This window comes from Acomys russatus, chromosome X, assembly GCF_903995435.1.
Source record: "Acomys russatus chromosome X, mAcoRus1.1, whole genome shotgun sequence".
In the NCBI taxonomy this organism is placed as follows: domain Eukaryota; kingdom Metazoa; phylum Chordata; class Mammalia; order Rodentia; family Muridae; genus Acomys; species Acomys russatus.
Genome location: NC_067169.1, coordinates 70914809 through 72068241, shown reverse-complemented (window position 1 = coordinate 72068241; position 1153433 = coordinate 70914809). Strand labels below are relative to the sequence as shown.

The 1153433-nt window shown below is 36.1% G+C and overlaps 2 protein-coding genes and 2 pseudogenes across 2 annotated transcripts; 1 reads left to right on the top strand and 3 right to left on the bottom strand.

Annotated features, from left to right (window-relative positions):
- The first annotated feature begins 296416 nt into the window (after positions 1 to 296416).
- Positions 296417 to 297812, top strand: LOC127185945 (non-POU domain-containing octamer-binding protein-like; annotated as a pseudogene).
- A 465801-nt stretch (positions 297813 to 763613) lies between these two features.
- Positions 763614 to 765278, bottom strand: LOC127185944 (CUGBP Elav-like family member 1-A). The gene has a single exon (XM_051142592.1). The coding sequence runs from the start codon at positions 765276 to 765278 to the stop codon at positions 763614 to 763616; it is 1665 nt and encodes a 554-aa protein (XP_050998549.1).
- A 160607-nt stretch (positions 765279 to 925885) lies between these two features.
- LOC127185337 (zinc finger protein 431-like) lies at positions 925886 to 927926 on the bottom strand. The gene is made up of 2 exons (XM_051141834.1): positions 927873 to 927926; positions 925886 to 927115 (listed from the first exon to the last, which is right to left on the bottom strand). The coding sequence occupies exons 1-2, from the start codon at positions 927924 to 927926 to the stop codon at positions 925886 to 925888; spliced, it is 1284 nt and encodes a 427-aa protein (XP_050997791.1).
- Positions 927927 to 1060068: 132142 nt separating this feature from the next.
- LOC127185946 (dynamin-1-like protein) lies at positions 1060069 to 1060906 on the bottom strand (annotated as a pseudogene).
- Between the last annotated feature and the right edge of the window lie 92527 nt (positions 1060907 to 1153433).

Here is a 1153433-nt window from a genome sequence, read left to right as displayed (position 1 = left end):
AATATAAATGTATACGTAAAAAGAAAAAATATATAAAAAATAAAATTCTGAATGTAAATTTTAAAAGTTGTGCATTATCACACCTCGTCCTGAGCTTTTCTTTAATTCCTTTTCACAAGTTGGAGGTTTGACTGAGTGGAATCATTCCCTAAAGTCACCAATCCCTTTGTTCCAACCATTTCTTTAATCTGTTTATCTCCTTGAATACAGGATTTAGCTCCATTCCACTTCCTCCTCCCCCATTTCTTCTCAATTTGTACATTTTCTATTTTTTATTGTTAGCTTGCTCCTTTTCATTATACATCTGCATAAGAGTAAACACTAATGACCACAAGACAAAGTCTATATAAGACTGTTTCGAGATTTCTTCTGCCAATGGAATAAATCCAAAATTATTGACTGTAGACTCAGACCAAGTTTTCAGAGAAGAGCAAGAAGCACCCACATTCTTTACCAAAATATCACAATAGTCTCTCAGCCACATACTAATATCCTTCTCTGACACCTCTTAAGCTGGGCCCCCAAAGTTCAAATCACCTTCAGCACCACTGTCTTTTATGCTCCTTCTTGGATGACACATTAAGCCCCACTTAAAGCATCCAACTCCTTTTCTAATCCAAAGTCCCAAAGTCCATATTTCTCTAAACCAAAGCATGGTCAAGCTTGTCACAGCAAAACCTTAGTCCTTGGTACCAAATTCAGTCTTAGAGTTTCTATTTCTGTGAAAAGACGCCATCATCATGGCACTCCTATAAAGAAAAATGTTTAATTAGGGCTGTCTTACAGTTTCAGAGATTTAGTCCATTTTTATCATGACAGTAAATAATGCAGTGTGCAGGCAGACATAGTGCTAGAGGAGGAGTTGAGAGTTCTACAACTGAAATGCACTGGCCTGACTTGAGCTTATAAGATCTCAGTGCCAGCCTCTAATGACACACTTTTGTCCAACAAGGCTACACCTAGTCTAATAAGGCCACAACTCCTAATAGTGCCATTTCCTATAGGCTAAGCATTCACATACAATGACTTGATAAGGCCCATTCCTACTCAAATCACCACATGGACCAAACAGGTTATATTTAGGAATGAATATGCATATACAAATACATATATCCATGCAATAATAATTAGTGAAAAAGAGGCTGTGAACTTAAATGAGAATGAGGAGCGGGATTTGAGAGGCGTTGGAGGGCAGAAAGGCCCTCCAAATCTCATTAAATTATAGTTTCAAAAACATCTTATGTGTGCAGTGTCACACTTATGTGAAACATATGTGCCATTCCCTTATGACTGAGAACTGCTCTTAGGAACCAAGGGAGTACCCTCTCCTTTCAGTCTTTGGATTCAGTGTTACATATTCCTTTTAACTTTTCCTTTCCCTCATGCTTTAGTGTTTTGCAATTACACACATCCAGAAGCTTTTAATGATGGACTCATTTTTCCAAATCCAGTGCATACATCATGCTATGCTTCATAGATGCAGACCTCCAAATTACACTGAAGCACACTGCAGAGATAATTGTATTAGGTTATTTCTTCTGATATTTGTTCTATGTATAAATAGCATTTTTTCAATTCTAGTGTAGTCACTGCAAGTCCCTTGACATGTCATATACTTGTACAAAGCATGAAAAGTGTATGCTCACATGTGCTGGGGATCAAGCCCACGGATGATAGCATGCTAAGTAAGTACTCTTAGCACTATATGCCATGACACTTTCATCCCACAAATTATGTTCTAAGGTCTTATTTGTATTTCAAAATTTCAGTTGCTTTTGCAGTTGTAAATTCTCTGATTCTCTGATTAAAATCCAACTTTTTGCTAAAGGTAAAGAATCATTTCCTCTTCTCAAAGGAGAAACTGAGTCACCTAGAAATGGAGTAGAGTGTACAATGTCTTTGCTTACTTTCAATTGCTTCTCTAGAAGGTGAGACTATGGCAGTATAACTTTCCATAATTTCTCTTCTTGATAGGATTCATAAAATAATATGAATTTTAAAACTTTATATTCTCACTAAAGCATACTCCTTGCAGCAAATTTTGAGCCTTGATTACTTTTTGTTTGTGGAAAGTTGCTTTTTATTCTTGAAGTGGAAACTCTTTCTTTTTTTTTCTTTCTTTTTTTATGTCTGTGAGTAGATTTGACATGTGCAAACTGTGAATTTTTTTCAAATGTTATTCAGAAGGCTCTGAGGAATTTTCCTTATTTTTAAGGAAAAAATAAAAATAATTTATAATTATCTTTGTTGAAATGAAATAAACAATCTGTAAAGCAAACACACAGACTGCTTTTTTCAAGTGAAGGAGCACTATCAAATATATGCCATCCTTGCCACCACCCACAGGAAACCATGAAGATGTCACTGCCTTCAAGTGTCTGTGTGGTCCAAACTCATCATGGCTCAAACGTGGGCTTTCTCTGGGTGCAGTTTCCATCCAATTGTGCCTATGGACAAATGAGTAATAGGCAGAACACCTGGAAAAATATTCTACAGAAAAGAGATAAATAGTGAAAAAATAGCATGTGCCCACATCGTCCTATTTAAGCCCGCATCCACATTCAACAATCATGGAAAAGCAAGAAATAGTGGAAAATTGTTATTCTTCCTTTCCATGTGACTCTCAGAGCTCCAGGAGTGGAAGCTGAAAATTTCCTTTGTAGCTGGTAGATAAAGGAGTGCAGTGATTGCGTTCTGTGATTTTATTTGGTAGTATTTAATAGTTCAGGTAGACTCATACTGATGAAAATTGGAGTAACTAGCTTGTATTTCTCTATTCTAAAAGATACACCATTTCCTCAATCTTTCTTGGGAAAAAGTATAACTTCTGTGTCATTGCCATTAGATACTTTGCTGCAGCAATAAAATGTACATGTTAGAGCCGTGTACATTTTGGGGCATTAGTGAGGTATACAGGTGTATATCATGTCGATATTCCCCTTTGGCAGATTTCAGAAGCCAGAGAGCTCTTTTCATTTTTAAACATCTCATAAATGCCCTGTTGTTGACAAAGCTCCTCTTAGCCCTTTTCCTGTAAGTCTAGAGATTTATGGTGACAATCTCATTTTGAGGACAAAGGGAAAAAATTCTTACCAACTAGAGCCTCTTTTGATCTTTCTAAACTTACAGACAAAATTATTGGTTTTCTACATATAGAACAACTGGTAAAATTGGAATTTTTTCCTCTGGTGGTGTCCTATAAAATATAGTGCTTTTTAAACATAATAACATTAAGTCTTGACTACGGGAAAACAAGCAAAGGGAAAGCTAGGAGCCTTCCAGCTCTGCAGTGCCTTAGTATGTTAGTGTGAAGAGATTGTAAGATGAAAGAGCTGTCTTTCTATGTTATGGTTCATGGGCTGTCTGCCAAGAAATCAGAATTCCCTTTCTTAGAAGTATTTCATTGGTGTTTCATGGCTCACAGGATAAGAACAAGTAGGAGTTAGCTTATGTATATATGCATATATTATCATTGTATATATTATTTCCACTTTCTTATTTTCCTTTGTCTCCTCTGTTACTCTCTACTACCATTCTTATTGTTTGGTTTACTCCATGCCACCTCCACCAGTGTTCACATGGGAATGGCTGGCTCATAAATTTAAATTAACAGTGCTAGGTGAATAAGCAAGTAGATTCTCTGTCATGAAGTCTCCACTCCAAGTAATAATATTTTCAGTGCTTATCCATAGATTTTTTTTGTAACATATCTCAACTTCTTTGGCCTGTCCAAATCTATCAGACTAGAAATCCCTGAAAACCAGCCTATTCTGTGAGATTTACGATTCTTGTAGGTTTTAGTCAAGTATAGACTACATCTATCTTCTGGCAGATAAGCATTTTCAATTCCACTGTTGTCTGAAACGAGGTAGGTGGGTAGTGTATTTTTTAACAGACAATATAGTATATAGGAAAGGGCATTGCCCTGTGAGCCACAGACATGGTTTAAATTGTTAAATCCACTAACTAGAAATTTGATCATAGTAATCTTGGATCACTTACTTATTGTCTGAGGTCTAAGTTTTCATGTGTTAGCAGAAATATCTATATTTATATGTGTTATTTTAGGCATATAGTCAACAAATAATTTACAATCTCAGCATGTTTTCTTTCTTTTCGACAGACTAAATGTGTATCATTAAAATAAGTGCACATTATATATAATATTATATATATCGGACAAGAAGTATTATAGTTTTAAGCAAAAAATATGTGCCTATGTTTGTATGTATGCAAAAGTATACATGTAATATAGTGTCTTTAAGATAATATTGTTTTCCTATTATATGAAATATACATGCTCTAGTTATAATTTCTTATTATTTTCAAAATACACTATGATAGTTTATATTTGTCATTGGTTTTTGGGTGACAGTCTCTACTAAATGGTCTTCTACTTCTGCTTCAATAATCTTGGCAGAGTCTTCAGGAAGAATTTGAATAGGCTGTACACTTCAAAATGGCAGAAAGATTGTAAGAGCCAGAGGACTGGAGATTTTTCTCTGAGAATCCATCTATTACTAATATCATGAAGTCTCACCAACATAATTGCACAAACATGAGCAGAACTATAATGAAACTGATAGACATGTGAAGGTGGACAAGGAAATGCTGATGAGCCATTAATTTTATATAAACATCTTCCAGCAACTGAGAGAAGGAGAAATAGTCCTCAGCAAGGAAGAAAGAGCACACCAACTAATTATCCAATACCCAATACAAACCCTGAAAACATGTCTAAGTAGTATTATAGAGACTGAACAGGTAGTATTTACATATTTCAGTGTGTGTGTGTCTGTATACAACAACAATTAATGAGAAAAAGGGCCATGAATTTGAAAGAAGGAAGGGAAGAGGGAAGTGATTATAAATAATCTCAAAAATCAGAATAGAGAAAAAAGTCAAGCCTTTCTTCTCTCTGCTATTCTAAAGCGTCTCTTTCCAAATGTCTTCTTCACTTAGCTTCTCCTTGAGATTAGCTGGACTTCCTCATCAGATGGTTCGGGCTTCTAAAAGCACAAAACTAGAAGGTTAGACACCATTTTATTTCTATTTCAATCCATTTGTCCACAAATCTTGGTAATTCCTTGTTTTTAATAGCTGAGTAGTATTCCATAGTGTAAATGTACCACAGTTTCTTTATCCATTCTTCTACTGAGGGACACTTCAGCTGTTTACAGGTTCTGGTTATTATGAATAAGGCTGCTATGAACATGGTTGAACAAATTTTCTTGTTGTGTGCTGGAGCACCTTCTTGGTATATCCCAGGAGTGGAATAGCTGGATCTTGAGGAAGCCCTATTCCCAGTTTTCTGAGATAGCACCAGATAGATTTCCAAAGTGGCTGTACTAGTTTGCATTCCCACCAGCAATGAAGGAGTGTTCCTCTCTCTCCACATCCTCGCCAGCATGTAGTGTCACTTGAATTTTTGATCTTGGCAATTCTGATGGGTGTAAGATGGAATCTCAGAGTTGTTTTGATTTGCATTTCCCTGATGACTAAGGAGGTTGAGCATTTCTTTAAGTGTTTCTCAGCCATTTGATATTCCTCTGTTGAGAATTCTCTGTTTAGTTCCAAGCCCCATTTCTCAATTGGGTTATTTGGTTTGGTGGTGTTTAATTTCTTGAGTTCTTTATATATTTTGGATATTAGACCTTTGTTGGTGAAGAGCTTTCCCCAGTCTGTAGGCTGTTGCTTTGTTCTCTTGACAGTGTCTCCTGCCTTACAGAAGCTTCTCAGCCTCATGAGGTCTTATTTATTAATTGTTGACCTTAAGACCTGGGCTGTTGGTGTACTGTTCAGGATATGTGCCATTTATACCTTAGACATTGGCTCTCACAGTGTCACTTCTGGCTCTTTCTTCGGTTAAAAAGAATCAGTGAGAAAGTTAGCATTCATATAGATTGTTTACTGATCATTGCTTTGGAATATAAACTAAACTAATTTGTACTCATTTGAGCGAGATATATATATATATATATATATATATATATATATATATATATATATATATATTGAGAGAGAGAGAGAGAGAGAGAGAGAGAGAGAGAGAGAGAGAGAGAGAGAGAGAGAGAGAGAGAGAGAGAGAGAATAGAGGGTATTTTACATAAGAAAATAAGGCAAAGACCATTAAGATTTTATGGCTTATTATGTATTAACATGTATTTTATAGTACCATTTTCTTTCAAAAGTGGTATGTATGTATGCATGTACACATGCATGTTTGAGTACACATGCCAAAAAAACTTGCCAAGATAAATAGCAAAATATTTAAAATAGTTACATTTGTTTTATGTAATCACAAAATATTAATTATAATTTATTCATGTCTTGTTAACACTTTGTGTATACACATACTTTGTTAAAAATATTGAATCAGTTTAAATTCCACAATCCAATATTAACAATTACTGATATTTAGAAGAATTATTCCTAGGCATAAATTTGCTTAAAACAGATTTACTCACTTTATTTAATTCTATAATATACTCATGCTACTATTCATTTAATAATCTTCCTAGGGCTATTTTTTATAGTAGTTTTAACAATAAGATAAACATTTAATTTGTGTTGATACATCAATTATGATTTATTTCTTTTTTATATTTCTATTTTTACATATATATTTATATTATTACACATAAATAAAATAAGCTACATACAGCAAGAAGAGCCATGAAACAATCAGGTATTATATTAATGTTACATTGATAGTGTTTTGGCTATTTATATTTGGCCATCTTGAAGAAAACATCTTTCATATGTTGGTGAGTCTAAAATTCTGAATAAAAGTCAATATCTCATCTCTATCAACTTAAAACATCTATCTAGACCTAAAAACATCTTAACTCCTAAACAAATAAGCTTAATTGTAAAACTAAACTATCTGGTCCTCAACCTCATCAGAGACTAGAGAGGGAATAAAATGTTATTATCTGAGTAAACTGAAAGTGCAAGTAAGCAGCTTCCAAAATGGGGGGGGGGGGGAAGAATCATTTCTGTCCAAACAGTCACCCAATAATCCCTACAACACTGGAGCATCACCTTCAGCCTTCTGACCCTGTATATCTGACAGACATATTTGTAAGGCAGGAAGTATTGAGGACTTGGCAGTGTTTGGCTGTCAAGTCTGCCTGCATCCAAGATTGCCCATTTTTCGGCAGACTTCTGTCTGGCCAAAACAAGGGTGTTTTGCCCAGTGGCTTGTTTGCCTCATTTGAAGCCATCTCCATAAGGAGGTTCTTTGATGCTCATCATCTTCTTTGAGGTAGGCTGGGTGTCACCAGGAGTTAACCTGTCTTGTTGTCAAAGAATCTTTAAAATAATAAAAACGTCTTTACATGCCATATCCTTTAGGTTTCTGAGGTTTTTGAAGGCCTTATTTAACTATTTTACCTTATCTATCTATAGCATCATATCTATTTTTTAAACCTAGGATGTATATTCTTGTGATAAAAATAGACTAGTAATTGACATGACCATGATTTGATCAACTAACAATTAGCTTGTATCACTTAATTATCACCAAAATTCTACAATAACACTTTCAAGATATTGGAAGTAAACTTTGTATTATAACTGAGTTGTATGGGTACAATAACTTATGTTAGAGTAGAAATATATATAATGTGTATGAAGAATAATCTTAAATTTGAATTCTATACCAATCCATCAAAATTAATCTTTTTGCATCAATATACAAAATTTTATACTAATAAATTAAAAATAACTTTATTTGTGAGTAACAATTAAGGCCTTAAGTTGAGGAGTAGATTCAACAATCTACTTTTTGTCCTATCATTCCTATATATTTCTATATCCCCTTCTTTCTTTTCAAGCCCATCTCCATACCTATGAAAGAAAGGTAAAGGAAAAGAGAGACTTCCCTGAGACCAACATTGTTTTCTCTCTGAATAAGACCAATAATAACCTACAACCAACTTCCAATGAAAATAAGCATCTGTAGCCCAAGAGAGCAACAAAAATCCTTCCAAACTCCCCTTAGGGGAAATAGGGCATTGTTCTCTTAAGGTTTCTTTCAGCTGTTATAGGGTTAATTATACCCTTGTAGGGGCACAAATAAAATTGGGGGAAATTGTTAAACAAATTAGGAATAGCATCTGTGGTCCAGTATCTTTCTTTTAGTATAATCTTTCAGTTTTGTTTTTGTTTGGCTCTGTGCTGATATGTGCTTAAAAACCAACTATCTGAACTTGTTTATTTTGTTTCATGATTCCCCTGGTGGTGGTTAGTATGCCATTGGTGGGATAATGTTAAGCATAACTTCCTTCTGTGATTCCCATGGTATAACTCCTCTCACTGATATGGTTCCTGGTGGATAATCTTGGTTGTCAACACTATTTGGTCTGGAGTTACCCAAGAGACTGGCTTCTGATAGGTCTGTGAGGGCATTTCCCAGGAAGGTATACTGAAGAGGGCAAAATCTTTAAGCAGGGATGCTCAGATATACAGAGGTCTGAGGAAAGATCTTGCTGCCTTTTACTTCCTGCTGGTGAGTTTATCACCATTCACTTATATCAGAAGCCAATTTCTTGGCCTTCTAACATGGACTGAAGGCTAGTGACTTTTCAGGAGTCTTCCAGCTCTTCCTGGCCAGGTATGACTACTGAAGAGGTCTTAAATAATATTTCAATTGTAAATAAAGAATTTCAACTATACATATAGAATTGATTTATTTGTTTTGGGACAGGGCCTCACTATGTAGCCATGGCTGGCCTAGAACTCAGAATGTTAAGCACAATGATTTTTAACTCACAGAAATCTGTCTCCCTCTACATTCTGAATGCTAGGATTAAAGGTTTATGCAATTATTCCTAGACATAGAGTATATTTAAATAATCAGGATAGCATGAATAAATTATAACATATGACAAAATAAGAATTGATGAGTCTGGTATTTAATAGGTTGATTTCAATATAATTTATTTCATTTTTATATCACCAAATTAGTAACAATGCAGTATTTAATAACAGTTTTATGAATTCTACAGATTTCTGCAATCTTCCTTAACGTGAACATTTATGGGTTTACAAGAATGACATTTTGACCCAGTGTTTTTGGTTGTTAGCACTTCTATTTAGCTAACAGTGCTAATGAGTCTCTTGGCCTCTTTATATTATATAAATTCATTTAATACATATAAATATTCTATACATATATGTTATATAATATATAATGAATATATTATATACCTTCATTTCTTCTCTTATGTTATGTACCATTGAAGTATTTACTAAGTCAAATAGTGTGAAAGCCAGAAAAGTACTCATTGAATAACTCACTCAATAAATTTTTTCTCAAACTGTGTTCCAGGCTCTGCTTCCCTTGCTTTATTGATGTGTGCATCTTAGGGAATTGTTGTAATGTTAACAGAATTCCTGCTAGAGATGATCTTTCCCTTCTTATTTCTGTGAACTCCACTCAAAATTGTTTCTGGACAGTTTAAATCTGACAATATTAATAGATGTATACAAGTAAAGAATCTCATAGTGTAGTTACTAGAAGCTGCAATCTTATTAGAAAGGTAAACAAGGCTTCAGGTGTTATTTGTAAAACTTTAAAATTTCCTCTGAGACTCAAGGTGTCCAAACCACCCAAGGCAATCTATGAGGTTAGTGACTGTTCTTTTGTTTTAAGTAATTGTTGCTGGAAATGCCATTTCCTTCCTGCTCTCTGGAAAATGGCTTTGTCCTTAACTTCTTTAAAGCAGGCTTTTGAAATGTCAGTACTTTTAGAACAATACTCTTTGCATCTCTACTAGCCACTTTCATGAGTCATTTCTTCCTCTTCCTCTTCCTCTTCTTCTTCTTTTTCCTCCTCCTCATACTTTTCCTCTTTTTTCTCTTTCCTCCTTTTCTTCCTCTCTCCCTCTCTCCCTCCCTGCATTTCCCTCTCTCTCTCTCTCTCTCTGTCATCTAATATTTTTAGGTTAAAAAAGTACTTTTGAATTTAGTGAAGCAGAACTTTGAAGGTCATTAATATGATGTAGAAATGTTGATTTTAATAAGGATTCTTCACTGTTTGTCTTTATCAGGGTTATTTTTAAAACTCACTTCATTCTTGAAATCAATCAGTACCTTCCAATAAGCTCAGTAAACCCAAATGTTTTATACTTTGATTTTCCCACATGCAACTGCTAATGCCAGACACATGCTGTTGATTCTATCTGTTAAACTTTCTCCTATCAGTCATTGGAATTTGTGTGTGTGTGTGTGTGTGTGTGTACATCCAAGTGCATGCAATCACACATGTACATGGGTGTAGATATATGTGTATATGTTAGTTCCAAACATGAGAGGAGAAAGAGTACTGACTCAAATCATCATGGCCAAATTAATTAAAGCAGGCAAGTAATTAAAACATATTTTTATTCCTGTACATGGGCTACATCCCCATTAGGCAGGCTTTGAGAGGTCAGCATTGGATATGAAGAAGACAAGGTTTTTTTTATGGAGTTTAAGCCTACACCAAGCCCAAAAGAAGGCTTGGTGTGGAAATAGGTGTGGTTAACCTAAGCCTAACATGTTAATCTTAATAAACTGCTGAAATAAGGACACTGTTGCAAGGTGGGCATAACAAGGTAGTTATCATAGGCTTTGAAATTTTACAAGCCTACTTTATTTGGGGTCTTTTAATGCTTATACCTCCCTTCAAACCTACATACCCTAGATAGAAGAAAAAAGAGGTTAATTGGAAGAAGAGAAGTAGAACTTTTTGGACTCAGATCCTTGGAGGGAGCCCACTCTTTGTTGTGAGGATTCCAGCAGCTCCGTTAAACAGCAAACCAGAAACTCAGCAAAAGTGACTGCAACTGCAGCATCTGGAACCTAGGACCTTGAAGTGTTCTCTCAAAGCGGACCAATGAGTGGCCAAAGGGTAAGAAGTGATGCCAAATCTAAAAAAACATGCCTCTGATTTGGTGTATATATCTTCTCAGAGTCTGTACTAGGATGTTTATTATCTGGTAAAGACCATGTCCCCCTAAAAGGCAGTTCCACTTTTAGTGGACAAACACCATGTGTCCTTTCCGAAGACTGTTTTCAGGGGACAAACACCACACATCCTCGCACAAATCTGTTTCACATCCCACATTTCACATCAAAACAAAAACATGCATGCATCCAATACATATTCCCCTTTCTATTAGATATGTCATTGTTTCTATTATTAATACATTATATATATAAGAAGAATGATTATGAGAATTATCAGATAAAAGTTACACTTGTATCTGACAATCTTGGAGAAAGTATTCTACTATCTATCCTATACTAGTGAGTCCTATCCTGGTGTCCAAATTTTTCTAAATAACTTTCTTATCATAAATTATAGTTATCAACCTAAAAACGTGTTTTTAGATCTCATTCACTGGCAGGTGGTCCTGAGTTGTAGACATAAGGAGGCTGAGTAAGCCATGAGAAACAAGCCAGTAATCAACATTCCTTCATGGCCTTTACCTACCTAGATTTCCTGTCCTGACTTCTCCCACTGATGGATTGTGAGACGGAAGTATAAGGGAATTAAATTCTTTCCTTCCCAAGTTTCTTTTGGTCATGGTGTCTTATCATAGCAATAAAAACTAAGTCATGGGGTGACATTTAGCAGTACCTCATACCCATGCTACTACATGCTGATCTGTCACTTACAGTTAGGGCTTTTTCTGCTGTTGGAGAGCATTTAACAACATCAACACTATATAATGGGACACTGAGACAGTGAGAAAAAACAAAGGTTACTTTATAACTCAAGAATCTCTAGTCATGACCTTCTGTGTCAAATAAATTGAATTGCTTGCCAGTTAAATCTTTAGCCTCATTTGCTCTCTTATAGACACATTGCAATAAGATACTTAATCACAGAGTTGCCTCCACTTTCCCATAATATCAAATCTTAAGGGAACCTCTGTTCCTTTAGATTTTCCATCAATCCAAAAGCCATGAATGGGTCTTTCCAAATATTCTGTCTCTGAGATGCATGATTACCTAGATGTATCTTATATCTCACTGCAACAAGCAACAGATCCAGCTTATTTGACTACAGGTACATACTTGTTGAACAGAATTAATATAAGATTTGTGTAATAAGATCCATTTTGCTATTTTGCAGCTTCCATGTTACTCAGAATATCTCATAAGTAGTCAGTCCAGAGAACTCTTTCTCCTTGGGTCAGAGCTGTATGAGATAGAATCTCTAGCTTCTTGATGTACTTTCAGTCCTAGTTTAAATTTCTGGGCACGAGTAGTTCATTTTCTACACTTGAGACTCTCTAGACAGAAAGGACTCTCGGAGAGAGGGTGAGATTAATGCAAATAATACATTGTTAGGAAATTTGGCTTCCAGTTTTATCTCTTGTGAGCAAATGTGTTTATATCTGTGGTCAAATTGTTTGATCCCTGTAGGCCTTGAAGTTTTAGCTGTAAAATGAGAGAGTTGGATAATAAAGGTTTCTGGGTTTATTTCTAACTCCAATACGGTGGTTCTAATCCAATCTTTGAGAATCACACAAGGAATATCATCTGCTCTTTTTATATACACTTCCATATATTTTTTGAAGATATTTGTGATGTGAATCATATCAAATACTTAACTTTTAAAAGATACCCAAAGTACATAAAGGTAAAGTTTGTAATTTTCTTCACAAATATTTGCAAACAGATGGCTAACATAATTGTTTCTGGTGTAAAACCAGACAATGTTAAAATATAATAAGAAGCAGATAAATCTACTGAAACTCTCTTAGCTCTTTCTCTAGAGGATCAGTGCTAATAAGTCAAATTAGTCATTTTTATTTAGGAGATATAAAAAGGCATATGGTTTCATGTTGTACCAGCTGTCATAAAATTTTGGAGAAATGTGTTGCTTACAAGGCTTCTTGGGGGAATGTTTCATGGAATCATTTTAACCTTCATAGCATAGAAAACCAGTTGGCTTCCTCTTTTCATAAACGATCTTTTTGGCCTTAATTCTCTGTAACAATAAAGGTTCAGCAGAAAGGAATACCATATATCTAGGAGAAAAATAACTGGCATACTGTCTAGAGGAGTACCTGTTATAGATAGCTTTTTTATGGAAGTAGATGTTTTTCATATAAATCTAAAATCTGTAATAATGAAATGTATTACAAATTTGTTTTCAAATGAAAGGATAAATTCTATAAAACTGACATCTATTGTTTAACCCTAATGCATATGCATACTATGGATTATGATAAATGCAAATTTTAAATTCATATGTTAAATATCCTTACTTATATGCAAGATGCTTTCAGGTTTTGGCTACCTTGTCTTTTCATATTGAGATGTGGTTGAATAGTTAAAAGCTTTTTTCATATCTGAAATTTATTCTTCTGATAGATTCTCTATTCTTTTGTACTCTCTTCTACTTCTTTAAAATAATTTTGTTTATTCACTTTGATTGTCCACTTAATTAGATTAGGTAAAGCCTGGGTCATTAATGAAGCACATCTCTGGATGTGTCTGTGGGAGCTCTGAATATGGGTGGCACTATCCTGTAGACTGCAACATTAGCCTGAATGGAGGCTTCCTCAAGAAGCTTATGGGAATACATGTAGAGACCCACATCCAAACATTAGGCTGAGCTCAGGGAACCGTACAGAAGAAGTGGGGAAAGATTCTAGTATCCAAAGAGGGTTCAGGGACACCAGGAGGATATGGTCCACAGATAACCTAAACAGGGCTTACAGGGACTCACAAAGACTAAAGTGGCAACCACAGAGCAGGTATGTGTCTGTGCTATATCATCTGCATATGGACTCCTAACAGTAAGAGAGGGGTTGTCTCTGACTCTCTTTTCTACTCTTGGGACCCTTTACATCCTACTGACTTGCCTCATCCAGCCTTGACAGGAGGGTTTGTGCCTAGTCTTATTGCATTTTGTATGCCATTTTCAGTTGATATCCCTGCAAGGCCTGTGCTTTTCTGAAGGGAAAAAGAGGATCTCAGTGAGAGGAAATAAGGGAGTGAGAATCTGGAAGGAGAGGACAAAAAGGAAGCTGTTGTCAATCTATCCTATGAGAGAAGAATAAATAAAAGAAAGGAAGGAAAGAAGGAAGGAAGGAAGAGGGTAAGGGAAAGCTGGATGGGATTTAGCATTCTCTTTCTCTTTGCTTTCTGACATATTAAGGTATAATCAAGCAACCTGCTGACACCACAGACAGGAGCTAGAGTCATTGCCATGTCTTACCTGTTATGATGGATTCTGTCCCATGAACTGGGAAGCAAAACACCTCTCCTTTAACTTGCTTATGGCAGGTATTTTAAGTAGTGAAAAAGACACTGTTACACAAAGCCACAATGACTACTCAGAGAGGGAGAATTACATTTTCATAAGGGATGAGTAACCTGGGCTATTGAATATACTTATACTTACATACATTTTTGAGGCTGACCACTTGATATTAGATATCTAAACAGTGTGCTCATCCTTGGCAGAAAATTAATTATACGTATGTACATATATGACACTAAAAAGGATGAAAATATTTTGTTTATTTTTCTTTTTAAAAGATATATATACATTCATACATACACTTTTCTATTTGTTTTCATATATGTGAACTGTGTGCATGACTGGTGCTTACAGAAGCCAGAAATTGTGGGGTTACTTGGAACTGAAGCTAGTTATAGTCACAAGACCCCATGTGGATGCTGGTTACCAAACTCAGGTCCTCTGCAAGAGCAGAAATTACTCTTAACTAATAAGGCATCTTTTCAACCTTTAATTTTGTTTTAAAAAGTAATTGGTGAATTTACCTTTAGACTATGGATATTTTCTTTTACATTACATTAAAACAAAGTAGACAAATAAAAAAGAAAGCAGTTTCAAGAAGAAATCTACTTTCAGACAATTACATATTTCTTTATGAGAACCTGTGACTTCACTCCAAGGAAGAAATGTATACAAAAAATTCATAAGCTATGTGGTGGTGCCTTTAATCCTACCACTCTGGAGGCAGAGGCAGGTGGATCCCTGAGTCTGAGCTAGCCAGGTCTGCAGAGTGATTTCCAGGATAGCCAGATCTATACAAAAAAACACTCTCTTGAAAACATTGAAAAAAAATTAAAGAGACTAGATTAATGAGTATGTTTTGGGAAATAAGAAGAAGGTAATAGAGTTCTCAGAAGCTAAGAGAAATTGAGTAATTCTATATGAATAATGTTTATAGGAATACATAATATTTGGAAGGTATTAATTAGAAAATTTATTGAGTTTGATTGCCTGATTTGCTATCTTAGCATGTGTGTTGTCATAGTAAATTGAATACATTTGTTCCTTGAAGTGATTTTTGATTATGTAACTGTAGAAATTTTCAGAAATTTTATTATATAGCATGTAGATGTGCTATGTCCTCTAGTTTCTTGAAAATAAGATTATATTTCACTTATTAACTTTTCAATACATGAAGAAATACATTATATTACATTCTGCAAAGTATAATATCTACATATATGTCAGATAATACATTTGTTAAATAGTTAATAGTTGGCCCTTACCATCTTGTCAACAAATTAAAGTAACTGATCTTGATTTTCAAGAATGGAGATTTCTTGCGAATACAAAAATACTTGTGATTACTCCCTTTATATTGTTGTCAGCAAGAAAAGAGTTATTCATTGTAGTGTTTCTTTTGCAACTGCAATGCATGTATATTTATTTGGCAACCATGAAAAAAAGGCTCAGTGGCAGGACACACTTCATGTAAGTGTGGATCTGGGTTCAATCATTAGTACCTGTGCTAGTTGTTTTTTATGTCAATGTGATACAACCTAGAGTCATTTGAAAGACGGAACTTCAATGGAAAAAATGCCTCCACCAGATTGGCTTGTGAGCAAGCATCAACTACATTTTTTTTTAAATTGATGATTGATGTGAAAGGGTGCAGCTTACTAGGAGCAGTGATAACCAGGTGGCAGGTGGATGCTATAAGAAAGCAATCTAAAGAAGTCATGGGGAGCATTCTAGTAAGTAACATTTCTCCATTGTCTCTGCCTCAGTTCTCATCTTTCAGGTTCCCTTCCATGACTTCTCTTCATGATGGACTATAAGCTGTAAGCTGAAATAAACCATTTTGTTTTGGTCATGATATTTCATCACAGCAATAGAAACACTAACTGAGACAGTATCACACAAAAGGAAAGTAAAATACCTATACAACAACAGCAAAGAGAAAATTAAACACATGAAGGAGGAAGGAAGTTGGGAATCTACATGGTAATAAGATACACTTAAGTACAGGTATCTAGAGAAGCAACAGATAGAAATGATAGAGTGAGTTTTTATCGAAGGACACAACAAACATGAATTAAAAAGGAATAATGTAATCCTTTACTTTATAGAGTGCATGTGCACTAATAATTAAAGGAGCTTTTTATAAAGTTATCATGAACCCAGTAAAATTCACTCAGATATAAATAAAAATATAGACATGATTAAAATTAATAGCACAAATTATTTAGTTACACAGTTATAGGCAGATGCACAAGCTTTTTTTTTTTTTTTTTTTTTTTTTTTTTTTTTTTTTGAAAATGAATTCCTTAGGCATTCATGATACTCAAGTTAGGAACTCCTATTATACACAATAATGTCATTAGAAGAAGGCTTGAGTGTATTTGCTGATTTAATTACTAAAGTGATTTTCAGTCCTCCCTTATCCAAATCTGACCCAATGGTTTTAGGTGTTTTATTATCAAAATGGGCCACCCTCGTTTTGGTTCTCCTTTGACGTATGTTTTGGGAGATGGAGATGGAATGGCTGATGTAGATACCAAGATGGAGGTAGACATGGCAAGGGTTAGGTACTGTGTGCCTTTTGAACCAAAGAAGGACATTTATTGCCCAAAAGAAAAGTGTTTTAAAGGAGCAGGGTTGGATAACCTAGTAAAATTTGACAGAGAATAAATTGAGTTAATATATTTAGAAAAGCACAAACAAGTACAGGAGGAACATACACAAATAGAAACTTAAATGCTCCGATGCGTGTAAGTTTTTGAGCACCAAGATGATTCAAGAAAAGATTGAACATTTGAACTTCCATTTATGCACAAAACTGTTAAGAATATTGTATAATATTACCTCCTAAGTGTGGCTACAACATATACATGAAGAATAAATGAACTGTGTGTGGTTGAGTATGATCCTCATGGCAGCCCACATATATATGTAAATACTCCAAAATTAAAACAAAAACTGTGAAGGGTGTGGTTTTCTTAATTTCTTCCTCTGCAAGCTTGTCATTTGTGTATAGGAAGGCTACAGACTTTTTTGAGTTAATTTTGTATCCAGCTAATTTGCTGAAGGTGTTTACCAGCTTTAGGAGTTCTCTGGTGGAATTTTGAGGGTCACTTATGTACACTATCATATCATCTGCAAAGAGGGATAATTTGACTTCCTCCTTTCCCATTTGGATACCCTTGATCTCCTTTTGTTGTCTTATTGCTCTGGCTAGAACTTCGAGTACTATATTGAAGAGATATGGAGAGAGTGGGCAGCCTTGCCTTGTTCCCGATTTTAGAGGAATTTCTTTGAGTATCTCACCCTTTACTTTGATTTTGGCTATTGGCTTGCTGTATATAGCCTTTATTATGTTGAGGAAAGTGCCTTGTATCCCCGATCTCTCTAAAACTTTAAACATGAATGGGTGTTGAATTTTATCAAATGCTTTCTCTGCATCCAAGGAGATGATCATGTGGTTTTTTGTTTTCAGTTTGTTTATATGGTGGATTACATTGATGGATTTCCGTATATGATACCATCCCTGCATGCCTGGAATGAAGCCTGCTTGGTCATGGTGAAGGATATCTTTGATGTGTTCCTGTATTCGTTTTGCAAGTATTTTATTTAGTATTTTTGCATCTATGTTCATAAGAGAAATTGGTCTGAAATTCTCTTTCTTTGTCAAGTGACATCACATGCTGGCGAGGATGTGGGGAGAGAGGAACACTCCTTCATTGCTGGTGGAAATGCAAACTAGTACAGCCACTTTGGAAATATATCTGGTGCTATCTCAGAAAACTGGGAATAGGGCTTCCTCAAGACCCAGCTATTCCACTCCTTGGAATACACCCGGAAGATGCTCCAGCACACAACAAGAAAATTTGCTCAACCATGTTCATAGCAGCATTATTCATAATAGCCAGAACATGGAAACAGCCTAAGTGTCCCTCAGTAGAAGAATGGATAAAGAAACTGTGGTACATATACGCTATGGAATACTACTCAGCTATTAAAAACAAGGAATTCCCGAAATTTGTGGATAAATGGATTGAGCTAGAAATGATCATAATGAGTGAGTTAACCCAGAAACAGAAAGAATCAAATGGTATATACTCACTTATATCTGCATCCTAGCCCAAGGGGCATGTCCCACGAAAGCTTTCACTTACCAGGAAACTGGGACAGAGGGGAGGACATCCTATTGGGACTCTAAATGAGAGAAGCATGGGAGAATAGCAAAGTAGAAGGATCCAGAGGGTCCTAGAAACCTGCAAGTAGAACATCATGATAGGCAGATTTGGGCCCAGGGGTCCCACTCAAACTAAGGCACCAGCCAAGGACAATACAGGTAGTAAACTTTAAACCCCTACCCAGATCTAGCCAATGGTAAGAACATTCTCCACAGTTGAGTAGAGCGTGGGATATAACTTTCTCACGTACTCTGGTGCCTCACATTTGACCATATCTCCTGGAGGGGGAGACCTGGTGGCACTCAGAGGAAGGATAGCAGGTTGCCAAGAAAAGACTTGATACCCTATAAGCATATACAGGGGGAGGTAATCCCCCTCAGGAACAGTCATAGGGGAGGGGAATTATGGCAAAATGGGAGGGAGGGAAGAATGGGGGGATACAAGGGATGGGATAACCATTGAGATGTAACAAGAATAAATTAAAAAAAAAAAAAACCTGATCTCTGAAGCATTTCTGGTACTGAGTCTTTCAAATAAAGGAGATACAACGTCTATAAAATTCAAAGGTAGCGTCATTGTCTGGATTGTTGAGCCAAATATTCAAGAGTTGACTTTGGAAAATTACTCAGTAATAATAGGAGACCCATGATACTGCTTTCTTTATATGCTTTTGAGATTAGTCCAGACTTGACTGTTTATACTCAATGATCGAGGACTGATTAGCTTACCATGCAAAGTTTTCCATTTGGTCTTCCAAAATATACTTCTCAGCTCTAGTTAGAAACTGGGAAGTTATTATCACTTAAAACATCTATTTATACCTAAAATTTACATTCAGAATTTTAGACTCACCAAGATAGGAAAGATATTTTCTTCAATGCTGTCAAATACAAATAGCCAAATCACTAAGAATGTAACATTTATATAATTCCTGATTATGTCATGGTTCTTCTTGCTATAGGTGATCTATTGTATATATGTGTAATAATATAAATTTATATGTAAAAATAATAATGTTTAATTAATAAAAAAAGAAAACAGTGGCAGGAGGACATTCTTCAGTTCTAGCACAGCCTGGGCTACAGAATGAAACTCACTAATAAAATAAATTAAGCTGTACAAAAAGAAAGAAAGAAAAAAGAAAGAAACTGGGAAACTGGGAAGCTACTTTTTCGCCCCTGCTCCTTTTTTTTTTTTTATAACTGAAAGCCACAGCATTGATGTGGTTACATCCTACTAAGCAGGATAATGGGTGTTTGAACTATAAAATCTATCTCCTGATCACCCTTAATTATCAAAGCTAAAGTTTGATGTAGCTTTCTAACACAAATTAAACTGTTTACCTTTTCTTAAAGTCTTCCCGATGGGATTTCCTTCCCACAGAGAAACGATCTGTTTTCTGATCTGTTTTCTGTCTACAGGCTGTTCAAGCAACTGTATCCAGCTGTTATGTGGATAAGTGAAGCCAGGCATAGGCATATTTAATGTAAATGAATGATCGTTCCTGTGATCCTTCTCTCTTGTTATATAAACTGAAGAAGGCTTAGGTGAGCTCCGTAGGACTGCAGGAAGACTTACAAGCCTTTCTATACTGCAGTGTTTACACACTATGCCAAGGGTTGAACACAAAACCATTCAAATTCCAAGGAGTAAACTCAAAGAAGTGAAATGAGACTTCTGAGTCAGGCCTGTGTTAAAAGAAGCTAAACAGATTAGTTTACTTTTTAAGTTCTTGTAGTGTTTCTCCTTAGTTTGAAAAGTGACTTTCCTAAATTGGATAGAATATTTTTCTTTCCAAAACTTACTTGTGGTATTAGTCTTTTTATTATCAGAACAAAGTGAAGCTGGTAACATTATAAACCAAAAAGGTTTAATTATCTCTGATTTCTAGGTATCCAAAAACTCACAGCTGGTGACAGGTTTCTTGATGTCAGAGTCTTTAAGTAAAATAGCATAACATAGTAAGATAAAGGGAGAATATATGTGCATGTACTTTGGTCACTGTCTATATCACATTAGGAAGCCATCATTATGCAATTACATGGGCTCCAATTACATTAATTACTCTGAATCACTATTTGAAGGTTCTGAATCTATATATCATAGACTAATTATTCAGCCTTATGTTACCTCACAGATGTAAAACTTAGAGGATGCAATTAAACCATATCCAAACCATAGTTCCTTGACCACTTGGAAGGCTTCTAGGCATGTGTGGCAGAATAGCTTTCTAGTGAAAATATTTTCATATTGATATGAGGCATTTTAAAGATTCTAAAATATAAAATGTAACTTTGGTTAGCTGTGCATTCATATTATTTTTAAATAATTTATTCATAATACACCTCAATTGTTATCCCCTTACTTGTATCTTCCTGTTCTCTCCTCCCTCCCTCTTTCACCCTATTCCCCTCCCCTAGGTCTGTGACAGAAGGGGACCTCCTCCCACACAATATGATCACAGCCTATCCTGTTAGGTGGTTACCATTTCCTCTGAATGCCATAGGGCCTCTCCATGATATTATTTTTGACTGTTGAAAAATGAATGTGTTATAGAATTAGTAGAGCATAAAAAGGTCTGAGAGGTGGAAAAGTATAGCAATGAGATATGTTAAAATCAAGATGCTTAAATTTCTACCATTCTGGTAAATTTCAGGTATTGGACACTGTGAGAGTGGTCAGAATATACAGGGCATCCTTTGGTTACCTTGGCCACCATGGTATGCTATCAGTGTTAACAGGAACCCAAATCAAATTTCAAAGGACATCTAAGTAATAGCAGTTTCCACTCAATTCACTTTCAAATTCAAATAAATTCATTTCCTTACACAAGTGTAACACATTATTTTTCATTCTAGAATGTTCTTTTTTTCACTTCATTCTCACTCACTGATAGCATTTTCCAACACAAAGAAAATTCCATGTGTATATTAAAACACACTATTTAAAGTCTCATTTATATCACTCTTACCAAGGCCTGGAGGGAGCTTTTTCTTGTGAGAATTTACAGATGTCACAGTCCTCTTTATATCCCTCTATTCACCTTTCAAGGGCAAAATTCCTCTTAAGTGAGAGTTTAACCTGTGAGGTAGTATGTTTCAGTTGTCTCAATTAATGTCAATGTGCCATAGTATGCCAAGACATCTGTTTGGAACATGGGTCACCCTCTCATTCAGATAATTTATAGTGGTAGACATAGCTTCCACTTTCCTAACGAGGTCATATTTGTCTGGAGGCAATCCTACCACTTGAAAATATATATTCATTATGCCTGTCTCCACATTGCTTCCTTAGTATTTTGCAGGTTAGAAGAGTGATCAAGTACAACTAGCTCAAGGTTAATGAACTTCCTTGAGAAACTACTATGTCTTCTGGTCCATTGTCTGCCCTCTAAGATTTACTAGCAACTCACTTATGCTGGAAGTGTACTGTCATCATTGCATGGCATTGTAACTGCACTAGTATTGTTGGATAATTTATTGTTTCAGATTTCATGATTTAAGTATTTGAAAGATTGTTTCTAAAATGCAAATAACCTAAGGATGTGGCTCAAAATGTCCTTATGTCATCTGGTAATTTAGCTCATTTGAGTTTGACATCTTGCAACTAGGCACGTGTCTCTGTATTGTAAGCCCTGAAGCATATATCTTAGAGAAGAACTTTTAGGGAAAATAATATTTACCACTGGAAATTTAAGTAAAGGCGTTTGGGAGGAATCTGATAAATTATAGGTCCTAAAACTTTATAATTCTCATAACCAGTCCACCTCTAGACTGTTACAGTGGTTATCGAGCTTTAGAAGGAATACATTAGAAATATGTGATTAATTTATTAAATGTAGGTTCTCTACATCCAACCTATGAGATTTCATTTCAACAGATCTGCATTGGAGTCCTGGGCCCTCAGAGCTCAGGTGAATCTGAGGTACACTTAGATTTCATGTTCTGAAACACTCCAGGAGAAAACGACATAGGATGGATATCTGATTTTTTTTTAAGCAGGACGCTTCCTTTCAATGCATAGTCAAAGAACATGAAGTTTCAGTTGTAGATTCTAAGGTCTGGAAGCCCACCATGCATCATGATGCCTATAGTTGATAACATTGTATGATGTATTTAAAATTTGCTAAGACTATATAGGTCTATTAAGTGTTTTATAACACAAAGAAGACCCCTCTCCAAAAACAAATAAGGAAAACCCCACTATCAGTTATCAGAGACACTCAGAACATGACATTTTAAAATGTTTTTATTATTTTAAAGATTCACTGACAATGAGACAAGATAACTCCTGGCAACACCCAGCCTACCTCAAAGAGAATGATAAGCATCAAAGAACCTCCTTATGGAGATGGCTCCAAATGCCCTCATTTCTACCACAGACAGAATGCTGCCTTAAAAAGGGGGCAAGATTAGATGCAGGCAGAGTAGATGACCAAACTCTGCCAAGACAGGGTAAGCAAATCCTCCACAGTTCCTGCCTCACAAATATGTCTGTCAGATATATTGGGCCAGAAGGCTAAAGAAGATGCTCCAATGTTATAGACAGGTTTAGGTTACTATTCAGGTAGCAAACAGTCTCTGTCATTTTTTCATTTGGAAGGCTACTGACCTGTACTCCCTGCATACTCAGACGATCAAGTTTACTCCTTCTCAAGTCTCTGAGGGTGTTGAAGACCCTTAGCTTAGTTTTGCAATGAAGATTAGTTGTTTAGGAGTTAAGATGTTTTTAGATCTAGATAGATGTTTTAAGTTGATAATGACAATATGTGATGGAGATTCATTTACATTCAGAATTTTAGACTCACCAAGATAGAAAAGATGTTTTCTTCAATGCTGTCAAATACAAATAGCCAAAACACTAAGACTGTCACACTTGTATAATTCAAGATGGTGTCGTAGTTCTTTTTGCTATAGGTAGTTTATTGTATTTATGTGTAATAATATAAATGTATATATAAAAATTAAAAAAGGATAAGAAGAACTTTGGGAAAGTGATGGAGCATTTATAGCTTTGACGGTTTTGATGGCTTCATGAATATGTACTTATCCACAAATGCATTGAGATGTGGACAAGACATATAACAATTACAGTTCAATAATAGTATTTAAATGTAGGTAGTCTAAGGCACTCTTATCACAAATCCTTCCTTCTTTCCTTCCCTCCTTCCCCTCTTCCTTCTTTCTTATTGTTTTGGCACCATCTCACTATGCAGTCCAGGATGGCCTGAACCTATGGCAATCCTCCAACCTCAGCCTCCCAATTGTTGATATAAAAAGTATATTCCACTATGAAATTCCAAAGGTAACTTCAATATTTTTTAAAAATTGAGAATCTCATATATATATATATATATATATATATATATATATATATATATATATATATATATACACACATATATATATCTATAATGAAATATGATCACTTCCATCCCCATTTCCCTTTCAAATCCTCCACACCATATTTTCCCTCAAATAACCCTTCCCAACGTTATGTGTTTGTTTTTCTTTTTAAATAGCCCACATTGGCCAGTTAGTGCTAGGTGTACATACATGGGTTTACGTTCATCATCTGGAGCACAGGAAATCAAGTGACTTCCTCAAAAAGTAATGTCCCTCTCTCTCTCTCAGCAGCTACCCATTGCCAGTAGCTCCCAGGTGAGAAATGGGACTGACATGAATTGCAAAATGATACTTTTTTGACCAAGAATAAAAGCAGCCCAGGTCTGTAGATATAAACAAAAATGCTTAGAAGTCAGTTTGATAACATGACCATCTGGCAAACTAATAATATCAGGTTATACCCTGTGGTCTATGAACTTTCAGCCATGGGATTTTAATAGCATTATAGCACCAGGAATGAAGTTTTTCTTTTGGAAAAAGATGTGCCACAGGGGGACTCTTAAACACTGCTAGTTGGGGAACAAAATAGGACAATCACTTTTGGTTTCTCATAAAACTAGAAATATAACAACCCTATGACCTAGTCATAAAATTCTTGAGCATGTACACAAGGGAATTTTATCCTACTTGTACATCTATTTTCATTGTCATATTCATAATAGCTAGGAAATGGAACCGAAATGTCCATAAACTGATGAAGGGATAAAAAAAAGTGATACATATATACATAATTGAATATTACTCAGCTGTAAGGAAAAATGAAGCAGAATTTTTAGGTAAATTAGTGGAACAAAAATTATATTGAATGAGATAACTATCTTAGGTTTCTATTGCTGTAGTAAAATGCTGTAATCAAAAGAGTCTTGAGAAAACAGTTTATTTGACTGACATGGTCATCTGATCATAGTCCATAACTGAGGGAAGTCAAACAGGAACCCAAGCAGGAACCTGGAGTCATAAATTGAAGCAGAGAGCTCATAAGCTTATGAGCTTGCTTTGAATGATTTGCTCACCCTGTTTTGTTGGCCTACATGTTGTGATAATATCTTTGTATACTGTGTAAAGAATGTCTTTGTATTATTCAAATGCTGATTTATGTGCCAGCAAAGATCTGATGCAGGCCAGAATTTGGCATGATCATTTTTATGAAGCAATTCTGGTCTCAGTGTTTTGCAATCATGGTTCTTTATCACCTTCTGATTCGTCAGTTAAAGAGATGAACAGATTATAGCTGGGCAGAAGAGTTAAAGCAGGACTCATGGGCTCAGAAAGGGGGTGTCCCAGGTGGAGACCAGAGGAAGACAGAGTGGCCTTTGGAACACAGATGAAGAAACAGGTGAGAGAGAGAGAGAGAGAGAGAGAGAGAGAGAGAGACAGAGACAGAGACAGAGACAGAGACAGAGAGAGACAGAGAGAGAAATGACAGGCAATGTGCCTCATGGTGGGAAGTAGCTCAGGCCATTGTTAGAATAGCTGAGTATTTGCCCAGCTATAGTACCTAAAATTTTAATAAATATAAAGTTCTCTGTGTCATTATTTGGGAGCTAAGGCAGACATAGAAAACTGTACTTTTATATCTACCAGCCAACCTGATAAAGGCATTTTCTTAATTGAGGTTCCCTTTTCCCAAATGACTCTAGCTTGTGTCAGATTGATATGAAAACTAACAAGCAGCCTGATGTGGGGGCACATGCCTTTAATCCAAACATTCAGGGAGGCAGAGGCAAGCAGATTTCTGTGAGTCTGAGGCCAGCCTCATCTACGAAGTACATACAGAACATCAAGGCTATAGAACAAAACCCTGTCTCAGAAAACAAAATAAAATCTAACAAGGACAGCAATCTAGGTTTATATAAATGCTACATGTTCTCTCCTATATGTGGACACTAGCTTCAAACCTTTTATTTTGTGTGTTCACATTGACTGAAGACAGACAAATAGAAAGGGCCCTTGGGGGACATGATAAAGGAGTGAGCAGTATATTATAGAGAAAAGCAGCATTATGAGGTGGAGTACTGGGGATGGAAAAGCTAAAACAGGGAATGGCATGGAGGTGTCAGGGAAATAAAAGGATGAAGGGGAGGGCCAAGCCAAAGGAAGGGATATAAAATGACATATGAAAACCTATTATCTCACAATCCAACTTAAAAAAGTAATTGTCAGAATAGTAGAACACATGTGAAATGAAAGAATATGGGTTAAATACTGAAGGTTAAAGTATTAAGCGGGAGTAGAGGTTGGGGAGAGGAAGAAGGTAGTCAATGAGTTATCCAAAACTTTGGCCCTCTAAAAAAGCCATAGGAAGACCAGTAGTTAGTAAGCTAATTTCCAAGCACACCTAAAAACTCAAATGTAATTACCTTGTATGGGCTGGCAAAATCCCTTCTAAAAGACAGGGATTATTAAGTGAAACTCAAAATGCCAGGCATGGGATTCCTCCATATCAATTATTTGTCAGGGAGGTTCCAGAGGTCTACAAAATAATGCAATCTATTACTATTGCTCTTGGCTACTCACTGTGACTACCCAGTAAGACCCTGGTGATAGATACTATACCCTTTGGATGCAGGACCCAGAAAAATCAATTTCAAATTGACCAGGAAACTTCCTTTGTATTTGCTTGCTTTTGCCTAGCACTGCATAATATAATGTCTACCTGCCAGGCAATATGTTCTTACTAAGGCAATAGTGGCATGAGTGCTATAGGGTAACTATATGTTTTCCAAAGGATAACTTTTAAATAAGGCAATAAGGCAAAGGATGATTCAGTGTGAGATAACACCTACTGCCAACCTAATGACCTGAGTTCAATTCTTGAGACTCACATAGTAGAAGGAAAGATAAGATGTCTTTGGAACTCCCCATGTGTGCTATGGCACACATAAACACCCAATAAACAAATAAAATGTAATAAAAGTGGAAAATATATCCTCTAAATAAGGCAATGATTCTGATGGTTTTGCGACTTTAGAGTCACATCTACAATCTCTATGGCTATTTATGTTTTTTGTACATATTTCCACAAAATGAATGTGATAAACAAAATGCCTAACACACTTAATTTACCTATTGCTTGCATTTGTTTTGTGCACCCAGAAGAAAGCAAAGTTTTTTTTCATAAGAAACATTTTTAAGGGAAGGAGAGATGGATCAGTGATTAAGAGCACTTACCATTCTTGGAGGAAATCTGGGTTCAGCTCCTAACACCTTCAAGGTGGCCTACAAGTGCATGTTTCTTCTCTTCCAATAGATATGACACTCTATTCTGACATCTGAGTGTTTCTGCATACATGTGGTGGACATAAATCCACACATCACACACAGACACACACATATACATTTAAAAATTCTTTTAAAATAATAAGTTTTATTATTTTAAAGAGGATCTATGTGCTGATGTGTACTACCCACTTTTCTTATAGAATTGTGAGAAGGATGAGCAAAATCTCTAACATGCTCTACACAGGTAGTCACTTGTTTGAATATAAGCAAAAATAAATGAGCAGTAAGATGGATTAAAAAAAAGCAATATGGTTGACTTACGGCTCAAGTTATAATCTCCCACTCTTAGAAAATGAAGATCAGTGGGATGATTAGGAAGCCTTTCCTAGCACTTGGGGCTAGTGAGAACAATATAAGACATAACTGACAGGCTGTGGTGATGTACACTTGTAGCTACAATGCTTAGAATACTGAGACAGGAGGATCACAATTATGCTGCCAGCCATGGCTCCATTAAGAGAGTCATTTATTTATGTATTTATGTATTTATTTAACTTTGGTTTCTGGAAGTAGGGTTTCTTTGTGTAGCCTTGGTTGTCCTGGACTCACTTTGTAGACCAGGCTGGTCTCAAACTCACAGAGCTCTGCCTGCCTCTGCCTCACTGAGTGCTGGGGTGACAGGCATGTGCCACCATCCTTGGACATTGAGAGATCTTTATAGAATGCAGAAGCATGGTCAATTTACAATATAGAATGTCATTAAAGTACTAAACTTTTTTTTGTATTAAACTTTTGATAGACATTATTTATGCAATGTAGAAGTCAATAGTTTCCTAGTATATATATAGAAATTACATCTTGGATAAATTTGCCTAAATGTACACTGCTAATAAACAGTTGAATAGTAATGTGAAAACAGATTCTCTGACTCTCCAAATTCATTATATGTGAAAGGTGTTAACACCTAATAGTCATTTATATACCCCTAGGGACTGATTAATGAAGCTACAAATACTTCATTAAAGAAGTATTTTTGTTTACATGATATCTCAGAAAGAGATACATAAGATACAAAATATAGACTTGTTTATTCACTGTATTATTCATAGTTCTATACACAAATTTGAACTGTGTCCTTCATTCCCAAAGTAAAAGTAGTAGCCAATGCTTCTCAGGGCTTTAGAAATAATAGAATGTACATGTATCTAGAAAGGAATGTTTTATAAAAAGTTGGATTAAGTGATTGTGTAAATGGTGAGTTCAAAATTTAGACTGTGGCTGGCTTTAGACCTAGGAAAGCCCAAAATTCCTGTTCTAGCTGAAAGGACAGACACTTGGAGAGTTTGAAGGAGCTGGAGAGTCAAAGATAAGGAAACCTTTAGTTTTATTCAGCCTGCTACCAAGCCCACCCACATTATGGAAGATAGCCTACAATACTCAAAAATGTTTTCTATTCAAATGTTAGACTGATCCAGAAATGTTCTGCAGGATGCATGGGTGGTCTAGCTGGAACATCTATCACCCCATTGGTCACCAGGGATAATTTAACTGATCTGGCTACATAGGAAGCTGTCCTACTTGACCCTCTTTGCTCCTAGTATCCCTCCGGAAGCCATATTCTCTCTGGAGCAGGAAGATCTTACCCAATAGAGGTGTACTTTCTTTGGTCAAAAGTATGCAAGTAGCTGGATACCCAAACAAACTCTGATAAGTATCCTTCAAGTGATACTTATAAATTGTAGCTTTCTCTTTTCCACTGTAAAAGATCAACTTTATGAGAGACAGTGGGCCTCCTGTCATATTCATTGTCTCTAAGTACCTGGCATATAGAAGTTTTCTATAGTTTACAACTGTCAACTTCTGTTCTGGGTATTTGAAGCTACTCAGCCAAAGAAAATCCTATACTCCAGTGATTACTCTGTGAGATCTCTCCAATAAGTCTGCTAGGCTTCCGGCTAGTCAAAGTACTGATGCTCTTGCAAGAATGTTCACAAGTCCTGCTTCTTCTTCCATCCAGTTATGATTTATCCTTCCTATCAATATAATATCACTTTATGTTCACATTTTCTGTGACGTACTTTATTATAATATATGCTTTCATATAGGTACTTCAGATGATGTTTTATTCACCTGTCTCTACTACTCTTTACTTCTAATTTATGAGCCATTTAAGAGCAGGGGTTGTGTCATTTATACCTGTGTCTCTCACTGCATCTTGTTCATAGTAGGTGCTCCAATGGTATTGGTTGAAACTAACCAAAATGTGTTTGTGGAGCTCGGAAGCGATGCTGCACAGGCCTCCCTGAAGCAAATCAGAAGATAAACTGCTTATGAGCCTTAGCTTGGCAGGTCTTGTTCCGGCAGTTTAAATCTTGAACCTTGTGTTCCTGCAGCGCCGCCTAGTGGAAAGGTAGCAAAATGTCGTGGCTACAGGTTTATTTGCACTCCAAGACGTCCTGCCAAACTGAATACCAGTTCTTCTTAATTTACTTATTTCACAAGCAGGATTTGCCATGTAGCACAGGCTGGCCTGGAATTCACAATCCTCTTGCTTCTACCTCTTGAATGCTGAGGTTAGAGATGCTGTCACCATGCCCTCATTATCTGTCTATTTGTCTGTCTGTCTATCTATTATCTATCTATCTTTACCCGTTTGCCTTTTAAAGCATTGCGGCCGATCTCAGGTTTCTAAAAGCTCTCTCCAGACTGAATATTGGATAATTTTCAGAGGATATTGAATCTGAGTGCATTCCTTGGGAGATTGGACACAGATAGGACCAAAAAGAGAACCAATTGGCTGTTCCTTAGAATTTAGCTGTGTGAAAAGTGGGCATGGTCCCTGATCTCTCTGACTTCTACCCTGCAATTGCAGCCCAGTAGTATGACAATGAAATTGTTGTGGCACGCTGCAACCCCTGCATGTCTCCTCACCCTATGTGTCCCTCATAGACCTCAGCAGTATCTCCTGCTTTGGTCCTGACCAATAGGTCAGATGTCTTCATTCAGCTTGTCTGGTTTATGCTGTTTTAGAATCCCTTAAGCTCATGCTTCAGGTAGCCTTTACATCTGATAAAAGACAGTGTTTTGACTTTTACATTTCTCTGTAGAAATCATGGCCTCTTCTCTTTAATACCAATGTTTTGAGGGGATGTCTGAATATTATGTATGCATGTTTAATGATTTGTGCTCCTAGGGTTTTCAATGTATTCTTAAACTGTATTCGTTCACTTACAGATTTTTGGAATTATTAAAGCCAATGCAATAAACCTGTACCTTGCCTGTTTTTTAAAAGGTGCATTGCAATATATATTTGTAAATCGACTGATGGACTGTACCACACATTGTCTGAATCCCCTGTACACAGCATACAAATCTTCTGTCTTTCCTATGGGGGAAATTAACTGTTTAGTCACTGATCTATACCAGTGAATGTGATGCCCCTTAGCCTTTCTGCGGTTATGCATAACTCTTGCATATCCAGCTTCATAAACTGTGGAATAGGCTTTCTGGAGACAAAAATCTGAGAGTGAATGCTCTAACATGAATCAACTCTACCTACAAATTTGATGTAGTGTTTTCTGGAATTGACAGCAAAAGGCAACATTAATACATATAGTAGTGCAGCAGTGCTTTCATTTCATCCTTTTGCAACTACGTGACTTGGAATACATTTGTGTTTTCATTTTATTTCAGTGCCTTTGAGCAGACACTGTGGCACCTTTTTGAGATACAACATACATTTGAATCAATGCAATTTACACCCGTGTAGTGCCACTCATTAGAGAATCACTTGCAGGTTAGGATTAATCAGTTTCCTACGTGGGAAAAATCTATAGTAAGGATAAAGATGACTTGTGTTCAGGTGGCCTAGCTGCTGGCAACTTCTGCTTCCCCTATCCTAGATATACTTCACTTTGTCAGAATGTATTTTGTGATCTTGGACATGAAGCATGATTTCATTTTCTATTCTCAGATTAATTATGTGGGATTTGATTTTATATTACTAAATTTACTTTGGAGTTAAGTACATAGTCTCTTCTTCATTTAATCTATTGATTTACATTTGATTACCACAAGATAATTACAGATGAAAATTCTGTGGTTGGTCAGGAACACAATCAACAACTTACTTTTTTTGAGTGTTATATGTACACACAGACACAGACACACACAGACACAGACACACACACACACACACACACACAGAGGGGGGGATAATATGAATTAGAGATTTTTTTCTCCAGGGCAACCAACAAGCACATTTTCTTACACTTCATTAGACTTCTTTTTTTAAAATTTATTTTTTGGAGTTAGTGGAGGAATAAAGGATATTTATAAACCATGTATATATTCCAGAAAAGTATTTTTCCTCAATAACTACATGTGATTGATACTGAACATTATTATTTTAGCAAAGACTGTGTGCATACAGGCACATGCTATTATTAGTTGCTGTTAAATTAAGTAGGTGACATGGCCCAGCAGGTAAAAGAGGTTTCCATGCAAATGCCATTATCTAAGTTTGATTCCCGAAACCTATTGTAGAAGGAGAGAACTGACTCCCATAAGTTGCTCTCTGACCTACACATATGTGTGATATCAGGCTTGTGCTCACACTCACTTATTCATCACATATGTACATGTACATACAGCATCATCATCTTCTAGTATAACATTAATTTTATATGAGTTAATGAAAGGTATTATGCTTTGAAATTAAAATAAGTTGTGTAACATGTACAACATGTACAAATGATTTTTTAAAAATCAAAAAATTTAAACATTGTTCTTTTATATTCAAAATTATTTAGGCATATGTAATAACCATTCTGTCTCCTTCTGCCATGGCCTAGCTATTCCTTTACAGTCTCACTTTTGTATCAGTTTACAATGTGTAAAAAAATAGTTTAAAAACACTTTGCTGCCAAGCTGTTTGGCATCCCTGCTGATATACTATAACATTTTTCTTTATTGTTAAATGATTAAAGCTCTTTCCCTCTACTAGAAAACAGTTCTATTTAATTTTAGGGTTTTTTTTCAGTCATTAAAGAAAGTAGGGTGTTTCTTAAATGACCTCCATTTTAATGAAAAAGTACCAAAATATTTCGGCACAAATTTGGAAAAGAAAAAAGATTTTAGAATCTGGAATCACCACCATCCTTGGTGTTGCCTCCTTCTTTTTTGGACCTCTTTTTCTTATACATCCATTAATTCCTTCCTTCAATAGCTTGTTTTATTAAATGTGCAGGTTTGCTTTCAAGGAACAAGAATGAGAATCAAAGGCAAAAATCCCTGATCATGTGGAATTTTCATTCTAGTGGGGAATACAGACAATAAAGCCCAACACAAGCAGGTAAGAAGGATACATGCATATTAGTTTCTACATAACGATAACTGCTAAGTAGAGAAAATAAAGCAGCAAAAGAGAACATTATAAAATCTGGGGAAGAGGCGAATTCAAAATTTCAATGAAATTTGCATACAGATTCATTGTGAAGGGGACACATGAACAAACACCTCAGAAACTTGAGAACAAATTAAAGAAGCTGTTTACAAAGAGCTTTCGAGAGATCCAAGATGGCAGCCAGCAGTGTGGACTGTGTTTAAAAACTCCAGTAAATGATTCAGTGAATTGCACGGAATTCTGAACCAGGAACACCAAGCTCCCTACCCCACTATAGAGGGAATACTCCACAGTTCGAAAGGACCAAAATACAAAAAACATGTGTACCCCTGCACATGGGAGGAGTGTGGATTTTTTTGGACTAGAGCTGCAGAGGTGATGGTTGAAGTTTGCAGCTGGGAACCCTCCAGAAGAGGTGATATGTGTGTTAACCAGTGGGAATTGCTGTGAGAGAGGGGACTCAGTACAAGATTTGGGCCCCGTGACCCTAGCTGAACTCAGCACGTGGTTTGGGCTCAGCTCAGCTTGAGGCTCATGCCCTGAGACCCAAACTGGACTCGGCGCAAGGTTTGGCCCCAGAGACCCTAGCTGAGCTCGGTGCATGTTTTGGGCTTAGAGTCCGTAGCTGAGCTCAGCATGTGGCTTGGGCTCAGAGTCCCTAGCTGGACTTGGCGGACAGTTTGGGCCCAGAGACTCTAGCTGAGTTTGGCTCTCTCCCGGTCCTGAGATTTTGGCTGGTCTCAGCATGGAGTCTGGGCCCCAGAGTCCCTGGCTAAATTCAGCACACCGTTTGGTCCCAGAGTCCCTGGCTGAGCTTGGTGGGCAGTTTGGGTCCAGAGAACCTAGCTGAACTTGGCATGCTGTTTGGCTGGACTCTGATTGCGGATTGGGCCCAGAGTCCCTAACTGAATTTGGTGCACAGTTTGGGTACAGAGTCCCTAGCTAAACTTAGAGGGCAGTTTGGGCCCAGAGACTCTAGCTGAGTTTGGCATGTGGTCCAGGCCCCAAGACTTTGGTTGAACTCAGCAAGCTCAGTGTGCGGTTTGGGCCTGAGACCCTGGTTGGATTGAGTGCTAACTGGACTAAGTGCATGGATTAGGCCCAGAGACCCATTTGGGTCCAGAGACCCATTTGAGTCCAGAGACACGACCTGGACTCAGTGCGTGTGTTGTTTGGGTCCCATGACACTAATGTGGACTCTGTGAGTGGTCTAGGTCCCGAAACGCTTCCAGGAACCACAGACCAGACGGAGCATAAAAGCACCAGGACTAAGCAAATCTTAGGGAGACAGGAAGTAGAGTGGCCATTAGACACCCTCCACCCAACCTGCTTCAGTCCCTGGAGAGCTCCAGTGATACAAGGGGACCCAGAAGGCTGTGGACACTTTGACCTGACGGAGAAAACAAAATGTTTATTGATAGTTTTGCTGGGTAAAGTAGTCTGGCCTGGAATCTGTGGTCTCTTAGGGTTTGCAGGATCTCTGTCCAGGCCCTTCTGTCTTTTATGGTCTCTGCTGAGAAGTCGGGTGTAATTCTGATAGGTTTGCCATTAAATGTGATTTGGCCCTTTTCCCTTGCAGCTTTAAATTTTTTTCTTTGTTCTGTATATTTTGTCTTTTGGTTATTATGTGATGGGAAGTTTTTCTCTTCTAGTGTATTCTATTTGGTGTTCTGTAGGCCTCTTGTATGTTTATAGGCATCTCTTTCTTTAGATTGGGGAAGTTTTCTTCTATGATTTTGTTGAGAATATTTTCTGGGCATTGGAGTCTAATATTTTCTCTTTCCTCAATGCCTATTATCCTCAGATTACTTCTTTTCATGGTGTCCTTTATTTCTTGGATGTTTTGAGTCAGGATTTTCCCAGATTTAGCATTTTCTTTCATGGTTGCTTCAAGATCTATTATTGTCATGTTCCATGACAAAAACAAATTTAAACACTACCTATTCACAAATCCAGCTTTACAGAAGGTACTAGAAGAAAAATTCCACCACAAAGGGACAGGCTACAATGAAAACTACACAGGAAATAGATAACAACACCATTGCAAAAACATAACCACACAAATGCTCTACTGGAACTAACATCAAAATTAAGACTCTTAACAGTCACTGGTCATTAATATCTCTCAACGTCAATGGTCTCAATTCTCCAATAAAAAGACACAGACTAACTGAATGGATGCATAAACAAGTTCCACCAACGTTCTACATTCAAGAAACACATCTCACCCATAAAGGCAGACATTACCTCAAAGTAAAAGGCTGGAAAAAAATATTCCAAGCAAATGGTCACAATAAGCAAGCAGGCGTAGCCATTTTAATATCTAACAAAATAGACTTTCAACCAAAATTAATCAAAAGGGATAAGTAAGGACACTTCATACTCATCAAAGGTAATGTCAACCAAGATGACATCACAATTCTGAACATCTATACTCGCAATACAGGGCAACCACATTTGTAAAAGATCTATTAACAAAGCTTAAACCACACATCGATCCCCACACAATAATAGTGGGAGACTTCAACACCCCACTCTCACTGAAGGATAGGTATTGAAACAGAAACTAAACTGAGAAATTACATCATTAACCAATGCCATGAACCAAATGGCCCTAACAGATATCTACAGAACCTTTCACCCAAGCAAAAAGGAATATACTTTCTTCTCTGCACCCCTTGGAACCTTCTACAAAACTGACCACATAGTAGGTCACAAAGCAAGCCTCAACATATACAAGAGGATTGAAGTAATACCTTGTATCCTATCAGATCACCATGGTCTTAGGCTGCACTTCAAAAACAACAGAAATAACAAAAAGCCTACACATACATGGAAACTAAACAACTCCCTACTTAATGACACCTTGGTCAGGAAAGAAATAAAGAAAGAAATTAAGGACCTCCTGAAATTCAGTGAAAATAAAGAAACAACATACCCAAATTTGTGGGATACATTGAAAGCAGTGCTAAGAGGAAAATTCATTGCACTAAGTGCTTTTCAAAAGAAATTGGAAACATCTCACATAAGCAACTTAACGACACATCTGGCAGCCCTAGAAAAAAAAAGAAGCAGAAACAACCAAGAGGAGTAGACATCTGGAAATAATCAAACTCAGGGCTGAAATTAAGAAATTAGAAACTAAGAAAACAGTCCAAAGAATCAACAAAACCAAAAGCTGGTTCTTTGAGAAAATCAACAAGATAGACAGACCATTAGCCAAACTAACTAAAAGGCAGAGAGACAGTATTGAAATCAACAAAATCAGAAATGAAAAGGGAGACATAACAACAGACACTGAAGAAATTCAAAGAATCATAAGATCCTACTTTGAAGGCATATACCCCACAAAATTTGAAAATCTAAGGGAAATGGATGATTTTCTTGATCAATTCTACTTGCCAAATTTGAGTGAAGAACAGATAAACAAGCTACATAGTCCCATCTCCCCTATAGAAATATAAGCAATCATTGATAGTCTTCCAACCAGAAAAAAAAAAAAAAGCCCAACACCAGATGGTTTCAGTGCAGAATTCTACCAGACCTTCAAGGATGTACTAATACTGATACTCTACAAGCTACTCCAAAAGGGAGAAATGGATGGAACATTACCAAATTTATTCTATGAGGCCATAGTAACATTGATACCTAAACCTCACAAAGACCCAACAAAGAAAGAGAATTTCAGACCAATTTCTCTTATGAACATTGATGCAAAAATGCTCAATAAAATAATTGCAAAACAAATACAAGAACACACCAAAGATATCATTCACCATGACCAGGGAAGCTTCATTGCAAGCATGCAGGGCTGTTTTAATATATGGAAATCCATCAATGTAATCCACCATATAAACAAACTGAAAATAAAAAACCACATGATCATCACCTTAGATGCAGAGAAAGCATTTGACAAAATCCAACACCCATTCATGTTTAAAGTTTTGGAGAGAACAGGGATACAAGGTACATACTTCAACATAATAAAGGCTATATACAGCAAGCCAATAGCCAAAATCAAATTAAATATTGAGATACTTAAGAAAATTTCTCTAAAATCTGGAACAAGGCAAGGCTGCCCACTCTCTCCATATCTCTTCAATATAGTATTGGAAGTTCTAGCCAGAGCAATAAGACAACAAAAGGAGAAAAAGGGGATCCAAATGGGAAAGAAGAAAGTCAAAATATCCCTATTTGCAGATAATATGATATTGTACATCAGTGACCACCAAAATTCCACCAGAACTCCTACAGCTGATAAACACCTTCAGAAAATTGGCTGGACACAAAATCAACTCAAAAAAGTCAGTAGCCTTCCTATATACAAATGACAAGCATGCAGAGGAACAAATTAGGAAAGCTATAATCTTCACATTAGCCACAAAAAATGGTGGGGGGAGGAATGGGAGGATACAAGGGATGGGATAAACATTGAGATGTAACAAGAATAAATTAATAAAAAAAAAAAAAGAAGAAAAAAAAATATTTAGGAGTTACTTTAACCAAGCAAGTGAAGGACTTGTTTGAAAAAAATTTCAAAACTTAGAGGAAAGAGATTGAAGATGGCATGAGAAGATGGAATGATCTTCCTTGCTCATGGAGCAGGAGAATTAACATAGTATAAATGGCCATCTTACCAAAAGCAATTTACAGATTCAATGCAATCCCTATCAAAATACTTACACAATTTTTAAAAGACATTGTAAGATCAATTCTAAATTTCATATGAAAAAATAAAAAAAACCAAAATAGCAAAAACAATCTTGTACAATAAAAGATCCTCTGGAGGAATCTCCATACCTGATTTGAAGCTGTACTATAAAGCAACAACTTCCTGAACAGAACACCAACGGCCCAGGCCTTAAGGTCAACAATTAATAAATGGGACCTCATGAGGCTGAGAAGCTTTTGTAAGGCAGGAGACACTGTCAACAGAACAAAGCAACAGCCTACAGATTGGGAAAAGATCTTCACCAACCCTACACCTAACAAAGGTCTAATATCCAAAATATATAAAGAACTCAAGAAATTAGACACCACAAAACCAAATAACCAAATTGAGAAATGGGCCTTGAAACTAAACAGAATTCTCAACAGAGAAATTTCAAACAGCTGAGAAACACTTAAAGAAATGCTCAGCCTCCTTAGTCATCAGGGAAATGCAAATCAAAACAACTCTGAGATTCCATCTTATGCCCATCAGAATGGCTAAGATCAAAAATTCAAGCGACACCACATGCTGGCGAGGATGTGGAGAGAGAGGAACACTCCTTCATTGTTGGTGGGAATGCAAACTAGTACAGCCACTTGGGAAATCTATCTGGTGCTATCTCAGAAAAATGGGAATAGGGCTTCCTCAAGACCCAGCTATTCCACTCCTTGGAATATACCCAGAAGATGCTCCAGCACACAAGCACACAACAAGAACATTTGCTCAACCATGTTCATAGCAGCCTTATTCATAATAGCCAGAACATGAAAACAGCCTAAGTGTCCCTCAGTAGAAGAATGGATCGAGAAACTGTGGTACATTTACACCATGAAATACTACTCAGCTATTAAAAAGAAGGAATTCCCGAAATTTGTGGACAAATGGATTGAGCTAGAAATGATTATAATGAGTGAGTTAACCCAGAGGCAGAACGAGTCAAATGGTATGTACTCAATTATATCTGGACACTAGCCCAAGGGATATGCCACATGAAAGTCTTTACTTACCAGGAAAATGGGACAGAGGACATCCTATTGGGACTCTAGGTGAGAAAATCATGGGAGAATGGGGAAATAGAAGGATCCAGAGGGTCCTAGAAACCTACAAGAAGAACATTATGATGGACAGATCTGGGCCCAGGGGTCCTGCTCAAACTATGGCACCAGCCAAGGACAATAAATGCAGTAAAGTTCAAACCCCTACCCAGATCTAGCCAATGGACAGGACATTCTCCACAGTTGAGTGTAGAGTGGCATCTAATTTTCACACAAACTCTGGTTCCCCATATTTGACCATGTCCCCCGGATGGGGAGGCCTGGTGACACTCAGAAGAAGGATAACAGGCTACCAAGAAGAGACTTGATACTCTATGAGCATATACAGGGGGAGGAGGTCCCCCTCAGTCACAGTTATAAGGGAGGGGAGTAAGGGGAAAATGGGAGGGAGGGAGGAATGGGAGGGTACTAGGGATGGGATAACAATTGAGATGTAATATCAATAAATTAATAAAATATATTTTAAAAAAGAAAGAGCTTTCTACTGATGTAGGGCATGAGAATCACCTGAAAAACAGAAGGCGGGAGTGGAGATCAGGAAGATACATGTAAGGAGATAGCAATTGAGATGTAATCTGAAGAAATTACTTAATAAATGAAAAAGAAACAAATGAGAGAGAGAGAGAGAGAGAGAGAGAGAGAGAGAGAGAGAGAGAGAGAGAGAAGAGAGAAGAGGGTGGAGAGCGAGAGAGGAGAGAGAGAGAGAGAGAGAGAGAGAGAGAGAGAGAGAGAGAGAGAAAGCTTTCTACAAAGAGAAAGACCAGCTATTGACACCGGTTTTATTTATTATTTTTTTATTTCCCTACAGATCAGTTCCCTTACTGTCCTAAAATTGGAGAAGAATGATTTAAATAAATAGAAGTTGCCATCTAACAAATAGTGTAATAACACACTAAACTGAAAGTGACACGGGCTTGTCCTAATTCCTCCTAGAGTAGTGGTAACCTTTCAGCATCTGCAGCATTCTTGCCATCCACCCCAACTCCCAGTGCTGCTAAGGCACATGCACACACAGAAGAAGGCCACTTATCTGCCTTTCCATTGGGTTTCTAGTATTTTTCAGCCTACAGTTTCATCTGTTATTTGTAGTCGTAGGCAATTGTTAGTCAAGGAAAAACTCTTAACTTACCACTTGCTCAAAGATGGAATAAGCATCCAGACCAAAAGCTTAGCATTGCCTTACAAATCTTAATTGAGTTGGTCTGGGAAGCTTCTCCATGGTAGGAGAACCCAGCTCTCTCTGAAATGCTCAACTGTGTGGTTAGAATTTATCTTTCCTTTTTAAAGATTTGTTTGTTTGTTTTTTACTTATATGTGAGGGTATGTGGCTATTTGTGTATATGAACCTATGTGTGTAGGTACCCATGGAGGTCATCAGAGGAAATATCAGATCTCTTGTACCTGGAGTTAGAGTTGTTTGTGAAATACCTGATAATACTAAGAATTCAGAAGCCTGGCTCTGGGCCTGTGTTGTAGCTGGGGTTGGTTAGCCCTCCAGCTCTCCCACACCCACACCCCTAAAGTGAGTTCTCCAGAACTGCCCAGGCTAGCTCATCCAATGCTAAAGCTAGCAAGGGGACAGACAGGGTCAATTCTCTCATTTTCATGCCCTCTGGCCTGGCTCACCCAAGCCCAATCCATCAGGGCCAGTTCTACTGTGCTTCCCAGAAGAGGTGCAGTACCCACTCTCCTGAGTGCTGTAACCAATGAGGGTCTGGGCCAGCTCTCCTACTCTCAAGTCCTCAGCCACATCTACTCCATTATGAACTGCTGGAACACATGAAAGGGCCTGTCTTGCAGATCCAAAGCTACAGGAACTCCATGACAAAGGGTAACAACAGTATATCTGAGAGGAGACCTAGTGAGTATCCAGTATTGACAGTGTACCAAAAGCCAGAGGCCTTGGTCCAGACTAACGACTCTAATTTTCCTAATCAAACAATAAGGTCTTCTTAATGGTAGGTACCTAGACAGATTTTAGCAGGCTTAGAGGCCTTGAGGATAGAACTTTCCCTCAGAATCAGTTTTGTTGTCCTCCCCTTAAGTCAACGGATCTCAATCTTGCTAATACTAAAACCCTTTGATACACTTCCTCATGTTGTGATGACCCTCCAACCTCAAAATTACTTTCATTGCTACTTCATGACTGTAATTTTGTGACTGTTATGAGCCATAATGTAAATATCTGTGTTTTCCAGTGGTATTAGGCAACCCCTGTGAAAGGGACATTCAACTTCCAAAGGGGTCATGACTCAGAGGTTGAGAACCACTGCCTTAAGATTTAAAGTATTATATGAAAAAGTGGAAGCACCAGAGCTTTGTTGAGGCCCCTTCAGGGTAAACTACTTTGTCCTTGTCAAAAGGAAGCTCCTTTCACCTCCAGGTCATTCTATCCATCCCTCTACTTTTCTACAAGACTCCCTATATTTCTCCCAATGTTTGGCTGTGAATCACAGCATCTATTTGGATCCATTGCTCAGTGTAGCCCCACAGAGGACATCCATGCTAAGTTCGTGTCTGCTAGCATAGCAGAGTACCATTAATAGTATCAGGAGTTGGCTCTCTCCCATGTGGTGGGTCTAAGGTTGGAGTAGACATTGGTTGGACACTCATTCAATATGTGCTCTGTCGTTATTTCTGCACATCTTGTATGAAGGGAAATTTTTGGGTTGAAGTTTTTGTGAGTGGGTTGGTATTCCCCTCCTTCCAATAGGAGTCCTGTCTAGTTAGAGGGAGACTTCTTCAGTCTCCATGACCACTGCTACTAGAAGTCTCAAATAGAGTCACCTCTGTATCCTCCCAGAAGCCTACCTTGTCATAGGTCTCCAGCTTGTCACAGAGATGCCTCTGCCCAAGGTTTCTCTTCTCTCTGAAGGCTCTTTATCCCTCTGCCCCACTTTCCCCAGGTCAGATCCCCACCTTCATTCCTCTCTCTGTCCCCTCTCCTATTTGTACCTTTCTTCAACCGCTTCAACTGCCCATTCTATTTACCCTTCTGAATGAGATTTATTTATTCTCCCTTGAGCCCTCCTTCTTATCTTCTTTGGGTCTGTGAATTGTAGTATGTTTATTCTGTATTATATGACTATAATTCACTTATAAGTAAGTACATGCCATGTGTGTCTTTATGGGTCTGAGTTACCTCATTCATGATGATCTTTTCTAGTTCCATCCATTTGCCTGCAAATTGTATGACGTCCTTGTTTTTAATAGCTGAGTAGTATTGCATTGTGTATATGTACTACAATTTCTTTATCCATTTTCAGTTGAGGGGCATCTAGTTCATTTCCAGATTCTATTATGAATAAAGCTTCCATGAACATAATTAAACAAGTTTCCTTATCTTGAGGTAGAGCTATTTCAAATTATCTGAGAAAGCTACAGAATTATTACCAAAATGGTTGCACAAGTTTGTGCTCTCACCAGCAATGGAGGAGTGTTCCTCTTTACATGCTTCCCAAGAGCTCCACAAGAAGACCCACAGAGACAACTAACCAGGGCCTAGAGGGGCTTTCAGAGACTGAAGCACCAACCATGGACCATGCATAGACTAGGCCTAGGCCGCCTACAAAGATGTAGTGATGGGCAGCTCAGGCTTCATGTGGGTCCCCTAGTAAGGGAAGCAGGAGCTGTCTCTAGCATGGACTCAGTTGCCTGCTTTTTCATCAGTCCTCTCTGGCAGGGATGTCTCACCAGGCCACAGAGGAAGATGAAGTGCTAGGTCCTGATGTAACTTGATGAGCTGGGGTGCATGGGTATGGAGGTCGCTCCTTTTCTGAAGGGAGGCAGGATGGGGGAAGAGGGAGGGAGGGTGAGGCCAGGAAGAGGGAGGGACTATGATCACAATATAAAATGAATGAATGATTAAATAAATAAGTTTTAAAAAGAAATGGTGGTGAAAATTAAAAACAAAACAAAACAAAACAAAGAATTTGAGTTCTACTCCTGGCTTTTGGCAGAAACATAACATTGTATAGACTGCTCAAAATATTGCATACTATTATGCCTTCTTAATTAGATAATGTGCTTATATACCCAGAAGTCCTACTCCTGATAGAGACATTTATAGATTTTTACTGCTTAGTCTGCCCACTTTCCTTAGTTCAAATTAAGAAGAAAAAATGTCTTCCCCCTTCTATTCCTTCTTCAGATATCATTCAAAATTCTAAACATGTTTTCTTGAACACAATGGATGGTCTCACTCTTTTTCTGGACAGAACACCTTTCCCCAAGCAGCTATTTTGCTGACATCCATTGGTGAACCTGATTGCCTTCTTGGACCCTGACTCAAAAGCCATAACTATCTTCTTTCTTCTTATCTTTTTCCATCCTGCCAGCAACTACCAAGACTGATAGATTGCCTGCTCTGTTGTTATTTTTCTCTCAAAATCTAATAAAATGGCCCTCAAGCTTCCTTCAGAGTCCACTTTTAAATTCCTTTATCTGTGAGAATAAGAACCTACAAAAGAGAACTCTAATTCCTTGATAACATATTTGATGCCAAACTTTGGTTGCCACTTTTTGAAAAATCACCCAGATATTCTACTACATAAACCAAAATGGTAAGCCAGTGCATTCCAAACTTTTTAAAACTACATGCAATTTTTAAACACTAAATGAAAGCCTATTATTCAGGGTGATAAAGAAAATTAGTGTTATAGCTTCAGTTACCAAATTGGCATACTTGGGAAGAGGGAACCACAGTTGAGGAATTGCTTTTACTAGAATGGCCTATGGATATGTCAAAGGGCATTTACTTGGTTGGTTTCTAGTTAATACAGGCGGGCACAGGCACGTTGACAAGGCCGTACCTAGGCAGGTGGGCCTGGGCTCTATGAGAAAAGTAGCTGAGCAAGTCAAAAGAAGGAATCCAGAGATTAGTGTTCCTCCGTCATCTCTGCTTCAGTTCCTGGTGTCAGGCTCCTGACTGAGTTCTTGCCTTGGTTTCCTCAGATCATGGACTATATCATGGAAGCCAAATAAACATTCTTCTCTCCAGGTTGCTTTTGTTGAGAATGTTCTATGGAAAAACAAAAACAAAATTAGAGCACTTAGTAATGCAATTACAGTTTTTTTCTATCATTTACAACATATTTTTCATGATAAAGCAGGTTAGAATTAAATGTAATAGTTTTATTAGAATAGGTTTATTAAGATTTTCTGCCTGGAAGAGATTTTTGTAAAAAATTTAAATGAGTGTTTTTGGAAGGCTTATGATTTATTGTGAAATGACTATGGAGGGGTCTGGTTTTTTTTTTTTTCCAGAAGAAATTGCCATGTAACAAATAATTTCTTGCCTACTGTGATGCTTTCAAATAAGCAAGTTAGGTTGGCCTGCCATCTCATCACCACTAGGCAATTTACTCTTCTGCTGGTGAGACCTTTGTATGAATTGAAATCTTCATCCTTTGATTCTCTTCCACATTTTTATTTAAAAAACAAAACAAAACCTTAAAGGTTTGGATTGGGTGCAGTTAAAGATATATGCGTTGAGCTTATTCTCAAAGAAAAGGAAAGAAAAGAAGAAAAAGTCTTTTCAGTCTTGCATAAGTAAGTCCACATGATGACATTTAGTGGTAGGTTACAACTGTAAGAAAAATATAATAATAATGAATAATTGTTAATTAAAATTAATTAATTATAACCATAAACAATCATAGCTTGAGTACAATAATGCAATACTTCTTTTTGATAACAAATATTCTGTATGGGTGTAAGTGTGTGGGTATATTTGCTTGTGCATGCACATGCAGAGGCCAGAAGATGGTGTTAGGTATCTTCCTGTGTCACTCTCCACTTTATTGCCTTGAGACAAGGTGTTTCAATGAACCAGAAGCTTTCTATTTTTACCAGGCTGGCTGACATGTGAACTCTTTGAATTTGCCTTTCTGTACCCTACAAAGCTAAGGCAAAAGGCATGTGCAGCACCATGTATTGTTAATTTGAACTAAGGTATTATTTATATATTCATGTATGTATTTATTTATTGTATAAGCAATCTTACCTCAGTATGCCATCATTCCACTTCTCAACAATTTATACATTTATTAAGTTGCTTTAAAATATTGTTAACCAGTAAAATAAAACAATAAAGCCAGTCCCATTACTGAGTCTATAGTCTTTTAACCCTTCCATATATCTTTTATATTCCTCATTCTTTTAACGGTTAATAAATGTCAACCTTACATTACAATGATACCATAGTGGTGAAGTCTGTCTTATATTGCCTAAACGGGACATAGGAGATTGGGGTTCTTTTGGGAACAGATTGAGACAAATGCTGCTAAATTTCAACAAAAAGTATGTACTATTTACACTCTGTCATCAGCATCTAGCACAGTCACTGGCATATAGTAGACAGCCATTATTTGATTAACCCACTAGTTAGTATGTTGTTAGCTTAAGATGGTATAAACTAATGTGGGAATGGTAGATTGATCACTGCTGTAATTTGAGAACAAGAAGTAGTAACTTTATTGTAAGAATCTTCTTTACTTGCAGCTGGATTAAAAATGAGATAATCCAGTGTGCTTCATTCAGAAAGTCAGTAAAGGTCCCCAAGGATCTCCTTGTTTTTACCTTTCGGTATGTGAAGTGGCTTCTAAACTACTTGTTATTACTGGCTCATCCAACATGCGCTCCCCTCACTCTCTTTTCTGTATAATGGAATCCAGCTTTTATCCCTGTGTCCATGCCCTCTGGTAAGCATGAACCCATTAAAGTCCATAGGAAGTAGTCCTGATTGATCTTAGGTATTACTGTCAGTCTCGCTCTTTTTGCAAGGATAGATTGCATTAACACCAGTGCATGATCTTATTCTGAAAAGGCTTCCAGGGAATGTTTTTCATTTGCCTCTGGGATCTATTGTCACAACTCATCCACAGGCCTGATGTGGATGACCATCCACCAAGAAGAGTAGAAACCATGGAACTACAGAGAAACAGACAGTACTTTGTCATACATACCAGTAACTGTCCTATCTGCAGACATCTTGGTATATGAGATATAATGCATACTATTTTTAAGATCTTGAAGTGTAGGATTTTCTGTTCCTTATGGCCATAAACAGTGCAGTTGATACAGTTCCTGGGTTTCTTGAATGGAACTGCAGTACTCCCTGCCCCTTCTCTGAAGGATAACACTTGCAACGGTGATAAGGATAAAGAACAGTGACAAGAAGGGCACACTGTCCATTGTGTTTGTTGGTAGCTTCATATTGCAAGTGACAACAGTAATATCACTTACTCCCAGGCACCGTGGCTGTTATAATGATATCTCAAAAAGTAAGGAAGCAAAAGAAGTCATTTCAGTCCTCAGCCAAAAAGATTGTGAGATACTATTGGCCTTGAGTGCTCCAACCCCAGTTCTAGACAAATAATTCTCTTTATTTAAGTTGAACCTTCTGCTTTCACTTATATTTTACAAAAATTCTGTTTATTTCTCTATTCCTATTGCTGCTGAATGATCTTAGTGCTCAACATCACAGTTGTCCATTGCCTTGCATATTGTGCACATAGCCTTTTCTTCATGGGTCTGTCGACTTTTGTTTCTGATCTTTATCTTTCAACCTTTTCCATGGTGCTTAGGTGTTCAAGTTCCCATGCAAGGCAATGACTTTGCTTCACCCACGAACCACAGAAGCACTTAAGATGGGGCTATCATCTCAAAGGATACTCTCTCAATAGGTCAGACTCTCTTGGCTCAATGCTCTAAAGCTGCTTGTATGTCATCACATGTATGTACCTGCTTTTTCATTGCATCCATATCTTCATCGGTATTTAAGGTTACGGTATAGTATCACATACCACAAAACATGGAGAACCGGTCATAAGAAACCCCTTTGGGATGCTTTGCTCAGAAGCTATCTATATGAACAGAACTTTCAGAGTGTCATGGCTTACTTAGAAATGAAAACAAATTGGAGTCCCCCCACTCCCAGAACTAGTGACTTTTCTTAAAAGTAAACTCATCTTCAATATATATAATACCTTTTCCCACTACAACTTCTTTTTTCTTATTTCCTTTTTTTTTTTTGTTCACTCAATTTACCCCCATATGTCTAGCAGATGGCTCACTCAGATCCCCCTTGCTATCTAGAGACCACACCATACTTTCCTCCATTTTTCTGTCTGGATCTTGCTTAACTCTACTTCCTTCAAAAAGTGGCAAAGGTACAATTACGGTTAACCATGGAAAGAAATTAGTGGTGCATTAGTATATGAAAGGTCTGACACTCAGTAAGTGTTGAAGTCTAGGTACTATACCAGTTACTTTATGTGGTAGAAGAGTGACTCCATTAAAAACAGCTATCATTCCTAAGTAGTTTTCTGTAAAAAATAAACAGCAATATGATCATTTAGATATTATTCTTGGTGATTATGATGATGAAGGATTTTATTTTCTTCTTGAAATTTGTATATCTAGTGCTAAATTACAAATAAAATACATTTTCTGTAAGAACAGCGAAAAAATATTCAAAGTGGTATTTGTAACATTATACTGCTTTTAGCCCCTTTCTTAGAACACTGAATTTTCCATTTCTGCTTTTTAAAAAAAGGGAACAAAAGAAATCAAGGGAAGTAGCTTAGCTTAGTTCTTTCCTTGCTAGTGTCTATGATTTTTTAGTTTCTGTTAAACATCCTGAATGTACCATGTGCTGAAATGAACATATACTTTCTAAAGGAGTATGTATTTTAAGTTAACTAAAGCATCAAATCTTGTAATTAAAAAATGTTTACAATGCTAAAGGGATTATTCTCAGATATACAAATTGGTTAGACAAAATCTATGTTTAAGAAAAAAAAGCTTCAAACTCATGAACCATATATGTATACTTGTGATAATTTGTAAGACAATGAAAAGGATGCAGCCAGGACCAATTATAAGTAAAACGATATGACTCCCAAGGCTTTTCTTAAATAAATATACAGTTCATTTACAAGCTCATTTCTTTCTGTTTCTTCTTTCACCTGCATTCTGATGTCTTTCACTGAGACAGATGTAAGTCTCAAATTGCATTATTGAAGTTTATTTTTCAATTGCCTCTCTAAGGTAACTACTTTTGTATGAATAAGTTTTTAAAAATCAATAGTGAGCTCTTGGCAAGATTTGGTAAATGATAATTAATAATACAAATCATGTTAACTGTTGTCCCTGGCAAAAGTAACTATACTTTTAATTTCTTTCAAGAAAATAATTTTGAATATAGCATATCATATCTCTTGACCAATTTTTAGCATTTAGAAGAACTTCTCATTATTGGCAGAGTTAAGAGCCAATTCCACATACACTTTCAGTGACTTCAACTGACAGCATCAATGAAGTTGTTATTGATTAACTTAGTATCAGAGTGTCTTTAAGTACTCTCACACATCTTTAGCCTGTGTAAAGGCTTGACTGCTTTATCTTGTCTGTCACCAGATTCTTGTAGCACCAAGAATGCTATCAAGTAGTACTTAGTAGATTCCAAGCAAAGACAGATTTGGGCATTATGGGTTGATCTCCAGTGGTTTGATTTGCAGTCATTGACTAATGATTTTTCAAGTTCGAAGTGGTGTGATAGTGATACAAATTCAGGAGAAACCACGTTTTTGGTTTTGAATTTTGATCTTTTCCCAGGTTAGTGATATGTAGTATGATATTCTTGTAATGCTGGGCAGTAACAATGATCTGTAGTTCCCAGTTAGTTGCAGAACATAAGGGTAAACAATCCAAAATGCTACAGTGTGCTGTGCTGCCAGCATTTGGGAGTCATTTATCTTTGTATCCCATCATGTCTATAAAATACTATAAGTGAATGAATGTGAGGTAGTCACCAATTAGTTGTAAAGTTGACTTTCCGTTAAATTTTCCTAAACAAGCTAATGTAGATATTCTGAGCATGTTCAGAATAAGATGGATTAAGCTATAGTGTTTGAGGATTATTTAATACACTCTCAGTTTACTAATACTTTCATTCTCAAGTTATCAAACCATAGCTTTCTTATGAGTTACTGTTTTCTAAGTTGGAAAACCACATCTTGGGTTCAGCTGCACCCCTTGCAAAAATATTATTCCATCTTGACTTGCTGTCTATTTACATACCTTCATGGAGGGGTGGGGGATAGGGTCTGGGGATCCTCACATGAGTATCTAGCTGCTGTTTACCACCTTTTGTATATAACTGCTTAATTGCACTCAGCCTCGGGGAACGGCTAGAGTATATATTCTGAGGGAGACAAGGAAAGGGCTGTTCATCTATGCAGCTGTAAGTATAAGGGGATCTCTTATACTTGTTGGGTAAAGGTTTCCACAGGCAGCCTGCTTGTGGAGGGTAGAGGTAACTCTGCACCCATGCTCTGTATGGAAGCTTCATTTCTTCTCCCAGAGTAAACTGTGCAAGAATCATGCTTTAATTTGTCACTGTAATCTTTGGAGAAAGGGTAGATGTTGCTTATGTTTCCCCTTGAGAAGGAATTTTGGCAACAAGAACTGTAGTAAGGCAAGGTAAGATGGTATACTAACTGTAATGATATTACTTCCATCACTTCTCATTCCTATCCACACTTGTTAATGATTATCTGTTAATAAATGAGAAAATGACTCTAGTTATCTCTAACTAGTCTTTAGTATTTATGTTTTGTTTGTTTTTGAGCCAGGGTGTTACTAGGTAATGCTGGCTGGCCTAAAACTGACTATGTAGAGCAGACTGACTGAACTCAAAGATATGCACTTGCCACTGCTTCCTGAGTGCTACAATTAAAGGCACATGTGACCATTCTGGGTTGTCTTAAGTTTTTCAGCCATAGAATGAAGAGAATTATTAAAGTCCTAATTGAATTGATTTGTGGTGTAATGAATACAAATTAATTGCTACAAGGTTTGCAAATATGAAAATTCTATAACTGATATTAATAAGCAGATTAGTCAGACACTTGTAATTGTAACTTTGGGTGATTATTTCCCGGGTTGTTTCCTTCTTTACGTTTAAATTTGTTCAGATCTTTTGAAAACAGTTCCGTGTTCACTGACATCTTTAATTCTATTTGACAGAAAGAGTCAAAACCTTCCTTTCAACAGACTATTCAGTAACTTTCACTAAATAACCATTAATTAAGCAATTAAAGTAAATTTAAGAGAAAAAGAATTTTGAAAGGAGAGTAGAATTAACTCAAAAGATAGTTTAAAAATAGTTTTATAGCACTACAGTCATTATTGACCAAAAACTTCCTAGGGGATATTAACAATGCATTTGATAGTTGCCAAGGAAACCTTAACCTTTCTTGAGAATGTGTCTGCCCTTCTGCATTGTACCTGATTGTCAGAATAACTTCAGCAACTGATTATAACTCAACATCAGGCTTGTCAATTCATTTTTACAGTCTAAGCTGTAGTAGTCATGGTATCTTGTTTTGCATGTGTATTTATATTTACAAGGACATATGCTTCATATATGGACATTCTTTATAAGATTTTTTTTCCAATAAGTCCTTACCACTATTAAAGACAAATCAACACTAATTTACTGACAAGAAAATGTGGAGCACCAAAATGTATTTATTGTGTGAAAATGGTTCTGCCATAAATCTTGCTGGCTTTCTTTGTTCTGAGTGCAATTAAACAGATAGCAAACACTACTTTCAAAGTCTATGCTTACATGTATATTCAGGAGCAGAGACAATGAGTCTTTTTATAAAAAGCACCATAAAGGAGTCAGGATGTTTGTCCAAGTTCATTACCTCAGGCAAACTAGTTGATCTATGTTTTGAAGTCAATTTATGGTGATGATACTACCATCTTATAACTGGCACTAGGAGTCAGGGCTCCTCAATGAAATTCCATGCTGGAAATGTTAGTGACTCATCTAAAGAAGCCAGAGACTTAACTTCCAAGGGAAAAGACTGCCTCCTATCTATTACTGAGGCCTAATATCCATATGTATATATTCTTGCTTTTGTTTCATTTCTTTGCCATAACTTGTAATGGTGTTACACGTTAGGCAGGGTAGAGACAGTTTCTCCCACATTTTTATCCAGACTATACAAACTTGCGTGTGTGTGTATGTGTGTGTGTGTGTGTGTGTGTGTGTGCGTGCGTGTTCATTCACACACATACAGCATGGTGTGGGATTAGAGGTCAGAGGATAACTTTCAGAGTAGGTTCTTTCCTTCCACTGTGGGTTCTGAGGACTGAACTCAGATCATTAGTCTTATACAAGAAGTGCTCTGATTTGCTAAAAGATTTCACCAGCCCTAAGATTAAAGTCATTATTCAGTCTAGCTTTGTGAAACAAACCAGAGAGGATATCTCTGATTGACCATGCCATTTTGGTAGTGTGCAGCATTGGCACATCTCAGCTATTCTGTCCTTGGTATCCTTCCTTCCTGTAAGAACTATTTCATCAGTTCAGTGGTCTCTTTCTTTCTAGGGGCAATAATGATGAAATAGCGATGCTTCATCAACATTATAGATTTTCTCTAATGTTTAATTTTCATTACTGATGACCTTGGCAAACCCACCAATGGATTTCTTTGCTTCTTTGTGATCAGCAAATGTTTTATCACCACAAATCTTTAAAAATGTGATGTCATGTCTTCTCTTAAATTTCTGTAACCATCTTGTTATTTTAAATTTTCATTTCATCCTGAGAGATCTTTGCTTGTTTTGTGATTAGCATACCATTAAGTGTTCACTGTTACTCAGACAGATGTCCTCTGCAAATACATGATCAGTTCTCCATTTGCAACATTACTCAATGTTTTTTTTTTCCTTTTTATTAACCATTTCTAACAGATAACCCTGTAGTTTATCATTTTTTGTTTCTTTGGGTCACATGTATGATGTCTGTCCAACTCCGTAGTTTTGTTCAAGATGTTTCACTTATACTTAAATCCAGTTTCCCTGACAACTTGATTTTCTGTGCAATAGATAAATATAAATACAAACTTTCAAAATGATTTAGGGTGTATACCTTGAAATATATGCAGGGTTTTATGATATTTTCAAGAGTATCTTTTTACTATAGAGCAGAGAATAACAAAAAACCCACAGAATGCACATAGGTCTTGGCCCTATGTAAAGAATTAATACGAATCTGCCATTGTCATGTCCAACCTACAAATGTTCTATTTTATTATTTATTCATGTTTGTTTATGTATATAATTGGGCCATGGTATGCAAATCAAGGTCAGAAGACAAATTGTAGGAATTCTTACCTTCCACCATGTGTGTTCCAAGAATTGTAGTTAACCAATCAGACTTGGTAGCAGATTCCTCTATTTGATGAACTATCTTTCCAGAAAAATGTGCCTTTTGGTTGCTTTCTGTGGGTGGGCTTGATTGGGACAATGTGAGCTTGTATGAAAAGGCATATTGGAGATAAAAGAGGACGTATTGATTAGAGGGTCTTTTCACCCTGGAGAATACTGTGAATTACGTGTGTGTGTGCCTTGACTAAGATCTCTTAATTGAGACAAGGCATAGAACTTTCCATTTGTGGTATCAAAACAGAGCCTAAAACATTTTAAATTTTAGATCATTTCAGATTTTCAATTTTCAGATGATTATGAACTTGTATTTTCCTTTTTTCCATCAATAAACCTATTAGGTATCTATATACAAGAACTGCTAAAGGAAACTAAAGAAAAGTAGTTTATGTTTCTGAATGTTTATTTGAGTTAGGATGCTGTCCATCTGTATGTGGATGCCCTCTTGATGAGGAAGCTATAGACCTATAGCTGAGGTTATTGAAATGCATGTTTTTTCTTATCTGTGATAGGGCTTTAAATATGAAGGTGATTAGACAGAAATTGCCTGAGCTAGAAAGATATGCAGTGATGATTAAAAGAAGATTGATGCAGGTAGATTATGATAAGGACAAGAGGCTACACAATATGAAATAATATCAGATGATTTAACTTAACCAAATCAAATAAAGCTGATGTTTATACATGTATGTTTGTGTAAAAATGTGGAAGTAAGAATGCTCAGCACAAATAAGTACTTAAGGTATACTGTCATGTGTATTTGCTAACATTTCTGATGTATGTTAAACTAGCCCTATATGTATAAAACTGCTTGTATCGTACTGAATTTAAACTGTAGGTTCTAGTGTGATCAAATGTCTTTAAATAAATAAAACTTAGAGTGACAAATGAAATGCATTGAACTAAGATGGGTGGTCATGTACTGTCTGCTTTTTCTTTAAAAATTAAAAAAATACGTTTATATATTTTATGTCATGTGTATGCGTGTTTTGTCTGCCTGTATGGCAGTGTATGGTGTGTTTACAGAGGTGAGAAGTCACTAGATGCCCTAGAACTAGAGATAGAGTTTGAGCTTTCATGTGGATGCTGGAAACTGAAACTGGGTTCTCTGCAGTAGCAAAAAGTGGTTTTAGCCACTGAGCCGTCTCTCCATTCTCTTCCATTCTTTATTCTTTAGGTTAATGCTTGACTTATAGACTAGCTGTCTAGTTATCTAATAATATAAAATGTCCAGTCACCCTTTGTTTCTTAGTACAGTATTTCATTTTGTTTGTTAAACTATTCTTGAACTCATGGCTCTTCTCTCTCAGTTTACTAGCTTACGAATTTACAAGATTACAGATGTTTATCACAGTTCTTGGAGAAAGATTCCTTTCTGTGGACTAATGGAGTTAAGGTTGTTTGGAGGAATTATTTTCCCATTTCAACTCTTCAGAATTAAAAATCAATCAAACAAACAAACAAACAAAACCAGATAATTCATTGTTTACAGATCCAGTGCTTCACATTAACTGGCTATAATGCCAGCACTTATGGATAAAAGCGAGTCTATCTATATTTGTATCTATATCGTGTACAACAATATTTGTTTGCTTTCCTTCAAGTATCTATGTGGATCCTGAGTAATTAATTCCTAATTGTTCTGACAAAACAGGTGATATGAAAACACTCGTTTTTTTCTAAATCCATGTTAAACTCAAAAGAAGTTTCCTGATATGATTTTTTAAAATGTTACTGAATAGATATTCTCCCTAAAGATTTAAAGTAGAAATGAATGATTTTTTTTTTACGTGTAAAAGTTCAAGTTTGTGATTCTTTTAAGATTTTGTTAAGGTTACTGTTTAAGATGAACAATAAATTGTCACCACAAATTGGAGGCTCCAAGTAAAATGAAACCGGCTAAGAAAATTACCTTGCTTACACTTTGTTAATTCATAACAAGTTGCTGAGTTATAAATTTATGAGGTTCTTGGGAATAATTTGCTTTTCACATTTGATTTTCACCCATAATACATAAAGCATTTGAACATGTGAGACTATTGGGGAACATGCTTTTCTACATATACTCAATAGAAATATTCACTTAAAAAAGTGGAATGTAACCACATTGTGATTTTTATACTGGTTGAAAGATTTTGCTGGAATATATATGCTGTAGAAGAAGAATAAAATTGTTACAGCTTGAAAAAAAAGGAGCAAATATCAAGAAAAGGTACAATGTGTTTGGGAGAAGAAAAAAAGATCCTTTATAGAATGAAAAATGAAGGATAAACTAAGTGCCATTTTACATAAAATGTTAATTTATTCTTTGACTTCTTCAGGCTAAGTACCTAGGAACTCCTTTAAAAAGAAATTAAAGGGACTAGAGGCATGGCTCCACAGAAGAGTGTTGATGCACTGGCAGAGGACCTGAATTTGGCTTGCAGATCTGCCATGGCAACATACAGCCACATGTAACTCCAGTTCCAGGGAATTTGACTCCCCACTTCTGGCCTCTGCTGACGCCTGCACAGATGGTGCACATATATGCACGTATGCTCATGTTCATATGTACAAATAAATAGATCTTCAAAGAGAGGAAATTCTGTTTTGTGTATTTAAACAGAATTTATGTTTATATACTGTTGTCTATAAATGTATAGTTGTGATCCAATAAAAATGAGATATTATTTAAGCATATATTATAAACAAATCAATTATACAATTTAGTATTCTCATAAATATTTATGGTGTATCAAACATTTTCTTATCTATTTTTACCAAAGCTGTGTATTGACCCTATGTGATACTCATGTTGAATAGAAGGCTTATAGAGTTACATGAGGTAAAAGGAAGAGAACTTAACAGGTAGGTCTTAACAGTCCTTAACAGACTTAACAGTTACATAAGGTAAAAGGAAGAGAACTTAACAGGTAGGACTGAACCTAAGTGTGATATTTGTAAATAATAGCTTTTTGTCTGCTATACTATATTTTATTCTATAGCTTGATTTTAAAGTGAAAGGCTAGGTGTGGTGGTACAGGCCTTTAATCCCAATATGTGGAAGGCAGAAGTAGGTGGGTCTCTATGAGTTCATGGCCACTTTCATCTGTATAATATATTCTATGCCATTCAGCACTTTATAGAGTAAGACTTTCAGAATAAAAGCTATAAAGAACTAATCAACCAACTAAACAAACAAAATCCAAAATAATTGAGGAAATCTGTAAGTTTCCCTAAAAACATGGTTGTAAAATACAAATGTAAAGAGAAGTGAATATCTACTTATTTACTATTTTTCAATTGTATGAAAGAACCATTTTTAACCAGCACATTGTCAATGGACAAGCCTGGTGACATTTTAACATTAGAAGCCATATTTTTATAAGATCAAATTAAATTGAATTCTGTTTTCTGTAAAAATAGTTTTTGTCCATATCTTGACCCATTTTCTGGAATGTGACATGTTCTGCACACTATACTCTGACCATCTCCTGATCTCCACTTGAGTAATCTGTTCTGCCTCATAATTTTGATATGCTCCGCCAAATTCTTATGTAACCAAAAAAAAAAAAAAAAAAAAAAAAAAAAAAAAATCCTCCAATCCTTGGAAACCCCTTAGTCTTGCAGTTTTTAAGGTAAATAAACTCTGGTGTTTTCTATATTCACGGTTGTTGTCTCTAACTCTGCTTTAGTGAGACAGCCCTGACTGACTGAAAATAAAGCTTGCTTAGTTCTAGCAAAAATGTAGGTTATGGTCTTTACTCTTGCTCAGTAGAACTAACAATTATAATGGTGACAAAAGAAGAATATTATAGATATAACCTAGACTTTTATCTCCTTTGTATAGCCCTTCTAGTGCTCATATCCTTCATTATAGTGTGAGAATTACAATTGAAACTTCTTAGTAGAATTTGTTCATTTAAATATCTTCTGGTAAAGACAGCTGTAACCAGTACCATATAAAATCAAAATAATACATATCAAATAGGTAAGGATGTTCATCTAAAATCCTGAAGAGATGTCTCAGCTGTTAAGAGCGCTTTATGCTCTTTCAGAGGACTTGGGTTTGAATTCCAGCTCCCACATTGCAGCTACAACCATTTGTGACTCCAGTTTTAGGGGATATAATGTCCTCTTCTGACCTCCACAAGCACTACATGTACATGGCATACATACACTCATGCACATAAAATGTTAAATTTTTAAAAAGAATATTATCTGAGAAACAACCTTTTTCCTTGACTCTTGATTATTACTAATATACATTATATTATCGCATGACTGTGACAGTTGTTATGCAATAGCATTTTCTGATTCAGAAAAAAAGTCTAGAACAAAGAAATGAGGAATATTTTATTAACAAATAGAGCTAAGATTAGATATGGTGGGGCATGTCTGTATTCCCAATTCCCAAGAAGTTGTGGCAAGACAAATATGAGGCAGTATGGACTTGTCTATAAAACATTGTATGTATATCTTAAACATGATATATGTATATATGATAATTATCTATAATATAAATATATTCATATATTGATAATTCTGTGTTTTTTGAAGTTAGGCATATTTTTTTAGAAAATATTAGCAAGATTTTGACAGAAGGAATTCAATATTTTATTTTAGAAAACCACCTTGAGGTAGTGATATTTGGTTCAAAATATTGGTGGAACCCTATTTTTATACATTTGCTCAGCTTGATACAAATTCAATATTTTCTTTAACAGTTTATGAAAGAACATTCTTAAGAACTTTGAGAAGCACTGCATATTCAGGTTACTCGACATTCTTCCTATTATAGCCACACATTGCTTTCCTTTTCTATTATAATATAACATATTATTAGAACATGTTATTATGTGTACAATTATAGATACATCCTAAGTTCTTTACACATATTCATTGCCTTATGAAATTATAAATCCAAGGAAACACTATTATTTTCTCTTTATAGCTAAGAAATGCATGCTCAGAAGAGTTGAGTAAATTACCTATGGTTATAGATCCAGTGAAGGTGAAACAGATCCTTAGACTCTGTATATACAAGTCTTGAACCTGTATTTTTATTTCTTTGCTATGTTTCAAAGTAAATAATTTTTCTTACATGGTTTCTTTCAGTAGGTCTTCATAGATGGTGATGGGAGTGGATTCTTCAAAGTCTTTTCGACCATCTCTTTTTTTTATCATAGCCAAGGATTTTACTATTTTATAACTTCTTTGCATTTGCATCAATAGAAAATGTAGATTATAGTGCTGGTAACATTATGAGACCACAGGAAAAATGTAGACATTATATGTAAAACACATGCAACAATGCATTGCAGATATTCAGATATTCCTCTTCATTTTCTGGCCTTCTTCCTGTTAATATCATCATTTTTTGCACGTCTCCTTCTTAAAACTCCTGTTGTCTCTTTACTGTAAAATGTTGTTCATCATTTCAGCTAAAGATATTTTTTAGCTAAAGATTCTCTAGTATTCCCTATTAATGATTAAGTGCTAACAAAATAGCATTAATGAGACACTATCTTATACTTTTTGTGATTTCTCTATAAATATTGTTCTATAAAAAAACTATTCTGGGTAATCATATATTGCCAATTAGAATTTATACAAGAAGGCAGAAAAGAAGCTGTGAAATTTTTAAACAAAGCTGCTGTATTTTAACTTCAAAGTCCAGCAAATTGGAATCTATCCTCAGGAAATGGAAATAGAATAGATTCTTAAGGATGAATGAAAGTGGGTCTGGAAAGGAAGGATCAAGAATGGAGGGGAAGGGGAGAGGAAGATGAGAGGAGGAATCCCGGGACACTTGGACACACAAACTCTCTCTCTCTCTCTCTCTCTCTCTCTCTCTCTCTCTCTCTCTCTCTGTGTGTGTGTGTGTGTGTGTGTGTGTGTGTGTCTCTCTCTGTCTCTCTGTCTCTCTCTCTCTCTGTCTCTCTCTCTCTCTGTCTCTCTCTCTCTCTCTCTCTCTCTCTCTCTCTCAATTAAATTGCCAAATAATGGGGGAGACAGAGTCTTAACTAGATATCTTTTCTCACCAAATGAAATGTACTGTACTGGGCCTGGGTTACATCTAATTGAGTTGTTGCTTAAATAGGTCCCATGAAAATCCCCCAAACAACCCAGGATTTTGTGAAGCAAATAGTTTCCTCTACCCAAACTGACAGCAGAGGCCCAACACTGAAGATGAAACCTATTCAACTCCTTGAACATGGAGAAGTCAAGCTGGTGCCTATGTGCAAGCATCTTTAGTACAGGAAAGTATGCTTCATGGTATCAAAAGAGAAACATCAAAATATCTCATATTATATAATCAGAGAGTGAATAAGATTCTTCTAAGCTTTACAAAGACAAATACCATATAGGGATTGAGTGAAGTCCTGACTGGATTTGTGTTGTTGATGTGCCCATGGGAAACTGGTCTGTCTCTTTATCCCCCTTGGAGGCCCAGAGGGATGGCAAAACTTTCTTCTGGTCTGTGTGTATAAATTGAAAATGTCTACTGTAGATGTTTTGGCATGAATGTTTACCTGTATGTAATACTCACCCCTCCTTCAGTTTTATGAAACTTCCAGGTTCCTGTTTCTTCACCATGAGAGATCTTAGTCTGACTGATTCTAGCTTTCCTGTGTGTCTAGTTGCCTGTCTTTTCTCATTTCCTCACCATCCCACTCAGGTCAATCCTGGAACCATGCAGAATGTAGAAATCACTGGTATATTTGACTATAACACAAATTAAACAATATGTAACTGACAGCTGCCTACAAGATTAAATGTAAGTTATACAGTTTATTAACATTTCAGTTTGAATGATACCGAATATTAAGCCAGGAAATCCCTATATGTCAACATTTTGTGTATTTTGTTCTCTTTCTCTCTTCTCTACCTCTCCACTATACAGTAGCTCATTATACATTCATCCTGAGAACATGATAAGAATGATCTGAAGATATGATCCATCATTATCTTGAATATTTGAGGGTATAATTCATAAGAAAAATAATTCCCTTATAATAGGGCTTATCAATACAAATGTTTTGACCTTGACATAATACTATAATTATCTAGTCTGAAGATCTTATTGACTTTTGAAAAAAGTCTTGTCTTGTCAGGTTGAAATAGATTTCTTGAAACTTTGGTTTATTTCACAGCATAGGTGTTTTTGAAGCACACGAGCTTGTAACTAGGGCTTGTCTGATGTTACTTGTGATAACTTTCCCATTAAGTCTGTTTGGTGGGAATACTATAGAAGTAATTCTGAATTCTTAGTGAAATGTCTCAAGAGGATGCCACTATTGGTACTGTTCAGTGTCTGCAAGAATTTTCCACTATGAAGTAGGCTGTGAGGATAGACTTGGATACTGTGGTTATATCCTATTTAGAAATAAATATTTGTGAATGTTCCACTATCGGAGGTTACTTGATAAACTATCTTGTAAGCAATGATAAATATGATATAGGTGTTCTAAGTAATGTTGTGGGAGACAGTTTAGACTGTGGAAAGGTAGTGAAATGGTATGCACTGTGAAACTCAGCAGAATGGTACATTGGGTACATTCTCCAGACAGAACATACCCTCAATATGAGCATAAAGGATGTTTATTGGGGTATATTCTTTCTTTTTTTTAAGTTTATGGCTCACACGGTAGTGCAAAATATATCTATATGCAATTAAATGTCAAGTTCAAATCCTGTTTGTCAAAGAAAAATACATGATTGGGCAAAAGGAGATGTTAGTCCTCTAGAGTTAAGATTAGAGGGAAGGGTGGCCTCTCCATTTCTCCCCTCCCCTTTCTGTCTTTCTCCTTCTACCTCTTCCCTTTCCCACTCTATCTCTTTCTTAATTTGTTCCAATGTCCTTTTACTTAAGATCTTCCCAACAGTTTCCAAAGTGCTTGGAATATAGAGGTATACCTCTAAGGCCAGATGTAAGGGAAATCCTTATAACTGCATAGCAATTTGTACCTGAAGCTTGCCTCTAGGAACAGGTTATGACTTCATGTTAGCTGTCTTACTTTAGCTAGGGAACTCTCCATATTGCTAGAGATTGAAAGTGGACAAATGCAACCTTGCCATGGTCTTGGAGAGGAAACCCCTGATGAAGATTTAGCAGTGCTGTACAGTACTTATGACATGAGACATCCTACGGCTGACATTATGATTATTTTTGTTGCCTATTTACAAATGTTCTTCCAAAACATGTATACTGTTTATAATTAGGAATAAACAAATTGCTGTACATGCTTTGGAAAATGCAGACTATTTATGCTTATTCTTCCTTACATCTTTAGAAGTAGCATGGAATAATGAGCTTTGGCACTGTGTGAAACTATATTCAAATTGAGTCTGCTTTATAGCCTTAGGCTTTTAATATCTTATTATTGAAGTTTCAAACTCCTCATTTGTAGAGGGGTTGGGGGATTGAGTGTGAAAAGCTTGGAAGTTGGGTGACAGTTGATACCTAGCTGGAAGGAATGTTGTGAACATGACAATAAGAAAAATATTAAGGAAGTACCTATTACATAGTGATAAGTCAATAAATTATAGTCATTTTGCTTATTTATTTAGATTATAATTTTTATTAAACCTTTAGATTTTGCCATTTGTTTAAAAAATACTATCTATACCCTTGGCATCTTCCCAAAAATTATTTTTCCCTTAAGGCTAGAACAACTAAAAATGAAAACACTGTTCAAGAATATTCAATTTTTCAGTTCTCAGGAGCAGAAATAAAGCATTGTCTAAATATTTACTTAACCCTTTATTTTGAACTAAATGTTCATAGATCAAACAAATGAACTGAGAGCAAGGAAATAGCAATAGATTGTATTCTGTCATGTCTAGAACAGCTTTTTAGATTTAAAGGCATATAATTTTTTCTTGTTTTTGTTCAATATTATATTTTGCTTAAAAATGTCCCTTTAATACCCTGTTTTGGGCATTATAGAATAATCAACCATCTGCACAAAATTTAAATCTCATGATTGCTTCTTGAAAAATTTGTAAGAAAGCACAGAGTGTTCAATTAAAAGAAAATAATTTGACTGCAGCTTTGGTACTCTTGGCAATATTAATTGCAATTAAAAGTTAGAGATTTTCATTGTAATTTTTAGGTCACACATTCCTCACCACTCTCATAACCTCTAAAGGTTCTAAATTACTTTACATAGCATAAATTGCCTTTTTTCTTGTCTTCAATGCATTTCTTTCTTATTCTAAATCTTTGGATAAAGCCATTAAAAAGTGAACATCCAATTTTATAGTGGTTACAATTTTAAAGCACTATTTGTTTGATATATTCTGCAGTGTTCTTTGATCCAATACTAAGATTAATGATGGCAACAATTTCATAGGATTTTAAATAGTTGTATATCATTATGACCTTTTTTATTTGGGATCTTTGCCCATTTTTATAAAATTTGCAAGATATAAACAGCATACCCTATTTATCTATTGCCCAATCTAATACTTAGAAAGGACAGGGCAACCAATTTAGTCAAACAACTGATCATATTGTTAAAAAAAATCACCCAACAAGATAAACTATATTTCCCCACAAAATCTGCACTCAAGTCAGTTGCTTGATATTACAAAGAAATATAAAACACTTGAATGTCTTTTGTAGTTTAATAAACTATGGTATTATCACATAGAGGCAACATGACATTTTGCTAATATTTATTTTTAACAGTTAACTTTGCATGTCAAATTTCCTGGATCATAATATATTCTGAACCATGATATAGGGTGAAACATTTTTCTGGGTATTTTTGTGACTGTGTTTTAAATTAAAATTAACATTTGATTTGGTTGAGTGGGCAAAGTAGTTTACTCTCTGTGATGTAGGTGAGTCTTGTATAATCAATTGCAGGTGGGAATGGATCAAAAAAGGGAAGATGTTTCCTTGAGTAGGAAGACTGAGGCACCAACTTTTTTTTTTCTGTCTTTAGAGTCGAAAATAAATATATTGATTTTTGTGGATCTTAAGCATATTGGTGTTTAGAATGAAACATTGACTCTCTTGGATCCATAGATCTTTGTACTTGGACTAGAACCTAGCTCTTGTCTCTTTTGTGACTACTAGATTAGTGATTCACTCCAGATCTTGAGACTCCATTTGTCTATTCTACGGATTTTTTTCCTTTGGATAAGTAAATGTTACTGTTGCTGCTTACCTAGAAACCTCTGACTAATACATCACTGTAGTTACAGATAATCTTGATTGTCAACTTAATGGGAGTGAATTTCTGGACACATCTATATATATTTTTAAATTAGGTTAATCAAAGTGAGAAGACATACCACGGAGGTGGATGGTGCCATCCCAGAGTCTAGGGTCTGGATGAAAAGCAAAAGTGACTGAGAGAGAGAATTTTTAATTAGCTCTCTATCTCATAAGCCCAAATAGTTGAGATGCAGGTCAACAGGTTTGCTAGCCCAAGGCCCAGATGATAAGTCACAAAGAAAGCAGAGCTAGGAAATTAAGACCTATTGAGGGTTCCAGGGACCTGCTGGCCATAAAAGGTAGGAAGGATACACAAGGACAAATTCCTGAGAGAAACAGGTACCGGACATGATTGAGTGAGTAATGAGTCAAAACCCCTCATCCAATCTTATGGTGTTTGCTTAATCCCCATTTGAGGCCCGCACACAATGTTCCAGGTTTGAGTTTAACCAGATGTGTCATTAGCTCAGATAAACATCTACCCTCGGGTTCCTAGGAAAACAGGAACCAAGGACTGTTCCCGTGTGACTAAGTCTGACCTTACCCCAGATCTGCCTACGCAATTTGCTGATGTTCAAATGTTTGAAACAACCAATCGTGTGTGGCCGCTCCAAAACTTCCCGCTCCCCCTGACCCTTGTCCATATAAACCCTAAGCTCTTGGGCTTCTGGGTCAACTCCTCTGTCTCTAGTGTGAGATACGTGTTGAACCGGAGCTCAGCCAATAAACTACCTCTTGCGTTTACAGCAAGATGGTTGTTTGTGTGTCTTTGGGTGCGCGCCATCCCGAGGCTTGAGTGAGGGTCTCCTTTCGGGGGTCTTTCATGACCAAAACACAATCATTTATCTCTCTTGGTTTCCTGATTACAAATATAGTGTATGTGACAAATTGCCTCAAATTTCCACTGTCATGCATTCCCTGTGAAAATGAACTATACTTTCAAATTGTAAGCTAAAACAAACCTTTCCTTCTTTATGTTTCTTTTGTCTGATTTTTATTTATTACAGCAGTGAGCCCATATTGTAGTTAGTCACTTGCTTGTCTTTCTATTTTGCCACCCAATGTTATATATTAACACAATTAATAAATTCAATCTTCATGGTGCTTTAGAGATGGCTCAGTAGTTATGAGCACTGGTTACTCTTACAAAGGATCTGGGTTCAATTCTCAGCACCTGTATGGCAGTTCATGACTGCCTGTAATTCCATTTCTAAGAGATCTGGAACCCTCACACAGACGTATATGGAAGCAAAACACTAATGTACAAAACATAAAAAGTTAGTCTTCATAACAACTATATGAATAAAATAACCATATGAATAAAATATATTTTGTGATCATGTCTAGATCCTGGAAAAAGGTAAATATCATAAAAGTGTATAATATACTTAAGTATGGAAGCAGACATTCAAACCCAGGCTGCCCTGCTTGGGAAGTATTGCAAAAGCAGTATGCTACACTGCATCTACATTTCTCTAATAAATTACAACATGTAAGCTTTGGAGCAAGTGACACAAGTGACACCCTGATATTTGTCACATATCTTCTTGAGTCTCCCTTTAGTGGCTATTTGATACTGAACTGGCAGGTTTGTATTTACTTCTGAGTTGAATTTATGTTGCACTTACTGGCCAAAAGTTTAAAACAATCCCCTGATTCAACCATCTTTACAACATCCCTGTGAGGAAAACATGTACATCTGTTGTTCTCCTGTAAGAAAAGAAACACAAATCAATCAAAGTCTAAACATCAATGCACCCAAATTCTTTGGAGAATTATCTGTTTTGAGTACTTTGTCCATTTTGATTCAGATTGTTTGTTGCTTCTATGGAATTGTTCCCCTGTTCTGTACATTTTCTTTCACCCAACCCTTGTTTTTTTTTTTTTTTTTTTTGTTTGTTTTGTTTTTATTTTTGTTTTTTTTGCTGTGTAGAATCTTTATAGCTCGATGTTATCGTACTTGTTCGTTTCTGCTCATATTTAATATATTTTCAGTGTTATTGTGAGGAAATTTCCAACAGTAACCTAATGTTTTTTAAGGGATTTTTATAGTTCTGTGTCTTATTTTTAAGCCATTAATCCTCCTGGAATTGATTTTTATGTATGATATAAGTTCAGAGGATCTAATTTTACTCTTTTATAAGTGTATCTTCACATTTTGTCCAACAACATATGGTAAACAGACTATTTGATGCGTATTTTGGCATCCTTTTCACATATGTAACCATAGAGATGCTTGGTATCATCAATGCAAACCAAAGAAATGCCAATCAAAACCACAATGAGCTATCATTTTATCCCTGTAGAAATGGTTACTAGTAAACTAAAAAACCTTGTGTACTATTTACTCTTCTATTGCAATGATAAAACAGCATGACTAAGACAACTTATAGAACGAAGAATTTAGTTTTGATTACATCTAAGGATTAAGAGTCTATAATCCTGGGGACAGCATGACAACAAGGTACATACATAGCAGTTGAGATATAAAATCTGTGAGTCCATATCTGGAAGTGAAAGTAAGAAGCAGAGAGAGGAGCTGGTTTAAATTTACAAAAGAGAAGCCATACCATGCACCTATTCCATATGTAAATCTGAATACTACTATGCTACACGTATTAAGCCAAAGAGGGAAAAATATTTTAAGATCATTTTGGCTCTGTTTCTTAACAATTAGACTTTGTTATACAACCCAACTACCCTATACAGGAGGGAAACAAGAATAAACCTTCCAGGTATCAGATCCACAGGGTGGATCTCTAGGTGTCTCTGGGATTGCATTCTGATCCTCTCCTTGATCTGCATCCTCTTGGTCCAAACCTGCAGTGTCCTCTTCTCCTCTCAGCCTGCTTCTCTCTCTAGGGGCTGATTGGCTGGTCTCTCCTTGGACTCCCTCCTCCTGTGGATGTTTGATTAGAAACACAATAGCCTGGCTGGAGTCCGTGGTCTGTTTCCTGAACTCCAGACCCAGGAAGGCTCCTATCAGTCTATCCCAATGTCAGTCTCAGTGGGGCACCTGTGGTGTTTGTAAGGGGCAAACCTGGGGAAAACCCTCCATCTTTCCACAAGATTACATATTTCTCTGTGTTGCTTAAAGTAGTCTAACTGAAGCACAAAATAAAACAGTGGTGTTTTAGTGGTTGTTAGGTATGGGGTATGGAAAATGGAGAGCTGCCATTAAATGATCATTACATTTTAGTCATGCAAAATGAAGTATGAAGGATCCATCACACAACATGTTTCTTATAGTAAATACTGTAATATTCACTTATAAGTTTAGATAGTAGAGCTTACATTAAATACCCTGACCATAATAAAAGTTCTTCATAATTTGATAACACCACTTTTTTTCAATGTACATCCCTAATTCAAACAAATGTGAGCACTACATAATTAAGGGCTAAATCTAGAACTTGAAGCCAGATATGTTGTTTAATATTGGACTTGTTGTACTTCTAATTGTTCCTCAGTGATTTTTTCAAGTAAATCAGCCATAATACATTTTAATATTTCATGAAATATTGATTTTATTTGTATAAAAGTAGCTAATCAGATTAGAGTATCAACAAATGTTCACACTTCATATTACACACATTCCTAATCAATTTTTGTTGCTGTTACTGTGATTTGGCAAGAGTATCAAGTTCTGGATAGTTTTCAGTGTGATAAGGGTAAGGCTACTTGCATTTCAGCTTCGAGTAGTTATAACTTTATGAATAATTTAGTGCATGCTATAATTTGGACTCAGTAGATACATAAAATAATATTGACTTCTTCCTATACAAAGATGACACTTATCCTTAATTCAAAAATGTATCAGAATATTTACAGTTAACATATAAATATTTTCATATTGTCTACTGAATATGCTGCATTTCTGGATTATAGAGGAGCAAGAAAAAACCTTTGCTTTTCTTAAAACCATCCCTGGGTAGACTGCCACAAATGTGTTTTATGACAACCAATCAGTTTATTTTAGATATGCATGCCAATTTCCTGCTTCTAAATTGCACAGTAAGTTCTTGATGTCAGTGCTTGCCTGAACAGACTGAAAATATAGGAGCAATTTAGAAAATACAACCATCTTAGACACATTTTCTGTAAACCTTGTAGATTCTAATTTCTCTCAGGTTAAATAAGTGTTGGATACCTTATCAATCAGAGCAGATAAAATTAGTTTCACAGGCAACTGGTTAGCTTGATCTTAGACTGTACCAAATACAATGAAAATATAAAATACCTCAAATTTAGCCATTATATATTAAAATCTCTCCACAAAAGCTTTCAATGTTAATTGAGACACAAATACCTCTTGTTATATATAAAAAATTAAAGATAAGGCAGATGTTAGGATATAAGGTACCGGGAAGATATTATGTTATACAGAGTTTATTAGATGAGCATTGGGGGAGAAGGAAAGTGGGGAAGGGGTACCCCAGAGAGAGAAAAAGTAGAGATAGAGATTGAGAGTAGAAAGAGAGAGAGAAAGGTAGAGAGGTAGCAAGATAGATAGATAGAGATAGAGAGAGAAGTAGAGAAAGGTAGAGAGGTAAAGAGGTAGGGGAGGTAGAGACAGAGCCATGTGGAGAGTCTGTTCTTTTATATGGCCCTGGGCAGGGCCACACCCCAGTGGCAGGTAAGCAGTGACATCACAGAAAGGCGGACTGTAGCAGAATCCTAACATACCTACCTTTTCCTATATTTAAAAATGAGGAACAATGGATTGTTTTTATATAAGGTAAGTTAAAGTATATAAATGTAGGTAGTGGAGAAAAGAGATAAAGAAAAGCAATAGCAACAAAATGTCCAAATTACATAGTGAAGAGGAAGGAAAAATTCTGTCCTGAAAATTTAAGGTAGAGGGCAGGCTATTTTAGCCCTGTCCTGTAGCAGATAAGGACCGAGGAGTGTTGAGGAAATCTGGAGTACACCATTTCTGCCTTTTGTAAATGGATAAGGGGTGAAGTAATCATCTTAACTACTTCCTGCTGACAGTAGGGCGGTGATAGGAGATTGCAAAGGCTGAAATGTTAGCCAGGTTCTGGAAGAACAGCCTGTTGTATTTGTTGTCCAGGGTCTGAGAACATCTGTAGCTGGGAAGTGCAATGCAGGCCCAGCTAGGAGCAACAATGCAGGTCCAAGTGGCATGATTTCTGAGCTTGGACAGGAGTACTTGTGGGTAGCTGTTTTGATGATGTCCCAGATGTAGGAGGTCTGGCAGGATATTGGAACATATATGTGCGCAGAAGACAAAGTTAGTAGGTCAGGGAAAACATTTTTTTTTTTTAAGTGTACATTTGAAACTCTTGGAAGAGCAAAGAGAAAAGGCTTAAGACAATTTTGACACTTTGTGAGAATTTTGGGAGAGCGAAGAAAAAGTCTAGATATGGCTGTTTTCATTTACCCAAGGAAAGGCTTGAACATGGGACAGCAAAGAAAAGGTCTGGATATGAGAGCTTCCTTCCATTTACCCCATTGCTGGCAATAACTAAAACAGTTTAGTTTTGGAACTGTCTAAGTTTCGTTGCAGAGGCATGTAAGATTTAAGGCAGGTGTTTTTAAAGGCATGTCAGGAAGAACGGAAGACTGGACGTTTCCCATGGGGAGGTGCAGTCAGTAAGCCATCAGGGCATCCCCCAAAATGGTTAGTGACCAAGGGACTGGTGCAGATCAATTAGTAGCTCATCAGCACTAACTAGCAACCAACAGCCTAGCTTAACAGGTGAGATAGCCAAGGCCTAACTCAACAGATGATTTAGTGACGGGTGTAACTATGAGTGAACTCGAATTTTTCAGTGCCTGTCACAGAATAGCAGAGAAAGCTACATCAGAAAACTCACCCAATGGGGATGAGCCTACTTGAAGGTCAGCAAAGTGGTTGAGTACCTCTGCTCCTAATCAACCAGAGAGGTGTCAACAGTCTCTCAGATAAAGGGAAGCATTTTCGAGAATAGGAAAAGAGAATTTAGCTGGTGTTGAGTGTAGAAAGTTAGCAATGAGGTAGTTAGGTAAAAAGGGAGTCTGAAATCCAGGGAAAAGGAGAAGGAATCCCACCCAGAGAGATAGGTGAGAAACTTAGGCTATAGATTACAGTACTTATCTGAAGTTAATTTGATCTGAGAAATGGATTTCTTGTAGCTTACAAGAATCCTTCTAAGTTCATAAAGGGAGATAAATTTAGCATCATCACCGTTTGAAATCTGCAGTGAAATGTACATTGTTAGACATGAATACACTGTAGGAAAAGGGTAGTAGACATATATAGCATAGTACAGGCTTGGGAGAAGAACTTTGTGTTAAGAGCACAAATACTCGGAGATGAGCTTAGGGAAGGCAGACAGGATCGTATAGTGGAATGTTTTATACCACAATTAGATTAATAAATCAGAGCTCCATTGATCAGTCTCAATACTTTGAACAGTTAATAAAATAGCATAGTAACAGGAAGAAATAAAGCATTTTTTTTAGACATGTTGACCTTTATAATTTACATTTACCAACTTAAAACAAGTTTTAAAAACACCTTTTTGGACGCGTTAAGCAATAGGTGAAATTGACAGTTAAAGTTTGGTCTCCTGTATATGAAGAGGCTGGGAAGGTACCTGAAGTCTCCCATGATAGAAGCTGGCTATATAACATGAGTATGAATTTAACACAGACCTGTAGCATTATCCTGGGTGGCTAGGCTGTTGAATTTAATAGCCATCTATACTCCACCAGGTCAAAGAGCTTGAAGGCTGGACATGTCCACATGTCCACAGCTCTTGTGCTGGTTGAACCTCCAGTGACTAGGCACAGAGAACAAGCCTGCATGTGAGCAGTGACATCCATAGGCCAAATTTGTCAACAGGCTAGGCAGTGGGGACCAGCGTCCCATTCTGGTTGTAATAGCTGTGAGACTGGTGTCTCCTTTTGGCTGTATCTGAAACAGGGCCCTGGTAGAGCTGGCTCAGGCTGGAGTCCAGTGGGAAGGGATGTTGCTGACCTCTATTTTTTTTCCATGGTAGTGGCTAAGGCCTGGAGTATTATTTTTTATAACAGAGCCTGTTGAGAAGGCGCCTTTTCAGTTTTAAAGATTTACCAGTCCTTATATGGGGCTCAGGACACATACTCAGCCTTTTAATTAAAATGGCAATGAAACCACAGTCTTGTCTTTCTTAACAATATTTAAATAGACAACTTTGTTTATAGTTTATATCTCAAGTTGGAATGTTACAAACACAAGTACAGCTCAAAACACAGTCCATAAAAGACAACAGAACAGTTTTTGTATGACCAATAATATGACATTTAGAATTTTAGGCTAAACATGGTTTAAGGCAATAAATGAAAATCTAATATTGTAAACAAGTGAATGTTAATACAGTAGAACATTATAGAATAACTTAAAAAACTGTATCAAACTCATTAGCCAGGAAGTCTGTAGGTGAATTCAGGTTAGCTGGTAGAAGAAGAAACAGCATTTATTTACTTGTCTAGGAATTAGGAAAAGCATAAAATAAAATATAGCTAATAAACAATTGTATACCACCCCCCAAAAAAAATCACCATTTTTTTCTGTCAAAAGGCAGGTGTAATAAACAGCAAAGTTGGGTTGATTGGCTGAGCATAGCTACTGAACTGCCCACATACTTGGAATGGGAAGGGAGTGGGGCCAGAGCCTGCCGGTTGCCCTTAACAAAGATGGCAGCTAATTGCAGTCGTCCTTAGAGAGTAGCCATGTTGTTGCCCATAACAAAGATGACAACTAGCCACGTGGCCTGCGTAGAGAACAGTGGGCAAATTTTACGGTGTTATCAGGCTGAGAGCGATGGGGCAAGGTTTCCTAGAAGGCTGTGCATTGGCTCTGTCTCCCGGGAAGCATAGCTGAGGAGGTGGCTGGGGGCTCCCAGCTGACCCATTTTGGCCCCATCCTGGCCAGGGCGGGAGACAGTGACAGCAGCTGCAGTGGATTGCAGCTGGTGGGAAAGACCGCAGCAGGTGGGGTATGGAGCCACAAGGGTATCAGCAGGGATCATCCCTCCCTAGAATGATGGGCAGTGGCTCTGTCACCAGGGAAGCACAGCTGAAGCTGAGGTGGCAGTTGCAGGCTTCCTGCTAACCTGTTCTGTCCCATCATGGCTAGAGTGGGGGACATCAGAGGCAGCGGTGCTGCCACTGCGGAAAATGGCAGAATGAACGAATGTAGCTGGTGGCACGGAGCCAGAAAGGGCCCAGCAGGTTCAGACCTCCGGGCCTCTCTTGGAGTCAAAATAGACTATCAAAGGCTATAGGCACACATTCTGGGGTACTTGAAATTAGTCAGAGGAAAGACGCAGTAACCCAAAAGTCTAGGGCTGATGGAGGAGATGGGCGGGGGTGAGTGTTGAGAGCCAAAGGTACTTTACCAAGAATCCGGCGTGGGGGGCGGGGGGAGGCCAGCCATGCGAACAGCAGCGGAGAGATAACCTGATTTTCCAGTCCCCGGAAGAGAGCAAAGTAGCAGAACTTGTAGGTGGAATGGTAGTATAGAGTGCACAAAGTATAAGAGTAGGTAGGAAGGTCCTATGAAGTTCATACCCAGTTTTGGCACCAATGTTATATATAAAAATTAAAGATAAATGCTAGAATACAAGGTATCAGGCAAATATTATGTTATACAGAGTTTATTAGATGAGCATGAGGGGGAGAAGGAAAGGGGAGAAGGAGTACCCCAGAGAGAGAAAAAGTAGAGAGAGAGAGGGAGAGGAGGGGGGAGAGAGGGAGAGGGAGAGAGGTGGGGGGAGAGGGGGTTAAAGAGGTAGGGGAGGTAGAGAGAGAGAGAGCCATGTGGAGGGTCTCTTCTTTTATATGGCCCTGGGCTGGGCCACGCCCCTGTGGCAGGTAAGCAGTGATGTCACAGGTATGCAGACTGTAGCAAAATCCTAACACCTCTGAACAGATATGAATTCACCAACACGTTTGGTACATAGTTGCAGAAGTGAGCTTTTATATTGTTCACTTCACAGATATTTGAGTATATCTTTTATTTTGCTGTTTGAGATATTCATACATCTATACAATAATTTTCATCAACTTTAAGTCACAGCATAACTCACATGCCTCCCTCAAGCACCTCTCATATGCCTCTACTACTTCTCTCATCCAATTCTATATAGTCTTTTTTTTTTTTTTTTAACTTAGTGAGTCCATTTAACGCTGCCAGTATATGCTGGAATATATGCATCTTGTCAGGGTCTGCATCTCTGAAGAGAATTGACTCTTCCTCTCCTAGGACCTGGCAACACCTCCAAGGCTGTGGGAGTGACTTAGAAAACCCCCATTTATACTGGAAATTTAACTGTCTTGATCTTGTGTAGATCCTGTAAATGCAGCTACAGCTAATGTGCTCTTATGTTGTGATATATAGAAAACACTATTTTGCAGTAGTCCTCTGAAACTCCTGGTTCTTACATTGTTTCATGCTCCTCTTCAACGATGATCTCTCAGCCTTGGCATGAAACAGTGTGATATAGATGTCTCATTAATGGATGAGTACATCACAGTTCCTTCTGCTCTGCATTTAAACCAGCTGTGAGTGTCTGTATTATCATCTATTACAAGAAGAATCGTTTTTGATAAGAGTTGTGAATAGCACTAATTAAGCTTCATATAGGATATTCAACTAAAGAAAGGGGAAAGCAAGTATTATTGCATACATAATATATTCCATGTGCTTCTCCAAGCATTTAAGTATATGACCAATGCATTGTAGTTACATAGCAACTATGCAGTTAAAATTCCTTACATAAGAGAGTCTGTGTATCTCCCAACATCCTATTTAGAACTTCTCAAGGAACATCATCCAGATAGTTCTCTTTCTTCTTTTAAAAAAATTGATTTATATATTCACTTTACATTTCAAATCATAACCTCCCCCTCCCTCCTCTCCTTTGGGACTCTCCCTCCCTCCCTTCCACCCACTTCTCCTTATCTCCCCTTCCTTTGTCCTCAGAAAAGAGATCCCACCATCACCAACCCACCCCAGCACATCAAGTAGCATCAGGACTGAGATCATCCTCATCCACTGAGGCCAGGCAAGGCAGCCCCATTAGGCCTAAGTGATCAAAATCAGGCAACAGAGTCCATGTCATAGGCAAAACCCACTTGACTTACTAGGGGACCTGCATGAAGATCAAACTGCCCATCAGTTAGATGTGTAGGTGGCTAGATCTGTCCACACATGCCTTTTGCTTGGTGCTTCCGTCTCTGTAAGCCCCCATGGATCTATGTTAGTTGACTCTGTTGGTCTTCTTGCAACATTTTTGTCCCCTCCAGACCTTTCTATTCTTCTCCAACACCTCATACCCCATACACACTCTTCCTCAGGACTCCCTGAGCTCCATCTAATGCTTGGCTGTGAGTCTTAGCATCTGATTTTATTAGCTGCTTGGTGGAGCCTCTCAGAGGTCAGTTATGTTAGTCTCCTGTCTCTAAACATAGCAGAGTGTCAGGGGTGGGCTCATTACCATTGGTTGGGTTTCAGGTTGGGCCAGGGATTGGTTGGACATTCCCTTAGTCTCTACTTTCTTGAAGCAAAGAGGTAGAATACTTTCTACTTAAGAAAACTGGTGTCAGGTTTAAAGCATATGAGTTAAACTTTAACAAGACTAGATTCATACAAAACATATGGCATGAGATTGTCTGAGAAAACAAAGAGCAGCTAAAGGAAGAAAGAAGGAAAATCTGATGAAACAATGAATTTTTGAAGACTGGAATGATAAAGTTATATTTAAGGACATACATAAAAGGATCTTGAAGGACAAGATAATAAAACAGAAACAAGAATTAATGAACAGAAAAAGACAAAGCAAGTCAATAAGATTGAAAGCTAATTCTTTGAAAATTTTGATAAGAAACATCCCAGGGATGAAAAAAATACACAAATAATGTTGGAAATGGAAAGGGAACATAAGATTTACGGAAGATATCCTAAAAAGACTACATGATTTGAAAGCTAACAGGAAGTGGTGTATTTATTTCAACATGACAGCATATCACATTTTTTTTGATACCAGGCACTGATGTGTACATAACAATTATAGTCACTTAATTATATTTTCCATGGTATAGAAACCTATAGAGCTCAATATATTATGTATTATCAATATTGAGACCAATACATTATATATACATATTTCTATATATGTGCAAATGTATCTGTAGTATGGAAGTAGAAAATCTGGCTACCTTGAGTACCATTAACATAGTTATAATAAAAGGTTAAAAAACCCAACATTGTATTCATTCTTATCACATTGTTAAGGTATCAGACCCAAGCAGATATAATTCTTGCCAGTCAACCACACAATTTCTACTGTGCTAGCTAGGTTTTGTCAACTTGACACCATTTACTGTCATCTGGGAAGAGGGAACCCCAACTGAGGAATTGTGTTCATCAGATTGTCCTGTCTGTAGGGCATTTTCTTCGTTGCTGGTTGATGTTAGAGGGCCCAGCTCACTGTGGGCAGTGCCAGCCATAGGTAAGTGGTTCTATACTCTGTACAAAAGCAGGTTGAGCAAGCCATGAGGCAAAACAAGGCATTAAGTAGCACTCCTTCATGACCTGTGCTTCAGTTCCTGCCTCCAGGTTCCGGTCCTGCTTTAGTTGCTGTCCTGACTTTCCTGGATAATGCAGTGTGGCCTGAAAGTTGGATTATAAAGTAGGTCTTTTCCTCTCCATGTTGCTTTTGTCACTGTGTTTTATCACATGAATAGAGACTCTGACTATGACATGAACACATGTGCAAGGTTGGTTGCTATATCAGATAATATAATAGCCCCAAACTGAAAACACATCAAATATCACAGTTAATTAATGAATAGTACAGTTTTTATTAATTGGAATATTATGTAATACTCAAATAAGCGAACTAGATCTTTATGTAATGAGCATTAATGAAATTATTTAAATTAATGGGCTGAGTATATATCAATATGGATAGAGCTCAAAAGCTTAGTGTATAGAAAACAAAAGTTGAAGAATTATGTGTAACTTTTAAAATCAGTCTAAACAACATCATAAAATATTTTATGATTAAGTACTTTTCTTGTACTTTAAAACATGATGAGAAGGACACACACAAAATTCATGATCATTGATGGTTCTGAGTAGGAATGTGTGGGGGATTATCTGTCATATTCAATTTTTAGGAACAGAAGAACTGTCACAAAATTATGACAGCATTGTCTAATTATTTTGAAAGAGTGATAATAACATTCATGTTTTACTGTTCCTTGTATTTCATGCATATTTAAATAATTTTCATTATAAAATTGCATCTGCTATTGGCAAAAGAAATTTTCTATTTATTGATGCTTTGTTTCTTGAGAGAAGGTCTCACTATGTAGCCAGGGTAGCATTAAACTCATGATACTCCTGCCTCATCCTCCAGACTGTTAGGAGTAGAAGCAGGTGCTACCATGCCTAGAACATTTTAAAATGGCTAGAATCAATCATTATTTGTAGTTCATTATGAGGAGCATGCTTTAGCCAATAAAATTAAACAAAGTTTAAGAAGAAATATAAGTATCAGAAGAAGTAATTACTAGTCATACAAAATTATAATTTACCAGGTATTAAGAAACAGTAATTAGAGTAATAACTGGATCGTACTGGCTTATTATGATCCATTGAACTATGTTTGTTTGCGTATGCAAATGTATATCTAATTGTGTATTTCTGTTAGTCTGCTCATCTACCCACCAAGCTGTCTATCCATCTAATCACTATCACTCCAATACAGTGTTAGTGAGGGAGATACATACACTGCCCCTGATAGTATAAAACATTTCTTGAAAGATATTTATTAGGAATTTCAAATGAACATACCATTTTCCTAATTACTCTTCTAGTAGATTACATTGTAAAAGATGAAGAACATGTTACAGAATATTTGTGTTTATTATAGTTACACAAATGGAAAATTGAAAACAAGTTAAATGGTGTATAATTACACCATTGGTTGAAAATTTTCTCCTCTTTTTATACATTGTGATCCATTGTAAGCATTTAAGATGACAACTATATCTTCTAGTAAGAGAATTTACATAGTATTCTTATGTACACATATGTTATATGTCTTAGTTTCTTTTGTTGTTACTGCAACTTAAAGCAGAAAGGTTTTATTTTGCCTCACAGTTCATTATAGCACATGATGGTAGGGTAGTCACAGCAGCAGGAGGTAGAAGGAGCTGCTCACATTACACACACAGTTAAGAATTAGGAAGTTGGGAATGTATGTGCTCTTTCAGCTTTCTCCTTTTTGTATAGGCCCAATTCCAAGGAGTGGTATTGCTCAGTTTTAGTGTGAGTCTTTCCACCTCAATTAATCTAATCAATGTGATCTCTCAGAGGCTTGCCCAATGGCCAAATAAGCCCTAATAACTATTCTTTGACTTTGTCGCCTGGTTGAGTCCAGATTCTGTTAACAATTAACACCATAAACATTTATATGTGTGCATGTGTGTGTGTGTGTGTGTACATATATATATATATATGGACATGAAGTTAAAGTATATACCATATAAAGTATAAAAATGTGCATGATATATACAGGAAGGAAAAACAAGATATTGGCATTTGTAATTTCTGAATCCTAGAATAATGAATGCTCTTAAGTATTATTTGTTCTTTTCTCATATTAAGCATTTCTATATTATTTATGTTTTTTTTTAAGCAGAGAGAGAAGCTTATTCCTAGAATGTTATCAGAATCCATTTCTAGTAAATCTGTTGTGGGCTCTACTGCATATCCTGCAATGCACAATGTCATCTACTTTTACTTTTAGTTGGCTATCAACAAAAATACAAAAGACCATATGGACTATTATACAATTCTACACCATCTAAAGCATACCTAAATCAAGCCCATTTTCTTATTGTGCATTTTTATTCAGACAATGCTTAAATACTACTGCTAGCTCATTAACACTCTAAGTAGTGGTAAAATTCTCCCTTTTACAAACACTGTACCTTTTAATTATCTACAGCGAAGGAAATTAAGTGCACTTGGTATTCAGCTAGTATTCCAGTCATTTTCAAAGGAAATAAGATAATAGCAAAGCAAATGGCTGAATCTCAAATTCAGAATAAAGTTATTCCAAAAGGCTGTGTGAATATTCCAATAATCATCTAGTACTCTTACCATATCTCTCAGATACTGAGGTAAAAGGGGAAAAAGTATTAATAAGTCAGTAACACTTTATTATTAACTTTTCTTTATTTCTTAGAGGTTTATTGGCTTATAGAAGTTTTTTTATTTTGAAAATCATTTTCCAATATTACATATACTGAGTTAGGATCAGGGAATGGGGATATCAACAAGACACAATCTTTTATAGTTTTTTATTATAATTTCTGGCTTTATTCCCTGAAGGAAATTTTGTGTCCTATTATTTTCAGCATGTTGCATGCTTGTTAAAATGTAATAGGCATTTAATAAATGTTTAATGAATAAAAATGTCACTTTTATATTCTAATGCCTTTCTTTCCTGTCAGCTGTAATATCTTATGGTAGACTGTATTTATCCTTCTAATCTGATTTATTTTCAATCATTTATACATCTGTGCCTATTATGTACAGTATTCCACTTCAAAGCTTTGAGAGTTGCAAAGATGGGCAACATGCAGAAAATTTCCCCAAGGAACCTATAAAGCTGCTCTTTTAGCTGATGCAGTTGGGAATATAAAAAATACCTACAATGAAAGTATGTCGTAAATGTTAGGCAATAGTGAAAACCTGCCCAAATCAAATAGCCTTTTCCTCATTACCTTGACCTTTCTGTAACCTTTACAGTGCTTCAAAGGAAGAGGAAAAAGTTCTTTCTAGAACACAAATGAAGAAACTGGCATTGTCTAGATTAAGACAAATTGGACTGGATCTGTCAGCAAATATCTTCCAGGGTGGTGGCAAAGCCAACACATTTACATAAAAAACTGGAATAATAAGGAATAATTGTAATATGCTATGAGAAAAGTATAGATAATAAGCAAGGAGAAGTCAGGGGGAGGAGAGATTGAGTTCATTTATATTACTGCTCATACAGAGGACCGAAGTCTGCTTCCCAGAACTCACATGGTGGCTCACAACATATCAACTCCAATTCTAGGGAATTTGACCCCTCTTCTGACCTCCTCAGGCTTCTGCACACACACAGTACACATATGTACACTCAGCCCCACACCCATACACATTAAATAAATAAATATTTTAGAAACCCAGATTTTTAATAATATTTTTTTTCATTTTTTTCCTGAATTAAAGGTATTTGTAATTTTTTCCAGAAAAAACTGCCCTTCTTTTATTGTTTGAATTTTATTCTCACTGGGCTCTTTATATTAAATATTATGATTATAGTTATTATGTAATTAAAGGTAGACTTCATAAGACAAATGTCTTAATGAAGAACAGTCTTGGCTAGTAAAGATAATGTCATTATTATTTGGACTGTGAACATCAAATCTTTTTGGTAAAATAGTTATTCACAAATTGACTGAAAGGAGGTTGCTTCACTTGCTTGTCAGAAATTATTCCCTGAACATAGAAAGCACTTTTCTGAGGGAGGGTGATTCTTTGAGTGGAAGAATTGGTCAGCTGGGCTATTATCTGTGCAGAAGGATTGCTCTTTGCAAAAACAACATCTGGCACGATTAAACTTGACTGCCAAGGTAGAGCCAACAGTGAAGGATAAGAGTGTAATAAAATTTTACTCATGTAGGCAGAACCATTGTACCAGAAATAGCATAGTGAACTAGAAGAAAGGTATTGTGAATGTAATTCAGTCCAAAAAGTCAGTGGACTGACACACTATATTATTTTGGGAAATTTCTAAAAGGAATTTGACATAGCTTTTCCCTCAACATATCCCCATTAAGATTCAGGGCATTGTTGGAAGGAACCATAATACTAGATAATAATGCATTAGGAGCTGTGTTTATGAAATAAAGCTCATTTGTATTGAAACCCTTTAGGGTATGTTAAAAATGGCCATGAGCTGGGAATTGTATATTTCTATGCACTGAAGTGTCTCCATTGTCTGTTCTCTGCACTGAACGTAGAAACATTCAGTTACTGCTATTAAAGTGTTTGCTCATTTACAGGTGCCAGCAATGATCTCTAAAATAAGGTGATGTTGGCTGGGAAGAAGGCTCAGTAGATAAAGCTTTTCCCATATAAGTTGTGGGGACAGGGGAAACATTTAGATCCCTGGCGGCCCTGGTCTTCCTTCAAAGCCAGTTGGAAAATTGGAAGTGCACCTGAAATCACAGTGCTTGAGAGGAGATAAGGGGACCCCAGGGGAAGCTGACTATTGAGGCAGCTGGATTAGAGAGCTCTAGGTTCAATTGAAAGACCTTTTTTCAAGTAATAAGATGGAGAGCAATTGAGGAAGACATCCAACATCAGTGACTGATTTCTACATATGTCCACACATGTACATACTTGCAACTATGCATAGACACATATATACAAGATACAGACATAGAAAAGCTAATGATTTTATTTTACATGGTGGATAATAATAGTTTATCACACAGTATTAAAACTATGTCATTTCATGGAAAAATTATAAAATGAAAGAATTAATACAGATGTCCTCTTTTTGCTAAAATAGCAACCATAAATTAAAAGAAAATAAGTTCATGTACTTAATTGCCTGAAATTCTTTATATAAGTATTGGCATGTATAATTATTTATGTTTTGACTGGACACTTTGAAAACTAAAAGACTAATGGAAAATTCTACCATTTCATACTAAATACAGTTCCCTCTTCTAAAAACACTCTGAGATAGCTTGGAAATAGTATTTATGGTATTAAGAAAAATTTAGGCTTTGCCGTTTCCAATTTTATTTTTTTCTGTAAAATCTCATAGCCACTGTAGATTTCAGTCTCTTAATCTACCAAAGGAGAAAATTAGAACAAAACCCTCTAGTGCCTTTAAAGCTCTACCAGTCTAGTACCCTATGCTCATACAAAGAATACAGTTTCTCTTCATAAGTATTTCATTTGTGAGATTCAACAGATTTTAATTTTATTTTTTAAATTTAATTTTATTAATTTATTCATATTACATCTCAATGGTTATCCCCTCCCTTGTATCCTCCCATTCCTCCCTCCCTCCCATTTTTCCCTTACTCCCCTCCCCTATGACTGTGACTGAGGGAGACTTCCTCCCCCTGTATATACAACAGTAAAAAAGAAAAGAGAAACCCAGCCTTTTCTTCAGGACTATGCAGATGACGCATTTATTTCACCTTGTTGTACCTCTGTGGTTGCCACAATTTCTAAAGCAATCTGAAAGCCTTATAGACAAAGATATCCCATTTCAACTACCAGTGACTGGAACACCATAATATTTCCATGAATGTTAAGTGGCTGGAAAAAGGCATGGTTTACATAATTGTGACTTAATTATTTTAGTTTGTGTCTGTTTGTTGACATGGCAGATCAGCTTACTCTTCTCTTTCTTTCATATGTATGTTGAATCATGAGAGTGGAATGACTGATATGAAGGAGCTCTTGAAGCCTTAATCATGATCCATAAGACTAAGGTGTTTATTATTTCCACACTTAAATAAGAAACTTGAATTGCTCAACAGTTTTGAATTTTGTTTCTCCTTTATCCAATTCTTATTTCCTAATAAATTACTAAGTGTTAGTTAATATTATGCTTGATTGTAACAAATTCTTTTCTCACACATTTTCAGTTAAAATATACTTAAGTAAAAATACCAGAGAGTTTTAAGAAGGCTGACATTTAAAGCTCTTTGAATAGAAGTCTTGTTTGGAAAATTAGAGGAAGCACCTTAATTGTTTTTCTCTTCCTAGTAGTAGAATTTTTAATAGAAAGTCATCCAGTCTACTCTTCTTGTCAGTATGCTTCCTTTATCTTTCCCTGAAATAAAACTGATGAGATTTTTGAGAACCCTCCAAGTGCATGAATTATCAATTTTAAATGGCTATACATATACCATAGAAATGGAAGAATCAGTGACTATATTGAGCTTCAGATGTCTTGTATTAATCTTCTGAGTAAAAAGAACAGGCATGCAAAAACATCAACTTTTTCAAATTTTAATATTATAATATTTCATTTAGAATATGAAAATGATAGCAAATAAAGAGCCCTATTAGTGATATATGAATGCATTTTGCAGTTAACAATTCAAATTCTGGAGGTAGTAGTATTGGTAGAACAACAGTGAATCTCTAGAGGAGATGACATTTCATATTTCTTATAATCATCTTTTTAGTTACTGAAAATAATGTCAGAATTGTATCATTACTCCAAGTGGACAGTTTTTAAAGATATCAAATTATCATCGTGAACACAAAATGTCTACTTGATCAATTGAGTACATCATTTTCAGACATTTTTGATGCATGCAGACACAATCTTATCTTTCAATACGTGACACAGTACTTCACTAATAAAGCTTTTCTTAATTACTAGAATTGTTCTTTTTATCTTAGAAGCTCTTCCAAATTGCCATTCCTGGGAGAAATCACATACCATGAAGTCGTTTTTTTTATACAGTTTACATTGGATCCTATTAATCTTTTTAGTAGATTTAGATTAATCACCAGCTAATTGAGTATAGAATCTCTGTTTATCTTGGATAGCTTTTAGTTCATAATACATGCCATATATATGAGTTCTTCATTCAGTGTAACATGAGATGTCCGCTGATGAGGACGTCACTGCAAGTAAAAGAAATAATTCAAATGAGCCTCAGAATAAATGAGAATTTACATTCTCAATTTTAAATTTTAATTATTTATTTGTTTATGGACATGTATGTACCATGACACGTGTGTGGTGGTTAGAGGGCAACTTGAAGATTGTTTTTTTCTGCCACCACCACTTGGTTCTGAGGATCTTAGGCTTATTGTTTCAGTTTCCAGTGCAGCTGGGATATAGCTCTGGAGTAAAAGGTGTAACTAAATGGGTCTTGAGACTTAAACAATCACACACACATGTGTGTGCATGTACACACACACACACACACACACACACACACACACACACGGGGGAAAGGGCTTAATCGACTCATTACACGTTGAGAATTCTTTGGAGATGACAGAGCTACTTTTAAAATACTCATGTTTAGAATGAAAATTAAGGTAAGTCTCTAAGAAGTATTGCTAAGAGTGTCCCATTAAGAGTTTAAATAACCCTGTTCAGACAGGCCATGTGGGATATAGATCTAATCACTTTGCCCAAGTTGAGTTAGCAGAACACCATAGTATACAACCAGAAGAAAGGAAGACAAATAGGCAGGATCTCATTAAAAAGTCTAATTGCCTGCACATAACACATTTTAAAGATGACTGGCGGTTATTAATTTATGAAGTCTCTGTGAACCTATATGCATTCTGAAAGTATAAGTTTAGGTGTTTAAAATGTTTGTTAGCTATGTGTAAATGCAATATTGTGAAAATTCCAGACACAATCACTGTATGTTTTGGGAAACTTTTGATGTCCTTATAAAGATAGTGAATGTATAAAATAAATATTATTATGTTATTCTGATGTCTACAATTTTTATTCCTCTTCTTCAATATTCAGAGAGAAAAAGATGAAGGATCTGTGATGTGTGTTTATCAACTGGGCCTGGGCTCTCTATGATCCATTGTTCCCTGCATGTGTCAAGTTACGGTTTTCTGCCGTCCTCTTCATTTACTGTAAACAGAAGTTTCTTTGATGAGGGGTGGTAGCTGACCTATAAGAATAAGGAATAATGCTGATCATGTTTACACAAATAACAAGAGTGGACTCAACACATGATTTTTATATATTTATACATAAAATAATGAAAATAAGAAAGTTATCAATTTGAGAGTGGGTAAGCATGGGAGGGGCTGTAGGAAAAAAAAAGGAAGGGGCAAAGTGATGTCATTCTATTTTAATTAAAAATGCATGAAAATAAAATTTTTCTATGAACACATATATGTTTGTTTTGACACCATCAAGAAAGCAGTACCACAAGTTTGGGAAAAATCAATGCTTATCATTTGTAATGTCTCTAGGAAGAATTCTGAGGACTACAGATAAAAATCCAAATAAGAATCTTGATGTTTCCAATTATGAAGAAATGCCTAAGTCATCCTACTACGTGCCCTTGTAAGTCACATTTATAGAACTTACACATCTCATATTCTCTATAAGACTTGGCAGGGCAAGTTGCCCAGCAACCGTAAAAAGCCCAGTGGCTATAGTTCTGGACCAAATGCCTACTGTCTTTCTCCTCAGCTTTTTTATCTCTTAGAGTGACTTACTTCATCTAGTTTCCTTGACCTGCTGTTTTTAGAGCTGCCTGGCAGGCAATTGTGAAACAAAGAGAATAATTTTAAATTGTAGACTCTTTAGTGGAGAAATGTGCTCCTAATTTTGTATGTTAACACTCTTGTGCAATTTTTCATATTTAATATACTAAAATTCTGACATGTAGTTTTTTATTATTTTGTATACATGAGATATTTATGTCATAAATACTTTAAACTTTTCATGTCTAGTATGAAGTGAATTTTCAGTGATGAATTTTAGTGTATATGTATGAAGTGTATATGCATATGATGGTATATACTTGTCATGCTACAAATTGGGTGGCAGAGTCAGGAGGATTACTGTAAGAGCAAAGAAAGACTGGTCTATATAACAAATTCCAGGTTAGCTATTTTTACATATAAAGATTGTGTATTTTTCTTCTTCCTCCACCCCCCCCCAAAATAAAACACCCTGCAAAGCTAAACAAAAAGTGTGAAATTAGTGTGGATGTTTCTCAACAAATTAAAAATAGAACAGCCATATATAACACAACTGTAGCACTCTTGGACACAGCCAGAGAAATCTATCTCCTACCACAGAGATACCTGCACACTTGTTTGTATTGTGTAATTACTTATAATAGCAAAGAAATTGAACCAGCCTAGAAGTTAATCATCAGAAGTATGAATCATGAAAATGTGGTATATTTACAAAACTACACTTTATTTACCTGTTAAGAAAACTGAGATTAGACAATTTGCAGAAAGCAAATGGCATTAGTAAGTATAATATGCACTCAGATGACCTAGTCTCAGAAATACACATAACTCATGTACTTTCTCATATATGGATCTTAACTGTCAGTGTTTATGTCTATGCAAATAATGACTTGTGAGAATGGATATAGACTATGATGCAAAATTGGAGACCACAAGAGGCAAGCAAAAGATGTTGAGAAGGCAGAGACATAAGTTACATGTGACATGAGCATAGAAAGGAAACTAGGTTAGTGGTGGAGAAAAAGGAAAACAACAACAAAAAGTTTTGTTTAAAATAGTGTCACAATGAAAACTACAAAATGGCTGCTATAAATTTCTGATAAATAGTATTATGGGTTTATCTTTTTAAATGATTATTTTTGTGATTCTTTTACCTGTCGTTTTTCTTCCTTCTTATGTACTTGTGGGTGTGTGTGTGTGAAATGTAATCTTTAATACAACATGATGGAGAAGTTGGTCTAATGGAAGTTAATTAGGACACAAGGGAAAGTCAAATGGCTTAATGTCATTATTGTATAAGTGAATGTGATAAAAAGCTGGAGTGGGGTGGGGAGGTGCCTTTTGTTCTCTCTCTCTCTCTCTCTCTCTCTCTCTCTCTCTCTCTCTCTCTCTCTCTCTCTCACTCTTGCTCTCATCTTTTCTATGTATTTTCATAAGAGGATAGCACAGCATGAAGGCTCTCATGAGGTACCAGCCACTATATATTTGACTTTCCTTCCTCTAGCACCATAACCTGACACATTTCTGTTTGTTAGAACTTTATCAGACTGAACCTGTGCAAATCTATAATATAACTCTACTAGGCAGTCAGACATAGGCAGATTGTGAGTTCCAGGATAGCTTAGGTTGTTTATTGAGACACTGTCAAAAATTTTTTAAAAAAATCTCAAAACTTAATTATGCAGTCTGTTATATTCTTCTACTGAAGAACAAGAATAGCATAATGTCCTATATATTTTATTATCTCTTTATTTTCTCCTTATTTTCTGCTTCTTTCCCAATATCAATATATCTCTTGGACTCGCTTGGCTTCTTTCCCATAGCAGTAGATTATCTCTTCTGTACTTCTCTATGTCTGTTTTATATCATTTTAATGAAATAGTACACAATGCATAATGTGTAAGGAAAACAAATTTTTGTTTGGGAGTCAAGCCTTTAATGGTGGAGCTATTTCTTCAGTCAAGGGCACCAGAGAACAACACACAGAGTCAACTAATCAGAGATCATAGGGTCTCACAGTAAATGAATCTAAAATTAGGAAGCCTGTATGTGTCTAAGCTCAGTCCACTTATATGTCATGATTGTGTAGCTTGGTGATTTTGTGGAACTCCCAGTGAATGGTCAGTATTTCTGACTCTTTTGCTTGTATTTGTGAGTCTTTTCTTCCTATTGGCTTGTCTCACTCATCCTTGATATGAGAGTATGTGCCTAGTCTTATTGTAACTTTCTATGCCATGTTCAGTTGATATACTTGGGAGACCTGTTTTTTTGTTTTTGTTTTTTGTTTTTTGTTTTTGTTTTTGTTTTTGTTTTTTTTTTTTTTTTTTTTTTTTTTTTTTTTTTTTTTTGCTGAAGGGAAAGAGAAGAGGATTAGTTCCAGGGAGGTAGGAGGTGTGTGTGGTGGGCCTGGAAGCAGTGGATACTGTGGTCAGAATGTTTTGTTTGAGAGAAGAATACATAGAAAGACAGAAAGAAAAAGAAAGGAAAGAAAGACAGACGGAAGGAAGGATATAAGGAGAAAACAAATTTATTTGTCATGGTTCTTGAGACTACAAAGTCCATTGTTAAGGTACTGATTATTCTTTGAGGTCTTATTTCCTAGGTCATAACGTGGTAGAGAGCATGATATGGTAAGAATTAATGTGAGAGAACAAGTATGTAAGAACAAAAGAGCAGAGCAGAGAGAGAGAGAGAGAGAGAGAGAGAGAGACAGAGACAGAGAGAGACAGAGACAGACAGACAGACAGAGACAGAGACAGAGACAGACAGACAGAGAGAGAGAGACAGAGACAGAGAGAGAGACAGAGACAGAGAGACAGAGACAGAGAGTCTGAGACATGGAAACAGAGACACAGAAAGACACAGAGAGGCAGAGACAGATACATAGAAAGACAGCTAGAGACAGTGGCAGAGACACAAAGAGACAGAAAGACACACACACATTGAAACAGAGAATGCACCTGCCTTTATAACAAAACCATTTGAAATTTAACTAATTTGTTTACAGTTTAGAGATATTAATCCGTCCAGTGCTCCCATGGGTTCAGTGCCTCTTAAAAGCTCAACATCCCAGGAAAGTGGGACAGAATGGAGGACATCCTACTGGGACTCTAGGTGAGAGAAGCATGGGAGAATGGGGAAACAGAAGGATCCAGAGGGTCCTAGAAACCTACAAGAAGAACATTATGATGGGCAGATTTGGGCCCAGGCGTCCTGCTCAAACTATGGCACCAGCCAAGGACAATACATGCAGTAAACTTCAAACCCCTACTTAGATCTAGCCAATGAACAGGATGCTTTCCACAGTTGAGTGGAGAGTGGGGACTGACTTTCATATGAACTCTGGTGCTCCATATCTGACCACATCCCCCAGATGGGGAAGCCTGGTGGCACTCAGAGGAAGGATAGCAGGCTACCAAGTAGAGACTCGATATCCTATGAGCATATACAGGGGCAGGAAGTCCTCCTCAGTCACAGTTATAGGGGAGAGGAGTAGGGGGAAAGCGGGAGGGAAGGAGGAATGGGAGGATACAAGGGATGGGATAACTATTGAGATGTAATATGAATAAATTAGTAAAATATAAAAAAAGCTCAACATCCCAAAATCATAACAATGACAATTCTTTTCAACCTCATTTGAGGAGGAAATATTCAAGCTATAACCTTCCAAAACCCCTCATCTACCCTTCTTTTTTTGTTTTACTTCTACATATCTCCTGTAGTATACGCACATACCATGTCCTTACAAGGCCCTTTTCCCTCTTCTCCCACTGCCTTTCAGCTCCTGCTGACATATTTCCTTCTCTTGACACTTCTGCACAGTTTCTGTCAGCACCTTACTCCCTCCCTCTGTGTGTGTATGTGTCTGGGTATTTCTATCTTTGTTGTTTCTCTGCTCCTATGGGCTACATGCTGTATTCCTCTGCTTATTGAGTCTGTTTATTTGCTCAGTCCTCTTCCCTTTTCATCTAATGTGTTTCTTTCTCTACAGGGCATGTCTCTGTACAGCCTACCATGATATCCCCTTTGTGTTTTTAGTGCTCATTCATAGCTCTAACAAGCACATTTGTCACTTTTTTTCTGACTGGTAGGGATAGTGATTGCTGCTGAGGCATAGGGCTGTGAAGAGCCACAAAAGCAAACCTGTATTTGAATCAGCCCCATGTCAATTGAATATGTTCCTTAGCCTCATTCAGCCTGTTTGTCTATGTGATAATTTAATGTGACTAGTGTAATTTATTCTAAATGGGGGCACTTTCATGAGATTAAAAGTCTGTTTTTCTCAGTCCTGCTACCTCTCTCTACCATACCTATTATTACTTGGTCTATAAGATGCCCTCAAAGCGAATCGCAAGCAGATAAAAAGAGGAATAACTTTCTGTCCTGGCTGAGAGAGTTTTCTAGGAATGGAGAATGCTGAGTACTTCTGAAACATGACTATTTTTTCAAATATTCTTAGTGTTGCATCCTCCAGCCCCAATGTGGCTTGATCGATAGTCACCATTTCCTAAGTAAGCCCTTGGAAAAATTTTTTGAGTCAAACAGGCTATATTATTTGTTTCTTTGCTACCAGTTTATAGTGTCCTTTCCTGGGAAACACTGCATCATTTCACATTTCTTAAATATATTGTAGTTTCTAATTTCTGTCATTGTTTTCTCCTCTATTATTCTCATGAGCCTATGTCTTTAAAGATAATCAGCCTTTAAAAAAACTTTTCTCTTTAATATTTATTTTTCTAAAAAACTTAATTTTGTAGAGCAGTTTAGATTTTTTTTAAAAGTAAAACTTATCAGACAGTCCAGGGTTTCCATACGTCTGTGATTTTTTTTTGTTATTTGTTTTGTTTTTGCTTTTTTCATATTTTATTTTATTTATTTTTATTTATTATTATTTACACTTATTATATTATACATGTATAAAAAAAAACTACATACAGCAGGGAGAACCATGTGGCAATCATGAGTTCGTGATTTTTTTTTAACATTACACATTCAACTGAGAGGATGCCTCCATCAGATTGGCATATAGGCAAGTTTGTGGGACATTTTATTAATTAATGATTCATGTGGGAGAGTCCGGCTTATTGTGACTGGGGATGACAATGGGAAGGTGGCACTTGATGCTATAAGAAAGCTGAAGGAACAAGCCTTGGAGAGCAAACCAGTAAGGATCATTCTTCCATGACTTTTGCATCAATTTCTGCCTCCAGGTTCCTACCTTGAGTTCTTGCCTTGACTTCCCTGCATGACTTGACTACAAGATATAAGATAAAATAAACCCCTTCCTTTCCAAGTTACTTTTGGTTATGATTTTTTATCATAGCAATAGAAGCCCTAACTAAAACAGAAAACAAACTAATGCATAGCCCTTTCATCCCACCATAGCTTCATAGGCAGTTTTCCCTATCACCGCCATACTACAATAGTCTGGTACATTTATTACAAATGATGACTAAGTATTAATATCCTATTACTAAACATTTTCTTAGTATTGTTCAGGTTAGAAAAATGCATATTGTATATCCATTGTTAGAGTATCACACAGAATAATTACATTGCCACAAGCATGCCATGTGCTGCACATGTTATTCCTTACTGCCCACTCTAGGTCCTCTGGCAACCACTGACCCCTTTACTATCTTAAAAGTTTGTCTTTCCCATTATGCGAACTCCATGGAATTAGACAGTACTGAGTTTTTTCTGGCTGGATAATTTCACTTAACAATGTGAATTTACATATTCTTAGCTTTGAGAGAGCATTTTTTCTTTTTTTTTTTTTGTCACTGAAAATCATCACATGTGTAGAAATACTATAGTTTGCTTAGTCCATTGAGGGACATTTGGGTTGCTTCCAAGTTTGAGTAATTGTGAATAATGTGGCTATAAATATTTGTGTACAAGTTTTTGTAAAGACATAATTTTCAACTCATTGATTATATACCAAGGAGTACGTTTGTTGGCTAATATGATAAGATTTTTTTTTTTAGTATCTTTAGAAACTTTCATGATGTCTTTCAGTGGTGATGCCCTTTTCTATTTTTTCTTTTCAATAGCAGTAAGTGATAGTTATTGCGGTCTACATCTCCACTAAATGTCAGTGTTGTTAACACATTCAAGATTAGACATTATCCTAGGGTACTGGTATCTCATTGTTGTTTTAATTAGCAATTCTCTAGGAGCCTATAGCAGTGATATCTTTTATATGTTTACCTGAAACCTATGTATCTTCAGTCATGATTTTCCTCTTTTGATTTTTTTTTTTTTTTGGTTTTGTTTTTTTGTTTGTTTGTTTGGTTGGGTTTTTTGTTGTTGTTGTTGTTGTTTTTAGAGACAGACTTTTTCTGTGTATCCTTGGCTGTTCTGGACTCACTTTGTAGACCAAGCTGGCCTCCAACTCACAGCGATCCACCTGCCTCTACCTCCTGAGTGCTGGGATTAAAGGCATGCGCCACCGCCGCCTGGCTATTTTGATCTTTTGCTCATTCTTGTTTTCAACATTTATCTTTGCACTGTTTATTACTTTTTAAAAGTAATTATTTGTATCATGCTGGTTTCTGAAGAGCCTTGCTAAGAGAGTGAAGGCTAATGGATGAAATATGAAAGTTTTGCCATTTAAAATTTGTAACTTAAAACATTCACTGAGGGTCAGTGAAATGGCTCGGCAGGTAAGGATGCTAACTGACAACCTGAGTTTGATACCTGGGTCCCATAGACTGGAAGGAGCCCACAGACTCTTAGAGGTTGCTCTCTAACTTGACATGTCTGACACCTTCTAAATAAATGTAGTTTTGAAAGCAGCATAGGTTATTGGTCTTATTTAGAGAGAAAACAAGGTTGGACACAGGGACGTCTCTCTTTTCTTTTATCTTCAATTCTTACGTTTGGAGATAGGAGAGGAAAAGAAAGAATAGTGAATGTAGAAATAAATAAGGAAGAAAGAACAAAAATTAGATTAGTGAATGTACTCCTTAACTTAATGCCTCAATTTTCACTCACAGGGTTATTTTTAATTCACTGATATAGAATTTTGTATATAGATGTAAAATAAGTTTAATTTTAGAGACAATGTTATAGAATTCAAATATAGGATTATTCTTCACACATTATATATATATATATATATATATATATATATATATATATATATATTCTAATATAAGGTATTGTAGTTATATAATTCAATTATAATATAAGGTTTACTTCCAATACATTGAAAGTGCTATTGCAGGCTGTTTAGAATAAATAAATTACACAAGTTAATTGTTAGTTGATCAAACCATGGTCATATCAATTACTAATCTTTTTTATCACAATAATATACATCAGGTGTAAAAGGTAGATTTGATTCTGTAGAAAGATAAGGTAAAATAGATAAGGTCATCAAAAACTCAGAGACATATAGAATTTGGCATTTTAAATATTTTTATTATTTTAAAGATAAACTGACAATGAGACAGGTTAACTCCTGGCAAAACCCAGCCTAAGTCACAGTGAATAATGAGCATAAAAAAAAAAAAAAAACCTCCTTATGGAGACGACTTCAAGCCATCTTGGCAAAATGTCCTACCACAGACAGAATTCTGCCTAAAAAAAGGGAAACTTGGATGTAGGCAGAGTTGACTGTCAAAGTCTGCCAAGACAGGGTAAGCAAGTCCTCAATGGTTCCTGCCTCACAAATATATCTGTCAGATATATAGGGCAAGAAGGCTGAAGATGATGCTCCGCCATTATGGAGAGTTTTGGTTGATTATTCAGGTAGCAAACTGTCTATATTACCTTCTCGTTTGGAAAGCTACTAACCTGCACTCCCTGTATACTCAAGTAATCAATTTTATTCCTTCTCAGGTCTCTGATGGGTTTAAAGACCAGGTAGTTTAGTTTTACAATTAAGCTTAGTTGTTTAGAGGTTAAGATATTCTTTTAGGTCTAGATAGATGTTTTAAGTTGATAATGCTGAGATATGATAGATATTGATTTATATTCAGAATTTTAGAAGCACCAAGATAACTAAAACACTAAGAATATGACATTTATATAATTCCTGATTGTTTTATAGTTTTTCTTGCTGTAGATAGTTTATTTTATATATGCATAATAACATAAATGCATGTGTAAAAATATTTAATAAAAATAAAAGCAAACAAAAAACCATCATAGGTATGATTATGTGAATTAAATAAACTATCATAAAGTAGTAAAAAAAGACAAATTAAAAAAAAAAACCAAATGAACAGTTCCACACAAAGTCACCCTATAACACCATCAGCTTGAGGACAAAACTTTTTTCTAAGGATGAGGACTCAAAAGCCTCAAATTTAGCATATGCTTTCCCCCAACCCACATCCCCACCCCCTTAACTACATTCCCTAACCAGCTTGGACACTGTGAGTCCAATCTTCAGATTGCAAGAATCATCCACAGTGAATCATAAGACCATGAGGTTGACAATAGTAGTATTGTCTAGCCAAAGCTTTTCATTACTGATTTCTCACAGAGTTTTGTTTCTTTAGGCTACCAATGCATTATCATATGTGCTTCACAAGTACTTTCTCTCCTCATCTGTGCCTTGCTTTTTGACATCCTAACATTGATTTTCAGAGAGGCATTTTAAAGTTTAGTGAGTTCATGACGGCAATGGCCATGCCCGAAAGTGGCCTTTTCATGCTTCTTGTTCCCTCTTCCATAATGTTCCTTGAGCTTTGTAGAATGTCATATAGATGCTTCATTTAGGGTCAAGAACTCTCCAATCCCCAATTCTAGGTAGGTCTAGATAGATGTTTTAAGTTGATAAAGATGAGATATGGTAGATATTGATCTATATTCAGAATTTTAGCCTTACCAAGATAGGAAATATGTTTTCTTCAAGGTTTCCAAATGCAAATAACCAAAACATTATGAATTTAACTGTAATATAATCCCTGTTTGTTTTGTGGTTCTTCTTGCTGTAGGTAGTTTATTGTATATATGTGTAATAATATAAATGCATACATAAAAAAGAAAAATAAAAAAAAATTTGAAGAGACTGTATTAACTGCCACCTGCTTAACAAGACATTTTCTCTGGGCATACTGGCTCACACCTGTAATCCCAGCATCTTGCACTCAGGGAGGCAAAGGCAAGCAGATCTCTGTGAGTTCAAGGTCATTATGGTCTACAAAGTAAGTCCAAGACAGCCATAATTACCAAGGGAAATACTGTCTCAAAAACAAAACAAAAGTATATGTGTAATAATATAAATGCATGTGTAAAAATATTTAATAAAAAACAAACAAACATATAGCAAAACAATTATAGTGGGTTCCTCTTGCACTAGTGTTTATGATCTATTCATTCACAAACTCTTTATCAGGCTTAAAGAACCATGCCAGATATGAGTTTGCTTCTGTGGAACAGGCCTCAAATGCAATCAGAAAGCAGCCAGTTATCTGCATGATATTCATGTCACCATTGGATCTAGTGGGCACACCTTATAGGCTTGTCATTATTGTAGCTCTCTGGGTTCACAGATGAATGAGACTATCTGTGACTTTTCTCTCCCAACAACAGGATAGTGGTATCTTCTAGCACTGTGAAAATTAGTCAACAGTGAAAATTTTTCTCTGTGTCTTGCAAGTAAAACCTGTGATGTCTTTGACAGTAGAATCTTATCACCATGTTCTGCTAAAAAACAAAACACCCCAAAAACCAAAAACCAAAAGAACTCCCGTTCTCCCCAAAACAGGCATAATGGTAATAGTTGTATTATTTTGTTTATCTCTGGAGCATCCCTGATCAACAATTGTCACTCAAATTTTTGTTTAATAGTCTGGCTTCTGGGAGGATCTCCCTTTTCTTACCTCATGTAGAGTATCTTTGTTAAGACTTCTTTTTTAACTTTTAATTTTCGAATATGTTTGTGTTGGTTATTCTTCCCCTCACCCTCGCATTGTCTCCATCTTTCCATTATCTTCTTTTAAGTAATTCTACCTCCAGTATTCCTTTTTCTCTTTAATATCACCTGTATTCTATTATCTTTTCTCACATTAGGCCTTTGTTCCACCCTAACACATAGTGGCCCCATTCTATATTCCTTGTTTTAAATGCACTCCCTGATAAATATACTATTATAGCTGTGCATGGTGGAATACACCTTTAATACTAATACTCAGGAAGCAGAGATCAGGGCCAACCTGGTCTACATATTGAGCTCCAAGATAGCCAGGACTATATATGAAGAATGCTGTTGGTATTTTCTATTTATTATAATTTATTCACATTAGATCCCAAGTATTATCCCCTCATTTGTATTTTTCCTTTCTCATATTTCCTTCCTCTTCTGCCCTCCTTCCATTCCCTAGACCTCTGACACTGGGTGTGGGGCTCTCCTCCCCTGTCATCTTACTGCAGCCTATCAGGTCTCATCACAATAGCCTGCATCCTCTTCCTCGGTGTGCCCTCAGAGCCTGCCCCACAAGGGGAAGTGATGAAATGGTGGGCACCAGACTTCATGTCAGAGGCAGTACCTTCTTCCCTCACCTAACTGTGGAGAATGAACTGTCCATTGGCTAGATCTGAACAGGGGGGTCTAGATTCTCTGCACACGTTGTCTTTGACTGGTGGATCAGTTTCTGTAGGCCCCCCTGGGAGCAGATCTGCTGGATTTGATGGTCTTTCTGTGGAGCTCCTGACCCCACTCTTCCTTCCACCCCCCTCAGCCTCACTCTTCCAAACAACTTTTAGCATTCCTCCCAGAGTCTAGCTGAGAGTACCAGCATCAGTCCAGATCCCCTGCTTGGTGTTGTTTCTCAAAGAACTTCTATGTTAGGCTAATATCCTCTTGTAAGTGATATACACAATGCCTGTCGTTCTGGTTCTGGCTTACCTCAGGATGATCTTTTCTTGTTCCATCCAATTGCCTGCAAATTTCAAGACTTCCTTGATTTTAAGAGATAAATAGTATTCCATTATGTAAATGTACCACAGTTTCTTTTTCCATTCTTTGGTTGAGGGACATTTAGGGTGTTTCCAGATTCTGAAGTGTTCTTGGATTGGGTCTGTCAGCATTTTACTGAGTAATTTTGTGTTATGGTGGAGCATCTTTTAGGTATATGCCCAGGAATGATATAGCTGAGTCTTGATGTAGCACTAATCCCAATTTTCTGAGAAAGCACCAGATTGATTTCAAAGTGGTTGTACAAGTTTACACTTTACTGAGTAATTTTGTATCAATGTTCCTGAGAGAAATTGGTCTGAAATATTCTTTCTTTGTTGCATCTTTGTGTGGTTTAGGTATCACTGTGACTGTGCCCTAATAGAATAAATTCAATAATGTTCCTTCCATTTCTATTTTGTGGAATAGTTTGAAGAGTATTGTTATTAGCTCTTTTTTGAAGGTCTGGCAGAATTATTTTGTGAAACCATCTGGCCCTGTGCTTTTTGTTTGTTTGCTTGGGAGACTTTTGATGACTGCTTCTATTTTCACAGGAGATAGAGGACTATTTAATTTGTTTACCTGATCTTGATTCAACTTTGGTAAGTGGAATCTATCAAGAAAATTGTCCATCTCATTTAGATTTTCAAATTTTGTGGCTTTTGAAGTAAGACCTAACGATTCTTTGGATTTCCTCCATGACTGTTGTTATGTCTCCTCATTTCTGATTTTGTTTGTTTTTCTCTTTGCCTTTTATTAAGTTTGGATAAGGGTTGTCTATCTTGTCAACTTTATCAAAGAACCAATTCTTTGAATTGTTATCTATGTTTCTAATATATTGATTTTAGCCCTGAGTTTGATTTTTTTTTCTACCTATCTATTCTTTGGGTGTGTCTGCTTCTTTTTTCCTATGGCTTCCAAATGTGCTGTTAAGTTGTCTATATGAGATATTTCCAATCTCTTTATGAAGGTGATTAGTGGTTTGAACTTTGCTCTAATCTCTGCTTTCATTGTGTCCTATAGGTTTGTGTATGTTGTACCTTCAATTTCATCGAATTTTAGGAAGTCCCTAATTTCTTTCTTAATTTCTTCCCTGACCCAAATGTCATAGAGCACAGAGTTGTTCAATTTCCATGTGTGTGTATGCTTTGTGTTATTTCTGTTGTTGTTGCAGTCTAGCTATAGCCCATGGTGGTCTGATAGGATTTAAGTTATGGTTTCAATCTTCTTGTATCACTTGAGTCTTACTTTGTGACTTACTATATAGTCAATTTTGGAGAAGGTTTTGTGAGGTGTTGAGAAGAACGTATAATCATTTGTGTTTGTGTGAAAAGTTCTGTAGATTTCTGTTAGGCCTGTTTGATTCATGACACCTTTTAGTGTCATTATTTCTTGGTTTAGCTTCTGTTTTTTTGACCTTTCCTTTTGTGAGAGGAGGATGTTGAAGTCTCCCACTAATAATATGTTGAGATTAATGTGTAGTTTAAGCTAAGTAATGTTTTTTTTACAAATGTGGGTGCCCTTGTATTTGGGGCATGGATGTTCAGGATTGTGGTATCATGTTGGTTTAATTTTCCTTTGATGAGTATGAAGTGTCCTTTATCATCTCTTTTGATTAACTTTGGTTGAGTGTCTATTGTATTATATATTAAAATGGCTTGTTTCTTATGTCTTGTTGCTTGGAAATCCTTCTTCCAGCCCTTTATTATCAGGTATTGCCTCATTGTGTTTGAAGTGTGTTTCTTATATGCAGAAGAATATTGGGTCTTGTTTATGCATTCATTCTGCTAATCTGTGTCTTTTTATTGGAAAGTTGAGATAATTGATATTGAGGTAGATTATCGACAGATGACTGTTAGGTCCTTTTATATTTATGTTGATTGTGCTAGTGTGTTTGTGTGCTTGTATAATTTTGTTTTGTTAAGATGAAGTTACTTATTTCCTGGGTGTAGTTAGCCTCCTTGGGTTGGAGTTTTCATTCTAGTATCTTCTATAGGGCTGGATTTGTGGATAGGTACTCTTTAACTTTGTTTTTGTCCTATAATATCTTGTTATCTCCATCTATGGTTATTGAAATTTTTATTGGGAATAGAGTTCTGGACTGGCATCTGTGGTCTCTTAGAGTTTGCAAGACAACTGCCCAGGCCCTTCTGGCTTTTATGATCTCTGCTGAAAATTCAGGTGTGATTCTGATAGGTTTGCCATTGTATGTTACTTGACCTTTTTCCCTTGTGGCTTTTAATATCTTTCTTGTTCTGTACATTTATTGTTTTTATTATTATGTGGCAGAATTTTCTTTTTTTTGTCTACTCTTCTTGGTGTTCCATAGATCTCTTGTATGTTTATAGGCATCTCTTTCTTTAAAGAAAGGGGAATTTTCTTCTATGATTTTAATGAAATTATTTTCTGGGTCTAGGAGCCGTGCATCTTCTCTTTCCTCAATTCTTATAATTCTTAGGTTTCGTCTTTTGCTGGTGTCCTTGATTTATTGGATGGTTTGTGCCAGGAATATTTTAGATTTAACATTTTCTTTTATGGTTACATCAAATTCTTCCATTGTTTCTTCTACACGTGAGATTCATTCCTCCATCTCTTATACTCGGTTGGTGATGCTTACTTCTATAGCTCCTGTTTTCTTCTCTAACTTCTCTCTTTCCAGGATTTCCTCAGTTTTGTACTTTTGTTATTATTTCCATTTTTATGCACAGATCTTTCATTGATTTCCTTCACCTGTTTGCTTACATTTTCCTGAATTTTATCCAATGATTTATTAATTTCCTCTCTATAGGCCTCTGTCATGACCTCTCTAAGGGCCTCAATCTGACAGTATCTTCCTGTATTTCTTTACAGATTTTATTCATTTCCTCCATTATCATCTTCATTAGGAAAGATCTGTGGTCATCTTCCTGTGTTTCACTTGTGTTATATTGTCCAGGGCTTATTATCTTGGGATAACTGGGCTTTGGAGATGCCATATCATTTTGGCTTTTATTATTTGTATTTTTATGCTGGCCTTTAGCCATCTGACTCTCAGTGGCATTGTGTGGTAGTTCTGATGTCCTTCACTAGCTGTTAGGAGCACCTCATAGGTGAGTGGCTATAGGTTGAGAGCCCTCACCTGTGGGGATATTGCAACCCTCCCATGGATCAGTAGGGTGACTTGAGGTCAGATGGCAGAACTTTCCATGGACTGCCTGGATGACCTGATGTCAAATATACCTTTTTTTTCTCACCGTGGTGTCTCCTCTCAGCAGGGAGTCTCAGACACTAGTGTTTTGGGTCCACAGTTCAGTCTGAGACACAGAGTGTAAGTGCTATACAGGAAGACATGTTACTTGACTTTGAAGCCTGTATGCACCTGGGAACTTTCTGTGCATTGGCTGGGTGACGTTAGGTCAAATTCACTTGTGTTCCAGACATGTGGTCTCCTCTGTGCTAGAAGTCCCAAGCACTGGTGTTTTGTGCCCTACAGTTCAGTCTGAGACACAGAATGAATGCATGCAGGCAGCTTGCTTGACTTTGGAGACTGTGCACAGGCCTACAGGGACCCAGGTGCATTCCTGTAGATTACATAGGTGGCTGGAGGCCAGACTCATTTGTGTGGGGTCAGAAGCTCCACAGGGTGACCATCAAATCCAGTGTGTCTAGACCCAGGAGGGCCTGCAAATACTGATGCACCAACCAATGACAATGCATGCAGAGAACCTAGAACTCCTGTTCAGATATAGGCAATGGACAGTTCATTCTCCACAGTTGGGAGAGGAGAGCAGGGACTGCCTCTGGCATGAACTCTAGTGCCAGCCATTTGATCACTTCCCCTTGTGGGGAAGGCCCTGGGGACTGCTGGATTCCTGGTTGTTGGCATTCTTATGATGACAATTAGACTTGCCCCAAGGAATTCAATGCCCCCAAAATAGTCTTGAGGTCTATGCCACTTTTCCTATCTAATCTTCTTTCTCACCTACCCCTAGTTTTGTGAGGTTGGAAGGGATTAGAGTAGAGAAGGGTGATATATATAGGAACTCAAATAAGTAGGCAAAAAGACAGTTACAATATTACACATTTCCAATTTCAATTTTCATTGTTGGTTGTGGCAACACAGGCACTTGACTCCAAAGTTTACTGAGGATAGAACTCTTATTCATTCTTGACAAATACTATGAAACTATATCTCCACTTAATTATTTAGCTTGTTATTGTGATCAATTTTGTTAATTAATTTTAAAATGTTGAACCATTTTATGCACCTGATATGAATCAGACTTTGTGATGTATAATTAATATTATATATTGAAATGTTCAGTTAATGTTTATTGTTGAAGTTTGTCACCTATTTTCATAAAAAAACCTGATGTATATTTTTCAAGGCTTGTATGTGTTTGATTATTATAGTTTTTCCTCATAAAATATATTACAATATATTGCATTCTGTTTTTATGAAAAAAGATTGCAGAGAATTAGTGCCATTTCCTCCCTAGTAAAGTTGTGGCACCTGCGCCACCACGGTACCAAGTCAAGGGTGAGGGAGTGCAGGTTTAACTCATACACACACACACACACACACACACACACACACACACACACACACACAATAACACAGCGGGTCCTTCGAGCTAAGAGAGCAGCAGCCACAGCAGCAGCCGCGGCAGCAGTTTATTACTCTCCTTCGTCCCCCTCCAGAGTTTCAAAGACCCTTCTTATAGGCAGCAAAACAGGAATCCTCCTCCAAGGTGAAATCCCTCAAGAGGTGATTGCACACAGGAGGAAAAGTCTCGAGGAAGGGAGGGGTGCGTTCTCAGAGCAGTAAACATTACTAGCTAACCAAGATAAACACAGACATGGAAGCTGCTAGAAAGGACATGACAGCAAGACAGGCAGGCAGCTCCGTCCGGCCTGGTTGCTACATAAAGTGATCTGATCCAGGTAATTTCTGTTTTAAAAGGACTATCAATTAAATGTTTTTGGAAATAAAGTCTCACTATGTCATGCACACAGGCTTGCAACTTGAGATCTTCATTTTTCAACCTCCTCAAAAAGTAGAAGAGTAGGTACAGACAACAATACCTGGCTCTAATTTCTTTAATTATTATAGACATACTTAAGCTATCTAGCTTTATACATTTTATTGTGTGAGTTTAAATAATGTGGTTCTTTCAGAAAATAGCTTTATTGTATCTATGTTTCACTTACCTGAACACAGTTGGTTTAAAAAAAAATTTAAATACTTTTTAAGGTCAGAAGCTCAATTTTAATCCTTTATTTTTGAATAAAAATAACCATTCTTTCACTGATTCTTCTCATACTTAGTAATTTGCTCTTTATTTTCCTTTGTAATTTTATTATGTTTTCTTTTTGGTGTGTGTTTGTGTGTGTGTGTGTGTGTGTGTGTATGTGTGTGTGTATGCACACGTGCTAATAATCTCCTTTCAATGTCACTGAATCTATTCTAATTTTTATTTTTTAATAATTTTATTTTCAGCTTATATTTCAATTGATATTCCTTTTTTAATTTCTTAAGGTGAAAGCTTAGATTATTGATGTGACTAATTTCTTCTTTTCTAATATTTATAATGAATTCTATAGAATTTCCTCTATTTTTTGCATCTTGAAAATTTTTTATATTTTTAATTTTCGTGTTGATTTTTTATGTTAGAGTTCAAAGAGCCTGTAAATATAGTGTAATTTTGCCATGTTTAAAAACTTAATGTAAAAGGAAAGGCTTTCTCTAGATTTACCTTATCCCCATCAAATGATATTAGACCAGAAAGCATGATTACTTCCCAAACTTCCATTCAACTATGTTTTTTTCTGAAATCCCATTATCAAAACAAAAACCAAACAAACAAAGTGATTGAAAGAAATAAAGAAAAGCAAAAAGCAAAACAAAACAAAAAGGACTGAGAAATGATACCATGATTAGATGAACCTCACAATTTTTGTAATTCAAGTAAAACCATTGCAAGCAGTGGCAAATTCCCCTTTGACTTTGCCATTAAAAATACTTCTATATTTCTCTTAAGCTGTTCCCTTTAATAAATGTGCTATTAAGAAAGAGATTGTTTAATCTACTAGTCTTTTGGGACTTTTCCATTTATCTTTCTGCTATTAATTTCTTACCAACTTTTTCTAAAACACTGTACTTTTTATTCCTATCATTTTATCTAGAATGTTGGAAATTTGTTTATTCTCATGTTGCATATCTGTTTTTGCATTCTGTCATTTAGTTTTTATGGTTTATGTCAGAAATATTCTCCAAAGATTCATGTATTAAAAGACTTGCATATTGATGAGCTATAGGAAGGGCATTAACAACTTTTCTTACTATTGTGAAAAAGTGGATTAAGGAAGGATGTACTTTGCCTCCAAGGCTTAACAATATAATGCTTATAGTTTTGTTGTAGTAGTAGAGTGTGTTCATCCAGGTTGAGTCATTAGAGGGTACATAAAAATTCATCATTCCACAACTTGAAGCAGAAGCTGGAGACCCAGACAGGGTACCAGAGCTAAACTTAATGAAGCCTGTGAAGTCCCACAATTCACAGCAGAACCTGTAGACAGAGGAAGGGGGCTTGAGCTGTTCTAAGACAAGGCAGAAGGAAGAGGTGGACCCAAGGAAGAGACCAAAGCAGACCCATCATAAGGCACACACACACAGATAACATAACACATGGAAGAAGCTACAGAAAGTGGAAGAAGGCCTGAAACAATGTAGGGTAAGGTGTTCAGGTACTGGAATAATCAGTGAACATGAGAAGCTGTAGAAGTAAGCATTGGGCCACAGCTCACTCAGGGTTGAGAGTCACAGTAGATAGCAGCAGAAGCAGAGGCCACTTACAGTATATTGATCCTTGGATAGTGACTGTTATTTCAGATAATAGTTGAATATCAGAAGATGATGGATAAAGGGTGTGGCACTGAAAAAAGAAGAAAAGGATATCTAGACTGCACCACAATGTAGTTCTCTCCCAAATATTGTAAGTGCTGCACTGAAAGAAAAAAGATAACTTGAATATAAAAGAGTTAAAAAACAAAAATGAGAAAAGAAAACTAACTCCAGATGCAGAAGTTCCAACATAGAAACAAAACAAGACAAAATATCATTTCCAAAAACTACTAATCCCATAATTATGCCCCTCCAATGAAATTGACATAGAACTTCCACACAAAAAATTTAAAAGAATGATTATATTTATGTTTAAGTGACGCAAAGAAGACATAAATATACTCAGAACAAAAGAAAGCTAAATATAATAAGGAATTCAGTTTAAGATATGAAATAGAATTCAATAAAGAGATAGAATTACTGAAGAAAACCCAAGCTGAAATGATGCTGGGAATGAGAAACTAAATGAGCCAAATAAAAGTTTCCGTGGAAAGCCCCAACAGTAGCATTGATCATGTGGAAAACATTATCAATACTTAAAGATAACATGGAAGAAGAATTTGGTAAAGAATAATATATATATATATATATATATATATATATATATATACATATATATACTTAAAAACAGTATCAATACTTAAAAGTAAGATAGAGGAATTCAGCAAAAAATGTATATATATATATAACACATATATGAATTCATATATATATTCACAAACACACACACACTAGTGTGTGTTTGTGTGTGTATGAATGAATGAAACATGGGAGAACTTGGGACACTATGAAAAGACCAAAAAGTAAAGCCTTTGACATAATGTAACATCTTTCATTATAAGAGTCACGGAGAGCTTAGGGATAGAGTAAGTGCACTTCAAAATAATGAAAGCTATGCAACAGACCTATATCCCCCCATATCATGTTAATGGAGAAAAAAAACCCTCAAAACATTTGCAATAAGATAAAGAATAATGCAAGTATGTCTACTCTCTCCACCCCTCCTATTTAATAGTTTTTGAAGTCTTAGGTAGTATAATCAGACAAGAGAAGAAAATGAAAAGGATAGAAGTAGGAAAATAAGTCAATGTGTTTCTGTTCATAGTTGATGCGATTCTCTATATAAGGCTCTAACAACTACATCTGAAAACTCTTAGATCTGACAAATGCTTTCAGCAAACAGCAGGATACAAAATTTATACAGAAAAATCAGTAGTCTTTCTACATATGAAAGACATTCATATTGAAAAAGAAATCAGGGAAACAGCCATCCAAGTCACCAACAAACCACCACAAGTACACAGGGCATAAGGACAAATCTAGTGAAGGCAACAAAAGACTTCTGTGTTGATAACTTTAAGACAATGAGGAAATCAATTGAGGATGATATTCGAAGATGGAAAGATCTCTCATGCACTTAGATCAGAAGAATTACTACTCTGAAAATGACCACCCTACCAAAATCAATAGATAAATTCAACAAAATTCCAACAAAAATTCCAGGACCATTCATCACAGATATACAAAAAAATCTTAAAATTTATACATAAACATGAGAGGTATAAAGAGCCCAAAACATTGAATAAGAAGAATATTATAGGAAGCATCACCATACCTCATTTTAAGTTACAAGAAAGAGCCATAGTAAAGAAAACAGAAAAACAGACAAATTGGACAATGGAGCAGAATTGAGGACCCTTATAAATGTACACGAACCTATAACCACTTGATTTTTTTTTTACAAAGACATTAAACGTACACATTAGGTCTAGATACATGTTTTGAGTTGATAAAAATGAGATATGATAGACATGGATTTACATTCAGAATTTTAGATTCACCAAGATAGGCAAGATGATTTCTTTTTTTTTTTTAAATAATACTTTTATTTTATTACACATGTATAAAACAAACTACATACAGCAAGGAGAACCATGTGACAGTTATTAGAATAATGAGTTCTATATATGTTACATTCATAGTGACTAGGCCATCTGTATTCATCTTGTTTGAAGTAAGTCTTGTTTTTCCTGTCTTGTTGGGTCTAGATTTCCAAATGAGATTCAATATATATCTTATCTCAACTCTAATAGCTTAACTTCTTTAGCAAGATGATTTCTTCAAGGTTGCCAAATACAAATAGCCCTGGTGGCACTCAGAGGAAGGGAAAGCAGGATAGCAGGATGAGACCTGATAGGCTATGATCATATGGTGGGGGAAGAGATCCCCTTCTGTCACAGGCCTAGGGGAGGGGAATAGGGTGAAAGAAGGTAGGAGGGGGAAATGGGAAGATACAAGTGAGGGGATAACAATTGAGATATAATCTGAATAAATACATATATCTATGTATATGTGTGTGTAATAATATGAATATATATGGAAAAATAATAAAATTAGTAAACCAAGGACACACTGGAGAAAGGCAACATCTTTAAGAGTTGGTGTTCTGAAACCTAGACTTCAACATTCAGGAATTGTAGCAAGATTCTCATCACTTGCTCTACATAAAACAACTCCAAACAAATCAAGGACTTCAACATAAGACCTGGTACCCTGAAACTGATATAGAAAAAGTAAAGCTAATGCTTGAATTCATAGGCATGTGTAAAAATTTTCTGAACAGGACTACAACATGGGAAGACCAATAAGTGGCAGACAGGTCTTATGAAATAAAAATATAATGGCAGAAAATCTTTGCCAGCTGTGCATTTGACAGAGTTATTATCTACAATATAAGAGAAGTCAAAGATTTAAACATTTAGATCCAAATCTATCCATCACTAAATGTCATAATGGGCTGAACAGATAATTTTAAAGGAAAAGACACAAATAGCCAATAAAATATCTGAAAAGGTGTTCAACATCCCTTGAATAAGGAAGATGCAAATTAAAACTACTTTGAGGTTCCTTCTCACTTCAGTCAGAGTGACTAACATTAAGGAAACAAGTGACAAGTAGTGACTTAACCCAGACCCAGAATTCAATCACATCTTCTTCTCTGTCATATGTAGATCATAGCTTCACATGTTTAAAATAAATGCTCATAAATAGAGAATGCCTATAGATATGGGCTGCAAAAAAAAGTGTTGGTGGGGAGAGAAGCTGAAAGTACAATGCATATGGTATGAAAATAGGAGGCAATACTAGGGGTACCAAGGTTTCAATAAGAATGGGCTGTAGGAAATGGCATATAGGGGGACCTAAACTATTTATCTAAACTAAGACTTTAAATAGATGTCATATGGAAGCAAACTATAAACTAATCTTAAAATATAGTTTTAAAAATACTTTTTAAGTGTGATTTTAAAGTTTTTGTCTGAAGCATTTTATGTTCAGCTTCACAACTTTAAACTTGAAATGTTTTATTTTGTTTGAATTAAAGATTATATCTATAACGATACATAGAAGCTGAGAAGTATACTTTGGAGTAAATGTATAAAATAAGTTCTAAATATCTGCTTAAAAGGACCAAAACTATTTAGCAAGTACATTATGAATGCTTTCAGACATACGTGTAGTTTTAAAGTCTCCCCTATGAAGTAGTGTTATTACTCATAACTCTCTTCCTAGAATATACTTTCATATCTGCCCAAAGATATTGTCCTAATGTGTTTGTGAAGATGGCTTCATTGATTTGATTCTTTTTTATTTTCTTCAGAGCAAGGGGATTACTGTAGAGATGCAATGCAAACGAATTATAATAAAAAAAATTTTAAAAAACTTTTAATGGTGGTACCATGCATTAGTGGATCATACCAATATCTGAACTAGGTTATTGAATGAAAAATTTGTGTCAAGTTTGGGACATCTCCCAGGAATTATTGAACAGAATGTTCCTAGAGATCCTTAAAACATTACAAATATGGCCATTGTTATTGTTTGTCTACTAAAACTTGATGGTTAGTCCCTCCTGCAGAATACAAATAAACTTTACTTCAGATGAGCTGGAAACTTTCTCCGTGTTAGTCTTCATGCTGCTGGAAGTTGTTATGCAATAAGCTGGGGTAAGAAAAAACAACAATGATATTTTCCAGCTTTGGACCTTCCGAGTTATAATAACACCTTGCTAGACAAGAGATGTTTACTGATACAATACTGAAAGGACTATTGGGGTGGAGCACTACCAGTTTGGTTCCTTATTGCATCTGAAGTCTGCTCAGTAGAATAGGAGTTCATGCCTGGTACTATGAACCTTGGCTAAAGGCCATAGTATCAGGTCAAAATCTCTAGGGGTAGAATTATTATTATTTTTGTTCCTAAATGGATATGTTGTCAATCTTTCTCCTAAAATTTGTTTATACCCACAGATAAGTCTTGTCCTTGTCCTTTATTAAAGAAATTTCTTCTTTTTACAGTGAACTGTGGTTCATGTAGAGACTAATGGCTGGTTAAGATATTGAAAGCAAGTGACTGTTAAGTGTTCAGCCTTAAAGTGGACACCAAAAACTCAAGAAACATTGAAAAACAGAGTCATAAATAATGTAGGATTTTGATGATAGCAAAAAGTGTCAGGAAATTGTGTCTTTTTAAATTTATATTTTAAATAATTTATTCAGATTATATCCCAATTTTTATCTCCTCACTTGTATCTTCCCATTACTCCCTCCCTCTCTCTTTCACCCTATTCCCCTCCCCTACACCTGAAACAGAAGGGTCTCATCCAGATAGCCCAATTCCCCTTCTTCTGAGTGTCACCAGGCCTCCCCACCAAGGAGGAGTGGTCAAAGATGGGGCACCAGAGTTCATGTCAGAATCAGTCCCCGCCGTCCGTACAACTGTGGACAATGCACTGTCCCTTGGGTAGGCTAGAACTAAACAGAGCATTCTCAACAGAGGAATATCGAATGGCTGAGAAACACTTAAAGACATGTTCAACGTCCTTAGTCATCAGGGAAATGCAAATCAAATGACTCTGAGATTCCATCTTACACCCATCAAAATAGCTAAGATCAAAAACTCAAGTGACAGCACATGCTGGCAAGGATGTAGAGAAAGCGGAACACTCTGTCATTGCTGGTGGGAGTGTAAACTTGGACAACCACTTTGGAAATCTATATGACGCTTTCTCAGAAAATTAGGAGTAGTACTACCTCAAGACCCAGCTATTCCACTCCTTGGAATGTACCCAAAAGATGCTCCACCACAGAACAAAAAAATGATGTCTTAATGGACACAATATTGCTGTGGTACTTGTAAACTCTCAACAGCTGTCGTTGTCTACATAAAGCCTCTGTAAAAATGTGATAATATACATTTAGTCATAAATGCAGAGTGGTTCGTGGTATCCTATCCAGAGGAGTTAATGACAGTAATAGGGGTGCTGTAGCAGACAGAGTTGTTTTCAATGAGGTAGTCACTGGTGAGTTACTCATGTTCTGATGAGTACATGGAAAGTCTTTTACTCATGCTTATTGAAAGAGCCCTGATTAAACTACATGCATCACAAGAAACAACAACAAAGCACAATGATGTGAAAGTGGAATGAGGATTAGAACAGATGATGATGGGAGCTGGTGGAGACTGTAGGAGAATAAGAGAGGGTGTAAGGATGAGTGTGACCACAATACAGCACTTATATGTATGTGATTATTAAAGAAAAAATAATTAAAATTAAGACTGTCTAAAAGGACACAAGGAATCATACTATTAACTATGTACCTAAAAATAAAAGCCTATAATACATATATACATACCTACATATAAAATGATATATGTATGCTTTTAATAAACTTTTCTTTTTTTTAAGATTTATTTCTTTATTATTATGTATACAGTGTTCTTCCTGCATGTGCACCTGCAGGCCAGAAGAGGGCATCAGATCACATCATAGATGGTTGTGAGCCACCATGTGGTTGCTGGGAATTGAACTCAGGACCTCTGGAAGAGCAGACAGTGCTCTTAACTGCTGAGCAATCTCTCCAGCCCTAATGAACTTTTCTTATCTGGGCTGATAGTACTCCCTGAAAAGCCAAAGACCACTTAATAAAACCACCATCAAACATGAGAAGCGTTCTTTTGTGTTGTTGACCAGAGCTGTTCAAGTGATGCCCAAAACATACAGCCTATTGCTGTTGTCCTTGACTGCTCCCCTACCCAGAGGTAGAACAAAAGTACCTATTGGTAAGGACACACTATGTATGTCAGACACAGGTCACAGGACCATGGGATGAAACTGACCTAAATGACTTCTCTCTAAGAACTATCTTTTAATAACACCGGAAGGTGCCATGCAAGCTTCCAAAGGAGGGAGGCAACCAGTAATCCTACTCAGTTGTGATACCTAAAAATGACATCAATGACCAGAATAAAATGATAACCTTATGGATGCAGTAATGTTACATGTATTTTGGTGGCAACCAACAGCATTCTCATTGGATTTAAGACCAGCTGAAGAAGAAAACAAGCGTGTCTGATATTGGAAGCCTAGCTAGCTACTCAGTGCTGAGGTCTTAGGGGAGAACCTGCAACCATCATTTTACTACAGTAGCATAACACTTAATTACAATCTAAATATTTTTGTAGTACCAACAGAAAGGTAGTCCTCACCCTCAGCTCAATGCCAGTGGATACATCTACGAAATACTCTCATACCTGAGGCTCAAGAAACATTGAAAAGAAATGAGAAGGTTGAAAAAAGGAATTTTCTGTGATACCATGTCTCCTAGCAATGTCAGAAGATATACTGATAAAATATCACCAACCTACTGCACAAATGTGAGCTGAACATAGATCACAGTGCACATGCCAAAGTAGGTGGGGAAAAGCCCACATAAAGGCAACTGAGTCAAGTTAGGAGCAGGAGGAGTAATCTTTCCCAGGGAAGAGCACACTGACCAGTGACATATTATCAGCCCTGAAATCAGACATACAAGCAGCACTATATGGACTGAGTAGGTTGTATTTAGGAACACATGTGTATAGATATGTGAATGCAATAACTATGGGAAAATCCATGAATTTCTTTAATTATTTTTATTTCAGTAATTTATTCAGATTATGTTTAAATTGTTATCCCCTCACTTGTATCTTCTGGTTTCCCCCTCCCTCCCTCTTTCAAGCAATACCCTTCCCCTAGGTCTGTGACAGAAGGGGACTTCCTCCTCCACCATATGAGCATAGCCTATTAGATCTCATCCTGGGAGCATGCTTACCCTTCCTCTGAATGACACCAGGCCACCCCACAAAGGGGAAGTGGTCAAATAGGGGGCGCAAGAGTTCATGTCAGAGTCAGTCCCTACTCTCCACACAATTTGGAAAATGTGCTGCCCATTGGATAGATCTGAATAGGAGTTCTAGATTTACTGTATGCATTGTCCTTGTTTGGTACAGTAGTTTGAGAAGAACCCCGTAGGTCCATCAGTAGACTAATGGGTAAAAAAAAAAAAAAACTGTGGTACATTTACATTATGGAATACTACTCAGCTATTAAAAACAAGGAAATCTTGAAATTTTCAGACAAATGGATGGAACTAGAAATGATCATCCTGAGTGAGTTAACCCAGACCCAGAAAGATACACATGGTATATACTCATAATTGGACACTAGCCCAACAAAGATGTTCCCTGAATGTCTTCCCTTAGCAGGAGATTGGGATAGATACTGGGACTTCCTATTGGGACTCCAGGTGAGAGAGGTATGAGAGAATGGGGAAATAGAAGGATCAAGAGGGTCCTAGAAACCTACAAAAAGACCATCAAAATCCATGAATTGCAAACAGAACTAGTAAGGGTATATAGGAGAGTTTGGAGGGAGGAAATGGAAGGGAGAAACGCTAAAATTAAAATATAACATAAAAAACTAAAAAGGAAGAAGAATAGCAAAAACATAACACACACATACATACACACACCCAAAAACCCTTCTGCCTTGTTTTTGTTGCTTTTTCAGAATTTACTTAAACAAGGAGATTTTTATCCAGCATCTTGCATATTAAATCTCATTTTACAAATAAATATCTATACAGTTATGGCAAATTTGTATCTGTACAATAAATCAAATCTTCTGAGGTCCTTAATTAGACTTGGTTTTTATTTGGCTTAATTACTGACACTTAAAAAGCAATTTAAATAACATTTTAGAGATGATCTCTACTTTTCAGTGACTTAGTTTAGTTTTCTAGGTTGTCCAATTAGTAAAGCTGAATTAGAATAATTGCTCTTTGTTAAAACTATGGATAAGCAGCGACTAAAGCCAGACTACCTGGACAGAATTCCTGCTTTGCCACGTGAAAGTTTTAGGATCTATTGGTAAGGCGACAACACCTTTGTGCTTCAAAATCCATGTGCATGAAATTATGGAATACTACTCAGCTATTAAAAACAAGGAATTCCTGAAATTTGTGGACAAATGGATTGAACTAGAAATGATCATAATGAGTGAGTTCATCCAGAAGCAGAAAGAGTCAAATGGTATAGACTCACTTATATCTCGACACTAGCCCAAGGGGCATGTCCCATGAAAGTCTTCACTTACCAGGAAAGTAGGTCAGAGGGGAGGATATCCTACTGGGATTCTAGGTGAGAGAAGCATGGGAGAATGGGGAAATAGAAGGATTCAGAGGGTACTAGAAACCTATAAGAAGAACATTATGATGGGCAGATCTGGGCCCAGGGGTCCTGCTCAATCTATGGCACCAGCCAAGAACAATATGGACAGTAAACTTCGAAACCCTACCCAGATCTAGCCCATGGACAGGAGATTCTCCACTGTTGAGTGGAGAGTAGGGACTGACTTTCACACGAACTCTGATGCCCCATATTTGACCATGTCCCCTGGCTGAGGAGTCCTGGTGGCCCTCAGAGGAAAGATAGCAGGCTACCAAGAAGAGACTTGATACTCTATGAGCATATACAGGGAGAGGAGGTCACCCTCAGTCACAGACATTGGGGAGGGGAACAAGGGGAAAGCAGGAGGGAGGGATGAATGGGAGAATACAGAGATGTAATATGAATAAATTAATAAAATATTTTTAAAAGAAAGAAATTAGAGCAAAGGCAATTGCCCTAGAGAGTTTCCAACAATAAATGAGGTAACTTTGGATCTTTTAAAGTATCTGTCACACAGTAGTAACTATGTATACTTTTTGAACTTCAAAATTTAAAAATAAAAATTCATCAAAAAATTAAAAGGAGTCTTGCCATATCACCCATCTCACCTAGCAATCAAACGTTTTATACATACATATATATATATATATATATATATATATATATATATATATATATTGAAATAGAGACCTTATAAATTAACTGTACCCCATCTTTACTATAGCATTATATATATATATATATATATATATATATATATATATATATATATATATATAGTAACTAACATCTAATCAACCCAAGTGATCATCAGTGGCTGATTGTATTTTATAAGGGTTTCCATACACATAAGCATGCAAACAAATGATGGAATTCTATTCATCTTCACAGTGAAAAGAAATAATGTCATCACAATAGTTAAAAACTAGAAGACAGCATATGAAGTGAAATAGGCCAGGCACACAAAGACAAATGCTACACAAAATCATCTGTGTATGAGATCTAAAAGAGTAGAACTTTCAATAGTTTTCAAGGAGTAGAGGTGAGGGAGCAATTGGAAATGGAGAGATTTTGGTCAAAATGTCCATTTGTATGTTCAGTGAGACAGGATAAGCAGTTGAACACTGTTACAAAGAAAGACAGTAAACAATAGTGCACTATAGTTGTGTACTGTGTACCTGAAAATTCCTAATTGAGTAGATATTAAGGGCTGCTACCATAAAAATGCCAAGGATCTTGAATAACGTATTTTCTATATAGACTATATAAATCGCTTCACAGTATACTTATCAAAATACTTTATATACCATAAATATATGTTTTATTATTTATACTTTAACAAATCTTCAAAACTTTAATATTTCAAGAAATTCCTCATGTAATGACACAAAATGTTTATTGTTTATTTACTTTGAAGTTCAATAGTCATACAAAGTGCATATAAGGGTTAAGACGGAATAACTGTTTGGTGTCTACGGCCTCTCAATGAGGCCAAACACCAACCTTTCTTAGTTTTCCTACTAATTTAATAATCAACTATCTCTTAAGACTCTAAGAAATTCCACTGTCTTCTACCAATGACAAAAGACGAAGTACTTTTGTTTCTTTTTTTTTTTTTCAAGTAGACGAAAGCCAGAAATTATGCCTGCTAGCCAAAAAGTAACAAAATATTCCCTCACAGTTCATTGTCCACAGTAATTCAAACTAAAGAGTCCAAGAAATGCAGACATACTATGCACAAAATATGACACTACGAAATCCCACCACTGACTACCACTTGAAGGCATCTAAACATGTATGATTTCAAAGACTGTATATTTTCTTCCATGAAGTCTTTCTTTTATTTTGTGTGCAATCATCTTAAATACCATATATAATAGAAATCTTTACATCTATGCATCTGTAATTGAATAAATATTATGATAGTCATTAAAATCAAAACCACTGATGAACTTCATCTCTTTTATGAAACTAAGATATGCAACTGGATATTTGTTTACCCATAAGTCAACAATAAGCTTATAAAATAAATCATGATGGTACTCACTGTTACAAAGGAACAAATAATATTAATAGGAACAGAAAAGAACAAAATTGATCACAAATGCAGTTTATTAATAATGCTAAATGTTGCTACTTTGAAAAACTAATAAAAATTCGTGTAGCACAATTGTCCAATAAAATAAAAACAGGGACAAGTATACTGTAATAGGAATAAAATTCGTATCATAATTGCAGCTACTATGAATATTCAGAGGCATGCAGTACTGAAATTTATATTAAAATTTACAAAGTAAGTGTAATAAATGGTAGTAGAAAATTTATAACAATTTAATATTTCCTACTTCTTTTTGATTCAGCTGAAAAGTTCATTGCTTATACAGAGAAAACAGTAGGTACAGATGGTTGTACTGATCAACTTTTGTTAGGCAGGATTTTAGGCCTAGGATCTTGCCCTTGATATTATAACTATAAATGTGCTATGTTGAATGTCAAAGAACTTGCAGTTGTAATTAAAGTTACTAATTAGCTTATTCAAGAAAAAAGAAAACTCCTTCCTGCAGCTGCATGTTACAAAGTTCTGCCCATGACTTCATGACCCTCAAACTGGCTTCTTCTCCTAGAGGATTTTGAAGGGAGAAGTTTTGCTGAGGAGCCTTTCTGTCTGACAATCAAAGGGCAAAAATTTGCCCTGCCCACTTCATCCCTCATTACAAGATTGTGGTAAAAATAGATGGCTACTATTTTCAGCAGCAATGGAAAGAGTTTTGCAGTGAAAGAGTATCTTGGCAATCGGGGAGCCAAGGAGTGCCACAAAAATCACACTAAACAACAGAACTCACAGAGGTCTTTTTGCAATTAGTTGTGCCCACAGAGGGAGAAAGGTAAGGATGAAGGGGGGAGGGAGGGAGGGAGGGAGAGAGAGAGAAAGAGACAGAGAGAGAGAGAAAGAGAGAGAGAGAAAGAGAGAGAGAGAGAAGAGAAAGAGAAACAGAGACAGACAGAGAGACAGAGAGAGCTAATACATATATTTCTCCTAAGAAGAAGAATCAGTCATAAGAAACTATTTTAGGAGAGAAAAATAAAGATAGCATTACTCCCAAACTTATTTTATGAGTCTGGCATGACTTTAATACAAAACCTGGGCAAAGAAGGTGATAGTTCCTTTCAAATTGGAAAATTTAAAGAATACTCTGTTAGCTATTACCCTATTCACATGCTCTTTCAGTTGTTTTTCTATTTTGGTATGAGGTCTCATGCCTGGAAAGAACAAAAGTGGAGAACCACTAAGAGTAAGCCACAAGAAAGTATTTAGGCACACTCTGGCACACAGGGCCACACATAGAACAAGCACAAGCAAAAGCACATACTGATAGGCAAACAGTTGTAAGACAAACACAGGCAGGCTCTTGAATGTAGAGGCTCAGGAAAAGGCCTCAATCTTCAAAGTCCTATGTATACAGAGCCCTCACAGCATGGTATTCTGGCAGAACTGGTTTTAAAACAGATGAAATTACAGTTTACTGTGGAGTCTCTTGTTTACTATAGTCACCTGTGCCTACTCAAATCCCCACACTCCTGTTGTACAGTGTCAGCTGCGTTTTAGCTGACTCATGCTGGACATCTATATTAACCATTTCAGCCTCTTGTTTCCAACATTCAGGTTCCTATAGGCAATAATTTCATGTTATGTGTAGAACCTGAATTGAGGTGGCAGTCTAAATTCATAATCTCACAGCCTTACATACATGCATATCTCTATTTTTGTTCTTGTCTCATTTAACCCTAACACTTCTGTTGGTTCAGGGAAGTCAGACTAGCTATCTTCCTAGTTATGGAAAAAGTACTTGTAAGTTTCTTTTTCTTGATGTCACTGTTATTTTCTGCTTACTCTAGATATGGGTGGATAGCTAAATCCAGACTGTTGGCATTCCTAGAAACAAGACTCTGGATGGAGGTATCCTAGTAAAAAGACAACTATGAAGAAGTTAGAAAACACTGGCCATTTTCAATTAGGAAATCAGAGATAGAGTGGAAGAAAAGTAGTAGTAAACTAAATCCACTTGTGGTTTTAAAGAGTAATCCATCATGATAATGTTTTTTCTGTATGAAGAATGTAAGCTCACTTTACCTCTACTGTTAGGAAGCCAATAATGCAATTTACCGTACTTATAGAATTGAAGGGTTAAAAGAATTATTGTGTAAGCTAGAAAAAAAATGACTTTTAACAAAATTAACCATTGTGATGAAAACATCATCATCATCATCATCATCATTATCATCATCATCATCATCATCATCATCATCATCATCACAATATCTCATCAAATCAGGATTAGGATACTTGTCCTAAATAGGACAGATTGGGATGTCTACCTCTGTACAATGATTCAATATTTGTTAACAGTTCATGAAAACAATATTGATTATAAATTATGTCTCAACAAAACAATGGACTATTATGTAGCAAATGAGAAGATATGAATTAATAGAAAAAAACTTATGCTAACTGAAGGAGACAAAAGCAATCCACACAGTCAGAAACTTTAGACTCTTAGGAGCAATGCCTCTTCTGTTTTCTGCTGTCTCTTCCTTCCTGATGCTTATCAGCCATGCACATTAGAATTTTTCCCACAGGTTGGTTCATGAAGACCATGCTCTGTATATAGGTATAAACAAGGCTGCACCGAGAAGCTAAGAAGGATATAAACAGAGAGGCCTTGCTGGTTTCCCCAATCAGACATTTAAGCAATAAATCTCACTCTTGCTGTCCAATCAAAACTTCCAGGGTGTGCTTAACCTTTTAAAATTATTTTCCTTTTTTATTGTTTTAAAATTTCATAATCCTATACAATATATTTTGATTAATTCCTTCCCCATTCCCTTGCTACTAATTCTTCCACTACTATTTGTTTCTCCCAGTTTTCTATGTTCTTTCCACCTCTCTAATAAAACCCACTGAATATACTTAGATCTGACTGTGCCTGGGTGTAGGGGTAGCTACTGGAGTGTGGATAGCCTTTGAGAGGCCATATCCTTAAAGAAAACTTATTTTGCCCTCAAACGTTCAGTTGCAAATATATTTTCAGGTGCCTCTGATGGTATTTTGGCTGAAATGATCTTGTACATGTCTTGCGCATGCAGCCTTAGCCACTAAGAGTACATGTATGCAATGGCCCTGTTATGCCAAGCAAATAACGTTTTGATACTGTCTTACACTAACTATTTCTCTTATCTCTTAAAGTGTTCTGCTCTTCTTCTGAATGATCTCTTAGCCTGGGGGCAAGGTAGTGTGAGACAGGTGCCTCATTTAAAGACAAACACTCCATAGACTTGTATTCTTTGCCTCTTGTTCAGTTCTCTGCATCAGTCACCATTTAGTGCAAAAAGAAATGTCTCTGATGAAAGCTGAGAGATGCACCAATTTATAGGTATAAAAATAACATATGGACAGTTTATTCTTACATCCATGTAGTAGAATGCTAGTATTAAGTTCACCCCTATGGCTTTTAAGACCTAACCAGTTATATATTTTTGGCTCAGTTAATAGTACCAGACATGAATTATGTTTTATGGAGTAGGCTTTAAATAAAATCAGAGAGAGTTTGATTACTCCTATGACATTCTTGTCACTATAGCACCTGGGATTATTTTAACAGGGCAGTTGTTATTATACTTCACAAGGTTCACAGCTAGAGATCACTCTTGTTTACTTTCTACCCTGGTATACAAATACCTACCATCACTGTAGTGAGATTTTTGATGTCTTTAAAAACCCAGTTATGGTATGTAAACATGTTTTTGTTTTAATACCAAGTGTGGGATATGGGACTGCTTCTGGTTGCCCACAGCAGCATATTATTTGCCTCATTCATGCTCTGGCAGGGCCTTGATTCTGCTAGCTGAAGAAAGTTTAATTCTGAGAACTGTAAAGAGGGATAAAAAGATCAGACCCCTAAGAGAAAAGATGCATCTGATCCTTTTGCAGGATCCTGACCTTGCTGTTGCTGTTGCTGGTTTGTCCAGTAGTTGAAAGAAAAGAGACAAGAAGAAGTTGGGGGTATCCTGATGAGACAAAGATTAGATTTGACCCAAGGAACTCAACACTTATAATCAGCATGAAGTAGTATAAAAAGATCTCAATGCTCCATCTTCCCACTAACTTTATGTCTCTCCTACCTGGTGTGAATTTGTTGGAAGGGATTGTGTTGGAGAAGGGTGATAGTTATAAAAAATAAAAAAAAAAAAAAAAGATTAAAAAATACATCAACACGTCACTATGAAAACTAGCCATTAAATAGTACTGGTAACAGCTTGTTTTTTGTTTTGTTTTTGTTTTTATAATTCCATGTTCTATGACTCAAGTATGTGGTATCCTTAACAATATGGTTTACTCTAGAATGGTGGAGGGTAACCAAGCAAATGGTGCTGGTAAAACTGGATTTCTACATGTGGAACAATGAAAGCTGAACCAGGTCTCTCAATGGAAATGAAATTAATCTTGCAATGAATGAAGAACCTCAATTTAATACCTGATATCTTGAATATGATAGAGGAGAAAGTAAGACAAACATTCTACACTAGAGGTACAAGAAAGTCTTTATGAACAAGATTCTGGTAATACAAATCTTAAGACCAACAATTGACAAATCTTATTCCATAAAACTAACAATATGTATACCAAATGATACCAACATTCTAGTGAAGAGGTAGCCTACAGAATGAGAAAGATATCTTTACCAGCTATATATGTGACAAAAGGTTGGTGTTAAGAATATACAAAGACTTAAATGAATAAATACCAAGAAAACAAATAATCAATTTAAGAAATGGGCAATTATTTTGAGTAGAGAATTCTCAAAAGAATAAAATTGAATGACAGAAAAAATTAAAAGCATTTATAACTCTAAACTAGTGGTTCTCGACCTGTGGATCATGACCCATTTGATAAACCTCTGTCTCCCAAAATATTTTAATTATGATTCATAATAGTAGCAAAATTACAGTTATGAATTAGCAACAAAAATGATTTTATGGTTTGGGGTCATGAGAAACTATATTAAGGAGTTGCAGCATTGAGAAGGTTGAGAACCATTGTTTTAAGCTACAAGGGTAGCACAAATTAAAAATACTTTGAGATTCTTTTTCTCACTATTATGTATTCATTCACAAAACTAAATGGTAACAAATGGAAGTGTGGATGTAAAGAAAGGGGAACACTTATTTATTGTTGTTGGGACAACTGACAAAACAACTATGTAAAATAGTGTGGAAATTCCTCAAACTGCTTGAAATATATGTACCATATGATACGTGTACCACGTTGACATATTTTCTATGGACTCTATTTCTAACCACTGAGATACTGACTTATACATTTTCACTGCTGCTCTATTCACAAAAGCCACAAAATGGAAACAGCCTAGATGCCTTCATGTATCAATGCATAATGAAAATGCCATTCATGTACACACAATTGAATATTATTCAGCTATTAAAACAAATGGAATTATAAAATTTATAGGTAAATAGATGGAGCTGTGAATAATCATTCTAACTGAGGTTACTCAGAACCAGAGGCATACATGCCATATGACCTCTGTCTTAGTTAAGGTTTTTATTTGTGGAAAGAGACAACTTGACCAAGATAACTCTTATAAGGAAAACATTTAATTGGTGCTGGCTTACAGTTCATTATCATCATGTTTAGTCCATTATCATGATGGGAAACATGGTAGCACACAGACATGTGGTGCTAGAGAAAGTGACAAAATTTCTACATCTGGATTATCAGGCAGCAGGAAGACAAAGTGAATACCTTTGGAAACCTCGAAGCCTACCCCCAGCGACACACTTTTTCTAACGTGACCACACCTGCTCTAACAAGGCCACATCTCTTAATAGTGCTACCCATTATGAGCCAATGGATCTATTTTCATTCAGACTACCACAGTCTCTCTTATATGTATACGCTAAACTGAAACTTTAGATGTGCTTGTTTAAATTGAAGTACCAGTTGAAGTCAGGAAACCAACAAGGGTCTGTATGGTGGTGAGAAATTTAAAGGGAAGGAGTAGAGAACTCAGGTGGTATGAAAGTGGAAATGGGTAATAATGGAATAGGAAGCTTTAAATGAGGTGTAGGAGGAGATGGCAGTGTGAAGAAGGAACTATGGGGAGGAATAATTAATATTAAAGACATTTGAAAATGCTATATGGAAGTTTACTACCATAGAAGTTTCCTCAGATGAATGCATAAAGTGGGTTTGAATGGAATTACACTATAAAGGAGGAGGAGGAGCAATATGTCTCCCAGATACCATAAACTATAAACTAAAATATCCAGTGTGAGATATGACATCCCTCTTTAAAAGGTGTTGGTCAGTGGAGTCTCTTAAAGCCCTGCTAAGACTTACAGTTATTGCTCTGATATCCTAATATTTTGACATTGTTACTTGATATTGTCATCTCCAAAGTTCATGCTTGAGAATCATGTAATCAAGTTGCAAAATTAAAATCTCAATATAATCTTCATGTTTTAGGTAAGTTCAAGATTTTTCTGTTGGGATGCATTCATACCTATTCTAGGGTGTATGCATGTAGCTGGATACTTCAAGTCACAAAAATAGATTAGTCATTGATCTTAGGTCATCAGAATGAAGATCCACATATGAATAAGATTTTGCTAAATGAAGTTGTTCTCCTTTTCTTCTTGCTAATCTGCCTGTTGAACATAACACATTGAGTTGGGTAAAAAATAGGTCACCCATCTTATCTCCCTGTTGTGTAGTTTTCTTCCTGTGGAAATATGAACAATCATCTATTCATCCCAGATAGGGTACTGATGCCAGAAATAAAAGTGATGACCCTCAAGTCTAGCATAGTGAACCAGCTAATATGGGTGAGGGGATTCTTATAGGAGCAGGTATGAATTAAAAGCAGTTTCATTGTCCAAAAGACCACTCAAACACATGATACTACTCATAAAAGCTGAATTACTGTAGCTTCCTGTGTGAATTTAAATAAAAATAGCACAAGTTTAAGTCTTTCTCCCTAGACATGCTTACTGGGAAGAGGTATTATGAATCTTATTACTTTCAGGAGCTTCCTGTGACTTGTGAGTGGTTTATCTTTTGAGCTTTGTAAATTGTGTCTCCCTTTTGAATCTTGATGATCCCCTTTTAAAGATGGCGTTATCAAATCAGAGGAAGTTGCTGCACAATTTTCTCTTATGTTATGTATAGAACACACAAACCTATGCACGTATCCATACACAGGCACATGCACATGCACACATGCACATGCACACATGCACACTCACACACAGAAACGCAAATGGATGTACAGTGCATGTTCAGTTTTGGAAATAACATCTGTGCTTTGAGGCATCTACATAGGTTCTTGAAATACATTCCCCATAGATGAAGGAAAATGCTCTAATTTAATTTATTTAAGCTCAGTTCAGCTACTTTAATTTAATGTCTATTCATCTTCTTTAGAGAAATAGCCCTTTAAATTCACTGCCAATTTTTAAATTTCATTGTCTCTTTGTTGAACTATAAATGCTATTTAGGTATTTTGGATATTAGATCTTTATGAAATTTAGAGTTTATAATTATTTTCTCTTATTCTGTAAGCTTTTTAAATTTTCTTGATAATGTCTTCTAGAGCAAGAAATTATTAAATCTTTAAGAAATTAAATTTACAAACATATTTTATTTTCTTATTTGTGCTTTAAGTGTCAAGTAATAGAATTGTACATGTAATGTCATGAAATTTATACCTATATATTTGAGTAATTTTATAAATTTTGCTATCATATTTAGAATGTGAATCCATGATGAGATAAGCTTTATATAAAGGGAAAGGCAAGGGGTCTACTTTTATTGGTTTAGAAGTGGATTTTGAAAAGAGTGTTGGGGCTGGCGAGATGTCTCAGAGGTTAAGAACACTGCCAGTTTTCCAAAGGTCCTGAGTTCAATTCCCAGAAACCACATGGTGGTTCACAACCATCTATACTGAGATATGATGCTCTATTCTGGAGTGCTGGCTCACATGCAGGCAAAACACTGTACACTTAATAAATAAATCTTTAAAAAATAACGAAAAAGTGTGTTTTTCACTGAATAGCTATACATTCATAAAAATTCAAAAGGCCATAGATATTTGAGATTATTTGTGCAGAAACCTCCTACATTTTCTGTTTATCAGTAATATTTAGTCTTTTGTGTTTTGTCTCTACTTTTTGTTGCTGTTGTTCTTTTTTTCAAGACATGATTTCTCTGTATAACAGCTCTGGCGGCCCTTGTACTTGCTTTGTAGACTAGGCTGGCCTCAAACTTAGAGATATTCAGCTGCCTATGCATTCCAAGTACAGAGATTAATTATGTATGCCCCCATGGTCAGCTCAAGCCCTATTCAAAACTCATTTTCCTATGAAGTTGAACATTGAATTCTTTGGTAACTTACAAAGGTTATTAAAATTTTTACAGAGATTACATTTATTCATAGATCATTTTGGGTTGTGTTGCTATGATAAAATACAAAAAAAATTGGATATTCTCTCCAAAACACATTAAATTTTTGTTATCATTATTATGATATTTAAAACTAGGGCTTTTAAGAATTGATTCTGTCATGAGGAGTACACTGCTATGAATGGAGCCTGGTAAGTTAGATTACTAATTATGTATGTGGCTTTCTTATAAAGGTACATTCATATTTTCTTTTCTTTCTCTCTCTCTTTATCCTTACTTTTTTCTCATTCCTATTATCTTTCTCTTTATCCATGTGATACTTTCAAAACTTTAATGTTGTGGAAAGATCTTCACTATATGTTAATTACTTGATATTTGACGTTGGTATCTCCAGAGATATGAAAACTTTACCTTTTATTTTGTTATTTTTTTTCTATATAATAGCAATATAAACTGTGCCAAGATAAGTCATTTGATTTCTGGAACTTTTATTCTTCTAGACACAATTTTAATGCATTATTTCTTAAATTTTTAAATGTATTTTTACTGGCATGTGCCATCTTCATTACTTTTATATGTTTATCTCATACTCTTCATTTTTGCACAATCCACTATAATTTTATGTATGAAGTGGGTAAGTATTGTAAGATATCACACATTATATGTATGTATATATGTATGTATACATGCATACATATGTATGTCCCCATATCATTGCATGTAGAAATAATTTTGTTTCTAGGTTTTAATGTTTACAATCCTTTGTTTCTTCCTTAGTTACTCTGGCTATGACTGATAGAATGTTAAACAAGAGCAGTGAAAGTAGGCATACTTTCTCACTCCCTATCTTAAGGAAAATACTTTCAGTCTTTTACAGTTTGCATTAAGGTTGTGCAATGCATCCTCCAATAGGAAAAAAAACCCACAACAATCCTAAGTGGAGAAAATCAATTTCCAGAGTTTTTAAAGTGACGATTTCAAAATAGTGGTTAACAACATCAACAAAAATTGTTAGAGAACATAAAGAAATAAAAAATAGAGTATATTTACTGGGAAGAGGATATATTATTTATATAAGAGAATATACTATATATATTTACTGGAAAGAGAAATTATTCAGCAATATAATCATGCATTGAAAATGTTGTATAACATTGTATAACTAAAAAAAATGATGGGTAAAAACTCTCAATTCAATATATGTATATAAGCAGTAGATGCCAATAAAGTGACAGAAAGTATAAAAATGAATCCTATACAAATTGTTCAGCTAAGTATAAAATATCTGCAATAAAAACTCACTGGATGGGGATAAACAATAGGTTTGAGCACCCAAAGGAAACAATTAACATACTTTTAAAAAGGCTACTGAAATGTCTAATAGGAGGAATGGACAGAAAAACAGGGTAAAAAAAGAGATGAGTGTAACACCCAAAAAACACTAACATATGCATTAAAAAATGGGCACACAGAGGTTTCAAAAGTATGTTGGCAAATTTCCCAAATTGAAAGAAATGGATATACACACACATCCAAGAAAAACTAAGCTATATTATAGAGCATGTTAGAAGAATAAGACTTATGAACACAGAAGTGTGTCATTTCAAATCAATATTGTAAGATTGGGGAAATGAAGGAGGCAGCATATTCTAAAACGTGTGGCTGTGGTGTGAAATTAATATTATAAGATTGGAGAAATGAAGGAGGCAGCATATTCTAAAGTATGTGGCTGTGGTGTGAATACTAAACTAGAATGGAAGTAAAGATGATAAAGAAGACATACTAGAGCAAATGAGAGGTTTGAAGGTAAAGACATCCATCCTCAATCTTCTAGGGTCCCTGCTTTGAAATATATACTGACATAATAGAACAGACTATTCTATAATCATGTTGCTGATACAGCCACTGACAAGATGACTTGAATATACATTAAATTGAGACAAATAATCTTCTCTGCAAGAAAGATATATTTGTTTTTTCCATATTCCTTCTTATTGTGGGAGTGCAAACTTGTATAACCAGTTTGGTAATAAATCTGTTGTTTTCTCAGGAAATTGGGAATAATTCTACCTCAAGATAGAACAAAAAGTAGATTAGTGAATCTACTCCTCAACTTAATACCTTGATTGTCACTCACAAGGTTATTTTTAATTCACTTGTGTAGAATTTTATATATAGATGCAAAATAAGTTTAATTTTAGATACAGTGGTACAGAATTCAAAGGTAAAATATTCCTCACACATTATATATATTTCTAACCTAATATGAGGCATTATATCCACATAACTCAATTGTAATACAAGGTTTACTTCCAGTTCTTTTAAAATGCTTTTGCAAGATATTTAGAATAAGTAAGTTATACAAGTTAATTGTAAGTTGATCAATATCAAATGGCTGAGAAACACTTAAAGAAATGCTCAATCTCCTTAGTCATCAGGGAAATGCAAATCAAAACAACTCTGAGATTCCATCTTATACCCATCAGAATGGCTAAGATAAAAAATTCAAGCGACACCACATGCTGGCGAGGACGTGGGGAGAGAGGAACACACCTTCATTGCTGGTGGGAATGCAAACTAGTACAGCCACTTTGGAAATCTATCTGGTGCTATCTCAGAAAACTGGGAATAGGGCTTCCTCAAGACCCAGCTATTTCACTCCTTGGAATATACCCAGAAGATGCTCCAGCACACAACAAGAAAATTTGCTCAACCGTGTTCAGAGCAGCCTTATTCATAATAGCCAGAACATGGAAACAGCCTAAGTGTCCCTCAGTAGAAGAATGGATTAAGAAACTGTGGTACATATACACTATGGAATACTACTCAGCTATTAAAAACAAGGAATTCCCGAAATTTGTGGACAAATGGATTGAGCTACAAATGACCATAATGAGTGAGTTAACCCAGAAGCAGAAAGAATCAAATGGTATATACGCACTTATATCTGCATACTAGCCCAAGGGGCATGTCCCACGAAAGCCTTCACTTACCAGGAAACTGGGACAGAGTGGAGGACATCCTATTGGGACTCTAGATGAGATAAGCATGGGAGAATAGCAAAGTAGAAGGATCCAGAGGGTCCTAGAAACCTACAAGTAGAACATTATGATAGGCAGATTTGGGCCCAGGGGTCCCGCTTAAACTAAGGCACCAGCCAAGGACAATACAGGCGGTAAACTTTAAACCTTTACCCAGATCTAGCCAATGGGTAGAACATTCTCCACAGTTGGGTGGAGAGAGGGATATGACTTTCTCACATACTCTGGTGCCTCACATTTGATGATCATGTCCCCTGGAGAGGGAGACCTGGTGGCACTCAGAGGAAGGACAGCAGGTTGCCAAGAAGAGACTTGATACCCTATGAGCATATACAGGGAGAGGTAATCCCCCTCAGGAACAGTCATAGGGGAGGGGAATAAGGGGAAAATGGGAAGGAGGAAAGAATGGGAGGATACAAGGGATGGGATAACCATTGAGATGTAACAAGAATAAATTAATTTTAAAAAATAAAATAAAATAAAATAAAAAATATTAGACCTTTGTCAAATGTAGGGTTGGTGAAGATCTTTTCCCAGTCTGTAGCCTGTCGCTTTGTTCTCTTGACAGTGTCTCCTGCCTTACAGAAACTTCTCAGCCTCATGAGGTCCCATTTATTAATTGTTGACCCCAAGGCCTGGGCTGTTGGTGTTCTGTTCAGGAAGTTGTGTCCTGTGCCAGTGTGTTCATGGCTCTTCCCCACTTTTTCTTCTAAGTGGCTTAGTGTCTCTGGTTTTATGTTAAGGTCTTTGATCCACTTGGATGTAAGTTTTGTGCAAGGTGAAAAATATGGGTCCAGTTGCATTTTTTTACACATAGACATCCAGTTAGATCAGCACCATTTGTTGAAGATGCTATCCTTTGGACCCCTACCCCGCTCTAACCAATGGACAGGACATTCTCCACAATTAAGTGGAGAGTGGGGTCTGACTTCGCAGATCTCTGGTGCCCATATTTGACCACATCCCCTGGGTGGGGAGGCCTTGTAGCACTCAGAGGAAGAATAACAGGCTATCAAGAAGAGACTTGATAACTTATGAGTATATACAGGGGGAGGAGGTGCCCCTCAGTCACAGTCATAGGGGAGGGGAGTAAGGGGAAAATAGGAGGGAAGAATCGGAGGATACAGGAGAGGGAATAACCATTGAGATGTAATATGAATAAATTAATAAAATTAAAAAAGAAAAAATAGAAAAAAATAAAATATGGAGACTGGAAAAAATAAAAAATATTTAATAAAAATTTGTGGTGTGTTTTCCTTATTCTGTGTGCTTTGTCTTATTGTTGCATTTAAATATACAATTGTATCTGTAGTCATAACTAGAGATGAATGTTTCCAAAAAGCTATATCTTTACTGATGGACCTAAAGTTGTGTGAGTGATTATTTCAGTATTGAAATCAAGTTTAAAATTTAAACAACAGGTGTGGAAGATAAAAAACAAAGTAGAGGGCTGACATAATATATGAAAAATAGTGAAAATATGAGTAGCTTTTAGCTTTATCTCAAATAATTTTCTATATTTAGAGAATGACAAAGTTATATTCTTGAATTATAAAGCATTTATAAAATCATTTTAGAGGCCTTTGAAGAAAAACGATCAATGGTCAAGATTTAGTCTCAATTAAGAATTATGAAGTTTTGAAAACATTTGTAAAGTTTCACTAATTATTATTATTAATTATTTTGGACTTAGAGTTTAGTTTTCCCAAAGACAATCTTCTGTGCATAATACCTACTGAAATTGTAACTGGCAACTTTGAAAGTCTTTTTAAATAATGGAAATCCTGTCATAAAGAGTGTTAATTTTAATTTATTCTGATAATTTATTTCAAATCTCTTTACCTATATCAAGACAATATTATATGTCTTGGCAGCATTTTTCCAACTTTTAAGTCAACACATATACAGGTGCTTCATAAAAATTTTTTATATGGGACAAACATTAATTTGTGCATTGGCTGTGTAATATATTAAAAAATGAGTATAGTTGCATATATTTTATAATACTGTGTTCATTTTTTCTAGGCTAACAGAGACAAACATTTCACAGAAGGAACATATTTCTTCACCATCATAAATCCAAACCATTTCTGTGCCCTGCCCCAACATTTGAGGGGATGTTGCATAATAAAGAACTATTGTACTTAGAAGTTCTTATGTAAATTTTGCAGAAGTCTAATCACACTTATGTTTTAGTTACAGTACTCAGCTTATAGTTTGCATAAGTTATAAATGTTCTGATGGAATTACAAGGTTATATGTATCAGCATATGGTTATAGCATATAGACTAACTAGAAAATATACTGGATTATAATGAGATGAAAGGTTGCATGCCATGAATATGAATTTGGCCTGACTGGATACTTAATGTAAATATCTACATATTTCATATATTCATTATAGATTCTGTGTCAGAAGTTACTAATATTCTCATATACAATAAGAATTCATCATCATTTGTAGAAATATATTCTCTTGTGCCTGTTAATCCTGATTAAAACAGATGTTTACTTTGTTTTAGAGTTCAAGGCTTAATCAGATTTTGATTTATAAAACCATTAAGGCAGAAACTAAGCTTTTCTAGAATGACTTCTTTTAGTATAAAAGATTAAAAGATTTAGAGTATTTCTATTACTTAATTATGCTTTCTAGTTCTGAAGATGTGATGAGAAAATCAAAACTGTTAGATAACTCAAGAATTCAGTTTTAGCAATATATAATAGGTATTGAATCATCAGAAATTAAATTAAGTCTTGTATCATGTCTATGTGATTAAAAGGAATTATAGGCAGTTAGACATATATACAAAAATAATTTGTCTAAGGTACTCTTCTTTTATTTTACTAAAAATAGATTTTTTTTCATAAAATATATTCTAATTATGGTTTTTCCTCCCTCAGCCCATCTTAGTTTCTCTCCGTCTCTCTCCTATTCTGTCTTTCATTAGAAAATAAATAGGAATCTAAAGGATAAGGATAAAATAAGAAGATAAATTAAGAACAAACAAACACAATATGATAAATCATCAAAAGAAGATAGAAATATCACAAGAAATGCATAGACAAACGGAGACACCTGTTTGCACACATAGAATTCCCGTAAAAACTACAAACTGGAATCCATAATATATATGTGAAGGACCTGTAAGGTTAAAAATGCCCTGAGACAGAGAATCTTCATAGATGCTATTGAGTTTATTTTATGTTGGCCATGTACTGCTGAGCATGGAGTCTACACTTAAGAGTAGTTTCTTTTACCAGTGAAGCACCTTTGGTCAAATGATTTTAGTGCAGAATTCTCCAGATGGTCAAAGAAGAGTTAATTCCTATACTTATCAAAGTATTTTACAAAGTAGAAATAGAAGGAACATTGTCAATTCCTTTTACAAAACCAAAGTTATTCTGGTACTTAAACCACATGAAGAATCAATAAAGAAAGAGAATTATGGAACAATTTCACTTATGAACATAGATGCAAAATTTCTCAATAAGATATTTTCAATATGAATCCAAGAACACATAAAAGATGACCTATCATACATAATCAAGTAGCCTTCATCCCAAAGATGCCCAGATGATTCATCTTACATAAACTGATAAATATGAAACAGCATATACATAGGCTGAAAGACAAAAACACACATGATAATTTCATTACATGCAGAAAAACACTGACAAAATCCAACACCCACTCATGATACAAATCCTGGAGATATTAGGGATAAAAAGACATACTCACATGATGAATGTATTGTACAGAAATTCCATAGTGAATATCAACTTAAATGCAGAGAAACTCAAAGAAATTATACTAAAATGTGGAATAAGACATGGAACATGAAAAGGTTGTCTACTCTCTCCAAAGCTATTTAATATAGTGCTTGAAATCTTGGCTAGAGCTATTAGACAACTGAAAAAGATGAAGAGGATACAAATAGGAAGAGAAGAAGTTGAACTGTCTCTATTTGTAGATGATATTATAGTATACATAAATGACCCTAAATATCCCACAGGGAAGTTCTTACAGTTGATAAACACTTTCAGCAAAGTAGCAGGATACAAAAGTAACACAAAAGAATCAGTAGTCCTTCCTAATACAAATGGATTGAGGAAGAAACAAGGGAAATAAGACCTTTCAAAATAGCTTCAAAATATATACTATATTAGGGTAACTCTAACCAAGCAAGTAAAAGACTTATATTTTACAAACTTTAAGACATTGTGAAAAGAAATTGAAGGGCATACCAGAAAGTGGAAAGATGTGCCATGTTTATGGATCAGTAGAGTAAATATAGTAAGAATGGCCATCCTACCAAAAGCAATCTAGAACATAATTTGACATAGAACTTGAAAGGACAATTTTTAGCTTTTTAAAGAAACACAAAATACCCAGAATTGCTAAAACACATACCAGAACTCCAATTATACTACAGCTGTATAGTAATGAGAATAGCATGGTACTGGCACAAAAACAGACAGATCCATGCTTATTTCCCTGCACAACTTCAACTCAAGTGGATCAAAGAACTTAACATAAAATCAGATATTCATAATTTGATATAAAAATAAGTGAGAGAATAGACTTGAAATCATTGGCATGGGAGATTCTCTGAACAAGACACTGATAGCATAGGCACTAAGGTAAAAAATTTAAAAATGGGACCTCATTGATTGAAAAGCTTCTATACAGCAAAGGATATCATTATTTTGACAAAGAGGTAGCTTACAGAATGGGCTGGTATACATGTGACCTTTCAGAAGTTGTGGCAACATGCACAGGGGCTACACATGTCTGCACCAGATGGGGTCTTGGACTAAATATTACCAAATTAAGGTAGTTATTGATGACTAAGACTCAGAGCAAGAATTCACCATCTGACCAACCAAAACTTTATTTTTTATGTTATAAACTAGGCTACTTTAGGTTTTTGGGTGGAAAGAGAAAAGCTTTTTTGTAATGTGTTAGTCTCTTCTTTTCATGAATCAGTTCAGCTACTCCTTGCTCATTTTCTCATTAATGAGGTCTTAGGCAGAGGGACACTAAAATGATAATGTATGGAGAAAGTATCAGATGCTTCTATATTTCAGTTTCCTTACCTTATAAAATATTCATAGTAATATATTACTTGTCTAAAGACAAGTAGCTTTTAGGGTCCTTTTGTTTTTATGATCTTTGGTTCTATAATTGATAAAATGGTAAGAGATATGACCATTTTCTGAGACCAAAAATATTACTGCATCAAATTTTTAGGACAGATTATAATACAAGTCTATTTAACGTCATTTTCTAACATATCTACGTTTAATGAGTACTTAATTGAAAATTGAAAACATGAATTATATATAAAATTTTATGTCTCTCCCATGAACTCATGCTTTGAATAGTGAGAATACAAAATTTTAAATTCTAAAAAATAAAACAATATCATTGATTCTTTTTATTGGCAGTATTCATTTCCATAATCAATAGTTTTGTACCACTTTAAAAAAAGTTCTTGTTCCTTTTTAGTTACTAATCACAGAAAAAGCAAGCATTTGTGTACAGTAAGAGTTTTTGAGATTACTCTCTTCAGCCCATGAGTTTATTTACCTGTTCTGAGTAAGTCTCTATGATATGTAGCAGTAGGGAGTGAGTGAATAGTTTTCCCATGTCTTTTAGTGCCAGGACAGAATAGTGGTGTACTACCATGGTGATACCTACAGTGTAAGTGATGCTTCTAGGTCTTGGGTTCATCCTACTGCTAGATTAATCATGCTGTCTAAATGAAGTTTACAGTGTATTAGAAACCTTTTTTTTATGATTGTACTTAAAGCACTGGCATTGCTGTGGTGCCCTGGCAAATTCAATCAATTATTTCATCAATATACATCTGATTCAGTGAGAAATAATCAATGTATAAACTCAGCCTTCACTTTAACAAAATTTTATTTTCTTCACTAGTTGTTTTGAATCTATTAAGTCATTAGTGTAATGAAATTGTATTGAACATGTCACTATTGACATGTTCTGTTACACATTAACAACTAAAACCAAGAAACATTTTTTTTTTTTTTTGGAATTCAGAGTAATTCTTAATTTATTAGACACTAAGAAAAGAATTCCATTTTATTGATGGTTAGAGTGCAGTTTTTACACAATTTTTAAGAACTTCTGCCTGACATTTTTTGGCTCACTTAGATTTCATATAGGATAATATTGTATTTTTATTATATGGTTAGAATTCAGTTAACATGAATTTCAGTGTGAAATATGCATTCCTTGTTTTCTAAATCTTTGTCAGTTTTTATACAATGTATTATATTTGATTAGTATTTTCAAGAGTCTGAAAAAAGAAATAGGGCTTCCAACCTTGTGTCAAGTTCTGCTAAAATTATATTTTAGAAAGATAGCTACAAAAATGCTTTATTTAAACAGAAACAGAATGGCCTTACATTTGAAACTTTCTAAGACATTTTAAAAGTTAGTGAACATTTCTTTAGTTTTTGTCACTGGGTCAACAACTTTTGTTCTGAAGTAAAATAATATTATCAGATTATGATATTGCTGGGAAACCACAGCAGAATACTACTTGGTATTTCATCTAGATTGCTGAAGTCAAGTGTTGGTTCACTTGGAAGATTTAAATATGGTATATACTCACTTATATTTGCATACTAGCCCAAGGGGCGTGTCCCATGAAAGCCTTCACTTACCAGGAAACTGGGACAGAGGGGAGGACATCCTATTGGGACTCTAGATGAGAGAATCATGGGAGAATAGCAAAGTAGAAGGATCCAGAAGGTCCTAGAAACCTACAAGAAGAACATTATGATAGGCAGATTTGGGCCCAGGGGTCCCACTCAAACTGAAGCAAATTTTTGTATCTTGTTTTCTGATACAAATTGTGCTTTTCTGTACAAGCATATTTCCAAGACAATATGGTGCTGCCTTAAAAATAGAAATATAACTTGGTATGATGGCTTGTTGGGTTAAGCTTGACAACCTAAGATCAGTTCCCACAACCCACATGATGAAAGCAAAGAACCAATTCCCACAGATTGACCTCTGACCACCACATATGTGTCGTGGTGCACACAAACAAACAAACAAACAAATAATAGACATAATAAAATGTACACACTTTCCAAAAGATAGAATATATAGATTAACAGAACAGAATTTAGACTCCGAAACATCAGTCAGTCCAACTATTTATAGTTAATTAAATCTCACTGGGGTGTTAGAAAATGTCAATGGTAAGTGAAGGCTTTCGTGGGACCAGGAAACTGGGACAGAGGGGAGGACATCCTATTGGGACTCTAGATGAGAGAAGCATGGGAGAATAGCAAAGTAGAAGGATCCAGAGGGTCCTAGAAACCTACAAGTAAAACATTATGATAGGCAGATTTGGGCCCAGGGGTCCCGCTCAAACTAAGGCACCAATACAGGTGGTAAACTTTAAACCCCTACCCAGATCTAGTCAATGGGCAGAACATTCTCCACAGTTTCACACGAACTCTGGTGCCTCATATTTGACCATGTCCCCTGGAGGGGGAGACCTGGTGGCACTCAGAGGAAGGACAGCAGGTTACCAAGAAGAGACTTGATCCCCTATGAGCATATACAGGGGGAGGAAATCCCCCTCAGGAACATTCATAGGGGAGGGGCATAATGGGAAAATGTGAGGGAGGGAAGAATGGGAGAACATAAGGGATGGGATAACCATTGAGATGTAACAAAAATAAATTAATAAAAAATAAAAAATATTGTTTCTGACTTGGCATAAGTCTTACTCCCAGATGTAATAGTTGCATATAACAGTGCCAAACCACACAGTTGTAAAACTAAGAAATATGATCAGAGTTAACAAATACAATTACAGGTATATTTTTCACCTATAGAGTTTCCATCTAGAAGTGAAAGAAGTAGTTTTAGCCAAAGATTTCCTCTGCCTAGGCTCCTCTTTATCTAATAATTTTCTCTGCTTTCATGTGTGCTTAAAACTTTCTATTTAAACATACCTTTTTGAATTAGTTTGGTCTTTTAAAATTATGCCTTTTGTTCATTTTTTCTTTCCAAGAATATATTATTCTATAAATGAGGTATTAGTTCCAACATTTACATAAATGAACATAGAATTGACATACCTGCTTTCCTTAAATGAAATGACTGGCTAGTCATCTCTGCCCAGTTTACAAATTACACAATCCTAAGTGGACAGTCAGAGCTGCCTCTTCTGAGCTATCTTCTGAAATATTGTTTTCCATATACTTACTAATCAAGTTCACCTGTTTTAGAGACAAATATTTAATAAACCAGGGAAAATAATTTCAAACATATCATAATCAGGTTTCACGTTAGTAGTTTTACTGTTCTTGGCTAATGATAAATATAATTTGTTTCAATGTACAATATGATGAGAATAATTAAGGGATCAAAGTTTCTTTGAACTATGTATTTCAACCTTAGGGCTGACAAAGTCTCTAGATGTTTAATATTAGCCAAATAAATTTTATATATAAATTGAGCTATCATCATATTACATTGGAAATGATTAAGTTTTGATATAATTAATTTCATATTCATTATTCTGTTCTTAAAAGATGCTTTTGGCAGCTTTCAAGTTGGAAGGAAAAGAAATTCTTAAGATGAAAAAAGTATGTACATGTCAAAAGCTTTGTAGATTACACAATCCTTCAACTTTCTGATCATTCTACTGGAACAATTAGTGATTGAAGTCACTGAATTAAGATTAGAATGTAATGTCTAGCTTATTAAAATTACAAGTTAATGAAATCACAATGCCTCAATGCACATCTCAATGTAGCTCAGAGAAACACTCAACCTGCTCAGAGAAGCACTGAATCACTCTGCTAATAACTCATGCTTTAGCCATGGTAGAGAACCTTGTGCTTGCTGTTACCTGCTTTTAAGAGGGCCATCTCCACAGACATATCATCTCTTAAGATTTTAGTAGTCAAATGTTTTAATCTAACCTATTGTTGCTCTTAACTGCATCTATAATTATGTTAACACAAGAAACAGAGATACACTTACATGGGCATGTGCTTACAAACACACACACACACACACACACAGAGAGAGAGAGAGAGAGAGAGAGAGAGAGAGAGAGAGAGAGAGAGAGAGAGAGAGAGATCTTTGATATTTATCCAGTAGAAGCACCAGAAGGATACTTGATACTTGGTACCTTTCATTTCTGTTATGGAATGAACTGTATATACTCTATAGTCCCTATTTCTTATTGTGAAGCCCTAGCTTCCAAGGTTTGAAGTATGAAGATACAACTCCTTTAGAGTAGGTTAGGTTATACTATGTTGAGTTAAGCTAATAAGTGTGGGCCTTTATCATGGGATTAGTCTTCTTAGAAGAGGCAGTGTTTTGTCTTTTTTTCATGAGTATTCACTGAAGAAAGACCAATGGCATACACATCAAGAAAATGGCCATTTATTAGACCATGCTGAAATTCCAATCTCAAAATTCTTATCTTTATAGCTGTGAGAGAAAAAATTTCCATTAAGATTTAATATCTACACTATTTTGTTATATCAACCAACTCTCTATAAGTTTGTATGCTAAAAACTGCAATAATACACACACACACACACACACACACACACACACACACACAGACAGACACAGACACACACATATATATTTCCTTTGGGTACATATTGCAAGACTTTTCATATGCAGCCAGAAATTTAATGCTACGGCAGAAGTAAGAGATGTTTTTCAGAAATGAGAGGGATGACAATGCTTGAAACAGTGGCAACAAACAATTGTTCATCTGAATTATGGTTTAATGTTTTACAGAAAGTAGACATTTTGAGAAACAAAATAGGCCAAAATTAGTGGAAGTAATTTTGTAACAGTCTTAAAGTAATAGCTGGGATCCCTCTGCTTGCCTGGAGTGAAATGTAAGAGATAAAGATGAAATGAAGAAAAAAATGTCTAGAAGCAAAATGGACCAGAGCTTGAAGAGACGGAAAATTCTCAGCCTACTCAAAAACATGGGAAGCCTTGCTTAAGAGAACACTAGAAAGGTGGCCAAGGAAATGTTTGCTAATACACAGAAATCATGCCAGTTTGGACTAAAATAAATGAAGATGGAATGCAATGAAGGAAGGGTGTTGCATTTCTTGGACTCTTTAGGATACAGTATTAGGGCCACAGGCTACAGACAGAGTTTCTTCTTCAAGAAGATGGAAAAGTGACCCCCAAACAAGATTTGTCACTGATCATAAAGGCAATTCCCTTGGATTTCAAATAGTTAGATGTTCTTTTTTTTTTTTTTTAAACAACTTTTTATTGTTTCTTTGTGAGTTTCACATCATGGGGCCCAGTCCCACTTTCATTCCCTCCCTTTACTCTCACAATCTCTCACACAAAATGAAACAAATACATACACACACACACACACACACACACCATGGAAAAACATCTCATAATGGAAGCTTTAGTATGTCACAGTGTGCCTCACAGTATATTCTTCCAAACAGATGTCCTTAGTCTAAAACCTTGGGAGAAAGACTACCTTATAGAGCCATGGGAATGGGGCCACCTGGAATCTTAGGAGGGATGTTCCTAACACAGTGGGTATGGGATTGGTTAAGAGGACATCATGACAGTCTGACTTAATGATAGAAATAGTAAAAATACAAAGACAATGTTTCCATCCCTATATTGTGTATATGTAAGTATTGCTGTCTGTCTCTGTCTTTGTCTCTACCTATCATATCATATTATATCTATCTATCTATCTATCTACGATCTGTCTGTCTGCCTATCATCTATCTATCTATCTATCTACCTATCTATCTATCTATCTATATCATCTATTATCTACCTACCTATCTATCATATCTCTCTCTGAAGGATAGATAAACCTGTTTTTGTTATGATCCCAAGTGTGGGATCAGAATAATCTTGTGAGAACAGGTGAGGTTAATCCACTAGAAGACAAACCACCTTGTGGGGAAGATTGATTGTTTCCAGCTGAAAAGATCCCTGAACAGACTCTGGGAGGAGATACATAAATAAGCCCAAAACTGGAGGTGGGAATTTTGGAGACTTGGGATAGTTTTGACTGTTCATCGCTCCACTTCAAGATGCTCCTAGAGAGAACCACTTGAAGGAAGGCTTTGGGCTCCGGCCTTCTGCTGAGGTTCTAGGTTCTGGTTACTCCAGATCCCAGCAGAAGAAATCCTGCTGGCAATGCCAGGAGAATCATTCCTCGGAACTGATATCCTTATGGTTTTGTTTTCTTTAATCTTCTTTTTCTACTGTTTCAGGTAGTCGGGTTAGAAGGGACGTATGCTCAGTTAATAAGTTTGTAATAAAATATGTTGGTTAAGAAAACTGAAGCAACATCTCTCTCTCTCTCTCTCTCTCTCTCTCTCTCTCTCTCTCTCTCTCTGTCTCTCTCTCTCCCACTTGAAGACAAAATGAGATGATGGATTCTGCAAACCCAAGTCTCACAATGTTTGATGCCTATGTTCAAAATTTCAAATTCTAGAATCAGAAAAAAATTAAATTTTTATTGTTTAAGCCACCTAGTTTGTGGTGCTATGTTATAGTTGCCCAAGCTAACATATTTTTTTCACAATAAGTACAAATCATTTTTATCTCAGAATAGCAAAATACAATGGAATGTGATTTGGGTAATAGATGTTTTAAGTTGATAATAACAAGATATGATGGAGATTGATTTACATTCAGAATTTTAGACACACCAAGATGGGAAAGACATTTTTCTCAAGGCTGTTAAATACAAATAGCAAAACACTAAGAATGTATCATTTATATAATTCCTGATTTTGTCATGGCTATTCTTGCTATAAGTAGTTTATTGTATATATGTGTAATAATATAAATGTACATGTAAAAAATAAAAATATTTAATTAATAAAAAATGTTTCCTTTAAGTCACATGTTTCCCTAAGATTATAAACTGTGTTTTAGGATTCTCCAGAGGAACAGAAGTTATAATATATTTATATTTATATATCATATATATTTATATGTATATATTTGTGTAAATATGTACATACATATTCATATTTATAAAATGGCTTACAGGCTATGGTCCACCTAATCCAATAATGGTTACTTACCAATATAAAGTCCAATAATCCAGCAGCTGTTTCAGTCCACATGGCTAGATGTCTCAGCTAGTCTCAAGAAGTAGACTCTAATGCCAGTGAAGGATTGAACTTGATAGTGATAGCAAAGGAAAGCAGACAAAGAATAAAAACATCTTTCTTTTATGTCTTTTATTTAGACTGTCAAGTGAAGATGTGGCCTAGATTTAGGGTATGTCTTCTTACCTCAAATGATCCAATTATCTCAAAATCCCTCACACGTATGCCCAAATGACTTGAATATTTTAGTTAATTCTAGATGTAGTCAAGTTCACAAGTGAGACTAGTCATCATCACAGACTGTATAACCTTAAATTGTTATATAAAATAAAATAAAAAATACCTTACCACACTTGATTTTGTCAGACATGTTGTCACAACAAAAGAGTAACTAATATAGAAAATTAGTACTGAATAGTGCATATGCCCTTATAATAACCTATGTGATTCTTAGGTCTTTGGAGTTGGTGTGGGAGGTATATGAATGTGTTCGGAACTATGAGCTAGAAAAGCACATATTAAGAGGTCATTCTGGCTGGCAAGTATTAGAGGGAAAAAAGGCAGAAAGACATATGGACAGTACAGGTCCCAGAGCTCATGAAGTTTCAGAGGGGAAAGAGGCCTTTATTGGGCCTGGGCTAGAGACCATTCATGCATGCCATATTCTGACAAGGTAGAGCAGCATTTTCCTTATGTCCTGAGAACTCTAAGGAAACTGAACTCAGAGTAATGGACTTACTAGTTAGGCATGGCAATTTCAAAACAAGGTAGCATCAGGCTTTCGTTCTTCATCATTGACCCCCCCTCCAGTCCTACAGTAAGAAAGAGTAACAGGTAGAACAAAAGATATGTAATCTGGTGGGGAAACCAGGAATTTTAAAATTGTTGATGAGGTAGATACAGAAGAGCAGCTTAATTATTAAAGAGATTAACACCATTAGATAGAAACCTTTTGGTCTACTCTAGAACAATAAGGAAGGAGCTCAGAAGGCTGATTTTAAACGTCCACTTGCTACAACTTAGCATCACCTGACCACTGAGTGACTATCTAAATCAGGTTGGCCTGTGGACTGTAGATAGTGAATTATCTTAGTTAATACGGAAAAACTCACCCCAAATGTGGGTGGCATCTTCTGATAGTGGCCCAGATAAAAGAGGATGCAGAGAAAGGATTAATATTCACTTTTTTGCTAACTTGGCCTTCCTTCTTACAGCCAAGTTAATTTACCTTGTTGCTATTGTTGAGTTCTTAAATGATATTAGAACCAGATTTTCCAGGCTTCCAACACTGATTCAGGAACTACCCGGGGCCTTAGCTGCAATTGGCAGATTGAGACTGTTGAGGTACCCATTTGGTTCTGTTCCTCTAGGTCAGTGGTTCTCCACTTTCCTAATGCTGATACCCTTTAATTTAGTTCCTTGTGCTGTGGTGACCCCAACTATAAAATCATTTTCACTGATACTTCATAAGTACAATTTTGCTACTTTTATGAATAATAATGTGTTGGGTTTGGGCTACATGGCCAATGTTCAGCCATCTTGTCAGAAACCTAGGTTCCTATTTCTCCAGAAGTCTGGCATTCACCAGAAACTAGCTGACCTTGTCGTAGGTCGGCAGTTAGACACCTGTTGTGGTTTATTGTGGGGGCTGGTCATTCTAGACCCCCGAGCTACTCCTTTTCCGGTGAGACTACTGATAAGATCAGATTAAGGGCCAGCTGCCTGCGAGCAGAAGTTCCGGGAGCTTTTTCCTGACTAACCAGATCCTTCATGACTTTCCTGGAATTTCTCTCCTGCAATTAAAGCAGCTATAAAGGTAGATACCTACATGCTGGAGCATTCCAGAGTTAGGTATCCATAGCAACCCTTGCTTACGTAAATACCCATGCCTCTGTGCCTATATAAACTCTGTAAAAATTCTCAATAAGCGGGGTTTGATCAGAATGAAGACTTGCCGCCTTCTTCGTGTCTAGTGTTCTGTCTCCATACAGGAAAATTCTCCTCCCGAGCGTTAGTCGAACCCCGGCGGGCCGGGGCAATAGTGTACATATTTTTAAGTAGTGGTTTTTAAAGGAGTTGTGACCCACCAATTGAGAGCTCCTGCTCTCTTCATTGACACCTCCACCTTAGGAATATGTAAATTTATTTGAAAGGAATAGTTCAGAGCTGAGAATGATGATGAAGGGGTTCGTTTTCCTGGATGTACAGAGACGACTTCAGCTTTGGCCTAAGGAGGTAAGAATAAATCTTGATCTGATAATGGTACTTGACAACATTGTCCATGTGGCACTGGTTTTGCAAACATATGGAAAATCTATGAATGGAGGTAGGACATAGAGGATATTGCCAAGTTTCTAGAGAACCAGTGAAGCCAGACAATGCATGGTAGTGTCAGATTCTTATTAAAAAATGCCCTGATAGGCAACTGAAAGTAGTTGTGAAAGCTAAGCCTAGGCTGCAGTGCAGACTCAAGGATATTAGAGATGCCATGGGTGTAGAATATCTGCCAACGGAAGCTGTAGGCATGAAATGGAGCTAAGATGGGATAAAGATTGTGTTGTAGAAAACAGGAGCAGGGCTGGGGCTACACAAAACTGTTGGATTCCAGATAATTCCACCATGATCCAAAGATTCTAGGTTTGGGTAGCAGATTTGGTGTTTGTCCCGTTAAATTTTGATCTTGTCTTGTTCTTATCATTCCACGATATTGCCCCATTTCTCCCTTATGAAACAAAAGAAATGTTCTTCTAAGTTGCTTTTGATCATGGTGTTGTATCACAGCAGCATAAATATAACTAAAACATAGTCTCAGGATTTCCATTGGTGTGAAGAGACACTATGATCAAGGCTACTCTTGTAAAGGAAACCATTTAATTGGGGGTGGTTTACAGTTTCAGAGGTTTAGTCCATTATAATCATGGTGGCAAGCATGGTAGCTTATAGGCAGGCATGATTCCTGAGGAGGAGCTAAAGTTTCTACATCTTGATCCACAGGCAGCAGAAGGGGAATGTGGTCCACACTGAGTATAGCCTGAGTAATAGGAGACCTCTAAGCCGGTCTCCACAGTGACACACTTTCTCCAACAAGACCACACCTCCTAATAGTGCCACTTGCTGTGAACTATGAATTCCAACCCATGTATCTATGGAGGCCTCAAACAGGAACTTTTTGGTTAGCATTGCAAGTACTGAGATCACAGGGATATGTCAAAAGGCCAGATCTGACACTTCCTGTTCCATTAATGTGATAAAATATTTATTTGCTGTTTTCCCTATGTATCATTCAATTATGCCTCTGTGCTTCTGCTCTCTACAAGGCTGAATGGTCCATCCTACTTTTACAAGTGAGGGAAATAATAATCATACTTCAAAGCTCAGTACCAATGTCTGATCAAAGCCTTAATAAAGTCCTCTCTGATCTTTCTATAACATTGATGCTTAAAAAAAAAAAAACAGGTAGTTTTACAGCCCTGTACAAACTAATGAAGAACTTGGGATTCCTTAAGCATCAGTTCCAGGACACATTCTCTTTATTCTGTATTCTCTCTGGAGACAGCCATAGTCACACTTTAGGTTTCAATTATGCTAAAGACTCCCAAAATAACACTTCTTACAGAAACATTTCAGGTGACCTACAGAAAGCAAGGTCCAGCTGGCTTCTCTTCTAGTCCATTTGGATGTTTCCTAAACACCTCCATCTCAAATATATATTTATGTATCACTATTCATACATTTGTTGAATTTAAGATGAAAATATATCTAAATGTCCATTGAAGATTTTTGTTTCTTTCCTACTGCACCATAATTTGCAATCACCACTCAACTGTGCACAAATAGGCTATCTTCATATTACCATGCTGCAAAATGTAGATTTGCCTACACTCTTACAAGGGGATGCTTAGTTCTGCTTCACTCAGTGAGCTCTTTGGCAATCATGAAGAATTCTTCCACACCTGATGTGATACACTGCAGTAAGTCCAAGCTTTGGAATAAAGTGTTTTGGTTATAGTGCGACTCTACCAGTTTTAAGCTCCATGACCTTGAACAAGTAGTCACTTGTCCTTTATGACCCTCATATGTCTCATCAACAAAATAAGCCCACATCTATGGTTTGTTTTGTGTAAGGAATAAGCAGATATAACAGAGGGCCTCATGGATTTAAATTTTTATTTTATTTTCCTTTCTACTATTAAATGATTGATAGTTAATAAACACCTGTTGATTGGTTGTTTGTTTTCAGACATGGTTTTATGTAGCTCAGGATTACCTCAATCTCAGTATGTATTAGAGGATGACCTTGAGTGGATTCTTCTGTTTCTGCTTCCCAAGTGCTGGGATTACAAGCATATGCCACCACACTCAACTTACACTTTTATTTTTAGCATTTCTTCTATTTCTCTGCAATGTAGTTGCTTATATTCTCTCTCTCTCTGAGTAAATTTCAAGTTTCTTGATGCTATGTAGTCTATGTTTTAAACAAAGAAGGCCGTATATTTATCTGTATGTACTTTCAAATGAATGAACAATTGTATAAACTATAAAAGAGTAGACAGATTCATAATTATTTTATCTTTTGGTACAGTTTGCTTTTGTCAAATTTCTGCTCTATCAGGTAAGTAATTTGACACAAAAATCATTTATTTACCATATTGATTTAAGAACTTATACTGATAATATTTTATATACAAAGTTTGGAATTCACACATTTTAAGACTTTGCTATTCAAACTCACAGAAATCCTGGCTGATTAACATGGATCTTCAGGGAATTTTCATAATTCTCAGTTTTGTATCAAGTTTTTAATTTGTTTGTGGTCTAAAGATTTGTACTACAGCTTTTTTGATAATCCAAGCCCTTCTGACTATTGATTTAAAAGTTAATGAACATGAGTTACAAATCATATGTCAATTCTTTACATAGGCCATTACTTATTTTTTTTTAAGTATGACAATAACTAAGCTTGAAAGTTTCCTTGGCCTTTACTAATGTAAAAGTCAACTTGTCTTACATTGACATGAGTCTCAGAAATGAAGGAAACTAATTATGTGGTTCTTTTGAGCATGCTACCCTCATTAAGTGTAATGTAGAAAATGAATGTCACACTATACATAACTCCAGGCTCTTGGCCGCATGATTTACTCCAATGTTTTCTCAGAAACTCTGATAGATTGTAAAAAGGAGAAGACTCTCCCTGAAATTTATTGAGCCAGAAAGAGACTGTTCTGTGAGCTGCAAACAAAAGCAAATGTTAAGCTATTGAATAGCACTTTTGTTTTCTGTGGCCTGCTACAAAGGGGCTTTATTTGAGCTACAGCATTTTAAGTTTGCTCCTTCATAGATTGAAAGAGTTGTGCTAGGGAAGGTATGAAAATTTGTGCTTAGCAGTGATTACCAATGTGAAGCCTCAGGGTGGCCATGTTTTTTTCTTCTTAACAAAATGTTCCCAGAGGCTTTCTGTATCTTTGGAGTTCCTCATTCCCCATCTCCTAATACTGGCTGCAGGGCATAAAGGAGGCAGCAATTTTTGGAGTTCAAAATGAAGAAAAGATTGTGGAGAATTCAATCTGGTTAGTCAGGCATGTTTTAGAAGGAGATATTTGTGTTCACATTTTCTTTAAGGAATTTAGAGAAATGTTCTTTTCTAACATATTCTTCCTACCAGATTCTTACAAGGCTTTCCTGGGTTGGTGAGCCTCATCTAACTAATGCAAATCTGAATGGGCTCCCTGCTCTGAACATTCCCAACATATGATGCCTTTCATTCATTCTACCCTGTAACAATTGGTATCAAAATATTCTATTATTCACATCTCTGATGACTTTATAAAATCCTTGTTTTCCAGTACTGTATCTTACACAACCTTATTATATCTATCATGTTGTTTATTAACTGTACATTGTTCTCTCTCCATCATTGTGAAATAACAGGATTGATGCAGACTAAGCAGCAAGTGTGATTTTACTATTTTAAGTAATAACGTATATTATTTGAGCAGATCCATAATGTTTGCTCTTCACAATGTATTTTCTAAACAACCATTCCAATTCTGGGTAAACGTAAATGCTCTAAGACATTAAATTAGGAAAGCAATATATTACTAGTACCCTAAAAAAATAAACAGTATTCACCCCCCCCTCCTTCCCTCATTCCCTTCCCCCACCTTGGATGGATGACCTTGAATTCTATACATCTGAGGAATACCTTGAATTTCTGATTGTCTTGTTATGATCTCAGTTTGGATGCAGAGATTATAGATGAGGGGACTCTGGCCAGCTCAAGCATAGTGAAAATATCTCTGACAGACTTTGACCTTGTCCCCCATTCCTTCTGCCTTGCTAAAACCCATTAGATTACATTCCTAAAGGTAACCACTAAGGTCCATTCCCTTATTTGGTCACTTCTTTTGCCTGAAGCTGAAAATGGACCAGGGTCCATCTATAAAATATTGAAGTCAACTATCAAAAACTTTGACTCACTTAATTAACATGCACAATTAAAATTAAACACCTCATTCTAGCTCAGGGTTTTTATCTTATTCATTTTAAACCTCCATTTTCCTATGGGCCAAATTGTCCATCTCCTCTTTATCTAGAGGCAGTCATTCCCCTCTCTACCCCAAGACAAATATCTCTTCTTCTTCTCTCTTGTCCCTTTTCCCTTCTCCCTTGTCTTTTAATTTCTTTCTTTATTTCTTATTCCCTGTCCTCTGTCCCTCTAGGACAAATAAGTTCCCTTTGTGCTGAGAACTTAGTCTTGGAGGTCTTGAGTCAATACTTTATGATGTATATCCTGATGTCATTCTGACTTCAGAGAGATTAGATAATTGGGGGAGATTTTCTTCCATTATGTAGGTGAATTCTTTCCTCAGTTGAGTTTTCTTTGTTATAAAAAAGCTTTTTAACTTATGAAACAGCATTTGGTTATTGTTGCTGTTATATTCTGTGTTATAACATTCCTATTCAGAAAGTTCTTACCTACACTTGTATGTTGAAGGAGACACCCTAACTTTTCCTCTGGTAGCACCATAGTATTAGATATTATATTGATGTTCTTGGTATATTCAGATTTGAGTTTTGTACAGGGTGGGAGATAAAGCTCTAACTTCTTTTTTCTATATCTTGAAATTCAGATCTTGCAGTACCATTTGTTGAGGGTGTTTTCCTCTGATGCCTATTTTCATCATCTTTTGAAAAATCAGGAAGCAGAATGTGTCTGAGCTTGTATCTTAGTCCTATATTTTATTCTGTTACATTGTCTTTTTTTTAAATGCCAATTCTATTTTGTTTTTATTGTTATTATTCTGCAGTATACTTTAAAATTAGGTATGGTGAAACCTCCCACGATATTGTTTATGGTCATTATTGCTTTGGCTTATCCTTGTCCTTTTGTGCCTCTCCATAAATTTTGTAATTTTTAGTTTTATTTCTATGAAGAATAGTCCTGGAGTTTGTACTGGAATTGAATAGAATATGTAGTTTATTTTGATATGATCAAAACATTAACTCCTTCAATCTGTGACCAAGGAATGTCTTTTCATAGTATTTTGTCTTCCTCAATTTTTTTCTTTAGTGCCTTAAAATTTCAAAGTAGAAGTCTTTCATAACCTTGGCTATGCTTATTCCAAGGTATCTTATTTTATGTCTACTGAATGAGACTGTTCTCAGTTTTCTTTTTAAGGATGGATGTCATTGGTATGTTGGAAAGCTACTAAGATTTTTGTGTATGGAACAATTTTAATAGAATTGGTATTGGTTTTCTTTTGAAGTTTTTATAGTTTGAAGAATGTTTATTTTTGTTTCATTTTACTTGCTTGTTATGGGTCTGTTGAAATTATTTATTTTATATAACTTTAGTTTGTTCTGTCATATACATCTAGAAATTCATCTTTTCCTTTTATTTTTTCTAGTTCCATGAAGAATAGATTTTTAGGGTATGTCCTTATGATTATCTGAATTGCAGGTTACCTATTACAATGTCTCTCTTTTCATCTCTAGTTTTACCTATGTAGAGTCTTCAAGTAAAGCTTTGCAAATCTTGTTTATTTCAATTGAGTCAATAAAAATAACATTTTAAAAATTCTTAAAGATGTATTTATTTATTATGTATACAGTGTTCTGTCTTCAGGCCAGAAGAGGGAACCAGATCTTATTATAGATAGTTGTGGGCCACCCTGTGTTTGCTGGAAATTGAACTCAGGAACTTTGGAAAAGCGGCCAGTGCTCTTAACCTCTGAGCCATCTCTCCAATCCCTAAAAATTCTTTGTAACTGAACTTTTCTTTTCTTTTACCAGTTTCTGCCCAACTATTGATAATTTTCTCCTCTACTGTTTTCTGGTTTGATTTGTTCTAGTCTTTCTAGACTTTTAGAGATATCACTAAGTTAATTATCTGAGTTCCCTCTGATTGTTTTGTTGATAATTTGTTATTTGACTGCTTCACACATGCACATAATGAATTGTTTTTGTACATTTTGTTTTTTTTATCTTTGAGGATACCAATTTAATTACAACATTTCTTCATTCTCTTCACTCCGTCCAAACCATCCTTGGCTGGCTGGATAGTTTTGTCAACTTGACACAAACTAGAGTTATCTGAATGTAGGGAAAATCAATTGAGAAAATGCTTCCATAAGGTCCATCAGTAAGGCATTTTCTTAATTAGTGATTGATGAGGGAGGCCCCAACCCATTGTAGGTGTCTTCCCAACCCGGTAAGCAGCTTCTACAACAGCTTCTGCCTCAAAGGTCTGGCCTTATTTGAGTTCCCATCCTGCCTTCCTTCAGTGATGAAGAGTGTTGTAGAAGTGTAAGCCAAACAAACCCTTTTCTTACTATGTTTCTTTGGTCGTGGTATTTCATCACAGCAACAGGAACTCTAAGACACCTACCAAATACCTATTACCACTCTCCTTCAAATTCATGGTTCCTTCTTTCACTAATTGTTATTGAATGTATGTAAGTATTTGCATGTACATACACATTCCTAAATATAACTTTTTTAGAGCATATAATGCTACCTGTACGCACGTTTTCAGGGATGACTGTTTAGAATTGGACAATCAATTGTTGTACTCTTCCCTGAGAAGGACCACTTCTCCCATTTCTAGCTTTCCTCAGTTACCTATAGTTCTCTCTGTAGGGTTGAGGCCCTACAGTGGGCTTTGCTCTGTTCAGTTTTACATGTTCATTGGTGCCATCTTTGTTCAGCTCACATTTGGGCTGTCTTGTTGGTAAGACTTTATGTAATATATTCTTCTTACTCCTCATCACCCCGCTATCCCTTAAAATACCTCCATTTCTATGGATCTTATTCCAAGATTCATGAATTTTAGTTTTATTTTGTTACTCTTTTTGTTTAACCACATCACCTGTGAGACAATTATCAATGGCTACATAATTGAAGACAATGATTTCCTATTTTCTTAAATCTATTAGCAAATAGTTGAGCAGTGAATGTAGGTTTTGTGATCTCTTTATCCTGAAAAATCTTGAGACTCAGCTGACCTGTATCAATTGTCCTACCATTGAAAAGGTTACATTTTAGAGGTTCTTAATTTAAAATATCATGCAAATAGACTTGATAGAATCTTTAAGGAACTCTCAAAACTTCCCTCTGAAATTTCACAAACCAGGCCTCCATCATCTATTCTGCTCTCAGCAGTGTCTTCTAAGTCTCCACAATAGCTCATTAAAATCTGAATACTCAATAGGTTTTCTAGCTCCAAATTCCAAAATCCTTCCACAGTTCATCCAAAAATGTATGGTCAGGATTGTCACATCAATTCCCCATGCTATTTTTGTCTTAGTTACAGTTTCTATTATGTGTGATAAAAAAACATAAACAAAAATAACTTGAGAGGGAACAGGTTTATTTCACTTTTACTTCCTGAAGGCAAGGACTGAAGCAGAGACCATGGAGGAAAGCTGGTCACAGGATTACTATTCATGGCTTGTTTAGCCAGGTTTCTTATAGCATACAAGACCACTAGATCAGGATTGGTACCATCCATGTGGGATGGGCTCTAATACATCAATCACCAATCAAGAAAATATACTACAGGCTTGCTCATAAGATAAGCTTATAGGAGAATTTTCTCAATTGAGACTGTCTCTTCTCAGATAACTCTTGATGTATCAGGTTAACAAAAACTAACCAGGACATCTCCCAAAGACCTCTTATCTAGCTTGTGGGTACTATAATTAGAAGACAGAAAGTTAGATATTCAAAGCCAGGATCCACATATGAATGAGAGCATGCAGATTTCTGGATTATCTCAAACAATATTATTTTTTCTTGTTCCATTTACATGAAAATTTCATAGCTTATCATTTTTTATTTACAGTTGAATACAATTCCATTGTGTATATGTACCCCATTTTCATTATCCATTCTTCAATTGATGGACATGTACTCTACTATCCATTTCCATCTAGTTCTTAGCTATTGTGAATATAATAGCAATGAACAAGAAATAAGCAAACATTTTTATAGTAGGATGCAGTTTGTTTTTTAGTATATGCCTAGGAATAGTATAATTGTGTCACATAGTTCTCAAAATAGCTTTAGAGAACTCTCCATATGGATTTGCATAGCAACTACACCAGTTTCACAATGGCTTTGGTTTTTGAGTTCTTTGTCTATTCTAGAGATTTGTCCATTTTCAGATGTATACCTGACCAAAACTTCTCCAATTTGGCAGGTTTATTCTTTATTCAATTGACTATTTCTTTTCTTGCAAAGAAGCTTTTTAATTTCATTAAGTTCCCATTTGGTAATTGTTGGCATTATTTCCTGAACTACTTTAGAAGGTAGTTCTCTCTCTGTCTCTGTCTCTGTCTCTGTCTCTCTCTCTCCTTTTTTAAGTTTTAGGTTTTAGATTAAACAATTTGACCTAATTTTGTGTAATGCAAGAAGGAGAGATTGATTTAAAATTTTATGCCCATGATTAGTTTTCTGAGAATCATTTGTTGAAGATGCTGTCTTTCCTCCACTATGAATTTTTGGAATTCTCAAAAATTAACTAGCTATAGCTGTGTAGATTTAAATCGATAGTTGAAGGCTTCAATTCTGTCCCATTGATCTATGTATGAATTCCCTCTCTCTCTCTCTCTCTCTCTCTCTCTCTCTCTCTCTCTCTGTGTGTGTGTGTGTGTGTGTGTGTGTGTGTGTGTGTGTGTGTGTACTATGCTATTATTTTTTACTATTGTTTTATACTACAATTTGAAATTAGGTATGGTAATATCCTCATCATTATCATTTTTTTCTCAGAATTACCTTAGTTATGCAGGATCTTTTGAGTTTGTATAAGAATTTCAACATTGTTTTATATTTTTCTGTTAAGATGAGTAACATAGGAATTTTGATTGATATTTGTACTGGCTAGTTTAATTTAAACATCATACAAACTAGAGTCATCACAGAGGAGAGAACCTAAATTGAGAAAATGCCTTTGTAATATTGGGCTGTATTCTCTGGGGCATTTTCTACTTTAGTTATCCACAGGCAAACAATAGACTGAGTTCTTGTGGGGCTGATGGGGTGAAGGATAGAGGGACTTGGAAGAGACAAGATCTCCACAGGAAGACTAACAAAGTCAACTAACAGAGGACCATGAAAGCTCAAAGTTTGAACCACCAACCAAAGAGCATACATGGACTGAACCTAGGACCCCTACACATATGTAGCTGATGGACACCTCAGTTATCACAAGGGTCCCCTAGCAATTAGAGTGAGGGCTGTGTTTGACATGGACCTCTACCTTACTTTTTGATCACTTTTGCCCAACTGGGATACCTTGTTTGGCCTCAGGGGATAGGATGAGCATAGTCCTGACTTAATGTGCTGGGCTGGGTTGGTAGGGAGGGGCTCCCATTTTTTAAGGAGAATGGAAGGGGGAAAAGAGGAGGGTGGGAGTATGGAACCAGGAGGAAAGGAGAGAGGGAGCTGCTATAGAAATGTAACACGAATAAATAATTTTTAAAAGTCATACCACTCAATTATAATGTATATATTTGTTTAGATCCTAATTTAAACTAAGTATAAATTAACATTTATGAGGCAACTTATAAATTCCATTGCAAAATGGATACTTAATCAACAATGCTGAAATTATTGTGATAACTATTGCCACCTTTTCGGTATATGCTTGATGGCATTATAAATGACATAGTTTTGAAAGATATCTATAAGTGAAATGATATCTGAAATTCTGAAATTTCATTGAAAGTTCAGTCATGAGGACCTTAACTTGATAAATGTTAAAGATGCCTGGTGGGTTTATCAGAAATAATTGTCTTAGTATTGCTGTTCTTTTCATTCTATATAACAAATAGCTTAGTAAAACAGAAACATACCTTCCCATTTTGTTGTCTATTATCAAATCCCAGCCTCATAACTCTTTTTCATGTATCAGAATCATTTTAAATTATTTAAGCCATGTCTTTGTGCCCATTTATCACAATCCTATGATCATTACTCATCTCTTTCTATGAGTAAACAAGGTTCACCTTTAAACTAATCTCCCAAATGTGGTTTAAACATTCTAGAAGGACTACTATTTCTCATAATAAAAACACTATAATTCTATTTAATTCCAAAGTTGTATTACTTGGTTTGCCATTGAAGTCATAACTATGACTCCATTTTATGCAATTGATTTTAATTTTAACTAGTAATTTCCATCATGATGCTCAGCTTATGATTGTGGCCCGTTCAAATAGTTATGGCTATATGAGGAGCAGTAAAAAAAGAAAAAAAAAATAGAAACTTTTATTTTGAGACAGAGTTTCTCTGGGTAGCCCTGGCTGTACTAGAAGTCATTTTGTATACCAGGCTGGATTCAAGCTCAGAGACTCACCTGTCTCTTTCTCATGAGTGGTGGGATTAAAGTCATGCACTACCCACACCTGGTAAATAGAAACTTATACTATTTCTTGGGTCATCACTTTTTCTTTATGCATCAAAGAAAAGTGAACTTTACCCAGATCACACAACTAGAAAGCAAAATATTTGACTGAAACCTTCAATCTTTCTAACTCCAAAACCGACATTTTTACTTCTCTCTTCTAGAGAGCCTTCTACAGTATTAATTGTTCTGGTTAATGTCATATGCACACTTCATCGGCTGCTTTTTTCCAATTCTTTGATTATAAAAATGTTTTGGAATGAGCAAGAACTGAACACAACATATTGCTTAACAATTTAAGATTTAACAGTCATTGTGCTTCAGATATGCTTAGTGGAACAAAGAGAAAACTCATTTACCTTGACTTCCACTTGATTACATTCTCCTATTAATTACATGTTAAAGATTGTTAAATATTTGCCAAAAAATACAAAAATCTGAAGCCAATTTTTGTCTAACAGATGAGGAAAACACTCAGATTATTTTCACAATACTTATTGCTAGAAGAAACCACCTGTTTCTTGGCAACTACCATTTCCTTTTCTTAGTGTGCATAAAACATCTATGTATCAATGTAGCTTAGATTCTTGCCAGAAAACACACGTATATTATAGGTTTCTACTATCAAGTAACTGGGTGAAGGAGGGGGTGGGAAGTGGGGTGAGGGCGGGTATCAGGTGGGGAAAGAACAATCCTGGGCAGTGAGAAGGCTAGACGACAGGAGGGAAACTGATGGAGGACATTTTTGTGACAAGCTGGAGACCATGATAGGGTAGAATGGCATGACTTTTATTCTCACTTATGCATATAGATCTGCCTTTCATCTCTTTTTTTGTTTATCATATACTTATCATTTTTCCTTGTGGATTTTTATGGCCTAAATTTTATGGATTGCATTCTTACGGCACAATATTTTCTCTTTAACTTTGTACTTAGTAATACTTAGTATTGGCTTGGCCTTGTTTAATTTTATTTCTTTCAAAACTATGCTTTACAAGTAGTATTCATTTCTTCCAGCGAGAAGCAATGCATTCCTTCTTAGTTCTTTTTTAATTTTAGAAACAATCAGTTTTTAAAATCAATTTATTAATTTATTCATTTTACATTCCAATATTAGCTCCCTCCATCCTCTCCTCCAGGTCTTACCCTCCATCCTTCTTCCCCTTATCCCTCCTCCCCTACCCATCAGAAAAGGGGAGCTCCCACTACCACTTACTCATCCCAGCATGTCAAATTGAAGGAGGACTAAGTACATCCTCTACCATGATGTCCTGGCAAGGGAGCCTGGACAGGAGAAATTGCTCAAAAAGCATGAAAAAAAGTCCTTGTCAGCAATAGATCCCGATCCCCTTACTTGAGGACCCACATGAAGACCAAGCTGACCATTGGTATATATGAGTACGAGAGCCTAGGTCTTGTCCATACATGGTCCTTAGGTGGTGTTTCAGTCTCTGCAAGTCTTCCTGTGCCCAGGTTAGTTAGGTCTGTTGGTCTTCTTTTGGATTTATTATTCCTCTGGTTCCCTCTATCCTTCTTTCCACTCTTCCACAAGACTCCCGGCACTCTGCCCAATGTATGACAATGAGTATCAGCATCTCTTTTGATCCTTTGCTGGGTGGAGCTTCTCAGAAGACAGCTTTTCTAGGCTCCTGACTACAGGTATAGCAGGGTATCAATAATAGTGTCAGGGTTTGTTTCTCTTGCATGGTTTGGTCAGAAATTAGCTGGATATCCCCTCAATCTCTGCATTCTTTATCTCAGCGCATATTTCATGCAAGTTAATTGTAGGGGAGGGTTTTGTGCATGTTTTGGTGTTCCCATCCATCTACTAGTCGTCCTCTCTGATTAGAGAGTGAGCTCTTCAATCTCCACCTTTGCCACTAGTAGAGGTCTCAGACAGAGTCACTCCATATCCTTCCAGAAGTCTACCCTGTCGTAGGTCTCCAGTCTGTCTTAGAGATGCCACAGGCCATATTTTTTCTTCTTTCCCCAAGCCCATTGTCCTCCTCCCCAGCTGCCCCCCTGCTCTCTCCACATCAGATCCATACCACCATTTCTCTCAGCACTCTCTCTCCTATCCTGTTCCTTCTCTTTAAGCACTTCCTCTATTTTATTTCCCTTTCTCCCTTGGCTCCTTGTTACTTAGCTTCTTTGGGTCTGTGAATTGGCCTATTTAAAAAAAGATTTATTTTTTAACTATATTTAAATGTGTGTATGTGCCCATATGTGGAAATTAGCATGTGAGTGCAGGACAGAAGAGGACATCAGATCTCTTGAGTGGGAGATACAGGTGGGTATGAAATTCTTGGAATGGTTGCAGGGAATCCAACTTTGGATGAGTAGTATATACTCTTAATTACTGAGCCATCTTTCCAATTCCCATTCACATTTCATAATAGGTGTTGAAGGAGTAGTTATATTCAATACTTCCTTTATTAAGTATCTGAGATATTCTTAAAATAGAAGTTACATTATTTACTTTTTCATTGTTGGAAGTTTTTCTCAAGAATGTTTTTTGGATGCAACTGGATGGAAATTGAGAATATAATGCTGAGTTTGTGTTAGCTCCTTAAGTGAACCTTCCTAATAAAAGTAATAGGAGTTAACATATATTTTCAAATAAGTATATCAAAATAAACATTATATATACTTGGCATATAAAGAATGACTTAAAATTCCTATGCATTGTCCAATAGCTCAACAAGCTGAACAATATATTCATTTTCTCATGTTCTTGCATGTTTTGTGAAGAGAACATATAGCAATTTTATTTTCAAAATATATTTCATTGTTATTAATCTGTGTGCACATGCATATGTGTAGTTGTGAGAGTCAGCTCTTTTCCTCTCCCCTGTGGATTCTAGAGATTGAAATCAGATCATCAAGCTTAGTGAAAGAAAATGTTACTCACTGAGCAATTATGCCAGGATTCTCCTAAAGATTTCCAATTGAAATTTTGGTTAACATTCTCTAGGATAGAAATATTTGTACCTGTGAACGCAGCACTACAAAGGCTATGACAGGGGAATTGCAAGTTAAAAAGGCCACGATGGTTGCACAGCAAAACCCTGCCAAGAAAAGAGATTCACTCCACTCATTCTGTTATGCTCTGGAGTGTAATGATAAGGCTGGTTGTCAGAATTAGGAGAGGGATGAGGATGTCCATTTACTATAAAGAAATCCTATAAATGTTTACAGTGTCCCCAAATAGAAAGAATCCTTCACAGAGCTGATAGCTTACTGTTTCTAGTTTGTACACAAAAGAGATGCTATTTCAAAGAAATAGTAAATTATCTGCTGGGCAGATATTTTAATCATTTTATCTCTCAGTTTTCATAATGTTGAGATCTTCCTTAGGAAACAGAATTAAGGAAGAATGCAGGACCTCCTCCAGGTAGTAGCTATTTAAGTTATTCATTTTGAATATTTATAATGGAAGTTTCTGGTTCAAGCAGCATATTCTATAACTAGTTTAAAAATATCTGTGGTAGTCTCTTCAAATTGGTTTGCTTGTCAACACCTTATAACTTCTGACCTTTGTCTACATAGAAGGTATAATGATCCTTTTGTTAACAACTCAAAATTCAGTCCCAATTGAGTATTTACCTCAACAAATAACAACCACCGCTCAGAATTAACAGATACCACTATTCCTGTCAAATCCCAAGACCATGTATTTTATACTGGTGAAGGATTTTTATGGTGTTATACATTTCTTTTAGCTTTTTTTTCAGGACAAATTTCCAAGAGGTGTTAGTTAGTGACTCTTTAGTCACTGTATATTATGAAAAAAAAAACAGACTAAAATAATAGAAAAACTTTGATAGCTAGTCAAGTTTCTACTGAGAAAATGAGTAAATGTTTATTGATCTATGAATCTATCTATCTATCTATCTATGTGTCTATCTATCTATCTATGTATCTATCTATTTATCTATCTGTCCATCCATTTATTTTTCATCTATTTTTCAATTGATTACATTGATTGATACACATATACGAGGGCCTTACTATGGGAATTACCCTGCATGGTTTTAGAGACCAAGAAGAACCAAATTATGCCATCTGTGAATTGGAGGATCAGGAAGGCTGCTGAGTAATTCAGTTCAAGACTGAAGACCTGGAAAACACAAAAGCCAGTTTCTTAAATTACATTGGGAAATCCCAAAAGGGTGTAGTTCTAACTATTTTGAAAATGAAGGCTCAAGAAACCATTTACCCAAAGGTCTGAAAGCAGGCAGGAATGGGTGCCTCCTCTCAAAGTGAAAGATAAAAAAATTGCCATTCCTTTATCTTTTTCTATCTGGGCAGTAATCAGATTGGATGGCACTTGTCCACATTGTTGGGGGTGAACCTTTTTTTATTCATTTTGATGAATGACATTGATTCTGTCTACTGACACTTTCACAAGTACTTTCATAGACAGAGATAATGTTTGACTAATCTGGATGTACTTAATATAGTCATATGTTCTTTTAAGTTAATCACAAGTCTACCCCTTGTCAAATTAGTTCCTATACACATCTATAATACCTAAACTGTAATTAGATAGAAAATAAAAGCAATAAGTCAAAGTTCCATGTAACTTACATTAAACAGAAAAAAAGAAAAGACTCATAATTCCACAGAGGAGTAGAAAAAGTATGTGAGTGATGTTTATTTTGTATATCATGCAGTTTGAATCGTACTGTGAAAGTACCCATATTTAAACATGAAAATAAAGTCAGTTCGTACATTACACAATAGAAGAATATGACAGGAAATAATTATATTTGCTTAATAAGTATATAAATAAACAATAAAATGAGAAGGAAACACATATTACAACTAAAATCTTTAATTCTAAAACCTATAGCGGCTGGTAGTTCTAATTATGTTCTTCGATTATCAGTCTATATTTTCTCAGTATTCACTAAATACTCTATTAGGCTCTGGTTCTTTACCTGGTAGAATGATGCAGAATTCCATTTCTGGAGTATCTTATCCACTTATTATCCTGATTGGATTGGACTATTTTATTTTTCATTTTATTTTAATCACAGAGCACGGCAATTCCAAATTTGCCCCAAGGAGTATTCCAGATATAGTCATCCTTGTCTCCATTGTGAAGTAGCCTGTTTCCTCTTTCTCATAAAAATAAAATAACTTTAGCCGTTAGAGAAGTCCGTTCTTAGCTTGGTAACTCAGATATGAGGAACCCTTACATATCTTAGCATTCAATTCTCCAGGTGCAACATTTCACTTCTAACACAAAGACCTTTAGGTAAGCAGATCAGGAAACAAATATTGTAGGTAAGAGTGAGTGGTGCTACTCCCATTTCCTCTCCTTAATTCATTTACATGTGAACCTTGACTTTGGATGCAACAGTTGAATATACTATGTATAAATTTAGAGAACATAGCCTCCTAGAATGGCTTGTTCCAGCCTCATTGTGACTAACATCTCAAAGGACCATTTTACTGTTCTATGAATTCAGTGGTGTAAGGATGGTGGGAAACATGAGAATGCTGGTGAAATCAATTAACATAAGCCTAAGACAATGTTATCTTTGCTGAGAAGTGAGTTGTTTGGTCAAAAATCAACATTAATTGGAACAAGATCCTGGTGGCTTATTCATTCTGGAGCCATGGATACTGTTTTGGTATTTAGTATTTGTATTGTTTATAGTAGAAGCAGTTTCATTTTTCAGTGTTAAATGTCTATTCTAGCAAAACAAACTCTCACCTTTTCATGATGGAAACAGTCTAGTGTATTCTATTTATTTCCCATAATCAGATGCATACATCTATTTCTAATAAGTATCGAGAAATTACTAATGTTCTGTGATCTAGTAAGCATCATATCATTTATATGGTGAGACAGTGTGATATTTTATGAGTGAGAAGGATAGTCATGATCTCTGTAAAATAAGGACAGTATGCCTTACATGTCCTTATATTTCACATCCATTAATTCAACCAACCTTTGTTTGAAAACTTATATTGCATATACAATGCCTTTTATTTCCTTGTCATATCCTTTAAGGCATTATAAAATCTACATCATATTTACATTGTATTAGGTTTCTAAAGTTACAATTTAAGTTGTACATGAAGATGTCTGCTTATTTGTAGATGTTATCCTATTTTATCTTCTGAAATTGATACTCATGGGGTATCAGGGGCGAGAGGTCTTTTAATGAATCCCTTTTTGGTCCCAAGGGGAAACATAATGACTTAACAGCTGGGAAGTTCATGTCTTCCTGAGATAAGATAGCATAAGGATACTGTTTGCCTTGTCTGCACAAACAGACCTGGTGCTGACTTCAGCAACTGGTGACCAATTCAATTGAACTTGAACTCTGCTACACTGGGACCCAATTACTTCTGATGTACTTAAAAGTTTTCATTAAATCACTGTAAGGATCACTGTAAAGCTTGGCTTGAAGAGAAGAATGATCACTGAGGCTTTGGGAGGTACTGGAGATCCCCCCTTAAACGGATTTCTCAACATATAGGTTAAAGATTTATTGTATAGATCCTCCCAAGATATGTGATTAAGTCTTAAATTACTAGTCTACTCCAATAACCCAGTTTTCTTAAACCTCTGATTTTCTTTCTGTTTGCCAGTGAATCCAAAGGAGATTTCTCCTTTTTATTTTCCTCACACTGAGATTTCCTTGGATCCATACATCAGCCAACCGACCAAATATATAGAACCTTTTCCAGTTTCCTTAGCTGTAACATTACATCAGAAATCTCTGCTTAATAGGCCCATATCATTAAATTCAGCCTGGTCCAACTTTATTATTTTCCTCCAATTATTTCTTTCTTTTAGTATGCATTGTACACATACATGTTTCCTAGATTTTTGTATATGCAAATTTGAAACTCAAATAGTTCTTTTGGATTGTAGCACATATCTTCATAGTGCAACAGGCTTGTCAGAAATGAAGACAGTCTAAAAAGACTCCTATATTTCTCAATCTGACTTGCAGATCATTGAAACAATGTACCCTAAAGAAATGGGAATTTCTCCAGGTATCTCATAGTGGAAGAAGTAAAAGATCCTACTCAGAGGGTGAACTTGTCTCCCAGAAAGAGATTTTACACAGTTAAATAGCTTATGGGATGAGACTGAAGCTCAGATGATGATGGGTCAGTTGTGGACAGGACTATATCTTGATAAATTTTATACTTACTTCAGAACCCCAAATATGGACTTTCAGGATAGGGGATGGTGCTCTCTGGATCTCTTTGTTCTTCTTTCCAAGGTGAAAACTTTGAATAAGTCTCCCATTTCTGTTTTCATATTTTATTTTTATTTTATTTTTATCTTGGGTTATAGAGATGGATGGCTGACCTTGCCTTAGGTATATATAGTCTGTGACACACAACTTCAATAGCAACAGAACACACCCTGTACATCAGTATTTGTGGCTCGAGCTTGAGACTAGCAATAGAACTAGAAGCAGAAAAGGATGGTTCAATTAAGTCTAAAAGAGGAGAAGTAGCATCACTAGCAGCTATTCCAGCAGAGGTCATTAACATTTCCTCAGGATTCATTCCCTAAGCAGGAAATGGAAAAACTGATGCCACTGTGGGTATGAAGCCACCACTGTTGTGCCTGTGGATATTATTGTTACGGTTAGGCATATAGTCGTAATAAAACCTAGAATATATTATTTCTTTTCCTAATCTTAAAAACTAATAAGCAAATTTAATGTATCTACCATCAAAATGTGTCCTGAATACTAAGTAATTTGCTTCTCATTACTCTAAATGTAGCCACTATCCTAGAGTGTTTTCTTTGTATTTCATGTCACCCAGGTAGCCTGATATCTATCACTCTCCTACTTTTGGAACCATAATCTTCTCAGTAAATATAATACTGAAACACTTCCATATATATATATATATATATATATATATATATATATATGGATTATATATATATATATGGAATAAATATATTCTCCTTTTCCATATTGCTTATTTCTAACATGTTATTTGACTTTCCTATTTGTCTAATTATTGTCTCCCTCTTAACACTAGAGGGTAAATTCAGTGAAGTGAATGTCTAGTCTTCTTTCTTGTGTATAGAAGTGTGTCAGAGATAGTACAAGGTAAATTAATATTTTTGGAATAAATGGAAGGGATAGAATGAGAGAATATGTGCCTCATACTATATTGTAAGGATGGCTGACTTTGTAGTTAGCCAGACTGGTGTTCTTTTCCTATTTTGTCACTTATTTGAAAAAGGATCTTCAGCAAGCTACTTAACTCCTCTGCACCTATTTAAAAAGATAACAATGATACATACCCATTTGGCTTATTTTAGTTCTTTAGCAGTGTGTTCAATTATATATGCTAAGAACCAAGGCAATAGTCAATGATAAAAAGATGTTTAAACTATCTATTATACACCCAGCCCAGTTCATAGTATAATGTTTACTGTAATTTCTACAAAATTAATACAATGTAACATATTAATCATTATTATTTCTCTTCTTCACAACCCTTTATTTATGGTTGTGAGCTTCCACAGGTCTATGATCTGCAGCATGTAGAAAGTTTGGTCAAAGTGAGATCTGTGAATATGGAAAAGATTTTTTCTTTTTATGTAAATCATCTAGGTCTTGATAAAATAAATGATACCAAGTATCATCTGATCATTTACACAAAGAACAGCCTCAGGTCCATAGTTATTTCCTAGGAGAATAAGAAACAATAGCGTCAGAGAGAATGAAAACCAAATAGATACCGTGTTACCTATGAACTCTTCCTTTGGTAAAACATGCAAAGGCTCATTTTGAGTTATACCAGATGATCATCATCATTACTTTATAGTCACACTCCAATTTTTATCCAAACATGTTAGTGATTTAATCATTCATTTTGTTCATAAGAACTGCCTCTGAATGTCTTTTACCTGTTTTTAAAACTCAAGTCTTTCCCAGAGGACCAGGCCTTGCCATCAGTGAGGATACTCACTATATTTCAAGGCCCTGCACCTAAGCCATGGCATCACTGTTAAAGTGTGTGACCACTGTGAGGAACAATACTAGCTTGGCTGCTTCAATTATGCTGTTTACGAAAAATGAAGTGGGGACATCTCTGAAAAAGGTCACAGTAATGTCTCAAATATATTGCTATAATTTTGTCCAATTTATCGTTTTTCCTTGAGTCCTCTCAGAGTTTTATGTACTTACTAGTTCTAGAATGAAAAGCAAGGAATAGTGTTTTAGCTGTCTCAATGGATTAGTACAATTATTTCAATTGTTATAATTATAATTCTCAAAATAAAGATGGTGTTTGATTTTAATTTTTATGATTATAATTTTCAAACCTAAAGACTTATCAGGGGATGAGTCTAACAAATTAGAAATCTGCTGAAACACATATCAAATAATGTTTGAATTGATTGGTATGTAGAATGAAGAGCAGTTGATACCACTGCATAGAAATAAGAAAATACCATCTTTATATAATTACAATTTCTCCCGAAATATACTAATAATTGCCTTAATATATTGCATGCTTATTACCTCATTTCTAAAATTGTTGTAACTCATCCATTTCTCTTCTTTTCATTTTGTATTAAACTTCAATTCCATAATTGTATATGTTTTCTTATGGTGATCATAGGATGAAAGTCAATTGCAGATCTCTACTCCTGAGGAATAGTGACTGGCAACAGAAAAGATGTGACCCTTTAGCTCATTGTATTCATCCCTTCTATTTTACCAGGCTTAATTTCTTGCTAATTCTAGTATCTCTAATCCTATCTCTGCCTTCATAATGTTACTACAGTTATTTAAGCTCAGACCATGGGCTGTATTAGACCCCTCAAAAACCAGGTTTAGTCAACAAACCTCAATAAACCAACCAATCAAGTAATAGTGAAAAATGGAAAAAAGGAGAGTTATTTGTTGCATCTGTATTGGTGAGAAAAAAAATAGATTCAGTAAAGTCCATCTTCTATTTTCTAAAGTTATATATATATATATCGAGAGAGAGAGAGAGAGTACAAAATGTATATGTAATTAAGTAGTCCTGTTCAAGATGTGGTCCTGCCCATCACTGACTAGATATCCCTAGAAGTGGTCAGAATCTTTGTAAAATCTCTTTCTGGGAGACAAACTACTTTTCTGGCTGTCATCAAGATTCAGGCCTTTTATTCTGCCAGGATAATATTACTTGAGGGAAAATTTAATTTCTTGGAGGGTCATTGTTTTAAAAATCTACTGGTTAAAGAGAGATATAAGTATCTCTTTAAAATATTTTCCTTCTTTCCAGGATGGCCACACTAACTTCTTTTTCTCCCAATTTCTCTTTGTTGTATCTGATAACAGAAAGAACTTTCCTTTGCAGAGAGGGTTAATCTAAAGAATTTGTTATTTATACTGGCATTTCCAAACCAATATACTTGATTTTGCTCTTATAATTTTGTATTATTTTCCCTAAAGTATTAGCTGAATTTGTATGTCTTTTCCATTTCTTCTATTCACTACTGAAGAGTAGGTCTATTATAATGCTTTTGTAACCATTCACTTTGCCTTGACCCATGTCTAGGACAAGAGGGAGGCCAACCCTCAATTGACATCTGGATTCTCCAAATGTTTTCTTTTATTCTGTCCAGAATAAATGAATCCTATTGAACAGAAGAAGTTTTCAAGATGCAATTATTGTTGTGGTCCTAAAAGTAAACAAATAAATAAATAATAGAGAGGGTCTGGTAAATTGGAAACCTACTAAGATATATAACAGTTTGGCATTAATTAACATTTACAATCCTTAACTTCCTCATTTGTAAAATGGAAATGATAATAATTATTTTGTAGTTGTGTTCTGAGGATCAATACAGAAGCTGGAGGTGAAAGCATCTTATCGAGTACTATAATAATTGTTTTATGTTGGTGCTTATAAATTCATCTTTTGTCCATTTCCCTTACCTGCCATAGCAGGATACAGCGGAGAAAACTGGCTCCTGCAGAGAAACATTTTTCTATCTGCATTTTTGATACCCTTTCCTGATCTAAAAAAGCTACCGAAATGTACCATTAGCCTAAAGCAATAAATTGTTCCTCAAGCAGGTCCAGAGGGATGGAGCTGCAACATGGTTTGAGAGGGTGGCTGCAGATTGGGTGACAGTGACACCTAAGTCAGTCATCATCTCCAAACTCTAGAAGGTGTTTTAGCTCAACCTTTGTTCATATCCCATATGTAAAAAGCTACTTTTATCTGCTTTTCTTCTGTGTTTCTTATGTTTGAGAATGAACAGATGGTCTGAAAATGGATGTCTTTGATGGGGAGGGAGGTGTAGCATAAAATTTCATTTATGAAATGAACAAAGGCAGATATGCTCCCTTGTGCTTGTTCTTACAATACTTGGGAGGCTGAAGAAGGAGCACAGACAAGAGGCTGTAGAGTCAATTCGGATTCCTTAAATAATATTTCAAAAAAGTCAGAAGAAACCTAAGCCTGCCACAAGAAGATCCTAAGTGTGGTAAGTGATTTCTTCCTGTTTTTGTTTTTTCCTTAGTATTTTCTTTCTGAGGGTTTGCCCATTCTGAAAACCATCAAGCTCATTTAAAAGCATACTTTGAATTTAAGGCTTGTGGGTTTGCCTGAGAATGGCCTGTATAGGATTCTGAATTTAAATGAGTGCTTCCCAGTTGATGGAACTGTTTGAGAAAGATTAGGAGGTGTGGCCTTGTTAGAGGAGGTATGCCATTTGGACTCAACTTGGCAGACTCAAAAGCCCACACCCATCTCTGTCTATCTTTTGAGCTTTCTCTGCCTGCAACTTGTAGATAAAATGAAATCTCTCAACTACTGCCCCAGTACCCTACATGCCTGCCCGTCACCATGCTTCCCTTTCATAATTACGAACAAACCTTCTGAAACTGAAAACAAGCTTACAATTAGATGGTTTCTTTTATAAATAACCTTGGTCCTGTTTTATTTTTCCTACAACAGTAGAACAGTAATTAAGACAGGGCTCTTAAAAGAGTTTATTATTTACAGCCTTTAAAGTTAAGAAAATTAGCTAGGCATGAAGGATGCTCCTTATTCCATTACAAAAATTATGATCATCTTGCCTTTTGTGATTCCATCCTACCACTTGGCCCTGCTAGTTTGGGGTCCAATTAAAGAACTGCATTTAACTCATCCAACTGAGCAGCATTGTCTTCAACCCTAAAATCTGTCACAAGAAAAATTGCAACACAGTTATTTATATGTGCTGGTGCCCCTCTCATCATTTTGCTTCTTATAGGATTAGTGAAGGGTACGTATTCTAGGCCTTCCCAATGTGAAGGATTAAGCCAACCCACTGTAGATTGTAATTTTCGTGAGCCTTAACATTCCTTTATCAACACTAAGGCAATGGCTTTCAGGCATTTCCAACTCATTTTCAGTAAGCCAAATTTTGATAAATGCTTTAGCCAACCATTCAAATAAATTTTTGAAAGTTTTATTTTACTTGTTCAACATTCCATATTAAACCTATAATTGGATATATGTTACTATTTGTCTGTTGCACATTTTATCCCAGTAGAAATATGGACATATGATCAGACTGGAAGTCAGGTAATCTTATATTTTAATCCAAAACCTGTGTCAATGAGCTGTATAGCTTCAGTGTTTTTCATTTACTTTACAAAGATGCCCTAGAGATCATGCATCTTTAAAGAATAGTGCTGACTTCCCATGGCTGGGTTATGTTAATCATGGAAGTTTTATGGAATATAGACTTATTTATTGAGCAAACATTGATATATAGAATAATAACAGTTATCTATATAATAACAATATAATAGCAAGGTAATAGTAGTAGTAGTAGTAGTAGTAGTAGTAGTAGTAGTAGTAGTAGTAGTAGTAGCTTTTTATATTTGCACTGTGATTAAAGATGAAGAAAAATCCTTGATATTTGAGAGAAAAAGAAAATGTACATAAACTACTCTATAGTATGAACATGAAATTCTGAGTCAAGTAAAGTAATTTTTGTGAACTCTATTAATACAGATTTTCATCACAATAACTATGCCACATTTTAAATGACAATTATACCAGTTTCTGTTGAATATCTATTTAAGTCAGTGGGAAATTCTTCTGTGAGAACATTGTCTCTTAGTTTCAATGTTTCTTAAGTAAAAGACAAATGCTCTTAATAATTTAGTTTTAGGCTAAAGAAAACACATTTTATCCATATTAATTTACATTTTAATCAAATATTAAATTATTAAATGCTGCATAATTGAAACAATTTCCAGTTTTATCTTGACAATCAGGGAATATGAAGTTGAATGTAATGATAAGGTTTAGTAACTGTTCTCAGCTTGGCAGTAACATAATGTTATCCTCTCTGAACCTCAGTCTCTCTCTCTCTCTCTCTCTCTCTCTCTCTCTCTCTCTCTCTCTCTCTCTCTCTCTCTCCTCACCAAGGGGAAGCAGTCAAATATGGGGCACCAGAGTTCATGTCAGAGTCAGTCCCGGCTCTCCATACAACTGTTGAGTATGTCCTGTCCATTGGCTAGATCTGAATAGAGGTTCAATGCTTACTGGATGTATTGTCCTTGGTTGCTGCAATAGTGTGAGCAGACCCCCTCGGTCCAGATCCACCCATCATGACGTTCTTCTTATAGGTTTCTAGGACTCTCTAGATCCTTCTATTTCCCTTTCTCTCATACTTCTCTCACCTAGAGTCCCAATAAGAATTGCCCATATCTATCTCAATCTCCTGGTAAATGAAGACTTCCATGGGACATGGCCTAGTGTCTTAACAAAAGGTAAAACTAAGAGAAGAAATTCAGATATCAGAAATGAGTGAGGAACTTGAAGTGTCAATACAATTAAGTTAATGATGGAGTTTATTTTTAATGTTTATACTGTAAGTTAAGTTCCATGAGAAAGAGAAGTGATATAGAAAATCAATCTTTGTAGAATTCATAATTTTATTCAGGATATAAGATAAATATGAACATTCATAAAATCACCAATTCATTTGTGAGTGTATTTATTAAAGGAGCAGGTTGAACAATGCCTTGAGTATTCCATTAGCCAAAGGGAATTTAGACCAAGAACAATTAGGAGGAATAGGAATTGCTTCACAAGAAAGGATCCTTGGAATAAAATCCATTATCTTATGTAATATTTTCTTTCTTTCTTTTTTTTTTTTTTTTTTTTTTTTAGTTTTCTTTCTTTTTTTAAATTTTTTATTTTTTTTATTAATTTATTCATGTTACATCTCAATGTTTTTCCCATCCCTTGTATCCTCCCATTCTTCCCTCCCCCCCCATTTTCCCATTATTCCCCTCCCCTATGACTGTTCCTGAGGGGGATTACCTCCCCCTGTATGTGCTCATAGGGTATCAAGTCTCTTCTTGGCAACCTGCTGTCCTTCCTCTGAGTGCCACCAGGTCTCCCCCTCCAGGGGACATGGTCAAATGTGAGGGACCAGAGTACGTGAGAAAGTCATATCCCACTCTCCACTCAACTGTGGAGAATGTTCTGACCATTGGCTAGATCTGGGTAGGGGCTTAAAGTTTACCACCTGTATTGTCCTTGGCTGGTGCCTTAGTTTGAGCGGGACCCCTGGGCCCAAATCTGCCTATCATAATGTTCTACTTGTACGTTTCTAGGACCCTCTGGATCCTTCTACTTTGCTATTCTCCCATGCTTCTCTCATTTAGAGTCCCAATAGGATGTCCTCCCCTCTGTCCCAGTTTCCTGGTAAGTGAAGGCTTTCGTGGGACATGCCCCTTGGGCTAATATGCAGACATAAGTGAGTATATTTTCTATCTTTATTTTCAAATACATCTTGTTTTAAACTTTGCTCAATAGTTTCTGTATGTGTAATCTTCAACATGTTACAAAATTCATTTGAAAATCATTTTGAAAATGACTATAATCATACTTTCTGCATTGCATTGCTGTGAGACTTTAATAAGTTAATGCATGCTAAACATGAAGCACAGTGGCTGGCCCATTCCACACACCCTTTAAATGAAAGTGTTAAAGGGCAGGAAGGCAATGAGGAAAAATTCTCGAAAGTATTTGGTGAGTGAAAAGAAAGAAGGCACCCCATGTGGAGATAAGTGGTGTCATTAAATAGGAATGGAAGTTTTAGTGGCAATGATGGCCTTGACAGAACTAGAACATTTTATTTACCAAAGACTTTTTTTAAAATTTTACACACAGACACAGACACACAGACACAGACACAGACACACAGACACAGACACACACACACACACACACACACACACACACACACACACACACACAGACACACACACAAATGTAAATTTGGGGTGAGGCCAAGGCATCAGATCACCACTGGAATTAGATGAACTTATCAGACATAGGTACTGGGAACTGATCTCTGATCCTCTGAAAGAACAATCAATGCTTCTAACCACTGAATCATCTCTCTAGCCCCCTAAAATATTTTTGAGAAGATTTTCATTTTAAAAAGATAGCGGGAGAGTTATTATCACAAACACTCAGACATTAAGGGGATGCCGGAGAAGTCAGGAAAAACTTGTTATAGTAATATCAGAATAGTTCTATTCAGTACATATTGATATGATTATTTATAGACTTGATGTACAGGTAGCATGCGTTGCTAAAGAGTCCTAGGAAATGCATTAGTCTAATTAGCTGCTCTCCACTTCCTCTTGGACTAATCATGGTGATCAAGATATACCTTTAGATTGAATTTGTAACTAAAGAAACCTGCACCCTAAGTAACTGTATTGTTTTCTCACTGAAGGAAAAGATTTGCATGGGATATCTCATGCAAAAAGAGCAGCACTAAGAACAAGACTCCAGGGAATTACTGGGAACAGGAAGCATACAATAGCTAGATAACATTTTGAAAGCTCAGTTATATGTACTGGGAAGGATGTGCTGGGCAGTTAAATATTAAAACTAGAGAGAAAAATTAGGCGACAATAGTTCTTCAGAATTTCGAATAGATTTTGACATTTTATTTGTTCTAAAAATATCATGGTTGATAAAATGAACGATGAATTGAAGATGTTAGTGATTCCATGAATATAAGTCTAAGTAATTTATAAAATGTACCTGTTTTTCTGGCTAAGGTATACAAACTTGATGATGGTGACGGGAGTGGTGATAATGTGAAACTAGGTCTTCCTATGCAGCCCAGATTGGCTTTGAATTTGTAATACTCCTTTCTCAACCTCTGGGGTTGCAGGTGTTATGGGCATGAGCAAACACATTAGGCTACCATAAATCTAATTTTGAGGTGTGTGTGTATGTGTGTGTGTGTGTGAGAGTGTGTATTTGTGTATGTGTACGAATGTGTGTAATAAAGTACACATATTTAATTAAAATATTACAAGTGATACTCATGTACACACTACTGGTGCAAAACTTCTTTTCTAAAACTTGGAAACCCTTGTCTGCCCTATTTCAGCCATAGCTATCTCTGAGTGGCAAGAATTATAATGGCTAATATAATTGTCTTGCTTGTTATTATTACTTATGTATCCACAAAATGAGGATATTTTATTGTTTGGTACTTTGTAGAAATGGACTCTTGGTCCTATGATAACTTCTTTAATAGCTCATCTTTATAATTTGTAGATTTGTTAGTCTTAGTATGTACAGTTAGAGATTACTCTCTTTTTATAGCTGTGCACCATTTATTATCTGATAACTCTCTGAATTATTTAGCTAGTATCATATGGCTAGACATGTACTTATTTCATGTATCTTTTCCTTATGATGCTAGTAATTATGAGTCTGTTTCAGTTTATATGCATTTTTCAGGTTTGTTAGTCTCTCCTTACCCAATTTTTCCCCACATCCATGGTTCCCTGGTCATTGGTCACAGTATTTGTATAGTCATAAAGCCTGACACTTATTACAGGGTAAGGGGGCACACATGTGATGTTGACGGGCAAACAGAGACTATGGTGCCATGTATCAATCAGACTATGAAAGTTTTTTTCTTTTAGGCTGAGTACTTGAAAGAATCATGTTACATTGCATATAGACAAGAAGGAATTCCCTGTAGAGCAGTTTTGATGGAAGTGAGAAAGGAGGCAACAAATACATTTATTTCTTTGTTCTTCTCTCCTCTGACACAATGTTTAAAAATGAAGGCATTCTGTGTGGCCTCTTTAAAGATATTGCATACAACTGAGCAATCTGTTGCTGAAAGCCTGTGAATACATTTAGTTTAGGAATGTATTTCATCTCCCATATTTTCTATTTCATACCATTTATGGCATATTTTATATATTTCACATCACTTATTTTCGCACTTATGTTTCCTTGTGATTACATGCTTTTACTCCCACACCTCAATAAACCCTGAGCACATCAGTTTTTGCTTCAGGCTGTATTTACGTGCAATCTGGTCTGGAACAGTTGCAGTGGGCATTCTTAAACTTCCGATTTTGAGGGTATCCATGTATGAAGAATGTCCTGAGAATATGTGCCTAAGAATAGAATTGCTGAGTTGGAAATGTACATGCACCAGTTTATTAAGCAAGGCCTCACTGTGTTCCAGTGTTCCAGGATGATTTTTTTTATTATATATTTTTTTCTTTTTAAACATTTTATTAATTTATTCAGATTACAACTCAATTGTTATCCCATCACTTGTATCCTCCCATTCCTCCCTGTCTCCTGCTTTCTCTCTATTCCTCTCCCTTAGGTCTAAGCCTGAAAGGAATCTCTTCCCATACTATATGGTCATAGGCTATCAAGTCTTACCTTGGCAGTCTGCTTATTCTTTCTTTGAGTACCATCAGGCCTCCCCAACAAGGGAAAGTGGTCAAATATGAAGCACCAGAGTTCATGGTCAGAGTCGGTCCCCGCTCTCCACAGAACTGTGGAGAATGTCCTGTCCATTGGGTAGATCAGAGTAGGGGTTCAATGTTTACTTCTGTATTGTCCTTTGTTAGTATAATAGTTTGAATAGACCTCCCTGGACGCCGATCCACCCATCACGATGTTTTTCTTGCAGGTTTCTAGGACCCTCTGGGTCCTTTTTTTTCCCATCTCCTATATTTCTCTTACCTAGAGCTTCAGTAGGATGTCTTCACATCTATCCCAATCTCCTAGTAAGTGAAGACATTTGTGGGATGTACCTTTTGGGCTAGTGCCCAATTATAAGTGAGTACATACCATTTGAGTCTTTATGTTTCTGGGTTAACTCACTCATTATGATCATTTCTAGTCTCATCCATTTGTCCACAAATTTTGGGATTTCCTTGTTTTTAATAGCTGAGTAGTACTCCATAGTGTAAATGTACCACAGTTTCTTTATCCATTATTCAACTGAGGAACATTTAGGCTGTTTTCAGGTTCAGGCTATTATGAATAAGGCTGCTATGAACATGGTTGAGCATATGTCCTTGTTGTGTGATGGAGCATCTTCTGGGTATATTCCAAGGAGTGGAATAGCTAGGTCTTGAGGAAGCCCTATTCCCAGTTTTCTGAGATAGTGCCAGATAGATTTCCAAAGTGGCTGTACTAGTTTGCATTCCCATCAGCAACGAAGGAGTGTTCCTCTCTCTCCACATCCTTGCCAGCATGTGGTGTCACCTCCCCTTGGTGGGGAGACCTGATGGCACTCAAAGAAAGAATAAGCAGGCTACCAAGATGAGACTTGATAGCCTATGACCATATAGTTGGGGAGGAGGTCACCCTCAGTCTTAGACCTAGGGAAGGGGAATAGTGTGAAAGCAGGAGGGGGTGAGGAATGGGAGGATACAAGTGATGGCACAACAATTGAATTGTAATCTAAATAAAGTAATTTTTAAAAAAAGGACTGGGGGACCAGTGGAAAAAAAAAGATACATTTTGATTTCTTCTTTGATATATTAGTGTTCACATATGTGAATTTTCCAATTTTCCTTTTATTATTTATTTTTAGTTTATAGCACTATAGTTGTAAAATATATATTTGAAATGACTTCAGTCTTTGAAATTTCTGAGATTTATTTGCATGAATCAAAATATAGTCTGTTATGTAGAATACTCCTTATGCAGTTGAAAAGAGTATATTGTCTGATGTTATTGGATGACACACTCTTTACATGTCTTTTAGATCTATTTGGCCTACCATGATTGAAGTTTTCAAAATTAATTTTTAGTACTTTATTATTGTCTGTTTTACATTGGGTTCTGTTAAAAATTGCTTTAGGAGTTGGGTGTACATACAAATACAGGATAAATTGGCATGTTATCATTATATATCATGGCTTTCTTTTGACAGCTTTTCACTGTTATTTGTGTAGTTACTCTCCTGTCCTTGGTTACAGGTTTCATGGAACTCTTTGTGAATTTCTTAGTTTTGAGCCAGTGTCTTTAGTGTTAAATTATGCAACTTCTTGGAAGGCATATTACTGGAATTATTTTAGACAATTTATTTATATTGTATCTTTTAATTAAAATTATCATTCTATTTACATTTAAAGTGAATGATAGCTAGGTATTTTCACATCATTTTTGTCGATCCCTTGTTTCTCTTTCTTCTTGGTATGCTTTTATTTCTTGTTGGTGTCTATGTACTAAGTAGTGGATACTTTTTTTTTGATTATTTTGAAGTTGAATTAAAGAATATTAGTTACCACAGTTTTTTAAATACAACTTTCATCGTATAAATACATTTTACACTTTGACTTCTTCCTCTTATTTTATGCTATTGATTTCATATTTTTAATTTTTTCTTGTATTGTGTATTCATTATAAAATTTTTTATAGTGAGCCAGGTGTGGTGGTGCATGCCTGTAATCCTTGCACTCGGGGAGGCAGATGCAGGTGGATCTCTGTGAATTCACAAAGCCAGTCTGGTCTACAAAATGAGTTCAGGATAGCCAGGGATACACAGAGAAACCCTGATATGAAAAAAAAATATATTGATATTTAGAAAAATCATTTTTTCTCTTAAATTCTTTCTACACTAGAAGTATAACTATTTTATTTCCCAGAACTAGAGAGATGGCTCACAGGTTAAGAGGGTTTTCTTTTTTTGCAGAGGACCACAGTTAGGTTCCAGGACCCCATGTCACACAGCTCCCAATCTCCTATAACTCAAGATCTAGGAAACCTAAATTCTCTTCTTGCCTCGAAAGGCGTGCGCGCGTGCACACACACACACACACACACACACACACACACACACACACACACACACACACACACACACACACACATTAGCAAAATAAAAATTTAAGAAGTGTTTCATATCACATCATGGCAGCAATATTTTATCTCAAGTTTCACTGAATATGTACTGTTTTATTTGTTAGCCTTTTGTTGCTCTCCATAGATGCAATACATGTCTGTAAAAGAAAATTTAAATTGCATATCAAGCTTGGAAGTAATAGGTGATTTTTTACTTTTGAGAATATTTTTTAAAATTTTATTTTATTAATTTATTCATATTACATCTCAATGGTTATCCCCTCCCTTGTATCCCTCCATTCCTCCCTCCCTCCCATTTCCCTCTTACTCCCCCCCATGACTGTGACTGAAGGGGACTTCCTCCCCCTGTATATGCTCATAGGGTATCAAGTCTTTTTCCGTTATTTTTATAGTCTTATAGACTATTTTGTTTTGTATGCATGACACAGATTATATATTTAATGCACTCTAAATATTTGGTTATATGTAATGTTTAGAATCTCAAATAATCCTGCTATAGCTATTCTCATATATTTTTCTTGTAAACATGCAAGATTTTCTCAAAATTGTTAATCTATAAAGTCTGTATAAACTAATCATTTTTTAACAAATTCACATTATTGTATAATCATCACATTACCTACTTTTTTTCATTTTATTATTTTATTCATATTACATCTCGATTGTTAGCCCTTCCCCTGTTTCCTCCCATTCTTCCCTCCCTCCCACTTCTCCCCTTCTCCCCTCCCCTATGTCTGTGACTGAGGGAGACCTCCTCCCCCTATATATGCTCTTAGCATATCAAGTCTCTTCTTGGTAACTTGCTACCCTTCCTCTGAGTGCCGCCAGGCCTCCCCATCCAGGGGACGTGGTCAGAAAAGGGGCACCAGAGTTCCTGTGAGAGTCAGATCTCATTCTCCACTCAACGGTGGAGAATATCATGTTCGTCGGCTAGGTCTTGGTAAGGGTTCGAAGTTTAATGCCTATATTCTCCTTGGCTGGTGCCTTAATTTTAGGAGGACCCCAGGACCCAGATCTGCCTGTCATAAAGTTCTTCTTGTAGGTTTCCAGGACCCTGTGGGTCCTACTATTTCCTTATTCTTCCATGCTACTCTCGCCTAAAGTCTCAATAGGATGTCCTCTCCTCTGACCTATTTTCTTGGTAAGTTGTGATACATAAACTTATCTTTAATAGATTATAGTAAATTGCTTATATAAGTTTGTGAACTCATTTTCACTCCCCGTGGGTGTCAAATTACACTGCTAACAGTAGTGTGAGAGAGATCTATAGCTTTATACATGACTTTAGTTTTAAATTCCTTCAGTCTAAATATATTGTGTATACAATTTATTTTAGTATGAGCATCACCTAATTACTACTATCATTGAGCTTTTTTTGTATTCTTTTCTAATATGATCATTGAAACCTATAAATTTGTGTATAAACAATGGTCCCATTTTCATATCTTATATTTAAATCTACACAAATTTATTTTCCTAAGCTCTAAATATATTTAATATACCTTCTTCTTCTTTCTGAGTATTACATTGAAATTGTTTGTTGAATTTCTATATTTATCTAATCAACTTTCCAACATTCTACCTGTATATTGAATTCCAGTATTTCCAAGGATTGGAAGTTTCTTGAGGAAATTTTTACCTCCAAAAGTAATGACATTTATAATTATTTAATAAAAGCTAATATTACAGAGAGAAAAAATACCTTGAAGCAGATGGTAAATGAGCCATTGCGTTTTTTAAAAAACTTCTTATGAATTATCTACTTTTTATAAAAATTATTTTTTAATTTACTGATTTTACATCCTGACCAAGCCCTCTCCCTTGTCACCTCCCTATCCCACACTCCTTCCCTCATATCCTTTCCCTCCCTTCTCTAGTCCTCAGAAAGGGGAGCACTCCTTCACTGACCTCTGACCTCAGCCTATCTAATCACATCTGCACTACCTGTATCCTCTTCCTCTTTGGACTGGTAAGGCCAAGCTGTCAAGGGGAAGTAATCAATGTGGAGAGGTAGAGTCTATGTCATAAGTAGCCCTTACTCCCATATTGTGGGACCAACAAAGAAACTGTGCTGCCTATCTTCTACATCTGAGCCAAGGGTATAGGTCCACATCATACATGGTGCTTGGTTAGTGCATCAGTCTCTGTATTGAAGTTTGGTTATCCTGCATTATGTGGCTAATACCTGTTTATGAGTGAGTATATATCATGCATGTCTATCTGAATGTTGGTTACCTCACTCAGGATGATCTTCACCCTAATGCTAACCTTAATCCTAACTTCCCAATGATGCTTCTTTTACATTTGACCTTAGCCAGAAAGCCAAGTGCCAATGTCTTCTGTCTTTCAAGTTTTTAACTCAATCACAATTGTTTTCTTGTTTTATTTGTTCATATTCTCTCTCTCTCTCTCTCTCTCTCTCTCTCTTAGATAAATTCATTGTATAGACTGGCTTCAAACCTATGAAGCTATTCTACTCTGTCCTCTTTATTATTGAGATTGTAGAAATGAGTCACAATGTCCAGCTAGATGGCTTTCTATTAAACACTGTATTAAAAATTATGAATATATCAAAATGTAACTTGACATCTATGACTGTTTTGACATTTACCTTATAAGCTGTAATTATCATTCACATATATCACATAATTTGACCCAAAAGTACTCCTACAAGGTATAGATATGATGGCCTTACAGATGGTACAATATAGATTTAAGTGACTGAACTGAGAGGTAATAGTAGTGGAAATTTGTGTATGGATGTATAAAAAGTGCAGAAGGCTTTCACAGTTCTTATCAACTTGACACACATGTGGACATCCTTGAGAAGAAAGAACTTCAAGTCAGGGATTGCTTCCACCAAATTAACCTACAGACATGTCTTTGGGGACAGTTTCTTGATGTCTGATTGATGTGGGAGGGGGCAGTCCTCTGAGAGTGGTACCACACCTGGACTGTATAAAAAATGGGAGCTGAACAAAATCCCGAGAGCCGAATTTCTGAATGGTTACTGTTTCAAGCTCTTGTTTTGGCTTCCGTCTATGATGGTCTGATACCTATAAGCCAAATAAAACATTTCCTCCTCAAGTTGCTTTTGGTCAGTGTTTTATCACAGTGATAGAAAAATTAATTTGAGCAGAAATAAAATTAATATTAACTTTCGTATCACAAAAAGAGGTGTGGAATTTAAGTGAGAGTAAAGTAGTTTGTGTAGTGCTAAAACTATATGTTGACATAGCAATGTGCAATGAATATGTAGACATAAAACACAGAAGACTGCTTGTGTTAATTTGTAGAGAGATAATGGTAGGAGCCATGTGTAAGTCTTAGACTATCTAAAGGAAAAGAAATAGACCATGAGGAAATTCATAACTTTGGGGTTTGTCTACATCCAAAAGTGTACTAGAAAAATAATATAGAACTGAAAACAACTAGAGTGCATGCAAACATTTATATGAGGAAAGCAAAAATAATGTTGTTTCTTGGTCATCAAGGACAGAGAACATTCCAAAGAGAAAGAATGCGGATGCCCTGTGTCAGTAGCTGCAAGAAGGCTGAATATTAAGAGAGCTGTGTGGAAGCTATAGAATTTGATAATTAAGAAATTATTGGTAAAATCATTAAGAGAAACTTTGGGAAATTGGTGACAGAAACTAGATTGTAAAAGATTTAAGAATGATTGAGTGGTGAAAACCAATAGATTTTTTTCATATAGTTTTGTAATGTAGGGAAGAGAAAGAAAGGGAGATTTTATTTTAAAAGAAAAGAAGGTAGAGAGTGGAGAATGTTATGTTGTTGTTAATTTTGCTTTTGTATGAATAGTATTTGAACATGTTTTTATATTGGAGAAGAAGTTACTAATGCCACATAAAGATTGGATATAAAAGAATAGGAGAGGTGATTGTGATTTTAAAAATGTTTTGTTGAATTGCTGAATTAAGTGCCAAGGACCAGTGTTTAAATGCTGGCTTAAGTAGAACAATATGATAGGCAGATTTGGGCCCAGGGGACCCGCTCAAACTAAGGCACCAGCCAAGGACAATACAGGAGGTAAACTTTAAACCCCTTCCCAGATCTAGCCAATGGTCAGAATATTCTCCACAGTTGAGTGGAGAGTGTGATATGACTTTCTCACGTACTCTGGTGCCTCACATTTGACCATGTCCCCTGGAGGGGGAGACCTGGTGGCACTCAGAGGAAGGACAGCAAGTAGCCAAGAAGAGACTTGATACCCTATGAGAATATATAGGGGGACGTAATCCCCCTCAAGAACAGTCATAGGGGAGGGGAATAATGGGAAAATGGGGGGGGGGAATGGGAGGATACAAGGGATGGGATAAACATTGAGATGTAACAAGAATAAATTAATAAAAAAAAAGGAAGGAAAAAAAAACAAATATGTGTTTATATATACACAGTTCATAATTTTGTGGCTCAAATTTCCATTCTCCATTAAATAAGAGTAATAATATTTAAGAAATACTCATTGGAAATAGTCGTAAAATCAAATCAAATAGCCGGGCATGGTGGGCACACCTGTAATCCCAGTATTCTGTGAGGCAGAGGCAGGGAGATCTCTGTGAGTTTGGGGTCAGCTTGGTCTACAAAGTGAACCTAGGACAGCAAAGCATACACATAGAAGTGCTGTCTTGAGGGCAGATCTAGGCCCAGGGGTCCTGCTCAAACTATGGCACCAGCCAAGGATAATACGTGCAGTAAACTTCTAACCCCTACCCAGATATAGCCAATGGACAGGACATTCTCCACAGTTGAGTGGAGAGTGGGGACTGACTTTCACATGAACTCTGGTGCCCCATATTTGACCACATCCCCTGGATGGGGAGGCCTGGTGGCACTCAGAGTAAAGATAGCAGGGTACCAAGAAGAGACTTGTTACCCTATGAGCATATACAGGGGGAGGAGATCCTCCTCAGTCACAGTCATAGGGGAGGGGAATAAGGGGAAAGTGGGAGGGAGGAATGGGAGGATACAAGGGATGGGATAACAATTGAGATGTAATATGAATAAATTAATAAAATATATATTTTTTTAAAAAAGAGAGGTTTCTCAAATTAAGGCTACTTTTCTCATTTGTCTGTGGGATTAAGAATAGGAATTTAGAAGGCAATTTGTTGCTATATCAGTTTAGTTAAACATGAAAAATATGTTTACTGCCTGGGTCTACTGCCTCTCTAGACCTATGTTGTTAGCTAGGCCTGACCACGAGAATAAAACGGAGGTCCTCATTTTGGTAAGTACATTATTAAGCATATTATGTCCCCAACTCAAATTCATGAGACTATTTCATGAAGATCCCATAGTTTTATTTTCCTGCAGGCTTTCTCAACTGTGACAAGTCCTTTCCAACTCTAGTCCTTACCTATTCCTAGATTTAATTTCTACAGGACAAATATTTGAATGACAAAAATCTCTGTGTATTTTTTCTTTGGCATAATAGAGCAGCAGAATGTAGAGTGGCTTGTAGAAAATACAGACTAGATAGTAGTGAGATGATTAATTAAGGGGGTGGGGAGCTGTTGTAGGAAATCATTCCTGGACTGATCAGTGTTTGACAAAGGATCGTAACAGAAATGAAAAAGATGTAATGAATGCCAAAACCTTAACCAAAAATTAATGGAATTTAATAACTTAGTAATTGGTCAGTTAAGTGTCCCTTAAAGTCTTGAGGCTAGATGAATTAAATAGGCAGACTATAAAGAACATTTTGTTTGGGAAGGAAAAGGATACCTTATTTTTATATATATAGTCATTTTTCAGATACTGGGTTATAATTTCAGTGAAAAACTCCATTAGAGATTACTAATGAGATAAGCACATGGTCTAAACATTAACTCTTTGAGAGCCTTAAAAACTAGCAGTATGCAAAGTCTGTTATTGCTCAGAAAGGAAATATATAACAAAGAATGGAAGAAAGAAATAAAGGAAGGAAGGAAAGAAAAAAGGAAGGAAGGAGGGAAAGAAGGGAAGAAGACAGACAGATTAACGTTGTCTCTTGCTTTCCATAGAGAGGAGGCAAATGTGAAGTACTGTTAAGGGAGACAGAAAGGGACTGGCACAGATAGGTCAGGAATGTTACATTTGTTCCAGTTTGGAATTGGTAGGAAACTCGTGACAATCACAAATGCATATTCAACACTCTATCCCTCTATCAACTAGGTATCATATGAGTAAACTATACAATGTCAAGATGTTGAAGTATCTCCAATCATCTACAGGGACATATAGACACAACCTTTGCCATTGCTTGTTACAGTAAAGCTTCCTTTCAGAGACTGCAAAGAGGAAAACCCCTCCTATAGGAGGTGATTTGCTACATAAAAGAAAAATGATAAGTGTTCTGGGAGTGCATAGTATAAAAGTTACCTTTGTCATCATTGTGACAAAGTAGTAGACAAGAAGCACCATAAGAGACTAAGAGTTTATTTTGGCTTATTTTAGAGGATCCTGTCCATCATGGCAGAAACTATGCCAATGAAAGAGGCTCTCTGTTGTGGTGGTAGGTACAGATGTGTGGCTGCTTGCTCATATTTGAGAACATCAGGAAGGAAGAAGATGTGTTTTTCTATGGGATATTTGATTTGGAACTGCTGTTATATGTTAGTAGTTGGAATTCACATAATTTGTGCCTAGTGATTCTGATGAAGTAAGTTTTTAAAGGAGGGATCATTGATACCAATGACATTTTGCATTTTAGCTGGAAAACACTGGTCAAGACAGAAAATCAGACCCAAAACTAAAATAACAAGTTTTCATATATAATTTGAGCTACATCTATTGCATGGAGAAGCAAGTAAATTATATGAACAGCTTTCTGTGATAAGAACAGATCAAGTGCTTTAATAATACTTTGCAAATCATAAAAAGAGCTCCTGACAATAATGCATCAGCTTTGGAAGGTATATGAAGCAAAAAAAATTAATGCCTGCCAAAGCATTGCCAGTCTTTTATCCCAAAGCTAAAATTAACAAACATCATTGAGCTCCCTTGCATGTCCAAAAGAAGAAAGCCCCAATGTATGTTTTAATTAATGCTTGGTGAGTGTTATTAGCACAACAGATTATGATGCGCCAATTACCTCTAGAAATAAAGAAAACTCCTTTCTTCATTAGCTTCTTTCTAAAGTGTCTAGCTTTTTTATTCTCTGTGAAAGCTGACTCTCAGTGTAAGAAAATCTAACACACTGAAATATGAGGAATAGATTCTTTATCTAAGGAACAAAAGCCCTTTGAGAATTTATAGCAACTTTGAAAAAGCTACTGGGCATTGAACAAGAAAAGGTCTCAATTATTTTTAAGTCACCCGAGAGAATGTATTGTTAGGTTGTAAGCAAACCTGTCGGCAGTCTCTTGAGCCCTCAACACAATGGGCATCCACTTGAATTAATATTTTAATTTTCCTTGTGCTTATTAGAGGACATATGGCAGGCTTCCTTCTTAGCTGAGAAATGCTCTGATTTTAATTTTGGTAAAAAACTTAGCAGTCATCTCATGCTGTATTTAAATGGGAGGCTAATTTCCAACACTCAGTTACAAGGTCTCTTCAATGAGTATGAGATTTTAAAATGAAATTTGCATATCTACTGTGCAGTGATTCAGTATTCAATCTCATTGCTTCTTTGTTACCATGAAACATGATGCAGATTAGTACAAGCATTTGGTTTCACACCTTTCCGTTTCCTCACTGATAGATATGTTTGGATAAATCTGTTATTATGCTAATTTCCTTGTGTTATCTTTGGTTGCCTGGGACCATGGAACAGGAGAATGTCCAAATTTTGGGAAATAATAAAATGATTCTCAGCAAGGCAATCACAGGAACACAATCAGCTGTGAAACTCATCTTGAATTATAAAAATACTTTCATATTTGTCCAGCAGCAGAATCACCGAGAGGAAGGTGAAAGCAAGATGTCCATTTAATAGCAGAAGATACATTTTGTTATTTGTGAAATCTGTGTCATCTTTACATAAGTAGAACAGTCTAAGGAAGAAGCACTGGAAGAAAGAAGAAAGCTTTAATTTCTTTGAGGGAGATGGATTAGGCTTTAGATTAGAACCATGTCTGTGAAAATACAGACAAGTGGTAGGTCCAGAAAACTAACACAAGTAAATGACCTTCATGCAACTAGCCAGGGTCAGTATTAATGCCGACAGTTACTAGGAATTTGAGGATGTTGGAGAATTTGACTAGAGAACTTACTTTTCCATAATAGAAGATGATTGAAGTGAAATGTCCTCATGGATAATAAGAAACAAAGGAATAAAAGTAAATGAGATTGATTAGATGAAGATTTCCTGGGCTCAGGTGGAACCAAGAAGATGAAAACACATAGATTTATAGTCCACTTAAAGTAATGTAAAAAAACTATGTCAATCCCACCTGTTCTTGAGGAGCTTAAAGAAAAAGCAGGGTATTTGCAAGGGACCATTCCTAGAAGCCTCTGGGTATGCCTCTTTTGAGCTTCTTAGAGTGCTGTCACATAGAATTTCATACTGTGGTAACTTGTTTTGATTACTGTACTTTATTGCTATGTAGTGAAATAAATAAAATAGTAGAGTGCTTTCATTCACCAAATTCTAGGATGAAAGTGTCTTATATTATAAAAACTTGAATGTACTCTGAAGTCCCTGGCCACTTAGGCAGTTAATTGAAGCAACATTGAATCTGCTTTTGCTAAATCATCACTCTCTCTGACCAAAAAGTCATTGGCATGAGAAGTCTTTCTTTCCAGATAATGAAAGTAACTGGGAAGATTTTGCAATGGTTCCCATAATACCAGTAGACCACAAGATTTAGGATGTCTTTTCAAAGTGACTAAGAAGGAGCTGAATTAGTGGAATAAGTATGGTTTATATTAATATAAATCTCCTAAATCAATCCCTTTGTACACTAAAACACACACACAATTATTATATGATAATATATTTTAGAAAAACATGATTTATTATTTTTTCATTGTTGGAAGAGTCTCATGTTGACCTTGAACTTACTATATTGCTGATACAGGCCTTGGATTCCTGATTTTTCTACCTATACCTCCTAAGTGGTGGGATTGCAGATATGTGCTGCCACAGTGACTGGCTATCAGTTCCTTTAGGGACAAAATGTGTAGGTGAACAAATTTGTGTTTTAAATAAATACATTTTTGATAATTCAATTTGTCTTCTGTTTCATGGTGCTCCTGCAAAAATTTCTTGCTTCTTCACACTGAGGCATCTAAGCTATAAAAACAAGAGACTGTCCCTTTTACTTCCTCTGAGAAAAGTTCATTGTTGCTAAGTGTCCAGTTGATTCCTTTGTCCCAAGCGGGAAAAATGACCACAGCTTAAACAAGGTAAGGTCATAATATATGCTGGAGACACCTAAATGTCTGTTACTCTTAGATATATTTACATTCTAGAAGATTAAAATGAGGTTCATTATCATTCCTTTACAGAAAACAAAGCTTTTCTTTTTTTGACTTTTTATTCTTTCAGAATTTCATACGCATCTATACTATGTCTTGATCATATTCACCATTACTTCCCTTTCCTACTTACTCTGGCCTCCATTGTGCTTAGCTGGTGGGTTTTCTAAAAAGAAAATTTCTGGTTTTGTTATTTCATTTTGAAGGTTGGTATATTTCCCCCCTCACTAGTGGAAACATTTGACTGCTGCCAATCATTTAGCCATTATACTAGAGTAAGAAATTCAGCTTTGGTTTCCAAGATTCATACTGCAAATATGAGGTTGTGGTAACTGCAAAGAAGAACTTATTGACAGGTAAGTAAAAAGAAAATTGTTTTTGTTCCAGAGCACATCATAAGAGGCCTAGCAAAAAAATTATCAAACTCAATGATTTATTGGACACATGAGAGCAGATAGACTTGTGAAAGTAAAGCTATCATAGTAGCTTTTGAAACATGATAGATTCAATATGAGGGTATTATTTCACCCCCTTCAATTGTGAGGTTTGTGTTTTCCACTTATGTACACACACACACACATACACACACACATACACACACACACACACTATGTATACACATATACAATAAAATAACGTAATTTGAATCCAAGAACACATCAAAAATATCATCCACTATGACCAAGGAGGCTTCATTCCAGGCATGCAGGGGTGGTTCAATATATAGAAATCTATCAGTGTAATCCAGCATATAAACAAACTAAAAGAAAAAACTCACATAATCATCTCCTTAGATGATGAAAAAGAATTTGACAAAATCCACCATCCACTCATGCTAAAAGTCTTGGAGAGTTTGGAATACAAGGCATGTACCTAAACATAGTAAATGCAATATAAAGCAAGTCTATAGCCAGCATCAAACTAAACGGAGAGAAACAAACCAATCGCATTGAAATCACAGACAAGACAAGGCTGTCCACTCTCTCCATACCACCTCAATATAGTACCTGAAGTCCTAGCTAGAGCAATGAAACAATTAAAGGAGATTAAAGATATACATATTGGAAAGGAAGAAGTCACAGTATCATTATTCATGGATGATATGATATATACATAAGCAACCCAAAAAAATTTATCAAGGAACTCTTACAGCTGACAAACACCTTCAGCAAGGTGGCTGGATACAAAAATCAACTCAAAATAGTCAGTAGCACTTTTATATATAAATGACAAACAAGCTGAGAAAGAAATTAGGGAAACTATTACCTTTAAATTAGCCACAAATAATAAAGTATCTTGGTGTAGCTCTAACCAATCAACTGAAAGACTTATATGAAAAAAAAAAAAAACTTCAAGTCTCTAAAGAAGGAAATTGAAGATGATATCATAAGATGGAAAGGTCTCCCATGCTGGTGAATCGGGAGAATCAATATAGTGAAAATGGCCATCTTACCAAAAGCAATCTACAGATTCAATGCAATCCATATCAAAATGCCTACACAATTTTGTACAGACCTTTAAAAATCAATTCTCAACTTCCTATGGAGAAACATAAAACACATAATAGCTAAAATAATCCTGTACAATAAAAGATCTTCTGGAGGAATCCCCATCCATGATCTCAAGATGTACTATATAGCATCAGTAATAAAAAAAAAAAAAAAACTGCATGGCATTGGCATAGAAATAGGCTGATAAAGCAATGGAATGTAATCAAAGTCCCAGAAATAAACTCACACTCTTCCAGACACTTGATTTTTGATAAAGAAGCCAAAACCATACAATGGAAAATAAGACAGCATCTTCAACAAATGGTTCTAGTCTAACTGGATGTCTACATGTAGAAAATGCAAATAGATTCGTATTTATCACCCTGAACAAAACTCAAGTCCAAGTGGATTAAAGAACTCAACATAAAACCAGATACACTAAATCTGTAAGAAGAAAAAGGGAGGAAGAGCCGTGAACTCATTGGCACAGGAGACAACTTCCTGAACAGAACACCAACAGCTCAGGCTCCAAGATCAACAAATAATTAAAGGGACCTCATGAAACTGAAAAGTTCTGTAAGGCAAAGGACACAGTCAACAGAACAAAAAGACAGTCTGTAGACTGGAAATTATCTTCACTAACTCTACATCAAAGAAAGGGACAATATATATATCTTGTGAAATTAAACACCACTAAACCAAACAATCCAATTAAAAATGAGCAACAGAACTAAACATAGAATTCTCAACAGAGGAATATTGAATGGCCAAGAAACACTTAAAAAAAAAAAAAAAACAAAAAACATTCAACTTCCTCAGCCATTGGGGAATTCCAAATCAAAATGGCTCTGAGATTCCATCTTATACCTATTGGAATGGCTAAGAACAAAAACTCAAGTGACAGCACATGCTGGTCAGGATGTGGAGAAAGGAAAATGCTCCTCCTCCTTCATTGCTGGTGGGAGTCTAAACTTGTAAAACCACTTTTGAAATCAACCTAGTGCTTTCTCAAAAAATTGGGAATAGTGCTATCTCAAGATACAGCTATACGACTCCTGGGCATATACATGAAAGATGTTCCACTATACAATAAGCACATTTGCTCAACTATGTTCATATCAGCTTTATTCATAACAGTCAGAAACTGGAAACAACCTAGGTGTCCCTCAACCAAAGAATGGATAAAGAAACTGCAGTACATATACACAATGGAATACTATTCAGGTATTAAAAACAAGGAAATCTTTTTTTTTTTCATGTTTTACTATTTATTTTGAGTCTTAAATTCCATGCATTTATATATGACATGTATGTCCATGTACATATGTGTATATATATTTGCTTAACTATTGAAATAAATGGGAGACCCTGAAAACAATTCATCACAGCAGTCGGCATATCCCGGCAGGTTATGAAGCTGGCTTACACTGGTGATTGCTTTCCTCCTCTGCTCATGTGGAAATCTTGAAATGTGCAGGCAAATGTAGAAAAGATCATCCTTAGTGAGGTGACTGAAACCCAGAAAGAAAGCATGATATATACTCACTTATAAGTGGATATTAGCCTAACATAGATGTCCTCTGAGAGACTCCACCCAGCAGGGGATCTGGACAGATACTAGGCCTCAAAGCCAGCCTCTCGGTGGAAAGCTGAGAATTGTATGGAAGAGTGGAAAAATGGAAGGACCCTGAGGGGTCAGGATCTCTGCAGGGAGACCATCAAGGCAGGCAGATTTGGACACAGGGGCCCTTGCACAAACTGATGCACCAACCATGGACAATGCATGGCATAGAAGCTAGAATCACTGTTGAGATATAGTTGAAAGACAGCTAATTCTCCATGTGGAGATTGTAGGGACATGGGGTTCTGTGGCTGAACCTCTGACATGAACTCTGTTGCCCATGATCTGATCACTTCCCCTTGGTGGAGCAACCTTCTGGGCACACGGAGGAAGGAGATACATAGTATCCTGATGAGACCTGACAGGCAGCAATCAGACATGGGGTAGGATAAGCCCCTTGTGAGAAGTCCAGGTGTAGAAAATGGGGCATAAGAGGGAGGGAGGAGGGAAGGGAAGATAAGAGTGAGGAGATAGCAATTGGGATGTAATGTTTTGTAGATGTATCCATTGAGATTGGGCTTCAGAACTCTGAATTTTTATTGGTTGTAATTTTGTGTAATGGTCTCTATATGTTGAAAAAGGAAGTTTCCTCAATGAATGGTGAAAACCACATGTACATGGCTAGACTTTGAGAAGAATATATAGAATAAAACTTAATGGAGAGGCTGAGTGTGTTATGAAAGGGATAGGAAGATAGGGTTTATTTTGAAGTGATAAATTTAAACATCTATTGGTTGATCAGATTGGAAGATTAATCCAGAAATTTTAGATCCCAGTTTTTCTCCCATAACAGGAAAAATACTGCAGCTTGTTCTTTAAACTTTTTAACTACTTTTATATTCACATACTCAAGCTCATAACTTTGCAAATTACTTTAACTTCTAAAATGGAGTAAGTCACTGACTAGCTTCTATTTGCTTATATTGTGTAGGTTCTGTTTGTCAACCTGTAATTCACATTGCATCCTTAGGACATGTGAATTTCCATTTCTAAGATGAAGGTTGATTCTAAGATGATCACACCTGACCACAGTAACCAAGCTTGAGAGCTTGGCCTGAATTCAAGATTTCGACCTCCAACTCTGCATGTCTTTCATTTACCAGATGTCCAAATATCATCCTGTATCTCATCATTTTCAGATGAATTTCAAGGGAAGGTCTGAAATTACTGTTGCAGTTTAGAAATTGTTTCTGAAGTGTTTATACATGAAACGCAGAAAGCATTATGGAACTTAAGATTAAGATGAAAATGGTACTATTAAAAATGTCGAAGTGTTCTTTCATGCCTTGAGAAAGGTTATGTTCAAAATGCATATTCCAGTAAGCACCATGCTAGACCTAAATTAAAATCTGGTATTAATAAGATCAAGAAGAAAATGTCTGGAGGTTGTGAGATACTCCATTTTGTTGGGTGGATAATTTTCAATAAGACACCCTTGGCTCTTCTTGATGAGGAGCAACTCTCAGAGAAGAGGAAGATAAAGGTTAGTGATTTTAGTATAAGGGTATATACTTTATCTAGTTTGTAAGTCCTCTTCAGTAGTTTCCATAGCACTAAAGTAAGTAGGTTTATTAGGGTATATACTGATTAATTGGATGTTGCTTGCCTTCCTTATATCTTTATTTCTGAAGGAACATTTTGATTAAGTTTCCATTTACGACATATGTAGTCAATCTTAGTGGACTTAGTAGATGAAATAGTGCTATCCTTTCAGTATAGTGGCACTAGCTTGCAATTCCAACACTTAGAACTCTGAGAAAAGAGGGGAAAAAGTAGGCCCAGTCTAGATTAAAAAGAAAACAAAAAAGATAAATGTATCATATTTTCAAGTGACAAGTTTAGAATCTGATTATGACCATTGGGATATGAGAAGTTCTGGTTAAGGCTTCATTCACCTTTAGAAGAACATGAGAAATTATTGCCTCTCTTATTAGGTGTTACACTCTTCAGATCTCCTGTTGAGGTAAATATTAGGGAATCATCTGCCATGTGTCTTGGCCAACAACTTCACATTCACTAAGACTGATGCCTGAACACAGCCTTCAGAAATCCATCACAAGGATCAAAACCTGGATATAATTGGACAACAATTGAATATTCATTCTAATACTTTCTTTTTCTTTCCCCTCTTAGAAATGTTGTAGCTTGATTATGTTCTGTCAAAAATTCACATATCAAACATAATGGCCAATGTAATAATATCAAAAAATGAGGCTTGGAGCTGTAGAGATGGCCAAGTTGTCAGCTCATGCTATGCTGACAGCTGACCTGAGTTAGATACTTATACCTAAGTTGGGTGGCACCCAACCACCAGTAAATTCCAGTTCCAAGGAATCTGATAGCTTCTGTGTAACCAGATGCGTGTTACAGACACAAGATAAAAAATAAAGCAAGGTATATATTTTAAAAGGTATGACCTTTTAAAGGGTGAGTAGGCTATGAAAGCTTCCCCTTCCAGGAATGGGATCAAGGCATATTGCTGTGTAATAAAAAAGTGGAATGGGAAAGCGTCTATGAAGCTTCTTTTACAAATAGTCCCATCCCATTTATAACAGCTTTGCTCAAATGACCTAATCTTGGAAGAGATGTTTTCAGCACTAGAATTTTGGGGTTACATGGATACTCCCTTGTGGTCAGTAATGACTAAATTAATAATGGTAAATTTGCCTTGTTTCTAATCTATTATGTGGCTACACTAATTTCCTTATTTGTTAAGTGACATTAAGTAGAACAGTCATTATCCTTTTTTATTTTAATTCCTGTAAGTAATTGAGTAGAAACTTTATATAGTAAATAGAACAGTGTCTAAACATATTGAAGAAATTTAGTATATTGCTAAAGGAATGGTCTTTTTCTAAAGCAAACTGCTTTGATTCAAATTTCTCACCCACCACTTACTATATCTCTTGTTTGGAGAAAATAATTTAACATTACTGTCCTTATTTTTTTTAATTGAGCTACTCATATTACCATCATAAAGTCATTAGGATGAATTATATATAAAATATACTCTGAAGTACATAAAACATTATATATATATAATATTATATTTAAAGTAGTAGTAACTGCTCGCTCAATGTTAATAGTAGTTGTTATATTTGTATCACCATTACAATTATTATTCTGAATGCAAATGACTAAAGTTGTGCTCGAAATTATATTTGATAGAAAGTATAATTAGGATTGTGATTTCATCAGCAAAAATAATATTGGGATGTTTCCTGCATAATTAAAATAAATATTTGTGTATACTTATTCACTACTATAATAGGTATTTTGTGAACAAAATTGCAAGTTTTCAGGATTAACATAGTAAATTCTTCTCAAGATGACAGATCTTTCCATTTCAGCTCAGGCAGACACTTTTAGTCACAACAGTTCTAATATTTTGTTCTGATGAGATGATTTTCTTCAAGAAATAGCAGATACATCTGAACCAGATTTTCTCTAATCCAGATCTCAGTCAAATTTTCATTACAACAATATGAAAAAGAGTAAATGTGAAAATAAATAATAACAAGCCTTGATTTAAATACATTATCAGTTGTAGCTACCGATAATTCTAAAATTATATTCTTTTATTTACTGTTCACCAAACGAAAAACAAAGCATTATGACCCTACATACGAAAAGGTATCTACTCCGATTGTTACTGAAACATATAATTCACTACAGATAGATGAAATTATATTTATATGAAACTCTTGGCTTAGATACTTCAGTGGATTTCTTTATAGACTACAAATTTTCATCTTTGCTCAGGGAATAATTTTTCCTTCATTATTGAATATTTTTCATAAATGGTGCAAAGATACAAGCTTATGATTGAGAAGGTTACATGTTGACATATATGAAAATGTATTGTGGTTGTACACATTTTTTTAATCCCAGGTGTGGGATATATAGTGGACATAAACACGTTTTTGTTTTGATTCCAAGTGTGGAATGGGGAACAGACTTGTGAGAGAACAGGTGATTTTTTTTCCACTGGAAGATGAACTGCCTCATGCGGGGCCTTGGTTTTTGCCAGCTGAAACACATCTTGGTACGGACTCTGAGAAGAGATTCATATATATATATATATTCATATATATAATGTGTCTATTATGTGTGTGTATGTGTATATATATATGTATGTATGTATGTATGCATGTATGTATAGCCAAAACAGGACTTTTTTGGGTCTTTGTTTTGTTTGGCTATTCATAACTCCACTTTGAGTTGCTCCTAGAGAGAACAGCTCCAGAGAATGTTCCGGAGCTCTGGGTTCCAGCTGCTATTCCAGGTTCCAGTAGCAACTTTGGTTGAATTGCTGCTCTGCTGAAATCCTGCTCACTGAGCCAAAGAAATCTCTCTTAGGAACTGAGTCCAAATAGGTCTACTTGTCCTGTTCCCATTAACTTCTTTTCTCTCCTATCTAGGGTAGGTAGTTGGAAGGGAGGTGTAAGAATTAAAGAAGCCCAAATAAATTAGGTTTAGAAAAGGATGAAGCTTACAAAAATATAATATTAAGAAGTCTGATGTAGTTAAATCAGTGATACAGTAAATACATACTAATTTATTAATTAACTTATATATTAATTTTAATGTTATTTTTTATTTAGAGGAAAATAAAAGGGGTACTGAACCCTCAACATTTTTTATTTTAGTTATAAAAAATTAAAGAAAAACATAGGACTCCTATTATCCTTTGTACATATTTCTAATTAACACTTGCCACACATCCTTTATCCAGAGAATGGGTAAATAGAAGGACCCAGAGGGTCCTAGAAACCTACAAGGAGAACATCATGACTGGCAGATCTGGACCCAGGGGCGTCTACTTAAACTAGTGCACCAACCAAGGACAATAACATGCAGTAAGTTTTGAACCTCTACTCTGATCTAGCCAGTGAACAGGACATTCTCCACAGTTGTGTAGAAAATGGGGACTGAACTTCACATGAACTATGGTGCCCCATATTTGACCACGTCACCTAGGTGGGGAGGCCTGGTGACACTCAGAGAAAGGATAAACAGGCTACCAAGATGAGACCTGCTAGGCTGTGACCTTATGGTGGGGGAGAATGTCCCCTTCTGTCACAGACCTATGGGAGGGTAATAAGGAGAAAGAAGGAGGGAGGGAGGAACAGGAGGATATAAGTGAAGGGATAACAATTGAGATGCAACCTGAATAAATGAATAAAAATAAAAAAAATTTAAAAAGACAGTGCATTTTCCAGTATACTGACTATATTCACATTTTTCCAATTGCCCCAATAATATCCTTTAAAATGGTTCAGGATCACAGATTCCATTCAGTTATCAGGTGACTTCACTGCTCTTAGACAATTACCTGAATTAAAAAAAATAATGTATTTTTCTCTCTTTCTACTCCCACTCTGTGTCTCTACTTTCTCTCTCTTTCTTCCTTTCTCTCTCTGGGATGCCCCTTTCCCCATTTCCCTTTCCCCCCGTGCTCATTTAATAAACTCCACATAACATAAAAAATAATTTATTTTGAATCTATGTGTATAAGTGTTTTGACTTCATATATGTTTGTCCACTGAGAGCATGCCTAGTGGTGAAGGAGGCCATTAAAGGATATTGAATCCCTTGGAACTGGAGGTACAGATGATTGTAAGCTGCCATGTGGGTGTTGCGAACTGAACCCAGGTATTCTCCAAGGGCAGCAGGTGCCCTTAATGACTGAGATATAACTCTATCCCACCTTAGTTAATTTTTACCTTTTATTATATTTATAGATCGTATGTTGTGTATTTTGTAGAGTTCCCCTCAATCTGATGTAGGTCTATCATGGAATATATGCACCATAAAAGTTCCCTGTCTTCAGTGACATTAATTTTGATCTCTTTAAGTTGATGTATGCCAACTTTTTCCATTAGAAAGAAAATTATTGTTCAGCCCTAAGTTAAAGCACAATTTTAGGGGAATATTTTAATGCTGTAGAAGTATACTATATCCAACCATCATGTAGCACCAAGCTCTCTTGATTGTTAGAATAAATTACTACTGTCATTGTTTCAAAATGGTTATTTTTAAATTATTTTCTTTTAACATCACCAATTTATGTAGAAGGCTGTATTCAACAAGTTAGAAAAGAGGATGTTCAGAAAGGAAGACACAGTGACAACATAATGGACAGGTTGCAGAGGAAAATATAGTAATAAGTATCTAATAACTTAAAAAGCTAGCAGAATATATTTGTGTACGGTAAGGTTTTTCTAACATTAGCCAATTTATAATGCAATAGCTTCACAGCAACTGCAAATGACTGACTGAGGAAATCACTGTAGCCTCAGTTTCTAACCCTCTGTGTTATATGTTTACTCCATAGTTTCTATAGTTTTATTTCAGGCCCAGGATTTCTCCCTTTGTTTGGATTTGAAGGGTTTGTGGGACATATTCATGAAGATTATTACAAAGATGATAATTTGGAAATTCACAGTGTGCTCCAGGAACTGTAGCCCTTCAGTAGAGCAGGTGTTCTCCATTGACTATGGGATTGCATTGCAAGATATCTGCCCCAAGGTGAAAATAAAGTAACGTGAACGCACTTAATACACCTAGTGCCTGAAACAACATAATTTAGCTCTGTGCCCTGCAGTGTATTGGCTGTTGCCTTTGTGATTGTGTGGGACATTTAGACTATGACTCTCTGTTACTGCCTGGAATCACAGAAAAGGAGAGGATTGTACAGCTATCTTCATGTCAGAGGAAGATCCATATTCAAATCTTCAAGTGTAATTTCTAATGGATGCATAGTGCTTTTGTCCCACTACACATTTGGATAATCATCAACTCAAGCTATCATAAAGTACGCAGTGTCTGTATGGCCAGTTTCTGGGCCTGGACTACTATATGTCTATGAAAAAATACCTAATTATTAATTCAATATCAATTAGTGTATGATCACCTATTTATAATATAAAATGGAAGGCATTGAGAAAATGGCAATATATAAATGCACATGCACATCATTCATTTAATGAAAAAGGAAGCAGGGTTATATACATATATCATTTGTGTACATATGTAGCACAGATATTTCTATACTTATGTGATTGAATATATAATTAATATATTTTATTTCTTTAATAGTCTTCATAGTACTCATCAGATAAATATTTATTTGGCTAATTGTAAATGCTTTCTAATTTTTCATAATTGTAAGTAACATTGGAAAGAACTCTTTTTAAAGGAATATAAATATTACTTGAAACTCATAAAGGAGAAATTTTCATCATATTCACATCCTATTATATTTTCTTTTTTATTTACTTCATATTTTTAAAATTTATTCATTTATTATAATTTATTCACATTGTTATCCCCTCCCTCTTATCTTCCAGTTCCCACCTTCCCTCTCTCTTCTACCCTATTCCCCTCCTGTGTTCTACTCACACATTACCTAATTCCCTTCTTGTTTCCAGTTAGATCCCCTTCGACTTTCACATCATTTGTCAGTAACAAAATGCTTAATTAAAGTTGTTTACAGAAACATGGGCAACATAGCAGGGACTATAGCATTGAAGAAATTGTTTCTACCTCCTCCAGCTTTCATTAACTGCCTATATGTCTTCAAGGAGGGGGTGGAGTTGCATGAACACCATATCCCTTACAATAACAGTTTATGAATCCTCAGAAGGGTGTATCTCTCTGAGCCTCTCCCACTTCTCTGATGAAATGTTGACAGGACTAATCTTGTGCAAGTAATCACAACAACTTTTAGTTAATGAGTGCAAGGCTGTGGTGCCTGTTTGGGAGACAATATTCTATGATGCTTGACCCCTTCCTGACTTACATTATTTACGGTATCTTTTATGTGATATTCCCAAAGTCTTGGAGGAAGTGATAGAGGTATTCTATTTAGGGCTGAGCATTGATCAGTCACTTATTCTCATTACTCTGTCTCTTTGTACTGCAAGAAGAAATTTCTCTGATCAAAGCTGACTATAGTGCTACTCCAAGAGTATAAACAAAGATCCAATTTGATGGGCACATATCCATTTTACAAAACAGTAGAAGCTTCCTAACAATAGTCACACTACAATTACACCAATAGGCACATAGTATTTGACAGATCAGTAGTATAGTACACAGAGACCTCAGCTGGGTAAGATTGTTGAGAACTTTTCTTTCCTTGCATTGGCCCTCCTAGCATTGTAAAAGCCAGCAAACAGGGAAAGAAGCTGTTCCAGCTTAAATTCTCTGTCTTGCAATCAAAGTATATGATGTTTTCAGCAATAGGGTTTTCTCATTGATTTCCAGAAGCAAACAAGTACAGTGGCAATACCTTGTAATGATTTGGGGATCCCACAACTTATTAGCAGGTAGCTCAACCTTGTCAGTGAAAATTTCATTAATAATCTATGGCTCCTTGGGGCAACTTTGTGCATCTATGCCAGATACATGGAAATGGGGAATTTTAAGATTTTTGCTTTACCATGCCAAAGTATCCTCCTAAAAAGTGCAATCATTTATAGTAACACGAACTGTATGTGTACCTTTACCATGCTGGACATAAGTAAATATGATACTATATTTATAAATTAATGAGAACAACTAATTGCAATCATAATGGGACAATTTTGAAATAGTTTTTATTAATTTTTTAATTTTTTACATATACATTTATATTATTACACATATATACAATAAACTACCTACAGCAAGAAAAACCATGAAACAGGAATTACATAAAAGTTACATTCTTTTTGTTTTGGCAATTTGTATTTGGCAGCCTTGAAGAAAACATCTTTCCTATCTTGGTGAGTCTAAAATTCTGACCGTAAATCAATATCTATCATATTTCATCATTATCAACTTAAAACATCTATCTAGACCTTAAAAAACATTGTAACCTTTAAACAACTAAGCTTAATTGTAAAACTAAACTATCTGGTCTTCAACACCTTCAGAGACTTGAGAAGGAATAAACTTGGTTACCTGAGTATGCCGGGAGTGCAGGTAAGGAGCTTTCCAAATGAGAAGATGACAGAGACAGTTTGCTACCTGAATAGTCACCCAAAACTCTCTATAACATTGAAACATCATCTTCAGCCTTCTGGCACAATATATCTGACAGACATATTTGTGAGGCAGGAAATATTGAGGACTTGCCTACCCTGTCTTGGCAGAGTTTGGCTGTCAACTCTGCTTGCATCTAAACTTGCCCTATTTTAGGCAGAATTCTGTCTGTGGTAGAAACAAGGACATTTTGCCAGTGGCTTTTTTGCCACATTTGAAGCCATCTCCATAAGGAGGTTTTTTGATACTCATCATCCTCTTTGAGATAGGCTATGTGTTGCCAGAATTTAACCTGTCTCATTGTCAGTAAATCTTTAAAATAATAAAAACATTTTTAAATGCCATATTCTATAATACACTACACTACAATACAAAGACTGATACAACAACCAAGGACCATGTATGATGTTGACCTAGACCCTGTACTTAGATGTAGTAACATAGTCTCCTTGTAGGTCTCACACTATGGAGAATAGGAGCTACTTCGGACATGGCCTCTGGCCACAGAAATCTGACCGCTTCCCCCTGGCAAGGCATCCTTGCCAGGCCACAGAGGAAAAGGTTACAGGTAGTACATATGAGACTTGATAGTCTGAGGTCAGATGTTAGGGGAGGAGGGCTCCCTTTTCTGAGGACTAGGAGAGGGGGTGTGAGGGTATGAGGGAGGGAGGGTAAGATCAGGAGGCAATGAGGGAGGGGCTACATTGAGATATGAAGAATTCAAACAGTTTTTGCTATTTAAACGTCTCTCACTCTCTTTTTTTTAACCTTCCCATTTAAATACTTCTCCAGTTAAGAACTCTAGTCATTTTTTCCTTATTGGCTTATGAGAATCCCTTAAATATTAAGGAAATGGGTATATCTTGAAGCACTTTTCATATTCTTTCATACTGAAATTTTTATCTGAGAATTTCAGTATTAAGTAGGATCCATGCTCAAATTTTTACATGTTTTTCTGACCCTGTTTAAATATGCTATTTTGTTCCTTTATGCTTTTATTCAACATATACATATATTATAATTTGAAATTTATATATTATGTATAACATAAATGTAGAATGTGTATATAAAATCTAAAATTAATCTTTGTGAACTCTTGTATTTATCTTAACAGCTTCTTCTAATTAATTCTCATGTATTTTCTCATCAGACAAACAACTTTCTTTGTGTAATCGTAGTCTTACATTATCTTTCTATATTTTATTTTTCTTTTTTCCTGTTTTTAACCTTCAAAATAATATTAACTCATAGTACTAATAATGTTTACCATTTTCATATATTTTACATTTAAATGGGTTGAAATTTAACAATTTCTTTTAATATTTAACATTTGGTGACAAAATTTTGTTATAAGGAAATTTTAATTATAATTCCCAATTCATTGAAATAATGTGTTTTTTATAGGTGACTGAACTAAGTGAGCCATCGTTAGATTTGCAAAGAAACATACAAAAATGATTTTATAGAAGAGTTCCAAACTATTTATGATCTATTTCTTTAAATTAAAAATAGAAACTTAAATAATATATTTTCAATCTTATAATTATTGACCTCTTTTAAGGAATCATATGCCTTGTTGATTTGTTTACTGTTTTTCTTTGAAAAGGTAGCTCAAAATTTTTGTAAATTTTAGAAATCTGTAGCCACTTACACTTGCTAAACCACCAAATGATTTGAGTAAATACAGTCCAAAAATGAATCAAAATAAAAATGTGTTGAATTTAATGAACTGATTTTGTATTATATATAATTCTAAATGCCCATTTAGCTTAATTAGGATCCAGGTCATTGGTACAGTTTAGTTTTATTCAATAGCAGGGTTGTAGAAGCAACTGAAGACTGTGTGTGTGTGTGTGTGTGTGTGTGTGTGTGTGTGTGTGTATGTGTGATAAACACATGTGTACACCTGTCTGTCTGGGGGGGTGTACATGCCTACATAGAGTACAGAAGAAGACACTTGGTATCTGTTTCATTTTCTTAAGACAGGATCTCTTACTGAATGGTAGAGCTTACAAGTTTTTCCAAATAGGCTGGGAGGCAGGCAGCAAACTCCAGCAATCCTCCTGTCTTTAACTCCACCCTAGTGCTGGCATTATAGTCACTTCCAGTTAAGCCTTGCTTCAAAAAAACTCTGTCTCTCCCTCTCTCCCTGTCCACCCAATCCCTTTCTGCATATACCTGTGCCCAGAGGCCTGAAGAATGTTGAATTTCCAGATGCTGGAGTTATAGACAGTTGTAAGCTGCCTGACATGAATAATGGAAATCAATTTCTCCTTTTTGGTAAGCTCATCAAGTGCCTTTTTTTTTTTTTTTTTTGAGACAGGGATTTGCTGTGTAACAGCCCCCTGGCTGTCTTCGATTCATTTTGTAGACCAGATTGGTCTCAAACTCAAAAGATCCACTGGCTCAGAATGTGCTCTTAGCCTGCTTACTGTCTATCTTTCCAGTCCCTGTGTATGGTTTAATCACATAGGTACTGGGGATTCAAATTTAGGCCTTCAAGCTTTCTCAGGAAGAGTGCTCATTTACTGATCAGTTAATTCCCCAGGACCTGTTTAATTTGTTTTTCAACAACCTTTGCCCTCCTCCTGTATAAAATATTGGCATTAATTAGCTTGCTTTAGTCATTGACTCATTCACTCACTCATTCATTTATTCATTCAGCATTTATGGAATGGTAGTATATGTAAGGAATTGAGATGAACAAAGTGACTGATTTGTCAAGTCGCTGAGTCTCTAAAACACTGTGACTGTACATGTGTCTTTATAGTTACAGATATTAGAAAGGAATTGCTAAATAATTTCCTGAATTTTACTTTATAATTTTCCATTATATTTTATTCTAGATAAAAAAAATTACAGGTGATATTTATATTAGTGACTTAGAGTGCTGCCTTTATTTATTTTTTAATGAGGAAAAAATTAATTAACACTTTTTAGCTTTCTCTTTGGCAAAAACTAAGTCCTCATTGTAGTGCATGTTAGCTTGGCAGTTGGATTTATTAGATTATGCTTTTAAAATATCTAGTTGTGCTAAACTCGCATGTAGGAGCATGCTGTTATAAGCAGAGATTTTAATACCACAGCGTATTTTTTGCAGCTTTTTTTTCTCACCTCAGGGTAGAAAAGAAATCCTGACATTTCCTAAAATGTTCTCCTCTTACTGACTCTGAGTACATAAATGGTTATAATTTCTCATATTTTTGTGGCACTAAAGGGGGAGGTGTCCCTTGGTTTCTTGAATGTACAAGTAGCTTCTGCATGTCTTTCAATGAGGATGGCAAAACCTGGCTCTGACCAGCTCTGACTCTTTCTTTATACTTGAATGGCTATACCTCATTGTTTTTATTTGCTGTCATTGCATATGTTCTTATTTACCTTTTTGGCTTCAGCAATGCATGAACTTGTAAATTCAAATTGAGCCACTATGTCTTACAACGTCGCATCACAGGATGGACTTACACTAGTTGCAGCTGCTGATTCCTTTCTGTTTTCGGCAACATAATGTAGTTTGAGTTTGAATATCAAAGAGTTCTGGTGTTTGTCCTATTGCTAGGGAAAACCAAATATTAAGCCATACTTGATAAGATTGGATTCCATCTGTTTTAAGTAGTTTATGTTTTTGAATTCTGACTTGATTTTGTTTACTGACATCTTGATTTATGAGTAGATAAAGAGACAATGTACACAGATGACTTGCGGTTACATCTTGAAGAACCCATCAAGAGTAGATAATATCATAAGTCAAAATGGATCTAATATATGTACCTAGTATCAGAGACTAGCCTGACTTACCTTAGAATGCTCTCAGTGCACTTTCATTAGCCTTCTGCTAGGCAAAAGCAGTAAACATAAAGCCTATGTTATAATCATAAAGTATTGGAAATCTGAGGTACAAACACAGATGGCCATTTTACAACTATACTGAAATGCAAAACCACAAATACAAATATAATATCAAAGTCAAAATAAAGTTGACCACTCAGTGCACTGTAGAGGGTAAAGGGCTGTTTACCATCATAGCTGTGTGGCATAGTGAGAGCCTGTTAGTGGCCTTGCCTAGTGTCACAAGAGAAGATATTCTATAGTTCACTTGGGTAAAAGATGGACATGCAAAACTTGAAGTTTGGCTTCCACTTTATGCCTATCATTGTTGCACCATCTTAAAGTTGAAATTCTCTTAGTGTAGCCATTATAAATTGAAGATAATTTGTGTATTCTTTGGTGTTTTTGACTTAGAGATATACTTAGGACACCAAAAGACTGTGACTAAGATAGATTTTTACCAGTTTGACACAAGTTAGAGTTATATGGAAAGATAAACTTCAGTTGAGAAAATGCCTCCATAATATGGGTCTGCAGTTAAGTCTGTAGGGCATTTTCTTGATTAATGATGAATGTGTGAGGGCATAGGCCACAGAGAGCAGTGCCATCCCTAAGCAGGCAACCTTGGGTTCTGCAAGAAGACAAATGAGCAAGGCTTTGAGAGCAAGCCAATAAGCAGTGTTCCTCCATGGTCTCTGCTTCAGAACCATGCTGGTTCCTTCATTAACTAGTAACCAATTTTAGTGACATTTGGGGTCCAGAACTATTTTTGCAGTGCCAAAGATTTTTAACTAAGCTCCAGATTTGAAAACTGGTTATTATTGAAGACAAACCCCTTATATAATAAACTATAGATTTTCAAAACTGAAGAAGAAATATAAGAAGACGAGATCTGTGCCAGTTCACAAGATGCTGAGAAGATGAAGCCAGAAGCTCAAGTAAAGGGGGTATCCTGAAGAGGCAAGGAGCTCATGAATTTTGTGTTGGACTCTGGATATTTCTTAATCATTTTATGATTTCCTCCTTAAAATAATATTTCAGGACTTTAACATTGGAAATGGTCTGGGTGTCTTTCAAACTTGAGATTTCAGAGTTGAACCCAATTTTCCTTCATGGTCTTCTGTTCAAGTTTCATACATTTCTACCTACCATCTTTCTCTCATTTCTTTATTTTCCCCGGAATTTATGATTGATTCGATCACTGAAACCAGATTTTCTGTTAATTTGTTTCCATTTGTTAATTTATAGTGCTGCGTGCCCACAAACCTCTTCCTTGGCATTACGTTGTACTGCTTCAGTAATGCTCTCATCTACCTCCTCTAGCGCATGCCGTACTCTGATCCACTTATGAATTTATCACCACAATTATGTTTCTGAAACGAAAGTCTGACTATTTCTGAAAAAGGTATCATCTTGCTGAAAATTCTTCTATGACTTTCTCTATTTGTTGCTGAAGGGACTAAAACGTAATTTTAAGACATGCAAAGCCTTTCCAAGGTCTGCATCCAGCCCTTCTCTCTCACTCCATGTTTTCTAAAGAGAAAATTAAATTTATGGTTTCCTTTCTATGACACATCAGTGTCTCTGTTTTTTCCTGTACCTTCATATCTTTCTCCATCTCCAGTTACATGTTTAAACTATTTTTCCTTTTTGGTATTTGCAACTAGACTCTGTTGCCCAGGCTGAACTTGGACTTGTCATCCTCCTCCCTTGATCTGTAGGTTGCAGGAATACCTCAGTACTTATATCTGAGCTACTCATTGAGTAATAGACATATCTGGTTCGGTTGTTATTTCCAATACAATGACATTTTTTTTCACCAATCTGGATTGTTCTCTCTGGTTTGTATCACTTCTCAATTTTGTATGTTAGTATATAAAGTCCTTAGAGATAACTGAGTGGAAAATAGGCTACCTACATTCATCTTTGTATCCCTATATCATACAAATAAACCTACCATTGGTAGATACTCAAGAACTATTTATTATATTAAAGGTGTGGATTTTAGTAACATTAATGATGATAGAATTAGGAAAGAGTCTCAGTAACAAATTCAGGAAAGAGAGAAAATCAAAGATGACTTATATTTTACATCTGAGTTGTAAAACAGATAGGCATGAGTACTGGAAATATGGAATGCATGGAGAGCAAAGTTTGAGACAGTAGATGAAACTGACCTTGGACATATGGTGCTTGTTAAATAGTGGCATGAACAAAAATAAATGGGCTAAAATGTCTGCAAGTACTATTCTACTCCTTGAGCAATTAAAAGATCATTTGTATAATATTATCAATGGATAGCATAGAATGCAAATGATCAAATTATGCTAGTAGGAAACAAGGGCTTCTACAATATTCACAGGTTTAAAAGTATAAGACAGGATTCAGTCAGTGACCAGTAAAATATCACTGGGATTAGACAATCTGGTTTAATTCAACTGTAGGTTCTCTGCCATCATACCAATTTCACATGAATAGCCACTATGTTTCAGATCCCTATCAACATCCAAAGAAGCCGTTAGACTTTTGAAAAGTTGGTCATTAAAGAAAATTGAAAACTAACCTCTGAGAGTTTATGTCAATAGCATTAATATAAAAGATTTGTTAAAAGTGTGTGTATACTAATATGAATAAATCTATTCATAAAAATATCATAGAAATTAGGTATGGTGGCATACACCTGTATTCCTAGTATTTAGGAGACTCAGGCAGAAGGATAATGACTCATAAGACACCCTGGGCTCCATAGTGAGGTTCAGATCAACCTGGGCTATATGAAAAGCTACCTCAAAATAAAAGAGAAAGATAATAGTGAGAAGGTATTGCAATGCAGTCATATATTGGGAACTGTTAGTAAGGAAAAAGATGTTCCATTTTGTAGAAAATTAGCCTCTGATAAAAAAAATTTAAAACACATTAAGAAAGAAGTTTAATGACATTGTCATTACAATTTGAGAGAAAAACAACAGTACAAAAAAGCGGAATGTTTCAGCAGCCTCAAAAAGGAGGCAGAGAGAAGAGAAAAAGTAGCCCTGGAGGTCAGAGAAACAGTGAGAAAGCTCTCAGTGTCAGGGAGCATCTTTAAGAGTGCTGAGCCATGCATCTTAGTTTGGAGGGCACCTCATCATCACAGGTTCTGGCATCTCAAGGCAAAGCATTACACCAGAGAGCCATGGTCAGAAGTTGAAATGGGGACGGGAAAAAAAAGAATGAATGTGGGCTAATGGGCTGAGGAAAGAGCCCTAGGAACCTCCATCCACATAAGCTATCAAGTTCTCTGCAGAAAAACTTATTTCAGATTCATCTTGATGTCTCAGTTCCTTTCCTATTCTGCCACAGAACCAGGAATATTGAGAAATCACACATAGCTGAGTAAGGCTTAATTTATATCATTTTCTGCTCAAAATGCTAGCATAAGAAAATGTAGAAACAACATAGAGATCCTCATAGTAGGTGTATTTTTCACTTTATTTTATGAAAGAGGCAAGAAAACAAAGATGCATACAATATCAGGAATTGCTCATCAAGAGGCTATTGCAGTAGCCTGCCAGGAAGATCCGTTTTCCGAATTATTGTCAATGTTTGATGAGAATATCTGAAAAAGAAGTCTCTAAGTTGCAATGGAATCCAATAAATAAATTTAATGAATGACACATTTACTGAGCATGCTAAATCCCGGGAATAAAAATAAAAGGAAATACTCTTTCCTGCCCTCAGGGATCTCACAGTTTAGTGGAGATTGCCTGCTTAGAAATGCTTTCAAAGCATGTCTTATCTTAAGAAGACAGTTGCAGTAGAATATGTAAACAAAATTGTGCAAATCCTGTGTAAAGCTCAGTCATCACGGAGGACTAATCATACCAAACAATGTGAAAACTCTTTGATTCTTCAGTGGCCATCTTTTTGGAAGGCAATAGATCCAAGAAGATATAAAATTGTCCCTGTATTCAAGTCACAGTCTTGCTAGAGCTTTAGCTAGAGTAACAGTTTCAGATAATGTTTTTATTAAATTAATCTATAGTACATCTAAGCTTAGATTACCAAACGACACAGAGTAGGGTAGAGTTTGGGCAAAACATTAAACAAAGCTATAATGTTCCTGGAAGTGGTTGTTTCTGAAATTTTATCCAGAATTCTTTAAGGTATTTGAAGTTCACTGAAGATTAGCTGTTTATCTTGGATTAGTTAGGTAATGACCCTATAAGTCAGAGACACATTTGGAAATGACCATATTTTATTATGAACTATTGTGCTAGAAAGCTTATTTCTTAGCTTTATCACTGTCAGCCAAGCAGATTCAGGGTGGAGTTCAAAATGAGAACCATTAAAGTGAAGCATTAAGCCCTGGTAGTTGCTAGGTGTCAGTCAATAAGCTGGAGATGAACACTGAGGAAACAACAGCTGCCATTCACAGAAGCTTTTTCCCAAACAACCGAGCATAATCTGCCATTTATTTTCATGCTGTCTAATTTTTTTTGTTTTACACCCTGACAAAAATTTTATTAAAGAGGCTAAATAATTTCCCAAAATCCCAAAGGTAATAATTGTTGACAGTGACTTTCAAACCTAAATCTGACCACCACTGCCATTGCTCTTCAGGTATTTTCAGCTGTCAAAATGTTGAATATATGTTTTTGAGCACAGTAGAAAAGAAGTAGGCTGATGAGCCAATTTAAGGGACTGAGGAGAAAGAGAAGCACCATGCACACTTTACTCCTAGGGCTTGGAGGCTGATCCAGAGAGAGCCGACAAATCACTAACAACCTGCAGAGATTCTAGGATGTTAAACACCTCTTCATCCTGACCTGCAGGTTTACATGCGCTAAGGCATTCTCTTTTTATAGCTATAGTTTGAATAATTAATGTGATTCTGATACTATGATTGGGAGCTGTGAAAAACAGAATTCTTAAGCACAGTGACAAAAACAATTTTAGCCTGAATGAAAAATATCAAGGACCCTCCTCTCTATACCAGCTAGCTTTTTCTCTGTGTGTGAGGTGGCTGTAACTAGTAATGGTATTATGGTTTCTGTTTCTTACAAAAGAATTGCTGTAGTCATCAATCACCCACACAGGAGTTCACTTACACAATGCATTGCATTCTGTGTGTTCTAATTTTTTTTAGACATAGCTCTCATTCTCCACTTTCTATGAAGTAGTTGATGGCACACTATTCATGTTATCATATAGATCTGCACCAGTATCATTAGATATATGTGCCAGTGGTAATATCTAAAGATTATTTTACTGATTTCACATTTTCTTGAATATTTTAACATGTGTAATTTGATAGAGTTAGAGGATGTATAGATGTTTTTCATGATGGGATCATTATTCTTTATTCTTTACCCTTCAATTGCATCAGTCCTGGGGAAGTGTCATGTATTGTTTAAATATTACAGAAAAGCTTTTTAATTGTTACTAGATTTTTTTGCTTTTGCATTTCTTTGTTATTTAAAGGAATTTGAATTTTTTTATATTTCTTACCTTCCTGGGAATACTATCTGGATTATAGCTATAGACTTCCCTGGGTTTCTCAGAGAAGATAATTCTGTGGGGACTTTATCAAACTTACACATGTACTTGGAAGTAGATTATAACATTTCCAGGACATTGTCAATTCCTACATTCTAAGCACTTGCTTAATAACAGTGGTAAGCAAATTAATGACTCTGTGCAGAACACATCTATCATATTCTTTATCTTTGTTGGATCTAAAATTTATATTTCCTAAACTCTGGCTAAACATAATCCATTTTACATACATAAAGGCAGAGTTTGTTGCAGAAACTATTTGTCAAAAGGATTAGTCAAGGTATCTCAAAGGATGAATTATCTATGGTATCTATATTAGAATTCTATGGGATGCTTAATAAAATGTCATTTATCTTGTTTGAATTTACATGGTCCCAGGATAATGCTTGAAATTCTGCACATTAACAAGCTCTCCAGAGGATTTCAATGCACCTCAGTAACTAGGATCTCAGCAACATTACCAAGTACTATCAGGCATTATCCTAAACATCATAAATATCTCACTTAATTCTTATAAAAGTCCTATTACATGAGGTCATTTTATTGATATCAGAAGAGGAAACTAATGCACAGGGAAGGTTAGGAAACATTTACAACCATTATGTGACTTTATTCTTTTCAACACATGCACTTGTTTCCAAATTATTAAGATAGCCCATTAAAAAATCAGCCAAGTAAGTACATCAGGATGAAAACATTCATTAAAATTGACCCATATGTGTCTCACCTTTACTCAATATTTAGATTGCTATTATGTTGTTTCTTCCTTATGAGAAGCTGGGTATCAAGACAGCCTTGTCTGTGTTAAGTCTATGGTATCATTTGAAGACTTGCATTTGAATGCTGCTCTTTTCTCCCTTTACTAAACATTCTGTAAGGAGGAAGATGAAAAAAGTACCATGACATTTAACTGCATGTAGGGTTTGTGTTTATTTCTGCCTTTTTTTACTGTCTTTTAGGAGCATGTGAGACTGAGAATCTTAAACTACTGATAGTAAAATGAAATATAATATGGTACATGTATATCTTGCCCTAAATATATATCACGAAAATAACCAAGCCAAAATATGTAACTGGAAAAACTGGTTACTAGATTTTAATTAATTGTTGATTGTAGTAGATAATATATCCTACATTACCTAGATTCTGGTCATTTAACATTGTAAGGGATGTTGACAAGACAAGGGAAGTGATCTTGAATGACAGAGATTAGACAAACCTTTACAGTTTAGCCCAGTTTTTGGTTTCTCTTGGATACTACACTCAAAACAAAGAGAATTGTTCTGAGCTTTTCCACTCAAATACATGAAAGGCTAGCACATCTCAATGTATCTTGTTAACATAAATCACCTGTTAATTAGAAGCAGGTTTGATGAAAGCATAGAAAGAAAAAAGGAAATATCGTAACTAGTAATATGGCTCATTAAGTATAGAATACATTGGAATACCTGAAAATAGTTTTAAGAACATATAAGAACACTTGATCTTGCTCTCTTCATTTGCAAATAAATGGTCTAATTGCTTAATTTGATTAAGAGTAGCCATAAATTAGGTACCTGCAAGATAAGGTATGAAGTGCTAAATTGTTCATTATTTATTCTTGCTCGTAGCATCTTCATAAAATAATTCCTTATATATGCTCATGAGAGCCAGGATTGCCTTGGAGATATTTTAGATTGTACTATACAGATAATTGTTGAATTGTGATTCAATAAAAAAAGAATAATCCCTAAGGAATAAAAATAATTTTAAATAAGCATGACAAAAGGCAATGATATCAGTTTTAACATAAAAATATAGTATGATACATAAAAATAAAATCTATTTATATTCTTTAAAAAATAGTATTCATATTTTAGTTGAATAATTAGACATGATCTGTTTTTGAATGAATAAAGAATTTTAAAAGATACTATACCCTTTTCATTTAACTAGATTATTAGGTAGATTTATATTATGTATGTGTAAATATATTCATCTACTCAGTTCTGCTCATTTGTACAGCTTCCAGGACATCCGATATTTGGCGTTCAAGAAAATTTAAAAGGAAATCATTGGACCTTACACTTTGCTTCCATAGATCAAGATAAAGAAAAGTAGAACTCCCAGAAAAGACTTTACACAAATAAAGCATAAAAAACATCAAAATGTAACTTGAAGCAGGTTCATTTTTATATTTTAAACATTTAAAGGACAAATTATTATATTAATTATATGTAATATTGAAAAGACATTGCTTGACATTAAAAAGTAGCCTTCAGCAAATTGTCATATAAAACAGAGACATAAAATATTCCTAACTACATGAAATCTTTAAAAATATTGAATCCTCACAGTAGCTACTTATAGATGATATATAAGGTAAATGAGCATTCCTAATATATACTATTGCATATTTAAAATTTTTAGTGACTAATATAGCTATGTCCTAGAGAAGAACTGGCAAGAAGTAAATGAATTATATAAAGAACCCAAAAGCAGACTAAATGAACACATGAACATTAGTATTTATTTAGACTGTTGAAGTATATTATAACTTTATAACAACTAGAATGTAAAATTCAAAGCCCATATGTTTGATTACATTAAAATTAAAATACAAAACACTTAGCAAACAGCTGATGTACCAGTCAGCAAAAAGCTTGTTGATACAATAACAAATTTGCAAACTATCTAAAAATATCTGCTCACAGAATAGGAAAATAAGGTTAGAAAACTCTTGTGAAATTATAGAGCATGATGGCTTTTCTTGAATCATAAATGTCTCAGTCAAACACTTAACAAGAGAAAAGCATAACAAATTTAGTTACTCAAAGTTTTTTTCTGACAGGAGATCTTTCTAAAGTAAGAGACAAGTTCAAAAGGCCAGAAGAAGCTGCCTGTCTTTAGGTTAGCCTCCTGGAAGAATGGCCAGCTGTGTAGTAATATGATTAGGCAAAAACGCATGAGCTGAGGATATTGGTCAAAGGAAGAAAGAGAAAGAAATAAAAGAGAGTGGGATGTCCTCTCCTCTGTCCCAGTTTCCTGGTAAGTGAAGACTTTCATCGGACATGCTCCTTGGGCTAGTGTGCAGATATAAGTGAGTACATACCATTTGACTCTTTCTGCTTCTGGGTTAACTCACTCGTTATGATCATTTCTAGTTCAATCCGTTTGTCCACAAATTTCGGGAATTCCTTGTTTTTAATAGCTGAGTAGTATTCCATAGTGTAAATGTACCACAATTTCCTTATCCATTCTTCTACTGAGGGACACTTAGGCTGTTTCCATGTTCAGGTTATTATGAATAAGGCCACTATGAACATGGTTGAGCAAATCTTGTTGTGTGCTGGAGCATCTTCTGGGTATATTTGAAGGAGTGGAATAGCTGGGTCTTGCAGAAGCCCTATTCCCAGTTTTCTGAGATAGCACCAGATAGATTTCCAAAATGGCTGTACTAGTTTGCATTCCCACCAGCAATGAAGGAGTGTTCCTCTCTCTCCACATCCTCGCCAGCATGTGGTGTCACTTGAATTTTTTATCTTAGCCATTCTGATGGGTGTAAGATGGAATCTCAGAGTTGTTTTGATTTGCATTTCCTTGATGACTAAGGAGGTTGAGCATTTCTTTAAGTCTTTCTCAGCCATTTGATATTCCTCTGTTGAGAATTCTCTGTTTAGTTCCGAGGCCCATTTCTCAATTGGGTTGATGAGAGAAGCATGGGAGAATGGCAAAATAGAAGGATCCAGAGGGTCCTAGAAACCTACAAGAAGAACATTATGATAAGCAGATTTGGGCCCAGGGGTCCTGCTCAAACCATGGCACCAGCCAAGCACAATATGTGCAGTAAACTTCAAACCTGTACCCAGATCTAGCCAATGGACAGGACATTCTCCACAGCTGAGTGGAGAGTGGGGTCTGACTGTCACACGAACTCTAGTGCTCTATATTTGACCACGTTCCCTGGATAGGGAGACCTAGTGGCACTCAGAGGAAGGATAACAGGTTACCAAGAAGAGACTTGATACCCTATGAGCATATACAGGGGCAGGTAATCCCCCTCAGTCACAGTCATAGGGGAGAGGTGTAAGGGGAAAATGAGAGGGAGGGAGGAATGGGAGGATACAAGGGATGGGATAACCGTTGAGATGTAATATGAATAAATTAATAAAATAAAAAATAAATAAAAGAGAGTGGCTTTTCTTAGTTCTGAGGCTGCATTTGAAAGAGGAAGAGTTTGTTTTCTATGATGCACCTCAGAGAAAAGAATTCTAGTTCCCATGAGTTCCTCTGGAAAAGAGAAGAGTAGGAGAGCAGAGAAGATCAGGAAATGCTACTTCTAAGGCCTACTTCAGGATATCAGTACAACACTTTTGGCTATCATCCCCCAATAGAATGCAGCTCAATCCTGTTAATAATTAAATAAATATAAAATAAAGTGGAAAAATGTCTCCTTCCTCCTGCTATTTTTTTTCTTTAAAGTCATCTTATACAGCCATGGTTACCCTGAAAAATCACTGTATGGCTCAGGCTTGTCTGAAATTTACCATCCTTTTTCATATTTTCTAAGAGAGTTGGCATACATGTCCATTGGTGGGGTTTTGTTTTCTGTGTGTTTGTGTGTGTGTGTGTGTGTGTGTGTGTGTGTGTGTGTGTATACGTGTGTGTGTGTTTGTGTGTGTGTGTAAGCTCAACTCTCATTGTATGCTCATTTCATTAGAACTGAGTTTTTGATTTTTAAAATATAATTTTAATTTCTTTTTTACAACTGTCATTTTTAATAATATTTTTTTATTTTTTAAATATCCATTTATATTATTATACATATATAAAATAAACTACATAGAGCAAGAATTACCACAAAACAATCAGGAATATATTAATTTTACATTCATAGTGTTTTGGTAATTTGTATTTGGCAACCTTGCAGAAAACATTTTCTTATCTTGGTGAGTCTAAAATTCTGAATTTAAATCAATATCTATCATATCTCATCTCTATAAACTTAAAATATCTATCTAGACCTAAAAACATCTTAACCCCTAAACAACTAAGCTTAATTGTGAAACTAAACTATTTGGTATTCAACCCCATTACAGACTTGAGAAGGAATAAAATTAATTACCTGAATAAACAGGAAGTGCAGGCGGGTTAGCAGCTTCCAAATTGAAAAAAATGACAGAGACAGTTTGCTGCCTGAATAGTCACCCATAACTCCCTACAATGTTGGAGCATCATGTTTAGCGTTCTGGCACAATATATCTCACAGATATATTTATGAGGCAGGAACTATTGAGGCCTTGCTTATCCTGTCTTGGCAGAGTTTGACCATCGACTCTACCTGCATCCAAGTTGCCTATTTTTAGCAGAATTCTGTCAGTGGTCAAAATGAAGCCATTTTTCTCATGGGCTGGTTTGGCACATTTGAAGCCATCTCCATAAGGAGGGTCTTTGATGTTCATCATTTTCTTTGAGATAGATTGGGTGTTGCCAGGAGTTAACCTGTCTTATTGTTAAAGAATCTTGAATCTTTAAAACAAAACAAAACAAAAAAATCTTTAAATGCCATATTCTGTAGGACTCTGAGGCTTTTGATGACCTTATCTAACATTTTACCTTATGTGTCTATAGAATCATACCTATCTGTTACACCTATGTATATTCTTATCATATAAATAGACTAGAAATTGACATTACCATGATTTGATCAATTGACAATTAACTTACTTATCCTAAACAGTCTGTAATAGCACTTTCAAGGTATTGGAGGTAAACCTTGTATATTCTACTCGAGTGGTATGGGTACAATAACTCATTATTAGAGTAGAAATATATACATTGTGTGTGGAGAATAATCTTAAATTTGAATTCTATACCAATATCTCAAAATTAAACTTATTTTTGCATCAATATACAAATTTCTATTCCAGTCAATTAAAAATAGCCTTGTGAGCATAATTAAGGCCTTAAGTTGAAGAGTATTAGACATACAAGATACTGTATGTCCAGTTTATGAAGAATAAAAATCAATAATTAGTATCCTCATATCTGATCTTACTTTCTACTTTAAGTGATATGTTAAGAATTTGACAAGCAGTGGAGGTCTAGGCCTTTAATCTCAGCACCCCTGAGGTAGAGACAGAGATAACCAGATCTCTTTGAGTTTGAGGCCAGCCTAGTCTACAGACAGAGTCCAGGAAAGCCACAGACATTACACAGAGAAACACTGTTTTGAAAAAGGAAAGAACCTTTCTCCTGCCTGTTACGGGGAGGGGGAACACCTAGCCAACAGAAATCTGTACCCTTAGCCCTGGAGGAGACCACCAACCCCAGCAAGAGCCAGGTTAGAGTCCGTGCAGCCTTTCTCTTGCCTGCCTGCCTGGGAACACAGCAAGCAGAGCTTCATAGTCTCCCCTATGGAGGAGGCCTGCTAGTCACAGGATCATCCAGGCCTTTGGGTCCCCAGACACAGACAGCTCCATAATCTTCCTTCTGGAGGAGATCTACAGGCCCTAGAAGGATTCAGGTAAGAGCTCACCCAGCTTTTCTCCTGCCAGCCATGTGATACAGCCTGCAGAGCTCCATATCCTCCCATTTGGAGGAGGTCTGCAAGCCTCAGGAAGAGCCAAACCTGCAGGACCCCAAGAACACCTAGGTTAGAGCCTGCTAAGCCTTTTTTCTGCCCACTTGGGACACAGTTAGCAGAGGACCATGCAGGTCTAAAGATCCCCAGGAATGTCCAGCCAGTGCAAGTCTGCTAATCCCTTAGCTCCACTATCAAATACAAGGATCTACCTGCTCCTGGAGGAGGCCTCTCAGCATCAAGAACAACAAGCCAACGCCAGGGACAACCAGATGGCTAAAAGCCATCATAAGAGCACAATCAAACAGAGCCATAGCACTACAGAAACACCAGAACCCAGCTATCCTACTACAGCAAGCCCTGAACACACTGACACAGCTGAAACAAAAGAAGACGACTTGAAACCCAACTTTATAAAGACGACAAAGACCTTCAAAGAGGTTATGATTAAATACCTCAAAGAAATACAATACTGTTCAATAAAACAGGTGAAAGAGATGAGTAAATCCCTTACTGAAATACAGAAAAATACAATTAAACAAGTGAAGGAAATGAATAAAACTGTCCAAGACCTGAAGATGTAAATAAAAGCAATAAAGAAGCCACAAACTGAGAAAATCCTAGAGATAGAAAACCTAAGGAAGAGAACTGGAACTACAGATACAAGCATCATCAATATAATACAAGAGATGGAAAACTTTTAGGTGTAGAAGATAATATTGAAGGAATCGATCCATCTCAAAGGAAATGTGAATTCTTAAATGTTCCAGTCACAAAATATCTAAGAAATCAGGGACAGACCAAAGCAAAGAATAGTATGAATAGAAGAAGAAGATTCAGGATCTAAGGCCCAGAAAATATTTTCAACAAAAATCATGGGAGAAAGTTTTCAAACCTAAAGAAAAAGATGCCTATAAACATACAAGAAGCTTATAGAACTCCAAATAGATTGAATAGAACCTTCTCCAAAATTGACAATATACTTGGTCACAAAGCAAGCCTCAACAGATATAAGAAAATTGGAATAACCCCTTCTATCTTATCAGACGACTATGGATTAAAGCTATATTTCAACAACAGAAACTAGAGAAAATGTACAAACTCATCGAAACTGAACAACTACTCAATGACCACTGGGTCCGGAAAGAAATAGAGAAATTAAAGATTTTATAGAATTCAATGAAATGATGGTATGGCATATCCAAACTTATGGGACAAAATAAAGCTGTGCTAAAGGCAAAGTTCATAGCACTAAGTACCTTCATAAAGAAACCAGAGTTCTCATACTAGCAGTTAAAAATCGCACCTGAAAGCTCTAGAACTAAAAGAAGCAAACACAACAAAGAGGAGTTGATGGTAAGAAATGATCAAACTCAGGGCTGAAATTAATAACATAAAAACAAACAACAATATAAAGAATCAAGAACAAAGACCTAGTTCTCTGAGAAAATAAATAAGATAAACAAAGCCCTAGCCAGAATAACTAAAAGGCAGAGAAAGGGTATTGAAATGAACAAAAGCAGGAATGAAAACGGGACATAACAACAGACACTGAGGAAATCCAATGAATCATTACATCTTACTTCAAAACCTGCATTCCACAAATTTAAAAAATCTAAAGGAAATGGATAGTTTTCTTGATAGATTTCATTACCAGAGTTAAATCAAGGTCAGAAAAGACATTTAAATAGTCCTATATCTGCTAAGGAAATAGAAACAATCATCAAAAGTCCCACAACCCAAAAAGCCCATGGCCACATGGCTTTAGTTGAGAATTCTACCAGACTTTCAAAGAAGAGATAATATTAATACTTATCAAACTATTCCCCAAAATAGAAACAGTAGGAGTACTGCTAAACTCATTCTATGTATCCATAGTCACTGTGATGCCTAAACTGCACAATAACTCAAAAAGAGAATTTCATACTGATATCCCTCATAATTTTGATGTGAAGATAGTCAATAAAATATTCACAAACCAAATCCAAGAACTCATCACATACATCATTCACTATGATCAAATAGTCTTTATTCTATGGATGCAGGGATGGTTCAACAAATCAAAATCCATCAATGTAACCTACAATATAGTTAAACTTGTGAGGCACTTCTGGAGAGGGCAAAGTCTGGTGTATCCAGATAGTGAACTGAGTTCAGTCTATTACAATGAACTCCCTTACTCAAAGGAATTTTATCTTGTCATCTTGCCCTAATCTGGGACCCCCTTTCCATAGATCCTCACATATCCTTCAAGTAACATTATAGTCCTGATTGTTTCCTGATAAGAAACCTGTCCTGCAAGCACCTGGGATTCCTGGAATACCAGCCTGCTAAGGAGATCCTACTTGCCTTAAGCAAATGACCTTTAATCTTACCTAGAAGTTCCTCCCCCACCTATAGAATAATTAAGTACCATGTTTTCCTTCTTGTGATAAGACCCCATACTACTGCATGTAAATGAGGTACTGTACCACTGCATTTAGATTAAGTATCCAGGCATACCTAAGCCCGGAATATGAGACACATCCACACACAAATACCTCCCCACTGCCCAAGGCTTATACATAAAGACTGACTGGTGTGCTATCTCAAGGCCTTGCACCATTCTTCCACAATAACCATTGCAGATTTTATTCATTCCAGGGAAGAACTGCCTCTGGATGTCCAGCTCAGTGCTGAGTCCAATGAAGTACAACAGGGCCTGTGTCTCACCAAACCTGCCGGCCAGCCAGTTTCAGACATCTGCCTGCTTCCTCTGCCATGCTTAGCACAACAGTTTAACAAAGGGCTGTAACATTTTTGTTTTCATTTTTGGTATAATCAAAGTCTCCACTGCCATGTGACACTAGCAATTTCATGCTAAAAGAGCTAAACTGTAACATCCAGTGGAAAATCATTTCCAACTTACCTGGTGACACCTGGATCTTCTTATAGAGCAGAGACCTCACCTTCAAGCTCTCTAGCTGTTCCTGAGAGAAACAGGACCTTTGATATCAAGGTCCATCCTTTCTCACCTGTAAGCAAGCAGTACCTGGACCAGCCCACCAGACAAGGAAACCATGCCACCACTCCATGTACACTGAATGACAAAACATCACATACTAATCTCATTTAAAGCAGAAAAAGCCTTTGAAAGAAATACAAACCATGATAAAATTCTTGGAGAGATCAGGGATACAAGGCCCATACCTAAGCATAAAAAAGGTCAGACAGCAAGCAAATAGCCAACATCAAATTAAATGGAGAGAAACTCAAAGCAATTCCACTAAAACCAAGAACTAGACAAGGAGATCAAGAGGATACAAATTGGAAATGAAGAAATCAAAATATCCCTATTCTCAGATGTTATGATAGTATATATGAGTGACCCATAAAATTCTATCAGTAACTCCTACAGCTGATAAACACCTTCAGCAAAGTGGTTGGATACAAAATTAACTAAAATAATAATAATAATCTGTCTTCCTGTTGTATAAAAACAACAAATAGGCTGAGAAAGAAATTAAGGGAATAACACCCTTCACAAGAGCCACAAATAATATAAAGTATATTGGTGTGACTCTAACCAAGCAAGTGAAATACCTGTATTAAAAGAGCTTCAAGACTCTGAAAAAAGAAATTGAAGAAGATATCAATGTGCATTTGTAGGATTAACATAGTAAAAATGGCCATTTTACCAAAAGCAATCTATACATTCAATGTAATTACCATAATAATTCAAACACAATTCTTCACAAACTTTGAAAGAACAATTCTCAACTTCATATTTAAAAAAAAGCAGAATACCCAAACAATCCTATACAATAAAGACATTTCTGGAACTATCTCCATTTCTGATTTCAAGGTGTTGTACAGAGCAACAGTAATAAAAATTGCATGGTATCATCATAGAAACAGACTGGTTGACCAATGAAATTGAATCAAAACCTCACACACCTATGGACACCTGGTTTTTGACACAAAAGCCAAAACCATGAAATGTAAAAAAGGAAGCATCTTAAACAAATGGTGCTGTTGTCCTTGGATGTCTACATGTAAAAAAATGCAAATAGATCCATATCTATCAACCTTCACAAAGCTCAAACCCAAGTGGATCAAACACCTCAACATAAAACCATAAACACTAAACCTATTAGTAATGAAAGTGTGGAAGAGCCTTGAACTCATTAGCATAGGAGACAACTTCAGAACAGAGCACCAACAGCTCAGGCTCTAAGATCAGCCATTATTAAATGTGATCTCTTGAAACTGAAATGTAGACTTTGAACTTTTTCAAATTTACTTTTTTTGGGGTAATTTAATGCTTATCCCTCCCTTGTAATGTACCTACTCTAGAAAGGAGAGAAAAGTGATTAATGGAAATAGGAAAAGTAGACCATTTTAGATTCAGTTTCTTGGAGCGATTGTAGTCAGGATTTTAGAAGACCCATTGAACAGCAAACCAGCAACTCAGTAAAGGTGACTGTAATTACAGGAGTCAGAACCTGGGACCTTCAAGTGTTCTTTGGAATGTTTCTCTCTGGACACATATTGAAGCTGGATGATGAACAGCAAAACGATGGGATAGGATTCCAAGACCAAAGAACCAAGCCTCTTCTTTGGGACTATATACATCCCTTCTCAGAGTCTGTAATAGAATGTTTTTCAGTTGGCAAAGATTATGCCCCAGCAAGAGGCAGTTCCCTTTGTAGTAGATAAACAGCAAGTATCCTCTCACAATTCTGTTTCCAGCAGACAAACACCACACACACTCACAGAGTCTGTTTCACATCCCACACTTGGGATCAAAACAAAAACATGTTTACATCCACTACACTGAAGAGCTTCTGTAAGGCAAAGGATGTTGATAATAGAACAAAACAGCAGATTACAGATTGATAAAAGATCTTCAAAAACTCTATATATGACAAGGGGCTAATATCTAATCCAGCAAAGGATTGGATCAAAACAGATGCTAAGACTCACAGGCAAAATTAGGTGATGCTTTTTGAAAGAGTAGAGGAGGGATAGAAGGACCTAGAAGGCACAGGAACTTTACAAGAAGACCAACAGAGCCAAGTAACCTGGGCCCAGTGGGGCTTGTAGAGATCGAAACATTAACCAGTAACCATGTGTGGATGGGAACTAGGCCTCCTACACATATGTACCAGATGGACATTTTGGTCTTCATGTGAGTCCCTTAGGAGAATGTAGGCTTTCTCTGACAAAGCCTCTGTTGCATGCTATTAGATCACTTTCCTTTGATGAGGCTGCCTTACAAGGCCACAGAGGAAGAGAATGCACTCAGTCCTGATGTTACATGATGTGGAGGGTTTGTTGGTGGGGGAAGGTCTCCCCTTTTCTGAGGTTTACGGTATAGGGGGAAGAGGGAAGGAAGGTGGGTCAGAGAGGAGAGGAGCGGATTATGATTAGTATATAAAGTGAACAAATTAGTAATGAATTAATTAATAAGTAAATAAATATAAAAAAGAAAACTTTTGTCAAGAAATACTAGAACTTGAAAGGCTGAAGTGAATTGAGAGCTCCTCATTTAGACAAAGCCCTATTTCTGTGTATAATTATTCATCATTCTCTGCAAAATCTTATATATACATATGAAAATTTTCTCTGATTTTTCTTACTTGAAAATGATTTTAACATTTTATGTATTTCAAAATTTAGTAATTTTACTTTTAAACCTTATATAGACATACAAAAATTATTTTTTCATAGCTTCATAATTTTTCATAATATAACAATGCTGATATAAAGTAACACTTTTAATGGAAATGTAGCATCATTTTAGTGTGAGGCAAATACACTTAACATTTACCAGAAACACAGATTTCAGTTGCCTAGGTCCTTCAATGCATTTACAAATTACATTCATGGAAGTATCAGGTAAGTAGGCTACTGAAAAATAGGAAAATCTCTTCAATAAGTTGGAGTTATCTTACAATGCTTTTAACTTTAGAGTTGATGGAAGCTGGGGAGTTTACTGATCTATCAGGAGATTGTTTATCCACATAATATATAGTGTATATTTAGTTCCACCAGAAATTTTATAACCACAGATAATGTATAATGTATGTTGCATTTTTTGTTTTTTAATATGGTTTATTAATTTATTCATATTACATCTCAATTGTTATCCCATCCCTTGTATCTTCCCATTCCTCCTTCCCTCCCATTTTCCCCTACTCCCCTCCCCTATGACTGTGACTGAGGGGGACCTCCTCCCCCTGTATATGCTCATAGGGTATCAAGTCTCTTCTTGGTAACCTGCTATCCTTCCTCTGAGTGCCACCAGGCCTCCCCATCCAGGGGACGTGGTCAAATATGGGGCACCAGAGATCTGCGAAGTCAGACACTATTCTCCACTCAACCTTGGAGAATGTCCTATCCATTGGTTAGAGCTGGTAGGGGTTCAAAGGATAGCATCTTCAACAAATGGTGCTGGTCTACCTGGATGTCTATGTGTAAAAAAATGCAGTTGGACCCATATTTGTCACCATGCACAAAACTCAAGTCCAAGTGGATCAAGGACTTCAACATAAAACCAGAGACACTAAGTCAGTTAGAAGAAAAAATGGGGAAGAGCCTGGAACACATTGGCACAGGAGACAACTTCCTGAACAGAGTACCAGAGCATTTCTTTAAGTGTTTCTCAGCCATTTGATACTCCTCTGTTGAGAATTCTCTGTTTAGTTCCAAGCCCCATTTCTCAATTGGGTTATTTGGTTTGGTGGTGTTTAATTTCTTGAGTTCTTTATATATTTTGGATATTAGACCTTTGTCAGATGTAGGGTTGGTGAAGATTTTTTCCCAGTCTGTAGGCTGTCGCTTTGTTCTCTTGACACTGTCTCCTGCCTTACAGAAGCTTCTCAGCCTCATGAGGTCTCATTTATTAATGGTTGACATTAAGGCCTGGGCCCTTGGTGTTCTGTTCAGGAAGTTGTCTCCTGTGCCAATATGTTCCAGGCTCTTTCCCACTTTTTCCTCTAAGTGGCTTAGTATCTCTGGTTTTATGTTGGGGTTTTTAATCCACTTGGTTTTGAGTTTTGTGCAAGGTGACAAATATGGGTCCAGTTTCATTTTTTTACACATAGACCTCCAGTTAGACCAGCACCATTTGTTGAAGATGCTATCCTTTTTCCATTGAATGGATTTGGCTTCTTTGTCAAAAATCAAGTGACCATATGTGTGTGGATTCATAGCTGGGACTTCGATTCGATTCCACTGATCAACCAGCCTGTTGCTGTGCCAGTACCATGCTGTTTTAATTACTATTGCTTTATAGTACAGTTTGAGATCAGGTATGGAGATTCCTACGGAGCACCTTTTATTGTACAAGATTGTTTTAGCTATTCTGGTTTTTTTGTTTTTCCATATGAAGTTCAGAATTGAACTTTCAATGTCTTTAAAAAATTGTGTAGGTATTTTGATAGGGATTGCATTGAATCTGTAGATTGCTTTTGGTAGGATGGCCATTTTTACTATGTTAATTCTCCCGATCCATGAGCAAGGAAGATCCTGTCATCTTCTCAGGTCATCTTCAATCTCTTCTTCAGAGTTTTGAAATTTCTTTTCATACAAGTCCTTCACTTGCTTAGTTAGGGTAACTCCTAGATATTTTATATTGCTTGTGGCTAATGTGAAGGGTGTGGTTTTCCTAATTTCTTCCTTTGCAAGCTTGTCATTTGTGTATAGGAAGGCTACAGACTTTTTTGAGTTAATTTTGTATCCAGCCAATTTGCTGAAGGTGTTTATCAGCTTTAGGAGTTCTCTGGTGGAGTTTTGAGGGTCACTTATGTACACTATCATATCATCTGCAAATAGAGATAATCTGACTTCCTCCTTTCCCATTTGGATACCCTTGATCTCCTTTTGTTGTCTTATTGCTCTGGCTAGAACTTCGAGTACTATATTGAAGAGATATGGAGAGAGTGGGCAGACTTGCCTTGTTCCCGATTTTAGAGGAATTTTCTTGAGTATCTCACCATTTACTTTGATTTTGGCTATTGGCTTGCTGTATATAGCCTTTATTATGTTGAGGAAAGTGCCTTGTATCCCCGATCTCTCTAAAACTTTAAACATGAATGGGTGTTGGATTTTATCAAATGCTTTCTCTGCATCCAAGGAGATGATCATGTGGTTTTTTATTTTCAGTTTGTTTACATGGTGGATTACATTGATGCATTTCCGTATATTAAACCATTCCTGCATGCCTGGAATGAAGCCTACTTGGTCATGATGAATGATATCCTTGAATTGTTCCTGTATTCCTTTTGCAAGTATTTTATTTAGTATTTTTGCATCTATGTTCATAAGAGAAATTGGTCTGAAATTCTCTTTCTTTTTGAGTCTTTGTGAGGTTTAGGTATCAATGAGACTATGGCCTCATAGAATGAATTTGGTAATTTTCTGTCCATTTCTATCTTTGGAGTAGCTTGAAGAGTATCGGTATTAGCTCGCCCTTGAAGGTCTGGTAGAATTCTGCACTGAAACCATCTGGCCCTGGGCTTTTATTGGTTGGGAGACCATCGATGATTGCTTCTATTTCTGTAGGGGAAATGGGACTATTTAGCTTGTTTATCTGTTCTTCATTCAACTTTGGCAAGTGAAATTGATCAAGAAAATCGTCCATTTCCCTTAGATTTTCAAATTTTGTGGCGTATATGCCTTCAAAGTAGGATCTTATGATTCTTTAAATTTCTTCAGTGTCTGTTGTTATGTCTCTCTTTTCATTTCTGATTTTGTTAATTTCAATACTGTCTCTCTGCCTTTTAGTTAGTTTGGTTAACACTCTGTCTATCTTGTTGATTTTCTCAAAGAACCAGCTTTTGGTTTTGTTGATTCTTTGGACTGTTTTCTTAGTTTCTAATTTGTTAATTTCAGCCCTGAGTTTGATTATTTCCAGGCGTCTACTCCTCTTGGGTGTTTCTACTTCTTTTTTTCTGGGGCTTCCAGTTGTGTCGTTAAGATGTTTATGTGAGATGTTTCCAATTTCTTTTTAAAGGCACTTAGTGCTATGAATTTTCCTCTTAGCACTGCTTTCAATGTATCCCACAAATTTGGGTATGTTGTTTCTTCATTTTCATTGAATTTCAGAAACTCCTTGATTTCTTCCTTTATTTCTTCCCTGACCCAGGTGTCATTTAGCAGAGAGTTGTTTAGTTTCCATGTACGTGTAGGCTTTTTGTTATTTCTGTTGTTGTTTAATTGCAGCCTAAGAGCATGGTGATCTGATAGGACACAAGGTATTATTTCAATCCTCTTGTATCTATTGAGGCTTGCTTTGTGACGTACGATGTGATCAATTTTGGAGAAGGTTCCATGGGGTGCAGAGAAGAAGGTGTATTCTTTCTTGTTTGGGTAAAAGGTTCTATAGATATCTGTTAGATCCATTTGACCCATGGCATTGGTTAATGATGTTATTTCTCGGCTTAGTTTCTGTTTCAATGACTTATCCTTCAGTGAGAGTGGGGTGTTGAAGTCTCCCACTATTATTGTGTGGGGATCGTGTGTGGTTTAAGCATTTTTAGGAGATCTTTAACAAATGTGGGTGCCCTTGTATTGGGAGCATAGATGTTCAGAATTGTGATGTCATCTTGGTTGACTTTACCTTTGATGAGTATGAAGTGTCCTTCCTCATCCCTTTTGATTAATTTTGGTTTAAAGTCTATTTTGTTCGATATTAAAATGGCTATGCCTGCTTGCTTCTTGTGACCATTTGCTTGGAATACTTTTTTCCAAACTTTTCCCTGAGGCAATGCCTTTCATTATGGGTGAGATGTGTTTCTTGAATGCAGAGGAATGTTGGATCTGGTTTATGTACCCATTCAGTTAGTCTGTGTCTTTTTATTGGAGAATTGAGGCCATTGATGTTGAGAGATATTAACGACCAGTGACTGTTAAGAGTCTTAATTTTGATGTTGTTTCCAGTCAAGCGTTTGTGTAGTTGTGTTTTTGCCATGGGATAGTTATCTATTTCCTAGGTAGTTTTGGTTGTAGCTTGACCCTTTGGGATGGAGTTTTCCTTCTAGTACCTTTTGTAAAGCTGGATTTGTGGATAGGCACTGTTTGAATTTGTTTTTGTCATGGAATATTTTGTTTTTTCCATCAATGGTTATTGATACTTTTGCTGGGTAAAGTAGTGTGGCCTGGGATCTGTGGTCTCTTAGGGTTTGCAGGATCTCTGTCCAGGCCCTTCTGGCTTTTATGGTCTCTGCTGAGAAGTCGGGTGTAATTCTGATAGGTTTACCATTAAATGTTATTTGGCCCTTTCCCTTGCAGCTTTTAATATTTTTCTTTGTTCTGCATGTTTTGTGTTTCGATTATTATGTGGTGGGCAGTTTTTCTTTTCTAGTCAATTCTATTTGGTGTTCTGTAGGCCTCTTGTATGTTTATAGGCATTTCTTTCTTTAGATTGGGGAAATTTTCTTCTATGATTTTGTTGAGAATAGTTTCTGGGCCCTGGAGTCTGATGTCTTCTCTTTCTTCAATGCCTATTATCCGCAAATTTCTTCTTTTCATGGTGTCCTTAATTTCTTGGATGTTTTGTGTCAGGAGTTTTCCAGATTTGGCATTTTCTTTAATGGTTGATTCAATATCTGTGATTGTATCTTCTAGCCCTGAGATTCGTTCTTCCATCTCTTGGATTCTGTTAGAAAAGCTCACCTCTGTGTTGCTCGCCTTGTTCTCTGAGGTCTCACCTTCTCGTTTTTCTTCTGTCTGTGTGTTTATCATTGAATCCATTTTCATTTTCAGATCTTGAACTGATTTTTTGATTTCTTTCATCTGATTTTTTTTGTATATTCCTGAGTTGCTTCCATTGCCTCTTTATAGGTCTTCAGAGCTTGAACCGTTTTATTTATTTCTTTCATCTGGTTGTTTGCATTTTCCTGCAATTTTTTCAGTTCCACTCTATGTGCTTCTTTTATGTCTCTCACCTTTTTGTCTGCGTCTTCCTGCATTTGATTACGAATTTTATTTGTTTCCTCCATTATCATCCTCATTACTAAGGATTTGAGGTCATTTTCTTGTATTTCCGTTGTATTTGAGTTCTCTGGGTTGTTTTCTTTGGGATAGCTGGAAACTGGAGACGCCATGTTGTTTTGGGGTTTTTTTGCATATGCTTTTTCGTTGTCCTTTAGACATCTTGCCGTCTTTGTTTTTGTTGGGTAGCTTCCAGAGTTGGATGGAGGGTGTCTGATGATAGATTCACTTTTTTTCTCATGATTTCCCTAAGCTGCGAGCTCAAAGCTTCACTGGTGTGGATGTTAGGAGGTTTGCCCTGTTGTTCTGGTCTCTCACAGCCAGTGATCTTCAGCCCCCCTGTGCTGTGGATCCTGCAATTCTTCTGGGTCTCTGAATGAGTGTTGGATCAGGCCAAGGTATCCACAGCCTTCTGCATTCCCTGCCAATTCCAGCCAGGAAACTGGGCCCGAACCACAGGCTGAACTCAGCTAGATTCTCAGGGCCTGGACCATCTGCCGAGGTCAGCTAGGGATTCTGAGCCCAAAATGCACACAGGGTCAAGCCAGAATTTTTGGGCTGGGACTACGCACCAAGCTCTGGTAGGGCCTTTTGGCCCGAAGTGTGTGCTGTGGTCAGTTATTGACTCAGGGCCCGAACTGACCACCAATCTCAGCCAGGAATTCTGGATTCAAACTGCACACTGTGTCCAACCAGAGTCTTAGAGCTGGTGGAACCTAGTGCTCTGTCCAGCCTGCGCCACAGCAGGAGAGCTGCGGCTGCTCTGAGTTAGTGCCGGTGGTGGAACCAAGTGCTCCGCCCAGACTGTGTCACTGCAGGGGAGCTGCCGCTGAGCTGAGATGCTGCCTAGTGTGGAGCTGCGCTCCACTAAGCCTGTGCCACATCAGGGGAGCTGTGGCCGAAGCTGAGTTAGTGCCTTGGGCAGAATTGCTTGCTGGGCTGGGCCAGTACCCGGGACTCTGGGACCGAACTGTCCGCTGAGTCCAGTCTGGGTCCGAAGGCTCCACGTGACCCAAATCCTGTCCCGAGTCCCCTCTCCCGCAGCAACTCCCACCAGCCACCACACCAATCGCCTCCACCGGAAGGCTATGAGCTGCAAACCTCAGCCACCACTGCTGGTGCCGCTGGCGCTGCTGCTCCGATCAAAGAAAATCCACTTTCCTCCCGTGTGCAGAGGCACACACGTCCTCCGCACCCTGGTCCCTCCGAACTGTGGAGCACTCTTGCTGCCGTGATGTTCGGACCTCGGTGTTCCTGGCTCAGAAATCTGTGCAATTCTCTGAATTGTTCACTGGAGCCTCCAAACGCGGTCCACACTGCTCGCCGCCATCTTGGATCCGCCACATTCTGAATTTTTGACTTATCATGATAGGAAAGATATTTTCTTCCAGGTTGCCAAATACAAATAGCCAAAACACTATAAATGTAACATATATTTAATTCCTGATTGTTTTGTGATTCTTCTTGCTATAGGTAGTTTATTGTACATATATGTGCAATATATTAATGTATATGTAAAAATATTTAATAAATATTTATAAAGAAAAATGATCATGCTTAAGCCCTACCTGAACTTTGGATGAATTTGATTTGGAGGATAGCATGGGATTTACAATTTCTGGTAAAGTACAAACTAGTGTTACCCATTTGTATGATACCCAATTTGTCAATGACATACTAGTAAATTAAAACAACCTTTTCTCTAAAGTAGTATTTTACCATAACTCAGTCGAGTTTCTTCTAAGGATAGAAAGATAGTTCACTATTAGGAAATATATCAACATAATTCAGGACTTTTGAGAGCGTAAGGACAGAAGCCATGGAGTTACTAATACATGTATGATGTATGGATAATAGTCAAACATCATTTCTAGGAAATTTCTGAGGTTGTTTGAATGAGAAATGCATCTCCATGATAAAACTACTATTATAAACCATAGAAACATAATTGTAAAGTGAAATATCTTAAAGTTATAAAATTTACACTAAAGTCAGTATGATCCCAAGAATGTACATCTGAAGATCTGGTTAATCCTCTAGGGCAATGAATAAGTGTTACACATTTTATGATTAAAGTGATATATATTCTAATTATCCAATTATATAATACCTAGAAAATCCAAACATGTTTTAAGATATTTATAAAAAAATTAATGGATTATAACTCTAGGAAACCAATCTTTAATATATGTGATATAAATAATTATAAGACAAATGAGAAAAGTATGTACAGTAGGTGCAAAAATCACACTGCATATTACATTTGATAAAGAAAATTTGAGAAAAGATTTAGTATTTTTGACTCTTCCAAATGGGCTTATCCATGCCCTCAATTTATTTATTTATTTATTTACTTACTTACTTATTTGTGTTGGAGCCCAGGACATTGCTTATGGTAAGCAGGTATTGTATAATTAAGCTATATTTCCATCACTTATATAACCTTGTATGAAAAATATGATGAGAAATCAATTAATTCCAATTCCTTTACAAATAAAATACAAACAAACAAGAAAGCAGAAAACCAATACAATATCTTTAACATCTCTTTTCTTGAAACTAAATAAGATTGTTGAAGCTTGAGTAGAAAATTAAAGCCCAAAAATATCCTTAAACATTTGAAAATTAGAGCATGTCAGAAAGATTAATTTTTTCAGATAATAAAAATTCCCTTTGCAGTGGTCAAAAACACTTACTGTTCTGGCAGAGAAACCAAATAATAAAATTTCCCTTCACGATGGTCCAGAACACATATGCTCTGGCAGAGGAACGAGGTTTCGTTCTGAGCACCACATGACATTGCTGTCTCCAACTTTATTTCCAGGTGATCTGATATTCTGTTTGTTCTTGGCTGGCTTCTGAACACATATGGTAAACATAAATTACAATGGTAAACAGATACACACAATAAATATTTTAAAATTCTATTCATCAGTTCATCAGAATAAATGGATAAACAATATCCCAGTAGCACAATTGCTTAGCACTGTATTTAAAAGAATAAATGGATAAATATGTACACAATCAAATCCAAAACAGATGTGCATGTATGCCTTTGTGTATGTGTGTGGGTGTGTACGTACAAAGTGTTGAAGCTAAGCTATGTCTTCGTGTAAGTTATTTTATATTATATAAAATATTTTTTGTTTTTGTTTTTGCCTTGTTTTGCTTAGTTTTTAGGCTGTGCTTTGCCCTAAGATCTAAGATACTCCATTTTATAAGTAGCTTTTGACTCCATTTTAAGCAAGAAAGATAAGTCTAGGCTTGGGTTGAATACTGAAACTGAAAAATCTGTTAGGTTCCATCCACCCAAGTCTCAGGTGAGTTACTCAAACCAATTTGGATCTAAGATGACTTTCAAAATGATTACCTGATATCCTGTAACTTTATAATAATCTTATCCACATGGACTAGAAGAGTTGAAAATTGACTAGAAAACACACACACACACACACACACACACACACACACACACACACACACAGTCAAAATCAAGAGTGTGTAACCTTCCCAGAAAAAGTGTTCCCTGCTCTAAGAAGAGACAACAATACTTCTACTGTTCATTAATTTTACGCTGTTTCTGTAACCTCTCAAAGTACCAAGATTGAGATTTTGATGTGTGAGTTTACTTTGTCCTCTCATTCTTAGCTATGAATAATCTTCCTTTGAATAGATTTCCTTTCCTGTTCAGTTGGTGCTCAGTTATGTCATTGATTCCACAAGTCTGGGAGAACAATGGTAGAGGTGGCAAAATGTATGAGAAGAGAAAACATAATATATATGCATGTATGTGTACATATACGTGTATATCTATCTGTTTTAATGAGTTCCCTAGTGAGGGTTTTATTATTGTATAGTCTGGCAAAATGATGTACACTCCATTAACATATGAAGGAATGCAATACAAGGAAGTTAATCTTTAACAATATAATTATTGATGCTTTATAGATGGCTCAGTTGTTAAGAGCTCTTTTCCAAAGTGCTGCTTTTCCAAAGGTCCTGAGGTCAATTTCCAGCAACCACATGGTGGCTCACAACCATCTATAATGAAATCTGGTGCTCTCTTTTGGCATGCATGTGTACATGCAGACAAAACACTGAAGGCATAATAAATACATTTTTTAAATATAATGTAATTATTATGTGTACTGACTTATTCTTACATCCCAGTAAGTAATTTGGCTGACTATAGATAGCAATAATGACCTGCACAATGGGGAGAAAGCTAGGCACAGTTTCAAGGTTTCATCATTCAGAAATGTTTATGGTGAATATATGTATAACATGATTTATGTATTATATAATGTACATGTGTATTGCAGGATCACCTTACCCCATTGATATATATATATATATGTGTGTATATATATAAATTTTATGAGTTTGTGTTTCAGTTAAGATGACATTTAATAGGATAGAAAGATGTAAATAAGTGAAACATGCTGGCAAAATTTGCTATCCATATGGAGAAAATGCGTACATATTCCTATTTCACTTCATGTACAAAAATAAATTCAAAATGTTATATTATAAATGTCAATACCCAAATGCATTATTATTAGAAGGAGATTTGTATATCCGTCTTTAATTTTAAGCAAGAAAGTAACTACAAATGTCGTAAGTGATATGTTCACAGATTTTCCAGGTAAACATTTGAAATTCATATCCTTCTAAAATAAATTAAAAGTCATATATAGCATTGAAATAAAACAGACCGAGAAATGATTTGCAATGCACTAAGTAAATTGCTATCCCTCACCAACAGAGACCTCAATAAAAACGGACAAACAAATTAAATGAAGTCACAGCTTCTAGTGGAGCAAACTATATAGCTCTCAAGTTGTGAAGCTGGAAATGTACACTGCTGATATGAAAATCCTGATATGATGCTTGTGTTCTAAGGTCAAATCACAAGAAAACATTTCATTTCAGATACTGTGGCTTGTACAAAGATTTCTCTGTCACAGTTTGCTTTTCATCTAGGAACAGGATGCTGATTTAGCAAGTCTTATAGTTTTGATTTTGGTCTTAAAATCAAGTGGGCAATATGTTTTCTTTGAGATATTCTTTGAGATATTTAGACATTCACATTTAAAAAATATATTATTCCAACTGTTATTGAATACTTCCTATACATATAGTTCCTATGTCATATTGTTTCATTTAATTGACAGAGTGTCTTTTAAGATAGGTACAGTATGTGCATATCAAACACAGTCACAGTTGTGTAAATTTATGTTACTTGCCCATTATCATAATGGTAAAGTAAAAACCTTGATACTAGGTCTTTCTGACTCTCTAGCTCATGTTATGAACTTATTAATTGCATATGCTATGACAATAAAATATGAACTAAAACATTTTGCAAGGCTGTAACTCTGATTCCTAATCTAACAATGGCCCCTAATCTTTTCTCCCCACATGTACCTAGTTAGACATTTTAAAAATGAGATCACTTCAACACATACATGTACATACACATGCATATATGAACACATAAACATGTACTCATAATATTCCATATGGTTTCCAGAAAATTGAGGAATCTCTGAGGCCCATCCTGGATATTTTCATCAATAGGTTGTGTCTGTCTGTTCTACACATGGGTGATCATAAGACCTGGAGATGATGGTTAAATTGTTCACATAACAGCCCTGTAACTTGGGGTTGAAATAAATGGCTCAGAGGTTAAGAGCACTGGCTGATCTTCCATAGAATCTGAGGTTAGTTCCCAGTACCCACACAGTAATTCACAATATTCTATAAATACAGTTCAAAAGGCTCTACTACCTTCTTCTGGTTTTGCTGGACACAAGTTATGCATGTGCTGTACAGATACACACATAGGTACAATACCCATATACACAGAATTAAAAAAATACATTATAATTCCAGGAGATCTGTGTTTCCTGCTTTTAAAATTTATTTTTATTTTAAAATTTGTTTTACTTAATGTGAATATATATGAAATGGAAGTGTAGCACTAATGATTAAAGAAATGAGGGGAAGAGCTTCTAGGCAAGGCATAAAAATAGTTCCTATATTTCTAGATCTCTATCTACACAGAATAACATCTTATAATGACATCAGGAACACAGAATACTTTTTTTCATGATCATAGCAGCTTTTTTGTTTCTTAACTTATATTTTACATATACATTTATTTTTTTATACATAAATACAATAAACTACATACTGCAAAAAGAACCATGAAATAATCAGGAATAATAAAAAAGTTACATTCATAATATTTTGGCTATTTGAATTTGGCAACTTTGAAGATAACCTATCTCAGGGAGTTTAAAAATTAAATGTAAATCAGTATTTATCATATTTCATCTCTATCAACTTAAAACATCTATCTAGACCTAAAAACATCTTAAAACCTAAACAACTAAGCTTAATTGTAAAACTAAACTATCTGGTCTTCAACCCCATCAGAGATTTAGAAGGAATAAAATTAATTAACTGAGTATACCAGGAGTTCAGGTTAGCAGCTTTCCAAATGAGAAGATGCAGACACAGTTTGCTGTCTGAGCAATTACCCAAAACTCTCTATAATGTTGGAGCATCATCTTCAGCCTTCTGTCTCAGGATATATGAAATTGTGTTTGTGAGGCAGGAACTATTGAGGACTCACTTACCCTGTCTTGGCAACATTTAGCTGTCAAGTCTGCCTGCATCCAAGCTTGCTCTTTTTTTTAGACAGAATTCTGTCTGTGTCTGAACCAAGGTCATTTTGCCAAGTGGCTTGTTTGCCACATTTGAAACCATCTCCATAAGGAGATTCTTTGATGCTCATCATATTCTTTTAGGTAGGCTGGGTGTTGTCAGGAGTTAACCTGTCTTGTCAAAGATCTTAAAAGCAATTAAAACATTTTTAAATACTATATTCCATAGGTTTCTGAGGTTTTTGAAGACTTTATCTATTTTACCTTGTCTATCTAGAGAAGCATATCTATCTGTAAAACCTAGGATATATATTCTTGTGATAAAAATAGCTTAGTAATTGATATGACCGTGATTTGATCAACTAACAATTAACATGTATAACTTAACTATGCTAAACTGTCTGCAATAGCACTTTCAAGGTATTGGAAGTAAACCTTGTGTTATAATTGAGTTATATGGGTACAATACCACATATTAGAGTAGAAATATATATATATATATATATTTATGTGAAGAATTATCTTAAATTTGAATTTTATATCAATGTATCAAAATTAAACTTATTTTGCATCAATATATAAAATTCTGTACCAATGATTTCAAAATATCCTCGTTTGTGAGTAACAATTAAGGCCTTAAATTGAGGAGCAGATTCAATAATCTACTTTTTGTCCTAACAACCCTATATATTTCTATATTCTCCCTTCTTTCTTTTCAACCGATATCTCCATACATACAAAAGACAGATAAAGGAAAAGAGAGACATCCTTGAGTCCAACCTCATTTTCTCTCTGAATAAGACCAATAATAAGTAACAACCAACTCTCAATGACAATAAACCTCTGTAGCCCAAGTGAGCAAACAAAAACCTACCTAACCCCACTTAAGAGAAATGAGACATCCTTTTCCAAGGCTTTCTTCTGGCTGATTTCAGGTGAATAATACCTTTGTAGGGGCCCAAATAAAATTGGAGAAAGTGGTTAAATACACTAGGGATAGCATTTGTGGTCCAGTTTCTAAATGTTGAGAAAATCTGGGCTTAATAGAAGTCCTGTGTGGGACAGTCTGAAATGTTGGACCAATTGGGATTGTAAGCTTTCTTCAAAACTGGCCTGGGAGCTGCCCTGTTCTGATGAGTAATAGCAACTGAAGTGCTTGGGGCTGGAACATGAAGAATGCAGGATGTCAGCATCCAGAATGCTGAAAGGAATGAATCCTGTCAGATCTGATCCAGCATCGGTGTCCATTTCTTTTGTCCTGAAAACACATAATTTCTCACAAGCCTGATATAGTCCTAAAATTATAAACATATGAGGTGTGTGGAATGCACAGAACAATTAAGGCTGGTTCTCTGCTTTTTGTATGAGCAGAAAAAAAGCATAATTTTCATGCCATATGAAGAATGGCATCTAATAATAAGTCACAGGTATTTTGGGACCAACAAGGAACATTGTCTATGCATAGACATTCATGTCTAAGCCAGTCTCAGATCTATTCTCATGTAGTGGGATTAGCAAAATAAGCCACCTGTTGTTATGCAGTTTGAGTTCTTTTCATCCAGATTGTAACTCCTCCCTCATTGCCTCTTTATCTTACCCTCCCTCCCTCCCTCATTCCCTCTCCTTCTCTCCCCTAATCCTCAGAAAGGAGAGCAGTCTCCCCCTAACATCTAACCTCAGCCTATCAAGACTCATATGTACCACCTGTATCTTCTTCCTCTGTGGGCTGGCAAGGCCACCTTTCCAGAGGGAAGTGATCAATGTTGGGGGTCTAGATTCCATGTCAAAGGAAGTCCCTACTCCTCATACTGGGGGATCCATAAGGAGACTCCTCTGCCTATCTGCTACAGCTGAGCAGAAGGTCTATGTCTACATCATACATGGTCCTTGGTTGGTGCAACAGTCTTCATATTGTACTGAGGTTATCCTGTATTATGTGGCTAATATCCGCATATGGGTGAGTATATACCATGTGTATCTTTCTGGATGACCTTTTCTAGTTTTATTTATTTGCCTGCAAATTTCAAGATTTTCTTGTTTTTAATAGCTGAGTAGTATTCCATTGTGTAAATGTACCCCAGTTTCTTTACCCATTCTTTGGTTGAGGGAAATCTTGGTTGTTTCCAGATTATGGCTATTATGAATAAAGTTACTATGAACATAGTTGAGCAAGTGTCCTTGTTGTATGATGGAGCATCTTTCGGATATATGCCCAGGAGTGGTATGACTGGGTCTTGAGGTAAAATTATTCATAATTTCTTGAGAAAGTTCTTACAGATTTATTTCCAAAATAGTTGGACAAGTTTGCACTACCACCAGCAACAGAGAAGTGTTCCCCTTTCTCTGCATCTTGATCAGCATACACTAAATCTGTTAGAAAAAAAGAGGGGAAGAGCCTTGAACTCATTGGCACAGGAGACAACTTCTTGAACAGAACACCAACAGCCCAGGCCTTGAGGTCAACAATTAATAAATGGGACCTGAAGAAACTCACAAGCTTCTGTAAGGCAAAGACACTGTCAACAGAACAAAACCATAGCCTATAGACTGGGAGAAGATCTTTACCAACCCTACATCTGACAAAGGGCTACTATACACAATATGTAAAGAACTCTAGTAATTAAACACCACAAAGCCAAGTATCCCAATTAACAAATGGGGTACAGACCTTAAACAGAAAATTCTCAATGGGGGAATATTTAACACTTAAAGAAATGCTCAGTGTCCTTAGACATCAAAGAAATGCAAATCAAAATGACCATGAGATTCCACTTTATATCTATCCGAATTGCTAAGATCAAAAATTCAAGTGACCAAACACAGAATACTTTAATGGTGACTCTGTAACTTCCCACACAGTTCTATACCTAAGAATCCTTATTAAAGAGCATGGCATTACCTATCATTGTGTCCGAATTACCCAGCTTATAAAATCTTTAAGAGGTTCCTGTACCAACCCAATACTAAAATATTGTATTTTCTGAGTTAACCACATTTTTGGTAGCTACTTTGAAAATCAGTTTATCAGCCTGTCAGTGGTAGTTCACACCTTAATCCTAGGACTTGGGAGGCAGAGGCGGGTGTATCTCTGAGTTCAAGGCCAGCATGATTTACAGAATGAGTTCCAGGGCAACCAGGGCTACATGGAGAAACCCTGCCTTGAAAAACAAACAAAACAAAACAAGAAGGAAATGGAGGAGGGAGGAACGGAAAAGACAGGACAGGACAGGACAGAAAGAAAAAGAAGGAAAGGAAGCAAAACAGAAAATCAGTTTCTATTGTTTAAGAAAAATCACACCTCTTATCCTCATTGGTTATGACATATCCATTTCTAAGAGGTGAAATGTATAGCTAGTAAACATGTGAAATATACTAGGAACTTGATTAGCCAAACTGTCTTTCAAAGAAAACTGTAATGTCTAGTTTGTGTCTAGTCATATAACAGATAGGAAACTGTAGTGCCACTGATATTCTTGTTGAGAGTGAATAATGGTAAAAGCTCCTTAAAGTGCTGACAGAATGTGAGTTATTGGCAGTGATAAGGTTTTAAAGAGTGTGTAGGTAGTAATGGGTCCATTTCAGATAACTGATGAAAATTCATGCTTGATGAATAACTATCAATTCTTTCCATAAGATTGCTTTGGCTTTATTTTTTTATTCTTTAACATCTATATATTGTCAACAAACAGCCAAAACTTTTTTTCGATAATCATCTCTCTCTGTCAGTGAATTACCTTTGGCATCATGAGTGAAAAGTGTTATTAAAACAATAAAACCGTGAACTACCTATAATGAAGTAGTCAAAGTAAAACAATTATTTGTTTCGTATGCAGCCTTTTCTCTGTGTGTTTCATCTGGATCTAGGTTGGGATTGTTTGTGACAGGCTATGTGAAGGTTGAAGATGAAAGTGCCTTACTCCTACATACTTACAGTGGCTGAAAATTGATATGCACCTGCGGTGTGACTCTTTCTTGCAAAATAAATAAATAAATAAATAAATAAATAAATAAATAAATAAATAAATAAACAAACCAAATATTTATTCACCCCAGTTAAGGTAAGATGACAGAACAAAGAAATGATTCCACCTAAGTCTGATTTGGTGAATCAGTGAGCATATTTGGGATTGCTTCTAGGAGTGTAGGTGAGGGGTTACTTATTCCACAGCTACTGCAACAAAGAAAGTGCACCCCCACATGGGGCATGATCCATTATATAGAAGCTGTATCCCTGGATTTCATTTCAGTATCTACAGAAAATTTAGTGGTCAGTCTCCTTCCTCAACAATTTGTAGTGCTTGTATCATTTTGTGTAGGGGCTTTGTGAATCCTGTGTATCAGACCTGAGACTTTGTTTGCTTTCTGAGGTTTAGGGAGTCTCCTCTCAAGGAGATGTTTCAATTCAGAAAAAACTAGCTACAAACAGCACCAGAGTGCTTTATTTCTGTTTGTCAAATTATGTCATTTTTTATTTTACTTTACCTTGTGTCCTCTAAATAATTTTCACTGGGGAAACACATTTTTAATTTCTAATTTAATTTTATATTTATTTTTTATATGTAGGGGAAACATAATATTGAAGAAATATCCATATGAAAACTTACTTTCTTTGCAGTGACGTGTTACTTAAAATCATAAAAACTTCTCTTGGATTCTCCAGGATGATGTCACTTTAAGGACAGACTGGTTAGTGTATTTCTCCTGTTTAGGGTACATGAAAACAACTGTGTTAAATAGAAAAAATTAATATTTCAGTACGTTTTTATTATTTTTCAATAGTTGACACAATATTCCATTTTTGAAAATTAAAGCTTAACTTCATCTTTATATTGGAAGATAGGCGCAATATTATTTAACTTTGAAACAAGTTGACATTTTTCCTTTTGCTCATTTATTTTCTACATTAAGTTTATTATTTTTGGCTGAATTTACTTCATTTTCACCCTTTCCTTCCCCTACAACTTTGCCAATCTATCTGCTAGTACCTCTCAAATTTGTGACCTTTTATTTTTTTAAATATTTTTGTTACATATATATTCTAAAAGCCTTAAATTCTAGCACTCTCTTTTTTGGAAGAAAAGAATACATTTGAATTGCTTCTCCTTTTTCATGTGACTGATAAGAAAGGATTATTAGACATTCTGTGGCTTCTGGTTTCTTCAGTGAGCTTTCTCCAATCAAAATCTTCAGTATGTTCTAACATGCACATAAATGGCTCATTTCATCTCAGGCAAAGCAACAGAGGCTTTACACTGAGGTAAAATTATAATAGACCCTTTGCCTTTTAAAACTTATGATCAGAAAATATGACTGCAGTGAAGCTTCTTCTTGAACTCTGATTAGACATTTTACGGTATAATAATTTTTCTTTGCATAATGCACTCACTCTACTAAAAACTGGGTATAAAATAGCTCCCTAATAGTGTAACTACATAGATCTATCTTCTTAATCATTATGAACAGAAAGTCAGAAAGCTGATATAAAAACCGCATATGTGTGTATATGTTTATGTGAGTGTATGTATGTATGTATGTATGTATGTATGTATGTATGTATGTGTCTGAATTTTTCTGTCTATCTGTCTGTCTCTCTCTCTCTCTGTCTCTCTGTGTTTCTCTCTGGTTCTCTGACTCTCTCTTGTTTCTGTCTCTTTGTCTGACTCTGTGTGTATGTGTTTCTTTGAGAAGAATAAATGATTCTTTACATCCTCAAAGATGACTTGCTGCAATAGGAAACCAGCAATTAGGTAACACAATAACTCATGGTTTATATTTGTAAAGGTATGAAATGAGTCAAAATTTCCACTCGGCACCCAGAATAGAGATAGACCACCAATGTAGATTGATAAAATCACTTAACTCACATGATAGTCAGAACAAATTTAGGTTGTCTTATGTGCATTTCATGGAAGAATTTTCATTAAAAATATAGTGCCTAGTGGAAAATTTAAATCATTTCAGACCTTTGCAAATGTAATCCATGGATCTTTTTGTTAACTAATTGCTGGTTTCCTATAACAGCAAGTTTACCTTGAGCCCATAAAGAGACTTTTGCCCCACAAGGAGACCATCAAGGCTGGCTGATTTGGACCCAGGGGGCCCTGCACAAACTGTTGCACCAACCGAAGACAATGTATGCAGTGAACCTAGACTCCTTGTTCAGATCTAGCTAATGGACAGCACATTCTTAATGGATGTGGGGGCAGAGAGGACAGACTCTGACATGAACTCTGGTGCCTCTGATTTGATCACTTCCCTTAGGCGAAGAAGCACAGAGAGAAACACAAAGGAAGGGGAAACAGGTTATCCAGATGGTACCTGTTAGGCTGTAGTCATGTGGTGAGGGAGAAGGTCTCCTTCTGTCTGAGGTCTCCCATGCACTTAATGGCCATATGTACATACTCATTGAAGAAATATCAATTCGTGTCTTTTTTCTCTTCTTCAATTTAACTTTATTATAGTTGAGTTATAGATGGTATTACATTTTTATTTTCTACATGTTAATCCCTTAGAAGATGCAATATTTTGAAATATTTCTATTTTGGGGGATCCTCTTTTATATTGTTGATGGTGTTCTTTGCTGCATAAGATAGTTCAGTTTTGATGTAGTTCAATTTATTTATTTATTTAAATGCCTTTTCTGTATCAATTAATATAATCATGAAAATCTTTTCATTAATTCTGTTAATATGTTTTGAAGCTGTTTTTTTTTTTTTTTTTTTTCCTGTCTGTCATTTAAGTTTTACTAGTACGGCACATTTTACTTTCATTTTTAAATTTATTATCCTAATTCTTTGAGACCAAGAGAGTACTTTTGCTTCAAGACAAATTTCATATCTCCTGACATTTTATTCATGATGTTTATTTCCTTTTCAAATTTTACCTTTAAACCTCTTGGAATTTATTTGATGTATTATATGTGCTAAGCATGTAACTTGATTTCTTTATATATAGTTATCAAGAATTCATAAAACTTTGTTTCAACTTAATTTTTCCCACTTGTATTGATTGTTTCTAACCATAAATTTAATTGTTAGTCCAGTGTCTTATTCTTGTTTGTCAATTCTGTTTTAATTATATGCATATCAATTCCTTTACCTATAAAATTGGGATTATATATGTGGTGGACTAAATTATACAAAATATTCACTTTTACCAGTAATAATATTATGTTTAGGGATGGTAGATGGTTCAGTCAGTGACTGGCTTGCCATACACTTATGTGGTTCTGAGTTCAGATTCATGGCATCCATACAAAGGACTTGGGGGAAGCTTGGCATGCTAGCATGCCCTTGTAATGTGAATCTTGGCACAGTAGAAGAAGGATGAACCTTAGAACTCATCTGTCACCTGATCTTATGAAATTGATGATCCTCTGGCTTAGTAAGAGACTCTATCTGCAAAATAAGGTAGAGTGCAATAGTGGACCTCTGGCTTCCATAAGCAAGCTGTTTTTCAGCTAGACTGAGTCTGAGGTTGCTAATTTGGAATCAACCTGCAGACATTAAAGAAGTACCATTCAATATCTATAAAGCTGGAAACAATAAACTATTCTTAGTAAAGCCTTGAGTCTCAGTGAACAAAAGAAATACTATTGAAACTTATTATTGATTTTTATGTGGGCGTGACTATCCAATAGCAATAATACCTTTTAGCATATGTCAAGATTACAAACCACTCTTCTCTTTTAAAATACATTTATTAGCACCTATTAATTATATAAAATGATGGACTTCATTGAGATATTTCATATATGTACTTAATATACTGTTATCATATTCAGTCCCAGTTATTTTCTTGTCTCCCCTTTCATTTCCCCTAATCCATTTTTTCTTCTCTACCGACCACTCACTATTCTACTTTCATATCCGTTTGTGACTCATGACATGTCATTAGGATTGTTTGCAGAGGCAGTTGCAACTTGCACACACTTCCTCTAACATTCCTTGACATTCTTTCCTCCCTTTCTTCCATGTTGTTCACAGAGACTTACAGACAATGATATAGATGTGCCCATTAAGCTTGTCATTCAATAATCATTATTCTTAGTATTTTGACCAATTATGACTCTCTGAAATAAATGCCAACTGAAAAACAGAAGTGTTTATGAGAAAGGTGATAGAGCACTATTTTGCAGGCATAGACCCAGGTATTTAGAAGGAGATTTCACAGACATATCATGTACATTTAGCAAAACAGCATTAGTCGCATCCTGTGACTTCTAGAGCCACAGAGTTTTGACTAGAATCATGTTGCCAGATGAGAATTCTATCCCTGTGAAACAAGCATCAGAATTAGTCTAAGAAGTTGGTTATTCCCAAGCACAATTTTCACTACTGCACCAGTGTATTTATCTTATCTGGGCTATTGGTACTGTTGCACTCAGGGGCCTCAGCTTCTAAGACCACTGATAACAATCCTCTACAGCCTGCACAGCACTTTATAAGCATTGTGAGGGATACCCTGCAGCGAGGAAGCTTCCAGCCCAGCTTGATTTCTCTATGTCCTACAACTAAAGCATATGGTGACTTTAACAATAGTCAGCTCGATTTTTAATGTTTATTATTTGCAGCTATTCTTGGCTGTTTATCTTGATTGATTAAATAATGTGTGATTTTTGTATGTGTCTTATTTTTTTTTTTTTTTTACCATGGCCAAACTTAACTCTGTGAGATTTTTGAAAGCACACAATAATTCGTTCACCTTGAGTAGAATTCCTCTCAATATCTAGCATGGTGTTTGTTCATGGTGCTACCTACTAGCCTAGTCACTACTGAATTTATTTGAATAACTGCAACATATCTTCTGGAACAAAATACTGAATTTTTATTATCACATTTACTTCTTTATCAATAATGTAATATAGAATGTTCATTGTCATTCCATAAGATGCAACCAATATTTAGATGTTTTATTTTACAGTCTCTTCTCTACTGTAACTATGGTTATTACAATTTGTATCAGTTGTTATAACCTACTTTGTGTTATGACAGAATGCATAACATAGGAAATATGTAGTTGCTTTTCATATAACTTCACTTTTCAGTTTTACTTTAGCTCACTGTCTCCTCAACTTATTCAGGAATTTTTCTTACTTATACTTTCTATAAGAAACAAAGTAGTATTTAGATATATGTGAAAGTTATTTAATCAGGGATCTAGTACTGATTTATTCAAGTAAAATGTTATCAATTTTTATTCTCTCTCTCTCTCTCTCTCTCTCTCTCTCTCTCTCTCTCTGTGTGTGTGTGTGTGTGTGTTTTTATTCAACACTTTTAAGTAACCACAGAGTAGATTTTTTGACATAACTTATGAAAAGAAGTCAAATTTTGAGAAGTTTTAATTTAACATAAGAAACAAAAGGTGTGAGAAAGGATATCAGGCCTGAGTGAATTTGTCACCAATAAAATACTCATTAATTTCCTTAAGCAATACAACACTTTAGACTTTCCAATCAGAATTTGCCAGAACAACCTTCCCATCACTGTTTACATCACTTGAGATCTTATTAACAACATTTTATCTTTTTGCTGCACCTTTCCCTGTTTCCATCTATTTGTGGAGCATTTTAATAGTCTCTCCAGATCTCTGCAACAAATAAATGTTTTCCAAGGCAGCTCATAATAGATGGTTCATCTATTGTGTTTAATCATTTCCATTAAATATTATGTTAAAGCTGCATTATGATGAAATTAAGTGAGAGAATAATATATTACATTAGTTTTCATTTAGAAAACCTCATTAATTTATGTTTGCATTTAATAAAACCAACCTCCTTAATCATTTGTCCAAAGTTTCAAAATATGCTTCATCTGAAGAATAGGAGCTAAGAAATGGTTACTAAATTACAGAGTATGATAACATATTTTTACAATGACAGTCAAATGTTAGGATGTGTATCAAGAAGGTAACTTCCCTAATTCTCATTCAGCCAAGCACTTCTTAAGACCTTGTGCAGGTCATATAACTTTTTACCAGTTACATAATGTCTATGAACATCTGCTTTTTATTTTTTACAACTTTGTACATGGTTAGAAGAGATAGTTATACTACTTTCATAATTTTTCTCCAGGGATACTTACAGTACAAGGTCTGTACCGGTGTATATTAAGATATACAATATGCCACTTTTCTATTGTTTCCTAAGCTATCAAGTATAGTTGCTTATTTAAAATTAATGTAAATGGTCTTTTGATTTATTATACATCTTATTAGCATATGTGGTGAAGCAACAGTTTGTCAGACCATGCCTGTTATGAGAATACTCAATAAATTCTTATCATATCATATTGTCACTTTATTAAAAAATAATACTTTCACCATATATATATACATTAAAATTAATATTCTAATAAATTGATGAAGTGGGATCCAAGATGGCGGCGAGCAGTGTGGACCGCGTTTGGAGGCTCCAGTGAACAATTCAGGGAATTGCACAGATTTCTGAGCCAGGAACACCGAGGTCTGAACATCACGGCAGCGGGAGTGCTCCACTGTTTGGAGGGACCAGGGTGCGGAGGACCTGCGTGCCCCTGCACACGGGAGGAGCGTGGTTTTTCTCTGATCGGAGCGGCAGCAGCAGAGGCAGCAGCACCAGCAGCACCAGCAGTGGCGGCTGAGGTTTGCAGCTCATAGCCTTCCGGTGGAGGTGATTGGTGTGGTGGCTGGTGGGAATTGCTGCCGGAGAGGGGACTCGGGGCAGGATTTGGGTCGCGTGGAGCCTTTGGACCCAGACTGGACTCGGCGGACAGTTCGGCCCCAGAGTCCCGGGTACTGGCCCAGCCCAGCAAGCAATTCTGCCCGAGGCACTAACTCAGCCTGGCCACAGCTCCCCTGCTGTGGCGCAGGCTTAGTTGAGCTCGTAGCTACACACTAGGCACCACCTCAGCTCAGTGGCAGCTCCCCTGCGGTGACACAGTCTGGGCGGAGCACTTGGTTTCACCACAGGCGCTAACTCAGAGCAGCTGCAGTTCTGCTGTGGCGCAGGCTTGGTGAAGCGCTCAGTTCCATCCTAGGCACCACCTCAGCTCAGCGGCAGCTCCCCTGCGGTGACAGATCACCATGCCCTTAGGCTGCAATTCAACAACAACAGAAATAACAAAAAGCCTACACGTACGTGGAAACTAAACAACTCTCTGCTAAATGACACCTGGGTCAGGAAAGAAATAAAGAAAGAAATCAAGGAGTTTCTGAATTTCAATGAAAATGAAGAAACAACATACCCAAATTTGTGGGATACATTGAAAGCAGTGCTAAGAGGAAAATTCATAGCACTATGTGCCTTTAAAAAGAAATTGGAAACATCGCACATAAGCATCTTAACAACACAACTGGAAGCCCTAGAAAAAAAAGAAGCAGAAACACCCAAGAGGAGTAGACGCCTGGAAATAATCAAACTCAGGGCTGAAATTAACAAATTAGAAACTAAGAAAACAGTCCAAAGAATCAACAAAACCAAAAGCTGGTTCTTTGAGAAAATCAACAAGATAGACAGACCATTAGCCAAACTAACTAAAAGGCAGAGAGACAGTATTGAAATCAACAAAATCAGAAATGAAAAAGGAGACATAACAACAGACACTGATGAAATTCAAAGAATCATAAGATCCTACTTTGAAGGCATATACGCCACAAAATTTGAAAATCTAAGGGAGATGGATGATTTTCTTGAACAATTTCACTTGCCAAAGTTGAATGAAGAACAGATAAACAAGCTAAATAGTCCCATTTCCCCTACAGAAATAGAAGCAATCATCGATGGTCTCCCAACCAAAAAAAGCCCAGGGCCAGATGGTTTCAGTGCAGAATTCTACCAGACCTTTAAGGGCGAGCTAATACCGATACTCTTCAAGCTACTCCAAAAGATAGAAATGGATGGAAAATTACCAAATTCATTCTATGAGGCCATAGTCTCATTGACACCTAAACCTCACAAAGACTCAAAAAGAAAGAGAATTTCAGACCAATTTCTCTTATGAACATAGATGCAAAAATACTAAATAAAATACTTGCACAAGGAATACAGGAGCACATCAAAGATATCATTCATCATGACTAAGTAGGCTTCATTCCAGGCATGCAGGGATGGTTTAATATACGGAAATGCATCAATGTAATCCACCATGTAAACAAACTGAAAATAAAAAACCACATGATCATCTCCTTGGATGCAGAGAAAGCATTTGATAAAATCCAACACCCATTCATGTTTAAAGTTTTAGAGAGATCGGGGATACAAGGCACTTTCCTCAACATAATAAAGGCTATATACAGCAAGCCAATAGCCAAAATCAAAGTAAATGGTGAGATACTCAAGGAAATTCCTCTAAAATCGGGAACAAGGCAAGGCTGCCCACTCTCTCCATATCTCTTCAATATAGTACTCGAAGTTCTAGCCAGAGCAATAAGACAACAAAAGGAGATCAAGGGTATCCAAATGGGAAAGGAGGAAGTCAAAATATCCCTCTTTGCAGATGATATGATAGTGTACATAAGTGACCCTCAAAACTCCACCAGAGAACTCCTAAAGCTGATAAACACCTTCAGCAAATTGGCTGGATACAAAATTAACTCAAAAAAGTCTGTAGCCTTCCTATACACAAATGACAAGCTTGCAGAGGAAGAATTTAGGAAAACCACACCCTTCACATTAGCCACAAGCAATATAAAATATCTAGGAGTTACCCTAACTAAGCAAGTGAAGGACTTGTATGAAAACAATTTCAAAACTCTGAAGAAAGAGATTGAAGATGACCTGAGAAGATGGCAGGATCTTCCTTGCTCATGGATCGGGAGAATTAACATAGTAAAAATGGCCATCCTACCAAAAGCAATCTACAGATTCAATGCAATCCCTATCAAAATACCTACACAATTTTTTAAAGACATTGAAAGTTCAATTCTGAACTTCATATGGAAAAACAAAAAAACCAGAATAGCTAAAACAATCTTGTACAATAAAAGGTGCTCCGGAGGAATCTCCATACCTGATCTCAAACTGTACTATAAAGCAATAGTAATTAAAACAGCATGGTACTGGCACAGCAACAGGCTGGTTGATCAGTGGAATCGAATCGAAGTCCCAGCTATGAATCCACACACATATGGTCACTTGATTTTTGACAAAGAAGCCAAATCCATTCAATGGAAAAAGGATAGCATCTTCAACAAATGGTGCTGGTCTAACTGGAGGTCTATGTGTAAAAAAATGAAACTGGACCCATATTTGTCACCTTGCACAAAACTCAAAACCAAGTGGATTAAAAACCCCAACATAAAACCAGAGATACTAAGCCACTTAGAGGAAAAAGTGGGAAAGAGCCTGGAACATATTGGCACAGGAGACAACTTCCTGAACAGAACACCAAGGGCCCAGGCCTTAATGTCAACCATTAATAAATGGGACCTCATGAGGCTGAGAAGCTTCTGTAAGGGAAGAGACACTGTCAAGAGAACAAAGCGACAGCCTACAGACTGGGAAAAAATCTTCACCAACCCTACATCTGACAAAGGTCTAATATCCAAAATATATAAAGAACTCAAGAAATTAAACACCACCAAACCGAATAACCCAATTGAGAAATGGGGCTTGGAACTAAACAGAGAATTCTCAACAGAGGAGTATCAAATGGCTGAGAAACACTTAAAGAAATGCTCAACCTCCTTAGTCATCAGGGAAATGCAAATCAAAACAACTCTGAGATTCCATCTTACACCCATCAGAATGGCTAAGATCAAAAATTCAAGCGACACCACATGCTGACGAGGATGTGGGGAGAGAGGAACACTCCTTCATTGCTGGTAGGAATGCAAACTAGTACAGCCACTTTGGAAATCTATCTGGTGCTATCTCAGAAAACTGGGAATAGGGCTTCCTCAAGACCCAGCTATTCCACTCCTTGGAATATACCCAGAAGATGCTCCAGCACACAACAAGAAAATTTGCTCAACCATGTTCATAGCAGCCTTATTCATAATAGCCAGAACATGGAAACAGCCTAAGTGTCCCTCAGTAGAAGAGTGGATAAAGAAACTGTGGTACATATACAATATGGAATACTACTCAGCTATTAAAAACAAGGAATTCCCGAAATTTGTGGATAAATGGATTGAGCTAGAAACGATTATAATGAGTGAGTTAACCCAGAAGCAGAAAGAATCAAATGGTATATACTCACTTATATCTGCATACTAGCCCAAGGGGCATGTCCCACAAAAGCCTTCACTTACCAGGAAACTGGGACAGAGGGGAAGGCATCCTATTGGGACTCTAAATGAGAGACGCATGGGAGAATAGCAAAATAAAAGGATACAGAGGGTCCTAGAAACCTACAAGTAGAACAATATGATAGGCAGATTTGGGCCCAGGGGTCCCGCTCAAACTAAGGCACCAGCCAAGGACAATACAGGAGGTAAACTTTAAACCCCTTCCCAGATCTAGCCAATGGTCAGAATATTCTCCACAATTGAGTGGAGAGTGTGATACGACTTTCTCACGTACTCTGGTGCCTCACATTTGACCATGTCCCCTGGAGGGGGAGACCTGGTGGCACTCAGAGAAAAGACGGCAAGTAGCCAAGAAGAGACTTGATACCCTATGAGAATATATAGGGGGATGTAATCCCCCTCAGGAACAGTCATAGGGGAGGGGAATAATGGGAAAATGGGGGGGGGATGGGAGGATACAAGGGATGGGATAAACATTGAGATGTAACAAGAATAAATTAATAAAAAAAATTAAAAAAAATAAATTGATGAAGTGAGAAAATATTTTTACAAAGTTACTTATAGTTTTAATATGACATTGATTGACAAAACAAGTGGAGTTTGTATACATTTCTTAGAATAGCTTTCGATTTTTGAAAGCACAATTTCAATTTCCTTTTGCCTACATAACTGCTTTATTCTCTTTATCTTTTTAGTGTATGCAAATATATGATATTTTTACTTTTAGATATACTACAGGAAGAGTGAAAAATGCTCACACCTTACTACCTGCAGCAAGTGGGAGTGCAGGCCGCTGGGTAATGAAATTAGGAGAGCTAGTCTTATTCATTATCAATTGCAACACTCAGGAGAGTAGGCCCTGCACCTCACCTGAGTAACACACTAAGCTGACCCTGGTGGCAGAAGAGTGGGTAAGCTGGCCCCAAGGGCATAAGCATGGGAGAGCTGTCCCTGTAATTGGTCTGTTATGTGGTGGTATGGATGAAGGAGTGATGCCTTCCCTCATCCTTACCCTCAACACTTATGGCAAGCATGAAAGCTGGCCCAGGGTCATGAGAGAGAGAAAGCTGTCCCTGTCTCTCACTGGTTGCAACATTCAGGAGAGCAGGTTCTGTACCTCACCTGGGCAGTAAAGTAGAGTTGGCCCTACCTTCATGAGCATAAGTGAGCTGGCCCTAAGGGCATGAAAGCAGGTGATCTGGCTTTGCCCTTTGTCTACTACAGCATTGACTGTGCTAGCTGGGGAAATACTGGAGTGCTCACCTTGGTGATGTAGGTGCCAGAGAACTGGTGGGCTGATCAGCTCAGTTACCACATAGGCTCACATCTAGGACTCTGTGTTAGCCCACCCCAACTTGTACCCCATGTATGAACTGCTGGAGCACATGAAGGGTCTCGTCCTATAGATCCAAAGCTGTATGATCTGCATAACAAATGGCAGCAACAGGATATCTGAGAGTAGTCATGGTAAGAATCCAGTATTAATATTGTAGCAGAAGCTAAAGCCCTAGAACCAGAACAATGACTCACTGCAATGAACATTTGCAAGTAAAGAAGTGGGACATGATGTTACATATGATAGGTTATGTAATGAGATTTTTTTTCCATTTCAAGAGAAGTTTTAAAGGTGGAAGGCAGGTAAAAGGGATGAGGACCTGAGTGTGATTCGAGTACATGATGTAAAATTCACTAATAATCAAAAATGATAAATAAAACATTTATTACAAAAGGAGAAATAATCTGACATACAGGCAAGGTTCTGATGATATGTTAAAAAAAGAGTCAAAAGCATGCAAATAAGAGACATTATCCAGAATCTCAGGAGCAAAGAATGAGGATATAGAATTTTACTCCACAAAGAAAAATAAACAGTTCATTCAAGAGACAAAATAAGGAATGCACATTGTGTGTACAGATTATGGATAAACTATATCGGATGGGTATATTCCTGATATCTTCATACTCTTCTGAGTTAGTGGTTCCATAAAAAGTAAATGTGGTGTTAACTGTCTATAATAAATATTTGTCTCTGTATTAGGTGACATTCTGGGCACTTTGAGGTAAATCTAGAGAGACCAACACTAAGAGGATCTATTTTAATTGTATGGCTTCCCTGTTACTTCTCTGTTTTTAATTAAACACATATTTGAGGAATAGTGAGTCACACGCAAGTTTTTAAAGGTATATTAGCTTTAGATTGCTTTAGTACATTTGAACATGTAGTGTACATATGGACTGTTCCATAAAAACATGACCAGAATCCAACTTTCTAAAAAATTATGCCAGATTTATTTTTAAATAATGTGTGTGTGGATCTGTTAATATATGAGTGCATGTGTCACAGAGTTCAGTAGAAGGCATCAAATTCTTTGAAGTGGAGTTATAAGCAGTTGTGAGATATTCAGTGAGGGTGCTATCAACAGAACTATGATTTTCTTCAAGGGCAGCATATAATCTTAAATGCCTTGCCATCTTTCCAGCCCCAAATAGATTTCCTTGTCATTTAAAATTATTATTATCATTTTATCATTATTATTTGTATATGTGCATTTGGCACACATATGAAGTCATAAAACAACTCATAATAGATTCTCTCAGTCTATCATGGAGGACATAGAGACTGAACTCAAGTTGTCAAGGTTGATATCAACACCTTTACCAGTTAGGAATCATGCTGATTCAAAATGACATTTATTTAGTCATAAAGACAATGCTGCTGTGTAGTTTTCTTACTCTTTTCATTGCTCTGATAAACTATATAAGAAGGTATTTAATGAAGGAAATGTTTATCCTGGCTTACATTTTAGAGGGTACAGTCTATTATGGCAGGAAAGACATGGAGGCTAAAATAGGAGGTTGATTGACTACATTGTATCTACAGTCAGGAGTAGTTTGTGAAAGGGTAGTAGGACTGACATATAAAATCCCCAAAGCCCACTCTAGAGCAAACCATTTTCTCCAATGAGGCTCTACCTCTTAAATGTCCCATAAGTTTTCCAAACAGTACCATGATTTGAAGCTGAAAGGATCAAATATGAGAGTCTTTACAGCACGTTTTAACATTCGGAACAAAATAGTGGTCCTTACCAGAGTGAATGAATTAGTAATCACAAACACATGAACTTTTATCCAGGTTTCCTGGGAAAATGCTATTAAAACAGATAACAACACCTTCTGAGAATAATTGTTAAAATCAGTGTGGCAAAATAAAAGATTCTAGGAAAGATGGAGCTACAACGAATACTTAGTTTCATTCTTATTTATTTATTTATTTATGTGTCTATTTACTTACTTGCTTGCTTATAATTTATTCACTTTACATGCCAATAATAGCCCTTTCCATCCTCTCTTCCTGGTCTCATCCTCCCTCCCTTTTCTGCCAATCCCCCTTTTCCTACTTTTCAGAAAAGAAGTAACCCCCAACCCACCTTGGCACATCAAGTCTCAGGACTGATTGCATCCTCTTTCACTGAGGCCAGACAAGATAGCCAAACTAGAGGAAGTGATTGAAAAGCAGGCAACAATCCCCCCATAAGAGACTTGAGAAAGTATATAAATTAGTTTTACAAGTAATCTTAGTTGTATAGGGATTAAGATATTTTTAGGTCTTGTAGATGTTTTAAATTGATAATGCTGAGATATTATAGATAGTGATTTAAACTCAGAATTTTAGACTCACCAAGATAGGAAAGATTTATATAATTCCTGATTATTTCATGGTTCTTGCTGTAGGTAGTTAACTGTATATATATATATGTGTGTGTGTGTGTGTGTGTGTGTGTGTGTGTGTATAGTAATATAAATGTATATGTAAAAATATTTAAGTAAAATATCAGGCAACAGTGTCCAGACACAGATCCTGCTCCTCTTACTAAGGGACCCACATGAATACAAACCTGCCCATCAACTACTTATGTTTAGATGGCCTCAGTACAGTACATGCATAGTCCTTGATTGGTGCTTCAGCATCTGTATGCCCCCTGAGCCTTTTTTAGTTGACAATGTTGGTCTCCTTGTGAAGTTATCATCACCTCCAGTTCCTTTACTCCTTCCCCCAACTCTTCAATAAGACTCATCACACTGCCTTATGATTAGCTATGAGTCTCAGCATCTGTTTCAATCCACTGATGGGTGGAGCTTCACAGAGGACAACTATGATGGGTTCTTATATGTAAACATAATAGAGTATTCTTACTAGTTTAAGGGGTGGCTCTCTCCTATGAAGTGGGTCTCAGATTGGGTGAGGTATTGATTGGATATTCTCTCAATCTCTGATCTTTATCCCTGAACATCTTGTAGGCAGGATAAATTTTGGGTTGAGGTTTTTGTGAATGGGTTGATAATACCCTCCCTCCACTAGGAGACTTGTCTGACTAGAAGGTGTCCTCTTCAGTCTCCATGACCCACACTACTAGCATTCTTACCTACAGTCACCCTCAAATCCTCCAAGGAGCCCCCTGTTGTAGGTCTCCAACTTTTCTTAGCAATGTCCCCTACATCAGTTTCTCTTCTCTCTCTAAGCCCTCTGACCTCCTGCCTACAGGCTCTACACACCTGAACCCCACCCTAATTTCCTTCCACACTCCTGCTCCTACCCTGTTCCCTCTCTTCATCCACTTCTGCTGTCTAATCTATTTCCTCTTCCGAGTTAGATTCAAGCATCCTCCTTTGAGCCCTCCTTGTTACTTAGCTTTCTAGGGTCTGTGAATTATAATATGGTTATCTTATACTATATTGCTAATATCCAATTATAAGTGAGTATACATCATTTGTGTCTTTATGGTCTGGGTTAGTTCACTCAGGATGATCTTTTCCAGTTTCATCCATTTGCCTGCAGATTTCATGATTCCCTTCTTTTTAATAGCTAAGTAGTATTTCATTGTGATAATGTTTCATAGTCTCTCTATTCACCCTTCAGTTGAGGGATATCTGGGTTGTTTCTAGTCTCTGGCTATTATACATAAAGCTGTTATGAACTTGGTTGGGCAAGTTAAATTGTTATGTGGTGGAACATCTTTTCGGTATATGCCCAGGAGTGGTATAGCTGGATCTTGAGGTACAGTTATTCCCAATATTCTGAGAGAGCTCTAGATTGATTCCAAAATGGTTGTACAAGTTTGTACTTCCAACAGCAATGGAAGAGTGTTCCCCTTGATCTCCCTTGATCTATATTTTTGTCAGTATGGGCTGTCACTTGAGTTTTTCTTCCAAGCCATACTGAATGGTATAAGATTGAATCTCAGAGTCATTTCCATTTGCATGTCTTCTGATGACTAAGGATATTGAGCATTTCTTTAAGTGATTCCCTGCCCCTGACCTTTAGAGAATCACCAGTTGAGAATGTTCTGTTTAGCTCTGTACCCCATTTTTAATTGGATTAATTACTTTCTTGAGTTATTTATCTATTTTGTACGCTAGATTTTTTTTCAGATGTAGGGTTGGTGAAGATCCTTTCCCAGTCTGTGGGCTGCCATTTTGTACTACCAACAATGCTCTTTGTTTTACAAAAGCTTTTCAGTTTCATGAGGTCCCATTTATTAATTGTTGCTCTTAGAGCCTGAGGAGTTGATGTTCTGTTCAGGAAGTTGTCTCCTGTGTCAAAGGCTCTTTCCCATTTTCTCTTCTAATATGTTTAGTGTTTCTGGTTTTATGTTGAGGTCTTTGATCCATTTGAATTTTAGTTTTGTGTAGGGCAGTAAATTTGAATCTATTTAGATTCTCAAGTAGGTTTCATCGCAGGAATGCCATGATAGCTCAATATATAAAAATCTATCAGTGAAATCCACCATATAAACTAAAAGGGACAAAAACCACATAATCATCTCCTTAGATGCTGAAATAGCCTTTGACAAAATCCAACAACCCTTCAGGAGAAAAGTCTTGGAGAGCTTACCAATATAAGGTCCATACTACAATTAATAAAAGCAATATATAGCAAGCCATTAACCAATGTCAAATTAAATAGAGAGAATCTTAAAATGATTCCACCAAAATCAGGGACTAGACAAGGCTGTCCCTTCTCTCCATACCTATTCAACATAGTATTTGATGTCCTATATAGTGCAATAAGACAAGTAAAGGAGATCAAGGAGGTACAAATCGGGAAGGGAAAAGTCAAAGTATCACTATCTACAGGTGATATAATGTACATAAATCACCTCAAAAATTCTACCAGAAAACTCTTAGAGCTGATAAACCCTTTAAGAAAAGTGTCTGAATACAAAGTTAACTAAAAAATTCAATATCCCTCCTTTAAGGAATTTAATTTTTATTCCTTCTCAACTCTATGAGGGGCAATGAAGACAAGATAGTATAGTTTTACAACCAAGTTTAGTTGCTTAGGGGACAAAATCATTTTAGATCAAGATAAAGAAGTTAAGCTATTAGAGTTGAGATAGAATAAATATTGAATCTCATTCAGAAATTTAGACCCAACAAGACAGGAAAAACACTTACTTCAAATAAGATGAATGTAGATGGCCAAGTCACTATGAATGTAATATGTATAGAACTCATTATTCTCACGATTGTCACATGGTTCTCCCTGGTGTATGTAGTTTGTTTTATACATGTGTAAAAAAATAAAAGTATAAAATAAATAAATAAATAAAAATCTGAATGTAAGTCAAAAACTGATAAACAGGCTCAGAAAGAAATTAGGAAAACAATACCCTTCACAATAGCCACAGATAATGTAAAATATATTAGTGTTATTCTAACTAAGCAAGTGAAAGAAATGTATGACAAAAATTTCAAGTCTCTGAAGAAAAAAACTGAAGATGATATCACAAGATGGAAAGATCTCCCAGGGACATCAATCAGTAGGATTAACACAATAAAGATGGCCATCTTACCAAAATGAATCTACAGATTCAGTGCAATTCCCAAAAAATTCCAACACAATTCTTTACATATTTTCAAAGAGCAATTCTAAACTTCATTGGAAAATAGAAATCCCAGGATAATGAAAAAAATCTCATACAATAAAAGAATTTCTGGAGTTATCACCATCCTTGATTTCAAGTTGTACTACAAAGCAATAGTAATAAAAACTTCGTGGTACTGCCATAAAAACTGTCAAGTTGATCAATGCAATGAAAGTCAAAGGCCCATAAATAAACATACAAACCTACAGATACTTGATTTTTGACAAAGAAGTCAAAATGGAAACATGGAAGCATCTTCAACAAGTGGTGCTGGTGTAACTGGATGTCTGCATGTAGAGCAATGCTTAGTTTCTTTGTAACCAGTGATATAGATATAGCTATGTTTTTATTTATTCATTATCATGTAAAATGTTGGATGCTACCTTTCACTTTCAACAATGAACATTTTTTTCTTTGTACATAGGCTTGTCTCTTTTAGTAGACAAGGTAAAATTTTAACACATTAACCAGAGTGTTTGTTGCTTACTTAACAGTGTATCTATTTATTTGATGATGACACGGACATGTTCCACTGTCTTCCACACTAAGTTTCTCCTGGCTTCTGAGGTTACTTGACCATTGGTGTATCCATTGTCTGTTGGAAGCACTTCACATCTCTATCTTACTTTAAAAAGTAATGAGTTATTGAAGCTGCTTGCAACAATTTTCACCTTCATCATTTGTGATTCTTCAAAGTACTTGATAATTTACATGGAGAGATTAAAAAAAGAAAAGTATGTCCTTCATTGTGTTATCAATAAATCCAACTAGTCAATTATGTGGCTACTTTATATGAAAAAGGACATTTGAGAATGATGGGTACATCTAGAAAGATGGAACTAACTACAGTAGGGAGGTCATATAGTGGCAAACAATACATTTATGTCAGTAATATCATTAGACAGTGGCAGATCATTCCATATTTTATTCTGGGTTCTCTTTTACTTCTTGCATGGTCTTGCACAATATTTTGGCTGTTTTGCCTCTCATCAGAATAAATTAAGGCCAATTTTTTGTAACTTCCATGTTGCTATAAGAAAAAAATGGGAAGTAGTGTGTAGTGCACATTAATAAATTGCCTTCAGCTTAGCTGTGAACATAGTGTCTATAGGGTATGATGCGCCTGTGTGAGTCAGCTGTCATCTAAAAAGGTCATAGTGTGTCTCAACAGACTAAATTGAATAAGTGTCTGAGAACGGAGGTTGTGAAGGTTGAAGGAGCAATAGAAACAAAGGAATAATCATGCATTGAAAATGAGCTGTTCAGACCAGTTAAAATATAGCATTACATCCTCTGTCTCATCTAGACAAGGCCCAAAGAAGAGAAAATCAGATTTCAGACATCACTTTTTATTTTTACCAGTCCTATTGCCAGAAGCCTGATTAAGTTGGAAGTACTATCAGTTTTCTCAGGAAATAGTATGAGTGTTAATTAGACTAGTGTGAAGCTAGCAGGTCTTCTGTGTCAGTGGGGTCAATGGAAATTCTAGTCACTGCAACTTTGAAAGCATTCCTTAAACCATGAAGTTGGTGAACTTTTTCACATATCCTAAATAAAGAAACCTATTAGCTACAGAAGCAGCTATTAACAAGATTACTGTTAACAACACTTTCTGATGAGGGGGAGTAGTTGGAGAATAGAAGCACTTTAAAGACTACCACTGCTCACCCCCAAAGGAGTTAGATCAAGAACATATGGCATATTTCACTGTTTGAATATACCTGTGAGTGTTAGTTACTCTGGTGCATGATGCATGTTTAATGTTGGAAAAACAACTTGGAATGTATATTAATGTACATGAATGTAGATGGGGAGAACTCAATATGATGTTCTTTCCAGTAACAAAATTACATCTTCAAAAGTCTCTCTACTGATGTTTGTAATAATTATTAATAACTCCTTACCTTGAGAATTTGATAGTAACCTCTAAGCTATTAACATCTTTGAAAGAATTAATGTATTAATCTATAAAGTGTTGTTAATTCTTAAGTGAGCATTAATTGATCAGATCCTTTCCAGAAAACAAGCAAATATACTGGAGACAGATTTTTTCCTTCAAGGAACAGTACAGAAAATTCTTAGAAACAGAAATATGAATGGCAGTGAATAATAGAAATAGGCATGGACATCCAACATAAAGTTGCTGCGAGAATAACTAGATCATGGTACAAAAGTATCTGTGATTTAAGAAAAGATGTTGAAAGACAAGATTATGGGTTACATTTTAGTAAACAATCATTATGCCACATATATTGAGTAAGGTAACATTTACATTTATTTTGTTATTATGTTAAAGATAAGGTTTACTGGCTTCAGATTTTTGCTGAGGGTCAGCTATATCTGTACCTCCAGCTACTATTTTTGGATTTGTTGAAGACTGAAGAGACAGTTCAGTGCTTAAGAGTATTTAGTTGTCTTGTAGAAGGCCAGAGTTCATTTCTAGCACCCATGTTGGGTTGCCTACAACTGGATGTAACTCCAGCTTTAGCTGGTCGGATGCTTTCTTTGGAACTCTGGAGACATCTCCATTCAAATATACATTACCGCCACCAAACACACACACACACACACACACACACACACACACACACACACACACACACACACACACGCTATAGCTCCATAATTAAAAATAAAACATTTTAAATATAGAATTTGGTTATTTGTATGAATATATTTTGACTTGGTTCCTATTTGCTGTGCTTTTCTTTGAATATTCAAGCATAAGGTTAAGTTTAAAAAAAAAAAGATAAAATTCCTAACCAATGCTAATAGCTGTCTTTGGGAAAATAAATTTAACATTTTTATTAGTTATATCCTGATGAAAGGGAAGCAATGAACTGTTACTTTTTCTGGCTACTTTAAAAGTGTTTTTTTAAACCAATACTTTTTCAAACCCTTGAAATCTTCCTGCCCTATCTATAAAAGAAAGAATCATTATGGATGTTACAGTCCAGCTAGGCATACAATATAGTGAAAAATTCAGGCTCTATAATGAGTACTTATAGCAAAAACACTCATCCTACTTTTTCAATTCTGGTGTGTGTATTTTTTGTCAGGCAAATGAATAATATTTCGGTTTGTAAAATGGATGAAAGTCATATTTTATTGTGGGTAAAGATTTATTTTAATGTTTGTGCTATAACAATCAACACTACACTCAGAACAAGTGATTTTAATTTTTTATCCTGGAACATAAACTCCAGTAAATAACAATAAATGAAGATGATTATTTGGGTTTATATGCATGCAAGCAGGACTCCAGCCAAGGAATTTCAGCCTTCAGGGATATTTTTCATTTGTGTCTGTTCTGTAATATGATGTCATGTGTAAAATACTTTAAAGCCACATATTTACAAGTATTTAGATTACCTAGGACCTACAAATATAATCTAGAGAAAAATATAGAGAGAATACATAGGGACTGTGAATATACACAAAGCCAATTAGTTGTTTATTTGCATGTCTCAGACAGTTATAGCAAAAGAATACTCTCATTCAGTGAATACTAATTTAGGCCAAGTAAGTTCACTAGTTCTGAAAAGTTGATGATGACAACTGTGTTTGGCATGCTTAGATCATTTTGGAATGATTTTAATAATTTTTTTCAAGTCAATAGACTTAATCATGTGTAGTTTGAAATTCATAATTTAAATCTGAATATACAGATGAAGTTGTATTTTTGTACAATTAAAATCTCTATTAACTTAACAAATAGATCATTGTAGTCATGCAGATTGTAAAGTAAAAAGAAAGAGGAATTCAGGAAGTACATAAACATGTAAGCTTCCCATATTTTGATAAAAGAACAAGGAATCTCCAAAAATTACAAATGTGTGTGCAGTGGTTTGAATAAGAATGACCCCTGACCACCACCACCATAGGTTTATATATTTGAGAGCTTAGTCACCAGGGAATGAAACTTTTGGTAGGATTAGAAGATATGGCCTTGTTGGAAGAAGTGTGTCACTGGGGATGGGCTTTGAAGTTTCAGAAGCCCATGTCAGGCCCAGTTCTTTTTTGCTCTGCCTTTGGATCAGGATGTAGCACCAAGCTACTTCTTCAGCACCATGCTTGCCATGCCTGCTATCATGTTCCCTGCCATAATAATGGACCAAGCCTCTGAAACTGTAAGCTAGGCCCAATTAAATGTTTTCTCTTATAAGAACTGCCTTGGTCATGATGTCCCTTCACAGCAAGAGAACGGTTAATGAGACAGTGTTATTCTGACAATAATAGTTTTCAAGTACTTTATGCATGAGTAATCATATACCATCATGCCAAAGTTTACTAGAATTGTGAAAAATAATGTTTTGTGTCCAAAATGTATAGGACACCAATAATCATCAGGAGAGAATGTTGATCTTAAACTTATAAAAAATGTTCAACACCATCCTTATTTTTATCCTGAAAACTTGACAGGGAGACAGCAATCTAAGAATTTGAGACACATTTCGATTGTGGAGCCAGAAAAGAGAGTGAATAACCATGTATTATTTCTAGTACATTGGATCTCTGGGGGACATTGTGAGTTAAGAATTTAAACATAGGATTCCTGACAGTGACTTCACTCACATGATGCTCAACTATGGTGGTAATCAAAATGAAATGAACATACTTCCTTTTAATTAGATAAAAATCAGTTTGTATTTAAAAATGTTTTAAACAATTTTTAGACGAGAAAGATGACAATTTGAGGTGAATGCACTTTACTTAATTTTTCAGGAAGTATGTTTAGATATAATTCTTTGTAATTTGAAGGTTAACAGAAATTCTGTGCTAATTCTTAATGTTATAATTTATAAGTTCCTTTCTTTTTCAAAACCATAATATTATTTGTAATGTATTTTAAATATGTTTTTGGGCCTATGGTGGTTTGAATAGAAATGGTTCCCATAGACTCATGCATTTGAATGTTTGGCAAACAGGGAGTGGCACTTTTAGAAGGCATGGCCTTGTTGGAAGAAGTTTGTCACTGTGGAGATAAGCTTTGAGGTCTCATATGCTCAAGCTAGGCCCAGTATGGCAGTCTCTTTCTGTTGCCTGCAGATCAATACATAGAATTCTTAGCTCCTTATCTAGCACCATGTGTACCTGCATGTTGCCATGCTTTCTGCCATGATGATAATGGACTGAACCTCTGAAACTGTAAGCCATCCCTATTTAAATGCTTTCCTTTTTAAGAATTGCTGTGGTCATGGTGTCTCTTCCCCTTAACTATGAGAAAACTAATGACATTGTTTAATAATGAGTTAAACTGAGCAGTTTGTACTTCACTCTAAAATATATTGAACTTGCTTGAAGTTTTTACCTTGAGGAAAAATAATTTTTGTTTATGTGTAAAAAAATCAGAATTTACATAATGTAAAAGATACATTCTTTTCATCATATGTCCACATAGTATTATAGAAAAGTCCAGTAGGACTATGCAACTAATTGCTGCCATAAATATTAGCAAATATTTATAGTTAAATTGCAATTGGATTATTTATTTGAGAATATGTCTTTGAGTGATCTATATATAGTAAGATAGGCATCCAGAATGAACTCCAATGATCAGTGTCTTGAGAAACACTGACTGTTGTGGTGGATGTTTTTACCCTGAACCATGGAGGCAAAAGCAAGTGGATATATGAGTTTAGGACCAGACTGGTCTAGAAGTTCTAGGCTAGTCAAGGCTGCACAGTGAGACTCTATCTCAAAAATGATATAAAACAAAACAAATAAAATGAAATGTAATGACTATTATTATATGAATATTATACACATATAAAATTCTATGGTATGCACAATTATTTTGTATATACCCAAGAATGCTTTTTTAATACTAATGGAAATATTTATATCACCCATGTTTGATATACCCAAATATATACAAATAGTCCCACTTCAGACACTTCTAAATTCCCTGAAAAAGAACTAAGATATTGACTATATCAAATAATATATTTTAGTATTAATTTAGATGAAACACTTTCTGACAAGTTATAGTATACACACACACACATATATATGTATGTATATATATATATATAATGGTTATTAAATCTGTATTTTTTGCCTAGACTTCTTCACATAATTTCTGTTTTTGTTTATTTTTTTATCTAAGCTTCCTTTTTTTGCTTGTAGAAATATAAGCTTTTACATTCAATTTGAAACCACTTATTGATGTCTTGAGCTCTTCTGCAGTTTTGATATTTACCTTCACCACATCAACCTTAGTTTAGTCTCTACTCATCACAGTCAGCTGTTCATTGGTCTCTAGTATTATTATCCTCAAAATTATTTTGTTCTCACTGTCCTTGAGGTATATGCTATTAAACACATATGTAATCAGCTTATCACAATGAAAATACTTCCAGAAACTTTTAGATAAGCACATGCTTATCTGAGGTCTTCCTTGAAGCCCACAAACTAGTTTTTAAAAATCAAAAAGTATAAAACCACTAGGACAGATAAAACAGCGGAGGAAAACCCAGAAAAACATATATACAAACATTTTTGGAGGCTATAAAATAAATAAACATATAGTAATTTACGTACTGAAGGGGAGAAGATTAAAGCATATACTTACAGAAAGAGAAGTAAAGTTTAGTAAAGGGAAACAGAGCTATTAGTTGAAAGTTTGGAGAAATAGAATTGAAGTTTGAAAATGAAATGTCCCCCACAGATTCCTGAATTTCTTCCGCAGAGAGTTCAGAGATTTGGAAGGTTGTGGAACCTTGAACATGTAAAGCCCTATAGATATAAGTAAATTTGGCCACTGGAGTTGGGCCTTGAAATTTTATAGCCCAACCTACTTCCTGTCTGCATTTTCCTTCTTGGCTATATAAATACTGTAACTAGCTATGTCACACTTCCCACCATAATACTTTTTTTTTTTTTTTTTTTTTTTTGCCATAGTGGATTGTATCTCCTTTAACGGTAATCCCAAAGAGACTCTCCTTGTTTATGTTTGATCCTAGAAATAAAAATGAATGTAGTTAATAAGGTTCCTGATCCTTTCAAGGCATCCCTTTGTCCTCTTTTAGGGAGAATCAGAGACTGGTTGAAAATCTATATAGTAAAGAGACTCAAGGTCACAAACTTACTGCCTAGTCTTTAAGCAATAACCAGGGATTAGAATGTATAGAACTTTTCATGGTTTTTTTGTATCTCAAAATGCAAGTGGCATACATGCAAATGTTTATTTCTACATATCTACAATATGCGTCATTGATGGCATGAGCAGTTTGGTTGCCTAACATTCACTGGTGTTCTCTTTAAAGATACATACGCATTCCTTTCAGATAAGCAGTGGACAGAAAGTGGGATTCCAATAAATCCATGATGGATGGTCAGTGAAAATGTGCATTGGTTTTCTTACTGAAGCAGTTTTGGGCATATAAGATCTCTATGACCTGCAATTTCCGGATATCTTTTAACTTTATTTATGAAGTAACTGAGGACATTCCAAACCATGTAACTTGATTGTAAGAAAGAGCAACAGAAAGAAACCACCCAAAAGGGCGATAATGTAGACTCCTAGAGAGGTGCCAAATTATGTAGGAGGCAACTCTATTGCAAAATTTATTAGTAAATTTACAAGATGCTTTGTACTTTTGGTAGGTAGTAGACAACCACTAGGGCAGTGTGAACAGAGGATGCAGAAAAATCCTGTATTTGGGGGAGTGGAAAGGCTTGGAGAAAAGGTAGGTAGGTTATAAAATATGATAAAGTTGTAGGAGCACAAAATATATTTTGATTTTGAATCTTTTTCAATTTCATCTCTCTAGTGCCATAGATTATCTAGTGTCATAGCTTATCATAAGGTATCATTCTACAGAGTAGAAGTGGGAAATTGTAGTATTTTTATTTCCTGTTTTTTAAAAAAATGAAGCACCCCAGGAAATTAACCTTGGAATACAACTGAGGAATAGGCACTCATGTCATTTTTATGCATCAGTAAGCTGATAAAATATGGCTATGCAATGGAAATAGACACAAGATGTCCAAGAAGATAGTCATTGAGCAGAAAATCAATTTGTGCCTTGCTTCTCAACTCTTGATTTAGCCAGAGACACTTCTCCCTGAGATGAGGGCTTCTCTCTGGACACATCAAGTAATTAGGAAGTAACATCTGATGTACATCTTTCCTGAAATATTATATCTGTCATTCCCATGGCCCTTGTCTTGAGATAGTGGCAGATTAAGATACTTAATTTATATTTTCTTAGGAGCATTTCATGGTCTGTTGCCATGTCAATGACAATATAGGCAGAAGCACAGGTTATTTTAAAGAATAAACTGCTTGGTGACTCAAACTCTAAATAGGTAGAAATATTCATATGAAGATTTTACTGTTTCTGAGAATGATTACTGCTTTCTTAAATAATCTTCTTTCCTAGAACAACTATTATTGGTGCACATTGAAATCATTAATGCCTTAGCATTTAAATTTCTGTTATAGACATCAAAATGTCAAGATGACCCCCAAAGAAAAACATGATCGTGGATGAAAGTGAAATGTTCTAAAAATTTAAAACCCTGTTTCTATTTCTCTTTTCAAAAAACTATAACTATAAGTGATGAACAGTTTACTGAGTACGACTGTAGTCATAAGAACATAACATGTTGTGCTTGTCTATCCTTGTCTTTGCATTTAATTTTCACGTATATCCATGGCTGCACAATGACTTTGAAGGTGTCTCCTGCAGGCAGATTCCCATGTGTATTTAATGTAGTAAAATCAGTAGGGGGAACATTGATGAACAAGAGACTATAAATCAGGCAATGTGGACAGGACTTGAATACAGTAAATAAGTAGAAACCAGAGTCCTGATATCAAATGTATCCAGATATCTGCTTTTGTTTACTGATAATCTACATATAAGGAACTATATAATTCAATTCCCTATCCTGGTACCCTCTTTTGTTTTCCTTTCCCTCTCTCTGATGCTGGTACACTTCCTTTCCTAACCACCTAACATTGGTGGTGACTCAATGACTTTATTTAGGGTTACATACAGGGGCAAGGTGATGGGTCATTTACAGGAGCATAAACAACTTACTAGTTGCTACTGCAAGAAAGAAAAGGTCTCTCTATTCCTCACCAACATAATTAGACTGGGAAGGATAGGTTCTTTTGAGATGCTCAGATGTTCCTGAATCCTTAACAGACTCCTGTCAGGCCTTTTATTTTTAAGTATTATAAAGGTAATTATGACTGGTATGAATTTTTAATACAAAACACCATTTCCTTTCTTTCTTTCTTTCTTTTTTTGTTGGAGGTTGGTCTGATGCATTTTGATGCTAATTACTGCTTGCTGTTTCTATGATCCACTTTCACCTTACCTAAGAGCCTAACCTGTTGGACCAATCAAGGGCCAACACACCTGTGCAGGGCAAATGGGACAGGCATGGCTAAGGTTCCAGGGCTTGAGGAGACAGAGGGAATCTTGGGAGGAAGAGAGACCAGAAAGAATGAAGAGAAGGAGGCTCAATATCATGGGTTAGGTGGAGGAGAAACACATGGCTTGTGTGAATGGAGGATTTGGTCTAGATGAAAACATTAGCAAGTATTTGGGATTATGGATGGGATGTAGTTTGATAGAAAATATTAGAAGTAGCTATTATGAATAAGGCTGCTATGAACATGGTTGAGCATATATCCTTGTGTGCTGGAGCATCTTCTGGGTATATTCCAAGGAGTGGAATAGCTGGGTCTTGAGGAAGCCCTATTCCCATTTTTCTGAGAAAGCGCCAGATAGATTTCCAAAGTGGTTGTACTAGTTAGCATTCCCACCAGCAATGAAAGAGTGTTCTTCTTTCTCCACATCCTCGCCAGCATGTGGTGTCAGTTGAGTTTTTTATCTTAGCCAATCTGATCGGTATAAATAATATATATATATATATAAGAAAATATAAGAAGTAGATGGCATGGGATTTGGGTAGTTATTCCATACCTACCCCACTATGGGAAGTAGTTTATGGAATTAATATCTGCCCTTCCCCAGGTTAACTAAGGCTATTTTAAAATATAACAGGTGTCTGTGTCTTGATTGATTGTTAGCAGGTTAGAAAATACTTTTGTAATAATTATAGGCCTAATAATAAACATTATTAAGCCATACTGGTAAATTTACTGCAACACTTTTCCCCCTACATCTATAGTTATAATATGTGGTATGTGGGACTTTTTCTTTGTTTTAGAGATACAATCTTTCCATATAAACTGGACATAAATTTGTTAACTAGCCTAGACGGCCTTTAATGTCCCAGTCCTCCTACCTCAGCTGTCTATATGCTGGAATCATTGGCATGCACCAGCATATCTGGATATAGAATGTGTTTTCAAATTGACTCATATAAGGGCTTTTCATTGTAGTTTTAATAATGCTAAAGTATTATCTTTTATAATTATTGAAAATGAACTAGCTGGGAAAATGTCACCCGGTTATATCTGCTAAGCTCTAGGGACCTAGGTGTCAGGGGAAGGACTGATATAAATATGATGCTGGAGACACACAAATTCTCTGTTACTATTCTTTTCTCTCAGCAAGGGGGCTATAAGGAGTTATATTCCATTAAATTAATTGGATATATATATATGTATATATATATGTGTGTGTGTGTGTATGCATGAGTTGAATCAATAATTAAATACAGATGTTTCAAATAGATACATTAGTTGGTAATTATCACAACAGCAATTCTATTAATGTCTCTAAAGCACATGTTCCAGACACTGATAAAAATATTTTGTGTGTCAAGTCATTTCACAATCAAGCAGCCCTTTATGATATGTGCTAATATTGTCCTCATTTTATAAAAGAAATAGATTAGATGGTATGGCTTTAGGGGCCCCAATTATTATTATGGTACTAGAGGACGTTTAACCTGGCTTTAAGATAAGACCACAGTTTAGGTGCATCTGTGGCTTAGTTCAGTTTTCCTTGACTCCAACATTTCTTGCCCTTTTAAATTGTACCTCTCTCCATCATTCTATTCCTTGACCCATGGACCCTGACCTTAATTGTCTGAGATTTTCCTGATTTCCTGAGTTATTGACCTAATAAAATCCATTTCCTCAATTATGCAATGTTACCCTTCTGATAAATATATCAAGTGTATAACTATTAACCCAGAAATATTTGCATTTTCAAATAAGATATCTAGAGATGAGATTGGGAAATATTATTGAGTAAGCTATATTTCTCAAAAGTTTCTCTGATCACAAAAACCTACATAATTACATACTTCTCTACATTTATAGACAGCCCAGCTTATGGCACTATCAGCTCTTACTTATGAGCTGCAAAGGTCATAAGAATTTGGATAGTTCTTATATCATTTGAGAAGCACCTACTTCCTCTACTCACTTTGAATTCATTACTGCTGTCTGGATTTCTGTAGAAAAGACAGAGTTTTAACATTTGTGGTATGATACATATCAATTTCTGGCTTTCTGAATTGCCAGACTTAGCAGATATAATTCAAATATAAGCTTGAATTTCAGGTACAGAATAATTTTTTTACAAGTACAACCCAATGCAATGTTGAAAACATGAACAAATATCACTTGTGTTTTGAGTTTCAAATATAATACCTTGGAAATTGTCAGATAACCACATATATAACAGCTTCTCATTATTTCCCTAAGAGAAAAATTCTAGTTATGATTATACTATAATAATTTAAGTAAATGATGATAAGACATGAAATAAATTGTTGGTTACTGAGGAAAGCAAAACAAAGCCATGAACTTTACAACCTGTGAAGAGGATGATGAAGGGCCATAAGAGAAATCTTAGTTGAATTTGTGGTTGCTATTGTTTTGTATAGAATTACAAATTGCAAAGCAAATGTCATTACAAAAGACTAAGGGCAAAAATGTATATTTCAGTTTGGAGGAGTAAACTACTCATAAAAATTCATTATATTTGAGAGTAAATTTAATTTATATAGTCAAATTATGTGTAGAGATTTAAACAACTTAAGTATCAGAAATTGGTACTTCACTGTTTACTGTTAAAGAACTACAGATATTAAACTAATGTGAAAGTCTTTTCAAATCATATAATCATACTTCTAAACGAATTTAAATATTCTTTGCACTTAACAATTTACTTAAGTTGCACTATCAAATATGATCATTCATAATCAAAAGGAAGATTAAAATACCACACACATCCTGTGTTCCAGAAAAGGAAAAAAGTTCAGAACACAGAACTATTTTCTGATGCCATAAAATAGTTCAAACATAAAAAATGATCCAGTTTCATTGAATTATGGGTTTGCTTCCCACTCAGGAGATGATTCCTCAAGAAGGGATGACAACTAGTGGCTCAATGGAGAAATACACATTAGACTACAAAATATACTATGAAATGTGAATCTTAGTTTTATTTGAGCAACAATGCCTATTAACTTCTTTGATGTATTTAATTTTCATTAGACTTAAAAATAAATACATCATTGTTCATAAGGTAAGGTGAATCTTTCAAAGATGTTGATGCTGAAAGTTTGGATGTGGTGTAGGAAAAGCACTTTAAATATAAAGGCAGTGTTGTAAGGCACATGCTGTAGAAAAGGAGTGGGGTTATCATGGGAACTATAATCCTGAATTTTATGACTTGTCTTGTGTGGTTACAAATTTAATGCTGTAGGAGGACTGTGTGAGTTTCTTCCTTATTTGGAGGATGGTTTATTTGTGAATAATCAGGATAGGATCAAGCTTAGTAGTGACCTAAATTTTGCCAAACAGAGCATCCTTTAGGAAGTTAAAAGGAAAGAAAAATATGATGAGAGGTCAATCTTTTCAAAAGTACACGAGTTCAGCACAATGTGAATTTTCAGTGTAAAAAAAAGGAACAATTTTGCACTTTGACTTCATTTGCTGCTGAAGATTTCCAAAATGCCTTGAATAAGTGCTGATTCTTTGTTTTTCATGAACTCCACTGAGGCAATCACGACAGTGAATGAATTCCACGTGAAAATATTGTGCAACTTGAAGCAGAAAGCAAGAGAAGCCAGAGGAACAAAATTTTGCATGGATTTGCTGAGGTACAACTTAAATATTGAAGTATTAGTATAACTGTCTCAAAAATAATAGCAACAGACTGGCACTGTGTTAGATGTCCATACATATATTTAAAGATCTGAATTCAAATATGAATATGAAATTGCTTACATACCAAGAAGTGTATGAAGCTGATCATATATGTCATTTATTTTGGTAGACAGAGAATGGAACAGGCAATTACTGAGGTGTTTATACTATGGATTTAAAATATGGATACCTCCAAAGTTTTGAGTATTTGATACAATAAAAAATATTAGAAGTTGTAGAGATGGCTCAGTGATTCAGAGCATGTCTTGTTCTTGCAAAGACTCCGGGTTTAATTCCCAGCACCCACATGGAAGCTCACAACCATTTCTAACTCTAGATCCAGAGGATCCAACACTCTCTTTCAGATTCCATGGTCACTGAACGCACATGATATATTTACATGTATATAACTCACACACACATACAATAAGAAATGTTGGAATTTGGACAGATGACTCATAATACACACAGGCACACCATTCATATACAAATAAAAGCTTTTTAAATTTTATTTTATTAATTTATTCATATTACATCTCAATGGTTATCCCATCTTTTGTATCCTCCCATTCCTCCCTCTCTCCCATTTCCCACTTACTCCCCTCCCCTATGACTGTTCCTGAGGGGGATTACCTCCCCCTGTATATGCTTATAGGGTATCAAGTCTCTTCTTGGTAGCCTGCTATCCTTACTCTGAGTGCCACCAGGTCTCCCTATTCAGGGGACATGGTCAAATATGAGGCACCAGAGTACGTGTGAAAGTCATACCCCACTCTCCACTCAACTGTGGAGATTGTCCTGTCCATTGGCTGGATCAGGGTAGAAATTTGAAGTTTACGGCTTGTATTGTCCTTGGCTTGTGCCATAGTTTGAGCAGGACCCCAGGGCCCAAATCTGCCTATCATAATGTTCTTCTTATAGGTTTCTAGGATCTTTTGGATCCTTCAACTTTGCCATTCTTCCATGCTTCTCTTATCTAGAGTCCCAAGAGGATGTCCTAGCTTATGTCCCAGTTTCCTGGTTAGTGAAGACTTTCATGGGACATGCCCCTTATGCTAGTATCAGATATAAGTGAGTATATAGCATTTGACACTTTCTGCTTCTGGGTTAACTCACTCATTATGATCATTTCTAGCTCAATCCATTTATCCACAAATTTCGGGAATTCCTTGTTTTTAATAGCTGAGTAGTATCCCATAGTATAAATGTACCACAGGTTCTTTATCCATTTTCTACTGAGGGACACTTAGGCTGTTTCCATGTTCTGGCTGTTATGAATAAAGCTGCTATGAACACGGTTGAGCAAATTTTCTTGTTGTGTGCTGGAGCATCTTCTGGGTATATTTGAAGGAGTGGAATAGCTGGGTCTTGCAGAAGCCCTATTCCCAGTTTTCTGAGATAGCACCAGATAGATTTCCAAAGTGGCTGTACTAGTTTGCATTCCCACCAGCAATGAAGGAGTGTTCCTCTCTCCCCACATCCTCGCCAGCATGTGGTGTCGCTTGAATTTTTTATCTTAGCCATTCTGATGGGTGTAAGATGGAATCTCAGAGTTGTTTTGATTTGCATTTCCCTGATGACTAAGGAGGATGAGCATTTCTTTAAGTTTTTCTCAGCCATATTCCTCTGTTGAGAATTCTCTATTTAGTTCCAAGCCCCATTTCTCAATTGGGTTATTTGATTTGGTGGTGTCTAATTTCTTGCATTCTTTATATATTTTGGATACTAGACCTTTGTCAGATGTAGGGTGGGTGAAGATCTTTTCTCAGTCTGTAGGCTGTGGCTTTGTTCTCTTGACAGTGTCTCCTGCCTTACAGAAGCTCCTCAGCCTCATGAGGTCCCATTTATTAATTGTTGACCTCCAGGCCTGGGCTGTTAGTGTTCTGTTCAGGAAGTTGTCTCAAGCGCCAATGTGTTCCAGGCTTTTCCCCACTTTTTCTTCTATCTGACTTAGTGTCTCTGGTTTTATGTTGAGGTCTTTGATCCACTTGGATTTAAGTTTTGTGCAAGATCACAAATACGGGTCCCATTGATTTTTTTATACATATAAATCCTGTAGGAACAGCACCATTTGTTGAAGATGCTATCCTTTTTCCATTGAATGGATTTGGCTTCTTGGTCAAAAATCCAGTGACCATATGTGTGTGGATTCATATCTGGGTCTTCGATCCGATTCCCTGATCAACCAGCCTGTTGCTATGCCAGTAACATGCTGTTTTAATTACTGTTGCTTTATAGTACAGTTTGAAATCAGGTTGGAGATTCCTCCGGAGCATCTTTTATTGTACAAGATTGTTTCAGCTATTTTGGGTTTTTTTGTTTTTCCATATGAAGTTCAGAATTGAACTTTCAGTGTCTTTAAAAAATTGTGTAGGTATTTTGATAGGGATTGTATTGAATCTGTAAGTTGCTTTTGCTAAGATGGCCATTTTACTATGTTAATTCTCCCGATCCATGAGCAAGGAAGATCATTCCATTTTCTCATGTCATCTTCAATCTCTTTCTTCAGAGTTTTGAAATTTTTTTCAAACAAGTCCTTCACTTGCTTAGTTAGGGTAACTCCTAGATATTTTATATTGCTTGTGGCTAATGTGAAGGATGTGGTTTTCCTAATTTCTTCCTCTGCAAGCTTGACATTTCTGTGTGGAAGGCTACAGACTTTTTTGAGTTAATTTTGTATCCAGCCAATTTGCTGAAGGTGTTTATCAGCTGTAGGAGTTCTCTGGTGGAATTTTGAGGATCACTTATGTACACTGTCATATCATTTGCAAATAGGAATAATTTGACTTTCTCCTTTCCCATTTGGATACCCTTTATCTCCTTTTGTTGTCTTATTGCTCTGGCTAGAATTTCAAGTACTATATTGAAGAGATATAGGGAGAGTGGGCAGCCTTGCCTTGTTCCCGATTTTAGAGGAATTTCCTTGAGTATCTCACCATTTACTTTGATTTTGGCTATTGGCTTGCTGTATATAACCTTTATTATGTTGAGGTATGTGCCTTGTATCCCTGATCTCTCCAAAACTTTAAACATGAATGGGTGTTGGATTTTATAAAATGTTTTCTCTACATCTAAAGAGATGATCATGTGGTTTTTTATTTTCAGTTTGTTTATATGGTGGATTACATTGATGGATTTCTGTATATTAAACCATCCCTGCATGCCTGGAATGAAGCCTACCTGGTCATGGTGAATCATATCTTTGATGTGTTCTTGTACTCGTTTTGTAAGCATTTTATTGAGTATTTTTGCATCAATGTTCACAAGAAAAATTGGTCTGAAAATCTCTTTCTCTGTTGGGCCTTTGTGAGGTTTAGGTATCAATGAGACTATGGCCTCATAGAATGAATTTGGTAATGTTCCATCCATTTCTATCTTTTGCAGTAGCTTGGAGAGTATTGGTATTAGCACATCCTTGAATGTCTGGTAGAATTCTGCACTGAAATCATCTGGCCCTGGACTTTTTTTGCTTGGAAGAATATCAATAATTGCTTCTATTTCTGTAGCAGAAATGGGATTACTTAACTTGTTTATCTGTTCTTCACTCAATTTTGGCAAGTGAAATTGATCAAGAAAATTATCCATTTACCTTAGATTTTCAAATTTTGTAGCATATATGCCTTCGAAGTAGGATCTTTTGATTCTTTGTATTTCTTCAGTGTCTGTTGTTCTATCTCCCTTTTCATTTCTGATTTTGCTGATTTCAATACTGTCTCTCTGCCTTTTAGTTAGTTTGGCTAACACTCTGTCTATCTTGTTGATTTTCTCAAAGAACCAGCTTTTGGTTTTGTTGATTCTTTGGACTGTTTTCTTAGTTTCTAATTTGTTAATTTCAGCCCTGAGTTTGATCATTTCCAGGAGTCTACTCCCCTTGGGTGTTTCTGCTTCTTTTTTTTCTAGGGCTTCCAGTTGTGTTGTTAAGATGCTTATGTGCGATGTTTCCAATTTCTTTTTAAAGGCACTTAGTGCTATGAATTTTCCTCTTAGCACTGTTTTCAGTGTATCCCTCAAATTTTGGTATGTTGTTCCTTCATTTTCAATGAATTTCAGGAAGTCCTTGATTTCTTTCTTTCTTTCTTCCCTGACCGAGGCGTCATTTAGCAGCGAGTTGTTTAGTTTCCACGTACGTGTTAGGCTTTTGTTTATTTCTGTTGTTGAATTGCAGCCTAAGAGCATTGTGATCTGATAGGATACAAGGTATTATTTCAATCATCTTGTAACTGTTGAGGATTACTTTGTGACCTACAATGTGATCAATTTTGGAGAAGGTTCCTTGGGGTGCAGAGAAGATGGTATATTCTTTCTTGTTTGGGTGAAAGGTTCTATAGATATCTGTTATATACATTTGATTCATGGCATTGGTTAATGATGTTATTTCTCGGCTTAGTTTCTGTTTCAATGACCTATCCTTCAGTGAGATTGTAGTGTTGAAGACTCCGACTATGATTGTGTGGGGATCGATGTGTGGTTTAAACTTTTTTAGGAGATCTTTTACAAATGTGGGTGCCCTTGTATTGAGAGCATAGATGTTCAGAATTGTGATGTCATCTTGGTTGACTTTACCTTTGATGAGTATGAAGTGTCCTTCCTCATCCCTTTTGATTACTTTTGGTTGAAAGTTTATTTTGTTCGATATTAAAATGGCTATGCCTGCTTGCTTCCTGTGACCATTTGCTTGGAATAATTTTTTTCCAACCTTTTACCCTGAGGTAATGCCTATCGTTATGGGTGAGATGTGTTTCTTGAATGCAGAAAAATATTGGATCTTGTTTATGCACCCATTCAGTTAGTCTGTGTCTTTTTATTGGAGAATTGAGACCATTGACATTGAGAGACATTAATGACCAGTGACTGTTAAGAGTCTTAATTTTGATGTTGGTTCCAGTCGAGCGTTTGTGTAGTTGTGGTTTTGCCATGGTATAGTTATCTATTTCCTGAGTATTTTTGGTTGTAGCTTGTCCCTTTGGGATGGAGTTTCCCTTCTAGTACTTTCTGTAAATCTGGATTTGTGGATAGATACTGTTTGTATTTGTTTTTGTCATGGAATATTTTTTTCTCCATCAATGTTTATTTATAGTTTTGCTGCATAAAGTAGTCTGGCCTTGCACATGTAGTCTCTTAAGGTTTGCAGGATCTCTGTCCAGGCCCTTCTGGCTTTTATTGTCTCTGCTGATAATCAGGTGTAATTCTGATAGGTTTGCCTTTAAATGTTATTTGGCCCTTTTCCCTTGCAGCTTTTAATATTTTTTTCTTTGTTCTATATGTTTTGAGTTTTGATTATTATGTGACAGGCAGTTTTTCTTTTCTGGTTAATTCTGTTTGGTGTTCTGTAGGCCTCTTTTTTGTTTATAGCCATCTCTTTCTTTAGATTGTGGAAATTTTCTTCTATGATTTTGTTGAGAATAGTTTCTGGGCCTTGGAGTCTGATATCTTCTCTTTCTTCAATGCCTATTCTCCTCAAATTTCTTCTTTTCATGGTGTCTTTAATTTCTTGGATGTTTTGTGTCAGGAGTTTTCCAGATTTGGCATTTTCTTTAATGGTTGCTTCAAGATCTGTGATTGTATCCTCTAGACCTGAGATTCATTCTTCCATCTCTTGGATTCTGTTAGAAAAGCTCACCTGTGTTGCTTGCCTTGTTCTCTGAGTTCTCATGTCCTTGTTTTTCTTCTGTCTGTGTGTTTATCGTTGAATCCATTTTCATCTTCAGATCTTGAACTGCTTTTTTGATTTATTTCATCTGATTGTTTGTATATTCCTGAGTTGCTTCCATTGCCTCTTTATAGGTCTTCAGAGCTGGAACCGTTTTATTTATTTCTTTCATCTGGTTGTTTGCATTTTCCTGCAATTTTTCCAGTTTCACTCTATGTGCTTCTTTTATGTCTCTCACCTGTTTGTCTGCGTCTTCCTGTATTTGATTACTAATTGTATTTGTTTCCTCCATTATTATCCTCATTACTAAGGATTTGAGGTCATTTTCTTGTGTTTCCATTGAATTTGAGTTCTCTCGGTTGTTTTCTTTGGGATAGCTGGAAACTGGAGACACCATATTGCTTTGTTTTGTTTTGCGTATACTTTTTCGCTGTCCTTTAGGCATCTTGATGTCTCTGATTTTGTTGGGTAGCTTCCAGAGTTGGGTGGAGGGAGTCTGATGATAGATTCACCTGTTTTCTCACCAATTCCTTGGGCCAGAAACTTTGATGCTTCACTGGTGTGGATTGCATTAGGCTATCCCTGTCCTTTTGGACTCTCACAGGAAGTGATCCTCAGCTCCCCTGTACTGTGGGTCCTACAATCGTTCTGAGTCTCTGAATGCGTGTTATGACAGGTCAAACTGTCCACAGCATTCTGGGTCCCCTGCCAAGACCCTCCAGGGACACTGGGCCCAACCCACACGCCAAGCTCCCCTAGATTCTCAGGGGCCAAACCGTCTGCCGAACTCAGTTAGGGACTCTGGGCCCAATCTGCGCACCCAGCTCAGCTAGGGACTCTGGGCCTGAAATACACGCAGACTTCAGCCAGAGTTTCCAGGCTGGGACTTCGCGCCAAGCTCAGCTAGGCTCTTTGGGTCCAAAGCGCGTGCTGTGCTCAATTATAATCTCAGCCCGAACCGCCTGCCAAGCTCAGCCCAGAATTTTGGACCTATCCTGCACATAGGGTCCAACCAGGGTCTCAGGGCTGGGGTTGCACAAAAAGCTCAGCTAGAGTCTCTGGACCCAACCTGCCTGCCAAGCACAGTTAGGGCCTCTGGCTCCAAACCACATGCCAAGCTCAGCCACAGTCTAGGGTAGAATTACACACTGAGATCAGCCAAGGACTCTGGACCCAAACTGCGTGCTGAATTCAGCCCGGGATTCTGGGCCTAAACTGCGCAGAGAGTCCAGCCAGAGTCTCAGGGCCGTGATTGCTTGCAAAGTTCAGCTAGAGTCTCTGGGCCCAACATGACAGCCAAGTCAAGCTAGGGACTCTGGGCCGAATCTGGTCACTGAGCTCAGCCTGTGTCACAGCAGCAGAACTGAGCACTAAGCTGAGCTTGGGTCTAAGGGGCCAAAATGCACGCTGAGCTCAGCTAGTGTCTCAGCAGTGGATCTGCGCGCTGAGCTGAGCTAGCATCTCTGGCGGAACTGCGCACTGCGCTGAGCTAGAGTCTCCAACAGAACTGTGTGCTGAGCTGAGCTAGCGTCTCCGGCGGAGCTGCTTGCTGAGCTCAGCTAGTGTCTCCATGACAGAAGTGCGTTCTGAGCTGAGCTTGGATCATAGGGGCTGAATTGTGCTCCGAGTCCAGTTTGGGTCTCAGGTCACAAGCCGTGAGCCAAGTTGAGCTTGAGTCATGAAGCCCACACCGTGTGGTATGGCCCAAATCCTGCCCAGAGTCCCCTCTCTTGCAGGAACTCCCACTGGCCACCATACCAATCACCTCCGCTGGAAGATTCCGAGCTGCAAAACTCAGCAGCTGCTGCCGCTGCCACTGCCGCTCTGGTCCGAGAAAATACACGCTTCTCCCGTGTGCAGTGGTATGCAGATCCTCTGCACCCTGGTCCCTTCAAACCATGGAGCACTCCTGCTACAGTGGTGTGGGGACCTCGTTGTTCCTGGTCCAGAATTCTGTGTAATTATCTGAATTGTTTACTGGAGCTTCTAAACACGGTCCACACTGCTCGCCGCCATCTTGGATTCCTCAAATCCTGGTTTTTTTTATTTGTCTTTTTATCAGTCTCTCTCTCTCTCTCTCTCTCTCTCTCTCTCTCTCTCTCTGTGTGGGGTGTGTGTGTGCGTGTGTGCGCGCACGTGTATATGTGTGTATGTGTGTGTGCATGCATATGTGTATGTGTTCGTGCTTGTATGTATGTGTGGGTAGGGGGGTGTTCTGGTTAGATTTTTGTCAAGCTGACCTAGATAGAGTTATCTGAAAAGAGAAACTTTAAATAAGAAAATTCCTCCTTCAGACTGTCCTGTAAGCAAGTTTGTAGGTCATTCTCTTCTTTAATGATTGATGTGAGCGGGTGGGTGGGAGCTGATTATAGTGATACTGCTGGGCAGATAGTCCTGAATGATATAAGAAAACATGCTGAAAAACCCTTGGGGAGCAAGTAAGCTCTGGTTCAGTTTCTGCCTCTAGGTTCTTGCCCGTATTTCCTGTCTTGGATTCCATGGTTTATTCAAAAATACTGATACATGCTGTTTGCTAAGCATTTTTCATTTATAGTATTTATTTTAATTAGATACTACTTTATTGAAGTATGATTTACATACAACATGTATTTAACATAAACAGTTAGGTGAGTTTGTATTTATATATGTGTGTAATTATTACCACAAAAGTTTATTCCACTGTCATCAGTACTGTTATTGCATTATTATACTGTAATATATGTTAAGAATACATGATTTTTTCTGCAAATTTAAAGTATGAAGAATAGTTTTGCTAAGTATAAGCACTCCATTGAGAATTAGATCTACTTAACTGTTTTTCATTTGTAACTAAATTTTGTATACTTTGAACTTCTTTTCCTTATTTCCTCTCCCTCAGAGGAAGTGGCAAATATCTGCTAGTGGATAATAAATTCTTTGGGTAGAAAATTGTGACATAGATGTTCTGAGATTATATTGTGGTGATGATATGAATATCTTCCTAATACCCAAAATTGCATAGACTAGTATAACCTGTATTATACTTAATGAATTCTTTTTAAATGGGCTTGTAGTGATTTTAAGAAGCTTATCAAAAATGAAGTCAAACTTATTAACTTTAATTTTCAATTGAAAATAATAACTTAAAAATTATGCTGTGTACTACCATCTTTGTCTCAAAAAACACTGTGGATGGAAAAGTAGAAAATTTGTAAGACTGGATAAAAAAGCTAAAAATCTCAATAAAATATTCACAAACCGAATCCAAATAAAATTAAAAAAAGAAAGAAAAAGAAAGAAAAGAAATAAGCCAGAGTCAGAAAGACAAATATCACACACACAAAAAAGAACACATTAAAAATATTGTCCACCATGACATAGTAGGCTTCATCCAGGAATGCAGAGGTGGTGTAATATGAAGTAATACATCAATGTAATCTATCATATAAACAAACTGAAAGAAAAGAACTGCATGATAATCTTCTTAGATGCTGGAAAAACATTTGACACATCCAACACTCATTCATGTTAAAAGTCTTAGAGAGATCAGGGACACAAGGCATGTACCTAAACATAGTAAAGTTTATAGCCAACATAAACCTAGATGGAGGGAAACTTAAATCAATTCCACTGAAATCAGAGACACAAAAAGGATGTGTACTCTCTCTATATTTCTTCAACATCGTACTTGAAATCCTATCTAGAACAATAAGACAACTAAAGGAGATCAGAGGGAAACACATTGAAAAGAAATAATTCAAATTATCACTGCTCACAGATGATATAATAGTATACATAAGTGATGCCAGGAATTCTACCAAGGTGCTCCTACAGTTGATAAACACCTTCAACAAAGTGGATGATTCAATATCAATTCAAAAATATCGGTAGCTCTCCTTTACACAAAATACAAACAGGCTGAGAAAGAAATTAGGGAAACAACACCCTTCACAATAGCCACAAAAATCATAAAATAGCTTCGTGTAACTCTGATGAAGCGAGTGAAAGACCTGTTTAGATAAAAAAGACTCTGAAGAAAGAAATTGAAGAAGATATCAGAAGATGGAAATATCTACCATGATCATGGATTGGTAAGATTAACATAGTAAAAATGGCTATCTTACCAAAAGCACTCTACAGATTCAATGAAATTCCAATCAAAATGTCAACACAATTCTTTACAGATCTTGAAAGAACAATTCTCAACTTCATTTGGAACAAAACCTCAAAGAGCTAAGGCAATCCTGTACAACAAAAGATCTTCTAGAGGTGTATCTCCATCTGATCTCAAGCTGTACTATAGAGCAACAGTAACAAAAATAGCATGATACTGGCATAGAAATAGGCTGATCAATCACTGGAATCGAATTGAAGATGCAGAAATAAACCTACATACCTATGGACACTAGATTTTTGACAAAGAAGCCAAAACCATACAATAGAAAATAAGATAGCATCTTCAACAAATGGTGCTGGTCTAAATGGCTATCTACTTGTAGGTAAATGCAAATCAACCCTTCTTTATCACCCTGGACAAAACTCAAGTCAAAGTGGATTAAAGACCTCAACATAAAACCAGACACATTAAATCTGTTAGAAGGAAAAATGGGGAGGAGCCTTGACCTCACTGGTGCAGTAGACAACTTTCTGAACAGAATGCCATTAGCTCAGGCTCTAAGATCAACAATTAGTAAATGGACCTCATGAACCTAAAAAGCTATTGTAAATCAAAGAACAATGTCAACAGAACAAAGAGACAGCCTACAGAGTAGGAAAAGATCTTTACCAACCCTACGTCTGATTGGGGGCTAATATCCAAAATATATAAAGAACTCAAGAAACTAAACACCAACAAATCAAATAACCCAATTAAAAATGGGGTACAGAACTAAAAGGAAAATTTTCAGCAGAAGAATATCAAGTAGCTGAGAGACAATTAAAGAAATGCTCAACATTCCTAGTCACCAGGGAAATTGAAATCAAAGTGACTATGAGATTCCATCTTACACCTGTCAGAATGGCTAAAATCAAATATTCAACTGACAGCACATGCTAGTGAGGAAAAGGAACCACTCCTCCATTGCTGGTGGGAGTAAAAACTTATACAACCATTTTGGAAATCAATATGGTGCTTCCTCAGAAAAATTAGAAATAGTGCCAACTCAAAACCCAGCTAAACCACTCCTGGGAATATACCTGAAAGATGCCCCACCATACAAGGACATTTGCTCAACAATGTTCATAGCAGCTTTATTGGTAAAAGCCAGAATCTGGAAACAATCTATATGTCACTCAAACAAAGAATGGATAAAGAAACTGGTACATTTACACAATGGAATACTACTCAGCTATTAAAAACAAGGAACTCTTGAAATTTTCAGTCAAATGGATGGGACTTAAAAAGATCATCCTGAATGAGGTAACCCAGGTCCCAAAAGACATGCATGGTATATTCTCACTCATAAGCAGATATTAGCCATATAATACAGGATAATTACACTACAATAGAAAGACTGATGCACTAACCAAGGACCACGTATGAGGTAGACCTAGACCCTCTGCTCAGATGTAGTAGATATGCAGTGGTCTCCTTGCAGGTCCAACAATATGGGGAATAGGGATCACTTCTGACATGGACTCTGTGCCCCTCTCCCCAAGGCTAATCATTTCCCCCTGATGGGGTGGCCTTACCAGGTTGCAGAGAAAGTAGATACAGGTAGTACAGATGAGACTTGATAGGCTGAGATCAAAAGTTAGGGGAGGAGGGCTCCCCTTTCTGAGGACTAGGGGAGGGAGGGAGAGGGTTGAGAGAAGGAGGGTGGGATCAGGAGGTGATGAGGGAGGTGGATATAATTGGGATATAATGTGAACAAATTAAAAATAAAAAAAATTAGTAACAAAAAAATCGTATTCTTAAAAAAAATCAGTATGCTGAATATGGCACAGCTATTGTAATCATGATCTCATGGCCATGAGAGTGAGTGCCTGTTCAAGATGGGAGCTGTCATCACTCAAGCACAGATCAAAGAGAGACTCATGAGATCATACCCCACCCTGCTGACCCACTGTCTGTTATTGAATTCTGTAGAAGAGGTTGTCATTATCTTCACTTGTTTACCAACAGGTTAATCTTCCAGGGTTCATAAGGTAGCTCAAAGCCATGGTCATATAGTTACCAGTGGTTAAACTCAGTGAGTCACAAGAGAAAATCCAAAGGCATGATTTAGAGAAAGGAAACTGTAAAGAGAAGAAGGTTGACAGTGGTCTGTGGGATGGGATAGTAGAGGGTAGAGATGAGAGTAATTGCCATGCATTATATTGCATAAGAAATTCTCAAAGAAGATGATTAGTAAGTATTATATAAAAGACATGTGAGGAAATTGCTCTGTTAATTAACTTGGTCATAATATGCACTTCATATATATATAAGGATTGGACAACATCAAGTTGCACATTGTTCATATATACAAAATGTCAATTTCACCTTAATAAACCTTGAAAATAATGTGACTAGCACAAAACCCACAAAGCTGCATTGTACATTAATAGATACTTTTATTGTGTAAATGCATTTGTTTCTAAAAATTCTGTATCTATATGTAGTTTACTAATAGTAATACCTGTAAAAATAGAAAATTTACAGTCTGAAAAATCCTTATAAAAATAGACCGTAGTCTACTATTTCTAGTACATGTTACTAAGACAGTTAATAAGTACTTATGGGATGTGAAAATCTATAGCAAAATCAATATTGCATACACATGAATATGTGATGTATGCTCGTGCATTGTCCACATAGTCAGATGGACATATAAGGCCTATTTGAACAACTGTTCTTTGTAATATCTTCTTAGTTTAGGATACTTTCAGTAAAATGCTGTAAGATGCTAAAACATCTTCTTGTATTCATGCACTTATGTTCTTCTAAAATATGTGCTATGAGAATTGAAATTCTTAGGCCCAACGCAATGCTGCATTCTTCTATATGTAGTATGTGAATACTGTCTCCATCCTCTTTGTGCCACTTGTTATAAATTAGAGCTTTCAATTCTCACCCATACTTGGAGTTTTAGTAGTCCCTCCTTATACACATGGAGTATGTTCTAAAACACCAATGAATACTTGAAATGACAAGTAATATCAAACTTCATTTATACAGTCTGATTTTCTTGTTTATCCATACCCACGATTACATTTAATTTATGAGTCGGCATAGTTAGAGTTTGGTAGACATGATTTCTAATAAAATAAGGCATCTATGTAAACACAGTAATAAAAGTTGTCAAAAGTTATGAAGGATATATTTCTGGATCTTTCTATCTTTGTGTGTATATGTGTGTGATGTGTATCTTCATGTGGTATGTGAAGGTTTGTGTATGTGAGTGCAGGGGCAAGGGGGCCACATGTGTGTGGAAAATCTCAGGTGTTGATCCTCACCTATACCTTGTTTGAGATAGAGTGTCATTGTTCACTGCTCTCTACCCAGTGACAGTCACTCCCTAAACTTTTAGGCATATTCTTGTACCCATCTCCCCACCTTACATAGGAGCACTGGCCCTACAGAGCTGGGCTAACACTTTTGGATTTTGACTTGGAATCTAGAGATCTAAACTCATATCTACACATTTGCAGACCAAGTGCTTTACCACTGGCACCATCTCCCTAGATCTGAATTCTTTCATTTTCATGTTTTTGGACCATGACTGACAGCAGGTAACTGAAAGCTTCATAGTAAAATCTCATATTGTGGAACTTGTACTATTTCAGGTTTCAGGGGATCAGTGATGCCCAGCACCTGTATAGTTAGCCAGCATTTTAAAAGTACTTTTGCATAAATTGTCTCAGACTTTTCAAACCAGCCTGAGATTGGAAGTTTTGCTATACCATATTCATAACTAAAGACAAAAGTATGTTTAGTAAGCTTAATTGTACATCTAAGTGCACAAGAGACAAAAGAACCAACAAACAAAAAACAACTTGGAAAAAATGAGAGTTGAGTATTAGATGCACTTTCCATACTTTGTAAGCCTTGTCAAAAGTTTATGCACCTGAAACCTCCATAAAAAATGATACTGTGACATGGGAAAGAGAAAAGATGTGTAACAACATAACATCACTACTAGAAAACTGTAGAAAGAATTGCCTTCTCCTACCCACTGTCTTACAGGAAAGAGCAAAAACTTGAGTTATGGAAGTCTCATGAGTGATGCTGCAGAGCTTAAGATCAAATTCAGGTAATAGAATGCACATTGACTCTGGATACAAAAAAACATAGGAAATAAAACCAGTGCTAGAATACTTGCCTGTTATGTACAAAGTCCTCAATTTGATCCATAGCATCACTAAAATAAGTAGAAAAAAAAAGAAAATAACATTTTAATTAGAATCAGACATTTTATTTATCCTATCTTGATTTGTTTCAGGTACTTAAGTGAACTCTAGCTATAAATAAATGCATTAGGAAGTTGGAATCCTTGCATGTGAATAATAGGTACATGTGCTACTCACAGAAGTACTCTAGCCTATGTGTTGCATTGAGAACACCAGAGTGGCTGGAGGATTTATAGGTGCTCTCTTCTTAGGTAAAACTCTAAATTTCTTTGTTGTATTCACAGCATGAGCAACCTGGTGTTTGTTTCAGAATTTCTTTTGATAAAATATTGCTTTTTTATTGTGCTTTTTTTCTCCTTTATCCAACTAAGTTGGAAATGTGGTTCTCTCATTTTCTTTATTCATTTCTACAAATGAAATTAGTTCACTATAATTCTCACATTAATAAATCAAATATAATTATTTAATTATGAATTGTGAATCTTTCTTCTCTCAACTCCATACCAAGGACATTGTTAAGAATATGTTTCTTTTGCTCATTTTCTTCTTAATGTGTTTTCTTTTTATATATAATATATTCTTCAATATGCTTCTGCTTATCTCAACTCATTTTCTTCTCTTTGGAGATAGATGTTAGAAAACAGTCTGATATATTTTTCACAGTTATAGATAAACTAACCCTGATTTTCACTGTGTCGCATGTTGTCATTTATTCTCTTCTGGAAAGACGAATTTTCCTTGTCTGGTTAAAAAGATCAAAGATCATTCTGTGACCAAATTCTGATTCTAATTTCTTTTTCAACTTCCTTATGTTATTTCTGTGAAATAATACAGTATGAATTGCTGTTTTGTTGTTTATGACATTTCTTGTTTCTCAACTTGGAAAAAAAGTAGAGAAATGTTACTATATGGCATATCAAGGAGTATTTGAAAATAGGATCATAATTATTAACTGATACATCTAAATTTTCATAAGTGCTGGAGGAAATGTCTATTGTTTACACAATCATGCATTAATTAGTGACCACAATTTAAGAAATAATGCAATTAAGAAATGGGGTTAAGAAATAAACATAGAATTCTCAACAGAGGAATATTGAATGGCCTACAAACACTTAAAGAAATATTCAGCATCAGAGAAATGCAAATCAAAATGACTCTGAGATTTCATTTTACACCCATCAGAATGGCTAAGATCAAAAACTCAAGTGACAGTATGTACTAACAAGGATGTAGAGAAAGGGGAACACTCCTTTATTGCTGGTGGGAGTGCAAACTTGTACAACCACTTTGGAAATCAATCTGGCACTTTTTCAGAAAATTGGCAATAGTGCTACATCAAGACCCAGCTATTCCACTTTTTGGTATATACCTGAAAGGTGCTCTACCACACAACAAGGACATTTTTTCACTATGTTCATAGTAGCTCTATTAGTAATAGCCAGACTCTGGAAACAACCTAGCTGTCCCTCAGTGGAAGAACGGATAAGGAAACTGTGACACATTTACACTATGGAATACTACTCAGCTATTAAAAACAAGGAAATCTTGAAATTTGCAGGCAAATGGGTACAACTAGAAATGACCATCATGAGTGCTCCCAGACCACTAGACACAGAAAGACACACATGGTATATACTCACTTATAATTGGATACTAGTCGAACATAGTTGTCCTCTGAGAGTCTTCATTTGTGGGGTATCAGAACAGGTGCTGGGACTCACTATTAGAGTCCAGGTGAGAGCAGTATGGAAGAATGGGGAAATAGAAGGACCCAGAGGGTCCAGAAACCACATAAGAAAAACATCAAGGCTAGTGCATCAGGACCCAGGTAGGTCTGCACAAACTGCTCTACCAACCAAGGACAATGCATGTAGTAAACCTAGACCCCATTCAGATCTAGCCAATGGACAGCTCAGCTTGTTCTCCACAGTTGTGTGGAGAGTGGGGACTGACTCTTACATGAACTCTGGTGCCTTCTATTTGACCACTTCCCCTTGGTGGGGAGGCCTGGAGAAAACTCAGAAGAAGGAGAAGCAGGCTATCTGGAGGAGACCTGATAGACTGATCATGTTGTTGGGAGGGGGTTCCCTTCTGTCAGAGGTCTAGCAGAAGGGAATAGAGCAAAAGAAGGAGGGAGAGGGGAGTGGGAAGATACAAATGAAGGGATAATATTAAGGTTGTAATCTCAGTAAATTATTTAAGAAAAATTGCCAGCCAACTTCATTATTGTGTGAACATGACAGAGTATACTTATATAAACTTGTATGGTATTCCGTAGTTTATTCCACACTAAGGTTATAAAATGTCAACACACACATACATACACACACACAGAGGGGGCAGATGGAGAGAGGGGGAAGAGACAGAGAAAGAGGGAGAGACAGAGATGAGACACAAAGAGATATACAGAGAGACAGAGACAGAGGAGACAGAGAGACAGTGACAGTGACAGATACAGACAAATGCAGATAGAGAGAGAGAGAGAGAGAGAGAGAGAGAGAGAGAGAGAGAGAGAGAGAGAGAGAGAGAGGAGATGGGTAGCCTGTATTTTCCTTGGTCAGGGTAAAACACAGAGAATATGATACAATCAAAAGATAAATTAATGTAAGGCAAGTGACATGCTTGCTGGCATGCAGCAAACATTTTTTCTAAGCAGGATTATTTTCTCAAATACAAATAAAAGATGAAAGATATTATAGTACACATTTAAACATACTTGTCAGCATTATACAGTATTATAAAGTGTATATAATTTTACATACTACATTTTAAACTTTTTCATTAATTAATTAATTTACTTAACATCCCTATAGGAAGTTCTCTTACCTCTTCTCCTCCCTGTCCCTCTCTCTTACCTACCGTACATTTTTATACTGTTGGTAGTACATTGGGTTTGTTTATAGAGGCATCACTCACTGTAAGCATGTCAATAATGTACTTTGTTATGACATTATGACAATTTTTAGTTCCATTAGTTTTATGTTAGCATCATCATACATGTACCTCAACATTGAGAAAAAGACTGTCATGAGGTATGTGGCTATACAAGAAATCATTAAAATCTAGATGCAGTGGCACATACCTATAATCCCAGCAGTTAGGGAAGCAGAGGCAGGCAGATTTCTGTGAGTTTAAGGCAAGCCTGTTCTACAAAGCAAGTCCAGGATAGCCAAGGCTACACAGAGAAACCCTGTTTCGAAAAACCAAAGAAACAAAGAAAAACACCAACCCCCCCCAAAAAAAAAAAAAACATTAAAGTTAAAAGTTTCTGTGACTAAATGTGGAAAATCAAATGAAAATCACAATTTATAAAATTTAACATAACACTGTAATTAAGAAGTACAATTAATTTGTATCTTAAAATTAAGAGAGTGAAATTTCTCTTTAATCATTACAGATGCTCTGTCAACCTTACCCTCCTTGTATGCTATTTTAATCTTGCTTATACAACTTTGCTTAATAAATTTTACATTCTTCATATCTTTGTCTAACTTCTCATGGTGGTTTCTGAAGAACATTGAATAGTAGTTGCAACACAGCCTCACCACTATATTGTCTTAAAATTTCCTTTGGACTCATTTTCTTCATGCTCACAAGATGAAAATGACAATGCTCATGGGAAAAAATACTTTTTCTTTTTTTATGATTATTTTTATGAAAAGTATTTCATTATCATAAGTATTTTTATATTTTTAATTATGTCACATTGGCCAAAAATGAATCACATGCCCATATTGAAAACAAACATTTACCATGATCAGATAATGGGATGAAATCAAACTATTCAGTGATGAAGCTTTTCCCAATCTATGATGTGTTTTCATTTTTCAACCAGAACTGTAAATAACTAATGTTAAGCTACAAGACATGGAGGGATAAAGATGGACCAGAGATGGAGGTAAAATCTGCCTAAATCATAGAATGATTAAAGAATTATCCACCTACTTACTGTAAAGAAGTTTGAGGGGCCAGATTACAAAGATCTTACAAGGCTGTAAAAATAGAGAATAATAGTATTCCATTAACACATGTCATTTTTGTTTTATGTGTAAGTAAAAATGAATTTTATGTAATAAAATCAAATAGAATACTTCTTTAAAAAATAATAGGACCCTAGGTGAGAGAAGCATGGGAGAATGGGGAAATAGAAGGATCCAGAGGGTCCTAGAAACCTACAAGAAGAACATCATGATGGGCGGATCTGGGCCTAGGGGTCCTGCTCAAACTATGGCACCAGCCAAGGACAATATGTGCAGTAAACTTCGAACCCCTAACCAGATCTAGCTGATGGACGGGACATTCTCCACAGTTAAGTGGAGAGTGGAGTTTGACTTTCACACGAACTCTGGTGCCCCATATTTGACCATGTCCCCTGGATGGGGAGACCTGGTGGCACTCAGAGGAAGGATAGCAGGCTACCAAGAAGAAACTTGATACCCTGTGAGCATATACAGGGGGAAGAGGTCCCACTCAGTCACAGTCATAGGAGAGGGGAGTAAGAGGAAAATGGGACGGAGGGAGGAATGGGAGGATACAAGGGATGGGATGACAATTGAGATATAATATGACTAAATTAATAAAATATATTAAAAATAATAGGACATGGCTGATGAGATGATTCAGCAGGTAATGGCATTTGTTAAGCCTGACAACCTAAGTTCAATCTCTGGTAAACCAACATTTATAGAAGAAAAGAACTGATTACCACAACTTGTTCTCATGCCTCCATACTTGTCTACTCAATGGCAGTGCATACACATACACAAAACCATACACATATAACACACACATACACAAACAATATAAATAAATGTAAAAAACAGAATTAGAACAAAGTAACTTGAAATTAGACATCTCTATGTTTTAAGTTTGTATATATATTACAAAGTGATTTTGCTTTTTTTCATTATTTATTTTTTCTTTTCTTTTTTATTAATTTATTCTTGTTACATCTCAATGTTTATCCCATCCCTTGTATCCTCCCATTCTTCCCTCCCTCCCATTTTCCCATTATTCCCCTCCCCTATGACTGTTCCTGAGGGGGATTACCTCCCCCTGTATATTCTCATAGGGTATCAAGTCTCTTCTTGGCTACCTGCTGTCCTTCCTCTGAGTGCCACCAGGTCTCCCCCTCCAGGGGACATGGTCAAATGTGAGGCACCAGAGTACGTGAGAAAGTCATATCACACTCTCCATTTTTAAGAATTTGCTTTAGAGGCATTTAAGTTTTCAGTATCTTGATCACTTTCAAACTTTACCAGAAATAGCTATAGCATAGACTTTACTCTGTTTCTAACAGCCTTTTTTTTTTCTCATTGAATGTGGCTTTATCTTGTTCCCTCTTAAGTTCCCTAATTATTTACTTAATATTATCCCATCTGGAGACACCAAACCAACTATAAAACCTTTGACCTACAATTTTTCCCACCAGCACGATAGCTGAGGTAGAAGTGGCACAAAAATTGAGGGAGTGAATAATCAATGACTGGTCCAGCTTGAGACCCATATCATGAAAGGGAACTCACCTCTGACATTGCCTGGAGAACCAAAAACCTGAGACCAGATGGCCCAGGGAACTAGGATAAAACCAAACACCACCGGCAAAAAAAAAAAAAAAAAAAAAAAAAAAAAAAAAAAAAAAAAAAAAAAAAAAAAAAAAATGTGTCAATGAAATGATGCTTAATTCTATTCTGCTATACTCATGCCATACTCATAGATTGGTGCTAACCATGTCATCAGAAAGGCTTCATCCAGCAACTGATGGAAACAGGTGCAGTTGACCACAGCCAAACAATAGGCATAATATAGGGAAAACTGCTGAAGAGGAGGAGGGAGGATTATAGGAGCCAGAGGGGTCAAGGACCTCTGTTTGTTTGTTTGTTTGTTTGTTTTTCTCTGCACATACCTTTGTTTATATAGTACCCTCTGGGTCAGAGCAAATATGGTCATGGGTATCATTTATTTGTTTGCTTGTCTTTTGGATCTTAGTCTCTGTGACCGTTTGATCTGTTTCTTAAACTTATGATTGAATATTTTGATCATTTTCATAGTTTTTTTTTCAGGAGATTAATTATAGTTTCATTTAATCTATCATGACTTAAGGCAGATTTTTGTTGTTTTTGGCTTGTATTATAGCTTCTTGATATGACTGAAAACATCATCTTTCAAAGAAGAAGCTTAGGCATCTGTATTAAGATTTCATTTCATAACTATTCATGAGGCAGGCCACCTGGAAGTGAAAACTGTCTATAAAGAATATAGGTCTTATAAATGTAGTCAACAATGATAGTGAATAAGAAAGTATTTTTGAGGAGTGAATAAAAAAGTGAAAAGTAAGATTTATAGTCAATTTCAAACTAAAATATCACAGTCTAGAATAGAGGGTGAAATTTTATTTGATCATATAAGATGTAGAATTTAAATGAATAATATTTCTGTTTTGTGAATATTTAAGAAAGTAACTGTTTAGGTTTTTATCTTTTTATCTTTGTTAGTGTCATAATTGTATTCTTTAAATTATATAATAATTCATGACAGTATCTGGTTCTAATATGATATAAACATATGAATGTTTTAATATGTTATATTTGAGATTGTGATCTAAATGATTTATGACATGAAAGTAAAAATATTGTCATAATTGTATTCTTTAAATTATATAATAACCCATGACAGTATCTGGTTCTAATATTATATAAACATATGAAATGTTTTAATATGTTATATTTGAGGTTGTGGCCTAAATAATTTATGACAAGAAAGTAAAAACATTAAATCTATGCCTTTTGTTTGAATATAATTTAGTATGGAAAATAAAAGGAACACATAAATACAAGCAAGTACACTTATGAAAAGAGGTAGATACTATAAGTGATTAAGACAGGAACAATAGAAGAAACATACAATTGTATACAGATGAAGGGTTAGAGAGATGGCTCAGCACATTAAAGAAGGTCACCACAAGAATTGCCAAAATACAAAAATCCCTTTATCTCAGCCAACATTAGTGACTACTTCCTTTTGTCCCTGAAAGCTCTAGTCTGTAACTCTTCCTCCTGGAGGTGACAAAGGACTGAACATATAGCTCAGCAATTAAGAGGACTTTCTATTCTTTGGTTTTCAACACCCACATGGTGGCAAACAACCATATGTGAATCCAGTTCCAGGGAACCTTAAACCCTCTTCTGATTTCTGTATTTAACACACACACACACATACACACACACACACACACACACACACACACACACACGGTATACACTCACATATACAGGTAGAGTACCTTTAAACATAGAATAAAAATTAATAAATAAGTATTTTAAAATATACACAAATGAGGGTTTGTGCAGCACTATGGGGAAACTTCAAGCAAAATTTGGTGTTGTTTTCTATGTCCACAACCTGGATAACTAATATTAGATGGATGTGAATAAAAAGACATTTCAGAAAAACTTTGTCATAACTTTTGACGATGCAGTATTTTGTTCATATATTGCAAAGCTGATGTCTGTGTCTTGAGATGAGATATTGAAAAAAATCACATGAACTTATAGGTAAAACTGAAGTTCTAAAATGTTTCCCAAGGAATCTATGATTAAAGATGTTTGAGCAGAGCAAATGCAGTGCCCTTTGATTTTGTCCTTTTCTCCATCCTCTTTACACTCATTAAACTCTATCTGGAAGTCTTTCCATAGAAAATTATCTCCATAACAGGAAATTTTCTTTTTGAAATAAAATGATGTTAATTTAATGCATCATAATGAAGGGTTTTCCTCTTGCAACATATGCTGCTTGTAAATTCCTTCATTAAAAAAAAAAAGCTAGATTGAAGTATTTGGGGATGGCAGTCACTGAACTACTTCATCAGTATCAGAGAAAGAGAAGTATAAATATTGAATGACATGTTTTTATCATTATTTCCCATCTTGTAGGAAGTTTAGTTGCATCAGACTCCTGCTGATTGAGTCATGATATAATTATTATGAGAATAACTCTGTGTAAAACTTTAAGTTCAGTAAAAAATAAAGGTCACTCAGAGAAATAATCATAACATTTTATCATAATGTTATAATGTCAGAACTATTATTAATAATTACATTCATTAAAGGCAATAAATATAGTACCCTGATATTTACATCTGTGGTTCGATTAGTAGATTTCTCTTTATAAATAAATATTTTGCATAAACTTTACACACACACACACACCCCAAACTCAGCTACAATTATTCTGGTAATCCCCAGGAATCATAGACTCTAATTTGTAGAATATGCTAAAAATGTAATTTCCTTAGATTGTCATGTCAATTATATACAACATTGGTAGTTAAATTTATTTCAGATGTAAATTGATCTAGTATTTGCAGAACATTATGAGAATTTTGTGTAAAAGGAAAATTACCAGATGTAAATGTACTTCGAAGACTTAGAGACTCAGAAGAATGTGAGCAGTTTTGAGTTTCTTGCATGAAATAATTTTTATTTGGGCTTATTTGATCATATAAGATGATTTTGAAAAATTAATAGTTATTTTTATTTTACAGGATCATTTAATTTATTTTCACCTTTGATAAATTTTACCATTAGACACAAAACTCTCAAATATATACCATCCTTGATAACAAAAGTAAATTTTATGCATATTAATTAAAATATAAGTAGGAATTTAAGTAAACCTTGAATGGACAATACTTAGCACATGGGTATGATCAATATTTCAATTTGAATAAATTATATGGCATAACACACAGACAAAATTAAAGTTTATCTATACTAAAAGAACAACATACTAATAAACTTCAGAATAACCTTTTAATTCATTTTTATAACCCAAAATTCAAAAGATAATAAGATAAACACATATTAAAACTTAGTAAAGTGTAAAAGTTTACCTTCAAATTTAATTTAACAAATGAAATGCTGAATTGTCTAATGCCTGCTCTATGCTTCTTACATGATGAAAATCATTGCTGTTTTTAAATAATCAGAAGACTATGTAAAAGTTTTACATTCTCAGGTGCCTTCCTTTTTCATTAATATCTGTATGAAAAACAAGTTACCCCCTCTTCACAGCCACAGTTTATGCAAAGATCATGAAAAAATAAATTTCATAGCTTTAGAATACCTAAGATTCCCTGTGTTCAGAGTTTTAGAACAAAAGAGTTTTCATGAAAAAGGGAGGGCACAGGAAGAAAAACATGGAAAGAATTAATACAAAATTTGCATTTATGCTGAGTATACTTTAGAGCCAAGCAGTGCTATAGAATTATAATTTATGATCAATCTGCTTTTTTATACTTTATATAGCAAGACATTTTAATTCTTATTGATGAGATGTTTAAGATAAGCCTTTGTAAAATTAAGAGATTAAAGCAACAGCAAAAATGAAATATTTTTCTATTTTAGAATAACTTTATTTTACCTCAAATATGTCACTTGGTCCACAGGTACTATTACTATGACTGGCATGTAGTCAAATTCACAGAAGTTGTCAATGCATCACAGTAAATCTTCTTAATGCCTTCATATCAATATATTATGGCAGATTCTCTCCTCTCAATAATTTGATTTGGCATGTTTGATGAATGAATATTGTTTTATTCAGCACAGTTTATACCTTTATTCTGAAGACAAATATATAGATTGAATATTGAATTTAAGATAAAATGTTAGATGCAGCATTAGCTTATTCGATAGTATTGTTTGTAAAAACACCTTTTAAATGATTTTTACACATATTTTTAATTATACTTTATTTATAGTACAACTCAATTGTAATCCTCTTGCTCTTATCTTCCTATTCCCACTCTCCTTCTCTCTTCCATTATTTGCCAGATTCAATTGTCATCTTGGAGGCTTATTGCCTCCATGTGTTAACCTGAGTCTAGTTTTAGAAGCTTCTACCCTCCATACAATCTTATCTAGGCCAAGAATGTTTACAGCCCTGAGACTTACTGCTGAATAAGCTGATCCTTTTTGGTTCTTTCTGATCTCTGGCTGGCTGCTGGCTGGTTCAACTCAAATGTTTTGGCTCAATCTCCTCACTAATCCCCTGATTCAATTTGGCTTCCCCCAGATCCTCACTGAGGCGCAGCTTGGCCTCAAATTACCTCTATTCTAATCTTACTACTTCTCATTCTAAGGCTCATTCTGTCTTCACAGGTATCTGTCTGGCTTATTGTCTTCAACCTGTCTCTGTAAATCTTTCCAAGCAAAACTGCCTCCTCTCTCTCTCCTTGTGCACTGCTCCCTACTCCCCATAGTATGGGACCCACAAGGAGACTGCTGCCTATCTAGTACATCTAATAGAGGGTCTAGATCCACACCATGCATGGTCCTTGGTTTGTGCATCAGTCTATGTTAAAAATGTGGTTGTTTTCTCCTTTGTCCTAAAAATTTATGTATAATTGAATTTAAAACATACTGGAGCAATTTCTTTGATGGAGGAAATTTCTAAACAGTATAACATTAACTTCATGGAATTGTTATTATGATAGGTTTTATGCAAGGCTACAGTGAAAAAGAATAAATCATGCAGAGAGAAATAGAAAATACAAAGGTTGGAGAGAAAAGTTTAGAAAGCTTAATCTTATTGTGAGGATTTAGCAGTGGAAGCATACTTCACTGGATCATTGCCAAGGAATACAGCAGAGGTCACACAACCCCATATACTTCACACATGAGATTTATTTGTGGGGAGAGGAAAAGGCCATCTCAGAGTGAAGACAAGAGAGACCAAGAGACCAAAGAGACAAAGAGAGATAGAGAGACAGGGAGACAAAGAATATGAGGAACAGAGGGATAGAGAGAGGCAGAGAGCTGGCCATGATGGCAGGGACTTTTTAAATGGTACCAGTGTAACACTTGGTAGCTTTTGGTGATATAGCTCCTGGCAAAGAGTTCCAAAAGGTGGGCTGCTGGTGGTAGTAGGGCATCTAGTTCTCAGCACTAACAGTCAAACAAGTGCTAAAAGAGAGGCTATTCTAATTAGCTTTCTGTTCTTTGAGAAAACACTGACCAAAACCAACTAGAAGAAAATAATTTATTTGAGCTTATAGGTTATATATTTCCTCATTGACGGAAGCCAAGGCAGGAACCTGGAGGCCAAGAGCTGAAACAGAGACCATAGATGAGTGTCACTTACCAGGTTGCTCCCCATGCTCAGCCTCCATTGTTCTATAATTCCAGGAGTAGCACTACCTATCGTGGAAAGTACCCTCCTATACCAAACATTATTCAAGAAAATGTCCCACAGACATGCTCATAGTCCAATTTGACATATGTAGTTTCTCAATTGAAGTTTCCTCTGTCTAGTTGACTCTAGCTTGTGTTGAGACAAGACTAAGCAGCCCAGTGACTATCATTGTTAGGATTAGTGCCATTAAGAAGAAGCCCCTTGCTCTGTACTAGAACCATTGGAAGGCTGCTCTTGTGTCATGGACCACTAGCTCAGTCGAGGATAGGTCCTTGGGATCAGAGGTTTTTGGAGTGTTGGTGAACAGAGATAAGGCGAAGTGACAAACAGACAAAAATCAAGATCTAGTCTATCTGAGTGCATTTTTCAGCCAAGCTGTCTAGTATCATACATTTCTTGAAAGCAGGGGGGTTTTCTGGTTACATTTTTCCACAACATTTTCCCACAGAACAGATTTGTGGAAGACAGTGAGCAATCAAGCATACATGGTACAGGAACGGACAATTTTTTCATAATTTGAATTACGACTTTGAGTTGAAACAATATAAGGTACAGAGTACATAGAGAAAAGATGTCATCACTTCTAAGTTATTGGCTTAGTATCAATATGTGTGTGCTCTCTTTGTCCGGGGCCAACGTCCTCTCCCTAACGAAACTTTCTCTCTAATGAAACGTGTGCCCAGCACCTGTGTACCAGGGCATTTTTCCCCTATTTCTTATTTTATTTTTCTTGTTCCCGCTACCTAGAATCTTTTGAAATACTCCATTTTTTTGTAAGCCATAGTATAACTTATTAACTAATGATTAATTTCTAGTCATGTCTCTTATAATAAGTGGAAGTGAAGCAGAACTACTTCGGCCACGGACAGTCCCTGGCTGGAGTCCCAGGGCAGGGTCTCATAGCAACCATTGCTATGCTTGAGGAGTTCCACCTTGGGAATGAAATGCCGTTAGAAATAGAGAGAATCAGCGGATAGCTCACAGCAAAGAGAGTTTTGAAACTGCAATTTCTCTGCTGGCGGGAACATTGACCCCAGTCCAGGAGACTTTCCCGTCTTCAGGGTTCTTAGCCTTAACGAGGGTCTTAGTCTCAGGCCTGTGTTATTTTTGTCACACAGATTCTACTGGAGATGGGTGACGCTCTTAGGGTTATATTCTACCAAACTAAGCTTTTTACTTGAAAAGGGACAATACCTGAAGGGTTGCAAGCTCTTGCAAAACAGTTGCTTCAATATATAAGTGCTGGTGCTCATGAGGTCCATAGGGTGTTGATTTCAGGGGTACAAGATGTGATGAGTCTGGGACTGGTGGAATCTTCCTCCAACATTTCAGAGAACCACGGAGGCCAGGCAGCATGTGATAGGACTGGAGTTGCTCAGTGAATTCCCTGGGAGATCATCAGGGGCATCTGGGAGATCATTGCCTTATGATATAAAAATGATGTCATGATTTCAAAGAATATTCCAACATGTTGGAATACCAGAGGCATGAAGCATTTACCGAGAAGAGCTGCATGCAGGGTTTGAAACCAGGCAAGAGAAAGATGTATGCTTAGGCAAGAAAGGTAGAGAGGTAGAGCCATTTAATTACTTTACAACTAAAGCTGCAGATAGGAGACATGGAGCTACAAGATTCTGTGTTTGCTCTGCTGGGTTTTATGTCTTGCTTAATCTTTGATCTAATGTTTCCTCACTTTCTCCCATTCCTACCTCTCTGAATGGGAATGCATATTCTGGGTGATTTTACATTAGAAGTGTGTAATTTGTTTCTTATTTTATATAGGTTACAGTTTAGACATTGCCTTGAATCTCAGAATAGACCTTTGGCATTTGAACAGTGTTAAGATTGATAAAGATTATAGGGTTTTTTGAAGTTGGAAAAAATGTATTTTGCATGAGATGACCATGAGCCTATGGGGAAGGGGCAGGGAGCAGAGTGTAGTACTTTTTCCAAAAATCTATTTAGATTTATTTATTTCATGTGTGTATGCAAATCACACATGTTCCTGGTGTCTGTGGAGATTAGTAGACTATGTTAGGTGTAAGATCCCCTGGAATTGGAGTTACATACAGTTTTGAGCACCATGTGGTTGCTAGGAAATGATTCTGGATTGTTTGTAAGAAAAGTAAGTGTTCTCAAACACCGAGGCATTTCTCCAGCCTCAGAATGTGGTAGATTGAATGAAAATTGTTGCACATAGGCTCAGGTATTTTTATATTTTGTTTCCTATTAGTGGCACCATTTGGCAAAGCTATGACAAGTTTAAGACGTGCAGACTTGCTAGAGGAACTATGTCACTGAAGTCAGACTTTGAGAATTTGTAGCCTGATCCCATTTCCTTTTTCCGCATTTTGACTTCCTCTGTAAAGAAAGGTGATCAGCTAGATTCCTGCTCCAGCCATGTGCTGTCATGCCTTATTTGCCATTATGAATTCTCCCTTTGGAGATTTCAAATAAACTCTTCTTCAAGCTGCTTTTGCAGAGTACCTCACAGTTCATTATACTCTGCATGTTGATCAGTTGTAGGTCTTTATATTAATCATTGACTATTTCAAAACAAACATCATTGATGAAGGAGGACAATTCACTAATCTGTGTGTACAATGATTAGTTATTAAGAGACCTGGTGGCACTCAGAGGAAGGACAGCAGATTATCAAGAAGAGACTTGATACCCTATGAGCATATACAGGGGGAGGTAATCCCTCCTCAGTCACAGTCATAGGGGAGGGGAGTAATGGGAAAATGGTGGGAGGGAAGGAAGAATGGGAGGATACAAGGGATGGGATAAACATTGAGATGTAACAAGAATAAATTAATATAAAAAAAGAGTCAGTTTAATACTATATCTGTTTAACAAAGTAATAGTAATAGGTTCTTCTCTATGGCCTACTAACTACCTAGTAAAAGGGTTTATGGCTGCTTTAATGATGCTAGGCATGGGCTTTACCATGTAGAATATGTTTATTAGCTATAGTATTCTGCTGGGGTTTCACAGTTTCATATGTAAAAAACAAAACAAAACACAACAAAAACAAAAACAAAAAACATATCATCTGCAGATAAGGATTATTTGGCTTTTACTTCCACATTATAGTCCATCACTCAAGGAAGCCAGGATGGGAACAGGAACTGATGTTCCTGTCAAACAGGGCAGGAACCTGGAGGCAGGAACTGCTTCAGAGGCCATGGAGGCTTGCTGTTTAGCTTGCTCCGTGTGGCTTGCTCAGTCTGCTTCTTTATAGAACCCAGGACCACCACCAGCCCAGACATGGCATCACATACAATGGACTAGGATCTCTCCTTGCAATCACAAATTAAGAAAATGCTTTATGGCCAAATCTCCACTATCTGTCATCTATCTATCTATCTATCTATCTATCTATCTATCTATCTATCTATTTATCTATTATACATATTCATTTTAAGTGGCCTATGACCAACAGGACATGGCACATATCTGTAATCTCATTACTTACAAGGCAAGAGAATCAATAGTCTGAGATCAGGCTAGACAACATGAGATCTGTCTTTTAAATTTTTTAAAATTGTATTAGAAAGGTAATTTTATGACATGTAAATTATATAACAACTTTAAAAAATAAAGCAAATGATGTATTACATGTCTTCATATATTACATTTTAAAATAGTTGTGGTCACTTTTTGTTAGTTTTACAAAACAAAAAATACAAAGAATTTATGGTTTATTGTAGACAAGTGCTTAAGGATATTTATAAATAACATATATTTATAACAATTCTTAACTGTCCTTTGAATAAAAAAAGGTGATTTCAGTGTCTTGAACATAAAAGAAAGTTAAGGAATATTTGTCTTCTATTTTCAAATGTTTAGAATGAGTTTCAGAAAATAGTTGTTTGAAGAATATATATTAGTGTTTAAAGACATAAAATCAAGCTGGATAACCATGTTGTATTCCTGGCTAGGTTACTTCTTCTAGTAAGCTTCTTTTACATATGCCAGTTACTTAATTAGGTATTTATTTTTGCTTCAATAACATAAGGAAAATAACTTGTTAAAATTGTTGTAGTAATTCAACAGTAATCCATGCAAAGTGTTCAAAGGTGTCTATGACACTAAGTAAATATTTACTCAGTACTAGTTAAACATTGTTATCTATCCATATGTACAATAAAGTCAAACTATATAAAATAATCAATAAAATAAAATAATTTTGTAGGAACCAGGCTCGACTGGGCTGCCTACATGTCTTGCTGTTTCATGTCCTGTTTCTAGCAGCTTCCATGTCTGTGTTTATCTTGGTTAGCTAGTCATGTTTACTGCTCTGAGAACGCGCCCCTCCCATCCTCGAGACTTGTCCTCCTCTGTGCAGTCACCTCTTGAGGGATTTCACCTGGGAGAAGGATTCCTGTTTTGCTGCCTATAAGAAGGCTCTTTCGAACTCTGGGAGAGAGAAGAATGAACTGCTGCTGCGGCTTCTGCTGCGGCTGCTGCGCTCTTAGCACGAAGGACCTGCTGTGTTATTGTGTGTGTGCGTGTGCGTGTGTGTGTGTGTGTGTGTGTGTGTGTGTGTGTGTGTATGAGTTAAATCCGCAGTCCCTCGCCCTCGACTCGGTACCGAGGTGGCGCAGGCACCACAAATTTTTCATACAATTGTTCTTTAAGAGTGTATATAATCATTCTTTCTGCTTCTGGGTTAACTCATTCATTATGATCATTTCTAGCTCAATCCATTTATCCACAAATTTCGGGAATTCCTTGTTTTTAATAGCTGAGTAGTATTCCATAGTGTATATGTACCACAGTTTCTTTATCCACTCTTCTACTGAGGGACACTTAGGCTGTTTCCATGTTCTGGCTATTATGAATAAGGCTGCTATGAACATGGTTGAGCAAATTTTCTTGTTGTGTGCTGGAGCATCTTCTGGGTATATTCCAAGGAGTGGAATAGCTGGGTCTTGAGGAAGCCCTATTCCCATTTTTCTGAGATAGCACCAGATAGATTTCCAAAGTGGCTGTACTAGTTTGCATTCCCACCAGCAATGAAGGAGTGTTCCTCTCTCCCCACATCCTCGCCAGTATGTGGTGTCGCTTGAGTTTTTGATCTTAGCCATTCTGATGGGTGTAAGATGGAATCTCAGAGTTGTTTTGATTTGCATTTCCCTGATGACTAAGGAGGTTGAGCATTTCTTTAAGTGTTTCTCAGCCATTTGATACTCCTCTGTTGAGAATTCTCTGTTTAGTTCCAAGCCCCATTTCTCTATTGGGTTATTCGGTATGGTGGTGTTTAATTTCTTGAGTTCTTTATATATTTTGGATATTAGACCTTTGTCAGATGTAGGGTTGGTGAAGATTTTTTCCCAGTCTGTAGGCTGTCGCTTTGTTCTCTTGACAGTGTCTCCTGCCTTACAGAAGCTTCAAATGGTATATACTCACTTATATCTGCATACTAGCCCAAGGGGCATGTCCCACAAAAGCCTTCACTTACCAGGAAACTGGGACAGAGGGGAAGGCATCCTATTGGGACTCTAAATGAGAGACGCATGGGAGAACAGCAAAATAAAAGGATACAGAGGGTTCTAGAAATGTACAAGTAGAACAATATGATAGGCAGATTTGGGCCCAGGGGTCCCGCTCAAACTAAGGCACCAGCCAAGGACAATACAGGAGGTAAACTTTAAACCCCTTCCCAGATCTAGCCAATGGTCAGAATATTCTCCACAGTTGAGTGGAGAGTGTGATACGACTTTCTCACGTACTCTGGTGCCTCACATTTGACCATGTCCCCTGGAGGGGGAGACCTGGTGGCACTCAGAGGAAGGACAGCAAGTAGCCAAGAAGAGACTTGATACACTATGAGAATATATAAGGGGACATAATGTCCTTCAGGAACAGTCATAGGGGAGGGGAATAATGGGAAATGGGGGAGGGGGAGGAATGGGAGGATACAAGGGATGGGATAAACATCGAGATGTAACAAGAATAAATTAATAAAAAAAAAAGAAAAAAAAACAAATAGAAAAAAAAAAGAATTTGGTGTATTCCAATAATTCATTAAACTATCCACTGAATTAAAAAAAAAAGAGTGTATATAATCATAATGATGCTGTGTTCTGTTTTTATGTGTATTTGTAAGTATATTTTATGGAAAGATATGTCTTTTAGTGTGGTGAATGCATAAGGACGTGTGTCATGGACATAAATGCTGCTTGTTTTTAGTTTGACTTATTTTTCTGGTCCTTGATACTCTTGACTCAGATTTATTTGATAATTTATTTATAGAAATATAGTTACATGCCTTCTTTTGCCGTTATAATAAGATGATTTGTACATTTAAAACATCATGTTTTATAGTATTATATCTAGTTTTTAATACAGTATTTTTTAGAAACAATGTATTTATATATTTGGTTTTAAGAAAGTATTGAGATGTATATAGCACAAAGCAATTTGCTTTATAATTAGCTAAATGGATTCCTGCACTAGTGTTTAATTTAAATTTCTTAGTTTTTCAAAGACCAAATCTAATCTCAAGATGTTACAAAAAAGGCATTTACTTTTCAAGAGAAATCTATAATGCTTAATTTATGTGAATTTAACCATAGAACAAATAGAACTTTCTCTTTCATAAAGAAAAATGACAAAGTTGATATATACACTAAAATTTCTGGACATATATCCTAAAATAATGCTGCTTTTAAAAGAGGACTGTGGTTAAAAAATCAATTTAATAATGCATTAATCTCTTGAAATTCTTCAATTGTACATGTTTCAATTCTGCATGTAGAAGAGTTAAAGATCAGTGAAAGCTACCATGTTATGTTCTTCTTTTTAAAACTAAATATTGACAGTGGACAAGAGGAATAATAAAATAATTCAAACAGTAAAGTTAGAAGAGCAAGGTGGTTCATGCCTGTAACCCCAGTACTCTGGGGATTTAGAGAGGTAGGTATGATCTTAAGGTCAATCTGGGGTACATAGTGAGTTCAAGGCCAGCATGGCCCTACAAACTCTAGTGGAAAACAAACCAAACAAAAAGACTCACCTAAGTTGTATCAAAAAGTCTATTAAATTTTATACATCCTAAGAATATTTTTATTGTTGTTTATATAGAAAAAATATGTCAACAGTATATCTTAAACACTTAGTCAATTCATTACCAAAAGGTTAGTGGTTGTTGTTAAGAAACTACCTATGGAACTGGTTTTCTTTAAAGGCTGGGCACTGGGAGTTTGACCATGCATCAGTGAGTACATGGGCAACACAAACTGGACTTAGTGTACTTTTATTTTTTTTTTGAGGGTTGGAGGAGTACAAGGATGTAAGGGTGGACCTTGGAGGAATGGAAATTGATTGTGATTGGTGTGCATTATATGAAATTCCCAAATAATTATGTTGGGGAAAAAGTAATCTATTTTATTGTCTCTGAGTATAATTTCTTTGTAAACTTTGAATGACTAATACAGTTATTTGAATTTTCTGTTTTTTTTATTCAAAATTTTAAAAATATATTTATTTAAAAAGGGAAGTATGTAATGGCTCTATTATAGTTTTCATTCACTAAGCAAGGGACAATATAAGAATATAATACAAATTAAAATCATGGCTAAGCCATGTCAGATCAAGATTTATCAAGGCAATAAAAAAATAAGAAATCTTTTTTTTAAAAAGAAGATTGAGGACCCTTAGCCACCTTTGTTTTTTACCTGTGTATTCACATTAACTAAATGTATTCATCTCGTATCATTATATTGCTTTTAAAAGTATAAGTTTGTTTATAAATAAAATGAGGTTGGGCCAAGTTAATAACTTCAGTTCACATGAATAGGCATATGCCTATAAGTCAATTTGGTACTAACTGCATAATATAAAAAAGCAAGTCACAATCACATACAGACAGACTATGTATATATATATATATATATATATATATATATATATATATATATATATATATATAAAGATTTTATGAGACATTGTTTACTTTTCATAGCCCTTACTAATGATATCAGAAAGAAGACAAATGTCATGTAACTTCTCCATCTTCTTGGTTAGTATAACCACAGGGCATAAGCTAAGATGAGGACATTTATATAATTTCCCAGTTTCGCTGAACCCTGTGAATGGGAAATTTAACACAGAGCTCTATAGTAAACATATTGTTAGACTGGGCAAAAACAACAGAAGACATGTGTGAAACAAATGGTTGTAAAATGAAAGAGCATTTTGTCTCAGAGGAAAATGGGTCTAGAGATACCAGGCAGAAATAGCAGGCATTGAGATTCTGCAAAGTTTACCATAGCATAGCATGCATGAGAAGCTTGTCTTGCACTTGGCAATTTATCCTTTGAGTCTCTGTTGGGATCTATGAATATAAGAGGGTTAGCTCCCCTTGTTATTATGCCAGTGTTGGAGGCTCATACCCAGGAAAACGTTTTAGGTCATCTATAGAAGCCAGTACTATACCATATAAAAATTGTGTCAGGATTAAGGTAAAACAAAACATTAAAATTACAAAATAAAACTCTGACGTCTGTTGGTTTCTCCTTGGTGTAATATAAAAGGGGTGCAGTGGTCCCTTGAAGACTCAGTGAGACTGGAAAATGTCATGAATTTTTATTTATGCCCTGTAATTATATGAACCAAGATGATGGAGAACTTACATGACATTTCTCTTTATTCCTTAGTAAATATGGTGACCAAGTCACATAGTTCCTTCCATTTTAATGAGGTCACCAGCCAAGATAGCAACAAACCACATGGTTTCTTTCTGCTCAAGATGAGTTCATCTCCACACTAAAGTGAGTGCATCCTCCATTAAGGCATAAATCCCTTGATATCTTCTACCTTATAGATCAAATGTGAATCTGTATACTTCTTATTAAAAAAAAAAAAACAGCTCTAGATTAGTATGTATATTGAATAAAATGGTGCCTATGGGCCAGGCAGGTAGGCCCAAAGTAGCAAAATAGAGAAATTTAAGAAAAAAAATTCCGTGAATTCATCTCAAAGAAGCAGAGTTCATAAGCTAGGATGAAAGCATAAGGTGCATAGATGAGAGCTAAAGATGCTTCCGACAGTAATTTCTTTAAGGAAAGTAACCAATCCAGTTCAACCTATGTTGGAAATAGTTTATATAGTACCTGTCCTTAAAGACACACTGTCTTTCCTTGCTCTAATTTGTTTTCCTTTTTCCTGTCACAGACTCAGGGTGACAGCCTGACCCAGGACAGGGGTATGGAAGGCATTTTGAGACAATCATGTTTGAGTCCCAAGTGAGATGACTAAATCCAATCTCCAGAGCCATTTTTTCAGTGAGCTTATACAACGCAGGACAATTTGTCAGCAGGGTTTGCTCTGCTTTAATATGGGGGAAGCTCCTCAGAGAGATTAGCATCTGAGAGAGAGTTTAAGGAGTTAGGCTTAGAAGTTTGATCTAGTGAAACCTGCTACACAAAAATGAGGAAATAAAGGCAAGATTATAAGAGTGAACAGAAAAATGAGACTTGAAGGTCTCATTTAGACTATTTGCCACTCTCCTTTATGGTTTATCTGTGTCAGTGAGATTTTGACAGTCAAAAATGTCCAATTTGACAGGTAAACTGACTTCTTGAAATTTCTCTTAAGACAAGCAAAGGTATGTAAAAATAGAGATCTTCTTGGACCCCATTTGGTGCAAGGTAAAGCTGAAGCTCATTTCTGGTGTTAAGTTGTCACCTATAACCAGAAGGTGGCCAGAAATGAGTGACCAGGGGCTGAAATGAACATCTCCAACTCTAGTGACCTGGCAGGCAAAGCCAAAGTAGGAAAGCTGGAAGAAATTACAGGATTTAAAATTTTAGCAAAGCAAAAGCAGGGCACCAGAGAGTGTTAGTCTAGCTTGCATGTCTATAAATTGAAGCCAGGCCTTACTTTGGAAAGTGGATTTTGTATGTGGTGGCATGGCAAACGGTGTAAAGCCTGTATGTATTTCAGAGGTCAGGAGAGAGCTAAGGGGTGGGGGGAGGCAGAGAAGGAGAGAGAGAGAGAGGCAAAGGTAGAAGGAGAGGGAGAGAATAGTTTACCTGGTAGAAAAAAACAAACAATAGAATGGGGCATGACAGCTTAGGCAGACAAAAGCCCTAAACTTCTAAATCTGTGAGTCTTTAAGCACCTTAGGGAGGTCAGAGAGTAGGAGTAGGCATGCTCTAAATAAATGTGATTGGTTTCAAGAAAGGGGGGAGGGGAGGCAGACAGGTAAGGAAAGCTAGGATGGTCATGCAGAAAGGGTAGCTGGGGTGTGATACCATAAAACCAATCCTGGGATTTAACAATATGTTAGATTGATCAAAACAACAGAAAAATAAAAGAAAGGGGAGGTTAATCTTTACAGAAGCAGATTGTCCTTTAATCAGAACTGTGAAAGGCACAGTGCTTTTGTGGAGGTGGAGACTGTGTGCAAGAGCAGGGACTTAAAGCCTTATAGGGCTGAAGAGAGAAGTTTGAGATGGGAAAGTACCATCCAAAGATCTAGTCTCTGCAGTTTCAAAGCTGATCTGTTGATTTTTTTTAGAAGTTTCTCAGACCCTAATGTTCTCTAGAAACTGTTGTCCACTTGTCAGGTTTCCTGACAGAAGAATTTTCTCAGCCCATCAGAGGTTTGAGGGGTTATTAGCCCTTCATACCAGGCCTGTGCTACATATCTTTACTTTCAGCTCTTAAGACAAATGAAGGACAGTTTTGTGAGTTCAATGCCAGCCAGGTCTAAGTACTGAGAGCCTATGTCAAGAAAATAAACCAAAGTTAAATAATCTGAAATACAGTATCACTAAACAAAAAAATCAATTCTTCAAGAGCATAAGAGGTTGTGAAAATGTGAATAAACCAACATTTCTCTAGGAAGGGTACTCATTGTACAATAGCATGAGAACAGTAACTAAAAATGAATGACTACAGCACAATTTATATCTATTGGTACAATTCTATTAAAATAAAACCATACTATGTAAAATACATGTTCATCATAATAATAATGATGGTGGTGATATTTTAAAAGACAAAGCTTTCACAACTTTTCAATATAAATTGGATGCAGTTGATAGGAGAGTAAGATACATCAATTAAAGATAAATTGATAATCTGAACATGGGAAGGAAAAACACAGGATAGTATTTGGAGCATAAAATTAGTAAATAATTTAAAGTACATTATTTAGTATGTTTGGGATGCAATGAAAGAAAAGTAGGTACTAAGAAGAGAAAAACAAAATGATTTTGGATATAGATATAATAAAAAAGGTCAATGTAATAATAAACATATTTAGAATTTAGGAATACATATATCAACATAGAAATTATTCTTCACAGGCTTGTGTGAAATTCATAAACTTGAAAACTTCAATAAAATAACTTCAAAATCTGATATCTAATGTTTCTTGGAAACTGGCACATTCAATATTATTCCTTGCTTCTGGAGGCTTATCATTTATTTAATAATGAATTAAGTTTTATTGTAGAGTTTCTTTATTATATTTCTTTCTCTGCATTTTTATTAATTTTTTTGCATATACATTTATATTATTACACATAAATACAATAAACTACCTATAGCAAGAAGAACCATGAAACAATCAGAAATTATATAAATGTTACATTCATAGTGTTTTGGCTATTTGTATTTGGGAGCCTTGAAGAAAACATTTTCCTATCTTGGTGAGTCTAATCTACTGAATGTAAATCAGTATCTATCATATCTCTTCATTATCAATTTAAAACATCTATCTAGACCTAAAAATATCTTAACCGATAAACAACTAAACTTAATTGCAAACTAAACTATCTTGTCTTCAACTCCATCAGAGACTTGAGAAGGAATAAAATTAATTACCTGAGTATGCCAGGAGTACAGGTTAGTAGCTTTCCAAATGAGAAGATGACAGAGACAATTTACTGCCTGAACACTCACTCAAAACTCTCTATAACATTGGAGCATCATCTTCAGCCTTCAGGCCCAAGGCTTAGATGCAGGCAGAGTTGACAGCCAAACTCTGCCAAGACAAGGTAAGCAAGTCCTCAATAGTTCCTGGCTCACAAATATGTCTTTCTGTCTTGATTATATTTCTAATAACACTAGTATCTGATGGGTTATGATGACTATACCATATTTTCTGGGATCTTTTCTAGATGACTATCATAACAGTTGTTATTTCAACTGAAAATCTGCTCTACCAATACATGAAAATCTAACTTGGAGATAAGGACTTCCATATTTAGTATTTCAAACAGTAGATTTAACATCCTTGCTGCTAACGTTTATTCAAAGCCTCCAATTGTTAATGTAAATTTGGAACACTGAATACATGAAATTGGTAACTATTTAATATAACATTGTCTAGTATCTGTCATATGTAACCTTTTTAGGTATCCCCAGCAGTTTGATGTTTATTGTTTTCTTAGAAGTTTGTGTTGTTTTATTTTGGGTTGATTGTGCTGTTGGCTTGTAGAATTTTGATATATACCCTATCATTAGTGATTCCAGTCTTTTCTTTCTATATATTACATTTGTAGCAAAGTAGATTCTAGTAGAACACTTCAATTAACATTAATAGACTTTGCTCTTTGATTCTCTTTCACTTAACATTTTTGGAAAGAATTATCTGTAATAAGGATATACTTCAGGTCTCTCAGCTAAGAATTTCATATAAACCATGTGTTGAAAATTCAGAAATTCTAATTAAGCTGCATTACAATGACAAAGTCAAATATATTACACCCAATATTTTAGATCCTTTTAATTAAAGATATTATAATGCTATATCACTATATTATAAAAAGAAAGACTGTCTTTATTATTTAAGTTTGGATGAAAACCACAGTGGAATTAGGATTATAATTTAAAGTTGACGTCAATATAGTTGGAAAGTGCTAAAACAATATAGAATAAACCTTAAAAGTATTAACTATTTTATTTTTATAAAATAATGTCTGCATCTTATTTAAATATTCAATCCATATCAAAAAAGTACAAGGGAGAAAATGAAAATATTTTATGAAAAACTCAATTGTCTAGAAATGACTACCATTAATAATTGAGAAATATCCCACAAATGCCTTTCATATATGTAAATAAAAACATAAAAGCAAGCAAAAAGTCAAGTATATAAAATGCCAAATATGGTAGCATGAAAGAGTACATTATTTCCATAAATAAATGAGCAAATGGAGACATACAACTATTTTTAAATATAATTTATGTGGGAGTTGGGTGGAGGTGTGTATATAATTCAAATAGAGTTGCTTCACACAGAGTCATAATTCTTTCCAAAGAATCATAGATTATATATCAAAATCCCCAGATTCAGGCAAGAGATACCTCCTTTCCAGTTGTTTGTCAGAGAATACTGAGACCCCACACAAAACAATAACTGATGAAAATGCACAGAATAAATTACTTGGGGTTCCTGGCTGCCTTTAGTACTTTTACAACATAACCCCTACACATAAAGCTCAAGAAATATCATTAAAGAAGGAATAGAAAGATTTTAAGAGCCTGAGGACTAGGAGGTCTGGTGTGATATTATGTTTCCTAGACATGACAGGGAAAATGTACCCATGAAATCTCATCAATATAGTTGGCTAAACAAGATGAGTTTAATTATCACACTGGTTGACATGTCAATGTGGATGTAGGTCCATAAAGCCCGGTAAGAGATGAAAGTTACCCTAACCCAAGAGGTCAGCCCAAAAACATATACATAGGAACAACAGTATACGGAATTAATATACATTTATATATTCAAAATTAAACGGGGAGACATGGGAGGAGTTGAAGAGTGCAGAGGGAGATGTGGGAATTCTGTAAATACAGTGTATTTATATGTGAAATTGTCAAAAAATGAAAGCTTTGATCCAGGAATATGGTCAGCTATGAAGTGCTTGTCTAGCATGTATGATAGCCTAAATTCAATGTCCAATGCCAAATACTATAAGCTTCTCTTGCTTGGGTTAAACAAAGAAAAGAAAAGCAACTAAAAGAATTGATTTTGTTGAGATAAAGATCTCTGAGAATCTCTCTTTTAAAAATATATTTTATTAATTTATTCATATTACAACTCAATTGTTATCCCATGCCTTGTATCCTCCCATTCCTCCCTCCCTCCCATATTCCCCTTACTCCTCTCCCCTATGACTATGACTGAGGGGGACCTCCTCCGCCTGTGTATGCTTATAGGGTATCAAGTCTCTTTTTGGTAGCCTGCTATCCTTCCTTTGAGTGCCACCAGGCCTCCCCATCCAGGGGACGTGGTCAAATATGATAGGCAAATCTGGGCTCAGGGGTCATGCTCAAACTATAGCACCAGCCATGGACAATACGTGCAGTAAATTTCGAACCACTACACAGATCTAGCCAATGGACAGGACATTCTCCACAGTAGAGTGGAGAGTGGGGTCTGATTTTCACACGAACTCTGATGCCCCCATATTTGAGAACCTCTCTTAAAGTTAGCAAAAATGATTTGGAAAACCTGTACATTTGACTTTTCCCTTAAAAAAAAAAAAAGGATTAGTTTCATTTTTAAGGCAGTTTTTTTTTTTTTTAATTCTCCTGAAATTGTCAGGGAAAGCAAGACAAGCATCTATGCCTTCATCTATTTCCTTTATATAGGGTGTCAGCAGAAGGTGTGATCCAGAATAAAAGTGGATCTTTCCATTTCAAGAGATCCATATTAAAAGTGGGTCTTCACGTTTTTGTGTTATTAAAAAAAAACTCACTCGGAGCAAAGAACTGTGGGCAGAGGAAGTCGAGGTTAGAGAGGACTGAGAGACAGACACTTTTCTGTGTTCAAATCAAAGTGAGGGGTGCAGAAATGTAGAGCAATAAGGCCTTTAACCTGGAGAAGCAGAACCACACTCCCAGGAAGCACCAGCTGCATCACCACCAGCAGCACCAGCAACAGCCACAGCAACAGCAGCCACCCCCTCCAATACCTGCCAAGGGTCAGCAGGCTAGCAGCCAGAATGAAGGCTTGACTATTGACCTACAGAGTTTTAGGAAACCAGGAGAGAAGGCCTTCACCCAACATAGCCGTCTCTTTGTGGTCAATCTTCCCCCTGTCATCGCTGAGAAGGAAATGAGGAAACTTTTTGAGAAGAATGGGAAATCAGGAGAAGTTTTCATTAATAAGGATGAAGGCTTTGGCTTTATTCACTTGGAAAATTGCCAAAGTGGAGCTGGCAAATATGCCACTCCGTGGAAAGCAGCTATGCATGTGCTTTGCTTGTTATAGTGCATCCCTTATAGTTCACAACCTTTCTCAGTATGTGTCCAATGAAGTGCTGGAAGAAGCCTTTTCTGTGTTTGGCCAGGTGGAGAGGGCTGTGGTCATTGTGGGTGACCAAGGAAGGCTCTTTGGGAAAGGGATTGTTGAGTTCTCAGGGAAGCCAGCTGCTCGGAAAGGTCTGGACAGTTACAGTAAAGGGTTCTTCTTGCTAACCACATTTCCTAGGCCTGCAACTGTGGAGCCTATGAACCAGTTAGATGATGAAGAGGGACTTCCAGAGAAGCTGGTTATAAAAAACCAGCAATTTCACAGGGAGTGAGAACAGCCACCCAGATTTGCACAGCCTGGGTGCTTTGAATATTAGTATGCCATGCGCTGGAAGGCACTCATTGAGATGGAGAAGGGACAGCAAGATCAAGTGGACCTTAACATCAAGAAGGCTCATGAGAAGCTGGAAATGGAGATAGAGGAGACACGCCATGAGCACCAGGTTATGGTAATTAGGCAGGATTTAATGAGGCGTCAAGAAGAGCTCTGGAGAATGGAGGAGTTGCATAACCAAGAGGTTCAGAAATGAAAACAGCTGGAGCTCAGGCAGAAAGAGGATCGCAGGTGCCATGAGGAAGAAATGTGGTGACAGCAAGAAGACATGATGTGATGACAGCAGAAAGGAGTCAAGGGAACTTGCCCTGATGAGACAGAACAAGAGATACAGATGGGCCAAATGGCCATGAGAGGTGCTGTGGGCATGAACAATAGAGGTGCCATGCCTCCTGCTCCTGTGCCAACTGGTACTCCAGTTCCTCCAGGACTTGCCACTATGATGCCAGATGGAACTCTGGGATTGACCCTACCAATAACTGAACATTTCAGCCAAGCAGCTACAATGGAAGGAATTAGAGTAATTGGTGGAAGTCCTCCTGCATTCAACCGTGCAGCTTCAGGAGCTAAGTTTGCTCCAAATAAACGCTGCCATTATTAAATAAAGTTGCAGTGTTTAGTTTCTTGCAACTCTTAAAAGATTTGGACTAGCCATAATTCTACCCTGGAAAGTGTTAGGGATTTTTCCCCATAAATAAGACTTCCCTGCCTGTACCATTCTAGGGAGTATGTTTGGAGGCAGAGGGCAAGGGAGGGGGTGGTATTTTTAACAAATCAAAGTCTGTTATATTGTTTTATCAAGTCTGTCTGGTACATTCTTTAAGTATACTGATTGTTCAGATTCTGGAGAACCAGAGGAAAATGGACTCAGAATTCTATTAATTATGATCATTCCTATATCCTTCCTTCCTTCGTTCCTTCGTTCCTTCCTTCCTTCCTTCCTTCCTTCCTTCCTCCATCATGTTTTAGTTACATTTTCAGTTTTATTTCCTTCAACCCCAGAGGCACTACCATATATACACCACAAAACCTAAATATCCTTCAATGACATAGCCCAGTTTCTTTCCATTCCCTCCAAGGTGAGAATTCAGACAAATGTCCACAGAGTTTACAACATACATACAGTTCTTTTATATCTCATATGTGACCCCTTCATGTCCTAAGGAAGACATTTTCTCTTAGAGGTTTTTATTTTAATATATGTTAAAAAGATCTTGTGTTACCTTGCTTCCATCATTTTCTTGGATAAGGACTACCCAAGAATGAATGACCTTTCATGCCTATGATGTTGGTGTTCATAGCTTTTCTTGATAGTCCTGGTGTAGTCTTAGGAACAGGGTTGCTGTGTTGAAGGTCTGAAAGTAGCTCTTATCCTTGCCTATCTTATGTAGTTATGCTGTGCATTTTTTATTGGAATACTATGATTTGTTCCTGATATGTTCAATTTTAAATTTTTCTGAGAAATGGAGCAGTAATGCAGCATCACATTATTAAAATACATTTGAAGCCTTTAAAATAGAAAAAAAGAGAAAAATCTCACAAGTTTTAGTTAATTCCAGAAGTAAACAAATTGACAAACAAGATGAACCATCACAATCAACAATATAATAATAACAATTAATAATAATAACAATAATAATAATGATAATAATAAAGATTTTTTGATATACACCATTACTTTCATGTCAGTTGTTGAGAATATTCAGTATTACTTCTAGTTAAGGTTTGGCTCTTCAGACAATAGAATTGTTAAAGGTACAGCAATCTAATGGTGGCTTCAAACAATTGTAGACCATATTTTTTCAGTATACATAATGAACATGCCTTCATAAACCTGTCCTGGTAAAATAAAATCAATTAAGTATATCAAAAAGCTTTATTTCTGATACTAAATAGCATTTTTCCAAAGTAAGTATCACTTGTACACTAAAATATGACAAAGTTTCTTCTGTCAGAAAATCAACTAATTTTTAATGAATTCTTATGTGTGTAGATACCTGAAACCTTGAGAAGAAATAATTATTATGTGATTTTTGTGAACATGAGTTGAATGAATCTATTTCTGAGCAATGTGTTTTATTTGGACATCATTTACTGGTTAAAATCTTAAGAGATATTAATTGTATATTACTCAGAATTCTTTTTGTGTGAGGACTTTAATTAAAGTACACTACAGAAACTGTTTACTTTCTAGAATTAGGTCATAACTTCTCAAAGAGCAGAGACAATGAAAATTGACTATGTTTGTTATATTTCACATTGGAATAAACTTCTCTAAGCAAGTGATTCTGACATAATACTCTGGAGGTTTTTATAACTCTGGAAAATAAATCCATTTGCAGTTCATTGACTGTTGTATTTTTAAAATATTTTCATATTTCAATAAAGAGTTGAGAATAGAGGATGGAAACCCACATTAATATTAGCATATTTTGTATATTTTATATATTTTAAGAGTTTTCATAAAAGCAGGATTGGATCGACAGTCATTAAATTTATTAACTAGGATAAAAATGAGAGTCATCCTGTCTTGGTATGGTTTTGACAACTATACAGATACTGATTAAAATTGGATAGGTTTTGGTGCATGATATTATAATTGTCTATAACATCTAGTAATTTTGTTTGAGTCAACTAAGACCTATAATTTTGTGTTTTGAACATACATAATGATTGACATCTTAGCAAAGTTTTCCTGAAAAAAACTGTTTATAAATATATTGTCTACTGTGTACATTTTCATAAGATTATTTTTAATTATCTTTCTTTAATCATAAGTCTATTAGTGATGGACAGTGCTATTATTTTGTTCAACATCATATTGTGCACAGATATTGAATCTCATTCTACTTGCAATATAAATATTCTTGTATTTGTCATTGAAAGTATTATGAATCTAAGTTGAGAGCGGTTATCTCTAGCAAACAGAACCTATTTTCCTAGCCATGATTATGCTTAATGGTTCATAAATGTCTGCATAATAATGCTCTTGTTTAATTATTCTACTTGTTTATTTTTATCCCAACAAGTTATTCTTTAAACCTCTTGTACAATTCAAAATAATAATTTTTATCCTTAAACCAATGTTGAATTTATGTTCGATTATCTTGCTTTCTATACTGAATTCATTTTTAGATCCTTTAAAATATGTGGGTCCAGTTATCAAATGGACTCTAATGTTATAAAAATAAATGAAGATTTTGATGCATATTGTATTAATAATATCATTAAGATCATGGGAAGTATATATGCTGTTCAGGTTTTTTAATGTGGTATTTTAAAAATGAAATAGTACAATTTTAAAAAAGAACTCACAAAATCTGCCCATATGGAATTACTAATGTAACTCATAGCAAATATAGCAAATATACTTATCCTATTCTTAGTAAAAGCATGATCACTACCAAATATTTAGCCAAATCAACTAAATGAAAAATAAGACACAAATTAGTAAAATGAATCTGTCAGTGTGATAGTTCAGGAAGGAAAGATTCTTAGGTGCAAGCTTTAAAAGCTGAGTTACAGTGCCAGAACCTGTATAGTAGTTAAGAAGAGAATCCTACAGGTTCACCTAACCTGAACAAGTATGCTATGGCATGCATGAACACACACACACACACACACACACACACACACACAAACACACACACACACACACATATACACTAAAATTATAAAATCAGAGATGAATAGTGAGACAAAAATTATCAAGAAATCAAAATATATAAAAGGGCACATTTTAAAACCTGTATTCTACTAATTTGAAAAACCTAAACGATATGGTTGATTTTCTAGACATATTTAACCTACTTAAGCTAAATCAAGATGAGATCAATAATAAAAATTAAACAAAACACAATGAATATTACTATCAACATCCTTAGCCATGGAGAAATGTAAATTAAAGTTATTTTGAGATTTCCTCTGATATGAGTCACAATGGCTAAGATCAATAAAAACAAGTGACCATAAATATTAGAGTGCAATATTGGAAAAAGGAAACAGTTATTCACTATAGGTGGAAATGAAAACTTTTATAGCCACTGTGAGAATCAGTTTGGAAGATTCTCAAAAAGCTAGAAATGGGTCTCCCATATGAAACAGAAATATCTTTCTTGAGAATATACTCTAAAGGCTCTATATTCTATCAAAGAGATACATATACATCCATATTTTCTTTTTTTATTATAATTTTTAATTTTTTTATTAATTTATTCATATTACATCTCGATTTTTAGCCCTTCCCCTGTTTCCTCCCATTCTTCCCTCCCTCCCATTTCTCCCCTTCTCCCCTCCCCTATGTCTGTGACTGAGGGAGACCTCCTCCCCCTATATATGCTCTCAGACTATCAAGTCTCTTCTTGGTAACTAGCTATCCTTCCTCTGAGTGCCACCAGGTCTCCCCATCCGGGGGACATGGTCAGAAAAGGGGCAACAGAGTTCGTGTGAGAGTCAGATCTCACTCTCCACTCAACGGTGGAGAATATCCTGTTCGTCGGCTAGGTCTTGGTAGGGGTTCGAAGCTTACTGCCTATATTCTCCTTGGCTGGTGCCTTAGTTTGAGGAGGACCCCAGGATCCAGATCTGACTGTCATAAAGTTCTTCTTGTAGGTTTCCAGGGCCCTGTGGGTCCTACTATTTCCTCTTTCTTCCGTGCTACTCTTGCCTAAAGTCTCAATTGGATATCCTCTCCTCTGACCCACTTTCTTGGTAAGTAAAGATTTTCATGGTACATATCCCTTGGACTAGTGTTTTGATATAAGTGAGTATATACCATTTGTCTCTTTTTGCTTCTGGGTGAACTCACTCATTATGATAATTTCTAGATCAATCCATTAGTGTACAAATTTCAGGAATTCCTCGTTTTTAATAGCTGAGTAGTATTCCATTGTGTAAATATACCACAGTTTCTTAGTCCATTCTTCTACTGAGGGACACTAGGCTGTTTCCATGTTCTGGCTATTATGTATAGAGCAGCTATGAACATGGTTGAGCATATGTCCCTGTTATGTGGTAGGGCATTTTCTGGGTATATTCCAAGGAGTGGGATGGCTGGGTCTTGAGGAAGCCCTATCCCAATTTTTCTGAGAAAGCGCCAGATAGCTTTCCAAAGTGGTTGTACTAGTTTGCATTCCCACCAGCAATGAAGGAGTGTTCCTCTCTCTCCACATCCTCACCAACATGTGGTGTCATTTGAGTTTTTTATCTTAGCCGTTCTGATGGGTGTAAGATGGAATCTCAGTGTCGTTTTGATTTGCATTTCTCTGATGACTAACGAGGGCGAGCATTTCTTTAAGTGTTTCTCAGCCATTTGATATTCCTCTGTTGCGAATTCTATGTTAAGTACCAAGCCCCATTTTGCAATTGGGTTGTTTGGTTTTGTGGTGTTTAATTTCTTGAGTTCTTTTTATATTTTGGATATTAAACCTTTGTCAGATGAAGGGTTTGTGAAGATCTTTTCCCAGTCTGTAGGCTGTCGCTTTGTTCTCTTGACAGTGTCTCCTGCCTTACAGAAGCTTCTCAGCCTCATGCGGTCCCATTTATTAATTGTTGACATTAAGGCCTGGGCTGTTGGTGTACTGTTCAGGAAGTTGTTTCCTGTGCCTATGTGTCCCAGGCTCTTCCCCAATTTTTCCTCTGACTGAATTAATGTCTCTGGTTTTAAGTTGAGGTCTTTAATCCACTTGGACTTGAGTTTTGTGCATGGTGACAAATAAGGGTCTATTTGCATTTTTCTACATGTAGACATCCAGTTAAACCAGCACCATTTGTTGAAGATGCTATCCTTTTTCCATTGAATAGATTTGGCTTCTTTGTCAAAACTCAAGTGAGCAAATGTGTGTGGATTCATCTCTGGGTCTTCGATTCGATTCCATTGATCCACCAGTCTATTGCTTTGCCAGTACCATGCTGTTTTAATTACTGTTGCTCTGTAGTACAGCTTGAGATCAGGTATGAAGATTCCTCTGGAGGATCTTTTGTTGTATAGGATTGTTTTTGCTATTCTGGGTTTTTTATTTCTCCATATGAATTTGAAAGTTGATCTTTCAATATCTTCAAAGTATTTTGTAGGTATTTTGATAGGGATTGCGTTGAATCTGTAATTGCTTTTGGTAAGATGGCCATTTTTACGATGTTGATTCTTCCGATCCACGACAAGGTAAATCCCTCCATCTTCTCATGTCATCTTCGATCTCTTTCTTCAGAGGTTTGAAGTTTTTTTTCTGAATAAGTCCTTCACTTGCTTGGTTAGAGTTACTCCTAGATATTTTCTATTGTTTGTGGCTATCGTGAAGGGAGTAGTTTTCCTAATTTCTTCCTCTGCCTGTTTGTCATTTGTATACAGGAAAGCTACTGACTTTTTTGAGTTTATTTTGTATCCTGCCTATTTGCTGAAGGTGTTTATCAGCTGTAGGAGTTCTCTGGTGGAATTTTGCTGGTCACTTATATACACTATCATATCATCTGCAAATAAGGATAATTTGACTTCTTCCTTTCCCATTTGGATCCCCTTGATCTCCTTTTGCTGTCTTATTGCTCTGGCTAGAACTTCAAGAACTATATTGAAGAGATAAGGGGACAGGGGGCAGCCTTGTCTGGTTCCCGATTTTAGAGGAATTTCCTTGAGTATCTCTCCATTTAATTTAATGTTGGCTGTTGGTTTGCTGTATATGGCCTTTATTATGTTTAGATAAGGGCCTTGTATTCCCGATCTCTCCAGAACTTTGAACATAAATGGGTGTTGGATTTTGTCAGATGCTTTTTCTGCATCTAAAGAGATGATCATTTGTTTTTTTCTTTCAGTTTGCTTATATGGTGGATTACATTGATGGATTTCCGTATGTTAAACCATCCCTGCATGCCTGGAATGAAGTCTACCTGGTCGTGGTGAATGATGTCTTTGATATGCTGTTGTATTCGCTTTGTGAGAGTTTTGTTGAGTATTTTTGCATCAATGTTCATAAGAGAAATTGGTCTGAAATTCTCTTTTTTTGTTGGATCTTTGTGAGGTTTAGGTATCAATGTGACTGTGGCCTCATAGAAGGAATTTGGTAATATTCCGTCCATTTCAATCTTTTGGAATAGCTTGAATAGTATCGGTATTAGCTCCTCTTTGAAGGACTGGTAGAATTCAGTGCTGAAGCCATCTGGCCCTGGGCTTCTTTTGGTTGGGAGACTATCAATGGTTGCTTCTATTTCTATAGGAGAAATAGGGCTATTTAATTTGTTTATCTGGTCTTGGTTCAATTTTGACAAATGGAATCGGTCGAGAAATTTGTCCATTTCCCTTAAATTTTCGAATTTTGTGGCATAAATGCCTTTAAAGTAGGTTCTTACCATTCTTTGTATTTCTTCGGTGTCTGTTGTTATGTCTCCCTTTTCATTTCTGATTTTGTTTATTTGGGTAGTGTTTCTCTGTCTTTTAGTTAGATTGGCTAACGGTTTGTCTATCTTGTTAATTTTCTTAAAGAACCAGCTCTTGGTTTTGTTGATTCTTTGGATTGTTCTCTTTGTTTCTAATTTATTGATTTCAGCCCTGAGTTTGATTATTTCTAGGCGTCTCCTCCTCTTGGGTGTTTCTGCTTCTTTTTTTTTTTTTTCTAGAGCTTCCAGATGTGTTGTTAGGTTGTTTATGTGGGATGATTCCTTTTTCTTTTTAAAGGCACTTAGTGCTATGAATTTTCCTCTTAGCACTGCTTTTAATGTGTCCTACAAATTTGGGTATGTTGTTCCATCATTTTCATTGAATTTCAGGAAGTCTTTTATTTCTTCCTTTATTTCTTCCATGACCCATGTGTCATTAAGTAGAAATTTGTTTAGTTCCCACGTTTTTGTATGCTTTTTGTTATTTCTGTTGCTGTTGAAGTCCAGCCTTAGACCATGGTGATCTGATAAGATACAAGGTATTATTTCAATCTTCTTGTGTCTGTTGAGGGTGGATTCGTGACCAACTATGTGATCAATTTTAGAGAACGTTCCATGGGGTGCTGGGAAAAAGGTATAATCCTTTGTGTTTTGGTTGAAAGTTCTGTAGATATCTGTTAGATCCATTTTATTCATGACATTGGTTAATGAGGTTCTTTCCCAGCTTATTTTATGATTCAAAGACCTATCCTTGAGTGAAAGTGGGGTGTTGAAGTCTCCCACTATTAATATGTGGGTATCAATGAGTAGGGCAAGCTTTGTTAATAACTCTTTTACAAATGTGGGAACCCTTGTATTCGGTGCATAGATGTTCAAAATTGTGATGTCTTCTTGGTTGACTTTACCTTTGATGAGTACGAAGTGACCATCCTCATCTCATTTGATTAATTTTGGTTGAAAGTCTATTTTATTAGATATTAGAATGGCTACCCCAGCTTGCTTCTTGTGACCATTTGCTTGGAAAATTTTTCTCCAACCATTTACTCTGATGCAATGTCTGTCCTTGTGGTTGAGGTGTGTTTCTTGAATGCAGAAGAATGTTGGGTCATGTTTATGCATCCATTCCGTTAGTCTGTGTCTTTTTATTGGAGAGTTGAGACCATTGAGGTTGAGAGATATTAATGGCCAGTGATTGGTAAGTCCCTTCATTTTTGGTATTTGTAAAGGTTGAGATTTTGTGAGGTTGTGATTTTGCAATGGTATGTTTACCTATTTCCTATGTAGTTTTGGTTGTAGTTTGACCAGTTGGGGTGGAGTTTTCCTTCTAATAGTTTTGGTAAAGCCGGATTTGTGGCTAGGTACTGTTTGAATTTGTTTTTGTCATGGAATATCTTGTCTTCTCCATCAATGGTTATTGATAATTTTGCTGGATATAGTAGTCTTGCCTGGTATCTGTGTTCCCTTTACGGTTTGCAGCACCTCTGTCCAGGCCCTTCTGGCTTTCATGGTCTCTGCTGAGAAGTCAGGAGTAATTCTGATAGGTTTGTCTTCATATGTTACTCGGCCTTTTTCTCTTGCCGCTTTCAATATTTTTTCCTTGTTCTGTATATTTTGTGTTGTTATTATTATGTGGCAGGAAGATTTTCTTTTCAGGTCTATTCTATTTGGTGTTCTGTAGGCCTCTTGTATGCTCGTATGCATCTCCTTCTTCAAATCGGAGAAATTTTCTTCCATTATCTGATTAAAGATATGATCTGGGCTGTGGAGTCGGCTATCATGCCTTTCCTCTATCCCAATTATTCTCAAGTTTCATCTTTTCATGTTGTCTTTTAATTGTTGCATGCTCTGTGTCAGGGACTTTTCAGATTTAGCATTTCCCTAAATGATTGTTTCCAGTTCTGCGATTGTATCTTCAAGTCCCGATATTCATTCTTCCATTTCTTGCAATCTGTTAGATAAGGCCCCCTCTGAGATGCTTGCTTTCTTCTTTGATGCCTCTTGATCACTTTTTTTTTTCTGTGTGTTCCTGCATCATATCTTCCATTTTTATCTTCATGTCTTGGACTGTTTTAATGATTTCCTTCATCTGGTTATTTATATTTTTCTGAAATTCTTCAAGTGCTTCTTTACATGACTCTTTTAACTCTTCAGCCCTATTGTTTGCCTCCTACTGCATTTGTGTATAGATTTTTTTTGTTTCTTCCATTATCATCTTCTTTACTAAGGACTTGAGGTCATTTTCTTGCCTATCCATTGCTGTTAGATTCTCTAGGTTGTTTTCATTGGGAATTTTGGGATCCGGAGATGCCAAACTGTTTTGGTTTTTGTTAGTGTTCTTTCGCTGTCCTCTTGTCATTTTGATGGCTCTGATGTTGGCAGGTATTTTGTAGTGACCTTCGCTGGTTGAGAGTGGTTAATTGATGACTGATTATAGGTCAGGTGCTCTTGCCTTTGGGGATCAAGGAGTATTTCCGTGGACTAGGTAGGTGATCTGGTTTCACTCCAGGGGATTTTCCTCTGCACCATTGGCTCCAGGCTGATTCAGCCAGAGTAGATATCTGTTTGGACTTTATTGCTGTAATTCAGATCAGCAGTTTTGGGACCTAGAATAAGGTCCACACACAAACGTTCTGGTTGTGTAAGTTGATCCCAGCTGCCTGTCCTTCCTGTGGCTTTGTAGTCAACAGCCCAGGTAGATCAGATCATCTGGGGTGAAGATATCTTTTATCTCTGTCTCTATACCCTGTACCGGTGTCCAACCTCTCCCAGAACTATATTCCTGGAGGGACCAAAGTTGCTCTTGGTCAGCAATTAGACACTGCAAGCAAAACACATGTTTTGTCTCCCTATAATGTGAGAATACCTGCCTTGTTGGGGCCAGTAGCCCCAGCTAGGCTTTCTCATTCGAGGAGTGCAGGGCCAGAGCCTTGCAGTTGGGAGGTTAGTGAGACTAGGGTTGCAGAGCTCTGGTGGTCGCCCACCTAACCAGATCTTCCCGCCAGGCTATGTTGCTCCACTAATGCTCTAGGTCAGCAATTAGAAAGGGCAAACATGACCCACCTATGTCTCCCATGTCTCATCTCCCGATAATGTGAGAGTGCCTGCCTTGCTCTGGGCCCGGAGCCTGAGCTAGGCTCTCATGTTCCGGAAGTGCAGGGCCAGAGCCTTGCAGTTGGGAGGTTAGTGAGACTAGGATTGCAGAGATCTGGTGGTTGCCCGCAGAACCAGATCTTCCCACCGGGCTATGTCGCTCCACTAATGCTCTAAGTCAACAATTAGACACTGCAAACACGACGCATCCAAGTCTCATCTCCTGATGATGTGGGAGTGCCTGCCTTGCTCGGGCCAGGAGCTCTCGGTAGGCTTTCTTGTTCGGGGAGTGCAGGGCCAGTGCCTTGCGGCTGGGTAGGAACAATAGGGTTGCGGAGCTCTGGTGGAAGCCCGCGGAACCAGGTCTTCCTGCAGGGCTATGATGTTCAGCTATCGCTCTAGGTAAGACCCACGTCTCCATCTCCTGATAGGTCTGTGGAAGCAGTCCAAGCTGATTTTTCACTGCCGCTGTTTGCAGGCTCAGTTCTCTGTGATCGGTGTTAGGTTGGGCCCCGGATGGCCAGCGAGCTGCAGTCCGGCTTTAGCTGTCTCTGTTGGGTCCCGCCGCCTGTGTTTCCACTCCACCTAGGCGGGTGACATCCGCAGTTTGGGGTGGCGTGGAAGGAGGACCTAGGGCAGATTCACCCTCTTCACTGAGACTCCTCTGGCTGGGGACTCCGGAAAGTCCACTCCCCAAACAGCGAGTCTGTGCTTTTATATACAGGCTGCAGTTTGCATGTGGATTCTGTTCCAGAGTTTGGGGAGTGCGTTTAGTACCTCCGGGATGTTGCTTGTCCCAGGGGGATAGGCCCCCTGTTTGGTCTGTGGCCTTTGGGGCCCCACTCACCTACATTTCTCAAAGTCCAGCAATTTGTTGCTCCACTTATGTCTCTGGTTTCCACGGAGTAGATAAGATATGTGGCTTATTGGTCGGGGCCATCTTGGAATCCCCGACTTCACAATTTTGAATATCTATGCTCCCAATAGAAGGACACCCACATTTGTAAAAGATCTATTAACGAAGCTTAAACCACACATCGATCTCCACACAATAATAGTGGGAGACTTCAACACCCCACTATCACTGAAGGTTAGGACATTGAAAGAGAAACTGAGCCGAGAATTAACATCATTAACCAATGTCATGAATCAAATGTATCTAACAGATATCTACATAAGCTTTCACCCAAACAAAAAGGATTATACCTTCTTCTCTGCACCTAATGGAACCGTCTCCAAATGATCACATAGTAGGTCACAAATCAAGTCTCAACAGATAAAAGAAGATTGAAATAACTTGTATCCTATCAGATCACCATGGTCGTAGGCAGCAGTTCAACAACAACAGAAATAGCAAAAAGCCTACCTATACATGGAAAATAAACAACTCTCTACTTAATGACACCTGGAAAGGGAAAGAAATAAAGAAATAAATTAAGGGCTTCCTGAAATTCAATGAAAATGAAGAAAAAACATACTTAAATTCGTGGAATACATTTAAAGCAATGCTAAGAGGAAAATTCATACCTCTAAGTGCCTTTAAAAAGAAATTGGGAACATCCCACTTAAGCAACTTAATGACACATCTGGCAGCCCTACAAAAAAAAATAAAGGGGAAATACCCAAGAGGAGTACACATCTGGGAATAATCAAAATCAAGGCTGAAATTAATAAATTAGAAACTAAGAAAATGGTCCAAAGAATCAACAAAACCAAGAGTTGGTTCTTTGAGAAAATCAACAAGATAGACAAACCATTAGTCAAACTAACTAAAAGGCAGGGAGAAAGTATCAAAATCAACAAAATCGGGGGATCCAAGATAGCGGCAAGCAGTGTGGACCGCGTTTGGAGGCTCCAGTGAACAATTTAGGGAATTGCACAGATTTCTGAGCCAGAAACACCGAGGTACGAACATCACGGCAGCGGGAGTGCTCCACGGTTTGGAGGGACCAGGGTGCGGAGGACCTGCGTGCCCCTGCACATGGGAGGAGCATGGATTTTCTCTGATCGGAGTGGCAGAGGCAGAGGCAGCAGCACCAGCGGCACCAGCAGCAGTGGCTGAGGTTTGTGGCTCAGAAGCTTCTGGTGGAGGCAATTGGTGTGGTGGCTGGTGGGAGTTGCTGTGGGAGAGGGGACTAGGGGCAGGATTTGGGTCACGTGGAGCCTTCGGACCCAGACTAGACTCGGTGGACAGTTCGGCGCCAGAGTCCCGGGTACTGGCCCAGCCCAGCAAGCAATTCTGCCCAAGGCACTAACTCAGTTTCGGCCACAGCTCCCCTGTTGTGGCAAAGGCTTAGTGGAGTGCGCAGCTCCACACTAGGCAGCACCTCAGCTCAGCGGCAGCTCCCCTGCGGTGACACAGTCTGGACGGAGCACTTGGTTCCACAACCGGCGCTAACTCAGAGCAGCCGCAGTTCTGCTGCTGTGGCACAGGCTTGGCCGAGCACTCAGTTTCACCCTAGGCGCCACCTCAGCTCAGCGGCAGCTCCCCTGCAGTGACACAGTCTGGGCAGAGCACTTGGTTCCACCGTTGACGCTAACTCAAAGCAGCTGCAGTTCTCCTGCTGTGGTGCAGGCTTGGTGGAGTGCTCAGTTCCATCCTAGGCACCACCTCAGCTCAGCGGCAGCTCCCCTGCGGTGACACAGTCTGGGTGGAGCACTTGGTTCCACCACTGGTGCTAACTCAGAGCAGCCGCAGTTCTCCTGCTGTGGCGCAGGCTGGACAGAGCGCTCCGTTCCACCAGCTCTAAGACTCTGGTTGGACACAGTGTGCATTTTGAATCCAGAATTCCTGGCTGAGATTGGTGGTCAGTTCGGGCCCTGAGTCAATAACTGACCACATCACGCACTTTGGGCCAAAAGGCCCTAGCGGAGCTTGGTGCGTAGTCCCAGCCCAAAAATTCTGGCTGGACCCTGTGTGCATTTTGGGCCCAGAATCCCTAGCTGAGGTCAGCAGACGGTTCAGGCCCTGAGAATCTAGCTGAGTTCAGCCCGTGGTTCGGTCCCAGTGCTCCTGGTTGGACTTGGCAGGGAACACAGAGGCTGTGGATACCTTGGCCTGACCCAACACTCATTCAGAGACCCAGAACAATTGCAGGATCCACAGCAGAGGGGGGCTGAGGATCACTGGCTGTGAGAGACCAGAACAACAGGGCTAACCTCCTAACATCAACACCAATGAAGCTTTGAGTTCGCAGCCTAGGGAAATCGTGAGAAAATAAGTGAATCTATCTTTGAGAAAATCAACAAGATAGACAGACCATTAGCCAAACTAACTAAAAGGCAGAGAGACAGTATTGAAATCAACAAAATCAGAAATGAAAAGGGAGACATAACAACAGACACTGAAGAAATTCAAAGAATCTTAAGATCCTACTTTGAGGGAATATACGCCACAAAATTTGAAAATCTAAGGGAAATGGATGATTTTCTTGATCCATTTCACTTGCCATAGTTGAATGAAGAACAGATAAACAAGCTAAATAGTCCCATTTCCCCTACAGAAATAGAAGCAATCATCGATGGTCTCCCAACCAAAAAAAGCCCAGGGCCAGATGGTTTCAGTGCAGTATTCTACCAGACCTTCAAGGGCGAGCTAATACCAATACTCTTCAAGCTACTCCAAAAGATAGAAATGGATGGAAAATTACCAAATTCATTCTATGAGGCCATAGTCTCATTGATACCTAAACCTCACAAAGACTCAACAAAGAAAGAGAATTTCAGGCTAATTTCTCTTATGAACATAAATGCAAAAATACTAAACAAAATACTTGCAAAACAAATACAGGAACACATCAAAGATATCATTGATCATGACCAAGTAGGCTTCATTCCAGGCATGCAGGGATGGTTTAATATACGGAAATCCATCAATGTAATCCACCATATAAACAAACTGAAAATAAAAAACCACATGATCATCTCCTTGGATGCAGAGAAAGCATTTGATAAAATTCAACACCCATTCATGTTTAAAGGTTTAATAAGATCGGGATACAAGGCACCTTCCTCAACATAATAAAGGCTATATACAGCAAGCCAATAGCCAAAATCAAAGTAAATGGTGAGATACTCAAGGAAATTCCTCTAAAATCGGGAACAAGGCAAGTCTGCCCACTCCCTCCATATCTCTTCAATATAGTACTCGAAGTTCTAACCAGAGCAATAAGACAACAAAAGGAGATCAAGAGTATCCAAATGGGAAAGGAGGAAGTCAGATTATCTCTATTTGCAGATGATATGATAGTGTACATAAGTGACCCTCAAAATTCCACCAGAGAACTCCTAAAGCTGATAAACACCTTCAGCAAATTGGCTGGATACAAAATTAACTCAAAAAAGTCTGTAGCCTTTCTATACACAAATGACAAGCTTGCAGAGGAAGAAATTAGGAAAACCACACTCTTCACATTAGCCACAAGCCTTTTAGTTAGTTTGGTTAACACTCTGTCTATCTTGTTGATTTTCTCAAAGAACCAGCTTTTGGTTTTGTTGATTCTTTGGACTGTTTTCTTAGTTTCTAATTTGTTAATTTCAGCCCTGAGTTTGATTACTTCCAGGCGTCTACTCCTCTTGGGTGTTTCTGCTTCTTTTTTTTCTAGGGCTTCCAGTTGTGTTGTTAAGATGCTTATGTGCGATATTTCCAATTTCTTTTTAAAGGCACTTAGTGCTATGAATTTTCCTCTTAGCACTGCCTTCAATGTATCCCACAAATTTGGGTATGTTGTTTCTTCATTTTCATTGTATTTCAGAAACTCCTTGATTTCTTTCTTTATTTCTTCCCTGACCCAGGTGTCATTTAGCAGAGAGTTGTTTAGTTTCCATGTACGTGTAGGCTTTTTGTTATTTCTGTTGTTGTTGAATTGCAGCCTAAGAGCATGGTGATCTGACAGGATACAAGGTATTATTTCAATCCTCTTGTATCTATTGAGGCTTGCTTTGGGACCTACGATGTGATCAATTTTGGAGAAGGTTCCATGGGGTGCAGAGAAGAAGGTGTATTCTTTCTTGTTTGGGTGAAAGGTTCTATAGATATCTGTTATATCCATTTGACCCATGGCATTGGTTAATGATGTTATTTCTCGGCTTAGTTTCTGTTTCAATGACTTATCTTTCAGTGAGAGTGGGGTGTTGAAGACTCCCACTATTATTGTGTGGGGATCGATGTGTGGTTTAAGCTTTTTTAGGAGATCTTTTACAAATGTGGGTGCCCTTGTATTGGGAGCATAGATGTTCAGAATTGTGATGTCATCTTGGTTGACTTTACCTTTGATGAGTATGAAGTGTCCTTCCTCATCCCTTTTGATTAATTTTGGTTGAAAGTCTATTTTGTTCGATACTAAAATGGCTACGCCTGCTTGCTTCTTGTGACCATTTGCTTGGAATATTTTTTTCCAACCTTTTACCCTGAGGTAATGCCTTTCATTATGGGTGAGATGTGTTTCTTGGATGCAGAAGAATGTTGGATCTTGTTTATGTACCCATTCAGTTAGTCTGTGTCTTTTTATTGGAGAATTGAGGCCATTGATGTTGAGAGATATTAATGACCAGTGACTGTTAAGAGTCTTAATTTTGATGTTGTTTCCAGTCGAGCGTTTGTGTAGTTGTGTTTTTGCCATGGGATAGTTATCTATTTCCTGGGTAGTTTTGGTTGTAGCTTTACCCTTTGGGATGGAGTTTTCCTTCTAGTACCTTCTGTAAAGCTGGATTTGTGGATAGGTACTGTTTGAATTTGTTTTTGTCATGGAATATTTTGTTTTCTCCATCAATGGTTATTGATAATTTTGCTGGGTAAAGTAGTCTGGCCTGGCATCTGTGGTCTCTTAGGGTTTGCACGATCTCTGTCCAGGCCCTTCTGGCTTTTATGGTCTCTGCTGAGAAGTCGGGTGTAATTCTGATAGGTTTACCATTAAATGTTATTTGGCCCTTTTCCCTTGCAGCTTTTAATATTTTTTCTTTGTTCTGCATGTTTTGTGTTTTGATTATTATGTGGCTGGCAGTTTTTCTTTTCTGGTCAATTCTATTTGGTGTTCTGTAGGCCTCTTGTATGTTTATAGGCATTTCTTTCTTTAGATTGGGGAAATTTTCTTCTATAATTTTGTTGAGAATAGTTTCTGGGCCCTGGAGTCTGATGTCTTCTCTTTCTTCAATGCCTATTATCCGCAGATTTCTTCTTTTCATGGTGTCCTTAATTTCTTGGATGTTTTGTGTCAGGAGTTTTCCAGATTTGGCATTTTCTTTAATTGTTGATTCAATATCTGTGATTGTATCTTCTAGACCTGAGATTCGTTCTTCCATCCCTTGGATTCTGTTAGAAAAGCTCACCTCTGTGTTGCTCGCCTTCTTCTCTGAGGTCTCACGTTCTCATTTTTCTTCTGTCTGTGTGTTTATCATTGACTCCATTTTCATTTTCAGATCTTGAACTGATTTTTTGATTTCTTTCATCTGATTTTTTTGTATATTCCTGAGTTTCTTCCATTGCCTCTTTAGAGGTCTTCAGAGCTTGAACCGTTTTATTTATTTCTTTCATCTGGTTGTTTGCATTTTCCTGCAATTTTTCCAGTTCCACTCTATGTGCTTCTTTTATGTCTCTCACCTGTTTGTCTGCGTCTTCCTCCCTTTGATTACGAATTTTATTTGTTTCCTCCATTATCATCCTCATTACTAAGGATTTGAGGTCATTTTCTTTTATTTCCGTTGTATTTGAGTTCTCTGGGTTGTTTTCTTTGGGATAGCTGGAAACTGGAGACACCATGTTGTTTTGGGTTTTTTTGCGTATGCTTTTTCGTTGTCCTTTAGTCATCTTGCCGTCTTTTTGTTGGGTAGCTTCCAGAGTTGAATGGAGGGTGTCTGATGATAGATTCACTTGTTTTCTCATGATTTCCCTAGGCTGCGAGCTCAAAGCTTCACTGGTGTGGATGTTAGGAGGTTAGCCCTGTTGTTCTGGTCTCTCACAGCCAGTGATCCTCAGCCCCCCTCTGCTGTGGATCCTGCAATTGTTCTGGGTCTCTGAATGAGTGTTGGGTCAGGCCAAGGTATCCACAGCCTCTGTGTTCCCTGCCAAGTCCAGCCAGGAGCACTGGGACCGAACCACGGGCAGAACTAAGCTAGATTCTCAGGGCCTGAACCGTCTGCCAAGCTCAGCTAGGGATTTTGGGACCAAAATGCACACAAAGTCCAGCCAGAATTTTTGGGCTAGGACTACGCACCAAGCTCCGCTAGGGCCTTTTGGCCCAAAGTGCGTGATGTGGTCAGTTATTGACTCAGGGCCCGAACTGACCACCAATCTCAGCCAGGAATTCTGGATTCAAACTGCACACTGTGTCCAACCAGAGTCTTAGAGCTGGTGGAACCGAGAGCTCTGTCCAGCCTGCGCCACAGCAGGAGAACTGCGGCTGCTCTGAGTTAGCGCCAGTGGTGGAACAAGTGCTCCGCCAAGACTGTGTCACCGCAGGGGAGCTGCTGCTGAGCTGAGGTGGTGCCTAGGATGGAACTGAGCACGTCACCAAGCCTGCGCCACAGCAGGAGAATTGCAGCTGCTCTGAGTTAGTGCCTGTGGTGAAACCAAGTGCTCCGCCCAGACTGTGTCACCGCAGGGGAGCTGCCGCTGAGCTGAGGTGGTGCCTAGGATGGAACTGAGCACGTCACCAAGCCTGCGCCACAGCCGGAGAACTGCGGCTCCTCTGAGTTAGCGCCAGTGGTGGAACAAGTGCTCCGCCCAGCCTGTGTCACCGCAGGGGAGCTGCCTCTGAGCTGAGGTAGTGCCTAGTGTGGAGCTGCGAGCTCAACTGAGCCTGCGCCACAGCAGGGGAGCTGTGGCCACGCTGAGTTAGTGCCTCAGGCAGAATTGCTTGCTGGGCCGGGCCAGTACCTGGGACTCTGGGGCCGAACTGTCTGCCGAGTCCAGTCTGGGTCCAAAGGCTCCACGCGACCCAAATCCTGCCCCAAGTCCCCTCTTCCGTAGCAATTCCCACCAGCCACCACACCAATCGCCTCCACCGGAAGGCTACGAGCTGCAAACCTCAGCCGCCGCTGCTGGTGCCGCTGGTGCTGCTGCCTCTGCCGCTGCTGCTCCGATCAGAGGAAAACCACGCTCCTCCCGTGTGCAGGGGCACGCAGGTCCTCCGCACCCTGGTCCCTCCGAACCGTAGAGCACTCCCGCTGCCGTGATGTTTGGACCTCGGTGTTCCTGGCTCAGAAATCTGTGCAATTCCCTGAATTGTTCACTGGAGCCTCCAAACGCGGTCCACACTGCTCGCCGCCATCTTGGATCCCCCTCATATATATGTTTAACTGACTTAAATCTCTGGAAAGAATTCCGTTTGTCCATAGTGAATAATATTTTTGAAATGTTCTTGAATTTGACTTTCAAGTATTTTACTGAGACTTTTTGTATCTAAGTTTAACATGGATGTTTCTCTATACATTTATTCTTTTGTGTCTATCAAGTTTTGGTTTAAGCATACTGTTGAGGCTTCATAAAAAGAACTTGTGAATGTTTTTCCTCTATTTGTTGGAGGAATCTCAGATGGTTGTTTTCTCCTCTTCCCAGTTACTTTCACCCATTCACATCTAGAGAAGAAGAACCTATATTTTTCTTAATGGTTTTTGGCATACTATAGAACAGTGATGGCCAATTTTTGATGTTTACTTTTGTTTTGACTTGGTTTTAATTGTATTTGACAGACATTATCATGTAAATTGGTAAACAAAGTGATGATCTGTTCTCATGGATCCAAGTGGCAAACATCCAATCTGTTGAGGATCTGAAGAGAATGAAATCACATCCTTTTTATGCTAGGACAATGTAATTTGCTTCAGTATCATAAATGAGTGGGTGAACAAAATGTGACTTAAAGCTATAGTGGGATACTATTTAATCTTTACAAAGAAGAAATGTAAAAGCACTGGCTATTCTTCCAATAGTCCTGAGTTCAGGTCCTGGCACACATGTCAGCTAAAAGCTATCTGTAACTCTAATTTCAATGGAACTGGATGCCTATTCTGTCCTCAGTGGGTACAATGAACACACATGGTGTATATGCATACATTCAGGCAAACAGGTGCATGCTCGCAAGTGCATGCACACACACAAACACACACACACAAAGTTAATACAAAACTTTAAACAATATTACAAAACTACATTAATTAAAACAATGTGATACTAATGTTAAACAAATAGGTCAATAGAATAGAAGAAAAAAACGTTGTTAATGTTGGCAAATATCCTTTGGCTAAGGTGCCAAGTTAATTCAATAGGACATAGGTATGCTGTACATCATATGGTTCTTGGAAAATGAATAGCCATATGTGAAAAAATAATATTGGATCTTTCTTTTCTATAATAAAAAGAAAAGTACAAAAGGAAATTATAATAAATATAGTAATGAAACTGTAAAACTTCTTCCTTAAAAGAATCTTGATGATATCAAAGTTTCATGCTTTTAAAGGGCTAATGCCAAAACATAGATAACAAAGATAAAAAATAAACTAGTAGGAGTATATTAAAGCAAAATATATACCTTTATAAAGGAAGATAATCAGTCACATAAAAGACAGTCCACACATGACAGAAAATATTTTCCAGTTTCATATTTAATAAAAGTTTTATATGCATCATACCTAAGAAACCTTCTAGAACTCAACAACAACAAAAATATGAAATAACTCATGTTTGTAATCCCCGCCCTCAGGTGGTACTGACAGGTAGATCAAGAGTTCAAGAGCATTGTTGGCTACATAAATGAGATAGAGGCCAGACTGGACTATATGAGACTTGTCTCAAACCATAATAAAAACAAGAAAAGTAAACAAATAAATGGAGAATGATTAGAATAGATACTTCTCCAAAGACTATATTCAAACAGCTGACAAGACCACACACACACACACACACACACAAAAAAAAAATCAACATCACTTTTTATAAAGAAAATTTAATCAAAATTATAATGAGGCCTAAGATTAGAGTTTAGATCTGCTTACCAATTGCAAGACCCTGGATATGATTAGCCAGTAGAGCAAAAGTAAACAAGCCACAAGTTATTACCATGTACCTATGAGAATAGCAAAAATCAAAAGACAAAATGCAACAAGTGCTATGAACTAGAGAAATCATTACCAGAATACACTGTTGAAAAATAGAAAGTGTATTAATAAATTATAAATTTGTTTCAAATACCCTACTACATATAGATCTATAAGAACTGAAGGATGTATCAAAGAGGTATATTCTACCAATTTCCATAGCAACACTATTTGCAATAGCCAAGATGTAGAAGCAAGCCACTCCTCCTTCATTTATGAATGGATTAACAAGCTATGATATATATTTATAGTGTGGTATTATAATTATTCATTACTTAAAAATCATTGCTAATGGGCAAGATTAGTTCATTTCTTTAAGTAATTCTAGCACTTGAAAGAAAATTCTATCACATTATATGACACAGATGAAACTTAAAAATATTAGAGTATTTAAAATAATTTATAAGCATAGATATAATCCCAATATTGTGCTATTCTACATGTTTCTTATATGAGCTGTTTTCAATAACCTATTTCATAGAAAATCAAATGGTGGATATTAGGGAATAAGAGGGGGACAATAAGAGAAGTGTTTCTTTAATGAATGTGGAACTTTATGTGTGTAAAATGAAATTTTATGGAGATCTATAAAATATACTCTACTCAACTGAAATTTGGAGTTAACCATAGTTAATGTATTAAATTTTGTTTTTGCTTTTAATACAATAAAAATGTATAAACTCATACATTAAATAAATTTATAACCTCTCTATAGCAAAATTTTTTTATATAGGGTAAGAAATTCATGAAATTTAGGAATAATAATATTTTTATTGTAAAATTTTATTGTAAAATTGTAATATTGTAAAAAAAATTTGTCAGATATGAATGAAAAGTACCTAGGAATTTATATTCTATAATTTACACTCTTTATTGTATATATACCATAATTATGTAAATATTTTTAAAAACTTTTAGTGTATATAAAGTATATTGCCCATATTTTCATAAATAATAAAACTGAGAAAATAGTTTAAAATTCAGGTCTGCCTAGTTCTAAATTTCTAAAGAAACCACTATTCTAAACTAACTGACATAGAAAAATTGACTTAAATTATTGGGGCACCTAAAAAAGCTGACTTGAGATAAGAGTAATTGATTATGCCCTGATCTATGTGGTTGATTTTGAGCTAAATGAACTTCTTTTTAGATATTGTCCATTTACAAACTAATTTCTTCTCAGTTTCCAGTTATAATTAAGGTGTTATCTTTTACATTTTAATTATAATTTATTCATATAACTTATTGATTGTTATCCCTCTCTTCAATTGTATCTTTCCTTTCCAGCCCTCTCTCCTTCGACCTGTTCCCCTCCTCTAGACCTCTGACAGAAGGGAACCACCTACCCCACCATATGACCACATCCTGCCAGGTCTCATCTTCATCTGTGAACTATGTCTATGATGTAGCTATCTATATGGCAGTCACCAAAAAGGTGACAACTTCTCTTACATTATTCATTATTTAAATCTAGATCCCTACTGCTGTGAAACATGACTGAAAATCAACACAAAATACCTTAGTTGAGTAATCTGATGACATAAGGACATGCCCAAAAATTGACAGTGAAAGTTATTCACTATTTTCTACACATTGCATAAGAAACTAATAGTAGCACAGCCACTGGGAAGAGCAGACTGTACAGTAAACTTTGGTTCAGATTGCCCTTACAATGTCTTAGAAGTCTCTACATATAGCAAGACATTTTCTCACCTGTAGTACTTATAATAAATAGTAGAATCAAGTTAAGTAATGTATACTCTGCTAAGTATATATTCAAATGAGTCAAATGTTAAGTTCTGTGTCCTCAGATTTCATATGAATATAATTCATTATTAAAATATCTGCTATACTTTCTTCCATACTTGAAATTCAACAGCCCTTTTACAGGAAATTTCTTGATTCAAGATAAAGAAATGAAATTAACCAGCTATGTATGTATGTATGTATGTATGTATGTATATACATATATATATATATATACATATATATTTTATATAACTTATTAAAATTCTTGAATGTAATATTGGGAGCGTCAGAAAACCTTGGAAACCTTTAATCTCAAATCAGTTTCAGTTTCCACTGATTAGCAAGTATGAGGGAATCCTGTACTGAGTTATACTATGTTTGAAGTTTTATTTAATGTTGAATTTATCTATAATAACAAATACATCAAGATATTTGACACTGTGAAACAGGTTGCTTCTCAGAGAGCATTAATTGAAGTTGGTGGTATATTTTTAAGTGCTACCAGTAAGAAAGTATAGTTACTTGATTTGATGAATTAATCTTGTTTAATGGCTTAGTTGCACTTGGAATCAATTAGCACACACCTCTGGCTGTCTCTCAAAGGGTGTTGTCTAGAAAGATTAACTAAAGGGTAGAACCTCTCACAGCATGGGTACAAATATTATCTCCCAGCAATCATCCAGATATAGGAAATCTGAGGGAGAAATGCTGTTTTTCACACCCCTGCCTTTTCTCCCTGATCAGAAATTTATCTACTCTGTTGCTACTACCCATGTTGCCATCTTTCACTGACATTTGGACCTACGTTTTTGGTCCTTTCAACATGGTCTGAAGAATGTCAGCACCCCAGCAATCCACTTCAATGCCAGATTGCGTCAGCTGGGCCAAACAGTCTGGAGAAATGAGTTTTCAGGCTCTCCAAATTCACACAGACATGGTTTGACTACTCAATCCAAATCATATAAGCCAATCTAATAAATTATCTTTGTAATATACATTAATGATATCAATTCTTTTTAAAGAACCCATATATGTATATGTGTACGTGTAAATGTGTATTGTGTACCTTGTGCTGCTATTTTTTTTGTCTGTGGTTATTGTGAAGAGCACTATAAGCCCAGGTGGCATGCTATATCTATCACATATTTGACGTGTGTGTGTGTGTGTGTGTGTGTGTGTGTGTGTGTGTGTATGCCTTTTCCAGGCAAATGAAAGCTATTTAGAATTACATTATTTACTTACTTTAAAATTCATTCGTATTCCCCACCCCATTTTAATATAACACTCTCAGACGATGGTAGAACAGATAGAATGAGCTCATTCCAGAAATCAGCTACTATCTGCAGCCTGACCTGCTTCTCTTCTGAGCTTCGCAATACTATTCTTTGACCTGGAGACCAGGGCCAATTGATAATCCACAAAACTCAAATTACAACACTGATTTCAGGGTATAGATATAATTATATTCTGGCCTTATAAAACACCCTGGTGTTGTAAAACAACTCAGGTGCTGGCAAAGAAGGCAGAGGTCAGAAGGAAGCCTGTAAGAGAACAAAAGCATTTACTGAAAAGCTATTGACTAAGAAGAGAGAGATCACTACAGGCATGCACATGTACAACACTCAATACCTTGTTTTTTAGAGTCTGCTCTTAAAATCTCACCCAATTATCCAAGTCCTGGCATCTGTAAAGTTTCCCACTGGCCTCTGGCAATAGATATTTGTTCCGACATGTTGCAGTCTGGAGAAAAATGTGTTCCCATGACATCAGTGTTGATTGCAGCTGTTTGATGATTATTGCAAGTTCAATCTCAATGTTCTCTCACAAATGTGTTTGATGCTGCCAGCTCTATGTCTCTGCTGTTCAGTCTACCAGGTTGGTGTTTATATGCTCCACCATCTGACAGTGCTGCTGATAAAAATCTGTTTGAGACAGTGAATATTCTGCCAAGTGTTTGTGAGATTTCTCTGAGAAACCTCCAGGAGGTCCATGTAGCCTCAACTGACACTCAACACAGTCCTGTCACCAGTATTTTCATCAAACTGAAGGGACACAGATTTCTGACAGCACCCTGATCCATAGATTTCTTTTAACTAGATATGCAGCCATTAAAAGAAAAATAATCAAGACTTTTTTTAAATTAGCAAAAACAAACAGAAAAAGAAAATAATCAAGGCCAAATAGAAAAGAAGTTAGAGATTCTTCCTGCTTCTCACACCTACTTATTCCAAATGAATGACACCTTGAAATCTGAAATCAAATGGAAAACAGGAAAAGAAAATGATTTTTTGGTTTTAAGAAATTATTAAAATAAAGGGGATTTTCATTCCTATTTCTACAAAACCTAATTCAGAGAAACTACTGTCATTTTATAAAGTATGGTTTTGTATACAGTGGTTCTCTGTCATGTTTGTATGCCTAGCTTTCAGGTATAATAAGCCCTTTCAAATAGATGTGGCTTTCTTTAAAAGAAAAAAAATTATAACTCTGGCAAAGCAGAACATTTTAAAATGTCACTATGAAAAGAAATCAGACCTTTAGACAATGGACAAAAGCTAGACAGAAATTAACCTTTTTTTCATTAAATGTTAAATCTGAAATGCTCAGAGTCCATTCACCTAAATAATAACCACTAGTGAAACGAGTGGCATCTCTTGTCTTTATTTCCTGGCTATAGTGAGCAAATCCCATATTTCTGAGTTTTTATTGACCATCAACATTCTGTTTCCAAATTTGATCTGTTTCTTGGCTGTATAATCAGCAAAATGTTTGTTCCTTTTCTTCTGGATACAGCTGCAATCAATTGGATGAACAAATGGTGTGGAGGATGCTGCAGGGAATTTCTTCCCCTCATGAAATGCAATAGATACTTGAATGATGATAGTTTTTACAGAATCAAAACAAAAATGTCAGAGCAAAAAAAAGATAATCAGGCCAATGCTTTTCAAGTATGCAGTGGAAAAAATGTGTATTTGCTTCTTAATTAACACTTTCAACAGCCCCAGATATTCAAAAATTCTCTTTAAGATTATGCCAAGCATACAGTCACAGATATACAATAACCACTGGTTAAAAGAATAGGAAGGAACCAATATACAGAGGGTTTTTTACTTTAATGTATACATTAAAAGTAGTCACACACACACACAAAGGGAGAGAGAGAAACTTTTTAAAAAATCTGCATATTTATTCTTCTGACAGTTACAGTCTTAAGTGCAATTAATAGTACTCGATTACTCAGCATTGGAATAAAATTTCCTCTTGTATAGACTTTAAAATATGTAAGTTCCTTTAACACAATTGCTTTTATTAAATTAAAAGAAATACTTTGCAGTTAGGAAATAAAAGAGATATTTATTTCAGAAGTCTTTGTCCAGCAAATAAAAATTGAGTGCAAATGACTAATATTAAATAATAAAACATTTCACTTAACCTGGCTGGCTAATTTAAAGAAATAGGAAAGCTAATTTTCAGACTGAATTTCTTATAATGGAGAAATGGTAAAAAGTGAGACAACAAGACAGTAGTAATACAAGAAAATCAGAAATAATTCCTCCTTGTAGCAATTTAAAGAATAAAGAATACTTCAAGGTTAAAGTTCATAACTGAGGTGAAGTTATAGCAGTGGGAGCTTTAGGAAAAAAGGCATATTTTATCTGTAGTCAAGAAGCAGAGATCAACCAACGTTGTGTTCAGCTCACACTCTTCTTTTTATACAGTCCAGGATTTCTGCCCCAAGGAATGTTGTGACCCTTTAGCAGACAGTTCCTCCCATCGCAATTAACTTAAATCTTTAGATAATCAACATGGGAATGCTCAGAGACCCAACTCTCAGGTGATCCTAGATTTTATAAAGTTGACAACTCAGATTTGACCATCCTACTCCTAAAGAGGTATTACATGGCTGGGGAGATGGCTAGTTGATATACTGCTTTCTTCAAAAGAACAAAGAACTAGACTTCATATCACCAGCAGCCACCCACCTAAGAAAAAAGGTAAGCTTGGTGGCGTGTTTGTAATACAAGCATTTGGGAGGCAAAGACAGAAGTTCCCTAGGGAAATCTGGCTAACTAAACTATCTAGAATTGGTGAGTTTGGGGTTCAGCAATAAACTCTGTCTCAATAATTCAAGTGGGGTGCAATAGAAGAAGACAACGTACATTAACTTTGGGATTACAAAAACACATGTGAACACATACACAGAGAGACACAAAAAAGTGTTTAGTATAAATATGAGGAAGAATTGAATAGCTATAAATACAAAAGAATAACAATCAGAATTTGTGAAATAAATGTATAGCTAAATAGGAGAAGTAAAGTAAGAAAGTTTGTAGATGGCAGATTAAGAAAGAAATATTTTTACAAATCATACAGCATTTACCATAATAGTAATGTAGGTAGATTATATTATAGTTTAACAGTCTTTCAATAAAGCATATCATTTATAAAGTAAAAAAGAAAATTAAGAGCATGAAATGATACTTACAACATTAATGGTTGACAATTGACTCATAGCTAAGGTATATCAAAACACTGAAAACAAGATAAATAAATACATCACTTCCAAAGAGGTAGGCTCCTGCAGAAAAGGACTATCAAAAGGCCAGTAAACACTAAAAAGTGTATTTAATTTTATCACTCATCAGGGAAATGTCAGCTTAAAACACTAATTCAAGCCATAGGAAACCCCCATGACTGGCAAAACCTACACGGACTCCAAATGTTTCTGTAGAATATTCATCAACTGATGAAGTATAAATATCAGTTTAGAATCTAGATTGGTATTACCTCTTAAGTTAACTGTATACATAAGCTACTATGAACCATAAAGTACAACCATGTAACCAGCAAATGTAAGATAAAGAGTAGCACTGATTGAAATAGCTAAGTATTGAAAATAATTGAAATATCCATCAACCATAATGAATAATATGTTGATTGTTATTTAGTTGAATGCTATTTAGCAAGGAAAATGAAGTAACCAAGGCTATTTGCAATAGCATGGGTAAATCTTATATACATAATGTTGAGCAAAATATGGGACAAACAAAAATTCATACACTGTGATTACATTCAGAGAAAATTTAATACATACAAATCCAAGCTATACAATTTTAGGAACATATATTCTAATGGTAAGTCTATAAATAATAGTCCAGAAATGATTTTCAGAAAACAATTTATTCTTAGATAGGAAAAAGTTATAATATAATAGTTTCCTGGTGAGCTTGCATTTTATTTCCTGACACTAGTGGTAGTCATACTGAGTTAACTTTAAAATTGTTTACCTAACTGAGAATGTATGTCTGTGATGTTTTAATAGGTCACTTAATTTTATATTTCAAAATACAATATTTCATGCAGATGGAAAATTTCATGAAGTTCCATCAATAGAAGAAGAAGTCATATCAAAAGAAAAAGACTTCTGAGGGAGTAATATTTATTCTCCAAAGACAAGTGCATTGAAAGGTGACTCAGTCTCAAGTGGTCAGTCCGGAAGATGTGTACATAAGTACAATACTAAATGAATCATAGATTGTGTGTATGTGACTGAATGTGTGTGAGAGAGGTGTGGGGGAGAAAGGGAGAGAGGAAGGGTGAGAGAATAGTGACAGAAGAGGTCATGAATTTGAGACAGAATGAAGGAACACAGTAGAAGTTGAAAAGGGGAGAAGGGGAAAAACATGTAACTACAGTACTCATATATAAAATTCTCAAAAAAAAAAAAAACTTAACCTAAATAAAGGAAATGGCAATTCAGTAAGTGAGAATATATGGAGATTATAAACTGCATATATTTTGGATTTTTTGAGTATTATTCAAATGAAATAGCTGGGTCTTGAGGAAGCCCTATTCCCAGTTTTCTGGGATAGCACCAGATAGATTTCCAAAGTGGCTGTACTAGTTTGCATTCCCACCAGCAATGAAGGAGTGTTCCTCTCTCTCCAAATGATATTTGTGGTTTAGAAAAACTGATAGCAACAAACTTAGTTTTATAAGGCAGTATGAAGGCAAACTGCTGTAACAAAAGAACACTGGAGAACTCATTAAATGACTCAAAAATTGACCATAATAATTGTAAAGAGTGATATCAAAAACATTTATAAAAATGCAATTACTTTACTAAATAGAAAGAAATATCTCTGTCCCTGTCTCTGATGCAAATCGATTTCACGGAGAAGGGAGCACCACCCTAAATCTACTTGGGACCAATAAATGGACTGATGTTGTGGACTGACTAAAAAAGAGCAATCTATCTCTCTCTGCTTCCTGACTTTACATGTTAAGTTGTATTCACAGGCTTTTTATCCTAGTAACAAGAAAATAACTCATATAATATCTAATATTAATGTCATGTCCCCAACTAGGTAGATTTTTTTCTGACTTTTGTGGGTATGTGTGCCCAATGGAAATAGTTTTCACTTAAATTACAGTTCAGAATGAGATCCTTTGAAAGTTTTTGTTGTTGTTGTTAAAACTATAGACCCCAAAATACAATAGATTTCTTTATTCTGAGTATTTAGAGTAGGGCTTAACTATTTATGTTTTTAAAACACTTCACTGGTGATTTTGACATGTAACTCAACTAGGAAATTTTACCATGATTTTTAATGTGTCAACAGAATGACCCATTGAATAAGAGACTCTAGATATATGTTTATTACTCATCTTCAAATAAAATTTAATCTTTGGAAGTTTGAATATTGCCAAATAGAGTTTCATAAAAGGATCGTACATCTCATTCTATAAAGGAGAAAACCACAGTTTGTATTAAATGTGATTTACTTTGTCCTGTACCACATATGAGCAAGACAGTATCATGAAACTATTAAAAAAAATTCCTAAACACAGTCAAGTACTCTTCCTCTTATATTAAAATCTCAAAGCAAGATTCCAGTAATAATTCTCAAAAATAATTTTAATTTATATGTAATATTTGCATGTGCTATCACTTATCAGGTGTATTAAATGTTTCTGTCTAGATTAGCTATCAAACATTTTTGATATAACTTCATGAGACTTGTTGTTAAGTATAACCATCACAAAATCCTTCTAAACTTGTTATAGAAGACCAGACACACATAAATTATCATTACTCAGAATGCTTCAATATTTAATACAGATTTCGTAAAAATTTAAGGAGCATTTTAAAAACATATTTCACACTTTAAACTTTTTGTTTATGATGAATGATATAAGATAATAATTGAACAGATAATTTTAATTTCCCTGTTCATTATTTCTAATTGCTCTGATATTTCTACAATCATGTTCTATTCCCTTTCCAAAACAGTCATTAGTGATATTAACTGGATATTTTGTTCTGACTACTCTTTAACTGAAGATCACAAGACAATAATGTTTATTTACATATTTCTGACTGGTAAATTCATCCCTCATGTTGTCATCAAATTCAATAAGCATGTTTACCTTATGCTTTATGATAACTACCAAGTCAGCCTTGCCTTTATATTGCCAAGAATGTTATGCCAGAATAACAGGTATAGGTCATAATTTCCTATTATGCTTGATTATTAATGAATTACTTAATCATCTGAGCCATCCCAATGAAAAGCTAATGATTTGTTGTTACTTAAAGTAGACAAATTATTCAATACATTTTCATCAACAAAAAACAATATAGACATTAAGATTCTGATTTTGAGGTGTTTAATTTTGTTAAACTTATCCATGTGCTGGGAAATTAAGAAACATCCATAATGTATTTCACAAGACTAGATTGGAATATTTGAATAAGTTATTCTCTCCAGAATGAACATAGCTTTCAATTCATTAAGCAGTACATGTTTTATGAATTTCATTCTCAAGTGAATTGATTTCATGTTAAGAAGAAGCAATAATAAAAAGTTGATTAATATATGCAAATGGGTAATCAAAAAAGATGCACAAGGTACTATGCTAAATACTATGAGAAGTTCATAGCCACTTGTCTCCATAAGGCTACATAATTAATGGAAGAATATACAATATGTAATGAAATACTGAAAAGGGACCTTTATGTACATATAGCTCACCTTAAGTTTAGATCACAATTTTTCAACCCAGGTCAGTTTTGGCTCGTTTTTCCCCTTTTCTTTATTATTTTTCATTTTTACATGTACCTTTATATATTACACATAAATACAATAAACTTCATAGAGTAAGAAGAACCATGAAACAATCAGGAATTATATAAATGTTACATTCATATTGTGTTTGCTATTTGTACTTGGCAACCTTGAAGAAAACATCTTTCCTAAATTGGTGCATCTAAAATTCTGAATGTAAATCAGTATCTATGATATCTCATATCTATCAACTTAAAACATCTATCTAGACCTAAAAATATCTTAACCCCTAAACAACTAAGCTTAATTGTAAGACTAAACTATCTGGTTTTCAAACTCATCAGAGACTTGAGAAAGAATAAAATTAATTACCTGAGTCAAGAGAAAGTACAAGTTAGCAGCTTCCAAAATGAAAAATGACTGAGACAGTTTTGATTCTTAAGAAAAAATTGACCTTTTGGTCACCACAATGGTGGGATGGACAACGGTGCTACTTAAAGCATATAAATAGAAGTAATAGAGAAAATAAATAATGTACAGGAAGGATCTATCCATTACCTTAAAAAATGAATATTTAGTTGAAAATTTCAATAGTAGGAAGGTTGAGAAACCCAAGTTTGAATAGAAAATTATGTAAGCTGAGTTCTTACTATAAAAAAAAAAAAAAAAACACTTGAACTACCACATTTAGGCCATAAATATTAGATTAGTTGGCATAGCATTATGTGAAATATACCATGATAATACATATGAAATTCTTTAGTACCTAATCATGACTAAAGACTGGTATACTTTGAGCCTATAAAGAAGCAAGTGAGAACTGAAAGAGTTGTTTGTTGAGTGTGAGATTATGGTACACAGTGTGAGGAAACAGATAACCGAAAAGGGCCATCATAGCAGTAATAAATATTCAATGGGTTGTACAAATTTATAATTTATAGACAAAAGCTAGTAAAATTTCCAGTTCTTGCTATGTATTTGTCTTATGGAAGCAGATTCATTTCATTAGTGTGTTTAATTTGTGGATTATTCAGGTAGAAAAAAGAGACCTCTAGAAAGAGGTAACTTTTTAAAATAATTTAATTAATTTATTCAGATTACAACTCAATTGTTTCCCATCACTTGTATCCTCCAGTTCCTCCCTCCCTCCTGCTTTCACCCTATTCCCCTCCCCTAGGACTATGACTGAGGGGGACCTCCTCCCCTACTATATAATCATAGGCTATCAAGTCTCATCTTGGTAGCCTGCTTTTTCTTTCTCTGAGTGCCTCCCCACCAAGGGAAGGTGGTCAAATATGGAGCACCAGAGTTCATGTCAGAGCCAGTTCCCGCTCTCCGCATAACTGTGGAGAATGTCCTGTCCATTGACTAGATCTGAGTAAGGGTTCGATGTTTTCTGTTTGTATTGCCCTTGGTTGGTGCAGTAGTTTGAGCAAACCCCCTGAACTCAGATCTACCCATCATGATGTTCTTCTTGTAGGTATCTAGGACCATCTGGATCATTCTCTTTCCCCATTCTCCTACATTTCTCTCACCTAGAGTCCCAGTAGGATGTCCGCACAACTATCCCAATCTCCTGGTAAGTAAAGATTTTCATGGGACATCCCTTATGTACTAGTGTCCAATTATAAGTGAGTATATACCATGTGAGTCTTTCACCTTCTGGTTAACTCACTTAGTATCGTCATTTCTAGTTCAATCCATTTGTCTACAAATTTCAGAAATTCCTTGTTTTTAATAAGCTGAGTAGTATTCCATAGTGTAAATGTATCACAGTTTCTTTATCCATTCTTCAACTGAGGGACATTTACGCTGTTTCCAGGTTCTGGCTATTACAGATAAGGCTGCGATGAACATCGTTGAGAACATGTCCTTGTTGTGTGGTGGAACATCTTCTGAGTATATTCAAAGGAATGGGATAGCTGGGTCTTGAGGAAGCCCTATTCTTAGTGTTCTGAGAAAGCATCAGGTAGATATCCAAAGTCGTTGTACAAGTTTACACTCCCACCAGCAACGAAGGAGTGTTCTCCTATCTGCACATCCTTGCCAGCATGTGGTGTCACTTGTGTTTTTGATCTTAGCCATTCTGATGGGTGTATGATGGAAACTCAGAGTCATTTGGATTGGCATTTTTCTGATGACTAAAGACATTGGGTATTTCTTTAAGTGTGTCACAGTCATTTGATATTCCTCTGTTGAGAATTCTCTGTTTAGTTCTGAGCCTGATTTCTTAATTTGGTTATTTGGTTTGGTGGTATTTAATTTCCTGAGTTCTTTATATATTTTGGATATTAGACCTTTGTCAGATATAAGATTGGTGAAGATATTTTCCCAGTCTGTAGGCTGTCGCTTTGTTCTGCTAACATTGTCCTCTGCCTTACAGAAGCTTCTCAGCCTCATGAGGTCCCATTTATTAATAGTTGACCTTAAGGCCTGTGCTGTTAGTGTTCTCTTCAGGAAGTTGTCTCCTGTGCCAATGTGTTCCAGACTCTTCCCCACTTTTTCTTCTAAAAAGTTTATTGTCTCAAGTTTTATGTTGAGGTCTTTCATCCACTTGGACTTGAGTTTTGTGCATGATGATAAATATGAGTGTAATTGCATTTTTCTACCTGTAGACATCCAGTTAGAACAGCACTATTTGTTGAAGATGCTATCTTTTTTCCATTGAATAGATTTGGTTTCTTTGTCAGAAATCAAGTGACCATATATATGTGGATTCAATTCTAGGTCTTCGATTCGATTCCTTTGAAAAACCAGCCTACTACTGGGAGGTAACTTTTTATAACTAAGGGCAGGAAGAAATTATATGTGAGTAATACACTATTGTTACTCCAAACTTGTGAGGCAGATTATACATTACTGAAGATGCTGTTTTATTTTTAATCAGATACTTGATCAGTGTATAAATTACCCAACACACACCATGACTGATCACTGTTCATAGCTCCTTCTAGTCTTAGGAAAACTGCATTTTGCTGACAGGAACTCTATCCCCACAACTCAGAGACTGACTTATATATAGGACAGCTCTCATAGGGAGGTTTGTAGTCTGAAACTTTCATCTTTCACTCTACCTGATCCCTAATGCCTTCTATGGAGGCCCAAGCTAAAGCTAGATTGTATCTAAGACTACATGTATGCTTAGTCTTTCCCCCTCTTTCTTATCCATCTTTCTTCAACTTTTATTACCTTGAGACCTTTTATTCTGAAAACTGTTATCTTGCCAAATTCCTGTTTGAGTCTACTTTTAGGAAACCCATTTTGCAATGCAGGTAAAATTAAAAAGAAAAGAAAATATACAGCATTGTAACTTTGCTAGGAAAAAAATCATGTTCTGTAATTTACATGGAAGCAAGAGACAAGACTTAAGATCAGTGCCAGACATGGAGTTAAAAGTGAAGTTAAAGTGAAAATTGATGCATCTCTAAAACGATGGCCTGTGGGTCACAACCCCTTTGGATGCGAAATGGCCCTTTCACAAGGGTTGCCTAAGACCACCAGAAAACAGAGATTTATATTATGAATCATAACATAGCAAAATTAGAGTTATAAAATAACAAAGAAAATAATTTCATGGTCTGAAGGTGGTCACTACAATATGAGGAACTGTATTAAAGGGACACAGCATTAGGAACATTGAGAACCACTGTTGTAAAAAATGTGCTCTCTGAGAGCAAATACACTAGAAAACCCTCTCCATCAGCATAGGGAAATAATAGGGAGTCCTTGTTCGAATAATAATAGTAGTTTATATATATTGAGTATTTCACTCTAGAAGGACTTGGAATCCTGATTTATCTCATTTGTACGGCCTGCAGACTCACTAGCTGAGATAACATTATAACCTAGTTCTGTGGAGCTACATGGAAGATAACAAAACATGGCAGCTACAAATGCATAAAGCTCTCTAAGGATTTTATCCTTTGTGCTCATATAGAAAAATATGAATCCAAACAATAATGTGTTTATAAGTAAATGATAAAGACTAAGAAGAATAGAAGAAAATATCTAGGCTTATAAATATATATAAATTTATAAACTTTATCGTTCACTGAGGAACAGAATAACAGAATGAGATATCATAATAATAAGTCAAGGAAAAGATTTTAATGTGGTTCCTAGCCCAAAATGCTGAGTGGTTTTTTGTTTGTTTGTTTTGTTTTTTGTTTTTCAGTCTTGGTTATAAAAAAATTACAGAGGCTTTACCTCTCCGTGCTAGAATTAATACACAGGTAGTTCACTGACCTCTCCAAAACGTTACAATCAGAGTTAAAGACCTTCTATCCCCTGGTGTTCATCTCACTTTTTATACTGTGCTCCTAGCCTGTGTGCTTCCATCTGGCAGCCTGTTCACTGGTGATTACAACAGAGGATTTCCACAACAGTTTCCTCTTGATAAGGAGACTAAAAGTGCCTTCACTCTACTCTGACTTAATATTCAAGACTTATTCACCTGAAGCTTTCTTCTTACTCTCCTGTAGGCTTATATATTTCAAAAACTACTTTATTTAGGGTGCTTAGGGGAGAAAGAAGGTTAATAGGAAAAGGGGGCTGTGGACCTGTTCAGATGTAATTCCTCAGGCCAATTCTACTCTGCATTGTCAGGACACAAACAGCCCAGTTCGTAGCCAACAGCAAACAGTAACACTAACCAGTAATGATGCTATGATCCAGCAAAAAGAGCAAGGGTCCTCCAAATCCACATGAGTCAGCAGAAGTTGCCAATGTTAGCCTGAATACCACAAAAAGTTCTCTGGCAAGTTTCTCTCTATGAAGTGAAGACCAGCAAAGACCAGCAAAACATTGCACAGCATAGCACTGCAGAGGAGTATCTCACTGTATGTAGAGTCCTATTTATATTCTTCTTAAAACATCGTGTACCCTCTCACTTGTCTGTTTTCAAGAAAACATCACCTGTCTTCCCACAAGACAGCTTCCAGAAAAACATAACGTGCCCTCTCACAAGACAGTTTCCAGGATAACATCACATGAGACAACTAAGTTTTTAAAGCAACCAGAAGCTTCCACTTTGTATTCCCTTTTTGGTTTAATAAAAATTGTTTTTTCTCTAACATTAATAATGCATGGGAGATTCCAAGATGGCGTCGACCAGTATGCACCGTATCTGATCTACTCCGAGGAGACCAGGGATGTGAATGGAGCCACAGACTGCTGGATCTTGAGAACTGTAGGTGAGTGGGGCCCCAAACTCCGCAAACCACCAGTGGGCCTACCCCCAGGACAAACAACATCCAGGAGATGCTAAACACACTCTTCAAGCTCTGGAATCCTCATGCAAACTGCAGCCGGCATATAAAACACAAACTCGCTGTTTGGCAAGGGGATTTTCTGGAGCCTCCAGCCAGAGGAGTCTCAGTGAATAGGGTGAATCTGCCCTTGAATCCCTCCATCCACACCACCCCAAACTGCGGAGGTCACCAGCCCAGGCCGAGTGGAAACTCAGGCGGCAGGACCCACCAAAAACAGCTAAAGTGGTCCTGAAGCTTGCAGGCCACCCCTGGGCCCTACCTAATGCCAGACACAACGGACAGCCTGCAAACAGGGGCAGTTAGAAACCAGCTTGGACTGCTTCCACAGGCCTATTGGGAGACCTGGGTCTTGCTTGCAGTGTCTAATTGCTGACCTAGAGCCTTAGCGGAGCCTCACAGCACTGCAGGAGGAGCAGGCACCTCAGGCGACCACCAGCGCTCTGAAACCCTATTGCCTCAGGCCGCCCAGCCACGGGGCGCTGACCTTGAATTCCCCAAGGAGAGATCCTAGCTGGGGCAACTGGCCCAGCCAAGGCAGGAACTCTCACGTTATCAGGAGACCTGGGTCGTGCTAACAGTGTGTAATTGCTGACCTAGAGCAATCTCGGACCCTCCAAGCTTATAGTTCAGTGACTGGCTGGACACTTCTACAGGGTATAGAAACAGAGCTAAAAGACAGCTACAGCCCAGAAGATCTGATCAACCTGGGGTCTTGGCTACAAAGCAAAAGGAAGGACAGGAAGCTGGAATCAACCTACACAACCAGAGCACTTGTGTGCTGACTTTATTCTAGGTCCCAAAACTGCTGATCTGAATTACAGCAGTAAGGTGAAAGGGTCCAAACAGAAACCTACTTTGGCTGACTCAGCCTGGAGCCTACGGTGTAGAGAAATATCTCCAGGAGTAGAAACTGGATCACCTGCCTGTTCCAGAGAAATACTCCCTGATCCCCACAGGTAAGAGCACCAGACCTATAATCAATCATCAACTATCCACTCTCAACCAGCGAAGGTCACTACAAACTACCTTCCAACATCAGAGTCACCAAAATGACAAGAGGACAGTGAAAGAAAGCTAACAAAAACCAAAACAGTTTGGCATCTCCAGATCCCAGCAATCCCAATATAAACAACCTGGAGAAACCTATCAGCAATTCATAGTCAAGAAAATGACGTCAAGTCTTTAGTAAAGAAGATGATAATGGAAGAAACAAATAAAATCTGTAAACAAATGCAGGAGGAGGCAAACAAGAGGGCTGAAGATTTAAAAGAGTCATATAAAGATGCATTTGAAGAATTTCAGAAAAAAAAATGAATAACCAGATGAAGGAAATCAATGAAACAGTCCAAGACCTGAAGACAAAAATGGAAGCTATGATAAAGGAACACACAGAAGTAAAACGTGATCGAGAGGCATCAGAGAATAAAGCAAGCATCTCAGAGGTGGCCTTATATAACAGATTGCAAGAAATGGAAGAATGAATATCAGGACTTGAAGATACAATCGCAGAACTGGAAACAACCATAAAGGAAAACGATAAATCTGAAAAGTTCCTGACAAAGAACATTCAAGAAATCAAAGACACCATGAAAAGATGGCACTTGAGAATAATAGGGATTGAGGAGAGAGAAGACAACCGACTCCACAGCATAGAAAATATATTTAATAGAATAATAGAAGAAAAATTCCCCAATTTGAAGAAGGAGATGCACATGAGCATACAAGCAGCCTAAAGAACACCAAATAGATTAGATCTGAAAAGAAAATCTTCCCGCCACATAATAATAACAACACAAAATATACAGAACAAAGAAAAAATTTTAAAAGCGGCAAAAGAAAAAGGACGAGTAACATATGATGGCAAACATATCAGAATTACTCCTGACTTCTCAGTGGAGACCATGTAAGCCAGAAGGGCCTGGACAGAGGTTTTGCAAACCCTAAGAGAACACAGATGCCAGGCAAGATTACTATATCCAGCAACACTATCAATAACCATTGACGGAGAAAACAAGATATTCCATGACAAAAACAAATTCAAGCAGTACCTAGCCACAAATCCAGCTTTACAGAAGTTACTAGAAGGAAAATTCCACCCCAAGGGGCCAAACTGCAACCAAAACTACATAGGAAATAGAATACTACACCATTGCAAAATCACAACCTCACAAAATCTCGACTGTTACAAATACCAAAAATGAAGGGACTTACCAAACACTGGTCATTAATATCTCTCAACGTTAATGTTCTCCAGTCTCCAATAAAAAGACACAGACTAACTTAGTGGGTGCATAACTATGACTCATGATTCTTCTGCATTCAAGAAACACATCTCAACCACAAGGATAGACATTGCTTCACAGTAAAAGGTTGGGGAAAAATATTCCAAGAAAATGGACACAAGAAACAAGCTGGGGTAGCCATTCTAATATCTAATAAAATAGACTTTCAACCAAAATTTTTCAAAAGGGATGGGGAAGGACATTTCGGACTCGTCAAAGGTAAACTCAACCAAGAAGACATCACAATTTTGAATATCTATGTTCCTAACACAAGGGCACCCACATTAGTAAAAGAGCTATTAATAAAGCTTGAACCACTCATTGATACCCACACATTAATAGTGGGAGACTTCAACACCCCATTTTCACTCAAGGATAGGTCTTTGATTAAAAAACTAAGCCGGGAAACAACTTCTTTAACCAATGTCATGAATCAAATGGATCTAACAGATATCTACAGAACTCTCCACCCAAATGCAAAGGATTATACCTTCTTCTCAGCACCCCATGGAACGTTCTCTAAAATTGATCACATAGTTGGTCACGAATCCACCCTCAACAGACACAAGAAGATTGAAATAATACCTTGTATCTTATCAGATCACCATGGTCTAAGGCTGGACTTCAACAGCAACAGAAATAACAAAAAGCATACTAACACGTGTAAACTAAAAAATTTTCTACTTAATGGCACGAGGGTCATGGAAGAAATAAGGGAAGAAATGAAGACTTCTAGAAATTCAATGAAAATGATGGAACAACATACCCAAATTTGTGGGACACATTGAAAGCAGAGCAAAGAGGAAAATTCATAGCACTAAGTGCCTTTAAAAAGAAAATGGAAAATCTCACATAAACAACGTAACAACACATCTGGAAGTTCTAGAAAAAAAAAAGAAGCAGAAACACCCACGGGGAATAGATGATTGGAAATAATCAAACTCAGGGCTGAAATCAATAAATTAGAAACAAAGAGAACAATCCAGAGAATCAACAAAACTAAGAGCTGGTTCTTTGAGAAAATTAACAAGATAGACAAACCGTTAGCCAATCTAACTAAAAGACAGAAAAACACTACCCACATAAACAAAATCAGAAATGAAAAGGGAGACATAACAACAGACACCGAAGAAATACAAAGAATTGTAAGAACCTAGTTTAAAGGCATTTATGCCACAACATTTGAACATCTAAGGGAAATGGACAATTTTCTCAACCAATTCCATTTGCCAAAATTGAATCAAGATCAGATAAACAAATTAAATAGCCCTATTTCACCTATAGAAATAGAAGCAACCATTAATGGTCTCCCAACCAAAAAAAGCCCAGGACCAGATGGCTTCAGCACTGAATTCTAACAGTCCTTCAAAGAGGAGCTAATACCAATACTATTCAAGCTATTCCAAAAGATAGAAATGGATGGAACATTACCAAATTCCTTCTATAAGCCCATAGTCACATTGATTCCTAAACCTCACAAAGACCCAATAAAAAAAGAGAATCTCAGGCTAATTTCTCTTATGAACATTGATGCAAAAATACTCAACAAAATACTCGCAAAGCGAATACAACAGTATATCAAAGACATCATTCAACCTGACCAGGTAGGATTCATTCCACGCATGCAGGGATGGCTTAACATCCATCAGTGTAATCCACCATATAAAGAAACTGAAAGAGAAAAACAACATGATCATCTCCTTAGACACAGAAAAAGCATTTGACAAAATCCAACACCCATTAATATTTGGAGTTCTGGAAAGATCAGGAATACAAGACACTTATCTAAACATAATAAAGGATATATACAGCAAACCAATAACCAACATTAAATTAAATAGTGAGATACTCAAGGAAATCCCTCTAAAATAGGGGAACAGACAAGGCTTCTCTCTGTCCCCATATCTCTTCAATATAGATCTTGAAGTTCTGGCCAAAGCAATAAGACATCAAAAGGAAATCAAGGGGATCCAAATGGGAAAGGAAGAAGTCAAATTATCCCTATTTGCAGATGATATGATAGTATATATAAGTGACCCCCCCAAATTCCAGCAGAGAACTCCTACAGCTGATAAACACCTTCAGCAAATTGGCAGGATACAAAATAAACTCAAAAAAGTCAGTAGCTTTCCTATATACAAATGACAAACAGGCAGAGGAAGAAATTAGGAAAACTACTCCTTTCACGATAGCCACAAGCAATATAAAATATCTAGGAGTAACTATAACCAACCAAGTGAAGGACTTTTGAAAAAAACTTTAAACATCTGAAGAAAGAAATTGAAGATGAAATCAGAAGACAGAAGGATTTACCTTGTTCATGGATTAGGAGAAATAACTTAGTAAAAATGGTCATCTTACCAAAAGCAATTTACAGATTCAACGCAATCCCTATCAAAATACCTACAAAATACTTTGAAGATATTGAAAGGTCAATTCTCAAATTCATATGGAGAAATAAAAAGCACAGAATAGCAAAAACAATCCTATACAATAAAACATCCTCTGGAAGACTCTCCATACCTGATATCAAGCTGTACTACAGAGCAACAGTAATTAAAACAGCATGGTACTGGCAAAGCAATAGACTGGTGGATCAATGGAATCGAAATGAAGACCCAGAGATGAATCCACACACTTTTGCTCACTTGATTTTTGACAAAGAAGCCAAATCTATTCAATGGAAAAAGGATAGCATCTTCAACAAATGGTGCTGGTCTAACTGGATGTCTACATGTAGAAAAATGCTATTAAAACCTTATTTGTCACCATGCACAAAACTCAAGTCCAAGTGGATTAAAGACCTCAACTTAAAACCAGAGACATTAATTCAGTTAGAGGAAAAATTGGGGAAGAGCCTGGGACACATAGGCACAGGAAACAACTTCCTGAACAGTACACCAACAGCCCAGGCCTTAAAGTCAACAATTAATAAATGGGACCGCATGAGGCTGAGAAGCTTGTGTAAGGCAGGAGACACTGTCAAGAGAACAAAGTGGCAGCCTACAGACTGGGAAAAAATCTTCACCAACCCTACATCTGATAAAGGTCTAATATCCAAAATATATAAAGAAATTAAACACCACAAAACCAAACAACCTAATTGTGAAATGGGGCTCAAAACTAAACAGAGAATTCTCAACAGAAGAATATCAAATGGCTTAGAAACACTTAATGAAATGCTTGTCCTTGTTAGTCATCTGAGAAATGCAAATCACAACAACACTGAGATTCCATCTTACACCCATCAGAATGGCTAAGATCAAAAACACAAGTGACACCACAAGTTAGCGAGGATGTGGAGAGAGAGGAACACTCCTTCATTGCTGGTGGGAATGCAAACTAGTACAACCACTTTGGAACGCTATCTGGCGCTTTCTCAGAAAAATGGGAATAGGGCTTCCTCAAGACCCAGCTATCCCACTCCTTGGAATATACCCAGAAAATGCCCTACCACACAACAGGGATATATGCTGAACCATGTTCATAGCTGCTGTATTCATAATTGCCAGAACCTGGAAACAGCCTACGTGTCCCTCAGTAGAAGAATAAACTAAGAAACTGTGGTACATTTACACTATGAAATACTGCTCAGCTTTTAAAAACAAGGAATTCTCAAAACTTGTGGACAAATGGATTGATCTAGAAATTATCATAATGAGTGAGTTCACCCAGAAGCAAAAAGAGACACTGATATCGAGACACTAGTCCAAGGGATACGTACCATGAAAAATTTTACTTACCAGGAAAGTGGGTCAGAGGAGAGGACATCATTTTGAGACTTTAGGTGAGAGTAGCATGGAAGAATGGGAAAATAGAAGGATCCACAGGGTCCTGGAAACGTACAGGAAGAACTTTACGAAAGGCAGATCTGGATCCTGGGGTCTTCCTCAAACTAAGGCACCAGCCAAGGAGAATATAGGCAGTAAACTTCGAACCCCTACCAAGACCTAGCCAACGAACAGGATATTCTCCCCCATTGAGTGGAGAATGAGATTTAACTCTCACACGAACTCTGGTGCCCCTTTTCTGACCACGTCCCCTGGATGGGGAGGCCTGGCGGCACCCAGAGGAAGGGTAGCAAGTTACCAAGAAGAGACTCGATATTCTAAGAGCATATATCGGAGTAGGTGGTCTCCCTCAATCACAGACATAGGGGAGGGGAGAAGGGGAGAAATGGGAGGGAAGGAAGAATAGGAAGATACAAGGGAAAGGCTAACAATTGAGATGTAATATGAATAAATTAATTTTAAAAATGAAAAATAAGAAAACAAACAAACAAAAAAAGAGCAATGTACACAATAGAAATAATTATAAGAACCATAAAACTAGAATTTTACGTGATATTTCAAATAAGCTGCCTATGTTTAATATATCCAACAATAGTCAAACAAAACAAGATGCAATAATTAAACAAAACAACCTTAAATTTCGATACCAAAGTAAAGTATTTAAGACTAGTAGATTCTGCTTTTTACAAGTTAATTGTTAGTTGATCAACTCATGGTCATATCAATTACTAGTCTTTTTATCACAAGAATATACATCTTCAATGCAACAGATATATATGATTCTACAGAAAGATAAGATGAAATAGTTAGACAAGGTCTTCAAAAACCTCAGAGACATAAAGAATATGACAGTTAAAATGTTTTTATTATTTTAAAGATTCATTGACAATGAGACAGGTTAATACCTGGCAAAACCCAGACTAGCTCAAAGAGGATGATGAGCATCAAAGAACATCCTTATGAAGATGGCATCAAATGTGGCAAAGAAGCCACTTGGCAAACATCCTTATTTATACCATAGACATAATTCTGCCTATAAAAGGGCAAGCTTGTTAGTTCAAGGCCAGCCTGGTCTATAAAGCGAGTCCAGGGCAGCCAAGGCTACATAGAGAAACCCTGTCTCGAAAAAAAGAAAAAAAAAAAAAAAGGGCAAGCTTGGATACAAGCAGATTCACCAACCAAATTCTGCCAAGACAGGGTAATCAAGTCCTCAATAGTTCCTGCCTCATGAATATGTCCATCAGATATATTGAGCCATAAGGCTGAAAATGATGCTCCAACATTAGAGAGAGTTTTGGGTGACTGCTCAGGAAGCAAACTATCTCTGTATTCTTCTTATTTGCAAAGCCACTAACATGTACTCCCAGTATACTCAGGTAATTAATTATATTCCTTCTTAAGTCTCTGATGGAGTTGAAGACCAGATAGGTTAGTTTTACAATGAAGCTTAGTTGTTTAGGGGTCAAGATGTTTTTAGGTCTAGATAGATGTTTTAAGTTGATAATGACAAGATATGATAGATACTGATTTACCTTTAGAATTTTAGACTCACCAAGATAGGAAAGATGTTTTCTTCAAGGCTGTCAAATATAAATTGCCAAAATGCTATTTTTTCTTCTTGCTATAGATAGTGTATTGTATATATATGCAATAATATAAATGAATATAAAAAGAATAAAAAACAAAGACTAGTAGATTCTACTTTTTATCTTAAAATTTTCAATGTATTATTATTTATTCATTTATTATTATCATCATCATTATTATTATTCTCATTCTCATTTTCCCCATCATAAGAGAGAAAGATTAGAAAAAAAGAAAAAGAGAGATCCCTAATTCAAACGTTTTTTTTGTTTCCTCCCTAACCATAACTAATAATAACCAACCACCCTAGATGAAAACAAACAACCACAACACATCAAACAACCAAAAACACCCACCCCACCTTTTGGGGAATTGTATTCTTAAAAGAACTTTTACGGAGGCAAAAATATCTTTTGAGTACTCTTTGAAAATTAAGATATTGGGCAAGTCTCAGGAAAGCTAGATGTATCTTTTTCTGTTGAGTCTCTTTGTTGTCAAGTCTCTGTGTGATCAGTCATTTGGACTAGCACTTCTACAGTTGACTTACATGCACATTTTGGAAAAATTAGTAACTAAAACAGTCTGTGAGAGTGAATCACATGGGCTATTTGCATTGAGAAACCATTCATGTCTCCACTAAGAGATTTTCCCTGGTCATGTCCAATGTTTGTATGTTTTGCTTATAACCATATTTTTAATTCCCTGTAGATACATAATGTCAATACATCATTATAGTATATTGGTTGGCCTAGTTCCTTAGTTTTTTCATAACCCAGTGTCTCTCCTGTGTTGATCTTTTTCACCAACATTAAGAAAACTTAGAGTTAATAAAGCATTATTTAGTCTATCATTGGGGTTTTTAAATTCTTTTTGTTTAATAAGCATCTTTTTAAATATAATTCATTAATTTATTCCTGTCACATCTCAATTGTTATCCCATCCCTTGTATCCTCTCATTCCTCCCTTCCTCCCGTTTTCCCCTTACTCCTCTCCCCTATGACTGTGATTGAGGGAGACCTCCTTCTCCTGTATATGCTCATAGGGTATCATAGTGGGAGGCTTTAACATTCCACTTTCACCAATGGGCAGTTCATTGAGATAGAAACTAAATGAAGAAATGAAACTTATAGAGGTGATGATACAAAGGGACCAATATTATTCTCAGTGCATGTTTTGGTTTTTCATGTGTATGTATTATGCTCTCTCCCAGGTTTATACATCTACCTTAAGGTAGTTTTATTAGATTTACTTTAAAATTATTTAATAATCATCTCGTATAAGGTAACATTGTCTCTTTCTACAATTGCTTGTCCTGTGGGATTGTGTGCTAAACCAATAATATGCTTTATATTGTAATATGCAAAGAATTGCTCCATCATATTGAACATATATGCAGGAGCACTATCAGTTTTAATTTGTTTAGGTAACCACATAATTACCATTATGTCTAATAAGTATATAATTATACAATCAGCCTTTTAGAAACTTAAAGCTCACTGTAACCCTGAGTATGTGTTCATAGTAAGGTGTATATCTTTGTTTTCCAAATTCTGCAAAAGGAAAAACATGCATCTGCAAGATGTCATTCTTTTGGTACCATTAGAGTGACTACCAGAAGGTAACAGAGTTTGGTCATATATATAACATGGAGGATCTCCTGGTGGCACTCAGAGGAAGGACAGCAAGTAGCCAAGAAGAGACTTGATACCCTATGAGAATATATAGGGGGACGTAATCCCCATCAAGAACAGTCATAGGGGAGGGGAATAATGGGAAAATGGGGGGGGGAGGAATGGGAGGATACAAGGGATGGGATAAACATTGAGATGTAACAAGAATAAATTAATAAAAAAAAAGAAAGAAAAATTAAAAAAAAAATAACATGGAGGATTTGTTTTTACATTATTATTTCTTTGGCTTGTTGCCAAGAAGCAGAAATATTTTCTTTAAACATTTTCTGTTTTTTGTTTTGTTTTGTTTTTTGTTTTATATTGTTTTTATTGTTTTTTATTTTTGCATTTTTTGGGTCGTTAAAACATCTTTATTTTTAAATTTTTATTTTTAATATATTTTATTGATTTATTTATATTACATCTCAATTGTTATCCCATCCTTTGTATCCTCCCATTCCTCCCTCCCTCCCTCCCATTTTCCCCTTACTCCCCTCCTCTATGACTGTGACTGAGGGGGACCTCCTCCCCCAACATTTTCTGTTAATGTAATGTTTCTCATGAAATTTTAAGGCTTCTAACATATTTCCCAATAGTAATTGGTCAATTCCCTCATTTGCTTGTGCCAATGAACACAACAAACCTGTATGAGACAGAATATGATAATATATAATGGATAGTTTCTACTTGTGATTGTCTATTGCAATTGCATAAATAATGAAGTTAAATCTGAGTTATCAGGAACAAATTCAGCACTACTGATATGCAAAACAACTCTTTCTGAATACAAACAATCAGTATTTATATTAAGAAGTTCAGAAAAATCTAATAATACCATAAATATTAAAAACAGTTCTGATTTTTGAACTGAGGTTCTTTTTAAAATATGTCAAAGAATCCAATTAGTTCTTTTTGTACACTATATACTTTTACTTTTCAAATATTTGTTATTAATTTCTCCCAAGTAGTTACTGGAAGCTCTTTGCCATTCTTCACTGATCAGCCATAATACCATGATAATGACATAATCACAGCACTAGTAAGGGGTACTATATTTTCAGCCAGATCTATTTGTGACAATTGAAATTGTCTTATTATACCTTTTGTAATTAATTCAGAAGTCTTTTCTATCTATGTCTTCGATATTTTACTTTGCTTATGAGATAAGAAAAAACATTTTATAATACTATCTCCCCCCTGCAGAGCATGAGTTGAAGCAAAATGACCAAAATATAATATAGTTTAGGATAAACTCAAACCATATATGCATCTTGCAGTCTTTGTTCTACAAAGCATGACTCTTTTCCTGCCTCAATTGTTAGACTTCTTGGACTGTTTAAATTTGAATCTCTTTGTAGTGTTTTAAACAAGTTACTTAACTCCTAAGTACTTAATCCAATTGTAGGCCTCCACTAGTTAATATCTCAGTTTAATTTTTGAAAATCATTAAGGGTTTGTAATTGGTCCCTACAGATCTATACCTTTTCTGGTTGAAATTTTTTTGTTTACTGATTTTATAGCCCAAATAACTAAGTGAATCTCCTCTTTGTATTTATTTCTGGAGCAATCTGTAACCCCCAGCATGGAAGAATTATTTGTGTTTCCTTAAATATTTTCTCAGTAGTATCTGCATCAGGTACACCTATGAAAATATCATCTATGTAATGGTAAATGATAGACTGAGGAAATCATCTATGAACTATTTAAACAGTTGTCACACAAAATATTGACATATAGTTGGACTATTTAATATTCCAGAAGTACTTTTCAATGATATCTCTTTATTGGATTACTGTTGTTCAGAACACATAATGAGAAAGCAAACCTTTCCCTATCTTGCTTATGCAAGGGTATTGTGAAAAGGCAATCTTTACCAAATTTTATTTTTTTATAATTTATCTACAGTGCATCCCAATTGTAATTCCCTCACTTTTCCTGTTCTCACCTTCGCTCCTTCTTCCACCCTATTCCCCTCTGCTAGACCTCTGAAAGGTGGGGTCCACATCCCGCCACCTGACACAGCCTATCAGGTCTCATGTGGAAGGCCTCATCTCCTACCTCTGTGTTCCCACAGGGCCTCCTGAACAAAATTATTGAGGACTCCAGGGATAATGTTTATATGAGCTATAACAATTAAGAGTTGTCATATGGAAATTTTAATTCTGAAATATGTACTTATGTGTCTTTCTTCTACAGTGAAAAAAAATGAGGTAGGGCAGAAAGAATGTTAATAGGAAAAGGGATTTGTGGACCTGTTTAGATGTAGTTCCTTGGGCTAGTTCCATTCTGCATCAATAGTCAACAGTGACACTAGCAAGCAATTGTGGCATGATCTAACAGAAACAGCAAGGCTCATCCAAATCTGCATTAGTCAATGGAAGTGTTCAGAATCAGCCAGAATACCATGAGAGAAGCTTTCTTGCAACCTTTTCTCCATGAAGTGAAGAACAGCAAAGTATTACATAGCAATGCTCTTCCTAAACATCACATGCCCTCTCGCATGCCTGTTTTCAGCAAAACATCAAATGCCATCTCATAAGACAGCTTCCAGAAAAACATAACATTCCTTCTCGAAAGAAAGCTTCCAGCAGAGCATTATGTACCTTCCCACAAGACAGTTTCCATAAAAATATCACATGATACAATTGACTTTTTAAAAGAACCAGACATTTTCACTTCACTCTCCTATAGTCCTTGAGTCTAGAAAGCACACTACATTTAAGAATCTTAATTATAGGACTTGACAATATCTGTGGTGCAAAAATTCAAACCTGGGTCATGGAGCCACTCTTGTGATATCACATAATGCATAATAGGAAAGATAGAGACTTAGTAATTTCTAGACAGTTGAATACAGATCAATACTATTATTTCACATGGTAGTAATGGAATATATCCTATAAATTTATATACCATAAGCATGAACCCCAATGTAATGATGATGTTGTAAAATGAGAACTTATCAGAAGTGATGGTTTCATTGGTTCCATATTGACAAAGCTTCTGTGGATGTAATATCATCGGCTTGGGGGTGATCTGGTTATTCAAAAAGCAGGCTGTTATAGAAAGAGCCTTGCCCATTCTAGCCATATTATGCTTGCCTTGACTCACTTCTACCATGACATGATGCAGCACCAAGGCCCTTTGCACATATCCAAATCAACTTCTCAGATTTCCTACCTCTAGAATAATGGATCAATAAGCTATTTTGTACATAGCAGTCTGTCTTAGTCTATTACAGATAAAGAAAACTAACCTAGACCACAAAATTAGCATACAGTAATTTAAGATGCAGTGTGGATTTCAATGGGAAAAATGCAACTGTAAAGTGTACAGATAATAGGCTAGATGACAAGAGAGTAAGCATGAAATTCATAGTAATACCTAAATACTTAAACATTTCCATGGTATTAAGACTCAATGATGATAGCCAAAATTTATTTCCACTTTCTAACTTGGAGTATTGTATACTACTTTAGAGAATCAACATAAAATTCTAGAATTAAAAGTAGTCTAACAATATGAGTGAAAAGAGATTCAGCTTTAACACACAGCTTAGTTTCACAGAACAGAAAAGTTCATGCTTCTTTTTTGAAGATAATTGTAATATGTCAAGAAAAACATCTCAGTATAAAACACTTATTGTTGATGAATTTCATTTAGCTTACATTTATTCCCTCAAGCTCCTTTCTTTTTATACTCTCAGGATGTAGAATCCATGCCCACTCTGCAATCAGCAAGTGTCTCTTAAATGTTAACGAATAGAGGAAATATGTAGAATAAACTGCCAATAAAAAGGAAGAATAAAAGAAAAAAAGACCCCAAACCTCAATTCATGTAACCAATGAAACAATAATGTTCAGGACAACGTGTTAATAATGTTGCAAGAATTATGTCAAAAAATTAGCAAGTTTTATACATTTAAAAGGAAATATTATTCACTAAACTTTATTATCACATTAGGTGTCTTTAATTAATCACTAAAGCAATATATGAGCTATGTTAATACTTATAAGCACCAATGATAATAAATGATAGACATAACCAAAGTAACTGATATATAATATATAATCTTTATGAGAAAAATAGCTCCAAACTTCCTCAGAAGGTTCCTTCTTCTGTTTTAGTTAACATAAGTAATTATACATTATTTAATTATACAATTATTACCACACATAAAGTATTTCATGGTGAGTCAGCTTCTAGTTTTGAGAGTCTGTTATTGAAAAAATGAAGAATTGGAATTGTTATGTAAGGAAGTGCAAAATTATAAATGTACTCCCAGTTTTAAATGCACACTATAATTTTGATTCTCCTTGATATTCACATCTCAGCTAAATAGAACAAAGCCATCAGTGAGAGAAAACTCAGGGTCCTAGTCCCTTCCATTTTGTTGGAAGAAGAAAATCACTGAAATAAAAAACTTTCTTTTACAGACACAGACTGAATGGATATCAGAAACAAGTGTTCATATTGAGTGTTCATCATTATGATTCACAAAGTTGTCTGAGAATAAACATCATCTAGGCTATTTTTTCAAATACACATTTCTGGGCCCCATAAAATAGATGCTGATTCAGAATAAAGTTAAGAAGTCCTCTGAAGTACACACCTTTCTCAGGTATTAGTCTGCTATAGCTCATCGTGCATAGACTCACATTTTGAAACCAATACTAGAGTTTCATTCACAATCTTTATTTTGAATATCTGAGTAATAGCTAGACATGTTCACACACTCATATGGACAAATAGGCACAAAAACAATATATGATGGAGGTTCCTGGTTTTCTTGTTTAAACTCAAAAGTACCTTTAATCTAATAAAGCTTATAGGTCAAAATCAGACCCAAAGATGAATATAAAAGCTTAATATATTCTATTTATTGTTTTCCAAGTGGATGTCTTGGGTATCCATCCTTTTAATCATTTAACTCCTACATATTATGTATTCAATTTATAAATAGTACATCTGCCCATTTTCTGACTCAATGTGTATAATACCCCAATTTAGGCTTCTTTTTAAGTCTTGTCTTGATTGCTGCAACAGCCTTTGTATGTATCTTCAAGGACCTGCATGGTATTGAGATTTACCAGACTGGAGCAGTGGGGGATGAAAAAAAAATACAAACATACATACAGGAAACCTGAGATCAGGTGGGCGTTACATGCTGATGGAGTTGTAACAATAGTATCCAGAGAAACCCAGTGTGTTTATTATATACAGCAGCAGAAGAAAAGGAGGTAGGTTAGCTAACTTTAGTAGAAGGTCTTTGTAGAAAAGCATTCTTAGGTTGCAGTCATTTGAGAGAAAGAACCTGCAGTTGATTCTTTCTGCACACAACATGAACATTCATATTCGGAACCTCCCATTCCTCTGAGCCTTACATAAGAAAGTTCTGGCCATTTCCATAGGTCTGGACATGAACACACTCATACCAATACTATACATTCACTCAATATTTCCTCCCCTTCTACATGTCTCCTTTTCACTGTTTGTTCCTCTCCAATATATTCTACAGTCTTTAGCCATGGTTCAGATACCTTATTTATTTTTGTAAGAGCTAGGCTTCCAAAATATACTGCTCTTTTCAACAGTCTCTTGAATTCCAAGTATGCTTAGATTCTTTCATTTTCTCTAATTCCCCATTACATGTCTATCCTCATTTATCTACTTATACGGCTTTATCAAAACTAATACTGCATGTTACACTTTCAAATGTATATTAATAACAATAAATTTTGTGCATCAAAACTGTTAAATGAAATATAAAACATTTAATCATTTTAAATGCATGACGTTTCCATAAATAAATAATTGAAAAAAAAGGGTGACTATTCAGAAACATCAAACTTACGGCCAAAGCCAAGTCATACATTTCCCAAAAGCTACATAAAAGGTTGGTTGCAATAATTCAGAAATCATATAAATGAGACTGTCCTCTTAAAAATGTAAAAAATTTCTTACCCTTTGTACCATAATTTATGAAGAAAACTTTGTGGGGGAAGATGTCTCAGCAAGTGACAGATGATCCTCAAATATCACAAAGTAGAAGGAGAATCCAAAACCTTCAAGTTGTCTTCTGACCTAAATAAATAACTAAATCTAATAACACTTGAAAAACACATTTCAGAGGAAAACATATTTTCAAAAATATTTTATGTTCACATATGCATATAGTGTCTGTTGTATTATATAGAGTTGTACATCAAATAGGTAAATGTCTATACCTAGAGTACATTAAAAAAAATCTCTCAAGAATTTTTCTTTTGGCAGATAAAATGCATGCTCTGTTTGCAAGTGATTTTCTCCCTTCATTGACTCAGAGGAAATCTATCTCAAATAGTCTAATATTTGAAGGAGTTAACTCTTCTACTCCATCTGTTCAAGTAGAAAAATTTAACAAAGCTATTTTTAAGTCAAAGAGCCTATAAGATGATGTATACTTATATTAAAGCAGAAAATTCTCAATATTCAATATGAATGTGGTGGTAGCACATAAACTACAATAGAAAGAAAATGTAAGCACCATGATTATCATTGTTGAAAATTAGTAAACCTATTGTTTGTTAGGTGATGACTTCTACTTGATTTTAATATATATTTTTATTATAATTTATTCATCTATTTATTGTTACCTCCCTCATTCTTATCTTCCTGTACCTACCCTCCCTCCTTCTTCATCCCTATTCTCATCCCCTAGTCCTCTGATGGGGGGCACCTCCTATCCCACTGTGTGGATACAGCCTATTATGTCTCAGTAGGATAGCCAGCATCCCCTTCCTCTGTGTGCCTACAAGGTTGTCTTGCCAAGGGGCAGTGGTCAAATTGTGGGCTCCAGAGTGCATGTCAGAGTTTCACAAGCAGTTCTCCCCTACCCCTTCCACATGGATAATCAGTTGTCTGTCTGCTACATCTGAACAAGGCATCTTGGTTCTCTACATTCATTGTCCTTGGGTGGTGCATCCGTTCGTGCAGGCTCTCCTGGGTCCAGATCCACAGGCCGTGGTGGTCTCCTATCCCTCCTGGACCTTCCAACCCTGCCACTCTTTCTACAACTCTCAGAACTCCACCCAGAATCCAGCTTCAAGTTCTAGTATGTGTCTTGATTCCCTGGTGGATTGAGTCTCTCAGAGGACATCTATATTGGACTAATATCCACTTGTTAGTATATACTATAATTGTCTTTATGGGCCTGGGTTACCTTACTCAGAATGGTCATTTCTAGTTTCATCCATTTACTTGCAAATTTCAAGATTTCCTTGTTTTTAATAGCTGAATAGTATTTCATTGTATAAATGTACCACAATTTATCTATTCTTCAGTTGAGGAACATCTAGGTTGTTTCCATATTATGGCTATTATGAATAAAGCTGTTATAAACATAGTTGAACAAATGTCATTTTTGTATGGTGGAGCATCTTTCAGGTATATGCCCAGGAGTGTTATAGCTGACTTTTGATTTAGCACTATTCCCAATTTTCGGAGGAAGCACCAGATTGATTTACAAAGTAGTTGGACAAGTATGCACTCCCACCAGCAATGAATGAGTATTCCCCTTTCTCCACATGCTCAACAACATGTGTTGTCCCTTGAGGTTTTGATTATAGTCATCCTAATGGATGTAAGTCGGAAATCTCAGAGTTGTTTTGATTTGCATTTCCCTCATGACTAAGGACTTTGAGCATTTCTCAGCCATTCTATATTCTTCTGTTGAGAATTCTCTGCTTAGTTCTGTACCCCACATACCTATATGGATTTAATTTTTGACAAAGAGGCCAAAACCACACAATGGAAAAAAGGATAGCATCTTCAACAAGTGGCACTGCTCTAACTGGATGCCTACATGTAGAAAAATGTAAATACACCACATCTACTAGAAGAAAAAGTGGAGAAGAGCCTAAAACTCATTGGCATAGGAGACAACTTCTTGAACAGAACACTGATAGCTCAGGTTCTAAGAGCAATACTTAATGAATGGGACATCATGAAACTGAAAAGTTTCTGAAAGGCAAAAGATACTGTCAATAGAACTAAATGACTGTCTACAGACTGGGAAAAGATCTTCACCAACCCTACATGTGACAAAGGGCTAATATCCAAAATATATAAAGAATTCAAGAAATTAAACACCACCAAACCAAATAATCCAATGAACCAAGCTTTTCTTTCTGTGATAAATCATAGAGCAAAGTCAATATTTTAAGGCCAACAAGAACCTGTAAGCCTTACTTGTACAAGGTCAGAAACTTACTGGAATTCTGGAAGCTATAGTTTATGAAATAAAACAAACAACATGTTTTAACTCCCCTAAACAAGTTTATTTGACTATATTCCACTATATATGTTTAGTCACATATAGGATGTACATGGGCAGGAACTATATCAAGATATATGTGTGTTCTTGATTGAACCTGATGGAAAATATGATGTCCTTGTGAGTTTTCCTTTTAAAGCTTCTGGATAATATGATTTGCTACCATTTCTGGGAACCCTAGAATGTTCCTGACCAGAGTCCTTCATCGTAGTAAGTAGATAATTAAAGCTTTCTTCAAATTTTGCTCAAAAATCGTGGAACTGGTCTTTTTCTCATAATTTTTGGGTTTAATAATTTGACCTATAATTCCATGCCACAGCCCATTTTTGAGGGAAGTTAGAGAAAAAAAATTGAGCACTAATTCAAGCAGCAGCCAGGAAAGAACCCTGCATACTGCCTTATTCTGCATGGCTTGTTCAGCTTGCTATTTTAGATAATATAACACCACTTGACTGGGAAGTGACACCACCCACATTAGAATGGGCCTTCCAACATCATTCCTTAACTTAGAAAATACCCCACAGGCTTACCTACAGGCCAATCTGATGAAGGAATTTTCTTAATTGTGTTCCCATTGTGCATCAAGTTGAAAAAAACTGACCAGCAGAGTTGCTAACTCCCAAAACAAACAAATGGCCTGAAAAGTGGAGGACTGCTTGCCTCTTAAAACACTTCCATTCCTGATGCTTAAAGTTAAACTTAAAGTTAAAAGAACCAATTATCAGTTCTATCACTAAGAGGTAAGTGTCTTCAGTAAGAAATTATGGTTACTGTATCAACAAAGAGCCATGAAAGCAGGTTGCTATGGTGGCAAAAGAACCTGACATACAGAGTAAAGGAAAGAAGATCTAAATTCTAACTAAGAATAGAAGAAACATTTTCTCAATCTTGATTTTTTTATTACTTTCACAGTGGGTAAATAATGCTTCAGTCCTCCTTCCTTTACTTTTATATGATCATTGCTTCATTTTTATTTTGAAACTTGGTCTTATCATTGTGCTTGGTGATTCAAGAACTGAGGAGCATGTTATTTTTCCAAAACTGAGATGATATTTTTATGTGGATTCTGGAGATTGAATTAAGGTCCTTGTATTTGTGTGATAGCCATCTCCCCAGTCTAGCCTTGGGCTTTTGTTGTTGTTCTTCTTTAGAATTTTTAAATTTACTTATCTTTTATGTAGTTTACTCTATATATCAAGATGACCTGGAACTTGTTTTATTATCTCAGGTTGTCCTCCAATTTGTGATAATCCCGCCTAAGTCGGCTTATACACATATTGATTACATGTTCCTAACATAATTTCCGAACTAATTTTAATTTTTAGTCCCATATTTTTGGGTTTTCTTAGCCACAAAAGAATTTAAAGGATACAAAATATTTTATGAAGAGATGATGAAATATTTTTTTATTTTAACCCATTTTCTTTCATAATTAATTAATTTATTGACTTAAAATCCCAATAATAACCGCTCCCTCCTCTCCTCCTGGTCCTACACTCCCTTCTTCTTCCCCATACCCCTTCTACTTCTTTTTTTAACAGTTTTTATTAATTTATTGTTACTACATCTCGATTGTTAGCCCTTCCCCTGTTTCCTCCCAATCTTCCCTCCCTCCCATTTCTCCCCTTCTCCCCTCCCCTATGTCTGTGACTGAGGGAGACCTCCTCCCCCTATATATGCTCTCAGACTATCAAGTCTCTTCTTGGTAACTAGCTATCCTTCCTCTGAGTGCCACCAGGTCTCCCCATCCGGGGGACATGGTCAGAAAAGGGGCAACAGAGTTCGTGTGAGAGTCAGATCTCACTCTCCACTCAACGGTGGAGAATATCCTGTTCGTCGGCTAGGTCTTGGTAGGGGTTCGAAGCTTACTGCCTATATTCTCCTTGGCTGGTGCCTTAGTTTGAGGAGGACCCCAGGATCCAGATCTGACTGTCATAAAGTTCTTCTTGTAGGTTTCCAGGGCCCTGTGGGTCCTACTATTTCCTCTTTCTTCCGTGCTACTCTTGCCTAAAGTCTCAATTGGATATCCTCTCCTCTGACCCACTTTCTTGGTAAGTAAAGATTTTCATGGTACATATCCCTTGGACTAGTGTTTTGATATAAGTGAGTATATACCATTTGTCTCTTTTTGCTTCTGGGTGAACTCACTCATTATGATAATTTCTAGATCAATCCATTAGTGTACAAATTTCAGGAATTCCTCGTTTTTAATAGCTGAGTAGTATTCCATTGTGTAAATATACCACAGTTTCTTAGTCCATTCTTCTACTGAGGGACACTAGGCTGTTTCCATGTTCTGGCTATTATGTATAGAGCAGCTATGAACATGGTTGAGCATATGTCCCTGTTATGTGGTAGGGCATTTTCTGGGTATATTCCAAGGAGTGGGATGGCTGGGTCTTGAGGAAGCCCTATCCCAATTTTTCTGAGAAAGCGCCAGATAGCTTTCCAAAGTGGTTGTACTAGTTTGCATTCCCACCAGCAATGAAGGAGTGTTCCTCTCTCTCCACATCCTCACCAACATGTGGTGTCATTTGAGTTTTTTATCTTAGCCGTTCTGATGGGTGTAAGATGGAATCTCAGTGTCGTTTTGATTTGCATTTCTCTGATGACTAACGAGGGCGAGCATTTCTTTAAGTGTTTCTCGGCCATTTGATATTCCTCTGTTGCGAATTCTATGTTAAGTACCAAGCCCCATTTTGCAATTGGGTTGTTTGGTTTTGTGGTGTTTAATTTCTTGAGTTCTTTTTATATTTTGGATATTAAACCTTTGTCAGATGAAGGGTTTGTGAAGATCTTTTCCCAGTCTGTAGGCTGTCGCTTTGTTCTCTTGACAGTGTCTCCTGCCTTACAGAAGCTTCTCAGCCTCATGCGGTCCCATTTATTAATTGTTGACATTAAGGCCTGGGCTGTTGGTGTACTGTTCAGGAAGTTGTTTCCTGTGCCTATGTGTCCCAGGCTCTTCCCCAATTTTTCCTCTGACTGAATTAATGTCTCTGGTTTTAAGTTGAGGTCTTTAATCCACTTGGACTTGAGTTTTGTGCATGGTGACAAATAAGGGTCTATTTGCATTTTTCTACATGTAGACATCCAGTTAAACCAGCACCATTTGTTGAAGATGCTATCCTTTTTCCATTGAATAGATTTGGCTTCTTTGTCAAAACTCAAGTGAGCAAATGTGTGTGGATTCATCTCTGGGTCTTCGATTCGATTCCATTGATCCACCAGTCTATTGCTTTGCCAGTACCATGCTGTTTTAATTACTGTTGCTCTGTAGTACAGCTTGAGATCAGGTATGAAGATTCCTCTGGAGGATCTTTTGTTGTATAGGATTGTTTTTGCTATTCTGGGTTTTTTATTTCTCCATATGAATTTGAAAGTTGATCTTTCAATATCTTCAAAGTATTTTGTAGGTATTTTGATAGGGATTGCGTTGAATCTGTAATTGCTTTTGGTAAGATGGCCATTTTTACGATGGTGATTCTTCCGATCCACGACAAGGTAAATCCCTCCATCTTCTCATGTCATCTTCGATCTCTTTCTTCAGAGGTTTGAAGTTTTTTTTCTGAATAAGTCCTTCACTTGCTTGGTTAGAGTTACTCCTAGATATTTTCTATTGTTTGTGGCTATCGTGAAGGGAGTAGTTTTCCTAATTTCTTCCTCTGCCTGTTTGTCATTTGTATACAGGAAAGCTACTGACTTTTTTGAGTTTATTTTGTATCCTGCCTATTTGCTGAAGGTGTTTATCAGCTGTAGGAGTTCTCTGGTGGAATTTTGCTGGTCACTTATATACACTATCATATCATCTGCAAATAAGGATAATTTGACTTCTTCCTTTCCCATTTGGATCCCCTTGATCTCCTTTTGCTGTCTTATTGCTCTGGCTAGAACTTCAAGAACTATATTGAAGAGATAAGGGGACAGGGGGCAGCCTTGTCTGGTTCCCGATTTTAGAGGAATTTCCTTGAGTATCTCTCCATTTAATTTAATGTTGGCTGTTGGTTTGCTGTATATGGCCTTTATTATGTTTAGATAAGGGCCTTGTATTCCCGATCTCTCCAGAACTTTGAACATAAATGGGTGTTGGATTTTGTCAGATGCTTTTTCTGCATCTAAAGAGATGATCATTTGTTTTTTCTTTCAGTTTGCTTATATGGTGGATTACATTGATGGATTTCCGTATGTTAAACCATCCCTGCATGCCTGGAATGAAGTCTACCTGGTCATGGTGAATGATGTCTTTGATATGCTGTTGTATTCGCTTTGTGAGAGTTTTGTTGAGTGTTTTTGCATCAATGTTCATAAGAGAAATTGGTCTGAAATTCTCTTTTTTTGTTGGATCTTTGTGAGGTTTAGGTATCAATGTGACTGTGGCCTCATAGAAGGAATTTGGTAATATTCCGTCCATTTCAATCTTTTGGAATAGCTTGAATAGTATCGGTATTAGCTCCTCTTTGAAGGACTGGTAGAATTCAGTGCTGAAGCCATCTGGCCCTGGGCTTCTTTTGGTTGGGAGACTATCAATGGTTGCTTCTATTTCTATAGGAGAAATAGGGCTATTTAATTTGTTTATCTGGTCTTGGTTCAATTTTGACAAATGGAATCGGTCGAGAAATTTGTCCATTTCCCTTAAATTTTCGAATTTTGTGGCATAAATGCCTTTAAAGTAGGTTCTTACCATTCTTTGTATTTCTTCGGTGTCTGTTGTTATGTCTCCCTTTTCATTTCTGATTTTGTTTATTTGGGTAGTGTTTCTCTGTCTTTTAGTTAGATTGGCTAACGGTTTGTCTATCTTGTTAATTTTCTTAAAGAACCAGCTCTTGGTTTTGTTGATTCTTTGGATTGTTCTCTTTGTTTCTAATTTATTGATTTCAGCCCTGAGTTTGATTATTTCTAGGCGTCTCCTCCTCTTGGGTGTTTCTGCTTCTTTTTTTTTTTTTTCTAGAGCTTCCAGATGTGTTGTTAGGTTGTTTATGTGGGATGATTCCTTTTTCTTTTTAAAGGCACTTAGTGCTATGAATTTTCCTCTTAGCACTGCTTTCAATGTGTCCCACAAATTTGGGTATGTTGTTCCATCATTTTCATTGAATTTCAGGAAGTCTTTTATTTCTTCCCTTATTTCTTCCATGACCCATGTGTCATTAAGTAGAAATTTGTTTAGTTTCCACGTGTTTGTATGCTTTTGTTATTTCTGTTGCTGTTGAAGTCCAGCTTTAGACCATGGTGATCTGATAAGATACTAGGTATTATTTCAATCTTCTTGTGTCTGTTGAGGGTGGATTCGTGACCAACTATGTGATCAATTTTAGAGAACGTTCCATGGGGTGCTGGGAAAAAGGTATAATCCTTTGTGTTTTGGTTGAAAGTTCTGTAGATATCTGTTAGATCCATTTTATTCATGACATTGGTTAATGAGGTTCTTTCCCAGCTTATTTTATGATTCAAAGACCTATCCTTGAGTGAAAGTGGGGTGTTGAAGTCTCCCACTATTAATGTGTGGGTATTGATGAGTGGGGAAAGTTTTGTTAATAACTCTTTTACAAATGTGATAGCCCTTGTATTCGGAGCATAGATGTTCAAAATCATGATGTCTCCTTGGTTGACTTTACCTTTGACGAGAACGAAGTGTCCCTCCTCATCCCTTTTGATTAATTTTGGTTGAAAGTCTATTTTATTAGATATTAGAATGGCTACCACAGCTTGTTTCTTGTGACCATTTACTTGAAATGTTTTTCCCCAACCTTTTACTCTGAGGCAATGTCTGTCCTTTTGATTGAGATGTGTTTCTTGAATGCAGAAGAGTGTTGGGTCATGTTTATGCATCCACTTCATTAGTCTGTGTCTTTTTATTGGAGAATTGAGACCATTGAGGTTGAGAGATATTAATGACCAGTGATTGGTAAGTCCCTTCATTTTTTATATTTGTAACAGTCGAGATTTTGTGAGGTTGTGATTTTGCAATGGTATAGTTACCTATTTCCTATCTAGTTTTGGTTGTATTTTGACCAGTTGGGGTGGAGTTTTCTTTCTAGTAACTTCTGTAAAGCCGGATTTGTGGCTAGGTACTGTTTGAATTTGTTTTTGTCATGAAATAACTTGCCTTCTCCGTCAATGGTTATTGATAATTTTGCTGGATATAGTAGTGTTGCCTGCTATCTGTGTTCTCTTAGGGTTTGCAATACCTCTCTCCAGGCCCTTCTGGCTTTCATGGTCTCTGCTGACAAGTCAGGAGTAATTCTCATAGGTTTGCCTTCGTATGTTACTCGGCCTTTTTCTCTTGCCGCTTTCAATATTTTTTCCTTGTTCTGTATATTTTGTGTTGTTATTATTATGTGGCAGGAAGATTTTCTTTTCAGGTCTATTCTATTTAGTGTTCTGTAGGCCTCTTGTATGCTCGTATGCATCTCTTTCTTCAAATTGGGAAAATTTTCCTCCATTATTTGATTAAAGATGTGTTCGGGGCTGTGGAGTCAGCTGTCCACTCTCTCCTGTATCCCTATTATTCTCAAGTTTCATCTTTTCATGTGGTCTTTTAGTCCTTGAATGGTCTGTGTTAGGAACTTTTCAGATTTAGCATTTCCCTTGATGGTTGTTTCCAGTTCTGCGATTGTATCTTCAAGTCCCGATATTCGTTCTTCCATTTCTTGCAATCTGTGTAGTTAAGGCCACCTCTGAGATGCTTGCTTTCCTCTTTGCACACTCTCGATCACGTTTTTCTTCTGTGTGTTCCTGCATCATAGCTTCCATTTTTATCTTCATGTCTTGGACTGTTTTAATCATTTCCTTCATCTGGTTATTTATATTTTTCTGAAGTTCTTCAAGTGCCTCTTTATATGACTCTTTTAACTCTTCAGCCCTCTTCTTTGCCTCCTCCTGCATTTGTTTACAGATTTTATTTGTTTCTTCCATTATCATCTCCTTTACTAAGCTCTTGAGGTCATTTTCTTGACTATCCATTGCTGTTAGGTTCTCCAGGTTGTGTTCATTAGGAAAGCTGGGATCCGCGGATGCCAAACTGTTTTGGTTTTTGTTAGCATTCTTTAGCTGTCCTCTTGTCATTTTGATGGCTTTGATGTTGGAAGGTATTTTGTAGTGCCCTTTGCTGGTTCAGAGTGGTTAATTGATGACTGATTATAGGTCATGTGCTCTTGCCTGTGGGAATCCGGGAGTATTTTCATGGAACAAGTAGGTGATCCGGTTTCACTCCTGGTGATTTTCCTCTGCACCGTGGGCTCCAGGCTGAGTCAGCCAAAGTAGATATCTGTTTGGACTTTACTGCTGTAATTCAGATCAGCCGTCTTGGGACCTAGAATAAGGTCCGCAGACAAACATTCTGGCTGAGTAGGTTGATCCCAGCTGCCTGTCTTTCCTGTGGCTTTGTAGTCAAGACCCCAGGTAGATCAGATCTTCTCGGAGTGTAGCTGTCTTTTAGCTCTGTCTCTATACCCTGTAGCGGTGCCTAACCTCTCCCAGTACTATATGCCTGGAGGGACCAAGGTCGCTCTTGGTCAGCAATTAGGCACTGCATGGAAGACCCTCTTTTCGTCTCCCGATAAAGTGAGAGGGCCTGCCTTGCTCAGGCCAGGATCTCCACTGATCTCTCTCATTCGGGGAGCAGGCACACAGGGCCAGGGCCTTTCAGCTGGGGGGTTAGTAAGACTGGCTCTGCAGAGCTCTGGCAGCCGCTCGCAGAACCAAATCTTCCCGCCGGGTTATGTTGGTCCCCTCACACTCTGGGTCAGCAATTAGACACTGCAAACATGACCCATCCAAGTCTCATCTCCCGATAACGTGAGAGTGCCTGCCTTGCTTATGCCAGTATCTCCCGCTGGGCTCTCTCGTTGGGTAGCAGGGAGCGCAGGGCCAGCTCAGCTGGTCTCTCTCGTTCGGGGAGCAGGGAGCACAGGGCCAGTGCCTTGGGGCTGTGCGGTTAGTAAGACTGGCTCTGCAGAGCTCTGGCGGCCACTCACGGAACGAAATCTTCCCGCCGGTGTATGCTGGTCTCTTCACACTCTAGGACAGCAATTAGACTTTGCAAACACGACCCATCCACTTCTCATCTCCTGATAATGTGAGAGTGCCTGCCTTGCTCAGGCCAGGATCTCCAGCTGGGCTCTCTCGTGTGGGGAGCGGGGAGCGGGGAGCAGGGAGCAAGGAGCTTAGGACCAGTGCCTTGCGACTGGGTCAGAACAATAGGGTTGCAGAGCTCTGGCGAAAGCCCTCGGAACCAGGTGTTCCTGCAGGGCCAATAAGTACAGCTATAGCTCTAGGCAAGACCCACGTCTCCCGATGGGTCTGATTTCTCACTGCCTCTGTTTGCAGGCTCAGTCCGCTGTGATTGGTGTTAAGTTTGGCCCCGGATGGCCAGCGAGCTGCAGTCCGGCTTTAGCTGTCTCTGTTGGGTCCCATTGCTGTGTTTCCACTTGGCCTAGGCGGGTGACCTCCACAGTTTGGGATGATGTGGAAAGAGGAATCCCAGGGAAGAATCACCCTCTTCACTGAGACTCCTCTGGCTGGGGACTCTGGAAAAAACCCTCCCCAAACAGGGAGTTTGTGCTTTATATACAGGCTGCAGTTTGCATGTGGATTCTGTTCCAGATTTTGGGGAGTGCGTTTAGCATCTCCAGGATGTTGCTTGTCCCAGAGGGGTAGGCCCCCTCTTTGGTCTGTGGCCTTTGGGGCCCCACTCACCTACAGTTCTCAAAGTCCAGCAATCTGTTGCTCCACTTATATCCCTGGTGTCCTCGGAGTAAATCAGATACGTGGCTTATTGGTCAGTGCCATCTTCCATACCCCTTCTTCTTTTCCTCAGATATGGGGAGACTGCTTCCCATCCACCCCAGCTCAAGTCGCATCAGTACTTATCCCAACCTCTGTCCCTTTGCCCTTGCCTGGCAGCTCCACCAGAGGTAAGTGATTGATGAAAAAAAATAAGTGATGTAAATGTGATATCTAAATAGGTTATAGTGATAGGTCCTTCAATAAGAAATATATATTAATAAACAATGTCTGACTCTGGTAATTTCACTAGCCTGATAAAAAGTAAATGATGCAAACTGCCAATCATTGATTAAGACATTTTTGGGAGTTAGAAGTGAGACAACTAGTGTTGAGAAGTCATGGGTCTTAGGGACAGAACTTACCACTATGGTTGTTTAGCAGATTGACATGGAACAAACTGCATTCTAAATATTTATATTAATGCTTACATACAAATGCCATTCTCACCCTTAATCAGAGATGTTACACTTTATAGTATGACACAGTGGCCTCAAAGTTAAAATGTGGGTTCTTAAAAAGTCCCTTTCATCCATTATAGATTTCTCAAGTCAGTCATATAATGAATAAACATAAATAATGTCTAATATACGTGTTCTCCCTCACTTTGGCTACATATTAATTAATATTATGATATTTTACATAGACTTCTTAGTGTCCAAGTTCTTAACTTGATAATATTATGAAAGCCCATCAATAATCTCCTTTGATACTGCACAAATAGCTGTGAAATCTTAAACCCTTTAAAATATTCCAAGAATAACGCATTGAGCATAATACTCTTTAATTCCCATTTAAGTTATTTTCAAATTATCAGGTAGGAAATGAAATGATATTGTAGCTTAAATTTCCTTTGTCTCACGCTACATTTCTACTTAATCATTTAATTAAATTAAGTTGATTTAATTAAGGTTCTCTGAGGTATAATTTATGGTCAGTAATAATTATGCCACACAACAAGCTAGAACAAATCTGTCTATGGGTTTGGGAATGTAGAAAAGTGGTAGAGCATTTTCCTGCAATGACCTGTCTCTGTACCTTTTTCTGAAACTTTAGATCCTTATTATGTTGAGGTTTTTACTGCTATTGAAGGATCAGTGCCTATTCACTGTATTTTTACTTCATTAAAAGTGAAAAATGCTATACCTTGCAAATAACATATACATAAAGTACAGTTCTGACACTTCCTCTGATTTTCCTTTTCACATCTCTATTTCAGAATAAATATAAATAATACCAGGCAAAGGATTTTTAAAGATCAATGCTGCTTTCAAGAAACTTAAAGTACTAAGTCTTTAGTTGTTTTTCCACTACACAATATGTTGAAATAAAAAAAAATAAAATAGGATGGTCATCTTTTGTTATTCTATCCATGCAAATTTGTCATTACCCATATCATCATAATACAAATCAATATGACACTTAGATTTTAATCACACATAGAAGAATTAAATAATCAGGACATTCAAATAATACTTTCCATGTACTTTCTGAGCCTTGGGTAAGAGACCTTGTATAAATGTCTCGTTCAGTATGAAAAACTCAGCCATCACTCTCAGTACTTTCAATTATCCATATGTCTCTGAATTCTCTGCAGTTCACTGCTTCTCTGCTTGAGGATGAGTGTAGGCTTAGAACTTTTTCAAACCTACTTTATTGGGGTGTTTTAATGCTTATACCTCTCTTCCAACCAACCTACCCTAGATAGGAGAGAGAATAGATTAAAAGGAACAGAAGAAATAGACCTTTTAAAGACTCAGTTCCTTGGAGCTATTCTACAGCATAGTCAGCAAGATTCCAATAGACCAGTTAGACAGCAAACCAGCAATTCACTGAAAGTGACTGCAACTGCAGCTACTGGAACCTGGAGAAGCACCGGGAACCTCAAGCTCTGCCTCTTGTTTGTGTATGTGTGTGTGTGTGTGTGTGTGTGTGTGTGTGTGTGTGTGTAATATATAATTACACATACACATACACACATATATACATATATATGTTCATGTATAGTAGGATGTTTATCAGTTAGCAAAGACCATGTCCCCATAAGAAGCCATTCTTCTTCCAGTGGACAAATATCACCTGTTCTCTCACAATTTAGTTTTCAGTGAAAAAACATTGCACACCCTTACAAAAGTCTGTTTTACATCCCACACCTGGGAGGAAAACAAAAACATGTTTACATCCACTACAGATGATCATGTCATTTAGCTGTGGGTATTAACATAAATATTTAGAATGCTGTTTTGTGTCATGACATTTACTAAACAACAGTAGTAAGTTTTATCCCTAAGGCCTATAAATTCCCAAGCAATGGGTTTTTGACCAGATTTACAGAACCAGACATGTAGTCTCTGCTGTGAAGCGGAACTCAAATAAAATCCAGGAGTGATTGGATAGCTCTATACCAGTCATACCACCTTTATATATGTAGGCCCATCTTGCCAGGGAGTTTGGCATTTATTTGGTATGATTAACTTCTGGTTAAGCCTGTTGCTGATTTAATCCCTGCTGTAGTCTGTGTAGTGGTTTGAATAAGAATGTCTCTCATAAATTCAGGTATTTGAACACTTATTAACAATTTGTGATTTCATTGTTTGTGTGGTACAGTCTAGCATGAATAAGTGTTTCATTACACACAGGGTTTGATTTTAAAAGTCATACCACTTCCAATTTGATCTCTCTTATTCATGTTTGCTTTTGAAGATGTAGGCTCTTAGCTTCCTGTTCCTTCTACAATGTTTACCACTTGCTGCTAAGCTTTTTTACATGATGAACTCTTATCCATCTAGAACTATAAGACCAAATACACTCTTTGTTCTGTAGGTTACCTTTATCGTGTTATTTTGCCACAGCAACAGAAAAATGGCTAATCCAACCTGCATAGTGCTTTCCAATGGAAAAAGATTCTATCCAGCATGGAGAAAGTCTCTAGCTTAATTTGTTATGGGGTCTGCTTAGATCCATCACAACACAGACACCAGGTCAATGCAGACGACAAAAATTTATTGTAATCAAGTTGCTACTGATCTATCAGGGTAGCATACACGACACGGAAGCTGAACTAAGACCTCCCCCAACCCCTAGCCAGAATGTTACAAGGATTTTAATCTTGAAAACCTCAAATATATATGCCAAGTTACAGTTTCATTTTTCTACCAATCAGGATTTAAGAATAAGGGATTTCCTTATGTGGTTGATCTATGTCAACTGCTACAGAATATAGGTTTTATAGTCCAATCAATCAAATCTACTTGTTCTTTTGTGGTTAGAAACAGCCATTATATTTTAGGGAATAAAAGATGAATAACCAAAGATGGTCAGGCATGGAGAAGTCCCCAGATCCCATAGGGTCTGAAAACTTCAACCTAGTTTCACTTTATGATTAAAATGGAGTCTGAAAATAAAATGCAGTACTTAGGACAAGTTTCTTTTGCTAGTTCTCAGCAAGTTCCAGCTTCATTTCTCTTTATTGTTAACTAATATGTATCATGTCTTCATAATTGATCCTTATAATCTAGTTTGGTGTGCAGCCTAGAAGAATAGCCAGAGCCTATGTTGTTTTAGGGAACTTCTTGGTCCTCCCTGGCCAAACATTATTTAAAAAGGTTCCCTCACCAATCATTGGGATTTTTGTTTGGTAAACAATGCCTTCCACAAGTAGTATTATCCAGCTTTTCATGGTAAAAATTGCCTTCCACAAGTAGTATTATCCAGCTTTTCATGCTTTCATCATAATTCCCTTTTTTTCAAACACTTTACTTCTATTATTTCATTTACTTTATCTCCACAGTTCTTTCCTGCTTAAACCCTACTCTGTAGGTCATTCATTCTACTTTAATTTTACCTGTATTCTACCACTCCCCTCTCTTAATGAATCTACCAAATTTCCCTTTTCTAGATTCATTGCTTCTTTGTGTACTCCAACTCAAATGCAAGAAAGACTTGTAGGTATAAGCTGCATTTAAGAGAGACTATGGAACATTAACGATTTGAATTACTTAACTTGATGATTTTGTTTTTATATTTCTTCAATTTACTTGAAAATTTACACTTTTGTTTCTCTTTACCATCAAACTAAATTCCATTGAGCATATGTATTTTATTTTCCTTATCGTTTTTAGTTGATGAACACCTTACTCCACTTAATTCTCCCTGTTCCATCATTTCTCCTTCCTACTTCTTATCAGCTATGGACTATGCCCCTTTCTTTGACTGCCCTTCTCCCCAATATATCCCCTATATGTACTCTTACTTGTCTCCTGCCTTCTACTGGTGCTCCAATTTAAACACACATATCTAAATCAAATCTAGTATTCATAAAAAGAAAGAACACACAGCATTTGTTTTTCTGGAACTGGGTTACCTCATTTTGAATATTTCCAGCTCCATCCATTTACATGTGAGTTTCATATTTATTTTTAAAGCTGGACAATCTTCTATGATTAAGAATCACATTTTCACTATTTATAATCAGCTGATGGATATCTAGATTTCTTCCATATCATGTTTATTGCAAACAGAGCAGTTGAAAATATGGATGTAGTGGGATTCCAAGATGGCGCCGACCATTAAGCCACGTATCTGATCTACTCCGTGGAGACCAGAGACATAAGAGGAGCAACACATTGCTGTACTTTGAGAACTGTAGGTGAGTGGGGCCCCAAAAGCCACAGACCAAACAGGGGGCCTAGCCCCCTGGGTCAAGCAACATCCCGGAGGTGCTAAACACACTCCCCAAACTCAAAAACGAAATCCACATGCAAACTGCAGCCTGTATATAAAGCACAAACTCCCTGTTTGGGGAGGGTTTTTTCCAGAGTCCCCAGCCAGAGGAGTCTCAGTGAAGAGGGTGATTCTTCCCTGGGATTCCTCTTTCCACATCATCCCAAACTGTGGAGGTCACCCGCCTAGGCCAAGTGGAAACACAGCAATGGGACCCAACAGAGACAGCTAAAGCCGGACTGCAGCTCGCTGGCCATCCGGGGCCAAACTTAACACCAATCACAGCGGACTGAGCCTGCAAACAGAGGCAGTGAGAAATCAGACCCATCGGGAGACGTGGGTCTTGCCTAGAGCTATAGCTGTACTTATTGGCCCTGCAGGAACACCTGGTTCCGAGGGCTTTCGCCAGAGCTCTGCAACCCTATTGTTCTGACCCAGTCGCAAGGCACTGGTCCTAAGCTCCTTGCTCCCTGCTCCCCGCTCCCCGCTCCCCACACGAGAGAGCCCAGCTGGAGATCCTGGCCTGAGCAAGGCAGGCACTCTCACATTATCAGGAGATGAGAAGTGGATGGGTCGTGTTTGCAAAGTCTAATTGCTGTCCTAGAGTGTGAAGAGACCAGCATACACCGGCGGGAAGATTTCGTTCCGTGAGTGGCCGCCAGAGCTCTGCAGAGCCAGTCTTACTAACCGCACAGCCCCAAGGCACTGGCCCTGTGCTCCCTGCTCCCCGAACGAGAGAGACCAGCTGAGCTGGCCCTGCGCTCCCTGCTACCCAACGAGAGAGCCCAGCGGGAGATACTGGCATAAGCAAGGCAGGCACTCTCACGTTATCGGGAGATGAGACTTGGATGGGTCATGTTTGCAGTGTCTAATTGCTGACCCAGAGTGTGAGGGGACCAACATAACCCGGCGGGAAGATTTGGTTCTGCGAGCGGCTGCCAGAGCTCTGCAGAGCCAGTCTTACTAACCCCCCAGCTGAAAGGCCCTGGCCCTGTGTGCCTGCTCCCCGAATGAGAGAGATCAGTGGAGATCCTGGCCTGAGCAAGGCAGGCCCTCTCACTTTATCGGGAGACGAAAAGAGGGTCTTCCATGCAGTGCCTAATTGCTGACCAAGAGCGACCTTGGTCCCTCCAGGCATATAGTACTGGGAGAGGTTAGGCACCGCTACAGGGTATAGAGACAGAGCTAAAAGACAGCTACACTCCGAGAAGATCTGATCTACCTGGGGTCTTGACTACAAAGCCACAGGAAAGACAGGCAGCTGGGATCAACCTACTCAGCCAGAATGTTTGTCTGCGGACCTTATTCTAGGTCCCAAGACGGCTGATCTGAATTACAGCAGTAAAGTCCAAACAGATATCTACTTTGGCTGACTCAGCCTGGAGCCCACGGTGCAGAGGAAAATCACCAGGAGTGAAACCGGATCACCTACTTGTTCCATGAAAATACTCCCGGATTCCCACAGGCAAGAGCACATGACCTATAATCAGTCATCAATTAACCACTCTGAACCAGCAAAGGGCACTACAAAATACCTTCCAACATCAAAGCCATCAAAATGACAAGAGGACAGCTAAAGAATGCTAACAAAAACCAAAACAGTTTGGCATCCGCGGATCCCAGCTTTCCTAATGAACACAACCTGGAGAACCTAACAGCAATGGATAGTCAAGAAAATGACCTCAAGAGCTTAGTAAAGGAGATGATAATGGAAGAAACAAATAAAATCTGTAAACAAATGCAGGAGGAGGCAAAGAAGAGGGCTGAAGAGTTAAAAGAGTCATATAAAGAGGCACTTGAAGAACTTCAGAAAAATATAAATAACCAGATGAAGGAAATGATTAAAACAGTCCAAGACATGAAGATAAAAATGGAAGCTATGATGCAGGAACACACAGAAGAAAAACGTGATCGAGAGTGTGCAAAGAGGAAAGCAAGCATCTCAGAGGTGGCCTTAACTACACAGATTGCAAGAAATGGAAGAACGAATATCGGGACTTGAAGATACAATCGCAGAACTGGAAACAACCATCAAGGGAAATGCTAAATCTGAAAAGTTCCTAACACAGACCATTCAAGGACTAAAAGACCACATGAAAAGATGAAACTTGAGAATAATAGGGATACAGGAGAGAGTGGACAGCTGACTCCACAGCCCCGAACACATCTTTAATCAAATAATGGAGGAAAATTTTCCCAATTTGAAGAAAGAGATGCATACGAGCATACAAGAGGCCTACAGAACACTAAATAGAATAGACCTGAAAAGAAAATCTTCCTGCCACATAATAATAACAACACAAAATATACAGAACAAGGAAAAAATATTGAAAGCGGCAAGAGAAAAAGGCCGAGTAACATACGAAGGCAAACCTATGAGAATTACTCCTGACTTGTCAGCAGAGACCATGAAAGCCAGAAGGGCCTGGAGAGAGGTATTGCAAACCCTAAGAGAACACAGATAGCAGGCAACACTACTATATCCAGCAAAATTATCAATAACCATTGACGGAGAAGGCAAGTTATTTCATGACAAAAACAAATTCAAACAGTACCTAGCCACAAATCCGGCTTTACAGAAGTTACTAGAAAGAAAACTCCACCCCAACTGGTCAAAATACAACCAAAACTAGATAGGAAATAGGTAACTATACCATTGCAAAATCACAACCTCACAAAATCTCGACTGTTACAAATATAAAAAATGAAGGGACTTACCAATCACTGGTCATTAATATCTCTCAACCTCAATGGTCTCAATTCTCCAATAAAAAGACACAGACTAATGAAGTGGATGCATAAACATGACCCAACACTCTTCTGCATTCAAGAAACACATCTCAATCAAAAGGACAGACATTGCCTCAGAGTAAAAGGTTGGGGAAAAACATTTCAAGTAAATGGTCACAAGAAACAAGCTGTGGTAGCCATTCTAATATCTAATAAAATAGACTTTCAACCAAAATTAATCAAAAGGGATGAGGAGGGACACTTCGTTCTCGTCAAAGGTAAAGTCAACCAAGGAGACATCATGATTTTGAACATCTATGCTCCGAATACAAGGGCTATCACATTTGTAAAAGAGTTATTAACAAAACTTTCCCCACTCATCAATACCCACACATTAATAGTGGGAGACTTCAACACCCCACTTTCACTCAAGGATAGGTCTTTGAATCATAAAATAAGCTGGGAAAGAACCTCATTAACCAATGTCATGAATAAAATGGATCTAACAGATATCTACAGAACTTTCAACCAAAACACAAAGGATTATACCTTTTTCCCAGCACCCCATGGAACGTTCTCTAAAATTGATCACATAGTTGGTCACGAATCCACCCTCAACAGACACAAGAAGATTGAAATAATACCTAGTATCTTATCAGATCACCATGGTCTAAAGCTGGACTTCAACAGCAACAGAAATAACAAAAGCATACAAACACGTGGAAACTAAACAAATTTCTACTTAATGACACATGGGTCATGGAAGAAATAAGGGAAGAAATAAAAGACTTCCTGAAATTCAATGAAAATGATGGAACAACATACCCAAATTTGTGGGACACATTGAAAGCAGTGCTAAGAGGAAAATTCATAGCACTAAGTGCCTTTAAAAAGAAAAAGGAATCATCCCACATAAACAACCTAACAACACATCTGGAAGCTCTAGAAAAAAAAAAAAAAAGAAGCAGAAACACCCAAGAGGAGGAGACGCCTAGAAATAATCAAACTCAGGGCTGAAATCAATAAATTAGAAACAAAGAGAACAATCCAAAGAATCAACAAAACCAAGAGCTGGTTCTTTAAGAAAATTAACAAGATAGACAAACCGTTAGCCAATCTAACTAAAAGACAGAGAAACACTACCCAAATAAACAAAATCAGAAATGAAAAGGGAGACATAACAACAGACACCGAAGAAATACAAAGAATGGTAAGAACCTACTTTAAAGGCATTTATGCCACAAAATTCGAAAATTTAAGGGAAATGGACAAATTTCTCGACCGATTCCATTTGTCAAAATTGAACCAAGACCAGATAAACAAATTAAATAGCCCTATTTCTCCTATAGAAATAGAAGCAACCATTGATAGTCTCCCAACCAAAAGAAGCCCAGGGCCAGATGGCTTCAGCACTGAATTCTACCAGTCCTTCAAAGAGGAGCTAATACCGATACTATTCAAGCTATTCCAAAAGATTGAAATGGACGGAATATTACCAAATTCCTTCTATGAGGCCACAGTCACATTGATACCTAAACCTCACAAAGATCCAACAAAAAAAGAGAATTTCAGACCAATTTCTCTTATGAACATTGATGCAAAAACACTCAACAAAACTCTCACAAAGCGAATACAACAGCATATCAAAGACATCATTCACCATGACCAGGTAGACTTCATTCCAGGCATGCAGGGATGGTTTAACATACGGAAATCCATCAATGTAATCCACCATATAAGCAAACTGAAAGAAAAAACAAATGATCATCTCTTTAGATGCAGAAAAAGCATCTGACAAAATCCAACACCCATTTATGTTCAAAGTTCTGGAGAGATCGGGAATACAAGGCCCTTATCTAAACATAATAAAGGCCATATACAGCAAACCAACAGCCAACATTAAATTAAATGGAGAGATACTCAAGGAAATTCCTCTAAAATCGGGAACCAGACAAGGCTGCCCCCTGTCCCCTTATCTCTTCAATATAGTTCTTGAAGTTCTAGCCAGAGCAATAAGACAGCAAAAGGAGATCAAGGGGATCCAAATGGGAAAGGAAGAAGTCAAATTATCCTTATTTGCAGATGATATGATAGTGTATATAAGTGACCAGCAAAATTCCACCAGAGAACTCCTACAGCTGATAAACACCTTCAGCAAATAGGCAGGATACAAAATAAACTCAAAAAAGTCAGTAGCTTTCCTGTATACAAATGACAAACAGGCAGAGGAAGAAATTAGGAAAACTACTCCCTTCACGATAGCCACAAACAATAGAAAATATCTAGGAGTAACTCTAACCAAGCAAGTGAAGGACTTATTCAGAAAAAAAACTTCAAACCTCTGAAGAAAGAGATCGAAGATGACATGAGAAGATGGAGGGATTTACCTTGTCGTGGATCGGAAGAATCACCATCGTAAAAATGGCCATCTTACCAAAAGCAATTACAGATTCAACGCAATCCCTATCAAAATACCTACAAAATACTTTGAAGATATTGAAAGATCAACTTTCAAATTCATATGGAGAAATAAAAAACCCAGAATAGCAAAAACAATCCTATACAACAAAAGATCCTCCAGAGGAATCTTCATACCTGATCTCAAGCTGTACTACAGAGCAACAGTAATTAAAACAGCATGGTACTGGCAAAGCAATAGACTGGTGGATCAATGGAATCGAATCGAAGACCCAGAGATGAATCCACACACATTTGCTCACTTGAGTTTTGACAAAGAAGCCAAATCTATTCAATGGAAAAAGGATAGCATCTTCAACAAATGGTGCTGGTTTAACTGGATGTCTACATGTAGAAAAATGCAAATACTCAAGTCCAAGTGGATTAAAGACCTCAACTTAAAACCAGAGACATTAATTCAGTCAGAGGAAAAATTGGGGAAGAGCCTGGGACACATAGGCACAGGAAACAACTTCCTGAACAGTACACCAACAGCCCAGGCCTTAATGTCAACAATTAATAAATGGGACCGCATGAGGCTGAGAAGCTTCTGTAAGGCAGGAGACACTGTCAAGAGAACAAAACGACAGCCTACAGACTGGGAAAAGATCTTCACAAACCCTTCATCTGACAAAGGTTTAATATCCAAAATATAAAAAGAACTCAAGAAATTAAACACCACAAAACCAAACAACCCAATTGCAAAATGGGGCTTGGTACTTAACATAGAATTCGCAACAGAGGAATATCAAATGGCCGAGAAACACTTAAAGAAATGCTCGCCCTCGTTAGTCATCAGAGAAATGCAAATCAAAACGACACTGAGATTCCATCTTACACCCATCAGAACGGCTAAGATAAAAAACTCAAATGACACCACATGTTGGCGAGGATGTGGAGAGAGAGGAACACTCCTTCATTGCTGGTGGGAATGCAAACTAGTACAACCACTTTGGAAAGCTATCTGGCGCTTTCTCAGAAAAATGGGAATAGGGCTTCCTCAAGACCCAGCCATCCCACTCCTTGGAATATACCCAGAAAATGCCCTACCACATAACAGGGACATATGCTCAACCATGTTCATAGCTGCTCTATACATAATAGCCAGAACATGGAAACAGCCTAGTGTCCCTCAGTAGAAGAATGGACTAAGAAACTGTGGTATATTTACACGATGGAATACTACTCAGCTATTAAAAATGAGGAATTCCCGAAATTTCTGGACAAATGGATTGATCTAGAAATTATCATAATGAGTGAGTTCACTCAGAAGCAAAAAGAGACAAACAGTATAAACTCACTTATATCAAAACACTAGTCCAAGGGATACGTACCATGAAAATCTTTACTTACCAAGAAAGTGGGTCAGAGGAGAGGACATCCTATTGAGACTTTAGTTGAGAGTAGCTTGGAAGAATGGGGAAATAGTAGGAACCACAGGGTCCTGGAAACCTTCAAGAAGAACTTTATGACAGTCAGATCTGGATCCTGGGGTCCTCCTCAAACTAAGGCACCAGCCAAGGAGAATATAGGCAGTAAGCTTTGAACCCCTACCAAGACCAAGCTATTGAACAGGATATTCTCCACCGTCGAGTGGAGAGTGAGATCTGACTCACACGAACTCTCGTGCCCCTTTTCTGACCATGTCCCCCAGATGGGGAGACCTGGTGGCACTCAGAGGAAGGATAGCTAGTTACCAAGAAGAGACTTGATATTCTGAGAGCATATATAGGGGGAGGGGGTCTCCCTCAGTCACAGACATAGGGGAGGGGAGAAGGGGAGAAATGGGAGGGAGGGAAGAATGGGAGGAAACAGGGGAAAAGCTAACAATCGAGATGTAATATGAATAAATTAATAAAAAATAGAATATTTTCCGGGCCTTGGAGTCTGGGATCTTCTCTCTTCTCAATACCTATTATCTTCAAATTTCTTCTCTTCATGGTGTCCTTGATTTGTTGGATGATTTGTGTCAGGATTTTTCCAGATGTAGCATTTTCTTTAATGGTTGCATCAAGATCTATGATTTTATCTTCTAGACCTAGGATTTGTTCCTCCATCTCTTAGATTCTGTTAGAAAGGCTCATCTCTGCGTTGTTCGCATTCCTCTCTGAGCTCTCTTGTTCCCGTTTTTCTTCTGTCTGTGTGTTTATCATTGAATCTACTTTCATCTTCAGATCTTGAACTGTTTTATTGATTTCTTTTATCCGATTGTTTGTATATCCCTGAGTTTCTTCCATTGCCTCTTTCTAGCCCTTCAGACCTTGAGCAGTTTTATTGATTTCCTTTTTCTGGCTGTTTGTATTTCCCTGAATTTTTTTTCCAGTGCCTCTCTATAGGCCTCTTTTATGTCTTCGACCTGTTTGGCTGTGTCTTCCTGCATTTGATTACGAATTTTATTTGTTTCCTCCATGATCATCCTCATAACTAAGGATTTGAGGTCATTTTCTTGTGTTTTCATTGTGTTTGATTTCTCTGGGTTGTTTTCTTTGGGATAGCTGGGATCTGGAGACATCATATTGATTTTTTTGTTTTTTGTTTTTTGTTTTGTGTGTGTGTATGATTTTATGCTATTCTTTAGGCATCTTGCCATCTCTTTTTTTTTTTTTTTTTTTTTGACAGGTAGTTTGGGAGTTGGATGGAAGGAGTCTGGGGATAGATTCACCCATTTTCGCATGATTTCCATAGGGCAGAAGCTCTGATGCTTCACTGGTCTGGATGACAGGAATCTAGCCCTACAGTTTGGGTCTCTCATAGCCAGTGATCCCCAGCTCCCCTGTACTGTGGGTCCTGTAATCGTCCTGGGTCTCTGAATGTGCATTGGTTCAGGCCAAAGTGTCCACAGCTTTCTGGGTCTTCTTGTAGGACTAGAGCTCTCCAGGGACTTAAGCAGGTCGGTTGGAGGGGGTCAAATGGCCACTCTACTATCTGTCTCCCTGAGATTTCCTTAATGCCGGAGCTTTGATGCTACGCTGGCCTGTGGTTCCCAGTAGCGTTTCAGGACCCAGACTGTTCACAGAGCCCAGGTTAGTGTCATGGGGCCCAAACCACATACACACTGAGTTCAGTTTGCGTCTCTGGACCCAAACCAGTCTGTGGACCCAAATTGGTCTCTGGGAATAATCCACACACTTAGTCTAGTTAGCCCTGAGTCCAACAAGGGTCTCAGGCCCAAACTGCACACTGAGGTCCCTGAGTTCATCTAGAGTCTCTGGGCCCAGACTGCATGCCGATCTCAGCTAGAGTCTCTGGGCCCATACTGCCTGCCAAGCTCAGCTAGGGACTCTGGACCCAAACCACCTGACGAGTTCAGCTAGGTTCACTGGACCCAAATTGCCTCCCAAGTTCAGCCAGGAATTCGGGGCCCAAACTGCACCTCAAACTCAGCTAGAGTCTCTGGGCCCAAACTGCATGCCAAGCTCAACTAGGGACTCTCAACCCAAACTGCGTGCTAAGTTCAGCCAGGGACTCTGGACCCAGTCTGCGCACCGAGTCCAGCCAGAGTCTCAGGGCTGGGACGACATGCCAAGCTCAGCTAGAGTCTCTGCCCAAACTGCCCACTAGGTTCTCTGGGCCCAAATCATGTGCTGAGCTCAGCCAGGGACTCTGGGCCCAAACTGCACATCAAGCTTTGCTAGAGTCTCAAGTGCCAAATCTCACTCTGAGTCCAGTTTGGGTCTCAGAACATGAGCCATACGTGAGTTGAGCTTGGGTCACGGGTGCCAAACCATGCGTTGAGTTCAGCTAGGATCTTGAGACCCAAATCTTGCACTGAGTCCCCTCTCCAACAGCAATTCACACTGTTTACCATGCCAGTCGCCACTGCTGGAGGGTTCCCAGCTGCAAACCTCAACCACCTCTGCTGCTGCCTGGTCCTAGAAAATCCGTGCTCCTTTTATGTGCAGGGGTACTCAGGTTTTCCTTAAAATGTTTCTGAAATTAAAATTCAAGAATAGGAAATTTACCGTGGTGGGACTGACATTCAGTACCTTAGCTAAGTGGTCAAAGTGATTATAACCAGTGATGAGAAACATATTACCATCATGGACCCCTTGATAAGCACTAAAGGCATATCATCCTAATGATAGTCTGCCAATGTATAGAACTTGATTGTAGTTATGAAGAAAAACTAGACAATCCTGAATTTTGGAACATTATTCCAAATGATTAACTTGTTTTCTTAAAATTGTGAAGGTCTACAAAGGCAAAGACAGACTGAGGAACTGTTCCAGGTTGAAGGATATATGGCAAGTGACTATAATGTTTGACCTTGACAAGATCCTAAACTAGCAAACATAGGAATAAATGAAAAATGTAAAAATATTTATGAATACAAAACTATCCATGGACTTGGATAAATGTTGAAATACCCTATCCTTATATAAGAAAAGTTTGTACATTCAGGGAATCTATGCTCAACAGGAAAGGATATATCCATAATGCCTCCAAAGATCTCTCAAACAGTTAAAAATATTGGATATGAGAACATAAAGCCTATATCCATCCTTCAATTATACTTTTGGATTGTTTATGTATAATTTTATGTGAAAATTATATACAAGATAAATGTATTTCTATTTATACCTGAAGACAGAAAAGTACTATTATTATAGAAATATTCCTAAAATGTGAAATTATATAAAAGTTAAATGTTATAACTGTAGTTGCATTTAGAAACAACCATTGTTTTGAAATTACCTTTACGTAGATAATTTGTTAAATGCAGAGAAATGTAGAAACTCTCCTCTGCTTGAAGATTCTGGGAGATATTTTGAAATATTCCTCCAGAGGCACACATCTAACACATAATTCTGTAATTCACATTAGAATTTGGTGCTATTCTAGATCTGTGGTTATAATATTCTTTTCACCCCTTAGACCATCTAGAATCCTAATTTATCTTCCATTAAGAATCTGAAATAATTTTAAATTGTGTTGCTTGGTTTTCCTATTGTTACTATTGAGTATCAAATCACTCCAGAGTAAATACATATCTTTGTCATGTTCAAGAAGCGTGTGACTGGGGCTTGAAAAGCAGCTTAGTGGTTAAGAGTGATTGCTGCTCTTGCAAAGATGGGAGTTCAGTTCCCAGCACTCTCAAACTCTACAGAATTTGATGCCATTCTCTGAAATGTACAGGCACCCATCCACACATACAGACAAACACACACACACACACACACACACACACACACACACACACACACACCACTAATAATGTATGCCAAATTAAGTTTGGCATCCCTCTTGTAAAATGGGGCATTCTTGAATCACCTTAGGCCTTGTTCTCATGTTGGTATCACACCAGCATCACTGTGTTGCCTGGTGATATTGCTAGGTTCACCCGTGTGCATATCTTTACTTTTTGGTGCCAGTCAATGGCACGATTTGTAGGTATTTGAAAATTTATGACATAGGATTTAATTTCTGGTAGTTAGGGCATTGGTGGTATGGTCTTGAAGGGTATATTTGGACACTATATCAATTCACTATGTTTCTGTTCTTTTTTTTTTTTTTACCCTAATGTAATAAGCACTATTTTTTCATTGTGTTTTCTTCGTCAAGATGGTCTTTTCACCATAGATACTTTAAAAAATGAAACCAAATGACCATAGATTCAAATGTCTAAAACTGTATGCCAAATGAGCATATCTTTCTTTTAAGTTCCTTAATTCTGGGGAACATAGAAATGCACATTCTGGGATGCTACACCAGACTCCCTGAATCAGGAGCTCTAGAGATGGAGCTTCCCAATCTGTGTTTTAGCCTTTTTGGTTATTTCGAAATGAACTAAGTCAGGAGACCAGCTGCAGCAATTAATATTTAAGTATTATACCTAAAAGTGGCTAACATTAGAATATTAACTTACCAGATGGTTTGGTGTTTATGTTAGAGGATTTCATGTGATTTTCCAGATTTTGTTAATTACTTTAGGAAAAGAATTATCAAAATATTTTTTTGAATCCAGTCATTACTTTTATTAGAGAACATACATATTTCAATATGTAGTCTTGTTTATATTTTAAAGTACACATTGTCATTATCCAATTCATGCTCTTATAATAAATAGAACAGAAGATTTTACATAACTCATTTCTACTGTGTCACTTTCCCATTACAGATGAATGACAATTATAGCTCTTTCAAATTATATGCAAATGACTGGTAGCCCACCTCTCCCATACCTGTTGTCTACCAACTGTTCAGCTGTCATGATCATAACAGCCTGTCTGACATACTGAATTGACACTGTGTTAATGAAAAAGAACACCTGGGCTGAACAGTATCAGACTCTTGCCCTGTCAGTTGAAACAGCTGTGGTCTATAGCCTGCCAAGAAAGGGTCAAGAAGGGCAAACAAGCTTTGCAGAGAGAAAAAGTAAAAACAGAACAAAACTTATGTTTCTATAAGTATGCTGACCTCAGTGAATGTGAGGGAATTGACTGTAAAAGAACCCAATAAATTTCTCTGGAGATTGCGTTTAGAAAGAAACACAGTACTCTGAAGAAATGAAATCTTTTCTTTGATGAGAAGAGGTTCCCACACTGTGCTTCTTTTGCTATTTAGCTGTGACTTCATGTAACACAGTGCTGTACCATTTTCTAGGTTTTATGAAATTCTATTCTTCATTAGTGCATACATAAACAGCTGCAAGTTTGCTTTGTTTAGTTATGTGCCTTATTATTACACAGCACTTAAAATTCTGAGTGATAAATATGTCTATGGAGAAATACATCATTTGAAGATTTGATAGACAGTTGAGTAGTCAGTTGTGTGAGGTAGTCTAAATATGGCTATTAAGTGAAAAGGGAATGAATAGTGATAAGATATTCATATCCTTGTTTGAAGATACACATATACATTGAAAAGAATAAATAGAAATCTGGATAGATGCTAATAATAGTTATAGCTTGGTGTTAAGATTGTATTTGTTTATTCCTTCTGCCTTTATGGCTTTTCATATTGCTGAGAAAACATATAAGTAACATTTAACTTTTACAATTTTAAAGATGACAGTTAATTTGATTGGAAAGCAGACTGAAATTGTAGGTATTTATTACTACATTAGGTGAAATGCTTTTGCTAAAACAGTTCATGTCAGAACACCAGAATGGAATCAGTTGGAATGTTTGAACCCCATCCAAGATCTACTGAGTTAGTATCTTCTGTTTTGAAAGAGCCACAGGTGGTATCTGTGCATAAAAATTTTGAAGAAGAATTCAGAGCATTAGTCTCAGGAAAAAGAATCATTAAGCTTAATATGTTAAATTTCTATATCAGGAATTGCATTCAAAGATTTTTATCACTAAGTTTTAATTTGGAATGGAAACAGAATCTTTAAGTAGGGCCAATCTATTTAATTTAAGTGTTACATACACATTGGGATACATAGGTAAGGGGAAAGAGTCTCTGCAAGAGAAATTTTATTGGGGAAAATAAGACTAACTGTGGTGTGTTTCTCATTCAGTTTCTTTCTCATTAACATCACTTTGGGTTGCAAAAGTGCAGCACCTGGAAATATAGTTTGCTTCCAAGCAAAAATCATGCTGAATGTATGGAAATGGCAGGGATGCTGAACTTATGGAAATGGCAGGAATTCCCATGGTATCATCCTTTCTGCAGTTACAGGGAAAATAGCTCTGCAAAAGCCTAGATTATAATTATTTTAGCTGGTGATTTTCTAAAGCAACAGTCACGCAAAAATTATTTGTAATTGCTAGTGCATTTATTACCAGCAAGCCCAGCCTTCTGTGTCTTTTGACATTACTCATCTCCACTCTTTCTTTTTATAATCTTCTATAAATTATTATAAAACATGGAGTTTCATTTAATCATTTAAGAATGCTAATAATATATTGGCTATTTTAAAGAGTCCAATTAACAGTTGAATTTAAAATTTGCATAAGTTGTTAAAGAAAAAATAGTGTTGACGTGTCTACTTTTGGTTTGTTCATTTGTTTGTTTGTTTGTTTGTTTGTTTTGAGACATGGTCTCCTGTAGCCTAGGATGGCATCTAACTTTCTATGTAACTGAGGCTATCCTTGAACTCCTAGTCTTACTGCCTTTGTATTCAAGATCTATATTTATAAGCATGTGCCAAGAAGTCTGGCTTAACTTTTTAAATATATAATAATTTGTGTGACTTTCTCTCTTCCATTCTCCAGTTCTCTCACCCTACCCTCTTCCCCCTGCCTCCTGTTTTCCCTCCTTCTCTCTCTCTCTCTCTCTCTCTCTCTCTCTCTCACACACACACACACACACACACACACACACACACACACACACCACGGCGGGGGGTGGGGGGATTGATTCACCCACCAGAAATTGAGAGAAACAGAAGGCAACCAGTGTGATATGTTGTTTCTCCAATTTAATGTTCATGAGAACCATCTGGGAATCTTGTCAAAATGCAAATTGTTAATATTTACTTAAATTCTGAGTAGAAAGAATTCTGTCAGTGGCAAAAAAAAAAATGTACTGAAGTTAGCCAATTGATCTTGAGTAACTTATTTAAATTTTGTGAGTACTTCAACACTTGGATTGTGTCTTCTGTAATGCAGAACTGAAAAGTGTGAGGCTTCAAAGAACAAAACATTTGTAAAACACCTGGTGCCTGAAGCAACTCAACATTTTTATTGTTTCTGTTATGTTAAAGACTTGACATGTAAAGTGTGTAGGAACAAAAGAAGTACTAAATAAAATGGATAGCATATGTCATGATGTGAAATGGCAAGTTTGCTTAGGAATGGCCTGTTTCCAGTCCTTTGACTATAGAAATTATCCTTGGGTCATTAACTGACAAAGAAAAACAAGGACATTAATACCATTTCAGCTTTCCCAATTTCAGTCAGGACCAACTTGCCTGCCTTATACAGTCAGTTTTCTTTTTCTCCTCATAGAAATGGATATTAGATATCCTTTTGGATTTCACTATCTTCTTTTATTGTTTTTAAACTCACATCTGTTAAAAAAAAATAAGCAAATGAACAAACTTCTAAAATTTACAGTTCTTCCTCCAGCTCCCCTACACAATGCTGTCTTGTATTTGCTATAATGCTCTACGCCTGATAAATCCAGTCCTTAGATAGAAACCAAGATAGTTAACAACACAAATACTGCAAGACATTTAATATTGTTCTCATTCAAATATCTCAGGCCTGGGTTACACTTCAAAGTTTCCCCACAATATTCTCTGCATGTACACTAAATAATTTCCTTATGAATGCCCTGTTTGTGTTATTATACTAGAATAACCCACTCAATACAAAGAAAGGATTGGACAGGGACTCTCAGCCTCTCTTGAATGAAGGCAGTTTGTTTCCCAGGAGTCCCATTCCTCTGAATAGATTTTTTTTAATAACATTAGCTTAGTTCATAAGAACTCTTCTCATACTGATGTGTTCTGATTTGACACAGTACTTATTTCTTAGATAAAATTGAATATATAAATTTTACACTGATGTTCTGACAGTTTACCCTCAGTGGGTCTTGCTGAAATCTCATCAGTTTGGTATTCATTATTTACAAACTGACTAGTTAGACTTGCTTTCATAGCTTTTAGAAAAACTATTCTTTTCTGTTAAAACTTTTCTTACACTGATTTTATTTACTAACAATGAATCACAATTTTTATTTTTCCATAGTCACATCTATAACTCTCCCTGACTTGTCATATTTTGGACTTATTGGCATGAAGTAATTAATTCAGTATATGATCTTTTTGGTATATATACTAAACACTAATAAAAATGAATCACTGTAAATATCACTAAAATTACCAATGCTAATACATCCAATGTTGCTTATTATTGCTACTCCTAAATCATTGTTAGTATACTAATATTAATAATTGTGTAATACTTTAATGTATGAAATATTCAGTGTTAATAAATTTCAATCACATTGCTAAGGCAATTGTACTTTTTCAAAACTGTCTTAAGATAGCTCCACAAGCAAAAAATACTGGCTATACGGCATAAAGACCTAAATTCAACTCCCCAGAACCTGTGTAAAAGCTAACTATGATCACATGTCTATAACATTAACACTAAAATGGCAGAAAATAAGCACATTGTCTCTTATTGAAAATTGCATAATCTTCTAAGAAAGATTTCTGTTTTATGTTAAAGTATCAGTACTATACCAATAGTAACCTCCAAGTACTGGGATTGATTCTATTTTTCTAGAGCATAATTGAATATTTTTACTTGTTTCCCATATAGAGGTATTAAGAATAGTCAAAGATATCCATATGATGTCTAACTGTCTCCAAGATAAACAGTTCTACGATACATCCTAGAAATACATCCTGGAAACAATTATGATTTTAATTATTTGATCTCATGGCAGTTAACCTTTTAAAATTTTATTTTTAATTTTGTGATTGTGCCTGTGTGTCTACAGGTATGTTCATGTGAATTCAGGTGACTGCAGAAACTTGAAAAGGTTGTGGTGTTGTGTCAGATTTCTTGGAGTTAGAGTTACAGGATGTGAGTTGAACAACTTAGGTGCTAGGGCCTCTGCAAAATCAGCAAATGCTTATAATTGATAAGCCATCTCTCCAGCCTCAATCATGGCATTTTAACCTGCACAAAATGTTAAATAACAATACCGTCTTGTACACATTAATTAATAAAGAAAATATCTTTTAGAATGGGCCAGGACAAAACAAAACAAAACAAAAAACCTACTAATTATTGTCTTTTCTAAGTGATTTAGCAAGGTACAATGTATGATTCATACATATACAAATTCTTATGTAAATAAAGAATAAAGGGCTCATGAGTTTCACTCTGTATGACTACTGCAGGAATTACACATTCAATTTTTTCCAACTGCATATCAAGTTCAGTCACTGAATTATTCTACTGAAATCTATTATAAGACAGTTGTACTATGTATAAGCTCTAGGGTTCATTTGTGTGGCTATAAAGAATGAGAATTCCACTTATGAAATTATGAGCTCTTTAAATGTGATTCCATGTAAAGTAGGGGGCATACGTATATGATATGATTTTTAATGTGTGTTTCCATTTCAAAATAGATCATGAAGATTTTAGGTATGTTCTTTATAAACAGTTCATTTTATTGTCATATGATTTGTCAGGCAGAGACCTTTTCTATCATAAAATGCTTCTAGAGCAGATCATGAATTTGCAAAACTATGCCACTTATATTTTAATGGGGCTTAGTGAATCTAATATTCACAACATTTCCTGTGAAACTCTACCTACTGTCCTTTAACCCCCAAGGTGAATGTAGATTAGGGGACTAGATTAATAAAGACACAGTCATGTACTTATGGGATGTAGATTGATATTTCTATTAAGTAATAAGTATGGACTTTACTTTCATAGAGGGTACTCAAAAGATAAAATGTGCTATATGTGACAGCCAAATATAATATGTAGATATAGTACACATTGCAAAGCCTGTGTGTTGGAAATGTGTGTGTGTGTGTGTGTGTGTGTGTGTATGTGTGCTTGTGTCTGGTGTGTGTTAGTACTTGGGTTAATTTTATCTGCTCAGATCAGAGAAGGGCTGCCTGTGTTCAGATATACAAGCTGAATGAAAATCCAAAAGGGACATTCTCAGAAGGGCAAAGTGGTAGATACTGAGATTGGAAGGAAGCCTCCTATAATAAATCTATCCCTTTAGCTAGAAAACATTCATTTCTTTATTTATTAATAATTAAATAATAACTGACCTATATTGTATAGAAACAGAGAGGTAAATAAAAACAGACAAGTATCTCTCTTTGAGGTCTTCGTTTAGACATGGAGCCTATTTAAATTAGCACATGCACAACTGTTGACAGAACTATTCCAAAGGAAAATATAAGGATGCTATGAGTGAATATCATGTCCTTTTATGTTTTTATGTATTATTATTTTTTGTTTACTTTTTTATTAATTTATTCATATTACATCTCGATTGTTAGTCCTTCCCCTGTTTCCTCCCATTCTTCCCTCCCTCCCACTTCTCCCCTTCTCCCCTCCCCTATGTCTGTGATTGAGGGAGACGTTTTTATGTATTATTTACTATACCCATAGCCACCAGCCAGTCACTGCTAAGGACCATGGCGTATCACCTTTAAGAAGCTGCTGATTCCTTTGGGGACTCAGAATGCTGAAGTCATACATAATTTATGATACTTTGTGAATGTCAGTGTGATTAGCAATTTGCACATCTGCCTCCTAAGTAGCATGTGCGCTTCTGGACAGTAGAAACTATTTTAATCTATGCTGTACCTTCAGACCAGAGCTCAGTTCACACAGAGGTGGCTCAGAAAACTCTAGATAAATTACTAAATAAATCCTACTGAAATCTAAGCTAAAATGATGTCTTGAGTCAACATTTTTCACCAGTAGTGCAGGATTAACAACAATACCTCTTCTTGACAATTCCTGCATATAAAATGGCAATATTTCACTATAGAATAAAACTTCATGTCTGCTATACTTTTAAAAACTGTAGGCTCATTTTTAGTAAATTTATTTTAAACTTAAATATGTATACGTGCATGGTAACTGCATACACATATGCACATTGTTTTTATCTTTTATTTAAAAGCATACTTTTTGTATGGCAATGCAAGGCACACATTAAAGAGCAATATAATAAGATTTGATATAATATTCAATAGTAGGAAAAAATTCAGATTATAGAACTTTTCAAACTGAGTTAATGAGGTATGTACAGATTTTTTTGTATATCTGTTTCTACTTGTACATATATATTATCTATATACACGCATAGATATTTTCTAGTTCCTTATCAATATTAAAATGATATGTCCTCTGCCTGTCTGTCTGAGAGATGATAATCCTTTGCAATTTGTGTGTGTGTGTGTGTGTGTGTGTGTGTGTGTGTGTGTGTGTGTGTGTAAATGTTCATTGTGTTTTCTTTAGTTGTGGTCCATGGACCTGATGCTACTATGGCCTCAGGAGCAGAAATAACTAGAAAAGTCATGAACATATGCATAGGTGTTTTTAACAGAAAGCATAATTTAAAACATACATTTAGTATTTTACAGTAAATTTCAATTAATTTTTGGTTGGGGAGAAAAATATTAATATATACTTTAAATTACAAAGTGTCTTCTATGAATGAGTGAAACAGATTATGATTTTGCCAAGTTCAAACTTGGTTGGCACTATGATGAGGGACTTGGAAATTGTTCATTAATGCTCTCATTTTGTGGATGGGGAGAGCTCAGTGCTTTTAATATGCTCCAACTCAATGCTTCTTCAGTCCTTTTACATCTCAGTTTTACCTTTAACACTTTTTTTTAAACCTCTTTTAGAGGCCTAAATATTTTTGCATACACTCAGCATATTTAACTTATATCCCAGAATTAGATGGGGATATTGCAGAAGCAGGAGTGTAAAAAGAATTTTAGAAAATTAATTTTTTCTGCTTGGCCTGCCATGATAAATATGGACAATTCTATAAATGATTATCATGCTGTAAGTAGGTTAAAAGATAACTCTGAGCCAGCCAGTGATTCAGTCTTTAAGACACTCCCATGCCTAAAGCAGGAAACCCTCAATTTATTAGCCATTTGAATTCTGGTCAAGGAAAGGAAGGATAACCACAAAAGTGAAATTGCTCTTAATAAGCTGTTAATTGTTTACATGCAGACAGAAGCCGTTTCATGCTATTTCTTCTAATTTTCCTAATGTATTCCTAGCCTTACTGCTACTATAGCCTCAGGCAAACAACCATAAAAATGCAGGTGTGCTTAGCAGGTATAATAGAAGTATAATAAAAGTGCAGATGCGCATAGCAGGTTTGTCAGTTGATCTGCTCAGATCAGCTTAAAAGAACTTCACATTTCTATAAATTAAGAAATGAATCTCTAGTGCCCTGATTCTCTGATTGCCCTGTCATTTTCATTTTCTCCCCAGGCCCAGACTGACGAGGCTATTTTACAGGAGTTGAAGATGACTCATTACCCCACATTACGTTGTCTCACAGATGGCATCATTTTATCTTATGCACAAAAAGACTGACAAGTGACATTGTTGCATTGATTTTATTGTATTAGGCTATGGAGAGCACTGACTGTGATGAATATATAATGTGGGACAGGCGTTTGCATTTGGGACTTTGGAAGGCTAGAGAGATAAAAAGGAGAATTTTCAAAGAACAGCATACTGAGGACAGAGAACAACGTGTCAAGAGACAATGTAAAATATTTTTTACATAACAGTTAATGATTCTTAGGTTAACGTGGTCATTTGGCACTGAAACATAGTTTCAAACTGCTAAAACTGTTGACTCAAGGCTTTTTAACTCTTGTCTGTAGGTATACTGCTACTGATAATTTTCATTATGCAATGAACCAAGGGAAGCAGTAGGCTGAATGAATAATGGGTTTCTTGCCAATGCTGAAATGATTAGGCAACACTACTCCCCTCCTATGAAACATAATGCCCTGCTGCCTTGTGTGCACATATGTACATGTGCAAGTGTGCATTTTGTGTATGCTTTCTGCTTTCCATTAGTAGCAGTCCCTGAGTGTAGCTATAGCGGGAGTTAGAAATGGTTGCAGAGATAGTAGGAAATACAGTTTTATTCTACCATGCAGTATGAGTCAGCAATACTTTTGTAGGCTTGGTTTTACTTTATTTTTGACATATCAGGAAGAAAACAAACCCTATCATCTGAATAGAATCCTGTGACAGTTTTTTTTTGTCAGAAAGCTACACATTTTATTATAGATAACAGCCATTGTTAGAATCGAATTTATCAAAGATTGTTGGAATAAACAGAAAGTACATTTCAGTGAGTGAAGTTTGCAAACACTTGTGTAGTATATCTAGAAAATAGTGCTTCTTTTTTTTTTATTAATTTATTCTTGTTACATCTCAATGTTTATCCCATCCCTTGTATCCTCCCATTCCTCCCTCCCTCCCCCCATTTTCCCATTATTCCCCTCCCCTATGACTGTTCCTGAGGGGGATTACCTCCCCCTGTATATTCTCATAGGGTATCAAGTCTCTTCTTGGCAACCTGCTGTCCTTCCTCTGAGTGCCACCAGGTCTCCACCTCCAAGGGACATGGTCAAATGTGAGGCACATGAGAAAGTCATATCACACTCTCCACACAACTGTGGAGAATATTCTGACCATTGGCTAGATCTGGGAAGGGGTTTAAAGTTTACCTCCTGTATTGTCCTTGGCTGGTGCCTTAGTTTGAGAGGGACCCCTTCTTAAGTCACTTGATGGCATCTGTTAAAACTCAGGTTTCCTAGAACTAAAGCCAGAAATACATTTTTGTTTGTGGAGCACAGATTAATTTTAAGTTGTCATCAATTATGAAAATAAAATATAGTGTTTTCTAAGCCAAATAAAATCTGATTTTGAGGTGTCTTTTATTGAGTATTATGAGAAAGATTTTGGGAAAGGTTTAATGCAAGCCACCATAGGTTCTGCCTTCATATATCTACAGGATGGGAGGGGAGGCCTGGGGGTTTACATAGCAACAATTTCAAATGATTGTATTAATATACTTATTACCTAAGCCTTGCAAGCTGTGGCTCATTTTGTGGCTAGGGCTAGCTTCTTGTGTACTCCCTGTGTGTCCCTAAGGTGCATATTATGTCTTTTCTCCCATGATTTTATAACAAATGTCTCAGCAATTTGGTGACCACAAAAGAGAATGGTCTTTCTAGTCCTGGGACTCTCTTCTGCCTATACATAGTTATCTTCACCATTTATATAGTAAACAACTTCTCTCCATCTAGTTTCTTCCTGAATGGTTTCTCATAATGCCTTCCCAGTGGATATTTGAACAATGGATTTACCAGTCATTCTTGTTGGAAAATTATGGAAGAACTGCTGAAATCAATTTGTTTTGCCAAACTACTTTATCCCATTAGCAGTAATCTTCATTAAAGAAAAAAAAATACAAGCTTCTGTAACTGCCCTGGCAAGAGAGAAATTATGCTAAAGAGCTATACTGCACCCCTCTCTTTAGATATTAGACTACTGAAACAATGGCACCAAAAGGACTGACATTCTCCCCGTAATTAGGCAGTGGAGAAAGGCAAACACTGAATCCCTAGAGGCAGACAGAGGTAGAACTTTCCTCAAGGAAGAAACATCACACAGTTCTGATAGCATATGCCTACTTCATGGCTCTTGTTTCATCTTTTCTGTAAAATTCTAAGTCTGCTTCAGAAAAGGCAGTGAGAAATGAGGGTTCTTTCCCCTGGTATGACTAACATTAAATAAATTCATTTTACTTTGTCAATTTTATATCTCAGATTTTGTGAAGACATGTTATTATAAATCTAAGTGCCTCCACCCTTGCAACATTTCTACTACTACAAAGTGAATCTAAAGCCCATGTAACCACAGTCTGGTATTGATTGACAAACCACGAAGACAGAGAAACAGACAACATTAGGCTTATAGCAATTCTAGATGAATTTTCCCCAGTAAAGTATGGCCCCACGGCCGGGCGTGGTGGCGCACGCCTTTAATCCCAGCACTGGGAAGGCAGAGGCAGGAGGATCGCTGTGAGTTCGATGCCAGCCTGGTCTACAAAGTGAGTCCAGGATGGCCAAGGCTACACAGAGAAACCCTGTCTCAAAAAAAAAAAAAAAAAAAGTATGGCCCCATGCTTTTACTTCCTTTAAAAAATGGCATCTTCTCATTATATAACAAACCAACCAAAACTTTTCTGATCCTTAAAACATGGCTTTGACTTCTCTTTTCTGTCCTATCTGTTATAAATAACCCACATCTGGACCAAACTGGATGGTGTTAAACAAACATTGTGGTGTGGGACCATACTCTGACCTGTCTTGGGTTCTGTAGTGCTCAGTGCCTCCTGCCTCGCACTCTGCATTCCTTTTTGATATCTGACTCAATTGAACTCACAAGCTCTTTCCTTCAGGAATTATTTTTATTCTTTTCATTTCAAAAAATTTTCCATTTCTCCTTTGGACCTCAAAACATTATTTCTATTTCTGCTTTTGATGTTCTCATAATCTGCCTTGGATTTTGGTTATTTATACACTTTCTTTAAATTTTCAACTGAATTGCAGATTCCTAAGAGTAGAGACTGACCAAGGGCTGAGAAGTCTAGCAAAGTACTGCAATACCTAGACAGTCAACATTACTTTTGAAATTAGTACATCAAATTCTAACTTATGTTTTAATCAGATACTATTTTCTTCTTCCTCATAGTGCCTCCAGTTGTTTGGGATAGATCTGTTTTTATACATGTGAATTTCTCTCTCCAACAATTCTCACACCTTGATTTCCTACAAAGTAAACACATACAGTTATTTGTTTTCAGTTGTTTAGTTTTAGTTTTTCTTATAGTTTATTGTCTGATTGGTAAATAACAGAGCATTTCTTTGTTTACTCTGCTCTTAAAGTTACATTAGACTATGTTGGAAAAGACATAGCTACTCCAGGTTTTACATTTGTACACAAGCATAACTCCAAGTGCACAAAATCGACTTTTAATTTTAAAAGTAGGTGAAGGAGGAACTATCTCAAATTGGAAGGACTCTATTCTGACCTTGACAAATAATGATTCCCACTTTTCCACTATTTTCTTCTAACTTGCTAACTTCTAGATACTCTTTGTGACCAAGCTGAAGTAGCCTTTTAGTGGAGATTATTCCACTTTGTCGGCACTGAGACTCTACTTTCATAACATATATCACATTACAATTGCCCTTACTATTAAAATGTCATAAATAATTAAATTCTGCCATCCTCACCAAATTGTGATTTCATAAGGCAAGTCACCTTCTGTCTTTCTTTCCTTCCTTCTTTCCTTCCCTCCTTTCCCTTCTTATATTTTATCCTTAAAATTCAGTGTTTAACATTTTGTACCTAGCCAACATAGTTTCTTATCTGTTGTTATGCATACATTTTTCCTTTTAGAGATAAGAAAGTATGGCTGGGGTAATAATCATACAACAGTCTCAGTCTGTTGGCTAATTTTGTATTCTGGTTAAATATTGCTACATACAAGGCACATGACTTTCATCTTATAAAGCTTTAAAACAAAATACAACAGAATGTATTCCTAATACCATGTCAAATACATTTTTAAGCTTGTTAATTTGTAAAGTTTTCTGAAACTGAAGCAGTTCTAAGTAATAATGGGATTGAATAATCACTCTGAAATTTGACTCTTAATCTACAGATCTAGAACAGCCACTTTTGCAAAGAGAAATTCATACTTATTTTGAAGTCAGAGCAATTAGGCTCCAAGCTCATTTAAAGTGAAAGGACTTTCTTCAGCAACTTTGCTTTGACATATTATCTAAAAGACGTATTACATAAACTAGTCTGTACTCTTGACTATCTGGTACTCTGATTGTGTAGATAGCTAAACATATCATTAATCACTATATATCAAAAAGGGAGACACAAGATAGTAGTTATGGAACCCTTCTGTATAAAAGGCATTGTCCATTTTTAATGTTCACAGCATGATAGACAAAGCTTCCAAAGCATATAAAAAATGTGCTCACATACCAAAATTAATACACTCTGCTCGCACCCAAGGAAGCATTTGTTGTACTGTTGCTAACCATGTTTATATAAAGCTATAAGCCATGTGTCACATGACAGGATAGTAGAAAATGCTAAACAGAATCATAATAAAAACAAACTTCATTGGATGATGAATGAACATGTATAATCACCGAGGAGGCCCCAGGTGAGTATAAGACAGTGCTAAATGCATAGTGAACAAATAATAGGCAAAGGATATTGGTTTAATATCACTTTAAAGTATATATCTGTGATGTTGAGACTTTAAAATCAATATGTGACTTCAGAAGCACATTCAAATTGCAAAATCTAAGGCTCAAGATTTAAATGAGGAAGAAAATAGTTTAACCTGGATAATATACTGATATTAATTACATTTCAAAGAAATATTAATCTCTCTGTGAATAAGGGTTCAGGATTAGAGAATTTATAAAGTCACATATTTCAAAAAAAACAAAAAACAAAAAACACTGAAATTTTGTTAGTCTCTAATCCAGTTGCTGGTTTCCCTTTTAATTTTAAAGTCCTTAGAAGTTTCGTATTGAAGTATACAATATGTACTATTTCTATACAAGATCATGTTTCTGTTGACCTTATAATAGGACTAGATGTGTGAATGCAGATATTTTCACTGAGGAGATTAAACATGCTTTCATTGTATTATTATAGTGAAATTAATCACTGAATCTTATCCTGACTTTGTCATAATGGTAGTGTCCAAATGTAATACAAATAAGCAACCTTATTGGAATTGTTATGTTTCTTATTATTAAAAGGGAAAATAATAATTTTTACAATAAGGTTTTTATCCTATAATTTTTTATTTTCAGTTTACATTTTACATTTGAAATACTATTTTAATGTAATATAAACAAGAAGCCTAGAGCTGTGCTCTTCTGCCATTGTTTAAAGGAGAAGAGGAACATTTTATACAAAAGGTAAAAGGTACCTACTTTATCTGACTGAAGATTGCCACCCCTGCCACCAAAGTCAAATAATAAGTTGTCTGTCACTATGCAGCCTCAGACATTCACAACACATGTCCATTTATAATATGGACCATCAAAATGTCTTATGCATAGGATTATAGAGTGCTCTTTGGGAGTTATGAAGAGGCTTTTATTGTTTTTTGTTGGGAATCCATACACAATACATAAGGACAGTTTTCCGATCTGGTGCAAAGACATATTTCTTCAAGATACTGTTAAGGGTTTCTCAGTGTCCCTGAGATAAAATTCTGCATACACACTATTTTTTCAATGCACTCCTTATCTGAAGCCATTTGGAAGACTAACACTCTGCATTGCAACCTAGAAACCCAAAGTGTAAAAATGCAAATGTGAGTTCTTTCTTGAAGATATTGTCCTGTTTATAATTTACCTGCTTTATAATATACCTGCTTTAAACTGTTCCAATTGCATTCATGCTACTTTGAAATAACAAATTTATTAATTAAACAATACTGCTTCTTGTGATTGCGATTAGACACAAATGCATTAATGAAATAGTAAATGTAACATTTAAATAACATTTCTATAATATGCTGATGAGCATAGTTTTTTTCTTTAAAGCTTCTTGAAGTAGTTTATTTGGTACAAGGAAAGCAAAGATGTGAGGAAGACAAATTGAGTTTCACAAATTCTTCACATTGTTTATTTTAGGATAAAAGTATGACAAGTATAATTACATCCTATCAGCCTAAAACTATTTATTACTTTCAATGTGGTCATGTGATATATACTTGGAGATTTTCATTTTATTGTTACACTTATTTAATGAATAAGATTAAATCCAATAAAAATAATTACAGAAAGAAAGGATTATTTCTGTGATTACCTTTGGGAAAAAGGACAAAAAGAAGGAAGTATAATCTCTCAGTTTTGTTTTGCTTTGTTTTGTTTTTTTTTTTTTTGTTTTTTTTTTTTTGTTTTTTTTTTATTAATTTATTCTTGTTACATCTCAATGTTTATCCCATCCCTTGTATCCTCCCATTCCTCCCCCCCCCCAATTTTCCCATTATTCCCCTCCCCTATGACTGTTCCTGAGGGGGATTATGTCCCCCTATATATTCTCATAGGGTATCAAGTCTCTTCTTGGCTACTTGCTGTCCTTCCTCTGAGTGCCACCAGGTCTCCCCCTCCAGGGGACATTGATTTTTGACAAAGAAGCCAAATCCATTCAATGGAAAAAGGATAGCATCTTCAACAAATGGTGCTGGTCTAACTGGAGGTCTATGTGTAAAAAAATGAAACTGGACCCATATTTGTCACCTTGCACAAAACTCAAATCCAAGTGGATTAAAGACCTCAACATAAAACCAGAGACACTAAGCCAATTAGAAGAAAAAGTAGAAAAGAGCCTGGAACATATTGGCACAGGAGACAACTTCCTGAACAGAACACCAACGGCCCAGGCCTTAATGTCAACCATTAATAAATGGGACCTCATGAGGCTGAGAAGCTTCTGTAAGGCAGGAGACACTGTCAAGAGAACAAAGCGACAGCCTACAGACTGGGAAAAAATCTTCACCAACCCTACATCTGACAAAGGTCTAATATCCAAAATATATAAAGAACTCAAGAAATTGTTTTGTTTTTTAATCTGGGATTCACTGGCTATCATGATAGAGTTGTCATGAGGATAAAACAAAAGTGGAATTGAAAGAGAGATGTTTCAAACAGAATAATGTATAATTATTTGAAAAACTATCATTGTGCTGACATTTAGTTACCTTGTCTAAAAATTTCATGATTTTTATAAATAATGAATATTCTAAGCAATATTTCATTAAAGGCCCTAAGTGATTGCTGGTGATAATCTTAGAGCAAATACCACTATTCTCTTTTGCTTTCTCTCTTGTAGAAGGTAAGGGAGAAAAGATGATCTACATAATAGGAAACATACTTTTTGACCATGAAAAGATATTAAAATCTCTCTGTTTATTAAATATTACCAGATGGCATTCAATGAAACCGAAATGTAACATTAATTCTTTTCAAGATCAGATGGTAGTCCAATTTACTTTCTAAAATTTAACACTGGCACAACTGAGACTTACTAATTAGGACTGATTCCTGACCATTATTCCATGTGTGTAACTCCCACTGAAATCAACAGGAATCTCTCAGAAACTCTATTATCTAATGTGGATTTCAGACTTTAAAGCTATTGATGACTGTAATTAGAATGAAAACTCTGCATTTTTAATGGGAAGTGGAAGAATTTGTATACTCCAAAATAATAACATATGGGCTTTTACAGATAGAAGTATGTCATGTTTTTAATATTTAATATAATCTTAAAAACTATAACAGGGAAGTTATTTTCATTTTTTTGAAAGGAAAGGGTCTTTGGTAAAGCTAAGTAGAGGAATGAAAGTTTTATGTTCATATCTCCAAGCTGAAAGAAAATATAAAAATGCATTTGTTATTTAAGAACTTATTCAGCTATTTAGAACAAAGCTAATACTTTTAATGGTAATAACTGTGCTACTCTGATAGCTGGAAGTAAATATATAAACTGAGCTTAAGCATAAAGCCAAAGCTGAGCATGCTTTTGCTGAGTTGGTTATATATGTTGTAGCATGTCTGTTTTTTCCAAGTCCCAGTTATAGTTTACATAAAGAATACAAGTTTTCTCGAAAAGTGCATGAAATTTTTCTTATTGGTGCTGTGATGGTTTGAATGAGGTGTTCTCCATAGTCTGATATGTTTCAAAAACCCATGCTTTTTAAATGAGAAGATGACAGAGACAGTTTGCTACCCGAATAGTCACCCAAAACTCACTACTATGTGAGGCTAGAACTATTGAGAACTTGCTTACTCTGACTTGGCAGAGTTTGTCATCCTTCGACTCTGCCTGCATCCAAACTTGCTCTTTCTTAGACAGAATTCTGTCTGTGGTAGAAACAAAGACATTTTGCCCAGTGGCTTCTCTGATACATTTGAAGCCATCTCCATAAGGAGGTTCTTTGATGCGTTTCATCTTCTTTGAGGTAGGCTGGGTATTATCAGGAATTAACCTGTCTCATTGTCAGTGAATCTTTAAAATAATAAAAAAACATTTTAAATGCCATATTCTTCATGTCTCTGAGGTTTTTGAAGACCTTATCTAACTATCCTACCTTATCTATCTATAAAATCATATCTACCTGCCTGACCTAAGATGTATATTCTTGTGATAAAAGTAGAACAACAATTGACATGACCATGATCTGATCAGCTAACAAGGAATATTATGATTTATTTATCCTAAACAGCCTACAATAGCACTTTTCAAAGTGTTGGAAGTAAACCTTGTATTATAATTGAGTTATATGGGTACAAATCTGTCATCTTCTCAGTTGGAAAGCTACTAACCTGCACTACAGGCATACTCAGGTAATCAAGTTCATTCCTTCTCAAGTTTCTGAAGGAGGTGAAGACCAGGTAGCTTAGTTTTACAATGAAGCTTAGTTGTTTAGGGGTTAAGATGATTTTAGGTCTAGGTAGATGTTTTAAATTGATAATGACAAGATGTGATGGAGACTGATTTACATTCAGAATTTTAGAAGCAGCAAGATAGGAAAGATGTTTTCTTCAAGGCTGTCAAATACAAATAGCCAAAACAGTAAGAATGTAACATCTATATAATACCTGATTGTGTCATGGTTCTTCTTGCTATAGGTAGTTTATTGTATTTATGTGTAAAAATATAAATGTATATGTAAAAGTTAAAAAAAGTGTTTTTAAAAGGAGTCATAACAGTGAAAAACACCACCACCAGCAACAACAACAACAGCAACAAAACCATACTATTCCCAGTAAACTCTCTCTGCTTATTGTTCATGGAACAAGAATTAAGCTCTCAGTTATTCTCAGAGCATCATACCATCCTCCTTGCTGCTCTGATCCCTACCGTGATGGTCCCTCAATATAAGCCTCTTAAACTGTAGGTCCCAAATATAGGTTGTTTTGGTTGTGGAATTTTATCACAACAATACAAAGGTAGGTAAGGCAGATCATTCTTTTAAAGTGGAAGATTATGTGGCTAGAGAGATGGGGCTACAGTTAACCCAGGACAGTTTACAGCAACCTTTAACTCCAGTTCTAAGGATATGATGTGTCTTTCTGGCTATAAAACATGGTCCCTATACTCTTAAACAGTTGGCTGCAAGAAATTAATTTTCTTCTTCTAAAGGAATTTAGTTGAATACTGACATCTTTTTGACTTAGAAATACTTTTTCTCAAGATAGAATCAAAGTATAGCATTTATTTGTTATCTTCTGCCCCCAAAATGATGTATTAATTTCCTAGGGTTGCTCTAAGAAAGCACCTCAAGTTGCCCTCAAACAAGAGAAACTTTTTACCTGATGGACAGTCCTGGGGCTAAAAAAAATTAAGATTTCAAAAGTTTGGGGGTTTTATTTGTTATTTCCTGATGACTGTTAAGGAGAATATGTTTCATGCCCCCTATTTTCATCTTCATATAACATTCTCTCTGTATCTTTGTCTCATTTCACCTTCTTCACCCTGGATACGGCAGCATTTGTATCCAAAATTATCCTTCCTTATAAAGATAGCCACATTGCATTGGTACTCATGCCAAAGAATCTCTCTTAACTTGATCATCTGTATGCACTTTATATTTTTAATTAATTTATTTACTTATTCACTTTATATCCCGATCATAGCCCCCTCCCTCCTTGTTTTATGGTTCCTTCCTCCTTCCCTCTTCCCCCTATGCCCCCTCACCTACTCCTCAGAAAAGAGGAGACCCCCCCACCAACCTACCACAGAAAAACAAGTCACATCAAGACTGAGCTCATTCTCTTCCTCTGTGGCTTGGTGAGGGGCCTGACTGTTCCACAGCCAAACACTGGACATAGCAAGTCTTGTGGAAAAATGAAGGTAAGGATAGAAGACCTGGAGGGAACAGGAGTTCCATAAGAAGACCAACAGAGTCTACTGACCAGGGCCCAGAGGGCCTTGCAGAAACCGAAGCACCAACCTAGGAACATCCATCGACTGGACCTAAGCCCCCTACACAGATGTAGCTGATGGGCTTCATGGGCTTCATGTGGGTCTGCTAGTAAGGAGAATAGGGACTATCTTTGACACAGACTCTGTTGCTTGCTTTTTAATTACTTCCTGATATAAGGAATTTATTTTAAGAAAGGCCATATTTATTAAAATTGGAGGATTTGAAACTTAGTATCTTATGAAAGTATCATAATCCATAAAATATACCCAGCTAAAATCTGAAACTAAGAGTATAAATAAAACCCAAAAAGAAGGACAGACATTTTGGTGGCATGACTATTACATTAGTGTACCAGTGACAGCACAATTTTCCAGGCAGGATTGTGAAGCCCGAGAATAATGAGGAAAAAACATCAAATAAAATCACTATTGTCCAGTTAAAGCAAGCTGTGTTTGGGGGTACACCTGGGACTGGCCAGCCATCTGCCTTATCCTCACAAAGAAAGAGAAAGAACAATGGTAAGAATATACAGCATGTGAATGGGGTTGCAAGTTTACTACAAGTTGAAAAACATGTTTTGCAATTTACATCAGATCTAAGAAACAGGAACATATTCTTAGTTAAAAATAGAAACCTTAATTTGTAAGCACTTAACATAGAAAAAGGGAAACATATTCTTTAATGACAAACAGAAACCTTAACCTGCACAGGGCAAATAGGAAATTATGGTTAAATGTCTAAATTTCAAGAAGAAAACTTACCCTATAAAGAATTTTGTTTCTCTTTTGGTCTCATAAGATATTTAACTACTCTGATAACTACTATTTGACATACCAACATGTTTAGATACAGCAGAGAGGAAGAGGTAGCTACTGAAGGCTTAGCTAAATGGACTAGTCCATAGTCTAAAAAGTTAAAGAATCAACACAACAGTAATAGACATGGCAATACAATGGTTCATGATATAGACTGTTCCTGTAATATTTTATTTTGATTGTTTTGAATATAGATGTTCATGATGAGTTAAAGGATTCCAATTTGTATACCAGGCTCTGCCAGCTATTGAGACTAGAATATAAAAGAATAGATGCTACATTACTGCATATATGCTGTCAAAAACAACTTCTTGGATTAAATATTCCAGGAAATGATAAACCAGCTAAATATCCGTCCATTGAATAGGATTACATTATAGAACATTGTATTAGTCTTGACTTCAGAGTATGCTATAATAAAGCTCTCTAATTAATATGTATACTATTATATTTAATGGCTATTTTCATTAATAATACTCTTCAGGTTATATGTTTTTAATTGCTCAATAGTAACTATTTATAAAAATATAATTGGCTATTTTTATTATTTTTAAATTCTGTTTTGTAGATAATCTTTAGGTTAATTTCTTTAATAATAATTTATTTTTTAATTAAAATATAAGATGGGCTGGAGAGATGCCTCAGTGTTTAAAAGCACTTGACTACTTTTACAGAGAATGGGTTCGGTTCTCAGCACCTACATGGAAGCATACAATACAGTTGCAGGTGATATGATTCCCTCCACAGGCATCAGGCACAAAAATTGTGCACAGATATATAGTGAGGAAAAATAACTATACACATAAAATGATATGTATAGTTAAATTATAGAAAAAATTAAATTATAGCATAAAAAAAAACCTTCATTGAAATTTAAATTTTTATTCCTTTTCCTTTTGTGCTTTTAACAAACTTCAACAGTGGCCTATATCCCTACTTGGTAGGGCTGTTTCTACATACTTGAGAGAGAAAAAATTGATTTGTAAAAAAATCATCTAAGAAATTGACAACAAAATGCAAACTCATCAAGTGACAGCAACATAATAGCATGCAAAAAATTGAATGCATTTTTTCATAAGCTTAGCTAACATAAGTACAACCATGTCTCATACTTCATGAAAATATATTGGTGGCCTTTGTGGGTATTAATAAGTACTTGCAATCATTTGCAAATCTCTATGTAGTTCAGGTTAAAAATTTTAATTATGTGTAATCAGCAGGAGATTTTGCACTTTTAATAATTAGTTCAAGTTCAAAGCAGTTTTCTTCCAAATTCAGCCTATCTTCAACTCCATATGTAGTTCCCCTGTGGAACAAGGCAGTCTTTGAAGTCAGAGATGCTCAGAAGAAATAATGAAAATATAGTCATTTGTATTTGACAACACAGACATTGTCAGTGACACCAGCCTTAAAAGCTTTATTTAAATCCTTAAGCATATTCCTTATCCCCGAGCACCTAAAGGAGTATCGTGCTGCCAAATTAACTAAACAATTGAGTATGTTGCTGTGAAATGGCAAAGAGCTGAAGAATCTTTAGTGAAAGGAAGTATAAATTTATTGCCTGAAATGCCTTAAGAACTCAACAAAATGAATCTAGAAATGTAGTACCACAGCAGCTACCATCACATTGTGTGACTTTAGGATATCTGTCTTCTTTGGTTCTCCGGGTACTCATTTGTGAAATGAAAACATTGGGCAAGTTAATAAAATTTCTTTCCATATCTAACATCGATTAACTTTGTGGTTCAGTGCTTCACTGCAATGTGCCACCTTTAAGTAATAATGATAATTGACTTCCATTCATTTTTTACTTTTGGGTGATAAAGCACAAACCTATGAAAACCATAAAAGTTTGGTTGGTTCAATGAAGTATCAACAGGCATGGGTGCTTATCATTAGAATTCTAGTTAAAATTTAAAACTTTATTAGTGATTCCTTAAGCCACACCATACCATCCCACTGCCAACCTCCCTTCTCCACTTCTTCATTTTTCAAGTAATTACTGTCTTCATTTTTTAAGACTTATTTTTGTTTCTATTTATGAGTACGTGTTTATTTCTGCATCTATCTGTGCTAATGTGCAGAGGATCTGTGGAGGTCAGAAAACTGTTTCAGATTCCCTAGAGCTGAAGTTACAGGTGCTTGTTAGCCAGCCATCATGGAGCTAGAAGCTGAACTCTGGTCCTCAGCCAGAGCATCAAGTGCTCTTAAGGCTTTCAGTCATCTCTCCAGTCCCATCTACGTTCAATTAAAATAATCAATCATTTCTCTGTAGTCCTTCAATTCAATTAATTTTTTCCTTATATGTTCACTTAGGTGGAATTCACATACTAAAATTTCTGTTACCATAGGTATTTGATTATATAGAGTTTTAACAAATATACACATTCATGAAATTAGCAGGCATTCAGAGATTTAAAATATGTAAAACAAATAAACAAACAAAACTCTTAATGCTTCTTTATATCTGTTTGTTGTCAATTATATTGCTGCTTCCTCTAGGCAACCTCTTGTTGGTAGTACCCTCTTGATTCCATACTGCATCACAGTTACTTCCAGGAATAAAATATTGAATAAATTCAGGCTTCTCTATACAGAAACTTCTAAGAGGGCTGTCATATATATTTTTTTCACTCATGTATTATCCAGTACCGATAACAGTGTATGGAAATAGTAAACACTATGAAGATATATGACATAAAATTTCAAGGAAAATAAGAACAAATAAATGTTAAAGATCTACAATACTATAAGAAAAGCGAACATTTCATTTTATAGAGGCTATGGCATATAATACAGGGGAGCGTTGGGGTATTTCAGCAGAGCTGTATTGACTGTAACAGTCACAGCTTTGTTTTAAGAGTTTGTGTTTAACAAAAATAAGATGAAAATAGCCCTCTCCATTTCATGTACTACTAGCTGCATGGCTCTTATCTGTTCATACTACCCTTTTTAAACAAACATAATAATACGAAGTTTAACAAACCAATTTTCTGTGGTAATTTCTCACAGAATTGTTAACCAATCTGGTAGAGTGCATTAGTTCAATCTGTTACATAAAATGTGTAAATAGAGTTGGTTAGCTTTCATTGTGGTATATATATACGGGTTTTGATGAATGGGTTATTTACAAGACTCTTTTGTCTATTTACATTTGTAATGTTCTCTTTAAGCCAAAAAAATATTGTGATTTATTGTAGAAAGTTATTGCTTGGGTTTATGCCATGTAAAGAAAATGAAAAACAAATAAAACCTCTACTTAGTAAAGTTAGTCAACTTATCAAGATAAATAAATTAGGAATGATGTCCCAAGTTAAGATGATTTCAGAACCAGAAAAGATAGACATTTGAGAGGAAATGGGGGGTTAGGGTTTAATAGGGACCTCTACCAATCCTTGACATCTACAGTCTTTGGCACTGGCAGACAATGCATGAAGCTGAAAAAGGTGAATGGAGCATACATGGCTCTACTCCATTCCACTTCTAAGAAGAACTTACACTTAGTGGCTCAAGCTGTGATGTCATGTACTATACTCTAACTGAAGAAATGATGTATTTGTCCTGTTTTGGTGGTCAGGTAACTTCTCTGCCTTTTCATCCATGAAGACATGCTATCTTTCATCATCTCCTCCCTGATGAGCTACTGTTCTCTTCTGCTCATCAAAAACAAGTTGCTGTGGATATGTTCCATTACTCTTTACAGCCACTGCTACATCTTGGTCTTGAGATCTGTACTGCCTCAATGCACTCTCTCCCAGAGAAATAGAGCCATTGTAACCTACAGTATTGTCTGATTTGATCTAGTTACTTGTATCTTGAAGAAAACCAAAGGGCAGAAAAAAAGAAAAGGAATATACCAAACACCCATTCTCCCTGATAGTCAGTTGGATCCCCTGAATTTGAATTGTTTGGGTATCTTACAAACAAACAAAACAGAAACTGAAACCTTACTTGATAAGTTTTGACAACTTCTCAAGTTTTAATAGAGGTAGAAAATCAGATCCACAAAACCAAGGATGTCCTATCACGCTTAGAATAAAGAGGTCCACTTCAAGACTTATTATAACCAAATCATGAGACAGAAACATTTGAAAAATAAATACATAATTTCATACAAGCCCAATTGAGATTTGGAAAAATCCCAAATTGACATATTTTTAAAAGTGAAGAATACATAAAAACGGCCAAAAAGTATATTGAAATGCATTCTACCTCATTAGTCATTAGGGAAATACAGATCAAATCCACAAAAGATGACACTTAAAGCTTGCTATGATAAACACTGTCAAAAAGATCTGGGCTATCATATTTGACCAATTCCCCTTGGTGGGGAGGCCTGGTAGCACTCAGAGAAAGGATAAGCAGGTTGCCAAGATGAGACTTGATAGGGTGTGACCATATGGTTGGGGAGGAGGTCCCTTTTTTCTCACAGACCTAAGGCAGGGGAATAGGGTGAAAGAGGGACAGAGGGAGGAATGGGAGGATACAAGTGACGGGATAACAATTGAGATTTAATCTGAATAAATTAATTTTAAAAAGCATTTTTAAATGCCAAAACAAAACAAAACAAAAGACCTGAGCAAACAAATGAATCCAAAGGAAGTAAGCAAAAAGTATCTATAATACAAATTAATAACATTATCAAAATGTAAACTTTGTGGCAAACATTATGGAAATTATTAAAGAAATAAAAATAAAATGATCCAGCAATATTTCTTTTGAATATATGCCCAATAGAAAGTAAATCACTAATAAACATATCTCACTTTCATATTTATTTCATGGTTACTCACAATAAAAAAGATAGGGAAGTGGGGGCTGGAGAGATGGCTTAGAGGTTAAGAACACTGCCTGCTCTTCCAAAGGTCCTGAGTTCAATTCCCAGCAACCACATAGTGGCTCATAACCATCTATAATAAAATCTGGTGCCCTCTTCTGGCTTGCAGGTGTACATTCAGGCAAATACATTGTATACATAATAAATAAATAAGTCTTTAAAAAAAAAGATAGGGAAGTAATTAAAAAAGTTTGATAAACTGCATTGCGTGCGTACACACGTGCGCGCTCACACACACACACATACACGTACACACTCTGAAATATTACTAGTTTTTACGTGATGAAGATCCTAAACCTAAAATTTGTCCTGCCATGGATGACTATGGAGAACATTATGCTAGGTAAATTAAGCCAGATTTAGAAATAAGTGTTTTACGATTTCACTAATATGCAGAATATAAAAATATAATAAAAACATAATGACAGAATAAGGCAGTTTATAAAGTAGTTAATAAAATGGGGAAATGTAGCTGAAAAGATACAAAGTAATAATTATACTATGTGAACAACTCTAAAGATCCGATATACTTTATGAGCTGTTTAATTCTGTATCATACTGACAACTTTTACTGAAAGTATAGATATTGTATGTTCTTGCCACAGAAAAGATAATTATATAAATATAGATATGTCTATTTACTTCACTATCATAACCATTACATTACATATGTGTGCTAAAACATTATATCAATAAATATATTTATTTACATGTTTAAAAAGAATATAAACCTTGATATTTTATAAATCAATATACAACTAATTGTGATGAATAGTTAGTAAATATTTTCAGCACCCACATGGTAACAAACAATCTTCTGTAATTCTAGTTCCTGGAAATTCAATGCCCTCTATGATCTCCCTGGGCACAAGGTATACATGTGGCACAAAATACCCACAAATATGAGATAAAGTAGTTTAAAAATATAATGGTGTGATTTGTTGTCAGATGAAAGTTGTCTAAGGGCATTAAAAGCCATGTGATATCAGGTTTGAATTTCACACTTTATCTAGTCTCCTTTCATGTTTTTTAATAGGGCAGCTTATTTTTATAACAGTAATTAAATGACAAAAATAAATGAAATACATGAATCAGTAACAAAGGAATCTAGGGCAAGATAAGAGTTTCCAAATAGTGAAGAGATGTAACTGATATCTCTCGAGGACACATTCCTAAGCATAGCTACTGGTCTAGTATTGGTGTTTCCTAGAGGATCTCAACTTCAAACTCAATGATTGCTCTCTGGTTTCTACCTATCTGTTGGAATTCTCTTTTTTTCTATGTGCATGCAGTTTTCTTCTTTTAATTTTAATTTTATTTTTATTTTAGCTACTTATTTTATTTATTTTTTTATTCACTTTACATCCCTCCTTTCCTCTTAATCCCACCTTCCCTCCTTCTACCCACTCTTCACTCCCCTATTCCCCACAAAATTCCTTTTACCCACCCATCCTTGCTCATCAAGTCACACTAGGACTGTATGTGTGTGCTCCCCTGAGGCTTGGCAAGGCAGTCCTACCCAGAGGAGCAATCAAAATGCTGGCATAAGAGTCCATATCAGAGACAGCCCAACTTCCCCTTACTACAGGACCCACATCAAGACTAAAATGCCTATTGACTACATCTGTTTATGAGGCCTAGTCCAGTCCATGCATGGTCCTTGGTTGGTGCTTCAGCCTTAGCAAGCCCCTTTGGGTCCTGGCTAGTTGGATCTGTTGGCCTTATTATGGGGCTCCTGTCACCTTCAGGTCCTTTTCTCCTTCCTCCAACTTTTCAATAAGACTCTATGCATGAGCAAATGTTTGGCTATGAGTCTTAGCATCTGTTTGAAACTGTTGCTGGGTGGAATCTCTCAGAGGACTCTGTTGGGGTTCTTTTTACAAACGTAGCAGAGTATCATTAATAGTGTCAGGGGTTGGGTCTCTCCCATCAGCTGGGTCTTGGGTTGGTCCAGGCATTGGTTGTTTATTCTCTCAATCTCTCCTCTTGCTGCTATAACTTTATCCTTGCACGTCTTGTAGACAGGGTAGATTATGAGTCAAAGATTTTGTGGTGGGTTGGTGTTCTTTTCCCTCTACTAGGAAATTTGTCTAGTTGGAAGGCGTCATCTTCAGTTTCTATTGACCCCTCTCTGCCAGAGTCCTCCTCATATTCTCTTTGGAGCCTACCCTGACTTAGATATTCAGCTTGTCACAGAGATGTGTCTGCCAAGAGATTTTCTTCTTATAGCCGGAATTTGTTATGCTTTTTCTACCCTTTCTAGAATATAATAAATAAACTTATTTAACTTGCAAAACTTTGTAAGATTAAAAAATAATTCATTTTGTTTTATAAATGTAATCATGCAGAATGTCAGTTATATATACTACAGGCTAAATATGCAAAATCTATGATCAACTTTAAATGCAACTTTATTTTTCCAAATGTTTATAAGAATTCCTTATGACTTTTCAATGGCAAAAAAGCAATGATTATTCTCTTAAGGAAAAATGCAACTATATATTCATATCAACTCCAGTGTATCTAAATGCCACAGTTAAAGTGTGGGGAACTAAGTCATACTTGAGTGAGTGAGCTCATTTTTAAATAATTTTATAAAATAGCTACTGGCTAGAAATGTTTGTTTTCCTTATTGTTGTCAATTGCTATATTAGTTCTAGATTTTGAACCCAAATTGCTCTGTGTTTGAAATTTCATTTAAAGTTGCAAGTATTTATCTTTTCTTGACCTGTGCTGTGATGTATTTGATTATTTTGATTCCTCTTGCTGATTATATTTTTTTTCTGAACCATTTTTTTCTGGTAATTTTAATATTACAATTCTTTGTCTGAGAGGAACAAACCATTGACTGACTTCAACCCTTTTCATTTTCTAGCTCAGTTTGGATCTAAGTCTCACAACAGTATCAAGGTCCATAGGTTTTACAGATACAAATTTCCCTCATTCCCCCTTTAGAGAAAATGTTATCAACTAAAAACTCCTTCTGCCCGAAGTACTTTTTCTTATGCCTGAAGAAAGCTAAAGTAACTATTGAATTTCTTTATGCAAAGGTGTTATTTCAGTAACTTGACTCAGGTGCCTTAGCTCTACTTAGGACTATTGAATCACTGTTAAAATATGATTTATCTTGAGCATTATTTAAATGATACCAACATATTTTGTAGGTAATAGTCCATAGTTAGAAGTAGACCCTCGTAAAGAAACTTCCAAATTTAAGGCTTAAGTTAACAAAAATATTATTATGAACTAATAAGTGAATTGTCCAAATTGAAAGCAAGAAGGCTCTGTGTACTGAGTGAGTTAGGAGATTGAAAGAACAATTCTCCTGGAATGCATCCCATCAGAAAAAAGAAACTATTTTTTAAAATGATATTATTCCCTTTTAAAAAAAGAAAGCATTTCTTTGCTTGAAATGAATTACCTTCCAGGTTATATCCAAATTGAGTGTCATGCAGAGTCTAAGAGACTACAGATGCCAACTCATCAAAATTTTCAAACACCATAGTTGGAGAAAATATGATATTCCAAGAGAAAACCAAGTTTCAACAATACCTAGCCACAAATCCAGCCCTACAGAAGATACTAGAAGGAAAACTCCATTCCAAAGAGGCTAAGTACACCAAGGAAACACAAGAAATAAGTAAGCTCACATCCTCAAAACCAAATTCTACTACCATGAACATAAAACAAACCCTGAAAGCCCTATAACAAAAAGAAGCAGATGAACCCAAGAGGAGTAGATAGCTGGAAATAATAAAATTCAGGGCTGAAATCAATAAGTTAGAAACAAAGAAAGCAATTCAAAGAATTAGTGAAACCAAGAGCTAGTTCTTTGAGAAAACCAACAAATCCTTAGCCAAATTAACTAAAATGCAGAGGGGTAGTATTCAAATCAACAAAATCAAAAATGAAAAGGGAGATGTAACAGCAGACACTAAGGAAATAAAAAAATATCAATTAGGTCTTAATTCAAAAGCCTATGTGCCACAAAATTTGAAAAACTAAATAAAATGGACAATTTCTTGATAGCTAACAATTACCAAAATTGAGTCAAGATAATGTAAACAAATTACATAGTCCTATCTTCTAAGGAAATAGAAGCATTCATCAAAAGTCTCCCATCCAAAAATAAACAATAAAAAATAAAATAAAGAACAAGAAAAAGAAGAAGAAGGCAGGATAGATTCAGCATAGAATTCAACTAGACCTTCAAAGAAGGGCTAATACCAATTCTCTTTGAACTATTCCACAAAGGAGAAACAAAAGGAACATTACCAAACTCATTCTTCAAGATACAGTCACTGTGAACACCTTACTACATATGGAAGAAAGAGAATTTCAGAACAATTTCTCTTATGAACATTGATGCAAAAATACTAAATAAAATGCTTGCAAACCGAGTCAAAAAACATTTCAAAAATATCATTCAACCTGAACAAGTGGGTGTCATCCCAGGCATGTAGAGGTGGTTCAGTATCTGGAAATCAATTAATGTAATCCAGCATATAAACAAACTGACAGAACCCAACCCCCAACACACACATGATTGTCTTTTTAGATGCAGAAAAAAATTTTGACAAAATCCAACACCCATTTATGTTTAAAAATCTTGGAGACATTGAAGATACAAGGCACATACCTAAACATAGTAAGGGCAATATGCAGCAAGCCTATAGCTAACAGCAAACTAAATGGAGAGAAACTTAAATCAATTCCACTGAAATCAGGAACAGGACAAAGCTGTCTACTCTCTCTGTATCTATTCAAAATAGTACTTGAAGTGCTATCTAGAACAATAAGACAACTAAAGGAGATCAAAGGGATACAAATTGGGAACGAAGATGTCAAAGTATCACTATTCAAAGATATGATAGTATACATAAGTGACCCTAAAAGTTCTACTAACGAATTCCTACAGATGATAAACACCTTCAGGAACGTGGCTGGATACAAAGTCAACGCAAAAAATCAGTAGCTCTTCTTTATTAAAACTACAGACTGAGAAAGAAATTACGGAAACAAGACCCTTCAAAATAGCCACAAAAAAAAATATCTTAGTGTAACACTAACCAAGCAAGTGAAAGATTTGTGTGGAACAAACTTCAAGTATCTGAAGAAAGAAACTGAAGAAGATATCAGAAGATGGAATGATCTCCCATGTTCATGGATTAGGAGGATTAACAATTTACCAAAAGTAATCTACAGATTCAATGCAATTCCCATCAAAATACCAACACAATTTTTTACACATTTTTAAAAGAACAATTCTCCACATCATATGGAAAAAACAACAAAAACCCCTAAAAGCTAAGACAATCCTATACAGTAAAATCTTCCAAAGATATCTCCATCCCTGATCTCAAGCTGTACTATAGAGCAACAGTAATAAAAACGACATGGTACTGGCATAAAACAGACAGGTGGATCAAATGTAATAAGATCAAAGTCCCAGAAATAAACTCATACATCTAGGGACGCTTGATTTTGAACAAAGAAGTCAAAACCATACAATGGGAAAAAAGATAGCATATTCAACAAATGGTGCTAGTCTATCTGGATATCTGTATGTAGACAAAAGCATATAGACCATTTTTATCACCCTGCACAAAACTAAAGTCCATGTGGACTGAAGACCTCAACATAAAAGAAGAAACACTAAATCTGAAAGAAGAAAAAGGAAACAGAACGTCAACAGCTCAGACTCTAAGATAACCTTCTTCCAACCTCCAGTGTGGAATACGAAGTGTCTTAAGGAAGAGCTGTGGCATAAAAGGACCTGGAGTGGACAGGAGTTTCACAAGGAGATCAATGGAGCCAAGAAATCTGGGTGGGGGATTGGTGCTGCAGGGATTGATGCACCAACCAAGGACCATGCATGGTGAGGACCTAGACCCTCTGTTCAGGTGCAGTCGATAGACAGAACAGTCCTCTTGTGGGTCCCATAATATGGGGAGTAGGGTCTACTTCTAACATGGACTCTTGTACCTACTTCTTGATCACTTCCTTCAGGTAGGGCAGCCTTGCCAGTCCACAGAGGAAGAGGGTACAGGCAGTCTAGATGAAACGATAGGCTGACATCAGATGATAAGGCAGGAGGGCTCCCCTTTCTGAAGATTAGGAGATTGGGGGAGAAGGGAGTGAGGGTGGGACCAGGATTAAAGAAGGAGGGGACTACAATCATGATATAACATGAACACATTTCTCAAAAAGTAAAAAGAAAAAATTTATTATTCTCCTTTAAAAGACAAAATATTTATTTGTTTGAAATGAATTGGCTTCCTGGTTATGTACAAGTTCATTTGTATCTAATTTCATTTGTATCTAATTTCAAGGGCATGTTGTCACTGGGCAATCAATTGGTGTGTTATTCCCAGAGAAGACCACGGCTCCTATTCTCAACTTTGCTCAGTACTTTTGGTACTGAGTAATTTTCCTCTTTCAATTTTTCATGTCCATAGGTGTTATCCCTGTTTAGCTCATATAGGGACAGTCATGTTGGTGAAATTTTATGGGTATAACTCTGGTATTAGTATTTGACACAATCTCACCACAAACTGTTTGATCCTCTGATTCTTACAATAGCTTTTTTGAAAGACAAAAAAAGTCTGCACATAAAGACATTACATTTTTTGAAAAGCAATATATTTTTCAAATTAAAATACTGCATTTGTTAATAATAAGGGAGAGAAAACAGCATGGAATGAGAACTTAAGAATTTGAGATTTAACATTGTGATGTACTCACTAAGAACAATCTTATTAAGCTAGAGACAAGCATGTACATGACAGTGTAGTAAGAGTGTAAATTAAGAAATAGCAGTAAGAAAATTACTATAAAACCAGGCAAATAAACTAATCTGGGATGTGATCAAGGATCTTATGGAAGGGAGAGGGATGAATTCTGGCAAACATCCTCATACTTCTACAAGGAAAAAGACAGATAAATGGCCATTGCATATGAGAGTATTAGTAGCTATAAAAGGATTGATTTATCTGGATTTTAAAATTCAACTGGGTTCAAGAAGGAATGTGATAAGACAAATCAGAATACAGATAAGTTTATTAGTGTTTTGTTTTGTTTTCTATAAAGGAAAAGAGTTAAATTGGAAGGAAATGGATAAGAAATTGCATGTGTAATGAGAAAATGAGCCATTTATATACTCAAGGAATTACTATGTAAAGGAAATTTTAATGATGAAAAATGAGAAGATATTAGGAATAATGTTTGTAGGTAGTGAATAGGATCATATTCAGGAGTTTGGCCTAAGGCTTTCCCAAAGGTATAGAATAGAAAGGTATACCCATAGAAACGGAAGAAAAGCAGACCATAAGGCTACATATATACATGCATAGGCACCTATAGTAATGGGGAAGTATGAGAGGACTGATTTCATGACTCTCATGAAGAGAATAGAAAGCAAAGTCATTATCTGGGAGTTTGGAAGAAAAGGTGTTTCAATATTCAAGAAAACAGGAGAAAATATCAAATTCTTGTTTAGATGTGTGGTTCAGTAATCATACTAGGAAAATGAGACAACAAACTAGTCATCATTAAAGGTCTACCTGTGCTATCTCAGAAAAGTTACTCAAGACCCAGTTATTCCACTTCTTGGAATATACCCAGAAGATGTACCAGCACACAACAAGAAAATTTGCTCAACGATGTTCATAGCAGCCTTTTCATAATAGCCAGAACATGGAAACAGCCTAAGTGTCCCTCAGTAGAAGAATGGATAAAGAAACTGTGGTACATTTACACTATGGAATACTACTCATCTATTAAAAACAAGGAATTCCCGAAATTTGTGGACAAATGGATTGAGCTAGAAATGATCATAATGAGTGAGTTAACCCAGAAGCAGAAAGACTCAAATGGTATATACTCTCTTATATCTGCATACTAGCCCAAAGGGCATGTCCCATGAAAATCTTCCCTTATCATGAAAGTGGGATAGAGGGGAGGACATCCTATTGGGACTCTTGGTGAGAGAAGTATGGAAGAATGGGGAAATAGACGGATCCAGAGGGTCCTAGAAACCTACAAGAAGAGCATCATGATGGGTGGATCAGGGCCCAGAGGTGTCTGCTCAAACTATGGCACTAACCAAGGATAACACAATAGTAAACATCGAACCCTTACTCTGATCTATGCAATGGACAGGATATTCTCCACAGTTATGTGGAGAGTGGGGACTGACTTTGACATGAACTCTGGTGCTCCATATTTGACCACCTCCCCTTGGTGGGGAGGCCTGGTAGCACTCAGAGAAAGAATAAGCAGGATACCAAAATGAAACTTGAGAGCCTGTGACCATATAGTGGAAGAGGAGGTCCCCCTTGGTCTTAGACCTAGGGAGGGGAATAGGGTGAAAGTGGGAGGGAGGGAGGAATTGGAGGATACAAGTTATGGGATGGCAATTGAGTTGTAATCTGAATGAATTTACACACACACACACACACACACACACACACACACACACACACACACATATATATATATATATATATATATATATTACATACAAAGAAGATGGGAAACTTGTTAGAAATGTTATGTGGGACAATTAAGGATACTTTCATTTTATGTAATAATCACCCACGAAAAAACACTGTGGTAGGCATAAAGAACTGGGCTAGCTAAAGGTTAACACTCAAACCATAAACTAGAAGGACAGTTTTCTCTGATGAAGCATTTACAATAATAAACCTGTAAAAAATAAAATAAAAGTTGGAAGGAGAGACATAAGAGACTGAAGATGACAAGAAGGAGAATTTGATCAAAGTGCTATACACATATAAGAAAACATAATGAGACAATGAATATATGCCAGTGGCTCTCAACCTCCCTAATGTTGCAACCCTTTGATACAGTTCCTCATGCTGTGATGACCCCAAGCATAAAATTATTTTGTTTCTACTTCATAACTGTAGTTTTGCTGCTGTTTTGAATTACGATGTAAATATCTGCTATGCAGGGTATCTGATATATGAACCCCAAAGGGTCAGCTCACTAGGCTGGGAAACTCTGATTATGGTTTTTGTTTTGTTTTGTTTTGTTTTTCAAGACAGGGTTTCTCTGTGTAGCCTTGGCTGTCCTGGACTCCCTTTTGTAGACCAGGCTGCCTTCGAACTCACAGAGATCCTCCTGCCTCTGCCTCCGAGTACTGGGATTAAAGGCATGCGCCACCACGCCCGACTGAAACTCTGATTATGTTGAGGAGAAACTGGAGGGTCTCAGCATGCCAAGCCTGGTTCCCATGTGGGAACTAGGGACCGAGGAGCAAATGAGCACTTGAGTGCGCAGCCTCTCATGAAGGGACGGCTCCCTTAAAGAGGCTGAAATGGGGCTTCTGTGAGGAAGGGACTGAGTACCCTGAATCAGAATGGTCACATATGTATCTCCTCAGGCACAGGTGTGAGCACTCAACACCATTTAAAAGCATGCTTGAGAACTGAGCACTGGTTTTACAGTTGGGACAGAAACCGACCCTAAGTTAACACCTGGGTCCTGAGAGGTCTGAAGTAGGATCTGTAAAGATGATTTGGATTTTAGTGTTACAAGCAAGTGATCTTGTCCATGAAATGTCTCTCAATTCATGACCTCCATCACCACCACTTGAATAAAAAGACGCAGAACTTCTGACAAAAAAAATTAAAGGTCTACCTGTGATAAATGTGTGTGAACATATAGAACTATTCAGAACAGTCATATATTTTCAAAGGCCATGCTAAGCACCACTGGAACAAGTGGAGATAACAACAGAATTTGATTTAAACAGTCTCATCTTGGTAGCCTGCTTATTCTTTATCTGAATACCACCAGGCCTCCCCACCAAGAGGAAGAACCGATTAGAAATGTAGCAAAGACAGTTGTATGTATAGTTCTGGAACATATAATTTATTAAAATAATTTACTATTAAATTAATATTTAGATTGTACCATTTGTAAATATTATGAACAATGCAGCTATAACTCTCTTTTATACATATTGTATATTCATTTTATAACTAAATTTACATTTTTCTGATTACAGATAAGATTAAGCATCTTCAACTGTTTCCTTTCATTCAATTTATTATTTATTTTCTTATTTGTTTGTTTTTAATACAATATAGCCTAAGATGGCATTAAGAATATTGTGTAGCTGTGCATGGTCTTGAATTGCCTTTATCTCTCAAGGACAGAGATTACAAGCATGTACTAGCATGCCTAGTTTTAGGCTTTATACAGTGGTAGGAATCAAACCAAGCCCTTTATGAATGGTGGGCTGAATTTTAATAAGTGAGCTATATCTCTAAGCTATCTTTTAATACATAGTGGGTTAAGCTATTTAACCATTGCATTGATTTTTAGTGTTACCATACCAAAGGCCAGTAATAATAGTAATTTGGATCTGAAGAAGGAAACTTGTTTTCTCATGGTTGCAGAGTCCAGAATTCTGTAAGTTGGGAGTCACAGTTTATCCAAATATATCAAGTTCAAACATACAAAAAGTATGAGAGAAAAGTTTATTTTGGCTACTTCCTCTTGGATCTCATTATTTTTCATACAGTTTATTGTAAATGTGTCATTTTATATAATCTGTGACTCCAGACAATATACATTGATGCTTCACTCATGGGCCATGCTGCTCTAACTGTTCAGATTTTTTAATTTGCTAAAATATTTGGTTATATTTTTTCTATTTAATATTTAGAGCATCTATTTCATCTTTTCTTTAAAATATTATCTTTAGAATAATTCCGTTCAGTTTCCTTATAATTATTCAATGCTAATTTTATTCTTAAACTGTTCTATTTCATTTTATAGTTGTTCTGAGACATCTCATAATTTTACTTGCCTTTGAAACATCATATTTTGTACACAAATCATTTCACATATTTATTAAGTACAAATATTATTGCATATTTGCTTTTTCCTTTATTTATTTTATTGAATTCTTGTATATTTCTAATGATTTGTAAAGTTATGCTTTTATATTTTAGGCATATGATGAACCACAATTAGTGGTAATTATATCCTTTTATACCTGTCATTATTATTTCTGTTCCATGTGCTTTTGAATCAGATAGACTATCAATACAAATATCCATTTCTAACGATGGTAACAAATGCATATTTTTCCATAAAACATTATTGTGATTTCTGCATATTTTCCCTACAACTTAAGCTGCCTTTACGGAGACATTTTGTAAATGTTCTCACCTGAAAATTATGTTTATTTACAATTTAAATAATTTGAACATAGATTACACCTGCATTTCCTTAAGTTACTTTTAGTATACGAAATGTTTTAAGTATATGAAAGAGACAGTAGTTTCTTTTCTTTTCCTTTTCTTTAGATCAGTCTTATTTGTTTCTGCCCTAGGTCCCTGGGCTATCTAGTCTTAGATTCCTGGTTAACCAAGCACTTTTGGGTATGGGTTCTATACCTATTTTTTTTTTTTTTTTTACTTTTTTTTATGGGTTCTATCTTGTGGAGTGTGCTTTCAGTCAAATCAGTTATCGATTTGTTACTCCAGCAAACATTGTACCAGCATTTCCCTAGCATATCTTGTAGTACTTATAAAAGATTTGTGGCTGCCTTGGAGTTATGTTTCTCTTTTGATAGTGTGTAGAGTACTTTCCTGTACCAAAGATGTTGGGACTTAGGGATGAAGGCTCGATGAAGGCACCAGCTTGACATCTCCAAGTTCAATTAGTTGTATAGGTGTGAGACCGTAGTTCATAATCCATGGTTGTCAACTATCTTCCAGTAATCATTTTAATATTAGAACTTATTTAAAATATTTAATAAACTTCAACAGATATTATTGAGTATCAGTAGCATAAAGAGTATCTGTTAGGAGATGAAGAAAGAGACAAATTATCTTTGACCTTAACCTCAACATTTATTTTTCTTTTTTTTTTATTATTAATTTATTCTTGTTACATCTCAATGTTTATCCCATCCCTTGTATCCTCCCATTCCTCCCTCCCCCCCCCCATTTTCCCCTTACTCCCCTCCCCTATGACTGTTCCTGAGGGGGATTACCTCCCCCTGTACATGCTCATAGGGTATCAAGTCTCTTCTTGGTAGCCTGCTATCCTTCCTCTGAGTGCCACCAGGTCTCCCCCTCCAGGGGACATGGTCAAATGTGAGGCACTAGAGTACGTGAGAAAGTCATATCACATTCTCCACTTTCTTACTGTGTAAGATAGACATACCAACCATTAAACAATAAAGTATGATTATTTCATGACCAAACAAAACACAACAGATGATGTAGTTATTTCTACCTTTGTTAGTGAGTGAAGCTTTTAATATGAAGATATAAAGGAAATAGGATACCATCTCATATTGAAATGAATCTTGCAGCTTGAGTGGGTGTTTGGCTACTCAGAAAGAACAGCAAGGCCATGGCAGGTAAAAAAAAATCAGTAAATGTATGTGTGAGTGTAATATCTATAAGCACATGTGGAACTTACTTAAAATTTAAAATTGCTCATCTTGACTTTTGCATCAAACAATCAGTACATGCAAAAGAAAATCTTATATTCTCTGTCAATTGTGATCATTTCTGATCTTCTCTTCTGTGACTCTATGTGTTAAGGGCTGGTAGTATTCCTCCAATTTCTATTCTTCCCTTCATGTATATGAATAGAATTTTTGTTGGGCTTCTGGCTACTTTGTCAAATACTACATTTCTCGTGATTTCTAGCAGGAATATAAGGGCAACCCTGTGACTGAATTTTGGCGATCTGAATGTGAACAGAAGTAATTTATCCAACCTTTGGCCCATTAATTTGAAGGGAAGTTGGAACATAAAAATGATGGCAGGAGCTAGTTAGTTGTTTTAGACAGGGAGATGGTAGCTGCATAGTGATGATATGTAGGGCAGTGATATGTTAGAAAGAAGTACGCTCCCCGCTGATCTTTTAGTTGCCTGCCCAGATTTTGATATGCAAGAAAAACTTCTCTTTAGTTGAAAACAGCTATTGTTTTGAATCTCAGAGTTACAGCAGCCAAGCCAGCATGTGGCCTAATACAGGCACTATTTCTATTAAAAAAGAGTCAGAAAAATTCTCAGTGGCTAATTGTGGGCTTGTCAATAAGAAGCCTAGCTTATCGATGTGAAACCTCATTTGTAATCACCTAATGATGAGAGTATCCAGATATACCAGTCTTCTTCATTTATAATGAGAATTATACAGTAATTTTTATTTCTACAGTTCAACATCTCAAAATGCATGGGGAATTTTTGATATGGTGACATATTATTATATTCATGATAAGAACATTTTCTTCATGTAACAGAAAAAATACATATAATTAAAATATACTCCAATTAAGCTAGTTGTTACTTATTATTCTTGCATCAAAAAAATCAATTAAATGACCGAAATCTCCAGGCCATCCTCAAAGATATCTTCTTACCTCCTAGGAGCTGAGTGACATTATGGTTGATAATTTTACCCTGAATGATCAGTTGGAGAAAACTGAGGTTGGCAATTTAACAGATGGTTCGAAATTACCATTTCTTTTGACAAGGAAAGCAGAGCAAGCTGAAAATACACTTAACAGAAATGTTGACACGCAAAGGTATTACAGCTGGTGCTCTACTATCAAATTAATCCATAATTAATGCACGTGCTGTATTTTTGTGTGGTATACAAAGCAATAAATTGCTGCTGTGATTAATTAATAATTTAATTGAAGCTATGGGATTTAATCAATTTTAAAAGTGGCTCAATATAAGCATACCACAATGAAACCCACATATCAAAACAGAGAAAAGTCTTTTATTCATTAGCAGGTTTGGAAACCCTCATACTTCCTTTCTGGGAAGCGTCCCAGGGAGATTCTGATTACTTAGGAAGAAATACTGATCAAAGGTAAAGTCAAAGAGTTTCTTAAAGTATCAGCTCAGAAGACTGAATTATGTTTGATAAGGGATTTGGAGTGAGTGATTATTTTAGAAATGATGTCATTTAGGTCTTTTTGTCTAATTGGAGATTTAAAATATCTATTGTAGCCAATTGAATCAAATTAGATTTCTTTGAAATATGCTGCTACAAATAAATCACTGGGCATGTGTATAGGTGGTATGAACCACACAAGAGTTGAGAAACCCAAGGTCTCATCCTACCACTGCTACTGAATTAATGCTGCCAAAGGTTTTTTCTAACTCTGAAATTCTTTGATTCCTGAAAGAAAATTCAGTCTTGCTAATTATGAAATTTTGTTATATATGCCTTTGTATATGAAATTTGAAAGGAGCATTCAAATTTTAATTTGCAACCCATTATAATCAGATCTTAGAACTCTCACCTCAGCATAATGAATGAACACTTTTTTTTATTAGGATTGATAAAAAGACAATTATAGGTTTATCTATCTGATTGGGACCATTCATAAATGCAAACAACTCCAGTCTTAGAGTGCAAAAGAGGTTATATCTGCCTATTGTATGCACAAATGACTTGTGTTCTTATTAAAAACTACAGCTTACTCATAAGTGTTATGAATAGCATAAATGGATTTGCTTTTCTTAGCTTTAAAGAGAAATGGTACTTATTATACTGGAATTGTGGAAAAGCATTTGATTTAGCAGAAAAGAATTTTTATGTCACAGGTTTTACAGGCCTTTGGTTTTTAAGAGAAGTTCATTAAATGGATTGTAACCATATATTTTCAACTCACAGCCCACATAATAAGCTATTCTATAAAGTCACCTTTCTTTATAGGATTGTAAGACATTACATAGAATGGCCTAATGTCATTACTATCATCTATTTGTATCTATTAAAAATCCCATTACAGAAATCTCAATTCACTAATCCACTATGGAACACTAAATGAGAAAGATAGGAGGAAATAAGGAATCACACCTTTTGTCACATAAAATGTTCAAATAATTTCCTTAAAATAAGACATTGGCTTGCAATTAAGTCCTAGTAGTAGAGTGACAACTTAGTGCATTCCTGCCATACTCTTTTGTCTGATAATGCTAAGTTCATTTCATTAGTAGAGGAGAATACACTGATGTTGGTTCCGGTATTTGGCAGCATTCAAAATAACTCTAATCAGCAGCAGATACTTCTGTCAATCTTTGGAATTAGTAATTTAATTAACATGAACTCCCTCTTAAATCTCATATTCCATGGCGTAGTGCTCTTTATTTGCCAAGATATTTTTTGACCAAGTTTGACAGATGGTTGTCTCTCTTTGAAAGACAAGGCAAACAGTGCAAATTAAAACAACTGCAACAACCTATGCCAAATAACATTTGCTTCCTAGACGTAGAAATTTGGCAATTTTATACATTTGACAGGTATTAGCTGTAGACCTAAGATATACTTTTTAGAGAAGAAGGTTGTGCATCCAAAATTGTCAAATGTGCACTCATTCCTTATTAAACGTGAGGTATCTACATAATATCAATATGCATACAAAATACCAGTAAAAACTATCTTTCAAATAAGACTGTGAACCTTCCAACAAATATACCAAAGTTTTAACCATACTTGTACTGTGCTGTCATTTGGAAGTAGCATTCATTTGGAAGTAGCATTCTTATAGATGTAATCCAATAAATATGAAAATTTGATGCCTTTATCAATCCCTGAGTCCAATCACTTATCCTTGTAAGTAGACTTTGAAGATGAACTAAAATACAATAAGAGAGGCAATATAAAGACAAAAGAGGAGGCTGAAGTGGTGTTATAATAGTTCATGAAATGTCCAGGATTACCCTTAGAAACTATAGGAGAAGCATGGGACAGATTCTTTCTCAGAGCTTCCAAAACGAATGGATTTTATTACCAATATGATTTTTGGTAGTCTCATCATCAGTAAGTCTTAGAACATCATCACCAAAAATGTATTTCTGTTGGTTAAAGTATCTTTTAAAACCTTATTGAAGTTATTGCTATCTGTCAGACTAAAACTGTAATTTTTCCCTAGTATTTCTGTTTGGACTTCTTTTCTTCTATAAGTTGTCCTGTTCTCAGTAGTTAGTGTGATCTTCTAAACATCATTTTTACAATGGTCATTCTCAATTCCAAGCCAATCTCCCTTATGAGAATTCCAAGGTTTTATGTGATGTAGCCTCCTATTTCTTTATGTTTATTTTCCTCCATCCTCTTTTTCATTATGCCCTATTCAGACACATTTCTGCTTGAATGAATTTTCCTCCAAGTTCCATTTTCTCCCCTTTCAAGTCACAATTCAGATACCATTTACTCAAAGGTGCAGCCGTCAATCACTCTAACTTATCCTCTTAGTACTGCCTCTTTCATTGGGATAAGCTTGTTATTATTTACCAACACTACAGACAGCACTTGTTTCTATTTTCTTGTCTGACTTTTCCAACAAATATAAGTTCTTTGAACTTTGAATTTTTATCATGTAAAAAGTATGTTTAACATACTAGGTATTTGCTGCATAGTCATTAGAACCCTCCATAGTGATACTCATACATTGATAGAAATTCAAAACTGTAATGACTATGGGGAATAACTAACTATATGGAATCATTAAAAATGAAATAAAACATGAAATATCTTATCTCAAATACAAATAACTCTACACTTGTAGGTTTCTAGGACCCTCTGGATCCTCAAACTAAGGCACCAGCCAAGGACAATACAGGCGGTAAACTTTAAACCCCTACCCAGATCTAGCCAATGGGCAGAACATTCTCCACAGTTGAGTGGAGAGTGAGGTATGACTTTCTCACGTACTCTGGTGCCTCACATTTGACCATGTCCCCTGGAGGGGGAGACTTGGTGGCACTCAGAGGAAGGACAGCAGGTTACCAAGAAGAGACTTGATACCCTATGAGCATATACAGGGGGAGGTAATCCCCCTCAGGAACAGTCATAGGGGAGGAGAATAAGGGGAAAAGGGGAGGGAGGGAAGAATGGGAGGACACAAGGGATGGAATAACCATTGAGATGTAACAAGAATAAATTAATAATAAAAAATTAAAAAAATAACTCTACACTGCAAATAAAAAATAAAAGACATATGTATTGTAAATACACCTTTTATTCTCTTAATGTAATTGTCATCTAGAAGGCTTACTATTGAGTAAGCTCATGCTTTCTTGCTACTTCTGAAGTCTCTATGGCTGGTTCATCTCAACTCCTCTGGCTCAAACTCCTCTCCAACCTGTTTGATTCAATATGACTTCTCTTACCTTCTCACAGAATTGCTTCACTTGGAAAAACTGTCTCTGAAATCCAGGAACTGAACAGCACTGACTGCATTATAGCACAAACTCAATTGGACTCAACTGAACTGAACAAAACTCAACTCCACTGCACTGACTTCCAACTGACTTAGCTCAACTGAACTGCCATGAACTCAACTGATGCTTCACTGCTTCTCAACGGACTCCTCACTGACTGCCAACTGACTGATCTCCACTGAAATCAACTCAACTCCACTGTGAACTGACTGGGTCCCAGCTGACTGACTGAATCTCTCCTTGCACTGCTTGTAAGTAGACTCACTTTCCTGTCTTTTCTAAGAGTTGGGTTTATCCTATTCTATCAAATCTTTCTCTGATTCACTGAAGATGTGCATGTATTACTGCCAGAGGGATTAAAGTTGTTTGGTGTGTCTACATTCCACCTGGATCTCACAGACCTAGAAGGGCTTTTGGATGTGATCAGAGTGGCCATGTTTCCTCTACAGTGTATGAATGATTTGTTAGCATGTATATTTGAACCATGTCCATGCCTGATGTCTGTGGCAGTTACAGTATGGGTACTGGAAACTAAATCCAGTTCTCCTTAAGAGCAGCAAATGCTCTTAAATTCTGAGCCATCTCTCAGGTCTAAGAAAACACTTCATTTATAATAACATTAAAGCAGTACAGTATAGTTGGTTTTCAGAATTGCTGTGTAGAGACAGATTTCTTGGTCCCAAACCTTGTGATTACCACTTTGTATTTTTGCTATTGATGTTGATGTGGCTCTGGAAAAATGCTTTCATATCCTCCTTTCTAAGATGAAAGTAAAAAAAAACTTATAAATTAACCATGAATAGTGAATATGTTATATCAGGTGAAGTACATACATTAGTTATTGACACATAGTGAGTGTACATTAAGCATCAGCTCTCGTTGCTGTTACTGCTAAAATTATTTCCTGACAGGTGTAGGTGTGTTGGTAAGACTGTTGATTAGAGGGTTGTCAGTTGACTAAATCCATATGTTGAGGAATAATGAAGATATGATCATAAAGACTTGTGAAAAATGGAGGGGAGAGTAGATATTTAATTGTTTTGTGAAAACATTTTTCTCACTAGGGATAATGTAGTTCATAACTGATTTGTTATAAAGAACAAATGAGATGATAGCCAGGAAATTGTTTAGAAAGCACTGTAAGAGCTTGGCATGGTGTTTACATACCTTTAATCCCAGAACAAAGAAAGCATATTCAGGTGGATTTCTCTGATTTTAAGGCCAGTCTGTTTTACATAGTGGGTTCCAGAACAGCCAAAGGTACACCAGCAAACAAATTAAAAACAAAGGTACTATATGAATGCTATTATTTTTGTAAATCAAACAAGTTAAAATTTTTCTTCCTACTACTGGCATTGAAGAATGGTAGAAAGATGTTATATAACTGGTTTGATTTGTTCTCTGAATCATAGGCTTATTTTTCTAATGTTTCTTAATATTGCTTTTATGTGAATGTTCTCTCTTATTTGTGCATATTAATAAGTTTGGGGTGAAAATTAATCTTATAAATTTAATATGAATTTATGTTGTAATCACTTACCATCTCAAAATATGAAATATACATCTTAGCCTTTAGGCTACTCTCAAACTCCAAATGTGATTATTTAACAGACTAAGTTTATTTTAAAATAAGGCTTAGGTATTCTTGTTTGTAGCAAATAAATGGCATGTAAAATCCTGGCAATCTTACCATTTTGACAACATGAAATTTTCCCATCCACCTGGTCATTAGGCCTTTCCAACTGTCAATGTCTCTTGCAATCTGCTTTAATAGTAGCATATAATTAGCTTTATACAGATCACAGACATTGGGGGGTAATATTCCAATGCAAATATCAAAATCCCAAGAAAGTTAAATCAAAGAGACATATGTCACCACTCCTTCATGACAATCTTTAGCTTTGAAGGCAGTAGCAGTTGATTTGTGTAAGATAATTTGAATCATAATATGGAAATATTGTAATTAAATACCTATTGGAGTTCTGGAAAATATAATCGGGAGAACGATATAAATAGCAACACGTCATTAAAGTACAATGTTTGTCTTCACATCCAGAGCTTAGTAATAACTTTAATAAGTGATGACAAATAGTTGAAGAAAAATTATTTCTAGATCTTGGTTGAAGTTTTCAGATTTCAATATTAGGGAAGGTTTAAATCAACACAATTTTATCTATAATTTAACACCCTGATTAATCTGTGTAATTTTAATTTAATATATCATACTAATCCACACACATAGATACAGAACTCACACATACACACACACACACACACACACACACATATTCACAGGATGGTTTTCTACTGGAAATCAATGCCCCTTTTAATGCTAAGTGAATTGTAAGAGTAGAATTTGGGGCACATTTTACTATTGAATAAAGGCATTCTACTTGGGATTGTAAAATTCCAACACCTTAACAGCATTATGTCTCCTGTATTGAGAATTCCTTTCTTTGTGGTGGTTCTGAATCACCATAGCAAAGTTTGTGTGAAGATGGCATACAGTATTAGAGGTGGTGAGGAGGTAATATGGGAGCTGCTCCCCAGACTATGTGAAACTACTCATAATAGTCCTTTATGAAAAACTGGCTTAATAAAACAATGAATAAGACAAAGCAGCATATATGATATGACATGATTTTTTCTAACAGAAAAAAGTGAATGAATACTATTATTGACACAGTTCTAAGAGGGTTTTTTATCCTTTTTGCAAGACATTGGAGGAGCACAAATAAGTAAATATTCCTAGTAAATAAAAAATGTAATATACTAGGTTTCAGATCTGCTAATAGGAGACTTACTATTTGGCAGAACAAGTCCAAGATGTCAAATATTTACCTCAACATCTAGCTTGCTTGGCTATTGATGCTAAATCGTTTGAGAGCATTGAATTTGCATCTCCCAAAGAGCTTAAAATTTGCTTTACTACAGCTAACACTGCTAAATTGGGTAGTAATCAAATACCTTGACTATTAAAAGGAAACTTCAGTTTGGAATTTATAGTGAAATTCCAAATTCAGAATTTTTGTGTATAAAGTTGGAACTAGATATCAGATGGATTTTCTTATTCATTTTAAGTTTCCATTAACCCATTGCCTGTTCTCCAGGGACTTGACAAAAACTTCTTGACTTGATATTTTAATTGTGCATTGGTTTTTGTCTTTTGAAAATTATGTTCTTGTCATAAAGTTCTACTTAATTTCTTGCTAGGGATAATTATTTATTTACTAATAAATTTGTATTTTTATATATACCACATATTTTAATTATTGTCACCTATTGAAGAGGACCAAGTAAAAGTGTGAAAGACATTCTTACTCATTTATAATTTCTCACCAACAGCTCATTAGTTAGTTATCCAACTTATTGAACTTTTAAATAAGTGGAGGAACTGAATAACAAATCAGAAATATTACACATATAGGTCTGTTTGATATTTTAAAAACTGGAAACCAGGGCTAGAGAGATGGCTCATCAGTAAAGACCACTTCCTGCTTTTGCAGAGGACCTGGGTTTGATTCCCATACTCTCATGACAGCTTACAACATTCTGTAGCTCCAGTTGTAGGGAATTGGGTGTTGTCTTCCTGCCTTTTTGGGTAATGGGCACCGATGTGGTAAACATACATATATCCAGGTAAAACACACATACACATAAAATAAAATAAATTCTAAAAATTCCTGGAAACCTAGAATATTTAAGTAATTTTTCTGAGATCATTCAACTGGTACAGCCAGACCTTTAGAAACATGCCATGGTAACACAAGCCTGAGACTGGAGAGGAGAACTAAGAGTTTGCAATAAGTTTTGACCACTTAATGAGATCTTGTCTCAAACTAAAACCCCAAACATTTGCTCCTTAATTTTTTTAACCCTTTGAACAAGATAACTATAAAGACCACTTGTGTCATATACACAGCTATTGTTATGACACTTAAATGGGACTTTCAGGCACTACTATTGCCCTTTTTTTCTTACTTCTCTTCTATGTCTTTTATTAATAATTTCCAGGAAACTATCAAAGAGAACTCTTAAAAGTATGATAGGGAAGCTGAAGTTAGCTGTGCACAATTGATGGCTTCTGGCAGGAACGTGGGAGGGGAACAACGAAGTTCTATTTAAGGGACAGGACACTGACAGTGCTCCAGTGAGTATATAGATAACACAAATTGGACTTGGCTTGTTTTTTTGTTTTTCTTTAATTATTTTTGAGGGGGGAAGAGGAGATCACAATGAGTGTGAATGGCTGCATGATGGGACGTGCCCAAAGAATCAATACATTATGCTAAAAAATAATTTCCAACATTAGCCAGGCAATGATGACACATGTTTTTAATCCCAGCACTCAGGAAACAGAGGCATGTGAATCTCTGAGTTATAGGACTGCCTGCCCTGCAGATTGTATTCCAGGACAGCCAGTATTTAAAAAAAAAATAGATACTTATTTTATTCAGAATTTTAGATGCACCAAGATAGAAAAGATGTTTTTTTCAAGGTTGTTAAATACAAATAGCCAAAACACTATGAATGTAACATTTATGTAAGTCCTTATTATTTTGTGGTTCTTCTTTCTAGAAGTAGTTTATTGTATATATGTGTAGTAATATAAATGTATATGTTAAAAAAAAAAAAAAGAATATCCCCTATTTGGCCATGTCCCCTTGATGGAGAGGATCGATGGCACTCAAGGGAAGGATAGCAGGCTACCAAGAAGAGACTTGATACCCTAGTATCATATTCAGGGAGAGGAGGTCCCCCTCAGTCACAGTCATAAGGAAAGGGAATGGGGTGAAAGTGGGAGAGAGGGAGGAATGGGAGGATGCATTTGATGGGATAGCAATTGAGATGTAATATGAATGATTTTATTTTTCAATAAAAAATTAAAAAAAAAGAAAAGCCATGTAATTGAGGAAAACTTTCTCAGATTGAAGCCTATTACTTCCAATTATTTTTCTTCAATACTCTTGAGAAATATAGACATAAAAACATATCATTTATAATAATTATGATTTTGTATCTTCACTTAGAATTATACCACTTATCACTGTTGCAAATATTGCTGAAGTGGTTGGAAAATGTTAGATAAAAATGATGGAAACCAAAAACAAATTAATAATGAATTTCCAACTTTGCTTTTGAAAAAAATTCTTCTCTCATATATTATATTCCCCTCTCTCCTCTCTTACCAGTTCCTTTACCCCACCTCTCCTCTCTCACAGCTCTACCACTCCTTGTTTTGTTTCAGAAAGGAGCAGGCCCCCCAGGATTATCAACCAAACATAGCATAATAAGTTACAGAAATTCTAGGCTCATATACTCATATCAAGGCAGGACAGGGCAACCCAGTAGAGGGAAAGGGATGCCAAAAGCAGGCAAAAGAGTCAGAGACAGATCCCACTACCACTGTTAGGAGCCTGACAAGAGCACTAAGCAATATAACTATAAAAAATATGCAGAGGACTTGGGACTCACCTATACAGGCTCCTAATTGTAGATTCAGTCTCTGTGAACCCGTATGACGCCAGAATAGTTGATTCTGTAGGTTTTCTTGTGGTGTCTCTGTCCCCTCTGACTCCTATAATTTTTCATCCCCTTTTTCTGTGGGATTCTCTGGAGCTGTGCCTAATGATTGCCTGTGGGTCTCTGTATGTGCTTTTATTCACTGCTGGATGGAGCCTCTCTGATGACTATTAGGCTAGGTTACTGTATACAAATATAGGGGAAAATTATTAGGAATTATATGTCTGTTTATTTGTTTACTTATTCACTTATGTTAGGTAGTTGTGTTTGGTTCATTCCTAGGTCTCTTGGTTACCCATCCTCAAGTTCCTGGCCCTCTAGGCAGTGTCAGGTAGCAGGCTACCTCTTATGGAATGGTTGTCAAGTTGGACCAGTCAATGACCAGTTGACCGTTTTCGCAAGTTATGAACCACCTTCTTGTGGGCAGGACAAATTGTAGGTCAAAGTGTTGGGTCTGTGTAGTTGTCTCAGTCCCAGCAGTGGAAACCTTTCCTGGTAACAGAAGAAAGCCAGTTCAGGCTCCATATTCCCCATTACTAGGAGTCTTTGCTATGGTCATCCTCTTAGATTCCAGGGAGTTTCCACTGCACTAGATTTCTACCTTATACCTGAAATGGCCTCTAATTCCAGTTGTCTCTCCCAGTACTCTCTCCTTCCATCTCTCTACCCATTTCTGCACTTGATCTCTCCTGTTCTCATCTCCATTTGCCTCCAAGTTTGTTTGGAATCTAGGTCCTGCTTCTTCTCCTCAGGGCATTCAGATATCAAAGCCTATAGGTGCTGGACCCAAAGGAACATGACTTAGACTGGCAAATGGGTTTGCATGATCTCACTTGAGAGGTGAATGCCCAAAGGGAGAAAGTTTTCTCTGATATAGCTCTTTTAGTGATACAGCCCTTTTGGTGACAAAGTTCTTCCAGTGATACAGCTCTTTTTAATGGGGGAAATAGGTGCTATATACACCTGGAAGTGGGTAAGGATTTTTGAGTGAACATCGTTGCCTGGGACTAAAGTGCTGAGAAGGCTTAATTTTTATGGAGAAGAATTCCATGTGCTAGGCTACATGACTACCTCAAGAACTGCGAAGGATACCAAAGAGGGAGTGATTGATTCTTATATTTGTTTTTGTTTGTTTGTTTGTTTGTTTTACTTCTGGATCATATCCCCCTCCTTCCTCATCTCTCAGCCCTCTCTGCCTTCCTGTTCCCCCTCCCTGCTGCTGTATGCCTCAGAAATGGGTATTCTTCCCCACTACCAACCCACCCCAGGATATCAAGGTAAGTTGCATCCTCTTCCCAATTCTTACTCTTGCTGGTCTCAAGATTGAGATTTTGGGCATTTGAGTATGTAGATTATAGCATGAAAATCTTTTACTTTGCAGCTACTATATGACAGTCTTTCTGAGTCTGAGTGACCTCACTCAGGATATTTTTTTCTAGTTCCATCATTTACCTGAAAATTTTATCATGGTATTTTATTTAAACAACTGAATAACTCCATTGTATAAATGTACCACATTTTCTTTCACCATTTTTCAGAAGAGGGACATTTATGTTGCTTCCAGTTCCTGGCGATTATAAATAAAGCCACTATAAACATAATTGAACAAATGTCTTTGCGGTGAGGTAGAGTATATTTGGGTACATGCCTGGGTGTAATATAGATGGGTCTTGAGGTAAATGGATTCCCAATTTCTGAGCTACCACTGCTTTGATTTCCATAGTGGCTATACAAGGTTATGCTCCCACCAGCAGTGGAGGAATGTTCTCCTTGTTCTACTGCCTTGCCAGCATGAGCTGTCACTTGTATTTTTTGATTTTTGATCTTGGATTTAAAATGAAAAAATCATTAAGAAAAGGCTGTTCCCACTTCCTAGTATTTTTCCTAATATTTTATATTCTCTATCTGATAGCAATATAAATACAGTTTATTTCCACCCCTGAGTTATCAGTTACAATTATATGTGGAAAAACGCATCCAACACTTTTTTTACTTAAAGGACATGATGACTTCCTCATTGAAAGTAAATGTTAACATAAAATCTACAAATGCTAAGCAATCAACCAAATGTTTATGTCCCTTCTACCCTCACTTCATGTGTTGAAATTCTAATTTCCGAAATAACAGTGTTAAGAAATCAGGCCTTTCTGAAGTAACTGGATTATGAGAGTAGAGTTCTCATGAAGGAGACAATGCCCTTATAAAAGAAGCCCTAGAGAAGCCCTATGTGTATTTCTGCCACTTAAGGTTACAGTGAAAAAGATGGATGTCTGGGAATCAGGCTTTGATTAGATGCCAATCCTGACAGTAGTTCAATCTTAGACTTTCCAGCCACTAAAAATGTAGAGAAATTGTTCTGTTGCTTATACACCAGGAAATTACTTTTTAATTGTTGCTCTTTGTTTCTTTTAGAAGTTTATGCATGCATACTTTACATTATTCACATTTTCCCCCACTCAACTCAAGGGAAATCATATTCTTTTGGAGTACCTGTTTCGTTATTAAAAGACTTTAAGAATGAAGCCTTAAAGATAAGGACAATTTTATTAGATTTTAAAAGAAAAGCCATGGGGCAAGAAAACTGCCTAGAGGCGGTGAACAGAAGAGAGAAGAGAAAGCCATGCCATTTAAACTGGCACAATGATCAAACCCATTGAGGACAAACAGAGATGGCAGGAAGGGAGGGATTAGAGCCAGTGAAGAAGACCAAAATGTTATGAAAAAGCCAGGAGTGTTAAGAAAATATGCTTAACGACAGCCTAAAGACTGGGAAAAGATTTTTACCAAGCCTACATCTGACAAAGGTCTAATATCCAAAATATATAAAAAACTCAAGAAATTAAACACCACCAAACCAAATAACCCAATTAAGAAATGGGGCTTAGAACTAAACAGAGAATTCTCAAAGGAGGAATATCAAATGGCTGAGAAACACTTAAAGAAATGCAAATCAAAACGACTCTGGGATTCCATCTTACACCCATCAGAATGGCTAAGATCAATAATTCAAGGGACACCACATGCTGGCGAGAATGTGGAGAGAGAGGAATACTCCTTCATTGCTGGTGGGAATGCAAACTAGTACAACCACTTTGGAAATCTATCGGGTGCTATCTCAGAAAACTGGTAATTGGGCTTCCTCAAGACCCAGCTATTCCACTCCTTGGAATATACCCAGAAGGATCCAGAGGGTCCTAGAAACCTACAAGTAGTAGCTCAGGGGTTCTGCATAAACTATGTCATCAAGCAATGACAATATGTGCAGTAAACATCAATCCCCTACCCAGATCTAGCCAATGGACAGGACATTCTCTACAGATGAGTGAAGAGTGGGGACTGACTCTTACACGAACTCTGGTGACCCATATTTGACCATGTCCCCTGGATGGGGAGGCCTTGTGGTACTCAGGGGAAGGATAGCAAGCTACCAAGAAGAGACTTGATACCCTATGAGCAAATACAGGGAGAGGAGTTCCCCCTCAGTCACAGTCATAGAGGAAAGGAATAGGGGGGAAACAGGAGGGAGGGAAGAATGGGAGGATACAAGAGATGGAATAACAATTGAAATGTAATATGAATAAATTAATAAATTTTTAAAAAGAAAAGAAAATATGCTTAGAAAACAGAAAGATAAAAAAGAAAATGTATGCCTTTCTGAAAAGTGAACATACTTACAACCCTTACCTGTTTGTGGCCCATAAACTTTTGTACAAGGAGAATGGATTCTTATAAGAAAAAATACATTAGTTCTCATTAAAGAACTAATTACTTAGTTCATCCTACTTTCCTATCCACTTTTCTATGGGTCCCTTAGCCAAGTGATTGAACTAGCCCAACTCAGAAAAGAGAGTCTATTCTCTCGACCAGGAGTTTTTCTCTAACATTCTGTCTCTGAAGTAACCCTAAATCATTTAGCTACCAAATAAAAATCATGCCTCTAAATACTTCCGGCATCTCTGGCCTCTGGCAAGAATGCGCCTACCAAGATACCCAAAGACATCATTTTCAGCTTTAAGATAAGAAAGAAACTGTTTATTTAAGGAGGAGGTCTTTTTACTATAAACTGCCTATCCAATTTCTTCCTCTGATCTCATCATATTCACCTAACTCTACTCTTTCTCAAATTTAAGGGTTTTTCTTCCTTAATTACTATTGTTTCATATATACATCACTGAGTTCATTCAGTATTGCTCATATGTACATGTGTTTAGAGCTGATCTCTTGGTAATGAATAACCTATTGGGGTGTTCAATGCAAGATAGACTAAGGAATACTGTAACAAAGAAACTATTATTGAATAATTTCCAAAGTGATTTTTGTGAGTATTCAGTGATTTGGCCATGACATTTATCAAGCAAGTGATGGGTCAGCTGCTATGGCTAAGCTGATTGTTCCTTGTGTCCATAAAATTTCCTACTAATGCTATAAACAATATTCAATGTTATTTATGTTGATTTGTTTAATATGCTTTGATCAAGTGTCAAACATGTATGAATATTGATAACATTAAGTGTCTTCCAGTCATATGATATTTATCTTCTTCTAGAGATCAAAGTAATTTAAGTGACTTCACTTTTTAAAGACATCCTTAACTGTAGTTTTGGAATTAAATGAATAAGGGTTTATGTCAAAAAGCAGAAACTGTATGAACTTGAGATAGCTATTTGGTCTCTCTTGATCTTTGGTTTCTCCTATAAATGGAGGAAATAATAATGACACTTACATAAAAACTCTGAGGATTTTGGTAGCAATTTAATTAATGTAACTGTGCAAAATGCTAAATGTACAGTAATCACTATGTCAAAACTAATGGCTATTGTTATTACTATTGCTATGGTTACTGTTTTTGAAGGATGTTTATAAATCTCACTGAAACAAACTCAGAAGGTTATATGGCAGGATAAGATTAAGGAATAACTGACATATCTTCTTCATGGGTAGTTTAAGAGTATGATGGATCATCAGACACTTCAAGATTTTCCTATAATTCTAAAGACATTGAAGTTTCCATTCTAGCTCATTAGTAACCTCTCTCTTTTGAAAAATACATGTTATTTAATTAAAAACTAAATAAGCTTCTGTAAGCAGTTTTGTTTTCTTATAAATCATATGCCAATGCTTTGAAGAAATTTATAAGGAGAAAGTGATAATTTTCACATTCCAAAACCATCATGAGTGATTTTGAAGATGCCTTCAGATATTAAAATCTTATTATTTTGATTGTAACAAAAAATGGCCCTGTGAAAAAATAAGTTGTCTAATTTCTTCAATAAATATGTTTAACATTAAAGATTTTCTTTGAAGCTACATTTACAGATTCTTAGGAAGAAACAGGAAGAGAAGGTGACACTTTTGACATTATAGAGCAAACATTCAAATCTGTAAGAAATTGTTCCAACAGAACAGATGTCTAAGGTTGAGAAAATCAGCATATCCATCTGAAAGAGGTTTTAAATAACATATAACATTGGGTTCACAGAAAAACATCTAAGGGAAAAAGAAATTGTTAATGGACAAGATTAATGTAGACATGTAAGATAGCACAATTACTAGGGTTTATGGTAAATACCTTGTGCTCAGGACCATATAATAAGCAAATCTTGATTTTTTTTTTTTTTTTTTTTTTTTTTTTTTGTCATGGACAATACAATAGGTTAAAGTGGTCTTTTGGTTCAAAAAAATCTTTTCATGGGCACAGAAAAACACTATTATCAGTGTATCAAGCAGTTTGGTGACTAAAAACACTACAGTTGTTAAAATATTTGAACTCTGACTTGCAGCATTATCCCTCTTTGTAGGCTCTTATATGGAACCAAAGTTAGTGAGAAAATTATTTGGTAAGAATGAAATTAAAACAACTGGTATTAGGTAGATTGAATTCTTAATGTTCTCAAGTAAATTTATGTAATCACTATACAATTTTGATAGTGATAAAATTCCAACTCTGTTGGGAATGACACCTTGCCACTATTTCAACATTAGAGATAACTGTACTCATTAAAATGCCCTATCATTTAAGGCCATTATCTCCTAGACAAATATTGTAAGGACTTAGCCAGGTTTACTATCTTCTCTCCTTTTCTTGTTTTAACAACTCATCATTTCTTATCAACTTCTGATATTTCTTTGATTTCAGAATAAACTCAAACAAAATAGAATCAATCCCCTGGACTGTGCAGTTGGATCAATCAGGATCTCAGTAGAAAATAATCCACTCCAGACTGTTCAAATCAAGTGACATTACTGGATAGATGCGAGTCACTCAGAAATGAGCAACAGCTAGAACTCTGTCTCAACACTAATCCTGAAGGGAGCACAACCGCTGAATGAAAACAGGAATTAAGGAGGAAGATTTTGTTAGTAACTATACTCAGTGAAGGGACTCAAATGTTTCTGGGGCAAAGTATTGAAATAAAAGACATTTGAGGAAGAATGAGCGAATAACTGTGTTCTTTAATCTAAAATTGTCAAAATCAAAAGTTTACCTAAGAAAGTTTTTGTAGCAAGAGAATATAGTTAAGAATTCTATAGAAGCAAGGAAGCAGGACAGGAAAGACAAATGGTAACTATGAGTAATGACATAGTAGGGGAGTGGATGGGGATATAAGAACCAGCACAATAGCTAATGTGTTTATCTCTCAAGATCCTTTACATCTTTATTCAAACTCATCTAGCCAATGGTCAGGACATTCTCCACAGTTATGTGAAGAGTGGGGACTGACTCTGACATGAACTCTGGTGCCCCATATTTGACCACCTCCTCTTGGTGGGGAGGCCTGGTGGCACTCAAAGAAAGAATAAGCAGGCTACCAAGATGAGACTTGATAGCCTATGACCATATAGTGGGGGAGGAGGTCCCCCTTGGTCTTAGACCTAGGGGAGGGGAATAGGGTGACAGGGGGATGGAGGGTGGAACAGGAGGATACAAGTGATGGGATAACAATTGAGTTGTGATCTGAATAAATTAATGAATTAAATAAAAATTTTTAAAAATTTAAAAAGAAGACCTCATATATCCTAAAGGACTAAAATGAAAGTCTTGTTTGGAAGGCTTTTGTTGTTGTTGTTGTTGTTTTGTTTTTTTGATTTTTGTTTTTGTTTTTGTTATAATCTCACTATGTAGACTTGGAAGTTGAAATCCGCCTGACACAGTTTCCAGGATGCTAATACCATGAGCATGAACTTCCATGCTCAACATGAACAATATTATGTATTTCATATCCAGAGTCTTAGTAAACTATTATTAACTATAAGTCCTCAAATGTTAAATCAAACCCTACAAAAACCAGTTCACATAAATCTACGATTAATACATCTTCTTTCACATGGAAAATAAAAGAACTTGATGTGAATATGGACTACTGTTTAACAGAAGTTTAAAAGTGAATAAATTTAAATACATCAGCTAAAGTTGAATTTAGTAAGTAAATGCTGTGTGTGAGTAAGGAAATAGCACATGGAAACCAATCACTATGTGCAATTGATATTTGTTAATCAAGACTTAAGAAAAAGACAACAACAGTAATCATGCTAATGTGGATGGGGGAAAGCTCACAAGATGTGAACCCTATACAAAGAACTACAGGCAATTAAGAATGTTTTATCTTTATTTGAGAAAGACCATATAGCCTCTCAATAAATAAAAAAAAAAATGATTTTTCAATGTGCCTAGCCCAGACCTGGGTTTCACAGAAGCAGAAATATTTGTCTTGCCTTAAGGAGGTTATGATTTGTCCTGGATGGTAGCATACACACTTATAGTATTAGATGTGATGCAAGAAAATATATAACTGTACTAGAATGTGTGTTTTACAGTTTAAGTGTTTAAACAGAACTGTGTACTAGAATACATAAAACATTATATGGATGAAGAGGAACTTGATTTGTAATCAAAAGTGAGTAAGATATACATAGATAAAAGAAAGAGGAAGATAATGACAGCACAAATCTTTTGTTTGTTTAAAATATTATAAATACGTTTTTAACTTGCCTTTTTTATTTCAAATTTGCTTACAGGAAATTTTAAGTGTTTGTTAATTTATATTTTTCAATTGTATGTTTTGCAATTTTTCTTTTTCTTTTAATTCCTCTACATGTTTCCTTCCTTAACTAGTCAAATGCTAACTTCAGTTTTCTGGTGAAATTTTTGTTTCTGTTTTAACCATTAACTATTTTTTTATTAATTTGCTTATAGACATTATATCCTGATCACAGTTACCCCTCTCTCCTCTCCAGCCAGTCCCTTTTTCCTCAGAGATGGGGAGACATCCCATAGATATCAATACTCCTTGGCATATCAAATTGAAGTACGGCTAGGAGCATCTTCTCCTTTTGAGGATAGAATAGGCAGACAGTTTAGGAGAAAGGGATCCAAAGACAGGCAACAGAGTCAGAGATAGGCCCTGCTCCTGTTATTAGCAGTCTCATGTGAAGACCAAGCTGCACTTCTGTTACATATGTGTTGGGGGCCTAGTGCTATCCCAAGCATGGCCTTTGCTTGGAGTTTGAGTCTTTGTGGGCCCACATTTTCATGGTTGAGCTTGAATTCTCTGGCTTCTTCAATCCGCCCTCCCTCTCTTCCATGGGATTTCCCAAGCTTCACATAATGTTTGACTATGGGCCTCTATATCATTTTTCCATTAGCTGCTATGTGCAGCCTCACAGAGGACAGTCATTCTCAGTTCCTGTCTGCAAGTATAGCAGTATGTTATTAATAGTGCAAGGGATGGGCTCCCTCTCATGGCATGGGTCTCAACTTGGTCCAGTCATCGGTTGTATCTTCCTTTAATTTATGTTCCATTCATATCCCAGTACATCTAGTAGCCAGGGCAAATTGTGGGTCAAAAGTTTTGTGGGTGGATTGATGTTCCCATGCCTCCATTGAAGGTCTTGTCTTGTTACAGATGGTGGCTATTTCAAGTTCTATATCCTCTATTGCTAGGAGTCTTTGCTAGAGTCACCCTAATTGATTCCTGGTAGTTTTCCTTGCCCCAGTTTTCTAGCTCATCTTAGAGACAGCCCTCCAATTGATTCAGTTCTCTCTCCCTTTGCCCTTCCTATACTTCTTCCCTCCTGTTTCTCCTCCCAACCTATTTTCTACCATGTTCCCTTCCTCCACTGCCCATGACTATTTTATTTTCCCTTCTTAGTGAGATTCAAATATCTTCACTTGGAACCTCCTAATTACTTAGCTTCTTTAGGTCTGTGGATTATAGCACAGATATCCTATACTTTATGGGTAATATCCACTTATAAATGAGTATATACCATGTATGTCTTTCTGGGTTTAGGTTACCTCACTCAGGATGATCTTTTCTAGTTTCATCCATTTGCCTGCAAATTTCAAGATTTCCTTGTTTTTAATAGCTGCTTAATATTCCATTCTGTAAATGTACCACAGTTTCTTATCCATGCTTTGACTAAGGGACATCTAGTTTTTTTTTCCAGTTTCTGGCTACTGTGAATAAAACTGCTATGGACATAGTTCAATAAGTGTCCTTATTGTGTGGTCTTTTGTGTCTATGCCCTTAAGTGGTATAGCTGGGTCTTGAGGAAGTACCATTCCCAATTTTCTGAGAAAGTGCCAGATTGATTTCCAAAGTGGATGTACAAGTTTGCACTCCCACCAGCAATGAAGGAGTTCTCCCTTTTCTCCACACCCTTGCCAGCATGTGCTGTCACTTAAGCTTTTGATCTTAGCCATTCTGATAGGTATAAGATGGAATCTCAGAGTTGCTTTGATTTGCATTTCCCTTATGACTAAGGATGTTGAACATTTTTTAAGTGCTTCTCAGCCATTCATGATTCTTCTGTTGAGAATTATGTTTAGCTTTTTACCACATTTTTTAAAATTTTTTTCTTAATTTATTTTGTTACATCTCAATGTTTATCCCATCCCTTGTATCCTCCCATTCTTCCCTCCCTCCCCAATTTCCCATTATTCCCCTCCCCTATGACTGTTCCTGAGGGGGATTACCTCCCACTGTATATGCTCATAGGGTATCAAGACTTGCACTTCTTACTTTCCAATTTGTATCTCCTAGATCTCCTTTAGTTATCATATTACTCTAGCTACAACTTCAAGTACTACATTGAATAGATACAGAGAGTAGACAGCCTTGTCTTGTCCCTGATTTTAGTGTAATGTGTGGAACTCTGCTGGATAAGGTTGAAGTCGTCTGTCTCTGGATAGTCATTTGCCCAGAATCTATGATGGTGGATTCCCTTTTCTCAGTGGGCTTCTCACTCTACCTCATCGGGTAACCCCAGATCTTGTAGGGAGTGTCACATAGCCCTCTGGCAAGATTAAAGACCCTTTCCTGATAAGAAAACAGGTTTAATAAACCCCACCCTATTCTAAGGAGATTCAAGCCTCCAGCAAATGGCCTTTAGTCATCCCTAGAACTTATTCTCTCACCCATAGGTTTATTCAGTACTGTATTTTCCTTCCTGTTATAAGACCCTGTGCTACTGCATGTAAATGAGGGGCTGAACCACTACATGTAGATCAAGTATCCTGGCACCCCTACCCCTAGTGAATCAGATGTATTCACCCTCAAATCCCTCCCCACTGCCCAAAGCTTATAAATAAAGGCTGGCTGGCTTGCTCTATCTAGTGCTCGCCATTCCTGCACCATGACCTTCTAAGACTCCATTTATTCTGTGGGAGAAAGATAACCCAGTAGTCAGGGAGATAATGGAACAACATTAGCATCTGCTGGGGCATCCTCCATCTCTGCTGCTAGCTCAGTGTTGACTACCAGTAAAGCACCCAGACGGGCCTGCCAGCCCATTTCAGACATCAACCTACTTCCTTTGCTGTGCTTATCACAGGAGCTTAAAAAGGGATATGACACTTTGGTATCTTCTCTGTCTTGTGGATCACCTGAATCTCCACTGCCTTCTGATACCAGCAATGATATTCTAAAATATCTAAAATATCTAAAATAACTAAACTGTAATATTCTGTGGAAAATTCATTTTCCACCTGTACCAAGGAGACTGAGAACCTGGCCTGGTACCTAGGCCTTGGACCATACCCTTTGTGTTTTAAGCTGCCCCTGAACAAGAAACAGGACCTTGGGACCTTTGATCTAGAGGTCCATCAATGCTAGTCCAGAAATAAACAGTGCCTGTACCATCCCAACAGACATGGGACACAGGCCACGTGCCAGATGCTGAAAGTTTCTCTCCATTTAATTTAATACTGGCTGTTGGCTTGCCATAGATTGCGTTTATTGTGTTTACTTGTGTACTTTGTATCCCTGATCTGTCCAAGACTTTTATCATGAAGGGGTATTGGATTTTGTCAGATATTTTTTCAGCATCTAATAAGATGGTCGTGTGGCTTCTTTTTCTTTCAGTTTGTTTATACGGTATATGACATTGATGAGTTTTCATATATTGAACCATCCCTGCATTCCTGGAATGAAACCTACTAGATCATTGCAGATGATGTTTTCCATATGTTCTTGATTTTGGTTTGCAAGAGTTTTATTAAGTATTTTGAACCAACATTCACAAAGGAGATTGGTCCAGAATTCTCTTTCTTGGTAGAGTCTTTTTGTGGTTTAGGGATCAGTGAGACTGTGGCTTCATAGAATGAATTTTGCAATATTTACTCTGTTTCTATTTTGTAGAATAGTTTGAAGAGTTTTGGTATTAGCTATTCTATGAATGTCTGGTAAGAATTCTGCATTAAACCCATCTGGCCCATGCTTTTCTTGTTTGGGAGACTTTTTAATCCCTGCTTCTATATCCTTAGGGGTTTTAGGTATATTTCAATAATTTTCTTGATCTTGATTTAGCTTATATATTTGATAAATGCTATCTATCAAGAAAGGCATGTTTTTGTTTAGATTTTTCAATTTAGTGGAATACGAGCTTTTGAAGTAAGGCTAAATGATTCTTTGTATTCTCTCAATGTCTGTTGTTATGTCTCCCTTTTAATTACTGATTTTGTTAATATGAATACTAACTCTTTGCCTTTTATTTAGTTTGACTAAGGGTTTGTCTATGTTGTTATTTTCTAAAGAACCAGTTCTTGGCTTCGTTTTTCCTTTTTATTGATTTCTTTGTTTCCATTTCATTGGTTTCAGCCTTGAGTTTGACTGTTTCCTGCCATATACTCTTTGTGGATATATTTGTTTCTTTCAGTTCTAGAGCTTTCATGTGTGCTTTTAAATTGCTTGAATAAAATCTCTCCAATGTCCTTATGAAGGCACTTAGTGCTATGAACTTTCCTCTTAGCTCTGCTTTCATTGTGATCCATAAGTTTGGATATATTGTGCTTTAATTTTCATTGAATTCTAGAAAATCTTTAATTTCTTTCTTTATTTCTTCCCTGACACAGTATTCATTGAGTAGGGAGTTGTCCAGTTTCCATGAGTTTGTAGGCGTTCTCTTATTTTTGTTACTGTTAAATTCCAGTTTTAATCCATGATGGCCTGGTAAGATACAGGTAATTATTTCAATTAACTTATATCTGTTGAGGGTTGCTTTGTGACTAACTGTATGATCAATTTTGGAGAAAGTTTCATTAGGTACTGAGAAGAAAGTATATTCTTTTGTATTTGGATGGAGTGTTCTATAGATATCTGTTGGATCTATTTGATTCATAATGTCAATTAGTTTCATTACTCTTTATTTAATTTTCAATGATGTGTTCATTGGTAAGAGAGGTGTGTTGAAGTCTCCCACTATTAATGTATGGGGTTCAACGTGTGAGTTAAAATTTAGTAATGTTTCTTTTGTGTATGTTGCTACCCTTGCATTTTGGCATAGATGTTTAGAATTGTGAAGTCGTGTTCGTGGATTTTTCCTTTGATGAGTATGAAAGATCTTTCTATATATCTTTTGATTAATTGTGGTTGAAAATCTATTTTGTTTGATAGTAGAATGGCTGCCCCAACTTACTTCTTGTATCCATTTACTTCAAAACCCGTTTCCATCCCTGTCCTCTGAGGTAGTGTCTATCTTTGTTGTTGAGATTTGTTTCCCATATGCAGCAAAATGATAGATCCTGTTTTCACATCTATTCTGTTAGCCTGTGTGTTTTGACTGGGGAATTGAGTCAATTGATTTGAAGGTGTTTATTTCCTGTGTTTTCTTAGAGGTAGCTAACCTCCTTGTGTTGTAGGTTTCTTTCTAGTATTTGATGTTTTGTGGAAAGATATTGTTTAAATTTGGATTTGTCTTAGAATACATTGTTTTCTCCATGATTGAAAGTATTGTTTGGTATAGTAGTCTAAGTTGACATCTGTGGTTTCCTAAAGGCTACAATATATACCCCAGGCCTTTCTGGCATTTAGATTCTCTATTTAGAATCCAAGTGTAATTCTGATAGGTCTGCCTTTAATTTATTTTGAATTTGTAGACAAATAATGGGATTGTTAGAGTTTTTGGGCAGGGCAGGGAGTTCAAAACAGGGTTTCTCCATATAGCCCTGAATGTCCTGGACTTCCTTTGCATATCAGGCTGGCCTTGAATTCACAGAAATCCTCCTACCTCTACTTCCCAAGTGCTGGGATTAAAGGCATGTGCCACTATTCCTGGCTTGACTGCTGGATTTTTTGGTGATTATTATTCACCATTGAGTTCATACCACTTTTAAAATTATTCTACATTTCTAATAAATGTTAGGGGTATTTTGTTTTGTTCTGTTTTGTTTTCAAATACTTGTATCTGATTTTCTTTGGGAAGCTTTAACTTTGAGCTGTCAATGAACAATATTCCATCTGATGATCCTTTACTTTTCAAGAGTGGCCATGCACACTTACTAAGCTTGAATTTTATTATGTCTTATTTTTGTGCCTTAATATATCTACTTATTATTTTTCCTTTTATATTTTTATAGGAATTCTACCTATCCTTCAAGCCTCATTGAATCCTTACCTCCTGAGCATCTTCTTGAGCAAACTATACCAGAATCTTTAGTTTTCTTATGCTACCTCACTGTTTGTATCATTTTTGTAGTTGACTATAGAATCTTTGAGAAGAGAAGTACTTTGAAACCATTTTTCTTTCCTCAGCCAGAATGAACAGAATTATTAAGATGCTCATACATATTAGTGACATTCAGTGCTACATAAAATACTTCACTAAGGATAGAAAAGCATCTGTTACAGAGAATAAACTAGTTATATTTATGCTGTTATTCTACACAGCTCTCCTTTTCTTTAACAACTTAAAACATGTTTATAAATATGAACTCATTTCAAACAAAAACAATGTTCATAAATTGTTTGTCTGCTCATAAAATAATGGATTTCATTTCCTTAATATTTTCACTAAAAGATTCAACAACTTAAAGGATGAAACATTTAGGCCCATATTTTCAGAAGGTTCAATCCATAGATTTATGGCTCTGCCAATTCTGGACCTTTGAGGTATAGGCTGAAGCAGAACTTCCTAGTGAAGAAGTCTGTCCTGGACCAGGAAGCATATTAGAGAAGTAACAAGAAAATTACAGAGTAAGACAAAGTCTATAAGGATAAATCTCTGTGACTTACTTGTTCTATCCAGGTGCCTCTTTTCAGGTACACTTCCTATCAATACTCTATTCAACTTTGGGTTCCATCAATGAATCATCTATTCATCTGTGGAATTACCCTCATAAACACACCCAGAATTATTCCTTACTATTCTTCTCAGCAATATCCTATGCAGTAAAGTTGATGATAAAGGTCAATCATCATACTATCAGCCTTCTTCAATATACCAAGCTTTGGACCACCTTAAATGCAAAAATTCTGGTAGGAATTTTGCTAATATGATTGCCAACCATAAATTATTATTTAAATGTTAGTAGAAAATATGAAACCTTCTAGGAATAATGATTTAAAATTTGAGTGAATATGGATGTTGCTGATATCAAAAGGATTTCCACAGTGTTTTATAGCTGATGTTAGTAGTTTAACTAATATAATTGGTACCCATTTAAAATGAACTTCCCATTCATCAACATTTTTAAGGAGTTCTCCTAAAGATCAGTAAAAAAATGAAAATTAGAGATTCTGTGATTTTCTAGTGTGGTACTAGGTATGAGCACCCTAGTAGATATTTTATTTTCAAGTTGCAAGAAGTAATATACATTTTAATTGGATCCTTGTTATCTATCTTAAAATTGCAAAGGAAATAATTACTTAACATTCTGCCTTTAAGATTTTATCCATTTTAATGACTAAATTCTCTCTTCACATTAAAAATTTTAGCACTTATCAGCAATTATGAGTATAAAAATAAAGTATAATATGATAAAATACAGTACATAAAATGATACAGAAATATAACTGTACCATAATATAGCTAATTAATAGATAATGCCCAAAGTATTGAATAGTTTAACACCAAGATAATTATCTTTTAGTGCAAATATTAAGGTGAAGAAAAGCCATTATTTTATGAGCAGACAAACAATTTATAGACAGTATATTTATTTGTAATTCATTTAGATTTATATGGATATTTCAAGTTGACAAAGAAGAGGAAGACTGTGTATAATAATAACACCATGTGGCTAGTTTACTCTCTGCAAGAGATGCCTTTCTGTCCTTAGATGAAACATTCCTCTTTAATATGAGTATCCTTATAAAAATGGACACACATATCTGCTGTAGTTACATCATGTAGTTCTGATTATTGCAAAAGTAAAAAGACAAAAAAAAAAAGTTAAACAATGTTATAAGGCTGGATAGATTGGCTCTGTGGGTAAGGATACTTACTGCCTAAGCATGAGGACTTGTTCTGATTTAAGTACATAAATAAAGGAAAGAGGGTTAGGGAAGAATATGAATGAATAAGACAAGACCTGGGTGTGGCCATATACCTGCCTATAACCTGAGATATGTGGGGGGAGGGCTGGAAACCAGGAAAATTGTTGTAGCTTTCTGGCTTACAGCCTTGCTGTAGACACAGTGGGTTCAGTGGAAGACTCATTCTCAAAGGAATAAGGTGCAGAGTGGTAGAACAGAATAACCTATGTCTTTCTTTGATTTCTGTGCACATGCACAGATGTTTGTATACACAGATACACACACACACACACACACACAGAGAGAGAGAGAGAGAGAGAGAGAGAGAGAGAGAGAGAGAGAGAGAGAGAGAGAGACAGACAGACAGACAGACAGAGCAGATATAAGCTATGCTAGCTAGAATTGGTTGTAAAAATTAATAACTATTTCAGTTAATTAGAAGACACATATGTTCCATATCACTCTCTCTTGACTATTCTAGAAATGTTCATAGATATTCTGTACTGGTTAGATTTTCGTCAACTTGACAAAAATTGGGCCATGTGGAAAAAGAAAATCACAATTGAAAAAAGATGCTTCTATCAGGTTGTCCTATAGGCAAGTCTGTGAAACATTTTCTTGATTAATGGTTTATGAAGGAGGCCTCAGAAAACTTGGTCTCTATGTTTGATCTGGATAGGTTGTGGTGGGCCACTTCAGAAAGCAAGCTGAACAGAAATATACATGACTTCTTTATAACAAATTGTGTCCGTAAGTACGTGGTTTTATTTCTGGGTCTTTGACAAAGAAGCCAAATCCATACAATGGGGTCAGGGTGGGGGAGGGGGGAGAGAATATATCATCTTCAATAAATGGTGCTACTCTAACTGGGTATCTACATGTAGAAAATGCAAGTCGATTCATGTTTATCACCATGCACAAAACTCAAGTCCAAGAGGATTAAAGACCTCAACATGAAACCAGATACACTAAATCGGTTAGAAGAAAAAGTGGGAAAGAGCCTTGAATTCATTGGCACAGGAGACAACTTCCTAAATAGAATAACAACCCACGCTATAAGGTCAACAATTAATAAATGGTACCTCATGAAACTGAAAAGCTTCTGTAAGGCAAAGGACACTGTCAATAGAACAAAGTGACAGCCTACAGACTGGGAAAAGATCTTCACCAACCCTACATCTGACAAAGGGCTAATATCCAAAATATATAAAGAACTCAAGAAATTAAACACCACCAAACCACATAACCCAATTAAGAAATGGGATTCAGAGCTAAACAGAATTCTCAACAGAGGAGTATTGAAAGGATGAGAAACATTTAAAGAAATGTTCAATGTCCTTAGTCATAAGAGAAATGCAAATCAAAACAAGTCTAAGATTCCATCTTATACGCATCAGAATGGCTAAGATAAAAAAACTCAAGTGACAACACATGCTGGTGAGGATGTAAAGAAAGGGGAACACTGCTTCATTGCTGGTGGGAGTGAAAACTTGTACAACTGCTTTGGAAATCAATCTGGCACTTTCTCAGAAAATTGGGAATAGTGCTACTTCAAGACCCAGCTGTTCGACTCCTAGGCATATACCCAAAAGATACTCCACCACACAATAAGGACATTTGCTCAACTATGTTCATAATAGCCAGAACCTGGAATCGACCTACATGTCCCTCAGTTGAAGAATGGGTAAAGAAACTGTGGTATGTTTACACTATGGGATACTACTCAGCTTTAAAAAGAAGGAAATTATGAAATTTGCAGGCAAATGGATGGAACTACAAAGGATCATCCTGAGTGAGATAACACAGACCCAGAATGACACATATGCTATGTACTCACTTTTAAGTGGATATTAGCCAAACATGGATGTCCTCAGAGAGTATTCACTCAGTGGGAGATTGGGACAGATGCTGGCATGCGCTATTGAACTCCAAGTGAGAAGGATATAAAAAAATGGGAAGTTAGAAGGACCCAGAGGATCCAGGAGCCTTGCAAGAAGACCAGCAAGGTTGGCTGATCTGGACCTAGGGGAGCCTGCACAAACTGTTGTACCAACAAAGAACAATGCCTGCAGGAAACCTAGACCCCCTGTTCAGATTTAGCCAATGGACAGCTCATTATCCACATTTGTGGGGAGAGTGGAAACTACTTCTGACATGAACTCTGTTGCTCCCTATTTGGCCACTTTCCTTTGTGGGCAAGCCAGAATAAGTGGTAGTAGCCTGTCCAGATGAGACCTGATAGGCTGTGGTCATATGGTGGGGCAGGAGGTCCACTTCTGTCAGAATTCTGGGAGAGAGGAATAGGGTAAAAGAGATAGGGAGGAGGAACAGGAAGATACAAATGAGGGGATAACAGTGAGGATGTAATCTGAGTAAATTATATATATATATATATATATATATATATATATATATATATATATATATATATCAAGAAAATAGTGTAAATAAGAGGCCATGAGCTGAAAAAAATTATATGCTGTTAATAATTTGTAAGGCACATTTCTTAGATCAGTATAGTATCAAAAGAGATGGTTCAGCAATTAAGAGCACTTGCTACACTTATAGAGGACAAGGGTTTGTTTCCTAGCTCACATATTTTGTGGCTTACAGTCAACCTGCAACTCCACTTCCAGAGTATGCAGTGTTCTCCTCTCCCATCTACTCTCTCTCGGTATACATATATACACTCATGTCCACACACAGAGGCATAAAATGAGTATTTAATAAAGCAATAATACAAATATCTAATTTTTAAAAAACAAGTTAGATAAAACACCTGAAATATATGTCCTTGTAATCACTGCTACTCAGGAAGATGAGGCAGAGAATCACAACTTGGGGCCATAATTTGCAACTTATTGAGGCTCTAGGTAGATAGATAGATAGATAGATAGATAGATAGATAGATAGATAGATAGAAAGACACACAGATAGACAACATCTGAGAATATCTAACACTCAAAATTCCCGATTTCAATCCGCAGTATTGTAAGAAAAAAATTTAAATAGTGTTTTAATATTTTGGGATTATAAATGATTACTTCATTCTCACTTTCACTTTCCATGGTTGCAACACCACTTCCTCTCTAAGAAACTCATGACTTCTTTTTCTTCATATGACGTGTGTGGGTAAGTACATGTATGTGTGTATTTCTAAATACATAAATGCAACCTGTTCAATGTGTACAATTTTACTTGTATAGGTTTCGTGATTCAGTGAATAAATGGGAGAGATCTCCACCATCACTTTCAGTTTTGCTTTTATATTATATTCATTCATTTATAATTAAAAGCATGCCTATACTTTCAAAATAAGTAATATCATGAGGTCAAATGGATTTATGGCTACTTTTTTGAATTTTTAGAAAAGTATTATGTATTATGTACTAATATGAGCTAACAGCTCAAATAGATTTAAATTTTCTGAACTTTGCTATAGTGTGTAAGATAGTATGTAGTAATAATTTCTACAAGGACTAACTTACAATACAAGGAAACTGTATGTAACTCTTGGCATTATTCTGCTCTGAGAGGTTATACTTTGTTAAATTCTTTTTGAGCTAATGGAGAACAGACTTGCTTAATTCAACAGCCCCTTAGAATACAAAGATGAAGTTAGAATCCTACCAATGGAAGTCATGCAGGCAAAATTGAGTGCTATTCTTCATGACAACTGGGTGAATATCAGAGTGCCTATACCAGAAGGCTGAAGAAAACTATATTCTCCATTATTGCTTAGAATGCTCCATGGTTCAATCTGATTCCAGCATCCCAAGACTTGACCACAAGATAGTGATATTTGTCCCTTGAAATGTTTTGTAGATTTACTGTACATACAGAGGTGGCACTGTCAAAGGAGAGTTGCTAGCAAGTAAAGAATTTGAAAAAATACAACTTAGGTTAATATGCACAAAATATTTGTCCATAAAATAGAGAATCTTAGTGGACTGAAAGCTTGAGACTGAATCCTCCCTCACCAAATTTTTATCATGAACTTGGCATGGCAATCTGCTCCACCAGTGAGTATCTGGTTGGGTCTTTGAAACTCTCATTTAATATGTTAGTCCATCTATATTCATATTATAAAATGTATTTATCCCTGTTAGACTCATCACTGAGCCATTTTTTTATGTCATTCTACTCAATAATTAAGTGGGTTGAAGATTAAAGAATGTTTACTAAAGAAAATTTCAGGGTCGTTTCTATGCTGTCCAAATAATCCTTATGAAAGACATTGATTAAAATATTTTAAACTGAAACAGTAATTTAGATTTTAAACTTAATGTGTAAAAAGTTATTGAGGCAATATAAAACCATTATTTATATCCATTTGGCCTTAATATTTGAGTGTGAGTTAATAATGCATATTTATCTTGTTCCCTATAAAGGGTTTTAATTACAAGCAATTATTATCTTAGAAATACTAAATTCAATTAAAGAACCAAATGTACTAATTTTTTTTTCATTAAGCGTCAAGGTAAATTTCAAGTTATAGATATATAATAAATGTTTTGAAATTGTGTCCAGCTAGTTTTATATTAAGAGCATAAGTTAAAATCAAGAAGCATGCAAAGACATTTATATTTTAATTTGAAAAAATGTCAATGGAAATAACTTTACAAAGATATATCAATTTGAAGCCACAAAAGCCAATTGCAATGTCAGGAAAATAAATTACCACGATAAGAATTTATTTGGGAAGTGGTGGCATCACCTTTAAAAGTTCAATCACATATTCCTTTCATAGAACCATTTGTTAAAACTTCAGTCTATCTGTACTAATTCATTTTCAATAAGCATGTAATAGTGCCCCTATCTTTCCTCTTCAAAATGCTATGTATTGGTTTTTTCTTTGTCCTACAACCTTGCCATTAATAAAGGATTTCAACTATGCAGAGAAAAGAATGGCTAAAATTCTATTGATTCTCTTTTAAGCAGAGAACACTGTAGAAACACTTGAAAGGTATGCTATATGGTAACAAATTAGAGTTCTAACAGAAAGGAAGGAAGAAAATAAATGTAAATATTAGTGAACTCATTGTCCTTATTCAAGTATTGATTTCATTCATCTTATATGATAGATAGGATGGGTAAGCAAAAAAATCAAAACTCAAAGAAACATTAACTAGGAAGCAAGTGTAGTGAATGGAGAAAATAATGAATGATAGATAGCTGGTGAAAAAAATAAAAATAACATATTCATGAAGGGTTCATCATTTTCCTGCTTATTCTTAAGACATCTTAATAAGGATTTCACAAGTGTCCATTTAATTACAATAATAAAATTGTATTTAAAATCATGGTTCATGGATTTTCTTTCAAATGTTTTATCTTAATGCTTAAAAATTTTATCAGATTTCCCATAAAATTGTTTAATTTTGTGGTTTAACTTTCTAATAGTCATCAAGAAACACTAAAAAAAAATCACCATGAGCCATAATAAATTTATGACAAAAGGGTTTATCATATATATATCTCTAGCAACACTGAGAAGAGTCCATTAAAATTTTTCACTGCAGATACTGGTCTCAGTGTTAGTACGTTTTCCAACTGCATCTATGCAGAGTTAAGATGAAGCTCTTCCCAGAGGAATTCCATGGTATTAAAATATGACGGCTTGTGGAAACTGTAAAAACTGTAGAATGGAGGTTGAGAATACAAATATTTACAACTGTTACTGTGCTTGCCAGCTGTCATACATATGCAATAGCAAGTCTCAAAAAGAATTGGAAAGGATAAACAAACAAACAAACACCATTTTTCTCTTCTTATATAGGATGCAAATCCTTTCCACTTATCTCCATTAAGTAGATAGTTTCTTCCAGAGAGTTTGCTAGAAGAATGCATTTGTCTAAAAAGTAGTGTTATATTTTAAATGGAAATGAAAGAGAAAACAAAGATTTATTGCAAATTTTATTGGGTAATCTAGGAAGATGAAATCCATTTGAAATATATATACTAAGATATAACATGTCTTCAAGGATATGTTAACAATTGTGCTAATACCATTTAATATTGCAGCAAATGGACAATCATACATATAACTTCATTAAGAAAAATGATTAGTATTTGATCTGACTACATCCCCGATGGGAGTAGAAATATAAGTAATAGAATGTATAATCTATTCATAAAATTTTTAGTGGGTAAACATGAAATTTGGATGATACTTCATATTTACTATTAAGAATGGATAAGTTTTTATTTTTATTTTTTATTTTTTATATACATTTATATCATTACACATATATACAATAAACTACCTACAGCAAGGAAAACTACCAAATAATCAGGAATTATATAAATGTTACATTCTTAGTGTTTTGGCTATTTGTATTTGGCAGCCATGAAAAAACATCTTTCCTATCTTGGTGCATCTAAAATTATGAATATAAATCAGAATCTATCATATCTCATCATTATCAATTTAAAACATCTATCTAGACCTAAAAACATCTTAACCCGGGATAAATTTTTAATTCATATAGTTCATATTCTGTTTCAAAAAGTTTGTTAAAGAAAACAATATGCATTGGTAAATGCTAAAAGCATGTTAAAGAAGACATTACTCAGAACTCCTGAGAAAGGTATTGTATTTTTCAATCAAGTTGACACAGACAGACTCATCTGAGATGAAGTAATTTCAATTAAGGAATTACTTCCATCACATTGGCTTGACTGTATGTCTGTGGGGCATTTTCTCGATGGGTGATTAATGTGGGAGTGTCTAGTGTCTGTTAGTGTGCCACTTTTTAGCAATTTGTCTTTTGTTGTAGAAAAAAGCAGGCTGAGAAAGTCATGGGGACCATGCTGGTAAACAGTACTCTTCCATAATCTCTACTTCAGTTCTTGCCTCCATATTCCTGTGATGACTTCTGTTCATGGCAGACTATTTGCTGTAAGATGAAATAGACCCTTTCCTCTCCAGATTGCTTTTGGTTATGGTCATTATCACAGCAATAGAAAGGAAACTAGAAGAGGAATAGAGAGCACTGCAAAGGGAGGAAAGAGACAAGGCTATGTTCTGAATGAATCATGGACAGGTAGGATTCTGTAGTCAAGGGCAGGGTGGAATTGAGATCAGTAGATGGAACATTATTTAAGAAAGATGATCAGAAAAATCCTGGCTAAACTATCTAGTAAGATTCTTGCTGAAGGCAGGCCAGAGAAATCTGTCATTATTTTGGAAATGATGGAGGATGTAAAACTCAATCAGATAGCCAGATACCAAGAATGAGGTGTCCTAGAATCAGTAGTTATACAAAGATTGGCCAGGGAGTAGTACAGAAGTCTGGCTAACTTAAGTGAAGAAACTTTGTCACTAGTCATCACAATATGCCCATGAAGTACATCTTATCACTCTTATATTTGCTAATTCTTTTTTCCTCTTGAGGCTCAGAGAACATGGTATCCACAAGGGATGTCTTCATAAGCATCCCAAGAAACAAAATTTCTCTGTGTTCTTCTCCTGCCTCTTGTCTCATTTAGTATTCCTCAGGCAGACCTTCAGTTTTAGAACCTGTTATTATTCAAATAAATTCAGAAAGCACAAAAGTTATTCTGATCTCACATAGTCTTTCTTCAAACAGGCTGTAGAGAAAAATGTCTGACCATCCTTGAAATAGGAACCCAACTCATCCCTCACATGGAAAAAATGAGGCTATATTCAGGTACCCAGAAGACCATGAACAGGTAAGTTGTGCCAGGTGTCCCTAGAATATTTTCACTAGATCACACAATTTCTTTCCATTCTTATCTTTGTAGTACTGGCTCTGCTTCATAGAACCTATACAGGACAATGGAGAGTTCACCCCAGTTTCTTTGCATCTTCAATCTGAAGACTACCTTGCCAAGTAAAATTTTGGTTAAATGAATATGCTATGCTTTCCTCTTATTAACCTGCCACTGGTTGGATATTGTCATCTATAACTTGGGATAGACAGAAAAGGAATCTCCCCCTTTTCTGATGTTGTGTTTCTTCTCTTATGGAAGTTCAAAAGGGTCAAGTGATTTATCCAACACAATCTGTAAGTATCTACTTAAGCTGCTAGTGAGAAAATAGGGCTAAGGGAGTAGGGATGAGCATAACAGGGAAAAAGCAAGATTATATTTCCTTGGATTTTCCCATTGTTTAAGGGAAAGAGGACGAAACTGACAGTGTTTTTTCTTGGGGCATGTTTAAAAGAAATGAAGCAAAACCACAAAAAAATTCCTGAACTCATCATTGCCATTCGCACAAACACAGATAAAAAAAATCCTCATTGGAATTACTAATAATCAAACAATCTTTTAACATGGTTTAAAAATGGCATGGCGGGGCATTTTGAAAACAGACTGAAATAGTCAAATGAGGATTTGCTAATTAGGGTATAGAGCCACCAATTATCTCTAGTAGATTAGCAGCTGGAGAGAGGTTGCGTGCTCTAGATATGACTATTTGTCAGGTCACGTTTTATTGCTGTGATGATCATTATTTACAAAGGCAATAATTTAACATTCAAAATGTGTTCTATGTGTTGCATCTCATTTAATAAAAGCAGTATTGTTTCCTTTGGGTTTCCTCAAAATTGCAAACACCAGATCTGGATATGCATCTGTTATGATACACACAGAATAATTTCTACCAGATAATATGGATATTTGAGCTCTATATAAAGTAAAATCGGATCTAGTAACCAATACTGTTATTGAAAATGGAAAAGAATCCATATGTAATGGAGGAAGATAGCTAAAGCATGAGGCTGATGCTCTGATTTCCTGTTCATGTTTTCTTTTGCTAATGCTAGAAAATTTCTTGAAATACTTTCATACAATAAAAAAATTCAGTGTGAGGAAAAATAACTTAAATAGTGAAAAAGTCAAACTGAATATGTACGGCTTTCTACTTCTTAAGGCATTATAGTTGAATTATAAAAATTCAGCATTCTTAGTTCTCAAATAAGTCCATGGAACATAATTAAACATAATTAGGTGGGGTGATTTAGAGTTACTTATGCCCTAATGCCTGCATACATTGGTAGAATTTATGAGTTGGTATACTAGAAAGAACCTTTATAGTGATTCCCTTGAGAGAAGGGAGTATGAGGTCTAGAAGAGCTAGTTGGCTAGAAATTCTTTACTGATCCACAGTGTCCTCTACTAGCTTGAACTACTTCATCAGCAAACATATGAAGTGTATTGATTTCTCTTTCCCTCTCTCACTTGCATTTAATAAACATAATAAACATGTTCTGAAATGTGGTTTACAAGAGAACTTACAGACATACTCAGAGAATATGTATCATTCATATTATATACTATTCTATTTAATTATTTTTAAAATATTTTATTAATTTATACATATTACATCTCAGTTGTTATCCCATCCCTTGTATCCTCCCATTCCTCCTTCCCTCCCACTTTCTCCCTACTCCCCTCCCCTATGGCTGTGACTGAAGGGGACCACCTCCCCGTATATGTTCATAGGGTATCAAGTCTCTTCTTGGTAGCCTGCTATCCTTCCTCTCAGTGCCACCAGACCTCCCCATCCAGGGGATGTGGAGCATTTTCAACAAATGGTGCTGGTCTAACTGGCTGTCTACACGTAGAAAAATGCAATTAGACCCCTATTTGTCACCATGCACAAAACTCAAGTCCAAGTGGATCAAAGACCTCAACATAAAACCAGAGACATTAAATCGGTTAGAGGAAAAAGTGGAGAAGAGCCTGGAACACATTGGCACAGGAGACAGCTTCCTGAATAGAACACCAACAGCCCAGGCCTTGGGGTCAACAATTAACAAATGAGACATCATGAGGCTGAGAGGAGACACTGTCAAGAGAACACAGTGACAGCCTACAGAACGGAAAAAGATCTTCACCAACCCTACATCTGACAAAGGTCTAATATCCAAATTATATGGAGAATGGGGAAATAGAAGGATCCAGAGGGTCCTAGAAACCTACAAGAAGAACATTATGATGGGCAGATCTGGGGCCAGGGGTCCTGCTCATCAAACTATGGCACCAGCCAAGGACAATACATGCAGTAAACATTGAACCCCTACCCAAATCTACCCAATGGACAGGACAGTCTTCACAGTTGAGTAGAGAGTGGGGTTTGACTTTCTCACAAACTCTGGTGCCCCATATTTGACCATGTCTCCTGGGTGGGGAGGCCTGGTAGCACTCAGAGGAAGGATAGCAGGCTACCAAGAAGAGACTTGATACCCTTTGAGCATATACAGGGGGAAGAGGTCCCCTCAGTCACAGTCATAGGGGAAGGGAGTAAGGGGAAAATGGGAGGGAGGGAGGAATGGGAGGATACAATGGTTGGGATAACAATTAAGATGTAATATGAATAAATTAATAAAATATAAAAAAACCCCAAAAAAAGAAATTTAATACCACCAAACCAAATATCCCAATTAAGAAATAGGGCTCAGAATGAAACAAAGACTTCTCAACAAAAGAATATCAAATGGCTGAGAAACACTTAAAAAATGTTCAACGTCGTTAGATATCAGAGAAATGCAAATCAAAACGACACTGAGATTCCATCTTACACCCATCAGAATGGCTAAAATCAAAAATTCAAGGGACGCCGCATGCTGGCAAGGATGTGGAGAAAGAAAAACTCCTTCATTGCTGGTGGGAATGCAAACTAGTACACCCACTTTGGAAATCTATCTGGCACTTTCTCAAAAAAATGGGAATAAGGCTTCTTCAAGACCCAGCTATTCCACTCCTTGGAACATACCCAGAAGATGCTCCACCACACAACAGGGACATATGCTCAACCATGTTCATAGCTGCCTTATTCATAATAGCCAGAACATGGAAACAGCTTAAGTGTACCTCAGTAGAATGGATAAAGAAACTGTGGTATGCTTACACTACGGAATACTACTCAGCTATTAAAAAGAAGGAATTCCTGAAATTTGTGGACAAATGGGTTGAACTAGAAATGATCATGAGTGAGTTCTCCCAGAAGCAGAAAAATTCAAATGGTATATACTCAGTTATGTCTAGACACTAACCCAAGGGATATGTTCCATGAAAGTCTTCACATACCAGGAAAATGGGTCAGAGGGGAGGACATCCTATTGGGACTATAGGTGAAAGAAGCCTGTGAGAATGGGGAAATAGAAGGATCCAGAGGGTCCTAGAAACCTACAAGAAGAATATTATGATGGGCAAATATGGGACCAGGAGTCCTGCTCAAACTATGGCACCAGCCAAGGACAATATGTACAGTAAACTTAGAACCCCTACCCAGTTCTAGCCAATAGACAGGACATTCTCCTCTATTGATTCTTATTACATTCTTATTACCATTCTTATTATAAGCATTTTCACTCAAATTCTCTTGTCCAGGGGGCACCATTTACTCACTTTTTTAAAATCAGCTTAAATTGAGGTACTCAATCCATAGGGAGGAAATGTTAGTTAAAGAGTTTTTGTTTGTTCATTTTGAACTCTGTGGAACAAAGAAATTATCATCAAAAAAGGTCTAGGCTACTTATAGAGCACAGTGTCCCTATTTGGAAGTGTTAAAGAACTATAAGAAAGGAAACAAACATTTTGTCTTCTGATTTTGAAAAGTATCAATAATAATTGTTTTGGTTAAACTATTGTGTCCTTATGATGATAGTATTTATCCTGTCATAATATGAGTCAGAACATCATTCTTATATGCATATTTCTTAATTGAATAAAAACAAATAATTTCATGAAGATGGATGATTGATATAGAAAATGGGCACATTAGAAGTTGACTTTGGAGGTTATATAGTATTATAAACATAAATATTTAAGTCTTGTCTTTTTAAAAGTTGTCTTGATTAAACATATCCTTTAAATACATTTTTATTTTCTCTTTTCCTTTTCTCATTTTACTTTCTCTGGTCTTCCATACATGTTGGGTTTATGTGTTTCCTTCCATCAATCCTGACTGAATTCCTTTACTTCCTTCAGCATCTCCTTATTGAAGATCCTAGATGCCATAGTGATTAAGAGCTTTGAATTCACAGGATAGCTAAATTAGATAGCAGTGAAGCTAGCCACACATTCATAGTGGCTCTGAAATATAAATACTTTCATAATTTGGTAATCAGACTTTCTTTAAAGCAGGTACCTTTAATTTTTTTCTTCCAATAAATGGAACATGATTTATTGATATGACTTAAATAATTTCAGTTCATGTTTCTGACAGGGAAGCCTCAGGTGTCTGGATTCCAAGGCGAGAATGGGAATTGACTGATAGAAGTGATTAAGATGCAAAAGGAAAAATTGACAGAGACAAAGAAGAAAGCCTCCTTTCAATCAAAATAGATCCCTGAACCAATTGGTAGACAAGAAAATAAAGGTTGGGAGAGAGGGAAGAATGGGAGGATACAAGGGATGGGATAACAATTGAGATATAATATGAATAAATTAATAAAATATATTTTAAAAGAAGAATCAAGCTTACACCACAAAACACAAAGATCCACTGTTATAAATGAAAATATATTATTTCAAGGTTTGGCTTATTCTAAAAAAAACAAAGTAAACAGAGGTTAGAGAAGTGTCAGCTAGGATAGCTATCTTTAATTGTCTAAAGAAAAGAAATCTTAATTTCATTATTATAAAAACTTCTGATATGTTGGACTTGTGTGTAAAGTCACTTAAATTAAAGGTTGATTGACCTGATCAATGAGAATGGAAGTAGAGGACTGGACAGATGTCTGGGGGGTGGGGTAGCTGGCTGTGAAAACATAAGAACATAAGAGCAGGCCTTTACCACTCACCTAAAAGGAAAAAAGCCTAACATAGTGACATGTGCTAGTAACTTCAATTCTGACAGTCATGAAAAAAGATGAGCAAATACCTGAGACTTGTTGGAAAGCTACTCTATTTATTCAGTGAGAGACACTGTCTCAAAGTATAAATACAAGAGAAATTGAAGAAGAAACACAAACTTGACCTCTAGCTTCTATTTGCACACATATGAACAAGTGTACACACACACACACAAACAGAAGAAACGACAGGCTTAAATAACTCTTCAGTAGGCATTCCATCTGAATCCTTTGTCTGCAGAAATGATTGCAGTTTACCAGATCACTGATGGACATTCTCTTGTAAGAAAAGTTATATTAGTACAATCTCAACAGGTGAAGGCATGTGCTACCAAACCTGACAACCTGAGCTTGACCCCTAGGACACACCTGGTAGAATGAAAATGGCAACTTCTGTAAGTTGTCTTCTGTTCTGCACACACACACACACATACACACACACACACACACACACACACACACACACACAGATATATACAATGTGGCACCTATTTACACACACACACACACACACACATATACAATGTGGCACCTATGCACACACACACACAGACATACACATATACAATGTGGCACCTATGTGCACACGCACCCAGACATACACATATACAATGTGGCACCTATGTGCACACGCACCCAGACACACATATATTCACTGTGACACATGTATATACACATATACATACATAAACATACACAAAATAACTAAACATAGTAAAAAGTTGAAGCCAGGGGTGGTGATGAATGCCTTTAATCCCAGCACTCAGGGGGGCAGAGGCAGGTTGATCTCTGAGTTCAAAGCTAGCATGGTCTACAAAGCCAATCTAGGACAGTCAAGGCTACACAGAAACCCTTTCTTGTCAAAAATCAGAAAAGTATAATAAAATAAAATAAATAGTAAAATGTTGGAAAAAGAAAAGAAATACAGAATTTAATTGTGCCTTTGTTTCTTCCATTAAGGCTAAAGTATCAGTGTAGGAATTTGCAAAAAAAAAAAAAAAAAAAAAAAAAAAAAAAAAAAAAAAAAAAAAAAGTTGTGCTGTTTGCCTTACAAAACATCCATGTCCTTACTATTTATTAAGAGAAGCCTTGTTTTTAGAAGTATTCCTATAAAAATTGTTGTGTTAATAAAGCAAATCATTGATGTAATCTGTGGAGAAAAGTTTGGAATTTTAAATATTCATACTGTACTGCATTGTGCCATTACTGAAGAACAAAAAAAGGGCTTGTGAAAAGTAATAGTAAAGTGATACTTGGCTTATTTTACCATGAGTCTCAAATGTAAACATACAGAGGATATTGAAGCTAAGATGCTCTTCTTCCTTTATGTTTAAAGAAATGGATTTTCTGTTTATTGTCTAGGCTTTCTGTATCATTTGCTAGGCAAATATATTCATAGCATACCATATTATATATAGAACTGACCATCATAAAGCACATTTTAATAAAATAATGACAACTTTCATGATCTATACGTATTTAATTGAAGCTATTTAGACTTCATTTTTTTTCAAATTGTCACAAATTTTATATATACATCATTCAAAGTATATTGTTACTGAATGGAAATGTAACACAGAAATGGCATTTACACTCTCAAATTACCATAATCAACTCTACTCTTTAACTGCTCATGATAGTTTGCAATTTCTCTTGGAATACTGCTTGCATTTATTACAAAAATAAAACTGAGAACCTTTTAAGTAAACAAATTTAGTGAATGAAATATGTCCTGTTACAACTTATTTGACATATTCCTAGGATGGCTTGTTCCTTCTATCTTTTTCTGATAACTTTTTGTATTGTTTTTCTCGTTGACAAATACATTGTTTATCATATAGCATTATAAATTTTTACATGCATGCCTTTCTAAACACATTGTGACACCTAGTTTGTTATTATATTCTGTTCCAATTAGTGATCCTGGCTTAGAAATTTTTTAAACTGAAATGTAGAATAGTTGCTTAAAATATTGCTAACACAATCATTACTATTAATGGTAGTGATGTTCGTGTTTTATGAATTTTTTTGGATTAGGAACTTGGCCAAGAGCTTGACTAGTGATCCACTGTAGAACTAGAATGTCTCTCTAAAGGCTGATGTGATGAAGGCCGAGTAGATGATTGGTGGTATAGGAGGTCTTTAAAAGAGCTTAGACCTACTGGGTGACATTAGCCTACTGGGGGCATGTCTGAAAAAGAATTGTGAGGTTCTAATATCTCCCATTTTCTTTTGTTTGCTCACCCCCATGTAAAGGGTTTTCTCTACTGTATACTCTTCACTGTGATATGCTGTTTAGACACAAGGGACAAAAAGCAATACAGCCAACTGATCATCAATGGCAACCTCCCAAACTGTGAACTCAAGTAGCATTCAAATTATTTGTCTCAGGTTTTCATTAAAATGGAAGCAAAATGGCTCAACTGGGTAATTCAATTCCGACATTCCTGGCATAAGTTTGTATGACCAATATTAGGGGGTCCACCAATGTACAAATCAATTGAGTTCTCAGATTCCTTTGCTTTTTTCTCTTTCTTATCCTTTTTTTAGATTTTGTTGTTTGTTTGTTGATGAGATAGGCCTCATCATGTAGGCCTTATTGACATGAAACTCAGTATGTATACCAGACTGGACTTGAAATCACAGAAATCTGCCTACTTGTCTCCGAGCTCTGAAATTCAAGGTGGGCCAAACTGTACTAGACTTTCTCTTTTTTAAAGCACTGTTTTCATTTTCAGGAATTTTCCCATGTGGCTTGAAAGTAATCAGACTTCTTACATGACAATTGGAATTCTCAGAATAAAGGTATTCACTGATCCACATGGATGAGACTGCAAGGCATTTTTATTAACAAGCCTTAGAACACATGAGCATCACTTTATCAAACTGAAAAGAGAAGGCATTAACCCAGATTTAATTCATCTCTTTCTTAATGAGGAAATTATATATACATATATATACTATATATAGACAGAATATATAGACAGAATATATATGTATATAAGATAGATAGATAGATAGATAGATAGATAGATAGATAGATAGATAGGGAATAAATGATAGCTGTCTTACAGACACTCTACTACTTGTCTCTATGTTTGTAAGGGCAATATTTTGAGTTTAGCTGGCCTTTGTTTCTTCTGTGTTCCTTTTGAGGTTTGTCATGTAAATAGACACAGTTATTGAATGCATAACTCTAGTTCTCACTTTGAAACAGAGGACACATTAGATACTGAATTTGCCATTACCTGGTGAGCATCTCTATATGGCATAATTTTGCTAGTATTTTAAGTTCTTCATGTCTAAGGTACAGCACATAAAAAGATATATTCACGTAGATGGTCTTTATCTCATCAGGTCATCCAATCCGGAAGGACAAACCACAATGATTCTTTGGTTTGATGATCATTATGTATTTCTGTTTTCATCAATCTCTGCTGATTTTTATTCTTTATTCATCTGTATTCTACTTTGAATTTCTGTACCTTTCATAGAATTCACACACTCCCTGTTCCTCTTCTTAAAGGTTATCACAATCTATATTTTTTTTAAATTTGTAGCCACTGACTTATTTATCTTACAAACAATGCTCACGAAATTTAGTTCTAATTTACTGGTGTGGTCCCCTCTCTCATTGATTTCTTACCTTTTTTGGTCACTCAGCTCTGTTCATAGTGAAAAATAAAATCTTCACCATTATGTATTTTTTACACTAACTGATTCTTTTGCAATCCCTTCACCCATAACAAACATGCTCTCTATGAGAAACAGTTCAGCTGAATTGAGGTCAGTCAGTTGTTAGTCAGTGGAGAGTCATTGCAGTGACAGATCAATTCCAGAATTGAGTTCATTCATGAGTTCAGGCAGGTCAGTGCAGGTCAGCAGAGGCATTTGAAGGTAGAGATTAAGAAGGAGCAAGAGATTAGAACAAATGACCAGAATTAGTATGAGGCAAAGCAGAGCAATTCATTGAGAAGCTGAGAGGAACTCAATAGAATCAGTTAGCTTGAAGGAGAGTTTTGAGCCAGAACAGCTGAATTAAGCCAGCCACCCTGAGTAAAAAAACAAAACAAAAAAACAAAACAAAAAACCTAGAAAGAGTGAGTGCCCCAGCAGTAAGCCTCTGAGACAACAATTACATCATATGAATAGATACTTTTACAATTTATTTACATGATCTATAATTTTCTCACTGTACCATAAAAGAGGAACTTTATGGTATGTCTTTATATCTACAGAACCTTAAAGAATGCCTCACACATGATAGGTGTTTAAAAATATGTGCTAGAATGATGAATAAAGTGAATGGGTGATCTCTCATTACTTTTACCAAGATGAATCTTTTATTAAGACTAGATATTCCAGAAACTAAACTATGAGGTAAGCTTTGGGCAACTCCCATTCTCATCTTTCAGCATCACACCTTCATGAATCTTTGGCTTCAGCCTCTGCAGTTCCTCATTATTATGTACCAACCATATTTGCTTTGCTTGATGATTCCTTACTCTTTTAACAGAAGGGCCAGTGATGAGATCTTATGTTTAGCCACAAGCTACTTTAATGCTATATTTTAAGCAGTGTGTGTGTGTGTGTGAGTGTGTGTGTGTGTGTGTGTGTGTGTGTGTGTATGTGTGTATATGTGGGATGTGTGTGGGAAACCATAGCCAAAATATGTAAAACATACTGCTCTGGATATATATTTCCTTTTTTAATAAAATTAACTAACCTTAGCTGTGTGTTATTGCATACATGATTTGTGTACATGATACAATCTTAGCTGTATGCTACTGTGTACATGATTTGTGAAGTCACTAGTTTGTTTATCTCTAGAGGTAATGTACATCATTTAATTAATTTTTCACTCATACCATATGTGAAGCACAATATAAAAGTACATATTTGTAGGAGTTGAGGAGATGGCACAGTGGGTACCAGTACTGGCTGCTCCTCCAGATGTTCTGAGTTCAGTTCTCAGCACTCACCTAATGGATTACGACTGTCTGTAGTCCCATGGGATCTGATGCCCTCTTCTGGTGTGCAAACATGCATATGGTGAAAACACCCAAATACATAAACAAATAAAAATGTTAAGTACATATTTGTATTGGTAACCATTTCTATTGTCTACCAACATGTAGTAGATGGGTAAGTTGGATTTTATACCTGGGTGACACATTTAAGCCTGAATATCCATTTCCTCAACTTAAAAATGGAGACAAAGATGTCATTAATATCTCTCAAAATCAATGGTCTCAGTCACTAGTAAAAAGATACAGGCTGACAGAATGAATGCATAAACAGGATCTATCATTCTGCTGCATACAAGAAACATACTTCAGCAATAAACATAAACATTACTTCAGAGTAGAGGATTGGAAAATGTTATTCCAAGCAAATGGACCCAAGAAGCAAGCTGGAATAGCCATTTTAGTATTTGATAAAATAGACTTCCAACCAAAACTAATCATAAGAGATAGGAAAGGTCACTACAGGCTCATCAAAGGACAAATATGCCACGATGGTGTCTCATTTCTGAACATCTATGCCCCAAATGCAGGACCACCAACATTTGTAAAAAAAAAAATTACTAAAACTTAAGCCATACATCGAACTCCACAAATTTATCATAGGAGACTTCAACACCCCTCTCTCCCCAATAGACAGATCATCAAGACAAAAACTAAATGGAGAAACAAGGAAACTAATAGATATCATGAAACAGATGGACCTAACTGATATCTACAGAACATTTCACCCAAACACAAAAGAATATACATTCTTATCCAAAATTGACCTCATACTTGGCCACAAAACAAACTTCAACAGATACAAGAAAATCAAAATAATCACTTCCATTTTATCAGGCTACCATGGATTAAAGATGGAACTCAACAACAAAATAAACAACCAAAAGCCTACAAACTCATGGAAACCGAGCAACTCCCTACTGAATGACATCTGGGTAAGGGACAAAATAAAAAGAGAAATTTAAAACTTCCTAGAATTTAATGAAACAGAAGGCACAACACACTGAAACCTATGGGACACAATGAAAGCAGTGCTAAGAGGAAAGTTCTTAGCACTAAGTGCCTTTATAAAAAAAAAACAAAAACAAACAAAAAAACAAAAAACTGGAGAGATCCCATACTAGCAACTTAACAATACACTTGAAAGTTCTAGAATAAAAAGAAGCAGACACACCCAAGAGGAGTAGACTGCTGGAAATCATCAAACTCAGGGCTGAAATCAATAAATAGGAAAAAAGACAACAATTCAAGGTATCAATGAAAACAAAAGCTGTTTCTTTGAGAAAATCAACAAGATTGACAAGCCTTTAGCCAAACTAACTAAAAGGCATTGGAATAATATTCAAATTGGCAAAATCAGAAATGAAAAGGGAGATATAACAACATACACTGAAGAAATCCAAAGAATCATTAGGTCTTACCTCAAAAGCTTATATGCCACAAAATTTGAAACCTTAAATGAAATGGACAATTTTCTTGATAGCTACCAACTACCAAAATTGAATCTAGATCAGGTAAATGAGTTGAATATTCCTATCACACCTAAGGAAATAATAGAGGCAGTCATCAAAAGTCTCCATCCCCCCCCCCCAAAAAAAAAGCCCAGGACCAGATAGATTCAGCACAAAATTCTACCAGACCTTCAGAGAAGACCTAATACGAATTCTCTTCAAACTATTCTGTTGGCTAGTAGATTCAATAATCTACTTTTTATTTGATAACCTATATCCTCCCTTCCTTCAACCTATATAATCTCTTCCTTCCCCTCCTCTTTCCTTAATATTAGATAAGATAGAAAGATAAGAAAGAAAGAAAGATAGGAGAAAGAAATCCCCCAATGAAAATTTTATTAATTGTAACTAATCCCTTTAGGCAGAAATGAGCATTGGTAACCCACCCCACCTACTGGGAACGGGGGCATCATGTTCTCAAAATTACTTTGTGCTGTTTAGGAGAAAAACTTTTTTTGGGTAGGCTAGAAAAATAATATATTGGCCAAGGGCTGGAAAAGCTAGCTGTATTTGTTTTTGTCCAGTCTTTTTGAGATTGATCCTTTTGGATGCCATTTTATTGTTAATACACATGCAATTTCTGGAGGAAACAGTAGAGCCAGAGACAGAAGTTCAATCTTCATCATTGTCCTGTTTTTTGCTCTGAAAATAAGCAAACTTTTGAAATCATTAGTATAGGTATGTTAGTACATATAATTTTTCAAGGAAACAACAGTTGAGGCACCTTGCTCAAGGTGCCAGAGGCATTCTTTTGATGTTAAATCACCCAAGCTGCCTGCATCATCTTCATCGTTGTCCTGTTTTTTGCTCTGAAAATAAACAAACTTTTGAAATCATTAGTATAGGTATATTAATACATATATAACATTTCAAGGAAACAACAGTTGTGGCACGTTGCTCGAAGTGCCAGAGGCATTCTTTTGGAGTTAAATCACCCAGGCTGCCTGCTTTTTCTTCGCTGTTGACCTGTTTTGTTTTTGTTTTTGTTTTTTTCAAATAATACAGGGCTCTGCCTGCATGTACACCAACAGGCCAGAAGAGGGTATTAGTTCTCCGATCTGTACGAAACAATGTCAATTTGTAACAACCAGGTAGCTCTTAAGATTCACTTTCTATACGGCCCGATTTAATCTTTATAAGTTTTGTTGGTAGCCATATTTTTTCACTACCTGTGGAAACATACACATACCCACAGCCCCATCTCAAAACTACAGCAGGTTTCCATTTCATACTTGACAAATCTTTGTAGAATATTGGTTGTGCCAGCTCCTCAGTCTTTTCTATCACCCAATGTCACTCCACAGCTGACGTCCCTTCATCATTAACATTAAGAAAAATTAGAGACAAAAAAGCATTATTTAATCAGTCCCTGCGTATCTTTACCCTTCCCTTTTGTTTAATAAGCATTTCTTTTAAGATACAATAAGCTTTTTTCACAACTGCTTGTCCTGTGGTGTTGTGAGGTATACCAGTACCATGTTTTATATTATAATACATAAAGAAGTTTTTCATATTAAGGGACACATATGCAGGAGCATTGTCAGTCTTAATTTGTGCAGGTATTCCCATAAATGCCATTATTTCCAGTAAATGAGGAATCACACAGTCAGCCCTTTCAGAACTTAAAGCAGTTGCCCATTGAAAACCTGAATATGGGATTCGCAAGATGGCGTCTACCAGTATGCACCATAGCTGATCTACTCCGAGGTGACCAGGGACGTGAATGGAGCCACAGACTGTGGGATTTTGAGAACTGTAGGTGAGTGGGGCCCCAAACTCTGCAGACCACCAGTGGGTCTATCCCCTGGACAAGCAGCAGCCCGGAGGTGCTAAACACACACCCCAAACTCTGAAATGGAATCTACAACCAAGCTGCAGCCGGCACATAAAACCCAAACTCGCCATTTGGGGAGGGGATTTTCTGGAGCCCCCAACCTGAGGAGTCTCAGTGAATAAGGTGAAACTACCATTGAACCTCTCCATCCATACCACGCCAAACTGCGGAGGTCACCTGCCTAGCCTGAGTGGAAACACAGGTGTTGGGACTCACCAAAAACAGCTAGAGCTGGCGTGTAGCTCGCGCTCCATGTCCTGGGCCCAATCTGAACCCAGACACAAAGGATTAACCCTGCAAACAGGGGCAGTTAGAAACCAGCGTGGACTGCTCCCACAGCCCAGTGGGACTGCCCATGTTATCGGGAGATGTGGGTCTTGCTTGCGGGGAGTGCACTGAACCGGCACTCCCCAAACAACAGAACCTAGCTAGGTCCATTCTTGCTGGCTCAACAGGACCTCTCACGATATAGGGAGCCATGGGTCATGCTTGCAGGGCCAAACTGCTGACCTACAGTGAGTGGGGAGTATACTGGCTGTCACTGGCAGAAAGAGAAGATACAGGGGATTCTCAACAGCGGTCTGAATCGCCATTGTCTGGGAGTGTCCTGGCTTACAGGGGCATGGAAATTGCTGCCTCCTTGGGTATTGCCAGTGGTCTGAAACCATATTGTCTCAGGCCCACCAGGCACTAATCCTGTAATCTCCAACAGGCAGATCCTAGATGGGTCAGCTCCTGCAGACCCAGCAAGAACTCCCAAATTCATCAGAGAGGCTGCATGTTCCTACAAAGTATAGAGGCAGAGCTAAAAGACAACTGCAGCCCAGAAGATCTGATCTACCTGGTGTCTTGGCTACAAAGCAACAGGAAGGACAGGCAGCTGGGATCAACCTACACAAGCAGAGAGCTTGTGTGCTGACCTTACTCTAGAGCCCAAAACTGCTGGTCTGAATTACAGCAGTAAGGTGAAAAGGCCCAAAAAGAAACCTACTTTGCAAGACTCATCCTGGAGCCTAAGGTGTTGACAAAAATCTTCAGGAGTAGAACCTGAATCACCTGCCTGGTCCAGGGAAATACTCCTTGATCCCCATAGGCAAGGGTACCCTACCTATAATCAGGCATCAACTATCCATTCTCAAACAGGGAAGGTCACTACAAACCACCTCCCAACACCAGAGTCACCAAAATGACAAGAGGACAGTGAAAGAACACGAACAAAAACCAAAACAGGTTGGCATCTCCAGATCCCAGCAATCCCAATGAAAACAACCTGGAGAACCCAACAACAATTGATATACAAGAAAAAGACCTCAAATCCTTAGTAAGTAAGATGATAAGGGAAGAAACAAATAAAACCTGTAAACAAATGCAGGAGGAGGGAAACAAGAGGGCTGAGGATTTAAACAAGTCATATAAAGAGGAATTTGAAAAATTTCAGAAAAATACAATAACCAGATGAAGGAAATCATTAAAACAGTTCAAGACCTGAAGATAAGGATGGAAGCTATCATAAAGGAAGACACAGAAGAAAAAAGTGATCGAGAAGCATCAGAAAAGAAAGCAAGCATCTCAGAGGTGGCCTTATCAAACAGATTGCAAGAAATGGAAGAACGAATATCGGGACTTGAAGATACAATTGCAGAACTGGAAACATCCATCAATGGAAATTCTAACTCTGAAAAGTGCCTGACAAGAGCATTCAAGAAATAAAGGACACCATGAAAAGACGAAACTTGAGAATAATAGGGATAGGGGAAAGAGAAGGCAACCGACTCCACAGCCTAGAAAATATCTTTAATAGAATAATAGAAGAAAAATTCTCCAATTTGAAGAAGGAGATGCATACGAGTATACAAGAGGCCTACAGAACACCAAATAGAATAGACCTGAAAAGAAAATCTTCCTGCCACATAATAATAACAACACAAAATATACAGAACAAGGAAATATTAAAAGCAGCAAGAGAAAAAGGCCGAGTAACATACAAAGGCAAACCTATCAGAATTACTCCAGACTTCTCAACAGAGACCATGAAAGCCAGAAGGGCCTGGACAGAGGTTCTGCAAACCCTAAGAGAACACAGATACCAGGCAAGATTACTATACCCAGCGAAATTATCAATAACCATTGATGGAGAGAACAAGATATTCCATGACAAAAACAAATTCAAACAGTACCTAGCCACAAATCTGGCTTTACAAAAGTTACTAGAAGGAAAACTCCACCCCAATGGGTCAAACTACAACCAAAATTACATAGGAAATAGGTAACTATACCATCGCAAAATCACAACCTCACAAAATCTCGACTATTTCAAATGCCAAAAATGAAAGGACTTAGCAATCACTGGTCATTAATATCTCTCAAAGTCAATGGTCTCAATTCTCCAATAAAGAGACACAAACTAACTGAGTGGATGCATAAACATGACCCAACATTCTTCTGCATTCAAGAAACAAATCTCAACCACAAGGACAGACATTGCCTCACAGTAAAAGGTTGGGGAAAAATATTCCAAGCAAATGGTCACAAGAAACAAGCTGAGGTAGCCATTCTAATATCTAATAATATAGACTTTCAACCAAAATTAATCAAATGGATGAGGATGGACACTTCGTACTCTTCAAAGGTAAAGTCAATCAAGAAAACATCATGATTTTGAACATCTATGCTCCGAATATAAGGGCTCCCACATTTGTAAAAGAGTTATTAAGAAAGCTTGAACCACTCATCGATACCCACACATTAATAGTGGGAGACTTTAAGAACCCACTTTCACTCAAGGATAGGTCTTTAAATAAAAAGCTAAGTTGGGAAATAACTTGATTAACCAATGTCATGAATCATATGGATCTAACAGATATCTACAGAACTTTCAACCCAAACACCAAGAAGTACACCTTTTTCTAAGCTCCCCATGGAACGTTCTCTAAAATTGATCACATAGTTGGTCAAAAAGCAAACCTCAACAGATACAAGAAGATTGAAATAATACCTTGTATCTTATGAGATCACCATGGTCTAAGGCTGGAATTCAACAGCAACAGAAATAACAAAAATTATACTAACACGTGGAAACTAAACAACTTTCTACTTAATGACACATGGGTCACGGAAGAAATAAGGGAAGAAATAAAGGGCTTCCTGAAATTCAATTAAAATGATGGAACAACATACCCAAATTTGTGGGACACATTGAAAGCATGCTAAAAAGAAAATTCATAGCACTAAGTAACTTTAAAAAGAAAATGGAAACATCCCACATAAACAACTTAACAACACATCTGGAAGCTTTAGGAAAAAAAGAAGCAGAAACACCCAAGAGGAGTAGATGCCTAGAAATAATCAATCTCAGGGTTGAAATCAATAAATTAGAAACAAAGAGAACAATCCAACGAATCAACAAAACCAAGAGCTGGTTCTTTGAGAAAATTAACAAGATAGACAAACCGTTAGCCAATCTAACTAAAAGACAGAGAAACACTACCCAAATAAACAAAATCAGAAATGAAAAAGGAGATATAACAACAGACACCGAAGAAATACAAAGAATTGTAAGAGGCTACTTTAAAGACATTTATGCCACAAAATTCGAAAATTTAAGGGAAATGGACAAATTTCTCGACCGATTCCATTTGCCAAAATTGAACCAAGACCAGATAAACAAAATAAATAGCCCCATTTCTCCTATAGAAATAGAAGCAACCATTGATAGTCTCCCAACCAAAAAAAGACCAGAGCCAGATGGCTTCAGCACAGAATTCTATCAGTCCTTCAAGAGGCACTAATACCGATACTGTTCAAGCTATTCCGAAAGATAGAACTGGGCAGAATATTACCAAATTCCTTCTATGAGGTCACAGTCACATTGATACCTAAATATCACAAAGATCCAACAAAAAAAAGAGAATTTCAGGCCAATTTCTCTTATGAACATTGATGCAAAAATACTCAACAAAATACTCGCAAAGCGAATACAACAGCATATCAAAGACATCATTCACCATGACCAGGTAGGCTTCATTCCAGGCATGCAGGGATGGTTTAACACATGGAAATCCATCAATGTAATCCATCATATAAACAAACTGAAAGAGAAAAACCACATGATCATTGCTTTAGATGCAGAAAAAGCATTTGACAAAATCCAACACCCATTTATGTTTAAAGTTCTGGAGAGATCGGGAATACAAAGCACTTATCTAAACATAATAAAGGCTATATAAAGCAAACCAATAGCCAACGTTAAATGAAATGGAGAGATACTCAAGGAAAACCCTCTAAAATCGGGGACCAGGCAAGGCTGCCCTCTGTCCCCATATCTCTTCAATATAGTTCTTGAAGTTCTAGCCAGAGCAATAAGACATCAAATGGAGGTCAAGGAGATCCAAATGGGAAAGGAAGAAGTCAAATTATCCCTATTTGCAGATGACATAATAGTGTATATAAGTGACCCTCAAAATTCCACCAGAGAACTCCTACAGCTGATAAACACCTTCAGCAAATTGGCAGGATACAAAATAAACTCAAAAAAGTCAGTAGCTTTCCTATATACAAATGAGAATCAGGCAGAAGAAGTAATTAGGAAAAGTATTCCCTTTACGATAGCCATAAGCAATATAAAATATCTAGGAATTACCCTATCCAAGCAAGTGAAACACCTATTTGAAAAAACTTTAAATCTCTGAAGAAAGAGATTGAAAATGACATCAGAAGATGGTGGGATCTACCTTGTTCGTGGATCGGGAGAATTAACATAGTAAAACTAGCCATCTTAACAAAACCAATTTACAGATTCAATGCAATACCTATCAGAATACCTACAAAATATTTTGAAGATACTGAAAGAACAATCCTCAACTTCATATGGAGAAACAAATAGCCCAGAATAGCAAAAACGATCCTATACAATAAAAGATCCTCGGGAGGAATCTCCATACCTGATCTCAAGCTGTACTATAGAGCAACAGTAATTAAAACAGCGTGGCACTGGCACAGCAATAGGCTAGTGGATCAATGGAATCTAATTGAAGACCCAGAGATGAATCCACACACATTTGGTCACTTGATTTTTGACAAAGAAGCCAAAACAATTCAATGGAAAAATGACAGCATATTCAACAAATGGTGCTGGTCTAACTGGATGTCTACATGTAGAAAAGTGCAATTAGTCCTCTATTTGTCACCATGCACAAAACTCAAGTCCAAGTGGATTAAAGACCTCAATCTAAAAACAGAGACATTAATCCAGTTAGAGGAAAAAGTTGGGAAGACTCTGAAACACATAGGCACAGGAGACAACTTCCTGAACAGAACACCAACAGCCCAGGCCTTAACGTTAACAATTAATAAATGGGACCTCATGAGGCTGAGAAGCTTCTGTAAGGCAGGTGACACTGTCAAGAGAACAAAGCGACAGCCTACAGACTGGGAAAAGATCTTCACCAACCCTTCATCTGACAAAGGTCTAATATCCAAAATATATAACAAACTAAATAAATTAAGCACCACCAAACCAAATAACCCAATAGAGAAATGGGGCTCAGAACTAAACAGAGAATTCTCAACAGAGGAATATCAAATGGCTGAGAAACACTTAAAGAAATGCTCGCCCTCGTTAGTCATCAGAGAAATGCAAATCAAAACGACACTGAGATTCCATCTTACACCCATCAGAATAGCTAAGATCAATAACTCAACTGATACCACATGCTGGCGAGGATTTGGAGAAAGAGGAACACTCATTCTTTGCTGGTGGGAATGCAAACTAGTACAACCACTTTGGAAATCTATCTGGCGCTTTCTCAGAAAAATGGAAATAGGACTTCCTCAAGAGTTAGCTATTCCACTCGTTGGAATATACCCAGAGGATGCACTACCACACAACAGGGACATATGCTCAATCATGTTCATAGCTGCCTTATTTTAATAGCCAGAACATGGAAACAGCCTAAGTGTCCCTCAGTAGAAGAATGGATAAAGAAACTCTGGTACATTTACACTATGGAATACTACTCAGCTATTAAAAACAAGGAATTTCCAAAATTTGTGGACAAATGGATTGAACTAGAAATTATCATAATGAGTGAGTTCACCCAGAAGCAAAAAGAGTTAAATGATATATACTCCCTTATATCAAGACACTAGTCCAAGGGGTACATCCCCATGGAAAACTTTACCTACCAGGAAAGTGGGTCAGAGGGGAGGACATCCTATTGATACTTTAGGTGTGAGAAGCCTGGGAGAATGTGGAAATAGAAGGATCCAGAGGGTCCTGGAAAACTACAGGCAGCTCTGGGCCCTGGGGTCCTCCTCAAACTATGGCACCAGCCAAGGCAAATATAGGCAGTAAACTTCGAACCCCTACCCAGACTAGCCGATGGACAGGACATTCTCCACCATTTAGTGGAGAAGGAGATCTCACTTTCACACAAACTCTGGTGCCCCATATTTGACCATGTCCTTTGGATGGAGACACCTGTTGGCACTCAGAGGAAGGATAATAGGTCATTAAGAAGAGACTCGATACCCTATGAGCATATACAGGGCGAGGAGGTCTCCCTCAGTCACAGACGTAGGGGAGGGGAATGGGGGGAACGGGAGGGAGGGAGGAATGGGAGAATACAAGGGATGGGCTAACAAATGAGATGTAATTTGAATAATTAATAAAAAAAATTTTAAAAAAAGAAAACCTAAATATGTATTGATGGTATGATGCACATACCTCATTTTTCCAAATTCTGCAAAATGAAACACATCCATCCAGAAAATTTCACTCTTTTTCTTACCTCTAGTGTTAATTCCAGCAGGTAATGGTATTTGACTATATAAGGAACATGTAGGACACTTATTAATTATTTCTCTGGCTTGTTGCCAAGTGATAGAGAATCTTTTATTCAACCCCTTACCATTGACATGATGTTTTTCATGAAATTTTGAGGCTTCGAATATATTATCTATCAATAATTTGTCGATCTCTTCATTTCCTTTGGCCAATGGACCTGGTAAACCTGTATGGTATAGAATATGAGTAATATACAAGGTATAATTTCTGCTTCTGATGACCTGTTGCAATTCTATAAATAATGTAGTTAATTCTGAGTTATCAGGAGTAAATTTGGCAGTTTCTATATGAAAAATAACTCTTTCAGCATAATGAGAGTCAGTAATTATATTAAGAGATTCTGGAAAATCTAACAGTACCATAAGGATTACATACAATTCTGATTTTTGAACTGATGTAAATGGGCTTTTAATCACCTTAGTCATTTTATTAGACTTATAACCAGCCATACCTTATTTATTTGCATCAGTGAAGAAGGTGGATGCCCCTGAGATTGGTGACCTCTTTACAATACTTGGAAGGATCTCATTAGTTCTTTTTATAAACTGTATACTTTTGCTTCTTGGGTATCTATTATTAATGTCTCCCAAATAGTTACTACAAGTCTTTGCCAATCTTCATTAATTACCCATAATGACATAATCTCAGAATCAGTAAGAGGCACTACAATTTCCACTGGGTCCATCCCTGACAGTTGGCATAACCTTATTCTTCCCCTTGGTAATCAACTCAGAAATTTTCTCTATGTACGTTTTCAAATTTTTGCTTTGTTTATTTGCCAGGAATGTGCATTCTATGATTCTGTCTTCCTTTTGCATAAGAAGCCCAGTAGGAGAATGTTTTGAAGGCAAAATAATCAGAATGCAACCAAGTTCAGGATCAATTCTATCCACATTTGCCTTTTGAAGTTTTTGCTCCACCAGAATTAACTCCTTTTCTGCTTCCACGGTTAGAGACCTTGGACTAGCGGTTCAATACCCAGGACTGTTTAAATCTGAATCCCCTTGTAATGTTTGAAATAAGTTACATAACTCATAGGTAGCTAACTCAATTGTAGGCCTTAAGCAGTTAATATCTCCCAATAATTTTTGAAAGTCATTAAGAGTTTGCAATTGATCTCTATGGATCTGTACCTTTTGTGGTCAAAATGTTTGTTCAGTTATTTTATAGACTAAATAGATAATAGAATCTCCTCCTTGTATTTTTTTCCACAGCAATCTGTAATCCCCAGGATGGCAGAATTCTTTGTGAGTCCTGAAACATTTTTTCTAAAACATTAGGATCAGAATCAGCTAGCAGAATATCATCCATGTAATGGTAAATGATAGACTGAGGAAACTGCCTACAAATTATTTTGAAAAGTTGTTGCACAAAATACTGGCATAAAGTTGGGCTATTCAACATTCCCTTTAGAAGTACCTTTCAATGATATCTCTTCATTGGAGAATTACTGTTCAGAGTAGGTACTGAGAAAGCAAACCTTTCCCTGTCCTTCTCATGCAGAGTTTGGTGAAAAAACAATCTTTTAAATCAATTGTAATTAAATGCCAAGACCTAGGTAACAAGGAAAGCAAAGGAATTCCATGTTGAAGTGAACCCATGGGTTGAATCACCTTGTTTATGGCCCTCAAATCCATTATCATTCTCCATCCACCTGATTTCTTTCTTACCACAAACACAGGGGAATTCCAGGGACTGGAAGATTCTTCTATGTGTTGAGCCTCCAGCTGCTCTTTCACTAAACAGTGAAACACCTGTAACTTTTCTTTTGTTAAGGGCCACTGCTCCTGCCATACAGGTCTGTTTGAAATCCATTTTAGGGGCAGGGATGTTTGTATCTCAGCAGTGGCCCCTCTTATGAATTTTGACACTCTAAACCTGAAGAGTTCTGAGGTTGGACAGTGGGCATAGCTTGTGGTTGCCCCTGATCACTTACATTAATCTCTTCCCCAGCAGCATGTAGCAATTCACCTTTAGTTTCAACATTGTTTATCTCTGTAATTGCAGGAATGTTAATCTGAGTACCCCATTCTTGTAAGAGATCTTTTTTCTATAGATTTATAGGAATGTTAGCCACATAGGGTTTAAGTCTCCCTGCCTGCCCTTTAGGTCCCACACAATCAAGCCACTGCACACTTTGTTTTATTTAAGATAACTTACCAATTTCTATATTTTTGTATAAACCTTCTGAAGAGGCCAATTTGGGTTCCAAGACTTCTGACACATGATTGAGACATCAGCTTCAGTGTCTACCAAGCCTTCTATTTTAACACCATTCATTTGTATAATTAATTTAGGTCTCTGATCATTCTACTGTTTTCCAGAACACACATGTCCCTCTGCTTCCAATCGCACCAGTCCTTTCCACTGGTGTGGCTTTGCCCTTAATATAAGGAAACAGTAGGAGTTGAGCAATTCCATCCCCAGCATTGATTTTCATCTCCTTCTTTACACATGCCATGATTTTTATTTCCTCCTTAGATCTCCACCTATAATACCAAGATGCACAATAAAACCATGAGAAGTCAGCCCACTTCTTCCCAGAACACATCCTACTGTGCCTGAAGGCAAAGGACCGAAAACACTCGTATTTAATTTGTAACATTCAATCTGTGGAGATAGGGTAAGAGATATTTGAAGCCAGATCAAAGGCTGAACTGCCTTCAGTAGCATGCATTAGATCACTAATACTAAGTTCCTGTTTTCCTGTGGGTTTGTCACTTCCAGACTGGCCAAGGAAATTCGGCTGGCATTGTTTATAGGGGACCGAGCTGATGGCCCCCTACTGCCGTTTCCCATCGGCAAGATATTTCCTTGCACATTTCTCTTAGAGTGACAATCCCAAGATCAATGTTTCCCTTTCCCACAGCGACTGCAGTACCCTGGAAGTCTTAACATCTCATTACCATCAAGGCCAGAACCTCCTTGTTCTCTCTTCTGGGTTATTGTGCTTTCTATCTCTACAGGTTTTTTTTTTTTTTTTTTTGCATATGACCAATTTTACCACAATTAAAGCACCAAGTATTATGATATTTGGGCTCTCTGGCTAAAGCTTGTCCCACAATATTATTTTGATATTCCTGAGAGTGAATATTAACTGTCTCCTTTACCCAGTCATCTAAAGGAGTACCTCTTTCCTTTAATGGTCTAAGTATCCTCTTACATTCAGTATTTGCATTCTCATAAGCCATGACAATTTTAATGCCTGTTTGGTGTCAGAATCTGGCAACACCCTATCCATAGCAGATCCTAATCTCTGAAAATATTCAGTGAAGTGTTCCAGAGGTCCTTGGAATACTTTAGTAAATGGAACAGTTGTTTTCCCAGGTTCCCCTACCAGCTCCCAAGCTCTCAAGGCTGCCATACAACATTGTTCAATCACTCTATCTTCAAATTGAATTTGTTCTCTTAAATAAGTATATTGTCCTGCACCAAGCAATTGATATCTATTAATATTTACTCTCCTTGTATTATCTTCTTGCTCTATTCTTATAGCCTCAGTTTTCCACCATTATAACCACTGTAACCATTGTGCTGTTTCTAATACCGCTGAAACTAAATTTTTCCAATCTTGGGGAACAAGTCTATTCTGTGTGGCCCAGCTGTTTAACATTTGTTTAACGAAGGTAGAGTGCATACCACATTTGATGACAAATTCCTTAAAATGTTTTAAATCCATCATGTCTACAGTAAGCCAGGCCATTTCATCACAACCCTCAGCACCATTTTGTGTGGGCACATGTCTTATAGTGACTGGAAAAGCTGAAGGTGTCTGTGCGATTCTGGAAGTGTCCTCCACCAGGACATTTTCCTCCAAAGACCTTTTGGTCTGTCTGCCTTCCTTTTCCTCTGGTTTCTGACCTTCTCTACCCTTTTTAACCAAAGGTGACTTCTGCTTTTCCATTTCTTTCATTTTTTTAATGCATTTTGCCCGTTTGTTAAGTCAAGCCAGTAATTCTTTCCAAAAGGGTAGAGCTTACTGACTCTTCTGGTTTTTCTGATTTTCCAGTCTATTTTCTGTCCTTTATCACTCCTTTTTAACAAAAATGTTATTTGCGTTCCCATCTTTTTATTTTCTTCCCTCAGTCTTGCCATCTGTCCAGTCAAATCTGCAATCTTTTTCAAAAGGATAGAATTTACTGATGCTTCTGGCTTTTCTATCTTGTTAACCTTTCTTCTAATCCTTCTAAGAATGAAATACAATAAAAGAACAATGAAAAAACATGGAATTCCCTCTAAGTATAAGGCAGGAAAGAGCTAATATCAAATCTCTTCAAACTGTTCCATAAAATAGAAACAGAAAGAACATTATCAAACTCCTTCTGTGAGGCCACAGTCACCTTTATACCTAAACCACAGAAAGACTAAACAAAGAAAGAGAACATCAGACCAAATTCCTCAATAAAAATATATGCAAACAAATTTCAAGGGCATATCAAAACTATCATTCACCATGACCAAGTAGACTTCATACAAGGCATGCAGAGGTGGTTCAATATACGAAAATACCTCAATGTCATTCATCATATCAAAAAACTGAAAGAATAAAAACTAAATGAGAGATGCATGGGAGAATAGCAAAATAAAAGGATCCAGAGGGTCCTAGAAATCTACAAGTAGAACAATATGATAGGCAGATTTGGGCACAGGGGTCCCGCTCAAACTAAGGCACCAGCCAAGGACAATACAGGAGGTAAACTTTAAACCCCTTCCCAGATCTAGCCAATGGTCAGAATATTCTCCACAGTTGAGTGGAGAGTGTGATACGACTTTCTCACGTACTCTGGTGCCTCACATTTGACCATGTCCCCTGGAGGGGGAGACCTGGTGGCACTCAGAGGAAGGACAGCAAGTAGCCAAGAAGAGACTTGATACCCTATGAGAATATATAGGGGGACGTAATCCCCCTCAGGAACAGTCATAGGGGAGGGCAATAATGGGAAAATGGGGGCGGGGAGGAATGGGAGGATACAAGGGCTGGGATAAACATTGAGATGTAACAAGAATAAATTAATAAAAAAAAAAAAGAGAAAAAAAAAACACATGATCATCTCCTTAGATGGCAAAAAAAGCATTCAAGACCCACTCATGTTAAAAGTTCTGGAGAGAGCAGGGATACAAGGCACATAACTAAACATAATAAAGGCAATATATAGCAAGCCTATAGCCAATATCAAAATAAATGGAGAGAAACTTAAATCAATTCCACTGAAATCAGGGACAAGACAGGCTGTTCACTCTCCGTGTATCTCTTCAAAATAGTATGCGAAGTCCTAGATAGAGTAATAAGACAACTAAAGGAGATCAAGGGGATACAAATCAGAAAAGAAGTCAAACTATCATTATTCACTCATGATATGATAGTATACATAAGTGACCCCAAAAATTCTTTCAAGGAATTCCTACAGCTGATAAACACCTTCAGCAAAGTGGCTGGATACAAAATCAACTAAAAAACTTAGTAACCCTCCTATATACAAGTGACAAAGAGGCTGAGAAAGAAGTTAGGGAAAGTACACTCTTCTTCTTTTCATTAGGAGGTGGTTATAAAGTTATTATTGGTCTTATATAGAGAGAAAACTAGGCTGAACTTAAGGATGTCTCTCTTTTCCTTTATCTTTCTTCTGTAGGTAAGGAGATAGGAGCTGAAAAGAAAGAGAGGGGGATATAGAAATAGAGAGGATACAACAAAAAGCAGATGATTGAACCTACTCCTTAACTTAAGGCCTGATTTACTACAAGAATATATATCCTAAGTCTAACATATATACATATATATGTATACATATATGTGTATATATGATTCTATAGATATATAAGGTAAAATAGTTAATTAAGGTCTTCAAAAACCTCAGAGACTCAGAGAATATGGCATTTAAATATGTTTTTATTATTCCAAAGACTCTTTGACAACAATACAAGTTAACTCCTGACAACACCCAGCCGACTTCAAAGATTATGAGCATAAAAGAACCTCCTTATGGAGATGGCTTCAAATGTGGCAAACTAGTCACTGGACAAAATGTCCTTGTTTCTGCCACAGATAGAATTCTACCTAAGAATGGGCAAGCTGAAGTCTGCCAAGACAGGGTAAGCAAGTCCTCAATAGTTCTTGCCTCGTAAATATTTCTGTCAGATACATTGGGCTAGAAGGCCGAAGATGAGGCTCCAATGTTGTAGAAAGTGTTGGGTGACTGTTCAGGCAGTAAACTGTATCAGTCATTTTTTCATTTTGGAAGCTGCTAGCCTGCACTAGTGGCTCAGTCAGGCATTTAAGTTTTTTTCCTGCTCAAGTCTCTGAGGGGGGTTGAAGACTAGATAGTTTAGTGTTTCAATCAAGTTTAGTTGCTTAGGGGATAACATCTTTTTAGATAAAGATAAATTATTTAAGTTAATAGAGATGAGATATGATAGATATTTAATTTCATTCACAAATGTAGACCCAAAAAGATAAGAAAGAGGTTTACGTCATGTTTGCCAAATACAAATAGACAAATCATTATGAATATAACATTTATATAACTCATGATAATCTCATGATTCTCCATGCTGTATGTAGCTTGTCTTATTCATGTGTAATAAAATAAATGTGTATGTTAAAAAAGAGAGAAAAATACTTTTTTATAAATTAAGAAAACAACTCTGGCCATTTTACAACAAAGACTTTGATTCTTACTAAAACTGAGCGTTTTCTAATGCTCCCCCCCCCTTGAAAAAAAGGTTGATTTCTATTTACATTTATCTTTATGAGAACAGGGAAGAAGAGTGGTAGAAATTATTGGAGGAGGAAAGGTGGGCAAGAGTCAGAATTTTCATGTCTTGCCATATTTCTAGGGATGTCTTCTGAAGTTACAAGTCTCCTAAAGTTACTAGTAAAATTGGCTCCATTCTGTTTTCTAGGCCCTTTGTTGGATTATACCCTACTGTTTGCATTCATCTGTTTTGTTTTGAAGTTTCCATGATGGTTAAAATGTTTCCATTGTGTTGGCTGTGGCTGTCTCTATTATCTATTTCTGCTCTTCTGAATGATACACTGAGTAATGCTTACTGGGGACAAAAAAAATATATACAGCCTATTATCATGGCACAAGAAGCTACATTACCATGGCAATGACACTCAAATCCTCTCATTTCTTTTGAAGTGATAAAATGAGTTGTATTTGCATTGCTCATAAAGTACCAAGGTAGCATTTTTTTCAAAAGTAATTCTGATTGTCAATTCATTTTTAGGTCGTTTTTCTTCCTGACAAAAGACTAGATGCCTGATGTACGATCCTCTCTTCACAAACCCGTATTTCTTTTTTTGAAAAAGATTTATTATTTATTATTATGTATACAAAGCTCTGCCTGCATGTACACCTGCAGGCCAGAGGAGGGCATCAGATCACATTATAGATGGCTGTGAGCCACCATGTGGTTGCTGGGAATTGAACTCATGACCTCTGGAAGAACAGTCAGTGCTCTTAACCACTGAGCCATCTCTCCAGCCCCTCCTCAGAAACTATAAAATAGTTCAACCTCATTCTAAGTACTATAAGAACACCTAATACCCCAAGGACTTAGAAATGCCATACTCCATAAGCCCCATAGGTATTAGCCAGCCAGCAATCTTTTTATTTATTTATTTATTTATTTAAATTTTATTAGTTTATTCATATTACATCTCGATTGTTAGCCCTTCCCCTGTTTCCTCCCATTCCTCCCTCCCTCCCACTTCCCCTTCTCCCCTCCCCTATGTCTGTGATTAAAGGAGACCTCCTCCCCCTATATATGCTCTTAGAATATTGAGTTTCTTCTTGGTAACTTGCTATCCTTCCTCTGAGTGCCGCCAGGCCTCCCCATCCAGGAAACATGGTCAGAAAAGGGGCACCAGAGTTCGTGTGAGAGTCAGATCTCACTCTCCACTCAACGGTGGAGAATATTCTGTTCTTTGGCTAGGTCTTGGTAGGAGTTCGAAGCTTACTGCCTATATTCTCCTTGGCTGGTGCCTTAGTTTGAGGAGGACCCCAGGACCCAGATCTGCCTGTCATAAAGTTCTTCTTGTAGGTTTCCAGGACCCTGTGGGTCCTAATATTTCCCCATTCTTCCATGCTACTCTCGCCTAAAGACTATTCTAGGCCCCTTATTTCTTTTTGAACCTTTCTGACTGACATTAGGTATATAAAAATTGATACAATTTGTTTCTATTCAGCTCAGTCCCAGTTCTCTACTAATACATAATTATCCACCTATTAATTAAATTCACACAAACTGGAAATAGGAGAGCACTTGATACAGACAAAACAAAAACAAATAACCACAAACAACTACAGAGGACATACAAGTTCTTTTTGTATTACTATGCAGTACTTGACTACCTATTAAACAAACTACTGGGATTGGAAAGATGGCTTAGCAGTTGAGAACAGTCTTCTTTAAGCTTAAGGATATAATTTTAAAATCTATTTAAAAAGATGAGTGGGCATGAACAGATGCACCCAATATAATCTTCTACAGTGACAATGGGAGGATTGTGAAGGATTGTTAGTAATCAGCCTACATTTAAGTCCAATGAGAAATCTTCTTTCAAGGGAAAGAGTAATAGTGTGTTTTCCTCAGGCACAAGCACATGTACACCGACAGGCACATGTACCACACATGTCCAAACACACTGATAGAAGAGCACATTTGAAAAAGACTTACTAAGTGGTAGTTGGGTATGTGAAATAGAGGAACAGATTTTGGAGACAGATCTCACTGTAACTACAGAACCTGTATTAGCTGTATGACTTGGAAAAGGTGATTTGATATTCCTAAACCTTAGTTTCCCAATCTGTTTTTCTTTATTATATGAGTGTATTGATATTAATCTTGTCTAATCTTTGTAAAAACAAATATGCAATTATACAAAAAACTGGAGAGCTTGGTATTTTATGTAATAATTTGTTGTTGTTACAAAAAATGAAGAACCTAAAAGGAAAAGGTGTGAAAAAAAGGTCAGTCCTTAAACAAAAGAAAAAGAAAAAGATGTATTTTGTTAAGAGCAGGGCTGGCTTGATGAACTTTTTAAATGACTACTGAAGTGGGAAAACAATTAAATCCTAACAGTATCCTATGGCTTAGGAAATTTATGAAAACCAGTGTCACAGGAAGACTTATTTATACTTCCAAGTTTGTCTATTGAAGCTGTAAAGGACTTCAGAATAAATCTGAGTAAGACTGTGTTTGGAATTAGATGTTCACAAGGAATAATTAATTAAAATGTGTCCACTGAGGCACTCCAGAATCCAATCTGAGCGGTATCATAAGCAAAACCAAACGGGGAACAGAAAACATAGGGAGTAGACAACATGAGAACACAGTGCAAGCCTCAGAATGAAACCAATCCCCTAATACCTTGAATTTTGACCTTCCAGTTTTGAAACTTGCTGGTAAAACTATTTTTCTTTAAGCTACCATGAGTGTAGTATTTATTGTGCTATTCCATGAAAACAAATCCAACAAAAGTATTTTTGAAAGGAGTTTCTGAGAGATGTTATAATAACACTAAGTTCATAAGACATGCTTCCAGCATACAAGGTGAAAGTGTTGACCAACAGTTCTAAGAGAAAAGCTCTCTAGTTTTATCAACAAGAGAGGTACATTATTTCCTGTTTGTGGTGCTAATTAGCCTAAGAACCCTTATTTTCCTGGGCCACATATTTTGTACCTATACAGAAGAATTTGGAGTGAATGAATTTTACTTTTGTGAGGAATTGAGGAATCTTTTCTTGTTGGAAAAAATTAGTGTCCTGCAGATATTACCCACAGAGATGTAAGAGGCTTTCTGGTTTTCAGATTTACAGAACACTGTGTTGTTTTCTTGTGGTAGTTTTTGTGTATCAGAGAAATAGTATAAAAAAGAGTCAGACCTGAGTTTCTCCTTTAGTTTGGTTTTTGCATTAAATATGTCCAATAATAGAAACTTACCATTGTTCTTGTCATGGAATGCATTAGATTTCATTAAAAGCAGTGTTAAATATTTGTCGGCTATGCTACATTAAAAACTGCCTTAAGGAGTACTAATTTAAATGAAATCAACAGGCAGAAGAACATGCCACATGCAAGCTTGCATTCTGATTAAGAAATTTATCTTCTGTAATTGCATAGTAGAAAATAAAGAAAGCAAAAGAAATGCTACTGCTATGGCTTATTTTTGGCTTGGTCAGAGGAAGAGTTTATATTTTGAATTGATGTTTTCTTGGTTATAAGGCCTCAAGGTTCAACCCATGTTCTGCTGCAAGATAAATTGGTGGCCATGTAAATTTGTCAAAGAGAAGGTAATATTTAGTTCAATTCTTCAATTTCATCATATGAAATAGGTTAGGGCTGTATAGAGTAATGGCAAAGATTTTATTAAATACAACTTAGACTAGAATATTTCCAATTTGCTTTTAAAGAAAAAGGTAACCACTATCAGTATAACACTGCAACCTGTCAACCTTTTTCTCAACTGGAAATGGACAATAATCATAGATAATTTTAAATTTTACCCTGCTTTATATGGGCTCCATTCAGTCTAAACTGGAACTATCAAGTACCAGACATCACTGAACTTTTTTTCTTTGATGTCCTAGCTTTTAAATATTACAGTAATAATTGATGACATTTATACAAAATGGTTAGTTCCACCTCAGTCTAAATTCTTCACCTTATAAAGTCATTAAACTGACACAATTCATTTGATTCTATTGGAAATTTATGACAGGGAAGTCATCATCGTTCCTATCTTGCAGATGAGAATTCTGAAGTACAAACAGGTGTGTACCTTGCTCAAAGGCAGAAAGATTGCCAGTGGCAGAATTGAGATGTAAAGGGTCTATGTGCCACATTCCTTAACAACCTGAGTCTCCTACAGGCAAATCTCCTAAATTTCTGACATTCTGCAGGCAGTACCTATGGGTCCAATTTCATTTTGTTCAAAGTTAATAATCTTTAGAAAAGGAGTGTGTTCAAATTCATCTTTGGAGAATAAGGTATGAGGTAAGAAAGAACAAGTATTGCTTGTAACATGAGAGGATGTTCCTATGAAGCTGATATATGGACAGGCAAATAAGAATTACCAGGACTTCCCATCAACTTGCTATAATGTACATATTAGGATCTTGTCATTTGGGTTTATAGAACAATACTGCTTCGAACTGCCAAAACAACTAAAAATAAATAAATATATATATAAATAAATTTTTATCAAATGATTATAGGACATTCTGTTATTCCAATTTTCTGACAAGGGACACTAAGGTTATTTTCACCTTTTAGCTACTGTGACTAATGCTAGGAACTTATATGTACAAATATCTTTCAGTCATGAAATAAAATAGCGTACAAAAGATGGGTTTGTTGATTAATTCAAGTTAAATCCATACCTGCCCTCTCTTGCTTACATGCTGTCTTATCCTTTGGCCTTTTATTGAGAGATGAAACAGCAAGGATTTGGTACTTTCTAGACTGCCTTTTTTATAAAATTTCATTTTTTATTTTTATTAATTATTCACTTTACATATTGGTCATGGCTCCCTCCTTGCTCTGTTGCTGGCCTCATCCTCCCTCCCTGTTTCCTCTATTTCCCCCATTCCCTATTCCTCAGAGAAAGAGAAGCCCCTCCCCCTCCACACTCAGCATATCAAATAGTATCAGGACTGAGGTCATCCTCTTCCCCTGTGGCCTGGTGAGGTAACCTGACCAGTGGAAAGTGTTTTAAAAACCAGGCAGCAGAGGCCATGTCAGAGTCAGCCCCTATTCTGTTTAAAAAGGGAGCATGTAGGGGGCTAGGGCCAGTCTCCACAGTCACCCCTGGGCCCTGGTTAGTATGCTTTGTTGGTCTTCTTGTTGGGATCCTGTCCCCTCTTAGTCTTTCTAATCCTTCCCCTCACCCTTCTATAAGACTCCCTGCGATCTACCCAATGTTTGGCTGTGGGTCTTTGCATCTGCTCCTACCAGCTGCCGGGTAGAGCCACTCAGGGGACAACTATGCATAACTCCTGTCTGTAAGCAGAGCAGAGCATCACTAATAGTGTCAGGGGTTGGCTTTTTCCCATGAGGTGGTTCCCAGGTTGGGCCAGACATTGTTTGTATAGTCCCTTAATCTCTGCTTTATTTTGTCCCTGCACAACTTTTAGGCAGGGTAAATTTTGCTAAATTTTTGTGGGTGTGTTAGTGTTCCCTTCCTTCCATTAGGAGTCCTATTTGGTTAAAGGGTGTTCTCTTCAGTCTCCATTGACCCCTGCTACTAGGAGTCTCAGCCTCTCTAGATTTTTGACCCAAACAATTCTTATTTGTTGTGTACATTGTCCCTAGTATTTTGTTATAGGAGAACAAGGTGGACTAAACTAACAGAGCTTATATTTATATTTACAAGAGAAAAAAAGCTAGACAGAATATTGGAAGTAGCTTAGATCTATAGATAATGCCATATTTCTTGACTGATTTGTAAAAAGGTATTGTACATAGTTTTTTTCTCTGTAAGTATATTATATTTCTGTAAATGAACAATTTAAGTAAAACTAAAAAAAACCCAGTAAGTTTCCCCTCAAGCTCTTCCTAGTTCAATTACTATGCAAATTCCTTAGCTCCTTTAAAAGCCACAATGTGCTTGCATTTGGACTCCAATATAATGATTAAAAAAACAGATGAGATATTTACATGACACTTTTTTTGTTCATTATTGTAATTGTTTAATTTAATTCACATTTCCACTAAAATTTTATTAAGTGGATAATTGTCAATATATTTATTTTCATGTAGCAGATGAATAACTAGCTCAAGGTCATTCAGATTCATAAGCTGATGTTCTTACCTACTCTGTCCCTCTCTAAATATTATATGAGAAAAAATCCAGAAAACTATAAACCAGTAGGCATGTGATTTAGATGTTCAGTAAATAATAAATTAAATCAAATGAAGGAGTTTTTAAAATCCTGAAATACTTAGTTCTTGTAAATAAAGTTCCTTCCCTGAATATCTTTTATAATATTAGTGAGGCCCTCCTCTTCCAGTGTGATCATTGGAAGATAACGAAATGAATTTTTTTGAATGAGGAGGGATTTTTTTCTCAGCTTTTCTGAATTACAATGCTCTGCTACTCTAGTTTCTCTTCAGATCATGCAAATTTTTTGTATTTTACCAAATTATATTGCTCTGGTAACAACTTAATTGGCCTTTAAACATTGTACCAGCTTAGATTGTCACCAAACTTTTCAGTTTGCATTAGTGGAATATCTCTTTCTATGGACTCATCTCAAATTTTATTATGGAAACAAACAGAAAATGAAAATCTGTTTTACATAAATTAGTTTTATAGCCACATTTTTGAAACACATCTGTTCTGTATAGAGGAAAAACACTGCTTATGATGACAGCTTGCTCTCTGCAGTGTGAATGACATTGCTTCTGTTACACTTAATGGACTTTTTCTTTATCCACTTGGCAATTGGACGTAGACATCACAGATTTAGAACCATAGCACCAAATCTGGTCTCATTCCTATACTGTGATATCCTTGGCTGCATCATATCACAGTGCAATCCATTCCAATTCCTGTCAGCAAGCGTAACCACAGAGCTATTTCAATCTTTGCTACTGTTAAATTTCCTTTGTGCAAGTTTGCATAAGCTGGCTGAAAGACACCTGTAGTGTATGTTTCTGGCTAACATCAAGTTTTTCATCTGCCAGCATTTAGCACTGCTCAGGTATAAAATCGTAAGCTAAATAGCTTGTGTCAAGTCAATGACTATTTATACAGGTAAAAATGATAAGAGAATCCAATCCATGTTTTAATTAAATAAGGAAAGTGTAAGAAATAAAAGAACCATACAATATGAAAGTAAATAAAGTGGAAGTATAAAAATATTTGTCTTTCTCATGTGAGATGTAACATCACTTTAACAGAAGCTTGAAATATGAAAGAAACTATTTTCTGGTCCTGGAATAAAGCCACCTGAGAAATTGGAGTGGTGGCATGGTAAAGCACCTCAATTACTACAGATTAACACATGAACCCTTAATGCACCTGTGTTGGAAGACCCTGCTATTAAGGTTGCAGTCCATGTGTCTGAATAGCTCTCTGTGCTTGGAGCAAAATGTAGGACTCCTTTCTTAGCAGGCCTTCCTCTTTTCTACCTGACCTTATCTGAAGAGTGGATTTACACACAGATGCTGACAACCATACCACTCCTTAGGTGGCTTCCTCCTTGTTTATTCTCTTAATCCCCTATCCCACTGGCCCTCATGGTTTTAAAGATGGGAGGGGGCAATAAAGAGCTGCCTACTCAATTCAAAGAAATCCATGCCATTTTTCAGGTCCTAACACACCTAAAAGAACCATTTAATCTATATTAAGACAGTATTTTTGCAGTCAACCTACTCCTCTGTCTAGCTGTTTCCCATGTCAAGCATGATGGTAACCCCATTCTTTACTTATTAATAAAATTATCAAAAATGCTTCAAACAAGAATATGTCCCATTTTAATAGCCATATATGGTCAAATTCATTTCTTCCTGGACCCCCCTCTGACACTAATGATTAAGCCAGTAAGATTGTCATATGGGGCCTTTACTATGTCACCCCTAACTGCTAAAGAACTCCTTAGCTAACCTATATCAACCTGAAAGAGCTACAATGTAAATTCCTCAATAACTCAACAAAATACCTTAAATACATTCTTGAAACTTGCTCCTGTTGTGCCTCCCTAGTCCATACCCAGTCCCAAAGGTTTAAAGGCAATGGCCTCTGGAAAACTGGTGTCACCCATATTCCTTAAGTAGACATAGTTTATATTTGTTACATCGACAGCTATTTCCATTTCATTTTGGCTATACAGTACAGACTAAGGAAAACTCTAAAATATTAATAAATCACATAATCTCCACTTTTGCTATTATGGGGGTTCTACTCCAAATCAAAACTAATAATGGACCTTGTTTCCAAAGCTACGAAGTCAATAACTTCTACAAGACTTGGGAAATTATCCACCACACTGACATCCTTCATAGTGCTAAAGGCCAAGCCATCATTAAAAGATAATATCAAATACTTAAAAACCAAATAATTAAACAAATACAAGAATCCCTACCACCAAACACTCAACTAAACCTGACTCAACATTTCAAGTATTTATGCTATCTAGATCAAACCTCCCATTCTGTCACTGGAGTCAGCCACTACTCTGGTCAGATGGAAGGACCTACTAGATGGGTGTTGGAGGGGACCTGGCCCCTGTCCTATTAACAGCAGGGGGAGATTTGTTTGTGTCTTTTCACAGGAACAACCTTGCCCTGCCTATGTACCAGCCTGCAATAACAACATGACTCCTTCAGTCAAAAAGATGGCATGCCTGGCAAACACAGAGAAGGCAAAACCAAAACAACATAAACAGTGAAGAACACAAAACCAAAATGCCTAAAGGGACTTCCATGCCCTCACTGACACAATCTGACATAGTCCCCCTCCCCACCCCATCAAACCTATTTCTGTGTCATTCTAATGGCAATTTTTACCCTGCTTAATACCAATGCCCTGATCTCCATATCCCTAAACAGCTCAGATCCACAGCTAAGCAGATGCTAACTCACCATACCTTTGTTTTTATAGGAAAACAAATGGAGAAACAAGTAAAACCAATAGCATCCTGAACTAAGTACATTCTATGTGTTGCTGATTTCCTCCCATTCACCACACACCCAAAAGCCTCCCACTGTTTCGAACACTCTTCTAGTACCTGCCAATTGCTTGCTGCAGTGCCCACAAATACTTCCATGATAACACCAATGGAGAAAACTGACAGCGGCCTGGATCTTCATGACATTCCCCCTTTCTATCAAATATCCTTTCCTTCCATTTGTCTTTCCTTTAGGCCCATACCAATGGATCACAGATGTGCTGCCGATCAAACTGTTACCAGCTAAGTTTGTGTGTTAACCCCTTTCTTCTTTTAGTGTAAGGGAAAGTTAACCTTTTCTTTACTAGGAATAGGACTTGACATCTTCCTCAGATCTGTTGCAACCATGACAGAGACCATTGTCTAGACATACAATCTGGCTGGAGATTTTCAGACCAAATTCGACCAGGTGCTGGCATCTACAACTGACAGCCTTGAATCCCTCTAACCCCAGGATTGTGCTCCAAAACACCTGCTTAACATAGGGGGACTTGCATGGTACTGACAGAAGACTGTTTCTTTTATGTAAATGAATCAAATATTTTAAGATTAATGTTAAAACTCTCAAAACACTTGGTAATGATTTGATCCCAAGATTTCAACCCACTGATCATTATGTTGGTTCAAAACCCCCTTTTTTTCCTGGTTCCTACCCTTTATTAGACCCTTAATTATACTAGGTTTTATTTTGATGCTTGTTTCCTGCCTTATACTATTTCTCCAATGACAGATTACCACCATTGCCAGAGTTACCACCAACCAGGTAGTGGTCTACTATCAGACCTTGCACTCCTCTAATATAGGTTATAATACTCTTGGAACCTGTGATGACAGGTCTCCATTATAAGATAAAACAGGGGGAGATGTTGGAGGATCCTTATATTAAGGTCACAGTCCACCATGTATGCATAGCTCTGAGCCCAGGACAAAATGGAGGACTCCCTTTCTCAGAGGGGCTTGCTCTTCTCTGAACAAATGCCTGACCTTGCTTGGAGGACCCTGAAAAGAGCTTCCTGAAAATGCTAGCAACTCACACTCTATCCTCCTGCCCATATGATAATTTGGTACTGTAATATGGCCAGCCAATCAGTCCTTCCTGTCTATAACCCTGAGAAACAATATATACTTCATCTCTGAAAAACTAAAATGAGCTTCTTCTCAGAAGCTGACCTCCAGAAGTATTGTCTGTCATACTTCAAAGCCATCTAAATACTATTCATCATTTCTTCTTCCTTTGCCATTGTGGGCCAGTGGACAATGATCACTGGGGGAAGGGCAAATGACTCATTTGACAGGAACACATTATCTTTTGCCTTTTTTTTTTTAAATAGCACTATAGTCCTTTTTAAAAATTTTTTTGTTTATTAATTTATTCTTGTTACATCTCAATGTTTATCCCATCCCTTGTATCCTCCCATTCTTCCCTCCCTCCCATTTTCCCCTTATTCCCCTCCCCTATGACTGTTCCTGAGGGGGATTACCTCCCCCTGTATATACTCATAGGGTATCAAATCTCTTCTTGGTAACCTGCTATCCTTCCTCTGAGTGCCACCAGGTCTCCCCGTCCATGGGACATGGTCAAATGTGAGGCACCAGAGTACGTGAGAAAGTCATATCCCACTCTCCACTCAACTGTGGAGAATGTTCTGTCCATTCGCTTGATCTGGATAGGGGTTTAAAATTTACTGCCTGTATTGTCTTTGGCTGGTGCCTTAGTTTGAGCGGGACCCCTGGGCCCAAATCTGCCTATCATAATGTTCTACTTGTAGGTTTCTAGGAACCTCTGGGTCCTTCTACTTTGCTATTCTCCCATGATTCTCTCATCTAGAAAAGAAATCTGGATGTTAGTACTTAGTAGAAGTGACAGCTATTGTTTTAGAAACTTAATAGTTATTATAATCTAGGGCAGTTCTCCTCACTCCATCTGTGTGTGTCTTCTTCTTCTTCTTCTTCTTCTTCTTCTTCTTCTTCTTCTTCTTCTTCTTCTTCTTCTTCTTCCTCCTCCTCCTCCTCCTCCTCCTCCTCCTTCTTCCTCTCTCTCTCTCTCTCTCTCTCTCTCTCTCTCTCTCTCTCTCTCTCCCCCCCCCCATTTTCTGTTGTTTCAAAACAGGATCTCACTATATAGCTCTGGTTGTCCTGGAACTTACTGTGTAGACAAGGCTAGCTTTGATCACATAGACCCTCCTGTTTCAATCTCCTGAATGCTGGGATTAAAGGTATATGTCACTATGTCTGCCTTAAGAACTGTTGTCTTCAAACTATGAGTTGAGGGATTCTAATCTCAGTTTAGTAGATCATGGGTAGGTAATATAAAAGTCTTCTAGTTATCTAGAAAATTTAAATTTATATAATATGTATAATTTAAATTTATAAAATTTAAAATTAATAGTAGGATAGAAAATTTAGCATGTTTCACATTTATTTAGGGTAAGAATGTGAAAGATGGCTTCAAGTTTATACATGTTTTCTAGGTCAAATTGCAAAAATACATTTCATTTAGAGATATATTAAAAACATTTTTTATCTTTTGAGTCTTATCAGAACAAATGATGACCTTTCATTCAGTTTCAGAGAGCTTTACCTTCACTAGTATTAAGATGAAACACTCATTTTTCCATTTTTCTTTTGGGGGTCCCAATGGTTGCTTTAAACCCATTACTTTTATATGAATTAATACGTTAAAGTTATACATCTATGTATATAAACTTACTTCAAGCAATCTTTCTAGTAAAGCTCTCCTTTTGGAAACAAATAATAATGAGGATCTAAAAAAATCTGAAGTTTAGATGACCTGATATTTTCCCAAATATACAATCCTGCCTAGAGAAGAAATATAGTCTTCTTCCTCTGTCAACACACACACACACACACACACACACACCTTTACAACATGAGCAGTCATAGTTATCTTAAAGGTCCCATTTAAACTCCCAGTTTCATTATGTTTTAAAGCTCTTTTTAGCATTCTATGTTATTCCTCTGCAGCCTCTTTAACATGATCCTGTGTCATTACACATAGTATGGTTCAGTCTATATTTGGTCTTCAGTTATTTTCATTTCAAGGAGAAAATTGAATAGTTGATTTGGAGATTCATTCATTTGCAACACCAATTGTATGGACCTAATCAGGTGTGCTGCATCTACAAACCCTGTGCTTGTGCCCATCTATCTATCAGCTATCTTTTCTCACATTCCATTTGAGTGTGTATACATATTCCCCGATTTCTAGAGACAGATAACTTCTGTAACCCCTAATTTTGACTGAATTTTAAAATGCTTTGATTTGGTCTGCATGATGTCAAAATAAAACATGAGTAATTTTTTTTCTTTTTATTTAGATATGCTATTTGATATAAAGTATCTAAAGTTTTTGATTATGGTTATACTTATATAGTAGCTAGACTGTCTTTGACAAAATAAAGTGGCATTTTGAATGGCTAAGCCATTTGTTTTCTAGCCTTGCTTATCCACAGGATCAGCAGCAGTATTATTCTGTCAATATGCACAAAATAAATGGTCTATGGAAATAACAATTCACTTTATATTGCTTCAGTGATCAATGATGATCACCACTTGAAGATCAAGTTGTGGTGATCAGAATTAACCAGAAAACTGTCTGAAATTAATGATCTGATTATGCTATGCTGAGAGTTAATTGCTACCTGAAACTTGTTATAGACATTCCATTCGAAAATCCTTCCATTTATTGTTGTTTGTCTTTATTGTGATGTTGGAGCAATTTTGTTGTTAAAATGAGCATATATTTGATAAACAACAATAAGCCTGTTACTGTGGAAAATGTAATGATATAAACATCTCTGATTACATTTGTAACAGCAATCAATTTTCTCCTCTAATTACAATAATTATAGCATTACATACCTTTGCAATTTGCACAAGATTGTACTCAATTAGGTTCATGTTGTATTTAAATAAACCACTTTTGCCACTGTCATAAATCTTTGGAACACTAAGCCTTGGAGATAGTGGCAACCAATGATTTCTCTGTACTGGTGGAATTCTTTGGAAAACCATGTCTTGTTATTGATTACTAAAGAGTCATTAATTAATTGAAGCTAGTAAGAGATTTTGGCAAATTTAAAAGTTATTTCCTCCTCACTCTCAATTGTAACCACATCTTTTCTCAGAGAGAAAAAGGGTGGAGGGTGTGTAGGCAGAGGGTGAGAGAGCATAAGTTATAATTTTAAAATTAAAAAATGATTCTACATTGTAGTTTATGAAACAGTCTAAAAAGTGTGTGTGTGGTGATATCAAGGTCAGTATCAACCTATGATCAGGCCACAGTCTTATTGAATAATTGGCTTCTGTCCATTTTCTTTAATATCTTGAAAATGTAACCAAGATAAAACACCTTTGTACTTAGTGTCACAAAAGATGGCTTGCCTTAAGCACTCCTGTTGCAAGTGAAAATAGTCTAGAGTAAGCTCTTTTTCTGCTTTCAAAAGGAAAATATTCTAAAAGTATGGCCTGCTTTTTAGACACTAGCTAAAATTGTATTACAACCAGAACCAGCCTACAAAAGGAAGCAGGGCTTCACCCCTTAGGCTCCTGCCATTTCCTCTGTGATTTATGATGTAGTGTTTTATTTGGGCTATGAGTGCCATAAAATGGGGGTTTATTTACCTCTAAGTTTCAAATGAGTGATTTGCTTATCCTATTTTCATTTATGGTTTTAAAGCATTTGTTACTAGTTATATAAGTTGGCAGATATAAATAACTCATTTTCTTCCCTGTCTCCATTTAAATTCTGAAAATGTTTGAATACTGTAAGTTATAGAATGACTAGGAGCTTCTGAGCCTTTACCCACAGGTGGAAGATTTGAACATTAGCATTGTAATATGTCTGATAGAAAGACTTAGTATTATTCCTGCCATTTCTATGGTAACCATGATGTCTCTGCTGCCTGCATTGCTTAAATCTCCTATCACTAATAACTTGAAATGATCTAGTAGGAGAGAAATATAAACTGTAAAAAAATCTAATTAGTAGAATGTAATCTCCAGATGCAATGATATAGATAATGTTTGGGGATGTGAAAGACTGTTTCTTAGTTAGAACTAAAAGAAAAATGTAGCACCCAGTTTGTTTTATTCAAAGAAAAACATAGATTTTTTTCTTTTTATTTAACATTTTTTAATTTTTTATTAATTCATTCTTGTAACATCTCAATGGTTATCCCATCCCTTGTATCTCCCTCCCTCCCATTTTCCCCTTATTCCCCTCCCCTATGACTGTTCCTGAGGGAGATTACCTCCCCCTGTATATGCTCATAGGGTATCAAGTCTCGTCTTGGTAACCTGTTATCCTTCCTCTGAGTGCCACCAGGTCTCCCCCTCCAGGGGAAATGGTCAAATATGAGGCACCAGAATATGTGTGAAAGTCATACCCCACTCTCCACTGAACTGTGGAGAATGTTCTGCCCATTGGCTAGATCTGGGTAGGGGTTTATAGTTTACTGCCTGTATTGTCCTTGGCTAGTGCCTTAGTTTGAGCGGGACCCCTGAGCCCAAACCTGCCTATTATAATGTTCTACTTGAAGGTTTCTAGGACCCTCTGGATCCTTCTACTTTGTTATTCTCCCATGCTTCCCTCATCTAGAGTCCCAATAGGATGTCCTCCCCTCTGTCCCAGTTTCCTGGTAAGTGAAGGCTTTCATGGGACATGCATCTTGGGCTAGTATGCAGATATAAGTGAGGATATACCATTTGAGTCTTTCTGCTTCTGGGTTAACTCACTCATTATGATCATTTCTAGCTCAATCCATTTGTCCACAAATTTTGGGAATTCCTTGTTTTTAATAGCTGAGTAGTATTCCATACTGTATGTGTACCACAGTTTCTTTATCCATTCTTCTACTGAGGGATACTTAGGCTGTTTCCATGTTCTGGCTATTATGAATAAGGTTGCTATGAACACGGTTGAGCAAATTTTCTTGTTGTGTGCTGGAGCATCTTCTGGATATATTCCAAGGAGTGGAATAGCTGGGTCTTGAGGAAGCCCTATTCCCATTTTTCTGAGATAGCACCAGATAGATTTCCAAAGTGGCTGTACTAGTTTGCATTCCCACCAGCAATGAAGGAGTGTTCCTCTCTCCCCACATCCTCGCCAGCATGTGGTGTCGCTTGAGTTTTTGATCTTAGCCATTCTGATGGGTTTAAGATGGAATCTCAGAGTGGTTTTGATTTGCATTTCCCTGATGACTAAGGAGGTTGAGCTTTTCTCTAAGTGTTTCTCAGCCATTTGATATTCCTCTGTTGAGAATTCTCTGTTTAGTTCCAAGCCCCATTTCTCAATTTGGTTATTTGGTTTGGTGGTGTTTATTTTCTTGAGTTCCTTATATATTTTAGATATTAGACCTTTGTCAAAAGTAGGGGTGGTGAAGATCTTTTCCCATTCTGTAGGCTGTTGCTTTGTTCTCTTGACAGTGTCTCCTACTTTACAGAAGCTTCTCAGCCTCATGAGGTCCCATTTATTAATTGTTCACATTAACGCCTGGGCTGTTGGTGTTCTGTTCAGGAAGTTGTCTCCTGTGCCAATATGTTCCAGGCTCTTCCTCACTTTTTCTTCTAACTGATTTAGTGCCCCTGGTTTTATGTTGAGGTCTTTGATCCACTTTTACTTGAGTTTTGTGCATGCTGACAAATATGGGTCCAGTTCCATTTTTTTACACATAGACCTCCAGTTAGAGCTGTACCATTTCTTGAAGATGCTATCTTTTTTCCATTGAATGGATTTGGCTTCTTTGTCAAAAATCAAGAGACCATATGTGTGTGGATTCATATCGGGGTCTTTGACTCAATTCCATTGATCAACCACCCTATTGCTGTGCCAGTACCATGCTGTTTTAATTACTATTGCTTTATAGTACAGTTTGAGATCAGGTATGGAAAATCCTCCAGAGGATCTTTTATGGTACAAGATTGTTTTAGCTATTCTGTGTTTTTTTGTTTTTCCATATAAAGTTCAGAATTGAACTTTCAATGTCTTTAAAAAATTGTGTGGGCATTTTGATATGGATTGCATTGAATCTGTAGATTGCTTTTTGTAGGATGGCCATTTTTACTATGTTAATTCTCCTGATCCATGAGCAGGGAAGATCATTCCATCTTCTCAGGTCATCTTCAATCTCTTTCTTCAGAGTTTTGAAATTTTTTTCAAACATGTCCTTCACTTGCTTAGTTAGGGTAACTCCTAGATATTTTATATTGCTTGTGGCTAATGTGAAGGGTGTGGTTTTCCTAATTTCTACCTCTGCAAGATTGTCATTTGTGTATAGGAAAGCTACAGACTTTTTTGAGTTAATTTTGTATCCAGCTAATTTGCTGAAGGTGTTTATCAGCTTTAGGAGTTCTCTGGTTGAATTTTGAGGGTCACTTATGTACACTATCATATCTATTGCAAATAGGGATAATTTGACTTCCTCCTTTCCCATTTGAATGCCCTTGGTCTCCTTTTGTCGTCTTATTGCTCTGGCTAGAACTTCGAGTACTATATTGAAGAGATATGGAGAGAGTGGGCAGCCTTGCCTTGTTCCTGATTTTAGAGGAATTTCCTTGAGTGTTTCACCATTTACTTTGATTTTGGCTATTGGCTTGCTGTATATAGCCTTTATTATGTTGAGGAAAGTGCCTTGTATCCCCGATCTCTCTAAAACATTAAACATGAATGGGTGTTGGATTTTATCAAATGATTTCTCTGCATCTAAAGAGATGATCATGTGGTTTTTTTATTTTCAGTTTGTTTATATGGTGGTTACATTGATGCATTTCCGTATATTAAACCATCCCTGCATGCCTAGAATGAAGCCTACTTGGTCATGATGAATGATATCTTTGATGTGTTCTTGTATTCGTTTTGCAAGTATTTTATTTAGTATTTTTGCATCCATGTTCATAAGAGAAAGTGGTCTGAAATTCTCTTTCTTTGTTGAGTCTTTGTGAGGTTTAGGTATCAATGAGACTATAGCCTCATAGAATGAATTTGGTAATGTTCTATCCATTTCTGTTTTTTGGAGTAGCTTGAAGAGTATCGGTATTAGTTCACCCTTGAAGGTCTGGTAGAATTCTGCACTGAAACCATCTGGCCCTGGGCTTTTTTGGGTTGGGAGACTATCAATGATTGCTTCTATTTCTGTAGGGGAAATGGGACTATTTAGCTTGTTTATCTGTTCTTCATTCAACTTTGGCAAGTGAAATTGATCAAGAAAATCATCCATTTCCCTTAGATTTTCAAATTTTCTGGCATATATGCCTTCAAAGTAGGATCTTATGATTCTTTGTATTTCTTCAGTGTCTGTTGTTATGTCTCCCTTTTCATTTCTCATATTGTTGATTTCAATACTGTCTCTCTGCCTTTTAGTTAGTTTGGCTAACACTCTGTCTATCTTGTTGATTTTCCCAAAGAACCATCTCTTGGTTTTGTTGATTCTTTGAACTGTTTTCTTAGTTTCTAATTTGTTAATTTCAGCCCTGAGATTGATTATTTCCAGATGTCTATTCCTTTTGGGTGTTTCTGCTTCTTTTTTTTCTAGGGCTTCCAGTTGTGTCATTAAGATGCTTATGTGCGATGTTTTTTATTTCTTTTTAAAGGCACTTAGTGCTATGAATTTTCCTCTTAGCATTGCTTTTAATGTATCTCACAAATTTGGGTATGTTGTTCTTTAATTTTTATTGAATTTCAGAAACTCCTTGATTTCTTTATTTCTTTCCTGACTTAGGTGTCATTTATCAGAGAGTTGTTTAGTTTCCACATACATGTAGCCTTTTTGTTATCTCTGTTGTTGTTGAATTGTAGTCTAAGAGCATCGTGATCTGATAGGACACAAGGTATTATTTCAATCCTCTTGTATCTATTGAGGCTTGCTTTATGACCTATGATGTGATCAATTTTGGAGAAGGTTCCATGGGGTGCAGAGAAGAAGGTATATTCTTTCTTGTTTGGGTGAAAGGTTCTATAGATATCTGTTAGAGCCATTTGACCCATGACATTGGTTAATGATGTTGATTCTCGGCTAAGTTTCTGTTTCAATGACTTATGCTTCAGTGAGAGTGAGGTGTTGAAGTCTCCCACTATTATTGTGTGGGGATCGATGTGTGGTTTAAGCTTTTTGAGCAGATCTTTTACAAATGTGGGTGCCCTTGTATTGGGAGCATAGATGTTCAGAATTGTGATGTCATCTTGGTTGACTTTACCTTTGATGAGTATGAAGTGTCCTTCCTCATCCCTTCTGATTAATTTTGGTTGAAAGTCTATTTTGTTCGATACTAAAATGGCTACGCCTGCTTGCTTCTTGTGACCATTTGCTTGGAATATTTTTTTCCAACCTTTTACCCTGAGGTAATGCCTTTCATTATGGGTGAGATGTGTTTCTTGGATGCAGAAGAATGTTGGATCTTGTTTATGTACCCATTCAGTTAGTCTGTGTCTTTTTCTTGGGGAATTGAGGCCATTGATGTTGAGAGGTATTAATGACCAGTGACTGTTAAGAGTCTTAATTTTGATGTTGTTTCCAGTCGAGCGTTTGTATAGTTGTGTTTTTGCCATGGGATAGTTATCTATTTCCTGGGTAGTTTTGGTTGTAGCTTGACCCTTTGGGATGGAGTTTTCCTTCTAGTACCTTCTGTAAAGCTGGGTTTGTGGATAGGTACTGTTTGAATTTGTTTTTGTCATGGAATATTTTGTTTTCTCCATCAATGGTTATTGATACTTTTGCTGGGTAAAGTAGTCTGGCCTGGCATCTGTGGTCTCTTAGGGTTTGCAGGATCTCTGTCCAGGCCCTTCTGCCTTTTATGGTCTCTGCTGAGAAGTCGGGTGTAATTCTGATAGGTTTACCATTAAATGTTATTTGGCCCTTTTCCCTTGCAGCTTTTAATATTTTTTCTTTGTTCTGCATGTTTTGTGTTTTGATTATTATGTGGCGGGCAGTTTTTCTTTTCTGGTCAATTCTATTTGGTGTTCTGTAGGCCTCTTGTATGTTTATAGGCATCTCTTTCTTTAGATTGGGGAAATTTTCTTCTATGATTTTGTTGAGAATAATTTCTGGGCCCTGGAGTCTGATGTCTTCTCTTTCTTCAATGCCAATTATCCTCAGATTTCTTCTTTTCAAGGTGTCCTTGATTTCTTGGATGTTTTGTGTCAGGAGTTTTCCAGATTTTGCATTTTCTTTAATTGTTGCTTCAAGATCTGTGATTGTATCTTCTAGACCTGAGATTTGTTCTTCCATCTCTTGGATTCTGTTAGAAAAGCTCACCTCTGTGTTGCTCACCTTCTTCTTTGATGTCTCACATCCTGGTTTTTCTTCTATCTGTGTGTTTGTCATTGAATCCATTTTCATCTTCAGATCTTGAATTGATTTTTTGATTTCTTTCATATGATTGTTTGTATATTCCTGAGTTTCTTCCATTGCCTCTTTATAGGTCTTCAGAGCTTGAACCATTTTATTGATTTCTTTCATCTGGTTGTTTGCATTTTCCTGCAATTTTTCCAGTTCCACTCTATGTGCTTCTTTTATGTCTCTCTCCTATTTGGCTGCATCTTCCTGCATTTATTTCCTCTTTCATCATCCTCATTACTAAGGATTTGAGGTCATTTTCTTGTATTTCCATTGTATTCGAGTTCTCTGGGTTGTTTTCTTTGGGATAGCTGGAAACTGGAGATGCCATCTTGTTTCGGGGTTTTTTGCATATGCTTTTATGCTGTCCTTTAGACATCTTGCCATCTCTGTTTTTGTTGGGTAGTTTCCTGAGTTGGGTGGAGGGAGTCTGATCATAGATTCACTTGTTTTCTCACAATTTCTGTAGGCTGGAAGCTCTGATGCTTCAATGGTGCGGATGACAGGAGGCTAGCCATGTCATTTTGGACTCTCACAGCCAGTGATCCACAGCTCCCCTGTACTGTGGGTTCTGCAATTGTTCTGGGTCTCTGAATGAGCCTTGGGTCAGGCCAAGGTATCCACAGCCTCCTGGGTCCCCTGCCAAGTCCAGCCAGGGACACTGGGCTCGAACCATATGCTGAACTCAGCTAGATTCTCAGGGCCTGAACTGCCTGCTGAGTTCAGCTAGGGACTCTGGGCCCAATCCGCACAGTCAAGCCCCCTAGGGACTCTGGCCCCAAAATGCATGCAGAGTCCAGCCTGAATTTTTGGGGTGGGACTGCGCACCAAGCTCAGCTAGGGGCTTTTGTCCCAAATTGCGTGCTGTGGTCAGTTATAGACTCAGGGCCCCTATATGCAAAGCTCAGCCAGGAATTCTGGATTCAAACTGCTCACTGTGTCCAACCAGAGTCTTAGAACCAGGACTGTGCCAAAAGCTCAGCTAGAATCTCTGGGCCTAATCTGTCTGCCAAGCACAGTTAAGGACTCTGGCCCACAACTGCATGCCGAGCTCCACCTGAGTCTCCGGGGTGGAATTGTGCACCCAGCTCAGCCAGAGTCTTAGGACCGCTGAGCCTGTGCACAAAGCTCAGCTAGAGTCTCTGGGCCCAATGTGACCAGCAAGTCCAGCTAGGGACTCTGGGCTGAATCTGCCTGCTGACCTCAGCCTGCAACAGTGCCCCAGAACTGCTCGCTGAGCTGAGCTAGCACCTTGGGTGGAACTGAGCACTCCGTCCAACCTGCGTCACATCAGGAAAACTGCAGCTGAGCTGAGCTAATGCTTCGGGTAGATCTGAGCACTCCACCCAGCCTGCGTCACATCAGGGGAGCTGTGGCTGAGCTGAGCTAGTGCCTTGGGCAGAGTTGCTTGCTGAGCTGAGCCAGCATCTCCACAGCACTGTGAAGTGATCTGAACCCGGGACTCTGGGGCTGAATTGTCTGCCGAGCCCAGTTTGGGTCTCAAGGCACCGCGTGACCCAAATCCTCCCCAGAGTCCCCTCTCCTGTAGCTAATTCCACCAGCCACTACACCAATTGCCTCCACTGAAAGGCTCTGAGCTGCAAACATCAGCCGCCTCTGCTGGTGCCGCTGGTGCTGCTGCTGCCTCTGCTGCTGCTGCTGACTCTGCCACTGCTGCTCCGGTCCTAGAAAATCCATGCTCCTCCCATGTTCAGGGGCATGCAGGTCCTCTGCAACCTGGTCCCTCCGAACCAGGGAGCACTCCTGCTGCTCTGGTGTGGGGACCTTGGTGTTCTTGTCTCAGAAATCTGTGCAGTTCCCTGAGTTGTTTACTAGAGCTTCCAAATACGGTCCACACTGCTTGCCACCATCTTGGATCGTCCCATAGATTTTTTTTTTTATAATAACTATGGCATGAGTATAAAGAGGATTTAAAAATACAGTCGAGAAGGAGCTATTCATATGCTGTAGCCTTTGTGATTTGCAGCAAGACTGAGTGGCAGAGGTGGGGGTGAGGATGAAGCTTTAGGTATTAACATATAATTCCTGTTAAAAAACCTGGAGAACAAATGAGGTTATATAATCTACCAGTAAGACAACTAACAGCATATAAATCATTTGGTTGTATTTTAAGGTGTTGTTCACTGTTTTTATTCCTTTTCCTAACCTAAGCCTTCTTTATCTCTTCTATAATGCTGCAGGAAGCTTTCTCTTTGCTGTGACTGTTACCATCTTTGGCAAAGATTAGGCAGCCATTTGCTAGCTCTAATTTGTCCTCATACAAAGGACTGAATTTCTCTCTCTCTCTCTCTCTCTCTCTCTCTCTCTCTCTCTCTCTCTCTTTTCTAGGACTGAATTTCTTACTGCTCAAGTGGGCAAGAAGCAGAGCTGTGTCTTGCCCATGTTCTAGTGGAAGAGGAAAACTATTGCAGGCACTAAGAACAAGCAGAGGACTCCAGGGGCATTGATGACTAACAGTGGGGGTTTTACAAGTTCTCTCAAGAGATTAGTGTTACTTATTCCTTAGCAAAGAAACTAAAATGCTTAAATTAAGGCAAGTGGCTAGAGAAAAAAATTATAAGTCTGTCATGCTTGTCCTGTTTTGTTCTTGTGGCCAAAAAGCCTTGTTCTCAAGCCCAAAGGACAAGGATAGCATGGTACTGACTCACTTGTTCATGTTAACTGTGATAGGGGGAACCAAATGAGAATGACGGCCTTCCAATAAATATGGATCCATCCTTCCCTCATTGCTACCACTTTATGTAGCCAATCACAAAGGAAGGGGTAGGAGAGAGTCCTATATTAGAGAAAGCTTTGGGAACCTGTTTCTTGGGTGTGTGTGTGTGTGTGTGTGTGTCTCTCTCTCTCTCTGTGTATGTGTGTGTGTGTGTGTGTGTGTGTGTGTGTGTGTGTGTGTGAAGCCAATGTACTGTGATGCTAGCTGGCTGATTTATTAGTTTCCTAACTAATGAAACTTATTGTTTTGAGTATAATGTTTTAAATACTTCACAAGGATAGTTCTTCATGGTTAGATAGATATAACTTGCCTAGCTTGGTCATATGTCTGCCAGGACAATTACTTTCCTATTGTTATCTGACTACAGCTATCAACTAGATAGACATTAGAGTGATAAAAATGAGTCTGAGTTCTGGGTGACATATAAGCTAAAATCCAGCTGACTATGAGCTCTGTAAATCTCTGCCTTATAAACACTTCCATCCAAGATAACATATGGAGAGAAAAGACAAAATTAGAATAACTCTTTGTACGGTGCTGACAGCACAAAGTCGTTGAGCTTTCAGTGGGCAAAATGTAACATTTCCCTAAAGAAAATATGATCTTATATTTCCAGTGTTGATGTACTATAACTTAATGTTACTTCTCACTTATCAACCACACATTTATGTATCATGACAAAAGAAATATAAACTATTTATGCAAAAAGAAATTATATTTGTACAAAGAAAAATGATCTAATTAATGTGAACCATAATGAATGTTTTACATTCATTCATCATTATAACATTGTACTTTCAAACACCAGGTAGCTTTGATGAAATGTTCACAAAGTACAGGGAAAATAACATGGACATAATCTGTACTCTACTGAAAAAAAAGTTGAAAATATTTCTAACATTATTTGAAATAAATGATATCAAGAAAGGAAAATTGGACAATGAATTTCATGTAATCCTCAGTTGGCATTAACACAAGGCTAAGTACATTGCATGATACAATAGAAGATAGAGGTTGTAAGGATTCTATTTAGAAACAAACTGCTTAGGTTCTAATAATACCCTTGCCAAGGACCAAAAGTAGTTTGATCATGGAAACACAGTCTCAGTCCTTTCAGACCCTGTATTTTTAAAATGAAGATAATAGCATTATACACCTCAAAGCATAGTTAAAGGAATTAGTTTTTAAAAAATCCAATTAACCCATTCCCAGAAATACAGGCATGGTATATACTTATTTATATTTTGACATCAACAAAATAATACAGGATAACTACACTACAATACACACACCTAAAGAAACTAAATAACAAGGAGAATCCTAGGGAGAATGCTTAATGCTCATTCAGAAGGGCAAATAGAACAGACACTGGATTTCTTGAAGAGACGGAAGAGTAAGGGAGCCTTTCATAGATGTCCTATGAAAGACTCCACCCAGCAGGGATCAAAGCAGATACTGAGACTCACAGGCAAACTTCCAGGTGGAGAGCAGGGAGTCTTATGGAAGAATTGGGGAATAGAAGGACATGGAGTGGTCAGGAGCCCCACAAGGAGACCAACGGAGCCAACAAATATAGGAGGAGGAGGGAGTGCTGCAGACACTGATCTATTAGAAGTAGTAGACAGGCAGCACAGTCTCTTTGTGGGTCCCACAATATGGGGAGTAGGGACTACTTTTCTCATAGACTCTAGCCCCTACAAGTTGATCACTTCCCCCTGGTAAGGCAGACTTGCCAGGCCACAGTGGAAGAAAATATAGGCAGTCCAGATGAGACTTGATAGGCTGAAGAAAAGAGGCTCCCCTCTCTGAGTACTAGGGGATGAGGAAGAGGGTATGAGGGAAGGAGGGTGGGATCAGGAGGCAACAAGGGAGGGAGCTACAATCAGGATGTAAATTGAAAAATTAAAAATTAAAAAATAAGCAAATGGAAAGTCCTTTAGGGAAATACTTAATCCACAGCAATGCTCAATACATTTTAGATAATTTTATTAACTCTTGATATTTCTTTGGGTCAAACTTTCCAAAGACTCAAAACCTGATAGGAGAAAAGGCTGATTAGGAAGACAAACAATACTCTATATCTCAAAACCATAGTGTCACATTGTGTATTTACTGAAAAGTGAGTGAGTGAAAAGACATCCTCTTGTGTTTGCCCTCTGTGTTTTTGCCCACAGTTCAAATTATTATTTTATTTAATGTCTCCCATATTAAAATTTAGTTTTTTAGTCCAGTGGCGGTGGCACACACTTTTAATCCCAGCACTCAGGAGGGAGAGGCAGATAAATCTCTGTGAGTTGGAGACCAACCTGGTTTACAAAGTCAGTTCAGGATAGCCAAACCTACATAGAAAAACCCTGTGTTGAAAACAAACAAACAAACAAAAAATATTTAAGATTTTTCTATTGTGTCATTCTGAACAGCTGACATTATGCTGCTTCTTATTTGTCAGGAATGGAAATACTCAAAAGCCTTACTAGAATTTTATTCTCTGACCCATACTCTGCTTCAAGCAACTCTGTCCATGTCTGTCACATAACTCAACTATGGAACTATGCAATTATTGCTGTTTTTTTGAGGGATTCTTCAATGACAACTTCTGCTGTTTATGTTTATGCTGTCATGTCCATTTTTTCTGTGTGGCTTTTAGATATTATCACATATTTTCAGTTACCTATCTGTTCTTACTTAATAGCTACCTGACTGAAAAGTACTTTTTATGCATCTCAAATTCTCTGAAATATCAATAATTGGTTTCTCAGCAACAGAAATGCCTATCAAAATTGATACTAGTTTGCCTTGGGGAAAGAAAGAATGTCTCTAGGAATCTGATACACAAAGAATAAAATTGCTACTTAGAGCACAAATATGGCTTTCATGTTGTTTTTATTGAGTTCTTTTGTATAAATTAGCACACCAATGAATGTTTGATTCTATAAAATGGGTTAGTTAACAAATCTATTTTTAGAGGTGTTTATGAATATCAAATGAGTTTATGGTTGACAAAATGTAGGCTATGCATTTGTAGAATATTTGTTGTGGTAGTAACAATGATATATATCTTAGCTTACAGCAAAAGTGGTATTTCATTCAGAATTTGGTTACTTTCTTCCATATTATTTAGAGAATATTCTGCTTATCTATGGCTCTATAGCAAAATCACTAAAACTTAATGGTTTTATACCGGATCTGAAATCTTTATTTTGCCTATGAACCTGAAATTTAGATGGGGCATGGGAAGAACATCTCTACTTTGCTCAACTAAGTGTTAGTTTCAAACTGTTTGAAGGATAAAATCATCTGAAATCTTATTGACATCTCTGGCAGCTAAGGAAAAAAGAGAGGAAAAAGAGATTGCAGCATGAGTGCAACAGGCAAAATCTATATTTCCTTTTTATTGATTTAGAATCACAGAGCATTGTTGCTGCCATATTCTATTCAAGAATACCAACTAGTTAAGCCTTACCTATATGAAAGAAAAGGAAGATTGGCTTCCACATTTATTTATTTATGTATTTATTTGTGTATTTATTTATGTATTTATTTATTTTTTCACTTTACCTCCTGATCTTAGTCCCATGCTTTCTCACCTCCTAATCTCACCCTCCCCTCCCCTCCCCTGTGGACTAGCAAGGCAGTTTTTCCAGGAAAAAGTAATTGAAAAGCTGACAAGAGACTCCATGTCAGTTAGAGGACCTCTCCCATTGCTAGGGCACCACATGAACCCTGAGCTGCACATCACCTACCTATATTTGTGTAAGGTCCAGTCAATTCATGGTTCTTCATTGGTGCTCAAGTTTCAGCAGGCCCTTCTGGGTGCTGCTTAGTTGGCTCTGTTGGTCCTCCTATAAAGTTCCTGACACCTCCAGGTTCTTTTCTTCTTCCCCCAACTTTTCACAAGTTTCCCTATGGCTCACGTAATGTTTGACTGTGAGTCTCAGCATCTGTTTCGAGGTGCTGTTGGGTAGACCCTTTCATAGGACAATCCTACTTGAGTCCTATCTACAAGCATAGCAGAATATTGTTAATAGTGTCAGGGGTTAGTTCTCTCTCATGGGGTGAGTGCTGGTTTGGGCCAGGCATCGATTGGACCTTCCCCCATTCTCTACTCTATCTGCTCTATCTTTATCCCTGCACATCTTGTAGGCAGGGTGAATTTTAGCTGATGTCTTTGTGGATGGCTTGGTGTTCCCCTCCATCTGTTAGGAGACTTGCCTAGTTATAGGGTGTCTTCGTCTGTCTCTATGGCTCCTGCTACTAGAAGTCTCTACTAGAGTCCTCTCATACCCACCCTGGGAGCCTACCCTTACTTGTCACAGAGATCTTCACTCTACCCACATTAGCTCCTTCCTCTACAGGACTATTGTCCTGCACACCCCCTCCCCCTGCTCTTCTCAGGTGTGATCTCCACCATCATATCTCTCTGTTTTTATACCTACTTTGTTCTCTCTCTTCAACCACTAACTCTGTCTCTTCAATTTCCCCTTCTGAGTAAGATTTATGCATGAAGCCTTGGATCCTTCCTGTTATTTATCTTCTGTGAGTCTAATCATTGTTGTATGTTTATCTGTTATACTATATGACTAAAATCAATTTATAAGTGAGTTCATATCATGTGTGTCTTTCTAAGTCTGGGTTGCCTCACTCATCATGATTTTTTCTAGTTCCATCCATTTGCCTGAAAATTGCATGATTTGGTTTTTAATAGCTGAGCGGTATTCCATCATGTAAATGTAGCACAATTTCTTTATCCATTCTTCGGTTGAGGAATATCTAGGTTGTTTCCGATTCTGGCTATTACAAATAAAGCTGCTATGAACATACTTGAGCAAATGTCCTTGTTGTATGGTTGAGCATGTTTCAGGTATATTCCAAGGAGTGGTGTAGCTGGGTCTTGAAGTAGCCCCATTCCCAGTATTCTGAGGAAGCACCAGATTGATTTCCAAAGTGGTTGCACAGTTTTCACTCCCAACAGCAATGGAGGAATATTACTCTTTCTCCACACTCTCTCCAGCATGTGCTGTCACTTAAAATTTTGACCTTAGCCATTCTGATGGGTATAAGATGGAATCTCAGAACCATTATCATTTGCATTTCCCTGATGAATAAGGACATTGAGCATTTTTTTTAAGTGCTTCATTGCCATTCAATATTCCTTTGTTAAGAATTCTCTCTTCAGCTCTGTGCCTACTTTTAAAATTGGGTTATTTTGTTCATTGGTGTTTTATGTTTTGAGTTCTTTACACACTTTGGATATTCACCTTTTGTCACATGTAGGATTGGTAAAGATATTTCCCAATCTGTAGACTATATATTTTTTCCTACTGACAGTGTGTTTCCCTTACCAAAGCTTTTCAGAATAAAGAATTTTTGTCTTCTTTGTCAAAAGTCAAGTGTCCATAGGTATGTAGATTTATTTCTGAGTCTTTGATTCAATTCCATTGATAAAACAGTCTGTTTCTATGCCAGTATCATGCAGTTTCTATTACTATTGCTCTGTAGTTTACATTGAAGTCAGGGATGGAGATACATTCAGAAGCTCTTTTATTATATAGGATTGTTTTAGGTATTCTGTTTTTGTGTTGTTTTGTTTTGTTTCTTGTTTTGTTTTGTTATCTTTTCATATGAAGTTTAGAATTGTTCTTTCAAGGCCTGTAAAGAATTGTATTGTTATTTTGATGGAGACTGCGCTGGATCTGTAGATTGCTTTAGGTAATATGGCCATTTGTATTTTGTTAATCCTGCCAGTTCATAAGTATGGGATATCTTTCCATCTTCTGATACCTTCCTCCATTTCTTTATTTAAAAGCTTGAAGTTCTTGTCACACAATTCTTTGGCAAGCTTGGTTAGAATTACAGAAAAATATGTTACATTATGTGTGGTTATAACAAAGGATGTTGTTTCCCCAATCTCTTCCTCAGACCATTTGCTGTTTGTGTACAAGAAGGCTACTGATTTTTTTTAATTTATCTTGTAGCCAGCCACTTTACTGAAGGTGTTTATCATCTATAGGTAGTCTCTGGTTGAATTTTGTTGGTCACTTATATATACTATCATATCATCTGCTGGATCTATGCTTAGGTACTGTTTGAACTTAGTTTTTTTTTTTTTTTTTCTCTTAATTTTTATTTTCATTTAATTATTCAGATTACAACTAAATTTTTATCCCATCACTTGTTTTTTAAAAATATTTTATTCATTTATTCATATTACACCTCAATTGTTAGCCTGTCCCTTGTATTCTCCCATTCTTCCCTCCCTCCCTTTTTCCCCCTACTCCCCTCTGATTTTATCATGGAATATCTTTTTTTCTCCATCAATGCTGATTTAAAGTTTTGCTGGGTATGGTACTCTTGGTTGGCAACTGTGGTCTCTTAGTGTTTGCATGACATCTGTTTGCATGACTTCTGTCCAGGCCCTTCTGGCTTTCATAGTCTCTGTTGAGAAGTCAGGTATAGTTCTGATAGGTTTGGCTTTATATGTGACTTGGCCTTTTTCCCTTGAATCTTTTAATATTCTTTCTTTGTTCTGTACATTTAGTGATTTGATTATTGTGTGGTGGGCAGATATTTTTCTGGTCCAATGTATTTGGAATTCTGTAAGCTTCTCTTATATTTATAGATATCTCTTTCTTTGGGTGTCGGAGATCATGAGTCAGATTTAGGGTTACATAATCAGTCTGGCTGCACAGTAGTTTGGAGGCCAAGCACTGCTCCAGGCACTCGGATTCCTCTAAGCTCCCACACCTTGGCACCATCTCCTGTATGATTGTATTGCCCAGCTTGTCTCAGCAGGGGTACCAGTAGAGACATTGTTTTGGTGTTGGCATATTGACCCCAGTTATCTAGGGGCTGCTGTGGTCAGAGAATTTGAGGGATCGAAGGTCTGATTACTGGACCTGCAGCTCATCAACCAGCGTGTCAGGCACTGTGAGCCTGGGATTTTGTAGGACACCAGGATCTGCATGTCTCCTGATTCATGTCTTCAGCTGCTACTGTCAGGGAGGTGGGAGGAATCCAAGATTTGGCTGTGGGAGTGACAATGGGATTGAAACCCATGACCCCAGGCAGATTGCACTGGGCACGTGGGGATCTTGTGCAAAGCCTGGACCAAGGGGACAGCTGTGGGTGGCCTTCATTTGTAGTCCTCAGCTCCGAGGATATCCATTCCTGTTCAGGAAACACCAGTGTTGGTGTTTTGTGGTCAGCTGTTAGGTTACTCACCATATCAGCAATCTCTGGTCTTCTGCCTTTCAGATACAGATAACTCTGGCTGCCGCCACCTTGGAAATCTGATTTCCACATTTTATTAAAAGCAGTTTCTGAGTATGTTAGACAACTCAGTTATTACTATAACACTCCAATCACAATGACTAACCAGTACCTTTTAAATGCTTAGTACAAGCCAGATAAAATATTGTATTGCTTCATTTAATTCCCATTAATTATGTATGTGGTAAATACTATCATACCTATTTTAAAGATGTGGAAACTTACATTCAGATATTTCAAGTGGTTTGGCCAAAGTTATTAATGGGAAGACCTGTGATTAAATTGAAAATTATTTTTTTACTACCACAATAAACATTATTTCTGTGTGCCATTATATTTCTATGATGGCGGGAATGTACTTTTTGTTTCTTTGGTACTGAGTGTGACTGCTAAATGATGAATCAATTAGTATGTTTCATTTGATTTTGTGGTTCTGAAAAAAATAAATTTAACAATTTTATATAGGTGTTGATCTAAAATTGTAAGAACTTGCTAGAACTTTTCTTTGAAGCAAGAATCTAAATCTGATCGATTCATACTTTTAATATTAGCATTCTTTCAATAACAAATTCTAAAGACAGTGTCAGAGGAGTAGTAGGCTTAAGTTCTTAAATCTGTCATGAGTTTATGAGCATTGGTAGTATGTTATTTTAAAAAATTGGTGGAATTGAAGTCAGCAGCTTTGCTTGTAGGTCACCCCATTTGATGGATTCTGTGCTTCAGAAACTATGGCAAGTAGAGCACTTCAGCTGATAGTTAGAAACACTGAATGTAAGAACTGTCATGGTTTATTTCTATGACCAGAGCCTTGTGATTACAGTTACCATTGCCAATGTCATTCAACTTTTGAACTCTTCCTGGTTTTGTTCATAGAGCAAATCTGCTACATACTTATTTGTTGGTTTTGGAAAACTCAATACTATGCCCTTGCCTTAACTGCTTTGATTAACAGTGTGGTGTCATTAGTTTAACAAAATAAGTGCATAGCCTTCTGCTTTTCTTGGCTCTGTCAGCATAGCATCATGGAGGGTAGTAATTATATGTGGGAGGCAAACAGCTGTATATTGTGTCCTCAAGTATGCAAAGAATGTGGAAATAAACTGACAAAGGGGAAAAATTGCTGAGGATATTGTTTGAAATACATAATGTCAAATAAATAGTTGAAATGAGATTGATACTTAGCCATGACTTTTGGGAAAGTTAAATTTAAAACTACACAAAGTAAAAAAAATAGTTGTACATCTAGCCTATGAAACTGCATTGACATACGGCTTAATAAATTATATTCAACACTTGTTATTGAAAGCAATGTTACCCTTCTATAATAATGTAATAAAAATGAAATATGAAAAGAATAGTAGAGATTCTTTTTTAATATAGTTTATTAATTTATTCATATTACATCTCAATTGTTATCCCATCCCTTGTATCCTCCCATTCCTCCCTCCCTCCCATTTTCCCCTTACTCCCTTCCCCTATGACTGTGACTGAGGGGGACCTCTACCCCCTGTATATGCTCATAGGGTATCAAGTCTTTTCTTGGTAGCCTGCTATCCTTCCTCTGAGTGCCACCAGGCCTCCCCATCCAGAGGACGTGGTCAAATATGGAGCACCATAGTTCATGTGAAAGTCAGACCTCACTCTCCACTCAACTGTGAAGAACGTCCTGTCCATTGGCTAGATCTGGGTAGGGGTTTGAAGTTTACTGCATGTATTGTCCTTGGCTGGTGCCATAGTTTGAGCAGGACCCCTGGGCCCAGATCCGCTGGTCATAATGATCTACTTGAAGGTTTCTAGGACCCTTTGGGTCCTTCTATTTATCCATTCTCCTTTGATTCACCTATATTCTTAACTTTCATTTAATTTTGTTTTTGATATTCCAGTAAATAAAACTTTTATCTTATAAGCGGAATCATTTTACTTGGTGTGTTCCATTAATAGAGACAAATACCTTAAGAATATAGCATGTCATAATGAAATGCATATCCCTACCTTGTCAGATTATTTTTAAGGCAAGATAAAATTATTGATAAAAAAAGTACATGCATGCAAAATGAACTTAGGTTCTATGGTAGCTATGTGGCTATCGTGTGTGTGTCTGTCTCTGTGTGTGTGTGTGTGTGAGTGTGTGTTATTCTGCATTCTTAGTTTCTTGGAAAAGAAATATTGAAAGATATTTACATTGAAAAGTTATAATTTGTTGTGTGGTATATCTATGTAGGATTCTGCCCTTATTTGTCTGCTAAATTAATTTATATTGTCTGTAAAGTAGAGAATAACCTGAGAATGACATGTGTTTTTGGTCCCCTGAGACAGCTATATGACAAGCATATGTACATTGGACAAACACATAATTACCTTATAAATATTTTTTGTGATATTTTCGACAAGAGAATTTTTTGATGAAAGGAAGAGAAGTGTATTTTTGGCTCATCACTTTGAGTGTATTATTTCATGCTAAGTTTAAAGAGGTGAACTTGATGTTGGATTTCTATGCTGAGCCATAGTTATTCATTTCAATATGATTCCAGTGCTGATAGATTTTCAAGAAGCTGCTTTTAATTTTTCACTGTATCTATATAACTTCAGATATCTACCAACTTAAGTTTCAGAAGTCAGGGCCAGAAAATCCAGATTAAGAATTTAATACCATGGAAGATTTTAGGAGTTATTAGATAGGAAGAAGGTCTTAAATTTTCTCAAGGTTTATGAGTATAATAAATGAAAAATGGGACATCCATGAGATATTTACTAGTATATACTCTTCAGATAGAATCCCTGTATGATCATTAAATGCTTCATTCCACAAGATTACTATACTAAAAAACCTGTATTACTTTGATTGCTTTAGAACTATCTAAAGAACTCACTAAGATTGTATTTCATTGAATCTGCATGTGGATTCTATATGTTGTATTAATCGATATGTTTTATGTTCTGTAAGGAAAAGAGAATATCTGTTACTAGATACCTGGTCACTGTATTTGAATGAAGGCATAATGAAAGACATAAAATTATGAGTTATCCCAAATTATATATTTGCAACCCAAGTATAAGTTTTCCACTGAATGCGTATATTTGTCTCTAAGAGTTTAAAAATATGTACTCTACAAAATTCAATGTAAAATAGCCTCTCTGCATTTTTCAGAGACCAAAAAAAAAAAAAAAAGTCTAATTTAAACACATTGGCTGAACCCCACCTACATTCTTTTCCTCAGTTCTTTTGAAAGTGGAAGAATCTAGATGTCATACCACAAATAAATTTTGAGTGTATATCTTAGATTTTTATTTGTGTGAAAGAGACACCATGACCATGGCAACTCTTATAAAGGAAAACATGTAATTGGATCTGGTTACAATTCAGAGGTTTAGTCCATTATTGTGATTGTGGGAACCATGGTGGCATGCAGGCAGACATGGTGATGGAGAAGGAGTTGAGATTTCTACATCTTCTGCTTACTGAGGCCAAATCATGGCCCCTTAATCAATTACATGTTCACCAGCTTTTGATTTTCATTGGATTATTTTACTGCCTAAACTTGGTTGTCCTGAAACTGGATCTTTAGATCAGCCTAGCATTAAACTCAGAGATCCACCTGCCTCTGCCTCTACAGTGCTGGAATAAAGGACGTATACTGTCTCACCCAACCTTAGGATATTCTATTTTTCCTTTTCACAAGATGGAAACTTGATGGGTGTGATATTTCCATGAGTTCACTCCCATTATTCCATTTAACTTTCTGATTTTCTTTAATCTGTTTATCTTCTTAAACACAAAATTTTCTACTTCCTGGTACCCTTTTTCTCCTTAAATTGTATATTTTACAACTTTCCTTACTCAGCTTACTCCTTTTCATTACAGATCTGCATAAGCATGGCCACTAATAACCACAAGACACAGTCCACACTACACTGTTTTGAAAACTCTTCTTAGAAGTATTATTTTTATTGACTTTACATCCTTGTCAGAACTCCATCCCTTCTTACCTCTAAGTCCCACCTATCCCCTATCCCCGCCCCTCTTCTTCAGAAAAGAGGAGTCCCTTTTCCCATCTACCCTAGCCTATCAAGTTGCATTAGGAAGGCAGCCCCACCAGGAGAAAGTGACAAAAAAGCAAGCATCAGAGTTCATAGCAAAGCCAGTTCCCACTTCCCTAAATTGGGTACCCTCATGATCTCCATGCTGCTTATCAGCTACATCTGTGCAGGAGGCCCAGGTCCAGTCCATGCATGGTCCCCCAGCTCGGGGCCTTGTTAGTTGGCTCTGTCAGTCCTCCTGTGGAGCTTCTGTCTCCTCCGAATCCTCCATCTTTCTCCCAACTCTTCCCAAAGACTCCTCACATTCCACCCTGTGCTTGACTGTAGGTCTCTGCATGTGTTTCCATCAGCTGCTAGGTGGAGCCACTTAGAGGGCATCCATGCTAGGCTCCCATCCACAATCACAGCAGAGTATGATCAGTAGTGCCAGGGGTTGGCTGTCTCCTATGGGTGGCTCTCAGGTTGGGCCAGGCACCAGATGGACGTTTCCTCCATCTCTGCTCCATCACAGTGCCTGCACATCTTGTAGGCAGGGTAAGACCTGTGCCAAAGTTCTGGAAATATAATTAATCCAAAAATTTTAATTTAGCTTCAGGAAGATTATTTGGGCAAGAATAGAAAGCAGTCACATTCTTCATCAAAGTATCACAACAGGCTGCATACTAACTTTCTTCTTCTCTGAAGAATCTTGACCTCAGTCCCTATAATTCAAATCACCCTCCAGTACCACTGTCTTCCATGCTTCTACTAGTATGGCTTGTTAAGCCATACTTAAAGCATTAGATGGCTTTCCTAACCCAAAATCTCAAGATCCACATTTCTCCAAACAAAAACACGGTCAAGGATATCACAGCAATGCTGTAGTCCCTGGTACCAACTTCTCTCTTAGGGTTTCTATTTCTGTGAAGAGACACAATGATCATGACAACTCTTTAAAAAAGAAAAACATTTAATTGGAGCTGGCACACAGTTCTGAGGTTTAATCCATTATTGTCATGGTGGGAAACATGATAACATGCAGGCAGACATGGTGCTGGAGAGTTAGCTGAGAGTTCTATATCTGGATTTACAGAAGCATGAAAAGACAGTGAGACACCTGCCTGGTTTGAGCATCTGAAACCACAAACCCTGAACTGAGTGGCACACTTTCTCCAACAATACCACACCTCCTCCAACAAGGTCATACTTCCTAACAGTGCCCTATAGGCCTGTTTATTCAAACCAATACAGTGTCTAACATATATCATATCATACAGATAGCTACTTTGCACTGTAGTGACTATTTACCAATATTGTTTCTTGACTAGACAGTACTCTTCAGGAAAAAAAGGAAATTATACACTAATTAACTGATTCCTTCACCTTTGCCATCTACTATATTAAAAGAAATAATAAAATAAAACAACTGAAGAAAACGAATATACATCAATTCAGATTGGATAGATTTTTTTAACTTGGATCATGGCATAATGAATTAGGTAAAATACTGCAACTATTTGACCACCCAAACCCCAAAGGAATCAATTCAAAAGACAAATGACAGATTAAGAACAAAAATTTTGAAGCAAATTAACATAGATAAAGTTCATATAGTTTGAGCCAAAAACAAGGAATAATTAGACAGAAAAATAGCCACAAGCTATAAAAGGTAATTCATAATAACTATTGAAGCTATAAGGTATCTAGTTGTAGACCTATCCATGTCTTTTGTTTTTTATGTGATTTATATTTGTGTTTGTTTTCTCTTCAGTAGTGCTGAGGAGAGTAGTGGACATACAGTTGATACAGTGTGTAAAGAATAATTTTGAGAACAGATATTTTCTGAAAGGATTTATAGCACTTAAGCATGCATTCCAGTTTTAATAATTTATTCTGAGTAACTGATTTATATAATGACTTATTACTTATAGCATTATTGAAAGTATAATCACATTTAAAATTATGTAAATGTTCACCCATATGGATTTGGTTGAATTAATTGTAGTAAGCTCATGTTTTCCCTTTAAGAAAAGACAACAAATTTTAAAACATTAGGGTAAAGAGACATATTCTCACATGGCTATAGTTTCTAAACTATTTAATAAGATAATGCCAAAAATTAAAAAATATGTTAAGAATTACTGACAGAATGTACACCAAAAATTAACAGCAGCCACTTCTTTGGTTTATGATTAATATAATTTTATTGATTGATTAACAACTAATCAAAAGGTAAATTTTGCTTTTCACATAATATGTAGCTACATTATGATTCTTCTAGTAGCATTATGAAATGGTTAGAATCAAATATATAATGGTCTTTACATATAGTGAAATAAATAGAAAGATAAAGAGACTTATAAGAGACCTGTCTATAATCAGGAAATGGAAACAGCTTAGATGGCAATCAACTAAGTAATGAATAAAAAAATGAGGTCCATTTACACAATGTAATATTAATCATCTGTCAGAATAATGAATTTCTCATGTTAATTGCTAGAGCCGGAAACCATCATTTTAAGTGAGGCAGTTCCAACGCAAAATAAATGTGTCTACTGTCTCATTTGTGGATGTTAGCTTTGAATCTTCAGATATGTGTATTTAATTTAGAATACTCATTAATATCAGATAGTAAAGCACTATGGCAACAATGGGTCTATAGAGGAATTTTTTTTGTTTCTTTTTTTAAAATTTATTCTTGTTACATCTCATTGGTTATCCCCTCTCTTGTATCCTCCCACTCCTCCCTCCCTCCCATTTTCCCCTTATTCCCCTCCCCTATGACTGTTCCTGAGGGGGATTACCTCCCCCTATATATGCTCATAGGGTATCAAGTCTCTTCTTGGTAGCCTGCTATCCTTCCTCTGAGTGCCACCAGGTCTCCCCCTCCAGGGGACATGGTCAAATATGAGGCACCAGAGTACGTGTGAAAGTCATACCCCACTCTCCACTCAACTGTGGAGAATGTCTATAGAGAAATTTTAATCCAGCAGCATGGCTGCTCTGGCAAGGGATCATATCCAGAGACGTAGGTCTATGTGATCCGGCTAGAATGCAGACATGTTCTGGATTACAGTATGACTGGCTAGAATACAGACATTCCCTTAGTCCCTTTAATCCCAAACAGTGAAGGTTGGATTAGTTTATGGAAGGAAACAGCATGTTTAAGTGTGACATCTAATTGAGAGACAAAGAAAGTGATGGATTAGAGAAAAGTCTGATAGAATGAGTCAGAGATAAGATACACCCAGCTCTCATGAGAACAGGATAGGAAAGAGAGGCTACTCAAGAGCTGTACCAGGTGAAAGAAAGGAAGTTTTTTTTACCAAGAAACTATTTTTTTTACCAAAAGGTTTTATCATGGCAGTTTTATAAAGACAGGTTGCAGAGAGAGAGAACAAACTAGACACAAATAAAGACAGAATGAGCCAGAGAGTGAGAAATAGTCAGGAGATTAAAACACATTGCCAGAATTAGTTGAGGCTAGGGAGAGCAATTCAGTCAGAAGACAAGAGAAACAAAGAGAAGCCAGTTTCAATAAGTCAGCTTAGAGAGAAGTGTAGGCCAGAACAGCTGTGTTGAATCAGCCAACAGGAATTCAGGAAGAGCTAGAAAAGTTTGAAGATGGCTCTCATCTTATCCCCTCATCTAAGGAAATTTATGAAAAAAAGTACTTCATGAGCCTTTCAAAGGATAGGAAGTAGACCACAGTAGTATAAAGGGCTAAAGGAGAATAATGGATCAGAAAGGGTAAAATTAGGATGGAAGATGGGAAATCAAAGGAAGGAATATTAGCAGGGACAGCTAGCACTAAAGACTTTTTGAAATGGTCACATGGAATACTAATACTTTAGAAATGTCTTAATATATATACATGCACATATATAAAGATTTAAAATTGTTTATTCTATATTGGGAAAATATTTCTACTAGATATTTCAGGTTAGCAATGTTCTTGCTTACTTCCCAAAATGGGGGATTAAGACATTATTGCTGAGGAGACAATGTACCTAAGAAATAAGACAGAGGCATCAAATTGGTACTCACTTAGAAGCTTCATCTTTACTAGCTAGCTTTCATAGGGACAGAACATTATATATAAGGTACCAGAGGAGAAAAAGGATTTATAAATCTTACCCAGCTGTGAACCTTCAGAGCTACATCAGTGACCAGCCTGGCAATAAGCACATTGCTGTAATAGTGGCACAAATATCAAGGGGTGACCAGCTACTTTCTGGTTGAATTTAATGTCCACACCACATGACGAAACCCCTAACTTACACCATTATCATAGGCCTTTAGGGGACAATACTAAAGGGCCTCAGTGTTAAGCTGATCCCTAATTACTTACAGCTATACTTACAGATTAGTACAGTGGTTCTCAACCTGTGAGTCACAAGCCCTTTGGGGGTTGAATGACCCTTTCACAGGGGACCATCCGCAAACAGAAATATTTACATTATGATTCATAAGAGTAGCCAATTTATACTTATGAAGTAGCAACTATTATAATTTTATGTTTTGAGGTCACCACAAAATGAAGAACTCTATTAAAGGGGTTATAGAATTAGGAAGGTTAAGAACCACCAGATTAGTAAATCTTTCAACCCCCACTAGAACTGTTTATTTCTTCAATAGATGGTGATTAACACGGAGGCTAACAACTGTTCAAGTTGCAGAGAATAAAAGAACATAAAATGCTCAACTCTAAGAGGAGCAAACTATCACATCTATCCTCCAGGGCTCAGGGCTCATTGCAAAATGAATATTTAAAAAGATTAAGGATGATGATAATGTATGAATACGGAGAATGTGTTTTCTAGAGACAGCAAGAAATTTGCACATACAAACTCACAGAATTGACTATAGCGTGCACAAGATTAAAATAAGCTCAAGCCAGACAAAATCCAAGCATACGACCACAAATGTTGGACCACCATTTCCTCAATTTTATTTGGGCCCCTAGAAAGGTATTATTCATCCCAAATCAGCTGGAAGAAACCTTAAGAGAAAGATAGGGGAGTTGAGTAAGTTTTTGGTTGCTCTCTTGGGCTATAGAGGGTTAGTATCAATGGGAGTTGGCTACAAATTATTATTGGTCTTATTTAAAGAGAAAACAAGGTTAGACTCCATGATGTCTCTCTTTTCCTTTATTTTGCATTCTTAGGTTTGTAAATAGGGGTTGAAAAGAAAGAAGGAAGAATATAGAAATATATAGGGAAAATAGAACAAAAAGTAGATTAGTGACTCCATACCTCAACTTCCTGTCTCAATTGTCACTCAGAAGGTTATTTTTAATTCACTGGTATAGAATTTTGTATACAGATGCAAAATAAGTTTAATTCTAGATACAGTTTTATGGAAGGAATTCAAATGTAAGATTATTTTTCACACACATTTTATATATATTCTACTCTAATGTGTGGTATTGTACCCATATAACTCAATTATAATACAAGGTTTACTTCCAATACTTTGAAAGTGCTATTACAGGCTGTTTAGGATAAATAAGTTATACAAGTTAATTGTTAGTTGATCAAATCATGGTCATGTCCATTACTAGTCTACTTTTGTCATGAAAGTATACATCTTAGGTGAGGCAGATAGATATGATTCTATAGAAAGATAAGGTAGGATAGTTAGGTAAGGTCTTCAAAAACTTCAGAGACATGCAGAATATGGCATTTAATTTTTTTCATTATTTTAAAGATACATAGACAATGAGACAGGTTAGCTCCTGGCAACACACAGCGTACCTCAAAGAGGATGATGAGCGTTGAAACAACCTCCTTATGGAGATTGCTTCAAATGTGGCAAACAAGGCACTGGGCAAAATGTCCTTGTATCTACCACAGACAGATTCTTCCTAAAAAAGGGGAAGATTGGATGCAGGCAGAGTGGATGATCAAACTCTGCCTAGAGAGGGTAAGCAAGTCCTCAATAGTTCCTGCCTCACAAATATGTCTGTCAGGTATATTGGACCAGAAGGCTGAAGATGATGCTCCAACATTATAGTTTTGCATGACTATTCAGGTAGCAAACTGTCTCTGTCATTTGGAAAACTACTAACCTGAATCCGCGGCATACTCAGGTAATCAAGTTTATTCCTTCTCAAGTATTTGATAGAGTTAAAGACCAGGTAGCTTAGTTTTACAATGAAGCTTAGTTGTTTAGGGGTTAAGATGCTGTTAGGTCGAGATAGATGTTTTAAGTTGATAATGACAAGATGTGATGGAGATTGATGTACATTCAGAACTTTAGACTCACCAAGATAGCAGAGATGTTTTCTTCAAGGCTGTCAAATACAAATAGCCAAAACACTAAGAATGTAACATTTATATAATTCGTGATTGTGTCATGGTTCTTCTTGCTATAGGTATTCTATTGTATATATGCATAATAATATAAATGTATATGTAAAAAATAAAAATGTTTAATTAATAAAAATAAAAATAAATATTTCCAGCATAAAACTCAAATTTATACATACGCCTTCACTCCTCCAAGAGGTTCTGCTCATTAGCTGCATCTCTATAGCCTTTATTTCTGACGTTTCCAAGTTACAAAGCACATCATGCTCCAAGATTTGTATTCAACATGACTTTTACTATTGCACAATTCTATTACTTCCTGTTATTCTTTGTATCTTTAGTGTTGTATAAATATGTCAATAAAGCAGTCCATTGAAATTTTTAAAAAATCAAGCATGCAGCAGGACATGGTCACAAAATTCCACCCCTGAGGAGCCATTGGAAATTGGTAGTGGCTGAGAGAGGATAATTCAGTTTTCTTTAAGGTGTGGCCTCTAATAAGTTAACCATACTTTAGTGTACAGCCACTTATCCATAATGATACGGACAAAACAAATTGGACTTACAGACGAGTAAAGAGAGTAGGGAGAAGTTGTGATTAATATAATCAAATTATATTGTATAAAATTCTCAAAGAACTAAAAATATGCAAAAAAATTAATCTCTTCTTAGTTTATAAGTGGGTGTTGACTTTTCAGGTAACCTGTGCAGATCTTCTCTGTTGGACCTGTGGTCTATGACCTGAAAGAGCGGGGCAGACTATAGTCTGATGTAGAAATCTTACTTCAGTTTCAGTGCACATTTATACATGAAAGTAACAAAAAAGCAATGACCCAAGAAAGATTTTTTGAGTTCAGAAAAATATGACCTGAAAAACATGTTAATGAATTCTTGTAAGGGCATACTAAATATTAATAGAGCAGCCCTTTCCCAGACTTTCTCAGAACAGAGCAATTTAAACACAATTGTCTGCCATGTGCTATAGAAAATAGCTGGGAAAGCAGGAAAGCAACAAAGAAGGCCATATCTAGATTAAGTGTACACTTACCAGGTTGACGTCTATAGTTATGTTCTGACATCCAACAATAATGCACAAAACTTATAAATTTAATGTAAATATTTGTCACTGGAGGCACAAAATCATATCCAAGAACAAACCAGGAAACCAAATGTACGTGAGATAAAAGGCCTTCTGCCTCTTTACCTGGAAAATCTCTCACAGTTCCTTAAAGCAGTGTTTCCCATTGGTCATTCTTTTGGCCATATTTTGATAAGTGGGGATCTTTTATGAATTCTACAATACCTAATATATAGAAATCACTCAAAATATATCAGTTGAGTGAATAACCTCTTTTTTAAGGTTTCCTGACTCTTAATCAAAACTATTTCTACAAGCAAATAAATTCTAAGGACCTTTTATTGTAGATCAGAAATCTAAATAGCTCACTTTGGTTTGGACACTTCTGGGTGAGCTTTATGAGATATTAGAGTGCTTTACATGCATTCAAGAAGCAGCTAACTAGAGCCAGAATATGAAGTGCAATTATGTTTCATTAATTTGATTTGGTATTATAACAATAACATTTTAGTAATTTTGAAGGTAAATACCTCAAGATCAGAGGCTGTGTTCAGGTCTCAGAAAAGTGACTCAATTGTTCGTCGCATGGTCAGTGTAGTAGTTTAGATTATCTTAATCATTGCTTGCATAGCAATCCATCAGAAATAATGTACTTTGATCCAATTTGATCACTACAATGAATAAAACAACTAGATTGACTATGCCATTGTACATTATTTTGAGGTCAGAGGAAATGTCCTTTATAGAATGACACATAATGCCTTAAAAATTATACTGTTTGCTGAATAAGTATGATAGTGATGGTGAAAACAAACTTAACCAGAATTACATTTGTATTAAATGATCAGCAGTTTTGCCTCGAAAACAGAAAAGCACATGTCACTTTTTTAAAGCTCTTTGATTTACATCGACAGAAGGCCCAGCTGAAAATATAATTAAGTTGAATACTTGATGTATTGTTTTGGATTTTGTTTGATTTCCTCATTCTAGAGAGATTTCTATATTGACATACTTTAATTTTATAGACTGGTACCTATGGAGTTATATTGAACTTCTTTTTATAATGTCAACTCATTATAATACTTATAACATCATTGCTATAGATTTCTATTTAAATTATTTTGAGATTTTTACACATTATTTGTGTCAAAATATCTACTGTCATAATACATATACCTTTCAGAAAATATGTTATTTTTACACTTTAGTACAAAAGTATTTCTTACACAAAAAAATGAATTTTATACCCAAAGTTCTTTTCTATAGATACTTTTAAAAGAATATTACAGTGAAGCAGGAATATTTCACTATTTAACAGAAGACATTCCATAAGACCTGTGAAGTTTCTATACAGTATACTAAGGATTGAATTGGGACTACACTCAGATTTACATGTAGAAATCATAATCCTCCCTACCAGTATATGGGGATTACGTTTCAAGGTCATATTTAATTTTAACAGGGGACCTAAGGATGTCATTGTAGTCTGATAGACTGGTACCTGATGAGAAGGTGGAGATACACCACAAATTAATGATGGTCCCTATCTCTGTGTCCCTTCTTCCCCTCTCCCCCCCTCTCTCTACACACATGCACACACACACATACACACACACACACACACACACACACACACACACACACACACACCAATCCAAGTGGGATGGTGAATGTTAATTATCAAAATGACATTCTAGAATCATTTGGAAAATTGGCCTCTGATCAAGTCTGTGAAGAATACTCTTAATTGGATTGATTGAGGTGGGGAAGGTTAGCCTTAAAGTCAAAAAGGTGATTCCTTGGGCTGTATAAAAGTGGAGCTTGACAAAATACATGATTTGTTTTCCTGTTCTTCTGACTCTGGATATAATATGATCAGCTTCTTCAAGTTCCTAATGCATTGACTTCCTCCTCAAGACAGAGTATGCCTTGAACTACGAGATAAAATAAAAACTTTCTCCTTTAAGTGGATATTGTCGTATGCTGCTGTGACAATAAGGAAAGAAACTAAGGTGCCATATGAGAGTACAGTTGAAAAGGCAGTCATAGACAATCCCAGGAAAATGGTGGTATCAGGAACTAATATTTGGGCAATATTTCTTTGACTCCTTGCATCCAGACCTATGAGAAAATAAATGCTAGTTGTGTAAGTCAACCAGTTTGTGGCATTCTGTAATAATGAAATATATATGTGGAATATACTGTGGCCTCGCTCTGCTTTGGGTTTGCAATTGAAGATCTAATCTCTCAACTTCCTGGTTGGTTTGTCTGCTGCCATGTTCTCTTTATCATCAGGGGCTCTCCCTTTCGAACTATAAGCCTGTTGTCAGTCCTACTCAGATAGAAAGGTATTGGAACTCCAGGAACCAAAGCCCTGAGGTGAGACAGTGTCGCAGTGGAAGGATATCCTGAGACACATGATCTGAAGTACCATACAGTTCTGAGAGGAAGCTTCTCAGGAAAGATGTTTCAGCCCTGAGGAATGATATTCCTGGCTGAGTTGAAGTGCTACAGTTGAACAGTTCTGCTTTGCTGCTCCTCTTCTTCATCATTGCAGTTCCCAGGGGAGGGTGTCCCCAGCTGACCTGAGGAGCTCAGGAGCCTCAGCCTTGCTCCACTTCTTTCCTTCTGCCCTTCTTTGCTTCTTGGCTTCTTCCTATGAGAAAGAGTCACACCTGACAGCAAATCTCATAAAAGAAATTTATTGTGAGAGAGGAATCCAGGATTTGTACTGGATTTATTGTGAGTACTGGGGTGGCTGCCTCTAGTAATGGGAGAAGACAGCAGGGAATTGAATAGTAGTCAAGTCTTATATAGAATTTCTTACAGGGTAGGGCTTTCCAGGGCAGGGATTTCCAGGGTAAGAATTTGTGATATTTCCAGTCCTGACCTTGGGCGAGCTTAGTTTTTGGTGGGTTTTATCATTCAGGATTGTTGTTGTTGCTGCTGTTGTTGTTTTGTTTATCATTATAGGGCAGGGTCTGAGTACTCTCCTGCCTCAGGGCTGGGAATAACAGTTAGTCATTAGAAAATGACCATTTGGGGTGGAGGCTGGTTAGGGAAGTCTGGGGGATGCTGCTGGAGCTCCTCAAGTGGAGGCTTGGCTACTTTCCTGCCTTGAGGGTTTAGAGAGTTTACAAAATATACAAAGTTTACTAGGAGTCCACAGCAGGGAAGGCTTTCTTGGTCAGCATGAATAACCAACAAATCACAAATAAATTACTTTTTGTCACCTTTTTCCCCCATAGAAACAGAAAAGCAACAAATGCAGAAATCAGGCTTTCAAATTCATAGCTTCATCCCATTGTTTGGTTGGCATTTCCAGCTGCCCTTCCTTCCCCCACTGGTAAATCCCACTCCTTTTTCCTTCTACTACCCCAGAACCCACAACCTGGTCTCTGTCCTCACATGGGCATACTGTGCCTGGATTCTCCCCTGTGGTGTCACACACTGGGTCCAAATAGAACTCTGCTCTTTTCTGCCCTCTCCGAGAAGTACCTTGAGCTGAGGGACCTCTCTGCGTTCATGTTCCTTTCTCCCTGCAGGATCTATCCCAGATTGGAAAGTGGCTAGGCTCCTTCTCTGCTAACATGGCCTATAAAGGTAGAGTTCTTCTATGTTTGCCAGGCCTATGGCTTAACCTGGCATGACCTTTGTTATGCAGGCTTCTACCCACACTCCTGAGGAATGTGAATGAGTTCAGGCAGCCACCAGGGAGTATGCAGATCAGACCCATCCAGTGGACAATACAGTCTTGGTGGGTAACAGCAGTGCTAGCTACAGAACCCAATTGATATTATCAGTTGGGGCAGGATGGCTGCCAGAGGAGGGATATCATGGTCCACTGACTCCTTCAGGGTTTGGAATCCATCTCAAATAAACTTGTTAACATTGAGAAGCTGCGAGAAATTACCCAGCAAGCAAACGAAAATCTGGCCATTTTTTTTTTAATGGAGTACAAATGGCGATGATCCAATATAACCGCCTAGACCCAGCTTCTACAATGGAAGCCACAGTCCCATCTATCCATTTTATGTCTCAATCATGCACAGATATTTGGAAAAACCAAAAAAAAAGTTTGAAGACACTCTCCAAACCCCCATACAGGATTTGGTAAAAATGGCATTTAAAGTCTTGCTGAGTCTTCCCAACAGGGTGAGCTACAACAGAAAGCTATGATCCAGGCCCAGGCCCAGACCCTAGAAGCTGCTCTGAGGCCAACAGCAATCCTGCAGAGGGAACAAAGGAGGTTCACAAGGCTCCTTCCTGCTGGAGCTCAACTTAAGTCAGCTCTGCCAGACATCTGTTTCAAATGCGGTCAGGTTGGGCACTGGGCCTGCACCTGCCCAAACCCTGGACAGCCCAGCAAGCCTTGCCCTATATGCCAGCAACCTGGTCACTGGAAATCAAAGTGCCCCAACATGGTCTCACCCTCTGTGCTCAGCCATGGAAGCTCAGCCCAATCAGTGCAGGTATTGCAGACACTTCCAGCCTTTGAACTTCTCAGCCTGACAGAGGACTTACAGATCCCAGACTCAGCAACTTCCATCACCTTTGCACATGGAGGCTACCTTCTCTCTTTTAATCTCTTTTTCAGGTCTCCAGATTCCTTCACCAACTTCTGTCATGAGGGTGGACAGATCTCCCTCCCTTGACTCCCATGCATTCTTGCTGGATGATTTTTTTTCACACACTCTTCTGGTCATGCCTGACTACCTGGTTCTTCTACTTAGCCACAATAACCTCAGCTGCTTTGGGGCTACCGTCTTTACTGTCCCCCTTCACCCTGACTCATATTTTCTCTTTGCCTTCTCTTGGGAGGACCTGACACACATAGTGCAAAACAGCTTACTTGGACAGTTCTGCCTCAGGGCCTTTGAGATAGCCCACATTTTGGGGTCAGGCACTGGCAGGTGATCTCTTCTCCTTAGTCCTTAATCCCAACACACGTCTTTATTATGTAGATGATATTTTACTCTACAGCCCTTCTATGTCTCAGAAAGTAATGGTTTCTCTCCTAAACTATCTTGGCTCCCTGGGTTACCAAGTCTCTCCTAAAGCTCAGCTATGCTGTCCTGCTGTTGTTTACTTGGGAATACAACTCAGCCTAGGGTCTATGACCCTCACCTCTGACAGGGTGCGGGCTCTGAAGGATCTGCAGTCACCAACTACTGTGGACCAGATTCTTTCATTCTCTCAGAGATGCTCAAATCACCCTCTTTGTGGATAGAAACTCTCTCATAGACAGATTGGGAAACCGCCAAGCAGCTTTTGCTGTTGTCATCTCCACTAAAACAGTTGAAGCAAATCACCTTCCATTGAGGACCTCCTCACAGAAGGCCAAATAATTGCTTTAACTAGGGTTCTCCAAATAACCAAAGACAGAGGGCTAAAATCTACACTGATTGTAAATATGCATTCTTAATAGCATATCCAGTGTGCCCTTTGGAAGGAAAAGGTCTTTCTCACCACCAAGGGCACTCCCATTGTCCATGGGTCCCTTATAGCCAAAGTTTTAGAGACTTTCCAACTCCCAGCAGAGGTGGTTATAATTCATTACCAGGGCACCAGACCTTCACAGACCTAGTGGCTCTGGGAAATGCCAGAGATGATTCAATAGCCCAGGGTTTGGTTTCCAGTGGTTCCAGACCCACAGGGCTCATCTTCTTCCTGGCATCTTCCTACAAACCTCAGAACCAGCTGGGGGAAAGCAGTAAGCTCCTTGGCAAAGGAACTATACAGGCAGAAGATGGATGGCTTTACCTAAATAACCATCTTATTTATAAACTTTTTTATTTTTACATATATTTATATTATTACACATATATACGATAAACTATCTATAGCAAGAAGAACCATGACACAGTCAGGAATTATATAAGTGTTACATTCTTAGTGTTTTGACTATTTGTACTTGACAGCCTTGAAGAAAATATCTTTCTTGGTGTGTCTAAAATTCTGAATGTAAATCAATTTCTATCATAACTCATCATTATCAACTTTGTCTAAAATTCTGAATGTAAATCAATTTCTATCATAACTCATCATTATCAACTTAACACATCTATCTAGGTGTAGAAACATCTTAACCCCCAAACAACTAAGCTTCAATGTAAAACTAAACTATCTGGTCTTCAACTCCATCAGAGACTTGAGAAGGAATAAAATTGATTACATGAGTATTCCAGGTTAGTAACTTTTGAAATGAAAAGATGACAGAGACAGTTGGCAGCCTGAACAGTCACCCAACACTCTCCATAACATTGGAGCATCATCTTCAGCCTTCTGGCCCAACATAACTGGAAGACATATTTGTGAGGCAGGAACTATTGAGGACTTGCTTACCCTGTCTTGGCAGGGTTTGGTTTTCAACTCTGCCTGCATCCAAGCTTTCTCTTTTATAGGCAGAATTCTGTCTTTGGTAGAAATGATGACATTTTGCTCAGTGGCTTGTTTGCCACATTTGAAGCCGTCTCCAGGAGTAGGTTCTTTGATGCTCATCATCTTCTTTGAGATAGGCTGTGTGTTGCCAGGAGTTAACCTGTCTTATTGTCTATTAACCTTTAAACTAATGAAAATATTTCAAATGCCATATTCTGTATGTCTCTGTGGTTTTCGAAGACCTTGTCTACTATTTTACTTTATCTTTCTATAGAATCACATCTATCTATTGCACCTAAGATGTATATTCTAAATAACCATTTTTTTCTTCCCTCAAAGCAGGCACCTTCCATCCTTTCTGACATCTACCAGAGACTGCACATCGGCCACAGGGCCCTATTCCAATTTCTAAAGCCTCTTCTTGATCCCACTGATCTCTGAGTTCATATTTCACAGGTCCATGCTTCCTGCCACATGTGTGTTAAGACCAAGCCTCAAGAGACTTTCCAGATGCATCAGTCTCTTCACTTGCTCAGAGGACACCAAACAGGCGACTACTGGCAGATTGATTTCACCCATATGTCCACTCATAAAAAGGTCTGCTATCTCCTAAGTTTTGTTGACACTTTTATAGGTTGGATCAAGACATTCCTCACTACCAGTAAAACAGCAGATGTGGTGGTTCAAGTGTTCCTTGAGCACATAATTCCTCGAGGGTATGCCACAGACCATCCAAACAGACAATGGTCCATCCTCCACCTCCAGGGTTACTGATCTTGTGCCTAAAGCTCTCACCATGTCCTGGAAGCTTCACATCCATTACTTCTCACAGTCCTCAAGAAAGATTGAAAAATCCAACAGACTGATGAAGCAACAACTCACCAAGCTCTGGTAGGAACATATGTTATCTTGGTCCTCTCTCCTTCTATCATCTTGATCTACCTCCAATCTGCCCCATGCTCCCCTACGGGCTTAAGTCCTTTTGAACCCCTATACAGGAGGCCATTCTTCTTCAGTCATCACTTCCTGGTTCAGATTCCTTTGCTGGCTTGGTAACTACCCTATCTATCCCTCCTATAGTCCCTTCTTAGTTTAAATGCTGACAGCTATCTGCATGTCTTCATGCCAGAGGACCCAACTGTTTCTGAGCCCACCCCACTCTCCCTGGGGGACCAAGTACTTCTCAAACAGTTATCACTCAGGTCTCTAGAACCTCGGTGGAAAGGACCCTACACTATGATACTCACTACTCCTCAGCCACCAAACTCCTAGACAACAGTGCTGGTAAGACCTCTCCAGACTCCAAGAGAACACCTACTCAAGATGAATAGTCTGTACAATAACTGGGACACTCTACTCTCTGGTTCTCATGAAAGCGTCAGTGAGGGGCCAGGATGGCCAAACCGGGGTGCCTAATGCCTCAGTTAGTGGCAATCTCCCATGGCTTTCCCTAATACTAGAACCCTTCATTCACATTTTCCTTTTTTCCCTTTATTCCCTGCCTCCTCCGCCTTCTTGACAAACAAAATCTCTAGGTCTCCAGGCTAATTGTCAATCAGATGCTTCTTCACCCAAACCTCCTGCTGGACATAAAGCAACTCACCCACTCCAACTCCCTCACCCCAGGCTGTCCCTTTTTTTTTTTTTAGCAACAACCAGCCAGATATAACTCGGTGCCCATATACCTAAAGAGGTCAGGATGTTCAGTTGGCATCTCTAGTTGCCCTCCCTTCACCCACATGGTCCAGTAAATCCCTTTCCTTTCTCCAACCCTGTCTCCCTTGGAGGAAGCCTCCATGTTCCTGGCATTCTTGAGGATTACCCCAACCCCCTCACCTGGAACCACCAGTTCCTCACTGAGTAGATGGCAGACAGGTCATCTTCCTTCACCTACAATCCTTAAAAATCCTACCCACCATAGTCAGAGTGTGGCTTCCTCTGGTCTCATCCTCAAAGGCTGCTGAGCTTACCTAGGAGCCTCAGTTCCCAAATAAACCTGCCCTTTTTATCCTTTAATCTAGCTTGCATTGGCTTGTTTCACAGGCAGAGATAATCCATCACCCATGATGTAGACAATTATGTTTGTTTTGCTGCACACAAATTTGGTGATCCTGGCACTGCAAAGACTGATCATTGTTGAAAAGCACTGCTTGCTCTTCCTGAAGTCCTGAGTTCAATTCCCAACATCCATATGGTGGTTCAAAGATATCTACAACTTTAGACTCATGTGATCTTCTGGCATGCAGATAAAAATATAGGCAAAACAACCGTACAAAAAATTGATTCTCTAAACCACTGTCTAAACATCAATATTGTTTTTCAATCAGTTTTAAAATAGCTGAAAATAAAAAACATAGTTATTAATCATGAGTAGAAACATGCCAGAACAGGGTTAGAAAATTCATCTTCAAAGGAACCATAAAATATATTTCTGATATCAATATTAGTAAATGAGGAAGCAAGTGATGTAACTTTAGGAAACTCTCCAGAGAGCTCAAGTTCAAAACATCTCTCTTCTCTCTCTGTCTCTGTCTCTGTCTCTGTCTCTGTCTCTGTCTCTGTCTCTCTCTCTCTCTCTCTCTCTCTCTCTCTCTCTCTCTCTCTCTCTCTCTCTCTCTCTCTCTCTGTTTCTCTCTTTCTCACTCACTCCTTTCTAACTACAGGTAAGGATGTAACATTCTCAGTTTCCTCTCCAGCATCATGCCTTCTGCTATGAATGCTATGATGATAATAACAAACTAATCCTCTGAAACTGTAAACAAGTCCCTAATTAAATGCTTTATTGTATGAGTTGCCTTGGTCATAGTGTTTCTTCATAATGGTAAAGAGTAACTAAGGCAAAGTGTATGCCACATTAGAGATTGAACATCAGGATATTTTTAGTTTAGGCAAGCTCTCTACCAATGGGATAATTTCCCCTGCCAAGATATTTAAGTTGGAGAAGCAGCTGAAATACAATGAAAATTAAAAAAAAAAAAAACCACCACTGTTTTATAATAATAAATGAGGAAAATAGTGTATTGGTTAGTGTTACTTGTACTTAGCAGTAGTTTTGATATAATGTCATGTACTGGATAGGCATTATGCTTATAGTAACTATTATAATATTGACTTTTCTACATTAAGACCATCCTTTTAATATTTTAAATCTATAGTTGGTACTTAGAATAAGAATAGTAAAACGTCACTTGTAATGTGGTCTATCTTATCTGCCAAAATAAATTATCACAGATCTGCAAATAATTTAAAACGTTTGATCTGAGAGAAATGATGTTCATTGTAGGGACAATCTCTTTTATCTTTTAAAGCACTGTTATTCAATTATCAATTAATCCATGAAGGCCCATTCTAAATTTCAGAGATACATCACTAATGTGAAATATCCATGATAATGTCCCAAAATGGAGATATAATATCTCCAAAAGACATTCAAAATGTTTTTTAAAAATCATTATTTGGTCTAATAAATTTAAAACTTTTATAAGAAGGTGAAATATTTTTAAAACTAATTATTAAAATTAAATCAGACTCAGTATTTAAGTTACAGTTTTAAAACTCATTCACTGAACATTTACTGGTGATATGTTAGGATAAGCAAGTGTCTATGATTGTAATTAAAACCCAATGGTATACTGAGTTTATATTTAATATAATGATGATTAAAGAAAGATGATAACTTGCTAACTACTGAACAAAGCAGGGAGTGGAAGGTAGCAATTGATGTCTCCTCCTCTAGATATTTTATTTTAGAATCAACATTTCAGATACAAATTTAAATTGCATTTAACTTAATAGGTCAGAAGTAGCAACTAATTCAGCATTTGTGAATAGAAATATGAGCTGCAATTACACGTGTATAGTTTTAAATTTCCTAGTAACCTTATTAAAGGAAATACAAATTTGTTAAATTCATTTGCAAAATATATTCACCCTAGTGCCTAGAACATTATAATATCTGCATATAATCAAGTACAGTTATTAGTGAAATGTTTTGCATTCTTGTTGTGTTCTACATCTCTTATGACTGTTTCTTGTTTATCTAATATTTTAATTTCTGCTAGCCAGATTTCAGGTGTTTGATATTTACATGTGGTCAGTGTGTATCCATAGAGATTTCATCCATACACATCATGAATTATTCTGGGAAACTGTTTTGTATCTATTGTTATCATTAGGTTGTTGCCTCTTAGATGACCCAAAGATGAATGTTTTCTAAGATGTCTATTTCAATTTCTTAGTTCAGTTGGATACTGTCTATTGATTTGATCCAAATATGGTCTTCTTAGAAAGAAATAGTGTTGTCTTTCTTAGAATTACTCCAACCCTTCAGAGTCCTTCTTTTAAACAACTATTTTCATCTCCCAATGCACATACTTTTATTGTAGTATCAATGAGGTTTCAGGACATTTATTGAGTAAATATTTCTCCCTGTTCATTATAAAATATCACAAGGTTTTTATTCACACCTACTTTGCTTCTAATTCTGAATCTGTTCCTTTTGAAGTCCCTTAACCTTTGTCAGTCATCCTCAAATTTAAAATGAAGAAATGTGTGGCATTACATGGACCCATATTATCAAGAATTCCTAAACAGTGTCTTACATTATTGTTATAATATTTCTTATAAAAGATATGACATTTTACTTTTCTGTTATTTATGCCTAGTAGGAGAGATGCCATTATATTTTATTAACTCAATTAATAAAGGCTTACCAAGGACTGAAACCAGATGCTCAAACCACTGAGCTAAGCACGAAAAAATAAATAAATAAAAATAAAAATGAAATAAAGGCTTACCAAACTTTATCAATTAAGTACATGACCACTCCCAGGTACTGTTGAAAGTAAGGTTTTTATTTTAGATGTGAGAGAGAGTACATCCAGAGGCATAAGAGTCCAGAACAGGGAGAGTAGGTAGTATATTAAACATAGACTGGGTTACTAGAGAAAAGAGCAAGAAACGTGGGCCGTGAGATGAACACCAAAAAGGATGAAGAGAGTCCATGGCCAGTACAACCATGTAATAATAGGAATGAGAAGATGAGAGAGAGAAGTCCTCAAGCTGGAGAAGTTTAGAGTAGGGGATGGAGGGAGAAGAGCCAGAATACTAGCATGGGCTCTTTAACAGGTATTTGCCATGCTGAGAGGGCCTGGAGGCTTACATGCATTTTGTGTGAAAATAAGCAGCAAAGATAGCCATTTGTCGTTTTGTTTCTTTTGGACATGACACAGATCATATGACAAAAATGTGCTCCTGATCTACCTTTTGCAAAATAAAAGCATAAGAATTAGGTAAGCAAACAAATTCTCTCCCAAAATCTAACAAATTTGTGACAGGTTTGATTTTTTTCTTGTGCAACTGTAGGAATAAATACAACTTACTTATTAGAAAATGCTACTAAAACACCCAAAATTCTGTAGGTCTATCATTGCTTTGATGTGTATTCAGTAACTCTCCTAGTTCTTCATTTCTTCTGATTTTTAATAGAAATAAAAACAGTTTGTTGTAGAACATTCCAGAAAACACCTGACAAAAACAGTCTCTGAGTTAAGGAATCATCTCTTTTATAAAATAATAATAATGATAATGATGATGATGATGATGATAGTAGTAGTAGTAGTAGCAGCAGCAGCAGCAGTAGTAAAGTCTTGTTGGGAGAAAGAGTTAGGACCAAAGAGACCAAGATCTTGTTAGAAGAAACAGGCATACAGGACTATACAGTCACTCAATGACATATGCATACAAGCATATTCACGTATACTCTCATGCAAACAACCAAGCCTCAATTCTTGCTTTATTTTAGTATTTTAGTAAATTATTAAGCAATCTGGTAGTTGCATAGAATATTTCAATGTTTTAGAAGTTTGGAAATTCCAGTTTGAGTCAAAGGAGAGTCTCTCTCTCTCTCCTCTCATCCTCTTCCTTCTCTCTCTCTCTCTCTCTCTCTCTCTCTCTCTCTCTCTCTCTCTCTCTCTCTCCCTTCTCTCCTCTCCTCACTACTTTGCTGGTCTCTCTAGTGATCTGTTCAGTAGCAGAATCTGAACTGCTATTCTCACTGGAAATGGCATAGTCTATCCTGCCACTCTTAAATAATTGTTCATTCAAAGAACACTAGTGTGGGAATAGACAACTGAAAAAAATTTTAAAGTTATAAAACACTGCATGTTCCCAGATGGAAATATGTGAAGGTTTCAATTTTGCAGATTAAAGGAGCTATCTCCTTGTGGAAAAAACATTCAAATTTTCTTCAGCCACAAATACACTATTTTACATTAAACTTTTTAATTTTTGAGGTAACTGTCAGAGCTGTACTTTTGCTTCTACTGCCCATGATAGATTCTACAGCCATTAGGAATATGGATAAATTTTCCAATTGAGGATCAGATGCTGAGGAAAATGTGTTATACTTGATAAGGAAACATTTTCAGTAATTGTTGTGAGTACTATTATAAGGGTCAAAGTTTTTTTTTATCAAAGTCATGATTATGGCACTTTCTTTGTTCTGTGACCTCAGTTTACTCACTTATAACTTGACAGTGATAATAATAATAATTAAATTATTATTATCACTGATAGTAATAACACTATTATATTATTACCTTGAATGATGTTTCTAATGAAAGCTAACATGACAAAAACAAACAGCATATGATGACAATTGGTGTCTCCTGTAAAGACTATATGATGGTCCTTTGTAATTTTTATGCAATTTCTGTGTTTTTCTGTAATTTATTCAGTTTTTCAAAAGTTGAAAAAGTGCTTAATATATAGCATCTTTGAAGTCTTACACTGTGTTTTTTTTCTAGTCAATGACACAGAAATCAGTAATCCTGAGGGTCTGTGACCCATTTTTTTACAATTATAGGACCTTCTTTAGGTTTTACACTTGTTCATATTTCTGTCTTTCTCTAATAGTTTTCAAAATATGAAAAGAATGACAGAAAAATGAAATATTTAAGCAACTTGCCATCAACATTTATGTTAAGATGATGTCATCAAATGGGACCAGTCTGTGGGGTGTGATCATTCTCAAGTCTGAATATACTTTTTTCCACTGGAAAATTTCTGGGTTTTTTGTTTTGTTTTGTTTTATTGCTGTTCACATTTTTATTGTCTTTCTAGTTAAATCCAGGATTCTATAAATGTAAATTTTTTATTTGCCTGAGGTAATTGTCACCTTGGTGGTTACTACCTCCATCTGTTAACCTAGGGCTAGTCCTGGAAGCTTTTAGCTTCTGTACAATCTAATCTAGGCCTAGAATGTTCTCAGCCTCTGAAACTTGCTGCTGAATAGACTCACCCTTTTTTGTTCTTTATGAACTCTGGCTGGCTGGTTCAACTTAGCTGTTCTGGCTCAAGACTCCTTTTCAAGCTGACTGATTTAAATTGCCTTCTCCCAGCTTTTGACTCATTTGCTCTTCTTGGCCTCAAACTAACTCTAGCAATCTGTTCTTATCTTCTGGCTCCTTCTCATTATCTTGCTTGTTCCTTCTGTCAGTGTCTAGCTTGTTTTATTTTCAATCTGTCTCTGTAAAACTGTCCTGGCAAAACATCCTCTGAATTCCAGGAACTGAACTGCTGTGAACTCAAATCCACTGCACTGTCTCTCAACTCACTGACCCAATAGAACTGACAGACCATAACTCAGAGATCTGGAAACAACTGTCTCCTAACTGCTGAAATTAAAGGTGTGTAACACCACTCCTGGACCTAAGTTTTTTTTTTTTTTGTTTGTTTTGTTTTGTTTTGTTTTGTTTTTTAACCTGAAACTTGCTCTATACCAGGCTTGGCCTTTAACTCAGACCTGCTTGCCTCTGTCTCCAGGGAATAAAGGGGTGTCTCTATTTTAGCCAGATCACACAGACCTAGAAGGTCTTTGGATGTGATTTCTTGCCAGAGCAGCCATGCTCTGAATTAAAATTCCTCTACAAGGTTCCTCATGAAAGGCCAACCATTTCTATTTTTTTTCCCCTCCAGCCTTCCCATCCACTAAACAAGCATCATGGCATGTTAAATAAATTCCTTTCCATCCCAGAACTCTTTACCTGGGAAAGTTTTATAATCTATCATAGGGTTTCAAAAGTAAATCTAAAGCAACTTTGAAAGTGCCTGTACATTGCAAGGAAAGCCTTGAGTAAATGTTCATGTGCTTCCAAATTCCCTTTCCTCACTAAATCAGGTAAGAGTTGGGAAGGTTCACAAATAATGTCAAGGCAAATGATGTTGGTTTGATTTCACTTTTGAATTTAAAATAGGTTCATCCTTGGCTAGGAAGGCCAGATTCTAGACATGAGGACTTTTGGAATGGCTCCAAAAATGCAGTATTGTCAACTTGGTTAGAAGAAAAAGCACTGCCTGTTACTTCTGCCTGTCAATTTCTCTGAATGAGCTACTGAGTTTGATCTTTGCTGTTTTGGAGGAGTAATTGAAACTTGTCATTTGCCTATTTGGAAACTGTTTTCCAAGACAAAAGGCAGGAAAATATTTGTGTATTTGCTTTCATAAACAGTGCAATTTAAAAAGCACTGGGAGTTTTTGAACTCTCTGTTGGAAGCCCATGCAAGTAAATTGATGCAAAATGTAACTGAAGCTATCCTTATTTGATTATGGCTCGAGGAAACTTGAATTTGTCTCAGATGGCTTACAATTCTGATCATTATGTGGCCTTTTTTATTGTTCTCTTGTGCTAGAAACAAAGCTCTTGGTGTACATTTGAAGAAAGCAACCAGTATTTTGGAAACAAATCTTTGAATTCCCCTGGGTATACACAATTGCCACATAGCCAGTATATATGAATTCTGGCCCTTTAGAAAGTGCCATGTGCATTAGTGTTATAAAGGCATAAATGGTATAGAATTATTTACAGGGTTTGTGTTCATCATGTAATATTTATGATAGGGATCGCCACTTGACATTTGATTGTTAACTTCTGGATTCTGAGCATTTTGGTTTGTGCCTTATTGGAGAGGTAAAAATGGTACCTTGATCCTATATCATTCTCAGTGAACATAATGTACATTTTGTTTTAATAGCTTTTTATAGTCTCCATTTTTTATTAATGCACCCAGAATAACCTGTGGTTTTTATTGTGAATAGCAAATAAAGGGTGACTGTAAAAATAGTCATAACACTATTCTATTTTCTTCTACACTTTTATCTCCTACTGTAAACTTAGATACTGCTCAGAAAGGCAATTAAAGTAAAATGAACACACACACACACGCATGCACGCACGCACAAACAAAACAAAACAAAACAAAACAAAACAACAACAAAAAAAAGTCTGACAACATTCCTTGATCCCCCCATGGCTTCTTTCACTGGACATACTCATAACAGCAGTCTTTACTTGGCTTCTAGCTCTGTATTCTTTCTTATTGTAAGTGTATGTGTTGTCTGTTGTCAGTCATTGAAAATTGCATGTAGAATTTGAAGATATGCATTTCAAATGTGTCTTAACTCCTAAGTACTTGGTTTTTTATTAGTTAGTTATAGTAACACAAGAATTCTCCATATGTGTATGTATATATGTTATATAGCATAAAAGTTGAATAATATGTAATACATATATAATGCTTGGGGATGCACCCTTAATACTGGAATGATGAATGTACAGTAAGCTACATTATCAGTTACATGTACTTCCAGGAAGAACTGATTAATTATCTGTTATGTACAAGGTATGCTCACAGGCACAAGAGTATAAAAGACAGTCCCTGTGATGTGGAAAGACAACCAGGAATTTTGTTTATGTGCAAAGGTAGTTCTTGTTTAAGACTCGTGGGAGAGAAAGAATATTCCTAATGTGTCTTTTAAGGAAAAGTTTTACTAGAAAAAGTGGGATTTGAGCCAAATCTGGAATGAAAAGTAGGACTGAACATGATAGAGAACAAGAAACTGAACTGCCAATTCCAGAAGAAGGAACACAAGGATGTGTCTAAGAGGATTCCAGGAAAAACTTACCCAATAAAATTTTAAATTTTACTTTTTTTCAAAAATTGATAAAAAAGACATTTGTAAAAGAAAAATTAAGCTAGCTTTTATAGATTCTTAAATAAAAGGCTTGTAAATTTGGACTGAATACTTTAGCAAATAGGAATCCATGGAAAGCTTTTGATTAGCAATATAACAACATTTAAGAAAATTGTCGATCCTTGATCCAAGATGGTGGCAAGTAGTGTGGACCGCGTTTGGAGGCTCCAGTGAACAATTCAGGGAATTGCACAGATTTCTGAGCCGGGGACACCTAGGTCCGAACATCACGGCGGCGGGAGTGCTCCACGGTTCGGAGAGACCAGGGTGCGGAGGACCTGCGTGCCCCTGCACACGGGAGGAGTGTGGTTTTTCTCTGAACGGAGCGGCAGCGGCAGAGGCACCAGCACCAGCGGCACCAGCAGCGGTGGCTGAGGCTTGTAGCTCATAGCCTTCCGGTGGAGGCGATTGGTATGGTGGCTGATGGGAGTTGCTGTGGGAGAGGGGACTCGGGGCAGGATTTGGGTCGCGTGGAGCCTTTGGACCCAGACTGGACTCGGCAGACAGTTCGGCCCCAGAGTCCCGGGTACTGGCCCAGCCCAGCAAGCAATTCTGCCTGAGGCACTAACTCAGAGCAGCTGCAGTTCTCCTGCTGTGGCGTAGGCTTAGTTGAGCCTGCAGCTCGACACTAGGCAGCACCTCAGCTCAGCGGCAGCTCCCCTGCGGTGACACAGTCTGGTTGGAGCACTTGGTTTCACCACAGGCGCTAACTCAGAGCAGCTGCAGTTCTCCTGCTGTGGCACAGGCTTGGCCGAGCACTCAGTTCCACCCTAGGTGCAACCTCAGCTCAGTGGCAGCTGCCCGGCAGTGACACAGTCTGGGCAGAGCACTTGGTCCCACCATTGGCGCTAACTCAGAGCAGCCGCAGTTCTTCTGCTGTGGCGCAGGCTTGGTGACATGCTCAGTTCCATCCTAGGCACCACCTCAGCTCAGCGGCAGCTCCCCTGCGGTGACACAGTCTGGGCGGAGCATAACTTCCACCACTGGCACTAACTCAGAACAGCCGCAGTTCTCCTGCTGCGGCGCAGGCTGGACAGAGCGCTCGGTTCCACCAGCTCTAAGACTCTGGTTGGACACAGTGTGCAGTTTGAATCCAGAATTCCTGGCTGAGATTGGTGGTCATTTCAGGCCCTGAGTCAATAACTGACCACAGCACGCACTTTGGGCCAAAAGGCCCTAGCGAAGCTTGGTGCGTAGCCCCAGCCCAAAAATTTTGGCTGGACCCTGTGCACATTTGAAGCCCAGAATCCCTAGCTGACCTCGGCAGACTGTTCAGGCCCTGAGAATCTAGCTGAGTTCAGCCCGTGGTTCAGGCCCAGTGTTCCTGGCTGGACTTGGCAGGGAAAACAGAAGGCTGTGGATACCTTGGCCTGACCCAACGCTCATTCAGAGATCCAGAACAATTGCAGGTTCCACAGCACAGGGGGGCTGAAGATCACTGGCTGTGAGAGACAAGAACAACAGGGCTAACCTCCTAACATCCACACCAGTGAAGCTTTGAGCTCCCAGCCTAGGGAAATCGTGAGAAAATACGTGAATCTATCGTCAGACACCCTCCATCCAACTCTGGAAGCTCCCCAACAAAAACAAAGAATGCAAGATGTCTAAAGGACAACGAAAAAGCATACACAAAAAACCCAAAACAACATGGCGTCTCCAGTTTCCAGCTATCCCAAAGAAAACAACCCAGAGAACTCAAATACAACGGAAATACAAGAAAATGACCTCAAATCCTTAGTAATGAGGATGATAATGAAGGAAACAAATAAAATTTGTAATCAAATGCAGGAAGACGCTGACAAACAGGTGAGAGACATAAAAGAAGCACATAGAGTGGAACTGGAAAAATTGCAGGAAAATGCAAACAACCAGATGAAAGAAATAAATAAAACGGTTCAAGCTCTGAAGACCTATAAAGAGACAATGGAAGAAACTCAGGAATATACAAAAAATCAGATGAAAGAAATAAAAAATCAGTTCAAGATCTGAAAATGAAAATGGATTCAATGATAAACACACAGACAGAAGAAAAACGAGAATGTGGGACCTCAGAGAAGAAGGCGAGCAACACAGAGGTGAGCTTTTCTAACAGAATCCAAGAGATGGAAGAACAAATCTCAGGTCTAGAAGATACAATCACAGATATTGAATCAACATTTAAAGAAAATGCCAAATCTGGCAAACTCCTGACACAAAACATCCAAGAAATTAAGGACACCATGAAAAGAAGAAATCTGAGGATAATAGGCATTGAAGAAAGAGAAGACATCAGACTCCAGGGCCCAAAAATATTCTCAACAAAATCATAGAAGAAAATTTCCCAAATCTAAAGAAAGAAATGCCTATGAACATACAAGAGGCCTACAGAACACCAAATAGAATTGACCAGAAAAGAAAAACTGCCCACCACATAATAATCAAAACACAAAACATGCAAAACAAAGAAAAAATTATTAAAAGCTGCAAGGGAAAAGGGCCAAATAACATTTAATGGTAAACCTATCAGAATTACACCCGACTTCTCAGCAGAGACCATAAAAGGCAGAAGGGCCTGGACAGAGATCCTGCAAACCCTAAGAGACCACAGATGCCAGGCCAGACTACTTTACCCAGCAAAAGTATCAATAACCATTGATGGAGAAAACAAAATATTCCATGACAAAAACAAATTCAAACAGTACCTATCCACAAACCCAGCTTTACAGAAGGTACTAGAAGGAAAACTCCATCCCAAAGGGTCAAGCTACAACCAAAACTACCCAGGAAATAGATAACTATCCCATGGCAAAAACACAACTACACAAACCCTTGACTGGAAGCAACATCAAAATTAAGACTCTTAACAGTCACTGGTCATTAATAGCTCTCAACATCAATGGACTCAATTCTCCAATAAAAAGACACAGACTAACTGAATGGGTACATAAACAAGATCCAACATTCTTCTGCATTCAAGAAACACATCTCACCCATAATGAAAGGCATTACCTCAGGGTAAAAGGTTGGAAAAAAATATTCCAAGCAAAGGGTCACAAGAAGCAATCAGGCGTAGCCATTTTAGTATCAAAAAAATAGACTTTCAACCAAAATTAATCAAAAAGGATGAGGAAGGACACTTCATACTCATCAAAGGTAAAGTCAACCAAGATGACATCACAATTCTGAACATCTATGCTCCCAATACAAGGGCACCCACATTTGTAAAAGATCTCCTAAAAAAGCTTAAACCACACATCGATCCCCACACAATAATAGTCGGAGACTTCAACACCCCACTCTCACTGAAGAATAAGTCATTGAAACAGAAACTCAGCCGAGAAATAACATCATTAACCAATGCCATGGGTCAAATGGATCTAACAGATATCTATAGAGCCTTTCACCCAAACAAGAAAGAATACACCTCTTCTCTGCACCCCATGGAACCTTCTCCAAAATTGATCACATCGTAGGTCCCAAAGCAAGCCTCAATAGATACAAGAGGATTGAAATAATACCTTGTATCCTATCAGATCACCATGCTGCAATTCAACAACAACAGAAATAACAAAAAGCCTACACGTATGTGGAAACTAAACAACTCTCTGCTAAATGACACCTGGATCAGGGAAGAAATAAAGAAAGAAATCAAGGAGTTTCTGAAATTCAATGAAAATGAAGAAACAACATACCCAAATTTGTGGGATTCATTGAAAGCAGTGCTAAGAGGAAAATTCATAGCACTAAGTGCCTTTAAAAAGAAATTGGAAACATCGCACATAAGCATCTTAACAACACAACTGGAACCCCTAGAAAAAAAAAGAAGCAGAAACACCCAAGAGGAGTAGACGCCTGGAAATAATCAAACTCAGGGCTGAAATTAACAAATTAGAAACTAAGAAAACAGTCCAAAGAATCAACAAAACCAAAAGCTGGTTCTTTGAGAAAATCAACAAGATAGACAGACCATTAGCCAAACTAACTAAAAGGCAGAGAGACAGTATTGAAATCAACAAAATCAGAAATGAAAAGGGAGACATAACAACAGACACTGAAGAAATTCAAAGAATCATAAGATCCTACTTTGAAGGCATATACGCCACAAAATTTGAAAATCTAAGGGAAATGGATGATTTTCTTGATCAATTTCACTTGCCAAAGTTGAATGAAGAACAGATAAACAAGCTAAATAGTCCCATTTCCCCTACAGAAATAGAAGCAATCATCGATAGTCTCCCAACCAAAAAAAGCCCAGGGCCAGATGGTTTCAGTGCAGAATTCTACCAATCCTTCAAGGGTGAGCTAATACCGATACCAAAAGATAGAAATGGGTGGAAAATTACCAAATTCATTCTATGAGGCCATAGTCTCATTGATACCTAAACCTCACAAAGACTCAACAAAGAAAGAGAATTTCAGGCCAATTTCTCTTATGAACATAGATGCAAAAATACTAAATAAAATACTTACAAAACGAATACAGGAGCACATCAAAGATATTATTCACCATGACCATGTAGGCTTCATTCCAGGCATGCAGGGATGGTTTAATATATGGAAATCCATCAATGTAATCCACCATATAAACAAACTAAATATAAAAAACCACATGATCATCTCCTTGGATGCAGAGAAAGCATTTGATAAAATTCAACACCCATTCATGTTTAAAGTTTTAGAGAGATCGGGGATACAAGGCACGTTCCTCAACATAATAAAGGCTATATACAGCAAGCCAATAGCCACAATCAAAGTAAATGGTGAGATACTCAAGGAAATTCCTCTAAAATCGGGAACAAGGCAAGGCTGCCCACTCTCTCCATATCTCTTCAATATAGTACTCGAAGTCATAGCCAGAGCAATAAGACAACAAAGGAGATCAAGGGGATCCAAATGGGAAAGGAGGAAGTCAAATTATCCCTCTTTGCAGATGATATGATAGAGTACATAAGTGGCTCTCAAAATTCCACCAGAGAATTCCTAAAGCTGATAAACACCTTCAGCAAATTGGCTGGATACAAAATTAACTCAAAAAAGTCTGTAGCCTTCCTATACACAAATGACAAGCTTGCAGAGGAAGAAATTAGGAAAACCACACCCTTCACATTAGCCACAAGCAATATAAAATATCTAGGAGTTACCCTAACTAAGCAAGTGAAGGACTTGTATGAAAAAAATTTCAAAACCCTGAAGAAAGAGATTGAAGATGACCTGAGAAGATGGCATGATCTTCCTTGCTCATGGATTGGGAGAATTAACATAGTAAAAATGGCCATCCTACCAAAAGCAATCTACAGATTCAATGCAATCCCTATCAAAATACCTACACAATTTTTTAAAGTCACTGAAAGTTCAATTCTGAACTTCATATGGAAAAACAGAAAACCCAGAATAGCTAAAACAATCTTGTACAATAAAAGGTGCTCCGGAGGAATCTCCATACTTGATCTCAAACTGTACTATAAAGCAATAGTAATTAAAACAGCATGGTACTGGCACAGCAACAGGCTGGTTGATCAGTGGAATCGAATCGAAGACCCAGCTATGAATCCACACACATATGGTCACTTGATTTTTGACAAAGAAACCAAATCCATTCAATGGAAAAAGGATAGCATCTTCAACAAATGGTGCTGGTCTAACTGGAGGTCTATGTGTAAAAAAATGAAACTGGACCCATATTTGTCAGCATGCACAAAACTCAAATCCAAGTGGATTAAAGACCTCAACATAAAACCAGAGACACTAAGCCAATTAGAAGAAAAATTGGGAAAGAGCCTGGAACATATTGGCACAGGAGACAACTTCCTGAACAGAACACCAACGGCCCAGGCCTTAATGTCAACCATTAATAAATGGGACCTCATGAGGCTGAGAAGCTTCTGTAAGGCAGGAGACACTGTCAAGAGAACAAAGCGACAGCCTACAGACTGGGAAAAAATCTTCACCAACCCTACATCTGACAAAGGTCTAATATTCAAAATATATAAAGAACTCAAGAAATTAAAGACCACCAAAACGAATAACCCAATTGAGAAATGGGGCTTGGAACTAAACAGATAATTCTCAACAGAGGAGCATCAAATGGCTGAGAAACACTTAAAGAAATGCTCAACCTCCTTAGTCATCAGGGAAATGAAAATCAAAACAACTCTGAGATTCCATCTTACACCCCTCAGAATGGCTAAGATCAAAAACTCAAGCCACACCACATGCTGGCGAGGATGTGGGGAGAGAGAGGAACACTCCTTCATTGCTGGTGGGAATGCAAACTAGTACAGCCACTTTGGAAATCTATCTGGTGCTATCTCAGAAAAATGGGAATAGGGCTTCCTCAAGACCCAGCTATTCCACTCCTTGGAATATACCCAGAAGATGGTCCAGCACACATCAAGAAAATTTGCTCAACCATGTTCATAGCAGCCTTATTCATAATAGCCAGAACATGGAAACAGCCTAAGTGTCCCTCAGTAGAAGAGTGGATAAAGAAACTGTGGTACATATACACTATGGAATACTACTCAGCTATTAAAAACAAGGAATTCCCGAAATTTGTGGATAAATGGATTGAGCTAGAAATGATCATAATGAATGAGTTAACCCAGAAGCAGAAAGAATCAAATGGTATATACTCACTTATATCTGCATACTAGCCCAAGGGGCATGTCCCACGAAAGCCTTCACTTACCAGAAAAGTTGGACAGAGGGAAAGGCATCCTATTGGGACTCTAAATGAGAGACGCATGGGAGAATAGCAAAATAAAAGGATACAGAGGATCCTAGAAATCTACAAGTAGAACAATATGATAGGCAGATTTGGGCCCAGCGGTCCCGCTCAAACTAAGGCACCAGCCAAGGACAATACAGGAGGTAAACTTTAAACCCCTTCCCAGACCTAGCCAATGGTCAGAATATTCTCCACAGTTGAGTGGAGAGTGTGATATGACTTTCTCACGTACTCTGGTGCCTCACATTTGACCATGTCCCCTGGAGGGGGAGACCTGGTGGCACTCAGAGGAAGGGTAGCAGGCTACCAAGAAGAGACTTGATACCCTATGAGCCTATACAGGGGGAGGAAGTACCCGTCAGTCACAGTCATAGGGGAGGAGAATAATGGGAAAATGGGAGGGAGGGAAGAATGGGAGGTAACAGGGGATGGGTTAAACATTGAGATGTAACAAGAGTAAATTAATAAAAAATAAAAAGAAAATAAAAAGAAAAAATAGAAAATTGTCTAACAGTTTTCTTACATTTCCTTACAGTTCTTACATATAACATGTATGAAATCGTGGACAAGAAAGTATAGAAAAAAGAGGCAATAAAGAATGACTTGTCATCCTTAATTCAGGCAGAAGGATAGCCAGCTCCAAGCACATTTCAGAGGAAAAATGCTTGTTTGAAACCCAGAGGACATATACATTAAAGAATTCAGGATAGACTCCAGGAGTGAGATTCAGAACATCCTCCACCCACACTGGAGATTAAAACCTCAGATTGGCTAGGGAATGAAAAAGATGATTCTAATCTTTTTTACTATGCAGGCTAATGGAAATTGTTACACAAAGTTAAATCAGACTCAGAAAGAGAAATACTGCATGTATCTTTTCATATGCCAAATCTATATATAAAATTGTGTGTCTATGTGTGTTTTAATCTATCTGTCTATCTATCTATCTGTCTGTTTGTCTGTCCCCCTGCATATATACATACATATTTGTGGGTTTGTACATAAGAAGAAAAAAGGAGATTATGAAATAGGGGGATTGGTACTAAGGGAAGTAGGAAGTCGAGAACATGTCTAACAAGAAAGCAAAAGTGAGACAGTTGGAAAAAGAAATGGAATCTACTCTATGGGAAAAGGGATATGAGGCAGAGCAGAGAGGTAGGACAATGAATGAAAATATAGTGTTTTTTAGCTATTTTAGGATGAAGCCTAATATATGTGTGTTAATCTAAAATTACACTATTTTTTCTCTAAAATTATACTTTTATTTATATAAATTTTCATTGTTTATGTTCAGTAATTATATTAATATACAGTAGTATAGCTTTGGAAGAAAATTACTTTTAAAATATGTATTTAACTTAATTTTACTTTGTGTTTCCATGTGGGTAAAAATTATCCAAATACTCTGGATTTTAAGCTGGTAATCCACTACTATCAATAGGACTGTATATAAAATTTTATTATGAAAACACAATGAATAGTTTTGCTAAGTAAAGATAATATAAGCAATAATAGGTATCCATTTATGATTTACATAAAACTTTGATTTTGTTACTCTCCATTTTTATTTAGTTCTTGTTTTATTAATGTAAGTGAAATGTTCTAAATAGAATTTACATAAAATAAATGCTACAAATTTCAAATGTACAATTTGATGAGATTTGTCAAATATATACTCTCATACGACTGCCTCCAAGTTCACTATATAAAATGTATCTATCTTCCTGGAAGGTTTTTTTTTTTTCATTTTTCCGAATAACCATGAAACCCAATCCTTGTTATGTTCTTATTTCTGTCCACATAGGTTAGGTTTACTTCTGTAACTTAATATAAATACAATTATAAAGATTCAAATTTTATGTCTGTCTTCTATCACCCAATGATGTGTTGTTTAGTTTTATGTTGGCATATACATTAATAATCAATTCCCTTTTTGGTACTGAATTATACTCCATTAAGTGAATGAAGCATAATTTGTTTCCATTCAACTGACACATGTTTATTCCTTTAGTCTGAGGCTATTATAAATAATGCTGTCATGAACAATTTTACACTAACCACATTCTGTCTGCACATATGGATACAAGTTTATCTGTGTTGAATAACTCCTTAGTGGTCTGTCAGATTATGGTTCAAAAATGGAGTTGTCTGAGAATTCTGAGTGCTTGTGAGAATGCCCTAAGAAAATACAAGAGTCTTGTAACCTTGGATTCTTTGAAACACAGAATTGTTCTTGGAATATGTTTTTATGCTTCTCCCATGTGTTGTGGATAGGAGTGCGTTTATTTCAGATTATCCACTACAAGTGGCTATTGTTATTTGTTAAATACCTCTACAAAAAAACATGATTTTGGTGGTATAGGTCTAGTCAACCACATGTGACTTTCCCTAATGATTGGTGATTATATACTTTTTCAGTGTGACTCTTCTTAACTCTCAGAGTACAAATTGTCTGATGCTCTGAGTAAAGTTGGCTATTATTACATGAGACTTCAGCACTTCATTTATCAGCTCCTTTCTCCTAGGTCCCACTGCCTCTAAAGTGTTTACAGTAGTGGATCACAAAGCATGTGTGTATTTACATATATATATATATATATATATGTATATATATATGTATGTATATACACACACAATGCTAACGTTTAGAATCTTCAGTCTTTTTAATTCTACACATCATAGTAGGTATGAAATAATATCTTACTATGAGTTTAGTTCACAAAATTCTTTTTCACATGTTTATTGCTCATTACTATCTCTTTTTTGGTAATGTATTTCAAGTTCTTAAAACAAATTTTATTAGCCTGTTTGTATTTCACTCAGTATACATATTCTGAATATATACATATATATATATATATATATATATATATATATATACTTACATACATATATATGTATGTGCGTGTCTTGAGTCCTATATAATCAAACATATATATGTAGATTTGTGTGTATATGTATATGCATATAAATCTAGGGGTATATCTTTTATTTATGGTACATATTACAAATATTTTTGCCAAATATGTGACCTGTCTTTATCTGGTAACTAACATCAGTTATAAAGAGTAGTGTAGATTTTTAATAAACATATGTTTACTGTTCTTATATTTTAAAGTTCTAGCAAAGTTAAAGTTAAAGTTCTAGTAAAATTAAGGTGACTGTATAGAGGTTTCTCATGTAGCTCCAGCCACAAACATGCAGAGTTGCCTATCAGTGGTACAACTGTTATACTTGATGATCTTATACTGCTACTCCATTATCACATAAAGTCCATAGTCTATATTAGTTTTTGCTCTTGGGGGTACAAATTTTATGTGGATTTAGGCAAATATATTTTTAAAACCTATTCAGCATTATAGAGCAATTTCACTGCTTGAGAAATCTGGTATTAGCAGCTTCCCCTAAGTTTTTCTATGAGTCTACAACTGATCTACAATGGAAGTCTCCTTAGTCAATGCTTGATGGAGAAGAAGATAGAGGATAAGACAGGTACTTTTGTTCATTTCAACAGAATAACTTAAATTCAGGACTCCCAAATATAGACTAATTCAATTTCCTGACTATAGCCACTAATCTCAGTTTTGATACTTTTTTATGAAAGGTCTAAAACTACTCTCTGGCATGAGAACACAGTCAGTCTCTCAAGAAACAGTATCTTGATGTAGGGAATTAGGAATAATGTCTCAATTCTTGTCTACAAACATTAAAATATACCCCACATCCGGGTTTTGCAGTAGTTTCAAAAGACTGTAAATAAGCCTCTAAGAAAGCTTTTATGTATAATAGATGCTTGGTTTTGACACCTTTTACTTTCCAGATCTCCTCTGACCTTTATTCTTTTGTATTTTGCTTTTTAACTTCATTTTCTGGTGATTTAGGCTCTACCTACTTACAATCTAAAACCTGACAAACACAGACTTCTGTAGTTCCCCTTTTCCAAATGTCATAACTTGAAAGCATGGACTTGAAGGTTATGCTTACTCTTTGCTTAGTAAAATGCATTTTAAATTCTCCCATAAAATCTTACATTTTTATGCAATGCTAGTGCATTTTTTTAGGGCTGAATAATATTCTACTATCCACATAAGCCACAGTTAATTTATTTATGTATTGTAGGACATTTTGATTATTTCCAAGTTTTTCAGCTTCTTTGGCAAATTGCTGGCTCACAGTATATGCATATATTTGTTTTATAAGAAACTTTAAATCTGTTTTCCAAAGTGGCTACACCATTTTATATCCGTACCATAATTAATGAGAGAATTACAATTTTTTCAGATCCCTGTTGGAATTTCTGGCTGTCATTCTTTTCAGTTTTCATCATTTTAATATCATTATACCTTCTATTTACCTGATGATGTCAAGCACAGAGTGACACTGTATACATAATGTAACATCATCAAAGAAAAACTTTAATCAATAAAATATGTGCAGATCTCATTTCTACTTTAACTGACATTTATTTCACTATTGAATTATAAAAGTATTTTTATAGTCTGTCTATCCTCTTAGATATTTGATATGAAAATAAGTTCTATTGTGTGAGGACCTCTTTATCCTCTCTTGCCTTTCTCCTTTATACCATTTAAAGACACAGACAGTAAGATGAACATAACCAAATTCCAGTACCTTGGTCTTGGTCTTTCCTGCTCAAGTTAAAAAGTAATAAATTTCTTATCTTAAAATTTTAACAATACCAAACTATTATAGCAACAAAAATCAGAACAAAATGTCAAACAATATATCAAGACTATATTTTTCAAAGTGTGTTCTTAGGCATAATATAAATTGCTATTTAGTGACAAACAATGTATAAAATTTGAAAAATTAAATTTCTTACTTTGGGATTTTCACAACCTATGGTAATATAATATGGAGTCTGAAACATGACACTTTCTAAAACCTATTTCCTCATGATCCTTTTCTAGCACAACTCATCTATTACACTTCTGTTGTTCTCAATATAATTTTAGAAAGTCTGTATAATGTAAGACAATTTATCACCACAGAATTCTCAGGAAAAAACTGGTAAAGTAATTTCAAAACAGTTAAGTTTGAATAGGTAAGATGAGAGAAGAAAGAGAGATTAAGAGATTTATAATAACATCATATAGTTCTTTGTGGCCCAGCTTGGATTTGTCACATTACCTTGAACTGTGTAGTGATTGAAACTGGGCATTGGAAAGTACAAAAGGATATATCAGTTATACTATTTTGGAAATTTTATTTTCCTGCTATTGTACAGCTAGCATAGATGATGAAATAACAACTACTGTATTGATGCATAACTTATGTAGCTTTTCAACCTCAAAATCATTGAGAAGTACTCCTATTAAGATGACAAACACTATGTTCTTTATAATTGGTGTAGAAATAATTCACATAAGGGAATAAAAATCCTATTTGTTTATCAGTGCAATAATTTCTTCTTGAGTAAGAACTTTAGATTTATAAGTTCAAAATTATGTATAACATTTATGTTTTCTTTGATTCCAAATTAAATATATCATGACATATATCTATTTGCATTATTTCTCTGATACCTCCCAGGATTATTCAATACCCATACTTCATGCCATGAAAAACCTTTCTGGGTGCTTCCTTTATAACTATTCCTTGCTCAGATACTTTTTTCTAGTGTAAAAGAGGCTTATTGGGGGAGTAGAGAAGAGTAAGGGCTTGAGAAAGGGATAGAGGCAGATAAGTCAACATGTAGACAGACAAACAAATGGGAACACAGTCATGAGTGCAGGGCTGAGGCAGGAAGAAAGAAAGACTAGGTTCTTGCAGGGAACCAAGAAAGGGAATCCCAGGAACACAAAGAGAGCTCAGGTGGCAGGTGGGACTTTTTTTTTACGCAACATACACCTGGCACATGTGATGTACTTGGAGCAGGTGGTAGAAGATCATGTCCTAAGCAGCTGCTAGGTTCCTGAGAGCAGGCTTGTATAATTTCCTATATACTAACATTCCTCCCTTTTTTTAAACTATAAATGAAGAGGTAGGAAGAGATGATGATGAGGCAGGAATTAGGGTGTAATGTTCTTTACACTGCAAGGATTGTCAACATATTTGAGAAAGCTAACAAAATTGGGATGTTGTCCAAGTCGTCAGAGAGAGCGCTGTTTCACTTGTTGTCCAGGATCTGTGGGACCATCTAGGGCTAGGGAAGTGCAGGCCGAGTGAAAGTAGTCTGTGAGGCTGGACCAACATATGATAGCTAGTTATGTGGCAGAAGATAAAGTTAACTGGGTTAAGGTGAAAAATTTTTTGTAAATGTGCATTTGAAATTTTTAGGGCCATGGCCTTGGCAGTTGGGGGAGGAGAGTCACAAAAGAAGGAAAATGGGGAGGAATCCTATACTCTGAAACAGGTAATAGGTGAGCAACCTTAAAAACCTTGTTGACTGAAAAAGGGACTTATCTGGAGTCCATTTGATCCATTAGAAGTGGTTTCAAATCTATTCCCAGAAGCTTACAAGAATCTTTTTAAACATACAAAGATGATAAGTCTTAGACAGGTTAGCATCACCACTACTTATTATCTGTACTGCAACCTGTACTGTAGAGAAGGCAATGGACTCACAAATTTTGTGTCATAATAGAAGATTTGGAAATGATTTAGGGTTAAATCTATGAACATACTCTTTTAAATTTTAGTTTATTATAATTTATTCAGATTACATCCTGATTGCGATCCCCTCAATTGTATCTTCACATTCCCACCCTCCAATGCTCTTCTGCCTTATTCCCCTCCCCTAGACCTCCAACAGAAGGGGACCGGTTCCTCCACTATATGACCTCAGCCTATCAGGTCTCACCTAGATAGCATGCTTCCCTTTCCTCTGTGTGTGCCAGGCTTCCCCACCAAGGGAAAGTTATCAAATCAGGGGCACCAGAGTTCATGCCAGAGGCAGTCCCCACTCTTCCGACATCCATGGAGGATGAGCTGTCCATTGGCTATATCTGAACCGAGGGTCTAGGTTTACTGCATGCATTGTCCTTGGTTGGTACAACAGTTTGTGCAGGGTCCCTGGGTCAAGGCCTGAATTTTATTATTTCCTGTCATCTACTTCCCTTGAGTGTGTTCTAGAGATCTCAGATGTGCTTTGAAATTATTAATATGAGATTTTTCCTATTCTTCATGACGGCACTTTGTGCTATGAGCTTTCCTCTTAGCACTGCTTTCATTGTGACCCATGAGTTTGGGTATATTGTACCTCCATTTTTATTGAACTCTAGAAAGTCTTTATTTTCTTTATTTCTTCTTTGACACATTCATTGGTCATTGAGTAGAGAATTGCTCATCTTCCATGAATTTGTGGGCTTTCTGTTGTTTTTGAAGTCTAGATTAAACTTATGGTGGTATGATGAGATATAAGGTGTTACTTCAGTTTCCTTGTATCTGTTGGCACCTGCTTATGTTCAAGGTTATGGTCAGTTTTGGAGAAAGCTCCATGAGGTGCTGAGAATGTGTATTCTTTTTAACATTAATTTATTTATTAACTTCACATCCATATGGCAGTCTCCCTCCTCCTCTCTTTCTGGTTCCACCCATCTTCCCTCTTTCCTCATCACCTCTCCCTATTCCTGAGAAAAAAAGGAGCCCTCACCCAACCACTATAGCTCATCAAGTTGCCCAAGGACCAAGCATATCCTCTTCTGCTGTGGTCTGGCAAGGCAGCCCAGCCAGGGGTGGAGGTCATTAAATAGCAGGCAACTGAGTCCATGCCAGGGACAGCCCCTGCTCCCCTTACTAGGGGACCCATATGAAGCCTGAGATACCCCTCTGTTACATCTATGTAGTAGGTCAAGGTACAAGGTATTCATGGTCCTTGGTTGGTGCTTTAGTCTCTGCAAGCCCCTATAGGCCCTGGTCACTTTCTGTCCTAACAATCCTCCCAATTTTCTAGAAGAGTCCCTACAATTCACCCAATATCTGGTTATAAGTCTCCACATCTATTTGTATCTGCTATAGGATATAGCCTCTCATTAGTGGTGTCAGGAGTTGGCTCTTTCCCACAGGGTGGGTCTTAGGTTTGGCCAGACATTGCTTGGACATTCCCTCAATCTCTGTTCTATTTTTATCCCAGCACATCTTGTACACAGGTAAATTCTGGGTCAAGATTTTTTTGTGGGTAGGTTGCTGTGCTCATCCCTCCACTAGGAGTTCTTTCTTGTTAGATAGTATCTTCTTCAGTTTCCATGAAACCTGCTACGTTGAGTCTCAGCTACAGACACACCCATATGCTCCAAGAAGCCTACTATGTCTCCAGCTTGTCATGGAGATGCTTATTTGTGGCTATTGTGAAGAGTGTTATTTCCCTAATTTCTTTCTCAGCCTGTTTGTCATTTGTATACTGGAGGAATACAGATTTTTTAAAAATTAGTATCCAGCCACTTTTCTGAAAGTGTTTATCAGCTTAGGACTTCCATGGTAGAATTTTTGGAGCCATTTATGTCTATTATCATATCATCTGTTCATAGCAGTACTTGCTGAATGTTACACTTACTGTGTCTAGGTCTGTATCTTGTATCCCTGATCTCTCCAAGACATTTAACATGAAGAGATGTTGGATTTTTGTCAAAGGCTTTATTCAGCATTTAATGAGATGATCATGTGTTTTTTTCTTTCAGTTTGTTTATATGACAGATTACATTGATGATTTTTGTATATTGAACCATTCCTGCATGCATGGGATGAATCCTACTTTGATCATGGTGAGTGATATTTTTAATGTGTTCCTGAATTTGGTTTGCAAGTATTTTGTTGAGTATTTTTACATCAATGTTCATGAAAGAAATTGGTATAAAACTTTCTTTGTTGGTTCTTTGTATAGTTTGGTTTCAGGGTGATTATGGCCTCAGAATGAGTTTGGCAATGTTCCTTTTGTTTCTATACTGAAACCATCTGGCCCTAGACTATTTAGCTTGTTTACCTAATCTTGATTTAACTTTCATTAGTAGAATCTATCAAAAAAATTGCTCATTTCCTCTAGATTTTCAGTTTTGTGGAGTACAGGCATGTGAAGTAAGCCAAATGTGTGTTTGGTTCTTATTTTTTTCTAAAGCTTTCAGATCAGTTTTTGCTAATATGGGACATAGATTTTCTAAATTAAGATGTCCCCTTGGTAGATTTTACTTTTGATGAGAATGAAGCATCTTTCCCCATTTCTTTTGATTAATTTTAGTTGAAAGTCTGTTTAATGAGATATTACAATGGCTACTTCAGCTTGCTTCTTGTGTCTCTTTTCGTGAAAAACCTTTATCTAGCCCTTTACTCTGAAGTAATGTCCATCTTTGTTGCTGAGGTGCATTTCTTGTATGCATCAAAATATTGGGTCCTGATTATTCATCCATTCTGTTAGCCTGTGTCTTTTATTGAAGAGTTGAGTCATTGATGCTGAGAGATATTAATGACCAATGATTGTTAATTGCTTTTATTATGATACTGGTGGTGATAGTGTGCTTGTGTGCTTGTCTTCTTTTGTTTTTGCTATTATAAAGTTATGTATAACTGGTGTTTTCTTGGGTGTACTTAATCTCATTTGGTTGGTGTTTTCCTTCTAGTATTGTCTATAAGGCAAGGTTTGTGCATAGATATTGTTTAAATTTGGTTTTTCCATGGAGTATCTTTTATCCCCCTATGGTGATTGAATCCTTTGCTGGATGTAATGGTCTGGGCTGACATCTGTGGTCCCTTAGGGTTTGCATGACATCTGCCCAGACACTTCTGATTTTCATAGTCTCTGTTGAGACGTCAGGTACAATTCTGATAGGTTTGTATTTATATGGTACTTGGCCTTTTTCAACTGTCACTTTTAATATTTTCCTTTGTTCTGTAGATTTAAAGTTTTGATTATTATGTGGCAGGAGGAAATTTTTATCTGGTCTAATGTATTTGTTGTTGTGTAAGCTTATTATGTTTTTATTAATTATTTATATTAATTTGTTCACTTTACATCCAGATTGTAACCCACTCTCTCAGCTCCCCTCCACTCCTCCCCTAGAACTCAGGAAGAGGAAGCCTTCCACCCCTATCATCTGACCCCAATTTATCAAATCTTACCTTGACTGCCTACGTCCTCTGTGGCCTAATACGGTATGTTTAAAGACATCTTTCTTTAGGTTGGGGAAATATTCTTCCATGATTTTCTTCAATATATTTTCTGGTCCTCTGAGCAGTGAATATTCTCTTCTATTCCTATTATTAGGTTTTGTGTTTTCATGGTGTCCTTGATTTCTCCATATTTTGTGTCAATATTTTTTTTTTTTAGATTTAAAATTTTTTTTGACTGATATATTGATTTCTTCAATTACATCTTCCATGCCTGAGATTCTGTCCTCTATCTCTTATATTCTGTTGGTGATGTTTACTTCTGTGGTTCCTGTTCTCTTTCCTAAGTTATCTACATCCAGTATTTCCTCAATTTGTCTTTTCTTTATTGATTCTATTTCAATTTTCAGGTCTTGAACTATTTTATTCATTTCCTACACTGGTTTGATTGTGTTTTCCTGTATTTCTTTTTTTCTATTTTTTATTTTTTATTGAAAAATGAAGTCATTCATATTACATCTCACTTGCTATCCCATCCCATGCATCTGCCCATTGTTTTCCTCTATTTCTTTAAGAGATTTATTCTTTTACTCTTTATTTTATTTTATTTTTTTTTTATCTTTAGAAAGATTTTATTTATTTATTTATTTTTTATTCTTGTTACATCTCAATGTTTATCCCATCCCTTGTATCCTCCCATTCCTCCCCCCCCCCATTTTCCCATTATTCCCCTCCCCTATGACTGTTCCTGGGGGGGATTACCTCCCCCTGTATATTCTCATAGGGTATCAAGTCTCTTCTTGGCTACCTGCTATCCTTCCTCTGAGTGCCACCAGGTCTCCCCCTCCAGGGGACATGGTCAAATGTGAGGCACCAGAGTACGTGAGAAAGTCATATCACACTCTCCACTCAACTGTGGAGAATATTCTGACCATTGGCTAGATCTGAGAAGTGGTTTAAAGTTTACCTCCTGTATTGTCCTTGGGTGGTGCCTTAGTTTGAGCGGGACTCCAGGGCCCAAATCTGCCTATCATATTGTTCTACTTGTAGATTTCTAGGACCCTCTGTATCCTTTTATTTTGCTATTCTCCCATGTGTCTCTCATTTAGAGTCCCAATAGGATGCCTTTTCCTCTGTCCCAGTTTCCTGGTAAGTGAAGGCTTTCGTGGGACATGCCCCTTGGGCTAGTAGGCAGATATAAGTGAGTATATACCATTTGATTCTTTCTGCTTCTGGGTTAACTCACTCATTATGATCATTTCTAGCTCAATCCATTTATCCACAAATTTCGGGAAATTCCTTGTTTTTAATAGCTGAGTAGTATTCCATAGTGTATATGTACCACAGTTTCTTTATCCACTCTTCTACTGAGGGACACTTAGGCTGTTTCCATGTTCTGGCTATTATGAATAAGGCTGCTATGAACATGGTTGAACAAATTTTCTTGTTGTGTGCTGGACCATCTTCTGGGTATATTCCAAGGAGTGGAATAGCTGGGTCTTGAGGAAGCCCTATTCCCATTTTTCTGAGATAGCACCAGATAGATTTCCAAAGTGGCTGTACTAGTTTGCATTCCCACCAGCAATGAAGGAGTGTTCCTCTCTCCCCACATCCTCGTCAGCATTTGGTGTCGCTTGAGTTTTTGATCTTAGCCATTCTGATGGGTGTAAGATGGAATCTCAGAGTTGTTTTGATTTGCATTTCCCTGATGACTAAGGAGGTTGAGCATTTCTTTAAGTGTTTCTCAGCCATTTGATACTCCTCTGTTGAGAATTCTCCCAGATATGAATGCACACACATATGGTCACTTGATTTTTGACAAAGAAGCCAAATCCATTCAATGGAAAAAGGATAGCATCTTCAACAAATGGTGCTGGTCTAACTGGAGGTCTATGTGTAAAAAAATGAAACTGGACCCATATTTGTCACCTTGCACAAAACTCAAATCCAAGTGGATTAAAGACCTCAACATAAAACCAGAGACACTTAGCCACTTAGAGGAAAAAGTGGGAAAGAGCCTGGAACATATTGGCACAGGAGACAACTTCCTGAACAGAACACCAACGGCCCAGGCCTTAATGTCAACCATTAATAAATGGGACCTCATGAGGCTGAGAAGCTTCTGTAAGGCAGGAGACAGTGTCAAGAGAACAAAGCGACAGCCTACAGACTGGGAAAAAATCTTCACCAACCCTATATCTGACAAAGGTCTAATATCCAAAATATATAAAGAACTCAAGAAATTAAACACCACCAAACCGAATAACCCAATAGAGAAATATTCTTTTACTCTTAAAGACCTCTGTTTGTTTGATTGTATTTTCCTGTATTTATTTGAGGGATTTGTTTATTTACTCTTGAAATGCCTCTACCATCTTCATAAGAATAGTTTTAAGGTCATTTTCCTGTGCTTCAGTTCTGGTAGAATATCCTGAACTTGTTGCCATACTGCCTTGGGTTTTGTTGATTGTGTTCTTATGCCGATCTTTAGCCATATTATATCTCTGGTGTTGTCTGGTTGTTTATGGAACCTGCTTGGTTACTTAGGCATGCAGGAGGAGCTCTAGGACTTGGACTCAGGGCTGAATATTCTCCAGTAGCCAACATCTTTCTTCTGCTGGTTGTGGCCCAGCTGGACCTGTGGGTATCAAATTAGCTTGTACAATAACATGGGCAATAGAGTAAAGTTCTATAGTATAGCTACTACAGCTGTAAACCATAGGCTATATCTGTGGGAAAGACTGTAAGCTTTGTCACAGTTGAAAGCAGTCTTGGCGGGCTTTACCCTTGGGCACCCCATGGATATCCTGTGATAGACTGAGTGGAGCCATCCTGGGCCTGGAATTCAGGAAGCAGACCTGGGGACTCCACCTGGACTATTGTCTTTCTAATTGACCCTCAATGGGAGAAGGAGACAGCCTTGACACAGGCAGGCAGGGAGGAGAGCAGCAGCAGGTTTAGACCAGGCTTAAGCACACATGGATCAGCAAACAGGCTGGACCAGCATGCAGGCCAGAGACACCTAAAGACCTGTCCCATGGAATGGATACCAGAAGGTTCACTCTTTTCTCCCTTTAACCTTTTTTCCCTCTTGTGTAAGCTAGTTGGGTTGTATAATAATGTTTAATTGTTAAGAAACAGAGCCTACGTATATCTGGAATCTAAAGATATCTTCAGTAAAATGGGGTAGCAATTCAATATGTGATTTAAGCTTCAGTAATGTTTCTTTTACAAATGTCAGTGCCTTTGCATTTGGTTCATAGATGTTCAAAATTGAGACTCATCTTGGTAGGGTTTTTCCTTTGATATGTTTGAAGTTTCCTTTCCCATCTCTTTCGATTGATTTTGGTTTAAAACCTATATTTTTATATGTTAGAATGGCTACTTCAGCTTGCTTTTTGGGTCCATTTTCTTGGAAAATATTTTTCCAGCCCTTTACTCTGAAGTAATGTCTCTCTTTGTTGCTGAGGTGTATTTCTTAATATGGAGAAGATTGATTATGGATTCCATTTTGTATCAATTCTTTAGCTGGAGATCTTTTTAACTGGGCAATAGAGTCCATTTTATGTAGTGAGATATTAATAACAAATAATTTTTAGTTCTTGTTTTTTTGATGATGGTGGTTGTGGTGGTGGTGGTGGAGGTGGTGGTGGTGATGTCTGTGTGTGTGTTTCCCTCTTTTGATTTTGCTTGTGTGAGATTTTTATTTTCTTTGTTTTCTTTGCTGTAGTTTACCTCCTTATATTGGATTTTCCTTCATTTTCCTCCAACTAAAAACCATTGGTCATTAATAACTCAAAACATAAAATGAACTCAATTACCCCTGGGCAATCCTAGCAGTGTAGAGTTATGCCCTGTATTCTGTGTGTTCCATCTCTTGCCCCACATCTCTACCTGAACTCCAAGAGGCTAGCTGTCATCAGGGACCACCTGGTGAGACTTCTGTCACCCACAATCCCATGCCCATTGGTCGCCCTAAAGCACTCAGAACAGAGGTAGACTGCACCTACACCCAGCATTACATTTTCTGGCCCACAATTCTGCATGCGTTACTCAGAAGGCAGGTGGCTAGAAAACAGGGGTCTCTCCTGTCTTTCCCGGGTAGTAACAGGCCTTTGGGCATGCCAAATGAGCTGTGGGTCAGGAATGGAGTGCACAGGGTACAGGGTGGAACTCAACACTGCTGGGTTTGTTTGGGGGGCATGCAGGATATTTTGGTGGGAGGGGTCTAATTTGGTGGTCCCTGATGGCAGCAGGCCTCTGCAAATACAGGTAGAGCTGTTGGACAAGAAATAGACTTAAGCTACTGGGCTTAAGCAGGAGGACTCAGCAGGTATGGGGCTGGAGAGTAGGCTATGAAAGATATTTTTAAGTGTTGGAAAGTACAACTTGTAGAGCAGAGTGAGTTTAAATATTAGATATTTGGGATTCATCTGTCCATGGCAGTGAGAATTTGGAAATGAGGTATGCCAAAAAATGAGGTCAACTTGGAGAAAACATGTTTACCTTAGTGCAGGCTGTCTTTAGAATGCCAGAAATGGGGAAGGGCATGTGGTCCATGTGTGTAGGCTAAGAGTCAGAGCCATGGGGATGACAATGGGCTAAGGGATTAGACTATAGAATTTGAGATAAAATTCAGGGGCAAATAATCTGTACATACATCTGGAGTGGTCTGAGAGTATATGCTGCAGTGAAAATGGTGTGTGTTGAGTACTATGCAGCTTTGGTTCCCAGTTGTTGCAAACTTATAGGCGAAATATTTATTTTGTGTAGGGAGGGAGATGAGACAGAAACGAGTTGTGCTTAGAGAGAGGGAAAAGGAATAAAGAACAGATTTTTTTCATATTCCACTAGTCACTTTGATGGTATATATATTGAGGCCGTATTTGAAAAGTTTGAAAACTAGGTGTATCAGGACACATTTCCCATGAATCAGGAGTCCCAGACCTGGGTTGAAAGTGTTGCAGGGACCCACGGGAAACCAAACTGAGAAGACACAGGATGTCCAGTGAATAGTCATTCATTGGACAGGGGCCAGAATGAAGTCTGAGAAGATACAATTTACCTGGTACCAAGATTTCCAAGAGAAGCCAAGAGGGTGATAAACCATGCTGAAAAAACAAAGCCTTATCTATGGATTCAGAGAAGCACTTAAGCCAAGTTAGAGAAAGAACTCCCTGATAGTTCGTGTTAGATGAAACATGAAGTAGTTAGTGAACTAGAGAGGAGATCTGTTTCAGGTGTAACAGGGGTGGGATACCAGTGTGACCAGACACCAGGAGAGCCCCTCTAAGTCATTGAACCAATGTTATGAAATATAATGGAGTGATGGGTTGCATTTGGCAGGCTGAGCAAGGTGTGCCTTTGAGAAAGTATGCCATGTAACAGATCTAGGGTAAAAAAGGTTTATTGAGGGAGAGGGATGGAGTGAGGACATGGGGAAAGAATAAGGGCAGACAAGTGTGTAGAAGGAATTTAATCCAGCAACTTGTGTACTTTGGCTGAAATACAGACATGTCCTTAGCATACACCTTTAATACTTATGGCTTGAATACAGACATGTCCTTTATACATACCCTTTATCCCAAATAATGAAGCTAAAAATAATTGGGTGAAGGAAGCAATCAGGTTGGAGTTCATTTGTGAGTTCATTTCAGGCCAGCACAGGCAGCTGAAGCCAGAGAGCAGCTCAGAGATTTAAAAAAAAAAAAAGAAGAGGCAGTTTTACCAGGAGAGTGTCATCGAGACAGGTTGGAGAACAAGCTAGATGCAGGTGAAGACAGAATGAGCCTGAGAATGAGAAGAAGCTGAATTAGAACAGATTGCTAGAGTTGGTTTGAGGCCAAGCAGAACAATTCAGTCAGAAGGTGAGTGAAGCCAATCTGAATCAGTCAGCTAGGAGAGGAGTTTGAGCCAGAACAGGTGAGTTAAACTGGCCAATCAGAGTTCAAAAGGACTGGAAAGGGTGAGCTTACTCAGCAGCAAGTTTCAGAGACCAAAAGCATTTTAAGCCTAGATTAAATTATATTGAAGATAGACACTTCCAGGAGTAGTCCCAGGTTACAAGAAGGAAACAGTAAGCCTCTGAGATGAGAATTACATCAGGCAAGTAAAAGTTACTTTTACAAAAGTGGACATGTACACAAGTAGACAGACAAGGAACAGAGTGATGAGGGCAGAGAGAGATGGGTAGAGAGGGAAAGAGAGGGTGCACATGTAGGTAACAGAGAACAGAGAGCTTGCTCAGATACTTTTATGGAAAAATACACAAAGGTATTTAGGTAGCATTCAAGGACTTATATTCCTAGTTCATGAAGAACTCTCCATTCCTGTGTTTCCCTAGGATATTTTTGCTCTAGTCAGAGATTTCTACTACCAACTCTATTTCTACAAGATAGTTCTCTGTGCCTTTCTAGCTAAAATTGATTCACTTTTCAGCAGTTTGAGTAATCTTAATTTCTAGTGTTATCTCTCTCTTCTGAACACCTCTGACTTGGGACTGCATTTCATTATGTCTTGTATTGATGTGTCTTGTTCCTGAAGTCTACATTGTAATTTTTAACAATTATGCTTTGTGCTTATTTAAAGCATCTAAAGAACAATTTTTGAAGAATTCTAATAAAATAAATACAACTGCAAGTGTGATTCTCTCTATATATTCTTCCCTCATTCTTTCATTTTCTACTTTCTTTGCAGCTCCTGACTGACTTTCAACTTGCTATGTAGATCATAGTGGATTCTACCTTGCAGTTCTTTGCCTACACTGCTCAAATGCTGGATTCCAAGTTGGCAATTATCCATCTTTTGGTTTATGTATTCATATTTTTTCATCTCATAAGAATTATTTTTATGTCTATTCTGATTTCACAGTAATACTTAAAATTAATTTTTCCTCAATATGTATGTATTTCATTGTATTTATAATAAAGCCTCTGATTTATAATTAATATAAATCCCACTATCAGATTTTTTGTTATAAAATGGTAAAGTTTTTCATTTATATTTAATTTTCAAGGATATCCTTTGATACATTCATACTGTACAATCTCCCAAACATAGCAGTTCTCTGTCTCAGAGAATTTTGTGTCTTCCTAACTGCCAAATGAATAATTCATAAGCAGAGATATTATTCTTTTTTTGGAGTGGGAGAAACTCATTTTTGATGATCCCAAGTTGTTTATCAAAACCACCTTGAAAGCGTTGCCTTGATTTTCTTATTGACTAATTATAATTTGAACATGTTTTGGCACCATCTTTATGGTACAGAATCTGATTGCAGATGTCTAGTGTAGTAAACTTGTCCTTTTTCATTTCTGTAAAGTAAAACCCTTTTAAAATGTCAGGACTTGAGGCGTTTATATGAAATATGGGTCTCCCAACAAACTTCTCTTTATAGCAATAGAACAGTGGCTGAGACAGGATTTATATCATTTTGTAACATGGTTGGTCTCTATTTTCCAACCTTAATTATTTTGCCTGTCAAGCACCTACCAGGCATATTGTCTACCAGTGTATGCTGCTTAAGCTGGTCCTATACATGCTTTATTTCCTCTGTCCCTTGTATTTGTCAGCATGTAACTTCTTCAGAATACCTATGGCATTTACCAAGAAGCCTCTTCCCTTTGATTTGACTTCCATTTCAGGTTATTTGTACCAGTGTCTTCATGCAAGCTCTTAATACATATATTTACCCAGTCAAAAAAAAAATTAAGAGTCAATGTGGCGTGTGTGTGTGTGTGTGTGTGTGTGTGTGTGTGTGTGTGTAAATGTATAGGTACGTAGGTTGTTAGGGTAAAGTAATTGGGTGGAAAGAAGGCTACAGAATAATATAGAACACAACTGTGAGATATAGTGCAGTAAAATTTCCTATAAAGGGCTCAGAAATGGTTCAAAATTAATATGCATATCAGACAACATCGTGGTATTTGCCTGGAAACAAGTAAGAGGGTGTCAAATAATGAAAGGACTCTGATGCCCCTTCAACTTTAAAACTACTAGAAAAATGGATAGAGACCAAATTAGCTCACAGAATTCAGTGCTACAAAACCTGATTCTAAAATAAAATAAAATATGAGAATATATAGGGGGAGGTGATCCCCCTCAGGAACAGTCATAGGGGAGGGGAATAATAGGAAAATGGGGGGGGGGAGGAATGGGAGGATACAAGGGATGGGATAAACATTGAGATGTAACAAGAATAAATTAATTAAAAAAAAGAAAAGAAAAAAATTAAAAATAAATAAATAAATAAATTAAAAAAAAAGAGACTTAGACATGGAAAAAAATAAAATAAAATAAAAATAAAAATAACAAAATTAATAAACTTACATTTAATTTTCCTGTCACCTTACCTTTTTTAAAAATAAGATTCTGAGAGTCAGTATTAATTACTACTCCAAATAGTTTTGAAAAATAGAATAGTAAAAGCTGAAATAACTGCTTTTTGCGACCATTTGACATCATGTGAATGATAAGGCACCTTTTAGGATAACCCTTTTTATGACACATGGTAATGCCACTCTGAAATATTCTGTCCTATTGAGAGAGATGCCTGTTAAGTTCACAGTTTAGAGAAATGCTTAAAAGAGTCCCTGTAATGGCAACATGAAACAGAAATTACTTCAGGAAGCTCAGAGTGAATGATTTGGTTCTGCTCTGTGGTTTTCAATGGAAGATACAAGAATATCATAGAGTAAGATGAGAAGGTCCCTCTGACTAAATGCCCTTCATGGTAAGCACAGACCTTGACAGGAGTAAGAAAGACAAATGCATATGCTTTTATAGAAGCAGCATATCATTTATGTGTGATGGAAAAAAAAAAGCAGACAAAAAGAAACTGATCCAGGAATTCTAACATTTATTGCTCTAAAATGAAACTTATCAATGATCCTTTCTTTTTAATGGTACTAGTTATCTATTCTTAAGTATTAGGCATTTCTGTAGTAACACTAATGTATTCTAAGGCTTACTACTAAATAATCTGATAGATATCAATTCACATATTCAACAAGCATTTATCAGTTGTATAATGAGAACGTATTGTGCCCAGAGTACTACATAAAAAGGTATGAAAGGGAAAAAGCTTCAGGGCATAAATTTTAGCACTTGTAGCCTAAGTAAAGGAAAAAGCATCTGAGTTGTATGAGTCCATAACAGTCATAGTACAATAAACAACTATGACACAATATTATACAATACTTTCCAGAAATGTAGAAGAATTCATACATTATCATCTCTAGGAGAACTGGTAAAAAAAATTCAAGAAAATTGAATTGGGTTTTAATTGATGAATAAGATATTTTGCCTGGAGATAAAAACAAAGAAGTTCTGCTAGGCAAAATAATTCCTTGTAAAAAGGCATAGAAGCATGCATAAAATGAGCTAAGAAGGCATGGAAGGATGCAACTGAAATATTAGGAATCGAAGGCAGTAGCCATTAGCTAGGGACTCATAGACCTTACAGATCATCAAAATCTTCCCAGGAGCTTTGTAAAAATATAGATGGCCTGATCCCATACCTGGAAATGTATATGTATGGGATTTTGGATAGAAGAAATACTTTTTAAATGACCCCGAGGTTAATCAGGGACATTTTCCTGCTTTGAGAAAGTAGGCTTTAATGTACTACTTAAATTTTAATGCACAGAAATTACCTGAAGACTTTGTAAAAATTTAGGTTCAGATTCAGTTTGTCTAGGATGGATTCTGATATTTTGTACTTCTAACAAGCTCCCAAGTGATGACATTGTTACTGGCTCATGTATAATGTGTGACAATATTATAGGCTACATTAAAGGAAAAGGGAGGTACTGAGCCATAGTCATGTTTTTAAGCAAAGAGGTAACATAGCCACATTGGTATTTTATACATTCTGTGATAGTATTATTATGGCAAATGATTTTATGTGGTAGACAAGAGTAGATTAAAAGCTCATTTGAAATTTATTTCCATAGTTTTGGTGGATGTAATAGCAGAATTGATAGTGAAAATGAACAAGAATATATTCAAAACCATTTTGATTTAGTCAAAGAGAATTATAATTGGTTGTACAATTAGCAAGTATATGCAGTAAGGAGATGGGAGAAACTTCCTAGGGCAATTGTTGCACTTATTTGGTTGAAGATATGGAGAAAATTATTATTTCATGAAAGGTAATTATATATAAAACATACTATATTTGCATTAGTTGTTTTTCTACTGCACTAACAGTGACTGGAAAGATGGTCAGGCAGCTAAAAACACATGCTGCTCTTAGAGGATAGGGTTCAACTCCCAATCTACATGGTGAATTTCAAGAGTCTATAAGTCCTGTCCCAGGGGAATCTGACACCATATTCTGGTCGGATAAGGTACAATACACAGGGTGTGTAGACAAACATGCAATCAAAACACCCATACACACAAAATTAATTTTTAAAACCTAAATATGTGGTTATGTATATATGTAGAAAGATTTTGTGATTGACTCAGATGATGATGAAGTCTTGGTGAGTTCAACATCTCATAAAGACAATTTGGCAGGAGATTAAAAGAGGAAAGTTAGTCTTTGTTTTGTTAAGGATCATTAATTCAATTGGGAATCTCATATTTAAAAATAATTAACCTCACAGAATTATCAAGAATGTTTGACCAAATACCTCAACATGATTTTACAACTAACTTGACATGTAAAATTATCTTAGCTAACATTTAACTAAAGAATAAACCTTTGGAAACTTTTAGACAACAATCAAAAATATAAGTATGTATTCAAAAGACAGGTTTGTGCTATGAATACATTAAGAATTAAAAACAGTATTGGCTCTGTTTCTTAACAATTAAACTTTATTATACAACCCAACTAGCTTACACAAAAGGGAAAAAAGAGTGAATCTTCTGGTATTCGTTCCATTGGATGGGTCCCTAGGTGTCTCTGGCCTGTATGCTGGTCTGGCTTGTTTGCTGATCCTTTTCCTGATCCATGTGCACTCAAGCCCAGTCTGAACCTGCTGCCCCTCTTGTCCTCTCTGCCTGCCTGTCTTTCACATGCAAGGGTCTCCTCCTCCCATCAAGTGTCCATTAGAAACACAATAGTCCAGGAGGTGTGCCCCACACCCCCCTCCACTTCCTGAATTCCAGGCCCAGGATGGCTCCATCCAGTCTATCTCAAGGGTAATGTGATGTGTCCAAGGGCAAAGCCCACCAAAACAGCTTTCACCTGTGACAAAGCTTACAATCCTTCCCACAAAACAGTCTACTGTCATGCAAGCCACAGAAATAGTTAGATGAGCATGTGTAGAAAGAAATTTAGTAAGACCCGGAATCAGAACTTCTTAAGTATTCAAGCAATAAATGGAGCAAGAACAACCTGTAAGTCGTCCTGAATTTGACTGGATGCGTTACAATGTTGAAATAAACTTTTGAATCATCTTAACACTTCTTTTATCTTCAACACCATCTTTATTTATGTACCAATCTATAATGTAGTTCTTTCTTCTTAATTTTTCTTACTATATTTTATTTCTTTTGAAACGCTCATGTATGCATACAATGTATTTTGGTCATATTTACCCCAATCTTTACCTTAATAATCCCCACAGAATTTAAATCCCTCCACCCTTCTAGTTCATTCCAAATTCATCTCTCTTTTTGTTTTGGGTGGTGGTGGTAGTGTTTGTGTGCATGTGCATGTGTGCATTTTGTGTGTGTGCGTGCACACACACTTGCTTGTATGACCATGAATGACCATGTCTGCTATGTAGCCCTAGCTGGCCTGAAACTCACTATGTAGACCAAACTAACCTTGATCTCACAGAAATATGTTGGCTTCTGCCTATGATGTACAGAGATCAGTGTTATGTGCCACCACTCACAGATACTCTTTTGTTTTATAAACCGTTAATTCCTATATGTGCTTCCCATAAATTTATGTGCAGCCCATAGATTCATGGTTGTGTGTCCATTCATTATGGTGTGGTCAACTTACTAAGAGCCACAACCCTAAAGCAAACCGATTCTTTCTTCCCTAGAAGCCAATAAGTGTCAATAGTTCCTTAACTAGAGTTGTAGAGGTGGGAATTACTATACTTTCCATGAATGAATGTTGATTGGCAGGTCTTGTGCAGGTCTTATGCTAACAATCACAGCAACTAGTCCATGAGTAAAGCAGTTCCGTTATGTAAAACAAACACAGTTTCACTTCAGTTTTCTCTGAAACTTAGCCTTTCTTATGTTCCCTCTCCCTCTTCTATGGTTATCCCTGAGCATGCTCCATTTCTGGCTCAGCTTACCATAGTTACTTATTCTCTATACTAGGACCACTGGGAATTTCTGCATTCACCTTTCTCCATTACACACACACACATACACACACACACACACACACACACACACCACATAAATACTTTCATAAGGCCTAATAGCTTCACTAACTTGTAAATTAGAGATAAGAATTGAGAGGGCAGTTTGGTACTATTTCCATTTAGTAAAATAATACTAGTAGGTTTATTCATGCGGGTCCATGATTTTATAATATACATACAACTTCTGAATGTAGGTGGAAGACAGAATGGACAAGAAAGTTCTCAGTATTACTGCAAAGTTTTATAAAGTTTAAATTACATCAACATAAAAAGTTTAACATCCATTTGTGATGTCATGGAATCATGTCTGGGAAAAAACATTTATCACAACGAATAATGCACTCAAGGCCAAAGTGTAGCAGGTTTCAGAAAGGGAGATATTGAAAACTATTGTGTGCTCATAAGAATGAACAATGGAAAGCAAAATAAGAGACAAAGCTATCACCTGAGTTTAAGGACAGAAAAAGAAGTATATAAACTCTGTGTGTGTGTGTGTGTGTGTGTGTGTGTGTGTGTGTGTGTGTGTGTGTGTGTATACACACATACATACGTACGTACATATGTAACCAGTAGGGGTAATAATATTCCTCCAGGCAAGTGTGGAAAAACAAAAACAAAACTCCACAAACTAACAAAATTCCCAGTACCAGATAGAAATAATGTCCTTTCAAAGGGTTGATCAGGGTAATCCCAGTGAATCAAAATAATATAGATTATCAATGTATTCTTTGGAGACCTCTGAGGGCTTGCTAAAGATATTGTACACTTAGGATAAATAACTTAGAAGTTTAATCTGGATGTGACTTGGAAGACTCTTTCCTGTGGTATATCTTTCTTGGTTCCAGGAAAATGTCATGTAAGCTGCCAGGAAAGAAAACCAATTAAACAGGCTTACCTAGATACAACACCTATGAAATGTATCAATTACCAGTATTGCAAAATATGTAAAAGGATGCAATACGTAGTACCCACATGTCCATAACAACCAACAGGTATCTTGTTAGATACCTGTTAGAATTAAGGCCCATTAAATAGGAGGGAAATCATGAGAGAACTAGAATCCTAGCCAGCTTCTATGGGCTAGTAAAGTCATGAGTATAATTTATTACACAAATATATCTAAATATAACCTGCTGAGTTCATTTTTGTTGGTGGTATGTACATGGTTTCAAGGTCGATCACTTTGCATTTGATAACCAATAACGGGGATTATCCCTCGGATCAGCTAATTCTCTTGATTCCAATGGTAATTAGATGCCTATAGTTCTTTGTCTAAGGGTAGAAATTTCCTCTTCCATGTAATATATCTATTGATATTACCATTGTTCTGGTCTTGTTTATGCAGCCATTTCTAGGAGAGACTATTTCACAAAAAAGCTTGCCAATATTCTGGCTTTTATAATCTTTCCTTCTGCTAAGTCATGGTGTTTCCCTGAGCCATAGGTGCAGTAGTTAGGATATAGGTGTACACAGTGAAGCTGGGATCCCCAGTATCTGCATATCTATATTGTCTCTGACTGTGTTTTTCTGCAATGGTCTCAATTTGCTATAAAGAGAAACTTCTTTAATGAAGGTGGTAACCACACTTATCTGTGGCTATAAAGAGAATTTAAAATATAGTAAGCAGTGATGAGAGTGCTATGGAAGAATGGAGATAAAAGGATCCAGAGGGTTCAGGAGCCCCACAAGGAGACCATCAAGGCCTGAGAATGTGGACACAGGGGGTTCTGCACAAACTGTAGCACCAACCAAGGACAATGCATAGAGTAAATCGAGACCCCTAGTCAGATCTAACCAATGGACAACTCATTCTCCATGGTTGGGAGGGAGCAGGGACTGCCTCTGACATGAACTCTGGTGGCCCCAATTTGATCACTTCCTCTTAGTGGGGAGGCCTGGTGGCACACAGAGAAAGGATAAACAGGCCTTCTGGGTGAGACCTAATAGGCTGTGGTCATATGTTAGGGGAAAAGATCCCCTTCTGTCAGAGGTCTAGGGGAGGGGAATAAGGAAGAAGAGGGAGGAGAGTGGTAACAGGAAGATACAAGCAAGGGGATAACATTCTGGATATAATCTGAATAAATAATAATAAATTAAAATTTAAAAATAAAAAAAATAAAAATGAAATACATCTTTAAAAAACAAAAGAATGACAAACCAAAATAAAAGAACAGTTCAGTAAGGTGAAGACTGATTAGGGTTAACAATATTTGTTCCACTAATACAGTTACTTAATTTTATAACAAAGTGAAATAATAAAATTATTCTGGATTTTTTAAAAGAAACTTTTGATTTTCTTTCTGAGTTACAGTCAGAGTTACAGCTGCTTTGATCTCCTTGCATTGTCAGCTATCGGTATTTTACTCAGTGAACATTTTATGGTCTTCCTTTGCCTTTGCTTTTTAGGTTATGCCCTATGTTATAATCTGAATATAAAAATACTCCACAGGCTTATTTATTGAACGTTTTCCAGCTATGTTGCTATTTGGGAAGGTAGTGTAACTTTAGGAGGCAGAGACTATTTTGTCATCAGGGAGACTTGCCAATAAAAATTATACCTGGTCCCTTTTTTCTGCTTCTACTCTGCCATGAAATGAGTACCCTTTGGCATATACTACCACTGCCATGAAAATCTATCTCACCCAAGGTCTAGATTCTCTCAAGCCAAGGAAATGAAACCATGAGCCTAAATAAGTAAATGGATAATCCTCTTCTTTTGTACTGTTTCTCTTTAGGAACTGGCAAAACAGTAAAAAACAAACCTATTCTAGACATTATTTATAGACTCAAGTTGAGATTATCATAAAGTTCACTTTATTAGTCTCCCATTTTCATGGGTGGCTTTACTTGGCTGCTTCCTATCCAGTGTACTTAAAACTATAACTTTGTAGCTGTTTTCTTCTTATTCGTACTTAATGTCAATATCTATTATTGTATCTTTTTTAGAAGATTAATTTTCCCGTAAGCAAAACTGCAAAAAGATGTTGAAAGGATTTTAATTATCTTCCAGTTAATGAAAGTAAGAGCAAATTGTCTGACTATGGCCAAACTATGAAGTGGTGACGTTTCTTTGGTATTCAGATGTTTGTACTGTGCAGCTTCTCAGAGCAGCATCTTAGAGACAAGAAGACATGGAGGCAGGTACCAATGTCTCCATATCAGCAGTTAACTCTCCTTGCTGTAGAATTTTGTCCTGGGGTATTTACCCAGTTAAAACATTCTACTATACAATCATAGCTTTGTTGCATGCTTAAAGCTTCTTTGATTTTATGTCTCAAGATCTATTTTTATGTGGAATATAAATTTTACTGAGTAATACTCTATCATCTGTTCTTAGTAGAATACAGATTAAACAAACAAAATAAAACAAAACAAAACAACCAATGAAACAAACAAAACTCCATCATTTTTGGTCACTTAGTTCCTACTATCTATATAAATTGTTTTCTTTTTTTCTCAGATATCTGAACAATGGTCATCACAGGAAAACAATGTTCAAGTACCAACACCATGAGGCAAAAAAATCTTGATGAATTCCAGCATTATGATAAATAAGTAGCCAAATTCTGAGTACATTTTTAAGGTAGAACAAATGAATTAACCATGAGATGTGAAAAAACAGGATATAAAGTTTTTATGGTCTCAGTGTCTCAACAAATAGAATATAACTTATAATGATGTTGAAGAAAAAAAAAGACAGTTTTCAGATGGGGTGCTATATTAAGATCCATAGAAGACATCCAAATGAAAATATATAATAGAAATCTGAAACCTGGAAGAATAAAACAGGAGAATGCAACAAAACAAATCTAAGAGGGACAATCTTAGAAGGCACGGGGCAAAACAAAACTGTCCAAAGAGCAGTGCCAATTTAGCCTTCTGAGCCAATAGTTTACATGAGATAGGAACCATAGATAATCATTGCATTTCTTATTACATCTCATTTATCCCCCTAAAATTACTAACTAGAGTGGTGAATTCATGTTTGAAATAAGGTTAAGAGAATACGAGACTTCATAGATGACCACATAAATCCAACTGTACACAAACATGATCAAATACCACTCTTATCAACAGAAAGGAAAATTAAACCATATGTAGACAATTTTTCATCACAAGACAGAAAATATTGTAAATAGCAAACTGCAAAAGGAAACAGCTGACATTATATGCATCAGATACATTTTAGATATCATTTTAACTGAAAGTAGTTTTCCCATCAAAAGAGTATATAATATGAGTTTATTCATAAGGAATAATCAGAAAACCCAAAATAAAACAAATTGCTCAAAATATTCATATTTTTCAAATATTTAAATCTGAAGTAAAATTGGTTGAAAAACTGTTCAAAGTTTAAAGGACATAAATGTAATGATTAAATTTAATATCTGATTTAAGATTTGGTCATAGAATATATAAATATATGTCAGCAAGCCAACAGAATTACTGAGTTATGGTTGTTTCTGTTTCTATAGTAGAGAGAGAAAGAAAAAGAGATTCCAGAGTATGTGTAACAGGCCATTGGTATTCAACCCCAAGGTTAAAACTTCTGGAATTAGTGTTTTAAGATGCCCAACAAAGAATGGAGAATTTGGTAAGGGACTTTATTTGTGCTCTCAGTGTCATGTAAATAAGGGCATGTTAGACATTGTAGTTTTCTTAAGGCAAACAATTTTTTAAGGAATTTTTATTATATTTCTGTTTTACATATACATTTATATTATTACACAAAAATAAATTAAACTTCATACATCAAGAAAAACTGTGAAACAATCAGAAATTATATAAAGGTTAAATTTTTAGTGTTTTGTCTATTTGTATTTGACAAACTTGAAGAAAATATTTCCTATCTTGGTGAGTCTAAAATTCTGAATTTAAATCAATGTCATCATATCTCATCTCTGTTACCTTAAAACATCTATCTAGGCCTAAAAACATCTTAACCCCTAAACAACTAAGCTTAATTATAAGACTAAACTATCCGGTCTTCAACCTCATCAGAGACTTGAAAAGGAATAAAATTAATTTACCTGAGTAAACAAGAAGTATGAATTAGCAGCTTCCAAAATGAAAAAAATGACAGAGACAGTATGTTGCCTGAACAGTCACACTAAACTCTCTATAATGTTGGAGCATCATCTTCAGGCTTCTGGTCCAGTATATGTGACAGACATATTTGTGAGGCAGAAACTATTGAAGAATTGCCTACCCTGTTTTGGCAGAGTTTGGCAATCAACTCTGCCTGCATCCAAGCTTGCCCATTTTTATGCAGAACTCTTGTCTGTAACCAAAGCAAGAACATTTTGCCCAGTGGCTGGTTTGTCACATTTAAAGCCATTGCCATAAGGAAGTTCTTTGATGCTCATCATCTTCTTTGAGGTAGGCTATGTTTTGCCAGTAGTTAACCTGTCTTCTTGTCAGAGTCTTTAAAAGAGTAAAAACATTTTAAAATGTCATATTCTGTGTGTCTGAGGCTTTTGAAGACCTTTTCTACTTTACCTTATATATGTATAAAATCATATTTATTTGTTCAACCTAGGATGTGTACTCTTGTGCTAAAAATAGACTAGTAATTGACATGACCATAATTTGATCAACTAACAATTAGCTTGTATTACTGAATTAGCCTAAACAGCCTGCAATAGCACTTTCAAGGTATTGGAAGTAAACTTTGTATTATAATTGGGTTGTATTTGTACAATACCTTATATTAGAGTAGAAATATATATACATATATATGTATGTATGTATGTATATATTTATCAAGAATAATCTTAAGTTTGAATTCTATACCAATGTATCAAAATTAAACTTATTTTGCATCAATATACAAAATTCTATACCAATGAATTAAAAATAACTTTATTTGTGAGTAACAATTAAGGCCTTAAGTTGAGGAGTAGATTCAATAATTACTTTTTGTTCTATCATCACTATATATTTCTATATACCCCCTTCTTTCTTCTCAACCCATGCCTCCATACCTATGAAAGAAAGATAAAAGAAAAGAGATGTCCTCGATTCTAACCTCCTTTTCTCTCTTATTAAGACAAGTAAATTTTATAACCAACTCCCAATGAAAATAAGCATCTGTGGCCCAAAACAACAAACAAAAATCTACCCAAAACCCCTTAGAAGTAATGGGGCATCATTCTTTTTAAATTTAATTCATTTATTGGCATATACATTTATATTATTACACATACGTAGAAAAATTGCATTCAGCAAAAAGAACCACGAACCAATCGGGGATCATATGAATGTTACATTCAAGGTGTTTTGGTTAATTGCATTTGGCAACCTTATAGAAAATATCTTTCCTATCTTGGTGAGTCTAAATTTCTGAATGAGAATCAATATCTATCCTCTCTCATTTCTGCCAACTCAAAACATTTATCTATATCTAAAAACATCTTAACCTCTAAACAGCTTAGGTTAATTGTAAGACTAAACTATCAGGCATCATCATTCTCTTAATCTTTCTTCTGGCTGACTTGGGGCAAATAAAACCTTTGTAGGAGCTCAAATAAAATTGAAGAAATGGTTAAGTGAGCCAGCAATAGCATTTATGGTCCAGTTTCTAAATGTTGAGAATTTCAGGGACAATCTGAAATGCTAGATCAATTGGGATCGGAAGCTTTTTTCAAAGCTGTCCTGGGAGCTATCTATCTTGTTCCGATGAGTAACAGCAACTGAAGCCCCTGGAGCTAGAACATGAAGGATGCATCCAGCATGTTGAGAGGAGTCAATACTGTCACGTCTGATCCAGCGTCAATGTTCAATTCTTTTGTTCTGAAAACATATAACTTCTCGGAAGCATTATAGAGTCCTAGAATTATAAATGTATGAGGTATGTGGGATGCACAGAACAACTAAGGCTGATTCTCTGCTCTTTGTATGAGCAGAAGAAAAGACACCTACAAATTTTCCTTCATACAATAAGAAGATTGACATCTAATAATAAATCATAGCCAATCTCAGAACTTCAGCTCTGAGTTTGATGATTTCCTATTTGAATTCCAGGAAGCATTTAATTTCTTTTTAAATTTCGTTCCTTAGACAGATATTATTGAATAATGAGTTGTTCAGTTTCCACGCATTTGTAGGCATTCTGTTGTTTCTGTTGTTTTTGACTTCCAACTTTAATCCATGGTGGTCTGATAGGATGCAAGGAATAATTTTGATCTTTTTGTATCTGTTGAGGTTTGTTTTGTGACCAATTACATGGTCTATTTTGGAGAAGGTTATGTAAGGTGCTGTGAAGAAGGTGAATTCTTTTGTGTTTGGATGAAAAGTTCTGTATATAACAGGTCTATTTGGTTCATGATGTCTGTAAGTTTCATTGTTTCTCCATATACTTTCTGCTGCAATGATATAGATCATTGCAATAGATAGCTATTGGTGAGAGTGAGGTGTTGAAGTCTCCCACTATTACTGTGTGGGGTTCAATGTATGATTTAAGTTTTAGTAATGTTTCTTTTATAAATGTGAGTGCTCCTGTATTTGGGCCATAGATGTTCAAAATGGAAACATCATCTTGATGCATTTTCCCTTTAATGAGTACAAAGTGTCCTTTCCCATATCTTTTGATTGTTTTTGCTTAGAAGTCTATTTACTAGATACTAGAATAGTTATTCTAGTTTGCTTCTTGAGTCTGTTCGCTTGGCATACATTTCTTTCTAGCCTTTACTCTAAGAGAATGTTTATCTGTATTGCTGAGGTGTGTTTCTTGTATGCTGCACAATAATGTGTCCTGTTTTGCATCCATTCTGTTAGCCTGTGTCTCTTAACTGGGGAGTTGAGGCTATTGATGTTGAGAGATATTAATGACCAGTGGTTATTGGTTCCTATTATTTTGATGTTGGTAGTGGGAGAGAGAGAGAGAGAGAGAGAGAGAGAGAGAGAGAGAGAGAGAGAGAGAGAGAGAGAGAGAGAGAGCGCTTTTTTCTTTTGTTAGAGATATGGGATTATTTAATTCTTTTGTTTTCCTTTATAAAGTTACCCTACTTGGGTTGGAGTTTTCCTTCTAGTATCCTCTGTAGAACTGGATTTGTGGTTATGCACTGTTTGAACTTGGTTGGTTTTTTTGTTTGTTTGTTTGTTTTGTTTTGTTTAAGTAATGTCTTGTTTTCTCCATCTATGCTGATTTAAAGTTTTGTTGGGTATAGTAGTCTGGGTTGTCATCTGTGGTATCTTAGTGTCTGCATGACATCCATCTAGACCCTTCCGGCTTTCATAGTCTCCACTGAGAATTCAGGTGTAATTCTGATAGGTTTGCCTTTATATGTGAATTAGCCTTTTTCCCTTGAAGCTTTTAATATTCTCTCTTTGTTCTGTATGTATTTTGTTTTGACTATTATGTGGTAGCAGGATTTTCTTTTCTGGCCCATTCTATTTGGAGTTCTGTAGGCTTCTTGTATATTTATGTGCATTTCTTTCTTTAGGTTAGGAAAGTTTTCTTCCATGATTTTGTTGAAAATATTTTCTGGGCCTTGCAGTTGGGAGGCTTCTTTTTCTTCTCTCCCTATGATTCTTAGCCTTGGTCTTTTGATAGTGTCCCAGATTTCTTGGATATTCTGTGTCAGGCGCTTTTTTCATTTTATATTATCTTTGACTACTGTATCTATTTCTTCATTCATATCTTTTATTTATACAGCAGTTTATATTATAACTTTGGCATTAATAATCCTATGACTCAATACTAAATATAAAATTCTACAAAAGCATTACATTAGCCAACCCTCCCCATCTTTCTATTTTACTGTAATATTAACATCTTAAATATAATAACATTTTCTAACACCTTTTCCTTGGGCTTTTACTATTATGTCTTCATTTCTCTACTTAGTTTAAATTCTATTTTGATTTCTGATTTGGGAGATCAAAAATTGTTTTCACTAAAGACATTTAAATTTATTTTTAACATTTTTGTTAATATAGGAATAACCTTAATAAAGGAAGCCAAAGTTGGGTGAGAAAACTAGTTAAAAAAGAAAAGATGAGATGGAAAGGAAGAAAATGGAAGTAAAATTATAATGTGGTTCTTAGACAAGAATACAGGACACATAGGATATTTTGTGGAGAAGTAGCTTTATGTGTGTTAGCTCAGACTCAGGAAATTCACATCCAAAGACCAAGACCTGAGCACAGTGGAGCTTTTCCTTATATGCATTTTTAGTCCCCTATTATGGTAACATACATTTTTGTTGGATGATTTATGGCTATAGAGATATGATACTGAGGCTACATAATGTGATAGGGTTGCTATGACACTGTGACACTGAGGCTGCCAGGATGTGATAAGGTTACCACGACAATGAAGCCACAGGAATGAAATAAGGCTGCATATAGGCACACTGACACTAATTAAGTCATTGTTTCTTTCTTTTTTCTTCCTTCTTTCTTTTATTATTTTTATCTCTAAGGCTCTTAATACACAGACATTACTTTGTAGTTGAGAGAAAACAAAATAGATTTTGTGTGGGTTTTTTTTTTTTTTTTTTTTTTTATTTATTTATTCTTGTTACATCTCAATGTTTATCCCATCCCTTGTATCCTCCCATTCCTCCCCCCCCCCCCGCATTTTCCCATTATTCCCCTCCCCTATGACTGTTCCTGAGGGGGATTACGTCCCCCTATATATTCTCATAGGGTATCAAGTCTCTTCTTGGCTACTTGCTCTCCTTCCTCTGAGTGCCACCAGGTCTCCCCCTCCAGGGGACATGGTCAAATGTGAGGCACCAGAGTAAGTGAGAAAGTCATATCACACTCTCCACTCAACTGTGGAGAATATTCTGACCATTGGCTAGATCTGGGAAGGGGTTTAAAGTTTACCTCCTGTATTGTCCTTGGCTGGTGTCTTAGTTTGAGCGGGACCCCTGGGCCCAAATCTGCCTATCATATTGTTCTACTTGTAGATTTCTAGGACCCTCTGGATCCTTTTATTTTGCTGTTCTCCCATGCGTCTCTCATTTAGAGTCCCAATAGGATGCCTTCCCCTCTGTCCCAGTTTCCTGGTAAGTGAAGGCTTTCGTGGGACATGCCCCTTGGGCTAGTATGCAGATATAAGTGAGTATATACCATTTGATTCTTTCTGCTTCTGGGTTAACTCACTCATTATGATCATTTCTAGCTCAATCCATTTATCCACAAATTTCGGGAATTCCTTGTTTTTAATAGCTGAGTAGTATTCCATAGTGTATATGTACCACAGTTTCTTTATCCACTCTTCTACTGAGGGACACTTAGGCTGTTTCCATGTTCTGGCTATTATGAATAAGGCTGCTATGAACATGGTTGAGCAAATTTTCTTGTTGTGTGCTGGAGCATCTTCTGGGTATATTCCAAGGAGTGGAATAGCTGGGTCTTGAGGAAGCCCTATTCCCATTTTTCTGAGATAGCACCAGATAGATTTCCAAAGTGGCTGTACTTGTTTGCATTCCCACCAGCAATGAAGGAGTGTTCCTCTCTCCCCACATCCTCGCCAGCATGTGGTGTCGCTTGAATTTTTGATCTTAGCCATTCTGATGGGTGTAAGATGGAATCTCAGAGTTGTTTTGATTTGCATTTCCCTGATGACTAAGGAGGTTGAGCATTTCTTTAAGTGTTTCTCAGCCATTTGATACTCCTCTGTTGAGAATTCTCTGTTTAGTTCCAAGCCCCATTTCTCAATTGGGTTATTCGGTTTGGTGGTGTTTAATTTCTTGAGTTCTTTATATATTTTGGATATTAGACCTTTGTCAGATGTAGGGTTGGTGAAGATTTTTTCCCAGTCTGTAGGCTGTCGCTTTGTTCTCTTGACAGTGTCTCCTGCCTTACAGAAGCTTCTCAGCCTCATGAGGTCCCATTTATTAATGGTTGACATTAAGGCCTGGGCCGTTGGTGTTCTGTTCAGGAAGTTGTCTCCTGTGCCAATATGTTCCAGGCTCTTTCCCACTTTTTCTTCTAAGTGGCTTAGTGTCTCTGGTTTTATGTTGAGGTCTTTAATCCACTTGGATTTGAGTTTTGTGCAAGGTGACAAATAGGGGTCCAGTTTCATTTTTTTACACATAGACCTCCAGTTAGACCAGCACCATTTGTTGAAGATGCTATCCTTTTTCCATTGAATGGATTTGGCTTCTTTGTCAAAAATCAAGTGACCATATGTGTGTGGATTCATATCTGGGTCTTCGATTCGATTCCACTGATCAACCAGCCTGTTGCTGTGCCAGTACCATGCTGTTTTAAGTACTATTGCTTTATAGTACAGTTTGAGATCAGGTATGGAGATTCCTCCGGAGCATCTTTTATTGTACAAGATTGTTTTAGCTATTCTGGGTTTTTTGTTTTTCCATATGAAGTTCAGAATTGAACTTTCAATGTCTTTAAAAAATTGTGTAGTTATTTTGATAGGGATTGCATTGAATCTGTAGATTGCTTTTGGTAGGATGGCCATTTTTACTACGTTAATTCTCCCGATCCATGAGCAAGGAAGATCACGCCATCTTCTCAGGTCATCTTCAATCTCTTTCTTCAGAGTTTTGAAATTTTTTTCATACAAGTCCTTCACTTGCTTAGTTAGGGTAACTCCTAGATATTTTATATTGCTTGTGGCTAATGTGAAGGGTGTGGTTTTCCTAATTTCTTCCTCTGCAAGCTTGTCATTTGTGTATAGGAAGGCTACAGACTTTTTTGAGTTAATTTTGTATCCAGCCAATTTGCTGAAGGTGTTTATCAGCTTTAGGAGTTCTCTGGTGGAGTTTTGAGGGTCACTTATGTACACTATCATATCATCTGCAAAGAGGGATAATTTGACTTCCTCCTTTCCCATTTGGATACCCTTGATCTCCTTTTGTTGTCTTATTGCTCTGGCTAGAACTTCGAGTACTATATTGAAGAGATATGGAGAGAGTGGGCAGCCTTGCCTTGTTCCCGATTTGAGAGGAATTTCCTTGAGTATCTCACCATTTACTTTGATTTTGGCTATTGGCTTGCTGTATATAGCCTTTATTATGTTGAGGAAAGTGCCTTATATCCCCGATCTCTCTAAAACTTTAAACATGAATGGGTGTTGAATTTTATCAAATGCTTTCTCTGCATCCAAGGAGATGATCATGTGGTTTTTTATATTCAGTTAGTTTATATGGTGGATTACATTGATGGATTTCCGTATATTAAACCATCCCTGCATGCCTGGAATGAAGCCTACTTGGTCATGATGAATGATATCTTTGATGTGCTCCTGTATTCGTTTTGCAAGTATTTTATTTAGTATTTTTGCATCTATGTTCATAAGAGAAATTGGTCTGAAATTCTCTTTCTTTGTTGAGTCTTTGTGAGGTTTAGGTATCAATGAGACTATGGCCTCATAGAATGAATTTGGTAATTTTCCATCCATTTCTATCTTTTGGAGTAGCTTGAAGAGTATCGGTATTAGCTCGCCCTTAAAGGTCTGGTAGAATTCTGCACTGAAACCATCTGGCCCTGGGCCTTTTTTGGTTGGGAGACCATCGATGATTGCTTCTATTTCTGTAGGGGAAATGGGACTATTTAACTTGTTTATCTGTTCTTCATTCAACTTTGGCAAGTGAAATTGATCAAGAAAATCGTCCATTTCCCTTAGATTTTCAAATTTTGTGGCGTAAATGCCTTCAAAGTAGGATCTTATGATTCTTTGAATTTCTTCAGTGTCTGTTGTTATGTCTCCCTTTTCATTTCTGATTTTGTTGATTTCAATACTGTCTCTCTGCCTTTTAGTTAGTTTGGCTAATGGTCTGTCTATCTTGTTGATTTTCTCAAAGAACCAGCTTTTGGTTTTGTTGATTCTTTGGACTGTTTTCTTAGTTTCTAATTTGTTAATTTCAGCCCTGAGTTTGATTATTTCCAGGCGTCTACTCCTCTTGGGTGTTTCTGCTTCTTTTTTTTCTAGGGCTTCCAGTTGTGTTGTTAAGATGCTTATGTGCGATGTTTCCAATTTCTTTTTAAAGGCACTTAGTGCTATGAATTTTCCTCTTAGCACTGCTTTCAATGTATCCCACAAATCTGGGTATGTTGTTTCTTCATTTTCATTGAATTTCAGAAACTCCTTGATTTCTTTCTTTATTTCTTCCCTGACCCAGGTGTCATTTAGCAGAGAGTTGTTTAGTTTCCACAAACGTGTAGGCTTTTTGTTATTTCTGTTGTTGTTGAATTGCAGCCTAAGAGCATGGTGATCTGATAGGATACAAGGTATTATTTCAATCCTCTTGTATCTATTGAGGCTTGCTTTGTGACCTACGATGTGATCAATTTTGGAGAAGGTTCCATGGGGCGCAGAGAAGAAGGTGTATTCTTTCTTGTTTGGGTGAAAGGTTCTATAGATATCTGTTAGATCCATTTGACCCATGGCATTGGTTAATGATGTTATTTCTCGGCTGAGTTTCTGTTTCAATGACTTATCCTTCAGTGAGAGTGGGGTGTTGAAGTCTCCCACTATTATTGTGTGGGGATCGATGTGTGGTTTAAGCTTTTTTAGGAGATCTTTTACATATGTGGGTGCCCTTGTATTGGGAGCATAGATGTTCAGAATTGTGATGTCATCTTGGTTGACTTTACCTTTGATGAGTATGAAATGTCCTTCCTCATCCCTTTTGATTAATTTTGGTTGAAAGTCTATTTTGTTTGATACTAAAATGGCTACACCTGCTTGCTTCTTGTGACCATTTGCTTGGAATATTTTTTTCCAACCTTTTACCCTGAGGTAATGCCTTTCATTATGGGTGAGATGTGTTTCTTGGATGCAGAAGAAAGTTGGGTCTTGTTTATGTACCCATTCAGTTAGTCTGTGTCTTTTTATTGGAGAATTGAGGCCATTGATGTTGAGAGATATTAATGACCAGTGACTGTTAAGAGTCTTAATTTTGATGTTGTTTCCAGTCGAGCGTTTGTGTAGTTGTGTTTTTGCCATGGGATAGTTATCTATTTCCTGGGTAGTTTTGGTTGTAGCTTGACCCTTTGGGATGGAGTTTTCCTTCTAGTACCTTCTGTAAAGCTGGGTTTGTGGATAGGTACTGTTTGAATTTGTTTTTGTCATGGAATATTTTGTTTTCTCCATCAATGGCTATTGATAATTTTGCTGGGTAAAGTAGTCTGGCCTGGCATCTGTGTTCTCTTAGGGTTTGCAGGATCTCTGTCCAGGCCCTTCTGGCTTTTATGGTCTCTGCTGAGAAGTCAGGTGTAATTCTGATAGGTTTACCATTAAATGTTATTTGGCCCTTTTCCCTTGCAGCTTTAATATTTTTTCTTTGTTCTGCATGTTTTGTGTTTTGATTATTATGTGGCGGGCAGTTTTTCTTTTCTGGTCAATTCTATTTGGTGTTCTGTAGGCCTCTTGTATGTTTATAGGCATCTCTTTCTTTAGATTGGGGAAATTTTCTTCTATGATTTTGTTGAGAATAGTTTCTGGGCCCTGGAGTCTGATGTCTTCTCTTTCTTCAATGCCTATTATCCTCAGATTTCTTCTTTTCATGGTGTCCTTAATTTCTTGGATGTTTTGTGTCAGGAGTTTTCCAGATTTGGCATTTTCTTTAATGGTTGATTCAATATCTGTGATTGTATCTTCTAGCCCTGAGATTCGTTCTTCCATCTCTTGGATTCTGTTAGAAAAGCTCACCTCTGTGTTGCTCGCCTTCTTCTCTGAGGTCTCACGTTCTCGTTTTTCTTCTGTCTGTGTGTTTATCATTGAATCCATTTTCATTTTCAGATCTTGAACTGATTTTTTGATTTCTTTCATCTGATTTTTTGTATATTCCTGAGTTTCTTCCATTGCCTCTTTATAGGTCTTCAGAGCTTGAACCGTTTTATTTATTTCTTTCATCTGGTTGTTTGCATTTTCCTGCAATTTTTCCAGTTCCACTCTATGTGCTTCTTTTATGTCTCTCACCTGTTTGTCTGCGTCTTCCTGCATTTGATTACGAATTTTATTTGTTTCCTCCATTATCATCCTCATTACTAAGGATTTGAGGTCATTTTCTTGTATTTCCGTTGTATTTGAGTTCTCTGGGTGGTTTTCTTTGGGATAGCTGGAAACTGGAGACGCCATGTTGTTTTGGGGTTTTTTGCGTATGCTTTTTCGTTGTCCTTTAGACATCTTGCCGTCTTTGTTTTTGTTGGGTAGCTTCCAGAGTTGAATGGAGGGTGTCTGACGATAGATTCACTTGTTTTCTTACGATTTCCCTAGGCTGCGAGCTCAAAGCTTCACTGGTGTGGATCTTAGGAGGTTAGCCCTGTTGTTCTGGTCTCTCACAGCCAGTGATCCTCAGTCCCCCTCTGCTGTGGATCCTGCAATTGTTCTGGGTCTCTGAATGAGCGTTGGGTCAGGCCAAGGTATCCACAGCCTTCTGTGTTCCCTGCCAAGTCCAGCCAGGAGCACTGGGACCAAACCACGGGCAGAACTCAGCTAGATTCTCAGGGCCTGAACCGTCTGCCAAGCTCAGCTAGGGATTTTGGGCCCAAAATGCACACAGGGTCCAGCCAGAATTTTTGGGCTGGGACTACGCACCAAGCTCCACTAGGGCCTTTTAGCCCAAAGTGCGTGCTGTGGTCAGCTATTGACTCAGGGCCCGAACTGACCACCAATCTCAGCCAGGAATTCTGGATTCAAACTGCACACTGTGTCCAACCAGAGTCTTAGAGCTGGTGGAACCGAGAGCTCTGTCCAGCCTGTGCCACAGCAGGAGAACTGCGGCTGCTCTGAGTTAGCGCCAGTGGTGGAACAAGTGCTCCGCCCGGACTGCGTCACCGCAGGGGAGCTGCCGCTGAGCTGAGGTGGTGCCCAGGATGGAACCGAGCACGTCACCAAGCCTGCGCCACAGCAGGAGAACTGCGGCTGCTCTGAGTTAGCGCCAGTGGTGTAACAAGTGCTCCGCCCGGACTGTGTCACCGCAGGGGAGCTGCCGCTGAGCTGAGGTGGTGCCTAGGATGGAACCGAGCACGTCACCAAGCCTGCGCCACAGCAGGAGAACTGCGGCTGCTCTGAGCCAGCGCCTGTGGTGAAACCAAGTGCTCCGCCCAGACTGTGTCACTGCAGGGGAGCTGCCGCTGAGCTGAGGTGGTGCCTAGTGTGGAGCAGCGTGCTCAACTAAGCCTGCGCCACAGCAGGGGAGCTGTGGCCACGCTGAGTTAGTGCCTCAGGCAGAATTGTTTGCTGGGCCGGGCCAATACCCGGGACTCTGGGGCCGAACTGTCCGCCGAGTCCAGTCTGGGTTCAAAGGCTCCACGCGACCCAAATCCTGCCCTGAGTCCCCTCTCCCGCAGCAATTCCCACCAGCCACCACACCAATCGCCTCCACCGGAAGGCTATGAGCTGCAAACCTCAGCCGCCGCTGCTGGTGCCGCTGGTGCTGCTGCCTCTGCCGCTGCCGCTCCGATCAGAGAAATACCACGCTCCTCCCGTGTGCAGGGGCACGCAGGTCCTCCGGACCCTGGTCCCTCCGAACCGTGGAGCACTCCTGCTGCCGTGATGTTTGGACCTCGGTGTTCCTGGCTCAGAAATCTGTGCAATTCCCTGAATTGTTCACTGGAGCCTCCAAACGCAGTCCACACTGCTCGCCGCCATCTTGGATCCTCCCCTTGTGTGGGTTTTTTTTAGTTATAGAAAGTTACAGCCCCATACATGAAGAAGGGTTTATGATTCTATAGACAGACTACATATTTCTTTTTTCAACCTTCCCTTCTCCCTATCTATAATTCTTTCTATCTCTCTATGTCTGTTTTGCTTTATCTTCCTGTCTGACCTGTTATTCAAATTGTAGCCACAGACTGGCTTCAAATTCCTGGCAACTCTTCTACTTCTCAAATAGTGGGATTACAGGGAAATGACACCACACCAACAAAAGGGTATTGCTGAAATGTAGCAACAGAAAGTATCAATTTATTTGCAGATTGCCTACCTCTTCAGTATTACTTTCAGTATTTCTTAGCTTTCATATCTCTTCATTGGTATTTATGCTTTAATATCATGGTGATATTTTGATAGTCAATTTGACTCTTAAAATGTAATGTTGTGTGTACTAAATACTGTGGATAGGAAAAGTTTTTTAAACTACAGAAGTTAAAATAGTGTCTCATTCCTGTAGAGACCCTATAATTTAAAATACACTATCTTGAGAGAGTCCGCTGATATGGACTACCAATACTTATAAAACAAGATACCTAGTAATATCATCAACAAATAATTACCTTGAATCATGCAATCAAGAACCCGTCAATTTAAAGGTACGCTGATTAGCTGTATAGTGATTTATATTTTTAGACTGTAAACTACATTTTGGTTGCTTTCAAAATGAAGATCTATATTTTGAAGGTTAAAAAATATAGTTACTTTTTAAGTAACATAAAAAGTGTCCCTTAAATTAGGTATCCACTTACAGATACCAGCTGCCTCAATAAATAAGCGTGCACTGCATAAAAATCTGTAGGGAAAATAAAAGAAAGTCTGTGGAACACCTAGGGGAATTGATCGAGATTGCAGTTTATATATTTATATATACTGTAACTCCAGTGTTATTTGATTATATTATGTTATAAACTTGAGGTAGTTAATTGAGAATGAGGAACTGTCCACATATAGGCTCGAAATGTCGACAATATCTAGTTCAAACCTGATTGTGGAAAAAGCTTATCTAAACATGTTATTTGTGCTTCATTAATACTTTTGTATAAGAAATTACTTAGAGAGAAAAAGAAATATTTCACTGTAAAGATGGTAAATATAATTGAAGCATGATTGAAGTGAAATTTAACAACATGTTGGGTAACTTAAAGAAAGTCTCCCACTCTGCCAAGCCTCATCTTGCCATAACATAGAAAGTTTAATGCGATGTTATCTAAGGAAGTTTGTGATATTTTCTCCTGTCTGAGTTACCTGTAAAAACTTCAATTCATAACACTTTGTACCTATTCTCTTTGAAATGGCATAACCATAACAGTCATTCATTTTAAAAGAAGAAGAAATGGATTGTTGTATAAATACTAGCGTTTAAGGGCAACTACCATAGTCAAAAATGCAATAGAAATTAAAATTAATGTATTAGTAAATGAAAGTGTAGGTTGAGATTCATTGATTTGAAAAGACTCAATTTGGGGCTGTCTTTTCTTTTCATCTTCATTTATGGGATGATTTGCTACATCCTGACACCCTGAATTATAGATTTACTATTTCTCCCATTAATAAATTTCCATAAATTATTTTTGACAGTTATTCACTAATGAAGAAAAACATAGTGTATCATAATCTTCTGTATCTTGATAGAAAAATAGTGATAACAGCCATGCATTGCTGTTTAATTGCTTAATTGCCAGGCATCTTCCAAGATGAAACAATAACAGAGCAAATCTCTATTGACTTGTGACTGAGTGTTGGCCAAATCTCATGTCATTCCCCTGTTTGAATTTGAATTAAGACAGTGAAGAAAGAAATTGTGCTAATCCAATGAAACAGGTATGGAATACAGAAACAACAACCACACAAACCAGATATAACCCATTTTTTTTACATGAACAGAACATGCCCAGAATATTTTGAAATATTATACAAATTCTATGTGATGTCTTTTTGTTCTTGTTTTTGTTTTCATTTTGTCTTTAGAAAGCAGACAAAGGAAGCATATTACATCCTGATTAACTCTTGAAAATTTAGTATTTATAAAAGTAAACGCAAAGTATCCATATATTGATTTAAGTTTGAAAGTCTGTTTTTCCTTCAGTCCAATCCTTTATCCAAGTCTTATCCTAAAAACCAGGTGTGATGGGACATGTTGTAATCTCAAAACTAGTTTTTCATTTAGAAGCACTTATCAATTGAAGATAGATTCTGGGATAGGAATGGGAACTTACATACACTTACTTCCCTTCTCTTTACTGGGGTCCCATGTGGCTTAGATCTATGCAGGCCCTGTGGGTGCTATCAGTCTCTATGAGCTCATATGTGCTGATACCAGTCCTGCGGTGTTTAGAAGACCTTGTTTTCCTGATGTCCCATCCCCTTTTGTTCTTATTCTTTTTCTATCTTCTTATCTGTAGAGTTTCTTGAGCCCTGAGGTAAAAAATTTGATAATGACATCCCTTTCAGGACTGAATGCCCCAAGGTCTCTCTTATGTTGTCTATCTGTGGATCTCTGTATTTCTTTTTTACCACCTTTTCTGGAGACAGCTTCTCTGTTGATGAATGAATAAAGAAGTGATCTATAAGTATACCCAGTCATCTTTTAAAACATATAGGCATGTGTGTACATATGTGTATAAGTACATATTTGATACATTTATAAAAGAATGGACTAAGAAACTCTCAGCCTTTCTTATACTGAAACATTAAAAGCATCACTAACAGCAACTGGCAGAATACTTTACAGGAATGCTGTAAAGTAGACATCATGAGCAACTACATTGATCCATAATCAAAATACAGTATAAACTACATCAAAACCTGATGCTGTAGTACAAAGGAACAAGAAACTCTTAAGACAGCACAAGTTTTATTCAGAAAAAAGACCCATGGAACATTGATCTCTCGTTTAAGAAACGAGAGGTTGTTGTCTACTTAAAACATGGGAGTAGTTCCAGGATAGGAAAAGGGAAGGAAGAAGATTACAGTTTGATTTTTGGTGTTTTGGTTCATTGGTTCCTTTTTTTTTTTCTTTTGTTTTGCCTGAAACTGGCCCTTACTAGCAGTATAAGCTGAGAGTAGAGAGTTTTAAAATGTCAGATAATCAATAAACATTCCTTCGTCATCCATTCCTGGGAATGGGAGGAGGACAAGAATGAAGAGAAACAAGATACTTTAGTTTTGAGAATTGTCATTGTTTAACCAAACTTGAGGAGCTGGCAAAATGGTGAAACTGTGGATAACAACTCAAACAGCAAGATGGGAGGCAGAAATCAGAGTTTTACTGGAAGTTAGTGGGCCTGCTAGCTTGGTATGGAAGTCAAAGCTACACACAAAGATAAGCTACATCTGAAAAAATGAGTAAAGTAAGGATTGACATCTAAGGTCGTCTTCTTAGGCTTATGGTGGAACAAGACCACCCATATGTAGAAGGAATCTCTTGTGTATTGTATGGATACAACTCTTGTCAGTTAAAAAGCATATGGCCTGTGGCAGAGGCAGGAAAGAGGTGCGACATCCAGCAGACAGAAAGGATTCTGGGATTGAGCCAGCCACTAGGATGTGATGAAGATAACTGAGTTCAGATAACCAAGCATGTGGCAGAATTTTAATTAGTACAATGGGTTATTTTATGTTTTGAGCTAGTCAGAGACAGTGGCCAGGCTATTTCTATACTATTTAAAGACTCCCATGAGCTGTTATTCTGGGAGCTAAGGGGTGGAAGGGAAAACCACCCAAAACATAATGAGGTGGTACATATATATGTATGTATCACATCATACATAAACAATTAAAAAGAATAAACCACAGGGAATAGATGAGAGGATATTTATGGCTTTGGTGCATAGGAAGCACTTTTGTTCTCAAATTGCTCCCATGATCTGTGGATAACAGTATATACCAAATAACAATACTCACTGATTTCTATTTCACATAACAGAATTTGGTTCTATAAAAATATCATAATAGAAAAAGCAGATAAAGCAACTGATTGAGTTCATTTATAAAAGCTATAGAATAAAGAGCCACAGCCATAGAAAATGTGTAGGGAAATATACAATAAACCATCTAAACCACTGAGGTTCATATGGTGTTGTGAACAATTTTGGAAAATGAAATCACTCAAAATCAGTCTTGGGCTCAAATTGGGAAAGCCATGTACCTTTTTGTTGCTGTGATCAAATACAAAGTCAACTTGAGGAAAAAGAATTTGTTTGACTTATAGTTCTAGAAAGTTAAAACTATCATGGTGGGGAGGCGTAATAGCAAATGGTAGGCATAGCAGCAGGAACAGAAAACAGTGAGCTCAAATCTTGAACTGTAGAGAGACAAGAGGGTACTAGTTTTTAAACCCTCAAAGTCTACCTCCAGTGACTATTTCCTCCAACAAAGCTCCACCTCCCAAACATTCCTAAAACATCTGGTAACCAAGTGTTCAAATAATTATTCCTATAAAGGATGTTTTCATTCCAACTACTACACTTATTTGTGACCATGAATCTTAACTGTAAACTTGATTGGCTATGGAATCATTTAAGAAGCATGGATTCTAGGTAGGTCTGTAAGGATATTACCAAACAGCCTTAACTAGACAGGAGAAGTGCTGTTTCAGAGTAATGGTGTCAAAGAACCTTCTCTTAACAAATAAAAATATTGTAATGAATATTTAAAAATATTTTGAGAATAAGAGAAACTAAAACAAGAAACAGTAAAACAGAACTAATAGAAGAAAAATTCAACAGTATTAATGGGAAATATATAGCTATTAATATTTACATAATGTGATGAAAAATCCTACAAACATACTTATCTTTTAAGTTAAAGAACTAGATAGAACAAACTAGACTCACAAATTTGTAATTAGAAAGAAATATTATATATAACTAAAGCAGTAAAAAGAAAATTCAACAAAATCATAAGTTAAATTTGTCAAAAAAGAACAAATCTTTAATTAACATGAATACATGTCATAATGAATTATACATATCATTATAACCATGAGTTCATAGGGATATTCTTACTAATTATATAGCATTTTAGTAGTATAAAAAATTGAAATAGATATAATTAATATTTTTTTTTAGAAACTCAAACTATACAAAGACCAAATCACAAAGTACTGGAGCATCTGGCTGGATATATAACTAAAAGTAAGGATAAAATTATCCCAATAAAGGGATACAGTAATTAGGTAGCTCTGTTAGAAAATTCTATTAAAAATGTCAAGAATTCATACGAGCTTTTTCCTTAAATCACCTTTTAAGTTTAAAGAAGATTAATAATTTGTGAGGGTTCTATGATATTAACGTAGTCCTCATAACAAGGCCCAATGAAAACACCAAAGTGGGGAGGGAGACAACTGCTATAGTCAATTTTCCTTATAAATATCAATGAATAAATATCAAGGTAAGATACTAGCAAATTAAACTCAGCATCATAAAAAGGATTATATAATATGACAAAAATGATTTTTTTTCATTTTTTCAGGTTATTTTTGGTGGTGGTGGTGGTTGGTTTTTGGTTTTTCAAGACAGGGTTTTTCTGTGTGACCCTGGCTGCCCTGGGCTAGCTTTGCAGACCAGGCTGGCCTCGAATTCACCGAGATCTACCTGCCTCTGCCTAGCTAAGTGTTGGGAATACAGGCATGTGCCACTGTGCCTGCCTATCCAAATGATTTTTATAACTTGAAAACAAAAGTGTTTCACCATATGAAAACCGATCCAATAATATATCACATAATTGAATGAAAAAATATTCAGTCATCTTAATTGATCCAGAGACATTAACAAAATGTTTTACCCTATTATTATCAAAATAATCAGAAACCTAGGAAGTGAAGAAAGTATCTCAAGATAATAATAATTATGTAAAGAAACCCATAGCTAACATCATAATCAGTAGTGAATGTTTGAAAGCTAGTCTAAGATCACAACTGATGAGGAAGGCCTCACTTTTCTGATAAGGAATGTTACATTTCTTCAATATGATATTGGAAACTAAGTCGAAATCAACAGCATAAAGAAGAAAAATTTCAGAATTCAAAATCAACTTACAAAAATTAAATTTCTATGTACTATGGATAATCTGAAAATGAAACTAAGAAAATAAATCAATTTTTCCTAATACTAGAAAACATGCTAAGAGAAATTTAATAAAAAATTGAAAAAATTATACACTGAAAACTATTAATACATTGCTTAAAGATGTTAAATATAAATAGACATTCTGTCTTCATATACTGAAATCTTTAATATTGCAAAATGTCATTACAACCAAGTGCAATCTACAGTTTAAACACAGTCCTTATCAAAATGTCAATGACATTTTTATTTGGAGACTGAAAAACAGTGTTCCTGATATTTATATGAAACTTTAAAGGTTTAGCAGACTTTAAATGCAATGAGATTGGAGTACTCACAATTTGAATTTCAAAAGTCATTACAAATCTTCAGTGCGCCAAATAGTATGATACTCACAAAAAGGCATTCTGATGCAATGATAAAATAACATATGGAACCCAGATACTAATCTTCATTCAGATGGTTAGATAATTTTTATTGAGGAAGCCAAGCTCTTCAATTGAGAAAGGATAGTCTCTTCAACAAAGAGTTGTAGAAAAACATGAATATCTATATGCAAATAAAAAAGTAGAGTTCTTACTTCACTCAATTTTCTGGTTATAACAAAATATCAACAGCCAGCTTTTTAAGAAAATATGTTTATTAAGGTCATAGTTTTGTAGGTTGAACATTGAAAATGTGTCTCTTCCTTGGTTTTGCTTTTGACAAAGCATATGAGACGATGGCAGGAGGAGTTTGAGAAAGTGGAATCACACTGTGAGACAGAAAGGGAAAGAGTTCTGTCTTGATCTTTAAGGAAATTCTCTCATGATAATGTACCAGTTGCTATTGAGGCCTGCATTCTGAAAAACATAATCAATCACATCTGATCAGAACTCTTTAAGATTGTTCTTTTTTTTTTTTCTTTTCTTTTCTCTTCATTAATTTATTCTTCTTACATCTCAATGTTTATCCCATCCCTTGTATCCTCCCATTCCTGCCCCCCCCATTTTCCCATTATTTCCCTCCCCTATGACTGTTCCTGAGGGGGATTACCTCCCCCTACATATTCTCATAGGGTATCAAGTCTCTTCTTGGCTACCTGCTGTCCTTCCTCTGAGTGCCACCAGGTCTCCCCCTCCAGGGGATATGGTCAAATGTGAGGCACCAGAGTACGTGAGAAAGTCATATCACACTCTCTACTCAACTGTGGAGAATATTCTGACCATTGGCTAGGTCTGGGAAGGGGTTTAAAGTTCACCTCCTGTATTGTCCTTGGCTGGTGCCTTAGTTTGAGCGGGACCCCTGGGCCCAAATCTGCCTATCATAATGTTCTACTTGTAGATTTCTAGGACACTCTGTATCCTTTTATTTTGCTATTCTCCCATGCGTCTCTCATTTAGAGTCCCAATAGGATGCCTTCCCCTCTGTCCCAGTTTCCTGGTAAGTGAAGGCTTTCGTGGGACATGCCCCGTGGGCTAGTATGCAGATATAAGTGAGTATATACCATTTGAGTCTCTGTGCTTCTGGGTTAGCTCACTCATTATGATCATTTCTAGTTCAATCCATTTATCCACAAATTTCGGGAAATTCCTTGATTTTAATAGCTGAGTAGTATTCCATAGTGTATATGTACCACAGTTTCTTTATCCACTCTTCTACTGAGGGACACTTAGGCTGTTTCCATGTTCTGGCTATTATGAATAAGGCTGCTATGAACATGGTTGAGCACATTTTCTTGTTGTGTGCTGGAGCATCTTCTGGGTATATTCCAAGGAGTGGAATAGCTGGGTCTTGAGGAAGCCCTACTCCCATTTTTCTGAGATAGCACCAGATAGATTTCCAAAGTGGCTGTACTTGTTTGCATTCCCATCAGCAATGAAGGAGTGTTCTCTCTCCCCACATCCTCGCCAGCTTGTGGTGTCGCTTGAATTTTTGATCTTAGCCATTCTGATGGGTGTAAGATGGAATTTCAGAATTGTTTTGATTTGCATTTCCCTGATGACTAAGGAGGTTTAGCATTTCTTTAAGTGTTTCTCAGCCATTTGATATTCCTCTGTTGAGAATTCTCTGTTTAGTTCCAAGCCCCATTTCTCAATTGTGTTATTCGGTTTGGTGGTGTTTAATTTCTTGAGTTCTTTATATATTTTGGATATTAGACCTTTGTCAGATATAGGGTTGGTGAAGATTTTTTCCCAGTCTGTAGGCTGTCGCTTGGTTCTCTTGACAGTGTCTCCTGCCTTACAGAAGCTTCTCAGCCTCATGAGGTCCCATTTATTAATGGTTGACATTAAGGCCTGGGCCGTTGGTGTTCTGTTCAGGAAGTTGTCTCCTGTGCCAATATGTTCCAGGCTCTTTCCCAATTTTTCCTCTAAGTGGCTTAGTGTCTCTGGTTTTATGTTGAGGTCTTTAATCCACTTGGATTTGAGTTTTGTGCAAGGTGACAAATATGGGTCCAGTTTCATTTTTTTACACATAGACCTCCAGTTAGACCAGCACCATTTGTTGAAGATGCTATCCTTTTTCCATTGAATGGATTTGGCTTCTTTGTCAGAAATCAAGTGACCATATGTGTGTGGATTCATATCTGGGTCTTCGATTCGATTCCACTGATCAACCAGCCTGTTGCTGTGCCAGTACCATGCTGTTTTAATGACTATTGCTTTATAGTACAGTTTGAGATCAGGTATGGAGATTCCTCCGGAGCACCTTTTATTGTACAAGATTGTTTTAGCTATTCTGGGTTTTCTGTTTTTCCATATGAAGTTCAGAATTGAACTTTCAATGTCTTTAAAAAATTGTGTAGGTATTTTGATAGGGATTGCATTGAATCTGTAGATTGCTTTTGGTAGGATGGCCATTTTTACTATGTTAATTCTCCCGATCCATGAGCAAGGAAGATCATGCCATCTTCTCAGGTCATCTTCAATCGCTTTCTTCAGAGTTTTGAATTTTTTTTCATACAAGTCCTTCACTTGCTTAGTTAGGGTAACTCCTAGATATTTTATATTGCTTGTGGCTAATGTGAAGGGTGTGGTTTTCCTAATTTCTTCCTCTGCAAGCTTGTCATTTGTGTATAGGAAGGCTACAGACTCTTTTGAGTTAATTTTGTATCCAGCCAATTTGCTGAAGGTGTTTATCAGCTTTAGGAGTTCTCTGGTGGAATTTTGAGGGTCACTTATGTACACTATCATATCATCTGCAAAGAGGGATAATTTGACTTCCTCCTTTCCCATTTGGATCCCCTTGATCTCCTTTTGTTGCCTTATTGCTCTGGCTAGAACTTTGAGTACTACATTGAAGAGATATGGAGAGAGTGGGCAGCCTTGCCTTGTTCCCGATTTTAGAGGAATTTCCTTGAGTATCTCACCATTTACTTTGATTTTGGCTATTGGCTTGCTGTATATAGCCTTTATTATGTTGAGGAAAGTGTCTTGTATCCCCGATCTCTCTAAAACTTTAAACATGAATGGGTGTTGAATTTTATCAAATGCTTTCTCTGCATCCAAGGAGATGATCATGTGGTTTTTTACTTTCAGTTTGTTTATATAGTGGATTACATTGATGGATTTCCGTATATTGAACCATCCCTGCATGCCTGGAATGAAGCCTACTTGGTCATGTTGAATGATATCTTTGATGTGTTCTTGTATTCGTTTTGCAAGTATTTTATTTAGTATTTTTGCATCTATGTTCATAAGAGAAATTGGTCTGAAATTCTCTTTCTTTGTTGAATCTTTGTGAGGTTTAGGTATCAATGAGACTATGGTCTCATAGAATGAATTTGGTAATGTTCCATCCATTTTTATCTTTTGGAGTAGCTTGAATAGTATCGGTATTAGCTGGCCCTTGAAGGCCTGGTAGAATTCTGCACTGAAAGCATCTGGCCCTGGGCTTTTTTTGGTTGGGAGACCATCAATGATTGCTTCTATTTCTGTATGGGAAATGGGACTATTTAGCTTGTTTATCTGTTCTTCATTCAACTTTGGCAAGTGAAATTGATCAAGAAAATCGTCCATTTCCCTTAGATTTTCAAATTTTGTGGCGTATATGCCTTCAAAGTAGGATCTTATGATTCTTTGAATTTCTTCAGTGTCTGTTGTTATGTCTCCCTTTTCATTTCTGATTTTGTTGATTTCAATACTGTCTCTCTGCCTTTTAGTTAGTTTGGCTAATGGTCTGTCTATCTTGTTGATTTTCTCAAAGAACCAGCTTTTGGTTTTGTTGATTTTTGGACTGTTTTCTTAGTTTCTAATTTGTTAATTTCAGCCCTGAGTTTGATTATTTCCAGGCGTCTACTCCTCTTGGGTGTTTCTGCTTTTTTTTTTTTCCTAGGGCTTCCAGTTGTGTTGTTAAGGTGTTTATGTGCGATGTTTCCAATTTCTTTTTAAAGGCACTTAGTGCTATGAATTTTCCTCTTAGCACTGCTTTCAATGTATCCCACAAATTTGGGTATGTTGTTCCTTCATTTTCACTGAATTTCAGAAACTCCTTGATTTCTTTCTTTATTTCTTCCCTGACCCAGGTGTCATTTAGCAGAGAGTTGTTTAGTTTCTACGTACGTGTAGGCTTTTTGTTATTTCTGTTGTTGTTGAATTGCAGCATGGTGATCTGATAGGATACAAGGTATTATTTCAATCCTCTTGTATCTATTGAGGCTTGCTTTGTGACCTACGATGTGATCAATTTTGGAGAAGGTTCCATGGGGTGCAGAGAAGAAGGTATATTCTTTCTTGTTTGGGTGAAAGGTTCTATAGATATCTGTTAGATCCATTTGACCCATGGCATTGGTTAATGATGTTATTTCTCGGCTGAGTTTCTGTTTCAATGACTTATCCTTCAGAGAGAGTGGGGTGTTGAAGTCTCCCACTACTATTGTGTGGGGATCGATGTGTGGTTTAAGCTTTTTTAGGAGATCTTTTACAAATGTGGTTGCCCTTGTATTGGGAGTATAGATGTTTAGAATTGTGATGTCATCTTGGTTGACTTTACCTTTGATGAGTATGAAGTGTCCTTCCTCATCCCTTTTGATTAATTTTGGTTGAAAGTCTATTTTGTTCGATACTAAAATGGCTACGCCTGCTTGCTTCTTGTGACCATTTCCTTGGAATATTTTTTTCCAACCTTTTACCCTGAGGTAATGCCTTTCATTATGGGTGAGATGTGTTTCTTGAATGCAGAAGAATGTTGGATCTTGTTTATGTACTCATTCAGTTAGTCTGTGTCTTTTTATTGGAGAATTGAGGCCATTGATGTTGAGAGATATTAATGACCAGTGACAGTTAAGAGTCTTAATTTTGATGTTGTTTCTAGTCGAGCGTTTGTGTAGTTGTGTTTTTGCCATGGGATAGTTATCCGTTTCCTGGGTAGTTTTGGTTGTAGCTTGCCCCTTTAGGATAGAGTTTTCTTTCTGTAAAGCTGGATTTGTGGATAGGTTTGAATTTGTTTTTGTCATGGAATATTTTGTTTTCTCCATCAATGGTTATTGATAATTTTGCTGGGTAAAGTAGTCTGGCCTGGCATCTGTGTTCTCTTAGGGTTTGCAGGATCTCTGTCCAGGCCCTTCTGGCTTTTATGGTCTCTGCTGAGAAGTCGGGTGTAATTCTGATAGGTTTACCATTAAATGTTATTTGGCCTTTTTCCCTTGCAGCTTTTAATATTTTTTCTTTGTTCTGCATGTTTTGTGTTTTGATTATTATGTGGTGGGCAGTTTTTCTTTTCTGGTCAATTCTATTTGGTGTTCTGTAGGCCTCTTGTATGTTTATAGGCATTTCTTTCTTTAGATTGGGGAAATTTTCTTCTATGATTTTGTTGAGAATAATTTCTGGGCCCTGGAGTCTGATGTCTTCTCTTTCTTCAATGCCTATTATCCTCAGAATTCTTCTTTTCATGGTGTCCTTAATTTCTTGGATGTTTTGTGTCAGGAGTTTTCCAGATTTGGCATTTTCTTTAATGGTTGATTCAATATCTGTGATTGTATCTTCTAGACCTGAGATTCGTTCTTCCATCTCTTGGATTCTATTAGAAAAGCTCACCTCTGTGTTGCTTGCCTTCTTCTCTGAGGTCTCACGTTTTCGTTTTTCTTCTGTCTGTGTGTTTATCATTGAATCCATTTTCATTTTCAGATCTTGAACTGATTTTTTGATTTCTTTCATCTGATTTTTGTGTATCCTGAGTTTCTTCCATTGCCTCTTTATAGGTCTTCAGAGCTTGAACCATTTCATTTATTTCTTTCATCTGGTTGTTTGCATTTTCCTGCAATTTTTCCAGTTCCACTCTATGTGCTTCTTTTATGTCTCTCACCTGTCTGCGTCTTCCTGCATTTGATTATGAATTTTATTTGTTTCCTCCATTATCATCCTCATTACTAAGGATTTGAGGTCATTTTCTTATATTTCCGTTGTATTTGAGTTCTCTGGGTTGTTTTCTTTGGGATAGCTGGAAACTGGAGACGCCATGTTGTTTTGGGGCTTTTTGTGTATGCTTTTTCGTTGTCCTTTAGGCATCTTGCCGTCTTTGTTTTTGTTGGGTAGCTCCCAGAGTTGGATGGAGGGTGTCTGACGATAGATTCCCTTGTTTTCTCACTATTTCCCTAAGCTGTGAGCTCAAAGCTTCACTGGTGTGGATGTTAGGAGGTTAGCCCTGTTGTTCTGGTCTCTCACAGCCAGTGATCTTCAGCCCCCCTGTGCTGTAGATCCTGCAATTGTTCTGGGTCTCTGAATGAGTGTTGGGTCAGGCCAAGGTATCCACAGCCTTCTGTGTTCCCTGCCAAGTCCAGCAGGGAACAATGGGCCCGAACCATGGGCCGAACTCAGCTAGATTCTCAGGGCCTGAACCGTCTGCCAAGCTCAGCTAGGGATTCTGGGCCCAAAATGCACACAGGGTCCAGCCAGAATTTTTGGGCTGGGACTACGCACCAAACTCCGCTAGGGCCTTTTGGCCCAAAGTGCGTGCTGTGGTCAGCTATTGACTCAGGGCCCGAACTGACCACCAATCTCAGCCAGGAATTCTGGATTCAAAATGCACACTGTGTCCAACCAGAGTCTTAGAGCTGTTGGAACCAAGCGCTCTGTCCAGCCTGCGCCGCAGCAGGAGAACTGCGGCTGCTCTGAGTTAGAGCCAGTGTTGGAACCAAGTGCTCCGCCCAGACTGTGTCACCGCAGGGGAGCTGCCGCTGAGCTGAGGTGGTGCCTAGGATGGAACTGGGCATGCCACCAAGCCTGCGCCACAGCAGGAAAACTGTGGCTGCTCTGAGTTAGCACCAATGGTGGAACCAAGTGCTCCGCCCAGACTGTGTCACTGCAGGGGAGCTGCCACTGAGCTGAGGTGGCGCCTAGGGTGGAACTGAGTGCTCGGCCAAGCTTGCGCCACAGCAGGAGAACTGCGGCTGCTCTGGGTTAGAGCCTGTGGCGGAACCAAGTGCTCTGCCCAGACTGTGTCACCGAAGGGGAGCTGCCGCTGAGCTGAGGTGCTGCCTAGTGTGGAGCTGCCCGCTCAACTAAGTCTGCGCCACAGCAGGGGAGCTGTGGCCACGCTGAGTTAGTGCCTCAGGCAGAATTGCTTGTTGGGCTGGGCCAGTATCCGGGACTCTGGGGCCGAACTGTCCGCCGAGTCCAGTCTGGGTCCAAAGGCTCCACACGACCCAAATCCTGCCCCTAGTCCCCTCTCCCGCAGCAACTCCCACCAGCCACTACACCAATCGCCTCCACCGGAAGGCTATGAGCTGCAAACCTCAGCCACCGCTGCTGGTGCCACTGTTGCTGCTGCCTGTGCTGCTGCCGCTCCGATCAGAGAAAATCCACGCTCCTCCGGTGTGCAGGGGCATGCAGGTCCTCCGCACCCTGGTCCCTCCGAACCGTGGAGGACTCCTGCTGCCATGATGTTCGGACCTCGGTGTTCCTGGCTCAGAAATCGGTGCAATTCCCTGAATTGTTCATTGGAGCCTCCAAACGCAGTCCACACTGCTCGCCGCCATCTTGGATCCTCCTTTTAAGATTGTTCTTTAAGTCTCATCATGGCTGACATTGCCACACTTAGAAACAATTTTCCAAAATGCAACACTTTGAGGAACAAAGAGCATATACTTTAGACTATGTATAAAATAAAAAAAATTCAAAGACATAAAAGCAAAACTATAAAGTATTCACGTGAAAAAAAATGAAAATCTTCATATCACTGAGTTTTTTTTCCTGTAATTTCTTTGAGATAACACCAAAAATGCAGGCAACAAAATAAAAAGTATACTTCATATATATATACACTTATGAAAATTAAAAGCAGTCCACCGAATGGGAAAAAATATTGATAAATTGCATAACTGATTAATGATTAATAAAAAGAATATACAAAGTGCTAAATGGATATACATAAGTGCACACATACAAATTTTATAGAAGACAGAGAGAGAGAGAGAACAAGGCAATATAATGGGTTTACTGGAATGTGAATGTTCTGAGTTTTCTGTTTTGAAGGCTTGTCGTATTAATTAGTACATTAATAAGCTGCAGAAAGAAGTTACTTAACAAATGGAAGACTGACTATAAACAATACATGTAAATAATGACTTAACACTCCAATGACTAGTCACTCTGGAGCAAACATGAGGCTAAGCATCTGAATGAAACAACCATGTCTGTGTTTCCCCTGAGAACGCTGGGACTTTCCACCTTCCTGAGAAGAGGTCCAAGACTCTAAGACTATCCATTCTCTCACTGCCCTGCTCTACCTGCCTTACCAAGGAAGGCTCCCAGGTTCAAGGAATACACAGTTCCAGACTTTGTTCCACAGCTTTGGATAGCTCCTCGGCAGACCTGCCAGGGCAATTCTCTTGATAGAAACCACTTACCAAAATTCAATAAAGATCAGGCCAATGATTGAAATATACCTATAACCCCTAAGAATATAAGAATCAGTCATTAAAAAGTTCCTCAAACCACAATAACAAAAAACAAAACAAAAAAAGCCATGAGACAGGTGGCTTTAATGCAGAATTCTACCAGATTTTCAAAGAGATAATACCGATACTTCTTAAACTTTTCTACAAAATAGAAACAGAAAGAACTACGCCAAACTCATTCTATGAGGCCATAGTCATCCTGATCCCTAAACTGTATAAAGACTCAACAAAGAAAAATAATTTTAGATGAATTTTCCTTATAAACATGGATGAAAATACTCAATAAAAAGCATGTAAACTAAATCCAAGAACACACAAAAACTTCATCCACGATGATCAAGTATCTTTCATTCAACGGATGCAGAGGTGGTTCAATATATGAAAACCCATCAATGTAAGCCAGCATATAAATAAACTGAAAGGAAAAAACTCATGATCATCTTATTTGATGTTGAAAAGTGTTGGGGACGGGCTACATGGCCAATGTTCAGCCATATTGTCAGAACCTAGGTTCCTATTTCTCCAGAAGTCTGCCATTCACCAGAAACTAGCTGACGTTGTCGTAGGTCGGCAGTTAGACACCTGTTGTGGTTTATTATGGGGGCTGGTAATTCTAGACCCTCGAGCTACCCCTTTTCCAGTGGAACTACTGATAAGATCAGGATAAAGGCCAGCTGCCTGTGAGCAGCAGTTCCAGGAGCCTTTTCCTGACTAACCAGATCCTTCATGACTTTCCTGGAATTTTTCTCCTGCAATTAGCAGCTGTAAAGGTAGATACCTACCTGCTGGAGCATTCCAGAATCAGATATGCATAGCAACCCTTGCTTACGCAAATACCCATGCCTCTTTGCCTATATAAACTCAGTGAAATTTCTCAATAAACAGGGTTTGATCAGAATGCAGACTTGCCCCCTTCTTCGTGTCTAGTATTCTGTCTCCATACAGGAAAAATTTCCTACCGAGCATTAGTCGAACTCCGGCAGGCAGGGGCAGAAAAGGTCTTTGACAAAATACAGTACCCATTAATAATAAAAGTCTTGGAGAGGTCAGGGATACAAGGCTCCTTTTTAAACATAAAAAGGCCATATAGAGCATCAATTAAATGGAGAGAAACATAAAGCAATTCCATTAAAATAAGCTATATAAAGTAAGCCTATAATAAACATCAATTAAATAGAGAGAAACTTAAAGCAATTCTACTAAAATCATGGACAAAAAAAAGATGGACAGTCTCTGTATCTCGTCAGTATAGTACTTTCAGTTCTAGCTAGAGCAATAAGACAACTAACGGAGATCAAGAGGGTAAAAATTGGAAAGAAAGAAGTCAAAGTATCACTATTTGCAGATTATATGATAATATACATAAGTGATCCACAAAATTCTAGGCGAAATGCCTATACCTGATATATACCTTCAGAAAGGTAGCTGCATACAAAATCATCTAAAAAAATATCAGTAGCCTTCCTGTATTCAAATGACAAATGGGCTGAGAAAGAAATGAGGGAAAATACACCCCTCACAATAGCCACAAATAATTTAAAATATCTTGGTGCAACTCAAACCTAGTAAGTGAAAGGCCTGTATGACAAGGACTTCAAATTTCTGAAGAAAGAAACAGAAGCAAATATAAGAAGATAGAAACATCTCACATGCTCATGGACTGGTTGGAGTAACATAGTAAAAATGGCCATCTAAACAAAAGCAGATTCAATGCAATTCCCATCAAAATATCAACACAGTTCTTCATGGACCTTGATAAAACAATTCTTAATTCCATTTGTACAAACAAAATTCCCAGAATAGCTAAAACACTCCTGTACAGTAAAAGACCTTATACAGGTATCACCATCCCTGATTTCAAGTTATACTACAGAGTAATAGTGATAAAAACTGCGTGGTATTTCATAGAAAAAGACTGGGTGATCAATGACATTAAATCAAAGACCAAAATTAAGCCCACACACATATGGACACATGATTTTTGCCAAAAAGAATCCAAAACCATAAAATGGAAAGAAAAAAAAAACAAAAACAAAAAGCATCTTCAACAAATGGCGCTGGTCTAACTATGTGTCTACATGTAGAGGACTGCAAATAGATCCACATTTAGCACTGTGCGCAAAACTCAAGTACAAGTGGATCAAAGACCTCAACATAAAACCAAATATACTAAATCTAATACCAGAAATAGTGGGTAATAGCTTGGAACTCATTGGCCCAAGAGACAACTTCCTGAGCAGAACACCAGCAGCTCAGGCTCTAAGATCAGCAATTAATAAATGGGTCATTCTGAAATTGAAAACCTTTTGTAAGGCAAAGGATGCTGTCAACAGAACAAAATGACAGCCTAGAGACTGGGAAAAGATCTTCACCAACCCTATATCTGACAGATAGATAACGGGCAAAATATATAAAGAACTCTGGAAACTAAATACCACCAAATCAAACAACCCAAGTAAGAAGTGGGATTCAGAGCTAAACAGAGAATTCTCAACAGAGGAATAGTGAATGGCTGAGAAACACTTAAAGAAATGCTCAAGATCTTTAGTCATCTGGGAAATGCAAATCAAGACCACTCTGAGATTCCACCTTATACCTATCAGAATGGCTAAGATCAAAAACTCACATGCTGGTGAAGATGTGGAAGAAAGAAAACACTCCTCTGCTGCCAGTCGGAGTGCAAATTTGTACAAGCACTGGCACTTTCTCGTAATTTAGAAATAGTTTTACTTCAAGACACAGCTATACCACTCTTAGGGATATACCCAAAAGATGTTCCACCATACCACAAGGATGCTTGCTCAACTATTTTCTTAGCAGCTTTATTCATAAGAGCCAGAAACTGAAAGCAACACAGATGTCCCTCAACTGATGAATGGATAAAGAAAATGTGGTGCATTTACACAATGGAATACTACTCAGCTATTAAAACTCGGGAAATCATGCTATTGGCAAGCAAATGGATGAAATTAAAGAGTATCATCCCGAATGTGGTAACCCAGACCCAGAAAGACACACATGGTATGTACGTACTCACTTAGAAGTGACTATTAGCCACAAAGTACAATCCACAGACCACAATAAACTAATTAACAAATATGGCCCGAGGGAGGGTTTTGAATCTCAGTTAGAAGGAGAAATAGAATAGACATCAGAAGTGGATGAAGTGAGGAAACTGGATGAGAGAGGGTTTGGGGATTGGAACGTGGGTGGGCATCAGATGTAGTGAATACGGGAGTGGAAAGTGAGAGAGCTGGGAGAATTAAGAAAAATCAACAGACAAGAGAAGGCATTTCTCCAACAATCTGGAGACCTATGAAAGAGTAGGCTCCTGGAAGGATATTCAGGGGTGACTCTAGCTGAGACTCCTACCATTAGGGGACATGGAGACTGAAGTGGCCACATCCTGGTGAGGCTTTACTTCCAGTGGAGGGAAGGGGACACCAACCCACCCACAAAACTTTCAACCCAAAACTTACCCTGCCTTCAAGACCTGAACAGATGAAGACTGAGGAATGTCCAATGCCTGGCCCAATCTGTTTCCCACCTCATCATAGACAGCCAACCCTTAACACTATTAATGATACTCTGCTATGCTTGCATACAAGAGCCTAGCATAACTGTCTTCTGAGAGGCTCCATCCAGCAGCGAATTGAAACAGTAGCTAAGATCTATAGCCAAACATTAGGCAGAGCTCAGGGAGTCTTGTGGAAGAGTTGGGGGAAGGATAAAAGCACCTGGAAGGGGCAAAAACTCCATAAGAAGACAAACAGAGTAAATTAACCTAGGCACATGGAGACTTATAAAGACTGAAGCACCCACCAAATACCATTCATAGACTGGACCTAGGCCCCTGACACATATGTAACTGATGGACAATTTGGTCCTCATGTGGGTCCCCTAGCAAGTGAAACAAGGCCTGTCTCTAACATGGACACTGTTGCCTGCTTTTGAATCACTTTCCCTAACTGGGATACCTTGTGTGCCCTCAGTGGGAAAGGATGCACTTACTTAGTCCTGATGTGATTTGGTGTGCTGTGGTGAGTTGGGGGACAGAGGTGTTGCTGCATTCAGGATGTAAAGTGAAAAAATAATTTTAATTTAAATAAAGACTAATGCCAGGTTGAAATGTAGGATTTTAATTGTATTTATAGCTTTACTCAGAAAGGACATGATGCTAAAGCGTATAAAAGTCAATTTGAGAGCCAGGTGTGGAAGTACTACATTGTAATCCCAGTAATCACCAAATTTTGCCAACAGGAATGAGTTTGAGTCCACAGTGGAAATCTGCTTCTCCCGTGACAAAACAAAATGTCAACATTACATTTATTAAGCAAAGTTGGTAGATGTTTTCAAATTTGTGCTATTCAATGTTTTTCACATGAGTTTCATATTCAGTATTTAAATCTTATATAATTTTAAGCATAACAAATGGGACTGGAGAGATGGCTCTGTAATTAAGAGCACTGGCTGCTCTTTCAGAGAACCCAGACTTAATTCTCAGCACCCACATAGCCACTCAGGACTGTTTGTACTTTCAGTTCTGGGGAATTTTATTCCCTCTTCTGGTCTCTTTGGGTACCTGGTACATAAGTGGTAGACAGATAATCCAAAGAATCATACACATAAAAAAAAGTAAAATAAAACAAATCTAAAACACATAAGAAATAACAGATCTGACAACACATAAAATCTTTACTGACAACACAAAATTGAAAGTATACTAATGATTCACAGTGCCGAAAAAAGATAGTATTCCTACAGTATGCTTTTGACACAAGTAAAACTGCAGCTATTTACAGTCACAAATGTTCTAAGATTGTATAAAAACCTAGCTTTGTGATAAATGGATTAATATTTTTCTTTAAAGCATATTACACAATGTGAATATTCTTGTTGCCACTGAACTGCATAGTTAATATATGTAACAAATGAAATTTAATGTAATATATATGTAAGTATTATATATATACTTATGTTTTTACATTTTATTATTGTATTTATTTATTTAGAAATTTTATATTAGATGCCATTGAATTATCTTTAGGATTAAAACTCATAATCTTAAGAATTTTTCTGAGCTCCTTTAAGGCCTAGGGTATTATACAGTGTAGAATAAGTGGAACTGAATAGAAATGATTATTATTTTCTTACACAAAACTCTTCATTCATTGTATTATTGTTTACACTAAAATAATCTGAAAATACTCTGTCTTCTGTTAAACGATTACACAAGATAGAATTAGTAGTAATCTATTACTTCAATAGGAAACAAGTCTTTTCAAATGAGCACATTCACTTTAGGTGTATTAGGTTTCTTTTTATTGGTATGGTGAAAACACAATGACTAAAAGCAATTTATAGAGGAGTTAATTTGAGATTGTGGTTCTAAAGAGATAAACATCTATCATGTGGAGAAGTTCCTGCTAGGAAATGGAAGGCATAATAACAGAAGCAGGAAACTGGGAGCTCACATCTTTGACCTCATATATGAAACAACCGGCAGACTAGAAATGGTGTGAGCATTTGTAAACTCTCGAAGTCCACATCCAGTAACCTCCTTCAAGAAGGATACACATTCTAAATGTCTTAAACTGTGCTACCCACTGGGGATTAAGTATTCAAACATCTGAGTCTATGGGTAACATTCTCATTGAAACTGCTACAGTGAGTATGGCTCAATTTAAGATTGGTTATGGGAGAGTACACAAAGATTTGCAGGAGTTTATGTAGTTTTTGCCACATTCCTGGCATTTGATCACATCTATTTAGTCATATTTTCAATAAGTAATTATTTGAGATAATTTTGGTGTTTTGGGGTTCAAATAAGTCATTTATAATTAAAACCAAATTTTATTTTATTTTTATTTAATTAATTTATTCAGATTACAACTCAATTGTTATCCTATCACTCTTATCTTCCCGTTCCTCCCTCCCTCCCTCCCTCCCTCTTTCACCCTATTCCCCTCCCTTAGGTCTAAGACCAAGGGGGAACTTCCTCCCCTACTATATGGTCATAGGCTATCAAGTCTTATCTTGGTAGCCTGCTTGTTCTTTGAGTGCGATCAGGACTCCCCATCCAGGGGACGTGGTCAAATTGGAGCCCCAGAGTTCATGTCAGAGTCAGTCTGAACTCACCATATAACTGTGGAGACTGGCCAGTCCATTGGCTAGATCAGAGTAGGGATTTGATGTTTACTACTTATATTGACCTTGGTTAGTGCAATAGTTTGAGCAGACCCCATGGGCTCTGATACGCCTGTCACAATGTTTTTCTTGTAGGTTTCTAGGACCCTCTGGGTTCTATTTCCCTATCTCCTTCATTTCTCTTATCTAGAGTCCCAGTAGGATGTCCTCACATCTATCCCGACCTCCTGGTAAGTGAAGACTTTCATGGGAAATGCCTTTTGGGCTAGTGCCCAACTATAAGTGAGTATGTACCATGTGAATCTTTCTGCTTCTGGGTTAACTCACTCAGTTTGATCATTTCTAGCTCCATCCCTTTGTCCACAAATTTCGGAAATTCCTTGTTTTTAATAACTGAGTAGTATTCCACAGTGTAAATGTACCACAGTTTCTTTATCCATTCTTAAACTGAGGGACATTTAGGTTGTTTTCCAGTTCTGGCTATTATGAATAAGTCAGCTATGAATATGGTTGAGCATATGTCCTTGTTGTGTGCTGAAGAATTTTCTGGGCCTATTCAAAGGAGTAGAATATCTGGGTCTTGAGGAAGCCCTATTCCCAGTTTTCTGAGATGGCACCAGATAGATTTCTAAAGTGGTTGTACAAGTTTGCACTTCCACCAGTAATAGAGGAGTGTTCCTCTTTCTCCACATCCTTGCCAGCATGTGGTGTCACTTAAATTTTTGATCTTAGCCATTCTAATGGGTGTAAGATGGAATCTCAGAGTCATTTTGATCTGCATTTCTCTGATGACTAATGACGTTGAGTATTTCTTTAAGTGTTTCTCAGCCATTCAACATTCCTCTGTTGAGAATTTTCTATTTAGTTCTGAGCCCCATTTCTCAATTGGGTTATTTAGTTTGGTGATGTAAGTTTACCAGCCAATAAAATAGACAGTTAGACACCAAATGAAAGGTAAAAATTACTAGGAGAGTTGATGATTTCATGAAAGATAGTTTTGCATTTACAAAATAAGAAAACGCTGGAGCAAAAATTTTGAAGATGCATGAATTCAGTCTAAATGCAGGAATTCATACATACTGAGCAGATACAAGCAAAAATCCTCTGGTAATGTCTAGTTTAGAAAAAGAATTAAGTGAATAAAATGTAGACTAGGCCCTGTCTAATATATATACATATATGTATATATGTATCCCATATAATATCTATCCTGTGTGTGTGTGTGTGCGCGCGCGAGTGCATGGGAGTGTAATAAGCTAAAAAGAATCCACTGCTTTAATTAAGAGGCCAATCATAGTAAATACAGAGAATGGGGTAGGAGGAGAGGAAATTTTAAGGTAAACTTGTCTGTAAAGAAAAAAGGCACCAGCCAAGGACAATACAGGCGGTAGACTTTAAACCCCTACCCAGATCTAGCCAATGGTCAGAATATTCTCCACAGTTGAGTGGAGAGTGTGATACGACTTTCTCACGTACTCTGGTGCCTCACATTTGACCATGTCCCCTGGAGGGGGAGACCTGGTAGCACTCAGAGGAAGGACAGCAAGTAGCCAAGAAGAGACTTGATACCCTATGAGAATATATAGGGGGACGTAATCCCCCTCAGGAACAGTCATAGGGGAGGGGAATAATGGGAAAATGGGGGGGAGGGAGGAATTGGAGGATACAAGGGATGGGATAAACATTGAGATGTAACAAGAATAAATTAATAATAAAAAAAAAAGTTATCCAGTTCATGATTTCTATTTTGAGACAGAGTTCTCGTGTAGCAGTCTGGCCCTAATCTCACTATGTAGCTGAGGATGTCCTTGAAGCACCTGCTCTCCACCAGGATGCATTCAAAAACCAAAATTTCTCTTTGTTTTTCAGACAGGGTTACTCTGTGTTGCCCTGGCTGGCTGTCCTGGAACTCACTGTGTAGATCAGAGGGCCCCTGCTGCCTGAGTGCTGGGATTACAGGCATTCTCCATTGTTCCTAGCAGGATGTATTTTCTTTGACTTAAATTTAAACTGGGTGAGGTGGTACATATGTAGCCCTGGTACTTAGAAGCTGAGGCCCCAACCTGGGATATGCACAGCAAACTGAACACCAGTGAATCGTGAATACTGTCTCACAAATGCTGCCTGTAAGAATGTGTATAAAAGATTCACACAAATATGTTTTTTTGATATTATGAAACTACACAATCAGACATCTGAGTGAAAAATGTCTCGGCAATTTATTATCAAGTACCTTTATTTTACATCTAGGTTAAATGAATAGCTTGCTACATCTCAGAGACAGGACATTGAGAAAGTACAGCAACAAGGAATAATAACTTTTTGTGAAGTTAGTCCAGTATATTCTTGACTAAAAGTTTGGGTTTCGCTACACTGCCAGCACAAATGAAAAAGCCCCTCTGATAATGAATTTGAAGTTTGATTACTTATCTTAAAATAATAGGTAATGCTAAAGAAATAATAATGACTACAAATTTTAAAAATCAGGCTTTACGATATTTTCTTCACTTGCTAGGAAAATATCTTATACATGAATAAATTTCAGAATAATAACTAGGTATATATTGAATCAAAGACATGAAGATAAATGTCTACTAAATTTTATATGTATGGTTGTTTTGTCTGCACCTATGTCTATACTGTTATATGTGCCTGGTACCTGTAGAGGTCAGAAGAAAGCATTGAATGCCCTGGTATTAGTGTTACAGATAGTCGCAAGCCCATCACGTGAGTGCTGGGAATTGAACTTTGGCCCTCTGAAAGAACAGCCAGTACTCTTAAATGCTAAGGTATCTCTCCTGCCCCAATAAAAACAATTTCAAAAGTGTATCTCATGTAATTGAGTTCCCTTGTATACAATGGTTTCAGAATTACACAAATAAAGGTTATAAATTCTAGAGCTTGAAAACTTTACAGATTTCAGTGTTGGATATTGAGAGATGTCTGAAAGTATAGTCTAGCAGCCATCAGCAAGGGCATTATTTGGATAGTTGGTAAAATTTTACACTCTAAACTCAGCTGTGATTCTTTAAAATTGCAATTCAGAAATCAGCACATAAAAAGCTCTCAAATGATTGTGTTGTATTTTGAAGTATAATAGCCAGTAATTGAGAATGATTCTCTAACCTGAAAGAAAAAAAATGTACATCACCAAATGGAAGGAAATAACTGATAGACCAGTATCTTCAAATTCTAAGAAAATTGACAATGAATTGAAAATCTACAGTTAATGCCAAGTGTGGTGGTGATACATGCCTTTAACACTTGGGAGGCAGAGGTAGGTGGATTGCTATGAGTTCGAGGCCAGCCTGGTCTACAAAACAAGTGTATTGCCAATGCTACCCAGAGAAACCCCATCTCAAAAAACAACAACAACAAAATCTAGATTTAGTTTCAGTTCTGCTGCAATTAAATATAATACGAAAGTTGTTTTCTATTGTAGAATAATGTCCTAATGTGTTAAAACAACAGAAAAATATATTACTTCCCATATATCAAATGTTACACATATTAATTTGCATATGCAAATACTTAAGTATGTATGTATTTCCTGGCTATCATTTCTTCCTCAGATTCCAAGAGTTACAAACAAAGAAAATGAATATTGTGTATAGAGGAATTTTTTTGTGTATGGAGTTTGTAGAGTTCAGAGGCAGTTTTTCCAAGCAGAGAAATTCAGTGAGAAGCAAAGTGAAGTCAGTTTAAATTAGTCAGCTTGGAGTGAAGCTTGAGCCAGAATAGCTGACTTGAACCTGAGGGCCAGAGTTCAGAAATAACTGGAAAGGGTGAGCTTACTCAGCAGTAAGTCTTGAAGGATGAAAACTTTCTAAGTCTAGGTTAGCAGACTGAGGCTGGTCTCTGAAGTCTTCAAGATCCAAGCTTGCAAAATATTAGATTGTATGGAGACAATAAGCTTCTAGCCTTAGGCCTAGGTATAGTTAGATAGAAATGCTCTGGGCTCAGCCCAACCTATATATTCATTAAGTTTGGTTATTTCTCTCATCTCATCCTCTCTTCTAAGGAAGTAAATGTTATGTTTACAATTGAGGACATGGAATATCTTTTTTAAGATTGAACATCTAGGAAGTGCCTGAAGTATATTTCAAGTACAAGTGTGTCTATCTACAAATCTATTCACCACCCCCAATTACATGCAACTGCCTCCTTAGTTTGAGCATAGCATACCATAGTCTATCTTTCCCGTACACTCTGTGCTTTATACAGTATTACTTTGCCTAATAATAGCACAACTCATGGTCATTTAACTACTCAGTTTTACTATGAATAAATATTCATGGTTTTGAATAAAGGTATCTAAATATATAACTATTTGAAAGCCTATGAAATATTGACCAAATTACTAGTTAAAATTCTTCAAGGTAGCAAATAATGAGTTAATGATGTACTGATAACTATAAAGCAAGTTCACCTATAAATTCACTTACTTTTTGAGTTTACTTATCTACAAAAATCAAGCAAATTAAACACATTTTCAACAAGGCACCAGCCAAGGACAATACAGGAGGTAAACTTTAAACCCCTTCCCAGATCTAGCCAATGGTCAGAATATTCTCCACAGTTGAGTGGAAAGTGTGATACGACTTTCTCACGTACTCTGGTGCCTCACATTTGACCATGTCCCCTGGAGGGGGAGACCTGGTGGCACTCAGAGGAAGGACAGCAAGTAGCCAAGAAGAGACTTGATACCCTATGAGAATATATAGGGGGACGTAAGCCCCCTCAGGAACAGTCATAAGGGAGGGGAATAATGGGAAAATGGGGGAGGGGGTAGGAATGGGAGGATACAAGGGATGGGATAAACATTGAGATGTAACAAGAATAAATTAAAAAATAAAAATAAAAAAAACTGTGGAACCCAAAAAAAAAAATAATCAATATAAATAATATTTGTTTCACCTGACATCAAACATATTCCAGGTTATATGATAATAATTTGAATTTCCCAGTAAGAATGTCTATCACCAGGAAAACAAATGACGGCACATATTAGCAAAGATGTAGGAAAAGGAGAGCAATATTTAGTCACTGCTGGTGGGAATATAAACTAGTACAGCTACTATGGATGGAAGTATTCCTTAAAAGTATGTAGTTTTCTTACTTTTTTATAGCACCAGAGTGAAGGTACAACTACCAAATGGGGAAAAAAATCTTTGCTGAACAAAGATTAGGCAGAGGATTAATTGCACAGACATATAAATACTACGAAAATTCATGAGAACAAATAAGACAGTGAGTCTCAAGAGAGAAATTAATAATAATAAAAAAAAAAGTCTTCATCATGGCCAATACAACACTCAGCAAATATCTGCTACTAGCAAAGGAGAAAGTTAAGAAACATACAACATATCAACTATCTAGAAACAAACAAACAAACAAAAATACTTTGCTTCCTGATTATAGAGGTAAAGTGATCAACTTATTCAAGCTGCCACTGCCAGGTGTATGGAACCATGATGGACTATACACATAAAATATGAGTTATTACCATTTCTTTCTTAAGCAGCTTTTGTTTTTTTATTTAACCATATTAATAGAAAATAAATTATGACAGAAAGTGTCTAGGGAAGAGAGAAAAGGAGAAAAAAACCAAAGTTAAATAGATTATACAAGATGAGAAGGTACAGAAAAATAGTATGGAAAAACAACATGTTAGAAAAAGACTATAAAAAATGCAAAAGAATAAAAAGGAGTCACTTCACTTTAGATATGCAGCCGTGGATACCATGTGTACCACTGCAGTTACAGCATGAATCTAATATAAATGAAAAAAGAATGCCTAATAATTATATACCCTACCTCTTTAATTAGCTTTTTAATTCTTTTACTGAAAACAGCCTGAAGTGTCCTTACAACCTTAATACCATATGTATGCATTACAAGCAAGGCTTAGACAAACATAGCTCAGTGCAGTCTCAATAAGACATACCCAGTAACCATATATATGGTATAGCTGTTTCAACATAGCCAAATTGAAGAAAAGCATTTGTTAAAATAAAACACCTGGGTTTTATTGCATTTTTCTACATATAGACATCCAATTAGATCAGCACCATTTGTTGAAGAGCTATCCTTTTTCCATTGAATAGATTTGGCTTCTTTGTCAAAAATCAAGTGACTATATTTGACCACCTCCTATTGGTGGGGAGGCCTGATGGCATTCAGAGAAAGGATAGACATGCTACCAAGATGAGACATGATAGCCTATGACCATATATGACCATATAGTGGGGGTCACCCTCAGTCACAGACCTAGGGGAGGAAAATAGGGTGAAAGTGGGAGGGAGGGAGGGAGGGAGGAATGGGAGGATATAAGTGATGGGATAACAATTTAGTTGTAATCTGAATAAATTAATAAAAAATACAAAATAAAATATCTAGGATATTTTTCCTGGGATATAATTTAAAAAAGCATCTTTCAGGAAGGAAAACATAATATCTTTGATACTTCATTGTTTGGAACTTTTGAATTTATGAAAAGACTTGGCCTACTTTCCTATATTAATAAAGCCTACTTCTGAGATGAGAAGTAGTCCACACAATAGGCCAGAAGGCAAGTGGATTTTTTTGTTCATAGAACAAAGCATTAATTAATTGACAAGATAGTTTTAGAGAAATGACACCTTTTTTAACAAAAATGTTTAGCTCAGACATTGGAGTATTTTACAACAGAGTATATTCATGTCCCCATAGAGTAATTGTACTACCATTTACTGCTAGAGGACATGAAATGAATTGGTTTGGGTTAAGTCATTACAGTGGTACCTGACACATTAGAAATGCTACACAGATGTTCACCATTACTGTATTGTTTCTGGGAAGGAGCATATGTGTTTCAATTGCTCATCTGCACAAACAGAAACCCATAATCATCATTGCCTACATAGAATTGTCCATTTGGGAAGGTGTGCTGATGGAAAAGTGCATCCTCAGTGCTCTTGAAAGTGCGAGTGGAGCCGATTAATGTCAGGAACTTCCGATTCCATAAAATAAATGCCAGATGATCATTTCTCACAATTAAAAATCTCTGATTAGTATTTTAAATATAAATAGCCCCAAATTATGGGACTATTAGTTTTATTTGAGCATAATTCATAATAGCCAGTCTTCATTTTAAGACATGTTACAGTTTACAAAATAGTGTCTTACACATTTTCACATTTGATCATAATAATAAATTTATGTGATACGTAGGAAATGAGAATGCAGCAAAATGCTACTGCAGCTGTGATGAACATATTACCTGTCTTATCATTTCTGCAATTGTACTTTACTAAAAATTAAGGTTACAACTGGGTTGTCCCTTTCATTTCATATAAGAATTTCATGATAATTTACTATACGAAAAGAATGTGCCAGGTTTCTGAATTTAAGACAGCAAAAGTCCTCAGAGCTTTGACAATATTTCTGTGTTCTGAGTGAAATTACTATTTATTAGTAGGCTCTATTATTATTGAGGAAACTGGTTATTCTATAATAAAAATATTCATAGTGTCCTAGGTTAAAATCAAAATTCCAGGTGTTCAAGGCCATAGTGAAGCTGAATACCTAATCACAGAACTTGGTCCTTCTTTCTTCTCACACTCCCATTTCTCTTCTAGAGGTATATGTGAGAGTTTTCATTTTGTAGTGCATTTTGTCAATGGATATGTGTTCCAGAATGCCTTGATTTGCTCCAGATGTGCCTTTAGCTTCTCTGGCTACATCTATATAATTGGTCTTTATTGAGTGTATTTGAACATGTTAGCCTATTTCATAATTTTTAAGCAATATTTGTAAAGAAGTTCATTTATTGTTGCTTTTTCTTTTAAGAAAATGCCTTGCTATGTAATGTGGGTTATCCTCAAGTTTGCCAGCTTTCTGAGTTCTAGAAATTATACACATGCGTGCATCACAAGGCTTGCCTAGAAAGGGGTTCATTTTTTCCTATTCCAAACAATATAGACATTTATATTATCACTTACGATGGCAAAATTTTCTTTTGAAGTTCTCTAAACACTGTGGTTGGGAAGATTTTAAATTGGTCAAAAATTGAACATATTTATGCAATATTTCAAAATATATATGCTACGAGTTTAAATAGGGGGAAAACACATATTTTCTTAAACACTGACCTAACTTTAGAAAGAAAACATTTGAACATAGTACCGTGATCATTTTCAAGTTAATTCACATTTGTTTGTGAGTACACACATGTATATACGTGTACCATTGTACACGTGTGGAAGTGAGTGACTCTAGTGGTGTGCTCTTTCCTGTCACCATCTGGCTTCTGGGGACTCACCTTAGGCTTAGGTTGCTATACTTGATAGCATGTGCCTATACATGCTGAGCCATCTTGTCATCCCAGTACATAGTTTCTTACTCACTAGAGAACTAGAGTCATGGTTCTTCCTGAAATTGTGTTCAAATTCTTATACACATACAGTAGCAAAAGGAGGTGCTTAGATTTCTGTCTACTCTTTCTCTGAAGCTTTCTCTTTAAAGATTTTAAGAAAGACAGTTAAAAGGTACTAAAAACTAATCTTAAATTACCACCATATTGTATGTATTGAAATAAGGAAGAAAACTAGTGTTATTTTGATAACAAAAAATAGTTATGGAGCCAGGTGTAATTGTACATGCTTTTAATCCCAGAACTGCGAAGGGAGAGATCAAAGCCAATCTGGTCTATAGAGTTAATCCTAGGACAGTCAAGGATAACCCTGTGTCAACAAAACAAAATAAGACAAGGCAAACAAAACAAAATAACAGTAACAAAAACCTGAGCATGGTGGTGCCTTTAGTCCCAACACTTGGGAAGCAGAGACAAGCCTAACTACATAAGTTTGAGGTCAGTCTGGTCTTCAATGCAAGTTCTAGGATACACAGAAAAAAATCCTGTCTCAAACTAACAAACAAAATATTACTTTAGTAAAATTTGATAACCTTTCTTTAACAATAATTGCCTACGTTGGTTACTGCTTTATTTTTCTTTTAATATTTATGCTACCAACTGTGTATAAATATACATTTATATATTCTTGCCTGTTGAAACTTTCCTCTTAATTAGAATATGTAAATCATAAACTTGGATATCTGTCCTCTTCAATTTTTTTTCATACTCAGAGCTTAAAATCATGCCTGATTTAACAGCATATGATCAACAAGTATTAGTTAGATGAATCCATTAATACAGCAAAATAAAATTACAGTGTGTCCTTGCAGTGTTGGAAATAAAAACATGGGCCTGATATGTCAGTTAAGTTGTCTGAAACTGAATTGCATATCCACATGTAAAGTTAGTTAGCAATTATTAAAATATGTAGTAGGATTAGCTAAAAATCTTGAAGTAGCTAGCAAAGTATAATAATTATAAAATTCTAATATCACAAAGATAGGGTGAAATGGTGCCTCTTCAGTCTTCATGAGGCTTGCTTGCTACCAGAAGCCTACCCTGTCACAGGTCTCCAGCTTCTGAAAGAGATGCCCCAGGAGCTGGCTCTTTGGTCTAAATGGATAATTGTTACTTTGGCCACTTATTTCTTCTGATCTCTCTAAATCTGTACAAGAATTTCTATGAAAGCAATTTTCTTTTCTTTTCAAATTCAAGAACAGCTCCTTCATTGGATGAATGATGGAAGTCTGTATATAGAGAATAACCTTGCATTGCTATTAAACAATTTCACCAGGAAGGATTCCTAGTGTAGGGAGGAGAACCCTAACCACCCCAACAAAAAAAAACCCACATCCATCAAAACTTTACCATGCCTACAGGATGTGCAGTGATAAAAATATAGCAGAGCTATAAGGATTGTCTAACTGATGTCCGGACATCCTGAGACTCACATCAAGGGAAAGAGCCAACCCCAGAAACTAATAAAGACACTCTGCTATGCTTGCAGACAGGAGCCTAGCATAGCTGTTCTCTGAGAGGATCCATCCAGCAGTGGATGGAAACAGATGCTGAGACTCACAGCCAAAACTGGGTGGAACACAGAGAGTCTGTGGAAGAGTGCAGTGATAGAAGGACCCAGAGGGGACAGGAGTTTCACAAGAAGAATAACAGAGCCAACTAATCTGAAGACTGATATACCAACCAAAGACCATGCATGGATTCAACTTGGGCCCTGTACACATACATAGCTAATGGACAGCTTGGTCTTCATGTGGGTCTCATAGAAATGGAGAGTGAGCAGTCTCTGATATGATCTCTGTTTCATGCTTTTTGATCACTTCTCCCTGGTGGTACTGCCTTACCAGGCTACAGGGGAAGAAAATGAATTTAGTCCTGATGTGACTGGATGAGCTGGTGTGGTTTGGTATGGGAGAGGCTCTCCGTACCTGAGGAGTAGGGGAGGGGAGACAGGGGGAAGGTAGGACTGGGAGGAGATGAAGGAGAAGGCTATGATCTGGATGTAAACTGAACAAACATATAAACAAAATTTTAAAAAAGGAAAAAGAAGAAAATAATGCAGAGTTTAACAGAAACATACAGAGGAAAATTTTACCCAGAGAAAACTTTAGCTTGAAGGGTGCATTGCTGTCTGATTAAAGGTATTAATTCTGGCATAATCAATACTGAAAGTGAGAATTTTTCCAAGTACATGGAAAATTCATAAAGTCTATAGATAGTGGCTGTAACTAGAAATTTAGTAAGTGAAGAGAAAAATATCTCAAATTTGTGCTGTTTCAGAAGAGGTTACAAGGATATACTCTTTTAGTTATTGTTCTACTGCTGTTGTAAAACATGACTAAGGCAATTTATAGAAGAAAGAGTTTATTTGGAATCTTGGTTCCAGAGAGAAAAGAGTTTATCATGGCAGCAATCTGAAAGCAAGGCGGCAGGAAAGCAGGCTGAAGGTTCACATCTTGACCCTTAAGCATGGGACAGTAATGAGGGAACTAATGAAGTCTTTAAACTTCAGACGTCCCCATAGTCATTTACAGTCACAACATTGTTTAAAACTACAAAGTCTTTTTTTTTAGTTTAAAGCAATCTCTTCATTGTAGCTTCCCTGTAAATTCAAAATGCAAATTCCAAGCTCCCAATATATACAGATGTGTTGTTTGTCATGCTGGGTTGTGGTCTTGCCTTGGTCGGTTATTTCCTAAGTCCTTTCTTTTAAAATGGAACTATATATTCATTGTCATTATATGTTAAAAGTATATAATCTTCTACTTGAAGTTGGACTAGATATGTTTTACAGTATGATATGGCTATGACTCTATATGGTGTGGAATGTGGTGCTTTTAATGAGAAATGGCCCTCATAGATTTACACATTTTGTGGCATGATTTCCAGTTGACAAAGCTGTTTGTGGAGATTAGAAGGTATGGCCTTGCTGTTGGAAGTATGCCACTAGGGGCAGGCTTTGAGAATTTAATGACTCCTGCCATTTCTGATTCATCCCTTCTAATTCTTGCTTGTTATTTTAAAATGTGAGCCCTCAGCTTGCTACTCCAGCTAACATTACTGCCACTTTCCTTCCATTGTGATGGACTTTTATTCTCTGCAACTCTAAACATTTTTCTAGGCCTCATATGCTATCTGATGATTTCCATAGCTTTGGGGTTGGTGGAAACTAGTGGTCTGCTTAAATAGATTCCAAAAGGTTTTTATCAGTCAACCCATATTAGTTCTGTTATAGAGGTAGGCAAGGATTGGCTGTTCAGGAGGCAAATGTTAGCTCAGATAAAGTAATTACCTTTTGGACCTGCCAGCTTCCCACCTTTCTAGATCATTTCTATTCTAGTCAATCAGTTTCTGCAGACATGGCTTCTTCTCAGGAATCTTCTTTGACATATGCACTTTAAATCATGTTAATATTTTCAATACTAAGTTAATGCTTCAAAATACTATGTATATTTCTTCATCTAGAGTTTATCTTTAGAACCTTTACAAATGCTGCTATAAACATGTTTTTTTTTTAACTTTATGTTGGAAATTTCTTGGTTATGTCTTCACTTTTCACATCCATTATAAAACATGGCTGGGGTATGGTTACCTCTCTCAAAGATCTGACTAAGTAAAGCTATCAGCATATGCACTCCGTCCAGCAATAACAACTGGTTCAAGGAAGGGTGATTCGGATCCCTTCAAAGTAATGTAATATCTGCTAGAAAGAATTTTTGTTCTTCTCTTTAATAGCAAGTATCAGTATTGCAGTTGTTGCAGCAATTTGGTAGCTTTAAAACAAGCATCTGGCTGAGATAGATACAGAAGTTTAAGTATAGGAGTTCAAGTATAGAAAATGTATGGAGCACAGAATAGAATAATGGAGACAAATGTAACTGGTCTTAGCCTGCTGATCAAGTCTTACCCAAAGCCAGCCCACCTTGAAGCTTTCCAGTAGTTAGAGAAAATAGATTTATTACTTTTTTCTTCTTTCCTTGTTTTCTGAAGTATACTTAAATTCTATTTTTACCACTTACAAATAAAATTATTTGGATGTACACATTGACTTAAGGTTTCAATCATGATTATCATGTTTAGCGTGGACGAAACAGGCAAGCAGCCCCGATTACAGAAACTTATGGCTGCCCAGAGTTTGCAGTGCATTACACATGCTCTAATGCTCATCCACTGTATACAATTTCTACAGATTATTGTTTGTGGTCTGTATTGTTTAAAAATGACAAAAATAAAAAACCCACCAAACAATGTCATCATCTTGTTTCTAGAACCAGGAAATAAGTTGTAAATGAAAAAAGAGGGGAAAATACCAGGTAAGACCAAGGATATTTCCAAGACTTTTTCTACAGTTTGGGAATAAAAAAAATTTATAGAGAAGTAGCTTAAAAGCAAATCTTGTGATTTGTTAAAATGCATTGAGTTCATTAGAGTGGCCCTGACTATCAGGAACCGTAATTTATATTTAATATGTTCTAAGTAGTGTCTGTATCTAATACATTATTTTAAATGCACATTTAGTAACAAAAGTTGAAAATACAGTGAGTGTTCTAGATAAGTTTTGCTTATTCTAAATTTTATGTTAGCTTTTTTCTCAGATTCCTTAGGAAATAAAGATAGACTCAAGAGTTGATAGTCATGTGACTGCCGTAAAGCAAAGATCCTTAACATTTTGGAAGCATTATCATTCTATTTACCCTTACTGCTCTAGCTATTCTCAGCATCCTTTTCTTAATGAAAAGAAAGGAAACAAAACCATAATATGGTTCTGGTTAAACCATTCCCCAAAGTAAAAGGAGAGCACATTATGTCTTAAAAGACACTTAAGTGTTTCATAGTTGTATTTGCAAGACACATTTTAAATTGGTTCTGTGATAGCGGGTTGCAATTTTTTTGTTTTTACAAAACATTACATGTTTTGGGTCAGTCACACTTAGAATACTTAAAGCAGCAAAGTATCCTACTGAGTATACATTACTTCACAAGTACTCTGATTTTACTGAATACTCAGAGAAAATTATCTAGAATAAAATGAAATAATTTATTTTTTCAACATGTTCATTGCATTATATTTGTTTCTCCTATAGAAAAGCATATATTCTTTCTAAAACAACTGAACTCATGTCTTGGGAATGACCTAAATAAAAGCATGCTGCATGTCAGTTAGTTTAGAGTGCCATTCAGGTAGTTATGGTATGTGCATATCTAACATAAGAGATTACTGTAAATTGTAGGGGGACCATTATAAATCTAGGTTATAAAAGGCAGTTGCATAGTTTAGAAAGATTAAATAGAAATAAGTATTTCAGTGGCAGAATATCTTTAAATTATCATCAAAATTTTAAGAAAAAGGGAAATAGTAGAATTAGATTTTCGCTGACTCTCTTAAGGATATAATGGATCATGCTATTTCCTAAAATGATGCTAATTTACTTACTAATCTTCCATTTTATTTTATCAGTGATTCACAAAAAGAATCTTCTTATAGCAAGATACCTTTATTTTTCCTCTTTTCCCTCTATCTCCATTAATACAACCACATTTGTGAGCACAATAAATTCTCCTTGAATTTTGCTATAGGTAGCTTGGTTTTGGTTCTGGTAAAGATTGATCTGATGCTATAATAGCAAGAAATAGCTAACAAAATTTTTTTATTGCTTAGGTTCATTCCTTTTTCTTTCCTTCCTTCTTTGCTTCCTTTCTTCTTGAGACAAGGTATCTCTTTGTAGGCTCTGTTGGTATAGAACTCACTATGTAGAACAGACTGGCTTCAAACTCAGAAAGATCCACCTGCTTCTGTTGCCCAAGAACTAGGATTAAAGGCATGCATCCTGCCAGGACTTCAATGTGTAGCCCAGACTGGCCTCTAACTTATGATCCTTCTGCCTCTACCTCTTCAGTATATTCTACTGGAGTGCACCACCTCAAGTGATGGTCTTTTTCTTTGTTTATGTGTAAATAATAAATAAACCATAATTTTAGAACAGATAATTCTAATTTGTTTCAAATCAGAAGCATGTTTAGCATGTGATCTGCTATGGATTTTGACTTCTATAAACTATATGAGACTGTGAAATATGCAACATCATTCTGGGTTATAGGTGTGCCATACCAATTATCTAGTAGTTCAGAAATCAGAATTTCTATTACTTCCATTTTCAAAAATGATTTAATGACTGTATCAGTCAGGATTTGCCAAAGAAAAAGGCAGGACTACTATAATATATATTTCAAGCTAGTGAGTGGACTAGCTCTGTATATCTATGCATACAGGGAAAAGGAGTCGGGAGAAATAAATTATTTTAAGGGTTGGCCCACAGAGCTATGAGGTCTGGCAAATCCAAAATTTGTAGGGCAGCCTGGCAGGTTAGTAACTCAGGCAGGAGCTGAAGCTTCAGCCTTTCTTCATTGAAACTTTAGTCTTAATTTGTTCTTCAGGTCTTATAGCTGATTGGTTATGACCCAGCAGCACTAGGAAAGGCTGTCTTCTCCACTTAACTGTGATTGATTGTAGGTATTAATCACATCTACAAAATACCATCACCTAACACGTTCATTAGTGTTTCACTTGATAAGTAGATATTATAATCTAGCCAAGTACACACAGAAAAGTAAGAATCACAGAATCTAACAAAAAGGTGTAGTTCTACAAGATTCCTAAAATTGATGTTTCTTAGGCAATTTCCAGTAGAAAACCTTTTTTTCTTTAAATTGTTAAATGAATATTATTCAAAGAGATTAGATCTCTTGTCTTGTACTTTGTCCTTGGAAACAGTACCGCCATTGTTAGCTGACAATTTTTGCTAGCCCAATATAACCTGTTTCTGTGCTCATGCTTCTGTGAGATTTGGTTACTGGCTCTAGAACACTTCAGTAAGATTCCCTGTCTCAAACTTGGTAAATAGTTGTTCATTTGAGGCATGGACTAATTTCATACTGTCCATCTTGCTTCTGTAAATCATACTATTTTTATAGAAGATAGTATCACAGGTTTAAACAGTTTCTTTCCTTTTCTTGCAGGTTGTAAATGCAAAAGATGTTACTTTTGTTGGCTAGAGAGATGGTTCAGTGGTAAGAGTACTTGCTGCTTTTAGAAAAGACTCAGTTTTGGTTTCCAGTTCACATAATGCCATTGAACTGTCTATAACTCCAGTACTATTTATTGAATCCAACATATTCTTTGGATCTCTGTGGGTATGCACAGTGGTGTAGACATATACACAGGCAAATATACAAAAATAAAATAAAATAAGGATGTTATTGTTAATGAAGTGGTAAGCACTCTGTATTTCAGTAGATCCACTATTGACGTCTATGGCATATCCCTTTTTGATTGTAGGAAAGTGCTTCACCACTGAACTACACTCTCAGCCCTCCTCTAGCTTTGTGATGATAATAAATGTGTGATTTTTGTTCTTTTTATGACATTATTCATAATTAAATTGTTTTTGAGACTTTTTAGTTGGACTGTAACTTGAGTTGTGTAACAGATTGAGTCACTTAATATGACCAATGGCAAATTTAACTATCAGATTTTGGTGGTGTCAGGATATTTATAGTTTGATACTGAATGGGAAAGTGATGACATTATGTTCTTTTCTGATTACACTGAATAAATGTTTAGAAATTCTAGTAGGTAAAATGTACAGATGATTATCCATAATATGATTTTCCTCTTTTTAAAACAAAAAATTTAAAAAGATTTACGTATTTGTTTATTTTAAACTGTATGAGTGCCTGCACATAAGTGTACCATTGTGTGTAGTGTTAATAGAGGACAGACTTCTGAACTGAAATTATAGACAGCTGTGAGTTGCCAGGTGGGTACAGATGCCCAATGCAGGTACTCCACAAAAGAAGTAGGTTGGTACTTCCTTCCCTCCACTATGTGTCCTGTTTAGTTAGAAGGTGGCCTCTTCAATCTCCATGACTCCAGGTACTGGGAGTCTCAGCTAGAGTCACCTCCTTATGCTCCCAGTAGTCTACCCTATCATAGGTTTACAGCATGTCACAGAGATGCCCTCATCCATGGTTTCTTCTCTCTCTGAAAGCCTTCTGTCCTCCCACCCCTACTATCTCCAGGTCTGATCTCCACCCACAATTCTTTCTGTTTTTCCTCTCCTACTGTTTTCCTGCTCTTCAACCACTTTCATTGTCTATTCTATTCCCCTTCTGGGTCTTCCATGTTACTTATCTTCATTGGGTCTATGAATTGTAGAATGTTTATCCAGTATTATATGGTTAAAATCCACTTATAAGTGAGAATATATAATGTCTGGGTTTTTGTTGTTGTTGTTGTTGTTTTTATTTTTAGAGACAAGGTTTCTCTGTATAGTCTTGGCTGTCCTAGGCTCATTTTGTTCAAGAGGCTGGCCTCGAACTCATAAAGATCTGTCTGCCTCTGCCTCCTGAGTGCTGGGATTAAAGGTGTGCACCACCACTCGTGGCTTTTTTGTTTGTTTTTGTGTTTCTTTTTAAAGACAGAGTTTCTTTGTGCATCCTTGGCTGTCCTGGACTCACTTTGTAGACTAGGCTGGACTGGAACTCATATCTATCTGCCTGCCTTTGCCTCCTGAGTGCTGGGATTAAAGTAGTGCACCACCATGCCCAGCATAACATCGGTCTTTATGGGCCTCAATTACCTCACTCAGAATAATATTTTCGGGTTCCATCTATTTGCCTTCAAATTTCATGATTTCCTTGTTTTTAATAGCTAAGTAGTATTCTATTGTGTAAATGTGCCACAGTTTCTTTATCAATTTTTTGGTTAAGAGACATCTGGGTTGTTTCCAGATTTTGGCTATTATGAAAAAAGCTGCTATGAACATAGTTGAGCAATGTCTTTATTATATGGTGGAGCATCTTTTGGGTATATGCCCAGGAGTGGCATAGCTAAATCTTGAGGTAGCACTATTCCCAATTTTCTGAGAAAGTGCCAATGTGATGTCTAAAATGATTATACAAGTTTGCACTCCAATCAGCAATGGAGGAGTATTCCTTTTCTCCACATCTTTGCAAGCATCTACTGTCACTAGAATTTTTTATCTTAGCCATTCTGATGGGTGTAAGATGGAATCTCAGAGTCATATTGATTTGCATTTCCCTGATGACTAAGAATGTTGAGCATTTCCTTAAGTCCTTCTCAGCCATTTGATTTCTCCATTTACCAACTCTCAAAAAAATTTACCCTGCCTACAAGATGTGCAAGGATAAAACTAGAGGAGAGATTAATGGAATATCTATCAATGCCTGGCCCAACCTGAGACCCATCCCACGGGAAAGCACCAACCCCTGACACTATTAATAATACTCTGCTATGCTACTAGCGTAGCTGTCCACTGAGAAGCTCCATCTAGCAGCACTTGGAAATAGATGTTGAGACTCACAGTCAACCACAAGGTGAAACATGGTTAGTCTTGTGGAAGTGTAGGGGGAAGGATAGAAGGACACAGAGAGTACGGGAGCTCCACAAGAAGACCAAGAGAACCAACTAACCAGGGCACATTGGATCTTGCAGAGACTGAGGCATCAACCAAGGATCTTGCATGGACTGGACCTTGGCCCCTTGACAAATGTAGCCAATGGGAAGCTCAGTCTTTATATGGGTTCACTAGTAAGGGGAGTAAGGGCTGTCTCTGATATGGAGTCTGTTGCCTGATTTTTTTTTTTTTTTATCACTTCTTCCTTCTAGGGTTGCCTCACCAGGTCACAGGGGAAGAGGATGTGCTCAATCCTGATATAACTTGATGTGCTGGGGTGGGTTGGCAGGGAGGCGTCCTCTTTTCTAAAGAGTGAGAGAGGGGATATAAGGGAAAAGGAGAGATGGTGAGTCAGGAGGAGAGGAAGAAGGGTGCTAAAATCAGGATGCATAGTGAATAAGTAAGTAAGTAAGTAAGTAAATAAGTAAGTAAGTAAGTAAGTAAGTAAAGAAATAAATTAATGAAGAAGAAGCAGGTTCTGCCTGGGACTGTGTTGATATCTGTGGCCTGTGTTGCCATCAAAGGCCATGGGGGTGCCTATGGTCCGTGCTGCAGCCTGAATCCATGTTGATGTCCATGGGCTGTGCTGCCAGGTGAATCCATGTTGATGAGAATGGCTTACACTGTTGTCTTTGGCCTATGCTGCCATGTCTGTTTGCATGGCCCTTGTTAACACAGAATACTGTGCTGATATTCGTGGTTTGTGCTGCCACTGGAGATCTTGCTGAGGTCAGTGGCATGTGCTGTGTCTAGATGCCCTGTGGACATTCATGATCCTTAGTTCCATTGACTGTAAGGGAAGTGGAAATTACTTTTTATCATACTATTGATGACTGCAGACTCACAGTTGAAAAAACTGGTCATAGAGGGCCTATGTAGCAATTTTACTCCCACCTTCACTTGTTCCCTCCCAAAATGTAACAGCTTACACAGAAAACCAGTGAAGAGAACTATTTTTTTTAATGTCATAAGGATTCTAAAGTGTTAGTTCTCCACAACCAATGGCTTCTATTGGGGAGTTGGATGGGAAGGATTCAGTTTTCTTTAAGGAGCTGGGCACCTGGAGTATGACCAGTCTGCAGTGAGTATACGGGCAATTCAAATTGGATTTTTTTTCTTTTTCTCTGTGGGTAAGAAGGTCACAAGTGTTGGGGGGACTGGACTTGGAGGACTTGGGATTGATTATGATGAGTCACAAAGACGTGAGTTTCTTAAATAATATAATATTATTTAAAAGGTATAAAACAATGAAAAATAGCAGCTGCATACCTACAATATGCCTGTATTTGCACATTATACTTCTGGAAAGATATTTGCAAAGATGGAAGCTGTGGTTTCTTCTTGGGGGGATGGCCAGGAATCAGGAGAAGAGGACTTAATTTTAACAATATAGACTTTTGTATGGTTTGAAATTTGAATTTGCACCTCCATTTTCTTTAATTTTTAAAACTCCAAGAAATGTAAAATAAATCAGATGTGAAATTAGAGAGAGGGAAGAGAGGGGAAAGAGAGAGAGAGAGAGAGAGAGAGAGAGAGAGAGAGAGAGAGAGAGAGAGAGAGAGAGAAGTAGAGTAGAACCACGTCTCTAGCTTCTCTCCATCTTGGTGCAAAAATGTAGCCTTCAAAACAGTTCAAGATGACAACCTCAAAATTTTAATAAATTAGAGTTAAAGGGGAAATAAACAATAATGTTAAATGTTGTTGAGTACAGGTAGTTCCATTTGGGAAGAATGACATCTAATTGTCCCAAACATGTACAAATGTATGGACTTTCATCTCTACTCAAAATTTCATCTCTACTAATCCATTTTTATGTTTTGAAACCCTAAAAGTTCAGGTTCACCCCAGACACCTGTTTTGATCAATTAACTCTGATGGTATTTTTTATCAGAAAGTTCTTGTTTTCCTGAATAAGCAGCATATCTAATAATTCTTGCTCCAAGCGGTTAAACCATGCCTTATTTTTTAAAATTAGTATTTTAGAAGGTTATGTGTAAGCATTCTGAAGTTGCCAATCTAATATGATTGATAGCCCAAATCAATATTGACCTTTAATATAATTTTATACAGCCTAAGCAAGGAACCAGATTTTACCTTATACATATTTAGAAAGATACTTGCTTGAATACTTTGTCTCTTGTGTAGTATATCCATTAGTGACACAGCCATAACCCTGATGCTTTTCTAGCATAATATAATACAGAGTAAAACTTCTGTGATATGTTTTAATCTTAGGTTCTGATTTTTAAAACCTGGCTAGTTAACAGCAATTATACTTTTATTGGTAAGATGTCAGTTCATATATATTCTGACTTCATATATGCCATCTAGCAAACCAAGAGTATTAAGTGTTTTAATGACTGTGCAAGAAATGTAAATCTGCAAGTGGTAGTAGGGTAATTAAACTACTTTTGGAAAATTGCAAAACTGTACTTAGGTGAAGTAAGTAAAATCATCAAAATATTTCAGCCAAAGCATAATTTGATTTGTGTATCACTGTTCAACTTTGTGCCATGCTATCTAGAAGAAGATTAATGCATCGAATATATCTATGCCTTTGAACTCAGTAGGAGAAATGTGCTCTGGTTTGTAATACACAAGACATGGAACATATCTTACAAAAAAGAAGGATAATTAATTTTTAATCATTTGAAATTCCTGAGTATAGACAAGAAAGGGAAAATATATAATTAGGAACAGACCCTAAATTATTTCTTAAACTAGAAATGTATTTAGAACCACAAATTCTGGGTCTATCGTGGTTTATTTTCTATGTTATGATAATAAACCTTATGGTAAACTACCTCATGCATTTAATATAAATGAAGATAAAATAAAATAACTCCAAATCTCTTAAATGCTCCAGAGATTTTCAAGGAGACAGGAAGGTGGGTTTGCTCATTTTCAAGTATGCCACTGTAGGTGCTAGGAAGAATCTAAATGAGATTTCTTCATTCTTTCATATGGATTGTGTTGACTGTTGTGCGATTGCATTTTTGATGTTTGCAGTATAAAATATATTTTATGTAGTAAATAATAAAACTGTTCTGAATTGATTCAGAGAAAGCAACAATTCATACAATTCTCATAGTGCTTAACAGCTCACTTTCTCATCTAGTGAACTAACTGGGATTTTTCTGACTGCTCCTAGAAGGAAGGCAGTGCCCACTATTTGATCCCACCTGGTCAAGCAATTGGATTTTCAAGGTCATTGAACTTAAATTCACTCAAACTTTATGGACTTAAGTGACATCATTCTTATCCCAATGCTGTTTATAGCACAACTGAAATACAGCAAAAGTATAAAGTGAGTGACATTAATCTTCAGTTGCCTACTTCATTCTCATTCATTACCTTCTCCTATTCTGGTAACATTCTAAGAGTCAAAGTAGATCTAATGGTGGAACAGTTATTTTTTCACCTTAGAGAATTTACCACTTTTACTTTGCTAAGAAATCTCATTGGTTCTATAATAAATATTCCTTGAGAAAAATTCATAAATATTAATGCTAAAGTAATATGTATTATTATTGCTTTAATGTGATACCCTGTAAATTTTATACAATATATGAATGACATTTTTAACATGTATTTTACAAAGTATATAAGCAAACACACACACATACACATGGTTACTAGGGTAGACAGTGTAAGCACACATATGAATCATTAAAAGCATGCCTTGCAAATATGCAAACATCTGTATGTTACGATCTCAACTATGACCCTTGAAAATAAAGCTAATTGGAGACTCAAAATAGCAACATGGGCTATTTTGTAGTCTGAAAAAGAAGAACATAGCTTTAAAAATCCCTACAGTGAGATAATTTAAGGCATCTATATCACAGTGACTTCATTTCTTAAAGCCTTTGAAAAACTCTTTTATAAAATGCTTAACTGTTCATCAGAACCAGAGTAATGCAAACCACATTTGGCAAAGATTTAGCTACTACTCTGAGCATTTCTAATATGTTGGCATATCTGCTGTTCATTTTTGGTCTTTATAGGCATCTCCCACTCAGAGAGGTTTTTCCATATGAATATTCATGCCGTCTACTGGCTTTCCCTGTTCTTTCAACTGATGTCTTATTAGTTGACATAATGAAAAGAGCGAATTGCCTAATCAAGCTTTTTATAGTACTATGAACTGGAGAAAGATTTTTAAAATTATATGCATATAATGTATGCCATCAAAATCAGTGGCATTGTTAATGAGAATGAGCTCCAAACACAGTCACTTGAAGAGTGGAACTATTCTCCCCATCACCATGATCATCACACAGAATGCAAAAACAAAGATCTGCAGACTGTCAACATCTGTAAAGTGAAATTTCCAAATTTATAATGTAATTAATTCTTTTGGAGTTATAAATATCTAAATGCTGCTCTACATCTGCAAACTCATGCTTTTTCACAACCAACTGTTCTGAAAGGCAGTTCATTGGTATTGCAGGTGAGCTCTGTGGACTGTGAGATTGCAATTTGTTTGTTTTCTGATGCACATTGATTATCCATGTGGTTAGAGTATTTGTAGAAATAAATTGTCTATATCTGTTCTCATAAAAAATAGACCAGTAAAATTCAGAACTGTCAAATGACCACCCCACATACCAGTCAGATATTTGTACTGTCAACATGGCTCAATGGGTAAAGTCATTTGTCATGCAAGCCTCATATCTTGAGTTGATTCCTTAAAAGCAATAGAGGAAGGGAGGGAGGGAGGAAGGGAGGGAGGGAGGGACAGAGAGAGAGAGAGAGAAAGAGAGAGAGAAAGAGAGAGAGAGAACCAAGTCCATAAAGCTGAATTCTGATATCCACATGTACTGCAGCACTGTGCATACATTCTCCCCACACATTATTCACACAAAATAATAAAAATTTAAAAATAATTTAAGAAAGAAAATTAAAGAATTATGAAGGTTCTCTGAAGACTGGTATAATTCACCAATCTCAGCTACTTTTCATCTATCCATCTCAGAATTAAGTATGTATGGCTTTCCTCAGTGTATCAGAAACCAATAGATATCATATGTTGGGAGGAATCTAAATGATATTTTCTCATTCGTTCACAGGGAAAGTGTTAACTGTCTTGCAATAGCACTATCTTCTCTATGACAGAATGTGTCTCTCTATATCAAGGTAAGGGATGAGTAATTTATTTCAATCTTCTTGATGTTATGGACTCTTTAATGCAGTTCTTTATGTTGTGGTGACCCTAAGCAGTAAAATGATTTTGTTGCTACTTCAAAACTGTAATTTTGCTACTTTTATGGGTCATAATGTAAAATCTGATATTCATGATATCTGGCAAGCAACTCCAATGAAATTGTCATTGGACCCCTAAAGTGGTTGTGACACACAGGGTGATAATTGCTGGCTTAAATGAATAATCATATTCTTCATAGTTATTCCTCAATCATGTTAGGACTCACAGTATATGTGCTTTTCTATAACAATACAGTTTTATTTTCACAACTGGTTTCTTTTGGGTGTATTGTTGTATATAGCTAACATTGACAGTTCAGACTATGACCCTGAATAATCTACTTGCAATAACACCCTGTTGTGTATACTTCAACAACCACACCTACACACTCACAACAGAAGTCAACAACATTTATCACAAAATGAATATCATAAGTGTTTCTTAGCACCTGAGTTTTTTAGCACACTCCTTTAATCTCATCACTCAGGAGGCACTGGTGGGTAGACACTTGACTTTGAGGTCATCATAGTCTATATAGAAAGTTCCAGAACAGTCAGCACAACATAGTGAGACCTCTGTCTCAAAACAAACAAGAAAAAGAGTGCTATTTTTCACATGGTTAAATGTATATCATTGTTTTAGTCAGTGTTCTATTGTTTTGAAGTGACATCATGACCAAACCAACTCTTATGAAATAAAATATTTAACTAGGGACTTGCCTACAGTTTCAGAGATTTAGTCCATTATCCTTATGACAAGAACATGGCAGCATGCAGCCAGGTGTAATGCAGGAAATATAGCTGAGAGTCCCATCCTGATACAGAGACAGAGAAAAAAGATTTTAGGTATGACTTGGACATTTGACTCTTCAAAGCCCACCTCCAGTGACATACTTCCTCCTATCAGGCCAAACCTCCTAGTCCTTTTAAGTAGTGTAACTCCTCAGTGACTAAGAATTCAAAGCTATGAGCCTATGGAGACCACTCTCATGCAAACCACCACAATCATGGAGCTTGGGCATTCTCAAAAGAAGTGCAACTTTTTTGATCTTCAAGAAAAAAAATGCTTGTTTTCCTGTCAGTCTATAAGTACTCAGTTATTGGTCATTCAGAGCAGACTGAGACTTTAAGGAAAAAACATTTCTAATACTTCTTCTGTCTTATGAGTTTTAACACAACTTTTATGTTTTGAAAAATAGGATATAGATCTTCTTAATACTATGTTTTTATTAACATGACAAATCAGTTCTGAATCAAAGTAGAAATGGATTGTGTATTGAATAAATTGTCCACCTTTGTTTACTACTGCTGTGTTTGCAACTCTAAGTTTCTCATTCTAGTGAGTGAAAAAAAATAAAAGTAAGAATTCAGTTCATTTTTAGCATGAGGGCTTTTTTCTTCAAGTAAAGTGAAAGGATAAAAATGCCCAAGGTGATGGATTTTACTTTTATGATATTCAACAAATTATTTGAAATGAAGGCTATTAAATTGACTGAAAATAGACCTGACTTAATTGTCTATAAATGTAAAGTATTGGGACAGTTGCTTTGACTGGAATAGCCATAAGTTAAATGTACCTTCAAGTTCTTGTACTGTAGCAGAAATTCTATGGTATTGAAATCATGGCTGCCATTCCTTCTGAAAGACTACCCACATGTGGTAATAGCCTGTGTTCCACACTAAAAAGGATGTATGAATTTTTCCTTTTTTAACATGGCCTTAAATGTATTTGAATGGTTAGTTCTATTAGGAAGTTGTTTCAATACATTTTTATATCACCCATCATGTTCTTGCACCATTTAAATTTTTGATGAAAAAAATCTGCATATACATTGATCTGATTGAAAGACCATTTTAAGCTTACATTGACCACTTAGGCTGGAAAGCATAGGCTTAATAGCTCAATCTTAGAGGGACAATATTGTTTGAGATCTCCAAGCTTAGATTTCAGTTATGCATCACACAATTCATTCTGGTATTGTCACCATTTCTTATGTGCACTTACCCTTGAACTTGTATCTAATGATAACACTTAAGTTGATTATTAGCTTGACTATTTTGACTTGTTAGTTGATTATTTTATGCCCTGGGCAAGATTTATTTATTTATTCTGTAAAGAAGTAGTTTCATATCACCATTGTGTTTAAGATGCTAGTTGGAATCCTAGACAGCAAAAGTCAAGTGAGTTAGAGAGATTTTGTAAAATGCTACTGCCTGAAAGTCACCATACCTGATAAAATTCTGGCTTTGGGTCAAAAAGGCACTGACCAAGGTTTCCAGTTTCTCATATCCAAATATGTGGAACTGGATCTGGAACACATATATAGTGATAGAAATAAGACAATTTATTAAAAAAGACAAATGTACTCTGAAGCATGAGTATGGTCTGTGGAGCTAGAACAGTCTGGACCACTTTTTTTCCTTTAAAGTATTAATGCTTTATTTTCAACAAATATAGACCCACAGCTCCCTTTTGGGTCCATAAAGTAAGTGTAGGCTTCTGAGAGTTCCAAAATCCATGCTGACCTAAGCTTCAGTTTCCCAGAAGGAGCAGCCATGCTTTTCAGAAAAGACCTCAGGAGAGGGGCAACAAATGAACAGTGGCCCTGACATCTGATGGGTGGATGAAATCAGATATGAAGAAAGTCCCAATTAAGTAACTTTTCCTTCCTTAAGGTCAAAATCAATCAGGAACTTACAAGTACTCTTTTCCATGAGCCCATCTAATCCTGTTAAAGGATGCCCAACCCTTGTTCACTTTAAAAGTATGCTGAGAGCTCCACTGGCAGTTGCCATTTTGTGAGTAGACAGCTGTTAGTAAACAGGCAGCAATGCAGGCATCCATAATGTCCCTGATGACGGTGGGAAAAGAGGCAGCATCAAAGCCACTTCAGAAGCATGTCATCGAAAACATGTTACTGCAGGACTCAGGCCCCCTATGCCACGTGTGCATAGCCTCTGCACATGGCTATGCACTTCCTGCACATGCGCTAGGCAGTTTATAAAGGGAACTCCTCCCATTCCTTCTCTTTCTTCCCTTGAGTGTCTCCAGAGACTGTCTCACTATTCCCTTAATAAACTTCTTAAGTGGATCTGCTGTGTGGCATGATTTCCATTTCTCCATACAGCTCAGCTGCTTACATCCTAATAGCAAGCCCTGCATGCTGGCTGTTTCTGCAGAATAAATGCTCTTTGTTTTTGCATACTGTTTGAGTGTTGGATCTTCCTTTAGTGATTCTCAGACCTTTACACTTCCATACCTGTGGCATTGCATGTTAATACTAACATCATTGATTGGAGAATGTTTGTCGTTTCTGTCCTCCAGTATTTTGTAGTACACCAGACTTTGGTCTATGGCCTAGGGAGGTCAGTATTACTCTCTTTGGAGGAGACTGACTTTACTGTCTTTCTAGACCATATGCAAAACCATTGTTTTTGCAAGTTTAGGAGATGCTCAATTGCAACCAGTGTCAATGTATTAAGAAAGACAAAACACTCTCAGGAATGAGTATGGGATAGAGAGCTCAAACAGTCCAAGGCTCAAAAGTTCTGGGCCAAAATTTAATTGCAATAGGCATGACAAAAAACCAATAGTCTGAGATAGTTGTGTCTGTTCAGTTGATTATCAGACTGCTGATAAATGGATCGCAAAGATACAGGAATTTCCCCAGAAATCACATTCTGGGAAAAGAAAATTATGCTAATCAGAGTGGAGATTTTTCTCCTGGAAGATTTCATACAGTTCTAAGAACTTGTGCAACTACCTCACAGGATGAGACTGAAGCCCAATGATGGTCAGTGGTGAACAGGCCATACCTTGATTGGGGCTGCTGAGACGTCCATGTCCTTGGATTTCTATTTAAATTATCCTAAAGTACTTGGCAGGAGCAGGCTTTGTTGCATCTGTATGCTCCTCTTCCCAATGTGGTCATGTTAAATAAATCTTTCTCCAGTTTTCACTATTAATCTGATTGTTTTACTTGGCTTATTGAGGATTGGTGGATACACCTGGCTTGGGGTACAAATTTGATAACAGTAGTGCATACACATTGTTCCTCAAAAATTGTGGTTTGCTGGAGCTGAAGTCCAGTTGGCTGGAAGCAGAAAGTGTTTATGGAATTTAGTCCAGAGAATGAGAATTAGCATCACTTTGTTTGGCAACTCCTCCAGGAGAGGTCATTAGCATTTCTTCAGGAAATGAATGATTAATCCTCTCAGAAGGAGGTGGAAATACTGATGTTACTGTGGGCATGAAGTTATTACCTTTTGTGCCTGAGGATGTCACTGCTATAGCACCTGCCTGATCTGACCCCTTGTAGTCCCTTAGGGGATGAGGTTTCAGTCTTTCTGCTAACTGGCTTCTTTCATATGTTAATCCTGATTTCTCTCTCTCTCTCTCTCTCTCTCTCTCTCTCTCTCTCTCTCTCTCTCTCTCTCTCTCTCTCTCTCTCTCTCTCTCCTCCTCTCTCTCTCTCTCTCTCTCTCTCTCTCTCTCTCTCTCTCTCTCTCTCTCTCTCTCTCTCTCTCTCTCTCTCTCACACACACACACACACAAACACACACACCACTGGCCTCCTGTCACACTACCATTTACTAGCAATATGGTGAATTGTGTATTCTGGAGTAAAGTGTAAAAATATTGCGTAGTGGTTAGAAATTACATTTCTTGTTACAGAAGATCTGCCAAGCACTAAAGAATGGCAAAGAACATGAATACTATGTAGCTTTACTGTTTGGGGGAATGATGGAAGCAAAACAGGAAGTGACTGATAGCTGAGCCTTATATAAGACACAAGTACAGACAAAGCCTTTTTCACATTGCTCTTGCTGTTAATTACATGAGAAAATGTAATTTCATAGAAGCAGTAGTTGACAGATGCAGAGTGGTGGGTTCTTATTATTATTCAGGCATTGGTTTTTAGATGAGAATGACTACTTCAAGTGAGTTTTTGCTTAAATGACTACCATTGATGTAGCAAAAATACCACTTGTGTGTTCTGCGTAGTTTTCTTCTGACAGGAATAGGAATAAATTAGAAGAGAAATGCTGTGATTTTCACAGTTCTTTTGGATGGCTATCAAATAGCCACTACTGATAAGCTCTCTTCCCAAACAGTTCCATTGTCTATTTCTTGACCAGGTGAATATGTCAAAATCCATGTGTGGCACCATCTAGCTAAGCAAATTATGTATAATCAAACTGTAAACCAACACCAGCTGAAAAGCAAGAAGTAGAACTGAATAACTACTATGATTAGTGATATACATAAACCCACCTGGCTTCTCTCACTATTGCTCTCCATACATTTTTTTGGTTGTTGTTCCCTTCCTTTCCATCCTTTGATGGAAAAAGAGTTCTGATTTTTCACTTAGTAGTTCAAACAGAGGAAATGACTCAAGACACAGCATCAGTTTATTTCTTTATGGCTAGGGTGAATCTTTAGCAAAATGTCACTAAGAGAAAAACAAATTCTGAAAGCTCCTTTTCATAACAGTAGGATTTCCTCTTGAGTGGAGTTGCAGTCTCCCTGAACCGAGATTTCAAAGAGCATCCTTCATTTTTGTTCTCTATAGCAATGGGCTGTCTACCAAATACATTGTTTCCCCCCCTAAAAAGCTAGGCACTGGAGTGTGTTGTAGTAGGAGTGGAGAACAAGCAGGTGCTTCACTATAGGGTCCAGTAATTAGAGAACTCAATCATTTGAATTTGACTGGCCCCTCTTTCATTCCTGACAACATGAGCCATTTTAGCTGTGCGAAGCCATTGCATTAAAAGGTCACATTTCCACTGCCAGAGTGATAACTGAAGAACTAAGGAATTCAATTATACAAATAATCCACATTTGGTGTTTTTTCCTTAAACTTTTATTTCATTAATTATTCCATTGTATTGTGATTAATAACAGGGAAAATAAACCCTAATATTTCTTCATGGCATAAGCACATCTGTTGCTATCCTTTGTTACAGCCAGGTTTCCCATGCAAAATGGAACTATGAGATGGGGAAGAATGTAACAAATCCAAGCTGTTAAAACTGGATGCTGTTATATTTCATATACTGTTTGTGTTTGATAGGGCATAATGTTTGGAGAGCTGTGTCTTCCTTCATAGCCATCTTGTTTCTACCAAAAAGACAAGGGGCATTACACAGTCCTTCCATTCCCTGCTGTCATGGGAATTTTTCTGATTTTTTTTTTCTGCATTTGTCTCAGAATCTTTTTCCCCTGTTTGATTTAAGCCCCAAAGAACTGTTGTTGAATGCTGATGAGGCATTGGGTTAAGCCTCCAGCCAGGTTTTGTTGCTGTTGTTTTGTTTTAAATTTCATTTGGGGTAATTTGTTTCAGGAAGACAACTGTCTTGCTCTTAATAAGACCCTCTAAGGTCAGTTAAAACCATTTCCCTTAGCTGTTTAAGATGTGCTTGTGGCTGTCTGACCAGGTGAATAGGAAAACATTTCAGTCATGCTCATGAGAATAAATCACCTGGCTAAGACGAGGTTTGGAGAGAAGAATGAATGGAATGCCAGTCTCTTAGCTGAAGCTTGTCCAGGAGTTTGGTGGAATGCTTCCATCTTTTGTGATGCAAATAGAATTTCTTTCCTCCCAACAGCAAGTCAGCTACAAGGATTTCTTTCTCTTCCAAGGTGGGGGAGCTAATTTAACCTGCCCTTACACTTTTCTACAAGATTCTTATTTACAACAGCTTCCTAATGAGTTATGTCAGAGTAGCTGCTGGTCTGATCCTCTTGATATCGGGGCCTGTGAAGCAGAATGGTTAATGATGTACGCCTTACTAGCTCCAGTGGAGAACATTACAGATTGACTTCAGTACCTCGGACTAAGTGCCAAACTCATATTAGATAGAACACTGCCACCTTTTGGTCATAAAGAGGAAACACAGATTAGAACTGGAGAAGATTCTCCAAGAAAGAGAGGGCATTTCAGAATATTTGTGTCTGATTGTGTGGTCCTGCAATCATTAAGTAATACTAAACAACTTCTCTTTGTATTCTCTTTCTTCAATTTTCTCCCTTTATGCCAGCTTCTATAATTTGTCTGCATACATTTCATACAATAGCGATGCTTCAGAAGAGATGGAATTATGCTGCATTCTAATTATGTTTTGCACAGGAATGAATTACACATGCATTATGCAGATAATACGAAGGATACCATGGTTACCCGCATACACATGGCAACTTCTTTTATACAGTGACAATTAGTCCAGAAAATATTTGGAAAGAATTTTGAAAATAAAAAAAATATACTTAAGATTTTCAGTATTGGGAGCATCGAGAGTAGGACAAGGATTCTAAATTTAAAAAATTATTTGTGTCTGCCTTGTCTTTACTTTTCTTTTCTTACAAAACAACAAAATGCCAATTAGTTTAAACATAATTAATCAGAAAGTGTATATATTAAAATTTATTTTTCTTTATCCTTTTAATAGGCTTCAGTATGCTAAGTGCTTTTAGGTACAATACAAGGTATGGATGAACTTTGGTGCACATGTGCATAGCCTCCTTTCTTCATCATTAACATCCCCGACCAAAGAACTATTTTTTGTTACGATTGATGGGCTTCCAGTGACACTCTAGGAATTATTCAAAGTCCTTATTTTATACTACAGTTCATTCTTGGGGGTGTATACACCATGTCCTTGGAAAAATGTATCCATGATTGTACTATCTGAATTCAATTTTCAGTATGGACAAATTATTAGCTAACAAGGTGATGTCAGTGATATAATCACAAAGAAAATCTCTGTACACCACTCTATTGTTGAAAGATATCCAGAACTGTAAGATCTGAACTCTAGGATTGTAAAAGAAACAGAAAATGTGCTTACTGGGTACCTACTTAATGGAATGGAAAAAAAAAAAAAAAGACAAAAAGCAGTATTCCAGTCACAATCTTAAGAGAAAACTCTAACAGTAATTTGAATTTCTTTTTTTTTTTCAAAAATCTCAGATTCTTCACTTGTTACTGCATATATATTTCCCTTTATTGAAAATGACAAGTTTACTCTCTATTGTCATGATGAGGGGTTGACAAAAGTTTTCCTTAATTTGAAGTAACATCTCAGTCATTTTAGAAAAATTGGTTAACAACAATTTTAACTCTTAAACCTTTGTAGCCATCAAGATTGACATGTATTCAGCTGGAAGCTGAAAAATCTGAAAAAGGATAAGGACATATTTTGGCCTTAATGACTGTTGCTGAAATGCAGAAAATATTATATGCCTACTATGGCTATATACATTATATTTAGGCTGACTCTGGGGGCATTTCCACTTAGTCTCTATATTGCTGTGTAATGTATCCAGATGAGGTTTGGAAATGAGCAGAATGTGTGTTTAATTATTTATCTTAAAATCATCAATTCCATATTATCTGTATTATCCAGCATGTTCTTTGTTGTCTTTCACTGTGAAAGACCCCCGAGGGGAGACCCTCACTCAAGCCTCAGGATGGCGCGCACCCAAAGACACACAAACGACCGTCTTGCTGTAAACACATGAGGCAGTTTATTGGCAGAGCTCCGGATCAACACGTATCTCATGCAGGAGACAGAGGGGTGGACCCAGAATCCCAGGAGCTTAGGGTTTATATGGTCAAGGGTCGTGGGGAGTGGGAAGTTTTGGCGCAGCCACACACGATTGGTTGTTTCAAACATTTGAACATCAGCAAATTGCATAGGCAGATCTGGGGTAAGGTCAAACTTAATCACACGGGAACAGTCCTTGCTTTCTGTTTTTCTTGGAACCCGAGGGTAGCTAATGACGCATCTGGTTAAACTCAAACTTGGAACATTGTTTGCGGGCCTCAAGGGGGGATTAAGCAAACATCATAAGATCGGATGAGAGGTCTTGGATCATTACTCACTCGACCATGTCCGGTACCTGTTTCTCTCAGGAATTTGTCCTTATGTATCCTCCCTATCTTTTACGGTCAGCCGGTCCGTGGAACACTCAATAGGCCTTTGTCTCCTAGGTCCGCACTCTTTTTGACTTATCATCTGGGGCCTTGAGCTAGCAAACCTGCTGACCTGCACTCTCAACTATTTGGGCTTATGAGTTAGAGAGCTCTGCTGTTCTGGTTGCTTTAATGCTAATTAAAAATTTTCTTTCAACTGCTACTGAGCAGAAGGAATTTCAATCTGAAGTATCAATGGTTGTGTGCTTCAGGCACCTAAGGACATCTTGTTTCTGTTGACCTGATATATCTTCCACTTTATTTATGTTTCCTGACATTGCATTCAATTTTTTGAGCATCTTACTTCCCTTGAGTTGCCATAAGAAATTACACATACATTCATTTCTCCCAATTCTAGAGACTGGGGAGTCCAAGGTCAAGTTGTGGAGAAAGGTTATATCTGAATCTTGTGAATTTGTAGGAAGTATTCATCTCAGTCTGTGTTCCTATAATTTCTTTGTTAAGAGCATAAGGGAGAGAGTAAAAAAAAAGAAATGAGAAGAAAGAAGAAGAGAGAATGTTTTTTTTTTTGTTGTTGTTGTTGTTTTTTTTTTTTTTTTTTTTTGTAAATCAAGACACAGATCATAGAGATACTTCACATGACCATATGACCTCATCTGAACTTAAGCATGTTCCCAAATGCTCATCTCTGAAACTATCATAATAGAGGAATGCATTCAGCACATGGATTTTTTTAAAGGGACACAGTTGTCATCTTTAAATCCCTTAGGAAATAAACAATGCTTAACAGGGAAAAATATTGCACATGAATGACAATACGTAAGGCACTTGAGAGACTAGAAAAACAGTTTTCAAAAACCTGTACTTTTGGAGAGTTTGTATCATTAAAATGAATGCAAATACTGTGTGTGAACAAAAATTTTGTAAGAAAGCCCACCCATGTTAAAGATTATCTACAAAGTTGACTGATTAGAACTTTGTAGTTGTGGAGACTCACAATGTTGCTGATCTCAAGGCTAAACTACCTATTTATTTTATGTCACATATAAGAACATTTTGCCTTCCATGTATATACGTATAGCACGTATGTGCCTGGAGCCCTCAGAGGTTAGAAGAGTTCTGGGTCTCTTGGTACTGGATTTACAGATGGTTCTAAACTACCCTGTAGGTGTTGGTAACCAAACTTATATCATATGAAAGAGTAGGAAGGGTTGCAAACCTCACATCCATCTCTCTAGCCCTTTTAATTGTCATTCATTGCTCACCTCTGTATTATTGTAACTATCATACCTTTTGGAATGTTTTGACACACCAACACTAACCCAAAAGGTAACAACATCAAAAATGGTTATCAAATAACCTTTGAAGGTTATAGTATAGTATTCTTCACTTATGCAGAGTTCCTATCAATATAGTTGAAGCGTGTCTTGATTTAAGAGTTGTTTTTCTCTGTAACTAAAAAGTCATCATGTAATCATTTCCACATGAGAATGTGTTATGTGCAGTAACCTAAATCCTAGTTCCCTGGCCATGAACACTCATAATTGGCTCAACAGCAATCTATATCTTATTTTATTTGAAATGAGAGCTGTGTTGACAGTTTATTTGAGTTGCTTTATGAATTAAACTTAATCTCCAAAGTTGATGTTTATAAATCATATAAGATACCTGTAATTTTAAAACCAATAAAACATATTTCAAATGGAATTTTCATCTTTTACATGCAAAAATGCCAAATTTAATATGTTTGAGTGTAGAAACATTTGTATTGTTGCAGAACCCAAATATATTTCTTGCTTCTACCATGATTGAAAATGCTATAAATTGGTTCCATCCATTATCTTAATGCAGTTGTAATGTATTATTGTATTTGATATACTTTCAGCAGAGACAGGATTAATGTATGATATATCAAAGGTAATGAAGTTTTAATTTCATGCAAATGTACTGAATGATGGAAATTAGAAAGATTAAATATACAGTTCTCTTAGATTCAACATATTTAATTAGATATAATAGTCTACTTAAAGTACTTGGCATGTTTGAGCCACTGTAAGATTTATATTTTCTTAAGTATCTAAAAATTCTTGTGAAATTTGTGTATATTTCTTTTCTTTTTTTAAAAAACCCACTTCAAAGTCTCCTTAAAAGTCACCTTCACTGCTTTCTAATGTATTATAAAGAAAAAATACCATTTCCTAAATATGGAGGGCTCCTAGGGGATGTTACAGATCGATCAAATAAACATTAGGAGCTTACTCTTTTCTTAACATTAGCATGCTACTTGTATAGCAAAGATACATGATGGGTCAATTTTTAACTTTTTTTTTTGTCCAGTTAACTCATTTCAGATTTCAAGGATAGAAAATTGATAACTGACTAGAAACCATATTTCTTTTAGCTTTTGTTAGCTTCTTGTTGAGTCATGGCTTCTGCTGGCCTCAAATATGCATTTTTTGAACCATAAAATATCTGTCAATGCCCATGTTTTACTATATACAGTCAGAGCATAGTTGGATATCTATAAAATCTTCCTTAATCCAAATCACCCTGACTAACCTAATGCAGCATTAGGCCAAACTAAAACAAGGCAAGCTAAACTAAACAATCCAAAAGAATGTAGAAAACCCTTTTGGAAAGATGCTTGTCTGACAAAAGAAAAATGATAAATAATATTCTTTAACAGCCATTAAAAATGAGGCTTTAAAAAATGTTTACTATATCTAAAATTTGAAAATCTTCAGAGAACACAGCAAAAATTAAAAAGAGAGAAAAATTAGAAAAAAATCTCATATATATATATATATATATATATATGAAGAAAGCAACAAGAAAACAACACTTAGCAATAATATGTATGACATTTATTGAAAGAAATCCTTGAAAGATTGCTCAATTGGTAATGTTTTGCCATACATGGATGAGGCCTTCTTTGAAAGTGTTGATCTTGGTTAAAAAAAAAAAAAAAAAGCAGAGAGGCATATTATGAAACCAGATAGTATAGGAAGCCCATGTTACATTCTCAAATGACCTGAATGTTATCAGATTTATGCATGAAATGTACTAACACTTTTGTGGAAAAAGAATGATCTTGGTTTTGTTTCAGATTTACCTTTTCTTCATGGTAGTTCCTTGGGCATTATTATAGAAATGTTCCATGAACTCGTACCATTACACTCAGTGTGCTCATCTTCATATGTTTCAACAACACTGAGAGCACGCTTATCACCCTTTTTAATGCCTCACTTTTTAAATTGAACCTGCATTTTAGTATAGTTCCTTGTGTATGTGAACAGAACTTACTGTTAGAAATAGCTATATGTTATTCTGTTTATGGATATATTCAAATTTATGTAAATTACAGAAGCTAATTGAATAACTTTTCAATTGATTCTGATTTTTCTGAGTTATGAACAAATTTATATAGAATATGCCTGAACATTTAGGCCCATGCAAATGTACACATATATATTAGTATAAATTCTTAGGAAAAGAGTTGTTGGTTTAAAGGATAGGTACATTTTATATTTCAATAAAGAAATGTCACCAGTAATTTATTTTGCTAAGTAATGTGGATATCCAATTGTGAAGGGTTTCTATATAAAGTTGTTACTTTAAACCAAGATTGTTCCACATTCAATGAGAAAATATTTATTGAGGATCTGGTACATGCCAGATTCTGATCTAGGCTCTAAAAAGACATTCATTCTCTTGGTTGCATTCTAGTTGAGAGCTTAGATGCAAGAATGGAGGAATACTGTTAGCATGTGCCCATTTAGTCTGCCCTAAGGGCTTTCTAAAGGACAGTTTTGTCTTCCTGTAATGGTCCTGTTTGGCATTTCCTTTTCTGCTACTGATGCTATTGTTATAGGACTTGGTCTTGGAGCCAGAGAAGACTATCCAGAAGATTCCCAGGGGTGCAATAAAAAGTTTCTTCTTCTCCCAGCAAACTGTACCCAACAGAGCACTGGCAACAAAACACAGATGTAAACAGCGCCTTTCCCAAATTTAAATCTCAATACTTTTAATAGTTGGTTTCACAGGGAATTTAACACCTTCCAAATTCCCAGGTACTTGGTATTTCCCACATTTCATGGATCCATTTATAGGCTTTTGTATGGTCCATGTTTTGTTTTAAGAATCACAGCTGTTTCCAGTCAGCAGTAATAAAGTAATCCCTACACCCAATTATGTGATCAAATAATTAACACCAGTCTGTGTGTTCAATAAATTGTTGGTTGGTTGCTGGCTCTATTCAGAAGTCAAGGATGGTAATTATGGCAGTAGTGTATTTCAGCTAGTGAAACAACAGACAAGATGAGTAAGGCACTTATTCTTAGTAGCTGGTTCTTTGGATAGACAGAAACCCAGATGGTGACTGAGTGACTGAGCATCAGTAAAGTTATGTTGTAAACTGGCATGTAGTCATCTCTGCTTTGTGAGATTGTACTTGATTGGTATCAGTTAAGAACTTGAAACCAGAAACTAAAACATAAAGAATATACTTTAAGAGCAGGGAAAAAAAGGGACTTAAAAAGTGAGTAAATATTCTACATATTCTACTTATACTAGTCATATCTTGTGCTTACTTGGGCGCACTAGTTTTATAAAACATAGACACAGTGACTAGAAAATTAGGTTTGTAGTAAGACTTTTAGACTTAAAGATAATATCATCAGGTGACTGCACATGCTGGTGAGGATGTGAAGAAAAGGGAACACTCCTCCACTGATGGTGGGAGTGCAAACTTGTACAACCACATTGGAAATCAATCTGGCCCTTTCTCAGGAAATCAGGAATAACTATACCTTAAGACCCAGCTGTACCACTCCTGGGAATATACATGAAAGATGTTCCATCATACAACAAGGACATTTGTTTAACTATGTTCATAGCAGCTTTATTCATAATAGTTAGAATCTGGAAACAACTTATAATAATTTTAGGACTATATAATGCTTGTGAGAAATTATATACTTTCAGAACAAAAGAACCAGGCACTGACATTGAATCAGACCTGACAGGATGCATTTTTCTCAGCATGCTGGACACTGACATCCTGTATCCTTCATGTTTCAGCACCAAATGCTCCAATTGCTGTCCCTCACCAGAACAAGACAGTTCCCAGGGCACTTTCAAAGAAAGCTTCCAATCCCAATTGGTCCAGCATTTCAGACTGTCCCATACAAGACTCTAATTAAGCCTGAAATTTCTCAACATTTAGAAACTGCACCACAAATGCAATTCCTAGCTTGTTTAACCACTTCCCCAATTTTATTTGGGCCCCTACTAGGTATTATTTGTCCAAAATCAGCCAGAAGAAACCTAAAGAGAAAGATGCCCCATTTCCTTTAAGGGGGCTTGGGTAGGCTTTTGGTTGCTTTATTGGGCTATAGAGGGTTATTATCAATGGGAGTTTGTTACAAGTTATTATTGGTCTTATTTAGAAAGAAAACAAGGTTAGGCTCAGCAATGTCCCTGTTTATCCTTGTTGTACATTCTTAGGTTTGGAAATAGGGGTTGACAAGAAAGAATGGGGCATATAGAAATATATAGGGATCTCTTTCCCTACAAATTCTATGTCTTTTATTTCTCTCTTTTGGCTGATTATTTGTCTAAAGCTTCTAGTAATAGCCTGGATAAGAGCATAGGTGTAGATAATAATGCTATAGGTCATGCCTTCCATTCTTATCTTCAATGTGATGTTGGCTATGGTCTTGCCATGTATAGCTGTTATTATGTTCTGACATATGATCTTTCTATAGGTAATTTTTTCATGAGTTGTATCATTAATCAATATTTGATTTTATTAAAATATTTTCTGCATATGTTGAGGTTATCTGCAATTTTAATCTTCAATTTTTATATATTATATTAATTTGTTTATTATTAACAATATTTGCACCACAAGAGTGAAACCATCATCATCTTTTTAATGTGCCATTAAATTTTATTTCATTCAACCTTGAGGATCTTTGAATCTATGTTAGGAGTGAGCAGCAAACTAATGACGTCCTCTTATAATGAGTCTCCATCCATTTACTTCTATAAATTGAACAGGGAAGCCATCTATGGGCTTCTCTTTGTTGGTAGACTTCTTGTAGCTGATTTGATCTTAATTAGCTATGATATATTTTTACAGTTTCTTGATTCAACTTGATAAGTTGTGTCTAAAAGTGCACCCATTTCTTCTAGATTTTTCCAATTTAATATTATGTGGTTTTCCAAAATGACCCCTAATGATCTGAACTTTGTAGTATTATTTTCAGTCTCTCCTTTTCATCTTTAATTTTTAAAAATTTGTATTGATTCTTTGTGAATTTCATATTATGCATCCCAAATCCATTCTTCTCCCTGTCCTTTTTTATCTGCTTACCACCCTTTCAACTCCCCCACAAAGAAAAAAAAAAAAAAAAAAAAGAAATATATAGGGAGGATAGAACAAAAAGTAGATTAGTGAATCTACTCCTCAAATTAATGCCTCAATTGTCACTCACAAAGTTATTTTTAATAATCTGTCTGCAAATAATAGCATACATTAAAATTTATTTTTAATGAAATGAGTGAAAATCTTGTATTTTTTATTATTTTATTTTTTACTTATAAATAGAAAAGGCTAACCTTGATCTCACAGAGTTTAACCTGTTTCTGCTTCCTGAGTGCTGGAATTAAAGTGTGCACTATCATGCCAGCTAATTAGGATGCTTTAAACTACATATTCATAAGCATGGACAGAAAACTGGAGGGAAAATAACAAAGATCTGGCATATGTTGCCAGTCTCTCAATACTAGAATTTTGAATTGACTTCTTTGTAACTCACTATTGCACTGAGAAGGATAAGGAAACCCTTGTGGGTTAATAGCTAAATGTCTAGTAAGCACTATAGATTTAGTTTACTATAGAATGTTCTGAAGAAAACTTTTAAATTGTTCAGAAAATATCCCTTTCTCCAAGTAAAAATACTCATCAATATTTTAGATTCTTCTTATGGGATATCATATTATGTGCCATATATATTCACAATTTGATATTTTTGTTATGTTGATTGGCTTACTTATATTATTAATGAATAAATTATGCACTGTTAAAGTAGGTTTAATGTGAATTACGGAACCCAAAAGAAATCTTTGTGGTATAATTATTTTTCAATAAGTAAATTTGAACAAGTACTTGATCATGCAGTCATTTGCTTGCTTTTGAACTTTAAGAACAATTGAAACATGAGCCAGAAATTCATTACCATGTAATCAATATTCTTCCCATGTTCATATTTAAGCATATCGGGTATTTGCAAAAGATTAGACATAAGAGTGATTGAAAAAGTGAAACTTCATCTAATACATTTGGTTATTTGTTTATTTTGTTCCATATGGTAGGATTAACAAAAATAAAGTGAGATAAACTTTATTACATTGAAAGGTCATAAAAAGCCAGGGCTGGAGAGATGGCTCAGGGGTGAAGAGCACTGACTGCTTTTCCAGAGGCCCCGTGTTTAATTCCCAGCCACCACATGGTGGCTCACAGCCATCTACAATGTGATATGATGCCCTCAGACATACACGCAGGCAGGGAGAACTGTATAAATAATAAATAAATAAATAAATAAATAAGTCTTTATTTTTAAAAAAGAAAGGTCATAAAAGGTAAAAAAATATTTTACAGGAGGAAAATTGTTGTATTGTTTCCCTGTATTTATTAGCGTTGTAATCTACCTAGCCAAGTTTAAAGATCATTCTTATCTAGTATTTTTTCTAATTATTTATTTACTTGTTTTATGTGCCTGAGCTGTTGCATGTTTAGGAAACTTCAGAGTTCAAAAGAGGAATTTGGAGGTCCTGGAACTAGAGTTACAGATGCTTTTGAGCTGCCTTGTGGGTGTTGGCAACTGAACCAAGATCCTCTGAAAGAATAATTGCTTTCAATCATCAAGCTGCACTGTCCCATAGCTCCTGCTCTGCTTATCCAGTATTTTGTCCTCTATATAACTGATTTGTCATGTTCCTAGCATTGTACACACATTAATGGTAATCTTCTGCTTAGTTTTTTAAAAAATCCCTTAAACTTTGTATTTCCTAATTCCTTTTTTTTTTGTCTTTTTTTTTTATTAATTTATTCTTGTTACATCTCAATGTTTATCCCATCCCTTGTATCCTCCCATTCCTGCCTCCCCCACCCCATTTTCCCATTATTCCCCTCCCCTATGACTGTTCCTGAGGGGGATTACCTCCCCCTGTATATTCTCATAGGGTATCAAGTCTCTTCTTGGCTACCTGCTGTCCTTCCTCTGAGTGCCACCAGGTCTCCCCCTCCAGGGGACATGTTCAAAAGTGAGGCACCAGAGTACGTGAGAAAGTCATATCCCACTCTCTACTCAACTGTGGAGAATGTTCTGACCATTGGCTAGATCTGGGTAGGGGTTTAAAGTTTACCTCCTGTATTTTCCTTGGCTGGTGCCTTAGTTTGAGTGGGACCCCTGGGCCCAAATCTGCCTATCATATTGTTCTGCTTGTAGATTTCTAGGACCCTCTGGATCCTTTTATTTTGCTATTCTCCCATGTGTCTCTCATTTAGAGTCCCAATAGGATGTCCTCCCCTCTGTCCCAATTTCCTGGTAAGTGAAGGCTTTTGTGGGACATGCCCCTTGGGCTAGTATGCAGATATAAGTGAGTATATACCATTTGATTCTTTCTGCTTCTGGGTTAACTCACTCATTATGATCATTTCTAGCTCAATCCATTTATCCACAAATATCGGGAATTCCTTGTTTTTAATAGCTGAGTAGTATTCCACAGTGTATATGTACCACAGTTTCTTTATCCACTCTTCTACTGAGGGACACTTAGGCTGTTTCCATGTTCTGGCTATTATGAATAAGGCTGCTACAAACATGGTTGAGCAAATTTTCTTGTTGTGTGCTGGAGCAAATTTTTAGTGAAATAGATCAAACCATATTTGATGTCTTTGTCTACTTTGGGGAAAGAAGTATTACTCACATTCCCTGGTCTGTACCTCCAAATTTCCATCTATAGTGAATGTATTTATTAGCTAGCAGGACTGAGTCCTATTTGACTACCAATACTTGACAATAGCTGTTTTTTTCAAGTATTTCTTTTATGAGAGTTTCAAACATAGAAAAAAAGTGGTGGTGATAGTGGTGGTAGTGGTGTGTGTTTATGTGTGTGTGTGTGTGTGTGTGTGTGTGTGTGTGTGTGTGAGAGAGAGAGAGAGAGAGAGAGAGAGAGAGAGAGAGAGAGAGAGAGAGAGAGAGAGAGAGAGAGCATGTACCTGCATGGATGTATATATTATGATCTCTTGCTGAAGAGAATCAGGGAATAAATAACATTTGAAAAAATTTTTAATTTTTTATTCTTCATATGACTGTTAATTCTGATAGTCACTGAGATTTGCGAAATAATAGGCTTTGATTGATAAGATACACCTGTAAGAGCAGTACACTTAACTATAATGCACTCTTAAAAATCTTTGGTAGAGTATCAAATCTCTTCTTGGCAACCTGCAGCAGGTTGATACCCTATGAGCATATACAGGGGGAGGTAATTCCCCTCAGGAACAGTCATAGGGAAGGGGAATAATGGGAAAATGGGAGGGAGGGAAGAATGGGAGGATACAAGGCATGGGATAACCATTGAGATGTAACAAGAATAAATTAATAAAAAAATTTAAAAAAAAATAAAGAGGGAGGGAGGTGTGGGGACAGGAAGATACTAGTGAGGGGATAACAATAGGAGTGTAATCTGAATAAATTATTTTTTAAAAATAAAATAAAAATTTCCAAAACAAAGAACAAAAAATCTTTGGTAGAAAAAGGTAAAGTATTTTAATAACTATGATGAATGGAATTATTATTTGTATTCCCTAAAATGTTACCTGCATACTTTTTAAACTTGAGGTTGTTATATTACTGAGAGATTTTTATATACTGTAATGAGCTCACAGAAATTTTCATAGATTCTTATCAAACTTACATTTTCTGAAACAGTTTAAATTTAGAGAAAAACATATATATATATATATATATGATTTATATGTGTATGTATATATATATTCAAAAACAAAGTAATTTGTTAGTATGCCTTGATTCTTTTTCAGAATCTTCCCACTTCTATTATATAACATAAGGACAAAAATGAGAAATTCCAGTCAGAGTAGATGTGAGACAGTTATATGTCTAAACAACAAAATTTAATTTGTAGACATATTGAAAATGATAACAGAATCTTTATCCTTTAACTTCAAACATATTTTCTTAACTGGGAAAATATAACAAGATTGATAGTGACTTTTATTGGTATTCTATACTTTATGCAACTACTTAATGATTTTGTACACGTCTAATCCTGAATATTAAAAGCTATTATACTAAGGGAAAGAGAGACATTCAAACATACTGATAAACTACAGAGAAATTTAATTTTAGAACTAGTCCAGATAATTCAATATTGATTATAAATTATCTGAATTCCTGTAAGTTCCATTTATAGAATCAGGGCTCTTGCATTTTTTACTCTGTAGAGGCATTACTTTCACAATCTGAGCAACTGACTTCAATTTATAAGATTTGAGTCAGTAAAATCCAATATTTCTGTGGTCATACTATCTGCCACCTATTATTTTCTTATTAGTGAAACAACAACACATGGTTTGTTAACTACATGGGAAAAACAAATTCAATGGGTTTTCAGTTTTGTGCCTGGATGGTACAGTTTTTCTTAAGATGACAGTTAGCTCTGGCATTTGGATCTTCTCCAGCTATTTTTTGATAGACAGTGTTTCACGTGAAAGAGAAAGTGTATCGTTACACCACACCAACATATGATGGAAAATTGTCACCAGAAATTTTCTTTCAGGTGCTAAGCTCGGGGTTTGATTTTGTACTACTTGCTGCATTCACTGAAAAGTGAGAAAATTTATTGTTTAATCATGATTGAACACCAAATGTATACAAAAGAGTATTTACAAAATAAGTGTAAGATATAATGAATTATAACCAATACTTTTATACATCAGGGTTTTAAAAAAGGTATCAGTATCTTCTTAGTCCTGTGTCTTGCACCCAGTATCTCCTCTCATTGAGGTAATATCTTCCCAAATTCAGTGTGCATTGACCCTTTAATTTTCTTCGTACTTTTATAACATGCATTTGTTATCTCTACACAGTCATCTCTTTACTTTAGCAGAGTTTAATCTTTATAGGAAAAAATTTTCTCATGTGCTTTCACTTACAATTTTTTTCTTTGTACACAGTTTCTAGTACACCTTAGGGAGTCCTGGATATCAAGAAGTAGGTGAGGATAACATTAAAATTCCAATTCTTCTGCTTTCACTTCTTGAGTACTGGGATTGCAGGTGTGTCTATGTATGCCTCTCTGCCCAGTGTTACTTGGTACTTACAGTCAAATCCAGGACTTTCTTTTTAGGAATAACCTATTGGGTCTAATATGTGGCCATCCACTTGAGCATGGTTGACTTGCTAGTGGCCATAGCCTTAAGAAGAACTGACTCTCACTCCTCTGCCAACCATGAATTGTCAATAACTCCTCAGTGAGTGATAAAGACTTGTGAAGCCTTCTGCCATCTATGCTGGAATGTTGATTAGCTTGATATTGTATATATTATGTGCAGGCTAAGATTTATAGCTGCTGAGAGTTCATGAGTGCATGGGTCCAGTCAGGTCCAGAAGATACCACTTCATTCAATCTGGTTCACCCTAACCACAAACTATCACAATGTCTATACTCCCTTTTTCATGATGATCTCTGAGTATTTTGGTAGGAAGTAACGAAGATGTCCCCTTTGTGAATGAGCACTCTACTGACACTTATTCTCTTTGCTATATCTACTTGCAGCTTTCTGCATTAACCAGTGTCCACTACACAAAGAAAGTTCTCTGATGAGGTCTGCGGACTGAATTAATCTATAAGTATGGAGATAATAATTTTACGGTCTAATTCTACCAGGCTCATCTATGTGGCCTATGAGATTCCCCAGGCATAGTTTATTGTACAAATGTGTTATACCTGGCAAGCATTTCCTCCTGTGGCTTGGGGCTTAAGTGCCATCAGAAAGTGGATGGTTACTCTCATAACATTTGTGCCACCATTGCTACTCATGAGTATACCTTGCCGTGATGGCCATTATTGCAGTTCACAGATTTATAGTTGGCTGAAAGTGTATAATATATTTTTCCCTCAGAAACCTGCATAGCACTTTCAAGTACTATGAAAGCTAGCCAACAGAGATAAGTTTCCTAGTCATTAACAACTTGGTTTCTCCATGTCCCATGAACAATGTGTATAGTATCTTCAGCAATAAGCTGATGGGCCAGCAAGTGCAAAGCATGGCTTGAATATATTTGAGGGATCTTCAGAATATATCTTACAAAAAAGTCAGGGCAAACTATATCATATCTCATGCTGTACTTTTTATTTGGCAGCCTATGGATTCTTGGATGAACATATTCCCTTATATAGAACCAATTAAATTCTTTTATATACACACAAAAATAATTATATGCATAGATAACATGATTAATATACTTAAAACACTTTTAAAATAGATTTCTATTTGGATTATTATTATTTTTTTTTTTTAAGATAGAGTGGTTCTTTATCATTTAGGATGTCTTGGAACTTACTATGTAGATTAAGTAGGCCTTAAACTCATTCTAATCCTCCTCCTCAAGTCTCTAAATAGATGTGATTATAAATTTGCATTATAACAATGTAACCTAACAATGTAGTTGCATTTGAGTATAAGAAATTTCAAATTTACTATATAATATACTTATATTACCACAGTAGTTATGCTTAGGTGCTCCAGGTGCTCTTCATATTTTGTAATAGTAAATTTCTTCACACTGAAATACTTGTTGAAATATGGTTGTTACCATAACTAAGATATATAACTCACTAGCTCTGGGAAATTGGCTAGGTTTCTAATATCAGGCATGATTTCCGTCCAATTGAACAGGCAAATCCATATAGATGTTGGTTACCACCAAGATATGAGTGACACTCTGGCGCGCGCGCGCACGCACACACACACACACACACACACACACACACACACACATTTATGTTTATCGTATGAAATGTTTGGTAAATAAAAACTAAGATTATTTATAGCTTTTTCAAACATCCACAGTATTAGTTTCCTCTCTTTAATTAAAATAATGATTTTAACTTTCAAACATATACACTGTTGTGATCTATAATGACGCAGTGAGTGAGGTACTGCGGCAGGTCTGTGCCAAGTTATGTCCCTGAGGAATTATGCCATGAAACAGATCTGGTGTAAGGGAGTTTAATGGGAAAAAGAAGAGGGCCTGGAGAAGGCAGAGAAGCAGAGAATGTGCCATGAGGGCATGGGGTGGGGGTAGTGCATAAAGGGAAGGAAAAGGATTTCTGAGAAGAGAGAGATAGAAAATGCAGGAACAGAGGGAACAGAGAGCTTACACAGCAGCCCATACCTGGCAGCACCTGGAGGTGGTAGGTGATGATGTAAGATATTGCTAGGTCCCTGAAGACAGGCCAGCTGAATCACCTGCATGCTAACATATACAAACACAGGTACCCTTGTTAAATTTTTGTCTGGTACTGCATTGCCTCTATACTTCAATTTGAAGATTGTTGCCATTACCCTTGTATTTAGTCTTCCAATCTATAGACACAGTGTATCTCTTAATCTATTTGTATGATTATACTATTTGTCTAAAGCTTCATGATTCTTAAAATATTTTACAGTTTATTTCATGTCAATTTTTGTGTGGCCCCATAAGAAGATTTGAAGTATTACTATTTTTTCAAACAATTTTGTGTGTGCAAATCCTGATGTATGGTCAGAGGTGGATGGGATCTGAGCCTTAGCAGCTGATGTGAAACTCACAAAAAGTCAATAATAATTTTTTTTAAAGATAGCTGCATTATGTATTTCGTGCTAAGTCAGCTGTGTGACCAGGGTTTCTAATGTTTTGTAGAGAAGATTTGACTTGCTTAAAATTTGTTCATTACTGCATATCAGTTTTATGAGACATGCTGATCTGTGAATTTCCTTTTATGTCCATTGCAAGACTCTTATATCCTGGTGATATTAGTGTGCCTATGTTCTTATACTCAGCAGTAGATGTAGTATATATTATACACATATAATTTTTGATTGCTTAATAGATACCCTTATAGTAGCATTTTGTTCTGAAAATTTCATTTTGAAGGTATTTCAAAATTTCTTCAACATTTCAGTATTATCTTTATTCTTGAGACACTTTTTATTAAGTTCTTCTATATGCATTTTGAATTTATGAGAATAAATTTTCATATCTTTTTTTCTTTTTCATTCTAACATTATTTGTTACATTTGTAGTACCTTTTACCACTTTACTACTTTAGATTTTTATTTTTGGTCAATATTAGTAGTCTCTGTAAAGTACAATTTTGCTTTATAATACTCATTCTAAGTTTTCTTTAAGGGTCATTTCATCCTCATATTTCTTGAGTTCTACTAATGTTTTTTTAATCTAATTTCTTCTCTTTTTAAAAGAATTGTTATTGATTTTACTGTTTGGTAATTTCAAACACATATAAAGTTTATGTAGATTACTGCATTAACATCTTTAGTATCCCTTTCATCCCATTACCTTCGTTTTTCTCATAGACTGGTTGCTTAGCTTGTTAATATTCAGCTTGTATTCTTTTATCTGCATACTAGCGCAAGGGGCATGTCCCACGAAAGCCTTCACTTACCAGGAAACTGGGACAGAGGGGAAGGCATCCTATTGGGACTCTAAATGAGAGACACATGGGAGAACAGCAAAATAAAAGGATACAGATGGTCCTAGAAATCTACAAGTAGAACAATATGATAGGCAGATTTGGGCCCAGGGGTCCCGCTCAAACTAAGGCACCAGCCAAGGAAAATACAGGAGGTAAACTTTAAACCCCTACCCTATCTAGCCAATGGCCAGAACATTCTCCACAGTTGAGTGGAGAGTGTGATATGACTTTCTCACGTACTCTGGTGCCTCACATTTGACCATGTCCCCTGGAGGGGGAGACCTGGTGGCACTCAGAGGAAGGACAGCAGGTTGCCAAGAAGAGACTTGATACCCTATGAGAATATACAGGGGGACGTAATCCCCCTCAGGAACAGTCATAGGGGAGGGGAATAATGGGAAAATGGGAGGGAGGGAAGAATGGGAGGATACAAGGGATGGGATAAACATTGAGATGTAACAGGAATAAATTAATAAAAAAAAATAAATTAAAAAAAAAGAAAAAAAAATATGATTTTTAAAAAGAACACATTTCTTTCTAAGTATCACTTTACATATGTTACATTTATGTCTCACACATCAACTCAGGATTTCTGAGCCAATAGGGACAGTCCATTAACTGAACTCCTTACTGGTTAGCTCAGATAGTTTACAAATGAAAGGAGAAATTGCCAGTCCTTGTAATCATCAAGCTTGAAGATAATGCACCATCATTTCAATCCTATTCAATTGGCCAAAGCAATTCTAATACATCCTATAGACAAGATACAAGAAGTTAAATGGATTCTTCAATGGGAGGAAGTCCAAGTATTTTTAATTGTATCCTCACATTAACTACATCCCTGAAAGTGTAGTACTGAGTGTTTATTATTACTTTATGTAACAATTTTCTAATTTTTTTCCATCATGTCTTTATTTAAGAGTTTCTTAATAATTATATCTTCATAATATGTATGATATTAATGAAAGGTGTATTGCATGATGGCAAGATCCCATTGCTTATTGCAACAAGTTTTACTAAAATTATAGGGTTTTGTTTTGTTTCATTTTTTTTTCAAGACTGGATTTCTCTGTATAGCTTTGCTGTCCTGGAGCTCACTCTGTAGACCAGGCTGGCCTCAAACTCTGAGATCCACTTACTTCTGCCTCCTGCCTGCTGGGATAAAAGGCATGTGCCACCAGCACTAGTCATAGGGGATTTTATTGGTGTGTGTGAGTAAAATATTTGAACAGATTTGCTAATTTCATTGTTCAAATATTCTGTGTTCCTAAAGTATATGTTGTTCACTTTTAAACATTCTACGTAGTGATGAAAAGGTTAGCTAAAAATCACCTGCAACAATTATGGACTTTAAATGTTTATTGAATGAATATTAATACTGAATTCTTATTTTAGTAATATCAGTGGATACTCTTTAACCAGCTTTACGCCTAAATAACCACACACATAGATCAGGATCTATGTACTTAGCCTATAGCACAATATTGCACAATAATTCTTCCATCCAAAACTTCCATGTTAGTATAGTTTCTTCCCATTCAGATTTCCCAGTTTATACTTGATATTAAATTGTCTCCTAGGCCCTGTTGATTCATTTCTCTCGATGATTCTTGATCTCTCCTTGTGGATCTATCCTTTCCTTTCTCCCTTTTGTCTTCCCCTCATTCTATCAGGATGCCCCATCATATTATCTGTTATAGCTCAGCATAGGCTAATTTGTTTTTATTGACAACACAGAAAACAAATGGTGTCATGTTTACACAAACTTCAAATTGTAGATGCTTAGAATAAACATCACAATGCAATGTCCAGATTGATCCAGAGAGTGGAGTGAGCAATCAACATATGAATGGACAAGGGTAAACTTTACATAGTCCACAAGAACATTATGCCAACAAATGGGTTCTTATAAGTACATCTTATAATTTTACATATAATTTTAAGTTGTTAGGGAAACACACATATTTTTAATTCTTGTTCTTCTTGATGAGAATTAACTCTTTTCTATTATGTAATTACTCTGGCCTTTTCACATAATTTATAATTTATTTACTATCATTGTAACTAATCTAGGTTTACTTTAAGTCATGATTATTATAGTTTTCTCATAGTTTGTTTACCTTTTTTTTCCCCCTTCACTAACTCATTTTATGTCTTCTTGTGAATAGCCTATAGCTGTATGGAAGAGAAGACCTGATGACACGTTTCTTCTTAGAGGAACATTTCATCCATATAAACCTGTTATAAATATTGCTGCATTTGAAGTTATCTGTATTATATTATTTTATGCCAATTGTTCATTTCTCTCTCTTTGCATGATTTCTTTTCATTTTTTCCTAGTAGTTGTTTTGGTTTTATTTTTAATTTTCTGTGTATGAGTGTTTGGTCTCATGTATGTCTATGCACCACATGTGTACCTAGTACTGAAAAAGGCCAGAAGAGAGCATCAGATTCTCTGGATGCTTGTAAGGCATTATGTGAGTCCTGGGAACTGAACTTGAGTTCCCTGCAAGAGGAGCAAGTGGTCTTAACTATTGAGATATTTCTCCAGCCCCATCGTTCAAAATTCTTACTATTTGTTTATATCAACTATTATTAATGAATAGCCACAGGAAAATTTACATTCTTACTTAAAATATAAATTTCTCTTTTAATTCCACAGATAAACATAATTTACCACTTAATTTACCATATAATTTAGCACTTTCTGTGATAGTCTTTCCTTCTTACACAGTGAATTTTAAATTATTTTCTTCCTTTTCCTTCTTTTTTCTTTAACGTTTGGCTCATTGATAGTGTGTCATATTAGAATGCTGCCAGTAAGTTTCGTTTAGATTTAAATTGTATTATACTATTATTCTTAAAATATATTTCGTCTGGGAATACATATCTCGTTTTTAGTACAAAGAAAACAGAAATACACTTACATCTGGTTTCCATTATTGTTATTGACAAGTCAGCCACAAGAATAACTATTTTTTTATTATGTGACTTGTCTTTTCTATAGTATTTTCTCTTAAAATTTTGTATTTGTGATATTCATTTTTTGTAATGGTGTATATAAGGATGGAATTCTTTAATAAACTCTGTGATTGATTATTCTTATTGAATTTATGATCATAGATCACTGTCTTAACTTTTACAACAGTCTCAAGCATAAAATCTTTAGCCATTTCCACTATACCCCTTTTACCTCATAATTTTAATTTTGTGGGTGGTAGAACTTTTCCTTTCATATTCTGTGATGCTTAAACAGTTTTTCATAGTTTTTATCTTTTTGCTTCACCATGTGGCATCATGCCAGTGATTTCTTTAGATATATTTTATAGCTTTTCATGTTGATAACTGTATGTAAGTAATTTAACTTTCATAGGCAGAAAATACAATTCCATTTCCAAATTTTGTAGACTGAATTACTTTGAAAATTTTTATGTATTTATTTTGTATCTTGAAGTTTGTTTGTTTGAGATAGGTTCTCCACATGTAATGCAGGCTGGGCTTAAAATTTCTTTTCCTGGCCTCAAATTCATGATATTTCTGCATCTAATATACAGGCAAGTACTACCACATTCAGTTATACAAGTGGGTTACCAGTGGTTATTAATTATGTCACATATTTGCAACCCCAACCCCTTTGAAGTGATGAGTATAGAGTATGTGAAGTTGAAGGCCAGCAACAAAAAGCAGAACAACTTGTCTCAAAATAAAATGAGAAAGGGCTGAGGTACAATTCTTTGATTAGAGTACTTAGTTACCATAGGTCAGGCCCTACTATCATTATTTTATTTAATAAAAATATGTTAACATAAAAAGTAGAAAAGATAAAAATCTTTCGGAAGATGAAATAGTGGGTTGTTGTAATTTTCCTAGGGTCCAGTAAAATGTGGAATTTCCACATTCTATGGGCTTAATCATCTGTTCAATGATATGGATGGTATCTCTGATTCAATCTTCTAAAGAATCTTGTTAGTTCCAAGATTTCTAATCATTTAATATGCCTAATCAGAGACAATCTATTGTTTCTACTTGAAAATTTAAGAACAATCTCTTGAAATTTACACTTTATGCATACAAATCAGCAATATTTTTCTGTATTAAAAGTAGTCTCTTGGTAAAATTTAATTTTTTTGCAAAACTATCATTCTTATTAATTATTTTTATAGTTTCATGTAATGGATTTTGATTATATTCACGTTCCTCTCCCAGCTCCTCCAAGTTCTTAACTCAGCTCTATACCTAACCTACTTCATATTCTCTCTCTCCCACCTCTTCCTCTTTTCCTCTCCTGCCCTCTCCTCCATTTTCCTACATTTCTTTTTCCTTTGAATCCCATTTAATTCTGCTTGTGTTGCCTGACTACTCCTGGGTGTAGGGTCTTCCGAAAGTGTGGCCCACATTCCTGAGTACCAAACTACTGAAGAATATTGACTCTTCCTCACCCAGCAGCATTCAAATCGCAGTAGCTTTACAACTAAGGGTGGGATTTTATGCCCAACTACCCTCCTCAATACTGGGATTTTTTTTTCAGCTTGAGTTTATGCAAATCTTATGTGAAAACTAGCCTCTCATTCAGTGAATATTTACAAATTTCTTTTTTTAGGATTCGATATTCAAAAGCCTCAGAGTATTGATAATATCAGTACTACACTGTCCTTATTCCAAGATATGAGATGTATGAAAAGGGCTCCCTGACTTCCAACATTGCCTCTTCGTCCTATATATAAACAGAATGTTGAAAGTTGGTTCTGTAGTTGTACCAAAAACAAATATAGCTTTCTCTTCTTTTACTGTCTTTTTTTTCTGTACACCATCAGGTCTTTGAAACCTGTCACTTCTGGTTTGCTGTTCAAATACTTACTCCCAAATAGCGGGAATTGCTTATCTCTAAACCTGTTGAGTTGAAACAGGAAGGTTGTTAATTTTTATTTCTAATGTTTTAGTATCTTGGGAACAATAATAATGATACTCTTCTTACTCTCAACACCCAAAGCCTTTCAGTCTTATTGACTTAGTTCCCATTCAACTTTACTCCAGGCTGTAGAAGAACATTTGCTTTGTCCTGGACTATGGTGAGACTACTCGGTGACAAATGCTTTTGCCTTTGTAATCTAATAAAAAAAAGTATTTTACCTTTTGGTGGGTAAAGATCGCATTAACTTTAGTTGTATATGTTTAATTCACACATTCTGAGATAAATAAAGACAAAGTTGGATCCAACTGGACAGTAATATTCATATGATTTTTCAAGGAGTTCAAACTTTTCCAAATGTGAAATTAAACTTAATATCTTCATAGTAGGGAAAGAGCTGAGAGAAAAACTGTTTGTATGTTATGGGAAATTATAATTTTTCAAGTCATTTTAATCACTGAATTGTGCCATTTAACACTCTGAATGAAACATCTATAAGCCAACTGGCTTAGTTTGCTTATCTGTTAACATAATCATAGCATCTTTTTGTGCTCATATAGTTAGTAATGTTGGCTTAATACACCTTCATCCCTTATCGTACTGTGTTTTTTATTTTGAGCATGCAAGTATACCTTAATTTGGTAAGTCTACCTTTAAAGATACTTTGATAATACTTGAAATAAAATGATTTACAAATGAAACATTTTAACTCTTCAAATGTCTTAGATGTTTTACCAACAAAACTATTTTCTTTATGCCTACAGCAATGTTGCCTGTTTCAAGTTAGGTTTACGTAGATCAGAATTTTCAAAAGATTCTCTGTACGATATCACTACTTAAAGTGTTGTGTATTATGTGCATAAGGAAATAAAGAGCAAATAATTTTTCAAAGTACTTGGCAAGTTGGCTATAAACAGGATGCTTTATTTGTTCATACATTCACACAGTGAACATTTGTACACTCAGTGATGTTTTGATCTACATTCAGCAAGAAAGAATGTGCTTTGCCACTGTGCCACTTAAAACTTAGAAAAGAACACAGGTGAGCAGGCAATAGGTAGCATTAGTAGTAGATAGAAAAAACTGTTGTGAATCAAGTCAAACCAGGATAAGTGATGAGAAGTAATAGACGAGGTGTTCCTTTAAAATGTGTGTGTGTGTTTGTATGTTTGTGTATGTGTGTTTGTGTATGTGTGTGTGTGTGTGTGTGTGTGTGTGTGTGTGTGTGTGTGTGTGTGTGTATGTGTGTGTAGGAAGCCTTTCAGAGAAAGTATCATTTGAGCAATGACCTGAAGAAATAAAGACTCCAGCTGCCAGCTATGGCTTGAAGAGAAAAGTAAAGGAAGAGTACATTCAAAAGCTTTTATATGAGAATGAGATTAACTTATTGGAGGATAATCGTAAAAGAGAGAGTTTAATAATGAGGCAATGATGCAGATGTGAGGCTGGTAGTGGATGAGATCCAAGATGCAGTAAACGTTTTGCTAGATTTCATCGGATTTAGAAGGTTACATGTATTTTTATAAATGGTGAAACAGAAAGACTTGGCTATTTTATACATGTTTCCAAAGTTCTATAACCATGACTCCTTACTTTTATTGAACATCTCTCAGTATCTGATGAGAAGTATCAATCTTGATGCTTCTTTTGAGAATAAAAGTTGGAGTCCTGCTTTTGAATCACTGATTTCAGAAAGACTCAATGAATTAGTATAACTGAGTGAAGAGTAAATTACAAAGAGTTCAATTCACATTTATATTTATGGTTTTTTTTTATTCTTTTTTTTGATTTTTTTATTAATTTATTCTTGTTACATCTCAATGTTTATCCCATCCCTTGTATCCTCCCATTCCTCCCCCCCATTTTCCCATTATTCCCCTCCCCTATGACTGTTCCTGAGGGGGATTACGTCCCCCTATATATTCTCATAGGGTATCAAGTCTCTTCTTGGCTACTTGCTGTCCTTCCTCTGAGTGCCACCAGGTCTCCCCCTCCAGGGGACATGGTCAAATGTGAGGCACCAGAGTACGTGAGAAAGTCATATCACACTCTCCACTCAACTGTGGAGAATATTCTGACCATTGGCTAGATCTGGGTAGGGGTTTAAAGTTTACCTCCTGTATTGTCCTTTTTTACACTTCAGCATTAGTGTGAGTTTTATGTCAGTCCACCTTTTAAACTTAATTCACTATAAATTTTCTTTGAAACAAATGAGCCAATTCACTTTAATAAGAGTTTTGAGAGAAAGAGAGACTTTGGAAAACAGTTTATTTAAATATTGAAAATCTTGGTAGTTTTATCAGAATACATTTTTTCTTCATCTTTTTAGAGGACATTTAGATGTATAAACCATGTAATCTTGTTATTTTTATATTACAAAAAAATTTTCTTTTGGTGTTCTCTAGAGTGATTATTTTTCTTTTCAATTTTTATTTCCTAATTCTTCTGATTTTTGTAAACCGTTTTTAATATTCGGTCTTTTATATTTATCTACCTGCTCCTAAAGTCTTAGAAATATATAGTCAGAGAAAGAGAAGCCAGAAGATGTAGAGAGATTTTGCTATATAGTATGCTATATGTTTGTTGGTTTTGAGGGAAGCATCTTCTCTATCTGTTAAAAGAGTGGTGAAATACTAGTAACTAGAGGCAGGGCTAGCTAGTAGAAATAAGAGGTCAAATAGTCTGCCTTAAATTCATGTTCTCAGGAGCCCTTAGAGACTAAGAATTCAAAGGCTAAACTACAGTTTTGAGACTTCTAGATGATCCACAAAATACGATGGTTAAGAATTATACAGTACATACATTTTAGCCCAAGGCAGTTATGACTCCTGCACAGTATAAATGAAACTTAGTATTGCTGTACAAGGAGGAGAATAAACTCAGTCAAGTGGTAAGCTTGGCCTATCCTCTGTATTACACACATATATTAAGCTGTTTACATATTATTGTATTGTAATTTAAATGGTTCAAAGTTATGACCTTAAATTAAAAGTCCCTAATGGAATCTGATTCTTTCTCTACTTTTTTGTATAGTACTCAGTTGGTTAGGGTTTCTTTTTTTTTTTTTTTTCTTTCACTTTTTCATTTACTATAATTTGTTCATATTACATCTCGATTGTTACTCATGGATTGTATTTTCCTTTTTCCAGCCTCCTTCCTTCTTCTGGCCTATTTCCCTCCCCTAGACCACTGACAGGAATGCCTCCTCCCCTACCATCTAACCAGAGTCTATCAGGTCTCCTCTGGTTAGGGATTCTTTTGTTATTTATAAAGTGTCAAGAAGAAAATAAATTTTGGGAGAAAAGTTGTTTTTTTTTTTTAATATACACTTTTTTTTCAAGTTAATTTTATTTCTAATGTGTTCACTTTACATCCTAGTTGTAGCCCCTCGTGGCCTTCTAGTCCCACCCTTCTGCCCTCCCGTAGTTTTCAGAGATGGAGATTCTGCCTCCTCTAACATCTGATCTCAGCCTATCAAGTCTTATCTGGCCCTTACTTTATTCCCTTAGGCAATATCATCAATTAATTAATTATTTTATTGCACTATTGAATTTGTGTGCTAAAAAGAAAAACCTTCTGATATTTGTCAATATTTACTTTTCCTTTATAAAATTTTATTTATTTCTTCTCCTTATATCTTGGTCTTAGCCCTATCCCTAACTTCTCAGTCCCACCCTCCCTCTCTTACATCTTCCTCCCCTATTTTCCAGAAAAGAAGAGTTCCCCTTCCCATCCACCCCAGCTCATCAAGTAGTATCGGGATTGAGTGTGTCCTCTTCCCTTGTGGCCAGGAAGCAGTAACTGAAAAGCTGGCAAGAAAGTCTATGTCAGAAAGAGCTTTTTCCCCCTTTATTAGAGGACCCCCAGAAATCCTGAGCTGCCCATCAGCTATATATGTGTAGAGGGCCTAGGTCCTTCGATGGTGCATTAGTCTCAGCAGGCCCCTCTGGGCCTTGTTTAATTGGCTCTTTTGGTGTTCTCATGTAGTTCCTGTCACCTCCAGGTCTATCCTCCCCATCAACTTTTCCACAAGACTCCCTATGCTTTGCACAATGTTTGGCTGTGAGACTCACCATCTGGTTTAAAGTGCTGCTGAGTGGAACCTGTCATAGAACAACTCTGCAAGTTTTGCAGAGTATCATTAATAGTGTCAGGAGTTGGCTCCCTCCCATGGGGTGGGCCTTGGGTTGGGCCAGGCAGTGGTTAGACATTACCTCAATCTCTGGTCTATCTGCTCTATCTTCATCCCTGCAATTTTTAAAACATAGCTTATAATATTCCCCTACCCTTCAGCTAAGAGCATTCGTTGTTCTTCCTGTATGCTTGTCATTTTATGCTTTTTTCAATTTCCTCAAAATGTTTTTGTGTTTCATAGCTTATATATGTGCATATACTTTTATCTCTATCTACAAACTGCCTCTCCAACACACACAGACACACAGATACACACACACACACACACACAAACACACACACATCATGCTTTACCAAGTTAATTGATAATTATTTAAGTTTCTAATATTACTTCTTCAGGAAAGCCCTCATGGACTACCCTTACTAGAACAACACTTTCTACCAAGTATTTTAAAAGATTTCTCTCCTCAGTCTGGGTATGGTGCTAGATACTTTTAATTCTAGCATTTCAGAGGCAAAGACAGGTGTATCTCTCTGAGTTTGAGGTTAGTCTGGTCCACATAGTGAGTTCCAGGACAGCTAGGACTATGTAGAGATACCCATCTTTAAATATATATATTTATATAAATACACATATATAAAGTAATAAATATTATAAATAAATATGTAAATATATTAATATATGTTTATTCATTATATATAATAAACTATCTATATATATGGTAAAATATTTCTCTCACCCTGCCTCCAGCATTCTTACAGTTATTTGCACAAATACTAATTTTAACAGTCTACTCCAGTCATCAGTCACTGACCTACATCTCATCAGAGGGCACACCTATTTTGGATTTTGCTCTTTTATCCCCAGAGTTTTACATTGTGCGTTACACCTGTGGGACACTCAGGATTTACTGCATAAATATGTAGACTACTGATTTTGAAAAATGTGTTATTAATCTTCAGAATATGACATGGAATGAAGGAACCTAATATTGAATGAAATAATAATCATAGAAAAGTACATGATGAAAATTATTCAAAGAAAATAGGAAGCTACAATTGATACTCTAATGTAGTGAGTTTGATGTGACACATAGAAGGAACAGAAATTCAGTGCTATTGGATTGTACCACAGAACTGTGATTCTTGCATTTGATGAAACAACAGTATTACAGAGGAGAGAAATTACATCTCAAACACACTGATGCTGAGTAACACAGACAGTCCCTGAGAGAAGTGTGACCAAGTAGAAATCATAAAGTAACCTACTTTTTAGTTTTAGTTCAGGAATATTTCAATCATTAAAAGCTGTCTGTCTGGAGCTCTACAACAAGACCAACAGACCTACTAACAAGAGTCCAGAGAGGCTTGCTGAGACTGCAGCACCAACCATGAACCATGCACAGACTGGACCTGGGCCCCCTGCAACGATATAGACAATGAGCACCTCAGGCTTCATGTGGGTCCCCTAGTAAGGAGAGTGAGGGCTGTCTCTGACATGGACTCTGTTGCCAGGTTTTGATCACTTCCACATGGGAATATTACTTTGCCAGGTCACAGAGGAAAAGGATATGCTTAGTCCTGATGTGACTTAATGAGCTGGGGGTGGATGGGAAGGGAGGCTTCAGTTTTCTGAGGATTAGGGGAGGTGAATGGGGGAGAGGTGAAGAGGGATGGAGCTATGACCAGGATGTAAAGTGAATACATTTTTTAAAGAAAAAAACCTTGTTTGATGGTTTCTCCATAACAAATGGAAATTATTTAAGCATTGTCAAGATCATCATCTGTTTGTGTTATTAAAGAACTTCCTGTTTTGAAGGGGTAGCAGTAGTTCTCTTCTATAATTAAGGTGCTATGAATTTAGACATGGACACTGATTATCTAGTAAAGAAAGTGAAAACAAAAAGTAGCGTATAATAAATAACCTAAAGAGACACAAATAAAATAGTTTTTGAATTCTGCAGAACATTTCTCACTCCTGTGGCAAACAGAACATTGTGGGGAGCCATGCCAAATTCATCCATGTTAGAAATCCTGTGACCTTCGAGTTGTTGACCTTTGCTGAAAGAGGTCTTGTGTTCAGGCTATCTTTGGATCGGTTACCTTTGCTGAAAGAGGTCTTGTGTTCAGGCAATCTTTGGATCGGTTACCTTTGAAAAGAAATAAGGAAGTTCATACAGGAAACTACCCAGAAGAATAAGGAAGTCCACACAGGGAACTTCCCAGAGGATTAAGGACGATTTTATAGGGAACTTCTCAGAGGATTGTATTCTTGCCTCATGGCTGGGGAAGTGAGATTGTAATAGAGCTTATGGCTTCCTTGCTATATAAACCATATTCACTTTTTAATAAAGTGGGCCTTGATCGGAATCCATCATGGCCTCATATCCCATGTGTCTCTGTTTCTTCCAATTTGCACTGCACCCCCTCTTTCAGGTGAACCCTGGTTTGATATATCCCACAGAATAGGACAGAATATTACTTCAAATTAGGGGATATTCAAGTGAGGGCTTAAGGAGTAAAAAATGTATTTCATGGCATAAAAAGAGTGTAACATAGGATAAAGGAAACAGTGATTATAAGTTATAATGGCATAAGTGCATATAATTAAATAATAATAATTTAGAATGGTTGGTATATGAGGTACATTTTTGTGAGTTTCCTGAGATAAACTTGGAATATAAGAATATAGATTTAAAATTTTGAAGAGTTCTTAGAAAGTTTAATCTAACCTCTCTCTTTTTGTATAACTAAATTTATGTCACTGAAACATTAATTGACTTGGCCAATGTTTTCTTGATATTAAACTAACTCTTATTTACTTTTAAGGACTAGTGTTTTATAGTCTTCTATATTCTTTCTTCTTCAAGTCCCCAATGCCAGATTCAGAAGATAGCTATGAGTGTCGGAGTAAAGCATTTGGTCTTCTATTTGCCACATCACAATACACATGGGAAGATTCTCAATGAAAAGGATGTAATAAGTGTTCTGTTTATTTGTTGTTGTTGTTGTTAATTTTACACAAGTTATATTGACCTGGGAAGAAGGAATACCAGGTGAGAAAATGCCTTTATCAGATTTGCTTGTGGGCAAGAAGGTGAAATATTTCCTTGATTAATGTTTGATATTAGAGTGTCTAGACCACTACAGGTGGTACCACCCCTGGTAGGTCGTTCTGGGTGCTATAAGAAAGTAAGCTGAGAAAGCTATGAGAAGCAAGCTAGTAAGCATCCAGTAAGTTCCTCCATGGTCTTGGTTTCAGTTTTTACCTTTAGGTTCCTACCTTGAATTCCTGGCTTTGCTTCCTTCATGATGGGCCATAAACTATAAGATGAAATAAACCCTTGCCTTTACAAGTTGCTTACGTCATGATGCTGATCACAGCCATAGAAAACACAGTAAAATTGGAGATGTCATATAAAATAAATTCAATTTAAAGTTTAATGAGAAAAACAAATTTGGAAAATAAGTTGTGTAGTATTTGAATTATGTAATAATTGACATCAAATATAAGACTGGAGATCAAAAGAGTTGTTAGATCTGGAGATAGTGATCTAAAACTCATACAAAGAAAAGTGGAAGACACCACAAGATATGGATAAGATAGCATAAAAAAAAAGTACTAGAAGGTAGAAAGTCAAAGGATGAACCCTTGTAGATGTTCATACATATGGATGGTAGAAAGAAAGGATGAATATACATGTGGTTAAAGATGAAGAATTCCAAGTGTCAGGAAAGATATATGTGGGAAAGAGATGGAGGAAGATGAATCAAGTCTATGGAGGAGGTATTCAGAAAACACTATTTACAATGCTTTGAGATTGACAGTAGTACTTGGACTTAGCCAGAAGAAAAAGGCCATTCCCCTTTTCTGTTGCATAAGGACTTGAGACTGTTTAAGCTGAGAACTTCTAGCCTGTCATCAGGGGCCATCTGCTAATATGAGGTCCTATATATCCAAAAGCCACTTAAGGAGCTGTCAAACTGGAAGCATAGCAGCAGCTGCTGCATGTTGCACAAGAGAAAGAACATGGTGAACCTGTTTCATTTTATCTCAATGACTGTGTCAGTCTCTATGTAGAGGACAATTGAATGATCTACTGCTGTCTGCTCTGATGGTCTGAAGGATATTTCTGACAGCAACCCTACCCTTCAATGAGTAGCTTGAATTGTTTGGATATAAAAATCATAATTTTTGAAGGCTCCTTTTGTTATTTCCACCTTTTCCAATTCTATAGTTTTTTCTTCACAAACAAAAAGGTAAAGGCAATCCTGATATTTGCATTGTTCTCTACAATTTACTGGAGAGATGGCTCAGCAGCTAAGAGTATTTCCCACTCTTACATAAGACCTCAGTTTGGTTCTCAGTACCTGCACAACAGCTCAGAACAATCTTTAATTCCACTTCAGGTGTTCCTATACCCTCCTTTGCCCTCCAGGCACAAAAGTGGTGCACAAACATGGATGTAGGTAAAACACTCATACATACTTAAGAAAGAAAGAAAAGAAAAGAAAGAAAGGAAGGAAGGAAGGTAAAAGACTCAGTGTCATATTTTAGTATTTTGGTTTTATATTTGGTTTGGCTGGCATAAGATTTCTCTACCTTCTTGCCCAATATTATTATATAATAAGTTGACATAGGGTTAGCCATAATAAGAGAAACAAAGTACTCTTGTTTTACACTCCAATGAGCTCATTCTTAGAGTATGTCCTTAACATTCATTTGGCTGAATTAAAATCTAATTTACATGTGTTATATCCCTTAATGTTTTTTCAAGTGCAATGTGTATGTGTGTATATGCATATAAGTTTACACCAAATCATATAAATATAGTAATATTTATAAAAATACCTCTTTAGAATAAGGATATAGCTTACAGAGAATAGAATGTGATTGCTTGGCTTATAATGTGGCACTTCCTTTTGAAAATCAAATTTCTATCAAAAATCGCTTCACTACTATTGCTTTGTAAGGATATTGGAATCATTACATTGCATGCATATGTAGATCTGTGGTTTTATCTGAATTTCAAGAGATCAGAATCTGTGTTCATAATAAATACAGTTAGCTAATAAGCAGTACTGATGGAATGAAATATCCACACCTAAATTAGCATGAACTGGTACATTTAATCAAGAGGGGCTGTCCATGCTCTGCAAGACATTTAGCAATGTATGGAAATAATTTTGGTTGTCACAACTGGGACGTGAATATGTGGTACTACTGGCATCTAGTGGAGAGGATAGATATATTTCTAAACACTCAATAATGACTAGAACCTTCACCCCAATGAAAAATTATGTAGTTTAAAATATCACACGTCAAGCCTTGCTGTCTTCTTCAGGCACAATCCTTTTTCTTTTACTACCAATCTTTTCACAAATGTGCTTGGGTAAACATCTAGGGGCTTGAAAATGTCAAATAAAATATCTTTTTAAAAAAATCTTTTCCATCAGAGAAATAACTAGGACTGTAAAGAGGCAATGTTAGAAAATTTGTCATTTACATTGATTTATCACTATGTACCTAACATTCTATTAGCTGCTTTGCATATACAATTTCACTTAATGCTCACAAAGAAGACCTAATAAGGTAGGCCATTATTATACATGTTCAAACATGAATCATAAGTAAGAATAATTTTCCAAGATCATAGTGCTCTTCAACAAAATTGCATTTTGTATAACACAGTGCATGATCCTTACACTTAACAAGAAAAGCCAGGCTAAATAGTCCATATAGATAATGCATAGTGGCAATATGTTCCTATATTGAGGCTTTCTTTGTTATTTCATAAAAGTACTAAAATGTTGGGAAATTTTGCTCGCAGAAAGTGATTCTAGAATATATCAAATTCTGTCCCATCTTTGACAAAAAATCAGAGACTGACAGTCTTGCCTTATAATAGAAAATGCATTGTTCAGTGAAAGTGAAGGTCTTTTCAAAGCACAATTTGCTTCATCTTACTAGATTGGAATAAATCACATAATCATCTCCATCTCTTTTTCAGTCTTACAGAGCACAAAGTCACCCAAACTTGTTATATTTGTTCAGTTTCTGTTACTTAAACCTTAAATTTATATTTTATAAACAGTTGAATAGTCATAAGTACACACTAAAAGAAACAGAGAAGATGCATACATGTATAGAAGAGTGAATTTGAAGATATTTTACTAAGAAACAAGATGCAGCTATTTGGGATATTTTGGTGAAATATATATATGTACATATATATATATACATATATATATATATATATATATATATATATATATGTATATATATATATATATTGAGATAAGCCTATGTGTAGCATAGGGTAGCTTGGAATTTGTCACATCAACCAGACTTTTCTTCGAATTTGCAGTGATGCTCAAGTATCTGCCTTACAAATGCTGCGATTAAAGTCATGAGATACCAAGCCTGGCTCTAAAAACAGTTGTAAGTGGGAATACCATGAATCAAAACCAAGACTTCATTCAATCAAAGCCTGCCTTCTAACACTGAGCTATATGTTTACTACATTTTTTGCAATCATTTTCAGGACCAGTCTACATGATATGATAAGGTTAATTAGAATTCTCAATCTTACTATCTTTGACTCTTGTCAGTAAGTACATGAAGGATTCTATCTCCAGACTTGTGTTAACAATTATGTGTGCAATAACAAAACGCAAACACTATAGTTTCAAAATTTAGAATGAACTATTGTTCTAAAAACAATTACTTAATTCCATTGTTTTGCCAATTTTTGTAAGCTTAAGTTTCCTTTGAGCAGAGAAAACAGGATAAGAGGCCAGCTTCCTTCCTACTCTCATGAGTTTAACTACTCACCCATTTCTCCATGTTTAGTAGGTAGTCACTGTTTCTCTCCCCACTCCCTTTTTGTGGAAAACAAAGATACTGTAGCTCCTTCATCATTTTACGATACATACTTCAACGAATATTTAAAATTTGTGGACCAGAATTAGAAAATGCATACAGGAACAAGTGAGGTCAATGATGTGAGGGAGATCTAAATAGCAAGCTTTGTTTCCGTTCTCCATGGTTTCTGAGGACAAAGCACATGTGAACTAGTTGCCATTCTCCAGTTTTTTTATTAAAGAATATTTGCAAAATAATTTAGAAGGCTATTTCTGATACCATATTCTTCCAATAGGTATTTTATATTCACCAGCGATCCATAAATGAAAGTTTTAGTTCCCAGACTGCTTTTAACCAACATGCCCTAGGAAACAAAGCACACTCAGAAGCACAAACCTAGCAAGCTCAAAGAGAGGAATGTTCATGGAATGCTGGCATTCTGGTTCTTTAAATGACTTTTTCAGCTGCCTCTAAAGTCATACCACGATAAAGGAAAAATAAAAACAGCATTGAAATTGGAATGTAAGAGATTGCATGGATACTGCTGTTTAAATTTTAGAGTTAATCTAATCTAGAGGCAGAGGGAGGGGGTATTTATCACTGAAATACTATAAAGCCAAACAAAAAATTCAATATTTGAGTTCAATTTTATGGACAGGCATAAAAATGTACAGATTCAAGAAATGTGGTATTTCACTGTCTTGAGGAGCACTGCACTCAACACTTCCTTTATAGACATAAGGGCGGCTGTTTATAAGGTACAAATTCAGAGCCCATTAGGATCTTGTTTAAATCCTTTATGCTCCTTCTATCATTGGCATGCAAGTTTTACAGTTTTAAATCTGCCACATATAGCTTTGACTTGATTTTGAAATGCAGTCGAACTAGTTTAAATTTTACTGGAATGGGGTTTTATTAAAGTGGGCACTAGAATTTGGAGATTCTTTATATATTGACCCCTAAAATTCAGGTACATGTTCAAGGAAAAGTGGGAGAAAAATGGTTCATTCAAAATATTTACATCATGAAAAAAGATGATTAAAAAATTCAGCAAAATACCAAAATGTCTTTGCATTTTGTATTAATGTCATCTCTTCCTACTTTCCAGTGTATCTCTATTTTTCTCAAGAGACTCATTTTTAAGTAAAGCTACACTATGTCTGCAGAGCAATCTACAAAGAGCCTATTGAGGAAATCCTGTATATTGAATATTTATGACACCTCTGATAAATTACAAATGTATTGATTTTTAACTTTTATTATGATACAAGAATGCAGGCTGTGTAAGTGCATATGGATAGAACATACAGGAACATATTTTTGTATATCTTGCCACTTCACTTAGAGAGAGAAAGTTCCGTCTTTATTAGGAACAATGCAGTAGTAGATTAGTTGTTGAATCGCACCAGCAGTGAGTGTTTCTGTGGAATGGAAATTATCATCCAAATGACTAAAACTCCCACAGAGATGATGTAAGATATTTGTTCTGCATTTGACAGGTTAATTATAAAGATAAGGAGGATCTCAGTTATTCTTGATTTGTCCAGGTATTTGACAAATACAGAAGCATAATTAAAACTAGAGACATAGTCAATTAATGACCACTAACAATAATCAAAACAGATAGGAAATTAAGTGTTGCATGCCACAAAATTAGCTCTGTAGATTGATTTTTGAACACTCTGATAGTCAGTGTTCAAGAACTTGATCAACTAAAAACAGCCACAAACACAATTCATAAAGTCAAAATGCAAACTATGCATTCAGAATGCTTGGTTAATAAAAAAAATTGAGTGTGCAAAGAACTAGAACATAAGGATTGAAATGAGCCTTTAAAAAGTAGCCTAGCGCATAATCATTTGTGACCATGAGAAAAACCTGATTTGCTCATGTTACCATAAAGATATTAGAATATGAGCATTTGAAAGCCTTTCTTTCTTTCTTTCTTTCTTTCTTTCTTTCTTTCTTTCGTTTCCTTGATAAGATTATTCTCAAACGTCTGAATTCCCAGATATAAAATTCACATCAACGGAAATAAAGGTGTTTAAAGCAGCAACTGTGCAGTCCCTCCGGCAGCATAATCCTGTGACAAAGAGTGTAGCCATTTCAGCAGCATCCAGACAGCTGCACAGAATCCCAATCTGCCTAATGGTCTGTCAGCTCTCAGTGCAGCACAGCCCTCACACACTTTGGCACATAGCATTAGCAATGTCTTTCTAGGCTGGCTGCACTACCACCAGGCAAAGCCTGGGCTTTTGGGGCCAAGGGAAATGGAATAAAAACCCACAGGGAAGAATATATGCTTTATTTAAAGTGAAGTATTTTAAAACCATCTTGCTTTTGACTAATTTGAGAACTTATCACATGATTCCCTTTGAAGATGAAACTATTTTAGTATTCCTGTAAGGAGGATGAATATTAAAGTATTCAGTGCTTTTCTCTTTGTGGCTGTAAGTGCACTGAGGCATAATTCTCCATGGTTTGACACAGATGTGTATTTTGTAATGATAATGGTCAATCTTTGCTAAGATAGGGGATGTTGTCTGAAATACTGATGAACCACCTTAATTGATTCTCTGGCAGATGGTAGGAGAGGTTGTAGTGTCTGCATAGAAAAGAAAAGAAGCTAAAAAACGTGAATCAACATGGTGAAAGTAAAACCTTTTTTAAAATCACGTGATTAGTTAGTGTTGCACCATGAAAAACTTTAATGCACAGGGTTCTTTACTGAAAATACGTAAAACTGAAAAAATATGACATGAGTGTATTTATCTACAGTAGCAAGGAAATGAAAATAACATGTACATTTCCATAATAATCTATGCTCTTCCTTTATTCAGTCAAACAATAGAACATATAAGGATTAAATCAATGCTACTAGGCCCCCCCAAGCATGAGTGAATTGTTATAATTATTTTTACAACTGATCTACTTTCATTTAACTTATTAAAATTTCTTTCTCTAAAAGATTGTCAGAAAAATGTAAAGAGGTCCCTAATAATATTTTAATATATTATTGATAAATATTAATGTAAATATGTATCTGCCTATCTGCCGTCTATCTACCTACTTTTCTGATTATCTATGGATCTGTTTCATGTTGCCTTTAAGGGTCCAGCAATTGCTGCTGACATTTAGCATACATGTACATCTTTCTACCTTTAGATCAGAATACAAGGAGATCTTTCCACTTTTAGGTCAGTCATAACTTCAAATAAAAATCATGTATCCTTAAGTAAGGCAAAGACTTGTGGAATTAATTATAATTATACATTTCCTTCTACCCTAGTTTTTTTTTCTGTTTTTGACATTATTTCCTTGTTAAGTATTGAATATGTTTGTTGGAGATTGGTCTGATAGATATTGATTTAGGTTCAAAACTTTAGACTCACCAAAATAGAATAAATACTATTTCTTCAAGGTTGCCAAATACCTTTTTATTAGATATTATGTATGTAAGTCTTACCTATTGGGTTTTATAATTCTTCATAACAGTTCTTACTGTATATTTAAAAATGGCCTTTTTGTTTAGACAAAAAAATGGGAATTGTTGGAGGCTGGTCTGATGTATTTTGATGTTAATTACTTCTCCATGTCTCTGTGTTCCACCTATACCTTGCCTAAGAGCCTAACCTATTTGACCAAAAGGCCTTCACACCTGGGCAAGGTTAATGTTTGAGGCATGGCTAGGTTCCTGAGCTGGGAGAGACTGGGGAATGTTGGGAAGAGGAGAGACCAGAGGGGAAAGGAGAAGAAGGAGGCTATCCACCATGGCTTAGGTGGAAGAGAAGCACATGGCCAGCATGGATGGAGGATTTGGCCCAGATGAAGAACATTAGCAAGTATAGCAGCTTGATAGAAATTATTAGAACCAAATGGCATGGGATTAGCACAGGTATTCCATACCTGTCCCACTATGGGAAGTAGTTTAGGAAATTAATTTCTGTCCTGACCCATGTTAACTAAGGTTATTTTAAAATCTAACAAGTGTCTGTGTCTTGATTGATTGCTAGCAGGTTAGAAAATACTGCCATAAAAACAATTATAACCGGATAATAAACATTATTAGGCATACTGGTATTTTTAACTACAACATGTTTTCAGGTATTTTACATCTGTCTTTCTATAGATGTCAAATCAGAAAGAATTAGGGTGTAGGGGTCATGTTTTTCTTTTCTTTGGGTCTCTATAAATTGTATAGTATATATCAATGGATTCTTGATAAATATTTGTAAACAGAATGATCAACATACAATTAGTATTTAATTAGGCCCTATGAAGAGCTACCTAGAATTTGAGATGCACTGGTAAATAAACAAGTTCAACAATTTAAAAATAATATTTTTATTAATTTTAAGCATTTCATATAATAATCACATTCATCCCTCAACTCTTTAAAGATCTACTCCATCTCCCTAACCACCTAATTTTGTGTTATCTTTCTTTGTCTCTTTTATACCTACTGTGTCCATTTTGTCTTGTCTAACTACTCTTGGGTAAAGATAGACCCAGTGTTCCATCACTGAAGAACTCTCTCTCTCTCTCTCTCTCTCTCTCTCTCTCTCTCTCTCTCTCTCTCTCTCTCTCTCTCTCTCTCTCACACACACACACACACACACACACACACACACACGCACACATACATACACATTCACATGAGAATAGCTTCTCAGCAATGAGTGATACTTTTTTCCTATCTCCCTGCTTTATGCTAGGATTGTGTCTGGCTTGAGCTTGCACTGTTTTTGTGCATGCTATCACAATCAAAGTGAATTCATGTATGTGGTTGTTCTGAATGTCCAGAAAACACTGTTTCCTTGTGGCCATCCATCATCTCTAGATTTTATGATATTTTGGGCCTCTCTTTCATGAAAGTTCCAGAGTCATGAAGGAAGGAATGAAATATAGATATCCTGTTTATGTCCATGAACTCACCATTTTCTTATTCTCTGCATATTAATCCGTTATGGATTTCTGCGTTAGTTGTGGATCTCTGTTAGTTGCAAAATTTTCTCTGATGAAGTTTTCGAAAATTACTGATCTACAGTTAGAGCAATAAGTCATCGGGAATGTCTATTTAGCAGAATAACAATAGTAAATTCACCTCAAGAGCCAATGTCCTATTGAGCTACCGGTTTTTGGCCTCATTAACAGTACCAAATATGAATTCTATCTGGTGGAATGGATCTTAAATGTGGTAAAAAATTGGCTGGCTACTGCCATAACACTTGTGCTACTATTCTACAAATGAGTGTATTTTTCCAGGGAGGTCATTACTATGGCTTATAAGGTTCACAGCTAGGTGAGATTGGTGGTTACTTTTATACTTCAGTAAATGTACATAGCAACTTTCAACACTATGAAAGGTAGCCAATAAGGATGAAGCTTCCAGCAAGTAACTACTTGGGTTTTTCATGTTTATAATAAAAAGTGATAAGTGTCCTCAAAAATAGGGTCTTATCATAAAATTCTGGAGTATAATAAGCAGGACTGTCAGTAGACTATAATGTTTAGAGCATCTTTGAAATATCATTGGCCAACATCTCAAAAAGAGGTAATTCATTCATGATACTAAGGGCTTTATTCAGTACTGTACAATGTCTAGGTGGAATATTATCTACCCATTATAGGATTAGACCATTTATACTCCATATATATATATATATATATATATATATATATATATATATATATATATATATATACATTTTATCAAGATTCTACAGTAGAAAATTTCATATAGCTTTTTTTTAAAAGATTTATTTATTTATTATTATGTATACAGTGCTCTGCTTGCATGTACTCCTGCAAGCCAGAAGAGGGCGCCATATTACATTACAGATGGTTATGAGCCACCATGTGGTTGCTGGGAATTAAACTCAGGACCTTTGGAAGAGCAGGCGGTGCTCTTAACCACTGAGCCATCTCTCCAGCCCTCTTTTTTTTTTTTTTTTAAAGGTTCATTTATTATTTATACAGTATTCTGCCCACACGTTTGCCTGCCCACCACAAGAAGGCACCAGATCTCATTACAGGTGGTTGTAAGCCACCATGTGGTTGCTGGGAATTGAACTTGGGACCTTCGGAAGAGCAGACGGTACTCTTAAACCTCTGAGCCATCTCTCCAGCCCTCATATAGCTTTTTTAAAAGGACTTTAGTGTTAGTTATCATAACTCTTATTTTCACTTCTTCACTATCCTTCTACCATAACTCTTATTTTCACTTCTTCACTATCCTTCTACCCTTAACACATTTACTTTTTTTTATTACCTCATTCACCTTTATGATACTATATTCTATGTCTCCTTCCAAAGAAGATCTCCATTTCCCACTGGTCTTATACTATGTATCTTGCCTCTGCTAACATTTTCATTATAAATTTCCTCAGAGAAATGGATGAGATGAGAGCTGTACCCAAGCCCTACAAATATATGACATTGTCTGAGCCCAGAACCTTTATTTTTCTGTTTTAGTTTTCCCTATGCCTAGGACTGGAAGCTTCTAACCTCCATACAATTTAATCTGATGTAAACCCCGACCTTGAAGTCCTCAGCTTCCAGCCTTCCTTTGATAATTTAGGCCTAGAATGAGACTTACTGCTGAATAACTACCTTTGTAGTTCTTCCTAATGTCTGCCTGGTTGGTTCGACTCAACAGTCTGGCTCAAATCCCTTTCTAAACTGACTGAATCAAACTAGTCTCTCTATGATCCTTAATGAATTGCTCTGCTTTGAAAAACCGCCTCTGAACTCTAGGAACTGAAATTCATTGACTGTGCTGACTGCAGGAAATGAACAGAACTCAACAAAACTTTATGAACTCAACTGCTTTCAACTGAATTGCATTGAACTCAACTCTATCCTTATGAATTGGTCATATCCTATCTCTGACTCATTCTGTCAAATAGTTTCTGATTTGTCACTTTGCCTGCCCCTCAGTTAGATATCAATTTCAAACAGGCCCGCTCACCTCAGTAAACTAATCTTACTTTCATTGTTTGGGATTAAAGGCATGTACTAAGGGATTACTGTATTCCATTCAGATCATACTGTAATCCAGGGTACTCGGCATTCCAGCTGGATCTCATAGACCTAGAAAGTCTTTAGATGTGAACCCTTGCTAGAGCAGCCCTTTTGCTGGATTGAAATTCCTCTACATCTTCCCCTTTTCTGTTTAAACTAAAAATTGTACACAGTTTAACTGTCAAAATTAAAACAATTACCAATCACATAAATTTAACAGTCTGAATGTCCTTATGAAGATCAATTGATGTACAGTTCTGGTGATCTGTCTTTCAGCAAATGTCCATTTAAGCATCAAAGTTTTTCAGTCTTCCAGTCTGATGAATTATCTGTCCTTTTTCAGCCAGTTTGATAAGCTGTCCCCATAGAGGGGGATCAGCTTACTGTGTTCTTCATCATCAGCATTGCTGTCTTTTGGTGTCTCTTCCTTCCTCGAGTTGTGCCTTTCATGTGGAAGCTTTTCTTATTCAGATTAGGTCTTTATCAATTTTGATGGAACTAATGGTCTTTCATCATCTGTGTAAATATAGGCGAAATTGCTTCCCCAATGTAACACATTCCTTGACTTTCATTCTGATGTTAAAACATCTTTAAAGAATACAGGTTTACATTGTTTTTCTTTTTCTTTTTCTGCAGTCCAGTGTCTTCCAGAAGTTGTTGTTTCTGCATCATTGGCATTAAAATAATGTAAGGTTAATAAATCACTATTCAGTCTATTTTTGCAAGTTCTTATTCCCCCTTTCTATTTATTAAGTATCTCTTTAAGGTACAATTAGATGTTTCTATAACTGCTTGATCTGTTGGATTGTATTGTGTGCCTGTGATATGTTTTAAGTTATAATATGTTAAAAATTGTTTCATTTTACTGGAAGCATATTCAGGAGCATTATCAGTCTTAATTTATAAAGATATCCAAATGATAGCCATCACTTCCAACAAATGTGCAATTACAGAATCAGCCTTTTCAGAACTCAAAACAGAAGTCCTTTGAAATCCTTAATATTTATGAATGGTATGATGCATACATTTAGTTTTACAAATTTTACAAAGTGAAACACATCTATCTTCTAAATCTCATTTCTTTGAGTTCCCTTAGGGTGTGTGTGTGTGTGTATATATATATATATATATATAATTTCTTGGCTTGTTGTCATGTAATAGAAAAATTCTCTTTAAACCTTTGCTTAAATAAAACAAATATATCTAAAGATTAAAAGTTAACATCTGCATATGAAAGAACCATGCCGTGTTTGTCTCTCTGGGTCTAGGTTAACACATTCAAAATGACCATTTGCAGTTTTATCCATTTACCTAAAATTTTGTAATTTCACTTTTTTTGGTTTGTTTTTCATATGTATATTTTATATGTATGATTGTGCATGCTCCATTTGTATACTCAGTGCCCGTCTATCTCCCACTTTTTGAGGAACCACTTCATTGATGTACATAGTTGTTGTACCACTTTTTTTCCTGCACCAGCAGTGAATTAATGTTCTCCCCTTTCCTGAATCTACTCATACATAAGCTATCATTTCTGTTTTTAATATTGGCTGTGCTGACTGAGGTAAAAAGAAATCAAAGTAGTTTTGATTTGCACTTTCCAGAAGACTAAGAATGTAAAAGTTCAAATTTTTAATACATTTTCTATTATAGTATTGAGATAGGGAAGACAATAAACTAGTAACACTTTGTGGTATGTTAAATAGGGAAAGCAACATAGGGATCAGAATAAATTTGATCAATGACTATTCCAGGAGGTTGGGAAGAACTTTGAACTATTACTTTGAATAAGTTGTATAAGAACTAGAAACCATTTGTTTTCTTTTATGGTATTATTTTAACCCACATTTTTATATTGTTTTTCTGGCTATATTTTTACATTGTGACACATATACGTGTATGTGTGTGTGTGTGTGTGTGTGTGTGTGTGTGTGTGTGTGTGTGTGTTTCTTTAGGTTTAACCTTAAATATATCCATAATTTTGCTTTTAAGTTGACTAGGAAATAAGCAAATCTGACATTTCTGATAATTTGTTGAAATGGCAAAAACACAAGAAAAAAAAAAAAAACACAACATTGTGCTGCTTAGGTGAACAAATGTAAATGAACTAGGTTTGTTTGTTTGTTTAATTGCTTGATTCCAGGTATGGAAAAAGGTTCAGAGCAGGTCCTATTTTATTCAAGGAAATCTGCTAAAACATCCCTCTGATATTTAGTACATACCAATAAAATAGATTTAATGATTTTATGAAGGTGCCATAGAGTAAAAGTGTACTATATCTCCTTTTAGAATGCCACAGAACATTTTTTCACTTAGAATGTATAGCAAGATTAGATTTGTCTTAGATGCAAACTTTACATTTAAATTCTATTTTCCAATAATTCTGAAAACTTTGCTAAATTTAAAAATGATAATGTCACTTTTCCCATTAAAATGAAATGATGACAGCACTTTACTGTTATTAGAATTCATTCTTTAATCTTAGATTCTGTAAGCCAAAGCATCTGTTCTCTCTTTGGTCTCACATTATGTTTTTCTCACATACTCTGGCTTGTTTTATGTTGTTTGAACAGGTTGAACTCTCTGTCTTCTCAGTGTGTCTGTACATGATGCTTTCAGTTCTCAACGAAGATACTACTTATTATTCCTCTAAAAAGCTGTCTGCCACTGCCACCCTGCATTAAATCAGTAAATTCAATTTAATAATAGGTTTTGTATGTTGGTATACTTTTTGCTTTCTCTCTTTAGATCTAATTACATAGAAATAGAAACATTCAGACTCAGAATAGTGTCATGCACACCATGAGCACACAAACAACTTAAATAAATATATAGACAAACAAGTTTGCTTGTTGCTTGTTTGTATTTCCATGTAATACTATATTTCATATGCCCTAGTCCTCAAACAGAAAAAAACCTTCATAGTATTGGGTGCTTTTTTCCCCTTTAATTTCATGGAAATCAGCTATGAGAAATCAAATTCAGGACACTCATAGGTTTGTAATTTGTTTATGATAATAGATTATATTGGAAAAATGTTTTAAGAAAGATAATTTATTGCTGTACAATTATGTTATCTTCAAAAATAATTATACTAATTTATGTGATCTTGTGAATGGTTTTCTGAAAATTGAATTTGTAACACAGTATTTGCCTCAGTGACATTGACTCAGAAAATTCTATGCATCAAGCATTTTCTTAGATCTGATGACTCATAAATGAATAAAAGATTATTTTAAATCCCTGATGACTATTCAATGGAGTATTAAGTAACAGAGATTTGTGCAAAATAGGTTTGCAGTACCACAGCATAAAATAAATTATCTGCCCCTTTCTAAACAAGAATATAATAAAAATGTGAATTCACTACTATGAAACTAGTATCAGACTGTATAGTCTCTAAGAAAGATTAAGCTTTACCTCTGCTCATTGTTATCTCTCATGTTTGACAGACTTTCTTTTGTTGCATTGTCCTTATTTATAGAATGATATATAGGATTGTTGTTAATACATTCAGAGAAAAAGTCCATAGAAAGCACTTAGTGTACTGCCTGAGAAGAAATGTTTTAATTAAGTGATCATTCTTTTTAAAAAATTAATGTTGTATTTGGTTTTTGATTTTTAAAATTACTCTTAGCATAAAAAATGCTGGATTTCATTATGAATTTTTTTTTTTTTTTTTTTTTTTTTTAGTTTTTTGAGACAGGCTTTTCTGTGTATCCCTTGGCTGTCCAGGACAAACTTTGTAGACCAGGCTGGCTTTGAACTCACAGCAATCCGCTTGCCTCTGCCTCATGAGTGCTGGGATTAAAGGCGTGTGCCGCCACCACCACCCGAATCCATTATCAAATTTTCATGCATACATACAATTGTACTTTGTTCATATTTATTTCTTCTTTTTTTGTCTTCTATTCCTCAAACTCTCTTTCTTCTTGGCCTTTTTCTTCCCTTTACACAGTTCCCTCTGCTTAAATATTGAGTATGTGTGTGTATGTGTGTGTAACATGTGTATGTATATATTTATATATAAATAATATTACATACACACATAGTTTTAAACTTAGATATACATATGAGAGAAATGGTGTATTTCTTACTTCATACTTACTCTCTTTAGACGCTTCCCTACCACAACATAATCCCACTCTATTTTTATATCCTATTATTGTTATTGTTATTAGTATTTTGAAAGTCTCTTCATTCAAGTAATCTAATTGTTTTAAAAGAGGAAAACGTTTTTTAATAGTTAGGCTAACTGACACCAATGTGTTTACTTAACTCATATATCCAAAGACTTCTAAACTGCTTAATTCTATCAAAATAAATAACTTAGAAACAAACAAGGACAGAAAACGTCAAAAAGCTAATAAGCAAATTTCACTTCAAAAGCCTCTTCTAATTCAAACATGCTATTAAAATGCTAAAGAAGGGCTGGAGCCATGGTTCAACCATTAAAGGCTAGGCTCAGAACCAAAGATGCTAAAGAAAATGGAACTAGTGAAATTATGGTACTTGTCATTCACTGCACACTATAACATGTGGTTATGTGAAGGCATAGCTTTTATTTTGCCTGTGGTTATTAGTCTTGAATTTGCAAAATTCCCATCAGGCATATATCTAAATTGTCTCAAAATACTGACTTTTTGTTTGTTTGCTTTAATACAATCCATTATATTTACAAAGCAAAAGAAAACACAGATGTTAGAATTTGATAGAGAATCTTACAAAATAAAGTTTTTGGGATTTATTTATAAATATACCTATAAAAACTTAAAAAATTTCAGCTAATCAAAGGTTTAAAAAACTGAACTGATACAGAGACCATTCATATGTTACCTGGGAGATAAGAGGGTATTTGATTTTTTAAATAAGCATTTACTTGATAAAATACTAAATTTTCTCAATTACTGTTAAATATAGCTTTTAGGTTATATCATTTTGAAGTAATGCTTTTCATAGATATTTGCTTTATAGCAAGTATGTTTTATTCCTATATATTTTAGCAAATTAATTTAGAAGACCTCATTATAACTCTTAGAATTTGATCTAATTAGTATGACTGTATCCATTCTATACATGGCCAAACTGAGGCTGAGTGGGGTAGAAGAGCCCATCTCACATACAAGAGTAACTGGTAGTATCAGCATTTCATTTTGTGGAGCTGTCTAGATCTATACACTATTTTCTTTCCATTGAGGCTAGTGCTTTAATAAGAGAAAATATAAAGATGGTTTACTGACTAGAGTGTCACCTTGACACACAAAAGGAACTTGTTAGAAGATTTTTTTTTAATTAGTGATTGCTGGGGGAGGGCCTAGCCCATTTTAAGTGGTTCCATCCATGGGCTAGTGGTCCTGGGTTCTATAAGAATGAAGGCTGAGTAAGCCATGTGAAGCAAGCTAGGAGGCAGTACCTTCCATGGTGTCTGCCTCAGCCCCTACCTTGTGATTTTGGCCTTGTTTGACTTCCTGTCCAGACTTCTCTTGGTCATGAACAGCAATGTGGAGCTACAGGCTCCATAAACCCTTTCATCCCAACTTTAGTTTTGTTCATGGTGTTTTTGTTGCAGCAATCAAAACCCTAATTAAGACAAACAGAAAATAAGTCATGTAAAAATATTGTGAATATAATGAGTGTGCATAAAACATTATAGTATAAAGATATAGATAAAAGCCAGATTGGCAAAAAATAGTACATACAATTTAGGGCATTTTTAAAATTTCACCTACATTTATTGTATACTGTGCCGTTGGTACACTATACAGCACTGGTGGACTATGCTCCAGATTCTAATATTAGAGTATATGGCTTTGGAATAACTAAAAATATCAGGATAGAATTTGGGGTTTTATTCAGAGTTAAACTTTACTGGAAATAAAGGAATGTAGTTAGAAGAGTGAAAAGTGATATTATATTTTAATAACAACATATGGCATGAGAACAAGTGTTTTTATCTTGAAGATTATTTGCTGTGATGAGGGAAGGGGAACTACCAGAGGTAGAGGAAAATAAGCTGAGATTTTCTTGAAGTCATCCATAGACATTTTGGCTTTTTCTGGAAATAAGTTGTCATAAAAATAGAAATGACTTTTATACCTAAGGGACATAAGAACACACACCTATATTTCCCCTGAGAATAGGAGTGAGGTAGACTCTGGAAATTAATGCTTGGAACTTTGGTGTGATAAAATAATGCTCAAGTAGCATATTGTTTTTAAAAAGTAAAAATTTATGAACCTCACTAGAGAGTCAATGATATCAATTGACTGTTTAACATTCTTAAATGGTTGACTAATCTCTGTATACTACATAAGGACCCGTAGCTCTATTCTTTTTGACACATCACTCAATCACTATAATTTATAAGACAAGAGCAGCAACCAGCAGCTGCTGTGCTTAGAGATGTAGATATTTCAAAAATGAAGTCTTAAGTATAGTTTATTTGAAAGCTTAGTCTAAAATTTGAATTGAATTAAGCTTGTAAGTTTCAGTAGGAAAATTCAAAATTGGTAAAATTTTATATTTAAGTCTAGTGCAATATAAATAGTATATTAAATTGCTCTTTGTGTTTCCTACCAAAATGAGTTTAGATACATGCTTAGTTTATCACCAATGAAAAGAAGACACTCCCTTTATATTTTTGCATTATAAACATCTGTCAACACACACACACTTCTTCCCAACATTCTCTCATAGAACAATATTTCCATTATTACATACAATAGTATGGTTTTTCTAACAACAGAGTTAATGGTGAAAGAAAGAACTTATGCCAAGATATATGAGTCCCCAGAACTTTTTTTTTTTATCAAGATAATAATTTAGTTCATTCAATTTTCAAAATAAGTTCTTTGAGAAATAAGAGAATATTTGATACTTAAAATAATTAAACATAGTGATCTCTATTAGCAGAATATATATACATTCACAAATTTCCACAGACTATTTTTCTTAACAAATAGTATGGTGGAATCATTCTTTACTCTTAAGTTATTATATAATAATCTTCTGTTTAAAATTAGGTCTAGTGATTTTGTTTACACATTTGAATTCCATGAGGCATTGTTATTTTTATTGGAAATAGATATTATAATAAATACATATTAAACAACAGTACTATTAGTATACATAATGTTTTTCATTATTATTGTGCATTACTGTGTATTTTGAAAAAATATGCATTTCTACACTGATATATCAGTAGTAAATATATTATAGCTAATCCTTGTCTCATTGTTACTACTATATCACAAATAATGTTCAGTGTTTCCAAAGTAGTAAAATTTGCTATACTTTTAATTTCCATTTAGTTTGTGGTGCTGATATGTCATAATCTTTTAAGCTAATTTTCAAAATTGATTCCCATAGATTGCATCACAGTTTTTACCTATATCAATAATATTACACAGGATTTTGACCTTTTTTGCTCCTAAGAATTATTTCTTTGCTGAAGAAATGCTCAATGGGTAAAGTGTGAGGAGAAGGTATAAATTTTTAGAGCTTATGTTTAGCCATTGTGGTCCACCTGTAATCCTAGTGCACAGGAAGCAGAAACAGACAGTCTCTGAAGCAAGCTAGCTAGCAGGGCAGCTGAAAAGGTAAGGTCTCTGCCTCAATATATAAGGTAAAGAGCAATAAAGAAAACATTAGACTTCATCTTCAAGGCTTCACATATATATGATCTCATTTTCATGTATTCACCAGCATATATGCAAATACACATATACTCTTAAAACACACACACACAGACACACACACAGACACACACACATGCATACACACACACACACACATCTTCTGTTTTTGTCCTAATGTATTGTATACAATCTAGGAAACTTATGATATTTGTCTTTCTCAGACTGGCTCAGTTCATTTAATATAATTATTGAGAGTTTCATATATTTTCTGAAAAAAAAATAACCTTATACATATTTCATCTGCAGGGAATCATGTTTAAATACAAAAATGCCGAACAATACCACACAAGACATTTTATTTTGTAAAATGGGATTTTATCTCATTTTGTCCTTTTATCAACACTTTGTCTTTTTTCATAAATCTAGAGTAACAGACTATAATATTTTATAAAATGTCATTTGAGAAATTAATAATTTATTTTATTTTCAAGGCAAAGTTCATGTTATGAGTAAATGTAACACAAGATGCAGACTTCTGTGTAACTATGTCACTGACATACCTGTTGGTCTGTTTCTTCCAACTAGCAAAGATAATGTTTTATAGACTAACTTCCTTTGTGTTTAGTAATAACTGAATTTCATCTTTTTTCATATTCAGTCTTTGAGTCTATGGAAACTGTATGATACTGGCATAGAAATAAACTGGTTGATCAATGGAATTGATTTGAGGACCCAGAAATAAACCCAACACAACTATGAACAGTTGATTTTTGACAAAGGCAAAACCACACAATGAAAAAAAGACGGCATCTTCAACAAATGGTGCTGCTCTAACTGGATGCCTATATGTATAAAAGTGCAAATAGATCCATATTAATCATTCAGCAAAAAACTCAAGTCCAAGTGGATCAAAGACCTCAACATAAAACCAGATACACTAAATCTGATAGAAAAGAAAGTGAGAAAGAGCCTTGAATTCATTGGCACAGGCGACAACTTCCTAAGGAGAATGCCAACAGCTCAGGTTCTAAGACAAACTATTAATAAATGGCACCTCAAAAAATGGAAAAAAAACTTATGTAAGGCAAGAGTCACTGTCAATAGAAAGAAAATGCAGTGTACAGATTGGCAAAAGATCTGCCCCAATCCTACAACCAACAAAGGGCTAATATCCAAAATATATAAAACACAAGCAAATCCAAAAATTAAACACAAACAAACAAAATAACCTAATTTTAAAAATGAGGCACAGAGCTAAACAGAGATTCTCAGCAGAGTAATATTCAATCAATGAGAAGTACTTAAAGAAATGCTCAACATTCTTAGTCATCAGAGAAATGCAAATCAAAATGACTCTGAGATTCCACATTACATCATAATAATTAAGATAAAAAACTCAAGTGAATCTGGCACTTTCTCAGAAAACTGGGAATAGCTCTACCTCAAGAGCCAGCTATACTACTCCTGGGTATACACGCAAAAGATGCTCTGCCATACAATAAGAAATTATGCTCAACTGTGGTCATAGCAGCTTTATTCATAATAGCCAGAATCTGGAAGCAACCTAGATGTCCCTCAACTGAAGAATGGATAAAAAAACTGTGGTACATTTACACAATGGAATACTACCCAGATATTAAAAACAAGGAAGTCATGAAATTTGCAGGCAAATGGATGGAACTAGAAATGATCATCCTGAGTGAGGGAACCCAGAGCCATAGAGACACACATGGTACGTATTCACTTATAAGTGGATTTTAGCCATTTTGTACAGGATAAGCATAATTCACAGACACAAAGAACAGAAGTAACACAGATGAACCAAGTGATAATGTTTAAACCTCCCTCAGAAAGTGAAATAGAATAGTCAGAGATAGTGCTTGAAGAGAGGGAACAATGCAGCCAATGGAAGGCAGAGAGAAATAAAGATGGAGATTAGACCTGGAGAGAGCTGAGGCAGGAAGACAGAAGGCTTGCAAAGAATAGAGAAAGTGTGGACGGTGGCATCTTTGTGACAAACGGTAGACCTAAGTCTTAATAGGGTTCTGGGAGAATATATGGAGGACTCTAGCTGAGACTTTTATTTTCATGGGTCATGGAGACTGAAGAGGACACCTCTAACTAGACAAGGCTCCTAGTGGATGGAGGGAACACTAGCTCTCCCAAAATACTTTTATCCAAAACTTACCTTGCTACAAGACATGCAGGGATAAAGAGAGTAGAGACTGAGGGAATGCCCAATCAATGCCTGGCCCAACTCAAGTCCCATCCCATGGAAGAGAGCCAATCCCTGACACTATTAATGATAATCTGTTATGCTTGCAGTCTTGAGTCTATCAGAGTTGTCTTCTGAGAGGTGCCACCCAGCAGTGGTTGGAAACAGATGCTGAGACTCACTGTCAATCATTGGATGAAGCATGGGGAATCTAGTCGAAAAGTGGGGGGAAGGATAAAACATTAGAAGTAACAAGAAGCTCTGATAAAAATTCTGTATTCTGCTATTCAATCATTTCTACCTGAAGGGACTGACTCACCAGGCCACAGGGGAAGAAGACTAATTCAGTCCTGATGCCACTTGATAATCTGGAGTGGATAAGTGGGGTACCTTCCCTTTTCTGTTGAATGCAAGACAGGGAAGGGGGAAGGGAGGGTGGGATTGGGAGGAGAGGAGGGAGAGGGCTGTGAGAAGAATGTAAAGTGAATAAATAAATTAATTTAAAAAGTGATTTAGTCTACTTAGAATATTAAAAGAAATTAAGTACTTAAGAAGAATGCTTCTGTAAAGCAAAGGATACTGTCAACAGAACAAAATGGCAGCCTACAGAATGAGAAAATATCTTCATCAACCCTACATCTGACAGAAGGATAATATCCAAAATATATAAAGACCTCAAGAGACTGAACACCAACAAATCAAATAATCCCATTTAAAAGGGGCACAGAGCTAAACAGAATTCTCAACTAAAGGAATATAAAATTGCCAAAAAAGCACTTAAAGAAATGTTCAAAGTTCTTAGTTATCAGGGAAATGCAAATCAAAACAACTCTGAAATTCCATCCTACACCCATCAGAATGGCTAAGACCAAAACTTCAAGTGACAGCACATGCAGGCAAGGATGTGGAGAAAGGTGAACACAGTGGCAGAATATTCTTTAGGCATATTCTTCATAGACTCATGTCATTGGCAGCTTTAAATTTGTTGCAGGTTGTTTTTTTTTTTATTGGTTGTGACTCAACTATATATAACAAGAAATATACTACAAAGTGGTGTTCTTGGTTAAGCTTCTTAGGTAGTAACTTAGTTACATAGTGACTCATGGAACAGAGGCTCTGTCTGCCAAACTTATGTTTACTTATCACCATTACATCTTAGCGTGCATTACATTAAAATAAATGTGTGTGTGTCAGTGTGTATGTTTGTGTGTGTGTGTGTGTGTTTTCCTGGGTGTATGTGTGTTTATAACATGCATCATGAGCTCATGGTCTTCAGATGAAGTTGTCATATCCTCTGAAACTAGAGTTACAGATGTTTGTGAGCCCCATGAAATACTGGGAACCAAAGATGAACCATCTTTCCAGCTCCACACTAGTACAGCTTTTAATCTTATAGTACTGATAGAAAAGAAGGCTATGGACTTTTCAACATGCATCTTACCTCTGCCCACTTTTAAACTTGGTATATTATTTTGAGTATCATTTAAGTGTAATCTTTTAAAAATAATTTTTAAAAATTGTATTATATTATAATACCATTTTCTCTCTTAATGTCCTCCTGTTACCCTTGTATTCTTTTCAAATTCACGCTTTAAAAAACTTATTTTACACATAATGTGAATATTTGTATGTTATTAATTTGCAAGTAAACAAAATTTTGTCTTTCTTCTTAAACTCATTTTCTTTGATTATGCTAATACTTTGCTTTTTTTTTTTTTTTCCAAGACAGGGTTTCTCTGCGTAGCTTTGGCTATCCTGGACTCACTTTGCAGACCAGGCTGGCCTCAAACTCACAGCTATCTGCCTGCCTCTGCCTCCCAAGTGCTGGGAATAAAGGCTTGTGCCACCATGCCCTGCTAAAGCTAATACTTTGAAAACAAGTTTTAAAGCAATATTTTAAAATAAAAAGTGTTCTGGTTCATTTTGAAAGTTTAAAAGAATGCCTATAAATTTTACTACTAATCAGACTTTTGTTTTGTTTTATTTTTCTGGAATTGGAGTTTTTTTTTTTAACTTATTTGTTTTAACAATAATGTCCCTATTAGCTTTAGGATACTTATACTTACACAGTGGCTAACATGTTTTCTAAGTAGATGAATCTATATTTTCACAGGCAAGTTAGTATTTGCTGTGTGCTTTAAATTATTTTCATGCCATTCTTCATTTCTAGCATGTTAAATATAATTTCTAAGATAGTAAGTATTGTTCCCAGTATTATTCTTGATTTTTAAAATTTGTAAAGGTAAGATGATGTCCAGTGTTGAGATAAACTAAAAGTTTATGTGGATTCACTTTTTCATTAATTTGCATTAAAATTGTAAATGGATTCAATTTTTAACTAATGTGTGCTTCATGGACTCTGTATCTAGAATCTCCATGAACTGAACTTTCTCAAATAATTATATAAGAGAAAAACTTCTTTCTATTTTTATTATTTTTATTTTTATTATGTTTCTTTATATTATTACACATGAGCACAATAAACCACATACAGGCGGAAGAATCATGAGATAATAAGGAATTATATAAGTTTTACACTCACAGTGATTTGTCCATTTGTATTTGGCAATCTTGAAGTAAACATCATTTCTATCTTGTTGGGTCTACATTTCTAAATGGAGATTAATACCTATCATATCTCATCTCTATTGACTTAAAACATCTATCTTGATCTAAAAACATCCTAACCTCTAACCTACTAACCTTAATTGAAAGACTAAGTTATCTGGTCTTCAAACCCATCAGAGACTTGAAAAGGAATATAACTTAAATACCTGCATTCTTACAGAGTTGCTCCTTCTAATATAATCAGAACTGCTTGAAATAGCATGCTTAACCGCAAGTGACTCTTAAGGAAACATAGTAGGACATAACTTCTTCTTCTTCTTCTTTTTTTTTTTTTTTTTTTTGCTGTTTTTTTTTTTTTTAATTTTGATGTTTTTTATTTTTTATTTTTATTTTTTTATTAATTTATTCATATTACATCTCAATGGTTATCCCATCCTTTGTATCCTCCCATTCTTCTATCCCTCCCATTTTCCCCTTATTCCCCTCCCCTATGACTGTTCCTGAGGGGGATTTCCTCCCCCTGTATATGCTCACTGGACATAACTTCTTGAGAAAAACATCATTCATGCATGCTCTTTCACTTTCTCACAGAATTTATTTCTATTTTTGATTACTTACTATGAATACAATGCCATGTAAACCATGCATCATTATTTTATGAATGAAGATTCAGAGATTTTATCCAAAGTTGTAGAACCAATAAGTAGTACAAGCGGTGAAGTTTATATCCTATTTATGCTTCTTTGAATCAAGCTCTCATTTCATCACCCTGTAAATACTTTATTTTCAGTGTCTACTGTTGAGGATGTTTTTGTCTTCATTTTATCATTGATTTTTTATATTATCTTTAGAATTAGGGTGTGGATATCACCTCCAGATTTTTCAAACATCACATGCTAACAGTTGCACTATATTGGGTTTTTAAAAATCTATCTTGGCAAGTCATTTATGAACTTTCTCATACTCAGTTACTACTCAGTCCGACTCCTGTATAGTATATTAAAGTTCTTTTGAGCACTGTTTGCTGATTTCCATGGGTAATATAATTCATACTGTAATGCGTGTTGGTTTTTTTTTTTTGGTGCTGACTGTATATTTATGCCAGCATACACACACGCGCACACACACACACACACACACACACACACACATGCATGCATGTACACGCACACACACACACCCAGTAAGGATGTAAGAATTTCAAGAACTAAAAGAATTGTCATTTAGTCAATATCATTTAATATTTACCAGAGTAAAAAACAATTCAGGCAAATTCTCAATATCAAAATAATAAACTAAAACAAACAAACAAAACTATGACTCTCTTCAAAGCTTGGAGGTCCATATTATATTACCCAAGACACAGATTAATTGAATATAGACAAATGATATATTTCACAACCCACTTATATATTACCACAATATATTTTGACAGCCATCCATTTTGGATTGTTCAAAGGTCATATAATGAATATATTACTCGCATTCCCAGAGAAGACTAGAAATTGAATGCCAGATTCCAGTAGTGTTGGTAAATAAAATACAGAACTCATCAAACATAGCATACTAGCGGGTGATACTACTAATGTTAGAGCTATTTATGATTTCATAGTAAATAAACCATGTTCATCATATAGAGGTAGAAATAAATCTAGACTTCAAATTAGCACTCAGCAAAGGAACTTATAGTCATTGCTGTGCAGAAGTTTATTTCCCTTGCAGATGTTTATAAAATATTGAGACTTCTTAAGACATAAATTTGACAGCTTAAATCTAAAATTATATTTCCTATGCTCTTAGATTCAGTAAGATCACACTTTCAATTGATTTAAAGAGTACTGAATACCTCTTAGAATCTTTAGTATGCTTTTCCAGTAAGGAATGTTGATAGTGACATACTTAGCCGTACATCAGCTTAGCAATTCCCTGTCTTGATTAGATGGGATAGTGAAGCCATCGCCTGGGTAGTTGGCCATTTGAAGATAGTGTCCCCCTGATAAACACCAAAGACTTATAATTACATGTGCTACTAACACTTTATAGTGCTGTTAGAGGTTTAATTTAATGGTGCTTGAAGAATCAAATGAGTGTTGTGTTGATGCTTTAAGTGCTTGGGAAAGAATTATCATCAGTTAACTGTTCCATATTAACCAGATCAAGAAATCCTTCTGTCAAGCAAGAAGAAAATAAAAGTGGGCATAGTTTACAAATGCTTTTGTAGAATAAAATGAAAGTTAAATAACAAAATGCGTTTACTGCTCAATTTTATTATAAAGAAGGACATCATAATAATCTGTGATTATTACCTGTCAATTATATTATTTATTTGAAATCAGTTGTTTTTGCTCTTTTCAATCTGGATCTCTCTTTGTAAAATTACATTTATTTTATATCTCCCTCCCCCCCCTCTCTCTTTCTCCCTCTCTTCTACTGCTCCTGTCCCCCCCCCCCCAGTCTCTCTTCTCGATGTGTGATTATGTATGGATGTGTGGATTTTTGTTTTGGCTGAGTATGTATTATGATGTGCATATGGAAATAATAGGCAACTTGTGGGGGCCTGTTATTTTCTCAAACCATGATTATGTAGGGGTTGAACTCAGTTGGTGGCAAGCCCCTTTATTCAGTGAGCGACCTTACTGTTCCTGAAATGGTATCTATTTTACTAAGAGAACTGAAGAACAGATTTTAATTTGGAGATGGGGTATTTCAAAATTTTAATAGAGTCTAAATCCTGTAGCCCAATATCCCAAACTCCTACAAATTAGCCTTATCAATCTTAACAAAAATTTAATTTATATATACTTCTACTTATTTTTATTATTTGATAATTTCACATATGCAGACTGTGTGGGTTTTTTTTTTCTTTTTGGTTTCTTTGAGACAAGATTTGTCTGTGTAGCCTCGGTTGTCCTAACCTCGCTTTGTAGACCGGCTGGCCTCAAACTCACAGCTGTCCACTTGCCTCTGCCTCCCAGGTGCTGGGATTAAAGGCATACCCCACCACACCTGGCTTGCAAAAATGTGTTTTAATCAAACTTGCCTTTCCATTCCTTCCCTCTTGATTCCTTCCCTATTTCTCTCCATTCCAATTTCATGTTTGCCATATTTAAACCTATTAAGGTTACTCAGTGCTACCAATATGTACATGGGCACATGACCTTTTATAGTAGCATGGATAGTCTATCAAGAAATACATCCTTAAATAAAACTGACCCTCCACTTCTCCAGTAGCCATCTTTTGCCAAAACTTCCTCAGCTACATTTTGGTTTGTTTTTTTCATCTTAGCAGAAACACAGACATATCTGGGAAGGGGAATTACTATTTGAGGGATTGCCTCCATCATACTAACCTTTAGGAAAGTTTATGCCTTGAATAGTGATGTTGGAGGGACCAACTCACTAAGGCCATGGCAACCCTAGACAGCTAGTCCTGGCTTGTGTAAAAGTTCTGGCTGAACAAGCCATATAGAGCAGCATAGTGAGTGTTCTTTCTATGGCCGATGCCTTGATTTTCTGCCCTGACTCCCTGACCCAGTGATAGTCTTGAGATATGAAAGTATGGGATAAATGGAAACTTTTCTCCAGAAGTTCCTTTTGATCATGGCATTCGTCACAGTAACAGAGAGCAAATGTGAAAAAGTAGGGATGGGACATCAGGAGTCCCTCTCCAGCCCATTTTAGGATTTTGGCTAGTTTAATCTTATGCGTGCTGTCATCATAGCTGATTTGATATGTTTAACAGCCCTCTCATGTCCAGAAAACACCGTTTGTTGTAGGCATAGATAGTATCTGTCTCCTTCAACTCCCTGTTTCTATTTCTTCTTCAGTTATGATCCCTGATCTTTCAAGAGAGGAGGTGTGACAGATTCGTACTGAACATTCCACGGTACCCAATTCTCTTTACATTGAGCAATTTAGAGCCTTTATTTTAGTTGACATTGATGACAAACAGTTTTATCTGTTGAAGGTTAAGAGATGCATTAATATATAGGTACAAAGATAAGTATTTAGAAGGCAAATACTGTGTATTTGCCCTTAACAAAATTATATTTATAAGGCCAATGAACTTACAATCAAACAAACAAAAAGCAGCATACTAGGTGTGGACTAGAGACATTTGAACTGTTAGTCAGTGGGAGGGTCCTTTAGATACATTCATACATTAAAAATATTGACATTGCTTTTGGTTACCCTCTTGAGCTGATACCAAGACCCTGAATGCTTTACTATGTACCATGTAGGGAAAGGAATATTTGATTATACAGTATTTTACATGTATGAAAACTGTGGGAAACAAAAATAATTAACAGTCTTACTCATTTGTGAATCCTGGGAGCTACAATAATGAGAGACTTGAAATGATATAGCCACATGTGTAATATTAGCACAAATATTATGAGAGTAATCAACCACTTTCTGATTGCATTTGACACCTGCTGCACAAGAAGAAACTTGGTACTGTGGCATAGATCATAGTGCTAAAGGAGTGCCTACTACTGTTGTTCTTATAAATGGACATAGTATTAACTGTCCACAGGTATTTATCTTTATATATACTCAATATATCAATGAATATTTCTAATTTAAACTTTTTAGAAAAACAGTACCTCTAACTTCATCCAGGAGTTCTTTTTAGAATTTTAATAGGTTCATATTCAGTCATGGTGATTTATCATTTATAAAGCATATATTATATACCACATATATGGGAAGTAATTTCATGTATTATAACAATTAATCCATAAATCTGTATGAGCAGATGTCCCTCATATTCCCCTTTTACATTTGAGAATACTGACGTTCAAATGTTTTAAAAGCTTGACCAATACCATACAGGATTCTAACCTATTTCTACCTTAAACTAAAATTCTGTTCTTGCTATGATACTGTATTGATATTATCATTAATTTTATTTAGAAGTCTAAAAATCAATGTCATGTACCTCATCTATTAAAATTTACCCACATGTTAGGATTCAAATTAATTGTAAATTCCCAGAAGCTGTCCATTATTGACTTGCAATATTGTTGCTCATTCCCTCTTCAGAACTAGCATACACACATCGGTCATTTAATATGCACTCTTTTGAATTCTAATTAGTTGTTTGTCATGTTATATTTGTATTACTTAATTTAAATAGAGACACTGGCATTTACATCTCTATATTACCTGAAATATCTACCATTTCATCAAGTAGATACTAGTAAAGGCTGAGTAAATATTTACATAACAAGCAACATATCAACTGAAAGAAAGTATATAGATTACGGTGTTAGAACACAACAGGTGCCAGTTAATTTTGAGATTTTATAGAAAATGGGAACAGCTGGGCATGCTGACCTACACCTTGAATTCCACCACTCAGGGAGGCAAATGCAGGCAGATTACTGTGAGTTTGAGGCCAGCCTGGTCTATAAAAGCTACACAGAGAAACCCTGTCTTCAACAACAACAACCACCATAACCACCACCACCATGAAAACCAAAACCAAACCAAAACAAAGAAAATGGAAAAACCAGTCAGTGTATTTACTTTGGAGAAAACTAGCTGGAAAAATAAATTGGAAACAGATATTTTATTCAATATGCAAAATACTTTTTTGAAAAGTGAATAATGTTCCTTGCTTCTAAACATATTGGCATAAGTAATTTATATAGTGTCTACAAAGTACTTAACTACTTACACTACAGGAATACACACACACACACACACACACACACACACACACATACACACACACACACACTCCTAACTTAGTAGAGTACTGTTTTCTTCATTTTACACTGATTAAAACATTTTAGCTCTGGGAATTTCAATTCAATTTTCAAGGTAAAAAAGGGTTAAGGGCAAGAGTAACATTTGATCCTAATACACATGTACTCTTTATGTCCAAACACTTTATATTCAACAATGTTTGGAAGAATAATTTGAGATATAACTGATAATTTTACTTATTGAAGAGAGTGGTGTTTGAGAGTAGAAATTATACTTCATTTTAAACTATTTTAAAAGCTCTTTAAAATAATTTTAAAATTATTAATATGTATAAGTTTGTGCATGTCTGTCTAAATGTCTATGCCCACAGAAGTCAAAGGGTGTTGGACTCCCTGGATCATGATTTAGAGGAAGCTGTGTGATGTGGGTGCTTGGGTCCTCTACAAAAAAATATTGTGCCCTATTTTAGAAGATCTTTGTTTTAGGCTTATGCTAAAGTTATATCACCTGATACAGTGCTACAGATAAACTTCAATTAAATATCACCGTCTCTATACAATCAAACATATCTATTCCTGTATATGTCAATCAACCACATTTTGTTTATATATTAATAATATTATTTATCACACTCTATTTTAATTGCACTATGGTGAACAGATATCCATACATTCATGAAGAAGAAAAGTGTTCTATTCCATTATTCATTTTTCTTTTTTCTGTTTACTTATATTCACTTTAATTACAACATATTAATTATAAAAATAGACCCCATTGTGACATTTTGTAATACACATAATGCCTTCCATTATATTTATTCCCTACCTAGTACAAAATAAAACAGCTAGGGCAAATAAAGTATTCAATGTACACACACACATAGAGGCTGTTGTTACTGAAACATTGTGATTGGTTATTATGCAAATATGAACAATATTGTTTCACACAATGTATGGTATACTAGAGAGTATATGAGAAATGCAAATATTACATTCAAAACAGTGTCTTTGGGGAATGAAGCATGATGAGGTCAAAAAGGAGATGATTTATTTCTGACTGGATAAGGTTTGAAAATTAAGATAATAAAAGGAGGCCTAAAATAGGAAAAGCTTTAAGACATCTGGCTACCATTCAACATCTACTAAGAAAATGTTGTGTGTACTGGATTCATTAAGGCTCAAAGGTGAAACATAAATTTATATTGAGCTGAATACAAAATATAGTCCAGAAGCAATGTCCATAAATAAAAAATTAGAAACAATTTGTAAACACAGAGAGGTGAGATTAAAATTAGAAACAATTTGTAAACACAGAGAGGTGAGATTTATTAAAATAACTGCTCATGACAGACTTTATTTTTTTAAAGCACGTCTAAACCAGGTTACGATAGAAGTGAATGAATTTAGATTTGGCCATAATAATGTTTAGTGACTGTATACAGTGGAAACAATCTGGAAATTTAAAAATAGTTATAATAATTTGATTAAACTAAACAAAACATGCAAAACTATGGGCAATGACTTGCCTCACCCTTCTTTTCTTCACTGCCTGTAGTTCCTTTCATGTGTTAATATTTCAATTTAAGTGTATTTAGAATGGTAGAGCAATCTTCAAAATGAAGAAAGCAGAAGATAAATTTATATTTCTCATTCATTTGGAAAAATCTGTAGGTGAAAGCTATAACAGTGCTTAGATTGAAAGTATTTTAAAAAGAGAATGTGTGAGAGATGGTATTGAAACTACTAGCAGTTTCATAGCATTCACATGGAATATTGTTCTAGGCGGAAATATCTCTTACTGTGTTTAAGCTATTTTTAGCTGTTTTAAGTAATTAATTAGTTAATTAATTAATTTAATCTCTTTACAGCCTGATCCTAGCCTACTCCCTCTTCTCTTCCCAGTCCCACCTTCACATCCTATCTGCTATTCTCCCCTCTGCTCTTTCTCAGAGAATGTGAGCCCCCCCCAAGGGTATTAATTCACACTTACACCCAAGTGGCAGCAGGACTAAGTGCACACTTTCCCATTAGGGCCTGACAAGGCAGCCCAGCTAGCAGGGGAGGGACCCAGTGCTAGGCAACACAGTCTGAGACAGTCCCTACTCCCATGGAGAGGGTACACTCAAGTTGAGCATCCTGTACATCCGATACGTAAGTGTAGGGGGTTTAGTTCCAATCTATGCAAGCCCTTTGGTGGTTTAATCTCTGTGAGACCCCGTCAGCCCATGTTAGTTGACTCTGAAGTTCTTCTTGTGGTGTGCTTGATCCCGCTGGCTTCCTCTATCCTTCCTTCCACTCTTCCATAGAGCTCTCTGAGCTTGGCCCATTGTTTGGCTGTGGATTCTGTGTTTTTTTCCCATCTGATGCTGAATGAAGCCACTTAGGAGTCAGTTATGCAAGGGTTTTCCTCTGCAATCATAGCAGAGTATCATTAATAAATGACAGGAGTTGACTTTCTCCCATGGGGTAGGTCTCAAGTTGGACCAGTCACTAGATTGCCATTCCTTCACTCTCTACTCCATCTCCCTGCACTGCTTATAGGAAAGACAAAGATTTTATGGGTGGGTTGGTATATTCTTCCTTCCACTGGAAGTCCCTCCTGGCTATAGGAGGTAGTCACTTTAAGCTCTTGAACCCCTACTGTTAAAAGTCTCAGTGAGGGTTACTCCTCAGACTCCTGCTATCCTCTCCTGTCCCAGAGATGCCTACCACCACAAATTTTCATTCTCTCCTGTTTATCACAGTAGCCCCATTCTACATTCTCGGCACACCTGATCCCCATCCCTGATACTCTACCCACACCCTCTCCTACCAAGGTCCCTCCCTCCATATACTTCAGGTTAGTATTTTATGTCTTGTCTCACTGAAATTCATCATCTTCCCTTGGGTCCTCCTTGGCTTCTTGAGTCTTTGGATTATAGCATGGATATCCTATCTTTTGAGGCTAATAACCACTTGTCAGTGAGTACATACCGGAAGTGTCTTTCTGAGTCTCAGGATTTTTTTCCTATTTCTATACATTTGCCGGCAAATTACATGATGTCTTTATTTTTAATATCCAAGTAGTATTCCACTGTGGTAGTGAAGAATATTTTGGGTATATGCCTAAGAGTGGTATAGCTGGGTCCTGCGACAGAGCTATTCCCAATTATCTGAGAGACCTCCAGATTGAGTTCCACAATGGTTGTACAAGTTTGAACTCCCACCAGAAACTGAGGAGTGTATACCTTGATCTATATTCTGACCAGCTTGTGTTGTCACTTCAGTTGTTGATTTAGTCATTCTGACAGGTATAAGATGGAATCTTAAAGTAATTTTGATTTGTATTTTCTTGATGACTAAGGGTGTTGAACATTTCTTTAAATGTTTCACAGCCATTAAAGATTCCTCTGTTGAGAATTCTACCTTTAGCCCTGTACCCTATTTTTAATTGGAATATTTGGTTTGCCAGCATTTAATTTCTTGATTTTTTATATATTTGGATATTAGCTCTTTGTCAGATATAGAGTTAATGAAGATATTTTCCCAATTTGTATGCTGCTGGTTTGTCTTATTGACAATATTCTTTACCTTACAGAAGCCTTTCAGTTTCTGAAGTTCCATTTATTAATTGTTGATCTTAGTGCCTGAGCTTTTGCTGTTCGTTTCAGAAAATTGTCTCTTATAACAATGATTTCAATGTTACCTATATTTTACTTTCTCCTCTAATAGATTTAGTGCATCTGGTTTTATATTGATGTCTTTTATCCACTTGGACTTTAATTTTGTACAGGGTGATAAATATGCATCTCTTTGCATTCTTCTACATGTAGATATCTAGTTAGACCAACAATATTTGTTGAACATGTTCCGCCCCTCCCCATTGTATCTGTTTGGGCTTCTTTGTCAAAAATCAAGTGTCTATAAGTGTGTGGGTTTATTGCTGGTCTTCGATTCAATTCCATTCATCTGTTTGTCTGCTTTTATGCAATTACCATAGGGTTTTTTTTATTACTATTGCTTTGTAGTACTACTTGAAAGAAGGGATAGCGATACTTCCAGAAGTTCTGTTATTTAACAGGATTGTTTTAGCTATCCTGGGCTTTCTATTTTCCATATGAAGTTGAGAATTGCTCTTTCAAAGTCTGTAAAGAATTGTGTTAGAATTTTGACAAGAATTGCCTTGAATCTGTAAATTGCTTTTGGTAAGATGACCATTGTTACTATGTTTATCCTACTGATCCATGAACATGAGAGATCTTTCTAACTTCTGATATTTTCTTCAGTTTTTTTCTTCAGAGATTTGAAGTTCTTGTCACACATATCTTTCACTTGCTTGATTAGAGTTACACAAAGATATTTTATTTTATTTGTGGCTATTGTGAATGGTTTTGCTTCCCTAATTTCTTTCTTAGGCCTTTTGTCATTTGTATAAAGGAAGGCTACTGATTTTCTGAGATAATTTTCTATCCAGTCACTTTGCTCAAGTTGTTTATCAGCTATAGGGGATTTTTCATAGAATGTTTTTGGTCTCTTATGTATACTATCCTATTGCCCATGAATACCAAATACTTTGACTTGTTCCATTTCAATTTGTATACCTTTGATCTCCTTTAATTGTCTTGTTGCTCTAGATAGAACTGTAAATACTATATTTATTAGGTATGGAGAGAATGAAAAGCCTTGTGTTGTCTCTGATTTTAAGGGAATTATTTTAAGTTTCTTTCCATTTAATTTGCTATTGGCTATTGGTTTGTAGTATATTGCCTTTGTTGTCCTTAGGTGTGCACCTGGTATTCTAGACTATGTTATACTTTTATTATGCAGGGGTGTTAGATTTTGACAAAGAATTTTGAAGCATCTAATGAGATTATCATGTGATTTAAAAAAAATTTCAGGTTGTTTATATTGTGGATTATACTGATGGATTTTCATATATCAAGCCATCCCTGCATCCCTGGGATGAAGCCTACTTGATCATATCTCTGATATGTTCTTGGATTCAGTTTTGTGAGTACTTTATTAAGTATTTTGCATCAATATTTGTAAGGGAAATTAGTCTGAAATTATCTTTCTTTGTTGAGTCTTTATGTGGTTTAGCTATGAGTATTATTGTGGCTTCATAAAGTTAGTTCGGCAAAGTTCATTCTGTTCCTATTTTGTGTAATCGTTTGAGTATTGATGTTCGCTCTTCTTTGAAAGTCTGAGTGAATTCTGAATTAAAACCATCTGGCCACAGGATTTTTTTTTCTTTTTTTTGGTTAGGAGACTTTTAAAGACTACTTATATTTTTAGGGGTTATAGGACTATCTATATAGTTTACCCTATTTGACATTTCTTTAGTAAGTTGTATATATCTAGAAAATTACCCATTTGGTTTAAATTTTCCAACTTTGTCTAATTCAGGTCTTTTGTTTTGTTTTATTTTTCTTAATTTTTTTACTTTTTACATATACATTTATAAAATAAACTATGTAGAGCAAGAAGAACCACAAAACAACCAGGAATTATATTAATGTTATATTCATAGTGTTTTGGCTATTTGTATTTGGCAATCTTGAAGAAAACATTTTCCTATCTTGGTGAGTCTAAAATTTTGAATGTAAATCAATATCTATCATATCTTATCTCTGGTCTTTGAAATAAGACCTAAATATGCTTTGGATTTCCTCAGGGTCTGTTGTTATGGCACTCTTTTCATTTTTTATTTTGTTAATTTGGAAACCGTAGTCTCTCTGCATTTTAGTTAGTTTGGCTAAGCATTTGTCTATCTTATTGATTTTCTCAAAGAGCCAGCTCTTGGTTTTGTTCATTCTTTGTATTGTTCATTGTGTCTATTTTATTGGCTTCATCCCTGAGCTTGACTATTTCCTACCATCTATTCCTGTTGAGTGTATTTGCTTCTTTTTGTTCTAAAGCTTTCAGGTGTGCTTCTAAGTTGCTAATATAGTATCTCTCAAACTCTGTTATGAAGGCACTTATTGCTATGAATTTTCCTTTTAGCACTGTTTTTATTGTGACATATACGTTTGGGTCTGATATGCCCTCATTTTCATTGAATTCTTTAAAGTCTTTAATTTCTTTATTCCTTGACCCAGTTATTATTGAGAAGAGTGTTTTTAGGTTCCATGAGTTTTTAGGCTTTCTGTCATTTCTGAAATCCAGATTTAATCCATAGTGATCTAATAAGATACAGGAAATTATTTTAATTTTCCTGTATCTGTTGAGGTTTGCTTTGCAACTTAATATATGCTCAGTTTTAGATAAGGTTCCCTGAGGAGCTGAGAAGAAGTTATATTATTTTGTGTTTAGACAAAAAGTCCTGTAGATATCCGTGAGGTCCATTTGATTCATAACATTGATTAATTTCATCATTGCTCTCTTTAGTTTATGTCTTGATGACCTAGTCAGTTGTGAGAGTGGGAAGTTGAAGTCTTCCACTATTAAAGTGTGGTGTTCAATGTGTGATTTAACCTTATTAATTTTTCTTTTATGAATGTGGGTGCCTCTGGATTTGGGGCAAAGGTGGTCAGAATTAAGGTGTCATCCTGGTGGATTTTTTCTTGTTGTCCTTCCCTATCTCTTTTGATTAATATTGGTTGAAGTTTATTTTGTTAGATATTAAAATGGCTGCTCCTGCTTGGTTCTTGGATCCATATTCATGGCAAACTTTTTCCCATTCCTTTACTCTGAGGCAATGTCTACCTTTGTTACTGAGGTGTGTTTCTTGTATGCATCAGAATTATGCATCCTATTTCAGCATCCATTCTATTAGCCTGTGTCTTTTCTTGAAGAATTATGTCCATTTATTTTGAGAGATATTAATGAACAATGACTGTTAATTCCTATTAATTTGGTGTTCGTGATATTAGTGTGTGTGCTTGTGTGTGCTCCCCTTATTTTGTTTTTGCTGGCATTATTTATTTCCTGTGTTTTCTTGCGTGTAGTTAACCTCCTTGGGTTAGATTTTTTTCTTCTAGTATTTTCTGTATGGCTGGCTTTGTGGATAGATATTGTATAAATGTGTTCTTTTTTGTTTATCATGGAACATCTTGATTTCTTCATATATGGTGATTGAAAGTTTTACTGGATATAGTAGTCTAGGCTGGCGTCTGTGGTCTCCTAGGGTCTGCCAGATATCTGGCCAGGCACTTCTGGCTTTTTGAGTCTGGTGTATTTCTAATAAGTATGTCTTTCTATGTTACTTGCCCTTATGCCTTGCTGCTTTTACTATCCTTCCTTGGTTCTATACATTTAGTGTTTGGATTATTGTGTGGATGGATAATTTTTGCATTTTGTCCAGTTTCTCTGGTTTTCTGTAAGCTTTTCTTGTTCTTTCTTTCTTTCTTTTTTCTTTTTCTGTTCTTTCTTTCTTTCTTTTCTTTTTTCTTTTTCTTTCTTTCTTTCTTTTTTTTTTTTTTTTTTTTTACATTTTATGCATCTCTTTCTTTAGGTTAGAAAAGTTTTCTTCTTTAATTCTGTTAAAGATATTTTCTGGTCATTTGAGCTGGGAATCTTCTCCTTCTATTTTTATTATTCTTAGTTTTGGTTTTCATAATGTCACAAATTTCCTGGATGATTTGTGTTAGAAACTTTTTAGATTTAGCATTTTCTTTGATAGATGTATCCATTTCTTTTATCCTATCGTCTATGCCAGTAATTCTTTCTTCCATCTCTTATAGATTGTTGATAAAGCCTGTGTCTGTAGTTTCTGTTCTCTTTTCTACATTTTCCACATCCTGGATTACCTCAGTTTGTGTTTTCTTTATTTCTTCTACTGCCATTTTAGGTCTTGAATAGTTTTATTCATTTCCTATACCTGTTTCATTTTATTTTCCTATATTTCTTTGAGGGATTTATTCATTTCTTCCTTAAAAGCCTCTATTATCTTTATAAGATTAGATTCATGGTCTTTTTCTTGCACATCAGATCTTAGGATATCTTGGGCTTGTAGTTGTGGGATAGCTGGATTCTGGTGATGCGATACTACCTTGGGTTTAGTTGAGTGTGTTCTCACACTGGCCTGTAGCCATGTGGTTGTTCCTCTCATTGGAAGGCATGGTAGACCCTGATGCCAGTTAGACTGGCAGGTAGAGCTGATAGTCCCTGATGGCTTCAGGCCTCTGGTAATCTCTGATGGTTGTTGGCCTATGGGATTGCAAGTAGAGATGGAGGCTGGAAGCAGGCTCATGGAGGGCACAGTGCAGACTCTCTGATGGCTGTTAGCCTCTGCTGTCTCTTTAATTTAATTTTTTTGTTTATTTTTATAGTTTTAATTATAAATGCACAATAATATAAATGTATACTTCAATGTTGCCTTCTAATTGTATGTTATTTTTTAAATTTTATTAATTTATTCATATTACATCTCGATTGTTCGCCATTCCCCTGTTTCCTCCCATTCTTCCCTCCCTCCCACTTCCCCCCTTCTCTCCTCCTCTATGTCTGTGATTGAGGGAGACCTCCTCCCCCTATATATGCTCTTAGAATATCGAGTCTCTTCTTGGTAACTTGCTATCCTTCCTCTGAGTGCCGCCAGGTCTCCCCATCCAGGGGACATGGTCAGAAAAGGGGCACCAGAGTTCGTGTGAGAGTCAGATCTCACTCTCCACTCAACAGTGGAGAATATTCTGTTCATCGGCTAGGTCTTGGTAGGGGTTCGAAGCTTACTGCCTATATTCTCCTTGGCTGGTGCCTTAGTTTGAGGAGGACCCCAGGACCTAGATCTGCCTGTCATAACGTTCTTCTTGTAGGTTTCCAGGACCCTGTGGGTCCTACTATTTCCCCATTCTTCTATGCTACTCTCGCCTAAAGTCTCAATAGGATGTCCTCTCCTCTGACCCACTTTCTTGGTAAGTAAAGTTTTTCATGGTACGTATCCCTTTGATATAAGTGAGTATATACCATTTGTCTCTTTTTGCTTCTGGGTGAACTCACTCATTATGATAATTTCTAGATCAATCCATTTGTCCACAAATTTCAGGAATTCCTTGTTTTTAATAGCTGAGTAGTATTCCATAGTGTAAATGTACCACAGTTTCTTAGTCTATTCTGCTACTGAGGGACACTTAGGCTGTTTCCATGTTCTGGCTATTATGTATAAAGCAGCTATGAACATGGTTGAGCATATGTCCCTGTTGTGTGGTAGGCTCTGCTGTCTCTTATTTTTAAAATCAGTCTCTCTCTCTCTCTCTCTCTCTCTCTCTCTCTCTCTCTCTCTCTCTCTTTCTCTCTCTCTCTCTGCCTCTATGTGTGTGTCTGTGTGCTTGTGTGTTTGTGTGTGTTCTTGCGCACAGTGGCTGTTGAGATAAAAAAGCATTGGATCCCCTGGAGCAAAAGATAGAGTCAACTGTGTGTGTAGATTACTGAACTTGCGTACTGTGTAAGAATAGTACAAGCTCTTAACTGCAGCGCCATCTCTCCAGACCTTCTTCTAAAATTGTTTGAATAGTTTTTACTTAGTTGAATTATCTTATACATATGTGACTGAATGACTTTCCTATATGAAGTTGAAAGAAAATTCATTGAGCCCACAGTCCAACATTGGAGTAAATTAAACTTTTTAAAAAATGATACATTCTAGCAGTGTAGTCCTAACTGTGGTTGGTGTTAAAAGGAAAGAATATGTTCTACTGAGGAGCCACTGTATAGGAAAGAGCTATCTATACCTCTGGTCAAGCACTTCAGCCAGTCAATTAGTGTTGAAGCAGAGAAGTTAACCTCTTGTTTTCTAACTGCTTAGTGGTGACTGACCGTATTAATTAGTGCCGTTCTTTGGATAGGGTGTAAAATACCTTCTCACCCTGGACATATGTAATGAAGTCTGAGGCTTTAAGCTACAACAATGTTCATTGTGAGCTCTTTGAAAGTTTGGCCACGGGTTCATAACAGCAGTTTTTGACAACTTAATTTGCAAGTCATTACCACCTGCAAATCAATAGCAAAGGACTATTTAAATTAAAATAGAATGATGCAGTAGAAATCTTAGTCTTTTCATTTCACTTATTTAATCATAAATGGCTTTGTTTTAAATTTTTGTTAGAAACTAAGTAGTATATTGATTAGTTTTCAGCAACTTGTGAATCACAGTTCAACCCAAATTACCTTAAATTGAGGCAATCAGGAAATACAGCAGACCTATTTCAGCTTAGATGCATGTATTATAGGAAATGATGCTACTAAAATTCTTGGCATCATTTACATGCTTCTGTTTTTTCCCAATACAAATGCCATGTGCCCTATAATATACAAAGATTAAAATAGAGTGAAAGTTAAATGATAGACTGGTGGTCTGAGAGGAAGCTTTGGAAAAGGAGCAGGGCAATGAGCCTGCAATTAACCTAGAATAAACAAGCATTTCCCTAGAGCTGTGGAGTAGAGGAGAAGTGTAGATTTTTATCATTACAAAAAAATAATACATACCTTATTTTCCTCTGCTGCTGTGATTATTGATCGAAAGCCAGGTAATTTTAGAAAAGACACGCTAGTCCAAAAGCATAATTAGAATGCTAACAGTAGTTCCATAAGTGATACTTGTTGTGAAATGATAAATAAATATTCAATTAGATCATCATATGAATAAAATACATATTTATGCACAGAGAAGTGTGTATGTAGGTTTTGTGTACGCGCGCGCGCGCGCGCGCGCGCGTGTGTGTGTGTGTGTGTGTGTGTGTTGTGTTTCTCTCCTTGAATCAAATTCTTTGTTGAACCTCTAATACCTTTTATTCTACAACCAGACGTCTATAGAGACTCTTTTGGAGGACAAAGAATAGGAGGTAGTACTCCCAATTTTTACTGTTTTTTAAAGAAATCTTTTTATTTTTTTCCACTGGTATCTTCTGTGGACTTGGAGAAATTATCTTACTGGATCTTCTGGCAGATCTTTCCCAAAATGTGGCTGTTACTGAAAATGACAAGACAGTGTTCCTTTTAGCTTGAAAGTATAATTTAATGAGATATGGAGATTTTTAATAAGTATTTATTGTCTTTAAAATCAACTATGCACATCTCTTTTCATCTAAGCATGTAAAAATCTCTTCTTTAGCAACAAATTGTCACACATAACAAGAATCTGTTCATCCATGCAAAAGAAACTGTCCTTGGTTTCATAGTTTTCCTTTCTGACTTTGGCATTATTGCTTTAGTTCTTATAAAGTTAACTCTTGCTAACTATTTGTTAACTTTGTGTTGGGTCATTTTATATTTTATAGATTTTGTTGAAAAATTTAAAACTCCAACCCTGTGACTGCTGTGCACTATGCTAGATTTGAGACAGTTGTTGGATGGTTTTATTGAGATACAACTTCCTATATGTTTCCCAAGGTGCATTTCTAGCATGTATTAAAACTTTACTTCTTACAATATGATTAGCATCCCACAGAATTTTATTAATAATATGGATTTACTGAATCTATATCTGCATTGAGGGGACCATTTATAGGTATACTAAAATTAAATGACTCTAGAGAGATTGCTAAGCAGTTAAAAGTACTTGCTATCTTTGTAGAGGACCTTTGTAAGGGTTCGAGCTCTCAAATGGCAACTTACAACTATCTGCAACTCCAACTACAGGGGATCCAACCCCCTTTTTTGACTCAAGTTGGCCACACATGATGCACAGACATATATGTAAGCAAAATGCTCATATACATAAAATAAAAATTTAAAGCTAAAATAAAACTTAGAAAAAGATTGAAAAGTATAGGCCACATAATTAATACTTAACACAATTAATGAATATAATAGAAGGGTACTAGACATTGTTTATCATTTTTAAAGGATAATTGAAGGATTTGTAGAAATTTGGCTTTGAATTTCCAAATTTAAAGTGATTGAAATATAGTAGTTATTATCTGAAGTAAGGTAGCCTATTTTAGAAGGCAAGGACTTTTTCATAAAGAAAAATAAAATGAATCATAGAATAGTCAGAATTTAAGTGATGAATCCAGCTGCAGTATAAAAATTCTATTGCCAGAATCTGGTGTAATGACACATGCACTTTAGTCCCAGCACTCAGTAGACAGAGGCAGGCAAATCTCTGAGTTTGAGGTCAATCTGGTCTATAAAGTGAGTTTCAGAATAACAGGAGGTACAGAGAGAAACTCTCTTTTAAATAATGAAAAATAAACAGATTAATAAATTATATTATTAAATAACACAGTGCTAGTAATGTTTTGAAATTCTACAGCTGTGGAATGAAAGACTATAAAACATATTTCTCTCTAAATGAAATTATGATCGTTTTGATATACAGCTTTCCATACTCTCACTTGTCTCCAAGAGATATCTCTGCCATTTGTGGGGACCCAATATCTACTTCCTGATTCTGGCTCTGTCCTTGCTCCACAGGGATCAAAAATTTTCATATTCCATAGTGACACTGGAGGCGAAGAGGACATGTCTTTTATAAATAAAGACTGATTTAGAAATTTAAATAGGTGATAATAAATGGGTAAAATTTGATTGAGCCATCAGTAAAGTGATTTATTGCTACTTCCAAAAATACACTGATAAATCTGGTCAAACTGAGTGCCTTAGTAATTAAGTGGGTACATCTGCTACACAGTAAACAAACAAGGAAAGAAAAGTAGTACGTTAAAATCATGTAAATTTACATTTTTAACTAAAGATATTTAAAATAAACATAATCTTAAAAGTATGAACCATCATTTTTCTTGTTCATCACTCCTCAAGGCACACTGATGTAAAAGAGAGTAAGAACTCTAAAACAATATTAGCTCTTTCAATTTTGGGGTGAGTGTGCTGAGACCCAGACTACCACTGAGCTACATCCTCCAACCACAAACAGTGTATTTTGTAATTGCAAAAATCTCAAGGTTTTTTAATGACTGATACATTTTTTAAAAATATACTTTAATAGAAGAAGTAACTTTAGGGAGTTTCATAGCACCCATTGTGAACTGCTTTTGTTTCTTTATCAAATTTGATAATTCTCCAACATTAGACTTCTCTGAGATTTCCATTAATTGGGCAGGAAAAAAGTCAGAGGCATAATTAAGAATTTTAAGTTGTGCTCTGATTTTTAAATGACTAAGCAATGAGAATTTTATGACTTCTTAGAGACCATTTCACACAAAACACACATATAACCTGTTTAGGAAATATCCTTGTGCAGTTTCACCTCATTACTCCTCTTGGAGTCTTTTCTCCTTGCTCTTTAACCTTTACAAAGAAATGTGCACTCCTTTGGCCAACATTCACATCAACTGTCATATATGCTTTCTAAATGTTGTAAACTTAGAAAGATGTAATGGTTTACAATGTTCACAGATGAACACTCGTTTATTTTGGATTCCTGAAAAAGAAACCTTACAAATTAAAGAAAAATAAAACATTCCACTGATTTGTGTAACTTTTGTTATCAAAAGCCTGTAAGATGTTTTTAGATCAAGATAGATGTTTTAAGTTAATAGAGATGAGATGATAGATATTAATCTCCATTCAGAAATTTAGTCCCAACAAGGTAGGAAAGATGTATACTTCAAGTTTGCCAAATATAAATAGTCAAAACACTACAAATATAACATTTATATAATTCCTGATTGTCTCATGGCTCTTCTTGCTGTGTGTAGTTTATTTTATTCATGTGTAATAATATAAATGTATATGTTAATAAAGAAAAATTAAAAAAATTTTAAAAATGTATCCATTGGCTCATTGGTCCTTGAGAATGTTTATGTTAATAACAAGTGTGTTCACATTTATTTGGTTAACTGACTTCTGGAACCATCTGAATGACAGTGAACCTCACGAAGGATGGAACACTTAGGTGAAGCTGTGCAATTGGGAACAATTTGCACTGATCATAAAATTCTGAAGCTTTGACATAATATGTGCATATGTATAGTATGGATTTCTTCAAAAGTTTTGAGTATTTGAATTTTGGCTCACTGGTATTTTATTTGGCATGCTACAAAAAGGTGTGTGTGTGTGTGTGTGTGTGTGTGTGTGTGTGTGTGTGTGTGTGTATGGTGCCTAGTCATGCAATTTTTCCTTTATGCCTGGAGTAGGAACAGCGTTCATTCACTTATCCATGGGTATTTTAAGGAAATTTTGTATACAAAACTATTTACTATATGCTATGTCACATAAATTGAAAGCTGATCTTGCCATGGTGTTATAGATTATACTTTCGGGGAGATATAAAGATTAATATAAAGACTTAAGAGCCAGTCTTGAATTTTGGTTTGCAAATGCAAATTTATAATTATGTCAATAAGTAGTTTTATTCAAGGTGGATAGGAGCAAAAGAAACAATTCTTGGTTTGGGGCTTAGCCTTTTTTTCAATATTATAGAGATGATAACCCCACTCACTTTTATCTGCATATATGATTGCTCAGTTTTGTGCTATAATATCCTTATATGCATATTATTCAGGAATAACTTGCTAAAATTAATGATATAGTATATTTAAACCATATTATTTTTGTATTTTCTTATTTAGAGTTTGTGTAGCTCTATTTTTTTTTTTTAATTTGTTGCATTCTTAAAATAGCTTGTGACTTTTCCTTTAAACTTCATTAGTAAAATTCTCCTTTTTTCTCCTGGATTTGCTGTTTTGCAGAAAGAGATTTTATATTATAGTTTTTTTTATTTTGTGCCTGATCTCAGATATCCATTTTCAGTTACAGATCTAAATTAATTGTTTTAATATCAGTAAGTTCAATGTTTGCTGCATCCTTTGTTTATCACATTTTCTTCACAAAACTTGGAGCATTGTGTCATGAAGCCTAATACAGTGTATTTTATTTTATTTTTTAAGATGATAGATTACTTATTTTCTATGACAGAATAGTTTTGCTTTTCTTATAGCTAAACATTTAATTAGTCTCAACCCTTCATTTTATATTTTCTCTAATCTCAGAATTTCAGCTACATGTGCCCTTGACTTTCTTTGCTTTTTAAATTGGTTCCAGTTATAAACCAAGTATTCATGGATCAGTGAATCTGAGCTTTATTCTCTACAACAGTCTCAATGGCTTCTCATTTAAAATGATGAAATAAATTCAAGTTTTACTTCCTTTAGTCCTTAATACTCCATTTTATTATTAAATGATAACTTAGAATTTTCTCATAAAGTCTACATTTAGCCAGTCATTTCAAACAAATTAGGATTTTCTACTCTCACTTGCAGATTGTCAATGAATAGAGAATTTGCATTTTTAAAACAGCCATAATAGTTCTAGCACAGTAGTTCTAAATCTAAACACATAATATTTAAGAGAAAAAATAGTTCACAGTGTCAATCATAAGTATAGTGACAAAAATATGTCAATATCCCTTTCACACCATTCCAATGATGCCCTTGAAGAATTATCATTTAGTAAAGGAAAGTGTGATTTATGCAAAGACAAAATAAGAATTAATGTTATGTTGGAAAAAGGTATATGGGATACCAGATAATTCTCAGGACCAAAAGCAATAAAATAACAATAAGAATATGTCCTGGCTGATATCTCTGGTAGATAAACTTAAAACTTTTAATTTGTTCACTTGGTTGCTGACTTTTCTTGAACCTCAGCTCTAATTAAATGGTTAAAATAATTATTTAAGTATTTTCTAACTCCACAATTTATTTTGCCATGAGACTGGGTTTGGTTAGGGCTTAGGGATATATTTGTGCTATTGATTAGATATATGCTCCTATTAAAAAGATAACCAAGAAGAGACTTGATACCCTATGAGCATATACAGGGGGAGGAGGTTCCCCCTCAGGAACAGTCATAGGGAAGGGGAATAATGGGAAAATGGGAGGGAGGGAGGAATGGGAGGATACAAGGGAGGGGATGGCCATTGAGATGTAACAAGAATAAATTAATAAAATATAGTTTAAAAGATAAACAAACTGGGTTACATTGAGATATATCTGTGAGATAAATGAATAAATATGAGTAAGTCATCTCTTTTAAATAGATATATTGAGTCAAAATTTTAGTTGAGAAATGAGCTATATATTCATATCTGATAGACGTTTGCCTTCTAGGAAATCAACCTTTCTAATTAACTTGGCCTTAAAACCTTATTTCCACCCACTGTTTCAATTAGACATTCTCAACTTCATAGTGTTGCTACTTCACAGATGTCATCACTCAGCCTGAGGATACATACATTTCAGTGTTAAATGAACTCATTCTTTTAAAATGATGAACTTAGAGAACTCATAGTTCTCTCAGATCTGTTGCTATGATTCTGATTTATTAGCCAAATTTGTTTTGTGTGCCTTGCTGGTTCATAACACTTGCAAAAGAATATGGCTACAAATAATCAAAGCGTCGTTCAACTTTACTGCTATATTTATTATGGCCCAAAGGGAAAAAAGATTAAAAATTAAATGTAGATTGATATGCTTTCTGATCTTTTCTATAAAGGGCATTTGTCTTTGTAGTGTGCCAACAAGCTGATCAATACAAGTGGAGATATTCAATGATAATATTAGTTACAACAACACACAGTGAATCTTTTTAGAGCCACTCACGTAAGCGTGTTAATTTTTTGACATTGATTTATTTTTATTTTTCTTTATTATTTTTCCTTATATATTTGTTCACTAAATATGCCAATCATAGCCTTCTCCCTCCTCTCCTCACAGTCACACTCTCCCTCCCTCTTCCTCCTGTCCCCCTTCCCTACTTCTCAGATAGGGCGAGTGCCCATCTACCAACCAACAGCAGCACATCAAGTGGCATCAGGTCTGAGAACAACTTCTTCCCTTGTGGCCTTTTGCTTTCCTTATTGCTAAACATCTAATAATTCTCAATGCTTCATTTTATATTTTCTCTATTCTCATAATTTCAGCTGAACACTCATTTATTTTGGATTCCTGAAAAACAACAAGAACAACAAAACCCTTACATCCTTATTTCTCTCTGCTCCCTCTCCTACCTTGTTTCTTCTCTTTAATGATTACCTCTGTCTTTTCTATTTCACTTTCTGAGTGAAATTTAATTATACTCCCTTGAGCTCTTCTTGTTACTTATCTTCTTTGAGCTGTGCACTGTCGTAAGTTTATCCTGTACTAAATGAATAAAACCTGCTTATAAGTGAGTACATACCATGTGTTTCTTTCAGGGTCTGGGATACCTCACTCAGGATAATCATCTCGAGTTCCATCCATTTGCATGCACATGTCATGATTTGCTTGTTTTTAATACTTGAGTAGTTTTTAATAATTGAGCCGTATTCCATTGTGTAAATATACCACATTTTATTTATCCATTCTTTGATTGAGGGATATCTGGGTTGTTTTTATTTTCTGGCTTCTATGAACATAGTTGAGCAAACGTCCTTATTGTATTGGAGATCATCTTTTGGGTATATGCTCATGGGTGGAATAGCTAGGTCATTAAGGCAGAATCATTTCTAATTTTCTGAGAAAGTGCCAACATGATGTCTAAAGTGGTTGTACAAGTTTGTGCTTCCGCCAGTGGAAAAACTTTAATAATATTAGTTACATCAACACACAACAAGAGTCTTTTTAGAATTATTCATATAAGCTTGTTAGTTTTTGGTAGCATTATAGAAACAAATTTCTGAATTGAAAGCTCTAACCTATTATGACATGATGGTAGTCCAATAGATCATAAGAAGACAGAAGAGTCTATTGTAAATTTCAAAAGGATATTATGATTTTATTTTATTTTTTTACTGAGTATAAAAAAGATGATCTTACATGGTAAGATCCTTGCCTAGATAAATAAACTCATGATACAGAGTTGTTTCTATTGTATTTACCACACACTACATTAATGAAATATTTGACAGTTTTTTTGAGAAATTAGAGTATAGTTGACTATGAAGAATGTGTGGCTTCCTTTGAAAAGCTTCCAAAACATAGGCTATTTACACAGTGACTTGATGAGAATTAAGGCACAGATCTGTAATGTCATGTTAATATGAGCCACAGAGGAATATAGGATAAACTCATATTACATAATGCCCTGGGACACAAAAAGGTCTGCCTGCCTCTAATTCTCTGAGTGCTGAGATTAAAGTTGTACATCACTGAACCTAATGAAAATTTTCAAAATCACATGTGGAAACACAGGTAGATCTCTATGAGTTCAAGACCAGCCTGGTCTATAGAGTTAGGTCCAGGACAGCCAGAGATTAAACAGAGAAACACTGTTTCAAAAAACTAAACATTACAACAAAAAAACAAAAACAAAAAAATTCTACCACAACCGAAGTAAAACAAGAGACCCTGTGATTTATTTAACTGAAAGATGGATTTGGATATGAAGCATTCACTTCTTTCAATCATATGGTGGGTTATAAATATTATTTTTTACATAGTTCTTAAAAAGATGTATTAAGCTTTTCTTCTCAAGTAAGTGTTCCTACTCCAGGGCATTTGTTTAATCAAATGGAGCAAGCATGAAATGTGATAATAGGACAATTTGTCTTTCAAAGCTTAAGCAGAGTTGGAATTGTGAATTTTATGCAATTGCATATGATTTTTAAAATAAAATCTTTGCTTGTAGAGAATTCCAAAAAAAAAAAAAAAAAAAAAAAAAAAAAAAAAAAAAAAACCAAAACTATGACTTTAATAAATGCCAGATGATTTTGACTTCTAATATGTATCTATTTTGAGTAAATAAATAGCAAATTGACAGATTTTAAGTAGTTGACAGAAGTGATATATAGGGACCCTAGGTGAAAGAAATATGCAAGAATGGGAAAATAACATGACCCAGAGGGTCCTAGAAACCTACAAGTAGAACATCATGGTGGGTGGATCTGGACCCAAGGGTATGCTCAAACTACTGCACCAACCAAGGACAATACATGCAATAAACAATGAACCCCTACTCAGATCTAGCCAATGGACAGGACATTCTCCACAGTTATGTGGAGAGTGGAGACAGACTCTGACATGAACTCTGGTGCCCCATATTTGACCACTTCCCCATAGTGGGGAGGCCTGGTGGCACTCAGAGAAAGGATAAGCAGGCGACCAAGATGAGACTTGATAGCCTATGACCATGTAGTGGGGGAGGAGGTCTCTCTCGGTCATAGACCTAGGGAAAGGGAATAGGGTGAAAGCAGGAGGGAGGGAGGAACTGGTGGATACAAGTGAGGGGAAAACAATTGAGATGTAATCTGAATAAATTAATTAAATAATAAAAATTAAAGAAATGATATAAGAATATAAGAAAATACATATATCTTTATGACAGCCAAAAATGTTACAGTGTAGAAAAATGTAGTATAATAGATAGCAGAGAACTTTCTTATGGAATTGAATATTACATGTACAAAATTGGGTTTTCAATTTTTTTATTAGGTTGATGATATCCTAGTCCTAAATACTACTTTTAAAAATGAAAGAATCTACTCTTCACAAAGCTTCCTATCAATTTCATTAACTTCACACAAGTAGCATTAAAAATCTAAATGATTTTGAATGTAACCTCAGACAGAATTCTCAAATTTTAACATGAATACCATGCTACATAACTTAGACACCATTGTAGGGATTTTTTAAAAAGACTGTCTTTTTACTACAATAGGATAACAGTTTCTTACTTGAGGGAAATACAGTCACAGAAACACTCAACATTTCTCTTTGTAGTCAGAAGCTCAATATCTTCATAACATTAAGATTTTCTTTACAGAAAAGCACAAAAAGAATGAACTATGATATTCTTCACATGGGAAGATCCATTTCAATTCTCAACTGAAATAAATTTGCAGTTTGATGTCCCTAACATAGATGAGAGTTTGGCATAGTTATTTAGTCACATATAAACTATGAAATTTTGTATAATTTGTCACATATAACCCATGGCATATGCTTGTCAATACAAGGGTAATTAGTAATGCATGATGTTAACCCCAAGCTGAGTGCTAGATGCGACTAATTGAAGTTTAAGAATGTTCTGAAATACTTTGTCTGAATCGTTAACAAATAATGAGGTGCAAATGACCAACAATCCAGTGTAAAACAGGCATGGGCAAATCAGTGAATTCATTTTAACTGATCTTTTCAAATATGTTTTTTTGCAAAGATATTCCTGAAAGTAATGTAAAGACTATACTTTTCATCATGGAAATAATTATCAAATCTCTAAGCTGTTGCGTGCATGTACCTTGATCATCTACTTACATCTATAAGCTTAGTCAAGAAGAATGGACAGATCTTTCTAATGTATAATCAATTGAGAGCTTCTGAATATTTGGAAGATGAATCATCCATATTAAAACTACACTTTAGCAAACATGAGTTTGTGTTTTCCTATTATATTAAAAATAGTAAAGTTAATAATATTCAATTATATTGCTGTTGACCTTACTCTGAATATATACACAGATGTATGCCATTTACATATCAGAGGACATCTGTTATTTAATTGTCATATGCAGCTGTAGTCTGAATATGCATTAGAAAATATATCAAACAAGGTCTTTTATAAAATTTGTGTTGGAAACATAAGGACAAGTCATAGAGGCTTTGCTTGACAAAGTTTCAGAGATCTGACTGTTCAGCATGATCTCTAGACATCCAGAATACCTTTTGAGACTTTGCTTGACAAAATTACAAAGATCTCTGGCTGATCATCACTGCCCTTAAATATTGTCTATGATCCAGGTGTAATTTTGCTGAAAAGCTACTTTGAAATCTGCTTTTTCTCCTCAAACTGTCTTTCTCTCCATTTCTCAGCCCTAATGAAATTTACACTGGAAAACTTTTTTTCCCACAGAGAATGTTGAAAGAAGCCAAAGGCTTCAGACAATGAGTTTTTGGCTCTGATAGTGAGCAGTCAAGCAGAGACTGCATGAAATAAAGTTAGGACCTTGACATAACAGTACCTGGCTAGATACTGTTAGCTGTAGAAATGTTTCTTTAGATTTTTCTTTGAGAGAAATAGAAGATGGGCTTGGAATATCAAGCTTTACAGATATTTTACAATAGAAGACCCCTTGGCAGTTAGGCAAGGCTTGGATAGCGTAGCTTTTGGTTTGGGCCTGTAAGTGAGTCAAGTATTCTCTGTGTTAAAAACCTTTAGTTGAAGCTATGTTGATATGACAATCATGTAAACATAATGGCTTTAGCATAGGGAAATTTATGATTAAAAATTTCCAAGTATTGTTTAAGAAATAATAATCAGGTCTTGCTGACCATTGCTTAGAAATTGATTAAATTTTGCTGTATGTTTCATTGTAGGTTATACAAAGATCTTTGAATTTTTTGTTAGACTGTTCTCCAGATATCTTGATATTTAAATGCCCTATTGATTGTAGAAGATGAGAAAATCATGATGTACTCTGTAATTTAAAAAAAATTGAACTTCACTTTAAATAAAGTACTGGACTTGGCCCAAGGATTAACAGAGACAGAAGAGACAAGAAGTAACAGACAAGGAAAGCAGAAGAAAAATTAAGTTCTCCTGGGCTACAAGACCTTTCAGTTTGTACTGCAATTGGGCTAATATTTTTCTCTACATTCCTCAATATCTCAACAAATAGGTCTTATAGCTAGTTGTTCAACCAATGGTTGGTTTCCCTGAACCAGCTGTACATCAACTGCTCAATTCTCCCGATCTTGGTACCACCAAGACTTTCTCTTCTCTTCACTGGCCCCTAGAGCTGATATGCAGGATATTTGCAAAGTAGAGGGTGAGATAGACATTTAACATGTAAACAAATAGAGAAATTTCAATTATCATTGATAAATAATTATTAGTAGAAGGAAGAAATGAGATAGGGATTATATTAAAGAATAACGTAGCATGAGGCATTAGACAAACAGAAGAGAAAAGGGATTCCTTACAAATAATTCACTTATATTGCTTTTGACCATATAATGAGTCCCCTTAAGTGATGACACTCAGCTGAGATCTTTATAGCAAAATCAAAATGGTTATTAGGGTGACAAAACAAAGGATTGTTACCAGGAAATATCCAGGTCAATTAAAAAAATCTTTCCTAAATATCCAAAGAAAACTTGTCCCATTTCAGAAGCCAGGTAAATATTATCCATGGATGGATTTGGTGAGGTAGAAGTTGATCAGATATGGGCAGTTATTGTTGAACATCCTTGCTGTAGATATTAGTAATTGGAAAGATGAAACAGCAATAATCCTAAAATAAAAATTACTTTTTCCTGATAGTAAATGTTTTTATAATTAATACATTGAGGCGATTTATGACCAAATCCATCTTTATTTCACCAATCTACTAGAATTAAAGAATTAAAAGTTGTAATTTTCTCAGCATGACTAATCTCCACATCCCATATACCTTCTCGTCTTGTAAGAAGATTCTTGATATTCAAAGTAGATATTTTCATGAAAATAGACAGAAAATAAAATATTTTATCTGTCAATACCACCCTATGTTCTTTCCCTATATCATCCACTTTCTGGAGAAAATCACATAGAATGTGCAATATATATAATTACACATAGCTCTCAAATTGAATCATCATTATCTTACTTTTTTTGTTCACAAATATTGAGGTTTTAGGTTACATCAATATGAAATATCAATAGATTCTGTGGTTCTTTCAAATTTAAGTACCTTAACAGGAGACATAATGTCTTTTTCATTTTTTGTCACCACTGTGACAAATATAATATGTTATACAGAATAAACTCCCTGATACCAGGAAGTTTATACAGAAGAAAAACTTCAGTTATACTTTCAGATCACATTCATTGTCATACTGATTTATTTTCTTAACAGCCTTCTGGCTTTAGTGAGTAAGAAAATAGAAAAAAAAAGTAGTAGCCAAGAGATTTTTTGGCATTCTGATTTCCTTGTTTTATTCCTTTTAAATATTGCTTTGTGTTTTTCCATCTAAATTATAAATTCTAGTGAAGGACAAAACTATAATTATCTCATATCCAATTATGGCTTTTTGCCCTTCAATGTGCTCATTAAGTTATTTGACTAATCACCAGGGATTATGTTTAATTTTAAACTTAATACATGGTCCTATCATGAGCATAACCATCATTACGGAGTCTTTAGGAACTATCCAAACAAACAGGTTTATTTGTAAATGCTTGAGAAACAACATTAAATGTATTGAAGCTAAAGCTAGATTCACTTGAAAATAAAAACCTAAGACTTTGAAACTCAATGGAGGTAAAATCAAGGTATAAAGACATTTGAACCAAGCAGAAATGTGGAAAAAATTACAGAGTGGAGCTTTTCATATAACACTTAGAAAACTACAGTAGTAGTATTGAATAAAAGCCTAGAAATAGGATAGTCATTTAGTTCCCCAATAATATTGAAGTTCAATATATAAATGTAGCCTTTATATCTTGAAGGACTGGGGCTCATCCATACCCCTCTATGAAACACTTCCATCTGTGCAATGCTTGTGAATTTCTCACAGTAATTAATTTTGTGGAACATTCCCAGGTGGCATATTTTTCTATACAATGACTCCTGGGATTATATATAATTTATGAATAACATTTTTGCCACAAAAGTTTATTAGAAAATTAACAGCACGTTTTATATAATAGCATAAAAGTAGTTAGTTCTGCCATGAGATATAATAAGGTAAGTAGCAAATGTGGCTAAAGTAAGTAGAATCTATGTAAGGGTTACCATTCCTTTCATTGTTCTTTGCTTATAAAACTATTTATTTCACTTTTTAACTAATGGTGCTCATGTGTCTCTGAATCTAAATTTTTGGCTGGTGCCTTCCTGTACTGTATCTAGTCTTGACCATGTGATTTGATTTAGCCAATGAGTATGCAAGCAAATACTTGCTAAGTGTTTATGTAGTTTTGTTTCCTCTCCATGATTTCTGCTACCATCATCACAACATGCCTGGATTAGTATGATGGAATGATGGGATAAGTTCAGTGAAGAAGAATCCTATCTACGGAAGCTAGTCCTCCTTTTGAACAGTTAGATGAGAACAGATGCATAAGTACTCCCAGTATACACATAAATCCTGGACCAGATAAGTGGAAACACCAAAATTAATAAATGATTTTTTATTAAGTTAGCTCTTTGACAGCCCAAGGGAGTAAAAATTTATTTTGGCTCATATTGTTATAGTGTTCTGACTATCATGTAAAGCAAAACAGTTCACATTGTGGCTGGACACAAAACAGAAATGGCAATGACATTACTAGCACTGGACTGGCTTTCTAATTGTTTACCTTTCAATTCTATCAATGTTTCCACTTAAGAAGAGGATGAAGCACAACTTTAAGAGAGGTCATTATCCTCATATAGCCTTAGGAAATGTGTTCATGCTCACTCACCGAAGTGTGTCTAACCAACACTTAAGTGTTTCTGAAATTATTCAGGTTGATGATTATTAACCACTGCAATTAGAGGCATTAACTCTTATATGCTGGATGAATTCAGATTGATGATAGAGGCTTATAAATTTATTTTCTAATGAGGAGTTTGGAGGAGTTATGCTGAACAGAAAGAGAAAACAGATGAATACATCTTTTTGATCATATTCTAAATGGCTCAGCGGTTAAGAGCACCACCTGCTCTTCCAGAGGTCATGAGTTCAATTCCCAGCAACCAACATGGTGGCTCATAACCATCTATAATGGAATCTGATACCCTCTTCTGCAGATAAAGCACTCATATACAATAAATAAAAATAAAATTAAAAAAAAAAGGATTGTTGCTTGGTATTTTTCCCCATGCACTTCCAATGCTATATGTGTTACTAATAGTTTTCTAAGTAGGCCCTAGCCCCCGGGGTTCCCATTAGAAACTTTTAAATAGCCTAGAATGAAATCACATAAGATTAAAATGGCAACATTCATATGTATAATGAATAGCAAGCCAAAATCTTCAAACTAGAATTATTGTGATAATTTAAAACCAATCCAACAAGCATCCTGAAATACAGACATCACACTGAGCACTTCCATTACCACACTTAGTATTGAGACATTCCTCACAACCTAAGACAGATGAAAACTGAAGTTATTAAGGCTTTGATTGTATAGGTTCAAATTTTAAATAAATGTGATAAGAATAACAATGACAACTTTTAAACATTCCCTTCTTTAACCAGCAGGGCTTCTCAGAAATAGAAAAGGATAATGAAAAGAAAATGAAGAGACAAGCTATCTGTCCTTCATTCACCAATTTCTATAGAGAAACAGCTACTGTATTTTCAGCATATTGCTTCCTTCATTGTACTACTATCACAGTTCTAAAGGTAAACTTTTTTCCTTCATAATGAAGGAAAGTGAATAAATTGCTTCTAGCACCATATGCTAAAACATTTACTCATACCTTATACTTTATAAGCATATTATAACTGTGAATTAATTTGAATGGTTAATTTTTTTGAAAATCTTTAAATTTTGGACCTCTCAAGGTTGAAGATTGACACCTAGTTTTACAGGTAAATATGTAAACAATGTTGAGAAATTTCTAAATGAATAAATTCCACATTATAATCCAAGCATTAGATGCCTCTCATTTCTTTTGCTAAACCATGTATATAAGATTGCACTTCTGAAACCATCTCTATAGGTCATGGTAATAGAATAGTAATTGATTTTCTATGAGAATTTTTACAGTCAAATATACAACTGTGAAATAGTCACCATTAAATGTTCATGAAATGGATCTTGTAAATACAACGGTAACTGAAAAAATACAAAATTAATTTTAGAATTAATATTAGTCAATTAATAAAGGTTGATTGGTACTATCTCCAGATTTTCATGGTTGATTTGCTCAATAGAGCAGATTTTATCTTGCCCTGAAAAATATTACTGAAGACTTAAAAAGTTTTTTTTTTTTTTTTTAAAATAGTATCAGTCCCAGAGACGAATAAAGACATAGCATGTTGAAGGCCATTTTAATGTAATTATACTTATCAACATGCTTCATTTTAAGACTAAATCCTATTTCATCCATGTTTGATTTCCAGAAATTGAACAGTGATTTCAATTTGGATGTATTATAAGATTTGGAAATAGAATATGGCACATAATCAATGAGATAGTAAAATATATTGTAACATATCGAAAATATACTGACTATATCAACAGGATATTTTAATATGCCTCAGTAAAAATCTATGTTAATGAAAGGAGGGCTACCTTCACTCAGTAAAGAAACTCATAAATAATCTAAATGTATTTTGAGTGCACTTTAGAACTGTTAATATCTAAATCCAAATCGTTTTTATAAACTTTTTAAATGCTGCTTAGTCATATTGTTTTATTACAAATTCTATTGAATTTTGCCGTAGTCAACATTATTGAATTATTTAACCTTTTACATTAAAACTAATTTAAAATATCAAAGGTAAACAGTTACTGAAATATAAATGATACTTTCTTACCGTTAATGTCAAATGCCTCATGATTTAAGCATTTCAATGAATTTAAGTATTGGAATTGTGCTTGGGACCTTGGGTATATGGGTTGATGTGATAGCCATCACTCAGGACATAGTAATTCATTTGATAAGTTCACCTAACTAAATAGGTAGTTTCAGTAAAATTTTATGAGCCATTAATGAGAAATACCTTACATTTGTGGTGAATAGCTCGCATTAATGGCATTAATTGTTAATAGTACACTAAAATTTACAGAGAACCAGAGTTAAACTTATTAGCAAGTATATGGAAATTCCATGGAGTATTAAAATTAAATTCCCTTCTCCAATTGAGCAAATTTGATCAAGAATCTGATTCTGTTTCCAATATTACTATAACTTTCAGATTAACTTTAACAAGTAAGTGAAAAAAGTTGCAATTTTGTTACTGATGTACAATGAAATCCAAAGATAGGCAGAATATTAAAGTGACAAGGCACATGAATATACAAACAACTGGTATTGTCATGTTTTATCCCTCTATATTTTTCTTCATATATCTGTTATATTGAAAAGAAATATTTAATGATTCCATTAATACTGAGCCAAAGAAAAATTCTTGAGAAATCTGTTCTAATCAGTTAGATTAGAAGTCAACACTAAAAGTTAGAATGTGAAAATCATAAGTTGTAGTAATGTTTTAATGATGAATAAAAGTACCAGTACACTTAAGATTATCAGTCTTTGTGTTCAGGAGGTCTATGTGCTATGTACTTCAAAATGACTTTATATCTATGTTAACCTTGGTCCTTTCACAGTCTCTAGCACTCTAAAACAAAGGACCATGTAACTTGCTTTGAATTCCATTGGACTGAGAATGAACAGTTTGACTGTAATTTTGAATTTGGCTGAACACTAATCAAGATCTATTCATTCTTTCTTGTGAAGTGCCCATGCATTCAAGTTCTTTATTATTCAGTCAAGAAAAAGAGGACAGATGTACTATCAGGGGTACTCAGGGGGCACAGTATTTTTACTGTTTACCTTTACGTGGCAACTGTGCTTTCATTCAATAGAAATACTAGTTACCTTCCTTTGGGCAATTCAATAAGGCTTTGTTAGCTATTAAAGAAATTTCCAGCAAAAAGCAGCAATTTTAGTTTAAGAAGATAGATATTCTATTCTGTCTTTTCAGTCTTTTAGAAATGGCCATTTATTATGGATGCTGATGTATACAGAACAAATGAATCTGAACTCCTTTGAAGATACTTTCAAGAAAGTCAGGTGCATTAAGTTTTATTTTTCATCTAAAATGTAGATCTTCTGGGAGAAGTGATACCTTTGTTTTTAACCAAGAGTATCTTGTGGCAACTTTCAAATATGTCAAAGACTTACCACATACTCAAAACAACCACTTAATTGAAGAAGCCACATATTATTCTATTCTACCTGCTCATACTTGTAGTATACATACATGTATGTGCTTATTGTGTCATCCTAGTGTCTTCAGTACCATTTGAGAGGAAAACAAGAATAATTAAAAAACAAATAGGAAGTAACCTTTATTTTTATTTTTTATTTTCATTATTATTTTTTAATATTGAAGATATTTTATTCACTTATTTATCATCCAACTCCAAAAAATACATGAGAGACTTATCTGTAGAAAAACTATCAGCAGCTGTCTTGAAAACCAAAACCAAACCAAACAAACAAAAGTAAGACAGTCAACTTTAGATCCTCTTTTATAACTGATATTTACCATTTCTTGCTCTTTTCTTCCTTTATCATTTTTATTTATTATGTTTCTTTTTAACATATACATTCACATTATTACACATGAATACAATAACCTATACACAGCAGCAGGAAGAACCATGAGAAAATCAGGAATTATATAAATGTTACATTCATAGTGATTTGGATATTTTTATTTGACAAACTTGAAGTAAACATCTTTCCTGTCTCATCGTGTCTAAATTTCTAAATGAAGATCAATATCTATCAAAGCTCATCTCTATTAACTTGAAACATCTATCTTGATCTTAACCCCTAACCTACTAAGCTTAATTGAAAGACTAAACTATCTGGTGTTCAACCCTATCAGAGATTTGAGATGGAATAAAAATTAAATATCTGAGTTAATCAGAAGTGCAGGTTAGCAGCTTCCAACATGAAAAAAAACTGATTAAGACACTTTAAAGCCTGAACAGTTACCCAACACGCTATAACATTGGAGCATCATTTTCAGCTGTCTGGTCCAATATATCTGACAGACATATTTATGAAGCAGGAACTATTGAGAACTTGCTTAACCTGTCTTGACCTAGAATATATATTCTTTTGATAAAGTTAGACTAATGTTTGACATGACCATGATTTGCATCAATATATAAAATTCAATACCATTGAATTAAAAAATAACCTTATTTGTGAGTAAAAATTAAGGTCTTAAGATGAGGAGTAGATTCAATAATCTATCTTTTGTTCTATCTTCCCTCTATATTTTTATATCCCCCTTTCTTTATTTTCAGCTCCTATCTCCTTACCTAGAAAAGAAAGATAAAGGAAAAGAAAGATGTCCCTGAGTAAAACCTAGTTTCCTCTCAGTAAAAGACCAATAATACTTAAAACCATCTCCTATTGAAAATAAACACCTGTAGACCAAGAAAGTAAACAGGAACCTATCCAAGCCACCCATTAGAGCAAATGTGACATTGTTCTTTTAAGGTTTCTTCAGGCTGATTTAGGGTAAATAATACCTTTAAAGTCCTCCCCCTCCAAAAAAATTAGAGAAAATGGTTAAGTAAGGCAGGGATAACATTTGTGGTCCATTTTCCAAAATGTGAAATTCCAAACTTAATAGGAGTCCTCTGTGGGACAGTCTGAACTGCTGGAGTAATTGTGATCAGAAGCTTTCTACAATGCTATCCTGGAAGTTGTCCCGTTCTGATGGGTAACAGCAACTGAGGAACCTGGGGCTGGAACATGGAGGATGCAGGATGTTAGCATCCAGCTTGCTGAGAGAAATTAATCCTGTTAGGTCTGATCCAGCATAGATGTCCAGGTCTTTTGTTTTGAAAACATAATTTTTCACAAGCATTTTACAGTTCTAACACTGTGATGCTATGAAATGTGCAGGATGTATAGAGCAATTAAGGCTGGTTCTCTGCTCATTGTGTAAGCAGAAGTAAGACATCTGCAAATCTTTCTTCATGTCATACTAAGAATGGCCTCTAATTATAAGTCACAGAGAATCTGTGATCAACCTGAAGCCTTGTCTATGGATAAACCTTCTTATCTCAGCCAGTCTCAGAAGTGTTCCCATATAGTGGGATTAGCAATATAAGTTACCTTCTTGTTGTGCAATTTGACTTCTTCACATCTCTATTGAATCCCCATCCTTCATGCCCTTTCCCTCCCTCCCCTAGTCCTTAGCAAGGGGAGCCCTCCTACCCTAACATTTGGCCTCAGCTTATCTAGTGCCCTCTGTACTACTTGTAACCTCTTCCTCTGTGCCCTAGCAAGTGTACCCCATCAGGGTGGAAGTGAACAACATTAATAGGCCCTAGTCCATGTTAGAAGTACTCCCTACTCCCCATATTGTAGGACCCACAAAGAGACTTTGCTGGCTATCTACTACATCTGAGCAGGTAGTGTAGGACACATTCAACATGGACTTTGGTTGGCACATAAGTCTCTGTATTGTAATGTGGTTAACTTGAATTAAGTGGCTAACATCAGCTTATGAGTGAGAATATACTATGTGTGTCTTTCTGGGTCTGAGTTACCTCACTCAGGATGACTATCTCTAGTTCCTTCAATTTGCCTGCAAATTTCAAGTTTTACTTGTTTTTAATAGTTGAGTAGTATTCCATAGTGTGAATGTACCACAGTTTATCAGTTCTTTGAGGGACATCTAGGTTGTTTCCAAGTTCTGGATATTACGAATAAGGGTGCTATGAGTATGGTTGAGCATATATCCTTGTTGTGTGGTGGAGCATCTTTGGGTATATTCCAAGGAGTGGAGTAGCTGGGTCTTTAGGTAGCCCCATTATCAGTTTTTGGAGAACACACCAGATTGATTTCCAAAGTGGTTGTATAAGTTTGCACCTCCACTAGCAGTGGAGTAGTGTTTTCCCTTCTCCCACATCCTCACCAGCATGTGCTGTCACCTCAGTTTTTTATTTTAACCATTCAGATAGGTGAAAGATGGACTATCAGAGCCATTTTTACTTGCATTTTCCTGATAACTAGGGGTGTTGAACATTTCTTTAAGTATATCTTACCCATTCAATATTCCTCTCTTCAGAATTCTCTGTTTAATTCTGAGCCCCATTTTTAATTGGATTATTTCCTTTGATGATGTTTAATTTCTTGAATTCTTTATATATTTTGGATATTAGACCTTTGTCAGATGTAGGGTTGGTGAAGATCTTTTCCCAGTCTGTAGGCTGACATTTTGTTCTGTTGACAGTGTCCTTCACTTTACAGAAGCTTTTCACTTTCATAAGGTCCCATTTATTAGTGGTTGATCTCAGGGCCTGAACTATTAGTGTTCTGTTCAGGAAGTTGTCTCCTGTGCCAATGAGTTCAAGGCTCTTCCCCACATTTTCTTCGAACATATTTAGGGTGTCAAGTTTTAAGTTGAGATCTTTAATCCATTTAGACTTTAGTTTTGTGCATGGTGATAAATATGGGACTATTTGCATTTCTTTACATGTAGCCATCCAGTTAGAACAACACCATTTGTTGAAGATGCTTTTTCCAATTGTATGGATTTGGCTTCTTTGTCAAAAATCAAATGCCCATAGTGTGTTTTTTTTTTTTTCTGAGTCTTCTATTTGATTCCAGTGGTCAATCATCCTACTTCCATGCCAGTACCATACTGTTTTTATTACTATTGCTCTATAGTACAGATTGAGATCCAGGATAGAGATTCCTCCAGAAGATCTTTTATTGTACAGGATTGTTTTAGCTATTGTGTTTTGTTTGTTTGTTTGTTTGTTTGTTTTCCAAGTCTGTAAAGAATTTTCTTAGAATTTTGATGGGAATTACATTGAACCTATATATTACCTTTGGTAAGATGGACATTTTTACTATGTTGATTCTCCTGATCCAGGAACATGGGAGGTCTTTCCATCTTCTGTTATCTTCTATTACTTTCTTTAGAGACTTGACTTTTTTTTCATATAACTCTTTCACTTTTTTGGTTAGAGTTACACCAATATACATTATACTCTTTGTGACTATCATGAAGAGTGTAATTTCCCTAATTTCTTTCTCAGCCAGTTTGTCATTTGTATAGAGCAGGGCTATTGATTTCTTTGAATTGACTTTGTATTCAGCCATTTTACTGAAAGTGTCAATCAGCTGCAGAAGTTCTTTGGTGGAATTTTTAGGGTCCTTTATGTATACTATCATGTCATCCTCAAACAGTAATAGTGTGACTTCTTCCTTTCCTATTTGTATCCCCTTGATCTCCTTTAATTGTCTTATTGTTCTAGCTAGAACTTCAAGTATTATGTTGAAGAGATATGGACAGAGTGGACAGACTTGTCCCTGATTTCAGTGGAATTGATTTAAGTTTCTCTCCATTTAGTTTGATGTTGGCTATAGGCTTGTTGTATATTGCCTTTCTTATGTTGAGGTATGAGCCTTGTATTCCCATTTTCTCCAAGACTTTAAACATGAATGAGTGTTGGCTTGTGTGAAATGCTTTTTAAGCATCTAAGGAGATGATCATGAGTTTTCCCCCTTTAGTTTACTTATATAATGGATTATGTTGATCGATTTCTGTATGTTGAACAACCCCTTCATGCCTGATATGAAGCCTATTTGGTCATGGTGAATAATATTTTTGACGTGTTCTTGGATTTGGTGTGTGAGTATTTTATTGAGTATTTTTGTGTCAATGTTCATAAGAGAAATTGGTCTGAAATTCTCTTTCTTTGTAGAGTCTTTCTGTGGTTTATGTATCATGGTGACTGTGGCTTCATAGAATGAGTTTTGTAATGTTACATTTGTTTCTATTTTGTGGAGTTTAAAGGGAATCAGTATTAGCTCATCTTTGAAGGTCTTGTAGAATTCTGTGCTGAATCCATCCGGTGATGGGCTCTTTTTGATTGGGAGACCTTTGATGACTTCCTCAATTTCCTTAGGAGATATAGGACTATTTAATTTGTTTACCTGATCAGACTTGGTTCAGTTTTGCTAATTGATATCTATCAAGAAAATTCTCCATTTCATTTAGGTTTTCAAGTTTTGTGGCAAATAGGCCTTTGAAGTATGAACTAATGATTCCTTGTAATTCTTCACTGTCTGTTTATATTTCTCCCTTTTCATTTCCAACTTTGTTGATTTGATTATAGTTCCTTTGTCTTTTAGTTAGTTTGCCTAGCTTGTTGATTTTTTCAAAGAAAAATAGCTCTTGGTTGTGTTGATTCTTTGAATCATTCTGTTTCTATTTTATTGATTTCAGGCTTCTCGTATATATATGGACATATCTTTTTTACATTAGGGAAATTTTCTTCCATAATTTTGTTGAAAAATTTTCTGGGCCTTGAAGTTGGGAGTCTTCCTTTTCTTCAACCCATATCTCTCTTAGGTTTAATCTTTTAACAATGTCCTAGATTTCTTGGACATTCTGTGTCAAGAGTTTTTTAGATTTAGCATTTTCTTTCACTGCTATATCCATTTCTTCAGTTATATCTTCTATCTCTGATATTCTTTGTTCAGTCTCTTGAATTCTGTTGGTCATACTTGTGTCTGTATATCATGTCCTTTTCTCTTGGGTTTCCATTTCCTGCATTATTTCAGACTGTATTTTCTTCATAATTTGGATCTCCTGTTTTAGGTCATGAAATTTTTTATTCATTTCTTTCTTCTGTTCGACTGTAGTTTCTTCAAGCGATTTGTTCAATTCTTTGTGTTTTCCAGTTCTAGTCTGATGGATTTATTTTCCTCCTTTAAGGCCTCTATCATTTTCATAACCTCAGATTTGAAATCCTTTTCTTGTGCCTTGGCTATGATAGTATCTATCTCCAGGGTTTGTTGTGGTGGTGGGACTGCTGATTTCTGGTAGTATCCAATGGATCTGCGGGTAGTTATTCCCACTGTGATGTCTCTGGGGGAAGCCTGTGCTTGTTGGATGTTTGGGCATTGGGAGTTTTCATGGTGGTCTGTGGTCAGATCCATGTGTATTTCTAGTCTGTGGCATCTGCTCAGGGCTAGGACCCACAGACATTGGCGTTCTGGGGGAGCAAAGGCTTTTTCTCTACCCTGGGAATCAGATGCTGTCTGCCAGCTTGGGGAGTACTCACACACCCAGGAACTCCATTAGTTGTCTGGCCCGCTGGAGTTATTGATGGGTTTTCTAGGTGGCCTGTGGTCAGATCCACTTGTGTTCTAGTCTGTGGATTCTGCTCAGGTGTAAGATCCAGAGACCCTGGAGTTTTGGGGAGTACATACTGTTTCTGCACCCTGGGAAATCAGACACTAACTGCCAGCCCCTGGGAATGCATGTGCACCCATGATCTTGGTGGCTGCTTGCCCACCAGATGTGTGGCTCTAGCCTTCGAATCCATGAGGACCCAGGTCTTTACCTAGTTCCATATTATTTGGAGCCCTCTTACCTGTGAGTTACTGGTGCTGTTGTTGTATGGGTCTCAGATCAGTTGCTGAGTTGCTGAACATTCACTGCGGACCTGCTGCTCAAGCAAAGTGGTGTTATGCGTCACCATCTTGGATCACAAGTGCCCTTTAATTTTAAAAAGTTGTTACTGGTTTAAGCAAATCATTTCTTCAAATAAGTAAACTTTATATCTTCATGTTTAAACTACTATTAGAATGTCCTTCTCACATGTATAGGTCTATAAGAAAGTAATGCAATAGAAAGTATTTTGAAACAGAAGTAAAATATATTTTCAGCATGTCAGATTTGTATAATGCCCCTTGCTTTTGCCTTGCTGCTTTTCTTGAATACAATTATTTTCAGTGTTCCAAAATATATCCCATAGCCATTCTTGGAGCAATAAATTATTTCTCTCAATGAAGACAGAACAAAAAATAACTATGTTACAAATACATATATGATGCATTATAATTCTGTACATGTAACAAGATTTTCAGGTATGGTACACATAATATATTTTGCATGATACAACTGATAGAGACTGGCCTAATGTTACAAGGATCTAAAGTGAAAATTTCTACTTTATATGGAATTTAGGGGTACATTTAAAATCTACTTGATCATCATAATGTCCATGAAAACTAGGAATCACAAATGAGAGAAGACATAATTATTTTTTATTATGAGGCTGGTTTAATTCACTTAATATGATAATTTTCAGTTGTAGACATTGGACACATAAAGTCAGGTGTGCTACTTTGAGCTTGTGTCAACTTCACTGTAAACTCTGGCTCTGAACAGGTTTCTACTTCCCTGAATAATGTACACAGTTCTGAGTCAGTTTCTTCTGCACAGTCAGGTATCCTGTTGGTGATATTTGTCTTGAGATTTCTGAGAGAGTGGTTCATGACAATAAAGACTTAGCAATGATCTTTCTAAAAAGTCTGAATTTGTATTTTATTCTGTATCTTCAAAATTATTGTTTACTTCCTCAATATAACTTGTGGGTAAGAATACTATTGGTTCAATTGCAAAAGAAGGGGAGAAAATACAGTTTTTTTCCTTTTCATTTCAGGGTGCATTCATCACCAAATGTTAAAACTGATAATTTCTTTTGTTTATAAAATTATAACCTTTTGCCTACACACTCATGTGTTTATGCATACAAGTATATATATATATTTGCACATGTGGAGGAACATGTTTGTGTGTGGATATGTGAAAAGGCCAGAAATTGATTGTTATCCATTTTATTTATTGAGCCGCAGCTTCTCAGTGAATCTCAGGCTTGATAATTCTGGCTAGTCTACTGAACCAGCTTGCATTCTAAATCCCCCTTTCTGTCTCCTGAGTGTTAAATGCTGGCGCTATAGGAAAGCACCATGCTTACCTGGATTTTATATGGGTCCTGGGTATTCTTACCATGGTCCTCACACTTGCATTGCAAATGATTTATCCAGCTATAAGAACTTCTAAAATAGCAAACTGTACATGTAACTCATCTTACTATTGTTATTTATACACTAAAATAGTTGTCTGTATAGGTATCTCACTTTTGAGTAATTAATATATAAATTTTTATATATTTCTAAATATTAAGACACATGATTGTGTGATAGTCTAGGGGTTATGACTAGCGGTGTTGTGACAGAAGTTTGAACTACAGTCTCCTTTGGTATGCTAAAGATTGGTATAGTTTTTAATCCTTGGGACACACACCTTAGGGACATTTCAGGTGTGAGTTCCTGTCCAAGAAAGAACAAAGGGTAAACGTTTTCAGGTAATCTTTTGTTAGGTTATCTAGTTTTCACCTTGACTATAGAGAAAGAGAAGTCTATGAGGTAATCTAAACCATCTGTTCTTTCTGCCAAGGCTTGCTTCAAGTTGTTTAACACTATAGTATGTAGTAGGTTGCCAGTTTGTAACATGGAAACATTTGATGGTAACTGTCTTTGTTTTTTACTTATCTTTCTTTCCAAATAATAAAACAAAACCCAAAACAGGAATATATTTTTACATTTCTATGTTATAACATATAGAACTTCACTAATATCTGCATCAATGCTTATTCATTTAACTTATAAATATATAACCAGTTTCAAATCTTCAAATAAGAAAAAAATCCTTTTGTTAAAATGTTACTAGAATTTCTTCCATAGTCACTTAGGTTTAAATACTTGATCCGTATGTCTTCAGTTGGTGGAAATCTTTGGCAAAAAAATTAAGATGTGTGTCCTGGTTGGAGGGGGGCTTTGACATTTTAAAAGGCCCATACCAATTCTGTTAGCTCTCTTTCTCTCCTCTCATGATTGCAAATGAAGATGTAAGCTTTCATCTAATGCTCTAGCATCTTGCCTATCTTGCCACCATAATTTTTGCCAAAATGGTCATGGATTCTAACCCCCTGAAAGAGTGAGACCCAAATGAAATGCTTCTTTTATTAGTTGCTTTGGTCATGATGTTTTTCTTTTCTACATACATTTTTCATTTATTGAAACTAAATCAAATTTGTATATTAAAGAGATGTATATGCCCGTTGATAGCTACATAAAGTACTGAACATTGTATGCTTCTTTTCTATAAGATGTAAAGAATTGTTGATGTTTTTCAGAGTTGATTGAAATTATACTTTTTTTTACTACCCAATGGAAGATTATTGCCTTGTGTGAACATGTAGTATAAAATAACAGAAACATATTTAAGACCATTTTAGATGTTAGATATTCTTACCTAATCCCAAGTAAAAATTAACTTTGTGACTTTTTTTTATGAAACTCAAGTTAATACCTGAAATATTAACTTATAAATCAGGCATTCCAACAAATTATAACCATAAATTACCCTGATTTCTTACTCACATGCTCAGGAATGATTGTAGAAAAATATTCTAAGTCTTTCATTTCTACAATAATGCCAATGTTTTTTAATGAGTATAAGACTTTTAAATAAAGTAAAAATATATGATTCACAACATACAGTGTCTCACATCTGAGCCCAACAACCAGAATTCGTTGATACTGTGTGGCCTAAGAAAAATTGTAATGCAAATTGCACATGGTATATACTTAGAACCAATGTTGTATTGAAGTCCCATAAGTACATACCATGTGTAATGGGTCATGGTATTTTATTACACAAATAGAAAAGAAACTAGAAAGTAATTCTGATTTTTTTGGAAAAGGAAAGAGAACAATTTAGTAAAATGCACTGTTATGTTCTTGACTGGAACTAAATTATGGAAAACTATTACATGCCTAAAATCAAGAAAAAACAGAAAGTAAAATTTTGAGTTTGGCGTTTGTCTCAAATGAAAACATGTGGTTTTTTTTTTTTTTTTTTTTTTTTTTTTTTTTGATAAACATTGCACAAGGGAAACTGGATTGTGGAGGGGATGGAATAAAATTTGACCTTAAGCAAAATGTTAAACTCAAATAAATAAGGTATATTTAAGACATAACTATAGCTGTTTAATGCCAGATAAATATTCCATCTTCTATTAGAGGAAACAAAATTTAATTTCTTCCCATTAACTTTTACTTGGTTGATAGAAATATTTTATGGCATAGAAATTTAGGTTAAGGAAACAGAAGAATGAAGAACAATTCTTGGAGATAAAGAAAGGTATAATAACAACAAAACTTTTTTCTCAGATTTTTCCAAAATTAACCTAAGATGCATACCAGTTATTCATTGTTTTTGGGATGGGGTTTCTTTATAGCCTTCTTAGTTATTGGAATTCTTTTTGTAAAAAATGTGTTCACTTTACATCCTGATTGTATATCCCTGCCTAGTCAGCTTCTGGTCCCATGCTCCTCCATCATACCCCCTTCCTCCCTTCCCAAGTCCTCAGAAAGAGGAGCCCTCCTTCCCTAACATCTGACCTAAGCCTATCAAGTCTCATCTGGACATCCTGTATCCTCTTCCTCTGTGGCCTGGCAAGGCAGCTCTACCAGTAGGACGTGATCAGCTTTTGGGGACCAGAGTCCATGTCATAAGTAGTCCCTACTTCCCATATTATAAGACCCACAAGGAGACTATGCTGCCTATCTACTACATCTGAGCAGAGGGTCTAGATCCTCACCATGGTTGATTGGTGTATCAGTCTCTGCAACACTGCAGCCTATGGCCATACCACCCTGAATGCACTCTATCTCTCCTGAAATCCTTTTGATAAGCTAGAGTCTTTTGTTTATGTCACCCTGATGTACAGTGATGTGAGTTATAAAACGAAGTGACCTACTGTTAAAATTTTAGCTTCATGATAGTGTTAAGTTTAGGAGATCTTTGTGACATCTTCTCTGCCTTTGCTCAATTTTAATTACATGAAACTGCTCCAGAAAAACAAACATTTTTTTTCTGCATTTGGTATCAAGAGTGATGCTAATTGCCTAGGGCCTTGACTGCATTCTGCAAACACAAGTCTTCTCATTTTAAAAATAGCTAGTACAAAGTCATCAATAAAAAGAAGCATGCAAAAGAAAAACTATTCCTTAAAGAGAATGTGGCATGGATGTTTTTGCTGGAATCCATATACCTCACTTTTAAATCTGAACTCAGTTAAACTCTTTTGAGCAGTAAGGGGTAAAATCTGTTGCTGAATTTATTGTGACATATTATGCCTTTGGGAGGACAGAAGAGAGGGGAATGAAACAGTCTTAGATCATTACCACTGGCTGTGAAAATCCTGAAACCAAGACAGGATGTGAGAGTGAGTCTTAGGAACAAAATAGAAACAGGGGTTATGGGTTAAAGTTTTAATGAAAAACGTACTGAAGTAGTCAAAGGTTCAGTCACATTCTATAGTTTCTTTAGTTTTTGCTCAAAAGAAAACATGATTTTTATAGTCATTTTAGCAGTTACCTTTATTACGTAACTTTTTCCTGCAGAAGGATAATAAACTAGCAGATGTTAGACTGTCCTTCGTATAAACAATGCCATTTAAAATAATGCTTGCTTTGGAAGCAGGCAAAGAAATAACAACTTCCAGGTAATCATTGTCTTCCATGGAAGTCAGTAAATAGCACCAACAGGTCAGCAAGGATGTGGGCTCAGAGGAAAAATGTGTTATTTGACATCAGCTTCCCCATTATAAACAGCAGGAAAAAATCACATCAAAGGGGAGCTCTGATGTTGTATGTAAAATTAGGAAAATGTAAACTGAATTCTACTTTAAATTCAAGATTGAAAATAGTAGAATTACAACCTTGCACTCACATCAACAATGAGGAGTGTTCCCCTTTCCCCATATCCTCACCAGCATGTGTTGTCACTTGAGGTTTTGACCTTAACAAATGGATGAAACTAGAAAAGATCATCCTGAGTGAGATAACTCAAGCCTAGAAAGACACACATGGTATATACTCACTTCTAAGTGGATATTAGCCCAACATAGATGTCCTCTGAGAGACTCCATGCCCCAGGGATTGCTTCAGATTCTGGGACTCACAGCTGGCATGAAGGAAAGGGATGCAGGCTATCCAGAGGAGACCTGAAAGAATGCAGTCAGAAGGTGGGAGAGGAGGGCTTCTACCACCACCTGTGAGAGATCTAGTGGAGAGGAATGGGGCAGGAGAGGGAGGAAAAGTGGGAATGGGAAGATACTAGTGAGAGGATAAAACTCAGGATGTAATATGAACAAATAATAATTTTTAAAATGGGAAGAAAAAAAATAGAAGAATTTGAGAGCTACTATGGTTATCTGTACTTTTGAAGAATAAAAGAGAAGAAAGAGCAACATAAATATCCAGAGAAACCAGGAGAGTAGCAGCTGTGTTTGAGACCACAGCTGCATCTCGGTGTATTGCATTGTTCAAGTTAGTGAAGTAGTCAGAAGCTTTAGGATTTTGTACTTACATGTCAAGTAAAAGGAATCCACTGGTTACTACTCATCAAAAGGTGCTAGTGCCTCCTTGCTCCATGGTTGGTCAAATGATCAAGTAAGCAAATGAGTACTTGATTTATGAAAAAGAACGTGATAACTTTATCTGGGTACGATAGTGGTCCTACACTTTAAGTTGGGAAAGCGCTTATATGACATTATATCATAGACTGGAGAATGATGGAGCAGGTGGTATTTACCTAGAATTGCTGCTACATTATTATATGGAATTTTGTAAAGGTCATTAGTAAAAATCAGAGTCAAAGAATATGTAAAGGAAATTTCACATAACCTGGTGTAGTAAGTGTATGAAATGAGCTTGGGAATACCTGCTAAAGCACTGTACAACAGTGGATACCATGCCATGTAGTTAGCTAAGTCTGGACTGATAAGATGATTCAGCCAGACAATCTGGGTTAGATGCCAAGGACTCACAAGGTGAAAGGAGAGAACCAGCTCTTAATGGTCATCCACTGATTTCTACATGTGCATCTTAGTATGGGTAGCCTTCCTAACGTATGAATATCCTTCTCTGTGTCTCTCTCTGTTGGTCTGTCTCTGTCTCCCTGTCTCTGTCTTTGTCTCTGTCATGGTCTGTCTGTCTGTGTTTCTCTCAACACACACACACACACAAACACACACACATATACACAAAGACACACGCAAATAGATAAATAATGTAATATTTACTTTTAGTCAAGTCTAAATCTGGTATATTTAATAGGCATTGGCTTTTAATATGTTTTGTCTTTTCTTGGAGATGTTTATGAACTAAATTGATACCACAGCAAAATGTGCTGTTTTTTATGCTATCTACTTTATATTTCCTTTACTAAGTAGGGAGTAGAATCTAGAGAATCAAAAAAATTTGCTTAATATCACACAAGTACAAGAACTATGATGTTAATTTATCTATCTATGCTTTTTAACTGAGTTTCAGTCTAATTTCTCTTTGCATAGATGATATATTTTGTTTGGCTTTAGTTGTTTTTTAAAAAAACTTGGAGTTACATTAAGCAGTAAAACTTCTAAATACCTGTGTAAGTTCCTGCCAAGGAAGTCAATAGAACTTGATAATCTGCACCCTCCAGGTGTGAAGAAAAATTCTTTCAGGAGAATTTAACTGAATTCCACTATTTTAGGTGTTTGTGCAAATGAATTAAAATGCTTGAAAAATTAACCATGGCATGTCAGTTATAAAAATCTTGGCCATGCTAATTTGTAGGCAGTCATTCATTTTTATTTTGGTGCTGATTATAATCATAGCTTGCTTCCACACCCCTCAGTTTTATCTAAACAAGTTTGACTTTGTACAAAGGGACAAATGCCTATGTACTATGATTTGAAAGCTAGCCTTTAATGATCTGCTGTAAGCATTATAATGACACATGTTCACTCTTGATTACAGTTTGAATTAGTAGAAAAATGATCTTGCTTACCTGTTTAATACATTTTGTTGTGATTTTTACTTTTACTATATTAAGGTTGTCCTTGACACTTTGCCTTTGAATGTGATTGGCCTTTACAAGATATAAATTTTAAATATATTTTGGCATTGTTTTTTTAAAGATATCATGTAGTAAACCAGAAAACAGATAATACATTAATGGACATGACTTGATCTAATTCACATACTGTTGGTATGCTGATTTATAACAAGCTATGGAAAACACATGGGTCTGGCCTTGGACCAACCAGTTAATCCACAGAAAAGTTCCTGTGTCCCTGCAGGACACAGTCTCCAAAGTCTAATTACATGCTTACTACATGCAGCACCAGTTCTCTATGCCTTAGACTAAACTGTGGGCAAAACCAAACAAACAAACAAACAAAAACCCACCAGTGTCTGAGTCTCTCTGCAGAGAGGAGACACATAGGTAGATTTGAACTCAGGTCATCCAGGTAGTCCAGGAAAAGCTCCCAGGTCTGACTTCAAATCACCCTGTTGCTCCATGGAGGGGCTCCCTAGGCCGAGGTGAGGGGTCCTAACCTATAGTCACTCACCTATAAACTGCTCTCAATGGCCAGTGAAAGACACCAGAAAGTACTACACAGTGACAGAGACAGACAGATCGCTAAAGGGCAGCATTAAAACACAGACAACAAAAGCCAAAATAGTATGGCATCTTCAGAACTCAGTAATCCCAATGCAATGGTCCCTGGACACTCTAAGACAAGTAACTGACCTCAGATCTTTCCTTATGAGGACAATAATGAAGGAACCAAATAAAATATGTAAAGAAATACAAGGAGATCCTGTCAAACAGACTGAGGCCCTTAGACATGACAGAGGCCTAGAGAGAAGAATGAATGAATCACTAGATGAAGGAAATCAATAAAGCAGTTCAAGATCTGAAGATTAAAAAATGGAAACAGTAGTAAAAGCACAAACTAAGGAAATCATGGAAAGAGAGAACTTAAAGAAGAAAATGGAAACAGTAATAAAAGCTCAAACTGAGGAAATCATGGAAAGAGAGAAATTAAAGTAGAAAACAGAAAGTACAGAGGTAAGCATCGCCAACTGAGTACAAGTGATGGAGGAAACAATCTCAGATGTTAAAGACACAGTGGAAGAATTTCATTGAACCATCAAGGAAAATGTTAAATCTAAAAAAATTCCTGACACAAAATCTCCAAAATATTAAGTACACCATGAAAAGATAAAACCTAAGAATAATAGGAATTAAGGAAAGAGAAGATGCCTGGCTCCAAAGCCTGGAAAATATTTTCAACAAAATCATAGAGGAAAGTTTCCCTTATTTAAAGAAAAAATGCCTAGGAACATACAAGAGCCCTATAGAACACCAAATGGAGTAGACCAGAAAAGAAAATCCTCCCCATAATAATCAAAACACTAAATGTACATAAAAAGAAAAAAATAGTAAAAGTGACAAGGGAAAAAGGCCAAGTAACATACAATGACAAACCTATTAAATCACACCTGACATTTCATAAAAGCCAGAAGGTCCTGGGCAGATGTCTTACAAACCCTAAGACTCCACAAATGCCAGTCCAGACTACTATACCCAGCAAAACGTTCAATAACCATAGATGGGGAAAATAAGATTTTCCACAATGAACCAATTTTTATCCACATATCTGTCCCTAATGAAGATACTAGAAGGAATAGTCCAACAGAAAGATGCCAACTACACCTAGGCAAATAAGAAAATAAGTAATTTCACTTTAGAAAAACAAAAATTAGACAAACACACTACCACAACTAACATCAAAATAAAAGGACCTAACAGTCACTGGTCATTTATCTCTCCCAACATCAGTGATCACAACTCTCCCAAAAATAAAGACAGACTAACAGAATGGATGTGTAAATAAGACCTAACATTCTGTTGCATACCAGAAACACACCTCAAACACAAAGATATACATTACCTAAGAATATGGTGGGGAAGAGCCTTGAACTCATTGGAACATGAGATAATTTCCTGAACAGGATAGCAATAGCTATGGCTCTAAAATCAACAATTAAAGGATGGGACCTCATGAAACTAAAAAGCATCTGTAAGGTGGAGGACATTGTCAACATAACAAAACAACAGCCTACAGACTAGGAAAAGATCTTCACCAACCCTACATCTAACAAAGTACTAATATGCAAAATATATAAGGAACTCAAGAAATTAAACACCACCAAACAAAATAATCCAATTAAAAATGGGGGTACAGAACTAAACAGAATTCTGAACAGAGGAATATTCGAATGGCTGAGAAAAACTAAAAAAAATGCTCAACATCCCTAGTTATCAGGTAACCACAAATCAAAAAGGCTCTAAGATTCTGTCTTACATATATCTGAATGACTAAGATCAAAAACTCAAGTGACAGAACATTCTGATGAGGATGTAGAGAAAGAGAAACATTTCTCCATTGTTTTTGGGAGTCTAAACTTGTACAACCACTTTGGAAATCAATCTGGTGCTTTCTCAGAAAATTGGAAAAGTGGTCCCTAAAGACGCAGCTATACCACTCTTGAGCATATACCTGAAACATGCTACACCATGCAATAAAGATATTTGCTCAACTATGTTCATAGCACCTTTATTGATAATTGCCAGAATCTGGAAACCACCTGAATGTCCATTGACTGAAGAATCGATAAAGAAACAGTGGTATGCTTACACAATTGAACCCTACTCAGCTATTCAAAATAAGGACATCCTGAAATTTGCAGGCAAATATATGGAACTAAAAATGATCATCCTGAGTGAGGTAACTCAGACTCAGAAAGACATAGATGTTATATACTTACTTCTACATGGATATTAGCCCAACATAGATGTCCTCTGAGAGACTCTACACAGAGGGATATCATGTTAGTTGCTGTGACTCGTGGCTGGACTCTGGGTGGAGAGCTGAGAGTTTTATGGAATAGTTAGGGGGATGGAAAGACCTGGAGTTTTCAGGAGTCCTACAGGGAGACCATCAATGCTGGTAGATCTTGACCAAAGAGACTGCACAAATTGATGCACAAAACAAGGAAAATGCATGCAGAAAACCTATTCAGTTATAGCAGATGGACAACTCATTCTCAATGGTAGTGTGTATGACAGGGGCTGAGAGAGGACTACCCCGATGTGAACTTTGGTGCCTATGATCACTTTAACTTTGTGGGGAGGCCCTGAAGGCACATAGAAGAATGGCACACAGGCTCTCCTGATGAGATCTGATAGGCTGGGGCACATTGTATGGAAGGAGGGCCCTTCTCTCAGAGGTCTAGTCGAGGGGAATGCGGCAGCAGAGGGAGGGTGAGAAAGGGAAGAGTTGAGCTTGAGAATAACAATTGGTATGTAATATCAATAAATTATAATATATAAAAAACAAAAACGGCATTTAAAATAACTTCGTTGGTTAATATGGACCAAAAGGCTTTTTCCAAAATGGGAATTTCATACTGTTTTCAAAATCCTATACTAAACATGGTCTTTTGCCAACCTCTTTTTATGTTGATATTTATTACTATGCTTTAAATGAAATCTTTTAGCCAATTCATAAGAGTGAGAGAAAGAGAGAGAGAGAGAGAGAGACAGAGAGAGAGAGAGAGAGAGAGAGAGAGAGAGAGAGAGAGAGAGAGAGAGAGAGAGAGAGAGAAGAGAGAAAATATGAACCAGGGTCAGTAAGATAGTTAAGTTGATAAAAAGTATTAGAATCTAAGCATGAAATGAATTGACTCTGAAATGTTGTCCTCTGAAAACTTATGGTCATGACATGGTGCTACACTATACCTAGTACCTTCCCTCCCAGCACACACACAAATAAATGTGAAACAAAATAAAACTAACAGAACCAAGGTCATGAATATTGAAATTAAAATTAGAAACTAGAAATTTAAAAAAAAACATACATTTTTTCCAAAGTGGATTGGTTACATTGTATGTTCATCTTTGGTCTTTTAATTTAATTGGAATTATCTTTGAATTATAAGAGTTAAGAGAAATAGTTAAAGACAAAGGAAATATTAGTAAAGTCAAAGTGGGTTATATAATCCAAGATGGAATTTGATACTTTTCTACAAGTTTGGTATCTTCAGTTCTGTGATTTCCCCAGAGTTGATAAAAACTAATTCCTGTAGCTTCCTTTACAAAGGAGTATAAAAGGGCCAGTCTACTTTGCAATGAATAAGGTAATTTAGCAGCCGCATATAATTAAGTTTTAAACTTCTGACTTTTATGTTTCTGGTTGGGTTTTTGCTTTCCTCTTTTCTCCAAGTAGCATACTTTCAGTGAATGCTTAGATGTTTGTTTTCACTACTTTTCTTTTTATCCCTATGGAGTAACATTGCCTATGGATATTAAAAATTAGAACTTGCAGTAACTATCAAGATGATGATATTTTTCTGTTAATAAAAGCAGATATATAAATTTGCACTATGACCTTCAAAATTTTAAACCTTTCTGTGCTGCCTTGCTCATTTTTTGTTTTTTAAATGAGGAAACGAGTTTGAAGTTAGTATAAAATGCTTTACTACATATGCCTACTGAAGAGGCATTTTATGACTTTCTTGAGTGGCACTAAACCACATTTCACTGAGCTTGTTTTATAAGTCACAATGCATTTTTAAAGATGAGATACCAATTCATTCTACGGAATGTAGTTGGTTCTATAGTTGATAAATATAACACAGGAGAGAGCAAGTTCTCTAACTGTAAAACGATTCTTGCCTTGTTTCAAGAGAATTAAAGAATAAATAACTCATGAAAACATAAAACCAACAGTGGATGTTTGTATTCTGTGAGAGAGACCAAAAGCATCCAGTGCTGTAATATTGAAATAGCAAACAATTTACTTGTTACCTACTTTTATCTATGGGACCAAAAATAAATTCCCTAACATGTGCTCCAGATTTTATGTGCTCCATTTCTCCTTACTTCCTCTTTGGATAGGATTTTTTTTTGTTTGGAGTTCACCATGATTACATTGTTATATGTGCTTACTTTCTGGATAAGGAATGTCTATATGTTCCTTAAGACGTCCAAATACCGTTTAATCACAGTGAAAAAAGCTACCCAGTGTGATCTAGGTAATAACCCTGTTTTCAGGGCAAATTTCCCCATACATTACCAGAAACATGATTATTGCCAGAATTATATAATTGCCCTTAGTGCATCTTCATGCTCTAAATTCCACAGGGGAAAAAATTTTAGTTGTAATGAATGGTATTCAGCATCATTTCATTACATACACTGGACTTCATGCTTTGTTCTGCAAGAGTTAACAGGATGGTACCCTAAACACCTATCATAAATTAAAACTATGCAGTACACATTCTAGGATCTGCAAGTAGAGTTCACTACGAATGCTTATTTTACACTGGATTATACATTGGGTGCATGATATGTTTTTATTGTTCATTGTGTTTAATCCTTAAATGATGTGGTTCAGACCTGATACATTGGTCACTTCCTTATAATTTCAGCATATTATTTGCATTTGATAGGAAGATAGATCTTTGTTCATCTTCCCCTTAGTCATTTAATGCCATAAAGATCCCTTCAAATACCTTAATGCAACAAATTGTATCCTTGTTATTGTGGCCAAGGCAGAACTCTATTCCAATTAGTCCACTTGTGCTGCTATAATAAAATATTATAAATAGAGTAACTTGGTTTTTTTAAAATTAATTTATTCAGATTACATCTTGCAAGAGAAATATATTTCCTAGGATTCTGGAAGTTAAGACAGATATGTAGAATCAAGGATGGCTGATGAAGATCTGATTACTTGTTTGCAGATTTTGATGCAACTTGACATTGTCTAGGACAGTGGTTCTCACCCTTTCTAATGCTGCAACCCTTTTTAATATAGTTCTTCATGTCATGATGACTCCCAAAGCATAAAATTATTTTAATTGCTACTTCATAACTGTAATTTTGCTACTGTTAAGAATCATTATGTAAATATCAGATATGTAGGATATAGGATATGTGACCCCCATGAAATGGTCATTAAATTCTCAATGGGGTCACAACCCACAGGTTGAGAAATGCTGGTCTAGAATCATCAAACAGATAAGTCTCTGGGTATGCCTATGAGGGATCATCTTAATTAATTGAAGTGTAAATGACCACCTTTGACCTTCGGTCAACAGCACCATTCTCTGGACTGAATAAAAGGAAATACCTAGCTGAGCAGTGGTTTTAATTTTTTTTTTTTTTTTTGCTTGTTTTGAGACAACATTTCTGTGTAGCCTTGGCTGGTCTACCTAGAGAGATACACCTTCTTCTGCTTCCCAAGTGCTGAGATCAATGTCGTGCACCACCACATCCACCTACTCTTGCTCTCTTCTTATCGTCTCAGCATCAAATGTGAAGAGCTACCTTAAATTATTATTGGTGAGATTACTCTGACAAAATGGAATGAATTATAGGATTGTGATCCCCTGAAAAGGCTTCCTCCCTTAAGTTACTTTTGTAAAGGTATGTTAACAGCACCAGGGAAAGTAAATAATACTTAGATAGTGACTTCTTACTGTTTCCTCATATTATATAAGAGATAAAAGTTTCTCTTGGGTCTCTTTTATAAAGTCATTATTTTCATGCCTTACCTTGAAAGAACAATTCTTAACTTCATATGGAAAATAAAAGACAAGAATAGCTAAAACACTACTATGCAATAAAATAACTTCTAGAGGTATATCAATCCCAGACTTTAAACCATACTACAGAACAATAGTAATAAAAACTGCATGCTACTGGCATAATGGATTAAGGGAATTTAACCAGAGATCCAGAAAAAATCTTGTACACCTATGGATACTTGATTTTTGAGGAAGGAGCTCAACCATACAGTGGAAAATGATGTTTCAACAAATGATGCTAGTCTAACTGGATGTCTTCATGTATAAAAAGGCAGATAGATCAATATTTTTCACCATGCGTAAAACTCAAGGTCAAATAGATCAAAGACATCAACATAACATTAGATATACTAATCTATTAGAACAGAAAGTGAGGAAGAGCCTTAAACTCCTTGGCACAGGAGACAACTTCCTGAACAGAACATCAACAACTCAGGCTCTAAGATCAACAATTAATAAATGGGACTTCTTGAAACTGAAAAGATTCTGATAAGCACAATGACACTGTTAATAGAATGAAATGAGAGCCTAAAGACTAGGAAAAGATCTTTATCTATCCTAAATTGGACAAAGGGCTACTATCAAAATATTTAAAGAAACATAAACATTAAACACCACCACCAACAAAACAACAACCCAGTAAAAAATTGGCCACAGAGATAAACAAAGAATTTTCAACAGAAGAATCTTGAATGGCTGAGAAAATCTTAAAGAATTGCTCAATGTCCTTAGTCATCAGGGAAATGCAAATCATAATGACTCTGATATTCCTTTTTACACCCATCAGAATGGCTAAGATCAAAATCTCAAATGACAGCACATGCTGGCAGGGAAGTGGAGAAACGGAAACACTCCTCCACTGCTGGTGGGTGTGCAAACTTCTACAACTAATTTAGAAACCAATATGGTGCTTTCTCAGAAAATTGGGAGTATTTGTACTTCAAGACACAGTTGTACCACTCCTGGGTATACCCAAAAATCCCTCCACCATACAACAAGGACACTTGCTCAACTATGTTCATAGCAGCTTTATTTGTAATAACTAGAATCTAAGAACAGCCTAGATGTCTCTCAACCAAGGAATGAATAAAAGTTGTAAATGGACAACCTTTTGGTAAATTTATACAACAGAATACTACTCATCTATTTTCTTTTACTCATCTATTAAAAAGAAAGAAATCATGAAATCTGCATGCAAATGGATGGAATTAGAAAAGATTATCTTGAGTGAGGTAACCCAGATCCAGAAACACACACATGGTATATTCTCACTTATAAGTAAATTTTAGCCATTTAGTACAGGATAAACATATTACAATGCACAGACCCAAAGAAGATAAGTAACAAGGAGCAGCCAAGCTCTCTTGGAATAAAATAGGAGAGAAATAAAGTAAGAGAGGAAATAGAGAAAAATGAAGAGGGAAATCAGACCATGGTAGAGCATGTATTGGAGGATAAAAAATCCTGTAGAGAAAAGAGAAACTGTAGGCAGAGGCATCTATGTGATAAGCTGGTGATCTAAGTCATGGAATGAGGATATGAGAGGGGCTCTAGCAGAGACTTCTAGTAGCCCAGGACATGCAGACTAAAGAGGACACCACCTATTAGACAAGTCTCCTAGTAGAAGGAAGGGATCACCAAACTACCCACAAAAACTTCAACTCAACATTCATCATGCCTACAAGATGTGCAGGGATAAAGATAGGACAGTTGTAGCATAGATTGAGGGAAAGTCAAACCAATATCTGGCTCTACTCAAGACCTATTGGAGAGAACCAACCCTGACTCTTTTATGGATACTCTGCTACTCTTGATGACAGGTGTTAAGCAATGCTGTCTTCTGAGACGCTCCACCAAGAAGCACCTCAAAACAGATTTTGAGACTCACACCCAAACATTAGACAATGTGCAGGGAATCCTGCAGAAAAGTAGGGGGAAGGGAAAAAGTAACCAGAGATGACAGGAGCTTCACAAGAAGACCAACAGAGCTATCTTAGCAGGGCCCAGAGGTTCTTGCTGAGACTGAAGCACCAACTAAGGACCTTACATGTACTGGACCTTGGCCCTCTACAAAGATATAGCTGATAGGCAGCTCAGGATTCATGTAGGTCCTCTAGTAAGGGGAGTGGGAGCTCTTTCTGACATGGACTCTCTTGTGAGCTTTTCAATTACTTCCCCCTGGTATGACTGTCCTGCCAGGCCACATAGAAAGAGGACACATTCAGACCTGATAAAACTTGATGAGCTGGGGTGGATGGAAAGGGGACTCCCCCCTTTTCTGAAGAATAAGGGAAATTTGTTGGAAACGGAGGGTGGGACTGGAATGTTACGAAGGATGGAGCTATGACCAGGATGTAGGTTGAAGAAATAATTAAATTAAAAAAGAAAAGTAAATATTGGCAAATATCAAAAGATTTTTCTTTTCAGCACACTAATTCAATGGTGCAATAAAATAAATAAATAAAAGGTTATGTTGCCTAAGGGAATGAAGTAAGGTTTCCTAGGAAGTGGGAACTTTTTGTTTAACATCCATACATTATATGAAGTTTTCAGAGAAGGTTTTCAGAATAACAGTGAAAACTGAAGCATGTATTTTTAAAGTTTTGTGCATAAAAGGCATTAAAACACTATATATGGACAACACAGGACTAAAATTTAAAGCCTAGGAAAAAGCAACAGAATTCTTCTGCATGAAATAAGGGCAATTTTCACCTGAAATAAATTGATAAGGTAATAAAGAAATACTGCTAATTAGAAGTAGAGTAGCATGAAACATATACATCTACATACATACATATATATATACATATATATGTATGCATCTATACATAAATGGGTGTGTATTTTTCTCATGTGATATTACATGATTATCCTAGCATAATTTTATAGCAGATATTTATTTATTTTTTGCAAATCTTAAAGCTTAGTTAAGTATCATCTCCTTTCTTTAAATGGTAATTTATGGTAGTACATTTGCAAGAAAATATGAAGAGCACTGTACATACATTGCCAGGAATGGTGCTTGTCTTTAAACAAGCAATCATGTTAAGTTCACATGAACTCTGGTGCCCCATATTTGACCACGTCCCCTGGATGGGGAGGCCTGGTGGCACTCAGAGGAAGGATAGCAGGCTACCAAGAAGAAACTTGATACCCTATGAGCATATACAGGGGGAGGAGATCTGCCTCAGTCACAGTCACAGGGGAAGGGAGTAAGGGGAAAATGGGAGGGTGGGAGGAATGGGAGGATACAAGGGATAGGATAACAATTGAAATGTAATATGAATAAATCAATAAAATATATTTTTTAAAAAGTATAGAATTAGAATGTGTCTGTAAAGCAAATATAATACACCAGTCCATGTGCCCCAAACCAGCCAGGTGTGGTGGCACACACCTTTAATTTTAGCACTCAGCAGGAAAAGGCAGGTGGATCACTGTGAGTTTGAGGCCAGCTTGGTCTACAAAGCAAGTCCAGGACTGCCACTGCTACAGAGATACCCTGTCTCGTAGAACTAAACTAAACTAAAATCTAATTACAAATTTCTATATCATAATGCTGTTCATCATTCAAAGCCAGAAGTTTTCTTAAGTGAATTGATTTTCAAGGACAAGGATTGGGATCAAATTATTAAAACAAACAAACAAGCAAGCAAGAAAACAAAATAGCAACAACTACAACAAAAAACCCAGCTGCAGACATGATGGAGATTTTAGCAATAGGATGATGTTATAAAATGAATGAGAAATTGAGCCAAAGCTGTACATGCTGAACCACTTATTCAGACTCAAGTGCTTTTTCATTTTCTACTTCAATTAATATTTGTAGGTCTGAGGTAGAAAATAAATGAAAAATCAAGGAGAAAAAAAAATTCTATAATTTGTATGTAATATATTGAGGTAAAAAATAATGCATATTAAGTTACATTAATTAGAAGTATAATTGATACCATCAGTGAGCATGTAGAAGTCATACCAAGAAGAGACTTGGTACCCTATGAGCATATAAAGGGGGAGGTAATCCCCCTCAGTCACAGTCACAGGGGAGGGGAATAAGGGGAAAATGGGAGGGAGGGAGGGATGGGAGGAAACAAGGGATGGGATAACAATTGAGATGTAATATGAAGAAATTAATAAAATATATTTAAAAAGAAGTCATGTTTGTAAAGATTTTTTGCTTTTGTTTTGTTTTGTTTAAAAATAGAGTTTATCTGTATAGTCCTGGCTGTCCTGGACTTACTCTGTAAACCAGGATCACCTCAAACTCACAGTGATCCACTTGCCTCTGCCTCCATGAGTGCTGAGATTAAAGGTATATGCCACCATGCCTGGCTATTTGTATGAAATTTTATTGGAGACTTGAGGTTTTATACAAGACTTGGAATCATTACACTGAGTACCTACAATGTCCAGAAAATCTTATCAGTGGTATACTAACATATAAATATAAAATAACTTTGGACAAAAAGCTTATGAAGCTAAACTTTTTATATAAATTAAAGTATCATATGAAATTAAAGTATAAGTAGTATAAAAAGCATAAAGGAAGAAGTATGGTATGTAATGATACTAAAAGCCACTCTATCTGTTTCTTTTCTGTTTCCATGGTGAAATACCATTACCAAAACAACTTAGAAAGTATTTAATTGTAGTATGAGAGGGTTAGAGGCCAAAATACAAGAACAAAGGGATGACAGCATGAAAAGTGAGAGCTTACATCTTGATCAGAATACTGAAACAGAATGGAAGGGCTGAAAATGTCTTTAGTCTTTTGAAACATCAAAGCCCATAGGTTGTTAATCCAATAATGGTGCCATCCTCAGCGACATGCTTTCTCTCACAAAGCCACATGTTCAGATCTTCCCCACACAGTACCATTAACTGAAGATCATGTATTCAAATATATGTGCCTAGGGGGGTCATTCTCATTCATACTACCATATTTTATTCCCTGCTCCCATAGGCTTTTGGCCAGATACAAAATATTTTTAATCACCATAGTAATTTATAATCTCAACATTTGTATAGAAAGAAGATTTAAAGAAAGTAGTCAAAAATTGTGCATGAAAAAAGGGATATTAAGAAAGAAATCAAACAATAATTCTAACTTGTCTTCTCAAGTGTTCTAGGTTCTTGAAGGTATGTTCTCTAGTACTTTGTGTCTAAAGTATTTATTCTTTGCTATCTTCTCAGCACCAGTGCTTGGGCAAAGGGAAGCTCAATCTACCTCCTTATTTCATTCTAAAACCAAAACAACAACAAAACAGACAAACCAAGAAAACCACGCAAAGTTTTATTTTTTGTACATTTTCCAAGGATTTATCCCTTTTATTTTGTTGAGTAGTAATTCATTCTAGAATTATATTTCTCTTTACTGATTCTTCCATTGATGGATATCTGGAGCATCCCATCAGATTAGGTAGCCTTTAGGAACATCTATAGATGAAGTAGACTAGATTTTTTAAATTAAAAAAAATTATTTATTGATTGATTGACTTTACATATTCACTTTATATCTCAATCTTAGCTCCTTTCCTCCTCTTCTAGTCTCAGCCTCTTTCACTCTTGTTTCTATCCTTCCTCTCCTACCCTTTTTGTAAATGGGAGCCCCCTCACCTACCCATCCCAGAACATAATTTGAATCAGAACTGAGCACATTCTCTTTTATGGTGGCCTGGCCAGACAGCCCTGCCAGGGGGAAGTGATTAAAAAGCACACAACCAAGCACTTGTCAGAGTAGTCTCCCTCTCCCCTTACTAGAGGACCCCCATGAAGACCAAGGTGTCTATTGGGTACATATGTAAAGGAGGCCTAGGTCATGTCCATGCATGGTCACTGGTTGGTGTTTCAGTCTCCACAAGCTCCCCTGGGCACAGATTAGTTGGCTCTGTTGGTCTTCTTGTAGAGATCCTGTCCCCTCCAGGTTCTTTTATCTTTCCTCCAAACATTTCCACAAGGTTCTCGGCATTCCACCCAATGTTAGGCTTTGAGTCTCAGCATCTCTTTCAATCTTCTGCTGAGTGGGCCTCTTGGAAGACAGCTATTCTAGTCTCCTGTATGCAAGCTCACCATAGTGTCCTTAATAGTGTCAGAAGTTGGCTCTCTGTCATGCTGTGGGTTCTTAGGTTGGGCCAGGCATTGGTTGGACATTTCCTCAATCTCTGCTCTTTCATTATCCCTGCACATATTTTACACAGAGTAAATTTTGGGTTGAAGTTTTTGTGGGTGTTTTGGTGTTCTTCCTCCATCCACAAGGAGTCTTCTCTCATTAGAAGGTAGCCTCTTCAGTCTCTATGACTCCTGCTACTAGAGGTCTCAGCTAGAGTTACTCTCTTACCCTCTCAGGAGTATACCTTGTCATCTAAGAGATTCCCCCATGCAAGGTTTCTCTTCTTTCTGCAAGCTTTCTGTCCTCCTGCCCCTGTCCTCTCCTCATCTCCCCACATCTTATCCCCACCCTCAGAGATTCCTACATGTTTTAATCATATTCAAATTGTCACAGCACTTCCCAGACCTACCTCCTTCCACACCTATTCGAATTTTTGTCCTTTTTAGTTTTTTTTAAACCTATCAAGAACTATTTGTGCTGGCCAAATATTTTTGGATGTGTGATTTTGTACTTGACAATAGTCAAATTAATAGGGTCTAATCTCTTAAGGAAGATTGTCTTTTGTCCTCTCCAAACAGTTGGCAATTACCAATAGCTCCATAGATAGGGGTAGGGATTCATGTTAAAATTCAATCTCTATGCTGGAATTTGGTCTGGCTTTGGCTTACTCAGATTTTCATACTATTGAACCACTGTTAGTTTGTATGTGCAGTTGTCTTGCTGTATCCAGAAGACACTATTTCTTTACAGTCATACATTTTTTTCTGGCCATTCCAATCTTCCTAACCCCTTTTCCTCAGTGACTGTTCAGCTTTGGGAGGAGGGGGTATGGTATGTATGTTGCATTTATGGCTGAATATCCTATAGTATCTTATTCTTTGAACCTTTAGCTATTGTGAGTCTCTGTGTTAATCTCCATCTATTAGAAATAGATGCTTCTCAGATAAAGTTTGAGAAATGCACTGAGCTATGAATATAGTGATAAGTCCTTATAAGTCAGTTTAATACTATGTCTATTTAGGAAAATAGTATTAGTCACTTCTCCCAAGGGGCCACACACACATCTAGCCATATGTTTAGAACCTGATAATTTATATCATATTGTAAATTGGGGACATAAATCAAGTCATAGAGTCATTGGAAGCTGAGCATAGTAGCATACAGCTTTAATCCTAGTACTCAGGAGGTACAGGAGGATCTCTGTGAGTTGAATCCTAGTTTGGTCTACATATCAAGTTTCATCAGGATACATAGAGAGACCCACATTTTCTTGGCTCAATAATGGTGCTGTGTATAGATTTCATTTTGGAGAACAGGACTTAAATACAATCATTGAGTGTTTTGTTTTTCTTCTGATGTTCACACTATTATTGCAAGAGTGGGCATGTCTTGTTAGGGCACTCATTTGCCAGCTGCATATTGTTGGTGGATACTTGTTGAATTATTATTAATATTGAATATTAAATTATCAGTGGTTACTACTTAACCACCTTTATATCCAAATAACCACACAGAGAGGCTAAGATCTATTTAATTAGCCTATAGCACAATGTTATACATTAATCACTCCATCTTAAATTTCCGTACTGGTATAGTTTCATACCATTTTGATTTCCTAATTCATACTTGTTTTTTTTTTTTTTTTTTTTTTTTTTTGCTCAGGCTCATTCCTCTTGGTGTTTCCCAGTCTTCTCCTCATGGCTCCATCCTCCTTTTCCTTCTATTTCTCCTAACCTCAATGAATCAGGATGTCCCACCACATTCTCTGTTATTGATCAGCATCAGTTAGCTTGCTTTCATAGCAACACAGAGAACAAATGGGTACATGTTTACACAAATATGAAACAGGAGATACTTAGAATAAACATCACAATGCAATTTCTGGATTGACCCAGATAGCTGGTGGGACAAATCAACATTTAAATAAACAAGAGTAAACTGTACATACTCCACAAGAACATTTTGTCAACATTCTCCCTTTAAGTCCAATAAAAGTTACATTTTTTTCAATAATAAACTAATATACAATAATAAATATGGAACCTTTATGAAAACTCTCAGATCTACATTTGCAATGTTTAGTCCATATGCATTTGGCAACTTTGGAGAAGGTATTATCTATCTGTCCATCCTATTTATGAGAGTCCAAAGTTTTGTGCCTAAATCAATCTCTATGATATCTCATCTTTATCAACCTAAAAGTATCTATCTCTACCTAAAAGCATCTTAACTCCTAAACAACTAAGATTAATGTTTAAACTGTACTCTTTTGTTTTAAATCCGAATAGCAAAATAAAAGGATACAGAGGGTCCTAGAAATCTACAAATAGAACAATATGATAGGCAGATTTGGGCCCAGGGGTCCTGCTCAAACTAAGGCACCAGCCAAGGACAATACAGGAGGTAAACTTTAAACCCCTTCCCAGATCTAGCCAATGGTCAGAATATTCTCCACAGTTGAGTGGAGAGTGTGATATGACTTTCTCACGTACTCTGGTGCCTCACATTTGACCATGTCCCCTGGAGGGGGAGACCTGGTGGCACTCAGAGGAAGGACAGCAGGTAGCCAAGAAGAGACTTGATACCCTATGAGAATATACAGGGGGAGGTAATCCCCCCAGGAACAGTCATAGGGGAGGGGAATAATGGGAAAATGGGGGGGGGATGGGAGGATACAAGGGATGGGATAAACATTGAGATGTAACAAGAATAAATTAATAAAAAAAAAGATACTAAAAAAAAAAAAAAGAGAGATTTGAGAAGGAATAAAATTAATTGCCTGAGTGAACATGAAGTGCAGTTTACACAAACTTGAACAGGAAATACTTGAAATAAACATCCCAATTCAATGTCTGGATTGGTCCAGAGAGTGAGGTAAAGAAATCAACATTTGAATAAACAAAGGTAAACTGTACACAATTCACAAGAATATTTTACCAACAAATACTTTCTTTCTCTGTTAGCATATATAGTACCTTCTATCATTATGAAAACAGTCTAGTATGGAAGAAGCTTCAAAGTCAATAGCATATTCAGTGGCTTGAATATGTGGTATCTTTAGCATAATGTGATATCTTTAAATTATGTAACCACTAGCACTAACAAGAGCCTGTAATGTTCATGACCTCGTTGACGAAGTAGTCCAAAAGAAAACCCATTCCTAATGCTGAGATTTTTATTAACCTCTAGGTTCTAGTAGAAGTATTTTTCCTCTGTTATAGATTAATTCAATTTTGAGTCTTTTATGTATGAGAATATTTTCTTCCCTTCAGCAGAAGTAAATTTCTATATGAATTTTTGAATGATCTTTAGCATTAATTATCTCTTTCCACACTCCCTCCTCAAAGCAGTATTTCTATTTTTTCTTTTTAAATATATTTTATTAATTTATTCATATTACATCTCAATTGTTATGCCATCCCTTGTATCCTCCCATTCATCTCTCCCTCCCATTTTCCCCTTACTCTCCTCCCCTATGACTGTGACTGAGGAGGACCTCTTCCCCCTGTATATGCTCATAGGGTATCAAGTCTCTTCTTGCTAGCCTGCTTTCCTTTCTCTGAGTGGCACCGGCCTCCCCATCCAGGGAACATGGTCAAATATTGGGCTGTAGAGATGTCTCAGCCATTAAAGGATAGGCTCACAACCATAAATAAAAAGCAGTATTTCTCAACCATAGCAATGCAGAAAAAATCTGAGAAACATTCACATTTGCTTTGGCCTGGATACTAGTATATTTTATTTTATTTTCATCACAAAGATATACATCTTAGGTGCAACATATAGATATGATTCTATAGAATTATAAGGTAAAATAGTTAGATGAGGTCTTCAAAACCTCAGAGACATACAGAATATGGCATTTAAAATGTTTTTTTAATTATTTTTAAGATTCACGGACAACAAGACAGGCTAACTCCTGCCAACACCAAGCCTACCTCAAAGAGGATGATGAGCATCAAAGAACATCCTTATGAAGATAGATTCAAATGTGGCAAACAAGCCACTGAGCAAAATGTCCTCGTTTCTACCACAGACAGAATTCTCCCTAAAAAATGGCAAGCTTGGATGCAGACAGAGTAGATGGCCAAACTATGTCCAGACAAGGTAAGCAAATTGTCAATAGTTCGTGCCTCACAAATATGTCTGTCAGATATATTGAGACAGAAGGCTGAAGATGATGCTGGTAGCAAACTGTATCTGTCATCTTCTCATTTGGATTTCCTTCTCAAGTCTCTGGTTGAAGACCAGATAGTTTAGTTTTACAATTAAGCTTAGTTGTTTAGAGGTTAAGATGTTTTTATGTCTAGATAGATGTTTTAAGTTGCTAGTGATAGGATAAGATGCATATTGGTTTATGTTCAGAATTTTAGACACACCAAGATAGAAAAGATGTTTTCTTTAAGGCTGTCAAAAACAAATAGCCAAAACACTAAGAATGTAACATTTATATAATTCCTGATTATGTCATGGTTCTTCTTGCTATAGGTAGTTTATTGCATATACATGTAATAATAAACATGTATATGTAAAAACTAAAGAAAAAGTTTAATAAAAAATAAAATTATAAAAATGCAAAAAGTGGGACATAAGGGTGGCTACATTCTAAATAAGCTAAATGAAAAGAGAAAGAGTATTAAACATGTGCTACTCCTACATGATTTCTAAAATTTTACCTTGGAGAAAAGTCTCTGGTAAAGACATTTTGTAAAGACAAATATCTGATTCCAGAATGTCAAATCTCATAGCCTGAGATCATGCTTATAATTTCACATTTTGTAGAGGAATGCAGGTGATACAGATATAGATATTTTAGGAGTACACATTGAGAAACCCTACAATAAACCATGTCTCTCTTCACATGATCTCAAACCTGTGATTTTTGACCTCATGATACATGAAAAGTGGTTATGGAATCAATGAATGTTATTTGATAGTTCCAATGAGTACCCACTGAAAAGTCCTGCTTTATTATATGTTTTAAATGGATTTTCTAATTTCTGTCTTAGATACTAATCACTTAGAAACTTAGAGCATTTTCACTAATATTCTTGATGTTTAAGAAAAGTTCCACAGGGTTTGCTGACACATGCATTTAATCTCATCTCTTAGGACACAGAAGAGGAGCACCTCTGTGAGCTCAATGCCAAGAGAGCATAGTGTAGTGCTTTCCAGATAGCCAAGACTATCTAGAAACATATTGTCTCAACCAGCCCCTTACTAAATAAATAAATAAGTAAAGAAAAAAAAGAAAGAAGGAAGGAAGTGATATTTCATTGATTAGAAGAACAGATTTTTTAGAATTCAATGACTATAGTAGTGTTCTACCACTATATGCTAACATATTCAATAGCATTAAAAGAATGTAAATTTATCATGTGAGTGTCTGTGATTTTAGAATTCTGAAATAAGCCCAAGTAAAAGGATCTCTTTCTGCTTTGTCAAAAGGTCAAAGTTCTTAGGATCTCACATGGTTTCATTCTACGTTTTAACCAAGAGGAATATACTGCTGGAGGTAACAAGTACTTGTGGTTGTAAGCTGAAATCTATTACTTGTGGTTACAAAACAGATATGTCATCCTTCTTAATGCTCATATGCTTGATAAACTCTCAGTGACTAGAAGATGTATTATTCAGATTTTTCATTTCTGTGACACAATACCTAAGAAAAATATTTTAAAATGAAACAAGGTAAAGACTTTAGAGGTGGCTATTTATGCTTGCTTGGACTGATTACTTAGTGGCCTCCCATAAAATATGTTCAAGGTGATGGGGCTAATATAGTATAACAAATTAGCTCACCTCAAAGAACAGTAGGAAGAGTCTGTATCTTAATATATCTTATATTGTACCTGATATTATTCCTGAATGAGTGACTTGCATATACTAAGCCCCAAGTTCTAAGCTTCCATCATCTATTAATAGCATCATCAACTAATGAGTAGTTCTTCAGTGCATGAGCTTTTGGGCAATAATTAATATCTAAACAGTACTATTAACATAACTATTTCCCTCAAAACATTCATCTATATGAGTGTTCTTTGCTATATTCCATTGACATGAGGGTCACATTTTCTGGCAGCACTCAATAGAGAAAAATTATTCAGGTTTTGACTTTGAGGACTTCTTACATTTCTACTCACAATGAAAAGTAAATGAAGAAGCATAACAAGTATCAACTGTGCCATACAAGTAAATATGATGAATGGGAAATAAAATCAAGAGGAACTATTTCAAAAAGTGTTTTGCTATGAAGACACAAAGGTTTAGAGGTGAGCAAAAACTGCTCAAAATGAATTTCAAATAGTTATTAAAAGTCTGACTGAGATGTAACTGAAGGCAATCTCTAATGTGATAGATACTGTCCTCTGTGTGGTGTTTTTGTTTGTTTGTTCTTTTTTTTTTTTTTTACTTTTTCATTTTTGATCATATATGAGGGGAAGATAAGTGTATCTTAAATGTACAAAATAACGGGTTTCATTAGGAAATTGTCATATATATGGATCACATACAGATCCTTATCAAAACACTATGACTAAATCATGAGTGCTACTTTTAAATTTTATAATGTTGAAAAATGACAATTTTTTAAATATGAAGACATTTCTGTTTTCATGATTGGCAGTAGTGATATTTTATTTTATATTTACTTGTTTCAAGTCTTAATTTGTGATTCTAATGCTGTCATAAAACACTGTGACCAAAACCAGGGAAGTAACTTGAGGCAGGGATGGAAGTACAAGCCATAGAGTTTTAAAGCTGCTTACTGGATGCTTTTTCATAGCTTGCTCAGTCTGATTTCTATAGTACACAGGACATTAGGCCATGAGGCCACAGTGAATTTGGCCCCTCATAAAACAAATACACAAAAGTTTGCCCAAAGGACAATCTGATATGGGCAATTTTTAAATTGTGGATCCTTCTTATGAAATGACTTTAGCTCTTGTCAAGATGACCTAACACTAGACAGCACAATTGACTCCTTGTCATCTTAACACACAAATGTATTCAAATAGAATCTTTCTTTCTCATTATTCCCAAGACAGCATCAAAATATAAAATATTCCAAAACTTAATTACCAACTGTCTTTCAAAACTCAAACTCTTTAAAAAGTTTTCTCTCTTTAAAACACCCAAGGACTCAAAGTTCAAAGTTTCTCTAAAACATCCAAAATCTTTTTAAAATATCTAAAGTCTATCTAAAATATACAAAGTTTTTATAACTATTAGCCCTTATTTAAAAAAAAAAAAAAAACAAAAATCAAGTTTTATACTTTCTTATTCAAAAGGAGAAAACCAGAGAAAAGCACAACCAAATCAAAGCAAAAGCCAAGTTTAGTGCTTGATATTGTGAACCCACCCACAGTAATTCTCTGGGCTTTTCTTTTTCTTTTTCTTTTTCTTTCTTTTTTTTTTATTATTAATTTATTCTTGTTACATCTCAATGTTTATCCCATCCCTTGTATCCTCCCATTCCTCCCCCCCCCCCATTTTCCCATTATTCCCCTCCCCTATGACTGTTCCTGTGGTGGATTACCTCCCCCTATATATTCTCATAGGGTATCAAGTCTCTTCTTGGCTACCTGCTGTCCTTCCTCTGGGTGCCACCAGGTCTCCCCCTCCAGGGTACATGGACAAATGTGAAGCACAATAGTACGTGAGAAAGTCATATCACACTCTCCACTCAACTGTGGAGAATGTTCTGACTATTCTTATAGGCAGAGGACAGCTCTACTCTACAGCTGGTTCTGTCCTTAGTTGTCATTCCATGGTACTGGTGTTTTCAAGCATACTGCAACTAGGCTGCACTTCCAGCAATAGCTTTTTTTCTGGGCTTTCTTCAGGAACTTTGAACCTGTCAGCTTATCTCTGTGACATTTCATTCCTTCAAAATAGTGTTAATTGGGATACTCTTATACATTACTTCATGCAACCCTCAATTTATGAATCATTAGTAAATAAGTTGCAGATATTATATCCAATTACCTATTAATCCTTACATACTTCTTGTACTTGTTGAGAAAAAGTGTGCCCCTATCAAGAGATTCTAACGGAGTTGAACTGTTGGGCATATCCACTGTTGTTGATTCTTCTGATTCCTTGCCAAAGCTGTTAACTCTTTTCTTTACTTCCGTTATCTTGTCTCTTTCCAGACATCAGTCAAGGGCTTCTTTTCTTCACGTTTGACACTTGAGGTATTTTTAGATAAGTTTCCTAAAGAGGGCCATCAAACTAACAAATTCAGCTGGAATAAGCCAGATCAGTCACTATCCCAATTTTATAATGGCCATCAGAATTATTTCTTCAGAGTCAGGAATGATGTGAATAGAATGTATAAATAGGCTTTCCATACAGGGTAAAAAGACAAGCTCCCCCAAAATTAACCAGTTTATTTCTGGCTAAAGTCAGAAATGTATTTGGGTCTATAGGTTGTTAACTTCATCCTTTTCTGAAGTCAGTGATGCTAAAAGTGTTTGCTGGCTCTATTATGGTTCTTAAATTATTTAAAGGTTACCTCTTCTGAGGCTGGAATATTAAAGTAGAAGAATAGTCTTGATAATGGCATCACTGACCTGGGCTACAGTTGGGCTCATTCAATCATTTTGACTAAGAACCCCTCCCAAAAATGTGAATTCATCTAAGCCAGGCTAAAGAGACACATGGAATAATTAGTTCTTTCATGATATATTAATAGTTTTTGTTCCCAGAATTCATGACCCTAATGCAGTAGCTTATGAACCATAGCCATGGAAGTATTATCTGTCTACTTTTCACCAAAACATTAACTTTTTCTTTATTTCTTTAACATTTTCTCTAAGTTTTTCCTCCCCACCATGTGGCTGGTTGTCTGCTCTATGTATAACCTGTGGAAGCTTTAGTAGCATAGCCCTTTTCCCTTTATCTCTTCTGAGGTTCACAGCTTACCTGCCCTGAGGCTTTTCTTCTAAACATCAGTAATTTTTTTCTTGTGCTTCAACAACAAGAAAAGCAAGAAAAAATAAAGGCATCAGGTCCTAAATTTCCATTCATATTCCAACATTTTTTAGCTTATCTAATCAAGTATTTTACTTGAGACACTTATTCAGTCTTTATTTTTTAAATTATTGTAATGTAGAAGAATGCAGAACTTTGTGTATATAGTATCTTCCATTGATGTGTATAGTTTGTTTTCTAATAATTAGATTTAGGTTATAAAACCAAACATAGAATATTATATAAATAGTACATGCTCATGGGTTGCCATATTCTAAGAACACCATATATGCCTACATCTCATTGGCAATATATATTCTTATTACTTAAGCATGTATTGCTGACTTTTAATTATTAGAGTTTACTTGTAAATACTATTAAAAGAAAAGACTCAAACAAAATATAAATATAAAATGTATTTTGTGTCCTAAAGACCTCATGAAACTGACAATACTCAAAACTACAACAAGTTGAGAGAGTTACAATTTACCAGTTTGTATGAGTAATAGGATTTTATAGACTGGGGATAAAAGAAAAATAGAAAACAATTACATGAATAGATTCAGCTAGAAATATTTTGGAAAGATCTGTATAAAGCTTCTAGTTGTGTCATTACTACCTTGTAGGCTGTGATGGCTGAAACTAGGTTTATGATTTTCTCTGTTCCAAAACAATTTTTTTAATCAACTAAGAGGAATGTTTGTCAATCACTTCAGGTACTTGTGTACATTCATTCTAAGTACAAAAGCAATCCCATATTAATGAACTGTATGTTTCAATTTGAAAATAATTAATTGTCTGTGGGAAGACATTTTAAGGCTACTGTCCTACTTTTGGTTACTACTGCTATGATGAAACACTGTGACCAAAAGCCACTTGGGGAGAAAAGGATTTATTTCATGTACACCTCAAATCACTAAGGGAAGTCAGGATAGGAACTCAAAAGGGAAGGAACCTGGAGACAATATCTGATGTAGAGGCCATGGAAGGGTGCTGATTACTACCTTGTTCCCCATAGCTTGCTATGCCTGCTTTTTATTTTTTTATTAATTTATTCTTGTTACATCCCATCCCTTGTAACCTCCCATTCTTCCCTCCCTCTCATTTTCCCATTACTCCCCTCCCCTATGACTGTGACTGAGGGGGACTTCCTCACCCTGTATATGCTCATAAGGTATCAAGTCTCCTCTTGGTAGACTGTTATCCTTCCTCTGAGTGCCACCAGGTCTCCCCATCCAGGGGACGTGATTAAATATGAGGCACCAGAGTACGTGGAAACTGGGACAGAGGGGAGGACATCCTATTGGGACTCTAGATGAGAGAAGAATGGGAGAATAGTAAAGTACAAGGATCCAGAGGGTCCTAGAAACCTACAAAAAGAACATTATTTTAGGCAGATTTGGGCCCAGGGGTCTCGCTCAAACTATGGCACCAGCCAAGGACAGTATAGGCCGTAAACTTCAAACCCCTACCCAGATTTAGCCAATGGACAGGACATTCTCCACAGTTGAGTGGAGAGTGGGGTAGGCCTGCTTTCTTATTGAACCCAGAACTACTAGCCTGGGGATGTCCCTAAACACATGGGCTGGGCTCTTGCCCATAAATCTAATTAAGAAAATGTTCTGCAAGCATGCCTGTGGCATGGTAGCATGGAGACATTTTTTAATTAAGGTTCCCTTCTCTTTTATGACTCTAGCTTGTGTCAGGGTGACAAAAAAGTAGCCAGTACAACTGGTAAGTATACTACATGTGGTCCCTCTGGATTTTGTGAACATTAATGAGTTTTGACTGTACCAATCCCTTTAGCACATTTATCAAGAATTACACTATTTTCACATGGGTTTGTTTGTTGTTTCTTTATGTGTGTTTAATACATGGTTATTGGTTATTTTCAACAGCTTTTGTAGCATTTATTTATGTATTTATTTATTTACTTCCCACTCTCTTTCTTTGTGTGTGAATCAGAGTCTCTATATGGATATCAGATTTCAACTTGTCAAAGACCATTCTAACTTTCTACCATGTGAGTTTATACAATCAAACTTGGGTCATTAGACTTGATGACAAGCACCATTATCCATGGAGCTATCTTGATGACCCAGTTTCAACATTTTCTAGTCCAATAATGAGTTCAAATTGTGGTTGGAATTAAATGTATGCTATGTTTAGTTTGGTTCCAGCCAAATTATGATATTCCCAACATTTTGAACTATGTTTCTCTTTCCTTTTCATTGAATTCTTTCACCTGCACATACTACTAATTCAGAACTTTACTGGCAGAACTTATTTGCCAAAAAAAGTTAGCATTAAGTGAAAGATTAGAAATTTAATGTAGATCAGTATCTAGAAGGACAGAAACATACCTCTATCTTGTCACAGAAGTCTTAACATTTTCTTAGCCATAAAGAGAACTTGAGTCAGGTAAATGAAATCTTTGGCTTCAGTGCAGAAAATAATTTGAGGATAAGCAAGTGTGAAGTAGGTTTGTGGTTCATTAAAACGTTTTCATAGATTTTCAAAGTATCCAAATGAAGTTAAGAAAAGATGTGCTTGTTAGAAAAATAAAACACACAAGAGAACATGGATATGGGCTTCTAAAAGAGCAGGTGACACTTCATTGCCTTTAACAGCAGTCACATATACAATTTTGTTTGAGTTTGAAGCTATTATCTTCAAAGGGATGCTAAGGAAGCTAAATAATATATTAAGGTGTTTCTTGAGGGACACCTAACAGAATTATATCTGATAAAGCCAAAACTCTAGACCATACAGATGCAGCATGTAGGACCCCCGGGCCCACATCTGCCCATCATAATGTTCTTCTTGTAGGATTCTAGGAACCTCTGGGTCCTTCTATTTCCCCATTCTCCCATGTTTCTCTCATCTAGAGTCACAATAGGATGTCTTCCCCTCTGTCCCACTTTCTTGGTAGGTGAAGACTTTCATGGGACATGCCCCTTGGGCTAGTGTGCAGATATAAGTGAGTATATACCATTTAACTCTTTCTGCTTTTGGGTTAACTCACTCATTAGGATCATTTCTAGTTCAATCCATTTGTCAGCAAATTCCTTGTTTTTAATAGCTGAGTAGTATTCCATAGGGTAAATGTACCACAGTTTCTTTATCCATTCTTCCACTGAGGGGCATTTAGGCTGTTTCCATGATCTGGCTATTATGAATAAGGCTGCTATGAACATGGTTGAGCAAATTTTCTTGTTGTGTGCTGGAGCATCTTCTGGGTATATTCCAAGGAGTGGAATAGCTGGGTTTTGAGGAAGCCTTATTCCCAGTTTTCTGAGATAGCACCAGATAGATTTCCAAAGTGGCTGTACTAGTTTGCATTCCCACCAGCAATGAGGGACTATTCCTCTCTCTCCACATCCTCATCAGGATGTGGTGTCGCTTTGTTTTTGGTCTTAGCCATTCTGATGGGTGCAAGATGGAATCTCAGAGTCGTTTTGATTTGCATTTCCCTGATGGCTATGGAGGTTGAGCAGTTCTTTAAGCGTTTCTCAGCCATTCGATATTCCTTGGTTGAGAATTCTCTGTTTAGTTCAGAGCTCCATTTCTCAATTGGATTATTTGGTTTGGTGGTGTTTAATTTCTTGAGTTCTTTATATATTTTTGATATTAGACCTTTGTCAGATGTAGGGTTGGTGGAGATCTTTTCCCAGTCTGTAGGCTGTTGCTTTGTTCTGTTGACAGTGTCTCCTGCCTTACAGAAGCTTCTCTTCCTCATGCAGTCCCATTTATTAATTGTTGACCTTAAGGCCTGGGCTGTTCAGGAAGTTGTCTCCTGTGCCAATATGTTCCAGCCTCATATGTGTGTGTGTGTGTGTGTGTGTGTGCATGTGTTTGTGTGTGTTTGTGTATGCAAATAGAAGTAGAAATCAGTTAACAAATTCTGATATCCTTAGAAACAATATCCACTTCTTTTAAGGATTGAATATTGCATCAGCCTGTAACAGTTGGACTGTCTGGTTAGTGAACCCCAGGGATCCTCTAGTTTCCAATTCTTCAACACTGGTATTACAAGCACATGTTACCATACTTGAGTGTTTATGTGGGTGTTAAGATTTAACTCAATTCTTCATGTTTATGGGCCAAGTATTTCACCTATTGAACAATCTCCCTAGGCCAACATCTTATTTTTTTATATTTATTAATTTTTTTAGATTATATCTCTATTGTTATCCCCTTCCTGTGTCCTCCCATTCCTTCTCCCTCCCTTTTAAACCTATTCCCCTCCCCTAGGTCTGTGACAGAAGGGGATTTCTGCTCCACGATATGGTCACAGCCTATCAAGTCTCACTCTGGTAGCCTGCTTATCCTTTTCTGAGTGCCACCAGGCCTCCCCTCCAAGGGGAAGTGGTCAAATATGAAGCACCAGGGTTCATATCAGAGTCAGTCTCTGCTCTCCACACAACTGTGGAGAATGTCCTCTGGTTTTATGTTGAAGTATTTGATCCACTTGGACTTGAGTTTTGTGCATGATGATAAATATGTATCTACTTGCATCTTTCTACATGTAGACATCCAATTAGAATAGCACCATTTGTTGAAGATGCTATCCTTTTTCCATTGAATAGACTTGGCTTCTTTGTCAAAAATCAAGTGTCTGTGTATGTGTGGATTTATTTCTGGGTCTTCAATTCAGTTCCTTTGGGCAGCTTGTTGCTATGCCAGTACTATGCTGTTTTAATTTCTGTTGCTCTATAGTACAGCTTGATATCAGGAATGGATATCCTCCAGTGGATCTTCTATTATACAGGATTGCTTTAGATAGTCTGGGGGTTTTTGTTTCTCCACATGAAATTGAGAACTGATATTTCAGTGTCTTTAAAAACTGTGTAGGTATTTTGATAGGGACTGCACTGAACCTGTAAATTGCCTTTGGTAAGATGACTATTTTTACTATGTTAATTCTCCCAATCCATGAACAAGGGATATCTTTCCATCTTCTGAGGTTTTCTTCAATCTCCTTCTTCAGAAATTTGTGGTTCTTTTCAAAGAAGTCTTTCACTTTGTTTGGTTAGAGTTATTCCTAGATACCTTACATTGCTTGTGGCTATCATGAAGAGTGCAGTTTCCATAAATTCTTTCTCAGCCTGTTTGTCGTTTATATACAGGAAGGCTACTGATTTCTTTTTTTGAGTTAATTTTATATCTAACCACTTTGCTGAAGGTGTTTTTCAGCTGTAGGAGTTCTCTGGTGGAATTTTGGGGTCACTTATGTAGACTATCATATCATCTCTGAATAAGGATAATTTGACTTCCTCCTTTCCCAATGTATCCCCTTGATCTCCTTTTGTTGTTTTATTCCTCTGGCTAGAACTTCAAGAACTATTATTGAAGAGATATGGAGAAAGTGGGCAGCCTTGTTGAGTCCCTGATTTTAGAGGAATTTGCTTGAGTTTCTCTCCATTTAAGTTGATATTGGCATTTGGCTTGCTGTACATAGCCTTTATTATGTTTAGGTAGGTTTCATGTATTCATGATCTTTCCAAAACTTTAAACATGAATGGGTGTTGGATTTTGTCGAATACTTTTTCGACATATATGGAGATGATTATGTGAGTTGTTTTTCTTTCACTTTGTTTATATGGTGGATTACATTGATGGAGTTCTGTATATTGAGCCATCCTTGCATGCCTGGATTGAAGACTACTTGCTTATGGTGAATGATATCTTGATTAGTTCTTGCATTTGGTTTGCAAGTATTTTATTAAGTATTTTTGCTTCAATGTTCATAAGAGAAATCATTCTGAAATTCTCTTTGTTAGGTCTTTGTGAGGTTTAGGTATCAAGGTGACTGTGGCCTCATAGAAAGAGTTTGATAATGTTCAATCCATTTCTATTTTGTGGAGTAGCTTGAAGAATATCTTTATTAGCTCTTCTTTGAAGGACTGATAGAATTCTGTGCAGAAACCATCTGGCCCTAAACCATCTGGACTTGGGCTTTTTTGTTGGGAGACTGTTAATAATTACTTCTATTTCTATAGGATAAATAGCACTATTTAATTTGTTTATCTGATCTTGATTCAACTTTGGCAAGTGGAAATGATCAAGAAAGTTGTCCATTTCTCTTTTTTTTTTAATTTTTTTATTATTAATTTATTCTTATTACATCTCAATGGTTATCCCATCCCTTGTGTCCTCCCATTCTTCCCTCCCTCCCCCTTTCCCCTTATTCCCCTCCCCTATGATTGTTCCTGAGGGGGATTACCTCCCCCTGTATATGCTCATAGGGTATCAAGTATCTTCCCGGTGACCTGCTGTCCTTCCTCTGAGTGCAACCAGGTCTCCCCCTCCAGGGGACATGGTCAAATGTGAGGCACCAGAGTATGTGAGAAAGTCATATCCCACTCTCAATTCATGTGTGGAGACTGTTCTGACCATTGGCTAGATCTGGGTAGGGGTTTAAGTTTACCATCTGTTTTGTACTTGGCTGATGCCTTAGTTTGAGCGGGACCCCTGGGCCCAAATCTGCCTATCATAATGTTCTACTTGTAGGTTTCTAGGACCTTCTGGATCCTTCTACTTTGCCATTCTCCCATGCGTCTCTCATCTAGAGTCCCAATAGGATGTCCTCCTTTCTTTCCCAGTTTCCTGGTAAGTGAAGGCTTTCGTGGGACATGCCCTTTGGCCTAGTATGCAGATATAAGTGAGTATATACCCTTTAAGTCTTTCTGCTTCTGGGTTAACTCACTCATTATGATCATTTCTAGCTCAATCCATTTATCCACAAATTTTGGGAATTCCTTGTTTTTAATAGCTGAGTAGTATTCCATACTGTATATATACCAATGTTTCTTTATCCATTCTTCTACTGAGGGACACATAGGCTGTTTCCATGATCGGGCTATTATGAATAAGGCTGCTATTAAGGTGGTTGAGCAAATTTTCTTGTTGTGTGCTGGAGCATCTTCTGGGTATATTCCAAGGAGTGCAATAGCTGGGTCTTGAGGAAGCCCTATTCCCAGTTTTCTGAGATAGCACCAGATAGATTTCCAAAGTGGCTGTACTAGTTTGCATTCCTACCAGCAATGAAGGAGTGTTCCTCTCTCCCCACATCCTCACCAGCATGTGGTGTTGCTTGAGTTTTTGATCTTAGCCATTCTGATGGGTGTAAGATGGAATCTCAGAGTTGTTTTGATTTGCATTTCCCTGATGACTAACGAGGACGAGCATTTCTTTAAGTGTTTCTCAGCCATTTGATATTCCTCTGTTGAAAATTCTCTGTTTAGTTCAAAGCCCCATTTCTCAATTGGGTTATTTGGTTTGGTGGTGTTTAGCTTCTGGAGTTCTTTATATATTTTTGATATTATACGTTTGTCAGAGGTAGGGTTGGTGAAGATCTTTTCCCATCTGTAGGCTGTTGCTTTGTTCTCTTGTCAGTGTCTCCAGCTTTACAGAAGCTTCTCAGCCTCATGAGGTCCCATTTATTGTTGACATTAAGGCCTGGGCCATTGGAGTTCTGTTCAGGAAGTTGTCTCCTGTGTCAATATGTTCCAGGCTCTTCCCTACTTTTTCTTCTAAGTGACTTAGTGTCTCTGGTTTTATCTTGAGGTCTTTAATCCACTTGGATTTGAGTTTTGTGCAAGGTGACAAATATGGGTCCAGTTGCTTTTTTTTTTTTTTTACACATAGACCTCCAGTTAGACCAGCACCATCTGTTGAAGATGCTATCCTTTTCCCATTGAATGGATTTGGCTTCTTTGTCAAAAATCAAGTGACCATATGTGTGTGGATTCATATCTGGGTCTTTGATTCGATTTCACTGATCAACCAGCCTGTTGCTGTGCCAGTACTAAGCTGTTTTAATTACTATTGCTTTATAGTACAGTTTGAGATCAGGTATGGACATTCCTCCAGAGCACCTTTTATTGTACAAGATTGTTTTAGCTATTCTGGGTTTTTTGTTTTTCCATATGAAGTTCAGAATTGAACTTTCAATGTCTTTACAAAATTGTGTAGGTATTTTGATAGGGATTGCATTGAATCTGTAGATTACTATTGGTAGGATGGCCATTTTTACTATGTTAATTCTCCCGATTCATGAGCAAGGCAGATCATTACAACTCATTTCATCTTCAATCTCTTTCTTCAGAGTTTTGAACTTTTTTCAAACAAGTCCTTCACTTGCTTAGTTAGAGTGACTCCTAGATATTTTATATTACTTGTGGCTAATGTGAAGGGTGTGGCTTTCTTAATTTCTTCCTCGGCAAGCTTGTTATTTGTGTATAGGAAGGCTACAGACTTTTTTGAGTTAATTTTGTATCCAGCCAATTTCCTGAAGGTGTTTATCAGCTGTAGGGGTTCTCTGGTGGAATTTTGAGAGCCACTTATGTACTCTATCATATCATCTGCAAACAGGGATAATTTGACTTCCTCCTTTCCAATTTGGATACCCTTGATCTCTTTTTTTTTTTTTTTTTTTTTTTTTTTTTTTTTTTTTTTTTTGTCTTATTGCTCTGGCTAGAACTTTAAGTACTATATTGAGGAGACATGGAGAGAGTGGGCAGCCTTGCCTTGTTGCCGATTTTAGAGGCATTTCCTTGTATATCTCACCATTTACTTTGATTTTGGCTATTGGCTTGCTGTATTTGACCTTTATTATGTTGAGGAAAGTGCTTTGTATCCCTGATCTCTCTAAAACTTTAAACATGAATGGGCTTTGGATTTTATCAAATGCTTTCTCTGCATCTAAAGAGATGATCATGTGGTTTTTTATTTTCAGTTTGTTTATATGGTGGATTACATTGATGGATTTCCGTATATTAAACCATCCCTGCATGCCTAGTATAAAGTCTACTTGGTCATGATGAAAGATATCTTTGATGTGTTCTTGTATTCGTTTTGCAAGTATATTATTTAGTATTTTTTCATCGATGTTCATAAGAGAAATTGGTCTGAAATTTTCTTTCTTTGTTGAGTCTTTGTGAAGTTTAGGTATCAATGAGACTATGGCCTCATAGAATGAATTTGGTAATATTCCATCCATTTCTATTTTTTGGAGTAGCTTGAAGAGTATCGGTATTAGCTCACCCTTGAAGGTCTGGTAGAATTCTGCACTGAAACCATCTGGACCTGGGCTTTTTTTGGTTGGGAGACTATCAATGATTGCTTCTATTTCTGTAGGGGAAATGGGACTATTTAGCTTGTTTATCTGTTCTTCACTCAACGTTGGCAAGTGAAATTGATGAAGAAAATAGTCCATTTCCCTTAGATTTTCAAATTTTGTGGCATATATGCTTTCAAAGTAGCATCTTATGATTCTTTGTATTTCTTCAATGTCTATTGTTATGTCTCAGTTTTTGTTTCTGATTTTGTTGATTTCAATACTGTCTCTTTGCCTCTTAGTTAATTTGGCTAATGGTCTGTCTATATTGTTGATTTTCTCAAAGAACCAGCTCTTGGTTTTCTTGATTCTTTGGACTGTTTTCTTAGTTTCTAATTTGTTAATTTCACCCCTAAGTTTGATTATTTTCAGATGTCTACTCCTTTTGGGTGTTTCTGCTTCTTTTTTTTTCTAGGGCTTCCAGTTGTGTCATTAAGATGCTTATGTGCGATGTTTCCACTTTCTTTTTAAAGGCACTTAGTGCTATGAATTTTCCTCTTAGCACTGCTTTCAATGTATCCCACAAATTTGGGTACGTTGTTCCTTCATTTTCTTTGAATTTCAAAAACTCCTTGATTTCTTTCTTTATTTCTTCCCTGACCCAGGTGTCATTTAGCAGAGAGTTGTTTAGTTTCCATGTACATGTATGCTTTTTGTTATCTCTGTTGTTGTTGAATTGTAGCCTAAGAGCACGGTGATCTGATAGGATACAAGGTATTATTTCAATCCTCTTGTATCTATTGAGGCTTGTTTTGTGACCTACGATGTGATCAATTTTGGAGAAGGTTCCATGTGGTGCAGAGAAGAAGCTATATTCTTTCTTGTTTGGGTGAAAGGTTCTATAGATATCTGTAAGATCCATTTGACCTATGGCATTGGTTAATGATGTTATTTCTCGGTTTAGATTCTGTTTCAATGACTTATCCTTCAGTGAGAGTGGGGTGTTGAAGTCTCCCACTATTATTGTGTGGGTATCGAGGTGTGGTTTAAGCTTTTTGAGCAGAACTTTTACAAATGTGGGTGCCCTTGTATTGGGAGCATAGATGTTCAGAATTGTGATGTCTTCTTGGTTGGCTTTACCTTTGATGAGTATGAAGTGTCCATCCTTATCCCTTTTGATTAATTTTGGTTGAAAGTCCATTTTGTTCGATACTAATATGGCTATGCCTGCTTGCTTCTTGTGACCATTTGCTTGGAATATTTTTTACAACCTTTTACCCTGAGGTAATGCCTATCATTATGGGTGAGTTGTGTTTCTTGAATGCAGAAGAATGTTGGATCTTGTTTATGCACCCATTCAGTTAGTCTGTGTCTTTTTATTGGAGAATTGAGACCATTGATGTTGAGAGATATTAATGACCAGTCACTGTTAAGAGTCTTAATTTTGATGTTGGTTCCAGTTGAGCGTTTGTGTAGTTTTGTTTTTGCCATGGTATAGTTATCTATTTCCTGAGTAGTTTTGGTTGTAGCTTGCCCCTTTGGGATGGAGTTTTTCTTCTAGTACCTTCTGTAAAGCTGGATTTGTGGATAGGTACTGTTTGAATTTGTTTTTTGTCATGGAATATTTTGTTTTCTCCATCAATGGTTTCTGATAGTTTTGCTGGGTAAAGTAGTCTGGCCTGGCATCTGTGGTCTCTTAGGGTTTGCAGGATCTCTGTCCAGGCCCTTCTGGCTTTTATGGTCTCTGCTGTGAAGTCGGGTGTAATTTTGATAGGTTTGCCATTAAATGTTATTTGGCCCTTTTCCCTTGCAGCTTTTAATAATTTTTCTTTGTTCTGTATGTTTTGTGTTTTGATTATTATGTGACAGGCAATTTTTCTTTTCTGTTCAATTCTATTTGGTGTTCTGTAGGCCTCTTGTATGTTTATAGGCATCTTTTTCTTTAGATTGGGGAAATTTTCTTCTATGATTTTGTTGAGAATACTTTTTTCAGTTATATTTTAATAATATATGTGCTTTCAATGTGGTAGAAATTAATTGCATAGGCATTGGAGATATCAAGAATTCTTTAGGAAAATATGAGTGATGTATAAACAGACACATATCTTTCTTTGACTTGCCATGCATCTTCACACACACACACACACACACACACACACACACACACACACAGAGAGAGAGAGAGAGAGAGAGAGAGAGAGAGAGAGAGAGAGAGAGAGAGAGAGTTTTTCTATCTATTTCATTCACTGCTTCGAAGGGTGATTCAGTGGAAGAATATTTCAACTTCAATAAATCTATTTTTTGATATAGCATTTTCTCTTTTGTATCTTGACACAGTTTGTGGGAAAAGTGTTCTTTAAGGCTACTAGCTGTTAATTGTTGTTGTGTTAAGAGAATTTGAGTTCTTGTTTTGGGATTTTAATTTACTCTGCTTCAAGCTCTGTATATATCCACATACATTTACATTTTCATATTTTTAAACATGTTGAACAAATAAATGGTTGTTAAAAAATTCTAGTTTGGCTTCCACAAAATGATATGCCAAAAATAATCTCTACATAAGTAGATAACACTATAGTTGCTATTGTAGCAGTTGATTGCAATAAGTTTTAAAGCAGATCCAAAATTCAGTGGTAATTTAACACTGGTATAAAGGGTTTAACTTGACTGAATTAGGAGTTCTATGCAAATCAAATATATATTTGCAAAACCTGTAAGATAGAATTTAACAATGCTTGAAAATGAAGCTTCCTGTCATAAGGAAAATGATTAACTTCCTCAAACCAAATTTTGATATTGTGTTCCTGTTTTCCTCTTTGCACAAATACGACATTTTCTATAGCACATTTATCTAGTTGTAAGTCAAAATACTTTATCACACATATTCTTTATTTCTTCAGAATTCAATGCTTTTGTATAGAAAAATGGTAGTGTCACTGTACCTCCATGATTTAAAAACTGTATCTGTCTACCTTTCAAAACAGAGTCTTTGTTCTGTGATTTGTTTTTAAGGTTGTTACCAATGTTACCGTGCATCAGGTCCTAGCCCTTTTCTGTTCATCTACATGCTTCTGATCTTACTTGAGTACGCTTTCCTTAGAGGAATGCCAAGGTTTCCTTTTCACTTAGTTTACACATGATGCCATGCTACGGGAGGAGTGCCATACAGTAAAAATCAAACAAACCTCACGAAGTTGAAAGACCTGCCTTCACAGCCTGAATCTGTCACTGACTAGCTGGGTTTCTATGTACAAACAACCTAAACATAGTCCTTCTCATTTCTATGATAGAAACACTGATCAGATTTAAAAAATAGTCATTACGAGGGATAAACCGAACAAAATACCTCATACTTCTGCAAAACAATAGCTGATATTTTTTATTATGAATAATGTTTTTTATTATGAACTGGAAAGAAACATTCAGGCTCTATCACTTTATATAAGGATGTTGCAGTTAGATTTCACGATTGTCCCCAATTGCCTCTAAGGGATAAGAAATTTAGTCAAACCATTCTCTTTTTCTTTGAATGGCAGGGATAAATCATTTACTTAAGGAGTAGTGATAGCTATTAGCTGATTAGTTCCTCATAGATATTGATATTACAGTAATCTATAAATACTGAGGAGTTATTTATTTCTTCAAACAAAGCCTTTATTTAGGGCTTTAGTGGATGATATAAAACTCCTATGTAGTCTTATGACTGTATAAATGGAATTACAAAAGTGACTTGTAGACAACTACCATGAATTTATCCCTTTAAGCAACATCTTCTTGTGGTTGTATTTTTTAGGATCCTTTTTAGCACTTCTGTGACAACCCTTCCCCCAAGCAAATCAGGGAGTAACAAAAAACAGTGGGGGCTATTACAATGGAATTCTGAAACATCATTCTGATTTCCCTTAGGGAACCATTTTGACATTTTATCAGGCTCTGTCTAGTAGTCATGGAGATTTTACTTACATTTAAGACTTAAAATCCATAAAAATCAATTGTATTTTTGTTGTATTTGCATTTATATAGCTCCTTTAATATATTATATATCACAGTTCTTCTATAGACCAATGAATTATATAGTTTTATGGCAGAGACTATAGTTGGCAAAGTTGATACCTATCATTTACCAATGTTCCCAGTTTTACACATTTCTGCAAGTGAAAATGAACATTGCAGCTTGTAAAAATGTCAATATATGTGTGGGGGCATTATTCACAATTATCAGTCATTATCTTTCAGTGTCCACAATGAACATAAAACATTACAGTGACTATATGGGGTAGTAAGGGACTTATCTCAGTTGAAGCAACCAACAAGCCCAGAACTCCCATATTAGTAACTTAGGCTTTTGTTTAGGGTTATTTCTAGAGGTGACACATCATAAATCATAAAGTGCATTCACATTCTTCACAATAGAAAGGATGCATGAGAATACTATTTATCATTAATAAATGATCCCAGAAAGTTATATTGATGTAATTAACATAAGTTACAGAATCTGCTACGTATTTCACAGCTAGTTTTTCATCACAGACTTGGAAAAATTTGCCATGGTAATTGAAAGAATGAAACCTAGTGGATTAAAAGTAAAAGGACCTAATTTAGATACAACATACATTTTCCTCGTAAGTAGTATTTGATTTTATAAATTCAACTTCCTTCCAAGGTTCATTTTTTCAAAAAGTATGCCCCTTATATAGCATAGTGTTTGTAATGGTTTGAAAGAAAATGTCCCCCATATGCCCATAGGGAGTGTCACTGTTAGGTGGTGTAGCCTTGTTGGAGGAAGTGGCCCTAGATGTCACTGGCTTTGAGGTCTTAGATGCCCAGCCAAGTCACAGGCCTCTGTGACATTCTCTTCTTGCTTACTGCTGATCAGGATGTAAAACTCTCAGCTTCTTCTCCAGCCTATGTGCTGTGAGACGTCTCACCATCATGATAATGGACTAAACCTTTGAAACTGCAACCCAGCCCTAATTAAATGTTTTTCTTTTATAAGAGTTACAGTGGTCATGGTGTCTCTCCACAGCAATAGAAACCTTAACTAAGACATTGTATTGGCTAAAAGAAATGCTGCTGATCTACACATTGGGGTCAGTAGGAATCTTTCCTCACTTTTCCCTATGCTGGCCCATCTTCTTTAATTTTTTTTTGTAATTTTCCTTTTCTAAATTATTTCTATATTATAAAATTGCCAAAATTTTGTTTTTATGCTTGCCTTTCCTTTTTGATTAGGAGTTATCTGATTTTAGTACCCTTCTGAGGAGCTCTGTGCTTTCAGGTAGATTTATATCAGGTCTTTGATGTCCTGTATCATTTTCTTTTAATTTTTTGGAAAATTTTTTTTTCTTACTTTTTTATTTTTATTTATTTTTTCTTTTTTAAAATATATTTTATTAATTTCTTTGTATTGCATATCAATTGTTATCCCATCCATTGTATCCTCCCATTCTTCCCTCCCTCCCATTTTCCCCTTACTCTCCTGCCCTATGACTGTGCCTGAGGGGGACCTCGGATCTGGGCCCAGGAGTCCTGCTCAAACTATACCACCAGCCAAGGACAATACGTGCAGTAAACATTGAACCCATACCCTGGTCTAGCCAATGGACAGGACAGTCTCCACAGTTGAGTGAAGTGTGGGGACTGACATTCACACGAACTCTGGTGCCCCATATTTGACCGTGTCCTCTGAATGGGGAGGCCTGGTGGCACTCATAGGAAGGATAGCAGGCTACCAAGAAAAGACTTGATACCCTAATGAAATTCTTTTTAATGTCTTAAAGATAGAAATATCTTTGTTAAACAATGTAGGTCTGTTTTGAGCCAGCACTGTTCTACATGACAAAATGTAGCTATATATGTTGAACTTGTAAAATAAAACCAATTAGAACTAAGATCTCCTATAGAAGTAAATATACTAGATTCCAATGACTGGGTATGCAAAATATAATGCAAAGAAACCACAGTAATTATTTTGATTACACATTGAAATGAATTTTTTATTATATTTAATTAAATGTCATTTAGCTTTAAAATGCTTTTGTTAAAAAAGTTCCACTTACTAGAAAAATTTAAACGATATATATGATTCACATTTATGGCCCATTATGTTGCTGCTGAGAAGAATGCTCAATTCCTTTTTTACCTCCTTTTTCTTGTCATTGATATACATACCCTATTTCTAATCTTAAAAAAGCCAAACCAAAACAACTGAATAAAACCTTTTGTGTTCCTAATGTGAGTGCGGTTTTCTTTTTTTTTTTTTTTAATATTTTTTATTAATTTATTCATATTACATCTCAATGGTTATCCCATCCCTTGTATCCTCCCATTCCTCCCTCCCTCGCATTTTCCCTTTACTCCCATCCCCTATGTGACTGAGGGGGACCTCCTCCCCCTTTATATGCTCATAAGGGTATCAAGTCTCTTCTAAGTGCCGTTTTCAACACCTTTCCATGTCTCCTAGCACAGACTACTGGCAAAGCCCCATTCATTTCACCCCTCCTCCAGTACCCCTCCTCCCAATCAAGATCTGTTTTAGATGACTGTGCAAAATATCTTTTCCAAAACTTTTCTGAATACTTAGCTGTATTTTTGCCTCCCCCTGTATTTCTGGCTTGGAATAAATCCCTGTAAATACTAGATTAACACATGAAGGAAATCACTTAATTTATAGAAATAAAATCAAGTGATCTTGGGCAGAAGGATTGAAAGTTCAAAGTCACTTTGTTCTATAGTGATGTCAAGTACAGCCTGGGTAACCTTAATAGGCCTCTGTCTTAAAAGAAAAGTAAAAAGAGAGCTGAAATAAAGACCAGTGATTGGATGAAAACCTGTAACCCAAACACACCAACATAGAATTACAAAAAAGACTTCTTTCCCTCTCCTCACCATAACAAAGAATAAAAGAAAATTACATCTCAAAACACAAGTCACTCAACAGTAAGTGTTTATTTCCCTGAAAAAATGTCTACAAGACAGTCTCAAGCCTTTGTCTTTAGGTACAATGTCAAAAGGTGATGTAAAATATATTGGTAATTCAAAAAATGCTACATGTAGTCACAATGTCCAATCAAGTAGTTATTGGATCATCTGATATAAATCGCTGAATTTTTCATTGTTGGACATAGTGGTCCTCAGATAGTCTTCATCTTTAGGCTTCAAAATGCTGAATAAATGTCGGGGTAACCATTACCAAGGAGAGTGGACTGGTTTATTTGCACATTGTAATTAGATGCTGATCCCAAGTGATAAGTCCCATAGTTGTACAGATAATAATCATTCGAGCCATGGGAAGCAGGCACAGTGTTGTAGACATTCCGGAAATTGCTGTACATCTGAACGCAATTAAATCCTTCAGTGCTTCCACTACTTCCAGCTTCCCCAGAAAAGCTTCCATTTGCTCTGAAGCGATGGTCATTTGCTCCAAACACGTTTTGGGTTGTTCCCACAGCATACTGACTTTCCCCAAAGACATCTGGGTTTGCACACAAAGGATATTGGCTTGTTCTGAAAGCAGAGTAACTTGTCCTGGTATCATATGAATTTGCCATAAAAGCATAGTAGTTTGGCCTGAAGGCAGCGGAGTTTGTACTCAAATTAAACTGGTCTGTCTGAAAAGCATTTGGGTTTGTCCCAGAAGTATACTGGTCTTCTCTGAAAGCATTTGGGTATGTTCCCAAAAAATGCTGGTTTGTCCAGAAGACATTTGAGTTTCCCCCCAAAGCATATTGGCTTACTCCGAAAGCATTTAGGTGTGCCGCCAAAGCATACTGATTTACTCCTAAAGCATATGGGCATGTTCCTAACGTGTTCTGGCTTGTCCCGAAGGCATTCGGACTTGCCCCAAGAGCATACTGGCTTTCCCAGAAGGGATTTGAGTTTGTCTCTAGAGTATAGCTGCTTATCCCTACAGTGTTTGAATTAGACCTCAAAGCATCATGGCTTGCACTGAAAGCCCTTGAATTTGTCACGAAAGCATTGGGGTTTTCCTGGAAAGTATTGGGGGTATTGCTGAAACAACTGGCATTTGCCATACTGACATTTGAGTTTGCTCTGGAAGTATATAGGCCAGCTCTGTGGGTGTTTTGGTTGGCTTTTTGAGCATCTGTGTTAGCTGTTAGTTGGCTGTCTCCTCCTCCTCCCCCGGGGCTTTCCAAGCCAGCAGCTGGAACAGCGTTTCTTGTCCTAACCTTAGCTCTAGTCTTCCTTTTACTGGGTTTTCTTTCGGGATGTTGTTTAGGGAGTGCAGTTTTAACTTCACAACCGCTAGAGTCAATGAAATGGTACCTGGTTTGTAAGACCATTCTAGCAGAGTTTTCTTCCATGTATTTGATAAAGCCGAAAGCTCTTCTTTCTTTTGTATCTGAATGTAGTGGAAGCTCAATAGCCTCTATCTGCCCAAATGTGCCAAAATAGGCTCTTATTTTTTCTTCAGACACCTGAGGATTTAACCCACCTAGGAAAACCTTTTTAATGGAGACTTGAGAATGAAGGGCTTTAGCCCTTTTACATTCTATTTTCTTGCCATTCACTTCGTGGTCTTTCACTCGCAGCACCTTGTCTACGGTGGAACTATCTTTAAAAAGCACAAATCCAAATCCCCTAGACAGACGGGTCTTTTTGTCTATTTTTATGATAAAATCTATTATCTCACCGAATTGAGACAAATATTCCCGAAGTACTTGCTTGTTTAGTTCTTCGGAAAGTCCCCCAATGAACATTTTATTGGCATCCTCTTCATTCTTGGTGGCATCGATTCTGAACCCTTCAGGGAATTTGTCTCTTCCATTACGCTTTCTCAAAGAGAGGCTGGAAGTATTCATGGTAGATAGGTTGGTTGGAGATGACTTGACTGTTGGTGAAATTATGGCTGAAACACAAATGGTAGGGGCATGGCTGTGGTCAAGGAGTAAGGGGGAATTGTTGCAAAATAGTGACGAAATAGAAACAACCATGGCAACCAGAAGCAATGCAGGGTCTACTTTGGTTTCTAAACTAGGAGTCAGGGATAGTGTGACTTATTTTGCAAATGTGTTGAGGTTTTCTGTACAAAAAGTAGGCATGCCTATAGACTTTATATTTTTATTTACAAGGCGCTTGAAAAGGGCAGTTTGCTACAAAAGGAAGCAACTTTCCTTTTTGTTCTTGCCTTTTCAGAATACTTCTTTTTAAATTTTTGTTAAAAATTTGTTTTCTGGGAAGTGCTTTGAACTTGCAAGAAATCACCAGTTTATTGCAATATATTTAATTTTATCATGTTACATATCAATTGTTATCCCATCCTTTGTATCCTTTCATTCCTCCCTCTCTTCCCCTTTCCCCCTACTCCACTCCCCTATGACTGCATCTTTTAGGTGAGTTTCATAGTAAGTTTTAAGTAGTTAGGTGCTGAGATGGTAAAGTGGTGCAGAATTGAAACATCCTGCAGGGAAAGAAAATGCCTATTGGTTTGTACATTATACTAAAGGGATCTAAAGGAACATTTTAAAATTAGAACTTCACTGAGATTCATTTATGTAATTCACCCTTTTAATGTTTTAAATGTAATTACAAAATTATTTTATCATTATAGAAATAAAATTAATAAATGCATCCTCCTCTACAAAATTCTGTGTCCTATGTAAGCAATCACTCCTCATTTCACCATAAGCCGGTCAATGGGTTAATATGTGCATTTTTTGTTTTCCTTCTCATACTCACTTCTTTCAGGATGTTCATATGTTGTAATATATATTAGTTTTTATTCCTTATCCATTATGTGGATATGTTATGTTTTGTTTTCACATTTTACAACAATATCTCTTGCCAGTTTGGTTTTTTTTTCACTACTCTATATGTGCAACACACACACACACATACACACACAATCATAATATTTTATTTTTCTGACAGTCATTGTTATTTTTTCATTTTAACATCGTCAATGAGGATAGATCTCACAGCTTTCTTTTCTACTGAGTAAACATTTAATATACTTAATAGCAAAGACATATCTCCCTGATTATAGAGAAAAATATCAAAATTTAGATGTTTATTTTTTGCCTTTTTTTTGTCCTTGTCACTACCCACTAGGTATAATGAACTAGTTTATTTATATCTATCATCTCCTTCCTCTTTGAGGAAGAAGATTTTAAGTGTTTTTATAACTCTTTCCACAGTTTGTGTATATAATCTCTCTCAAGAAAATTTCTCAATTATTTTATGTTTATGGCATCATTTCTATATTAAAAAATAATAGCCACTTATTTCTTTCTCAAAACTTAAAAGCATGAATACTAAGCATAATTTAGAGACCAGAAAGGAAGCTACAATCCAAAAATATGTTCATGGCTTGACATTTACAGCTGATTACGTGCTACTCTTCATGCTGGGCTCCCTGCAATGGCATGATGAACAGGTGGGACAAGTTCAAGGTTGGAAAGTATTGCATGTTAAAAAAAAAATAAAATATGGCTTCATAATAAGCTGAAGAGTAGTCTAGAAATCAATTTGCTCAGGAATATTGTTTTGTCAAGTGCCACCAGGAAACAGCTGATTTTATTTTAAAGCTTTAATTTTCTAAACTTTTTTCCTATTAGAATCAGAATGAGCAATGATGACCCATCCACATGGTATAAAGAGGTACTGGAGGCTTAGACACTGTTTCCTATCACTTTTCTGACCATGAACAAATTTATATATTCTAGATAGCCATATGACAAATTAGCTTCAGAACTCACTAAGCTCTCAAGGCCACGATTCCTAGTAAGAAGATACTTTTGTAATTAACAAATATCTTTTTTATAGGTGTATTAGTTAAGGTTCTCTAGAACTTATAGAACCTATCTCTATGTATATTATATATACATATGTATATACATATATATATGCATATATAATCTTTATCATCCATCTATATATCTATATATCTATATCTATCTATATCTATATCTGATGTAATGGAAATGAAGGAATGGACTTGCTAGCAAGGCAAGAGCAAGGAGGCAAAGAACAAAAGCTTCCTTTTTCCATGTTCTTATATAGGCGTCCAGATGAAGGTATGGCTCATAACAAAGGTATGTTACCCTGCCTCAAGATTCAGATTAAAAGTATGTATCTTTCTCACTAAATGGTCTGGCTACAAGTGTATTTACCCACCAAGCAAAAAAAAAATCTCTCATAGGTTTGTCCTAAATTTCTGGACTGTAACCTATTCCAGAGGTATTCATCAAAATAGGTATCTATACTAGTTTGCATTCCCACCAGCAATTTGGAAATCTATCTGGCGCTATCTCAGAAAACTGGGAATAGGGCTTCCTCAATATCCAGCAATTCCATTCCTTGGAATATACCCAGAAGATGCTCCCGCACACAACAAGAACATTTGCTCAACCATGTTCATAGCAGCCTTATTCATAATAGGCAGAGCATGGAAACAGCCTAAGTGTCCCTCAGTAGAAGAATGGATAAAGAAACTGGTACATTTACACTATGGAATACTACTCAGCTATTAAAAACAAGGAATTCTTGAAATTTGTTGACAAATGGATTGAACTAGAAATGATCATAATGAGTTAACCCAGAAGCAGAAAGAGTCAAATGTTATATACTCACTTATATCTACACACTAGCCCAAGGGGCATGTCCTATGAAAATCTTCACCTACCAGGAAAGTGGGACAGAGGGGAGGACATACTATTGTTACTCTAGGTGAGAGAAGCATGGGAGAATGGGGAAATAGAAGGATCCAGAGGGTTCTAGACACCTACAAGAAGAACACTATGATGGGCAGATGTGGGCCAAGGGGTCTTGCTTAAACTATGGCACCAGCCAAGGACAATACGTGCAGTAAACTTCAAACCCCTACCCAGATCTAGCCAATGGACAGGACATTCCTCACAGTTGAGTGTAGAGTGGGGTCTGACTTTCACAGGAACTCTGGTGCCCCATATTTGACCACGTACACTGGATGGGGAGACCTGGTGGCACTCAGAAGAAGGATAGTAGGCTACCAAGAAGAGACTTGATACCCTATGAGCATATAAAGGGGGAGGAGGTCCCCCTCAGTTGCAGTCATAGGGGAGGGGCATAGGGGGAAAATGGGAGGGAGGGACTAATGGGAGGATACAATAGATGGGATAACCATTGAGATGTAATATGAATAAATAAATAAATAAATAAATAAATAAATATATAAAAAAGGCAAAATATCTAATATAGGTCTCCAGTTTCCCTGGTGTTGTTAAATGAGTTAAATTTTAGATAAATGAGTTAAATTTAAGCGAAATGTAAATGTTCTTCCTCTGTGAATTATCATCTCTTCGATTTAATTAGTGTATGGTTCCCATACATGGCACAAAGATTACAATAATGAAAATATTTTGTTTGAAAATAAGAAATAGTGCCATCAACAAAATTAGACTATAAGGAAAATTAGTTACTTCAGAATGTAAAATTAAATCATTCAGCAAGAATTCCGTAGAACACACTTTAATAATAACAGTTGAAACTCTCCCAATAGATTTAGTGTATCCAGTTTTATTTTGATGTCTTTGATCCACTTGGACTTCAGTTTTGTGCTGGGTGATAAATATAGACCTATCTGTACTCTTCTACATACAGACATCCAGTTAAAGCATTTGGTGGAGATGCTTTCTTTTTTGCATTGTACGGTTTTGACTTTTTTGTCAAAAATCAAGTGTCCAGTTTATTTCTGAGTCACTGATCCAATTCCATTGATAAGTCTATTTTTCTGCCAATACAATGTGTTTTTTCTTACTTTTGCTCTGTAGTACATCTTGAAATCAGGGATTGTAATGCCATCAGATTTTATTGTACAGAATTGGTTTAGCTATATTGGGTATTTTATTTTTTATATGAAGTTGATGGCTCTTCTTTCAATGTCTGTAAAGAATCATGTTGGAGTTTTGACGAGGATTGCCTTGAATTTGTAAATTGCTTTTAGTAAGATGGGAAGATGAATTTGTTCCAATTGTGACTTGAGGTACCAAGGTGATTTGGTACTCCCTTCTCTGAGAAGTAGGAGAAGGGGTTATGGGGGTGTATGATGACAGGACTGGGAAAAGAGGAAGGAGGGGCCTGTGATCAGGCTGTAAAGTGATTAGGTAAATAAAACTGTAAAAATTATACAATTGAAACTCCTATCCCTAAATTTTAGAACCTTGTCTACATCCTTTTAGTTTTGCTTGGTGTGAATATTGTTCTCTATAGGTAGTTGTCTTCTGTTTTGTTTGTTTTTTTTTTCACTTTTTTTCCTTATTAAACATCTATCTCAAACCCATTTGTTTAACTTTTATGGAATTCCCCAAGAGCCTTTTCTTTTCTTTTCTTTTTTTAACACATTTTTATTGAAAAATAAAATAATTCATATTACATCTCATTTTCTATCCCATCCCATGCACCCTCCCATTCCTCCCTCCCTCCCACTTTCACCTCAATCCCCCTTCCCTATGACTGTGACCGAGGGGGACCTTCTCCCCCTGAATATGGTGCTAGGGTATCAAATCTCTTCTTGGTAGTCCGCTATCCTTCCTCCGAGTGCCATTGGGCCTCTCCAACAAAGGGACATGGCCAAATATGAAGCACCAGATATCCTGTGAAAGTCAGTCCCCAGTCTCCACTTAACTGTGGAGAATGTTCTGTCCCTTGGTTAGATCTGGGTAGGGGTTTAATGATGACCGCACGTTTTGTCCTTGGTTGGTGCCTTTGATCAAGGAGAACCCCTGGGCTCAGATCCACCCATCATAATGTTCCTCTTGTAGGTTTCTAGGATCCTCTGGATTCACCTACTTCCCTATCCCTTATATTTTTCTCACCTAGAGTCTCAATAGGATGTTCTCACCTCTATCCCACTTTCCTGGTAGGTGCAGACTTTCATGGGACCTGCCCCTTGGGCTAGTGTTCAGTTATAAGTGAGTATATACCATTTGAGTCAAGAGCCTTTTCTTGTGAACTCATGATCATTTCTATACACTAGTGTTACCACACTTCTGATACCAACTTCTGTCTTGCCATACTCTCCACTATCTAGAAGCAGCCCACAATAGGTCCAGTGTCACTTTCTCTGCATATGGATCAGGATGTAGCTCCCTGGAATCTGACTACAAAACACCATAGCAATGGATTAAACTTCTGAAACTATAGGTAAGATCCTAAATAAATGCTTTCTATTATAGTAGTTATCTTGGTATCTCTTCACAGCAATAAAACAGTGACTAAGACAGGTGCTTTTTTTTTATGTCTGTTTTTCCCTACCTGTCACTGACCTTCTCCTAGGTAGGCAATAACCATACATAACTTAAATTTCCCATACTTGGAATAAAATGTATAACACTTAACATATTTTTAAAAAGAAACACACTTAATGCTTGCTGAAATCATTTTAATAATAGACTTCCAATGGCTACAGTTGTAAAAATTCTTGCTCTACTTGGCGTCCCCGAAAGATGAGCCAGTTGTGTATTGCTTCTTGAGTGCTGATCTACTTCAATTTGGAAAAGCTGACTTATCTTTCCAAACTTAATGCAAGCCTGAAAAAAGGTTGTAAATTTGAAATTTTCTTATTTCTAGTCATTTCTCAACCACTTTAGATAACCACAGAGTGTGGCTTTTGCTGGAATGAAAATCTTATGAGAATTATGCATTCTTACTGTTGCTCAAATTATGATGCACCTTCATGACTAATTATTTACCTATAGCAATTTACTGATAGGACAGGATATGTGTCATAGTTTTGATCTCTTTCTGGATTGGCTAGATTATGAGAGAGAGAGAGGAGGACATGATCTTTTAGCTGCTTAAAATGTTTTTAAGTTACCATTTTCTACTGTAATATCTAAAGGAATTATAATCTGGTCAGTATAGTTTTAGTTTTATCTGTGGGAATTTTATTACACCATGCTAATGTGTTTTAGGTTTGTAAATGCTGTTATGTGATTTATGCCCAGCCATTTATTCTTATTTCACATTAACTCAAAATACATCATTTGGAGATTTTAACTGAAGCTGCTGTTGTTTTTTTCCAGCTACTAGAATATATGAGGTTTATTAAATGAGCATGGGGAGAGAAGGAAAGAGGTAAGTGGTAACATACACACACACAAACACACACATACACACACACACACACACACACACAGAGAGAGAGAGAGAGAGAGAGAGAGAGAGAGAGAGAGAGAGATGGAGGAGAGGAGAGAGAGAGAGAGAGAGAGAGAGAGAGAGAGAGAGAGACAGACAGAAACAGAGACAAAGGAAGAGAGACTGCAAGTGTTTATTCCTCAAGAAATGAGTGAATGAATGAATGAATGTTCAATATTCTGACCATTACCACAGGATGTTTATAAGTTTGTAATGTTTATGAAAATTGATTCTAAAAGTAAAAAAATGAAAAAATACAGAAGGCACACAAGCTAGGGATAGAAATAAAAATTTGTTGCTGCTTGGAGATAGGGGGACTCTGATCCTGAAGAAAATAGAGAGTGTTGTAATTTTTGTATTTATGGGAACATGGTACACCTAATTTGGGTTGTTTTACTATGAAATGGATTGTGCTTGAACTATTCATGGCTCTAAATTTACTCATTCCTTGGTCTATGGTATCTCATTCATAATTGTTAGAGAATGGGGGATAAAATGAAGGATGACATATGCCAGTAGAATTAATTTGCCTCTCTTATCATGGGACTCATCCTTGGCAGTAGGATGCTATGGGACTCATAAATCAGAAAAGTAACCTGGATGTATCCTGATTTGATATGCTGGCATAGAGCTGTCTCTATGGTAATATGTTCTTTAATGCTCTGTTGAACTTGTTCTCTTTAGTGAAATGAAAATGCATGTGTTTGACATACTTGGTCTACTTACTTGTTTGATAAAATGAGATTTTCCTTACTCTTTTTCCTCTTCATTTTCCACAGAAACTGCCAGTACCCATTACTTAAATTAAGTTGAGAGTACAAGCAGATAATTTGAAAAATGATCATTTAGAAAATGCTCTTTTCTACTAACTTTGAGCATAGTAAAATTGCGATCTAACTGAAAATAGTACATTGGACATAGACTAAAAAGCAATTTAACATCAAAAGTTTTTAGCAGTTGAACTTGCCTGCTATACTTTTACTTAATTGAGATCTTTTAGGAACACTTCCTTGACATCTCTAAAAATGGGAAATTTGCCTGACAGTAATGTTGTAGGAAGATAGCATAAAATTTCATGTATCAATATGGCTTGATACAACAAGTATTAAATGTACAAGTACTAAAACATGCATTTCCCTAAGGACTGCTACTTACAATAGACAATTAAATTATAATGTTCTCAGAGAGACTATTTTACAGTCTCTCATATGCCCGGAAAGTTATAAGGAGAAAGACACCTTCTTTACATTGTATATTATGTATAGTAAGGGAATTCTACTATTATGACCTCTGTCTTATGGTTATTCTTAGAATAACCTAGCTGATATTTTGGATAGGATATATCCCAGAAAAAGGAGGAAGCTATTCACTCAATCATTTGTGCATAATTTGGAGTCTATTATAACAACAGTGTATGGTACTGTGATTCTAATTTTCTTTCTCTTCTTAATTAGCCAGTTCCATTTAGAAGAACTGTCTGTAATCTATATATAAACAGATTTTTAAAAGATAAGTTTCCAAATTAAAGTTTTCATGTTTAATTTATGAGCAGGTTGGAATTTCTTGTACTTATTTAATTAAATTAAAGTTCATGAGGATTGCAGTTTATTTTGATGCTTTGCATAATTTTAGTGATTTTCACAGTTTTAGTAGAAGGAAAACAATCACTGATGTCACATTCTTTCCTATATAATAACTACTTGGGCAAGGGTGTTTAATCAATTTATTTTGAATTAATCAAATTTGTATTGCATATATGTTAATTTATTAAAAAGTTATGAAGTGAACCACATTTGCATATTAATGCTGAAAATATAGAGTTTAACTATTCTTGTTCTTCAAACATGTGGGGAGTTCTGTAAATTCCATGGCTGACAGAATAATGTTACAAGTGAGGCAAAAGTGAAATCCAGTTCAACATGACTTAGTAGCTGGTGTTGATTCAAATTTCTAGAGTTTTAGCCTGAGTACGTTATTTTAGGCATATTTAAGTAAAGTAAAACTTTGAAAAATGTTCCTTTGTGGCAGTTATCACTTAAGGGATGACTTTGGTTTCCTGGTGACAATTATCACAATAAAATTTAACACATGACTGCACAAAATGACTTTGAAAAGTACATGTAATCTATTCCATAAGAATAAGCTCTATTGACTGAGAAAGGTAAAAGGATAAAGGTCTAGGGAGGAAGAGGCAGCAATAACCATAACTGCCTGGGGGATTTGAGTGTTGCTTGGCCCTACAGAGAACACAGATCACCAAGCTATTAATTATATCTATCCCCAGCTTTGTGTGTGGAAACAAGTATACGTCTCTTCATCAGTCTGCATGTTCAACATTCCTGGTCTCCCTAGTGTTTATCAGTGAGTACAAAGACCTTGTGCCCTCCATTCAAACAGTGTATTAGTTATATTTAATCAATGTAATAAAACATCTTGATCAAGGCAACCTATAAAAGAAAGAGTTTATTTTACTTAACAGTTCCAGAGGTTTAAGGGTACATTAGAGTGGAGAATTGTAGTAACAAGCAACATACAAAGCAGTAGGCAACAGATGGGAGTTGAGAGCTCCTATCTTAAAATGCAAGGAGGAAGGAGACAGAGAGAGAGTTAGAGATAGATAGATAGATAGATAGATAGATAGATAGATAGATATAAAGAACGTAAAAAGAAAGGAGTCTTGAAACCGCAAACACTTGCTTTTGATATTTCTTCCAACAGAGTTACATCTAATTCTCCAATATTCAAGTATTTGCATATTCAAATGCCAACTATGGGCGGCATCTCAGTAGAGGAACCATATTAACTCTCTATCTCCTATAGATTTATGGGTATAATATGAAATGCATTTAGTACAACTCTGAAAGTTGCCAAAATCCTTTACAGTCACAACAGTGTTTTAGGTCCAAATGCTCTACTGAGACACAAGGAATCATCTGTAAAATCCAAAAGCAGATTACATGTCTTGAACATATGCTTGCAGTGAATATTTATTACCATTTCAAATAGTAGAAATTTGGCCATACTGAGTAAATCTGGTTCAAATCAAGAACAGAGACAAGCAGGTGAAACTCCAAATCCTTTAGCTCCACTTCTGATGTCAAAGGATGGTCTGCCTTTTAATCTTTGTCATCTCCAACACAGATATCTCTCTCTGGGAAGTGCCAGTGTCAGTATATATTTCTCCTTGGTAGATATCATGAAGTGCTGGCATACTCAACATGTTGAGGTCTCCAATGCATCTCAGGTTTCATATAATGACGTGCATGCAGAGTCTCCTCTGCCACATGCCTTGTCTCAGCAGCATTCTGAAACTAAAGAGGAAGATTGCAATATCCCTTTATTTTTATATCCTTTATGATACTGGAGGCAGCATCACTTTCACAATAGTGCCTAATTAATCTGTAAACTTGGGGTGGACCTTGGCCACTTTTAATTACATTTGCAGAAAAATTTGTTATACTTTTCTAAAAGCAGGAAAATCCTTAGGCCCTTTCCTTTCACTAATGGGTAGCTTAGCTAAGTAAGATATTGTACTAAGTGTATACTTTCACTTGTTTCAATGTCCATCTGGCCACTGCTGGTGCTCTTTTTCTCTTCAGGTTGTACATTTTGTATTTATTTTGCCTCACTTGCTGTTTTTCATTGTAGATCTGCATAAGGGTGATTACTAATATTCATGATACAGAGTGACTATTAGGCTGTCTTGAAATCTCCTCTGCCAAAGGTATTTATCCATATCTTTTAAATTTAGGCTCAAGGAAGTTTATAGGACAATGGCAGAAACAGCAACATTCTTTACCATAATCATTATAGGATTTTTTTCTAGCTTAGTTGGCAATATTGTTTCTTTTGAAACCTCTTGTGCTGTGCCTTCACAGTCTTCTAGTTCTGAGCACTACTGTCTTCCATGCCCCTACTAAAATGACCGATTTAGCTTCGCTTAAAGCATCCAAACACTTTTTGCGTTCAAACCTCTAAAATATCCCAGTTGCCTCCAAAACAAGCAAGCAAACAAACAAACACCCACATAGTCATTTTCTTTACAATAATCAGCCACTCCCTGTCACCAAATTCTGTATTAGTTACTTTTCTATTGCTAGGAGAAAACACCATGGCCACAGAAAATTATAAAAAGAATGATTTATTTAAACTTATGGTTCCAGAGATTTAGAGTCCTTAATGGCAGTGTAAAAATATAGTGCAAGGAAAAGGAAGCTGAGTGCTCACATCTGGAGCCATAATTCAGAATTATAGAGAAAACTGTGATTGTGGGGAAGGTATGAATGTTGTTACATATACAAAATCAGAGTCATTCAATTTTATTCAAGAGCCAGATGCTAGGATGAAAGACTACTAGTTCAAAGAGGCTGACTAAGTACCTGGGTGACCTTATTACTCAGCCAATGCCCCAGAAGAAAAAGCCACATCTTCTCCATACTGTCTTAAATACACTTCAACAGAATGTCCCTCCTTTCTACTTCCTGTGCATCTCTCTGTCCATCTTCTGGACATCCTCAAACTTTTTATGGATTTTTCCCATGTTCACTTTCTATTTACTGGTTGCTTACTCCACTTCTTGAGCAGAGATTTATTTATCTCTTGTTTACAGAAATTTCTTGTGTTAAAGGTGTGTGCTAGGGCTGAGCCACACCACAAGAATCCAGTTCACAATCTCAATGGGAACAAATACCCTGCAATAAATGAGTGTTTGGATTCTCAAAGACTATGCAGTGATGTACTTTCTTGAGAAGAGATATATTTCTTAAGCCTTTCAAACCAGCTATCCACTATGGACCATGTATTCAAATATTTGGTTTATAAAGAGCATTCATTCAAACTACCACACATAGGTATATGCGACATCAACTTTTAAAATATATAGAAAAATCTGTTCCTAAGATGTTTCTTCAGTTTTCTCAAAAATAGCCATATTTTTCTTAAGCAAATAAATATGTGTATTTTAATACCAAAGTTTCTCAGTCTTCAGTCTAAGAAAAGTGCAGAAAGACAGAGAAACTTTGTAGTGTCCCTATTTTTTCTCATAAATAGTTTTCATATTTATTCACCTCAAATAAATATGATGATCAATAATCTCCAGTTTTGATTATGAGCATAGTTCCAGATTTTATAAGGAAGAACATGCTTACAAATCAAAATATACAGACATCACATTGTTTGTTTGATCTAGGTCCAATTCTAATCTATGAATAAAGCCAAAACTGAACATAGAAGAGTTGCAAAGTCAGAGAGTTTCAGAGGTTCTTGTGGAGTGCATAAAGACATGCAGAAAGGATCTAAGCATAAATATAATCAATATAAACTGAACAACTGAGGTGCTATTGAGAGCGGTCTGATAGACATGGACATAGGTTAATGCTGATTCAGTGAAACTTTTAGGTTAGATAAAAAGACCAGAGCCATATCTAGAACTGGAGAAAATCAGAGGTTAAAAAAGAATTACAAACTTAAAATATCTCAATGATACAAACAGAAGCAAGAAGATGATCACTATCATGATCACTATATATATATAGTCAGTTATAAACTATCTTAAAGCTTTTCACTATTTAATTTGGTAATTATTTACTTAAAACTAGAAGCATCTTTGTTAAATGCTACTGAGTAATCAATCTTGAATGGCCATTATTCAAGTCATTAAGATTTCTGAACAACGCAGTTCCTAGTTCGGTCATAACTATGGAGCTAGTAATCCTTATTTGGCACTTCATTTTTTCCATCTGTCAATGTTCACATTATTATTTCACCAGTTTATGTTATTTTCTCTATAATCAACTACTAATATTATTTTTGTTTACTATTTTGAAGTCTCTGTTAGTCAGGGTTTAATTTTCTTATTTATTTTTTATTAATTTATTCAGATTACACTCAATTTTTATCCCCTGGATTGTGGCCTCCTGGTCCTGCCACCCTCCCACTTTCACCTTACTCCCATCCTCTAGGTCTGTGACAGAAGGGGACCTCCTCCCCCACAATATGGTCACAGCCTATCAAGTCTCATCTTGGTAGCCTTCCTATTTTTTCTCTTAGTGCTACCAGGTCTCCCCACCAAGGGGATGTAGTCAAATATGGGGCCCCAGAGTTCATGTCAGACTCAGTCCCTGCTCTCCACACAACTGTGGATAATGTCCTGTCCCTTGGCTAGATCTAGGTAGGGGTTCAATATTTACTGCATGTATTGTCCTTGGTTGGTGCAGTAGCTTGAGCTAACCCACCGTGAACTAGATCTGCCAATCATGATATTCTTCTTGTAGGTTTCTAGGACCCTATGCATCTTTCTATTTCCCTATTCTCCCATACTTCTCACACTTAAAGTCTCAATAGGAGGTCCCCACATCTATCCCAGTCTCCTGGTAAGTGAAGACATTCATGGGATATCCTAGTTGGGCTAGTGCCCAATTATAAGTGAGTATATACCATGTAATTCTTTCTGAGTCTGGGTTAACTCACTCAATATGATCATTTCTAGTCCCATCCATTTGCCCACAAATTTCAGGATTTTCTTGTTTCTAATAGCTCAGTAGTATTCCATAGTGTGAATGTATCACAGTTTATCCATTCTTCGACTGAAGGATATTTAGGCTGTTTCCAGGTTCTGGCTATTATGAATAAGGCTGCTATGAACATGGTTGAGCATATGTCCTTATTGAGTAGTGGAGCATCTGCTGGGTATATTCCAAGGAGTGATATAGCTGAGTTGAGATAACTCTATTCCCAGTATTTTGAGAAAGCACCAGATTGATTTCCAAAGTGGTTGTACTAGTTTGCATTGTGTTCCTCTCTCTCCACGTCCTCACCAGCATGTGGTGTCAAGTGAGTTTTTTATCTTAGTGATTCTGATGGGTATAAGATGGAATCTCAGTGTCGTTTTGATTTGCATTTCTCTGATGACTAACGAGGCTGAGCTTTCTTTAAGTGTTTCTCAGCCATTTGATATTCCTCTTTTGCGAATTCTCTGTTTAGTTCCAAGCCCCATTTCTCAATTGGGTTATTTGGTTTGGTGGTGCTTAATTTCTTGATTTCTTTACATATTTTGGATATTAGACCTTTGTCAGATGTAGGGTGGGTGAAGATCTTTTCCCAGTCTGTACGCTGTCGCTTTGTTCTGTTGACAGTGTCTCCTGCCTTACAGAAGCTTCTCAGCCTCATGAGGTCCCATTTATTAATTGTTGACCTTAAGGCCTGAACTGTTGGAGTTCTTTTCAGAAAGTTGTCTCCTGTGTCAATGAGTCCCAGGCTCTTCCTTAAATTTTCTTCTAACAGATTTAGTGTCTCTGGTTTTATGTTGAATTTGATAATCCACTTGGACTTGAGTTTTTTGCATGGTGAAAAATATGTATCTACTTGCATTTTTCTACATGTAGACATCCAGTTAGACCAGCACTATTTGTTGAAAATGCCATCCTTTTTCCATTGAATAAATTTGGCTTCTTTGTCAAAAATCAAGTGTCCATATGTGCGTGAATTTATTTCTGGGTCTTCAATTTGATTTTGTTAATCAACTGTCCTATTCCTATGTCAGTACCATGCTGTTTTAATTACTGTTTCTGTATAGTACATCTTGAGATCAGGTATGATGATTCCTCTGGAGGATCTTTCATTGTACAGAATTGTTTGAGCTATTCTAGGTTTTTTGTTTTTCCACATGAAATGGATAATTGACCTTTCAATATCTTTTAAAAATTGTGTAGGTATTTTGATTGGGATTGCATTAAATCTGTAAATTGCTTTTGGTAAAATGGCCGTTTTTACTATGTTAATTCTTCTGATCCATAAACAAGGGAGATCTTTCCATCTTCTGATGTCATCTTCAATCTCCTTCTTCAGAGATTTGAAGATTTTTTTCAAACAAGTCTTTTACTTGCTTGGTTAGAGTTACTCCTAGATATTTTATGTTACTCGTGGCTATCATGAAGGGTATAGTCTCCCTAATTTCCTCCTTTGCACTATTATCATTTGTATATAGAAAGGCTACTGATTTTTTTAAAGTAAATTTTGTATCCAGCCATTTTGCTAAACGTGTTTTTCAGCTGTAGAAGTTCTCTGGTAGAATTTTGGGGGTGACTTATGTGCACTATCATATCATCTGCAAATAAGGGTAATTTGATTTCCTTCTTTCTGATTTGGATCCCCTTGATCTCTATTTGTTGTCTTGTTGCTCTATCTAGGACTTCAAGAATTATATAGAAGAGATATGGAGAAAATGGACAGCCCTGCCTTGTCCCTAATTTTCGTCAAATTATCTTGAGTATCTCTCCATTTAATTTGATGTTGGCTTTGGCTTGTTATATATAGCCTTTATTATGTTTAAGTATGTGCCTTGAATTCCTGATCTCTCCAAAACTTTAAACATGAATGGGTGTTGGGTTTTGTCAAACACTTTTTCTGCATAAGGAGATGACCATGTGTTTTTTTCTTTCAGTTTGTTTATATGGCAGATTACATTGATGGATATCCATATATTAAACCATTCCTGCATGCCTGGAATGTGTTCTTCTATTCAGTTTGTGAGTATTTTATTGAGTATTTTTGCATCAACGTTCATAAGAGAAATTGGTCTGAAATTCTCTTTCTTTGTTATGTCTTTGTTAGGTTCAGGTATCAAATTGAATGTGGCCTCATAGAATGAATGAGTTTGGTAATGTTCCATTGATTTCTATCTTTTGGAGTAGTTTTAAGAGTAATGGTATTATCTCTTCTTTGAAGGTCTGGTAGAATTCTGCACTGAAACCATCTGGCCTGAAGCTTTTTTTGGTTGGGACAGTATTTATGACTGCTTCTATTTCTGTAGAGGAAGTAGGAATATTTAGTTTCTTTATATGGTCTTAATTCAATTTTGACAAGTGAAATTGATCGTGGAATTTATTTGATTTTTATGTGTGCTAGGCAGAAAACAGCTTTGGTCACCAATTCAGGCATCAAGCTAGAATGACCAAAAGACTACAATCTGCTCTGCCTCTGACTTCTTAGTTGTTCTTAAAAAAACCAACAACAAAGTGTTTCCTTGTCCATTGCTTAGTTATATTTTTATTACAATGATAAAACACCATTACCAAAAGCAAAATGGGAAGGAAATAGTTTATTTCATCTTATAAATCTCAGATCACATCAAGGGAAGTCAGGACAGGAGCTCAAGGAAAAAATCTGGAGGTCAGAAGTGAAATAGAAATCTCAGGAGAATGAAGCTTATTAACTTGTGTGTGTATATATATATATATATGTATACATATATATACATATATATATGTATGTATATTCTTTAAGTATATTATGGGAAGCATGTATAAATAATGATACAAATTCATAATTGTATAATGTCAATCTAAAATAGTAATATATGTTATCATACATAAATTTTATATAGTTATTTTTGTAAAAGGTATTAGAAATATTCAATGTTTTTATAAGACAATCCTATATTTTATTGTTATCAGATGTTAGAGGCCAAAAAAGGTAAAGTGTAATTTCATATATGTAGTTTATGTTTAGATTCCAGAAATAAGTTTTATGTTAACCATGGAAAAGTGTACTTGTATGAGGAAAAAAAGGAAGTGAAGGTACGGATAAAAAAGGTGGAGTGTGTTTATCTACTCTCTCACAACCCAACTTAAAAAAAAAACCAAGAAGTTATAGAACACATGTGAATAAAAAGAAGGGAAGCTGCTGATAGTTAAAGAAATAGGCAGAGATTGGAGGAAGGAGTATATTTGTAGAAAAAGGGTAAATACATGAGTTAACCAAAACTAAACTGTGTAGTAACACACTAGCTGATAAGATGTGTTTAAAGCAAAATTTGGTAAAAAAAAATTAACTTTGATAGAATTACTGTGTTTGGGTAGACAATGTTTTTTCCAGAAAACGTGGGTTGTTAGATGAAAATAGTAATACAAAGCATTGGATAACTTCCTATTTGGCCAGGGAGGACCCAGGTGTCCAAAACAACACAACTATTTCCATCACTCATGGTTAACCACCATAACTACATGGTAAGACCATAATTCTGAAGATACCACAAATTTAGCTGCAGGACATAGATAAATCAATTTTAAAATGAATAAGAAACATATTCTCTGACACCTAGTTTCAGTAGTGCTGGAAGGTGTTATGAAGTCTACCTGGGGCAGAAAAGAAATCAGTTGTCTTACCCTGCACTGGGAACCTGCATGCTTTAATAATCACATGCCAGCAAATGCACCTACTGATATAATAGTGGTGTGACTGTATGTAACAATTAATCACCTTCTGATTTTATTTGAGGCTTTCTACCCAAAAAGAAATTTCATAACTGGCACTGTGATCATTGTCAAATTCTATAGCTAGGGATGTCACCCTAGGATAGAATCTGCTATTTTTATTTTGCTATGTAATCAGGCTGTCAACTCATCTCCTCTGGAGGTGTGAATGAAACATGTCCTCCACGGGCCTATGGATGTGAATGTGATCCCCACCAAGGCTCAAGGAATACTGTGTAAGACTAGGTGGAAAGAATGTAAGAATGGAGTATGGGGAAGAATACTGTGTAATGCTATATTATGAACATACTATGGCTACTGCATTCATGAACTCTCACCAACTGTGATAATTTACATGAGATCAAACCAGTTAAAAATTGTAGTATGGGTGAGGAAGAACTCAGTAGGCCCAACCCTACTTAACAAGCTATTGGTAATTGATACTTGCCAGGGAAGGATCATTCTTTATTGAGGTTATAGCCACTGATAGATTTCCCATAATCTATTATAGTGATTCTCAACTTTCCAAATGCTGTGACTCTATAATCCAGTTCTTCATGTTCTGGTGACTCCCAACAATAAAAGTATTTCATTGCTACTTCATAATTGTAATTCTGATACTGTTATGATACTGTAATACTATAAATATATGATATGCAAGGTATCTGATATGAAACTACCAAGTGGGTTGTGACCTACATGTCAAGAACAACTACTTTTTTAGATGCTCATAGGCTCATGTACACATGAGAAGCACTAACTGGACTTAGTGGGTTATCAAAAAAAGTTGGCAAGGTACATGTTAGGAAATATATGAAGGTAGTTGGAGGGAGAAATGTGAGGTAAATATATTTCACTATATTTTGACAAGATATATGGTAAACTTTAAAGAATATACTTCAAAAATATTATGATTAGAAACAGTATTGTAGAAATATGGTATGTATTTTGTAGAATATTCCTTTAATTGCAGTTTTTCTGGTGGTTTTCGTTTGAGGTAGACTGGGGTAGCAGGCTGTTGTACTTTCAAATACAGATGGGAAATGGCATTCTCTGCACATGTCACAGCAATGGCACATGCAACTGTGATGTGGCCCTAAATGTTTGTTTTATATGATTTGTGTATGAGCTTTTTTAAAAGCCAAGATATATCCTCACATTTATTATTTCTCAATATGAATGTGTTATTACAATGTGGTAGTAGTGCTATTGCTATACCTGTTATGTGACAGGACTCGAAGGTGATACTCAGTACAGTATCAGATATCTTGTTTATGTAGTTTCTTCTGACTAGGATTATTTAAATTGTCTCCTTTTTTTTGGAATTTGTATCCTGTGCCAAGCATCTAGATACTAAATAATTACATGATAACAGTGAGTAGACTTATTAACAAAAATAGAATAATGTTTTTGCTGCTGTTGAGATTACATCTGTGCTAACTCCAAGACATGCATAGAAAGAACTTGTCATGCATAAACATCATAAATTAAGGTCCAGAAAGAATGGTAAATTCACTCTTATCCTGCCAAAAAAATCTTTCAAAGGACTGAATACAGTTTGCAGGATTTAGGTGTTTTCTCAGCTTTTTGGGGATTTTACACTAATGCAGGAATCATTTAAGATTTTTAAATTGCACAACTTCACGCAGCTTGCCAGTTTATCTTTATTGATGGCAAGGTTGGCTGGCAAGACCTTTATTTTAACCATTAAACACTGTTGTAAGTTTGGTGTTCTTGTCTTTGTTTTGCAAGTTTTATGCTCAATTATCACAGTCTAGCCTGTTAAAGTGCAGGATAGGTAGCATGATGCCAAAAGATTTACAATAGTTGTCAAGGGACAGATAGGGGATGAAGCAAAACCTACTAGTGACTCCTCTTGAAATTAGTTTTTTTTAAATGGGTGTCGATGTGCAACTCCAGAATTTTCAGGAGCATCAGCAATAGTGTTGACTTGAATGCAGTTCTTCTTTTTAAAACTCTGTTCTGATGCAAGTAATCGATAGTGTCGTTTTGGTGAAAAAAAATCCTTTTTGACAAAAGCTCCAAGATTGATTACCTAGATCAATACCATTTTTAAGAACAATTCATCAAGACTGTATTTAAACAGAGACCAGCATGCATTTTAACTGTTAATAATACAAACCTTTTCCCTCCTCTCCTTCCTGTGGATTATCTATTTTTCTCCAAACAGCACTAGATTTCACAGTAAAGTTTAAGGTCACACATTTCCCCAAGGGTTAAAATTAGAAAACAATTCTTCCAAGTTGTTACTTTCCTCTCCCCTCTTCTCCTCACAGCTCTGTACTGTTTCTCATTTACAAATAAACTCTATGGTGTTCTCACAATACAGGGTATTCTGGACTCATTTTTTCGTTATTTTATAAAAAAAAACAGGAACACATATTGTAGAAGGAAATAAAGATGAAGAAACCCAAAGCATTGCTTATGTCCTTATACTTTTCAATCAGTAACCACTCTAGGGATAGGTATAATGGCTTTGGTAATTCAGGGAAAAGCACATTTTGGGCCTGAATGACTTCAGCAATTGTAATTGTAGATCCAGCTCAGTGGAGTATAAAAACTGTCCTTGTATGTAACTATGTACTTCTAAAAATCATAACAAAGGGAGGCAGTAACTAGACATTACTGAAAATCTAAATGATTTAGCTCTGTAAATTCCTTCCAACATCTTTAAGAGTAAAATAATTATCAATATGCTTGGAATTCAAAACTAACTTGGAGAAAAATAGTTCACACTAGTCATCCAGACCATTTTTACTAGTTTTCTGCTTTCTTGGTAAAAATAAGAAGAAAAGGAAAATGGAGAAATCAACAAGATAGTTCAGATATAATATCTATAGCACTTTCAACTGGTAGCTTTAAAAGTAGTTCTACCTTCTGTACTGATTTGGGCATTCAAAACTGCTTTATCTTTTAAAAGATCCACAAAAATTCACTGAGTTTTTTGTGTTGTGGACATTTTGGTGTATGTGTAAACATGTTTGTGTTTTAATCCCAGGTTTGTGATATGGGGATTGTTCCAGTTTGTCAACAGTTGATAAGTGCATCCTGAGAGGGCATGTGATCTTTGTCAGCTTTGAATTACCTGGTATGGGGTCATGGTCTTTGCCAAAAGGGACAAAAGCTGGACTCAGAGAAAGACTGGAGCTTGAAAGAAAGAAAAAGGCTGCTGATGTATTCTCTTGCTCCTCCTGGTTGCTGTTGATGCAGTTAGGCTAAAATAACTTGGAGATATCCTGAAAGGAAGATTGGACTTGCCCCAAGGAACCAGATGACCCTGAACAGGAGGACATAGCTAAGGAAAACTACACCCTTCTCCCCACTAACCTTGTTTCTTGCCTATCTGATGTTGGGGTGTTGGAAGGGATTGAGGTGAAGAAGGGAAAAAGAGATTTAAGGAACCCAAAACAAAAAAATGTTATCAAAAATCAAGTGTGATATATGTGTGGCTTTATTTCTGTGTCTTCATTCTACTCCATTGATCAGCCAGCCTATTTCTATGCCAGTACCATGCTGCTTTTATTACTGCTGCTGTATAGTACAGCTTGAGATCATGGTTGGAGATTACTCCAGAAAAGCTTTTATTGTACATGATTGTTTTGACAAAGAAGCCAAAATTATACAATGAAAAAAAGGATAGCATCTTCAACAAATGGTGCTGGTCTAAGTAGATGCCTACGTGTAGAAAAATGCAAAGGGAAAAATGCAAATAGATCCATATTTATCACTCTGCACAAAACTAAAGTCCAAGTGGATTAAAGACTTCAACATAAAACCAGACACTCTAAATGTGTTAGAAGAAAAAGTGGAGAAGAGCCTTGAACTCATTGGTACAGGAGACAACTTCCATAGCTCAGGTTCTAGGGTCAGTAATTAATAAATGGAACTTCATGAAACTGAAAAGCTAACGTAAGTCAAAGGACACTGTCAACAGAACAAAACAACAGCCTACAGACTGGGAAAAGATTTTCACCAACCCTACATCTGACAAAGGGCTATTATCAACAATATATAAAGAACTAAAAACATTAAATACCAACAAACTAAATAAGCGAATTGAAAAAATGGTGTACAGAGCTAAACAGAGAATTCTCAAAAGAGGAATATCAAATGCTCAATTTCCTTTGTAATTGGGGAAATGCAAAGCAAAATTACTCTGAGATTCCATCTTACACATAAAAAGGACATTTACTCATCTATGCTCATAGCAGTTTTATCTGTAATAGGCAGAATCTGGAAACAGCCTAGATGTCCCTCAACCAAAGAATGGATAAGAATAAACAAACAAACAAACAAAAATGTGGTACATTTACACAATAGAATACTATTCAGCTATCAAAAACAAGGAAATCTTGAAATTTGCGGACAAATGGATGGACTTAGAAAAGATCATCCTGAGTGAGGTAACCCAGACCCAGAAAGACATGCATGATATATACTCACTTATAAGTGGATCTCAGCCCAACACATATGTCCTCTGAGAGATGCCACCCAACTGGGATCTGGATAGATACTGGGACTAAGAGGACCCTGGGTGAATCTCTGGCAGTTGTATGGATGAGTTGAATTGGTGGATGAAAGGCTCAGGATGGGGGAGTTAGTAGTTCCACAAGTCGACTATCAAGACTGGTGGATCTGGACCCACGAGCCCTGCATAAACTGATGCACCAACCAAGGACATTGCAAGCAGAGAACCTAGACCCCTTGTTCAGATGTAGCTGATGGACTGCTCATTTTCCATGTGAGGAATAGAGGGAAAGTGGGGACTGCCTCTGACATGAACTCTGGTGCTCTGAACTTGATCACTTCCCCTTGGTTGAGAGGCACATAGAGGAAGGGGAAGTAGGCTATCTGGATGAGACCTGATAGCCTGTGGTCAGAAGATGAGGGAGGAGGATGCCACCTGTCAGAGGTCTAGAAGAGGAGAAAAGAGCAGAAGAAGGAGCGAGGGTGGGAACAGGAAGATAGGAGGGAGGGGATAACAAGATGGATATAATGTGAATAAATTATAATAAAATAAAATGAAAATGAAAAGAAGAAAAACCCAGAAAAAACGAATTTTAAAAGTATGCCAACAGGTTTGTTTTGAAACTTAGGCCTATTTTAAAAACTATTCCTAAGATTTTGTTGTGTACAGTGTTGAAGAGGCTGACAGATACTTTGTAAAAACTAAAGGTTTATATAAACCTGTTGAAGAGATGCTCAATTGTATGCTAACTTAATGTGATTTAAAATGTATAAACAATGACTACAGAAGAGGCCATAAATTTTAAGAGAAATTATCATATAAGTGAAATTTAAATCTCAGTTAAATTGACATGGAGATGATTTAGTGTGTATTTTATGGTTGGTAGATTATTAAGTTTTAGAACAATTTTCTTTTAGCTTAAAATGCCATATACATCTCCCACTTTGAGTTTATTTAGAAATGATTATAAGAGCTTTTGAATACGTTCTGTTTTCACTCTCTGTAAGAGCCAAGACATTTTGCATTGCTTTTCCTGTACCTATCATAGTGAGAAAAAGGTAAGTGATGTGCAAGTACAATAATAATCTTTTTCTAGTGTATTCTGACATTCATAGACAAGAGTACAAATGACTTTCTTGTGGCTTATAAGTGAGTGCCATGCATTTCAGCCCAAGAGAAACTGGGTCACAGATAGGCTTTGTGCAATTTCACTGTTTCCTGCAAGCCATCATTGGCACTTTAAAGCCCAGTTTATTTTTCCTTGTTCATTAATGGCAGATGCATAAAAAGAATGTTTATCTTTCTGGAGTTCAATATTTTTCAGAAAATCTTTTCTTAAAATTTTATTTATTTCTCCCAGAGGTACCAAAAAGAATATAAAATGTCACAAATAAATGTATGTTGTGCTTAACTTTACAGACTTTGGTGACTCTTAATTGAATGAAGTGTAGATAATCCTCTTGATCTAGATGATTATGTCTCAAAATTTTTTCCTGAACTATTTGTAACTTTCTTTCACTTAATTTTTGATGAAAAAGATTCTTTAATTTTCTCAGTGCTTTTCCATACACTTGAGAGATAAAAACACAATTCTGTAGTTTTACATACAGACTTTTACAAAGAAATGATAATGCTCTTAACCAATGTCTATTTGAAGATATGCACAAGTAGCTGCATACTATGTACTGAAAATGTATTTACATAGCTTACAGCTTTTTATAATGTAGATCTTGCCTGCTTTTCCTAATAAGCTATACACCCAACTATTCCACTCCATTTCATACTAATAAATTGTTCAGCAGATTGGCTCAGCACAGACAGATATAAATACATGTAATACTTATATGAAGAATAATAACAAGATCAAGAGTTTTGTGTCCTTTGTCCCATGATATCTTGTTTACAGGCAATAGAAGTGGTAAATCACTCTACTGCTAAAAAAATCCTTCTAATATTGTAGCTAAATCATTTTACAGCCTGAACCTGAACTTGAACCCAAAGACAAGGAGAGTGAAGGTAACTCCCATCTCCCAGCAGAATGTGAAAGACATCTAGGAATTGGCTCCAGGGTAGCCTTCCTGAAAATAGGGGAGACAAATGTACAAGTGCCTTGTTGTGCTATGCAGAAGACTGTCCACATTTTCCAGATCTCATAGGATCACTGTGTGTTCTGGAAAGCCACTGGAGAGGCTATGGTTGGGACTTTCCTTCATCCCACAAGTGCATATCTTCAATGTCATCAGGGTGCAATCACAGTTAAAATTTTATACATTCAGAACACTGAGTTATCATGTAGACCTGTGTTTTATTTTTTTGTTTTGTTTTATAAAATTTTATTGAGATAGTTATTCACTTTGCATCTCAATCATGGCCCCTTCCCTGCTCTCCTCCTTGTCCCACCCTCACTCCCTTTGTCCCCTATCACCCCTCCACCTTAGACAAGAAGATTCCCTGCAACCCACCCAGTAATCAAGTCATATTAGAAATGAGCACATTCTCTTCCATGAGGGCCTGAAAAGCTAGCTTTGCAAGAGGGAGGTGATTCAAAGCGCACATCAAAGTCTATGAAAGAGATAGCTCCAACTGCTCTTACTAGGGGACCATCATGAAGACAAACTGCCTATTGGGTACAAATGTATAAGGAGCCTAGATCTAGTCCATGCATGGTCCTTAGTTGGTGCTTCAGTCTCCACAAGCTCCCCTGGGCCTAGGTTAGTTGCCCCTGTTGGTCTTCTTGTGGAGGGTCTCTCCCCTCTGGATCCTTCTATCCTTCCCTCCCACACTTCCACAATTCTCCCTGCACTCTTCTCAATGTTTAGGTGTGGGTCTCTGCATATGTTTAGGTGCATTGCTGGGTGGTGGCTCTTAGACGGTAGCTATGCTAAGCTCCTGTCTACAAGCATAGCAGAGTGTCTTTAATAGTGTCAGAGTTTGGCTCTTTCCCATCGGGTCTGTTCAAAGTCTTTGCTCATGTATTTACTCACAGCTTTGTTTTGTTTCCCTTCACTTTCCTTTGTGCTTTCTGAAATTGAACCTGTTCCTTAAGTACTACATTCTGAAATGGTTCTATATCAACAAGTCATGTATCAAAACAATTAAATATCAAGAAAGGTATATATATATATATTTGAGAAAAGATAGCATATCTTATACGGAAATAAGTGAATTGTATTTTTTGAAAGTAATATTTTGACAGATTTTTTATTTATATTTACATTTTTGACAAGTACGGAATCATTTTTTCTTTTTTTTGAAATTTTTTATTAATTTATTCATATTACATCTCAACTGTTATCCCATCCCTTGTATCCTCCCATTCCTCCCTTCCTCCCATTTCCCCTTCCTCCCCTCCCCTATGACTGTGACTGAGGGGGACTTCCTCCCCCTGTATATGCTCATAGGGTATCAAGTCTCTTCTTGGTAGTCTGCTATCCTTCCTCTGAGTGCCACCAGGTCTCCCTATCCAGGGGTCTTGGTCAAATATGAGGCACCAGAGTATGTGTGAAAGTCATACCCCACTCTCCACTCAACTTGAAGAGTGTCCTGTCCATTGGAATCATATATTATTCCTTAATCAAGAAATGCTTACCTAATTCTATATCACTTTATGCTTGGTCATTTAGTCTGAATTTGTTTCTCATTTGTCTTCAAATGTTAAATGGTAATTTTGTTATTGAAAGTAAAAGTGTGAGTAAGGGGAAGAAAAGAAAAATGTATAAAGCAAATGATTTTAAAAATAAGACAACTTAAGACATATGGTTTGCCTGAAGCTCACTTTATTAACATTTGAATACTTGAAAGTTTATGGTAAATTTTAAGAACCAAAATACAAAGAATAAGCAGGTTCTATCTTCAAGATCAGTAAGACATTTATCCATAAAAAGCCATTGCATTTCATGCTAAGACTTCAGGCACATATATGCAATTTAAATACTTCCTCCCATAGTGATCCTGGATATTATTTGTAAGAAGTAGTGCTATGTTGATAGAATTTACAAAACATAAAAACAAAATACACAAAACTATAGACCACACATGGGGAATTTTAACAGAATATTTTCTAAAAGACTGATAGCAAGCTAGTTGATAACTATTCATTTCCTTGGTGATTTAAATGGACCATCTTACTTTTTGACTGCAAAGGAGAGAATCATGTCATCTGTTTTCATACTTTGTAAGTTATTTGGAAGTATCGTTGTCAATCACTGTTTGTTTGTTTGTTTGTTTGGTTGGTTTTTCAAGACAGGGTCTCTCTGTGTAGCCTTGGTTGTCCTGGACTCATTTTGTAGATCAGGCTGGTCTCGAACTCACAGCAATCCACTTGACTCTGCCTCCTGAGTGCTGAAACTAAAGGCATGTGCCACCACCACCTGGCTCACTGTTTGATTCTTAATGTTTGCAACAATATTTGGAGCGTAGGGAACAGTAAGCAGTAGTTTAGTAAATAGATACTGAATTACCTCTAAAAACAGAGTACTCTGGCATAAGTTTGTTGTTTTTGTGTTAATTTGATAAACAGAACCAACTCACCATTCAAGAATTTAAAAGGCGTTATTTCACATTCTGACAGGGAAAACAAGGATAAATTATTAGAATTACCTTAATATTCAATTTATAATTAAAAGTAATTAAGAATGTATTTTACTTCTCAATTTAATTTATTAAATGAGGTAAGTATATATCAGTATCTTCATTTTTTCTTATACCATCTGAGGGATATTTTTCTTTACTGTACTATCTCATTCACTCTAAAATTTTCTTTCTAACATTTATTTATGATTATATTTGAGTAAATTATAGTCTTCAAGAAATATGAACAAAATATATTTTGTGGTTTGTAAGTACCTAAATTTACTATACTTTTCAAAAGTTCATGCCCTATCCTAAAGGTCAGTGGCCATGTGAACAGAGATTCACAATGTTGTTTATGAAGTTATTTAAAAGTAAAATGCTTGAAATAATTGTATACAGAATGCTATTATAAAGCTTACAATTAGGACTCTTAGTTTCTTTCTAATATGCTTTGTTACTCTTCTTGATATTTCTCTAGACATAGAAAAAAAATGAGAAACAATTATATAAATTGGCTTATGCCTGTTATTCACATACACCATCCTTTAATACAGGTACTTTAGAAATTATCTAAATGGTATTTTAAAGCTCTACAATAATACTTACCATATTCCAAGCAAGTTATACATCTTTTATTTCATATTAGGTCTCATGGTTGGTTGTAGTAGGAATGCCACACACAGTGAGGGGTGTTACATTCAAATCCCTCAAGGTTGTAACTCAAGATTGTTCTGAGACACATTCTCTTAGTTGCCAATTGTAATCAAGAGAGATGACTCAGCAAAGTTTATTTCATTTTCTTTTTATTGCTTTAAGATAATATCTTACTCCATAAACAATTTAGGCTTTTGGCTCCAGGAAATCTTTCTGACTCAGCCTTATAAAGGCTGACTGGCAGCAACCACAAAGAAAGAACACTCTACATTTACAAATTTAAGGCCTAACAAAATCAGTTTGCTTTCAATTTGTAGTTTTATCTGGCATTTATTTCTCATTTGTCTTCAAATGTAAAATGGTAGATTTGTGACTGAAGGTAAAAATGTGAGTAAGGTGAAATAGGAAAGTTTATAAAGCAAAAATGTTTTAAGACAATTCAAAACATTTTGTTTAGACCAACTTGCTTTACTAATGTTTGAATGGTTGTCAGAAAGTTTATGGCAATCTTTAAGAACAAAGATACAAAGAATAATCAGATTCTGCCTTCAGAATTATTAGTAAATGTAGCTATAAAAAGCCATTGCATTTTTTTAAACTTCTATTTCATCTGCATAGTTTATGGACAAAAAGATAAGTAGTTCCTTTAGGCACTTTATGTAACACAGAATCTAAGGAAGCTTTCATTGAGGGTTTATCAATTCAATTTTCTGTTTGCTTCTCATTGAACTGATGACATAATAGCATTTCTCTCACTGCCCTTGTTCAAAAATGTCATTGCTATCTCTTTAAAAAATGGGTATTATCTTTATTATATAGTCAAATTTCTGCAAGATAATTCAGCTCTTTCTTAGGAGCCACTAGATACATTGATGTTTTCACAAGTGACCCTTTTGAGTTAGGGAAGAGGTTGTTTCCAAATATGATGCCCAGTTATCAAAATAAAAATTTGCTGCCAAATATAGTCCTATATATAAGTACCTTGATATATTTAATACATCATTTTTAGCTGATATTATTTTTAATTAAGTGACTGCATCATCTAGTAAACTCTAGTGTATATCTTCCAATTATTTATTTCATAACATAGTAAAATAGAGAATTTGAAAGATAAGTAATTTATAGTATTATAAAAAATTTAATGGTTTTAAACCTTTAATTGCTAAGTTGCTACATGACAGCTATAGAAAAAAATAAATATTAAAAGATACATAGGAGGAAGGGGTATTTTAGAGGATAAATAAATAATATGGAGTTTCTTTTTAAGGTGATAGAAATGTGGTGCCTTCATCTGTGGAGGTTTTATCACACATTGCATTTGATTAACCATCTTGAATTGTATGTTTTAAATGGATGCGTTGTATAGTAAGTAAATGTCAGCATAAAGCTGTTAAAATCATGGTATGCCCCAAATGTAATTTATTTTGTCTCAAAAGAGCTGCTATTAAATTCTAGATGACTATGGAGTATCAATTATACAAGTGTAACAGTCAGGAAAAGTTTTTTGAATAAGAGTCACATATAATCCCAATTGAATATATTTGGTCTTAGAAGACTATTTACTTATAGACCCAATATAAGTAACTTATTGGCTTAATTTTGGCACATTTTAAAACCTTTAGTCTTTGGCAATTGAAAGTTATTAATTATGCACTCTTTCTTTTACTTTTCAAGCTCAATAAACAATTTTTAACCAGAGTTCATAAGACATGCAGATTTTGAGAACTTGCAGAAAAAAATTGTGTCTGTTTAGTTTTCAGGCGACATGGCCATTGCTTATTTAGTATCTCCAAATAGGCACTGATATTGTGTCATTAACAACAGATTAGAAACACACAGAATAAAGAAATATGAAAACATCATCTTATAAATTTCTTCAAGGTACTTCTAATTTTTAATGACAGAAAAATTAGATTGTTCTTTTTGAAACAGATTATCACCACATATCACTAATTATCCTACATTTCACTATATAGAACAGACTGGCTTTGACCTCACAGATCTCTGTCTATCTCTGTTTACCAGGTGATATATTTTAAATTTAATGAATGAAAATGGAATTTAATTTGGTTTTTATATAGAGATTAATAGAAAACTTGGTATGGAGAGATGTCTCAGTGGTTAAAAGCACTGGCCACTGTTCTAGAGAACATTGATTTAATTCCCAGAATCCATACAACAGTTAACAATTATCTGTAATTCCAGTTCCAGAGGATCTGATGCCTTCTTCTGTCATCCTCATACTCCAGGCCCACACAAATATACATGCAAGCAAATATATAATACACATAAAAAGTTAAAGAAACAATAAACAGTAAACATATAACTTATTTAGTAACTTACAGAGTTCTCTTATATTGTACATATAGGTATGTATGTTCTGATGACTAATCTTGGTTATTAACATACCAGGTTAGGAGATAATTTAATTGAGGAGCTATATTCACCACTTTGGACTATAGGCACGTCTATGAATCATTTTTTTTTTTTTATTGATCAATGATGTAAGATCAACAATTCTGCTGTGTCCAGTGCCTTCAACAAGCAGGTTTATCTGAGCGTATAAAAAAAAAAGTTTGCTGAGCTAGGTGTAATGGCACACTCCTGTAATCCCAGCACTTGAAGATGCAGAGATAGATGGATCTCTGTGAGTTTGAGGTCAGCCTGGTCTCCAAAGCAAGTCCAGGATAGCCAGGTCTACACAGAGAAACCCTGTCCAAAACAAAACAAAATAAAAAACAAAGCTTGTTGTAAAAGCCAATAAAACAGCATTCTTCTATGTTTCTGCTTTAAGCTTCTGCATTGAGTTACTACCTCGGCTTCCCTCTATGATGGAGGGTGGGGTGATATACAAGATGAAATAAACCCCTTCTTTCCTTAGTTGCTTTTGCTCACTGTATTTATCACAGAAACAGAAATGTAACTAAAAGAGAAACTGTTAACAGGAGAAATAGGGTATTGCTGTAATGGGCCATGAAATTTTGGGGATAATTGTAGAAATATTTGGAAATTAAATCTGGAAAAACCATTGAGTGCTCCATGTTTAATGGTTTGTTTTCATGGAGCTTGGAAGAGAAGAACGTTGAAAGAAATGCAGATAAAGGGAGATTAGCTTATAAAATTTCAGAGGGGAGCGAAGAATCATGCAAGATTTTTATGTAACATTGGATTAAAAATATGTAAAAAGGAGAGGTGAGCTCCAGTGTCCCATCGACTACGTTCCTGAGGAGACCTGCAGGGCTGCAAGAACATCGAGGCTTACTAGACCCTAGGGATTTTCAGCTTAGACACACCTACCTTGCCCCAACTGTCCCTTGCCCATTGGGTCCACCTGGAGCACAGACTGCAGAGTTGATCTGCATGCTGTCCCTGATCCCAGTCACCCAACTTCCTGAAGAGGCCTGCAGGGGTGCCAGGAATAGACAACTTAGACTCCTCCCTGCCACAAGCCCCAGGAAAATTAAACTTGGACCATTCCCTGATAATTATTTGCCTACCTGGTCCTCCTGAGGCACAGTTAAAAGAAAGTGAGCTATATTCTGTCCACTGAGCTCCATTGTCAGGCCCACAGCTGTGTTTTCCTACCAGAGGACCCCAAGAACATTCAAGTCCACCTGGGTTACAGACAGTTGACATGAGGAGTGGGCCATTCCCTGAGCCTCATTATCAGGCCCAAGGTTCTACCTTGCTCCATTAGAGTCCTGCCAGTATAGGGAACATCCAGCCAATACTAGGGACAAGCAAATGGCTAAAGAACAACATAAGAACACAACAAGAGCTGAGCAATATGGTACCATCAGAACCCAGCTATCCTTCTACAGAAAGCACTGGATATCCTAATTCAGTGTAAGCACAAGAAGATTATTTTAATTCCAACCTCATAAAGATAAGAGAGGATGTTAATGAGAAAATAAAATAAATCCCCTAAATAATTACTGGAAAATGCAATCAATATCATGAAAAAAATGAATGCAGTGGTTAAAGACCTGATAATATAAATATAAGCAATAAAGAAAAGATAAACTGAGGGAATCCTGGAGATGGAAAACCTGTGAAAGAGAACAGGAACTACAGATTTAAGCATCATCAGCAGAATATAAGAGATGGAAGAATTTCAGGGGTGGAAGATATTATTGAAGAAATCGATACATCAGTAAAAAAAAAAAAAAAGCCTTAAATCTAAAATGTTCTGAAACAAAACATGCAAGGAATTTGGGATATTATGAAAAGATTAAACTTAAGGATAATAGGAATAGAAGGGGAAGTCTCTCAGCTTCAAGGCATAGAAGATATATACAACAAAATCATAGAAGAAATGGTCCCCAACGACATAATAGGCAGAATCTGTATACAACTTAGATGTCCCTCAATTAAAGAATGGGTAAAGAAAATGTGGTACATTTATGCAGTGGAATACAACTCAGCCATTCAAAGCGAGGACATCATGAAAATTTCAAGCAAATGAATAGAATTAGACAATATCATTCCTGCTTGGAAAGCAAAGAGCACAGCTGGTAAGGTAAAACACCTGGTAACTGAAAGCGAGCATTTCCCACATTTACCACCCTACCCTGCTCCCTGCTCTTTTGGTGTTAAGTTCCCACATCCCCTGTGTGGGCTGGGAATCCAGAAGTAGCAGAAGCCCATACAAGGTAAAAGTGTTAAAGAGAAAGAGCCCGTTTCAAGAAATAAGGTTAATCTTGAGCAAATTGTGCTGCCAGAGGAGCTGGCCCAAGTTAAGAGATTACCACCCTTAATTTTCCCACTAACCACTAAAAGCTTCAGAGCTCAAAATGGTCTGGGAAATATGGTACATTCCTCCAGTGAAACAAAGGAGCCATTTCTGGAAATACTGGGTTATTGACAAGTTGTAAAGAACAAATAAAAGAAAAGCCATTAAGAACGAAAGAATGAATGAATGAATGAATGAAAGAATGAAAGAATGAAAGAAGGAAAGTGAGGAAATGTGGAAGCTTTGGTTTAAATGTAAACATGTTTTTGTTTTAATCCCAGGAGTGGGATATGTGGGCTGCTCCAGTTTGTCCATAGCTGATAGTTGCCTCCTGAGAGGGCACGTGATGTTTGTCAGCTGTGAACACCCTCGTGCGGGGACGTGGTCTTTGTCAGTGGGACTAAAAACCAGACCTGGAGAGAGACTGAGGACTTGGAGAAAGATGACTGCTTGTGCTTTCCCTCTGCTGATCCTGATACAGTGAGACAGAAGTGATAGATATCCTGAAATAGGATTGGACTTGCCCTAAAATAAACCAATGGCTAACTAGCAAGAAGCAGCTAAGGACAATTATGCCCCATCTCCCCACTAAACTTCTTTTCCTCCTACCTGGTGTTGAGGAGATGGAAGGGATGGGGTGGAGACGGGAGAATATTTTGTTTTAAGAGCTTCTTTGGGGGATCCAAGATGGCGGCAAGCAGTGTGGACCACGTTTGGAGGCTCCAGTGAACAATTCAGGAAATTGCATAGATTTCTGAGCCAGGAACACCGAGGTCCGAACATCACGGCAGCGGGAGTGCTCCACGGTTCGGAGGGACCAGGGTGCGGAGGTCCTGCGTGCCCCTGCACACTGGAGAAGAGTGGTTTTTCTCTGATCGGAGTGGCAGTGGCAGAGGCAGCAGCACCAGCGGCACCAGCAGCGGCGGCTGAGGTTTGCAGCTCATAGTATTCCGGTGGAGGCGATTGGTGTGGTGGCTGGTGGGAATTGCTGCGGGAGAGGGGACTCGGGGCAGGATTTGGGTCGCGTGGAGCCTTTGGACCCAGACTGGATTCGGCGGACAGTTCGGCCCCAGAGTCCCGGGTACTGGCCCGGCCCAGCAAGCAATTCTGCCTGAGGCACTAACTCCCCTGCTGTGGCGCAGGCTTAGGGAAATCGTGAGAAAACAAGTGAATCTATCATCAGACACCCTCCATTCAACTCTGGAAGCTACCCAACAAAAACAAAGACGGCAAGATGTCTAAAGGACAACGAAAAAGCATACGCAAAAAACCCCAAAACAACATGGCGTCTCCAGTTTCCAGCTATCCCAAAGAAAACAACCCAGAGAACTCAAATACAACGGAAATACAAGAAAATGACCTCAAATCCTTAGTAATGAGGATGATAATGGAGGAAACAAATAAAATTCGTAATCAAATGCAGGAAGACGCAGACAAACAGGTGAGAGACATAAAAGAAGCACATAGAGTGGAACTGGAAAAATTGCAGGAAAATGCAAACAACCAGATGAAAGAAATAAATAAAACGGTTCAAGCTCTGAAGACCTATAAAGAGGCAATGGAAGAAACTCAGGAATATACAAAAAATCAGATGAAAGAAATAAAAAAAATCAGTTCAAGATCTGAAAATGAAAATGGATTCAATGATAAACACACAGACAGAAGAAAAACGAGAACGTGAGACCTCAGAGAAGAAGGCGAGCAACACAGAGGTGAGCTTTTCTAACAGAATCCAAGAGATGGAAGAACGAATCTCAGGGCTAGAAGATACAATCACAGATATTGAATCAACCATTAAAGAAAATGCCAAATCTGGAAAACTCCTGACACAAAACATCCAAGAAATTAAGGACACCATGAAAAGAAGAAATCTGCGGATAATAGGCATTGAAGAAAGAGAAGACATCAGACTCCAGGGCCCAGAAACTATTCTCAACAAAATCATAGAAGAAAATTTCCCCAATCTAAAGAAAGAGATGCATATAAACATACAAGATGCTTACAGAACACCAAATACAATTGACCAGAAAAGAAAAACTGCCCGCCACATAATAATCAAAACACAAAACATGCAGAACAAAGAAAAAATATTAAAAGCTGCAAGGGAAAAGGGCCAAATAACATTCAATGGTAAACCTTTCAGAATTACACCCGACTTCTCAGCAGAGACCATAAAAGGCAGAAGGGCCTGGACAGAGATCCTGCAAACCCTAAGAGACCACAGATGCCAGGCCAGACTACTTTACCCAGCAAAAGTATCAATAACCATTGATGGAGAAAACAAAATATTCCATGACAAAAACAAATTCAAACAGTACCTATCCACAAATCCAGCTTTACAGAAGGTACTAGAAGGAAAACTCCATCCCAAAGGGTCAAGCTACAACCAAAACTACTCAGGAAATAGATAACTATCCCATGGCAAAAACACAACTACACAAACGCTCGACTGGAAACAACATCAAAATTAAGACTCTTAACAGTCACTGGTCATTAATATCTCTCAACATCAATGGCCTCAATTCTCCAATAAAAAGACACAGACTAACTGAATGGGTACATAAACAAGATCCAACATTCTTCTGCATTCAAGAAACACATCTCACCCATAATGAAAGGCATTACCTCAGGGTAAAAGGGTGGAAAAAAATATTCCAAGCAAATGGTCACAAGAAGCAAGCAGGCGTAGCCATTTTAGTATCGAACAAAATAGACTTTCAACCAAAATTAATCAAAAGGGATGAGGAAGGACACTTCATACTCATCAAAGGTAAAGTCAACCAAGATGACATCACAATTCTGAACATCTATGCTCCCAATACAAGGGCAACCACATTTGTAAAAGATCTCCTAAAAAAGCTTAAACCACACATCGATCCCCACACAATAATAGTGGGAGGCTTCAACACCCCACTCTCACTGAAAAATAAGTCATTGAAACAGAAACTAAGCCGGGAAATAACATCATTAACCAATGCCATGGGTCAAATGGATCTTACAGATATCTATAGAACTTTTCACCAAAATAAGAAAGAATACACCTTCTTCTCTGCATCCCATGGAACCTTCTCCGAAATTGATCACATCGTAGGTCACAAAGCAAGCCTCAATAGCTACAAGAGGATTGAAATAATACCTTGTATCCTATCAGATCACCATGCTCTTAGGCTGCAATTCAACAACAACAGAAATAACAAAAAGCCTACACGTACGTGGAAACTAAACAACTCTCTGCTAAATGACACCTGGGTCAGGGAAGAAATAAAGAAAGAAATCAAGGAGTTTCTGAAATTCAATGAAAATGAAGAAACAACATACCCAAATTTGTGGGATACATTGAAAGCAGTGCTAAGAGGAATATTCATAGCACTAAGTGCCTTTAAAAAGAAATTGGAAACATCGCACATAAGCATCTTAACAACACAACTGGAAGACCTAGAAAAAAAAGAAGCAGAAACACCCAAGAGGATTAGACGCCTGGAAATAATCAAACTCAGGGCTGAAATTAACAAATTAGAAACTAAGAAAACAGTCCAAAGAATCAACAAAACCAAAAGCTGGTTCTTTGAGAAAATCAACAAGATAGACAGACCATTAGCCAAACTAACTAAAAGGCAGAGAGACAGTATTGAAATCAACAAAATCAGAAATGAAAAGGGAGACATAACAACAGACACTGAAGAAATTCAAAGAATTATAAGATCCTACTTTGAAGGCATATACGCCACAACATTTGAATATCTAAGGGAAATGGACAATTTTCTTGAACAATTTCACTTGCCAAAGTTGAATGAAGAACAGATAAACAAGCTAAATAGTCCCATTTCCCCTACAGAAATAGAAGCAATCATCGATGGTCTCCCAACCAAAAAAAGCCCAGGGACAGATGGTTTCAGTGCAGAATTCTACCAGACCTTTAAGGGCGAGCTAATACCGATACTCTTCAAGCTACTCCAAAAGATAGAAATGGATGGAAAATTACCAAATTCATTCCATGAGGCCATAGTCTCATTGATACCTAAACCTCACAAAGACTCAAAAAAGAAAGAGAATTTCAGACCAATTTCTCTTATGAACATAGATGCAAAAATACTAAATAAAATACTTGCAAAACGAATACAGGAGCACATCAACGATATCATTCATCATGACCAAGTAGGCTTCATTCTAGGCATGCAGGGATGGTTTAATATATGGAAATCCATCAATGTAATCCACCACATAAACAAACTGAAAATAAAAAACCACATGATCATCTTCTTGGATGCAGAGAAAGCATTTGATAAAATTCAACACCCATTCATGTTTAAAGTTTTAGAGAGATCAGGGATACAAGGCACTTTCCTCAACATAATAAAGGCTATATACAGCAAGCCAATAGCCACAATCAAAGTAAATGGTGAGATACTCAAGGAAATTCCTCTAAAATCGGGAACAAGGCAAGGCTGCCCACTCTCTCCATATCTCTTCAATATAGTACTTGAAGTTCTAGCCAGAGCAATAAGACAACAAAAGGAGATCAAGGGTATCTAAATGGGACAGGAGGAAGTCAAATTATCCCTCTTTGCAGATGATATGATAGTGTACATAAGTGACCCTCAAAACTCCACCAGAGAACTCCTAAAGCTGATAAACACCTTCAGCAAATTGGCTGGATACAAAATTAACTCAAAAAAGTCTGTAGCCTTCCTATACACAAATGACAAGCTTGCAGAGGAAGAAATTAGGAAAACCACACCCTTCACATTAGCCACAAGCAATATAAAATATCTAGGAGTTACCCTAACTAAGCAAGTGAAGGACTTGTATGAAAAAAATTTCAAAACTCTGAAGAAAGTGATTGAAGATGACCTGAGAAGATGGCATGATCTTCCTTGCTCATGGATCGGGAGAATTAACATAGTAAAAATGGCCATTCTACCAAAAGCAATCTACAGATTCAATGCAATCCCTATCAAAATACCTACACAATTTTTTAAGGACATTGAAAGTTCAATTCTGAACTTCATATGGAAAAACAAAAAACCCAGAATAGCTAAAACAATCTTGTACAATAAAAGGTGCTCCGGAGGAATCTCCACACCTGATTTCAAAGTGTTCTATAAAGCAATAGTCATTAAAACAGCATGGTACTGGCACAGCAACAGGCTGGCTGATCAGTGGAATCGAATCGAAGACCCAGATATGAATCCACACACATATGGTCACTTGATTTTTGACAAAGAAGCCAAATCCATTCAATGGAAAAAGGATAGCATCTTCAACAAATGGTGCTGGTCTAACTGGAGGTCTATGTGTAAAAAAATGAAACTGGACCCATATTTGTCACCTTGCACAAAACTCAAATCCAAGTGGATTAAAGACCTCAACATAAAACCAGAGACACTAAGCCACTTAGAAGAAAAAGTGGGAAAGAGCCTGGAACATATTGGCACAGGAGACAACTTCATGAACAGAACACCAATGGCCCAGGCCTTAATGTCAACCATTAATAAATGGGACCTCATGAGGCTGAGAAGCTTCTGTAAGGCAGGAGACACTGTCAAGAGAACAAAGCGACAGCCTACAGACTGGGAAAAAATCTTCACCAACCCTACATCTGACAAAGGTCTAATATCCAAAATATATAAAGAACTCAAGAAATTAAACACCACCAAACCGAATAACCCAATTGAAAAATGGGGCTTGGAACTAAAGAGAGAATTCTCAACAGAGGAGTATCAAATGGCTGAGAAACACTTAAAGAAATGCTCAACCTCCTTAGTCATCAGGGAAATGCAAATCAAAACAACTCTGAGATTCCATCTTACACCCATCAGAATGGCTAAGATCAAAAACTCAAGCGACACCACATGCTGGCGAGGATGTGGAAAGAGAGGAACACTCCTTCATTGCTGGTGGGAATGCAAACTAGTACAGCCACTTTGGAAATCTATCTGGTGCTATCTCAGAAAAATGGGAATAGGGCTTCCTCAAGACCCAGCTATTCCACTCCTTGGAATATACCCAGAAGATGCTCCAGCACACAACAAGAAAATTTGCTCAACCATGTTCATAGCAGCCTTATTCATAATAGCCAGAATATGGAAACAGCCTAAGTGTTCCTCAGTAGAAGAGTGGATAAAGAAACTGTGGTACATATACACTATGGAATACTACTCAGCTATTAAAAACAAGGAATTCCTGAAATTTGTGGATAAATGGATTGAGCTAGAAATGATCATAATGAGTGAGTTAACCCAGAAGCAGAAAGAATCAAATGGTATATACTCACTTATATCTGCATACTAGCCCAAGGGGCATGTCCCACGAAAGCCTTCACTTACCAGGAAACTGGGACCGAGGGGAAGGCATCCTATTGGGACTCTAAATGAGAGACACATGGGAGAACAGCAAAATAAAAGGATACAGAGGGTCCTAGAAATCTACAAGTAGAACAATATGATAGGCAGATTTGGGCCCAGGGGTTCCGCTCAAACTAAGGCACCAGCCAAGGACAATACAGGAGGTAAACTTTAAACCCCTTCCCAGATCTAGCCAATGGTCAGAATATTCTCCACAGTTGAGTGGAGAGTGTGATACGACTTTCTCACGTACTCTGGTGCCTCACATTTGACCATGGGAAAATTGGGGGGGTGGGAGGAATGGGAGGATACAAGGGATGGGATAAACATTGAGATGTAACAAGAATAAATTAATAAAAAAAAAAAGAGGAAAAAAAAAAGAGCTTCTTTGTAGAGTGCCATTACATTAAGAGACTTTCTCACGTACTATGGTGCCTCATATTTGACCATGTCCCCTGGAGGGGGAGACCTGGTGGCACTCAGAGGAAGGACAGCAGGTTGCCAAGAAGAGACTTGATACCCTATGAGAATATATAGGGGGAGGTGATCCCCCTCAGGAACAGTCATAGGGGAGGGGAATAATGGGAAAATGGGGGGGGGGAAATGGGAGGATACAAGGGATTGGATAAACATTGAGATGTAACAAGAATAAATTAATTAAAAAAAATAAAATTAAATAAAAAAAAAGATTGTCAAATAAAATTCTTTTGACAGAAATGACATGCTGACATGAGTCAGCGGTAGAATCATTATCTAGCATATGTGATTCTCCAGGTTTAAAGTTCTATCCATAACACCGTGAAAAAGAAGGAAAGAGGAAGAGAAAGGAAGTCAGAGAAGGAGAAAAAAAGATATAGTGGGGAGTGTGTTAAAGAAGTTACAGTAAAGTATTTATAGTATTTTCATGTGTAGGGCCCTATTTTCAAAAGTACTAAGTATGAAAGCACATTGGAGTTTTGTTACAGTAAAAGGATTAAGAGTTCATTTCTGAGTCACAGTGATGTTACACATATCACGACTGGCCTTACTTGACAAAGATCTAGCACTTGATACAAATTAACAGCATGGTTTCATAAAATGAAAAGCTTTAAAATAAGTGTCTGTCCTCAAATCAATTTATTCTTCCATCCTTTTTTCCCTAAAGCTCATATACCTAAAATGTAGGGTTTTTTTTTTTCAGACATTTTAGAATTTAATTTTACCTTAGAAGAACTGTTTTGGAATATGGTATAGATATTTATCTATGTGATTTGCTTACTACATCCATATATTCTGTAATATTTAAGGATCTAGTAATGAAACATAAAATGTCAATTCCCTATCACTTCTATTTTTGTAATCAAAATTGACCTAGTCCCTAATGCAAACTCTTGTTTCCAGGTTGCTTACTAGTATGGAATAGTTGACTTCTACATCACAAAAAATACTCTTATGATCTTCCATAAATACTCAAACGATGCATCTCTCTATGTAAACATGGAAATGCAGATTTTTTAAGGTGAGAAAATTTCTACTTCTGTGGTGACAAACTGATTTTCATCAAGCCTTCAGACAGATGGTTACATTTTCCTGATTTAAGATTTAAGATTAATATAGTTTAAACTATATGCAGTGATTGCTTATAAGTGCTTTTGTAAAGATTAATCCATTTGAAACTCACAATAGAATAATGACTGACATATTCCTATTTCTGTTACTTGCAAAGAGAAGCCAAAGCATAAAAAACACAAAATTATTCAGGGATAAACTCTCAAAACTTCAGTTTTCAAACAGATGCCTATCCTCAAAATGTTTTTAAAGAAAGCACTATTATTAATTATTTGAGAATCCTATATGTACAAGTGATACGGTTTTATTATATTTACCTTTCATTCGCTTCTACCTTTTCCCAGAAATACTCTCCAAACTTCTTTTCCTGTTGGAATGGAGGTTTTTTTTTTATAACCTACTAGTACAACTTGTACTGCCCTTGTAGTCATGGGTGTGGAGCCTTCCACTGAGGCACAGTAAACTTACTGGGAGTCAAACCCTTAACAATTCCTGAATCTCTCTACCGCAGAAGCATTCGACTGTCAATAGATCCTTGGCTGGGAGTAAGGGCTCATGCTTTCTTCCTTGCTCTGTGTCGGGATTTTACCTGGCTTGATCTTTTATATGTCTTGTAGAGAAAACCGCAGCTGTTGTGATTCATGCATACAGGAACCCTGTGCCTTCAATCTCTAGTTCTTACAATCCTTCTACCCCTCTTTTACAGTGGTACTTGTGTCTTGGCAAGGAGTATGATATAGATGTTCCATGAGAACTTTACAGTCACTTATTCTTTCGACTTTGAAAAAAATGAATTTCTGTATTAACCATCATCTGGTTATCATAGATTAATACAGTTTGAAGGACTTATTAAAGAAATCTCTACTTTAATGGTTGGGACCAAACTCAAGTGTCCAGAGAAGTGGGTGTACCCTTTACTACCCAGAATATGGGGTTTTTAAAGGCAGAAACCTTGACCTGACTGAATCATATTAATCTATGGAGATAAATTTAGAGGACAGTTTGATACTATGTCCATTTAGTAAAATAATAGTACAGGCATGTATTTTCCTGTGTGGGGCAAGCATTGAATTCAACATTTCATTGAATGTTCAATCAAATCTTCTAACTTATTTTTTTGCAAACGTGTTTTTAATGTTAATAACAAAACTAAAATTTAAATGCATCCTATATACAAATGTACAATGAAAATAAATTATTAACCATTCTTCTAAATCAGAAATCTCATCCTTCTACTAATAAAACAAATGTTCAAAGATAACTCTCCTAAATGGCAAAATACTGAGCTACACATTTTCTTTATAACATCATTTTTAAATATAAGATAATACAGAATGCATTAAATGATAACTAGTATTTAAATTTGCTTGAAGTTTGAAGAAATGTACTCATATGACATATACTTATACAAACTTATTAACATTTATATTAATTAAACCATTAATTTCCTTATCAGGTAATAAAAATCAAAAAGTAAATTACGTTTATAATACTCATTAGCCCATAAAAATACTCAATAAAAATTCAATATCATGTATATAAATTATCAAACTTTTCATTGCATAGGTAAAATTTTTTCCTTACAAACACTTAATCTTTTCATTGATGACTTGCCGGATGTCTTGGGGTGACTTAATTCGATAATCTGTGAAGACTTGTGACAGGATAAGATAGTAAAGAGATTCCTACACTTTGTATTCTTGCTGAGGCCATTTCATCTTTAATTTGAATTTGATCTCCTTGATGGAGAATTGTGGGGAGACAAGGCCCTAACCAGCCTGGACATAGACCTTGGATCTTGGCTCAAAATGATGAGTGGACCTGGACCAAACTGCCTAGTGACTTCTTTCCTTCCCCCAAGGTGTTTCCAGAAACCCAGATGCCCTCAGTAAGTTTCCACCGCTTGCACAGACTAGCTTCTTAGAAAATAAGACAGAGGACACTTCTTATTCATCAAAGGTAAAGTCAATCAAGAAGAATCATGATTTTGAACATCTACGCTCCTAATACAAGGGCACCCACATTTGTAAAAGAACTATTAACAAAGCTTAAACCACTCATCAATCCCCACACATTAATAGTGGGAGACTTCAACACCCCACTTTCACTGAAGGATAGGTCTTTGAATCAAAAACTAAGCCGGGAAATAATTTCAATAACCAATGTGATTAATCAAATGGATCTAACAGATACCTACAGAACTTTTCACCCAAACGCAAAGGATTATACCTTCTTCTCAGCACCCCATGGAATGTTCTCTAAAATAGTAGGTCATGAAGCAAGCCTCAACAGATACAAGAAGACTGAAATAATACCTTGTATCTTATCAGATCACCATGGTCTAAGGCTGGACTTCAACAACAACAGAAATAACAAACAGCCTACTCACAAATGAAAACTAGACAACTTTCTACTTAATGACACGTGGGCCATAGAAGAAATAAAGGAAGAAATAAAAGACTTTCTGAAATTCAATGAAAATGATGGAACAACATACCCAAATTTGTGAGATACACTGAAAGCAGTGCTAAGAGGAAATTTCATAGCCTTTAAAAAGAAAATGGAAACATCCCACATAAACAATTTTACAACACATCTGGAAGCCCTAGGAAAAAAAGAAGCAGAAACACCCAAGAGGATTAGATGTCTGGAAATAATCAAACTCAAGGGTGAAATCAATAAATTAGAAACAAAGAGAACAATTCAAAGAATCAACAAACCAAGAGCTGGCTCTTTGAGAAAATTAACAAGATAGACAAACAATTAGCCAAACTAACTAAAAGACAGAGAAACACTATCCAAATAAACAAAATCAGAAATGAAAAGGGAAACATAACAACAGACACCAAAGAAATAGAAAGAATCATAAGAACCTATTTTAAAGGCATTTATGCCACAAAATTTGAAAATCTAAGGGAAATAGACAATTTTCTCGACCGATTCCATTTGCCAAAATTGAATCAAGATCAGATAAACAAATTAAATAGCCCTATTTTGCCTATAGAAATAGAAGCAATCATTGATAGTCTCCCAACCAAAAAAAGCCCAGGGCCAGATGGCTTCAGAGCAGAATTCTACCAGTCCTTCAAAGAGGAACTAATACTGATACTCTTCAAGCTATTTTAAAAGATAGAAATGGATGGAACATTACCAAATTCTTTCTATGAGGCCATAGTTACGTTGATAGCTAAACCTCCACAAAGACCCAACAAAAAAGGGAATTTCAGACCAATTTCTCTTATAAACATTGATGCAAAAATACTCAACAAAATACTCGCAAAACAAATGGAACAACATATCAAAGACATCATTCACCATGACCAGGTAGGCTTCATTGTAGGCATGAACGGATGGTTTAACATATGGAAATCCATCAATGTAATCCACCATATAAACAAACTGAAAGAGAAAAACCACATGATCATCTCTTTAGATGCAGAAAAAGCATTTGACAAAATCCAACACCGATTCATGTTTAAAGTTCTGGAGAGATTGGGAATACAAGGCACATACCTAAACATAATAAAGGCTATATACAGCAAGCCAATAGCCAACATTAAATTAAATGGAGAGATACTCAAGGAAATCCCTCTAAAATCGGGGACCAGACAAGGCTGCCTACTTTCTCCATATCTCTTCAATACAGTTCTTGAAGGTCTAGTGAGAGCAATAAGACAACAAAAGAAGATCAAGGGGATACAAATGGGAAAGGAAGAAGTCAAATTATCCCTATTTGCAGATGAAATGATAGTGTATATAAGTGACCAGCAAAATTCCACCAGAGAACTCCTATAGCTGATAAACACCTTCAGCAAATTGGCTGGATACCAAATTAACTAAAAAAAGTCAGGGTTTTCCTATATACAAATGACAAACAGGCAGAGGAAGAAATTAGGAAAACTACACCCTTCATGATAGCCACAAGCAATATAAAATATCTAGGAGTAACTCTAACCAAGCAAGTGAAGGACTTATTTGTAAAAAGCTTTAAATGTCTGAAGAAAGAGATTGGAGATGACATCAGAAGATGGAGGGATCTACCTTATTCGTGGATCGGGAGAATTACCATAGTAAAAATGGCCATCTTACCAAAAGCAATTTACAGATTCAATGTAATCCCTATCAAAATACCTAAAAAACATTTTGAAGATATTGAAAGATCAATTCTCAACTTCGTATGGAGAAACAAAAAGTCCAGAATAGCAAAAACACTCCTATACAATAAGAGATTCTCCGGAGGAATCTCTATACCCGATCTCAAGCTGTGCTATAGAGCAACAGTAATTAAAACAGCATGGTACTGGCACAGCAATAGGCTGGTGGATCAATGGAATCAAATCGAAGACCCAGAAAGGAATACACACACATTTGGTCACTTGATTTTTGACAAAGAAGTCAAATCTATTCAATGGAAAAAATGATAGCATCTTTAATACATGGTGCTGGTCTAATTGGATGTCTACATGTATAAAAATGCAATTATACCCTTATTTGTCACCATGCACAAAACTCAAGTCCAAGTGGATTAAAGACCTCAACATAAAACCAGAGACATTAAATCGGTTAGAGGAAAAAGTGGGTAAGAGCCTGGAACACATTGGCACAGGAGACAACTTCCTGGACAGAACACCAACAGCCCAAGCCTTAAGGTCAACAATTAATAAATGGGACCTCATGAGGCTGAGAAGCTTCTATAAGGCAGAAGACACTGTCAAAAGAACAAAGCAATAGCCTACAGACTGGGAAAAGATCTTCACCAACTCTTGATCTGACAAAGGTCTAATATCCAAAATATATAAAGAACTCAAGAAATTAAACACCACCAAACCAAATAACCCAATTGAGAAATGGGGCTCAGAACTAAACAGAGAATTCTCAACAGAGGAATATCAAATGACTGAGAAACACTTAAGGAAAGCTCAGCCTCATTAGTCATCAGAGAAATGCAAATCAAATTGACACTGAGATTCCATCTTATACCCATCAGAACAGCTAAGATCAAAAACTCAAGTGACACTACATGTTGGTGAGGATGTGGAGAGAGAGGAACACTCTTTCATTGCTGGTGGGAATGCAAACTACTACAACCACTTTGGAAGGCTATCTGGCGCTTTCTCAGAAAAATGGGAATAGGGCTTCCTCAAGACCCAGCTATTCCACTCCTTCGAATATACCCAGAAAATGCTCTACCACACAACAGGAACATATGCTCAACCAGGTTCATAGCAGCCTTATTCATAATAGCCAGAACCTGGAAACAGCCTAAATGTCCCTCAGTAGAAGAATGGATAAAGAAACTGTGGTACATTTACACTATGGAATACTAATCACCTATTAAAAACAAGGAATTCCTGAAATTTGTGGACAAATGGATTGAACTAGAAATTATCATAATGAGTGAGTTCACCCAGAAGCAAAAAGAGACAAATGGTATATACTCACTTATATCAAGACACTAGCCTAAGGGGTATGTCCCATGAAAGACTTTCCTTACCAGGAAAGTGGATCAAAGAGGAGGACATCCTATTGGGACTTTAGGTGAGAGAAGCATGGCATAATGTGGAAATAGAAGGTTTCAGAGGGTCCTAGAAACCTACAAGAAGAACATTATGACTGGTGGATCTGGGTCCTGGGGTCCTGCTCAAACTATGGCACCAGCCAAAGAAATTATAGGCAGCAAACTTCGACCCCCTACCCTGACCTAGCTGATGGACAGGACATTCTCCACCTTTGAATGGAGAATGAGGGCTGACTTTCATACAAACTCTGGTGCCCATTTCTGACCACATCCCCTTGATGGGGAGGCCTGGTGGCACTCAGAGCAAGGATAACAGGTCACCAAGAAGAGACTCAATACCCTATGAGCATATACAGGATTAGGAGGTTCTCCTCAGTCACAGACATAGGGGAGAGGAGTAGGGGGGAAGAGGGAGGGAGGGAGGAATGGGAGAATACAAGGGATGGGCTAACAATTGAGATGTAATATGAATAAATTAATAAAAAAGAAAATAGGACAGAGAGCTTACATATTATAGATAATTCCTTGAGGTCAGGGTTGCTTAGAAACCCTTCCTCCTACATCCTCCCTTCACTCTGCTAAACATCTTGAACACCTGCTGCCAAGTTCACCCTGCTCCCCCTCCCAAGTTCCTGCTTACTGACTATATAAACAGCCTGTGAAAAAGTAAATGGTGTCAGCTTGATCAGACTCCTTGACGTGCTGTCCTTTCTTTACTTCTCTTGTCCCCCATTCTCTCCCAAGGGTCCTAGGGTCCCAGTTGATTGTCTGGCAGGCCCGGACAAAGAATCCCATGGAAAATTATCCAATTGTATCCTAGAAACCAAAGGTCAGTATGTCCTAGTTATCTTAGCTTCTGTTAAACTGCTTGTTTACATAGAACCCTGTTCCACCTAACTTAGCATCTGTTAAACTTCTTGCTTGTGTAGAATCCTCTCCACCTAACTGTTTATTTTAGCTTCTGTTAAAACTGCTTGCTTCAAACTGCTGAGTTCTGTGAAGACCCCTGTTTCTGCCAGTTGAGATGTCAGGTCAAGGTTTCTGCCCCTCAAAAACCCATGTTCTGGACACTTGAGGGTGATCTTTGCCATCTGTAAAAACCCCATGTTCTGGACACTTGAAGGTATACCCAGGTCTCAAAACACATTGGTATGGTCTCAGTCAGCTGGAAAAAAGACTTTGAATTGGTTATACACTATGTTTGAGTAGTTATCTGTGGTGTACTTCTGGTAACAGACATCTGAAAAACATATTCTTCTTATTAACAGAACTCAAAATTGCAATACAGACTTGGACACCTCGTCATTTAAACTCTATGTCAGCTAACAGCCCAATAACAAAAATCAAGTTCACTTAGTAACATCACCATCTACTGTAATAGAACAGATCCCTCTATAACACACTCTTGTTTTAATCTATTTTAAAAAATCATTATTCAGCCAAAAACACCAGTCATTTTAGAGAAGATACCATGTCTGTGAACTGGGTCAGTGGGAAGTGACAGATTCTACTTTGTCCTGAATTGTTTCTTCAGATTTAAAACTGTGTTTGAAACTGAAGAAAGAAGAGGCAATTGACCTTCAACATTGAGATATAGACATTTCAAATTTAGCTATATATTGTAAAATAGAATTTGAAATTTTGCTAAAATATTTTTGTTAGTAATAAAAATATTTTACTTAATTTCTTATCTCCTCTATTTAAACTTAGCAGGTTTATTGAGCACTAAATCTACTGAGAGCAAACAAAGTTGCATTTGATAATTAGACCAATAATATTTTATGGCTGTTAGTATTTTCCTAGATTTAGGGGGGTTAGGGGTCCCAAACTACAGGAAAAATAAATGTCATATTTATTTTCTCAGACTTCAATGTTAAGTCTAAGTTTACTTTGTTATTAAGTATTAATGCATCTATAATGTAATTTAATCTTCCTGGTTTTGTTAACTAAGCCCAAAGAATATTGCTACAAAAATGTCTTCAGACAAGCGGTGTTGCTCTATTTGCAAAAATCATGTCTCCTGACTCTGGTGCTTAGATCTTTGTTACAACTGATTACACTTGTGAAAAATGATTATTCTGAAGTGGGCCAAGATCAAATGTTTAGGGCTACATTTTTGCCCTTTCTGCCACCACACAATTAAAAACATTGTTCAGCTTTCTTTTTCATTAGAGTGGCCACAGGGAAAGGCCTTCCAACTCATTCATCTAGAGCCTCCATTGTTTAGAAAGGAAATCTCTAAATCTAAGTGAGTTGCATTTAATGTTCCATCATATTACACTTTATTTTATCCAATATCAGTAAAGTCCTAGACTGAGGGCTTGATGGATATACTGAAATACATGTATGAGACAAATAAATTTAACTAACACGTCCATGCCAGTGCTGGATGAATCTGTTCCTGGAATGTACTTTGTAGAAGACAGAGAGCCAGCCATATTAAATTATAGCTTTCTGCATCCAGAGATTTTCACTGATACTTCAAATTACCTTTAACCAGATCTCTTCCTCTGCTACCCAATTTATTTCACCTAAGATCATTGCCTTTTTAATGTTAAGTTTAATGTTGTAAGTATTGTGGTTAAAATGTAGTTTTAAAACTGTATTGAAAAGGAAATATCATAGTACTGTCTTAAGGAATTATTATAAGTTAGTATAATATAAAGTAAATCCCTGTAAATATGTTAATAGGTCTTCCAAAAATATTTAATGTATAACAGTCTTGGGGGCTTATTTCATGGTTTAATGCATGATTTATGTACAAAACCTTTACAAGATTACTCATAAAATTACAACAGAAATATCTTACATTACTATGAATTTTTGCCTAGTACTCAGTGCAACACTACAGGATTGAGATATTTAAATTGCTAAAAACCTCAGTGAAATACAATGGCATAAAATAAATGTAGTATATACTTTATACTTGCTTGATATAATAAGATTTTCCCAGCCTTTCATATGTTCCAGGTATACAAAATAACAATACAGGTGATACCAGCCTGTAATTTCAGTTATTAATGAAGGTGAATCAAGTTCCTGGCCTGTGTTAACTACAGAACTAAATACATAGCCATCCTCAACAAATTAGTAATAGCCTGTCACAAAATAAAAACTAAAATGACCCTAGAGATATACTTTTTTGATGTATCTAAGCAAGCCTTATTTACTCCTTACTGTGTGCCTTACCCAAAGGAATATAATGGGACTTTAGGGTGAGGAGGTTCGAAAGAGCACTCAGTCTCAATAAATGAAGATAGTGGATGTGTTGTGTCTCCATGTCGCTTTAAGAACCTGAGCATACAAACTGGAACCTTCAGACCTGGATATATTTCAAAATGAGAACCTTTATGTAGCATGCTTGAGATCCTAGAAAAATTGTCATTACAGCAAAATAAAGTAAAACACACCACAAACACAGTTTGAATGTTATTATATAAATTTTCCCTCTGAGACAAATATTTATTAATCTCAGATTGAGCACTGATAAACAAACCAAAGTAATGATTACACTTAAGTATAGCCAGGTAAAGCTGTGGTTTTAATTGGAGCTATTTGTATGCACATAAGTAAGGCTTACTTTCAGGAGCATGGGCAACATACTAGCAACTGCACCACTGAAGAAAACTGTTCTCTGTCAGAACTATTAACTGCTGATGTACAATCAGAAAGTGTAGCGCCTGTAAGCCTTTCTCCACTAAGGAACTTTATCTGTCTATAAATAATCAGGCATAGTTAAGACTCATGAGAACACTCTCCATAAAGGTTTCAAATATGTAATTACATCTGCCAAGAGTTCAAGAGAAGAATAGTCATATCATTCTTCCAGAAATAACCCGCAACAGTTGTGTTTATGACTTATAGAATAAAAACAATAGTAACATATTGTTGAACCTTATAGATATTCACTGTTTTCTTCTGACTACTTTTAGGACGAAAGGAAAATGGCATCACACTTTCTATTTCTACATATTTGCATTCAACAATTCAACTGGTTTTTTGAAAATATGGTTTTCTAGAAAGTGTTATAAAAGTTGTCTTTAACCCTGGAGGAAATTTCTTATAATTATGAAAATTGTCAACACATCTTGTAAGAGAGCAATGATATGGAGAAAACCTGAAATCATTTGTGCTTTAGATTGTACCTCATTAGGTTCTTTCAAGGTTTTCATTTTCTTATTTATCAGTTATTCTTGTCTACATCATGAACTAAAAAAAAAACTTGGTTACAAATAAATTACTAGTAGAAAGTGTCTAATGATTCCTTTTCCATGAGAAGTATTTGTGGCAGCAGGATTTTTATATTCTTTATACTTATTTAATGTAAATGAAAATATAGCACAACAAAAATATTTTCTCATTCTTGTATTTAAGTCATCCAATAATTTTTTTGGTTCTCTGTACCATTAACCATCAGAAACTACTCTTACTTGTAGTAGGTTTAACAGGATAACTATGTTTTGACCCTGATACAAGCATCATGATTCTAGAGAATATGGAATGAGGCAACATATTTGGGATGTTTCAACCTCATGTAGCCATTCTACCTTGAACCAAAGAGCAATGGAAAGCTTAAAGAAGAAAAAAATTATAGTCTTCTAAGATTCAAGGAAAACAATATTTCACACTTAAATACTAATGCCCTTCTGAAGCCTGCCAAGAAAAACTTTAGGATACTAAACTTACCATTTCGCAAAACAAGGATGACAGTTGATTATGTAGTACTGTGATATTCTTCAAAAACTTTCATATATACTGATTTATTACATGTTCTCCATAAAGAATACCATGATACAGGTCCAGTAATCCTTAGAGGCTTACTGATTAGGAAACAAATGCATAGACTCTTGGTCTCTAACTTAAGCTTGAGCAGTTATTAAATGTCAAAACAGATTTACAACATCCAAACTGATAGGTATGTTTTAGAATTCATTTTTTAAAAAAGGAATTGTGGCTTTTTATGTAGCCCTGACTATCAAGAGATAGACCTAGCAATACTAGAAATCTAAATATCTTCAATTCAGTCCTTTAGCTTATAAAGGGTATTAAACATTTCCAGTATTGCTTGTGATAAGTTGGAACAGAGACTATATGTTAAATGATAATTTACAGAAATACTTAAATAGAAGACTCAGTATAATAAAAAATTTCAGTATTTAATAAATTGACAGTTTAATATAAAATTGATGTGCTTTGATTTTAATTGTCACTTTTGAGTAGTATTAACACACAATGCTGTTATGATATGTCTAGTGCCTGCATGCAAAATCTTGTATGACAATTCGCTGCTAGGTTAAGTGCAATTTCACTTCAGTGGTGGTATCTGGAAAAATTAGATAGCTCATTGTGACTCTCTTTCTAGTTTCAAGTTATCTATGTATTGTAATTAAATGAAGTCATATTTTTAAAAGGCCATGATGACAGAAAAGTAGAAGTTGGAGATCTACTTATCATTTTCCAAATGAACATAATTGGAACTGGCTTTGTTACCTATGAGGTCAAAAGCTGACTTTAGAAATTGTTTCAAAATCTCAAACATTTAAAACAATAAATGGTGTTGGTCAAGATAACATTTTCTGGCAATATCAGAGATCTTAGTAATATTTATTAAGTTTATGAGGCTGACATATGGCAACAACAATGAACAAATGGATGCTGGCAAGTCCATTATGTGGGTCTGTTCCAAGTGAGTTTTTTTGTCCATGAACATGGTTCTTCAACCAACGAAAGGTTTCATTTGGAAAGAAGTTTCATGCCAATTATTGATAATAAATTACCTTAGTAAAAATGTTTAAATGGCCTGTCTTTTCATCTGTTAAGCTTTCCAATGCTACCCTGATATCTCTCTAGGAGAGATGTTCTATGACTATGAAATCTACTTTTTATTTGTAAGTTGGTTAATTCTTTCTGTATCTCTTCTAGCTTCTTATTTATACAATTATTGCTACATGATATGGTCCTATACTATGTATAAGTTCTTATTTTAATGATCAAATACATTAGATCAATAACTAAACAGACTTTTTGATCTGATATTATATTTTGTGTTTAAATATATAGATCCTTGTAAGGCTGTAGTCTAATTGCTTTGAGATCTGTTTGTTTGAAGATATAAACACAATGTGATTATGAGAATAATAGTAAGTAATCATGGAAAAGTTTTCACTATGAAATATATAGTATAAATTGCTTAGGAAAATTTGTAATCTTGAACATAAAACCCAAAGAGATGGAATTCAGAGGCCTGTATCTTTAAGAGGTAATCAGATCATGAACACCTTACCATTACAATGTTTTTTATAGAAGAAGCTTAAGAGAGTCCCTTTGTCTTTTTATCCAGTGAGGACAAATGTGATGTCCCATCTCTGAGGAGGTGTTCATGTGCTTGAACGCCTGGTTCCCAGGTGGTGCTGCTGTTTTCTACATGGTGTGGAATCACTGGGGTACGAGACATGATGCTAGTGGTGCACTAAGTGCAGACCTCTGAGTGTCATAGCCTGGCACCACTTCTAGCTGAGCTTTCTGCTTCCGGTTTCCTTGCACCATCTGACGAGGTGAGCCAAACTCCAGCTACCATGGACTGAACTGCTTCAGGTGCCATTATTTCTCTACTACAATGAACTGTATCTTCTACACATTTGAAGCAAAATAAATTCATCCTCTCTTAACTTGTGTGTCTGGGATTCTGTCACAGCAATGAGAAAAGCAACCAATATGGACACAATAATTATAGATTTGTGTTCTTACATACTAGAGGTTTATATAGCTCTAAGCCAGAGTTAAATTGGTAGGCATGGTGTTTGTAAGAACACACAAGCTTGTGCTATGTTGAAAACTGTTTTTGTGTGTTAAGATAACACTACACCACAGATCATATATACATCAGTTCTCCCATGAGTCTTCAGATAAATTGTAAAACAATGTAGCACAGTAAAAACAGCACTGGAATGGAAACTAGAAGATTTACCTTTTGGGTTTTGACCTATTAAATGAGGACCAAGAATATATTTTTATATAATTTTCTGTATTAGTTACTTTTCTGATTGTTATGACAAAAGCAACTTAAGAAGGATGATTTTATTTTCCTTATAGTTTGCGGGTACAGTCCTTTACAGTAAAAATGTGTAATAACAGGTGCTGGAGGTAGTTGACCTCATTGTGCCCTCAGACAGGCAGCAGAGTGAGGAATGTTGCTCACTTTCTCCTTCTAAAACATTTTATTTATGTTTATGTGTATATCTGCATGAATGTATTCCACATATGTGTGTGTCTGAAGAGGAAAAGTTCAGGTACCCTGGAACTAGAGTCACAGACAGTTGTGAAAGGACAGACTGCTCTGCAAGAGCAGTTAGCATTCCTAACTATTGAGCCATCTCTCCAGATCCACTCTTTGTTTTTTTTTTTTTAATTGAGCTCAAGATCCTAATGTATGAAATGTTCTTGTTCACATTTAGAATAGATTTCCCCTCAATTAATGAACTTTTGAAACTCCCTCATAAATGTGCCTATATGCCTGTTTTCATGGTTATTCTAAATAACATTAAGATAACAATTAGTAGTAAACATAATATTTGCTTTCCTCATTTATTAAAAGAAGAAAGAAAAGGTAGCAAAAAGGGAGAAGACATGTTGAAATTCGATGAAATCTCCTGAAAATTAAACACACTAAGAATTGTATTTCTGTTATTGAAAACATAATGAACTCTGGAGAATTTCTGTGTGCAGCTATGTTAGCATGTACTGTAAAAGTTAGAAGAAAATTTATTTATGGTGACTAATAAATATTGTTGTGGCCATTTGGCTGAAAAGGGTATTGTTTTCTCCTCCCAAAATGTGGTTCCAATGTCAAGACTGATTAGAACACACACACACACACACACACACACACACACACACACACATACACACACACACACACAAAATACACACACACACACACACAAACACACACACAAGATCTGACTATATTTCTGGCTTTTTACTAGGCGCCAGATGACTTTTAAAGTGTTCCACAAACAGCATGAGAAATTAGAGGAAAGAGACTGGCTTGGAATTTTTTTCAAGTAGGATAGCTTTTAATTTTTTTAAACAAATTTTTCTAGTTAGAACTTTTAATAATACTACTAGTGGCAAAAGTAAACATTTTTGTCATGTTTCTGATCTCAGTGGAAAAGGTTTCTGGCTTTTCAATTAACGTGTCCATTTATTATAGGAGGTTATAGTGGTGTTTATTATGAAGAGATAGTTTCCTTATAGTCCTATTTTGTTGTCTATTTGTATCATTAATGTAAATATATTTCAAACTTTTCTTGTTGTATAAATAGACATCACTTTGGCCTTTTATGCCCTCTTCTTGCCCAATGTAATATGCAATGTAGTCAATTTATGAATGTTGAGTTAACATTTGATCCTATGGATATTTTTTAATCATGTTGTGCAGTTCATTTAATAACCAGTATTTTGTGGAAGAAAGATGTTGGATGACATTCATAAGTATTTGCTGTTCTTTTGTTTTCTTGTTTTAGTCTAATTAATTTTGCACATCAGGGCAATTATGGCTCTATAAAATTACCTAGAAACTACTCTGCTCTTCAGTATCTTAGAATAGTTTTAGAATGACTGATACTCTTTTTTATAAATTAGGTAGAGTTCATTACTGAAGCTACCTTATCCACAATTTTCTTTATAGAATGACTAATGATAATTTACTGGTGACATTTCCATTCAAATTTTGTATTTCTTCATGATTAACTTTCAATAGTTTGCGTGTTTATAGTAATTTGTCCAGTCCATCTAGGTTGTTGATTATGCTCCCGTTTAGTTTTTATATCCCTGTCTTATAATTATTTTATTAATGAAAATTTGATGATATTATCTCTAACATTATCCTTTATCAGTTATTGCATATTGATTAATACATAATAAATATTAGTTATTTTTTTGATCATTTTAAAACATCAACCATATTTTGTTGATTGTCTGCTTCTAACTCATTAATGTATTTCCATTTCAATTAGTGTTTCTTCTTTTGGTTAGCTTTGGGTATTATATGCTTTTATCTACTTCAAGGGATAAGTTGATTTGTAATATACTTTGAAGATTGTTTACTGGAGGAATAATTTTTATTACATTACATTTTCGGTGGATGAAAAGAGCACATCTGGAGGGAAGAGAACAACTTGAAGAGGTTAATTCACTTTTCCATCTTGTGAGTCACAGGTATTGAGCTCAGTTCCCATCTTATTGGCCCTACCTTCAGTTTTAGTGTGAATATTTATAATTAGGTAATGCAGTTTTAAAGAATTATCACATGGATTATTTGCTTGTCTTTGGACTGAATGCATTTTACAAAGTAATTTCCACTGTGCATATTACAATTGTTTGTTTAAAATATGCCATTAACTTTCTAGACTTTTTTAGTTTTGCATTTTTTTTTCTTCTCTTATTGGCTTTTTGGGTATTCTGGTCCAGTTTTAATCCCAAAGATAGGAGGAGAGAGGCCATCAATGCAAATCATCATGACCAAATTTATTACAGCAATTCCTGATATTACTGACTTTTAGAGACTATCTGGGACTGGATTGGCATTCATCACCTTTGGAGTGTTAGAGTTCGGGTGATCTGCTAAAGAAAGACCCCAAGAGGGTATGCAAATAGGAAGAGTGTTTTTATTCTAGCATGCTAGGGTCACCTCTCTCCTCTGGCGGGCAACCACAAAATGATCATGCAGGCTCAATTTATGACAGTTGGAGGGATCTGTGACAACAGAATTGATTCAGAGTGTGCAAGGGGATTCAGAATTTGCTGGGTTTTTTTTTGTTGTTGTTGTTTTTGTTTTTTTTTTTCTTTTGTTTTTTTTTAGGACTTTTGAGTCACTGAAGTTTTGGCTCTTACTCAGGAGTTGGCCTTTAATTTGATTGGATACGGCCAGGTGTGTTCTTTACCAAGACCATGAAGTAATAAAAACATGGTATCTATTTATCCTGTTCTATAAGTTGATTAGCTGCCCATAAGCTGTTCATGAGCTATCCATAACTTTTGGTTTTTCCAGGAATTGTTAGAAAACTGACATATTTAAGCAGAGGGAAAACCGAAGCCTCTCACGGAATTGGTCTAGTCAAGCAACTGGGGTCTTTGGACAGTTTGAGATCCCTGGGGTCCCTGAGATCGGGGCCCTGGTGTCAGGTCCTTTCAGGAGCAGTTGCAGTCTACAGTTGAGTTCTGAATGGCTTGTAAAGATAAGTTGAAGTGTGCCAGGACATATACACTAGGGCCAGAAGTTAAAGTTAAATACCTTCATGGATTCAGAGCTTCCCCTTCAGGAATAAGCAATAGGCAGGGATGCTTAGGATGTTGATTGACAGGGCGTACTTATCAGGACTCCATTTGACCTACAAGAGGTGGACCACAGTGTTCTGACTTTCTCAAGTCTCTGAAGCTTGTATTTAATTATTTTCGATTTGCATTAAAACCCATATTGTAGAAAAGTAGCCACCAAGCCAGGTATGGTGGCATATGTCTTTAATACCAGTATTCAGGAAGGCAGAGGCAGGTAGATCATAAGTCCAGGCAAGGAAAGTCTACACATAGAAATTGTGTCAACCCCCTGCCAAAAACTAAAAAGAAAAGATAAAAGAAAGAATTTTTTTTTAAGAAAAAGAAAAAACAGCCAACAGATGTGTGTAAAACAGCTGGAGTACAGTCATACCTTTAAGTCATAGCAAAAGGAATGGATTTGTCTTAAAGGGTATGAAGATTTTTATATGCAGAATGTACAGACTGAACAGGCATGTATTTAGCAAGATTAAAAGCATCTTATGTTTCTGTTTAGAAGTTAATCAGAGGAAATGTGAAACATTGAGCTTGTGACTAATAATAAAGTCAGTTTTTTACCAGCTTATCAGATCTCTATTGATTTCTTTTAGAACTCTGAACTTTTTGAAACAGTATAATAATAGCATAGGGTAACTGCATTTATATATCTTAAATTATCTTTTTATAGCCTCATAATTTATTTGGTCTTTATATGTTCAGGTGTTTATGATTTAACATATCTTCAACCTTTATTATTTACATACATTTAAAACATTCATTTTAAGCTGACTGTTTACCATTAGACATCCATACGTGGTTCATTTCTCAGCATGGTCTCTGTAAAGCATATTATTTTATTTTATCTTTAACATATTTTATATATTTATTTATATCGCAACTTAATTGTTATCCCATCCTTTGAATCCTCCCATTCCTCCCTCCTTCCCATTTTCCCCTTACTCACCTCCCCTATGTCTGTGACTGAGGGGGAACTCCTCCCCCTGTATATGCTCATAGGGTATCAAGTCTCTTCTTGATAGTCTGCTAGCTTTCCTCTGAGAGCCACCAGGCCTCCCCATCCAGGGCACACAGTCAAATATGGGGCACCAGAGTTCCTGTGAAAGTCAGACCCCACTCTACACTCAACTGTGAAGAATGTCCTGTCCATAGGCTAGATCATGGTAGGGGTTCCAAATTTACTGCACATAGAGTCCTTGGCTGGTGCCATAGTTTGAGCAGGATCCCTGGGTCCAGATTTGCCCATCATACTGTTCTTCTCGAATGTTTCTAAGACCCTTTGGATCCTTCTGTTTCCCCATTCTCCCATGCTTCTCTCCCTTAGAGTCCCAATAGCAAGTTTTCTCCTCTGTCCCACTTTCCTGGTAAGTGAAGACTTTCATGGGACATGCTCCTTGGGCTAGTGTGCAGATATAAGTGAGTATATAACATTTGACTCTTTCTGCTTCTGGGTTAACTCACTCATTATCATCATTTCTAGTTCAATCCATTTGCCAACAAATTTCAGGAATTCCTTGTTTTTAATAGCTGAGTAATATTCGATAGTGTAAATATACCACAGTTTCTTTATCCATTCTTCTACTGCGGGACACTTAGGCTGTTTTCAGATACTGGCTATTATGAATAAAGCTGCTATGAACATGGTTGAGCATATGTCCTCCTTGTATGGTGGAGTATTTTCTGGGTATATTACAAGAAATAGAATAGCTGGTTCTTGAGGAAGCCCTATTCCCAGTTTTCTGAGATAGCGCCAAATAGATTTCCAAAGTGGTTGTACTAGTTTGCATTCTCATCAGCAATGAAGGAGTGTTCTGCTCTCTCCACATCCTCGCCAACATGTTTTTGATCTTGAGTCGCTTGAGTTTTTGATCTTAGCCATTCTGATGGGTATAAAATGGAATCTCAGAGTTGTTTTGATTTGCATTTCCCTAATGACTAGGGACGTTGAACATTTCTTTTTTTAATTTTATTAATTAACTCATATTACATTTAAATGGTTATCCCATCCCTTGTATCTTCCCATTCCTCCCTCCCTCCCATTTTCCCCTTACTCCCCTCTCCTATGACTGTGACTGAGGGGGACTTCCTTCCCCTTTATATGCTCATAGAGTATCAAGTTTCTTCTTGGTAGACTGCTATCCTTCCTCTGAGTGCCACCAGGTCTCCCCATTCAGGGGACTTGGTCAAATATGAGGCACCAGAGTACGTGTGAAAGTCAGACCCCACTCTACACTTAACTGTGAAGAATGTCCTATCCATTGGCTAGATCTGGGTAGGGGTTTGAAGTTTACGGCCTGTATTGTCCTTGGCTGGTGCCATAGTTTGAGCGGGACCCCTGGGCCCAAATCTGCCTATCATAATGTTCTTCTTGTAGGTTTCTAGGATACTCTGGATCCTTCTACTTTGCTATTCTCCCATGCTTCTCTCACCTAGAGTCACAATAGGATGTCTTCCCCTCTGTCCCACTTTCCTGGTAGGTGAAGATTTTCATGGGACATGCCCCTTGTGCTAGTGTGCAGATATAAGTGAGTATATACCATTTGACTCTTTCTCCTTCTGAGTTAACTCACTCATTATGATCATTTCTAGTTCAATCCATTTGTCAACAAATTCCTTGTTTTTAATAGCTGAGTAGTAGTCCATAGTGTAAATGTATCACAGTTTCTTTATCTATTCTTCTACTGAGGGACACTTAGGCTGCTTCCATGTTCTGGCTATTATGAATAAGGGCACTATGAACATGGTTGAGCATATGACCCTGTTGTGTGGTGGAGCATTTTCTGGGTCTATTCCAAGGAGTGGAATAGCTGGGTCTTGAGGAAGCCCTATGCCCAGTTTTCTGAGAAAGCCCCAGATAGCTTTCCAAAGTGGTTGTACCAGTTTGCATTCTCACCAGCAATGAAAAAGTGTTTTTTTTTTTTTTTTCTCTACATCCTCACCGGCATGTGGTGTCATTTGAATTTTTGATCGTAGCCATTCTAATGGGTGTAAGACGGACTCTCAGAGTCGTTTTGATTTGCATTTCTCTGATAACTAATGACGTTGAGCATTTCTTTAAGTGTTTCTCAGCCATTCGATATTCCTCTGTTGAGGCTAATTGAAGATGCAAAAACGAATCCACGTACATATGATCACTTCATTTTCGACAAAGTAGCCAAATCTATTCAATGGAAAAAGGATAGCATCTTCAACAAATGGTGCTGGTCTAACTGGATATATACATGTAGAAAAATGCAATTAGACCCCTATTTGTCATCATACATAAAACTCAACTCCAAGTGGATTAAAGACATCAACATAAAACCAGAGACACTAAACTGGTTAGAAGAAAAAGTGGGGAGCACATTGGCACAGGAGACAACTTCCTGAACAGAACACCAACAGTCCAGCCCTTAAGGTCAACAATTAATAAATGGAACCTCATGAGGCTGAGAAGCTTCTGTAAGGCAGGAGACACCGCCAAGAGAACAAAGTGACAGCCTACAGACTGGGAAAAGATCTTCACCAACCCTACATCTGACAAACGTCTAATATCCAAAATATATGAAGAAACCAAGAAATTAAATATCACCAAATCAAATAACCCAAATGAGAAATGGGGCTCAGAACTAAACACAGAATGATCCTACCTTCAGTGTTGGAAACTTGTTTCTTGATTTTGTTCAAGAAATCATAGCTGTTATGAATTCATGAGTGCAGTGATCCTGTCATATTCGGAAGATACTGTTTCACTTCAGTCCTCCCTGATAGCTACTCTTTCAGTCTTCCCATTTCATTTTTTGCAGTGTTCTCTGAGCCTTGAAAATGTAGGATGTGATATACATGCCCCTTTTTTGCCTGAGCACACCACAGATTCTCTTCATTTTGAACAGTTGTGAGTTTCTTAATTAAGTACCATCCACTCTACAAAGAAACTTCCCTTATGAGGTCTGAGAGCTATGCTACCCTATGGGTAGATTTACATGTAGAGAGTTATATATGTAGAGATCAGTTTGATATAGCAGTAGCAATATTATTCTTTCTCCATAGATGTTTGTTTCTTTTTCTCATGTTTAGTTGGTTGAGATAGGTGTACAGAGAATTAGGCTTTTGTCTTCCCCAGATGAATTCCATAATACACTAGGTATTTCTGGAGACATAGGTAAACAATCCCATGTAACTGTCCTAACACTTTATTGTTAACTTACTTGGTTCTTTTCTGGAAATTTTGGATTTTTTTATCTCAGAGTTTCTATAAGGCTTTTGTTAAACATTTCATTTTATTTATATTTTCCATAGGGTTTCAAGAAATTGGAGATATGTAGTCTGACATTTTCTTGATGGAAACTTTATAGAATTGTGGCACAAAATGGCAGAAGGTATGTAGGTTCTTTACAGTATTGGTAAATAAAAGTTTAACTCTGTTCATTTCTGTTTTCTTACCATCTGTGTTATACTATTCCACCCTTCTGAATGCATCTTCCTCCCAAAGGGCCCTTTCCTACTGTCCTTACTTTTATAGTTACCCTGGAAATACAGATACAATACAACATTTGTCTTTCTATACCTTCATAACCACAAAAGAATTTTTCTAGTTTTATTCATTTATTTCCAGTAGAATACCATTAATTTCATTTGTTTCTATTGATGAATAAAAGTCCATTGTGTAACCACGATTTTATTGTCCATTCTCTACTTGATGACTCTGTACACTGATTTCATTTTCCAGATACTGAGAGTAGATCAGAAATAAACACGAATCTTTTTTAATCAATAAATTCACTTATTTTTAATTCTGTTTGTAGGTCCCTCCCTACTCTCATTCTGGTACCACTCTCCCTCCTTCTTTCCTCTATCACCATTCTCCTTCTCTTAAGAAAAGGGTACCCCCCAACAACCCACCCAATTATATCAAGTCTTATCAAGACTGAACACATCCTTCTCCCCTGTGATCTGGACAGGCAGTCCTGCCAGGGCAAGTGATCAAAATGCAGGCAACATAGTTTGTGTTACAGACAGCCCCTGTTCTCATTAAGGGACCCATATGAAGCCTGAAATGGCCATTGGCTATGTCTGTGTAGGGGACATAGGTCCATTTTATGCATGGTCCTTTGTTGGTACTTCAATCTTCACAAAACCTTCTTGGCCTTTGTTAGTTGTCTCTGTTGTTCTTCTTGTGGAGCTCTTGTCCTCCTCCCCCCATATATCCACAAGACTCTGTATGCTTCACCCAATGTTTGGCTGTGAGTCTCAGTATCTCTTTCATTCTGCTTCTACAAGGAGCCTCTCAGAGGACAGATATGCTAGGGTCCCTTCTGCAAGTATTGCAGAATATCATTAATACCTTCAATGTTGGCTCTCTCCCACAGGATGGATGTCAGGATGGGCTAGGCATTGGTTGGACATTACCTCAGTCTAAGTCCTATCTTTATTCCTGCACATTTTGTAGATGGAGTAAATTTGGGTCAAAGTTTTTGTGATAGGGTTGGTGTTCCCCTCCCTTCACTAGGAGTGCTGTCTAGTTAGAAGGTGTCTTCTTTAGTCTCTAAGCCCTCCTAGCAGGAGTGTCACAGTCACCCTCATATCTTTCTAGAAGCCTACCCTAACTTAGGTCTCCAGCTCTTCATAGAGATGCCCCTGCCCACAATCTCTCTTCTCTCTGCAGACCCTCTGTTTTCCAGTCGGCCCTCTCCCTAAGTCTGATCTCCACCCTGATTTTTCTCTGTTCTCTCTCTCCTACCTTGGCCCCTCTATTGAACTGTTTCTGCTATCTATTCTATTTCCCATCCTGAGTGAGATTTACACATCCTTCCCTGGGTACTCCTTGCTACTTATGTTCTTTGACCCTATAAATTGTAGTATGATTATTCTGTACTATATAGCTAAAATCTGCTTATAAATGAGTACATGTCATGTGTGCATTTCTGGATCTATATTACCTCACTCAGGATGATCTTTTCTAATTCCACCCAACTGTCTGCAAATTACATGATTTCATCATTTTTAATACCTGGGTAGTATCATATTGTATAAATGTACCAGTTTCTTTATCCATTTTTAGTTAAGGGACATCTAGGCTGTTTCCAGATTCTGTATATTATGAATAAATCATCTATAAACATAGTTGAGAACGTGTCATAGTTGTATTGTGGAACATCTTTTGAGTATATGACTAGGAGTATTATGGCTTGGTCTTGAGGTAGAATTATTCCCAATTTTCTGAGAAACTGCCAAATTTGTGTCCAAAGTGGTTGTATAAGTTTGCACTCCCAACAGGAGTGGAGGGGTGTTCCCCTTTCTCAATATCCTCCCCAGAATGTGCTGTCACTTGAATTTTTTATCTTAGCCATTCTGACCAGTTTAAGATGGAATCTTGGAGCCATTTTGATTTGCTTTTCCATGATGACTAAGGACTCTGAGCATTTCTTTAAGTGTTTTTCAGCCATTAGAGATTCTTCTGTTGAGAATTTTCTGTTTAGCTCTGTACCCCATTTTTAAATAGATTATTTTGTTTGTTGGTGCTTTTTGTTTCTTTTTGTTGTTGTTGTTCTTTATGTATTTTATATATTAACACTTTGCCAGATGTAGAGTTGGTGAAGATCTTTTCCCAATCTGTGGACTGCCATTTTGTTCTGTTGACAGTGTCATTTTGTTTCAAGAGGTCCCATTTATTAATTGGTGATTTTAGAGCTTGAAATGTTGGTGTTCTGTTCAGGAAGTTGTCTCCTGAACCAATAAATAAATGGCTCTTCCCCAATTTCTCTTCTAATATACTTAGCTTATCTGGTTTTATGTTGAAGTCTTTGATCCACTTGAATTTGGGTTTTGGACAGAGTGATAAATATGGATCTCTGCATTTTTCTACATGTGGACATCCAGTTATACAAACACCATTTTTTGAAGATGCTTTCTTTTTTCAGTTGTATGGTTTTGGCTTCTTTGTCAAAAATCAAGCATCCATAAATATGTAGATTTATTTCTGGGTCTTCAATTTGATTGTGTTGATTAACTAGTCTATTTCTAGTTTCCAGTATAATGCAGTTTTCTTTACTATTGGTCTGTAGTATAGTTTGAAATCAGAGATGGAGATATATCCAGAAATTCTTTTTAATGTATAGGATTGTTTTAGCTATTCTGGGGGTTTTGATTTTCCATATAAAGTTTAGAATTATTCTTTTAATGTCTGTAAGAATTGTGTTGGTGCTTTGATGGGAATTACACTGAATCTGTTGAGTTCTTTTTTCAGCTTCTAATAAGATAATCATGATTTTTTATTTCAGTTTGTTTATATGGTGGTTTATATTGATGGATGCTCATATATTGTACTACCCCTATATGACTGGGATGAATCCAACTTGCTCATGTTGGATGATATATTTGATGTGTTCTTAGTTTGAGCTTGTAAGCATTTTGTTGAATATTTTTGCAACAACTCAATTATAATACAAGGTTTACTCTCAATGCTTTGACGGTATTGCAAGCTGTTTAGGATAAGCAAGTTAGACAAGTTAATTGTTAGCTGATCAAATCATAGTCATGTCAATTATTAGTCTATTTTTATTGCAAGAATATCCATTCTAGGTGTAACAGATAGATATGAGTCTATAGAAGAATAAGGTAAAATAGCTAAGGTTTTCAAAAACAACAAAGACCTACAGAAGTTTTTATTGTTTTAAATATTCAATGAAAAAGAGACTGGCAACACCCAGTCTACCTCTAAGAAGAAGATGAATACCAAAGAACCTCCTAATGGAGATGTGTTAAAATGTGGCAAACAAGCCATTGGGCAAAAATGCCCTCTTTTCAGGTAAAGACAGAATTCTGCCTAAAAGTGGGCAAGCTTGGATGCAGGCAGAGTTGAAGGCCAAACTCTGCCAAGATAGGGTAAGCAAGTCCTCAATAGTTCCTACCTCAAAAGCATGTCTATCAGATATATTGGGACAGAAGGCTTGAAGATGAATTTCCCACATTATAAAGAGTTTTGGGTGACTGTTCAGGCAACAAAACTGTCTCTGTAATCTCATTTTGAAAAGTACTAACCTGCACTCCCTGTTTACTCAGATAATTAAATTTATTCCTTCTCAAGTCTCTGAGGGGGTTGAAGAACAGATAGTTTAGTTTTATAACGAAACCTAGTTGTTTTGTGGTTAAGATGTTTTTGGATCTAGATTGATGTTGCTAATTATGAGATATGAGATATGATAGGTATTGATTTACATTCAGAATTTTAGATGCACCAAGATAGGAAAGATGTTTTCTTCAAGGCAGCCAAATATAAATAGCCAAAACACTATGAATGTAACATTTATATAATTCCTGATTGTTTAGTGGTTCTTCTCGCTGCAGGTAGTTTATTGTATACATGTAAAAAAATAAAAAAAAAAATAAGGTTCATAAGGGAAATTTTATGAATTTTTTTCTTGGTTGGGTCTTTGTGTAGTTTAGATATGAGGATGACTGTGGCCTCATAGAGTTTGGCAATGTTTGCTCTGTTCTTATATTGTAAAATATTTTGTGGAGTACTGGTATTAGCTCTTCTTTTAAAATCTGGTAGAATTCTGCTCTAAAACCATCTGGTTTGGGGTTTTATTTTGTTTTGTTTTTGTTTTTGTTTTTTTCCTTTTTTTTTCTTTTTGATGGGAGACATTTGATGACTGCCTCTATGTTTTTTAATGGGTTATAGGATTATTTAACTTGTTTACTGATGTTGATTTAACTTTGGTAAGTGGAGTCCATCAAGAAAATTTCCATTTCTTTTAGATTCTCCAATTTTACAGAGTATGGACTTTTCAAAAAGTTCTTTGGATGTCTGCAGCTTTTCACTTTTTTTTTTTTTTTTTATCTCATACTGTCTCTCTGCCTTTTAGTTACTTTGGCTAAGGGTTTGTCTATCTTCATGATTTTCTCAAAGTACCAGCTTTTGTTTTCATTGACTCATTGTATTGTTTTCTTTATTTCTAATTTACTGATTTTAGCCCTGTGCTTTTTTTCCCCATCATCAACTCCTCTTGGATGTGTTTACTTTTTTTTTTTCTATAGCTTTCAGGTGAGCTGTCAAGTTACTACTATGAGGTGTTGGAAATGATACAAAACACTTTTTAAATGGTTATTAACTATTTATACTTCAGAGAGGTCTCTATTCAGGTATATGAACTGTGTTTGGATTGAAGTTTTTTGTTTGTGGAATTTTTGTTTTTGTTTTGTTTTATTGTTGTTTTGCATTTCATTTTTGGTTTTGAGGTTTTTGGGTATTGTTGTTGTTGTTGTGTTGTGTTTTGTTTTTTGTTTTGTGTGTTCCAGGTATTAGTCTGCTATTCAAAAAACAGATGAGGAAGATTTTTATCCTGTTCTGTGGATGCTTCCTCACTAGATTATTCGTTTCTCTAGCTGTACAGATATTCTTTCATCTCATGATATTTCATTTATCACTTTTTGTTTTCATTTCTTGTACTATCTGAATCCTGTTTGATTGTTCTTGCCTATGATTATATTTTGAAATATGCTTCCATCCTTTTCCCCTAGAAGCATCAAAGTATCAGATCTTATACTGATATTTAAGCAATTTAGAATTGACTTTTGTGCACAGTAAGAAATAAGGATCTAGTTTCATTCTCTGCATATTGATACCCAGTGCTCCCAGATCCCTTTGTTGAAGATGCTAACTTTCCTACACAGGGGATTGAATTTTGTAGGCATCTGTCAAAAACCAGCACTCTGCAGTTGTATAGAGTTGTATCTTTTGGTGCTTTATTTTGAAGCATTGCTCAACATGTTAGTTTTCATCCCAGTACAATGCTATCTTTATTACTATGGCACTGTATTGCAAGTTGAAATAAGGTGTAGTGATAACACTCTAAGTATTAGTTGTATTTTAGATTATAAAAATTAGTATTGACAAAAATTCAAGCAGCACCATATGCTGGCAAGGATGTAGAGAGAGAGGAACACTCCTTCATGGCTGGTGGGAATGCAAACTAGTACAGCCACTTTGGAAATCTATCTGGTGCTATCTCAGAAAACTGGGAATAGGGCTTCCTCAAGACCCAGCTATTCCACTCCTTGGAATATACCCAGAAGGTGCTACAGCACACAACAAGAACATTTGCTCAACCATGTTCATAACAGCCTTATTCACAACAGCGAGGTCATGAAAACAGCCTAAGTGTCCCTCAGAAGAAGAATGGATGAAGAACTGTGGTACATTTACACTATGGACTACTACTCAGCTATTAAAAACAAGGAATTCCCAAAATTCGTGGACAAGTGGATTGAACTAGAAATCACTTAACTTTGCACTTTCATATACAATATTTCATTCAATTGTTGCTGCCCAGAAAGTGTCATATGTATAAATCTTTTCAAGCATTTTCAGCATTAGTTACTAGAGTTCCAAGTATTATTCATTGTTAAGACAGTCTTACAAACCTTCAGGGCATCTGCATGACTCATTAAAGATGTGGAGAGTTAGAAATTTATAATCAATTTTGGTTAAAATCTTCAATTTTCTTTCAAGTGAAGATATTTTTCTACTAAAATAATGCTTTAAGGGAACATTAAAATTCTTGCCAGTACCTTGCTGACATGAAGATCCAGGGTATGCACTTATAATTGGAAATGCCTTTATTTAGGAACAATGTGTTTACAACTTTTTGGTTGAGGTGACTGGAGCTGATAGAAGTGAGCAGAAATTCTCAGATACAGAGTACTCAAATATATTAACCATAACTATTTCCAGGAAGTGCATGGGAAGAGCAATTCAACTAATAATTATAAATATTGGTCAAAGTTCTTTTGCATCTGGAAATTTAGCTTTCTTTTTTTCTAACATCTGATTCTTCCTTTTGTCATTACGCTGGAGAATTCTTGTTTGAAAATTTATTGTCTTCAATAATATAACTAAATCAACTATCTTTGGGAGGGGACAATTTTTAATTTTTGAAATTATTGAATATTGTATCATTTTCCCCTTCCCTTTCTTTCCTTCAATCATTACTATGTACCATCTTTCCCATCTCTTCCCCTCCCCGCCCCGGCTTCTTACATTTGAATTCTATACCACAGTATTTAAAATCAAACTTGTTTCATATCTATATACAGAATTCTATACTAGTGAATTAAAAATAACCTTCTGAGTGACAATCAAGGCATTAAGTTCAAGAGTAGATTTGCTAATCTACTTTTTGTTCTATCTTGCCTATATATTTCTATATTCCCCCTTCTTTCTCTTCAACACCTATGTCCAAACCTAAGAAGGGAAGATAAAGAGAGACATCCCTGAGTCCAGCCTTGTTTTTTATCCCTCTGAGTTAGACCAGTAATAACTTTTACAACCAACTCCCATTGACAATAACCCTCTATATCCCAAGAAAGGAGCCAAAAACTTACCTGACCTCCCCTAAAGGAACTGGCATGTCATTCTCTTCAGGTTTCTTCCAACTGATTTTGGACAAATAATAACTTTGGAGCTGCCTAAATAAAATTGTGGAAATGATTAAACAATCTAGGAATAGCGTTTGTGGTCCAGTTTCTAAATGTTGAGAAATTTCAGACTTAATAAGAGTCATGTATGGGACAGTCTGAAAAGCTGCACCAATTGGGACTGGAAACTTTCTTCAAAGGTGTTCTGGGAGCTGTCTTGTTCTGATGAAGAAGAGCAACTGAAGCACTTGATGCTGGAATATAAACAATACAGGATGTCAATATTCAGCATGCTGAGAGGAATGCATCTTGTCAGGTCTGATTCAATGTCAGTGTCCGGTTCTTTTATTCTGAAACATATAATTTCTCACAAGCATTATACAGTCCTAAAATTATAAGTGTATAAGTTGGGTATGATGCACAGAATAGTTCAAATTGTTTTTTTTTTTTTTTTTTTTTTTTTTTGCTCTTTGTATGAGCAGGAAAAAAGACATCTGTAAATCTTCATTCATGCCATATGATGAATGACATCTAATAGTAATTCATAGGGGTTCTGTTGCCAACAAGAACCATTGTCTATGCTTAGACATTCATGTCACAGCCAATCTCAGAGCTATTCCCGTATAATAGAATTAGGAATATAAGTTACCTGCTTATTCTGCAGTTTAAATTCTTCACATCTCAATTGTATACCCCTACCTCATCCTCTCTTGATACCCACTGCCCTCTCTTATCCCCTCTCTAGACCTTCCTCAATCTTCAGAAAGGGGAAACCTCCTTCTCTAACATCTGACCTCAGCCTATCATGTCTCATCTGTACTACCTCTCACCTCTTAATCTGTAGCCTGGCAAGGCTGCCCTGCCAGGCAGAAGTGATCAAAATTCAGTGGCTAGAGTTCATGTCCAAAGTACTGCCTACTCTCCATATTGTGGGACCAACAAGGAGACTTTTTCACACACATTTTATATATTTTTATTCTAATATGAGGTATTGTACTCATAAAACTCAATTATAATACAAGGTTTACTTCTAATACTTTAAAAGTGCTATTTCAGGCTGTTTAGGATAAATAAGTTATACAAGTTAGTTGTTAGCTGATTAAGTCATGAACATATCAATTATTAGTCTATTTTTATCACAAGAATATACATCTTAGGTGCAACAGATAGAAATGATCCTTTAAAAGATAAGGTCTTCAAAAACCTCAGAGACATACAGAATGTGGCATTTAAATGTTTTTATTATTTTAAAAGTTCATAGAAAATAAGACAGGTTAACTCCTGGTAACACCTTGCCTACCTCAAAGAGGATGAGGAGCATCAAAGAACCTCCTTCCGGAGATGGCTTCAAATGTGGCAAACAAGCTACTGGTCAAAAAGTCCTCTTTTCTACCACAGACAGAATTCTGCCTAAAAATGGGAAAGCTTGGATGCATGCAGAGCCAAATGCCAAACTTGATCAAGAGAGGGTAAACAAGTTATCAATAGTTCCTGCCTCAGAAATATGTCTGTCAGATATATTGGGCCAGAAGGCTGATTTTGATGAGCCTACGTTATAGAGGGTTTTGGATGACTATTCAGGTAGCAAACTCTGTCATTTTCTCATTTGGGAAGCTACTAACCTGCACTACTGGTGTACTCAGGTACTCAATTTTATTCCTTCTCAAGTCTCTGATGGGGTTGAATACCTGACAGTTTAGTTTTGCAATTAAGGTCAGTTGTTTAGGGGTTATGATGTTTTTAGGTCTAGATAAATGTTTTAAGTTGATAATGACAAGATGTGATAGAGATTGATTTACATTCAGAGCTTTAGACAGATCAAGATAGGAAAGATGTTTTCTTTAAGGCTGCCAAATACAAATAACCAAAACACTAGGAAAGTAACATCTCCATGATTCCTGATTGTCTTATTGTTCTTCTTGCTGTAGGTAGTTTATTGTATGTGTATATAATAATATGAATGTATATTAAAAAAATAAAAAATATATTTAATAAAAAGTAAATAACAATCGAAAAGTAAAGATCATCAAACCAAATTATCCAATTTAAAAATGTGGTACAGAGGTAAACAGAGAATTCTCAACAGAGGAATAGTGAATGGCTTAGAAAAGCCTGAAGAAATGCTCAGTGTCCTTAGTTTTCAGAGAAAAGTATTTTGAGGTTAAACTTTTATATTATATCAATAATTTTCTTATCTTTCATATAAAATGGACTTCATCATTGTCAATTGTGAACTTAGGCCTTTCTACATACTCTCTTATTCAGTTAAAGAAAGAAGAGGTAAAACAAAAAAATTTCCATGGCTTCTTTTTCTTTTATCATTGTCGTATGTGTGTGTGTGTGTGTGTATGTGCGTGTGTGTGTATTTATGAGGGGGGCAGAAGAGAGGTAGAGGGAGAAAGCACATCCTTAAATATATAAATACAATCTCAGTAATTTCTATAAAGTTATTTATATGTTTTCAGAGCTATTTGGTATTCAATAAACAACTGCTGTCTTCTTCCATGGGAAAAATATTTCTTTCACTGTGAACATTATTTAAATGCTTTTAGTTCCTAGTGTAGGATTAAAGTCTTGTGAGTTTCTGTACTAGCATACCTGTTGGTGTCATCCTTCCACAGGTCAATTTTATATAGCCATGTAGGTGAAACTTAATAAATGTTGTTTCTCTGATATTTCTAGAGAACTATGAAAGTCTTATGGATTTTCATTCTTGATAATTTCATCCAAATATACATAAAATAGAAAAGTATCTACCCCCATTTTCTCCCTCCAACTCTTAATTCCTCTAAAACTTTCCCATCCCAAGTGTGTTTTCATCTCTTTCTGTTTCTTTTTGAGAATTCACTAAAAATAAACTTAATGATATCTCTGTATGTGTCGTCCACTGAAGTAGGACAATCCCATCAGTGGGTCACATATTCCACAGACAATGATTCTCCCTCCCTTAGCAATTACCATTTGCCAATAGCTGCTCAATGAGTCATGGACCTTAGAGATAATCTATGACAGGAGTGTCAAATTTGGCTGGATTGACTTGTGGAGGGCCCATACCCATAATAATAGCTGCTGTGCATTTATAAATATAATAGCTATCCCATGTCATATCCAGAAGTTAGAATTTCACAACACTTCCATTCATTTTTCAGATCTTACATAATTTCCAGCTTCTCTTTTGTGACTTTCTTTAGCTTTTTAGTGGGGGTTGGAAGGAGCATTTGATGTTGCAGATGTATTCCTTAGGGATGTGCACTTAGTCTCTTAACTTTTCACTTTTTGAATAGCTATCTATCTCTCAATTGATTGCTACCTTTCTGACAACAGAAGCTTATGTGTCAAGGCTGAGAACAGTGTGGGCCTATGATCATAAAAATGATTATTTAGAATATAATTTAAAAATTAGATTATTAAGCCTGTCATGGTGGCACATGCCTGTAAGCCCAGCACTCAGGGAGGCAAATGCAGGTGGATTTATGTGAATTGCAGGACAGCCTGGTCTGCAAAACAAGTGCAGGACAGCTTAGGCTACACAAAGAATTCCTGTCTTGAAAAACAACCAACCACCAAACCAAACAAAACAATAACAACAATAAAGAAAGGCAGAATCATTTAGCAAAATAAAAAATCAGAGTTCTACCATCTACAATCACAAACTTTAACCTTCTGAAACCATAGGCCCCAAATTAAATGCTTTATAAACTGCTTTGGCTGTGATGTTTTATTATAGCAACAGACTAGAAGCAGTATATCATAACAAAAATTTCACTAAAACACTATTATTCCTTCACTTATTTGTTCTTAAGTTGTGAGACAGTAATCTTCCATTTTTTAATGCACTACCTTTGTGTTGGTTCTTTCATCTATCCCCTGATTTCTTTTGTATACTGAGGCCCTACCCTGTTGAGCATTTCTTCCTCAGAGGTCCATCTCTCTACTTTCATTTTACCTATGACCTAACATCCATTCATTTTTTAAGGTTTCCATATTTATTTATTTATATATCTTCCATTAATTTATGCATTTAATCACTTTACAGCCTGAATGCAGCCTCCTGCCTCCTCTCCTTCCAGTCCCACCCTCACAAATCTTCCCTCCATTCTTCAGTACCATGCTTAAAATTTGTCAATAGGATGTCTATCTTGATCTGTAATTCATTATTAAGAATTTCCTGTTCTCTTATTTTTTCTGTATCTTGTCTCTTAAGCCTTTGTATTATTATAGCTATTTTTGTGGCATAGGTATTTTTTAACATTTTTTGAAATGTAAACATCAGGAAATAATCAAACCAGGGCTGAAATAGATGAATTAGAAACAAAGAGAACAATACAAGGAATCACCTGAACTAAAAGCTGTTTGTTTGTTTGTTTAAAAAATCAGTAAGATAGGCAAATCATTATCCAAAATAACTAAAAGGCAGAGAGATATTACTCAAATCAACAAAATCAAATGAAAATCCAGACAAAGCAACAGACACTGAGAAAATCTGAAGAATCATTAGGTCTTACATCAAAAGCCTATTTCCACAATACTTGAAATTTTAAAGGAAATGGATAGCTTTCTTGATATATTTCACTTACCAAAATTAAATCAAGATCAGGTACCATCTCAATAGTCCTCTAACTCCTAAGGATATACAAGAAGTCACAAACAGACTGATAATGAAAAATAGTCCAGGACTATATGGTTTTAGAGCAGAATTATACCAGACTTTCAAGGAAAAACTAATACCAGTACTCCTCAAATAATTCCAGAAAAATAGAAACAGAAGGAACATTGCCAAACTCATTCTATGAGGCCACAATCTTCCTGATATCTAAAGCACACAAAGATGCAACCAAGAAAGAAAATTCTTGACCACTCTCCCTCATGAACATTGATGCACAAATACTTAATAAAATACTTTCAAAGAACACATCATGATCATGCTCAAGTAGTCTTCATCCCAGGGATTCAGAGATGGTTTGATACATGAAAATCCATCCATGTAATCTATCATATAAACAAACTTTTTTGGGGGAAGACATGATATCCCAGTGGTTGGAGCATCTAGAACATGTCTTTGTGTCTTTTAAATAAGTGGCAGTATTACAGGAAGTCCACCAGAGATGTCTACTCAGACACACTTTTAGCCACCTGGGACTATACTCAGTTATTTGGGGAGCCAGGTATAGTCCTAAGTGTTCAGAGCATGGTGTTAATGAAGGCATAAAACCTACTTTGTCATCTCACTTGGAAGTGAGGGGATAGCTTGGGGAAAACCGTGTAAGTAAGCAATTTAATGGAAGCTAAGATAATTGGCTAGCTTGAGGAGAAGTGCACACAAGCAGACAATTTAACAGAAGCTAAGTAGTAGCTTGCACACCCTGACTAAGGGTTTCTAGAATAGAGTTGGGTAAGTTTTCCCTGGAATTCTTTATCAAGGAGAATAAATTCTAGTTAAACCTGTAATGTTCCCAGAAAGAACATAAGATGGAGAAACTTTTGCACTTTCTTGCCTTCTCACTTTCATCACTGGTTCTATGGACATGTGTCAAATCTTTGATTCATGTTCTAGCAGGGCATGCTTGGTCCTAAGGACCAGGAGCTTAACTGACTCTAGATAGTTTAGATGGTCATGCAGTAAGGATGCAGGGTTCCATTATTGACTTAATCAGGATAAGAATCAATGGTCTAGTTAATGCTGACAGTAAGGTGGTCAGCCATGGGAACCAGATAAATAGGGACTGATACCAATTATCTGGTCTATGCCTTCCTCCTTTTCTTTCTTTGATGTTTTCCCTAACCTTGACAAGGTTTTCCATAATTACTCCTGATTGGTTTGCATAGAAACAGCAGGTTACCCCTAAAGCCATACATACATAATCCTTCTTGTTTCACCAAGAGAAAATCTAAGCCCCTTCAGTTTTGTAGAACCACTTCCAGTAAGGAGTCTACTTGTTTCTCTAGTCTGGATATGGAGTCTTCTCCTAAATACTGGTGCACTTGTTTACTTAATTCTCTAACATTTTTAGTGCTGACTATGAAGGTCAATGTTCCTATGACTGTTGCCTCAGCAATACTGGCCTTAACCAAGAGCAGAAGAAGGTTAGGTGCAGTTCACATTTTCCACTGCTGCCTGAGATTCATGTTAAAGTGTGCTTTTTCTTTTTCCTCATTATATAAGTAGATTGGGGGCAGGATGTGCACTAGGACACAAAAGAGAGACTTACATTTTGAAATGCCTCAGAAAGAGGCACATTTGGCTAAACCATTTGGGTTTGCCCTCCAACTGGCCTCAGAGGCCATAATGTATTGTTGCTGATAAGAAGAATTAAAGTGGAGAGGGAAATAACAAGCATTCGAGTAATGTGAAGCTTCTAGGTCAAAATTCCTGGAAACAACAGGTTCCAGCTTCCATAGGTCTCTCTGTGTTATCTTAGGCTGTTCCCAGTTACACTTGCTTTTATTTTCTGGAGGACTGATGGTCTGGTTTTTCTTTTCTCCAATGTACTCAGGGTGGGGTGGTCAAGGGTTCTGGCACAGAAATTCTAACCAATTGTTGACTTGGTGTGATTGAGCAAATGGCAAACCTTATCAGTGATAGAGTATATGGAATAAGGATTCCCAACCCTACTTTCCATGGGGCCTAGAACAGTAATCTCTTTGACACTGGCTTGGGCCAATCTCATGGAATGCAGCATTGAGCAGGGTTAAGTCTTTCCCTTCAGGATGGGTAGGAGGTCATTGTTTGGACCCCATAGGTCTGGCGGCCCAGACAGGTAGCTTCCTCTCAATGATAATCTTATTTACTAGAACTATTTTGGTAGTATAATAAAGTCTTTTTTCCTGGTTTCTTCCATTGTCTCATGGAATGTGGTTATCCCCATGTTATCTCCAGTCTTTCAGTCTGATGGTTATGGGCTTACAGTTCATTAACACACAGTGTTTAGGAAAAATTCTCTTTCTATGTACATATAGTTGTCTGCATGCTTCCATGAAGCCTTGGTTTCACAACCCCATTTGCCACAATAGAAATTCCTAGCTGGGTGTGGTGGTGCAACCCTGTAATGCTAACTCTCAGGGTGGCAGAGGCTGTCAGATCACTGTGAGTTTGAGGCCAGCCTGGTGTACAAGGTGAGTCAAGGACAGACATGGCTAAATAGAGAAGCCTATTTGAAAATTCAAAAGCCAAAAAAAGAAAGAAAGAAAGAAAGAAAAGAAAAAAGAAAGAAAGAAAAAGAAGTATTTTCCATTTCTTGATCCAGGCACCCATTCACAGGGCATGCATAAAACTGGATTCCCCTCCCCTACTCTCTCAAGATAGATAAGGTACTTCTTGCACTTTAACCAAGTTCCCAAAATGGGCATATATAATTTTTTTTTTTTTTTTTTTTTTTTTTTGCTCATCTGTAGTCAGATTGAGTATTATTTTCCCTGTTCCATTATTCTTAATTCCAAAGTCCTGACAGGGGTAGATGAGGGTTGGAGGCTCCTGTCACCATACAGAGAGAAAGGAAAAGGATGAAAATATTATTCAGGGTTAATGATATGAAGTTAGTCTTATCTTTATGGTCCCAATTTCCAAATGATTGATAATCTGCCATCATCCTCAGCATCCTTCTTTAATTGGAAGTGATGAATTGAGGGGATGACATGAGCAAATTTCAGATCAGTTAGGGTAGTGAGGATAACCAGATTGGGTTCTTTCCAAGCAGGTTCCAGAAACTGAGTTGGAATCCTTTTTTACCCAAATGACCTGTTTCAAACTAGTGGGAGGTTCAGAAGTGGGCAATGGATAGATTACCTTCACTTTCCTGTCAATTGCTGGCAAGCTTCCTGCAAAGCATGAAGGACTTGAGAAAAGAATGATTAAACTTTTTATTTTGGGAAATATCTCAGAGTTTAAGGATGATGGGTGGTGGTTTTCCAAATATATCTTCAAAAAGAGTAAGCACCTTCTGGTGAGGAGTACATCGAGCCCTGAGCACAAAAAGATTGTATCAATTTTTGCCAGTTTCCAGAAGAATTTGGTTAGAGTCACCTTAAAATTTCTATTCATTCTTTTTACCTGAACTGTGGGCAATACATACAAGGTAATTTCCTATTAATACTTAATGCTCTCATCAGATTTTGAGTCCTTTGGCAATGAAGGCTTGTCTATTTTGGAATCCTAAATCTATATACAGTCCAAACCTGGGAATTCTTTCCCTAAGAAGTTTCTTAGTACCTATTGGATCAGTCTCTATTTGGGTGGGTTAGGCCTCCATCCATCCTGAGAAGGTATCTACAAACACCTTTTGAAGGGCTGATAAGGGCAGACACCAGTAAATCTAAAAGTATTCTAGAAACTTCAGAATTGAATTAGGAGGAGATCACAGGTAGCCTATCTGGTAGCTAATTGTGATGGCTATGCCCTTGCTGGTAGGGGATAGTTCTGTGGTTGGCAGAGACCCACAAAGGAATGGCTATATGTACCAGTGAGGAAGAGTCAGAGCAGGGGGGGATCTACATCAAATGGCTGAAGCTAAGTCCCAAGGGGAAAGAAAGTATGGTGGCATAAGGGTCTTAGCCTCAGAACAGGGGGCCTATCACTCCTCTGCAAAGTCCACAATAAATGAGGAAAAGGAGGGCACTGATACCCTACCTGGGTTTCAGCCATGTATGGTAGCTACAAGGTCCTTGATATAGAGTGGTTTTGTGGATTGGTGAATCACACAGGAATGTAGATAGGCTAAAAAGAACACCTTGGAGAAAGGGTAGAAGGAACAACTAGAGGGATCCTCCAGAATTTTTGAAGGTAGTACAACATAGCAAAAAGCATGAAAGAGTTCTGATTGGAAAATATTAGCATAGAACACCAGTCCATAAAAGCATAGTCAATATGTCCCTTGCTTATTATTTGTAGTATAAGAGGAATACTAAAAAAATGACTTTCTTGATTATGTTAACTAATATTACGTTGTGCTAATATTTCCTAGGGTGATGCAAGCAAATATCTAAGCATCCCAGAAATGCACAACTAACAAATCAAACTACAGATTTCACCAAAGCATGGAGGAAAGGTTGTTAACAGAAGCGTAGATGATCACAAAATCCTATCTCATAATGGATGTTGACTTTGTGGAATCTGTGTCACTGAGTCCTACTTTTAATCATCCTTCCAGGTTTTATAGAGTACACCATCTTCCAAAATCACATGCAGCTTTCTCATAGGGAGAGTCAGTAGCTCTATTACCATTTCTGTAGAACAGAAAATAACTGTATTGATCTGTTGTGGTTGTCATGATTGCCAGGGGAATTCCAAGAGGGTCTTTTTTTCTGATCTGTCTAAAATGTTAGCAAGCTTTTAAAAAGTTAAAGACTAATAAAATAGAAATGAAATATTTAAAGAAAATAATTATAATAAAGTTCTTTTTAAAATTTTTATGCTAGTACATGAGAAGCTATTGGTAGACAGTGTCTGAGGCATGTATGTGCCATTTTTCTTCAGTGCTATAATGACTAGTAAGTTGCCAATGCACCAATATAGAACTCCACACCCATGGGAAAATGGTATGTTGCTTAGATAAATATGTAAACTCTTAACAATTACTACATGGTATAGTTATGATTTTGGCCAAGATATGGATGTGGCACTTTAATAAAACATTAAAAATGAATTGAAATCCTTAAAATAGAATATATATATATGTATGTGTTTGTGTGTGTGTATACATACACAATTATGTATATGTATTCTTAGTATATTTGATCAAAAAACAAATGACTGAAGTCATCAAATAGTTATCATATCACAGCAGCAAATATAGAATTATGTTGTGTATATTAATAATCAACAAAGAATAAATTAAAAGACTATTTAATTCTTCCTTTTTGTCTAATTAAATAAGAAAACTCAAGTCCATAGTGGGGAACCAACTTGTTTAATGTATCATAGTTATTAGAGCTATCAGGTCATCTAATTTTTAAACGATTGTTCTGCTACATAACATTCTCATTAAGTGATTAACAATTATCTTAACAAAAACACTCCATGTGGATATAACCAAACTAATTAAAAATTACAATATGTCTTCTATTAATGAGCCATTAGAGAGCCTAAGATCAGAAAAATCAGAGAAATGAAGCAATTTGTTCAATATGATCCAGCCCGAATTAAATGGTGGTACTGGTTTGAATTCAATTTCAGACATTTAAGACATAAAAACATGAACAGTTTCTGCTGCATGTTCTTCCTAATAATGTTGTAATTTTGTCAATTAAAACTTGAGCTATGTCCATAGAAACAGTTAAACAACTCATTAAATTTTAAACAATTCAATTAGCTTTATTTGACCAACGTTGGTTTGACACTTGAAGCAAAATGGCTTCATCCGTAAGGACGTTCTTTACCTGTCTTTATCAATTTTTTTAACCTTCAAAATAGTTTTGTTTACATTTTTACTTTCTTACTATTTTTTATATATATACACATTTTCTTCCACTGCAATGCAATAGCTATGCTTATGCCACACACTACACACTCATTGTTTTCTCTCTTTTATTCCTTTCTTGTTTGTTTGGTTTTGGTTTTTTTGTTTTGTTTTGTTTTTTTGTTTTGCAAGACAAGGTTTCTCTGTGTAGCCTTGGCTGTTCTGGAATCAGTATGTTGACCAGTCTAGTCTTGAACTCAAAGAGATTCACCTGCCTCTTCCTCCCAGAGTGCTGGGATTACAGGGGTGTGTCATCATGTCCAGTGCTTTCAGTGTTTTGTATCATGCAACAGCTATTGATATGCTTTTTCTTTTTGCTACTTTCAATCCAAATATGCCTACATAAAATTTTAATAGTTATATCAACACTTTCATCATTTGATAAGGCAAAATGCGTTTCTATATATAACAAAGTATGGCACACTAAAATATATGTCATTTCTTTAGAGAAGTGTTTCTCAAACTGTGGGCTGCAACCCCTTTGAGGGCTGAATGACCTTTTCACTGGGTTCACACATCAGATATTTTGAATATCAGATATTCTCATTACAATTCTTAACAGTGACAATATTACAGTTATGAAGTAACAATGAAAATAATTAGGAACTGTGCATGAGGAAGGTTGTGAACCATTGATTTAGAGAGTTGCTCTATTAGTTGTACTCTACAGTTTCAATTTCACTGAAGTAATATAGATATTAAAGAATAGTTTCTACTATGGGCACACTAGGTATAAGTGCAAGGCATTGAATCAAATATGCATAAAATAAGCAGAAAAGTTACCTGGAGAAAAATTGAAATACCATATGACTCTAATCTTTTATCTTCATATTTTAATTGTCTGTTAACAATACCATGTTTTAAAGAATATAATCCTCAGCTGGGCGTGGCACTCTGGGAGGCAGAGGCAGGTGGATCCCTGTGAGTTTGAGGTCAGCATGGTCTATAAAATGATTCAGGGACAGCCAGAGATACATACAGAGAAACCCTGTCTCAAAAAACAAACAAATAAACAAAAGAACATAATCCTCATAAAATTATTATACACTCCTATTTATTTAGAGGCACTTACCAGCTATCTACTAATAATACATGGTGTTAGAGATCAATGAAGGTGATGAATATGTTGATATAATTCCAGCTTCCCCAAGGCTAAGTAAGATAGCAGAACTGAGTTTGAGGTAAGCCTGGGTTACAAAGAACAAGCCTGTGGGATTTTTCATTTATTTATTTATTTAATCACTTTATAGTCTGATTGCACACCCTGCCTTTCTCGCTTTCTAGTCCTACCTTTACATGTCCCTCCTCCATTCACTCTCCCCTTCTCATCAAAGAAGGGTACCAACAACTTCAGGTACATCAAGTCGCAGCAGAACTTAGTGCCTCCTCTTCCCACATAAGCCAGTCAAGGCAGCCCAGCTATGGGGATAGAATCCAAAAGCAGGCATCAGAGTTAGAGATAGGCCTCACTCCATTTTTTACGGGTCCACTTGAAGACCAGGCTACACATCTGCTATACTTGTATAGGGCACCTAGATCCAGTCCATGCATGCACTTTGGTGGCTCAGTCTCTGTGAATTCCCATAGGCCTAGGTTAGTTTCCTCTGTAGGTCTTCTCCTGGTATTCTTGACCATTTCAGCTCCCTCAGTTATTCCTCCCACTCATCCGAAAGACTCTCTGAGATCTGCCTATTGCATGGCTGGGGGTTGCTCAATCTGTTTCCATCAACTGCTGGGTGAAGCCTCTCAGAAGACCATTATGCTAGGCTCCTGTCTGCAAGCATAGCAGAGTATCACTAATAGAGACAGGGCTTGACTCTCTTCCATGAGGTGAGTCTCAAGTTGGGCCACTCATCAGTTGCCCATTCCCTCCATCTCTGCTCCATCTTTATCCCCACACTTCTTGTAGGCAGGACAAATTAAGGCTAAAAGGTTTTGTGGGTGGATTGGTGCCCCCATAACTCCACTGAAAGTCCCTCCTGGTTACAGAGGATAAGCACTTCGGGTTCCAAAGCCTGTCTTTAAAATAAATAAATAACAAGAGCAAGAAAGTAAAAAGCAGAGAAAAAAGCAAATCCCATGTATTTTTTAATATATGGACTCTAGATTATCTATATGACCTGTAAACAGAATGGACTCTTTGAAGGTGGAAAAGGACCAATGGAAGGAGAATAAGACAAGATAATGGGAAATTGTCAGCTTTGATAATATACATGAAAATAGCATTACATAGAATGAGTAGATAGTATTTACATATGTATAAGAATATGTATTTATAAACATATATGTATGTAACAAAATTAAATAGAGACCATGAGTTTGAGACAGACCAGAGCAAGATATATGGGAGTGGCCAGAGGGAGTAAGGCCAGGGGAAATGACATAATTATACTGTAGTCTCAAAATTTGAAGAAAAATTAAATTAAAAAAGATAAGGGGAAGAAAAATGAAAAAATTACAAGGCATGTTTGAAATAGTAATAATGAAACCCAATATGTTGTGTTGAAACAATTGAATGTTAAAATAAACACTATTTATCTCCCTATAAAAAGTTACTTTCAGGTTATTATATAAGTCAACATTTTAAATTAGTAATACTATGTGATTTATGATATATGTTATTAGCTTCTTAAGATTCTTATCAATATATTATTAACATTATAATGAAAGGTAAATTATGCTGCTGCATGGTCTGTTTGTTTGTATTTAATTATTAATTACTTGTCCCCAAGATTTTTATCATTTTATAAGCAAGCACTCACAGATAACAAGTGATGTTTTAGAACATTTCCTCCAAATTATCCTTCATTGCTGAATAAATGCCTACACCTAGGCAGGGCAAATGAGAGGTAGGTGGAGCTAAGGTTTAGGGCCTGGGCAGAGCAGAGGATCACAGGGACAGGTTAGGGAGGTACAGGAGAGGAGGAGAGAAAACCAATTCGAGAAAGATAATAGATGCAAGTATTGGGTAATTTGGATATGGGGAAGATTAATTGATAATTGTACAGTAGATTAGATTTTATGCTCAGCTCTGTGCTTAGCTTTGAAAAAAATCATACTCTCTGTTTCTGGTTATTTGGAAAAATGAGGGTTAAGGAGTAACTAAGGCTTTGTTAAAAATATGAATTGATATTAATTATAAATATTTGCTCAACACAATGAACTATTTTCATTTTGTTTCTGTGCTTTCGTGAATAAGTCCTTTCATGATTAAAAGCAGCCACAAGCGTCTTATTTTTACTAAAATGTATGTTAAAGAATGTTGTATTAAATTTTTTCACTTAAAATCTTATACTTTCAACAGACAATAAAAATATAAATAATTAACAACTGGATTTTTACAATGTTTTTATTTTAGTTCAGGAAATATTTTTTGTCTAGTATTTTATGTGACATTCACACATTCCACAGAAATAAATAGAATGAGTCTGTTTTTTGTAGGTTGGCAATTTACTTTATGTTACAGCTTATATAGTTCATCACTGAGGGATGTCAGGGCATGAACCTGGAGACGAGAAGGAATATAGATACCATAGAAGAATGCTGTTTATTGATTCCTCCATGGCTTTCTCAGGATGATTTTTTAATTTTTGTTCCAATTTTCTTTTATAGAAAACATTTTTCACATAATATGTACTAGTTACGGTCCCTCTACATAACACTTCTCCCAGTTTTCTCCCACCTCCCCTCCAATTCAAATTCACCCCATATCTTTCTCTCATTAGAAAAGAGGTAATAATAATAATAATAGCCTATATCTATATTTGTTCGAGTTCTGCCTCCTAGATTCCATGGTTTTATAGGGCTCCTCTGGCTGCTTGATCTCCTGTGAGGGATTTACCAAACAGTGGATCTGTGATTTGAATGTAAGATGCTGCGTGACTTCTGTTTTGTTAATCTTTTGGTCTGTAGGCAGGCCACTCTGTTTTGGTGCACTGATCCATCCAGCAGTCTGACCTTCCCTTTCTCCTTGCTGGTTGCTGTCTGCTACCGAGACAAGGCACTGGCCCACTCTCTGTCACCCACCGCTGCTGCTCACCATCCCTTGCAGCCCTTGTTGCTTGTCACTTCCTGCAGCTGATCTCGCAGATACCTCCTCCCCCCCCTCCCCCGCTCCTGCTGCCCATCACCTCTGTGGGGTTTTGTTCCCCATGGCCTACCTAAGCAATTGCCGCTGGTGTCTCTGGCTCTGCTGCCCCCACCGCTGTCACTGCTGTTGTCACTGGCTCTGCAGCCACCACCACTGTATCTGCTGCTGCCCGACGCTGCCACAGCTGCCACCGCGGTGGCAGATGGTCTGCTCCCCTGCTTTTTCCCGTGCTCGGGGGTGCACAAGATTGTCCCTAATTTGTTCCTTGAGCCTTTTCTCCCACTGTAGTGGGGTGGGGACCTTGGTGTTCCTGCTTAAGAAATAAGTCCAATTTTCAGACTTCATTTCTTTGGCTTCTAAACAAGGTCCACACCACTCACTCCCATCTTGGAATCCCCCCTTTCCTTCCTTTTTAAAGGGTTATGTAGTAATGTTATCAGAAAGATTTAATTTTGGCAACTTTGATTCTTAAAAGAAAACAAAGCATGTGAATAAATATTGAAGTGTTCACCTCAAAGATAAAAAATAGAAAACTTTAACTTTTTAATTTTTAATTTTAATTTTTAGAAATAACAATACAATATTTTACAGAACTGGAAAGATCAATCCTCAACTTCATATGAAAAAACAGAACACCCAGGATAGCTAATTCAATCCTATAAAATAAAAGGTCTACTGGAGGAATATCAATCCCTGATCTCAAGCTGTACTATAGAGCAACAGTAATAAGAACAGCATGGTACTGGCATAAAAACAGGCTAGTTGACCAATGGAATCGAACTGAGGACCCAGATATACATCCACACACATATGGCCATTTGATTTTTGACAAAGAAGCCAAAATGATACAATGGAAAAAAGAAAGCATCTTCAACAAATGGTGCTGGTCTAACTAGATGTCTACATGTAAAAAAAAAAAATGCAAATAGATCCATATTTATCACCCTGTCCTAAACTAAAGTCCAAGTGGATTAAAGACCTCAACATAAAACCAGACACACTAAATCTGTTAGAAGAAAAAATGGGTAGGAGTATAGAACTCATAGGCACAGGAGACAACTTCTTGAACAGAATACCAACAGCTCAGGCTCTAAGATCAACAATTAATAAATGGGACCTTATGAGGCTGAGAATCTTCTGCAAGGCAGAAGACATGGTCAGTAGAACAAAGTGCCAGCCCACAGATTGGGAAAAATTTTTCACCAACCATACATCTGACAAAGGGCTGAAATCTAAAATACATAAAGAATTCAAGAAAGTACACATCACCAAACCAAATAACCCAATTAAAAAATGGGGTACAGAACTAAACAGAATCCTCAAAAGAGGAATATCGAATGGCTGAGAAACACTTAAAGAAATGCTCAACATCCCTACTTATCAGGGAAATGCAAATCAAAATGACCTTGAGATTCCGTCTTACACCTATACACCTTTCCAATTAGCGAAGATAACTCAAATGATACAACATGCTGGTGAGGATGTGGCAAAAGGGGAGCACTTCTCCACTGCTGGTGGGAGTGCAAACTTGTTCAACCACTCTGGAAAGGAATATAGCACTTTCTCAGAAAATTGGGAATAGCTCTACCCCAAGATCCAGCTATACCACTCCTGGGCATATACCCAAAAGATGCCCCACCATGCAACAAAGACATTTGTGCAACTATGTTTATAGCAGCCTTATTCGTAATACCCAGAACCTGGAAACAACTGAGATGTCCCTCAACTGAAGAATGGATAAAAGAAAAAAAACTGTGGTACATCTACACAATGGAATACTATTCAGCTATTAAGAACAAGGAAATCTTGAGTTTTGCTGGCTAATGGATAGCATTAAAAATGATCATCCTAAGTGAGATAACCCAGACCCAAAAAGACACCATGGTATATACTCATTCATATGTGGATTTTAAACCAACATAGACATCTTAGGAGAGACTCCACCCAGTAGGGTATAGGGACAGTTACAATGACTTAAAGCTGGACACTGGACAGAGTCCCAAGAGTGTAGGATGGCCCTGTCAGGCCACAGAGGAAGAGGTCATATGTAGTACAGGGTTTACTAGATAAACTTAGTTCAGATGTTAGGGGAGGAGAGCTCACCTATCCAAGGACTAGGGGAGGGAGGAAAAGGGGATGAGAGAAGGCATGGGATGAGAGTAAATGAGGGAGGGGGGTGGGATCAGGAGGGGATGAGAGAGGGGCTACAATTGAGATGTAAAGAACTCAAACTACAGAACAAGCAGGTAATTAATATTCCTAATCCCACTACAAATGGAAATAGTTCTGAGACTGGCAGAGATATAAGCATAGAGAGGCCTTATGTTGACCACAGATTCTCTGTGACTTAGTATTAGAGGCCACTACTAGTAAGGCATGAAGGAAGAATTGCAAATGCCTTACGTTGACCCATACAATGGCTAGAAAACTAGATTTAATTGTTCTGAGAATCCAGCATATCTTGTACAATTATGATGTTAGAACTGTATAATACTTGTGAGAAATTATGTTTTCAGAACAAAATAACCAGCTGGATCAGACATGACAGAAATCATTCCTCCCAGCACGATGGACACTGACATCCTGCATCCTCCTAGTTATAGCCCTGGACAATTCTGTTGTTTTTACCCATCAGATTTGGACACCTCCCTGAACAACATTGTAGAAAACTTCTGATCTACTTTGGACCACCATTTCAATCTCCTACTATGCTTGGAATCTCTTAACATTTAGAAATTGAACCACAAGTGCAATCACTAGATGGCTTAACCATTCTCTCCAATTTTTGGGCACCCATTCCAAGGTATTATTTGCCGCAATTAAACCTGAAGAAAGCTTAAGAGAACGATGCCCCATTCCCTCAAAGGGGAGGGGGTTGTATAGGTTCTGTTTGCTGGTTTGATTTACAAATGCTTATTCACATCGGGAGGTGGTCATAAATCAGTATTGGTCTTATACAGAGAAAAAATTAGGGGAAACAGAGGAATGTCTCTCTTTGCCTTTATCTTGCATACATAGGCAAGGAGATGGGAGTGGAAAGGAAAGAAAGGGAGATTTAGGAACATAGAGGGAGGATAGAACAAAAGCTAGAAGATTGAACCTACTCTTTAACTCAAGGCCTTAATTGTTACTTATAATGAAGGTTATATCTAAGTCATTGCTATAGAATTTAGTATACTGATACAAAACATGAGAATGTCAAATACTTGGCAGATTTTAACACAAGATTATATATCCTAAGTCTAACAGATAGATATGACTCTATCGATATATGTGGTAAATTAGTTGAATAAATTTCTTTGACAACAAGACAAGTTAACTCCTGACAATACCCAGCCAATCTCAAAGAAGATGATGAGCATCAAAGAACCTCCTTATGGAGATGGCTTCAAAGGTGGCAAACCAGCCATGAGGCAAAATGTTCTCGTTCCTGCCGCAAACAGAATCTGCCTAAAAATGGGCAACTTAGATGCAGGCAGGGTGGACGGCTGTACTCTGCCAAGTCAGGGTAAGCAAGTCCTTATTAGTTCCTGCCCTGATAACAAGTCTGGCAGAGATATTAGGCCAGAAATCTGAAGATGAGGCACCAACGTTATACAGTATATAAATTGTCTTAAGTCAATTTGTACATTCTGGAATCTGCTGGAAGCTGTTAACCCACACTGCTGGTTCACTCAGGAATTTAAGTTTTATTCCTTCTCAAGTCTCTGAGGGGCATTGAAGACAAGATTTTACAACCAAGCTTCGTTGATTAGGGGACAAGATCATCTTAGATTAAGTTAAAGAAGTTAAGCTATTAGAGTTGAGATTGGATAGATATTGAATCTCATTCAGAAATTTAGACCCAACGAGATAGGAAGGACACTTACTTCAAATGATTGTCACATGGTTCTCCCTGCTGTATGTAATTTGATTTATACATGTGTATTAAAATAAAAGTAATTTTTAAAAGGAAGGAAAAAGAAAAAAGAAACTGTATAATGGCTTTTAAAAACTCTGGATGGGAAGAGATTGAAAACCAAGTTCATCATCGTAGCTCCAAAGGAAAGGAAATTAAGAAAACTTGATTTTTATTGTGGAAGAGGAGACAATCCCCCCCCCCCCCCAAGCATCAGCATCATTCTCTCTGCCCTGCCCCCACCCCACACACCAACAAATGAGAAACAGCGGGACCACAGTGTGTTGTGGTCTGCTCAAGACATGGGCCTGATCCTAGGTTCTGTGCCAAAGTTCTCTGTCCAGGGGGACAGCACACAGGAATAATCAGCTGTTGTAGGGTTCTGTGTGGCAGGCGAATTGTGGGGTGCGGTTTTCAGGATCTTCTTGAGGCTCCTTGATTAGCTCCACCAGCCTCTCCCAGGTGCCTTTCTCTCCTGGGCGAGGGCTCCGTCAAGACTGGCGCCTACACAGCTGTGGGTTGTAAAATGTCCCTTCTCTACTCTCTGTTCCACTCTCATCATCTTCAATTGCTCATTCCTCTCCATTGAACTTGTCGTGGGCCCAATTTGGGCTGGTACTGGATTTCAGGAAGATGAACCGGCAGCGATCTCAGAGGAAGGAAGGCTCCTTGGCCATGGCCCCTGCTCATCCACTTGTCACTGCCCTCCACTTTCTAGTCATCATGCAAGTAATACTTCCTTTTGTGTGTGTGCTCTGCATACCGTTCTTCTTCCCGGGTTCTCTTTTGAAAATCATTGTTGCTGTTGCTGCTGGGTTTTGTTTTGGTTTGGTTTTTTAAGGGGTGGTTTCGAGACAGAGTTTCTCTGTGTAGCCCTGGCTGGCTGCCCTGGACCAGACTGGTCTTGAACTCATAGAGATCCGCCTGCGTCTGCCTCTGGAGTGGTGAGATTAAAGGCATGTGCCACCACTATTTGGCTGTTGTTGTTGTTATCAAAATAGTTTCCTCTTTCCCAAGCTCTCCCTCTTGCTCGAAATTGAAATGTTTCCCAAGCTCTGCCTATTCTTTTATTTGGACCCATGAAATCTTTAGTGCCCAGTCTGGGTTTTTTAAAACCTGTAGTATACGCTTCCCTCTCCTCTGCTTCTTTGGGGTACTCCTCCGCTTTTTAGGAATAAGGTGACTGGGAAAAGGAAAAGAAGGACCTAGATGGTCTCTTGATCTGTGGTACTTCTTCTGCTTTTTTGATTCTTTGTTGGTTTTCCCATTTTTTTTCTCAGTAAATCTTTCTTTTGAGTGGCTAGAGTCTCAAAAATCAACTCTCTCTCTCTCTCTCTCTCTCTCTCTCTCTCTCTCTCTCTCTCTCTCTCTCTCTCTCCATTCAATATCAAGGCAAAGATCAAAAGCATCATCGTTGTGTTTTCCCTCAGCCTTGTAACCAGCTTCCTGGGAACTTTTCAATTCTTTATGAGTCAAACCATGTTCTCTGAATGTGCTGGGGGCAATGTCTATCTTCATGTATATCTCTGGGCTTTTCTTATTTTTAGCTGCTTCTTGTTCATTTCCTCTCTTTAGGTATTTAGTAAACTGTTCAAGAGAAAACAAAACAAACAAAGTAAGGAAAAGCCCTAACACCATATCTTGAGACAAGGAACCTCCAAAGACGTCATCCAGTTTATGTTCTGTTGACCCTCTTCTGCTGGACATGTGACCTACCCTTTAGAGTTGTTTTCCCAATGAGACTCCCTTGGAGAAAACTAAATTTTTATTTGCAAGTGCTTATTAAGTGGAAATAACTTCTGGGTTAGTGATAAGGCCGTGTATCCACTTCTCCTTTCAGCAATAGCAGATCATTTAGTGCAGACCCATATAGGCACTGTGCATACTGCCCCAGTCTTTGTGAGTTCAAATTTGTATTTGTCTTGCTGGTTTAGAGGGTTTTTTCTTCCTTGGTGCTTTCTAGCTCCTCTAGCTCTTATACTTTTCCTGCCTCTTCTTCTGCAGTGTTCTCTGAGCCCAAAGTGGAAGGATTTGATAGAGATATCCTGTTTAGGCCTGAGTGTTCTAAGGTATCTTGCTCTCTGCTATTGTTTAGCTGCTGATCTTTGCATTTGTTCCCATCTGCTTCAAGGGGAAGCTTCTCTGATGAGGGAAGAGAAAGGCACTGATCTATGAGCATAGCAGAATTTCATTAGAAATCATTTTATTGCTGTGATCTTTTAACAGAAAATAGCATTTAGTTTTCCCCTAGGTCCTTGGATTATCTAGTCTCAAGTTCTTGGTCACTGAAGCACTGTCAAGTATGGGTTCCATCTTATGGAGTGGGTTTTAAGTCAAATCAGATATTGGTTGGTTACTCAAAAGATTTGTGCAACTATTGTTAGCTTATCTTGCAGACAGGATATTAGCATAGGTCAACAGGTTTGTAGCTTGGCTGTTAATCATGTTTCTGCTTTGGTATCATGTAGAGTACCTTCCAGTATGAAGAATAAGTGTGAAGGCTCTAGAAACACAGGAGCTCAATTTCTCTCTATTCAATGAGTTGCATAGGTTTTGTCTACAGGAATAGGTTCTAGCTACCAGTTTGTAGAGAGTAACCTATGAGCATGGCAACAGATATGTATTTGGAAAATATTTCCCATTCTATAACCTGCTACTTTGTCTTAGTGAGGGTGTTTTTTGTTGCATAGAAGCCATTTACTTTCATGAGATCCCAATTATCAATAATTGATTTTAGAGCTTATACTAATGGTGTTCTGTCCAGAAAGAATTTTTCTGTCTCAATGGACTCAAGAGTATTCCTACTTTCTCTTCTATCATGTTCAGTGTATCCTATGATCATTCTCCTAAATTATCAGAGATAATTATTTTAATAATTAACTCCTTTACCTTATCAACACTCATTTACTTCCAAGGAAAAGCTTCCACTCAGTGACATTCTAAATAAATTACTGTTCTTCTTTCAAACTAAACAAAGATCATTTTACATAATTCATAGTAATGAATTCATAATTATCATTGGATATTCTTCTTAATGTTCGTATTAGGTGTAAGAATTTATAAGTTTGCATTAGTAAATGAATATAAAAGTTCTGTGATATTGAAAAATTTGAATTCTCTCCTAGGTTTTAAATTCTCTTAGGAACATATGATGAAATTAAACCTTGCTTCAAAGAGAAGGTATCTGTGTAGAGAAGACTAAATTATTCATAAAATTTTCAATGGGGAGTAGACTCCACAGGCTTCAATTTTGAGTACTCAGAATAGTAAGAAATAAAGAAGTTTAGAATATTTAAATATCTATATCTTAATATATAGCAGATATGTTATATCTAAATAAAGAATAGCTCATCTGTTTTCTCTAATAAAGATTAGCCAAATGTATGATGATTTTATATATTTGTTACAATGAAGGAGCTAGTTTACATACACATTGTGCCTACCACTTATTCTGACTTACACTAAAACCGAAATATTTACTATGAAACTTATCAATGTGGGGAAATTTGATAACTAATATTGAGTTAGTCATATGGAACATATGTAAATTTAGCATAAATATTTATATACAAACTGATTTCTGTTTTTAAGGAAACTGAAACAAATTATTTTTAAGTACTCTTACCTTTCTGGATATTCTTTAAGAAGTGTAATATAAACTTGGAAACTTTCCTAGTATTAGGTTTTTAAAAAGTAGATTGATTGATGTTACCTTAGAAGTAATAAAAATAAGATCTGAAGGTTTTTTTTTCCCTTTGTTTGCTTTTTAGATCAGCTTTAAAAATCAGATCTGGTGTCATAGGCCTGTAATCCTAGTTATTCATAAAGCTGAAGGGAAAGGATCCCAAATTCAAAATCTATCATTGTTACAGACTAAGCTCAGTGACAATCTGTACAACTGTATCTCAAAATGTCTAGCCCAATCTGAAACCCATCTCATGGGAGAGTCCCAGCCCCTGACACTATTAATGATATTTTGCTATGCTTGCAGACAGGAGCCTAGCATATCTGTCCTCTGACAAGTTCCACCCAGCAGCAGATTGAAACAGGTGCTCAAACTCAAAGCCAAACATTGGGTAGTGAAGCATAAGGAGTCTTGTTGAAAAGTGGGGGAAAGGATAGAAGGACCTGAAGGGGTCAGTTGCTTCACATGAAAACCAAAAGAGCCAACAACCCGGGCCTAGAGGGGATTGCAATGACTGAAGCACCAATCAGTGGACATGTAGCCAATGGGCAGCTCAGGCTTCATTTAGGTTCCCTAATAAAGGGAGCATGGCTGTTTCTGGCATGGATTTTGTTGCCTGATTTTTTTATCACTACCTCTGGTGGGGCTGCTTTACAAGGTCAGAGGGAAGAGGATGCACTCAGACCTGATGAATATGATAAGCTGGGGTGGGTTGGTAGGGAGGAGTCTGAGGAATAGGGGAAAGGGGCTGGGGAAGAGGTAGGGAGGGTGGTACTGGAAGGAGGGGAAGGAGGGACCTACATTGCAGATGAAAAGTGAATAAATAAATAAATAAATAAATAAATAAATGAATAAATAAATAAATGATATATAAAAAAGAAGGCACAGATGAGTTCAGTGACACATTATATGTCTAACATATTTGAGGACTTATGTTTAATTCTCAGTAAAAAAAAAAAACTAGAATAAAATAAGCTTCTATCCTTAATATTGTCACATAACTTAAAAATTAAATATTTTAACTTTATATCAAGCTTATGTTTCTCAGTATGTATTTTGAACACCCAGCTTGATGGAAACAATATTAAATTGGGCTAGTAAAGAAAAATTACTAAAATCTTCAGTACCTTGTTTTCTTGCTTATTGTTTGTTTGTATTGCTCTTTTCAGCTTTTTGAGACGTGGTTCCGGTTGTCAAGGCTGCCCCATTCCTTCCTCTGTAGCCTGAGATAGCAATGAATTCTTAACCACCATGCTTCTACTTCCACAGTGATGGCATTATAGTTTTGCACTATAATGCCCGTTCCTCACCCAATTTTCAAAATAAAAAATGAGGTAGACATTACCTTCGGGATGTAAATTTTCTAATAAAAACAAATCAGGAAGAAATAAAAAATCCAAACACATTTTTATTAATAAATCACTAGACTATTCCAAAGCCTGCTAACAAGTAAAATTTCAGGATGATATTTTATTCATGAATTTTACCTAATACTTTTTTTAAGTAAATTTTTTTTATTAATTTATTCTTGTTACATCTCAATGGTTATCCCATCCCTTCCTTGTATCCTCCCATTCTTCCCTCCCTCCCATCTTCTCCTTACTCCCCTCCCCTATGACTGTTCCTGAGGGGGATTACCTCCCCCTGTATATGCTCATAGGGTATCAAGTCTCTTCTTGGTAACCTACTGTCCTTCCTCTGAGGGCCACCAGCTCCCCCTCTCCAGGGGACATGGTCAAATGTGAGGCACCAGAGAAAGTCGTATCCCACTCTCCACTCAACTGTGGAGGATGTTCTGACCATTGGCTAGATCTGGGTAGGGGTTTAAAGTTTACCGCCTGTAAACTAGTACAACCACTTTGGAAAGCTATCTGGCACTTTCTCAGAAAAATGGGAGTAGGGTTTCCTCAAGACCCAGCTATCCCACTCCTTGGAATATACCCAGAAAATGTCCTACCACACAACAGGGACATATGCTCAACCATGTTCATAGATGCTTTATACATAATAGCCAGAACATGCAAACAGCCTAAGTGTCCCTCAGTAGAAGAATGGACTAAGAAACTGTGGTACATTTACACTATGGAATACTACTCAGCTATTAAAAACAATGAATTCCTGAAATTTTTGGACAAATGGATTGATCTAGAAATTATCATAATGAGTGAGTTCACCCAGAAACGAAAATAGACAAACGGTATATACTCACTTATATCAAAACAAAATGGATTGATCTAGAAATTATCATAATGAGTGAGTTCACCCAGAAACGAAAATAGACAAACGGTATATACTCACTTATATCAAAACACTAGTCCAAGGGATACGTACCATGAAAATCTTTACTTACCAAGAAAGTGGGTCAGAGGAGAGGACATCCTATTGAGACTTTAGGCGAAAGTAGCTTGGAAGAATGGGGAAATAGTAGGACCCACAGGGTCCTGGAAACCTACAAGAAGAACTTTATGACAGGCAGATTTGGGCCCTGGGGTCCTCCTCAAACTAAGGCACCAGCCAAGGAGAATATAGGCAGCAAGCTTCGAATCCCTACCAGGACCTAGCCGACGAACATGATATTCTCCACCGTTGAGTGGAGAGTGAGATCTGACTCTCACAGGAACTCTGGTGCCCCTTTTCTGACCACGTCCCCTGGATGGGGAGACCTGGTGTCACTCAGAGGACGGATAGCAAGTTACCAAGAAGAGACTTGATATTCTAAGAGCATATATAGGGAGAGGAGGTCTCCCTCAATCACAGACATAAGGGAGGGGAGAAGGGGGGAAGTGGGAGGGAGGGAAAAATTGGAGGAAACAGGGGAAGGGAGAACAATCGAGATGTAATATGAATAAATTAATAAAATTAATTAAAAAAAAATAAAGTTTACCGCCTGTATTGTCCTTGGCTGGTGCCTTAGTTTGAGCGGGAACCCTGGGCCTAAATCTGCCTATCATAATGTTCTACTTATAGGTTTCTAGGACCCTCTGGATCCTTCTACTTTTAAAGTACTCACCTGTCATAATTTTCACCCTAAATTTGATTTTCTTATTGAGTTGTTTGTTCTTTAGGTATTTTAATGATCAGAAATGACTGATATAGTAACTAGTATAGTTCTCATCTTTAATATCCTTTATACCTTTATTTAAAATCAAATTTCCAGCTGACGTAATTTTTTTATCTGCTATAACAAAATTAAGAATATATGATTTCTGTGTGTATTTCTATTGGTCATGAGTCATTTCAGTTTTTATGTCATGTTTGTTTTGAAAAGGTGTTTTGACAGATGCCAGCAAGATAGCTCAGTGTAATGGTATTTGGCACCAAGCCTTACAATCTGTGTTCAATGACTGCAACTTATGAAGAAAAGAAAACTAGCTTTCATAGATTGTATTGTCCTCTGAGTTACACATGCTCTGTGGAACACAACCTGCTGCTCCCCCTGCACATGCATATCATACACATATCCACTAATAATAAATTAAATAAAAATATTAAGATAGTACATCTAGTGTGATTGTTCTATTTCAGTACTTTACAAAGACAGTTTTGTTCTCTTCTAGCTAACATTTTTTTTCTAACAAGAAATACGATGTTACTTTTATATTTTTCCTCCCAACATGTTTTTTTACTATGACTTATAGGTTGCCCTTTTATCACCAATTTGAATATTTTTATTATGATGTGCCTTGGTAAAGTTTTGTGATTTTTTTTTCATGTTTTTTTTTTTTCTAGTTTGTTGAATCTAATAGGATAAGTATTGGTTTATAATTTGAATAAATTTAGAAAATTTTCGGCTACTATTTTTTAAACAATTCTTTTCCTAAGAACTTTACTTTCTTATTTGCTTTTTATTTTTTTAATTTATTTTTTATTTTTTCAGTTTTGTCAACTTTATTTTTATTTAATTTGTTCACATTATATCCCAAATATAGGCCCATCCTTCATCATCTATCATTCCCACCCTCCCTCCCTTAGGCCCCATCTAGTCCTCAGAAAGGGAAAGCCCTCTTCCCCTATCATCTGACCTCAGTCTATCAAGTCTCATCTGGACTGCCTATATCATCTTCTTCTGTGGCCTGGCAAGGTTTCCCCACTATGGGGAAGTGTTCAAAGAGAGGCACCAGAGTCCATATCAGAAGTATCCCCTAGTCCCCATATTATGGAACCCACAAGGAAACTGTGTTGCCTATCTACCACATCTAAGCAGGGGCTCTAGGTCCTTGCCATGCATATCCTTTGTTGCTGCATCATTGTTTGCAGCACCCTGAACCACTCCCCCCCCCCCACAATCCCTGCCTAGGTTTGTTGGATACTTTGTCCTTCTTGTTGAGCTCCTGTCCCCTCCTGGTCCTTTTATAACCCAACTCTTCCAAATGACTCATTGTACTCCACCCTGAATTTGGCCCACGAGTCTCAGCATCTGCGTCAATCACCTGCAGGATGTAGTCATTCAGAGGACTTCTGTGGTAGGGTCCTGTCATCCTGTCCTGTTTTTCTCTTCAACTACTTTGGTATCTATTCTATTTGCCCTTCTGAATGATAATTAAGCATTCTCTCTAAGTACTCCTTGCTATTTATTTTCCTTAGGTCTGTGTATTGTAGTTGAGAGCTATAAATTACCAAAATTGAATCAAAATCAGGTAAACAAATTAAATTGTCTTATATCTCCTATAAAAAAAAGTAGTTATCAAAAGTCTCCCAAACAAAAAAAGCTCAGGGGTAGGTAGATTCAGTGCAGAATTCTACCAGACCTTCAAAGAAGAGCTAATACCAGTTTTCTTTAAACCTTCCCACAAAATAGAACCAGAAGGAACATTACCAACCTCATTCTATGGGGCCATAGTCACCTTGATACTTAAACCACACAAACACCCAACAAAGAAAGAATTTCAGACCAATTTCCTTTATGAACATTGATGCAAAAATACTTTATTTTTAAACCAAATATTTTTCCTAGATTTTTATACCCAGTTTCATTTCTCTTTTATTGTTTTCAAATCTTACCAGTACAGATGCTTGGGGTTTCTCAGTTTGCATGCCATGATGTGCTTAGCTTGTTGTACAGGCCCTTGGCCCCACCCCAATTCTTTTGCTCACAAGAAGAGAAGGAAAGGGCTCGTAGTTCTTTTCACCCCATCTTCTATATTTCATGGGCTCTGTCTACCACCCAATTCTGGCTGGAGCTACTGTGGACTAAAATTGGCTTGTGGTTTTCCCATAGGCCCCTTCACTTTCTCTAGCTTTATCCTTTCTGTGCTTGGGAGAAACTGCAAGCTACTGTGCCATCAAGATCTTGTCAGAGAAAGAGTGCAGTGCAGCCTCCACTTGTTACCTATTGCCACCTTTACTGCAAAACTGTAGCTTCTCTTAATGGAGGCAAGCCTCTGAAATTAACTGGCCTTTAGCTCCCTGCTCTTTGGCTAGGAAACCACCTTTCACCTGTAAACTTAGATTCAAGCCCTACATTCAGTGTTCCATATGTAAAAGACTGAGTATTTTTCCTAGAACAATGACCCATGAGACTCAAAATATATTTATAAACACCTATGTCATATAACTAGGCTCTTCTTTATTTTTTTAATTTTATTAATTTATTAAGATTACAACTCAATTGTCATCCCATCACCAGTATCTTCCTATTCCTCCCTCTCTCCCTCTTTCTCCCTATTCCCCTCCCCCACAATATGGTCATAGGCTATCAAGTCTCATCTTGGTATCCTGTTTATTCTTTCTTTGAGTGCCACCAGGCCTCCCCACCAAGGAAAGGTGGTCAAGTATGGAGCACCAGAGTTCATGTCAAAGTCAGTCCCCACTCTCCACATAACTGTGGAGAATTTCCTGTCCATTGGGTAGATCAGAGTAGGGGTTCGATGTTTACTACATGTATTGTCCTTGGTTAGTGCAGTAGTTTGAGCAGACCTTCCTTGGCCCTGATCCATCCATCATGATATTCTTGTATGTTTCTAGGACCCTCTGGGTCTTTCTATTTCCTCATCTCCTATATTTTCTCTTACCTAGAGTCTCAGTAGGATGTCCTCACATCTATCTCATACCTTGCTAAGTGAAGACTTTCGTGGGACATGCTTTTTGGGCTAGTGTCCAATTTTAAGAGTTCATAATATTGTACAAGGTGTATTTTGTGCATTATATAGATATAGAACCTGCCAATAATATGTCTGATGGTATATATCTTAGGCAGGAAATGGGAGGTAGAACATATGGCAGACAAAAATAACTCTAGGTGTGAGACAGGCATTGGGGGGAGGAATTCAGCTAGCAAGATATTAAAAGGACAGACACATGGTACCTGAGCCCGGGTAACCTGTCACATGGCAGAATGTAGATTAGTATAAAACCTTATTTTAAGTTATGACTTAGTCAAAGAAGAGTCTAGCCTTATAACCTAGGTATTTGTAAATAACTATCTTGAATCTCATTAGTTATTCCAGGAGCATGGGGACAGGAGGAATAACACTATCCTATTGCAACATAACTTATATCCTATTTATTCCATTCTAAGTTCTGCCACGTGGCTGGTTACTGTTGCTCAAGTACCATGAGTCTGTCTTACTCACATTTTTCTGGATGAATTTGCTATGTCTGGCTGTATCACAGCATCCTTTCTGCCTACCAGATGTCCCTACTTCTATCCTACCCCTTCTTAGAGACCATAGTTTTTTTCTTTGTTGTTTTATTGACATGTGTTGCACCCATACAATACACAAGATATTGTCTTTACAGATAGATGATGGATAGATTTACATTTGTACATATACTCTTGAACTTTGTTCTAAGAAAGAGATAAATTGCTTTAATAATTGGCCAGATTAGATGCAGGAACTATTTATTCTATTGAAAAAATTTTTCCATTGTGTCAAAATGTAACTGAATATTCTAGTTAATACTCAATATGTTGAGAAAGTTTTGAATTGGGATTATCAAAATGGGTGCTACTGAGTAAATATTTCTTCTGAATTTCATTTTGTATCTACACATATGTTTTATGACCAATAAATACCCAAAAGAGGAACATCTGTAGATGTATAGCAAAAGAAATGAAGTAGAAAACCAGTCAGAGAGACTTGACATACGATTCTTCTCACCACTGCTAATGGGAAGTCCATGTCGAAGCAGAGGAAAGACTTTGTACAATCTCTAGGTCAAAAGATTTAATCCTTATTGACAGATCACAAAGAAAACATAATCTTGTTCACCCAACTAATAGGTGTGGCCTTCCAGAATCTTGAGAGAGTTTAAAATTATATTGTTTATCCAGGCTTTCCAGAAGTGAAGGTAGCTTAATAAATACATGAATTTTAGAATTGTGAATCCTAGGGCTTAGGACACAGGAGAGTCTCACTGTACCTGGACCACTGACCTACATATCTATAATATTTAAAAATGAACAAGCTGCTATGTTTGTGATTCTTTGTTTTTTTGTTTTAATAAAAATAGAAATTAGTATCCTAAAAGGACTACATTGGTGTTATGAGACTTGAAGTTATATGTTTTTTAAAGGTTTTACATGATTATGAATAGTTATTTTTTTTCTTTCATGATACCTGTGAAGTGACAATATGTGATGTTAATGTACTGTGAAGTTGCTTACTTAAACAAAGAGAACACTTAGAGTTCCTTGCTAGTTTTTGGAAAGCTTGTCATGACACAAGAATATGAAGACTGAGCAAATAGCACCAAGCAAACTGTTCTAGATGCCAGTTACTTTTACATTTGTCTTACACACACACACACACACACACACACACACACACACACACACACACACACACACACGAAAACACACAAAGAGACGCATGCTCAAATGTATGTGGTGTAATATGTGTCTATGCTAATATCTTTAGTTTTATGAACTTAAAATGGTACAGAATTCAAATTAAAGCTTCAGTAAGATTAAAGGCTATTTCATTCTATGGATCTTTGAGTTAATTAAAACCTTAATGGTAAATCTTCCAGTGTTGTGCATCCTTAAAGATATAAATATTATTTCTCATTGGAAAATGCAGTAAGAATATAGAATCAACAGGAAATTTAGTGGTACAAACATTAATACAGTCCAAATATTAAGCCCATAAAATCATTGATTCCAATCAGGCAGTGATGGAGCACACCTTTAATCTCAGCACTTGGGAGGCAGAGGCAGGTGGATCTCCATGAGTTCTATGCCAGTCTTGACTACAGAGTGAGTTCCAGTATAGCCAGCATTGTTACACAGAGAAACCCTGACTCAAAACAAAACAAAACAAAAACAAACAATACCAAAAACAGCAAAAACAAACAAACAAAAACTTTAAAATCTATTTTTCACATGTACTTAAAATCAATTTTTTGTTTATAACAAAAACAAGCAGACAATTTGAAGAAATTATGTTTCTGATTTTAAAGAAATTAGTCCATGATTTGTATTATTTCTTGAATAATTGAGAAAAGTATGGTTAGAATCAAAACAGAAATGCAATTAACTTTTGTTTCTGGAACAACTATTTCAGTTTCATTAATTATTATTATATGTGGTAGGTGATAACTGGATTACAACACTATTTCTGAACATTATGATCCAATTTCCTTATGGTACAAGATTCTCTAGATATTATATATTTGTCATATAATAATAATCCAAAGAAATAAAAATATACCAAATACATCTTAAATTTATAGGCACCATAAAGTTAGTAATTTTGTGGTTTGAATAGGAATTACTCCCATAGACTTATATGTCTTAGTGCTTGAGGCTCATAGTGAGTAGCATTATTAAGAGGTGTGGCTTTTTGGAGGAAGTGTGTTATTGTGAGGGTGGGCTTTTAGGTATCATATGTTCAAGCTATGCTCAGTGTGGCTCAATGTCTCCTTCCTATGTCTACACACCAAGATTTAAATCTCTCTGCTCCTCCTCTAGCACCATGTCTGCCTGCACACTGCCATGCTTCTCATCATAATAACAATGGACTTAACCTTTGAAACTATAAGCAAGCCCCAACTAAATATTTTCCCTTGTAAGTGTTGCAGTGATTATGCTTTCTCTTCACAGCAATAGAAACCCTAAGACAAATACTATAACCACTGTCATACAACATCAGGAACAATTATGTGTTTTCTAAAAGATTCTTAATGTTTCTCCTTCTCTTAATCTCAGTGAAGTCAACCAATAAGTAAGAGATGAAGTCTCTTTACCAAGATAATCTACTCCCATTGCCTGGTTCATTGCATAGTCCCCACTTTAGATGTTAAATTTTTTCTTTTGAAAATAAGATGATTTTATTTTTTATTTTTTCTATTTTTATAATGTTTCTTTTTAACAGATACATTTATATCATTAGATATAAATAAAATAAACTACATGCAACAGGAAGAACAATGAAACAATCAGGAATTATATAAATGTTACATTCATAGTGATTTGGCTGTTTGTATTTGGCAAACTTGGAGAAAACATCTTTCCTATCTTGGTGAGTCCAAATTTCTGAATGAAAATCATTATCTATCATATCTCATTCCTATTAACTTAAAACACCTATCTAGATCTAAAAACATCTTAACTCCTAAACAACTAAGCTTAGTTTTAAGACTATCTGGTCTTCAAACTTATCAGAGACTTGAGAAAGGATAAAATTTAATTATCTAAATGAGCCAGAAGTACAAGTTAGAGGCTTCTATATTGAAAAAAATGACAGAAACAGTTTACTGCCTGAATAGTCACCCAAAATTCTCTATAACGTTGGAGCATCATCTTCAGCCATCTGTCTCAATATATCTGACAGACATATTTGCAAGATAAGAAATATTGAGGAATTGCTTACCCTGTCTTGGTAGAGTTTCACCACCCACTCTGCCTGCATCTGAGCTTGCCCATTTTTAGGCACAATTCTGTCTGTGGTAGAAATGAGAACATTTTGCCCAGTGGCTTTTTTTGCCACATTTGGAGCCATCCCCATAAGAAGGTTTTTTTATGCTCATCATCTTCTTTGAGGTAGGCTGGGTGTTGCCAGGAGTTAACTTTTCTTGTCAAAGAATGTGTAGAATAATAAAAACATATTTCAATGCCATATAATGTATGTCTCTGAGGCTTTTGAAGACCTTATTTAACTATTTTATCTTATATATCTCTAGAATCATATCTATCTGTTGGCTCTAGGATATATATTCTTGTGATAAATTAGACTAGTATTTGACATAATGATGATTTGTTCAACTAACAATTGACTTGAATTACTTAATTACCCTAAATAGGCTGCAACACCACTTTCTAGGTATTGGATGTAAAACTTGTATTATAAATGAGTTGGATGGGTATAATACCTCATATTAGAGTATATATATATATATATATAAAATATTTGTAAAGATTAGATGTTAAATTTTTGAGGGCTAAAAACGAAAGTATGAGTTTATTTAGTGAATATGTTATTAGTGATATTTCTTATATTTACAATAAGTTTAAATGTTTAAGTTCATTGAATAAGAATAAATGATATCTCATTAATTTTGTTTTCCTTATTCCATACTATATCGAATAGGGAAACTAAGAAAATTAGGAATTTAGAATAATGAGGATCAGCCTAAATTAATGCAGTATTAAAATATCTTATGTATTAGATATTCTCTAGGATATTTTCCTAAATGCTTTCAAGAAAGCAAGTAGTCTATCACAGTGTATATTCATGAGTTAGTAATGTGACATCATATTTTCCCTTCAATAACATATATGTAGTGAATAGAAATACAAAATTAATAATTTCACTAAATGCATGTAAAAGTAGGGTTATTTACTAAATAGTTGGTTCTTTAATGAAGATTTTTATACTAACCTCCATGTGATAACTAATAAAGCAACTATTGGAAAATTATTATCTATTTATGATATCGAGAAGATGAAGTTTAAAATGAGAAAAATTATGACAAATATGAAAATTTGGAAACTCATGTCTTTAAATTTTATGTGTCTTACTTAAATGTCTAAAGCAGAAATTTTGTTTTCATGAAAATAACAAAATTTTCTTTCTTTATTTTTTATTTATTTATTTGTGTGTGTATTGTGTGTGTGTGTGTGTGTGTGTGTGTGTGTGTGTGTGTGTGTGTGTGTGTGTGTGTGACAGGGGTTCTTTGTGCAGGCTTGGATGTCCTGGACTCATTTTGTAGACCAGGGTGGCCCCACACTTACAGAGATCTGCCTGTTTCTGCTTCCTTTAGTGCTGGAATTATAGGCAGGTGACATCATGCCTGGTTGAGAAAACAGTAATCTTGTAGATCTATATTACTTATATGTCCAAATTCATAATTGAAACTTGTTTTCTTAAAGAGGATTGTGTTTATAAGTTCACAAACTGTTTGTCATGATGCATCTTTACTTCATTTTGGTAGAATTGCAAATCACCAGGGAAACACATCCCAGAGAATGCTAACAGCACATTTCTAGAAATATATAACTGCGGAATGAAGCTCCAACCTTGTTGTCCAACCTTGAAAGACATGTATCTTCAAACCACCAGTGAATTTTTCCATCTACTTCTGTATCTCTGTCAAACTACAAAAAGTAATTAGACCTTAACAACTCTTAAATCTTAGTAGTCTATTTATTGACCACACTTTGTATCTTCAATATTGCCCAAGTACTACTAATTCTATCGACATATGAGTGTTTGGTTTATGCACCCACTCTATTCCTCTGTATTCTCAACTAGATTATGTTTATTGGTCATGTAGTAATGGAGGAGGAAATAATCTATGAATATTATTCTACAAAATTCTTATAGAAACCTTTTATATTGATTAGATATAATTACTCTATTTCCAGGAGAAGAAACTAAGTCATGGTGGGCTTCCAATAGCCAGTTACAAACATGGTTTTAAATATTAACTTTATCTTTTTGTTGTTATTGTCATTTTAAAATGTTCATATTTGTGTCATTTCTTCATTTTGTGAGGCTATTAATCAAATCATTACTTCATACATACAAGGCAAGAATTCTACCACAAAGACACTACTTCAGTAAGAACATGGATTTCCTCTATTTTCTTGGAAACTTGTATACCAGGTCATGATTGCTCAAGATTCTGTTGATAAATGCAACCCATTAACAAAGATTTAAATGTATATACATTAGTACAGATTTGAAAGTATTCCTCTCCTTCTGTTCAAGTTCAATCCATCTACCATTATTGGACTTTCATGATATCTTAATTAGCTTTTCTTCCTGGGTTTACATTATTCTATCCTTTACTCACATGATTCTCTCCATGATTCGTTTTGCTTTTTGCTTTTTTTTCTATTAGACTTAATATTAGAAACAAAGATAGATATATACAATACATTATATTATCTCACTGAAATTGGACATCTAATTCAAGATATTTTACATTGTTTTATTATCTATTGTTTTTATAAGTGCATGTTTGATAAACATTTGGACTTCTTAATAGTCTATATCTAACTCCTGTACAGTTCTTGGTAAGACATTAAAATGCCAGAAAGAAAAGAATTAGAATAAAAGCAATCAACCCTATTTCTATAAGAGAAATATCTGGAGAAATCCAAATGTAACAAACACAGGTAAAACTTTCTCTGCCAAGAAACATCTAATATGGCATGTAATTATATCATAATGTTCACATATGTTCTGGATCAAAGGTAACTTCCAGAGACACACATTTCCCTGAAGAGCACAGGTACCATGTAGCCTGATAGCTAAATAGAGGCTATTGGGTCTACAAAAACCCAATCAAGATGTAGATATACTGTGTTGGGAGAGTTACACAGACCGTAGAAGGCTAGAGAAGTACAGGCAGACATGAGGCATGGGGACCTAAATCAATATCTCCATTAGTGTGTTGGAGCAATTTAAAGTCATTACTCCCACAACTGTATGGATAAGATATATCAAAATTGGGAAATATAGTACTAAACTTGGAATAGTGTCCTAACATGTTTCATTGTTAAGGTCTAATTACTTTTTGTAGTTTGACAGAGATACAGAAGTAGATGGAAAAATTCACTGGTGGTTTGAAGATACATGTCTTTCAAGGTTGGACAACAAGGTTGGAGCTTCATTCCGCAGTTATATATTTCTAGAAATGTGCTGTTAGCATTCTCTGGGATGTGTTTCCCTGGTGATTTGCAATTCTACCAAAATGAAGTAAAGATGCATCATGACAAACAGTTTGTGAACTTATAAACACAATCCTCTTTAAGAAAACAAGTTTCAATTATGAATTTGGACATATAAGTAATATAGATCTACAAGATTACTGTTTTCTCAACCAGGCATGATGTCACCTGCCTATAATTCCAGCACTAATGGAGACTTTCCCTGATATAAACGCATGTATTTACAGGTCAATGAGCCTTCCATACACCTTGGAGCTTCACTCACAGAAAACACACAGATAGAAAAAAAAAATAATCCAATCAAACCCAAAGACAAAGTTGAAATCTCCTGACAAGAAGCTAGAATTCTAGAAGAAAATGTAGAAACATTTAAAGAGAATTAGCAAAAAGATTCATATAAGATAAAACAAACTTGTGGGAACAAAAAGAAAAAAATGCAAATTAGAGAACATATCCATCCCATTAGATGTTGGGGGAGAAAAAGCAAAGGAAAAGAAATAAAAAAAAACTATGAGACAACTAGCCACTGCAACATCACATACAGGCCCATAACTTTTCAATCAGTATTCAGCATTTCAGAGTTCTGATTTTCAAAAAGGAGCAATAATCACATTAGGGACCCAATTGAGAAGATAATGAAATAGGGAAATCAAGTCATCAACTAGACAAGAATTATAAAAATTGTGCACTGCATATTGTACCTCACAAGTTAAAAAAGCAAACACCAAAAGTCATCTAAGTTCAGATAGGTGCAGACACAATAATAATGGGCAACTTTAGTACTACATTTCTATTTTTTAGATAGAGTGAACACGTTAAAAAAACTATCAGAAAAGAAATATACCATGTGGGAATTTATGTAAGAAAGTGGTAAACTTACTGTGCACTGTGGATATGGCAGAGTTCAGAATGTTCTTCTCACAAAGAAGTCTTTTTTTTTTTAAATTGCATAAATGTCACCTCATGTTTTGGTGATTTAATTAATTACTTATCTAAGAACCTGAAGAAACACAAGTGGTTATAAGATATTTTCTAAAGGGTTCAACATTCTTAGCGACCAGGGAAATGAAAATTATTTAAAATATCTACCATGACATAAATGGTGTGTGTGGGATTTTTATATTTGCAATTTTATAATAAAGTTAGTATTTTTGAGAGAACAAATACTGTATAAGATGGGAGGAAACAAAATCCATGCTCACTGCTAGTTGTAGTGTAAAATGGTCCAGCCATTATAAAAACTTTACAGAAGTTTTAATTTTTACAATAAGTTAAAAATGGAACCATCACACCTCATAGCTTCATTATTTCTGGGTATCTACTCATATACTCCAAAGATTCTAAATGCTGCTGGAGAGATTCTTTTACATCCATGTTCATTGGTGTAGAATTCACAATAGCTATGGAAATAGAACCAACCTATATGTTGGTGAGTAGATGGCTGTCTTAGTTAGGGTTTCTACTGCTGTGAAGAGACACCATTACAATGACAACTCTTATAAAGAAAATCATTTCACTTGGACAGTGGAGACTGGGGAGCTCCACAAGCCCATGAGGATACCAAAAGTGTTACAGGTGTTTGATTAATCTGCTATGCTAAGCACAGCAGAGGAAGCAAGCAGATGTTTGAAATTGGCCAACAGGCAGGTTCAGTGAGACTCAGGCCTGGCCAGTACTTTACCTCAGAACTGATATTGGCGAGATGGAGAAGGCTTCATCAGCCACCATGGCATTAAAGCCACAGGCAACTATTCTTCCCCAGAATAAATGGAGTCTCAGTTGGTCAAGGTCAGGGAATGACACAAGCACATGAGTGTAAGATGCCAGCCAGCCTTCATTTGTACACTTAGGCAGTGGGGAGGTGTGTGTGGGTGAATGTGGCTGATTCACTGGGGATAGGGGTGCCAGAATACTTAATCTACATGCAGTGGTATGGAACCTCACTTAAATGCAGTAGCACAGGGTCCTATCACAAGAAGGAAAACACATATCTATGGGTGTAGGAAGAACTTTTAGGTACAATTAAAAGTCATTTGCTTAAGGCTAGGATCTCCTTAAGATAAGATCAGATACTCCAGGAATCCGCAGGTGTTTGCTGAACTGGTTTCTTATCAGGAAACGTTAGGGCCTGTAATATTCTCTGAGGGCTATGGGACACTCCTTACAAGATCAGAGTTTACTGAATCAGGTGGAATGAGAATCCCACTGAGAAAAGGGAATCTACCATCATAGACTGAGCATAAATGATTATCTGAAGATGTCATACTTAAACTTTATCCAGCAGAGTTCTGCTGCTGAGAGTTCTACATCTGGTATATGTTCTAATATAGCTACTAAGTATTGAGTCAATATTTCATTCTTATTTGCTGTGACACTATTATTTCTTTTACTGTGCTGAATATAACTGTCACAAGACTGTGGTTCTCCCCCGCCCCTGGGGGCTGTTGGCCACTATCCCAAGAAAGCAGGAGGAGCAGAAGGCATATAGCCCAGGGCTCGAAAGGCCATGAGCAAGGTGGAGAATGACCACCCAGAAACTATTTCAGGGAAATAATACAAATTTATTTGGGAAGAACAAATGCTAAGTAGTCCTTGAGGAGTGGGAAGGGGGGTTTCCCAGGAGAGGTATGCATAATTGGTTGAAAATAGGTACTTTAAGGATGATTGATTTGCATTTTGCAGCATGCTCTTATCATATGATCAGGAACACAGTATATAGTTATTCTATAGATGCAGGAGAACTAGCAGGGAACTGTGTCAAAGGCCATATATCAAGTATGGTTGGGGGCATCTGTACCTAAAGACACTCTCAAGTTGAGGTCAGGCAGAGTGTCAGAGGCCCTGCTGAAAAGAGGGAGTCCTCCATCTAGCACCTACCTCAGAATAGCTATTGGGGCTGGGAGGACTACAGTCTCAAACAGCAGGGACCCTCTAACACAAGACCAAGGTACTTGTTTCCATAATCAAAATAACTGAGAAATACGAATAAAAACAAGAAACATATTAGCTACCTATTAGACAATATCTGTTTTATAAAAATATTAGGCTGCATGGTCTCTGATATTTTTGGAAAGATATCTGAACACAAAATGTGACATAAGCATACAGATTTTTAAGTCAATATCAAACCAAAGATTACAAAGGAAACAACAAGCCAAAATATTAATATTTTACTTTTTAAGTAAATGTCCTTATGAAATTTGTCCGCTCTAAAAATATCCTAAGTCTAACAGAATATTAAATTTCAAAAGCACATAAACTAAAATAATTGCCTATTAAAGATCACTGACAGCTACTAAACTGTGCATTAGCTTTAGGAAGTACACATAAATGAACTTTATTTAGATATTTCAATTAAAGCCCCAGGGAATTTCCATATAAAATTTAAGGAAAGTATTTTATTGTTTCTAATTCCCTAATGATTTAAGTTTTTAACCCAACAAAAGAAAAATATTTTTAGACATAGTGATATTTTACCTAAAGTTTAAAGAAAGAATTTTCATACTCTTTTTTAAAAGTATAATAGGTTACAGTATTGTAAAGGGAATTTTTATTCACCTGAAGTAATTGACCTCTTAAAGTATTACTGCCTCTCTCTGCTAACCTAGGCCTAGTCCTGGAAGCTTCTACCTTCCATACAATCTAACCTAGGCCTAGAATGTTTTTAGCCTCTGAGACTTACTGCTTGATAAGATCACCCTTTCTCATTCTTTGGAGCTCTGATCTGGCTAATTCAACTCAGTTATTCTGCCTTAAACTCCTCTCCCAGATGATTTATTTATTCTGGCTTCTCTCTCAGCCCCTGAATTGCTCTGATGGGCCTCAAACTAACTTCAGCAATCTTACTTTCTGGCTCCTTTTCATTCTCTGGCTCATTCTGTTTTTATTTGTGTCTAGCTTGTTCTCTCTCTGCAACCTGCCTCACTATTAATGTCCTGGTGAAACCGCTCTCCTCTCTCTCTCTCTCTCTCTCTCTCTCTCTCTCTCTCTCTCTCTCTCTCTCTCTCTCTTTCTGCATTGCCCCTTAAGTAACTTCCCTTTCCTCTTTCCTCTTCCTATGATTTCTCATTGTTTCTGCTACTCAATTAACTATCACTTTCAAACATGGCTGCTTCCTTCTATAATCTAACTTTACCTTCATTGTTTGGGATTAAAGGCATGTACCACCATACCTGGACCTAATCTTTTCTTTACCTGATACCTGCTCTATGTCAGGCTGTCCTGGAACTCAGATCTGCTTGCCTCTGTCTCCTGGTTTAAAGGCATGTTTGTATTCCATCTGAATCACACAGACATAGAAGATCTTTGGAGGTGATCTCTTACCAGAGCATCCATGTTCTGAATTTAAATTACTCAACACAATATAAATCTTCAAAACCAAAATGGTTTCATTTGCTAAGATTTTAATTGTGTAGAAATAAGTACAGAGCAAGAAATGGTGCTAAGCTATGATAAAACATATTTAAATTGTTTATTAAAATTTTGTTCTGTTGACAGTGTCTTTTGTCTTACAGAAGCTTTTCAGTTTCATGATGTCAGTTTTCTGTTCAGGAAGTTGTCTCCTGTGCCAATGAGTTCTAAGCTTTTTCTCACTTTTTCTTCTAACAGATTTAGTATGTCTTGTTTTATGTTGAGGTCTTTAATCCACTAGCACTTTAGCTTTGTACAGAATGATAAATATGGATTTATTTTCTTTTTTTTTACAAGTAGACATCTAGTTAGACCAACACCAATTCTTTAAGATGCTATCTTTTTTCCATTGTATGCTTTTGGCTTCTTTGTCAAAAATCAAATGACCATAGGTATGTGGATTTATTTCTGGGTCTTCAATTTTATTCCATTGGTCAACTGGCCTATTTCTAGGCCAGCACCATGCTGTTTTTATTATTGTTGCTCTATAGTACTACTTGAAATCAGGGATGGAGATTCTTCTGGCAGAAATTGTATTGTACAAGATTGTTTTAGCTATCCTGGTGTTTGTTGTTGTTATTGTTTGTTTGCTTGTTGTGTTTTTCCATATGAAGTTGAGAATTGATCTTTACAGTTCTGTAAAATATTATTTTGGTATTTTTGATAGGGATTGCATTGAATCTGTAGATTGCTTTTGGTAGGATGGCCATTTTTACTATGATGATTGTCCCAAACCATTTTCTGAGATTTTCTTCAATTTCCTTCTGTAGAGACTAGAAGTTTTTTTCACATAAGAATTTTACTTGTTTGGTTAGATTTACACCAAGATACTTTATATTATTTGGCACTATTGTGAAGGGTGTGGTTTCCCTAATTTCTTTCTCAGCCCAATTGTTATCTGTATACAGGAGGGCTACTGACATTTTCCTGTTAATTTTGTATCCTGCCACTTTGCTGTAGCTGTTTATCAGCAGTAGGAGTTCTTTGGTAGTTTTGAGAGTCATTGATCTATACTTTGATATCATCTATGAATAGTGAGACTTTGATTTCTTCCTTTCCCATTTGTATCCCCTTGATCTCCTTTAGCTGCCTTATTGCTCTAGCTAGGAAAGAGTGACAACCTTGTTGTGTCCCTGATTTCATTTAGAGATTCGTCTCTATTAATAGTGATGTCCACCTACTTCTTACAATTTTGAGAACTATTGCTCTGAGAGTCCTCATGTTTCTTGATGTCATTATAGTAGAATCTTTAGAAGACTTATTGTCCCATTTTATCCTTGATTTGGTTTTCTATTATGTGAAGATATTTTGAATGGTAATTTTGATATTTCAACTTAAAAATATCTTAGAACACCTTCTCATTAAAATCATAATAAAGGACTGGAGAAACAGCTCAGTATTTAATAAACTGGCTCCCAGCACCAACATCATGCAGCTCATAACTAACTCATAATTAGCACATGACCTGTAACTCTAGGTCTGAGAATATCTGGTGTCTCTGGCCTCCATGAACAGGATAACTCATAAGTACATACTCACCCACAGACATATACACATATACATACAGAAATGAATCATTAAAATAGTAAGAAAACTCAAGGTATTTTATTAAGAGGGTTTAGATTGATCTGATGCTGTTTCCAACATTATTTTTTATAATCCTCCATTTTATTTCATTTAGTCTAGTCATTATCAGTTTTCTCTTGGAATTTTTTAGGTTCTTGATTTTAATTAGCTAAATTTGTTCTTTGAAAATTGCATACATGTACATAACATATACATATCATTCTCTCCTTACATTCTCCTGGAGCCATTATGACTCCATCTTGTTGCTAGACTTCATCTTAGGCCTGCCCTTAGGCCTGCCCTCAAGGTCACCCCAATTACTATAAAAGCAACCACAATCTTCCAGGGAAAGAACCACCCTAAGCCTGAGCAAATCAGGGAATAGCAGGAAAGCACCTAACATCCCCAGATGTTAAGCATTTAAACCCAATCTTGCTAAATGTCAACCAATCCTGTAACTGCCAAACTAGAAACTCTTGTTCTTTGCCGTAACTAGGAGAATATCCCTGCCTAATGGGGTTCTTGGGGCTCTTCTACTGATCTCCTGCTTAGGTGAGGTTTGCGAGACATCGGGCTTGAGTTTAAACAAAGACCCCTTGCTTTTGTAAATAGCTTTGGACTCCTGGTGGTCTTTGGGGATTTAGAGATCTGGTGCATAACACTCCCATTTCTCTACCTTTCTTCTTTAAATTAAAAAAAAATATTTATTTCAAACCACACACACTCCTCTCCCCCAGTCCTACCCCCGACCCAGATACTAACCCATCCTAGTATATCAGGTGGCATCAGGACGTAGTTCCTCCTCTTTCACTGAAGCAAGGCAAGGCAGGCTTACTCAATAGAGGGAAGGAATAGAGCTCAACCCAAGGACTGCCCCAAGTCTAGTTGTTAAGGGATCCACTCGAGTACAGAGCAGTCCATTGCCTTCATATGTGTTGGGGGCCTAGGACCAGTCCATTCATGTTATTTGGTTGGTGGTTCAGTCTGTATGAAGCACCATGGGCCCAGGTTAGTTGGCTATGTAGGTCTTCTTGTGGTGTCCTTGACCCATCTATCCCCTATAATCACTTTCTGTTACCATGACTCATTTTTTTTCCATGGGACCAGCCTTGTGTAGGCCCAGTGCAAGCAAATACAGTTGTTGTAATTTCATGATTACAACAGTTAGATGGAGTCTAGAGTATGCATTTCACAGTTCTTCACCCTAGGTTCTGTATCTTCATATTTTATACCTCCTGAATAATGTTCTCTGAGAAGTAGGTGGGTTATATAAATTTTGTATTTAAGGCTGAGGCCTCAAGTGTCACTTTTCTTTCTTTCTTTTTCTTTTCTTTTGTTTTCTTTCTTTTTCTTTTTCTTTTCTTTTCTTTTTCTTTCTTTCTTTCTTTCTTTTTTTTTTTTTTGTTTGTTTGTTTGTTTGTTTTCTTGAGACAGGGGTTCTCTTGTATCCTTGACTGTCCTGGACTCACTTTGTAGACCAGGCTTGCCTCAAACTCAGTGATCTGCCTGCCTCTGCCTCCCAAGTGCTGGGATTAAAGGTGTGCACCACCACCACCCGGCTCAAGTGTTACTTTTCTTCCTGTCTTTGCCAACCATAAGTTCAGAGTAAGGAGAGGCTTTTGTTTATACGTATAAGCATGAATATTTTTACAAAACAGTTTGATGGTATGTCAGTTTAGTCAATGAATTGTAGTAAGTCCCTTGCATGGGACTGCTACCCCTCCAGTTACATGTTGTCAACTCAGGGTTACAGTATCAAATGTATGTTCCCACCCATGGAGTGGGCCTCAAATACAACCATAGAGTGCTTGGTAATCCTTACAAACACATCCTTTTGCAGCAGGCTAGTTTTGTGATTTATATTGTTTACAATTTGGTAAGACCATTCATACCTTTTCTCTCTTGGCATCATTAATAGTAGGGAGAGAACATCCAGCTCAGTTTCAGCTTGTTTCCTCTACATCAGGCAAACTCAAGTATGTAACTGATATCTTATTCTCTACTTCTAGTGGACAACCAAGAGGACAACCATGAGCTAGTGCTGAATGGGGCCCTCTTGAAGCTTCCCTGAACAATTCTAATGCAAATATCCTACACTTGGCACTGGGCATTCTGATTAGTTAGCTATTACTTCTAGGAAAGCATTATCTAGGCATTCAGGGTAATTGTACTTAGGGTAATTTCATATTTTTCTTTGAATTTTAACATAGTAGATATGGCTTTCTTTTCAGACAAGGTCTTTCTATGCAGTTGCTATCCTGGAACTCAGTATGTAAATCAGGCTGGCTTTGGACTCAGCACTCTGCTTACCTCTTGCTCTCAGAGCCAAGATTAAAGGCAAGCACCACCATACTCAGCTAGGTATGCCTTTTTATTAAGCCTTCATTTTGGTTAATTCTTCCTTACATTTTGTCTCCTTGATATTTCCATTCTTTTCCTACTCAAGGGTTTCCATGTATGGTATGCCCCTTTTTGCATTCTTTTTTGCATTCGTTATACTCCCCTCCCTCACTTAAGGGTTATTATTTACCAGTATTCCACATGATTTTCTGCATATTGCCTTTTATTTTCTATCCTGCTTCTTAGGAAATGTTTGCAATTTCATTCTGTTAACTCTTTATCATCATTTAGATTTTACCTTACTAATCTTCCTTGACCAACTTAATTGAACTTTAACTCCATCTCTAGTTACTTTTCTCACATTGTTTTTGATAGGATCTCACTACATTCTCTTGGCTGTCCTACAAATTGCTGTATAGAAGGAAAATTATGGTCTCAAACTCATAGAGTTACTCTCCTCAGACTCGGGAGTTTCTCCATAAATTATATATGCACATAGAGCCAGGGTTTTGACTAAAAAGCTGTTGACTTTATATAAATATTAGGTAATTCTTTATAGTGAATAAATGGTAACTGTCCCTCTACCAATACATATTAGGTACCTATAGAAGATATTATTCTAGGTAAGTGGTATACCATGCTGAACAATATAATTTCTTAGTGGCATTTACAGTCTTGCAAGTAAATAAAACATTAAGAAAATGAAAATGATTTAATTTGTTAAAATAGTGATGAGTAAAATAGGAGGAATAATTCAAAATGTATGCATGCTACAAAGGAGACGCACTCTAAGATTCTTTTTTTTTTCCAAGATTTTTTTTATTAATTTATTTTTGTTACATCTCAATGTTTATCCCATCCCTTGTATCCTCCCATTCCTCCGCCCAACCATTTTCCCATTATTCCCCTCCCCTAAGACTGATCCTGAGGGGGATTACCTCCCCCTATATAGTCTCATAGGGTATCAAGTCTCTTCTGGGCTACCTGCTGTCCTTCCTCTGAGTGCCACCAGGTCTCCCCCTCCAGGGGACATGGTCAAATGTGAGGCACCATAGTACGTGAGAAAGTCATATCACACTCTCCACTTAACTGTGGAGAATATTCTGACCATTGGCTAGATCTGGGAAGGGGTTTAAAGTTTACCTCCTGTATTGTCCTTGGCTGGTGCCTTAGTTTGAGCGGGACCCCTGGGCCCAAATCTGCCTATCATATTGTTCTACTTGTAGATTTCTAGGACCCTCTGTATCCTTTTATTTTGCTATTCTCCCATGTGTCTCTCATTTAGAGTCCCAATAGGATGCCTTCCCCTCTGTCCCAGTTTCCTGGTAAGTGAAGGCTTTCGTGGGACATGCCCCTTGGGCTAGTATGCAGATGTAAGTGAGTATATACCATTTGATTCTTTCTGCTTCTGGGTTAACTCACTCATTATGATCATTTCTAGCTCAATCCATTTATCCACAAATTTTGGGAATTCCTTGTTTTTAATAGCTGAGTAGTATTCCACAGTGTATATGTACCACAGTTTCTTTATCCACTCTTCTACTGAGGGACACTTAGGCTGTTTCCATGTTCTGGCTATTATGAATAAGGCTGCTATGAACATGGTTGGGCAAAGTATCTTGTTGCGTGCTGGAGCATCTTCTGGGTATATTCCAAGGAGTGGAATAGCTGGGTCTTGAGGAAACCCTATTCCCATTTTTCTGAGATAGCACCAGATAGATTTCCAAAGTGGCTGTACTAGTTTGCATTCCCACCAGCAATGAAGGAGTGCTCCTCTCTCCCCACATCCTCGCCAGCATGTGGTGTCGCTTGACTTTTTGATCTTAGCCATTCTGATGGGTGTAAGATGGAATCTCAGAGTTGTTTTGATTTGCATTTCCCTGATGACTAAGGAGGTTGAGCATTTCTTTATGTGTTTCTCAGCCATTTGATACTCCTCTGTTGAGAATTCTCTGTTTAGTTCCAAGCCCCATTTCTCAATTGGGTTATTTGGTTTGGTGGTGTTTAATTTCTTGAGTTCTTTATATATTTTGGATATTAGCCCTTTGTCAGATGTAGGGTTGGTGAAGATTTTTTCCCAGTCTGTAGGCTGTCGCTTTGTTCTCTTGACAGTGTCTCCTGCCTTACAGAAGCTTCTCAGCCTCATGAGGTCCCATTTATTAATGGTTGACATTAAGGCCTGGGCCGTTGGTGTTCTGTTCAGGAAGTTGTCTCCTGTGCCAATATGTTCCAGGATCTTTCCCACTTTTTCCTCTAAGTGGCTTAGTGTCTCTGGTTTTATGTTGAGGTCTTTAATCCACTTCGATTTGAGTTTTGTGCAAGGTGACAAATATGGGTCCAGTTTCATTTTTTTACACATAGACCTCCAGTTAGACCAGCACCATTTGTTGAAGATGCTATCTTTTTCCCATTGAATGGATTTGGCTTCTTTGTCAAAAATCAAGTGAACATATGTGTGTGGATTCATATCTGGGTCTTCGATTCGATTCCACTTATCAACCAGCCTGTTGCTGTGCCAGTACCATGCTGTTTTAATGACTATTGCTTTATAGAACACTTTGAAATCAGGTGTGGAGATTCCTCCGGAGCACCTTTTATTGTACAAGATTGTTTTAGCTATTCTGGGTTTTTTGTTTTTCCATATGAAGTTCAGAATTGAACTTTCAATGTCCTTAAAAAATTGTGTAGGTATTTTGATAGGGATTGCATTGAATCTGTAGATTGCTTTTGGTAGGATGGCCATTTTTACTATGTTAATTCTCCCGATCCATGAGCAAGGAAGATGATGCCATCTTCTCAGGTCATCTTCAATCGCTTTCTTCAGAGTTTTGAATTTTTTTTCATACAAGTCCTTCACTTGCTTAGTTAGGGTAACTCCTAGATATTTTATATTGCTTGTGGCTAATGTGAAGGGTGTGGTTTTCCTAATTTCTTCCTCTGCAAGCTTGTCATTTGTGTATAGGAAGGCTACAGACTTTTTTGAGTTAATTTTGTATCCAGCCAATTTGCTGAAGGTGTTTATCAGCTTTAGGAGTTCTCTGGTGGAATTTTGAGGGTCACTTATGTACACTATCATATCATCTGCAAATAGGGATAATTTGACTTCCTCCTTTCCCATTTGGATCCCCTTGATCTCCTTTTGTTGTCTTATTGCTCTGGCTAGAACTTCGAGTACTATATTGAAGAGATATGGAGAGAGTGGGCAGCCTTGCCTTGTTCCCGATTTTAGAGGACTTTCCTTGAGTATCTCACCATTTACCTTGATTGTGGCTATTGGCTTGCTGTATATAGCCTTTATTATGTTGAGGAAAGTGCCTTGTATCCCCGATCTCTCTAAAACTTTAAACATGAATGGGTGTTGAATTTTATCAAATGCTTTCTCTGCATCCAAGGAGATGATCATGTGGTTTTTTATTTTCAGTTTGTTTATATGGTGGATTACATTGATAGATTTCCGTATATTAAACCATCCCTGCATGCCTGGAATGAAGCCTACATGGTCATGTTGAATGATATATTTGATGTATTCCTGTATTCATTTTGAAAGTATTTTATTTACTATTTTTCCATCTATGTTCATAAGAGAAATTGGTCTGAAATTTCTTTCTTTGTTGAATCTTTATGAGGTTTAGGTATCAATGAGACTATGGCCTCATGGAATGAATTTGGTAATTTTCCATCCATTTCTATCTTTTGGAGTAGCTTGAAGAGTATCGGTATTAGCTCGCCCTTGAAGGCCTGGTAGAATTCTGCACTGAAAGCATCTGGCCCTGGGCTTTTTTTGGTTGGGAGACCATCAATGATTGCTTCTATTTCTGTATGGGAAATGGGACTATTTAGCTTGTTTATCTGTTCTTCATTCAACTTTGGCAAGTGAAATTGATCAAGAAAATCGTCCATTTCCCTTAGATTTTCAAATTTTGTGGCGTATATGCCTTCAAAGTAGGATCTTATGATTCTTTGAATTTCTTCAGTGTCTGTTGTTATGTCTCCATTTTCATTTCTGATTTTGTTATTTCAATACTGTCTCTCTGCCTTTTAGTTAGTTTGGCTAATGGTCTGTCTATCTTGTTGATTTTCTCAAAGAACCAGCTTTTGGTTTTGTTGATTTTTGGACTGTTTTCTTAGTTTCTAATTTGTTAATTTCAGCCCTGAGTGTGATTATTTCCAGGCGTCTACTCCTCTTGGGTATTTCTGCTTCTTTTTTTTCTAGGGCTTCCAGTTGTGTTGTTAAGATGCTTATGTGCGATGTTTCCAATTTCTTTTTAAAGGCACTTAGAGCTATGAATTTTCCTCTTAGCACTGCTTTCAATGTATCCCACAAATTTGGGTATGTTGTTTCTTCATTTTCATTGAATTTCAGAAACTCCTTGATTTCTTTCTTTATTTCTTCCCTGACCCAGGTGTCATTTGGCAGAGAGTTGTTTAGTTTCCACGTACGTGTAGGCTTTTTGTTATTTCTGCTGTTGTTGAATTGCAGCCTAAGAGCATGGTGATCTGATAGGATACAAGGTATTATTTCAATCCTCTTGTATCTATTGAGGCTTGCTTTGTGACCTACGATGTAATCAATTTTGGAGAAGGTTCCTTGGGGTGCAGAGAAGAAGGTGTATTCTTTCTTGTTTGGGTGAAAGGTTCTATACATAACTGTTAGATCCATTAGACCCATGGCATTGGTTAATGATGTTGTTTCTTGGCTTAGTTTCTGTTTCAGTAACTTATCCTTCAGTGAGAGTGGGGTGTTGAAGTCTCACACTATTATTGTGTGGGGATTGATGTGTGGTTTAAGCTTTTTTAGGAGATCTTTTACAAATGTGGGTGCCCTTGTATTTGAAGCATAGATTTTCAAAATTGTGATGTCATCTTGGTTGACTTTACCTTTGATGAGTATGAAGTGTCCTTCCTCATCCCTTTTGATTAATTTTGGTTGAAAGTCTACTTTGTTCGATACTAAAATGGCTACTCCTGCTTGCTTCTTGTGACCATTTGCTTGGAATATTTTTTTCTACCCTTTTACCCTGAGGTAATGCCTTTCATTATGGGTGAGATGTGTTTCTTGAATGCAGAAGAATGTTGGGCCTTGTTTATGTACCCATTCAGTTAGACTGTGTCTTTTTATTGAAGAATTGAGGCCATTGATGTTGAGAGATATTAATGACCAGTGACTGTTAAGAGTCTTAATTTTGATGTTGTTTTCAGTCGAGCGTTTGTGTAGTTGTTTTCTTGCTATGGGATAGTTATCTATTTCCTGGGTAGTTTTGGTTGTAGCTTGACCCTTTGGGATGGAGTTTTCCTTCTAGTACCTTCTGTAAAGCTGGATTTGTGGATAGGTACTGTTTGAATTTGTTTTTGTCATGGAATATTTTGTTTTCTCCATCAATGGTTATTGATACTTTTGCTGGGTAAAGTAGTCTGGCCTGGCATCTGTGGTCTCTTAGTGTTTGCAGGATCTTTGTCCAGGCCCTTCTGGCTTTTATGGTCTCTGCTGAGAAGTCGGGTGTAATTCTGATATGTTTACCATTAAATGTTATTTGGCCCTTTTCCCTTGCAGCTTTTAATATTTTTTCTTTGTTCTGCATGTTTTGTGTTTTGATTATTATGTGGTGGGCGGTTTTTCTTTTCTGGTCAATTCTATTTGGTGTTCTGTAGGCCTCTTGTATGTTTATAGGCATTTCTTTCTTTAGATTGGGGAACTTTTCTTCTATGATTTTGTTGAGAATAGTTTCTGGGCCCTGGAGTCTGATGTCTTCTCTTTCTTCAGTGCCTATTTTTCTCAGATTTCTTCTTTTCATGGTGTCCTTAATTTCTTGGATGTTTTGTGTCAGGAGTTTTCCAGATTTGGCATTTTCTTTAATGGTTGCTTCAAGATCTGTGATTGTATCTTCTAGCCCTGAGATTCGTTCTTCCATCTCTTGGATTCTGTTAGAAAAGCTCACCTCTGTGTTGCTCGCCTTCTTCTCTGAGGTCTCCCGTTCTCGTTTTTCTTCTGTCTGTGTGTTTATCATTGAATCCATTTTCATTTTCAGATCTTGAACTGATTTTTTGATTTCTTTCATCTGATTTTTTGTATATTCCTGAGTTTCTTCCATAGCCTCTTTATAGGTCTTCAGAGCTTGAACCGTTTTATTTATTTCTTTCATCTGGTTGTTTGCATTTTCCTGCAATTTTTCCAGTTCCACTCTATGTGCTTCTTTTATGTCTCTCACCTGTTTGTCTGTGTCTTCCAGCGTTTGATTACGAATTTTATTTGTTTCCTCCATTATCATCCTCATTACTAAAGATTTGAAGTCATTTTCCTGTATTTCGGTTGTATTTGAGTTCTCTGGGTTGTTTTCTTTGGGATAGCTGGAAACTGGAGACGCCATGTTGTTTAGGGTTTTTTTGCGTATGCTTTTTCTTTGTCCTTTAGACATATTGCCGTCTTTGTTTTTATTGGGTGGCTTCCAGAGTTGGATGGAGGGTGTCTGACGATAGATTCACTTGTTTTCTCATGATTTCCCTAGGCTGTGAGCTCAAAGCTTCACTGGTGTGGATGTTAGGAGGTTAGCCCTGTTGTTCTGGTCTCTCACAGCCAGTGATCTTCAGCCCCCCTGTGCTGTGGATCCTGCAATTGTTCTGGGTCTCTGAATGAGCTACCCATCAAAATAATGCACTATACTTCTGAACCGGTAATCCAGCTACAATTAGATGTTTTCTTTGAAAGTGTTACCATGGTCATGGTGTCTCTTCACAGCAATAGAAACCCTGATTTAGACAAATAACAGCCATCATTCATAACTGATTCATTGAGGACCATAAGGGTTTTTTTTTAATTTTATGTTTTTAAACAAGGAAGCTTTGATTCAAACAACTTGCCTTGTACATAACAAGCAATATTAACCCAGATCTATAGTTTCTATATTTTACTTTTTCTATTTTTCATATGACTATATAATGTATTTTATTCCATCCAACTTTATAAGCACTTTTAAATAGAGATGTATGGCATTTAAGGCAACATATAAGGAAGGTACTTTTATCACCAGATTGCAGATAATGATAATGAGCTACTTAGAGATTAAGCAAATTGCTCAAATTCTTGCAGTAGGAAGGGATTAAATTGCTTACATTTTCACTGAGAGAGACTTTATATACAAAGGAAATTTGTAACATTATGCTACCATGAACTCATTAAATCAATGCAGAGTGGGACTCTATTAAACCTTTATTTCTTTGGAAAGCATGTATTAAGTTTAGATGAGGAGTGTATGCTTAAGGTGTAACAATGAACTTTTGTTTTCCAGTTCCTGCCTGTCTTTACCACCTATACTTAGTCCCAAGAATAATATCCACAGCTCTATTTTCCATGTTCTCCTGTCTACTAATATTACTTTAGGACATTTAGTTCTCACACATACTTTTCCATGAAGCTTTGCTTTAAATATGAAAACTAGACTAGATGATCCTCCTACGTGTGTAAGAGAACATGCTATTTACACCTGTCTGATCACTTATCATACCCATTTGAAATTGCATGTTATTTATCTTTTTTTTGTGCTTAAATCTAAATTTATTATTACTTATGTCTCTGCCATATTTATCATTGTGTTCTTCATAGCAGAACAAGATTTTTGTTTATACAGACAATATATCAATTTCTTAGTATCCTATAATTTAATTAGTATTTACAAGTCTAAATAGCACAGTGCTTATACTCTTTCTAGGATATCCTTCCACAACAAATGTATTTTGTAAAGGTAGGAAATACATGTCATTACACTGCTGGACTTAGAGTTGACATTCTACCAACAGCTTATCATTGAGTAGAATCAAGGAGTGACGAATGGTTCATAAAATACATGACCTAATAATTTCTTAGAAAGTGTCAGGGAAAAATCAATGTAATCTTTTGCATCATAACCACTGATAAAGCCATTTTCAATAGAAAGTCATAGGAGACATGGGCAGGTTGTAATCATAGCACATTTCTGAACAAAATATCGAAAAATAATTTTGCACGAAGTGTAAAAACTAAATGGCTTATACTTACAGCTGGTGGTTGAAATAAGAAAAGATTCATCCCATCCAGCTTAGAAATATGCACTAATATAGGTCCCTTAATATATTCAGTGCCCATGTTGCTATTTGTTTATAAGGAATGAGAGGAAGTTATATAAAAATATTTTTCCAAAGTATATATATATATTTTAATTTTATTAATTTATTCATATTACATCTCGATTGTTAGCTCTTCCCCTGTTTCCTCCCATTCTTCCCTCCTTCCCATTTCTCCTCTTCTCCCCTCCCCTATGTCTGTGACTGAGGGAGACCTTGTCCCCCTATATATGCTCTCAGAATATCAAGTCTCTTCTTGGTAACTTGCTATCCTTCCTCTGAGTGCCACCAGGTCTCCCCATCCAGGGTACATGGTCAGAAAAGGGGCACCAGAGTTCATGTGAGAGTCAGATCTCACTCTCCACTCAACGGTGGAGAATATCCTGTTTGTCAGCTAGGTCTTGGTAGGGGTTCGAAGCTTACTGCCTATATTCTCCTTGGCTGGTGCCTTAGTTTGAGGAGGACACCAGAATCCAGATCTGCCTGTCATAAAGTTCTTCTTGTAGGTTTCCAGGACCCTGTGGGTCCTATTATTTCCCCTTTATTCCATGCTACTCTTGCCTAAAGTCTCAATCGGATATCCTCTCCTCTGACCCACTTTCTTGGTAAGTAAAGATTTTCATGGTACGTATCCCTTGGACTAGTGTTTTGATATAAGTGAATATATACCGTTTGACTATTTTTGATTCTGGGTGAATTCACTCATTATGATAATTTCTAGATCAATCCATTTGCCCACAAATTTCGAGAATTCCTTGTTTTTAACAGCTGAGTAGTATTCCATCATATAAATATACCACAGTTTCTTAGTCCATTCTTCTACTGAGGGACACTTAGGCTGTTTCCATGTTCTGGTTATTATGTATAGAGCAGCTATGAACATGGTTGAGCATATGTCCCTGTTATGTGGTAGGGCATTTTCTGGGTATATTCGAAGGAGTGGAATAGCTGGGTCTTGAGGAAGCCCTATTCCAGTTTTTCTGACAAAGCGCCAGATAGCTTTCCAAAGTGGTTGTACTAGTTTGCATTCCCACCAGCAATGAAGGAGTGTTCCTCTCTCTCCACATTCTCGCCAACATGTGGTGTCATTTGAGTTTTTGATCTTAACCATTCTGAAGGGTGTAAGATGGAATATCAGTGTCGTTTTGATTTGCATTTCTCTGATGACTAAGGAGGACGAGCATTTCTTTAAGTGTTTCTCGGCCATTTGATATTCCTCTGTTGAGAATTCTCTGTTAAGTTCCAAGCCCCATTTCGCAATTGGGTTGTTTGGTTTTGTGGTGTTTAATTTCTTGAGTTCTTTATATATTTTGGATATTAAACCTTTGTCAGATGAAGGGTTGGTGAGGATCTTTTCCCATCAAGCGACAAGGCTGTCGTTTTGTTCTCTTGACAGTGTCTCCTGCCTTACAGAAGCTTCTCAGCCTCATGCGGTCCCATTTATTAATTGTTGACATTAAGGCCTGGGCTGTTGGTGTACTGTTCAGGAAGTTGTTTCCTGTGCCTATGTGTCCCAGGCTCTTCTCCACTTTTTCCTCTAACTGAATTAATATCTCTGGTTTTAAGTTGAGGTCTTTAATCCACTTGGACTTGAGTTTTGTGCATGGTGACAAATAAGGGTCTAATTGCATTTTTCTACATGTAGACATCCAGTTAGATCAGCACCATTTGTTGAAGATGCTATCATTTTTCCATTGAATAGATTTGGCTTCTTTGTCAAAAATCAAGTGAGCAAATGTCTGTGGATTCATTTCTGGGTTTTCGTTTTGATTCCATTGATCCACCAGCCTATTGCTGTGCCAGTACCATACTGTTTTAATTACTGTTGCTCAGTAGTACAGCTTGAGATCAGGTATGGAGATTCCTCGGGAGGATCTTTTGTTGTGTAGGATTGTTTTTGCTATTCTGGGTTTTTTATTCCTCCATATGAATTTGAGAATTGATCTTTCAATATCTTCAAAATATTTGGTAGATATTTTGATAGGAATTGCATTGAATTTGTAAATTGCTTTTTGTAAGATGGCCATTTTTACTATGTTGATTCTCCCGATCCACGAACAAGGTAAATCCCTCCATCTTCTCATGTCATGTTCAATCTCTTTCTTCAGAGGTTTGAAGTTTTTTTCGAATAAGTCCTTCACTTGCTTGGTTAGAGTTACTCCTAGATATTTTCTATTGTTTGTGGCTATCGTGAAGGGAGTAGTTTTCCTAATTTCTTCCTCTGCCTGTTTGTCATTTGTATACAGGAAAGCTACTGACTTTTTTGAGTTTATTTTGTATCCTGCCAATTTGTTGAAGGTGTTTATCAGTTGTAAGAGTTCTCTGGTGGAATTTTGGGGGTCACTTATATACACTATCATATCATCTGCAAATAAGGATAATTTGACTTCTTCCTTTCCTATTTGGATCCCCTTTATCTCTTTTTGCTGTCTTATTGCTCTGGCTAGAACTTCAAGAACTATATTGAAGAGATAGGGGACAGAGGGCAGCCTTGTCTGGTTCCCAATATTAGAGGGATTTCCTTGAGTATCTCTCCATTTAATTTAATGTTGGCTGTTGGTTTGCTGTATATGGACTTTATTATGTTTAGATAAGTGCCTTGTATTCCCGATCTCTCCAGAACTTTGAATATAAATGGGTGTTGGATTTTGTCAAATGCTTTTTCTGCATCTAAAGAGATGATCATGTGGTTTTTCTCTTTCAGTTTGTTTATATGGTGGATTAAATTGATGGATTTCCATATGTTAAACCATCCCTGCATACCTGGAATGAATCCTACCTGGTCATGGTGAATGATATCTTTGATATGCTGTTGTATTCGCTTTGCGAGAATTTTGTTGAGTATTTTTGCATCAATGTTCATAAGAGAAATTGGTCTGAAATTCTCTTTTTTTGTTGGATCTTTGTGAGGTTTAGGTATCAATGTGACTGTGGCCTCATAGAAGGAATTTGGCAATATTCCATTGATTGCTATCTTTCGGAATAGCTTGAATAGTATCGGTATTAGCTCCTCTTTGAAGGTCTGGTAGAATTCTGCACTGAAACCATCTGGCCCTGGGCTTTTTATGGTTGGGAGACTATCAATGGTTGCTTCTATTTCTATAGGCGAAATAGGGCTATTTAATTTGTTTATTTGGTCTTGGTTCAATTTTGGCAAATGGAATCGGTCGAGAAATTTGTCCCTTTCCCTTATATTTTCAAATTTTGTGGCATAAATGCCTTTAAAGTAGGTTCTTATGATTCTTTGTATTTCTTCGGTGTCTGTTGTTACATTTCCCTTTTCATTTCATTTGGATAGTGTTTCTCTGCCTTTTAGTTAGATTGGCTAACGGTTTTGTCTATTTTGTTAATTTTCTCAGAGAACCAGCTCTTGGTTTTGTTGATTCTTTGGATTGTTCTCTTTGTTTCTAATTTATTGATTTCAGCCCTGAGTTTGATTATTTCTAGGCATCTACTCCTCGGGCTTTCTGCTTCCTTTTTTCTAGAGCTTCCAGATATGATGTTAAGTTGTTTATGTGGGATGATTCCATTTTCTTTTTAATGGCACTTAATGCTATGAATTTTTCTCTTAGCACTGCTTTCAATTTGTCCCACAAATTTGGGTATGTTGTTCCATCATTTTCATTGAATTTCAGGAAGTCTTCTATTTCTTCCTTTATTTATTCCGTGACCCGTGTGTCATTAAGTAGAAAGTTGTTTAGTTTCCACGTGTTAGAATGCTTTTTGTTATTTTTGTTGCTGTTGAAGTCCAGCCTTAGACCATGATGATCTGATAACATACAAGGTATTATTTCAATCTTCTTGTATCTGTTGAGGTTTGCTTCATGACCAAGTATGTGATCAACTTTAGAGAAAGTTCCATAGGGTGCTGAGAAAAAGGTATACTCCTTAGCGTTTGGGTGAAAAGTTCTGTAGATATCTGTTAGATCCATTTGCTTCATGACATTGGTCAATGAGGTTATTTCCCGGCTTAGTGTTTGAATCAAAGACCTATCCTTGAGTGAAAGTGGGGTGTTGAAATCTCCCACTATTAATGTGCGGGTATTGATGAGTGGGGCAAGCTTTGTTAATAGGTCTTTTACAAATGTGGGAGCCCTTGTATTCAGAAAATATATGTTCAAAATCGTGATGTCTTCTTGGTTGACTTTACCATTGACGAGTACGAAGTGTCCATCCTCATCTCTTTTGATTAATTTTGGTTGAAAGTCTATTTTATTAGATATTAGAATGGCTACCCCAGCTTGCTTCTTGTGACCATTTGCTTGGAATATTTTTCCCCAACCTTTTACTCTGAGGCAATGTCTGTCCTTGTGGTTGAGGTGTGTTTCTTGAATGCAGATGAGTGTTGGGTCATGTTTATGCATCCACTCCATTAGTCTGTGTCTCTTTATTGGAGAATTGAGACCATTGACGTTGAGAGATATTAATGGCCAGTGATTGGTAAGTCCCTTCATTTTTGTTATTTGTAACAGTCAAGATTTTGTGAGGTTGTGATTTTGCAATGGTATAGTTACCAATTTCCTATGTAGTTATGGTTGTAGTTTGACCAGTTGGCATGGAGTTTTCCTTCTAATAGCTTCTGTAAAGCCGGATTTGTGGCTAGGTACTGTTTGAATTTGTTTTTATCATGAAATAACTTGTCTTCTCCGCCAATGGTTATTGATAATTTTGCTGGATATAGTAGTCTTGCCTGGTATCTGTGTTCTCTTAGGGTTTGCAGAACCTCTGTCCAGGCCCTTCTGGCTTTCATGGTCTCTGCTGAGAAATCATGAGTAATTCTGATAGGTTTGCTTTCGGATGTTACTCGGCCTTTTTCTCTTGCCGCTTTCAATATTTTTTCCTTGTTCTGTATATTTTGTGTTGTTATTATTATGTGGCGGGAAGATTTTCTTTTCAGGTCTATTCTAGTTGGTGTTCTGTAGGCCTCTTGTATGCTCGTATGTATCTCTTTCAAATAGGGGAAATTTTCTTCCATTATCTGATTAAAGATATGTTCTGGGCTGTGGAGTCGGCTATCATCCCTTTCCTCTGTCCCAATTATTCCCAAGTTTTGTCTTTTCATGTTGTCTTTTAATTCTTGTATGGTCTGTGTCCGTAATTTTTCAGATTTAGCACTTCCCTGAATGGTTGTTTCCAGTTCTGCGATTCCCGATATTCGTTCTTCCATTTCTTGCAATCTGTTAGGTAAGGCCACCTCTGAGATGCTTGCTTTCTTCTTTGCAGACTCTTGATCACGTTTTTCTTCTGTGTGTTCCTGCATCATAGCTTTCATTTTTATCTTCATGTCTTGGACTGCTTTAATGATTTCCATCATCTGGTTATTTATATTTTTCTGAAATTCTTCAAGTGCCTCTTTATATGACTCTTTTAACTCTTCAGCCCTCTTGTTTGCCTCCTCCTGCATTTGTTTACAGATTTTATTTGTTTCTTCCATTATCATCTTCTTTACTAAGGACTTGAGGTCATTTTCTTGCCTATCCATTGCTGTTAGGTTCTCTAGGTTGTTTTCATTGGGAATGTTGGGATCCGGAGATGCCAAATTGTTTTGGTTTTTGATAGGATTCTTTCGCTGTCCTCTTGTCATTTTGATGGCTCTGGTGTTGGAAGGTATTTTGTAGTGACCTTCGCGGATTGAGAGTGGTTAATTGATGACTGATTATAGGTCAGGTGCTCTTGCCTGTGAGGATCACGGTGTATTTTTGTGGAATAGGTAGGTGATCCAGTTTCACTCCTGGTGATTTTCCTCTGCCCCCTGGGTTCCAGGCTGAGCCAGCCAAAGTAGATATCTGTTTGGACTTTACTGCTGTAATTCAGATCAGCCATTTTGGGACCTAGAATAAGGTCCACACACAAACGTTCTGGCTGAGTAGGTTGATCCCAGCTGCCTGTCCTTCCTGTGGCTTTATAGTCAAGACCCCAGGTAGATCAGATCTTCTGGGGGTGTAGCTGTCTTTTAGGTCTGCCTCTATACCCTGTAGCAGTGCCTAACCTCTCCCAGTACTATGTGCCTGGAGGGACCAAGGTCGCTCTTGGTCAACAATTAGGCACTGCAAGCAAGACCCTCTTTTTGTCTCCCGATAAAGTGAGAGTGCCTGCCTTGATCGGGCCAGGATCTCCAGCTGGGCTCTCTTGTTCGGGGAGCAAGGAGTGCAGGGCCAGGGCCTTGAGGCTGGACAGTTATTAAGACTAGCGTTGCAGAGCTCTGGCAGCCGCCCGCGGAACCAAATCTTCCCGCCGGGCTATGATGGTCCACTCACACTCTAGGTCAGCGATTAGACACTGCAAACACGACCCAGCCACGACTCGTCTCCCGATAATGTGAGAGTGCCTGCCTTTCTCGGGCCAGGATCTCCAGCTGGGCTCTCTCGTTCGTTGTGGCTGGGTAGGAACAATAGGGTTGCAGAGCTCTGGTGGAAGCCCTCGGAACCAGGTCTTCCCGCAGGGCTAATAAGTTCAGCTATAGCTCTAGGCAAGACCCACGTCTCCCGATGGGTCTGTGGAAGCAGTTCAAGCTGATTTCTCACTGCCGCTGTTTGCAGGCTCAGTCCACTGTGATTGGTGTTAGGTTTGGCCCCGGATGGCCAGCAAGCTGCAGTCACACTTTAGCTGTCTCTGTTGGGTCCTGCCGCCTGTGTTTTCAGTCGGCCTATGTGGGTGACCTCTGCAGTTTGGGGTGGTGTGGAAGGAGGAATCCTAGGGCAGATTCACCCTCTTCACTGAGACTCCTCTGGCTGGGGACTCTGGAAAATCCCCTCCTCAAACAGCGAGTCTGTGCTTTATATAAAGGCAGCAGTTTGCATGTGGATTCCTTTTCAGAGTTTGGGGAGTGCGTTTAGCACCTCCGGGATGTTGCTTGACCCAGGGGGGTAGGCCCCCTGTTTGGTCTGCGGCCTTTGGGGCCCCACTCACCTACAATTCTCAAAGTCTAGCAATCTGTTGCTCCACTTATGTCTCTGGTCTCCTCGGGGTAGATCAGGTACGTGGCTTAATGGTCAGCGCCATCTTGGAATCCGGAAGTATATTTTTTAATATGTGATTTATATAAGCAACCAATAGTAGAATAAACAGGCAGAACTTAAGCACCAAAAGTAAAAGTAAGTCTACAATTTTTTAAGGAATACTATCAACTTATGCTTATACCTGATTCACTGATGTTTTAATTAGTAGATACTTTAATCTTGATTATATTGTATGATAGATAAATACTTGTTCTTTTTAAGAAAACACATTAGTAATAAATGTTTTTCATGCTATCTAAAAATCATTTCTTCCAACTTAAAAAAACACTGAAATTTTAAATTTATTACATTTATATAAAGAAAATATATTCTCCTGCCTACTACTGTTCTTATTTCCTTACTATTATAGGAATTAAGTATGTGAAATTAACTGCTTACCAAGATGAAAAACTATGATGAAAACACCATCAAAGTAAGTATATATGCTACAGAATAACATCATCAAAATTTACAACTGATCCAAACAGGTTAGAAAAAAGACCATACATTTTCTGTGAATAGTGCTTCACATCTATCAACAGTTGCATAATACTTTCATCTGATTTGCTTAACTCTCTGGGCATAAGTGAATATGTATTCTAAAGACATTTTAAATGAAAGACTGCTGTGTTGTTTATGGCAAAAGGCATTTTACTACGCTAAATTTTTTCCTTGTCTTCATTTTAGTTCTAAATAGAAGTTTTAAGTTGATAACGACAATTTGTGATGGAGATTGATTTACATTCAGAATTTTAGGTATACCTTGATAGGAAATATGTTTTCTTCAAGGCTGTCAAATATAAATAACCAAAATACTAAGACTGTAACATTTATATAATTCCTGATTGTGTCATGGTTCTTCTTGTTATAGGTAGTCTATTGTATGTATGTGTAATAATATAAATGTGTATGTAAAACATAAAAAAATGTTTAATAAACAAATTAATTAATTAATTAACATTTAACTTAAAAATTTCAACTTTCTTTACTGTATTCATCAAATGCCACTAGTTCAGTATATTAGCTTTTATCTTTCTACTTCAGATTCCTGAGTGCTCTCAAGTAAATTTTCTTTTTATCTTTGTGAAATAATGGACTTATGTTCTTGTATTGGATAAAGCAGTCAAGTACTGTGGCCTTTATATTCAGCCTGTACTGCATAAGCAAGTTATTCAGGCAGTAAAGTTGCTACTGTTATGATCTGACTTTTAAATATATTGAGTTTTCTTTATGTTGAAGGTTTGCACAAGATATTTGCTATCAGGTCTTTCTAGGTTCAAGGGACAAACTTTTACCAGTCACAGGACACCTCATCCCTTTTGGATACACTAGTGTAGGTCATGGTCAGAAAATGGCAAGTCTTTTTTTAAAAATATCAAATAAGAAAAGAAATTCTTGATTTAGAAGATCAAGATCCTTGGCTTTCAGTAAAATGAGGCACCTTGGAAAATGCAGAAACCCTGAATGTTATCTTAGCACTCAACATAGAAGCAATATTACTAAGTTCTTACCTCCTTTCCCTTGAGTCTGTAAAACAAGGAACTACATTCTTCCCTTTATTTTAAATAATAGAGAAATGGGAAAACTATATAAGGCTCTGTGGGTATAAGATTTTAAGCATTTAAGTAATAGCATTTAATAAAGAATGGACTTGAGATATGGCTTAGCAATAGAGAGCACTTGTTCTTATAGAGGAACTAGTTTTGATTACAGCATCCACAAGACAGCTCACAGCCAACTCTAACTTCAGATCTAGGGGCTGGCTACAAAGCTTACCTGCTCCCCTCTGGGAGCAAATCACTTATACACATAAAATCTAAAAATAGTATTTTTTAAATTCACTAAAGAAAAACATTTAAAGATAGTAAAAGAATAAGTGTTGGAGAATTAGTAATTTAAACACAGTTTTAAAAATCTGAGCTGAAGTGTTGCTCCATGTCTCCTTTTCCCCTTCCAGATAGCCATCTGGACTAGGCTGGAGGGAAGGAAGCTTAGTCAGAGCATGTAGTTGCCATGCAGGTCTTGTTCAGCAGTGAGTGCAAGGGCAGCTTAGGAGATCTGGTTCCATTTACTGTAAGGGGAAGGGGGTCTGTATGCCATGGGGAGGTGTGGAGGCTCCTGGTTCAAGGTTTGTGTGGCAGTTACTATTGACCATAACAGGGATGTTGAAAGATACTTATGTATCTACCCAGGAGCTAGGGGATTCAAGCAGGAAGCCTTATAAGGTCAAAGAACGGGTGAGACCTGTTTACTGTTAAGGTAGTAAATTCTTACAGCTGTTGATAGTGGGGGAGCCAACTTTCTGGCACCAGATTGAGAAAGGGAAGGGAGCCAATGCTTGTCACTGTCATAGGAGGTATCTGTTGTTAGAAACTTTCCTCAACCTTTCCCCCGTTAATCCTTTGCCATTATAGTCCCACACTGAAGTGGAGTGCTGGGTGGGGATAGGGAAGCCTTAAGGAAGAGTTGGGGAGAGGATAGGAGGACCAGGAGTGGACAAGAGCTTCACAAGAAGATCAATAGACCCAACTAACCTGGGCCCAAGGGAGCTTGCAGATACTTAAGTGCCAATGAAGGATCATGCACAAATTGGGCCTATATCACTTACACAGTTGTACGAATGGGAAGCTTGGTCTTCATGTGGGTCCCCTAATAAAGGGAGCAGAGGTTGTTTCTGACATGAACTCTGTTTTACCATCACGTCCACCTGTTGGGCTGCCTGGACAGGCCACTGTGGAAGAAGATATGGTCAATCTTGATGTTTCTTGATGTGATGGGGAGGTTAAGTGTGGAGGCTCCCTTTTTCTTTGGGGTTGGGGAGGAGGGATGGGGAAAAGGGAGGGAGGTTAAGATAAGGAGAAGAGAAGGTAGGCGGCTATGATTGGGATGTAAATTGAATAAATAAATAATTATTTTGAAAAAGAAGAAAGAAAAAATGTTTAGCATCATTATTCTAAAAGTAAAAAACACATACACATAGAAAATTAATTGAATAAGTAGTGGGGTTCATGTGGAGGAATGAGTGTAAATATGTATCTTTATAAGCTAACTGGTACCAGATATGAAAAACTGGCACCATCTCTACCCTACAATAAAAGAGTAGTCTATCTCAGAAGATATAAGATCATAACTATATATAACTCATTTACAACATTAGACAAAAAGATGGAACAGATAACTGATCATAGATAATTTCCCAAAAAGAATTTTTGAAAGAGATTAACATAATCAAATTATATCCATACATAAACTCAAAAAGAACAGATTTCGAATTATATGAAGGACTATAGGCTGTTAAAATAATCTAAACATATGAAATCACATGATAAAAGAGGGACAATTATTATTGTAAACAAACATCAGTACTGATGATATAGTCAATTGTTAGAGCACTTGCTTGGTATGTACAAGCCCTGGGATCAATCCTCAGTACTTAACTTACTGTTTGGGGCTGGGATGCAGTTCAGTCATGCTCAAATCTCCAAGTTCAATTGCAAGATTTTCAAAAAAAATTGTGTTAGCAATAAGTGTATCATTATATATATATATATATATATATATATATATATATATATATATATATATCATATATATATATCTCCCACCTTTTCATTCAAATACTAATTTTTTAGCTAAATTACCATTCTATCATTTTATTTTGAAAAACGATACTGTTCTTTGAAGATCTATGTCCTCTTTTTTTTCAGAATATTTATTTATTTATTTTTTATTAATTTATTCTTGTTACATCTCAATGTTTACCCTCCCATTCTTCCCTTTCCCCCATTTTCCCATTATTCTCCTCCCCTATGACTGTTCCTGAGGGGGATTACCTCCCTCTGTATATAAATCTTAAGTTATTAATATCTGAAGGTCAGAAATGACCATCTATCTATATGTGTTATTTAGAAAAACAAATATAATGTTTAAAAATAATTAGAAAATTTATAATAGAATTAAATATTTAGAATATTTTATATTCTGAGAGTAACATTATTTTTCTTGTATAGATATATTTGGTGTATATCAGTTGTATACAATGATGGCTTTAATAAAGATGATGTTGTACAATTAAAAAAAATAAGTATATCTTATAGCAATTTTAATCTACATGAATATTTCCTTATTACCCAGGAATATCATCTTCCTTTCATCAATCAGAAATACTGGAGAGAAACAGTTTAATGGTGGAAAAATCTTTGTCTCAGATGTTTCACTCCATCATTAATTTGGGTCTGGGATAAGGCATCATAACAGCAGGAATAAGTCGTACTTTGAACTCATTCATCACATGATGACCAGGAACCAGAGAGGAAGGAAGAAGCCAGGAGCAAGATACTTTTCAAAGGCTTGCCCCTAGTGACCTGCTTCTTCCAAATAGAACTCACCTCCTCATGATCTCAATATCTTCCAAAATAGCACAAGCATAGAACTAAGACTGCAGACACATGAGTCCAAGGAACATGAAATGTTCAATGTCTAATAGCCTATAATGTAATAAAAACTATAATGTGCAATTAAGATAGGATTGTGGAAACACAAAGAGAACAGATAAGGGAAATAGTGTACAGCTAAGTTTTTAAGTACAATTTTAAAATTTTTATATGAAAAAATTTAAATCACATTGAAAGTAAATATTTCTAAAATATTATCTAGGAAGGATTAAATGACATTTTAGTTAAATTTGGTATTTTATTTGATATAGAAGTATATGTATATATATATATATTATTTTTAGTATTGTTAAAAAGAAAGACCTGAAGATTTTAATAGACATAAAAACATGATAAGCAAATATGGCTCTTTTTTTTTTTAAAAGAATAAAACTACAGCAAAATAAAATAAATAGTAAATATACAATATAATTAGAAGAAGAAAAACACACTCCTCAGCTGGCAAATTAAATATGAAATGGCCAATCAACATATTTGAAAATGAAAAGTAAAATATCATTGAAAATCATATGAAAATGTGGTATTTCAAGAAACATAAATAAGACAAACTATGTCAAAAAATATAAGATTGCATTACTACATAATAAGAAAATGCAACTGAAAAAAAAAAAACAATATAAAGCTTGCAGCTATTATCAGAAAGAGAATCCTATGGTCAAATAATATGAAATTAAAAATGTGAATACTAACTTTATGTGAAATTACAGCTTCCTTTTTATATATTCAGAGTTTGCATGTAAATGATAGGTCTGAAGTCATAAAACAAAGATCTGATGAAAAGCTGGATGGCTCATAGTTTTTAATCTACAAAAAACATACCATTTTTAATAATCCTGAAATAATTACATAATTATTTATGTTTACTAAAAAGCATAAAAGCTCAACAAACTAGAGCTACCTAATCATGATACAATAACATGTAAAATGAGTTTGTAAAATATCCTAAACTATGTGAAAATTAAGAAACAAATTCACAATAACCCTTGATTATTGAACAAACGAAACTTAAAAAATGATAGATTATGCTTTGCTAATAAAAAAGAATTGTACCCCAATTTGACACATAGCTGACATTAAGAAATGTGCATGCTATTTGAAAACATCAGAATGAAAGTACAATAACTAATATAAGGGTTTTAAGTAATATCAACAACAAATAAATTAACCTTCACCAAAGCCATAAAAGTAAGTATGTGATTACAGAAAAGAGTAGTAAGGCAGATAAATAATATGAGAAAATATGGTCTTAGCCATTCTGACTGGTATAAAAAGATGGAATCTCAGTAGTTTTAATTTGTATTTCCCTGATGACTAAGGATGCTTAGCATTTGCTTATGTATTTCATATCACATATACAAATTATGCATAATGCAATCAAATTACTTTTATATTGAGTAATATAAACATAATTATAATTATGCTTCCTGTATTAAAAATATTTAGACACTGTTTTAACTAAGAAGGTTACTCCAATTTACACCTGATGGAGAGTGGGGACTGACTTTCACACGAACTCTGGTGCCCCATATTTGTCCATGTCCCCTGGATGGGGAGGCCTGATGGCACTCAGAGGAAGGATAGCAGGTTACCAAGAAGAGACTTGATACCCTATGAGCACATACAGGGGGAAGAAGTCCCCTTCAGTCACAGTTATAGGGGAGGAGAGTAGCAGGATAGCGGGAGGAGGGAGGAATGGGAAGATACAAGAGATGGGCTCATAATTGAGATACAATATGAATAAATTAATAAAATATTACAAAATGTAAAAAAAAAAAAAAAAAAAAGGAAAACTTCCTCAAACAAGGCCCTACCTACTAATAGTTCCTTTAGCTATTCTCTCAGATGATCTAATCTCTTGTCAACAGTGCCAGAATCTGGGAACCAAACCTGCAACATATGAACCTTCAGAGACATTTGATATCCAAACCAAAACAATATTATAAATCTTATAATTCATAACATATCTGATACATCAAATGGCACCTGGCAATATTATTTCTGCAAATAATTATTTAGCTCTAAATGTAAGCCAGGTGGAAGGCCATCATTAGTGGATTTTTTGAAAATATTTATTTTCTTAAGTATATTATTTCTTATGTAGATGAATAGTTTTCCTAACAGAGCTACCAAGTATCTAAATGTATACTAGCCTAATAAGGTATTTCACATAGACCATTAAGAAACCTATGCTTAAATAAAAATAGTTAAAACACTAAGAATGTAACATTTATATAATTTCTGATTGTTTCATGGTTCTTGCTGTAGTTAGTTTATTTCATATATGTGTAATAATACAAGTGTATGTGTAAAAAATAAAAAATATTGAATAAAAAACATGTTTCTGCTTATTAGCATAGTGTTCCAGTGATTCCAAACTGATCTTGTACCAATATCCTTCTTTGTTTCTAGCAAGACAGACTCAAAAACTGCAACTTCATGATACCACATGGTCTTTTGCCTGAAATGGGGTAAAATACTATGCATAATAATATATTTTATAAAGGTAAAGATATCAGTTTCACAAGTTCAAACCATCTTGCTACATTTCCCCATCTAGAAGGTAGAAAAATCAGAGGCTGTGAATCAGAGAGGGACAGAGAAAGAAATGGGACAAAATTAACCCTTTCATCAGGAACCTACTTCCATAATGACTCCTAACGAGAGGGTCAGACATTGCTAAAAGGCTATGGCTAGAGTCGTGTAGCCCCTGGCTCTTGGTGCCATGGCTGAAGTTACATAGACCCCACAGGCATTAGCCAGCACCAGCCAATCTCACTTGGAGTCAAGTAACAGGATATTCCTGACTTCAGAATGATCAAGTGGTAAAGATCTGTGCCAATCAGCTGCTAATGTGACCATATATGGCAAAATTGCTCTGGACTCTAACTATGGTGACTGGCAATTTTGTCCCAGTCTACCAGTTTACAAACCCTGTGACTGCCTCTTAGCCCAACCAATCGAATTAGAACAAAGCACACCCTCTTAGAACTCCTCCAGTTCCCTATAAATGGCCTGCACACCTTTGGTTGTGGTCGCCTTCGTTTTGTACGGATGGTTGACCTTTGCATGTAGGCTGTTTCTTTAGAATAAATGCTCTTCGGTTTTACATACTATTTGAGTCTGGGGTCTTCTTACAGCAATCTTTTTGGACCCTTACATTTGGGGGCTCGTTCTGGATCTCTGGGACCCCGAAACCCTGTAGTGGAGCATCTCCAGGAGAGTAGTTAGTTCTCCAACAATTGGTGAGTCACAGAGCATAGTGTCCTCGCTGCTTCTGTTTGGTCCTTGTCTTTACTTTTTTGTATCTAAATCTAGTGTCCAGACCCAATCTGGAGGCCTACGGAGATTGGAAAGACATGCTAACTTTCTCCTGGCATGGGTGTCCTGAGGACACTTGGCACCCTGTCTGGCATTACTGAGAGGCTCCACACTAGTCCTGATTTCTGTGGCTGAAGACAGGTCAAGCCTGTCAGGTGGAGCTTGCTCGCAGGACAAGCCACCACCAGCAGCCTTTTGGTTTCTCTTTTGAGAAACATAGTCTTCTCTGTCTTTGTCTTTGTTGTATTTGTGTCTGGACTATTAACCTTTTTCCTCCTTGGGAAACATGAATCAGTTGGCTAGCTCTAAGCTCCACAAGGCCTGAGTGCTCTGTGAAGGCTGTGCTGGGCTCCTGAGACCCCTGTCTTCTCTGTCATGACCACAGATGCACTCTCTTCCTCCCTTTCCTTGGTGTTTCACTAGGGGGTAGGGTTGTGTAAAAAGTCAGCTGCAGTGTGTGGAGCCCTGGGCTTGGCACCTCCACTGCTGTGTCCCCCTAAGCCCACTGCAGATGAGAAGTACTGCAGTGCTCTTCCCTTGAAATTACAGATGGAGAAAGTAAGGAAAATTTTGTTTGTCTGTTTTGAATGTGCGCATTATATATGGCCACTACGTTTATTTCTAACTGGCTTTAAATGTAAAAGTTGACTATGCTCTCTATGTCTTGGTTATAGATTATTGGTTGTGGGGAGCCAAGACCATAGCCGGCAAGCATCTCAGACCTTGGCATAATACATTGAGTGGACCTGGGGCAGGCTGTCTTGTGACTTCTTTCCCCCCTTGCCTCAGGGTACATTGCAGAAGGCTGCCTTGTGACTTCTTCCCCTCCCTCAAGGTACTTTCCAGCTGTTCTCAGTATGCTCGGAATTACAGAGGCCTTCAGAGGACAAGCAGAACAAAGTCTATAGATAATATCTTGTGGTTCCAGATGCCTAACAATTCCACCCAGCCCTAGAACCACAGGGGCCCTCACCTTGCCAAACTTCCTGACTTCCTGATATCTTGCGCATAACACCCACCTGGATCACCCTGCTTCAATGTACCTGCTTCAATGGTACATAACTGCCTGTGAGAAAATGAAATTTTGTCAGCTTGATCAGACTCCTTGACTTGCTGTCCGTTCTTCATGTTTCTTGTCCCCCATTCTCTCCCTAGGGGTCCGAGGGTCCCAGTTGATTGTCTGGTGGGTCTGGAAAATTAGTTATTGGGTATGTTTAAAAATCATAGCAAATTTAGCTTAAAATAAGTAACTCAGAGTTGGAACCATTATGGGCAACAACACATTGCATGAGGGGACGAATGAAATAGGTCTCCAAAGAGACATATGGCTACCTATTGACATACTAAAAAATAGCCCCTTAGTTGTCTTTCTCCTGGTCATGCTTTCTACCCCTTCCACAATCCAAGACCATATTAATGCTGTCAAACTTAAGGTTTCTAGGCACAGTGCAGCCACTTGCATACTGGACCTAAGTCATAATATCAAAGATTTGATTCAGGTATATAAAGACAGGGGGAATGAAGGGCCAGAATGAGTCCAATCTGATCTCTACTGTTCAACTCCTGGTGTTAAAATCCCAATATCAGCCCTTAAAACACCCTAATGGACTTGAGATATGACAATACTAGAAGAGGGAATGAGAGGGTCAGACATTGAGAAAAGGCCCTTGGCCAGAGTCACATAACCCTGGGCCCAGGGTATCATGGTAGAAGTCATTTAACCCCTACAGAGACTGGCTGACACCAGCCAATCCCAATTAGAGTCACATAACAGAATATGCCTGGTTCTGGAAAGACTGCATGGGAAAGATTTGAGCCAATTCAGCTGCCAACATGACCTCTGGACTCTAGCTAGGGTGACTAGCAATTTGGGCCCAGCCTATTAGCTTATGCCTCCCTGTGGTTGTCCCCTAGCCCAACCAATCAAATTAGAAGATAGAACACCTTCTAAGAACTCCTCTATTTCCTTAAACAAAACAAAACAAACAAACAAACAAAAAACGCCTGCAGTCCTTTGGCTGGGGTTGCTGCCATTTTGTGTGAATGGTTGACCCCTGCATGCAGGCTGTTTCTGCAGAATACATGCTCTGTTTTTACATACTATTTGCATCTGGGGCCTTCCTTCAGAGATTTTTGGACCCGTACACTGTGAATAATAACTCCTGTCTATGAAATTATATCAATTTATCTTTAGGGACAAAGCTCTCCTGTCTTATGCAAGAGTTAAAGGCCCTATCTCTCAACAAATTTTCAATATGTATAAGTGTTCGGAAGAGGGCACATTTGGACTCTTTGTATATGGTTTTCTAGCATGGATCTGTCTTCTGGACTATTTAAAGGAATAAGAGACCTGATTGAGTGTTCGTATTCCACACCATATTCATACTGGCTTAATAGATGAAAGGAAGACAATGAAGACCAATAAGGATATGATTCCACAAATTAGGCCCCACACATACATGTTTTATAGGAAGCCATTTTCTACCCTCCAGTTTATTTATATGCCAAGGCATCTCTTCATCTTGACAAATAAGCTCAGATATCAATTTAACATATTTTTCATGTCTTACAAATTTCATGTTGATGTTGATAAATAAGATACCCCAATACAATAGAAATAGTTTATCCATGTCTGAGGAAAATCTTTGCACTGTAAAGATTATACAATTACCAAGATTCATACACAATCTAAGCAACACACACAATTCTGTTTGTACATAGGGAAGCCAAAGAGTAGGATATGATCCTTCTTCCGTTCAATCTTCTCCAAAATACAAGTTGCAAGTGACCCAACTGTAAACTCTAACAGCATGAAAATGGGAATGTGAAAGAATGCTATGCTTTCAAATCCCAATGGGTGTTAAGTGTGCCATTAAAACTCTTGCAGTTCTCTGGTATATATTCAAACAAAACTGCATGTAAAGAGAAAGTAAGATTTACATATTTAGCAGAGCTTAAAAGGAAATTTGAATCATAGTGCTGATTGCAACTAGCCGCATTGATTATGAATAAGGGTCAATTTGAATAAATCACTATCAGTGCTAAATCCTGTTATAGGATCTTCATCAAGGCACAGATGAGCAGTCTTTTAGGCCAACCTCATTATTTAAACACCAGAATGTGGCTACTTTCTATATAACAAAAGCTTAAGAACAATTATAAAACCTTGCAGATTTGACACTCATTCCACAATGAGCACTTTGAGATATGAACTTGAGATGACAAATGAATAAATGACCACTAAATTATGATGAGGCTCACACTTCACATTTCTATACATTTTACCAGTAGTAACTTCCTAAACTGGCTTTGTTCCATAAATGAAGAACATTGCTGAAGCATTAAATGGATTTATTGAAAAAAGGAATGGCTTCCAAAACAAGTTGCACCTACATCTGTTGTGCCTGCAGCAGTATAAGTACAACGGATGTGGGTTTGGCATCAATGACCATTGCTAGGTGCCAAGCCTAGCCATGCACACCTGCGTCTCAGCACTTGCAGGCACCATCTTTGTCAAATATTTGGCCCCTTACATCTCTGAAAAGCAAAAAAGTGCAAACTGTGGTAATAGTCAACATCTGAATTGGGCACACAGGAAGATTCAGCGCAGAGTTGCTGAAAATGAGAAAGGTTTAGTGATACGAATAAAAAGTTCAATTACTTTTCAATGTGTAGACCTTACTTTTCAGGATAGAGCATGGCATTTTCTTTTGATTTGAAATAACATGTCTTATTTTTTACTGATGAAAGCTTAAATCACATCAAGATGAGAAAGACTGGGAAAGTAATATTTTCTAAGGTCAAATTTTATGTTGCTTTCCTAAGGAGGACTTTTTTCCTTTTTTTTTTTTTTTTTTTTGAGAATCATGATAATAGACAAATCTTTAAAATTTTATTACTTTTTCAAAGGTGATCTGTGTATCTTACTTCTTTGTAAGCAACCTAATCACAAATTATGATTAACAAGACAAAACCACAAAGTAAAACCCTCTGGAAAGTTGCTCGGTGGTACAACTAAATATGATGTATATGAGGCAATAAATTTAGTTTGTTAGTCTAACCACCTTATATTCTGACTATGACCATTTCACATTATCACATTTTCCCTTATCATCATGAATTGTAAGCAAAACACTAACTGAAAAAAAGTGTCATGTTCAGGGCTTTCCATTTAAAGAAATTAATGACTTCTGGTGTCTATTTCTGCTGTTCAGTTTCACTGCTACCGTCAGCAAAATATTTTGAATAGCAATTCAAATTTCAAGTGCTTAAAACAACTGAGCATCTTTTCTCTTATTAATTTTCTAATTATGGATATCATATGAGAAATATGACTGAATTATGACCCCTAGGTTTAGCCTGAATAGAATAATTTCCCAGGGCATCTGAGAGAAAATGCTTCAGTGGAGTTGATGACTCCTATATAATGAAAAGGGGAAACTGATCAATACAGTGAGGAAAGTCTTGCACCTTCTCAAATTGGCCAGAAGTACTTCCAAAGCTGATCTAATCACCAAGAGTAGAATAAAGAGAGTTGCTTAAACTTGTTCTGCATGTAAGGCAAAAGCCTTCATTCTTTGTAAAAAAAAGATGAGTATCTGCCAAGTGTTTTCTTGACTCTTGTTAAACATTGAGTCTCACTTTAACTACTAATTCCTCTGTTTTTAAGGATCAGTATGCATTTTACTTGAGAAATGTGTATATTTTACCTAGGATATGGATGTGTGTGTGTGTGTGTGTGTGTGTGTGTGTGTGTGTGTGTGTGTGTGTGTGTGTGCCCATGCACTGGCTTCCCTAATAGTGCTAAAAATGATTACTTAGATCAAAACAGCATAACTCAAAACATTGTTTATAATTGAGTGATGCTAAAAGGCTGAGAAGGACTCCTAAATTATCACACCACACACACACACACAAAAAGTATCAGGTAAAAATTGACTTTCTTTGGTATGTTCTGAATTCTGCAACATTTAATATATGAGCCATTATTTCTTTAAAAGTGGTAATTATTGTAAATGCATAACTATGTATGCATATTCTGTGATATTTTTGTAAAGGCTATTTATAAAGCACCAAGTGTATTTTCCTGTGAACTTGTATACTATTCTATTTATTTGATGATCCTTGTAGAAAATATGTATATAATCAGTCAGGCCGGAGTTCAGGGCTCATACATTGTGCTTAATCATTACTAACTGGTTGAGATTTCAAAAAATATTTTGTATTTCAGTCCGTTTGTATCTTTATTTTGAAAGAGAATTATTAGATAAAAATAGTTTTTGTTTGTTTGTCTTTTGGGGTTTTTTGTTTGTCTTAGAATGGTGAATGATGATACTTGACTTTTAAAAAAGCTTTTTATCTCTTTTCCAAGGTGATTTATACAACCTATATGTAAGCAACCTAATCACAAATTATGACTGGAAAACCAAAAGACATCAAGTAAAACACACTAGAAAATTGTTCAATAGTACAGTCAAATATAATATATATGTAATATGTGTGTATTTTTCCTAGTCAGTCATAGCTAAATGATTTTTTATTTATTTTATTATTTTATTTATTCTATTTTTATTTACTTGTTTCTTGAGACAGGATCTCATGCATCCCACACCTGCCTTGAGATGTCTATGTAGCTGAGAATCATAATGTGTTTCAGATCCTTCTACCTCCACCTATGGGAAGCTGAGATTACAAACATGTGTCTCATGCCCAGTAATGCTAGGGATTGAACCCACAATAAGCAGTCTATTAATTGAGTTACATCAGGAGTTATATCAATTTGGAATAAGTCCTGTTAATTAAAGAAATATTTGAATAAGATCTGAGTTCAACTGATAATTCTCTAATCTATGCAATAATGAACACATTATATAACTTCTTCAAGCTAATATTTTCTAAGCAATAATTTGGAAATAGAAGTGTGTATCTCACAGAAAAGGTGTTTATAATCAAATAAATTATTTAAATTTAAAATTTTATCTCCTTTGCTATGACTTATAAAGTTCTTTAAACTTGCTTTTATTTTGACTATAGAACATTTACTAAATATTTGATATTATATTGTATATTTTCTTATTTATTAACTTTATATTCTGCTAATTGTGGTTAAACCATATGAGGAAAAGGAAATTTTTTAAGTACTGTTTGCCCATGATCAAGTTTATCTCATTTAAGGTTATCAAATGAATAAATAAGTATCAGGACTTCATACATACATACATACACACACTTCACATATATATATATGGATAAAATTAGGTAAGCATTGATTTGTTTTATTAAGATATACAAGGACAGTAAAATGTTATCTTACAGTGCTTGTCTATTTGGTTACTAGGATATGTTAAGACCTGGATAATTTTACTTCTAGTTTCTTCTATTTTACTCTAACTGAGTGGTTTATCACATGTGACCTATGGATGAATTTCATCATCAGCACCTTAGAAATTGACGAGCAACATAAATCCTCTGGTCTTGATGAAGATCTATTGAATGACAAATACTTCTGATATAGCCAAACAGACAGTTTAATTGGCCTTCATAATTCTGATTCTTGTTACAGTTTTAATAATCATTGTACTTAAATCTCTAATACTTTTAACCCCATGACTATATAATGTTATTTGCAGTAAACATGAACTGGTTCAAATTAAAATATCAAATTTTCTATTAGTGTCTAACAAAGGAAGCCCTTTAACATTAATTCTCTATTTGAACAAAGCCAGAAAGTAAATTTTCACAGGACTGTATCCACATAGATTCATCCATTCAAGAATGATTTAAAGTATTTTCACAGATCATGATAAATACCAGGAATCATGAGAATCAATTTATTCCTTAGATTCTACTTGATTAAATATTTTGTATGTATTCAATAGCCAAAAACGTGTTCATAAAAATAAGCTTCTCAAAGCACTTTGATCTACCTTTATGTCAAATATTTCCAGTTACTTTTTGTTTGTTTGTAAAACAGTTTGGAGGTTTAAATGCCAAAAGATAAGGAAAAAATACATTGATTGGTGAATTATTGGCTCTGAATCTCTCTAATAGGGGAAAAGTAAAGACTTATTCTATTTTATTTTTCAATTAATTGATTTAGTGTAAAAATTTTTATTTGTATTATTGAAAAAAAGGAATAATAAAAATTTGAACTTGAAAGAGCACTGAGCTTTTGCAAATATACTTTAAACCTTTCATTTGTCATATTGATTACCTTTGTGATCCACGTACTTTAGTATAAATTGTTATGATGGTACACTGAAAGACTTAATGGATAAATCTTCTGTTTCTCTAGAATTAATAATATCAGAGCATTGATCTATAATTCTACTAGAAAACAAACCAAAAAGAAAAAAGAAAAACAGTGTTTTGCCTATGTCATTAGGGATTTCAGTAATGGGAAGTACTGTTGCATGATAAAGGTGATTTATATCGCTTAGAACAATTTCTTTGCGCTTAAAGAATGAATCAACTTGTTCTTTGGGATAGAAAGCATATTATAAAAACTAAGTGTACAAAGTCAAAACAGAGAATTTTTAAATCTAGAGATCAAAGTCGGAAAAGTATCTGAATATTAATACCCCTTCATGGAAACTAGCCACCCAATTAAATGTATTGTAAATTTCTGTATTCAAACAATTGTGACTATCAGTGCCAGCTATTTGTTATTCTGGCCTATTTTAAGTACAGAGTCTCTGAGAAAATTCTATTCAAAGCAACTTGATTTTACTATTAGTAAGAACTTATCCTTATAGTTTCCTGCACAAGTTTCTTGATTATCTTTGTAGAATTAGACACAAATATATTTCATATAAACAATGAAAATGCTTCTTCAACAACTTAGATGTAGTACATTTATCTTTTTTAGAACCTTATTTCACATTAAAAGCATTACTGAGAATTATTGACTAGAAGAAATTAGATGTGCAGTAATGAAAATTAGTTGTATATTAATACTGCCTTCTTAGTGAGCAATCAATGGGGTAAAAAGAGGCCAAGATAATAGACGAAGAATAATTGTGACAAAATATTTAATAAGATGAAGAGATTCCCATAATATTGAGAGAATAAGGACTGGGGACAAGAAATTTTGCACTCTCCACATATGAATAACAGTAGCAGCACTCAGCAAACAGTTATCAGGTGTTGTGTAGATAAAAGCCTGGCCTGATTGGGGTTTTCACCTAAATGTCAACATACACTGGGAACTTGGGAAAGATACCAGAGAGGAGTTAGAAATGACTAATATCACCTCTACCCTCAGGCAATGCTTTGTTTCTTGACGCAGAAGGGACAATCAAGCTCATTGCTGCCATTGGCCAAACAAGATGATCTAACTGTCATTCGCTTTACAGTGGATCAATGATGTTATCACTGTGACCTCTGCTTTGGGAAATGTTAAAGTAGCACCCAAGCCCAATAAAAAGAAGCTAATCCAAATTTCAATCCCTGCATTTTACCTTTTTAGTTATCTCAGATCAATAACCATTCATTGGCTACTGTGATTCTGAAATACAAAAGGGATTTGCACATTTTTCTTAATGACAGCAACTGTTAAGATGTAGCTTTAAACAGTTTAGTGTGTGTGTGAGTGAAAAAGAGCACAATCAGGGAGGTCAGTACTTCACTGTCTGCCTTTCTTATGACAGCATACTAACACTCTCTTCTATTTTTATCGTGATATGAATGGTGACATTATGTTTTGATGACAAATATTTTTATTTTAGTTTTTATTTTTAATCTGTTTTAGAATAGGTTTCCATTCATTACATGAACAAATTATAATACCACACTAGTTATTCTCTATAATAAGTACTCAATTGGGTTTTATTTTAAAGATAAGATTAGAGGGTGTGGTAGAGGTGGTATCTTGGGCTTTTAAATCTTTAGATACTGGACTATATCCGGTCTGATTTTGTTACAGTGTCAGAACATTTAAAGGAAAGCCTTTTTAATTGAATACATTGAAGGAAAGACATGAAAGGAAAGTCATTAAGGCCTCTCTGCTCAGAAACTTATCAATGATGTCAAATAAATTCAGAGTTTCTACTTTGTATTTACTTTACTAGTTCATTCTTTGAAGAAACTCATTTAAAACATTTTTCTATTGATAAAAATAGTTCTTCCTCTGAGTGCCACCAGGTCTGGCACTCAGAGAAAGGATAGCAGGCTACCAAGAAGAGACTTGATACCCTATGAGCATATACAGGGGGAGGAAATCCCCCTCACTCACAGTCATAGGGGAGGACAGTAAGGGGAAAATGGGAGGGAAGGAGGAATGGGAGGGTACAATAGATGGGATAGCCATTGAGATGTAATAAGAATAAATTAATAAAATTAAATTAAAAATAAATAAATAAAAATATGAATAAAAGAAAACAGTTCTTAAAGTAACAAGCTAAATTACGTGTGCTATTTAATTTCCTTTTCAAGCCTTTAAAATTACGAAGTTGTCACCTTTATCATTTTTTACAAGTCTTAAATTATTATAGATACATACATACTTTGGTGTGATGTGTAGTGATGATTGATAGAGGAGTAACTTTCTTGGTCTATTTTGTCTGTGAAGTATGGCTATAATGGATTTAACAATGAGTATAAACTAATTACAGTTGACAATAGAGAATAATAACAAATGAGGGTCTCTCAAACAAACAAACAATTCAATGACAGAAGAGGTGGAATGGAATAAGTAAATTCAGAGAGATGAGATGATAAAAATTGATGAATAGTTTCATCATCATGATGCAATGAATAAAAATAAGAATTTGAAATAAAAAGATCTGTATTTTTGTGTTTTGTTTTGTTTTGTTTGTTGTGTGTTTTCCAATTTACTAGCTGTATTTTCAGCAATATGCATAAGTTCTATATCACCAATTACAAAGCAGCAAGAATTATCTTTATTACAGGTGATTACTCTGCAGGTAATGGTTCTGGATATGAAGTGACTTATTCATAAGAGAATCCTACTAAATCATAGCTATTATTGCACTGATTTGATTGATAGGATGAAATAGCCAAGTGACTGCATATTTACCATGAATAATAGCTACTACTGTCTTGTTATTTTGAAAGAGCAACCATCAAGATGGGAAGTTACAGACCTTAGGTTAAATAATGACATTATCTAAATTTAACGTAATTATTTTAATTCTCTGCTATTGCCTAAGAGAAAATGAATAACTATTACAAAAACATGCTATAGTATTCTAGCAGACCTTTGGAGGAATATGTTTAGGATGTGTGTGTGTGTGTGTGTGTGTGTGTGTGTGTGTGTGTGTGTGTGTGTTTGATACTAGTGAAAGAATATTGATTTTTGGAATCTAGGTAGATATGTTTGGAGTTATCATTTATGAGCTGAATAGTTGTTAAATTTTTGTCAGCTTGAACAACTCCATTTTAAAATTCAGAATAGTACATCTGTCAAAAATACTTAAAATAGCATAAGAATGCACACAAATGAATTCTGATACATTAACAACTTGCCACCCTTGTGTTCTCTACTGTCCCACTCCTATATTATCATAGTTCTCCATAGTCTCAATATGTGTCCAGGAAAAATGTTTTAAATGTAGTCAATCTTAATGTGTCTCAACAATCACAATATTCATCATCTAGACATTTTCCTGAGACTAACAGAATTAACAAAACTTCTGGATTGCTAACACAGAGAAATAATATTTTATTTCTTTTATTTAAAATATAAGAAATCTTTCAGATTATTTTTCATGTTTCTATGCACAGGAATAAAATGAAATGACAGTTTTAAAAACTGATTTTTTGATATGTAATGGAGACAGTGTTAGCTGAAAGCAAATTAGACTTGACAGTAAAATAAAAGAAGATTAAATAAAAGGTTAAAGGAGGTAGTGTGGTGCCTTAAGAGAATTTGAGAATCTGAACTTTGATCTTTTATATGACAAGCAAAGAAGAACAATTTTCTTCCCTTGTATCACTCTGAAAATAGAGTATCAAACTGAGTGGCAGAGGAAGAATTCATGGATCTAGAACCTTTACATAACTTGCTCTCATTAAAAGTTCAAAGCATGAAGCAAATTATTTCAAATTTTATCCCCAAGAGTTGATGAAAACAAACAAGGTGTAAACAAGCCACAATTATCCATAGAGAGTTACAATTTTCCCTTTCCCTTTGTGTGTGCATTTGTGCATGGGTTTATGCCATCTTGTGGAAATGATTTTAAAATTTTAAGAAGAAAATACTATCAAAAATAAGTTATAATTATAATTTAGTATATTTCTAATCTCAAGCCTCAGAAAAAAGAATTCAAACTGACTTAATACTTAAATTAAATTTTATAACATTAAATATCTTTTTAGAATAGTAAAAATGATACAATAAAAGAATTCTGCTAATACTTTAGGGAAGTAGAGGAAAGAACCAATTAATTTCAGAGTAACACTAAAAGTAATGAATATTAAAGCAGGAACTAAATAAGAAAAAAGAATAAAGAATATTTTCTTTAAGAATAGCAATACATTTGATAAATTTCAAGTGTGATATTAAATTAGCAAGTGGAATTTACTCCCAAAATGCAAGATTGGTTTAACATTATAAAAATAATTAATGTAACACATAAAATTATATCAAAACAGATAATCACAAAATCAAGAGACTCAGAAAAAGCATCTCAAATATGTCAAAGGGCTAGTAACGTGATCTGGGTGATAAAATCAAGTCATCATGATTTTGATTCTCTAGGTCCCACATGATGGAAGGAGAGAAATTATTATCTTAAATTGTCCGCTGACTTCCACACATATCATGACACATAGGCATAAACACACACACACGCACACACAAACAAGCACAAATAAATGAAAACAATAAATCCACAAAAGTTAAAATAAAATGCTCATGAAACATTAGTAATTAATAATAAATATCAGTAAATAATAAAAATATTTTCAATAGATGACAAGAATATGTGCAAAAATACTGTAGTTGAAATTCTATTTAACTATAAAACATCATTTTCCCTGTATTAAAAGGAATGAGATATGCCTGCACTCTTCACTTCTATTTTATTATGAATTGTTGGTTTATAACTAGGGAAATGAGACAGTTAAAATGAAGCTCATTCCATATTTTATAAGTGAAGATGAAAATCTGTATTTGAAGATGACAGGAGTCCATATGTAAAAACTCTATAAAATAGATACTACAATTAATGAATTAACTTAGTAATTATATAGAACATAAAATAAGTATCAATATCAGTTTTGACCTCTTCCTTCAAACAGCAATTTAACTTGAAAAAAAATTCTTAAAATACCTAATGTACACTCATCCACTCAAGAAATTCTGCTAAATATTAAGATAGAAATAAATTTATACTTTTGAGCTATAAAAAAATATCCATTGCCTCTATCCACAGTCTATGATATAGAAATTCTTAAGTATATGTGGCCAAGATGATGAAGCTCATTCTGTCCATAGTTCAGAATCTAAGGGTAGGGTTTTTACTAAATGATGGTAGGTCTTCCACATTTCTCATCCACTAATTTCATGTTGCATAAATTCATAGTGAGTATGACGAATGTAGAGGTGTGAAATTTCCTTCTGAACCCAAGCTCAAAACGTAGTATAACAAGATGATACTATCTAAGTATGTTGTTCTTCTGAACACAAAAGACTGAGAATGCTTTGACTTACTTATTTCAACCCTGGTGCTCTGACAGCATAGAAGAAATGGGTTGAAGGGAAGTAAAAAGATCAACACATACACTTTCAGTGTCTGTCTGTAGAGAAGAGGTGACCTTAGATGGGTCTGATTTCTGCCCCACCACAATGGGACAGATTTTTTTTCCTAGAAAGAAAGTTCATGTCTGCCTAAAAAGAGTGGTTATTTCAAATATAATAAGATCCATAAGAAACATAATGTAGAAAACAATGTGTATTTCACATCTCAGTGGAAGCTAAGTATAAGGGTACTATATCTATAGCCCTCATAACAAGAAGGCAAATATCCCGAAATTTGTGGATAAATAAATTGAGCTAGAAATGATCATAATGAGTGAAGTAACCCAGAAGCAGAAAGAATCAAATGGTATATACTCACTTATATCTGCATACTAGCCCAAGGGGCATGTCCCACGAAAGCCTTCACTTACCAGGAAACTGGGACAGAGGGGAAGGCATCCTATTGGGACTCTAAATGAGAGATGCATGGGAGAATAGCAAAATAAAAGGATACAGAGGGTCCTAGAAACCTACAAGTAGAACAATATGATAGGCAGATTTGGGCCCAGGGGTCCCGCTCAAACTAAGGCACCAGCCAAGGACAATACAGGAGGTAAACTTTAAACCCCTTCCCAGATCTAGCCAATGGTCAGAGCATTCTCCACAGTTGAGTGGAGAGTGTGATATGACTTTCTCACGTACTATGGTGCCTCACATTTGACCATGTCCCCTGGAGGGGAGACCTGGTGGCAGTCAGAGGAAGGACAGCAGGTAGCCCAGAAGAGACTTGATACCCTATGAGACTATATAGGGGGAGGTAATCCCCCTCAGGAACAGTCATAGGGGAGGGGAATAATGGGAAAATGGGGGGGGGAATGGGAGGATACAAGGGATGGGATAAACATTGAGATGTAACAAAAATAAATTAATAAAAAAATAGTTTAAATAAAAAAAAGAAGGCAAATATCAGAAAACAAGAAGTTTTGTTGTTATTGTTGTTTTCACTTAATTATTTTTATTACTTAAAAAATATTAAGTGTATTCATTTTACATCCCAATCACAGCTCTCTCCCTCCTCTTCTCCCAGTTCTCCCCTCTTCCCTTTTTCTCCCCTCCTCTTCTTCTCAGGAAAGGGGAGCTAACCTTCTTAGAAACCTACCCCAGCATATCAAGTTGAATCAGGACTAAGCATACCCTCTTTCACTGAGGCCAGACAAGCAACCCGGTAAGGGGAACGTGATCTAAAAGCAGGCAATAGATTCCATGTCAAATCAAGCCCCATTTCACTTGCTAAGGTACCCACTTGAATATCAAATTGTCCATTAGTCATCAGTTACATATGTGTTGTGGGCCTATGTCCAGTCCATGCATGCTCTCACTCTCTGTAAGCCCCTATAGGCACTGGTTAGTTGATACTGTTGGTCTTCTTGAAGTGTTCTTACCCCCTCCAGGACCTTTGGTCCTTCCCCAGCTCCTCCAAAAGACTCCTGGAGCACTGCCTAATGTTTAGACAAACCAGTTTAGCAAAGAGAGAATCATAGAAAATTAAGGAAGGTTATAGGTAAAGACATAATTAATCCTGAGGCCAGGAAACCTATGAATAAGTGCTAATTATCATTCACCTATTCAGAACCAATGAGAGAAGTTTTTGTGGCCAGTCTGAAAATATTTCCATAGTTACACATAAATTGACAAAAGCTGAAAAGTTATCTGGCAATATAGGCTTATATCACAATCTCCTGGAAAGTTAAGCTAATTGAATACAAGAGTAACTACATAGAGTCCAAATATAAAAATACAAATCAGATACTTCCATGTCTAGAAAATTTTGTGTGTACCCAAGTATTGAGAAACACATATATGTATGTATATATATATGTGGAATGAAACAAAAAACATATCATCTCTAAATACTAACCTCAAAGTCACTGAAGGAACCAATGAATGATAAAAAAAAGAAAAAAAATGCAACAGTATTATCAGACAAGGCAAATTAAGCACTATGGTAATGAATACATTCCTTACGATGACAAAGAGATGACCATGAGGTAACTAGTCTAAAAGGTAAGAACAAAAATAAATTTTGGACATATTTGTGAGAAGTTCCATATTGTAAGGGAAAAAGCAAGAGAACTATTTCAGCGAAGTCATGAAACAAATAAATGTCTCCCATAATAGTAGAAATACGAACTCTCAGACAGGTAGGAAGGGTCAGTTAAGCAAGTTGTTATTGTATATTATGTAAAGCATCCAGCATCCAGCATAAAACCATGAAGGATGGAAAATAACGGGAAAGTACAGCCAATGGACAAGATCACATAAAAGGCAAAAGAGAATGATAAATTGAGCAAAATGACAATGCCTAATCATATACAAAAACACTGATAAAATTCACAGCTGGCCTCTCATCAAAAACAATAAAGCTTAGAAACTAAGTGAGACATGCAAAATTCTAGGAACAAAATTGAACCAAGACTATTAAATCTAACATATGAACAAGCACACAGAGTGATACCAGAACCAAGAAATAGCATCATGTCTTTAAATATAGATAATACATAGCACAGCCTAGTATAATACAAAGTTTTAAAGAAACAATTATTAGTACCCAAGAAATTACTCAATTTTTTTTTTAAAAAATGAAGAAATACTCAGGTGAGGATGGAAAAGGGACCTCACTGTCTTTTATTTCAAAATGCAGAAAAGTAAAATGAAACTTCCAAATATAATATATATAATCAAAAATGAATAAAAATTTCATAGCATTTTATCTTACTCTATTTGTCAGTTAGACAGCATGTATTACAAGAACATTTTAGCTATTAATGTGAGTGCCTCCTTTAATAATCTAGAGAATTCAGACTCTAAATCTAACTTTACTTATTTGTGAAAATACTGGTTAACTTATATGCACCTTTTGAGGAACCAGCCCAACTACATTTTGCTCCTGGGAGCCATTGAGTCTAAAGATAAGTTAAATATCTGATACTACAAACTTAACTTTCTATTTTTCAGAGTTGAGTTGTGCCCCACCCTTTCAATCATTGAATGTTCTGTAACGTATGTTACAGGAAGATTTTCTTAGTAGCTTGGTCTTACTTCTGTAACAGTGCTTGCTTGCAGCTTCCCACACTTTGCAAGTTTTGCCTCATAAGAAAGCATTTAAAAATTGGTATACGGTATTTAAATCCACCAGGTGAGAATAAGACCACTATCACAATTTTTGAGCCAAATTTGAATGAAGCTTTATTAAATACTGACCACAACAAAGGACAATATACAGATTCATTCCCAGCATTCCCAGAGAATGGCTGCCAGTTATGTTACACAGGTGCTTATAAAGGTAATAAAAAATAAAGCTACATACTTTCTGCCTTCATCTAATCTAGGGAAAGTATACATCCTGATGCACTTTCTGCTTATGTGTGTGATCAATTACATTCTGTTTATTTGAGCAACCAATTTTTTTAATAGAAAGAACACACATGGTTTGGTATCTTACATGAACAACACCTGAAGCATTACAGGTAAGTTATCTGTCTTTGTGAAAGTGTGGCTTACAGGTTAGAGACCCCCCCCCCTTTTTTTTAAAAGATCTCTTAAACACAATAATTTAAATTTAAAACATAACTTTGTCCTTCATATTTCTCCTTGAATTGTATTCTGATTCAAATTCTTGACTCGTGGTGGGTAACTCTTTATATTGAGATCTAATAACCACCAACTTAATGACATCCAGATAGGAATTTATGTACATAGTTAAGGTATTAAAGATGGAAGGGTCAGTAGTAATTAGATGAAATAGAAGGGCCAAATGCCCTGTGATGACTTATATCAGAGTAACTATGAATTTGAGAACTAGTCATTTATTTACTCTCAAGTCCCCATTTTTCTGCAATGTTTTTTGAGTACAGCCAAATTATCTCTAAGGCTCCCATCTGTGTATAGAAATAACAATTTTCTCTTAAAGCCACACAATAACCACCTTGTTCTGTAAAAAGCAGCTTCAGTACCCTCTCATAGTGTACAACTACTTCAGCTAATGAATCTACTCATCGATAGATGTGGGTCTATTTGGTTTTAGTAGGCACCTTTTCTGTTGTGCAAATAGGCACTATAGGTAGCCATTTTGTCCACTGTGCCAGGAAGTTTTCTTTAGATCTAACATTATAGTCTTTTGTAGAGGATAAGGGGTGATGTACTCTCTTTTGTAACAACTTCCTGCTGAAATCAGGATGTCATTGTCAGGACCCAGGAAATCTGAAATGCTAGTTAAAGGTCAGGAAGGGGATTCGGGTAATGGGAAATTCATCAGAAGCATCTGCTTCACTCGTTCATCTGAAGAGACCGGGAGCAATCACATCAGATGAACTGATTCACAGCAGCTTTCAGGGAGTATAGGTCTTGCAGCCATTTGGAGAAATTTATAATCTGTATCTGATTCCTGTATGGTATCTCTTAGCCAATTGGAAATCTGCTGTGAGATATACAGACTACAGAAATTAAAGTTTAGGAAATTAAAAAGGAAAATCTGTCATTTGGAACTTTAAGGTCCATAGTCCTGGTAGTTGGAGTGTGGAGAAATTTTAATCTAGCAACATGGCTGTCTTGGCAAGAGATCACATCAAAAGACCTTCTAGGTCTGTGTGATCCAGCTGTAATGTAGACACACTGCATTACAATCCATACTCTAATGGATTACAGTATGATATGGCTGGAATATAGACATACCTTTAATCTCAAACAATGAAAGTAAAATTAGTTTATAGAAGGAAACAGGCATGTTTGAAAGTAATGTCTAATTCAGAGGCAAAATGAAGAATCATAGAAAGATTTGACAGAATGAGTCAGAGATAGCATATGAGCAACTCTCATAAAAATCAGAATAAGAAAGCATTTGATACACTTCAGTTAAATGCAGTTGATTTCAGTTGAATTCCTACAGTTCCATTCAGTTTGTGCAGTCAGTGCAGTTCAGATAGTGAAGTTCTTAGGCAGTTTTTCCAAGCAGTCAGAAGCACAGAGGAGCCAATTATAATCAGTCAGCTTGGAGAGGAGTTTGAGCCAGAGTTCAGAAAGAACTAGAAAGAGTGGATGTTCTTGGAGGCTGAAAACATTCTAGGCCTACATTAGCTGAGGAAGGCTGAAAGCGGAATCATTCAATGTCCAGCCTTACAGAAGATTAGATTGTACAGAGGTTAGAAGTTTCCAGGCCTAGGCCTAGGGAGAGTTAGAATAGTGAAAGAAACATTCTGGCCTCACCCCAACCTGTGTATTTGTATAGTTTGGGTACAGGTTTCATTCTTTACCTCCTCTGAAGAAATAAAGATAACATTTGCTGGGGAAGGAAGCAGATTCAAGGCAGAGAGAGAGAGAGAGAGAGAGAGAGAGAGAGAGAGAGAGAGAGAGAGAGAGAGAGAGAGGAATAGATGGGTGCGAAAGTTATAGTGTACTTATGTACTTATCTCAGGTTCATTTGACCTTTGAGAGATGGATCCAATTCTAATTTCATGAAGTTTATATGAATTTTTTAGTTTGCAAAAAGAGACAAAAGTTTTATATATATTATTTATGTCACTATTTTAATCTGTACTAAAATATACATTGTAGTAAAAGCAGCTAACAGGTATCTGTAAAACAGCTGGAGAAGGCTTACCCCTTTGAGTCATAGCAAACACAGTGGCTTTGAGTTAAAAGCCGTGATCATTCTAATCTCTAAAGTGCTGGATATATATTGACTAGACAGACAAGTTTTTAGTCCAATGAGAAGCACATTTAAAGATATATTTAGAAAACAACCAAAGGAAATTTGAAATCTTAAAATTTTGTCTGATAATAGTAATCAGTGCTTTACCAGCTTCTCAGAACTTCATTGATCAATGATAAAATACTGACCTTTTGAAACTTTGTATAATAAAAACATAGAAGGAGAAAATATGAAACATTTCTTCATTACCTTAAATCACTTTCTTATAACTTTACAACTTCCTAGTTACATACCTTAAAACACTTTCTTAGACACCCAGAACTTATTTAAGCTTTCACATTCTCAGATTTTTTATACTCCTTAGATTGCTTTCTTAGATCCTCAGAACTTATATAAACTTACATTTTTTTAAATCTATAGTCACTTACCAGAGACACAAGTAGTTACTACTGGGAGCAGCCATTGTAAAGCAAGTTCTTTAAAAGAAAAAGGAATAGTAAGACATTACATCTAAAAACCTGTTTATCCTTTAATATGAAACCTGTTATCAAGGCAAACCTGTCTGCCTTCTCAGCAGAAGCAATAGCTCTAGAAAAAGGAAGGCTTGATTGTTACATATGAAATTAACTAACAAGCTAGCTAAAGCCTTGGGAGTAAAGCTGGATGCCTGCTGCTGCCAAACTTTTGAAAGTATAGTTAGCCTATCAGTAGATGCCATCATAGATCTAAGAAGGATAAACTGTAGTAGGAAGTATAATCCAAATGTCCAATGTATCAATTAAAATGAGAGAGGCTTACCCACCACCTAGGCAGTTGTCTTAGGCTCTTGTGGTTTTGACAGCTTCACTAGGGGCAGTAGTTGGTTTAAAGATTGTCATACAGGGAAGAATTTTTTCTGCAGCTGCCATACAGAGTAGTTTCTTGATGCAAAGATTTTCCCGTGGAGAAGGAGCTTGGAAAAACTGATCTACTTTGACCAAAAAAAGTAGGAAAATCAATTAAAAGTGCTCATAGTTTATGTAGGCCATAATGGTTGATGAAACATGGGGAAGCTTTCCTACTGTTTAGTGTTATCACAACTCAGGTGGAGTCATTTTGCACCTCCTATCCTCTTTGGAGACTTTACAGTTCCCACTACTAGCTGATACTTCTGTCTATATTGGAAAGCTTTATAATTAAACATTTTAAATACCATATTCACCAGATCTCTGAAGAATTTAAAGACCATTATCTATTAAGTATATATGAGTTAGTTCCTTACTTTAGGCTTAACCTTGGAAACACATACAGAAGTTGGGGATGATGGCACATGCTTTTACTTTTAGTACTTGGGATGCAGAGGTAAGATCTCTGAGTTCAAGTCTAGCCTGGTCTAAAAAGCAAGTTCAAGAAGGGATAACCAGGCCTGTTATCCAGAGAAAACCTGTCTGGAAAAAGCAAAAAATAAAATAAGAAAGAAAAGATGTACAGGGGGCTAAATAAAAATTATTATTATAAATAAATTACATTTGAACTTAGCATGGCTATAAGCATGGTTCTAAGAACATTTAAAATTTTGAGCATTTATAAGATGACTGACCATTAACTTGCATGTTTTAATTATTTTAATAGTTTATAACAAGAAACTTTTATAATATTAGGATTTACAGCTTCATCTCAGTTAAGTTTGATCCCTTAAAAAATTAACAATTTCTGAATTGAAAGTCATTTTATATCTAAATAAAAGTTTAAATTATAAAGACAGTTCATAGGGAAACTGGCAAATTTATATTTTCCTGGCCTGTTAATAACTCACCATTATAGAATATCACATTTTCATGTGTGATTCAGTTTATCCAAATAGCTAAATCTTATCAAATTTAGCAAAGGCAAGGGGCTAGACATACATTCTTAAGTCAGCCTTTGTTAGCCTGAATACCCATTTAGTAAGGAGAAGACATTTTTATAGATTCTTTGTCAGACTGCCTAGGTCCATGTCTGGCGGTATCATAAGATAGAATATCCCAGTTTCTGCTGTTTAGTGTTTGGTGTTCATAACTCTGGTCCTGACTCTTTAGCTTTTGTTTTATTTATTTAGATTAAATATTATTAAAGACATCATACTATGAAACATTTTATAAACTTAAAATATCACAGCATTATAAACTTAAATATTTTGAAAACTGACCTTAAAAACTATCCAGCTTTTTTAATTTAAATTTTCCATAAAACTCCAAAATTCCCATTTAAAGAGTTTAAAATATGCATTGTAGATTTTTGTAATTTCAAAAATAAAGCACTCCTATTTTACTTCAAAAGGGAAGAAACAACCACAATTTGAATATGGCAAACCCAAAAACACCAACAGTGGAAACAACTCAATGCTTAGTATGTGAAATTCACTCACCATTCTCTGTGATTCCCCAAGGGACCCAGGTCACCCTTCTGGCCTTGTCCTCAGTTGCACATATAACCTGTCTTATAGGCCCTAGCTGGTTCCATTTCATTATGGTTCTTGTTTCTGGTGGCCATGATATGTCACAAGCATCTCCATAACTGCGAGGCTTGGAACTGTATGCAGATCTGGAATTACAAAAGAGAACACAGGAGAGAGACATTGATATGCTTAAGTCTGGAAAAGTGAGAATAGTGTAAAACAACTGTAACTATCCACACCCAAAAGTATATTTATATCCCTGCTGAACTAAATTCAGTGACCAGTAATCTCAGAGACAAATTTAGAGCCCTATCCATAAAAGCAACCATGAAAGCCAGGTGTTATTGGTGGTGGCTGGCAGCTGACAGCTGGCAATGACAGGGATAGCAAAAACAGAACCAATAAACATAGAACACAGAGAGCTCACACACACAAAGGAAACCAGTCAGAAACAAAACATGTGGTGGACACCATCATTCATGCACTCAGTTGAGCCTGACCTGTATCTACCTCTGCTATGCATACAGTAAAACTTTTTAAAACACCAGAAAGCACACACTCTTCCAAACAAACACAAAAAAGACAAAACTTTCCAAACAACCGGAACCAGGTAGGTGACATCTCACTTTATTCCCTGGAAGGGAGAGTATTTTACACCTCAGATCAGGATCCCACAGAACCAGAAACAAACCAGACTATGACTTAATAGGAGAGGCCACTATAGATGCTTGATGATTTTCTCAGAATATCAGCTGACTCTGGTAGACACACACACACACACACACACACACACACACACACACACACACACACACACACACACACACACAAGGGCATTGCTCAGAGCCTTGGAACATTTCACAGTGCTTTCTTCCAGAGGTGGACCTTCAAACCTGGAGTCCTGCGGTGAAGGTCTGGCTGTAGAATTTGGGTGGGTGTTTTGATCTAGATGAGGCCTCCAGAAAGTGTTAATTACAGCAGGTGTGAATAAGACCATTATAATTCTTGAGCCAAATTGGAAGCAAATCTTATTAAGTACTGGTTAAGATGATAGACACTTACCAGGTCCATACCTAGGATTTCCAGAGAATGGTCCCAAATTATACTGGAAAGGTCCTATATATAAGAGCAAAAAATACAAAGCTACATATGTCTTGCCTTTGTCCAAGCAGAGGCTAGCATGCATCCAAACTTATCTAATTTCTGCCTATGTACCTCCTCCCTACGTGTGATCAAGCACATCTTATGCCATTGATACAACCAAGGTTTGTTTACAGAAGAAAATTATGTGGTTTGTTATCTTTGTTTGTTTGTTTTGTTTTGTTTTTCTTATCGTGACAGGGTTTCTCTGTGTAGCCTTGCCTGTATTGGACTCACCCTGTACACCAGGCTGGCCTCAAACTCACAGCAGTCTGCCTGCCTCTGCCTCCCAAGTGCTGGGATTAAAGGCATGTGCCACCACACCTAGCTCTGTGGTTTGTTATCTTATATGAAAAATTGCCCCCAGACTTTTAGTCTGTCCTTGTGCAAGTGAGGTTTACAGGATTATCTATTCTTGGGCAAATGGGTATACAGATTAGAAGAATTTTTGTTTTATAGATCTTTTAATCACAGTAATTTAAACTTAAAACATAACTTTATCACCTACTAGGGCCTATTTCTTGAAGCCCATCTTAAGGGAAGACAGATGCCAGACCAACACTGATGTGCATAAATTAAAGCTTTCTTCGATTTGGCCATAATTTGTGGTTGGTGGTCTTTCTCCTTGTATCTGTATGATTAAGACTTTAAAGCTGTTTAAGTCATATGATTAAGACTTTAAAGCAGGTTAGCTTAGTTTACAGAAGATATAGCCATTTGGGGATCCCAGCTCCCATTTTTCTGAGTAATACCTACATTTTCAGAAACACTCCAGTGTGTATTTTACCTCTGACCCAAAGATCACATACTATCATTCACTTGTATAATGTAGCTGTTTACTAGATATTTACCATTGAATATGTCTTCTTTTTAAGCTCTGACTAAAAAAAGATACCTCTTTCTTTTTTATTTCTTAAAATGCTTTTCTTGGACTTTTGAATACTAACCAAATTCTAAATGCCTATACTGATGTTATTTCTGTTTTTGTTTTGTTTTGTTCTATTGTTTGTTCGTTTTCCTTTTAATGTAACAGAGCAGACCAAAGTAAATCTCTAAAGGAGAAACACGTAGGTTTATTTAACTAAGTATTCATATGTAAAGTAACCAAATCACAGCCAGGCCTATCTATTCACTCACTTAGTACCATTATTTACTTGCAAACTCATCTTTTTTTTTTTTTAATTATTTTTTTTATTATTTTATTCTTGTTACATCTCAATGTTTATCCCATCCCTTGTATCCTCCCATTCCTCCCCCCCCCCATTTTCCCATTATTCCCCTCCCCTATGACTGTTCCTGAGGGGGATTATGTCCCCCTATATATTCTCATAGGGTATCAAGTCTCTTCTATTAAAAACAAGGAATTCCCGAAATTTGTGGATAAATGGATTGAGCTAGAAATGATCATAATGAGTGAGTTAACCCAGAAGCAGAAAGAATCAAATGGTATATACTCACTTATATCTGCATACTAACCCAAGGGGCATGTCCCACGAAAGCCTTCACTTACCAGGAAACTGGGACAGAGGGGAAGGCATCCTATTGGGACTCTAAATGAGAGACGCATGGGAGAACAGCAAAATAAAAGGATCCAGAGGGTCCTAGAAATCTACAAGTAGAACAATATGATAGGCAGATTTGGGCCCAGGGGTCCCGCTCAAACTAAGGCACCAGCCAAGGACAATACAGGAGGTAAACTTTAAACCCCTTCCCAGATCTAGCCAATGGTCAGAATATTCTCCACAGTTGAGTGGAGAGTGTGATACGACTTTCTCACATACTCTGGTGCCTCACATTTGACCATGTCCCCTGGAGGGGGAGACCTGGTGGCACTCAGAGGAAGGACAGCAAGTAGCAAACTCATCTTTTCTCTCTTCTTCTCTTAATTTTAGAGATATCCTTTCTTTATCTGTTAGCATGATTTTGCCAGGCTTGAAATTTTCCAGAAGAGTAGCAACTATTATGGAGAGTTTAGAAAGTTCCACCAAAGAACAAGTAAGTTTTCTAAGTGTGAGTATTGTTTAGTCTATTGGGATATGAAAAAGAAACTCTGTAATGATCTCTGTGATGTCTAGTCTTGGATCTCCAAATTGAATACATCTGGAATGAACTACAATAGAGAAATAGCACCTATACCGCTGATCCAGATTTTGAGGCAGGAAGATAATGTGCCATTGATCTGGATCTTAGGTCTGGAGGACAAGTGTTTTTGATCCAGATCTTGAGGCTGGATGACAAACTTTTGAGCTGACTCAACAAAGACCTTTAATCGAGATCTTGAGGCATATTGACCATGTTTATAAAGATCTATAATTAGGCTCATCACCTTCTTTGGGGAAGGCTAGTTGTTGCCAGGAGTTAACTTGTCTTGTCAAAGAATCTTTAAAGTAATAAAAACATCTTTAAATGCCATATTCTGTAGGTCTCTGAGGTTTTTAAAGACCTTATCTAACTATTTTACTTTATGTATCTACAGAATGATAAATATCTGTTAAACCCTGGATGCATATACTTGTGATAGAAATAGACTAGTAATTGGCATAACCATGATTTGATCAACTAACAATTAACTTGAATTACTTAATTACTCTAAGCAGCCTGCAATAACACTTTCAAAGTTTTAGAAGAAATACTTGTATTATAGAGGAGTTGTATGGGTATAATATTTTGTATTAAAGATAGCTTCACATGTGGCAAACAAGCTACTGGGAAAAATGTCCTTATTTCTTTCACAGACAGAATTCTGCCTAAAAATGATCAAGCTTGGATGCAGGCAGTAAGCAAGTCCTCAATGGTTCCTATATCACAAATTTGTCTGTCAGATATATTAAGCCAGAGGCTGAAGATGATGCTCCAACATTATAGAAAGTTTTGAGTGACTGTTCAGGCAGCAAACTGTCCCTGTCACTTTTTCATTTTGGAAGCTGCTTACCTGCAGTTCCTGTCTACTCATATAATTAATATCATTCTTTCTCAAGTCTCTGATGGGGTTGAAGACCAGATAGTTTATTTTTACAACTAAGCTTAGTTGTTTGGGGGTTAAGATGTTTTTAGGTCTAGATAGATGTTTTTAAGTTGATAAAGATGAGATATGATATTGATTTATATTCAGATTTTAGAAGCACCAAGATAAGAAAAATGTTCTCTTCAAGATGGCCAAACACAAATAGCTGAAAACTATGAATGTAACATTTATATACCTGATTGTTTCATGGTTCTTCCTGTTATAATAAGTATTTATTGTATATATGTGTAATAATAGAAATGCATATGTGGAAAGAGAAAAATTATACAAAACAATTTATAAAAAGAAGAGAGGGTGATGAAGCTTTAGGTTCCCAGGCATGGGTAAGAAAGAGAGAGGAAAGAGAAAGAGAAAGCAACAGAGCAGCAGAAGCGGAGGATGCTAAGCAGAGAAAGGAGTCACCAGAAATAAGATAGTGCTGTACATGTGGCTGTAGGAACAGGCTGATGGAGCAGAAGCTGCCCCAGTAGTCATCAGATTGGCAAGTGATTGTATGTTATGTGTGTTTTAAAGGTACAACAATTAGAATAGCTAGAATCTGCCCAGCATAGTGTTTATAGATTAAAAATAAATCATAGTCTCTTTGGGTCAGTTATTGGGGAATTAGCTGGCTAAAGAAAATTACTGCCTTCATAATTTACTGTATTGATAAATATAGAAAAAATAATTTTTCTCTTCTTTCTACAAGATGCACTCTACACTATTTTTTTCTCCACCAGATACTATCTCTGAATTTATTTTAATAGATGCAGCAGACGGTAGGACCACAGGGTGCTGGGAACATATCTTCTTTTTTTGTTTTGTTTAGTTTTTGTGTTGTTTTGTTTGTTTGTTTGTTTGTTTTTATCCAAAATGATGATCCACATGCTTCCTTCTAAACCCCGTTTTCAAAGGCCTACATCAAGAAGACTGAATATGAGGCACAGAGAGTTTCAGCAACACACTTAGCTATTAAGATATTTTACCCAGATTCTGAGACCCCCCAAAAAGACCACCAGGACTTGATACCAATGCAATACACAAAAGGTCCTTTAATATGGGCTCAAGCTCAGACCACAATCTTTCCTGATGGAATAGGATAAGAGAATGGCACCAAAGTTCAAGGGTAATGGGTTTACAAAGGGAAAAACCATGAGCAGGGGTTGTGGGTCACAGGAATGTTGACCTTTAGGTAGATTGGGTGGAGGCTATATAGGAGGGGAAGTTTTTTTATCTCAGAGGAACATTAGGTGTGGATTATATCTAATCACCCAGGTGGAGTTTCTGGAGACTGCTGCCAGGTGCAGTTTATGTCAGAACATGGCCATTACAGGAACCCAGGAAGAAGTAAGGGTACCCTAGATGACAAGTTCTCAGAGTACATATAGACCATACCATTAGTTAAAGAACACACAGAACATGACATTAGTCTGGTCCTTGCAAAGATACATTATTTATTCACAAGACACTTTATTATCTCTTATCATCTATCTATTCCACAGAAACAATTTATCACATCTCTTTCTCAATATAGATACATTTAAAATGAACCAAGGCAAAAGCATTTTTGAATTTGGGTCAATTCTAAAACTAATCTTTCAATTTTACATTTTAAGTTTATATAGCAAGAACAGTTCAGATATTTTTGAACATATAATTAAGGTATTTTTAGGCTAGCTTTAGTTATTGCCTCCTGAACTGGAAAATCATTTATTTCTCTCTGAGATTCCATAATTAACATTTGAATGTACCATAATAAACCCATTTTATGGAGGGAACTTTAATTTAACCTTTCAATTAATATTTTGGATAAGCCTGCCAAAGGTGAAGTTTTCCTCTTTCTTAAATATTTCTTATTTCTGATTCCTTACATTTTACTTATAAAAAAAATAGACTGAAGAAGTAACTTTTATAACTTCAAAATGACCCAAACAATATAAATAAGAATTTCTGTAAAGAAGATGATCCAAAAATGTCTCTTCAATTGATCTGAAATGCAGTAATTTGGAGAGGTTGGATTGTTGCAATCCCACACTCTTATTCTAATTTATCTTTAGCACTGGTAATAGCTACTCCTCACTCACCGTTGTGTCAGCCCCAACAGCCTGTGACTTAAAGATAAATGCATATTGGAATATATTAACATAACAAAACCATAGTTGCTACCAATCAAAGGTTAAAAGTCATCATATAGCATCTGATTTCTCATATTTAAGATTTCTCTGCTTTGCTATGACCAAACACTTAATGTTTCCCTCAATCTACTTGAAAAGTGCTGTCATGTATGGATTTCTTCATTCTATTACCAGAAACTTCATGAAACATCATGCATAGTAGAACATGTAATTTTGGGTAACATAAATCTGTGTTCCCAGAACAAACTTTCTCTTATGCTCTTTGCAGTGAGTATTGTGTTTTATACAAATGACTCATTCATACACACAAACATTTTTTTTTTTTTGAGTTTGTGCCTGGGTGTATTTTTTTGACAACCAGTATAAGTTTTTATACATACATTTTGAAACGGGGAGGGGGCTCATGGTTACACTTCCCACAGAATAGATTCAAGGAAGTCGGTACGCAATCAAGCACATACAGTACAGGCACAGAACGCAAAGCCATTGCGTTGTCATGTGTTCGCCTGTTTGGGGCTCATATATGTGGCTCCTCCCAGTCTGCCCACATGGTTTTCAGCTGGCCACAATCAAGCTCCTGCAGGAGGGGGTTCATCTTCTAGTGGATTAACATCACCTGTTCTCTCACAAGTCCGTCCTTCTGTCTTTTATCCCACTCTCGGGATCATAACAAAACACAGGGTTCTCTCTCTGTCAATGGGGTTTCTCTTCAGCATGTGTTGTTTTATTTATTTGGAGATGACTGTGACACGCAAATGAATACCTTCATAGGGTTTCTCTCCAGTGTGAATACTTTCATGTCTTTGAAGATGACTATATTGTGGAAAGGCTTTCCCACATTGCTTACATCTGTAGGGTTTCTCTCCAGTGTGTGTTCTTTCATGTCTTTGGAGATTATAGTGTTCTAAAAAGGCTTTATTGCATTGATTACATTTTTAAGGTTTCTTTCCAGTATGAATTTTGTCATGCCTTTTAAGATCACTGTGATGTACAAAGACTTTACCACAGTGATTACAATTGTAGGGTTTCTCTCCAGTGTGTGTTCTTTCATGTATTTGAAGAAGGTACTTATAGGCAAAGGCTTTACCACAGTCGTCACACTCGTAGGGTTTCTCTCCAGTATGTATTCTTTTATGTACTTTTAGAGTACCGAGTTTTGAAAAGGCTTTACAACACTGATTACATCCATAGGGTTTCTCTCCAGTATGTGTTCTTTTATGTATTTGAAGAAGAGCATTATACGCAAAGGCTTTACCACATTGCTTACATTCATAGGGTTTCTCTTCAGTAAGTGTTCTTTTATGTATTTGGAGATGACTGTGACATGCAAAGGCTTCACCATGTTGAATACCGTCATAGGGTTTCTCTCCAGTGTGAATTCTTTCATGCCTTTGAAGATGACTGTCACGTGCAAAGGCTTTCCCACATTGCTTACATTCATAGGGTTTCTCTCCAGTATGTGTTCTTTTATGTCTTTGGAGATGACTGTATTGTGAAAAGGCTTTATCACATTGGTTACATTCATATGGTTTCTCTCCAGTATGTGTTCTTTTATGTATTTGGAGAGTAGTGTGACATGCAAAGGCTTTTTCACATTGGTTACATTCATAGGGTTTCTCTCCAGTGTGTGTTCTTTCATGTATTTGGAGACTATGGTGGTGTAAAAATGCTTTATCGCACTGAGTACATTTGTAAGGTTTCTCTCCAGTATGAATTTTGTCATGCCTTTGGAGACTACTGGGATGTGCAAAGGCTTTACCACAGTGATTACATTTGTAGGGTTTCCCTCTAGTATGTGTTCTTTTATGTCTTTGGAGACGACTGTGTTGTGAAAAGACTCTATCACATTGCTGACATTTGTAGGGTTTCATTCCATTATGTGTTCTTTTATATATTTGGAGACTACTGTGATGTGCAAAGGCTTCACCATATTGAATAATTTCATAAGGTTTCTCTTCATTATGACTTTTTTCGTACCTTCCATGTCTTCTAGAACTTTGACAATGTTCTTCAATATTATGGTCTTCCCAATTGTAGCCTACAGCAGTGAGGTTCCTGCAGGTCTCCAGCATCACCTCTATGTAGAGACTCTTCTGGGAAGGATCCAACAAAGCCCACTCTTCCCGAGTGAAATTCACATGTACATCTTCATAGTTCACGGCACTCTAAAATGTCCCACACATGTGTTCAACAGACAGCACATAACTAACAATACTGTACATATATACTTCATCGACAATATATTCATATAATTCTCGTGCTTCACACACTTATTCCCATGTCGCAGCTTCTGGGCTTCCCAGATCACAGAACCCAGCAGAAGTGCTCGGACCACATCGCACTGAAGCATTCAAGCCTTCTTCCACACAAACATTTTTTAAAGGCCTGCCAGTGATGATATTCAATGCTAATGAGTTTTTTTGTTTGTTTGTTTGTTTTTTTAAGAAAGAAGATAGGTAGTACTGACACAAACCTTTTAATTCCAGTTGTTGGGCCACAGAGGCAGAAGAATCTCTGTAAGTTTGAGGCCAGCCTGGTTTGAAGAACTAGGTCTAGGATAACCAAGCCAAAACAAAGAGACCCTGTCCCCCAAAACCAAGTAAAGAGAGATAGAGAGACAGAGATGTGGGCAAAACTGAAATGTCTTGAGTCTTGAGTTTTCTCTTCCAGAGATCTCAGGTCAAAGTTTTTGTCTTTTGTTTTTTGGGTTTTTTTGTTTTGTTTTGTTTTTTTCACTGATGTCTTAGAAAGTAAAAGGTTAATGACATTAAAGCCTCAAGTGGGTTGGGAAACTCTAGACAGAAAATCTGTCAGACAGCTAACAATCTAGGAGGTTTCTGATGGGATCAACTATAGAACCTCTACTGGTATTTATGACTTTGAGAAAAACTTCTGGGTAAAAGTTTTCATCCCCAAAGTTACCTTTTCTCCTTGATAAAACCCCCAGTCTTCATCACCAAAACACATAGTCTCCATTTCTACATAGAGTTTTCTGCCCTTCCTTATTCTCATCAAAGGACTATATATTTCTATAGAGTCTAGGAGATCCTTTTTCTTTTATTTCCACATCTTTGTGGAATCTTGATATCAATCTGGAAAAAATTCATCCTGAGTTTATAAAGGACTGGGCAGCTACAATTCTCCCTAGGGAGTAAAGACTTGATAATTTCAAGGTCACATAAATCACAACAAAGATCTCTTCCACAACCCTTTTGCTCTATTTCAATCATGCAACAGAACTCTAACAGCTCCAGAGAACTGCAGTCCTTTCTTCTCACATGGCTTATACTGCAGAGTTGCATAGAACTATACATTTTCTCAAAAGAGTTTCCAAATTGATAATCCCTGTCCTACAAATGGTATTATTGTTATACTGTGCCTCTGTTCCTTTAAGATACTTATCACTGTGACCTCACAGCCTGAAGAATTGAAATTATGTTTTCTTCTAGACCTGACAAAACCCTTCTGTAAGTTGGGAATATAGAGGTGTCCACAGGGCAAAAAAGATTCAAGATAAAAGAGACCTAACAGTGTCTCTGTAAGCCTCTGACTCCAGCAATGACAAAGCAATACCTTGCTGTCTCTATAGTCACTGACTATTGAGTTATTGTCAGGGTTTCAATTTTATTAGAAGCATTCTTTCTTCTCTACTGCCATGGTCAGTGCAACTGTGTTTAACAATAATACTCCAATATTGTAAGCCCAAAAGACAAAGCTAGTCATCAAAAGACAGGCACCCAAATTGTATCAAAGGAATGCTGAATTGGTCAAAGTTCACAAAATCCAATAATAAAACAAATCCTGAGGTACAATATTCAGGGAGAGGATTATCCATGGTTGAATTTTCTCAAGAATCCATTAATGTCCAAAAGGAATGTCTTAGTTAATTTACAGTGCTGTAATAATATACCATGACAAAGAAACATTCTGGAAGTGTTTAGTTGTGTTTATCTTTTCAGATAGAGTCTATAATGGAAGAACACAAACATAGTTGCAAGAGCATTTGAGAGATGACATCTTAACCTCTAAGCAGGAAGCAGTGTTCTGGCTAGTTTCATATCATCTTGATATAAGCTAGAGTCACATGAAAGAAGAGAACCTCAAATGAGAAAATGCCTTCATCTAATCCAGTTGAAAGGCATTTTCTTAATTATCAGAGGAGGGCCCAGCACATAGTGCATAGTGCTATCCTAGGCTGATGGTCCTGGGTTCTATAAGAAATCAGTCTGAACAAGGGCATGAAAGCAAACCAGCAAGCAGCACCCCTCCATGACCTCTGTACCAGCTCTTGCCTCTTGTATCAGGTTTCTTCCCTGTTTGAATACCTACCTAGAGTGTTTTTTTGTTTGTTTTTGTCTATGATAATATGATGAACCATGATCTTGAAGTGTAACCCCTTCTTCCACTACTTGCTTTTGGTCATGATGTTTCATTGCAATTTAGGAATACTAAGTAAGACTCAAAGAATAGTAGTGGGTTAGCATTAGTCTTTTGAAGACCTAAGCCCACACTCAGAACATATTTTTCCAACAAGGCCATACTTCCTAATACTTCCTAAATAGTTCCACTAACTGAGGAACAAGAATACAAACATATGAGTCTACAGGTGTTGGATCTTCGGAGCTCCTCTCCGGTTTTCTGGTCCCATGGATGGACCACTCTGCATGGGGACTGGAAAAATCAGAAGGAGGAGGGCATGGATGCACCTTCTTGAGATGATGAGGCAACTGGCAGATTACTCCCCTGGTGAAGGAACAGGCCAATCCACAAGTTCTCAGGTGCTGGGAGCCTAGGCTTTCACCCTTCCCTGGGGGAGAGAGACTCTTCTTCTGTGTAGCTCTGAGATGGTCTTCAAATCTTTGAGCAGGGGAAAAGAGCTCTATACTTAAGAGTGATAGGTAGCCAAGTGCTCTTGGCCAAAAATAAGACAGAGGAGAAACAAATAACTAAGTTTAATTCACATACTGTGTTCCATATGTTCTGTCTAAAAACAACAGAGCTAAGCTAAAGATAAAGGAGATCAAAAGGGGACAAGGACAAGGGGCCATGAGCAAAAGAAAAAGATGCTGAGTCTCCATTTTGGAGGCTTACTCATTTGGTTAGTGTAAAGCATTTATTGGATACCCATGTAATTACCTTAAAGTGAATGAGTTCAGTCTGTATTGGTGGGCTTTCATCCTGGGAGGGTATTGTGAGACACTGCAGTTTCCACCATGCAAGTAGGGCCATGAAAATAAAAGCAGGTAACTAGGTATAGTGGCACAAACCTTTAATCCCAGTACTTGGGAAGACAAGGCAGGCAGATAACTGAGTTCAAGTCCAGCTTAATCTATAGAGTATGCTCAAGGTCAGCCAGGGCTAAACAGAAAAACCCCGTCTCAAAAAAATAAATCAAATGAATACATGAAAATAAAAAGCATTCTTGGCTGGTTAGTGTTAAGTCCTGGTCTGACTTTAGTACATGGTACAAAGCTTAATGTTTTTTATTGTCATGTTTCAGTTGGCAATTTGATTAGAGTCAAGTAATTCTGGACCAAGTTTGTAAAAATTCTTAGATGGCAACCAGATCTACCTTTCCAGTTTCTTTGTTTCTTTGCTTGCTTGTTTGTTCCTTTCATTTTTTGCCTACACTCTATATGTAGTAAGTGTTAAAATTGAATAATGTAAAGAATTCAATTTGTTCTTATTTGATTATAATTTTAATTACCTTGGTTCAGATCTGTGTCATTGAATATGGAAAAATTGAGGTGGTCCTCAAATAGAACTTTCTTTTTTTCTTTTCTTTATACATATATTTTTGACAGAGGCCTTCTCTGTGTAGCCTTGGCTGTCTGCGACTTGATTTGTAGACCAGGCTGGCCTTGAACTCACAGCAATCCACCTGCTTCTGCCTCTGGAATGCTGGGATTAAAGGCTTTTGACACCATGGCCATCAAAGTTTCATAATTGGTATCTTAACAATGAAATTTACAGTTAATTGACCTTCACAAATGTTTCAAGAATAGACAATGTATAAAATATTATTTCAAGTACATGGTAATGGCTTCTACTTAAGAGCAAGAACACATATGTATAAACTGAGTTATGAGCAGAGAATTTTTAAACATTTCTCAGAAGAAGACATAAATAGTCAACAAGGACACAGAAAAATTATTGTAAATCACTGTGCTTCAGGAGAATGAAAAATATACCTACAAGCTATAACCACATACTTGTTAAAGTGGCAACTAGAAAAAAGACAAAAGATAAATGTTGGCCACAGTGTGGAGAAAGAAAAACTTTTGTACATTGTACCTGTGAATATACATTATTATAATAATTTTGCAAACAATCTTTAAGTTTCTCAGGAAGAAAAATAGATGTACCATATAATTCAAATTCTACTTCTGAGTGTATATTCAGGAGTACAAAAATCACTACATCAAAAAGGTGTTGCATGTCAGTATCCATAATGAATAAATGAAATCAATCTAAGTATCCACAGACAAATGCAAATAAAAATTGAATATGTTACAACTTATGAATGAAGGAAAACACGGTCACATGACATGAATGAACCTAGAGGACTATATGCTAAACTAAAAATGGCTATTACAGAAGGAAAAATATTGCATAATTTCATTTATATGCAAAATCTTAAAAAGTGAAACCCAGAACTAGAGAGCATCCTGTTAGTTGCCAGGCTGTGCAGTAAGAATAGAATGAGGATCTTATACTGAAAGGGACAGACACAGACAACAGTTTCGGAAGTAAGTTTTATTATGCAACATAGTGAATATAGCTGATGGTAACATATCATTCATTTTCAAATATGTTGAAATAATATATATATATATATATATATATATATATATATATATATATATATATATATATATATCAAAACAAATGTAACCACTACTAATATGAGAAAAGACGTACATGCCCAAACTCCATCACTAAGCTTCAAGAAGAATGAAAAACATGACAGCTTTATAGAATATTTACACTCCCTTTGCCTCCCTCCTTTCTCATCTCTAATACCTTCCCTCGTTCTTCTTTGTATTTCTAGGAACCTTTGAACTTTCCTTTTCTCAGATAATCCAATATACCTTCAACTGTATACATTCTTTTGTCATTTGATTCCTCATACACATGCACCTTTCATTTTTTCACTTATTACATATATATATATATATATATATATATATATATATATATATATATATATATTAGTGTTTTGCCTGTAAATATGTGTCTGTACCACCTGTATGCCTGGTGCTCATGGAGGACAAAATTGTTCATTGGATCCTTACTACTGTTGTCACAGATGATTAAGAACCACCATGTGGATGCTAGGAACCATATGGTCTTCAGCAAGAGCAATAAGTGTTTTTAACAACTGAGCCATATCTCTAGGCCTACACTTCTCAGTGACTCTAGATCTCATCTTCTTTTTGAGAGTCTTCTCAAACCTCAGCCTCCTTCAAGTGACTTCCTTTAATCTCCTAAGGCTTCAATAAGTGCTTTACCTCTTCAAACGTCAAGATTTTCTTGTTTTTAATAGCTGAGTAGTATTCCATTACGTAAATGTACTGCAGTATCTTTATCCATTCTTTGGTTAAGGGACAGATATCTAGGTTGTTTCCAGATTCTGGCTATTACAAATAGTTACTATGAACATAGTTGAGCAAATGTCCCTGTGTGATGGAGCATCTTTAGGGTTTATGCCCAGAAGTGGTATAGCTATGTCTTTTATTAGGACTATTCCCATAAGTGGATATTACCCAACATAGATGTCCTCTGAGAGACTCCACATAGTGAGGGAATGGGACAGATGCTGGGGCATGCAGATGGACTGTGGTCGGAGGACTGAGGGTGGTATGGAAGAGTTGAAGGAAGGTCACAGATGGTTCAAGAGTCCTGCAATGCTAGTAGATCTAGATCCAGGGAGTCTGAACAAACTGTTGCACCAACCAAGGATAATTCTTGCAGTGAACATGGAACCCCTGTTCAGATGTACCCATTCTCCTTGTTTGTGGAGGGAGTGGGGACTCCCTCTGTTATGAACTCTGATACCCTTGATTTGATCACTTCCTCTTGGTGTCGAGGCCAATGGGGCATACAGAGGAAAGGGATGCAGGCCATCTGGATGAGGCCTGATAAGCTATGGTCATATCATTAGGGAGAAAGTCCCCTTCTGTTAGAGGACTAGGGGAAGGGAATAGAGTGGAAAAAGGATGAAGGGTGGGAACCGGAAGATACAAGAGAGACGATAACATTGGGCTGTAATATGAATAAATTGTAACAAAATTTTAAAATGACTTACACACACACACACACACACACACACACACACACACACACACACACACAAGAGTTCTACTGCTGAAATCACACGATAGCTCCTGGGAAGTATTTCAACTTAAGACTTCTAAAATACTTAACATTATGACCTGTCTCTTTGATCTTTGGAGATGTTAAAGACAGGAAGTGTAAAAGTAAATTTTATTCTCTTCCTAGGCCTCTTCCTGGAAGCATTTAGCCTCCATACAATCTAATCTAGGCCTAGAATTCTTTTATCCTCTGAGACATACTCTTAAAAAAAAAAAAAAAAAAAAAAAAAGAAAAGAAGTTGGACATACTCTTAAATAAGCAAACTCTTTCTATCTTTTTTTTTAAATTTTTATTAATTTGTTCTTGTTACATCTCAATGGTTATCCCATCCCTTGTACCCTCCCATTCTTCCCTCCCTCCCATTTTTCCCTCATTTCCCTCCCCTATGACTGTTCCTGAGGGGCATTTCCTCCCCCTATATATTCTCATAGGGTATCAAGTCTCTTCGTGGCTACATGCTGTCCTTCCTCAGAGTGCCACCAGGTCTTCCCCTCCAGTGGACATGGTCAAATGTGAGGCACCATAGTACGAGAAAAAGTCATATCACACTCTCCACTCAACTGTGGAGAATATTCTGACCATTGGCTAGATCTGGGAAGGGGTTTAAAGTTTACTTCCTGTATTGTGCTTGGCTGGTGCCTTAGTTTGAGCGGGACCCCTGGGCCCAAATCTGCCTATCATATTGTTCTACTTGTAGATTTCTAGGACCCTCTGTATCCTTTTCTATTGCTATTCTCCCACGCATATCTCATTTAGAGTCCCAATAGGATGCCTTCCCCTCTGTCCCAGTTTCCTGGTAAGTGAAGGCTTTCGTGGGACATGCCCCTTGGGCTAGTATGCAGATATAAGTGAGTATATACCATTTGATTCTTTCTGCTTCTGGGTTAACTCACTCATTATGATCATTTCTAGCTCAATCCATTTATCCACAAATTTCGGGAATTCCTTGTTTTTAATAGCTGAGTAGTATTCCATACTGTATATGTACCACAGTTTCTTTATCCACTCTTCTACTGAGGGACACTTGGGCTGTTTCCATGTTCTGGCTATTATGAATAAGGCTACTATGAACATGGTTGAGCAAATTTCCTTGTTGTGTGCTAGAGCATCTTCTGGGTATATTCCAATGAGTGGAATAGCTGGGTCTTGAGGAAGACCTATTCCCATTTTTCTGAGATAGCACCAGATAGATTTCCAAAGTCGCTGTACTAGTTTGCATTCCCACCAGCAAAGAAGGAGTGTTCCTCTCTCCCCACATCCTCGCCAGCATGCGGTGTCGCTTGAGTTTTTGATCTTAGCCATTCTGATGGGTGTAAGATGGAATCTCAGAGTTGTTTTGATTTGCATTTCCCTGATGACTAAGGAGGTTGAGCATTTCTTTAAGTGTTTCTCAGCCATTTGATATTCCTCTCTTGAGAATTCTCTGTTTAGTTCCAAGCCCCATTTCTCAATTGGGTTATTTGGTTTGGTGGTGTTTAATTTCTTGAGTTCTTTATATATTTTGGATATTAGACCTTTGTCAGATGTAGGGTTGGTGAAGATTTTTTCCCAGTCTGTAGGCTGTCGCTTTGTTCTCTTGACAGTGTCTCCTGCCTTACAGAAGCTTCTCAGCCTCATGAGGTCCCATTTATTAATGGTTGACATTAAGGTCTGGGCCGTTGGTGTTCTGTTCAGGAAGTTGTCTCCTGTGCCAATATGTTCCAGGCTCTTTCCCACTTTTTTCTCTAAGTGGCTTAGTGTCTCTGGTTTTATGTTGAGGTCTTTAATCCACTTGGATTTGAGTTTTGTGCAAGGTGACAAATATGGGTCCAGTTTCATTTTTTTACACATAGACCTCCAGTTAGACCAGCACCATTTGTTGAAGATGCTATCCTTTTCCCATTGAATGGATTTGGCTTCCTTGTCAAAAATCAAGTGACCATATGTATGTGGATTCATATCTGGGTCTTCGATTCGATTCCACTTATCAACCAGCCTGTTGCTGTGCCAGTACCATGCTGTTTTAATGACTATTGCTTTATAGAACACTTTGAAATCAGGTGTGGAGATTCCTCCGGAGCACCTTTTATTGTACAAGATTGTTTTAGCTATTCTGGGTTTTTTGTTTTTCCATATGAAGTTCAGAATTGAACTTTCAATGTCCTTAAAAAATTGTGTAGGTATTTTGATAGGGATTGCATTGAATCTGTAGATTGCTTTTGGTAGGATGGCCATTTTTACTATGTCAATTCTCCCGATCCATGAGCAAGGAAGATCATGCCATCTTCTCAGGTCATCTTCAATCGCTTTCTTCAGAGTTTTGAAATTTTTTTCATACAAGTCCTTCACTTGCTTAGTTAGGGTAACTCCTAGATATTTTATATTGCTTGTGGCTAATGTGAAGGGTTTTGTTTTCATAATTTCTTCCTCTGCAAGCTTGTCATTTGTGTATAGGAAGGCTACAGACTTTTTTGAGTTAATTTTGTATCCAGCCAATTTGCTGAAGGTGTTTATCAGCTTTAGGAGTTCTCTGGTGGAATTTTGAGGGTCACTTATGTACACTATCATATCATCTGCAAATAGGGATAATTTGACTTCCTCCTTTCCCATTTGGATCCCCTTGATCTCCTTTTGTTGTCTTATTGCTCTGGCTAGAACTTCGAGTACTATATTGAAGAGATATGGAGAGAGTGGGCAGCCTTGCCTTGTTCCCGATTTTAGAGGACTTTCCTTGAGTATCTCACCATTTACCTTGATTGTGGCTATTGGCTTGCTGTATATAGCCTTTATTATGTTGAGGAAAGTGCCTTGTATCCCCGATCTCTCTAAAACTTTAAATATGAATAGGTGTTGAATTTTATCTAATGCTTTCTCTGCATCCAAGGAGATGATCATGTGGTTTTTTTTTTTTCAGTTTGTTTATATGGTGGATTACATCTATGGATTTCCGTATATTAAACCATCCCTGCATGCCTGGAATGAAGCCTACTTGGTCATGATGAATGATATCTTTGATGTATTCCTGTATTTGTTTTGCAAGTATTTTATTTAGTATTTTTGCATCTATGTTCATAAGAGAAATTGGTCTGAAATTCTCTTTCTTTGTTGAGTCTTTGTGAGGTTTAGGTATCAATGAGACTATGGCCTCATAGAATGAATTTGGTAATTTTCCATCCATTTCTATCTTTTGGAGTAGCTTGAAAAGTATCGGTATTAGCTCGCCCTTGAAGGTCTGGTAGAATTCTGCACTGAAACCATCTGGCCCTGGGCTTTTTTTGGTTGGGAGACCACCGATGATTGCTTCTATTTCTGTAGGGGAAATGGGACTATTTAGCTTGTTTATCTGTTCTTCATTTAACTTTGGCAAGTGAAATTGATCAAGAAAATCGTCCATTTCCCTTAGATTTTCAAATTTTGTGGCCTATATGTCTTCAAAGTAGGATCTCATGATTCTTTGAATTTCTTCAGTGTCTGTTGTTATGTCTCCCTTTTCTTTTTTTTTTTTATTTTTTTATTTTTTTTCATTTTTTTTTTATTTTTATTAATTTATTCTTGTTACATCTCAATGTTTATCCCATCCCTTGTATCCTCCCATTCCTCCCCTCCCATTTTCCCATTATTCCCCTCCCCTATGACTGTTCCTGAGAAGGATTACCTCCCCCTATATATTCTCATAGGGTATCAAGTCTCTTCTTGGCTACTTGCTGTCCTTCCTCTGAGTGCCACCAGGTCTCCCCCTCCAGGGGACATGGTCAAATGTGAGGCACCAGAGTACGTGAGAAAGTCGTATCACACTCTCCACTCAACTGGGGAGAATATTCTGACCATTGGCTAGATCTGGGAAGGGGTTTAAAGTTTACCTCCTGTATTGTCCTTGGCTGGTGCCTTAGTTTGAGCGGGACCCCTGGGCCCAAATCTGCCTATCATATTGTTCTACTTGTAGATTTCTAGGACCCTCTGGATCCTTTTATTTTGCTGTTCTCCCATGCGTCTCTCATTTAGAGTCCCAATAGGATGCCTTCCCCTCTGTCCCAGTTTCCTGGTAAGTGAAGGCTTTCGTGGGACATGCCCCTTGGGCTAGTATGCAGATATAAGTGAGTATATACTATTTGATTCTTTCTGCTTCTGGGTTAACTCACTCATTATGATCATTTCTAGCTCAATCCATTTATCCACAAATTTCGGGAATTCCTTGTTTTTAATAGCTGAGTAGTATTCCATAGTGTATATGTACCACAGTTTCTTTATCCACTCTTCTACTGAGGGACACTTAGGCTGTTTCCATGTTCTGGCTATTATGAATAAGGCTGCTATGAACATGGTTGAGCAAATTTTCTTGTTGTGTGCTGGAGCATCTTCTGGGTATATTCCAAGGAGTGGAATAGCTGGGTCTTGAGGAAGCCCTATTCCCATTTTTCTGAGATAGCACCAGATAGCTTTCCAAAGTGGCTGTACTAGCTTGCATTCCCACCAGCAATGAAGGAGTGTTCCTTTCTCCCCACATCCTCGCCAGCATGTGGTGTCGCTTGAGTTTTTGATCTTAGCCATTCTGATGGGTGTAAGATGGAATCTCAGAGTTGTTTTGATTTGCATTTCCCTGATGACTAAGGAGGTTGAGCATTTCTTTAAGTGTTTCTCAGCCATTTGATACTCCTCTGTTGAGAATTCTCTGTTTAGTTCCAAGCCCCATTTCTCAATTCTGTTATTCGGTTTGGTGGTGTTTAATTTCTTGAGTTCTTTATATATTTTGGATATTAGACCTTTGTCAGATGTAGGGTTGGTGAAGATTTTTTCCCAGTCTGTAGGCTGTCGCTTTGTTCTCTTGACAGTGTCTCCTGCCTTACAGAAGCTTCTCAGCCTCATGAGGTCCCATTTATTAATGGTTGACATTAAGGCCTGGGCCGTTGGTGTTCTGTTCAGGAAGTTGTCTCCTGTGCCAATATGTTCCAGGCTCTTTCCCACTTTTTCTTCTAAGTGGCTTAGTGTCTCTGGTTTTATGTTGAGGTCTTTAATCCACTTGGATTTGAGTTTTGTGCAAGGTGACAAATATGGGTCCAGTTTCATTTTTTTACACGTAGGAGGTCTTTCATTTTCATTTCTGATTTTGTTATTTCAATACTGTCTCTCTGCCTTTTAGTTAGTTTGGCTAACGGTCTGTCTATCTTGTTGATTTTCTCAAAGAACCATCTTTTGGTTTTGTTGATTCTTTGGACTGTTTTCTTAGTTTCTAATTTGATAATTTCAGCTCTGAGTTTGATTATTTCTAGGCGTCTACTCCTCTTGGGTGTTTCTGCTTCATTTTTTTCTAGGGCTTCCAGTTGTGTTGTTAAGATGCTTATGTGCGAAGTTTCCAATTTCTTTTTAAAGGCACTTAGTGCTATGAATTTTCCTCTTAGCACTGCTTTCAATGTATCCCACAAATTTGGGTATGTTGTTTCTTCATTTTCATTGAATTTCAGAAACTCCTTGATTTCTTTCTTTATTTCTTCCCTGACCCAGGTGTCATTTAGCAGAGAGTTGTTTAGTTTCCACATATGTGTAGGCTTTTTGTTATTTCTGTTGTTGTTGAATTGCAACCTAAGAGCATGGTGATCTGATAGGATACAAGGTATTATTTCAATCCTCTTGTATCTATTGAGGCTTGCTTTGTGACCTACGATGTGATCAATTTTGGAGAAGGTTCCATGGGGTGCAGAGAAGAAGGTATATTCTTTCTTGTTTGGGTAAAAGGTTCTATAGATATCTGTTAGAGCCATTTGACCCATGGCATTGGTTAATGGTGTTATTTCTCGGCTTAGTTTCTCTTTCAATGACTTATCCTTCAGTGAGAGTGGGATGTTGAAGTCTCACACTATTATTGTGTGGGGATTGATGTGTGGTTTAAGCTTTGTTAGGAGATCTTTTACAAATGTGGGTGCCCTTGTATTGGAAGCATAGATGCTCAGAATCGTGATGTCATCTTGGTTGACTTTACCTTTGATGAGTATGAAGTGTCCTTCCTCATTCCTTTTGATTAATTTTGGTTGAAAGTCTATTTTGTTCGATACTAAAATGGCTATGCCTGCTTGCTTCTTGTGACCATTTGCTTGGAATATTTTTTCCACCCTTTTACCCTGAGGTAATGCCTTTCATTATGGGTGAGATGTGTTTCTTGGATGCAGAAGAATGTTGGATCTTGTTTATGTACCCATTATGTTAGTCTGTGTCTTTTTATTGGAGAATTGAGGCCATTGATGTTGAGAGATATTAATGACCAGTGACTGTTAAGAGTCTTAATTTTGATGTTGTTTCCAGTCTAGCGTTTGTGTAGTTGTGTTTTTGCCATGCGATAGTTATCTATTTCCTGGGTAGTTTTGGTTGTAGCTTGACCCTTTGGGATGGAGTTTTCCTTCTAGTACCTTCTGTAAAGCTGGATTTGTGGATAGGTACTGTTTGAATTTGTTTTTGTCATGGAATATTTTGTTTTCTCCATCAATGGTTATTGATAATTTTGCTGGGTAAAGTAGTCTGGCCTGGCATCTGTGGTCTCTTAGGGTTTGCAGGATCTCTGTCCAGGCCCTTCTGGCTTTTATGGTCTCTGCTGAGAAGTCGGGTGTAATTCTGATAGGTTTACCATTAAATGTTATTTGGCCCTTTTCCCTTGCAGCTTTTAATATTTTTTCTTTGTTCTGCATGTTTTGTGTTTTGATTATTATGTGGCGGGCAGTTTTTCTTTTCTGGTCAATTCTATTTGGTGTTCTGTAGGCCTCTTGTATGTTCATATGCATTTCTTTCTTTAGATTGGGGAAATTTTCTTCTATGATTTTGTTGAGAATAGTTTCTGAGCCCTGGAGTCTGTTGTCTTCTCTTTCTTCAATGCCTATTATCCTCAGATTTCTTCTTTTCATGGTGTCCTTAATTTCTTGGATGTTTTGTGTCAGGAGTTTTCCAGATTTGGCATTTTCTTTAGTGGTTGATTGAAGATCTGTGATTGTATCTTCTAGCCCTGAGATTCGTTCTTCCATCTCTTGGATTCTGTCAGAAAAGTTCACCTCTGTGTTGCTTGCCTTCTTCTCTGAGGTCTCACGTTTTCGTTTTTGTTCTGTCTGTGTGTTTATCATTGAATCCATTTTCATTTTCAGATCTTGAACTGATTTTTTGATTTCTTTCATCTGTTTTTTTGTATATTCCTGAGTTTCTTCCATTGCCTCTTTATAGGTCTTCAGAGCTTGAACCGTTTTATTTATTTCTTTCATCTGGTTGTTTGCATTTTCCTGCAATTTTTCCAGTTCCACTCTATGTGCTTCTTTTATGTCTCTCACCTGTTTGTCTGCGTCTTCCTGCATTTGATTACGAATTTTATTTGTTTCCTCCATTATCATCCTCATTACTAAGGATTTGAGGTCATTTTCTTGTATTTCCTTTGTATTTGAGTTCTCTGGGTTGTTTTCTTTGGGAAAGCTGGAAACTGGAGACGCCATGTTGTTTAGGGTTTTTTTGCGTATGCTTTTTCTTTGTCCTTTGTACATCTTGCCGTCTTTGTTTTTATTGGGTAGATTCCAGAGTTGGATGGAGGGTGTCTGATGATAGATTCACTTGTTTTCTCACGATTTCCCTAGGCTGCGAGCTCAAAGCTTCACTGGTGTGGATGTTAGGAAGTTAGCCCTGTTGTTCTGGTCTCTCACAGCCAGTGATTTTCAGCCCCCTTGTGCTGTGGATCCTGCAATTGTTCTGGGTCTCTGAATGAGCGTTGGGACAGGCCAAGGTATCCACAGCCTTCTGTGTTTCCCGCCAAGTCCAGCCAGGAGCACTGGGCCCGAACCACGGGCTGAACTCAGCTAGATTCTCAGGGCCTGAACTGTCTGCCAAGCTCAGCTAGGGATTCTGGCCCCAAAATGCACACAGGGTCCAGCCAGAATTTTTGGGCTGGGACTACGCACCAAGCTCTGCTAGGGCCTTTTGGCCCAAAGTGCGTGCTGTGGTCAGTTATTGACTCAGGGCCCGAACTGACCACCAATCTCAGCCAGGAACTCTGGATTCAAACTGCACACTGTGTCCAACCAGAGTCTTAGGGCTGGTGGAACTGAGCGCTCTGTCCAGCCTGCACCACAGCAGAACTGCGGCTGCCCTGAGTTAGCACCAGTGGTGGAACCAAGTGCTCTGCCCAGACTGTGTCACCGCAGGGGAGCTGCTGCTGAGCTGAGGTGGTGCATAGGATGGAACTGAGCACTCCACCAAGCCTGCACCACAGCAAGAGAAGTGCGGCTGCTCTGAGTTAGCGCCAATGGTGGAACCAAGTGCTCCGCCCAGACTGTGTCACCGCAGGGGAGCTGCCGCTGAGCTGAGGTGGCGCCTAGAGTGGAACTGAGCGCTCGGCCAAGCCTACGCCACAGCCGGAGAACTGCGGCTGCTGAGTTAGCGCCTGTGGTGGAACCAAGTGCTCCGCCCGGGCTGTGTCACCGCAGGGGAGCTGCCGCTGAGCTGAGGTACTGCCTAGTGTGGAGCTGTGGTCTCAACTAAGCCTGTGCCACAGCAGGGGAGCTGTGGCCACGCTGAGTTAGTGTCTCGGGCAGAATTGCTTGCTGGGCCAGGCCAGTACCTGGACTCTGGGGCCGAACTGTCCGCCGAGTCCAGTCTGGTTCCGAAGGCTCCACGCGACCCAAATCCTGCCCTGAGTCCCCTCTCCCACAGCAACTCCCACCAGCCACCACACCAACCGCCTCCACCGGAAGGCTATGAGCTGCAAACCTCAGCCACTGCTGCTGGTGCGGCTGGTGCTGCTGCCTCTGCCGCTGCTGCTTCGATCAGAGAAAATCCACGCTCCTCCCGTGTGCAGGGGCACGCAAGTCCTCCGCACCCTGGTCCCTCCGAACCGTGGAGCACTTCCGCTGCATTGATGTTCGGACCTCGGTGTTCCTGGCTCAGAGATCTGTGCAATTCCCTTAATTGTTCACTGGAGCCTCCAAACGCGGTCCACACTGCTCGCCGCCATCTTGGATCTCCTCAGTATTTTATTTTTTTGAACTTATTTTATTTTCCGTATATGAGTGTCTTGCCTGAAAGTATGGATATGCATCACATGCATGCCTTGTGCTGGCAGAAGCCAGGAAAGAACTGGAATAAAATAATGATCTGTTGTTTCCATATGGATGCTGAGAACCAAAACTGGGTCCTCTAAAAGAACAGCTAGAGCTCTTAAACACTGAGCTATCTCTCCAACCTGTCTATTTTTTGAAGTGTTTTAAAGCTTGTACAGATCTAGTATAGGCCCTGGATAGTATGTATACACCATTATTGGCTTGCTTTCCATTGCTTTCTCTGCCTGCTTTCTTTATAGAACCCCACAATAGGCTAGATGCTCCCCCATCAATCAATCACTATTTAAGGAAATGGCCTACCGGCTTGCCTATATCCTAGTCTTATGGAGACATTTTCTCAGTTGAGGCTGTATCATCTCCAGTGACTCTAGCTTGTCGTCAAGTTTACATAAAACCAGGCAGCACAATTTATAATACTTTCAACATAAATATTTTGGTTCTACTTAACTTTGCTAGTCATGTACCATAACAACCACTAATCAAAAATGATATTAGATTACTTGTTAGCTTATTAACAAAATGAAAAATTGAAAAAGTTAAATAGCATGTGCTGTAGTTTAGTTGTTAACTGTCCCCCACAGATCCTTTGTACTCAACAATGGTGCTATTGTAGATCTTTACAGAGGAAGACTCAATAATAAGTTATTATACATTTGCCTTCAAAAATGGTTGTGATATCACAGTCCCTTACCCACTTCCTCTTTGCATCTTGTGGCTTAAGATGTGAGCACTCAGCCCAAACCATGACATATGATACTCCAACACAGACATAGAGTATAATATGCTACCCACACTAGAGGACTAAACTGATGAGGACTTCTCATTTTAACTTGGTATAACAAGAATAGTGAGCCAAAAGAAACTTTTCATTACCTGGTAAGAACTGCAGAACAGATACTTTGTTATAATAATACAAAAGTGTCTAATGCAGCTTGAATCAGAAGAATAAAATAAGAGACAAAATCTTGTTTTCACAGGTGGTAGGATTCCCAGAATAAGAACTAGCTTTCCATCCACAGAGCTACAGAAAACAAAACACACACCCAGTGAACCATCAAGAACCAGAGACTAGATAGACCAGAGTCCTAGGATAAATCCAAGTACTACTGATATATAAAAAGTAACAATAAAAGGACTCCTAAAGATATTCTGCTATACACATAGATCAGTGCCTTATCTAGTTATCATCAGAAAGACTTTTCCTAGCAGATGGGAACAAACACAGAGATCTACAGCCAGACATTACACGCACACACATAGAGAAACCTTGAAACACACAGCTCTGAACAAGATGTTTCTATCAAATATCTTCTCACGGAGATCAGAGATCCTAAGGAAGAGGAATAAGAATGAGTCAAGGAGCCCGAGAGGGTAGAGGACACTGTAAGAGCAAAGCCTTCTAAAACAACTGAGCAAAACTCATATGAGCTCACAGACTCTGAAGCAGCAATCACGGGCTTAAATGGGTCTGTTCCAGTTCCTATACATATATACTTTAGTTTTCAGTTTAGTGCTTTTATAAGACTCCTGAATGTATGAGTAAATGAGTCTCTGATTCTTGTGTATACGCTTTGGGTTCTTTTATTTTTCTGTATTGTCTTGCCCAATTTTGATATGATGGTTTTGTTTTATTTTATTGTATGTAATTTTGTTATGTTTTGTTATTATCTCTTAGAAGCTTCTTATTTTCTAATGAGATACAGAAAAGGAGTAGATTTGGAGGGCAGAGGAGATAGGTAAGAACTGGGAAGAATGGAAGGAAGATAAACTGTATTTAGGTCATATTATATGAGTAAGGGACATTTTTTAAAAAGAGAAAATAGGTGCTTTTTTTCCCTCACATAATGTATCCTCATTTTGGTTTTCCATCTTTCTACTTCCACTGGTTCCTCCTCACTTCCTCTCCCATCCAGGTCCCCCCATCCTCTTTCTATCTATCAGAAAACAAACAGGCTTTTAAGGGATAATAGTAAAATAAAATAGAATGAAAACTAACACATCAGAATATGAAAAAACAAACAAACCACAGGAAAAAAAGCTCAGAACAGTAGTACAAAGAGAACTTAATTTAACTAAAATTTTAAGATTAAATTATCTCTCATGTACATTTAGTACTATTTACTGTTTTGGCTCAAGAATATCATTAATAATTATAAGAAAATTTCTAAGCAATACAATTTGGAATTTATACTCATCTTCCATCATTTTTAAAATGACATACTTTAGCATATAATAATTTAAAGTTATGTTTCATGAGTATCATATTCAGTAACAAATGTGACTTGTTTTTTACTATTAATATACATTGGTGATTTTTTTTGTTTTTTTGAATGCTGTTTTTGGAAACAAGTAAAATGTATGCCAGTTTTGGTACTCAGCAAAGTGAAACATCAATTTTCAACTGGCTTATATCAGTATATATTTGTAATTCATCTTACTCCCAAAAATAATATCTATCTTCTTTTGGTATAACAAGTTGAGGTTTTATATGGTAGCTTATATTATATATTCTATATATTATATTATTTATAGTCTACAAACAGCTTCACACTACTAAAATGAAATATCTGAGGTAAGTTAAACAGTGAAAATTATAATTAGCACTCACATGATTGAATGTGCATTGTCCTCTTGCTTTGAGCTCACATGACTCTGGAATATTACTCAAAATATTTTTTAGCAAATTTATCTGTTTAACTAAAATGTCAATAGCTGCCTTCTCCAAGAGTAATGCAGATTAGTAAAGTTGGTGTTTATTACATGCTTATCAAAAGAGACTAGTTGAGATTCATCTTAAATTTGAAATATATATATATAAGAAATACTTTAAAAATAATTTCATCACACCATGCCAGGAAAGAGTATCAAATCATACACCTGTTCACCACTTCTTCAGAAAGCTAAGGAAAGAGACAAAGGAACTGGCCTCTACAATACCATGCAAGGACACACAACCAATGAAATAAGGAACTCCCATAAGTCTCTATCTGTCAAACATCCTACCACTTCCCAGTAATACCACTAAGGCAATCAAACCTCTCACACTTAGGCTTTTGCAGACATTCATGATCCAAACTATTGCTATAGAATAAACAACCCATAGTTGTGTGCTTATATTTCTCCTTGTATATTGAAATTTTCAGCTTGTTTTGGTCTTTCACATGCCTACATGCTCACTAAAGGCTAGAATTGTATGTAATTTATATCTATACACCTGACTCTCAGTATGTTTGTAATATAAATTGATACTTAATGAATACTTGAGAACTAAAGCTAAGGTGATACCTACTTGCCTTGAGGAAATCTAGAAATATTTGGTATTCAGAAATATGAGGATTATAATGACTTGTCCAAAATTAAGATGTGAATAGAGATGAAACAAGCCACCCCCAAAAGAGCTAGAAGATCCCTTCTATGTGTAATTTGAATTCTCATCTAACCTTAGAGTCAACCAGTCACTGATAAATAAAAATGAATTTCCAATTGTAGGAAGACAAGTTAGATATGCAGAGTGGCTTAATCTTTTTTTCATTGCCAATATCTCTGAATCCAGATCATCCTTTTGGAAGATAAGCAATATGTAATAACATATTGATATATTAACATATAGGCATATATTTTTACATATTACTCCAGAAGAATTACTTTAAAATGAGTTACTGGGAAGATACAAGTGAAAAGGTTAGCGCAATATAAGCAGAGACTAAATATAGAATACTTCTTTAAAGGTAGTAAAGTAGACCAATTGGAAAGCGATTATACCTTATAAAGTAGTTCCAGGCTGTGAATTATCTAAATATTGAAACATAATAATAGCTTTCCTCTAAGTAGTTTCTATATGCTAGAATGTATGTTAAGCATTTTGTGAGCAGCACCTTCTTAATCTGCATGACATTTTAAGAAAAAAGCTATTGACATCCTACTTGAATAGATAGATAAACAGACTCAAAAGATTTAGGCAATATGTCAGACACAGGCAGCTAATAAAGGACAGAAAGTTGAGGGTGTCTAATTACTAAAAAGTTGTCTTAGCCTATATGTTATTCAGTTTTTCTTCTCTATCACTTTAAGGTCTTTTAAAAGCACATATGATAACAATATAAATCTCTATGTGACAATTCACATGAAAATATCATATCTGGCTAGGCATCATTTGTTCTCTCCAGCATGTAATTTAAATGCAAGTGAAAAGTAAGATGTATAGCTCACAAATATATAATTATATGTAATTAAAAATAAAGTTAAATTATTGGGAAGTTTTGGGTGTTTTTTAAAATTTCTTCCAAAATACTTGGATTTCAAATCATTCATAAAGTCACATTCAATTTTATCTGAGCCTCTGTTATAATGGCTTTATATCCTTTGTCTTATACTTGCATATTTCCTCAGCCAACCTTTCCAAATGTTATGCCTGACAGCTATTATTAGTATTCTTGCTCAATTAAATAATTATTGGCATTATTCATTTCAGCAATATAAAATGCAGCAGAATAAATTGAGAACTAATCAAGATGGAGTGTTTCAGATCCCAGCATTTTGAAGCCATGTAGTAAATATTCATCTGGATATTAGTGATTTAAGGTGTGAAACTTTCATTAGTGTTTAATAATATCTGTTCTCGTTTTCCAGGTGTTGAAACTGGCACTCATAACACAGAATGATCTACCAGAGCATGAAAAGCTATCAGCCAATTTAATTTATATGAAGCAGTTTTACTGTGTTCAGCAAGCAAGAAGGCACCTTTGGTGTGTGACAGAGAGTTAGAGGCTGAAACTTCTGTGCTCTCACATTGCATAAAAAGAATGTTATATATTATCACAGCTATTGCAGAACAAACCAAATAACATGGAATCCAAGCAGAGCGGTAGTTTTAGCTATCTATATTCAATGCACCTTGGATCAGAAGACAAATGGAGGCCAGAGGCAGCACATGAATGATACTAGATCAATGCCTTGAATTTCAGTAGGATTCCCCTTGTAGGAAAGAAGCTCAAGGCGTCCTCTGCCTTTAAGAAATTCAAATAAATATGTCATCAACTGGATCAAACAGACTCAGAAATAGAGAAGTATTTAGTGGGACACGATGTGGTTAAATTCCAAGACATGGCACTCATTTTTATGTCCTTATTGCCACAAGTGATTCTGATATATAAGGTCACTATGTGAGTTAGGGCTGACTTTACACAGAGAAAAAAGTGATGTTGTTATTAATGAGTACTATGGATGTTCAAACAGAAAACTTCTCCATTTAAGTGAGTGCTGTATATCTCTCACTTTCACTTCACATCTGCTATCTTTTTCAGAACTAGCATGTATAAACCATATAAAAAAAAGACCCCTTTGACCTCTGGCTTTGGGCTTAGCTAATAAATAAGGAGTCCTGGTAGAATATCAGAGGCTGGGAGCAATAATAGTGACATATTTAATCTTTTGGATTCTTTTGCAGAGTTTATGAGCTGGGTATATCCCTTAATGAAAAGTTATAGCTACTATCAGGATTATGGCTCTATATACTGCCCATGGTTTTTGAGCCATGAGCATTCTTTCTCTTGCCATTTCAGCTCTAAAGACACAATCTACTTTCCCATTGCCACTCTATGTTACTAATACTAAAATCTCACACAATGTCTTCTTTTTATTTTTACTAATTGCTGACCAACTTGTAAATAGTTTCTTTATTAAAATCCCCTAAAATCATCTGAATTCATCTATTAATCTGCTGTTTTGTGCCAGCACTCTGACAGATATGTTATTCTGTTATTATTTGATTTCATCTGATACTCTGACATTTGAGATTTCTCTTCTTTTTTCTTTTCTTTCTTTTCTTTCTTTCTTCTTTCTTCTTCTTCTTCTTCTTCTTCTTCTTCTTCTTCTTCTTCTTCTTCTTCTTCTTCTTCTTCTTCTTCTTCTTCTTCTTCTTCTTTGGCTTTCATTGAACCATCAGAAAAACATCGCTAAAATCTTCAAACTATTATCAACTACTTAAATATCTACATAAAACATATTTTTTCTTACTTAGCAACTTATAATAAGTTATGGTAGTCAAGGAAGGGCTATGAAATGATTTATTAAACGCCTCTTGTTATGGAGTAGATGTTATCATATTTAAATTCCATTGTTGGAGATAGTATACTATAGTGCTCAATAAGCCAGTCTATTTATTTCTTTATTATGCATTGCAGAAATTTGGATGATCATGTTTTACTGTCTTGAATACTAACTTCATCATCTTCGTATAGAGTAATAAGAATGACAATATTAAAAGGCTTTTACTTACGATTGATATTTTAAAATCATTTGTAAAATTTGTAGTTTTACGTAAGTATGTACAAATGGATACCAGTGCCTACACAAGCCAGAACCAATGGATTCCTCTCAAAATACAGTTACAGGTAGTTGTGAGCTGACAAACATGAATACTGGGATCTGAACTTAGGTCCTCTGCAGGAGCTGTAAATGCTTTTGACTACTGAGCCATTCTATAGGCCCAAATATTTCTTATAAGTGGTAGTAGCTTAGTCATCAAAAGTACTAAAATATATAATGAATATATATTTTATATTTATACTTGCATTTTGTATTATATAAATTACTATTTTTATATTTATATTTGCATTTATATTATATAAATTACTATATATATTACTAATATAGTATATTTGTAGAAAATGTATTCATCCATTAATCCTACCAACCCATTAAATATATCTAAAGAAAACATTCACTTTCTTAATCTCACTCAAACACAAAATGCTATTGCTGATTTATATACTCTACAAAATTAGGTACCAATAGTCTACAAAGCACTTTTACTTTGTGAACATAAATAAACAAGTCAACAACAATAACTATTTTATACTTTAATATCATAATGATAGAAATTTGCCTTCTTGTCATTACATGAATGATCCAGAAATAGTAAATATTAAGAGTACAACACTCAAATATGTACAAATCTAGATATATAATCAATATAGACATATAGTCAATTATTGGACTAATAGATGATTATTCTGAATAAATGTTCTTATCTTTTGTTTTCTGCCTTTAGCAACAATAAATGAATTTGATTTATTATTTCAAGTTTTCATTTGAGTTATCTAATTTCAAATACCATAACATCTGTTGTTTTTGCTGTGAATACTTATATCTCTTGAGCTGGGACATATAGATCAATGATAGCATGTGTGAAACCCTCAATTCAATCTCCAGACCAAAAGATTCTAAATATACTACGGCCTGCTCAATTATTTCCAAGAATGGCTTGAGTATATTATCAATAAATGCTATCTTGATAAGTATGTTTTGAACATAATAATGTGTGCATTAGCTGTGAGATCGTGGTTTGAAAGGTTTCAAATGGCCTTCTAAGTGAATGTAATTATTATAGGAATGAGCACTAAATTCAGGGAAATTCTTGACAGATTAAGTAGAAAGAAATGTTAGAGCTTACATATGTGTTGTCTGATAAAAGAAAACATGTCTGTACTAGGAGCAAAAATTTTCCTCTTTTTTAAATTCCAAAAGGAAAGAATTATAGATTACAGATTAAAAATTGTGAAAACAGCATAGAATTCTTTCTATATATCTAGAAAATAAAAAAATGTAAACTTTGAAAACATTTACGGAGATATAAAATGCTTTTAAAGTAGATAGTAAACACGGACATCTATTAAGTACCCTTATTAGGTGTTTTCCATTTCTTATTTTATCTTCACCCATTTCTTATTATATAGATATTACTTACATTTTACAAGAGTTCCTGAGACGTGGAAAATAAGAATAGGTCTCTCTCTCTCTCTCTCTCTCTCTCTCTCTCTCTCTCTCTCTCTCTATCTATCTATCTATCTCTCTCTCTCTCTCTCTCTGTGTGTGTGTGTGTGTGTGTGTGTGTGTGTGGGTGTGGGTGTGTAATATATATCCTTTTGATGTGTGGAGTGTCACTTTTTATTGAAAATTTTTCATACAATATATTTTTATTATGATTTCTCCATTCATTCTTGATTCTATTCTTCTCCCTATCCTTCTAACTTTATGTTCTTTTTAAACAAATAAAACATAAAAGCATACCAAAACAAAAAAAAAATCACTATGAAAACAAGAAACATGTACACACAAACAGACACCCACCGTGCCTGTGTTGATTCATATTGATTTCTACAGATTTCCAGCCTCAGGGCTCACTACATGCCTCTTGAAGTTCTTGAACTAGGCTGAGATACACGAATATACCAGAGGTTCTAGTTCTAAAGTCCAGATTTCCTGGATGTATCATGTATCCACCAATCTGAGTTATGATCTTCTAAAGGTGTTGTAACCAGTTTGTATTCTGTGAGCACCTACTTAATGTTTATTCTAACTATAGTTTCTTGTCGTTTTCTTCATTTCTTGAATTTATATGTCACTTTTCTCTTTCACCTGCACATTAGGATCAGGATTATGTATTTGTTGTGTTCAGGATTTTGCAAATGACTACATTTTTCCCATTGTATATCTGAATGTGTTCACCTGAATGAAATGAAGAGAGGGAAAGGCAAACAAAAATCAAACAAGAACAATTATAACTCAACATAAAAGAATTCTACAACACTATCAACTTAAAAAAGCAGAAAGTGAAACCCAGGTACGTGGAAAGCAACACTTAAATATATTTAGCACAGAGTTTATAGCCTTAGAAGTTAAAATGAAACAGATATTTACCTGTCAGTACACCCTCAATTCCTAATTGGAGATAAGGGTTTACCTAATTATAAACTTTTAAAGATTAACTGTACTGAGCATAAAGTTGAGGGTATAAGAAGTGTATACTTGTAGATTTCTAGGACCCTCTGTATCCTTTTATTTTGCTGTTCTCCCATGCGTCTCTCATTTAGAGTCCCAATAAGATGCCTTCCCCTCTGTCCCAGTTTCCTGGTAAGTGAAGGCTTTCGTGGGACATGCCCCTTGGGCTAATATGCAGATATAAGTGAGTATATACCATTTGATTCTTTCTGCTTCTGGGTTAACTCACTCATTATGATCATTTCTAGCTCAATCCATTTATCCACAAATTTCGGGAATTCCTTGTTTTTAATAGCTGAGTAGTATTCCATAGTGTATATGTACCACAGTTTCTTTATTGCCATTCTTCTACTGAGGGACACTTAGGCTGTTTCCATGTTCTGGCTATTATGAATAAGGCTGCTATGAACATGGTTGAGCAAAGTTTCTACAATATGATAGGCAGATTTTGGCCCAGGGGTCCCGCTCAAACTAAGGCACCAGCCAAGGACAATACAGGAGGTAAACTTTAAACCCCTTCCCAGATCTAGCCAATGGTCAGAATATTCTCCACAGTTGAGTGTAGAGTGTGATACGACTTTCTCACGTACTCTGGTGCATCACATTTGACCATGTCCCCTGGAGGGGGAGACCTGGTGGCACTCAGAGGAAGGACAGCAAGTAGCCAAGAAGAGACTTGATACCCTATGAGAATATATAGGGGGACGTAATCCCCCTCAGGAACAGTCATAGGGGAGGGGAATAATGGGAAAATGGGGGGGGGAGGAATGGGAGGATACAAGGGATGGGATAAACATTGAGATGTAACAAGAATAAATTAATAAAAAAAAGAGAAGTGTATGAACATTAGAATATTTAAAAGTTATTTTCTAAAATAGAGAACATGAGTGTTTAATCATACAAAATTTTGATTCAAAATTAATTTTAATTGATAAAACTGTGAAAAGTCTCCTTGTTGGGTTCTTGAGCCCTCTGGGGCTGTTAATGCCCGGCTAGTGCTCTGGAGAGGGTCCCGGGTAGATTCTCTGGAGTTGGACACGGATGCCCTTCTAGTTTACTTTATCTCTTGGGTGGCCAGAGCTGATGACTCAGGCAACTGATTAGAATTGAGAGAAGAAAAAGGAAGGAAGGGGAAAAGAGCCTAAGGTTTCTTCTCTAGGGACTGGCTGTACTGCGGCTGAGGAGAACTTAAGCTGACCAACTTTTTTCCTATGGCTGAGGCTGTAGAAGCGTCTTCTGGCTAGAAGCTGCACGGGGGTTATAAAAGGAGGCTCTTTGATCTGTAGATAGGCCTCTCCAATAAGTTGGTGTAAACTTAGGCTTATAAGCCGTAGAAGGCTGATGTCCCTGAGTCTGCTAACTTATTTGCTAATCTATAGAGAAATAAGGAGTAAGAGAGAGAGAGATAGAAAATAAACCACTCACACACATACGTTCAAGAGAAGAGGACCAGGAGAAAAGGTGGATGAAGTCAGACATCTTAACTTCAACTGAAGTTAAGCTGCTCAATCTTTTCTCCTCTGTTCTCCCTCATTTTCTCCTCTGATCTCCTTCATTTTCTCCTTTGTTCTCCTCACGTTTATTGTAGCCCATATTTATACTTCTGAGAAAAGGGAATTACCTCTTAGTCAGAAGAGTACAATTAATCACAAAAGAAGATGAATTCTAAAATACAACAGGTTACATGCTTTAAAGTTAAACATTTCTCATCTATGTATCCATTACGTAAGTTCATGGTGAGTTCAGAATGACAAAGATTGACAGGGTCTAAGATTAATAGGGTCTGATACTTATAAGAGTATACAACTTATCAGTTAGGATGGACCTGACTATACATTATCCAGCTATCTCTTAGTTCATAATGAGCTCAGGACAATACTTTTGTCTGTCTTTCATTCTAAGAAACAGAGTACATTCAGACATCTCTAGGTAACTTCATTCCACATAGGTTCACATGGAGTTTAAACAAATTTGGCTATATTTATGGTCAAATACCAGGATTCGTGGTGCCATCTGCGGTCGTGGCTTATCTGAAGCCACAAATCTGCTGGTAGGCTTTCCTAAGTGAGGCATCTGGAGGTCCACAAAGGTATTTATTGCAGTCATAAACTAACTTTAACTTTTAAAATTATTTGAGTCAAATCAGGAATTCCATAATCAGAGATTAATTCATCTGGAAAACAAAAAGTACATCTTCAATAAGATCCTATAGGAAGTTTGCTCAATCAGAGCTGGTCAGTACCCAGAAAATAACAATTCACACCAATGCCAGATGTATTTATTTTTGGTTTTTCAAGACAGGGTTTCTCTGTGTAATCTTGGCTATCCTGGACTCGCTTTGCAGACCGGGCTGGCCTTGAATATAGTCCTGGCTGTCCTGGACTCACTTTGTAGACCAAGCTGGCCCTAGACTCACAGTGATTCACCTGCCTCTACCTCCCTGGGTGCTGGGATTAAAGGCATGTGCCACCATGCCCTGCTCTAATGCCAGATTTCAGAGAGATGCAGTAGTGCACAATTGACAGGGTAGTCAGAGGTTGGAAGCAGTTCTGGGGTACATCACAAACAGACCTTGCAAATATCGGATCACCTCCAGAGATCTCTCATGCCTCCTGGACTTTCCCAAATCAATGGCTCCTGACAGCATGTCAGAGGCTGGAAGCAGTTTTGGGGTACATCGTGGTATAAGACCTTGCAAACACCAGATCACCTCCTAGACAGCCCACATGCCTAGTGAGCTCCCTGAACAGGGCGGCTCTTGGCATGGGGCCTTCCATTCCCCTTTTCTTCCATACCACTCTCATTGTTCCACCCGGAGTCAAGCAGTGAGTCCCAGCATCTGTCCTGATCCCTAGCTTAATAGAGTCTCTCAGAGGACATCTCTGTTGGGCTAATATCCACATATGAGTATTTATCATGTGTATCTTTCTATGTCTGGGTTACCTCACTCGGGTTGATCATTTCTAGTTCCATCCATTTGCCTGCAAATTTCAAGATTTCCTTGATATTAATGACTGGGTAATATTCCATTGTGTAAATGTACCACAGTTTCTTTGTCCATTCTTTGGTTGAGGAACATCTAGGTTGTTTGAAGATTCTGACTACAACAAATAAGGCTGCTATGAACATAATTGAGCAAATGTCCTTGTTGTATAGTGGAGCATCTTTCAGGTATATGCCCAGCAGTGGTATAGCTGGGTCCTGAGGTAGCACTATTTATAAATTTCTGAGAAAGAAACACATTGATTCCCAAAGTGGTTGTACATGATTGCACTCTCACCAACAATGGAGGGATGTTCCATTTTCTCCACATCCTCACCAACATTTGCTGCCACTTGAGTTATCTTAGCCATTCTGAGGGGTTTAAGATGGAAGAGTCATTTTGATTTGCATTTCACCAATGACTAAGGACATTGAGCATTTTTAGTGTTTCTCATCCATTCAATATTCCTCTGTTGAAAGTTTTCTGTTTAGGTCTGTACCCCAATTTTATTTATGTTATTTGGTTTGGTGGTGTTTAATTACTTGAGTTCTTTGTATATTTTGGATATTACACCTTTGTCGGATATAGAGTTGGTGAAGATCTTTCTTTTCCCAATCTGTATAAGGATACCATAAAGGCTGGCTGATCCGCACCTAGGAAGCGCTGTACAAACTGTTGCACCAACCATGGGCAGTGCATCAGCAATCCTAAACCTTCTGTTCAGATCAAGCCAACGAGTAGCTCATTCTCCATGATTGTGGTATGAGAAGGGAGTGTCTCTGACATGAACTCTGGTGTTCCCCTATTTGATCCCTTTTCTTGGTGGGGAGGCCTGGTGAGCACACAGAGGAAGGGGAAGCAAGCTATCTGAATGACACCTGATAGGCTGTGGTCATATGGTGGGGGAGGAGGTCCCTTTATGTCAGAGGTCTAAGGGAGGGGAATTTAGTGGAAGAGGGAGGGAGGCTGGGAATGGAAAGATACAAATGAGATGATAACAATCAGGATGTAATATGAATAAATTATAATAAATTGCAATAAAATATAGTGGTCTGTTTGCCACAAAGGTGAAAAAAGTAAATAAAATTGTGAATTGAGGAATTAAGACCTTGCATTTGGCAATGTCTTCTTGAATATAGGACCAAAAGCATAGGTATCTACAGAAAAAAATAAACTGAACTCTATAAAAAATTTAAATTCTTGGTGCATCAAAAGATATTATCTAGCTCAGCATAATCCTAGCACTTAGGAGGTAGAGACTGAAGGATCAGGAGTTTAAGTTCATTCTTTTAGTGAGCTTTAGGCCAGCCTGAGCTACATGTGACCCTCTCAAAACAAAACAAAACAAAAAGACTTTATTATCATGGTAAAAATCAATGACAATATTGGAGAAAATATTAGTCTATTTTAAAAATAATTTTATTTAGTTTTATTTTATGTACATTAGTATGTAGGTGTCAGATGCCTTGGAACTGGAGTTACAGACAGTTCTGAGCTGCCATGTGGGTGCTAGGAATTGAACGCAGGTCCTTTGGTAGAGCAGACAGTGCTCTTAACTACTGAGTCATCTCTCCAGCACCAAGAAAACATTTATAAACAATGTATCTGGTGGGGAATTTAAATTTCAAAATAGAGAAAGAATCCCAAGTCTATCATGCAGAGTTGAGCATAGGAACCAAACAATAAAGTTATATGTTTTTAATACTGATTTAAGTGATGAGGGTTTTATATTTCAGCAATGGTGGCTAGCATGCTAGAGACACAGAATCTGTTTGATTAATAAAGCCAGAATCTTTTTGGTTCATAAAGCTGGATATATCAGCAATCCAAATCCAGTGCTAGGTTCCTGCTTTCCTAGATAACTACTGATACTCATATAGCAAAAGTAAAGAAAAGGTAGAATCTGTTATCATTGTCAGACGAAGTAGCAACAATAGACATACTTGTCTCTAGAAAACAGAAGGTAGGCCAATTATACTACTTTTTGCTTGGACTTTATTATGTAAGACCCTTCGAAACAACGGTTCTCAACCTGTGGATCACAACCCTTTGAGGGTCAAATGACAGGGACCTTCAAAGTCATTCAAATGCATGGATATTTACATTATGATTAATAATGGTAGCAAAATTACAGTTATGAAGTAAGAATGGAAATAATTTTATACATGGAAACTATACTGAAGGATCACAGCATTAGTAATGTTGAGAAGCAATGCTTTAAAAGGTACCACCATCAATGAGGGCTTGTCTTTCCCCTTCAGTAAATTCTCCATGGAAATGGCCTCAGAGACACTCCCAGAGGTGTTTACTATGTTGATTCTGAATTTCATTAAAATAACAAGGCGAACCATGGCCTGGGAATACAGTTCAGTTCAGAGAGTGTTTACCTAGTAATAAGGAAGTTCTGCCTTGGAATCCCAGCAGAGTGTAAAACTGGGCATAGTATCACATACCTGTAATTCTAGCACCCAGGAGATGGAAACAAGAAAATCAAGAATTTATGGTCATCCTTAGCTATATTAAATCTTTGATGTCATCCTGAGCTAACAGGATACTGTCTCAATGAAACAAACAAGACAAAACAACAGCAAGAGACTAATTATCACAAATCGAGCTGTTGTCAAATTCTAAATTATGGTAATAACCCCAGAGTTTCCTCTCTCTCTCTCTCTCTTTCTCCCCTCTCTCTCTCTCTCTCTCTCTCTCTCTCTCTCTCTCTCTCTCTCTCTCTCTCTCTCTCTCTCACACACACACACACACACACACACACACAATTCTTAGAATAATTTTCTTTTGATTCTTACTTTTACTAAGAAAAATACAAACAAATATCATAGAATTAAATAATTAAATAATAAGCTAACCTTCAACACATGGTGCTGGGAACCATATATATTTTTTAAAAACAGAAATTAGAGCCCAATGTTTCCATTCATACAAATTACAGAACAACAATATAAGCCTGAAAATTCAACAACGAAAGGAATATATAAGGGAAACATTTTCACATGTAGGTATAGGCAAGGACTTTCTGAATAGCTTCCTCAAGACCCAGCTATTCCACTTCTTGGAATATACCCAGAAGATGCTCCAGCACACAACAAGAAAATTTGCTCAACCATGTTCATAATAGCCAGAACATGGAAACAGCCTAAGTGTCCATCAGTAGAAGAATGGATAAAGAAACGGTGGTACATTTACAGTATGGAATACTACTCAGCTATTAAAAACAAGGAATTCCCGAAATTTGGATAAATGGATTGAGCTAGAAATGATCATAATGAGTGAGTTAACCCCGAAGCAGAAAGACTCAAATGGTATATACTCACTTATATCTGCATACTAGCCCAAGGGGCATGTCCCACGAAAGCCTTCACTTACCAGGAAACTGGGACAGAGGGAAGGACATCCTATTGGGACTCTAGATGAGAGAAGCATGGGAGAATAGCGAAGTAGAAGGATCCAGAGGGTCCTAGAAACCTACAAGTAGAACATTATGATAGGCAGATTTGGGCCCAGGGGTCCCGCTCAAACTAAGGCACCAGCCAAGGACAATACAGGCGGTAAACTTTAAACCCCTACCCAGATCTAGCCAATGGTCAGAACATTCTCCACAGTTGAGTGGAGAGTGGGATATGACTTTCTCATGTACTCTGGTGCCTCACATTTGACCATGTCCCCTGGAATGGGGAGACCTGGTGGCACTCAGAGGAAGAACAGCAGGTTGCCAAGAAGAGACTTGATACCCTATGAGCATATACAGGGGGAGTTAATCCCCCTCAGGAACAGTCATAGAGGAGGGGAATAAGGGGAAAATGAGAGGGAGGGAAGAATGGGAGGATACAAGGGATGGGATAAACATTGAGATGTAACAAGAATAAATTAATAAAATAAAAAAATTACAATTTCAAAAAAAAATACTCTTTTAGCCCAGGAAATAAATAGGAAGAATTGATCAACAAGATTGCATGAACTCAAAAACTTCTGCTCAACAAAGCAAGCAACCAAAAGATTAAAACAAAAACAAAAACAAAAACAAAAACAAACAATCAAAAAAGCTACTGAACAAGAGACCTTCCCGGGTGATTACAATATAAAATATATGTAGAATTTAAAATAGAACAAGGGATATTGTTAATAAATATACAAATGTATTGAATAGACAGGTGTTTGAATGGCTTTATCAAACTAGCTGTGTGATATTTGCTGTTAATAAGCTAACTGGAAGAGAGTGAAATTGTTGAAAAACTACATATGACCAATAAATATATGACAAAAAATGTTCAGCATGTTTAGTCATTAAGTGTCTTAGTCACTGTTCTATTGCTGTGAAGAAACAACACAATCGTGGCAACATTTATAAAAGAAAACATTTAATTGGGGCTTACTTACAGTTTCAGAGGTTTAGCATATTATCTTCATGGCTGCAAGCATCACAATAGGCACGGTTGGTGCTGGAGAAGGAAGTTATCGTGTGAGAGAGAGAGAGAGAGAGAGAGAGAGAGAGAGAGGAGAGGAGAGAGAGAGAGAGAGAGAGAGAGAGAGAGAGAGAGAGAGAGAGAGAGAGAGAGAGAGAGAGAGAGACAGACAGAGACAGAGACAGAGAGAGACAGAGACAGAGACAGAGAGACTGAGTCTGGCATAGCCTTTTGTAAGCTCTCGATGACGCTCACCCACAGTGAAACACTTCCTCTAACAAGGCCACAATGCCTAATACTTCTAATTTGGTTCAATGAGTAAAAATTCTTCCTCTTTAAGTACCCACAAAAAAAAATAGCAAAAAACAAAACAAACAAACAACAACAACAACAAAACAGACTTAAAAAAAAAGGGCAGGCATAGCTGGATGTATCTATACCCCAACATTAGAAGTTGCTGGCCACCCTACATAGGTGAAATGGTAAACTGCTGGTTCAGTTCAAGCCTCTTTTAAGAAATTAAATGAACTCTGGTGCCCCTTATTTGGCCATGTTCCCTGGATGGGGAGGCCCGATGACACTCAGAGGAAGGATAGCAGACTACCAAGAAGAAACTTGATACCCTAGCATCATATTCAAAGGGAGGAAGTCCCCATCAGTCACAGTCATAGGGAAAGGGAATGGGGTGAAAGTCGGAGGGAGGGCTGAATGGGAGGATGCATAGGATGGGATAGCAATTGAGATGTAATATGAATGATTTTATTTTTCAATAAAAACAAAAAACATAAAAAAAGAAATTAAAGGCAAATAATGCCAGAGGAAGATACTTGAGGTCTTGATCTGGCATCTGCATGCATATACACTGGTGTATAAATCCACACATTTAACATGCATGCAAAACACATACACATACACACACACACACACACACACACACACACACACACACACACACACACCTAAATAAAAAGAGAATAATAAATTTAATCTGAAGGACAATTATGACATAACAGCTGTAATTCTTGTATAAAAAATTCAAATGAAGTCTATAAAATCAAGTGAGTGCTGGTGTGGTACATTAATAATTACTTAAGAAGGATATTCTAAATTTTACTTGCCTCTGTCCTTAGTCCTTGATACAAGATTTTCTTCCTGACAATGAACATATTTTTCCAATTGGAGCTTTTTTTTTTCTTAGAGATTTTTCTTTATTGTATATTTGCACATTCTCCTAGATTTATTTATTGATTCTATTTTTTATGTATATTGCTTGAGACAGAGTACAACTTAATCCATTGATTAATTTATCATTAAACAATACTATTTTTCTCAAATTTTGTAAAGTTAACTTCTTTGAAAATGTTTAATAACAATACAAATTCAACCCACACCACCAATAACAGGTCACAGCAATCTTTACTTATTTACTGATGTAAACTGGTAATCCATTGGATAACACCCTGATTCCAATGGGAGGATGCCAAAGGGATGAAAGAGATGACTAAAGGCCTGCCTACTAGGAAACTTTACAAAATTGGAGCGTTTTTGTCTTTCAGAGATTTCTGGTTGGTTTCATAGAACATACAGTAAAACTTGGAAAGTGATTTTTTAACATGTGCACATTTTAGAATATCCTTAAACAATATTGTTAAATCACAGAAGTGTTCCTGTAATGCATCATTTAAAATATTTTCTTACTTTTATCGGAGACCCAACTTTTGGGGGAAAGCTCAGTACTGATTTCCATAGGTCTGTCTGTCTGTCTGTCTGTCTGTCTGTCTGTCTGTCTGTCTCTCTCTCTCTCTCTCTCTCTCTCTCTGTGTTTTAGATTATAGTAGAATCTTGTTTTTTAATAGTGAAAGTGATTCTAGGTATATAATTATTAAAGCTAGCATTTAAAAAATCAGAGAGAAAGAGAGAGACAGAGAGATAGATAGAAAGAGAGAGAGAAAATGAATGAATTAATGAATGTCTGTAAGCACCTAGAGCATAGAAGATATCTGGTTCTGCTAGCAACAGGTTGTAGTGAATTGCCTATCATGAGTGTTAAAAAATTACCCTGGGTTCTCTGGAAGAGCAGCAAGTACTCTTAACCGTTGATGCTTATCTCCAGTCTTTTCTTTAGGGCATTTATTATAAAAATATTGAACTTTGTCAAAAGTTTCTTTTAGGTATATTAGGAAGTAATGTGATTTGTCCTTGAATCCATTAAAAAGATGTATTTAATTTATTGATTTGCATATTTGTAGCCAATCTTGCACATGAAGAATAGTATTAAGAATCAGACAGTGTTAGGCATGGGCTCCCTCTCATGGTGTGGGCCCTAAGTTGGTCTAATCATTGGTTGGCAACTCCAAGTGTTTCTGTGCCATCTTTATCCCAGCACATCTTCAAGGCAGGGAAAATGGCTTAGCCTTAAAGGACAAGCTCACAACCAAAAATTTGGTTTTAATTTTGTAATAGATTTTCATTATTTCATTTCAAACAGGTGATATAAAAATTTCAAAGTAATTCCATGGCAAAATCAATGAAAAATTATGAGAGATATAGGAAAGCATTTTGTTGAGCAACTTGAATTGAATGAAGGTTTCTGCCTGCTTCATTTAGCTATGAGTCCAAGTTTATGTAAAATACTATTTGTTTCCTTTTCTCTGAAATTGTGTGAAAAGACAAGGGTAAAAAAATGAACCTTTATACTATCTCTTGATATTTTTACAGATCATGTCATGGCATAATCAATTCTGAATATTTTTAAACAATTGCATAAGACTAGTACGAGCCTTCTCCCCACCTCCAAACACACACATTCTGTTTCTTTTCTTATCAAGCAACTAATAGAATAGCATGCTAATCAATGACTTACTAGGAAGGAAAGACATAGCAAATATTGCTCTTAAGAGAGAAGGTGTTTTTTTTGAAAATGTGAAGGGGAATGTTATATGTGGGTAGTGTCATCAGAGACTCACATCTTCATTTGAATGTGAAACTACCAGGCTGAAGAAAGATCCTTCCAGACCTGGAGGCATGGCACAGAGTATAGGAGCAGGTACTGGAACATTAACACCATGGTGTGTTCATAATTTGTTTATTTTTTAAATTGACTTTCACCTGTGTAGCTTTCTGTAATGCTTCTCCTGGGTCCATTCTGTTTTAACTTTGCCATGTTTTATTTAAAAAGAAGAAAAAAATATCAAAAATATCTCCAATTCTAGAGAACAAACATCAGTAACTAAGTTGTCTTGAACAAAATAGGATATTTTGTTTTGCTTTAGGGACACCACAAGTAGAAGCCACACATCTGGAAAAAAATCTACAATAAATGGCTCAAAAGGGACATTGATTTCATCCTTGCAGTATTCCTATTTACTCTTTTACAAAGAGAAAAATAATTGGCATGGAAGATGAGAAAACAAACTATAGAGAATCATCAAAGAAGATTTTCTTGTTTCCTTCTTTTTGTGTTTCTTTATTTCTTCTCCTGAGTTATTTTTCATTATCTACTGGTACATGATGGTTTTAATTTCAATTTATGTTCCACTTCATTTGAGATATCTATTCTTTTCATCACTATGCTTAATAGGATAACAATAAGTATATTCACTTAAAATAATACTGAAAAATAATATCAATATTATATGATTGCCGTGCAATAAGAATGTAGGTTTCATATCTGATAAGCGTTGGCTAGGTCAACTGCACTATAAACACAAAACAGACTGGAATATGTTCCTTCTAAGAATATTTTTAAAAAAACTTTAAATGAAACAGTATTTCTGGATTAGGGCAGTTCTAGGGATATAGGGATTCAATGTGAACTTCTAGAAAAGCTATGAATCGTATGGCAATTTTTAACATTGAATGGCCAGTTTTCCAGTTCAAACATTAGACTTAAAAAAAACCTGGACAGTTATTTACAGATTAGAGCCTAGCAGCCATGAGCAGCAAAACAGGTTTGTTTGTTTGTTGTTGTTTTAAGATTCAATTGTGTGTGTGTGACAGCATGGGTGGGGGTGGGGCTATGTGTATATGTGTGGATCTACTCAAGAGAATCAGAAGAGGGTTTCAGATCCCCTGGATGATAGCGCTGGAAAGAAAACTCCTGTCTTCAGTTAAAACAAATACTCTGAACTTCTGTACCATCTCTCTAGCCCAGGAAAGATCGTGTCTACATTAGTTGTTTTATTAATGATTATTACAGCTTTGGGATCTATTCTGAGAATTGGAGTGAGAAAAATGATTTAAGATTCTTATTTTTGACATGTTAATTTAATCTATATAATAATCATGTATTTTGAGTGAGTTCTTGTCTTAATATTATGTCTCCTGATTCTTCATGTACTTATATTGTGGAAGGGAGCATAATGAACATCTATTAATAGTTTATGCAAAAAACATGATGATAATCTTCAACCTCATTAATGTAAATTCAAGTAATCCATGTAAATAATTGTATAAAAAGTAAACTCAAGATTTCAATAATACAAAGCAAAACCGTTTTTGAATACCATTTATTGCTTAGGATAAAATATTATTTGAAAATAACTTCAAATATCATGACTTACAAGGGATATCAATTGCAGTAAGACTCATTTACATTGAAACCACAAACACTTAGATTGAATATAAAACTGTTTTTGACATGAATACTGCTAAATAACAAAAATTTCAAAAATTTCAGCATATGCCATAATTAGTTATTCTTAATATTTTATTATTTCTGAAGTTAAGATGCCTCTAATTGTATGGTATATCAAGAGCACACAAATAGTGTATCAAATGAAACAAAGTCTTTACTAGAGTTAAGACAGGGTATATATGTATGCAATACATAGAGACTATAAAAAAAAACCCAAAAGCCTAAGCCGTTAATTGATAAATGGGTTTGAGAATAAATAGAGAAATCTCCAAGGAAATACAAATAACCAGTAGCACATTTTTGAAAATTCAATATCTTTACTATCAAAGGAATGTAAAATATAAAACTGTGGTAAGATTTTTTTTCTCACCAAGACAGAAAAGAGACAACAAATGGTAGTGAGATTATCAGAGAAAGGGAATCCTTATTCATTGTTAATGGAAGTGTAAAATGATTCAGACACCATGATAATTATTGAGCAATTTTCTTTTTATTTACTTATTTATTTTAATTTATTCAGATTACATACCACTTGTTATCCTCTCATTTGAATCTTCCTGTTTCCATCCTTTCTCTCTCTCTTTCACCCTATTCCCCTCGCTTAGACCACTGACAGAAGGGGACTTTCTCCCCCACCACATGACCACAGCCTGTCAGCTCTCATCCAGTAGCCTGCTTCTCCTTCTTCTGTGTGTCACCAGGCCTCTACACCAAGGAGAAGTGATCCAATTGAGGGCACCAGAGTTCATATCAGAGGCAGTTCCCACTCTCCCCACAAGTGTGGAGAATGAGCTGTCCATTGGATATATCTGAACAGGATTTCTAGGTTTTCTGCATGCATTGTCCTTGGTTGGTAGAACAGTTTGTGCAGGCCCCACTGGGTCCAGATCTGCCATCCTTGATGGTCTTCTTGTGGTACTACTGAACCCTGTGGGTCCTTCAATTCCGTCATTCTTCCATAGGATTTTCACCTGGAGTCCAGCAGTGAGTACCATCATCTGTTCTAATCCCTTGTTGAGTGGAGACTCTCAGAGGATATCTATTTTGGGCTAATTAGAACTGTTGTGTGACACATCTGTATCATTCATGAGTATATACTCAAGGGACTCAGTACTTTACTATAGAGATACTTGCTCATTCATGGGTATTTCTTCACTATTCACAATATTTAATAAATGGAACCATCCCAGTTGTCTATCAATAGATGAAATGATAAAGAAAATGTGTCACATCACATAAGGGATGTGTCCCTTCCTGGAAACAAAACTTGCAGGTAAGAAAGCTCTAAGCAGAGAACACTGCAAGCAGGGTAAGAATACAACTTGCCCCTGAGGATAGAAGCAAAATGAAAAATGTCATATCTTATAATTCATGATTTAAATTAGTCTATTACTCTTAATTATTATACAAACAAACACAGAAATATACATACTGAGACTATTAGAGTAGAAGAGGTATAAGGCAAGGAGGGATGATAGCGGAGGGCAAAAGGAAAGGAGAATCAACAAAAATAAAATTTGAATAAGAATGCCACAATGAAGAACTTGTCTAACTGTTTTACCTTACCTTTCTATAGAATCATATCTATCTGTGGCACGTAAGATGCATATTCTTGTGATAAAATATACTAATAATTGATATGACCATGATTTGATCAACTAACAATTAACTTGTATATCTAATTTATCCCAAACAGTCTGTGATAGCACTTTCAGAGTATTGAAGTAAGCAAGGCACTGGGCAAAATGTCCTCATTTCTACCATAGAAAAGATTCTGCCAAAAAAAGGGCAAGCTTTGATGCAGGTAGAATCGATGGCTGAACTCTGCAAAGACAGGGTAAGCAAGTCCTCAATAGTTCCTGCCTCACAAATATGTCTGCAAGATAAATTGGGCCAGAAGGCTCAAGATTATGCTCCAACATTACAGAGAGTGTTGGGTGACTATTCGGGTAGCAAACTTGTCTCTGTCATCTTCTCAGTTGGAAAGCTACTAACTTGCACTCCTGGTATACTCAGGTAATCAATTTTTTTCCTTCTCAAGTTTCTGATGGGGTTGAATACCAGATAGTTTAGTTTTATAATTAAGCTTAGTTATTTAGGGGTTAAGATATTTTTAGGTCTAGTTAGATGTTTTAAGTTGATAAGTATCAGATATGATAGACATTGATTTACTTTCAGAATTATAGACTCACTAATATAGGAAAGATATTTTCTTCAAGGTTGTCAAATACAAATAGCCAAAACACTAAGAATGTAACATTGATGTAATTCCTGATTGTGTCATGGTTCTTCTTGCTATAGGTAGTTTATTGTATGTATGTGTAATAATATGTGTACATGTAAAAGATAAAAAATGCTTAATACAAAACATAAAAATAAAAAATGAACAACAACAACAGTAATAACAAAAGAATGCCTTAATGAAGGATAATGCTTTGTATGTTAACAAATAAATAAATATTAAGTTATGGTGTATCAGAGTTAATACTTTTTTATTTCCTGTATGATGCATTTCAAAATTGATGGCATCCTAGATCAATAAGATATGATATTGCCTTGCTATTGTTACTAAATCAATTGATATGTTTTATTTCATAATTTTATTATTGAAACTTTCATAAGTAGAAAATGTCTACTCTAATAATTTTCTTTACCTTGATATCACAATTTTGTTATATTTTCTAGTGAAATAATATATTTTAATCTCATGATAATTTGTGTAATCTCTTAAATTTTCTTACAATAACACAATATAATGATTGGCATACCACATCCATAGTCTAAGAGGTATACGTGTAGAAGTCTCTAAACAAAAGTACTAATAATGGATTTGGTTTATCAATTTCAAGCAAACCCAAAGTGGATTAACAAAAGCATTTAAACTTTGGCAATATTTATTGTGTTGTGGATCAGAAAGGTGTATAAGTGTAATAAAATGCCCATGACACAAATAATTTTACAGTGCACACTAAATGTCATTAAATATCAATCAGAAAAGCAAGGATATGCTATGGATCTTAAGTGATTCTCTTGGGGCTTGTTTCCTGGGGGGCTTTGGTGGAAAGAAACAAAACCTTTAAGAGGTGTGAAGAGAGTTCTGTAGAGAAAGTGATGAGGTGACTGGGGACATGCCCATGAAATTAATTGTGTGGATGCAGTTTTCCTAATTTTTATTTTAGTCTTCAAGATTCCTCAACATGAGGTAAGGGATTTTGTTCTGTGGCAAGGCCAAGAAATCTGGGGGCACTGCTTGACAAAGTTCCAGTGCCTGACGACTAAGCACCTCTGCCATACATCCTGAGGGCATTGCTTGACAAAGTTCCAGTGCCCCAACAACCAGATGTCCTTAAGGCCTGCTTGACGAAGTTCCAGTGCCTGGATGCCTTGGATTGATCCTGACAACAGAGGTTCCTATTAGAGAGGCTTCTCACCAAAGGCTAGAATTGAACATTAGTAAAAGCTGATACTAATAAAAACTAATAAAGTCATTGATGATTCCCCGGGAAAATACAGCTATGCAGAAAATTGAGTCATTCATAAAACTTATTCAGATTTATTAGTAAATTAATATATGAGTTCAAATTCATCATTAAACTATCAACAAACAACTTTGGTAAATGATTTAGAAGATTTCAGAAGAATTAATAAAGAAGAAAATTTTAGGGGAACTTTGAAGGCTGACAACCTATAGTCAAAATTATTAGATCTTCATGCTCAGCTTTTGGAAACAAGGAACTAGTTTAGAAATAAAAAAGGTCCTTACCATGCCATTATCAACAGACTTTGTTGCCTACCTAGAAGCAAAAGAAAACATTTTTAAAATTCTAAGTTTCCTTCACAGAATTATAATAAAGATAGAAATTGCATTGAAGTAAAAGTTTATGATGAGGTTAAAGGAAGACATTGGAAACAACCCTAAAGTTCTAATAGTTTTCTATTCTTTACAAAACTACAGTAAAGATAAAAATTGTGTTGATATAGAAGTTCAAGACAAAGTCAGAGAGACAGACATGGTGTCTCAGTGAACTGCCTGCCGTTCTGAGTAAGCTTGACAGGCCAGGACTTTCTTGATGTTCTGGAAAGACAAAGGGACCAGCTAGTTTTAAGTTAAAAAAAAAGGGCCACATAACATTTTTAAATGATAGCCAAAATAAGGAAAAGAAAGGATTAATTAAGGGTCAGGAAGACAAGTTTAGGGTACTAGGTCGAGGGATTGATCTTTGATCTATTAATCATATGCCAACTCAAAACAAAAATCAAATAGAATTGCTTTGTTTAATACCTTTTGTAACCACAAAGCTTTATGATACCAATCATAAGGAAGAAAGTTTTTAGATTTTATCCTAAAAGTTAATTTTTATTTCTCAGGAAATTTGCTGTTTGCTTACTTTGTCTTCTTTGTTCCTGTATACTATGTAACCAAAAATATTTCAAGCTGTGAAATCAATGATAAAAGTTTTTAAGGAAATGATTTTGTGTATAAATAAAGCTTACAAGAGACATAAGTTGTCAGAGTAGGTAAAGCCATCAAGGCTTCCTCTCTGTCCCGTAGTCTCTCATCAAAAGAATTGAATGGTGTCCCTCATCTGATTCTTCCTTCCCTCGTCACTCTTACATACACCCTTCTTCAGGGCCCGACCCTCATCCGGAGCTGGACTCTAGCAGTTCTGCTCTGTACTCCTGCCATAATGTGTGATAACCAACTCAAAGAAACATAGTAAGCAAACATAGCAAAGAAAACAAAAGTTTATATGCAGGCAGAAATGTTTTAGGAACCCCAAGATATTACAAAAGGTTTTTCTTTTTTTAAATATTTGTTCAGAGCTACTATGTTAAGCAATGTTGGAAAACATAATGATGCTATACTGTTAACAGTTTTCAAGTTCCATCACTCTTCTTTTGCCTTGTATCCTTACAAGCTGTACTTGGAGTTCTTATATGACAATAAGCAATCTAAAAATAAAATCATTAATCTCAATTTTTATAGTGACATCAAAATGAATGAAATAGTAAAATTAAAAGTCAAGAAGTCAAAAGACCTATACAATGAAAACTACAGAATAATCTTGGAAGAATGTAAAGTCAAAGAAAAAGGAGCACATTTTGTACTCATGGATTGTTGGCTTTAGTGCTCTGTATTACAACTCTATTAACCCAAGTGTTTTAAATAGATATGAACAATGGTGATGGTTAAGAAATAGTACATATATACTTAAAATATTTGAGAAAATCTTCATGAAAAATGTTTATAATAATCTCATGGCAATGACAAAACATAGGCAAAAAATTTAAAAAGTGCAATAAATATGACATCATAAAATTGTAGTCCTTTACTCACCCAAAGAATACTACCAAAGAAATAAAAAAAGTAAATCACAAAATTTACAATATATCTATAATTTATATATCTGAAAAAGACCTACTGACTTGAATATATTAATAGAGGGAAGATAAAAGAGTAAAGAGTAGTTTAAAATTACATTATAAGTATGCCTTCCCATTCTATCTTAAAGAATGTGGAGACAGGAAGATTTTTGGGAAAACAGAAATCCCAGATTTAGGGATGTACCATGCTTCATAGGAATAGTGATAGACCATGACATCAGACACTGTTCTTTCTAAATGCATGGACACAGTAACATGCATCTGCACAGACATAGTCTGTGCACCATAACCTTATGTATAAACACATGTACATATACAGACACAAATAAAAGTGAACAAATAAATAAGTCTTTTAAAATGTAAATGCACTATAATCATATGCTCCAGTATTTCTTAACCTCCTACAATATAGGTTAAGTTCTACTACCAACCAGGCATTGCTCTGGAAACTAGTAGTTAATTTTGAGTAAGACTGAAATTATTTGGAAAAGAGAGAAGAAAAGATTCTTTGAATATTGCTTATTAAGTATAAACAATAATCTATAAACAAGGTATTTATAGTATTATTAAATTTTAGAGGGGAATAGAAGGTCTCTTATTTTTGATAAGGTAATGTTTGATCTATATATTTTCAATATTGCTCTTTTTTCATTAATATTACCATATAGTTTTTATTTCCCTGATGATTAAAGACACTGAACATGTTTTCATGTACTTATTAGCAATGTGTTCTCCATCTGAGAAATGATTTTTTAATTCCAATGATTGTGTGCTCATGTGCAGTGAATTATGTGTATATTCTCTCTATGTTGGATGAGCATTTAGTGAATATTTTCTTCCATTCTGTAAGCTGTCATTTTACTTCATACCATAAGTAACAGATTTCATTGTTATTCTCCTCTATATGCAGAGAATGTATCTTGATCATATTCACCCTCTGCCTCACCCTTTCTTACTCCATCCCTTCCTTCTTCAGTATTCCTAATAATTTTCCTTTCACTTTTATGTCCTTTCTCACCACTAGAGTTGACAAATGTGAAAAAAAAATTTTTTGTGAATCTGCTTTAATTTATTCAACACTCTAATGTCCAATTATATCCATTATTTTTGAAAAATATTTTGTAGTTCTTTGTACTTGAATAACTTTTGTACCCTGTTTTCTTTACCTGTGAATCTGCTTATGGGAAGCTAGGCTAATCAAATAGGTAGGCTGAAATAATTTCCATGTCCATCATTACTACACATATTTTCCTTCCACATGTTCACAAACCATTTTTTAACAAGAGCTATTATAACTGGGATGAAATTAAATCTCAATGTAGTTTTGATTTCATGTCCCTAATTGGTGAAGATAGTAAATAGGTTTTCATCTCTTTATTTGCAATATTTCCTTCATTGATCAATCCTAATCCTCAACTTTGATGGGATTTTATGCTTATGTGGTATTTAACTTTTTTAGTTCTGTCATTATACTTCCTTTTAACACCACGTGGAATGAACAAATGGCTAAGGTTTTATTATATTTGTAAGCTATCACTTCACTCTCTTCTTTCTGGTTATGCAGAGGCTATAAAGACTTTTTGCATTATGCCCTAGATATACCTACCTTTTCTCAGGAAAACATGCACATTCATACAGTATTTGATACTTTTAAATAAATAATTGAATGTATATACTTTGGTGACTTCATAGGCTATATTAGTGGCATCAGCCATTTTTGTTGGTAATATATTCTATAAGTTTCATGCACTAACAACTTCATTTATCAATTAATTTATCGAAGTACATTTGACACCAAACAAAGTGGCACAGGACTATAATCCCAAAATTTAGGAGGAAGAAGCATGAGAATAAAAATCTGCTTGTAGGTTTCTAAGACCATCTGGGTCCTTCTATTTCCCCATTCTCCCTTGCTTCTCTCACCTAGAGTCCTAATAGGAAGTCTTCCCCTCTGTCCCACTTTCCTGGCTTGGGACATGCCCCTTCGGCTAGTGTCCAGATATTAGTGAGTATATACTATTTGTGTCTTTCTGCTTCTGGGTTAACTCACTCATTATGATCATTTCTAGCTCAATCCATTTGTCCACAAATTTCAGGAATTCCTTGTTATTAATAGCTGAGTAGTATTCCATAGTGTAAATGTACCACAGTTTCTTTATCCATTCTTCTACTGATGGACACTTAGGCTGTTTCCAGATTCTGGCTATTATGAATAAGGCTGCTATGTACATGGTTGAGTAGATCATTATGATGGGCGGATCTGGGCCCAGGGGTCCTGCTCAAACTATGGCACCAGCCAAGGACAATACATGCAGAAAATTTTGAACCCCTACAAAGATCTACATAATAGACAGGACATTCTTCACAACTGAGAGTGGGGTTTGACTTTCACATGAACTCTTGTGTCCCATATTTGACCACGCCACCTGGATGGAAAGGCCTGGTGACACTCAGAGGAAAGAAAACAGGCTACCAAGAAGAGACTTGATACCCTATGAGCATATACAGGGGGAAGAGGTCCCCCTCAATCACAGACATAGGGGAAAGGAATAAGGAGAAAATGGGAGGGAGGGAGGAATGGGAGGATACAAGGGATGGGATAACAATTGAGATGTAATATGAATAAATTAATAAAATATATTAAAAAGAATAAAAATCTGGAGTTGAGCTCGTGTTATTGCTATATAATGAGACTGTCTCAAACCACCTATGGCTATGAATATAGGTCAAGGTCAAAGTGATTGCTTAGCATGTTGAAGATACTGCCTGGTCACACAGGTATACATATTTATTGCATAAACCATTCAAGATAAGTGATTTTATTTCACTACGGTGTTTGGTATTGCATTCTTTGTGTTTTAAATGCCATTTGGTTATCCATGTTCAGTGTTTATAACACAGCTTTGTAAGCTGATGAGATAGTTATGCTGAATTCAGAATACATTGTAAATGAATTATAGTAATTTTCACTCCCCAAAATTTAAAGAAGCACTCAAGGGTATTGTTTGTGATAAATACCATCAAATAACAAAATAGTAGGTTATAGGAAAAAATATCATTTATTAACCAATAGTTAATCAGCAATTGTAATTCTTATGAATTATTAGAATAGCTACTTTAATATTATAAAATTAATCAAGAACAGTCTACAAACATTTATTATTCTCTTTTTGTCTTAGATATATTACTAATACAAGACACAGAGTTCCACATTTTCATAATGAGGTGAGGGCCAGTTAAGCTACGAGTCAGTTGCCTTTTCCTGATAATGTCCATTTCCTGTCTGTCATGCATCTTTTAATATACCTTTCTGATGTTTTGTTGGGTTTTTTTGTTTCCTTCTCATTTATATTACTGGAGTTACAGTTTTGCAGTTAACCAAGTATCATAATAAGAACAATTTAAAATAAATCTCTTTTACTTCCTTGGGATGAACAGTAAATTGTTATTATATAGTAAATTAACTTCAGTAATAAATACATATCCCAGATTGTTTCAAATAATTTACAGCTTCCACCATTTATCTATTTCTTTGGAAGCCTCGGGTGAATTCTGTAAGTAGTCCCTGTGATTATAGATTTTTTTTATTTGAAAAACAGTATGTTATTGGTATAGAAAGTGTCTGAGGAAAATCTAAAGTATGCTTCTCAGAGAATATAGATCTTAAATGTACAGTGATAGTGAGCAATCTGGGAGGAATGTTTGCAAATGATCTGTTGATTGTTGTCTTGAAATTCTATAAAATTTTCAGAATGTTCTTGTCAAGTTGTTGTTTCTTTAGTCCCTCTTCTTTTGGGATAGACATTGCACAGAAGTCAGATCTCTTTGTAATGCTCCCGTATACAACAATTATAAGGTTTTCAAGTTAGAAATTATTTAATATTCACTTGAAATATGCAGATTGGACTTTATAACTTTTAATCTCAGTGGTTTTATATTGTGCACTTTAGTTTGACAAAATTAAATCACGCCAAGATGACTAAGATCTTAATAATGCTACCAACTTATGCATATAATTCCAAAGAATGGAAATCAAAATAGTTAATTAATAATTCTCTATCATCAAAAGTTTTTTATCAGTCTTATTTCTTTTGAAATATTTTTCTTATAGAAGTAGGCTCATACCATCACTTGGGTAGTATAGAGGATTATTTATATTAACAGATTTTTAACAAATTCCAGCTGGCACTACTAATCTTTCTTTGCTACAGGCAGAATGAATACCAACAGTATGTATTCAGCACCTTGGAAGTAATGTTTCAAGTGAACCTAGAGGCTATGAAAATTAATTGGAGCACAAGAAGGTGTCTAGAAAATGGAAAAATGGAAATGGTATTTTCAGAAATCTGAAATTATTCTTGTTCAACTCAATCTAATTCAAAATGGATACTGCTGGAGGGGAAGTACAGTAACTAAAATATCCTGTATGTTGGAAGCCTGGGCTTAGCTATTTAACAAAGTGACATATGAAGGTCTTACTGGTTTCTGAAGAGAAAACATCCAAGTGCCTATCCATCATAATTGAAGTTGAATGCATGATTAGAGTAAAAAGATTGACTTTGCATGACAGTATAGGCCTACATCTCTGAACTATTACCATGATTCACAATCCCTATATAAATGAAGATGGCAGATAAATACACTTTTGCAGTTTCTCTTGGGAAATATGCTATGCTTGTAGACAATAAACCATTCAAAGTTAGCATATGAACCATCTCACAGAATTCAAAATATTACCTGTTAGCATGGACACCAAGAAATTTGGCTGCATTTCCTTATGAAAACATTGCATTTCTCTAAGTCAACAGACTTGTTTAGAGATCTGTTGTGGTTAATTTAGAAGTTGGGCCTAATAATTGTTTATTATTAGGCTATAGTTAATATTACTGTGGTATTTTCTAACCTGCTAGCAGTCAATGAAAATACAGACTCCTTGTTATATTTTAAAATAGCCTTACCTGGACAGGGCACATATTAATCCCCTAAATTACTTCCCATATTGGGGCAGGCATCCCATACTTTACCCCAATCCCATGCTATTAAATTCTAATAATTTCTATGGAGCTACCTCTAATCAATAATCCAAAAACTTGCTAATGTTCTTCATCTGGGATACACCCTCCATCCATGCTGGTCATGTGCTTCTTCCTCCACCTAACCCATTGCTCTGTCTTCTTCCACCTTCTCTTCCTCCTCTGGTCTCCCTTTCCTTCCAGACCTAGCCATGTTTATCCCATTTACCCTGCCCAAGGGTGTATTAGCTTTTTATTGATCAAATATCAATAAGTTCTTAGGCAATGTTACAAACATTTTGGGGCACATGAGCCTGCTCATTTGGGCAGCAATCACACCAACCCCCAACAGAGATAAATCTAGTTAATACAGTTTAAGCTTGAAAATGTTCCATGAGGAAACAACTGGGTAGTAATACAACTAAATCTAAAGCTCACAGTGGCAGGTCTCTGGGAATTAAAGAAGAGTGGAAATACCCTTAACATCTCATGACTCCATTATGGCACTCTCATTCTTGCTACGCATTGCATTAACTTACCAAATTAAAGTTGGAAAAGTACTTGCAAAGCTTTTCCTTTGACCTCTGTTAAAACTATTAGCTCTGAAGTTCTGCCTTTTTATGACTAAAATATAAATCTCTTGGGTAACCACAATCAGAACTCAACCAAGGTCATAAAACTATCTCTGCATGCAGTGTGTTATTGTACTTGTTTTCTAAGTTGTTACTAATTAACGAAAGATGTAAACTATAAAGTTAAGAGAATATGTTTATGAAATTGAGTGCCACAACAAACCTCAAGATATTGAAAAGTAAATCAAAGGTACACATTCCATGTTATGAATAATTATTGATGAACTGCTTGACAATTAGACATACATAATGAACATTTCAAACAAATTACTATAATTACTATCACTTGTATAAAGTCAAATGTTAATTTTTTTCTTCTCAATTTTCTTGTTTGGCAGTATTTATAATCTGCACCAACACTGACAGTTTTCTTGATAGCATAAAACTTTTTATCATTATTCCCATCACACACCCACACACAATATGCATATAAATGATCCAAAAGCCAAGTTCATTTAATTATTTTCTCAACAATTAGTGTTTTCTACAATTGTACCTCATGCCTATACGTAATGCAAAAATTTTTTTTGTTGTTGTTATTTTATACTTTGTTCTTTATCCATTACCTTTGGAAGTCCCATTTATTCCTTTTCTAATAAAATTTTTTAGAGACTTTTAAACTGATTAGTGCTGAAAATTTCTTTAACTGTAGACAAACATCATATTTGACAATTCTCATTTAGAGAACAGATACAATTCTCTATTGAAACTTGCTTTATGCCAAAGGCAGCATCTTGGAGATATGAACCCAAGGACTTGATTACTGAGTAATTTTCAATGTAAGACCATCTATTGCATCTCCTATGTAGAAAGTACTGTGAATTCCTTTGCTCATGAATATGATTCTCCATAGTTAAGTAGCAATGAAGAATTGGTAGTGTCATGCACTTAAGAGCATTGGAGCACCAATATATACTATTGGACCTAACCTCAGAATAAGACAAATGGTACAAAGAATAAAGATGTATAGGCATTTTCCTATGGCTACTGTAACAAATGACCATAAATATGGTAGATTAATACTTTATTTAATACTTTCTTAATACTTTAAGAATTATATTCTCTCATAGTTTTAGAGCTAGAAATCTGAGGTCAAGTGGAAAGCATGGCCTCTGAGACTTTAGGGGAAGATTCTTTTTCTCTGTCCTATTTTTGGAGTTGGCTGGAAATCCTTAACATTCACTAAATAATAACTGCATCACTGCCTTCTCTACTTTCATTGTCACATTATTTTTATCTTTGTGTATTTTGTGCTGATTTTAAAGATAGGTATGGTATTATATTTTAGAACTTCCCTAATCATATAAGGACTTATTTTAAGACTGGCCCTGAATGTGATATATAGCTCATAAACTGGAAAATTTTTGCCTCAGCCCCCTGAATTGTGATATTATAATAATGTGTGGACCCTATCTGACTCTAATCATTTGTGAGTACTGTTGCTAGAAATCTGTGCTTTAAATTTTCAAAAAAAATTTTTTTTGCTTATTTTATCCAGGTAATTGGTTCTGAACCTATAGGCCACAATCTCTTCAGGGGCCAAATGACTCTTTCATGGGGTTTACATATCCTGTAGATCAAATATTTATATTATAAGTCATAATTCATAAAATCAACAAAATTACAATTACTAAGTAGTAATGAAAATAATTTTATGATTGGGGTTCACCACAACATAAGGAACTGCGTTAAAAGGTCACAGCATTAGGAAGGTTAAGAACCACTGGTCTGGATCTTCTACGTTCCTTCTGCTTGATCTCTTGATATTCTCTTCTTCTTGGTTCATTTTACTTGCAGGACTTTACAAATTTTCTAATTAGGAAACTAAATTTTTCAATTCCATCTTCATTTCTGTTTGTGTTATAATCAATTTTTCTATTTTCGTATTTAATGGAGTTTTCTTTTTTTAAAATTATTTTATTAATTTATTCTTGTTACATCTCAATGTTTATCCCATCCCTTGTATCCTCCCATTCTTCCCTCCCTCCCATTTTCCCCTTATTCCCCTCCCCTATGACTGTTTCTGAGAGGGATTACCTCCCCCTGTATATGCTCATAAGGTATCAAGTCTCTTCTTGGCAACCTGCTGTTCTTCCTCTGAGTGCCACCGGGTCTCCCCCTCCAGGGGACATGGTCAAGTTTTCAAGTCTTAATCATTTCTTATTCCCTTCAGATAAATATTTGTATGTTACTGAATCACTTTCAAATGTTATCCTCTCTCAGTTCAATGAAGTGTTTGTTCATGTTATGATATTTTAAAAATTATTTTATAATGTTCATGATTTTTCCATTAAATTTTGTGCCCTGTTGTTCTGGTAGATAGTTCTCAATAGAGAACACTTCTATGGGATAAGAAAAATTGATGTGAGACACACTATTTTGTTTATTCATATTGTTTATGTGATTTGTACTATGCATGTGGTTTCTTTCTTTGGCTGTATGTCTTATGTGCTTATCTGGTATTCCTTAGATTGGGCCAGTACAAGAGATTTGCATCCTTAATTAAGTTAGGTAAAGCAGTTTGATAAACTGTTTAATTGAATCAGGAAAAGATGGATCCGCAACCATGGGTTCAGACATTGCTTGATTCACAAATGTGAGCTTATAGTCATAGGTCAAAAAATAGACTTCTAGGTTTACAGATGATGGTTGGAGTAAGTATAGGAAAAGAGAAGAAGGGACTTAACCTAGGAATGGTGGCTAATGTTCAGTGCAGAATGTTAGTCACTGCAGAGTAATTTAGCCAGGAAAGGTAGCTTGCAACAAGGTTTTGAATACCTCAGGTCTGTACTTAGCTGTTTTAATCTGATTATTTACTAATTATATTATATTTGAAATGGTCTTCATGTGGGTCCCCTAGAATAGGGAGAGGGGCTGTCTCTGATATGGATTCTGTTGCTTGCTGTTTGATCACTACACCCTGGGGGGAGTCTGTCTCTCCAGGCCACAGAGGAAGAAGACAGAGTTGGTCCTGACACAACTTCTTCTTTAAAAATGGAGTTCAGCTTCACTAAAATGTCAGTCAACATTCCTAGTAATGTTTTCTGAAGTATTATTTTATTACCCAAAAAATGTTTAGTTCAAGTGTTTCTCCTGCATGTCTTCCTTTAGATCTCTACTAATGATAAGGCAAAGATAATCTTGTGCCTCCAATGTTAAAACAATTCATTTGATCTTCTAGCTTAGCTCAGAAATAATAATATTATATTTTCTTTTCAGGCAGTCCAGATTTCATCATATTAATATTTTACTCAAGATACTAACAATTCTAAAAGATCAGAATGTATTTTCCATTGCGTTATCAGATGCATCATATAAAATAAAACTTAAAAAAATCTGCTCATTAGACAAATCCTCATATATTAAAAATATCAATTAAATCTTAATTCATATTAAAATTTATTTGACAAACAAACTTGCCAATAATATAGACTTGTTTAAATCAAGTATGGACTCCAGCATAAGGGTACAAGACTGTACAATTTTAATTACACTTTCCCTTTTATACCCATAGCATTTTTTCTCATGTAGAATTATATATTGAGATTCTTTATTATCACTATCCAAAGTTGTCAATATTCTATTCAGAGCACAAGTTGTGAATCAAATAAACTACCAAATGCTATACAGCAGTATGGCAATTATACATAGAAAGGAGACAGTAACAATCATAAGACAACAAACCAGCAGTAGTTACATTTACACAGTCAAAAATCTTTGATTAAAATTCAACTAAAAGTAACTTTGTAATTGTGATGAGAATATACTAGGACTGTGGTTGTCTCCTCCCTGGTTTTGTGATGAATGGTAAAGAAAGAAACTTTAATTCTAGTACATCTTAACCACAGTATGTAATTACGGAGTTGGTATTGTTAATATGGCTGTACTAGTAGCTCACATACACCCAGAGGGCAAGAATTATTACTTATCTACTTATATCTAGGTATAGTCATGCAACTAGATATATAGAATGTCACTGATACATATTTTTGCATGACTTAGAGAAGTTTAGAATGACTTCTTCTATTTTCTACATGTCCAATCTTGGTTAGTTGTAAAGATAGTCTTTCAAATTCTAGAAAAATACATATTTATGCTTATTTTGTATAATCTGCAGTACACTGTAAAATTTTAAAGCAATGGAAATTAAAGCATGTGGTCTGCCCTAGTTTAATAGATAGTCAATCATGGCTAAAAATTAGCTTATAATACTGATGTTTTAAAACTTGTATATACTGTAATATGAACAATTATTCCTAACAGGATTAAGAATTCCCGACATATTTAGTAGTACAATTAGCTGGTAATCCCTTCATAATTAATTAATTCCATTCATCCTATTGTGAAGAATAAGAACTACATTAGATGCAAACAGGGTTGTGCATTGATCCTGAGTAAAATTTCGGTTGCTTTGGCATAAAATTGTGAATTACATATACTGCTCTTGCATTTAGAAGCTTTGGAGTCATAGTTCAATACTTTTAGTTATATTCATTCATTTTAATGAATAAGTGAAAATTTTGAGTTCCTACATGTGTTAGCTATTATGTTTTAGGGAACATCAATTAGAGATCCAAGAAATAACATCACAAAACTGTGAATAATACCCTATAGGCAAGAAAAAAAGTAGAACTATATTTCTAAAGAGGAGAATATGACATTTGTATACTGTAATATTTGTATTTCCTTCTCTCTATACATATAAACATAGATGAATGTTCTGATGCTTTTTGGCTACATTTACCTTTGAACTCTATTATATCATCTCACAAAACTAGTTTAGATGGTTTAAATCGTAATGGCTCCTGTAGAGGAATTTTAATCCGGCAATATCACTACCCTGGCAAAGCATCATATCTAAAGACCTTCTATGACTATGTGATTCAGCTGTGTTGCAAACATACCCTGGATTGCAGTATTATCTGCCTGGAATATAGACAGGCCCATAATATAACCTTTAATCCTAAAGGTTTGTAGAAGGAAGTTGGTTTGTAGAAGGAAGAAGTGATGTTTGAAATTTATGTATAAGTTAGAGGCATACAAAGTGACAAATCAGAGAAAGATTTGATAGAATAGAAAGGAAAGACAGACAACTTAAGAAATAGCAGAACAGAAGAAGAGAGTGAGAAAGCAATTTTACTGGGACAGTTGTACAGAGACAAGTTGCAGAGAGAGAGAGAGAGAGAGAGAGAGAGAGAGGGGGGGGGGAGAGAGAACAAGCTAGACACAGGTGAAGACAGAACAAAAAAGAGAATGAGAAGGAGCCAGAATATTAGAGTATATTGCCAAAGTTAGTAGGAGGTTAAGCAGAGCAATTTAGTCAGAAGTTAAGAAAAGCCAATTTGAATCAGTCACCTTAGAGAGAAGTTTGAACCAGCAGATCATAGATGGTGTAGATGTTGGTGTGGGATAAATCAGAGCCCTGGAACTGGTCCTGGGTTGTAGCTGAGTGGATAAGCATGCCTATGCCTATATCACCAGGGTGAGTTCCCTAGCACTGTACTGGGTAGCTCATTCAACGTACTGGCTGGCAAAAGGCAGCAACAGTTCTCCTGTTCTCATGTTCTCAGGGCCAGTACAACTGCACCTCTGCCACTAGGGACAGCCCTACTGTGCTGCCTAGGTGAGGGACAGGGATTATTTTCCCAAGTGCTGAAGACAGTGAGAGGTGAGGCCAGCATTCCTGCACTTATAACTTTGGGCTTGACTTACATTCCTAAAGCAGGCAGAGGGTGTCCATGGGAGAAGAGATATCTTTCCCTCACCCAATTGACCCCACAGCAGACTAGGGCAACTCTCCAGATCCCACGCCTCTAGAATCTGCTCACTCACTCCCACTCTATCAAGGTCAGCTTTACTGTGAAGCCGAGGTGAAAGGCAGGGCCAGCTTAGCACAATGCCTCAGGTTCCAGTCCAGACCTGGAACATCTGCCTGAAATTTGGTGGCAGCACCTGCCTGGGACAAAAACACAGATCCAGGCTGCCATAGGACAACAGATTCATACATGGCCCCCAGTAACAGTATGGGCCTGGATGTCTCCATGGCTTCAGGTACAGAACACTCAGATCAGCCTGACCACATTTGGCAGCACAACCATTAGATATCCATATTGTTTCCAGCTGCATTCCAGACAATGAACATCTGCCAGGCCTTTGGTGATTACTTGTGCCACAGACATTGTCAGAGATTCAAGCTACAGAAGAACTACAGACCCAGACATGGCTGTTGTTGGTAGCCTGGTCCAGAACCTCACCATGGCCTCCTCATATCTGTCTGTTCCTCACTGCTGCTGAGTCTTCAGTTCTATCTTTCTCTGCAGTGTACGAGCCTCACAGCTTCACATTCCCTTCCCTCTATTCACCACATATGCCATTTTTCCCATCTCTCCATCACACACTGAGTCGTAGTACTGGCACTCTGTAAAAGTTGTTTTTATTTCCTAAGATGAGAGAAGGGGATGAGAACCATTTCCAAGACTTCTAGCTCCTTCTGAACTCTTATTGGGTGTTTCAACTCAGCTGTTCTGGCCTAAACGCCTCGGCAAGTTGAATGATTCAAACTGCTTTCTCTTAGCTTCTGATTGAATTACTTTGCCTGGTCTTAAACTAATTCTGGCAATATATTTTACTCTTCTTGATCCTTCTCATTCTCTAGTTCCTTCTGTCTTCACCTGTGTTTAGCTTGTTCTATCTGCCACTTATTTTTGCAAAGCTGTCCAAGTAAGAAACTTTAGGTTAAAAAACCCTCTAGGTAAAACTTTCTCTCTGTTAAAAACCTAGATGTTCCTCAACTGAAGAATGGATTAAAAAAAAACTGTGGTAAATTTACACAATGGAATCCTTAGTAGCTTTTAAAAACAAGGAAATCTTGAAATTTGTGGGCAAATGGATGGAATTAGAAATGCTCTTTTGAGTGAGATAACTGAGACCTAGAAAGACATGCATGGTTTATACTCACTTATAAATAGGCATTAGCCATATAATATAGTATAACCACAGTAAAATACACAAACCTGAAGAAACTAAAAAACAAAGAATTCCCAGGGGATAGTGCTTATTTCTCCTTCAGAAGAGCAAATAGAATAGAAACCAGAAGCAGCTGAAGAGAACAGGAAAAGAGCCTGCCACATAGTTCCTCTGAAAGACTGCACCCAATAGGAGACCCAAACAGATGCTGAGATACACAGCCAAACTCCAGGGTGGATCACAGGCAGTCTTATGGAAGAGTTGGGGAATAGAGGAACCTGGAGGGTTCAGACGCTCCACAAGGAAACAAATGGAGCCAAAATACCTGGGTGGAGAAGGGGGAGCTGCTGAGACTGATGTTATCCAACTAGACCCTCTCTTTAGATGTAGTAGATAGGCAGCAGAGTCTCCTTCTGGGTCCCATAATGTGGGAAGTAGGGACTACTTCAGACATGGATTCTGGTCCCCAGAATTTGATCACTTCCCCCTCGTGGGGTGGTCTTACCGTGCCATAGAGTAAGAGGATGCAAGCAGTTCAGATGAGACTTTATAGGCTGATGTCAGGAATTAGAGAAGGAGAGATCCCCTTTCTGAGGAGTAGAGGAGGAAGAGAGAGGGTTTGAGAGAGGGAGGGTGTAATTGGGAGGCAACAAGGGAGGGAGCTACAATCGGGATGTAAAGTGAACAAATTAAAAATTAAAAAAGTTTCTTTCCCTCTGTGCTGCTTTTAAGTAGGCTTCCTTGTCTGTTCTCTTCTCATGAGAGTTGGGCATATCCTATTTCTGACTAATTTTGTCAAATCATTCTCTGATTCATCACTTTGTCTGCTCCTCAACTAGACATCACTTTAAAACATGGCTGCCTCCTTTTATAAACTAACCTTACATTTATTGTTTGGGAGTAAAGGTATGTACTAAGTGCACATCTGTATTCCAACCAGATCACATTGACCTAGAAGGTGTTTGGATGTGATCTGTTGCCAGAGTAGCCATGCTGTCAGATTATATTTTCTCTACTGCACCTGCAACAGGAGCATCAGTGTCTTTATTCCAGTCACTCTGGTCAGAATAATAACATATTTTTTTAAATTTATTTAAGCTCTTTTTATTTAAAAATAATGATAAAGTAATAAAGTTTTAAGGTGTTCTGGATGCGCTATTCTACATCTGAGGCCTTATACACACTAATAAAATTAAATGCTTCCAACAGTTTTTTTAAAGTACATTATCAATTAAATCTTTTCTAATTTAATTTTAATTTGGTACAGAAAATAAAGTATTAATGTACTTTACCTGTGTTTCATAACTATTGATATGTAAAATACCATATGTTTTCTGTTTTAACTATACCCTCATGAGACTTCATTTAAAATTACCTCATTAAAATAATTTTCTAAATTTGACACAATAATAATGTTAAGATTAAAATATGTTGTAAAAGATTATTTAAAATAAATATAGTTGTATCTAAGTTAAAAGGCTTAACTTTGATAATTATACCTCACTGTAGTTGCATCTCTGATGTGCCCAACAATGTATTTTTAAAATTGCTTTTATTTATGATTGTCTTTGTTCAGAAAAAGTATAAGACACCATAAAATTGCTTTCTACTTGAACAAACAATTTGTGGTAACCTAAATGTATGCTCTTGGGTAACTAAAATGACTCCAGAAAATAAATTAAAAATAAAATCTACTGTGGCATTCCATATCACTCCTCCCTACATGGATATCTTCAAGGATACAAAGTACAATAATGGCTAGGTAGAACATGGGAAAAGGGAATTGCCTTATTCACTTGTTGGTAGTGTAAACTTGTATAGATACTATGTAAATAACTCAGGAGACTCCCCGAAAAAACTGCATATAAAACTATCACACAAATCACTTATACTCTGTCTGAGTGTATACCCAAAGGACTCTGAATCTTAACACAGAGATAGATATTCATTCCTTTTTGATCTACCCATAATAGCGAGGGAATGGATTCACCTAGATGTTTACCAGTGGATTAATGAATAACCAATGTGAAATACATATATACAATAGAATTTCATTCAACTGTAAAGAAAAATGAAAATAGGTGGAAGTAAGCATTCTCTCTTAAATTTTGATACTAGCTTTTATTTATTATATTTGTATGTTTAAGTTGAAATAAATGCCTGCTGAAGTAAGGATTTCAGAAAATTTTCTTGATGGGATGATAAGAGCAAAGGATAGTAGAACACAGATGATATGAAAATAAGTGGAGGGAATATTGAGTGCAAAAAAAGTAAAGAGAAGATGGGAGCAAGAGGATATAAAAGGTGGAGGTTAACTAAAACTAAGAATTTATGGAAAAAGCTTTTGGAAACCTATTATTTGTAAGGCTAACTAGAAAATATATTTTAAGAAATTAAAATAATTTCAATGGGAGTATCCTGATTAAGTGAACAATGTTGTTTCCAGAAATCATAGGTTATTAAAGAAAACTCTAAGTCCAAAATTTAAGATATATCAGTATAAGTTTTTGATGAACAAAGACCCAGACTCCTCCAAAATTATAGAAACCATTGCCCTTGATCTTGGTTGTCCAATGGAACTTGATACCATACCTTGAACTTCAGATGTAGGACACAGAAAAATTAAGCTTGAACTGACTGGAAACTTCCTCCATCATCTAGATTTCATATCGCCTGAATACTCTGTAAGCTGTTAAGAATGCCATTTTGGTCATCTTGTTAATCCCTATGTCTATTAGGTGATTGACTTATAGTTCTTCTCAATGATTCTGAAATTATTACTGCTAAAATACTTAAATCCTAGTGGAACAGATAGAAAAAACTTGGTCCATTGATGTATATATACATATATACATGTTTTAAAAGGATAAAGGAAACAATAATTGGAGCAATGAAAGGTTGAGCTTAATCCCTTTAAAACATACTCACTTATACTACACAAGACACTGTAGAAAACTAGAATGAAAAAGGTGATATCATTTCACTTGTCATTCTGGTAGAGGACCTAGTATTTCATCTCCTTTTTATGTCTTTGAGAAATGACCTTGGAGTGCTTTCTATCAATAGATAGCTTGATTAAATATGTCCTTTCTCTCATACCTGTAATTACCCTATTAAAAATATATGTAGGATTTCAGTAAAAAGAGATAGTGAGAATGGAAGCTAATTCCATGGGCCAATGAACAACAGAGGAGTAGGATGTTGTCTCTAGTGTACTAAATTATGTTAACTTCTCCAGTTTTTGTCATTTTCCTTGAAACCACATTCTTCTAGAGCTTCAAAATGTAAAATTTTACTGAATTAAAGAGGTTCAGATTTGTCCTTATTCTTAATTTAATGAACATTGGTGTTAATATTTCCATTATAAAGCCATTCATTGCAATGCCAATTACATCAATATCACTAATTAAATTCTTCTAAAGCAGTGATACTAATAGGTCTCATTTATTGAGAACATATTGTTGGCTAAGCATTTGATATAAATTATCCCATTTAATTGCCACAGTAATATTTTAGAGTAGGTGCTATTAGTATTAGATACCTATCATCCTAATCACATTTTCCTAATCTGTATAGAATATTGACCCTAGAAAGTATTCAATTTTGTAAGGCTGATATTTTACAGGATGGTCCTTGGATGTGGGAATGTAACTATCTCAGCCAAAATAATCATCATTCCTCAACAGGAAATGTACAGTATCTATAGTTATTTGTTTATCTCTTTCACCTGAAAATTCATACATATTTTTATAACTTAATGCTTTAGATTTTTCCAAAAGCCAAAACAAACAAACAAAAACAAAAACAAGAAAAAAAAAAAAAAAAAAAAGCAAAACACAAAACCAAACCAAACCAAAACAACAAAGAAACAAAAAACCCAAAAAACCCAAGATCAGAAAACCTTGTGGCTAGGCCATAAAGGTATTTGTATGGGAACAAGAAGTTTCCATAAAAATACAACTGTAAGAGTAACACAGTTACTGGACTTTCCTTTGTGATTGTAGCTGAGTCTTAGGTAATGCATCACTTCTAAAATTGTATAAGTAGTAAAAGAGCTAGAAGGAATTGCTATAAATTAATTGCTTCCCCTCTCTCACCTCTGTCTCTCTTCTCTCTTCTCTCTCTTCTCTCTTCTCTCTTCTCTCTCTCTCTCTCTCTCTCTCTCTCTCTCTCTCTCTCTCTCTCTCTCTCTCTCTCTCTCTCTGTGTGTGTGTGTGTGTGTGTGTGTGTGTGTGTGAATTTTATATTTCACTTCTCTGTTACTTACTCTTTTCTTGCTGTGACTAGACACCATGACCAATACAACTTATAAAAGTAAACATTTAATTGGGGGCTTGCTTAGAGTTTCAGACTGTTAGTTTATGATAATCTTTCATCAGGCAGGCAGGCTGCTGCTGGGACAGTAGCTGAAAGTTTACATATTTTTCTTTATTAATCAATTTATTTACTTTGCATCTGATTGGGACTTCACTCCACTTCTCTTCCCATTGCCTTTCTCTCTCTTCTCCATCTCTATGATATCCTCCATTTCTCCTTAGAGAAGTGGAGAACTCCCATGGATATCAACTTCCCTTGGTATATCAACTTGTAGTAGGACTGGGTACATCTTCATCTATTGAAGCTAAACAGAGCCATCCAACTAGGAGAAAGGGATGCAAAGGCATATAACAGAGTCATAGATAGCCCATAGAAAGCTTACATCTTATCCACAGGCAGAATGTAGAGACAGAGAGGCTGGGCCTGTTTGCAGGCTTTTGAAACCTTAAACTTCATCTCCAGTGACGTATTGCTTTCTTTAGGGCCACAGATTTTAGTATTTCCTAAACAGTCCAACAACTGGGAACCAAACATTCAAATGTATGATTATATAGAGACCATTATTATTCAAATGATCACAATATCTGTGAAATATTTTTCTTCTTTATTTTAACAAATAAATGACAGGTAACTAAGAATCCCAGTAGTAATCTCAAATAAACATTTATAATGTACTAGAGTACTAAGGGTCAAGACCAATCTAATTTTAATGAAGTGCTGAATATCTTTATGGAAATCCAACTCAGTTTTATTTATGTTATAGCAATTGGATGTAGTATATAATAACAAGGAAATTATTAGACCTGGGCTAAAAGGAGCAGTTTGAATACTTATATAACATTTGATCACTTGCCTATTTCATATTTGTCATCAATGGGCATAGCAGAACTGAAAAAATAGACTCTTGTCTTGGAAGGTGAATCAATATGTACAATACTACCATTGGACTACTGAGAATCCTTGGCAAGTTGACAAGCTTGAGAAAGTTTCTGTACCATGTTATCTTCCATGTTTCTTATCTTCTTCTCTCCTCTACTTCTAGTCTCTTTGTTAGGCCTTTTGAAGTTGACTGGTGCTCAAAGTTGTAATGGTGATAGGAATTATGCATTTCACACGAGCACTGCATATAACACAGAGACCAGCCCCAATGAATGAATCAAATGTTTGAATATCTTTTACAATTTCCCAAATGATAGTACCAAAGAGCATTGTCTTGTAATCAGCTTATTAACTTTTTTTCCTGGCAGATTCAAATAGTTTTCCTAGGAAGAAGAACTTTTTAGTTTTCCATTACACAAAGTCATTGTTTTAGTAAATGTTAGATTCTCATAGCAATCTTTGCTCCAATCTGTAGCACAAAACTGGATTTTCCACAAAACAATATAAATTCCTATTTTTTCTGCCTTCCTCATGGCCCTGATGCAATTACAAGCACCAGCTAGATAAAAACAAAAGTGATTTTTATGAAGTTTTTGCTGGTTAAGAAAGGAGAAAGAGTATAGATGTGTTTCACTTGAGTGAACTGTAAGGGCAGCATTTAAGAAAAAAGAATCACATTCCTAAAATTAAACTTTAAATAGGATGGGGGTAGAGTATTAGGAAAAAAAAACCAATCTTTTCATATGTTTTCCTGCCAGTATTGCAAAAATATCACCATTTTCTTGCAATGGCTTATTTTTAAGGACCACAGAACATAAAGTAATGTATTTTTGAATACATAAGACTTTATTCAGGAATATGAGAGAGAGAGAGAGAGAGAGAGAGAGAGAGAGAGAGAGAGAGAGAGAGAGAGAGAGAGAGAGAGAGAGAGAATATACAGAGCAACTGTTGCAGGATATTTGATTCCATTGTGATCCCTGATATGGTCAATTGTAAAATCCTGTCATTTGTTTGGTGCAACTGAGTACTAACACATACCTTTAATCCAAGAGCTTTCTTTACATAGGATTTAATAAAATTAACCCTATGTCAGAGAGAGAACAAGAAATCAGATGACAGGGATTAAAGAATAGGAGGGACTTTGAGTTGAATAGTATATATGACAGTGTATAGTAGTAGAAGGGGCTTTTAGCTCTTTAGCTTTTCAGCTCCTCAGCTGCTTGGGCTTTGGCTTTTTGTGTTTTTTGAGCTTTGAAATAGCAAGACTTTGGCCTTGGGTTTATTAGACTTTTCCTCCTGAGCTGTCAACTGAGTTAGTGAGCCTTTTTGGGCCTTTTCCATTGGTGAGTAGAAAGCTCAGCAGTGTGCTTTCTCTGTCTTTCTGAGCTAGTGGGCTTTAACCTCAGCATCTGGCTCCTGAATCTCTATTGGTAAAATAGAACAATCTGTATTTTAATTTAAAACAACATTTTTTGGAGGTAGTGAAAACCTGTTAGCTTGGTGAACTATGTGTGGGCAGAGTAACACCAAAGGAAACCTGGTAGAGCTCCATAGAAATATGATGTGAAAATCAGTCATCCAATCTGCAGGTAGGGGTGAATCACTAATTGAACCATCTAGTAGCTGGTCCAATCCAAAGTTTCCCTCAGGAGGAAACGATCGTCCTAAGCAACAAAATCAGGAGACAAGGAGATGAAGCTGCTGGTTAACTTTGTAGATAGGAAATATATATTTTCAATTAGCTTGAGGGAATGGAAGATTTACTTAGTTGTTTATCTATTGGTGTAATGAAACACTATGACCAAGACAAGTTACTGTAGGAAGGGGTTATGTGGTACATATGGTTCCAGAGGGACAAGAGTCCATCATCACCAAGACAGAAAAGTGTGAAAGCAATTTTCCAAGCATGGTGGCAGGAACAGTTTAGAGCACACATCTTTAATTAAGAAGAGGAAACAAACAAACAAACAAACAAACAAACAAAAAAACTCAAAATGGCCAGAGTCTTTTGAAACTATAAAACTGTATGCACTGACATATTTCTTAGATCAAAATCACATTTCCTAATCCTCCTTAAACATCTAATAACTAGGGACATAGATTAAAATTCCTGATATTTATGGTGGACATGTCCTTCAGACTACCACAGAGACAGTAGTCAAGATCTTATATTTCATGATTTAAAGCTTAGGTTTCATCTGATAGGCTTTAAGCAACAATTAATTGCCTTTTTTATTTTACATTTTCCATCAGTACCTGAAAATTACTTCATGTACTTATAGTGTGATGAAGATAATTTTCAACTTGAAAGTAATAAATATCATTGTGGAAAATGTAGAAATCAACATGGAACAAAAATAAGTATTTTGTGTAACTCCAAACACACACACACACACACACACACACACACACACACACACACATATATATTTGTTTTCTCACAACAAGGTTTCTCTGTGTAGCATTGGCTGTCCTGAACTCACTTTGTAGACCAGGCCAGCCATGAACTCACATAGATCTACCAGCCTCTGCCTCACTGAGTCCTGGGATTACCATTGTGTGACACCACACCTGGTTTTACAGTGTATATATTTTAAAACCAAATTTATAGCAAAAATATTCCATTAGTGTGTGTGCATATATATTTTCAAATAACTACAATGATTTGTATATTAAAGTATAATATGATATAAATAATATATTGTTGAACATTTTCATGGCTGTTACTTTTGACTTCTATTATAATGAGTGCATGTTTCACACAATTGCTATAAATATGTAAAAATAAATCCATTCCCTTCAATAACCATATTATCATTATTTCATTCACAGTGCCAAATTTCTTGCCAATTAAGCTATTATCATATTGCATGTTGTACCATATCCTGACTTTATATTGTATACACACACACACACACACACACACACACACATGCACACACACACACACACACACACATATAAATTATATATTCTTTTAAAGTTCATCACTAATATTTTGACCATTTGGTAGAGTTACAGTTTTTGAGTTATAAGTTATTTCAGGCACTAATTGGAATTAGAGTTAAATATTAAAAATTGAATGGAAAACCATATAGGGTTAAATATTAGCCGGGAAACTCCTCAACAATAACAATATATGAGTAAACAAATCTAGGCAATGGACAGGAAGCAGAGAGAGCTGAATTTTGCTGTTTAGCCCAAACTTCCTTTTTTCTTTTTTCTTTAGTTTGAGACATAGCACATTAAATAGTATCATACACATTTAGAGGATGTGTTCCTTTCTCAGGTATCATAATCTAGAAAATTTCTCAGACTAGCTTAGAGATTTACTTCCATGGTGATTATAACTCTCCTCAATTTGACAAGCAAAATCAGCCATCACAGATATACTTGTCTACAAGAAATACATATGACCTTCTATATGTCAGGCTTATTTCCTTTAAGGCCAGCTGATAATTAGCTATAAATTTATTTCATTCTAGTTAGATAGCAAAATCTACTATCTGGGCATCAGAATGTAGACAGAGCTGAGGACAGTTATTCTGACTAACACAATGGAAAACGGAAAAATAAAGTATGTGGGTTTTTTTTTTTTTTGGTTGGTTGGTTGTTTTTGTTTTGCTGTATGTCTGTGAGTGTTTGACTGTATGTATGTGCATGTTTGCTGCCCACAGAATTCAGAAGATGAGGCAAGATACTCTGGAACTGGAGTTTGGCATGTTTGTGAGACAGTCTTGGTACTGGGAATTGAACCCTGTTCTTCTGCAAGAGCAACAAATGCTCATAAGTGCTGAGCCATCTCTCCAGCCCAAGTATGCAATCTTTAAATGTTGAGATAAATGCCCCCTAAAGTGATAACTGAATATTGATAATGATTGAATCAACAAAGATAAAACTGGGAAAGAGAAGCAACCAGAAGACTGTTATATTTCTTTCTTTTTTAATTTTTAATTTTGTCATTAAATTTTTACATATACATTTATATTATTACACATAAATAAAATAAACTATATACAACAGGAAGAACAATGAAACAATCAGGAATTATATGAATATTACATTCATAGTGATTTGACTACTTGCATTTGGCAAACTTGAAGTAAACATTTTTCCTCTCTTATTGAGTCTAAAATTCTGAATGTAAACCAATATCTATCATATCTCATTATGAACCTAAAACATCTATCTAGACCTAAAAACATCTTAACTCCTAAACAACTAAGCTTAATTGTAAAACTAAACTATCTGGTCTTCAACTCCATCAGAGACTTGAGAAGGAATAAAATTAATTACCTGAGTAAACAGTGAGTGCAGGTTAGCAGCTTCCCAAATGAGATGACAGAGACAGTTTACTGCCTGAACAGTCACCCAAAATTCTCTATAATGATGGAGCATCATCTTCAGCCTTCTGGCCCAATATATTTGACAGACATATTTGTGAGGCAGGAACTACTGAGGACTTGCTTATCCTGCCTTGGCAGAATTTGGTCATCGACTCTGCCTGCATCCAAGCTTGCTCATATTTGGGCAGAATTCTATCTGTTGTAGAAATGAGGACATTTTGCCCAGTGGTTTGCCACATTTGAAGCCAACTCCATAAGGAGGTTCTTTGATACTCATTTTCTTCTTTGAGGTAGACTGAGTGTTGCCAGGAGTTAACCTATCTCATTGTAAATGTATCTTTGAAATAATAAAAAAAACATTAAATGCAATATTATGTATGTCTCTGAGGTTTTTGAAGGACTTATCCAATTATTTTAGCTTATCTTTCTATAAAATCATATCTATTTGTTACACATAGAATGTATATTCTTGTGACAAAAATAGACTAGGAATTGATATGACCATGATTTGAACAACTAACAATTAACTTGTATAATTTATTTATCCTAAACAGCCTGCAATGGAACTTTCAAAGTAATAGTTGTAAAATTAATTGATGTTATAAATTTGCTTTCAACACATAAAATGATGAAAAATTAAAAATACACATACAGACATCTATATATTGGAACTAAAGCTTCAAGTTTCCAATATAAAACTGAAAAGGATATTAATATAAAGGAAGAAATAATAATGCCCAGTGGATACAAGAATAAAAGAGTATATTTTTTTTATTTACAGAATAGAAAATTAAGGCAACATTGAGATAGCAAATGAAAAAATTGAACATAATAATGATCAGCTTTTGCAAGTATATAGAATAATGAATGCACTTTTCCTATTGTGAAAGTTGTAAGTCATAAAGTACATCTGTAAACAATTTAGTAATCTATAACAAAACAATTAAAATATATGCAGTTTGTCATGGTAATTCTATTCAGTAGGACTGCAACACCCATAGAAAATCAGCCCATGTTCTGACAAGGGCTTATAAATATGCTAACAATAACATAGTTTAATGCACCAAAAATTAGTACCATAAATATCCATCAGAAAATTAAAATTAGCTACATGTTATGCCCTTACAATTGGAATATTATTTAAGTAATAAACATTGACTATGCTAGAAATGTCAGAAATTGGAAATACTATAAAGATCCAACAAAAAGTTGGATTAAACAGTTAAATCTATGTTACTGGATATTAGGAAGAAATTTACTGTTAATGTGAAACATGGATAAATATATAGATAATCTTGCTAAATGAAAAACCAGGATCTAAATATTAACACAGAATAATATTAAATTTCATGATCTTCATTAATCTGCTAAATTAATCTTGGTGACTATGCAGTAGGATAGTGCTTTTCTCCTGAGGATGACGAGGAAGCTGAATGCAACAACATTCTCCAGTGTCAAAATACTTTAGTAGTGATGGGGTGTTCATTTACATGAGCACTTGTCCTTGTCAAAATACATTGGACTTTTCAAAATATATACTCTTATGCTGAAGTAATACTTGAAATATGTTCACTGTCTAATTTTATATCTCTGTATGCACATACTAGAAAATATCTACTAACAGTTTGTGAGCAGCAGCTATCAAGTTTTTGCTTTTCTTTCACACTTTTTTTTATATTAAAAAGAATCTTAAATTAGGTGTGGTGGCACACACCTGTAACCTCATCAATCAGAAAGGCAGAGGCAGGCAGATCTCTGTGAGTTTGTGCCAGTGTGGTCTACAAAGTGAGTCCAGGGCAACCAAGGAAATACAGAGAAACCCTATCTCAAACAAACAAACAAAAAAACCAAACCAAACCAAAACCAAAAATGCAGAATCCTAAAGTGAACTTGCAGTATATTTTAACAAAAATAACTAAAAATGTATTTGTTGAATATGAACTTGGAGTTGTCTGATGGTAAGCTCTTAGTTAGCGAATACAAACAGTATACTTCACTGATTCCTTAGTTCTCTGGATTCCTGAGATAAAGGAAAATAAAATAGTACTTGGTCCACATATTATTGGCACCTTAGTTAAATATTTGCATTCATAAACTGTTGTCTTTGCATGCATAAGCTGTTGTCTTTCTCCATTGGCACTTACCCCAGAAAACTTGGTTTCGGAATGCTGGTTCATCAGACTGTCCCTTTATCCTTTGTTTCAAATATCATTTTAAAAACTCATCCTTCCATCTGGTCTGTGTGTTGCTAATGCATTAGCTCTTCCTGCCCTTTCTACTGGAACACTCTTGGGTTAAGTATGTTCATTCATGAATAACTTTATAATTATTGTAATTTTGTTATTTACAGAGTCCTGGCAGTATACCCAGAGCTAAAAGCAAAGACATGTTTGCTGACTGAAGATTTACTATAGAACAAAAAGAAACTCACTAAGTAAAGAGGAGCATGTTTTGAGCAATGAAGGAATTCTTGATGGTGCTTCAACACAGTATGCTGTGCCAAGTGGTTTTGTTAAATGGACTGGGCCATTATGATCAACATTGCTTTTTGGATTTAATTTATTTCTTGGCAACTTTACAGTGACTTGATGATTTTTTTAACTAAAATCAAATTATCATATAAAAATAGCTCCTAAATATGGAAAATTGATGCATCCATAATTTGATATTAATGCTATTTTGTAGCTTCACAGAAATTCTTTGTCTACAAGCATTGTCTAAAGTTTAAGTAATCTACTTTAGGAAATTAAAAAAAAATAAAGACTATACCATATTCAGTTTTAGATCACCACTGCCTGTTAGCTGAATGGTAGGAATTCAATAAGGGCATGCAGATTGACGAAAAAGTTGATGATGCATTTTGATTATGCAAGTAGCACAAATTAACAATGTTATTAGTAGACATTTAAAATTTTATCCTTGAAAAACAAATAATCTGGCCTATTTCATATGCATATCTTCAATGTTTATTTATATCAACGTAATGCAATCACGATTTTGAGATTGAAGTTTAACTTATTAAATATATATATATATATACATACCTTATGCTTTACCGAAAGTTTTAGCTCTTATTACTTAGAAAAAGATTCTGTGGTCTGACCCCGTCCAGCCTTCAGCCCTTTTAAGAAACCTCAAAACAACAAATTTGCCATTGTTATAGATGGACATTTTCTAACTATCTTTGAAATATGATCCTTAACAATCTAACAGGTTTACATTCAGAATTCTGCTAGACCAGAAGTGTTAAGATGAAAAATAAAGAAATAAATTGGTGTTACTGCCTAATAATAGATTATTTCTTTTCTTTCTTTGATAATTCAAATGTATTTTGCTGATCTTGGAAATTCAGGCTGCATATCTCTACCAGTAGGGAGGATATGTTTGGCTAGTGTTCCTGAAATGGCACCATGTGGATAGCTTGCAATACTCTGCTGTTCTGATGCCATTTGTAGCTTGATTTCTGCTTTGTAGTTGTAACTACTGTTTTTAGGCCTGGCATTGCTTGTGGCTCAGACTCTGTTTGCCTCACAGAATTTTTAGAATCCTTTTTCAAAATGAGTCACCTCTGATTGCAACTCAGCAGTATTTCTTTCTTGTTGTATCCCTTTGGCTTATGATTCTTTCAGCTTTGCAAAGTGAATTTTTCATTTTGGAAAGATACACCTTTTCTTTTTCTTGTTTAACATTATTTGTATGAATTTCCATAGTAAGCCAATAGAATTCATATGCAAAATGGCAACTTAATATTAAGTATCTGTATCTACCTTATGGACTGCCATCACATGTATGGGCATGTTGCTCATTAATACTTCTTCAATAGAAAAGAAACTCTCTTCAAACTTTGTTACCAATCAAGATGCAACATTTTTTTCTTCATGCAATATGACTTTTGTCTTTGATGTTTATAGGCAACGGTGGTAATGATTCTAGAAGTTTAGTTTAGAAAATGTTTATATTTGTTACTGCATAATTGACAGAATCGTGTTTATTGAAAAAACTGGTAGAAATTAATATACTTGTTTATAAAGGGACATTAAAATATAAATTTAAGTAGTAATCTTTAATTTGAAATTTTTGTGGTGTTTCAAATCCATGCAATTCAAGATAAACAAACATACCTTTACATGTCATTTATTGTACTTTTATAGTTATATGATGGCTATTAGTAAGAAAAGCTTTATGTCCCAATATTGTTTGTAGTTTTCTGGGTTTCTCCATTGCTATTGTTCAATAATTGAATAATTAGAGGTGGAAATTTTTAAAAAATATATCAATTTCTAAAATTTTCTTCAGAATAAATATTTATTTTACAAAGAGAGGGATAAAGATATGATGCAGTCAGTCTTAAGCATTCTTTAATTTCCTATTGTTTATGAAAATACTATGTATGCTTTCTTTCAAAAGAAATGTAACTTAAGATCCCTATTCCATCATTATCTTATGTGATGCGTACATATTTCAAGATGAAGTATTAAAGGACCTAACAATGTCAGTCATTTTTCTAGAATAGGAGAATCTCAGTTTTTATCAATGGATATTGATACTTTGTGTCCAGAGTTTTCTGAAGTTCTTTGTTATTAATATTTGACTACTTAAATACAAGTCTATGTTAGTCTTATGGGAATATTCTTAAAGGCTCAGACAAAATGGAGTGGCTGTACTCCTTTTCATAATGTCTACATCTCATCTTTTTCCCCCATTCCACTTCAGCATGTGTTTTTTTTGTTGTTGTTGTTGTTGTTGTTGTTGTTGTCCTCAGGTCACATTTTGGAATATATTTGTGAGATTTTTTAAGGACGTAGCTTCTGTCATTTCTAAGAGAAAATATCTCATGAAAAAACCTGGTTCTCCAGCCCTTACATTCTTACAACCACCTCTTCCATGATGATCCTTGAGCATTCGGTGAAGGAATTATATTGCACCAGTATCTGTTAGAACTGCAACTAAAGAGTACTGAGAATAGGAGAAATAGCCTTCCCCAGTGAAGAGTATACCACTGGTTATCCAATATCAAGTGGTCACTCATGAAAATATACATATAAGCAACATTATTCAGCCTTAGCAAGTTATATTAATGTGTTTAAATAAATATGTGATAGGGATCAGTGGGAGAAAAATTTCCCTCCTCCCCCAGTAAAATAAAACAGAAAAACAAAAAAATCTTGTCAGAGAAGCTGTAGTGTATCACACAGTCTAGGCTTTTGTCACATATGTTTACTTTCAAATGTTCATTGTTATGAGTCATGGGTCTGGTTTGAGGCCTACACTATCGTTACTGGATCCTCACTGAGACTGTTGTCAGATATCCCTTTGTTGCTGTGTGTCAAGTAGATTCTTAATCTTTGAATCTGCAGGTCTGGCCCTTTCATGTGTTCCAGCAGGTCATACACGGGGTAGATGTTGGGGTGCGGTCCACTCAGAGCCCTGGATAAGGTGCCCACTCCCTTGTCCTCAGGGCAGGGCCCAGTCTACCACTCCCATGTCCTCAGAGCAGGGCCAGATCTCCAGTTCCTGTGTCCTCAGGGCAGGGACCACTCTCTAGCTCCTGTCTCCTCAAGGCAGGGCCAGCTTTCAGTCTCCCATGTCCCTAGGGCTGGCTCACCTGCTCCCATATCCTAAGGGTCAGTTCTCCTGTTCTTATGTCCTCAGGGCCAGCTCTCCTGCTTCCATTCAATTTGCCAGATTGTTGTTGGGCATCAAGGCCTAGATGGCCTCCTACTCCTGTAGGTACTGGATCTTGTGGGCCATCAAGCAGGTGGCAAGTGGAGACGCCTCAAAGTCTTTGTTGAGAAGCTCACAGAAACCACTGATATTGACCCAGCTCAGCTTCTTGTCCCAGGGAACTTGTGGCTCTGTTGATTTGTTCCTCCAGAGTCTCTGGTTCCACCACGTGCTCCATCTACCAAGGGCCCCTGCCTCGGTGCTGCCCATAGTATCCACCTCTGAACAATACAGCTCTTGGCACTGAGCATGGCCTGTGAGAGGAGGTCTATGAGGCCTGTGGTATGGGCAGTGTAATCCTCGCTTAGGCTCGACCCAAACAGCACCCCCTCCTCAAACTCCATCTCCTTGACCCACACTGCACTTGGCTGCAACCTGAAAAGCAGAGGCCGCTGCAGCGGCAGAGCCCGGGGTCCCTGGGAGCTCACTGGAGCTTGGTTTCATGATCCTGTGGCAGGAAGGCATGGGCGATCCACATGACAGGATTTTCTTCTTTCTGGGAAACACCTGCACTGTGTTTTGGAGCTCTCAGTATTGTCCTTTGGTGGCTGTGCAGTCACTGCTGTTCTGTGGATGGGACACAGTGTGCGATTGATGCCATCTTGGACGATCTTGGCTGGGATATTTCTAATACATTGCACTAAGTGTTTCCTCCCAATCAGGCCGCTCTCGGTGGTGAACATTTCTGTGTAGCTCTGGAACACAACCATCCTCCTCAGAATGCATTGAGGACCTCATCTTTCAAACCCAAAAGACCCGCTTATGTTCCATTTTTATTCTTTAAGTATACATTTAATTGTCATTTCACAGAAACCAACATCTACCATAGCCTGTATGAGCCTTGTTTAGTGTGACAATTATAAAATAAATTATTACTAAATTACTTTTCTTCATAGAGAATGGTATCAGTATTTTTCTCCTTAATATAGATATTTTATTTCTTCACAAATTAATTGAAGGGCACTTTACATCTTGAAGACAGTATACCATAACCAAAATATTTGAGAACCAAGTTACCAAAAGTTTCCCCTTTGCATGTTCAATTATATCTCAATTAGAATGCATAGTATATTCATAGGCATTTTGCTAAGAATTCTCATAGGAAGCAATGAAGTTAGAGAGGCTACTTCCTAGCATCTAATGTGTAAACATTTGGTTCCTTGGGACAACCTGACATGATTTTTGCCCTTTTCTTTTCATGTCAGACTTTCTTTTTCTTAATTTTATTCCCTCAGGTCTGTATTTGCTAATCTAATTATCTGAGTCAAGCTGAGGTTTTAATGGATAATAATGGTTTAATATGTTATGCTTCTTAGATAATAGTTGCCTTTTAATAAACCACTTAATGTTTTAACCCAAAGGAGTAAGAATATGGGAACTTTAGACATAATCAGTGTTGGAAGTGGAGAATATTGTAGCTGATTTTGATCTTGGAAATACTCTTATAAAAATGCATTGCTCCAAAGAGGAGAAAATGATTGACAGAGACCAAAAGTCACGTTTCTTTGATCTAATATTTTAGTGGCCAATCAAAGATTCAATTCTCCATTGAATTTTTTCAAACCCTTGCCCCCAAAACCTTGAGTTCTACAAACTTCATAACTATATTAATATTCAGCATATTTTGTTGTCATTTCTACCATCTAAACATAGAAAACTCCTAAAACCATGATTGAAACCTTTTAAAAATGTGATTATCATTTACTAAATATAGTTCTCATGTTCCCTTGATGCTTGCTGAAATGTAAAAATAATTTACTAGTTTAGGAAAGATAATGAAAGTAACTTTAATTTTAGCATATACTTCTCTGAACACATGCCATCTTATTTTAGATAACCGCATGTACCCTGTGTAGTTTTGGCTTACTGTGGAAAGTCTTGTGTTATATGCACTTAAGGAAGTATAATTTTGGGTATGAATAACCCAGATCTGTTGTTTGATTTTTGTGCTCCTAGAGTCTGCATCATTTTAAAGAATGTGGTGCCTGTGCCACCACAGTACTGAGTCAAGGGCTAGGGACTGAGGATTTAACACATCAAAAGAACAGCGGGTTCTTCCTGCTAAGAGAGCACTGGCCCTTATTCAGCATCCAAAGAGCCTTTTTATATGCAGCAAAACAGGAAAATGGAAAAAGAAGAATGCCAGTCCCAGGTGAAATCCCTCAATAGGTGATTGAGAACATGAGGGAAAGTCCCAAGGAAGGAGGGATGCGTTCTCAGAGTGGTAACCATGACTAGCCTACCAACATAAGCATAGACACAGAAGCTGCTAAAAACAGGACATGCAACAGCAAGACAGGCAGGCAGCCCAGTCGGGCCTGGTTCCCACAAAAGAAACCTGTGTTTTCTAATCACATAGTATCATTTTTTCAAAAACAAATCCTCTCTTCTTTTAAGGAGTTACAGATTGCTGAATGTTTTATTTTAATTAGTTAATATTTTGTAATAGAGTATTCATTGTGTATACTAAGCCAGCCTGGAACATGCTAACATATACTAAGTTAGCTTTGAACTCACAGTGATCCATTTGTTTCCTGAATGCTGGGATTAAAGAGTTAAGCTACCATGCTCACATTTTTCTTATTTTATTGACAGACACTATGTAACATTTATATTTGATATTTTCTGACAACTTTTTTACATAGTTCATAAAACACTATGAGGTTGTAACAGATTACACAGTGGACATAAGTAGGCATCTTCATTTAAATAGAAATGGCTACGTGTTAGTAATAAAGTTAATTTCATAAGTAATAATAGGTGCATCATGATGAATTTTAACCATTGCTTTTATGACTTATGATTTAAACTACATGTAAATTATTTATAAAACATTTTCTTCCCTATATATTATTGAACCCTGAGATGTTTCATAGAAACTGTTCGTTTTGTTTATCCTTTACTTTCTAAAATTTCAAAATTCCAACTTATGAAATTTTATAAAATAATTCCCATTTTTGTTATTTGTGTCTGAGGCTTTTTAGGGATATTAGTAAAGCAAGTGCTGAATGTAATCGATAGATACAGACCCATGGTAACAAGTACCTTAAAACTTAGTGGTTTAAAATAACAGAACTTCTCAGTATTTTACATATTGTTACATATCAAGAATTTTGCCGGGATGTGGTTGTTTCTCATTATATATCAAGAATGTGAAAAAATGTGGCTAGTTAAATAATATTTCATTTCTCATGCTGTCATTGAAGTATTTCAGTGATTTTCAACAGATGGTTCATTAGGTCTAGACTCTAGAACAGGGCTTCTCAACCACAAGGGTCACACATCAAGTATCTTGCATATCAAATATTGACATTACAATTCATAACAGTACCAAATTAAACATATTAGGTAACATTGGGGTCACTACAACCTGAAGAAGTGAATTAAATGGTAACAGCACTAGGAAAGTTGAGAACCTCTGTTCTAGAAGATTTATGATGACATTGACTTTGAACACAGATCTGGGTTACTTGTACAAATAGATATATGTCCATTGTACATCTCCACATAGTGTTAAAATCTTTCTAATCAATGTAAAAAGTTTAAATAGCAATAATAGGCCAACTAAACTCAAAGTCAATGTTTTGAGGCAAAGAAGTTTTTTTTTAAAGGCTCTCGGGGAGAAGATAGAGGACTCTTTTCACAGAGCCCATCTAGCTCAGGGACTATATCAATACTTGATAGTTTTTCCAAGACTGGTGGGTGCACTTCCAAAACGAGTAAGCAAGAACATTCACTTCAGATGCCTTGTCTAGTTATAACCCACTCTGAAAAATCCCCAAACAAAAAATGTCATTTTGTTTTTAATTTAAAATTTAATAATAATTTATTCACATTACATCCCTATTGGAATGCCCTCCATGGTCTCCTCTTGTTCCCACACTCTCTCCCTCTTCTAATCAATCTCCCTTATGTAGTCTCTGAAAGGGGGAGCCCTCCTTCTCTACCAACTGACCATGCCAGGGAAAAGTGATCAAATAGAGGGCACTAGTCTCCATGTCAGAGATAGCTCCTGCTCCCCTTACTAGGGGACTCACTTAGGCACAGAGATGCCCATCAACTTCATCTGAATAGGGGATCTAAGTTCTCTCCATGCATGGTCCTTGATTGGTGCATCAGTCTCTGAAGACCCCTCTGGGTCCAGATTTGTTAGCCTTGTTGGTCTACTTGTGGAGCTCCTGTCTCCTCCAGGTCCTTTTATCCCCCTACTCTTCCATATAACTCCTAGTGCTCTGCCCAAAGTTTTCCAGGCTTAGCTTCTACTTTGATCTCCTACTGGGTGGAGTCTTTCAGAGGAGGCTCCAGTCCTATTCCCTCTCTTCAACTGCTTCAGGTGTCGATTCTATTTGCCCTTCTGAACGTGAACCAAGCATCCTCCTTAGGGTCCTCCTTGTCCTCTTCATTGGCTAGATCTAAATGTGTGTTCAGTATTTACTGCATGTATTGTACTTGGTTGATAGAGTAGTTTTAGCAGATCACCCTGGGTTCAGATCCACTCATTATGATGTTCTTCTTGTAGGGTTCTAAGATCCTCTGGATCTTTCTATTTCCCCATTCTCTCATACTTCTCTTACCTAGAGTCCCAACAGGAAGTCCCCACATCTATCCCAATCTTCTGGTAGGTAAAGACTTTCATGAGACATCCATTTGGGGCTAGTGTCCAATTATAAACTCAGGGACTATATCTTTCTGGGTCTGGGTTAACTCACTCAGGATGATCATTTCTAGTTCCATCAATTTGTCTATAAATTTCGGGATTTCCTTGTTTTTAATAGCTGAGTAGTATTCCGTAGTATAAATGTACCACAGATCTTTATCCATTCCTCAACTGAGGAACACTTAGGCTTTTTCCATGTTCTGGCTATTATGAATAAAGCCATTATGAACATGGTTGAGTATATATCATTGTTCTCTGGTGGAAAATCTTTTGGGTATATTCCAAGGAGTGGAATAGCTGGGTCTTGAGGTAGCCTTATTTCCAGTTTTTTGAGAAAGCACCAGATTGATTTCCATAGTGGTTGTACAAATTTGCACTCCCACCAGCAATGGAGGAGTGTTTCCCTTTCTCCACACCCTCACCAGCATGTACTGTCACTTGAGTTTTTGATCTTAGTCACTCCAATGATTGTAAGATGGAATCTCAGAGTCATTTTGATTTGTATTTCTCTGATACCTAAGGACATTGAGCATTTCTTTAAGTGATCTCTGCCATTCAATATTCCTCTGTTGAGAATTCTCTGTGTAATTCTGAACCCCATTTTTAATTGGGTTATTTGGTTTGGTGGTATTTAATTTCTTCAGCTCTTTATTTTGGATATTAGCCCTTTGTCAGATGCAGAGTTGGTGAAGATCTTTTCCCATTCTGTAGGCTGTCGCTTTGTTCTGTTGACAGTGTCTCCTGCCTTACAGAAGCTTCTCAGCCTCATAAGGTCCATTTATTAATTGTGGACCTTAAGTCCTGGGCTGTTTGAGTTCTGTTCAGGAAGATGGCCCCTATGCCAATGTGTTCCAGGCTCTTCTCCATATTTTCTTCTAGAAGATTTAGTATTTCTGGTTTTATGTTGAGGTCTTTAATCAACTTGAACTTGACTTTTGTGCATGGTGACAAATATGGGTCTACTTGCATTTTTCTACATGTAGACATCCAGTTATACCAGCACCATTTGTTGAAGATGCTATTCTTTTTCAATTGAATAGACATGGTTTCTTTGTCAAAAATCAAGTGTCTGTATGTGTGTGGATTTACTTCTTGGTCTTCAATTCGATTCCATTGATCAACCAGCTTATTACTACCCCAGTACCATGCTGTTTTAATTACTGTTGCTCTATAGGACAGCTTGAGATCAGGTATGGAGATTCCTCTGGAGGATCTTTTATTGTACAGGATTGTTTTAGCTATTCTGGGTTTTTTGTTTTCCCATTTGAAGTTGAGAATTGATCTTTGACTGTCTTTTAAAAAGTATGTCAGTGTTTTGATAGGGATTACACTGAATCTGTAATTTGCTTTTGGAAAATGGTCATCTTTACTATGTTAATTCTCCCGATCCGTGAATAAGGGAGATCTTTCCATCTTTTGATGTTATCTTCAATCTCTTTCTTCAGAGATTTAAAGTTTTTTTCAAACAAGTCTTTCACTTGCTTGTTTATAGTTACTCCTAGATATTTTGCATTGCTTGTGGCTATCATGAAGGGTGTAGTTTCCCTAATTTCTTTATCTTCACAATTATCCTTTGTATATAAGAAGGCTACTGAATTTTTTGAGTTATATTTGTATCCAACCATTTGCTGAAGGTGTTTATCAGCTGTAGGAGTTCTCTGGTGGAATTTTGGGGGCCACTTATGTACACTATCATATCATCTGCAAATAAGGATAATTTGACTTCCTCCTTTCCCATTCATATTCCCTTGATCTCTCTCTCTCTATTTTTTTTTTTTTTTTTTTTTTTTTTTTTTGTCTTATTGCTCTGGCTAGAACTTCAAGAACTATATTGAAGAGACTTGGAGACACTGGGCAGCCTTGCCTGGTTCCCGATTTTAGAGGAAATTCTGTGAGTATCTTTTTATTTAATTTGATGATGGCTATTGGCTTGCTGTGTATAGCCTCTTTATGTTTTAGGTATGTGCCTTGAATCCTGCATATCTGTAGAACTTTAAACATGAATGGGTGTTGGATTTTGTCAAATGCTTTTGCTGCATCTAAGGAGATGATCATGAGATTTTTATTTCAGTTTGTTTATATGGTGGATTACATTGGTGAATTTTTGTATATTAAACCATCCCTGCATGCCTGGAATGAAGCCTACCTGGTCATGGTGAATGATATCTTTGATGTGTTCTTGTATTTGTTTTGCAAGTATTTTATTGAGTATTTTTGCACCAATGTTCATGGGAGAAATTGGTCAGGAATTCTCTTTCTTTGTTGGGTCTTTGTGAGGTTTAGGTATCAAAGTGACTGTGGTTCATAGAATAAGTTTGGTAATGTTCTGTCCATTTTTATTTTTTGGAGTAGCTTGAATAGTATCGGTATTAGCTCTTCTTTGAAGGTCTGGTAGAATTCTCCACTGAAACTGACATGGGCTGTTTTTGTTTTTTGTTTGTTTGTTTTGGTTGGGAGACTTAATGTCTGCTTCTATTTCTGTAGCAGAAATAGGACTACTTAATTTGTTTATCGGATCTTGATTCAATTTTGTCATGAAATTGTCCATATCCCTTAGGTTTTAAAATATTGTGGCATATATACCTTTGAAGTAGTATCTTATGATTCTTTGTGTTTCTTTAGTGTCTGTTGCTATGTATCCCTTTTCATTTCTGACTTTTTTAATTTGGATAGTGTCTCTCTCTCTCTCTTTTAGATAGTTTGGCTAGCAGTTTGTCTATCTTGTTGATTTTCTCAAAGAATCAGCTCCTGCTTTTGTTGATTCTGTGAATTGTTCTTTTTGTTACTAATTTATTGATTTCAGTTCTGAGTTTGATTATTTCCAGATGTCTACTCCTCTTGGGTGTTTCACCTTCTTTTTTTCCCTAGGGCTTTCAAATGTGTTATTAAATTGCTTATATGATATATTTCTAATTTCTTCATGAAGGCACTTAGTGCTACGAATTTTCTTAGCACTGCCTTCGATGTGTCCCACAAATTTGGGTCTGTTGTTCCTTCTTGTGGGTCTGTTGTTCCTTCATTTTCATTGAATTTTTGGAAGTCCTTATTTCTTTCTGTATTTCTTCCCTGACCCAGGTGTCATTAATTGCAGAGTTGTTTAGTTTCCATGTTTGTATAGGATTTTTGTTATTTTTTGGCTGTTGGTAAAGTCCAGCTTTAAAACATGATGATCTGATAGGATACAAGGTATAATTTCAATCTTCTTGTATCTGTTGAGGCTTGCTTTGTGAACTACTATATGGTCAATTTTGGAGAAGTTTCCATGAGGTGCTGAGAAGAAGGTATAATCCTTTCTTTTTGAGTGAAAAGTTCTGTAAATATCTGTTGGATCCATTGGATTCATGACATTGGTGAGTGTCATTATTTTTGTGTTTAGTTTCTGTTTCAGTGACCTATCCTTTGGTGAAAATAGGGTGTTGAAGTCTCCCACTATTAATGCATGGGGATCAATGTGTGGTTTAAGATTTCTTAATAGTTCTTTTACATATGTGGGTGCCCTTGTATTGGGAGCATAGATGTTCAGAATTGTGATGTCATCTTGGTTGACTTTACCTTTGATGAGTATGAAGTGTACTTCCTCAGCTCTTCTGATTAATTTTCATTGAAACTCTAATTTATTAGATATTATAATGGCCAAACCAGCTTGCTTCTTGTGTCCATTTGCTTGGAATACTTTTTTTCCATCCTTTTATCCTGAGGTAATGTATGTCCTTGTGGCTGAGATGTGTTTTTTGAATGTTTATGCATCCATTTAGTTAGTTTGTGTCTTTTTATTGGAGAATTGAGACCATTGATGTTGATAGATATTAATGACCAGTGACTGTTAAGTGCCCTGATTTTGATGTTGATTGCAGTAGAGAGTTTGTGTGGTTGTGTTTTGCAACAGAGACGTTATCTTTTTCCTGTCCTATTTTTGTTGTACTTTGTCCCTTTGGATCGGAGTTTTCCTTCTTGTAATTTCTGAAGGGATGGATTTGTGGATAGGTACTGTTTGAATTGTTTTTGCCATAAAATATTTTGTTTTCTCCATCAATGGTTATTGAAAGTTTCACTGGATATAGTAGTCTGGCCTGACTACTGTGGTCTATTAGGGTTTGAAGGACCTCTGTCCAGGCTCTTCTGGCTTTTATGGTCTGTTCAGAGAAGTTGAGTATATTTCTGATAGGTTTGCCATTATATGATACTTGGTTATTTTCCGTTGCCAATTTTAATATTTTTTATTTGTTCTGTATATTTTGTGTCTTGATTATTATATGACAGAAAGATTTTCTTTTCTTTTCTGGTCTATTCTATTTGGTGTTCTGTAGGCCTCTTGTATGTTTACATGCATCTCTTCTTTAAATTGAGGAAATTTTCTTCTATGATTTTATCAAAAATATTTTCTGGGCCTTGGAGTCAGGCATCTTCTCTTTCTTCAATGCCCATTATCTCCAGGTTTCATCTTTTCATGGTGTCCTTGATTCCTTGCATGTTTTGTGTGAGGAATTTTTCAGATATAGCATTTTCTTTGATGGTTGCTTCAAGTTCTATGATAGTATCCTCTATTCCCAAGATTCATTCCTCCATCTCTTGAATTCTGTTAGAAAAGATTACCTCTGTATTCCTTGCTTTCTTTTCTAAATACTCTTCTTCTTGTGTTTCTTCCATCTGTACCTTTATCATTGTTTCCATTTTCATCTTCAGATCTTGAAATGTTTTATTGATTTCTTTCACCTGATTGTATTTTCCTAAATTTCTTCTAGAGCCTCTTTATAGGCCTCTTTAACGTCTTCAATCTGTTTGGCTGCATCTTCTTGCATTTGTTTGCAAATTTTATTTGTTTCCTCCATTATCATCTTCATTACTAAGGATGTGAAGTCATTTTCTTGAGCTTCATTTGTGTTTGTGTTCTCAGGACTGGATTTTTTGTGATTGCTGGGGTCTGGAGAGGCCATATTGTTTTGTTTTGGTTTTTTGTTGTTGTTGTTTGTTTTAGTCATCTCACTGTCTTTGATTGAGTGGGAGGTAGCTTCTTGCATCCTTCACTGGTCACTGAGGGCAGTTTGTTGGTGAGTGTCTATATGTCAAGTGCCCTTGCTTGTGGGGATCAGAGACCTCTTCCCTGGAACAGGGAGGTGACCTCGTTTCAGCTCCAGGGGACTTTGTTGCACACCCTGGCCTCCCCACTGGATCATCAAAGGTAGGTGTTGTGCTCAGAAGCCCCAGCATCAGATCAAGGTAGTGTAGGTAGAACCACTAATCCTGTCTTTGGCTGGGCTTTGAATAACCCCCTCAGGCCCTGGGGCTTTCCGTCTTAGGCTCAGATCACCCTAGAGTGCCTGAATCCATTCTGTCTTGTAGCAGTTGTTTAGGCTTCTGCCTGATCCATCCAGGCAGTTTGGCCTAGGTTCTGCACACCAGGGGGCGAGCAGATACTGCCTTCTGATTGTTTGTTGGCTTGGTTTCTGTGCTATCCTTTCAGGCCAATTTAACCTCTCCCAAGAGTGTGGGAGACTCTGCTGGCCTGTGGAGGCTGGCTCAGCTGGGTCAGTTCACCAAATGTACAGGAACAGTCTGCTGGGACAGGTAGCTAGGTTTCTGCACAGTCTGGTTCAGACTACATAGCTGTGGCTAGATAAGGTGTCCAGACCTGCCTGGATCCCTGTGTGGCACCTGGGGCTTTCTGTAGACTGGTGCAGGGGTGAGTATTTATTCCCACTGACTGGTACCACACCCAGGTATTCTGGATTTGGGTTTGACTCCAAGTGTCCAGAGACCAGGGATTTTGACGGCAAAACCACATCCAGGCATCTCGCTTGGCAGCTGGGAGGGAGCTTCATTGAAGTAAACTATTTAACAGAAGCTAAAATAAACTGAAGGGAGTTCCAAGCAAACAGACTAAGATAAATCAGCTACAAAATTCTAATCTTGGGTTCCTTGAATAAAATTCGGTAATTTTTCATAGGATTCTCCATCATGGAGATAAAATTCTAGTTAAACATGAACTGGTCTCACTGAAGAAATTTTGCCTTTTCCCATCACAGTTTCAATACTTAATTTACCATCCATAGTTATTCATTTATTTTCTGTTTTCAGGTTACAAATTATCTACTTTTTCTACTTATTTACTCTCCTTAATAGTAGAATTCATGCGATTAAATGGTTTATAAATTTTGCTTTTGTGTTCTGGTTTTTGAAGATATTTTGTCTCCTTAGGAATTGTCTGTGGTCTTTGTCATATGTTGGTCTCTAACAACAAGGTTTTATGTTACTTTGAGTCTGATTTTCATATCATTTTTTTCCATTTTAGGATACTTATGAATGGGAATTTAGGTCCCACACTACTATGGCAAATGAATTGTATATATCTACATCTCTCTCTCTCTCTCTCTCTCTCTCTCTCTCTCTCTCTCTCTCTCTTACACAGATATCATAAATATCAAAATATCTCTTAAGCCACTGGAAAGAATTGTTTTAATTATCCTTTTGATGACGAGGCAGTTTCTCAGATGAAAACTTTCAGTTCTCTTTGCAAAGTCAGTACCTGGGGTCACTCAGAGGAATGATTTTATTTTTTATCCTTACTACTAATCAACATTTTATTTATTTTTATATTATAAATATCACATTCTTTTAGTTGGATATGTGAGAGTATATGAGCACTTGAGACATAGGGTCTCTGAAATAAATTAATAAGTAGGTATTGATTCAAACTCCTTTTTATACTTATTTTCTGACAATAGATGGTATCCTAAGATGACTCCTAATAGGTGGTCCCTTTGTTTATCTTTCTACTAAGTGACTCTGTAACTCCATATTCATGGCAGTGAAATAAGAAAGAACCAAAACAATAGCAAAACCCAAAACCCCAAAACAAAACCAGTGATATCTAGGTCTATGGTAACGGTAAAGGGACTATTAACACTTTTATTATATAATGGAGGAAAGGTGGTACTTATCATCAGATACTGAAATTCTAATTGTTATTCTTTCCTGTCTCCCAATAGTAATAGATTTTGCGGCATGTTAAACTATATGGGTGACTGTAAGGTTGACTGCAGATAGGACTTCAGTGATGCAGCCATGCTTAAATATCACCATGCCAAGGATAAGGCTATTGAGTTAAGAAGATGCTTTTGAGTCACCCATAGTCTTATGAGTAACACTGTGTAAGTATCTCTAATGAATTATCATTGATTCATCCAGCTGAATTTTAATGTACTCTTTCCTGTGGTCTGTTGGTGTCCTATCTGAAGTGAAGAGACATTTCTTTCTATGTACATCAGCAAAGCTCATATAATTGTATTGAAGTGGATTTTCCCTCAGACCCTTCAGTGCTTGATTCTGTACTATGATATTGTACATAGCAAACATAGTCATCCAATACCATAACTATGACCTTTTAAGACAATATATTGATAGGGAGATTTGGGCCCAGGGGTCCCGCTCAAACTAAGGCACCAGCCAAGGACAATACAGGAGGTAAACTTTAAACCCCTTCCCAGATCTAGCCAATGGTCAGAATATTCTCCCCAGTTGAGTGGAGAGTGTGATACGACTTTCTCACGTACTCTGGTGCCTCACATTTGACCATGTCCCCTGGAGGGGGAGACCTGGTGGCACTCAGAGGAAGGACAACAAGTAGCCAAGAAGAGACTTGATACCCTATGAGAATATATATGGGGAGGTAATCCCCCTCAGGAACAGTCATAGGGGAGGGGAATAATGGGAAAATGGGGGGGGGGAATGGGAGGATACAAGGGATGGGATAAACATTGAGATGTAACAAGAATAAATTAATAAAAAAATTATTTAAAAAAAAGACAATATATTAGCAGATATTTGTTACATACTAACAGAAAATTAATAATTTTTTTTCTTGTGTGATTCAATGAAGAGCACAAATTTGGTAAATTTGTTGAGCCAAGGAGAAACAGTGTAACTTCAGCATGCAAAGAATTCAGGTTTTATTTTATTATACCAATTGTCATATTGAGATTACATGATAAAACCCACAAAAACACAATTTGAGCTGCACTGATCTTTGATGACCATGAAGTGATGAATCTTTCACTCATTTATTCTCTTTGTCTTTTTCCTTTTTTACATTTAGGAAGTAGCCAGAGTCTTGTTGTTATAAACTCAGTAACAACCATTTTCTTTTCCTAGAGAGGAATCTCAGACAGAAAACAAGTGGCCCTAAACATGCTGTTACCTAATGATAAACATATCATGAACTTGTAATTAAGCTTTTATTTATTTTCAGTGTTTATCTTATTCAAAGCTGCAACTTTCAGTTGAACGATTTAAAGTATTTATTTGGCAGTATTATTCCCTTTGTTCATTGTGTATTGATTAAATGGTCAGTGAAATTGGACCACTTGGAATGTTAATCAGTATGAAAATCACTCCTTGATTGTTTGTAATTTTGAAATATAAAACTTAGAGGTTTTTCTTGTTTTGTTTTTGTTTTTTTACTTTTAAGGCTAATTACATCACATACACAGTCACTTCAGAAAATATAGAAGTTATGTTTATGCCTTGGCCTTTCACCCTCTGTGAACATGTCAAACTAATTAGCAGGAAAGTAAAATGACTGCTTAACTGGTGATTGAACTTTGGCAGTTGAAAGAGAGCATTACAGATTAATTTGTTTCTGACCAAGTAAGGATGTTACCAAAAGTGGCAGAGTACTGAGAAATGATATTTTATATGCTAAGCAAATCTTTTTGTTGGAAAGAAAAGTAAATATGAATTACAACTTTTGAGAGCTGTTACATAAGCAATCATCTGAAATGGCCATTGGTAATCATCAGATAAAAAATTCAAAAGCCAATAGGCTAGAGCATCTTAATTTTATATACACAAACTCCAAATTTTTAAAACTAGTATTTGGAAAAAGGAAAGTTTATTAGTTTGGAAGGACAGAATAAAAAGAAGTTACCTTGTGCCTGTTGAAATAAATATGTGTTATTATACAGTGCAAATAGAAAAGTGACACAGCCAGTGTTGAGCCAATCCCATAGAAGATTTGAATGCAATGTAATACATAGACTCTGTTTTCATAAAGCATACTTATCAACTCCAAATATTCCTGAGATATTTGATGCTTTCTGATTTAAAAAATATCTGAAACATTTCATTATTTTACTCATACGTAAAACTAAAAAAGTCTCTATAAATTTTAATGGTTATTTTCAATTAGTCACATATTCCTGTGGCTTGCACAACACAGAATTGTAATTTTGGTATTACATATTTTTTGTTACTATTTTAAGGGAGAGACTGAATTTTTGAAGAAGAAATTTCCTAGTATGTGCTTTCTTCCTTAGATATTTATCTTTATCTAAATGTATAGGTAGGTAGGTAGGTAGGTAGGTTGATAGATAGACAGACAGACAGACAGACAAACCACATATACATATATATATATATAATGACAGATATTACTTAGGAGATAGATATGTGTACTCATTTTTATTGATCTCAAAAACAAATCACTTTAATTTTTAAACCTGTCTACCCTATGTGTTAATGTAAAAATTTAATTAAAAAGATCTACAAAAAATTCAGATTGTGCTGAAGGCAAAAATACACTCTTTGTCTCAAATTGAATTCTAGAAATTGTTTGCTTCCTAGAATAAACAACAACATAGTAGAAAGAAGGCTGAGGGCCCGTGGTTGATGTCTTGGGTGTTGTTATTGTACTTTAATGATGATGTTATTTGGTACCCTAAGTTTCTCTTGAACTTTTTATCCCTTTGCCTTGAGTTTTGGAGTTCTAGCGTTACAGGCTTATGCCACCAGACCTGAAAATATCTGATCTTAAATCATTTGCAGGAAGGAATTTATATGCTGGATGCATATTAACAACATTCCCTACCCTAAATACAACCCAATTTAAAATAGAATTCCGTCTTTGACAATTATTTATATTGTATTAAATATTTTATTTACTGAACATTTATTTTAAGACAATATTTGTAGAATGAATAGCATTCTGTGTTCAGTATATTAAGATAATTTGCCAGCTCACAGCTGTAAAAGTAGTCATAAATCTTTGGGATTCTTTGATATTTGATTCGAAGGTGGTACTATAATACGTGGAGTAAAATTAATGAAATGAAGATGGAATTCCAAAACCACCTTTGACCAGGATTCAGTCGGCATGTATGGATCTTCAACATTTCCTGCTGTAGAAGGATGATTATAATTAATTGAAGGCATATTATTTCTAAACTTAAAAAAAAAACCCTATTTCAATGACTTCCTCTTTTCCTATGCTATTGTGAATCAGATAATTTCTAACAGAAGTAGAAAACCAGAGAAACAGGAGACAAAAATAACAGTCACAATGTGTTCAGTAGAGAGTCACAGAGAGCACATCTTGGCAGTTTTTCAAAATGAACACTGCATTCCATTGCCTTTCAGACAAGCTGAATGGGACAGCACATAACCATTTGTGCCATGGAGATTATAAATGCAGTTGAATGGCATGTGTTTTGTAGAAATTTGGTACATCCTTGAGGATCAGGTGATTCATGAAAGATTGATGAATCACTCACAGATCTACTGTGTCTTAGGCCCTGATCATATGTTTGAAATAAGAGAACAAGGTCTGTTTTTATATAGACATGACATTTTTTACTGTGTATCATTTTTTATAACATATAGCAAAAATAATAAAAAAATTAGTGAAATGTTTAGTATCTGTGGACAGAAAATATTTATTTTGTATTTATAGAATGTAGTAGAATGTGAATATTATAAAGTAATTAAAGTACTTTTCCTGTCAATGTATCTATGAAGATACAAACTGATTATTTTATCTAGGTATCATTACATTTCTTTGGATATATATTTCTGAAAACACCTTTAAAAGTATGTTTATCAACCCTAATTCAAGTGCCCTGCAATATAGTCATGATTTTTCCCAGGTGGAAGTGATTTTAGAGAGACACTTTGGTCAAAAAAATGAAGATTTTTTTAAAGAGTTTGAATTGTGTCATCTTCCTCTAGATATCTGAGTTGATTCTTTACAAGGCAATGGAAACCACAAATGGAAGAGCACTTAACTTGTTTCTTGCATTTGAGAGTAATGCATAATTACATTTGAAGATTGCTCTTCTAAAAGAATAAGAACAAAATTATAATACTGGAAAAAAATCACCTGTGCTATAACTAACTGTGTTGCTGTGTGAAACATAGGCATCCAAATAGAAGGAAAAACTGTTAGGCAAAGGCAAAAGAAGACTCCACTGTACTTTCTAAACTAGAATTTGACAAATATGGACATAAATTGTCAAGAAACATGAATATTATTGGAGAGATGTGGTATTGGTATTGTAGGGTCAATGGAGGGATGGATATTAAGTATATTCATAGCACATTCCCATTTTCTGACAGGGAAAACAAGCAGTTTACTTGACCTTCCTATGATGACCAGAGTTTGGTCTAGTCACCACTAGAAATGGTCCATTAGACTGGAGCATAATGCCTATAGAATATTAGATGACATGTCAGATTGAAGTGAAGATTTATTCCAATAACCTATCCTGAATATAAAGGAAGGTATGAAATTGTTTGTGCCAAGGTAATAAGACCCTAGATCTATGGTAGCAAGATAAGATATTCTGTCTTTGTTTTATTTGAAGAGAAATAAAATTCAGGCCAGGTGGAAAGTAATCAACTAAGAGAGTAATGGGAGCACCTTTTTCTTAAACATGACCGTGCAGTTTTGACAGTGTGTTTCAAAACAGAATTCATGAAAACTAAAAGAACAGCATCTGGCCAGGTGTGGTGGTACATGCCTTCAATCTCAGGATCTGGAGGTAGAGGCAGGCCAATCTCTTTGAGGTCAAGGCCAGCCTGGTCTACAAAGCAAGTTCCAGGGCAGCCAGGGCTATTAAACAGAGGAACCCTGTCTTGAGAAACAGAACAAGAATTCCATATTAGCCATAACTAATTACAAACAACAAATGAGTCCACAGAAAATAATCTGAAAGGCAAGCATTACAGTCTAAGACAAGCAAAACCCAAGTTAGTACCTGCCAAAAAATCCATATAGTTAACATAACTGAGCTAGATAGTTACTGGATATATTTTCTTAACAGCATTCTAAGCTTATTTGTCCATTTTGATATCAGAGAAAAGGGTATAAGACAATAATATGTGTTAGGTTTTGCTTACCATCATTTTTCATTATGCTTGAGTTTCACTAGCCTCAATAATTCAAGCCAAATAAGGTTTACATTATTCTATGTAGAAACTGAGAAGGAACTAAAGCTGATTTTCAATTATTTCACATAGACTTCAAAGCACTTTATACATATAGCCAGAAAATAAAGTATTTTAGTTTGAATCTTATTATGTTTATTATGCATATTGAAAGAGTTAATTCTGTTAATGGTCAAACAATTAGGTACAACACCCATTTTTCATGGGTACTCCAAATGTGAAATATGTATCATTACATGGGAAAATATCAACTATGTAACTACTGGTGTTCTTCCACAGTTTATTATGAAACCAAACAAGTGTAATTCTTACATATCATAACTGCATAAAAAATAGAAAGGCTCACACAATGACAAGGTGCATTACTTGAGCTATTTGTATTGAGTAATGAGAGTTTAAGAACTGGATCAATTGTCAGTAAGTTTAGGATCATGAGATGCAGAGAATACTTGACCACAGAGTTACGTTAGAGAGGCACCATTAAAATGGAAATATATGACCCCATATCCTATGAGGCTATCTGTGTTTCTAGATAAGATACTCCTGAGGGCAGTTAGCATAATTTTATTTGGCATTAAATGTAGATTTCAAAAGGAAAGTTTAAATCAAACACCTAACTTATACTGAATACGTTTCTCTAATAATATGCTTCACAGAAAAATATACCACCCAAGGTAGGACTTGGCTAGAGCCATAAGTTTTAATTTTATAAATAGTAAAACTGAATAGAGTTAATTATTTTTAAAACCTGAGGAATTTAAGCTTTAATCATCATAATGCAGATTACAGTCCTTCAGAAAACCTGAAACTAGAGTCCTCAGAAGAATCCAAGGTGAAGAGAAACATATTGCTAAGTTGAATCTTGAATTTCCAAGGTAACTACTAGTACTATGCATTTATTGAATGCTTTCATAATTCAAATACTCTTAAAGAGTAAGTTTCTCACTGCATGAAATTATGCAGATTAAACACACTTTGGGAAAATATATTAATCCTCTCACCCACAGCATAATTGTTTATCTACTGGAGTCATGTTGGATTCAAGCCAATAGACATCCTCATTTACTTCTGTAAAATTTATCAATTCAATTGAGAGGCTGTTCACAGAATTTATCAAATTATATGGTTTCAATTGTGGGATTATAATGTGTTTTTACTTCAGCATAGTACCATTGTCAAAAGTGTCACCATCTCAGAATAATTTGAATAAAGGAACCAACAATTCTTAATTATTTTCCAAGAATTTGAATGTTTCATCTCCACATTTAATGTTTGGCAGTACCAGCTAATATGGCATATGGACTGAAAGAAATATAAGAACATTTGCCTCTTTATTTAACATTTTGTGAATATATAACTTTAATTTCCTAGTAAAAAACAGATAATTTTAAATCACATTTTCATGGAGCTTTATGGATGAAAAAAAGTGGTACAAATGCTTTTATATACAGAGGACCAGTTTTAAATACAGTATTCAACATTTGAGTAGGGTGGGGTATACTTTCTTCCTTCCCCTAAAGTAACATGGTATTTTCTTTGGAGTCTGAGCATATTCAAAGTAAAATTTCTAAGTTACTTTGAATGAAAAAGTATGACATTTTATTTACAACTGTCTAAATATAATGCACTGGATAATAAATATATTATTGCCTTGAGAAGTTTCATACATTTGAAAATTCCTGGTAATGCTGATCTTAATAAGTGGTCTTTGATGAAGTGCTGCAAAACAAAGGAGCTACTAGAAACAAATGATAGCTGAGATGGATGTTCCTCATGTGAAATGCCCATTGTACATTTTGGCATAGAAATTCACCATTTCAGATGCTTCCCAGATCCATGGCTGCTATCGGACATCCATGTGGCAGCTATGGAATGATGACATCCAATAGTGCTGAAATTTAGGTTAGAACTTTGTGTTTCATACTTCACAGAATTGTATATGCCTCTGTCAGTCAGAAAGTATATTAACAGCAAAATGGCCCTTAGCCTTGAAGGCTATTTGATAGGTCCATGTGGGACAATCTAAGAGGTTAGCATTGAACCTGTTCTTTCTAGCATAAATTTGTATATTTGTTCTTTTAATCTATAGTATGTAGATTTGAAGCTTTCTCCAAGTCTTTATTTCTGCATAGTAATTAGGATCAACTGAAATGCCCCTGCTTTTGCTCCTCCAATTTTAATTGGCAGTAAACATAGACAGTTAACATTATTTGGAGAGATTTGCTTTCAGGAGACTCCTCACTGTCTCAAAATGACAGGAAAATGTGCCTGCAATTTATAAAGGCTGTTTTGTTCCAGTGAATAATAACTTTCTTTATTTCTTTCATGGATTTATTGTTTAAATGTACTTGATTTATGGATTTTGAATTACAGTTTGTATATGACCTTTTAATTTCTGCATTAAAAGAAAAATACATAAATCTCAAGGAATTTGATAAATTTTAGTTTTTAAAAGCTGTTTTGGCTCAGCCTCTAAAAGCATGAGTAGTCCTTCCTTCTCATTTCTCAAAATGAGAGTGTTACCAGTAGGTCTGGCAGGGAGTGAATTGAAGTAAGATTATTATCTTTTTGCTTCATAAATGACAACAAGAAGAAACAGACAAAACAGACAAGAAAGGCATCTTATAATGGCCACACTGTGGAGTAAGAGATTGGATCCTTAGGGACATAAGTACTCCCCAATATACTATATATTTATGGTTCTGTCTACATAAAAACATAACCATTGACTGATAGTACATACTTAATATTCTAATTAGCTTTCCTCTTCAGAACCAAATATAGGATTAATTTTCTTTTTTTGTTTGTTTGGTTTTTTTTGCATTAATTTATTCTTGTTACATCTCAATGTTTATCCCATCCCTTGTATCCTCCCATTCCTCCCTCCCCCATTTTCCCATTATTCCCCTCCCCTATGACTGTTCCTGAGGGGGATTACCTCCCCCTATATATTCTCGTAGGGTATCAAGTCTCTTCTTGGCTACTTGCTGTCCTGCCACCAGGTCTCCCCCTCCAGGGGACATGGTCAAATGTGAGGCACCAGAGTACGTGAGAAAGTCATATCACACTCTCCACTCAACTGTGGAGAATATTCTGACCATTGGTTAGATCTGGGAAGGGGTTTAAAGTTTACCTCCTGTATTGTCCTTGGCTGGTGCCTTAGTTTGAGCGGGATCTCTGGGCCCAAATCTGCCTATCATTCTTCTCACCTGTTACTTAAGACTAATTATCATTACATATTTCTATGCATGGCACTGAATTTATATGAAACATTTATTTCTTTGATTCTATGAAATATATATTTGTATTAGAAATACATTAAAACCTTGCCTATTAGAATAACAACTGACTTTCATAGCAAACAAAAGGAGATTCTGTGTGCATATGGACTGTGTGTCAATGTAGGTCATTCATGCATTCTGAGAGTTATGACCAGTATTTTGTTTAGGGGTGAGCAGGGTAGAGGAAAACATATTCTGACCTATTGGGATATGTGGCCATTTGTGGCATACTTTGACTCTTTTTAAAAATGTTGTCAACAAATGAGAAAATATTTGTTCTTTTGTAAATGGAACAGGCAACATTCCCAATGTATGAGAATAGAAACAAGAATGCCCAAAGAATAGATGATATAGAAAATGCAGTCTATAAATATTTACCCACTTTTATTCGATTTGCCTGAAGAATCATTGATAATTCTATGCTTACTAATTTCTCAAAGGTCCATTAAATGTAAAGAGACTAGATTCTAAACAACTACAACCAAGCAACTCACACACACACACACACACACACACACACACACACACACACACACACGACACCACATTGCACCCAGTAAATAAAAAAAAAAAAAAGCAACAACAAAAAGTAAACAGTAAAAGGAATGATTCCTATGTAATCCAAGTTAGTCTTGAAGTCACCTTCTATGTTAGTCTCCTTTTAAACCACTTTGTCTATTTAATCACAAAGTAATTTAGAAGATCACTAACAGGAAGAAAAAATATCTACTATTAAACACCCAAAAAGAATCTTCTTGCTTTTTGTCTAATTTCTGTCTCTGTAGAAATATTTTCTTCAAATGTTTACCAATCTGTTTTCCCTCTTCTTTCTGAGAAGAAAATGTCCAATGAAGCAAATTATCTCAAATAATTGCACAAGCAATATGTTGATTCTATAGAAACTATTTTCAACCAGGTTAGACCAAAGACAATTTTCTGCAAATCACTTAAATCCAGATGTAATAAATAAATAATGAGAAGATAAATAAATTTCAATCATGTATCAGTATTTGGGCCTGAGAAACAATTGATTATTCATGTAAAGTAGTGTGGAGGGTGTGTATGCTTGAAGATATGAATAGCATATGAAGATTGAGAGAAGGTAACTGGACTGAAAGCACTGATCTTTAGTCATTCAATTTCCTTTTCAAAGAATGTTCCAGTGAAGTACACTTTCAGTTATGAATTAGATTTTCACATTTATTAACACAAAATTTATGTACTTTGCAAGATAGACTTGACTATTCAGGCTTGAGTCAGCATAGGTAGATAACCTTGATTGTATTTTTATTGGCATAATTTGGAAGATTTTTAATGGGTGAAGTGGTTAATAGTCCTATAGGTCAAGTAAATCCTTTATCTTCTATTATAACAATAATGAAAATATGATAAAGAATTCACTATATTTAATGACCTAGTGCCTCCTTTTCTTTTGAGTTACATGCGACATTTGGAAAACATTTTAACCAAATACCTGATACAAAAATACATAGAACGTAGACGTGTATGGCTCTAATTACTACATGTGAGTGTGTATGTACACATGTACTTGTGTATGTGTGATGGTAGGAACATTACTTTAGTTATTGTTTCAAGATGAGATTCTAATAGGAATTCTAATAGGAATCCAGGAACACTAAGGATTTATGGTTGCATATAGTGGTTGTATGCATGTAATATGCAGCAGCCCATGAATTATACAGCATGTCAAAAAATATAATTTCACAGTCTTTATTACCATTAATGACTTTTGTACCTAAATGCAACTGTGAGTTTCTCTGTCTGTCACAAATTTGTTCATGTATAGCATTTGGTATATGCAGAATGGAAGCAATAGATTCAGTGGATGAGTAGCAAAATTATTTCAAAGGTACAAAGTGAGAGATTAAATGCATGCTCAGAGAAAATATAGACTATTGACCAAAGACTTTGGGAGTGGACATTTCTGACTGACAAACCAAGTCATTTTTTTATCTGATTGATTTCAAGTACAGAATGGAAATGAATGAAACACAGAATTTGAACTTCATAATGTAAAATTTGGGTCTCAGAGGAAACAATTATTATTTTTAATAGGAAATCATGTAGAATATCAGTATTAAACATATATTTTCATTCTTGAATAGACTTTGTATTGTGATAGCTTCAACAAAAATCCTTTTAAAACAGTGTCATGGGATCTAAAAACAAATATCAGGCAGATTTCCAGATACCTGTCTCTTAGTAGTCAATATTTTTTTCCTCTAAGGTGTGTTCTTTAATGATAATATCATGCAATATATTACAAAATGTTATATGGCCAAATTTCCTTAAAATTTATAAAAATCATTCCCTCAAAATTTCTGTGAATCTATGGCCTGTTATTTTAGGCTTATCATTTAATTTCATTCTTACCTTTCGTTTACTTCTTCCTTCTTAAACCTATTTTCATCATCCTGTGTTTCTTCTAATCAAATATCACTAATATGAAATATATTGCCTGTTTCATGAAATTAAATGGAAACTAGACAAAGAATTTATTTTCTTGTTTTCTTTCTGTTTCCTGTGTAAGATCAGTCTTTTCCCTGAAGAGGGGTCCAGGATCACCAGATTTATCAAGGATTTGAACTCTTTCTTGGTGTTGCCACACCTTGTATTTTATACTTCATTTTGGAGATTATTCTCTTTTGCTTTCTCAATTTTAGACTTTTAGAACTAGTTCTTCAAATATCTTGTTAATCCCTTTATCTTAAGCTTGATAGAATGATGATTGTGATAAAAATTATTGTTAACATCTTGTTAACCAGTTTTGTGTCATATTACAAGAACCCCTTACGCTGTTTTGGAATGGGCTTTGGATTTATGACTAAAGTTTGCCATCTAGTGTTTAGTGTTTTCTGAAACCAAGTTTTATAGGACATAAAAATATCCTTTCACTGGTTTGACTTGGCTAATCAGTAGGTTCCAAAGAAGACATTTTAATCACTACATAGACCAGGAAACTTTAGTAACACTGAAGTGCTTGTACAATAATAGACCCAGTAAATTGACTAAAATTAAAACTGCACTTGAAAAGAGTGAATTTAATTGAATTCAAACCTGAGCATTTTAAAAACGAAAATTATTTTATAATGTCTATAGCATGAATTTGATCAGTTATAAATATAATTCCTGAGAAGATCTTCTCTGTTTACTTCCATCTTTATCATAGTTTTGATGAGATCCCACACAAAATGTCTTTTCTGTGATTCTGCATTTATTTATATACATAAAAAATCAATTAAATTAAGGAAAAATAAAAGGGGGTTGTAAAAATATGAATTTAAAATTATGTTGTTAAAAACCAATACTTTTCATATCACATGGTGTCCTTAAAGTCATATTAAATATAATATATTCAATTTAAATTACAATGAGACTTCATGCCTCCCCTAGTAAGGGGAGTGGGGGCTATTGCCTGCCTTGTGATCACTCCCGGCTGGAGAGACTGCCTCAACAGGCCACAAGGGAAGAGGATATGCTCAGACCTGATGCCACTTGATGAGCTGGAGTGGTTGGTAGGATCTTTACACAGGAATAGAGGAAGGGGTAGGGGGTAAGATAGAGGGACGGTGGGACCAGGAGAGTAGGAGGGAAGGGGCTATGTTTGGGATGTAAAGTGAATAAATAAACTAACTAAAGTTTAAAAAGGAAAAAAAATTAAAAGGATGAAGTGTTTTTACATTCAAGTATTTTTTTTTATTAATTTATTCTTGTTATGTCTCACTGGTTATCCCATCCTTTGTATCCTCCCATTCTTCCCTCCCTCCCATTTTCCCCTTATTCCCCTCATCCTATGACTGTTCCTGATGTCCCCACTTTTTCCTCTAAGTGACTCAGTGTCTCTGGTTTTATGTTGAGGTCCTTAATCCACTTGGATTTGAGTTTTGTGCAAGAAGACAAATATGGGTCCAGTTGCATTTTTTTACACATAGACCTCCAGTTAGACCAGCACCATTTGTTGAAGATGCTATCCTTTTTCTATTGAATGGATTTGGCTTCTTTGTAAAAAAATCAAGTGACCGTATGTGTGTGGATTCATATCTGGGTCTTCGATTCAATTCCACTAATCAATCAGCCTGTTGATGTGCCAGTACCATGCTGTTTTAATTACTATTGCTTTATAGTACAGTTTGAGATGAGGTATGGAGATTCCTCCGGAGCACCTTTTATTGTACAAGATTGTTTTAGCTATTCTGGTTTATTTTTGTTTTTCCATATGAAGCTCAGAATTGAACTTTCAATGTCTTTAAAAAATTGTGTAGGCATTTTGATAGGGATTGCATTGAATCTGTAGATTGCTTTTGGTAGGATGGCCATTTTTACTATGTTAATTCTCCCGATTCATGAGCATGGAAGATCATTCCATCTTCTCAGGTCATCTTCAATCTCTTTCTTCAGAGTTTTGAAATATTTTTCAAACACATCCTTCACTTGTTTAGTTGGAGTAACTCCTAAATATTTTATATTGCTCGTGGCTAATGTGAAGGGTGTGGTTTTCCTAATTTCTTCCTCTGCAAGCTTGTCATTTGTGTATAGGAAGGCTACAGACTTTTTTGAGTTTATTTTGTATCCAGCCAATTTGCTGAAGGTGTTTATCAGCTTTAGGAGTTCTCTGGTGGAATTTCGAGGGTCACTTATGTACACTATCATAACCTCTGCAAATAGGGATAAGTTGACTTCCTCCTTTTCCATTTGGATCCCCTTGATCTCCTTTTGTTGTCTTATTGCTCTGGCTAGAACTTCGAGTACTATATTGAAGAGATATGGAGAGAGTGGGCAGCCTTGCCTTTTTGCTGATTTTAGAGGCATTTCCTTGTATATCTCATCATTTACTTTGATTTTGGCTATTGGCTTGCTGTATATAGCCTTTATTATGTTGAGGAAAGTGCCTTGTATCCCCGATCTCTCTAAAACTTTAAACATGAATGGGTGTTGGATTTTATCAAATGCTTTCTCTGCATCCAAAGAGATGATCATGTGGTTTTTTATTTTCAGTTTGTTTATATGGTGGATTACATTGATGGATTTCCGTATATTAAACCATCCCTGCGTGCCTGGAATGAAGCCTACTTGGTCATGATGAATGATATCTTTGATGTGTTCTTGTATTCGTTTTGCAAGTATCTTTTTTTTTTTTATTAATTTATTCTTGTTACATCTCAATGTTTATCCCATCCCTTGTATCCTCCCATTCCTCTCCTCCCCCCCATTTTCCCATTATTCCCCTCCTCTATGACTGTTCCTGAGGGAGATTACCTCCCCCTGTATATTCTAATAGGGTATCAAGTCTCTTCTTGGCTACTTGTTGTCCTTCCTCTGAGTGCCACCAGGTCTCCCCCTCCAGGGGACTTGGTCAAATGTGAGGCACCAGAGTATGTGAGAAAGTCATATCACACTCTCCACTCAACTGTGGAGAATATTCTGACCATTGGCTAGATTTTTGCATCGATGTTCATAAGAGAAATTGGTCTGAAATTCTCTTTCTTTGTTGAGTCTCTGTGAAGTTTAGGCATCAATGAGACTATGGCCTCATAGAATGAATTTGGTAATGTTCCATCCATTTCTATCTTTTGGAGTAGCTTGAATAGTATCGGTATTAGCTCGCCCTTGAAGGTCTGGTAGAATTCTGCACTGAAACCATCTGGCTCTGGGCTTTTTTTGGTTGGGAGACTATAAATGATTGCTTCTATTTCTGTAGGGGAAATGGGACTATTTAGCTTGTTTATCTGTTCTTCACTTAACTTTGGCAAGTGAAATTGATCAAGAAAATTGTCCATTTCCCTTAGATTTTCAAATTTTGTGGCATATATGCCTTCAAAGTAGGATCATATGATTCTTTGTATTTCTTCAGTGTCTGTTGTTATGTCTCCCTTTTCATTTCTGATTTTTTTTATTTCAATACTGTCTTTCTGCCTTTTAGTTACTTTGGCTAACACTCTGTCTATCTTGTTGATTTTCTCAAAGAACCAGCTCTTGGTTTTGTTGATTCTTTGGACTGTTTTCTTAGTTTCTAATTTGTTAATTTCAGCTCTGTGTTTGATTATTTCCAGACATCTACTCAATTGAGTGTTTCTGCTTTTTTTTTCTAGGGCTTCCAGTTGTGTCGTTAAGATACTTATGCGCGATGTTTCCAATTTCTTTTTAAAGGCACTTAGTGCTATGAATTTTCCTCTTAGCACTGCTTTCAATGTATCCCACAAATTTGGGTATGTTGTTCCTTCATTTTCATTGAATTTCAGATACTCCTTGATTTCTTTCTTTATTCCTTCCCTGACCCAGGTGTCATTTAGCAGAGAGTTGTTCAGTTTCCACTTACGTGTAGGCTTTTTGTTATTTCTGTTGTTGTTGAATTGCAGCCTAAGAGCATGGTGATCTGATAGGATACAAGGTATTATTTCAATCCTCTTGTATCTATGAGGCTTTCTTTGTGACCTACGATGTGATCAATTTTGGAGAAGTTTCCATGGGGTGCAGAGAAGGAGGTATATTCTTTCTTGTTTGGGTGAAAGGTTCTATAGATATCTGTTAGATCCCTTTGACCCATGGCATTGGTTAATGATGTTATTTCTCGGTTTAGATTCTGTTTCAGTGACTTATCCTTCAGTGAAAGTGGAATGTTGAAGTCTCCCACTATTATTGTGTGGGGATCGATGTCGGGTTTAAGCTTTACATTCAAGTTTTAATTCCTCATCTGTATTAGTACTCTGGAGAATAAATCTGTATTGTGAACATTGGGGACTATTTGTAAAGTGTTACTGAGATGATAAGTCATTCAATAACTTCTGAAGTTATGAATAGTATAAGGAGGCAGTAATTCAAGGGTGGCTTCAAGAAGAAAAGTGTCTATAATAATGACTGAAATGTAGTAGCAGCCTTAAAGCAGGGAGAAATCAGTTGGTTTACCTTACTCAGGACATTATCTAGTTCCATCCATTTGTCTGCAAATTTTATGATGCCCTTGGTTTTCATAGTAGTATTCCATTGTGTAAGTAAAGATGAAAACCCTGATACTATTAGTTATACTTTGCTCTCCTTGCAGACAGAAGCCTAGCATAACTGTCTTCTGAGAGGCTTCATCTAGTAGCTGATAGAAACAGATGCCGAGACCGACAGCCATACAAAAGGCCAATCATGGGAAGATTTGTGGAATACTGGGCACCAGCAGCATCAAAGACACAAGAAGACCTACAAAGGAAACTAAACTGGGCCCATATGGGCACACATAGACTAAACCAGCAACAAAAGTATATTCATGGACTAGCCTTAGGACCCCTACACATATGAAGCGGAGGGGCAGCTTGGTTCTCAAGTGGGACCCTTAAAATTGTAGTGGGGGCTATCTCTGACTAGGACTTTGTAGCCTCCCTCTAGATCTTGTTTCCATATCAGGATACTTTGCCTTGCCGCATTTAGTCCTGATGTAACTTAATGTGCCAATGCATGTTGGTACCTGGAGAGTTGTAGTGTAAGGGAGTAGGAGGACAGGGAGTATGGGCAAGTGGGAAAATAAAAAAAAGAAAGGGACGGTAGAAAGATGATAATATATGTAGAAATAATGCATTAATACTGTATATAAAGTCTCTGTCTGAATAAACAAAGTAGTAACTGTCTGTGAGAAATATAATGTACATAGGTGATACTAAGAACAGCAATTGGCCTGCTATTTTCTTTTTTAAGCTTCAGGCTATATATTTTTTTAGATGACCTGTTGTTTTAAATGCTCCTCCCCCCTTCTATTGTAGGTCAGTAGGTTGCTAAAGTTCCTTTTCTAATTTTTTCCTCACTTAAATGTTGATACAAAGCCATAGGCATTTCATAGAATAGTAATCTAAAAGATTCCAGGCAAAGTACTGTTTAAATACACCTATGATGCTGCTGGCCCAATCAAACATAAATCTCATCACGACCATTACTCTAAGTCCACATATAGTTCTTTGTGACATGGTTAGGCATGTGAACTTTATGGTGTGGAATCATATACATAACTGTGATGGTGAAAAGAACTGGCCAGAGCATTGCCCTGCTTCATTACTTGCATGATAGTATATGAGACACAGAACATCTTTATTTTTTTACTAATTTATTCATATTACATCTCAATTGTTAGCCCTTCCCCTGTTTCCTCCCATTCTTCCCTCCCTCCCATTTCTCCCCTTCTCCCCTCCCCTATGTCCGTGACCGAGGGAGACCTCCTCCCCCTATATATGCTCTCAGACTATCAAGTCTCTCCTTGGTAACTAGCTATCCTTCCTCTGAGTGCCACCAGGTCTCCCCATCCGGGGGACATGGTCAGAAAAGGGGCACCAGAGTTCGTGTGAGAGTCACATCTCACTCTCCACTCAACGGTGGAGAGTATCATGTTCGTTGGCTAGGTCTTGGTAGGGGTTCGAAGCTTACTGCCTATATTCTCCTTGGCTGGTGCCTTAGTTTGAGGAGGACCCCAGGATCCAGATCTGCCTGTCATAAAGTTCTTCTTGTAGGTTTCCAGGACCCTGTGGGTCCTACTATTTCCTCTTTCTTCCATGCTACACTTGCCTAAAGTCTCAATCGGATATCCTCTCCTCTGACCCACTTTCTTGGTAAGTAAAGATTTTCATGGTACGTATCCCTTGGACTAGTGTTTTGATATAAGTGAGTATATACCATTTGTCTATTTTTGCTTCTGGGTGAACTCACTCATTATTATAATTTCTAGATCAATCCATTTGTCCACAAATTTTGGGAATTTCTCATTTTTAATAGCTGAGTAGTATTCCATCGTGTAAATATACCACAGTATTTTAGTCCATTCTTCTACTGAGGGACACTTAGGCTGTTTCCATGTTCTGGCTATTATGTATAGAGCAGCTATGAACATGGTTGAGCATATGTCCCTTTTATGTGGTAGGGCATTTTCTGGGTATATTCCAAGGAGTGGGATGGCTGGGTCTTGAGGAAGCCCTATTCCCATTTTTCTGAGAAAGCGCCAGATAGCTTTCCAAAGTAGTTGTACTAGTTTGCATTCCCACCAGCAATGAAGGAGTGTTCCTCTCTCTCCACATCCTCGCCAACATGTGGTGTCATTTGAGTTATTGATCTTAGCCATTCTGATGGGTGTAAGATGGAATCTCAGTGTCGTTTTGATTTGCATTTCTCTGATGACTAACGAGGACGAGCATTTCTTTAAGTGTTTCTCGGTCATTTGATATTCCTCTGTTGAGAATTCTTTGTTAAGTTTCAAGCCCCATTTCGCAACTGGGTTGTTTGGTTTTGTGGTGTTTAATTTCTTGAATTCTTTATATATTTTGGATATTAAACCTTTGTCAGATGAAGGGTTGGTGAAGATCTTTTCCCATTCTGTAGGCTGTCGCTTTGTTCTCTTGACAGTGTCTCCTGCCTTACAGAAGCTTCACAGCCTCATGAGGTCCCATTTATTAATTGTTGACATTAAGGCCTAGGCTGTTGGTGTACTGTTCAGGAAGTTGTTTCCTGTGCCTATGTGTCCCAGGCTCTTTCCCACTTTTTCCTCTAACTGAATTAATGTCTCTGGTTTTAAGTTGAGGTCTTTAATCCACTTGGACTTGAGTTTTGTGCATGGTGACAAATAAGGGTCTAATTGCATTTTTGTACATGTAGACATCCAGTTAGACCAGCACCATTTGTTGAAGATGCTATCCTTTTCCATTGAATAGATTTGGCTTCTTTGTCAAAAATCAAGAGAGCAAATGTGTGTGGATTCATCTCTGGGTCTTTGATTCGATTCCATTGATCCACCAGTCTATTGCTTTGCCAGTAACATGCTGTTTTAATTACTGTTGTTCTGTAGTACAGCTTGAGATCAGGTATGGAGATTCCTCCAGAGGATCTTTTGTTGTATAGGATTGTTTTTGCTATTCTGGGTTTTTTATTTCTCCATATGAATTTGAGAATTGATCTTTCAATATCTTCAAAGTATTTTGTAGGTATTTTGATAGGGATTGCGTTGAATCTGTAAATTGCTTTTGGTAAGATGGCCATTTTTACTATGTTGATTTTCCCGATCCACGAACAAGGTAAATCCCTCCATCTTCTCATGTCATCTTCAATCTCTTTCTTCAGAGGTTTGAAGTTTTTTTCGAATAAGTCCTTCACTTGCTGGGTTAGAGTTACTCCTAGATATTTTATATTGTTTGTGGCTATCATGAAGGGAATAGTTTTCCTAATTTCTTCCTCTGCCTGTTTGTCATTTGTATACAGGAAAGCTACTGACTTTTTTGAGTTTATTTTGTATCCTGCCAATTTGCTGAAGGTGTTTATCAGCTGTAGGCGTTCTCTGGTGGAATTTTGGGGGTCACTTATATACACTATCATATCATCTGCAAATAAGGATAATTTGACTTCTTCCTTTCCCATTTGGATCCCCTTTATCTCTTTTTGCTGTCTTATTGCTCTGGCTAAAACTTCAAGAACTATATTGAAAAGATATGGGGACAGAGGGCAGCCTTGTCTGGTTCCCGATTTTAGAGGAATTTCCTTGAGTATCTCTCCATTTAATTTAATGTTGGCTGTTGGTTTGCTGTATATAGCCTTTATTATGTTTAGATAAGTGCCTTGTATTCCCGATCTCTCCAGAACTTTAAACATAAATGGGTGTTGGATTTTGTCAAATGCTTTTCCTGCATCTAAAGAGATGATCATGTGGTTTTTCTCTTTCAGTTTGTTTATATGATGAATTACATTGATGGATTTCCATATGTTAAACCATCCCTGCATACCTGGAATGAAACCTACCTGGTCATGGAGAATGATGTCTTTGATATGCTGTTGTATTCGCTTTGTGAGTATTTTGTTGAGTATTTTTGCATCAATGTCCATAAGAGAAATTGGTCTGAAATTCTCTTTTTTTGTTGGATCTTTGTGACGTTTAGGTATCAATGTGACTGAGGCCTCATAGAAGGAATTTGGTAATATTCCATTGATTGCTATCTTTCGGAATAGCTTGAATAGTATCGGTATTAGCTCCTCTTTGAAGGTCTGGTAGAATTCTGCACTGAAACCATCTGGCCCTGGGCTTTTTATGGTTGGGAGACTATCAATGGTTGCTTCTATTTCTATAGGCGAAATAGGGCTATTTAATTTGTTTGTCTGGTCTTGGTTCAATTTTGGCAAATGGAATCGGTCGAGAAATTTGTCCATTTCCCTTAAATTTTTGAATTTTGTGGCATAAATACCTTTAAAGTAGGTTCTTACAATTCTTTGTATTTCTTCAGGGTTTGTTGTTATGTCTCCCTTTTTATTTCTGATTTTGTTAATTTGGATAGTGTTTCTCTGCCTTTTATTTAGACTGGCTAATGGTTTGTCTATCTTGTGAATTTTCTCAAAAAACCAGCTCTTTGTTTTGTTGATTCTTTGGATTGTTCTCTTTGTTTCTAATTTATTGATTGCAGCCCTGAGTTTGATTATGTCTAGGTGTCTCCTCCTCTTGGGTGTTTCTGCTTCTTTTTCTTCTAGAGCTTCCAGATGTGTTGTTAGGTTGTTTATGTGGGATGATTCCTTTTTCTTTTTGAAGGCGCTTAGTGCTATGAATTTTCCTCTTAGCACTGCTTTCAATGTGTCCCACAAATTTGGGTATGTTGTTCCATCATTTTCATTGAATTTCAGGAAGTCTTTTATTTCTTTCTTTATTTCTTCTTTGACCGATGTGTCATTAAGTATAAAGTTGTTTAGTTTCCACGTGTTAGTATGCTTTTTGTTATTTCTGTTTTTGGTGAAGTCCAGCCTTAGACCATGGTGATCTGATAAGATACAAGGTTTTACTTCAATCTTCTTGTATCTATTGAGGTTTGCTTCATGACCAACTATGTGATCAATTTTAGAGAACGTTCCATGGGGTGCTGAGAAAAAGGTATAATCCTTTGCATTTGGGTGGAAAGTTCTGTAGATATCTGTTAGATCCATTTGATTCATGACATGGTTAATGAGGTTATTTCCTGGCTTATTTTTTGATTCAAAGACCTATCCTTGAGTGAAAGAGGGGTGTTGAAATCTCCCACTATTAATGTGTGGGTATCAATGAGTGGGGCAAGCTTTGTTAATAACTCTTTTACAAATGTTGGAGCCCTTGTATTCGGAAAATATATGTTCAAAATCGTGATGTCTTCTTGGTTGACTTTACCTTTGATGAGTACGAAGTGACCATCCTCATCTCGTTTGATTAATTTTGGTTGAAAGTCTATTTTATTAGATATTAGAATGGCTACCCCAGCTTGCTTCTTGTGACCATTTGCTTGGAATATTTTTCCCCAAACTTTTACTCTGAGGCAATATCTGTCCTTGTGGTTGAGGTGTGTTTCTTGAATGCAGAAGAATGTTGGGTCATGTTTATGCATCCATTCCGTTAGTCTGTGTCTTTTTATTGGAGAGTTGAGACCATTGACATTGAGAGATATTAATGACCAGTGATTGGTAAGTCCCTTCATTTTTGGTATTTGTAACAGTTGAGATTTTGTGAGGTTGTGATTTTGCAATGGTATGTTTGCATATTTCCTATGTAGTTATGGTTGTAGTTTGACCAGTTGGGGTGGAGTTTTCCTTCTAATAGCTTCTGTAAAGCTGGATTTGTGGCTAGGTACTGTTTGAATTTGTTTTTGTCATGAAATAACTTGTCTTCTCCGTCAATGGTTATTGATAATTTTGCTGGATATAGTAGTCTTGCCTGGTATCTGTGTTCTCTTAGGGTTTGCAGAACCTCTGTCCAGGCCCTTCTGGCTTTCATGGTCTCTGCTGAGAAATCATGAGTAATTCTGATAGGTTTGCCTTCGGATGTTACTCGACCTTTTTCTCTTGCCGCTTTCAATATTTTTTCCTTGTTCTGTATATTTTGTGTTGTTATTATTATGTGGCGGGAAGATTTTCTTTTCAGATCTATTCTATTTGGTGTTCTGTAGGCCTCTTGTATGCTCATACACATCTCTTTCTTCAAATTGAGAAAATTCTTCTCCATTATTTGATTAAAGATGTGTTCTGGGCTGTGGGGTCGGCTGTCCAGGTTCTCCTGTATCCCTATTATTCGCAAGTTTCGTCTTTTCTTGTGGTCTTTAAGTTCTTGAATGGTCTGTGTTAGGAACTTTTCAGATTTAGCATTTCCCTGAATGGTTGTTTCCAGTTCTGCGATTGTATATTCAAATCCTGATATTCGTTCTTCCATTTCTTGCAATCTGTTAGGTAAGGCCACCTCTGAGATGCTTGCTTTCTTCTTTGCAGACTCTTGATCACGTTTTTCTTCTGTGTGTTCCTGCATCATAGCTTTCATTTTTATCTTCATGTCTTGGACTGCTTTAATGATTTCCATCATCTGGTTATTTATATTTTTCTGAAATTCTTCAAGTGCCTCTTTATATGACTCTTTTAACTCTTCAGCCCTCTTGTTTGCCTCCTCCTGCATTTGTTTACAGATTTTATTTGTTTCTTCCATTATCATCTTCTTTACTAAGGACTTGAGGTCATTTTCTTGCCTATCCATTGCTGTTAGGTTCTCTAGGTTGTTTTCATTGGGAATGTTGGAATCCGGAGATGCCAAACTGTTTTGGTTTTTGATAGGATTCTTTTGCTGTCCTCTTGTCATTTTGATGGCTCTTGTGTTGGAAGGTATTTTGTAGTGACCTTCGCTGGTTGAGAGTGGTTAATTGATGACTGATTATAGGACAGGTGCTCTTGCCTGTGGGGATCCAGGAGTATTTTTGTGGAACAGGTAGGTGATCCGGTTTCACTCCTGGTGATTTTTGTCTGCCCCCTGGGCTCCAGGCTGAGTCAGCCAAAGTAGATATCTGTTTGGACTTTACTTCCTTAATTCAGATCAGCAGTCTTGGGACCTACACAAACGTTCTGGCTGAGTAGGTTGATCTCAGCTGCCTGTCCTTCCTGTGGATTTGTAGTCAAGACCCCAGGTAGATCAGATCTTCTGGGGGTGTAGCTGTCTTTTAGCTCTGCCTCTATACCCTGTAGCAGTGTCCAACCTCTCCCAGTACTATATGCCTAGAGGGACCAAGGTCGCTCTTGGTCAGCAATTAGGCACTGCAAGCAAGACCCTCTTTTCGACTCCCAATAAAGTGAGAGTGTCTGCCTTGCTCGGGCCAGGATCTCCACTGGACACTCTCATTCAGGGAGCAGGGAGCATTGTGCTAGGGCCTTGGGGCTGGGCAGTTAGTAAGACTGGCTCTGCAGAGCTCTGGCAGCCACTTGTGGACCCAAATCTTTCTGCCAGGGTATGTGGGTCCCCCTCACACTCTGGGTCAGCAATTAAACACTGCAAACATGACCCATCCAAGTCTCATCTCCCTATAATGTGAGAGTGCCTGCCTTGCTCAGGCCAGGATCTCCCGCTGGGCTCACTCGTTGGGACTCAGGGAGCACAGGGCCAGCTCAGCTGGTCTCTCTCGTTTGGGGAGCTGGGAGCTCAGTGCCAGGCCCTTGCAGCTGGGCAGTTAGTAAGACTGGCTCTGCAGAGCTCTGGCGGCCACTCGCGGACCCAAATCTTCCCGCCAGGGTATGTGGGCCCCCTCACACTCTGGGTCAGCAATTAAACACTGCAAACATGACCCATCCACTTCTAGTCTCCCAATAATGAGAGAGTGCCTGCCTTGCTTGGGCCAGGATCTCCAGCTGGGCTCTTTTGTGCGGGGAGCGGGGAGCGGGGCGTAGGACCAGTGCCTTGCAGCTGGGTAGGGACAAAAGGGTTGCAGAGGTCTGGTGGAAGCCCGCGGACCCAGGTCTTCCTGCAGGGCAAATAAGTTCAGCTATAGCTCTAGGCAAGACCCACGTCTCCCGATGGGTCTGTGGAAGCAGCTCAAGCTGATTTCTCACTGCCGCTGTTTGCATGCTCAGTCCACTGTGATTGGTGTTAAGTTTGGCCCCGGATGGCCAGCGAGCTGTAGTCCCACTATAATTGTCTCTGTTGGGTCCTGCCGCCTGTGTTTTCAGTCGGCCTAGGCGGGTGACCTCTGCAGTTTGGGGTGGTGTGGAAGGAGGAATCCTAGGGCAGATTCACCCTCTTCGCTGAGATTCCTCTGGCTGGGGACTCTAGAAAAACCCCTCCCCAAACAGCGAGCCTGTGCTTTATATACAGGCTGCAGTTTGCATGTGGATTCCGTCTCAGAGTTTGGGGAGTGCGTTTAGCACCTCCGGGATGTTGCCTGACCCAGGGGGGTAGGCCCCCTGTTTGGTCTGTGGCCTTTGGGGCCCCACTCACCTACAGTTCTCAAAGTCCAGCAATCTGTTGCTCCTCTTATGTCTCTGGTCTCCACGGTGTAGATCAGGTACGTGGCTTAATGGTCGGCGCCATTTTGGAATCTGAGAGTCCAATGGTTTTGCTCTAGGCATCAGAACATCTTTAAATTACCTTACCAGCTTCCAAATTAGGTGGAAGCTTGATGTGAAGACAAAGTGAAAAAGTATTCAGAAGCACTTGGAAAAATAATCAAATAGTTTTTACATTTGTAAAAGTTTTCGCGAGTGCAAACATCTATTTGTTTTCTTTTAAAAATGTGAAGTATTTATGTTGCTACTTGCACTGAAAGATGGCAGTACATTTTAATCTCACATGTTTTCAAAATCTTAAAATTCAGGCATCTTTTCAAGTTTTGTTTATTGTTGTTACTCCTTTGTTTTAGGAGGGTTGACATGCTTTGTATCTCAGCAGTCTCATTTATTCAGTACATGAATTTTGGTCTCTGTTTCTGGAAGAAAGCTCTCATACATAATGAAAAGGTAGAGATCTTATTTACATGCAAAAATTTTGCCATTACTGCTGTCACTCCCTTTTCCTCTGCAGGTTCAGAAATAGCCACTGAAATTCAGCTCTTCTCTTACAGCTATGATTCGATATCATTTTATTCTTTATGTTTTGCTAAATGACTCTGAGATCAAGTTCACAGGTATGCTTCAAGAATCAAAATGTCAATTTATTTTTAATTTTTTGGTAAATCTAAAGCTATTTTGAAAAACAGCACAAGAACTTAACATTTGTATTATACAAAGCATCAATATTTATATATTAATAAAGACATCACTACAATGCTAATCCCTTACAACCATTTATTAATCCACTTATTTGGTAGGCAGGATAGAAAAATGATGTCATGTATAATTTCTAGGTGATAAATGACATTATAGGTAAATTCCAAAGCCGTGACAGCCACAAAAAATAAAAAATAAAAATTTTGATTCTGAGTTTTCAGTTTAACTGCACTTCTTGCTCATTTTTTTTCATTAAGTGAAAAAATAGTTCTTTTTCAGAAAAAATTAAAGCTAAGTTCACTAACAAAGGGACTAACGTGGATGCTTTAACTTAAATGTAGTTGGTATTTTTTTTTATAGAATAGTTAGCTTTTAATTCAGTACTCCACATTTGGTAATGTATAAAATGTGAATCAGGATTTGACACAAAGTTACATTTGTCAATTATTTACAGAGGAATGCGTTAAGAAAAGCATATTGAAAAGGCTTCAAGTATTGATATTTAATTTTAGGAATTGTCATTCAAAAGTCTATTGTGCTTCTGCTTGAACAATGTTAGGTAATATTACACATCCATTATATGTACTCACCTAACTACTCAGGAGCTAATAATCCCACCACTTTTCTCCCCACTTTATTTTTGTGAAGTAGATTATATATAGGAAAGAATCAAACATGTGCTCTGAGTAAGAATAATATAACTTACACATTTTTTGTGACTGTAACATAAATTTATAAATGGTATCTTAAGAATCCCCCAAAACCCGTCTCATTGTGCACGCCAATCATAGTGCAACTTTCTTCTCCACACTTAATGCTATTCCTTATTTTTTATAAACAATCCTATTTCCTTTCCCCTTATACTTGAATCAATGTTGTGCATTGCCTGTTTAATTAAAATATTATTTACTGTTACCTGTTCTTAAGCTTTTAATTAGAATCACAATTTACAGATAATTGTTTATTTTTAAATTTTTTCTTTAAATACTTTGTCATTTGTGTTTCTGTATTTGACAAGATTGTTATACATAACACAACTTTGCCCTTTTAAAGATTCTTAGTTTGGAATATGATAACATTAAGCACATTTTCCTTATTTTTTGACAATTGCAACTATTTATGCACAAACCATCTTCATTATTCCAAATTGAATCTATGTCACCATTAACAGTTAACTCTCTGATTCTTTATAATTACTGATGTTTTATACAGATGTTTAAATTAATTGCACTCAATCTTTTGTCATCTCACTGTTTCTGGTGATTTTATTTATTACTGTATTACTGGAGAAAAGCCAGGAAGTAATTTATTTGCCTTTTTGTGTCTGAACAAGTCATTATTTCATGTTTGTTATTAAAGGATATTTTCCATAGATATATAATATAAGTTAAATTAGTTGTAGTATGTGATAGTAAAATGCAAGTATACTCTGTTTTTAATGTTTTGCTCTTCTTACTAGTTCTAATTATTGTACTCTAAAAAACATTTTGCTTCTGGAGGTAGCAGTATTTATTCCAGAAATGTGTTATCCTGGTTATTTTTTGACAACACAATTTAAAGTTATCTGGAAGAAAATTACAATTGCAATAATACCTCAGTACTATTTGTCTGTTCAAATCTTTATTTAAATTACTAGAGATTGTTGCCAATCTCACTACAGTGATATTAAGCTCTGGTTAGAAATCAAGACTTTGTATGTTCTATTTTTGTCAACATAATACAAGTTAGAGTCATTATGAAGGGGCAGGACTTTAATTAAGAGAAAGCCTCTGCAACTAATCACTGATGGGAAAGGGAGAATTAGCCTCTATGAGACTTTTTATTGGTTTTCCAATGCAAAGTAGACAACTCTGAATCCATATATAAAAAAACTGATTCAGGAAGTTGTATGTAACAATAATCATAATTTTAAAAAGGCAGCATAAGATGTATGTAAGGGAGTATTCTTGAGATAGGCTGGATGGAGGAAAGGCAGAGGGAAAACTTGAGAGAAAGAGGGAGGGAGGAAGGAGAGAGAGAGAGAGAGAGAGAGAGAGAGAGAGAGAGAGAGAGAGAGAGAGTGAGAGAGAGCACAAGAGAGCGCACTTCCAACTGATTGGTTTGTGGACAACCTTCAGTGCATTTTCTTGATTAATGATTGAAATGGAAAACCCCACCTCAATGTGAACAATGACATCGCAGGTCAGGTGGTTCTTAATGATATAGCATTAAGAAAGCAGGATTAGCAAACCATGCTGAGCAGGCCAGTTCTGTGACCTTTGCAAAAGCTCCCACCTCCAGGTTTTTTGCCAGCTTGAATTCAAGCACTGACCACCCTTAGTGATGGACTGTTACCTATATGTGTAGGTGAAATAAACCCTTTCTTTCTCAAGTTGCTTTTGGCCACAATGTTTTACCACAGCAAACAAAACACTGACTAAGACAATGTGTAAAGTCAAACTCACAGATAAATTGTCTTTTTTGTCTTGAAGTTTCAGTCACATTCAATGAGACTGAATCATTTTCAACACTCTAAGATTTTGATATGCTCCAGGTTATGATCAGCTTTGGTGACCAAATGTCTGCTTTTTCTAACATCATAACCCAAATTTAGGAAGCAAAACTATCACTAGGCACATGCCCACCTATATGGCCAAAGCTGTCACTTCCATCTATATATTCCATCTTTCAACTGCATATTATTGAGCAAAATATTATTTCCTCAGGGAACAGGACTTACAAGGTAGTAAGTTCAGTACTTTTTCACATGGAAATTTATATAAGACTTATGATATTCAGGTCTAAAGAGATTCTAATGCCCTTCATTCCCTGGTCTGGGTGAAAGTTACACTGACATTTCTGCTTCTTGGTTAACTCGCTCATTATGATCATTTCTAGCTCAATCCATTTGCCTACAAATTTTGGGAATTCCTTGTTTTTAATAGCTGAGTAGTATTCCATAGTGTAAATGTACCACAGTTTCTTTATCCATTCTTCTACTGAGAGACACTTAGGCTGTTTCCATGTTCCGGCTATTATGAACAAGGCTGCTATGAACATAGTTGAGCAAATTTTCTTGTTGTGTGCTGAAGCATCTTCTGGGTATATTCCAAGTAGTGGAATAGCTGGGTCTTGAACATTATGATAGGTAGATTTGGGCCCAGGGGTCCCGCTCAAACTAAGGCACCAGACAAGGACAATACAGGCAGTAAACTTTAAACCCCTACCCAGATCTAGCCAATGGACAGGACATTCTCCACAGTTGAGTGTACAGTGGGGTCTGACTTTCACACAAACTCTGGTGCCTCATATTTGACCATGTCCCCTGGAGGGGGAGACCTGGTGGCTTTCAGAGGAAGGATAACAGGTTACCAAGAAGAGACTTGATACCTTATGAGCATATACAGGGGGAGGAAATCCCCCTCAGTCACAGTCATAGGGTGAGGGGAATAAGGAGAAAATGGGAGGGAGGGAAGAATGGGAGGATACAAGGGATGGGATAACCATTGAGATGTAACAAGAATAAATTAATTAAAAAAATTAAAAAAAAAGAGTTAAACCACACAAGAAAAGTTACATTGTAATGTCAAGGAGTCAAATCTCCAAGCAATGGATATGTCAAAAATATACAGCTAATTTTAATATGGTCAAAAGATAAAGTAAACAAAAAAAATAGGTTAGGGTTTCTCATACTCCTCTTTTAGCATACCGACACATCATGTAGACAGAAAATCTGAACAAAAAATAATAGAGTTAAATTTCAACCTTAACTGGTCCTTAAAAAATTGTCAGAATTTATTTCACAGCAGAATACCTATTTCTCTCATCAGCACTTGGAATAGTCTCCAAAACAAATCATTTTATACATTACAAAACCAATCTCAACTAGTTTGTAAATAATGACGTCATACCAAATAACTTTTCAAAAAATGCCATAAAACTATGGAACATTACCATAAAATATTTAACAAGTACACAAGCAAATGAAAATTAAACAACTCTGGAACAAATGCTAAAATGGAAAATATCAACATGCAAATTAAAAAATACTTTAAACAAATAAAAATGAAAAAAACATATCAAAACCTATGAAACATTGCAAAGGCAGTATTATTAAGGACTTTATAGAAAATAAAATACCAGAATCCAAAAAGATCTAAAAAAAAAAAAAGAAAGAAAGAAAATAGATCAAATGAAAGTAAGAAAGATACAGGAAAAATAAAACTATATCAGCGTGGATTGAAGAGATGGTTCAGTGGTGGAGTTCTTATTTGTCTTCCAGGGATCTCCAGTTCATACTCAAGTTTGGTTTCTAGAACTTACTCGTTTAAGTCCAGCTACAGGGAACCCAGTGCCTTCTGGCCTCCTTGAATACCTCCAAACGTGTGTGCGGACTCAGGTGCGTGCACGCGCACGCACGCACACACACACACACACACACACACACACACACACATACACACACACACACACACACACACACACACAGAGTAAAATGTATAATCAAAAACAAACAAACAAAAAACAAAAAACAAAACCCTGACTCTTAAAGAACTAAAAAGTGAGAAAACAAAATCAAAATTAGTAGATAGAAACAATCAAGGGTAGACTAGAAATAAGTTAAATGTAGGGTAAACAGGTATGAAAAGATAAATTTACTAAAGATTTTCTTGCAAAAAGATTTTAAAAAGATAAATCCATAACTGTGTGGCATAAAGAAAGACTACATTTTAAATAAGAAATGAGTTTGAAAGGAGACAGTAAAACTTATACCACATTAAAAACAAATGTTCATTAAAGAATATTATAAACAACTATGCACTAATGCATTTGATAATCTAGATTGTCATACATTTCTGAAGAAATATACCTCACCAACACTGAATCATGAAAGAACAAAAAACTTAACACATCAAAAACCAAAAACTAAGATTGCATTATAATGAAGACTTCTTTATCAAGAAAAGCCCAGGACTACATATCTTCATTTTTGAGTTTGCTCAAATAGTTAAAGAGTTAGTATTGTTTTTTTCTTAATATTCAATTAGATATTATTATAAATACAGAAGGAATTATTTCAATCAGATTTCATGAGACAAAACAAAGAATGGAAGAAATGCAGGATGAACGAAAAAAGTAAGAAATTGGAGATAACACAAACATGGAAGTAAATCTATGTTTGTGGATTGAGAGAATTTGTATTAAAATGTCCATTCTATATGAGGTAATATGCAACTTTAATAGAATTTTATCAAATAATGACATTTTAAGGAACAAAGAAGGATACATTATACTACTTGATTTCATAAGCTGTATCACAGTGCTAAAGTAGGTAATACAGTACTATTTAAATTCATTGCTATTTTTAACTGTAAAGAAACTTAAAGACATATCAACTGATGAACAATCAAATACTGCCAAGGTATCAGAAAGAATTTTTTTTCAAAATATTCCATTATTACACTTAGACCTTAGCAAGTCCTCATGTGTTCTACTATGGTAGTATAGATATAGACAACAACAATTGTCTATAAATAAAAAACTGAAGAAAAGTTTTGAATGTTTTATTATGAAGAAATTTAGGTTTGGGATAGAATCATTAGCAGAATACTTTAAGAGTATATGTGAAACACTAGAATTTGATCATAGAAATGCAACAAAAAAGAACAAATAGTTAAACCTGATTTAATTAGTGTACATGCACATTGCATTTTTACTTTGCAATTTTATTACATTTCTAATTATACATTTGTTATAATTTATAAAATGCTATGTAATATTAATATATATTCATCAATTTTATTTCATGCATTAACATAAATGTAGTTAAAATTTTATAAAAAGATTGGGCCATTTTTTCCAGCTGGTAAGATTGTTTTTTTACAGATTGCTTATTAATATTTTACTTATTTAGTTTTAACATTTTTCTTATAGCTATATATCATATGTTGAGCATATTCATTCCTCATCATTAACCTTTTCCTTCTTTTCTTCTCCCTTCCCTTTATTTCTACTTTAATATGTACAGATATGATTCTGTGTGACTTTTACAAAATATGGAATTCACAAGAAAAAACACATTACTCCCTGAAATTGTTTAATTTACATAATATAGTTGCCTTCAGTTGCATCATTTTTTTCATAAATTAACAGGTTCATTTTCCTTTATGTATAAAAATTCCATATATATATAAACATACATATATATTATCATTATATTTCTAAGTTTCTTATTTGTCTGTTGTTTCTAGAAACATGTCTAAAATCTGGGTTGCCCTGTTCTCACTTCCCGACTTTCCTTTGTGAGATCACGTTACAAATACTGCCTGTTGCCTGCCTTTGGATCCCTTTCCCTTAGCTGAGTTGCCTTGTCAGGCCTCTGTGGAAGAAGATGTGGCTAGTCCTGCTGTGGCTTGACGTGCCAGGGTGAGTTGGTACCACTTGGGGGCCTCCCCTTCTCTGAATAAAAGAGAGGGGAGAATGGGGGAAGTGGGCATGACAGTGGGAATGGGAGAAAAGGATGGGGGTTGGGATCAGGCTGTACAGTGCTTAAATATATAAATTGAAATACAAAATAAAAAACAAATATTGTCTGGTTAGTAGGTGGAGCACCACAGATGAAGTCTCAGATAGTTATCACACCTCTGAATCATAGAATTGCTAGCTCTTACTCTTTGACCTTCCAGTGACCTGCATGGAACACTGTTTTAAATTAGCTGTGAAGACTCATTCTCCATATTCTACTTATACCTCACCAAGTATATTTTCTGGTAGTCTGGCTGAATTCTTCTGATCCAGAGTCAGCCTGTAGTTCAGATTCATTTGCATTGAATTTCTGACACAATTGTTCTTAGAGAATCATTGGCTGCCTCTCTGCCTGCTCAGAGTGGACATCTTTTTTTTATTAATTTATTCATATTACATCTTTATGGTTATCCCATCCCTTGTATCCTCCCATTCCTCCCTCCTTCCCATTTTCCCCTTACTCCCCTCTCCTATGACTGTTCCTGAGGGGAATTACCTCCCCCTGTACATGCTCATAGGGTATCAAGTCTCTTCTTGGTAGCCTGCTATCCTTCCTCTGAGTGCCACCAGGTCTCCCTATTCAGGGGACGTGGTCAAATATGAGGCACCAGAGAACGTGTGAAAGTCAGACCCCACTCTCCACTCAACTGTGGAGAATGTCCTGTCCATTGGTTAGATCTGGGTAGAGATTTGAAGTTTATGGCCTGTATTGTCCTTGGCTGTTGCCTTAGTTTGAGCGGGACCCCTGAGCTCAAATCTGTCTATCATAATGTTCTATTTGTAGGTTTCTAGGACCCTCTCGATCCTTCTACTTTGACATTCTCCCAGGCTTCTCTCATCCAGAGTCCCAGTAGGATGTCCTCCCCTCTGTCCCAGTTTCCTGGTAAGTGAAGGCTTTCGTGGGACATGCCCCTTGGGCTAGTATGCAGATATAAGTGAGTATATACCATTTGAGTCTTTCTGCTTTGGGGTTAACTCACTCATTATGATCATTTCAAGTTCAATCCATTTGTCCACAAATTTCGGGAATTCCTTGTTTTTAATAGCTGAGTAGTATTCCATAGTGTATATGTACCACAGTTTCTTTATCCATTCTTTTTCTGATGGACACTTAGGCTGTTTCCATGTTCTGGCTATTATGTATAAGGCTGCTATGAACATTGGTGAGCAAATTTTCTTGTTGTGTGCTGGAGCATCTTCTGGGTATATTCCAAGGAGTGGAATAGCTGGGTCTTGTGGAAGCCCTATTCCAAGTTTTCTGAGATAGCACCAGATAGATTTCCAAAGTGACTGTACTAGTTTGCATTCCTACCAGCAATGAAGGAGTGTTCCTCTCCACATCCTCCCCAGCATGTGGTGTTGCTTGAATTTTTGATCTTAGACATTTTGATGGGTGTAAGATGGAATCTCAGAGTTGTTTTGATTTGCATTTCCCTGATTACTAAGGAGGTTGAGCATTTCTTTAAGTGTTTCTCAGCCATTTGATATTCTTCTGTTGAGAATTCTCTGTTTAGTTCCAAGCCCCATTTCTCAAATGGGTTATTTGGTTTGGTGTTGTTTAATTACTAAGTGCTACTACATGTATATATGTGTATGCATTATTTAAAATATTTTTCAATCCTCTTCTGTTCCTTATCATTCTCCATTATACACATGTCTATACATCTAATGGCATCTTCCAACATTCTTTTGATATATCAACATGTATCTACATTTTCTGTTAGTTGGAATACAGTCTTTATTTTTAAATTCACAAATATTCCTTCCTTCCTTCCTTCCTCCTCCTCCTCCGCCTCCTCTTCTTCTTCTGGTTTTTCAAGACGGGCTTTCTGTTTGTGGTCCTGGCTGTCCTAGAACTCCCTTTGTAAACCAGGCTGTCTTCAAACTCACAGAGATCTTTTTGCTTCTGTTTCCCAAGTTCTTTGACTAAAGACATGTGCCAAGATGGCCGACTTCAATATTGAAAAATCTTTTGATGAACCTTTTTCATAAATAATAGATCATTCCATTTGGGTATTATTTTTATGTAGCTGCTTTTTTTTTTATTAGTATTCTTTTTTTCAGTAGAACCTCATCATTTCATCTTTCTTTACTTCTTTAGTAATATTTTCCTTCAGTTCTATGGCCACATATATACCAGCTACTTATAAATTATTATGAAGTTTGACATTCCTCTCATACTATTTGCATATGGAATCATCTTTTTTTGTACTTTAACCTGGAAATTAGCCTCTGTGTGTGTGTGTGTGTGTGTGTATCCTACTCTATCACATCACTCATCACTGTTATTAGTTTTTATTTTTTATTGTCTTGTTGTACTGTGCTATTGAAGTACATTTACCTTATACTTAATTTTTTCCTTAGAATGTGTGGTCTTGTGCACCCACAAGAGCTAATCATTATTTTTATATGAGTGGTTTTAGCAATCTCTGTTTTGAAATTTTAACTTTTCATACTTTCTCTGCAAAATGCCTGTTTCTGTTAAGCTCATACCCAGCTATTACATTCCAGCAATGGCCAAAGTTTGTTGCCTTTGATGATGCCCAGGACTTCAAATTATTAGACATTATGATCCAATAAAATTATCTCTTTTCTCAGGTATGAAAGACTGTCTCTAGTCAGGCTTTTAGCTATCATTTTTTCCAGACTATCTACTAAGCATATAACATTTGTGGGTTCTTTATTTTCATTTTTTGAACTTTCAGTTACACTTTAATTGCTTATAACAAAAATTTCATTATGTGCCACAAAACTTAAAGGCTTGACATTCCCCAACACTTTTCTAAATAAAGTTTTTATAGAACAGTTCCTGAACTCTCTATTCTTAATATTTCTTTCTCTCATTTTGTGCTTGTTAGTTTTTTTTTAAATCAACTTACCTTATCACTTTAAAGTCATTTGAGAAGAGGAAACCTCAATTGATAAAATACCTTCTTTCATACTGGCCCTTTAGGCAAGTCTTTGGGCAATTTTTTATTAACAATTGTTGTAGAAAAGTTCAGCAAGTAGCATTATTGGCCAAGTGGTCTGGGAGTGTGTAAGAAAGCATAACTTGGCAGGCCATGAGAAGCAAGCCAATAAGCAGCATTCAGTCATGGACTTTAATTCAATTCCTGCCTCCAGCTTTATGCCCCAACTTCTTGTCATGAAAGTAAGCTAAAAATGAAATAAACATTTTTTCCTTCAAGTAGCTATTGGTCATGGTTTTATTCCCAACAATAACAATGTAACAAACACACTCTGGGCAAAAACAGAAAGCCTCAACTGCTAGAGTTCTGGGTATGAGATCTGTCCACTACAGTTGAATGACATCCTGATTTATGAACAGGGTAGAGGGGGCAATCTGTTGTCATCAGATTGTCTCTACTGATATGGGACATTTACTGTAATTGAATTTTATTGTAAAATATCAGAGCTTACGTATCCTTGACATCCAGTACCAAAGTTAGAATATTTAATTTCTAAGTAAGGGTTTGTCATAAGAAATCTTCTAAATCCTCTATATTGTCTTCTGATTATCTTCATCATTCGGATCATCTGTAACACTTAGATGTAGGAGAAAAGAAATGCTGGTGATCATCCCACTTTATGGAGGTAATGGAGATGTTAGAATAGGTGAAAGAGGAAGTAATTTTATCATCATTGGTTGATAATGAATTTTCTCAAAGCTAGGAAAATTGTAGGTTGTGCCTCAAATGCTACACTCTCATTATTCTTACCAAAATTAAGTTAATTCCCATGGCAAAATGAATGATTTTTATTCAAATAATCACCTAAAGAATATTTGCATAAAATATTTAATTATTTATTGTTTTTAATTGTTTAAATTATGTTTTACTTTTTAGTTTTAACATTTTCTTTGACTGATGTATTGACTGCTTCAACCATATCTTCTACACTTACGATTATCTCTTTCATCTCTTGTATTCTGTTGGTCTTGCTTGTGTCTGCAGTTCCCACTCTGTTCCATAGGTTTTCCAAATCCAGGTTTGCCTCAGAGTGTGTCTTCTTCCTTTTTACTAATGCCATATTTATATCTTGAATAGTTATATTCATTCTTTTCTCCCAATTGATTGCATTTTCCTATAATTATTTAAAGGATTTATTCAATTCATTCATCTGTTTGAATGTATTTTCCTGTATTTCTTTGATTTATTTTACTTGTTCAAGGATTCTATAATTTTCATCACCTCAGAATTAAAATCTTTTTTCTTTTCTCTACATATATTTTATTATTTTATTCATATTACATCTCAATTGTTATCCCATCACTTGTATCCTCCCATTCCTCCCTCCCTCCTGCTTTCCCCCTAATCCCATCCCCTATGACTATGACTAGGGAGGACCTCCTCCCACTGTATATGCTCATAGGGTATCAAGTCTCTTCTTGGTAGCCTTCTATCCTTCCTTTGAGTGCCACCAGGCCTCTCCATCAAGAGGACATGGTAATATATGGTGCACCATTGTTCGTGTGAGAGTTAGTCCCCACTCTCCACTCAACTGTGGAGACTGTCTTGTCCATTGCCTAGATCTGGGTAGGGGATTGATGCTCACTGCATGTATTGCCCTTGGTTGGTGCCATAGTTTGAGCAGAATCCCTGGGCCCAGATCTGCCTGTCATAATGTTCTACTTGTAGGTTTCTAGGACCCTCTGAATCCTTCTATTTCCCCATTCTCCCATACTTTTCTCACCTAGAGTCGCAATAGGATATCCTCCCCTCTATCCTGCTTTCCTGATAAGTGAAGACTTTCATGGGACATGCCCCTTGGGCTAGTGTCCAGATATAAGTGAATATGTACCATTTGACCCTTTCTGCTTCTGGGTTAACTCACTCATTGTGATCATTTCTAGTTCAATCCATTTCTTCACAAATTTCTGGAATTCCTTGTTTTTAATAGTGGTATAGTATTCCATAGTGTAAATGTACCACAGTTTCTTTATCCATTCTTCTACTGAGGGACACTTAAGATGTTTCCATATTCTGCCTATTATGAATAAGGCCACTATGACACCAACAGCCCAGGCCAGGCTCTCAGAAAACTTGGAATAGGGCTTCCTCAAGACCCCGCTATTGCACTCCTTGGAATATACCCAGAAGATGCTCCAGCACACAACAAGGACATATGCTCAACCGTGTTTAAAATCTTCTTGGGCTTCAGAGTGTTAGTATTTCCAGGGCTTGCTCTGGTAGGACTTCTGGTTTTGATTATGTCACTGGTTCTGAGTTTTGTCACTTGTTTTATTATCCTGGCCTCAGGACATCTGGTTGTCTCTGGTGTTAACAGGCCTGGAGATTGGTCCTATGAAGTCATTGTCTGTGTCCCAGGAGGGCCAGGCAGGTCAGGAGCAGGTAAAGGGAGCTCCAAGCCAATGGCTGCCTGCTAGGGCTCCTGAGAGGCATCCTCAGGAAGGTGAACTACTGGGGATAGAGACTTCATCCATCCAAGTTCTGCTGGGTTCACTGTTTCCCTGTTTGGCCTGGCAGGTAAGGAACAGGCTGAGAGAGCTCCAAGTAGAAAGCTGTCCAGGTACTCCAGAGACTTCCTCTGGTAGTTCGCTGTCTGTTTTCCAAATGTGCCAGGCTACTGAGCCCAAAAAGCTCAGGTGCCCCACAGGCTTCCTCCTCAGGATGGCTGATAATATGAGTTGTGGTCTGTGCCCGTCTCACATCTGTTGTTTATCTGTCTCTGCTGGTTCAATGTCTCTGATTAATTCTCATTCAGAAGAGCAAGAAGAATAGATGCTAGAAGCAATTGAAGAGAAGGAACAGGATGAAAACTTACTATAGAGGTCCTCTGAAAGACTCCACTGAGCAGGGGATCAAAGTAGGTCCTGAGACTCACAGCCAAACTTTGGTTTGGAATACAAGGACTCTTATGGAAGACTTGGGAGATAGAAATGGAAGGGTCAGGAGCTCAACAAAGGGACCAGTGTAGCAAAGAAATCTGGGCCTGGGGTTGGGGGCATGGTGAGGACCTAGATACTCTGTTCAGATGTAGGTGATAGGTAACAAATTCTTCTTGTTGGTCTCATAATATAGGGGTTACATCTGACATACACTCTGCTGCTCACTCATTGAGCACTTCCTCCTGCCATTCTTCCATGTTTCCAATGACCTTGTCACATCCAGCAGGCACTATTTCATATCACTCCTCCTCATTTTCCAGCTCATACATTCTTTCTGCCCTCTCATTTATGATGTTTCCTAGTTGAATGAGCACAGAACAGTCATTTATTATCAGCTCTTGGGTCAGTTATGTGTCTGTTCATATGTGGTCACCCATTGCAAAAAGAATCTCCTCTGACTCTGGCTGAGAGCAACATTAGGTTATAAGTATAAACAGAGATAGCAAAAAGCACTTTGACTACATATCTATAATGTTAGTAACAAACTTCTATGGAAGTAATGTAACCTCTCCAGCCATAGAATTTTTACAAGGTTTATAGAACAAGATAAGCATATTCCCCAGTGGGATGGATGTTAAATCCAATCAGAAATCAACTGTCTACACCTTAAACAATGCCAAAACTGCTTCACTAAACACAGCCTTTGCTTGACAGAGCAGTGTTATAACATGCAGGTCCACAATTAGGTAAGACCATTTGTATTAGTCAGTGTTCTATTGATGTGAAGGGATAGTATGGCCATGGCAAATATTATATCTTATAAAATAAAACATTTAATTAGGGTTGTTAGACATCAGGATCCACAGTAAGAGAGAGAGCCACTGGGACTAGTTTTGGCTTTTAACATGTCAAAGCCCCCACAACAGGCAGATATCAATTAGGTCCACTTGTTTCATGATGTCTATTAGTTTCCCTATTTATTCATTTACTTTCTCTCCTGGTGATCTGTCTATAGGGGAGAGAGGGCTTTTGAAGCCTCCAATGATTCATGTGTAGGGTTTGATGTGTGATTTAAGTTTTAGTAACATCTGTTTTACGAATGTGGGTGCTCCTGCATTTGGAGTATAGATGTTCAGAATAGAGACGTCTTGGGGTATTTCTCCTTCAATGAAGATGTAGTGACCTTCACCATTTCTTTTGATTAGTTTTGGTTGAAAGTCTATTTTATCAGATACTAGTATGGCTACTCCAGCTTGCTTCTTGGAATTCATTTTTCCAACCCTTTAACCTGAAGTAAGCCTATCTTTATTGCTGAGGTGTGTTTCTTGTATGCAGCAGAATAATGGATCCTGTTTTTTCAGCCATTCTGTCAGCCTATGTTTTTTACTGGAGAGTTGAGGCCATTGACGTTAAGAGATATTAATGACCAGTGGTTGTTAGTTCCTTTTGTCTTGATATTGGTGGTGGTAGAATGTGTGTGTGTATATTTCTGTGTTTTGAATTTGTGGATGTGGAGTTATTTATTTCCTGTCTTTTCCTGGGTGTAGTTAGCCTTCTTGAGTTCTAATTTTCCTTCTATTACCTTCTGTAGTGTTGGATTTCTGATTAGATAATGATTAAACTTGGATTATTCATGGAATGTCTTAACATTTCCATCTATGGTGATTGAAAGTTTTGATGGGTACAGTAGTCTAGGTTGGCATCAGTGGTCTCTTAATGTTTGCATGACTCCCATCCAGGCCCTTCTAGCTTTCATAGTCTCTGTTGAGAAGTCAGGTGTAATTCTGATGGGTTTGGCTTTATATGTGACTTGGTCTTTTTCTCTTGCAGTTTTTAATATTCTTTATTTGTTCTGTACATTTGATATTTTGATTATGAGGTTGCAGGAGGATTTTCTTTTCTGGTTGAATATATTTGTAGTTCTGTAGGATTTTTGAATGTTTATGGGCACTTCTTTCTTTAGGTTGAGGAAATTTTCTTCTATGATTTTGTTGAAAATATTTTTGGGGCCTTGGATTTATTTATTTATTCTTATATTTGGATTTTTTATAGTGTCCCAGTTTTCTTGAGTGATTTGTGTCAGGAACTTTTTACTTTCAACATTTTCTATGATTAATGTATCAATAACTTCCATCTTTTGAATTAAGTTGGTGTGGCTTCTGTACTTTGTTACTGTTCTCTTCCCTATGTTTTCCAACTTTAAGATTGCCTCAGCTTGCGTTTTCCTTGTTGCTTCTAATTCCCTCTTTAGGTCTTGAATTGTCTTATTCATTTCTTTCTACTGTTTAATTGAATTTTCTTGTCATTGTTTATAGGATTTATTCAATTCCTTCATCTGTTTGGATGCTTTGTCCTGTAATTCTTTATAGGATTTATTCATTTCCTTGATCTGTTTGGATGTATTTTCCTGTGTTTTTGAGTGCTCTATTTTCCTCTTTCAATGTTTCTATCATTTTCTTCACCTCAGATTCAAAGTCTTCTCCTTGCACTTCATGGGTCTTCAAATCTCCAGGACTTGCTTTGTTAGGATCACTGGATTTGGGAGTTCCTATATGGCTCTGAGATTTGTTGCTAGTCTTCTTGTACTATCCTCTAGGCATCTGGTTGTCACTGGTGTTAGCAGGCCTAGAAGCTCCTCCAAGTGAGGTCACTGGTTGGAAGCTGATAAAGAGAGGTCCAATTCTAAGGTTGTTTTCTGGTTGCTGGTCAGGCAGGTTGTGAGCAAGTAAAAAAAGCTCCAAGACTAAGGTTGTTTGTTAGAGCCTGCATTCATGACTGTATCTAAGTTGGGTCTGGCAGGAGAGGAGTTGGCTGATAGATTTCCAAGGCCAGAGTTGCTCAGGTGATCTACTGTCCTTTTCAAGATGGCAGGGCTCTGTCTATCTGCTGTATTCCAGATGGGCTAGATCAGTAAGCTACTGGCTGGGAGAGAGAGATTGGAGCTCAGAGCTACTCACAAAAGAGCAATTAATGTGGAGTGTGGCCCACACATGTTTCTGCTCTATGACCTAGGTGGATCAGTCCAATAGGCTATAGGTTGGCCTGGTGAGATCAAAGCTAGCAGGATAGCAGCTAATGAAGATTGTGGCCTGAGCAGGTCTCTGCTCTGCCTAAGTTTGTTTTGTGTCTTAGCTGAGTCAGAGCAGTATGCTCCAGTGGGGGCAGAGATCAACACAGGCCTGAAGTTTCTCCTAGTATAGCAGCTAATGCAGTTTGTGGCCTGTGCAGCTTTCAAGCTCTGCCTGTTTGCTTTGTGTCTTAGCTTTGTCTGAGGAGGATGCTTCTGGCAAATGGGCAGAGACAGACAAAGAACTGAAATTGCTCATAGGATCGTGGCTAATATGGATTGTGGCTGGCATCTGGATTCAGCTCTGCCCTTCACAGGCTGAGATGGCAGGGTTATGCTTATCTGCTCTGTGACCTATCTAGTCTAGGCTGAAAAGCAACCGGGGAGCTGAGAGGAATCAGAGCTAAAAGGTGTTTGGGTGATGCAAACTCTTTCTAGGGAGGCAGCTAAGGTAGATTGTGTCTGGTGCCGGGATTCAACTCTGCCTCTCTACCACTCCCTATCCCTGATCCAGCAAGCAGTAGATGGGCAATGAGAGCCCTAAGCTGAAAGGATAACCCACCATCCTTCTCTCCATTATCCAGCAAGCAGTAGACAGGTGGTGAGAGCCTGAAGTTGTAGGATAATCCACAGTCCTTCCCAAGATGGCACCTAATGTGGGCTCTCCCCCCAGATTTTTCTGTGGGTTAGCTGGGTGGCCAAGGTTCAGACTCACCCATGCCACACACAATGTGGATCACTCTTACCTGGGAATCAGCAGCACTGTTGTTTTGTAGATCTCATTTTGATCTTTAGGTCACTGTGAAGTCCTTGTTTTCCTGCTAATCAGATGCAGTGTGTAATAAGTCTGCCATCTTGGATCCCCTCTTTGGAACATAAGAGTTATGGAAGATATCATAAAGAGACTACATGATTTGAAAGCTAATGGGAAATGGTGTATTTGTGTCCATCAGAATTACACCTGACTTCTCAACAGAGACTATAAAAGCTAGAAGGGCTTGGATGGAAGTCATGCAAACATTAAGAGACCACAGATGCCAACCCAGACTACTAATCTGCTTTCCAGGCAAACTCAGGTAATCAAGTTTATTCCTTCTCAAGTCTTTGGTGGAGTTGGATATCAGGTAGCTTAGTTTTACAATGAAGCTTAGTTGTCTGGAGTTAAGATGCTTTTATGTCTAGATTGATATTTTAAATTGACAATGACAAGATGTGATGGGGATTGATTTACATTCAGAATTTTAGATGCACGAAGATAAAAAATATGTTTTCTTCAAGGCTGTCAAATACAAATAGCCAAATCACTAAGAATGTAACATTTATATAATTCCTGATTGTGTCATGGTTCTTCTTGCCATAGGTAGATTATTGTATATATGTTGAATAATAAAAATGTATATGTAAAAAATTAAAATAAAAAATTTTTAAAAGTCAAATCCCACTCCCAGCGACATAATTTCTCCAACAAGGCTATACCTACTCCAAAAATGGTGCCACTTCTTAAGCATTCAAATATATGAGTCTATGGAGTATTCAAATAACCACACCACTAATGGGTTTAATTCCACAGCAACCTTCATAGCACCTTCTGGAATAGTTAATTCTCTGCAGTAGGAAAGAAGGTTACAGCTTAGTTCCAGCTTGATCCTTCTGTGTTTTATATATAAAGTGTATGTTCTCATCAGGAGAAGGATTTATACAATACCATTATTAATGATTTATTCTACATCCCTTCTCAAATTCTTAAAATGTAAAGTATCTTGGTAACAATTTTCAAAAAAATCTATCTTATAGTTTTAGATATCTTTTACTCTTCCTTAAATTGTATGTTTCTTACTATAAATTTCTTACATTTTTGCAATTGATATTTTGTAAAAGCCTCAGAAATATTTTATCAACATTTTTTTCAAGAATGAGGTTTTCCTTCGAACACCATTCATATAAATGTCAAACAATATTGATGGAAAGAAAGTTATTTTATTTCTCATGCAAATATATTCACATATACATGCAATATTAATGAAGGCGTTGCATAAGGCCGTGTCTATGAGTGGTAATAAATATAATTATGAACACCACAAAATAAAACAGGTATCTATGACAAAACTGCATACAAGGAGAAGTTTTCTTAGAGTATAAAATCATTTGCATTTCATTTTGTACTCTTTGAGTAAATTTTCTTCATCCCTGATTTAGAGTAATTTATTCTCAAAATATTGATGTTTATAAAAATTAAATAATACAACATAAAACAAAGAAAATTGATAAGTCATTATATTTCAATGTTCCACAAACATTTACATTTTAATAACAGATCAACGCCACTCATATATTTTAAATAAGAATAAATATTTTAGTCTGCACATACTTTAATACAGTTCTTGCTTCCCCTAAGCAAATGTAGTTATTATATGCAGTAGAATATAGATTTCATCACTGTTTCAAATAAAAGAACACTTATAGTTATAGAAGGAAAGACATATACTTAGATTAAATGTGTCCTCCAACACCACTCCCTGAAACTCAATGTGTTTTACTTATATTCATTGATCTTCATTGCCAACCAATATAGAAATGAGCTTCTTTTTGTAAGGACACATTACTTCAATTTCCATACTGTAGCTAGCTATTTGCAGAGGAGGCAATTCTGCTAAAGAGTAAGAACCACATTTGAGTGTCTTCAAATCTAAAATAGTAATATTCAGTTCTACTAAGCATCAGATCATCTGGAATTTTTTTTTCTATTTTAACTTTGTGTGTGTTGGGGGCTGAGTTTTGTGAGTATGGATGTATATATGGCATAGGAAGTGTTTAGACACTGAAAGACAAACTTGAGTATTGGTCTTCACCTCTCATTTTCAAGTATGGTCACTTCATATAAGAAGAGAAGACAAGCTGGCTCGTTAGATTCCTGGAATTCTGTTATTCTTCTTCTATTCTTATATTACCACGCCTGGCTTTTGAAAATGTGAGCATTCTGGGATTACAAACTGAGTTCCTCACAATTGTGTGGCAATGCCTGTAAACAGAGTGTTATTCCAAGCCTAGGAAACCTGTTTGAAACATTGTATCCATAGATATTTTCATATAATAGTTCTACAAAAATGTTTCCCAATTTTCCCTCAAAAATTTTAATGTAGGTTTTTTGGATTTTATGCATGTGAGTGAGAGTCCACATGCATGTGTGTCTGGAGACCAGAGGATGATTTGAAATTCCTACAACAGTCCATCTCTACCTTATTTTTTTTTTTTAATATCTTTCACTGAATTACAATCTTGACAATTCAGCTAGGTTGGCAGGTAGATCTTTGTTGAGTCTAAGGCCAGTCAATAGAGATCTACAGAGAAAGTTACAGGACATTGACAGTGTCTCCTGCCTCACAGAAACTTCTCAGCCTCATGAGGTCCCATTTATTAATAGTTGACCTTAAGGCATGGGCTGTTGGTGTTCTGTTCAGTAAGTTGTCTCCTATGCCAATGTGTTCCAGGCACTTACCCACTTTTTCCTCTAACCGATTTAATATCTCTGGTTTTATGTTGAGGTCTTTAATCCACTTGGACTTGAGTTTTGTGTATGGTGACAAATAGGAGTCTAATTGCATTTTTCTAATGTAGACATCCAGTTAGACCAGCACCATTTGTTGAAGATGCTATCCTTTTTCCACTGAATAGATTTGGCTTCTTTGTCAAAAATCAAGTGACCAAATGTATGTGGCTCCATCTCTGGGTCTTCAATTCGATTCCATTGATCCACCATCCTATTGCTGTGCCAGTACCATGCTGTTTTAATTACTGTTGCTCTATAGTACAGCTTGAGATCGGGTATGGTGATTACTCTGGAAGATATTTTATTGTATAGGATTGTTTTTGCTATTCTGGGCTTTTTGTTTCTCCATATGAATTTAAGAATTGATCTTTCAATATCTTCAAAATATTTTGTAGGTATTTTGACAGGGATTGCATTGAATCTGTAAATTGCTTTTGGTAAGATGGCCATTTTTACTATGTTAATTCTCCGATCCATGAGCAAGGAAGATCATTCCATCTTCTGATGTCATCTTCAATCTCTTTCTTCAGAGATTTAAAGCTTTTTTCAAATAAGTCCTTCACTTGCTTGGTTAGAGTTACTCCTAGATATTTTATATTGTTTTCCTAGATATTTTATATTGCTTTTATTTTCTTAAAATACAATATTTATGAGAAATAACTCATTTTACAATTTTATGATAATTTAAAATGATTTAAATTTTTTTCACTATTTATTTCTACTCCAATGTTTATTTTAATAAGTATATACCAAATGAATCTCATTTTGCTTCTCAATGTATTTTTAAATATTTTATGTACATGAGTGTTTCGTTTAAATGTGATGGCTGCAGAGGCCAAAAAGAAAGGATGGGTAACTTAGAATGTATTAAAGATAGTTGCAAGCCCCTAAAACTGGGCCCTCTGGAAAAGTAACTAGTATTCTTAGTCACTGAGTAACTTCTATAACCTCAAGTTTCTCAAAAATAGGGATTTGCAGTTAGTGAACATGTACTCTGCCCTGACCAATTACCCTCACCCAGTGGGTTGGTTGGGCTTTAAGACCTCAAGAGCAACAAACTCCATGCTTTTCAGTAACTTTTTTCTTTTACTTTTGTTTGAATACTAATAAAAAAGGTGGTCTCCTTTTGCTGCCAAGAGAGGCTTCCTTTATGAAGGGATGCTGTTGTTCAATATTTATTAATTCAAGAATGCTTTTCTATAACCCACCTAGCTTCCACCTAATTCAGATAAAGACCTATTGTTTATTTAATAAGCTTTAGCACAATAACTGTGTAGCTATATTTAAACTAAATTTGTAAGCTATTCTGGCTACCTCCCAGATGTACTCCTCAAGATACTTGCCAATATTTGTCCTTTATAGGCTATAACTGCTCCATAAGGCCACATGCTCTCTATCTTATTAATATTTCTTCTTACTGTCTCTCTCCTCTGGACCTCATGACCCTATTTGGGACACTAAGCCTGAAAAGCAAATGCCTGCCTACCTCTCTTCTTCTCAGTTACAGGCTGTCCAGACTGTTTTAGTAACCAATCACAGATAATTGAGGGGCAAAATTTACAGAACAAAGACTGGTGTACCTGAGAATGCACTCTTCTGGATTGCAACCAGATCTTGGAGGCCAGATCGTATCTTCTGAATACTCAGAACACCACATCAACACATAATGGGCAGCCATATTTATCTGCAGATATAAAAATAAGCTGTATAATGTAGCTTCACTAGCCCCAGAAACTGGCTATCATTCCAGAACCAGGCATGATTTGCATCTTACTGAGTAGGCTTTAAGTCAACTTAGAATGCTTTTGGTTACCACTGACTTGTCAGGGCCACTTTTTACACCTTTCTGTGTATCCTGCATTGTTTGAAATTATAGTAGCAATTTTTGATATTTATAGATGTCACTGAGTAGGATTGCTTAATTTTTCCCTTCCCTTGGCATATTCTGTTGTATTTTCTGGAAGTATAGAGAGCAGACCACTGGGAAAAGGCTTTCAGTTCAAATCTGGCTTGAATCATCCAAGTCCTGAGTTCTTAGTGTACAGTGTCTTCAGGAATAGTGGCTCATCCTCAATGCCTTAGAAGTATTCAAGGGCTAAATTAATAATCTATTTAGTTTTGTACATTTATTTGACTAGTATGACAAATCATTTGGAAGGAAAGTTCTTATGCCTGGCAATGGATTTTTGTTAGTCTATGGTTCTTGGAGGATGAGTTATGAGCCAGAGTGAATGAATTAAATATATATACTCCCTCTCTCTTTCTCTCTGTCTGTCTCTGTCTCTCTGCTTCATTGTTGTTAATTAAGAAGTGAATTCTCAGCTATTCCTTTGCTCTACCACCATGCACTCTAAGTTTCTGAAACCATAAGCCAATTCAAATGCTCTCCTTTCTAAGTTGACTTATCATATCAAAAGAAAAGTAACTAAGATGAAATCACAGCCCCAATGGAAAATCTACATCACAGATCCTAGACTTATGGCTCAGAGAAGATCATGCAAGAGGGGACAGAATGCTTGTAAAATCCAGAACATCAGGAAGTCTTTTGTGAAACAGAGTCTCTTAGATGTAGCTGAATAAATAAGAAAGAAACAATGACACTATGAATCGATATGTTGATGTAGAAAGATGTTAATTTTCAAGACATTCAACACCTAACAAAAACTACAGTGAAAAATGATGGCAGAGTGAAACATAATTAGCCTCCCCAAGGAATGAGACTCTTATTTGTTGCCAAATATGGAGTGGTCTACCTTGAAACCATATATACATCACCAACAAAAACAGACACAATAGGTTTTCTCATATATATTTGTGTATATACTTTCATTCATACAAATGTGTATGTATGTATGCATGTATATGTAACAATAGAAATCAAAGAAAAAGAGACTATCAACTTGAGAGTCAGATAGCATGGGAAGGAATTTGAGGAGGGTAACTGAGACGGTCAGAACAAAAGAAAGTTGGGGGAGGAAGTGATATAGTTTTATCTCATTTAAAAATATATTTTATTAATTATTCATATCACATCTCAATTGTTATCCCATCCCTTGTATCCTCCCATTCTTCCCTCCCTCCCTCCCATTTCCCCTTACTCCTCTCCCCTATGACTGTGATTGATGGGAACCTCCTCTCCCTGTCTATGCTCATAGGGTATCTAGTCTCTTCTTGGTAGCCTGCTATCCTTCCTCTGAGTGCCACCAGGCCTCCCCATCCAGGGGACGTGGTCAAATATGGGGCACCCAAGTTCTTGTGAAAGTCAGTTAAAACATATTTTTAAAAACACTGAAAAAATGGAAAAAACATGAAGTTTTACAGGAACTGAATGATTACGATCTGGAAGAACTCGAAGAATAATAAAGAATATATATATATATATATATATATATATATATATATATATATATATATATATATATTACATAGTATATAATATATACTATATAATATTATATACAATTATCAAAGAATTGATTTCAAAAATTAAAAGGTAGAAAAATAATAATTTGTAATTTAATTTTCATTGACATTTTTATGAAATTGCTACCATGCTTATGGAATATTGTTGTTTCAGAAGTGAACAGGTTGTTTTGAAGAGAACTATAATAAGATTTCAAATTCTCAGAAGAAAAAGCCATTTACTGCTCTGATTTAATGAGCTGTTTTGGTAACCTAGAAGCTAATGCAGACTATGAAGTCTTAGCTTGTGAAGTTTCAGAGAGAAGCAAAAACACTATTAAAGATGTTAATGTGAGACTTTGGCTATGATTGTGGCTATAGTCATCTGGGGATAAAGAGTCATCTGTGATGAACAAGAAACCAACACCACTGAAATAAAACCCTTGTGTTAATTGTACAGTTAATATTTTTTAGCTGGGGCCTAGAAATCAGCTGATTTGTTGTTTTTGGGATTTTGCTGGTGGTGAAAAGTTTAAAAAATGTGAGGTATATTGGGTACAGAGGTTGCATCCAGGAGAAGTTTAGGAAAGAAAAAATATGATCCAAATGCAATTCATAAAATCATTTTGAGTAAAAGTAAATTTATACTATGATTCGCATTTTTGACAATAATATGGCATCTTGCAGAAAATAAGTAATGTAAGTTCATGGTTTAACAGTGACATGTTTATGTGCCATGTTGAGAAGTGTTAATTCAGTTTTTATTTTGTTTTATTTGATTTGTTTTTTTTTTGTTTTGTTTTGGTCAACGAGAAACAAATTAGAGTTATCTGAAAGAAGTTCAAGTGAAAAAAAAATCCATCAGATTGGCCTTCTGTCAAGTGTATGGGGACACTTTCTCAGTTGATTATTGATGGAGAAGGTTCTAGCTCTCTGTGGCAATTGGAATTATTGGGCAAATGACCCTGGTTTGTATAACAAGGCAAATTGAGCAACCCATGGATACCAAGTCAGTAAGCAGTGTTGCTCCATGCATTCTGCTTCATTTCCTGCCACATTTTTTTGCTGGTATTCCTACCCACACTTCCCTCATTGATGGACTTTGACTTGGAAATTTAAGACAAATACCTCTTTCTCTATTAAGTTGTCTTGGTCATAGTATTTTATCATCACAATACAAATTAACTTTAGGATGAAAAGATGAGCAGTATTCAACCTTTTCTAAAATTTTAAAATGTTATGAGTATTTTCAGAGTTGAGTCATTATGAAATGTGTTGTGGTGAATGTACTCACTATATGGTTATTAGATTCAAATGTGTAAGCTGCTACCAATTGATTATATGCTTACTCATATATATGACTCTACTAAACATTTTCTGAAAATGTAAATATTTAAATATTTTCTGGTAGTTACGTTATCGTAGTAGGAGAAGTTTACATGTTGAATTACTTTATTATTAACATGTGAATGAAAAACATAAAAATGCATGGTGTGACAAAGGTTTTCAGGTGTTTGCTTTGTTTCTGATATTGCTTCTATTTCTTATTTACTATATTTAATTATATATTATTAGATTATAATAGAGAGACTGTGTGATTGAATATATTTCTTCGCTCATTTTGAAATTTTTGCCCAAACAGCACAGTATATCTAAGCAAATCATGTAGCTTATGTGTTTCAAAAAACTAAAAAACAAAACTAAGACTTTCTTCTATGTTGAATTCCAATAGATGTTAGTATGAATGTCATTTGTTTCTAAGTACAGCAAGGGCATGCTATACAAATCATACTAATAATAATGTAAGTTATAACTTCCCTTTAAATAACTATCACTTCATTTCAGATATTAATGATACCTCTAATTCATATCCTATCATGAATTTTGGATTGTGAAGACATCAAAAGTTACTGTATATTGACCTTTATTGCACTTGTAAAGCTGTGCTTATATTATGATACCCACAATTGTCCTTAAAAACATTATTTTCACTTATTGTTGGCCTTACATTTCTAAGAAAAATCCTAATTATTTTTATTTCATTCTAGAATGCAAAGAGTGGAGTTCTCTTACTTCATTTTTATAAAAATACATATAGATAATAACATGTAAATGTCATGAGCAATCTTAAACTGCAAAAATTGGCTGGAGATTGAAGTTCAGCAATAAATTTCTTCTAGAATAAGTGTTAAATTTCAATTTTATTTGTATAAACATGAATATTTGAAAAGTGTTTAGTGCATGAATTTTTATTGTGGTATCTCTCGTTCAGCATCATAATATTGCAAAACTGTGTTCATTAAATCTCCTTTGAAATTTAGCTGTAGGTTTATAATAATTTACTGAAAAGTGCAGTTCTCTGTTATCCTAACCAGTTAAAAAGGTTTTTGACGTCCATTTGCAGAGTATTAGGAAAACGTGTTATAGGTGCTAAGTTATGATAGATTCGCATTAGGCAGGCATTCCCAGCAGTTCAAGGAGTATATCAGAACTGAGCTTAGATGAAAAATATACATAGTCTAATATACCTGGAGGCAGAATTAAGATCTTTGTTTTAATTAAAGCAGCAATTAATGAACAATAGATTTTTTGTGCAACATAATTTGACTAGTTGGCTTAATTAAGTAGGAATTTATGTTTCACTTAGAGACTGTCTTTGCTTGAATAATTAAACACTTCTGCTTTCTAAAGCTTTATTTTCTGATTTGAAAAAGTTTGTTTTCTGTTCTTAATTTCTTCCTCTAGATTATCATCAGCAGAAGGTACATCACTTTTTCAGAGTGTATCTTTTCCTTGCTACTTTGTCACAGCTTTCAGACTTTTGATTGCAGATGTGCATTTGAGTCCTACTTCTTTCATTCACTTACTCATTCTTCAGGCAACACTTTTTAAACCATCTAATATCGAATATGTTTGGAGATAGTGAAATGGAAGAAAAATAGATTTTTGTCACTTTAAGATTTATGTGTTATTGAAATGAATAATTGAAAGAAGGGGTGATTGAAATTTTAAGTGTTTAGGGAGTTTTCTTTCAGACCAAACTCTGAGGTATAAATTTGTGAACCACTTTATTTTTTAGGGAAAGACACTACACACTGAATATTACACAGGTAATGAGCCTAGAGAGATGACTCGGAGCATAATAAACTCATGTTGCTACTTCAAAGGATCTGGGTTCATTTTTCAGCATCTACATGGTGGTGCACAATGAGCTATAACTTCACTTCCCAGAGATCTGATGCCTTCTTCTGACTGCAGAATGCAACAAAAGTGTACATGGTATACATACATACAAAGACTCAAACATAAAATAAACATGCCTACAATTTTTTTCAAATATTAATACCCATGAAATACAGAGGAAAGTAAGTTTGGGCAAAATAAACTGGGATGATGGGAAATGACAGTAATGTCTTTGAAACAAGGATCAGAGTCTTTATGTACTTGTATTTGCCAGTTATTGGATATGACACACTTCAGTAAAGGAGGTCTGAACTCAACAGAAAGTTTTGTTAGCCAGTATTTGAAAGCAGATGGATAAATGTGTCTCCCACCCTCAAGGACATCAGAGAGTTTTAAATACCCTATGCACTATCCAAAGGGCTATATGATTCATTCGCAGGGGACGTCTTTAAATTATACTCATTCCTTTAGATTGAGTGGATCAGAAAAGTTTTATAACTATCTTAACTTGATAAACAAAGCATGTAAAATTTACAGTTTATGAGACAAACATGGGGAGCTCTGTGCATCATTTCAAATGCATAGTTTTGACTCAGGGAGAGAATTCATGGGCACTGACTAATTTAAAATAATGATGTTCTTAGAATGAGGGTCAGGATAACACATTTGATAGATAGGGGAAGAAGTCAACAAAATAGATATGTTTTCTTCCATGATAAGAATGCTTGTTTCACACTTTCTGCATGTACACAGTATGAAGAAAATATTGTGAACATCAAAGGGCTGTGCCAGTGATTCAGTAAAATAACATGCAAGGATCCAAGAGTGATCCAAGGTTCCAAGGGCAGGCAACTTTGTGGGTAGATATAGAAAAAGGCAGTGTTAAGTCTTAGGCAACCAAATGAAAGCTTAGATTATTAGGTGACTGAAAATCAAAGCAGCTTCTCTCATTAATTATAGGAAACTTAGCTTTTTAATATTTACATGAGGCAACCTGATTTGGATGAAGGGACATGTCAAAAAAAAGCTAAATGTAAAACAAATGAGAAAAGAAAGCTATAGCTATTAAATATGTGTTTATAGCATTTCATAATTTAATAGTATCAGCACAGAAGTGGATAGCATTATTTATAAATGCAGGAAGCCAAACCCAAAAAAAAAAAAAAAAAAAAAAAAAAAACACATGGGAAAGTCTAACTGACAGAGTAAATAAGTAGAAGGCACTGGACACTGTGTAACTGGAGATACAGAGGAATGTGAGCAGCTATGAAGGTGTTGAGAACTGAACCTGGATGTACTGGAAGAGCAGCCAGTATTTTTAACCACTGAGAAATCTATCCAGCCCCAATCAGATAAATTTTAAAAATCCTTCCTGCCCACTCTATCCATATTTCTTCAGTATAATACTTGAGCAATAAGAAAGAGCCATAAGAAAACTAAAGGAGATCAAAGTGATACGAATTGGAAAGAAACAAATCAAAGTATCACTATTCTCAGATGATATGATGGTATACATAAGTTACCCCAAAATATCTGATCCCCAAACTTCTACAGCTAAGAAACACCTTCAAGAAAGTGACTGGATACAAGATTAATTAAAAAGAATTAGTAGCCCTCCTGTATTCAAATGACAAATAAGCTGAGAATGAAATTAGGGAAAATACACACTTCATAATAGCAATAAATAATAAAAGTATCTTGGTGTGACTCTAACCAAGCAAGTCAAAGACCTGTATGACAAGGACTTCAAGTCTATGAAGAAAGAAATTGAAGAGTATATCAGAAGACGGAAAGATCTCCCATGTTCATGGATCAGTAAAAATAATGATCTTCTCAAAAGTAATCTAAAGATTCAATGCACTGTCTATGCCAACACAGTTCTTTACAGACATCAAAATAATAATTCTATTCACCAAAGATGAGTTTCTTTCATTTCAGCAATAATTTGACTGGCTCCTTTAGCATATCAGCTGCTTCTTTCCTGCACTGTGCCATGTCCTCTGACTCGTTCAGAATGTCATCTAATAAGGATGATTTATACAGCTGCCCCACTAATTCACTCTGAAGAGTATCTTTCACATGATTAACCAAAAAGTGCATTACTGCCTTTGGGACACTATCTTGAATACTCTTTCTGACAATTAGAAAATACGATTTGATGAGTCTTTCAATAACCTCACAATCTCGCTGTTCACAGGCAGACAGTTTTCATGCAGCTGGAGCTGGCACATCCACCAAATTGACAGCATGACCTTTTTGTGTACTTGCTGGCATAATTGGAATTGGTTTTGATTTTTCTTCAGCAAGTCATTCTTCAGCTTTTGAAGTTTTCAGCATTCCTCTCCAGTTGCCTGTTGCTGGTTCCTGACTAGCATCTCCAATCCCACCACCTCCAGATGCAACATTTTCAGTTTCTCTTCTGTTGTCCTGAATTAATTTATCTCAAGATACAGCTGAAGGTAGTTCTCTTGCTAGCCTGTTTCTTCTTTGTTCCTCTATATTATTGTTCATTAACCCACACGCATCAGCAAAGTCAGGATGTTTTGTGTTGATATATGCTAGTTCAATTGTCACTAAATTATATACCATTTCATTTGTAACAGCAACTGTTTCCGAAGAAGACAATTCACTACTTCAACTATGTCATCATTAAGTTTAGGGAACCATAACAATTCCTGTGTACTGTAGTTGCAACAGTGCTGGGTGATCCTCTGCATTTCCTTATGGAACAGTTCCAAATACTGCATTAGTGTTACAAATATTAAAATCTCTTTTCAGGTTATGGCCAGGCATTTCATGAAGTATTATCAGCAAGGAAAACAAGAACATGTTATCTTTAGTTTATGATACTCATTGAGTGATCTCAAATACAAAAAGGCCCACTTTAGTCTGATGATTTAGGATTCAATATGTTAATAGTACTGGTTTAAAAGTGAGTACACACTGCCTAAATATGTTTGCACACTTTAAACAAATACACTGACTTATTTTTCAAGAGAGATGACTACCACTGTAGCCTTTTGAATTTGTAAGGGGAAAAATGCACCTTTATTCAACATTTCAAATAAATACATTTTAAATGGAAAGTGTTGTTAGCTTTATAAATGTGCTAGAATAATGCACTTGTTAGCACTACACACTTTGTACAAAGAAAAGCAAGCAAGGAACCCAGGGATGGAGCTTCCTTTGTGTGCTTTTACACCGAGTTGTGTTCTGAAACATGAAGATAACCTCTGGCATATTTATAAGACCACAGTATGTTCTTTCTGTGTAAATAAAAATACTGGTATGAAATGGCAAAAAAAGAATAATTCTAAACATCATACGGAAAAACAAAATTCTAGAAAAAATAAAACAATCCTCTACAATAAAAGAACATCTGGAGGTACCTCTGTCCCTGACTTCAAGCTATGTATTAAAGAGCAATAGTGATAAAAACTACATGGTACTGGCATAGAAATAGACTGGTGGATCAAAGTAATCAAATAAAAGACATTAAAATAACACATATACCTAAAGAAACTATATTTTTGACAAAGAAACCAAAAACATACAATGGAAAAAGAAAAGCATTATCAACAAAGGGTTCTCATCTAACTGGATATCTGCATGTAGAAGAATGCAATTAGATCCATATTAACTACTGGGCACAATTCTTTATTCTAAGTGGATCAAAGACTACAACATAAACCAGATACATTAAATCCATTAGAAGAGAAAGTGGGAGAAAGCCTTGAACTCATTGGCACAGGATACAACTTCCTGAACAGAACAGAAACAGCTCAGTTTCTCAGACCAACAATTAATAAATGGGACTGTTTGAAACTGAAAATGGTCTGTAAAGCTAAAGACACTGTCAATAGAACAAAACAATAACCTACAGATTGGAAAAAAGATCTTCACCAATGCTCCATCCAACAAAGAGTTCATATACAAAATATATAAAGAATTCAACACATTAATAACCACCAAACAAAATAACCCAATTAAAAATGGGACAAAGAGCCTAACAGAGAATTCTCAGCAAAGGATTTTAATTGGCTATGAAGCCCTAAATAAATGTTCAATGTCCTTAGTCATCAGGGAAATGCAAATCAAAATGATTCTGAAATTCCATCTTACAGCTGTCAAAATGGCTAAGATAAAAAACAGCCAAGGACAATACAGGCGGTACACTTTAAACCCCTACCGAGATCTAGCCAATGGTCGGAACATTCTCCACAGTTGAGTGAAGAGTGGGATATGAGTTTCTCACGTACTCTGGTGTCTCACATTTGACCATGTCCCCTTGAGGGGGAGACCCGGTGGCACTCAGAGGAAGGACAGCAGGTTGCCAAGAAGAGACTTGATACCCTATGGGCATATACGGGGGGGGTGGTAATCCCCCTCAGGAGCAGTCATAGAGGAGGGGAATAAGGGGAAAATGGGAGGGAGGGAAGAATGGGAGGATACAAAGGATGGGATAAACATTGAGATGTAACAAGAATTAATAAAATAATTTTTAAAAACTATAAAAAAAACCAAAACTCATGTGACAGTACATGCTCATAAGAATGTGGAGAAAGGGGAGCACTCCTCCATTGCTGGTGGGAAGTCAAACTAGTACAATCAATTTGAAAATCAATCTGGTGCTTTCTAAAAAATTGGGAATAGTGTTACCTCAAGACCCAGCCAAACTACTCCTGGGCATATATGGGAACAATGTTCCACCGTACAACAAGGACACTTTATCAACTATGTTCATATCAGTTTTATTCATAAAAACCATAATCTGGAAACAATCTAGATGTTCCTCAATGGAAGAATTGATAACAAAATTGTGGTAATTTACACAATGGAATACTACTCAGCTATTATAAATGAGGAAACCATGACAGTTGCAGGCAAATGGTTGGAGCTAGAAAAGATCATGCTGAGTGAGGTAGGCCAGATACAGAAAGACACACATGGTATGTACTCACTTATAAATGGATTTTAGCCATATAGTGTAGGATAAACATACTACCATGCACAGACACAAAGAAGATAAGCAACAAGGTATACTCAAGGGAGGTTTCTTGAATCTCACTCAAAATGGGGAATAGAATAAACAACAGTAGTGAATGAAGAGAGAGAACAAGGTAGGAGATTACAGAGAGAAATTAGTGTGGAGATAAGACCGGGGGAGACTGGGAGGACAGAAGGCAGGCAGAGAAAAGAAAAACTGAGGACTGAGGCATCTCTGTGAGAAGCTGGAGACATACAACAAGGTAGGCTTCAGAGGGGATATGTGGGGACTTTAGCAGAGTCTCCTGGTAGCATTGGTGATGAAGACTGAAGAGGACACCCTCTAACTAGGCAAGACTCCTAGTGGAGGGAAGGGAATATCAACCTACCCACAATAATTTTAGCCCAAAATTTCCAAAGTCTACTAGATGTGAAGGTATACAGATAGAGAAGATGGATCAGAGATAGACACAACATTCAACCAATGCCTGGAGCAACCTAACACCCACCCTATGGAAGAAAGACAACCCTTGACACTATTATGCTATACTTTCAGACAAGAGCCTAGCATGGCTATTCTATGAGAGGCTGCACCCAGCAACAGTTCTAAACAGTTGCTGAGCCTCACAGCCAAACATAGGGAGATATGTGGGGAGCCTTGTGGAAAAATGGGTGAAGGAGAAAAGGACCTGGAGATGACAGAAGCTCCACAAGAAAAATATCAGAGAAAACTGACCAGGGCATAGAGGTTTTTGCTGAGGCTGAAGCACCAAAAAAGAACCATGCATGGACTGTACATAAGTCCCCTACACAGATGTATATGATCAGAAGCTCAGGCTTCATATGGAGCTGTCTCTGACATGGATTCTGTTGCCAGCTTTTCTATCACTTCCCCTTGGTGGTTCTGCCTAGCCAGGTCACAGAGGAAGAGGCCACACTTAGTCCTTATGCAACTTGATGTGCTGGGATGGGTGAGAAACGGGGGACTCCCCTTTTCTGAGGAATAAGGGAAGGGGGATGGAGAGAGAAGGAAGGAGTGCAGGACTGGAAGGAGAAGAGAGTAGGGGCTAAAACCAGGATATAAAGTGAATAAATTAATTAGTTAATAAAAATATTCACAGTAAAATATTCATTATACAAAATTAAAATTATTATTTAAGAATATGTGAAGAGTGATCACAGTTTTAAAACACACAGACATACAATTCAAATATTCAGTGAAAATGTTAACAATAATCCTCAATATGAAAATAAGAATATTTTTTTCTATTTTTGAGACAGGGTTTCTTTGTGTTGCCTTGGCTGTCCTAGACTCACTTTGCAGACCAGGCTGGTCTTGAACTCACACAGATCTTCCTGCCTCTGCCTCCCTGATTGTTGGGATTATAGGCATGAACCATGATTCCTGGTTTATTAATTTTTAATTGTACTTTAAAGTACTTACTTTATTGTACATACTTGAGTATTCTAACTTTTTAAGAATATACTTGTAATGCTTTATAATCACAAGAAATATTATCTATGTAAAATACTTTATTTACTTATTTATGTTTATACATGATGGCAAGCATGTAGAAGTCAGAGAAGATTTTACAAGTGTTGAATCTCATCTTCCACCACATGAATTATGGTGCTTAATCTCACATCATCAAGTTCAAGAGGAAGCACACTTAGCCATCAAATAATCTCACCCACCCTAATGTTATTTTTACAAACAATTTATTCATATGTGATAGTGTGTTTTTTTGCCCAGCATTTCTTTTTATATGATACAAAAAATGGAGAAAATTCTTCTGGGTGCACACAATGATAGGTCTCACTTTTCTCTACTTTCTAAGAAGTCACATAATGCATAAGATATATTTTCAACCTTGGTGGGAAAAACAGTTTTTAAACTTGAAAACTTTTATCAACATTCCTTTTGTATTTTTTTAATTTTTAATTTGTTCACTTTACATCCCAATTGTAGCTCCTCTTTCATCTCCTCCCAGGCCCACAACCACTCCCTCAACACCCTTCCCTAGTTCTCAGAAAGGGGGAGCCCTCCTCCCCAATCATTGAACATTCTAATTGTGTCAGTAACCAAGTAGACAAATTATGTACTTATGACCATGGCAATTTTGTATTAGGAAACTGAGTTATTTTATATTTTTAAGAATAAGGTGCAAGCAAGTGAAAACCTAGTTTTCTAATGGATTATATCAGAATGCCACAGACTGTGGATGTCATGCACATTAGAAATATGACATTGACACTATTTGACATTTATCTGACGGTTTTCTTCTTGTATTAAACATGATGGAGAGCTTCATGTGGTAGGAAAATAAGACATGATAATTCATTTCTTCCTTTCTGTCCATATCAAAGGCCAAAACTCTAAATATCATTAACACAAATCTCAATATTAAGCTAATTTTAATGTACTTGAAACTTTTAGAGACACTTTGAAAAATATTATAAGTGGACTTCCATCCATGTATGGTTTATAAATTTTATAGTTTTCAGCCTGTAAAAATCAAATTAGTAGTAATATAAATAAAATCTAAGGAAAATAATTTATGAAAAAGCACCAACAGATGAGAATAGACATGACAAAAGATGACAAATTCTAGCCATATCAAAATCATAATTAGAAAAAAAATTAAAAAACTTAAAAAATCATAATTAGTCAGAGGTGTTCAAACTAATTTATGGATATTTATTTTGCATAAGTATCACTGAAAGCTAAGTAAATTCAACACACCTTCTTATTTAAGACAGTGATAACCCTTGAATGCTTTGATTTATATCCATAAGTCACCATGTCATTTATTACTGTTGTGATTTAAGTCCTTTTGGTACAATGATTTTGTATCTCTTGATTATTTATGTATACTACTATGTGTACATACTGAAACATTAATTAATATATTGAGTTGCAAAGAGAACTCCTCATTTCTTGTCATACAGCCTTCAATAGAATGGACTCACTGAATTATTGTAAGTCTCACAGGGGGATAGTTTAATAAGCAAATAACCAATCTTCCTATCTGAACTAGGGTCTTCTCAGTCATATTTAAGTGTAAAGCTATAGACAAATTTTACAAAAAAATTAAAGTTGAAATTAATCAAGGCATTGTAGGTCTCTCTCAAATGAAGAAATAATTTCCTTTCTCCTGGCTAATATAATCTGATGACCAGAATTAAGGGGACAGTGTCCCTGATTAGGATACTTTGGACAATTAGAAGATGCTCTCTCTGTCTCTGTCTCTGTCTCTGTGTGTGTGTGTGTGTGTGTGTGTGTGTGTGTGTGTGTGTGTGTGTGTGATGTAGTGTTTAGTTAATGGAGTTGTAACTTTTATACAGTACTTGTGAGCATTAATTAGTTGTACTCTGATATTTAAGTACACAATTGAAGCTGGTGGCTCAAATATTTATTTGATGGTATTTTCTTCTTTAGACAGATATAGTGATGGAAGTTTATTAATACTGGCTATATTTCTATAAGCAGTTTTCTAAGCAGCAGGGTTGCAGAATAACTTTAAAACTCAAAGCACAATTTTAATAAAACTATGCATTGTTGTTTTAAGAGATGTGCACTGTAAGTCCTTTGTAAGAGTATATATTTATAATTTGAACAAAAATCTAGGAGACTATGTTTGGGTAGGTCATAGGCCCTAAGGAAACACCCACTATTACTCTGATAAATGCACATAATAGTAAATTGACTTCTGATGACTTACATTATAGCCATATATTAATGCACCTCTCAACCCTAATCAGAGAATAATACAGAGAATATTGACTTTCTAATAATTAGAAAATATGACACTTTGGAATGCTCAGTTCCAAATAAATCATCTCCGTCACACCCCTTAATATAAGGCCAAGTGATCATTACTGAAGAGCCATAAGTACTGTGAAACATAGTTTTATAGACTGGATCAGACTGATGTGTGCATGAAATTACAGTCATTGAGATAGTATATACAATATCAAGCCAGACAAAAATCCCAGAATAGATTGGCAAGGGTCTTACAAAGTCTCACACCTAACTAAAGAACTACTGGCAGTTGATGGCTGTTGGAAGAGAGAAAATCAGTTTTCTTCAGGGACACAGAGATTGAGAGGCTCTATAAAATAGTTCTACACGCTTGGTTATGCTAGCAGCACTAAGTAGGCCCAATGGATTTTTTTTCTTCTTATTCTTTTACCTTACATACAGATTGTAGCCCCCCTTCATCATTGCCTCCAAATCTCACCTTCCACACTTCCTCAATCCTCAAAAATGGAAGCCCTCCTCTCCTAACATCTGACCTTAGTCTATTAAGTCTCCTCCGTACTACCTATAGGCTCTTCCTTTGTGGCCTGGCAAGGCTGCTTTGCCAGGGGAGAGATCAACATGGAGAGTCCAAGACCATGTCAGAAGTAGTCATTACTCCACATAATATGGGACCCCCAAGGGGACTGTGATTTGGAGAGAAGAGTGGTAGTGAAATGTAAAAGAAATTGGAGGGAAGGGCATCAGAAAAAGATATGATAAAACACATTGTATTCATGTTTGAAATTTCCAAATGAAAAGTAGTAAAATTAAATAAAGAACAGGAGGCTAAAATTATCCAAAATGAACAAATTATTGGGGCACATGTATCATAATGCAGTACATAGGTCATACACTTGTTGAGTTTGAGCAGAAAACACACACACACACACATACACACAAGTTTAACCTTCAACAAAGTTCTTAAGATACTATTTATAAAATTTAATTTCTAATATTTCTGTTTAGGAAAGACTTCATCTTAAATTAGTCCATTTTGCTTTTATTCTCATAAGCCTTATTTTATCTAACTTAATCAGGAAATTTTTAAGTTTTTAGAAGCTCCTTGAGATTATCTGTACATTTTAAATGCAATATGAAGAAATGGAGGGATACTTGAAAAGGGAGACCATCATACTTTCTGTCATGTAGTACAAATGGTTTAGAGAGAGACTTGTGACTTTCCCACAAATGCACTTCTCTGGCCTTGTAATGTACTCCCAAATGGACTTTTCTATGTTTTTTCTATAAAACATTCATGATGACAATGCCCTAATGAGTATATTTGTGTTTACAGACAGTTTTTATATGCATTGTCTATTTTGGTGTTCATAGTATAATTACAATGTTGTAATATCATATTTTAGAAAACAAAGCTAGCAGAATCCTCAAAATGAAATAATTTGTAGATCACATAGAAAGTTCCGTAGCTTCTCTTGTTTAGATGCACTGTTTTTTCATCTTATATGTGGATAGAAGCACGAAGATTTGGAAGAGAACTGTTTCAGGACACTGATAGTAGGAGAAAGTGGCAGCCTACACAATGGGAAAATATATTCACCAATCCCACATCTGACAAAAGGCTAATATCAAAAATGGATAAAGAACTCAAGAAACTAGATATCAACAAACCAAATAATGAAATTAATATTGGACTAAAGTTCTAAGTAGAGAATCCTCAAATGGCTGAGAAACACTTAAAGAAATGTTCAAAATGTTTATCCATCAAAAAATGCAAATCAAAACAAATTTGAAATTTCATCTTGCATTTTTCAGAATGGCTAAGATCAAAGGCACATGTAAAAGCTCATGCTGCCAAAAACATGAATCAAGGGGAACACTCCTCCATTGCTGGTAGGAGTGCAAACTTGTATATCTCCTATGAAAATCATTATAGTGGTTCCTTAAAAAACTAGGAATCTATCTATTTCAAGATCTAGTTAGTTATTCCACTCTTGGGCATATACCCAAAGGAATTTCCATCTTACCCCAAGGACACTTATCCAATTATACTCATTGTAGCCTTATTAATAACAGCCAGAAACTGAAAAGATGTCTCTCAAATGAAGAATAGATAAAGAAAATGTGGTACATTTACACAATTGAGTATTATTTGACCACTAAAATAATAACATCATTATATTTGCTGGCAAATGGATGAAATGAGAACAGGTTATCCTGAATAAGGTAACCCAGACTCAGAAAGATATACATGGTATATATTTACTCACATAGAAGTGGACATTAGTTGTCAAATAAGTTCAATCATGATACAAAACACAGACCAAGAGAGGCTAATAAGGAGTGCTCAATATGGGGACACATGTATCTCCCTGGGAAAGGAGATTTTGCAGGTCACCTGAACTGAGTGTGGGTGGAAATGAGATTAGGAAAGATCAGGAAATGGCCAGGTGAAGGAGATTGAGGGAGAGAACTAGAATAGAGGATTCAAATTAGGTGGCATTTGGAGTGCCATGCAGAACCTCTTGCAATGGAAACACCATGGCATATATAAGAGTGACCCTACTGAAGTCTCCTAGGGCAATATGGAGCCTGAGCCAGTCAAATTCTATAATCATGCAAGGCTCCCAGTGGTGGGATTGGAATAACAAGCCAGGAAAAAAACTTTGACCTAATCTGTACTGTTTGCAAGAAGTGCTGTGACAATGGTGGCACAATTGTCACAGTGGTCAATTCATGGTTGACACTGCCTGAATAGCAAAGGAACCCAAGGCAATACATCCAAGAGACCATGAGAAAACCAAACATGCCTAGCCAAAAAGTCAATGAAATAATTCCTAATGATGTTTTGTTATATTCATAGATGGGTGCTTAAACCTCATTAGAGGGGCATTATACAGCAACTGAAGAGAGCAGAATCAGAGACCCAGAGGAAAACATTAGGCAAAGCCATGGGAACCATGAAGAGGAAAGGAAATAAGGATTGTAGGAGCTGGAGGGAATGAGGGTACCTGGAGAATACACACCCCACAGAATCAACTAAACGGGGTTCTAGTACATTACAGACATTGAACGAACAATTAGGGAGCCTGTGTGGTTCTCAGATAGGTTCTCTGCATATATCTTTTTAAAAAATTATTTATTCAGATTACATCTCAATTGTTATCCCATCACTTGTATCCTCCCATTCCTCTCTCCCTCCCACTTACACTCTATTCCCTTCCCCTAGGTCTATGACCTAGGGGGACCTCTCCCCCACTATATGGTCATAGGCTATCAAGTCTCATTTTGGTAGCCTGCTTATTCTTTCTTTGAGTGCCACCAGGCCCGCCCACCAAGGAGAAGTGGTCAAATACGGGACACCAATGTTCATGTCAGAGGCAGTTCCCACTCTCCACATAACTGTGGAGAATGTCCAGTCCATGGGCTAGATCAGAGTAGGAGTTCAATGATTACTGCATGTATTATCCTCTATCTGGCACTTTCTCAGAAAACTGGGAATAGGGCTTCTTCAAGACCTAGCTATTCCACTCCTTGGAATATACTCAGAAGATGCTCCACTACACAAGGACCTATGGTAAATTATGTTCATAGCAGCCTTATCCATAGTAGCCAGGACCTGGAAACAGTGTAAATGTCTCTCAGTTGAAGAATGGATAAAGAAACTGTGGTACATTACACTACAGAATACTAATCAACTATTAAAAACAAGGAAATCCTGAAATTTGTGAACACATGGATTGAACTAGAAATAATCATACTGAGTGAGTTAACCCACAAGCAGAAAGACTCACATAGTATATACTCACTAAAAATGGGCCCTAGCCCAAAAGGCATGGCCCATGAAAGTCTTCACTTACCAGGGTATTGGGATAGATGTTCAGACATCCTACTAGGACTCTAGGTAAGAGAAATATAAGAGATGGGGAAATAGAAGGATACAAAGCATCCTAGAAACCTACAAGAAGATTATCATGACTGGTGGATTAGGGCCCAGGGGGTTCTGCTCAAACTACTGCTCTGCATATATCTTAAGGTTGTGTAATTTGGTGTTCTTATGAGACTCCCAACAAAGGGAGTCGGCGGTTGTCACTGACTGTTTTGTCTGTTCTTGGGATACATTTCATCCTACTGGCTTGTCATATCCAGTTGTAATATGAATGTCTGATCAGTCTTACTTTATCTTGTTAGGCCATGTTCTGTGGATATCCCTTGGAAACCTGTTTCTTTTTTTATATTGTTGCTTGTGAATCTATCCTTTAACAGCTGAGCCATATCTCCAGCCTTGTTTCTTTTTTTGAAAGGGAAACATAAGAGAAGTTAATAGGGGGAAAAGGGAGGTTGAGGAGGAACTGGGAGAAGAAGAGGGCGGGAAAATTGCAGGTAGGAAATAATAGTGCATAAGAGAATTTTTTTTGGAAGACTTCAATTGGATTGAAGATGTTACTTAAATTTCTTTTTTTTTTTTAAGTTTTCAAAACATTTAATTATCAAAATATCATCAATTCCATGATATGTTTTGCCAATTATGTATCAATTAGGATATAGTGATTGTATACTATATAAAAATAATGTCTATATATTAATTGGATTTATCATAGTATTTAAGTAATATTTTCTTTTTTTATTAATTTATTCTTGTTACATCTCAATGGTTATCCTATCCCTTGTATCCTCCCATTCTTCCCTCCCTCCCATTTTCCCCTTATTCCCCTCCCCTATGACTGTTCCTGAGGGGGATTACCTCCCCTTGTATATGTTCATAGGGTATCAAGTCTCTTCTTGGTAACCTGCTGTTCTTCCTCTGAGTGCCACCTGGTCTCCCCCTCCAGGGGACATGGTCAAATGTGAGGCACCAGAGTAGGTGAGAAAGTCATATCCCACTCTCCACTCAACTGTGGAGAATGCTCTGACCATTGGCTAGATCTGGGTAGGGGTTTAAAGTTTACCACCTGTATTGTCCTTGGCTGGTGTCTTAATTTGAGCGGGACCCCTGGGCCCAAATCTGCCTATCATAATGTTCTACTTGTAGGTTTCTAGGACCCTCTGGATCCTTCTATTTTGCTATTCTCCCATGCTTCTCTCATCTAGAGTCCCAATAGGATGTCCTCCCCTCTGTCCCAGTTTCCTGGTAAGTGAAGGCTTTCGTGGGACATGCCCCTTGGGCTAGTATGCAGATATAAGTGGGTATATACCATTTGATTCTTTCTGCTTCTGGGTTAACTCACTCATTATGCATTTGGCAGTGTCTTGAGTTCAGTTCTGGAATTAGATGGAAGTTGAGTTATTTCTCCAACTGACTTAGTAGAAAAACCTTGGTTAGTTATTCTACTTTTTTGAACTTCAGGTGATCAGTCTCTAAAATAAAAAAATAATATCTATTTCTGGCAGTATGGTTGTTGGGATAAAGTGAAATAAAACATGTGAACCATAGTTTGAACAACTACATCAGAAGTTGCTAATAAAATTGCTTTGATTTCTTTCCTTTCTAAGATCTGAAGGGAGAAAAACTTTATTGGATATAGATTGAGCTAAAAACTCATTAAAGAAAACTCATCATTTTCCTTTGCTGGTGGATGACACTTGTTTACGCATAAGGCTCTTGTCTACCTCTACCTCTCAGCACTGGAACTGTAGATGGATTGAACTTATGGAGTCACTGTGCATGTTGCCACAGTTTCTGTTAGTTCATATTTTGCATCAGTGCAGTTCTATCTAGAATACAGTTTCCTTGGTGCCATATATCCTCATTTGCTCTTACATTATTCCTGTTTCCTCTTATGTATAGCTATCTCAGGCATGCTAGGAGGGGTTTGGTGAAAATAACCTATATAAGATTGAGTATTTCAAAACTTTTCACACTCCACACATTTTCTAGTACTGGGCCTCTGCATTAGTTTCCATCTATTGCAAGAGGAAGGTTCTCTGATGATGACTGAGTGAAGTACTGATCTATACCTATGACAGAATGTGTCTAGGAGTCATTCTGTTTCTACGTTCCTTCAGCAAACAATAAGGTAGGGTTTTCACCTAGGCTCATGGTCTATTTAAACCCAGGTTCTTGGCCACTGGAGCAGATTCAGGTATAGATTACATCCTGTAGAGTGGGCCAAATGTCCCACGGTAAATAGGCAATACAAAATGAAGTCAGTGATCATTTTATAAACTTCTTGTCTTATACTCCTTTGCCTGGGCATTTTTGTCTTGTCTTACTGATCTTTTACTTCTATATTACTAATTATGGTCTTATTTTATGAATTTTTTCTTTGTGTGTGTGTTTCTTGTATTTATCCTTATTCCCAATTCTGTTTTGTTTGGGGTTGTTTGGGCCTGTTTATTTTCTAAAGACAGAGATAAAGAAATGGTGCAGACTTGGGTATGTGAGGAGGATCTAGAAGGAGTTGGAGAGGATGGAACTGAGACTAGAAATATTGCATTAAAAAATGTTTTCAATAGATACATATTAAAATAGAATAAAATAAAATATATATATAAGAAAAAAAAAGAGAATCATTAAATCTGGATGAGTTTACCACAACCAATTGATAAAGTTCAGAGTTTGATACTTCTGGAATACAGGTAGTAAAGAGATCAGAAGCATGGGACATCTTTCCATCTTCTGATATCTTCCTCAATTTCTTTCTTGAGAAACTTCAAGTTCTTGTCATATAGGTCTTTATTTACTTGGTTAAAGATACACCAAGATACTTTATATTATTTATGGCTGATATGAATGGTGTAGTTTCCCTTATTTATTTCTCAGCCTGTTTGTCCTTTGTATACAGCAAGGATACTGATTTTTTAAAATTTGTGTCCAGCTACTTTGAAGAAGGTATTTATCAGCTGTATAAGTTCTCTGGTGCAATTTTTGGTTCATTTATGTCTACTAGAAGATCATTTGTGAATAATGATAATTTGATTTCTTCCTTTCTAATTTTTATCTCCTTGATTTTCTTTAGTTGTCTTCTTGCTCTAGCTAGAGCTTCAAATACTATATTTATGAGATATGGAGACAGTGAGAAACCTGGTATTGTCCTGGATTTTAATGAAATTTCTTTACATTTAATTTGTTGTTAGCTATTGGCTTTCTGTATATAGTGATTATGTTGTTTAGGTGTGGACTTTGTATCCCTGATCTCTGCAAGACTTTCATCATGAAGGGGTGTTAGATGATATCAAAAGATCTTTCTGCATCTAATGAAATAATCATGTGATTTTTTTCTTTCAATTTTTTGTAAGGTGAATTATACTTATGGATTTTCATATGTTATTCCATCAATGCATCCCTGGTATGAATCCTAATTTATCATGGTGGAGGATGTAGTTGATGTGTTCTTCAATTAGGTTTGTGAGTATTTTATTGAATATTTTTGCATCAAGTACCTATTGGTACAATAAGTGACATTGTTCTGAAATTTTCATTGTTGAGCCTTTATGTGGTTTAAGTATCAGGGTGGATGTGGCTTCCTAAGATGAATTTGGTTATGTTTCTTCTGTCTCTATTTTATGGAATAGTTTGGGGTGTTGTTGGTTTTAGCTCTTCTTTGAATATCATTTAGAATTCTACACTAAAACCCTCTGGTCCTGGGCTTTTAGTGGTTGGAAGATGCTTGATGAATGCTTATACTTTCTTAGGGCTTATAGGACTGTTTAAACTATTTACCTAATCTTGATTCAACTTCAGTAGGTGAAATTTATCAAGAAAGTAATCCATTTCCTTGAGATTTTCAAATTTTGTGGAATACAGGCATGTGAATTAAGACCTAATGATTCTTTGAATTTCCTCAGTGTCTGTTGTTATGTCTCCCTTTTCATTTCTGATTTTGTATCTTTAGATAATCTTCATCTGCCTTTTTGTTAGTTTGGTTAAGAGTTTGTCTGTCTTGTTGATTTTGGAAAAAGCCCACCTCTTTGTTTAATTGATTCTTTGTTTTGTTCTCTTTGTTTCTTTTTTTAAAATTAACTTTAACATATACATTTACATTATTACACATGAATGAAATAACCTACATACAGCAGGAAGAACCATGAGACAAGAGTTATATAAATGTTACATTCATAGTGATTTGACTATTTATATTTGTCAAACATGAAGAAAGCATCTTTCTTACCTTGTTGGGTCTAAATTTCAGAATGAAAATCAATATCTATCATATCTCTTCTCTATTAACTTAAAACATCTGTATTGACCTAAAAGCATCTTAACCCCTAACCAACTAAGCTTAATTGAAGTATAAACTATCTGGGCTTCAGCCCCATTGGAGACTTGAGAAGGGATAAAACTTGTATACCTGAGTGAACCGAAAGTGCAGGTTAATAGGTTCCAAAAAAAAATAAATAAATAAAAAATAAAATAACTGAGACAGTTTACTGCCTGAACAGTCACCGAACAGTTTGTATAATGTTGGATCATCTTCTTTAGCCTTCTAGCCCAATATCTCTGACAGACATATTTGCAAGGCAGGAACTACTGAGGACTTGCTCACCCTGTCTTGGCAGAGTTCAGCTCATTTCTGTGGCAGAAATGAGGACATTTTGCTCAGTGGCTTGTTTGCCACATTTGAAGTCAACTCCATAAGGAGGTTCTTTGATGTTCCTCATCTTCTTTGTGGTAGGCTGATTGCTGGCAGGAGTTAACTTGTCTTGTTTTCAAGGCTTTTGAAGACCTTATTTAACTATTTTACCTTATATATCTATAGAATAATATCTATCTGTTAGACCTAGGGTATATTTTCTTGTGGTAATTGCTCTGTACATCCCACATACCTCATACAATTATGTTATAACTGTATACTGTTTATGAGAAATTATGTTTTCACAACAAAAGAACGAAACACTGATGCTGGATCAGACCTGACAAGATTAATTCCTCCCAGCATGCAGCATCCTACATATTCCAGGTCCCAGCTCCAGGAGCCTCATTTGTTGTCACCCATCAGAATTGGACAGCTTCCAGGATAGCATTGTAGAAAGCAGATGATCTCAATTGGTCTAACATTTCAGACTGTCCCACACAGAACTCCAATTAGGTCTGGAATTTTGCAACATTTAGAAAATGGTCCACAAATGCTATCCCTGTCTTACTTAAACCCTTTCCCCATTGCTTTTAGACCCCTTCAAAGTTATTATTTTTCTCTAAATCAGCCTGAATAAACCTTAAGAGAATGGCATCCTAGTTCCTCTAACAGGGCTTGGGTAGGTTTCTGTTTGTCTCTTGGGCTACAGATGCTTATTTTCACTGGGAGGTGGTTATAAGTTTTTATTGGTCTTAGACAGAGAGAAAGGTAGGTTGGAATCAGGGACATCTCTCTTTTCCTTTATGTTTCTCTCATAGGTAAAGAAATAGGAGCTGAAAAGAAAGAAAGGGGATATAGAAATACTGAGGGAGGATAGAACAAAATGTAGATTATTGATTCTACTCTTCAACTCAAGGCCTTAATTGTTACTCAGAAATAAGGGTATTTTTAATTCATTGGTATAGAACTTTGTATATTGATGTAAATCATGGTCATATGAAAAATTAGTTCTCTTTGTTTCTAGTTTATTGATTTTAGACCTGAGTTTTATAATTTCCTGACATGTAATTCTAATTGTTTTATTTGCTGCTTCTTCTTCTTGAGCTTACAGGTGTGCTGCTAAGTTGCTACTATGGGATCTCTCCAATTTCTTTATGAAGGTGCTTAGTGTTATGAACTTTCCTCTTACCACTGCTTTCATTGTGTCTCATGGATCAGTAGGATCAACACAATAAAAATGGCCATTTACCAAAAGCAATCTGTAGACTCAAAGTAATCCTGATCAAAATACCAACATAATCTTTACAGATATCGAAAGAACAATTCTAAACTTCATATGGGAATAAAAAACAGAATAGCTAAAACAATCCCACACAAGAAAAGAACTTCTGGAGTGATCTCCATTTATGATTTCAAGCTATACTACAGAGCAGTAGTAATAAAAACTGCATGGTACTTAAATAAAAATAGATTGGTTGATTAACGGAATCAAATCAAAGACCTAGTAATAAACTCACATCTAAAAATCATTGATTTTTGAAAAATGTGCCAAAACCATACAATGGGAAAAAGATACCATTTTCAGCAAATGGGTTTATGTCTAATTGGATGTCTACATGTAGAAAATGCAAAAAGATCCATATTTATCACCCTGCAGCAAGTGCAAATCCAGTTGTACTCTTTGACACAGGAGACAACTTCCTGAACAGAATACCAACAGCTCACGCTCTAAGATCAACACTGACAAATGGGATGTCTTGAAATGGTAATGCTTCTCTAAGGCAAAGAACACTGTTAATAAAAAAACATGACAGTCTAAATATTGAAAAAAGATCTTCACCAATCCTACATTCGCCAAAGGCCAAATATCCAAAATATATTAAGAACTCAACACATTAAATATAAACAAACAAAATAAAACAATTAAAAAGTGTGACAGGGAGATAAACAGGAAATTATCAATAGAGGAATCTCAAGTGGCTGAGAGGCACTTAAAGAAATACTCAATATTATTAGTCATTAGGAAAATGCAAATCTAAAGGACTTTGAGATTCCATTTTACACTTGTCAGAATACCTAAGATCAAAAACACAAGTGACAATACATGCTGACAATGATTTGGGAAAAGCGAAATACTCCCCCATTGCTAGTGGTGCTGCAAACTTGTAAAATAACTTTGAAAATCAATATGGTGCTTTCTCAGAGAATTGGGACTAGTACTATCTCAAGACCAAGCTATGTTACTCACTGTCATATACCTAAAAGGTACTCCGTTATACAACAAGGGCATTTGCTCAACTATGTTCATAGTTGCTTTATTCATAATAGCCAGAATCTGGAAACAACCTAGATGTCCCTTAACCAAAGATTGAATAAAGAAACTGTGGTACTTTTACACAATGGAATACTACACAGCTATTAAAAACAAGGAAATCTTGGAATTTGCAGGCAAACAAATGGAACTAGAAAATATTATCCTGAGTGAGGTAACCCAGACCCAGAAAGACATGAATGGTATATACTCATATGAGCAGATAATAGTCATAGAATATAGAACAGCTACACCATAATCCAGAGACTTAAAAAAACTAAGTAACACATTCAGAGGACAAATAAAATTGACCCTGGAGCCAACAAAGAGAGGGAATAGGACATAAACCTACTATAGATGTCCTCTGAAAGACTACAACTAGCAGAGAATCAGTGTAGATGATGAAACTCACAACCAAACTTTGTCAGAGTTCAGGGATTCATATGAAAGAGTTGTGGAAAAGAAGGTTCTGGAGTGGATAGGACTTCCAGAAGGAGACTAAAATAGCCAATAAATCTTTTCCCAAGCAGGCATGCATTGACTGATGCAGCAATGAGGACCATGTATGGAGAGAACCTAGACCCCCTATTCAGAGGTAGTCCATAGAGAACTCAGCTCACTTTCCATGTGTGTCCCCTAATATGGGGAACAGGGCTAGTCTCTGACATAGACTCTGGTGCCCTCTCTTTGATCACATCTCCTTGGTGGGTCCGCCTTGCCAGGCCACAGAGAAAGAGAATACTAACAGTCCTGATGAGACTTGATAAGCTGTGGTCATATGGTAGAAGAGGAGTGCTCTACTTTTCTGAATACTAGCAGAAGATGGAGGATGGAAGAGTGATTGAAGGTGGTACAAGGAGGAGATGAGGGAGGGTCTACCATTGGGAAATAAAATGAAAAAAGAGAAATGAAAAGCACTAATGTGACCTTCTTCCTGGGTCCTAGTTGTGGAACTCTGCTATTGAGGTGGAAGTCTGCCATTTCTGGACAGCCTCTTAGCTCAGTATATGGCTTTGAACTTCTGTTCTCAACAGAGTTCTCTGTTTGCCTGATCTGGGGAACCCTAGATCCCCTGGGGGAGCATCACATCACCCTCAGGGAAGATTACAACTCTAATCCTTTCCTGATAAGAAACTTGTTAAGCAAACACCTGGGGATTCCTGGAGACACCTGCTCTATGCTATTAAGATATCTTGGTGTCTTTGCTTTCAACCAAGGACATTTAACTGGACCTGGAGATTCTATCCTATCCACAGGATAAATAAGTACTGCTTTCTCCTATTATGATAGGACTGATTTTTTACATTTAGATTAAGTATCTCTGTTATCCCTAGTTCCAGCCAAACAAACACATTCACCCTCAAAACCCCTCTTACTGCCCAAGGTTTATAAGGTCCCTGTTTCACAAATATAAAAGCTTGCTCTTTCTCTCCTTTATCATGATCATCATTTATTCTAGGATAAATTCTAGGATAAAAATTCTAGGATTTGCCACTGGATGCCTGGGGCTTGACTATCAGTCTGGCAACAATGCCAGAACTGCCGTGGCAGCCTCTGAAGCTCACTCCTTTGCAGCAAGTGAGGAGTTGACCATCAGCTAAGTACCCACAAAGGCTGTGTCTTACTGGACCTGCCTTCAGGCTCCCAAGGCCTACTTCTCACTGGACCTGCCTTCAGGCTGGTTTTGAGAGTCTGCGTGCATCATCTGCTATGCTTAACATCGATGCTTAACAAAGGGTTGTAACACTTTTGGTATCATTCATTACAGGCTTTTGGAACTTCCAAGTTTCCACTGCTGTCTGATACCAGCAATCTCATTTCAAAAAAGGTAACTGTAACACACATTGGAATACTCCTTTACTCCTCCTGCGGTGAGACTAGTAGCCTTACCTAGCTCACAGGCCTTGCCCTGAGCACTCTAAGTAGCTCCTGCTAGAGAAACAGAACTTTTGATCTCAAGGTCCCTCTGTTTTTTTTGTTTTTGTTTTCGTTTTTGTTTTTTTCTGGAAGCAAACAGTGCCTGGAACAAAGCAGAACAATACTTGTGTTTTGATTTCTGTTTACTTCTTTATGTCCTACTGCTTGAGAGGGTACAAATATGCTTAGCATAAGGACATTAAAATACATGTTAGCAAGAACAGTGCAAAGGAATTAGTGCAAGACCTTCCTGTACATTTTCATAGTTTTTACAGATAATGAATATATATCTAAGAGCAACGAATTGTCTATGATATGTAACTCCAGAGACAGTACTACAGGAGAAAAAAATGTTTTCTCTGCCCATCTATATTAAGTGTTACTAATAAGTTAATAATGAGTTATTATCAATGAGTTAATATTATTAATAATAAAATATAGCTGTATATTAAGGTATTTTTGTGCATGTGTATTTTGTCATGATCATAGATCTTATCACATTTATCACAATACTACATTTGACTGTGAATTTCTTCTGCTCATAGTTAATTATTGAATAGATTTTCAGCTGGTGATTTTTTTTCTGATAATGTACTAATTTTATTATTTTCTTTTGGTGTTGAATGTTTAATCTTAAATTAAGAAGGAAGGAAAAAATTTTGGTGTGACATAGCATTATAATATAATCCAAAACAATGTCTTAACTACTTGCTTATCATTAAGAGATTATCATCATAAATAATATTAAGGGGTATTAAGAATATAAAATTATTTTGTTCAATATGTGTTACTACAATGTGTGAAACTAATAATAAAAAGAGAATTACAGAAAGCATTGCCAAACATATTTTGTTTTAGAATTCACATTTTGACATACTGCTGATGTGTACGTGCTTTTGCTTTCTACACCTCTGCTGAAAAATAGCTCATTATATAAACTTCAAAACCAGAATACAAATGAAATTTATTCTTCCTTTGAAATGGTAGGAATCTGTACACAATGTATATTTGTATTTTCAAGTAAGTATGAATTTGCAAGTGGAATAGAGGTGCAAATCAGGAGATAGCTAAAATTTCATCATCAGAGCTAGAATAGTTTAGAATTCACTTATAAGATTTTTAAAACAATTTAAAGGAGGAAAATAAAGTGTGATGTCTTTGTATAGGTTAAGTAAATGGATCTGACCTAATCAGGAATTAATTGACAGGATTAAAAAGAAGAAAATAACTAGTGATCTGAGATTTTTCTATCTTTAGCTGAATAGAGTTAGTGAGGATATCTACAAATTTGACAAATGTCCAAACTTTTAGGAAATACTTATTTGTTTTGTAAATCTACTTTTAACAAATATAAAGATTATGTATACATGTAATCTTTTAGTCAAATATGATGGTCTTATGATTATAAAGTGTATATATATATTCATTTCTGATGCTTTTATTATTAGAACCTTTGGAACCCATGTATCTAGTTTTTGGTTTCACTTTGGTTTAGACTGAGAGCTAATAGAAGCAAGGGTTTAAAAAATGAATTCAAGCTACATTTTAGGTTTTAAGAAATATGGAAGTCAAGCAAAGTACTGAAATGTCCCTACCCACACCATCAGAGATGCTACAGTACAGAATGTTTTCTTTTAAAATAGTTAACATTTTAGTTGATTATTAAAAATAATTGGCAGATTGATTGTTATGTAGATTCCCTAGTAAGTTGATTATGTGCTGTCAATGATATAGATTCAGTTGACTGGTTTTGTTCACTTCCCTCTAATGGGGTTGCCTTGCGAGGCCACAGGGGAAGTGGAAGCACTCACTCCAGATGTGACTTGGTTAGCTGCTACGGGTTTGTGGGGGTTCTCTCCTTTTCTCAGAAGAAGGGGAGAGGGATATAGAGAAGACGGTGGGACTGGTAGGAGAGAAATGAGGGTGTTACAATTTAGATGTAAAGTAAATATATAAATTAAAATATTAATAAAATATTAAAACAGAAATAAAGATAAAATTAAAGAAGTTTCATGATGTGTGAGATTTCATACTCTAAAAACATTATTATTGAGAATATTTTTATTTTGCTAAAACATAAATGTAATCAAGAAAAGTAGAGTGGCTGTCAAATTTAAATATGGAGACATGTTTTTTTTGGGGGGGGGGCTATGATATGATCCTGTTTTTAGAATAATATTTCATAAAAAATACCAGAAAGCTATTGTTTGTTTTTTCAGACAGTAAATAAACTGTCTACAGGAAATCTAAGAAATTGCTAACCATTTTCACATATCTATAAAGTTCTTTTTTTTTAAGCTGAGAAAGCACAAAATATTTAAAGTTAATATACATATTAAATAGATTTAAATATTTTTATAAGATGACTTTTGAGATCAAGTACATATATTGCTGTATTCAGATAAATAACATTTTTCATTTATGTTGAGGTGTTATCATGAAGAAAGTATAGAGCTAGAGAAGAGACTTCCTTTGAATTATAATGGGAAACACATCTGCTGTCTATCTAATCAAACTCTGTTATTAAAATACTTATATCTAATAAAAGTGAAGTATATGTTACTAGTGCTATATGTTCCTACTAAAACTATTATTATATATCTCCTGATTAGTGAATATTTCTATATGCAGTATAATAATTTTAAATGATATAGTAATTACAATTAGTGTTTTATACAAGCTATGACATTTTGATTCAGCAATTAATAAACAATAAAGTTTTAGAAAAGTATTTGTTGTCTTAGCTTTGTTACCTATTGAAGAGATATAACATGCTGTAAAAAATTAGCATCTTTAAGAAGATAAGGGTTTATTTGGCTATCATATCCATGTTACAGTCCCACATTAAGAGAAAATCAAGGCAGTAGGAAAAAAAATCAGATAGCTAAAACCTTCATGGTCAAGAACAGTGAGTTAGTGCATGTGTACATGTTCTGAACTGGGTTTTTCCTTTGCATTCAATCCAGGTTTCATCCCATGAAATGGTGCTCTCCACTTGAAGGTTAGGTCTTCTCACTGCAGGCAATCACTCACAGACTTTTGCCTAGATCAATAAAATTTAGAAGAGCTCTCATAAAGACTCTCTTCTCCGGTGATCCTAGATTGTGTCTAGTTGACAATTAGAATTAAGCATCTCTTTTAGCATATTAAACTATCTAATTTTAAAAAGTAGATTTTCTTTTATTACTCAAAATTGGTCATGTTATCTAATATATTATTGTATATTTTAAGAACTAGTATTGTTTAATTGTCTGAACTATGGTAAAATATGGTCTCTACCCATTGTATCCTATTTAATGACTCATTCGTTCTACATATCTTGTTCATATTAGCAAAATGCTAAATTTTAACCTTTTATTTACTCACACAAAACATACAGACACATACATGTGTACAGGTATAAATGCAGTAGAGAAAATGTTATACAGTAGTAAGAATTCAGCAAATTATATAATTCAGCACCATCAATAATTGTTTTACTCATGCTTATGAAGTTAGCCAATAATTTATTATTAAATACCCTTTCCAGTTTCAGCTTTTATCTTCTTAATGGTATATATTGAATAATAGGCATCTGGGATGGCTAGCTATAATTGCCAATTTAACACAACTTAGAATCACCTAGGAATAGAGTATTAATGAGTCATTGTCTACATTGCACTGTCCTTGGATCACTTCTTTGGGAGACTATATTAGTTAAGTTCTTTGATGTGGTAGACTTAACTTACTCTTGGTAACACCATTCCCTAGGCTGAGACTTCTGAACTGTATAAAGCTTCAGAAATTGAAGTGAACACATGCAAGCAAGTGAGAATGCATGAATTCATTTCCCTTTTATCTTTGAATATAATATGAATAACTAGTTACTTCAAGATTCTGCTAACTTCTCCAACACACACACACACACACACACACACACACATATATATATATATATATATATATACACACATATTTATCTTTGAAATATTGAACAAATACACAGAAAACAATGTTTTAAATGTGTTACTTGTGAAGTAACATAGAATTGATGTTTAGGTGGGATAAGTACAGGTCCACATACATGTGCTTTTAATGAAAATATGGATTAGTTTTTATAGATTTTATAGATTTCTCTTAAATAATTGATTGATTGAATAATAATTAGAAAAATATTCGTATGCAATTTGAGTACACAAATGACACAAATTAGTGTCAAAATTAGAGTATATTTCTTTTTTTTCCTTAATGGAAAATTTATTGCAACATTCCAATAGAACATTAATTTTTCTTTTCAACATTTTGCTCTGCAGCTTCTTTTGCCGCCAAAGAGCCAGGCATTGGCATGAGCCATGCAAAGACTAGCAAAAGCCTAGAAGTTCTTCTCTTCTTCTGTGATTACTGTGGCTTTCTCCTTTTTGTAGACATTCTGCATGGGCATCACAGGTCCTGTTAGTTGAGTGGCCAGGTTAAGTTCTTCAGCAGAACTATCTCCCTTCTTCAGAGCAGAAGGCTTCCTGTGGGAAGTATGAGCTTGGATTGGTACCCCCTTAGGCACTGCACATTGGCCTGTAGTTACTCCTCAGATCCACAGAGAAGCTGATGCTATATTTCAATAATTATGTGTGTAGATCAGAAAACCACATTGCAGTTATAAGCTTAAAGCTAAATGTTGGGTGTATTTGCCTTCAGTTTACTATCAAACTCTATGGAATTAGCTTTGGGTCTAGATTCACAGAAAGTACCTGAAGGGAAAAAAAATAAATGCTAATGCTGAATTATCATGATTGATCTGGATCCTCTGCATATGAGTTGTGGTTGTTTAGCAAGGGACTCCTAACAATGGGAGTGGGTATGTTTTTGTCTGACTCTTTCACATGCTCTTGGGACCCTTTTCCTCCTACTGGGTTATTTGTCCAATCTTGATATGAGAGTTTGTGCCTTGTCTTATTGTTACTTGTTATGCCAAGTTAGATTGATATCCCTAGGAGGCCTGCTCTTTTCTTAAGGAAAACAGAGAAAGAATGGATCTGTGGGAGAAGGAGATGGAGGGGCAACTGGGAGGAAGGTAGTGAGAAGAGGCTACAGACTAGATATAATGTGTGAGAGAAGAATAAAATAAATGAAAGCTTAAAAATAAAATTAAGAAAAATAAAATTAATTAATTACAAAAAGAGAGAAAGACTAAGAGGTGTGTTAAGGAAAGGGAATCATTACTCAGTCCTCAAGAACCTAGTAAGTGAAAGGAATGTAAAAACAAGAATTTTTTGTTTTTTGTTTTGTTTTTAAAGATAGAAAAAGAATATGAATTTGAGTGGGTGGGTGGCTAACTTGAAAGTATTGTAGAGGGGGAAGAGTATGACTAGATTATATTGCATGAAAATTTTAAAAGAAAGATATAGTTTGACTGCTAGCAACCAATGAACGTGGAAGGTCTTTCCAATAAAGCTATTCTTGTTTTTGAGTTGCAATGTCAAGGCTAAGGCTAATATAGGGGATTATGTGGTGATGCATCAGATAGAAAGCAGAGGGCTTTCGCCATCTAGGAGGTCTTGTTTTCGGACTCACATGCTCTGTAAATATAAAGAAAAGTTACTGACTGGAATGTCCCATGGGTTACCCTTTTTGTCCCTTTCCAAAAGGGAGTAAACTCTTTAGTTAATTACTATGATAAAAAAAATTGGATTTTCTTTAGAGAAGTGGGGATGAAGGCAAATGGCTTCTTTCTGTTGGGGGATTTGCTAGACTATAAAATGACATTTTTTATATGGAACACAAAGGAAGAAAATAATTCCTGATTTTTGGTGAATTGGGTGGCCATAGTTAAAGGTGTCCATGACAAAGTCAATGGGAAAACAGCAACATTTTATTAGAGTAACCCTGAAATTAATGAGTTTTAAAGTAAACTAAAAGCAACCTGAGCTATAGTATTACCCAAGATCATTTCTCAATAACATGAATTCTACAGTAATATGTAAAAATAACATGAGCATAGTATAATCATCTCTATCATAATCCTGTGTATTAAATAAATCAGGAGCTTCAAATGTTTCCTTCCATGGTATTTATTCTGGACATGCTTCTTTGTATCTACCTATTTTTCTCCTAAGGATATTTTCAAAATCCTCCTACTGGTCTTACAAACATACCAATTTCATGTGTTTAATTAATGTGTGTGAAGAAAAGACAACTACTTCATCCCAAGACTCCTGTGGATGATTGAAGGATCACTTTCATTGGTACATTAATATTTTTCAGAGGTAGATATTATTCATCTAGCTTATATGAAGAATAATATACCATGATTTTTTGAGTATAGAACAGGTGTTTGCATCAAGCATAGAGAATTATTGTAGAAATGTAACTGAAGATTTTTGTATATATTTTTCATTTTGCTGATGCTTATATACACTGAAAATTCACATCTTCAACATAAAAACATTTCTTAAGGTTCCTGGGGAGACAATGACATTTCTGTAACATTACTAAGGTTTCCTATGACATCATTTTTCAAATAAATATGTAAATAAAAAATAAAAAAGACTGTTTTACTCATTTCTAAGAAGCCTAAAGTAATACTGAGGACAAGATTAACAGTTGAAAGCATTGCTCTTTGATATCCAGAAATCTTCTCTCTTTTTTTTTTTTTTTTTTTTTTCTATTATAACATACGTTGGGTCCAGTTCTATTTTCCAAATTCCTCTTCAAAGCAGAATGAATACTGTGCAGCATTTTAATTTCTAAAGACATTTTATTACACACCATTACCAGATAGAAAGTTATATATTATTATCTATGAACTATTGATTTAGATATTACCCACAATTCCCTTTTCTTTCTCTCTGTCCAAAGGAAAGAAGGGCAAGGGGACACCAATTTCATGAAGAAACAGTAGGCCAAATATATAGTTAATCCTTTGTTTGAGAAAAGGCACAAGAACTTTGGTATTGGGCAGGATATCCAGCCCCAAAGAGATCTCATTTGCTTCATCAAGTGGCCTTATAACATCAAGCTGAAGTGTTAAAGGGTCATCCTAAGCGGCTCAAAGTACCCCTTGCTTTTATCTACTTCACCCAGGTCCTGCTGGACCAGCAAACAGTTACCTAGCTCATTAAGCTTGAATACAAGTATAGGCCAGAGACAAAGCAGAAGCAAAGGCTACTGGCTGGTGCTGAGAAGAAAACTGCTAGGAGAGGGGACATCTCAACTAAGGAACTACTTGTCCTTTGAGCAAGGGTCAATATAGTCACCACCTTGGTGGAGAACAATAAGGGTCAGCTTGTGGTGATTACCCATGACGTTGACTCCATTGAGCTGGTGGTTTTCCTATCTTCCCTGTATCGAAAAAGGGGGTCTCTTATTGCACTATCAAAGGAATGGCCAACCTGGGGCAGCTGGTCCACAAGAACTCTTACACCACTATTGACGTCAACTTCATGCAGGTTAACTCAAAAGACAAGGTGCTCTGGGTAAACTACTGGGAGATATTAAGACCAATTACTATGAGAGATATGATGAGATCTGCTGCCACTGCAAAGGCAATGTCCTGGATCCGAAATCTGTGGCTCGTATTGCTAAGCTGGAAAGGCAAAGGCTAACGAACTCACCATTAAACTGGGTTAAATATATACCACTAAGTTTTCTGCACATAAATATAATTAGGAAATTATAAAAAAGAAATAGTGACTTAAATATTTCAGTATAAAAAACATTTATTTGATCATGCACACTCACCATCAACTCTCAGGACAAAAAATCACCAACCAAAAGATCAGACCAGCTCATATGACTTATCAGTGTCATACAGGAAAATAATGACACCATTTTCAATAGTGTCCAAGTCTTTTAATTTGAATCCTGTGTTTTTTATACAACAAAAAGATTATTTAGCTATAATTGCAGATATATAGACCTTAATTATTGTGGTAAAAAACTGTTAACAAAATTAAAATATTTAAAAATGTGAGGATCTGAAAATGTTTTCAATCTTACAAACTCCCTGAACTTCCTCTGATAAATTTAGAATGAGATCCCAGAGAACTCCATGTGAGTTAGATAACTTTGTAATGATTTATACCATTATTAAGCCACGTGAAATAAATTAAGGCAACACTAATGTTTGATGAGATTAAACAGCTCATGGTATCTAATTTTTAAAACTTGAGAGAACAGGTAAAATGCCAGGACTCCAATCAATTGTTATTGTTACATTTACAATCATGACTTTCTTTCCCTGAGAGTTTATGTCCTCTGGACATCAATACCCCTGCTGTGTAGTTTACACACACACACACACACACACACACTATACAATCTTAAGCAACGAAAAATACCTCTGAAAAATACTGAGGACAATCATTCCTCGGTTTTATTTTTAATAAAATTCTCAATAGACTTATGCTTTAATTATTCTACCATAACATACTAATTAAGGATCATAGATTTTGATTTCTTGTAATCCCTTTGTATCCCACTACTTGTTACAAAATTTCCTTCTCTATGAAATGCTCTTGAATCTATATTTTTGAATGAAATTTAGAATGGTCCTTTTTTTACAAAAAGATGTATTATTTATATAGCGTTCTGCCTGCAGGTACATCTGCACCCCAGAGGAAGGTACCAGATCTCATTATAGATGGTTGTGAGCCACCATGTGGCTGCTGGGAACTGAACTCAGAACCTTTGGAAGAGCAGTCAGTGCTAGTAACCTCTGAGCCATCTCTCCAGCCTCTACAATGGTCCTTAAGTACTTCAACATTCCTGCTCATCATTCTATATTTTAATATGAGAGTTTGGTAACTTTTGCACTTTACACAATATAGTCATTTCCAATTGTTTTTTAATCAGTTACCATAACAAATATAACATCTGAGTATATATTTTAGAGTTGGTAAGGATTGATCAATAGGAGTAGCAGCTGCTGATTAATAATGAATTAATAAACATAGGTTAAAGTCAAAGCAGGGTCAACTTTTTGTCCTGCATACTACAGTGGCATAATTATAATTTTTAACATTTATTATATTTTATTACATTAAGCATTTTAACGTTAATGTTGGTAAAATATATTGACAAAAAAAGAACATAATGGGGTTAATCTACTCTTGGACTTGTACTCAGGAAGGTGACTCATGAAAACCAGTAGTTCAAATGTAGACTTGACTAATTATTGACATCCAAGCCAGACTGGATAAGAAACATTACAAGAGGATTTTTGAAAATATGAAAAGCAGAACCACCACCCTTTAACACACACCCTTACTTGAAATATATGATCACACACTGAATGATTAAATAAACAATGTACCACTTAGATCATGAAAAGCCAGTTCTATTCATTGTAGAATGAAAATACCCATCACCAAGTAAAATGAAATATGAAATGAACAGCAGCTACAGAAGGAATATCAGAATAGCCTAATAAACTTCTGTAAGTGGATTTTCTACATGTACAGTAAACATTAACAACTATTATAAATATTTCAAAATACAAACCACAAGCACAGCTGTCTATCTCCTTCATTACATTTAAGTGAATATAGTAAATTTTTAATTTACATCTTTCAAGGCTATGATAAAACACAGATGAAACAAGGTTTTTTCTGAAAACTGAAGACAACTATGAAGTTTTAAGTCTCTATCAAATGTTTTACAAGAATAAGGTTGTTACCTTCTATGAGCCTTTTTCTACTTCCTGACATGCAGGTGATATCTAAAGAATTTAAAATAGTACAGCATTAAAGATATAGCTACAGTCAAGCCAAGTTTATTCCCAGGACCAAGGTCAGTTTTTGACAACTTACTGTGACTCCCGGTAAAAGAAGATTAAAGGGCCTAATCTTCTTGGGAACCAGCATGTACACACACACACACACACACACACACACACACACACACACACACACTTATATCACATAATTGAATTTAAAATAAATTGTTAAGAAAATAAAATTTTATCCATTAATATTTTCCTGTTATAAGCATTTATTCCTGTAACTCAAGTGTTGCGGCAACTAAAGGCTTATCTATATTTTTTTCTTCATCGTGAATTGGTTCATGTAACAGAAATAAAATATGTAGTTTTGATCAGAGAAACAAATCCTTCTCAATTGGTGTTATCATTTGGGAATATTTAGAAAATACTGCCCTGGTGGATGAAATATGCTACTTGGGGTGGACATGAAAGTTTACAACCAAAGAACATTTTTAGTTCCCACTCTCTGCTTCATGCTTCAGGTTGAGGATGTGAGCTCTGAGCTTCCTACTTTAGCTGCAACGTGTGATACTTGTTGTGATGCCAATTTCATAGTAATCCTATATCCCTCTGGAACCATAAAGTAAAGTAAACACTTTTATAACTTGCCTTAGACGTTGTGTTTTATCACAGTAACAAAAACGCATTAATACACACCCATGAAGTTTAAATGTGGATGAGTTATTTCATGTAATTGAAGAAAATTGTGAAATCTAAGTGTTACATTATTATATAAATTCACAGGGCTTTTGTCCATATGAGTATCAAAGTGTAAATAAAATAAAAATGAACATCATAATGCTTGAATACATTGTTGACACTGGTTAGATTTTTCCTACAGAATAATCATGTGTAACTGAATGTAAGTTTGTTAGCTAAAGATATTGCCAAATCCTTCATTCTCATAGATTCCCTTCAATATAAGTTTTTAGGTCTTCAAAGGTAACTGTGATATGCAAAGGCTTTAAGAGGTTTCTTATACACTAAAAGTTCTATTCTTGCATATGTTTGTTATACTATGAAGCATAAAATTTTACCACACAGAGTAAATTTCTGGGGTATCTCCGTGGTAGGAATTCTTCTCATGATTTCAAAGACTACTTCCACATGACCTTCCACATGTGTCCCTTTCCCAGTCTAACCCTTGTAATCAGCCCTTTTCCTTCTCTGATCCTGTCTTCTGTTCTCTTTCTTCTCCTCTCCTTCATAGTCCTTCGACCCCAGCCTGAGACCCCAAACTCCACCTCCCTTTCAGCATGTTTTATTATCCAATCTCTTTTAATTAGGTGAAGCAAAGTTTATGCAAGAAGGACAGGCATAAGTGAGAATGTGCTCATCTGAGCAGGGAGCAGATCATAGAGGCCATTAATTATCATTAAAATACTTCTCATCAGACCAAATTGGCAGAATTCTCCCCTTTTGTCTAAATAAAAGGTATATATATAAAACAAATGATACAAACAATTGTGAAATGGTTTTTAAACAAACAGGCAAGACTTACATAAATGATGTCTAACTATATATATCTGGCAACTTTGAAGAAAATATTATATTTCCTATCTATAAGAGTCTAAAATTTTGTATTTAAATTAATTTCTATCATATCCTGTGTCTGAAAGTCTAAAAACATATATTTAGACCTTAGTACATCTTCTTAATTTGTAAGCAATTAACCTTAATCATAAAACTAATCTAGCTGGTCATCAAAGCCATCAGAGACTTGAGAAGGAATAAAATTTATTACCTGAGTAAACAGAAAATGCAGATTGTCCACTTACAAAATAAAAATAATAAAAATGACAGAGACATTTTACTGCCTGAATAGTCACTCAAAACTCTATATAGCATTGGAGCATCATCTTCAGCCTTCTGGCCCATTATATCTGACATATATATATTTGTGAAGAAAGAACTATTGAGGACTTGTTTACCCTTTCTTTGCAGGGTTTGGCAGTTGACTCAGCCAGCATTGAAGTTTGCTCATTTCAAGAAGAATTCTGTTTGTGGCAGAAATGAGGGCATTTTCCCTAGTGGCTAGTTTGTCATATTTGATGCTAATTCCATATAGAGATTATTTTTTTGATGCTCATCATCTTCATTGTTATTAATGTATCTATTAATGGCATAATTTTAGTATTTCATCAAATTTTATTCTATCCATATTTATTTTTTGTTCAGTGACTTAAGAATAAATGAATTATCCATTTTTCCTGAAATAACTTTTATGAAGGAAGGTTGATTTTATCTTTTAAAATGACTTATTATTTGAAAATTTTACACATTTATATAATTGATACTAGCGACCTTCCACTCATTCTTATCACCATTACCATCATCCCTTTGCTGGATCAAGTCTTCATCCCACATTCATGGTTTCTGTTTTAATTTCCTTTGTGTTCCATAACTATCTAGTTTTAACCAGGAATTCTCCCATGAGTGTAGGATTGTACTTATACCCTGGAGCAGTAAAAACCCACCAGTGGTTACATCAGATTATGACTGAAGGAAGAGGTTTTTGTGTGTATTCAAAACTTAATATTTCACCAACTTCTTTTCATTTAGAAAAGTAAATATTTGTATACAACTTACCTATTTTATTCTATCTGTGATATTTTTCTCCTTTCGGAAAAGTGTTTGAGAATAAATTAGGTTGGAATATAATATATTTTTGTTATTACTAGTAAAACAATTTTCAACTTAACGATGGCCAGATGATCATATTTCTTTTTTATTGCTGATTGACAAAATTCCAAATAAGATATGAAAATAAAACTAACGGAACTAATATAAAAAAATGTATACATGAAGAAACGTTAACATAACTGTGTTTCTTCTATCCCTAAGAATGTTTGTACTTTCACACTGAAAGTATTGCTTCTCAAAAATACTGTTTGGTCTTCTCAGGAAAGTACCCCAGTGGTATTACCTGTCAAAATGTATTGCTCATTTTACCACAAGATAGCTTTAAAATATCTCTACTGTACATATTGTACTCTGTATGATATTCAAGTTAAGAAATTGAAATGATAAGCATAAATAATGAAGCCTTGAAATGTCATGTTTTTAAGCATGTTCTGTATTTAAAAGTGATGCCCTTACATAGCTGCTGTGATTTTTTAATGGTTTACGTTCTGTAAGTTTGATCCTCAGTAAAGTAGTTTAAAAGTGGAAGACCCTCAAAGAGGTAAGACCAGGTGAACATCAATTAAACTTTTCTGGAAACACCCTTGAGATTAATACTGATCTCAGAGAGTGGATTAATTCTTGGGATAGTAGATTGCTATAAAAATAAACCCACTATTCTTTGAAGATGTATTTTTTCTCAATCCTGTACTCATGTAGCCATGAGAAGTGAAGAGATTGTCTGCACACTAGCAACTTATTACATGATTCATGATCTATTAAATGTGAATTCAAGGCTAGCCTGGTCTACAGAGCTAGTGAATTACAGGACATCAAAGGTTGCACAGAGAAACCCTTTCCCCAAAAATAAACAAACAAGAGTTGCTTAAGTAAGTTATCAGTTCAAAATTTTATCATAAAATAGTTACAGACATTTCTCTGTTTTGATTTCTGCTTAAGTATATTTTAAATGATTAGTTATATTAATTGTAAAAATAAAACCATATGTAATTACTGTATAGAGCAGGTTGTTTAGAATTTTGGATATATTGGGAAATGCCTAAATGGAACTAATTACTATGTGTTTTGGAAAAATGCTAAAAATAAAGAATTGAAGAAAATAAAACTTTTCTCTAAAAGTATTCTGTCTCAGTTATTTTTTGATAGCAACATAAGGGTATTAATATAATAGTTGATTCTTGAAATGCTTATTCAAACAAAGAAGGCAATAAGTAAGATAGAAGAATATGAGCAATATGCCAATTTTGAGTTTAAAGTTGCATTGTATGTGAATATGAGGAAGAATTAATATGTTTGCAATATGAATTCATTTATTGCACTTGTATATTAACACATATATTCATTTTTACATATGCCACCACTAGAAAAAAATATAAAAGAAAAACAGGTAGAGTGGTGCTTGTTAAAATTTGTTATGTGGAAATTGATAGGCAGGCAAGATGTAAGAAGGAAAAACCTATTTAGTATTATTATTGTCATTTTAAACTTACATTTTAATTTATTAAAGATTTATTTATTTTATGTGTATAGTTGTTTTGCTTGCATCTGTGTCTGTAAACCATGTTCTTGTAGTTTCCAAAAGAGCCCAAGGATGGCATTTGCATCCTGTGAAACTGGAGTCCCACACAGTTGTTAGCTTCCATGTGAGTACCAAACACAGAAGTGAAAGAATAGCTGTTTTGCTTAACTGCTTGTCCATCTCTCAAGCTTATTTCTGTTAAGTATGTATTCATATATGTGTATCTGTGTGTTTGAGCACATAAGTGCAGTACCTGTGCAGGCCAAAAGATAGTGTCAGAATCTCTGGAGATAATAAGGGAAAGAAGGAAGGGGGTAGAACTGGAAGGAGAGGAAGGAGAGGGCTATGATCTGTATGTAAAGTGGAGAGAGAGAGAGAGAGAAAGAGAGAGAGAGAGAGAGAGAGAGAGAGAGAGAGAGAGAGAGAGAGAGAGAGAGAGAGAAACAATAAAAGAAACTTAGAAATAATAAAAAAGAGAATCTCTGGAGCTGGAGTTACAGGTGGTTTTGAGTCACCAGATGGAAGTTTTAGAAACCTATTTCTGGTTTTCTCCAAGAACAGCTAGCACTGTTCACTGCTGAGGCATCTCTGTAGCCTTAACATTCCAAACTATTAGAATATTTTACCAAGTGAATTTTCTTTTACAGTTTTATACATTTAACTAAAAGAAGACAAAATGTTTGAAATCTTTATTTGAAAACACAATGTTGAAATCTACTTGCCTAGGAAAAAATGCATGTAAAGTAAAAATTATGGTCTCCATCATCAAAATGCTATGAAAGCATACGAATTATATACATTCTATATAAGAAAAGCATATAGCTATTAGAAAGTGAGATTTACTGAGAATAAATATATTAAACATCTAAAGAAGAAAAAACTGAGAAGATCCAAGTTTCATGAGTACAAAAACATTTGGCTGATAATACTTATAGTATCAAAACCATTTTTTCACACTGGAAAGTTACTCTGTGCTTAAAAACATTTAATACTATTCCCTAAAACATGAGTTTGGTTCCTAGCATGCAAACTGTATTTTATTTTATTTATTTTATTTTTTTTTATTCTTGTATTCAGTTTGCACTTATTTTTATTGAGTACTTTTGAATATATTTTATTAATTTATTCATATTACCTCTCAATTTTTATCCCAACCCTTGTATCCTCCCATTCTTCCCTCCCTCCCATTTTCCCCTTATTCCCCTCTCTTATGACTGTGACTGAGGGGGACTTCCTCCTCCTGTATATGCTCATAGGCTATCCTTCCTCTGAGTGCCACCAGGCCTCCCCATCCAGGGGACGTGGTCAAATATGAGGCACCAGAGTTCATGTGAAAGTCAGACCACACTCGCCACTCAACTGTCAGTCAGACTGTCTTTTAACCTCCATGAACCAATGGGTATACCTGACATTCTCACATGGTTATATGTGCGTATGTGCAAACACACACAGATATACCCACACAGAGAAACACACAAACAAGCTCACACACACACATACAAACTCACACACACACACACACACACACACACACACACACACACACACACACAAATCAATAAATTTAAAAGAAAATGTAGAGTCTGAAGATCTGGCTCAGCATTGAAGAGGGCATGCTTTCTCTTCCAATGGGCCCTGTTTTAGGTCCCAGCAACCATACCAGAGCTCATAACACACTGCAACTCCAGTTCAATGGAATCTGACTCTTACTTCAGCCCTCTGCTGTCACTGCATATTTGGGTGCACAGGTATACTTGTAGACAGACTACATACATTAAATAAAATTAAATCTTTTAAAAGGAACTGACAAGATGCTGGAATACTCACTCTAAGGAACCCTCTGGTTAGCTCACATGCCACAGAAACACAGATAAACCACTTGTATTTTCCAGCAGAACCCTGCTCAACCCATTGCTCCCATAGCTGCTTGTCCTAGATTGTGACTTCTCCCAGCCCTCTTTCACCTTTTGGGGCTCACCAAACACAAGAGTCCTCACTGTAAGAGACACTGTAGTCAAAGTTTTGGTTTCTTAAAAAAATCTATCATGTTATATAAACAGATTTTTGTTTTAATCCCAAGTGTGGGATATGCAGCTGCTTTTAATTTGTCCACAGGGGGTAATAGCCTCCTGTAGTTTGGAAAGAGATGTAGTCTTTGCCAGCATCAGATAGTTTAATTCTGAGGACTCAGAGTGTATAAATATCAGAGCCTGGAGAGTGATAAGGGGCTTCAAGAGAACACTTTGAGAGAAAAAGATGCTTCAAGTAAGGAGAGAAAAGGAGGCTTATAGGAGACCGTAATAGGAGGAAGAAGGTTGCTGGTTAGTAGGACTGCTGGATATCCTGATTACTGAGATTGTTATTGCTCCCAAAGACCCCCAATCACCCTATCCAGCTGGAAGTATCTAAAGAGAACACTGCTCCCCCTCCTCAGAAATCTTCTTTCCTACCTAGTAATGGAGAGTTAGAAGGTATTAGGAGGAATAAGCAGAAAACGAAGAATGGAAGAGGCATAAGAAATAAAAATAAAAGTTTTGAAAACTAATGCCACCCAGCTGACAGAACACTCTAGTCAGCCTTCATGGTGCAGAGTCATAGTTAGTCAACCTGTGTTCCCAGGTACAGCACTTTCCAACTTTGTTTGCCTCATAGTCGATATGCTTAAATTAATCCTCCATGCCCAATCAGACCGATATATACTGAGCTTAGCATAGTGAGTCTACATGATACTATGAAGCTTGAGTCACTCTCAATTTCCAGACCTACACTGTATCCCCAAAACAAGATCAGACATTAATATTGATATAATGATGTAATATTAAGTTTAATGTTTGCATAATTAACCCAGTCTTTAAATTTTCAATACCAGAATATTCAGTCTCTTAATTGTCCATTCCTGTAAAATTAAAACAAACAAACTAAACTAAGATAAATTTTTACTCCAAGAAAGAAGATTAGGGCACAGTTGCAATACAATCAAAACAAAATAGTATAAATAGCTCAGTGTCGGACATCTGAGACTTATAATCTTATGGGATTTAAAGGCCTTGGAAAACTATGCTTCTGTGTTTCATACCTGCATAGCAGTTCATCTCAGCCTCAAACTGGTTCAATTCCTTAGCTGTTGCTGTTCTTGGCAGTCATTCCACAGTAATAGTATTTCCAGTATGCTGGAGTGTCTCCACTGCAATTGAGTATGAACCTTGGTCAATGGCCTCCCTTGGCCTATCTTCAAAAACTGCATCCCTGCCAAACACTGTCAAGTCTTGGCCATTCTCCATGACTAATTCATGCCTTCAAAACCTGTACCATGTGAGATAATCTTACAAATCACTAAGTTTGGCTTCCAGCTTCAGGATCAGCCTTGGCCCTTTCTGTAATACAGCTTCTATGAGCTGATCTGATACTCACAGAGGATGTTGTCTCTGTAATACTGTTTCTTTTTTTTTCATACCTGATTTTTCAGTCCCAGAAAGCAGTATCAATGGTGCCATTAAAACAAAGTTGTTTTTGTTTGTTTGTTTATTTTGTTTTGTTTTCCTGTGGTTCTGGTCTCTTTCCATCACAGTTGACTTTTTTGGCCACAGCCAATAAGAACCAGAGCCAGAGATTTTTAATTCAAAACATCACAGAAATGGCTATAATACAATTTTTTGCTTCCCTGTCAAATTTGACAAGCCAGGTCTCAGTAATTTACATGGCTTCCAGAATTCCTTTATTGCCTGTATATCTTTGTAGCCCCCAGAGTGGTCCTTTTTCTAAGTTACCATGTCTCTTGGCATTATTTGTAAACAGTCAATCCTGAAAACATATAGGTAGCCCTACGTGGACTAAGCAGGTTTAATGTTATACATAATTAAGGTTAATGTAAGGTATATACCTGAATGTGTGTGTGTGCTCATGCATGTAACAACATTAAAGAAAAAGAGGGTATGAGTTTGAATGAGAGCAAAGAGATTGCAAGGGAGGGTTCGGGAAGGCTTAAATAATATAATTATATTATAATCTTAAAACCTCAAAAAAAGAAATTTAAAATAGAAAGATATTTCCATAATGTACTAAGGATATCAAAGTTCCCAATTTGCTATTTGGTCAATATAATTGTATTCACTCGTTTTATTCTAGAGATCTAAAATAATTTCCTATTTATTTGTTTTTAGTAATTATTTCAAGATATTCATAACTTCTTTTCTTTATACTGATTGTTCATTAATTTATTCTGACAAGTACCAAACAACATCCAGACCAAGGTCTGGTCACTTTGCTAGTTCTCAAAATTGTGTTACAGTAGCTGCAATGGCTTGACTGAGATGTTCCCCATGAGTCTCCTTGGGCTTTTGAATACTTAGTACTCAGTTACTGGTTATTTGGGGGCAGGATTAGGAGTTGTGACCTTGCTGGAGGATGTCACTTGGGGCCAGGCTTTGCAGTTTCAAAAAGAAAGACTCATATGATCCCGAGTGAGCACTCTCTGGCTCCCTGCCTGCAGTTCAAGGTTGTGAGACCCTTAGCTGCAATGCTTTCACTCTGCTGACGCGGATTCTAGCGCCCTGAAATCATAAGCCCAAAATAAACTCTTTCTTACATAAAAATAAATAAATAAATAAAATAAAATATTTCATAGTATAAACATTGCTAGAGTAAACATTGAGTACTCTACACTTTTTAATGATGCATTTCTTCTCTGATGGCAAGAAAAGAATTCAGGCAATAATTTTATCAAGTGTATGATAATATCTAGTATGCTGTAGTGATCATTTAATTTTATAAAACTAATATAAAATATTGTTTATTTTGATGGAGTGAAGGCAAAACTTTACTAAATAATATTTTTGAGAAATATCCTATTTGAACATTGTAATATTTTTATGATTGTTAGAAACCAATGGGGATTTAAGCATGTGCTTTTTAGAAATACATTGTAAAAAGTGTTTAATATTGAAAGAGATATTCTCAATCCTATCACACAGAAAAATGTAAATTAATGTGTATAAAGGTTATCTTTCTATTAAACCAATCTCAGTTATGTACATATATATGAAAAGACAAAAACTTACTTTGAAGTCCTCATAAAAATCAGACTGTATTAGAATTTCACAAATAGCCATCCAACTCACTATTTCACAGTTATGGATAAAAATGCAAAATACTTATACTAACATCATGATTAATGTATGCTATGCTGCCTTTGTTTTCTGTTAAAGCCATTGTTCACCAAAGCTTTGAAAATACATGAAAGGGATTAAATAAAACTGAACAAAAACAGAATAAAAATGAATGAAAAATGAATATAAATGTCTGATAATGCCACATAAGGTTTTTCTAAAGAATTAATCCTTCAACCTTATTCACCTCAGTTTCTTTATAGTGAGTTTTTATGCCCTGTTTTTATTTTTGTGGGTTTATATCTTGAGAACAAAGTATAGATGTAATCACTTTCTAAAACCTTGAAAGAGGATGTAGGTCATCTGAGTAGCTTGTGCCATCAAATCAAGGCCTATGAGATATTCTGCTGTGCTTACCTAAAAAAAACAAAAACAAAAAAAACTACCATTTCAATTATTTTCTTTGTTTTCTTTCTTTCTTCCTTTTTTCATTCTTCTTTCTTCTTTTCTTTTTTTTTTTAAGAAAGTATCTGTTACTCTAGAGTTTATAAGTAGCATATAATTGTCATGTAGGGTTTATTACAAATACTGTCTAAAAAAGAACTTGGAGAAAAATTTTCTACAATAGAGCATTTCAGGAAATATTTTACTCTAAAAATAAGGAGACATTTTATTCTCACATGTTGTTTACTGCTTTGTGTGGTAGCATTTTGAAATGCAATAATTGTAGCTCAACCAGTCATCATGGAACCATGAAATGATAAGTAATGTCACTACAAAGAAATTAGTCTAGAACACTGAGATGGTCATGCTTTGGAATTACCAGTCCATAATATGACAAGATCCATAATATTTTTATGTCAGAAAATTTAAAATGATAATTTTGTATTTGTAGATAAAAGGAAGTTGATGGTTAAAATAGGCATAATTAATTAGAATAAGACCTCAATAAGGAAGAAAGGGAGTTTGGCATTAAAATCTTAAAGAAGAGAAAACTGATTCAAACTAAATACAAATTAAACAGAGGAAAGGCTTAACAACTTTGTAATAGGAAGTATCCATTTTCATTTTATCAGCTTTGATTTGGGGTAGAGGGATACAGATGCCTATTGACGAACAATAAGGTTGTACAATAAGCCTGTCTTAGGTAGAAAATAGGATATGTTAAAAACAAATTTAAGATGTTAATTTACTAAGTTAACACTAGCCCAAAAGGCATGTCCCATGAAAGTCTTTACTTCCCAGGAGATTGGGATAAATGTGAGGACATCCTACTGGGACTCTAGGTAAAAGAAATATAGGAGATGTGGGAAAAAAAAAAGGATCCAGAGTGTCCTAGAAACCTACAAGAAGAACATTGTAACGGGTGTATTAGGGTCCAGGGAGGTCTGCTCAAACTACTGCACTAACCAAAGACAATACAAGTAGTAAATATCGAATCCCTACTCTGATCTACCTAATGGACACGAGATTCTCCACAGTTATGTGGAGAGTGGAGTGTGACTCATACATGAACTCTAATGCCCCATATTTAACCACCTCCCCTTGTTGGGGAGGCCTGATGGCACTCAAAGAAAGAATTAGCAGGTTACCAAGATAAGACTTGGTAGCCTACGATCATATAGTGGGGGAGGAGATCGCCCTTGGTCATAGACCTAGGGGAGGGAAATAGGGTGAAATTGGGAGGGAGGAATAGGAGGTTACAAGTGGGGAGATAACAATTGAGTTGTCATCTGAATAAATTAATTAAATAAAAAACAGAAAAAATAATAACTTACATAATGGCAAGACTATCAATACATTATATTATATAGTAAGAGTCATTAATTCTTTGGAATATGTGTTTAGCTGAGAACTGTGACATATGGTATTGTTGTGGCTAATATGGAGCTACTATGTATTCAAATATTAGTTGCTTGTCTCTGAGATCTTTACTGTTCTATTAGCAAATGCTCACATATACCAAGTGATAGTATGTCACCTTGCCTCTCCATTTATCCTTTATTGGCCAATGAGATTACCTATATCTGGGATGGGCAGAAGATAGGTAGGTGGAAGTAATTTTCACATGCTTGGAGGGAAGAAGGATTATGGGAGAGAGGTATACAGTAGAGAAAGAATGAAAAAGAGAGGGGTATGTTGCCATGGGTTAGCATGAACAAGAAGCACATATCAGGGAGGAGCTTGTTCTGAGGATTGGCATGATGGAAAGAAGCAGCCCAAATGGAGCATATGGAAGTACTTATGGGAATTTTGGATGGAATGTATCACTGGGAGATAACAAGGTATCTTAAAAGGTTAAGACCGTCCCAGTCTCAGTGTTTAAAGGGGGTTAAGATCAGCCTAGCTCCAGTATTTAAAGCAAAACCGAACCAAATATGACCTTCTTCTGAGACATTATATCACTGTCTTAACAGGGTAACTGTATAGCAGCTATTATTATCATTAATAATTTCATGTTTCGGACTTTCATAAAATGTTTTCTAGTAAAATATGAAGATACTGTAAAAACAACAACAAAGGAACAAGAAGAAACATATTTTCACTCTACAACTATAGAAAACATTACACCAAGCCACACAAATATAAACGTTTACACTGAAGTAAATATGACCTGTCTCAACTAAATGTATCACTTTAATCTTTCAAAAAGCACCCATAAATGTGCAATAATAAAAGACAAAAAACAAGCTGAAGAATAAGAAAACAACCAGAATTATATTTAAATATAGCAAATATTTATGTTTTGAATTTTAAAATGACTGTCTTCACTTAGGACAGCATTCTCCTTGTTCACCAATCTTATTATGAACAACAGTGACGTGAACTACACAGTGACAAATCAGGTATGGTCACACAAATATATGGATCCTAAAATGGGGAACTCCTTAAGTATTGTTTCTATGCAAACTTTGAAATTATGAATCTATAAACAGTTGAATTCTATTAAATGAAATAAAATAAGCATTATGAATATGTTACAAATTATAATGGATAAAAGTGGAGAACGTGTAAGAACAACATAAACAGAAAGTTGAAATTTCTTAAAAATGGAATCAAATTGAAAGTCAAACTAGAAATAAAACCTGTGGCAATATTGATGAATACATGTAATATATTTTATACGTCTAGATGATAGGAAAACTCTGTAATAGATTCCTTCCATTTTTGATAATATGGAAAATTTTGCAAAAATACACAGAGGTCAAAGGTTAACTCAGCTGTAGAGTATTTGTTCAACATAAAGTTCCATAACTTGGAAGGTCTGTTGGTTTTTTTCTTCACTTGGAAACAAAATAACCCCTCCAATAAAAATTTATAGTTGTGCAGCCCAGCCAAACCTTTTTTTTTTTTTTTTTTTTTTTTTTTTGGTTTTTCTAGACAGGGTTTCTCTATATAGCCTTGACTGTCCTGGACTTGCTTTTTTAGACCAGACTGGCCTGGAACTCACAGCGATTCGCCTGCCTCTGCCTCCCAAGTGCTGGGATTAAAGGCGTGCGCCACCACTGCTTGGCCTGTGCAGCCAAATCTTAATGGATATATCTATAATGCAACTTCTTCACCTAAGGCTAAAGTTTCTTTGCTAAATAGAAGGTTATTGTATGAGCCAAAGGAATGGAGAAATTTTTTGTGTGATGTTGTGTCTCAGAGGAATGTCAGAATCTACTACAATTAAGTCTCACCAAGATGACAGTCATCCCCTGCCTGTAAATTAAGAAAGAAAAAATTATAAATAAAAACATACTAAAATACACAATGTGCTTTTTGTGTTGTCCATATATTCATTGGAGTATGGTCAAACTCCCAGTGGTGAGCCCCTTAATTGAAACACAGTTCTTCTTCATTCTCCACCAGAAATCATCAACCTTGAAGAGTTACAGTTCACCATTTTCACCCACAGTTTTTAAGGACTTTCTTCAATAGATTCTTGTTTACACTATTTCCTTTGGGGGAACATGAGGGTATGTTTAGCATATAAGCCTTCAATGTCTGTTATTCACAGTTATGTACCTGTAGTCATTAATACCACTACAAAAGAAGTGTCCTTGCCCATAGCATCCAGTGTCAAACAGATCACAGACTTACACATGGTTTTCAGTGGAAGTTTGAATCAGAGACATCAGTAAGCAGCATGGATCACAGACTTCAATACAGCCTACAGTGGAATCATAGAGCACGAAACTCAACATGAATTCTGGCATCAGTACAGACTATAGATATCAACATGTCCTTCAGTGGCAGCAAGTTCCATGAACATCAACATGGTCTCTGGCTTCAGCATGGATCACAGACATCAACATAGCATCTAGTGGCAGCAAACCACTAACAGGGCCTATGATAGCAGCACAGGTCACTGATGTAAATAGCTCTGTTCTGTCACCTTTTCCCAAATTCCATGAAGCCACTTTTTAAAATAATGTTCTTATAATACAGGCCATTGTTTTAGTTGATCTGGAGATACTAAGTGCTCTGAAGGCTCATCCTCCAAAATTGTGGCACCCTTTGAAGACTCGATGAATCTCTAAGTGAAATCTTCCCTCAATCCTGTTTTTAAATTTTTATGCCAAATTTAATCAGTAACTAATCAATGGCATAGTTTATTTATACAAGAAATAAGTGAAAACTTAAAATAAATGATGCAAAGACAATATTTTAATGGTAATTGAAATATAATTTTTATAGAACTGCCTTTTATTTCATCACTTAAATTGAGTTTTATAAGAATTATTACATTATTCATTATATAAATATATAATTTTCTAAATATCTTCTTTGTTGTAAATTTTTGTTTTATGATTTTCTTTTACCTATCAAATATACAAAGCATAAGGACAAGGCTTGGCAATTTATAGTAGTTTATGGTTGAACTCTGTTAAGCAGGTTTAGTATACATTTTCAATAATAGATATCTTTTCAAGTACTGTTTATATTTAATTTATGAATTAGGGTTTTCAGTTCTGGTCAATTTTCATACACTTTAAACAAATAAAAGAATAACCTTTACCGATAATATAAGCCACATCAAATGACCTCATTTTGATCATTAAGTGGCATACCGAATCATAATTTTCTTTATTAAATGTGTAACTCAACTTCCAACTATATCAAATACAATTCAAACAAAATTATTGGGAAACATTTGAAAACTATGTTGGTGACATAAAGATGATTACCAAGAAGAAATATGAATTTACCATTGCTTTCTAAAAACATACTATAATGATATTGAATTTTATATCATTTATTCACAAGTAGAAAAGAGAAGATAAAATACTGGAAATTTCAGAAGGTACAATTTAGATGGAAGATTGATTGCTATCTTAGCTGACTCAAAAAAAAAAAAAAAAAAACCCATAAAGTGGATATTGTAAAGGTTGAAGTAACTTTTTACAGCTTAGAAATTACTGATACCACAGATGCTAAAAGTAGGGAGAAGATTTAAACTAAAAATATGAGGGTAGTTTGGAAGGATTAAAAAATATGTAAATGGTAAGGATTTTTCTTTTTTAATTTTAATTTATTATAATTTATTTAGATTACATCTTCAATGTTATCCTTTCACTTTTTTCTTCCTGTTCTCCCTATTCCTCCCTCATTCACCCTATTGTTGTGCCCTAGACCTCTGAAAGAAGGGGATCTCCTAAGCTTGGAAAGAAAAAATTATGAGAAGAAAGCAGGAACTGCAGAGGTAAACATCAACAAAAGAATACAAGAGATGGAAGAAAGAGTCTCAGGTGTAGGAAAATATAATAGAAGAATTTGATACAACCATCAAAGAAAATGTTAAATTAAAAAAAAAATCCTGACAGGAAACATCTGAAGGAAGAAATTTTCATCTACTCAAGCTCTAACATTTCCTCTGTATCTGTAAAAATTATTTTTTCCTTTGAAAAGGATACAATTTGTCATAAATGGACTGAATTTCACTTGACTCAGATGAGTTGGAAATAATTCTTCATATGGAGACCATATGTAGAATGACTATTGAAATTCTTAACCCTCCTTTTCTTACAGTGATAGCAGAGAGGTCAATATCCCTAAGAGAGATTAAAATATTCTGGATAAAGCCGGGCGTGGTGGCGCACGCCTATAATCCCAGCACTCGGGAGGCAGAAGCAGGTGGATCGTTGTGAGTTCAAGGCCAGCTTGGTCTACAAAGCGGGTCCAGGACAGCCAAGGATACACAGAGAAACCCTGTCTCAAAAAACAAAAAAACAAACAAACAAACAAACAAACAATATATATATATATTCTGGATAATATGGTTACTCAACAAAAGAGAACTACTGATACATATTTTCTTATTAAAATGTCTGCTAAAACAAACCACTCTATACTGAAGAACAGTAAAAAAAAAAAAAAAACCCTTATTCTTGCATATACAATTTCAAAGCACCATTTCAATGTTTTCTATTAAATATAAGCATGTGGAAGGTATGAAAAAACTTTTGAAGAAAGCAGTAAGATTGGAGATTGATGTGGAAAAAATAAAACAGAAAATAAATTTATATATGAATAAGTTGGAAAAGAACATGAGCAGAAACTAAAACAAAAAAGACACAGCCATGTTTACACAAAATGAAATAATGTATTTGATAAATTGCATCATTCAGCAATTTGAAAGATAAGATCAAAAACAATTTTTTAAAATGATACCAAATAAGCTAACAAAGACAATAATAAATATTTAAGTTAAGTAGTAATAAAGTTCAGTGTATATCCTAGAAAATGGTATAAATAAACAAAAATATGAATAAGAAGAAGCACAAATCAATTGAGTTTTAGTTTAAATTTGAGAAGAAAAGGAAGAATGGAGATTAGGAAGGACAAAGGGCAGAGGGGAAAAAAGACAGAAAGAGACAGAGATATAGAACGATACCACATTTATCTTCATAATACGGCAGGGTTCACCAATTTCAAAGATAATGTTTGAAGGTTGACACATGTTAAAATTGACATTTAGTATTTAGCAAGTTATCACTCCCTCATAGTATTTTAAATACTTATCATACATGAACATATTTTCATGTTTACAATAACTGACCTCAATCTTAAAGATGAGGTTAATTTATATGTGAGACTTTATTTTGGTTGAGCAATTGTGCTAAGATTACAGAAATTCTGACATGGATCCAGAGACTATTATTAGATTATTAGATACAATCTATTATTAATTAGATATGTCAATAACTTAGTATTATTTAGATATGTTATATCTACATGTATTGTATATTGTATAGCTCTATTATATGTATATTTAGACATCTTACTAATATCATAATAAATATAATCTACATAATTTACATAATCTATTAGGCTATCCCGAGATACTATTTAGAATTTTTATTAAACTAAAATTAAGATCCTGTAAAGCATTAGAGCATAGGAAGACATACATAGCACTCAAAAAATAATGGGAAAGTGACTAGACTTCTCAAGAACATTATAAGCAAGAAAATTCTTGTAGAGAATAGTTCATCAATTATGAAAATCAGTATGAAAAAACTGAAAATAGATTGACATAGAACCTCTGTATCATTACTGATACATATCTTTAAAAACTCCTTAAAAAAAACTCCTTGTCACTGGGCATGGTGGCATATATCTTTAATGCCAGCACTAGAGAGGCAGAGGTAGACAGATTTCTGTGAATTTGAAGGCAGCCTGTTCTATATAATAGAGTCCAGGATAGCCAGGACTTTTACACAGTGAAACACTGGTTTGGAAATTCTAAAACAACAACAACAACAACTCCTTGTCATGATATCAAAGAGATACTCTAACATATGCAGGACTAGTCACAATATCTATTAATAGTCACTTCACCTGTTTCTATAATTTGTATACTTATCTAATATACAAGATGATACAAAGTACAAAAATAATGTTCACCCAATTTTTAGATTAATATAATTGGAGAAGAAAGCAATAGCAATTGAGCCTTTACAACGGGAGAAATATAGTGAAAAAATTAGTTTCATTTTACTGAAAAATATTTAATTCTAGAAGCTAGGAAATGAAATAATATAATATAAACAAGTCTTGTGTTTGTCTTCATTCAGTTGCATAAGAAATCAGCCAAGCAGTTGAAGCAATGTGTCTTTAGAAAAGGATGTAGAAGAAAGATATTTATAGATCATTTAATTAAATTTTTTATTTTATAAGAGGAGGGGCACATACCTAGCATAATACTTGTGTAGAGATCAAAAGATAACTTGTTGGAATAGCTTTTATTATTCCATCTTAAGTCCCTGGGTATTGACGTCAGGTCATCAAGCTTGGACTCAATGCCTTTATTCACTAAGCCATCTTGCTAGCCTTGGAATTTTCTTATAAAAGTACAGTGATCGTCTCTTGAGAATTCTCTGCTTAGCTCTATACCCAATTTTTAATTGTGTTATTGGTTTGTTTGTGTTTAACCTTTTGAGTTCTTTATATATTTTGGATACTAGACATCTGTTGGATGTAGGGTTGGTGAAGATCTTTTTCCAGTCTGTAGGCTGCTGTTTTGTCCTATTCACAGCATCTTTTCCTGAGGTCCCAGTTTATAATTATTGATCTTAATGCCTGAGATTTTGGTATTTTATTCAGGAAGTTGTCTCCTGTGCCAATGTGTTAAAGGCTAATCCCTATTTCCTCTTCTATTAGATTTAGTGTGTCTGGTTTTATGTTGAGGTCTTATATCCACTTAGACTTGAGTTTTATGCATGGTGATAAATATGGATTTATTTGTATTCTCCTACATGCCAACATTCAGTTAGACCAGCATCATTTACTGAAGTTGCTTCCTTTTGCTTTCCTATTGTATGATTGGGGACTCTTTTTATTTTCTTTTTAAAAAACTATTTTAATTTGTTCATTTCATGTATCAACTGTAGCCCCCTCTCTATTTGCCTCCATATCCCACTTTTCCTCCCTCATACCCTCTCCCTCCCTCCCCTTGTCCTCAGAAAAAGGATCCCTCTTCTATTATCATCTGTTCTCAACCTATCAAGTCTCATCTGTACTTCCTGTACTCTCTTCCTCTGTAGCCTGGCAAGGCCACCCTGCCAGAGGGAAGTGTTCAACATGGGGTGGGGGCAGAGTCCATGTCAGAAGTAGTCCCTACTTCTTATATTGTGGGACTCACAAGAGACTGTGTTGCCTACATACTACATCTGACCAGAGAGTCTAAGTCCACATCATATGTTGTCCTTGGTTGGTGCATCAGTCTCTGTATTGTAGTGTGCTTATCCTGTATTGCGTGCTTAATATCTGCTTATAAGTGAGAATATACTATGTGTGTCTTTCTGGGTCTGGGTTACCTCACTGTGGATGATCTTTTTAAGGTTTCCTCTTTTTTTCATATAATAGCTGAGTAGTATTCCATTGTGTAAATATAACACAGAATCTTTATCCACTGTTCAGGGTTGAGGGACGTCTAGCTTCTTTCTAGATTCTGGCTATTATCAATAAAGCTGCTATGAACATAGTTGAGTAAATGTCCTTGGTGTATGGTGGAGCATCTTTTGGATATATGACCAGAAGTGTTATGACTGGGTCTTGAGATAGTATTATTCCCAATTGTGTGGCAAAGTGCCTAATTTATTTCTAAAGTGGTTGCATAAGTTTGCTCTCCCACCAGCAATGAAGGAGTGTTTATCATAAGTTAGTTTTAAAAATTATGTCAATGATACATATTTGTTTTCACAATGAAATATAAACCTTAAATGTCACCTGAGTGGTTGAATCACAGATACTGGCTAGCATGCATTTCCAAACACTTTTGATTTTTAGCATGGTCTACAAACATCATTGTGGGCTGTAATTGTTGTTCTTTCTTATTTCATTTACAAAAGAACAAATTTTGAAGAGATTTAGTTGCAGGGTTTATGAAAATGGGGTTTTGTTGTTTGCTTGTTTTATTTTTGATTTTTTTAAAGATTAAATTGATACCATGTATAATAATTAATAAAATCTTATTTTAAGAGAATAGGCAAAATGCATTATGTCCCCATGAAGACATTATCAAGTTTAAAGTTTTTTCTTTTTAGATTTTTTACATGGAAGTCTAAAATATTTCATGAACACATAATAATCATGTTGCTTTTATTTTCTGTGCTCATTTCTATTCTTTTCTCTATTAGTACAAACTCCCTCCTACCACCATCTGTTAAATTCTTTAGTTGAAAAGAAGTTTAAGAAATAATTTTGTGAAAAAGGCCATTTTTTCCAAATTATTCAATATTATTAGCCTTGCAGAGATCATGAAGTGTTTTGAGAAGTTTTAGGTTACAGAGCCAACACTTTGAAAAAAGATAAAAGTTTTCTCATAAAACAGAAAATGTCATGCTACAAAAATGTCTAGTGTTTGTGTGAGGAATATTAATCCTCACTGTCACTTTGCTAACAGTATATGAAGACTATTTCAAGTTTTCACATAGCCTTCTAACAACACCAGAACTTTAAACTTTCAAATGCTTTGTTATTTACAAAGAGCCCTGTATCTCTTGTACACCTGTGAAAAAGCTGATAGATCAATTTCAAAATTTTTTAATATGCAAAAAGAATGTTGCTGTGCTTCTCTTCAAAAGCCAAGTACTTATCCCTGATATATGAAATTGAATAATATTTGGATGGGGATTTATTACATCTGTTTTCCTAATTAAAGGAGAAGTAAACTTGCACAATGCAGTAACTTAGCAATCAGAAATAGATAAAATAAAATTAAGCTGACTCTCCTTGTGGAATAAAGATCTCAAAGGAAATGTTAGAATGGTATTAGTGATGTATTTATCACTGATGTATTGATGACCAGCAAAAAGTAAATTAAAGGTAAATAAATGGAATGTATGATCATCATGGTTGAACATGCTGATGAAGATATAAAATGAATCTTTGATAGAGCATAAAGTGTCAGGAGATGTGATTCAGAATTGTGTATTACACAGCACAAATCAATGTTTTAAAATAAATAAAATTCCACATTTCTGATCGATATACCTTTATTTTGTAAAGACACACTACTATGTATACTTAAGGACTACATTGTCATTTATTCTGAATTAAATAATAGTACACTGATCACACTATTTGCATAATCACAGATTAGCATTACTAACTGAAGGAAAAGTGCTCAAGTAAAGTCCCTGAACACATTTTGGATATACTGCTTGATCTAAATTAATTTAAAAAAAAAAAAAAAGCAGCTACAATGTTTCGGTACCTATTAACTCTTAAGATTTTAAGCAAAATTCGTGCCATCAAAGACTTTACATATTTTTTCCAATTAGCAAGGTTGCTAAAGTACACTGAACGGTGAAGCTTTGTGTATATGGTCCATATCACAGAGACCAGCAACATAAATTATTACCTGCATATCACTGTTTTCCTGTAGTTGATAAGGTTGCATTTCTAATATATACTGTGCTCACCTTATAAACTTAAAAGGTCTGTGTCCTCCTTTGAAGTGAAACACATCATGCCCGTGTATAAGATATGAATCATATTCCAGGGACAGAGAGCTAAGTTGATATTTTTTAACAGATTTGAATAGAAGGCAGAATTTTACACATGAGAAAGTGGCTTAAACACTTAATTGTGACTCCAAATCTAATTAAAAAAAAATGTTCCAAAAGGATGTCCTCCCCTCTGTCCCACTTTCCTGGTAGGTGAAGACTTTCATGGGACATGCCCCTTGGACTAGTGTCCAGATATAAGTGAATATATACCATTTGAGTCTTTTTGATTCTGGGTTAACTCACTCATTATGATCATTTCTAGCTCAATCCATTTGTCCACAAATTTCTTGAATTCCTTGATTTTAGTAGCTGAGTAATATTCCATAGTGTAAATGTATCACAGTTTCTTTATCCATTCTTCTACTGAGGGACACTTAGGCTGTTTCCATATTCTGACTATTACAAATAAGGCTGCTATGAACATGGTTGAGCAAATTTTCTTGTTGTGTCCTGGAGCATCTTCTGGGTATATTCCAAGGAGTGGAATAGCTGGGTCTTGAGGAAGCCCTATTCCCATTTTTCTGAGATAGCACCAGATAGGTTTCCAAAGTGGCTGTACTAGTTTGCATCAGTAGAAGAATGGATAAAGAAACTGTGGTACATATACACTATGGAATACTACTCAGCTATTAAAAACAAGGGATTCTCAAAATTTGTGGATAAATGGATTGAGCTGGAAATGATCATAATGAGTGAGTTACCCAGAAGCAAAAAGACTCAAATGGTATATACCCACTTATATCTGCACACTAGCACAAGGGGCATGTCCCATGAAAGCCTTCACTTACCAGGAAACAGGGACAGAGGGGAGGACATCCTATTGGGACTCTAGATAAGAGAAGCTTGGGAGAATAGCAAAGTAGAAGGACCCAGAGAGTCCTAGAAACCTACAAGTAGAACATTAAGATAGGTAGATTTGGGCCCAGGGGTCCCGCTCAAACTAAGGCACCAGCCAAGGACAATACAGGAGGTAAACTTTAAACCCCTTTCCTGATCTAGCCAATGGTCAGAATATTCTCCACAGTTGAGTGGAGAGTGGGATATGACTTTCTCACGTACTCTGGTGCCTCACATTTGACCATGTCCCCTGGAGGGGGAGACCTGGTGGCACTCAGAGGAAGGACAGCAGGTTACCGAGAAGAGACTTGATACCCTATGAGAATATATAGGGGGAGATAATCCCCCTCAGGAACAGTCATAGGGGAGGGGAATAAGGGGAAATGGGAGGGCATGAAGAATGGGAGGATACCAGGGATGGGATAACCATTGAGATGTAACAAGAATAAATTAATAAAAAAAATTTTTAAAAAAAGACATCAGATTAAGGTCTGAGTGCTCCAAATTTTCTCAATAACTGCATGTTGTACAAAATGTAGGTTTCTATATTAATTTGCATAGACTGCAAAACAAATTTCTCTTATGGGGGTTGAGTGAGGCACTGACATATGTGTGTAGCAATATATCATTTTGAGGCATTTTAATGCAGTTTCTTTATTATTCTCAAAAAAATCCACATGATGTCTTTAATTGATAGAGTATATTTTTAATAGCAGCCTTTGGGTTTATATTTATATTACCAAATCCAACAATTACAGTGACATTCATGATATATTAAGAGGGTGAAAATTAATGTAAACATGTTGTTTAGAGGTAGAGTTTAGGATGGAATTACATTTTCATTTAAATTATTTCAAATGGATATCATTTTTATTAATATCAATCTCCTTGCCATCTAGAGTTCTATTTAAACCATGGATCTCATCTAGATATAATCTACGAAAGTAATATGTCTATAAATTTATTCACTTCTTTTAGATTTTCTAATTGATTAAAATCATAAATTTTGAAAGGATATCTATGTGGTTTTCTGATTTTTAACTTGTAACTGTTATAATGTCATTTTGTTTCTTTTTTGAATTTATTCTTCTCTTGTACAATATATTCAAACATCAGTTTCTCCTTCTTCCACTCCTCCCAGGAACTCTAGACCTCCCCTCTCCCTAGATACACTCCTAATTTTCCCTTCATAAAAGAGCTGGCCTCCCAGGGATACCAACTTAACATGGCATGACAAGTTACAGTAAGACTGGACACACAAACCTTCTTCATATCAAGGCAGGATGAAGCAACTAACAAGGAGAGAAAGAGTCTAAGGAAAAGTCTCCCATTGTTAGGAGTCTCACAAGAACCTTAAGCTATACAGTCATAAAATACATGCAGAGGCCCTTGCATAGACCCACACAGGTTTCCTGATTATTTCATATTTCTATATGTACCTTATTACACCTTCTTAGTTGATTCTGTGGGTTGGATTCTCATGGTATCTTCAACGTTATAGCTCCTACAGTCCTTCTTCCCCAGCTTCATCAGGGTTTCATATCTCTACCTGATGTTTGACTGTGGATTTCTTCACCTATTACCATTAGTATCTTACTGAGGTTTTTCCATGATGACTGTGCTTGCCACAGATCTATCAAGATAGCAGAATATCATTGGGGATTATTTTATTGCTTTATGTGTTAGGGTGAGTGCATGACTGAGTGTGTGTGTGTGTGTCCTGTTAGGTTCTGTCTTAGGCCTCTGGACTATCAGCCTCCTCCAGGCAGGGCTGAATGTGGGCTGTTTCTCTTCTTTGGGGGGGTTAGAACACAGGTCAGACCAGGCATTGGTTGGCCAGTACTATAATTTTTGTGTGATCTTTACCCAGTATCTCTTGCAGGCAGGACAAATTGTAGGTTAATAGTTTTCTGGATGTATTTTTTCCTAGGCTGATCACTAGAAACCTTGCTTGTTTACAGAAGAAAGCCAGTTTATTCTCTGTATCCACCATTACAAAGCATGTTCATTGGAGGCACACTCAAAGATTTTAGGAAGTTTCCACTGCATTAGGTATTCATATCACTCCGCAAACGGTCCAGTTATGGTTGTCTCTCCAGTACCTTTTATCTCCATTCTCCAAACCTATGCCACCTATTCCCATCCCACTTGCCACATCAACCCACAAAATCTATTCTATTTTTCCTTCCTAGGAGGATCCATATATCTCCTTTTGAGACTTCTTTGTTACTTAGCTTCTCTGGATCTGTAGCATGATTATCCATTACATAAAAGCTAATAACCACTTTATGGATCTGGATGACCTCAGTCAGGATGTTTTTTTTTTTCTATTTTCATTGATTGGCCTGAAATTTTCATGATGTCATTATTTTTAACCATTGATTAATACTCCATTGTGTAAATGAAGCACATTCTTGTTATCCACTCTTCAGTTGAGGGACATCTAGGTTGTTTCAACTTTCTGCCTATTATGAATAAATCTGCTATAAACATACTTGAACAAGTGTCATAGGAGTATGATGTAGTGTCCTACATATATATGCCCAAGAGTGTTATATATGTTATTGAAGTAGATTGATTCCCAATTTGTGGAGACACTGCCATATTGATTTTCATACTATGGGTACAAGATTGCACTCTCTCCAGCAATAGAGGAGTGTTCTTCTTGTTCTACATCCTTGACAGCATGAGCTCTCACTTCAAGATAAAAAGAAATATTGGCAGAAACATCTACAAATTTAAGGGAAAGTTTTGGATTATGAATCCAAGTAACTCAATAAACTTGATACTGTAGTAAATCCATGTATATGAGGATATAGTTACACTGAAATCAACCTATCAAAAGAAAGAAGCTCTTAGCAGCAACAGAATGAAAATGATACATTGTATACAAAATAACTTCAGTTATATTACCATAATAACTGACTTCCCATTAGTAAGATAATAGCTTGCTAAATGCATTTTAAGATAAAGATAATAATGAAAAATTTAAAAAGTAATGCATAAAAGAAAAGCTAAACAGAATTAGAGACATACATGTCCTAAACTGCATTATTTGTATCCTATTCGAGGATATTAAATTGTCAGGGTAAGTAAATAGCAAAGCATGATTGAACTACACGCTCCATGAGACATTGATGTTGATCACACAAAAGACAGTAAGGACAAACTGAGGTGAAATACTTATCTTAATATCATACAAAATAAACATGAAAAAAGCTGTCACTATAGACAGAAAGTGACATTTCATAATTGTAAATGGGTCTATGTGCCAAAGTAATTTTTAATATTACACACAGAGCAAAATTGAAAATAAAAAGTAAAGAATATATAATTCAGTTAAACACTTGCATTAACCAATTTGGCAGTTTTTATTATTTTGACAAACACATGCAAGAAAAAATAACTACATATTTGTTTTGGCTTATGATATGAGAGGTTACAGTATATGGGCAGATGGTTTTCATGTTTCTAGATACTGAAATGTAAAAAAATCATGGAAAAGAATAGTGAGGCAAATTTGTTCATCTTATTATTTTCAGAAAGTAAAGAAAGAAAAATGCACAAGGGGTCAAGGTATGACCCTTTCCAGTCACTGTCTACAGTGTCTAGTGGCAAGCTTACATTGACCAACTTCCTACAACCAGATCTCAATTCTTAATGGCTCATTCATTGGACTAGCGATTAATGGTCAAAGCTGTTTTCAATAATGCTAACAGCATTATTGAGTCCCACATATAGTCCCTAAGTCTTTGAAATAAAAGCTTTGAGGTGAGATACTCCTTTTACAATCATAACACTGTCCTAATTCCCATAATGCATAGAACACAGAGGGTTAACTAATAAAACATAGAAGACTTAAATCCTCTGTTTATCAATTAAATGTAGTAAGAATCACCAAACTAATCAATCTATAGCAGAATATGTATTCATTTCAACTGAGAATGAAGAATATGATAGATCATATAATTGAGACTGGAGAAATCATCAGTATAAATTTAATCAGAGATTTAAGTAAGACTATTAAATTGAAATAAAACCACATGGAATTTTTAGAAAATTAAATAGTATTGAGTAATTTTGTCAAAATAAAGAATGAATAAATAAAAAATTCAAAAGATAATTTCTAAATATTTATGGTGAATGCAAATGAAATCATAGAATGCAAAACTCAAGGAACAAAGTAATGACAATCAAACCTAACAAATGTGGTAAATTCAATACTTTAAAAATACTTGTAGCTGTCTCCTGTGCCAATGTGTTTCAAGCTTTCCTCCACTTTTTCTTCTAAGCAATTTAGTGTCTCTGATTTTATTTTGAGGTCTTTAATCCACTTGTACCTCAGTTTTGTGCATGGTGACAAATAGAGGCCTAATTGCATTTTTCTACATGTATACATCCAGTTAGACCAGCACCATTCGTTGAAGATGCTATCATTTTTTCATTGAATAGATTTGGCTTCTTTGTCAAAAATCAAATGACCATATGTTTTTTGATTCATTTCTGAGTTTTCAATTAGATTTCATTGATCAACCAACCTTTTGCTATGCCAGTACCATGCTGTTTTAATTACTGTTGCTCTATAGTACAGCTTGAGATTGGGTATGGAGATTCCTCTGGAAGATCTTTTATTGTATAGGATTGTTTTAGCTATTCTGTTTTTTTTGTTTTTCCATATGAAGTTGAGAATTGATCCTTCAGTGTCTTTAAAATATTTTGTAGTTATTTTGATAGGGATTGCAATGAATCTGTATATTGCTTTTGGTAAGATGGCCATGTTTACTATGTTAATTCTCCTGATCCATGAACAAGGGAGATCCTTCCATCTCCTGATGTAATCTTCAATCTCTTTCTTCAGAGATTTAAAGATTTTTCAAACAAATCCTTCACTTGCTTGGCACAGGAGAAAATTTCTAGAACAGAACACCAACAACCCAGGCCTTCAGGTCAGCAATTAATAAATGGGACCTCATGAGACTGAGAAGCTTCTGTAAGGCAGGAGACACTGTTAATAGAACAAAGTGACAGCCTACAGACTGGGAAAAAATCTTCACCAACCCTTCATCTGACAAAAGTCTAATATCCAAGTTATATAAAGAACTCAAGAAATTAAACACCACCAAACCAAATAACCCAGTTAAGAAATGGTGCTCAGAACTAAACAGAGAATTCTCAACAGAGAAATACCGAATGATTAAGAAACACTTAAAGAAATGCTTGATATCTTTAGTCATCAGAGAAATACAAATCAAATTGACTTTCAGTTTCCATCATACACCAATCAGAATGGCTAAGATCAAAAATTCAAGTGACACCACATGCTGGCGAGGATGTGGAGAAAGAGAAACACTCCTTCATTGCTGGTGGGAATGCAAACTTTGGAAATCTATATGATGCTTTCTCAGAAAACTGGGACCCAGCTCAAGACCCAGCTATTCCACTCCTTGGAATATACCCAGAAAATGCTCCACCACACAACAAGGACCTGTGTTTAACTATATTCATAGCAGCCTTGTTCACAATAGCCTGAACCTGGAAACAGCCTTCATGTCCCTCAGTTGAAGAATGGATAAAGAAACTGTGGTACATTTACTTTATGGAATACTACACAGCTATTAAAAACAAGGAAATCCTGAAAAATGTGGACAAATGCATGGAACTAGAAATTATCATACTGAGTCAGCACAGAAGCAGAAAGATCACATGGTATATATTCATTTATAATTGGGCACTAGCCCAAAAGGCATGTCCCATGAAAATCTTCACTTATCAAGAGATTGAGAAAGATGTGAGGATATCCTACTGGGACTCTAGGTAAGAGAAAAAAGGAGATGAGGAAATAGAATGATCCAGAGGGTCCTAGAAACCTAGAAGAAGAACATCATGACGGGTGGATTGGGGTCCAGGGGGGTATGCTCAAACTATTGCACTAACCAAGGACAATACAAGTAGTAAACTTCGAACCCCTACTCTGATCTACCTAATGGACAGGAAATTGTCCACAATTATGTGAAGAGTGGGGTCTGACTCTGACATGAACTCTGGTGCCCAGTATTTCACCACCTTCCCTTGGTGTGGTGGCCTGATGGCAGTTAAAGAAATAATAAGAAGGCTACCAAGAAGACACTTGATAGCCTATGATCATATAGTGGGGTAGGAGGTCCCCCTTGGTCTTAGAACTAGGTGTGGGGAATAGGATGAAATTAGGAGGGAGTGAAGAATCGGAGGATACAGATGATGATATAACAAACATGTTGTAATCTGAATAAATTTATTAAATAAAAAAAGAAAATATACTTGTAGCTGTAAATAAATATTGCAATGGAACTCAAATCTTAAATCAATAACTATGTATTCCTCTTTAATAAATTAGAAAAGACATGCAAGCCAGCTTCAAAACAAATAACAGGAAAGGAACAAAATTGAAAATAAATTTGGGAGAATTTAGAATGTAGATCATTCAAATGAGAAGTTATTTATTCCTTAACAAATGGTATTGTGTAACACATAGTTGTTTGGTTACTACCAAACTACATAAAGACAAATTATTAAAACCAGTAATGAAAAAAGAATATAAGCAGTGAATATTCTTACAAAAATAAGAGTTTTATGGTAGAATATGCTTAAAATCCCCAATTAAGAATACAATTATAACAGCCGGGCGTGGTGGCGCACGCCTTTAATCTCAGCACTCGGGAGGCAGAGGCAGGTGGATCACTGTGAGTTCGAGGCCAGCCTGGTCTACAAAGTGAGTCTAGGACAGCCAAGGCTACACAGAGAAACCTTGTCTCAAAAAAACAAAAACAAAAACAAAAAAGAATACAATTATAACTAACAAAGAGCTTGAGATACTAGTAAACAATAATTTATTTCTTGTGTTATGAATACTAACACATACTTAAATAAAAATGATAGAAACTATTCACAAAGTATTAAATATTTACAATTTATAAATGAAAGAAACCACTATCCAATTTATTCTGAGGCCTGTCTTACACTGATATCAAACCAGAAAAGATTATATGCAAAAAGGAAAACATACCTCAAGTTTATATAATATGTGACTAAAATATGAAAAAAGTCTCTGAAAAATCTATTTAAATTTTAATTCACAAATAAATAAGAACAATTATGCAGTATGACCATGTCATACTTTTTCAAATGGAAGAAAGTTTCATTGATTTAAAATTAGTCAGTGGACTCTACCATATTAATAAGCTAAGAAATAAAAATAATTATGATTATGATGATTCACCAAAGCATTCCAGTATGCAACATGTACTTAAGGTTGTAGATTGTGCTATGTTGCAAAACTGTTGCAAAAATTTAATATTTATCTATATTTAGCAGTTAGCAATGAATTTTCACCAGCATCTCTGAGATTTATTGGTGCTTTAAGCTGTAGTCAGTTCAAGAAGATAACAAAACGTGCTGTAATAATATGGGTAAGAGAAAATATATAAACTTCAATCAAAACCTTCCATTTTGTAAAAAATTAACCAGAAATGGATCATGGGTTTAAAAGTAAAACATTTTTTAATGGAATAAGCAGAAATACTTGAGAACTAAGACTAAGAAAAAAAACGGAAAACTTGTTTACCTGAAAAGTACTAACCATAAAATTAAAGTTGGTAAGTTATTCTTCATCAAAATGAAAAACATTTGCTCTGTGAAAAATCTCTGTTAAAAGAATAAAAACAATGGTTACAGAGTACAACAAAATATTTATAAATCACCTGTCTGACACAGAATGAGTCTTTAATAAACAAAAGCAAATCTTAAAATTCAATAGTTGAAAACAGTTGAATTACAATATGGGTAAAAGTGGTGAATAGACATTTCTCCAAAGAATATATACAGATGGCAAATTAACCCATGAAAAATTGTTTACGATAATTAAGCATTACAGAAATACAAATTAAAACTATGAGATGCTACTCTACCCTTATATGAATGTCTACATTAGATATGTGATAATACCATAGGCTTCTTTGCTATGCTACTGTAGGCTAAACATATCCCTATAAAATTTATGTTTTGAATTCTTCATCACTAATACTTTAGAATATGTTATATATACAAATAAGTTGTTATACAATTAACTAAGGTGAAATGGAATCAAAAGTGCAGCACACAAATTTTAATACATTTGGTCTTGTAATAAAAAGAGAAAATTTGGGAAGACATGATATAAAGAATGCAATAGTTGAAAACACAAGCAGATAGCCATAACGGGTCAGAGAAAGATATCTAGAATAAATTATTCCCTTATTATCACTTAATCTTGCTAATTTCATTCATCACTGTTCTTGAACTCTCAGGAATGGGGAGAAGATGCATTTCTGCTATATTCCATTGTGCCTATGATATTTTCTTCTTTCAAGTTCTAACAAACTATTACATTGCTGCAATGGCTGCAGTGATAACTTTTCTGTGAAAAACACTTCACCACATCATTTCTAGATATTTCATTAAGCAATACTCTAGATTTTATTGTGATAATATGTTGAGGTTCACATTTAAATAACTGATCCTGATCTGTGTAGTTTTGTTTTGTTTTTTGTTTGTTTGTTTGTTTGGTTTGGTTTGGTTATTGGCTTTGGTTTTGATTTTTTATTTTTTGAGACAGGTGTTCTCTGTGTATCCTTGGAAGTTCTGGACTCACTTTGTAGGCCAAACTAGCCTCAAACTCATAGAGATTCACAGAGGTCTTCCTTTGCCTCCTGAGTGCTAGGATTATAGGTGTGCCTTACCATGCCCGGCTAAATGGTCTGTACAAAAAGTAGCTGTCCTTGGCTGGTGGACAATACAGGCGGTAAACTTTAAACCCCTACCCAGATCTATCCAATAGTCAGAACATTCCCCGCAGTTGAGTGGAGAGTAGAATATGACTTTCTCATGTACTCTGGTGCCTCACTTTTGACCATGTCCCCTGGAGGGGGAGACCTGGTGGCACTCAGAGGAAGGACAGCAGGTTACCGAGAAGAGACTTGATAGCCTATGAGCATATACAGGGGGAGGTAATCCCCCTCAGTCGCAGTCATAGGGGAGGGGAATAAGGGGAAAAGGGGAGGGAGGGAAGAATGGGAGGATACAAGGGATGGGATAAACATTGAGATGTAACAAGAATAAATTAATTAAAAAAAAAGAAAAAAAAACAAAAAACAATGACTAGAGTAGTAAAGGGCATGAAGAAGGCAGTGTTCATAACTCAGTTTGCTAGAAAATTGTTCAATGTATATTCATCTTACTTTCCTTATCTGGTGTTGGGCTAAGAGTAATAGTAATTACAGAAGGTGAATTTGGACATTTTCCTTTAATTTTTGGAACCATTTTATCAAAGATTGATACTCACCAAATATTTGAGAGAATTCACCTATGACATTGTGTATTACAGGAATTTTCTTTCTTGGAAGTATTTTTTATGATTTATTCAATCATTGCTTACAATTACGCTACTAATATTTTATATTTTTCTATTGTTTGACCTTGATAGGTTATTTTTCTAATTTTTCCAGAGATACACAGTTTGTTCAGAGTCTCTTATCCTTTCTATATCTTTGGCCTCACTTATGTCTCTTCTTTCATTAATAATTTAATTTATTTGAGTTTTCTATTTAGTGTAAATAAAACTTTGCCCTTTTGTTCAACTTTACAATCAATACCATCTTAGACATGGTTATACAAACCTACAATACAGTACTCAGGAGGTGGAGGCAAGAGAACTGGACATTTGTAGACAGGTTAGTGTACATAATAAAACCTAAAAAGGCAACAAAAATGTTAATATAAAATATCATTTTAATTTAACTTATTTTTATTTTTCTTTAAATTATTACCTTTTGCTTCTGCTCAAGTTTTAAACATTTTTCTTTCATCCTAATTTGAATCTCATTCTCTAGTTTCATGAAGTATAATATTTATTTATAATCATTCTTCTTAGTAATATAAGCATTTAAGAGTAGAAAGGCTTTGCCCTTTTTCTTTTGTTTCTTTGAATTACATTTTTTACTTCAATTTTGATTTCTTTTCTTTTTTTGACCTGTTGATGTTCAGGAGTATGTTGTTTAATTTTTACACATTTTTACATTTTCCAAAGTTCTGTTATTGATTACGAGGCTTATACTATTATGATAAGAAAAGGTACCTGGGATACTTTAAATTACATTAAAATTAATGAAATTTGTGTTTTGAGAATGATCTGTATATGCTTAAGAGAGTGTCTGCTGTTGCTGCTTTTCAGAATGTTGTACAAATTTGTTAGGTCTATAATGTTACTCAAATAAGTTGTTTCTGAAATTACTTTCCCTTAAGATGATTTATTAGTTGTTAAAAATGGGATAGTGAGTTATCCTACCACCATTGTACTGTAGACTCTATGGGTCTTTATTTCTGTTTACATTTGGTTTATATGTTCTTATGCCACAATGTTGAATGCATATGCATTTACCATTGTAATGCCATTTTGATGCATTGCCCCTTTCATCATCATATGTGATCTTCTTTGTCTCTAGTGATGGATTAAAACTGAAATGGTCTATTATCTGATAGGAGTATGGCCACACATATTCTCACTTGTTTTCCATTTATGTGGAATATCTTTCAAATTTGTGTATCCTTAAGGCAAAATTTAGTCTCTTATAGATGGTATCCTGATGATGAGGATAATCATTAATTATTATTAATTTTGAGACAGGATCTCTTGTGGCAAATGCTGATTTCAAACTGGCTGTGTAGCTAAGGATGATCCTGGACTTTTGATCTTCCTACTTCTATCTCCCAAACAACAGAATTACGGGCAAGTATGTGCTACAATACCCAACTTACAAATAGTTTTAAAAATTATAACCAACTACTCTTTGTATTTAGGTTGGGGCAATTAATACATTAATGTTTAAATAATTATTTATAAGGAAATAATTAACTATTGACATTTTGGTAATTATTATGCTATGTTTCTTTTTTTCCTTATTGCTGCTTTCTTTTATAGTGGGTTTAAATTTTACATTGGTGTGCTTTGATTCATTTTTATCTTTTTGTAACTACTGGAGTCATGTTATTTTGGATCCCAGAGGGCGTACAAAAAGCATCTTATAAGATTTTATATTTTGCTACTGTTCTTTTCTCATAAGGAATAATATGAAGAAATGTTTCTTGGGATTTTTCCAGTCTAAGTTCTCTGTACCTGAAGGAGTTATTCTTAAGGGAAACTTTCATGATGATGTTAGCCCCACACTACATTAACCCTTAAAGCTTTCACACTCTTACTCTAGTCTATTATCTGTTCATAAGCTTAAAAAGAATTTAGTGGAATCTTCTTGCTATGATATGTGACCTTCAGTAGCGTATTCTTTGGATGAAAGAAAATCTAACAATATTTGGGTTAATAGTTTGACTTTTAACTTTGTTTGTTCATTCATTAAGCTACTGCCAACATTTTCTTATCATAAGCATATGAGTGATGCTCCTTGATTTTGTTAATTACAGTACATTTGCTATCCATAACCATTTCAAATGTCTACATTCCCACAAAAGATGTATGAAAGAAGTGTTCTTCCATCCTAACCATGTATGCCATTTTAAAAAATAATTTTTCTAAATATTAATGAAACTTAGCAAAATATGATTTAATACATAGGTTTTATTATTGATTCTTAACAATTTTTGTAATGTAAAAATTACTAACCTTTCCAAACATTAATGAAATTTAGTAAAATATGATTTAGTGTACACTTCCTAAATTATTGATTCTGAGAATTTTTGATCCTTCTTATGCACTAGGCTTTTCTTTCTCTGACTTGTGTATTTTTATTGTTTGTCTATTTTCAAGATTTTGTTTCTTAGTTTGTATACAAAGGTTCTGTTGTTTTTCATTTTAGATACCAGCCCTTTTCCAGTTATAGACATTATAAATATCTTCTGTCTTATATATAATCAGCTACATAGAAATGGATTGCCTTGATAGCCTCAGTTCCTTGAGTTTTGTCTTACAGGTGGTACTTAAGATGTTTTTCCATACCTGTAAGCAATATATGGAATAAAAATGATTTTATTGTTTACAACATTTCAAATTTACTAACAATCTTTGAATCACTAAATATTAAAATATGTTAATTAATCTTAACTTTTGAAGACTTTGAAGAGTATATTAAGATTGTACTGCAATATAAGAAAACAATGCTGGATGGGTGTTTGAACATCACAATCCCTGTCCTAATTCTATCACTAAATGTGACATTGTAAACAAATCTTCTCATTGGCCTTGGTAGCATTTATTAACCCTAATCAATTGCAGTTACCAGAGCTGTTGTAAGTTGTTATAAGGAATAACTAAGATAAATATTTTTAAAGTATTTTGAAAATTATTCTAGTACAAATAAGGATTCATGGTGTGTTAAATCTGTATGTTGGAGCTCATTTCAGTAGAAGATATTGAATGGTCTGAAGTGTCTAATAAATAATTTTACAAAATAAATTATATGTTCATATAACGTTGATAAAATACAAGTCAGTTAATTATTGTGATATTATTAGCTGTTGTATATATTTCTAATATATATTGAATTTGTTTTTAAAAAGTCATATCATAGTACAATTTTTCTATCACCATTGTCAGAACCACTTTTTCTGTATACATGTGAATATTCCTTAGAAAGTATCTTATTAAATACAAGCTTGAGAATTGATCTATTAAAAAATAATATGTAGTTTTTGTCTTCATTGGCTTTTTTTTCTAGTTCTGTTATGTATGGGAGACTTTAGGGAAGGGACTTAACCTCTTTGAGTTTCACATGCTTCACTTTCAAAACAGGATATAAATTTTCAATGTACTGAAAATTATTACAGTATTGCTTATTAAAAATAAGTACAGGACATAACATGACTTTAGTTAATTGTAATAACTGTTTATTTTGTTACTTTTGATGCTATAAATATTGATATTATTGTCAGTGTAGGGATCAACCTCTTATAAAATGTCTGTATTCATCATATGTCTGAGATTCCTCCCTATACCAGAGAAAATGAAGTAGAAGTTGTTAAAGCTTCATTGCAACAAGATATTATTTAGTATCCCTGCTAATCTTGTGACTGAAATCTCAGCTGTGCTTGTTTCCTATATTTCCTGCATCATTATTTCAGCTACCACTGAGATGAAACTGGGTCATCTGGAGCTCTTTCAGAGAAACTTTCCTGTAAATTTAATGTAAATTAGCCAATAAAGTGAGTGCATACCTACATCAGTAGTGCTTTCTTAGAATGGAGTTTTTATTGCGCTTTGTGAAAACGCTAATTCATTAGTCTTCTTTTTCAATTGTTGTCAGGACCAATATCCCCTCCATTCAGTGTTCTCATCTTTACCTTAATCATTTTTTTTAATTTATTTTTTAATTTTTTTATTAATTTATTCTTGTTACATCTCAATGTTTATCCCATCCCTTGTATCCTCCCATTCTTCCTTCCCTCCCACCATTTTCCCATTATTCCCCTCCCCTATGACTGTTCCTGAGGGGGATTACCTCCCCCTGTATATTCTCATAGGGTATCAAGTCTCTTCTTGGCTACCTGCTGTCCTCCCTCTGAGTGCCACCAGGTCTCCGCCTCCAGGGGACATGGTCAAATGTGAAGCACCAGAGTACGTGAGAAAGTCATATCCCACTCTCCACTCAACTGTGGAGAATGTTCTGACCGTTGGTTAGATCAGGGTAGGGGCTTAAACTTTACTGACTGTATTGTCCTTGGCTGGTGCCTTAATTTGAGCGGGACCCCTGGGCCCAAATCTGCCTATCATGTTCTACTTGTAGGTTTCTAGGACCCTCTGGATCCTTCTACTTTGCTATTCTCCCCTGATCTCTCATTTAGAGACCCAATAGGATGTCCTCCCCTCTGTCCCAGTTTCCTGGCAAGTGAAGGCTTTCGTGGGACATGCCCCTTGGGCTAGTATGCAGATATAAGTAAGTATATACCATTTAAGTCTTTCTGCTTCTGGGTTAACTCACTCATTATGATCATTTCTAGGAAAATCCATTTATCCACAAATTTCGGGAATTCCTTGGTTTTAATAGCTGAGTAGTATTCCATAGTGTATATGTACCACAGTTTCTTTATCCATTCTTCTACTGAGGAACACTTAGGCTGTTTTCATGTTCTGGCTATTATGAATAAGGCTGCTATGAACATGGTTGAGCAAATTTTCTTGTTGTGTGCTGGAGCATCTTCTGGGTATATTCCAAGGAGTGGAATAGCTGGGTCTTGAGGAAGCCCTATTCCTATTTTTCTGAGATAGCACCAGATAGATTTCCAAAGTGGCTGTACTAGTTTTCATTCCCACAAGCAATGAAGGAGTGTTCCTCTCTCCCCACATCCTTGCCAACATGTGGTGTCACTTGAATTTTTGATCTTAGCCATTCTGATGGGTGTAAGATGGAATCTCAGAGCTGTTTTGATTTGCACTTCCCTGATGGCTAAGGAGGCTGAGCATTTCTTTAATGTGTTTCTCAGCCATTTGATATTCCTCTGTTGAGAATTGTCTGTTTAGTTCCAAGCCCCATTTTTCAATTGGGTTATTTGGTTTGGTGGTGTTTAAATTCTTGAGTTCTTTATATATTTTGGATATTAGACCTTTGTCAGATGTAGGGTTGGTGAAGATCTTTTCCTAGTCTGTAGGCTGTCGCTTTGTTCTCTTGACAGTGTCTCCTTCCTTACAGAAGCTTCTCAGCCTCATGAGGTCCCATTTATTAATGGTTGACATTAAGGCCTGGGCCGTTGGTGTTCTGTTCAGGAAGTTGTCTCCTATCCCAATATGTTTCAGGCTCTTCCTCACTTTTTCCGCTACGTGACTTAGTGTCTCTGGTTTTATGTTGAGGTCTTTAATCCACTTGGATTTGAGTTTTTTGCAAGGTGACAAATATGGGTCCAGTTGCATTTTTTACACATAGACCTCCAGTTAGACCAGCACCATTTGTTGAAGATGCTATCCTTTTTCCATTGAATGGATTTGGCTTCTATATCAAAAATCAAATGACCATATGTCTGTGGATTCATATCTGGGTCTTCGATTCGATTCCACTGATCAGCCAGCCTGTTGCTGTGCCAGTACCATGCTGTTTTAATTACTATTGCTTTATAATACAGTTTGAGATCAGGTATGGAGATTCCTCCGGAGCACCTTTTATTGTACAAGGTTGTTTTAGCTATTCTGGGTTTTTTGTTTTTCCATATGAAGTTCAGAATTGAACTTTCAATGTCTTTAAAAAAAATTGTAGGTATTTTGATAGAGATTGCATTGAATCTGTAGATTGCTTTTGGTAGGATGGCCATTTTTACTATGTTAGTTATCCTGATCCATGAGCAAGGAAGATCATTCCATCATCTCAGGTCATCTTCAATCTCTTTCTTCAGAGTTTTGAAATTTTTTTCAAACACGTCCTTCACTTGTTTAGTTAGATATTTTATATTGCTTGTGGCTAATGTGAAGGGTGTGGCTTTCCTAATTTCTTCCTCTGCAAGCTTGTCATTTGTGTATAGGAAGGCTACAGACTTTTTGAGTTAATTTTGTATCCAGCCAATTTGCTGAAGGGGTTTGTCAGTTGTAGGAGTTCTCTGGTGGAATTTTGAGGGTCACTTATGTACACTATCATATCATCTGCAAATAGGGATAATTTATAATTTAGTTAACCTCACTTTGACTTGGAATTCATCCTACAAATAAACAAACAAACAAAAACATTTCATTTAATTTTATATAATATCTTGAGGAGGTACTCTTTCTGAATATTATTCTGGAGCTTTTCTAATTCTATGAAGTACTAGTCATCTGTGTCCAAACAATAATACTTATTCAATTCTGAAATGTTAACTGATTTTTAATTTAATCAGACATGAAAATCTCTTTTTCTGAGACAATATATTTAGTGTGAAGTTTGTAGCCCTAAAGACTTATAATCAAGCGGTATTAAAAAAGAAATCGAACTTCTGTAATATTCCAATGGAGAGAGTGAACTGCAATGGTCTTGTTGTTTCTCTTGTCACCTGGCAAGTGCTCAGAGTGCCAGTAGCAATTTTAGTTTGTATGTGATAACAAGACAAACTTGTAGCAGTCTTTTTCATTTCAATTTTCACACAGTTTATTTCTGTAATAGTCCTTGCCCCCCTCACCCCATATCAATCTCTGACTTGACATGTATATGTTCTCCACATAAGTGAGAACTTCTCTCAGCAACCACGAGACACAGGCCACTCAGTTGTAAGAAAGTACAGCTTCGGAACAGTCAAAAAATGAAAATAAAACAAATCACAAAGGAGACTTGGCTATGATTATGCCTGGATATTACATGCCAACTATTTGTGGTTGCTATGGTTCATCAGGACAGCCAGAGGTAGGGAGGCAATTTGCCTCCACTTTTGCAGCCACTGTCAAAGAAACACCATCCATTACAAGAAAATGTCCTGAAGCTTGCTGTGGAAATGATGATTACCAGAGAAATTGCTAGGCCAACTCAATCTGCCTATCTTTTTGACATTTATGCCAAGTCATAAGGTTACTATGGTGATAAGCAGCTGAAATTTGCAACAGAGGCCATGCATTCACCTATTTTGAGTATACTGATTCATTTGTAATCCTCCTATGAACTCCAGACAACATCCTGTCTTTATAGAGATGCAATGAAAAGAATGACTCACAACTTAGATGCAAAAAGTGCTTCTTTAATGGGGGCCTAGAGAGGGATGAAAACTAAAACAATGGAGCACACCTTGAATTCTATACCAACAAAATCACAGTGGATGCAGATCTGTTGTTGGAAAACAATCACAAAGTAAAGCCTTATTTTCCATGGAAGTAGATTTGCCTAGAAGTCATCTGTTTATTGAGCTATTGAGTCTACTTTGCTCCAGGTTCTCACTGTCTCTCTGATTCTCTGTCTGTCTATCTGCCACTGCCTCCACCTCTGTCTCTGTCTGTCTCTCTGTCTCTGTCTCTGTGTCTCACTGTCTCTCTCTGTCTCTCTGTCTATCTCTGTCTTTGTCTCTCTGTCTCACTGTCTCTCTCTGTCTCTGTCCCTCTCTGTCTCTGTCTGTCTGTTGGTCTGTCTCTCTGTCTTTCTCTCTCTGTCTCTCTCTCTCTCTTTCTGTCTCTCTCTGTCTCTCTGTCTCTGTCTCTGTCTCTGTCTCTCTCTCTCACACACACACACACACAAAACCCATTTTTCCCTCCTGTTTTATATCATCAGGCTATGGAAGTAAGGTATACACTAAGGAAAAAGAACTACTGATCCCAACACAACAACATGCTGGGTTAATTTCTTCCAAATCCTAAATCATCCTTAGGTTGGTATTACATTAAGCATTCACTTTCTCAGGCTCTGCTGACATAGTCATTTAATAAGTTCTTCCCTAGGAGCCTGAAAATGCAAATTCCTAATATACTTTAGACCTGTCTATTTTCGGCCTCAGGAGAATCTACTGTTTATTTCTCTTCATATGAGTGACAAATTAAAGCAAAGAGTTCCTTTGAAATTATGTCAGTTTGAAATGATAACCCCTGAGATGTGCAGTGATGATATTCACAAACAAACTACTGTGTAACCAACAGTTTCCCTCTTATTATTTTTGACCCCTACCTTGCTTTTCCTGCTGTTGGCTCAGCATTATAGTCCATACAGTATGACCCTTTTCCTCCATAGCTCCTGTTGTTTAATAAGGGAAATAAAGTTGCCCATCAAGTCACAATAGGAACCTTTGCTCCTGTGGAGAATCACTTTTGCTTTAAGTACCTTCTAATATTTTATTTCAATGGGAGGGAGAAAAAGTTAGTGAAAATTTTTATCACATTAAAATTTCCTAACAACTTGGTATATTTTGAAGTAACGTGATTAAAACAATTTACATTTTTGTACAGAATGCTTGAAGGAGTTAAAGATTTGGGGGTTGGATAAATAAAGTATACTTCATTAGAAATAAAATATGAGGTTATACAATTCTGGAAAGTAAATCTACCTGTTTACAATGGAGGGTTTTTTTTAAAGCAGGTTTGAAAACCTTTGAAGCTAGCCAACATTTATAATGCCACTTTGAATCTAAATTACTGGAAAAGACAGTGCCCTAGAATAAACATCTTAGTTTTTACCTGGTTTTATTGAATGATAACTATGTGATCTTCTGCTCCATCACTTCTCTTCTTTAATTTCACCCTCGTCCGTAAAATAAAAAATTTAAAGAAAACCTTTATGGGTCATTTTCTATTCTGATATTTATCAGTTCTGTACTTTGTAAATCCTCTGCTCTGGTTATTACTAGCATTGAACCTCAAGCATACCCTGAGCTCTATCATCTGCAATTTTCCTGCCTCTTCATGGTTGATTGAATCTCTGTGTCTAGCTCTTACAAATTAATACTCCTATATGTATTTTCAAAAGTAGACATGGACCATAACAATCATTTTCCATCATGAAACTCTTTATAGTTAACTTTCTCCATTGAGTCAGTATCAGACAATTCAAATGAGGGCTTATCAATCAGCTTAAGCATCTGAAACATTTTCATGACTAGCATACTTAATGTATATGTGGCAATGAATGAGCTATATACATTTATGGTGTTAAATACTTGATTCTAGAAGTTACTACTATGAAAGTGTATTTTTGATCACATGCCAGCCTTTCTTGTTAAGACTATCACTAACCATTTTTGATTTACTATACAATCATAGGAGTTAAATAAATACATTTTATTAAAGCTATTCTGAGTGTAAATGCCATTTTGGTCATAGTCACTGAAATATATTACAGAAATAAAGGAAGTAAAATTATTTTTAAATTTTCATAGGAAAAATTTATAGAAGCCACAAATTTGAAAGAAATCAGGAGTAGGGATGAAATTAAAATTATATTTTAATTTCAAAAATAAAATAATATTAAATAACAAAAATAATCAAACAGACAAAACAAAGATTAACAATTGTATAAAACAGGCCATACTCAATAAAATACAAAGTATTACAAACCTGAAAATTCTATTGTGCAATGTATAAGTGTTATTATACACAAAGCAGATTGAGGTAATCCTTTGGTATACTTTAATAAGATGCTATTTGGCATTTTGTAAAAGAAGGAAAATATAAAAAGCTACAGAAAATTAGTGACTGCTGAGAGAGAGAGAGAGAGAGAGAGAGAGAGAGAGAGAGAGAGAGAGAGAGAGAGAGAGAATCCCCAGGGATAAGCTGCCTAACTGATTGTCAAATATCAACGGTCAGCTCTAAATACATATGCCTATGAGGAAAACTGAAAGGATTAAATATAGGTATCTATACATGTAACAATAATAATTAAATAAAAGTAAATAATAGGCGTAATACATGAGAGTGGGAGAACTTGGAGGTAGGAGAAGTAGAGCAATGTGAGGAACAAAATAGTGCTAAAGGGGAATGAAGTATATTATATAGATATATAAAATGTCATAATAAAATCCATTATTTTATACAAATAGTAAATGCTAATAAAAATGAAAAAGTAAAAGTTTAAAAATCACGCAACTTCTATATGTAAGGGAATGAAGAGAGAGTAATGGGATGCATACAGCAAGAAGCAAAAGAAAGAAATTATTTTGGCATAAGAAGATGACCAGCAAATAAGAGTTTGGGAAAGACACAAACAAGAACACCAATAGACATGCTAATATGAAAGGAGAAATTGCACAGAGTTCCACAGCTAGACAAAGGCAAATAAGGCACTTGAGAGAGTGAGAATTAGTTTACCCCAAGTATAATGTCCTTACTAAGTTATATAATACCAAATGGTCAGCCTTAAAACATACACTTACAAGTAACACTAAACAGACTCAACACATTAAATACTTACATATATATTTTTAAAAGAGGCCATGAATTTGTGAGAGAGTGAGGGTGTGTATGGAGTGGAGTTGGTGATTTTGAGGGAACAAAGGCAAAATGAGAAATTATGCAATCATATTAGTATTAAATTTTTATATCATTTTAAGATATGACATGAAAAAGAAAAGATTTGGAGAAGGGCAATAGGAAAATAGAAAAGTATACTTTATATAAATATTCAGGAAGAGGTCACTATGGAGCTCATTACATTGGATGATAACTAAATAAATATTTATGGAAGTACATAGGTAGTTAGGTATCCTCTCTTGAATCATTTTAAAAAATCAAATTTGTACTTTAAAAATGGTAACCAACCAATGATGAGTTCCAAATGATACTAGACAACTAGCTTGATTTTCCTCCTATGCATTATTTCATTGACTTCCTGTTTTTCTTGTGCCATTTGGATATAGCTTTACTTAACCTCCTTGAATGCTCACATCATCATTGTGTTTTATAGGATGTTTGTTCACCAAATAGCATATCTGAGTCTAAGACTATAATTCTAGTGAGAGCGCTATTGTGAAAATATCAAAATATAATATTGATACACATAAGTAAACTCTTTCTGTTTTACTTTTTAATTTGTGATTAGACTGGTATAGTCTTTTTTTTTTTTTCTTTAATTTCCTTTAATCCCAAAATCTTCTGGCTATAACATCAAGAATCAAAATGTGTTTTGTAGACTGGTATAGTCTTAAGGGATCTTTCAGTTATAAAACCTAAGATCCCCTCTAGTCCTATTGAAATTACCTCTCTAGACCAATTAAAGAATAGAAAATGATTCTCCTGCAGGGATCTGCATTAATTGATTTTTTTGTAGCTATGGCTACATATCTAAAAAGTTGTAACTTAGAGGAAGAAGGGTTCATTGTGTCTTACAATTACAGAGGATAATATCAGTCAAGAAGGGAGAGAGAATGGCTACAGGAGTTACAGCTACCTGGTCAAATAGTGTCCACAATCCACAGCAGAGGGAGATCAAAGCTGGTGCTCATCTTATATATGTATTTGTCTGTGTGTGTGTGTGTGTGTGTGTGTGTGTGTGTGTGTGTGTGTGTGTCTGTGTGTCTGTGTCTGTGTCTGTGTGTCTGTGTATGTCTGCGTCTGTGTGGTTTGCAGGAGTACAAAGGCTGGAAGTTGACATATATATGTGGGTACTGTGGGTACTGAGAATCTAAACTTTGTTTTTCATGACCTAACCTATCTCCTAGCCCCCTCACTTATTGCTTTTTATATAGTCCAGGGCTCCAACCCATGAGATGTCTTATACACACTCAGAGTGGATATTTCTTGTTCTGATAAACCTTTTTAGAAACTCTCATAGACACACTGGGAAATTATTTCTATGGTGATATTAAGGCTTATAAAGTTGGCAATGAAGATTAACCATCACATTTTTCAAATAAGAATTCACAATAGTATATATATGGAGGATTCTTATGGATTATCTCCCAAATGAGTGAAAGCCCCAGTTTGCCTAACTCTGAACCCTTTATCACTACTATTTATTAATGAGATATCAGAGCACAGAATTTAACAAATACAATATAAAAGGATCCTCTAAACAAAAATAAGTAAGACAACCTAAGTGACATTGATTCATCTGTTTAATTGTTCTTTCTGACCTTGTGATAATTTCAAAAATGTAGGACTTCCTAATATATTTTAATAATTGATCACTTATATTAAAATCTGTTTTTAAACAGGAAATTAGGCTATTGTTGATATCTACCTGTCTTGTTATTTAAAAATCTGATTAAAATATCACTCCTTTGTGCTTTACTGGATACCTGCTTAATTTTTAAAGCTTGCATTGCCACCTTGTGGATGAATGATGTCAGTAGTGGGATGTGGGAGCAACCTGGGAAATATAATACATTTTATTTCTTCCTTACACATCACTTTTTTTTTTTACATCAAAAATGAGAGCAGAATAAGTATACCTATATGAAAGTGAGCCATCACCAGAGGTTAAATAGTACAAAGAGGAACTCATGACTGCAGAAAGAAGATAGAGATACTTCTTAGTTATTTTATTTTTGTTGCTGAATTAAAATATCCTAATAAAATAACACAAAGGCCTGTATAATGGCTTTTTTAGTAAAGGTGTCTACTACCAAGCCTGATGCCCACAGTTTGATGCCTGGTGGTCATATGTGGGAAGGAGAGAACAAACTCACACAAATTGACCTATAACTTCCACATGCAGGTATATGCACATACAGACACAAACATAAATAAAATGTTTTCTTTTTCTTCTTTTTTGAGTGCTTTGTCTGCATGTACACCTATATACCAAAAGAGGGCATCAGATCCTGCTAAAAATGGTCATAAGTCATGATTTCGTTGCTTCAAATTGAACTCAGGTCCTCAGGAAGAGCAGCCAGTGCCCTTGAACACTGAGATATCTCACCATCACACCAACCAAAATGTTTTCTTTTTAAAAGTTATTTATGGAAAAAGTTTACTCTGGCTCACAGATCGAGGCTGCAGTAATATCATGATAAAGAAATCATAGGGGAAAAAAGGAAAGAAAAGAAATCATAAAGGCAAGGACTTGAGGCAACAGTCAACATTGCAATTGCATTCTTAGCCAGGAAGCAGAGAGAGATGAATGCATGGTTCAGCAGTTTTTCTCTTCTAATTTTATAAGGTCCCAGCTTCCAGCCCAAGAAAAGAAGCCACACAGTGAGTTTGTTTCCCACTTCAATTAACTTGATCAAAACAATCATTCACAGGCCCATGCAAAGTCCTGTCTCTAAGGTAATTCTAGGTCATTTCGAGTTGACAACACAAGAGGGAACACATAGACATAGAAAAATTGCCAAGCAGTGTCTGCAAAGAAGGACAAAATGGCCATAGTGTACTATTGCACACTACTAAAGCTGCATTTGTTCTGCTAATTCTGTGTGAACAAAGCATTGATCCATCCAGTGTTTACTCTATTTTCTTTGACAATTCCCACTTCTTTACCTGTTTGTCATAGCCAGCAGGGCCAAATATGGAACAAACCACTGGGTGATCACAGCTCATAGTCTTAGCAAGTATCTGTCTAAGAGTAATGAGTTAACTTTGGATCTAGCCTTCTTTCTGTTGCAGAGAAATGAATGTCAAGTACCATCACCTAACATGGAATCCTAAATGACATTAACAATGTCCAAGAATGAACACAGAACCACTATTCCGGAAGCTCTTCTCATTGTGTTTCACTTTCAGTGTCCAAAGTCCAGTGACATTGTTGAAAGCAAAACTGCTGATATGAAGTTTTTCTATGCTAATACATACAAAAACTGAAGGTGAGACATAGACACAAATGACTCAATAAGAAATGAGGTTATACACTCTACATTTCCATGAGGGACTATCAACCTAAATTTCCTATTAGTATAAAATGTAAAGAGTAGGGATTCATTTACAGAGCTCTTTAATACTGATGTTTACATAATAAGTTGTCGAGGTCTACATGAAAGTAAGACTAAATAATAATTTAGAAAGTTTTGAAATATATGTTATAATCCATGACAGAGGCTTACATTTGGAACTTCAGCACCATTTTGGGTATTGATGACCACTATCAACACTGCTGAATATTTTATGAATATATTCATATTCTACCTACATACAGTACAGAATCTACTGCAGCAATAGAATATATCCACTCTTGACTACAACCTAAATTAATCAAGTCCCAAAGTATTATTCAACAAAACAATGACACATATTAGATGAGAAAAAGAACTTTGGCCTGCTGAATTAGAAATTCATGAAGAAATTAAGTCACAGTTTAACAGGAAAAGTTTTTTCAAATAAAAAAAGGTATTCAATAAGAAATAAATATTGACAACAAACTATTACAAGATGAATGTCAAGCCAATCCTTCGTTCCTGATATTGTTGTCACTGAAGCAGTGGCAACTCATAGCAGAAATTTGTATGCTTACATTAATTTGGCTGATGTCTTTCTTATGGGTCTGTGAAGTATAGTATAATTATCCTGTACTATATGTTTAATATCTGCTTATAGGTGAGTACAAACCGTGTGTATCTTTCTGGGTCTGCATTACCTCATTTAGGATGGTCTTCTATAGTTCCGTGCATTTTTCTGCAAATTTCATGATTTCATTGTTTTTAATAGCTGGCTAGTATTTCATTGTGTAAATATACCACAGTTTCTTTGTCCAATCTTTGGTTTAGGGATACCTAGGTTATTTCCCAATTCTGGATATTATGAATAAAGCTGCTATGAACATAGTTGAATAAATGTCCTTGCTGTATTGTGAGGCATCTTTGGGGTATTTGCCCAGGAGTAGTATGCCTGGGTCTTGAAGTAGATCTAGTCCCGATTTTTGGAAGAAGCACCAGATTCATTTCAAAAGTGGTTATACAAGTTTGTACTCCCACCACCAATGGAGGGGTGGTTCCCTTTTTGCATATCCTTGCCAGACCAACAAAGCCAACTAACTTGGGCCCAGGTGTGTCAGTAGAGAATGAAGCATCAACCAAGGACCATAGATAGACTGGATGTAGACAGCCTACAACATATATACCCGACGGGCAACTTGCTTTTCATGAGGGTCCTCTAGTAAGGGAAGTGGGGTCTGATTCTAACATGGACTCTGTTGAATGTTTTTAATCACTTCATGATGGAGTGGCTGCCTTGCCAGACCTCCCTGGATGAGAATATGCTTAGCCCTGATAATACTTTATGTGCTGGGGTGGGTTAGTAGATCCCGCCCCCTTTGCTGAGGGTTAGGACAGTAGAGAGAGGGAGGGAGCCCTGGATCAGGAGCATGGGATCAGGAGGAGAGGAGGATGGGGACTTGATTATGATGTAAAGCGAACAAATAAATAAAGTTAAAGGTTAAAAAATGACCTTATCAGTGAAATCCTCAGTGAAAGCACCATGCTACACTTATGATTAGTTTTTAAAGTAAAATACAGGTCCTTTAGCAGAAAGTCAAATCTATAATCATTTATCTGTGAAAATACAGGAAAGATACCATGGATAGAAGAGAAAATTCTTACAAAGCATTTCTTTCTCTTTTTTTTCTTTTTGTTTGTTTATTTATTTATTTAAGAAAGGATCTCGAAAAAAAAAAAAATTAGGAACCAGAGGACTAGGATGCCTCAGATGAGGATGAATCACCTCCACCGGAAGATGCCCTTTTATACTCCTATCTTTCTGGATCCCAGTTATGTTGTCGATCTGTCAGCTATGACTGGATACTGTACAATCACTTGTTCTCTGCAATTTGATTCATTGTGGTTTTAGAGAAGTTTCTTTGATGGACGCGATGAAGGAGAGATAAACATGTTTTTTGTTTAGATCACAAGTGGGGGATGAGAAAAAGACTTGTGAGAGAGCAGGTGATGTGTATCCCCTTAGAAATTGAACCACCGTGTTGGGGAGATTGGTTATTAATCAGCTGAAAAACATCCTGGAACAATTCTGAGAGGAGGTATAAATGTGAGCCAAAAACAGGAAGTGAGGCCTTTGGAGACTGGGGATAGTTTTGGCTGTTCATCGCCCTCACTGCTCGAGGGAAGGCTTTGGAGCTTCAGGCTCTGGCTGAAGTTCCGGGTTCTGATCACTCCAGATTCCAGCAGAAGAAATCCTGCTGATTACACCAGAAGAATTGTTCCTCGGAACTGATATCTTTACGGTTTCATTATTGTATTCTTTAATCTTCCTTTCCTATTGTTTAGGTTAGTCGAGTTATAAGTTGGGTACTCTCAGTTAATAAGTTTGTAATAAAATATATTTGTTTAGAAAAAAAAAAAAAAAGAAAGAAAGGATCTCAGTATGTCTTTCTGGCTATTCTGAAAAAAAATATCCCCCTGTAGACCAGGCTGGCCTCAAACTAATGGATACTAGTCTGGCTTTGCCTCCCATGTGCTGAGACTAAAGGTGTGTGCCTCTACTCCCAGCAAAGCATTGATTCTTTTAACATAGAGAATATTATATCTGACATTTCACTAGCTGATATACAAGCCTGTAAAAGACATAAGAGGAGGCAGATATCATAGAGCAATCTGAGTGTACTCCATTAAACGTCACATCTGAGCAATAGGACACATCAACAAAATGACAAAAAAAAATAATGACAATTTTTCAATGGGGACAGTATAAACAAACCTTAAAAATGGCAGAAAATGAATATGGAAAAGTAAAATATCTATTCTTCGGAAGAAGAATAAATATGCAGGAGGGCAGTGACTACATGGAGAAGAAAAGTTCACATGCTTTATAGAAAATACCTAAATAATCTCAATTTCCATGAATTATGCAGTTCTTTCAAATCAAATGATTATGATGAGTAGGTCTTAAGATATGATCTGATAAGATATGATATGATAAAATAAATTTTTCAGATAAAGTCAAAGCCCTAACTAATTGAAATAATTTAAAAGACCATTATTATCTGCTTTGGTATTGTTTTCAGTGAGTGTGGGTTCTTATAATACAAAAAGAGATAAGAAGAGTGTATTTATTCTACAGAAGCTTTGTGTTGCAGCTTACAAGATCAAAGGAGACACATGATATGAAAAACAAGAGATATGAAAACATTTCCTGACTAATGACCAAGAAGGACATTTGGATGTTCTTTTACTGAGACTTCACTTGTACATTCACATTTACCTGTTTATCTTACTGACTAACTGAGTTTATTAAAAGCTGGTTGTTGCATTCACAGAGTAATTATGCTGCCCTCAATTTTAATCATTAAGATCTAGGATCCAAAAGCTCCAGATGTTCATTTGTAGTGATACTGTGCCTATAATCCTGGCCCTCAGGATCCTGAAAAAAGACAATTGAAATTTTGATGTCAATCTTAAAGCAGAAATCTGTCTCAGATACGCAAAAGCCTAAAATTTAAATTGATAGAATTCTCAGGTTATAAATGGATGTTATCAATAAAAACATTTTTTAGAGATAAAATTTGGAAGATGGAAAACAATCTACCCATAATATTTGAAATAACTTGTTATGTCCATTACATTTCTTGTACTCTGTGAACACTTCTTTTTCTGTTTAAGCAGACTTGTGATAAAGAACTGGGTCATTGGTCTAGTAATGCATCCATATTTTAGACATTTCAGGTTGCTTCCTTCTGGTATACGTTAAGATTTTTTTATTATTCATGAGATTTCCTGTACTGGTAGTAACATATGGAGATACAATGTGAATAATTTTGAAGTAAAACTAAAGGGGCAAATGAGAACAACAGGAGGGAAAAGGTGGGGTATACGATAAATTTTCTTTAACTTACATGCATCTATGAATTTTTTTATAAATTTAAAGAATTTGAATACAGGTATAGGTGTATAAATCTGTATAGGTGGATATCTGCTATAAATCTGTATAGGTGGATAAATCTGCTGAAAGAAGTAACAGTTGTTAAAAGAAGTTTCAATGCTAGGAAGTACCAGAGTCCTGGTACTAAACCTAATGCCACGGAAAGATAATGTCATACTATCTGGGCGGCACCTGAGAATACCAAGATAATAAACACTATTGCTACTCCTATTCATTGTCCACCAAAAAGTAAATGATAAGACCAATTAATAGATACTTGTCATATTCATTTGATTAAACATTATAGCACATTTAACTAAAAGAGGGTTGGGATATTTTAAAATTTTTTTATTCTAATTAGTTATTCAAATTATATCTCAATTGTTATCCCCTCCCTAGTATCTTACTGTTCCCCCTCTGTTCCCTCCCTCTTTCACCCTATTCCCCTCCCCTAGGCTTGTGACAGAAGGGAACCCCCTACCACACCATATGATCACAGTCTATCAGGTCCCATCCTAGGAGCCTGCTTACCTTTCCTCTGAGTGCCACCAGGCCTCCCCTCCAAGGGGAAGTGGTCAAATAGGGGGCACTATAGTTCATGTTAGAGTCAGTCCTCGCTTTCCACACAACTAGTGAGAAGGCATTGTCCATTGGGTAGATCTGAATAGGGATCTAAGTTTACTGTATTCAATGTCCTTGGTTGGTACAGTAGTTTGTGCAGGCCCCCCTGGGTCCAGATATGCCAGCCTTGATTGTCTTCTTGTAAGGTTCCAGAACCCTCTGAGTCTTTCTATTTACCCACTTTCCCATATCTCTCTTACCTGGAGTCCAAATAGGAAGTCCCAGCATCTGTCCCAATCCACCACTGAGTGAAGACTCTCAGAGAATACCTATGTTGGGCTAGTGTCCAGTTATAAGTGAGTATATAGCATGTGTATCTTTCTGGGTCTGGGTTAATTTACTCAGGATCATCATTTCTAGTTCCTTCCATTTGCTTGAAAATTTAAGGATTTCCTTGTTTTTAATCTCTGAGTAGTATTTCATGGTGTAAATGTGTGACAGTTTCTTTATCTATTCTTTGACAGAGGGACATCTAGGTTGTTTCTAGATTCTGGCTATTATGAATAGGCTGCTATGAATACAGTTGAGCAAATGTCTTTGTTGGGTGCTGGAGCATCTTTTGGATATATGCTGAGGCGTGGAATAGCTGGGTTTTGAAGTAGCCTTATTCTGTTTTCTGAGAAAGTGCCAGATTGATTTCCAAAGTGGTTGTCTGAGTTTGCACTCCACCAGTAATGAAGGAGCATTCCTTTTTCCACATCCTTGCCAGCATGTGCTGTCACTGTCATTCTGATGGGTATAAGAGGGAATCTCAGAGTCATTTTGATTTGCATTTCTCTGATAACTAAGGAAGTTGAGCATTTCTTTAATCTTTTCTCAGTGATTTGATATTCCTCTGTTGAGAATTCTGTTTAGCTCTGAACCCCATTTCTTAATTGGGTTATTTGGATTCATGGTGTTTTATTTCCTGAGTTCTTTATATATTTTGGATATTAGCACTTTGTCAGATGTAGGGTTTGTGAAGATCTTTTTCCAGTATGTAGGCTGTTGCTTTTTTCTGTTGACAGTGTCCTTTGACTTACAGAAGCTTCTCAGCCTCATAAGGTCCCATTTATTAATTGTTGATCCTAGTGCCTGGGCCATTGGTATCCTATTTAGGAAGTTCTCCTATGCCAATGAGTTCAAGGCTCTTCCCTAATTTTTCTTCTAACAGATCTACTGTCTCTGGATTTATGTTGAGGTCTTTGATCCACTTCGACTTGAGTTTTGTGCATGGTGACAAATATGGGTCTACATGCATTTTTCTACATGTAGACATCCAGGTAAACCAGCACCATTTGTTGAAGATGTTATCTTTTTTCTATTCTATAGATTTGGATTTTTTTTTGTCAAAAATCAAGTGTTCATAGATGTGTGGATTTATTTCTAGGTCTTGGATTAGATTCCATTGATCAACCAGCATATTGCTATGCTAGTACCATGCTGTTTCCATTATTGTTGCTCTGTAGTAAAACTTGGAGATTCTTCCAAAGAATCTTTTATTGTATAAATTGCTTTATCTATTCTGGGCTTTTTGTTTTTCCATATGAAGTTGAGAATTGATCTCATAATGTCTTTAAAAAATTGTGTAGGTATTTAAATAGGGATTGAACTGAATTTCTAAGTTACACTTGGTAAGATAGCCATTTTTGCTATGTTAATTCTCCCAATCCCTGAACAAGGGTGATCTTTCCATCTTCTGATGTCTTCTTCTATTTCCTTCTTCAGAGACTTGAAGTTTTTTTCATACAAGTCTTTCACTTGCTTGGTTAGAGTTACACCTAGATACTTTATAATAATTGTATCTATGGTGAAAGGTGTAGTTTTCCTAATTTCTTTCTCAGCACCATTTTCATTTGCATATAGGAGAGCTACTGACTTTTTTGAATTGATTTAGCTACAACAGTGCCAGCTGCCAAGCAAGAAATGATCACTACTTCAATAGTGTCATGACAGTTATTAGAGTAACTAACTGCTTTGTAATTGGATTAAGTGTCTGTCCAAGGAAGAAATTTATATTATCTATCATAAAACTGGTCCAAAAAAAGGACATGAATGGGGAAGGCATATCCTCTAGTGGGTAATATACTGGTGTTAATTTGATAGATGGACATGTTGCTGAACTTTCATTTAAATACTAATGTTTACTTCCATAGATTGTACCTTAAATCTGGTCCACTACAAGGACATGACTGGGAAAGTCATAGACTATTGTGGAGAACATGCTAGTATTCTTTGGCTAGACATGCAAGTTTTTTGAACTTCTATATAGCATTTATGTTTATTTTCATAGATTAGTGATTCTGACGGTTTTGATAAAATAATCTTCTCTTTGGAAATTGTGGCAGTTTTTGGAGGTCTCATAACTGGTCAAAAGAGTTAGAAAAAGTATCTACTAAATGCTACATTTTAACTGAGACGTCTATATCACTCCTCAGTAGTCTCAGGGAACATTGTAGAAGAGGAAGATGAAAGAATGTAAGAGCAGAGTACTAAGAAATACACTCACACATTTGAATCCTCACTAGCAATGATGACTTATACAAGAAAATCACATCAACATTCATCATAGAGGAAGGAAGCCCCAAGCCTCCCTGAGGATGTGTAGGCTGTTAACAATGGTTACGTGCTATCTTATTTACTTTTCTGTTTCTGTAAAGAAACACCATGGCAGAGGAACAGTTTGAAACTGTAAACCCCACTAAACTCTTGCAATTTCATAGAGTGAGTCTATGACCATCATGGAGGTGACAATCATAGAAGGCAGATGAGCATGGTACTGGAGTTGTAGCTGAGAGTGTATATTTGATCTACAAGAAATTGGTAGAGAAAGCTAATTAGAAATGGCATGTTTTTTTAAAAAAATCTATGAGTGGCACACCTCTTCTAGAAAGGCCATACATACTAATTCTTCTCAAGCAGTTCCATTAATTTTGGATCAGTTATTCAAGAATAAATGGCTATAGAGATCATTCTCATTCAAACTAGGACAGAGGAAGAGGCATTTTATTTAGTGACTTAACCACTTTTATGTTTCCCATATGCCTATAAATACCACTTCTTCCATGATCCCTTAAATAAATCTAGTTGAATTCATTGGGACAGTGCCTATATGTTACAATAAATTTATCTGTTAGGCTTAGGAAGCTGATAACTGACACAGAGACTGAAACGTATTTTAAAGCTGCTAGCACGACACCAGGCAGAATCTAATCTGATACTAATCTACTTGTAAACTAAAATAAACTACTCTATACCTCATAGTCTACATATATCCCAAGAACTTGCCAATCTAAATCTAGGAAGCTTCTCTACTCCTTCTCTCATCAACTGTCAACAGGCCTCTCCCCCTCCAGGAAGTCCAGCCTTCTACTTCCTGTCCTTCTGCTCAGCTGATTGGCTGAACAGTACTTTATTGACAATTGTCACATCCGTTGAAGATATTCCTCTATACCCATACCCTCAAAAGTACGTGATTGGTTGATAAATTAATAAGAATCAGAAGAAATGGAAAAGGAATATGAGAAAATAGAAGATAACATGTTGAAAATGCATTACATACATATATGACTATGCCATAAAGAATTCTAATATCATATACAATAAATATATGTTAACAAAAATTTAAAATTCCAATGAAGCATATTATATTTTTAAAAATATTTTATTTTAGGAAAAGTAGTTATAATAGGCACAGAATTTCCTGGCTTGTTATTTATATATCTTCAGTAAATGTTCCAGTATCATGAAGTATTACAAATATTTGTAAATATGATACAAAAGTAACATTAATACAAAAAGAAGAAGAATATGTGTCAGTATCTTGTGGTCCCATTCTATAATTTATATATTCACACACATACACACACACTGTTACTGGTATTAGTTCTAGCCTTCCTTCTTTATCTAGTTCAATGTATTGTAAATTTCCATCTCTGTAATATTTTTTTACATATGTGGAATAAATTTAGGGCCTCAGACATACAAGAAAAACTTCTACCTATATCTCTAGCCAACATCCTACAATTTTTTTAGAAAAATATTTAAAATGTACAGAATATTAGATCCAATGATTAATAATGTGTAATATCATTTCTGAAAAATCATGTAACTGAATATAGTAATTACTTATCTATCGCTGTTATAAAATATCATGATCAGTGAAACTTGTTTAAAGGTCAGTTTATTTGGACTTACAGTTGCTGAAAGATATCTATTCAACATGGCTTGGAGGCATGGCAGCAAGCAGGTGTAGTAGCCAATGCAAGAAACTAATAGGTAATAACTTCAAGAGCAATCATTAAATATAGAGAATGAAATAAGAACTTTTTCTTGTCTCATATTTCTTACAATAATCTTGTTCCTCATAAATCTCACCAATTAGTGCCACAACTGAGGAACCATGTGTTTAAACACCCAAAATTATAGGGACATTTTCATTCAAACCACAACACCAACAGTGTAAGTGATTTATTATTCATCACTAATTACACAAATCAGTTGATAAAATAGAAGATTTAGGTGATATCACCTATTGACATTTCACTAGATATTCTCTCCAATAATATGGGTTTACTAATTTGTATTGCCATTTCAATCATCTATTGTGAAAATCTGACAGGAATATATATATCTATATCTATATATATATATATATATATATAGATATATATAGATATAGATATATATATATGTATATATGACACCAATAATGTTCTAAGTGCTTTACAAATTTTATTCGTTGCTTGTAATAATCATTCCAATTAGGAACTGTTATTACTTTCACTTTAAGCATAAGTAAAATCTTTATTCTGAAAGGTAAAATAACTGAAAAAAAAACTGAGACAAAGAGTTTAAGTATTTTTGAGAGTCATTTTACTAGTGCATCAAGAAGACTGAATTCTAACTCAACAGTTCATGCTTTTAAAATCTATTATTTTAATGGTTTTAGCTAAAAAAAAATTCAAGGGCTCATGAAGGTTAATGTGGTACTCAATCATTAAACTCTAGTTATAGGTCCCCAGCATATTTGTCCATCCTATATCTTTTTCTTTTTTTTTAATTGATAATATTCATATTACATCTCTATTGTTATCCCATCCCTTGTATCCTCCCATTCCTCCCTCTCTCCCACTTTCACCCTATTCCCCTCCCCTATGACTGTGACTGAGGGGAGCCTCTTCCCCCTGCATATGATCCTAGGGTATCAAGTTTCTTCTTGGTTGCTGCTATCCCTACTCTGAGGTGAAGCAGGGTGGCATGTAGGTCATTATGGTATAGAACTTGCTTTACTGTTAAAAATGTTCTTGAATTTCTAATTATATCTCTACCTCCTAAGTACTGGGATTATTTGTGTCACCACATGTCAAAACTGTTAATAAGCAACAAACAGCCAAACCAAGCGCAGTAGATAGTAAGAAATAATAATGATTAAAAAATAAATTAATGAAATGGATATTAAAAGAGTAGTACACAAAATCAAACAAAGAGGTGGCTCATTGAAAAAATTAATAAGACTGACATGTCCTTAGCCAATTTAACAAAAAGAGCGAATTAACAAATGAAATATCAAAGAAGTGTCATTGCAATAGACTCCAACAAAATGCAGAGCATCATTAGAAATTTTTGGAAAATATACACTCTGAAAAACTAGATAACTCAGATTAAATACAAGAAATTTGAAATATATATCATTGTTCAAAATTAAAGACGTAATATAAAAATATCCTAAACAGGCTCATTATAAGCAATGAAATTGTGGTATAATCAAATGTCCCCATCACAGCAAAGGCCACCACCAGAAATATTTCCTCTTTAATTCTACTAAACTGTCATTATTATTTCCATTAGTATTATAATACAAAAACCAGTTAAGAACACAATATAAAACTAAAACTCTACTATTCTTAAAGCCTGTATTCATAATATTTGACAGGTACAGTTTCATTGACAGTAATAGAATAAAGTTTGATTTAGGAAACAAAAATGTTATTTGTGGAAGCTGACAAGCATTCTTTAAGAAACCCACATTCTCCAGAAAGTGTTACTTTTTTTTGAGACAGGGTTTCTTTGTGTAGCCTTGGCTATCCTGGACTCACTTTGTAGACCAGGCTACACTAAAACTCATAGAGGTCCACCTGCCTCTGCCTCCAGAGTGCTGGGATTAAAAGCATGCACCACCATGCTGGGCTTACATGTCATTTTGCTAAGTGTCTTTCTTACTCTTGGGTTTTGTGCTTAATATCTATATTAAAAATTGTCTTTGCTCAGCTTCAACTTTACTTCATACTGATTATTCCTATCTTTCCATCTCATCACAAAACCACAAATCTGAATTAGGCTTGATACAAAGTCCATAAAATACTACAAGAATTTTGACAACTGCAGAGTGACAGAGTCAAGCTGTGTCCCCTTCTCTTTTCTGACCAACTAGTCACATCTGGGTGCTTATCTGTGAGACCTCTACAGCATTATTGGTGAGTTTCCTTCATTACTGTTTAAGTAATAATGCTGTACTCTTGAATTACATATTTGCCTAGTTTTAATACTTCTGATTTTCTGGCCCAAGAACCCTTGACTCTAAAGAAAACAATCCTGTAAAAAAAATTCCTATCCAATTCCTGGGCCAGATGGACTACTATGCTGCTTCCCTGAGAGAAACTAAACTCTTTCTAGGCATGAGAAATCAGAAAATTTCTCCCTGAAGCAGCATATTCTGAATCTAAAATATATTAGCAATGACTACATTTATACTTTTGATTCTAAAATTCAAAAGTCATTCTTTGTTTGTCACATTTTTATTCATAAAGGTGTTCGCTGTTACTCCAGCTTAACCATTTTCTGCAAGTTAATGCCTCAGTTAAGAAGTCAGCTTGCCACTTATTCCTTCCCAGTGCTGTATCCCAGCTTCTAAGTTTTTAATCTTTCTTTGTGAGACTCTAATCTTCCATATTTTATTCTAAAGTCTCACTATATAATATTTTGAAGCACAATATTCCCTAATTTTTAAGGCCAATATGGGTTAAAATTTTACTTCACATGTTCTCATTTTATGAATTCATAAAATCCAAAGTTATGTATCAATATGTTTAATCATTACACAGAATGGTCTAACTTATCATGCCGGTCAAATAATATTTCCAGCCACTGGAGAGAGAACTATAGCAACTATCTATGGAATGCCTCATGCCCAGTTATGAGTGATATTAAGTAGGCTGGTTGTGAGACTTAAGAAGAGAACCATCCCAGGTTTATACTGGATGGGTAGGTGCTCAGTTTTCAAAATTTGACTCAAAGTTGAATATCCTAGGTTGAGGACAAAAGACAGACTTATCACAGCTGATTCACGAAGACAACTTGGTTTGAGTAACAGAAGTCTTTATTTTTGGTCTTACTACATTTTTCTTTGAGATATACAATCAAAGATGATAATTATGGCTTATACTTAAAAATTAGAAATCAAAACCCTTAGGATCAATTATGGTAGTACCAATCACACACTGGGTGTGATTGACAAGACTGAACTGAAGGACTGGGTAGGGAGTTACAGAGCACTATAGCTCGAGTACTCTGGGTGAGAGGGGTATACACTCTGTGGAGCTATTGTGGGTCTGTACTGGGGCCATCCAGTTGGTCCATAGATGAGTCCCTGGGTCTCTGCTGGCTTGTGTCAAGGCCCTAGAGTCTGGATGCTTGCCTGTGAACTGCATCTGTACTCCAGGTATCAGAATCTTGTGTCTCTTACTGAACTGTGGGCTGCAGGGCGCCAGCTTCTGTGTCTTCTAAATTAGGGGAGACCCCAAGGTGTAGAACATGGGTGAGTCTGATCTCAGATCACCCAGCCAATCCACAGAAGGCTCCTAGACACCAGTAAGTGAGAGAAATGTCTGTAAACTTGTCACAAGCATGCCAGCATTCAGCACCAGAAATCTGTCTTGACTGAACTGTGGGCTGCAGTGCACCAGCATCTGGATCTGCTTGCCCAGGGGGAACCCCAAGGTGTGGAACACAGGGATAACAGACCTCAGATTATAAGGTTAATCCACAGAGAGCTTCTGGTGTCTGGTGTCCATGGAGTCAATAAATGGGTGTTGGATATCCTAGAAGTAGAGTTATTGATGGTTGTGAGTTGTCATTTGTTGCTGGAAATTCATGCTGCATTTCTCTGGATGGGCAACTATTGGTCTTAACTGCTGAACCATCCTTTTACCCATTAGCTTACAAAATTCTTAATGACCAGTGAGTAATTAAAAGTTTACACTTTTCTACATTCAGGGTGGATCTTTGCTCTATCTGTGTACATTGAATGTTTAGGAGGCTGGGAAATATATCTTAAACTCCTTATGCTTTCTTACTTTCAAAATGGATCTTAGTTTTATATGGGTGCATTTCATATTTAGGAGGCTGAGAAATATGTCTTAAATTCAGTTTCCAATGATGATGAATAGCACAATGTGGACTTGATAGATAGCATACTCCATGTTATTTAACTTGGAGTTTGGTGACATGATTTAGTGGTTTCTAAATCTTTTCTTAGAAAAAAATATGTGTTTATCATGCAGAAGAAAGGAAGGTGGGTGTTTGTGACCACAAGCTACAAATGAGACCCACTGTACATTTACTTTTTTGTCTATTCTTTTTTCAGTAAAGGTTTTAAAAAAATATCCTTCTTTGTTTATAATTGACTCCCAATGTTTCTTATGAATCTATATTTTTATCTCAATGATGTTGGACTAGGCAGTGTGATTTAATTTACCCAATTGATTTGACTTCGGAGTAGAAATTTTAAGTGCCACTTTCCAGATTCTTGCCATTTCCTTTTCATCACAAAATTATTTTTTCACAACATGCTACAGGCAGAACTGCTCTTTTTTTCTGAATGAAGGAAGTAAAATTGGAGTGACAACTAATCTTATCTGAGTAAAGTATGAAAGAAAACCATTTATTTTAACACATTGATATTAAACAGATGGGATGATTTATTCTAAAGCTTCAATGTATACAGAAATGCCATCAAGCATATACCAAAATATATTGAAATGGTGGATGAGCAAATGTGTTAAGAATGAATAAACAACAAAAATAAATTAATTTAAAAAAAGATGGAAAAAATAAGAAAAAAAAGAATGAGTAAACAAATGAAAAATATTGAGAGAGACATTTTTTTCTTGTTCAATGAGCAGAACTTTTATTGGTAAAAAAGAATCATACCAGCTGAGTTTTACTATATAAGAGTATGGAAAATGGTGACTATTAAGTAAATAATCTGCAAAAGAAATTATAGAAGTAACTGTATTTTTAATAGCTCCAAGTAAAATACTTAGATATGAGCTTAATTGGGGGAATGTAATACTTGTACACCAAAAGCTATAAGATTTTAATATAAGAAATAAATATAAAATGCAAGCAAATAAGAGAGTCTTGTGTTTATGGATTATAAGTGTACATAGCAATAAAATGCCCTGACTTCCCAAAGCAAGGTATAGATTCAGTACAAACCATATCAAAATCACAAGTGAGAGGGAGGGAGGAATGGGGGAAACAGGGGAAGGGATAATATTCAAGATGTAATATGAATAAATTAAAAAAAGAGTCAAGAGAGCATAAATGAAAAAAAAGAAGAAGAAATGAAGGGGAAAGTTGTAATTATCACCAATTTTATATCACTCAATATTGCACAGCCTCAAAAAGAAAAAGAAAATGGAATCAACTGTGTGAAGAGAAGGAGGGAGAGTAATAATGAGTGTTTTGTTTGCATTACTTAGGATTCCATTAGCCTTTTCAGAGCTGTTGACTCAGATAGATTCAATTGTCTGTGTAAAAATGTATAACATTCTATCTAGCAAATAAATCCCATTTATTTTCTACATATGCTAGGATTAGAAGTATAACAAGAAGGTGTGGGCATATTTAATGTTGACTAGAAAATATTTTCTTATCCCTGAATGGCACACAGATTTCTTCACCATACTCATGTAAAATAAGATGGTAAATGGAGGAAATTTGAAAATTGCATAATCCCATCGGTATTAATCCATTAAAAAATGTAAGAATCCTTATATTCTCCCATGGGTCTTATATCCTTTTTAAATGTTATTTACCTTTATTTTATGTGCATTGATGTTTTGCCTGCATGTATGTCTATGTGAGTGTCAGATCTTGTAGTTACAAACACTTGTAAGCTGCCATGTGCTATGAGGATTTCAAGCCTGGTCCTCTGGGTGAGGAGTTATTGACGATAACCACTGACATATGAGACATTTATCCAGATAGGTCTCATATTCTTATACAACAACAACAACAAAAAACTTGTATCACCATATCAATGGGTCAAAAGTCCAAAAAAAAAAAAAAAAAAAAAAGAATCCCATGAGGTCCTGCGGTTTATGAATTCTTCCCTATGTGAACTCCCATGTGTTCCTGTAAAGTCCTTTTTCTTTCACTATGTTGTAAGTTATATTTTCATTAAGTTCCATGACATCATCTTTAAAATGCAAAATTATTAAAAGGCTGTTTGAAGTGGGAAAAAAATTGTCAGTCAGCTAGTTATGAATGAGTAGGCCTGGTACTGAGGTTGTAGCTCAGTTGATAGTATTGCTGAATGGGATCTCAGTGATGTCCCATGACACCATTTTCAGTGTCTTTATGCTTCAAACAAATAACTGAGCAAGATGAATGTTACTGGGAAATCAGAATTTGCCTTTCACAAGATTTTAGTCCTGTTTATAAAAGCTGAAATATAGACGCTTAAAGAAACTTTAGAACATTTTTCTAGCCTTAGAGTGAAAAAAATCCACAGGGCACATAGTGTGTAAACCCTGAAGCAGCCGAGAAGAGGGAGAGAAAACAACAACTAAAAGACTTGTTTTCTGATTAGGATAAGTAATGGTAGTGTGCATGCACCTTTAGACAGTAAGGAGTGTTCTACTTGTAGGTTTCTAGGACCCTCTGAATCTTTCTACTTTGCTATTTTCCCATGCTTCTCTCATTTAGAGTCCTAATAGGATGCCCTCCCCTCTGTCCCAATTTCCTGGTTATGATAGGCAGATTTGGGCCCAGGGGTCCCGCTCAAACTAAGGCACCAGCCAAGGACAATACAGGCGGTAAACTTTAAACCCCTACCCAAATCTAGCCAATGCTCAGAATATTCTCCACAGTTGAGTGGAGAGTGGGATATGACTTTCTCACGTACTCTGGTGCTTCACATTTGACCATGTCCCCTGGAGGGGGAGACCTGGTGGCACTCAGAGGAAGGACAGCAGGCTGCCAAGATGAGACTTGATACCTTATGAGCATATACAGGGGGAGGCAATCCCCCTCAGGAACAGACATAGGGGAGGGGAATAATGGGAAAATAAGATGGAGGGAAGAATGGGAGAATACAAGGGATGGGATGAACAATTCTGCTGTAAAAAAATGAAGACATCAATTTTTCAGGTAAATGGATAGGATTCACAAAACACTATATTGTGTGAGGTAATCAGTACTCAGAGATGAGAGACACTGCATCTTCTCTCATATATGTGTGTCCTATCACCAAATATTCAGATGCATATATATATATATATATATATATATATATATCCTGTCATTACTGGCAGGATATTGGAAAGTAAAGAAAGAACGAAAGAAAGAACGAAAGAAAGAAAGAAAGAAAGAAAGAAAGAAAGAAAGAAAAGGTGATGTTGAGTCCTAGACTGTGGAATGGAGGAGTGCATATTTTTAGAAGATATGAAGGAGAAAATTTAGGGGAAGGCAGAGGATTTTAAGTTGTAGAATGGAAAAGCAAGACAGTAAAGAAGGAGATATTAGGAAGAGTAATAAATAGCACTAAAGATGTTTGAAAGGGCTATAGAAAACTTTATTAGTTAATATTTACCTAAAATTACAGATTAAAAATCTAAAAGTATATGATACATTGAGAGAGAGAGAGAGAGAGAGAGAGAGAGAGAGAGAGAGAGAGAGGAGAGAAGAAGAAGAAGAAGAAGAAGAAGAAGAAAGAAGAAGAAGAAGAAGAAGAAGAAGAAGAAGAAAAAGAAGATGAGAAGGAGGAGAGAGAGAGAGAGAGAGAGAGAGAGAGAGAGACTCTAGCAAAACCCTGCTCTATGGTGCCTCACATTTGACCATGTCCTCTGGAGGGGGAGACCTGGTGGCACTCAGAGGAAGGACAGCAGGTAGCCAAGAAGAGACTTGATACCCTATGAGAATATATAGGGGGAGGTAATCCCCCTCAGGAACAGTCATAGGGGAGGGGAATAATGGGAAAATGGGGGGGAAGGAATGGGAGGATACAAGGGATGGGATGAACATTGAGATGTAACAAGAATAAATTAATAAAATAAAATAAAATAAAATAAAAAAGAAAAAAAAAAGAATGTGAAATCCCTTTCAAGATGTTGGTTGAGGTATCCAAAAAGATCTCAAAATGATATAGGCTATTATTCTTGCATGACTTCCAGAAGTTAAACTTAAGTCCCTATTGTTGAATGCTTCATGCAATTTAGATACAGGACTATTAAGAATCAAGTTGTATCTGACCCGAAACCTCCTCGCTGAGCAATGGCTTTCATAGTACAGTAAGCGGCTATGCAAGCAGCCAGTGGAGAAAATAGTCATTAATCTTATCCAATTGTTATGCTTATAAATTACAATGACCAGCATAACAAGATATTTCTAAAAGTGAAATTTTGACAATTATACTTGGCAGTAACCAACAGTTGTCTTACTGGACGTAAGGCCTGATAAACAGGAAGGAAAATATAACTGCTATTGGAAAATGAATCTGTAGCTAGTGAAGTCATGGATCTTACAAGAGAACTACCACTGACATTTTCATGAATGACTAAAACTCCTAACTTCATTCTAAATATTTATTTTACATCCACAGGTAAGTGTAGTCCTCACCCCTAATCAAGGACATTTTTTGTTACAACAGATGGAGACCATTAAGAAAATAACAAGTACTCAAAATGCAGAGAACCACTGATTATCATGTGCTCAACCCCTGAACATAAGACTCAGTGAATATTGAGGGAAATGGCATGAGAATACTGTAAGAGTCAAGGGGCCAGAACTTCTGCTGTGAGATTGTGTTTGTAGTTGTATATTTCTAAGTGGAATAAAAAATTTTAAAATATTACATTGAGCCAGCCATGGTGGCACACGGCTTTAATCCCTGCACTCTGGAGGCAGAGACAGGTAGATTGCTATGAGTTTGAGTCCAACCTTGTCTACAAAACAATTCCAGGACAGTCAAGGCTACACAGAGTTACCCTGTCTCAAAAAACAAAAAAAGAGAATAATTACATTTGCCCCTGCCCACGGTGTCTTCAATGGGTACCTATGGAGGGTCAAACAAGTCGGGGGCAGGAGACACAAAGAAATGAGGCAAGTCTCTATTCAGATCAAGCCCCGTTTATTGAAAATTTCACAGGGATTTTTTCATTTTTTATTAATTTATTCATATTACATCTCAATTGGTACCCCGTCCCTTGTATCCTCCTATTCCTCCCTCCCTCCCACTTCCCCCTTCTCCCCTCCCCTATGTCTGTGATTGAGGGAGAACTCTTCCCCCTATGTATGCTCTTAGAATATCAAGTCTCTTCTTGGTAAATTGCTATCCTTCCTCTGAGTGCCGCCAGGCTTCCCCATAGAGGGAACATGGTCAGAAAAGGTGCACCAGAGTTCCTGTGAGAGTCAGATCTCACTCTCCACTCAACGGTGGAGAATATCCTGTTCATCGACTAGGTCTGGGTAGGGGTTTGAAGTTTACTGCCTAAATTCTCCTTAGCTGGTGCCTTAGTTTGAGGAGGACCCCAGGATACAGATCTGCTTGACATAAAGTTCTTGTAGGTTTCCAGGACCCTGTGGGTCCTTCTATTTCCCCATTCTTCCATGCTACTCTCACATTAAGTCTCAATAGGATATCCTCTCTTCTGATGTACTTCCCTGGTAAGTAAAGTTTTTCATGGGACATATCCCTTGGACTAGTGTCTCGATATAAGTGAGTATATACTGTTTGTCTCTTTTTGCTTCTGGGTGAACTCACTCATTATGATCATTTCTAGTTCAACCTATTTGTCCACAAATTTCAGGAATTCCTTGTTTTTAATAGCTGAGTGGTATTCCAAAGTGTAAATGTACCACAGTTTCTTAGTCCATTCTTCTACTGAGGGACACTTAGGCTGTTTCCATGTTCTGGCTATTATGAATAAAGCAGCTATGAACATGGTTGAGCATATGTCCCTGTTATGTGGTAGGACATTTTCTGGGTATATTCCAAGGAGTGGGATAGCTGGGTCTTGAGGAAGCCCTATTTCTGATTTTTCTGAGAAAGCGCCAGATAGCTTTCCAAAGTGGTTGTTTTAGTTTGCACTCCCACCAGCAATGAAGGAGTGTTCCTCTCTCTCCATACCCTCACCAACATGTGGTGTCACTTGAGTTTTTTATCTTAGCCATTGTGATGGGTGTAATATGGAATCTCAGTGTTGTTTTGATTTGCATTTCTCTGATGACTAATAAGGATGAGCATTTCTTTAAGTGTTTCTCAGCCATTTGATATTCCTCTGTTGAGAATTGTCTGTTTAGTTCTGAGCCCCATTTCAGAATTAGGTTGTTCGGTTTTGTGGTGTTTAATTTCTTGAGTTCTTTATATATTTTGGAT

Coding starts and splice junctions, on each gene's coding strand:
- LOC127185337 (XM_051141834.1), bottom strand. CDS start 927,926: ATGGAGACTATGTGTTTTGGTGATGAAGACTGGGGGTTTTATCAAGGA. Junction 927,116..927,872: donor GGTTTTATCAAGGAGAAAAG/GTAACTTTGGGG, acceptor GGGACATTTTAG/AGTGCCGTGAACTATGAAGA.
- LOC127185944 (XM_051142592.1), bottom strand. CDS start 765,278: ATGAATACTTCCAGCCTCTCTTTGAGAAAGCGTAATGGAAGAGACAAA.